The 1,028,038-nt window shown below is 37.4% G+C and overlaps 26 protein-coding genes and 9 long non-coding RNA genes across 44 annotated transcripts; 17 read left to right on the top strand and 18 right to left on the bottom strand.

The window, feature by feature from the left end:
- Positions 1–48,282: 48,282 nt before the first annotated feature.
- On the top strand, positions 48,283–49,120 carry LOC135075409 (uncharacterized). Its single transcript, XM_063969852.1, has 2 exons — positions 48,283–48,477; positions 48,572–49,120. The coding sequence occupies exons 1-2, from the start codon at positions 48,283–48,285 to the stop codon at positions 49,118–49,120; spliced, it is 744 nt and encodes a 247-aa protein (XP_063825922.1).
- A 148,131-nt stretch (positions 49,121–197,251) lies between these two features.
- On the top strand, positions 197,252–228,069 carry LOC135075703 (probable cytochrome P450 49a1). Its single transcript, XM_063970160.1, has 10 exons — positions 197,252–197,450; positions 201,991–202,172; positions 203,979–204,112; positions 212,673–212,767; positions 215,451–215,561; positions 220,844–220,996; positions 222,113–222,322; positions 225,065–225,212; positions 226,587–226,826; positions 227,247–228,069. The coding sequence occupies exons 1-10, from the start codon at positions 197,416–197,418 to the stop codon at positions 227,562–227,564; spliced, it is 1,626 nt and encodes a 541-aa protein (XP_063826230.1). The 5' UTR covers positions 197,252–197,415; the 3' UTR covers positions 227,565–228,069.
- Positions 228,070–244,658: 16,589 nt separating this feature from the next.
- On the bottom strand, positions 244,659–249,053 carry LOC135075707 (uncharacterized). Its single transcript, XR_010258096.1, has 3 exons — positions 248,839–249,053; positions 248,142–248,299; positions 244,659–247,569 (listed from the first exon to the last, which is right to left on the bottom strand). It is a non-coding gene; the product is annotated as an uncharacterized LOC135075707 (long non-coding RNA).
- A 198-nt stretch (positions 249,054–249,251) lies between these two features.
- On the bottom strand, positions 249,252–255,800 carry LOC135075407 (zinc finger protein 268-like). The gene is made up of 9 exons (XM_063969851.1): positions 255,633–255,800; positions 255,078–255,107; positions 254,086–254,172; positions 252,596–252,716; positions 251,394–251,458; positions 251,093–251,190; positions 250,378–250,498; positions 249,465–249,576; positions 249,252–249,373 (listed from the first exon to the last, which is right to left on the bottom strand). Exons 1-9 carry the CDS (start codon positions 255,798–255,800, stop codon positions 249,252–249,254), a joined length of 924 nt encoding a protein of 307 aa, XP_063825921.1.
- Positions 255,801–256,430: 630 nt separating this feature from the next.
- LOC135075523 (uncharacterized) lies at positions 256,431–257,388 on the top strand. Its single transcript, XR_010258043.1, has 3 exons — positions 256,431–256,534; positions 256,746–256,888; positions 257,226–257,388. It is a non-coding gene; the product is annotated as an uncharacterized LOC135075523 (long non-coding RNA).
- Positions 257,389–263,499: 6,111 nt separating this feature from the next.
- Positions 263,500–274,203, bottom strand: LOC135075519 (zinc finger protein 81-like). The gene is made up of 7 exons (XM_063969947.1): positions 273,595–274,203; positions 272,890–273,109; positions 272,060–272,361; positions 270,899–271,052; positions 270,158–270,315; positions 267,449–267,592; positions 263,500–263,691 (listed from the first exon to the last, which is right to left on the bottom strand). Exons 1-7 carry the CDS (start codon positions 273,718–273,720, stop codon positions 263,500–263,502), a joined length of 1,296 nt encoding a protein of 431 aa, XP_063826017.1. The 5' UTR covers positions 273,721–274,203.
- Positions 268,365–269,237, bottom strand: LOC135075518 (uncharacterized). Its single transcript, XR_010258042.1, has 3 exons — positions 268,939–269,237; positions 268,596–268,692; positions 268,365–268,499 (listed from the first exon to the last, which is right to left on the bottom strand). It is a non-coding gene; the product is annotated as an uncharacterized LOC135075518 (long non-coding RNA).
- Positions 274,204–275,284: 1,081 nt separating the features above from the next.
- On the top strand, positions 275,285–277,715 carry LOC135075517 (COP9 signalosome complex subunit 7b). Its single transcript, XM_063969946.1, has 4 exons — positions 275,285–275,619; positions 276,028–276,280; positions 276,511–276,731; positions 277,005–277,715. The coding sequence occupies exons 1-4, from the start codon at positions 275,425–275,427 to the stop codon at positions 277,155–277,157; spliced, it is 822 nt and encodes a 273-aa protein (XP_063826016.1). The 5' UTR covers positions 275,285–275,424; the 3' UTR covers positions 277,158–277,715.
- Positions 277,716–278,303: 588 nt separating this feature from the next.
- On the top strand, positions 278,304–466,241 carry LOC135075700 (protein yippee-like). Of its 2 annotated transcripts, none has more exons than XM_063970157.1 (6): positions 278,304–278,644; positions 451,997–452,112; positions 455,740–455,923; positions 457,912–457,955; positions 459,514–459,622; positions 461,779–466,241. In XM_063970157.1, exons 3-6 carry the CDS (start codon positions 455,753–455,755, stop codon positions 461,866–461,868), a joined length of 414 nt encoding a protein of 137 aa, XP_063826227.1. In that variant the 5' UTR covers positions 278,304–278,644; positions 451,997–452,112; positions 455,740–455,752; the 3' UTR covers positions 461,869–466,241. The 2 variants fall into 2 exon arrangements, with proteins under 2 accessions (XP_063826227.1, XP_063826226.1); XM_063970156.1 differs by lacking the exon at positions 278,304–278,644 and adding an exon at positions 370,065–370,361.
- On the bottom strand, positions 390,633–394,540 carry LOC135075516 (uncharacterized). The gene is made up of 3 exons (XM_063969945.1): positions 392,797–394,540; positions 392,307–392,492; positions 390,633–391,760 (listed from the first exon to the last, which is right to left on the bottom strand). Coding segments are annotated over exons 1-3 (543 nt in total). The 5' UTR covers positions 392,799–394,540; the 3' UTR covers positions 390,633–391,405.
- Positions 465,863–468,834, bottom strand: LOC135075706 (uncharacterized). Of its 2 annotated transcripts, none has more exons than XR_010258094.1 (3): positions 468,771–468,834; positions 467,520–467,589; positions 465,863–466,862 (listed from the first exon to the last, which is right to left on the bottom strand). It is a non-coding gene; the product is annotated as an uncharacterized LOC135075706 (long non-coding RNA). The 2 variants fall into 2 exon arrangements; XR_010258095.1 differs by lacking the exon at positions 468,771–468,834 and adding an exon at positions 468,082–468,106.
- Positions 468,835–469,207: 373 nt separating this feature from the next.
- Positions 469,208–478,391, bottom strand: LOC135075406 (zinc finger and SCAN domain-containing protein 22-like). Its single transcript, XM_063969850.1, has 3 exons — positions 478,171–478,391; positions 474,918–475,020; positions 469,208–469,353 (listed from the first exon to the last, which is right to left on the bottom strand). Exons 1-3 carry the CDS (start codon positions 478,240–478,242, stop codon positions 469,208–469,210), a joined length of 321 nt encoding a protein of 106 aa, XP_063825920.1. The 5' UTR covers positions 478,243–478,391.
- Positions 478,392–479,341: 950 nt separating this feature from the next.
- LOC135075695 (zinc finger and SCAN domain-containing protein 2-like) lies at positions 479,342–481,951 on the bottom strand. The gene is made up of 5 exons (XM_063970147.1): positions 481,862–481,951; positions 480,796–481,578; positions 480,526–480,639; positions 480,112–480,270; positions 479,342–479,513 (listed from the first exon to the last, which is right to left on the bottom strand). The coding sequence occupies exons 2-5, from the start codon at positions 481,524–481,526 to the stop codon at positions 479,357–479,359; spliced, it is 1,161 nt and encodes a 386-aa protein (XP_063826217.1). The 5' UTR covers positions 481,527–481,578; positions 481,862–481,951; the 3' UTR covers positions 479,342–479,356.
- A 1,419-nt stretch (positions 481,952–483,370) lies between these two features.
- LOC135075405 (uncharacterized) lies at positions 483,371–486,747 on the top strand. The gene is made up of 8 exons (XM_063969849.1): positions 483,371–483,702; positions 483,867–483,951; positions 484,322–484,392; positions 484,517–484,853; positions 485,008–485,185; positions 485,694–485,776; positions 485,872–486,036; positions 486,600–486,747. The coding sequence occupies exons 1-8, from the start codon at positions 483,597–483,599 to the stop codon at positions 486,745–486,747; spliced, it is 1,173 nt and encodes a 390-aa protein (XP_063825919.1). The 5' UTR covers positions 483,371–483,596.
- Positions 486,748–489,269: 2,522 nt separating this feature from the next.
- Positions 489,270–493,032, top strand: LOC135075515 (uncharacterized). The gene is made up of 3 exons (XM_063969944.1): positions 489,270–489,665; positions 491,335–491,431; positions 491,961–493,032. Exons 1-3 carry the CDS (start codon positions 489,574–489,576, stop codon positions 492,138–492,140), a joined length of 369 nt encoding a protein of 122 aa, XP_063826014.1. The 5' UTR covers positions 489,270–489,573; the 3' UTR covers positions 492,141–493,032.
- Positions 493,033–495,061: 2,029 nt separating this feature from the next.
- On the bottom strand, positions 495,062–496,876 carry LOC135075690 (26S proteasome non-ATPase regulatory subunit 11). Its single transcript, XM_063970141.1, has one exon. The coding sequence runs from the start codon at positions 496,723–496,725 to the stop codon at positions 495,463–495,465; it is 1,263 nt and encodes a 420-aa protein (XP_063826211.1). The 5' UTR covers positions 496,726–496,876; the 3' UTR covers positions 495,062–495,462.
- A 2,788-nt stretch (positions 496,877–499,664) lies between these two features.
- Positions 499,665–522,765, top strand: LOC135075404 (WAS/WASL-interacting protein family member 1-like). The gene is made up of 7 exons (XM_063969848.1): positions 499,665–500,451; positions 501,949–502,304; positions 512,707–512,860; positions 513,297–513,513; positions 516,584–516,690; positions 517,905–518,044; positions 519,904–522,765. Exons 1-7 carry the CDS (start codon positions 500,115–500,117, stop codon positions 520,090–520,092), a joined length of 1,500 nt encoding a protein of 499 aa, XP_063825918.1. The 5' UTR covers positions 499,665–500,114; the 3' UTR covers positions 520,093–522,765.
- A 6,358-nt stretch (positions 522,766–529,123) lies between these two features.
- Positions 529,124–538,422, bottom strand: LOC135075697 (BUB3-interacting and GLEBS motif-containing protein ZNF207). Of its 2 annotated transcripts, none has more exons than XM_063970148.1 (9): positions 538,169–538,422; positions 537,921–538,047; positions 537,574–537,700; positions 537,227–537,294; positions 537,018–537,145; positions 536,808–536,894; positions 536,327–536,600; positions 532,345–532,549; positions 529,124–529,494 (listed from the first exon to the last, which is right to left on the bottom strand). In XM_063970148.1, the coding sequence occupies exons 1-9, from the start codon at positions 538,207–538,209 to the stop codon at positions 529,415–529,417; spliced, it is 1,137 nt and encodes a 378-aa protein (XP_063826218.1). In that variant the 5' UTR covers positions 538,210–538,422; the 3' UTR covers positions 529,124–529,414. The 2 variants fall into 2 exon arrangements, with proteins under 2 accessions (XP_063826218.1, XP_063826219.1); XM_063970149.1 differs by having other exon boundaries at positions 532,345–532,534.
- Positions 538,423–556,174: 17,752 nt separating this feature from the next.
- Positions 556,175–632,477, top strand: LOC135075694 (putative inorganic phosphate cotransporter). Of its 2 annotated transcripts, none has more exons than XM_063970146.1 (11): positions 556,175–556,489; positions 622,164–622,339; positions 624,132–624,250; positions 625,212–625,341; positions 625,537–625,624; positions 626,017–626,243; positions 626,725–626,874; positions 628,667–628,799; positions 629,520–629,641; positions 630,207–630,326; positions 630,693–632,477. In XM_063970146.1, the coding sequence occupies exons 1-11, from the start codon at positions 556,414–556,416 to the stop codon at positions 630,906–630,908; spliced, it is 1,557 nt and encodes a 518-aa protein (XP_063826216.1). In that variant the 5' UTR covers positions 556,175–556,413; the 3' UTR covers positions 630,909–632,477. The 2 variants fall into 2 exon arrangements, with proteins under 2 accessions (XP_063826216.1, XP_063826215.1); XM_063970145.1 differs by lacking the exon at positions 556,175–556,489 and adding an exon at positions 612,430–612,683.
- A 222-nt stretch (positions 632,478–632,699) lies between these two features.
- Positions 632,700–638,293, bottom strand: LOC135075691 (DNA-directed RNA polymerase I subunit RPA1). The gene is made up of 3 exons (XM_063970142.1): positions 638,177–638,293; positions 633,911–638,065; positions 632,700–633,580 (listed from the first exon to the last, which is right to left on the bottom strand). The coding sequence occupies exons 2-3, from the start codon at positions 638,054–638,056 to the stop codon at positions 632,765–632,767; spliced, it is 4,962 nt and encodes a 1,653-aa protein (XP_063826212.1). The 5' UTR covers positions 638,057–638,065; positions 638,177–638,293; the 3' UTR covers positions 632,700–632,764.
- Positions 638,294–638,613: 320 nt separating this feature from the next.
- On the top strand, positions 638,614–643,875 carry LOC135075689 (SUZ domain-containing protein 1). The gene is made up of 3 exons (XM_063970140.1): positions 638,614–638,673; positions 638,767–639,053; positions 639,204–643,875. The coding sequence occupies exons 1-3, from the start codon at positions 638,614–638,616 to the stop codon at positions 639,448–639,450; spliced, it is 594 nt and encodes a 197-aa protein (XP_063826210.1). The 3' UTR covers positions 639,451–643,875.
- Positions 643,876–644,210: 335 nt separating this feature from the next.
- Positions 644,211–647,549, top strand: LOC135075688 (tetratricopeptide repeat protein 36). The gene is made up of 4 exons (XM_063970139.1): positions 644,211–644,476; positions 645,137–645,319; positions 645,964–646,139; positions 646,507–647,549. Exons 1-4 carry the CDS (start codon positions 644,368–644,370, stop codon positions 646,588–646,590), a joined length of 552 nt encoding a protein of 183 aa, XP_063826209.1. The 5' UTR covers positions 644,211–644,367; the 3' UTR covers positions 646,591–647,549.
- A 5,178-nt stretch (positions 647,550–652,727) lies between these two features.
- Positions 652,728–922,251, bottom strand: LOC135075702 (protein kinase C, brain isozyme). Its single transcript, XM_063970159.1, has 14 exons — positions 921,944–922,251; positions 676,965–676,996; positions 676,472–676,554; positions 667,338–667,449; positions 664,828–664,956; positions 663,865–664,061; positions 663,002–663,322; positions 659,343–659,516; positions 658,597–658,688; positions 658,230–658,369; positions 657,256–657,482; positions 656,730–656,894; positions 655,337–655,498; positions 652,728–654,607 (listed from the first exon to the last, which is right to left on the bottom strand). Exons 1-13 carry the CDS (start codon positions 922,126–922,128, stop codon positions 655,346–655,348), a joined length of 2,010 nt encoding a protein of 669 aa, XP_063826229.1. The 5' UTR covers positions 922,129–922,251; the 3' UTR covers positions 652,728–654,607; positions 655,337–655,345.
- On the bottom strand, positions 767,449–768,554 carry LOC135075514 (uncharacterized). The gene is made up of 2 exons (XR_010258041.1): positions 768,101–768,554; positions 767,449–767,966 (listed from the first exon to the last, which is right to left on the bottom strand). It is a non-coding gene; the product is annotated as an uncharacterized LOC135075514 (long non-coding RNA).
- Positions 783,683–785,944, bottom strand: LOC135075513 (uncharacterized). Of its 2 annotated transcripts, none has more exons than XR_010258039.1 (3): positions 785,623–785,944; positions 784,911–785,079; positions 783,683–783,920 (listed from the first exon to the last, which is right to left on the bottom strand). It is a non-coding gene; the product is annotated as an uncharacterized LOC135075513 (long non-coding RNA). The 2 variants fall into 2 exon arrangements; XR_010258040.1 differs by having other exon boundaries at positions 785,630–785,944.
- A 533-nt stretch (positions 922,252–922,784) lies between the features above and the next one.
- On the top strand, positions 922,785–948,174 carry LOC135075402 (uncharacterized). Its single transcript, XM_063969847.1, has 24 exons — positions 922,785–923,050; positions 923,813–924,015; positions 924,386–924,539; positions 925,171–925,331; positions 926,552–926,653; positions 927,598–927,718; positions 928,949–929,108; positions 929,959–930,061; positions 930,866–931,014; positions 931,647–931,749; positions 932,434–932,588; positions 933,129–933,241; positions 934,532–934,634; positions 936,635–936,725; positions 936,848–937,084; positions 937,479–937,547; positions 937,664–937,900; positions 938,354–938,422; positions 938,936–939,004; positions 941,067–941,216; positions 941,914–942,164; positions 943,699–943,828; positions 945,620–945,744; positions 947,771–948,174. The coding sequence occupies exons 1-24, from the start codon at positions 922,939–922,941 to the stop codon at positions 947,802–947,804; spliced, it is 3,201 nt and encodes a 1,066-aa protein (XP_063825917.1). The 5' UTR covers positions 922,785–922,938; the 3' UTR covers positions 947,805–948,174.
- A 5,734-nt stretch (positions 948,175–953,908) lies between these two features.
- On the bottom strand, positions 953,909–980,017 carry LOC135075698 (glycoprotein-N-acetylgalactosamine 3-beta-galactosyltransferase 1). Of its 4 annotated transcripts, none has more exons than XM_063970150.1 (8): positions 979,826–980,017; positions 964,689–964,819; positions 959,402–959,634; positions 958,799–958,937; positions 957,148–957,244; positions 956,530–956,656; positions 954,803–954,957; positions 953,909–954,170 (listed from the first exon to the last, which is right to left on the bottom strand). In XM_063970150.1, the coding sequence occupies exons 1-8, from the start codon at positions 979,829–979,831 to the stop codon at positions 954,000–954,002; spliced, it is 1,059 nt and encodes a 352-aa protein (XP_063826220.1). In that variant the 5' UTR covers positions 979,832–980,017; the 3' UTR covers positions 953,909–953,999. The 4 variants fall into 4 exon arrangements, with proteins under 4 accessions (XP_063826220.1, XP_063826223.1, XP_063826221.1 ...); XM_063970153.1 differs by lacking the exon at positions 979,826–980,017 and adding an exon at positions 979,656–979,675; XM_063970151.1 differs by lacking the exon at positions 979,826–980,017 and adding an exon at positions 979,582–979,670.
- LOC135075708 (uncharacterized) lies at positions 965,787–966,889 on the bottom strand. The gene is made up of 2 exons (XR_010258097.1): positions 966,257–966,889; positions 965,787–965,896 (listed from the first exon to the last, which is right to left on the bottom strand). It is a non-coding gene; the product is annotated as an uncharacterized LOC135075708 (long non-coding RNA).
- On the top strand, positions 971,737–975,653 carry LOC135075512 (uncharacterized). Of its 2 annotated transcripts, none has more exons than XR_010258037.1 (5): positions 971,737–971,974; positions 972,048–972,157; positions 972,241–972,396; positions 975,183–975,306; positions 975,394–975,653. It is a non-coding gene; the product is annotated as an uncharacterized LOC135075512 (long non-coding RNA). The 2 variants fall into 2 exon arrangements; XR_010258038.1 differs by having other exon boundaries at positions 972,037–972,157.
- A 1,177-nt stretch (positions 980,018–981,194) lies between the features above and the next one.
- On the top strand, positions 981,195–982,027 carry LOC135075511 (uncharacterized). The gene is made up of 2 exons (XR_010258036.1): positions 981,195–981,522; positions 981,809–982,027. It is a non-coding gene; the product is annotated as an uncharacterized LOC135075511 (long non-coding RNA).
- Positions 982,028–984,857: 2,830 nt separating this feature from the next.
- LOC135075693 (uncharacterized) lies at positions 984,858–991,136 on the top strand. The gene is made up of 7 exons (XM_063970144.1): positions 984,858–985,186; positions 985,947–986,154; positions 986,322–986,555; positions 986,717–986,931; positions 987,239–987,368; positions 987,864–987,995; positions 988,935–991,136. The coding sequence occupies exons 1-7, from the start codon at positions 985,058–985,060 to the stop codon at positions 989,510–989,512; spliced, it is 1,626 nt and encodes a 541-aa protein (XP_063826214.1). The 5' UTR covers positions 984,858–985,057; the 3' UTR covers positions 989,513–991,136.
- A 3,015-nt stretch (positions 991,137–994,151) lies between these two features.
- On the bottom strand, positions 994,152–997,617 carry LOC135075701 (high mobility group protein D-like). The gene is made up of 2 exons (XM_063970158.1): positions 997,534–997,617; positions 994,152–994,807 (listed from the first exon to the last, which is right to left on the bottom strand). Coding segments are annotated over exons 1-2 (252 nt in total). The 5' UTR covers positions 997,536–997,617; the 3' UTR covers positions 994,152–994,557.
- LOC135075705 (peroxisomal membrane protein PEX14) lies at positions 997,530–1,004,172 on the bottom strand. The gene is made up of 5 exons (XM_063970161.1): positions 1,003,981–1,004,172; positions 1,003,220–1,003,483; positions 1,001,225–1,001,439; positions 998,256–998,375; positions 997,530–997,620 (listed from the first exon to the last, which is right to left on the bottom strand). The coding sequence occupies exons 1-5, from the start codon at positions 1,004,029–1,004,031 to the stop codon at positions 997,530–997,532; spliced, it is 741 nt and encodes a 246-aa protein (XP_063826231.1). The 5' UTR covers positions 1,004,032–1,004,172.
- Positions 1,004,173–1,004,886: 714 nt separating this feature from the next.
- On the top strand, positions 1,004,887–1,017,875 carry LOC135075692 (calpain-7-like). The gene is made up of 9 exons (XM_063970143.1): positions 1,004,887–1,005,207; positions 1,008,189–1,008,331; positions 1,008,779–1,008,905; positions 1,010,125–1,010,450; positions 1,012,046–1,012,222; positions 1,012,468–1,012,614; positions 1,013,073–1,013,300; positions 1,016,574–1,016,818; positions 1,017,650–1,017,875. The coding sequence occupies exons 1-9, from the start codon at positions 1,004,997–1,004,999 to the stop codon at positions 1,017,858–1,017,860; spliced, it is 1,815 nt and encodes a 604-aa protein (XP_063826213.1). The 5' UTR covers positions 1,004,887–1,004,996; the 3' UTR covers positions 1,017,861–1,017,875.
- Positions 1,017,876–1,019,120: 1,245 nt separating this feature from the next.
- On the top strand, positions 1,019,121–1,023,102 carry LOC135075699 (calpain-7-like). Its single transcript, XM_063970155.1, has 5 exons — positions 1,019,121–1,019,231; positions 1,020,217–1,020,314; positions 1,020,874–1,020,981; positions 1,021,654–1,021,886; positions 1,022,744–1,023,102. Exons 1-5 carry the CDS (start codon positions 1,019,147–1,019,149, stop codon positions 1,022,886–1,022,888), a joined length of 669 nt encoding a protein of 222 aa, XP_063826225.1. The 5' UTR covers positions 1,019,121–1,019,146; the 3' UTR covers positions 1,022,889–1,023,102.
- The last annotated feature ends 4,936 nt before the right edge of the window (positions 1,023,103–1,028,038 follow it).

The raw sequence follows: 1,028,038 nt of genomic DNA, 5'->3' as shown, positions 1-1,028,038 counted from the left end.
CTGTGGTAGTTTCTGTCGTTGTAGCTTCAGTTGTCATAAAGTCGTCATTAGAATCCGTAATCTCTTCAGCGGCTGTCATTATTGTTGTAGTATCTGTAACAGCTTCTGTCGTTGTTTCTGATACCGTTGTGTCTTCAGGACTCTGAGGTGTTGATGGAGGTGGTGTAGGTGATGTAGGTTTTAAAGTTGTAATTCTCTGTGTTTTCGGCTGCGGAAGTGTTATGAGTACCGCTGACATTTTCGCTTTTGGGGAGCTCCCCAATATGACCTTCACTATGCTTAAAGGCATCCAATGACTTGGCATGTTGGACTCCACTGGATTTGCAATGAAAATCAATGGATCGTTGTCTTTTGCATTTAGAGTAAATGTTTTACTAATGAGTACCATTATGGTTAATCTTAAGCTATTACCTGAAAACACTGAAAAATTAAACAAGATTGAGCTAAATGGAATTTTAAATGACATAATCTACAATTTGAAGTGGATAATTTTTCATTAAAATATCACTCATATTTCAATGTTACCTACTTTTGTCAATTTGAAACCATAGTCCAATCTTATTTCTAGCTATAAAATATATCCAAAATTAACTCATACTTTTATGATTGAACCAAAACATTGAATGTCAAATTTTTTTACTCTCTGATAGAGATTTTTATTCCTTACAATCCTTTTATAATTTTATTCAGGTGTCACTGTCTTTCCTCAAATCTAATACACTTCGCAGGGGTGGTACACAAGCAAATAAATAAAACAAGTTTCGCAAGTTACGAGTAGGTAAGTGCCTTACCTACGTATTTCACAACTAAGATTAGCGCTATAAAATTTTATTCACGCATTTTGTACAGTTGAACTGTTGAAGTTATTATACCGCAAACTGAAACTCTATCCTACTCTATTGCAAGTCAAAAACCTATAATATACATACATATCTAGACTAAAAGCCAAATTGTTTGTTAATTTAGGTTGACTAATATTATATTGTAACGGATAAGTGCAAAAAAAATTCAAATCATTTATTTGCGTAGGTAACAGTGTGATGAGCGAGGAGAACAAGCAACACTAAATGTATACCTACTATCTACATAAATTGATAGCACGATCAACGATGTGATACATCGTAGTTGGAAATTAAGAGCCAGTTTTCAAATCGAACAAATGCAATCTATCAAAAATATACGACTTTAAAGATCTTTTGTAAAGAAATCATTTATCAAATACCTCTCGCTGATGCGCCTGTCACATTATATTAAAGAGAGATCCTAATGGCCAAGTTGAAAAGTTCTCCGCAGTTGGGGCCGAGGAGCCGAGGGCTGTATATTCAAAGTTGGTCGGGTAAACCCATTGTTCGATGAAAAGCGAGTTGCGCGAGATCATTTACTTTGACATTGGGACGTTAAGATTGTTGAAGCCTGCCTAAAGCCTACAGGCATAGTCGTATTTGTAGGTATTTGGTATTAATTTATTATCTAAACTAGCACCAGTCGTCCTATGTTTTGTAATTTCTATATAACTATACTTTAAAAAAAACTTTAGGTAGGTATGTACCAATTTTAGAAATCTATGTTAAACCAGGTGGTTTAACATAGATTTCTAAATGTTAAACCAGGTGGTTTAACATAGATTTCTAAAATTGGTTTTTAAATAGAGCGGTAGAGGTCTACCGCTCTAAAATCAAACATGTTATTATTTAAATTATTAGAACGCCTCTAAGCTAAATGGTTGTATTACCCATTTTTTTATTTAAGAAGTAATTAATTACACGAGTAATTATCATAAGCTAGTCCTTATGTTGATATTTCATCATGGCTAATACTTGCAGGATGTTCATCTTAAGCTGACAGCCAATTACGCAAGTAATATCATATTGTTATTTTATTTAGCTTAGGCAGTTAGCAGTGAGATAGCAAAACTACGCGTCTAGCTTTATCTTTTAGTAAATAAATATCGCCTGCGGAGTAGGGTAGACCGCACGAACGAAGGGTTTAAATATCTTGACAGATACGATAGGTCTTTAGAGCGAAATAAATCTTAAAAGGTTTTTGATTTATAGCTCCATAATTCGTGAGAGTTTTCGTTTCCAAACAATATGTCAGAGAAACCCGGTGCAAAAATGTGTAAATTTGGTGGCAGGTCTAAAGTGGCGCTTTGTTTGCCGTGGAGAGTGCTCGGCTGTCGTGTCGCCTGACCGGGCCACTGTTGGCAAACAATGGTCACTCACGGTTGTGTCGATTGGCCAGTAAATTAATAGAACATAGGCCGAAGTTTTACAAAAATATGACATTTGTAAGTAATAGTTAAACAGAAGAAGTTGAAGAACGCAAATAAACTGATTTGATTTGATTTGATCATTGGTTATATCATATCTGTCGCTCTACGCTTGGGTGCTTATAAAATCCAACTAATGAAAGTTACTTTTGTGATCTAGAAATGACCAGCTTGGTCCATACCATATATTTGTCACCTTCTGAACGCCTATCCTGAGTTAGAGAAAATCGGTAACTCTAGACGTCAAATGGCATAGGGCGCTATAAACAGATAGGTACGTTGCTTTGTGAGACAGCTAACGATGTTAAAGTACGTGCCCAAGTACCATCTAAATATTATATTCTGATAAAAGCCTATCTGGTGAAGGTCGCGGGATGAACCTTAAGGAAACCTTTGTCCAGCAGTGGACGTCGTTTGGTTGAAACGAACGACGAAAAAAAATACTATAGTGTCTGCGTAAAATAATTACCTTTCTCTAGCAAATATTTAGTTGGCTGAGCGTACCTGCTGTCTGTATGTCTCGCCAAAGCAAGCACCTCACTATATCTAAGTCAAGCGACGTCAGCGCGGGCCGAGTGCAGGCGGTTAATAAACACCCTGTATGCCACGAGATATTGCGTCGATCGTCATCATATTTTACTGTCCTTCAGCAATACATCAGTTAATAATATAGATCATGCCTTTCCAGTGGTTCAAGTACATAGTTGCACTAGTAGTATCACAGGTAATAATTTTATTTTCCTTAGAACTTGCAAAAAAAAATTGGAGTTCTACCAAATAGTTTGTAGTACAAGCAGTAGTCCCAGGGGTAACGCATGTTATAGAGGTTGTTTTTTTTGTTAAAACAACAACATCAACAATAAACAGTTACTATGATATGAGGGCTATCGTTTTAGCGCTCACCAGTTAGCGCCACTGTAGAGTAAGGTCCTGTCACTTGCTAGTAGCGAAGACAGTGGCGCCAACTTGTGAGCGCTAAAGTGGTAGGAGGACTATCGCATTTGCACTCATCAAGATGGCGCCACTGTAGAGTAAGGTCCTGTCAATCGCCAGGGGTGCCAACTGTTAAGTATAAAAACGATAGCCCTCATTAAGTTGTGGCATGAACTATAAACGATGTGATAGGACAGGGTATAAAGTAAAATTAATAAATGAGGTTGTTAACTCATTGAAAAAGCAATAGATTATAAGGAACTGGCAAAGAGGCTCACCGAGGTGACCGGTGATCAAAAGGCTGGCAGCTATTTTGGTCAGAGAATTAGCCTGGCCATTCAACGTGGCAATGCTGCCAGCCTTTTGGGCACCATTCCTGACTGCGGCGCTGGGGGTGAAGTATTTTTTATTTTGTAAATAGTTTTTATCATTAGTAATTTTTAAATTTTAGTTTTTAAGTCATTTTAAGTTAATGTAATGTATTATAAATCTGATGTCTTTTGCATACCAAATCCTAAATACTAAGAACTGGTGATGATTGAAATCCAGATATAATAATAAATGCTTGCTTTGTTTCTTCTATCTGTAACTTCCATGTTAATTACATATGAAAAGAAGTTTGTTTGTATACGTTTGTGAGAATTAATGTCATTATAGCGTCAACAAAATACACAAGTTTTCCATAAAGCTTATACGGGATATGCAAGTCTTTGATGTTGAGCTTAATCTAGCGTGAGGGCGAAGTTTAACCGCAGACTCATAAGCTCGGGAGCTTAGATTAAATATTTATCAAGTTTCTTTGGATAACTATGGAATATTAAAATGGTCAGTAACTTGGTAATAGTTTTATAACCAAGCATCTAGCCACCTAGGGACAAGATCTAAGCTTTAAGGAAATAATATAGCATTGTAAGCATTATTTTGGTGTTTTAGGAAGTTATGTCCATCAGACTGAATTACTACTTATATCGTAGAAAACGATCAAGAATGATTGGTTTCAGTACAGCTGTTGACAGTTACTTATGTACAGACGGCACGTAAGCTAAATACTGTAGCATCTATGTATGAGTAATAAGAGCGAATTCGCGACAAAAATGTACCTACTTTAAATATTCTGATGTCCTGTTAACTGCATCTTTATAATAAAAGTATGTACTGAATCTTTTGTGGTAAAACTGCTGAAACGGGGTATTATGAAGCATTCATTTTGCGGTGACAACGCAAAAAATAAATAACGCGTCCACCAAGACACTACACGTGACATGACACACTTTTCTTAACATGACAGGGTTTTCAATCTTTAGGGTTTCCTTTTCACCAGGTCAGCAAATGTGATCCTTTAAGACAGCTTTCACTTAAGGGCGTCATTTATGTAGTATGAAATTATCTGCAGTGCGTCTGTCGCGCGTTTGTCGCGTTGCTAAAGTCGCCTAAATGTGAGATTTATTGGCAACAAATACTGGTCGCGCCCCACGCATTCAGCGCCTCCCAGGATGGTGGGGGCACGAGCGGGGGCTACAATATATAAACGTTTGCGCGCCGCGCGGGGCCCTTCTCCTTTGCTCACGAATCCATACTGTCGCGGTTTCTACTTCCATTGCTCTGTATCTACTTAAATATTATTTTAATAGTAAACCTGTTATCTACCAGTCTACTTGAGTTGCTTATTCAAGAAACCTAGAAGTCCCTACACACATACACATTTGCTGAACTATTGAACAAATACCTACTTTATCATCCAAGCTGTATGCAGTAAAACAGTAGAAATATCCCAATTCAAGCTTTTTTGTGAAATAAATATTCTTCAAACAATTTTATCTCTAAAGATTTTCCTTTCAGCAGCATTTGATATTACACTCGATCCATCAAACGAAATACTACGAGGTCGATGCAAATGTCCATCATATTCCTTAAAAGCTACATTGACATGAGAAATGGAACCTCCTAATCTAGAAATAACGTCTCTGCCCAGCACTTATTGATGATACCTAATATCGAAAAAGTACGTTACTTTTTGCTCTCGTTTTTGCTTTTGGAAACTAGTGTAGTTTTCCTTTTTATTTTTCGTTAAAATATTGTTATGCGAAAACCGTTCAGTGGTCTACAATGGTACGAAAATTGACACCCGACAAACTTTGTCCGTTTTAACACACACGTTTTTGTTTTGACACAGAAATAGCGGATGATACCTGAAAACCTGTAGTTCTGAAATACAGGGTTGCCTTTCAGGGCTCCAGCAGTTCACCGAAGCCATGTAGTACCTATTTCAATTTACAAATTAAGTAGGTAATATACGTGTTTCTTTACTTTTTAATAGCTTAATCTTTATAAGGCTTGTTATAGCCTCATGATATCCAGTGTCTAGTCCAGAATCCAGTTCCATGTTATTAGGGACTCAGAGCCAGTATAAACTAAATAAGGTAAACATGCACTGACTTTGAGCTACGATTTATCTAGATTGTCCTACCCTGTCAAAGTACTCTCGATCCGACGACACACTTTCCATCTAACAGCAAAGTGATTCTACGCCGACGATGATTTATTATGCCACTTACAAAATAGCGAGTCATAGAGCGTACTATTGCGTAGTAAGTATGTTATTCTTTGGAGCATACGCGAGACGTAATTTTGTGTGTAAACAAACTTCATTCATAAAATATCAACCCTTTTTCCGCGCTCTTACCAGCCAGTGTTTACAGAGAAATGTTTTTTCTTTTGTCACGATGCTTTTGGGCGGGAAATGTAGGCATTTGGACAGACTGAAAAGGTTTTCGTCCCAAAAATATGAATGTTTAAAATATTTCAAAAGAGTTTCGTTAAACGTTTATTTTTAAAAACACATTTGTAACGCATATTTTGCTTTAAATGTGGCAATTTAGATCATAGTAATACATTGCTGTAATAATCTATTTTTTTTTAAGAAGAGTACAGTTTTAATGAAAGCTTGTAGAGAATATTACCCGAATGGAGTAGTGTGTTAGTGTAACAGTTAAGACGTATACTCATAAACGCGAGGTCGGACAAAAGACAAAACAAAAACTTATGAAATGTAATTAGAGTTTTAACTTTTTACTTATTATCGATTTATATAAGCACAAGTTTCATATTCCAAAGCCTTTAGGTTGAAAGAGCCTCCGTGGTTTGTGTTAGAACCCAAAATGAGCAAAATACCAAGCCCTATTGTGGAACCGGTGGAATACTGGGTCTGTGCCGGTATTCAAAGGGAAAATTTAGTGTTGCCGTCATAAAGGCCGAGTAATTTCACTGTTCCGTTCTATGCAGCCTAGTTCCGCTCTCAGGTATAGGTTTTAGTGCACGTTCATAAATGCGGAGCTTCGGTATATGTGGTGCAGGTCGTAAGCGGATATTATTAGTTGAAAATGAATCTAAGTTAAAGTCAAAAATGTATTTATTAGTCTGTATTTCTTCTATATAAGTTCAATCACGAAATGTTTGATCTGTTTAGGATCTTAACAAAGAAATATATTGACAGAATTTTTGCATTAAATATGGGATATGTTATGTAAAGCGGTCGCACTGGGCCCGCACTGCAGTGTAAATCGAAGTTTGGGCTGGAACAAGCGTTAACATATGCCGTAACTCTACCAGACTATTGGCATAATGCTTGAAATTTTAGGGCTTCAGGTGTAAGTGCATGCATGAATGAAAAACGCTTGCTAAAATCAGCTTTGGACTTTTACCGAGGTACTAGAATACCCGTTTGCATAACAATTTAAGCAATTATTTTTATGTTTACTTAAGCAGGCATATCCATGCTTTGGAAAGTGCGTTAAATGTTGGTCTTGGTTGATAATATAATACTTGGTGTGGCGTGTGTCGATAGGACCTTCGTGGTTTTATAACATATTGCATTGTTCGGATTTAAGGAATATCCCACAGTTGGTTCATAACGTTGCCATGCCTCATAGTTGGCCTGTGCTCTCCAGTTGGAGGTAATAATTGAATTATCTTTGTCTTTCCTTTTTTGAATGCGAATAGAAATGCTTCAAAAGTGTGCTCTCTGTTTGGAGATCCGCCCCACGCGAAGTGTGTACATGAACGCAGCCTTAGCCATAAATAATAGCACATTTGGAAATTCCTCTACACAGGATTGTGTGAATGAACATTTTTGTGTTTATAATAATATGTCAATTAAAATACTTAACAAGTTCGTAAGCAGCGTAGGCAAAGGTGAAGGCTGCACTTTATCGATGTGTTTTTTATTAATGACGAGAAATTGCAATCTTTACTTAGTTCTGTAAACTAAGGTATTTTTTTATGACGAGAACTATAAGTTAGTTTTGTAATATAACGATAACGTTAGTCGCATTGCGTAGTGTCGTAGTGTGTCGCATCACGTTTGTCTCTGAACATTCCGCGCTTACTAAGTATTTGCAAAGTTAGTCCATAGATTATTGGGTTCAATTCTCAAGAGGGTTGTATCTTCGTCTTCTTCCTCGATCCCTCACTGATGAGGATCGCGACCACATATTATTCTACCACCGACTGCGGTCATCTTCCTCTTTAAAAGGGGCGTGCAATTAGTTTTTGTGGTGTTTTTAATCCCTTTTCCGTCATAATTATCATCGTTTAAGTCAAATGATGTCCTTGGAAGTTCACTGCTTCCAAGGATTACCACAACCGGCCCAGCACTGCCCGCATCCAAGTAGGTACTTACCGTGACTTTCACCTGATCATCATACCCACATAGTGGGAGGCTTGCTCACACTACGTTTTCCGTCCCGTGGTCGCCAATTCCGTCACAATGCCATAAAATATCTTCTAATTTAACACTGCTTTACTCGTATTTATTTTCTACAGTCTACCTAGAATAAAGTTATATCTAACTACAGAAACAGGCTAAGATAAACACACAATAAATACCCAGAAGCAAGCAATAATTCAAAACATTAACGATTGGATGCAGTGTATTGCATTTCGCGCTGCAGCGCTGCATTCGAATTTATGAGCGGACTCGTGATTTGTGGACCGGAAATAGACCAGACACAAAGCCTTTGGTATTACATAGTTACAGGATTATAATAATGTACAGGAAAATGTTGTAGTCTGTAGGATAGTAGAGATCTCATTAAACGATTATTTATAAGTATGATTTTGAAAATAAGAAACAAGTTTTTGTGAGAGGACAATCAGGGGTTAAATATTGTAAGTTTTGCATTTAAGTGGCTCTACATTTTTTGTACCTATTATTCCACGTTATTGTATTTTTCACTAATAAATGCAACAATCGTAGTCTAACATAGTAGCGATGTCCATAATTGTATCTGTATCAACAGCAACCTCAAATATTGAGCTTGATTGACAGCTATAGCAGCATAAGACGTGACGTGACGGAAGACGTAATGTGGGCAGGCCTCCCACTAGGTGGACCGACGATCTGGTGAAGGTCGCGAGAAGTTCCTGAAAGCGGGCGGCGCGGGACCGGTCTTTGTGGAAATCCTTCGGGGGGGAATTTTTCCAGCAGTGTACGTCATTCGCCTGAAACGAACGAACAAATAGCAGCATAGCACAGGCATTTGTTTAATTAAAGACATGCAACTATAATGTTGTTGTCAAATCTGTTTTCAAGCTAGCACTGCATCGCGTGACAGAATCGTAGCTTTCGTGTGAGTTGCTGTCAGTTTTCACAAGCCGGTTGTTTAGGCTAATAAAAATTAAACGCCAACTGATGATAGAACAATACAAATAACTCGTTAAATACAAATTGTACGGTGGACAGCACATCAGTTTCTATACAAGTATTTGTAACAAAATAGCACCAGTTCTATAAAAGATACCGCAATGTTTAGGTTAATATGCTGTCGTCTGTAGTACCTACTAGAAATTATAGACCTACAGGACATAAAACTGTATTACCTACTGTACTAATTACATGTCCTTTTAATTGAGTACTCGTAGAGTAAACAATATTGTTTTAGATTTGATGACGGTAAAAAATCCTTTTCTTTTGTCTTTTCTCCAAAATTTTACTCGATGTTCTGGAAAATATTTTTGTCGCTGCAGAAAGCCCAGTCGTTTCCATGGAAATGGATGATTTCAGTATTGAAAGTAGATACCAATCTCCGACTTGACTACATACAGAATGTCGTGTGATAAAGCCTGCACTCCGTGTCCCGCCCAGGACTAGGGTCACCACATGACTGAATTTGATAGGATATGTTAAAAGATGCTATGTGCTGTCTGCTTTCATGTTTAAAAAGGTTATTTTTTGCAACTAACTCGATATTGTAAACTATTAGAATAAGTTCTAACAACCCGATTTGCGATTGCGATAGACGTGTGGTTGAGTGGATGTCGTAAAAGGTGACTAAGGACAAAATAATATGCCAATACCAGACCTTCCCTCGTCTGGCCAGCGTGGAAAATGTAGTCGAATAAATCCTCCATTTGCCTCTGGTAAATACGAACGAGGGTCGTGGTAGACTTATTATAATACTTACTTATAATGTTTATGACAGTCGCGATGTTTTAATTCGCCTATTGGATGGTGGTGGTGATAGTCTTAATTCACCTGGACCCTGAAATCCTGGAATATATTGACTGTTGCGGCTTAAAAAATCAAGAATACCTAATATGGATATGTTTTCCCAACGCCTGGTAACCCTACTCAGTCAGAACTCGAGTGGGCAGCTTTCTACGGTATGGAACCGTGATGTGTGCGGCACGAATTAAATTAGCCCGCCTGTACTGTGGTGTGACGTCACGCCGATGCGAAACCAGAGTTTATTAAAATTTATTGCAACCGCTGAATTAATTTGATGAAAAACGTGGAATAATTAATTTTTTGAATGTTATGGTATTTTTCGGTTATTATGGAACTTCGGCCATTTTTGTTTGATACTTACGCCCGTACATTACTATGAGGTCTCATAGTGCGCGTGGACACACAGGGTCACACACGAACCAATCACAGAGCTCTATTCAACGGTGTGAGTTCGATTTGCTGCTTCACTTAAGCTAGCATCGTTTGTGAATACGGGCATTAAGTAAGTAGTAAGTACATACTACTAAATTTTAGTTGATGCTGATATTTATTTTCGATCGTCGGTACACTATTACACTGGGTGTCTATTTACAAAAAAATAATAGCTGAATGAAAATGAAATATTACTGCGAAAATGTAATACAAGGGACATCTAGATGTCCCTTTGCTGTTTTGATTACTGTAAAGCCTAATTTTAGGCTACAAAAACATACCCTTTTTTTGCAGTTGGCTAATAATATAATTTTTGAAAGGGAATTTCGGAGTAAATCTGTCCCTCGGGCGAAGATAAGCCCTCTGGACGGAGGACGAATGCGTAATGGAGGGGAATTTATGACTCCCTAGGTACTAAATGCTTGTGACGTCCGAAAAGTTTTTAAACAAATTAATACTCATTACTTTCCCTTTCTTATAATAAGAAAATTCCAGGTTTTAAGCCCAGGTCCATAAGTTAGCACTTTAATAAGGACCATGACACCTTTAATGGATTTTATTTGTTTTATTTTGCAATACCTAGCCATTTTCATCAATTCTTTTTGTATAAACTAATCTTACTTTCATTCCTAGATGGTATTTAGTCAATAATGTACTTTTCTTTTATGTGTATTAAAGTAAGTCCGATTTGGAGTAAATAGATCCCCAATATTTACAAAGGCGATCGAGAAAGATTTGATAGTCATAGATACAAAGAGATTTCCCCGTTTATGGACAAAATGAAACGTAATATTGATTGTTGTTTAGGTAGGTACTAATGTTGGTGTGTTCCAAACAAAACTTACTCAGATATTTAATTGTAGATAAATACTACATATGTATATTTAAACTTACTTACTATATTTTAACTTTTTTTCAAAAGAACCTTTTTTGAACAAATAACAATTTTTCGAGCCTTCCTCTAACCAGTATATGTGGTGATCCCTAAACTGTCGCGCACAAATATTTATTAGAGAACCCTCGTCCGTTATAATGAATATGTCAATAATCCGCGGAAAACGGCCTTTTTCTCTTTAGGCAATGCAGATAGAGATTTATGAGTTGTATCTGCTATGTTTATTTAGTATTTTGTACTGTTTAGGCTATTTAATCATAAGATGATGATGTTAGTATTGTTATTCGACTAAAACTCTAGAAACGCACATAAAAAGTGATCCGTACAGGTTGAGTTTGGTTATGTTTTGTGGACTTCTCGAGGTAAAAGTAATCATAAACCAAATAATATACGGTTATACATCTATTTTGCAAATCAACGGCAAATCTCAGTATTATTTAGCGAATACCTACCGAACCTTTCAACCAGGCGGTTTAAAAAATATCCTAGACTTCATCTCACATCAGATGCGATTGCAGACAAATACCTGCTTTGTGCTACATAAAAATAACGAATTATTTTGTTTAGACATTGAATTATGTACGAGTAAAAATTGGAGTAAAATAACATTTTCTCTCTTGACAAGCGTTCAATACCAACATTCAATCATATTCAAACGCTTTTGACATTCAATAAAACTCGTTCCGAACACAGACCCTTTCCGATGCATGTGCATAATATTTTCAAAGTTGCATTTTCCGCAAGTGCGCCTGTCTAGGCGGGCGGAAATCTTAAGTTGCTCGTGAGGTTGCACAGTCAGCACTATTTTAGTTAGCGCATCTGAAGCTATGTGTTTGGCTATTTTAAACCTTATTGCATGTGCTTTTTGGTGTTTATTTGTTGACATTTTTTTTTAAATAATAGAGAGAGAGAGAGAGCAGAATTACAACAGGCTGTAATGCTATTATAAATTAATAACTAATCAAGATTTGGAAACACAATGGACTCGGCGCTGTGCGCCTGAAAATTGTTTTCTGCAATTAAAACTAAGAAAATGCAATGAACTGAAAGTAAGATTATAGTGACTGAAATTCTGACTAGACTTTTTAAATTCCTTCTACTAGGAATTTTTGAGATTTTATTTCACAAATCTTTTAGATGTGTTACTTTGTGCTTTTACTCAGGTATATTTTTGCTGTTTCTGAATATTGAGATTTAAGCTCCCTCAAGCCAAGACGACCTTTAATAGAGAGACTCTAAAGGTAATTTCAGATAGCCAAAGTGCGTACAAGCAAGGCGCAAACAATTTCGTAGAAATGTGAACTCACCTTTAAACCGGGTAACAAAGTTAAGGCAGCTCTTAGCACTGATACGATTACGTAACACTATCTACGCATCCAATTAATTAAGAGGCTCTTAATTATTTACACGCACCTCCTGAATAAAGCAGTCTTCAGAAGTATGGCTTTACTTTACTGATCATTTCTCAGCGTAGAGTCGTTTTTAATTTAAATTCATAAGCTTTCTTTTAATAGGTATACATATAAATGTACACGCTATTTTAGCCTTTCGATTTAAATATTTCAACTTTGAATACCGTTTTAGATTTACAAGTTGTAATTTTGAAAAGTTTGATCAGCTCTTATACAACTCTAATACGACTTAGGATCGCAAATGTTAACAATGTTCAATATCGTTTGTGTTTCGCTTCTGTCAAGTTCCTTTTGTTGTACAATCCCGATTTGTGGTTGCCAATTTTCATCTCGAAGCATACAATCAAAGGAAACTTGTTATCGTAAAGATTTCAATTTGATATTATAATTATTCCAAAGATGCAATGTTTGCTGGTGTATTTTATTTATGGAAAGGGTGTTTAACTGTAGGTAGGTATATGTAACCTGCTTCTGTATTTCCTGAACACTATAATCCGGGCGTTTTCAAGGCGAGAGTGAATAGGCACTTACAGGGCAGATATGTTCCATCCTAGAATGCATCTCACTTAACACCAGGTGCGATTGCGGTTAAATACCTGCCTTGTCTAGCATAAAAAAAAAACTTTAATTTGAATCGCAATCTCATAAGTTCTCTTAGTTTTTGTATCTAAATAAAATGTTGATGATTTTTTTATGGTCCTTTCGTAGAACTTGCTAGCAATTAAGTCCTAAGAATAGAAGAGTTGTGATCTACTATCAAAGATCTTCGTGGTAGGTCTTTATGGGTAGGCCTTTCATTTGATTTTTTTTTTCATAGCAGAGGCCTCTCTTAAAAAGGCTGAAGATTACTGCCATAAACTAAGCATGTTTTGGAATTTCTGATCAAGAAGATCAATATTTAATGTTCTTTAAAGGTCTACCTACGAGTACTACAAATGAATAACCTAGGTACACCAGAGATGAAATATTTATGTCATCCACCATAAAAATACTCCAATTTGTGGTCAATAATATTACTATTCAGAAAAAGCTGGATATTTCTTGAAAGTTCCGCCTACAAACGTCTAGACCAAAAGGAGTAGGAATTGAATTATTTAGCGATTGTTGGTTTAACTCGAATAAGGGCACCGGATTTATTTATGAACCATGACTTTTGTAAATGTGAGATATTGGACTATTTCAATGAATTCATAACTAAAGCCGCCTTGTTGTACAGTCGAGTTCATAAATAATTGTGGCAGTGCAAATGTTTCAAAATATTCGCGTTTTAACGATGATATATTTGAATACAAACTCAAACATAAATAAAATATAATCATATAAACTTGTTGCGGTACGCAGTTTTGACTGCGATATAATATTTTGTAATATTAGCACTGCCAATACTCGGCTGTACCTCATAATTTCATATAACTGGTGTAACGGACACAACGCCATGCAGTAGCAAATTTTTGTTCGTGGCAATGCAAATGGCGGAAAAAAGTGCTTGGAGCGCTTGTAAGCAAAATGCCGATCGCAAAGCGGCAAGCGCTATCACTGCTAAAAAATGAATGAATCACGTCACTATAATTATTGCAGTTAGCAGCGTTAGCAAACGTGTTCTCGCCGACAACTTTAATGTTTGTTTCTCAGCGCTAGCAAGCGCTTTTTTCCGACAAATATAAATCTTTTTATATTAGTAAATATAATACATTCCGCAATGTAAATGCCCTTCCAGACCTCCGCACTTCCGCTAGAGGTTTATTAAATCGTAATTAAATTCGCCGAGTGACTGACTGGCGATCAACTTTGTGTGGAAGTTGAGTCTTTCATCTTTTATTAAAGCTCATTTTGTAAGCTTATTTGTTGTTACTTGTTTAAACATGCAGTAATAACTTTCACGTTTACGTTATTTAGCAAATAAAACATATTTAGTTGTTACATACGTAGTTGTAGCGAGAGACGCATTTGGAAAAAAATCTAGGCAAAATTACCTACTCTAGATTAAAATCCAAAGTTATTCTCTGTAATTTTGGTTAATTTTATAAAATATCTATAAGTTAAGTAATTGAGCAAAAAAATCTTTCAGTACCTTACTAAGTAAGTATGGGTTTTCAAATATCTACGTAACTTAACACAAAGTTGTCCAAAGTTGTTTTAAACATTCGGTCAGACTTCCAAGCCCTTTCAAATTCAAGAGGTCTGACTAAGTACTACACAATCCGGTCAAGGGCTGCGGAGGCCTATTTGAAAGGCAAATAGGAAATTAAGAGTTTTTAGAGACGACCACTCCAATCTGTTAGGCTCTTTGATTTCTTTTAAACGTTCGTTGGAATGGAATAAAACGTTTCTCATCAATCGTTTGCACCATTTGTTTAGACGTTTTTGTTACGATTTAAATAATTTTCAGTTGATACTTTTGTAGTCATTAATTTTGTTAGGTATGAACAGAGGTGATTATAATCTATACCTACTAATATTTTTAAAAGGAAATGTTTAATTGATTGTTTTGAATAGGCCCAGAAATTACTGGACCGATTTGAAAAAATCTTTCACAATTAGAAATTGGATTCCTAAATTATTCTGATGAATACATGAGGAACGAAATTCACCGGGTCAGTTAAGGTATAGAAAAAGATATACTGAGTAAAGATTTAAATTTTAAAGAACCTAGTGGAAATGTTATACTCGTAGCTTACTATAGAAAAGTATACTGTATCGTTCGTTCGTTGCAGCCAAATGATGTCCACTGCTTTACAAAGGCCTCCCCCAAGGTTTTCCATAATGAACGGTCCTGCGCGCTGCCCGCATCCAGGCTCTTCCCGCGACCTTTACCAGATCGTCGGTCCACCTAGTAGGAGGCCTGCCCACGCTACGTCTTCCAGCCCGTGGTCGCCACTCGAGAACTTTCCTGCCCCAACGGCCATCGTCTCTACGAGCTATGTGCCCCGCCCACTGCCACTTGCGTGATCGAATCAGAAATGAGTAGATCCGCAGGAGAACCAAAGTAACCGACATAGCTCGCAGAATTGCTAAAATCAAGTATACTGTATTCTGCCTTTAAATTGTTACTTGCGAATTAGTAAATTAAATCTTACATGCGTTGTGCCAAAAAGGTAGAGGTTCCTAGAAGGTAGATAGAAGGGAGGTATTCCCATTCCTTTGAGGTGCCATTATGTTTACTAATAAAAGATTTTGAACTTTATGTTTACGAAGATGAATAAAAAGTACCAGGACAACATAACATAGGTCCGTTTCATTAGGTGTGCCTCAAAATGGGTAGGTACGCTTCAAGGAATACCTCGTGCAAAAGCCTATTTATTCTCCGAAGTAAACAATGGCCAAGTTGTTCTCCCAATAATTTTCGCTAGAAACAGTGCAGGGTCATTAGTTTCGGCTTTCTTTCCTCCAAGTTCAATTTGCTTAATCGAGCTACACCGGCCGATCTCTAACTGCCGGGTAATTTTATAGTTTCACTCCAGATGCAATTACGAAGATTGAAGTGAAATTGGATGGGGTTTTGTTGCTTTGGCACTAGTAAGGCTTTGCCATCATCCAGCAAGTCAAGCATCTGGCATCCTTGGTATATATTAAAAAAAAAAGATTGATGATGATAGATTGGACTTGGGAAGATAATGTTATCTTTGGCTGTTAAGTAAGGAGGATGAGTATAGACCTAGCTCATTAAAATTGTTGAAAACTGATAAAAGAAAAACCAAAAAAGCGGCTAAAGTTTATTAAGTACTTTAAGTTGGAGAAACACTTCGGCACAAAGTAAAGGCCCTTAGTAAAAATGATACCAGCGCAGGGCTGGGCGAGTTTCCGAGCAAATTAAATATAATTCAGTCCCCTTAATTTTCCGGTCCCAGACGACTTTTAACTCGTAATTATTCGTTACGGAAATTGAGTTACGAGTTCAACCCACTTTATCGGTTTTTGATGACTGTTAATGTACTTACTGCAGGCTGATGTTTGTCTACTTAAATTAATTGGGTAAGATTGCATTGATAAGTAGCGACGTTGAATATAAATTCGATTTATAGACTGCTCCTTGAGAGTAGCAGAAACCCAGAGTTAATGACTCTAAAGCATTCTGACGCCCTAATTCACACACATTACTATGAGGACGCACAGGGTGACACGAACCAATCACATAAGTAGCTCTATTCAACGCGATGACATAGTAAACCCCTTGGTGGACTCACACTGTGCCAAAAATATAAATGACCTAATAAGTTAAAACTTGTGGCCTAATTTATAAGTAGTTTTAGTAAAAGTTATTGCTAAACTGTCTCTAGCATTCTGCCACTTTAATATACGCTAAGTATCTTCGTTTGGATTTATTCCAAGTTATGTATTGTAGCTTCTAAAGTAGTAAAATGTTGTACGAAACCATTTCTATTTTCATTGCCAGATCCAGATCCAACACGCACTTAAAACCATTAGTTATTATCTATCTTTCGAAGTCCTTTCCTATTTAAAAACCTGCTTACTAAAGAACGATTTATAAGTAAATCATCGGAGCACTCGCGCAGACAAATTACATTACATTCAGCGGTATCCTATTCTGCAAAAACATACTGCTGTACTTATGAATCGGTCTCTCTCACACATGCTATTATTCCAGGGGAGTGAGTGAGTCAAAATAGACGACATTTCCGAAAGTTTTTCCTCCTATCACATAAAAAAAAAAAAAAAAAATTTAAATTGGATTTAGATGGAAGACCATTAGCTCCGGTTCTGAAGTAACGGATTTAGTACTAAATCACATGCATTTCGAGTTAAGTATTATTAGATTGGAAAATTTTGTGTAACTACAGAGTACGAGTACTTAGTTGGTAGTAAAACTCAGTAAAACTCATTTATTTCTGTAAGTAGGCTTTAAAAAAGCACCTTTACACGTCCCAGTATTAACCCTACCACTGCTTCAGGACAATAAATGGGTAAAGTATTTAGTTTTTTTATTCAATCCACTTGATTATTACAAATTGTCTTGGCAGGCAAAATAACCATTAAGTCATTTTGAGAAAAACTGCTTTTAAGTGCTTCTTTTTAGAAAATAATTCATACACATAATCTCCCTTTGTATTTGATGTGGATTAATTTATTTGATTCTCTGAAAGCTTTCAGATGTACGAGATAGACACAGAATTACTTTTTTACATAATATTCATATAGTAAACAGATGAAAACAATACAGGAACTGTAGTTCCTAAAATTGGGCAAGTTTCTACGTTTGGTTGTTAATTTAATTCGACTTTCGTAGAACAAGCATGTCGATAATGAGAAAATTTTCTTATCAGCATTCGAACCAAGCCTGAGCACGAATTTTCGATAATTGCTAGCGACATGACTAATGCAGATTATGCTTCAGAATATTGTTTTCTTGCCTAATTTAAGTGAGCACGGAAGTCAGGAAAGGTTGAGGAAGTGTACCTATGTAGAGTCGACGTCATTAATTTGTATTTAGTCGAGTTCGGAATAATTGAAATTGGCACAAAGTAGATGATGGAATATTAGACGTGCAGCTAGCGACTTTTACTACGAGTATAATGAAGATGATTAAAAAAGCATTTATCAAAATCAAACATGTTCAATCCTACTAATACTTATTATAAATGCGAAAGTTTGGATGTCTGGATGGATGTATGTTTGTTACTCTTTCACGCAGAAACTACTGAATGGATTTTGATAAAACTTGACAATATTATTTTTTATAACCCAGAATAACATAAAGTCTATAATTTATGACGATCTGTGACAGACTAAATTTCACGCGGGTGAAGCCGCGGGCAAAAGCTAGAATTACATAATCAAACTTTGTTTCGTTAAAATAGTCGCCACGAAGTATCAATGTCGTTCATGTTCATTATTTATTCTACTATAAAGAAAACAAATAAACCTATCCAGTAGAAGGGGTAATTTAGAAATTAGCGAGGAGATTCGATTCACTTAATTAACTTAGCTCCATTCTGAGCGCCATTAAAAATGCTTTAATAAGAGCTCTGGTACAGCCAATCAGGGCACGTTAGCGTTACGACGCTATAAAACCAATCCACAATTCCATTCCCGATGTCGTGTAACGTATGAGACACCCTTTAGTACGGTCACACAAAGGGCAGCGTATTTTTTGGGTAACATTTTCTTAATTTGTTTTTGCGTAGAGTTACTTATGTAGAAATAAAAACTATCTGGTCAATGTCGGAAGGAATCGTAGGTATGTTTGTCAATTTGTCTTACGCCCAGAACACACGGTGAAACGCAACTGCAACGAAACTGCAACTTCTAGTTACTTTTGAGTTGCATCTAAGTTTCTGTCATAGCGTTCGTTGAGACCACACTTGACGCGACCAGTTTGAAACAGGTCAAACTGGTCGCGTCATGTGTGGTCTCTCAACGGAATCTATGGTAGAAACTTAGATGCAACTCAAAAGTAACTAGAAGTTGCAGTTTCGTTGCAGTTGCGTTTCACCGTGTGTTCTGGGCCTAAGTATTTCGTGTAACGCTGCCTTTAGAACGGACGAATCTTAACAAATACGGTACTTTGTGGTGGAATCGAAAAGGGCAGTCTATTTTTAGGCCACATTTTTTCAATCGAATAGTAAAAAGCTTGAATAATCTTATATCTGTTCGAGTTGGTAGTCTGACTCTAGGTATATTATGACACGATTTATTTTTATCATTGTTTTACAAAAATGCTTCGTTCGTTTCAGCCAAATGACATCCACTGCTGGATAAAGGCCTCTGGATTGCTCTGCTGGATAATGGTAAATTAAAATGCATTAAGCGTTAATACGATACACTATAAAAGAAATATAAAATTTCAGTGTCTCTTATTGCATTTAATGACTCGTGTGCGATTCCCTTTAGTACGGCTACACAAAACAGATGCCGATACTTTGCCGAGGGAATTTAAGCCAAGAGCACCCCTTTCCTTAAATGTGTTTTATTGTACAATAAATTAAGAATTAAGCCGGGAGCTTGGTTACTAATTTATATCAATATTAATAAATGATCAATGTTTCTTTACGTTACTTAATTGAGAGCTAAAAGAGAGCCGTAATATTGGCCGTAATTAAAACATTGTTTGTAGTAGCTTCAGAGGCAGTACGGTTAATAATTTTAATTCAAACGCAGTGAAATGAGAAGCTACTCGTACTTAAAAACATTATTATGCCTATAAGTTTTGAGGAAATAACGTCCCATAGAGCGGAAATACAAGTAATTACGTTTGTACCTTTCTGAAAGCTACACATCTTTTTCGCGAAATCCTTTTCAACCCTTACTTAATCAAAAACCTAATGTGAAGGGTTCAATACCTAGTAATTAAATTGGACACAATAGCGATACAGAACGGGACCGCAGGATACCCGGGATTCAATCTGACGTTAATCCCGGGATGGTGGGCAATCATGAATGGGACCCGGAAGAGGAAAGATTTGTTCTATGGTGTAAAAGCTATTGGGCCGTTTATAATCCTTATTATAAGCTCCTATTTATATTTACAGATAGTTAATTAATATTGTTTCCATTTGCTAATGTATAGATGACTGCACATCAAATTTTAAACAGTGGTTATTATATATTATGAAGTTTTAATTAGAAATAGTTGCCTCAAAATGTAGGGCCTTCAGACACTGTACTTCATAAATCTATTATACGCGTTGTAGAGGTAAAGTTACCTATATCGACTATTGGCCTATTTAATCAGTCAGTAAGTACTAGTTGATAACTAGCAAAACTACTACTTAGTTGACTAGAATTTATAGCCTGGATAACTATATTATTCTTATGCCCGTTTTCACCGTCAGTCCCTAATTTTTAAGTGATCCTTGTGAAAACAAAATTCCTGTTATGTGTAATTCCTGTACCATATGGGTCACTTTTAAAAATTAGGGATTGATGGTGAAAGCGGGCATTAGTCATTTGTTATTGTTTGCTTCCTTCGTTACTGGTTTAGTCAAAAATCCCTCCTAATTATTCCCCCTTTTAAAATAATGTGTGTGGTAGAACGCTTTCAGAGCTTAGAGCCACTTCAAAAGGCTTTTTAAATAGCCTTTCAAATTAGACCCCCAATACATCACTGTAAACTAGGCATGAAAGCCAAATAGCCGTTAAATCTGTATCAGTGAAGTGAAACAACATTGGAGCAGAATTCATTTCATATTAGGCACCCGACCCGCGATAATGCGTCCATGGAACTGGATATTCTTTCGCTCTTGCTTTCGTATCTTTTTATTTAAGACCTAAAAGATGTGGGCTAAGAATAGAAAACATTACGGTGACCTTTTATTTGTAAGGTCTAAACTTCTAGGTATGAATGCTCACTAGGTTTTTCAAGTTATGATTTTTCAGGTTATGATTTTTCAGGTCTAGGGATTATCTTTTTCCTTTTACTGATTTGGCTTACTGCTACACATACGCCCGTATTCACAAACGATGCTTAATAAGTGAAGCAGCAAATTGAACGCACATCGTTGAATAGAACTCTGTGATTGGTTCGTGTGTGACCCTGTGCGTCCACGCGCACTGTGAGCTAGTACCTAATGTTTGTGAATACGGGCGTAAGTTACAAAATTTATTCTTACGAGTACGTTCTAAATCGCCTATGTTAGGATATAGAATTTTATCATGAGATGACATGTTGCTGGCAGGTTTTATTTTAAAAGTAAACAGCAATAGAATAAAGTTTGAAAATAATGACAGGTGTAGAAAAGCAAGAAAATGTGACATTGTATCATTGTATTATTGGATTTCGATAGACTCAGTTGAAAATGTTTTAATATTTAATATGTAATAGATTTTGATAATATTTTAATAATAAAGTGTGAAGTATTGAAGTGGCGTTATTATGATTGAAGAATAACCTCCCAGGAGTTGTGTAGAGAGGCACACTCCTCGAACAGGTTATGGGCCCAGCGTACGTACCCAGAGGGCTGTAAGAATTATCTCTTGAATAAGAAGAATGAAAGTTAAAGATCTATCCTGATTTTGTTTTTGAAAATTTTAAAACAACAATATGTCGGAAGAAAATTTTAAATTATCAACGTTATCAAAAGGAGAAGACTATACAAACTGGAAGAAGAAATTGATATTGTTATTGACAGCGAAAGATATAGATTGTGTTTTGGAAGATAATGCTGAGAGCAAAAAGGATTTTAATAGAAAGGATGCAAAAGCAAGATACATCATAATAAGCTCATTATGTGATAAATTTGTTGTATATGCATTGAATTGCAATACAACAAAAGAAATTTTACAAAAATTTGACACATTATTTCTAGGACATGAAGATACACAGATTTGCCAACTTTTAGAACAATTTTACAAATTCAAATTTTCAAATTCGGATTTGATGATTGACATAGCAGAAATTGAAAATCAAGCAATAAAATTAAGAAATTTGGGTTACAGCATAGACGAGAAACAAATCATGATTAAAATTTTATCAAGCTTACCAGAAAAATTTGCTTTTTTTAGAACTGCGTGGGAGTCAACCCAAACTTCGGAAAAAACATTAATAAATCTGCTATCAAGAATTAATCTAGAACTTACTATGCGAAAAGAAAATCAAAATCAAAATTTGGAAAAACCTGAAATGACGCCGTCTACGTCAGCAATAGAAACAAATGACAACGCATTTTTAGTCAAGAGTTGTTTTCAATGTGGCAAGAAAGGACACATTGCCAAGTATTGTCGGCAGAATATGAATGCAAATCGTGGATGGAAAAATAATAACCTGCAATGCTTCAGATGTCTGAAGTTCGGACACAAACATACGGAGTGCAGTCAACAAACGACCTGTATGTACTGCAAGCATAATTCTCATTACACGAAATTCTGTCTACAGCAACATCAGCATGTGAGTAATTTTATTCCTTTAAAAACAACTGTTGCGGCCGCAACGGCCGCCTCCTTGGCTGCGCGCACTGGCCAGCAAGAATATTTACTTTTTTTCGTTTTTCCTTCTGTCAATATTTTTCAACTCAAATGTCACTCGATTCTCTCGAATTTCTCGAATACATCAACGAGCCAATACAAGTTTTATTGTTTCAATATGTAGAATAATAACCTACAAGTTTTTTGGCCTACACGAGCCGGATACCAATACTTTCGAACTGGAGAAGAAGCGATACCCAGCGACCTCGATACACGTAATTTCTGAAGACTTCTCGTCGTGTCTTCAGAAACCCGGCCTTCGCAGCAACGAAACGCGACGGACGGGCCTCGTACACGTAACGTACCGACTATCATTCATTTTTCATTATCATAATCGTATTATTTTTCTCGTATTTTTAATAATTTCATCATGCCCGCGAAATTAAGCGAACTCGTGAGTAAGCGCGGCGTAATTAAAGCCAAACTCACACGATTCTATAACAAAGTAAAGGACGAATCTTGCATCGTCGAGTCAGATGTGAAAACAATTCAATTTCAATTCGATTCTCTAAAAGACCTTTATGAATCTTTCAATGAATTTCAATGTCAAATCGAATTCACAGACGTAGATCAGTTGGAGAAACATTTGGACGAGCGCGACGCCTTCGAGGGTACGTACGCAGAGGCACTGTCAATTGGTAAGCGTTTGTTTGCTGATAGCACGTTCGAGGAGGCGCAGTCTAATAACGGTCATAATGGTGTTCACATACAGGGTCTTAAGCTGCCAACAATATCGTTGCCGTGTTTTGACGGTAGCTACGATAAGTGGATAGAATACCGAGATACTTTTGCCTCGTTGGTGCATGACAACCACAATTTACCATTGATAACGAAGTACCATTATTTGCGAAACTCATTGCAAGGCAGCGCTGCCATTTTGCTGCAAAGTCTTGAGTTTTCGGCTCAAAACTATGCTGTAGCTTGGCAGCTCTTGAACGATCGATACCATAATAAAAGATTACTAATACATAATCACGTGAAGTCCCTTTTCTCAATTGATAATATTGCAAATGAATCGTATTGTAGTATCAGACAATTACTCGATTGTATGACGAAAAATCTCGCAGCGTTAAAATCGTTAGGCGAACCAGTTGATAGTTGGGATACAGTAATAATTTATCTAGTGTCATCGAAACTTGACTCTACCACATCGCGTCAGTGGGAAGAGCATCGGTCTAGTAACACAGTTCCTACTCTCGAACAATTTACCAATTTCTTGCGTGACAGAGCTGACTTACTCGAAACTATGTCCTCTAAACAATCGCAATCGTTCAACCCTACTCGTAATTTTCAGCCTAAGAAAGTGCTTTCGGTAACGACAACCAAAAATAATACAAGCGATCGTCCTTACTTCAAATGCCCTGTCTGTCAAGATGCGCACCCAATATATTTTTGCAAGAAATTTTTAGATTCATCTCTACATGAACGCGTCAAGTTTGTAGAGAAATTAAGTCTTTGCAAAAATTGCCTCAGACCAGGTCATACTGTTTCCACGTGTCGCTCACGAGGCTGTAAATATTGTAACGAAAAGCATAATTCGCATCTTCACGTGGATTCAGAAACTACGACCAATTCTCAGGCTGTAATGAAAATCGAAACCGCGACTCTTGACCAAGTGTTATTGTCAACAGCATCAGTGCGTATAATGCATAACAATAAAAGCGTACTCGTTAAGGCGCTCTTAGACTCAGGAAGTCAGTGCTCGCTTATCACGGAAAGCTTGTGCGAGAAGTTAGGTATTCAACCACGTCAAGTCTCAAACACAATACAAGGCATCAGTGGTAATGCGCAAGTTATTAATCGCCAATGTACAGTCACAGTTCAATCACAGGTAACAGACTTCAGTTCCACATTATCGTGTCTTGTCATTCCCCGTATCGTGGGTTCAATACCGAGTCAACCCATACGGGTCGATATGAACTTTCCTTCAGGTGTAGTTTTAGCAGATCCAAGCTTTACACAGCCGTCAGTGATAGACATACTCATAGGCGCGGATCTCTTCTGGACCTTAATTCAATCTAACCGAATCCCAGTCGCCCCCGGTTCTAATCTCCAATTAATTGAGACAAAATTAGGCTGGCTGGTATCCGGATCTATCTCGAATGTTAAAACGAACAACTTTACGTGCACTTTTCTGACTACCGCGCCATCATTTATTGAACTCAAGCATGTGACTCAATCATCTCGTGATAATATAGGCAGGTGTGCTGTTAATATTCGACTTTAGACTCGTACGACACGGCTCTAAATAATTTTAAACATCTCGAACGACGACTCGAATCGAATACACGAAACTGAATCGAATAATCGCGTATACATATTTACCGTTTCATATTTATAATCGTAAAAACACTCGTATCAAACTCACAGGGCTTTTGCCAGTAATCAAACTCGAGCAATCTTTACATTTATTAGTTCGACTAAGTCAAGCTGAATCGTTTCTCGTATACTCGATACTATGTTAAAGAATAACAAGCTTTCATCAAAAAGCTCACGTAAAATTATTACCGTTTCTCGATGACAGCTGGATTTCGGTAGAGTCGGCGGTAGACTCGAAAACTCTTATCTCGAATAGCGAAAACCATCTAATAATTATACAGTCCACTCACCCGTTCACAAAGCTTTTATTTCAACACGAATATCTCACGACCACAACATTTATTAGCTTCAATACGTACGTTTTAATTAACCAATCTGTGGCTGAAACTTAGCACGATCAATCGAATATATCAATCCACTTAGAAGCAGTCACCGATCATACCACGGAGTCATTCCTCATGGCCTTAAGACGTTTAATGTCGCACCGGGGTAAATCTACCATCTACTCGGATAATGGGCTTAACTTTGCAGGAGCATGTAACGAACTCCTTAAGCAAAAGCTCCAACATACCACTGCCAGTGTCTCTGACGCTATGGCATCTGAGGGCATCGCGTTCCATTACGCCAGCATACGCGCCCCACTTCGGTGGTCTGTACGAAGCCGTTGTCAAATCCGCGAAACATCACTTGAATTGAATTGTGTTCCGTTCACATCTGACATTCGAAGAGCTAAGTACTTTGCTATCGCAAATCGAAGCAATATTAAACTCGAGACCATTCATTCCCTCATAGGCCGATCATTCACAACGATTCCATATCACACGTATCATCAGGACAATTTGGACCGACTGACCCGTTACGCACGTATTGAGGCCCTCCGTCAACACTTCTGGAGGCGTTGGCACCACGAATACCTGCGACATCTACGACAACGCCACAAAAGGACGACGAACAAAACAACGTTGGACCTAAATAAACTCGTTCTTCTGAAAGAAGAAAATCTCCCGCCACTCAAATGGAAACTGGGTCGCATCACGAAACTCTACCCAGGACTCGATGGGATCAGTCGAGTGGCCGACGTCAGAACTGCCGAAGAAATCGTCCGACGAGCTGCTTGCAAGATATGTCCTCTACCAGACGAAGAGTAACATCACAAGAGGTATCATCTTTCCTGAATTCCATTTGAAGACTCGGCAACGTACCTAGCCTTCCCTTCAACGCGGGGGGCATGTTGCGGCCGCAACGGCCGCCTCCTTGGCTGCGCGCACTGGCCAGCAAGAATATTTACTTTTTTTCGTTTTTCCTTCTGTCAATATTTTTCAACTCAAATGTCACTCGATTCTCTCGAATTTCTCGAATACATCAACGAGCCAATACAAGTTTTATTGTTTCAATATGTAGAATAATAACCTACAACAACTGTGGACTTCATCCTGGATTCAGGAACCAGTAGTCATATTGTTACGTCTGAAAACTATCTGAATGACAAAGAAGACATAAATTATAGAATTATGAATGCTGATGGAAACATACATCCAGTTAACACCATGGGAAATATTTATACATACAATATTAAGTTTAAGAATGTTTTATGTGTACCCCAACTTAAAAAGAATTTATTATCTGTGTCTAAATTAGCTGATGATAATTATATTGTTAAATTTTACAGAAATCAATGCCAAATCATGGATCAGAACTCTGAGTGTAAGCAGACACATGTCAAAGTCAGTCGTGCATTCGAGGTCAGACAAAACATTCCTTATTAAAGGCTTCTGGCATCGTGCCTTAGGTCATGTACCTATGGGTCAATTTCCCAAACACATTTTTTGAGCGGCGTAGCTGAAAATCATATGTTTTTTATGACATAGAACTTTGATTTTTTTTTACACGAAAATATACAGAGGTTCCATTTTGAGGACAACATTATTAATGAGTATTTTCTTTTACAAATTCGACAAAAAATAATTGAACTAAGCGTTTCTAATTTTGGTGCAGTGTCCACATCCTTAATTTCTTACAATATGTATTTTTTTAGCTGAAGATCAAAACAGAACTTAGGGAAAAAGTATATTTTTGGATTATACAATCTATCTATTATCTAAGATTACCAAATTAAGCAAGTTTCCCAAATAACTGTGATTAAGTCACGTCCTTAAGTTTTGTCCGCGAAAAATTTATGATTTTGGTGTCAATAATGAAATAGCTCGTCAGTTTCTTTAAAGATCAAACAGGATTTAAACACTCCCATCATTCGTTAGGTTTAGTACCGCCCCCGCGAGCAGTGACGGCAGACGGGTGCAAGACCTCTGCGTCTTCCCGCCAAAAACGTAAATGTGTTGTTTTTTTTTAAACGGACAACAATTCTGCAATTTTGGTGTCTTTTTGTATAAGATTTCTAAGCTATTCTTTTTAGTTGAATTCCTCGTATAATGTAAAGGAACTGTTTTCATACCATGTGTTAAAATGTTATTGTTATATTTAAAACAGATTTCATATAATTTAGCTTTTTCAACGAGAATCTAATTTTGGTGAGTCAATTTTGGTGTTTTTGGTGGTGCACCAAAGCATTTTTAACCGACTTAACTCCGTCAATTGTGAACCGATTTTCAAAATTCTTTTTTTGTTCTATAGGGTACACTTATGTGGTGGTCCCATTATCACCAAGTCAGGATCTGATGATGGGATCCTAGGGAAATCGAGAGTAAACCTCAAATTTTGTAGGAATGCAATACGTTTTCTAAAGTTATTCAAGTAGTCATCATCTAATGTTGATGAGGTGATGATGGAAGGTAAAACTCCTTAACGCTTAGGAGTTGGAGGATAATTCTTTAAATATTTTAGGTAGGTATGTACATACAGTTGTATTATTTCAGGTATTTAAGATGAGCTGATGATGAAAGGTCAAACAACATAAGTTAGGAGTTAGATGATACTCAATACTCATTTGTTGATGCATACATTGACACATGATACATTGATACTTTTTAGTTGCCGATATTTAAAGTAGGGAGCCTGTATTTTGCTAGGAAGATTATTTACACTTGGATTGTGATTAAGACTATATATATATATATATATAGATATAGTCTTAATCACATTAAACATAGGTACTGTCCCTCTTCAGTGACAATAGCAAGGACTAATCAACTAAAAAGCATGAAAAAAAAAATTTTAACAAAAAAATTAAAACCGACGCCAACAATCACTTAATAGTAGAAAATAAGTACGTCGTTATTTATTTATTAGGACAATATACCATGATTAATATTTTTGGAGTCGGTGCTGGTAAATTTAAAACCATTTCTTGAGCTTGGCACTAAGATATGACCGACTGACAGCATATTTTCTAATTTTGGTGCTTTAATATAAATTTTGGTGTTCTCTTAATTTTGGTGTAAGGAAAATCTAAAAAACTACTGGACAAAATTTAATGTCTTAATCATTTTAGAAACAGTATAAGTTTCCAATAAATTTGATCTATAATTAAAGAATAAAAATACACAAATAACAATTTCCACCAAAATTAGGCAAAAATATGCACTTGTTGAAATTCACCCCTATAAACAAGACTAAAGACCTTGTTTTAGGTATAGATAGAAACTTAGTAGATGATGTAGACATCTGCGAAGTCTGCATACAATCTAAGCTGTGTAGAAAACCTTTTAAAACTGTTAGATATAGAGCTACTAAACCTTTAGAAATTATTCACAGTGATATTTGTGGTCCTATTGGAAAGGAAACATGGGATGGCTACAAATATTTTATTACATATTTAGATGATTACACACATTTTGTTAAAGTATTTCTTCTTAAAAACAAGAGCGAAGCTTTTTCTAAAATTTTAAACTTTATCAATTTGGCGGAAAATCATTTTAACACAACAGTTAAAACATTCAGATGTGATAATGGTGGAGAATACACCAGTAACCAATTTAAAACTTATTGTATTTCCAAAGGTATTAATATTGATTATACAATTCCGTATACCTACTCCTCAACTGAATGGTAAAGCTGAACGGTTAAATAGGTCCTTAATGGAACGAACAAGAGCTTTACTCTTTGATATGCAGCTACCACATGAACTATGGGGTGAAGCGGTTTTAACTTCTGCTTATTTATTAAACAGATGTTCAAACACAGTAAACATTAAAACACCGGCGGAGATGTGGTTTAATAGAATACCAAATTTAAAACACTTAAATATTTTCGGATCATTAACATACTTTAAAAATAATTTTCAGTTAAATAAACTTGACTCAAGAAGCAGTAAAGGGCTTTTAGTAGGTTATACTAATAACGGATATAAAATATGGGATCCTTTACATTTTAAAATCTATTATTCAAGAGATGTAACGTTTAATAATAGTAAGAGTGATGTTAGTGAGTTTTTAAAAACGTGTTATAGGGAAGTGAGACTAAGTGATTTAAATAATTTATTTAAAGAAATTAGTGTTGATATTAGTGATGAAGTTATTAATGGTGATATTAATGGTGATATTTGTGATGAAGTTATAAGCGGTGGTGTTGGTAATGAAGAAGTTAATGAAGATATTAGAAATGGTGTTGAAGATAATGGTGTTTATGAAGAAAGAGTTACTGATGTTTTTGAAGATAGAGTTGAAGATGTTGAAGTTGATGGTGGAAATACTGAGAATATTGAAGATTGTATTGAAGAAAATATAAATTTGAGAGGGGAGGTTAGAGAAGATTCAGCTGTTGAAGACAGTGATGGTTTAAGGATTTTACCAAATAGAGAGAGGAGATTACCTTCTAGGCTAATGGATTATGATTTAGAGAGTTCGTTTTTAACTTTTACGGAAGTTTTGAGTAGTGTTGATAAAGATTTATGGAAGAAAGCAATTGATGAAGAAAAATAATCTTTAGAGAATAATAAAACATGGGAAATTGTAGGAAGGCAGGAAGCAGGAAATAGAAAAATAATATCAAGTAAATGGATTTTTACAATAAAGCCTGGTGGAAGATATCAGGCTAGATTAGTGGCAAGAGGTTTTTTACAAAAGTATAACATTGACTATAAAGAAACATATAGTCCAGTGGTAAACACAACAAGTGTTAGATTGTTGTTGGCTATTGCAGCTCAACAAGGGTTTAAAATAAAGCAGTTCGACGTGAAAACAGCATTTTTATATGGGGAATTAAATGAAGATATTTTTATGGAGATACCTTTAGGATACAACATAAAGGACAAGGAAAATAAGGTGTGTAAATTAAAGAAAAGTTTGTACGGGTTGAAGCAAGCGCCACTTATGTGGAATAAGAGGTTGACGGAATTTTTGAAGAAATTGGGATTGATACAAATGAAATTAGATCCATGTGTGTTTCATAATAAAAATAAAAATATATACTTAGCAATTTACGTAGATGATGGTATTTTAATTGGTAAGGATGAGATATGTTTAAATAAAATAATAAATCAATTAGAAACGGAATTTGAAATGCGGAAATTTGATAAAACTGAAAAGTTTATAGGTTTTGATGTGTTAATTGAAGAAAATTTTATAAAAATTTTTCAGGAAAGTTATATAAATCAACTTTTAGATAAATTTAAATACAAAAGCTTAAAAGATAGTAGTCATCCAGATATTTTGATAGATACACATCAAGAGGGGAAAGGTGGTGATGATGATGTGCATCGTTATAGGCAATTAATCGGCTCGTTGTTGTATGTCTGTCGTTTCATGTTGGTTATTGTAGTAGACATCAGGAACATCCTAATTTGAATGATTTTGCAAATATAAAAAACATTTTTAGATATATTAAAAATACAGTTAGCAGTGGTATAAAATATGTTCGTGGTAGCGATCTAAGTTTAAAAGCATAATGTGATGCAGACTTTGCAGGTGATCCTGATACTAGGAAGAGCACGACTGGTTTTGTAGTGTTTTATGGTGGTGGTCCAATTCACTGGTGTTCTCGCAAACAGTCAGTAACTGCTTTGTCTAGTACTGAGGCTGAATATATATCTGCAGCCGAGTGTATAAAAGATCTGCTTTACATTCAGAGTTTGATTCATGAGTTGACAGGGGAGTTACCAAAAACACAATTGTTTGTTGATAATCAATCAGCAATAGTTTTGATTAAAAACGGAATCTTAAATAGGAGGAGCAAGCACAATGATGTGAAATACCATTTTATTAAGGAGAAATTAGATAAAAATTTATTAGAAATTTATTATTGTCCTACTAAAGACAATTTGGCTGATATTTTAACTAAACCACTGGATAGAACAAAGTTTTTGAGACTTAGACAATGTATAGTGAGTGATACATAGTGGACATTTGTGATGTGACGAATTATGTAGGTTTATTAGAATATAAGGTTTTTGGGAGTTAACTTGAAATTTTAATTTTAAGTTAGTTATGTAAGGTGTTTAGGTTAATTAATTCAAAAGTATATTTGTTGTATGGTTGTATTAGGTAAGTTAGTTAAGTTGGGTTTTAAGGAGTAGATAGGTAGTTGTTATGATTATATAAAGATAAAATTCAGAGGGGATGTTAGGATATAGAATTTTATCATGAGATGACATGTTGCTGGCAGGTTTTATTTTAAAAGTAAACAGCAATAGAATAAAGTTTGAAAATAATGACAGGTGTAGAAAAGCAAGAAAATGTGACATTGTATCATTGTATTATTGGATTTCGATAGACTCAGTTGAAAATGTTTTAATATTTAATATGTAATAGATTTTGATAATATTTTAATAATAAAGTGTGAAGTATTGAAGTGGCGTTATTATGATTGAAGAATAACCTCCCAGGAGTTGTGTAGAGAGGCACACTCCTCGAACAGCCTAAAATCTTTTGAGGCGAGATACGGATTGTATCGGTTCGTTCGTTCGTTCGTTTCAGCCGAAAGAAACTGTCCACGTTCGGTACAAAGCTATATTTTAATAATGAAGATGTATTAGACTTTGTGAAATAGTATTCTATAAATAATTCTGCATTGTCTACCTTAGTACAAAGATGTCAGACCAACCTGTAACTTAATATCTTTTATCCTAAAGTATTTTCTTTCACTAATTAGTCAGTTAAGTACTGTAATTTTACACCCTTTGAGAACCAAAGGCTCTAATTTGGTTACTAATAAACAGGCTTAAGTAACTTTGTCCGTCTTTTATCCCGAGTTGCCGTTGATAGAGACGAAAATCGCGTAATTTTGAAATCGTTTAGCATAGTAAGACCCAGCGTTATGAAATGATTGATGTTCAATTGAATTTAGGCATTAAAGCGTTTATTGAATGGTTCTGCACAATCATTTTGTATGAAAGCCCTTCGTAGCTTTGGAACGAGTAACGGTGGGTAGGCAGTTAGGCACAATCTGAAGATTTGTAAGGTAGACATAAAAGGACTTATTTATGTGGACAAGCGAAGATAATGTTAATTAGAAGCCTCTGTACTTTAGTATAGTATTAGTACGTAGTTACGTACATTTATAAAGGTAAACAACACACAGACAATATCTAATTCATATAATTTGTGTGCCTAATATAGACAAATATTAATTAAAAACGCACAGCTGAAGTCACTGAACGGATTCTGCTGAAAGGTACGTAGATGGTTACTAAGGCGTAGGGAATTAGGCATCCTCTAAGAAAAGCTTTTCTAAATGTCATCCCCTAGGGGATAAAACGGAGGTCCTAAGTTTAACACAGCCAAAAACTAGTAATAAGTAAGTACTTACCTATTTTTTTAAGGCTGATCTTTGGGTCTTGACTTAACAAGTGTCGAAAGATGGCACATTGTATTTGAGGATATACAATGGACTCTTAACCTTATTAACTCCGTTAAGTAGAGCGTTCGATCCAGGGGTGTTAGGTTCCATAATTATTATTATCCTGAAAGAGCAATGTTATTAAGTTTAGTATCATTTTCACTGTCTTCATCTAATAATCGTATTTAGTTTTTAAATAAGAAGCTGGTGATGAGAATACGATAAGCAAAATAATATTATAAAGTTTTATCCGAAAAATCTTGTTTAGATCTCTAGCATAATATGGAAATTCCCAGTTATGTTGTCGTAAACTTAAAAATATACTGGGGTATGGGTCGAGCCGAGCAAGTGTCGAGATGGGCTGGCTTAGAGATGTGCATCTTTCGATAGTCAGGATGTCGATAACTTACAGTTAAAACTATTTTCTTTAAATAAAACTTGTCAAAAAATGCATTTTTTTCTGGGTACCTACTGGAAATACGCGCTCTCGCTCTATTGAGCGCGTTTTCAACGCCAACCAAAACCAATAAGGTCTCCACAAAAACAAAGTCATCAAACTAAACAAAGTAAGACATCTAACATATTACAAAAAGTTTACATTCTGTTACACAAAATAAAATAAATTGAACTTACTGCGTTTAGCCAGTTGTCTTCTGAACTCTTCTTCTTCTTCGTACGATGAGGTTGTCGTGCGTGGTCTTGTGCTTATCCATTGAGCTTGAATTTTTGTTCTGACATAGCCCGACGGATTAGCAAGCTAAAGTGGCAATGGGCAGGGCACATAGTACGCAGAACTGACGGCCGATGGGGCAGCAAGGTTCTGGAGTGGAGGCCACATACCGGAAAACGCAGTGTGGGACGTCCACCCACAAGGTGGACCGACGATCTGATTTATTTATTACTCCAAATGTCGACAGAGAATAGTGTTACATCACTAGCCCACTTGCTTTTATAGGGCTCCCGGGAATTCCAGGCATTGCCAGGAACTCCATGAACGTATAAAATCAACGCCGAGTAAAGTCGGTTTTTTATTCGGGAATACGTGCATCCTCGTTCAAAAGGGACTTTACGTTTGGTTTTTTTATGTTGATAAAATGAGAGTTAGATAGTATTTCCTCTTTTTTATACGTATACTGAATATAAATTTAAATTAAAGCATTTGCCTTTTACTATGTCCATTCGCTTCAGCCAACTTTTTTCGTAGGCAAATGGTGGGCTAATGAATATAATTAAAATTGAATAAAAATTATGGAACTTTATAACTTCCTTTTTTAAAGTAATAATGCTGTATAACTTTAAAATGTACGAGAAAATGTTTGTTATTTTAATTACAGACAGCAATACTTTCTTATAATGGAGATGAGTTCAATTTTCGTAAGTATAAATTGTTATCAAGTGTGTATTGAACAAAATAGTGGCTCAAAGAAAAGGTGAAAGCGGAAGTGGATTAAGTAAATGCCATTATTATTAATTTGACAACAAAAAACAAAAAATCTGGTTTATAATTATTAACCTTACCTAACCTAACCTTACCTTATCAAAATTATCTAGCGTTAGTTTGATAACTTGAAAAAATCAAAATGCCAACCATATCTTGATAAGAAATATTTTAACCAAAATTTTTAGAACTAGCTATTTAAACCAATATTTTGAAACAGCTGGGTACCTATATTTTTAAACATACATAATCTAGGGAGACGCTCACATAGGGATGTGCGCGTCTCACGTAAATGACAATCATAAAACAAAGCAAAAACATTTTATCATGTCAAAGTTCTTACATCTTGTGGCATCAGTAAAAACGTTCATGCCATATGAATACTTATCCGCAGAGGAGCAAAGTAATTGCCATCGTTCTCATCGGTGCTTACGGAATATTTTCTCCATGTACTCTCTGTAGCCTTAGTACTCCATATTTTAACTACAATAAAAAAGGGATAGTAAATTATGTCAACTGGGAAGGACAGACAACGTCAAACTTTTCCCATTTTCTTCTGATTAATTTCGTTAAGGTCCAAAGACACTTCGTGATCTCCTGGGACTAACTCAACCTTTGCTGTTATATTGGCGGTCAAACGTGATCAATTTTACTCCAGTTATGTAACAGGGCTAATGTTTTAACACATCAGTGGCCTAATTCACGTATTTTGAAACAGTCAAAATGTCGTTGACGTTTAGAAGTCGTCCTATTGAAAAACAGTCCTAAATGCGTATGACACGTGTCATTTTAATAGAACGACAATTCATTACTGTTTTTATTATAAAGTGAGTCTGAATAAGATTCCTGTTTTTGATACATGGATTTCACCATTGTTTGTAGTAACAACTCCAGTTACAATTCTAGACATCGATGGTTGGATGGGAAAAGGCTTAAAGTACTTAGGGGCACATAAAGCAAAGCACTGTACAAATGCCGTCGAAATAGATTCTATTTTGCCACAATAAGTATACAGTAAGGTCTACCACACAAACTTCCATTGTGCTATAAAGGCGACACAGTAATAAGTGCGGGAGTTTGGGACATATTGTTTTGATGAGAGTTGCGTGCGTACGCGCGATTACGGTACTTACGTTTCACATGAGAGGAGAAGCGGGAGTTATTTTTACGCTGATTACAAATGGTCTAAGACAGTCTAAGTATTTCACATATTTTAGAAAAAAAGTAGATACTATATCACTACAAACATCAAAATGTTTTATGGTGAATAGTTTTAAGTAAAATTAAGTTTATGTAGACATAACCGAAGTTATTTGTCAGAAAAAGACAAATCAGAGTGCTATTACTCCGTTAACTTAACCTCTACTGGTCCTGGAAGGTCCTGGCTCCATAGGAGCAGTGAGAACGAGAGCTGGGAACATCCCGTATAATATCCCTGATATCCCTGGACATTTTACACTACGCTTCTAGTCCCAAACTAAGCAAAGCTTGTACTATGGGTACTAGACAAGAGACAACGGATATAAACATACTTAAATACTTTTTTTTTGTAAATACATACATATTATACATAGTAACACCCAGACCCGTCACAGAAATTAAAATTCATAATTTCAATTTCTGCCCGGCCGGGAATCGAACCCGGGATCTCTCGGAATAGTAGTCCGTTCCGAACCACTGCACTACACCAAACGGACGACAAACCCCGTAATCAATAAATAAATATCAACTACAAACTGCAAGTCTTTAGTGCATAAACACAACGATATTTTATAAATCAAGAAAACCGAGATTAAAACAACAACTATTTTCTTTCTAAAACTGCTGAAACGATACAGATCCATTAGTTGCCGTATTTGAGAGGCGCTTCGGCCTATTGTAGGGAGGCCTTGACCCTGTCCACTCCAGAGAACCACAGACTATAGTACTAAATAGATGTGGCACTGCAGTTTGTTATGTGGCAAAGGAAAAATCGCTAAAGACTGATTCTTCGATATGGGCAATTTCTTTCGGAGGACTATATTTTAAAGGCTTTTTTTTTTCTTGGCTTTCGCGGTTTGCGTTTAGTCACAACGGTTTTTAAAGGCTTACATTTTCGTAGCCAGTCGTTCCTTAAACTTCAACACAGCGAAACTGCATTTTCGTAACTTTACAGGACAGAAGAAAAACGATATATTTTCATAAAATGTCATAAAAGAAGTCGAATTCTTGTTTATAATATAATAAACATTTGGCTACGAATACACGAGAGGAACTACGACGGGACTACAACGGGCTACAATGGGACTACAACGGGCTACGACGGGACTACAACGGGCTACGACAATCGCTACGAAGTTGCTACGACGTAGCATAGATAAAAGTATGAAGATGTAGACTCGTAGCATATTGTGTAACATTGGTACAAAATACCTAATATTTTATGAACTGGGATATCACCAAGCATGAATGTTTATGGCATAATGGAAATACAATTTTTAGTTTATGTATGTGTATTGCAGTCAATCGATACGATAAAATAATACGTAACATTAATAAACGTTGATTTTACTACACGATCTAACTATTAATTAATTATTGTTCTACTTCCTTATGACCCTGTTTTACTTACTAATAAGGTTCAGAGAAGCTTAAATGTTAAAACAAAAGGAAAATAGGTTCCAGTTAAAAAAGTAAAACCAATGGGCGTAGTTTTAGATTTTAATAAAACTCTTCTGATTTTCAATCGCATAGATTAGGTACATTAAATAATTTGAGTTACAAAATAGTTTTAATTATTCTCTAATTGTATTATTATAAACCTTAAATATTTATATTATCTACTGTAGATTTACCTAATAGATTTTGTAGCACAAAAAGGGAAATAATTAGTTGACTAACTTAAATTATGTTATTTTTAATTTGTAACATTTTTTGTTAGATGATAATTTACATTTAGTTTTTGAGTTCGGAAAAAGACATAATCAGAGGGTTTAAAAATGTTTCAAATTAATATTACCATAGTGACAACTTTATTTACATTGTCTAGTAAAAATAATATAGGTAAGACAACATCGGACTGTCAATTTCTTTCTCGAATTATTGTGGTGAATCTAGTGTAAACACACTTGATCGTGATTGAAATGTCTTTATTTTATACCATACAACTCAATTGATATCTTATTTAATTCATTAATTAACTGGTTGAAAATAACAAAATTAAAATATTTATTAGTATGTACGCCCTTTTCAGGGCACTTTTATACACGTCTCAAATATAGCTTGCCCTACCACCACTTCGGGACAACATATGGGTTGGTGCTAAGAAGAAGTGGCCGAGGAAACTTATGCCCGTTTTCACCATCAATCCCTATTTTTTAAGTGACCCCTATGAAAACAAAATTCCTGTGTGTTACCATAGGGGTCACTTAAAAATTAGGGATTGATGGTGAAAACGGGCATTAACCTTTATCAGCATCTTTTTCCATTAAAGAATAATGCAGGATGTTAATATTTATTTTGGAAGATAGAAGATCTGGCAAGTACATCTGCTTAAAAGGTCTCAAAGGCATTTCCCATTTCCGGACGGAATAGAGATTAGAATATCAAATGTATTTTGGAAGTTGAATCGACTTCTTACAATGAAAACGATAATCCTGAAAAAAGTGCCTTATTCCTACTGAAAAAAGCAGTTCATTCAACGACGCGTTTTGTTCTCAACAAGTAGTGTAATTGACTGATAATAAAATTGTTAAAAACATCTTTCTGGACTCTAGGCACCTAGGTATTTCATATTTACAACATTCTATTACAAAGTATGTGTATTAAGCAATAAGTTGTAGCCAGTTCATTTACATTTTTTTTTTCTAATTTGATTTTGGGGATTCTTTAAGACACGACTTAACAAGACAATAACTTAAAATTAAATTAACACGACAAAGAATAACTTAATTAAATTAACATAACAAGGGACAACTCAATTCTATCTCATTAAGTAAGTTTCACCCAATATCTGACTGAAAAGACGTTTCTTAGTATCTCCATTAGAATACGTAATTATTTGTACGTGCTTAATTCGATGAGACTAAATAATTTTTCAGACCAATGGTGGAATAGAATTTGAAAAACATAAAATACTTATCAAGGTACCATTTTGCATAAGTGACGATTGATTTCTCAAGCTATTGTTGTGTAGCTTAGGGCACTGCACATTAGCCATAACATAAGAATGTTTTTAGTGTTATTAAAATTATTTTGCACAGTATTTCACCACTAAGAATCTGAGTTTACCTACGAAGTCTTAGAATAAAATACAGGACGAATTCGACAGGGCCAAAGTAAATGTTAAGTAGGATCAAGGAATATTTCCAGCTTAAAACCTTTGTAATCTACAATAAACATTTTGGTAAAATTTTAGTTAGGTACATACTTGTTCTGTATTTATTATTTCGATTTCATATTTCAGTGAATCTATTTCGATGTGTTGGTCAAAAAAGGATTAGTGAAATGCAGTTGTATTTTCAATTCTCAAACCACAGAAAATTTAACTAGCTTTGCAGCTGCAAATCGCGTACAGATTTATTTCCCTGTTTCATATGACGTAAGGTCCAAATTATTACTGTAAATACTCGGAATTTCAGATTTAGTAAACGCTTGCTTTTGATATGGTAGTAATGTGGCAGTTTTGTCGAACAATTCACTAAAATAAATTCTGACCTTTTTTCTTTGATTGTGTAATCAAAAAGGAGTAACTCATTGACTTTCAGCGTAGTTTAGACAAGTGTTAAAAAGCTAGTTATCCACAATATTTTACCCAAAGAAAAAAAAAAGTTTTGAGCTTCATACAACATAAGGCATGTTGTCTACAGAACCTTTGTTTACCATAAGATATTAGTTACTAACAGTAGAATGTTCCTTAGATTAGCACCACACGACTAATAGCGTCCGACGCTCTATAGAAAACTAATTTGATATATAATTTTGTACATTCAAGAGCAATGAGACTTTGACCTTATCACCATTTTTTTTTACTTTTTATGACGCAAATATTAGCCCAACTCTCTTTACTTACTTTTATAACGCAAATCGTACATTTGGCCCATACAGATTACAAATAGTCCTCGTCGAGTTAATCTTCGATTATAGTAAAATATTTTTGGCCATATTATGAGTAACATGTTACATAAGATACAAATTTATGACGTATGAATTAAACTTGTCTGTTAAAGTTAACAAAGGAGAGTTGTGACATCGTCGATTTTTTGAAACTTATTTATTGCTAGCGAGCTAGTAACAGTGTGCGTTTTTCAATTCAAGTCTTGAGTATCAATTCTCATTGCTCGTGACTGTAGTTACATTATACAGATATGACAAAGATAGAGAGAGAAGACGCTAAGTTTTTCTACAGGAAATTGAAAGGTAGATAGAGTTTATCCTAGTTCTATACAATTTAGTTATACATAAATACATGCATTAAGAAAAATACATAATATCGATGGTGAGACTTAATCGAATAGTTTGCTGTACACTTATTTAATGAACTAAATATAAAAACTAAAATATTATTCCTATTAATTACGAGAGAGAGCTCTTAAATATCTTTAAGAAATAACTTAAACCATTTAGACATGAAGCAATTAAATATTAATTTGATAAAACAATTAACTAACTTAGTGGTTTCTAGTTCTAACACCAAACTTTAAAAGTAAAATTGCATTTTGCTTCAGTAACAGTTTAACTAAGTTATAGACGGTGAGCTTTTTTGTGATTTTGTGTGGTTTTAAATTCATCCTCATGAATTTAAATTATTTATCGAGAAAGTCTTCTGTATGTAGTAGGTACATAATTTTTTTTTTTAAATTATGGCGCAAGTATGAATTTGGAAACTGACGACAGACGACCAACGTAAGTAAGTGTGGTTCAGACAGCGATAATTGCGCGGTTGCTGGTCAGTTCTCGGACATTTTACATCAAAACTTAGCCGCACGGTTACCGCCTCAGTGCATCGCCTATGAGAACCACCCAGAAAGTTGCAATCATCGCACTTGCAATACCTTGATCGCAAAAACATTTCTAGTTGCATCACTTTTGGATGCAGTAACATTGTTGCCGTCATATTCCAAACCCACACTTTACCCGAAGGTTTTTAGCCATAATTTCATGAGTTCCACGGATTTTCCAAACTTTTAGATAGTTCAAGCATCCCAAACTAAACATTAGTGATAGTGAGTCTCCTCGGACTTCTCGGTCTATTCAAGTTGCTGCCCGACCCTCTGACATGGACCTGGACTGCCCCTGGCATATCCACCTGTGAATGTAGACTGGCAGCTCTGGAAGTCCGGGGCGAGGGTACGCAGACGCGAAGGTCTACTGCGCTGTGCAGGCTGGCGGCGCGAGAAGACCGGGGGGTCACGGAGTGGGACACGTCTAGGGGGCCCTCAAACCGTAACCGCACAGTTATCGCCTCAGTGAGAATTACCCAGTAAGCGCAGTTATCGCAAACTTTGCATTGCAAATTAACAAATTACTCTTAAATAAAGTAGCATGGTCGTTGCCACCATATTCCAACTCACACATAAAGAAGACTTTTAGCCGTAATTTCATGAATACCACGGATTTTACAGATTTTCTAAGACAGTTCAAGTAGCTCAAACTAAACATTAGTGATAGTGAGTCTCCTCGGACTTCTCGGTCTATTCAAGTTGCTCCCCGACCCTCTGACATGGACCTGGACTGCCCCTGGCATATCCACCTGTGAATGTAAACTGGCAGCTCTGGAAGTCCGGGGTGAAGGTACGCAGACGCGAAGGTCTACTGCGCTATGCAGGCTGGCGGCGCGAGAAGACCGGGGGGTCACGGGGTGGGACACATCTAGGGGGGTCCTTCAAACCGTAACTGCACAGCTACCGCCTCAGTGAGAACTACCCAGAAACCGGCAGTTATGGTACGTGCCTAGCCTTAATCTCAAAGACATTGCTAGTTGCATCAATTAACAAATCACTCTAGATGCAGTAGCATGGTCGTTGCCGCCATATTTCAACTCACACATAAAGAAGACTTTTAGCCATAATTTCATGAATATCACGGATTTTACTCAAAGATAGTTCAAGTAGCCCAAACTAAACATTAGTGATAGTAAGTCTCCTCGGACTTCTCGGTCTATTCAAGTTGCTGCCCGACCCTCTGACATGGACCTGGACCGCCCCGGGCATATCCACCTGTGAATGTAGACTGGCAGCTCTGGAAGTCCGGGGCGAGGGTACACAGACGCGAAGGTCTACTGCGCTGTGCAGGCTGGCGGCGCGAGAAGACCGGGGGGTCACGGAGTGGGTCACGTCTAGGGGGGGCACTAGGGCTGGTAAGTCGGCGGCGGAGCGCGAGCGCCGTGGGGGGCTTTCTGGGATGAGCGCCATGCTGCCTACGAAGACGGAGTTCTGGAAAAGACGACATGGTTTGTAACGAGAACCTACATTACTTTTTAGATTTATGGCGCAGTATTTTAATAAAATATTTTTTGGTTATCATTTCTTATAGCTTCTTAATTACAAGCTTTCTTTCATTGAATGCTGTATTTACCTGTAAAGGCATATCTTTCAGATTTCAGCTCTCAATTCATATAACAGTGAATGTAAAATGATATGTTGTTAGTAAATCTTTAAAATAATGTAAAACTGAAGTTTTTTTTACATTTTAGAAAAAGATGAGTATCAATGAGGAGCTGGAAAATGCTAGTTTGAACGGTAGGAATACTGTTCTCAAGATATAATCACCCCAGTCATGAATATAAGAAATATTACACAGAATAGCCCAAAATTTACCTGTCTAGGTCGATGAGCGGAGAGGTACCCACACGGCTGGTAGGAGGGAAAGGCCACGCCGCAGTCGTATGACACGCAGCCTCGCGCTAGTGACGGTCGGTGCTGCATAACAGAGCACAGATTAATATGATCAAAAAGATAAAAGTGTCGAAAATATTAAGGTGCCCACATGAAATAAGCAGTAATTTTTAATGAAAAAACGTACATTAAATTTTTACTTTTCTGTAACAGGAGTAGATTTAAAGACACACCACTAGGTTAAAAGACAATTTGTAATGTTACACTGTAATATAGATAGTGGACACACAGCACAGTGTCCATGTCTCACAGTGAGACATGTACCTAAAGATAGTGGAGTAAATTAAGCTTTCTTAAACATGAGACAGGTACTTTTAAACTTAGTTTGATGATATCAACGAATGGTACTGCTTTTTTAACTTACATGGGGAGGGACCACGACCGAGCTTTCTGCAAGCGCGCAACTTTGTCGATGCTGCTGCTGGAACTTCGGCTGGTACGGCTCTAGCATCCTGGGAAGTTCATTATTTCATTATCTAAATTCCTAACATTCTAATTTTTACTTTTTTCTACCTCTAGTACCTAATGCAACTCACTGGTTTACAGCAAAAGCGCACTTAAAATGTAAAGTTTATTACTTTATTTCTATACATAACCAAGCAACTAAATATCTGATTACTGTTTTTCCAGTATTGAAAGATCTACATACTTGTTAATTATTTATGCAATTTTTGAAGCTAGTCTCTTCATAGTGAAAGTTTTCAGGTTGTATGAATAATATTATTCAAGGAAAATTTTTCATTAGAATATGTTTTCGTAATTTTTCACACACAATTTAGATGAAAGGCGTATAATGTTCTCAAAATACCCGGTTTAACAGGAGACTGATTCTAATTGGTTACAGCGTGGCGTCCTAATGAAACCAGTAGGGGCTTGAATAATTAGCGGTCTGCAATCCTGGGTACCCACGGCACTGAGGGAATACAATTAAGTGGCGAGGATGATTTAGGTAAATACTATTATCATAGTATTTGTATGCATGATATGGGTACCTACTGAACGAAAGTTTGTACAGGGATTGGGGTCCAGAACTTAATCGATAATTATCTCAATATCTATTACGGTCGATTTGACAGTTTTAGTAGAGTCGACAAGCATAGGCATCAGACTATAAGATTTTGTGTAAAGTAGCTTAAAACAACTATGTTAAATACTTATGTGGTTAAATGATAAAATGTAAAGCCTTTCTGAATATTCCAACTTCAAATTCCTTTTAATCAACACTGTTTCTTCAAGATAATAATATTTGTATTGCTAAGTATTAGATGGGTAGCTTTCATCAGAAGATGCTGAGCAAGAAGCACATAATATTATGTTTCTATGAATACATAATCTTTATCTCATAATAATCAAAATAATAAATCAACGTTGACGGTCTTCAAACAAAAACCAATTGTATTTTTTTTAAACAGTAGTGCTAGTGATGTACAGTGCTGAATTTCAAGATTAATTCAACTGTTTTTGCACCTAAGTATCATTCGTCTTATCACCTAAAAGATCATTTACGTAAGTGGATGGTGCCCCTAAGTAACCTAAAGGGTGCATGAAGAAAATCAAGGGACTACGTACAGCTTATAGACGCACCTGATCTTGCCCCAGCGGTTGAAGAACAGGGCTATGGCCGCCACCCACAGTAGGAGGACGAAGGCCACTATGAGGGCTTCCTCTGCCCTCACCACCACGCCGCTGCCATCTGATGGAAAAAAGATAAATAAAATTAAAAATCTATACAACTTACTGTGCGTCCGGAGTGATAGCAAAAAGTCGCTCTCAGAAGCAGCTGGATGTGACAAGATGAAGATAAGGTAATCTTATATCTAAAGAAAAGCGTGCCTTTAATATTTCCCACTCTACGTAGCTTCAATAATATTAGAAAAGTATTGGGAATCAGGTAAGTAAGTTACCTACTATAATAAATCGTCGTTCCTAAATAAAGTTATCGTTTTCTGCTTCATTGAATGATGATGCTTTAACTCTTTCTGAAATTAGGCGTCTTTTTCTTAATAAACAATTTTTTATCTTTTTTTATATTTTCTGTACGTCTTTGAGTCTTTGATTGTAAAAAACAAAGTGTCAATATTATACTAATTTCATTTTAAAGGTCCATTCATATAGTATTTTGTAGAAAATCAAAAAGTTACAACGTCTGTTGCAACCTTTGGCATGCAGATTAAGCGACAAAGTTCGCAGTCGTATCGCAATCAAGACAGAACTACAGCTCTTTGAAACTTGACTGTTGTATGTGTTTCCAGAAAACTCATTTGAAGTTTTAACTGATACATACATTGGAACATGAATGTTTTTTTGTTTTGTTTTAGAAAGTATCATTTCATTTGTCTTTAATAATATATGCTTTGAGATAGATGCTCCCTTTTGTAAGCATAATTTTTAGTCACACCGAAACCTTTGAACGAATTTTAGTACATATAAAGATATAATAGGATCTGGGGTAAAAAGAAAAGGCTAGTGCTCTACTTTTTGTTGTAAAACAACATTTATCTTGCCAGGGATATGAAAATACATATTATTATTTACACTTTTGTGAGCTTTTTCTGGAAACTGTTCTTTAGATCTTACGTTTACGAACATTTTTATATTACACTAACACGACCACTTTCCTAGATTATATGAGAACTTGGCGCCATCCGATGGAACGGTAAGTTGTTAATTTTACCCTACAGTTATAGTTAAGCAGTAGAGAAATGGAAATAATAATTATCACGAAACCAAATACGAAAATAGAGGGTATCCTATTCAAGATTTTTTGTAGAAACCATCTGATAGATGTTAGAAAACAGTAATATAAAGTTACGACGACATCGTAAAGGTAGCAGGGAAACGCTGGACGCAGGCCGCTACCAATCGATCAACATGGAAAGCATTGGGGGACGCCTATGTGCAGCAGTGGACGTCCTATGGCTGAAATGATGAATATAAAGTTAACTTACAAGTTTCTTAGCTACAGCTCTCCAGCTGAAATGTCATGGACACATCGAGGCCAGACGAGTGTAACGATGTCGAATATGATCGATACCAAACGACGCCTATTCATATCGATTTTAACAATACGATATTGAAACTATTCAATTGGATACTCGGTATGTCACTGCTTTAATAATGAACACGATATTATGTAATGTAATAGGAGGTTATTTAGGAACGCCCTTGAGAGATATAGATACCTTCGTATCTTCAATTTGATATTGGTAATTTTAATATGTCTTGAACATGATTTATTGACTTTATAAATAAGAAGGAATATGCTTACTTTTCTTACCTTAGTTGAAATACTCACATGATATTTGGCGACAATTTATTGTGAACCAGTAAACATTAGATTGATGAAGCATCTATTGAGTAACCTTAGGGACCTAAATTGGTTTAAATATAGAAATAACCTACATTTTACACACGAAAGAACAAAATTGTGATAGTTGCCAACGTTTTAAATTCAGTTTGCTAGGTTTCTTACCAAGCATGTAACTTGGCAAGGCACCCTGTATAATTAACTCGGTTCCAAAGCAAACATTGCCAACGAATTACTGTTTTTGTGTCAAACTCTATTCAGAACAAGACTCTATTCAAAACAAGGCAAATATATTTGAAACTGCTCTGCGTTGTATTTTGCTGGCATCTCTAATATAGCGTAACTAAATCTATGACAACTAGAACTAAACATACAAAAAGAAGACACGTTGCCGCGGGCGGTGAGGGTGCCGGGTGCAGTCCCAGCACCACTTCGGCGGGTGGGCCTTATGACACACTAAAACCCTAGAGCAAGGTACTCACTTGCCATGTAGCATGTAACGTAGCATGTAACGTAGCCAACCTTCCAGCAGCTCGCAGCCGGCTCGTGCCTTTGTACTTACTTGATACAGTATCTGATACGTTACATGCCGTGTACGGTTAGATGAGTACCCTGCTTAGTAGCCAAAGCCTATCCTTATCCTATCCTTTCTATAAAAACAAACGAAACCTACTCTTATACACACCGATGTCAGCTAGCGACACATTCCCGCGGGCGGTAGAGGGTGGCGGGTGCAGTCGCAGCATCACTTCGATCGGCGGGCCTTATGAAATACCTATCCCTTATGATATCCTAGCAAGGAAAGCCGCAGGCCAAAGCTAGTGGAGCAATAAAAAACACAAACGAAGTGAAGCTATAAATACACAAACGAAACCCACTCTTATACACACCGATGTCAGCTAGCGACACGTTGCCGCGGGCGGTAGAAGGTGGCACTTCGGCAGGCGGGCCTTATGCTATAGCAGACCAAAATCCTAACAGGGAAAGCCGCAAGCAAAAGCTAGTGTTTCTATAAAAAACAAACGAAACCCACTCTTATACACACCGATGTCAGCTAGCGACACGTTCCCGCGGGCGGTTGAGGGTGGCGGGTGCAGTCTCAGCACCACTTCGGCGGGCGGGCCGCCGGTCGCGCCACTCCATTCTGGGGACAAAGGGTTCGGTTCGAGAGTTAAGGGTTAAGTAAACGTGGGAATTTGAAATTAAGAGGTTGAGAAAGTTTAACGGCTTTCGGATGTTAACTTGTCCATAATGCGGTGAACTTAACAACAGTATTGTTTACAATTTCAATTTTCAATACTTAAGTAGTTTTGAGATTTTTATCATAGTCACATTATCTCGTTAAATGATTTATGTTACGATATTTATGTAAGGAACTAAATAAAAATGTCATACTTTTACTGAATACATAATTTCAATACTTGAAATTAAAAAATGGATGGGTTGATTCTGACCACTCAAAGGCAATGCAAATGAAAAAATATAAAGTTTCGCTTGAAAATTCTGAAGCATTTAAAAGTCAAGAAAGAAGATTTCATTAAAACTTCTGGGTTAGATTTATTTTACGGAAATGAAGGAAACTGTTGAAAACAATTTTACTGGGAGATAATATTACTTTGATATTAAAAACTGACGGTATTATTATCTGACCACCATGACCTCGAATACACAAATTCTTTCAAATACTAATATTATAGTGAGAAGATCGAGCAGTTTATTAAACTGGAATGTATATGTATAATTACTCTTGTCATTTTAATTTAAAATTTTAAGGTACCTTATTATAGTAATGTAAAAGACTTTACATCGAAATAACCAAATTCTCATTTTACGGATCGTAGCATGCAGTAAAAGTTTTATTTAAATTGAATAAGTTTTGTTAAAGGCCAACCCTTTCCTAATGCGCAGTGAAACATAAGCGAAACCTTACGTTGTAATAATGCAAAATGCCAAAAGCATTATTCAGTTTAATAAGTATACCTACTTTTATTTTACTTATTTGAGATGAGATGATGGTTTAATATAAAACTACCCACCAAAAATTTCACTTCAAAGTTTTTACGTTCAAAGCTTAACGTTCAGCTGAAATTTAAGTGACTGGCGAGTTTGGAGTTCGTTGATTAATAATGTAGTTAATGAGTGATTACCGAATGATGGTCGGGACGGTTTAAGAGAAAAGAGGTCATCCGTTAATAAATATGCGTTAAAACACCTAGTTTTTTGTGTTAGTTCATGCAAATATAATGTTTTAGGGCACTTCTTCGAAATTGCATTCTTCGGCTGATTCATATGGACAAATTTCAAATTCAATTTTAGGTCTGTAACATAGACTCATATGAAAATAGGTACACCCAATAACATATATTTGGATAAGGGACTCGTTTTTGTAAAGTAGTTTTCAAGATATCGACGTTTAAATATTTTGTGCCCATATGAATCAGAATTTGTTACATATTAATCAAAAATAGAAATAAAATTTAAAATCTTTATGTACTGTGGCGACTACGTCCCACTTACGCCTCATACCAATTAATTAAAATATACTTAATTGTAATACTTCTTGTACAAACTTAAGATGTAAATGCTTTGTTAGTTATAGCGTGTTAATTTTAGAGCATGGTAATTTTAGTTTCTCACACACCTGCAATTTTAGGATTTTATTGTCGGAGTGTTTAACTCAAATCTTTTTAGTGTTTCGCCGATGTAACATGTGGTCCATTGTTGATCTATGCAATTATTGCAGGTGTCTGTGTATCAAGCAACACCAACCTTTGTAATGTCTTTCTATTGTTCGTTGTTTACTTTGTATTATGTTTGTGCCAACCTTTGCCATGTGTTTCATGCTAATTGTTTTGTTTGTACCTTCGTGTTATTTTCACTTTGTTTTACGATTGTTACCTGAAAAGGCCGCCGACCGTCGAGAGAAAAACCAATGTTTAGTTTAGTCAGTCAGTACGCAACCTCGGTACCGGTTGGACGCCTTGAAGGCCCATCCTCGCGCTTACACAATATAGTTACCGTCTTACCAGTCTATATGAACTTTTATTTATAAAAACCTACGAACCCTGCTACCCGAGTATAGAGCGCCGACAGTGGTGACCCCGACGTGATCTTACGTGTTTTATTGTGCGCTTAGGGTTTTATCAGGGTTCAGGTTCGCGCCACGCAGTGATAATTTCGCGCAGTGACAATTCATAGACTTACTGACATTCTTCGTGATTGTGTGAGTGTAAACAGCGTAACGTTAAAATGGCTCATGAAAATACCAATGTCAACGGGCCCGCCAAGAATTTCCCATGGCTGCAGATGGCACAGTTCAACACATCGGACCCCGAATCTTGGATGGATTGCGCGGAGAGCTTCTTGAGTATGTCAAAGGTGACAGACCCAACGGAAAAGTGCTTGTATATAATAAGCAAGATGGACTCTCACGCCCTCAGAGAGGTAAGAGACCTCATAACCGGCCTCTCAGTCGTCACAGCGGGACAATAATGAAGAGCTAAAGAAGAGGATAATTAAAAGGTTCGGCGAATCCCAGACAGTGAAAACTCAGAGGCTTCTGGAAGGAGAGGAGATCGGTGACCGAACGCCGTCACAGTTCCTGCGGCATCTCAAATCGTTAGCGGGCAGCGCTATGCCTGAAGACGTGTTGCGAGTTATTTGGACGAAGGGCCTACCTACCGACATGCAAGCAGCTGTCGTGGCCAAGAGAGATACGCCACTCGACGCACTTGCCGACATTGCAGACCTCGTAGCAGAAAACGTTAGGCTACGGTGCACGAGGCCATCGCCCCCGGTAGCAGCGATCTCCACACACGACACTGATGAGCGTTTACGCCGGCTGGAAGAAAACATGTCGCTCCTCATAAAGAACTTGCAACAGGCACAAGTAAGCGAGGTAGATGCGAGAAGTAGCAGGCCACGCGGTCGTGCGAACTCACGCTCGCGAACACCATCACGGTCTAGAACTAGACCAGCGGACTGGCTGTGTTGGTACCATCATCGCTACGGTGCACAAGCGAGGAAGTGCATTGAACCATGCCCCTACAACAAACCACAGCAGGGAAACGCCAGCGGGAGTCATTAACGGCGGGTGACGCAATTTCCCACACACCTACACGCCGCATCTTCGTTACCGACAAGGCCAATAATGTAACGTTCCTCATTGATACAGGGGCCGACCTTTGCGTGTACCCTAAAGCACTAGTCCCTACGGCTTGCAAAGCTTCTGCCTATGGATTAGTCGCCGCCAATGGAACTTCAATAACCACGTATGGTACTATCGCACTGACCTTGAACCTCGGGCTTAGAAGAGACTTCCCATGGATTTTCGTGGTAGCGGATGTACAGAAACCCATTATAGGTGTAGATTTCCTCGCTCACTACAACCTGATGGTAGATGCAAAAAATAAGAGGTTGGTAGACGCGATCACTCATCTTACGGTCAATGGACATGTGGCTGAGTGTGAGCAACTCACTGTGAAAACTTTAAGTGGAATATCACCTTACCTCGATCTACTGTCCAAGTATGTTGCGATAACACGACCAGACGGAGCCATGCAGGAGGTAAAGCACGGAACGAAACACCACATACTGGTGACGCCAGGACCTCCCGTAGCACTCAAACCGCGAAGGCTCGCTCCCGATCGTCTTAGAGCTGCCAAGAAAGAGTTTGATTCGATGGTAAAACTTGGCATCGCTCGTCCATCGAAAAGCCCGTGGGCAGCGCCCTTAGTTATGGTAACCAAGACGACCACATCCTCCACGCCAGAATCCAGTTCATCACCGATTCCCGGAAGTGAAAAGGAGACTGAAGAAAAACATCGTCCATGCGGTGACTACCGAGCTTTGAATGCAAGAACAGTGCCCGATCAGTATCCAGTGCGTCACATTCAAGACTTCGCACAGTGTTTAAGTGGTAGTAAAGTGTTCTCAAAATTAGATCTAGTGCGTGCATTCAATCAAATCCCTATCGCTGAAGAAGACATTCCAAAGACTGCCATCACAACGCCGTTCGGTTTATTCGAGTTCAAGTTCATGACGTTCGGCTTGCGCAACGCAGCTCAAACGTTTCAGCGGTTTATGGACGAAGTGTTAAGTGAATTAGACTTTTGTTACTGCTACATAGACGATATTTTAATTGCATCCAGTGATGAAAATGAACATTTAAAACACTTAGAGACAGTATTTAATAGGTTAAGAAAATATGGTGTAGTGATTAATCCTAAGAAATGTGTATTTGGCCAATCAGAGATCGAATTCCTAGGTTATTTAGTGTCCGCCGACGGTACTCGTCCGCTCCCTGAAAAGGTTGAAGCAATACGGACGTACCCACTTCCGGCCACAGCAAAGCAGCTACGACGGTTCCTAGGTATGCTAAACTTTTATAGAAGGTGCATACCTAAAGCAGCCGCTAGCCAATCTAGTCTTAACGAGCTGCTGCATGGTAACATAAAAGGTAAAACTCCAATTGCGTGGACGGATCAGGCGAGGAAAGATTTCGATGTTTGTAAGGAGAGTCTAGCCCAGGCAGCTTTGTTAGCCCATCCTCGGGACGAAGCCGAGTTAGCCCTCTTTTGTGACGCATCGAACAATAGCATTGGAGCAGCTCTGCAACAAAAAGTAGGTAACGATTGGCACCCTATCGCATTCTTTTCTAAAAAGCTTACTACGGCCGAACAAAAGTACTCAGCGTACGACCGCGAACTTTTCGCTATCTATGCTGCAGTCAAACATTTTAGGCATTATGTTGAAGCACGACAGTTTGTAATTTTTACTGACCATAAGCCGATAACCTATGCATTTAGTAAAAAAGAGCAACAATGTTCACCCAGGCAGTTTAGATACCTGGATTTAATCGGTCAATTCTCAACAGACATACGTCATGTGAATGGCGAAGACAACGTGCCAGCCGACGCACTTTCGCGTATAGAGAGCGTTCGTAAAGGCCTTGATTGGGAATCTCTTGCGAAGTCACAGGAAAATGACACTCATCTTAAGTCGTTGTTAGATTCAAATAACTCGTCATTGCAATTACGACTTCTTAGTCTGCCAGATAGCGACACACCAGTCTATTGCGATGTATCAACTCAACGCGCCAGACCCTACCTTACAGAGCCTTTCAGAAAGGTAGCGTTTAACATACTTCATCAGAATTCACACCCCGGGGCACGTGCAACGACGAAACTCGTTTCACAACGATTCGTGTGGCCCTCAATGAATTCTGACTGCAAAAAATGGACGAGAGCGTGCTTGGGCTGCCAGCGTTCTAAAGTGTCACGACACGTTATCACTCTTCCTGGCACTTTCGCACCACCATCTTCTCGGTTTAACCACGTTCATTTGGACATTATCGTTATGCCTTACTCTGAGGGATATCGATACTGCCTCACGTGCGTCGACCGCTTTTCAAGATGGCCTGAGGCGATACCGATACCCAACCAAGAGGCAGAAACAGTAGCACGCGCGTTCTATTCGAATTGGATTGCACGTTTCGGCATTCCAAGCAGAATCACAACGGACCAAGGCAGGCAGTTTGAGTCGCACCTATTTAGAGATCTGAACGCTCTACTAGGTTCGAACCACCTACGCACCACTGCTTATCATCCGTCCTCAAATGGCATGGTAGAACGCTTTCATCGGCAACTTAAGAGCGCAATTAAATGTCATGCCGACGAGAGTTGGACGCGGGTATTACCAACAGTATTGTTAGGCATTAGGGCATCCTGGAAGGAGGATTTACAAGCTACATCTGCTGAACTTCTATACGGACAGAGCTTGCGCCTCCCAGGTGAGTTTTTATGTAAGAGTGTTACGCCCAACCCAGTGCCTAGCGATTACGTCAACCATATACGACAGCAGTTTAATAAGTTACAGCCAATCGACGGCACGCGCCATGGCATTAAGAGTACTTTCTGTTTCAAAGATTTGCTGTCGTCCAGTCATGTATTTGTAAGGAATGACGCTGTTAAAGCTCCTCTGCAACAACCCTACGAAGGGCCATATAAGGTAATAAGCAGGACAAACAAAACGTTCGTACTCGATATACGTGGACGCGAAGTCACGGTATCGATCGAAAGACTGAAACCTGCCTATATTCTGAGAGATGCAGAACATCATCCAAACAACCATCCGGACAGCAGTATACCATTGGAGGTAACTTTAGAGAGTGGCCGAGGTCAATCTACCGGTTCCAATGTTAATTCAGGTTCTCCATCTGCAGCTTTACCGCCTATCTCTATCGAACCGGACTTCCCTCGCCGTTCTGGTAGACGCGTTCGTTTTCCAGACTACTACCAAGCAGGCTTGTGATAATCAAACGTAATTATAACTTCTTTTTTGTAATTTTGTTATTTCGTTATTTATATCACTTATAGTTTACTTATCGCGATTGTTGTTTTTGTTCTCTTTTGTTCTCGTGATCTAAATCACTGGTAGGGGGGTACTGTGGCGACTACGTCCCACTTACGCCTCATACCAATTAATTAAAATATACTTAATTGTAATACTTCTTGTACAAACTTAAGATGTAAATGCTTTGTTAGTTATAGCGTGTTAATTTTAGAGCATGGTAATTTTAGTTTCTCACACACCTGCAATTTTAGGATTTTATTGTCGGAGTGTTTAACTCAAATCTTTTTAGTGTTTCGCCGATGTAACATGTGGTCCATTGTTGATCTATGCAATTATTGCAGGTGTCTGTGTATCAAGCAACACCAACCTTTGTAATGTCTTTCTATTGTTCGTTGTTTACTTTGTATTATGTTTGTGCCAACCTTTGCCATGTGTTTCATGCTAATTGTTTTGTTTGTACCTTCGTGTTATTTTCACTTTGTTTTACGATTGTTACCTGAAAAGGCCGCCGACCGTCGAGAGAAAAACCAATGTTTAGTTTAGTCAGTCAGTACGCAACCTCGGTACCGGTCGGACGCCTTGAAGGCCCATCCTCGCGCTTACACAATATAGTTACCGTCTTACCAGTCTATATGAACTTTTATTTATAAAAACCTACGAACCCTGCTACCCGAGTATAGAGCGCCGACAGTACAAATTAAGAAAATAATCATATTAGCTATAACAAAAAAAAAAAGATTTTTTGTATGAAAACAATATCAGTTATCAAAATATTACGAGAAAAAAAAATGCAACGAATTCCACAATAAATCGTGAAAAACATTTTTCTGAAACTTTAGTATACCCATAATATTTTGTCATCATCATAATCATTTTAACCATAAGATCCACTACTGAACATAAGCCTACCCCAATGATTTCAATAATGACCAGTTGGTAGCGGACTGCATCCAGCGCCTTCCTGTGAGTGAACGTTCTACACTGAGCTTTCTGGCACGTGGCTTCCACTCCAGAAACTTGATATCCATTGGATGGTCATCTAGGCCATCAGTTTCAGTTCTGCATACTATGTGTCCTGCCCATTATCACCTCAGTCAGCTTGCTAAAACATCGGACTATGCCACCATGCGACTTTAGACCGTTTATGGATCTCCTCATTTCAGATTCGATTGCATAAAAAAACCAAGCATACTCCACTCCATAGTATGGTATGCAATTTTGTGGTTCGTAAGCCTATAATGGCCGTTGGGGCAGGAAAGTTCTTGAGTGGCGACCACGGGCTGGAAGACGCAGCGTGGGCAGGCCTCCTACTAGGTGGACCGACGATCTGGTAAAGGTCGCGGGAAGAGCCTGGATGCGGGCAGCGCAGGACCGTTCATTGTGGAAAACCTTGGGGGAGGCCTTTGTCCAGCAGTGGACGTCATTTGGCTGAAACGAAGCCTATAGTGAGAGGCCGCTTTTCAGAACAATATGTCATCACTGATAACACACACTGGATGTAGACTTTCATCTTATGGCACTAAGGTATTTTAGATGACTCTACCCAGCTGTATCACTTATCCAAGCTATCGATCGACGTCCACCCACAAGATGAAGAAGGTGAGATGAGCTTATAGAAGTTGTGGCAATGGCAATCAGTTAATCTCGAAATCATTGGAGGCCTATGCTCAGCAGTATTATTATGTGCTATGGACGCCATAAGTGTAGCTGAAATAATAATAAAAATGAATAATCGTTGGGCAATTTCATACAGATGGAAAGCATTGGGGGAGGCCTATGTTCATCAGTGGACGTCCTATGGCTGAAATGATGATGATGATGATGAATTTCATACAGAGCCATTTAGCCATAAAATAAGCAACAAATATGCTTGTGTTATGGTTCCTAGCTTAACGGATATACTACTTATTTACTCTTTAAACATACATTATTCATAGTATAAAAAGGATGATGATTTTTTATATTCATAACAAAACCGCAATCACATCTGGTCGTAAGTGAGATGCAGTCTGGGATATCATTCTCAGCTAATAAACACCTTTTTGGTGCTTGATAGATCAAAAACTAATTTATTTTATGATTCATATAGGGCCATGACCATATGAATCACGCACAGATGAATCAGTTTTTTACCTGAAATCGAGCAAAACTCGTCATACATACAAACTACAGTGTTGTCATTTTTCTACATGAATCTATAACCCAAAAGCATCACATGGAAGACAGATTAGATTTTTAATGCAATAATATAATTTTATAAAGTAGGCATTGTAATCAGCATGCCTCCTGAACCAAGCACAGATGAATCAAGTATTTGCCTTCGTCACACCGGGTTCTAAGCCAACCAGCTCCACGTCTGCCTTCTAGCTCATCCGTTGCAAGATGGGCTTGCCTCCACGCCAGAAACCAGACTCTCATGATTAAAACCTGACCAGTTATGATCAAGAACAGCTCACGCCATATGAATCAGTATTTTATGCCGGACACTGCTTATTTATTTTTTTGCGAACAAACTAACTTAATTAAAATTATGACACATTTTTTTTGTAGAAGGACAACTCATTAGCTTTCGAAATAATTTTAATTTATATTGATATATCAAAAGGAAAATGCTACATCAACCATTTTGTTCCGGAAAATGGCTAACGGACACACCATATGAATCAGAGAATCACACTTCAAATATTTTTAATTTGTATAAAGACAGCAATTATGTCAAAAATGTAATTTGCGCCAGATAGGGCTATAGCTAAGCTATACGAAAAAAAATATTGCATGCCATTTTGCTAGTTGGTTACTGAACTATACCCAAAGACATCGAAAATTTTGCCTCCGAAGAAATACCCTTTATTGGGGATCGAACCCACGACCTTTAGCATAGTGTGGTTCGAACCACCAGGATAAATACTTTGGTTTTCATCTGGCCTGTAGGTATCTCTAATAAGACAAGTTCATCAGCTTGATGTGCCAACGTCTGTACTATTAAGGTACAGTTACACATGCTTAAAACCAGCATACACGAACACCTCAAAATGAGCATGCTCATTATTATGAATGTTTTCACATTCAATAGTGGCATGCCTCCATGCTAGAAATGAGTATGTGTAACTGTACCTTTAAGCTAAGTTGCACCACTTTATTTTAACCGTGATTATAGCCATAACCGGTGTTTTTGTATGGAGTTTGACATACTTTTGACGTGTGTTAAAGTTAAAGTAAGATGGTACAGCCCAGCCTTAAAGGCTAATTTACACGTGTTAAGTAGATAAGTAGGTAGGTAATTAAATTATTTACTTAATTTTAAGTGATTAATTGCGTGTATACACGATTTAGTAGCAAGTGGCAAGTTAAAATTTAGTTGTCAACTAAATTTTTTACACGCAATTAATCAAATTAATTCTGTAAAGTTGGTGGGCGGGGCTTGTCACTTGACACGTTTTAACAAGCAGTTTCAGTGACATTGGCAAACGTGGAAACACAATAGCCATAGAGGAGAAGAAGAAGAAGTAGTAAACAAGAGCTTGACGTTTGGACATAGATTATAAATTAAGTTAAAATTTAGTTACGATGCAATTTGATCACTTGAAATTTTGTTAAATACTTAACTACTTAATACGTGTAAATCAGCCTTTAGTGTTTTATTAATCTATGCGTTAAGTGACTAGTGCTAATAACACTCGCTTTACCGCTCTCACCGGCGGAGATCCTCGACGGCGCGGGCTGCGGCCGTCCCGTGGAGCCCCGGTCCGTGGGATCGGGCGCTTCGGTGCCGGCTGACGCTGCGGGAGAATAACATAACTTAAAAAAAAAAACCAACTTCAAATGCGTGAACACAAATAATACCCATTTAACAAAAAAATAATCGTTCTAATTGGTTTATAATCGGCGGAGATATTGCGTATAAAAAAGTTCATCCCCAATTTTCCACCCTTGGGGGTTGTTTTTTTATTATTAAATTTAAATAATATATACGCCGAAAAAAATTTGTTCAAATCGGTTCATAATTGGCGGAGTTATCGCGTAACAAACATAGAAAAAAAAAATACGGGTCGAATTGAGAACCTCCTCCTTTTTTTTAAGTCGGTTGAAAATAGAAATCAGTGTGTATAATGTAACATTATTATCATTTTCATCATCAGGTTATTTAGTCTCCAGTCTCCACTGGAGTAAGTACGAATTATGTCTAAGGCAATGAGAGGATGTGGCCTACAGACAGAGGCAAATTGAAGTGGCTCTAGTAAATTAGAGGTGGACTTTTTGTAATATCCACAGGAGGAGTGGCAGTGGTTCTATTCTACTATAGTGTAGTATGGTGAATTAATTTGGATCCTGATACAAAAACACTTAAAAATAAATAATAATGGTTAAAGTACGCAGAGAGCTATTAGACTCTATGGATTTACACACCACGTTTTCACATTTTATTTGTTGTTTTCCTGTTACAGAGAGAATAATATTAGAATACATAGAAAAGCTACTATTCCTCGTTAAATCGTATTATAATGCTAACATTAAGTTAGTGGATAAAAGACAATTTAATCACTAGAGTTCTGAAAGTGAGACTTGCATTTAATATGTGGCCAATGTGAAAGATTATCCTTTTAATAAACACTCTGCCTTTAAACTAAAAGTCGCCCGGTATAACACCACGCGTAGAGCACGTAACTCACGTGATATATGGCTGGCCTAATGTTTCATTTCACGTCGTTGTAAAACTGCACAGCGGATTTGCATATCGGGGAAAGAGCTATAAACTTGCCCCAGGTTGTTACCCGCGGTCTATTTAGTTATTGCATAAGACCGTCTTCTTTCGCGGTGTGGGAAAAGCTGGTTTCTACGCACACAGTGGCGCGTTTCTCACAGCAAAATCAGTGAGATAAAAAAAATATGACGTGAATGTTGACGGTCGTTTTGTCTTGTATTCGTTGCCATTTATGATTTCATGAAACCGAAATACTGACGGTAAGTACGAGTAAGTGTGCGATAATCCAGATGAGTTCGACTGAAAATAATTTACGGGGAAAAAAGTGGCCTGTCTATTCACGCATTGGCTAGTACAGTCGACAAAGCAGAATAGGTATATTTTTTGTTGTAAAATATCTTCTACTAAGACTTTTTTAGATGCCACAGTGTAGCTTGAAGTACTTTCTTTTGCTTTTGTCCGTACTGTTTTACTTTTTTGTAGCTACCAAGGGCCACACGCAATACTTCACAGAAACATGAGAAATAAGTATGAATGCAGTCAAAGTCACAAGCAACTTTCGTCACAGAAACGTAAACGTCATATTTTATTATTATTCCACTTTGAACCAGCAGTTGAGTGAAGTACTGGTTAGTAGAATGGTTGCATAAAACTCTTATCTATCTAATGGCGTAAATTATAAGCAGTTTTTAATGCGCACTTACGAATTATTTACGTGAATCCCCGTGAGGGCATTAGAAAAAAGCTCGACAAAAGAATGCTTCATAGTCGTGGAACCCTAAAACAAATAATTTCCGGTACATTTCCTTCATGTTCGCATTACAGGCACAGGTGGGAATAATGCTGGTCCAGCGAAGATTCCAACCGGCACATTGCCAGGAAGATCCATTTAGCGAACGCAAAAAGGTGGTCTATTACTGGGGTTGCAAGAGCGAAAACACGAATTATATGTTTCGTTTTTGTGATGTAAATGTAGAAAGGAAAACAAAGAAATTCCCCTACTTTTTCTTTTATTGTGGGTAGGTATATTGTTCATAAAAGATTGAACTTTTAAACAGGGTTAAAAGAGGATTATAAACAAGTTGTTATTAATGTTATTCGTGAACAGTTAACAGCGGAAGGACTTATTTTAGTGGTGTAATAAACTGAAGTACCGGCTGACCCTTGTTAAAAGATATAAACCTATTTTTAACGTGGACGTAATGCGTCATGTATCAAGTGGGGATGTATTGTCAAAATGTACACGCGCCCTTCTAATATTGGCACTCTGACATGATACTAACGACCGTATTGACAAACATTACTATGAGGTCTCACAGTGCACGTGGACGCACAGGATGACATACGAACCCATCACAGAACTCTATTCAACGCTGTGCGTCCGATTTGCTGGTTCACTTAAGCAAGCATCATTTGTCAATACGGGCGTAACTGTCTTTATTCGTGACTGTAAAGTAAAATACGTTAAGTATTTGTGAGACAGTTCAGCTCTGTTTCAATACATTCTGGCCGAACCTTATTTACGTGCGTTCCAAGCCTATTAAAATGAGCTCTACGTACAGTATTTATTACCGAATCGCTGAAGTACAGTCAGCTTTATTGCCAAAGAACGTTTAGGCATGAAGTTTTTTTACCAGTTTTATAGTATGACGTGTCATAATATATGGGTAGGTAAGTTCGTATTATTATAATAATAAACATTTCAACCCCGGAATTACTCGTTGAAGCATGCATGCACAAGTTTTAAAATTTGCGCAGTACGGCTATCGTATTTAATTTTATTGCAATTTACATTTTCAGCATGCAAATTGGATAATTATAGACTTAGTGCAGTCTAGGTAATCTAGACTTTCACTTCCGCGCAATTTAAAGGTTTAATAATTTAACTTAGTCCATTGGCTTTTTAATTTAACAAAGGCTTACTGCAGTGGTAATTTATTGCAAAATTGCAGATACTGCAGTTAAAAGCAAACCTAAAGCATTACAATACCTATACGTTTTTTTTTATAAATAAATACTCAGGTGAATATTTATTGCCAATAAAGTATGTAGGATTATGTACTAGCTTTTGTCCGCGGTTTCGCCCGCGTGTAATCTCGTCACAGAAAAACTCTACCGCACGCGTCCCCGTTTCAAAACCGGGACAAAAACTACTCTATAAAATGCATTCTCGGGAGTCAAACTATCTCTAGGTGTACCCATCAAAATCTATTCGGTTTGGTTTAGGGATGAAAACGTAACAGACAGACAGTTTCGCATTTATAATATTTTAAATATAAATAAAGTAAAAAGGATTTTATAAATAGTGTTGTATTACTCGTATTTCTGAATAATATAGGTATATGCCTAGTGTTTTTTTGACGTGTCCCTTAATAAGTAACCAGCGTAGTTGATACGTAAACCGATTATTATTTCATGTGGCCTTATTAGACCGGGTTCCGTACAAGGTTGCCGACCGTTACAGTGTTATTGTTCTTCTGAAATCATTTCCTTGTTGGCCCGATTAATTTAGTGTTGACATAAATATGCTATTAATTGGTTTTACTTTTGGAGGCGTTAAAATGAGATTGGTGTTCATTGGGTATTAACTAGATATTATATTCAAAATCAGACATAATAGGGTCGTTTAATTTTCATCCTAATATTAAAATATCTATTAACTCTTTAGCATAACGCAGAAGAAGAATAAAGTTAGTCCTTCAGAGGTTGTTGTGGTCTCAAAATTTTATTTAAAAATCGATTCAGTAACAATCATCAACATCATCATCATTTTCAGCCATAGGACGTCTACTGCTAAACATAGGCCTCCCCCAATGATTTCCACAATGGCCGGTTGGTGGCGGCCTGCATCCTGCGTACGTATACGACGTATCAGTACGTAACAGCAAAGTCATATTTTATCAGATTATTACTAGAGTTCATTTAGGTATGAAACCTATAACGATAGCAGATTTTGCAACTTTTATTAGGATAGCAAATTCATAGAACAAGATTGAGGCTAATGAAAAAATAACTCAAAAAGTATGCTCTACAAAGTAAACAGCAATTAACTTTTTTGCCCAAAAGATTGAGTTTTCTCGGAATTCCGAGGAGGCGGAATTCGACTAATAATCTAAGCATTTCAATAGATGTAAAGGCCATGCTTTCAGGATTCTTTTGTGCGGATATCTCTCGAGCGGTATTACGCACTTTTATGTTAGCTCTTAAGGCAGTTAGGCTTACAAACGCCTTGGAAATGCGGGTAATGTCATCTATAAATTCCGGGTTTAGGTTTATATTACCAGTGTTAGATAACTGGAGTTTAAATCAAAAGATAAGTAAACAGTATTATGCATAACGATATAGGAAGCTAATGTGAAAATTCTGATGTGAAAGTTATCAATAAATTAGTAACAGGAACTCCAACAGCAACCAATCAAAAAATTCTTCAAACTTTTTATGCCAAAAAAAGAAAACACAAAAAAGCTTTAAAACTACGAGCTGCGGCATGACGACTAAGAGGCAAAGCACATGATGCGTTGCGGCGACGGTGCCACGCCGGACCGATGTCGCTGCGTCGTCTTACATCTAGTAGTAGAAATATCTGTGGTAGGCACACGAGCGATACGAAATGTTTGTGGTGCGGCACCGCAACGCATCGTGAGCTTTGGCTCTAATAAAAACATACTGAAAATAAATTCATGCCTCCGGTACTTATTGCCAGTGCTTTACACGCGACCGTTTGCCCTTTTTATGGTTTGAACACCTGATTTCGTAGTCAGGATCGCTATAAACTCCGTGATGCTTTATTCTGAACCGTTTACGGCTCTTCCTCGTAAAAAATATTGTCAGCCATGAAAAAGCAAGTAGGAACGAATGAATTTTCTTCCCGTTTTATGTTTTTTATAAGTTCCTTTATGGATTTACAGCTGTTATAGTAAAAGCTGTAGTTTAGAATAAGATTTTTCCTTATAATAATCGAGTGCTTTCGTTATCCAAAAGCTTGTAGATTAGATCAGGCGTCTCGCAAGCTAAAAATTCAAATAAATACATAGCATTACGACAAACTTTTTTGAATTACAACTTCTAGATAATGTCGCTGACTGATGTAGTTATAGGTTTTTGTAAAAATTATAATATTGCCACAACGCAAAGAGAACATGATATAAGATTTTGTATAGAGCACATTTATACGAAAGCTTCAATTGCCATTACACTACCATATTCGTACAACAATTAGAGCTATTTTACAACTAGCATTTTATTAACACCTAATACCTAATACCTTCTATCGTATCATTTACTCGTTCAAATATTTAAATTGGTTAAAAAGCGATTAGATCTATACTCGTAGTACCGCGAATGGTACATAATGACAAAAGTATAGCCACCTAATGGCATGTTGTATACAGCAAATGACTTGGTAACTGTAGGACTATTGATTGACCCTGGATGACCCTTTGGCTTTAATCAATCAAACGTTGTACGTACCTATGTGTCTCTTAATAATAGGTTTGGTAGGATGCTTTGGTAACAGAATGAGGTAGGTTTAATGGGTTCATTTATATTTAAAAATTAAAAATCATCAGTTTTGGTAGTGTAGAATAGGACTACCTACTTACTCTCACGCTTACAGTGGATATTGCAAGGTGACAGGGACAAACCCGTAGACTCTTCGGCATAGAGACTAATGCTCGTTTTCACCATCAATCCCTAATTTTTAAGTGACCCCTATGAACACAAAATTCATATTTATGCGTATTGGGGTCACATAAAAAAGAGGAATTGATGGTGAAAACGGGCATAATTCCTCTATTTGCCTCTGGTAGATTGGAGGGAGTCTTAAGAGAAATGACCTAATACACGTAGATTGCCGCATTTTCAATCATAATAGTTGGAATAAATGGAATGATAATCTATATACAAAGCTCATAAAATACCTATTAAGGTCAGTAACCATAATGTTACATGATTTATCTACGAGACTTAACTCGAGGCACGCTCGAGGGCAGAAGTTAGTCAACAATAATTTTGATAGTTCAAGATGTTCGACAATCGACACCGACAGTCAAAGATTCATATTTCATAAGCTTTGAAATTGAAGTTTGTTCAACGATTAATTTCGATTGATTACATAATTGTGTTAATTACTAGACCAAGTGGGCTGGAGGAAAGAAATTAAAAGTTAAAATGCCAATAGTCGGGGTTGAACTCGATTGATTCTACCGAATTAGGTTTAATGGTAGATTAACTTTGATCCACAATGTAGTCTATAATTAGCTGTCGTAAATACGTGGGTAGAATTAATACTTACCTACTTGTGCTTTTTGTATTGATGCAATGATATTGATATTAAGAACGTTTCTAAAGTTGGTTCAATTCTGTTATTATTTGCATACTTAGGTGTTCCTTTATGTTGCAGTAATTTATGTAGGTAAATGTGTCATCATCATCATTATTTTCAGCTACAAGACGTCCACTGCTGAACATAGGCCTCCCCCAATGATTTCCACATCGCCCGGTTGGTAGCGGCCTGCATTCAGCGCGTTCCTGCTACAAATGTAAGGTAAATGTGTATTTTAGGAGAATAATTATCAGTTAATGGGGCAACAACCTAACGTTTATGATGTTAAAATAATTGCGGTCATTATATTAATTCTGATGGGCATCAAAAACGATCCCTATCAGACTTCAGAAGCACGATTTTACAAGTTCAAAGCACTTTTGCAAGTAGGTATAATAAGTAGGGGTCGTAATACAATTTTTCGGTCACATGTGTGGTTTCCAAATTGAAAATAAAAGTTTTCTTGAATCTGGCTTGAAGTTTCGCACTTTTTTCAAGTGAAATTCATTTCATTGCTTAAAAACGTGGTCGGAAGAATAGGTAAATGATAAAGTCAACTTAGAGATATGAAATAATTCCTACAAATTCAAAAACTAAAGCCAATTACAAATATGAACGTTTAAGTACTTACTGGATTCGTACAGTATTGTTTTATATTTTGAAGTTCAATCTGCATCTTATGATTTAGAACTTATAAGTCGTCTAAAGGCTCTTAAAATCCGCATATCGCTTAGTAAGCGCTTATAATGACTTTAGAGGTCGTGTAAATGCTAATTTTGACAAGCAAATTATCCACATTCCCCAAGAGATTCCAGACAATAATGAGCGAACCTACAAGGGGCCTTAATTTAATTTTATAATGGTGTGCGTAAGAATTAAAATGTGAAAAGGTGGACTGAAGGACCCTTGATAAGAACTTTTTAGACTTTAATGGCAATTTTCTGGCTTGTCAAAGATAAACAAGTATTTTGAAAGTCATCGCTCATGGACGACATAGATACTCGTATATCGATAAAAGTATGACAGTTGGCATACAAACTACTCTACTCATCAAACTTAATACTTTTTTAACATTCTACCTAATGTTTATAATGATAACCTACTTCAAAGCTTAACCAAATAAGGCACAAAATAACAATAATAACAATTAGATACCCACTCGATCCTATATTGTGGTGCCATTGCGGTTTGTCGTGTTGCTGGTGTCCAGTTCCCGGACTCGGACGGAGCAGCGCGTCCTGCCGGGATGACACCCGCGTGGCAAATACGGATCGAGCAGCGTATTAATGCATTCAGAACTCTCATTGCAAAGCTAATTTGTTTTAGACGGGGCAATAATCGCCCCCGAGTCATGCGTTTTGTGGCACAAGCCTTTGCTGGGACTGGCGTTCTACCACAGGACTACATGGCATGTGTCACAGAACGCATTGACTACCTAAAGCAAAAAGTCTATGCATGGGCAAACCGTATTCGTCGCTATAAAGAACGCGTGAACAGATACTGGCAAAATCGCGTCTTCCAAAGTGACCAGAGGAGGGTGTACCGGAGATGGGAGGGATCTGATCAACGTGTGAGCGACGGGCAGCTGCCAGATGTCAATACCATGATTGATTTCTGGCGTGGCATTTGGTCGATGCCCGTTGAACATACGGAGGGTGATTGGATGCGTGTAATTGAGCGTGAATGTGAGTCCATCGAATCTATGGGGTCTATTGTTATAGACCCCGAAGACGTTAGTAGTGCAATCAGTACGGCCCAGAACTGGAAGAGCCCTGGACCGGACGGATTGCACAACTTTTGGATTAAATGGATTCGATGCTCACATGACCGCTTAGCAACACAATTTCAAGAAGCCCTCGAGCTCGGGTCCCTTCCAGCCTTCATGACTACCGGTGTCACCACCTTGCTCTACAAATCTGGTAATACCATGGACCCAAAAAATTACAGACCAATCACATGCTTGCCTACCATCTACAAGCTCCTTACATCTATTCTGACCACAAAAATTAACACACATATTGTCGCGAACAATATTTTGGCCCCTGCTCAGAATGGATGTAAGGTTGGGTCTCGTGGTACTAAAGAGCTCCTCCTCATAGACATGACCATTAGCCAACAAGTTCGGCGGAGCAGGAAAGCTCTCTCTGCTGCCTGGATTGACTATAAGAAGGCCTATGATTGATGAAGGATAGAAGGATTGAAGGCATATGATATGGTGCCTCATTCATGGCTGGAGAGGATTTTAGAGTTGTATAAGATTGATGCAACTCTGAGATCCTTTTTACGCTCATGCATGGGGCAGTGGACTACAGTCCTTCGGCAGCCAGGTGGTGGAGAGGGGTCTCCTGATCCATTGAACTTCATAAGGATTGAGCGAGGCATTTTCCAGGGTGACAGTTTGAGTCCCTTATGGTTCTGCCTAGCACTGAATCCTCTTAGCACTCTGTTAAAGGATTCAGGGCTTGGTTATCGGCTTCGAAGAGGGGGTGAGGTCATTAGTCACCTGCTCTACATGGATGATCTCAAGTTGTTCGCACCAAAACGACAAGACCTGGTGAAGTTGCTAAAAACCACACAGGTATTTAGCAATGCCATCAGGATGGAGTTCGGTGTAGACAAGTGTGCGGTCTTACATGTAGAGCGGGGAAAAGTTGTGAATTCTCCGAATTTACAACTTTCTGAGACAATGACACTCAAATCTCTCTCCGAAACTGAGACCTATAAGTATCTTGGTATGTCAGAATCGTTAGGTATATCGGTAGAAGACATCAAAAAATCGGTGAAAGAACGCTTTTGTAGCCGACTGACAAACGTTCTTAATAGCCTTTTGTCTGGCGGCAACAAAGCAAGAGCTTTCAACGGTTGGGTGATGCCTCTACTAATATACTCCTTCGGCATACTAAGATGGACTCAGACCGAGCTTGACGCCCTGGATAGGAAGGTACGTCAGCAGCTTACACAACATCGCATGTTACATCCGCGCTCATCTGTAATGAGACTTTACATTCCACGGAAGTGGGGAGGTCGAGGCTTTCTAAATGCCAAGAACCTCCACAACCGTGAAGTGTGCAGTCTCAGGGATTATTTCCTTACAAATGAGTGCGGAATGCATCGCGATGTTGTGGCAGTTGACAAAGGCCTCACGCCGCTCTCCTTGGCGAACGAGAACTGGCGCAAGCCAAAGGTACTGAGCGTCGCGGATCGGAAGGACGTATGGAAGAGCAAGGAGCTGCACGGGAGGTTCTATCGGGCCCTAACAGGTCCCGATGTGGACCTCCTCGCCTCGGTGAACTGGCTACGCTTCGGTGACCTTTTCGGGGAAACCGAGGGTTTTGCTTGTGCAATTGCTGACGAGGTAATGATGACGAACAACTACCGAAAATATATCTTGAAGGACGGTACGGTCGACATCTGTCGAGCATGCCACCGTCCCGGAGAGTCACTCAGGCATATAATTTCTGGTTGTTCGCATCTTGCTAACGGTGAGTATTTGCACAGGCATAACCTAGTAGCCAGAATCATCCACCAGCAACTTGCTCTTCAGTACGGCCTTCTTGAATCTGAGTCGCCATATTACCAGTACCAGCCGGTGCCAGTTCTTGAAAATGGTCATGCATTGCTCTATTGGGATCGGTCTATCATCACAGACAGGACTATTGTCTGTAATAAACCTGATATTGTGGTGGTTGATCGATCCCAACGTCGGGCAGTGCTCGTTGACATCACCATCCCGCATGACGAAAACCTCGTGAAGGCCGAGAAGGAAAAACAAAGCAAATACCTTGACTTGGCCCACGAGGTGACCGCCATGTGGGATGTTGACTCGACGATCATTGTCCCGATAGTTGCCTCGGCGAACGGGCTAATAGCGAAGAGCTTCGACCAACATCTAAAGAAGCTCTCGCTAGATGGTTGGCTCAAGGGTCAGATTCAAAAGGCGGTGATCCTCAGCACGGCACGCATTGTCCGGAGGTTCCTCAGCCTGTGACCCTGACCACCGGTAGCTTGGGCCCTGCTCCGCTACCAGCGGATTAACTATTTTTAAGTTTTTTTTTATAATGTATTTTTAGTTTTTTTATAATTTACATTGTAAAAAAAATATTAAAAATAAGAAGGAAAATGAATAAAGAGATAACAATTAAATCTTATGGTTGGAAATACGGTCCATATCAACATCATTTTTGGCCTATCGTCGGGTAAAATAAGATTGACTGCGTCTTTGTATAAAAAATATCTCATCCAAACCTGAAAAGTTAAGATAAAAGCATTTTGTTTGTGAAAATTCTACTGTAAGTTAAATGTAAGAAAGAAATAAGAAAAACTATAACATCTGTAGAAAAGGTTTTTCTACTTATTCAAAGACCAAAGCTAAGTAAAAGATGCCAACCACAATTTAAGAGCATTACCTAAAAGCTGATTTGTAGAATGTTCGCCGTCTACTGTCAGTCGTGCGTGGAAAATTTTCATCTTGGCCCTGGAGAAATTGTGTCAAGAGATATAATAAAGACTTTTTGACTTATTTCTTTTACACTACGACATCATCTGTGTGCCTACCATGAGTTTACGTTAGGTGTGCTCGCTAGCGACTGCGTAAAAAAATGACATTTAAATGTATGACATATTGTCCAGCGCCCCTAGCGGCTACTTTCAAGAAATAAAATCTTCATAGAATTTTTGACGTATTCGCTAGCGAGCTCACCTAACGTAAACTCATGGTAGGCACACTGATTAGATAAAGTTATGAGTGAGTCCAACTTTTTTTAATGTTTGTTCTTTTAATATAAAGTAAGGTATAGTTTACGTGAATTCACTATTCATTTCAATGTAAGTTTTTTTGCAATCTTAATGAATAAATGGAAACTAAGCTACTTATAACTGTCAAGAAACCAAGACTGACTCTCAAAGCTTGTGGGCACAGTTGATTAATGTTTTTTTTATTATTTGTTAGGTCCTTTTGTTTCTTTTTAATAATTAATAACTACTTAACATGACATCTTATTTAGGTAACTAAGTGTTGAGAAAAATGTGAAGTTCATTAATATGTATCATAAAACTTGATTAATTACCCAAAAGAAGTTTTGGTAATTAAATGTACGAGTACCTACTCAAATAATAATTTAAATATTACCAAAGAGCATACTAACTGCTAAATGAAAGCCCGGGTATTTTCCTATATGAATGCGAATATTGAAATAATAATTTTAGCATCCAAGTGACCAAAACGGTAAAATTAATTACCTTTATTTGTACGCTAATTAATTCAGTTTCAGTAGCCCCATTACTTTTATTTATTTATTATTTTACTATGATTGTGGTTCTGAATCTAAAATAGTTTTTATATCTGAACAATGCTCAGTCATAAGGCTGCTCTTTGTTCTAACCAAAGTATTTATGTTAAAGAACAAAAGCAGAGAACATTAAATTGTTTTGTGTTATTTCTTTTGTTTCCTCTTGTATAACGTCAAGATTTTCTAAGCAATTTGTAAGCACCTGAATAAGTGAATCAGAAAAGCTTGAGGGTTATTTGCTACAGAAATGTACGTCTATATTCTAAGATGCTGTCAACTTACACACATTTATTAAATGTGAAATTTTACTTAATAGGGATACCTACCCAGATTAGATTTTAATAGAATTTGGCAAAAAGATATTCTGTAGCAAAAAAAGTCTGAGGTGGGCGAAATAAGGTATTTCATATTTGTTTTTTCGGTAAAAAAGGGTTATTTGATATTTTATGTGGTAAAAGACTGTAACGGACGTAATCTACTAGGTCCAAAATCCTTCTTCTTCTTCTTTCCTCGGTCCCTCACTGATGAGGATCGCGACCATAGGTGAGGAAGACGGTGGGCGGAAGTTTGCATCGTGCAGTCCACACAGCTTATGACCGCTGTCCAAAATCCTTAATAGGCTTTAAAAATATTTCTCAACAAAAAGCATAAGCGGTAATTGTTTTCCGCCCAAAAGTAATTATACCGTTGAAAAACAACTGGCGCAATGAAATTTAATTTGTTTGTCAATTCGAATTGGTTTAATAGTCAGTTCGGCGAATTCGAATGCTCATCGGCTGGCCGAATTAAAAACTCGGCCGTCCGTCACGGTCCCTCGGGATGTGTGGGCGTTACCATTTGTTTGTAGTGAGTTTATCGCCTTTTTTTACCCGACCGAGGGTTATGTTTTCGACAGATAACTTTTCGAGAATCTAAGGGAATGTTTCACCATCAATGAGTAAAGTGTGCAAGCTACTCGAGAAAGTCACGAGTAGCAACGAAACGACACTGACAAGACTAATCAGATTTTTTCTCGGAGATCGTTAAAAAAGGCCCTAAAATTAAATATTTTACGATCGACCTATAATTAAAATAAGCACTGTAGATCCCATTTACATTTATCCGCGCTCACTGCACAATATACTCGTAAAACTTTTTCGATTGGTTTTTATTAAAATACACCAAATTTTAACTGTATGAAGTTTCAGCGAATGTTACTGACACTGTTACTAGTTTTACTGAACTTTAGTTGTATTAGATATACAATAAGTTATGGAGCTATGCATCTATAATATTATCTGACTGATCAAATAGTTCATTGAAGAGTCAATTAATCTTGTATTTTTATTGTGACCATCTAAAGGCCTCACTTTTATCTTTTTTAACACAATTAAGCATTTTGGCGTCGGGACGACATTATTTGGTATAAAAGGGAAAATTGGAGCGAAGTCAGTCACAATGTATCAGTCGCTTCACCATCTTTGTTGCCAAATAATGAAGGTTAGGAAGATGGACGTTTTTGTAGCTGTTATCAAGAAAATAGCTTTTTGCTTTAGATTGATGTTTCACTGGTTCTTGAAAAGGTCGGAAGGAAAAAAGGGAGACTAAAGATAAAAGCGTTAGTAATTTAAAGTTAACACGTTTTTATGAAATACCTTGTGGTTGAAATGGTAAAAAGGGAGACTAAAGATTAAAAATAAAAGAAACACATTTTTTATCAAATTGCCGGAATTATAAGCCTAAAGCAATTACGCAAGGTGAGCTATTAAAATAATGAAAGAAAAATGTGGACTGTTTAGAAAATGAAATAGAATGTATGCCTACAATAATTTTATGTTTCTAAGAAACAATAAGATAATGAACATTCTGAGCTCAAGTCCTAATTCCTCGAGTCGTATTGTCTGTTATCAAGTGACCTATTTCAAGAAACAGGATTCTGAAATTATGTAGGTAATACTTGGGTACCTATACATATGTATAGAGGATATACGTATTGAGTTTGGGAGAAACTGTATCCTGCTCTAGATATTTGTCAGGTACTCTTTCACGCAAAAACTACTGAACAAAAGCTGAAGCCGTGAGCAAAAGCTGTCATTTGTTCTTACAGTGACAGCACGGGTGACAGTGACACAGTTTAAAATTACTGAATGAAGTAAAACAGCGGGTTATCTATGTTCGCTTGTTCGCTCACCTATCGAACATTGCTCGCGTTCGCCGCTCGTTGGCCGTAAAGAACGACGCGCGACGTGTAAGTGAGAAAATAGTGCAGGTGCACAGAGTACATGAGTATATTGAGTATACAACTGATATCAACAAACGCACCTCAACAATATAAAAATACTTAAAAGTAGGCAAGTAAAGTACTTATTAGTAAAACAATTACGAGTAAATACTATTTCGTTTCCATTCTCTCAATCAATCATCGGGAAAACCGTAGTAATATTGTCTTTACGTTAATTCACGTTACTCTACGTTGCGTCGGGCTAATTAATTTTCAGCAAAGTGTTTTAAATTAACTCTCCATTTACTCGCTTTTGTTGAATTACGAAGAAACATTGCATCATGTTAAAACGTATGAATGACGAACGATCATAATAATAAATTGCGAACTTGTCTAATGTATTTATTGTTGCGTGTTTAGTTTCCCTTGAAAATTTGTGATTGAAAAGTATTTACTGGGCTTTCAGACTTGTATCTACTCGAGAAGTAGATGATTTGCCCTCCAAGAGATATGACTCTATCGATGCAGAATTATTAGATGAATTTTACAGTGGGTCACAGCTCCAGGCTATTTCCATGTTTTCTCCCGCTCTTATCAATATTATTTGCGATAGAATGAGACGACATGCCCACTCCCAGATATGGGCAGCTGGAACTGCGGCCCATAGTACATAGCGGCGATTACAATACAATAATGAAACCGACCGCCGCAACACCAAGAGTTAAGGCCAAAAATCTACACATTACGTCCTCTAGTAACTCGCAAACACTTTAGTCAGGAGTTCACTCACATGCAAAAAGCATTTTTCAATTACCAAAATTGTCTGCTTTAGCCAACCTTAGAAATTAATCTCTTAGTGTAAATAAAAGTCAAAACAAACCATTGTTATAACGCCATTTTTATAATAGAGGTGTAGTGTTCCAAATTACTTCCTTAATTACTCTTTTTGTACGTAATAGACAATTAGGCGCAAGGACGATGCAAGTCCCGGGGGAGGAGGATAATCAATTGCGTTTGTCCATGGCAAAACGGAAAGCCACTCTGAGGGCGCGATGAAGCGATGCGACATTGACCCCCTAAAGTGGGAAAAAACTGCGAGCCACCGTCAGGAGTGGAGACGCCTGGTGCGGAAAAAAGTTAACGATTTCGAAGAGCAGCGGAAATCTGATCTTGATTCGAAGCGCGATGATCTTAAAGCCAGACCAGCAGCGGCTATCTCTTACAACTACATCAGCGGTGTCCTAACGTGTCGACATTGTTCGCGCACGTTTACCATCAAGATTGGCTACTGTAGCCATATGAGGGCACATGATAGGGCAGCTCAGCGTAGCCCTCTTATTGCGGACTAAGGGAATTTTGTCGTAGTTACCGTAGCCGAAAGCGGCTTGGGAGTATATACTATAAAATAATAATTGTAATGTGACATGCAATAAACGATTTGAATTTGAAAGTAGTATGTATAACGCTGGCTTCTTATATCAAAAGAAACACATTTACACGTCCAAACATAACTTAAACTTAACTTTAAACTCTATCACTGCTTCGGAACAACATTTTTCAATACATAATGCAACTCGCTCGCCAATACCACATTCTTCTCAACACCTATAATACTTCAATAACAGTTTCAGCCATTATGCATCATTTACCTTCCAAAACACTAAACAAAACCAACCATTGTGCGGTAAATAAAAGCAGAAAAGATTCCAACAATAAAGTATGGCAATATTTCTGGAGCTGGAGAGGAAGTGAAAATATAAATCTTTAAGCTCGAGGTGTCTCAAGCGCATGCATGCCATTTGATTTAAGTAGTTGCTAGAGTTTCGAAAACTGTTTAAATTGCGGGGATATTTACATATTCAGGGATGAGGATTTACAACTACAAGAGTGCCATTGAAACGTACAAAAAATAAATTTCAGCTACGTTTCCACAAGATAATGTTTATTATGGTATAGCTTTTGTCCGCGGCTTCACTCACGTGAAATTTAGTTTGTCACAGATCGTCATAAATTATAGCATATATGTTATTCTGGGTTATAAACAATAATACTGTAAAGTTTCATCAAAATCCGTTTAGTAGTTTTTGCGTGAAAGAGTAACAAACATCCAGACATTCAAAGTTTCGCATTTATAATATTAAGTAGGATAGGATAGTAGGATGACATCTACAGTGTTTATGGGAAAACGCATTCGACCGTTAAAAGAAACGCGCTATTTCCTTTAGAAAAGTTTTTGCAAAGAAGCCTTTTTTTACAAACAAAAAAAACTACAAAATGTATCAAAAATAATAAAAACATGCCAATAATGTAATTCCTACTAAACAGACGTTACCCGTCATTAACAACTTTTAAGATCGGACTAAACTTGGGCACTTGGATGTCCTTAAACGAAATTACGTAACAAAACTGAACTTTATATTTAGTCCCTTAATGAAGAATTGCCTAATACTACGTCAACAAAACAGCCAAAGAAAATCCTCGCATTTTTCCTTTCAGCCTCTATCCGGACCTAATGGCATTATTTAATAAGCTCTACACAGACGAGAGCACATCAGGCTGTACACTTTTGTCGCAAAATGACTCTTATTACAATTACATAAGAATTCACTGTGTTAACGTTGATGTAAGTTTGTACATTTATGTACTCTCCATTATTTCGGGTGACTGCGCATTATGAAAGTTCAGTCATTAGTATTACGAGTAACAACGAATATAGCCTTTAAGTAAAACCTAAGCTTTGCTTATTTCGAGATTTTATCACTTTTCTTACTTTGACTTGGCGGTTACTTATTAATGTTAATAATTTTGCATTTTGTTGGTTTAGACTAGTATCAAGTATAGTCTGTAAGACATGTGACATTATAAAATTGGACTTTACAGCCAACGGACCATTTTGACTTTTTTGACTTAAACTTATAGGCATTTTTTTTTAATTTGTATGTTACAAGTTCAAGCCTTGGAGCGAAATTCCGTTAAGCATTCTATACATAATGAAATTATTTATTGATTAAAATATTAAAAAATACTAAAAACAAACACTAATATTACCCTAATACAATGTATTTACCATTACTTTTTCGTCTAAGCTATCCACTTTCAGAGTGCAAAGCTTAGTGTAAAAATTAAGGATTCATTTCATTTAGCTGCATAATGAACGAACAAAATAAGAACTGCTACGAGCTACGGTCCGCTACGACGCGTCGGTGTGCCGTAGCTGCTACGAAATTGCATTCGAGATTTTTGTAGCAATGAGATTAGTGAGAGCACTGTTGAGGTTTCAACTTACAGAAGCATAGAAAATATTTTGTAATTTATTTTTTATGCAAAAAGCAGTGCTACGAGTATGTTCGATGTTTTTATAGCTTGCACTTGACTTTAATGTTACTGTAATCTAGAAAATCTGTTTAGGAGAATCATTTAGTTTTGAAATGAAATTTACTTTGCCATAGCTTAGTTAAATCCTTGCCAGGAAAGTAAATATACGATTGCAAATCATAATTTGAACAAAGGATTTGTCTCGAATTCAGAAATTCAATTAAAACGCATAATGAAATACAGGGTGGCTTACCACTGCCGTTTGTGTTTATCTTCCGATATTGAGGAGTTCAATTCTCAATTTATATTATGTAAATTCTACACTGATCCCATCACAGTATAGAAGAGCAATAAACTTATAATTAGTCTACAGTATCAATGAAAATCAAGTTCTTGGTTTTTAGTTCTTGTCTCATCAACGTAGTCTGTAACAGATCAATTGAGTTCGATAATAAAATTATAATTAAAATAGTCAACACAAAAAAGAATAATATTAGGCATTTTCGAATTTTAGTTAACGCTCTGCAAAATTGTTTATTTTCTCTGCTAAGACAGATCAGTCTTAGAGCGGTATAATACTTCTAAAATAGATTTTTAGTAAGTTACAGAGTCGTTAGTAAGTAACCTGATAATAATACATGTTTGTTTTAGGAGTCACAAAAACAGCCCAGCGGCCAGGGAATCATACTAGCGATTGAAGAGTATCCGCAAGTATTCAGACTTATACTTTTGCTTCAGTTTATACTGTGGCTCCAGGATTCTCTGACACGGATTGATGGATTCATCCATCTGAATCGGTCCGATCGCGGTCGACGAATGGTTTAAAGGTTCACTTTACCGAAAAAATAAAGGCAGATAGCAGAGTCATGGACGAATGGGTTTTCTACTTTTTTTGCTATCAGCCCATTTGTTCACAGACAGGTTAATGTTTATGCTACGTCATACCGATATCTACTGAGACGTGTAAAAGCGCTTTGTGAAAGCCTATTTGCAAAAAATAAATGACTTTAGGTTTTGTTAAGACAATCGAACGAAAATGTCGACTTTTTGACAATTCTCGCTTTTGAACAAATACAATAGCTGAACTGTGAAAGGGTCGGACTCGCCGACTCGTGATCCGAGGAACGCGGGTTCGAACCAGTGATATGCGAGGATTCATAGCGAGGGATGTGTTTGTGAATAACCAATAGAATCGCTTCATTTACTGAGGCGAGGTAAACGCGATGCGCATGAAGCGATTCTATTGCACAAGCATAGTTTAGCTTACCACGAGGGATTAACAGGATCAGGTATTAGATTAGTAATTTATATTTACAAATTGCTAATAGATATTATTTAAAAAAAAACGAAGTGGGGCCACGTGGAAAAGTATAAAACAGCAACAAAGAATTACGGTTCTTTTTATAAAGCATCGACAAAGGCTTGTTTGTTTATTCAATAAAGTACTTCCTTATCTTACCTACCTGTATACACAACTATCGCCTCAAAGCGGGCGGCGTCAAAGGCAGATTAATTAACATAATAATTACTTGGCAAATCGCGGTAATCTAACAACACAAACAAACCGACATTGTTTACAAAGATATTTACTATTAATATTCAGTTATACTAACAATAACAATTAGTATTAGGTTATTATGAAGTAAACTTGGAACAACGGGCATTGACATTGATCGCGAATATAGATTGGTCTTTCGGTAACATTTTAGGAAATTGTGTTATTGCGGCCTTTAAACTAAGTTACTAAAAGGAATTACTAGGCTTAGTTTTCATAATTAATTAGCATAAAATAACCTTTAATGTTCAAACCTCCTACTTTAGATTACGCTTGTTATTAAGCAAATGCACAAATTTTGTAATTTAGTCTTTTAAATTAATTTTAAAATGCAATATTTATTATTATCATCAAGTCATTTGGTCTCCACTACAGGGTCGTTCTCCTCTATAATTTGCCAGAGGAAAATATACAATACGCACCGTGGGACGTCCACATACAAGGTGGACCGACGACCTGATAAAGGTAGCAGGAAGGCGCTGGATGCAGGCCGCTACCAACCGTGCGATGTGGAAGTCATTGCGGAAGGCCTATGTTCAGCAGTGGACTGAAATGATGCGATGATGATGAAATAGAGAAGAGGCCAGAATATGACTGTGCCTTTTCTCCACACGCTGGCCAGACACGGATTGAGAATCTTTTAAAAATTAAATTTCATCGTACAAAAGGTGCGTAGCATTTTATGAAACTTTTGCACGAGTGGAACTTATGGAGAAATAAATGGCAAATGCATTATAGAAAATTAGTAAGTAGTATGCATTAAAGAAGTGGTAGGTATTTTAATATTTCTTGAACTCATTCCAGTTGAACTTGATCAAGCAACAGGCGGGGCTGACTGGAAAAGTTCGCGAAAGAAACTTTTCTAATAGTGGAATATTCATGGAGGCGTAAAGTATTCCATTTCATATTATTTGCTTAGTAAGAATAACTTTAGTACAAATTTAGTCTGTTGTTCTGAATAAAAAACCCTATTAATAAAAAAATAAAAAAACTTTAGTAAGTAAATAATAATAGAACCAATATTTCAACTGTGGGGGTTGTAGATAGCACAGAATAAATACTTATACTCGTAGGTACCTACTTGATAATATGAGCAGCTATTTATGGTTAAAATACCCATCGTCGATGAACGATTTGCCGACTGAACTATATATTTACCGATTAACGATTGCTCAATCGGTTGCAAGTTCGAATTATTCAACTAAATTTCAAATACCCGTGGCTATTAGAACCGCTTTTTTCTAACGATTCACAGCTAAACGAGTAACAATGTTACTCGTTGGGACAAACATTTCCATCCAGTCACACAGTACCTTTAATATCAGTGGGCTGAGTGTGAATTTACATCAAACGCGCTTTTTTTAAACGCGCTCACTAGTGAGATATGATGTAAACTCACACTAGGCACTCTGGGGGTTTAGTGTGAGTTTACATCAAACGTCTTCACTAGTGACTGCGTAAATCAATGACATTAAATGTATGACGGATAATACAGCGACCCTAGCGGATACTTTCAAGAACTAAAGTCATCATAGATTTTTAGACGCGCTCGCTAGTGACGTTTCATGTAACTCACACGAGATTCGCTTCGCAACTAAAATGTTTAATACACTTACCAAGTTCTCTTCTTATTCTTAATTTTCTGCCTCTGGCCTGTGCGCCGCGTCGAGCTCGGTGCGCCTCTTTCCTTCTGATCCAGTGGCCTTCGGCTGCTGGGAAAGAAAATAACTTTATTATTATACAATACTACTGATTTGGTTTACCAACTAATTTAATAGAGGTTCGATGATCTCCGCACTATACTCACAAATTGTGATGATATTTCAGCTCAATGAACCTAAAACTTGAGTGTTTCGTGAGATATAATTAATACTCAATAATAGAGTAAATATTTACACAATAATTTAAATTCATGGAACAAAACCTGGAAATTGCACGCGCGAAAATTCGAGGGAGCGAGAGGAAAAAACAAAAGAATGTCGATATTCGTCGATGTAAAAAGAACACAGTTTTTCTTAGTGGCCAGTGTCGCACGGCCAAGGAGGCAGCCGTGTGCAGCCGCACTAGATTATTTTTTTATTCGTAGGTAGGTATAATTTGTTTTTCCTATGATTTTATTAGATAGCATTGGTTTTTTTTTGTTTGGTTTTTTCCTCTAGGAGGAAAAGGCCAAGGCATTCGCCTTACATAACTTAGGTACTATCTAATAATTTAAAAAAAAAGCTGAAAAATGTGCCAAAGATACACATTCATGAATTATTGTTGTTATAAATTGATGCGAATGCAAAATGCTCCATCCTTTGTATCCTATTTCTGCGTTTGAAATGAATATTCAATTTAGTCTATCGCTCAAACTGCAAAATGAATTTCATTTGCTAGTCATCATTAAGGTCGCTTTGAGCTTTCAAAATAAACGTTCGATTGAATGAAATAGCTTGCTATTGAATAACTACCTAAAGGAAGCTATCGATATTCTATCATAATAAACAAATTAATCATGCTTCTTCTATTAACTTCTATCATTATTTATGCAATTATGCCTTTGTTTATGTCTTCTCTATTTATTTTAAACAGTCGACTTTTTAGGTGTCTGATTTTTGGAATATTTTAAACAAAGAAGTTGCGAGATCCGATTGAAAACGCAGCGGTGATTTTTAGAATACATTATGAATTGAAATTGCGAGACAATAAAGAATAATTACCGCTTTGTCTCTAAAATCGGGTAGCATATTTGCTCAGAACTTCCTAAAGTGGCATCTATAATATTCTAAATTTAGCTTAGGTAAATATGTTTAATTAGAGAGTTACCTCGCAGTGACGCCCACATTGCAACACGATTTTGGTACCTGGTCTTAGCGCTGCCAATTTATTTGAGAGCATACATGTACCTAATCCAAACCGAAAAGCAAGTCCATTCATCATTTTTGTTTTAATCTTTACGGTTTTAGTTACGTGAGGATAATGGGTTTACTGCCCGACTCTCTCTAACTGAGGTAAAATGAGGATTTTTATGACATAGGAGCTTCTTCTTCCTCAATGTAACGTTTAATTGTTGCGAAGTACCTATACATAGTATCTAGACTTCAATGACTTTGTCAATTCGTTTGTTTCAGCCAAATTACATCTACTGCTGGACGAAGGCCTCCCCCAAGGCTTTTCATAACGACCGGTCCTGCACTGCCCGAATCCAGGTTCTTCCCGCGACCTTCACAAGATCGTCGGTCCGCCTAATAGAAGGCCTACTAGGGTTTCTGCTCAAGCTTTCTCGAACTCGAGAAAACTCGAGAAATTTGGCTTCATTCGAGACGAGAAAAAAAATACCGGAGCTCGAGAATTCTCGAGTTTCGATTTTGAAGCTTTAATATTCTTGAAAGCCTATTTTCTTAGACAAAAGTAAGATTTTAATTATTTAATAGGTAAATGTTGCGTTTAGACTGGCCTAGTCTTTCCTTTTTTTAACTAATTTGATTTGCAAGTAATGATCTTAACCGAAACTAATAATGATCACCTACGAGTATGCTATATTTTATTATGTTTGTATAACTGACTGATTTAAAGACTGAAAATTTTTTGTTAACTATCTGTTAGTTTAGGTACTCGTAAATACGTTTATTCAAGTCGTTATCATTAAGTTTAAAAATTTATTTAAATGTTTTTTTTTGTTTGTAAATGCAGGTTTATTATCGTAATTTTTCCATTAATTTGGACTTGTGTTCTTTGGAAAACAAGTGATTCAATTGGAGCTCCAGATATTTATGATTATTAATCCTTAAAGTACACGCGACTTTATGACTTTTGTTCGAAATATATATAATATAATATAATATAAATGCGAAAGTTTGTGTGGATGTCTGGATGTTTGTTACTCTATCACGCAAAAACTACTGAACGGATTTTGTTGAAACTTTACAGTATCATTGATTATAACCCAGACACATTATAACATTAATAAAAACCCGTGTTTTTATTAAATTTCAACCGATTTCAACAGTTTTAATTAAAAGACTCGAGACCCGAGAAAACTCGAGACTTTGGCCTCGAGAATTCCCGAAACTCGAGAAAAAAAATAAGTCGAGAAATCAGAAACCCTAAGGCCTACCCACGCTACGTCTTCTGGCCTGTGGAAGTTGGCCCGTTGTCAATTATATAGGAAAAAAAAGTTCGCTTTCTAATCAAACGTTGGTAAAAAAATATATCTACAAATTACCGGTTCGTTTCTGGATCAGGCAAAATGAAGTGGCTGTATTCTTTCGGCTGTGGCATCCATGAAACAGCACGCTAGCAGAATCACAAGTAAGTTTCAACTATCCGTAAAGTTAAAGTTTGCCGCTAGTTCTCGAGTTAACTTGACTTGTAGTCAGAGAGTAGCTAGCTGGTGGTTTACTCTGAATATTACGTGAATTAGGCATCACCAAAATTATCCACAGTATTAAATAACAGCTATTAACAGAAGTATATTTAAATGGTATATTATTCATAACTGAGAGACTATTATAAAAAAAATGCTTTTGCAACTACAAAGCAAAGAGAGATAAAAACTTTATAATAATTATGAAATATTTTATAAAAAATATATTTTTGTAATACCTACTACTGGGGAAAGCCATAACGATGGCTCCTACGTATAAAGGCGAAACTGCCGCTTACGCCTTTTTCCAATTATTTAAGCAATGATTTCATTTTGCTCTAACACAGAATAATAATAAGTACTACGTACAGAAGTTTTACTTCACTAAAGTATTTAAAAAAATGTATGCTCAATGTCATTAACAATATGGTGTAATTTAGCCTGTCTCAAGAGTCAAGCACCATTTTGTTGACAAACGTCAGTGATCGGCACTGCGCCGAAGCTATAGGGCTGACTTCGGTAAAATGATGTGACGTGAGGTGCCAAACTGCGGAAAATGGCGGAGGAAATACATGATTTAGCATGAATTATCATGAATAATATTAACTACTTATTTACCTCTCAGTGTCTTGAGGCAACTTAAAAAAGTACATTCTGTGTTTTTATTATTATTTAGGCAGTTAAATACTGCACAGTATTTAGTACACCATTTTCTTTATTTTCTTCCATCATACACAAGAATACGCGTGCGTGAGTCAATGTTCGTATGTGAGGCCTTGTCGAATAGTATCCTGTAGGTGGGCCATCGAGCGTGTTTTGTTTTCGATGTAAACTCGCGGAGATGAACAGGCCTGGCTCTAATCTATAACGTCAGTAAGAAAAAAAAATTTTTTTTCCATTAGATACAAAATACAATTTTAGGCAAATAGGCGTATGTGCAAAACTACGCCACGTATAAAGCCCAATCATACAATTCGTCAATCTATACGAGTAGTTGCTTACATAAATATATATTTTTTGTAATCCAAATCTTAAATAAAGCCATGAAAATATTTAGCAAATTGTTTTATTTATAAATTATGACACATTATACAGTGTGAGTCACGTTAAAGTTACATATGAAAATATATGAAACTAGACCTATTTTTATCGATAAAAAAGAGGTCAAAAAATTTTTGAGATTTTTTTTTAATTTTTTATAGAATTTTTTTTCTTCCAATTACTTATTGTAAAGAAAACGTAATAACTTTTAAACTAAGCGGTATATCCTGATAAAATAAAAACAGTAATAATGCTAAATAACAGGCAATACTAAAAAAATACATGAATTACATAGAAAATGCCAACAAATAATAAAAAAATGATACTTTTTGAAAAAAATCTGCTTAAAAATTCGTATTTTTTTGGTTATTTGATAAATTTCTCCAAAAAATGCCCCTATAACAGGTGGTTTTTATTACTTTTTATTATTCTCTATCGTATTACTTTTGTAAAACCAAAAATCGCATGGCTCTATCCCTATCACAACGTTTGCAATGATCGTTTGAACTAAGCCTCTCCGGGCGCGCCATTCAACGCTTCGTTAACAACGAAACTGAAAGTGACTCTAGATTTGTAATTTTGATAAAGACAAGTTAGATTTTAAATAAAAACAAAAGATTTCGAAGTAAAATAAGCATTTGAGTTAAAATTAAAATTGTCTCTACCTGTAGCGGAGAAAAATGTGGTGGCAGGCCTTTGTTCAAACGATCATAGCAAATGTTGTGATAGGGATAGAGACAAGCGATTTTTAGTTTTACAAAAGTAGTACGATAGAGAATAATAAAAAGTAATAAAAACCATCTGTTAAAGGGGCATTTTTTGGAGAAATTTATCAAATAACCAAAAAAATACGAATTTTTAAGCAGATTTTTTTCAAAAAGTATCATTTTTTATTATTTGTTGGCATTTTTTGTGTATTTTATGTATTTTTTTAGTATCGCCTGTTATTTCGCATTATTACTGTTTTTATTTTATCAGGATATACCGCTTAGTTTAAAAGTTATTACGTTTTCTTTACAATAAGTAATTGGAAGAAAAAAAAATCTATAAAAAAATTAAAAAAATCTAAAAAAAAATTTGACCTCTTTTTTGTCGATAAAAATAGGTCTAGTTTCATTTATTTTCATATGTACACTTTAACGTGACTCACACTGTATAGTTATTTAATTTTTAGCGTTAAGAGTCGCATCTCAAACTAATTTGAAAATTATAAATACCTTGAAAAAATCGAACTGCCTAAGGCATCGTGGGTTCAATTCCCGCCTTAGGCAGTTCGATTTTTTCAAGTTATTTATAATTTTTAAAAATATGACACATTATGTTAAAAGACCTAACTAAATCTCGAGCATAGTATATGGGCGTATTTGCGTTAAAACGTAATAACGATACATTAAACAACTTTTTCTAACTGATTTATTATTGATATAGCACACGATAACAATTAAAATAATTACATGCATAAATAAAGAGAGTAATCGCTTAAAATATTATATTTATGTTGTCATTTAAGTCTCTTTACGTTGAACAATATACATGAAATTATAGAAATGTGACGACGTAAAAGGGCAATGCGTAAAATCTCAAAATATATAAGAAAAATATAAAAATTGATAACAGCAGTAGCAAAAGCATTACATGTTAAGGCTAAATGTGAAATTTCATTAAATTCGTTTTAGTAGGTCAGAAGATATGACCCAAAAATATGGTTCTGGCCACTAAAATGGCTCTCCTGTAAAATTTACTTTTTTCACTTACGCCAGTATACGTAGGAGCCATCGATAATAGGATCAGGCTTTGATAAATACTTGATAAAAATATCTGGGCTAATTTTATTAAGAGCTTTTGCGTAGTAATTCCAAGGAATTACTTTTAAAACTTTTCACAAAATGTCTAAAACCACCCCTCTATCTTCAGTTGCTAACAATAGCTTTAACTTTATCTAAAAGACATCTAAAATACAGTTGACAGCACAGTCTAATAAATTAATATTGATGCAAAATGACACCTAATACAAACTACAACATGTCACCACATTATATTAGGTACATTTACCTTGATGTGCTGTCAGCCGAATCTACCTATTCTTTTCATTCCAATAAAAGAAAATAGACTTTTCTTTTACACTGTCACCAATTTTCTTGAAAAAATAAAGATTTTCTTTTAAAGTGTCACATTGATTAATGAGAAATAAACATTAAAGACATGTCGCCTATCATTACCATAAAGTGAAAAATGGAGGAATCTACTCAAGTGAATTGAGAATTTAAAATTAGGGTCCAAAACACTTTATCTTCGTCTAGTACCTAATTTAAAGTGACAAATAAAACAAATTCGATAGAAGTTGAGGACATACTTTATGTAAAATGCACTGCGATAGTTAGTATAATTTTCATAAAATAATAATATGTAAAGTTGTCACAACTCACGATAGACCATACATAATAGAAGTAGAACTGTTAATATATTTGAAACCAGCTGTAAGTAATAATAATAATAATAAATCTTTGGACAATTTCACACAGCGCCAGCTAGCCCCAAAGTAAGCAACTTAATGCTTGTGTTATGGGTGCTAGCTTAACGGATATACTACTTATATACTTTTTTTTTAAATACATACATATTATACATAGTAACACCCAGACCCGTCACAGAAATTAAAATTCATCATTTCAATTTCTGCCCGGCCGGGAATCGAACCCGGGACCTCTCGGCATAGTAGTCCGCTCTGAACCTCTGAGCTGTAAGTAATACCTTACTTATTTCATTATTTGTTTACCAAAAGATCTAAGAATCTGCCCATTCAATCTAAATTTTAATAGGTAAGTAACTAATACGATTTAGCGTTTTTAGTTGTGGTAACTTCAAAAAAGAAAAATTCTTGACTTATGTTTGGTACCTGAGGTTAAGTGAGAAAAATACACAGACAGACAGAAGGTACTAATCACTTTCGCATTTATAATAATACTAGCTGTGCCCGCGACTTCGTCCGCGTGGAATAATGACTTTGGGTAGGCACTTTTAACAATTTAGTCTAATTATTTTACAAATAGCTTTTGCCCGCGACTTCGTCCGTGGAGAAGTCGAAAACGTTCTCATACGATTATTTTTAAATGTTTTAACGTTATTATCTAAATGTTTGAATACTTTTAAAATATAAAAATCAGGTTAAATAAACATGAAAATATTTTTTTCTTATATTTTATGAATATGCAGCTCGGCCTTTAATCCGGTGAAAGTTACTCGGTGGTATTATTTTTTTACAACGAAATCGAAAACTACACCTACCCCAGTATTATTGGTAAACTTTTTTTTATATTTTCCTACGGGTGCTAGAATCACCAAGCTTCCAGCATGCCACTGGCCGTGGGAGAAGGAGCTTTTCCTCAAGACTACTCCCACTACCTCAAGGGCCTCCGCCAAAACTCTCGCGCGAAAATGAGTTTATGTATACAGCGCAAGCAGGTGCCCGCGGCATGACTTTCATGCATTACTATGCATTGTTGGGCGAGCGCACGCAGCGGGCACCCACTCCGAGGTTAAGTGGAGGCCCCTAGAGTATGGTAGTCGTTAACATGACGTCATGATTGTAAAAAAATGCACTAATAATAATACTTACCGAAACAAAAAATATCTAAGCAACTTAATTTCATTGTAAACTACCTAAATACAAAAATCCTACCGAAACATGTGTCTGCCGAACAAGACTTCAACAACTTGCACACTTTAATATACTGCGCAGCATATACAGCTGCTATATGTAATGGCACTATAAAACACAATAGCAATAACCACTCTAATCATCGAATCAATAAACCGCATTGGCAACAGAGACTCGAAAACAAAATCAGTAAATTAAGAAGCGACATAGGACGCCTAACACAATACATGCTTGGTAACAGAAGTGTACGGGTCATTAGCGCAGTCGAAGATATTAAAGCCAAATACAAACAACATGCCCAGTACGATAACGTAAATGCCGACCTAACACAATTTATGGACACCCTTAAACAGAAGTTAAGTACCACGGCTAGCAGACTGAAAAGATACCTCACTTGCACTAAAAGAAAAAACCAGAATAAGTTATTCAGAAGCAACGAAAAATCATTCTATAGAAACTTAGGACAACCACAAACCGTAAATCCTACTACTGAAACACCTACTACTCAATCGCTACATCATTTTTGGGCACAAATATGGGAAAACCCTGTCTCTCATAATACCGAAGCAGAATGGATCCAGAAAATCGATAACACACAAATAACCGACATGACATTTGAACACATATCAGTTGACACATTTATCAAAGTTATTAGTAGAACACATAACTGGAAAGCTCCCGGAACCGACAAAATTCACAATTTCTGGTACAAAAAACTAACATACATATACCCATATATACATAATCATATAAATAACTTCATACAATATCCCGATACAATACCTGAATATTTAACACAAGGTATTACCTACATGCTTCCTAAAGATAAAGACACCAAAAACCCTGCTAAATATAGACCTATCACTTGCCTTCAAACCATTTACAAGATAATTACAGCATGCTTGAGTGAAACTATATACAACCATCTGGAAGAAAATGATATTTTATCCGAAGAACAAAAAGGTTCGCGTAAGTACAGTCAAGGGTGCAAAGAACAGCTCATCATAGACGCAATAGCCATGAAACAAGCACACACTAATAGGAAAAATATACACACTATGTACGTAGACTATCAAAAAGCCTTTGATTCGGTTCCTCACAGCTGGCTTTTATCAATTTTAGAAAAATATAAAATACACCCGCTTCTAGTTAAATTCTTAGAAACAGTTATGGATAAATGGCAGACAGTCTTAAACATTAGAAATTCGGATATAGCGACCGAGCCAATAAAAATCCAAAGAGGCATATTCCAAGGAGATGCCTTAAGTCCTCTTTGGTTTTGTTTAGCGCTTAACCCTCTCTCACAGTTATTAAACGATGCTCATTGCGGATTCAAACTTAAAAGCAACAATTCATATTTCAATTTATCGCATCTCCTTTACATGGACGATATCAAATTATACGCGTCTAATAAAAACGATCTGTACAAACTTGCTGATTTAACAGAAAGATTCTCACATGACATTAAAATGAATTTCGGGGTCGATAAGTGCAAAATATTTTCAGTACATCGAAGGAAAGTAGAAAACAATAGCTATATGTTACAAAATCAAGAAATCATAGAGTCACTCGGAGAACATAATACTTATAAATACTTAGGATTTCAACAGGCAAAACAAATTAATCAAAAACAGACTAAAATAGACCTAACTCAAAAATTTCAACGTAGGGTAGATCTCATCCTTAGAACAGAGCTTAACTCAAAAAATATGATAAAGGCTATAAACACTTATGCAATCCCGGTACTAACGTATTCTTTTGGCATAGTAAACTGGTCCCAAACAGATTTAAAGAAATTACAACGAAGCATTAATACAAAACTAACTAAAAACAGGAAACACCACCCAAAATCGTGCGTTCAGAGACTTATGCCCGTTTTCACCATCAATCCCTAATTTTAAAGCGACTTTTATGAAATATAAGGTAATACCTAACAGGAATTTCGTTTTCACCAACACATAAGGAACAACTTAGGCCTTATGGGATCACTTTAAAACAGGGGCCCGATTTTCGGCCGCCTAAGTGTTAGGTGACAGTTATATTGTCAATCACGCCTATTCGGCAAAATGGAAACTGAATTTAATGATTTTTTTGAAGCTTTTTATGCAATTGAGACAGTGGAAACACTCTTTCACTCAAGTTTATTCAGGCGGCCACATAATAATATTATAGAGTGAGACAGGATTACATACGGTATAGATAGTAGGTATTGGTCACTCATAACTTCTCATAACCAAGCTATATTTCTGGCTTCGTTTGTAGTCCCTAGAGCCCTAACAATACCTTATAATTAGATATAATAAAGATTTGATAGGAAGGAGGGCTGCACTAAGGCCTCAGTGGGGGTAAATGAAACACAACGCGGACGGTTGATATCTGGTTTATTACTGTTATGCTATTGCTATATACAAGATTTACACAATTCAATGTGTCCAGTCCAATGTGCCGTCGGTGTAGAGTGCCTACGGTGCACGTTGAGGGTTCATGGGCCAGTCGGCTAGCACGTAGGTCGCGGTCGATGCTGACGTGCTCGTACAGTATCCTTGTGGGCAAGTAAACCAATTTATCTTTTTCCTTGAGGGAAAAATTTTGCTTCATTTCTTTTTTCCATTGTCGTTTTTATCGTTAAATCGCACAAAACTACACACAGAACTCAACAAAATATCTATCAAAATCAATATGTACACATTGTACATTTTTATTTTCATTTAATGTGGTGCAGCAGTCATCTTGACATTTACTTTTTTTAAGGCAAAGGAATTACATTATGCACCCAAACCACAGATTACATAATAGCCCAAATATCTTTTTTGTCTTTAATAATAACTCAAAAATACAAAAAGACATCAGTTTTGGTCAACTATTTCTTAGTTTTACTTTTATTTCATTTGTTTCTGTGAAATATGTAAGACATTCCCAATAAAATATTTTATCGGAAATTACCGGTTTTTCAAACGTCACTAGGCGCACGAAGAAACGCCACCTGACAAAAGAGTCCCTACTTAGGTTTACTATAGCATGGTGAAAACGAACTTAGGTTAGTGGGCAGTTTAGGCGATCGTTTAACCAAAGTGATGTTTAGTTAGCAAACGCTTAAGGGATTGATGGTGAAAACGGGCATTAGTCTACCAAGAAAAGATGGAGGAAGAGGGATAATTGATATCCAAAATCTACACAACAGACAAATCACGACACTCAGAAACTTTTTTCACACCAAATCACAACACTCACCATTGCATCAGTTTTCCGTTAGCATCGACAATAATTTTACACCCCTAAATTTGCATGATACAAATCTACAAAAGAACGAGCACATTGTAGATAATGAACAGAAATTTAGAGCTTGGGCAGAAAAGTCACTACATGGCAGGCATAAAGCAGATCTGGATCAGGAGCATATCGACAAAGATGCCTCAAACAAATGGCTTCAAATAGGAGACTTGTTCCCTGAGACAGAAGCATTTATGCTTGCCATACAGGATCAAGTAATAGCGACACGTAATTACAGGAAATTTATTATAAAAGAGCCTAACCTTCCCACTGACTCATGCCGCCTATGCAATAGTTCAAGCGAGACCATACAACACATCACCAGTGCATGTAAGACCTTAGCAAACACCGATTATAAACACCGTCACGACCAAGTCGCTGCAATCATACACCAGGATCTAGCACACCAATACAATTTTATCAATCAAAAGACACCTTATTACAAATACAAACCGCCACCAGTACTAGATAATAGAAAGCACAAAATTTACTGGGACCGCACAATTTTAACCGATAGGACAACTCATTACAACAGGCCCGATATTACCATCCACGATAAAGAACAGGATATAGTATACCTTATAGATATTGCAGTACCGAATACCCATAACATAGTCCAGTCATTATAGTAAGTTCACCTCGGAATTCGAGATACCCAGCTGTAAGTCTGTAAATACGTGTATATTGACACCCTAAAAGTTGTCTCAAAACCTACATATGGTAGGGTGTAAGCAACTATTAAATTTCAAGGTCAACGGTCACAAAAATCGGTTTTTTGCGCTTTTTTTAGAAATATCTCATTTCCTGTGGGTTTTTTGCTATTTGTATTTATTATCAATATTGTAGAATACTAAATTCTCTACAAATTTTGTTTAAAAACTTTTTTTATACGGTGAACCGTTTTCGAGATAGAGGGCGGAGAGCGCGCGGTCACTGCATCACTTCAGGTCTACTTAAGCGGTTTAGATTTTTCATACAAAAGGATTTTCCCGCTAATTCCTGTGGGAATTTCGGGAATTCCTTGTTGTAACTAAGCTTTGAGTTTACTAAGGTACCTACATGCCAAATTTCAAGCGTCTAACTTCCGTTAAGCGTTTAGATTTTTCATACAAAAGGATTTTCCCGCTAATTCCTGTTCCCATGGGAATTCCTAAGTATACTATAACCTGCCCAGGTGTATGAAGAATAATTGTACCAAGTTTCGTTAAAATCCGTCGAGTAGTTTTTGTTTCTATAAGGATCATACAGACGGACAGAATTCTATACATGAAATATATTTTCAAAATAACTATCAGGGGGTGATTAGTGATCGATACTGATGCCAAAAATGCAATCAGTAAAATTTTTGTCTGTCTGTCTGTCCGTCTGTATGTTCCTTATAGAAACAAAAACTACTCGACGGATTTTAACGAAACTTGGTACAATTATTCTTCATACACCTGGGCAGGTTATAGTTTACTTAGGAATTCCCACGAGAACAGGAATTAGCGGGAAAATCCTTTTGTATGAAAAATCTAAACGCTTAACGGAAGTTAGACGCTTGAAATTTGGCATGTAGGTACCTTAGTAAACTTAAAGCTTATTTACAACAAGTAATTACCGAAATTCCCACGGGAATTAGCGGGAAAATCCTTTTGTATGAAAAACCTAAACCGCTTAAGTTGACCTGAAGTGATGCAGTGACCGCGCGCTCTCCGCCCTCTATCTCGAAAACGGTTCACCGTATAAAAAAATTTTTTAAACAAAATTTGTAGAGAATTTAGTATTCTACAATATTGATAATAAATACAAATAGCAAAAAACCCATAGGAAATGAGATATTTCCAAAAAAAGCGCAAAAAACCGATTTTTGTGACCTTTGACCTTAAAATTTAATAGTTGCTTACACCCTACCATATGTAGGTTTTGAGACAACTTTTAGGGTGTCAATATACAAGTATTTACAGACTTACAGCTGGGTATCTCTAATTCCGAGATTCTTACCTAATTTAAGCTTAAATGACTGGACTATTAATGAAAAGCTCACAAAATATACAGATCTAGCCATACAACTAAAAATACAGTGGAAAGTAAAATCAGTCTGTTACTGTAAAAGCTCGAACTACGGTTAATGCTATCCACTTGGTCTCGACCCGTGGATAACATTAAAACCAGCATAAAATGCTGAGAATTTAAAACAACTCATAATAATAATAATAATAATTTACATTGTAAAAAAAATTATTAAAAATAAGAAGGAAATTGAATAAAGAGATAATAATAATAAAGTTATTTATTCGCTCCAAAAATTACAGTAAGTCTTAACCTATTTAGAGATTACAATTCAAGTGAACTATATTAGGTTAGAATGAGTAATTAATATCAACTTTGAAGCAAATCACCACGAAAATAACTTTCTACCCCTTTTTAACATAGTTAGGGGGTGCATTTCACTAAAATACGAAACACGTCTTCCATTAATTCTGTTATAGAATGCTTATGCAAAATTTTAAGTAGATTGGACGAAGGAATCTCGTTATTTCATACAAACTTTGCCCCTCCTTTTTACCTCCTTAGGGGTAGAATTTTGGAAAATCCTTTCTTATCAGATGCTTACGTCATACAAAGAACACACCGTCCAAGTTTCAGGTCTTTACGATCAGAGCGGTTTAGGCTGTGCATTGATCCATCAGTAGCGCGCGTAGTACTTGATCATTATTTTGCTGCGATGTGATTTTAAAACTGCGATATCTCCTAAGATATTTATTGAAATCGAATGGTGTAAAGGGCAAGAATGTTTAAAATTAAATACTTGTGGTGAATAATTTATTTATTTGGATAAGGATTAATATCATGTTTATAAAAACACCTTCGCAAATAATGCATTATTTTAAAACAGATTTTTTTTGCATAAAAATGGTTACTATGAGCCAACCTTAAAAGATAGACATATGCTACCGCGGACTTTTTTAAAGAACTTTTAAAGGGGAACAATCCTGTCATACATGATTTTTGCGAAACTTTAACCGTTTACGCAGCGTCAGCTCTCAAAAGGAAAAAAATCACTGATTTGAAATATTCTTGATTGGTGCTCCGCTCCTATTGGTCTTAGCGTGATGATAAATAGCCTAAAGCCTTCAGGAACTAACGGGCTATCCAACACAAAAAGAATTTTTCAAATCGGTCCAGTAGTTCCTGAGATTAGCGCGTTCAACCAAACAAACAAACAAACAAACAAACAAACTCTTCAGCTTTATAATATTATAAGTATATAAGTATAGATTATCATACCTATTAGTATGCATGTAGGTGATGTTAATCAATCCCACTTCACTCAGCTCTGAGCTCCAAGCTCATTTATTATACGAATGTCTTTAGTTTTACTGGCGCATATAAAACTTAAGTGCTGTTCCTAATGAAATACTGAATGGCTTTGGTACTGAAATTCATATAATTTTAATGTATAATTCCATAAGTTTCTCCCGTTTGTATAGTTAATTTAAATACTTAAGCGTTTACGTCTGACGTTTTTATTTTGTTTAAATTGAGAATATTTTATTAGATTTAATGTGACACTTTAGTGTGTGTAATCCGTATCTACGAGTATAATATGCTGATATCTTACATAAGCTTTTATAAGTGTGATTTGCAACAAAAAAATATTGTCTGATACGCTTTAATTTCGTTATAAGTTACCTACACTACATTTTGGAGATTTTAACGAGTGTTCTTTGTGTGAATCTGTATTAAGATATTTTTTTAAAATATTTGGAACGGTTAAATATCTATGAACAACGAACTTCTGTTTTAAAATAATTTAAAATGAATCTCGCTGAACTTCCCCTTTACAGTTGATAAGACATGTATTTATTTTACTTTTTCATTCCTAAAATAACTCGATCAATTCAGTCATATTATTTAAAATACCCTCAACATTAAAGTTACTATAATTTTACATTGATTTTCTTCAATGTCATCGTTCGGATTCAATTTTTACTTAGACTATAAAATATTTGTCAACCGAAAGAAAACCTTATTATTCCATAATATAAGGTTGATTAAAATATGCAATGAAATCAAAACATTTTTAGTGTGATGGAAGTAATGAAGCAGACCGATCGTAAATGGTGAATGCGGGTTCGATTTCCATTACGAGAGCCATTAGGCGCTTTTATGTTATGAAATGGCCGGACTAGGTTACCTAGGATAGGCAAATTTAGTCATCGACTACGAAGATACCTAGTAGAATTACAGCTAAAAGTATTAATATTTTTGCAATTGATTGGAATTTTAAGGAGGAGGAAAGATTTTCAGCTGTTTATAGTAGAAACGCTGGCATTTTATCTAGCCTTGGTAGGTACGCAAAAACAATCCAAACACTTAAAAAAATGGCATAAAACAGCAGAAGACCGAAGTAGATGGCGACATCTCCTATACTCGTAAAGACTCGTGGCATATCACGTTAAATATTTCCCTCGCACTCACACTGGATAAAGTACTTAGGTAATCCTTACTTACTTACGAACTTTTTCTTTTTATGTGATCTTCAGTTAATGGACATGGCGCACAATTTTTGTTGAAGATGCCAAAAAAAACTACAAAAAATTAGAATGAATACTGTATTTTTACTTTTTTGATATCTTTAAAAATGACTGAAATATTCAAGCTCAAAGTGCGCTCTTCCGCTAGGAGCGATTTTCCGCGCGGATTTTGAAAATGTGACGTAGTAACATGAAAAGCTGCATGCAAGATATTATCTGTGTACAATGGTTAGAATGGTTAGTAGGGGAGCCGAAGCGGGGATTTCGGGACTTACTAAAGAGTGGCAGACTACATACAAGGAAATACTTTGTACCTGGTTGATTACCTCTAAGTATGAATTTTTGATATAAAACGGCATTAGTTCTTATGCCTCTCACCCAAAAAATACCTCAATTAAGCCCAAATTTGAGACCGCAGCCAAACTTTGAGTGACGATGGAAACTAGCCTAGATGGAGGACACATGAAATTGAACTTCTGCTTCTTCATTGATAAAGACTTATCATTTACCATACCTTATCATTTTGTATTCCATTTTCAAGTCACTTTTTGTATTTTGTATTCTATTTTTTCGCTTACTGTAAAACAAAACGTGGGATTTTTTTAAATCTCAGGTCTTTTGAACGCACATCTGAACGATGTCTGGTTTTAATTTCTTCAGTTACTCCGTGACCATGGCGCTTGCAACAGTGCCGAAATATTGGAAACTCAAAACTAAGGTACATGGTAGCAATCCCGTCAGTAATAATAATAGGAAAATGTCTTGAAAAATAAGTAAATCGTATATTACTTTATGTAACTAATTTTAATATGTATCATACTTATAACTAATCACTTCATTCAGAACTAGAAAACGATTCCAAGGATTCCACTTTTCTTCAATAGATGATCAAGATAAAGAGGTATTTATTATAAATTGCTCTTCCACCATTTCAATTACTCTATCTTACATCTTACTTGATGAAATCTTTTTCAATTTTATTTACATGGTCATAACATTTTCACCATTCCTCTGCACCAATTTGTGAGGTACACCTGAAACCCCCGATAAAATAGCTATTATAAGAATAATATTTAAAAAAACCCTTCTGACGCAGTTAGGTAGGTAATAAACTAAATGTATCAAATTTCACTCCAACTTACTGTCAACTCAATGACGCGCTTTAAAATCAAAGATTGACTTTGAATTATGCCTTATTTTACAATACACATTGAAAACAATATGACTTGCTTGAGCTTTTTCGACTTTTTCACAAAAATAACAAATAGGCATGAAGAGATTACAAAATTTCTGCAGCGACTGACAGTTCACTTGATTTACTTTGACAGGTGACAATAAATCCATAGACATTTGCCATATGAAAGACACACTTTTCCAATATTTTTGTTTGCCATGAGATTCTGGTACACCTATACCTATCATTTAATGAAAAGATAAACTAATTTTTTTCAGCACAACGAAAATCAGCTTTGGCGCGTAGAAATGCAACGTGACAACTGCAGTTCGGACTTCTTTATGCGTCCACTACACATACAATAAAATTCGAACTATCGCACATTTTTTCTTTTTAATTCTAATTCAGTAAAAAATGTTTTTGAAACCTTCATTCAAAATTCAAAAGTTATTATCATATGACAGAACTTATGACCAGACTATGTACATTGAATAAAATATTTTTCTTTTTATCATCAAGCTTAGCAGTCTAATAAGTTACTATGACACTCGAGTTAATCCACATTCAGCACCATAGCCTCCCCTTCTACAAGGCCCTCTACAAATGTCAAAACGTCACTTAACCCTTTTAGCACCAGTTCTTTTGTTTTTGAGAAGATGTACCCAAATGTTTATATCAATTTAATTATAGTCCAGTCGTTTGGTACAAAGTAACGTGGTTACCGGAAAGTGTTACGGGAGTTTTGAAAATTGGTGATTAAAATAGATTTCGCTATGCTCTCTGTTAGTCTGTTAGTTAAGTGTGATTGCCGCGCTCGTTGCTAAATTGGAAAAATGCTGCCTTAGAGAAGATTTTTGATAGTTACATTCTTTCCTATTTCGTCGTTACAGCCAAATGACATTCACTGCTGGAAAAAGGCGAGAAGCCTTTGGGTTTTCCATAGGTTTTTCATAATGAACAGTCCTGCGCTGCCCGCATTCAGGTTCTTCCCGCGACCTTTACCAGATCGTCGGTCCACCTAGTAGGAGGCCTGCCCACGCTACGTCTTCCAGCCCGTGGTCGCCACTCAAGAAATTTTCTGCCCCAATGGCCATCGTCTCTACGAACTATGTGTCCCGCCCACTGCAACTTGATTTTAGCAATTCTGCGTGCTATGTCGATCACTTTGGTTCTCCTGCGAATCTCCTCATTTCTGATTCGATCACGCAGGGAAACCCCGAGCATAGCCCGCTCCATCAGTGGCGGCGTAGCATGGCTTGGTACCCGGGGCGAACATATCGAAATCTATTTATTCACCAATTTTCAAAAATTCCGTAAAATTAACAAATAACTGGACTACTTATTTACTCGTTATTGAGCACAGAGACACAAACTTGGTTATTTTTCCAGAAAATTTATATTTAAGTGCATAAATGTAAAAATGGCTTCATATTGCACAAAATTGGCAATAGGTGGCATAATAATGGTTACTTTTTTAGCGCCTAGTTTGAAATGTGATTGAACGATGACAACTAACAACAGTTGTCAGTTAGGTAAAATTTTATTTTAGTTGGAAAAAGACAAAAAGTGGTAAATGGGTTAACGTGCGGGGGCTGCAAAATCATGTTGTGACGTCACGCGCGAATATTGGAAATTTTTGAAAATTTTAAAAAGTCCGTAAACTTCTCGAGGCTCTATCTTCGGTAATACTGGATGGATTGAGGTGAAATAAAAACTAGTGTAATGTGTGTGATCTAAACTTTAAATTAAGTCATAATTTAATTTAATATTACAACTTATGCGTGTTGTCCATTAAGTAATTCAGATTTGGGTCTAACTTGGTGCGAAATCTGTAGTTTCGGAGTGTTTGGTTAGTGTTTACGAGATTGATTGATTGTTAATTATATGTGGGAGACTGACATGGCTTTTCCAAGAGATACAAAAAAGAGACGCTCAATCGAGTCTTACGAGACAGTGTGTGGGACGATTCGTAAGAGTACCATCTATTGCTCCCTAAATTAAGTTTGTCGTTAGTTTATTGAGTTGAACCAGAGTAACACCTACTATCCTACTAAGTTTATATGCGAGTTATATTATAAAGTAATTTTATGTGATTGAGTACTGTAAATGAGTGATTCTTTATCTTTTTCAGGATAACACTTCTGGAATTTCATTATGTTTATTAACAGTTCGAATAACCTGATTGAACTGGACAATTATAGAAGTTGACCCGACAATATTACAATACGTTTTATCAATTTAAATGTTTATTCTACTCTGGAAATACCTATCTCAAAACTTTAGCTCTTTTTAGTTCTTTGTACTTGACCAACTCGTAGAAAACTTTAAAACAACCGCATCAAAGACTGTTTCAAACGTAAACATTCCTTACGAAGCCGCACAAAAGATATCTGAACTCTTTACACTCGAGTTAACTTGAAATAATGTCGTTTAACCTTAAAAATGTGAAGAGAAAAGGTCGCCTTCATAGATTATGTGGGCGCTTCAAAGATGTGTACCAAGAACAAGCAGCAAGTTTATATTTAACCTTGTAAACAAAACAATATTGTCAGTAAGAGAATGTAATTCTCTCCAACCCGTCAGCCCGCGCAGGGAGTTTAGGCCAAATCCTTCATTTGTCTCTGGTAAATTAGAGACGGTCGTTCTCCTGCAGTGAAGATTAATTGGCCGATGATGATTATGAGAGGTATTCTCACACTGCAATGAGACGTGTTTGGGGAATATGCGGGGCGTTAGCGGGGCGTTCGCTATACGTTATCGGGGCGTACGCAGGAATAGCATCGTATGTACTTTATTTATATGAGCCATGAGCAATAAATAGCACAAACAATTATTTGTTTCAGTACTTTCCTACCGTCTATCTTGAAATAAAACTGATGCCCTCTACCGTTATTTGGCAGAGAATATAATAGCTTCAAAAAAGTTAATACAAAATTATTTTTATTCCCTCATAATATTTTTATGGCAAAATTATTTATTACAGCGTCTCCATTCCTTGCGATTCTCATTTTATTATTGAGTATAAGTGTTGCTTTTGCGAAAAGATGAAATAAATGAAATACAGTAGAATCTCGATTATCCGGACTTCGATTATCCGGATATCCGATTATCCGGACTCATTCTTCACGATTTCTAATTACCGATTTGAGGTCTGGACCCTTAAAAAACAGAAGGCGCCGCCACCGTAACACGGTACGGACGTCGTTTAGTTAATTGTTAAAAGAAATGGATTCATACAATGGTCTAAAATTTAGATTTTAAAAGATGTATTGAAATCCCTTTCTATTGTAAAAAGGTAATTATTGTATGATTTTACTTTGAATTCGATTATCCGGATTTTCGATTATCCGGAACACCCCTGGTTTTAATTGATCCGGATAATCGGGATTCTACTGTATTTCCCTTTAACGTTGGATTGTCTGTCCAGCCTTTGATATTTATTTCGGCAAAATGCCATATATAAATGCCACACATTTATCACTTCTTATTTTAGCGATCTTGTATTTTTCTTGTGCGCATTCAAAGACGAAGAAGAAGTAGCTTTTTATTGATATAAAATACTTGAACCTATTTACGTGTACAAAGCTAGATTCGTACAAACTCCTCCATGGTCTGCCTATTACCTACTTAGAGAGATTTCAGTCCAGAAAACCTGAAATTAATTGACATAGTGCTAGATGCGGGCGGCGCAGGAAAACATTGGGGGAGGCCTTTGTACAGCTGTGGACGTCTTTGGGCTGAAACGAACGAACGAACGAATTGTCGAAAAAGGCGAAAGATTTATTACCTGTTCCGCATTGGACGTCTTGTGGCTAAAATAATGATGATGATGTCAAAAAAATCTATTCATTTAATTGTTTAACGAAGTCGCCAGCTAAGCTAGTGTTGTACAGTAATTCACAATTAAAATTAATCCCTCCATTTGGGTTACGTAGAGCTATTACGATCAAACCGCAAAACAAACTATTTGTAGTCATCAGTATGAATTTGTGCGGGGAGAGAATAGGGATGGCTGTTTGGGAACTATATACGAGTGAAAGCGAGATTTAATTAATAATGATTATAATAAATGCACATATCGATACCTCTGGGCTCAAAGGTCGTAAAGGACAAAGTACGACTTTTCAGGAGAAGCAAAAAACGTTTTTTTATTTTTTTATTCGACGATAACTTTTTTGTTTTTTGAGCTATTAAATTATGACTTATGAAGAAAGTGCTTAGAATTCACAGCATTTTCCGAAGAGGTATTGAAAAACTGGACTAGAGCTGTATTTACTGAGATAGATTTCCTTTACGCCCTCAAAATTACAATAAAAAGACCTTTACGCCCCTCAAATATTCGTCCTAGGCAAGTTACTCAGGACGTAAGTCTATTTTTATTTCACAAAACTACAAAACTAAGGTAATAAATGACAATTTACATAGTTTTGTAGGTTTTCATGGGTCGTAACGGGACACCCAGGTAAGGTATTATGAAAGGGTAAATTGATGATTTAGCTTAAATATTTAATATTTTATGGTATTTCATATGTAATATACCATTTCTTCACATATTTTTAATGAATTATGGTCTTTTAAATAAAATAAAATAATTTTACGTAGCTTCATAATTTAATGCACACAATTTATGAAACTATTTAAGTAGAAGTTTTGATATTTTCGAACTAGAAGAAACTATTTTCGATATAAAAGCTAATTTAGAAAATAAATATTATGATGCTTTTAAATAAAACTTCATAAATGTCTACTTTATAGGAAAAACCGAAACCAATTTAATTTTATTTATTTATTTAATCATTATTATTGTTTCGAAAAACTACAAATAGCGGATTTAATTCCATAGGGCAGTCTGTCCACCAGTTGACCTTATGATAATGCAGATAGAATAGAATTTTTAAGGACAAACGAAAACCAAACTATATTAATTAATTATTATATTATCTAATAAGAATTTAGAATAATTACTATTCTAAATTCTAAATAAATTAAACATTATTAATTCATAGTAACTTAAAATTATGTCATTGTACCTACTTGGTATAAAATTAGAAAAGTTAGGTAAGTAAGATTACAAGTAGGAAGATTTTCATTCCAGTAAAGTACATCCACTTACTTTACTCCTACATAATACCGTTTTTAAAAGCCAATTATTTTTAATATAAAAACATAACTTCGAATAAAACTGCATTCACGCTTTTTAGTAGATTAAGTCTCAACATATATTTTCCCATGTTGTGTGAATATTTTTCCTACTAGTTATTCTTTATTAGCTGATCCAAATAACTTTAGAAACTATACTAATTTATTATAATTGTAACAGTCAAAACTCAAAAGTGGTTTTGACAAAGGGCGTTAGTCAAAATTACTAGGAAATCAATTAAAATCATTGTAAAGTGTAGTATTTGTGTGATTTGTGCATACAAAATAATGACACCTAAGGTACTACAGTAAAGTGACTTTTTTTTTTTTCATAATATTTTTAACAAATCTAGCTTTTTCATTTTTTCAATTTTTATAATGACTATCCTAACTTAATTAGGTAATACGTTATTTTATAGCATTTTTTTATTTTCTTAAATCATCTTTTAATAATTATCTTATACCTGACAAATACCTAGTTTCTTCAAATATGAGAAATAATAAAAAGCAACATTACTTTACCCGATGTGGGTAGATGTCATCATTTTATATGTACAAATCACATAAATGTTACACTCTAAATAGTTTAATTTTATATTTTTGATGATTTTTTAGGTTCTTTCATTTGTTCCAAACGCACATACTTAAATACTATAAGAAACGTCTATAAAATTTACCTTCACAGTTATTTTAATATCCTCACTGTGTAGATTTTTAAAATATTTGTTTAGATAATCTAAGGGCGTAAAGGACAAATTATTTAGACTTGGGTATGAAAATGTAAGGTTGTATAGGACAATAGATATACTAAATGTACATTATACGCCCAAAAATTTGTGTTTACTTGTTCTTTACTACCATGGTAACTGTACTAAAAAATCAAATGGTATTTACATCCCAATTTTCACGATGAATTCTGTTTAGCTTATCAAATATGATGGGTCGTAAAGGCACTTTTTTTGGGAATTTCGACAAACTAAATATACAGATCGATAGAGAATTAAATTCTGAGTAAAACTGTATAAATAACTCATTTTCGGTATTTTGTCCTTTACGACCTTTGAGCCCAGAGGTATCGTATGGGTATTGTTTATGAGTTGTTGTTTAGCCATTATATTATGACTTTTTAAGTCTCAGCGTTATGTGTTTTAAATACTAAATTCATACGATATCGTCATTTTACACCATTTCAACGGGAATGTAACTGAGCTATGAAAGTGAATTATATTTTCAGTAACATACATTATTATTCACGTTACTATAAAGGCAACCCTGCCTGTGCCGTAGATATTTATTACAGCCGTTCCATAGCTACCATTCGCACAGTAATTATTATTTATTTTTATTTATTTATTTATTTATTTCCAAGCTTAAGCCTATTTTTACAGAAATCCAATACAATAGACAAGCGAAATATGACAGGAACGTAACAATAGTAATATAAGTAAATTAAATGAAAATATACAAATAAACCTAAGAGTAACATATATTAAAAAGCGTCATCTTTGTGAATTCACCCAGAGTACAATGAAACAAGTCAATCCGTTCAGCTAGTTCATTGAGGGTGTGCAGTGTGAGCGTCAGCGCCGCCCTGCTCTGCAGCTGCGTGCGCCCGCGCGGCACCGCCAGCAGCGGCGGCTGGCGGCGCCGCTCCACGTACCTGTCGGGCACGCAGAACCCTATCTTTCCCAATATTACCTCGTTAAGCACTTTACCTCTCATTACTTTGAATATATACAACGCCAGAGCAAAGTTCCTACGCACCCGCAACTCATTGTATCCTACCATACCCAATACAAATAAATTAGGGTACATCAATGGATAGAAGGGGTACACCCCATATTTCCTCATATACAGATACCTAGTAAAGGATGATGGGCACAAATGTATGGAAAGTGGTACCCGCTCCAATAGCCATAACCAATATATATTTTAAAAGGCCTTTAGATGTAGGAAAATGTCTGCTATGGGGCCAGTTCTAATTCACGTTTTGAAAGCAGTAATTCCACTAAGTATTATAATGAAAGTATAACACAATCATCCATGTATACGAGTATGTATTATGACTACATTCTATTAATATAACTAAAAGAAGCATTGAAAAGGAAAGGATTATACCTACGATGAACTACCCAAGCTATTAGCCCTTTATTCGCTTTCATCATCATCATCATCATGATCATTTTAGCCATAGGACGTCCAGTTGAACATAGGCCTCCCCCAATGATTTCCACAATGGCCGGTTGGTGGCGGCCTGCATCCAGCGCCTTCCCGCTACCATTATGAGGTCGTCGGTCCATCTTGTGGGTGGACTTATTGGGTCTTGTGGGTTTATTCGCTTTAGCAACCCATAATAAAACCCTTAAGAAGTAATAAAACTTTAACCCCTTTATTAATAACAGTTACACTCTAGTTGAACTCTGGCTTAAATTGTCATTTGGTATGGAAATGTCATTTTAATCCAAGGCTCTTCCTAGGTGTAACTTTTTATTAATAAGGGGGTAGTACTTCTTTAAATAAAGATATTTATTTCACAATTATCCCCATCAATAATTATAGAGTTAAGGAAGGATGCTGGAGTAGTAAACCCTTCCTGCCTCGCATAACCTAAGTACCATACGATGGACACGTATGATACTTCTTCTTCTTCTTCCTCGGTCCCTCACTGATGAGGATCGCGACCATAGATAGTGTTCCTCCACAGACTGCGGTCATAAGCTGTGTGGACCGCACGATGCAAACTCCCGCCCACCGTCTTCCTCACCGCGTCCGACCATCTCGTCGGTGCCCTGCCTCGAGCGCGTCCCCCTTCATACTGTATGATACTTAGGTTACACAAAAAGTATCTTTATCTTCGAACGCAACCAGATCTGAGGCTGGTGGCCATAGTAAATGTTGTTCGTCTTGGTAAGACCTTTCAAATGAGACTACAAACATAACTATTGGAGCCGGGTACCATTCTGCAAAAAAGTATGTATATCTTCGTACACAACCAGATCTGAGGCTGGTGGTCATAGTAAAAGTTGTTCATCTTGGTAAGACCTTTCAAACGATACTAGACACATATCTATTGGAGCCGGGTACCATTTTGCCCATTGTCCTTTATTCTGTATGCGCTCCAACATAAGGTTGTAATGTATTTGGTGTGGAGCCCACACTACAGAATTAAATTCAAGATGGCTTCTCACAAGGGCATTGTATAGGGCTACAATGGCTGAGATGCTGGTGAAATCGTGAACTCTACGGAGTATGAGTCCCAAGTTTCTGTATGCTTTCTTACATACATTAGTTATATGGTCTTGAAATCTTAGATCATCTGTAAACCAGACCCCCAAGTCTCTCACTCCAGTAACTCTCTTCATAGGCACCTGGTTTACATTGTAGTTGAAGTGTATAGGACTACGAGTTCTTGCAAAGGATATCATGATACACTTTGAAACATTAAATTGCAGCTTGTTGTTTTCACTCCATGCCACAACCTCGTCAATATCCCTTTGCAACCGCTCGCGGTCCTTTTCATCTTTGATTGGCAAAAACAATTTAAGATCATCTGCAAAGAGTAGGCACTTTGAATATCTCACAACCTCCGGCAGATCATTTATCATTATGATAAACTGAAGCGGCCCAAGGTTGCTGCCCTGACTCACTCCTGATCTAACGAAATATGGTTCAGACCGGCAACCAGCGTATTCAACGTACTGTTTTCGATCTCTCATGTAACTTGCTAAAAACCATAACAGCTGAGGCGTGCAACCGATAGCAGCCAACTTCCGAAGAAGGATATCATTGTCCACAACATCGAATGCCTTGCGAAAGTCGAAGTATGCTGCGTCTACTTGTCCCTTTTCACTGTCTACAGCAGGTATTATTTCCGATACATAGTTCAGGAGATTACTTGTTGTACTACGACCCGGTCGGAAGCCGTGCTGTACGTCAGTTAACTGTGCACTTACTTGATCCAACATACTTTTTTGAATTGCCGACTCAAACACCTTAGCAGGCGTCGATAACACTGCTACCGGTCGGTAACCATCAACTGAAGTACCACATGAACCGCCCTTAGGGACTGGAACCACGCGTGTAGTTTTCCAAATGTCTGGAAACACCCCGTCGCTTAAGCACCTATTGTAAATATATAGCAATGGCTCAGCCAACATACCACGACAATCCCTAAAAATATAAACTGGAATCCCATCAGGACCAGCAGACCTTTTGGGCTTCAGCTTTGCAAGTGAGCGCTCAACCTCTGCCAACTGTAATTGCCCTATGTGTATTCTGGCTGATCCATTAGCATCGCCAGCGCTTGTTATTGCTTCTTCGACATTAAGTTAATATGTCCAACATACGTTTAATGATATGATGGATGATTCTGTCGGATTATTACTGGAATTCACAGTAGCTCGCGTTAAAATTCGATTTATCAAATAGATTATCCCAGACTCATTGTTATACGTTGATGTGATGATGAAGAGTGACTTTCTGTATTTATAGTAGTTCGTTCGTTTCAGCCAAATGACGTCCACTGTTGGACAAAGACCTCCTCCAAGGTTTTCCACAATGCACGGTCCTGCGTTGCCCTCATCCAGGCTCTTCCCGCGACCTTTACCAGATCGTCGGTCCACCTAGTAGTAGTAGTATTTATAGTAGTAGGTTCTAACATTTGATTCAAGATCACTATCGCTTTGTCACGTCATAGACATGAGAAAGATAATCAGATAATGATGATAGATTCATTTCAGAAAGTTGACGGGTATCGAGTTGTCGTAGGATTGAGTTGATATGGTCGAGTTGTCGTGATACCCGAGCATAATATAAAGGCAGACAAACTAATAGTAACTTAGCCTAAACGCATTCAAATTTTCTCGTGGGTAGTAACGACAAAAAAATATAAATAGTGTACAATAATCCTTTAACATTTTCCCCTCAACAATGAAGCTACTTAAAACAAAGTGGTCTCAAAAGTTAAACAATATTAATCCCTGAAAGAAGCTTCCCCTGTAGCCATTTCAAAATGCTGTACTCATTATATCCCCCCATCTGTTTTCTGTAGCGGGATTAAAAGCTAAATAAACCGCGTTTACCCACGCCAGTAAGGTTGCGGACACACTATCAGTGTGCTTACCATGAGTTTAAGTTAGGTTTGCTCGCTAGCGACTGCATAAAAAATGACATAAAATGTATCACATATTGTGCAGCGCCCCTATCGGCTACTTTCAAGAAATACAATCTTCATAGATTTTTTGACGTACTCCGCTAGCGAGCACACCTAAAACGTAAACTCACCAAATAGAATGGTAGGAAAAACTGTAAAAAAAAGCATTTACAAATGCCCTAAAATTACAGATCTTCTGTTTCATTACAAACATTAGTTACATCTTTTAATATTTTAGTCTAAAGACTATGGACTCTACAGATTTGAATTGCTCTTTTTTCTGAGACGGTAAAGTGAATATTTAGGAAAAAAACTGATGATACGGTCTAGTTGGTCTCAAGTTTTGCCCTTAGCAACACATTTTAGTCATTTCTTTTTGATTACTTATATTCCCCAAATTGTAAGTGGACTTGTACTGAACTTTCCATATCATATCGATACAGACCCGAATTTCCCGAATTTCGGGTCAATGAAATAAAATCATAAAAAGTTTTATTAAACAAGTTTTAGGTCTTCCATTCAAAAGTTACCAAAGTATTATATGAGAAACGAGAAAGTACCTAAGTACCTATCTTTGAAATATTATGAAGAGGGCTTCAGTCATTTATTATTCGGCTCCATTTCTACAAATATAATTATTTTTATAATAATAATAATAATAAGCCCCGCAGGGCAGCTTTGTGGCGAGCTGTTGGTGAGTAGCGACACCACGGGGCCAGTTGTTAATCCGAGTGCTCCCGAGAGTCGGTCAAGACCCTCGTCTTCGGCTTGCCGAAGTGGAAACCGAGAGGGTCTGCAGGACTTTCACCTCTGGCTTGCCTTAACCGGCTGGCCAGAGTGGAGTCGCTAGAGCTATATGCTCCAGGGGTGGAAGTGTTAAAGGGCATAACGCCGCGAGTAACTTCGGAGAAAGCGCAGCACACCTCTCTACACCCCTGAGCTGGCAGACGCCAATGTTGCCCCTCAGTCCGGTCTATACGACCCATGACGCCAGGGGGGGCCCATTTAGTCGCTGGCTAGTCACCGCCTGCCATTTTTTCAGTCCGAGACTATGAACCAGGCAGGTGACCCGTAGTCTCCATCCATAGCCCAGTAACCAGTCCATCCATCCTTCATCCATAACCCTAGTCCATTCTCCAATAACTGCAATAGCTCCTGTGCACAGGCTGGGGATGGTCTCTGGCTACATCCCATGATATAGTCAGAGACTAGATCCAGCATGTGCACCACTTTCACTTTTGTCGATTATTTTGCGCTTAAAACGGCCTCTACGTGTTGGATCTGTATCCCCACGCAAGCCTTATAAAGGACCGGGCCACTTCTGACCCGTGAGCTCCAAAGCGTACAAACATAATAATAATAATAATAAGCCTTTTTATTCTGAACTTGGTTACATAATAGTTACAAAATATGATAATAAGATCTGTGTTATAAAATATCACGAAGCTCAGTTTGCCTCTTGGCATAGGCCTCCTCCAACGATTTCCATTGGGACCTGTCACGTGCTACCCTTCTCCAATAGTGTCCAACTGTGAGTTTTAGGTCGTCTTCCCATCTTGTTTGTTGCCGACCTCTACTTCTCTTTCCATCCCTGGGATACCAGTCAGTGACGCTTTTACACCATTTTTCTTCTGGGTCCCGGATCATGTGACCTGCCCATCTCCATTTTTGTTGGTCTATTCGGGTAATTATGTCGACAACTTTGGTTTTTTCTCTTATTGTGCTACTTCTCACTCTGTCCTGCTTCTTTATTCCTATTAGGCTTTTCTCCATGGCTCTCTGGCATCGTTCCAACTTTTCTCTGTGGTGTTTGGTGAGGGCCCAGGTTTCGCAGCCATATGTGATGACAGGAAGTATGCATGTGTTGAAGACTTTCCTTTTTATTTGCATGCTTAGCTCTTTGGATTTCAGGACTTCCTTCAGAGACCAAAATTTCTTCCATCCGTTTGCTATTCTTCGTTCAATTTCCTTAGTGGTTTGATCTTTGTGCGATATTAACTGTCCTAAGTAGATGTAGTCTGGCACATATGCAAGCGGTTGGTTGTCGATTTTTATTTCTACTGGGTCGGAATTTGTTAGTAGATTTGTTTTAGACATGTTCATGTATAGGCCCACTTTCGTACTTTCAGCGTGCAGTGATTCAATCATTTTGTTTAGGTCCGTCGGGTTTTCTTCAAATAGGACTATGTCGTCTGCAAATCTTAGGTGGTTCAGTTTTACACCTTGAATGTTGAGACCGTATTCTTTCCAGTCTAGTTTGCGGAAGATACTTTCCAAGGCAGCCGAAAACAATTTTGGTGATAGAGGGTCTCCCTGTCTTACTCCTTTCTCGATTTTGAATTTATTTCCCAAGGTTTCTAGTTGGATTCTTGCTTCGCAGTTCGAGTAGATGTTCTTTATAATGTTAATGTAATTTATGGGGATTCCCTGCTGTTCTAGGCTATCCCATAGAGCTGTGTGTTTTATGCTGTCAAAAGCCTTGGTGTAGTCGATGAATGCCATGTACAGTTTCTTATTGTATTCATTGTATTTTTCTACTATTTGTTTCACTGTGTGTATATGGTCCATGGTTGAGTATTTTTGTCTAAAGCCAGCTTGCTCCCGTGGTTGATTTTCGTCTAGTTTCTTGCTTATCCTTCCCAGGATAACTTTCGAAAATACTTTGTAGATATTTGACATTAAACTTATAGGCCTGTAGTTTCCTATGTCTTCCTTTTGTCCTTTTTTAAATATAAGAATAATGTTCGATGTTTTCCACTGTATAGGAATTAGACCCGAGGTTAATATTTCATTGAATATTGATGTGAGTATTGGTAGTAGTTCTTCGAGAGTGCCTTTAAGAAGTTCGTTTGTCACTTTGTCTGGGCCTGGAGCTTTTTCCATCTTCTGACTGTATATTGCTTTTTCTATTTCTCTGGGAAGTATTTTTGGTTCGGATGTCACTATTTCTTGCTCTTCAATGACATCTGTTTTAGTATCAGCTCTTGGTTTTTTATCTGGGTTTGAATATAGATCCTGATAAAATTTTGTAGCTATTTCGTTTATCATTTTTCTGTTTGAAGAAGTAGTATCCTTTTTATTTAGTTTTGGTATCCATTCTTTATTTGATTCTCTCAGTTCTTTAAGCGCTTTTTTCACTCCTCCTGTTTTTAGTATATGTTCTTCTAATGTTTGCAGTCTTTTGTTTTTCCTGTCTTTCCTAATGTTTTCTCTTATTTCCTTACTTAATTTTGTGATATTATTGATGTTTTCCTTTTTTAGATGTTTTGAAAGTAGTGTTTTTCTTTTTGCTATGAGTTCCAGCGTTTTATCACTTAGTTTGTATTTATTTTTCTTGTCGTTCTCAGTTTTCACCCCAGTTAGTAGATTTTCTAGCTTTCCATATTTTGTATGAGTATCAATGTTGCTCGCGGTTAGTTCATCAGCTGAATCGATTAGGGATTTGGTTATTTTCTTTAAGGTTTCTTTATTGTGGTCCTTTGCATTGTGTGGTGTAAAATATTTCCTAGATTTTTTTGGTGGTTCTATTTTTAGATTGCTTCTTACCATGCGATGATTTGTATTGAAGTTAAATTTGGTTAGCACCGTTGTATCCGTAAAGGCTTTTGGATAATTTGTTGTTATGTAGTCAATTTCGTTTTTAGTGCTACCATCGGGGGAGATCCACGTCCACTTGTTTTTTTTGTTTTTCATATACAGACTGTTCAAGAGCGTTAGATTGTGTTGTAGTAGGAATTCGACTAGCAATTCACCATGTGAACTTCTTCTACCTTGCCCAAAATTTCCCAGGACATATTCTTCTTTGCATTGTTTTGCTCCGACTTGAGCATTGAAATCGCCCATCAGAATAATATGGTTGTTTGTACACCTTTCCATCGCCTGTGTTAGTTCTTTGTAGAAAAGTTTGATTTCTGTTTTAGTTGCTTGTTCTGTTGGGGCATAGATTTGTACAATTGACCATAGTTTTTGGTGTCCCGGTATGTCGATGTTAAGAATGGCTATTCTATCGGAGATTCCAATCAGTTCTTGTATGTGCTGTTTCATTGACTGTTTGATTATGAATCCTACTCCTCTATGGCCGGCTGTTTCACCTTTGTGGAATAGTATATAGTCAGTGCGTTCCTCGATCCCTTCCCCTAGTCTTCGCATCTCACTAATACCCAGGATGTCCCATTTTATTTCTTCAAGGGCTTTTTCTAGTTCTTGTAGGCTTTCTTCAGTTCGAAGGGTTCTCGTATTTAAGGTTGCGATGTTGAGAGTTTTGTTTCTTCTTTTCGAAAGAGGGTGGTGGTCTGTAACTCCCGCGGGGACCAGCCGGACTGGGAGATTTTCTGTTGTTTGGTTTTGGTTATTAAGTCTAGTTGAAGTATGTATTATTTTTTTCCGATTTTCCGGGGCAATTATTAGTTTTTTGGAGAATTTAGTTGTGGGTCGGAACTTGCTCGGCTAACATAGTTCAGTATGTTAGGTCTGTTACTAGTTTTGGGTAGGGGTTCTAAAGGGTTGCTTGATGTTTGATTTGTATTTGCTTTCTTTTGTGCTGACAGCTTGGGAGAATCCGAAGTTCCTCTCTTTCTCTTTTCTCTATTACTGTCCTTTGGGTTTATCACTATCAATTTGTCGTATTTAATGTAAGCAATGTTTCCCTTCTTTTTCTCCTCTTCTAATTTTGGTTGCAGCTGCTTTCTTTTTTCCAGAATTTCCTTGGAAAAATCTTCTTTCACAACAATACCCGGTGGAAGGTTTTTCTTGTTTTTTGTTATCAGATGTTTTTTCCATTGAGTCGTAATGGAGGCTACTACTGGACGATTTTTATTTTCGGTTTGCTTACCGATTCGATATACATTGCTAATTTCCTGACTGTCCAAGTGTACTCCCATATCTGTTATGAGGTCCTTAATGTAGTCCACTAATTCCCCTTCGGATTTTCCTTTTTCTTCTATACCAAAGAATACCAGGTTATTTTTGCGTTTTTCTCTATCTGCTGCTTTGAGTTTTTGTTCGAGTTCTGATACTTTATTTTTAAGGATATTGTTTTCCTCAATAATTGATTTCATCTTTTCATCTAGCGCTTCCATCACATTTTTAGTTACCGAGTGAGTTATTATTTCGGCTTGTTTCGCTAGTTTCTCGTCAAGTTTTTGAAAAAATATTTCCGAGTTTTTATCCATTTTCTACCAAATAGTTCCTTGATTTGTAATGTGGCAACACTAGTGTCCGGGGATGTTTCTGAACGAACTTTAGATGACGTAAGGTTTTAGGTTGGCACCATTGATTGTCTATTTACGACGGTTGACAGCTCGATTTATTTGACTTGTGGGTTGTAATGCCGAGTAATTTATTTGTGATTCTTCTGATAAGGTTTTCCACTGCACTGTGAATACACTTCGGATGTGATAGTCAGAGTTTATTATGAATGTTTTTTAGTTCATTAGCACTGGTTCGACACTAATTTTCACTGTTTTCGATAAAATTTGACGGAGGCAACTGACGTGCGTGTTCACTGAGAAACCACCGGAACCGGAAAAAAAAAAAAAAAAAAAAAAAAATATTACGTCGTCCTTACATATAGATGACCCACGCTGAACTGTCCCACCAAACTCAATGACAGGGGGGCGCTACCATCGTTCAACTATATGGTTTCCAACATGGCAAAAATCTGAACCAGCGATCCGGTATTGACGGTGGCGCCCCACTGTCAATGTCATCGACAGGACAGTCCAGTATTTTGGAACTATAATTCTAACTACGACTTATAACATCAACTACCTACTTAGCTTTTATACATAAAATACTACAATAAATGTTCATGAATCCGAGCATAAGTGCTTATGCTCATCACACTAACATACGTCCCCTTTGGGATCTGAACTCGCAACCACGATTGACGTTGTAGTTTAGCAAATAAATGTCTGCAACATTGCAGCGTAGAGACCTGCCAGAAAGTTGTGTAGAATAGTAGAAAACTTATTTTCTTTTTACTGTAAGGAAGCTCTTGGCCTGAATCTAACTTGATGGAAAGATGCCAATGCCAAAGGTGAAAACTTCACCCGAAATTTTCAGTCGCAGAGAAACTGGCCATCTTACCTCCAACTATGTACCTATATAAGTTTTGTATAGTCACTAAGTCAAGTCGCATGTGGAGAAATTTGTACATAAATGTATATTTTAACAACTGAAACACATTTTTGTTATTGAGTTATTGAGATAGACCTAGCAAAGAGAAGACTAACGCCCGTATTCACAAACATTACTGTGCGGTTTCACAGTGCGCGTAGACGCATAGGGTCACACACGAACCAATCACAGAGCTCTATTCAACGCTGTGCATTCGATTTGCTGCTTCACTTAAGCAAGCACCGTTTGTGAATACGGGCGTTAGTACAAGCCACAATACGAAAGAATCTCTTCCCAATCCCACAGGATCTCCAGGACAAAATAAAAAATAAAATATATAAACAATTTATTGTATTCCTGACAAAAAAACAAAACAAAAAAGTAACAACTATAAAGGTCAGTTGTGTGGAGCCACCCTTAGGGAATATTTGTCGACGAATATGGGAGATCTCATTCCCATAATGGAGGTCAATGGATGCAACTATCGGCAAACAGTGCCAATGAAGGCATACTCGCTTTACGATGATTGTCTATTTTCAATATTGCACTTCTATTTTGCAATATTCCAGAGCGAAATACTCGAAGTTTATACTAACACTTTTATAAGGATACGAGTATACAAGTGTTACTCTTCTAGATAACATTCAGGGTTTAAAAGTAACTAAAACAACGTAAGTAAGTACGATGGACCATCACATTTTATCAGGTATGTTTTTTGAAATTAACTCTGTTATTTTATACCTATATCTACTTTATCAAATAAGTTATTTGCTATGTTTTGTGTGCTGAAAGATAGGATTTAATATTAATGACAGATAAACTTTTCTCTGCATTTTAATGTGCTTTTTTCATGCTTTTAAAGCTCAACAAAAGATCCCGCTGCGTCGTCCACGTAGTTTATTGTGGTCTAACAAATTGCCGACATTTTTCCTGCAGAAGCTCGGTCTTTATTAGGTAGTACTGACGTATCTCCACTTAGATGTGGGGAATGCAATAAAGACTTTAGTGGAATGTATGTCAAATTCTAATGAACATGATGTGTGAAGATAAATGTTTTGTGGAGCAGAAATGGGATAGAAAAAAGCGATTGCGTGTTCGGATTCCAGTGGAGCCACATTTTGGGAAGAGTTGAGACTTGAGCTGGATCATTTAGACCAGTAGTTCCCAAACTTATTTAGTCTACTGCCCACTTTGAGAATAAATTATTTTTTAAGCGCCCCCCATTTTTGTAGTCAAGAGTCGAGCTCAGTCGGTGTCTAAGAGTCCTCCTAGTAGATGACGCCTCCCAAGCCTCTACACAACGTCCCGATTTTTTTTCTGGGTCTCTTACCGCCCCCCTTTAAGCCTGCAGCGCCCACAAGGGGGCGTTATCGCCCACTTTGGGAAAGACTGATTTAGACACAGACGATCTATCTGCATAAACTTTGTTGCAGTAATTAATTAAATAAGACGACACTTTAAGCTACTATTATTTATCGGCAGACAGTGGTGACTGAGTTTGTTGCGGCGCTTCTTCTCAGCGCTTGCCAAATGTTGGTTTCGAAGCGCTGGTAGGGTATGATTATGAGACATGTAGAGGCTCCTTAAGAGCAAAATATTTGAGATTTGTAAGTACTATTTAATTAGTCTACAAATAAAGAAATTTACTTTGACTTTGACTTTAAACACTGTAGCATGTTATTCAGTCGCAATCTATGCTGCTTTGATGAAGGCTAATATGTTATTGACTGTAATATTCATTTATTTAGAAGACTGTGACGTTAGCATGTTTGTATGAAAACTATCACGAGGCATCGAATTTCGTGCCGCTATATGTATAGACTTAGTACATACACCTATACATACACGTCCATTATGTATAGTACCTAGTCATTATGTATCATTTTAGTACTCTGAATTGTTATCTAATCGCCATAGCACTAGCTCTTCATAGTTTAGTGCTATAAATGCCTTAATAGCTTGAACAATCTGTCATTACCCCACCAAGATAGCCCATTCAAATATCTATACAGTCGACAGCACATCAGACTACAATTTCATTGCAAAATGGCACTTATAAGAACCACTCTAGGTGCCATAGTAACTAGCAATTGACATGCTTTGCGTACCAGTGGGGTTACTCCGAAAAACGCTATCCGAAGCTTCGAATTAGTGTCCGACTGAAAATAGATTTTCAGCCGAAAACAAAAACGAAGCATCGGCTTCAGTCTCATTTTCGGCCGAAAACGAAAACGAAAACGAAAATGACCTTGAATTGTCAAATTTCAAACCGTTTTCGATCAAATATAAATGTTATTCGTCGCCGTCTTACTCACGCATTTATTATATTCGACTTGACCGAAGCTTCGGCTGGTTTATGGCCGAAAACGAAAATATGGCCGAATGTACTTTGTTTGGCCGAAAGTGAAAACGAATATACGGTCGGTCACTACGTCGAATGTTTCCATCCCTCTCACGCAAAGCGACATGCTAGCATGAGCGACAGTGAAAGATAGACCCGAAACTACGTAAACAGCGTTTCGTAGTAGCGTAGCCCTACTGACACGTACCATTTGGCCAGTGGCAATTGCAGATACGGGTGTAATCTGTGATATGTGGCTGAAGTCATATGCCATGGAGATAGACGTGATGTATGCGGGTCGAGTCGAGTTGCCTAATATTGACTGGTCGGAATATCAATTAGAATTGCTAATCGGCAATTGAACTTTACATTGTAAAGTTTCATGACTAAAGCAAAAACTTGTTTGTAGTTTAGGTAAGCAGCTGCATTTGGCATTCTAATTCACTTTTTACTTCACCATTCACTCTTTTCAATCGGTCATTTGAAAAAGTGAATATTCCTAAAAGTCCATAACTATAAAAATGTAGTCTTTATATTTTTATGGTTCATACGTTTTAAATATAAAAGCAAGAAAATAAGTAGATTTTTAGGCTGGGTTTCACCATCTTAGTTTTACTTAGACAAACCTCAAAAATCTGTCAAACTCCACACAAAAACCACCGGTTATTACGGTCAAAGTTATTAAACTCAGCCTTAGTTACGAAATAGATCCAACCACTTAAAAATAAATGAGAATCTACATTCAAGTTCCTTTTCTAAAACAAAAAAGAATCACCATAATCAGCGAGAATGAATAAAACAAATGACAAAAGCAAAGTTTAATGCACCCTTCCAATAAATCAAACTTATAACACCGTTACATTTTACCTAAGCATCGAAATGTTGGCATAATTTTAAAAGAAAGCGTGACTGCCATTCTTCGAGATGCCTAACAGTTCGACGTGCACGACAGCCGAATGCCGTGCATCGCTCATTTTATTTCTACTATGCTCACTGCTCAGTCAATGTTTGAAATCGATTTAGTATAAAAAGAAAACATTTAGGCAACATGACTAATAGCTGTAACAAGCTGCAATAGAGCTAGGGAAGGAAGGTAAACGAACTGCTGAAGCAGTTCATTTTAGCCAAATGACGTCTACTGCTGGACAAAGGCTTCCCCCAAGGTTTTCCACAATGGACGGTCCTGCGCTGCCCGCATCCAGGCTCTTCCCGCGACCTTTACCAGATCGTCGGTCCACCTAGTAGGAGGCCTGCCAACGCTACGTGCCCGTGGTCGCCACTCGAGAACTTTTCTGCTCCAACGGGATTTGTGTATGTAATGGAAAGGAGGAAAACAATTATAACCTAAGCATTATTTCAAAATATATCAACCGATCATAACTTTACAGAAGGATGCGGGGTAATTTAACTTTTTTTAATTTTCAATCACCGCTACACATAAAGAAAGAGAGAAAAAAATGTTTTTGGTTTATATTTTATTCGGTTAATAAATAACGAAGGTTACGTTGTCTATCCAGGTGCTTCCCGCAACCTTCAACAGATCGCCCATCCGCCTAGTGGGAGGTCCGCCTAGCTAGTGCCTGCCCAGGTTGATTCGTTCTATGTATACTGTCCGAGGTGCAGGCAAAAGCTAAATGATAGCAAGACCTAGAATCCAGTGAACTTAAGCTTCGAAGTAGGTTAGGTACGACAAATCGATTCGATCGTAAACGATATTATTTACGACATAAGACGGCACGCTACGCTCTACGCAAGCTATTGATATTTCGACACGCACATGAATGAGGTCTATTTTGGTAAGGCAGCAGCACATCAAGCTTCACATTGTGGCTTTTTGTGTCATTGTAATAGGTTCGATTTTGCATCAAAATTGTAGTACAGCCCGATGATACAACACAAAATAAGTAGAGACAATAAACTCAGTGTGGAACATAAGTATTCGAGATTTTTTTTTTATACAGGATTATGGAAATAGTTTTCTGAACTTACGGAAGTTGATTGAAACCTCTTCAACATAGACCTAACATACAATATAAGCGATCGAAAAATAAACCTCTATAGGAAAGCATAAAAACAGACTTTCATCATAGAGCTAAGTAGGCTTGGTCGTGGCTTGGTGCTGTAGGATTTTTTTAACCAAAAGTATACGTAAGTTGAAACTTGGCAAGCTGTTCATGAAATAAAAACAGCAAGCCTATGTCAGAATACCTAATCCACCCGCGTTACACAGATCCAGACGTTTTTGTGCCTGGAATGTGACGCATGTATCGCACTCCATTACCGCTGGCGGAAGAAGGGCGAACGTGCATTACTCCATGGCGGAAAACGCCTAAATGCGCATTACTTTCAGGCGGAAAATCGCCAATGGAAATGCGGCGAGACGCCTGAAACGTACCGCCGCATTTTTGTGTACGAAAAATAAGCCTCCGCATTGGAGTAATGGTTTTAGAGACTTCTTCATAAGCAGCAAAGTGTTTTTTAAGATTTGAAACTTTCGCGTTCCATTAGTACATAAAAAAACGTCAAGCTGTGATAAAAAATATGAGTTATGGGTGAATATCAACAAACTCGTTTTTTGCCTAATTCCGGTGGCGAATTTTAATTTCCACTTTCCAAAACTTTTTTGTGGCAGAAATAATAGTAAATAACTTGTATTATTCAATGATATGGTAGAGATCAAAATATTATTAATACTTCTCGAGATATGTCAATTTGAAATTATCAAGAGCCACCGAAATTGTATTTGAGCCACCGGAATTAAGAACCAATCCACCGAAATTTATGAAATATTTATGTACCGAATGTTACGGATGATTGTCTCAAATTACTTATTTATTTGTAATCAATTAAGTATTATTATCCAGTAAAGATGTTTATAATTAAAAACAATATTTAGGCCTGTGTTGTGACCCTAAAAAAGCATCAAATCTTCCCACGTGAGTCGTAATAGCCGACTAAGGAATCAAAATACTGGAGGGTGGGCTGCAGCATCTTTCCGGGTATTATACTACCATACTGGAACTACCAACCAGCCTGCTAAGCATGGTGATAACGGCAAAATCCCTCCATAGAGAACAAATCCAAAACTTTCTGGCTCTAGCCGCCAACAGCCCCGTTATTCTAGAGTCATCACAAAGACATCATACATGACCCTCAAACCCAGAAACCAACTCTAGTCCCGGAAGGGCGACCAACTGCCCCTGGTGTTAGGTTTATCTTCCATAACTAAACATATTGGTCCAGGCTAGCCAAGTTTTCATGATGGTATCATGCCTATCCTATACTCAGAATTACGCAACTAATTATTCGCTAAAGACCATGCGAACTGGAGATTAAGTATGAAGATATTTCTAGATCTATACCAGCTACTGAACTAACACATTACATATTTGTGACAGGGTAATTTAACGGAAAACTATGCAAACCTAGCGACAATGAGCTAGATGAAAGTAGTACAATTAAGAAACGGAGGACTAAATCCAGCCAGCCTCATAGAGAGAGAAGGCCTAGCAAAAGATGCCAGAACTGTAAAAGCGTACTGAGCTGCACCCTAATAGTACTGCAAAAATCAAAATGTAGTAATCATTTTTAGACGAACAGGCAATTTAATCACATTTGCATTCTCCGATCACCACACAGCTTATGACCGCAGTCTATGAAGGAACACTATCTGCGGTTGCGATCCTCATCAGTGAGGGACCGAGGAAGAAGAAGAAGTCATCACCGAAATAGAAGAATGCCGAATAAAAGATGCTCAAAAGCTGTCGACTGATGAAGCCTAAGCCACGACCAGTGCCAATCCAGCTCCAAAGCCCCACGAATTTTCATCTCGAGTGGCAGAATAGATTGCAACCTACGAGACTAGGGAAATTTTAGCTGTTTCAGGACTATTCTCATCTGTTTTTAAGATTCTGCTTAGCATCGATGTATAAATAGCTATCCAAGTCCTCACGCTGATACAAAGTGTATTATAGAGACGATTTTTTGTAATAAATCGAAAGTATGTATTTGCGAGGACCAAATTGAATATACCAACATGAATAACGAGGATAGCAGAACCATTTTGGTAAATGCCTAAGCTGCTAGGAGAGATTAAGAAGCACTACTAGTAATTAGACTGAAGATCGAGATTATTCCGACACTTTAGCGAAGATATCCTAGACTGAGATTATTATTACTAGATTATTACTAGCTTGAGTGAGATTAGAATGCCCTATTAAAAACAACAAGGTATGTACCAGAAGATAATGAAATCACAACTGAGCTTATGAAATCAGATGGAATGCTAGTACTAAAGTTCTCTTAAATACCACCATGTTTATTGGTCGATAAACCAAAAAATAAGACATGGTGGTGGTGCTAGAGACTGGAATGGAATGGACGTTGGCGATGGTCCAGAGTCAGGCGAGGCAGCTTTTTCCTGAAACATGACACTCTCGCTATCCAACATCCAGTCTCCCAGACAACCTCATTTTCGAAAAGACGTTCGTAATACTACGTACATATTTAATGCTGCGTCAAATTATGCAGAAGACTGAGGACTATAATCAGTCATTATTATTGGCCTTTTTGTACCTTCTTCGATTCGGTCAAGACCTGGGCTGTGCTACAGTCTCTTTAATGGCGTCAAATTGACTGTCGATACATGCAACTTCTGAAGTATTTGTATGAAAACTTCATCATATCAGCCCTCCCCCAAGATCAGAACTCGAAACTTTTCTGATTGCTGCGAGGGTTCAGAGTTGGAGACACCATAATCTCTTAAAGTCTTCACGACCTCCCACTTAGAGGTTTTCAAGCTTCTGAGCTAGACCGAGCTCAGTATCAAGATACGGCGAGTACATCACACAACTTTGATTCACTGACGATATTGTAGTTATGACTGAGACCTTAGTAGACCTAGGTACAATGCTCCAGAGCTAATAAGACCAATTCCGGCAATAGATTCGCCACCGGAGCCACCGAAATTGCGCCACCGGAATTGAAAAACTGTTACAAAATTCAAATTATAAAGAAAACTATAATTCTGATCAATAATTTCTGTATGCAGATACAACAAAACACCAAACTTTAATCATGTTAAAGAATCGTTTAGCATCTAAGTAAGTAGCTTTCACTCATACACTTGCCAGCGAAATTGAAAAATTTTGTATTCCTGTGCCGCTGATACAAATATTTACGGGTCTGCTGGAAAAACAATACCACAAGTCGCAAGTCTTTATAGCCCGATCAGGAGGACACAGTTGAGTGATGCAGGGAAGAAGAACTCTACGTCTCTCAAAGCTTCTTTGGAGAAGTAAGAGAGTGTCGAAATTGAGCCACTGTAATTGCTTTTTTTCGTGGGACAGTTTTGAAAGGCTATTTAAAACACTTAAAATATGAAATATCACATTTCTTTCATATCATTTGGAAGTCTTATTTAATGTATTTTATGGCTATACTATTTTTAAATTACTAGAACCCCCGAGAAAGAAGGAATAACACAATTTATGAGTAGAAATAGAGTTAGGACGCGCCACCGCTATTAGATTTTGGGTCTTTGAAAATTTTTTTAGTACATAAAATAACTACCTATTGTCCTGAAGACTTTGCTATCGTGTAAAACGCTGTATAAACTATATACAGAAAAAAAATCATCGCTCTAGTTACATTTCTCCCATCGATTCTCAGCTCCGCCGCGTAAAAAACGTGTTTGGGATATTCACCCTTATGAGTTCTAAAGTAACTCATATAAAAATGACACATTGAGACCCGTGTTTCTCTCCTCTATATGCATAGTTTTTTTATTTGTTACAGGCAAAGACCTAAAAGATTGTCATTTACCAAGAAAAGGTCTTACAAGTAGGTATTACATCATATGTTGGTACTAAAACCAACATATTTGACGAGCTGCCTACTATCTCATAAAGTACGTACATAACAAGTGGGTTTATTCATGCATAGTATGTAGCAGTTATCCCTGTCATTTGTTTGGACTCTGTTGTGTATTTTCACATTTTATACGAGTACTCATGATGGGTCATTATTTCTAAAGCTTTCCCTAGACTGTATACTGTAAGTAGAGTATGTGAGAAGAATAATAAATATGATGGAATTCTTTGCCTGCTGCTGTCTTTCCCGAAGACTATAATCCGGGCCTTTTCAAGGAGAGAGTGAATAAGCACTTACAAGGCAGCTCGTATGTGCCATATTTTCCTAGATAGCATCTCACTTAACATCAGGTGCGATTGCGGTCAAATACCTGTCTTGTTCTGCATTAAAAAAAAAACCGTTTCTTACACTGATACTTGAGACAGAAGAACAACAGACAAAGATGGAATTCCAGATGAACAGAAAACATTTTCTTAACGTTGTGAAATCGTTTATTATTTTTCATTATTAAATTCTTCGTAACATTATCAACATGAAGCACTCGGGTGCTATTCACAAACCATTTTAGTCTGAGATGCTTGTCTCACTCAATTATAACACAAAAGATCGTTTTCTACACTTTGTTAGGAGATTAAATATTTCAAGGGCGTTTTGGTTGAGTTATTTAGATTTAAATGAAGATTCTATTTCTATTGTATGAGAATTGTAACTGTGTCAGGCTTCGTTAACCACCATAGCACAAATTACTTAATTAACCATTGGCTTCATTTGATTAAGGGCTGATTTTTTAATCGTCAGATATCTTTTATCGGAAGAATAAACTTGTCATTTTGACATATTTCCCATATTAAAACTGTCAATGTGCAAAACTTATTCTTCAGTTAAAAGTTATCCGACGATTGAAAAATAAAATCAGCCCTAATTTAACTAAGTTACTACAAGTAATGTTCCACATTGCTATTATAATGATTGTCGTAGTTTTTAGACGAAAATCTATTTAAATCTTCTCTTCTAGCACCCTTATATTGAACTAAGTGGGATATTGCAAATTAAGGCCTATGTCCTAACCAAACTATCAAGATATTCCTCCAGCGCTAGGTGTTAATACACATAATAATACAGTGTAGCATCTGAAAGCTCTCAAAGGAGCCATGTTTAATCTGGTATCCCCACAGATACCTCGTGAATTTCACATAGTATGTTAATTAAATTAGTACCCTCAGGTCAGTCGCTTCTAGCTTAATATGCAGAAAACTCTTGGTAGAGTAGCTTAGTTTTCGTAAATAAGTGCTTTAAATTATTAATTGGCCTTCTCCACTGAAATATTAGTAAAAGACAAATTATATTGGAGCATTAATGTTAACATCATTGTAGGTATCAGGTAAAATGCAGGCCGAGGCTTTCTCATCGTGGATAGAAAAATATAATTACGAGTAAAAACAGCCAAAGAATGTCTTAAAAAGGTAAAAGTATGAAAATGTTTAAATGCGAGGAGCATGTCAAACCCAAACCCGTGACACCTTGTTCCAATGAGGGCTATCGTTTTAGCGCTCACCAGTTAGCGCCACTGTAGAGTAAGGTCCTGTAACTTGCTAGTAGCGAAGACAGTGGCACCAACTGGTGAGCGCGAAAGTGGTAGGAGGACTATCGGATTTGCACTCATCAAGATGGCGCCACTGTACAGTAAGGTCCTGTCAATCGCCAGGGGTGCCAACTGTTAAGTATAAAACGATAGCCCTCATTGGAACAAAGTCGTGTTGCGAACTTTTTGGCTACTTTGGATGTCACGAATTATTTGACGTTGACTGTACCTATAGTTACGACCGCTTAAAAATATATTTTTTGAATATAGCGTGAAAACGGACAAAGGTAAAACTTCCCTTTGGTAGGATATAGTCAAAGGTCATGAAAAAAACTATGAATTTTCAGCCGAAAATCCAGCTAACACCGATCGACATCCGTTTTGGTATTCCGACTGTAAAGTCATGCGTCTATTTTACTTTCGGCTCGTTCGTTCGAATTCTCTTTGTGATCGCTGAATCCAATAGATGGATGTCAGAGTGCAGCTGTGGCGCGATATTCGCACAATATGCAAATTTTTGGTTTTACAAAAATATATTTTAAATCTATTTCTTTGGTTGTTATTTTCACAACGGTGCCGAATTGACTACAGATACATCGAAGCGCTGAAGGGCTTATACGAAAACGCCACAAAGTGTCGATCCGTCTCCAGGATCAGAACTCGAAACCTAAGTACCCAGTTGCAGCGAGGGATAAGACTTTAGGGGATTTAAAAAAATGTTACAGCTAAGCTTACCCTAGTAAATAAAATCACTGTTTTAATTTACTTATGTTAAACATTTATAACTACCGAATGTAGCTAATTTAAGGTTTCATACAAACTTAATTCACTCACTCGGTCCTTCAAGCAATATTCACCCTCGCTTCTCCGAAACCGTTTTTGTCTAACATTTTTGTGTAACCTTTTCTCTAAAAAAGTCTCCGACCAAGAATGCTACTTGAGGCATCTGAGGGTTTATTGTTACAAGTATTGTAGGGTTTCTAGTGACTAATAAAGATGACAATGGATCCGATGTTTTTGACATTTAAAACTTTATAAAAAAGATCTTACTCGAAACTTAGACCGCGTGTTTCTTTTTTGCACAGAACCCTAAGAGTAGGCGCACACCGTTGATTTTTAGTTGGCCGATAGTTGTGCCCGATTTTAATTTGTATGAAGAATCGGCCAAATTGAATCGGCGTAGTGTGCGCACTCCCATACATGTCCATACTGATCAACTGCCCGACTAAACTATCGGCCGACGAAAAATCAACGGTGTGCGCCTACTCTAAGTTGGAGTTGCCACACTGGTGGATTGCAACCGGCTTCAAAGCGGCGCTTGCAAACCACCAGTGTAGCAAGGCTCTTATTGTTTAAAAAAATTAAGTAGCTAAGTAAATCAGCTGACGTGTTATATAACAATTTAAAGACATGTTTTTCGATTTTTTTATTGATGTATGCAACTAACAAAAGCGAGACCGAGTTCATTAAGCATTACCTGAATTCATCGGATATAGATAGGCTACCCATATTTCTACACTAGAATGAGCAAAAAAGATAAGTCTAATCTTTTCAAAGGTCGAAGGTGACTACCGTAAGAAGACTATCGTAATTGGCGGATATCTTTTTTACTCCCTTGACCGAATTGACACCGAGTGATTGATGAACGTAAATTAGGTCGTTATATAACGTGACGTAGGAAGAAGATTATTATAACTTTTATAGGCAGGTTAGGTACCTCAAAAAGGTTGTGTCAAGTAGAAACTATGAAAAATCAAGAAGCATAAATGATTCGGGTAGCCTAATGCAGTAGGTATACACCCCAAACTTGTCGACCGACAGAGTTGTCGACAAGATTCTTCATTTGAAATAAAGACACCGACACCAAGCCACCAGTCTGTCGGCGGGCTTGGAGCGTAGATTCTTTCAGTGATCTTAGAGTTTTACTTGACACTTTATTGGGACACCTATGTCAATGTTCCTTGATATATATCCGATATTATTTTTAATGTAATATGCATATCATAATTCTGTGTGTTCCCAATCCCTCTAAATATTTGTATTGTTCTTTAAATAAAAGTCACCTGGCTGGAGATTCGAAAAAATTGATCCCTGGTTAAATAAATACCTGTTAGGTACTCAAGCCTACACGTTTTGCGAGTAAGGTCCATCAAAACAAGCACCTCCCATAATATTTCTATTGCCCCAAATTCCTGAAGCAGGGATTGATCGGAGAACAAATATGAAAGCAATTCATACGGTAACGAGGGCATAACGACTTATTTCAAGAACGTATTGAAAAGTTAGTACACTCGCGTGAAAGCTTTCGATGAAGTTATTTGCAGATTAGGATTGCCATATTATGTAAGAAAATTTAGGCTATTATTAAACTTTCTATGTATAAATTGATTTTCGAAGTTTATTTTAATAAAACAAACCCTCCATGTTTATTAACCGTTATTCTTTTTAGTTTGTTGTTTTGTTTTATAGGATTTATTGTAATGTATTCCTAAATGATTTCAAAAAGGCTTGATTACTACTTATTTAGGCATAAGAAGGTATTAATTTATAGGCCTACAAACACTAAGTCATGTGCCATTTTTTATTCAGAACAATAAAGTCTCCAAAATACGTACAAAATGTCACAACCACAAGATCATGTTACAGTATCAGCACTGAAACTGTGCAAAGTAGGTAGGTATCACGTTTCAAGTTCGTTTGACTTTGTGTATAAAGTTGGCAAAATCTTCAAGACAGTATTCATTTCAGAAGTCAACTTGTCTTTCAGAAGTTATTATGAATGAATTAAGGTACATTAAGATGAACACTGCCATCTTGTGTCATTGTAATACGCGCTATTTATGTAATATACAGGGTGTTCCAAAAAGTAGTGTTATAAGTCGAAACCCAGAAAAAATAAGCTCTAGGGACTTTTGATAGTTTTCGAGTTATAATTTTTTTACCACATAGGATTTTTAACTTTTTTGGTTTACATTCGTGTTATGGACGTAAATACTTCTGAATCAGTTAGCCCTAGTATTTATCTAATAGTAATAAAAAAAATCAGGCATGTACCTTATCTATTCGCGCCACAGTGACCAAAAAAGTGTCTAAGCACAGTTTAAAACAATCATAACTCGAAAACTATCAAAAATCGCGGAACATACATGGGGATGATTCGGATAGCCCTAGTGATGCTCTACCTCTGGGCTTCGGCTTGATACTACTTTTTGGGACACCCTATATATGTATTCTGTTGTTAAAATTAACGAAACGAAACTTTTTAAGAATGAAACGTACCTTATCATAAACGTGCCAGCTTCCTTAGGCAGTTCTAAACTTGTACATTCACGATACAATGTAGATCGGGAGCGAAGTTCGAAGTTCAACGTTCGTACGGCGAAGTTGGCGAAGTTAAATTATACGTAGCCCGCAACGTCATAACGAACTGGGTAATGAAGAAAAAGGTGGAAGCGTAAGGACGGTAGACTCGGTGACATTTTGTTTCAATGTTTATGGAAATGGGTGGTTTGCCTTTTTTATAGTGTCTAAGGTCGACTTTGACTCGATTTTTGGTGGTGCAAAAAAGGATTTCGCATGAACAGCTGTAAGGATACGCTAGCAAATATTGGGTATTTTGTAAGAAGATAAGCGTTTTTTAAATATTTTTTTACTGAGTTTCTTGCGCTGCTTATTCTCAGCACTGGCCCATTTATTGTCCCGAAGCAGTGGTAGCGTTATTACCTACATGGACGGTAAAAGTGCTTTTAAAAGCAAAAATAAATGAGTTTTATGAGTTTTTTGATAATTATTGGTAGCGCAGCGTAATAATTGTAGGTCGTATAAGAACGTGTGCGTGGGTGAAGTAAGGAAAAGAGCCATAGAGAAAGAAAACGCTAAAATAGAAACTAATTTTGCATCCTAATCCATCTCAGTGAATTCATAATCATTTAATTTTATAGGTTTAACCCAGTTTGGTTTAAGGTAGAAACTGTAAACTTGAAAGATTTAGTCAATAATGTTATAGGTAGAGTAGGCGTTTATTCCTTAGCGTTGCATAAACAAGCCAATATCACGAACTTACAAGGACTCTCCGACTCTGAAATCTTCATTGTGTTGTCGTGAATTGTCTGACATTCTAATTGTCTGTCACAATCACGAACTGTGCAAATAAATAATCGCGTAACTTTAACAGACGACTTCATCATCATCATCATCATCATCATTTTAGCCACAGGACGTCCACTGCTGAACATAGGCCTCCCCCAATGACTTCATCAGGTCGACGGTCCACCTTGTGGGTTGACGTCCCACACTGCGTTTTCCAGTACGTGGCCTCCACTTCAGAACCTTCCTGCCCCATCGGCCGTCAGTTCTGCGTACTATGTGCCCTGCCCATTGCCACTTCAGCTTGCAAATCCGTCGGGCTACTTAGACGACTTAAAATTGACGACTATTTGATGCTAGCGGGATTTGATTCCACAACTGAAGCTTTTCTAGTCCAGCATGCCGCCCACTAGACTGCCTTCTCTTATCGTAACGTACCTAGATCGAGTAATTTTGGTAATCATAAAACAGTTAACCATACTGTCTATAGCATTGTAAACCTTACGGCTTTAGACTTGTGAACATTTGTGTATGTTGGCGAAGACTGTACCCACTGTAACAATGAAATTCAATTAACTGATAGCCGCTTACAACGCTCGTACTCGCGAACTGAGCTAGAACGTAGCCAAAGGAATAGAGCAACTACTCGTAACACGTTTTAATCGACTTTGAAAAAGGAAGAGATTCTATGTTTCACTGTAGTTTTTATTTTAAAAGTAGTTGGTTTAAACTGTATTAGACTGGATCCAAACATTGGCCCTAACATTTGTCGTCAATAGTCGTCCAACGTGTGGAACTGTGGATCTAGAAAATCCTAACGCTGATGCCAATACTATTTTGTAAATCCACACGTTAGATAGGGACCAATGTTATGGCCAGCGTGTGGAAACAGCCAAAGCATTTCCATTTTCTTGTACACAACGCTGTCAAATTATTTGTACCTACTATTTCAACACGTTAATGTACATACCAAAGTTAAATATCTTTTCTTCAATCTACTTTAAACGTTATGTCAAAGACATTAGTTTAAAATTCATTGGGAGAATAGTCCATTACGTGCGTTGATCGGCTAGTGACCGTACCTAACCTTCCTGTTTAGTGCCTACTTAAGTATCGGACGATGACCATTTAAATTTACTTCAGGCATTACGTTAAGCTGTTGTTTCCAGCCGGTTAATACCTTCCCTAAGTAATCGTTAGCGTTACTACCACGTTTATTGTCTAAGCTTAGTAAAGTGCGTCATAAAGCCTATAAACGATACCCAACCTCAAGCATATGAATTTTACTTCTCTAGATAGTTGCGTTTTGACAGTTTGAGGTAAGACGGCCAGTTCCTCTATGGTTGAAGATTCCGAGAGAAAGAAGCTCGCTTCCACTTTAGACCTGATCATTACCTGCATCTCGGATCAACGGAGAACCCTTGTGGGTGAGAAATGGAGTCGTTTCATATGTGTAACCATTCATAATGATATTTCAGTTGTGTGTGTTAAATATCAATAACAATTGTGCTGTCTAATCTTTTTGTGCTACAAGCTAGGCTCGAGATTGCTTGAAAAGAGCAATATCACAAAAAAATCAATAGTAAGTTAATTTCGGAACAATGTTTTTGCTGTCAAGACAAATCTAGTGAGATTTTGTAAAACAAGTAGCATTATTTTCTTTGAAGCTTTTGTTGAAGAGTTAAATGAATTAAGATCATTAAGTTATCCCAACACTGAAACCACTGAAAACAACGTTAAATTAAATACAAACTTATATATAATTCAGGTAAACTACTTGTTAGTTTAATAAATTCCTACATATTTAAGGCTGAGTTGCACCATCTAAAAACCATAACTATAATGATATCCGGTATTTTTTGTATGGAGTTTAACAAATTCTGACGTTTGTTAAAATGCCAGCCAACCCAGCCTAAGTTTAACAGTGTTGCTCTTTTGGGGCTTTAAAATGTTAAATACAAGACAAACTAATGAAATAAGCCAGTGCTGAAAAGAAGCGCCGAAACAAACTCGGTCACCGCTGTCTGCGATTGCATAGATTTACGTAACTTATGGACGGAAATCGATATCGAATGTCACATTGTTTACTGGCACAGACTATAACCATACACTCACAAATCACCCACGCTATTTATAGCTTTTGATTCTTTGCGATTATTTATACACTGTATTTCAAGTCGTGAATTAAAATTGTCAGCACATTGGACCTGTACTTTTTTGTATTAAAATAGTTCTTAGTAAATGGGTATATGATGTTATGGTAGGGTCTTGGCTTATGAATTGATATTAAATTGAAAGCGTATCCAAAGAATAAAACATAATAAGTTTTGAAAAAGTGTACGAAGAGACACTACTTATTTGGCGTTGTAGCTAAAACAAAACCAATACCTACATACCGTTTTTGTAGACTTAACATCTAATTTACAAGTATGAACAACTTATTAGAGTCAGTTGCGATTGCCGCGAGTCCCTCGCGAGATAGGTTGTTGTCGAAAACCGTTGAGTAACCGTAAAGAAAAGTTGTGTATCTGAAAATACACACCTTTGAGCCCGATCATGGACAATTTTCATCTGTTTAGTTTCCTATTCAGTTACTCCAAAGATTTCTCAAGATTTTTCAGTTGCAAACAAACAACTTGCAAAGTGTTTGGTACACTTCCGTACAAAAAATACCAAAAGTTTCTCATCCACAAACTCGCTAATATTCGTTGGCAGCATTCTTCATAGGATGAACGCGTATCTACCCAACGGAAGGCAGTCCATGCGGTACAGCCATTCAAAGCGGAAAAAACTAATTTTACGCTCACACAACTTTTCTTTTTCCATCCCCGACGGGGTAAGGTTGTCTCTCGCCTTTTGTTTGTACGTCAATCATATTTGCTTTGGCTCGTATTTCTGCGCTACAATACGTTATTGAGTCTGTGATGCAGTTTTCTGTTCACTCTGTTCAATTAAACATTGATTGATCGCAATACAGTTCTTGAACTTATTTTAAGTTGAGGCATGGTTGACTTTGTCTTACATTTAATTTTAGTGGTCCTTTGAGCCGGATTTTTTTTAGTAGGAATAGTAAAAAAATACTTTGCGTTGTATACAATTTTTACTAGCATAAAAATAGGCATACTACTTAGTTGGAGTAGGCTATAATTGATTACTCATGTAAAATCTTGGTACCGATACTGGGAAAAACAACACTAGCAACATTGCTATTCAACGTTCTTTTTAAAACTGATAAAGGTAAGTACTATTACGTTTCGTTATAACTCCGTGTGGATTTGATAATTTAATAAATATGTAGTACCTAATCATTAAATAGACATTAAAACGTATTTTTGTCAGCCCTATCCTCACACACTACCCATTGTTCGCTCAGTCACAATAGCGTAGGATTGGTATTCCATAACAAAATCATGTAAAAGATGTTCTCTGTCAGCATTACGTAAGTTTAGTTCGGTAAAATCAATCGATTTCGGGATTTAAGCCATTATTATATCTAGTTTAATATTGTGTTTAAGTAGTAATAACTATTAACTTAAAATTCGTTTAGAATCAGTGGGAGATATTGAGTTCTATTCCTAGATGAAATACAAACAGAAAATCTCAGAAGTATTATTACGTGCTAATGAAGGGCACAATCATTCTTCGATCCTATTGACATTGAGTCGAATGAGACGCCGACGAAGCGTTATACTATGTGGCACTATAATTTTTATAAAAGGTAAGCAATTTGTGATTTTCCAAATAGTTCGAAAGTTCATACACAATAAGGACATGTTACTTAGGAAATTGGGAACATATAGGACGAAGTACACTTATCAACCCAGAAACAGTAGGTTCTTCGCATGAAAGTCCGTACTGCAACGCACTTATCCGCACCGTAACGCAAACGCCTCGCTTCGCGGCGAAAGGTAACGCGGTGTTGATCCCTTTCCAGGTTGATAAGTGTACCTTAATTATTACAATACGCAGTTTGAGATTTAACAAATTAGGAACATAATGATTCAATAAGTCCGATATTACTACACAAACTATCAACGTTCTATCCAACCGACAACCGCAAGTGCCGTGCGCGCAAATGTCTTTCGCGCTCATGGCTTTTCGCGTTAACGTCTATTCGCGCTAGTGTCTATTCGCGCAAGTGGCTTTTCGCGCTAGTGTCTTCGCGCTAATGTATTTCGCGCTAGTGTCTTTCGCGCAAATGTGCCAGAACCATAAATTACTGGTCAAAATAGGCTTAATAACAGTATTGTTAGTATAGCTGCCATTGTGTTTACGTTAGACAATAGGTAAGAGTAGGTATGTACAGATGACAGCACATCAGACTGCCCATTTTTGTTGCAAATTCACTTCTATTACAACTGAGTAAGACAGTGTTTACCTTGACGTGCCGTCGTCTGTACACCAAACGACCATTTTGGTTTGCGAACATGCAAATAGCGCATTTGTCCATTGTTTGTATATGCATATAAAATGGCTGGTGTTTGTCATGCAGCCGATATTTTTGTTTTTGCGTTTTCAAACTATAGCTCTGACTGCAGTTTTTTCGTGTAATAATCAAGCAAAAGCTTTTGGGAAATAACTTCCTTACGTAAAAAAAGATGGTCAGAGTAGGTATGCCGTAGTGCACACCATATTCCAATTTATATTATCAACATCACCTATTAATAATCACTATCTATAACATAGTGTGACTCGGAGTCTCTCAGCAGACTTTTCTGTCAGCGTCGTGGTCTCCATCCCATACACGAAGACCGGCAGTACACACTGGTTGAACACCTTGGTCTTTAGGTGTTGAGCGACAACGAGCAATGGAAAGACAGATGCTTGGCGTCTCCCTACAAGATCACAAAACGAACGAGTGGATCAGAGAAAAGACGAGGATCAGCGACGTGGTGGAAGAGATAGAGAGCCGTAAATGGAGATGGGCAGGACACATTGCACGGATGAACCAGGATCGCTGGGCCAGAAAGACCCTGGAGTGGAGACCCCGCAACAACACTCGCGGCAGGGGAAGACCGCCTAAACGATGGACAGACGATATCCGGCAGCAGGCTGGAGTGAACTGGATGCGTGTGGCCAGGGACAGAAAACGGTGGAAGGTTGAAGAGGAGGCCTATGTTCGAAGGCGAACCCAAAGGCTGACATAGATAACATAGTGAGTCCACGATTTAAAACAAACTTAAAATTTCAATTCAGTTGATCAAATATGTTTAATAAAAGTTTGAAAAGCTGTTTATCCCATGAGTCTTCTTTTAACTAGTAAATTGTGACCCTTTGTAGGTCGAATAAAGGGTCAATGTAAACTTTGGGCATCACTAACATAAAATATTACATTTCCACTCATTAAAACAGAAATGTTATCATTAAAACTAAGTTAACATTACTTTCATTATAACACTCAACTTTAGGTTAGGGATCAAGTATTAATTTTCATTTTAAAACCATCTATACTAATATTATAAATGCGTAACTCTGTCTGTCTGTCTTGCTTTCACGCCTAAACCATAGATTTACAAATTTTGATGAAATTTGGCATAGAGATAGTTTGAGTCCCGGGAAAGGACATACGATAGTTTTTATCCCGGTTTTTGAAACAGGGACGCGCGCGATAAAGTTTTTATGTGACAGAAAAAATCCCGGGCGGAAAGCTAGTTAAAATATAAAGAAAGAAACATTTATTACGATGAACCATATACCTATAAAGAAGTGGAGAAAACCGTCGGATAAATCAACCAAGGCTTGCATTCAATGCAGGTTTTACTGCAGTTTAATTGAAATTTAAAACTGATGGAGCAGGAAATAGGTACAAAGCGAACATTTTCCTTTTCTCTCGAATACAAAATTACATACTTTTGGCGGAATATCGTAGTTCAATGGTTAATTGCTGAATAAGGAATATAGTAGGTAGGTAGACGTGGAAGTAGTTTATAAAGTTAAGGAATATAAAACAAGCAAACAAGCCTGCGTCTTCTCGTGGGTAAATTTTTGGTCGGATCTACCAACTATAAAAAAAAACTCTCATTCCCTAACCTATCCTTAAGCGCTTACGAAAAAAAATGGACATATAGGTACAGTTCCAATTCTAATATTATACTGATCAACTCAGCTTATTAAACTTTTCCTTCGTTTGGAAACACACGGGAAGGTTTTATGAGAACAACTGCTCTAGTTTTAAAGGTTATTTAAATATAACGTTCTAAATATGTCACCCTCGCGACCTCGGCGTAGGTTGCTCGACGAAAGCTCGGGCACTGAGCTCCATGTACATTTCTACAGATAAAATTATATTGTTATTTGCGCACGAAATATTTGACTAAGGCCTCTTACAAAGACCTCTACGACTTTATTCCAAGTCAAAGACCTTCTTGAAGGGCAGTAAATATGTGGATAACTTATGGATTCTTCTGTTGGGTGATATTTGTTTACATCTATCTGTTTACATCTATCATGAACTCGTTTCAACCTCGTCTCACCTGCTGGACAAAGGTTTTCCGTAAAGACGCTCCTGCTGTGCCCGCATCCAGGGGCTTCCGTGCGACCTTAACCAGGACTGTCACCCCAAGTTCGGTAAAGTTTCGATGCGTTTCGGTCCGTGGTCATATGGACCTTTAGTCTTTAGTTTATTAGTCTGAATTCACTTTAGAGACAACTTATGTAGTTTGAAAGGTCAAACAAAAATGTCATTATAGTTAAAATCTACATTGCTATGAAATCTAGCTAACCAAAACGCAGCGTTCTCGTTCGTTTTTCGCTTCCGTATAACCACCCCCATAGCCCCATTGCGTTACCCATAATGTACATGTTAGTGGTCGTGTTCCAACCAAATCAATCGGTTATTGTATCGATCGGCTGAATAAAACATACGCTGCCCACCTGCGACAGTGTATGACATGCTCAATTTTTGTAATCGGTTAAATGCTTGCTGTAAGGTAACGGTAGGGTCAATTGGTCATTCGTGGAATGGCTATTTTCATTCTATTATTTTTTAATTCCAATTCAAATACTAGTTATAACACTGATAATAACATACATCTGGCATTTACATTCTACGGCTGAGTTGCACCACCTAACTTTGACCGTAACTATAACGATAACCGATTTATTTTTATTTTTGACGTTTGTCAAAGTTAAAGTAAGATTGTGCAACCCAGCCTTACTTACGTTGTATTGTCAATTATCTAAATATTAATTACCACTAGCTAGTTAATAAGACGGAATATGAGTCGGGTCGATAGGTACTATTATTATTTTCAAACACTAACCTGATTATGAACTCTATAAGGTAAGTTAGAAGGCTACAATTTCTTGATGGATATGTACTGATTATATTGATAAGGTGCCTACGCAAAGTATACAGTAGGTACTAGAAGAAAATGGCATATTTAACTTTGCAGAATAATTAAATGCGTCTTTTAATAATTATGCATTAATTCCAAGGCACGAAGCGAATCATACGATCTGCCTATTAACATTAACAATCAACCAAATAATTATAAACTACGTGGCTTATCTGAAACTATAGTAAACCAATATTATCCATTTCGTGTGTATAATTACTTTTTGATGTATAACTAATGTTGGATTGCTATCCCAATATCACGCTAAGGCTTGACCAAAGTACAATGGAATAATACTCAGAAATATCAGTTTCTAATCTTTACAAAAAAAATATTTAAAGATTTTAATACTAACAGTTTTATTACAATAATAAATATTAATAGCTATGTCTACTGTTTAGTGCTCAAAAATGCTCAGGGACTCCTCAATTTGGTTTTCTAAAAAGGTCAACTACCATTACCCAGGAACTACGCCCCAAAATAACATCACATATTTGTCTCACTTTTGCTTGAAAACAAAATTCATCTCTACAATTTTAATCACGTACATCATGAAACTACTGTCTCTGTAGTCAACTAGTTTGGAAGCATAGCCGATAACAGTAAACTTATTTATATTTAGATTGCTTAATAAATCGGCCTTTCAAATGTTAATGAACTGCGTTTGACATTGAAAACCTGCGTTCTCATCATCAGATTAAGAAAAAAGAAAAGAAAAGCTTTCTATAAGTAAACCCTGTATTTACTAGCCCTTCAAGAACCAGCGAATCGAGACACAGTAGAAATCAATTGTTACCGCGGTCTTATCCGACCACTTAGGGTACCACGAGTTAAGAGTTTTTATATTCACGAAAACGAACACGCCAAGTTCGCTTGTTGTAAGAACGATATTAAACATTCCAAGAAAACTTTATAATTTTCTATAATATAAAAATGAATCGTAAAATATGTTGGTAAGCGCATAACTCAACAACGCCTGAACCAATTTTACCAATTCTTTTATTTAATGTTGAAGTCCAAGGATGGTTTTTACAGCGAGAAAAATTCGAATAATTTCCGGGAAAACACTAAAACAGCCCTTTTTTCACGCAGCCGAAGCCGCGGGCGGAAAGCTAGTCCATCATAAAAATCTAAAAGATACAATCTGATGATAAACTATTTTAAGCGCTCTTTTTCGCCCTCATGTTTAAAATATGCTTTGAAAGTAGTATAATATTTACCTACCGATGAAAGAACTTGGCTTGGAGTAAAAGTTAAATAATTATACCGGTTAAACACACATTGTTAGGGCCCTGTCAAATGCAGCTGCGTTTCCCACTGCAGGCAAGTAGTATAATTAATTACAATCAGAATAATTAAAGGCAATTATTGATTAGGTACGAGTATATACTTTATTCATGCATATTTTAGTAGATAACTTCTACTGCAAGTGAAAAATGATTGATTAGAATAGGTGGTTAATATTTTGATGCGAGGTAATGAAATTGAGAGAAAATATAGATTATATTTTTAACTAGCTGTGCCCGCGACTTCGTACGCGTGAAAACCCGTTTTCGCAACATTTTTCATTATTGCTCTGCTCCTATTGATCGTAGCGTGATGTTGTATAGCGCCTTCCTCGATAAAGTTCCGGAGATTAGCGCGTTCAAGTAAGTAAACAAACAAACAAACAAACTCTTCAGCTTTATAATATTAGTATATATTAAGATGTCACAAGTTTTTACTTTTTTGTGTGTAATGTAGAAACATCTTATAAGGTCGCTTTTCGCACAAACCCAAACCTTATTTTCACGATTGACTAAATTCAGTACCTATGTTAAGAGATAGAGTTCCATCCAAGTTCCTTCAAGTTCTAGCAAGTTCCAAGAAAAACCACAATCAAAAACCACCCTAATAACGTGAACCGGCTTCTATCGTAGAAAAATGTCGCATGGCAATCAATCTACGAAAACAACTCTGAGGCCACAGACATCAATAAAGTGAAAGGTCGCGGGTTCAGATCCCACCTGAGGCATCATAAACATCAAACTTATACTATCATCACTTGTGACGGGAGTATAAAATTCCAATCGTAGTAAAGTTTTAATATCTGTTAAATCACGCTGTGGGTATAGAATAGAATGGATAGAATAAAAAAGAGCAATATTTTTGCATTTGTGCGTTGCATTCATTCGTCAGTCTTCCGTACTGTTTTTTAAATATAACCTTTCTTTGGTGTTAGGCGGGGGAAAATAATGGCTATCGCGGTTAAAGATCAAAATTAATCATTTTAGAGAAATCACATTGTGATAATTATTCTAGAACCTACTCACATTAGGTTGTCGTCAAGCGCACTTAGTTGTCGGCAGAATAATCAACCCTTAATCAAGGTTAGAGCTTTCGGTCATAACATTATTATGCGTAAGTAACTTAATCAATTATTATGAATTCATCAATAGTAGAAATACTTGATAGAAATCAATCATGTGGTACCTAAGTTTCATGCACTTTTAAGAGCATTAGTTTAAAAGCTCATTATCTATAAGAATTAGAAAAAGTAGAATGAAATATTATATTAGTTAGGTCTAGGAACTATTGAAAACAGATTTTTTCATTGATGAAATGAAGTTGCTTTAAAAACTGTCAAACCCTTCATTTGGCAACGACATAAAAAATGGAAATACATGAGTTTGATGAATGTAAGGCATCAAGGGTATGCTAAGAACTTTTAAAAAAATATGAAAAAAAATCCTGCATTTCCCAGAGTTGGGAAAATTCGTGTCCGTCACAGCGGAAACTGCCAAAGACGCCATAAATAACGAGTAGATTTGAATGTTCGCCGTGGCGGACATTGGCAAATAGGGGATAAATAAAAAAACTTCGTTATAAACTAATTTTATTAAGAATTTTTATAGTATTGAGAATAAAACACCTTAGAAATTGGTGTTTTGGCAAGAAAAATTAAGTAAGTAATTAAGCGTAACATTAAAAACGAACATATAAAACAATCATTTGGTATGGAAATCTAAAAACAGTTTCTTGCATTTTTGCCCATCACAAAGCAAAGGCGCGTTTGAAACTTTATGTAGAACACCACTGTCTTTTTTTAACAATACCTGCAACGTTATAAGAGAAGCTAAAGCTAATATTTATATTAGCGAGAGATCATATCATTATCATTTCGATCGACGGTGCAGGTGAAGAATAGTTTGAGTTAGTAGAAGCACATTTATCAAGCATTTCAAAATCGGTATCAGATTTCTCACTTGCGTCTGAGGAAGCGTGTTCTAGGGACTAAAGCCAATATTCTTGAAGCACGCGCATGCCTCAGACAAATGAAAAACAAAAAAAAACATAAGAAAACACCCATAACCGCAAAACAAACTAAATTTGACTATGTCCGCCACAGCGGACAAAGTTGTTTTATTAATATCAGTGAGTAATTGACAATGTCCGCTGTGCCGGACAAAGAGATCAAGCGAGTAAAAAAACACCAAAACATGTATAAAATGTTATGAATTTCAGCTAAACATTATCATACACGTATTATTGTTAAACAAATTGCAAAAACAATGAGCTTTTAACAGCAAAACACTGAAAAAAAAATAATTTACCTTATCGAAAACAGATGACTGTCTCTTCGCTGACATTTTGTTCGCGACTGACAGATACAGTGTTGCGAACGTCAAAGTTCACTTTCCACAAACTTTTTCAGAGGTTATAAAAAAATAATATTGTAGAATAAAATAAAAATAACATTTACAATACCCCCTACTTGGTTTCTAAAGTTAGTGTCCGCCCTACCGGACAAATTCAAATTAAGGGTTAATGGGTACCTACACACATCCAAGTTGTAGAGTCACAGGCTCATCTAAGAACATGCCAAGAGCTAAATTATACAATGTAAGTACACTATTATATGGTTTTACAATATACATATAGGTATTGAACGAAATTAAGAACGGCAATAACGTCGAAGATAATAAAAATCCGAGCTAAATCACGGAGTATCCATTATATTACGTAGGGCGTGTCAAGTGCAGCTGCCCGCTGCAACATCGATTTGCAAACGAACGATTTGTTTCATAGCCCCGATACAGATATTGATGACTTTTATATTAATATCTCGATACGGAGGTTAACGATTTAATTTTAATTGAATCAAAACTGTAATTGCCTGGTTCCGCCAGTGGTTTTTGTATTTATTTTGCTCTCTGTTTTTATTCTATTTTGTATCGTTACATCGAAAACATAATCTAAATAAACATTCCAAATGGTCAGCAGTGGACGTTCTATGGCTGAAATGATGATGATGATGAAATGGTCTAAAATACCTAACTATGGACTTACACGCATAAATACTTTTTCATGTAAAAAAATGAATGAAACATTTATAATTTTCAAAGTTTTTAAGAGAAACCTATCCCGTGTTTTGTTGGTTTCATACAATATTGCAGATGATTGAAAAATTACCATCTATCTGAATAGTATTTGGAGTAGGTAGGTAGATAAATGAAATAAAATTATTTCGTTTTCAGTAAGTTGGCTTCAAAAGAGTACTTTCACACATGCCAATATAATTTTAACGTTAACCGTACCACAGCCACTGCTTCCAAAGAAACAAAAAATATAGAAAAGTCCCATCAGCCCGAAACACGTACGTGCTAAATTGTCATGATAATAAACGTGGCAGATTATAATTATGATATCACGGCTTGAGACCACTTAGTTTATTCCAGGCAAAAAGCTTCATTTATCTGTTATTTCAAAATTATAGAATTAATCCAAGTAAACGGCTTACATCTAATCATCTAATGGTTCAATAAATTAATATTCTTAGAACTTGACTAAATAATTTTTATAATAGCAAATACGTAATAAATGTAACATACGATATCAAACAAACATTAAAAATTTATCATATTGACGATGAGTTTATAAATAAACATATTACACTGTAAAACATTTACCATTCAAAGTGGATAGGCACTTAACTTCCATCAACGTGGGTTTTAACAAACCACGTAGGTACCTATATCTACCTAAATTGTTTGAGTTACTAATTAACTACAGGTTCAATCAAGATAAGTATTACTGCCTACCATCGTCGTTCACTAAACTATTCGTTTTAGTGCTTATTTTAGTACCTAAACAAGAGACCTAATTAAATTCATACTCTTCTAATCACCTGAAGAATAAAAAATTACAAGAAATGTTCAAAACTATTAAATAATGATTAAAAAACACTTACTGTTGTCGTCTGTAGAATATTTGGCTTCATACTTCAGTATATTTAGTAAATCTACACTCATTTTAGTTCATATACTAACATTTCAATGTTAAATTATTCGATAACAATTATGTCCACTTTTTTTAAGTAACTTATTCAACCTTTAATTCAACACACAGGTTATTTTTTTTACTAATATTTATTAAGTTTTATTTTTTCGTTCACATAAAATAGTTTTCGTGTTGGATATCGTAGCGCGCTTCGTAGCGGCGTGACGCGACGTGCGTCTACGTCGGCCTACGACGTAGCACTGGTGTAGTCGCGTAGCTAAGTGACGTCCATTATTTGAAGATGCGGTTTTGTTTAATGTATTATTTCAAATTCAATTACTTAGCCATGGTTGTGTCGTATGGACTTAAAAGTGTAAAAGAAGACTCTTTTTTTAACTGAAGTGCATTCTAAAATTCCTGGTTGGCTTAACTTTTTCATTAGTTTGAATTTCGAACGCTTTATTTTCGTTTTCTCTGTGCATTCAAAAAAGGTTTTCACACAGTTGCACCGCTTTTGTGCCTCGTGTCGTAAACTCTTTTTAATTATTTTGTGGAGAGCCAGTAACTATTTATTACTCGTTCAACCTTGGCCCTTACGAGTAGAGTTCAGTTTCACAGTTTAATTTTTATGTATTTTGGTCAATAAATCTTGTTGTGTAGAATACAATTTCGATTTATTTCGTACAATAAAATTTACAAAAAATACAGTAAAAGGATATAATAAGTTGTCTTGGAAATAACAATAAAATTAATTTTAATAGAAACCCACCTCACACATGTGAGCTTTTCAAAAGTTTTTTTTAGCGAATAGAGTCGCTTCTCAAACTAAATTTTAAATAAACAACTTGGAAAAATCAAATATTTAAAATTTTCCTACAAATTGAGTGATTTTAAGTTTAATTAAAAAACTTATTATCAAGTTCAAATAACGAGTGTCAAATATTTGACGACTTGAAATGGAGGAGAAAAATGGTACTGTCGTGGAACCTCTAAAATAATATTAAACTTTCGTAGTAAGTAATAACTTGGCAAGAGAATACTTCAGGTTAATTTTCTATAACTTTTACTTTAAAGACGAGCTAAAACCAAAATATTCTTAAAAATATTGCTTTTGGAAAAATTACACTAATATTATTATCTAATAATAGTTAATCCCTTTGCTTGTACTTGTGTCTGTCTTGTTGTCTCCACGATTCCCATTTGTGTTTGTTGTACAAACAACACATCAAACTAAACGCTGTGGTATCTTATATCATTGCAATTAGAGCTATTTTACAACAAAAATAATGGTCTACATCAGAATAAGTTGGATCCATTTGAAATTCCACAGAGGTCGCTCAGTTCACTACAAGAAAGCTTCAAGACGCAGAAACCTCAATCGACGGATATTTATCGCTGTAGAAATGTGCTTTCTTGTTGTAAATTGGCAGAATTTCTCCTTTTTAAACCGAACAAATTGCTATCATAAAGTTAGACCGTAGCTACAGAATAAGAAAAGCATAATGAGATTGTTGGTTCTGTGGGAGTAAAGATTATTATAAATTAATATTATTTTTCGATACTGAGGTGGAATTGTGTAAAGCAATCGTAATCATTTGACAGTTCATAACGTACGATAAAGTCAGTTAAAAAAACAAAGCGTTTGACAGAATAATCGTACGTTATGAACAGTCAAATGATAACGATTGCTTTATTACACAATTCCACCTCTGATTCTATTCATCATCATTATCATTTTAGCCGCAAGACGTCCACTGCTGAACATAGGCCTCCCCCGATTACTTCCACGTCGCCCGGTTGGTGGCGGCCTGCATACAACGCCTTCCTGCTACCTTTATGAGGTCGTCGGTCCGCCTTGTGGTTGGATGTCCCACGCTGCTGATATGATTGTAAATAAATGATTTATTTATCAGTAAATATGTAAAGACGTATTTTTATGCAGTGTTAGTAAAGATTATTTTTACAAATTACCGGTTTCAGTTTTTAAAAATCCTACAGCATAAATCTGTCAAACTCAGTCTTTAATCTCTATGAAATTAAAATATAGAGAGATTAAACCATTCAAGGGTTAATAATTATAGTCAAAAGATAAGGCAATTTTAATTTTGATCATCCCCAGCGTATTATTACCATCGTCTTTATTCATAGAGCTTCGTTATCATTCCGAGGACATCGCAACGTAAATTAGCTTTCATACAGTTATCTATCTCAAAGGGTTTAGTGCAAGTGACATCGATTCGATTTGTCGATAGGGCTTCCATTCAAAGAATCGATATGTCACTTTGTTTTACACGCATTAGGCAGTTGTATGTTTTCGTTGTAGTGGTTTGATTTAAATGCGGCTTAAGTAAATTGATATTGTTGTGTTTTTATCGTTTTTCGATACTGATGGACATTTTTAATACCGATAGTGAAGTTTTCTATTTTTTTAAAGTTACATTTTCTACAAAATACCCGTGTGTCTTGTATGCTTTATTTAGGATTGAATTGATATCGCAAGCCAGCGTTGCCAGTTTTTTTTTTCGCCAAGTCGGGACTTTGGTACTTTTTGAGTGAAAATAGCGGGATTTTTCCGTCAGAAGCGGGACATAGTAAAAAAACGTATATAATCAAAGGTTTTCAAATATTTATCTTTTTATTTGACTTAAAATTACGTTTTTTTTTATCCACAACGAGGAAGCTCTTGGCCTGTATCTCACCTGATGGTAAGTGATGATCAGGCCGAAGGTGGAAGCGAGCTTCACCCGGAATCCTCAACCACAGAGGAACTGGCTATCTTACCTCTAACTGCCGGAACACAACAATGCTGTTAAATTTTTTTTTTTTTTATTTTTTTTTTTTTTTTTTTATCAATAGAACGTGGGTGTTTCAGTTCTATTGATTTTTCATGGATTCCGTGGAGTTAAGTGTGCCCGTAAGCAGGTTTCAAGACGCCACCGGGTCCAAAGCGGGTTGTTCATACGACAACCCACTCGACATTCGATGTGCGCTCAAACTCGAAGTATTTCAATGTTTTTAATAATTTATCACTTCACTGCACTTTAGAACACAAAATAACACCTAATTTGTACACTAAAGTCCATTAAATAATAAATTGAAACCATTAAAACAGATCGACCATGCTTCCAGTTCAACTACCCTCCACGGAATCTGTTAAATTGTTGTTATGGCATGTTTACGTGACAATAGATATCAAAAGTAGCCATAGAAAATGTATTTTAACAAAAAAATAATATTTTAAATCAGATTTACTCTATCTTTAAATTCGTCTTTAGAATAAAAAACGAAAAAAAAATCGAAATTAAAAAAGTATTATTCTTTAGAATAATATGGCGTTTCAAACAATGGTCTGATGAAGTGAGTGTCTCTCTCCGAAAAGCGGGACCGAGCCTGTCCCGCGCGGGACATTTAAATTTGATTTAAAAATCGGGACGTCTGGCAACTCTGTCGCAAGCGGTCCTTAATTAAAAAGGATTTAAACTAAAATAAATTAACAACTTAAACTACATTGCAGTTAGCAAATAATACCTAAAGGAAAATAATACAAGAACTGGTTGACACTAGAAACTCGGGTGAACTTGGCAAGGACCTAAGTATTATCGAGTATTTCTGAGAAGGTTTCCCATCACTAGTTAAATCTATTGTAAATTAGGTTGGTGAACTGATACCTTTGAACTGCTTTCCGAGCACTGCACTTATGTATCTGACGGGTCTTGGATTGTCTTAGTAGGTCTACTTACGGGCTAGTCAGGCCAGATTAGACTTGACAAATATTTAAAGACTTTTAGGCCAGCATTTGGACATCCTATAACCTACTAACTAATGAATACAATAGACTGGATGTGATTGTTTCACAATTATTCAGAACTTTGTGTAGGTACGCATATTTAACCACGGATTGAAGGTCTTGGTTTTTGGACGTGGGGTGTAGTATGTCTCCTAACGAACGCGAGCAAAGAGCTAACATGGATAATGTGCAAATTATACTTCCTTCATAATCTAAAATAAACTGAAATCTAAATATATAAAAGGAGAAACTGACTAACTGACATATCAACGCACAGCCTAAACGGCTAAACGTAGGCGCTTGAAATTTGGAAGGGTCGTAGCTTAGGTACCGTAGAGGTGCACTAAGAAAGGTATTCCCGAAATTCCCACGGGAACGGGAATTAGCGGGAAAATCCTTTTGTATGAAAAATCTAAACCGCTTAAGTTAGACGCTTGAAATTTGGCATGCAGGTACCTTAGTAAATTTAAAGCTTAGTTACAACATGATATTGCAAAATTCCCACGGGAACGGGATTTAAAGGGAAAAAACATTTGTATGATAAAATCTAAACCGCGTAAGATAGATGAAGGGGTTAAAACGGGATCCACGCGTACGAAGTCGCGGGCGGCCGCTAGTAATAACTATTTATGAGGTTCAACAATCACAGTTTAAGGAAAAATTTGATCTTCATCACAATAAGTATTCTATGATGCTGTTTCATTAAGAAAACCTAGTATTCACTTATTGCTTAGCTTAAAAAAATATTTGTAACTAAATCATCTAATGCAATTTAAACCGAATAGCAATCTTCCAGTGAAAAATAACATTCTAAGTCATAATAGTGAGGAAGTAAATGTAGGCTTTTATCCAATGTTTCAGCGGAAGAAAAATGACATCAGGAAATTAGAAGCGCTGAGCAGAATACAAATAGTGCTGCTTACTTCATACTGGGGTGCTCTACAAAAAAGTAAAAAGTAAGTAAAAGTAAAAGTATTTTATTTGCCAGCAAAAAATTTACAGTCTGTTTATCTAGCGGCTGCTGAAAAGCTGAATAATGTTTTGTGAATAATGAATGTGTTAGATTTATATATAACGAGACAATCTTAATGACAAGGGTACTATTTTGCCACTGACCCTTTTGCACCTGTCTCCAAAGTCCTTAGGTTTGGAATTGGTTGCCGGTTGGAGGGCGCCCACACCTATTTTTGTTTGTTCGTTCGTTCGTGTCAGACGAATTACGTCCACTACTGGACAAAGGCCTCCCCCAAGGATTTCCACAAAGACCAGTCCTGCGCCGCCCGCATCCAGGCACCTCCCGCGACCTTCACCAGATCGTCGGTCCACCCACTGTCGTTTCGATCTGCCCACATTATGTCTTCCGGCTCGTGGTCGCCACTCGAGAACTTTCCTGCCCCAGCGGCCATCAGCTCTGCGAGCTTGTGCCCACCTATTTTAGTACTTGCTGCGTATTAAAGTAAATAGTTTTTCCTACACCCGCCTTTTTATTTGGATCCCTCCCACACACGCTTGTCAGTTATGTAACCATAACCCGCAAAAACGACCAATTTAGTATTTTCTTTTATAAAAACTGCTGAGTAAAAAGTTTTCAAAGCTTTTTTATGCACAATAAAACCCCTAAACAGGGGCCTAGCCTAGGCATAGTTAAAAGTTTTGTTTATTGAAAAAGGCCCCTCGCCCACGGCAACTTTTTGTAGCGATTCTATCGCTCGTTCGCATCTATACAGTCGCAATGCGGTCGCTAGCTGTGTGCCCTCGCCCACATAAACGCGATGCAAACGCGATTCAGTAACCCATCCTCCCTCCGTTCTCTCCCCGATGTCGTCCGACACGGTCGCGCGTTTGCATCGATACAGTCACGCTGCTGTAGCGCGTAGCGCGTTGGCATCGCTTCTGTAGCACGTAATACGTTGCAAATGCGACTAACTAACGCGCGTTAGTAGCGATGCTGTCGCTCAAAAAAAGTCGCCGTGGGCGAGGGCCCTAAGGCCCGCCATACACGGACAGCTAGAGCAGTTAGGTAGTGATCAATATACGAAGACCGCTCTTGCAGTTAAAGTCACGATGAAAGTGTCACAGTGCTGTCACAGTGTTCAGTGTATATGTGTACTAGAATACTGTAGTTTGATATGCAGTCTTCACAATTTGAAGCTGTCTGTGTATGGCGGGCCTAAAACTGCCAATACAAACAGCAATGGAGTGTCAGATATTTCTCTAATGCTTCTATGTTAAAGTCTGACGAGTCCAAGTGACGAAATAGTAAGTGATACTTTCTTTTGAGTTTTACCAACAGAATACAATATGTGTGTCCAGTCTCCTGTGTCAAGTTGATGAATAATGCAATTTTAAAAGGTAAGTAGTTTTTATCCTTAAAATACCATATAATTTTTATTAATATTAAATAAAAGTCGTAGTCAGTAGCTTTGTTGACGAGGAAACATTATTATAAAACGAGAAACTTCTCTAATGTTCGAGGCTTCAAACTAAGCGGCTTTACCATAGATTGTTGATGCGGAGTGGCGCTGCCGCCACGTCGAGAAAATGGAGGAGATTAAGTAGTTGAAATTGAAATAAATTATAAATAAAATAAATATACCTAATAAACCTAAGTAGTTGTTAGAAGATACTTTACGAGTCAAAACTTTATAATCAAATAAAATTTATAATAATTCATTTTCTTGTATGTGTGGTAATCTAGTTAGTTGTCCTAATAAATACAATACATAAAAACACAACTCTATCTCTTTGGAGGCCATGGACATAAAAAATCTGCATTCTACTGAAACCAATATGAAAGGAAATGTTATTTTGCAATTAGATGAATTTACAGTTTAGCAAGCAACTGACGACCTTCCCTAGACAATTTTCCTCAAGGTACAATTGTACAAATTTAAATTACTAACTTAGATACTAACGCCTCCATGCCTTCCATACTCGAATCGAGCTTGAAAAAGCTTAGACATAAAGACCCCGTAGGATCAGTGTGGTTTTGTAAAACAACGCCCATCTCAGGAATGGTATTACACATGAAAGTAATTACATGAAAAATATAAATAAAATTTTAACTATTACATTATTAGTAAAAAACCTTGTTCAAATGTCTCCTAAAACTTTCGAGACGGATAGCCATTTGCAAAAAATCTGCCATAACAACGTATTTTTAAAGATTTTTAAATGTCTTAAATTTCCTTCCATGGATAAAGGTCACCGCCAAAGGATATACATTATACATAAATCTCTGACCCTGTGTTCCCTAACTGACACCAGCCAAATTCATCAAAGCTGAAAAAAATTTGCTCGTTCCATCAAAGATCCTTTTACAATCTCTCGGACGGGACTTATTCAAGAAAAGGCCCATTCAATTTATTAAAAAACAAAGGGAAAAATAAAGAGTCAAGAGCATTTTTTACTGTGGAAAACGCAGGCGTCGGCAAAACCAATTATTGTGGAGCCGATTAACTTGATGCCAGCATTTAGTAGCTGGCTGCTTCAGTTCTTGGATTTCTCTTTTCATGCCTTTTTATCTGAGATTTGCGACAAAATCATCTTTTTAGTCTGGATTTCGCGTCAATACTTAATTCAGTTAATTTTATGGAGGAGTTTCTTGATCATTGATATGTTTACGGGCAGCAAGTAAAACAACCGATACGAACTCAAGCTGGTTTATTACTAAATCAACGGTCGCGACACCTTTACATTTATATCCGTTGGATAGTTTTTATTGGTATACCCACTTTGGTATACCCACATATACATCATCCCTCCAACATTAATTAGAGACCCTGGTGACAAATAAAATAACAATTAGTACTGTATCTAATTTACACAATATTAATCTAAAAGTACTTCTTATAATCTACAATTTTTCGTGGTCTTCTCGACCGCTGTTCGAGAGGCCTATCAACTTCTATATTTTCATCACTGTTTGGAGCATTATGCGTCTGCGGTACGGAGTTACTACTATTTGAACTAGCAGAAGGGATAGGCCGCTCTAACTCATTACAATCAGCATCATTGACCGTATCAATATCTTGTGCTTCGACAAATTCATCATCATCCTCACATTCACCACCTTCCCCCACGACGGTAGCAAACGTTTGTGCGGGCGCAGCAGGCGCGACCGGGGCGCCGCCGGGCGCGGAGGCGGCGGCCGGGCCGCCCGGGCTCGCGACCGCGGGAGGCTCGTCCGCCGCCGGCCCCGACGACGTCATCTCGTCGTGAGTTGAAGGCGATGACTGTTGGTCAAAATGATAATCATTTTGTTCCTCATAGTTATTGTCCGGTTCTACAATATTATTTCCCTTAAATTTCATTATTTGGTCAAGATGACGTTTATGTGTGACATTATATTGCTTAAACTTAATCTCAAACATTCTGTTACCCAACACTTTAGTAATAGTTCCTGGGGACCATTTTGATTTACGTGCAACATACCACTTTGCCCAGACGGTGTCACCAATATTAAAACATCTATTATTTGGCAAATCATTGTTTTGTAACTCTGATCTTTCATAATTATTTTCAGAAAAAATTAGGTCTAATCTTGATTTTAAGTCCCTGCCCATCATAAGCTTTGCAGGCGTGAAACCGGTTGAGCAATGCACAGTATTGCGATAATCAAAAAGAAACCCCCATAATTTTTCTTGTACCGCTAATTGAGTTAAATTATTATTATCTAAAATGCATTTTAACATTTTTTTGCAAGTTTTTACGGAATTTTCCGCTTGGCCATTGCTACAAGGGTGATAGATAGGAGATGTCAAATATTTTATGCCATTATTACTACAAAACGCCTGAAATTCAGTTGAACATATTTTGGGATCGTTATCTGATACTATTAAATGTGGTATTCCGTAACGGGAAAACAAATATTTCAAATTACGAATTAGCGCGCTGGAAGACGTGCCACAATTATTCATGTGGATACATTCTAGCCATTTACTAAATGCGTCTATTACGATTAGGTATACGTTTCGCCCTACGGACATGTAATCGATGTGTACCCGGCGCCAGGGCCCGGCGGCGCGCGGCCAGGCCGCGGGCGGCGCGCGCGGCGGGTCGCAGCGCACGGCGGCGCAGCGCGCGCACGCGCCCACCCACTGCTCGATGTCGCCGTCGATGCCGGGCCACCACATTCTACTTCGCGCTGTGCTTTTAGTTTTAACGACTCCGAAATGAGCCGAATGCAGTTCCTCTAACATACGTTTTCGAAATACTGTAGGTATTACAACTCTGTGCCCTCGAAAAAGACAGCCATCGATCTCTTCTAAATCTGATTTACATTGAAAATATGGCAATATATTTTTACATGTAATTTTCCTAGGCCAACCGTGCCTCATGTACCTAAATACCGTTTGAACAATTTTGTCGTTATGTATGGCTTCCCTAATATCTACAAAAGAAACCGGTTTTACGTTTGCATCTAAAAATTTCAAATAACAATAACCGTTCACGCCTTCCTCTTCCTGTTCAACATTATTTGGAATAGGTAACGGTGCGCGAGAGAAATAATCAGCAATTAAATTGTTTTCGCTAGATATATATTTCACTGTATAGTTATAAGCAGAAAGTATGAGTGCGTAACGCTGCAACCGAGAAGCAGACGTAACAGATATTCCGTTTTTATTACCAAAAATTGAAAGCAACGGTCTGTGGTCCGTTTTTAATATGAATGGATCCTGCCTACCATACAAATACTGGTGAAAATGTTTCACACCAAATATTATGGCCGTAGCTTCTTTTTGGATTTGGCTATAGTTTTTTTCGCTAGCCCCCAACGACCTAGACGCGAATGCGATGGGCCTCTCCGTGCCGTCCGGCAGCTGGTGCGCCAGCACGGCGCCGAGCCCGGCCGGGCCCGCGTCCACGGCCAGCGTGAGCGGCGAGCGCGGCTCGAAGTGCGCCAGCACGCGCGCGGAGCCCAGCTCTCGCTTCACGCGCTCGAACGCCGCCGCCTGGCGCGGCCCCCACTCCCACGCCACGCCGCTACGGAGTAACTCATGCAACGGTTCTAACACTGATGACGCATTCGGAATAAAGTTGCGATAATAGTTTACCACGCCGAGAAATCGTTTTATGCCTAAAACATTAGTGGGCGCTGGAGATTTTATTATGGCTTCGACTTTACTCGGGCATGTTTTAAGGCCGCTTTTATCTATAACGTAACCCAAGTATTTGACACTGTCTTGAAAAAACGCGCACTTTTCTTTTTGCAGTCTTAACCCGGCTTCATGCAGTCGTGCTAATACTTCTTTTAGACGTGACATGTGGGTTTTCCTATCTGGCCCGGTACAACAGACATCGTCTAACCAACACGAAACTCCATCTATGCCGGACAGCAAGGTTTCCATTGCGCGCTGAAAAATAGCTGGTGCATTAGCGAGACCGTACACTAACCGAGTATATTTAAAAAGGCCTTTCGGTGTATTAATAGTTGTTAGCTCTTGAGACGAATCGCTTAATAAAAATTGATTGTAAGCATTACTTAAATCGATTTTTGAGTAATGTTGTCCACCCCCAATTTTGGCAAAAACTTCTTCAATACGTGGTAAGGGGTATTTATCAATTTTTAAATCTTTATTTAAAGTACAAGAATAATCACCAGCTATTTTCACCTTGCCGTTTTCCTTTAGGACCGGTACTATTGGTGTGGCATATTCTGAAAAACGAACAGGCACTAATACACCTAATTTGACAAGCCTAGTTAGTTCCTCATCTACTTTGTCTTTTAGGGCGAAAGGTATAGAACGCGGTTTGAAAAATTCTGGAACAGAATTTTCCTTTACATGTAATTCTACCTTGAATTTATTAAAACACCCTAATTCATCTTTCCAAAGACCTGGAAACTGGTTTAATAATTGCTGTACGTCGTTCTCAGCGCCGCCGTCATTTTTATATGTATAATGATTACAAGTAGTGAAACCTATATTGAACAACGCCATGAAATCACGGCCCAATAGCGGTGGTCCGCCATTTTTCACAATATAAAATTTTAGATCACTGATTTTATTTTTAAACGACACTTGAGCTATAAAGTATCCAAGGGGCGTGATTTTGTGGCTGTTGTACAAACACATTGTTAGGTCACTTTTATGCAATTTAACCTGCGGAAAATATTTCAAATATAATTTTTCAGAGATAACACTAGTACCAGATCCTGAATCAAGTTCCATGCATAATTTTAAATTATTTACGAGTACATCAAGTTTTATAGGTTCATAATTTACATACCTAAGGTTAAAGACTTCACATTCCTTACAATCGCTTTCTATGTTATTTAACCTTAACTTCTCACTCTTTTCAGCACGGCAAACCTTCCTTAAATGCCCTTTTTGGCCACAATTATTACACCGATAACCTTTAAAACGGCACTTTGATGACACATGATTTTTTAAACCACACACTGAGCAATACACATGATCAGATTTTTCATGAGACGTCTCCTGCTGAGTCGCCTTGGTTGATCTGTGATTTTCACTGACTCGATACACCGGTTCCTGCTTCACGACGCCGTGGAGGCCACCGCTGGCGGCCCGCGCCGCCCGCGCACACGCTGCCTGCTGAGCAATCTCCAGAGCCTTGGCAAACGTCAGCGTGCTGGAGTCCTGTTCAAACAGCCTGTCTCGTTCGGGGCCCGCATTCAAACCGAGTACGAATCTATCTCTCAGTACCACGTCCAACTCTGTACCGAATTCACAATGCACAGCAAGTCCCCTGAGTCGCGCGCCCCATTCTTCAGCGCTTTCCATCTCTGACCTGGTGGCTTCGTAAAACTTCGCTCTGTCCGCAAATGTTGATCTCTTTGGAGTAAAATGATCGTTTAGTTTCTTGACCAAGTCCTTAAACGATGTCTCTTCCAACTTTTGCGGGTGAAATAAGTTTTTTGTCAATCGGTACGATTCATCGGACAAATGAGTGAGTAAAACCGCTCTCTGTTTCGTTTCGTTGATATCGTTCAATTCTATAAATTGAACCAATCGGCTGTAGAAAATCTGCCAATCTTGACTTTTATAATCAAACACAGAAATATTTCCGATGTACGCCATTTTAGAAACGCGTCGTGGGTAGATCGTCGCCAGTGATATGTTTACGGGCAGCAAGTAAAACAACCGATACGAACTCAAGCTGGTTTATTACTAAATCAACGGTCGCGACACCTTTACATTTATATCCGTTGGATAGTTTTTATTGGTATACCCACTTTGGTATACCCACATATACATCATCATCCTTTTTTTTTAAAGCTTTTTATATATTTCGTGTTTACCTGTCTCTCGTTAATAAATGAATAAATCGAGTTTATCTTAAATTTTCCATAGTCCATTCATAGTTCCATTTTAACTTACTATCTATGTCATTCGCGTAACAAGCGGCAGTTATTACAATATTAGTATCTCAAAAAGCTCAGCTCTTGTTGTATTTATAGAACAAAAAGTCTAGAAAAAAAAATTATTCAAGACTTCATTATGAATTAAAAAAAATATTTCAACAGTTGTGAAAGAATTTATGTGAGAAAGTGGTACTTATACTTGCTCATGCACTGATTCACATTTAAACCAACTTATGGATTCCGCTCTCTAAAATATAGTATCTAAATCTAGATTTTAGGATATTTGAATTCATCGCGAATATCTATTCTTGAAGCGCAGTGCAGTCTCGAGGCAAGCTCGAACAGATTTACATTATGCAGCCGACGGCCGAAACATGGCGCTAGGCTGTGCTTACTAATAGCCTTCTTGAAAGGTATAAACTGTTATATCTCGGGTAAATTTTAGGGTAAGCCCCATCTGCATTGTACGACCAATTGCTATGCTTCTCTCATAAACGACTGCATGTAGTTAAATTAATTTTAAAATCATTGGATCTAGATTAAAGTAATCGCATGGCCAGAGTAACAGTTCCTGTTGTAATAAGATAGAGTAACAACTTGATTCCAACAAGATAGGTGACAGTGTCTGTAATGCACTTGTTTAAAACATTGCAAATGTTTGTCTAAAATCTTTCTAGAACTATAAACATAATGGGACATAATGTAGATGAGGGCTTAAGAGCAACACATCAACTTTTTTATCATATGTTTTACTGCGATTGTTTAAATAATAAAACTAAACGATCAGCATATACAAGACTTGTTAACATAAGCAAATAAAAATTTATTAGTTTTCTTTTTCGTAAAAAACAGCATACAGTTGCGTAGACTAACATTGTTAGCCACTCTTTGAACGCCCTACTAATTATCTCCTAACAAACACATCAAAGTCTGGAAGTAGTTAACTGTTTCGTAAACCGATACAAAAGACACACAAAACAAACTTGCCTATTAATTTTACAAGTCGATTGATCATTCGTCGAAACCCAATAGCTATTTATAAAGCAATCATGACCCCACCCGGCCTCGATGGCGACTTCTTGGGAAACTTCGAAATCAGAGTGCAAACTTATTTTCCTAGACAAACACATTGACAACTGGGCATCGATCTTCTGTTTGGAATACAGAATGAAGTTCGTAAGTACGAAGTTTAAATGGTTTCTACTTCGACAATTAGAATTTATATTGAATTTTTTCAATAAACTCAATTCACTATGATACTGTGTATGAAAAGCTCTCATTTATCATCATCTCATCTTCTCAAAAATTAAATTCAAAGATCACTTGGGCAGTTGAATTTGAAAAACAGAAACTACGTGTAGATTTTGCCAAGCGTAGATACTATCGGCCACACTATCTAACTAACTATCCATTTCCGTTTTTGATCTCGCTCTCATCAAATAGTGATTCTTTGCGATAGAACGAGATGACATGACCGGCAATGGGTACCTGGTTAATACTGTTGCCGATAGTACCTTCCTATTTCCATACAAACTATACAGTGTCTTGACAACTCCTAAAAAGATTTACTGGTGGTATTCGGTTCCCTTTCTCCATGACACAGAAATCCAAATCGAAATAGAGAAAATCTCGGGGTTACACTTCTCAAGCGCAGCGAAACATTCTAATCTTGTATTTGACGACTAGCCAGTTTCCATTAGGAAAAGTACGAATCTGTAAGTTATCTCTTATTCGAGATAATCTATAATGCATATACCTAGTAAGTAAATATTCACACTTTAAGTGTTTACGGTTTCTGCAGAAACAATTAATTCTTTGGATATTTTACATGGCGCCTTAAAATATTAGGTACTCAAACTTGTTAAAATACCCATTGCTATACAAACGCTTTCCCCGTGGCCTTGTGGTCTAAACTGAATAAATATTTTTGATTTTGATTTTGATTTTTGATTTTGGCATTCCAGTTATCAAGTCGAGGGAGATAATTAGTAGTGTATCTAAACAAATATCAGTAGAAACGAACTCTATACACAAGGTAAATTATGCTTAAAACCTTAATCAATAAAGATTAAAAAGAGATAACACCTACATCAGGGTTGCGTGAGATCTCATCCAATTCACCGGCTAATCACGAGATGTACGGAACTATAAACCTTGCAATCTTTTTTTTTTTAAATCTTTTTGTTTGATAAAGGACTTTTATCTTACAATCTTACAAGTAGTGTGAGGTTTAAGTATTATGGAATTTATACCACCAAGGTAGGGTTTTACGAAAATCCATCTCTGAGAGGTGAAGGTGGGATTTAAAGGTTTACTTAATAGGATATCTCTCAATTTGCATCCGTACCTTGCTCTATAAAAGTATTTAAACGAATGAACAATTGCAAGGCATATTCTCTAAAAACTTTGTTTTAGATATGAAGACGCAAATTTTGTCGTTATTTGCAAGAATTATTATATTGACATGTTTCTTTTATTGATACGACATCAATGGGACAGTTCTTTGTATTTTGACAGCTTCATTATTAATTGGTTTTTACATTACTATTATTAGTTGCACCGGCGAACCTCGTATCGCCTATGTTTATCAAAAATAATGAAGCATTCCAATGATGGAATATTTTTTCAAATTAGTCTAGTGGTTTCGGAGCCTATACAAACAAAGGATCAAATCTTTCCTCTTTAATATTAGTGTAGATAATCTGAAGTAGTTACTAGGCTAGGCATAAATGAGTCTTTAATCCAAGAATAATATGTTGCTGAGGCAGCTTTTAATAAAGTATTAACACCCACAAAGGATTTGCACTGTTATTTAGGATGTCCTCAATATGTCTGGATTCGAATCAACTGGAAATTAAAGCCTAAACCGTAGACAATAAGGCTTAAAGTCGAAGGCGAGGAGGTATTTTCTATAATTCTCAAGAGCAAGCAATGAATTCCGTACAAATTAGAGGCAGGTGTTCAGAACCTGCGGTCATCCCAAATATTCAATTCGCGTTCCTACAAGGGACCTGCGTGGAATAGAATTTTATATTAAATTTTAGCTGAAATAGGAAAGGTCGGCCTTTGTCAAGGTATTTTCTGCTTATGTAAATCCAGACATTGCTATAGATCAATATTTAACTACAGAATTACAATATTTATGTCGGCTTTATCATCGTATTATTATGGGTAAAATAATTGTGTGATTTATGAATTGATCAAGATAACTTTCTGAGCTCTATTACTTCCTTGAAATCATTTCAATTTAATTTGGAGTCGCATAAAGTTGTTTCTAAAATTTGGATTCTGACTCTGACACATTTTTTGAGACAATATTTTCATAACATTCAGTAAAATCTAAAAATAGTTTCATCATCCCGGTCACGGAGCGGTGGTAGAGCAAACTTTGTTTCATCATCATCATCAACAGCCCTTTTCAGTCCACTGCTGGATTATGAGCGTACTCCACTATAGTGGATGGTTTTGCCATAATTCCCACGCTTGGCAGGCGGGTTGGAGATCGTAGTTTATAAGATTGATGTTTTTCAGAGAGCGCTGCTGCCCGTTCTCTGTTTGATGTGTAGTCCCTAAGCAAAACTTTGTTTATGACGATTATATGCCCTGAAAAGGGTCATTACACAAATAAAGAATTTGAATCGTAAAGCCCTGCTCCAAAGTGTGAGTACATGAACAGTTTTTGGTAACCAGAGCCCCAAAGAGCTCCCAACTAACCACGCGGTCTGACCCTCGTAACCTAAGGACTTAATTAAATACGCCCTTAATATGAATGTGGACACACATCTTAGTTATGGCATCTTAATGTGTAACCCTGCTAGGGTTTGTCGTCTTTCTGATCTTCTCAGGACATTTCCAGGTATTTCGATCTGTCCGCTGCAAAAGATGTAATAAATTACGAGTAACATCAAGACAGAGATTGGGTTGTTTCGGTGAACTGAAGATTATTTTTTCTTTGCTGGGGGCATGAAATTTAATAACATCATTAGACGGCCTTATTTTTTTTGCAAGATTACCAAAGTCAATCGACACGGGCTATGCGTTACCCAGTTCTTATATTCCAGATGAGATTTGAATTAAAAAAAAATATATTACAAATTGTCGAAAAAGTTGCAGTATGTCAAATTTTTACTCTAGCACTGATTTGCTTAAAAAAAGTCCACGCGCTATTAACTTTTGTGTCCCGATTTTTATACCAGAATTTTTGAATCGTGGTAACCCTACCCTAGTCCCGGGTCAGCCGGGGACTCTAATTCAAACACAAATGGAATTTTGTCAGCATTAACAACCATCCTGTGTAAACTCACGCAGTTTAACATACTCTAATCAGGGTTGTGATTTCATACAGGAATAACATTAGGCGTGGGCGAATAGCTAAATCAAGGTGGCGAGAAAATGAAAGAGCAGAGGGCAACAGTTTAATCTTGGAGGTAATTTAATTCAATACCTAATGTAGAGCAGTCTGCCTCCGATTATTATTCCAAAATATTGGAATTTGGCATGGCGCAGGACCGTTCATTGTGGAAAACCTTGGGGGAGGCCTTTCTCCAGCAAAGGACGTCATTTGGCTGAAACGACGACGACGACATTGGCATTTTTGGTTACCGTTAGGTATAGACGCATTTTTAGATCTTAGATTATGGTTGAATTTTATACTCTATTTGAACTCCAATTTTATAGTGATTTACGATTTTGCATAACGTTGCTTTGGGGAAAAAATATTTTTATCACATTCAATAATGAAGCACGTGTACTCGTAGTTTCTGATTTGTGTAAATTTTTATAACGACTGATAATTTTCTTTCAAATTCATACCGATAGCTACAACCCAATAACTTTAATGGTGGCCAGTAACGTCACATGGTTTTTAAACTTGATAGCGCCTATCTTCCTACATAAGCTTGGGATGGCCCATAAAACTCATACACTGTCACACATAGTGCCCATAAAATTTCGCTGATCCATTCCCGACCTACAAAGTTTACGACCCCTGAATTTAAAATCCCACGCGTTTTTCCATTGGTATTATTACTATTAGGGAGGAAGTATATTTGTGGGATCATTTTAGAGAGGGATTTTTGTAATTATTATGAAAGTACATTGTTAGTCCTGATTCCAGATTTAGAAAGTGATGTTTTTCATCCCTCCTAAAGCTCTTTGAGATAATTATAGTGTTTTGTCGAGTACATTCCTACATTTATAAACGTGCACCTTTTACCTTTGTTGATTCGAGGAAACGTGTTCTAATCTGACACTGTCATGCGTTCAAACTTACGTATTGAAAAAATAATGTTTCGTTACTGCTTACCTACACAAAAAAGTGACTTGCGAACTGAATGTTAACCTATAACCAAACCAGGATTAGCTCACTGCAAAATAGTTTGTTTAATTTACACAACATTTTGTTCCTTATAACCATCGTAGACCTAGTTAGTGGTAACCTCTAGTTCGCAAGTTACTTTTTTTGTGTAAGCAGTAACTAAATCATTTTTTTTCAGTGCGAGTTCATAATTTGCTACAATTAAAATATGCCAAAAATAGTGAGGTAGAGCGAGGCCTTTACTTACCAAATATTTATGCTTGTCATTATCTAAAAAAAAATCACTCAACTTGTTTCAAAAGCTAATTTCAACCCGTTTTAACCGCAGTGTAGGTAGCCTGCATTTCAACTCCCTACATTTGCATTTTATTTGGAAACAAACATTCAAAGCTTGCACCCCATTTTTCAAAGCGAATATTTCCCACCGAGTTTAGAGGAATGCCGGTTTAGTTTAGTTCATTTAGGCATTCTAACTGCCCAATTCGCCTGCGGTTTCAGACCAAATAGCCATCACAAAGTGCGCAGCGGAGTTGGCGAACGAATTGGATAGTTGGTAAACGGTGAAATCCAGCAGCGCGTTTGCAAAGAACTAGTTAAAATAGTTGGAAGGATAGAAAAAGCTTCGAAAATAATGTTAGAGACTACATTTTTGTTGCGGTATTGCTTCTGGTACTCCTGTTAAGACATGTGTAGTATCTTGACGTGTCAAAGTCGTCATAGTAGATGGATTATCTCATAGTTAACGGAACTAAGCAACTTTCAAAACCATTGGATCGTTGGGACGCTCTACTATTGTTTTAGAAAAAAAATGGTTACAGTGCAGTGGTGGATTCCTCTAGTCGAAGATTTTGAGTTCATTGTTAAATGAAAAGTAGCTTTTCCTTATACGTAAACATGATTATCCTACATAAAAGAGATATTTATTTATTTATTTATTTATTTATTAGGGACATCAACAGCTTACAGATTTCAATGTAACATTAGACACTTAACACTATGGAAAGCCAATAACAGATATCCACGCAGTAACTTTGTTTAAATTTTGTCTGTGTACAAACAAACATTTGTGAAGAGAAGCTGAGATAAGTTACATAATTTTATTAGTCTTATTACAAACATTTTACAATTAAACTTGTAAAATATTTGCAAAAAACAGAGCTCATAACCTATTAAATTATACTATAATTACATTCCACATTGTTATTTACCATTTACTCGAACGCCAAATGGAGGGAAGCACAGCAAAGAGCGAGGTTAAACGCTGTCATCAACCTTATCACACAGACAAGGTTGAGCAACGGTTTCTGCGACATGAAATTGATGGTGTTACATAGTCATCGTTACATAGTATAAAACAAAGTCGCTTTCCGCTGTCTATCCCTATGTATGCTTATATCTTCAAAACTACGCAACGGATCTTGATGCGGTTTTTTTTATTAGTTATTAGATTAAGATATTCAAGAGGAAGGTTTTTATGTAAGTAAGTATAACATATTGCACTTGTGCGAAACACGGGCGGATCGTTAGTTAATTATTAAGACATTAATAAACAGAGGAAAGAATACCTTTTTACGGTGTTTCGTTACTGATAATTTGAATTTTTATTTGTTTTTTGAAGTGTTCCTTACTTCCAATGAAAGGGTCTGCTGCACAAAATATTTTATTGTAAAGATTGAGAATCCTGTTCACTATAGAGTGCTTTGCGTACGTAGTAGAAAAGATAGATGTATGAAAGAGACTGGTGTGTCTTGTGCGTCGGATTGGGGTACAGAACGACACCTCCCCCAACAATGGCGGGCAGTCCAGACGTCCGCAGACTACATCGTACAGTAGACCCATATCTAATATCTGTCGACGCTCTTCCAAGGTAAACATGCCGTAGGTCCGACAAAGATCTCTATAGGCCACCTTATGATCCGCTTTTTTACATTTGTAATTTAGGTGTTTTATGAACTTTCTTTGTATGCGTTCAATGTTGTTGATATGCACCTTAAAATATGGAGACCAGACAGGACTGGCGTACTCTAAGATACTGCGGACAAAAGCAGAATAAACGACCTTTAGAGGATCGGCACTTTTAAAGGGTTGGCATGTACGAAGCACGAAGCCGAGACCGCGATAGGCCTTATTGACTATCGTGTTGATATGATGATTCATGGACATTTTGCTGTCAAAAAATATTCCTAAATCTCTAACCGTGTCATTTCGCTCGATCACAACCCCATTAAAATTATATGGGAATAGTATAGGTTTCTTTTTTCGTGTGAAACTTATGCTAACGCATTTGCCGATGCTTACCGCTATTATTCTGAAGGCTTCATTTATGATAAAATACCATCATACTGTATTTGTATTCAGAAAGCACGTTACACGTGTCGATTCAATGAGCCGTGTCTAAACGGCTTATAAATTCCGACGCCAAAAAATTACAAATTTCGACTTTCACGTATTAAACGTTCCTGTTTTATCACGTAACCTTTAATTCAGTTGTTCGTCCGTGAATTGGGAGTGTCACGTCATCCCTCCAGAGCCACAAACAATCACCGGTTATCGCCGATCGGGGACTGAATTGTAACTTTTTCAATTCCAGCAACAGTCGACAGCGCGAACCTAAACAATTTATGACCTTTATCTGTATACAAATAAAGAAGCATAAAAATCTAAACTTGTGTTCTCAATTGTACAAGCCATATTTTTCTATTGAAATGTCGACTCTATTTTTAGCTACATAAGAGCAATGAAAGTTAGGGCTAGTTATAAGGAACTATCCAATTTAAAAAGAAAGTTTGTGTTTGCTCTGATCATGCTGAAAAAGTCCGTAGTTTTGAGTTCTTTATTTAATTTTCAACCCGTTTTATTATAATGACTTCGGGCTCTAATTATTGATTGTTAAATTTTATTCCTTAGATAGCTGTTTCAATAACAATAATAATATCTCTACAAACTTCAATATGTATCATATTTTTAATAGTTTTTTTTTAACAAAAAATATTATTAACAACTGGATGCAATTTTTCTCGCAATTTTTTCAATTATTATTTCTAATTTCCAAGAACTACTTAGCTTCTACTACCATCAATTTTTTTATTACTTAGTATCGCTATTAACATCTGCAAAAGATAATATTTTTCATCCAAATAAAAATCATAAATACACTTAGAGGTTACTCGCGTTCCATGTTTAGTGTTTGTACTAAATGAAATGCAAGCGTTCTATTTCCAGTAGTTAACGGAGAGTGGTAGGTTTTTTATCCCGATCTCTTACATTAGCCCAGTATCAATCCACTTTGCACTGTATTCAAGCTATCAACGGGTACCTAACGGCTGTATTGATTGGAATGTTAGTTTAATAATGCAGTTGTACGTAAATGAAACTTTTTTTCCTTTAATTTCTACAGAATTCAAAAGTTTCTATGAAGTCAAGGCGATTTTGTTTTTGACATATTTGCACGTTGTAGCGAACTACAACGGCAATCTGCTGTTTAAAATTTATTTAAAAAAGTCATTGCGATCCGAATGGGGGTGAACCTTTCTGTTTCTCAAACACTAAAACTTTTTATATGGGACCTATATCTCAATCTACAAAAAACCCTTCCCTATTCTATTTGATTAATCCGAGGCAAAGGTTAGTTAGCAGTTAATGTGTCTAACATTGCAGGTACTATCGGCACACTATCGGCCACAGTGTCAGTGTCTCAGATCATAGATGATCTGAGGTCAGTGTCAACTACCCTTTTCCGCTCATGACATCATGTTTCTATCGCTAAGAATCACCATTTGATGAGAGCGACAGCAAAAACAGAAATGGGTAGTTAACACTGGGCCGATAGTACGTAATTATTTTCTGACTTATATTTACGTTGGTAAAATATTCCTTTTCATAAAAAAAAACTTATTTTGAAGTTATTAAAAGTAAGTTTAGATTATTATGTAAATCAATAATAGCCCAGTCTTTTCCAATTATGGCGTTCGGTGACCTGAAATAATTATTCAAAAAGTCTGAAAGCTAGATCACGATAGCAAAGATAATGGAATCATTTAACAAAGTAACCATTGTTTTATTCAGTTTTATTCTTGTGGTTTGTAGCAACTAAGGTCAAAAGCCTGATGTGACATTGGTCGCCCAGTAATGAGTTTTATTGATTCCGATAAAACACACACTAACCCATAAGGTGAGTATAGACTTGTAACAGAACATTTACCTACTTGTGACAGAACAACGAGCTGCTCTATGAAATGTTCTAGTGTTCACGCTTTCACGAACCAAACTTCAAACATTTTACCTGTATTGTACCATTCGTAAGAACGTTATGTTACATAGAAATGCTTTAGTATATACTTACCTTTAGAGTTTTTGTAAAGTGTGTACCGATATTTACAACTCGCTATACCAAAAAAAGTGATTTTAATTCAATTTAACCAAAAAAGTTATTTTAATTCGAATGCGATGCGAAGAATCAATCTACTATTTTGCTTTCCCGCTCAACTTTTCCATACAAGCTACGGCGACCCAAACCATTTGGTTAAAAAAAACTCTACGTTTCGCGCAATATAAAATAAGATGAGTGTAGACTAGAGTATTTACTTGTAACAGAACAACGAACCACTTTATGATAAGGTCTAGTGTATACGCGCCAAAAGTTTGAAACTTGACCTGTACTATTCTACCATTCGTCCGTTACTTAATGTTCTAGAAAATGCTCTAATTCAGCCCACCATTTTTAAGAAGCTCGATGATATTTTGAGACACAAAGTTTATGTCACCCACGTAAATATCTATTTACCATACCGAGAAACGGTTGTTCACGGCCTACGATAATCACAGCCTATGACCGAATGATTTACTATTCTACTACCTAATAACATACAAGGAAGGGTATAATTGCATTTTGTTCGTTGACAAAGCCAGGGTTCAGAATAAATGGAAATCGATTGACATGTGTAACTGAGTAGTTATGTGTGATAAATTATACTTCTTTGGATACTAGCTTTCCGCCCGCGGCTTCGCCCGCATCAAATTTTATCTGTCACAAAAAAAACTTACCACGCGCATCCCTATTTAAAAAAAACATGATAAAAAGTACCCTATGTCCTTTCCCGGGACTCTATTTCTCTCTATGCCTTTCATCAAAATCGGTTCAGTGGTTAGCGATGTGAGGGAATGCAAAGGCTTTTTCAGATAAATTTTTGTTACTATGCTACTGTAAAATTTCATAAAACTCAGTATTTATTTTCATCGGTGAAAAAGTAATAAGACAATACATATAATGTTCAGAAAAAGAGGCAGCGGACTTGTAACGTTTTATATCATGTTAGTTTATTTAACTTACTTCCATTCCACTATTTTGTCTGTCATATACAGAAACCGTTTGAGATTACGTTACCTCATTTCAAACGTGATGCTTTCAGTTTTCATCCCCTTGAGTGATCTAACTCTGTTTTAGGTTATAGAAAATGTATATCACGTTGTATTACATATTTTTCAAAGAAGTAAAATTGTAGGCTCTGCTTGCTGAATGCCAAAATTGTCAGAGATGTCTGCAGCGCCTATAAAAGTAAGGACGTGATCGGAAGCAGTAATAAAGTTTTAATAATATACACCTACCTACCACATAACATCAGTGACATCGGGTATATTATAAGAGTTCACACTAACATTTAACTGCCTTAGTTGGTGTTAAGATATATTATTTAATCATAATCATTTATTGCTTCATAAGTGTACAACTGTACATAGGCCTAAATACTTACATCAACGTTTTTGTTAATACTTTTACTTTACTTTTAAAAATACTGCTTAACAAGAATTTTCCGTTAAGTTTTCCAGGATGGAAATTGCCAGACAAATTAATTGCCCGTTAATTCCTTGTCAACTGCTGTCATTGCTTGTCATTGAAGAGATTTACTTCAACCAATCAGCTGCTGACGTTATTTTAACCGACTTAAAAAAAGAGAAGCTTCTCTTCGCTTGGTATTTTTTTATTACGAGAACTATTCTCCCTGGTTTCTCTCCAATGGCAAAAGTTAACATTTTACCTGTGTAAAGCCATAAATAAAGGCCACCTGACATCTATCTTGCAGCGGAGGTAATTTTATAGTTGCAACTTTGGGAAAAGTGTGCAATTTATTGCTGCAGCAGATAGGTTAATTAAGGCTTGCAGAAATTAGTTAGCTTGGTGCTTACAGCAGCTTTAGCCAAATGCTCTTTTAGAAAGAAAAAAAAAGTTTCGTTCGTTCGTGGTTTCTAACAAAGGTCACCCCCATGGATTTTCACAACGACCGATCCCGCGTTGCCCATGAAAAATAAGTTTATTTAGTTCAAAATAGCGAATTTATCGATTCATGACTAATTAGAGTAATAAACTTTTGAAAATTGTTAGCGCTAACCTACGATCAACATTCGACAAATACCAATTTGCACGGTTCTTAATTCAACTCGTCAACGGATTTTGACTTACTTGGTGGTATCAGGTAACATATTATCCAATTAAGTTAATGTTTTTGGACAGCTAATGCATAAAGCTTAGTAAATGATTAACTAATCTTTTGTTTTTCCTACCAAAAAGCTATGCTTTATTCTGTGCTAATACCTCGGAAGGTATTATATCCGACGCTTTCACACATCAAAGGCAATTTATTCAGTAAACAAACGAAACGCGAGATTTAGCCACCGTTAGTTATTATAACAGAATGGACGCTAAGAGTCCTCAGACGAGAGGACGGCTTGATGAATTATTAAAACACAGAATGTTTGTGTTCCTCAGTGGAAACTAAAGCTTGTGGGCGGAAAAATAAACCAAGTTTCTACGTGAAACAAAGTATCATCTTGAATATTGCATCGTAGGGGAGACCGAGGAGAGTTATAACTTATAACAGAGGAGAGTCGTGACATTGTAGATTTTTGGAAACCTATTAACAATGAGTGAGCTCGCAACAACGCGCTTCGTTAGCTCCAGACTTGAACTAAGAAACGCTTACTGTTACGAGCTCGCTAGTAGTTAACCCTTAACCAGGCTCTGTGGTCATAGAGCCCACATCAATTTGAACTTTATGCTGTGAAAATACGGTTGAAAACCAATCACTTTTCTTTTGAGCCTGGATAAGTTCAAAAATCGACAATGTCACAACTCACTACAACGACTCTCCTCTGTTACAACTCACCTTGATCTCCCTTAATGGAATGGCAGCAGCTGGGAGAGAATGGAATATTTTTATGGGAAATCGGGATAGTTCCCATCTTGCGTTCTCATCACTGTATCTTTACTACCGTGATCTACAGCTTGGTTGCCAATAAATATCTACCAGTGAAGGGTAAATGCGTCCCGGGGGTAAGTTAAGCTGACTTGGAATTCGATATGGGTGCGCTGTTGTAACTTAATTGCTATTATTGCGATGTTAACCGATTTGTACGCACTGGAATGTCTTAGAAATACACATCGTAAAATGTGTATTTCTCTAACTTAATCTGAAGAAAAAAGAATTGAGAAGAGAAGAAGAAAGAAGAAGTGGAAGTGAAAAAGAAAGAAGAAGTGGAGCAGAGTAATTGTGATTTATGCGGTAATATTTATTCATGCATTATACTTCATTGCGCTTACAAAGATACCACGAGGGCCTTTTATTCAATTAATTTTGAATTTTAATTCATTGTACAATAAAATATCAGCTCTCCGAATCATCATCATCATGTCAGCCACAGGACGTCCACTGCTAAAAGGCCTCCCCCAATGACTTTTAGCTTTCCGAATATAATATTTTAATATTGCAGCATTGAATGTGCCATCTCAAACGAACCACGTTTAAAACAAAGCCATGCAACATCGATACTTTAAAGGCAAAGTAAAGCAAAGTACGAGCGTCCATTTACATAATACCACGTTTTGCAAGATTAAACCCCTGTTCGTTGAATACGGCGAAAACAGAATTAGCCTCGTTCGCGACAGAAGCCGTGGAATCAATATCCATCTTTAAATCATAAGCCGTTTGCCCTCAAGAAGGCATTAAGGTTTAACACATGGTGACTGCGGTAGCGATAGAGTTAATATTCATATTTGTATTCGAAAAAAACCCTAAGCAGCTACTCATTATCGATTTCTAGAACTTCTATTAGGTAAGTAATCGCGAATTTTCCTGACTAGTGACCCGCCCTGGCTTCGCACGGATGCTAAATATACATATAAACCTTCTTCTTGAATCACTCTATCTATTAAAAAAAACCGCATCAAAATCCATTGCGTAGTTTTAAATATCGAAGCATCTAAGGATAGACAGCGGAAAGCGACTATGTTTTATACTATGTAGTGAAGATGCCCGGATCATCCATGAACCGACGAGTTCAAAAATGTACCTGATGACTGAATGAAAATAGTGTGACCGTGTTTTGTGCATTACCTCCAGCAGTGTAGACTAGGTAGGTACTTCGGTTGAAATAATTAAGCACTTAAAACCACATAACTAGCATCCCTTAGCCTTAGTGCCTCTGATACACTATCATGAGTCAAAGTGCGTACTATCACATAGGTATCGCCGCAGGCCTCTTTTAGTAGACATTCATTGAAGTCAGTCTCTTTATCAAATCCTCAATCATTATTTGTAATTTAATGAGTGTGCTCATCGCGACTTAGCTCGTACATCAATGTACACGCACTTACCTTAATAACAGCTGACTGACATAGTATGAGTACGATGGACTCTAATATAAATGGATCGTTTGACTTGTTCCTTTTAATATCTTTCAATTAATATTCTGTAGTTCAGAATTAGGTATTCATCTATACTTATAATAAATCTGTAGAGAGGTCAATTCTGTACATGAAATATATTTTCAAAATAACTATCAGGGGGTCATTAGTGATCGATACTGATGCCAAAAATGCAATCAGTAAAATTTTTGTCTGTCTGTCTGTCTGTCTGTCTGTCTGTCTGTCTGTCTGTCTGTCTGTCTGTCTGTCTGTCTGTCTGTATGTTCCTTATAGAAACAAAAACTACTCGACGGATTTTAACGAAACTTGGTACAATTATTCTTCATACTCCTGGGCAGGTTATAGGATACTTAGGAATTCCCACGGGAACGGGCATTAGCGGGAAAATCCTTTTGTATGAAAAATCTAAACCGCTTAAGTTAGACGCTTGAAATTTGGCATGTAGGTACCTTAGTAAACTTAGAGTTTAGTTACTAAAAGGAATTCCCGAAATTCTCACGGAAACGGGAATAAGAGGGAAAATCCTTTTGTATGAAAAATCTAAACCGCTTAAGTTAGACGCTTGAAATTTAGCATGCAGGTACCTTAGTAAACTTAAAGCTTAGTTATAACAGGATATTGCAAAATTCCTACGGGAACGGGAGTTAGCGGGAAAAAACATTTGTATGAAAAAATCTAAGCCACGTAAGATAGACGCTTGAAATTTGGCATGCAGGTACCTTAGTAAATATAAAGCTTAGTTACAACAGGATATTGCAAAATTCTCACGGGAACGGGAGTTAGCGGGAAAAAACATTTCTATGAAAAAATCTAAACCGCGTAAGATAGATGAAGGGGGTAAAACGGGATCCACGCGTACGAAGTCGCGGGCGGCCGCTAGTTTGGATTAAGTACTATGTCTAATTGCCTAATACAGATAATAATGTTAGTGCTTTTTCTATTTCTTAACAAAAAGGACTGGAGATCTGAGGAACGTTGGCTCCACGCCACCGCTGGACTATTGTGGTGAACCCATTCGTAATACTAGCATACCCATTTAGTAGCACGAGGGGTTGACGGGACTTTAAAAAAAGACCTCATGACGCCTTTTTGAAATTTCAGTAGATATTCCTCCATTTTGTTCCAATCACGTTCCTATAACTTGTTTTGCTGAAAGTTAAGCTTTGAAATTTTATACAGGTCACATTTTAGGTTCCATTGGCGACCGGAATATTAAATTTCTAGGTATACAGTCTAAATGGTGGGTCGTCCTAAACAAATGTTTGTAGAAACCAAGTCGAGCGCTCAATGGCGAGTGAGATCATATTATAAGGTCGACCTGCCATTGTTATTTTAAAATTGTTATATTGTAGAAGTTCAGGTAAAGAAATAGTACCTATTTCCATTCTAGAGGTACCTAATTACGTGGTCTACAGTCGGCCTGTAGACGATGTAGCTTTCGTGGCAGATTGAATTTGGCGATGGTTTCGCTACGTGTTTTCAGATAATGAAGTGATTATTTTTATTAATAATGTAATCCAGATTGAAGAGCATCATTAATTATGAAGTTCAAGGGACAAGACATCTCAACTGAAACTACATAAATGTTTTCAACTCCACGCTAAAGTTTCACAAATCCCTCTTTTAGCAGTCTAGCGACCATGTTTTGGTATGAAAAGGGTAAAGCTTTGCTTTAGAATCAAAGGCTACTTCCACTCAAAATAGCCAAAATGCTAATTGTGGGAACCCAACAGCTGCATATTTGCGACGAAGTGACGTCCCTTTCCTAATGTAAAAGCTCATTACATTATAAACTATTTTGGTAATAATCATTGCACTAACCTACTTACTAACTAATGAAATAATTTGAAACTTTAAAATGGACTTCCTCAGGTGATAATTTAAATCACAACCCATTGCTTGCTGTATGAATTCAATCAAATACTTACTCGTAACAACAAAATACGAGTACACGCGCGGTGTAGTTAGCAAGATAGCCATTAGATCCTTTTATTTTTGGGCACACCGTGTTGTGGAGTTCAATTGCATTGCTAAATCGAATCATCTTCGAGACATGATTTTAAATTCTAATAATAAAGCTAAGGCTACGTGGAACATAATAAATAAACAAACATGTAAAAATAAATCGAAGGATAACACCTTCTCACTGAAAGTCGGGAATGAAGTTATAAATTCAGATACAGATGTTGCAACCACATTTGAGACATTCTTCTCAAACATTGCGTCCGAAACAACTAAAGCATTGAATTCATCGCCAATTCTTGCAGAGTCTCTCTTAAAATCTAATGTCATCGAGTGCCAGTCTCTACTCCAGTTCAGGCATATAGATTGTAATACAGTAATTAAAACCTTCAGAGAATTGAATATGAAAAAAACCGAGGACCTTTGGGGAATCTCTGTCAGTATTATTGGGACAATTATTGACACCATAGCTCCTCACCTTGCATTCATTTTTAACACATGCATTGATCAAGGTTGCTTTCCTAGTTTAATGAAATTAAGTAAAATAATCCCATTGTTTAAGGCTGGTGATAAATGTGACCCCTCTAATTTTCGGCCGATTTCTATTTTACCAGTACTTAGCAAAATTTTTGAGAAAATTATATTTCATCAACTTCTTTCTCATTTTATTTTCAACAAATTACTTCACAATAAACAATTTGGTTTTACCAAAGGTAGAAGTACTACTGACGCTGGAGTAGCACTACTGAAACACGTCTTTGATGCTTGGGAGAGTAAAAAAGACGCTGTTGGTATTTTTTGTGACCTTTCAAAAGCGTTTGATTGTGTAGACCACCAAACCTTACTAAAAAAATTGCGACATTATGGTGTTTCGGATGAGGCACTTGATCTGTTGAACTCGTATCTCACAGGCAGAAAGCAAAAAGTTTGTATTAATGGAACTGAGTCTTCTGGAGCACCTCTTACCATGGGTGTGCCGCAGGGATCGATATTGGGACCTTTGCTATTTCTTATTTATATTAATGACCTTCCCTACTTTGTAAAAGATCTATGTGATATTGTGTTATTTGCTGATGACACATCTCTCATTTTCAAAGTTGATAGAGGTAAAGTAAACCTTGATGATATAAATGACACACTCTCACAGGTTTTGCATTGGTTTACTGTTAACAACTTATTGTTAAATGCAAACAAAACTAAGTGCATTAAATTTACCTTACCTAATGTGAGGCAGGTTCCCACACAATTGATGGTGAAGAATGAACCATTAAATAGCATAAGTTCCACAACATTCTTGGGAATCACTTTAGACTATAAACTTCAGTGGGGTCCTCATATTGAAACCTTGTCAGCAAGGCTCAGTTCAGCTGCTTTTGCAGTGAGAAAGATAAGACAATTAACTGACATTGAAACGGCAAGGCTAGTTTATTTTAGCTATTTTCATAGTATAATGTCATACGGCATATTGTTGTGGGGCTCAGCTGCGGACATTGAAACTGTGTTCGTTCTGCAGAAGAGAGCAGTGCGGGCCATTTATAACCTTGGACCCCGATTTTCCTTGAGAGAATTCTTTAAGGAGATTAATATACTGACAGTAGCTTCACAGTTCATTTATGAAAACCTTTTATATGTTCGCAAAAATATAGAGCAATTTACTAGAAAGAGTGATTTACACAAGTTCAATACAAGAAACAAAAATAAACTTGCCGTTCCAAATTTCAGACTGCACAAGATTGGTAATTCATTTATGGGGAAATGTATTAAACTTTTCAATAAATTACCACAAACTGTTGTAGAATTGCCCATTCATAAATTTAAAGCACACATCAAAAGCACCTTAATGAAAAAGGGCTACTATAAAGTTGATGATTATATAAAGGATAAAAATGTTTGGAATGTTTAACTACCTAGCTCGCATTAATACTTATGACTATAATTTGTATATTTTAAAGACTGTAAAACCTTGAAAAGGAGGCTGACAATAGTGACTGAGTTTCTTGCGCTGCTTCTTCTCAGCACTGGCCCATTTATTGTCCCGAAGCAGTGGTAGGGTTAATATTGGGACGTGTAAAAGCGCTTTTTTAAAGCCTATTTGCAAAAATAAATGAATTTTATGAATTTTATGAATTCATTGACGAACCTTCTCTAACTTCTGCTGTTTCGTCTATGATCACATCAAGCTTACCACTGGCATCTTACACAGTTGTAATAGAAGCCATTTTGCAATAAAAATGTATAGTCTGATGTGCCGTCAACCGTAATGAGACATGCAACTAAGTGCAGGCCTGGAACGAATGCGGCCGTTGCCAGCAGTCTCTGTGCAATCTCTGCTGCTAAATTGCATGTCATGTGACTTTAAACCCTGGACTTTTATCCGGGTTGTTTTGTTGTTATAGCTATTGCTTGCTTCTGAAATATATTGTGTTAACGACGGACAACGCAGCGTGGGACGTCCACCTACAAGGTGGGCCGACGACCTCGTAAAGGTAGCAGGGAAGCGCTGGACGCAGGCCGCTAAAAATCGATCAACTTGGAAAGCATTGGGGGAGGCCTATGTTCAGCAGTGGACGTCCTATGGCTGAAATGATTATGATTATGAACGACGGACAACTACGGAACCCTACACTGCGCGTGGCACGACACGCACTTGGTACATTTTTTCAGATATTTTTTGACATTTATAGTGCCTGGTTATCACCAAAGTATGATTAAATTTTGAAAACTCTACAAAATTGTAGAATATAATATCTAGTTACTTACAGTACTCAATATGACTATTCATATTCTTTACTGTTTAAATTATTCAAATGCAAGATACTTGCCATATTAACTTGTTTACATGGTATGATTTTAGTAACCCTATAAGGTGCACTATTTTACTGAAGTCTTGATATATTTTTCTGAAATTATTGAAAGCTTTGCCACGAACAGCTTCATTTTATTTTGAATTGTCGGTGTGTCGCTTCAAGTACCCAGTTGGTGGGATTTAAACACGCTCAATTTGGGATTACGGACTACGAAAAGCTTCGGTTCCGTATTTTGAAATCCTAATATACGCTCTAGTAACAACATGCTGCAATTTTCTCTTCACTGAAGTCTATTATGAAAGAACTCTTAAAACTAACTAACCTAAAATAAGTATCTACCCATTAAAGTTTTTGATTTTCAAACTTCTATAAATTTGAACTAATTAATCATAGTAGGTAATAAGTTATAGAGAATGCATGCATGAGTTTGAATCGAGTATTGAGCGGGTTTTACTTAATGTGCATTTAATCCAGAGTTACGAGTAGATTAATCCTGGATAAAAACCAAATAAGAGTACTTATTAAAACGTATAATTGTTTATCTCACTAAACAGCTGAAAAACAATCTTACTCATCCCCTGCATTTAAATAACCCATTTCACCCCCTTCACCCCTAAAATGGCGTGTCTCATAAAAGTCGGAATCCAACCCGTCACACGCTGCGTCCTCGCAGCCGTCATAGCGGGAGGTCTTTTTGTCCCTAATTCAACCCTTGTCATATCGGGACATCAACGCAATTTTGCCTAGGGACATGTGGACCGAAACTATTTTCGCCCGGTGACCTTGAATTTCGGAAAAAATCTTGCTTACTTATCAAAGCTACGAAATAGGATGGTAAAACTTAAATATTTATTGTAAGTAGAATAAGTTTTTCAGAATTTAAAATAAAGAAAATAACCGGTTTAACCGTAGACGATATTCAAAGATTTTGTGTAAAAATAAAGGTAACTCATACATAAACGTAACGCATGAAATGAACCATGAAAACCATCTTAAATTTTACATGACGTCATCAGTTCAAAATCAATCTAATTTTTCCGATGTAAAATTAAAAATGTATTCAGGAAAATCATGTTTTGTGATAACCTATCGTATACGCTACGTTATATACATGTGACAGTTCACTAATCACAAATCAACGTTGATTAATGGTCTGCTGATACAGTTTTCAAAGACCGTAATATTACAGAAGTTTTATAGCTAAGAGATCCAGTCCAGTCATACGTCGACCATCACTCATCGTTAAACTAATCAAAGTACATAATAATATTTTATGTCAATCATAATCAAAACACCTAACTCACCTAATAAAATACTTAACTAAGTATCGTTGCGAGTAGGTATTTGTCTCTACACAATCATCTTACTATCTAATCTATATTAAAAGCGAAAAGTCACTGACTCACTCATCACGAAATCTCATGAACTACAAGTGCTAAGAGTTTCAAATTTTGCGTGGGGGTTCCTTTTAGAACGTAGATGCTCACTAAGAACGGATTTTACGAAACTCCACCCCTAAGGGGGTAAAACGGGATCCACACGTACGAAGTCACGGACAGCCGCTAGTTACTACTGGTACTTAAAATCGAAAAGATTAAAGAACAATTTCCAACTGATAGTTTCATTAACAAGACTGCAACTCAAGCCTTCATTGTTTTAAAGACCGTGTAATTTAATTAGCTTTCAAAGTTTTAATAAAACATGCCAGGAACACTGTTCCTTTACGTAATTATCAAGTTTGTTACAACTTACAAGGGAAATCTCGTAACTTGTAAAATTTGAGCTGAGGCTCAAGAAATGGGAGCTGTCAAGGCAAAACGGATTGTGTTAGAATGTTTTGTAAGAGGGATCGATCACAGCTCGCATGTTATTATTAAATTTAATAATTTTGGAAGAATACTTTTTATCAGTTAAACTTCCAGCAGAGCATTCACTCGTTTTAGCTAAATTATGTTTTTCAACAACGACCGATCCTACCCTCCAGGTGCTTTTTGGGATCTTCACTAGATCGTCGGTCCACCAAGTGCTATGCTAGCATCCATATAGGAAAGCGTAATTAAATAAGAAGGCGGCAGCAGTAACAGAAACACAGAATATGTATCAGTCAAAAATGCGGCAAACCAAAAGATAGTTAAAGAAAGTCCTAATTTACTACTTCCACATGTTAAATTTAACACATTGAATTCACATGTCCCCACGATTAACTTAATTCCCGAATCACTTTGACACTTGCGACATTCTCGTAAACTGACGAAAACGAGTCGTGAGCGAGGTCCCTAAGCAGACGTAAGACCGGCCTGAATTAGGTACTTAATGCCCCTTAAGTTGGCAAAGTTGCTATAAGTAGTTAACGCTTTAGTTAGAGTGTAGTTTGTACTTAGGAAGATCTAAGGGCTCGTAAGTAGGCTGTCTTGGGAGTAGTCGTTTTGTAAAATTCAAAGATCAAAAAGAAAACGGCCATATTTTGTTTTCCCATTTGTAGCTTCTTTTTACTCTCAAAATATCTTTATTTGTCTAAAGTAATTAGTACTTACATATTGTCAATTGCTCTTAAAGGAGCCTTTACTTACATGTCTCATTATTTTTTTACCCTTGCAGTGCTTCGAGAAAAACATTTGGCATGTGCTGAAAAGAAGCGCCGCAACAAACTTGGTCACCACTGTCTACGTCTAATAATTTAAACGGTGATAAGAATATAGTGCGACTTTTTATTAAAGCCTACTGGACATAATAAACTTAAACGGAAAAGGGCCTCCATTCCAGCAATATCGTGATAGGTCACACTCGGTCCGGCAGGGGTCGCTTTATTACAAGAGATCGCAGTCGAGGATAATGTGTGAAGCTGTTAATATGCTATAAACCGACCTGTCCAAACCACTCCGCTAGGTCATGGAGTTTACGAGTGCCGCAATAATCTAAACTTACAAATGCCTGAAAGCTTAAAGCACACGATACGTTGCGGCGCCGCACCGCAAAAATTTCAGGTACAAGTCCAAGATGGACTGCAGACCGCAAAGTTCAACCGCAAACTGCAAACCACCACGGTTTCTATGATTATTTTAAGCATAACAAGGCAGGTATTTGACCGCAATCACACCTGGTGTTAAGTTAGATGCAGTCTAGGATGGTACATATTTTATCTGCCCTGTAAGTGCCTAATATTCACTCTCGCCTTAAAAAGGCCCATATTATAGTGTTCGGGAAAGACAGACACAAAATTACCTATATTAAATGCGGGTGACCGCAGCTTCTAGCTGCAGTGTCGCCTGCGGTTGCGGTCTGCAGCCCATCTTGGACTTATACCTTTCGCCGTATCGCCCGGGGCGGCACCGCACCGCTCGTGTACCCACCACAGATATTTCGATGTGAGACCGCAGCGACACCGCTAAGGCGACGCACCGCCGCCGCAACGCATCGTGTGCTTTGGCTCTACAAGTCTTTGTTTTATTGATAATGGTCTTTATGGAGGGCGGAAACAAAAGCGGTACGAATTGTTTAATAATTTCACCAAAACACGCCTTTTAATGGGACCGTTTGTACGTGACTTGATAAAGTTTAAAACTCTTGAATTATGCGTAAATAGCGCTTAGGGAAACGGGAACCGCAGGTATTGTTTATAAGAACTGTAGGGTAATTCAAGTGCAATCTGTCATTTCAATCTATTCTATTTGTCATTTAGCTTGTTTAATCTGTGCTCAATAAAGTGCACAATATTTAAGCAGGATATGGTTGCACGCGGATTTTTAGAGTATTATATGATATGGTTATTATATGAACTGGGATTGGTCAATGACTTTTGAAATTAAAATCCGATGGCCTGAAAAAATCGGTTTTCCAACAAACGTCAGTTACGCGCAAGGAGGTTTAGCTATTTATCCATCGAAGTTAATAAGGGAGAAGACATAAGACTAATTTTATTATTTGCCTGCCGCGACCCGGTTTTTACAAACAATGACGATGACGACCGATGAACCAGTAACGAGGAGCACACTTAGCAATGCTTCCAGGTTGCGCCTCGGTATCAATTAAGTAACATTTTTCGTTAAGTTTACTTTATGGTCAACTAAAGGACTTTTGCCGTCTCCTTGGACAAACTCGAAGTATGATAACTACAGTCATTGTCAAAATTTTGCACTGCCATTGCCGCTGGATACCATATATCGCTACTATATTCATAGATAATAGACTTTCAGTTAATCGTCAAAATTGACATTGTTTTTTAAATAACAACAAATGGTATGAATTTTTAAATGTGATATTTTTATAAAGGTAAGTCCCCAAAACAACATTTGATAGCCTATTTTCTTTCGTTGGCATCTAAGTTCCTGTTTTCTACATATATGTTACTACTACCTATTGGATAAGTAACTAAGAACTTTGTCGTTTATTCCATGTGAACAAAATCCCTAAAAGCCCATTTGTAATAATATTCTTACTAAACACTGCTGAAAAAGGACTAAACTTCTGAGCTATGAACGTATAATCCAGTAGCATTAAGTAGGTAGGTACGTATAGCGACGTTGGAACTTGATATAGAAGTTAGCTGTTTTATATTTTTTTTCACAGCAGAAATCTTTATCTTTGATCTTAATATCTGATCGTACGTATTGTCTTTTAAAATATTACATTTGCCTAAATAAAAATAACTGACCTGCTGCTTATGTAAATTATAATTATTTATAACCCTACTTACAATGCATAACAATCATAATTAGGTATTATAACCCTACTTAACAATGCATAACAATCATAAGATAGTTTGGCGTATAAGTAGGTAGGTAGGTACTATCTAGGCCGAAGGTGGAAGCGATCGACCCGGAAATATTCTCAACCATCTCAACTATCATAATATGTATTTAGAACAGTCCCTCCTTACCAATGATATTATAGATAATACCATTGCTTTGCTCCTTACCATCAATGCAATCGAGCAGACAAAGGACATTGATAAAAATCGCCCTAAGATTTTCAAAGACTTAGTATGTACCATAATTTTATGTATATTTTATTTATTTACTTGCAAGTGTCCAAACCTATCGGACAAGTTGCAGTTCGAAAAAATATTTTAAAAGTATTTAAACGAAATCAAAGCCACCGACATATTGATTTGACAGAGCAGAGACAGAGATGCGCTTTTTTAATTCGATTTAAGTAAATAATGGTATGATCGATTAGACTAGAGTCTAATCATTAGACCTTTAGACGGGCGCAGATCCGCCGCGCCCGCAGCGCTTCAGTGGATTATTGCATTTTATGTATATTTAATCACATTAATTTACCTACATTTACATATTTATAGCAACACAATGTTTAAAAATAAAATTTTTCAAAAACGATCAATTTAATCGATTATGTCTATTCTAAATGGACATCCCTATTTGTTAGTCAAATTGTCATTCACTCGCATCACCTTTTCTCTCTCACTCACTCTTGCTGTGTTGCTGTCTCTGTGGTTGCTGTCTTGCTTGATCCTTCTTTGTGATTCGTTTGTGTTTTAGCTTTTATTTTCGGAACTTTATTAACTACAAACTTTTATTTTATTATTATTAGGGAATTAGTTTACTAAAGTACCTACCTACGTGCGAAATTTAAAGCGTCTAACTTAAGCGGTTTAGATTTTTCATACAAAAGGATTTTCCCGCTAATTCCTGTTCCCGTGGGAATTCCTAAGTACTTATACTATAACCTGCCCAGGAGTATGAAGAATAATTGTACCAAGTTTCGTTAAAATCCGTCGAGTAGTTTTTGTTTCTATAAGGAACATACAGACAGACAGACAGACAAAAATTTTACTGATTGCATTTTTGGCATCAGTATCACCCCCTGATAGTTATTTTGAAAATATATTTCATGTACAGAGTTGACCTCTCTACAGATTTATTATAAGTACCTAGTTATAGAAAATGGAAATGTACTACTGTTATGCTAATAACCTCAAAATCTGAAGCATTTTTCCTATTGTAACGAATCTCCCGCTTATCCGTGCTTTAAGTATCTACACTAATATTATAAAGAGGAAAACTTTGTTTGTTTGGTTGTAATGAATAGACTCAAAAACTATTGGACCGTTTTTATTAAATTCTTTCACCATTCGAAAGCTACATTATCCACGAGTAACAGGCTAAATTTTATTTTGGAAAATAATAGGGTTCCGTAAAATATGTAGGTACCTAATGTAGGCCACGCGCGCGAAGCCGCGAGCGAAAAGCTAGTGGAGTATAAGGTGACAATCGTTAAGTAATTTCACATATAAAAATCATTATTTCATTGCTTGGGGGTCTTGGGGCGAACGATGTATGGACGCAGAACAATATCCTTTATTTTCAAATTTAAGCAAAAAGCATTCTGTGGTTATAAAATACCTATGCTTATTTGCACCTAGTTTATCAATCACCATGTTATTTCCATGCTTTCTATCCAGTCGACTGCTCTAACGACAAGGGTGGGCAGTCGTTGAGATGACAGCGCGAAAATCGTCGGCATCCACTAATTATGACCCTTATGTACCACTATATTGACAAAGTTCTCCGTCTTCGTACGCGATATTGGAAATTTGGCATCTACCATCGGCTCGAATGACATTAGGCGTAGTCTGGCTTTGATATTCAATTTTCAACTGTATTACATTGACAATCAGTTCAAAATTGATTACTAGAAAATTATTTGACAGACGATTTCTACTCTCGACAAATGCATTTGAATTAGCCCACTGATTACTCATGAATTCCCTTAAAAAGTAATAATAATTATGTATATTACAGTTACAGTACAGTATATTGCAGTATCTAATAGACACTAAAATAAGTTATGTTTATATCATTCTTACAAGGAATCAATATTCATTTTAATAATGTATAAGCTACTAGTAGGAACAAATCCTGTCGAGTAATAAACATAGTACACGTGTACCAAACTATGACCTAGTTTCCCGTTGTGTGAACATTTCAGAACATTTTATATTAATATACCCCTTACAAATAAATGTTTCCGAACATACGCAATGCTAACGACACATACATCAGAAAGGCGGGGTTGTAAAAACCACAGCCTCTATCCGAGTGTGTCGCAGTCGGCGATGCAGGCAATTAATCAAGCGAGCGTGAAACTGGATAAAATACGGGCCATGAAATAAGCGGGAGAAGAAACATATTTTTATTAAAAAAATAAAATCTTAATCCTTACATTTTACGTGAAACTCACGAAATCGTAAATAAAACATTTGCACAGTTATTTAGGCTCGTTTGTGAGTCGTATGCCCTAACCGTTCAACACGAGATGAATTTTGACTCCCCGAATCTAAAGGACATCCCGATCGCGTCAGCCAATGGCAATAAGTTACTGAACTTGTCGTAAGACTCTCCAAGATCTTCTTAATGGACGTCGATCAGTCAAGTTCATGTTAAATTAGGTACGTTTGGTCTGAAATCCAAAAATTTACTTTTAAAATGCGTAACATCATGTCTATTAAATACTGTTGCATGTTACTTCTATCGCATGTTTCACGGGGAGTGCTCCGAAGAATTATCCGGACTTATTCCTGCCGCCACTTTTTGCCACCGATCTACCCGACAGCACTTCCACCCCCATCACTTAGATGGTTGGCAGTCCACAACAGTACGTTTCTCTAGAAACTTTCTGCTCTGGACTGTCGTCTGCGATGTTTCCGGACGGATACGACCTACTAGCTTTCAAGAGGAGAGTGTATCTTCACCTTAAAAGCCGGCAACGCACCTGTAACGCCCCTGGGTCTGCGGGTGTCTATAGGCGACGGTAATCACTTACCATCAGGTGATCCGTCTGCTCGTTTGCCTCCTGTCACATAAAAAAAAACTGTTTTACTTTACTCAAAGATTCAAGTCAGTATTTATTACAAATTCGATAACTCATCAACAGTTGGAAACGCTTATTTCATATCCTCGTCTTAAGCAGAGATATCCCTGAAAGTGCCCACGTTGCATCTGACATGACCGAAAAAAGTATCAAAGTGGCTGAGAAAACTCTTTCGGGTGATTTATAGCCTATTATGGATCTTAACGTGGCGAGGTTGGGACGAAAGTAGCAAATTACTTTTAGGCCTGTTCTCGGTAACTAGGGGAGACCGAGGAGAGTTGTAACCATGAAGTTAATATTCCTAGCGGAATAGAGCAACAAAGAATTGAGCGAGCGAGATGTCACTAGCAGCAACACTGTGTGATAAAAAAGTGTGTGTGATGCCGTCGCTGTCACGTCAAACAGAACCGTTTTTGGCAACTATTTAACAGTTCGTCAACACTTATTGGTACGCAAAAAATTTGAACTCTGACATTTTTTACAATTTTACGTGAGTGAAATCGTGGATGTTTATGAGAAATAGTGCTTCAGGAACGTGGTGACTGGTTCAGTGATTGATTTTGGTACAAAACAGTGAAATAATCCTGGCCACTGACACACAAATGACATCCAGTGTCATCCAAAATTGGTTTCGTTTGACAGCTCTTGGTTGATGCTCTATTCCGAAGGATTATTAACTTTATGGTTGTAACAAAGCCGATTTCTCTGCACCTATGACAGCGATTAGCGAGCTAACAAATCTACGCAAACAGTTGAGTGTCAAAAGAGAAACGAATGTGCGAAGTTGCTAACTCGATAAACTATCATAGGTTCAGAGAAAATGACTTTTCTTACTCACCTCTGTTACAACTCTCCTCGGTCTCCCCTACAAACGGGTAATATATCCCGTCGCTAAATCTCGGGAGCGACTTTTAAGTATTCGATTGGAAGGTATTAGTCTTAGGACTAAAAGGTTTCTAAAATTCCTGAGATTGAGCTATTAAATATGAAAACGATTCCATCAATTCCAACGAAATGATCCCCTTTTTCTTTTGTTGTTTGCGTCATTTATAACTTGGAAGTAAAATTATAGTTAGCAATTTTTATAAGTCGAATACTTACTACAAAATAAGCAAACAGTCTTATGAATATTTTCACAAACATGTCAGGTACGTAATATTGTACGTATTTCGCAATAACCATCAATTCCATTTATTCGCTGAAATGAATATGGCATCGAGAGGCAGTAAATTCATTCGACTAAACTTGCAATAGGTATGCCTTTATAGCGCCTTAGTAACCGACTATAGACTTTTTGTTAGCCGATTACGCTGTAAAAAATGTTTCGTTACTGCTTACACAAAAAAGTGACTTGCGAACTGGAGAATTTTTTGATTTATTGACTGGATGATCATTTTTTACAGTGCAGTTGGTTAATCATGGCAGTATGGATATGGTATGAAAGTGCACATATTGGTATCGGCCGATTGTTCATACAAATTGGAATCGGGCCCAACTATCTGCCGACTAAAAGTCTGCAGTCTACGGTGAGTTTTAATCGCCACTCGCCACGAACCACGAATTCCTTTATAACGCCTTAGTCGCTATAGTCGTCGCCACGATTATTATAAATTGCTGCATTTCTCGCTACTTCCTTCTGGTACTTGAGATAAATCATTTGCTTGGGGCGTTAATATTTCAGCAGTTTTCAGCTCCGCAAGCGTTGACAGCACTTTGCGGGCACTCGCTTTGAAAAGTTTGGCGCTATGTTGAGTAGGAGATACATTATCCTGAAAAAATGTGATAGAATAATATGTTTTTCTTTTTAAGAAGGAGACAGGAAAGTGGTGAAATATTATGACACAAAAAGTGGGAGTATTTTTTTTTTTTTTCTTAACTTACAATCACTGAAATATTTTTCATACCTTAGAAACCTGCGATAACCAGTAACAGAAACCAAATTAACAGATTTTCATAAAAAAAATAGTATAGCCATGAATATTTTGTTGTGTAATCACCGATTGACATTTGATTATTTAACAGTAGGAACTTTTACTTTAAAATATGTTCCTAAAGAATTTTTAAGCTCTGATATAAATTCTATGATATAAAAAATTCATATCTAAATATCTAGACGAATCTGCTTAACTGAATAGAGTTTTACTCGTACAAGACATCAAATAAATTCTAGTAGACCCTAAATATTACAAGAACACTGGCTGCCTACTAAGCGATCTCATAAAAAGTCCACAGAAGGATCGCTGGAAATACTTATCGCCAACGCTAAGGTGCATACGTAATTGAGCGGAGCCATAGACTAATAACGGTAAAATATTACAGTTTATGCCTACAACGTGTGTCTTTAATTCGGTAAATTGGGGTACCTACTTGAAAACTACAGTCAAATTCTCATGAAGAATTCATCCTTGCGATATTAAATACAGGTACAAAATCAAAAATGTACGCTGCTGTAGAGCCCAAAAATTATAAACCCAAGTGTATAGGATTTTCTCAGCATGGAAAAATTAAGGCATTTTTGAGCTCTTTTACTGTAATTTTCAAGGTGCTTTTGAAATGTCAGGTCATTGACGCAAGAAGAACTAGTGAACTTACGTGGGAATGAGTTTTCGAATTTTTTGAGAAAGTATTAGAGTAGGCGCACACCGTTGATTTTTAGTTGGCCGATAGTTGTGCCCGATTTTAAATTGTATGAAGATTTGGCCAAATAGAATCGGCGTAGTGTGCGCACTCCCATACATGCCCATACTGATCAACTGCCCGTTAAACTATCGGCCGACGAAAAATCAACGGTGTGCGCCTACTCTTACTTTTGAACACCATGTTGAAACTATCATTAAAAAAATTATTCATACACTTGAACTAAGATTAAGCCAATCTTTTTCTAAAAGGTTAGGCACAATATCAATCTCCGATACACCTTCTGTGCTTCCCAAGTATTTCCACAAAGGTGAGATAATTGCCCGCCCAAGGTAGTCCCGGGGCTAGGGCGTGCGTACTAATGAGATAACACTTTGCGGCGACACTTAGTTACGAGGCTCTCTCTTTATTTAGTTTCTTATCCGCTAATGATGGTAATTTCTTAGGCACTTAGTTTCGGTCGTGCGTTTAATCCGAAATTTGTGGATGCATCTGAAGGTTAACGGCCTCTAGAATTTGTTTCGAATAAGATACGAATAGGTATACATACAGCATAACTTTCAAACCTTAATTTCGAACTCCTCCTATGTTCTTCTGATTAATTTCGTTGCGGGTCCAATGACAGTTTAACTTTCCCCCGGGACAAACTTGACCTTCATTGTTAGGTTTTGGCGGTCAAGCTGTAGATCCTGGCTACACAGGAGTTGCAGTGGTGGGAACGAGAGGTGGGAATAGTCCCGATACAGCATAACTTTGCTAGTTATTAGTCCAAAATTTTATTTAAATCAAATAGAGAAACGGTCTCAATACGAGTCGACATAAACAATATTGAAGAGTTACGCCCGTATTCACAAACGATGTTTGTTTAGTGAAGCAGTAAATCGAACGCATGACATTGAATAGAGTTCTGTGATTGGTTCATGTGTGACCCTGTGCGTCCACGCGCACTGTGAGACCTAAAAGTAGGTAATGTTTGTGAATACGTAAGTTCATCATTGTAAACAACTAAAGACCACCTTTTTCTTCTCTATCGAAAGACTACCACTACTGGAGATAGGATTTTTTTTAGTCACATTTCTTTCTTCACAAGTGGATCTATTTTGGTAAGTGATAAAAAATGTTCCTCTAATGAATTTCAGAGACGAAAGCATTAATAAATGACTGTATTAAGAGGGTACGTGCCGGCCAGAGACAAGGATTGCGAAGGTCGCGGGAGGAACCCGAGGCCGCTAATCTTTTCCTCAGGTGGACTTTGCATGAGACGACATCGTGACAACAATTGAAACAATCGCAACTTAAATTCTTACGAGTACGCTGTAAAAAAGACAACATGAAGCTAAACACTATGACACGTTATGTAGTGATATTAAGTATGATTTTTACTTTAAAAAATATTGCATGGACGTGTAACTTACAATTAACTTTAGATAAAAATCATGTAAATGCATTTCTGTATTTGGGAAATGCTCTTTCAACTAAAATTACCTTAAAAACTTAAGAACATCGTACCTTATTGCAATAGGAAGAAACCACATTCTACCCACATTAAACAATTTAACTGATAGAGATACAAACGATATGATAGAGAAAAAGAAGAGAACATAAAATATATGGTCCTTCGAGCCGGATACTCTATTCTTTCAATTGATGTTGTGTATCAATTGAAAGAATTGTTACAGTGTGAGTGATTGGTAATAAGTTCATCACAGCTAGTATCGAATAATATTAATACCTACTTACATTATTTAAATCGCTAGGTATAAACGACCAAGTCGGCTAATTCCTAATTAATGTCGCCAAAACACGCAGTTTTTCCCATCGCTTCAAAGTTTACCCGATAAAAGGGAAGATAAAACGTGCCATCTGCGATTGCCGGGGAATTTTTATTTTTACGAGATGAATTACTTTCTTGAGGGGTGCCGTATCTTTTATACGTTGCATTACAGTTTATGCCTCAAGGCGTTGGACGGTTATACCACTGTTATACTAAGTTATAATGCGCAAATAAAATGTCCATTACTACTGTTTAATTAGACAAATAACAACGTCATCTTTTAGACTGCCTCTTGCAGCTAGTTTGTATTTATTATAGTATCTAGAGAAAGCTCTTGGGCTAGCGCTTTATTGTTCTATTTTATTCTGGTCCTTGCGTGTTCTTATTGACGTGCCTCTTGCCTGTAGTGGCTTATTGTTTTATCTTTATTTCACTAGAGAGAGCAAAAAGCATTTTTATTAGTCTTACAGCCACATTTCTGTGAATTTTATAAGATTGTATTATTTATTTTGAATGAAATAAAAACGTATATTTTTTGTATAAACCCACATTACAATGATAGAGACAATAATGAACAAAATGACGAACTTATTTCTGGTGAATAATATAAAACTCAAGTTTTGTGGTATGTTTAATTAAAATAGGACACTTAACTATTCTACTTAAAGGTTATAGTTTAAAGTTCAAAGTTCTAGGCTCTGCCGCTGAAAAAACTAAAGATGATAAATTACCCTTTACATAGTGTAATCATTTGCGTCACTGTTCCACAAATAACTTTAAACGTAAACTCGAGTATCACAATCCTATAATTAACTGCCCAGTTACCGTTACGGTTGTTAATAACAACAATCGATCCCGCAGTTTACTGCCGATTGTTAACGAGAGGTGCTTTCCCGGGAAAGGTAAAGGTGTATTCACATTAATACAGGGCCGAGAGGCTATGTAAGAGAAAACACTACATGCATATGTTCAAACTGATCTAACTGATGCTATGAATAGCCACAACCACGCAGAATGATTCGATCAATCGAGACTGTTTTGCGGACGTCGAGACCACAAGAGACACACAATCACAGTATACACAAACGCACTTTAATACATTACAATTAATTATTATTATTATGTACACACACAAAGTTTTGTTTTTTAAATATTATCCTTTTATTTATAAATATCTTATCACATCATTTCTACTTCGTCTATATCGTATATTTTCTACTACGTCTGTATTTACACTTAAAATTTATACGCGCACTATTATTATTATTTATGTATGTATATTTTATGCAGTATAGGTTAGTGTCCGTGACTCTCACTCGGCATGGGGCACACTGAAAACCAGCGTCGTGGCCTCCCTCACCGGGGGCAACGGCATATGCTGAGTGGGGTCCCATTGCGATGGGCATCGCTGTGCGACAGGGTGGCACTGCTTAGTTTACTTGCTCTTTCATTGTATGTTTTATGTCACCTCTGTCTTATTTGCTTTTTTTTACCTCTTTTGTCTTTTGTGATGTCCATGGCAATAAATGTTTCTTTCTTTCTTTCATATTAAAAAGTACCATTAATGGCACAAACCACATGACAGGAACAATAAGAGAGCTTTTTAAATACCTAAATTTTAGCTTTGTAATAAATGTAACAGATAAATAATATAAAATGCTACATTACTTCTGGCAACGCGTAAGAATTCAATAAGATTTTATATCGTTCGTTCGTTTCAGCCGAATGACGTCCACTGCTGGACAAAGACAAAGGCCAAAGATTTCCACAAAGACCACGAGCCGGAAGACGTAGTGTGGGCAGGCTTCCCACTAGAGGGGCCGACGATCTGGTGAAGGTCACGGGAGGTGCCTGGATGCGGGCGGCGCAAGACCGGTTTTTGTGGAAGATTTTATGTCATCATCATCATCTCAGCCGTAGGACGTCCACTGCTGAACATAGGCCTCCCCCAATGCTTTCCATGTTAGCCGGTTGGTAGCGGCCTGCGTCCAGCGCTTTCCCGCTACCTTTACGATGTCGTCGGTCCACCTTGTGGGTGGACGTTCCACGCTGCGTTTTTGCCCCTTGTTCTCAGTTCTGCGTACTATGTGCCCTGCCCACTGCCACTTCAGCTTGCTAATCCTTTTTTATATAAAATCAAAGAATCATGACGACTGCAATGCGTACGCAAGCGGTAAGCTTAGTGTGTGGTCACCTTAACACCTGTGAGACAATCGTAAATCTGGCAATATTATTGAGTTAATGACAGTCCGAATAACGGTTTTATTATGTAACATGTGCTGCGAATGGCTTCCCAACTGCCTATTGAAACCTTCTTCGGTCCCTGCCCGTTGTTCAATAGAATTTAGATATTTCAATTTTGGAAGCATTTTAGTAATAAGTAGAGGTTACCTAGATTCGTCAAAATTACCGTTATTTATAGTTAAAGTAACGGCATTCCGGGATTGGTTCGAAAATAAAGCATCTTTCTAGAATTTATTTATTTAGAAAAGTTATTTTATTAAGTCGGCTTTTAAAATTTGTTGTTTGCTTTTGTTAATAAGCAAAATCCTCAGTACATAGGTTCTACGAAATGACCGTTTCGTACGGAAAATTTTCAAGGACAATCCATATTTTTGTGGTTGACCGGTGACTCTACGTTATTGATATCTGGATTGAAAAATCTTTCACTTTAATATTTCGAATATATCTTTCACTTCGATATTTCGAAATATTTATGTAAACGGATTCGCGTTTTACAACATCGATCCAGAGCGCGTTTCAATGGCAACATTCCCTTAGGAGCCAACCCTAGCTTTGTCTGACTGCATAATGTATAAGGGCTGTGCAACGGCGAATCCATCTCCTTGTCACATTTGGCAGAAAATTGTTTGTACAATTCCAACCCGCTCCTTTAAAATTGGTAGAAAAATTGTGTTTACGTATCAGTTTATTCTAGCCTTTGTGCTCATTTGAGACTTTAATGTTTTTTTTTTTATTTCTAATTCTATTTTGTAAAGAACTTTTCGTAATATTTTTCAAATCGCTCTCTGAAAGCGACTCATACGCTAATATTGTCTTATAGTCACAGTAGAATTGACCCATTACTACTAAAGTCAACAGTTATTATGTAGTTATAGCAATGGCACATTAACATTGTTTGTTTAAGTAGCTGTAATTAATTGTGTGATATTTTGGAACAAAAATGTTTAATATTTGGATGTGCTTGATGTTGGCTGTAATACTACAAGAAATGTTATGCAAACCTTCTTATATCTGTCTTTATTTCTCTCGCTTAGTTTAGATTTAGCATTACAAAAACTGTCACTGCTCGGGCCAATATGTAGTCACGATAAAGAAAAAGCTATTGATCGCAAACCACTGTGGTTTACACGTCTCAGTGAATCTGCCACCATGTCAAAATTAATTCCGGTGTAAACCCGTTAGGCGAATAAAATAATACTCTTTTTCGTTTTACACCGCGTGTGTGCACTGCTGATTGGCACGTGGAATTAAAATGCGCGCGAATTTTGCAAAACTCAATTTATTTTTTGTGGTACGCTACATTGTGGGAAGAAGGATTAGCTAAAGTAAATGTACGCTATATCGTGCCAACAAGGATTAGGTGAAAAAATTACCAGTTTGCTTAAATCATATCAATGCATTTATTATGACAACAACTAAAGATCCAAAATGAGTTTTAGACACTAAGGCTGAGTTGCACCATCTTATTTTAACTTTGACAAACGTCAAAAATCTGTCAAACTCCATACAAAAAGAACCGGTTATTGTTATTTTTACGGTTAAAATAAGGTGGTGCAACTGAGCCTTAATTAATATTAATGAAATAGACTTAGGTAAACATAATTAAATAGATTTCGTTCTATGTTCGTTCAGTTAGTAGAACGAACGAACATAGGGCCCAAATCTAATAAACCCTAAAACGATTTTTCTTTTTGTTTTCAAAATAATCTTTTGAAGTAAGTGCCTAGTAAAAATCAATTTGGTAGTTTCCTAAAATATTGCTAATTTCATAGTAAGTATTTACTGTGAACTTTATTTTGTAGAGACTTAAGGTTTTTAATTATAACATTTACAAAGAGCCTCGCCTCAAATCCTCGCAATAACAACAAATTGGAGGGTTCCCTACATAAATCCTGTAGAGATGATTTGTATAGCACTGTAATCATGAAAGCCTTGTCGTGTCACGTTCCCGATAGAGCGATCCCGTTGAGAAAGGGAAAGTTTGAAGGCTTTTATTTGAATTGTTCCTTTTTGTGAGATTTCACACGGGTCTGAGTTTTTATATTTAGGTGCGCCTTTTAATGGCAATGTCGTGCCGCCTGTGTACCTAAATAAATACTAAGTAGGTAGTCTTTAATTTTAGCAATAATCTTTTACTCTCAAACCGCCGGCCTTCCGGGCCGCCACCAACCGGCCATTGTGGAAATCATTGGGGGAGGCCTATGTTGAGGTAGACGTCCTATGGCTGAAATGATGATGATGATGTCTACAACATGACACTACACGTGGTGATTATCGATAGAATGTGTTATGGCGAACGAAGGTGCGTGTGTTTCTTTTTTTAATTAACTAATAATTTCCGACACGGATTAGCAAGTTGAAGTGACAATGGGAGGGCACATAGTACGCAGAACTGACGGCCGATGGGGCAGCAAGGTTCTGGAGTGGAGGCCGCGTACCGGAAAACGCAGCGTGGGACGTCCACCTACAAGGTGGAACGACGACATCATAAAGGTAGCAGGAAGGCGCTGAACGCAGGCCGCTACCAACCGAGCAACACAAAAAGCATTGGGGGAGGCCTATGTTCAGCAGTGGACGTCCTATGCCTATGGCTGAGATGATGATGATGAATTTTCGACACACGTCTTTAAAAAACTAAGATGACTGTTAAACTGGTGCAAGAATGTTGTCATTCAATAGGCAAATAATAAAGAAACTGAATAGAAACCTTCAGATCCAGATTTTTTATTTATTTTTAATGTCTCTAGCTAGATCTACGATTACAATAAGTAAATGTAGTCTAAATCAAGCTTTTCAAATCCCACAACAGAAAATCTTGTTTGAGTTCTTTTAACAAAATTGCTTGTAGTGTGAGTTCTTTTAACAGAATTGCTTTTGTAGTTGAAAAACAAGCACGTATCATTAAAACGTGCCCCGTGAGGGACGCACTAGCATTCGCCTGGAACTCTGTATTTCATTTCATTTACGTGATTGCTCTGCTTTTTCTATTGTACAGAAGGCACATTATGCTAAACGCTGTGACATCTTATGGAGTCGTAATATGAGTTATTTTCCAATAAAAATGTATTGTCTATTATGCTGTACAAATGACACATCAAGCTTTACGATGTGAAGTCTTATGGAGTTGTAATAGAAGCTATTTTGTTACAAAAAATTAGTTTGATGAGCTTTTGACTGACGTAAGAGCATGGTAGAGCCATTTACCCTAGAGATATTTTTTGTTCGTGTATAACCTAGATTAGTTAATCGTCGTTTGTTATAGATACGCGCTTACCTACTCGTGCTAACTTAACTAACCTAACCTTTTGATTCGTTTTTTTTTTGTTTTGAGAATTAGGTAACTTATCTTTATTAGAATATCTCTATGGTAATTTGTTTAAACTCTAATATCTAACTGTATTGAAATTTACTGTGATTGAAGGGCCTGTATTTGTCTCTAGCAAACTTGAGAGAGTCATGCTCCTAATGACCTCATTAAAATGATTCATCAACTTAACAAGGTTTATGTAACGAAAAAAAAAACACCCATATAACAAAGCACGATCATTATTTTAAATATTACAAAAACCCACAAAATCTCTCGGGCAAAAATTGTAAAGCTTAAGAAGTCTTGCAAACATCGCTCGCGGTTTACTTAAAGGAGCACAATCTGTTACAGCCCTTTAATCCCGAAGGAACATGTCTCATCCACTCGCTTTGGCCTTCAACTTGTTACTTATTCAAGTCTTTTGTTAATGAGAACTCCTTATTGTGTGGCGCAAAATGTAAGCTGGAACGATGATAGCCAAATCCTCAAAAAATCAACCCCAAGGGTTGACTGCGACCCTGAAGGATCCCAGAGTTTTTGGAAGCGGTAAAAGTGGATGGTTCATGAAATGGAAAACGCAACGTGGGAAATCGACCCACAAGGTGGACAGACGACCCCATAAAGATAGCAGGAAGGCCTCTTTCAATCGGTCAATCTGGAAATCATTGGCTATGTTCAGCAGTGGACGTCCTGTGGCTGAAATAATGTACGATCATGAAATGGGGCTAACTTGGATTTTTGCAATCCACTATCCAACGTAAAAGGCCTCAAAACCGAATGAAATCGTTTGTTAGTCGTATACCTCGAAATCAAAAAATCCTTGTAGCTTTTCACCTATTCGCATTTCACCGTGATAGCGTTTTTTGTTGTAGCGTGTAATATCGGTAGTATATTTTGTTACTAGCATATATTTTTAACAGATTTTTACAACAGTAGCAAATTTTGATGTAGCATGTATTATCAATAACCTATTTATTAAGCCGACACAGGCAGGAAAGTAAATCTACTATGAATTTTTTAGACAATTGTAATTAGCGATCAAAAATTATACTACAAGAATAAAAATCTATTCAGAAATTTTGATATCGCGGCGAAATGCGAATAGGTGAAAAGCTACAAGGATTTTTTGATTTCGAGGTATACGACTAACAAACGAATGAAATAAGTGTGAGCTACAGAGTTAAAGCAGCGATTCGTGCCGTGACAAGTGACCGAAATGAGTGATCGCTACTGTTACTTGAGGACTCTGTCTCGCTCGTAAATAATATGTTTATTATTATTTGCCTAAAGTTACCTACCAATATTAATTTAAATAAAAGTAAATAACCAGATGTAGTGAGTAGAGCTTTGAACTTTGAAATTTCATCACAACAGCTGAACCGAGACCATAATTTTCAATTAGTTTATTCAGTGAAAAAAGTAATCATAAACAAAAACAAGAAGTTATTGACCTTACTCTCATAACTCGGTGATTTATGCAGACGTGACTTCTTACATGTTCTTGCACTCAGTTTTAATTTCAATATTCCAAGTTTTAACTTAATAATAAGACTCGATCTTCCAAGTTTAAATTAATGTTTAAAAACCTTCAATTGATTTTTTTTTACTGCCAGGACTAGGCTAGTTTTTTTTTGTTTTTAAAATTATCATCGCCCACGAATACTCGTAGCACAACGTAATCATACGGATTCCAGACAATTTTTGATGTTTCGTACAAATTATCTTTCGTATTAAAAAAAAGACGGAAACTATTGAAAATATTGCAAAAAATCTCCGATTTTATGGGGAAATTAAAAAGGAACTCATAAAATGAATAATATCAACATAAAGTACTCTATGTAATACGAAATCGTGAGACGTACGGAAACCTCTGCACGCTTCGTATCCGCACTTGACAAGTTTTTTATTTACTAAGTAGATTGAAACTATATTCTCTATTTTTTTTTTATCCACAACGAGGAAGCTCTTGGCCCGTGTCTCACCTGGTGGTAAGTGACGAAGAAGCGAGCCATTTAGCTGGTAGATAATGCCATATGACATTAAATTCGCCTTTCGTACCGCTTCTTTTTTATGTGTGCAATAAAGTTTTTAAATAAATAAAAACCAATGTCACAAAGAAGGGATTTCTTTCACTCTACGTGAGTACCGGCACATTGGCCCGTGCAGACGTGACCTCTCGCATGTGTTACTTTTTCGGGTTTACGGCCGACAAGTGGCCAGTGCTAAACATTGGTTTATCGTTGAGGTTGAGCCAATAAATATTACGGAACTTTTTTCTTCTATATACAGTGTGAGTCACGTTAAAGTGTACATATGAAAATAGATGAAACTAGATCTATTTTTATCCACAAAAAAGAGGTGAAAAAATTTTTGAGATTTTTTTTAAATTTTTTATAGAATTTTTTTTCTTCCAATTACTTATTGTAAAGAAAACGTAATAACTTTTAAACTAAGCTGTATATCCTGATAAAATAAAAACAGTAATAATGCTAAATAACAGGCGATACTAAAAAAATACATAAAATACACAAAAAAGGCCAACAAATAATAAAAAATGATACTTTTTAAAAAAAAACCTGCTTAAAAATTCGTGTTTTTTTGGTTATTTGATAAATTTCTCCAAAAAATGCCCCTATAACCGGTGGTTTTTATTACTTTGTATTATTCTCTATCGTATTACCTTCGTAAAACCAAAAATTGCATGTCTCTATCCCTATCACAACGTTTGCAATGATTGTTTGAACTAAGCCTCTCCGGGCGCGCCATTCAACGCTTCGTTAACAACGAAACTGAAAATGGCTCTAGATTTGTTATTTTGATAAAGACAAGTTAGATTTCAAATAAAAACAAAAGATACGAAGTAAAATAAGAATTTTAGTTAAAATTAAAATTGTCTCTACCTGTAGCGGAGAATAATGTTGTGGCAGGCCTTTGTTCAAACGATCATAGCAAATGTTGTGATAGGGATAGAGACATGCGATTTTTGGTTTTACAAAGATAATACGATAGAGAATAATACAAAGTAATAAAAACCACCTGTTATAGGGGCATTTTTTTGAGAAATTTATCAAATAACCAAAAAAATACGAATTTTTAAGCAGATTTTTTTCAAAAAGTCTCATTTTTTATTATTTGTTGGCATTTTCTGGGTATTTTATGTATTTTTTCAGTATCGCCTGTTATTTAGCATTATTACTGTTTTTATTTTATCAGGATAAACCTCTTAGTTTAAAAGTTATTACGTTTACTTTACAAATACGAAAGCCGACCGCTCCCTCGGAGTCAAACCAGCAGTCTTTAGAGGAAAGGATTATGGATCTTCTTGCTTCGTGGAAAAAAGATCAGGACGCCTCCTTTGCCAAATTAACGTCAGATATCGCAGTTGTTAAACAACAGAACAAGGATATAAAAAAAACAAATCATGATATTGAAAAATCTCTCGAATTCCTAAATCAGAGCTTTGAAAATATGAAGATAACTATACAAAAAATGGAGAAGGAACGGACGGAAATTCAAAATCATGTTATTGAGTTAGAAAAAAAGATAGAAGATCTGCAGCGCTTTTCACGATCATCCACCCTGGAAATAAGAAACATGCCCTCAAAGAATAGCGAAACCACTGAGGAGCTGATCAACACCGTCAACAGAACTTTTGAGGCAATCCAATTGTCTGTGAGCCAAGATGAACTTCGGGACGTCTACCGTCTGCCTGGCAAGAACGATCAGAACAGAACCATTGTGGTGGAATTTAGAACTGTCTTTCTAAAAAATAAAGTTTTGGAAGCCACCCGAAAGTTTAATAAAGGACGCAGCCCAGCTGATAAACTGAACACGGAGCAGATTGGCCTGGATGGAAGGAGGACCCCCATCTTCATTGCAGAACACCTACCTGGCAGCATGAGGCAGTTATTTTTTGAGGCACGACAGTTCGCTAAAACGTATAACTTCAAGTACTGTTGGACTCAGAATGGTAGGATTTTTCTGCGTGAGGAGGACGGTGTTAAATCGATCGTTGTTGGTTCCATGGCGTTTCTTAAGCAATTGCGAGAGCCTAAATAGTTTAAATAAGGTAAATAATGTGTCTTCACCCTCAGTCAACAACATATCTGATATTGCTAGAATTGACGTGTTGACCAAATATCTTTCGGTAACTACCAATTTTGTGCCACTATTATGTATTACTTTGATATATCAAAAACTACTTTTTGTTAGAGTTTGCTACCTGTTGGCATTGAAATCTGCTGTCATTCATCACTATTTTTACAAGCTTTTTATTACTTATTCCTTTTGTTTCTTTGTCTCTGGAATCTATAAGCGGGGAACTGTGGGCATGAATTTTCTGGGTTTTGGTTGTATGAGTTGTTGCCTTTCATTCCTTTTCAAACCCCGTGCACATTTTATAATGCTATTTCAAAATTGTAATGGAGAAAGAATTAAATGATATTTCTAAAGAACTCGACTCACTGGGTCTGAAACATTCCCTTATATGTCACCCGGAACAGATCTCAACAGCACTCCAAGCCTGTACATCATCGCTTAACTTTTTACATTTAAATATACGTAGTATCAATCGTAATTTTGATGAGCTTAAGGTCTTCCTATACAACTCTGTACTATATCCGGAAATTATTATCCTCTCTGAATGTTGGCTCAGTAAAACGCCTACTCTACCTCAACTGGAGGGCTATAAATCTTATGGTACTGTCAAGAACTACAATCAAAATGATGGTGTAGTTATTTTTGTTAAAACGACACTTGAACACCATGTAGAGGAACCGGCATTTTTGGATGGTAGTTGTTTAGTATGTAATCTAAAAAAATACAAACTCACCCTAATTGGCCTTTATCGCTCTCCCTCTTATCGTGATCAACACAACTTCATTAGTAGCCTGGGTGATATCTTAACCACTTACTCTGCTAGCCAGAACATCGCAATACTAGGCGATATCAATATTGATATTGCAAGAGTTGAGTCTAATCTGCAATCAAATGATTATTTGAATCTTACTGCTTCATTCGGGTTAATTCCTACGAGCCTCATACCTACCCGGGGTAGTAGCTGCCTTGACCATGTTTTATTAAAATCAGCTCATAAAAGTACTACGCTAACGATAGATACTAATATTACAGACCACTTTCCTGTGCTTTTGAATTTGGGTACACATATAAAGACAACCAAAGGTAAAGTCATGAGATCTCAGCTTAATTTACCTGATGCAATCAATTCCGTGGCCTGCTGTGATTTTTCTCACATATTCAATATTAACGATGCTAATGGTGCTGCTGAGAAGTTTGTTGAACTTTTGGGTGACATAATAGAACAAAACACAACAAAAGTCTACACTAAGTCAAAACAGAGAATCTTCAAACCTTGGATAACGAAAGGTCTGCTTAAATGTATTAGGAATCGTGACAATATGTGTCGTAAAGTAAAGGCAAACCCGGAAAATCTCATTCTCAAAATAACATATATTAGATACCGCAATTTTTGTAATAAACTTCTGAAAAAACTAAAACGAGAATATGAAACTTCAAGGCTTGAAAGTGCAAAGAATAATCCCAAAGCCACTTGGAAGGTCATCAAAGACATAATTAACATTGCACCCAGAGATGGCCCTCCACTGGAACTACTGAAGCTAGCATCCAACCCCTCTGAGTCTGTCAATGTAGTCAATAATCATTTCTCCAGCATTGGAAGGAAATTGGCTGAGAGTATTGCAGCGGGCTCAAACTCATCTCAGTGTTCTGATCCACCCCCCTCAGATTCATTTGTCCTCTTTCCAACAGATGAAGCCGAAATAGAAAGAATTATAAAGAATCTTCGCAAGGACTCGGCTACTGGCTGGGACGGGATTTCAGCTAAGCTCTTACAATCTTGTTCGGCCACTTTGGTACCTATCATAACTTATATTTGCAACCTTTCTATAACTAATGGAAAATTTCCCGATGTTTTAAAAAGAGCTATTGTACGGCCTGTGTTCAAGGGTGGAGACAGAGCCAGTGTCAACAATTATAGGCCAATTTCCATTTTGCCGGCTCTATCTAAGGTGTTAGAAAAGGTCCTCAATAGTCGATTGCTCAAGTATTTAGAACAGAAACACATACTTGCTGATAATCAGTTTGGTTTCAGATCCGGCAGGAACACTGAGCAGGCTGTTGCATCCCTTATCGATAACGTCATCAATCGCATGGAAAATAATAAGAAATGTCTCGGCATTTTTATTGATCTAACAAAAGCGTTTGACACTGTGTCTGTTCCACTCTTGCTAAATAGGATGGAGAAAGTTGGCATCCGTGGGATAACTTTGGATATTTTTAAAGATTACCTTACCAATAGAAAACAAATTGTTAAAATAGATACCTTTTTGAGTGACAGTGCTCTTATTAACTATGGCGTTCCTCAAGGATCCATCTTAGGACCTACACTATTTTTAATTTATATTGATACTCTTTGTAAACTTCAACTTGCCAACTGCGCTATCTTTACATATGCTGATGATACCGCTCTGCTCATCCATGGGGATAGTTGGACTGAGGTTTATTCAACAGCTGAACAAGCACTCGGGGTTGTTATAAATTGGCTTTCAAATAATCTCCTGACATTAAACACTAAGAAAACTACTTACCTAACCTTTTCTAAAACATTAGCTTCGCAGCCTTCTAATCGTTTTCAGCTTAAAGCACACTCATGTACCAGTGGTCTCGGTTGTTCTCTGACTCAAATTAATAAACAATGCAACTGTCCAGTAATAGCCAGATCCTGCAAAATAAAATACCTTGGCATCCATGTTGACAGTCTCCTTACGTGGAAATCTCATTTAGAACAATTAACATCCCGCTGTCGTAAATTAATATATATTTTTAAAAAACTCCGATATGCAGCAGATTTCAAACTAATAAAAACTACATATTATGCACTCTGCCAATCCATCATCACGTATTGTGTGTCTGTATGGGGTGGCGCCACTAAGACTAGCTTGCTCCATCTAGAAAGAGCCCAAAGAGCGGTACTAAAGGTTATGACTTTTCGACCTTTTAGATTCCCTACATCTTTACTTTACGATGAATGTCAAGTGCTTTCTATTCGTCAACTTTATATACTCCAGATTATTCTTAGAAGGCATTCGACTCTGGATTTTAGTCCCAGTACAACAGGAAAGCGTCTGTCATATAAAGTTTGTGAAGTGTCTGGCTCTAAGAGCTCGCTAGCAAGTCGGCACTATCAATACCTTAGTGGTCGTCTTTATAATATTGCCAACAAGTACTGTAACATATACCATTTATGTAAATTTGAATGCAAACGCAAGGTGGTCGCGTGGCTTCTGACGAAGAACTATGATGAGACCGAACTTCTTCTCAATTATGGCTGAGGCTGAGTTGCATCACCTAAATTTGACCGTATTTGTGAAGTTATATAACCGGTGATTTTTGTATGAAGTTTGACACATTTTTGACGTTTGTCAAGGTTAGGGTAGGGTGGTGCAACCCAGCCTAAGTCTACTAATGTTAAAACATTTGTCTTTAGCTTGTAATATTATTGCTTCACCTTCATTTTAGAGAGAGCCTTGGTACCCATAACACAAGTTAAATCTTAGCTTGGGTGCCAGGATTCATTCACTCAACATACTGTTTGTGTACCTATCTGGATTGTCGTAATCTACATTAATGACTGTGTTGTATGTTTTAGTGTAACACTTTATGTCAATAAAGAATTTTTATTATTATTATAAGTAATTGGAAGAAAAAAAATTCTATAAAAAAATAAAAAAAAATCTCAAAAATTTTTAGACCTCTTTTTTGTCGATAAAAATAGGTCTAGTTTCATCTATTTTCATATGTACACTTTAACGTGACTCACACTGTATAAAAGAAAGTCGTGTTAGTTACTCCACTTATAACTCAAGAACGGCTGAACCGATTTAGCTGAAAATTGTCAGGGAGGTAGTTTAGAGCCAGGAGAAGGACATAGGATACTTTTTATCCCGTTCGAAATTAAAAAAAAAAGTCTGCTTATTTATTGCCATTAAGGCGGAACAAAGTTCGCCGGGTCAGCTAGTTTTGTAATAAAAAAGAATACGTTCTAGATACCTATACAGTGTGAGTCACGTTAAAGTGTACATATGAAAATAGATGAAACTAGACCTATTTTTATCGACAAAAAAGAGGTGAAAAAATTTTTGAGATTTTTTTTTAATTTTTTATAGAATTTTTTTTCTTCCAATTACTTATTGTAAAGAAAACGTAATAACTTTTAAACTAAGCTGTATATCCTGATAAAATAAAAACAGTAATAATGCTAAATAACAGACGATACTAAATAAATACATAAAATACTCAGAAAATGCCAGCAAATAATAAAAAATGATACTTATTGAAAAAAATCTGCTTAAAAATTCGTGTTTTTTTGGTTATTTGATAAATTTCTCCAAAAAATGCCCCTATAACAGGTGGTTTTTATGACTTTTTATTATTTTCTATCGTATTACCTTTGTAAAACCAAAAATCGCATGTCTCTATCCCTATCACAACATTTGCTATGATCGTTCGAACTAAGCCTCTCCGGGCGCGCCATTCAACGCTTCGTTAACAACGAAACTGAAAGTGGCTCTACATTTGTAAATTTGATAAAGACAAGTCAGATTTCAAATAAAAACAAAAGATTTCGAAGTAAAATAAGCATTTTAGTTAAAATTAAAATTGTCCCTACCTGTAGCGGAGAATAATGTGGTTTTTGTGGCCTTTGTTCAAACTATCATAGCAAATGTTGTGATAGGGATAGAGACATGCGATTTTTGGTTTTACAAAGGCAATACGGTAGAAAATAATACAAAACAATAAAAAACACCTGTTATACGGGCATTTTTTGGAGAAATTTATCAAATAAGCAAAAAAACACGAATTTTTAAGCAGATTTTTTTCAAAAAGTATCATTTTTTATTATTTGTTGGCATTTTCTGAGTATTTTATGTATTTATTTAGTATCGTCTGTTATTTAGCATTATTACTGTTTTTATTTTATCAGGATATACCACTTAGTTTAAAAGTTATTACGATTTCTTTAAAATAAGTAATTGGAAGAAAAAAATTCTATAATAAATTTTAAAAAAATCTCAAAAAAATTTTGACCTATTTTTTGTCGATAAAAATAGGTCTAGTTTCACCTATTTTCATATGTACACTTTAACGTGACTCACACTGTATGTATTTATTAACGTTCCACATTCAAATTAAATTATTTTTTCTAATCTATTAGGTTGACTGATATTACAAATAAAAAATAATGTAATTAAACCTTTGTCGTAATTTCAGATACTGTTACTTTCGGGGTTTACGGCCGACTATGAGTGACCAGTGCTAAACCTTGGTTTATTGAGCCAAATGTACGGAACTTTTTCCTTTCTTTATTTCTTAGAAAAAAAGGAAACAGTTCATTATCATTTACCGTTCCTTATATTTTAAATTTCATTTTGCCCAAACTTTTGACAGTTGTTTACTAATTTATAAAAAAAAACATCATAATGACCTGCATTTATTTTGCAGGAGGACCTCGAGGACGAGGCAAATGAAGGATTTGATCTACACAAAAATAACTCATGTATTTATATTATGCTATAATTGCACGACATATTAATAAACCTTTGTCCAACAAGACAAGTGATGTGAAAATAACAGATTAGATACAACAGGTATCTAATCACATCAATTATCGAGACAATAGAAAACTGCTGTTACCGACTTTAATTATTGTAGTCACTGTTATGGCACGTCGTATATTATGTAACACTTAATATCCATATAGTCCAGTCAATGAATGCTTTAACGACGGTGTAGAGAGAAATCCATGGAACACAATTTCTGACCTCGGGACTTTATTTAGACTAGTTAGGAGGTGAACATAGCAAAAGTCCCCGCCCTTAGCCCTTAAGCCGGCGGGGAGAGGGGGGTTTATTGGTACCACTTTTAGGTTTTTCGCTTAATCCTCGGAAACTATGCGTCCTAGTGATATGACTACTATGAACCAAAAAAAGCTTATTCAATTTGCTACAGGTGAGACAGTCAAATTTTTCTATATCTTTTATAGTTTTCACGGCATCTGCTCTAGAAGGTCTGTAATATTCGAAATTTTATTTTTGTCTGACATGTTCCCATCAGGAGAAAATCGACTAAATCAACATTAAGCCAACATTTTAGACATGCGGGAGCATGTTAAGCCTAGTTCCAGGGAGGGGACTGCACCGTGCGTATATTAAGACGACCCAATCGGAGCCACTTTTGACTCCTCATCACTCAAAAAGTACTGAGCATTAACACTTCAAATTTGGCTCATGTGTTGAGACTTGCAAGATAAACATCGGCTTCAAATTTAATAAATATACCTCAAACGATTATTTAGGTATTGACGTTCAAAAATCGACATTTAGGGCACTAAAATCTATCTATCACCTGTGAAATATTAAAATTTACTGATTTTTTATTTGTTCCTTTGTATTTACACAACTACCTATCTGGATGCCAAATTTGAACCTTCAAGGTCATCTGGAAGTGGTTAGAATTTGGTCATAAAGGTCAGCCATGTAGATTTTTGGACGTCAATACCTAAAAAACCGTTTGAGGTATGTTTATGAAATTTGAAGTTGATATTTATCTTGCAAGTCTCAACAGATAAGCCAAATTTGAAGTGTTAATGCACAGTACTTTTTGAGTGATGAGGAGTCAAACGTGGCTCCAAGTGGTTCGTCTAAATATACGCACGGTGCAGTCCCCTCCCTGGAACTAGGCTTAACATGCTCCCGCATTTCTAGAATATTAGCTCAATGTTGATTTAGTCGCTTTTCTAATGATGGGAGCATGTAAGACAAAAATAAAATTTCCAATATTACAGACCTTCTAGAGCAGATGCCGCGAAAACTATACAAGATATAGAAAAACTTGACTATCTCACCTGTAGAAAATTGAATAAACTTTTTTTGGTTCATAGTAGTCATGTCACTAGGACGCATAGTTTCCGAGGATTAAGCGAAAAACCGAAAAGTGGTACCTTTAAACTCCCCTCTCTCCGGCGGCTCAAGGGCTAAGGGCGGGGACTTTTGCTATGTTCACCTCCTAACTAGTCTAAATAAAGTCCCCAAGTCAAAAATTGTGTTCCACGGATTTCCATCTATAATGCTTTATTGACTGGACTAATATTTATGAATGTCAATTAATATCCATCTTTTATGAATGTCAAAGATCGAACAGAGCTAGTTACACTCTACTTAACAAAAATGAGGCCCACCTGGCTAATAAGTGTCATAGGCCGAATTTTCTATAAAAACCCATTTTAAAACCATATACCATAATTAAGTAGGTAATAGAAATATGCATCTTTATGGTATTGCACTAAGAAATTTTCCTATGGTATTCTTCAGATACGAACCCGATCCCATTATGCAAGAGCAATCAACCAATTCCCGCTCGTCCTTGGGGACGAGTCATAGGATAGGACGGTGTAAACAAAGATTGGGTGCAAAGTTCAAACCGTAGTGATGGGAACAAACACGCGAAGTGTTTACATATCGATAGAAAAATAATATATTTTTTTAGAATATCAAAAAAGGGTTTATGAACGTTTAAATTGTAAGATATGATAAATAATAATACTAATTTTATGTAGTAATATTATGTAATTGAAAGTAAGTATAGATCATATCGACACATCATAATATTTCCTATTATAACACAGTCCTAATTATGTCTGTACCTGTCTGTCTTTGTGTGATGTCCATCGTAATAAATGTTTAAATTTTCTTCTTTTCTGTCTAATTATAAATAACTTTACTATCGCAGCATCGGTAATCGGTAAGTACAGTTCGGCACGTCACGTGTATTGACTCAAGCGTGTTTAATACAATTGTATCACGAATTCATAAATCATTACATACACCGAGAAATCTTTAACGTTACATTGATTAAATTCTTCTGCGTAATTAGTCTCAGTATACGGCGAAGTTCAGTAATTAACTTGATATTTAATTAGAAACAGTGATGTAGATCTAGATACCCACCCATGCATAATATGTACCTATCTATAATCATAACACCTGGAAGTTTAAATATAGATTTAATTGAAGTTTTATTTTGATAAACATTTTTTTTATTTATTTTTTTTATGCATAACAAGGCAGTTATTTGACCACAATCGCACCTGATGTTAAGTGGGGTGCAGTCTAGGATGGTACATATCTGCCCTGTAAGTGCCTATTCACTCTCGCCTTGAAAAGGCCCGGATTATAGTCTTCGGGAAAGACAGCAGCAGGCAGCGTATTCCAGTCCCTAGCTGTTCGTATTATAAAAGAGTCATCGAAACGCTTAGTGTTTATCGTTTAATGATGTAAAAAAAACTACGTAAAAATTACGAAGTTCAGTAGAAAGACGGTGCTAAAAAACGAAAATTTCAGAGAAATTAATAACATAACCGTCTTATGATAGTCATGCATGCCTGGCTTTAATATAGATGCGTGTTCAACCGAAACTAATTTTATTTTAACTTTGCTTTGTGACTAGTTTATCGGTTCTATCTCGTAATAAGTGTATCATTGGGAAGTAATAATTTCTTTATTCAAAAATTTAAGACATCATTTAGGTTTATGTATTTATGATTAATATTGTTGAACTAAATGAGATTGATAATATTGAAAAACAAAACGTAATTTAATTTAGTATATTATTCACACGATTGTAATTTTATATTCAACTTCAACAAGTAATTAAACATAATAATACAAGGTATAATAAATATTACTTAATCCATGGCTTATCGATATTTCATTTGATAGCTCCGCGTATTTAGCACATCCCTAGCGGCAGAATGTCGATAGTATACAAGCCGGTTACATTAAATGAATGCATTATCGACTCGTGCGAGCTTAAGACCAGTCGGACCGCGAAACATTAAAAATAAATTAAATTCGAAAAAAGAATCGTTTATTAAAAACTATAAATTATGTTCTCCTTTGTGTGATTGTGATTATTTTGTTATCTGTGTCTGTGATTTTTAAAAAGTTGGTTCCCGCTAAAAATATGGCGAAGTCTTCGCTCTTGATACGGCAAACTTTGTAAGTATTTTTATTTTATTAAAAATCTGTATTATTTAGTTTATTGATTTAAAATTTATTTTTATCACTACATAATATATTACAAAAAAGTCGCTTTGTTGTCTGTTTGTCCCTAATGTATGCTTAGATCTTTAAAACTACGCAACGGATTTTGATGTGGTTTTTAATAGATAGAGTGATTCAAGAGGAAGGTTTAAGTTGATAAATATTTTTTTGTATAGCCTGACCAGGAACATAAAAACCCTCGCCATGTTGCGGAAAACTAATGGTACTAATTTCTTTTAATGGCAACAGTAACTGAAAACTTCATTGACATGTCACCTTGCATGTCAGTCTATTGCTGTCAAAGTGTAAACAAACTTTATTTTAAATGTGCGCAATTGATTTTGTGAATTAAATTGCTAAAATCTTTTTATAGTCGTGAAAGAAAAGTGGTTCACAATGTGTTAAAGTATTTGTCGAAGAGAAATACTAAGGGTTCGGACAATATTTTCATTGAATAATGTTTTCGACAAAGGTTGTCAAATTGACTGACATGTTTATCGTTTAGTACAGTCCACTACGAAAATTAGCTGTGGTTTGTTTCAACTACCTATTTTAAAGTTTTTTGTCACTTTCTAAGTGTTGAATTTTATGGAATTGGGAAAGAAGTACCGAGTTTGAAGCGTTCATGAGCAGACATTGCAGTTGAATTCAAGTTCTGAATTTGATTATAGATGAATAATAAAATAAATCCTACTAACTCGATTGATGGTTTCATTTAATTTATTTAAACCAGGTTACCTATAATAATATTTTTTCGTTAATTTATGAAAATATCACAGTTAGCCCATAATCCTGAATCCTGATACATAAAGTTAGCCTATTAATTTAACACAGGTACGACTGTACTCAGTGTTGCACTATCAAATGCAATTGACGCGCCTCTATGCCAGGGTTTTTATGTTCCTGGTCAGGCTATAATTTTATTTGAAAGAGATTGTATTTATCAGATAAATAATTTTTTGTTGCGAAAAAGTTCACATTAGTAGATATTACTTATTTAATTTTACGCAACGATAATTAACAATTAATTTAGTAATCATCAATCATTATTTTATTTGTCACTGCAATCAGAGCGTAATTTATTTAAATAAGTACATACTTTTAATTTACATAATTACCAGCACAATAGGTAATTTAGTGCCTAACTAGGTAATTAGTAGAAATTAATAAGTGGTACATAAGTAACGGAGCTCAAAAAAAACATTCGAAGATCGGCATAGATAGTTTTTAGAGACGTCGTTTTTTTTCTGTCGATTGAAGTTTTTAAAGCAAAATTCCAGCCAGGAAGTCTGTATTAAAAGTAATTATTACGTTAGGTGGGTCAAAATCATTTAAGTGTCATTCACCTTACAACTGAAATAAAAATAAAAGTAAGGTTGTTAAACTAAGTTGCGATCTTTCCTTATGTGCATACATTTTTAATACCGTTAAATGCCGAAGGACCGGCCTTTACGAGTATTTTGGGATTACTTAAGGTCATGAATGGAAAACTGCTTTTATATGCCATAAAAATTCTTATTTATAGAAATACGAATACTAGAATTCTCTTTTTACATCATATTGCTTATATCTAAGGCTATTTAAATGCTGATAACATGACATTACTTAACGTACCCTCTGAAGCTCTACACTTAGTACCGAAGTACTTAGCAGGATAAATTAAATAGAATAGACTATTCTACTCATCTAGACTACAAGATTGATAAAATTTGATACGATTCGCCGTATTATTATTATTTTTATCTATTTAGCTACAGTAGCTACAAACTTTTATCTTCGCAAACAAAATTATACAAAAGATCGTCTAAGTTACAAAAACACGCTAAACATAACACCGGTGTGCCGCTATGTTTATTGTTTACCACCACAGTTTAGCAGACTAACTTGCCACTGCCAGTTTCTGCCTGCCAAAAAAATTAACATGCTTTTTTTGTCTCGACGCATAGATAAACAACTCACGCTCTACCTACATTGCTTCTTTCGTATTACTACGTACCTCTACAACTCAAACGGCCTCAAAAATTTGTCGGCCGTTTGGTGTAGTGGTTCAGAACGGACTACTATGCCGAGAGGTCCCGGGTTCGATTCCCGGCCGGGCAGAAATTGAAATGATGAATTTTAATTTCTGTGACGGGTCTGGGTGTGACTATGTATAATATTTATGTATTTAAAAAAAAAAAGTATATAAGTAGTATATCCGTTAAGCTAGCACCCATAACACAAGCATTAAGTTGCTTACTTTGGGGCTAGCTGGCGTTGTGTGAAATTGTCCAAAGATTTATTTATTTATTTATTTATTTAAACTAAACTTGCATTGTATAACGCTCAATGTATTAATCCCGCTTGAATACCAGTTATTGTTTTAACCTTGAACTTAGCACGTACAATAGCACCTCAGACGTAACACGTTGAAGCTGAGACCTTATTACCTGTTCAATAAAGCCACTTTTGCTGTGATACTTGATGTTCATGGTTGTACCTGGACCCCGCGTGTCAGGTTCGCATACATTATCCCGACCACATTCTTACTGCGCATATTGGCTCGTCATATAAACAGATTATGTAACTTTTACAAGGTAATCAGTACTTTAAGCGTAGGGCGTAGAGTTTAAAAATCAAGGAAGTTGTAAAACTGCAGCGCAAAACCGGACACCGAAATAAAATCAAAAACATTTTTGCTAACGAGTCAACCGTTACGTGCTGGTTTAAGATTATTACGAGAGCAGACTTTAAATACTTACTTCCTAAATATTATTTGTTTACGAGAACTTTTCCGGACTTTTCTGCAATATTTACTATTTGATTTGAGAACTAATCGTCTCCGTTTAGACCTAAACAAGGAAAGTAAAACGGAGCCCGTTTTATTAGGTATAAAATACCAATTTCAATTAAAACGGATAATTAGAACACGCACTTCGGATGGAAGTCGTATAAACTTATTCCTTGAGAATCCCCTGGTAATTACTTTCCCAGGGTTGAATGCGACTTGACTTTATTACAGAGTGAAAAAAACAAAATGGCGCTGAAAAAAGAAATGTGAGGTTCGAAGACATTAAGTAATAACTAGCTGTTGCCCACGGGTTGATTTCAGTATGTCACAGAATATCTTTATCCCATATTCTATAGCTTAGGTATGTTCATCAGGGATAATGTAAGGAAAATTTAAATGCTGAAAGCTTTTTCAAATCGTTCGTTTCAGCCGAAAGACGTCCACTGCTGGACAAAGGCCTCCCCCAAGGATTTTCAAATCGGTCCAATAGTTTTGCAGGCGATTCAATATAACCAAACGATAAAATTTTTTTTTTTTATTTAGGCTGGGTTGCACCATATTACTTTAACTTTAACAAACGTCAAAACTCCAAATAAAAACACCGGTTAACATTCTAGTTAGGTACGGTTAAAGTTAGGTGGTCAACTCAACTTTATATTAGTGTTGATAAGAACATTTTCTTATAGCGAATGCCTATAATAAGGTTCTCGTCTCTCAATTTATCGGCAGTAAGCAATTTCATAGGATTATCGCAGTGAAGCTGACCTAGTCGCGATTGAAGTTAGGTCTAGCCTAGATCCAATAAGGGCGAAGTCTTCATTTGATTTCTCTATCTCAGCTTAAAGTAAGTTTACCTATTTTTTTAAAATTGTTCATCTACGAGGCAGTGCAGGCTAAGTTAATTTATCACGCTTATTTGTTTCGCGAAAAAGGATGGATGCCTCTAGACAATGTTACTATTCGTTAATATAGATGTTGATTCGATAAATGAGGATGTAGCAAAACGATCACGATCTTGCATCAAAATCACATGTTAAATTATTATCATCATAAAATATCTGAGTAAGTTCATAAAGTTCGTTAAGTCGAAAAATCGTAGACTACTCTATTTTATAATCGAATTCTATAACAATTTACCTGTCCTAATAGGCAGCTTACCCGTCCCCGTCCATAAATACCTATTTATGTTCGTGTAACATCCTACTAATATTATAAATGCGAAAGTTTGTGTGGATGTCTGGATGTCTTTGGTGTTTGTTACTCTTTCACGCAAAAACTACTAAACGGATTTTGTTGAAACTTTACAGTATTATCCCAACTAATATTATAAATGCGAAAGTAACTCTGTCTGTCTGTCTGTCTGTCTGTCTGTTACGCTTTCCCGCTTAAACCTCGCAACCGATTTTGATGAAATTTGGCATAGAGATAGTTTCAGTCCCGGGAAAGAACATAGGATAGTTTTTATCCCGGTTTTTGAAACAGGGACGCGCGCGATAAAGTTTTTCTGTGACAGACAAAATTCCACGCGGGCGAAGCCGCGGGCGGAAAGCTAGTTGTTTATAATCCAGATTAACATATAGGCTATAATTTATGACGATTTGTGACAAACTAAATTCCACGCGGGTGAAGCCGCGGGCAAAAGCTAGTCTGAATATACTTATAGTTGAAATAAGATACCACATACATTGAGCTGCCCTATAAACCGTTTGTTATCCTCTCTACCAGGCTCTCACGTCCACGCCGGACCGTGACCACGTCTTCATCAGGAAGATCCTCCACATCGCCCCAGCGATGGAAACCAGCTGCGGCACCAGCTTTCTCCGTAGACCTCAAGCCCTTCGGAGATATCCCCGGCCCTATAGCCTTGCCTATGCTGAGGCATTCGGCCCACGTGTTGCCGAGGATTGGTGAGTATTGATACAAGACATACGCCCGTATTCACAAACGATGCTTGATCAAGTGAAGCAGCAAATCGATCGCACAGGGTTGAATAGAGCTCTGTGATTGGTTCGTGTGTGACCCTGTGCGTCTACCAGCACTGTGAGACCTCATAGTAATGTTTGTGAATACGGCCGTAAATCTTTCATCATCATCATCATTTCAGCCATAGGACGTCCACTGCTGAACTTAGGCCTCGCCCAATGATTTCCACAAAGGCCGGTTGCTAGCGGCCTGCATCCAGCGCCTTCCTGCTACCTTTATAAGGTCTTCATCTAAACCTTTATGTTGTCACTAATTGTATCATTTGAAACGACAATAGCCGAACGGTGAAGGTGTCGGACGGACTGACATGAGATCCGAGGAACGTTGATTCGAACCCTGGACTGGTTGTGGTGAAGCTAAGCATATTTAGCTTAGTTTAAGGGGTTAGTAAACTTGACCTTCATTGGTTGGGTTATTATGGCGGTCAAGCTGTAGATCCTGGCTACACAGGAGTTGCAGCGGTGGGAACGAGAGGTGGATTCCCACCTCGACACCGAGTCCCGTACGAGGGGTTAGTAAGAAAAAATACATTCTAAATTCATGAACAAAAACCTTAAATAAATAGATATCGCTCTTGGCCTGGATACAGCGTACTAAATACGAGTAGATATAATTTCACAAAGCCAGTATACTTAAAATGATTTTCTTCCAGGGCGTCAAACATCCTTAGATAATAAATCATTGTCATAAGCATAAACACGTTGAATGTAGTAACGAATATGTTATCTAATAAAGTGATTAATGAGTGGAGAGACGAATACGCTACGATATCATAATTGTATTATAGCAACGGAAGTAATTTTTCACTTGATCATCACTTAAGAAAGTAATCTTTCTCAACTAACTAAAACTTGCAGAAATATTTTCAGACTTCCAAATCCATTAGTTAAGTGAAATACTCGTCTAATAGAAAAATAAATCCTTCATACTTTCCATCAAATGAGACTTTCAAACTATAACTCGACTCGTTTGAACCAACCCTCGATCATAACATAAAATAAGAACAAAAGTACTGTCGGCCCATAAATCTAGAAACTAGAAAGACCACTTTCAGTCTGCGTTCAATCCCACGCGTTAGGGTACAGTTAACTTTTACTGCGTTACATGGTGGCATCGATCGCAAACTCAATATTTTCGCGTACATACACTGCTTAATTCAAATGTATCAAGAATTACATACAAAGTGAAAATAGCCTTACAGTGATACTATAATAACATACCGTGATAGGCACGTTGTATACTTTGATAATGACGATGACCTTAATAATAGTAGCTTATTGTTTTTGTAGAAAAAATCCGATAAGTTAAGTTAAAATGTGGTATACGTTAATGCAGAAAAGCAATTAATAGAGCAGAATAATAAAAAAAAATAAGTAGCACAATCTTGAGAATTCTGCAGATTCCAGAATTTTTATACACATTCAGCAGTCAAAATATCAGTGCAATCAACAATTTATTGTTATTATTGCTTATTTACTTACCTCTGCCTGCAGCTCTGCCTGTGTTAAACTCAATCGTGCTCCGAAATCTTCATCGCGCACGAGTCAACTGAAATAGGAAATATCTTTATTGAATTTCAACGCCAGAAAATATTTAAGATCCTTCAATGGGCTCTACATAACTATTTAGTTATCTGTTCAGTTTTAGTAGATTTGGTTCAAATGCCTAAAATAAAAATTACTTAGTAGTTCACATTTTATTTTTCCAAATTAAAAGCGCTTATTTTCCAGGTGCTTTCCACCACACCGTGGGTCTCGGCCTGCTGGAAGGGCTACGTGACAAGTACGGAGACCTGGTGCGCCTAGCCAAAGCGTCCAGGACACGTCCAGTGCTGTACGTCTTCGACCCTGAGATGATGAGAGAGGTGAGTGTCTTTTAGTAAATAACTTGATGCCTTTATAGTCCAGGGCTAAGAGACATCGACTTGAAGGTTCTGGATTGAATGCCCTTGTAGACACATAGGGTACATTACATTCTATATTTATTTCCAGTTTATGTAGGACTAGCGGCCTCCCGCGGCTTCACCCGCGTGGAATTTTGTCTGTCAAAGAAAAACTTTATCGCGCGTCCCTGTTTCAATAACCAGGATAAAAACTATCCTATGTCCTTTCCCGGGACTCAAACTATCTCTATGCCAAATTTCATCAAAATCGGTTCCGTGGTTTAGGCGTGAAAGCGAGACAGACAGACAGACTGAGTTACTTTCGCATTTATAATATTAAGTATAGATAGAATAGATGAGGGGCTTAAATAAACCTGTTTTTTCGAAGTAATAAAATTTCGCACTTCCAAAAGCCCTTTAAGCCGTTGCATAGGTTTGATAGAGCCGTAAGAGGTTGTTGTAACCTCAGTTAGTTTTTTTTAACCACAACGAGGAAGCTCTTGGCCTGTATATCACCTGATGGTAAGTGATGATCAGGCCGAATGTGGAAGCGAGCTTCACCCGGAATCTTCAATCACGGAGGAACTGGCTATCTTGCCTCTAACTGCCAACCACTAGCCACTACACTCTTCATAGAAGAAGTAATAGGGATTCAATATTTTATCAGCCATAACGTTTGTGGTTTGGGATGTCACCTTAACTCGGAGAACTGCATGTTTTTTGCCACGTTCTTTTAAAAAATAATTAATAACAGGTTGTGCAGGCACACGAATGGGACGTGTGATAATGACGTGGATTACAAATAAATATGTATAGCGAACATTAATGATGACTATGTCATGGTATTTTTTTCGATAAATTGAGTCAAAATAAATATTGTACATCTTGTTGCAAAATTATTTTTATTACAACAATATTAAGTCACACCATTATGATCTTCGTACATCCTATGTAATGCAGCATCTTTAATTATGGTAGGTATTATTATATGCAAAAGGAAAATGTAAAAATAACCGTAACTCGTAATACTTCTTGTGGCAAATTGCTGTAGACTATAAATAACATTATCTGATCGACTTCGTTTATAGGGTGATGCATTAACATTAAATAAAACTTGCATATTCCAAAATTTCCAAACCATCTATACTGTCAATATCTCGTCGAGTATCTTAAACGTATTCCATTCAAAGTATTATTGGCGATCAAAGGCAATTAATTACTGCCGGTCCAATAGAGTCAAACCAGCTAGGTACCTACTCAATGTCGTTTTTATAATGATCCCCACCTCTTTTGTCCATAACTGAAACTTTTATATAGCAACCACCAAAAGAAACATAATCAAATTATTATGACACAATTAGTGCCTTTTTGACATCAAAAGATTCACACGTAATTTCATTAACAGAACAATTTCAATTAGAAAGTGAGCTCTTATTATGAATCCGCGACATACCGGCCACACTACGTTACTGACAGCATCAGATCAGACTATACATTTTTGTTTCAAATTCGCTTCTATTACTAAGAACATAAGAACCCCCCATGTTTAGCTGGACATGCTGTCGTCACAACTTTCAAATCCACTCAAACACTTTCAGTGTTTACACATGAAAGTAGATCTCAAGATCTCAATTCAACTGCCGGGTGTTATGATTGTCGCTAGATTTGTGCAATGGTCAAAGGATACTCAACATCAGAAATGTATGTTTTTTTCTGAGGAAGGCGCAAATTTAATTCTACTCGTAGTAAAACGGTTACTTAAGAAAATCGCTGTGTGTTTTTTAAAGACTAACTTGAACTAAACACTGTGCATTTTACTTGTAGTGCATTTTACTAACTGTAGTTCATGATAGTGCGATGTTAGTAACAAATTACTGAACAAAAATACGAAGAGACAGTAATAATTTTTATACATAGACAACAGAACCCCAATACGAACTTCAAAGCTGTTGAATTAAACCGATAACTGATTGATAATTCAATTTAGTTGATCACCGAGCAAGCTCTAGTCGCTTCTACTTAATCCATTGCTACACACTGATAACGATATTGATTTATTCCATCTTTGACACAAATAAATTAACATAATCTTCCGACTGTACAAATTTTAGAAAATCGGAGACTGAACAGTGAACACGTTAAATATTACGTAACCGATGAACCAGTTCGTGCAACCTACATTTTAATATTGCTATAAAATATCACATGGCATAAGTAGAATTAGGGTATTATAATTTTAAGAGTCAAAGTCAAAATTTCTTTATATGTTTAAATTAGATAGACTATTTTTAAATAGTACCCTCAAATCGCTAAATGTTTTGCTCTTAAGGAGCCTCTACATGTCTTATACATAATCTTTTTACCCTACCAGCGCTTCGTGACCAACATTTGGCAAGTGATGAGAAGAAGCGCCGCAATAAACTCAATCACCACTGTCTGCCGGTTGATATAAATAAATGCATCTGCAAATAAATAAATAAATGCATCTCAAATATTTTTTACTAAAACTTGCTAAATCGATTGCCTCAGGTGAGAATGGGACCCACGGCTTTTCGTTTGGGGGCGATTGTGCTCTAATTGCTAAGTTCGCTGGTTTCAGCCAAATGACATCCACTGCTGGACAAAGGCCTCCCCAAATCTGCTAAGTTACCATTGGGTAAAACACTCCATTTTTTTCAATCTACTTACTTTTGCAAGAAACTTCGTGGATTCAATTCCATGTAAGGCAGAATGAATGTGCATATTACCGTTAAATAAAAGCACGCACACCGTTTAAATCTAATTCAGTCCAGTCTATATTTAGATATTAGTCTTTCAACAGGCGATTGCGCAGTGCAAGAATCTACTGGCTTAGTTATTATGAGAAAAACTGGACAGACGTTACCGGTACAGTCAGTAGCACACTGCTTTATTTTCTGATTTTAATAGAAAAATGGATTGATAGAGCGCAAAGTACATTTCTTCTGTAAATAAATATTTTGGTTCCATATGTCACTAACTGCAGATTTTGCTGATTGATTGCAGCTTGTTACTTTTCTGGATACTACAGACAATATACCTGCCCTTAATTTTCGATTTCACATAAAATACAACCACTATTTTACGTAGTGATGGCGTAGCGATTCTAAATCACCCCTACTATATACCTAACCACACCTAATCAGGGGCTATTTATAAATTATGATCAAAGAGGATGTTTATTTTAACAAATGTGACAGACAGTGTGTTATCTTTTGTTTTTGTCAAATGTACCGTTACAATAATGTAAAAACATTATTCCTTCTCACATTTCACATGTAAATTATGTAATAAAATTTCGATAACATATTGCACTCAACTGTACACCGGCGCAGTTTCGCTATAAGTAGTGGCCCACGGCTGGCGAAACCAGTATTTTTGCTTTTTACGACTCATTCAGAGTCATTCAGCTTCCAGATACCATTTTGCGCCGTTTAGGGTTCCTTGGCAAAATATTTGTATAAAAACTTGTTTGATAACATGTTTGGAAAAAGATATTGTTTGCGGAACGTCGCACAATCTAACGTGACATTAATTAACAGTTACCTATTAGTTATGCGACGTTCGTAATTGTTTCAAAATAAATTGGGTTATTTTTAAACATCATCAATTCACAACTATAGTATAATTACGAAAAATAATATTTAAACATATATGTAGACTAGGTAGCTGCATTTTTCCGCTGATTGGTTTAACGAACAAGACGATTAAAACAAAGTTAATTAAAATTAAAAATATGTAATCTGAATATCAAAATTATTCCGATATCGACCGGTCGATCGCGATCGCGAATATTAGTCCAGTCGACCGTGACAAGGCAAAAAATACTACATGATTGTGTACTAAACTATGCTGTTTCATTTAAGATTTCAAGAAGTATGTAAGTGATAGATCGCCCAGGGTTTCGTTAGATCTTATGTCTAATCAAGTTGACCACCCTTGCACTATACCTACTTTAGTAGAGGTGAAATACCTCATTATCAATGTATCGACTCTTGAACTAATTTAACTCGTTGTGTACAGCGTCATCGTATTAAAATTTGTATTATTATCAAAGTCGAAAGTGATTGTTTGCTATTCATATTCGGCGAAACCACTCTCACTGTCAGTCGCTATTTTTAAATATGGTTCTTATCTCTGACGCACATAATAGGTCAAAAAGCACGGCAATATTTTGATATGGAGCTGTAAAGACGCGTAATTAGTAGCACTTTATTTATTTATTTATTGGTAGTTCAGATTATTGCACTCGTTTCCTTGAAAGGACAGACATTGTTTTATTGTAAAAATTGGATCAGACTTTCATATTACGCCACAAGACGGCAATACTTAGGTACCTGGTAAGTACTATAGAACTTCTCGTGCTCTATGAACTGACGAAAAAACATAACTGGCTGAATGAAAGAGCAGAAGATCGTCCAGTTTATCAATTCTTGGAGAAAGCTTACGCCCAACAGTGGACTACCACTGGCTGGTATCATGTACCTGAAAGACAATATTTGATTGATGAAAATCAATGTTCTAAAACTTATAACCTCAGGTAAGATGCAGAGCAAGAGCTTCCTTGTTGAGGATAAAAAAAACATAGCTACTTGTTTTCACCCCTCAATATAAAACTAATAACTATCACTGATATTGTTATTAAATTACAGATTATTGCACTCTTATCATGCGCTGCTGACTAGTTGATGACTCTCATGAATCACGGAGCTTTCTTCTTATTGATAAGCATTTGTAAACATATCAGCCACGACACAATACTGATTGGTAGTAACTGCCTACCAATTTAAATAATAGACACTAATTTAAATAACTAGCACACATCTTTATTATTATTGGACTGAAATCTAACTAAGCCTAATCAATATTCAAAGAACAATAACAAAATCGGGATCGTTTCGTGTCGAGGAGTCAAGCAATTCTCGTCTCTACATGCAAACTCGTAGACATTCCTAAAACCTCAAGGCTCTTGCAATTTATTCTTTATCTACACACGCGGAAGCTAAGATGATGCTAAAATCATTTCAATGCCTACGTTTTGTTAGACGACTAGCTAGTAATATGACGTCACGTCGCTTAATATTCGATGACGTGAACTTCAGAAGCCTTTGTTACTTGAATGCATATTTTAAGGCCAATGGAATAAGCCGTGAGTACATAATGTAACTTATTCATAAACGTCGCGTTAAAACCTGTGTCTTTCTATTTTAGTTCAAATGGAAGAACTTCAAAAATAAAGAAATGAATTAAAGATCATTTAAAAAATAAAAAATCATTTTAAAATGTTAGCCAATGAAAACAAAGACCAAATAAAGATTGTTTAGTAGTGGTGAGGTAGAGTTTAACATTTTGTTATTAACACTTTTTGTTCATTGTTCTAACAATTCAAGGTGTTCGTAGATAGGAAATTAGTAGGTAGGCATAAAAGTAACGAATTTAAATAGTAAAAAATTAGTAAAAATGTTCGCATGAATCTTCCTGAGATCCCAAGCATAGCAATCATAGCAATGTCAAATTCTTTCAATCAATTCAATTTAACGACAACCTATTTCGGACAAATAAACTAGCGAACATTGACCTTAAAAAATTTAGTATCCGTACACGAATTCTCTGTCTAAATCGCTCACTTCCTAAAGTTAAAAAGGATGTGCGATCGTATTAACCTTTTTAGAAACAATGTTTGCGCAGAGCACAAAACCATTTCAGATTTTTATAAAATTCTGTTATTTATTTCATGAATCTAGGAAAAAGCTTGTATTATAAGCACTATGTTGACCTTACATGAGGTTAGAGGTCTACGACCAGCCTTGAACTGATAGTACTGAAGCTATGTATACCTCTATACATAATGTAATCAAGTAAACAAGCATGCTCATAATAAACATAGACTACTACTATTTGGGACAAAGTTCACTGACAACAAATTGTTATTATAAATGACATATTAATAAATCATTTAATAGTCTATCACAACGTCCTCTTTTACACTGGAATGCAAATGTGTAACGATTACCGAACAAATTCTTGCTCTAGAAATATTAAAAAATGTTTTCTTTTAGTGTTTTTAATATCTGAATCCGATACTCTCTGAAATTCACTAGCGTTGTTTCAGTATATGTAACCACATTAAATATAGCTGTGTTTCTTTTGATAATGTCAGTATTCGTTAATTAAACGTTAATATACTATTTACGTACTTAGAACATACTTTGACAATTGTAGAGGCACAAAAATACCAGAAATGTTTTGTTTTATAAAAACTTATTGCCAAATTATTTACAAACACTTGATCAATAAACCCAGCCTTGACATTTAATCTTAAAATTGAGCTTATCAGTGCTTTATCGATACCACACGAAATAACTACATTAATATTGCACTCAGTTTATCAAGTTATTGTTACTGTTACACAACGGTGTGACGGGTGACGTACCACGAGCGTTCCACGTGACAATGTTATCATAATGTTTACAATGGTTTCGCTTTCTGTATAATTATTATGCTATTATTATGTTGAATGAATAGAAATAAATCTTATTGACAATTGATTATACCTACCTACAGTTCGATAGATTTCGGTTATTGTTACTGTGGCCGCGTCACAAAGGACTTTTATTAGAGAAAAGATTTACGATCAAAGTAACTTACTTGGAATAGACTGGCTGAATTTGAATCAGACAAAACTTAGGTTGAGTTGCACCACCTAACTTTGACCGTAGCTACAAGTGGCTACAACGATAACCAGTGTTTTTTGTGTGGAGTTTGACAGATTTTTGACATTTGTGAAAGTTAAAGTAAGCCTAAAACTGTCAATTTGCCAGACTAATAAGTTTAATTCAGTTAAAAGTTATCCGATGTTGAAAAATCAGCCCTAAGAAAAATAATTCGAGGAGAGGCTAGTTATTGATATAAAAAGTTATTCTAAATTACGGTAAACAATTGAAATAGAAAATTTATTTCCTAAACAATTACACGACCCGCGGTATGACTAAAGGCTAAGCACGAGGTAACCACGTGTTTATCAATTAACAACAGTCACCGATTACCTAATGGTTATTTGATTACCTAGGCACTATAAATATAATTATGTATTTGGGTACTTGTTTTCGCTTCTAATGTTGATAAACAACCCAAATATGAAGCTTATGCTCCATGACTCATACCATGTTTTGATTCGAAAGAATTATAGCACAAAAAACTGTAAAAATCATTAATATTCAATTGAATTAGTTACAAACGAATTTTACGTTTCTTATTTTTTGTCAATAGCACCATTGTTTATATAGGACTAAGTACGCAGAATACATTTGAATATGCAAAATTCATGTTATGTATAACTATGTTGCAAAATATATACTGTTCAACATGAAATACCTCTTCTTATGTAAGTTAGTACGTTTTTGGATTGGCATTACATAAATCATTAACAGTAAATAAATAGGTAAACATTTTGGAAAGTAAAAGTTATAATTATAGGAATAAGGTAGTGTTGTCAACATCTTAGCCACTTTGGGTGTCACGAATTATTTGACACTGACTATACCAAAAAAAATATTTTCAGTTTTTTCAGTGCAATGTTTATAATGTTTTATCTTTATTATTTCTCATTCAATGGCTTATCGTCACAAAACTCGCGTGTAAATGCACAAAGCATTCGTAAAGCTCAAAATATCAGAGGATGATACTATAATCTACGCCAAATTGGTAGGCTCAGCGAGGATTTGTCAGTCAATCAACAATATCTTTATTATACATGAAAAGTCGGTGTGTTGGATGTGACGCACGATATTTATAACTACATTTACTTATCTACATATTCAACGGTTATTACTTACATAAGTTATGGCATTGTTTATTTTGCCGATAATTGCTTACCTATGTATCTGTTGTATCGACATAATTGACTCTTTAGACCTATACTTAGTTAAGTGCCGTAATGTTTAATATTCTGAAGTGAACTTACATATTGATCGAACCCTTAGCTTAATGGTTTGTATTAGACTCCAACGCTAGTTTCAAAACCTATTAGAGCAACCAAATTATATAGAAAATCTGTATCTGACAGTCGTTTTCCGCTGTCTGTCGCTATGTATGCTTAGATATGGATTGTGATGCGGTTTTTTAATAGAGTAATTCAAGAGAAAGGTTTATATGTATACTTAGCACCCATGCGAAGAGCTGGGCAGATCCCTAGTACCTACTATTATATTTTTATCTTAGGACCTGAAAGCGCCGGGAAGCTCTATAAGTTATTACCCCACTATTTGGCATGTACATAATAAACTAGGCAGCTGTTGACCCTTGAAAAAGAGTCTGACAATAGTAACTCAGATTCTTGCGCTGCATCTTTTCAGCACTGGTCCATTTATTATCCCAAAGCACAGGTATGGTTGGAGTAATACTGGGACGCGCTTTTAAAAGCTTACCTACTTGCAAAATATAATTAAGAGTTTACGATTATTATTATCATCGTTAAATTGTTAATTTAGCTGTAACTAAATGTTTAATATTAATTTATTCTCAGGTATACGAGAGTGGAGTGACAGAGCCGCCTCGTTGGACGCGCTCGCCTCTCGGCCACCATCGGAAGATCAGCGGCTCCCACTGCCCAGTCCACGGGTAAGTGTTGAAACGTTTTCATCATCATCAAAATCATTTTCAGCCATAGGACGTCCACTGCTGAACATAGGCCTCCCCCAATGATTTCCACAATGGCCGGTTGTAGGCGGCCTGCATCCAGCGCCTTCCCGCTACCTTTATGAAGTCGTCAGTCCACCTTGTGGGTAGACGTCCTACGCTGCGCTTCCCGGTACGAGGCCTCCACTCCAGAACCTTACTGCCCCATAGGCCGGCAGTTTTGCGTACTATGTGCCCTGCCCATTGCCACTTTAGTTTGCTAATCCATTGGAAACGTTTTGCTACATAGTAAATCCCGTTTCTTACCTCCATAATGATGAGGAGGTTTCAGGCAGATAACCTGACGTTTGTGTTGTTTATTAGTAATGGCTTGCTTCATCCATTCCCAATAGATAGTTATATAACTTAACCCTTAACCAGATTCAAAAAAAGTCATTGGTTTTCAACCGTATCTTCACAGCATAAAGTTCAAATTGATGTGGGCTCTATTTAACCAAGACCTGGTTAACTAATAAGTAAAGGTTGCTATCTGAAACATAGACATAGTATGTTATGAAAAGTTGCACTTTATAGGACAGTTCAGTACATACTAAGTACATAGGCTATTCAAAGAAAAGTTTAAATGCCCAATTCTTCATTAGAGGTCGTATCCTAGTTAATAACATTACTTATATCTAGGAGTCTTAATATTAGTTACTGTATTGAATAAAAACATTCACCAGTAATAAAGCACTTCGTCAAAACACAAATAATTATCTAAATCAAAACCCGTCAATATTCCTAAAACATTTTCATTACGAAATACTCGACAAACAAAAACCTTTCGTTTGCCTTCAAATAATCAAACTAATGGATCTTGATGGATCACAAAATACACAAATAATACTTTCCTGTAATAATGGCCGTAAAAATTCAAGGTATTACCTGTACCTAATAAATAGGAGGCTGACAAAGTGACTAAAGCCCGTTTTCACCAACGACCTATATGAAATCAAAATGCCTGTTAAGTGTCATCACTTAAAAATTAGGGATTGATAGTGAAAACGGGCATGAGTTTCTTTCGCCACTTCTCCCGAAGTGGTGGCAGGGCAATCTTTATTGGGACGTGTATTAGTGCCCTGAAAAAGGGCCTATATACTAAGTCTATGGGTCAGTGCCTGAGATATGAGAGCTTCGCGGGAGGGTTGATTTTGTGACGGTCAAACGTCAGCGAGACTTCAGATCTGCTTCAGTGGGTCTAGACAAAGTGCAAATTATAATCGCAAACCAGTCGAAAAGTGGTCGAAAAGTCCCTTTTTTGTATGGAGTTTTGACGGATTCGATTTTCGATTCGATCAAAAAGTGCGTTTTGTCTAAGGGGGCAGATTTGTATGTTCTGTCACATCATGATTTATGTCAATGTCACCCCTCCCGTGCCACTCCCATACCCCAGACACTGACTCGTTAAAGCGCTATACCTGTAAAGAATTTGAATTTCAATCCTAAATTTTTCAAAGTGATGAAGTTCTAATATGTCAATTTGTATGTCTTTGAGAATTAGGTCCAGGATAAAAATAGACATCCTTTTGGGTTTGGTTTGTTTTATGCTTAGAGTAAGGCTCAGAGCAATATTTACGTCTAGTAAATTAAATAACTCGCGTAGGGAGCGGTCAAATAAGGGTTCTCGTAATCTAAAAGCGATCCTTTATAAACTCCCCAAATTATAATTATAGTATCACGTAAATATATTTTTTATTAAAAACAATTAAAACATTATGGATTCCGGGTAGAGCTCGCTTACACCTTCACCATCACTTTCCATCAGGCCAAGTGCTTACCTCTGTGGCGGTAAAAATAGGTAGGCAATATGAAACTTAGGACCCGTTGAAAAACCTCTAATTATTTTTGACACTTTATTTTTTTGGGAAGTCAGTCAGTTCAGTCGCCATTGTTGCCAATATGTATTGCGTCTAATCTTTAGATCAACTCAATACTGCTATGCTAATATGTGTTTTATTTAAAAAATTGAGCTTAGTTTAGTATCAGGTGTAAACTGACCCTTAATCTTTTCAGTGAGCAGTTCAAAGACAGTATTTAACAGTATTTGACAGATAATTGTTTTGCATGTAACAAAGAATTGAATCAAGGGCGTGCTCCATTCTTGTTGTATTTGAATGAACATGAATTGTAATGTTTCTTGCACGAGGTAAACAAAAGGCGATACATAATAGATAAGTAGAGTTAAATATTAATTTCATAATATCTCAGTTAAAACGAATTATGTATTACATTATCATTCTAACAACTTTGACAATAGTTTTCATTTAAGTACAGTCAGCGTCAAATAGATCGTGACACTCAAAGTGGCCAAAAGTTGGCAACACAACCTTATTCCAACTGTAACAGAATGTGATGCTAACTGTATCTACATAGTTTTAAGTACGTCCTACTAATATTATAAATGCGAAAGTTTGGACGTCTGGATGTTTGTTACTCTGTCACGATTTTAGATGACCGGTTTTAGATGAAATTTTACAGTATTATTGTTTACAACCCAGAATAACATATAGGCTATAATTTAGGACGATATGTGACAAACTAAATTTCACGCGGGTGAAGCCGCGGGCAAAAGCTGGTAGGTAATAGTTTTGTTATAGACTGAACTATAATCCCTTCTTCCTAACAGAGACGAGAGCAACGCCATCTGGGCAGCGATCCGAGCACTGCTGCAAGACAACACACTGCTCCAGTGCTACGACAAAGCTTTTGACGACATCGCTGCTGACGCTACACGAAGGTATTACACGCTACATTTACATAAATATTTATCAGACAAAACATATGTTTTGAGTGTCTAGGACTTTTGAAAGAATACTATAGCACTTTGTAAATACAAATTACTTTACTAATAATTCCGTTAACCCCTCGTGGTATTTATTTATAATATTTAGTTAAAGCCTTAAATGTTCTCTAAAACAACCATAGAAATCGGAATAGAAATAAAAAGATCTTGTTTCTTTTGTATGAAATAAGCTGAACATGGCATTTCGTGTATGTAATAATAGCAGTGGGACACAGTGTTGTTCATGTTCCACCACCCTTTAGCCCTACCGTACCCTAGTACGGTAGGGCTAAATGGGTTAACCAGTCCAGTGACGTCACGATATGCCAAATATTTTGACAGGGTGACTTTGAAATCGTTGGCATCCTTTTAATATAAGACTCTACTTTTATTCGGATTTGTCTCATATTTGGGGAAAGAACTTGTATCATGAGTAGGTAGCCTTATTTTAAAAGGATGCCAACGATTTCAGTCACCCTGTATAAGGCTACGTGCTACAGGCTACATGGATTTTAAAAAGGCACTGGCTAATTTGATAATGCCAAGGCTGAAAAAATGAAAAAAAAAAAACAAATGCCTATTCCTTTACATCTTTAGCGTGGCGCTATCGTGCTAATGGAAAAACACCAAAAGGGGTTCTATTAAGTCACTCGTACACGAGTGGATTCCATTACCTCCTCTGTATACCCTCTACGCAGTTAGTAGTTCTTATTGAATCTTCTCGCGTTACCCTCATTGAGAGCAAACACGTGTTTGGTACAGTCAACAGTACAGATTTTTATTGCAAAGTCGCACCTATCACAAATGAATAAGATGCATGTTTAGCTGTCGTCTGTACACTCAGCCACGAGTGTCCACAACAACGTTAATGTATTTTCATTCCCTACAATATCACATTGTTAGAGAGGAAACTTCTCGCTCTATTGTACAGGCAACGACACATCAAAGTCAAACATTGCGGAATTATGTAGGTATGTAAGTAAAGTAGTTTTAATTGGTGCTATTTTGCAACAAAAATACTTCACTCTACAGTCAAATGTACTTGAACATAATAAAAATATTGTTGGACTCTCTATCCTTCAGAGTGATTAACAATTAATGATAATGTAATAACATGTAGTAAAAGAATTTATCTTTTATCAAGTTTTCACAACCAATTTTGATAAACTTAAAGTAAATATTGGATCTTGGAAAAGACGTAGGCTAAATTACCTTCAATAGGGGTTAAATAGGGGAAGAATTATTTATGGGCAACCAATATATTCCCAAGTTGGGAAGACGAAAATTCATATTTATGCTTTTCTTTACAAAAAATGAAGTGAAATGTGAACGTAATTTTATTTTATGGCATGATTTTCTTTGATAGACGAAAACTAAGTAACACTGGTTGAAACTAGTTTAAAAATAAACGAAAACATAAGATTCCTTAGCCGTTTTTACTTTACTATTGTTGACGTTTACCTTACTTTATTCCTAATCGTTGTGTGAGAAACTTTATACTCTGGCCACAAACTAAAATCAACATCGATGCAGACCTCTAGCAATGACAGGAAATAGACAAAACTTTACATAAATGCTACTTAGCATAGGTAAATAGTTTCTGTCCATGCTATACTTAAGTGCGGATATACAGATACTTATATATTTAATAGTAAAGTCTGACTATCCACCATTCAAGCGGGCTATGAAAACATTAATATACACAACCACACCACACTGAGCATACTAATTTGAGAATGCAATAATGTTTTATGAAGCTATGACTCCTGCTGCATCTCCATTAGCATATAAATGTGTTCTCAAGTCACTAACTAGAGGTATTAAAAGCAAATTACTTTTAACAATAGGTACCTACTCAAACTATACAGGGTGTTGATTTCAATCCTCGCCATATTTATTTAGGTGATCTATTATGACTTATATAAACGCATTATCCACCAAAAAAAAAATTACAAACTAAAGTAGAATTTTTAGCCAATATTTTCCGTGCGACATCAACTGTACTGTGGCTCGTAATACTGCAATACGTTTCAACTGCGGCACCCATCGAGCTACGCGGATCGCTCGCTTATCATGTCTGATAGTCTACTGAAGGAAGCCACGTAAAATAGGTAGTGTAAATAGGTATTTTTGTTTGACTAACTAAAGTTAAAGTTCGTTTTAAATTAGTTTGCTGTTTCCTATGTGTGTGTGTATTGGAGCGTACCTACGCGCTTTCCGCCACTATCTACCGCAATCGCGGGAGTATTTTGTACACAAAATTACCAGATTATTTACTCCCTACATTAAAAAAAACACATTCCTTTAAGTTTAGAACTAGGTACCTACTCACCGATGCGACTTCAGATGCGTTTCCACGTGCCCTCCCGTAACAGTAAACCATGTTTACGTACTCACGAGCACTGTACGTATGGTTTGGCATCTTCCTAACACTCACTCACTATTATTACACTCACTATCACACTTTCACACACTAAATACTCAAAACCGCACAAGAAAACAATCAAAAATCGCAAATTTGCAATTAGAAAAGTGCATTCGATGAAATACGTCCATCGAATGTCGTCGTGAATCGGTAGTTGTCGTTATTCTTCATTTTCAACTACTTTACGTAATTTTTAACAACAGAAAAGTTTAATTTCGTCAGTTTAGTACAGGAAGTCTATCAACGAATGAGAATGTAAAAGCGGCGGGAAAAATACTTTGTTTAATCTTTGTGAACTAAAGATTCGTCCTATCATTAATGCTCTTAAAGCAAGCTTTCAAAACACTCAAATGCAAATGATTTGTAGATCTTTAATTACTAATCGTTATTAATAAAACGATAAGAATATCAATAAATTTTGGTAGTTATTTCGTGTAATGAAATTACATTCATTTAAAATAATCCCGAACATGATGATGAATTATTTTATGTAAGTTATGAAGAATGGAAGTCTAACCTGAACCTAACTAACATTCGTTCAGGGTATTTAAATTAAACGCCGATAGAAATGAAATTACGTTATTACGGTAGTAGGAAGTAATAAGTACTAGAAAACAGTTATCAAGCAGAGAGGAAGAGAAAAGTTGAAGTTACAAGGCAAGAAATAAGAAAATAGCGATTGAGTACTAGGTATTCTAAATACGAGCTAGATTTCGCGGAGCGTGCGCGCGGCCTCTCTGCGTGGATAGCAAAATCGGACTGATGTGATGAACAGAGAAAATCGATGATCCACGATTGAGCGCCGGCCGCCCGATGACGCCCGAAACACGAAGATGGGGAAGTACCTATTCCGTGCGAGCCCGATGTCCGTGCCGCGCGCAAGGCGGTGGTATTATTGTATTCAATTACAAGTCACCGCTCCAAATGAAAGATATGAAATTTTCTTTTAAGATATGAAATTTTGTTTAGGTACTGAAATCAATCGAGTTTAAAAACAAAATCTTGTCTTATCTCCTATCGAAAGTGAAGGAACAAGAGTTTGCCAGTGTGTTATTTCTAGGTGTTCAGTTTGCGGTATTAAGTAAGTTAAGTTTTATTTTAATAATTACTATCGTAAAGACGTAAAAGTTATTAAGGTAGAGAGCTGGAAATGTAAGGAATAACGAACCTGTATGAAAGAGCATTATTGTCATCTGTTTACAGTACTTTTGAATGATAAGTAGGTACAAGCTTATCACACACATAAAAGCATGGTTTAATTAAAAAATAATAATAATGTAGGTTCTGTAAAAAAAAATATTTTGCGGAAGGAAGCAAATTCATGTAAAAGGTTTTTTTATTAATTAAAGAGTACTTAATTAATTAGTTTTTAGAACAACAAATAAACTCGTAACATGATAAGGTGTAAGTAACTAATTTACTCATTACATTTTTAGGGTAGATTTGGATTAAGCTCTGTCCAGTAGTCGTCTTTGAACTCACAGCTGATTGTGGCTGATAGTTGACTGACTCATGGGCGAGCGCGGGTAGTGGGGCGTGGGACGGGGGGCGCAGCGCTTGCCCGGGTCACCGGGTGAGCGCCGCGCGCCGTTTGCGTTGGGGGACTATTCTGCACTGTAGTGGTCGATTATGGAAATCGTAGATATTTAAAAAATAATAATAAAAAATTTGGAAGTCAGTTTTTTTGCTGATTCGTGATCAGAATAAGCTACTTAATCTACTCCCTAAATATGGCGGGTATTGAAATCAACACCCTGTAGAACATACTCGTATTTTATTGATTAACGGCCTACGCTCTAATTAAGTAATTTTTTAAACTGAAGGACCAATACGATACTTAAATTCTACCAACCAGGACTTCATATTATGAATAGAGTTTTAAAATAATTTCTTATTACGTCCTTCTGAGGAACATACCTACAGACAAGAAGAGCGATGTCTTATTTAGCTTTATTGATGATTTGACCTTTGCAATTGAAGTAATACTTATAAACAATACACATTTTAATATCAGTGATTATTTCAGTAATGATGGGACGAAAAATTTTCTGCTGCGGGGAATAAGCTATCAACTTCGGATAAAACATAAAAATCAAACTCCACTTCTTTGTAAACCTTAAATCTTTTCCTCATTGCCAGAGGAGGAACCGTCGGTAAAATTAATCCCCTATAATCTTGGAAAAATATTTCACAATTTATTTCTTAAGAGCGAACTTAATTTATATGCAAAGTTGAGATCTGATCAAGCGCGCTCATACATCACGTTATTCCCATAATAGCTATTTTGGGGAAATTACATTTTCTTCTTAACCGCATTTGGGTATTAAGCATTCATGTATTCAGACCTTGGCCTAGATTTTTTCTAGCTCTTCTTCGATATTTTTAAAGAATTCTAGGCTCTATTATGTAAACCAACCCCTAAATTGGGCTCATACTTTTTAAGCATCTGTATACTTACTTATTTTTACGTATCTATAAAGGTGTTTCTGTTTAAATGCCATAGCACAAGCTCTATTTAGATTGGTGTTAGGTATGAAAACAATAGAACGGAAAAGAAGTTAGAAAATAAGAGCAGGTATCATGAAGAAGGATACAACGGCTTATAAGTTCGCCATTAGCAGCTTTCTGACGGATATTATATCGCTTTACAGTGTGTAAGATAATTTAAGCCCGGTCTGTGAGCACGTAGAATTTTGTCCAATGACCCCAAGCTACCAATCCTTATCGCTCACAGCCCAGACAAAATTCCACGTGCTCACAGACCAGACTATAGGATTGTTGATGTTATGTTAAAATCGAAATTTTTCTCCAGGCTAGGAGACCTACGGCACGCTGAGAATGCCTTAAACGAGGAATTGGAGACAGAAGTATACCGCTGGGCGCTTGAAACCATTGGTGTGATGATGTTCGGGATCCGCCTTGGCTGCCTGGACGGAGTAGCGCATATCCCTACGGCTGATAACAAGTAAGTCAGCTGATAACAGTAACATAGCCCTTAACAATACTGTCAGTGGGCACATAGCTCTTAGAATTTATCGCCATTTGGGGCAGAAAAGTTCTCGAGTTGGGACCACAAACCGGAAGGCTTCTCACTTGGTGGACTGACGATGTAGTAAAAGGGGGCAGAGAGCCTGGACGCAGGAGGCGCAAGACCGGTCGTTGTGAAAATCTTTGGGGGAGGCCTTTAGTGTGCCCTGCAGTAGACATTATTTGGCCGAATCTGAAGATATAGCTGAGAATCCACTAAACAAGGTTAGAAACAGACGTATACCTCTGGGTGCTAGCGACCCTTGCCTTGGCGTGATGATGCTAGGAATCCGCTTCGGCTATCCACTCATTTGCATCTTTTAAAATAAAACAAGTTAATATGCATAATGCAAACTCTAAGATAATAATAGAACCTTATTCGGTGCTCCTTTAATTTGCATACAAATATAAGTTGTCAAAATTAAAAAGAATTTTCTGGGATTAATTTATCTATCTTTAAATTAAATCTTTAAAATTTAATTAAGTTACTACTCTACTTCAAGTAAATTAAACATAATTTTATAAGAGTAAACGGTGCTTTGCCCTGATGAAAATTAAATCCCATCCAAGTTTATTGCCTTTTCTGAATAAAAATATTTATTCCAAGTATTTTTAATTTTGATTCTCTTGATTCTTAGGTATTCTCTACTTTCAAACTTTAATAATCGCTTTATTGAAGTTACCATCTACTCAATCTCGTTTTTGCTTTAGTATCTAAATGGATTTAAGCTTCAATTCTTGGGTGCTCCATGCCAAACATTAACCACCTACATTTTTTTTTTAAATCTTGCAAATCTGCTGCTAGTATGAAGCTATGGAAGAGTGGAGTCTTCTGGCACAGATTTATAACAAACCCAAAAGAAGGGTTCAAAATTTTTTTACGAAATGTGTCTTACAGCGAAATAAAGATATTTTAATTTTACATCTAATCATAGCATATTGGTACTGGATATTTTTAGATACACAGCTAACATATTAAATTTTTCATCTTAATCATAATTTGGCCTTAACGCCTGTGCAAATTATTCAATTAATGTTTATCTTTTACCCCCAGAACTCCTGAAAAGACCTCCCTAGACGACGACACTCCAGACCGATGCTCTCTATCCAAGCGTAGCCTAGAAGAACTAAGTCCAGCAGAGAGCCTGGTGCGGTACGCGAGAGAAATAGCTGGTGGAAACTACCTAGTCAGGAGCGAGGCCACTTTGAAGAAGGACTCGCAAGTCTTCAACAACGCCTTGAAAGCCCTTGATAGACATTACAGGTAGGTCAAAATCCTAGAACAGCTAAGTCCTGCAGAGAGCTTGGTTCAGTACGCGAGAGAGATAGCCGGTGGAAACTATCTGGTCAGGAGCGAGGCCACTTTGAAGAAGGACTTGCTAGTCTTCAACAACGCCTTGAAAGCCCTTGACAGACATTACAGGTAAGTCAAAATCCTAGAACAGCTAAGTCCTGCAGAGAGCTTGCTTCAGTACGCGAGAGAGATAGCCGGTGGAAACTATCTGGTCAGGAGCGAGGCCACTTTGAAGAAGGACTCGCTAGTCTTCAACAACGCCTTGAAAGCCCTTGACAGACATTACAGGTAGGGCAAAATCCTAGAACAGCTAAGTCCAGCAGAGAGCCTGGTGCGGTACGCTCGAGAGATAGCCGGTGGAAACTATCTGGTCAGGAGTGAGGCCACTTTGAAGAAGGACTCGCTAGTCTTCAACAATGCCTTGAAAGCCCTTGATAGACATTACAGGTAGGTCAAAATCCTAGAACAGCTAAGTCCAGCAGAGAGCCTGGTCCGGTACGCTCGAGAGATAGCCGGTGGAAACTATCTGGTCAGGAGCGGAGCCACTTTGAAGAAGAACTCGTTAGTCTTCAACAATGCCTTGAAAGCCCTTGACAGACATTACAGGTAGGTCAAAATCCTAGAACAGCTAAGTCCAGCAGAGAGCCTGGTGCGGTACGCTCGAGAGATAGCCGGTGGAAACTATCTGGTCAGGAGTGAGGCCACTTTGAAGAAGGACTCGCTAGTCTTCAACAACGCCTTGAAAGCCCTTGATAGACATTACAGGTGGGTCAAAATCCTAGAACAGCTAAGTCCTGCAGAGAGCTTGGTTCAGTACGCGAGTGAGATAGCCGGTGGAAACTATCTGGTCAGGAGTGAGGCCACTTTGAAGAAGGACTCGCTAGTTTTCAACAACGTCTTGAAAGCCCTTGACAGACATTACAGGTGAGTTATAATCATCGTCACCATATTCAGGTCATTTAGTCTCCACTGTAAAGACACGATCCTTAAATGCCAGAGGAAAGTGGAGGATTTGGCCTATACTCACCACGCTAGTCAGACGGGTTGGAGAAGCCAAATTTTCTCTTCTCAAATATTTGTAATATTTGTAATTTGGTAATAAAAATCGTAGTTTTTAACTCACCTTGATTTGATGGTCGCCTGGCCTGATGGATTGCTTACTATCCAGTAGACAAATGACAATGCTGGCCACGGTTTCGGTCGTACCCTGGGAGCAAATAATAGTATAACTAACGAGCATCATCATTTAAAGTCACATACCTACGTTTATTACATTTAAACACTTAAAATCTTATAAGTCCAAAATCAGTAAAAAACTCTTTTACGAAGTACGAGTTATTATCAGTAACCTACCAATTTATTTATGTAGGTACTTTTATTATATTGTAAAAATTGATCAAACCGTTTTAGTTCCGCGAGTCCGCGTGTAACAACAAAAACTAGTTTAATATCATAATGTAATTAAAATAATAACTATATTTAGATAGTTAATTTTAACAAACTATAGTTTCTTTGTTAAAATAATTGCCAAGCAAATCAAGAACCGCTGTGAGCCAGTTAAGTCTGGATTTTGATTCTGTAAGCAACCACAAGGCGGATTTGCTGAGGCCAGTTGAACTAAGTTGCCGACAACGTTTGCAATATAAATCACTTTGAAACCACCAAGAAACACTTTGGTTACATTTTAGATGATAGGTACTTTGGTAAGGGTTGGTGATGTTGGTTGAATATTTAATTGTTTACCTTAACGCATAGATTTACTACATAAAAGCAAAATATTAAGATCAAGAATTCGGATTTGGTAATTTAATCAAAGCTCATAATAGGGATGTTTCCTGGATCAAAAATCAAAAAATACTCTACACGTATTTTTCACTTTTTCAAACTAATGAAAATTTAAAGAGATAAAGCGCGCCAAAGTTCATAAGAAGAGGCCCGTGACGTCAATGCTTGCATAAAAGTGCCGCACGTTGTGACGTCGTGCGGAACTTCAACGCACCATAACTATGTAATTATTAATAAATAATCTAATAAGATTGACAAATAAAAATATATGTGTCCAATATTTTTTGATATTAAACATGACGGACTAAAAAAATTTTTTTAGGAAACTAGCCTATTGACTACCTTAACAGTTGCACTAAAAAGCTCTTAGGTGTCATTTAGCATCAGCTTATCAGAACAGCACAGACCTTCTGATAAGCTGTTCATTGTATCATCCTAAGCAATTTTAATCAGTCATTAATGATTTGTTTCTGATACATGAAGAACATTAACTAATTGACGTAGATTAATCCTGAACCAATCGACCGAATCAAACATGATTAACATTTTTCATTAGGTCGGTATATTTACAAAGATCGTAATTACAAGCGGGACCGGGATAACCTCGCTGAATGCTTTTAGCATTAAATTCACCATATTTGTTAAAGTTTTTTAAATAAAATAAAAAATAATAAAAAAGTGACCGATTACATAATTAATTTACGCCGGTATTCACAAACATTACTATGAGGACGCACATGGTGACACACGAACTAATCACAGAGCTCTTTTCAACGCTGTGCGTTCGATTTGCTGCTTCACTTAAGCTAGCATCGTTTGTGACTACGGGCGTATGTATCCACAGCAAGAGTACGACCCTCTTTACCAGAAGCAAATAGGGGATTTGGCCTGGTCAGCTTTCATCATAAACTTCCTCATTTCTTACAGTCTCACCGAATTCTTCTTACAACAAGCCACTGCTGAGCTGAAGTCCGGGACTCTAAGACCTGAACAAGCGTTCCTGGACAAACTGAGGCCACTTGAGGGAAGAATACTACCGTTAGCCTCTGACTTCCTGCTAGCTGGGGTGGAACCGGTAAGTAACTGCTAAACTATTAAAACCCAACAATACCCGTGTAAAAGCATACATACAACATATACATCCATTCAAATGAAATACCCTTGACTTTTCACGCCACACAAAACAGAGAGATATAATAATACTACACTTCTCTCTTTTAAATATCTTCAATTTATGATTAACTCATGACATTCTACTCATCCCTTAATATCGAAGTCTTATAGACTTACAATTTCAAATTCCATATTAATTATGTACCTTGCCGAGCAGAGCAACCTTTGTATCGATTTCAATTTGGTTAGGACATTTCAAGCTTGAATCAACTTGATTTACGATAAGAATAATAAATGCATACTTCGGCGAGCACGGTAAGCCAGTCCTATCGAACCCTGTCAGGATATCCCTTAAAAGATCCCGGCTCATAAAGTTTTGACAACAAGATTAGGTATCTACTTGTACATTCCAATTAATTATAAGTAGTTTCCTATAATTTGACATAACTGCTTGGGATAAACAAAAAAAAATCGAGCGGGTTAAATCGATCTTATCGATTCGATTATTATTCGATTCTAAATCGATTTATCTTTTTAACCCATATTAAACCCAGAACTATTGAAATCTCAGATTTTTATGTAATTTGGCATACTGAGTTTCTTGCACTGCTTCTTCTCAGCACTGACCCATTTATTATCCTGAAGCAGAGGTAGGGTTAATACTGGGACGTGTAAAAGTGCTTTTGAAAAGTCTACTTGCATAAATAAATTAGTTTTATGACTTTTACTTATTTACAGTTTCTTTTAAAGGCATCGCAAGAAAACTTGGACCATTTGGTCGTTTTCGTGCCTCTGGGCATACCTATACGGGCAATCTCGAATCCACAACTCAGCCAAACTACCAACTTCAATTGGGTATGTAATAGAAATGTAGTCTTTCACACAACCTAATTGAAGTTGGTGGAAAATTTTATCCCTAGAGAACAGTTTGACGTTTTTCCTCTGACCCTTCCAAATTGGGAGCAAAGTGTATCCAACCTGAAGAGTACCCAACCATTTTGTTGGTGACAATTCCTTTCCTTCTCTTATTAAATGTCAGATAGCTTCTCAAAAATTTTGACAGCTCCTTTTTTTTTTTTTTTTTTATCTTTATTGTTTATAGGGGGTTTTGTCAAAGTGCCTATGTCACCCCCGTAATCACCTTTTTAGAATCTATTACAATAATTATGGTTATGTGCCTAATTCAACTATTTCTTCCACATAGTGAAGTTAACAATTTGCATAATTTTCGGGCTTCCTCGCTTAAAGGTACAGCTAGGATAGGTACTGTAGAAACCTCATTAATTGCTCCTAATTAATGGTAAGTACCCAGTGTAAAATATATTTTTGTTTCCAGCTGGTCCACTCAGCCCTCAGCATGCTATACCAGCTGTCCCTCCACGCGGCACAACAACAAAGAGCCCACGACCAGGTCGCCTGGGCCAAGGAATCTACTGACGCAGGGTTGGAGGCACCAGAATTACCGTATATAGCGGCCTGTGCGAAGGAAGCGTTGAGGATCCATCCAGCTACTGGAGGAGTGGTCAGGAGAAGCAGAGAGGAGCTGGCTGTAGGAGGATTTGAAGTACCAGCTGGGGTGAGTCTGTTGAAATTTGTTTGAATTTCAGAGGAGATTCAGTGGTTTTAGGGTCGCACAGGGTGAAGGAGACATTGAGAACCAATTAGGATACCAGAGATTCAGATGTTGCATAAAAAGCTGGTTCTTGGAGTACTTATTGGAAGTTCCTGCTAGGATGATAGTTGCTTGGAGAGTGGCTGGTTTTTTATTAAAACATTGAAGACTTATTTCTAAAACTTCTATTGAATAAATCTACGGTTTGGTTTACGTTAATGTGTAAATAGTAATGTACCTTTCAAGTACAGGTACCTACCTTGAGCTTCACGTAAAAACATAAGTATAGATATAAAAGTAGCTTATTAGTATAGATTAGAACACAGGCAGAATTGCTATATATTAAAGATAGAAAAAGAATTTAACAAATCCTCTCTTTCACAGGTGGACATAGTCCTAGCACACGGCGTGACCAGTAAATCCGAGAAGCAATGGGGCCGCTCCAAAGCCTTCATCCCAGAAAGATGGTGCAACGAGGGTTGGGAGCCTTTAAAGGCTTCCAGGGCTCATCCCCTAGCCTCTATGCCTTTTGGGGACGCCTGTCCTGCAACAGGGGTAGTAGGGAAGATGCTGACATCCCTTGCCACGAGGGTGCTAGACAAATACAGACTGGAATGGCATGGGCCTATGCCCAATATTACTACCACAGGAGTCAATAAGCTACAACCACCGTATTACTTCGTCCTACAGAATGCTGCTTGAATTGAATTTTGGGTGATTCTGAAAAAATGTATTTATATTTTTTGGACTTAAGTATGGCTTTATACGAGTACTTACAGTAGTACTAGTTCGAACATGAAAACTTAGGCTGGGTTGCACCATCTTACTTTAACTTTGACAAACGTCAAACGACGTCTGTCAAAATCCATACAAAAAATCACATCGGTTATCGTTATAGTTACGGTCAAAGTTAGGTGGTGCAACTGAGCCTTAGTGTAAGATATATTTTGGCTAATGAAATTGTAATCTGTGGTAATTATTTTAGGGAGACTATTAAAAGAAACTAATTTTAAAAAACATCTAAATAAATAATCTTCTATGTATCCGCCTAGAATTATTTGTTGTAGAATTAAGATTATAATTAATCGAATTAAATATTATTGATAGAAATTATTTTAAATTAATATCATGTTCCTTATTAAAAATAAATGCTAATTTTATTGTACTGTTTTTTGCACATTACAATAATTAAATAATTGTGATTAAATTAATTGGTTTATTATTGTTACTATCCTTATTCACCCAACCATGATAAATAAATTAAACTACACTGACAGAATTCGTTTCTTTGAATGATAAAAAATCATCATCATCATCATCATCATTTCAGCCATAGGACGTCCACTGCTGAACATAGGCCTCCCCCAATGCTTTCCATGTTGATCGATTGGCAGCGGTCTGCGTCCAGCGCTTCCCTGCTACCTTTACGATAAAAAATATTACAAGTAAAAGTAAAAGCATAAGGAATAATTTTGATGTTGTTTTGATTTATTTAAAAAAAATTGTACAAACATCGACATGCTAGATTCCAATATCAACAAATATCTAGGAAATGCCAAAGAAACACGTATATTGCATTATTTACAGCCATTAATCAGAAGCCGCCACCTCGCCGTGATCAATCTCATTTAGTGACAGACGGTGTACATTGTTCGCTTGCACGCCGGGATCGGGTACTAAGCAAGCTTTTTGTTACTTAACATCACTAAAGTAGAAATAAACATTATCGGCTAGAAAAAATATCTTTATAGAGTACACCAGTACTTTTTTTTTGCCTCTACATTATTAACTGAGTAGCATGCCTTACGAATTATTAAAATTGTTAATAAATAAACTGATCTGTAGGTAGGTAGAGACGACATCCCATCAAGTGTAGACGTTCGTCCTTTCTAAAGTTATAGTAGACCTATCAGAAAATTAAATAAAGTTTTGACTATAAATATACATTATTTATATTGTGTAATCATAATACAATCAACATCAAATAAATCGCACCTTCCGCGACGCGAACTTTAAAGATTTTCTTCTGACACAATCATAGTGCCCCAACAATATTGGTGTTATTTGAAAGCCCAATAAATATCCTTAAAGAAAAACACATTTAATTCCTTAATAAATGATTGACGTATACCATAAATGTGACTTGAAAAGAGACCTCACTTTGGGCTCACCTCTGGGATCAATTAGACCAATTTTTATGGTTATAAAACCAAATAATGATCTCACGTGGCCTCTTTAACAGATGGATAGCGATTAATCCCAACTTAACAATTTTGTAGCCATAAATTTGGCTTAAACGTAACTACCTATTTTTTTGAAGAAGTGACTGGATCTTTCTAAAGACACATTTTTGGGGTAAAAAACTAAAACAAAATGAAGTAAGTGAAAAACGAAATGAAGTTTAGAACTAGGCTATTAAATGGTGCCAATATTGGTGGGAAGTGGGGATGCATACGTTTGAAAGTGCTTGTCGCGGTAGGTGCGATTTATTTGACGTCGAGTGTATTTATATCGTGTAGGTAACTATAATAGTTACGCATGTAAGTCATCATACTGTATCTCTCTCTTCATACTTCGCACTTACTGAAAACGCAAATCAATATATTTCTATCGTGTACTGAATCATAATAGTTACGTATGTAAGTCATCATTCTGTATCTCTCTGACGCCTCATACTTCGCACTGAAAACGCAAATTAATCAAGATTAACCCCAAAACAAAATTCCTTTTTGAAAGTCCCTTCTTCAGCGTAAAATACGCCGGAATAGGTCGAGACGTCGTGATTATGTTTTCCATTAAAATAATTGGGATGGAGGGAAATTTAAAAATTCCAAGCTTTTGGGTGTTTCATTTTATGTGAATTGTTTTATAAACGACGGCTTGCTTCTTTCTTAGTCAATCAAGTTGTGAAAAATAGATGATGAAGAGCATATTATTTTATAAAAGTTGAGCTGTCTCTATTTTTCGTTCCGAAAATTCTAAACACTACACCTAAGTTTATTTAAAATCTACCTATGCTTCTTTCTTAATTCTTACTATGCAAATGCTATTGATGACAAAAAAACAATAGATGACAATTCCTAGATTATTGCACTACTTTCGGTTTGTGAATTTAGTCGGCAGTTTCTGTACCTAATGGCTAATTTGTCAGTCAAAACTGTCTTAAAACCCGGTAGCTTAACATGGAATCAGTTAAGGGAGGGCCTAGATCGCACGGAATAGACGACGAAAAAGCTTCCTAATTTAACTTAGCGAATACGCTATTACAATTAATTCTTGAAATAGGTATAATACCTATCTAATTCAAACAAAACTAGCAAAAGTAATAACTGTGTAACAACTTAGGTATAACATCATACAATAAGTATAAGGTGACATATTTTGTTACTTGTTTTGAATTTTTGTAGAAGTATTTAACGCACATTTAACGCAACTACGGTTTTTTATATTCACACAGGACTTTTCCCTTAAAACGTCATCAGCATAACTCTACAACTTGGAGACATCTTTATGAGATTAATTTAATTATGTAAACTTAAATCTCTGATATAAATAAACCCTGAAAATACTTCTTGATAGCAACAAACCATCCATACCTTAAAAACATCTTTCAATAGTTTCACAAAGCCTTTACTTATTGGTTTTATTTTTCAAAATCAAAGTGACGCCCCAAGCTACAAGTCGTTGTTAATTTAACTTAATTGAATTCTATTGACTTGGGGAAACGTTTCGCGACTTATGAAGCAAATAAAAAACTGGACTGTCTTCTTTCGCAAACATTTAAATTGGGTATTATATTGAAAAGCCCTCTTCAAGAATCTCATTTGCCTGTAGGGTGACTTTGCACTAGAGAAGTCTCGGGCTTATTTAAAACACATTTAAAATGTAAGGTAACCTATTAAGCTAGTTTTCTCTGGGATAATGTCCCAGCCAAGACGAGGGCGAACTATTTTCTTCGAAGCCCTTAAGTTGCAACATTTTCCCTGTCTTACTGCTTACAGCATACCTTTGCGTTTGATTGAACTTTTAATGTAGAAACATAATATCCTACTAATATTATAAATGCGAAAGTTTGTATGGATGTCTGGATGTTAACATGTTTGTTACTCTTTCATGCAAAAAGTACCTACTGAACGGATTTTGATAAAACTTTACAGTATTTTTGTTTATAACCCAGAATAACGTAGGTTACAACTTATGACGATCTGTGACAAAATTGAATTCACGCGGGTGAAGCCGCGGGCAAAAGCTAGTGCAAAATATACCTTTTCTTTTGTAAAACTTTGTAGGGTTATCAATCAAATCTGAAAATGTTTTTCAGGTCTAATTTGAATGAACTGTCTGACCCAAAGCAAAAACCAAGCCGGTGCTGTGCAAAAATAACTAATTTATGAATATATTTCAAACAGAAACTGTACGATATATCCCGACTTTTTCTAATGCAATGGTGTCTCTACAGCAGCATTAAGCAAGTTAGCCAGTATTTACAAACCACTCGCGGCAGACATCAATTTCTCAACGTCACGATGTGTGTGTGCGGTTTGTATGAATATACATTACTTTTGGAACATTTTGATTTGGCTGTGTTTAATTTAATTTAGCCTCAGCCTGTGCTCGAATAAATTGTATGTATTTAAGAAGAGTCGTGTAAAGCTCGAGGAAAAGGAGCTGTTTGTTTTGATTTAATTTAATTTAGTACAGAGGCAATTTTCCAAAGCATTACACGTGTATGCCAACGTTAAACGCGTTTTACCGGTCCGATGGACGGATGACCTCATTATGCTTGAGGGGACGCAGGTTGATGTAGATCGTAAATTCGTAATTACTGAAAAGCAATGATGTAGACCTACGTTAATGATGGTATTAACTGTATGTAGTGATATGATACTATACTTTTCCTAAATTAAGTTAAGTTAAATTGTTTTTAATTACTTAAATGTTATTCTGAGCTTTGTTACGCCTTGTTTGAATAGTGTAATTGGTACTACCGTTCTATTCATGAATAAATAAAATAAAAATAAATAAAAATGATAACTATGATGTTTAACGTAGGTACTTTTTATTCATGGTCATTAGGTAAGTTACTTGTTCCTAGGGAGAGGTAGACTTGGTATTCTTAGTTTGGATCCGTCAGTCTATTCTATCGAGTAGATTAAACTTATGAATTTAATTATATTAAACAACTTCTTGACCTTTGAAAATACGTAATTGGTTTCAAGAGACTTTTTTTCACTTTTCAGTGTTGTAAGTACAAAATATTAGTTTACATAAATATGATAAATATCTATCTAAGTAAACAAACAACGTTTTATAATAACCTAACATTTTCACGCTCAAACATAATTTTATTTTTAAACGTTTTAGCCCCTCCGCTATCCAAAGACCGTTAAAAGCTTAACGTTCTTTAGTACAAATTGTCGTAATGAAATTCAACGAAACGAAATAAATGGAAACAACACAGGTGTGCATAGGGTTACCATGTAACCGGATAAATCTGCTTTTGAGCCGATTTCAGTGACTTAAACCGGATTTTGCTTGGATTTAATTCGTGATCAGTTTTTCAAGGAGCATGGGTAAAATCCTAATGTTAAATACTTTACAATAAATGTTACCTATATTATAATTTTCCTGCCAAGCAAATACTTAAAAACTATCGCGTGCGAAAAAAACTCTAGGTAAGTAGAAGTAAATTATTATTATGTGGGTGAATTTCAACAAGTGCATATTTTTGCCTAATTTTGGTGGAAATTGTTATTTGTGTATTTTTATTCTTTAATTATAGATCAAATTTATTGGAAACTTATACTGTTTCTAAAATGATTAAGACATTAAATTTTGTCCAGTAGTTTTTTAGATTTTCCTTACACCAAAATTAAGAGAACACCAAAATTTATATTAAAGCACCAAAATTAGAAAATATGCTGTCAGTCGGTCATATCTTAGTGCCAAGCTCAAGAAATGGTTTTAAATTTACCAGCACCGACTCCAAAAATATTAATCATGGTATATTGTCCTAATAAATAAATAACGACGTACTTATTTTCTACTTTTAAGTGATTGTTGGCGTCGGTTTTAATTTTTTTGTTAAAATTATTTTTTTTCATGCTTTTTAGTTGATTAGTCCTTGTTATTGTCACTGAAGAGGGACAGTACCTATGTTTAATGTGATTTAGACTATAATTTTCCATTTTGTAATGGAAAATTATAGTCTTAATCACAATCCAAGTGTAAATAATCTTCCTAGCAAAATACAGGCTCCCTACTTTAAATATCGGCAACTAAAAAGTATCAATGTATCATGTGTCAATGTATGTATCAACAAATGAGTATTGAGTAGTATCATCTAACTCCTAACTTATGTTGTTTGACCTTTCATCATCAGCTCATCTTAAATACCTGAAATAATACAACTGTATGTACATACCTACCTAAAATATTTAAAGAATTATCCTCCAACTCCTAAGCGTTAAGGAGTTTTACCTTCCATCATCACCTCATCAACATTAGATGATGACTACTTGAATAACTTTAGAAAACGTATTGCATTCCTACAAAATTTGAGGTTTACTCTCGATTTCCCTAGGATCCCATCATCAGATCCTGACTTGGTGACAATGGGACCACCACATAAGTGTACCCTATAGAACAGAAAAAGAATTTTGAAAATCGGTTCACAATTGACGGAGTTAAGTCGGTTAAAAATGCTTTGGTGCACCACCAAAAACACCAAAATTGACTCACCAAAATTAGATTCTCGTTGAAAAAGCTAAATTATATGAAATCTGTTTTAAATATAACAATAACATTTTAACACATGGTATGAAAACAGTTCCTTTACATTATACGAGGAATTCAACTAAAAAGAATAGCTTAGAAATCTTATACAAAAAGACACCAAAATTGCGGAATTGTTGTCCGTTTAAAAAAAAACAACACATTTACGTTTATGGCGGGAAGACGCAGAGGTCTTGCACCCGTCTGCCGTCACTGCTCGCGGGGGCGGTACTAAACCTAACGAATGATGGGAGTGTTTAAATCCTGTTTGATCTTTAAAGAAACTGACGAGCTATTTCATTATTGACACCAAAATCATAAATTTTTCGCGGACAAAACTTAAGGACGTGACTTAATCACAGTTATTTGGGAAACTTGCTTAATTTGGTAATCTTAGATAATAGATAGATTGTATAATCCAAAAATATACTTTTTCCCTAAGTTCTGTTTTGATCTTCAGCTAAAAAAATACATATTGTAAGAAATTAAGGATGTGGACACTGCACCAAAATTAGAAACGCTTAGTTCAATTATTTTTTGTCGAATTTGTAAAAGAAAATACTCATTAATAATGTTGTCCTCAAAATGGAACCTCTGTATATTTTCGTTTAAAAAAAAATCAAAGTTCTATGTCATAAAAAACATATGATTTTCAGCTACGCCGCTCAAAAAATGTGTTTGGGAAATTGACCCATGTAACGTTATATAATTTTAATTAGCTTTTTAGTAGGTACGTACACACTTGCGACTGAAATTCCAACTGAAATCGTGGTTACCCTCGACGTGAGGAATTTGTATTTGGCTGAAGCATGCTGAAGGGTGCCACGAAAAGAAGTCCTTTTAACTTTTTTGCGCAGTCAGTTACCTATTGCGGTACAATATTTAATATTAACATGACTTACTTTGTTACCTATTTGTGCTAAATTCCTACAGAGCTTTCGTCACCAATTTATTAAAAAAAATATTGACAAAAGCTTCTTTACGTAAAATAAGATTACTTTAGATAAGTTAATTAGGTAGGTACTTCAGATCACGGAAAAAATTTCTTTCGTGTCCTATAATAACAATTAGTATAGTAAAATTGTTATTATAATTGTTTATAATAATTATAATAAAATTGTTATTATAATTGTTTATAATAATTGTTGTTTTGTTATAATAGTTGTTTATAACAACAATTATAATAAAACTTGGCTGTCAGGAAGTGTGTGTATATTCGCCAAGACAGCCAAAAACGGGCTTTAAATCTCTTGGAAAAGAATGGCTCACTTTGTTCCATAGCCAGACTGATGGGCCACGTTACTCAAAGTCTGCAGTACAATAAGTATTGCTAACCTAGTTCTTTTGTGTAAGCCCCGATTTAGATCATTACCGCAACTTTTTCACGCGAAGTAATAGTCATTAGCTTATTCTGCTAAAAGCCTATGAATGCGCCCATAAGTTGGGTGGAAAGATAGGCGCTTAGCGATGTCTCAACAGTAACTAACTACTACGGTAGGATCACATCTTGTTTCATCCATAAACCTAGACCTAGAGGTTAAAATGGTTTCACTTCTTAAATAAGGTATCTCGGACACTTAAAAATAGTCTGGCAATAGACCATGTGAGAAAATAAAGAAAAACTTTATTGTCATAAATACTGAGACGAACTTTGTAAAAATAATCATAAGTACGATACGAGCTACATACCGTATCAAAAAGGCGCCCTAAAGGGTTAGTTAGGTCCATACTTTTTTAAGCACAAGCCTGATTTTCAAGAAGGTTTCTACTTATGACTACAAGGTTACTTTCATAGTTATGGTGGCCCGGTAGCATAGAATAATAAATGAGTATGGTAGTAGCGAGAAAAAGAATAAGGTGTTTCATTTCTTTGTATTAGAATGACGTGTACAGAGAGCCTACCGTACTATTTTCAATTGCGGTGTGTCCTGAAGAAAGGATTCGTCACAATGGTGGCTAATGCCTCCCATCAAGATAGTTTTATCCCGATACTGTCGCTGGAGTCGTTAGGACCCACCGACAAGTGGGACATTCCCTTTGGAGTTAGTATTTTTAGGATTCCACAGGCAAATTCTTTTGAGGGTACAACATTTGTATTAACGGAATCCCAATAATACTTTCTCGGAAAATTACTGCTCCTGTCTTTCCCCAACAATACCTATAATCCGGCGAGAGTGAATAGGCACTTACAGGGCAGATTGTAGACTGCATCTCACTTAACACCAGGTGCCATTGCGATTATAATACCCGCCTTGTTACGCATAAAAAAATGTATTTAATTGATTATATTGAGTGATGAAAATGTAAATCAAATTAATTAATACCCTAATACATCTTAGGAAACACGAGTACCTTCAATGACGACCGCTGTACAACAAAATAGAGGGCTTTTGTTACAAGATTCACCTTGAGCTTTTCTGTCTAAAAAATCAAGTAACTATAACTTAATTCCTTCTTTTAATAAGGTTAGTAACTATTGAGCAAACTTCCGAAACTCAGAATCAAGTAACACGATTAACAAGCATCCCTAACTTTAATTTACTGATATAAACTTGCAATTGTTCCGTAGAATGTTTTATAAAAAATCTAACAAGTTTTATTGATGAAAATCATAGTTAGAAACTTGGGAACCCCAAACTATCTGAAAGCAAAATTATGCTCGCTACGGCAGCTGGCTAAAACTTAATTAATTACCAATCTATAATTCAGGCAGGCTTTTAACTTAGCAAAGTCTTAATTACTTGACCTATAAAAGACTATAATTTTATGTAGGCAGTAAGTATAATGTATTGTTCTTCAACTTTATGAGATCCAATCAGAAATATCTAACGTAACCCGACGGATTAGCAACTGATGGCCGATGGGGCAGCAAGGTTCTGGAGTGGAGGCCACCCAGGTACCGGAAAACGCAGCGTGTGACGTCTATCCACAAGATGGACCGAGACTTCATAAAGGTAACAGGAAGGCGCTGGATGCAGGCCGCTAGCAAACGGGCGATGTGGAAATCATTGGGTGAAGAGGCCTATGCAGCAGCATGCATATGATGATGTTCTTCAACTGTCAGCAAGGTTTAAGTTATAAAGTCTTATATCGCTACTTCTAAAATTGAGGACTCCTACAATAGATTATAGCAGCGGTTCCCGAAAGGTGGTCCGCGGAACCCTGGTGTTGGGGACGACTCGCCGAGAAGGAGGAAATCGGCGAAATAGTGGCGCGAACGAATGCGTACACCGTTGCGCGTAAACTGTAAATGTGTATGTTTTGTATGTTAATTATTGAATATTTAAGGTTTTAACATGTATTTGATGGTCTCTGTAATAATATTAAATAGCTTGATATATAATTTATGGAAATAATAACCGTTTATGTAAGTTACATAAGTAAAGATGGTAAATGATGAATAATTCTTTATAGAAGATGTAATTTATTAAGGACTAAGTTAAATCGTAATATATAAGGAAAGACGAAACCTATGTACTACTTTTTACATGAAAATAATAAAGAGGACACATATTAATTAAGGAAAACAGATAATTAAGAATAAGAAGATAGGGAATCGCTTAGGAGTGAGCGAGATAGGCATGTGAGCGCTCACGGACGCGTCTGTCTGAGAGGGAGGGTTTGAAAGAGAGATAGCCTACATTCGGGCATGGCGATTGGTGTAGATTATGGGCGATTGCCGCGACTAAACCCTCGCTCTCAGACAAGACATAAGAAGCGCGCCTCGAGCCCAAAAAGTCAGTTCAGTTCCTGAGTTAGTTCGTGAGTTAGTTCGTCAGTTCGTGAATCCAGTCAGTCCAGTGCAGAGAAATCGGAATAAGTGCGAGTCGAGCTAAGCTCCTCCTAAACGCGACGCGGTTGCCCTATTCGAACGGGCAAAGTGTAGTGTAGTTCTAGACTTAAGGACAGGACCTACATAGTGTTAAGTGAAGATTTGTGAATTTGTGAAGTGATTAAAGAAGCTATACAGTCCATTGCGTTTTTATTTATCAAGAACTATCGATGAACGGTTGGCGGTTCGAGCTCCGCCGATCAGACCCAGTGCACGCACCGACACACCGAGCGGCTACTTCAGATCCCAACAGTGGGCGGTCGTGCACTCCTGGGGTTCCGTGGAAAGGCCGCAAGGGTTCCGTCCGACTTGTTTACGCACAAGGGAGGGGCAGGGCGTGCGGGCGGAGTAGTACGGGGGTTCCGCTAGGAAAAGTATAATCAATTAGGGTTCCTTGGCAAAAAAAAATTGGGAGACCCTGGATTATAGAGCTCTTAAAAATGGTCACCTCTCCATTCACTGAACGCTCTAATACTATCTACTTGACCGTCACGTCCGCAACTAAACTTATTTGGCTCATCAGCCCAGTAAATACGATTTTCTACGTCCTTGCCTGAATTTTTAACGTCTCGAATTCCTAAGTTAATTAAAACAGGCTGAATGAAGACAAAGCCTTTGAAGGGTTCCGAATTAAATGTAAAAGAATTAGAGCTTTGATCCCAATTGTTGGCGTCGTGTTTGACTCTTGGACGGGGAAGTGGGAAATTGAAAACGGTTTGAAACGGACGTTTTTCTTTAACAACCAACTACTAGAATTAAATTTTGAGTTTTAAAGCTTTAAAATTGGATCAGTTATTTAGGAATAATATTATATTTTTATAGATTTGTCAAAAAACGAGTACCTACCTATTAATATTCCTCAGATAAATAGGTAGTGTTTCCACGGCTAGGCGGCACTATTGAAAGGTAAGTGTAGACAGTCAACAGCACTGATCCTTTAGATTTTTTGTTGAAAAATAGCACTAATTACAACTGGATTAGATACCCCAGTGTAGGTATCTAGACCTGCTGTCGTCTGTAGTACCTATGTGGTATGGCACTACCTACTACTTACTAAAGTCCCTTGTCTCTCGACAATCACGTAATTTTAGAGATTCTGTCTTCGAAACAAAGTTACGACTGTACCTACCTTTAAATTGTCGCGAATTGCTACCATTTCTCTGAACAACGGCGAAAATGTAAGTAATGAGTGTTTTGTGAGACGCCCCTAAACAGGCCCAATAGCTTTGGAAGTAATTGGCTTCTCGCTCATCGTTGTTACGAGAGAATCTACACCTGCTATTCTGCGTTGGAGCACCAGGGTCTTTTTTTTTCAAATATTTGAAAGTGACTTATAAACATGCAAGAAATATTTGAAAAAATAACTGCAGTATGACCAGACTATGAGGCTTAAGTAGGTACTTATGTAACAGTCTAGCTAGTGTAAAGCCTTCGATCGTTTCAGCCGAAAGACGTCCACTGCTGGACAAAGACCTCCCCCAAGGATTTCCACAAAGAGGCGTAAAGCCTTAACTTAGGTTTATTAAAGACACATAACATGGCGATGGTCCAAAGATCTCCAAAACATTGTTGGCAATGGCTGAATGAAAAAAGGAACATCGTAATTTTTTTGCCCAACTTCTAACCGCAGATTGCGCCTGCCTAGCTAATGATAATGAACAACCTCATTGTACTAAAGAACGGATTTGAGCCATTTTCAAATTGACACGATCAAGAATCGAACCTGGGGGTCCCCTGTGAATCGCACCGTGTTACTGTTACTTCACCACCTGGCTACAAACGCAACACCTGTCTTTCTATATTTCAAACGAAGAGCCGCTTTTAAGGAAAAAGCCATAACAATAATATCCCGCGTCTTAAACAAAACGGTTCCCATCCTTTTTCCCATTTAAATAATATCATAATTTGTACGCAACGGTCTTTTAACACCCCGGAATTGCTCGTTAAGTAATACAGGTTAATGAGGGTCTCGCATTATGTGCCCCTACATTGTTAACGGCTGCAGTGAAATTTTCATCATCATGTTACTTAGCTACGTAGCCATGTTTACGATATTAAGCTCTTGTAAGGAAAACTGTTGGAAAGTGTAATCCTAAACAAATTATGGTGTGGGAGGAAAAGTAGAAGAAAAGTTTGGTTTTGTAAAGCCTACGATTAGAAACGATTGAAGACGCTAAGTGGAGATTATAAGAGGGATGAAACATTAACAACTTTATGTGATACTTATTTGTATCAAAATGATATTATCATTACTGGGAGCTTGTTAGTCTTTAAAACAATACAACATGAAATAAAATAAGTAATTGCATACCAGCTATAATTTAAGAAAAGTGTGATTCTATAGACATTTTTAAAGGTCAAAAATAAAGTCTCTGGCTGCTTTTTCATAATGATTACCCGGGGTTGCCTTTTGAGAATAAAATAACCTTAAGTTACCTACTTACTCCTGAAAATGTACGATTATACAAAATAGACTAATCCGAAAGAAAGATTCATAATGAGTAAGTATATAGAATAGAGGTAAACCTGAGGCACTGTAAATGTAATCCGGTTCAGCAGTTCCCTAGGGCGCCATCGAAGATATCGTTGGATCGTTCGCGAGAACTTCCAATAGAACAACACTGCAAGTTACTTGGTTAAGTACATATTCTTGTCTATACAATATACCCAAGTTGAGGCAAACAATATGCAGATGATGTTATTTACTGATAATATATTTTGCACATGTCTACGAAATTTACAAGTAGTACGTATCGCCTATTACCTATTTATTTATACTTATGCTTATATAACTGTAAAGTGGCGGACTTAATGCCAGGTGGCATTCTCTGCCACTCAACCACAGTATTATGTATTATGTGGTATCGCTTCCTAGTGATAAGAAAATTGTGCCGTTTCAATTTTATATTTCTATCTCTCTCCATACATGAAGAGGATCCGCCGACTGGCAGGTAGGTAAGACAGAAACGAAGTTAGGTACCTATTCTTTAGGATAAATCCACTGGGAAAGACCCTTGTGTTTCTGCCCCATTAAATTTGGCGTTAGGGACAGAAACTTTACATTACACCCAGTATAAAATTAAAAAGTCTGCCATAAACCTTTTGACTTTACCAAACCAAGTTGCCAAGTGCGCGTAAGTTTTACAAGTTTTTATCTTCATAAGCGTGACCTTTCAGGCGTCATGCATAAAATATCCTGAAGAAACTTCGTTTAAAATTGATTTGGCCTCCATGACGAAGCACCATCTCGAAGTTACAGTCGTAACCCAGAATTGGCTGGTTATAAAAAGGGCCGAGGTCTCGCGATTTCATCTCATAAACGGGTGGTTTTTGTAGCCCAATCCTCAGGGGTCATTTCAGGGCGGCTGTAAATAAGAACGATACAAGAAGGCCCTGATAAAACGACGCACAGCTTTTGGGGCCGAGATTGAATGCTTGTTTGAATTATTTTAGGGTGAGATGAATTTGTGGATGTAGTGGAAATTCAGTGAACTTCGACTTTAGGCTTCATCGTAATTTTTATTAGTTATTTTTGAAGAGGACGATCCTCCGAGAAGGTTGCCTATTACTCTCCAACTACACTCGGCATCAAATAAATCGCACCTCCCGCGACAAGCACTTATCAAACGTATGCATCCCCACTTCCCACCAACATTGGTACCATTTGAAAGCCTAGTTCTAAACTTTATTTCATTAAAGGAAAGGTTTTTACCCCAAAAATGTGTCTGTACAAGGATCTAGAGTCACTTCTTAAAAAAATAGGTAGTTACGCTATAGCCATTTTTATGACTAAAAACTGTTAAGTTGGGATTAATCGCTATCCATCTGTTAAAGAGGACACGTGAGATCTTTATTTGGTTTTATAACCATAAAAATTGGTCTAATTGATCCCAGAGGTGAGCCCAAAGTGAGGTCTATTTTCAAGTCACATTTATGGTATATGTTAATCATTTATTTAGAAATGAAATGTATTTTTCTTTAACGATATTTATTGGGCTTTCAAATAACACCAATATTGTTGGGGTACCATAATTGTGTCAGAAGAAAATCTTTAAAGTTCGCGTCGCGGAAGGTGCGGTTTATTTGATGTTGAGTGTAGATTCCTACGTGATGATACGTGAAGTGGGCACAACTTACTTATTATATAAGTATCAAAACATTTTTTACATAAATGCGTCGGGCCTTACGTTTCAGAACATGGGGAAACATTGCAGCAAGGATAGTTACATTTCAGTTCGTTTATTGGTTACTAGCTTTCCGCCCGCGGCTTCGCGCGCGTGGACTACATTAACTACAATTACATTTATTTTACGGAACCCTATTTTCCAAAATAAAATTTAGCCTATGTTACTCGTGGATAATGTAGCTTTCGAATGGTGGAAGAATTTTTAAAAACGGTCCAGTAGTTTTTGAGCCTATTCATTACAACCAAACAAACAAACAAACAAAGTTTTCCTCTTTATAATATTAGTGTAGATAAGTTGGAATCATTTTGTCTTCAAAAAGTTCTATTCTACCGGGTCTACTTACCTCCCTACTTACTGCGACTTGTAAAATATAGAAAACATACAGTTACAAATATTCTGGAATTTGTTCGAAGATTGCCGGCGATAAGGGCATTATAGGCCGACCTAACTGGGTTTACGAGATTGCGTTATCACAACAACAATGATCGAATCAGGCATGTAGGCCACTTCATTTCTGACACTTTCCTTTAGGCTCGTTTTATCTTTCTGGAAGCAATCGCCCGGCTTGTTCGGGTTCTGTCCGCTGTCCCCGAGGGAATCGTTTCGCGGTCACCCTCTTTGGGTTTCCCGAATGTTTTCGTCGCGATTTCTTATCAACACGCGCGGTGCGCATCCGAAGTCGTCGATCGATGGTATTTTCTATTTTGTTATTGAAATGGTTATAATAATAAAACTTACACAGCATAAAAATCGCGCTTTTTTGTGCACTCGTGGGCCGGATTATAAAGCAAGAATCACATAATTTACTCACCTAAATCCCGTTGCTCTTGCTCCCAAGTACTCGTACCATAATGATCTTTCGTTTTTTCATTGTTCGTTTCCCCGATTCTGAAATTAAGCAAATTGTGCTTTTATATTATGCTTACCACTCGGCAAAACGTCATCTGACAGGCTTTATCCCTTTGAAGGAACCAATAAAGTCTTATCTACCTAAAACAGGTGTAAAAATTCACCAGCAAGTCAAAATAAGAAACAGTATGTACTCACGGCTTTTCCCCTTATTTGCTTATACAGTGCTACGTGGGCCGTGTGAAATATTCCACGTAGCAAATTGTCGCCCCACGGGCCGCCTCCGATACCTTATTCATAGTTTGTTCTCACACGCCGAAAACCGGGCCCCTTTGAATTGGTTTACGAGGTGGCACACTGAACTTTTATTACATCAACGTGGAGCAATTTATGAACATAAATTTAAAAGCCATCTTTAATTTATGTGTGGGTAGCTGAATAAAAAATCTCTGAGACAGTAGTGACAGAATTAAATGTAACTTGTCAGTGTTGCCTACTCTAATAATATAATTATTGTTACTAGCTACAATAAAAAAAAGTATTATAAATTTTAATTTTATTTTAATATGAACACGTTAAAAGAGCGCCTCTGTACATACAAGAACATTTCAGTCAGAAAATTGCGCGTAAGGTTTCGTAACTTAGATATTTCTGGAACTTGAATCAAAAAACATTTTTAATAGGTATCGAGTTAATAATACACACAAGTGATTATAGCATGTATATTTTCATTTAATATAAAAAATTATAGATATCAACTATAATATTTACACATAAGTAAATGGCAAACAAGATCCAACATTGAAATAAGTAATAATAATGTATAAAAGTGCTATTTCCTCTGGTCTCGGTCGTCATAAGTCACATTTTATAATAATACTCTATAGCGAAGTAAATTATAATTAGAATTCTATTCACCTGGCGTACACAAGATACCCTTTCACAGGAGCTACAACGTTACAAAGTTTTTATCTAATTCCCTTTAAATTCCTTAAGTCAAGAAAATGTTTTGGGAAAAAGATAAACATAACACTATAGTTAAAGCAAGTTGAAACTGACGATAGTTGGAGAAGAATCAACCGCCTCAAGCTGTGGAGATAATAAGCTCTTTTTAACGGTTCCACAGCGTTTTACATAACCGGTTTAACTGTTTTTATTTTACAAGCACTTTAGTTTAAACATAAGTACTTGAAAGAATCTCTAAAATATATTAGCTGATGAGGCTATAAATTTTTGTGGGCGCTTTTAGCAGTGCTTTTGTTATGTTCGTAATCTACTACAAGAATCGTCAGTTTAAAATGCTTACACAACAGCCATAGCTAAGCAGATTTACTGTGTCTCAACTAACAATCTATAACTTAATTTTGGCCTCAAAGATGTTTTCTATTTCCCTTGCCAAGGATGCTATTTGACAACTTCAGTTAACTGAGATACTTTCATATTATAGAGACTGTAAACATGCGATTTTTAAAGCCCGCACTGCGATCACAAGTTTATTATCATTACACGGCGATAAAAAATAAAATGACAGGATGAAATGAACACAGCTGTAATGTCAAGCCAAAATGTCACCGAGGATCATTGAACTTGTAGAAATAAACTTCAGTGCAGATAATTTGAGGATGTTTTATGTTTCTGTAATATTGTTTCATAAATGTAACACTCTCTTTCCATGTCCTGCAATAGCTTTGGAAGGTACTATTTATACAGCGGAATACGGTATGTACCGTAGACTTATATTCCTTACTAGCTTTTGCCCGCGGCTTCACCCGCGTGAAATTTCGTTTGTCACAGATCGTCATAAATTATAGCCTATATGTTATTCTGGGTTATAAGCAATAATAGGTACTGTAAAGTTTCATCAAAATCCGTTCAGTAGTTTTTGCGTGAAAGAGTAACAAACATCCAGACATCCAAACTTTCGCATTTATAATATTAGTAGGATTCTCTCTGGCTAAGAAGACCGGCGCCTGCGCTGTATTGTCACAAGTGTAAGAACACTAAGAACTTCCCTTAGGCCTGGTTCAGACAATGATAATCGCGCGGTTGCTGGACAGTTCTTGTACATTTGCATCAAACCGTAACCGCAGTTACCGCCTCAGTGCCTCGCCAATGAGAATCATCCAGAAACCGGGCGGCTATCCCGCGTGACTGAACCAAGCATTATAGTTGGAACTCCCTGACACACTCACTCACTGCAAGGCGGTCAGGCGAGGAGCGATAGAGTGTAACTTCCACCCTATATGAGAGGTTTTCACAAGTACAGTTTAATAATTTTATAAAACCTTTTCTTTTTCTGATTCATCAAAGTGTTTTATGTATTTACTTAAATAAACCATTTTTAACAGTTAATGCAGCACAACAGATATAGAATATTAGTTGAGACAATTGTTTCACGACATTTATAACTTCAAATAAAAATGTTACCATATAGGATTCTCTTAGATAGAAATATACACTCTCTATCACAGACTAGAAACACAATATTTCAGAAGACATGGAAGCTTTGCCACTTCGAACTACGTGAACGGAACTGGTGACCTGACTCGACTACATACATACATAAATAAATATTAAACAACACAAATTAATTCTTTAAGCATTAATCATAATGTATTCTTATGAATAAATCAACTTAAATTAAAAAAATACGAAATTAAAAGATACAATTATGCAGGATGAAATTGATTGTCTGACTTTAATACAAACTAATATGCTACAGATTGTTTTAAAACTACCTGAATTAAGGAGTTCTTCAAAGACAATTAATAGTCATCTAGAGAAAACAAAAATAATCAAGTCTTGTGTTTTAATACTTTATAACGTACCCAGTTTATCTGAAGGCTTAAAATAATCCCACCCCTTTTGGAAAATCAACTTACAAATATCCGAAAATGAGGTTGGGTCAGACACATGCAATTTCACCCTAAAAGCAAGCTACCATCAGTTCTTACTTTCGTTCCAAGTGAGGTCAGCTGTACCGTACAAAGTGCCAAGTTATAAAATCTTTGTAATCATTGTCACTCTCAGATCTATGATGTTTCAACTAAATCTTGAATTCCGATTGCACATTATACGTCCGTAACCTGCCATCTATTACTTAAGACGCAAATAACATCTTTATGTACTTAACCGACTTATAAAAAAAGAGGCCGTTACAATATAACATAAGTAAATTAAATGCGGTACCTACAGAGAGATTGTACAGTTGTTTATACTTACAAAACCGCGCGTCGATGCCGATACAAAACGTATTGATATGTACAAGAGATTACACTAAGCTAGTAACTACATTACCCTTACGCTCTACTCTATAATACATTACAAATATGGTAGGTACTCCTGTCTTTTTACACAATCGCAATGACACTCTAAATTTTAGAGCATACCCTTATAATACAACGAGCGCTTCACATATTATTGCCACCGAGAAATTAAGTAGTTTACACTATGAATCACGCGATTATCCATTAAAAAGACAACTTAATTAAGGCTGTCAATGAGACGTATATTTAAATAAAGCTTTCCGATCTGTTGGTATTCTTACGATTTTATTATTCCTCAAGGAATATTATTTACTAGCCAATATTTGTCCAATATTCAATATTTGGGACCAATTGTGCCGTACCTCAATCTTACAGGCTCCCGCAAATAAAGTTACTTTCTTCGACATACATAACATGACAGTAAACGTTTCACTGCAACCTCATTCCAAACCAGACAAAACAACACAAAATATAATATTATTTATTTATGAGGTTTTTATTTCTTGACATTATGGAAAGACGGTGTATAGTCTGGTCTGTGAGCACGTAGAATTTCGTCCAATGACCCCAAACTACCTATCGTAGTTCGTATCGTAATTATGTTGCTGTCGCGCTCGCACACTCACTGCGGGCGCCTGTCGCACAGTCGCGACAGCAATATAATTGCACGCGAGCGATAAGGATAGGTAGCTTGGGGTCATTGGACAAAATTATACGTGCTCACGGACCGGGCTTTAGTGAAAATTAATTACAACAAAATTATAATTGAAAACATGACATTATACTCCATTTTATTGAGTCAATGTAAATGCACTCATCGCTGCCCATACAAAAGCTTACCTACCAACATGAGGCTCAAACAAATTGAGGTAACAATCATTGGACGTCTACTATTTACAATTAACAATAGTCATTCAAGCAGAGAATATGTGATCGTCTACCTAGCAACAATAAAATAAAGGCTAAGATACATTTCACTACTCGTTCTAACCACATATAACAGGAAACTTAGGTATATCATCGATAACTATTCTCTACTCAAATGGAAGATTCAATTAGTGTAGTATTTTAAAAAACTATTATTTTATGTAACTGGATCACAATGAGTTTTTAATATATCATGCAAGTAGGTTTTTACTTGCTCAATACATTAAATGCAAAATGTGCATGTTCTAATTTTCAAGTGTGTGAGAGATGGTATTATTAAAAAAAACAGTTAGTTCTAACATCGCCTGGTGTTTACAACCTTTCTTCGGAAGACTTACTTTGGATTTTCAATATCTTTATTACAAACATATTTTTAGAACATTTCCCACCCACATCGCTCGCAAGTTGAAATGGAAAATTTGACGTGTGCTTTTAATAAAACAATGATGAGGTCAGATTTGCTAAGACATATCTAGATGGAATACTACATACAGATTTTGACATCAACATCTGCTCAATTACCATAAGTTTAAACTTGTCAGTCACTGGTACTGCAAAAAAAGACTACAACACTGCTATTTTAACATATTTGACAACTGTGACATTTGGACGTTACCTGTCAGTTATATTCACAGTGTGTTCCACGTCCAGGTGTCCGTTCACATTCACTTTCACTTTCACAGTGCACTCACTGTCCAAGGTCACTGTATCCCTGTCAGTCGGACGAGTCGGCTCGGCCGCGGGCCATGGATCAGTCCAGCTGTTGGACTTGAACCACGGACGTTGGTGGAGGGATGGATATCTCGTACTTGATGAGGCCCGTTCCTCTACCCGTTGATAGGACCAGCCCACCGACTTCTTTCACATCGCCGCTGTAGGGAATAATGGAAATGATAGTTGATTAGAAAAATTAAGTAAAGCAACCGAAAGTGCAAAATCGCTAAACTAAGTTGCATTGGGCAGGGCCACAGAGCTGGTAGAATGGATAGCCGTTAGCAGACACGTACTAAAGTGGCGAGCACGCGGATGACGTATAATGAAGATTGGGCACTAGGAATCCTTGGGGAAACCTTTGTTCAGCAGAACAGTTGATGGAAGCTAATTGAATTTCTGAGCTAGAAAAAAAGTGTCATATTTGGTTAGGGTTGACTATACAGGGACTATTCCAATATGAACCTTATATCTATTACAGTCACAGACGATACTCAAGCCTGGTTTCCATCAAAGCGGAGATGAGAGATGTGCAGCGAAGCTGGCAGGTTATTTCCACGAAAGCAGAGCAGAGACGAGACAAAATGTGAGCTGTGGAAACCGGGCACACAAGAGAAGCGCGCGATTTCTATTGATGTTTGACAAACATTCCTCGCAACGCACACAGGAAAATCCACGTCTTATGCCATTGTAATAAGGACCTTATGTCGCTACAATCTAGGGCTATACTCACGCGGCGTGTATCGCGCGCTTGGCGTGCAAGTGCGGCGCGGACTTGGCGTCACGAATGATGTGCAGCTGTGAACCGGCTACCAAGCGTCGTGCGCCGACGCCACTTAGTGACCCCACCACTATCTGGTTACCGATCACTTGGCCTGACCGGTTCGTTACCTGAAGAAGATGATTTGAACATTATTCTTTATTCATTTGAGGCGAAAATACCTTTCTGGACTGCGATTTTTGAGTGAGTGATAATGTACCTAACGATACGGTTCAAATTGCAACGTAGGCTGCTGCTTCGGTATTCCTAAGCATGCCGTAGCTTGTCAAAATATTAACATCGCAAATTCAACCGTAGCGTTAAAACTTTAATGTTCACCCAAAAATCTCATGCCATTCTGTTCCGATAGTGTGCGCAGTACCTAACAGTGTATGCGGACTGCCGAATGGAGTCATACATCATACTGGAGAAACTAGCAACTAATGTTAACGCTAAATTTTTTATGTCTACAAATTATCTAAATTTCAAACTTTTGAAAACACCTGACATACCCATTATTAATCTTATAAATAAAAACACGTATACTCTCGCAGTTTCTACTACCTGTACTGTTTAACTGTTCTACATGACAGATAACGCAATAGATTATGCGATGTTACAGAGTTACGAGACTATTTATAGACATATACATTTTGAAGTGTTCCCTCACCACTTGTATATGCGCTGGTTGATTGTGGTCCTGTTCTATGTCCAAGTTCGTCTGGTGCTGCTGATGCTGCTGCTGTTGTTGTTGCTGCACTTGTTGTTGGACTTGTTGCTGCACTTGTTGCGCGGCCTGTTGTGCTGCCTGTTGTTGAGCTTGTTGTTGCTGCTGCTGCTGCTGTTGTTGTTGCTGCTGCTGTTGTTGCTGCTGCTGCTGCTGCTGTTGTTGTTGCGTCGCTTGTTGTTGTGCCTGAGACTGGGTAAGAGATAATAACGTTTTTATTGATTTAGAATATAATCAATCATGTTTTTAACTATTCTCTCTATTTGAAAGATACGTAACGTATAGATCGTTTCATCCACGAAGACGCGCCTCACCATTCTTCCGCTAATGTTTGAGTGTTATCGGTACACGCTAAATTATCCATAAGTGCACACGCACACTACAATAATGACGCTGGGATTGTTCGGATCGAACTCCCCGTACCCCGCGCTTCCCTCGACCAAAAATTGGTGGGGCGGGTCTTCGTCGATGAAACCATCTATAATTGCAACAAATATGAAGGAATATTAAATCTGGGGGAGTTTCTAGGTTGACTGGCTCGCTACAGGAAGGGAATTTTTGGGACTTACTTGGCCAATGCTTACTAGCAAAGTCCTGGGTTTTGAGATTACTCGACCGGGGCTTACATCCAATAACTTCAGTAGGTCTTGCTGCACTCACAACACAATTCCCAGCATACTTCTTTAACATAGCGGATTTTTACTCTGTTATTGCGGTTTTTCACTCGCACACGTGCCATTGAACTCGACTGGTATAGGTAGTTCTCGCGTCGGCTCTCTCGTGGCGTGACAGAGTTTTAGGTTGGTCAAAGGGTTAGGAATAGGGAAAAGGGATGCGTAGCCAGTATTAACAAAATATTTTAAAAAAAAATGCAGAATTAGTGTGGCCGTTCTGAAATTTTGCGCTGAAAAAATAAAAGGTCAATAATATCTATTTAAAAGTTTACAGCGCTTTGCTATCTTGGCCTTAAAGGTTCGGCCAAATCGTGTGCAGCATGCATGCGCGATGGCGATGGCGATTAGATGTTGTGAATGAATTTGTAGCGATAAGTCCTGTCATTGGTCGCGGCGATCTATGCACGCGCTATCGCTGACGCGAAGTGCACGCATTGGTTTGGCCCACAGATCACAGAAACTAAAGGGAGATGTGAAAAGGGGGCGGGGCTGGTGTCGCAATAATATGCCCAAAAACGGAACACATTGCTCGCGACAGCAATGATGGCAGCAGCGACGTCATAACGTAAACAGTGTACATTACTTGCGTAGTACTAAAGATTATTCGACTGTTGAGTACTGATACCGCAGTGAATAATGAGTATGAGCCCATATATTACGATTACTTTGTGTGTGAATTTCTAATGCGACACTGTTTCGAACTCGGCGCATTAGTTGGGTTCTCTCTAGATCTCTATGGTATGGTCGAAGTTTAACTGTAGGGGGTGATAAAGAGAATGATGATGATGGTGATGGTGATGAGACTTACCGCGCGGGGGGGTAAGTCCATGTGCTGTCGCTGATGCAGCATGAGGTGGTTCTTCTGGAAGAACGCCTTCCCGCAGTGCCCGCAAACGTGCGTCCGCAGCGTGCAGCTGCCTTCCGGGTGTCTACGGGAAGAACAAACATATTTTTTCTACTTTTCTACCTACTTTAACCATTACTACACGTCACTTATCACGCGGCGTGGGACGTCCACCCACAAAGTGAACCGACATCATAAAGCTAGCAGGAAGGCGCTGGACGCAGGCCGCTACCAACCGGGCAACATGGAAAGCATTGGGGGAGGCCTATGTTTAGCAGTGGACGTCCTATGGCTGAGATGATGATGATGATGACACGTCACTTAGCGAACTACTTCCATGGAAATGACAAAGCTTGGAATCTTATTAAAGCAACAAAAACACTGAGGCAGTAAGCGGCCCGGTAGCGGGCCTGAGAGACACAGATTGAGGAAAACTCGAAAAAATCAAGGACCGAGAGCGTTTCGGATTCGTAACTGCCTCAGTGTATTTTGTACTTTCGGAACGAGATGATTCGGCAGAAGAACAATGGATTAGTCTAAAAACATCAAGAAGCCCTGCCATTTCTATCAGAGAATCGAAAGGTAATAACTTTAAAAGTAGACCATAGTGGAGACATGGGAAAATATTAAGTTTTTTTTTTAATTATGACGTGTTAAAAAGGTCTAGGAAATAACTTACCTTCTCTGATGCGCTAATAAGCCGTGTTTAGCCGCGAAACCTTTACCGCAGTCGACGCAGAAGTGAATCTTTGGCCGGGGTGCGGCTACGTGGTGATTCTGGAAAAACAATCAAAATCAATGACCACTCATGACATAAGGTTCAGCCAAACCAACGCGATCACAGCGATGGCGATCAATGCATTTAAGTCTGATCACCATCGCTGCACGTCGGCTGATCGCATGTGATCGCGTTGGTTTGGCTGAACCTTAAGACACTACTTATCAAAGCCCATACGAGAGAAGATAGTTGTAGAACTTACCGTAGCTATTACTTGCGTATGTACAACATTACTGGGATTGGAAGATATTATTTGAATAGGTTGAGCTGAAACAATAAAATCACATCATTTTTATGACTATTCCATGATAGTAGGCTAAATAAAAACTAAATTACTAGTAAAACGGTGGGACTATAAAAACAAACAATCAATATACATAGTTTCAAGCTATTTCATGATGATATGATAGGTAGCGACATTAAGGTCAACAAAAATAGCCCAAAGAATACCCCGCAAGATTCAGAAACATTTATACTTATTATTAAGTTATCTGTGGAGTAGTATCACAGACAACTTAATATTACTATTGGCAACTATTGAAAATGTCAACTATTGAAAATCATAAAGGTAGCAGCAGGAAGGCTCTATATGCAGGCCGCCACCAATCGAGCATTGTGGAAATCATCAGGGGAGGCCTATTTATTAATTTATTTATTTTAAGGACAATCAACAAAGCATACACCTTATCTAAACCCCGGTCCGTGAGCACTTAGAATTTTGTCCAATGACCCCTAGCTACCCATCCTTATCGCTCGCGCGTAATTATATTGCTGTCGCGACTGTGCGACTGGCACCCGCAGTGAGTGTGGGAGCGCGATAGCAACATAATTACGCGCGAGCGATAAGGATAGGTAGCTTGGGGTAATTGGACAAAATTCTACGTGCTCACGGACCAGACTTTAGTATAATGACCTTGATAAATTAAACAAGTCATGCAATACAGCTTTAAATTTACGAGGTGAATATGATATCGAATCGATGCTCCAGAAGATGAACGTGACAGGCGGCTAAACTGTCATTGGATTCTATTAAATGTTGAAAAATAGCCTAAGTTAGTCCTAAACTGTTTTGCACGGAAAGCCAATGAGGGCTATCGTTTTAGCGCTCACCAGTTAGCGCCACTGTAGAGTAAGGTCCTGTCACTTGCTAGTAGCGAAGACAGTGGCACCAACTTGTGAGCGCTAAAGTGGTAGGAGGACTATCGCATTTGCACTCATCAAGATGGCGCCACTGTAGAGTAAGGTCCTGTCAATCGCCAGGGGTGCCAACTGTTAAGTATAAAAACGATAGCCCTCATTATATCTAGACGGTCTAGGCAGTTTGTATGGAGTGTTAAAATTAACTTGTTCAGCAGTGGACGTCCTATGGCTGAAATGATGATGATGATTGAAATAAGAACTTACTCTGCGTAGCCTGCTGCGCCGCGGCGACCAGGCCGGGCTGAAGCGCGGCCGTCAGCGCGCACAGATCTGTCACGCACGTGCGGTCGCCCGCGTGCAAGCGAACGTGAAGCGATAGCGCCTCCTGGGTGGAACGATCGTGATTACAATGGTACCTATAGTCTGGTCTGCGAGCACGTAGAATTTTGTCCAATGACCCCAAGCTACCCCTCCTTATCGCTCGCGCGTAATTAAGTTGCTGTCGCGCTCGCACACTCACTGCGGGCGCCCGTCGCACAGTCGCGACAGCAATATAATTATGCGCGAGCGATAAGGATGGGTAGCTTGGGGTCATTGGACAAAATTCTACGTGCTCACAGACCGGGCTTTAATAGTAAACGTGAAGCGATATCGCCTCCTGGATGGAACGATCATGATTACAACAGTGCTCATGTCTAAATAAATAGTCATTCATTTACAGCATGCACTGACAGCGCATCTTGGACACAACGACCGTAATTACAATAATGCTCATGGTAAAAAGGTATTACAACGGTGCTGACGTCAAAATGATCATAATACGCGCAACCATAACGCCTCCTAATGGATACGAGCGTGACTACAAGGATTGGGTAAAAATACTTATTAATCCTTCAAGCTCCGCGAATCTAGACACAATAGATAATCAATTGTTATGACATTAATTAATGCCGTCTGGGACTCAATCGGTTAATGCGCGACGCCCGCGCCACCTGGATGGAACGACCGTGTGGCTACAATGCAACGGTTCCTGCGTCAAAATGATCATACATTCCACTGATTACTATGTTTTATGTTTAATAGACGCAATTTTGCAACAAAAAATTGTAGTCTAATGTGCTGTGGACATTAGTGTGTGTGAAAGTGCAAGAAATCTATATTATGTTCAAGATATAAGTGCTACATTCTAGGCAAGATCGCTTCATCGTAGATCGCATCTACACCCTACAAGTAAGATGATAATGAGCAAATAAATTCCGCTTAATATCAAACTATAGTGTATACTTACGTAACTAAAATTAACTAAATATAGTCTATAAGCCACCACCAATGCATTAAAAAACTAACAAACATAATGTTTGTATTTACTTGAATTGCTAAAATACTCTAATCAATTGTTTCAGAAGCCCCAGATTTTGGCATAAAATGACCGTTTTATAGATGAACTACACTGAAATGTCCCACCGACGACATTGACAGAAGGGCGCCACCATCTTCGTTCAATCACATGGTTTCCACCGTGGCCAAAGTCGGAACTAGCGATCCGCTATTGACGGTGGCCCTGTCAGTGTCAAATAAAGGACAGTTCAGTGTAGTTCTACTCTAAAAGCCCCATAAACCCAAGTGTTCAGAGTCATAGTTTTCAATCTGTCAGTAAAATAACATTTGAACTGACACTCTTCACAGTTCATCTGTCAGTTTACTGGCGCGAATCAAAAACTGCCACTTCGGTAAAAATATTCAAACTCACAAACCTTAGTGTTAAAACATGACCCACACTCGGGACACGCGTAGCCGGGCGTAGTTTTCTCAGATACGATTTGCCCGTCCGCACCTATCACCTGAAAGCACTAATTATGTTCAATCACAAAGTTTTAAGTTTCATCAAATGTAATCTAAAATCTGAATCACTCGTGAAAACTCATAATTATTTTTATACCAAGCCTACTTTTTACTATTTTATTTTGCCTTGCTTTTTATGATTAACTTATAAACACACGCTTTTGCAGCGTGGTTTACGGCGTTAGACTACTCCTATTTCAAAATTCGCTTAATGGAATGGCGTACGTACCCCATTATGCGAGCGAATAGGACTTAAATAGGAGCAAGAAAGCTATATCTGTTCTACTAGCTAGGACAACACGACATAATCGTGTCGTATCGTAGTCTCAACGGCACGACATAATAAGATTCATCGTGTCATTGAAACATATCTGCTCTGCCCCGCAGTGTGTGCGATTGCGTGTGCAACTACATCACTCATACATACACAATGTGTCATGTAGGATACATACAAGCTTTAGATGCAGTAAGGGAGAAACGGCTCATCTTGTGAATGAGGGTTTTCGCGAATGAAAGATCCGCTAGATGGCGGGACGTGGATGTGGGGTCTGACTGCTGCGTGATTGGTGGATTTTGACATATGTCAATGTCATGTCAAAAATAACCAATCATGCAGCATTTGGACCTCGCGTCTACGTATTGCCATCTGGCGGATTTTTCATTCGCGAAAACCCTCATTCACAAGATGAGCCGTTTCTCCCTTACTGCATCTAAAGCTTGTATGTATCCTACATGACACATTGTGTATGTAGATAATGTCTGGTTGAGAACATGCCTCCTTTACTACAAACAACAATGGAATTTATTTATAGTGTTAATTTTACTTCATGGAGACTAGATTGTGAGTACTTCAGAGTACACATTTCTCAAATGATAAAAATATCAAACTGTTAAATGTTCTTACCTGCACTATTTGTGGTTTGAACTCCTCCTGCTAAGTGGACAAGTCATGCATTAATATTTTGTGTAAATAGCAAAAATACATAGGTGTGAAAAGTATCAATTGTAATACAGTACAGTATACATAAGAAAATAAAGGAGACCAAAGCCCGAATGACAGTGGTTTTAGTATTTGTTGTTATAGCAGCAACAGAAATACATCTGTGAAAAATTGAACTGTCTAGCTATAAGTTCATGAGATACAGCCTTGTGATAGACAAACAGAGAGTGAAGTCTTAGTAATATGATATCGTTTTTACCCTTTCGAGTACGGAACCCTAATAATAAGTACAAAATATGTATAAAAGCCACAGTTTAGAAGCTAGTGTTTTTCATTTTCCATGCAAATTACAAACATTCGTTTTATTAGTTGTCTAATTGCATTGGTTAGTAACTATTAAGGTAAAATTAGTTGTTAGTCAGGAAAGAGATGTTACATTGAACTCTGCGGTACTTGATATTTGAGAATTATGACATAGAGATTATTAAACTTAACATACTATGCTAGATAGTTTCTTACTTGGACAATTTGCGGTTTGAATTCGTCTTGTTTGATGACCGTCGTCTGCATTTGTTGTTGCTGCTGCTGTTGTTGCTGCTGTTGCTGCTGCTGTTGTTGTTGCTGCTGCTGTTGTTGTTGTTGCTGCTGCTGCTGTAAAACATTATTATTTTCTGATAAAAATATCATCCTATGATACCTGCTTACTTTATAAAGCTATGTTTTACAAATCTATATTAATAATTTCGTCAAGGGGTACGGTAGACTGGATCGAAACCTTATATGAATAACAAAGCATAAAAAAATATCGATTTTGAGTCGACAACATATATCCGCAAAATTCGGATAATGGAGAATTTCGTTAAATTCCGATGGCACTGACAAACAAACCGCTGTCGCCATCTTTAGTAGTTCACCATCCACTCACTATGCGATCAGCGCCAAAACCTTATTTAAACCATAAACTATTTGCTGGGTTGTCATCGATCCATAAATAAATGGAGATCAGTGCGTTTCGCGATATTATGATATACTCTTTGTTATGTGTTTTTTCTTTAAACCTGGTATAGTTCCAAAATACTGGACTGTCCTGTCGATGACATTGACAGTGGGGCGCCACCGTCAATACCGGATCGCTGGTTCAGATTTTTGCCATGTTGGAAACCATATAGTTGAGCGATGGTAGCGCCCCCCTGTCATTGAGTTTGGTGGGACAGTTCAGCGTGGGTCAGCTATATTGGCCGATTCAACCACAGAAAAAGAATATTAGCCATAAGTTGAAGTTCAAATGTCAGTGTCATTTAGTTTCGCACAGTGATAAATTCCAGTGACATTCAATTTTTGTAATGGCAAAATATTTTTAAGAAACTGCAAACAAATGCAAATGTGCAGTCGATGTGTGGAATGCGACAACATTATACTCGGTAAGCGGCTTAATTATTTTTTTTATATAACCCGACAAATAATAATAAATGACCACATGCATAGCCTGTGTTGAGTTGTTATCAACATATACAGAAACAGACACGATTTTTGCACCGTTTTTTCTGGTAACGGAATAGACTCCTTCATGCGCAAGTTCCACTTGAGCTCGGCTGGTTCTTATTATAAATAATTGTGTAATATATTTTGCAGATAATTTCAATTATTGAGAGTGTTGTGGCTTAGAAACAATTAGGCAGTTAAGAATAAACAAGGCTCGGGCACTATCAAACCTTCTTCCTAAAAAGCAAAAAGCTGCTTCTGCTGCATCACAAGATTTATTTGATGACTTTCAGGTAAGTTAATAGTGTAGGTCACTGAGTAAAGTAAAATAAATACAGAGGTGGGAGCATATACCTACACCTACATACATTCACAATACTTATTATTATTTGAATATTTGTCTAAAAATAAAATATATTTCTCTTATTAAACTCAGTTAGCTCAGATGGTAAGAGCGCGACAACGGAGAAGTCGAGGATGTAGGTTCAATTCCTGCATGTGGTGTATTTTTTCATCACATCTTATTAAATTTGTTTAATAAGAGTAACACAATATAGCATTAAAAATTTAAATTAAATCTTTAAATTAAAGCTTTAAATTAGCTATTCATAAATATATTTCTCTTTTGAGGTTGATAACGAAGAGTTGACGGTAATCGAGGATTCATTGATGATTGATGATGCTTCTTCAGACAACAAGAAAAAACAGCTACTGTCAGTCAGCTTCTTCGGACAACAAGGAAAAACAGCTGCTGTCAGTCAGCAGTGATTTTATTTCTTTAGAAGAAGAAGAAGAAGAAGAAGAAGAAAACATATCAAATGGCGGGCAGACCCCCGAAAAAACGTAAATAATCAAGCAGGTTTAGTAGGTACAGAATATCAGCCCCCCAGGACTAACTATTTATATTTAGCACTTACAAATAACACCATTCAAGTATCAGTACATTCAGTTGGTTCTATGATTTATGAATGTGTTCAATGTCAAGCACTTCAATTTTAGGTGAAAAAATTTTAGCCCATTATTTTACGCTGAAAAACTTTTTCATGAATATTGTGTCTTGGCCTATGTTAGGATTGAATCTCAAAGATTATTGTTTCTTCGAATGAATCAAAAACAGCTCAGAGCTGACAATTATAACAATATAATGGATAGCCTGTACAATAATGATAGAGAAATGGGTCAAGGCATTGGTAAAATGATAATATTGCCAGCAACTTATGTGGGAAGTCCTCGGCATATGATGCAAAATTATCAGGATTCCATGGCAATTGTATGCAAGTACTTATGGTAAACCAGACTTATTTATAACATTAACGTGCAATCCGAATTGGCAAGAAATCTTAGAAAATTTACAAGGCACTAAAAAAGAACATAGACCCTATTTAATTGCCAGAATTTTTAAACTTAAATTGGAGGAACTTTTAGATGACACTAGCTGACCCGGCGAACTTTGTTCCGCCTTAATGGCAATTAATAAGCAGACTTTTTTTTAATTTCGAACGGGACAAAAAGTATCCTATGTCCTTCTCCTGGCTCTAAACTACCTCCCTGACAATTTTCAGCTAAATCGGTTCAGCCATTCTTGAGTTATAAGTGGAGTAACTAACACGACTTTCTTTTATATATATAGATTACAAGAAAACATATTTTTGGAATACCGAGTGCGTGGTTTTACACTATTGAATTTCAGAAACGTGGGCTTCCACATGCGCATATGCTTATTATTCTAAGAAATGAAGATAAACCAAGGTCATCAGTAGATTATGATAAATTTGTGTGTGCAGAAATACCTGACCCAGATAAAGACCAGGAACTTTTTCAGACGATTGTTTTGTTAATTTGTATTAGTTTATTTTGAATGTTGATTTAAAATAAAAATAATTTGTGTAAAAACTTATGCAGTTTTTATTTACCATATTTATTAAACACAACTAACAAGCTATATGAATGTATATTTAATATTCTTTGAGAACCGATGACTACAGAAACATCTATCTACATTTTGCACCTAGAATTGTGTATTATGAGTCAAATTTCACCCGAGCGAAGCCGGGTTTTCATCTAGTACATAAATATTTTTGAGTCTGACAAACAATTTGCAGTCCATTTCAAATTTTTGAAGGCGGCAGGTCGTGCCGCCACATAAAAGCAACCGAGACGGGAGAATTCGATCGTTACTTGACGTAGGTCTGTTTCATTCGCGAACTGATACTTAGTTAATTAAAAATTCTCCCCTTTAACTGGGTGCATTCACGTGTAATGTAACACTATAGATTTGATTTGAGCATTACATTAACTTAACTGAAGAAAAAAGTAGATTTTGTATTTGTTTTTTATCTATATCCTTTGTCCATTATAGAGAAGTGCGTCGACGTCCGCCAACGCCAGTACGTTGCTACCTATAAAATGGGACGCGAACAACGAGTGCTTGAAAGTTTTATTCCTTCCCCACTTATCTGTATCTATGACGTTACATTACACGCGAATGCTCCCGCGAGGGAGTACCTTATACATTGCTCAAGTAAACGGTGGCAGTCTCCCGTCTCGGTCTTATCTCGATTCGACAAAACACTACCATAAAGTCAGTCATAATGAACATTAATGATGTTACCAGTGATGACATACGGCTCCGAAAAGTTGCCTCTGAATATAGGCCTCATAAAGAAACTCAAAGTTGCACAGCGTGCTATGGAAAGGGCTATGTTCGGTGTTTCTTTACAAAATCGAATCAGAAATGAGGAGATCCGTAAACGAACTAAAATCACTGACATAGCATAGATTAGCAAAGCTGAAGTGGCAATGGACAGGGCACATAGTACGCAGAACTGACCGATGGGGCAGCAAGGTTCTGGAGTGGAGGCCACGTACCGGAAAACGCAGTGTGGAATGTCCACCCACAAGGTGGACCGGCGACCTGATAAAGATAGCAGGAAGGCGCTGGATGCAGGTCGCTACCAACCGTGCGATGTGGAAGTCATTGGGGGGAGGCCTATGTTCAGCAGTTCAGCAAATGATTTATTTATTTATTTATTTTAGGAATTACAAACAAATGTGTTACAGAAATTAACTTATCTACTAGACTTATGTATTATTTATGTGGTAACACATCCCACTACGTAATCCACATATTGATATATGAAACTATGTAATTACAATTAAGGTAGGTAACTTATAAACGCGGTGTAGCTCAACACCAAGAAATAATTAATATTATGTTCAGACTTTTAATTATTAATTTTGTTGTTTCTTTTTTTTTTCATTTAATTTATCTTAATTTTAATTTGGTAATGATGATGATGATAATGAACATACTTGTTGCTGCTGCTGCTGCGTCTGTATGGTGGCCATGCAGTGGCGCGTCATCTTGCAGTGCTGCTGCAACTCCGACTTGCACTTGAACGCTTCTCCGCATTCGAAGCACGCCACCAGGTCTTCGCCCGTGTGGATCCTAAAATGGAATACAAAATAATGATTGTATATTTAAATTTTTTATTTTATTGTTAGAAAACAAACAGCATTTTATAACACACATAGAATGAGAGCTATCGTTTTAGCGCTCACCAGTTGGCGCCACTGTAGAATAAGGACCTGTCACTTGCTAGTAGCGAAGACAGTGGCACCAACTGGTGAGCGCTAAAGTGGTAGGAGGACTATCGCGTTTGCACTCATCAAGATGGCGCCACTAGATAGATAGATAGATAGAGTCATTTATTGTCAAAACTGTGCATACATTGTTGTTACATGGATGTTAAATAACACAGGAACCGACAGTTTGCCCATTTCGGACGTACAATATAGGTAGGTAAAGAGAATAATATAATGTAGAGTAAGGTCCTGTCAATCGTCAGGGGTGCCAACTGTTAAGTATAAAAACGATAGCCCTCATTACAAAAATATTAGCATTTTCGCTTCGAAACACAAAACGTAAATAATTGAGTGTCAGAGAACGTTGTGCATTGTTATACAAGTTGCCTCTCTTCTTGACACAAAGAAAGCAAGCCTGCAGCGCTATATGGGCCCAAGCTAAAACTGTACGGATGCAAGAAGCGCGTGTTCGCTATGGATGCATGCTTCTCGCCGCCCGGTGGAAACTCGTCTGATGGTGCGTCCACACTGGGCGAATGTTTGCCATATGTTTGTCTCGAAGCGCTGGTAGGGCCCAAAAGATAAGGAGACATGTAAAGTGCCCCATAAAGGGCTACCTTTCTTTTTTTATTTTTTTGACGTTCATAAGTGCCACTTGTGGTCTAAACTGAACAAATGATTTTGATTTTGATTTTTGATTTTGAACGGGCTCGCGCGGCAAACTCGACATCCTGCTCACTCAAGAGCAGGGTGAGCAGGATGACCAGCGAGCCCGTTCGCCCAGTGTGGACGCACCATGGCACGTCTGTGCCACACTGCGCATACTATTTTTCGATGCAGACAGTGCTGAGAGCTGGGACTCAGGCGCACACAGGGCAGGCGTGCGGCCGTGGTTGACGAGCTGGAGCTGTGTGTCGCACTGTGCGCCGCACTGTGCGTAGTGTCGCCTCACGCTCGTTGTGGGGACTCACTTGAGGTGCGCCACGAGCGTCCGCTTCTGCAGGAACTCCTTGGCGCACACAGGGCAGGCGTGCGGCACCTTGCCGTGCACGCGGCCGTGGTTGACGAGCTGGAGCTGTGTGTCGCACTGTGCGCCGCACTGTGCGTAGTGTCGCCTCACGCTCGTTGTCGGGACTCACTTGAGGTGCGCCACGAGCGTCCGCTTCTGCAGGAACTCCTTGGCGCACACAGGGCAGGCGTGCGGCACCTTGCCGTGCACGCGGCCGTGGTTGACGAGCTGGAGCTGTGTGTCGCACTGTGCGCCGCACTGTGCGTAGTGTCGCCTCACGCTCGTTGTCGGGACTCACTTGAGGTGCGCCACGAGCGTCCGCTTCTGCAGGAACTCCTTGGCGCACACAGGGCAGGCGTGCGGCACCTTGCCGTGCACGCGGCCGTGGTTGACGAGCTGGAGCTGTGTGTCGCACTGTGCGCCGCACTGTGCGTAGTGTCGCCTCACGCTCGTCGTCGGGACTCACTTGAGGTGCGCCACGAGCGTCCGCTTCTGCAGGAACTCCTTGGCGCACACAGGGCAGGCGTGCGGCACCTTGCCGTGCACGCGGCCGTGGTTGACGAGCTGGAGCTGTGTGTCGCACTGTGCGCCGCACTGTGCGTAGTGTCGCCTCACGCTCGTTGTCGGGACTCACTTGAGGTGCGCCACGAGCGTCCGCTTCTGCAGGAACTCCTTGGCGCACACAGGGCAGGCGTGCGGCACCTTGCCGTGCACGCGGCCGTGGTTGACGAGCTGGAGCTGTGTGTCGCACTGTGCGCCGCACTGTGCGTAGTGTCGCCTCACGCTCGTTGTCGGGACTCACTTGAGGTGCGCCACGAGCGTCCGCTTCTGCAGGAACTCCTTGGCGCACACAGGGCAGGCGTGCGGCACCTTGCCGTGCACGCGGCCGTGGTTGACGAGCTGGAGCTGTGTGTCGCACTGTGCGCCGCACTGTGCGTAGTGTCGCCTCACGCTCGTTGTGGGGACTCACTTGAGGTGCGCCACGAGCGTCCGCTTCTGCAGGAACTCCTTGGCGCACACAGGGCAGGCGTGCGGCACCTTGCCGTGCACGCGGCCGTGGTTGACGAGCTGGAGCTGTGTGTCGCACTGTGCGCCGCACTGTGCGTAGTGTCGCCTCACGCTCGTTGTGGGGACTCACTTGAGGTGCGCCACGAGCGTCCGCTTCTGCAGGAACTCCTTGGCGCACACAGGGCAGGCGTGCGGCACCTTGCCGTGCACGCGGCCGTGGTTGACGAGCTGGAGCTGTGTGTCGCACTGTGCGCCGCACTGTGCGTAGTGTCGCCTCACGCTCGTTGTCGGGACTCACTTGAGGTGCGCCACGAGCGTCCGCTTCTGCAGGAACTCCTTGGCGCACACAGGGCAGGCGTGCGGCACCTTGCCGTGCACGCGGCCGTGGTTGACGAGCTGGAGCTGTGTGTCGCACTGTGCGCCGCACTGTGCGTAGTGTCGCCTCACGCTCGTTGTCGGGACTCACTTGAGGTGCGCCACGAGCGTCCGCTTCTGCAGGAACTCCTTGGCGCACACAGGGCAGGCGTGCGGCACCTTGCCGTGCACGCGGCCGTGGTTGACGAGCTGGAGCTGTGTGTCGCACTGTGCGCCGCACTGTGCGTAGTGTCGCCTCACGCTCGTTGTGGGGACTCACTTGAGGTGCGCCACGAGCGTCCGCTTCTGCAGGAACTCCTTGGCGCACACAGGGCAGGCGTGCGGCACCTTGCCGTGCACGCGGCCGTGGTTGACGAGCTGGAGCTGTGTGTCGCACTGTGCGCCGCACTGTGCGTAGTGTCGCCTCACGCTCGTTGTCGGGACTCACTTGAGGTGCGCCACGAGCGTCCGCTTCTGCAGGAACTCCTTGGCGCACACAGGGCAGGCGTGCGGCACCTTGCCGTGCACGCGGCCGTGGTTGACGAGCTGGAGCTGTGTGTCGCACTGTGCGCCGCACTGTGCGTAGTGTCGCCTCACGCTCGTTGTCGGGACTCACTTGAGGTGCGCCACGAGCGTCCGCTTCTGCAGGAACTCCTTGGCGCACACAGGGCAGGCGTGCGGCACCTTGCCGTGCACGCGGCCGTGGTTGACGAGCTGGAGCTGTGTGTCGCACTGTGCGCCGCACTGTGCGTAGTGTCGCCTCACGCTCGTTGTCGGGACTCACTTGAGGTGCGCCACGAGCGTCCGCTTCTGCAGGAACTCCTTGGCGCACACAGGGCAGGCGTGCGGCACCTTGCCGTGCACGCGGCCGTGGTTGACGAGCTGGAGCTGTGTGTCGCACTGTGCGCCGCACTGTGCGTAGTGTCGCCTCACGCTCGTTGTCGGGACTCACTTGAGGTGCGCCACGAGCGTCCGCTTCTGCAGGAACTCCTTGGCGCACACAGGGCAGGCGTGCGGCACCTTGCCGTGCACGCGGCCGTGGTTGACGAGCTGGAACTTGCGCGCGAAGGCAGCGCCGCACTCCGCGCACACGAAGGGCGATAGCGACCCGTGGAAGCGGCTGTGCATCACTAGGTGCTCCTGGGGAGAATAACAAGAGGTTATTATCAATACAAGGCATTGTCTGGAGAAACAAATTATCTTGGGACAAATGAAAGGCAGACGCGCTCGGGGCAGGGCACCGTCGAGATGGTCGGACGCGGTGAGGAAGACGGTGGGCACAGCATCGTGCGGTCCACACAGCTTATGACCGCAGTCTGTGGAGGAACACTATCTGTGGTCGCGATCCTCATCAGTGAGGGACCGAGGAAGAAAAGATTATCAATACGGGTTGAAAATTTCGTTGAAATTACGCTAAAAGCTGGCCGCAGTTGATACAGGATAATCAAGGAACAAGACAGCGTGTATTAGGGAAATATACACGCCTCCAGCAAGGCACAACTTTTAGGTTGATAATGCTAATACAATCGGTCAGATCTTGTGCACTCGTGCACGTTTATAAATGTGTACCTGCGCAGTGCACTGCACAGTCCGGCATAGCATACCTCCTGTGCGAAGCTCGTGCCCGTACTTTCCGCATACGAGCGGCCGATCACAGAGTACTTGTGCATTTATTTATACACCTGTACCAGAGTAAACACAAATGAGTAGGTCATCTTCATAGAAACGCACCGAGCGCGGTTTGTATGTGAGCGCGCCAAGATACGTATGCGGCGCGCACGCACACACTGATAAAATTCTGCGCAACCACGACCGGCTCCCCGCAAAATTTTGTCAGTGTGTGCGTGCGCGCCGCATACGTGTTGGCGCGCTCACATACAAACCGCGCCCGAGCGTTTCTATTAAGATGACCTACTCATTTGTATTTACTCTGCCTGTACCCTTTTGCGCAAATCCCTCGCCGCATTCGCTACACGAGCGGCCGCTCGTACCTGTAGTACTTGTACCTGTGCTCTATACGCCTGTGCAGCGTACCTTCTGCGCGAAGCTCTCGCCGCAGTCGCTACACACGAGCGATCACTCGCGGCTTGTACCTGTGCTCTATACACCTGTGCAGCGTAGCGTCTTTCCATTCTATACATAGCCAGAACGCAAGGGTGTGAAACTAATCGAGTATAGTTTGGATGTGACTTTTTTTACTAAGCTCCTCCAAACTATACACGACCAGTACGCATACGCTGCGTACTGCTCGCGTATACTTTGTAGTGACTTAGGTCAATTATCTTACTCCGAAATATACATTGTCAGTACGCATACGGACTAATCATGTATGTATTGTAATAAGTTCGCGATTACAATGTATACGCGAGTACTTAGTTGCACTTGCATGCTCGTCATTTTGACTTATTTACCTCTCTTTCTATTACATATTAATTCATAATTGCGTGTCTACTTTAAACATTGAATCAATTTCGACACGTGCCATTGTTTTGATAAAGAGCTTTTTGGTGTTTCATATTCTGCCATAGAAAAGATATTTGTTTTGGGGCTGAATAACTCTTAAATTAAGAATTATGTATGTCAAAATGATTTTTGTTCTTGAGATAAAAGCTTATAAATAAAAATAAATATCCCTGGACATTTTACACGGCGCTTCTAGTCCCAAACTAAGCAAAGCTTGTACTATGGGTACTAGATAACGGATATAAACACACTTAAATACTTTTTTGTAAATACATACTTATTATACATAGAAGACACCCAGTCCAATACAAACAAATATCAAAATATGTTCATGCACACAAATTAATGTTTGTACTGTGCGGGAATCGAACCCGCTACCTCCGGAACAGTTATCCGTTTCGAACCACTACACCGAACGGTCGACAATTTTAGTTAATAATGCACGTTTAACTTTCTTCATTCACTCTCACTAATTTATAATTGTTATTTAATTTGAAATCTATCTAATCAATTTAATTTCAGAAACCACTTAAATTAGTGTTATAAATCTAGATTTATTATAATAATATGTAGATTCAGTAAAATAATAATATTTTATGTAATAATTAATGAATTTAAAAATGGCATCACCGTACGTGATCTACATAGGTAGTTCTTATTTCTAATCTCGAGGACAAAGCACGAGCATAATATCTAATAAATGTAATAATTTTAAATATAATTCCATATTTTATTAAATCAAATAAACTAAACACACTCTAGTCAACTGTAAGTGGTGTAGTATAGTTTGGAGCGAAGACGGAATCCATCCACGATACAAACTATACACGATCAGTACGCAAAATTCGTGTATAGTTTGTAGTGACCGACTTACAAAGAGACACTCCAAAATATACACGAGCAGTTTCCTATGGGTGCGTTCTGGCCATGTATAGAACGGAAAGACGCTGCAGCGTACCTTCTGCGCGAAGCTCTCGCCGCAGTCGCCACACACGAGCGATCGCTCGCGGCTTGTACCTGTGCTCTATACACCTGTGCAGCGTACCTTCTGCGCGAAGCTCTCGCCGCAGTCGCCACACACGAGCGATCGCTCGCGGCTTGTACCTGTGCTCTATACACCTGTGCAGCGTACCTTCTGCGAGAAGCTCTCGCCGCAGTCGCCACACACGAGCGATCGCTCGCGGCTTGTACCTGTGCTCTATACGCCCGTGCAGCGTACCTTCTGCGCGAAGCTCTCGCCGCAGTCGCTACACACGAGCGATCACTCGCGGCTTGTACCTGTGCTCTATACACCTGTGCAGCGTACCTTCTGCGCGAAGCTCTCGCCGCAGTCGCCACACACGAGCGATCGCTCGCGGCTTGTACCTGTGCTCTATACACCTGTGCAGCGTACCTTCTGCGCGAAGCTCTCGCCGCAGTCGCCACACACGAGCGATCGCTCGCGGCTTGTACCTGTGCTCTATACACCTGTGCAGCGTACCTTCTGCGAGAAGCTCTCGCCGCAGTCGCCACACACGAGCGATCGCTCGCGGCTTGTACCTGTGCTCTATACGCCCGTGCAGCGTACCTTCTGCGCGAAGCTCTCGCCGCAGTCGCTACACACGAGCGATCACTCGCGGCTTGTACCTGTGCTCTATACACCTGTGCAGCGTACCTTCTGCGCGAAGCTCTCGCCGCAGTCGCCACACACGAGCGATCGCTCGCGGCTTGTACCTGTGCTCTATACACCTGTGCAGCGTACCTTCTGCGCGAAGCTCTCGCCGCAGTCGCCACACACGAGCGATCGCTCGCGGCTTGTACCTGTGCTCTATACACCTGTGCAGCGTACCTTCTGCGAGAAGCTCTCGCCGCAGTCGCCACACACGAGCGATCGCTCGCGGCTTGTACCTGTGCTCTATACGCCCGTGCAGCGTACCTTCTGCGCGAAGCTCTCGCCGCAGTCGCTACACACGAGCGATCACTCGCGGCTTGTACCTGTGCTCTATACACCTGTGCAGCGTACCTTCTGCGCGAAGCTCTCGCCGCAGTCGCCACACACGAGCGATCGCTCGCGGCTTGTACCTGTGCTCTATACACCTGTGCAGCGTACCTTCTGCGCGAAGCTCTCGCCGAAGTCGCCACACACGAGCGATCGCTCGCGGCTTGTACCTGTGCTCTATACACCTGTGCAGCGTACCTTCTGCGCGAAGCTCTCGCCGCAGTCGCCACACACGAGCGATCGCTCGCGGCTTGTACCTGTGCTCTATACACCTGTGCAGCGTACCTTCTGCGCGAAGCTCTCGCCGCAGTCGCTGCAGACGTAGGGCCGCTCGCCGGCGTGGTACTTGCTGTGCGTCACGAGGTGTCGCTTCAGAGGGAACCCGCGTCCACACTTGCCACTCACGAGCGATCGCTCGCGGCTTGTACCTGTGCTCTATACACCTGTGCAGCGTACCTTCTGCGCGAAGCTCTCGCCGCAGTCGCTGCAGACGTAGGGCCGCTCGCCGGCGTGGTACTTGCTGTGCGTCACGAGGTGCCGCTTCAGAGGGAACCCGCGTCCACACTCGCCGCACACAAACGGCCGGTCACGGCTGTGTACCTGTGCATCGAACATTACGTCAAGTTATTATGGAAAAAAATATTTTTACAGTAATAAATTTTCTCAAAAATTGGTAAAGTTGTAGTTTTTATTTTTAGAAAAATCTTACATACACAGTAGATTTACACCCGTATTCACAAACATTACTTTGAGGCCTCATAGTGCGCGTGGATGCACAGGGTCCCAAAAACCTATTCATAGACGATACTTCAGTGGTGACAAGCACTATGCGTCCCTTAGAATGAACGCAAAGCTAAGGTAGCCAGGGAGCTGTATTACGCAACGCATAGTGTCTATTTACGTCAAAATTTTTAGGTTATTCTCGTTTTTGAGGTTTGTTTGCTTTATTTATGGTTGTATTCGATTAATATTATCTTACAATGGATTACAGTAGTGAAGAAGAATTGGATAATTATATCAATGAGCAAAGTAGAATAAGTACCAGAAAAGTGATACGGGATTCCCAAAATCCGTTTGATTAAGTATTACAATTCAGACGAATTTAGTTTAGGTTTTCCAATGATGGGGTACTTTTCATACTTTTACCACTGATAAAAGAAGACCTTTAGGAAGGAAGGAGGAAATTAACTGCGAGGAGGCCTTCCAGTGCCACCTACATAATGTATCAATTGCTAGTGGCAAATAAAACATAAATTTTTTAATGAAGTTTTATTTTCATCAATCTTCAATGTCTAATTTAATTTTATGTAGGTATTTGTACGTAAATCATAAATCTTTTTTTCATGTTCTAACAAATTATTTTCTCTTTCTTTCAATATTTTTTCTCTTTGTAGCCCCAACTCGTGCAAAGCCTGGTCTTGTTGTATATTATTCAATGTGGTGCGTTTGATTCTTGTTTCTGTCTTAATCTTCATTCTTGCTACTACTAATCTTAATTTCTTGATACCTGAAAAGCAAATTATGAATTTAATTCCTTTGAGTATATTCTGCTTAGTTATTCCTCATAAATCTACGTTCTATATATTTTAAAAACATTACTTACTAGTGGGTGTTGAGAACGTTTGATTGATTCCTGAGAAAGTTCTTTCATTCTTTGGGTCTTTAAATTATTCCAGCAGCTTTTCAGTTGATGTGTGAGCCTTTGTGAAAGATAAAATATGGTTCAGAATTGTACGCCACTGTTAGAGTTTCCCAGGCCTGCTTCGTCAACTCGATATTTTAGAGAGGATAATAATATGCTTGTCTTCAATAATAGGCCTTTCTCTTATTAAGCTACAATCAGCAGCTCTCTTTCGGAAGAAGAAAACGGCAGCTTTTTTTATCTGAAAAATAATGATTGAAACATGATTTTCACTATTATTATTAATCGAAGTATTCATACTAACCTGATAGTTGTAGTTTTATCCATATTTATTTAATTCACAAATCCACAAAATAACGACACATAAAAACCGTTGCACCGTTTGAATGACAGGAATGTCATGTCAGTTAGCGAAGTGAAGTGCGTAACATAAGCGAACCAATCACAGAACTCTATTCTACACTCTGATTTTGCATAGTCAAGGGTCGTTTAAGTATTGTTTATGAATTGAAAGGCTTGTCATATGGAACGCATTGAGAAATGTCTCATTTCGCATAGCGTTGCTGCTTTGCATAGGTAAGTATCGTTTGTGAATACGGGTGTTAGTGATTTAAAATGTGAATGGACATTGATAATCAGTGTTTACTTACATCTTGCCGCAGGGGGCGCACTCAAAGTACCGTACCATACCGCCACTTACCACGCCGTCGGGGCCCACTAGTCTAGTGATATTTATGTGCCAATATCGCCACACCTTATTGTTGGAGGCCCAGCAAGTCAGCAACAGTCAGGTCATGCGTGGGAGAGGAGTAGAAGTCGACTAAACAGGTTCCCACTCCTGTTTGTCCCTGTGCAGTATACCCTCTAAGCCAGCGGTTCCTAAACTTATTTTGTCTACTGCCCACTTTGAGAATAAATTCTTTTTTAGCGCCCCCATTTTTGTAGTCAAGAGTCGAGTGCTCAGTCGGTGTCTAAGAGTCCTCCTAGTAGATGATATTATAAATCGCCTCCCAAGCCTCTACACAATGACCCGATTTTTTTCCGGGGTCTCTTACCGCCCCCCTTTAAGCCTGCAGCGCCCACAAGGGGGCGTTATGGCCCACTTTGGGAAAGACTGCTCTAAGCGAAGCTCTCGCCACAGTGACGTCACTTACCCTGGAGTGCGTGACGAGGTGGTGCTTCAGCGTGAAGGCCATCTTGCACTCGTGGCAGCGGTAGGGCCGGTCCGCGGAGTGAAGCAGCTGATGCGTGTTGAGGCAGTGCTTGCGAGCAACACCTTGCCGCAATGCGCGCACACATGTGGCAGGCCGCGACTATGTACCTGTGTACCTGTGCAGCTTCCCTTAGCTGTCGCTGCAGAGATCCAAAAGCAAAAAAAAAACTTTAACTCACCCGGGAGTGTGTGACGAGGTGGTGCTTCAGCGTGAAGGCCATCTTGCACTCGTGGCAGCGGTAGGGCCGGTCCGCGGAGTGTGTTGAGGCCGTGCTTGCGAGCAACGCCTTGCTACAATGTTGTCACTCACCCTGGAGTGCGTGACGAGGTGGTGCTTCAGCGTGAAGGCCATCTTGCACTCGTGGCAGCGGTAGGGCCGGTCCGCGGAGTGCAGCAGTAGATGCGTGTTGAGGCAGTGCTTGCGAGCGAACGCCTTGCCGCAGTGAGCGCAGACGTGCGGCCTTTCGCCTGCGAGTGGAAATTGAAACTTGAAATAGATTTTGTAGCCACTAGTACAGCTCTAGTATGTCACTGATTTTTGTTTCGTTGTGTGCACAACAGATTAATTTTGGGCCTTCAGACAAAATAAAATTCTCACAGGCATTTAGTTAAGTGCATAATACAGGGTGTCCTGAAAACAATGGATAACCCTGTAACCCGATGGTTACGATATGGGCCTCGCCATGGTCTCCCTAACATCAAATTTTGACCCTAGAAAAAATATCACCATTTTCAACATTTATAACTTTTTGAGCATTTTTAGAAAATTGCCTCCTGTGATTACTTTTTCTAATGCCATTTCTACAAATGAGGATATTTATCAATCTAGTTTTTTTTCCTTATCACAAGGGATAGTTGGGCTATCAAAAGAAAAGATTAAAGTTCAACTAACTACTTTAAAAGTTTGACAAATTAAAGAAATTGCAGAAAAGAAGGAAAAAATAATTCATTGTCTTGCACTTTTGATCAGCCAGATCATCAGACCAGCTCAGATACACTGCGCGTGGCAGGACACGCACTTGGCCATTTTTTTGTTTCTACGTTCACCCACCTGTATGAACCCTCGCGTGCGTAGTCAGATGGTGCTTCAGCAGAAAGGACTTGCCGCACTCGTCGCACGAGTAGGGCCGCTCCTTGACCGCCGCTGGGGCCACGGTTGTCATTACCGTGTTGGTATTCATCAGCTCCGTCTGCGAGTATACCGTCTGGTGTGCGGTTAATATGGGATCTTTGTGTGTTTGAGAAATTGGGTACAGTCTGTGCAAATAGACAAAAGTTGCTGATGACGACACGACAACGTCGTCAATAGGTACTGAGTCAATAGGGTATTTGCCACCACCAATCAATGAGGGCTATCGTTTTAACGCTCACCAGTTAGCGCCACTGTAGAGAAAGGTCCTGTCACTTGCTAGTAGCGAAGACAGTGGCACCAACTGGTAAGCGCGAAAGTGGTAGGAGGACTATCGCATTTGCACTCATCAAGATGGCGCCACTGTAGAGTAAGGTCCTGTCAATCGCCAGGGGTGCCAACTGTTAAGTATAAAAACGATAGCCCTCATTGACATACTTTTTAAAACTGTCAAAACGAGACTCTTCCATAGATTTTGTATGGCAATACTAGCCAGTGATGTCATTTGTCAACTCAATGAAACTACTTTTTCAATTACAATGCAACCAAAAATCTTAATTTACAGGTAATTTAAAATTGATCAAGTTTTTAAGACCAGAATGAAGTGCCTTTTTAAAAAAGTTGTGCTTTACAATTATTGGGGAGTGGTTGCAAATACCCAATTGTGTTGTTGAATTTGTTCTCTGGAGAAAATCTACAGGCACAGGCCTTAGTTAAAAACCATGGGAAATAGAGTAGAGACTGATCAGTCTGTTTGAGATTACCAAGACAGATCTCTGTGATCTAAGTTTATTTTAGTACATACCTACATGGAATGTAGGAATGTAGGAATTTGGAATAGATTCATGTGGAAACATCATAAAATAATATTTTTTGTATTAGTTACCAGTTATTTAGAGGAAATTGATCAACATAAACTAATTATCCACGAAATATTGCAGTTGAGTCATGCTATATGCAATAAATAATGCAATACACTGCTATTTTTAATGCATATTCTAGCACCATTTAAAATATTCACTCTTATATTTTTTTATAAGTAAAAAATGAAAAAATATGAATTCTCCAGAGAAATTTACTTACTTTTGGAGAGTTATTTGCTGTTCCCGGTTCCTGTTTAGTGTGCAATATATGGTGATGCACCGGTGTTGTCTGAATGGTTTCCGTCTGCGTCTGTTGTGTGCCCTCATTGATTGTTTTGATCCCACCGTTCAACAACGTATGGTTTAATTGAGACGCATCGATTACTGGAGTGGCTATACCCTGAGCCTGCAGAGCTCGCTTCATCAAAATCTCGTTGCACTCTTCCGCTGTCAACTGGATGGGCCCGATCGGTGTCATAAACGGCTTCGAGGTCAAGTTGGCAGCTGTAACCAAGATATTGTCTTGAATAAACCTTTTTTATCTGCCAAAACTGTTGCTGATTGTATCTTAAAAGTTACAGAGACAATTTTGTGTAAGATATCATAATACCATGCTTTTGCCCGTTTGGTCTTGTGTATATTTTTGTGACACTGTACAAAATAACAAGAATATTGCTGTCATTTCACAAATTGTCTAGGAATAGGAAATTGGATAACTGGTTCATGGTGAATCACTTATTGAACTTACTTTCTGCAACAAATCATTAAATTTCACACTAGTAGCTTCATTCTGTGACTAGACCTTGAAGAATTTGGTATGTTTATTGACTCAATGACTAAACTAAGCTGAGCTAAAACTTGTTTTTTATCCTAAAATTAATTAAAGGACTGTTGAACAGACATTACTAAATTTAAATGTTGCAAGTAATCACTTCTTTTAGCTAAATTAAAAAAAAATCTACCAAGTAGCATTACTGACTTAATAACATTCAAGGTATATCCAAACTACTTCAGCCAATATCCATGTAATTATTTAATATTTCAACTCACTATGTATGGTAGCTGTCTGGTTTTGTTGCGATACCCTGTTGATGGTATGCGTTGGACTCTCATTCAGCACAAACATGGCTCTTCGACCGGCCGGTGCGTTCGCCGTGACAACTCTCGTGACCTGTGCTGCTGTGTTGGACACTGCTACGACTGTGCCAACCTTTTCTTGGACCTGCGGTGACTTGTGCGACATGACAGTCAACGTTGTCTCGGGTGATACCTGAAAAGTTAACAGTAAATATTATTTTCATCAATAGAATAACTTTGTTTGCTCTAAAAAGGAATTCAAAATTAAGTTTAGCACTTTAGCCTGTTATTAAACTAAAGTTTCAAACTTTAAATCAAGGTTTTCTACTCCAGGCACTTAGAATTTTCTTTTAGAAGGCTTCATAGAGAAGCTTTAATAGAATTGGTTATAGTTATAATGTCAGGGAGAGCAAACAGAATTAAAACTTAGCTAAAAAAGTTTTGTTTTATCAACTTCTCATATTCCACTGATATCACCATGGATTCAAGTCATGTCCATGTAACTTTTTATCAAAAAAGTATTGGACTGATGAATGTGTGTAATAAATATTTGTAAACAAAAATGTATGACTTTCAAAACTTGTACTTCTCAAAGGTGAGTGATAGAAATGCTCTTTACAACAGCTATTACCAATTAACTTGGGTTAATTACATCAAATTAGTCAATTTAAAGCTTACCGTGTTCCCGAGAGTGTAGCTCATGCTACTCGGAGTCTCCACCTCGCCCTTGGTAAGGTCCGCAGAACTCGTAAAGCCCCACGAATACCCGAAGCCCGAGACATTGCTCGGCGTAGGCATACACATTTTCAACACCAAAATACTAACACAACATAAAAAAAACAAACCCACTAACACAAATTCACTATTTGATGGTAAACAGTCCTCATGACAGTTTTAACATGTATGTACGCTTTCACACAACTACTAACGCACAACGGCACAACGCACCCGTCAATCAAATCGCCGACTACACCACATTGTAGTGCAAGTTGATACCTCTCGGCAATAAAGTGCATCCATTGAACTTAATTTACACATAAAAAAGCCATTAGAATTGGCTTAATCAGCTCAATCTAAAAGGCGGCGTAAGACAACGACGCTGTAAGCAACACTGACACGCACGTAATCTTGGTCAGTATTTGGAAAACAGGGTCTTTTAATCGCTATATTTGGACTCATATTAACAATTAAATTCATAAAATCTTAGAAAAACATTTAAAAACTAGTTACATTTACTATTTTAGTGAAAACAATAATTTCCTCGCACACACAAAAAACCGAACGCCATTTTTGTTGTTTATGGTTAACAAACTTTTTTTTAATCATTCGACCAAAAAAAATATTTTTATACCGCTATTTTACACGAGCGTATTGTTAACGTTATTTCAATTTTAAGTTATCTCTTTACAGTATCAAGATCGTTTATTCAAATGGCAATGCCAGGTTTTGTATGGAAAGTGGCGTCTTTTTTTTTCGCGCGGCCATCGATCAAACTTTGTTTTTTGATTACAAAATAGTGTAATAAACCAAACTTACTATGGCATGTATACCTCTAAACTCAGTCTGAACTGAGTTACGAGCATTAGAAGTTTGATGATTTTCATACTAGATTTGCTTTTCGTGCGCAAGTTTTGTAAGAAATTGCAACAAAATATTGCGCTATTTTTTTATTGCGCTGATTCTGCTCCATACTGATGTCTGGAGCCTTTAATGGATGGTATTGTTTGTTTACACATACAACCTTACTAGTTTGTTGCAATTTCTTACAAAACTTTGCTCGCAAAAAGCAAATCTAGTAAGAAAATTATCAAACTTCTAATGCTCGTAACTCAGTTCAGACTGAGTTTAGAGGTATACATGTCATAGTAAATTTGACTTATAGTTTTCCCCATTTGCCATGAGAACTCACTCGATTCTGGTGGAGTGATTAATTATTTTATGACGGATTTACACTGCGCGGAAATTATCCAAGTCAAGTAAAAAAAACAGTGAAGTGGGGATAAAATTCATTCATTTTTCATCCCCACTCCACTGTTTTTTTTTAATAATTTTATTAGGAAAACCAACACCAATACAATACAAATAATGAGACCTAAAATTATGTATCTGCATAGCCATTTATAGGTAATCGCAAATGGAATTTTGACTTGACTTGGCTAATTTCCGCGCAGTGTAAAAGCGCCTTTGCATATGAAAACCAAAGTGATTGCAGAATCACAACTCCAACGATAATTTTTATTACCGGTAACGTTATTTAATTATTGTCTATGTTTTTTTTTGCGTTTCGTTAATGCATCAGTTTTCACCCACACTAGAACATTGCCAAAAAACAACAAAACGCACATGACTACTGTCAACTCCTCATCAGCTGTCAAAAACCGGATTGTGGTCGCTATCGTTGTGTAAAAATTGCAAATTTTTATTTAATTATCTGCGTACTTTAATGATAATCTCTCAAGAGATTTTATATTCTTCATATAAATAAGGATATTTACTCAATTCACAATAATGAATCCAATGTCAATGGATAGAGAAGAGCCATCATCTTTGTTGTCATTTTCTTCAACACAGTCCCTCGAACAGTTTGTGCTTTTAGCCAAAGGTGCTAAAGGATTTGGATGTGCAGAGCTTATAAAACAAGTTCTGGAGGCTCCTGGAGTGCATGTATTTGGGGAGCTTCTAGAAATGCCGAACATCAAAGAGGTTAGAATGCTGATTGTATTGTGCTTATCATCCCTGTAAAACACTTTATTTTCAGATTTACAGTGCACACATAATCTGTTGTCATTATTTTTTTCATATTGCTATAATTCCTGAGGCTTACAAGTCTATTCTAAAGGCCTCTTGTGCTGGGACTTCTCATACAATTTAAAATCCAATAAAATGTTACTCTACTCAAACCATCCAACCAATTTCATGTCCTAGAACTTCAAGACACATTACTCATCATATCTGACAGCTGTGCTAACTAGCAGTGGAAATAATTTAAAGCAAATGTTACTTGTTTCATTTGGTTTACATGTTTTATTAATGCTGCTGTTTTTTTCCTCAATAAATAAAAAAATAACACAAAATCTTCAATATTCATATGAAATCTGTTTACTATTACAGCTGGAAGATGGACCTTATGCAGCTCATCTTAGAACACTCAACCTCTTTGCCTACGGCACATACAAAGATTATTTGGAGAATAAATCGGAATTCTTGGAGCTGACCCCAGCACAATGCAAGAAGTTGCAGCATTTAACCATTGCCACGCTGGCCACGCAAGAAAAATGCATCCCCTATAGTGTGTTACTGAAAGAACTAGACATTAAAAATGTTAGGGACTTGGAAGATCTCATCATAGAAGCTATTTATGCAGGTAATTATAAATTACTTTTATTACCTACCTACTATAGTTTTCAGTAAATGTAATTGCTATTTTGAAAGTTTTTGAGTCCTATTGTTGCATGATTGAGTAGGCAGGCAAGCTGTCTTTTCCATAGATGGCAACTGTCTACATCTTTCAGATAAGATTTGTGTACTAAAAGCGTATTTACTTTATGATTTGAAACTTATATTACTCACCCTATTTACATAATTCAATTTCAGACATAATTCACGGCAAACTGGATCAAGAATGCAAACGAGTGGAAGTAGACGTAGCTCTAGGTCGTGATGCCAGGCTTGAAGATGCAGCGTCCATCGCAGATGTGCTCGCAGACTGGTGCAACGCTTGTGAAGCCGTGCTTAGCTCCGTTGACCGTCACATACAGCGTGCTAACCACAACAAGCAGAGAGCTATAAGGCACCAGCAGGGTATTGAGCAAGAAGTAAGTGTAATCAAATAGAAATAAATACTTAGTTAGACTGGGCTTTTTCCACAGTGAACTCCTTTGTGGCCTATTGTGCATTTATTATAAGAAACACTTGTGCTTATTGTTAGATTTGAATTAGTAATTAAATCACTGATTTCTAAGTACGATTTAAATTGCTAATAATAATCTGCTATCTGTGTAAATATGATTTGTCAAATTGAGTGGGTCATTCAATAAAAAGCTCCTTTTTTTTCTTGTCCTTTAACAGTTTTTGCTCTCTATTTTCAGATTGTTTACATAAAGAAGACATTAAAAACTCAATTGGAGAACGAAGACTCTGCTGCGGGTGGGGGTAGCGAGACACACTCAGCGCCAAAGAAGAACTCCGGCAAAGGAAAGACTCCTCGCACCACCGCCAAGTTCTGGCAAAAGAACACATAACCTTATTAATCTGATAAAAAATATACGAACAACTTTATGTGTGAGATTGCTCAAGGAATAGAGAATTTTTGAGGATATTGTGATGGGATAGTTAGTAATGTGATTGCAATAAAACAGACCAGCCAACCAAATATTGAAAGACGTTAATTTTGTAAAACTAAGCAACCTTCTGTAACATATTCTTAAAACATATTGGCTCTATTAATGGTCCCTGATAAGCAGAGGCAGTTTTAGCTGTAGATCAAGAATTGTTGCAAACACAAAAACTGTATTACTGTCCCAAACTTATTAATTACATCTCATGCATAGAATTGCACGTAAAGCAATGTGATAATGGTAAAAAAATCTTTAGGTGTACTGTGTTTATGTTAATAATAGTGTTGATTGATATTTTAAATTCGCCAAAACCATCTAAAAATCTTCAAAACATGTATCGTTCACAGCGTAAAAGCGTTTTGTTTGAGAATGTATTGATATTCAGCTGTCCATTATGAGGTACATCAACAATATGAAATGATTTTGTATATTTGAAGCGAAAATTAAATAACTTGTAAGTAAACGTTTTTTTCTTTTCCCAAATATCCAAATTGTGAAAACCTTTATTAATCTAAGGTGAAAACCTATTTCAATGAATTTATTTGTATTTTTCATGTATTAAAAATTTCTTTTTCGTTCTTACACATGCACGAGACTTGTTTACTATTGCTCTCGGTGAGATACGCGATAAATCGTTGTTTTTTATTCTGTTTCTACTATACGACCCGTTACGATAACTCGCGTTTCTTCCGAAAGTTTAACTATTCACGAATTGAACTGCGCCTGATAATTTAACATAGCAATATCCTCACATTTGCTAATGAAAGTTATCAGGCGCTTAGAATTTTTGGTGCTACGAGTATTGTATCTATTATTATTTTGTAATATCTTTATTTTATTGCTTAAAGCTCATGAAAACCTGAAAATAATATAACTTCCAAATAGAAAATCCATGGTAAGAAAAATGGGTTTTTATGCCAGCAACCCAGTAATGTCAGATGCGGGAGTGGGACGCGATGAGAGTTTTACTAGGCGCATGACCGAGAGCGCGAAACGCACGAACTGAGACGAGCGGCCCCGATTGCCTGTGTTTTGATGTTGACGCAGAAGCGCATCGGAATAAAGTGCGCAGGCAGTGCAACGATTATCACGTTCGCAGGCCTCTAAAGTGATGTAAATAACACATAAACTGTAAAACATCGTAAATAAATACGTCGGCACGTAACAAATATCATCTGCCGTAGTTGTAAAGGACTCGGAGCCGCAGTGTGATCGTTCACAACACCATAGCAACGGTTCAGTGAGAAACGACGACACAAGTGACGGTCGCGTCCTGATACAATGAATCCGTGATAAAACATCAAAATAAATAAACTTTGGAGTTGATAGAGACATTTTGTTTCCCGGAGTGCCACAACTCGAGGGCCTTCGTGTATTGGATGAACAGAAAGGCAAGTAGTAGTTAGATGCCCTTTGTTAGGTCGTATTATTCACCTTTCACGTCAGACCGTTCGAGCGAATTCATGGTCAGCACTGTTTACCTCATCATCACACAATCATGAGCATCGATTTATGCTGCGAGAACCGATTATTTTATTCTTACTGTTTATTTTCCATCATTATTGAGTAGGAAACTTGTTAAACGATAGCAATAAATGCCAATTTTAGATGTAGGTAAGTATGGTTGACGTATTAAATGTCCTTCAAGGTTATCAGAGTTATAATCAATAAGATGCGTGCATAACAATCATAATAGTGATTGTTGTTGTATGGGTTGGGTGGTTCTTTGTTGTGCAGTCAGCTGTTCGGGGCAGGCGGGGGGAGGAAGAGGGAGGGGGGACCAGACGACTGGTCGCGCGCGCGCCATGTATTGTCTCACCCACAAAAGCACGCCATGGGACTGCCGTCTGCGACTCTGCAAGGGGTTTCAGACCAAAATAATGAATTGGTCGTGTGCCCGACCCCTCTGAGCGCAACAAAAATGCGTTTTTGTCGGACTCGAATAATGGAATTGCCAGACACGCGCTCGTTTTTTTATTTCACTTCGGTACAAGTATTGTTAGTAGGATGTTGAAAGTGGTTGAAAGCATACCTATTAACTGAACAAGACTATTTAGAGGGTAGTAGGTACCTACGGAGGTACCTACTACCTGTGGCGCTACGTCTACATAGTCCTACGTCCTTCTTGATCTGATCTTATGGTAAAAAACTAATAAATCCATTGAATTCTTAAAAAGAGAATAAGGTCGGTAATTATACAGCAGTAGATACCTACTTAAAGGGGTAACTGTTACCTGTTACTTTATTTAACTGTAACATTCAGTACAGGGCAATGACAAAAATAAGGAAAACGACACAATTTTGGACGTAGGTAATATTTTAAATTGTTTAGGTAAACTTCAATTAAGTAAGCAGTCTTACATCGTGAACAAATCTTCAACAACATGTCCAAGAAAACATTTCAACAAGAAGAAGTTAAGCAACTGAACTGACCAACATAAAGAAGTTGTAAAAAAAACAACTATGTATACAGAAGACGTAATATGATAGACTTCTGTCTATTACCAAATTAGAAAAAATAAGTTAGTGGCGGCCGAATACTGAAACGCCATTTAAATATTTGACGGCTTCTCAAATAGTTAAGCAGCTCCTAAACTTACATTTCGCATACTCAAAACAATATCTGAGCAGTTCTCAATTTTTAAGCACCTCTCAAATTAAGTTGCACTCAAACGCCACTTAAATGAATTTTCGCATACTGAAACGCCATTCAACGCTAAGCATTACTCAAACAACTGTCAAATCGTCTTAAGCAGCTGTTAAATTTGAGAGTGCTTGCGCGGTATCTTAAATCCTATTCTTATACCTAAATCGACCTAAATAGTGGTAAATAATGTGTGTCATCGTTATCATTTCTTTCGAGGCTCGAGGAAATACCTAGATCTAATCGCAGGAACGCAATAATGCTGAACGCTATTGAAAAATATTATAATGACATGCAATTCCGAGCGAGGTTCCGCATCTCTAAAGAAACGGTGTTGTGTCTGGATTCATAATTTGGAAGCTCTTTGAAACCCCTCACCAAACGCCATACAACCAGTGGACCAAATACTTATTATATTATAACCCTACTGTTCTACGCAACGGGAAGTTATGAACGTGTACTAGGTGATATCTTCCACATCGAACAGCCAACTGTGCATCGTATAGTGCACAAAGTAACAACCAAAATAGCTGCTATGAAATCGCTTTACATAAACATGCTTATTTCTGAGGAATAATATGGGGACATCGCATAGTAGCATTTCCAAGAGTTGTTGATTTGTCAATTTGATGCTCTGTCTGTCAACAATGATAAATGTCAATTGTGGTTACGTTTCGGTCCACGATCGCCACTTAATAGATTTCAACAATAAAAAGTATCACCCTTAAAATTATTTTTTAATTAAATAAAAATGCAAGCATTAATTTTTTTATATGATAAAACGAGATTTATGTATAATAGAAACTAAAAATAAACTGTTGTATGTTAAGTTGATTGAGTAATATTTCCATAAAAGACAATACATAACCAAACGATGCTGCGTGTAATGGATAAAAAACGTAAAGTTATCATTTGTGTAAATGAAAACATACTTTTTTTGGTAAATGTTGCCATTATGTAAACATTTGAGAGCTGCTTAGCTGATCACGGCTTCAAATCCGTTGAGTGGCGTTTGAGAATACCATTTAAAATTGAAGGATACTTAAATTTAGGAGCCCGTCAGCTGAGTGACAGATTTGAGTAGTGTTTCAGTATTCGGCCGTGGGTTTGTCAAATCGATACTAAAAGGAAAGACGTCGCGACGTCCTATTTCGATTGAATTACTTTCCATTACATCATCCTTTTCAACTACTATTTCGTTATTACCGTTTCTTCCCATTACTATAGTTTCTACATAGTTTATTTTGATGCTCAATAGTCTTATAGAAAGACCAGCATCATCAACAGCCATTCCCGCCATGTTTTTATGGAACCAATACAGTATAGTAAATTTTAATGCCTAATCTTTTTTGTTAAATTAAGCCGTAAAGTTTATAGTTACATAAATAAAACACTTTCCTAATTCCCTTTTCATGCAAACAGCAGCAGAATTCACTGCCAATTTTATTATTTTTTCCCGAAAACGAATTACTGGCTAAATTATAGAGCTTAGAAGTCAAGGCTACAGTGAACAAGCATTTTCCTAGCACGCATTTAACTCTTTTAGTCACACACAGTTCTTTCAGTTCCTGTTGATAAGAAATTGCTTTGTACCATAATTGGGTTAATTTGATTAGGTAATCATAGTATTTTGGCCAATTCGATCAAATTTTGAAGCTCTACCTATCAAAAGAATCGTTAAGTAACTTTTAGCAAATACGTTTCAAAAATCTTTTATATCTTTTAAACAGGGCGTTTGCATATACGCATTCGGTAACACTACAATGGGATCTCTTCTGCGACTAATCAAAACTTCAACAATACTCATAAAGCCGCTTCTGCGGACAATAATTCATATAAGCACATATCCGGCTTCGAACGCATTCTAGTCCTTCGTGACGTAGGAGCACGGAAGCCCTTACAGGCTGCTTCCCAGTGCAATCCCGGATTAACACTCATTGGGTAACCCAGTTACTGTAAGAGTGGGTGATTCTAGCAAGTGGTGTTAGGACGCGTGTAGAGTTAGACTGCATAGCTTTTCGCTCGATTGAAGATTTTGTATCCACTTTTCCAATCTGGACAATCTGAAAGTCACATGTGCGTAACTCCTTTCGTTTATTCGCTCGTTTCAGCCAAATGACGTTCACTGCTGGACAAAGGCTAAGCGGAACCAAGGATTTCCACAATGACCGGTCCTGCACATCCAGAGTGATCGCATGCAAAATCCAAATCAATCAATCCGGAAAAACTAATCGCTAATTTCACACCCATCAAGCACAATAAGTAAGTGCCTAGCTACTATAGTATCCACTAACATCATCATCATCAACAGCCCTTTACAGTCCACTGCTGGACTATGAGCCTCCTCCACTATAGTGGAGGGTTTTGCCATAATCTCCACGCTTGGCAGGCGGGTTGGAGATCGCAGTTTAAAAGATTGATGTTTTTCAGAGAGCGCTGCTGCCCATTCTCTGTTTGATGTGTAGTCCCTAAGTCGCCTCTTACGACACCCGCGGGAAGAGTAGGGGTTGGTGACAAATGTATTCTACTCTGCCGTCACCACACGGCTAATCCAAAACATAATAATAAATAATAATAATAAGGAACAATTTCTTTACCTTCTTCAAGGTCCGCTCACCACTACCTTCAAGATAACAAGCTTACAGCGAAAGGGTGTGTAATGTATGATATAACTACATATCATATAATACTTAGAGGATATAACATCAAATTATATAAAATCATTTAATATAATAATTATTTACTATAATAAACGAATAATATAATTTTAAAACGAATAATTTTAAGACAAATAACTATTAACTGATATAAAATGGTTTGATATAATGAATATTTTCTATAAAACTCACAATGTATAAAATTTAAAACAAATAACATTCAAATCATATAAAAATAAAGTGTCGAACAATCAAATGAGATAAAATTCTTTTCCTATAAAACTTAAATCATATAACAATAATAATTTTATATAAAGTTCAATTGTTATAATAAGCATTGCATGCAGCAAGCAAGCAAGCAAACAAGCAAGCTAGCAAACGAGCAAGCAAGCAAGCGAGCAAGCAAGCTAGCATGCAGGCAAGCAAGCAGGCAAGCAAGCTAGCAAGCAAGCAAGCTAGCAAGCAGGCAAGCAAGCAAGCAGGCAAGCAAACAAGCAAGCAAGCAGGCAGGCAAGCAAGCAGGCAAGCAGGCAAGCAAGCAAGCAGGCATGCATGCAGCATGCAAATTTGACTAAAAACTTGAGACTTCTGTCACGGCTCCGGCACTGCGGGGCTCTGGCGGTCCCTCGCGTGCTAATCGTCGCAGATGGCTTTCGCTCGACATCGCGTCTTCGGCTTGCTGGCCGGCTTCGCCGGCCAGCCTCAGCCGCGGCGCCTCGCTTCCAGCCACCTGCTCCTCAGCCCGCGGGCCGCCTCGCCCCTCCGTGCCTACGCGCTTCTAAATTACACTCTAGGGGTAGGGCAGACAAGACTACGTGGAGTCGGTTTTACGGCGATTCGTTTTTGTTACTAAAGTCATTTATAAGTCAAGCTAAAGAAGAACATACTAAAAGTTATATCTATCAGAAATTATGTCAATTAAAGAGTATACCAAATAGTCGTTATAACAAATAATATTTATTTTATGTAATGGTTATATGAAATATTATTTATATTAAACAAAATTACATCAAATGAGTCTTAGATTAAGTAAGGTTTATATCAAATGTCTTTATGCGTTTTGATTGGTATCTGAAATGACATTATTAGAAATGATTTATTATATGAAGTAAACATTATATGTTAAAAAAATATATCAAGTGTTATTATAACATACGTTTATTATACAATATGAACGTTATTGAAATGAATTTATATCATATAAACTTATATAAACTGTCACGCACCCTACAGCGAAATCCTAGACAATTTGTGTGGGCTCGTATGCGATTTGAAAGTCTAATGTTTCGAAAATAAGCCTCCTATTTGTATGCCCTAGACTAGAATACACTATAACTTACATGACTGGGCTCTTCGTTATGTCGTCACGTCATGAAGCCGTTACTAGTTCCACTGCACTTCCCAGTCCTGGCCCTAATCTCAGATTAACATTCATTGGGTAACCCAGTTAGAGCGGGCGTTTCACAGTCGTTGGTATTAGGTTACAGGAGTTCAAATATACACGGTATGTGTATGTTTGGAACTTACAAACTTCGGTTACAGCTTGTATAGTGTGATGGGAACCTTTTTATTTTTACGGAGAGCTAAAATTCTGCGTGGGTGGACAAAATCAAACTGATGATTTGATGACATAGACATTTTGATGGGCACGTTGATATTGATCGTCATGTTGTTTCAAGAAGAGAATCGTTGAACTTGCTTTTGAGTATGTAATTATACAACTGTAGCCTCCGTAAAGATGTCTTCCATAGGATTTAAAAGCTAGTGTAGCTCTCAGAGAATCTACGTCATCGCAAAAACCGACTTTATCTGTCAGGGATTTAGAATTCGTATCGTACCTACAATGTGGCTTTTAGGTCTAAAGCATCTGAAAGGATAAAGATAGCCATGATATTGCGAACAATATTTTGGAGGGGACATAAACGTTTAGAGGCTTCTCAGGCTCTCAGCATTTTATTTTTGGACATTTTATTTCGTAACATTTTCGCACTGAAAGTCGATCGTTACTTTTTTAGTAATTTACTGTTTCTTTTGCTGGTGATACATTACTTGCTTAAAACAATGCTAGACTGATATTTTGATTCAATTTATTTCTTTTCAAGTCTCCCTTTGACTGTCAGCTTAATGCATCTTCTCGAGTACCTACTTAAGTAAGTATCTTTGAAAGGATTTTCTCTGCAATTTATTCAACCAAATTAAGTTCCAATTTAAATTTTCGTCTAAAATATACTGAATTCTTCCTTTGAACTCGTTGCCAAAAAGAGTAACGTCGTTTGTCGCATTTTCACACTTCACGAGTCGAGTGCAATCAGAAATACTTGGTTCAAAGGAAAAACTGGCGTGCTGCTGAAAATATAGAATGCAAATTCATATAAATGAACTTTGGTAAAACATAACGGGTGAGCTTTAAAATTTACACAACTACTTGCTTTGTTAAGCAATTTTTGTAAGCTTTATAGTCAAATGAATTACAATTAGTGTAGGTAGGTATCAGGCACATATCGAAGATAATAAAATTCTTGCTTATTCTGAATCTAACTTTATTCTAACAGCATTCGATTCCTTTTTGTGCAGCAATCTAGAACGCACAGTTACTACAACGTTCATAGCGCAAATGACTATTATTATTTCGTCACTTTATTCGAAGATATACCTAGTTCTAAATATTATATGTATTTTAGAATACATACTGACATATGTATTCTAAAATACATATAATATTTAGAACTATATCTTCGAATAAAGTGACTCATATAATACTGATCGAACTTCACTTGGAAGTTCGTTTGATCATGTATTATTAGTCATTTAATACAATGAATGCCATGTAGAGATCGTTAGCCTAGTGGGCTGTGTATGAATAAGCGCTGCATTCTAAACAATATATCATCTTGGTAATGACCAGCCTGTATAGATGGTGTTCTTAGAAGGCGTGTAAAGTTGACAGCGCATCAACCTAAAGACTTGCATCTTATGTAGTCGTAATAAATGCGATTTTGCAATAAAAATATGATGTGCTGTAAATTCAACAAAGCCGAGCAAGTTAACTGGCGCGTCAGCTGATATTTTAACTTTTGCAATATGTCGCGGCAACAGCCATCGTTTAGTCAGTCTTAAGTTTCATACTCATGCAGTCACTCTGACAAAATGCACTCACACTTTATTTTCCTTCTACTTAAATACATAAAATGCAATTTTTATGCGTCTGTCTTCATTTTTTTTTTTTTTTAAAAAGATTATTAGTAATTTGTTATTACACAAATTACTAATAGTCCCGTTAGCCCCTCGTACTAAGCTAAATATGCTTGTGTCACGAGTGAGCTCACCACAACAGTCGAGCGGCGGCGGGGACCGAACCCGCGTTCCCCGGATCACGAGTCATTAGTCATTCATTATGCATGTGAATTATATGAAAGCTCTAAAATCTACTTGATCCCAAAGGTTGACTGAAAGAGAATGTCAAAATATGGCAAGATTGCATTAAGTTTTCGTTTTGTGGTAGGAAGTACCTATTTATTTAACGCATTAAACGCTACCAACGAGATTTAAGCCGTAGGTAGTTAAATTTTATCAAAATCATCTCCTCAAAAAGTAAAGGCGTGACTCACTTACGAATTTAGACCCCTCAATATGCGACATTTTTTTAAAGTAGGTTTAAGTATTTATTTATTTTCATCACTCATTACATTTTTTATTTGTAAAAAGGCTGTGACCGTAATCCTGATCAGAAGTTCGAAAATTTTCAATCGAGTCACGTAAGTGAAGTCCACTTTTGCGACTTTGATAGTTTTCTCGAGGAGAAAAAAGTTCTCATAAGTAAGTATAACGTGTTGAATTAACAATTTAATACTTCGACATGGTTTTGATTCTGTGGTTTCCATTTCCTTTTATTCTTCCTCATGAAGTTCAAAATCGCCTCATCCCTCACAATGATAAACCACACAAACGAACGTCCATACAAAAGAGCCATAGATCTTAAAGTTGCATCTGACTATAGATTTTTGTTGCAAAAGCGCACCTAAGTACAACTGCACAAGAAACCACATGTTAAACTTGATGTGCCCTCATCTGTACTGTACCTACGGGGAGGGTCGATGCACCTCTGCAATCGTACTAACAATGCTGTGGATGTAAGCTGAGTGGCTGTGCGTGCTTTCTCCTCACATGCCAGGGCCGGCTCTATAAACAATGTAGGTGCTTATCGTAGCAAGTATTTATTCTGTGGTAGGTAATAGATACTTTAGAAAGTCTTAATTCTTTCAAACGAACGTACACTGTATACCAAACTAAATGCAGCTTCAATAAAAGCTCAAAACATTCAAATGCTTGGAAGCTTTTCAAAATTTTTCGTTTCACTTATTTTCTTTTTCTAAATCTCTACGAGAGTTTGAAATATGTTACATAGTCATACTACCAACCTCGAAACATAATACCTAGTCCCAACTAGTTTTAATTGTTGTGGTGTATGATTAAATTGTAGTTTTCCCTACCTAGATGCGGCTCTGTATCACGATAGAGTCGCTCCAGCTCCAGCAAAGCGAAAAACCGCAAACCGTTTGCACATTCCTTGTAAACGTTTAGCTCTGGGGTTTTAATTTCAATTGTGTAACTTAACGCCGTGAAATTATGAACGTGTTATTATACAGAAACAATCGCCTGGAATTTCGTTCGTCATGAAACTAGCCCGGGCTGTTGGTTTCGCATTTTCAAAGTCAAATCTGAAATCTATACTTTTTTGTACTTGCTATTTGACGTTTTAGAACGTCTACATTTAATCCTGATAAAGTTTCAGATAGTACAGTCACGTAGAACACTATCTAACTATGTATTACTAGAAGTAGATTACAGATTACCGGTGGTTTTTTATGTCAGACCTAGACATAGAAATAGATAGAGATCCAACGGTTCTGAAATAACTTGGTTTTACGCAAAAGTCCCTAAATCGCAAAATGTGTTGGTAAGCGCATAACTCAATAACACCTGGACCAATTTTACCAATTCTTTTTTTATTTTTAATGTTCGTTGAAGTCCAAGAATGGTTTTTACGGCGAGAAAAAATCCAATAATTTCCGGGAAACCCCCGGGCGAAGCCGCGGGTGGAAAGCTAGTAGGCCATAAAAAGGACTTCAAATTTCAACCTTTTTAAAGTTTATTTTCTGTAAACTCGCGTACACAAATTAGGGAAACCATAGTGGGTTCTATTTTTAACCCACCATTGCCCAATTCAATTTTGTGTTTATTTTGCTCGACAATTAGACGGCGACCTATTTCACAAGCTTGTGCCCAACAGTTATCAAGCCCGGTGACCTTAAACCGCGGTTTTGAATAACATTTGCGCAATTGTTAACTACCCGCAATCTATGTTAAAATGTGACGAAATAGCCTGGTTCTTGTGATAATTTAAGTTTTAATTGAATAAATTTATTATTTTTCATCGCTTATATCATGATAGCGTAATAAGTAACTAATTATTCCGATTTCTACTTCATAATCACACAAGACAAAAGTTTAAATGTATTGGAAATGTATGTTCTCATTTCTAGAGACGTGACCAAAGAACTTCAAAATTTATATTTAAAAGTTTTCCTTTCCATTTTCTCTGGAAGTTCCGAAGTCGCTATTTCGTCACAATCTTCCCCGGCGCATCCGTGACGTCACCGCGCCCTAGTTTCGGCAGATGCGTCCGAATTTGGGTTAACTGCTTGCAATCGAGACGAAAACATCGTTCGTTAACTAACGCAGTGCCGAATTTATCAATCGACTCGTTGCGGTTCTGAATCAATATGCGGCTAATAATAAATTACTCTAGAACTGACTGAAAACAGGATCAGATATACCTAAGGACCTGAAAACAAAGTGTTCTTTCACCATATTAAAATCAGTGGTTTTAAAAGTACCTACTTAGACACAAAACAACTGGCCGTAGAAGAGTTAGGCCCAGAACAGACGGTGAAACGCAACTGCAACGAAACTGCAACTGCTAGTTACTTTTGAGTTGCATCTAAGTTTCTGCCATTCAAACTGGTCGCGTCATGTGTGGTCTCTCAACGGACGCTATGGCAGAAACCTAGATGCAACTCGAAAGTAACTAGGTAGCAGTTGCAGTTGCGTTTCACCGTCTGTTCTGGGCCTTACAGTACCTTGGACGAATAAATCGGCCAAGTACAGTACCCATAATTGTTTCCAACCATTTATCGCATCTAATAAGATTTAAACTTTCGTCTTCAATTTCAACTAAAATAGAGAAACACGAGAAAGAAACATCGAGCCGTGAATATGGGTAATGGGATGTTAACTGATATAAAAATGTCACGTCCCGTATTTCTCTATTATCTCGTCTGTTTTTCCGCAGTAATTTTCACGGCAAGAGTTCTTTCAGAATTGCCGCTATTTCTAAAATTTAAATTCGTCCAACCAGTCCAGGCTTGACACTTGAGAAATTCACCTCTGTACAGGACAAAGGAGTATCACTTGCCGCATGCTCTCTACATCTCCCGTAGCTTTAGTGACGTTGTTGCACAATATTCAACAAGTTTTCCGCGAAAACTTGAAAATCACTCTGCGCGCTCTAGTTTCGTCTAAAGTGCATATCGCTATAAAATACTTAAGACATAAAACACTAAGACTTAAGACAGAAATAAATCTGTAAATTAAAATATCGAATCCTACTATCCTCCCAATAAATTACATGAATAGAATAAAATATAAAACAAAACGCAACTGTAAATTAATTGACTTCTCTAAATGTAAACTTCCCATTTGGGATCTCCCGAGTTCAATTAAAGTACATAAATGGCGAATTCTTCAGCTTAAAGTAAATAAATTCACGTACTTAAGAGTGCTTAAAGTGCTAAATGTTAGCGTTTAGATATAATGAGCATACCTACATAGAACCAAAGTAAAACGTTTCCCCACTGAGGCTCTCCAAGCCACAATGCACCCTCGATTGACTTTCTCCTCGCATTTGTGACGTCACCGCGCCCCAGTTTCGTCAGATGCACCTATTTGGGTTAGTTGCAACGGGGTTGCTTGGTAACGGCACCCCGTCTGTTTATCAGCCGGGTAATGTGGCTATTAATACTATAATTGCTGTTGGTTTTCCTAATAAAATAAAAATAAAATAAAATACTACGACTACGAGTATGATAGTTACATACTCGTACCTATAAAACTATACCACGACTATGAGTAAGATTATACATAAGTAGTTATATACCTAGATTTGAAATGGGAGCACAATAATAAAACAATAAGATCATAAAGACAGGAGAAATAAGAGTTATGTACAGAAAAATCATTAAAATGCATGCACAAGATGCACAATAAAATCCACGCTGACGAAACTGCGGGCAGAACCTACTTGTACAAAGATTATGAGGTGTTTAAATGTTATGTTTCTTTCAGTAGAACATACAAATTTATTGGCAAAAAGGCGCGATAAACATGGCATAGTTGAAAATAAATGTAGGCTGAAATAAGCAACAAAAATGATAAACTGAATACCTAAGAACTTAAATTTTCTGTTACGAAAACGCGAGTATAAACAGGCACGTGAAGTGCCAGTCATAACTCACTGGTATTAACGAAAAATGAAGATATAGCCTCCTATAAGTTGGACATTGGACTATTATTTATGCCTCATTTGTAAAAAAAATATCACGCTAGAAAAGAAAAGAGCCAACGCAGTAGGTTTTTATTTTTAGTTTGCGAACAGCACCCAGTTTTGTCACTTAGTGAATTAGCAATTCATATCGTCATCCTAGCTGGATACTTGCAAGAAACTTCACAAGAAATTAAAGTTTTCAGTAGCTAAGTAAAGCTGGTACGACATTACGTGCCGGCGACAACAAACTCACGAAAATTTCTCACGCGGTAGTTAGAACATGTGACTTCTATCATACTTATTCTGTGCTTCTATGTATAATTTTATTTGTAGTTAAGATCGTAATAAGTTTAGGCAGGCAACTCGTTTGCTTTGTTCGAATGTGTAGTGCCGCGAAAGGCATTCAGTGTGAACACGCCGTACTGCCATTAACGCCCAAAAACATGCGGGAGGGCGAAACGATTCGAAAGTACCTTGGTACTATTACTTATTCTGTGCTAAAGCTTAATTCATCCTGCATGTCAGATCGCCCTACTTTGTTTCAAGATTAGTGTTGTGAGTTAGTTCTTTTTACTTTCAATTTCAAATAAGTAGGTATAGCTAGTGTCAACTTCGCTACATCCTTTAATTGCTCTACAAACGATAAATGTATGCGATTTCTAAAATAAAAAGCACATTATCTAAACTTGTAAGAAGTCCACTGGACTCCAATAAAATCAACGTACCGGGGTCTGACGGACTGTTAAACCAATATTTCCACAGCGTAAAGCGTAATGAATACTATTTTAACAGCGTCTTTTCTAAACTAAACTTAATCCCCCGTCTATTAAAGTCATGTTGAGTAAACAACAAACAACCAACTGTACTACAATATTGGATCTAGACCTCGTTATCTCCATTATTTGGATAGATAACAATACGAAACAATTCAGTCAGGTTAACGCACTGTGGACTTAATTAAGCAACAATTAAACTGTTTTAGTAATCATAACAGTAATTACGAGCTATATTAAAATTGTTTTTATAGAATCCCCAGGCTAGATGCGAAATGTTGTTGCCCTCTAAATATATATTCTTACGCAAGTAAACAGCATGGCGTTCAATGTGAGAAAAACTTATAACTACAATGAGTTTTTGGTCATCCTTTTTTAATCCAAGTCTTTTTAAAACGTTACAAGTTTTTCCCAAGTAACTTTAGTGTTAAAGAGTTGAATTCGATACTTAATTTGATCGTTGTTGGCGTTTGTCCAAGTCCAAGTATAAACTTTGCCTTGAAGACGTGCTTTGTAGACAGGAAAATTGGTGATAAAATTATTATAGCAATACGCACAATACTCGTCTCGTACCTATATGACCCGTATTTACGACATGTATTGCAATAAAAAATATTGCAGTTTTAGTATAAAGTAATGTGCATTGTTTTATTTTTTCTTGTTGTGTTTTCTACTTAGATTCTGTCTTAGTCCTCAGTATACCTACATTATACACTTTCAGGAGATGATTTTAATAAAAATGTCAGTCGTATTTTTGAAAAAGAAAAACTTAGTAGGTAAATCATAAAAGAAGTCTATACTAAAAATAGATTACCCTATAATTAATCAGATTTGGTCATCAGGTCATTAAGTTTCTATTGTAGGAGCACGACCCTCTCTAATTAACCAAAGGCAAATGACGGTTTTGGTTTACACTCCCCACACTGCCCAGACGGGTTAATAGGTCTACCTAAACATAAAAATTCAACCTTTTGCACACCTTTAGCAATCTACTCGTACGTTTTGCGTTGATTCAGCATACCAACGGGACTATTCCCACCTCTCGTTCCCACCGCTGCAACTCCTGTGTAGCCAGGACCTACAGCTTGACCGCCAATAAAAACCCACCCAGTGAAAGTCAAGGTCAGCTAGACATCCAAACTAAGCCCCGCGGACGAGGAAGACTCCGAATTACACGGATGTCCGTAATCAATAACGACCTTAAAGAAGCCCAACTTAACAGTAAGACAACCCAGGACCGAGCTGCCTGGAGACGCATGACGCGGAGGGCCGACCCCAAAGCAAATGGGAATGGGCCAGGCAAAGAAGTGAATGTCAAGTTTGTCCCGGGGCTGGCTGGTGATTCAGAATACCAGCTCGAAGTATTATAAAAACAAAACTGTTGTTGCATAACGAACACGTTTGCAGACTGTAATCCTATAAACTAGTTGACAGCAGCTAACAAGATAAACTGCTGGGAACTACTTGAACATTAAAAACACAACTTGTGGTGTTTACCACTTTACTCATTAATAATGTGGCTCTTCATGATAAACAGTCAAGTTGAAAACTTTTTGTTGTTTAGAGTCAGTCAGGTTAGTGCCTAATTTGTTAGCGTCAGTTGCACCACATTAACTTTAACAGTACTTTTTTTATGCATAACAAGGCAGTTATTTGACCACAATCGCACCTGATGTTAAGTGGGATGCAGTCTAAGAATATAATATAACTAATGTAATTTGATTTTGTATAGATTTTTGACATTAGAAATCATTATCTACGTCAGCTGTGCCCTTAAAGAATTAAACCAAGCTGTGTCAGATTGTCGTCCTAATGCTGTTTATCCCCAGACTCCATGACTATTATAAGACTCTACAATGCTATCAACCTGTCCTTAGATCCTGAAAATCTTTACATTTTAGCCTATTGTTTTTCTGTGAAGTAAAAACTAGTTCTCTTTCATAGAGATTAAAAATCATTAATTATCTGTCAGCTGTGGAATTGCGGATTATCGTCATATGTAATGGTGTTTTTTCTCCAGACTCCATGACAAATAGGACTGTCCAGTGTCCAATGCTGTCAACCTGTCCTTAAAATCCTGAATCTTGAAAATCTTCCTTACATTTTCTCGCCCGTATTCACAAACGATGCTTGCTTAAGGCGATTAGTGTCCTCAATCCGCGCCAAATGGGCATTTTGTAAAGCCTACTCCTCTTTTACTGCTGGACAGAAATAGTTGAAAAAAATATATGTTATACAACAGTTCAAGGACTACATTTCTGACGTTTGAATTTTCGCTACGTCTCTTTGTTTTGGATTAAAAAAATAAATACGGGACATCGATTTTTTACTTAAATTCCCTACTCCTCCAAAACGGCTATGTTAATTTAAAAGATTTTTGCACGAATAGATTGGGAATTCTTTAATCTTTAAATGACACGTTGCGTTTTTCAATCGAACATTACTTTCATTCATAAATTTTACTTTTGATAAATTCCGAACGTTTTGCTGTTGAGGGGGCCTTCGCGGGGTGCGGGCGGCAGTCGGCCGCTGGCCTTCAGACGGGTAGGTTGTGTCACTCGCTACAAACTGACATTAGCGATCAAAATGAATTTTTTCTTTGGCTAAGTTGCACCACCTGACGTGACCTAACTTTGACCGTAGCTTTGGCGATAACCGGTGTTTTTTGTATGGAGTTAGACAGACTTTTGACGCTTGTCAAAGTTGAAGTAAGATGGTGCAACCCAGCTTTTGTTCGACAATAGATTTTATGTCAGAATTGTTCATAGAGTACGTGCAGTCAGATGATACAATTGAATTATGACGCGCTCAGACGCTATTTTCTACCTGAATAGAATCTATTAGTGTAAAAAAACTATAATTGACTCCAAAACAACTGCACTAGATAAATAAATAAATAATAAATAAATAAATAAATTATTTAATACGTTATTTATTTACTAGGCCTTTGCAATTAGTATCCAAATTAGGAGCTAGTCAGAATCTGTAACTCTTAATCGATTTACGTGAAGAAAACAATTTATATTTTTCATACTTTATTACGTAATAAGGTATAAACCTGTGTAATTAAAATAAATAAATAAATAAATAAATACTTATTAGAATTAGATTTTAAATATGTTTCTTCGCGAAAATACCACAATTAAAAATAACACCTGTAACGCCCCTGGGTCTGCGGGTGTCTATGGGTGACGGTAATCATTTACCAACAGGTGATCCGTTTGCTCGTTTGCCTCCTGTCACATTAAAAAAAATTAAGATAAAGTGGTATTGAATTGTTCTATAGAGCTTATTAAAAATTTGGATACTGATTACAAAATTAGCCATTTTCGGAGTCGGTGTCGGTGTCCTACCTTTTGGTGATTCGTTTTGGAGTTGGTTTTAATTTTTAGTGAAATTAATCTACTTCATGCCTTTAGTAGACTATAGGTACCCAGTAGACCTTGTTGTTGCCACTGAAGGTGCATAGGTACTCAGTACATTGATACCATATTTTTCATGTTAAGTGCAAATAAACTTCCCTAAATTACCAAACCATGAAACGTACCTATATTATTAAAAAGTTTCGCAGATAAAAACTGAAATCCTCTTATAAGGTGACGAATTTTAGGAGCATGTCATGAAACCAAAATTATTAGCATACAAGAGCTTGTTTTAAAAAAAATCTTTTTATTTATGATGGGGAATTTACTGCGGCGTAGTAGCAGAGATTTTCCGTTTGTAGATCGTAATAATTTCGAAGAATAGGGATGTTTCATGGATAAAGCAAGAAAGTAGCAAGAGTTTGAATAAGACCGTCGGTGAACTCACCAAAAAAAAAACTCTAAATGTATTTTTCACTTTTTTAAACTTATGAAAATTTAAAGATATGAAGCGCACCAAAGTTCAGAAGATAAGGCACGTGACGTCAAGGCATGCTTAAAAATGTGGCGATTTGTGTCGTCACGCGGAATTTCATCGCATCATTATCTTCGTAATTACTTGTTTAATTGAAAAATAAAAATATCCTGTGTCCAATATTTTTTGATAATGTAAAATCCTACTAGGTGGACCGACGATCTGGTAAAGGTCGCGGGAAGAGCCTGGATGCGGGCAGCGCAGGACCGTTCATTGTGGAAAACCTTGGGGGAGGCCTTTGTCCAGCAGTGGACGTCATTTGGCTGAAACGAACGAACGAACGAAAATTGACGGACCAAAAGTCTTTTTTAAAGAAACTAGCCTATTCCTATGGCCACATTCCAGCTCCATCATCAGACCCTGCAGTTTCCCTTAGAGAATTGAAGACTCATGATTTTCAAAGTAGCGTACCTACTTACATAACATTAGGTACTTGCTTATACAGGGTCAGGGGTTTGTCATCTAGCCTAGTTGTCGTCAGGAAGTTGGTCTAACTAATTCAGCTTGCAACTAATTCAGCTTGCAAGATTCCACCAGAACAAACATTTATGTACCTAATTACCTACATTACATCATAAATTGCAAGCTAAATAAAAGCTTGTAATAAAGTCGGGTTTGTTCAAATTTCGAGAACGACTGAACCGACAAAAGCATTAGAAAATTTACGAAAAATAAAATAAAATTTTATCCCGTACAAAATGTTCATGGATTTTGTTATTTTTATTAAATACCTTTACGCCTGAGTTAAATGACACCGACATCAAGGTTCATCAATTTAAGTTAAAATAATAGGCAGTAATGTATGAAGAAAGAGCTTCTATTCTGTATCTACCTATGCCCGTGTATTTTTGATCGGTGTCAAATCGGAGTTTTTGGTGCGGGGTACGCGGGTGTTGCTCGCGGCGTGAAGGTCAAACGCCCAAGGTCATTGAGGACTCTAATCGCCTTAAGTGAAGCAGCAAATCGAACGCAAAGCGTTGAATAGAGCTCTGTGATTGGTTCGTGTGTCACCCTACGCGTCCACGCGCACTGTGAGACCTCATAGTAATGTTTGTGAATACGGGCGTCTATGTATTACGTATGAGAGAGTCAAGTCATGCTTTCCTGTAATTTATTGATTTCAGCTGTCATTTTTAGACCTCAGAAACCTTTATTGGTAGGGGGTAAACGCTTAATGATACCTAATTACTCGGACTTATCTTGATAAAGGGTTGCGTAGGTATCGATACTTTGCCTATCGATTGTTGACTTTGACAACTAGTAATAATATCAGTAGCCTATCTTGATATTCTGCTACCGATATTAATACTTATGTACTTAAATACTTTTATGTACCCTTCTAGTGTTTATGCAATCGATACCACACTCGCTATCGATACACTCTGACATTGTAACCTCAGTGAGGAACCAAAACCCAAATCCCATCTTAAAGTCTATTCTGTTTCAAATTTCCAATACATACCTACAAGTTTCGTTAGTATTAAAATTTATTGATTTTATGATTTGTTATGAAATTTTAAAGATATGTACTGGAATCGATATTCCAGACAACATTAAGACAACACTAACTCGATCGAAGCAGTCGTATCTAGGCCTAATAGCGGTGGTTATATTTTATTCAGGCCCACCGGCAAGCGGCCATCAAATGAAGCGCTTTGATAAATTATGTAAAACTAACCCCTAACTCGATCAGCGATGTCAGACGTCAGTCGAGCCGACCACTTAGATGTACAAGAACAATGTGCGCAGTCATGCTTTGATTTCTTTTATTGATCGTTCCTATGTCTACAAGTAGCCATATACGAAACACAGAGGCGGTAGAGCTTACGAAAATAACACACATATAAACCAAAAGGCATCAGCTCTTTGAAGATAATTTTAAATAGAAAATACACTACAGTGCATATAAAATTAATTTACTTATTGTTTGTGATCATTATTTGTTATTTATGATTAAAAATAAGGGCGTTGACACAAGTGCGTTTAATCCTAAAACCGGTTGCACAACTTGTTGATATTTTTAGCAAAAGGTGCTACGAAGGCAAAGCTCAGTTGAAAGTTTGTGACGTCAGTAAGTCCGGATGACAAAGTTAATCCACAACGGGCCACAAGCCAGGTGGTGAAAAAACAACCCTCGCAGATCCACGCGAAGCGGCATTTGCGCTGATAAACCCTTACAGGGCAGGTAGAACAGCCGTGTCATATTTTGTCAACAACGTGTTGCGTAATATAAGATTTTAAACTTTCGCGTTCCATTTCAATTAAAATAGTAAGACACGGGTCTTAACGCGACGTTTATTAATGAGTTACATTATGTACTCACGGCTTGACGTTTCGGCTGCGATGCTTCAGCCGTGACCTGAGACAAAACTGAGACGTGACACGCCGCGAACCGCCAGTCTACTTGAGGTGGCTGCAGCATCGCAGCCGAAACGTCAAGCCGTGAGTACATATAAATGTAACTCTTAATAAACGTCGCGTTAAGACCCGTGTCTAACTATTTTAACGTGTTGCGTAATATAGCCGGTAGAGGCTGGTTGAAAAACGCGGGAAATTGTACTTGGACCTTGTCCTATTGAATGGTGATGTCTTCAATAGAACGTAGGTTATATCTCGCAATCTCGACAATTTTAATAAGGTAGTTATTATGATTTTATACTGGGCACAAAACTGTCAATCCTGTCAGTCTATTTATTACTTTGAATATTAATTAAGTTAGGTTTCGTCCTATCAGTTTTGACGTCTAGGACACAATATGCATTGATTGTGGCTGCTCTCGTTTGGCTATGTCTTGTTTTTAGCCAGACCTAAAATCTGCATCCGAATGGCCGCTTTCCATACAAAACATAGTTGCACTGTGGACTAGTCGCGCGTGTGTCGCTGGCCTGATAACCCAACTTTTTAGGGCAGGTCGACACTAGAATGTTTTTTGTTCAGAATTATTTTCCTCTTTACTGAAAATTAAAATAAAATCTTCTCAAATATAACACGCAGATCGTTCACGAAATGATATGGCATTATGGTGTCTTATTCTTCAATTTAATATTCAACATTCCAATTTCCAATTTATTTATTTAGGCTCCCCTCTATCTGGCAGAATCTCGTTACGCAGAAACTCATTTGGCATAACTCACGTGGCATAATCTTCTTTAACCGAAGCCGCGGCAGCGGCCGCCGAGCGCTAAGTCTAGAATCGCATACTAGAATAGTTGATTTCCAATAAAAACTACCCAAAAAACGCAACTTAACCTCAAAATTTCATTTTCAGTTTTTTCAGAAACTAAGTTTCTGATCTCCCCCATTCACAGGGGGAGTTCCCCTACCCCCCTCTCTCCCTCCACCTCATCCCTACAACCCTTAATAATGCGATAGGGGAATAAACATTTTACCTTTAATAGTATGCCAAAAGACTATTCTGACTAAAAACTTTCTGCGATGTGATGGTTCTGCTTTTTAATTATTCGGGATACTAAAATTATGCCTAAAGATGATTCTGCCTTACAAAATTATTAGTTTTGAATGTATACCAAATGAGTGTATGCCTAACGAATTTCTGCGTAAAGAAGATTATGCCATCCGTTGTTATGCATAGTAAAATTATGATTAAAAAAGTTCTGCGAAAAAAGGTAGAACCATTTATTTATAATCTGCTTGAAGGCTCACAGAAAGTCCAAATCGCCAACAAGTTATCCAATATTTTAAAAGATTTTGGATATTCATTAGACTCAATTTCAGATGGGACTCGAATTCAAAACCCTTTTTTTTGCCGGGTATAATCGCCTGCTACTTACCCTTTCGAATTATTTACATTCCATCAAAGACCTCTAGATAAAACTCATCTAATTCAAAAATAAACACTTAATAGAAATGTTAAATTACTCAGCGATGACAAAAGACAAACAACGACTCATCGGCATAGTTTTGTATCAAAAAACACTATTTTGATACGATTCTGAATCTTTACATTGGAATTCATACCAAAGCGTGAATGGACGGAAGCGAAGAAGTCATCTCAATGATGATGCCATGCCAACAATGTACAAAGACTTTTGGCATGAGCTCAGTTTCATTACGGCTTGACAAGATCTTCATAAGCATGTCAAATTAACTAGCTAGGTATCACTTGATTTTAAAAGGTAATACACAAAAATGCCCACGTAGAGGCTATATTATTCAGAACTATACAGCCTATGAGCTACTGTCATGTATGACAAGATTGTAATGTTTCATCAAAATCCGTATAAGAGTTTTCGCGTAATAAAGTCCATCCATTCTCACAAATTTCAACTTTTACTTAATATTAGGTAGAGTGCTTTGCTTTGCTCTATCACTAAATCTAAGATAGTTAAATAAAAATAGATTAAAAGTTATTGTACCTACGTATCTTAAAAGGCGTTCCATTAGTTTTTTGTTCTGCTCATAGTAACAGAGTCCAATAATGTTGTCTAATTTCCCCCGAGAACGGCTCGCTTACGATGGAAAGTCACTTTTAGCTGCAGCTGGAACTGCTGTGACTACGAGTAGCTTTAAATAATAACCTGTTGCATAAGCAAAAGTTTTTTTCGCTTTCGTTGGGAAAATTACTTTGACTCTATAATTATAGTGAGAACAAACCAACATCGAAGATAAGCATTTTCCGTTAATCCAAATGTACCGTAGATACTTACATTAATTGTATTGTTATTGTTTGTTCTCTGTAGCTGTGCCTTATATAAATAAATAAATACTGAAAGTGCTAGATATAAAATAAAATCTTTTATCTGTGCATGTAATCAATTTCAAAATCGTGATCGCTTCGTTACGTCTCCAAGTTTTATTAAGAACGGTAGTAATGGCGTCACTTACTCCCGTATTCACAAACATTACTATTAGGTCTCACAGTGCGCGTGGACGCACAGGGTGCCATACGAACCAATCACATAACTCTATTCAACGCTGTGCGTTCGATTCGAAGCAAGCATCGTTTGTGAATACCGGCGTTAATTATTAATATTAAGTATGGGACTTATATGATTAATATTTCTCATTTTAGAGCTTTTATCTCTTAGGTACCTGGAAGTCTGAAAGAAGTATGTGTACCTACTTACATACCTAGTACGTTACGAGTAATATTCACAAATATTTTTAACTCTACGTTGCATTACTGCTTGCATAATCACGTCAAAATATTTTTGTGTTACCTACCGCTAACAATATGCAAGGGCAGGTCGCAGACAAAACAACTTATAAAAAACAAACATTACAAAACAAAACCATTGTATCATTAAGTACCTTCCGAGGTAATGATTGTGTAACATTGTCGCCCAAGTAAGTAAGAATATAATAATGTCTTGAGTAAGTTACATTTCAGCTTTTTAGCGAAAAACTTCGTAGAAATAAAGTAGGTAGTTCAAGTTACATTCTCATTAATGCAGAAAACTTTGTCTACGAAGATGGATGTATTTTGTTTTCCCTCAAGTAAAGGCTTTTGCGCACACTTTTTCAGTCAATTTAATTGTAAAATAAATCCATGTTAACAGAACCACTGGCAAGTTAGTTTAAATAGTAATTGATCAAGTATGACAAACTCGCCAATGCAGTTAGATATCCCAATTGAGTCAATTCGCCACTGAGGGGCACTGTAAACGCTCCTCTTAGCAAATCTGGTCTTCGCTCGACACGTTCAGATGCATTATATCTAGAGTACACCAGTTAAAATCAGCCTAGTAGAGATCTCAATGTATTGCGACAATGTTTCGGTTCGACTCGGTATACTAAAGCTAAGTTGCACCATCTTCTCTCTTACTTTAACTTTGACAAACGTAAAAAATCTGTGAAACTCCATACAAAAAGCACCGGTTATTGTCATTGTTACGGTTAAAATAAGGTGGTGCAACTCAGCCTAAGTTAGGATAATTTTAATTCATGAAATCGAATTAAACTGATATTGTTAAGGCTATCATAAGATGAATTTTACACAGAATAACTGCAATTTAACTTTGTGATCTATCCGTTTCATCTATTGTTTATTTTTTACTCGTAAAAAGAGTTCCACATACGACATAAGCACAAAGCATAATACATTCCGTCGTATCTATTGTATTAATCGTAGCCTACGTCTACAAAAAGTACTACGAAAAAGTTTTGAATTAGCTACGCGAGTTTACTACGAGTTCTCGTAGCATTGCTTACTTTCTGTGCGTTTTGTTTGATGAATATTCGTTCGTTCGTTCGTTTCAGCCGAATAACGTCCACTGCTGGACAAAGGCCTCCTCCAAAGTTTTCCACAATGAATGGTCCTGCGCTGCCCGCATCCAGGCTCTTCCCGCGACCTTCACCAGATCGTCGATCCACCTAGTAGGAGGCCTGCCCACGCTACGTCTTCCAGCCCGATGAATTGATTAATATTGTCAGTTATTAATTATTTTGAAAATATAATTAATAATAAGTACTGGAGAATTCTTCTTCTGGAGTTTCCCTGCGTGATCGAATCAGAAATGAGGAGATCCGTAGGAGAACCAGAGTGACTGACATAGCCCGCAGAATCGCTAAAATCAAGTGGCAGTGGGCGGGACACATAGCTCGAAGAGCTGATGGCCGCTGGGGCAGGAAAGTTCTTGAGTGGCGACCACGAGCTGGAAGACGTAGTGTGGGCAGGCCTCCCACTAGGTGGACCGACGATCTGGTGAAGGTCGCGGGAAGTACCTGGATGCAAGCGGCGCAGGACCGGTCTTTGTGGAAATCCTTGGGGGAGGCCTTTGTCCAGCAGTGGACGTCTTTCGGCTGAAACGAACGAACTGGAGAATTCTTGGCTTTTATAATGAATACTTAATAATTAAAAGATAAAAGCCGTAAGTTCTAAACAGAACGTCAGTTAAACATTATGCCACAGTGTTGCAAGAGGAAGCGCAGTTAGATTAGATACCCACCGCGCCGTAACTAGGGGAACCTAGTGGGGCAATGTCCTGCATTAAATACTTGTCATCAATTTCCTACTTACGATTATTACTAATAGAAACGTAATTTGAATTATGCCTTTTATGAAAATGGCTACATTATAATGTCCTCTCTCTCACATAAAATGTATTAACTGTATTAGATCATCACAAATTAATCGTTAATGAATTTATTATGTTGTTAACTTATCTTGTTAACTTAACTTCGGACTCCTTCTATGTTCTTCTGATTAATTTCGCTGGTTGGGTTTTTATTGGCGGTCAAGCGGTCAAGCTGTAAATCCTGGCTACACAGGAGTTGCAGCGGTGGGAATAGTCCCGTGCCCTGAAATTTTACCTCTAGCTCCGGCCCTGTGCTCGGCCCACTTTCCTATCGGGCTAGCCGACGCGAACGCGTGTTTACCTCACGATTCTGCCAAATAAATAAAGCCAGATACGAGGTGGATTGGCGGTAGTTACCCAATGAAAGTGGTGAAATAAAACTTGTTGCGAGTAGAGTTAATAAGATGTTGTCTCTACATTTTAAAAACTATAAGCTGTGCAGTTTTAAAATGAATAGTTTTTGAACCCTCTTACGAAACGAGTTATGTGGAAAACGATAGTTTGATATACTTACCTACGTTTTGGGCATCTGCCTACTGACCGACCCGTAGGTTTCGGCGCTGTGACACTTAAATGGTTTTTATGTCACCAGCTAAATCCATAATATTATGGCATTATGTATTTGTTTGGAACATTTTTATTGCAACGTTACTTAATTATCTTCATTTTACATGTTCTCGTATTTTCCATTACATGTGCACTATCCTTCTAATGCAAAATGTATTTCTTCAAATCGATAAGAGTTATTAACAAGAATACCTATTATTAAAATCGCTGTAAATATGGATCAATTTCTTGACGATGACAACTGAAAACGCCCATAACAAACTGTCAAAAAAGTCTTGTAAACTTTATGTTGATGACATAATTATAAGTTCACCGGAGGCTTCAAATGCAAGTACCCATGTTTTCTCAGGCATATTTTCCCGCGGCTCAGTATAATGAACGCAAACAAATTTTGCGAAAATAAAACTGGCGACATTTTTCCAAGAGATAAATGTTTAATTCAATACAGGGTCCGGGTCCGGGGTCGGTTGACGAAGGTCTCATTTTGTGTTACCTAAAATATCATGGCACCTCCGAAAATGCAGGTAACATTTTAAAAGGCTTTTGCACTGTTTTGTTTACTTTTGCAAGTTTTGGTTTATTTTCATTTTGTTGTCTCTTGTGTAAGCCAGCGCTTGTTGCCGTCCATGGTATGGTAATCCGTGCTTTTGTTTTTGATATATGAAGCACTTATTCATTCCTTTTATACAACTTTTTTATCATACTCTACGATTGTGTTAACAGGGAATTTGAGAATTAAAAATATTTGTAGAATTATTTGTATCAGCTACAATTTATTCCATCAAATCATATCCTTCCAACCGGATCGATGGCTTGACTTGCTCTCCGAAGCGCGGAATCACATTTCTTTTGGGACAATCAGGTTGATTCAAACCGGTCCTAAACAAACTTGGAACAAATACACAAAGTAATTATACTTTCTAGGAATCGGACCAGTGACCTGTGATCGAAGTTCTGTTATTAAATAGGTACGTATGTACCTACTTGATCACTGAAGCAACTTGCCATTGGCACCCACATATTTTATTATGTCGACGCAAAGTCAAAGTTTTAATTTCCTGTAAGTTTTCAGTGGATCCCCTTGAGCTGATAAAATTAAAACAGTATTTCTCATATGAATGCGAAACCCAACACCATGGATTACGGCATAGCAACTAATCCGGGTGGGTTACAGACAGAAGCCTTTCTATTGAAGAACTATGAGTTTCAACGAAATCCCCGGCTTAAGCGACAAGCACAACAACTTCGTAAATTAATGTTTCGTATCAAATTTTAGGAAGGCGGAAAGGCAATTTCACGAGCTGTAATGGTTAATTCTTTTTTCCTTATTTTTTTCTGGTTTCATTTTCCGGAACTTGCCGAGGGATTTTTTTTCAATTGAAAGTCGACATATTGTTTTTGCCGCGGGGGTTGGGTCGTTAGCGGTAATGCGTCGAATGTGAATATAATTGCGTCTTATAAAAAGTATTATTTGGGGGTTATATCTTACACGAGGTATGTTACTCAACCTACTCGTATCTCCTCATGAAATACTACTAGTTAATTGTCGTTTCGCAGAAAGGATCGTTGTGGAAATCCTTGGTACAGGTTTTTGTCCAGCTTATATTAGGTACCACTAATGACCTCAAAGACCTCACCATTTTATCTAAGTCTGTCAAAATAACAGCATTGTTAACAGCACTGTCGTGATCCAACATAGATAGATAGCCAGTTCCTCTGTGGTTGAGGATTCCGGGTAAAGCTCACTTTCATCTTCGGTCTGATCATCATTTTCCATCAAGTAAGATGCAGGCCAAGAGCTTCCTCGTTGTGGATAAAAAAGACACTTATTGAACTATGTCTTTACTAGATCCTTCCTAGTTAACTCTAGCCTAAAAACGACAATGCCGCGGGAAATTACTTTCCAATAATTAACATAATATTATGCACATGACACGACTATTGTAATGTAACGAAATTACGGGTCGGTTAACGGGTCCAATGACAGTTTAACTTTTCCCCTGTACAAACTTGACCTTCACTGGTTGGATTTTTATTGGCGGTCAAGCTGTAGATCCTGGCTACACAGGAGTTGCAGCGGTGGGAACGAGAGGTGATAGTCCCGTATTGTAAATGTAATATTTGCAACATGCGCAGTTGTGTCATTGTCATAGTTTTCACTGTTTTTCTATTGCGCACCGTCTCACCGCTCGATACTGTTTACTATAGCGAGTTTATCGTGCGATAGTGATATTATGATAACACAACACGTGTAAATGTTTACATAAAAACTCTATTGTTTCCTGACGTAATTGTACTTAAACAAATGTCAGACACTACGTTTCTACGAGTGGAACAATTAATTCAAGCCCGTATGATTATGTTACACTAACACTCATAGGAATCATCAAATTATACTGGATGGAACTGACCTGTAAATGATATCAAAAACTGGTTACTGATCCTGAATGTGCTTTATACGAGCTCTTTCAAACGATATCAATAATAGGTTACAGAATAAATTGGATCTATCCAAAAACTGGATCTATGATAGAGCTCATGAAGCACTTTCAGGATCAATAACTAGTTTTTCGATATCTTGTATAGTTTAGAGATAATCGAGTGAGATCACTTATAGTTTCCACCCTCTATACATATAACCACAAAATAAGAGTATAACTTTCCAATACGTAATCGTATTTTTTTTCTTAAATATCAATCTCAAAACTAATTTCAGTAGAAACTTTTTTAATATTCAAAGCACCTTGTTTACACTTTTATTGCCACTCAATTACAATGTATTGTCTGAGACTTTATTTGAACTTTATTCGAATGTAATCAAATTCGATCGTAATAGAATTTAATAAAACTCAATTGAGCCATTGAGCTATACACCTGTAATGTTAAGTAGTTGACAATCTTAGTAAATAATACCTAGGTTATAATGAAGTCTGAAGTGCTGTAACACAATTCAGTTTTTATGTCGACATTCGAACGGCGAGAGGTCGTAAAATGTCATCGTTTTGGCCCTAATGTTCGATCACAAACTTTACGAAAGCAATATCGATATGATTGAAAGATCGAAAACCGTCCTTTATTTGCTCCAAATATGATTGCATAGACGAGTAAATAAGTTATTTGACTATGTACTAACTTTCAAGCAAAAGCTGCAATTTGACAAATTTGATATTATCATTTTTTTTTAAGTTTCATATAAAATATTTTTTATAAAATCCGATTTGTATGAAAATTAAAATAATTAAAATTAAGATATCAATTTTCTGACTTCACCATACCATTTATATGACCATGTTAACATGGGCTAGTGTCGGCTCATATACCCATTTACCTAACACCCTGTATACATAAGATTGATTTGCCATCATAAAACCACAGATTATCCTATAGCTAGGACGATTACCTTATCTGTACGATGCTTATCAATGGTCTGTTTTATGCCATTTTTACGTCCTACTAGATACAAAACATTGCTATCTTTGTAGGTTAGTTCTGGCTTGTATAATAACAAACCTTATCTTAGTAATAAAGCATGGCGCAGTATAATTAACTCCGCATTTATTTAACTGTGTAGCTAATTAAATTAAATGATTACTTCGTGTATTTACATTAGCAAATTTCTGCGAACAAATTCTTTGTTAAATCAATATTTAGTAATTAATAATTACGAAAACAAATATGAAATTTTTAAACAATTTACTCACTGGTATCAAGCATTATTCCAGGGGCAATGGTTATGAGAAGTAATTGTGATAAAAGAGCATATTATTTGTCCACTGAGCCCATTTTATCTACTTATTTTCATTCTTACTTTCTCGTCTTCTCGAAACATATCTTTGCACAATAAAAAGTTGTCTTTCCTCTATGTCATACATATTACCTATGTAAAATATGATTGTTAAACAAATAAAAACAGACATCAGTCGGCCTGTGGCCTTAAAGAAAACGTCGATCGTGGTGCATTACGCGGGTTTCTCGTTACACAGTTCTTTAGAGTAATACTATTTTTAGGCTACAAGTCTATAACAACACATTAAATTACATAACAATGCTTACACTATAATAAAACGGCCGAAAGTTTTACTCATAAAGAAGTTCACGCGTGCCAGACCAAACAGAAGGATTTCGTAATTGCGCTGAAAATGCGCGAGCAAACAAACACAATTTAATTCCAAAGGTAACCTGGTGCAAGAATAGCTCTTAGGCTGATTTGCACCATCTTACTTTAACTTTAACAAACGTCAAAAAACTGTCAAATTCCATACAAAAAACACCGGCTATTGTTATAGTTGCGGTCAAAGTAAGTTGGTGCAACTCAGCCTTAATAGACAGTATGATATTGCATTGGGTTTTACCTTCTTACCATCAATGCAGCAGTCTTCCCAAGTGTCAGTACTCTTTTTCTAGTATTCGGTTATACATAATTTTTTTTCCAGTTAGGGGGCGTCCATAAATTACGTGAGACTTTTAGGGGGGGGAGGGGGTCAACAAAAACCTCACTAAATCTCACGTGGGGGAGAGGGGGGGTCTCAGGAAATATCACGTAATTTTTTCCGCAAGAAATAGAGAAATAGAGTTTGCCAGAAAACTGGGTTTAAATCTTAAGTAAAAAAATTGGCCAAGTGCGTGTCATGCCAGGCGCAGTGTAAGGTTCCGTAGTTGTCCGTCGTTAACAAAATATATTTCAGAAGCAAGCAATTACTTCATCTAAAGTCACTTTTAATATTTTCTTCTAAGGATTTTTTATTAGATATGAAATTTTATAATACATAAGTTAAATGACTATTACTCTTAAACTAACTGACCTACCCTAACCGTTATAGTTTTCTTGAAAGTTCATAAAAAGCAGTATTATTATGAATTTTTCCAGATTTTTCAAGCCAACAGTCTAGTTTTTAGGGGGGGTTTGCAAACGGATCCCTAAATCGAAAAATAGTCTTTGAAACTCTGTTAAATTACTCCAAAACTATTAAATTTCGGATTTTTTTAAATATCACGTGAGATTAGGGGGCGGGGGAGGGGGTCAGGCAAAATCTCACCAAATCTCACCAAGGGGGGCGGGGGGGTTGAAAAATAGCCAAAATTGTCTCACGTAATTTATGGACGCCCCCTTAGAAATGACAGACAGTCGTTTATGCACAGATAAACGACTGTCTGTCATTTCTATCTGGAAAAAAGACTTCTATTTCAATTCTACAACAAGATTTCAATTCTATTAAAATCGAAAAGACAGTCTATCCCAAAAAAAAATCGAAAACAACTAATTATTGTTTATTTACACGTCATTTAAAGCTAATTAATGTGCCCTAATCAATGTATCCTAATAAATTAAAAGCAGGAAAAGTAAACAAGGTTATTCTAGATGATTATCTCTGTCGCGGTGAAAAATAATAGTGAAAAATAACAGGTAAAATTTTCGCTTCCGTCGTCCGCGATGATAAATCGCTCAACTTTGTGTGGCACTTGGGGGTGTTTACACAGAGCTGTAAGTGAATTGTTTTTGAAAATTCAGCAAAACTAAAGAGAGTTGTAGAGTTATTTCGATGATTAAGTGTCAGATTTCTACCAAAATAGGAGCTATTGACATAAAAGTAAGAAGTTTAAAGTTATTCTTTGTTAGTAACCGGATTTAACCGGACTGTTGTCCAATTTAGAAAAAAGCATGAATCGAAAAATTCTCCCTCTACCACAGGCAAGTGAATATTTTAAAATCCACTCAATATAAATAAGTGTAAACGACAAAATTACATTATCAAAACTTCAGTCCTATCATTTAAGATCTTAAACAAGCTAAAAGTATTTTGAAACTTTTGATCATAGACACGAACACAATAATTTAATTTTAAACTGTGTCTGTCAAAAACAAAGTCGTACTCAAGAATGTACCTTGCTGGCATTCGTAGCTTGTTCCTGTGGCATCGCTCTCTGCTATTTATAGCATCTGACGCAAATTGCATGTCGGAAGTAACTCCACTTCGCTATGCGAGAATCGATTGAGACGTACGATTGTAGTTGCGTGTCGTTTTAGTCATTTTAGCTTCGTTCGTGTGGAATGAAAAAGGAAAAGTCGCTACGTTCCTTTAGTAGCATAATGGGGATTTCTCAAAAAGTGGACTTCTCAAAATGGGAATATCTCATTGCGGAGTTCGCAAAATGCGGATTTCTCAAAATGGGGAGTTACCTAAATGGGCACGTGTATAGTCTTTTTCACGTAAGATGATCCGTATGACACTTCAAGGTTATCCATATTACGCATACTACATATGCAGAATATTTTTGAAAAAATATTTGTATTTTATTAGCAATATGATAAAAAAAGAAAACTACCTTGTCTTGAAATATATAGTAAAATCTGAGTCTATTGATTATATTTTAATTAAATATGATGTAAAAATATTTTTTATTTAATGTAGGGTGCATCGTTGAACAGTGAACCGGCCTTTTTTCTAAATGCTCTAATTAGCTGGAAAATGAAGCTAGAAATGTCATTATGGTCTTATCAGTCAGGTAATTTAATAAGGTTTCTAATTTTTAGGCTTAAAATTAGCCTCAGCAATAAAAAGGTAACTAAAATTAGGTTTTAAAAAAAAATGAAATTTGGCTCACTGTGTACTACGGGTAGTTTTCACTGAACCACCCATATTTCAACAGTGAACCATAAAGTTAATTACGAGTAAAAATTATGATTTTGGAAAATAAACAACATAATTTTTAGATAATCAGCTTTTATTTTTACAACACAAAAATCAAATGGAAATAAAAATGATTATTTCAACAAACAGTCTTCATAAAAAATCACAGAATCCAAAAATAACAACGAAACTCACAAAAAACCCAAATGAAAAGAAAAATGCTTCTTTTAACAAAAATAACTAAACATTGTCTAATAAAGCCTTCAAGTAATCAATAATCAACCTTTTTGGTGGTAAACAAACAGTCTTCATTTAAAAAATCACAGAAAACAAAAATAACACAAGCCACAATTGAAAAGAAAAATCCTTCTTTAAACAAAAATAACTGAAAATTGCCTCTGAAAGGCTTTAGGTAATTAATCAACCGTTTGGTGGTTAAATAAAAAAACAGTCAACCGGTTCACTGTGTACTTTGAAAACCTGGTTCACTGTTCAAAACATACACTATTCAACTTATGAGTTCACAAACAATAAGAAGTACGCGGAATGGTCATCACGGAATGTGCTCATTATACAGATAAAACTACAATAATTTTGATACCAAATAGATTTCGTACTTAATATAAATAGCAAAATATACAAAAATCGTAAAGCATAACTAAAAAAACTATCTTTTGTCGTCGAGAAACAAAGAATTCGCAGCCACACTTCACACCTTAGCCACAGTCACCGGCGCACTACGGGAGAGGGTAAGGGCATCCACGAGACACGAAGTGACTCGTTCGGTGGAACTGGCAACGTCATACTTTTTGAAATATGGCGGTGGTTCAGCGTATCTGGTTGGTTCACTGTTCGACTACCCACCCTACGCAATGTGTGAAACGGAATACATTTAGTGCTGGGGTATTTCTTGTATAATAAAATCGATTATTTCCGCGGTTCATTAATCGATTGCAGTGAATTCTTAGTTATTAAAAACATCACAAAAATCAACTATATTTTTCGATTATTGACTTTAATAAACGCATTAAAAATAAATTAATGGTTTTAATTTAAAGAAACAGAACCAGTACTTTTTAGGAATCGTTTTTTTGAACACGAACCATGAAATTTGAATATTATCAATAAAAAATTGTAACAATAATATTTGTTATTAAAAAAAACATGTTTTTTTTTGTTAAATAACACCTATACAAAATATTTCTCTAAAAGTAGGTTTTACTAACTCTCCGAAAAAAATCGATTGATAAATCGCTATGGTTTAGTTATGTGACATCTCTAAATCTTTCAAACTCGAAACGTCATACGGATCATCTTAGGTGAAAAAGACTATAGGTACACTTTGCCAACTCTCGGTATTGGGACATTTTGTGAAGTTATTTGGCTATGCCTTCCTTTATGTTAGTAGTTTTGTTGTTTTTGTATCCGAATTATTTTAATGCAATCTGATATTCCAGACAGCTCATGTGAAAACCTTATTCAGCTATTATTTGTTTGTAAATTGTCGATTTACCTACCATAAGCTTCAACGATTGGCGGCAAAGTAGTCGTAGTAGTCCCATTTGATACACGTGCAATAATTCTGTGCATTATAATTATTTATAGTTTATCTAGACGAGCGTCCAAATATGCGATCACTATTAATTACAAAAGGGAGGAGCCTCAGACAGAATATTAAAAAAATATGCCAAACACAGTATAAGTAGCACTCCACAAAGTTTCCAAAGTTGTGTACAAAGTCTGCGGCTGACCCTTCCCATGATTTATGGGAGTTTGACGAGGTTCTTTGTCTTGCATGAGTTGGTCAATTGATCATTAATTTTGATGACTAACGCAGCAGTTTGATCGTTAAAGGACTTTGTCATTGCTTTAACTTTCTGCATCCTCATAAAAATAAGAAGGGGAATAAGTGTTGCTACTCTGAGATGTTTTCTTTCCCAGAGGTCTGACCCTTTCTACTTCAATAGAGTTACAAGTAACATTTTGTTTGTTACTTTTCAGTGCCAGCACCACTAAAAATATTTTTCTTTTTCTGTCAACTCATACTTCCATACTCATCACGAAAGACGTTTGAAAAGAATCGTTCTGTTTTAAAATGTTCGACAAGATACTTGATTTTCTCGCTGCAATTTCTCAATTTTCAAGCGGCAATCAAGAGTCAAGAGGGAACGGTCAATCACGATCCGCCTGTGAGCGTCACTGCTCCAAACCGAAACAATCCGGAGTGCCCAGCGATCCTGTAACAACATCGACCTCGTCACTCTTGCCACAATGGAAATAGGATAAGGGAGTTTGAAGAAGAAGCCCTCTTTTAACAGGTTATGTGAGACTCCTTGAAGAGTAGACAATTAGCATCTTCAGCCATGTTTACCAATTGAAACTTCGTGTATTCCCTCTGGCATCAGCTGACAGAGGATCTCAATCATATGCACTGCTCCACTCGTACCAATTGGCGTTGAGCTGAAGTCCAGGGTTGATGGAGTAACCTCCTGGGATTTATGAGTAGATGAACAATTGTGTTATAACTCTAGCTGCAGTTGCTGGCACCCGATATGGTCTCTGCGGCAAATGCGACCAAATTATTTCGTCTTTGTTAATTAGAAAAGTTATAGGTAATTGAGATTTGTGGAACACACACAAGACTTTACAAAGAATTTGGTCCTCTGCAGTTCTGGTCTGAATGCAGAATAATTATTTGTGGAGCTTTAAAACAGAATGCAAAGTTTTTCCGCAAATCTAGTCTGCGTGATTCCATGCACTTACATTACACTTTTAGAAAGGTCTCGTCATCCTTCCTTCTTGTTTCTTTTGAATATGAAAAAGTACTGAGTACGTCTCTATTGTGTATTACAAGATACGCTCATGCCTTTAATCAGAAAGATTTATCGTTCATTGTCTATTACCAAGATTGCAGCTCCATTGACCAATCACAGCTCTCCGACGTGTGTAATATCCCAGAGGAACAGCTTTATTATGCACTGCTGACATGCTTCTTTGTAAACTAGGACACCATGCAGGGTTGCCAAGTTGTTTCAAATGTTTATGATCAGTGTTGCCGTTTTAGTAGATAGTTTAGTTGTATGGTTGCTTTGGTATTAAGAATTTCCCATTAATTCTACTTTTCGTTTAGGGATTTAAACATGTTTTGGTGATTATGGAATTTAATATGTTAAGAGTTTGTCTTCATAATTATCATATTATATATTCCATGGTTTACATTACATTTTTGTTACACCTAATTTTCTTCAAGAAGTTGTTCTAATTTTGCGTTAAACTTACTTTCGTTCGTTCGTTCGTTTCAGCTAAATGACGTCCACTGTTGGACAAAGGCCTCCCCCAAGGTTTTCCACAATGAACGATCCTGCGCTGAAACTTACTTTACAGCATTTAATTACAGAAAATGTAGGTATGTGAAAATGCTCTAAGCTTTTCAAAGCTGTCGACGGACGTTTTGAGGCTGGCAACCCTAAAATAGGACGCGGTTATTTGTACCAGTTCCCATTTCGGGTGCCAGTTGCAGGATTTGTAATACTGCTCGTCTGTTTCGAAACGGCGCACATTTGGGATTCAAATATTATTATATTACACAGCAGTAACCTGATTTATATCGTCCCGAGGCGGATTATTGGTTTCTGCTATCCCTTTTGAAAGATTCAGATTTATCTTTTCCCTTTTGATTTTACATTTAAAATCCATTTCTAATCGACATAAAAATTATAGATTTACACATAATTATTTATGATTCCAAAGCAAACATTTTTCAGTATACGTACCTTAACAGTATTGATTTCAGGTATTGGTACAACTTTTTAAGTTGACCTTAGATTACTGTAACCTTATGGGTCATCTAAACTATTGGTTTAACATGGATTCGTAGTCTGTTTGGGCGTATTTATTTCAATAACTACGAAATTTAAAACAAAGAGTAGAGATATATCATCAATAAAAAGTACTAGGACTCCATAAAAAGCGAAGGGGTTCGAATTGACCAGAAGCCGACCAATCTGGCGTTGGCAGGAGAGCGTCAGACGCGCGGGCGACCTAGGCCGAGAGGTCAGCGCGGGTCATGCTCCATATAACTAGGTCACAGGTTATTGCTTCGCAGCACCAATGGGAACCAAAATAAACCTGATTTATGCGATCTGTGCACACTGCACAGTTTGCGAGATGACGAATTATTGTGTAAAGTTTTATTTTGACGTCACTATTCCGCAGTCGTGCGACATTCCTGGCGATGTAATTTGGAAGAGGTTTTCCTGAAAATAAATCTAGTAAATACAAACTTACTTGGTGTAGAGCAACTGCAAGTTTTCAACGCTGTCGGTTACTAACTTGGCGTTGCTGGCACTGGAAAGGCAAAAGTAGACGGCAACCAAACAAAGGGATGTGTGAATGTGATGTAACTAAATCTTGGTAAAGCCCAATGTAAATCAACATCGAAAATACATTTTGAATTTAGATAACCTATGGCTGCCATATTTATAAGTACACAGTATACTTTGATTTATATCATGGCTATCAGAAAACCTGTTTAGTTTGTTAAAAAGCCCTAGTTTTCTTGCGCCAGGACCTTTTACCTACCTACAGTTCTGCTAATAATTGTTGTAACAGCCAAAGTATACATTGTTTTGACACGTAGACACCGAAACCCAGGCCAGCATAAATCAATAGTTGTGTTTCGGTTTCGTAAGATGCTGGTGAAGCTGAGTCTGATAGTGGAATAGCTATCAAAAAGCTCTGAACAGTTTAATTAATTACAGGCCCAGTTTATTATACCAGGATTTTTGGTTCCTAGCAAAGTCTTAGATAGTTGATACTTATATTGTAACAGCCCAAGTAGATATAAAAAGATATTGTTTTGACGCGTAGCCACCAGGCGAGCATAGATCAATAGTGTTTCGGTTTCGTAAGATGCAGGTGAATCCGAGGGCAAGGGGTCGCGCGGGTCGTGCCAACCGCCGAATATAGGTCGCTCCTGCGTCTCGCTCGGGGCGTCTGTTTTGTTGCACTCTTTCATCGTTTATAAAAGCTGGGACTCTAAAGTATCGCTTTCGTTATATCAGAGGACGTAGAAAGTAGAATTGCTCTAGTTTACGACTGTTAAAAGCAAGTAAAGCAGCTACAGTCACAAATATTAGTCATGCTGCATACACAAACCGATCATTTAAAGCTCTTCGTAATGTAAATTTTGTTAGGTGAGACATAATTTCCAGTTTAGTATGAATATAACCCTCTGGCATAGTTTCTGCATGCGGTTAAGCCTTTGTGTCTTCCAGTCTGTTACAGAAAGTCGCGAGCGAGCTTTCATTAAAAATTATGACATTTCAACCACTTTTGCGACAAAAAGTAGCATCTGTTCTTTTCCTATGTCCTATGGCACTGGATCTCATCGTACCTATTCAAAAATAGCTCACCAAATAGGTGTGACAGACAGCATTATAGACTTTCAGGTACCCTTTTAATAAAATGAAATACCTAGCCAGCATACTCGAACTGTTTTACCTACGCAAACGATAATATTGATTTGCAGCTGTTTTGAAAGTTACCCGAAGCCAAACCGCGTCTACATGGGTCTACGTATATTATACATAGTATATTATACTAGGGGCACAGAATAAGTAATAGTACAGGTACAGAAGGATTACTCCGCAAGACGATTTAAATAAATGCGAGTCTTCCTACGACGCGATACAGTGGAATTCAGCTCGCACAGCACTACGTACCTACAATTTTATTCACCTACAAGTTTTGTCTCTTTCTATCGCGTGCCTCTGAACTCTTCTTACGCTGTTAGGGTTGCTGTCTAGTGAAAAAATAATTAATCTACTTATTTGTAATGAGGTACGTATGTAGGTAAGTACGCATTCATTATGGAAAACCTTAGGAGAGGCCTTTGTCCAGCAGTGGACGTCATTTGGCTGAAACGAACGAACGCATTCTGAGCAGTAGTCATGGTAGGTTAGGTTCCTATACTATCCTAAAAATACCTACATGGCCAACATACCTTTCAGTATCTTTGGGAAGCGAAAAAAGGTAAATCCGGCAGATTTCTTTTCGAATTTAAACACCCGAACGCCGCACAATATTTCTTTCTCTTTATGTCCATTTTTAAATAATATTCTCTATATTATCTTCGATCATAGAATTAGGTACTACAACGTACGCCAGCGTCCTGACGGGCGCGCGCGTGACACTCGACTGATATAATACCCGCCGGCGGGGCGCTTCGCTGTAGGTAATTATCGGATGTACCGCGCAGAGTGAGCCAGGCCTGCTAGGGGCGTCTACTTAGTGCGTCTGTCTTCATGCTGCTAAGGGCAGGAGGTCACGGGTCGCAGCCAGTCAGATATAGGTCGGCTTGCCTCTCGCTCTCGTCTGATGAAAGCGTATCTCCTTGCACACTTCGGCTATTTTTATACCCATCTTGATCGTTGCCCTTTAATGATATTTTTAGCAGCGATTGAACGTCAATAGATTGTAAATAAGATGTCAGAGAACTATTAAAACACAGTCTTTTGTGATTGTGATCTCAAGACTGATTCAATTAGTAATGATAGGTTTAAGCTACGCAGTGTAATGCTTTACATACTTAAACTGCACTGTGCGTGTATGTTAGTCAGCTTTGCCTGCTTCACAAGTTTAAACTATTTAAGCAACCATAATAGAAAAATGATACATATTATTTTACACCTAGGTCATAATGTAACCATCGCTATCATGACAATCATCCAAATTATAACATTATCGCCAATCAATTCCATCGTATTTTCCACCATTGTACCGCCTACAACGAGTTACTAGGCTAGGCTATTGTGAGGAAAAACACCGTGAGAAAACGTTCACTGCTGAGTATTGATTGATTCATGACGCACTATAGAAGAACTGCAAACCAATTGAACCAATTGCGGTCAAATGACATAACAAGAGGAGCATCTGATTCTAGGTTTTTGTTACCAAGGCAACCTAGAGGCGCGCAGGCTTGTTTATTTTATTTTTTATCTTGTGTGTATATTGACATCCCATTGCGCGAAAAACTAGACAGCATGATGGTTACGACCATAGCCTATTCATCAAATTAAAAAAGGTTGCCCGTATCACAAAAGCTTTGCTTGCAGGTTACCTTAAGGGCTACCTTTTTTTTTACTATATTTTGACGTTCATACCAACCAGTGTAGTCTAAATTGAATAAAATATTTTTGATTTTGATTTTTGCAGATCGTCTGGAGATTTGCGCGGGAAATGATAAGAGGGAAAGATTTTCAATGAGGGCTATCGTTTTTATACTTAACAGTTGGCACCCCTGGCGAATGACAGGACCTTGCTCTACAGTGGCGCCATCTTGATGAGTGCAAATACGATAGTATTCCTACCACTTTCGCGCTCACCAGTTGGCGCCACTGTCTTCGCTACTAGCAAGTGACAGGACCTTACTCTACAGTGGCGCCAACTGGTGAGCGCTAAAACGATAGCCCTCATTGCAAATCAATATTACAAGGAAATTATTGTGGCAGTGTGATAGACAAGTAATTGCGTAACAAAGAAAGGGTATCTGATTGTGATCGATATTCCTGCCTAAAATTCCCTGGAGTATGAAATGAAGTGTCGCCCACACTCGCTTTTCCTTAATTTGATTCACTTGTTTAGCTTTACTGTAGAAAATTCCCAAACTCTTGAAAATGACAAAAGCGAATAATAAAAACTGTCAGTCAGAATAATGAAAAAGGTTTCTTAAAAATGTAATGCCTCTAATAGTCCAGTCAATAAAGCATTATAGATGGAAAACAGTAGAACACAATTTCTGACTTCAGGACTTTATTTAGACTAGTTAGGAGGTGAACATAGCAAAAGTCCCCGCCCGTAGCCCTTGTGCCGGCGGGGAGAGGGGGGTTTAAAGGTGCCACTTTTCGGTTTTTCGCTTAATCCTCGAAAACTATGCGTCCTAGTGACATGACTATTATGAACCAAAAAAAGCATATTCAATTTGCTACAGGTGAGATGGTCAAGTTTTTCTATAAATTGTATAGTTTTCGCGGCATCTGCTCTAGAAGGTCTGTAATATTGGAAATTTTATTTTTGTCTTACATGTTGCCATAAGGAGAAAATCGACTAAATCAACATTGAGCAATCATTCTAGACATGCGGGAGCATGTTAAGCCTAGTACCAGGGAGGGGACTGCACCGTGCGTATATTTAGACGAATCACTTTGAGCCACTTTTGACTCCTCATCACTCAAAAACTACTGTGCATTAACACTTCAAATTTGGCTCATGTGTTGAGACTTGCAAGATAAACATCAGCTTCAAATTTCATAAATATGCCTCAAACGGTTCTTTAGGTATTGACGTCCAAAAATCTACATGTCTGACCTATAGACCAAATTCTTACGACTTCCAGATGACCTCGAAGGTTCAAATTTGGCATCCAGAAAGGTAGTTATGTAAATACAAAGAAACAAATGAAAAACCAATAAATTTTAACATTTCACTGGTGATACATAGATTTTAGTGTTCTAAATGTCGATTTTTGAACGTCAATACCTAAATAACCGTTTGAGGTATATTTATGAAATTTTAAGCTGATGTTTATCTTGCAAGTCTCAACACATGAGCCAAATTTGAAGTGTTAATGCACAGTAGTTTTTGAGTGATGAGGAGTCAAAAGTGGCTCAAAGTGATTCGTCTAAATATACGCACGGTGCAGTCCCCTCCCTGGAGCTAAGCTTAACATGCTCCCGTATGTCTATAGTGTTTGCTCAATGTTGATTTAGTCGATTTTCTCCTGATAGGAACATGTAAGACAAACATAAAATTTCCAATTTTACAGACCTACTAGAGCAGATGCCGCAAAAACTATACAAGATATAGAAAAACTTGACGGTCTCGCCTGTAGCAAATTGAATAAGCTTTTTTTGGTTCATAGTAGTCATGTCATTAGGACGCATAGTTTCCGAGGATTAAGTGAAAAACCGAAAAGTGGTACCTTTAAACCCCCCTCTCCCCGCCGGCTCAAGGGCTAAGGGCGGGGACTTTTGCTATGTTCACCACCTAACTAGGCTAAATAAAGTCCCGAGGTCAGAAATTGTGTTCCACGGATTTCTCTCTACACCGTCGTTAAAGCATTCATTGACTGGACTATAAGAGTTGAACCCACGATTCAATTATAATTTGATACTTATCATTGTGGAGCACGAATATAATCATCGATGTACAGTCTCACAGCACTTCAAGTTAAACACTACATCTTATGGACTTGTAATACGAGCTATTTTTCAATAAAAAATAATAGTCTTATGGGCTGTTAGTAGGTACACTGTTATTAGTTGTGATGAACAGAAAAATCTTCAAGTCATGCTGGTTAATAAAGCCAATTGAAATATCGAACAAAGAAAGCCCGTATGTGGCACAAGGCTCTAAGGACAAAAATAGATTTCTTTGGAGACAAAGAAAACTAATTTCTGCTTCGATATAAGGTGGATTATATGATATTGTATGATACCGAAGTATAACAGTAAATAATATTATTTTGAGACTAATTTTAATTCGCCTTTGTACCTAATTACGGCGAATCGAGCATCGAGCTATTGAATTTCCAAAAAATTAGACAAAAATCAATTGTCTACTTACAATTATTATTTTCTGCAGTTATTGTGATTCTTACGCCCGTATTTACAAACGATGCTTGCTTAAGTGAAGCAGCAAATCGAACGCACAGCGTTGAATGAGCTCTATGAATGGTTCATGTGTCACCCTGTGCGTCCACGAGCACTCATGTGATAATTTTGTGAATACGGGCGTCATACACTCATAGGATCATTATTAGAGTGTTCTAATATATCTTAGTCATTTAACTTTAGACCTAACTTTTTAATAGATAGCCGTGTAATTTAATTAATTCAAAAGCGAAACAGCTGTCGAAGTTGGAAAAAAACTTTCGCAATTAATTAAAACTGTTAAAAGTCTCTCCAGAATACAACAGCACGGTTAACTAATTTTATGAAGCTGAATTACTCGCTTGCTTAACTTTTTTATCATAGCGACCCGTTCGTGTTAGTAGGTACTAATATTTTATGAATTTGTTATACTTATTTACCTTAAAAAAATCCCTCAATAAGTGCCCCGACTGCATAGTATGTGGGTATTATGTTCAAGGAGGAATTTTGAAGGAGACTGTAGTACGCTACATAGTTTCACATATCAAATTTCCAATAGCAATTCAATAAGCATGTAGGGTGAACTAAGGTTTCAACGTCAATTTTCCCAACAGAGTTTTCTATGTATTTTCCCTGTTAAAGTTTGTTTTCATTGGTAAACACTTTGTTTTTTTTTGTTATCTCTATTCTAAGGGTTGTTTTATCCGTGACTTACAATTGTGTCATTAATTCTTACTTTATTAAAAAAAAATTCTATGCTATATTTTTCGATATTGTGAAGTACAAAGTACAAAAATACTTTTACATGGGAAGTTTTTAAAGAATAACATGTTTTGCCTTTGATTTAACAACTCTATTTCAAAGCAATATCGATTATTAATTCCATATGAGTGCTTCAATATTCCCGAGGGACTTCCCGGGATTTATGACGGTTCCCTCAAAATATGCGGGTCTTACCAATCATATTTCGCAGATGCAAAATGGGATTCAATAGACGAACGTGCTATAAATTTCATTGGAATACATTTGATCGATGTAACTTTTCATGGTAAAAATAGGAGTAGTAACTTACTTATTCATTTTATTGCATGTCGATGGATAAGTATTCTTGGGTTAAATAAATTGTGAGAGGTATTTAAGGAAAAAGCTTCAGAAGGAGCTGACAAAGATTTGCAAATTGAAATCTTTGGGTAAAAAGGTAAAAGGTACGAAAAATGGCAAAATTACAAAAATGAATGAAGTCTTAAGGCCGGGTAGCAGAGAAAATGGCGAAAATGAGGTTTTCATTTTTCATTTTTGAGGTACTAAAAAGTAAAATTAAAGGCTAAGATTTTTATTGGGCATAGTTGAGGATATTTTCGAGGGCTATTAACGGATGGAAACACGATTTGATGAAGTTGACTCGATAGAATAAATTCCCAAAGTTACCTCTATTCGTTTTCTATTTATGGTTTTATTTTTAAAATAAGCGATTTGAGATTCTAAATCTTTTACTAAACTAAAGTTCAGAAATAACTTGAGGGCTTTTAACGGATGAAATTTTTATATTGCGTCTTATTTAGTTACTATGTTAAAAAATGTGGAAAAAATCGTCCATGACGGCTTGGACAATCTCAATCAGTCGCGCGGTGGCGCTTACGGAGGACGGACGCGTGTCAGTTTTTTGGCCGTGACAGTTCGCGATTTGTCAATATTTTTGACAATGATGACTTTGATGAGTCACAGTATAATAATATCAGTGTTACTGGAGAAAGCTTAAATTTTTGGTAATTAAAAATTATCAATTTTGTCTACCTATTGAAATTTAAATCGTTCGCATCCTTTTAAACGAAGACTCTACTCATGATACATAGTACATTCCTCAAATATGAGACAAAACCAATGAGTTTAATTACATTTTAATAGTACCTACATACAATCGTCTTACACTCTTTAGAAGAGCACACTGACACAAATAAATAATAAAAAATACTGTCTAAGGTCTGTAGCTAAAGGTCTAAGCTGTAAGATAGAAGAATCTTCTAGCCAAAAAGATGGCAGATGCAGCAGATGTCAACGGATTAAAAACTGGAGTTCATATGACTCCTTGTAGACTTGAGTCTCTAGAGCGTCCCTTCCTCCACCATGCGTAAGAATTTTCACAAAAATACTGTCTAAGGTCTGTAGCTAAAGGTCTAACCTGCAAGATAGAAGAATCTTCTACCCAAAAAGATGGCAGATGCAGCAGATGTCAACGGATTTAAAAATGGAGTTCATGTCACTCCTTGTAGACTTGAGTGTCTAGAGCGTCCCTCCCTCCACCATGCGTAAGAATTTGCACAAAAATACTGTCTAAGGTCTGTAGCTAAAGGTCTACGCTGCAAGATGGAAGAATCTTCTAACCAAAAAGATGGCAGATGCAGCAGATGTCAACGGATTTAAAACTGGAGTTCATGTGACTCCTTGTAGACTTGAGTGTCTAGAGCGTCCCTTCCTCCACCATGTGTAAGAATTTTCACAAAAATACTGTCTAAGGTCTGTAGCTAAAGGTCTAAGCCGTAAGACAGAAGAATCTTATAGCCAAAAACATGGCAGATGCAGCATATATCAACGGATTTAAGACTGGACTGGCACCACCTTGCAATGTCATCCTCTCATTGTTATCTGTAATGTAAATTATTATTAAAATGTATTTTAAAAATAAAATGTTCGTTTTATTATTTCAATAATCTGACCTCTCAACTCAATTACACTACACAAACACCTTTGTTCGCAACTGTACTGACGAAACCTCGATATTATACCGTTCATTTAAGATGGCAAGCTTTTTGCTGCGGTAATGCACTCAAGGTAACCGTGTGTGATGCTTATTACTCATAGTGATTTTCGATACAGAGCCCCGTACATACGTTATACATAAATTATGGAAAGAAAACACCCAGACCAATACAAACAAATATGTATGCAATTTTAGTATGATATTTTTCTTTATTAATAAACAAAAAGACTGAACAAAATTGATGCGTGTACTGATTAATGTAATTAACCACATGCAAAGCTTTGTGAATTGCAACAACTATAATTTATTATCCAAGCTCTAAATAATCGCTACTACGAGTAACTGATCATAAAATGTTTTTCCAATCGCTCAAGCTCCCGAGGATCTACCGATAGGTCGGGTGACGTAATCTTGAAATTCTTCTAGCCGGCGCGGAACTTCCGGAAGGTAGGGTGACGCCACGCCTCTTTGAACCGTGTTTACTTTGACAGTTATATATTCTATATTTATTCGATTCCAAAATATATTCCCAAAAATTTTGAAAGTTGTTTTAATTTGTATCACTTGGATATGATTTGTATTAGAAAGTGCTGTGAGTGTGACGCTTGAACGGAAGGAAGTCAACCTAACCAACTGCGTATTTCTAAACTGCGTATTTCTATACTGTGTAGCCGCGAAAGCTCTTTGGCGCGCTGTCTTCGGCGAAGTATTGCGCGCGCAGATTTTGACAGCGCGAAACTACGAATAGCAGAAATACCAAGCCTTAAGTAGGTACGTTTCATAAATTAACCTTTTCAGGGGACTTACATAAGTGCCTAGATATTTTAATTAAGTATAGTATCAGTACTTAATATTAAAATTCTCGATTTTCATCAGAAATTACTTAAAAAGAAGCACATTTTGTCTTATTAATTTAATAAAAGAGAAAATATGTAAAAAGATCTTCATGCAGCCAAACTAAATGCGCTTGCATACAAAGAACCACTTTTACAAGAATAACTCTAAGTCTAGCTCACTGCTATGAGTAGGTACCTACTTTGTACCGTACCGTATTACAGAAATAATTGTAGACAGTACAGTCAAGCACACAACAGTTTATATTTTATTTTAAAACAACGAGATCTAAAAGTTTAAATAAGAAATGAGAGCTGCCACCAACAGACAACGCTTTGTAAGTTTAAAATATACTTATTAGTTGTGTCATTTGAAACCAGAATAAGTTAGTGAGCTTAGATAGTTTATTATACCCGAATGTTATTATACAGTCACCAAAACCGTACTTTTCAAACGTTCTGAAACATATTTTTATAGAAGACTGTAGTTTGTGCAATTTGCAAAAGCAGCGGTTTAGTTTCATCTCGTAGGGCTGCGGTCTGTCCAAACGAAGAGCGTTCGTTGACCCCAAGCATAATGAGCTTAATCAAGTCTTTATAACGATTTGACCCTAATGATGCATCGAAAGGTAATTGATTCCCGCTTCATTGAAAATCGCCTAATTTATGCCGCGCGCTTTACGCCAAAAATACGCAAATCAGGAAGATGTACCAGCGTAATTACCCGTGAAATGAGATTTATCATGTTTATTCATTAACATACACGACAACGGTCCAAATATGTTAAGAAAATATCTTAATACAGATACAGTATGATCTTTTAGAGTTAGCACAAAGATTATAAATCAAAATCAAGTTGTAGGTACTTGTACGTAGGTACTTTGTAATTTCTATACAACAAGTTAGTTGACAGACGGTCTGATTATAGGAGGGTTCCCCAAGATAAGGTACCCACCCACCTAGTCTTCGTATTCGTACATCCCACACACTTATACATTCAATTGACTTTACAACATAAAACAGTTTTTTCTGTTTGTTTTTGTAAAAGACAAATATTTATTTCCATATGATTGGGCTCTTTACTTCGTTATATTGAATCGAACGATGTAAACCTAAAACAATCCGACTAAACTAATTGGAACCAAATTGATTCAAAACAGACGAAATAACATTTTGTAGTTGTAAAGGGAAAATGCTGTTGATTTTCTGTCATTTGGTTTTATTAACTTTCCATAATAAATAGGTTATTGCTTTGGGAATTACATTCTGTCCGTCATCTTATACTTCGGTCTAATAAAAAAACAAAAACTTCGTGGTCACGGACTGACTATCCTACCTGCAATTAGTATGATCTCTACTTGAGTGCCGTTGGAAAACTTGGAAACTATTCGATAACTAGCCTTTGAAATATCAATTCTTTCTTCGTAACACATTATTAACGTAAATTATTATAAGTATTATTTTCTCTAATGCACAAGAATAGCACCCCTAATCTTCATAGCTCGTTAAGGATTTGAAAACATTCTAACGGACGACTGACACTTTAGGGTTAAAACGACCATGTGCCCAGTTTTAACCGTCTCGTTTTAGTTGTTTTAGGTAGTCAGGTAACGGTCCAATAGTGCCTTTATTGCTCTAATTTTGTGCTCGTGAAATACAAAGAGTATGAATGTCTCTCACGCCAAAAATGTTATCGGCATTTCGATGAATAAAACCGGTAACATGCCCGTTTTATTAGCATTTAAGTTTGGTATTTACGACGTATTTGAACAACACATGCCCTTTTTTACTTCGTGTAAGTATTTTTACTGCAATCCGCGGCTTTTCTATAACGCTTTTGGTTGCGATGCTTACATATTTTGGTGTGTGAGAGAGAGAGCGCAATCAAATGATCATCAGCCTATTTCAGTATTCTGAGCTTTCCCTCATTGTTTGCAATTGTGTTAGTGGTTTACCACTGAGCTCAATCCTCGGACCACTACTTGTCTCTTTGCATAATATCGTTGGTCCATCTTGTTATTGATGAAGGAGAGCCTAGCTAGACTACGCTTACTAACACCCGTATTCACAAACATTACTATGAGGTCTCACAGTGCGCGTGGATGCACAGGGTCCCAAAAACCTATTAATAGACAATACACAGTACACAGTTGAGTGGCGGAATGACACACACGAACCAATCCTGTGATTGGTTCGTTTAGAGCTCTGTAGCTCTATTCAGGCTGTGCGCTTCGCATAGCGTTGCTGCTTCACTTAAGCAAGCATCGTTTGTGAATACGGGTGTAAGTTAATTCTGTTTTCAGAATGAGCGAATTGCACCAATTATATCGCATCATTCGTAGAGTACATAGGCATTAATTGCACCAGATTCCTAAATTTATTATGAGCAGGGAATTCATTGTGCGATGCGGTCGAATGCCCTCATTCGAAATACCTGGAATGCAGGAATGGAAGCGTTTTCGAGTCAATATAACATGAACTGTTTTAATGATATGTAAATTAATTAACACGGAGTTTTCAATTATGTATTTTCCGATTTATCAATTTCTGCAAATCACGAAATAGATCTTTAGTAGTACTCGTATAATCTTTTTATGAACCCAATGATGTGTCAAGTTATAAGTCGTTCATTTTGAAAACCTGAAAAAACACTTAGCTTTTAAGGTAATTTTATCGAAGGTAGTTAATATTTTAATGTAAAAATATTATTATAGCAATAATTGGAAATTCCCTGTTTGTATATTTCAAAGAAGTAGAATAATCCTCGTAATAAGAAATTTTCAGCAATTGTTATACATTTGCTTTCAGAGGTATTTAATAGTTTTTGTGAATATTCTCGGAAAGCGATTATTATGAAAGCGTCTAGACTTGGTACAGTCAAAGGCTAAAGTCGATGATCAAAATCAGAAATTCAATACTGATGGACGATAGTAGTAGCATCTAGCGTTGAAGTGATTTTAAAGTATTTCCTAAGATTAGGCACTGAAGTGAAGCCACACAGTTCGAACGCGAACTTCGTACTAATTAGTATTTAATGTTTGATTTTGATCATCGCCTTTTGCTGGTGACTGTGCGTTGAATAGCATCAGCGTTTCTAAGAAAATCTCGTGATACTTCTTATTCATATAACTTAATTATGTGGCTCAGTTTAACTTGTACGTCATCAGATCTCGAGGAAAAACTTTAGGGAAAGTTACTTAACTTTCCCTAAAGTTTTTCCTACTAGATGATAGGTTAGAAGTACTTACTTCTAATCTTAAATATCAATAATTATACTTCTTACGCCCGTATTCACAAACATTACTATGAGGTCTCAAAGTGCGCGTGGACGCACAGGGTGACACACGAACCAATCACAGAGCTCTATTCAACGCTGTGCGTTCGATTTGCTGCTTCACTTAAGCAAGCATCGTTTGTGAATACGGGCGTTAGACTCTTTGCTTCCATCGTAAAAAGAATTTAGCATTTCATAGCTAAGATAATAAATAGCTTGCACGTGTATGCTGTCGAATTTTAAATGTTAGGGCTGATTAAAATTTTTGCGACATTTCAGTCGTTTCTAACTTCAACTCATTTGAAAACTTTTTATGATCATTATAAGTCTTGAAGTATGTAACATACACTACTCACTTTGTTCTCATAATTCGTTATTCTGTAACTAAAAGGAAGGTAATATGATAACAAAAATCAGGAAAAACAAAAAGTAAGAATGTTGGTGGGCTGATTCCTGTGTCTCAGGCCACTCAGGTTCTTGCTACACCGGCTCCCACCTATGCTCAGAGAGACGGAGATGGTGGATTTTTAGTGGGTAGGCCCCTCCCTTCTGGAGGGGAGAGCCCCACATAACCCGCCGCCTGACCACAGTCACAACCACAGTGGCGGGTATGCAACTCAATGCATTTTTGCTACCGAAAAAAATAGGCCTCTCAGGTTACCAACCCTCCACCCATATAATGGATGAAAGTAATCTATCGCTTCATTCCATTAAAAGAAAATGCAATCCAATAGTAATTTCGCTCAACACAATTGCTATCGCTATCCCCCACTAACTCTTAGATTCTATCCCAAAATCCCCCCATTAGTACCTATTTATTTATTTCTCTAGAAACTTTCGCGATGCCAGTGCACAAAGGGTGCATTAGGTTAAGTATAGACTATAGTCTGATTTTTAATTTGACGGAATTTGACAGCTGTCATTTTTTGACAATTCAGATATAATAAACCTTTTTTGTTTTGAATTTTTGGAATAAAGGTAATAAAAAATATGAAACAGAATTACATTTAGTACAACTTACAAGTATGAATTTTATTATTGTTTGTTTTGTGCATTAAATGTACACTAATAATAATAATAATTAATTATAATATACTAATAATTAATTTTAGACATTAAATAGAAAAAAAACGTGTTTTTAACACAGTAAAACAACATAAACGAAAATATCTATTGATCATCAATCATCATTCTCGTCATCACCATCAACTTGGATTATAAAATTGGCAACTTGTTAAATTGGCTATTTTATGAACCGAAGATTCTACTAACAAAAGGGTTTTCAGAAAAAAGGTTCGTAACTTATCGATTATTGGCCAGGGAGTCCAGTAATAAAAAATAATGTCCCTAGTTTTTAAATTGAAACCTTTAATAATTCAAGAAAGGTTTATTTTTAATTTGTGAAAATGCTTTCCATTTTTAGTGGGAATGTTTTAATGTTGTTAAAACATCTGTCACTTCTAAAATGTCAAAATTCCGTGGAATTAAAAAGTATGTAATAATACCTACTAGCTTGTAAATATAACAACGAAACGCCGCGATACACATTTAAACAAAGAGTGAACGCAAGGCACAGATGCCATCCACGAAGACGCGCCCCACAAGTTGTCGGAGGTAAGCGCGGGGTCGGGGTGCGGGGAGTTTGATCCGAGCGTCAGTCGCGCGCCGTCAGCGGTTCGATGTGCACGAATTTGTTAGCCTACGTTGCAAAAATCCAGACTCGTCACGAAAGTTGCTCCACTTAGTATTATTTTTAAAATGCCGAGAAAAACGCAGCGTGTGGTACTTAATAACCAGGTATGTAAATTAAGATTGTCTAGATATTAGTAGTAATGAAATGGTTTGAAAGATTGCAAGTTCTAAAATGTTAGATATTTTTATGTTTTTTTTTTTCATTTTAGGCAAGAGAAATTATATCAAAAGTGTATGATTTCATGAAAAATGAAGCAAAAAATAATTATGCAGAAAAACTAACCGATGCACGATGGAGAACCGCACAGGCAGCTGGAGTATCTGAAAGTACAGTGACTAGAATTCTACGCGAAAAAAGAAAGAAAAATACAAAACCTGCTACGGAATCGGATTCATCTATGGAGATGGATGCAATAGATGCTGTAGTCCCAATTACGGAGATAACAGTTAAATCAGAGCCGACTACAGAGACAAAAGTTAAAACAGAGCCGATTACGGAGACAAAAGTTAAAACAGAGCCGACTACGGAGATATCAGTTAAAATAGAGCCGACTACGGAATGGGATGTTTTCCTTGAAAATGAAGCGAGTACGTCAAAGAGCAGAGATCCAATCAAAACAGAGACCACGACACCATGAACACAACTAAGTAATATTCTTACTTAGTGACGTAATGAAAAACTAATACCAAATGCACATTTTGAATCAAGCTTTTGTTCGAATAAATAAAGATGTCTGGTTCAATACCTGTCAGCATGTGGAAAAAATAGAAGACGACTACATGAGACACTGACTTTAATTTCCGTTTTACTATAAAAATTGACATCAGACATTTCTGAAACGAATGATTGACGATTTGAAAATATAATGTTATTTTATTTCTTAATAAAGTTCTCTGAAACTTTTTCACGTATTTCATTTATGCCTCCAATCAATGATATTATATAAAAACTGGAACGTAAGTAAAACACCGAGGTTGGAGACTGACTGGTTTATTGTCAATAATAGTAATACGAATCTACCTCCATACATTTGTAATATGACAACCCTACATATTTCCCCCTTTTAATAAGGTCTTGCTTACTTATAACTAATGTAAACGAAGCTTAAGCTTAAACAGTTAAAATATACAAAATACACAACTACTAATTATTAGCAGGCAAATACTTATAACTACTGATTGTTGGTAAATACATAATGCATATAACTAGTTTAACTAGGTAGTCCCAACTTCCTAAGCAGTAGGGATAACTATACAGTATAGCCAAATTTTAAACCTTCTTAGCTCTTAGGTATGCTCGCATAGTCCGAGCCGAAGCGCCCGGTGGTGGAGGAGTCGGGGAACGCGCGCACGCTTGCAACCCAGGGAGGGGTTCAGGAGTTTGGGGCGCGCATGTTCGATCAAATTTATCTTTCTCCAACTCTTCCCCCACTGCGTCTTCAAATGTGAGGTCGTCATTTTGTGTGTCCGAGTCTTCTGTTTCGGTATTTACATTAGGATTAGATAGTGAAAATCTTTTTGGATCCGAACTCAGAGGTATGATTTGGTCTTGATGTCTACGCCATTGAACATCTTGCCCTACGTTCACTTTATAAGATAACGGACCTGTTTTATGTGTTATGTTGCCTTCTACCCATTTAGGTGTTTTATCAGAATAACCTCGTACAAGGACGGCATCACCTACGGCTAAATCTCTGTCCAAGCCGCCCTTGTTCCTTATCTGTCTTTGTTGCGCCGCCTCCACGACGGCCGCCGGGTCCGGCCGCAGCGCGTCTAGGCGCCCGCGCAGTCGGCGTCCCAGCAGCGCCACGGCCGGGGCGACGTTCGTTGTGGCTTGTTCTACGTTACGATATTGAAATAAGAATTTAGATAATGCTTTCGGTACGTTTTCTCCCTCATGGATGGCTCTCTTAATGACCTTTTTAATAATTTTGACAGCGTTTTCTGCGGCCCCGTTACCCTGAGGTCTGTACGGTGCCGACGTTAAATGTTTAATACAGTTTTTTACACAGTAATTTTTAAAATCTACTGACAAGAAAGGCGGACCATTATCGGTCACTAATTGAATTGGAAGCCCGAATCTAGCAAACACAGATCTAAGTACCTCGATTGTGGATTTAGCGTCCGTTCTGCTCATAGATATTGCTTCAATCCACTTTGAATGTGAATCAATCATGATAATGTATTTTTTTCCCCCACAATCCGCGAAATCAACATGGACTCTTTGCCAAGGCCTCAGTGGAAACTCCCATGGATGCAAAGAGGCGTGCGGGGGGGCATCTCGTACCACCTGACACGCATGGCAAGATTGACTCATCTTTTCAATATCCCCATCTAATTTCGGCCAATACACGTAATTACGTGCCAAATTTTTCATTTTTATTACGCCTAAATGACCCTCATGAATTTCCCCTAAAACCCTGGCTCGCAAAGATGTGGGCACAATAAGTCGGTATTTAAAAAGCAAACATCCCAGTTCTAAAAATATTTCGTCTTTGCGTGCGAAATAGGCTTTTTCCTCTTCACAGCTGGTACCCGCTGGCCACCCAAACAAAACATAACCTTTTATCTTACATAACAACTTATCTTTACCAGTTTCCCTCGCTATTTCCTTAAAACTCACAGGCATTGTATCATCAACTAATTCTAGATAATTTACCGGAGTGATAGTGTGACTACGACTCGACTCGTGCCTCAGCGGTAAACGCGACAGCGCATCGGCGGGACCGTTATCAGTTGACCTAACAAACTGTACTGAAAAATCATACGCGGATAAACGGGCCGCCCACCTCTGTAAGCGACTGGCTGCGGTTTGCGGGATCCCACCCTTTTTGCCAAAAATAAAACTAAGTGGTTGGTGGTCTGTCCGCAAAACAAATCGCCTCCCGTATAGATACTGGTGATGTTTAGTAATACCAAAAAAAATTGCCAGAGCCTCCTTATCTAACTGACTATAATTGCGCTCGGCCGCGTTGAGCGTCCTGGACACGCAGCTGACGGGCCGCTCGCTGCCGTCGGCGTACACGTGCGCCAGCACGGCGCCGAGCCCGTACGCGCTGCTGTCCACCGACAGCACGAGCGGCCGGCCTTCTTCATAATGCGCGAGTAATTTATCGTTCAAAAGTGACTCTTTTGCAGCAACGAAAGCTTTTTTGCACTCGCCATCCCATTTCCACTCTGCCCCTTTTTTAAGCAGTTGATGTAAGGGATGTAAAATAATGCTCAAGTTGGGTATAAATTTGCCGTAATAATTTAGCATGCCTAAAAAACTTTTTAATTGAGTTACGTCACATGGTTCTGGAACCTTATTAATTGCCTCGAGTTTTTTTGGATCGGGACGCAAGCCGGTTTTATCTATAATAAAGCCTAAGTATTTTACACTTGGTTGTTGAAAAACACATTTTTCCAATTTAACAGTAAAACCCATATTACGTAACCGCTCTAATACTGCACGTAAATTATTTAAGTGACTAACCCTATTGGGTCCCGTCACGCATACATCGTCTAAGAATACGACCGTGTTAGGTATGCCCCTCAGGGTTTCTTCCATAATTTTTTGGAACTTTTCAGGTATACAAGAAAGCCCAAATGGAGTGCGGCGATATACAAACGTACCAATGTGTGTTGTAATGGCAGTAAAAGGTTGAGAATCTTCAGTTAAGAGCAGTTGTTGGTAACTATGTTTTAAATCAATTTTTGTGTACTCCTCCCCTCCACTAAGAGTCGCAAACATCTCCTCTATACGAGGGAGGGGATACGGATCACGTTTAAGCTTAGGATTTATCGTAATTTTATAATCGCCACATATACGTATATCGCCGCATTCCTTGATCACGGGCACAATGGGTGTCCCGTAGTCAGACGAGTCGACCCTGTAGATCGTGCCCTCCGCCTCCAGCCGCTCGAGCTCGCGCTCGACGCGCGCGCGCAGCGTCAGCGGCACTGGTCGTGCGCGCACGTACACCGGGGTGTCGTCAGTCACTTCTAAATTAATTGTTTTTTTACATGTACCTAACTTATCTGTAAACACTTCTGGGAACTCTTTTACCAGTCTGTTCACTAATGCATCACTCGAGACATTATCAGCAATTTTATGCAAATCGATTGTTATATTTTTAATACCGAGAATGCGTACCCACTCCCTGCCTAGTAAAGGTCGTCCTCCTCTTTTAATGACATACAGACGACAGTCTGACACGGAAATATTACCAAGACATAAGTTGACTTTAATAAACCCAAGTGATTCCATTTTTGAACCGACATAACTACGTATGTTTAAATTATCTGGTATAATTATTTTATTTCTAAAATAACGTTCATAAAAGTCTTGATTTATCGTCGAGATTCTACTTCCTGTATCTACTTCAAATTCGATGCTGCGACTGTCTACCTCTACCGAAATCATATATGGTTTGTCACCTGCACCATCCACTTGAATGTTAAAGAAATCCTCGCCTTCGCAGTCGTCATCACTCACGTAATTTTGACGCACATTACCGCGACCCGTATTACGCTTGCACATCACTTTTAAATGCCCACGCACACCGCACTCATCACAATTGTAGTTCGCAAACCGGCACTTGTCCGCCCGATGCGGCTTGCCGCACCGCCAGCAGCGGGGGGCTGCGCCGCCGCCGCCGCTGCCGCCACCTTGCTGTCCGCGCCTCACGTTCGCCTGGTGCAGGCCTTCGCCCGCCGAAACGTCGCTGGGGCCCGCGACCGCCACCGCCGACGCTGCTTGCGCCGCAGCCGTATTTGCATGTCGTTCTGCCGCCTCCAGTGACAGAGCCAGCTCCACCGCTTTTTTGTAGTTGACTTGTCTCTCAGCGAAAATCCTTGATCGCATTGCTTCACTCGCCAGGCCAGACACAAATTGATCGCGTAGATTTTCTTCCAGGTTCATTCCAAAATTACACGTCGTTGCGAGATGTTTTAAGTTTTGTAAATAATCGGAAAGAGGTTCGCCGACCATTTGTCTACGCAGTCTAAAAACATGTCGCTCGGCGATCTCAGAGCGTTTTGGTTCTAAATGATCTGACACAAGTTTCACAAGTTCATCAAAGGTCTTTTCTTCCGGCACATTTGGTGAACACAAATCACACATTAACGAGTACGTGCGCTTACCGACTACCGTGATTAGGCACGATACCCACAAATCCGATTTGATTTCGTTCAACAATATAAATTGTTTAACTCGGCGTATATAAGCCGGCCACTGCTGAGATTCCAATTCAAACGGTTCTAATTTACCGATCGGCATTTTTAGTAAACCAACTATACTTTAATTCGTATGAAGTACGCGTGAAATCGACCCGTCGCCAATGGAACGTAAGTAAAACACCGAGGTTGGAGACTGACTGGTTTATTGTCAATAATAGTAATACGAATCTACCTCCATACATTTGTAATATGACAACCCTACAAAAACAAAAGCAGATATGTTATAAGCGCTCGCGCTGTGAATACTCAAATACGTCCCAATTGGGACGTCTTGTGTTTAGTCTTCGAGTGGCCTGCGTCGCACGGTGGGCTGATATTAGAGCTTCATAGACTTAGCGTCGCTCAAAAATCAAGTGCCTAATTTTGAAAAAAATAATATGCCAATGTGTTCCTTTACCAAAAAGGAATATTTTATGTTATGTAACGTTTCTTGATAAAGTTATTATTTAATAAGTTATTGACAATTTCCTTTTTTTTTGTATGGAGCTCAACATTTATTTTTATTTTATTCGTTATTCTTAAGCTTTCTTAAGAAATTGACTTTTGTATTATGTAATGCATCATATAAGCTATGTTATCACCAAGTGTCGCATTTCGGAAATCTTCGGAACATTGTCATTTTGGACTTTAAAATAAAAAAAATAAAAAAATTAAATAACCGCCAAATTTTGTAAAAATAACTACGCCAATGTGTTCCTTTGCCAAAAAGAAATATTTTATGTTATGTAACTTTTCTTGATAAAGTTATTATTTAATAAGTTATGGACAATAATTACTTTTTTTTTGTATGGAGCTCAACATTTATTTTTATTTTATTCATTATTCTTAAGCTTTCTTAAAAAATTGCTTTTTTTATTATGTAATGCATCATATAAGCTATATTATCACCAAGGGACGAATCCCGGAAACCCTCGGAACATTGTCATTTTCGACTTTAAAATAAAAAAAACGAAAAAGAAAACTGCTATGTTATGTACTTTCTTCCGTACTACCCTAACGAGGTGAAGAACTAAGCGCGTTTTTTATAATGGTGTTCCCAGGAGGCCTAATCCACATGATTACTAAGGTTACTAAAATATAATACCTATTTGTTTTATGGAAATTAAGCCAGTTTGAAGTTAAGTTTATTGGTTAGACTCAAGAGCCACTTTCTGAATCTACAAAAGTAAAGCTTTCTATCTCAGTATCAGCCTAGACATCAAATTGATCATTTATAGTGGACTTTTTGGTGGTGTTGAAAACCTTTCTTGATGGCAATTACGTCTAAATTATTCATTTATTTTGATATGACTTTACAAATATCACATCGCTGGTTGTGTAGAGCTGCCATTTATCAACATTGAGTTATAATGTAATATTACTTCAATGTTTATCAACGATATTATTTTTCTATCTATCAAGTGAGAATCAGTTATTACGAGATTGTTTTGCTTCCAGAATTACGATCTATTAAATTTTCAAATTCCGCGTCCATTAAGTTTTTTTCATTGATAACATTAGGTCGACAATAACTAAATGCAGCTTATTTTGAATAAAAAAAATGGGTCTCCTTCATAAATTTGAAAAAGAAATGAGTCGATAGTAAAAAGTGGAGCTAGAAACCTTATTTTCCCTTATCCATTTTATCTGGAGACATCAAACCGAACGTTCATTTGGGCACTTACAAGTTGCCCTAAAACGCTAGAATCATCATTTTCGCAATTTTTGTTTCGCAGACAAACTATACTATAGATGACCCACGCTGAACTGTCCCACCAAACTCAATGACAGGGGAGCGCTACCATCGTTCAACTATATGGTTTCCAACATGGCAAAAATCGGAATCAGCGATCCGGTATTGACGGTGGCGCCCCACTGTCAATGTCATGCATAGGACAGTTCAGTATTTTGGAACTATACGTACAGTCGCGGAATGAAAAGGTTCGTCACCTTAGTGTCGGTTTTCGCCTGCACTAGGTACTGTAAGAGTCAAACCTGCCAACATAACAGTGCAAGAAACAGTGCTGCTAACATTTAAATAAATATAACGTTTGCTAACGAATAAGGTTTTGCTTGTTTATTTTTCTATCCCATCAGTGCAATGCAATGATGACATTGACCAATTGACAATAGTTTTTTTTAATTTAATAGAAATAATAATGGCAGGTTGAACCAACAAGAAGGTTTTAGTTTATCAATCATAATAATCTTCTTGACAAGATAAATCGTCAAACAACTTTGATCTGAATTAATAATTTTGAACTTTACTGACGAACAGTTAAAGATTATTTTCTCTAACTCGAGATTATTCTGTAACATAGTTTCAAAAGGTAATATGTGCTCGCGATTCGTTGAAGGAATCTATTTGAAAACTGACGAACCTTTTCATTCCGTGACTGTACATGGAGCTCTACATACGTATATGCCTGCAAGCATACAAAATTATTGCTCACGGAAAAGATATTTACTTCCAATCAGAAAGTACTACACCACCTCGTTAGGGTAGAACGGAAGAAAGTACATAACATTGCAGTTATTTTTTTCGTTTTTTTATTATTTTAAAGTCTAAAATGACAATGTTCCGAGGGTTTCCGGGAATCATCCCTTGGTGATAATATAGCTTATATGATGCATTACATAATAAAAAAAGCAATTTCTTAAGAAAGCTTAAGAATATTGAATAAAATAAAAATAAATGTTGAGCTCCATACAAAAAAAAAGTAATTATTGTCCATAACTTATTAAATAATAACTTTATCAAGAAAAGTTACATAACATAAAATATTTCTTTTTGGCAAAGGAACACATTGGCGTAGTTATTTTTACAAAATTTGGCGGTTATTTAATTTTTTTATTTTTTTTATTTTAAAGTCCAAAATGACAATGTTCCGAAGATTTCCGAAATGCGACACTTGGTGATAACATAGCTTATATGATGCATTACATAATACAAAAGTCAATTTCTTAAGAAAGCTTAAGAATAACGAATAAAATAAAAATAAATGTTGAGCTCCATACAAAAAAAAAGGAAATTGTCAATAACTTATTAAATAATAACTTTATCAAGAAACGTTACATAACATAAAATATTCCTTTTTGGTAAAGGAACACATTGGCATATTAATTTTTTCAAAATTAGGCACTTGATTTTTGAGCGACGCTAAGTCTATGAAGCTCTAATATCAGCCCACCGTGCGTCGTGCGCAATCGCGTGCGTACCACACCGTAAGTTCCTGTTCTTACCAAAATAAATAAAAAATGCCATCGTGTGTGTTTCGAAAGTGTACCAATTATGACTCTAAAGTAAACAAAATACAAGGGATCTCTTACCACATGTGATTATGCAAAATTATTTAGTATTTATGTTTTCAATTATTTATGCAAACAATCAAGACGCCATGCGCCATGTTCAAGTTAAGAAAGAGAAAGCGATCTTGTTTTGACGTTAGAGCGATAAGGATGCGTGCGCTACGGACATAGATTAGTTAGTGCAGAATCGTTAAAACTATAGCTATCTCTTTCATTTGCGTGCTATTTCGTATCTTTTGTTTCACTTATCAGTTACATTTGTCAATGTGTGCGATTTGGAATAGCTCGGCACGGATTCAAATCGTAATTTCTATGAACGTAACATATCTATAGTTCTTTAATATCATTGCCTCCAATTATTAAAAATGCTAATTTAATCGTATAGCAATAACCGCGTCTAAAATATAAAAAAAAAAATGAAGTAGAGTGTCTTTCACTTTGAACTCGACGCTCTTTCCTGATTGTAGTTGTGTCAGTCTCGCTGCCGAATAGAAGGGGTCTCTAACGCACCCTAGTGCCCTAATATAACGTGCGGTGCGTCTCTTATCGACAACCGCTTGCTCGATAAATGTGCGCCGGCTCATGATAAATTATTACCACCTGACTGCGCGCTCGAATAAAATAAGTATTTATTAAATTACCCTCATAGAAAGCAAATTCGTTAATACCCAATAATTGTATTTATTTTAGTTTAAACGTATTTATTAAATGTTTATTTATTTCTTTTACCGTTATTTTTATAATAGTATTAATTACTTATATGTAGTATCAATATCGACACTACTACTACACTGTTGCAACACGTTACACATAGAAATGTTCTAGTTCCGTAAACTTTTTGTGTTCAAGGTACATCTGGGATTACCTTTATTAGTCTTACCCTTACTTACTAAAAATAAGTTTATAAGATAAAGTTAAATGTTTAATAAAAAGTTTTTAGTATGGAAATGTCACTTTAAACCGTGTAAGGTGTAACTTTTTATTAATAAGGGGATTTTTGTATACGTTTCAGCGTTCCGTTATTTATTGTTGAAAGTCATAATGATTTAAACAAACCATTCCTCAAATGACTATTTGAGGAAGGGTTTATGTATTTAAATCGTTACATCGTAAACAGACTTGTTTACGTACAATTTTATGAGCGCTTTTCTTTAGCCTTTTTTTGCACTTCATAACGTCCTCATTGGCCGGAGTTTACGGCGATATGATCTAGGTCGGAATAAGATATAACGGAGAGGTTAGTGCTCATCTTTTACGATCATCCACCGTTTGAACGCGTAATTTATTTTCACTTTAGGAAAAAATTCCGAGCTCAGGTGATCAAATCATTTTCGTTTATTTTGTAGAGAAATATCCTGCAGATTGTTTGGTGTAGCGGATTTGATGTATAAAATTAAATGCACTTATTTACCTTTAGCAAATGTAATATTATGTTTCAGGTGTTCAGGAAGATGTAAAAATTGGCGTGAAAAACAACACAAAAACTAAAAATACTCATATTTATTGTGTTTGCATCAAACAATACTTAGCTAATATTATTAACTTGCAAAAAAATAATACTTAAGTATCATATATCCACCTGAATCCTTATTAGGTGATACGTCATCTGAATGTGACCTTACGTAGGTAGAACGTCTCATTTTCCCGCGTCACGGTGACAAATAATAAACGCGTCCGTCTGGCATCCCTGTTGGCTCCTTTATTGTCTAGAAGCGTATCTACAACTGTCAGGGTCGCGTCACGCGTGCTGAAAGATATAAAGTTGATATTGATATAATTACGTAATTGTAAAAACTGATAGTAGGTACCATCCATGCGAATCCTTATCATTTTATATCTAAATGCAACCTAACGTCTCATTTTCTCACGTCATCGCGTCACAGTGACAAATAATAAACACTGCGTCTGGCATCCCTGTTGGCTCCTTTAATGTCTGGAAGCGTATTTACAACAGTCGCGGTCACGTGCTGAACGATTTATTAAGTTTTATTTTAGTTGATATTGATATAATTATAATAAAAATAAAATAATAAGTTTAAAAACTAATGGTACCATCCATGCGCATTGCGCATCCTTATTATTTTACATCTAAATGCGACCTAAAGTCTCATTTTCCCACGTCATCGCGTCACGGTGACAAATAATAAACACTGCGCCTGGCATCCCTGTTGGCTCCTTTATTGTCTGGAAGCGTATTTACAACAGTCGCGGTCGTGTGTTGAAAGATTTATTATAGTGGATATTGATATTTACGTAATTATTATAAAAACTAATGCGAATCCTTATTATTTTACAACATCTAAATGCGACCTAACGTTTCATTTTCCCACGTCATCGCGTCACGGTGACAAATAATAAACACTGCGTCTGGCATCCCTGTTGGCTCCTTTATTGTCTGGAAGCGTATTTACAACAGTCGCGGTCGGGTGCTGAACGATTTATTAAGTTTTATTTTAGTTGATATTGACATAATTATATTAAAAATAAAATAATAAGTTTAAAAACTAGTGGTACCATCCATGCGCATCCTTATTATTTTACATCTAAATGCGACCTTAAGTCTCATTTTCCCACGTCATCGCGTCACAGTGACAAATAATAAACACTGCGTCTGCCATCCCTGTTGGCTCCTTTATTGTCTGGAAGCGTATTGACAACAGTGGCGGTCGCGTGCTGAACGATTTATAGTCGCTGAATTTCAATGCATTCGGTCAACGACCTCACGAGTATACAATTTCGCTGGATCAATGTTGTATATTGACTTTTGGTCGATGTTGACGGATATTGAATGTTGATGGTACCAATATATATGCTATGAGATGTGTGCGATTTCGAAGAAATGAGTTCTAGAGGAAATATACAATAGTCACTTGCAGTTTCATATCTGTATGTTTTTAAAATAAACTCCTATGTTGTTATTATTGCTAGTACAAAATAGTCCGTTCGTGATATATTTAATTTCGCGAATAGTAAATATGAACCAAAATGCCGTAGCGAAGCGATCACGAAAGAACCTGTCACAAATGTACTTTGTTTAGAGATCCTTTATTGGTTCAACCAATCACATTAATACTTGAGTTTTTTTGCAATTATTATAGTGCGGATACAGAATACGAGCCCATAGTCTAGTAAACCCTTTCTAATTTAAAGCTTAATAGAAAATAAGAAGATGCGGATGAAGAAATAAAAGCAGAGACTTTTCTCGGTCGTTAAACTTAACGATAAGTACGACATCTTAACAGCTTCAGTATTTATAAGGTTTATTATGTATTACTATGGATACATTTCCACTGGGAAAGTAAATAGTTTTCAGCTCCCAGCGGTGCTTTGTGAATTTTTAATGTAAGCAGCTGTTTGTGTACATATCTGTGGGTGAGAGACTGAGATTTGATGAATTATGCAGAGAGATCAAATATTCAAGTGAGGAGTCTAACTCGATCTTACGTAATGTTTGGAGTCGAGACGTTGATTAAGTGGTGTCTAGACCTTTCATAATTATTGTTAAAGTCGAATAAAAACGTACCTAACTTGCGACGGAAGGCGATATCTCGTAATGGAGTGACCCTTTTATTGGCTGCCATGCTTTTTAAACTACTGTTAAATTTTTGCAAGTTTAGATTTTGTTGAAGTTATACTTCAACTACTTCAACTAATTTTAAAATATGAAGATAACTAAGTATGTGGTCATGTTTTTGCCTCTAAAAACTGAATAAAAAAAAAAATAAAAAAAATACACAAGAAATGGCAAGTATAGTCTACCCAGATCATTTAGAATTTTGAGCTCCTTGATTTTTATACATTCTGAACATCAAATTGTGTCAAAATGTCAAAAGCTCACTGAGAACTTGTGTTTTGTTATGTAAAAATTACTCAGATAAAGTTTCGGGGGCCACAAATCAAGGTGATTATACGTGGCGGACAGGAAAAATGATTTTGTATCGATTTATAAATTTACTACTGAACCCATCGCGTGAACTTACAGACGCTTGCCAACTTCAGATTGTGCATGTAAAATGCACAAGACAATAGCTGCCCGAGCTCCTAAGGTCAGGGACAGATTGGACAGACTGGATTGGACCATTCACTGGCGACGATGATGACACGTTAAATAAACTTGAATTTTAATACAAATGGACAAAACACAAGTTCCTGTGTTGCCTTTATGTCAATAAGGATGTAATAAAAGCTAACAGTGTTTCAAATCGAGGTGTTCCTCGAAGCACACCTATGTTATGTTGCCCTGGTAGGTACTTTTTATGCATCTTAGTAGACATAAACGGGCGCGCTTCAAGGAATACCATCTTCAAATCGCCTAGTTTTTTACGATTTAAGGTAGCCCCGAGCTACTCGCTACGGCGTCTTATGAAAGGCAGTATTAAACTTAGCAGTGGATTTCTACTAGATTCTGATAATGATGATGACAATAATAAAGGTTTTACTAAGAGTAAAATCTTAGTTGGTTAGAAGATCTGCGATATTGTTATATTCGTTGAGAACATACCTAAACATTAAAGCAATAGAAACAAAATCAAAGGTTATTCCAGATTGTATACCTACATTTTTGACTCAGTAACCGATCTCATTATCCAATTTAGAGTTAATACTTTTTCTGGCCTTGCAGAAACAATCTAAGCCCGACGTTCTATTGCTTCGTTTACTTTTAACGTGGCACGCGATTCACGAAAACGGGTGTATTACGTATATGTATAAATGTTGTGAATTAAAATGGGTCTGTAGGTAACCAAGTAAATGGAGTTCTAAAGAGACTGCGTTTGGTCAAGAATTTAAAAACTAAACTCCGAGTCTCCGATCACTCTATATTAACTGAGCTTTATCATTCTTGAGATCAGTCTCTAATTTTTAGAGATCAAGCAAAAAAATACTCGAATACTGTAGCAATTTCTTGCTTAAGTATGCAACAGGCCATTGCTCACTCTCTCCATATTTTGTATCATTTCATTCATTATCATAAAAACAATTGAAATAACACTTGTTTAATTGTAAACAAACGAATTAATTCCAGACTGCACTAGGTAGTTTGAAAAGTGAAACTCCGTAGCGCATCCGGACTACGAGCGCTCAGCTCAATTTGATTGTTCAGTTGTTTTTCTTCGCCATCGCTTTACATAAAAGCGAGTTCCATAAACTAAGAAGACACGGAAGGTGTTGTTTACTGAGCACAATCTATTTAATTAGTCCTAAAGTTAATATCCCCTGGGATGTAACTTGCTTCGTAAATAAGCGATCGCGTGCGGGCCTTTGTAATGGATGTACGACAGCATTTCAAGCTTTGCACTGCGGTGTCTTATTCAATTGTGATACGGGCGACTTTGCAACAAACGTGTATAGTCAGAGCACTCAGAGCTGTTGCCTGTACAGTCATTTGGACTAAAGCGGAATATGCTTACATAATATCGTAGATGTGTTGTTGATGGCTCCGGTTATTGACCTACCGGTTTTTCAGGGACACATTCCCTTGTCCACAATCAAAGGTGTGCTAAAGAGGAAGAGTTAAATATCGTGAGGTAAAAAATCGCACCATTATTTACAAAACTTTCTTCGAAATTAATTGTTCTCTCTGTAGTGTTATATTTATTATCCGAATCGCTGTCTGATTCGATCCGTCCAATAAGTAAAATTAATAAGTGGTTAGCTAGTATGATTTTACTTTGATGACATGTTATTTTAATTAAACTTTCTGTTTTCAGGTACTGCATTTGTGGAGCAAGCCATTCAAACTAAAGCCAAGGACTGTCGTATGGTATATACTATTGCTTTTATATCCTTCCTCGAAAATAGTACTATAATAATCCGCTTCATTGATTGACAGATAGTAATACGAAGCAGTAAGTTTAATATGAATCATGAATCATTTATAACTCAAGTAAAAATAAGTTTCAACACCAATTCTCTATCGGGTAAAATGTGTCATTAAGTTCCATTAATTTCCAGACGACTTATCTTTATCGGCCATAAAAAGTAGAAACTAGGAAGGTACTTAAATTTCTTTAACGTCTAGACTGGCCAACCCCACCCCCCGGAATAAGTCTGGTACAACTGCATCATCGAAGTATTGCCACCCCTTCATAGTTTATTACCACTAAAACGTTAGTTCCGCCCCCGTCTGCGAGTCTACCATCGTATAGCACAGCTCCTTTGTTGTCTGTGGTGGCCAGACTGAATTTGTCTATGACAGTTTTAACGAGCTCTCGTCAAGTAAATGCATTTAATTCCTTTTTAGTTATTATAAGAGCGCTTGCATTACTCGTTGTTGTCTCTGTAACGGGGAATGTTATTTTTGTTTTTTCTACACTCGACAGCAAATAAATCGCACCACTCGCGACGCGAACCGTAAAGATTTTCTTTTGACACAATAATGGTGCCCCAACAATATTGGTGTTATTTGAAATCCCAATAAATATTCTTAAAGAAAAACACATTTAATTTCTTAATAAATGATTAACATATACCATAAATGTGACTTGAAAAAAGACCTCACTTTGGGCTCACCTCTGGGATCAATTAGACCAAATTGTATGGTTATAACACCAAATAATGATCACACGTGTCCTCTTTAACAGATGGATAGCGATTAATCCCAACTTAACAGTTTTATAGCCATAAAAGTTGGCTCAAGCGTAACTATCTATTTTTTGAAGAAGTGAATCTGGATCCTTCTAAAGAAACATTTTTGGGGTAAAAACCTTTCCTATAATGAAATGAAGTTCAGAACTAGGCTTTTGAATGGTATCAATATTGGTGTGAAGTGGGGATGCATACGTTTGAAAGTGCTTGTCGCGGGTGGTGCGATTTATTTGCTGTCGAGTGTAGATGTTTGAGGCATTAGGTAGTGTGAATCTTTTGACCAACGGCCTCAATTTCCTTTTTGTAGAGCAGACGCTCTCCATTAGGATTCACTTAGACACCATGGCAGTATAATCAGTCGATGACAGGAACAATATTTATGCAACTTGGAATAAAGGCCATAATATTTATGTTGAGCTGTTTACGTGTTGGTACCGGCAACTGATTGCCACCCTGTTACATGCCCCAGTGAAATAGATCCCTCACAAAGAGTTTCTTTGAAGACTTATTGTATAAGATGCTTTTTGATTTCTCTTTTATTTAATTTAGATGTGTACACGACACAGGTTTCTGGGTCTCTTTATAAGATCATGCATTTACCGACCTTTAACAGGTCTGTAACACCAAAAGAGTTGGCCAATACGTCCCAAGATCACACGCTCTCGCCAACTTTCGCCAACAGCCTGTATATAAAATCGCTTCCCATCTTTTTATCAATGCAGCTGCAGAGTTGAACGACCGCAGTACCCTCGGGCTGGCGGTGCATCTAATAAACAGATAATTAGCGTGGGCGTGGGTGCCAACGCGTAGGTAGTGGAACTTCCAACACCTCTCGATATGTATTAATTTTGGGTTACATTACATCCACAGTAACCAAATCAGATTTTTATTGGCGGTCGAGCTGTATATTCTGGCTAAGCAAGAGTTGCAGTGGTGAGAACGAGAGGTGGGAATAGTCCCGAAAATTTTAAATCAGACATTTTAATTTCAAAACCACGTTTCAAAACTTCAGTGGAAGTAACAATTAAGTGAGTTCCAGTAGAAATGGGACATTTTTGATCTGGCTCATTAACTCAAAAATTATTGAAATCAATTACTTCTTAGCACCAGTCGATATGTTGGCCCGAAGTGGTAGTCCATAAAAATAATATATGAAAAACTTACAGTTACCTACATAAACAGCGTTTTGACAGTTCACAAAAACTGACTTTGTCGTTTTTGATGTTCTTCATAACAATGGTAACCTAGGATTGAAATTTAAATTCTACTCAGTTAAATGAAAATCAAATTGGAATTTTTACTTGCCTTTGTGGGTTTCTAATAATATTCATAATTCTAAAACACCCTTTGACGTCGTTCATGTTGTTTTACATCGTTTTCGTGTGACCCATTTCAGTTTTGTTTTAAATAATGGATCACCATTGCGTTTTATTATTCATGAATTGACGAAAGTCCATTATGTTGAAAGGTATAATGTGTTCCAATTCCATTCAATAAAGGCTAATACACACTTGCTAGGTACCTACCTATCTTTAGAGTCGTCGACGAGCAACTTAGCTACTTTTCGGCGCTAGTAGCTGAAGCGGTCAAAAACTCTACGATTGATTTTATGCAATAATTTCTCATTCATTTTTCTTGGAATAATGAAGTGAACTACTTACCGCATTGGTACCTTGAGATTATATCTTAACAAATGTAGTCGCAAGATAGCGAGATAGCAAGGACGTATAAAAATTGAAAATATCGTTGTACCCTGTTTTGTTACGGCCCTAAAAGTGATTTTTTTTGTATCTATCTATATCGTGTTTCATTTATATCGTGAGCCTTTCAACGGGTGCTACTTACACCAAAAATGATCACCATTGGTCTGAGTGATTGATGCGTGTGTTTTTTGACAGCCGACTGAGTAATGCGATAAGCCCTGATGCATCAATCTATCAAGAAAATTTACAGTGAAATCCTGAGGTGGAATTGTGTAAAGCAATCGTAATTATTTGACAGTTCATAACGTATGATTAAGTCAGTTAAACAAAGCGTTTGACAGAATAATCATACGTTATGAACTGTCAAATGATAACTATTGCTTTACACAATTCCACCTCTGCTGGTATAGATATACCAGCACCATCAGTAGTAGGTACGCCATTCATTATATCACATTACGTCAAACAATGTCACACGAAATGACAATGCTATCTGTAAAAAACTAGCCAAGTCTCGATGGAGCTGCTTGTTTATCTCTAAAAAGTAATGAAATCTAGACAAAGTCGTGCCAAGTCTATGGTTCCTTACTGCGATTTCTTTATTATTATAGTTAATGTTGTGTGACTTGGCCGTTGAAGGGTACAAAACCAGGTGCTCCATGATACCATTGCACCAATCTGTCGCCAGAACCGCTACCCATTGACGATGGAAAATTGCCACTTGGAAAACGTTGATTCAACAATAACCATTCAATTGTAGGTTTAATAAAGCTGCGTATTTCAATAATACTTAATGTATGATTATCTTAATAAAGATTGTTCAACGGCCAAGTCACACAACATTAACTATAATAATAAAGAAATCGCAGTAAGGAACCATAGACTTGGCACGACTTTGTCTAGATTTCATTACTTTTTAGAGATAAACAAGCAGCTCCATCGAGACTTGGCTAGTTTTTTACAGAATGTTTTTAGTGGGATTTCACTTCTTTTTGTAGAAAGTGGCAAAATTATTTAACGTCGTCGTTTAATCGATATTTTTTTACGATATTAAACACAAATAAACTCAACGACCTTTAAAATGGACAACGAATCAGAATTGTTTTAATAACATAACCTTAGCGAACCTTACAATATAATAAACGAAATCAACGAAATGCAAATTTACACAACATCAACTTAATCGACGGGGGGCTCTAGAAAGGAAAAAATCTGGACACCGCTTGGACGCCGCTAGCGCCATCTAACGGTGAGCGATACAGGCGAACACCACGGTGCCGGAGTAGTATTGATTATGAATGTGGTGTTACTCCAGATCTTCGATTTTCCTAGTTTTTATAGTTTTCCCTTTATGTGGCCATTAAACCCTAACTCTGTACCAAATTTCAGCTCTCTGAGTTGATGGGAAGTACTAGTTCTATTTTGATGATCATCAGTGAGTGAGTGAGTGAGTGTCGTAAATGCGAAACTTTGCTTTTGCATAACTTCGGAACTAAATGACCTACAGACTTGAAATTTTGGATTTTAAGTATGTGATTATAGCTTACTAGATGACGAAAATTTCTGCGTTCTGGTCTTATCCAGAGGTTCTCAAATAGGGGCCTGAAAATGCGGCGAAATGGTTCCAGTAAAGGATGGTACGGCAGTGTTTGCTTCGCGCTCGACTTGGCGGGGGCACTGCCGTGCCCCCAGAAACTTCATTGTTCTCAAACAATTTTTGTGTAAAGGTACCGAGATCTGCTTTCGGGCTTTGTCATTGTAACCACACTTGTTTCGCTGCCAATTTTACAACAATATTGTCATTATTTTTGTTCCTTATAAACCGCTATGTAGCCTTGGCTTCCTTTGCGAGGCTAACCTCTATCCAAACAAAGTGAAAAAATAACCCGAAAAAAATCACCGTTATCTTAATCACAATTAAAAAGGCATGAAAATGACGTAAGACATTAGCGTTGTAATTAATACTGCGCTCGTCCTTTAGTCTGCAAATTATGGTTTTATTTTCAGCTTAAAAAAAGTTTGTCGGAAATTAAGAAGTAATTATCACCTTTATTAAGACAAATGCCGTTTGGTGGTTTGTTCTGTGCCCTCTAACTGCCATCGCTCTAAATTTACAGTCTCGGCTTGTTTCTTAATGTAATAACCTTAAATCGCCATAAATCATTTCAAATGTTGGCCATTATCCGAGCACAAGCGTATAATTGTATAGTATAGTAACCTACATTTTATTTTTTCGCGCGTAAACAGAGAATTACGAATGGCGGTCGAGGCGCCATTACTATAAATCCGTGTCTATGAAGTCCTGTCTGTACTATAATTATTATCGTTTAGTCGGCCGTTTGGTTTAGTGGTTCGAAACGGACTACTATTCCGGAGGTAGCGGGTTCGATTCCCGCACAGTACAAACATTTGTGTGCATGAACATATTTGTTTGTATTGGACTGGGTGTTTTCTATGTATAATAAATAAGTATGTACTTACAAAAAAAAAGTATTTAAGTATGTTTATAGTTTATATCCGTTGTCTAGTACCCATAGTACAAGCCTTGCTTATTAGTTTGGGACTAGAAGCGCAGTGTAAAATGTCCAAGGATATTTATTTATTTATTTTTTATTATTGTGTCCTTCTGCATTCTATTACGCTGTTAGATTTGTCCAGAGCTGTAGGTAGGTACGTAGCTGCAAGAATTTCTTTATTTTCTAAGAAATATGCAATGTATTTTGTTGTTACTTTACACATGACACGTCCATTAACATTACTGAAGGACTTTAATGTGTATCTGTATATTTTCGTTTGCTTACTCATGGATATTGATAATACTTGACTTATTTCAGCAGACGAAGGACAGATAATACAATCAGTTATGAATGGAATTGAATAAAGGCGCAACTCAAAGTGACCTAGACGCCAGACATTTTCTCCCCGTGGCACCCCCTCCGACTGTCTATAAACGTTTGAATTAACATTACTGCCCCCCTAAGTAACATTCATGAGAGATTCGCCGTGCTACGTCCAAAATAAGAAGGAGCGAAGCGATTTCGAAATTAAAACTGTTACCAATGTCACTTTGTGGATCTTTTTCTTCATCGATGCCTTACTGATGAAGATCGCGACTACAGAATATAGTGTTCCTCCATAGACTGCGGTCATAAGCTTTGTGGATGGAGTAGTTAGATTAATACAGACAGATGCAATTTTATGGTCATCAATGATGATGATTCTCAGCCATGGGACGTCCGACTGCTGAACATAGGCCTCCCCCAATGCTTTCCATGTTACCCGGTTGGTAGCAGCCTGCGTCTATCTCTCAGTCCAACTCCTACCTTTACGATGTCGTCGGTTTCATGGAACTTTTTGAAAAAAAAATTGCATTGAAATTCATCTTTTCTGGGCGCTTGAAAGCCTGAAAAAGCTGCCCTAAGATAAAAATAAAAAAATCTTAGGTAGAGTCGACAGCAATTAGATTATATTTTTTTGTTAAAAAGTATCACTTATTCCTAGAACGTTATGGTGGCACAGTGTAGCTTAACTTGCCGGTCGTCTTATACATGCATTACCCATTGTTTATTTCACTTTATATGTATAATATAAACAGATACTCGTGTCTGGGGCACAAGCCTCAAGGGCGCAAGGTCCTCGCCTCCAGTACTTATTTATTTCTCGTGAATCATTTGATTAGATACAACATGATACAAATATGCAAACACACTGGAGACGTTCAAGGTCTCCTTTGTTTTGTTTCACGTTGTTATTTATCCGTCACTTTGCAAATACTGATTGATGGTGAACGACGCGTGTACATTTGTTATTATCATCGATTGTTGGTTTAACTCGATAATCCTGGGTTGTGTTATCGATGTTTTTTCTGACGTCATAAGTCGTTAAAATACGCATTTGATATTGCTTTATTTTTAATTATTTTGTTCAAACGCTTAGACTTTTACAGAATACAAACAATAAGTATTTTTTTAGTGTTTTCTATAATAAGTTTCTAGAGTCATGGGCCTATTTCTTGGTCAAAAATTTTCATCACTTCTTATCAAGAAAAGAGAAAGAATCCAGCTTCCAAATACTCTCTTAAATAATTATATTCTTTGCGTATACTTAACTGGTCTTTGCGTGATTAAATTGTACTTAAAAGCAAGCTCAAGTCATTTGTTTATTTTATTTCAGCTGAATTCCAATGGGTTGTTTGTCTCTCTCAGATGAAGAGTAATTGCGTCCATGATGTTTCGTAGACCTCATCTAATTTTAGTGTAAGCTGCATAATACATCTTCGTTAAGCCAATTTACTTCTTTTATGGGGCTGTAAATACCGTACTACTTTGCATTTTATTGCCTCGCCTTAATGCTCAAAATTTGTTTAATTTGGGTACCCATTTTGCGATACGAGCTAGATTTACAACTGGAAGGTGTGAAAATTTTAATAAAAGAAACTTAGTAAATAAAAAAATTGGAAGACGTGATACTATTTACATGTTTAACTATTGGTTAGAAAAGATATAAAATAGTTTCAAGTTTAATTCCCAGAAATAGGTTTAAAATGAGTACCAGAAGCCAGAAGAGTTGAAGATCAGTACTGAAGATTCTGATATGTAGATTAGCTCTACTGGACATTGTCCTAAATGCGAGGTCTTGATAGACTGGAAGGACACTGATTAGAAAACAAAATTAGTACCTACCTATTGTTTATAATGAATTAAATAGGTCGTAATTGAACGAAAGTAAAATATGTCATGATAAGATTTAACAGATTAAAATAAAACCCAAAACGTCATTGATAAATTCACCTCATTCACGATTCTTTGAACAAATGTATACTTCTTATGTATTCATCAGTAATCGCAGTATCTAATCAGAATTTTTTTAATTTTGATTAACTACATTTGATTTAATTTTTCAAAAGGCGTACAAACTGCACTTAGTAAGATTTAATGAATGCTAATGACAACGCCACTCTTGTAGCGGAGTTTTAGGCTGACTGTATAGGTTTGATGTCAACACGACAAGAAGAAGTAGTACTGCTTCATCCTTTGAAATCTTTGGTACGGATGACAGCACATCAAGCAGCGTAGGACGTCCACCCACAAGGTGGACATCATAAAGGTAGCAGAAAAGCGCTGGACGCAGGCCGCTACCAACCGGGTAACATGGAAAGCATTGGGGGAGGCCTATGTTCAGCAGTGGACGTCCTATGGCTGAGATGATGATGATGATGATGATGATGATGATGACAGCACATCAAGGCAAACACTGTGGCATCTTTTTTTGTTGTAATAAATGCTATTTTGCAACAGTAATGTGTAGTTTTATGTGCTATCATTTGTAAAAACCAAAGCTTATACAGTCTGGGCACAGGTCTGGGTTTGTTGAACTGATTATGGTGCAGGTACACCATAGAAACGTAAAGTGTAAACATGCACTTCGGTTAGTTGCGCCGTGCGTTACTCATAATTCGGTACATCGTCTCGGTCAAATTCTCGCATATAGTAGGGTAACGGCACCAGTGGTCAGCCTCATAACAGCTTTTTGAAGTTTTGACAATTGCCATTTCTACAACAATCGTCAAATAAAAAAACGTTCAACATGTATGGATTTATTGTTTATTGTAGTTTCGAATCAACGTTTATCAAAAACAATAATTCTTTTAGTAAAATATATAATTAATTTTAAACAAAAAATGGCCCAGTGTCCCAGTGAACAGCCTCTAAAAACCAATAAACAGCCTTGTTGAACCCAGTGTTCAGCCTATAGTAAGTATAACTAATAATGAGATCAAAATAAACAATGTTATATCAAAATCAACGATATTAATCACATTTTTATAGCAACGATTCACTTAGCACACAAAAATGTATATCGCACATTATACAGGGTGGCCCAGAAGAAAATTCACTTTTGAAAATTCAAGGAAACGAAAACTGTAAATTTTCGTAGAACTTTAACTATTGCAATTTAAAGGAAATTTTGTGCAATTTTTTTTTAAATATACTTTCTTTTATAAATTTTATTGTACATGTGATTCCCTTGACGTTTACAACATTCGGTCAACATACATAAAAATTTTGGAAAACTTTCGTTAGAGATGCCTCGAAATGGATTCAGGATGAATGAATACTGCAGAGTTTTTGGATTATGAGAGTACACTCTGCTCATAAGGTAACCCCACAAAGAGAAGTCTACTGGAATGAGATTAGCGCTTCTTAGAGGCAGTGAGATTTCACCCCTGCATAATTGGTTTGTTACATTGAAAGGATGATTAATTTTTGAGAGCGCTATACTGGTAGGCTGAAAAGCTTTTTGAGATCAAAGCTGCAAGATTCGCAAGGCTATGACCGAAGCACTTAGTTTCATCAAGATGGGACTACGTGTCACACTTCAAATGAGAGCATTTAGATGGTAAGAGACATGTTCCCACAAAAAAAAAAATTCAGGCAGGGTTGACATCTCCTGGCCACCAGGAAGCCCTGATCTCACTCCAGAAAATTCTTTTTTGGGTGTTACATAAAGAATAGAGTATACTTTTATAATCCAACAACCATGCAACAACTAAAGCTGAGCATTCGGCAAAAAATTGAAAATAGGTTTCGAGGTAATTCTAACGAACGCATTTCAAGATTTTGATGTATGTTGATCAAATGTTGTAAGCGTCAAGGAAATCTCCTGGGCGATGTAATTTAATAAAGGTAAATTTAAAAATAAATTGCATTAAATTTCCTTTGAATTGCAATAGTTAAAGTTCTATAAAAACGTACAGTTTTCGTTTCCTTGAATTTTCAAAAGTTAACTTTCTTCTGGGCCACCCTGTACAAATATTATTTTAAACATACTATTACAATCTCTTTGTATCTTCTTATTTTCTAGGAACTTCTTATTACTTATCATAAAAACAGCAATATTTCTTTTAAAAAAAATCAACGATATTAGTATAATAATATAATTATGTTCGCATTTATACTTAAAATATTATTTCAATAACATCGTGGCTGAATACTGGATCATTGAGACCCAGTGGTCAGCCGCTTGAAAAAATATTTTGAAATGCGGCTGACCACTGGGTTTTCTAACAATTAGGAAATACTTGTCTCACTAAATATGTAAATATAAATTTAACGGTTTTAATGGGTCGTTTTGCTTTGACTGTTAAAAAAAAATAGAATAGCCCAGTAATCAGCCCCGGGGGCTGTCCATTGGATCTTTCATAAAAAAGCAGTATCCAATGGTCAGCCCCTCAAATTTTTAAGTAAAAAAACAATATTTTTTATCAAATTTCATAAAATTAAATGCACTAAGTAATGTATAAAGTTATTATCTATAAAACACAATCACATTTCATACTAAAATATGTTATTTCTCACATTTCAAAAGAGCACCACGTGAAACAAAAAATATGGCGGACATGACACTTCTGCTCTTGTCGGCGGACAGCACCTGTATGAACGTGTTTACTTCTCTCCCCTGACCCCCTACCGCTCCTATCGCGTGATGCATGAATCAATAAGGAAACAGAGCTTCTATTTAAGTGCACGTGATTTGGTTATTTTGAATACAGCGATATTTATGGCCAATAAACAACGCAATAGGCTGATCACTGGTTCCTGGCTGACCACTGGTGCCGTTACCCTATACCTGCGCCGTTAAATTTTATCCAAGCCATCGCCAACGGTTCATTTGCAGTTTTGTAGTTTGCGACCAGCTCTAACATGTCCAACATTCGATCAAGTGTCACATTACACCTATACAAACAGACTATTCAATGTATTGGTTATTTCGATACCCAATATTTGTGTCAGGGCGAGGATTTACACATATCATACTTGCAAGCACTTTATAGAAGTAAACGGACCAAGGTTAGTTCGTAAATACTGCTTTTAGGTAGAATGTGTAGTTGTAGTGATGTGGGATAATGAATTGTCGACTCGACAGTGTTCTGAGATGTATTATGTTTGGTTTGTTTATCTTGCTACAGCTTTGCGTAACATAGAAATTGACAGAAAACTTCCAGGTTGACTATCTTATAAGCTCAAACTTTAACCAAAAACTTAAGAAGAACTATTTCAAAGTAGCTGATATTTAAACTACCTGTTGATCTTCGGTCTGATTTTTCAATCATCAGTTAACTTTTAACTGAAGAATAAACTTGTCATTTTGACATATTTCCCATATTGAAACTGTCAAAAATATTAAAACTACACTAGACTCTACATAGTGACACTATCGATATCGAAGTTTCGCATGATCAGAAGTTATTCTGCAACACTAACTCGTAACGTTGGGTACCTTAAGCATTTAATACCTGCCTACGTGGCACACAACGGAATGGGACTGGCAAGATACGTGGGTAGAGCAAGATAGATGGTAATGAGAAAACACAACTTCACCGGTACAGTTAATGGTGCTGATGTAAACAAAAAAGTAACGTCTGTGTGTAGAATAGGACACCTAACAGAATATAACGGTGCGGTCATCTATTCATAGACTAAGATCTACATCTTAGGCTGGGTTGCACCAACTTTAACAAACTAAAAATCTGTCAAACTCCATACAAAAAGCACCGGTTGTAGTCATAGTTACCGTTAAAGTTAGGTGGTGCAACTCAGCCTTAGAATGCTATAGATGTTTGATAGAATCTGAGATGGCTATCGAGTAAAATATTCTGCTTCGAACAATTTAATGCAATTACGATCGATGCTGTCAGCAAGTCGTAGAAATCGAAACCCATAAAAAGCCTAATGATTTAATCTAGAACCAGAGCGGTATGGGATCAGTACAAGCTCGCCGTGGGAAAAATCTAACATCATTTATAATGGATACGCCATTTTCCCACGCGCGACGTCTAAACCGTTTTTAATAATTTCTCACAGTTTTAATTGTAATTTTTGTCATTTTCAAATCATTACGTGCAAAAAGCCTCAATTGACATAGGTTCAACATTGCGGTTCGTTCATTATTTGTTGAAAAATGCGCAAAAAGTGTGTAAAACTTTAGTGGGCCACAAAAACTGTGTCACATGAAAGTAATGACCTGCGTTGGCGGAAACTGTGATGACTTGATGAAGGTAATGATTACTTACCGACGCGATCACCGTTAGCACCCGTATTAGTGAATCATCGAAAATGATCGTGCTCTGGTGACACGATTAGTTAATTGCGTATAGTTTCCATTGTGGATGCCATGGGGGTTAGGGTAATGGAATGAAAATGATACACACTTAAACTGCACGATTTTGAATGACGACAATGTCTTGGAAAATAATCTTGACAATTAATTTAGTGAACATGATGCATAGGCGAGGCATAAACCTGACGCAAGTATTTACATAATAAACATTATGGTAAGATCAAAATTTTGAAACAGAAAGGAAGGAAGATAAAGTGAGCTTTAAATAAGTGACCCAGATGCTATTTAAGCCTTTATTGTCGACGAAGAAGATTCTGTGGTTGCTATCAAACGAACTATGAAGGCTTGGTGGTTAACGGTCAAACCACGTCCTTGTTTGTTGAGTCATCAATCCTTTTTATTGCCTAATGTCTTCTTTGAACAGTCACGCTTTGTTGGCTTTGTCTAAATTATATATTTATTTTAACCTCGAACAAACGTAATAAGCACTTTGTTATTTGATAACCAGCTTCCTGCGTCCACCTGTTAAGTAATGTACTTAAGTGGACATATGTAAATTGTTATGGTCATTTAGAAAAATACAATAGCAAAGACTCATATAATTATCGTTATGAGTATGACGATGGCCAGTGTGGAGAGGTAGATAGGCCAAATAATTGCTTAGTTTGGGACTAGAGGAGCAGTGTAAAATGTCCAAGTATATTTATTATTATAAATACTCAAAATCTTTTAGAGATATTTCATTCTAGCTAGCGCTATAACTTTTCTGCCTTAAAATATCTGAATCGTAAAATTGCAATTACCAACATGATACTTTTTATCAGCTAGCGAGTCGTGCAGCATCATAATCGGCTAGTACAATAAGAAGTAAACAAGATGCATTTGGCCGACACAAAGCGGAGTCAAACACTGATGATGATGAGACAAACAAGTCCGTAAACATTGCGCCAAACGTCTGTGTCTTAAGCGCTATAGAAAAAAAGGTTGTATCTAAGATTAAGATGTATTTAAAGCAGAAGAATTATTACTTCTCTGAACCATCGAATGGCAATCTTCAACATGATTCTTAGATGATCTCCAACATCCCTTTTTATCACATATCGAATCGTGTGGCATCATAATCAGTGCATTAACGAGTAGTCCCGCGTATGACACGCTGCTGCATCGGAGACAAAGCGGAGTCAACGTTGATGATGATGATGAAACAAGTCCGACAACATTGCTCAATGTCTGTGTATTTAGCGCTTAGAAAAAAGGATAGTCGTATCTCAGATTAAGATGTTCAAGCTTAAAAGTTATAACGAATCATTGTTTTGCAATCTACAGCCCCTTTTTATCACATATCGAGTCGTGTAGCATCATAATCGGTGCATTAACGAGTAGTGCCGCGTATGACACGCTGCGTCGGAACAAAGCGGAGTCAACGCCCGTGGCCGATGACCGCGGCAGGTAGCTGGACCTCGTGACTTATTTTATGATAGACACAGTTTTCTGCCCTGGGTAAAGTCATTTTACTTTGGATAATAAGGATAAAATGTAGAAAAAAAAATTGCAAGGTAATGGTATGCACTTCATGCTTTATAAATAGAGTCTGTCACTTCTGAACATTGTAAGCTTGTCCTTTTTTCCTGGTGCCCATTTATCGAGAATTTTGAGTCACGTCTCATAGCGCGCTGAAGATTGTTTCACTTCTGAGATAGTCATTCATAGGTTTCTTAGTACTTTAGTACATAGGAATGCATAAAGAATAAAATTTCATTATATGCCACATTGTCGATGATAAGAAGTTATTGGCTTGATTGTATCAATAACTTTAATATCTCAAAGTGGGAATCAGAATTAATTATTGGTGGGAGCTCAGACAGGAAATGATTCAACAATTTTAGGAATTCCTCCAGGGGTCATGAGGATAAAATCTTACAAATTCCCAGACTAAACGATCAATGATCTTTTAATGATCACTTTGCAACGAAAAAAGATAAAAATGTTGACATAACACGACCAAAAAGGACGATGTCCAATGTCCACGTCCCTGTCTGGCCGATGACCGCCTCTACCGGAAACGAAGTAACCCTCTTCGCATCCTTCATTAGGAAAGAACCTACGGCGGGTTCAATATTCGCTATCGAATTCAAGTTTTTCGCATATTCGCCGTCTGCGTTTCGTATCGCCCAGACAGGTAATTTGATTATTTCCCGTTCTTGCTTGCAACTTTTATGCAGACACATAGTTCTGCCAAGTCTGCACCGCCACACAGTCGCATCACTGAATTTCAGACGCTGCTGCATTTACGTCTGGGTGCGTCTATGTGTGGGTGGTCCAGACGCAATAATGACGGTGCAGTTATGCATTTTTGACGCACACATGCACCGGAGTCTGAACAAGTCTGAAGCTTTCGTGTTGCCGTAGTCTCGCGTCGACTTGTCGCGACTCCTCAGCCACCAGTCGTGGTCGTGCTACTGCTGCAGAAGGGACCGCGCCCGCGCCACGCGTGCTTTCGCTTTCGTATTTTGAAATCCTTCGAGTTTTGTTTTCGTTTCGTCGTCAATTCGTCATTATTTTGCACAGTGTTTTGTTTTGGATAGCGAAGGATTTGGAAGCGAGCGGCTTGATTTTCCAGTGCCATAAATAGGTATGTTTTGTTAAAAGTTTTGTAAAATATAGAGTAAGATAAAATCCGAGTTGTTGTCACTTGCATAATTGTTAGTGACCTTAAACTCTTATCATAAGTACCTAATCTTATGATAAAAGAGTTAAAATTCATTAATTTTACCAAATAAATAGGATGTAAAAGTACCTAGTCAAAGTCTTGAAAAGATTCTACTACCTACCTACCTACTTTATCTGTTTCCGCGATTTATTGTGCTAAGGTGCAGTGTACACAATAGCACGGACTCAAATAATACCTCAACGTTTACACTCATTGTTATTTATGCACAAAGTAATTCCGTAGAGGCAGCTGTTGAGCAAAGTCAGTTATTGACTTCGCAACAAGTCCCTCAAGTTTGCTTTGTAGATGCCGGCGGAATGTTGTATATGTATATGTTACGGTCAAAGTGATAAATGTGAAAATTATGAATAATCGCCGGTTATTATGAATAATTACCTCATGATTTGGTAAATGTGATTAATATGAGATCATTTGTGTGTGTAAAAAACTAATGTAGGCGGCTTAGGCCGCTTTCACTTCAAATCAAAACTATGTGTTATAGGCATTATGGCAAAGTAATGTTACGCAAGAAACATTCCAAACTCATTTTGCCAAATTATATTAATTTATGATATCAAAACGTTCAAAATGTGAGGCTGTACATGAGCGCTGTACACGAGCCGGTGTTCTCTTTTATGATATTTGTTAGTATAAAGCATATGAAATAATCACTGATAAATGTAATTAATTTATCACTTTTACCTCGCCTGTCGGTAATTATTCATAATAACCGGCGATTATTCATAATTTTCAATTTATCACTTTAACCGTAACATATAGATGTGAAATGATGTAAAATATGCTTTACGCCATAAAATTTAACGCCCTTTTGTATTCGTGACCACGACTATTTGGTGTTTTAAATGCAAAGGAAAATTTACACTTAGAATTGGCAATCAGTAAGAATAATATTGACCAATAACAATAACTGATTAAACGCATTAGGTAGGCACAGTAGAAGCGCTGTTAGCACTAGACATGTTTCAGATTTAATTAATTCAACTTAATATTTTCCTTAAAATATTTAATTGTTCTGCCAATAACAAAAAAGCAGAGAACTTAAATCAGTCCAATTTTTTCATTTCATTTCTCCAAATGGCAAGAACATTAGGTGCTTTTTTTTTCCAAATAAAAGCACTTGAACGTCACTTTGTTTCAAGGACATACATCAATTGAGATTTCACTTAAATATCATTAGCACAAATTGTCAAATTCATGCAAATCTATTCAGGTAGAAACGATAGTTTGCGAACTTGAGCAGTCGACGGTAACCTTAATTTAAAATCACTTTGAATCATTTCACTTTCAAGGTATCTCGGCAACTTGAGCGCAAATTGACTGGAAATAATGCCCTAAATTCTATTTCTGAATTTTATCTGATATAATTAAATTGCTAGCAATTTATCTTCCTAAATGTTTCTACGAATGCTGGATCTGTTTTGATGAGGAACATAATAAATGGGAATAAAGAGCTTTATGATTTGTTTTCTATCAATCACAACATGAAATTGTCTTGATTTAATTGTTTCATGGGTCTATGTGTGTGTGAAATATAATCATAATACAAATTATATCCATAGTTTTCGGGCAACCTAATTTGCGATTTAAAAATAGTTACTGTTGTTGTTTTCGATGAGAAAATATTTTTCACTCGATAAGCAGGTTGTCAAAGGGTCTCTAATTTGCCCCAAGCCTTTACTATTATTTTCACTAATGACCAACCTACGCAAAAGCTAGGGGGCAATGTGTACAGACGACAAATCAAACTAAACACTGTGGTATCTACATCATTGCAATAGGGTTTATAATGGAATAAAAATCCATAGTCTGATATGCCGTAGACTACGTGTCACAATCATTCGAAAAGCACCAGCTGTCAGTGACAGCGGCACGTGCCATCTGAACTGAAGGCGACGTGCTATCTAAGGGCCGTCAGTCGCCATCAACAGACACTAATGATCCCATATCTCCGGTCCTACAAGGGACTCGCGTGACAGTACGTAGGTGGTTATTGATTTTTCTAATCTGTACACGTGTAACGTGCTACAGACACGGGGTTGACACCAATCGAAAACTTTTTTTTTGTAGAGTTTGGGATGCAACGCATTAATTCTTGTAAACACTTCAAGCTAAACTAAATAGTAGTTATAGGTGTGTTTATGAGCATTAATTTTTTCATTGATTTTAGTTTAGGTTTTTTTCCCGGACTGTCCCGTTGGAAACATTAGACCTTAGATAGAATGTGGAATTAAGGGTTTATGGAAAACATTTTGAGCTAAAATAGTATTTCAAAATAGTTGAGATATTTTTATAGCGGGAGGCGCAATAAGATAAACTTACTTGCAACGAACACAAAGCTGTGGGTAGAGTCTAATCGTATAGCAATCTTGAGAATGTGTCTATTTACACTAGTATTTCTCAGCTCCGAATCTAAACAATCATCTCCATAGTAAATATTTAGTTTTATTATCTGAAACAATTGAGTTACGCAATAGACACTACCATTGTTTAACAATAACCTCTATAATGTCATCTATAATTAAGTAATCATTCTTGACTGTGTGTACCATCTTTCTTCTTAATATTTTATAAACTACCTACTTTTTATGATTAAAGCTACTTTTAAATATTCATAAACTTAAAGTAATAAAGTAGGCCCCTACTAGGTGGACAGACGATCAGATGAGGGTCGCGGGAGGTGCCTGGACGCGGGCAGCGCAAGGACCGGTCGTTGTGGAAGTCCTTGTGGTAGGCCTTTGTCCAGTAGCGGACGTCATTTGGCTGAAACTTTCAGGCTGAAACGAACGAACGAATGGAAGTAATATACTATTCCCACCTCTCGTTCCCACCGCTGCAACTCCTATGTAGCGAGGATCTACAGCTTGACCGCTAATAAACACCCAACCAGTAAAGGTCAAGTTTGTCCCGGACTCCCAGGGGATGGAAGTAATATAGTATAATTAATTATGTATTTCTTTTTACAAATACAAGAGATCAAATCGAATCCAGAGAATACTATAACCTCCACAACATTGACTGGCAAAGGTGAGTCAAGTGGAAATACATAATATAGCAAAGAGCCCTTTAATAACCTTTATTTATAATTCAAGCACCATCAAAACGATGACATCATGACGGGCTATTAGCTATCAGGTACTTTATGACATTTAACTGTAGGTCTAATGTAAAGTGGTGAACTTATTTCTTAGAATATGTTAGCAAGGAATTTATTTGTAGAACTCCTTTGATACAAATATTTTACTACATATAGAAAAGGGGCCAGGGAATTCCTGGCTAAAGACTTAACCATACAGATCCAGAAATCTAAATAAAATATTAAATGCGAAATGACTACATTTATTAATTTTTCGTCATAATACTTAAACCATTAGATAATCCTACCTACATAATTTTGGACTTGAAATTCATATAATAATATGAAAATACAAGTCATAATTTTTCATGTTTGTGGTTGACCAAATCCAGATAAAGCGAAAAATTACTCTCAGGAGTTTCAGGGTATAGTTTGAAAAAACTTAAGATGTGTTTGAATATCTTTTTTATTCTAGTCTGACAAAGATATGAGACTGTAAACAATACGTTCCTTGGATCAAATTCTGCGAAGTTATAATCTAATATCGTAGAAATTGAGTCTATATTTTTGTATATAGGTTTCTGTCTAAGCCTTACACGTGTCTGTGAGACATGCTCGAGGTGAAATGTATTGTGTAAACTTACGTCTGGCGTGAGTGTCCCTTATCTTTGGAGGGACTCATTTAGGATGTAATCAGGCTTGTGATAAACTTTGATTACAACGAGAAGGCGGGACGGCAATTAACACATTTAGCGTTACTTATTGCTTATGTTAGCTTCAGCAACTCCAGAAAATTATGGGTAAATAGGTACTCTACGATTAGAAAACAATGTATAGAAATTGATATGAGTATTAATTCGTGTCGTATACGTATTTTTGCATGAAATGAAAATTGGATTTGTAATGCCTTAAAATTTAGATGTCATATTATTTTATTATTATTATTACTTAAAGTAGGAGGCTAGGATCGGTGAATTTTTTTTATAACTGACATTACTTATCCTTTCGAAACGGCTGCCTTATTTCCTATTAATGTTATCATAATAACATTACAGCAGAGCTAAATCCTTTGCTGTATGAAGCATTCAATTTATATCAAATACTGAAGACCTTGATCTGTCACAATCGTTTGCATGAACTTCTCCAAGATTGTTTGGCAATTGACCAGTGATTGCAGGATATCTTCGGCTGAAAGCATTAAGGCGCCATTATCTGAAGTCGGTATGTTAATAGTTATTGAACTAGCAATGTTTATGATGCTATATCTTCCTCATCATGATTGATTGACGTCAAATTTCTAATGATCACCAGTTCGTTGGTAACTTAAGTCATTTATTTACAATTAAACCTTTTAGTGTTGATATAAGTCAGTAATAAATGAATACAGTTTTCTAACTTTCACATCAATTACTTACCTAGTTTTTCCATATAAAATAATATACGTAGGTACATAAGTCAATGTGAACACCTAAACTTCATGATATCATCTATCACGCTCATGACCCATAACTTCAGTATTAATTTTGTTACTTAGAGGTTAAGTTTATACCTTTAAGTTTTGTCTTATCAATACTTATCACATTGGCATTTGCACCCAGCGGAATTCGAATTTGACAATCGCAGGTTACAAATCAAACGCAATCCACTAAGTAATTCAAGTCTGGGGCTGAGTTATCTATGACCTGTGTGATTGTCATATTTTGTTGTAATTTCACGTTAATTGACATTAATGATAAAGGTGCATTATTATAATAATATTAATTAATTTAATTGCCGACTGTTATTTACCGGCTTCAGTGAACTTTTACAATAAACAAATATCTACTGGAATAACCCCAGCTGATAACAGAGCAGATGTTTTAAAACTATGATATTTCATTCCTTAAAAGAGCATTGCAACCTGCTCTATGCTAATTAATAACTTATAATAAACAAGTGGTTTCACGAGTCGAACACAAACGTATTACATAACACTCGATAATAATAAAGGTCAACATTCTAGTTCTCATCACGCAATATTTATATTTAGTTCTCAAAGGAATAAAGCACTAATTGGAGTTATGTCATTAGTGTTCGTGAATAATAGGCACGTAATAATAACTATATTACAATTAAAGGTTTTTGTTAAATATTTTAAATGTAATATTATGTAATTACTATTTTCTTTGTCATTTGTTTCACATAAATCAACATTCTCGTTATTTTGAATTTACACTTTCCTAACCCCAAGCTGTCTCTTTACTTTGATGTAAAGTGTCATTTTTATACACCGACAAAACAATTTGATTAAAATGTAGTGGGAACTATATTCCCCTTGCCATCATTAATGGTTTTATAATAAATAAACTGACAAACTTGAATTTTTTTATGATGGAATAATAATTCCTTAACCAGACAAACCAGCTCGTATGAAATTTATAAACAGTGTTCCATTCCATCGTTCCCGTTTGGCGTGGAACAATAAAAACAGAATGCAAATACAAACAGAACCGGGTCAAGTGTTGGCAATAAACGCTCCAGTGGATGACCGATATGCATGTGCCAGGCCAAGAAGCTTATACTGTCTGTATTATTTGGACTCAGACACAAATCTCATCAGAAATGAGGAGATCCGTAAACGAACTAAAGTCGCTGACATAGCCCGACGGATTAGCAAGCTGAAGTGGCAATGGGCAGGGCACATAGTACGCAGAACTGACGGCCGATGGGGCAGCAAGGTTCTGGAGTGGAGGCCACGTACCGGAAAACTCAGCGTGGGACGTCCACCCACAAAATGGACCGACGACCTGTTAAAGGTAGCAGGAATAATATTTTTGTGTTGGATAGTCCATTTATCGAAGAAGGCTATAAGCAACATGACATCACGCTACGACCGATAGGAGCGAAACGTCAATAAAAATTGTTCGATAGACTGACTTATACACATAATAAAAATATAGAAACAGAATCGAGACAGAATGTCCTAAAATTAGGAGATATCGGGCTTAAGATAGGACGAAAGTATTATCTAATCTGTGGATTGTCCAAATCCAATATTTATTTAGGTAGGTATGTATTTGTTTGTATTATATGATGTTGTATATGCCAGACGGTTTATTATAGTCGCAAGGTCATAGTGACCCCAGTTGTCTCTCACGATAGAAAATTCGTGAAATCTTTTCTCAAAAAATGTTGGGGGATATTTTCTTATTATTGAAAACTAACCAAAACTCTACATTCCAAAATGTCTGTGGTCGTAACACCTCAGCTATAATCGACTATAGAAGAAGTGCCATACAAAAATCCTTCTTCTGCTTCTTCTAGGGTTCAACAAGGAATTTAAAACTAACGAAAAAGGCTATTAACATAATCGCTGGAGGTTCTAAACAGGAAGGGACCATATTGCTCGCCGTCACGAGAATAAAGCCACAATATAAAACTAAATCCTTTACTTCTATGAAAAAAGAATACTGCAAAAGTAAAAATAAAGAGTACTTCCTTACCTAAGTAGATTTATTATCGTGGTTAAACTTATTCGACCCTTTCAAACTGCCAGGGCTTTTCTAAGAACACAATTATCCTGCACACAGATGTTCAATAGATTCCTCTTTGTTAACACTTTGTCTGCATTGAAAGGTTTTATTGAACAAATTCTTTTTGAAATGCACATTTTGTGTAATTTAAATGGCACCGCTTTTTGCATCGCAAGCTTCCGTAGAAAAGAAGATTTACTTTTTTCAGTAGCTTCTATCTATAATAAATAAAAAATTGTAATTGATTTTCTGCCAATTTCTAGATGATGTTGAACAAATTGACAGTAGGTCGAAATATTATTTAGCTCATCATGTGGTTTATACTTTATTGCCACATTTTCTTGTCATTAAAATAATAAATATAAATCAAATCATAATGTGTCATTCTTATAACTTTGCTTACCAATTGTGTCTCTGTGTTAAAAATTGTTGTCTGTCCACATTTTTTTTTTCATTTTCTTCTTTTTTTCGTTTTCGCTTTAGATTAAGCTTACTATTCCTATGTGTTTAAAGGTTTCGTACTTGTGCCAAAAGATAAACAGTGTCTTACTTTCATCTTTTCTTCAATGAAAAATCTTATTTTTGCTTGCTGCTTAGTACTAAGTACACCGATAACGTAGTTTACGTGGCACTTTCGCGTAAGCCCTAAAGGTCGACACTTTCATGGCTACATTCACCCTGTTTGATAACATTGTTTGAACAACCGACAGCACATCTTTTGCAATCTTTTGTAGTCGTAATAGGGGCTATTTTGCAAAAAAAAAACTTCTGATGCCTGTACAAGTACACTCAACGTTTAACTTCAATTTTGAACCTAATTGCGTTGTTTTAAGTTTTATGGTTGGCTGTATATTGTACAACATACGGCCGCGGTTCGATCGCGTGCCAAGGACCCGATGCGGTGGCGGATAAAGCCGCGGGTCAAGGCACTGCTGATTACAGATGGCGCTCTTCCGACTTTAAAGGAATTCTATCTTTCCAAGTGAAGTTTTAATTTTCCTTCCTAAGTCCATTCTTAACAGTGAATTTGAATTTTCCTTAGTAATTAAAATTTTTAACAATCAATAACTATTGTAGGAATCTATTATTATGCTCCACAGCCAAACAAACCACACTTATAGAAAAAATAGAATAAAAATAGAAAAACTTGATTGACACAAATTCAAATAATTTATCCAGTAGGTACATAGGCCCTTTCTAGGGCACTTATACAATAATACATACATATAAACAACAACAATTACTGAGCCACTGCACCAATAGGCTCCCGCTCAGCATTTATCTTGACATGCACGTAAAGAAGCTGGTCTTCCACGGACGCCCTTGCTGTTGGCATCACTTAGGTAATCCCATAGCATAGAACATTGTCCACCACTCTGCTATTTTGTGTAAAGTTGTGTACCCTACCTTGTCCACCACTCTCCAACCTTGTGTAACTTGTGTACCTACCTGTTTAAAAAAGGACAATGACACTTCAAGCTACTGTGGCATCTTATGCAGCTATAACAAGTAGAAACGATGTTTGCAACAAAAAAAATCCGTATAGTCCGTGCAGCATATAGCACTGTACTATTTCACCGACATTTATCGTTCACAGTACGGGCACTGAACTCCATCGATTCCGTATAAAATTCTATTATGCAATATCTTTGTAATATTTTTGCATTCTACCTCCTCTAGTGCCGTGAAATTCCTTTTATTATGAACTGGGGGAAATGGAAAAGTGTCATTTTGTTCAGATAAGACTTTAAAAACTGTTGCTATACAAACTTAGTATAAATTGGATACATTAGGCGTAATATGAAACCACAATTGCCTTTGCAATCAAGACAATGACACATTAATGACCATTTTGATAAAAAGCAATAAAATCAGATAAAAATGGCTTTGTTAAGTGATCGTGGTTTAATGGATACAGGACCCAGATTTTCAAAGGCAATATCTATTTATTCTATATATTTGGAGTCCCCTAATGGATAAGAACCGGGCCGAGAAATAAAATATTCCCATATTTTTTGAGAAATGTAAAAACATATTTTTCGGTCTTCCGTCAGTCTGTATTAGGCGTCTCTTTACAGTTAATTTCCTCTATCAGCAGCTTCACAGAGTTTGGACCTTTTTCGCGAACTTTCTTGTCGTTGTGGTTTACCATAGTTTAAAGAAGACAGCCAGGATCAAAAGTTTTCAGCGCTATTGTGCCACTAACACTAAACGTTTTACACTGACGTTACGTTACAGATGTTTTACAATGAAATGAAGTATAGATCTGGGCTTTCAAATGATACCAATATGGGTGGAAAGTGGGGATGCACGCTTGAAAGTGTTTGTCGCGGGAGGTGCGATTTTTTTGACACCGATTGTATATTACAGTTATTACTATACACAGTTTTCTAACTAGAAGAATCCCACAATAGTAACATAAGATTCGAAATCCCAGCTACTTTAATCCCAAAACAGCTTTAGCTTTTTCTCCAGACTACCCGAGGCCACTTTTATCAGTAGAAATACATCACACCATTGTATAAGTAACAATATTTAACAAAAAATTCGTGTTTGTTCGATCTTTTTCGACTGTGTCCCGTTGATTTCATTCAGACATTTCTGGGATGGCAGTCAGTCCTATGTCAAATTACATTTGGCTTCCCGTGAACACTTTTATGTCTTCCATCTTGTTTGGCTGCCCTATTTCTATTTACCATGGCGATTGGTGATACGGATTCATGGTTATATAAAAAATATTTGTTACTCTTTCCTGGTATTGCTGTTACATAAAAGAAAGAAAGTTAAAATGTAGAGCTAAGAGTTTAGGTATTCTCTTCAAGACGAGAGTGAATAGGCACTTACAGGGCAGGTATTTACTCCATCCTAAACTGCAATTATCCTTAACATTAGGTGTGATTGTAGTCAAATACTTAGGTACTTTGATCTGCATAAAAAAATCACTTATGTATACCTTTTCACTTGCGGGTAATATGATAAAAGAATAGTTAAATGTTAACAATGATAGAACAAAATGCAAACGATTTGCCGACAGTTCTGTTTATGCTAATTCGTCTAAACTCATTTGGGACTTACTTATTTTATAGACAAAACCATCGTCGTTCTTTGTCTTTTTAATTTACTGTAAGTGCGGTCTTCACTTCTGAGAAATCCTTTTGCTAAATTGTTTTAGTCAACTCAAATGAAAATGAGGCTAATAGGATTTGTGACGTAGCTCAACTTTGTATTATTTGATTTGATTTGAAAACTTTTCAAGTGGCGGTGTTATTTTGAGTGTAAGTTTAAATTCTGAGTAACTGACATTACATAAAACTTTGTTTTAACTCATTTGTGACTAAAGTTCGTATCATTAAATAGGTACCACATACTAACCTTGGGGGAGGCCTTTGTCCAGCAGTGGACGTCATTTGGCTGAAACGAACGAACGAACGAACTACAAGTACGACTCTACATTCAGGAATTGGTTCAATTCTGTAATTGTTTTAATTTCAATATGTAGACTGTACAGTTTGAATTTTATTTTAGACGTGATTATTGTCGAATCATAGCGTATCGTTTCAAAATACAGACCTTTAGTCTATGTAGTATACGTCTAATGGTCTAAAATCAATCTCACTTGATAGTGTGATTCATCATCATCATTTCAGCCACAGGACGTCCACTGCTGAACATAGGCCTCCCCCAATGACTTCCACATCGCACGGTTGGTAGCGGCCTGCATCTAGCTCCTTCCTGCTACCTTTATCAGGTCGTCGGTCCACCTTGTGGGTGGACGTCCCACGCTGCGTTTTCCGGTACGCGGTCTCCATTCCAGAACCTTGCTGCCCCATCGGTCGTCAGTTCTGTGTACTATGTGCCTTGCCCATTGCCACTTCAGCTTGCTAATCCGTCGGGCTATGTCAGCTTTAGTTCGTTTACGAATAGTGTGATTTTGGGTCTATAAAGAAGCACGATTCAAAACACGTCTCCAGGTCTGGCAAAGGCAGACTGAATTGCATTTACTAGCTGTTCACAACAGAAAAGGTTCAGCAAATTACGATGATACACATCACATAGTTTTTAAAATACTGTAGAATTATGTATAATTACAGTGGCACTGTTATCGTAAAGCTAATAAAACAAGGCCGTAACAACAGCTCCATGGTTCATTGCTAAGGTCACTTTATTGACCACCACGGCAATTACCTAAAAATCAATATTTTAGCGTTTATATGTTCATTACATAAATGCATAACTTCCATGTTGGAAAACTCTGTTACTTATGTAATATTCAGCTGAAAAACTATGCATTTTTCCTCGGGTTAAATAAAACCGATCGTCTTCAAAACTTTCACAAGGCAAGTAAATACCTTACCAAGCAATTTCACCGGTATTATGTATTGGCTCAGAATATACAAGTACCTGTGGCAGACATGTTATACATATTTATATTCCACTGCTTCGTATATTTTTCCAAGTTTATGAAGTTGTACCTTCGCTCTACTTACGCCATATTGCACGCTCCCGGTGACAGTCATTGCATTCCCAGACCTTACAGCTTATACAGCTATTGTCTTCAAATGTAGTGTTGTGAGAGGGTTTGTTAAAGATAAATAAAAAACAAAGCAGTATTTCATCGTTATTTTGAATGGGATCAACATAATAGTTGACCCTTCACCGTTCAGCTATCGTGTTTGCGACTTCAAAATTAGTTCCATAAAGTAATTTAACAAAATTATACATATAAGTCGGGAATCGAAAACTTTCAAAAATCTAATTGACAGACATTTTCTACTAGAATTTAACGCGAGACAAGAGTTACTTTCACACAATTATTAGTTAACTATCGCACTTAGGACAATGGTATCGCTATTACCTACAAGCTATTTACGATTGGAACTATCGATTCGAAACTCGTACACTTCTCGGATGTCGAACGGAATCGATTCGCGCCAGGTACAGGGCGACGGCCTTTCAAAGGCCGCTCGTTCGAACAAATAGTGTAGCCTGTGCTTAAGTCTAATTTACACAGTCCATGGTATGTCTAATGATGGATGTTTAAAATCAATTAGCTTATACGAGTCTTATAATATTGCGAAATATCGTCCTTTGTAGCGTTTTTTGGGAGAGGCTTACGTCCAGCAGTTGAGGGACATTGGCTGAAATGATAATGATGATGATCTACCATAGTCATTTAATTAAAAAGGTTTTGTCTTATTACGTACGTTTTAAAGCTCGCTGAAAAAGGAGGGCAGTTATTCATTATTTTAATTGGTCTGTCTACATCGAGTGGTTGAATTAACGCCATCTTAAAAAAATGTTGTTAAGAATCTAAAAATATTTCTAAACTTTCGTTAGTTTAATAATTGTGTATCCTTTTAGCGATAATCAATTACACGTTTAAAATCGTTACTAGGTACTTACCTACCATTTAACCGGCGTAAATTTTCAGCAGCGACGTGACTGCCAATTTTTCATGATGTGTATGATTGTCATACACATGACGCTACAGATATCGTATGACATTCAAATAACAACATTATTCATTTATTATAAAAATACCGCGTAGTAATTTTTTACCGTCAATCAAGGTGACTTACCTTGTCCTGAAAAAGTTATTATTGAATTTCTACTTTCGTAATGCTCATTAGAGAAAACATCAACTTTGAAACCGACATAAATAATAGAACAATATTTTTATCAACGCAATGTAAATAAACAGTGCGATAACTAAATTAAGTCTGTACTTTAGATATAGTAGGTACAGGAAAAGTGTAGATAATATTAACAACTTCATAGCTAGTTATAGCAGTCAACAAGTACTTTAGACTAAAATGTTTGTTCCAAAGTCGCACTTATTGCAACTGTATAAAAGCCACGTGGTTTAGCTTGATATGCTGTCATAATACAACGAACAAAGAACGTATTTTCCTACATCCTTTCTTTGTCTGACAAGTTCGTTTATTTTTACTGTCATTACCCGACTGCGCCAGAAGGAGGGTTATGTTTTATTAGTTGTCATCAAAAGTAGGTTATACAGGTGCTTATTCAAATAATTTTTAATGTAGAATTTTCTCGTACCTAAATATGATTTTATGAAGAACAAAAAATGTTCTACATATACATACTATAGGTGCTATAATTTCAATTAAAATATTTTTATGACATCTAAATGCTATATTTCGTTATAACGAAGTATGTGGAAGTTGGAAGTAATTTTTTATACAGCCTTTTTAATTACTATTCATAATTTTGCCGTTTTTAATTTGTTCCGAATGGAAAATATTTTATTTCCGTAGTTTTGCAAATAAAAAGTGTATTCATAGAGAATTTAATTCTAAAATTAAAGACTGCATAAATTTTACGACAGTATTTTCAAATGGTAGGTACTACTTTTGCAGCAATGGGTAAATGCAGTTGCATAACCCACAATCTTATTAATAGACAATGCTATGACGATCTTGCTTAATACTAAACAATCTATACTTAGCACTATTTTACGTATGCGTTAAGACACAACGAATGAAAGTTGTGCAGTGCAATTCTGCGTCAATTGTTAATTTTAGTCTACTAGAATTTTTGTAGCAATGTGTTGTTTCTCTGTTTTAAAAAATGTATTGACTATAAATTCATTTCGTCATCATCATCTTCCAGCTACGTTTAATATACGTCCACTGTTGAATACCTATAGGTCTCCCTCTCCCCAATGATTTCCAGATTGGCCAGTTAAAAGCGGTCTGCGTCCAATTCCTTCCAATCTTTAAGAAGGTCCTCTGTTCACCTCTGTGGATGTACGTGAAATTCATTTAGCATTGCTTTAGGTTTTCAAAACAAATCTTTGTATTGAAACAATTTGTTTATATCACAAAATCTATTTCAATTAATCCCACTTGTTGAAGTGATGTTTGTTTAAAGAAATGCGTATGTCTATTGCCCGTGGCATCGTAACCTTAGCTCATGTGACCTTAGGTAGACCAATCCAGGTCATTAGCCTCCTCTCTCCATGCAATGTTGTGCAATTTAATGTGGACTTATCTCAACGGGTTCTCGCGATAAAACGTCGTCAGCTGTCTGCGTCCCGCCTCTGTTCAAATATTTTGGTCGTGCGAACTGCGCGTGTCAATGACACGTGGACTTTCTTCGCCGCCCTTCGATAAACACATTAGTTTTCCCGTCTGTTTGTTTGCACACCACTCATAAATAGGTAGGCCATTGATCCGACTGACTTATTTTAAGAATATGCTCAAAATTACGCGATTAGTGTTGTAATTTTAAAGTTCTACGACCCAATTTCGTATTTTTCGTAAGACTATTTTTCACTCACGAATTAATGTTTTTTTCTCATTGAAGGTGAAAGCTTCATTCATTTATCATTAGTGACTAACGAAAATAACATGTTTTCGTCAAATTTCCACCTCTCTAAGTGGGTTTTCATGACCGATACGTTAGGTATCATTGTTGATGAATTGCAGACGCTGAACTGCGTAGCATTTGTCTATTGTTATTTTACTGCGATTATAGCGAAATCTACAAATATACCTACTCAATGTTTACGTGTTCATTCACTCGCGCGGGTGTGTGTGCGTGGCCGCTGCGCGAACGGCCCGCGCTCTTTGTTTGTTGACAAGCGGCTCGGCACAGCATTCAACAAGCGATTCTGCTCGCGAGCGGACGTCGCGCCGCGTCCTAACGCGTCAACTCGACCAAACTCGACTCGTGTTATCGCGTACTTCGGCTAAATTTAGTGCAGTTACTTTAAAACATTTTTCCCTCATCTGCGCAACATTTTGGAGTACAGTGCTGCACGTGGCGAGGCCCAACGTTCGTGCGAACATCGAGTTTTTTCGACTGCTAAAATTACTCGATCGCCTCCGTGCCAGAAGGTATGTTTTTTACAGTTTTCTTCAAAAACAAACACAGTGACATTGAATACGTCAACCTTTATGGGTGTGTCGCAGTTACTTTTCAGTGCTTTTATGATTTTACACAAGTACACAATAACACAGTCTGTTATGATGAATTGATGCGATAAATGCATTCGATAATTTTTTACAGTCGTGAGCACGACTGACTCCGTAAGATTGTGCGCTATACTCGGACGATTTATATTGTAAATATTGAAGTTTGTGGCAAAAGTTAAAGTGGGGCAAGTGGAGAGTTCAGCGCGGCATGGTCATTAGGCAGTGTCGCGATTTCACCGCTAATGAGATGCTCGCTGCATAAGTGCGGACAATGTCGCATTTCCAGCCTTGTTGCGGATAGATACAGTTATAATTTGGCTGGTTGCCGTAGGAGGCGCGTAGCGGTACCTCTGGTCGTAGCCTGTGCCGACTTGTGTTTCAAGTAACGGGACGGGTAATGCATGGTGTCGGCCCCACGGTAAAGCACATCCATCTAAGCGAGTCCTCATAACAATGTTCATTACTGTGTCTAGCTTCTAAATTAAATTTTAATTGGAGTCAGACATGTAAAATTTAAGGCACCGAATGTTTGGTACGTTCATCGTTTCTATTTAAATGAGAAATAACCGACTCTAACAAAAAATCCGTGCGTAGACCCATGATTACAGTTATGTCAACACAACACAACAAAGCCACAGTAGATATATGAGCTAAAGCAGTACGGAAACTTAGCCCTTTCGGCGAGTTAAATACCTACACTTCAACTGAGTGTTAGGGTTGGCACTCTTAATCTTTACAAAATTAATAAGGTTCTGACTTACTTATTTATTAAAACGTTTATTTAGGTTTTTTAATTATCAAATACCTAATGGAATAAATTAATTGACTGAGTAGTTAACAAAAAAATAAAACGTTAATTAGGTTCTATAATGATCGAATACATAATCGAATAAATTGATTAAGTGCTATTAGAGGCCGGTAGAAGATATTCTATTCTCATAAATAAAATACCGGATACTTACTTTCACATAGCTATTGCCTCATTTTAAATACAGTTCATCACTTAGTACAAAAGCGCGCGGAGCAAATTACTTTATCAAATAGAACACATAAATTGTTAAAAAGCGTAATTACGTAATTTAAAAAGAACTATTACAAAATCAGATGTAAGCACTTTATTTAAAAAGTAATATTTAATCATTTTTACAATTCAGAATTATTATTACGAAGTTTAAAAAATGAAAGTTCTGGTTTTGAAGATGCCGAGTTCAAGCAGCCATATACTACTACGCAATACACTCGTGGCAGTCGTGGCATGTTTTTTAAAAATACAGCGGACAGTGCATGCAATAAAATTATTATTAAAAACACAACGCGCGCGACACTCGCGACGGATGGACTGCGAGGTTCGCTTAGAGCCCGTGTAAAGCGTGCGTCTGTGTGCGTGAGTCTGATTTCGAGCGTTTGTATGAAGCTTCCGTACTGTTTGATTTATCTACTGTGACAAAGCTGTTTAAACTCGCGCATAAATCTCTTGAATAAACTCATTTGAAGCGCTTAAACGACCTCAACGTCACTCAATTATGAATGTTTCTTTATTTTCCAGTTATATTTAAATTACTATTTACAACTGTTTGAATTGTAGACAGGTTTCTACTGCGCATTTCTCTTTGACCTATTTTATTTACACTTATGATTTATCGCCGTAATATCCGTCTATCAAAAGAGGTTATTGATAATGAAAGTTGAGTTCGATAACATCTGTTTTGAACTCTTCAAAGTGGTCGCCAATTTAGATACTCCATTTGTGTTATTTGCGTGGGTTCTTCTTACCTGAACCCAATGTTTTTTGTCAGTAACTTTATAAAAGATATTACCTGCGTGAATGGAGTCAGCATTACTCGGGGCCCTTACTTTTTCTATTACCAAGTCACAATTTAACAGTTTGCAAGGCGGTGAACATTTGCCCTTTTCAGCGTGGCCGATTGCAGTTCGTAGTTCCTAAAACGTCTATTGTTCGCCGTCCGTTGGCCCTTTCTTCGCTTCAAATGGATAAAAACAACCCACATTGGAAGCTATACATATCTACACACCTATGTAGCTATGTACGTGATCTAGTTATTCAGTTGTTGACCTTTTTCCACAACTTTTTCTAACTGCGTCATTGTTTTTGAGAAGTCGGTAACCGAGTATTTCTATCACGTAGGCAGTCCATACAAAATACGAGACATGAGGTGACATTCATGATTTTTTTCTTTTATCCTACACTAATCTTGTGATATTAGCTTTGTCTGACGGATAATGAAGAGTGACTTGACTTGAGGTAGAAATATTAAAGACTTGCGTATTAAGAATACATCGAAGCTAATAGAAAAATAAACAAGAATAAAAAAGAAATAGGAAAAGACAATGGAAAAGTAAAACGTATCAGTGCTTCAAGATACGACAACAAAACGAGGAGTAATGCAAAAACCGGTTCCGAGCGTGTCCTTTTCGAGAAGGCTCGGCGTATCTTTGTTCGCGCAAGGCACCAAAACATTGGGGACAGCGAAAGTTCCGATTTGTTTGGTAGTAATCCAACTTACTGAACCACTGACCAGACTGAGAAACAAGCCATTATTATTGTGTAAGTCAAATAAAAGTCAAAACAAAGAAGCAAAAGACTGACTGTCTAATTAGCAATTGCCCGATTTGATTTTACCAGTATTTTATAGGATACTATAAGAATTTTATGCATATTTTTCTTATTGAAGCATATATTTGAGCAGTCTGTTTACTAAGCCAGCGCACAATTGCTATGTGCTGAACATCCTGTAATGTAATGTCTCATGATGATAGCAGTTTCTAAGAAATAAATGGTTTCGTTTTAATCTGGTTTTAAAAATAAAGATAATTTACCACAACCTACATCGTGTGTGGTCGTACCATAACAAATGTGACATACATTTTACAAGCGTGAAATCTTCATATTTTATGTAAAAGTTCAAACCCCTTTAACGTAAACAAACACCTAAAGACTAACGATGCTCCCTTGAAGATACATTTCAAGATTTATATTTTGGTTGGCCCACTTTTTTATTAACTGCTTATTAAAATTAAACTGTATATTGACCTCGTTGTCTTTGTCACTATAATTTCGTTTGTGAATACTATAACAATCCAAAAAATTGGCTCGTTCCCATTCCGCAAGAAATATTTGCGTTAATACCAAAAAACATTCCATCACATTTCAAAGCTCACATTGTCTGTAACGGTTAGCTAAGTTGGTTCTTTTTATAATTGGTACCGTTTCATTGTTCTCGCCAGAACAAACCACTTATAAAAACCCAATTATAATCTCTTGCCGAGTTCAACGAACAAGTGCGCTGTATTAAATTTTATCTCCGATCATTAATGGCTTATCGTTTTTAACGAGTACACAAAACTCTGTATCTAAATTAACTCAAATAAGCGCTACTATGTTGCACCATGTTGTAATTTGTACACTTTTAACAGCATCTCCTTTATTTGAGCATTCAAATTGTTATTAGTTTAAGCACGAATTCTGTTACAGCCAAACACTATACCGTAAGCAATTGCTATTTACATTGTAAATACAGCACCGTCTATAGTAATTCGGAGGTATTCGCTCGTCTCTGGTAATGTTGGAACAGTTCCAAAGAAATTTACGGAAAATATTTGCGTTGACGGAGTCTCAGATCGGAACCCTTTGTCAGTACTACGTGATCACATTCTATTACTGCGCAATATCCAAAATAAATCTACGCCCCGCTAATTATAGAATAATTGATTATATTTTAGACAATATAAGACGGGGGGACATAAGTAACCATTTATAGATGTGAATCAGAACACTGAAATATACATGGGTGTAACAAAATTGATATAAGTAACCTAACTAAAGTTGGGTATGAATGAATAGTTGTTCACAAAGTCAAAAAGGTCAGCACAATAACAGGATTCATATAAATTACCTATTTGTGCGATATTAATACAGCTCTTCCAGAAGGAATAACGAATTTTTATATTTGTGGATAAAACGATGAAGCCTCACTAGAATTTTGTCGTGATTCAGATTTTCACGAATCATGATTCACCTCACGTAACAAAGAGAATACTGCTAGTAGTGTTTTACTAAATTAAACGCCAACATCAAATGTTTCATTAGTGAACAAAATGGTACAGGGATAAGTCATACTACTTACTTACAAAGCATCCAAAGACGATATAATAAGCATATAATTTCGGTATAAACATGGCAAAAGTCTAATTTTAGTTTAAAAATTCTATAAACGGTTTCACTTAATAAAAGTTGCTTACTTTAATAAGTGGACCGACGATCTCGTAAAGGTCGCGGGAAGAGCCTGGATGCATTTGGCTGAAACGAACGAACGAACGAACTTTAATAAGTAAATTCACTCGACTAACATTGTGTTCATGTCCATATTCCAGTATTAAGAGTCTAGACGGGGTCCATCCGACGAGTAGCATAAAGCGTTAACACCACTGCAGCGAGCGTCTAGACGTGCGTAGCTGCTGCTTTATTCCTCTCTTTTCTCGTCTGAGACTACACTGAGGGAGGGTTTGTTCCAAAGGACTTGTATTTGTCATTTCGGATCGTCTGCAGTCGAGCAGTTTCGATTTTGCGCTGCCGGCGCCGGTATGTCAGCTCCAAGTTCGAGCAATAAAACGAAACGATTTCACTCGATGGCGCTTTTCAATGCTGAGACATTGTGTAACCCGCTTGGATTGTGAGTAGCTGTTTCAATGTTTACTTTCCATTTGGTGTAGTAGGTAACTACTTTATTTGTAAGAACTTTGCTCAAAGGGCGTTTTCGTATGAATGTAAAGGATATGACGCGTTTAGAGCTAGATATTGTCATTCACACCCGAAAAAGTTTTGGTGTCAATTTAAACTTTGTGTCGGTGTCTATGTTGGCTTTGTTGCCTTCGTTCAACATGCAGCACACTTGAGTTTTTGTAAGTGGCCTAACTGGCGTGTAAGAAATTGGTAGTTTTTTATCAATGCCTTTGTAAATAAATAATATATTATTACGGCCCGGAGAACCATTATTAAAAAGGGCTTTGTGACCAATCAACAAAAATAGAGTCTGTCTGTCTATTTCAGTATTCCATTTGTCTTTCTGTCTGTATTTCAAGGCTTTATAAAAAGAACACTTTTTACTCAAAGCACATGATGGCTACAACGTAATTCATTACAGAGATAAAGTTTCATGAACTTTGGGAATCGGCTTTGGTAGTGTGTTCGTACCGGGTTTTACGAGAAGTTGCTTTACGAGCGAATCTCGGTCTGAGAAAATGCAATCCTGCTGCAGCATTCAATTGGATCTTTTATACAGGGTATACAAAATCCAGGGGATATTTGAGATGTGTCTGGGGCGAGGTAGCTTTATTGAAGCTAGAAGAAGTAGTTACAAGAAAACGTTCTTAAAATTCATCCTTTATTTCTGTACATAGATGTCATGGGTTTTAATCTTCTGCTTTAAAATTGGCCATACTCAACTACTTATAGTTTACTCAAGTGAATTATTCAATGTGTCTGTCTATTAATATTGATTCATCTCTCTTAAAGAATTGGATAATAATCCAACGCTTCTAACATCACTTACATTACATTACAGTACACTCGACCTTGGCATTACCGCCCAATTCAAAAATAACATCATCCATTTACAAACATCTAACAAGAACGTCTTCCATATAGACATTATCGAGCTTTTAACGCGAAATCTAATTTACTAAAAGGCCTTTTTCTAAAAATAAATTGACAAAATAATTTAATCTACTTTTAAATAATCCGGTTCGGGCAGACACGCCGAGGGCACGACCGTGACAGTGAATTACGGAACAAAAACGTTTGTAAAAAAACTACTGCGTATTTGTTTCGTTTTATTTGTAGCGCGTGCCATATCATTTAGAACTCTTTACATTTCAATTGACAAACGTTTTATTTAAAGATTTGTACTCATCACATAATTGTGTCGGACTTTCACGAGCATCTTTGCTTATTCACTGAAGAAATATTCGTACATTTTTGGAAACTTGATGGAAGCTGGAAGGATGGCCGGCGCTACAGTAACCCAATTGGCCTTAACGCAAATTCTGTTTATTTTAAGAGTCATGTACAAAGCATAAATTAATCCTGTGACTCATCCGTATTAGTGCTCAGGGCGATCATTGGCTTTGGATTTTGGGGCCAGTGCCCGTGTTATGCGGAGGTAGCTATAACCCAAGGGACGAAGTTATTGCAACGGCTTACTCCGACTTTTGTGATGATGAAACACATTTCCCGGAATTTTGTGGCCTACAACGGTTTAGTGCCGAGTTAAGTCATTTACATGGTGTATACTGCCGTAATCTAGCCGATCCGACGCCTGCATAAAAAGATAAGAAAGGAATAGCTAGCTAGGGGTCATACAGTTTTGATCGAGGTCATTATAGTGCCGTTGATAAAAAAAAACTGCGCAGTTTGTGCCTGCTTAAACTCTTGTGTTTCCTTCTTAGATATCGGATATTTTTAGACAAATTCACACTCGTACCGAGCACGATATCAGCGTGCACGTCACGTAAACATTTCTAGAACACATCGCTTCAAAACAAACTTATCTAAATCTGTCCTGATTAAGATTCGCGAGTCATTGATAGGCTAAATTCATTGACCCGTCAATCGATCTGTGACCGACCATGGCTAATTTCGATACATTCACCCCCAAAGCAACTGATTATATCAGGGCATCGACCTGCTGTTTTCCTGACTTATTCACCGTATTGTTAATTATCCTATTTTCTTCGGTAGCAGTTTCATCAACCTTATAGGTGTACCAGAATCTCATGGCAAACAAAAATATTGGAAAAGTGTGTTTTTCATATCGTCCCTTAGCTAACAACACCGCCTAAGTCGATTTTTGGCGGTTTTGACATTTTAATACCATTGGATAGATCTGCTCATCGCGCGTCTAACCATTGGTCACATGTTATAGATTTCAGCCAATAAGAAACCGTAATTTGAATTTTAGTGACACCGCGCAAGTCGGTTTGCCTCGCAACACCGCTCAAGTCGTTAGTCTGCCATACATTTCTCGTAAAGTTCCTTCGCGCTCCGTAATTTTTATATTTTTAAGTGAGTTTTATCGCGAAAAGGTCTATGAAAGAAGTTTTAATAGAAGATTAAGAGGTAAGCTATATAATAATGTATTTTTTAATGATTTACGCGTATTAATATATAAGGAAATGATACTAGAAAATATCTTCATTTACTTAGGCGGTGTTTACAATATTTTTTTCAAACTTAGGCGGTGTTTACAGTTTGTATTTTAATTCTTTTAGAAAGCTATACAAGTGAAATACACTATTGATGGAGAAGGAATTGATTCTTGAAGTATTCCGAGTTCATGTGATGAATTTTTATGGGCACAATTACAAGAAGCAGGACATAAACGGCGTAAACAACTGCCCAGGTTTCAATCGAATCGAAGGCTGTTTCATAATCCACAAACGCCAGGCAAAGTGGCTGATTATACTCCTCGGTCTACTAAAGCCTGCTAGCCAGCCTGGTAACCAGCTTGATCAGGAGGCTGGAAGGCGTCGAGTCGGCGAGTTAGACGATTCATAGATACTCGAAAACAGCTTGTAGACATGGTTCAGAAGTTAAATGGGTCTATAATTCTTCAACAACGTTTTATCGCCGTTTTTTGAAGAAGAGTATCTTCACACTTCTGTGCCGTGCCGTAGGAGTTTTTTCCCCGAGGATGACGGAATAGAACAGCTTCTAAAGAGCCTTTAGCATCGACATTTCACCTGCTTTCAAAAGCTGAGCCGTAATTCTATTATCACCCGGGCCTTGTTGTTTAAAGCTATTCCAGAGCTATTCCAAGCTCGTGTAGACTGGCGTTCGGGACATCTTAGGTATTGTGTCGGGTCAATCTAGCTCTTGGGTCTTCGGTTAGATTTGTAACAGGTGTGAACACAGTCGTGTATAATTGTCCGTAGAACTCTCAACCTCTTTCAATATCTCAGGCCCCGACGCTCTTCTCGGTCTTCAGCTTGGTCAGTTGGCTTTGGCCAACAGACAGACGAATCTCTTACGAACACCTTAAAGCCCTTGTTATACTCAATCGTCTGTATTATATGCGTAGGTCGCGAGTCAAAAGACTTAGAGATCTATCTGTTAAGACGCCGATACTGAGTAGCATCTTCAGATGACTACAGATCCATGTTTCGTCTCTCTTCTATAAGGTTATTGGTGAGATCAGAGATCTTTTTTGTTTCTCTTAAACGACGGGTTTTAAAAACCTTAGACCCAGTCATTTGGACAATTCCCAAGAACCTGCTATTGTACTCTTCCACATTTTTGCAATGTCCTGGCATTGGAAACGATTTTGCAACTCGAGTTGAGCTTTCGGGGTTGGATGGACGCTGGGCGGAGTGTAGACTTTATCAGTCGACATCTATCGAGATTCGGACTTATATTTAATGTGCCTCTTACCATTTGGTGATTGCTTTCTGTTTTGACCAAATTGACCTCACAGACAACATGCTTCTACGTCGACAAGATGAAGTTGATTTCATATTTCATAGCGTCATTGGGATGCAGCGAAATCTACTTTCGCTGTTTTGGCTTTCTGAAGAAGGAGTTCATCATCCCTCTCCATAAAGCCAGCCAGCAGTTAGCCACGTGCGTTCCTCTCTCCATACCCAAATTGCCCCACTTCCAGCTCATTGTCGTTTCGTTTGCCCAGCTTCGCGTTGAAGGCCCCCCCCCTCACAATATTTGATCTACACACTGTGATTCTTAAGATTTAGGTTAGATAAGATAGGTCATAGGTTATAATGATTGTTTAATTATTTTTTTAAATAATTCTTAGTAGTGTATTATTGGGCATTCTGTCCCCCAGTCGTCCGCTTCGCTTCCGACCGTTCGCTGCGCTCACTCTGGTTTGACAGAATGCCCAATAATACACTACGAACGGAGTGTTGAAAGTAGTTTTATCTTCCAAAATTCCTATAAAAATTATAAACTCAACAAAGTTTTTATCATTCCATTAAAACCTATCAATCAGAACGGTTGAGTTTAAACCAAAAACTGTAATGAGATTTCTGAAACAAAAAGAATCTCTTAAATTACAATGTATTTGTCCAGTATCCTCGAAAGAGTTTAAACGTCATGGTAATTTATTACCAAATACTATTCGCAGCATTGTTTGTGGCCCATCAAATTGTGGAAAGACCAATTTTGTAATTAGTCTGTTGCTACACCGTGATGGACCACGTTTTCGCAACTTATATGTTTATTCAAAGTCCTTGTATCAACCTAAGTACCAGTTTTTGGAAAAAGTATTGGAAAAAGTTGCAGACATATCTTACTTCAAATATAGTGATAATAAAGACATTTTAAGTCCACATGATGCTTTGTCTGAATCCATTTTCGTATTTGATGATGTTGCATGTGAAAATCAAAACAATATACGTGATTATTTTGCTATGGGACGACATAAAAACATTGACTGTTTTTATATTAATCAAACCTACTCAAGAATACCTAAGCAATTAGTAAGAGATAATGCTAACCTTATCATATTATTTAAACAAGACAACATTAATCTAAGGCATATTTACGATGAGCATGTAGGGTCTGACATGACCTGGACTCAGTTCCGTGAAATGTGTTCAACTGTGTGGGGTAAGCCATACAGTTATGTGGTCATAAATAAGGATTGTGAACGAAACAAAGGTTGTTATAGAATGAAGTTTGATACATTCATTAAAGTAGATTAAACTATTTATTTCTTATATAAGTAACTGTTACTTACGTTCCAACAAACTAGTTTGAATTGAGAAGTCAAACAGAGTGGAACTCGTAACAATGGAGCGGAACCTTAAGGAACAAATTTTAAAGTCAGCGTCAGCTGTGAAAAGAAAAGTAGAAATGTTAAAAGATTCAAAAATGAAAAATGATATGACACTGGAAACAATATTTAAACCTATTGTGAACCCTCTTAAACTATTAAGTAGTAGACCTGATGGCAAACGCTACAACGAAGAAGAAACAGAACCAATTTAGTCAGTTAAAAGAACTAAACATATCGAAAGCCAGTCATCCAATAATTCAGATGAAGACTTTGATTACTACAAAACGGATGTTGACAACGAGGAAAATTTAAATGATTATGAAGATATTTTAGAAAATGATGATTGTAAAACACCTAACAAAACCCTCACCACATCACCCACTCATGAACACGATGTCCATGACAACTCATTTAAATCTATTCAGTCATCACCAAGTATTGCTAATGATTCTTTATCATGGTCTGTGTCATCTGAAGTAATGCAAAATATTCCTTTTGGTGTTAGAAATGTTAATGGAAAATTGATGCTCGGTAATACACGTGTTTATGACGATGGACGCATTTTGAAAATTGGAAGCCGTAGCCTAAAAAAAACTCCAGGCTTGAAAGAATTATTATACCAAAAGGCACCAAATTTAAAAATAATTACAAACGAGGATTTACAAAATTATAAATTAGTACTTATAGATACCAATGCACACAAACGTAACTTCGATCCATTTAAACCAATAAACAGTAATAAAGGATTTAAATATATGAACGTGATTAAACCTTTATTTAAGTTCTCTAGAAGTCACGCAAGTAGTGTAGAAAGTCTCCCGCGAGGTGAAGGCATCGATATATTGAAAGAAGTTAAGAAGGATACTGATTTAGTTTATTGGGATGATCCGAATGAATTAGTAGAAAGGCTAAAATTACTACTCGGGTCATGGGCAGCTGGTAACACTGGAGTTAATAATGAAATTTATGCAATAATAGAAGAACTGCATGAAGCTGGTATTATAAAAGACATAAAATATATAAAGCTACCATCTGGAGGATTCAACAGTACCATTAAACTACAGAAGCCGAGCAGACGGCAATGAATATAGATAAATTTGGTCATCACGTTCATAAGCGTTTACGACTATCTGAATTTTCTAATAACATTCCTACCAACACATTAGTAAAGTCAGATGCAGGCGACTTTGATTTAAAATCATCGAGATTAAAAGGACTACCAACTCCTGAAAAGGATGACGAGGCTGTAAATAAAGAGTATGTCGATAAATATGTTCAAGATCTAAAAAATGAAATGAAATCAATTCAAACCAACATTAAAAAATATTTAAATAATTTAGAAAAATTAACTAGTGTCAATTTCAGTAAATTGTATTACACAAAAAAAGAAATCGATCTTATGTTACCTTCAAAACTTGATAAGAATGAGTAAACAAGACATAGTTAACGAGCTCCACAAGCCAGCAAGAAGAAATTTCTGTCGCCGTCATACTAACATTAAAGGAATAGATGATTTATGGCAAGCGGATCTTATGGATTTTCAAAAATATTCATCGTATAATAAAGGATATAAATATGTACTAGTAGTAATTGATACTTTATCAAAATTTGTATGGGTAAGACCGTTGAAAGCAAAATCTAAACAATATGTTACAAATGCAATGCAAAGTATATTATCTGAATCAACACGGAAGCCAAACAATTTACAAACAGATCTGGGTACAGAGTTTTATAATAATTCTTTTGAAAAGTTAATGAAAAATTACAACATAAACCATTATTCCACATATTCTGTTAAAAAAGCCTCTATAGTAGAACGAGTTATAAGAACTATAAAATCACATCTTTACAAAACATTCAGTCTGTGCGGACGATATCAATGGTTTCAATGTAATTTAGATTCCGTGGTGCATCGCTATAACAACACTTTGCACCGCATTACAAAGTTCAAACCGATTGATGTTAATCATGCGAATCAGGCTTTAGTTAAATCTAATATCATTAAAACCCGAAAGCCAAAGACAGTACGTCAAGGATCCACTTTTAAAGTTAACGATTTTGTTCGTATAATTAAATACAAAGGAGATTTCTATAAAGGTTATACCCCTAATTGGTCTACGGAAATATTTCAAATCGTAAAAATTAATGATACCTATCCTCAAACGTATCAAATAAAAGACAAATACAACCAAAATATTCTAGGCTCTTTTTATGGATACGAGTTACAAAAAACTAAATTTCCAGACATCTACCTTATTGAAAAAGTTATAAAGAAAAAAGAAAACAAACTTTTTGTAAAATGGTTAGGACTAAGTGATAAAGAGAACAGTTGGGTAGACAAACGTGAATTAGTGATTTAGATAAGTATATAAATAACACAGGATCTCTCTTTGGGACACTAGATGATTATCGATGAAGGAAGGCAGTGGTGTAATCAATAGCTTGGTAGATCATTTGCCGTTCGAGTTACATATACCTGGGTATCAATTTTGTGGTCCCGGTACGAAACTTCAAAAACGGATTCTAAAAGGCGATCGAGGGGTTAACAAATTAGATAACGCTTGCATGCACCACGATATTTCTTACAATAATAAAGATCCTGGAGCTCGACGCAAAGCCGACTTGGAACTTTTGAATATGGCTCAAAGGAGATTGAAATCGAAAGATGCTGGAAAAGGAGAAAAAATTGCATCATGGATAGTAAAAAATGCTATGAAGGCAAAAATCAGAACAGGCAGTGGCATGAAATCATTTAAGAAAGGTGTGAAAAAAATACAGTCCCTATTGAAAAAAATGAAATCCAAGGATCAAAACTCTGTTATAAAATATGCTTATGCAGTTGCAAAGAAACTGTTTAGTAAAAAGAAAGGAATACGTTTGCCACGTATCATTCCTCTTCCAAAGTGTGGAGGACTTTTACCACTTATTCCCATATTTGCGGGATTGTCAGCTTTAGGTTCACTAGCTGGAGGAGCAGCAGGTATAGCAAAAGCTGTGAATGATTCTAAAGCTGCACAGAAGAGTCTTCAGGAATCTGAAAGACATAACAGAATGATGGAAGCGGTGGCTCTTGGAAAAGGATTATATATTAAACCTCATAAAAAAGGAGCAGGGTTATATCTTAACCCATCAAAAAACTGATTAAGCGGCTACCTAGACGTGCGCTCACTAACCTCGATATTTTGGAACATGCTAATGACATTCCTTACTTTCGCGGTGTTTACATGAGAGATACGTTACCTTTGAAACCTAGAAAAATAGAATGTGGAATATTAAATTTGGATAGCAACATAAATCCAGGTACGCATTGGGTAGCCTTTGTAAAGCAAAACAATTACGTAGAATATTATGATAGTTTTGGTAATTTAAAACCACCGTTAGAATTAATGAAATATATGTATGCCTTGCCTATAAACTACAATTATGTAAGACATCAAGCTTACGGCACTACTAATTGTGGTCATTTGTGTCTAAAATTTTTAAGAAATTATTGGAAAAAGCATTTAAATAGCAAACGAAATAAATAAATGTGTTAGTATAAAAATGTCTTTCACTGTATCTTTAACTGGAAGTGGAGCCTCTTTAACAACAAATTATTCACCAAGTTTGGAACTTCGAGGAGAATATGAATGCGGTCTTTTGTATTTCTCAACTTTTAACTCTATTCCTAATATCGATAAACGAAACAATAAGTTTCATTATGGTGAAAATGAAATCATCGAAATTCCTGAAGGATCTTATGAGCTTCAGGATATTTGTGATTATTTAAAAGACAATATGAAGAACACTGTATTAAAACTAACTTGCAATAACAATACATTGAAGACAAACCTTTTTTGCTCCAAAGATGTTCATTTTAATAAAAGTGAATCAATTGGTAAAATACTAGGTTTTGGAATGGAGACAATACAAGCTAATATAAGTACTGATTCACAGTACCCTGTTAGCATTCTATCAACAACCATTGTGAGAATCGAATGCGACGTAGTTAGTGGTTCCTTTGTAAACGGGAAAGCCAGTCACATTATTTATGAATTTGTGCCTAATGTTCCACCTGGTTATCGAATAATTGAGATACCTAAAAACTTAATTTATTTTCCTGTTAATCAAAATTCTATAAGTGCTATCAATATACGGTTGTTGGACGCTGACAATAAAGAGATAAATTTACGAGGTGAAGAAGTCCAGCTGTATTTACATTTCAGAAAAAAATGATAAATTTCAATAAAAACCCCCCTCAGTCGTATACCCAAGCCATTCCTCGAAGATCATCTCGCAAAAGCACACCGTTTCAACTAAAAAAGAAGCTTACCAAGACCAATAAAGAATTTCTAAGGCTAATCGGGTTGATAAAATGAATATTCTAAATATATCTCAACAAACATCATACGACAACAGCATTGAAAGTTTCGAATATCATTCATACAAACCGTACGTGACAAGTTTCAACAAGAATGATGAAATAAGAATTCCTATTAATCAACAAGATCTATACGTATTGCCTTCACTTAGTAGTTTGTATATCGAGGGGAAAGTGAATGTTTATAACACCACAACTAAAGCAAAAATATCTGAGGTACATTTCATTAATAATCCGGCATTGTTCCTATTTCAAGATATTCGGTATGAATTGAATGGAGTAGAAATAGATAAAATAAAAAATGCAGGTATAACTACAACAATAAAATCTTATCTATCGCTAAATGAAAATGAATCAAAATATGCACGAGTTTGGGGTTGGTCAACTATGGGAACCAATAATACTGGAGGTGGGGCGTTTTCCTTATCCATTCCGCTAAACAAGATATTAGGATTCGCAGAAGACTATGAAAAAATAATCATGAACTGTAAACACGAGTTAGTGTTACTTAGAAGCAATACGAATCTTAATTCTATCAAATTAAATACAGGAGAAGTTGTAGATGACATTATAATTAGTAAAATTATTTGGAGAGTGCCACATATCAAAGTGTCAGATCGAGAAAGAATAAATTTATTAAAGCATTTAGAGAAAGATCGTGCTATTCCTCTAGCATTTCGTAATTGGGATCTGTATGAATACCCATTACTTCCTCAAACACGTAAGCATACTTGGTCTATCAAAACTGCATCCCAAACAGAGAAACCGCGATTTGTTGTAATAGCCTTACAAACCAACCGCAAACACAACAGTCAATTGTCAATGGCAGAGTTTGATCATTGTCATGTACGTGATGTAAGAGTCTTTTTAAATTCGTCGTATTATCCCTATGAAGGGTTGAACATCAGTTTCTCAGATGACAAGTTCACTTTATTATACGAACAATATACAAGATTTCAGCAGTCGTATCACGGACGTCGTTCAGAGCCGTTGCTGAGTTTAAAAGAATTTAGAGACGTTGCCCCTTTATTCGTTATTGACTGTTCACGACAACACGAAACACTGAAAGGATCTATTGATGTGAGAGTCGAAATTGAGACAGACCAAGAAATTCCAGATAAGACAGCTGCATACTGCCTGATTTTAAACGATTGTTTATACGAATATAAGCCTTTGAGTAACATTGTAAAGAAACTATCATGAATAATTATAATACAGTAATCGTTGATTTGCAAGGGTTTAAGGACAGCAATAATAAATTCTTGGTTAAAGAAATGGCAGTAGCTAATGTAGAGTATACCTATGTGTTTTTAATAAAGCCCCCGTATCCTTTTTCTGCACTGAGTGATGAAGAAAAGAAATGTGTTCGTTGGATCGAAAGAAATAGAGGCTATTTATGGAGTGAGGGCTACATAGACTACAGAGAATTTCATAGAATGATGACTGGTTTTTTGAAAAATAAAAAAATTATAGTCAAAGGGGAAGAAAAAGTAAAATGGATGCAAGAGTTGTGTAATAATAATAATAGTGTTATTGATATAACTCGTAAGGGTACTCCTAATTTGAATAGTCTTAATGAACTATATTGTAAAGATAAAATTTTATTTAATTGTTTTTATCATGACAAGTATTGTGCGTTACGAAATGTTTTAAGTTTAAAGAAATGGTGTGTAGATAACAATGTGTTTAATTAATAAATATTCACTTTACTGTAATAAATAATTGAAATATTGAAATTAAACTTTGTGTTTATTTTTATACCTAAATATGTATTCCTAGGGAACTGAGTAAAAACATCGTTTTTGCATAATAATTTATTTCATTACATTTACAACTATATTAAAAAACATAATCAATTAAAAGTTAGAACCAGTTAACTTTTTTGATATCTTCTTAATTACACATTCTGTCATATCCATTATTTCGTCCACTGCGTCATGGACTACGTATTGGGCACTAAGTAACACGCACTCGCTGTCAGCATCTGACGTAGATGATGATGAGTTCGAATTTGCTCGGTCACGCTCGCAGACCAGGTCCACCACCTTTATCTGGATCATTTTGAAGCCTTTCTGTTCGTTACACACCACAAAAGATTTTGGAGTTATCCGCTTATTATTTTTTGGAGAAACTCGTTTTTTACGTTTTTGATCAATTTGCGTCGATTCCACCCCAAATAAATCTTTGTATTGCTGAGTGAACTGTTGTAACGGGTCTTGAGCGTATTGAGGAAAATCATCATATACGTCAGTCATTTTCTGTAAAGAATAAAGAGAATAAATTGTAATAAAGTTGCTTTAACTAATAATTAGGTAAATAGTTAACCACACAATAAAACACTTAAAAATACTAAAATACTACATACCTGATTGATAATTAATTATTTCCCACTCACAAGGTAGGTCTTTCGTTGCGGTCTCGCAGTTTGGAACTGATGTGTGACATCAGTTGCAGCGCGCTAAAATATACATCATCACAATTTTCGTACACAATGTATTGAGTTTTTGCACGACTTTGAATGTCCACTTCATCGTTTGCCACTTCCACTGCTTCCATAATTTCAATTTTAATTACGTGCTTGGGGACTCTACTATCGATTGAAAGAACGTAGCTGGCTTGTGGTGAGGTAAGATGACTGTGACTACGTTGAGCCATTTTAACTTTTAACCCAAACAAGTTTGAACGCAACAAAGTCGAATTGATAACTAAATAAAATCTATTGGTTGCTTATATCAAATAGGTAACATGAGACGCACCGGCTATGCCACGTGCTATTAATTAACTTCATGTCCAAACCTGTAAAAGTTTCCTCAGCGTTGCAAAATAAATGTAGTAAATTGATTCCTAACGTGTGATCGATGTCATATTACGATCTCACCGTTTCTATGCGATGATTAATATCACACTTTAAAACATGTCTAAACATGATCTTATTGAGTTAATGTGAACCAATGTCTTTACGTATAAGAAATAAAACCCAAGTAAATAATTTGTCATCATTTATTTATAGGTAGGTACCTTATTAATTAATTACATTTATTTGAAACTTAATATTATCTTAATTAGCTTAGGTTATCTATTATAATAAAGAAAATCGTACAACTAAGGAAAGTATTATAATTTAATTTTAATTACCTAATTCTTGGTTCAATGTTATGCTTAGTTAAATGTTTAGAATGGATGTATGCCCCCAAGCTCTTGTTGACACCTTGTCAGCCGAAACAAAACGTTTATCATCATTACTGGATAGCGCTACTTTGTTGAGACTGCGAGTAAAAATGTTGTGTTTGATTGACTTAAATAAAATATTTGTTTTCCGCACTATATTGCCGTGATACAAAGTTTTTTTATAGTCTGATATTTGTATATCGCGAACAACACTCTTCTTTACTCCCTTTGCTTTTTTAATTGTAGTATTAATGGTCTTTACACAATACAACTTTGAACGTAATCCAACAAACTCTGTTATAATGTTTCCTCCCATTTCGTCTTTGAAAAGTCCAGGAATCTTTTTATTTAGAAGCGGTAAGCCATATACATTTTCTTTGAAAAAATTGCTTGTGTCGAAATAATGTAAGAAGGTTTCTTTTAAATCTTTGTAAAAGTTTTCGGTTTCAATTTGGTAAACGAAACTATCCGTATCCGTGTAACACATTTGTAATTTGTTTTTATACGATGGTTCAAAAACTGAATAATGAAAGTCATACATGTGGCTTTTAGATAACTCTAACACCGTAAACCCTATGTATATTGGCTTATCCAAAATCACCCGTTCAGGTTTTGTTTGTATTGCGACTAAATTTTCAGTGAAAATTGAAACACTGTGAAAACTAGAGCTTGCAATTAATTTATTGGCAGTTATTTTCTTTTTTGTTACATTATTGTGGTCACTCCATTCGTTAACTAAATGTACATTAACTCTTTTTTCGCTGTTTTCTAAGGTTTTACCAAAAATGCTGTTATTGAGCAACTTAAAAAAGTCTTGTTCAAATGTAGATTGAGCCTGTTGTCTTAAACTCGTATTTAGATCGATATATTGTTTTAAGTAAGGACTTTGTTGAAACGTTATGACTCGATGTATTTTTTTTAATATCAGCCCATGTTTCAAACATGTTTTCAAGTGAACATAGTGGATGACGTAGAAGTACTTGTCGTAAAGATTAGGCACGAGCTTAAAAGTCTTACCCCCCGGTGGAATGCATTTCTCAGGACAAAATGGTAAATCATTGTGCCTGTCATGTAACTCTTTCGGATAGCTTAAGTCAACCTCAAGAATGAAACCATACTCTGCATCAGCAGGAACATTAACAATATCGAGACATTCAATTTCTGTCTGGTTTAAAAATCTAAAATTCGACAGCGGTAGAGATTGACACATACTGAATCCGTATAAGTTATTGCAATCTATGTAAACTACAAAGGTATCTGGTTTTAAGGGATCGTATTCGTTCATGTATTTGTTATTGGCGTTGGCATGCCTGTGCGAACACATGCATACTCCTCCTCTGATGCCTGATTGAATCATACGCACTATGGCAAGGTCATCTATGAGCTCCAACTCGACTCCAGTTTTGTAAAGCATTGCATCGAATGATAAACTAGGAGCGGTTACATAGAAAGCAGGATCTAATTGATAGTGAAATTTGCAAGTTTTTCTAAACTTTTCAAAAATATCAGTTAACAAGAGAACGTCTGTTTTCAAATACAATTTAGTGTATTGACCCAGATTTTTGATGTTAAATTGTGACCAAACTGATTGAGCATGTTCATAATCTTCATCAGTAATATGCTCATTTGTAAGGGAGCTGTAAAACTCTTTTTTTTCTGGTAAACATCGCTCTTTAAACCGATCCCAGTTATCCATGTATTCGTAGGGATATATACCTTTGCGAGTAAGTAAATTAAATTGGGTAGGTATTGGAAAATGCGTGCGTAAATGATCAAACTCTTCTTTTTTAATAGTTTTTGCTAATTTATCTAAGCTAGTGCCAAGAAATTTAAATGAATCTACGAAGCGCAATTGCATAAATTCTTGATCAGAAATCGGAACAAATTTCGTAAATGACACATAATTTTCTTTAGTTTTAGGTATAATCTTAATATTTCCAGGCATTTCACCTAATTGTTTTATGAACAAATGACAGTCATAACCTGCCAAGTTGTGGAAAAATACAGGAATAAACTTAGGTATTTTGTATTGTAAATTACAATATCTGTGGGCTGCACCACGATATAATCCTGTTATGTGACAGTGATCGCGCACTTTGTCTGAAAATAAAAAGTTATCACATATATGACAGCGAGTGGCTTGCAAAAATTCGGATGCATCTTTTTCGGTAAAAATCATAGGCAAATTTTTAGATAAGATTGCATGAATTTCACGAACATCACGGTAAAGAGATTCTATAAATTTTGAAACACAGTCAGAACCGAGATATGATACATACCGATTATAGCTAGTGTTTACAGTACAGACTATATTGTACGCAAACGCTGAGGGTATATGGTGCTGCAGCGTTTTTGTATTTTGCGTATCAGATTTGTCTTTGTGCACTTCTAAAATTGTCTCAAAATCTGCATAAATGACGAATGGAACATTTTGTTTACGGTCATAATTATTAAATTTTATGACGGTCCCCTTTTCAGGTAATACAGTGACGATCCCGCTACATAAATGATTTTCTAGTTCATCAAAAGTAGTAAAAAACACTAAGCATGTATCACAGAAATAAATTTTACCATGATGAGCTGTTATTTGATTTCTGACAAGCCGCGACAAGTCCTTGATAAGACAATAATGTGACGTCGCGTCATTTTCTAACATTAGCAAATGAATAGTTTTTTTGTTTTTGGTATTTTCAGATTTATATACGGGGCCAATAATGGTTTTAGAATTTTTTAGACCATAAATGATAAAACTTAACTTAGGATTGTTTTTCTCAAAAATCCTAATATCTGAGAATGTGACGGGATAAGATATCCCATTGATATTTAGAACATCTTTAAAATTGGGTTAAGACGAGACTCGTTCAGGATGATTTCGAGCAGGGTAAAGAGCTGCTGTTACGCTCCATAAAAAGCAACACTGGTCTTTATTTTGAATATTTATACATGCTTTCTTATTTTGAATAAATTTAGGTAATTTTAAATAAGATGACCCACCTAATGGTTGGTACTTATTGACATTTATTTCTAAATGTGAATTACTTAAAAAAGCCCAACCACTATCGCTTTCCTCAAACTCTTCCATTTTCTTTTTCAATATACTCACTAGTTTAGAAAATAAACTATCAAAATCATAGTTGTGGTAAAGTATAAAATTCTTTGTAACAAAAGATTTCATTTCCTGCATATTATTTTTGAATAACAGGAAAATGCTAAATAATTCAAAATTCACTTTGATGCAAGTATGTACTCTTAAAGCATCATCTAAAAGTGATTTTATTTTGTTATGAATAGAATTAAAGAAAATATCTATAGAAGTTTGGTCAAGTTCACTTGCAACTAATCGGTAAGAAATGATTCGAGAGCGAAATGCAGAACCTACGATTTCCACACCATCACTGTGTGGTTGGGTGGAGTTCTTTTGTTTGTGCAAGCGACTCCGCAAGTGTCCTACCCAAGAGGTTGAACCTATGGACACGTTACAAATAGTACAGAAAGGCATTTTAGAACCAAGAATTAGTTAATAAACAATAAAGTCTCTATACCTACCTACTAGAAATAATGTTGAATAATTCGAATGTAAAAAATAATATTAAAACTGTGTAATAAGTATGTTTATTTACAAGTAAAAATTATTTAATGTTTATTTTATTACTGTAATAAGTCGGTTCGCACTCTTCAAAAATTACGTAAGCGCTACTTATAAACCTTTGTAGAGCCTCCCACTCCTGGGATTGTTCACCGCATTGGAGTTTTACCGCTGCAAGCGCTTTCTTGTAACGCTCCTCGGGTGGAACGTTCTTAACATCGTCGGTGTTGTAGACTTTCAAATCTATGTAGAACTCGCCGCTGGTGACTGCAGTCCGACGACACTGGCCCGAAGACACCCGCGATGTAAAGCTCGATGCGATGCTACGAGTTGTCTCCTTCGCACTTGCCCGCTCGTCCTTATTAATGATTGAAAACAAACTCTTCGTTTTCTTTGGTCTGTGAACAATAGACATTTATTTAAGTAATGATTATTTTATTCAATAGAATATATTTTTTGTTAGTTTTATTTATTTAAAGGTTTTATTGCACACACACAAACACATAAGAATGCTCTGTACAAAAAAGTTGTCAAAAGATCAGCTGTTGTACTTTAAACAATTAGGTACTATTTTACTTTAATTCGCTTAGATTTTTATGTAAGTACTCGTAAAAACTCATTGTAAATTAAAAATTTACCTTTTAGGGAATATTAAAATTAAGTGCTTGTAGAATAATTATGAGGGAGTTTGGTAATATTATTACTAAAATCTTACTATTACTAATATTATTAATGCAAAGTTTGTGTGGATGTCTGGCTGTGAGGATGTTTGTTACTCTTTCATGCAAAACCACTGAACAGATTTTGATGAAACTTTACAGTATTATTGTTTATAACCCAGAATAACATATAGGCTATAATTTATGGCGATCTGTGATATACTAAATTTTACGCGGGTGAAGCCGCAGCCAAAAGCTAGTTAGATTATAAAGGTGGAAATTTACCTAGTTAGGGCTTCAACGTTCGCAACGGAATGGGCGGCAGGCTTTCGCTTCCTCGGCTTAGGCGCAGGCGTAGAAGCGGTTGAGGTCGACGCGCTGGTTTTGGACTTGCTCTTGCTCGAGCGCGGTGGTGGCACCACCTCTAATGGGGCCACGTCTTCAATGCTGGATGCGTACTCAGAATCCGACCTATAAAATATTAATCATCATTAGTCTATCTTCCTAATAATCATGACCACTGTCTAATTACGGTAATGACACATTTAAGTACACTACCAAATACAAAGATACATACTATGCTAGCTAGATATATTGATGGTTGCGGGATTCGAACCCGCGACCAATTAGCTTAACAAAACACATCGCGGTTCTCTACACAAATACTAAAGTAAAGAAAACATGTAAAGAAATACTCAGTAAAGAAAACATTACTTGAAAATTATTTGTCAGAACAAACTAAGTATAAAATAAATGTATAACAGTACTTACTCACATTTTGCACAATCGGGAGCTTGTTTCTTGCTATTCACAAAGAATCTCACAAAGTAATTAATTTTTTGCGGTGAAATTCTGTATTTATGTGATCAATAATAAATTGTCAGCAAAAATTAAGCTAATTAGTTAAAACTAAAGTAACAATAAAATGATATACAAATTTGGACCGTATTTTTATGTTCGATAAGCACAGAAAAAAAAATCACTAGCAAGTAGGTATTACCTTTTGAATTAAAATATTACCCATACTTTGATGTTACGTTTAAAGGAAATATGATTGTGTTACACTATGTTGCAGTAAAAGTGAAATCAGAATCTAAAGTATGTAGGTTAATTTCTTAAATGGCTAGTCAAATACTAATTATGTAGTATTCCAAGTACCGAATTTCCATCATTCTATTTGTAAAGAGTTAAATTGTAATAAGCTACATTGATTTGAGTCTGCTTCCAACAGAAAACTAATAAACCAACTAATTTTACTCACGATTTTATTCGATTTTATTTTTCCTCACAATGTTTACATCTTTTTTACAATGCATTGTCATTTAGAAAAAAATTGACTTACTTTATAAAGGTAGATTTAACGGTAGAAGCATTATGTATCAGTCACCATTGAGTCACATAGAAAGATAAAAATAATTATTAGTTTCAACTTGCAATGCAACACGAAGTAAACAATAAAAATCTAAAGTTACATGTCGTGCACACACATTCAAAGCATTTAATGCTGAATCTGCAAGTAAGCTGTGTGAGACCAGGAGCTGAGATGTTTAAATCGATGTTTTATTGAACATTTGAATAAAATGTATTTTATTTTCAGATTGGTTAAATATTGATATACATTTTCATTAAATATGAAATAAATGATTTAAAAGATTATTTTATTTTTGCAATATTAGAAAGAGTAAGTACTTATAGTAGTATAGTAGTAAATGTACAATAAATAAATGTCTAATAGTCATAAATGTACAATAATGCAAAATGTCAAAAATTCGAAACAAAACTTTAAAACCATTTTAAAATGAACAGGTTTACAGATAAATATATAAAACTCTTACTCTTGGACTATAAATTGCAGCTCGTACATTCCCACGATCCACGCGATGCAACGTACAGTGTGACATTAGATTTCATCGAGTGCAAGTTCGTCATGTACGTAATAATTAAAAAGTATAAGTGCACATTTTAAAAACTCTGTGAAACCAGTGCAGTATTTCCTAAAATGTAAGTGTAATTATATATTTCATATACTTTTAAGTTTATAGGATAACTTTCGGATCATGATTTTCGTTTAACTTGCGAGAGAGATTACCATTTTTTTGATACCTCTTTAAGATCATCACTCGCTTGCTGTTCCCAAGCTATCTGGGGTCAGTGCAGTATTTTTTCTTTTCTATACGTGGTTAAATTATGAATAAATAAACCATTTTTTCATTGATTTATAAAGAAAACTTTCTTCGCTTTGATTATAGTGTTACTCAAAATATTTAATATATATCACAAATAAAAATCTTTAAATACTAAAATCAATAGATAATTGTTTGCTAATATTTATTACAGATTTTATTGACGATTAAAAAAAGTTCTCTTTATTTCAGGTGTACCTACTGCTCAGCAAGACAATTAAATATCTACAATAATAAGCAGAAAACGTCGTTATAGATCTTGGTTAAAACAGGTAACCTTTTTATTTATTAATAACGTTGCAATATTGTTAGAAGTTTCGGTTCTGTATTTAAACTGTTCACAATTTATTTAAAGCATTATTTATTTTTTCAGATCCCCGGTGACATGATTTAATTAATAAACTAATTAAATCGTGGATAAGAAACTTCGACGAGAAGAAGAATTGATTTATATCATCAATAATCGTAGTAAAAAAGGTCTTAATTTATTTCAATTTATAATAAATTATGGTTGTGGTTGTTTTATTTGAATAAAAAATCTCAAGGTATGGTGTTACATAAAGGTGATGGTATGGTTGTGCTAAAAACGGTAAAGGTAAAAGGGTAAGTAATGGTAAACGGTAATAAAAGGTAATAGTAATCAGGTACCTAAGAAAGAACATTCAGAGATAGAATCTTGACATAGCTCTTCAGCTGTGTATGTTAGGTAGGAGGACATTCAGTGAGAGAATCTTACCATGGGTCTTGAGCTGAATGTGTTAGGCAGAACAAACGGTAAGAGAATCTTACCATGGGTCTCTGAAGATACTTACCTCGGGTCTTCAACCGTTTGTGTTAGGAAGGACATTCAGTAAGATAATCTTACCATGGGTATTAAGCTGAATGTGTTAGGCGATACATTCAACAAAGGAATCTTACCATGGGTCCTGAGTTGTCTGTGTCATATTAGGCAGAACGTTCGGTGAGAGAATCTTACCACGGGTCTCTCTGAAGATACTTACCTCGGGTCTTCAACCGTTTGTGTTAGGAAGGACATTCAGTAAGATAATCTTACCATGGGTATTAAGCTGAATGTGTTAGGCGATACATTCAACAAAGGAATCTTACCATGGGTCCTGAGTTGTCTGTGTCATATTAGGCAGAACGTTCGGTGAGAGAATCTTACCACGGGTCTCTCTGAAGATACTTACCTCGGGTCTTCAACCGTTTGTGTTAGGAAGGACATTCAGTAAGATAATCTTACCATGGGTATTAAGCTGAATGTGTTAGGCGATACATTCAGCAAAGGAATCTTACCATGGGTCCTGAGTTGTCTGTATCATATTAGGCAGAACGTTCGGTGAGAGAATCTTACCACGGGTCTCTCTGAAGTTACTTACCACGGGGCTTCAACCGAATGTTTTGATCAAGATACTTATTTAAATGTATTCAACACTCCGTTCGTAGTGTATTATTGGGCATTCTGTCAAACCAGAGTGAGCGCAGCGAACGGTCGGAAGCGAAGCGGACGACTGGGGGACAGAATGCCCAATAATACACTACTATTCTTAATAAAATATTTCTTTGTAAATCATCTATTAATACCTTATTCCTTTACATTTCGGTAAACAACACCGCCTAACTCTACAAAAATATCAGTCAATACCGCTCAAGTCATAAAATATAGGTTAAAAAAAAGTAAATCGTCAAATTAAGTATAAATAATTATTTCTCAACCGCTAAATAAAGTATTTAATAAGTGACAATAGGAAAAATCCACCGATTTTTTAAAATAAACAGTTTTTTTCGTCTCCTGAAAAGTTGGTAAAAATGACTTAAGCGGTGTTGTTAGCTAAGGGACGATATGGCAATTGTCTATGGTTTAATTGTCACCTGTCAAAGAAAATTATGAAATCTGTCAGCCGCTGCAAAATTTTTGTAATCTCTTCTTGACTATTTGTTATTTTTGTGAAAAAGTCGAAAAAGTTCAAGCAAGGCATATTGTTTTCAATGTGAATTGTAAAATAAGGCATAATTCAAAGTCGATCTTTGATTCTAAAGCGCGTCGTCGAGTTGACAGTAAGTTGGACTGAAATGTTTTGATACATTTAGTTTATTACCCAACTGTGTCAGAAGGAGGGTTGTGTTTTTTATATTATTCTTACTTAATAGCTGCTTTATCGGGGTTTTCAGGTATATCTCACAAATTGGTGCAGATGTTATGACCATGTAAAGAAAATTGAAAAAGATTTCATAAAGCAAGATTGAATAATGGAGAAGTTTCCAATTTTTTTCTTTGAAATAAACTTGAAATAAATATAAGTAGAACTAATAATAATTGTGAAATAATCATGAAAATATCTCTACAAATAAATAAGTTACAGGGCCCTAAAGTTGCGCATAACTATTCACGCCATTTTGATCGGTGTATTCACACAGTCATTCGGAGTACAAACAGTAAATCACCCCTGATCCAGCCAGTTCATTTTTTTTAAATCTAGCAGATTTTAATTTTTCAGCTAGGGTCACTCAAGATTATTTCTTAATAAAATGTAACCTTTTTTTTAAATAACCCAGACGTGGCCATATACAAAAAGAACGGCACCGCCTATGTTTCAGTTCCACGCGAAAATATGTAGGTAATTTAAATAATTAATTTCTCAGACATTTCTTTTCTCACAGACGATTTATTTAATTTCCAAGACATTTTCCTATGTTAAAAACCTGATGTATAACAACATTCTTCCACCACACATACCTACCTAAAATGTATATTCGTACTTCATGTTCATTAATATTAGTCATAAAAGTAAAAAATTAAACAGTATCAAGATCGTTTATTCCAATTTCCCCAGTATTGCTCTCAACAAAGTTTATTTTCCCTATTTGCCATGAGATTCTGGTACACCTATAACAGTAATGTGGGTAATCTAAATATCAATACACTTGAAATACTTGTAGAGTTCATTAATATCACGTGTACCATAACACATGTTCAAATTCATAACGTTTATGTAATAGAAATATTTCCCCTAAAACGTAAGAAATTTTGGTTTATCGAGAAGAATGTGTTATGAGTCGCTTATTTCTGAAACTTCCTCTGATTTCCAGGTAAGTTACGAATTCTTCCGATTTCTCGAAAGAATGTTTCGGAGAGTTGCGAAACTGTTATGTTACCAGAGCACTTACTTGTGTTACTTCGTAACACGCTTTAGATGAAAAGTTTTCATAATTTAAGGAAATTCAAATACCTCCTTTTTTACCTTAGACTGCTTACAGTTTTTCATATATTTTTTTTATCCACAACTTGGAAAGTGATAAAAAAGCGAGATTCACTCGAAATCTTCAACCACAGAGTGACTATAATAATCTTAACTATGTAATTTTAAATTCAAACAAAATCTTTAGTCTTAGAATTGGGGAAAACTTTAAAGTTACATATCGTTACTTTTTAAAGGCGTAAAATCTTTTCTACTACGGTAAAAAGTTGTGAGATCCATGTAATACCAAGTCCAGGCCAGGAAATCTTTAACGTTTTACATAAATTATTGACTTGGCCATCGCACTAAATAATTTAATTTACACGTGTTTTCATGCGATGGCCAAGTCAATATATTTATGTAAAACGTTAAAGATTTCCTGGCCTGGACTTGGTATTACATGGATCTCACAACTTTTTACCGTAGAACAACTGAGTTGCGAGACTTGGTTTTTTTGACAAGTATTGTTTTTGATGGGATCTCATTTCTTTTTGTATTTTGTAGACAGCAGTTATGTATCTAGAAAACTGGACCGAAATTGAAAAATTTTACTCGACTTGGCGGTTGCACTACCGTGCCCCCAAATATCATTTCTTTTTGTATTTTGTAGACAGCAGTTATGTATCTGTTATAGTCAAACCTCGAAGTTCCGGCACTCCTAGGTTTGACTAGTCAATCCTCAGGTCTGACTAGAAGTCTTAGTCAAAGCCCAAACATTTCGGCCTTTGACTAAATAATGTTAGTCAAACCTAGGAGTAACTAATTTGGTCAGGCAAAGGTCGAAACTCAATTTAATGAAATCGGGGTTTGACTAGTCAAACCTCAATTAAGACTTTAAACTAAACTATACTTAATTCTGATCTCGAACTTATTGCATAGGCGTTACGACGGTCGGTTTTCACGCGCACGCGCAGCTATCTCTTTAGGTGAAGGTACAAGTAACTAAACTTATACAGTACTGAGGTTGGTTGTCAGTGTTTCTAGATCGATCTTGATTAATTACTAATTTTTAGGGTTCTGTTACCTTAAAGGATAAAGAGTTTAGACTCTATTATTATGACTTCGCTAAATGTTGTCTGTCACCAGGCTCGTATCTCATGAATCATTCACTTAAAAAATAAATAATTCAATAAAATACTTAAATATTTAAGGGGGGCTCTCATACAGCAAACGTGACTTGTTGCAGTTTTTTACTTGATATTAATTAAAACGTAAACAGGTGAACCCTTGAAATATTCACATAATTTTAGTTGCATTTTAAAAATAAATCATAAAATTAAAATAAAATAAATATTTAAGGGGGCTCCCATACAACAAAAGAGTCGCACGGAACCCTTCGTGAGCGAGTCCGACTCACACATGGCTGGTTTTCTATTTGCCGTCTACTTTTGACCGAATCTGTCAGTCGTTTCTAGGATTGACTAGGCAAAGCCCGAAACAGATTATTTTAGTTTCGACGTTTGACTGAACCGTTTAGGCACTTCTAGGTTTGACTTAGTCAAAGGCCGAAATAAGAATTTACTTCGGGGTTTGCCTGAAGGCCTTGGTCAAACCTAGGATAGACCAGTCATTCCGCGAAGAGACTGCATATCGACCTTTGACTATGACATATCTAGAAAACTGGACCGAAATTGAAAAATTTTACTCGACTTGGCGGTTGCACTACCGTGCCCCCAAATATTTTAGTTTTTCCTTGATTCATACACCAAACACTACTTATATTCCAAATTTGAAGCTTCTAGGTCTGCTAGAAGTGCCTTAGAGTTTTGATGATCGGTGAGTCAGTGAGTCAGTCAGTGAGTGACAAAATTAAGTAACTTTGACCCGTTATAATTCTTAAACTACTGGTTCAAATTGAATGAAATTTTAAATATACCGGGTCTTTACAATGCCTGCATAGCTAATGAAAATTCAGCCTTCTAGTTTTATCCACAACGAAGTTACAGGCGGTCGAAAATGGCCTGAATTGCTTCGAGAAAAGGATGGTACGGCCGTGCCGCTTTTTTGCTCGACTTGGTGGGGGCACTGCCGTGCCCCCAGATGTCATAATCGTATGATAATATCGCGATGCGTTTGAATCTAACGCATCCAGCGTACGCGCAGCCTTGGCCGCCGCATTCAAGTGTTTCGCTCTGTTTATTACAAAGATTAATATTATTTAAAGATTTGTTATTGTAATGTTTTGTTGACCCTGAACTCTATTAACTTGTGATACAGATGTGCGTGCTATTTGCGTATTAAAAATAAATGCTAGTATGATTTTATTTACGATTATTAATAATGTGAGATGATTGAAGAAAATATAGTAGAGCATAGGGTCACACAAAGTATGCTTACTTAGAAATGGACTTATTAATATGAGAATATGAAATGCGTTCGCTGAGTGACTAAAAAAAATCTTAGTAAAAAAGATTCAACACAGAATACACAGATACTGGTTGTACAAGTAGTTAGATAAGTCGTCTCTTACTCTTAATTAGAGTTAAATAAACCGTAGACCATTGAAAGGACATATCGAACTATTAGTTTTCTTGTTATTTTTATACGAACCTCAGAAAACCTTTGTTTTAAATTTCATTTCGCGCACGTTATAAAATCATCAAGTCTATCTATTCATATTATTATGTAGTTAATAAAATTGAATCGCAAAAAACCACACAAAATCTATCAAAGACTTATCTAGATTTTAATGAGCTCCAAATTGAAATCCAACCATACTGTAGAATCTAAAGGTGTACTTAAAAATTAATTAATTATCTACTGTATAAAATGTACACTGGTGTTCCGAGTTTTTTTATGTTGTTGTACTTTTTGTGGAATCATAATGAGAGGGGTTCAACAACTTGTAGATCGTATCTGCACCTTGAGGCTGATTGTGTTTCTTGCGTAATGATTTAGGCCCAGAACAGACGGTGAAACGCAACTGCAACGAAACTGCAACTGCTAGTTACTTTTGAGTTGCATCTAAGTTTCTGCCATAACGTCCGTTGAGAGACCACACATGATGCGACCAGTTTGAAACTTTCAGTTTCAGTTTCATTCATCAAAATCATCAGAAAGTTGCAGTTTCGTTGCAGTTGCGTTTCACCGTCTGTTCTGGGCCTTAATGAATTCCAATTTACATCACAATCGCCATTTCTAAAGCGGCTAATTACGCTTCACACTTCATTATAACTAGTGTGCTTTGTCTACATCATAATCTGTTCACGTCATGTTTTTGATAGAGCACTCCTATTTTAGTTGAAGAGTTGTTGTTATGTTGATTTGAAAGAAAGAAATTAAATTTGGGTATGGAATTTTAAATAAACCTACCTAATCCTACGGTCTGTTTTCATAGATTTCCACGATACAAATAAAACTAAGTCTTTCAATGTTTTTGATTTAAATTTTATCTACGTAAGTAAGAATATTTCGTAATAAACTAATACCTACTAGTCTCCAGTAGGAGAGAAATTATATGTTTATTTTTTAAATATTAGTTTAAAATTTATTTAGTTATTGATGACAATTAACAATTATACAATTTAGATTACAAGATGTTATTTGAACTTCAGTGGCTTCTTTTTATCAGAAGACATTACAGAAGGTATACAATCACAGTAATTAACTCCATAGGAAGCCATCGAACGGAACAATCGCAACAGCTAATAGCGTCTGCTTACAACAGAATCACTTAAACCACTCGATACAAAAAGTTATTCCACCCATTCGAATTGCAAATTCGCAGCAGCTGATCAATTAAACCATGCGATTGCGATGCGAGTGATTGAAGTGTTCGATCGAGTCGAGTGCAGACGAATAAGAGCCAAAGCACACGATGAAATATCTGCGGCGGGTAGGTAAGGTAAGGTACAGGGTGGCCCAGAAGAAAATTCACTTTTGAAAATTCAAGGAAATGAAAACTGTACATTATTGTCGAACTTTAACTATTGCAATTGAAAGGAAATTTTGTACATTTTTTTTTAAATTTAATTTCTTTTATAAATTTTATTGTACATGTGATTCCCTTGACGTTTACAACATTCAGTCAACATACATAAAAAATTTGGAAAACTTTCGTTAGAGTTACCTCGAAATGGATTCAGGATGAATGAATGCTGCAGAGTTTTTGGATTATGAGAGTACACTCTGCTCATAAGGTAACCCCACAAAGAGAAGTCTGCTGGAATGAGATTAGCGCTTCTTAGAGGCAGTGAGATTTCACCCCTGCTTAATTGGTTTGTTGCATTGAAAGGATGATTAATTTTTGAGAGCGCTATACTGGTAGGCTGAAAAGCTTTTTGATATCAAAGCTGCAAGATTCGCAAGGCTATGACCGGAGCACTTGGTTTCATCAAGATGGGGCTACGTGTCACACTTCAAATGAGAGCATTTAGATGATAAGAGACATGTTCCCACAAAAAATTTTTTTCAGGCAGGGGTGACATCTCCTGGCCAGGAAGCCCAGATCTCACTCCAGAAAATTCTTGTTTGTGGTGTTACATTAAGAATAGAGTATACTTTTATAATCCAACAACCATGCAGCAACTAAAGCTGAGCATTCGACAAAAAATTAAAAATAGGTTTCGAGGTAATTCTAACGAACGCATTTCAACATTTTGATGTATGTTGATCGAATGTTGTAAGCGCCAAGGAAATCTCCTGGGCCATGTAATTTAATAAAGGTAAATTTAAAAACCACCACCCTGTACATTAACGGTGCGAGACCTCGCCGCGTAATAATAACGGGACTATTCCCACCGCTGCAACTCCTGTGTAGCCAGAATACTACAGCTTGACCGCCAATAAAAACACAACCAGTGAAGGTCAAGTTTGTCCCGGGGGAAAGTTAAAATGTCTTTAGATCCGCAATGAAATTAATCAGAAAAACATAGGAGGAGTTCGAAGTTAGGTTCGACTTCCCTCCATTGCAAAGCGGATGGCAGGTGACAAACAAAGGTTTAGTAACCTTTAAGAAAAGATATGAACCACGGACAATTAACAACATTTATGGGGACCTTCTTATGAGCTATTAGCTACCGCGTGATAATTTATGGCGAAATGTTTGCGGTGCGGCGCCGCAACGCATCGTGTGCTATGGCTCTTAGTAAGCTATATCCGTCGCGAGTTCGTTAACACGCCCGTTTGCAATGGTACAGCACATCAGACTATAAGTTTGTTGCAAAATAGCACGTACTTATTATTAACCGCGTAAGAAGTCACAGGGTTTATTTATTTATTTTATTTTTTATTTTTCTTTATTCAGAAACCCACAGCTTTAGGTTGATCAGTTGATGTGCCGTAGACCCGTGGTCCGCACAGGACCCTACGGTGGTATGGCTATGATTACATAGTATTTAAAATAACTAAAAATAAATGCGTAATTCTTCAAATTCAAATTATTTTTTTTACAAGTAGGTTTTTAAAAAGCTCTAACGCGTCCCATATTTCTTTAACCCTACCACTGCTTTTTGCTTTGCTTTAATCTCCCATTATTTTTAACTTTTTTCTGCAGGCTTTTCTATATCATAAAGACAGAACAATATCAAAATACGTCTTAAAATCAACATAAAAGCTTTTAATTAGCAAACTCATACAACCTCCTGAACCATTTCAAGCGAAAAAGAGATTTTCAGCGCTCACTTTTTCATGTCGCGTGCAAAAAACCCATCACCAACTAACTTGCTTGATTCAACAACAGCCTAGTTTTTGTCGCTCTAATTATTTCAATTAATTTATAATTTAAATTAAGTGCATTATTGTGTTCATTGGAACGTTCAAAAAATTGCCGAGTGCATTGAACTTGTCGAGCACAGACAAGTCACGATAGTTATGATAATGGAATTTATTGGTTTTCTAAAATGAGAACTGTTTGATAAAAAGCTAAGTCCGTAATCGTCTTAGCGTAAGCCGATGATTTATAGGAAAAATAAATAATTATCTTTATTGTTAGTAATGATATTTAATTTTTATTTGTGTGACAAGTGCCTATGTTTATATTTGAAAGTGTAACGTTTAAGTTTATTCTCTACTAGCTTTCCGCCCGCGGCTTCGCCCGCGTGGAATTTTGTCTGTCACAGAAAAACTTTATCGCGCGCGTCCCTGTTTCAAAAACCGGGATAAAAACTATCCTATGTTCTTTCCCGGGACTCAAACTATCTCTATGCCAAATTTCATCAAAATCGGTTGCGAGGTTTAAGCGGGAAAGCGTAACAGACAGACAGACAGACAGACAGACAGAGTTACTTTCGCATTTATAATATTAGTTGGGATTATAAAGTCTAATAATGTTTTATTACTTTTTCAGGTAAATGTCCAAAGCGAGCGTCTATAATTTTGTAAGTAAATTAAAATATAAACCCGTTTTCAATTGTTTTAAAATACTGGAATAGGTACCATGCTATTCTAAGGTTTACGTAGTCATTTCAAGCTGAAGATAAATCAATAACTTTCGAAACTGTATTGTTAAAACTGTATAACCGGCAGAAAATAAATAAAATAGTATAATAACAGTACACACAAATTGATCAGAAATTAATGTGAATGAAGAACTGACAATTTGTGCGAATATATTTTTTTTACATTTTCTATTTTATTTTATTTATTACTTGTTCAAAGTTTTCTACTTAATTTCGATTATAAATCCTTTTCAAGAAGGGTTATACCAATCTTTGTACAATCGTACGATAGCGAGGGAAAATGAAAGCTATTTTACAGGCAATAGCGTCATTTATTGAGATTTAAGCTAGTTAATAGTTGAACCTGGTGGACATGCATTTCCAGGAGGTATATAAATGCAGGAAAAAAACAAATGTTAACGCGCGCTAAAGGAGCACAACGCCATCTATTATCCCAAATAGAAAATAGGTTTCACTTACGACTTTGTTCTTGGTGAGCTTGCTTTTATACTCACTTCACCCAGTTAGCTGATGGCTCCATGGCGTTTGCCCCACGTGCTTTGCACCCGGAAGAGTCACAGACCTAGAAACATTAGACTGGTCCAACCAGTTTCCGCGCCGTCTGCGGCTAATATACAGTCGACCGCACATCAAACTGTACATTTTTATTGTAAACTAGCCTCTATTACCACTACATAAGAGCTACAGATTGTAGCCTACAGTGTTTAACTTGATGTATAGTCTGTAGTTTGCTAGAACACACCTGTAGAGAAGAGACGATATGATTAATTACGAACGTTAGAAAACTAATAAGTTTGACTTTCGTAAATGTCAAACATTTAGTTTTGTTTTGTTATTTAAATATTTATAAAAGATCATCGATCAAAATAATTAATAAAAGCAATATAGATTTATTTCTGTCTGCATTATTAATACATTAAATATGTTTTACCAGTCTGCCAAAAAAGTGTGTGTCAGCCAAAAATGTGTTAACGTCAAATGACAATTAAACTAATTGACTTTTTGTTACTGAACGTTAATTAATTAAATTAACATTTAACAGTAGATTGTATAAACGCTTCATTTTACTAACTGATAAATAATATAATAATTAACTTCACAGAGAGATAAAGGAAATCGAAAGGAGGATAGTTAACAATACTAAATAACAGAAACAAGTCACACACAAGTAATTATCACAGTACTACATATCAATTAATAGTTAATAACATACCATACCTACTACATAAGGCCGTGATTCCACATGCCAAAGATATGCTAAGCTACGTAGCGAAGGATACAAATCTATACCAGAGGAGATATCTTTTCCATAAAAGGTATCTAATAATCGTGCCATAGCTTGGTTTATATTTATTGTCATGGAAACAGCATTAACGTAGATATTACTATATGTCGTTTCTGAATATTTTGCGCTGTTTTTGTTAGCACTGGCTTACATTTATTGTTTCAAAGCAGTATTTAAGTATGTTTATATCCGTTGTCTAGTAGCCATAGTACCAAGCTTTGCTTATTTATTTATTATTACATTATTTAGCCATTACATCTTTCATTTAAATAATGTCTTAAATCCTCTTGAGGTTTGTCTAGACACTATTGTTCTCTATACAAATAAAAATAAACGTTTAGTTTGGGACTAGAATGCTAGAAGCGTAGTGTAAAAATGTCCAAGGATATTTATTAATTTTATGAATGTATTTTCCTCGCCGGTTAGTTACCACGCACTTCTTTGGTGGAACTACATCCTTATTGTGTTGCTGTGATTATGCTAATGCTCGCATGCTAATGTGCCTACATGCTTGCAATTAATGCGTACTTGCTGCCACACTGTGAATATGATTTTCTTTATTACAGTCACTTGTTTTTAAAACACTGACAGTCATTTGTTCTTTTGTTATGTTTTTCCTGTCTATTTTGTAAAACTGCTATTAATCCCAACCTATAATCACATTCGTAAAATACTGATTTGTTAATTAATATGCAGTTAGCTTTAAACGCTGAGTATAATAAGTAATTAAATGCGTAATTACCTGAAGCATAAATTATAGGTACGTAAATTATATTTCTAATTTCCATTCATTAAATATTCGAATCACTCTCTCTGTGTAAGCTATTTAAATAAAATAATTTATATTATTTGGTTTCAAAAACAATTGAAAGTGTAAATCTTCTATTAACTCTTCAAGTCATTGAAATAAAATAATTATGTATTCAAAAACAATTGAAAAACAGTTTGGTGTTTAGTCTCGCGTTTGTGATGTAAACAATCGTGTTCGAATCGGGCGCATGTCAGCTGTCACTTCACGCGACGTTTCAGGTTCACGGCCGTTTCATTATTACACCCACACAGCTGTTTGGGCCATCTGTCCGGGCACGCAGATGAAACACACCTCTATGACAGTGACAATGGCTGTCAATATTCCGTGCGGGGTTGTCATCGATAGTCATCGATGACTGCTGTTAGGGTGCGCCTGCACTTTGGCGCGTGCGAGCTACTTGTGCGCAGTTACAATATTGTTGTCTTTTGTCAAAAACTACGTTTTCCTTCTCTTTTATTTATTAAATTTTAATGTTAGTACTAGTAGGCTAGTTTGCACCATCTTACTTTAACTTGACCAAACGTCAAAAATCTGTCAAACTCCATACAAAAAAGTCCGGTTATAGTCACGGTTAAAATTAGGTAGTGCAACTCAACCTAACTCCTTTTGAGATATTATATGAACAATGCTATCGAAAAGTGTGCTATTACTTTTATGCTCTGTCGAACCTCATAGATAAAAAACTACACATTTTAAATAGGGGCTTACCTACTCGTTGCTGGCCGAATTAAAATACCATATTATAAAAAAAACCACCATACCTACATAGGTGTGTCGTCATTCTCGAGGATTCCATCTAATGTTGTCTTCTAAATATGAATTAAGTAATAAAATAAAATACGTGCGTGCTACAAGAATAGGCCGGTATCATTCGCGTCCTTTAGACTATCGTAACATCCGATCATTGTTCGGGGCGCGCGTCCAATGTCGACGCACCTTTAAGACGCCCATGTCCGGTGTAAGATTGATCTCAATTCGTGCTTCCTCCGATCTATTTCTAATTGTTTTGTTTGTCAGCACTGTCAGTCTCATTTCGCTGATATACAGCCACTGCGTAAATTCACCGGCTATCGGCGACCTTCCAAACCAAGGCTATGTGATTGGAGTTATATAAGGAAACTGATAATTTATAATTAAAATGTTAAGTCTTGTTTATTTTTAAATTAATTTATATTATGAACTTGTTCTGGTACCAAGCTTATTAAAAGATAAGTCTACGGTAAAATATTATTGGTTTTATTCTTTACGCTATTTTTGCAAAACTAACTAGTAAGAACTTTAGATTTAATAGAAGACCTAATTGTTTAGTTTCAATATACTTATTAACGTTTCGTATGTGTCAATGAGGATCAGTACTGTTGTAGAAAATGCAATAAAACTAGTATCTACGTTAATCTTTAAGACATAAGAAAGATATATCTTTTTGAATTATCCAAATCGGACCACTACTTACGAAGATATTAAGTAATAAACATAGGCCGTTTTTGCCGCTAAAAGTCAACGTACGCAGGGCCGCGTGACGTCATTATATCCGAATCGAGCGCAGCCGGCGTACTATTGGGATGGAAAATATTTTTTTCCAGCTAAACTATCAGTTTTAGAAAAAAACTTTTAATAACATTTATTCTTCAAAATAAAGTAACCCATCGACCAGTAATTTTTAAAAATAAAAATTGTGAAAAATAAGTATCGCTATGTCCAAAGACCACATTTTCATAGGATTCGATGGAATGCGGAGACGCGGTTGGGGTGAGTGTAACTTTATGATTGTTTGTATTGAACATAATAATACATAATATGAGTGCTAATAACCAGTTTCTGGCCTAGGGGGGGGGCTAGGGGGGGGCTAAGTAATACCCCCCTGGGGGAGGGGCAAGCCTTACCCAGCTTCTGGCCTTGGTGTGAGGGGGGAGAGGCAAGTCATACCCGGTTTCTGGCCTTGGGGGGGGGGGGGGTTAAGTCATACCCAGCTTCTGGCCGAGGGGGTCATACCTAGAGCTTATGGACTGGGGGGAGGGGCTAGCCTTACCCAGCTTTTGGCCTGAGGGGAGGGGGGGATCAAGTCATAACCAGTTTCTGGTTCTGGCCTGGGTGGGGGGGTAAGTCATACCCAGCTTATGCTTATGGGCTGGGGGGAGGGGCTAGCCTTACCCAGCTTCTGGCCTGGGGGAGGGGGGGGGGGGAGTCAAGTCAAAGTCATACCCAGTTTCTGGCCTGGAAGGGGGGGTAAATCATACCCAACTTCTGGCCGAGTAAATCGCCAAATATACCACCCTGAGACCCCAATCGCGTCTCCGCGTTCCATTGAATCGTATGAGCATATGGATTTTTTGCGATATTTTTCACAATTTCTATTTTTAAAAATTACCTATCGATAGCTTACTTTATTCTGATGAATAAATGTCATTACAAATTTTTCTCTAAAACTGATAGTTTGGCTAGAAAAAAATATTTTCTATCCACGCAGTACGCCAGCAGCGTTCGGATCGGATATAGTGACGTCATCGTTCCCGCGCCGGGCGGTCAGTGAACTTTTTTAGTAATTTGGCCATAACTTCGTCAATTTTTGTCGTAGAACAAAAATTTTTGGACTGTATATTAAGGATTTCTTAGCCCTATAAATCTGCATTCACAGCTAAAAATCGAAATGATCCTCATTATGTAACGTCGTTCGTTAATCACTCTAAAGTCCAATACCGCCAACAATCGAGCACTGAACCAGTTAATTATTTTTAACAATATCCAATTATCACATTTCTGTTACGTAATTAGATTTCGGACTAATTCGGACTAAAACATTTGCTAAGACAGTAATCCTCAAGTAGACTTAAGGAATCCGATTAAAATTGAATGAGGTAAAAATATATTTTTAAACGTTAAAGCAATATTAATTGAATTGAGATTAAAGTCGCAAGACAAAGAACATTGCTTTGATAATTGCCTCACAAAATGTGTAAATATGTGTTTTCAAGCTGAAAAACTAATAAATCATCATCGCACTATTAAAACTAATTGAATCTTAATACCTAATGACATGGAATACATTATAGCTCGGGGTTTATTTAGTACCTTATCCCGTTACGGGGATGGTATTATAGAATAAGCAGCTCAAGGAATTCAATAATTATCTTCAGTAGCTTTTTACAAGAGATACAAACACACATTGATATTAATGTGACATATCGAATGTTAAAAGCACACAGCCGTATTCACAAACGATGAAGTGAAGCAGAAAGTCGAACGCACAGCCATTGTACCTACTATTACTTATTCTGTGGCACAGCGTTGAATAGCTGTCTGTGATTGGTTCATGTCTCACGCTCACTGCGAGACCTCTTAGTAATGTTTGTGAATACGGGCGACAGTCACCTAGCTATAAAGAACAATGTTGTAAGTAGGTATTTATTTACCTAAAGTCGGATTCTTTAGAAATTTCCCTATATGTAAACAAATATGGCCAACTGACATTAAAACATTTGTAATCTGTGCCCTAGTGAGGCGACAAAACCTCTCGTTAATCGCGGATTGAAATTATTGTAGTACTTACGTACCTATAGAAAGAATTTATAATGCTTTATAAAGCAGTGCATTAAACAATTAGTAGTACATTCAATGAAGAAAAAATACATTGTTGATTAAGACCCTATTTAAATCTATTTAAATGCAATCAGTAATAAAAATGATTGAATAATTGAAATAAAATCGATTAAATTTACCGATTATTGTCTATGACTTACAGGTTACAACACTGATGTGTCAGAGACAACATGGAGATAACACATAATTTTAAACTTCAAGTCAATTTGACAAGTCTCACAAATTTTCAACGTCCACATATTTTGCTAAAATAATTTGTTTGAAGATTGATTCCAAACTTGTCTAATCGTAAGAATAAAGTTGGTTTCATGGGCTTGTGAAATAATGTGTATGATATTATGAACACGTAAGTGATTATGGTGTTATTGTGTGCACAAGTGTTTGTACATTTGAGGAAATTTCTAAAGAATTTAGGTATAGCCCTAATCTTAAGTAACGTCCCAAACAAATCAAGTAGACAGTTATTACGAAAAGTGAAAGGGACACATTTTGTTATACACCTACTAATGAACGAACACATTACGACGAAAACTGGTTCCGAAGCCGCTCTTAGCAACAGACGTAATATTTGACATTTGACGCTCTTTATAGCTAAATAAACTTAACTATACGGAATGCCATTATGGGCTTTACTTTGTAGTTATAAGCTTGGTTATAGCTTGTAAAAAGGTTACATTACACATAAATGACGTTTACGGTCAACACGTAAAAGGTCCGATTATCTTTTTGGTCAGTTAGAAATCCGGTAAATAAATTCAAACTAGAAAATGTCTTACTGTTATTATAAACGAATTTATAAGTTGCAAGAAAGGATTTTTTCCTGGCGGCTTGGTGACTGGAATTGAACCGCCACCGGTGCAGACTGAGAAGATGGTGAATTGTCTGCACGTGAAAAGAGGTTGTCCGGCTTGCAGAAATTTATATAAGTTACCGTTCCTTGTGTGAAATTAGAAAATGTAAATAAAACAGCTCCCTCTCAATTGACACAATTTATTTTTATCACGTATGCTCGTATATAGTTAACAATTACGATATTATAATAACTACTGTAATAGTGCCAATCTCAGGGGATTCAGGGTCGTTAATTAGGTTCGGTTTGGTGAATATTATCGCCACTACAAATTTCTTAAAACTCAGCCTAAATATTAAAAGACTCTAATAGTTAAGATAACTGCACGATGTCAGGTCGGAAAGACTCCTACTTGAAGGATGGAAAAGTGGGTACCTACCTTGGAAGCCATGCGGTTATAAGCCGTTACCCTGAACGTTCCTCTCTTCTTCCGGGGTCCAACGGGTCTCGCACACTTTTAGGCTCCAAGCAGCGTCCTCCACGGCCTCAAGCGCGCAGTGCCAGATGAAGCTCTTGCATCTCTTCGACAGGTAAGCGTTCAAACTCTTGCAGAGACAGAGGTTTGATGACAAGGAGGAAATGCGAAGAGATCAGCAGTTTAGAAAGGACAAATATTTCATACGAAATGAAGAGAAATTAAAATATATGAAATATCAAAATGTAAAATATGAAATATATGAAATTTGAAAATCGTTTAAACTACAAAATATTGTAAAATATGAAATCCCGCATCTGAAACGAAAAATACTAGTGTCAGCATCACATGCGGAACGTGGCATTAGGTTATGAAAAAAAACCAGCAATGGGAAATAAATACTTACGAAGACCGTTCGCTAATCTGAGCTTCACTCACAGTCTTCAGCATCCCAGCCCTCGTCCAACATAACGTTTAGGAAACCTCTGAAAGAAACGATCACATGAAATCCCACGTACTGGAATACGAAAAATATCAATCACGAAAAATAAATAAATTCTCCGACGGGAACTTACCTCATGTGTGATTATTTTTTATTTATATTAATAAATTATCATGGATGCATTCTGCATCACACGATTTGAAACATAAGGAATATACATTCCTGAAAATAATCAAATTGCGGTTGCGCACGATCGACAAATTCCTAAGTGATTTGACAGCTCCACTGACAGCCGCTAGTCATAGACAACGCGATACGTTTCGTTTCGCCGCTTGAAAAAGTAAATACTGTACTAATAAGACCATGATGAAAACAATTTCCAGAACACTGAAAATATTCTATTTGAAAAATAGAATAATCAATATAAAAACACTGGGAAATGTTTCATCAAAATATATTTCAATTAACTGAGCAAAAAGCGCCATCTATTGCAAATTAATTCTAAATCACGCCAATAGATGTCGCTAGTGGTATCCAAAATCAGAATATTGAGAAGAAATATTAATTTGTGAAAAAACAGCAAACGGCAACGTTACAATACCCTCCCCCCTAGACATTCGCACGGAGAAAGAATCTGAGCTGCCCTCAGCGAACTACAAACTGAAAAAGAAAAAAAAATGTGTCTAAACGCAGAAAGACCTCAAAAAGTCCAATTAAGAAAAAAAACTAACTTACTAACTATAACTAAACTTTCACAAAAGCAATACCAAACCAAAATGATCCATCTACCAGGACTGATGTTCTACCAACCAAAAAAAATCTCTCCTGTCCGAGCATCCAAAATTCCCCATAAAGTCCCAACTGTGAACCAGTGGTACTCGATTTCCCCAGTAAAGTAGAACTTGACATGCAATTCTACTCGTTCTTTTTCCAAAACGTTGTTAGGCTATTTCGGCCATAACTAACATTATTTGCTAAAATAAAATAAAAATGCCTGGGTTATAAAACCGCAGAATAAAACGTCGCTGATCACAATATAATTGGACGTCATCGCAACAAAACACAACCACAGGGAATAGTGCTCAAAACACATGATGTCATCCCTGGAAACAAAAATCTGGACTATAAAGTCACAGAGAAAAAAAAACACGAGGCAAGTATACAGCAGATACTTGTCCACTCGAAAAAAGAAAAATAAATCGCATACCCTAAATGGGGCGATCACAAAAAAAACTAACCTAAAGGTTTCCCTAAAAGGGAAAAGTAGCCTTGGCGTCATTGTTGGTAGAATACCAAACAACACTTGTGAAACAAGTCCTACGGCTGAGAACCCTGGCAAGAAAACTATTCGGCGAACTGAGGGTGAAAACAAAAGACAAGGATTAAACCTTGATGTCCTTGATATGCCAAGTACCGAGAGGCTTGCCATTGTGAGCAATTAATTCGTAAACAAGCGGAGATAGTACCTTCTTGACAATGCACTTCTCGTACTTTGGGGCAAGCTTGGTAGCCTTGAACTTCTCAGCGTCACTCTGAATGTACGTTTTGCGCCACACCTCCTGACCCTCTGAAAGTTTGACGTTACGTCTTCTGAGGTTGTAGTACTTGGTGTTCGTAGCGTGGGCCTTCAGCAAATGCGAACGTACCTTCTCGAACACTTCCTTCAAGACGCCAAACTCCCCTGCATAGTCTTCTCTTGGCATAGCAACTTCATACTCGCAGTCGTCCGTTTGCTTATAAAAGGAGCCATTTATTATAGGTTCTCTGCCATGAACCAAAAAGAACGGTGTAAATCCGGTAGATTCGTTCACAGCACTGTTAAGTGCGAAGTGAATCTTAAACAAATTGAGATCCCAGGTTCTATGATCTTCTTTCACGTACGAAGATACGGCAGTCATTACTGTTTTGTTATACCTTTCGACCAAGTTTATCTGTGGCGTGTATCTAGGACCGTAATGTACACGAGGGACGTTATATTTCTCCAACAGGCTACGAAATTCCGATCCCGTAAATTGAACCCCATTGTCGGTAATTACGGTTTCAGGAATTCCATGAGCCAGGAGAACATAGTTCTCGAACGCCTTTGCCACAGCTGCGCTAGTCGCGCGTCTCAAGGGAAATAGCATTGTATATTTTGAAAAACAGCAAGTGACCACTAACAGATGAATGTAACCTGATCGGGATCTAGGCAAAGGTCCGACTAAGTCTATCGACAAAGCTTGAAACGGTCTGAAACATTGCTTAGGCTGACCCATGAGTCCAGGTGTCAAGGTAGTCTTGTGTTTGTACGCGGAACAAGTTGTGCATTTTTTTACGAAGTCCATGACGTCGCGGTACATCCCCGGCCAATAATACCTCAGGCTCAATCTTCGGTGTGTTTTGAATACACCAAAGTGTGCTGAAGTCGGAGGTTCGTGGTTTTCGGCGATGACTGCTTTCCTCTTGGACTTGGACACAACTTCTTTCCAGTCAAACTCCTGTGTCAGGGTATATTTACCTTTACTAAGCCTGTACAGTTTCCCATTTTCAATGCGATAGTTGGGGTAGTTCTTTGGATAAGCCGTGCAACCATGTATCACTTTATTATACCACTCGTCATCAACGTCTACTGAAACTGAGGTATCTATAGCATCTACATTCAATAAACGCGAGAGAGCGTCTGGGACAACATTATCCTTCCCCCTACGATGCTCGATAGTAAAATTGTATTGGGACAGACGACATCCCCAACGAGCTAAACGACCTGTCGGGTTCTCTAAGTTCATGAACCATTTAAGGGAAGCATGATCCGTAATAACCTTAAATGGTCTGGTGCCTAGGTACGGTTCAAATTTCTCTACCGCAAAAACTACCGCTAGTGCTTCCCTTTCGGTTGCACTGTAGTTACGTTCATTCTTATTAAGTGATCTACTAATATATGCAATAGGATGGTCATTCCCGTCTACTGTCTGGGTTAGCATACCACCTATGCCGTAACTTGACGCATCGCAATGAACAGAAAAGGGCTTCTCAAAATCTGGGCATGCTAAAACTGGAGCAGAGACCAAACAATTTTTTAAAGATTCAAAAGCCTCTTGTGCAGCTGGGTTCCACAAAAATTTAGTCTTAGTACTGGTGAGGGCATTCAAAGGCGCAGCAACGGATGAACCGACGGTACCAAGAACAAGTGCCAATAAACATTTTAACCTCTTTCGAAGTTTTTGGTACCGGGAAATCAAGAATTGCACGCACTTTGTCTGGGTCTGTCCTCAAACCATACTCATCAACGATGTACCCTAAATATTTCAGCGACTGTCTAAAAAATTTACTTTTTTCGAAGTTGATCGTCAAATTTGCACTTTGGATACGTTGGTGCAGTCGCTGTAGTAATAATAAGTGCGTATTGAAGTCCTCTGCAACTATTATGACGTCATCAACGTAACAAAAGATCATTCCTTTAGTTATGTCACTACAAAAAGGCGTTCCGAACAACATGTCCATCAATCTTTGCTGACGAGCAGGTGCTCCGCAAAGACCAAATGGCATTACCTTAAATTTGAACAAGCCTCTCCCTGGAACAGTGAAACTAGTTTTCTCTTGTGACTGTTCGTCTAATTTAATTTGCCAGAAACTAGATTTAAAATCCACAGAACTGATGTACTTAGCATTTCTAAGGCTGTCTAAAATTTGAGGTATGTACGGGATAGCGTAAGCATCACCTTTAGTGACTGCATTAAGTTTACGGCAGTCTAAACAAAATCGCCATGAACCGTCAGATTTAGGAACCATAAGTACGGGATTATTCCACGGACTTTCACTAGGTGTAATAACATCTAGCTCCAGCATCTTATCTACCTCCTTATGTAACTCCTTAGATTTCTCAGGTGACATGGGATATGGCCTACACTTAATCGGTGAAGCTTCGCCTGTGTTTATTGTGTGCTCAATAAGATCCGTCCTACCTAAGCCCTTGCTTTCAAAAGAAACACTATGGAACTGTTTGATCATCCTGTCTGCCAATTCACGTTGTTCCAAGTTTAAGTTTTCAAAAGACTGAATAAAATTGATAGGCTTGTCAATGTTCGATGAAGTTTTAAGAAAATTTTTAGGTGCCTCTACGTAACAAATATTTTGAAAAATCTCTGGCATTAATTTAAAATTTTTCCAAAAGTCTACTCCTAAAATGACATCAGAGACAATTGAAGGAATGACATAAAATGTAATTACCTTTGTGACGTCCTTAAATGTAATAGGTAATGTGATGGTTCCTATAGTGCTACAGAAAGACCCATCAGCAACAGTAACCGTTGATGCACACGACTCATCCAAAGAGTAACCCAGATCAATGAAACGTTGGTGTGCTCCGTTACCAATAATTGAAATTGCAGCTCCAGAATCCAATAGTCCGCAAACAGTCATGTCTAAAATGTTCACGTTCAAATATGGCCGAACATCATTTATATTAGGTTTAAACAAAACCGAAGTAACGTTGTTGTTTTTGAAATAAGAATCAACAATGTCTAACCATTGTTTATTTTCTGAAGGTTCGACCTCTTCTGAAATAACATTACTTCGGTTACCTGCTAGTTTTTTGAATTGGTAGCACTTTTACACTTAGCACAATTTTTAGTAGTGTACCCTACTTCACCACACTTAAAACATAACAACCGTTTATCCGTACAGTATTTTGTACTATGTGTATTTGCCTTACACTTCAAACACAAGAGTTTTTTGTTGGAAGTAGGTTTACTGTCAGAAAAGGGTGGTTGTGTGACAGCAGTAACAGGCTTTGGTGATTTACCCTTATAAGTGTACTCCGGATTCATACACGGCTGTTTAGGTGGTTCATTGAAGGTACTAGTTTGCTGACGTCTTACTTCAATTTTACGACATTTATCCTTGAGGCCAGCAACAGTGTCGAAGTCGTGTAAAGCTAACAATTCAGCATAGATAGGCCTAATATTATGTAACTAGGGAATGCAGAATCGGTTCTGGTTTGAGGAACCGGGTTTTTCGGGTCTGGTGGTCATAAGAACCGGGAGCCCCGGTTTTTTCGGTTCTTTCGGTTCCAAAAAAACAATATTTTGATTATGTTTTTTTTATTGAAATAACACTTCTTTGAATAGACTAGGAATAATCAACAAACATGTTTTACAATATTTTTCTATTTTTACTAAATTCTACTCCCAAAAATAAAAAAAAAGTAAAATAATTAGTTTTCAATTGAGGTACCACAATCAGTCTTTTTCATCCAACTTATCGATATATTTGACTATTTATTGACTGTCAGATGCAAAGCAAATAAAGGAGAAGGAGTGTTGCCAACTCTCACACAAAAATATCATCATCTTCATCATTTAATTTTAAACCATAGGATAGGACGTCCACTGCTGAACATAAACCTCCCCCAATGCTTTCCATGTTGATCGATTGGTAGCGGCCTGCGTCCAGCGCTTCCCTGCTACCTTTATGATATCGTCGGTCCACCTTGTGGGTGGACGTTCCACGCTGCGTTTTCCGGCACGCGGCCTCCATTCCAGGACCTTCCTGCCCCATCGGCCGTCAGTTCTGCGTCCGCGTCGGGCTATGTCCGCTGAATCCGCTGACATAGAAATGAGGAGATCCGTAAACGAACTAAAGTAGCGACTTTAGTTTGTTCTGATTCGATCTCGTAAAGAAACACCGAGCATAGCCATCTCCATAGCACGCTGTGCAACTTTGAGCTTCTGTATAAGGCCTATAGTGAGAGGCCACGTTTCCGATCACTGGTAACACACATTGGTTGTAGACTTTCGTCCTCAGGCACTGAGGTGTTTTGGATGAAAAGATGTTGCGTAGTTTCCCGAAGGCTGCCTAGCCGAGTTGGATTCGACGATTGACTCCCTTTTCGAAATTGGACCTACCTAGCTGGATCGTCAACAATCTCGAGGATTGAGCTCCCAACCGAAACTGGGTAGGGCGCAACATGGACATTGGACATAAGCTTTGTTTTGTCCATATTCATCCTCAGGCCTACCTGTTAGGAAACTCGATTAAGGTCTTTGAGCATTGTGCCAAGATCTTACAACGATTCTGCCATGACCACAATCAGTATCGTGGGCAAACCGAAGGTGAGTGATGTACTCGCCATTAATGTTTATGCCGAATCCTTTCCATTCAAGGAGTTTGAAAGCGTCTTCCAATGCAGTGGTGAACAGTTTAGGAGATATAACATCTCCCTGCCTAACGCCTCACTGCAGAGGAATCGTCCTCGTGCTCTGCTCCTGTACTCGGACCGACATGGTGGCGTTTTTGTACAAGCACTTCAGCACCTCGATATACCGATAGTCATTACGGCACCGCTGAAGAGACTGTAAGCACTGCCCAAGACCCGAACGAATCGAAGACCTTCTCATAGTCTACGAACGCCAAGCATAGTGGCAAGTTATACTCGTCAATCTTCTGTATAACCTGTCGCAGCGTAAGCGCAAACAAAAATATGCCAGTGATTAAAAAAAAATTGTAAGAAAAATGCTTAAAATATTTACATACGAGTATCTCATAAAAAAACAAAATACAAAACCAATAAGTAGGTAATCTTTATTAGTAGCTAATCTGATATCTTTAGGTTCTCTATACGTTCGCAATGTTCTTGTTACGACTCATGCCTAATACTTATAACAGATTTTTAGATAACTATGCAAAACCCGAAAGTACCGAAAGAACCGGGTTTTGAATTTTTAAAACCCGGTTCATAAGCTGTCGAAAAAACCCGGGTTTTCCCGGTTCTTTCGGTTCCGGGAAAACCCGGGTACAAACCCTATATGTAACAAGATCTCAATCTTATCCTGTTCAGAAAATGGCCGTTTCAAACGCGAAAACATTCCATTCATGATAGCAAAATAAATGTGGGTAGGTTCATCCTGACCTTGTGTACGAGAACGAATTTCTCCTATTAACCTATAGTCATAATCTGCAGGTGCAAACTCCTCAACCAATAATTCACTTAGTTCCTTCCACGACGAGACCTGATCTTTGACACCTCTATACCATAAAAGTGTTTGATCATGGAAAAAACAAAACGCCGACTTAAATAAAACACTATCAGAAACACCAAAAGCTGTCGCGCGTTCATTAACTAATTCCAAAAAGGAATGCACACTGGAATCAACTGAAAACTTTATGTTCCAATTTAAAATATTTACCTTCGATGACTGGTCCACAACAACAGTTTCCCTACAATCGTCTGACTGTAAATTGGAACTAGATTCCCCATCTGACTTGTTTGTGACGAAGCCTTCTAAAACTGAAAGGCACATGTTCAACTTCTGTTTTAAACTAGCATGAATAGCTGCGTCAACAGATTCCTTACACGCTGCTAGCCTATCCAGTCGGTGAAGCAAGTGGCAATACAAAGCCTTCGAACGAGTCAGCTGATACCGCTCCTTAGTCTTCTTGAAATTATCTAAATGTGATTGTAATTCCTTTAACTTGCCAGAAATATTGGGCAATTCCACACTAGGTTTAAGTTCCTCATCAATAATTTCCTCAGGACTAAACTCAGAACACAATGACTTAAGTTGTTTTTTCATTTTGGGAACTGTATCTTCCGGAGACTCAGATCGAACAGTTATCTCATAAATAAGTTCGTCGCGTAATAATGAATGGTAGTAAACCGTTTTGGTATCCATTGTAAAAAGCTATGTGTAAAATAAACTAAGTGGCAAAAATAATATTTAAAAATTTTTGAATGAAAATGAATTTAAATTGTCAAATTTGTTGAGAATGGCACCTTACAAGATTGGATAAAACCTCTCACTTATGTTCTAAAACACACAATAACAACAATAATGTTATTGTTTAAAAAAAATACAAGTAATAAACAAGTATGTAAATAATTACCAAAAAAAACAATGTACTAGGTAACTTCAAATTAATGTTATATGTCCGCAGTGACACAAAGGAAATTGTTACCTTAGTACAAAATAACAGGTAAATAGGTACTTTGTTATCCTATTACATAAACTAATTTTAAATTTCAACAAAAGTGTTTGTCCTTGAAAAATTAATTAAAATTAAAGTAAGTAACGGGTTATATGTTTACATAAAGAAACACAAAAGCAGTGTAGGTATACTAAATTGATAACCTAACAATAAAAATGTTACTTACTTGTCCCAACTATAAAACAAGTTTCAACTCAACAAAATAACCAAACATTATGTAGTTCCTCATAAATAAGAGTAAGTACGCTCTGTTATAAATAGGTTATAAGTTTATGTTGTTAACAAAATGTGGGCCACAAAAATAAAATACAGGACAAACACAACACACAACATGAGAAATTCCCTAATTACAATAATAAAATAACTAAATAAAAGTGTATGGGAGGATAGTCAGCAAACAATGTCGCTTCTTTTATTAACCATCCACCCATAAACCTTTTACAAAAAGGGTGGCAATAATAAACACCAAAGAGGGGCGCCACTGCAAGAAAGGATTTTTTCCTGGCGGCTTGGTGACTGGAATTGAACCGCCACCGGTGCAGACTGAGAAGATGGTGAATTGTCTGCACGTGAAAAGAGGTTGTCCGGCTTGCAGAAATTTATATAAGTTACCGTTCCTTGTGTGAAATTAGAAAATGTAAATAAAACAGCTCCCTCTCAATTGACACAATTTATTTTTATCACGTATGCTCGTATATAGTTAACAATTACGATATTATAATAACTACTGTAATAGTGCCAATCTCAGGGGATTCAGGGTCGTTAATTAGGTTCGGTTTGGTGAATATTATCGCCACTACAAATTTCTTAAAACTTAGCCTAAATATTAAAAGACTCTAATAGTTAAGATAACTGCACGATGTCAGGTCGGAAAGACTCCTACTTGAAGGATGGAAAAGTGGGTACCTTGGAAGCCATGCGGTTATAAGCCGTTACCCTGAACGTTCCTCTCTTCTTCCGGGGTCCAACGGGTCTCGCACACTTTTAGGCTCCAAGCAGCGTCCTCCACGGCCTCAAGCGCGCAGTGCCAGATGAAGCTCTTGCATCTCTTCGACAGGTAAGCGTTCAAACTCTTGCAGAGACAGAGGTTTGATGACAAGGAGGAAATGCGAAGAGATCAGCAGTTTAGAAAGGACAAATATTTCATACGAAATGAAGAGAAATTAAAATATATGAAATATCAAAATGTAAAATATGAAATATATGAAATTTGAAAATCGTTTAAACTACAAAATATTGTAAAATATGAAATCCCGCATCTGAAACGAAAAATACTAGTGTCAGCATCACATGCGGAACGTGGCATTAGGTTATGAAAAAAAACCAGCAATGGGAAATAAATACTTACGAAGACCGTTCGCTAATCTGAGCTTCACTCACAGTCTTCAGCATCCCAGCCCTCGTCCAACATAACGTTTAGGAAACCTCTGAAAGAAACGATCACATGAAATCCCACGTACTGGAATACGAAAAATATCAATCACGAAAAATAAATAAATTCTCCGACGGGAACTTACCTCATGTGTGATTATTTTTTATTTATATTAATAAATTATCATGGATGCATTCTGCATCACACGATTTGAAACATAAGGAATATACATTCCTGAAAATAATCAAATTGCGGTTGCGCACGATCGACAAATTCCTAAGTGATTTGACAGCTCCACTGACAGCCGCTAGTCATAGACAACGCGATACGTTTCGTTTCGCCGCTTGAAAAAGTAAATACTGTACTAATAAAACCATGATGAAAACAATTTCCAGAACACTGAAAATATTCTATTTGAAAAATAGAATAATCAATATAAAAACACTGGGAAATGTTTCATCAAAATATATTTCAATTAACTGAGCAAAAAGCGCCATCTATTGCAAATTAATTCTAAATCACGCCAATAGATGTCGCTAGTGGTATCCAAAATCAGAATATTGAGAAGAAATATTAATTTGTGAAAAAACAGCAAACGGCAACGTTACAAAGTTAAATCGGAATAAACACGGAAATCGGAAAAGTGATATCTAGCTGACCGTAACGATTTTAGAATTTGTTAGTGTAAAGCTCGGTCTACACTCTTCAATAAAAGTAAAAGAAAAGACTTTAAATTTTCATTGCGTGTAGTCCGAGCGTTATAGTAGAAATTGCTACGAAAGTTGTAACAGTCGCAGTCGTAGCAGTCTTTCCGGCACAACTACGGATGTCGTAGTATTGTGTTGTACCGTCGTAGTCGCGTCGTAGTTCGTAGTCACTACGCACTACACACGACTAATTCGTAGTCGATTTTAAAAACGACTACACCAATATTATTACCGTAGCAAACTACAGAACACAACTACGAAACAACATTTCACTGAATTTCACTGTCTTTCTGGAAATTCGTGATTCAACTTTATTTTTACCGTGACCTTTGAAAACTGACTGGCTTTTCTACATACCTACATATAATATGAGCTCGTGTACTGGCCGAAACCGTACGCCGTATATTTGACGAGCTATCAGTATTGACCGCTTCTAAAACACAGATAATGACTTTTATCGTGTACAAGGGGAAAGCAATATTGATTTTAGGTATATCTACGAGTATAACATTAAAAATAAAAAGTACATTAAAAATATGTACTTCAAATACACATTTTACTAAAGAGTCGATACTTAAATCTAACGTGATCGCCAATAGACTAGACTAGCAACCTCGCAAACAAATATGGGCGACTATCATTGACTGAATTGCCAATGACCCTAGTGATGTCAACAAACCCAACTTTGATTGTACATTGAAATGATTTGAGATCACTGAGACCGTTCAGTGTCTGCCTCAATCGATTTTAAAAAAGCTTATATGCAAAATTGCTGAAATTGTTGGACAGACGATACCTATTTTGCTCGTTTTTTGCGCTAGACTAGACTAAATAAACGTTGTTAGCAATCGTGAGAGCACATGTTATTAAGTTTGAAGAGTAAAGAGGGTTTCAAAAGGGTTTTTATGATTTTCAATTACTTTTAACAGAGCATGAAAAGTTTCCCTTTAAAGATTATATTTTAAAAGCTTGGATTATGATGATAAGTTACTCTACAAACACGATCAAAGCGAATTAATTATGCTTTTTAATCTGCACGCGCGTTTAGAACAAATGTATAAGCCACCTTAATATGCGTTTTCATGAGTTTCAGGTCTAAGAGAGATAAAGTTCCATTATAAAACGTTACTTAGGTTTGTAGGCGTCAAATACAAGTCAAGTTAAGTCAGTCAAGTTCGTGACACCCAAAGTAGCCAAAAAGTTCGCAATACGCCTTTGTTACAATTGGAATCGTTTTTGATTTTTCCTTAGGCAAGCTTCATAGGACTTTCAGAATGAAAGAAAGAGCATTAATTGGTACCTAACTTTGGTTTGAAATAATCTTTTCAAAATGGCTTAATCTTAATTAGTAATTTAGTACAGTCAGCATCAAATAGTTAATCTACTAGTCTTTGTTGGATTGTGATGACAACTTTTTGGCCATTGGGTGCCACGAACTATTGACGCTGACTGTAGGTACCTACTAAACTTTCTTACTTCGCAAATGTATTCTAACGAAAGCGTTTTAACATGTAACTAATATTCTGCTCAGCCGATCCTTGTTCACGCTCGATTGGCGCTAAACAGACCGAAAATCGACTTTAATCAGCCGCCGGTTGGCGCAGTCAGTCTGCGAGCCCCGTCAGTTCACTAATCAGAATGTTCACTGAGGATAATGTGCTAGAAAATGAGAAATCGACTACTTATTATAGTGGTATCTTTTTAGTTTTTATAATAAGTGGTTTTTTAGGCCAGCCTCAAACTGTTGTCTACTACAATACCTCTAAACAGCATTTATTTTTTTGGTTTTCAGGAGATAGAAAAAAATACGTAAATATTACTTGCGCATATAGCAGCTATTTCCACAAAGTTTTATTGCTATCTAAAAAGAAATATTAGGAGAAAAATTTCGAATGGAAAAATTCCACGCGAAATTAAGTTTTAAGCCTATTATTGTATTAAGAAAATCTTTTTTTTTATGTTAGTTAGGAGGTATTGTCACTTCACCGTCGATAAATGTCTCGAGAAGTAATGCTCCTGCTCATCACATTACAATCTATGCTTAGAGGGAGTCGAACCCGCGACCGAAACTGGCTACTTTGTCTACTCTGACTAGTGTCTTATCACCTGACGGCCATCATTGGGTAATTTCCTGTGTCATAATAATTGTCGCTCAGAATTAGCGTGATTTATTTAAAGTTAATAACTTCTAATATTATTTCTATTAGTAAGTACCTACTTACTCGCATTTTCAGTAGGTACCTTTTCCAGTTCACGATTAAATCCAATTTAAAATAACATTCTTCAGGTGGATTGCGATGTAAGCTTACTTTCACTACCACGTTGTTAACTTCTTTCTAATATTCGATATTTATAATCCAAGCATATCACCCAGTTAGTACAAAATACCAACACCCATAGTTTCTACGTGGTCTTGCGTGACCATACCAGCTGTTAATTAGAATTAGAAACTTAAACGCACCTTTGAACCAAGTGGCAAGCTTAATGGGACACATTACACTTGCCACCTGCGTCATTATTTCAATGACTACCGTCATTAGAGAAGACAGGCTTTTACATCTTTCTCGGCCTACGCTGTATTGTATTAGCAACCTTATGTTACACAAAAATAATAAAGCAAGGAACGTTTAAGGACACTCATAATAGGACTTAAATGAAAAAACAATATTATTTTTAAGTATTTTTCATTGTTAATTTGCCCTTAAATATCTAGAGGGTATTCCAAAACAATAGCTTGCTTTATCAGAATTTGATTCCAAGTAAAAATATTTGTGGAAATAATCTCACAAGTCTTCGGACTTGACCTGCCTTTATGTTTTCGTATGACTTTCAAAGAAGTCAAACTAAAAGAATGTTTTTGGCAGGAAAGTCACGGCCTTTCTGGCCTAGGCATGGATTACCCCATGATAAATGATCCTACCATAACCTAAGTTTTTAGAAACTTGCTCAATGCTTAATGCAAAAGATGATCCGTACTAGCGGTCATTGACTCCTTTTCATGACTCCCAACTTTTGACTACTTATGATTTAAAAGGCACCAACACACGCTATAACAATTGCAAAATGGCCTTGAACTTCATCTGACCTACACCGAAGCTTGAGTCATGCTTAGGGCATGGAATACCGGAATAAGTTTTATACCGGTATTGATACCGGTATTGAAATTTCAATTACCGGTATACCGAAATTTCGGTATTTTTTCGGTATTTCTTGAGATACTGCTATTTACTGTTTAAATGTTTCCAAGAACGATTAGTAAGTCTCGTTTGCGAAAAGTTATTAATAGGCCAGTAGAATAAGACGTGAAAATTAATCATATCGGAAATAATTCCTAAAGGTTTTGTTTTAATAGCTTCATTTGTTGCTCATTAAGACTATCCTAAGTTTTCGACTTCGACGGAGGTGTGGTGGGGCCCCCCGAAAGGGGCATTTTTCCGGTTTTATGGTTATACCGTATAAATAAAGGACTTGCAGTATACAAAATTGATCTTCATGGCAGGTGAAGGGCATTTAATCCTGCATTGAATAAGACGAAATTCATATATTTTAGACAAACCGTTTTCGTGCTTATCTTCGACAAAGTAAAAAATATGCGTATAATTAATGACCCTCTCTAAGTTCAATGGCTCGTCACCCGCTGGCTCCCAAGCCTTGAAAAGGGCCACCTTAACCAGCGTATTCCTGTCAAGCCTCGCGAGTTGGATTCGCCTATCCTTATTCATCCCAGCCGTTCCTTTACTACGGTTGCTGCGCCTCTTCCTTGCTCTCTCTTGAACGACTTTCGTGTTATCTACTGTGGCTGCCCCTCTTCCTTGCACCCTCCTGTACGACTGCGTTGCCTATTCTTATGCCTGGTCCAAGGTTCGACTCCAATAATCAACAACAACAGTTTCATATTAAAACGCTGAAGAGTTTGTTTGTTTGAATGCACTAATCTCAGGCACTACTAGTTTGATTTAAATAATTATTTTTGTGTAGGATAGCTCGTAAATTGAGGAAGGCTATAGGATATTATACGATCACGCTACGTCTAATAGGGGCGAAGCAGTAAAGATAAATGTTGCAAGCACGGGAAATAGTATTCAAACTATTTTCACGCGTACAAAGTTGATTTCGTGGCGTCGAACCTTGGACCAGGTATACGGCTAGGCAACGCAGTCGTGCAGTAGGGTGCAAGGAAGAGGAGCAGCCATAGTAGATAACACAGAGTCGTTCAAGAGAGTGCTGGGAAGAGTTTCAGCAACCGTAGTTAAGGATCGGCTGGGAACAAGGATAGGCAAATCCAACTCGTGTGGCTTGACAGGGATACGCTGGTTAAGACGGCCCTTTTCAAGATTTGGGAGCCGTGTGGTGACGAGCCATTGGACGTAGAGAGGGTCATTAATTAATACGTATATTTTCGTGCTTATTAAGATGCTCGTGCTCGCTTCAATGATATCAGCAGAACTGACTTGACTCAATCGATTATTGGAATCGATATGATGATTCGAATCATTATCATCTGAATCAATATTAAAAATAAGTATAAAAATAAAAAGAGATGGTGTAAAACCTATCAATGACTTTCCATTAGTTGAAAAACTGCCGATATTGCAAAACTAGATCACTTTTTTCGAAAAACCGAAATACCGGTATTTTCCCCTTAAATACCGGTATCAAAATACCGAAAATTTTGACCGGTATACCGGCATTTCGGTATACCGGTATACCGGTATCCATGCCCTACATGCTTATTAGCTTCAAATTTTTTGCCAAGATTGATTTGGCCGAGAAAAAATCTTTTGTGTCCGATTCAGACAGCGTAAAATAGAGTAAAAACTACCGTGACTCGTGTAATACATAAAACTTCATAATTGCGTAGTGGATTTTCCACGGTTCACAAGTGTAGCAAATCTTTAAACACCGTAATCTTTGTCTACACAGTGCAGTATACTACTTTAAGTCTGTCTGTCACCGCGGAAGTCACCTCTATACGTCTTCCATGCTCGTGTGTGCACCGTTGCGCTCGTTGCATTAGAAATTAACTTCTAAACCAACTGCATTAGATTGATTATTCATTGAAAGCGCGTCATCACAGCCGGTTTTGCTTTGGTCAGATTATGTAAATGGCGTACACAGCTGTGAGGCAGCGTGCTCTACTATGAAAGTATACCGTTTGGCAAACCATTATGGCACGTAATACGTTTTAATTTAGCCTATAATCCCGTAAAAACGGTTAATGCGCAGCCGCTGTTATCTGGTTGCATAAGAGCAAGGGCTTTTGTGTCTTTATCAGTTGTTGTCGTGACTTGTTTATATGACGCAATTGCTGTACGCTCGATCGTTCATCGATTTGTTTATTTCGCTTTCGCTTAGATGCTTAGTAGGTAGAAAGAATTCAACGTCACTTATTTGTTAAGGTAATCTCTGAAAAATGCACAGGTAGGTAGATAGAAAAGTTTTCCACTTTTACCTTTTTGAATTCCGTTGATAATGAGTTCGTAGTCAGTCGACCGCGAGCGCAGGAGAAGCCTGTGTGAAATTATTAATGACTGGTCTTGACTCGACTCTACATGATGGTTCAGTACTGTTGTCTACGTCTGTGTCATGCTATCAATCATCAAAGGTAGGAATGTCAAGTTATTATCTTCTGTCAAATCTTCTCACTCAAGTTCTAGATAATCCACTATTATCATAATGACTCTACTTTCACCACTATATCTTTATAAAAACATTTTTAAGTGTATCTTATCTATTAATCATTAATGTAGTGATAATACCAGCTATTAATTAAACCAAATTGAAATAACATGAGACTCAAACGAAATACTGACTTGACCCACCGCGGCAACGTAGGTACCGAAGCACGCCTTACGGAAAATATATTTTCTTGAGTTAAATTTCCCAATTTTCCGTGAACCCAAAATACCTGACATCAACTCGCACGCATGATATGGCTGGAAAAAGAATTAATGTGCCAGTTCAGTGGATAGCATTTTGAGTAATGCTTTGTGTTTGGACTTAGATACAATGTGAAACTTCTTTTAAACTTTTTCTTTTTACAATTAATTATCACTATAACTTTGGAATTGCCAACAAAACACTTTTATATGGGTAAAAAGGTTGCACGAGTCATTTTTTTACTGTTTTTGGCCAAATCTCGTTAGTGATAATTTATAATGTGAAACTTCGTCGTAAATACCACATCTATCTGACGCTATTTAGAAGTGAATCTAGATTATGTATTCTGTGATTATACATGCTTTATAAGCAGATTCACCAGGAACTGCATACGAGTTAATATTGGACGCCTATAATTAGCACACATGGACTGAATCAACCTTGCTCTTAATTTAGACTCGTCTATAAGTCCAGATCGAAAATCTGAATGACCGGAAAATTTCCAATTTATATAATCTTCCAGTTAAAGACTCAATCATTGATTTATTTGTTTTTAGGTTATTCGTCAACTCTTGATTGATTGATATATTTCTCAACACTCTCTTGTTTCCCATTTAAACTAAAACTTTAATGATAATTTTCCGTAACATTATCGACATTTTTCCACATTTATTTATTTATATTCTGCATTAAACATTAGTATCATACAAAAACATTTTTGTTATTGCATGCTCTTATTATAATCGGTGTACGCTATAGCACAGAATTATACTACATAATCATGACAACTAAATTCAGCTTTTATTATAGTTGTTCTTATTTTCATTCGAACAATATGCCCGTGAACTTGTAAGTCGCAAAGTTTCGTGATGTTTGTTAATACTTTATAAACTTTTGTAATGTAATAGTTACAGTAACCCCACTACATAACAATGTCGACAGCCTATTCATTAAATACTCAAAAGCATTACAATGTATTACATACCTATCTATTTTGGACCATTATTCAAAGTGCATCCAAGGCTTTTCGATGCATTTTCGCGCAGCAAAATTGTCAACATTTTTCAGCGCTATGCATAAATTCATCCTTTTCGTTTCTTTTCAACGAGTCCGAAGGATCTGACAGCCGATATTACACAGATCAAATTATTCCGTGCATTCTCAATCGTTGTGCAACAGGTTCCTGGTTTCAGTCGCGATTCGCGACCAGAAACCAGCGTCTATCGGTACCAGTATTTTTAAAGAATATCTAATAGGAAACCCCTTTAATCTCTCGTAGTAAGCTTGTTACGAATGGTTGGATTCACCACAATAGTCCAGCGTCACTTCGGGTTCGAACCCGCGTTCCTCGGATGTTGAATCAGCCAGTCCGAACCCTTCACAGTTCGGCTATCGTGGATTCACATTGGATCAATGATGCTTGACATAAACACCAATCAACTCCGTGATACCGGAACCATAACAGGTGTAAATAAAAGCCTGTAATCATACAGTTCGTGCGTAGAATAGTTTCCAAATACCCAGTGGAAAGCGAGCCTACTGTGTCACGGTGTCAGTGCCGGATCGATGCCCGACTCGCGCAATAGGCCAGATAAGCCATGACTTTGTCACGCAATTGGTTATTACTGTTGTGTGGTTGACAAATCGAAACTAAATTACAGGCGAAAGCCATCAAAGTCAAGTCATTGTGAAACATATTCCATGAAAGAACCTAGTTCATTGGAAATCCCCTACTGTAAGCCCGAGTAAGCCGTTGCCGACTATGCCGTTAAATGCATAACATAAAAGTATTGAAATTGAGCAAACTATCTTGAAACCAACTAAAACAAAATAGGCGTCAGTATTCGCCCTGTCGAATTATGTCGTTTATCAACATTGCTATGAAGAGGTGCGAAATTAAATCCTCTTTTGTTTTGGGCCAAAATTGCCCCTTAGAACACGCAAATACGGTACTTCTAAGAGAATCTATGCCATTTCCCTAACAATATAAATGCAAAGTGCACTACCATGTAGGTAATTCTCTCCAAACAAAAAATAAACAACGGATAAGATATGAGAGATACCTTTAATCAGCTTACAGTTCTTTCTCTGCATTATTACTAGGAAATATAATACGGCAGTCTGTCGTTATCAAATTGATAACACAGTATGTTAATAATGAAAGCAATTTTGCTGACCATCTGTCAAAGAGCCTAATGCCTATCATCAAAGTTCATATGATGACCAATGAAAAGCATACACCATTGAAATAGTAATATTCTAGTGTAGGTTGTTGATGAAGTATTGTTTGATGACTCCTAGGAACTCATTCAGGGACGATGACCTTACGAAAATCGCTGGCAATAATTGTAACAGTTGTATAGAAACAAGATAACCCTCTTTAGCCCTCTTTTGGAAGGAATACGTCCAGCAGCAGTCTACAAAAGACACACTTTTTAACGAAAACCTTGAACAACTAATAGATTAATTCGCAAGACAATACCTAGGTACGAGTATGAATTTGGAATAGTGAGAAATACAAAAAAAACATATCTAATTCTGTACTATTTTACTAATATAGTGAGTTTACTCGGACCCTAGAAATCATTTATCATAGTTAGCTGTTAGGGTTGTCCCACAGATTACACTACAACAAAACACAACTAGTTTATGCCCCTTTTGGGCATAATACTCCCAATGGACCTACCAAAACAGAATTTGTCCGACCAAAGCGGGGTTCACTAGTTAAAAAGATAGCAAAATTATGGCCAGGTTTATGGGTACTTTCCTAAGTGATACGACGTTTTACGATAGCGAAAATGAAACACGGGGCTAATGATGATGGAGCCAGTTTTGTAACGGGAATTATATCTGAGGTAAGAAGTATAAACTAGAACCTTTTTTTGCTTCAATAGGTAAGCATCTCAATGCGAAAGTTTGTGAGGATGTATTTGTAAATAATTTCTTTCACCCAATAACTACTGAACATATTTTGATGAAACCTTACAGTATTATTGTTTATAGATGTGTGCCAAACTGTATTTCACGCGAGCGAAGCCGCAGGCTGAAACTGAGTCGGGCGTGAAATCGAATTCAATTTCAGTCAAGTTTCAGATCAAACACAAACTTAACAAAAAAGTTGATTAAATATTAAATTGCGTCAACCCTAATAACATAAATGTAGGGCAGCGGTTCACACACAGATTACAAATATTGCCTTTACAGATAAAAGGGAAACCGCTATCGCCATAATTGTCGTGAACTGGTTTCGGCTATCGCTATTGGTGTCGATTCACGATACGACCAAATAGCGGACACCATAATCGCTGTCGCTGCGCAGTTCCTATTTGTGTTAGGTCACTTATTACTATTAGCACAGATAATATAATACTAGTCTATTAGTCACTAAAGCCTCTGGCACACAGCTGATAGTCGTGATAGTCGAGTAAGGGCTCTATTAATTAGACGTTTTGAGCAAAACACCAGTCGTGCGTTTCTAAAACCGCACACTAACTCTTGATTAATATTGTTCCAACGCATTGTCATTCATAATTTTCCGTGTGCGGTCCAGCAGTCTTGCAAACGGACGACTAACGTTCTACTAAACGTTTAATTTGAAAGAGCCCTCAATTGATTAAACAAAGAATATACTTTTTTTATCCACAACGAGGAATCTCTTGGCCTGTATCTCACCTAATGGTAAGTGACGATCAGGCCGAAGGTGGAAGCGAGCTTTACCCGGAATCCTCAACCACGGAGGATACCTACCGTTATTAATTAAATGACTTCGATTGGTGGCTTATACAGAAGTTGCGCCAGAGAATTGGTCCTAAACAATCAGTAATAGGATAACGTTGACGGCTTAAAATAAAATAACCAAGCTTATGAAGCCATTACGAACTAGGTATGTAATTTAGGTATCTGCAATTCAAAAATCGACCTTAAAGTTCCAATGACATTACTAAACCAGTTTCGATAGATATTAACTGATGATACATATTTATGTGGTTGACAATTCAAGTTTTTGTACTTAATGTTAATAGCACAGTGAATTAAAATGTAATTAGAGCTAAGAATACATTGATTGATGACGTTTAACAACACATCAACTTGTCGTTATTACACCTACGACATTTAGCAGCATTTAATTCCAATACTTAATAAATGTTAAGCCCACACTCTTCCCACTAAAAGGTAGGTGTACCCATCATTATCTCTATTAGTTAATTGTAAGACTTGAGTTGATTAAAACAATTCCATTTAGAACCGCAACCATTAATCACACACAACACCTAGATGCAAATATTCATAGAATAGAATAGAAAACTTTTTATTTGCAAGAAAGGTATACCAGCAGGCAAGACATAGATTCAAACAGAGAGAAATATACAAGTTCATCGTTTTACAATGTACATTAATGTGTTTTCATATTACAACTCGGTCAAAAAAACATTGTACTTATAAGCTGCATGCAATACACTTTGCCTAAGACTCTAAGTTCTTATTAAACCAAATATCTTGACGAGTGTCGAGTTGACAGCAGAAGGTTATTATATAAGATTATAATATTTAAGGATAAAAAACTTAAAATCTATTTAGAGTAAGCGTTATAATCTTCTATACTGCAAAGAGTATCCTTGAAGCAGTAATAGAGCAATATTAGATTGCCTTCGCTCCAAGCAGGGGCAAGACCCTTAGACAAAAAACTTAAAGCACCTGCGCGCTGCGCTTTTTTGGACTTGATAATAAAAACGAGGCTAGATTACACTTTAAAGAGTTTTTGCTTGACTCCGTCAGTGGAAATAATTCGCTAGTCACTATAGTATTGAAAATAAGCAAGATATTTTGTGCTATAGCCCCGCACTACTGATTAATTTGCCGATATTATACTCGCGAAATAACCGGAAGTAGTTTCCTCTCATTCTCTATAACATTCATAAACTAAGGCTCAGTTGCACCACCTAACTTTAACTGTAACTGTAACGATTAGCGGTGTTTTTGTATGGAGTTTGACAGATTTTTGACGTTTGTCAAAGTCAAATTAAGATGGTGCAACCCAGCCTTTGTATTAGTAATTCATTCACGATATTTTCTTCCTTCTGTTACTTCTGTAACATCAAATTGACCATATTTGACAATATACATAATTAATTATCAAACTAACTGCAATCAACGACGTGCTATTAATATCGCTGTCACTCTTCGTCCCTTGAGTATTTGACAGTAACTGTTGATTAGGTTTAATTAATTTAAGCGTTCTCATTAACATAGCAAAGTGACATAGTGATGATACGCTTGCTTTGATTAAAAACAGAAATTAAATTGATCGCTTTCGTTGAATCGTGAAATTTTCCTTTTGTTCGTCATATTTTAAGGCTTGAAGTGTAAAGATACGTGAAGTGATACGATTTATACAGGGTGTCCCATAAAGAGCATTCCAAACTTAAGGAGATGATAGACTAGATAGAGTTGTTAGTGTGCTAGAGCTTATAACCGTTATGACCCAAGCTGCCCAAGCACCACCTTAAATCATACAACGAACAAATAAACAATCAGCAAACATTCCCAACAAGTGACACTGGCATAATATCTACCTAAGTAAGATTTAAATACGACTGATTTTGCAACTGAAACGTATAGCCTTATATGCTGACTATACCTAACTGTTGTCTCGTTGCAACAGCAACGACAAGTTTCCCAACTGTGATTATAATGCACAATAATGCATTGTGCTGTACAGCATCGGATCTTGCTACGTGAATGGTAGAACAATACGCAGCATTGACCTGGTATCCCTTACGACATCGCATTGGCACTACACTACGGACTTAGTGCGAGTTTACACCAAGTCTTCGGTAGCGACGCGACTGCCTAAAAATGACATTAAATGTATAACGGATTGTACAGCGTCTCTAGCGGATACTTCCAAGAACTGAAACCTTCATAGATTTTTGACGCACTCGTTAGCGACGACGTTCAATGAAACACGCACTACGACCATTATAGGTCTTTAAATTGGTGGAATCTAAACGGTTAGATTGATAATGTAGACATAATACTCTTAAATCTGTGATGGTCCCCACGTTGTTGATTTTTCCTTAGGCAAGCTTCATAGGACTTTCAGAATGAAAGAAAGAGCATTAATTGGTACCTAACTTTGGTTTGAAATAATATTTTCTAAATGGCGTAACTCGAGTAAGGATTCGCAGGCGAATCCGCAAGCACAAAGTAGTAATTTAGTACAGTCAGCGTCGAATAGTTCGTGACACCAAAGTAGGTAGCCAAAAAGTTCGCCACACGTCTTTGTTAGATTGTGTTGTCAACTTTTTGGCCACTTTGGGTGTCACGAACTTGACGCTGACTGTACCTGTACCTACTTAATTTATATTTGTTGGTGCATGGATCCTTAATTTATGCAAAATTTAATTGTAACCGTGCAACACTTCAGAAGTCTGAACTTCGCTGAGGTTAACGTAATTAAATCGCGCCTGTAAAAGAAGCTTGTTTGCATATTAAAGTTACTTTGCCCTATAACGCGAGGACGTCACGTACTTGCTTCAAACTTTTGATGAACTAACAGTTTCAATGTTGTTCTTGACTGTACTGAATTATACTGATTCTTATATTGATTCTTTGTTAGTTTCTTAAGAGCATTTAGAAATTAGTTAAAGTTACATAAAGTTTAAATTTTTGAGTGCTCATTGAGTGGAAACAAGATTGCTCCACTATTGTATGTTCATTCTACATTGATTAATTATTGTTTGTATTGTTTCTTTGGTTTCTATTTTGAACCACGCGTGTTCTTATGGCTATCATACAATCTGACACCATTTTAGCAAGTGCATTGACATCCATTGTTTCTGCAACCAAACATTGCTTCAAAGGAACCACTCGCAATACCAAGGGGTCTACTATGCAGACGACTTAGAACCATAACTGTACGAACGAAATATAATATTATGCCATTTTCACACATTATTAAGGCAATAAGTAATGGACAACACGCATAAGTTGTAATATTAAGTTAAATTATGACTTAATTTAAAGTTTAGATCACACACATTACACTAGTTTTTATTTCACCTCAATCCATCCAGTATTACCGAAGATAGAGCCACGAGAAGTTTACGGACTTTTTAATATTTTCAAAAATTTCCAATATTCGCGCGTGACGTCACAACATGATTTTGCAGCCCCCGCACGTTAACCCATTTACCACTTTTTGTCTTTTTCCAACTAAAATAAAATTTTACCTAACTGACAACTGTAAGTTGTTAGTTGTCATCGTTCAATCACATTTCAAACTAGGCGCTATAAAAGTAACCATTATTATGCCACCTATTGCCAATTTTGTGCACTATGAAGCCATTTTTACATTTATGCACTTAAATATAAATTTTCTGAAAAAATAACCAAGTTTGTGTCTCTGTGCTCAATAACGAGTAAATAGTCCAGTTATTTGTTAATTTTACTTGGAAAGTTTTCCGGAATTTTTGAAAATTGGTGAATAAATAGATTTCGCTATGTTCTTTCCGAATTTTGTGACCTCGTTTATAGCCGCGCGCGCGCCCGCCTTATTGAAAAAAATCCGCCTTAAAAAAGGTTTTTGACAACTACTTTTTTCATTTTATAATTTTTGGGACATAGACAAGCTAAGAAGCTTTGATAAATGTGATTTTCATGTAATGTAAGTTAAATAGATTTAGAGTTGTGAAACAGTCAAATTAATGTACCTTCTAAATTGCGAGTTCTTTTTTCTTTGATCATGGCAGGACACGCTGCCGGGTGTCCTAAATATGCTGAAGTATAAAAAAAATTCGCGTTGCTGAAGTATACATTTTTTTTTGTCTTGTTTGTTTCTACATTAAATTACTTAATTGTATCCTACTATTATTATAAATGCGAAAGTTTGGATGTCTGGAAGTTTAAAATAAAGTAAAGTAATGTTTATTTCTCACCAACATAACAGATAATATTATGATATCAAACAATCAGGAAAAACAAAAAGTAAGAATGTTGGTGGGTTGATACCTGAACTAGGAAGATTCCTGTGTCTGAGGTTTGTTACTCTTGCACGCAAAAAGTACTCAACGGATTTTGTTGAAACTGTACAATATTATTGTTTGTAACCCAGATTAACATATAGGCTATAATTTATGCCGATCTGTAACACTAAATTTCACGCGGGTGAAGCCGCAGGCAAAAGCTAGTCGTGAAATAAATAGGAAAGTTTAAGGTTCTGAAACGTGGTCGCTTACTATGGGCCTCATAAGAAGGCTCAAGGTCACCTAAAGGGTAATGGAGCGGGCTATGCTCAGGGTTTCCCTGCGTGATCGAATCAGAAATGAGGAGATCCGCAGGAGAACCAAAGTGACCGACATAGCACGCAGAATTGCTAAAATCAAGTGGCAGCCCAAGTAACATTTTACTCCATTTAAGAGTTCAATAGTCGTTCACATGTACTCCACAAGCTGTGTATGTCAGCTGTATACGAGCTGTATAGCTTGCTATAATGCTTTTATAGAACCAGTTTGGGCACAAATTAGACAGCTTTAAGTTCACTATGGCTGTACATTAGCAGTATAATAGCATTATAATAGCAGTTTAAGTAGTAACATCGTACTTAAGGCTGACTTACGGCACTATATGGGACGCAGTGTGAACCATACAACGTACGTGAGTACAATAAAGAGTAACAAGTGGCTAAATGCACAGCTTTCAAAGTTATAAAGTCCGACAAAAGTACTCCAATGCTACCTAAAGTTCACGTGTGTCTTAAATTATTTCCACATTTTAATATTAGTTTGGTATTTGTACGTGAGTGCCAAGAGGGAAACAACTCGGGCGGATAATCATTTATGCAAATAATAACACGGGTTTTAAATACTTAATAATGTTAATGCCATTGGGAATGCAACTTTATCGTGAAATGTATACATATTTACAGCTAAAATATTTACGCGCCTCTGTAAAAACGCAATATTAATTTTAAAATATTTAAAACTGGCTGAGAGGAAATCTACAATTTTCAGTTTTTGATATTGGATTGGCATTATAATTATATTACGGTAATTAATTATAACATGAAACCAAAACTCAATCGCTCTATCTGCGAATTTTGTGATAAATCTGCATTAATTTTGGAGATTTATTTGGTAAATATTTTAGGTTATGTAGAACAAAATGGTGGAAATGAAATACGGCTATGTGAACTGTTATAACTCCAATTTAATGCGGTGAGCGTATATTAGGTTCACATGTGTTCTGTTAGAATGCTGTTATCTATATGAAGTTCCACATTTGTACCACTACAGCGCTAATGTCTATAAATTTATTCTAATGTGAACTTATGTACAGCTTTAAGATGTACCTAGTTCAGGTCAATTGTGTATCTTTAATTCTTTCAAATACTGAAATTTTAGAGATCCGCAATAAAAATTATTAATGTCCGTTAAATCGCCTAGCCCAGGTACTAATAGTCAAGTATGAATACCTAAAGCATCAGACGGTAGTGTTCCCGGTTTAAATTCGTTTATTATGCTTGACAATTTATTCAAAGCGGAATGAGGAATACGATTTTCAATAGCCCATGTTCTTATTTTTTTTTGCGAAAGGTTAAATAATTGTCCAAATCAAAATGGTATTCACTATCACAAGAACTGCAATCATCACACTCTGATATCTGGTATATTTTGAAGGGAAATTTCAGGTTCAGGCATAATATTTTCCTCTGCATCATGTACAGAACCACCATGAACAACTAAAAACAGGCTTGGGGAAATGTGTAATAGAATATCACATTCACATTCGTGTTCAGCTTAAAGCAAATAAGAGTAGTACTTGTGGACAAATAAACTGCTATTGATGTTAATGGACAACACATATAGTCCTTTTAACAGCCTACAGTGTACATGCGAACCATTGAAACACTTTTGTACAGATAGTAAAAAAAGGTTATTTTAATTATCACAAACAAGTCCTACCACAGCTACTAGCTGTATAACAGTCTAAAACAAGTAAACATAACAGCCTTTGGCTTTATAAATGACCACGTGTGTTCTATTAAAATGCTAGCTCTATAACATCGTACAAGTAGGCCGTTAAACAGCGGTTGCCGTATCTCTACCCTCCTATAATGCTCTTAGTCAGATGGCTGACTAAAGGATAGTTGTTAGAGTATTATAACACCAACAATCGTATAAAAGTATAACTCTACACTAGTCTACACTCCTATAAGTCCCTTAGACAGGTATAGGTGTAATTAATTGCAATAATACAGCTTATACATCACGAGTGAACTGTACTAATGCTTTAAGTACACATTGGAACTAAATGTGAACTCTTGAATGGAGTAAAATGTTACTTGGGAGTGGGCGGGACACATAGCTCGTAGAGACGATGGCCATTGGGGCAGAAAATTTCTTGAGTGGCGACCACGGGCTGGAAGACGTAGCGTGGGCAGGCCTCCTACTAGGTGGACCGACGATCTGGTAAAGGTCGCGGGAAGAACCTGAATGCGGGCAGCGCAGGACTGTTCATTATGAAAAACCTATGGAAAACCCAAAGGCCTCTTGCCTTTGTCCAGCAGTGAACGTCATATGGAACGACGAAATAGGAAAGAATGTAACTATCAAAAATCTTCTCTAAGGCAGCATTTTTCACCAGGAACGAGCGCGGCAATCACACTTAACTAACAGACTAACAGAGAGCATAGCGAAATCTATTTAATTAATCACCAATTTTCAAAACTCACGGAACACTTTCCAGGTAACCACGTTAATTTGTACCAAACGACTGGACTATTATTAAATTGATATAAAAATTTGTGTACATCTTCTCAAAAACAAAAGGACTGGTGCTAAAAGGGTTAAGTGACGTTTTGACATTTGTAGAGGGCCTTGTAGAAGGGGAGGCTATGGTGCTGAATGTGGATTAACTCGAGTGTCATAGTAACTTATTAGACTGCTAAGCTTGATGATAAAAAGAAAAATATTTTATTCAATGTACATAGTCTGGTCATAAGTTCTGTCATATGATAATAACTTTTGAATTTTGAATGAAGGTTTCAAAAACATTTTTTACTGAATTAGAATTAAAAAGAAAAAATGTGCGATAGTTCGAATTTTATTTTATGTGTAGTGGACGCATAAAGAAGTCCGAACTGTAGTTGTCACGTTGCATTGCTTCGCGTCAAAGCAGATTTTCGTTGTGCTGAAAAAATTTAGTTTATCTTTTCATTAAATGATAGGTATAGGTGTACCAGAATCTCATGGCAAACAAAAATATTAGAAAAGTGTGTCTTTCATATGGCAAATGTCTATGGCTTTATTGTCACCTGTCAACGTAAATCAAGTGAACTGTCAGTCGCTGCAGAAATTTTGTAATCTCTTCATGCCTATTTGTTATTTTTGTGAAAAAGTCGAAAAAGCTCATGCAAGTCATATTGTTTTCAATGTGTATTGTAAAATAAGGCATAATTCAAAGTCAATCTTTGATTTTAAAGCGCGTTGAGTTGACAGTAAGTTGGAGTGAAATTGGATACATTTAGTTTATTACCTAACTGCGTCAGAAGGAGGGTTTTTTTTTATATTATTCTTATAATAGCTGCTTTATCGGGGGTTTCAGGTGTACCTCACAAATTGGTGCAGAGGAATGGTGAAAATGTTATGACCATGTAAATAAAATTGAAAAAGATTTCATCAAGTAAGATGTAAGACAGAATAATTGAAATGGTGGAAGAGCAATTTATAATAAATAACTCTTTATCTTGATCATCTATTGAAGAAAAGTGGAATCCTTGGAATCGTTTTCTAGTTCTGAATGAAGTGATTAGTTATTAGTATGATACATAATAAAATTAGTTACATAAAGTAATATACGATTTACTTATTTTTCAAGACATTTTCCTATTATATTACTGACGGGATTGCTACCATGTACCTTAGTTTTGAGTTTCCAATATTTCGGCACTGTTGCAAGCGCCATGGTCACGGAGTAACTGAAGAAATTAAAACCAGACATCGTTCAGATGTGCGTTCAAATCCCACGATTTAAAAAAATCCCACGTTTTGTTTAAACAGTAAGCGAAAAAAAAGTGACTTGAAAATGGAATACAAAATGATAAGGTATGGTAAATGATAAGTCTTTATCAATGAAGAAGCAGAAGTTCAATTTCATGTGTCCTCCATCTAGGCTGGTTTCCATCGTCACTCAAGGTTTGGCTGCGGTCTCAAATTTGGGCTTAATTGAGGTATTTTTTGGGTGAGAGGCATAAGAATTAATGCCGTTTTATATCAAAAATTCATACTTAGAGGTAATCAACCAGGTACAAAGTATTTCCTTGTATGTTAGTCTGCCACTCTTTAGTAAGTCCCGAAATCCCCGCTTCGGCTCCCCTACTAACCATTCTAACCATTGTACACAGATAATATCTTACATGCAGCTTTTCATGTTACTACGTCACATTTTCTAAATCCGCGCGGAAAATCGCTCCTAGCGGAAGAGCGCACTTTGAGCTTGAATATTTCAGTCATTTTTAAAGATATCAAAAAAGTAAAAATACAGTATTCATTCTAATTTTTTGTAGTTTTTTTTGGCATCTTCAACAAAAATTGTGTGCCATGTCCATTGCAACCGAGTTTTCGCATAATTCTAAATTTCTGAATGCTTTTATTTCTTTACCTGTTTTTCAAGTGATTTTTCACCACTTACTAGCACCAGCCGATGTGTTACCCCGAAGTGGTAGTAGGACATCATAATTTATCTTCTCATAACAGATTTCTGAATACCGTAATCCAGACCCCCTAAACCTATGTGAGAGAACAAAGCCGAAGTTATCGTAATCGATTTCAGAGTAAAGCCCAACCCATTAAAAGCTCCCCCGAAGGTTCGCGGTGCACAGTTAAGCCAATTTAGCCGTGTTTGTAAGCTTCAGCCGGATTCGAATCCGCAATGTTACGAAAAGTGATCGCGATAGGGAGTATGTTGGAAGTGGGTGTATTATTGCGGCACATGCTGCATTGATTCTAAAAATAGAATATAGCATAATAATGTCCTTTTCTTCTTGTTGCTCAACTGGCATCCGCAGAATACCAGTGGTCGTGACGTGCTCTCTGCCGTCACGGCTTATACTGAGCAGATGCCATTTTGGTGCATGTACTTTACTTTTTGGTTTTGTTTTATCTATTTGTTATTTTATTTTGTACTAGCATCGAATAAATACTTTTCTTTCTTTCTTTCTTTTTTTCTATGCGTTAAGACAAGTCAATATCTTGCTCTAGAGTTCTAGACCGTATAACATCATAATCTACGCGACGATCTTACAATAATTTAAAACCAAAGTTATAGGCAGGCACCTACTAAAAGGTGTACTTGTCTAATTTGGATTCTTAACAAAAATCAAAATAAAGGTCAAAATCATATAATCGATCCCATCGAATCTGATAGCAATCTCGATAGCTTTACGTAATGTTTTCGTCGTCGCGGGCGCACGTGTGCGTTTCACAACAAACTGGATTCAAGTGGACACCAATAATGGGTGGAAGTGGCCTGAATAAATCCGTCCTTTATTACTGACAAACAATGTGGCTTAATGAACCCTATTATACACATGTTTTTAAGCATACAATAGGCTTTATCTTTCAAAACAGTGTAATGAAGAACAAACATAAAGATTCGTGGAAGATTCGCACAAAATTAAATATTTGGAGATTCTAGATAGGAAGAGGAAAACATTCTTATTTTAAATTACTCATAAGTAAACAATAAACATCATCAAAAATGATACCATAATACAAAGGAATAATGAAATAACTAGGTAGAACCATTTCACATTATCAGATCGTCCCTTACATTGCACAAGTATTTCACCAAATATTCGATGGGTTAGATACCTAAGTATTGACGTTAGAACACTAAAAATATACTGAAATCTAAACGCTACAAGATTAACAACACAGTAAACTTACAAATCACGATGCGTATACATATATCAAGCTCGGAGCTTAAAAACCGATGTTAATTACTAAAACAGTGTCATGCCGGCAAGAGGTTTGTAGGTCAATTCAGTGTACTGGGGCAACTGCTTAATATAATCCGTGTACACTGTACATATTCATGCATTCGAATATAATGATTGTTTACAATGAAACTTCGTACAATGAAGGGTTTTGGAAAAATAGTGTGCAAACTACCATCCTGCCCGGTTTCGCCAGTCTAATAAAAGCGCGTCAGAAATAGAACTCTGCAGTATACTGCAACATCTACTGAATGACTTTTCCATTTTTTTTATAAAAGTGAACTAGTCTTGAAAGTTGTAAAGGTCTGTTACATGTTCTGTTATTTTCATTTGGTGAGGATCAGACGATCGTGGTCGATAATTTCAGTCGAAAATCTAACTATAGTAGCTACTGTAGCTACTACATGATTGTCTTAATTCAATGGTGACAAGCTCTACAAGTTTCCCATACAAGTTTCCCAAAATAATCTCCTAAGCACCAGTCACGTTTACCAGTTACGAATCTTAAAACCATAGGACCAAATCTTACAGACATAAATCACGATTGGTTCGCCAATTTCCAAATATCTGCTTATCGATTACATACATACATATGTAATTATATTTCTAGGACTAGTCCCCCAGGAGCGATATAATTCAGTGCTCAATTCCAATCTACTAATGTCCAATTCTCCAGAGGGTTTACGTGAAGTAATAGGTATATGTGCTCCCAGAGGAATCTGCGAAATAAATACAAGTATAAGAACTGGCGACAGCACATCAGACACATTTTTATTGAAAAATAGCATCTATTGCAAACGACATAAGATACCGCAGAACTGAAACAAAATACAGAGGAGGGCATTTTATTACGGAATAGAGACACTTTCTTTTAATTAATTGGTTTGGGTCACTGAAATTGGATCAGGTTTGGTATACCATTTATATTTAAGAAGCACTTACAATGTAGGTAGGTACTTACATACAAAACACGCATTAAAGTAATTTGGAAAATACTATAGCTATTTCAATTGCCAAATGTTACAAAAATAACACCATCTAGTTCCTCAATTAATACGGGACCACCATCAAGACTCTTTACTAGGATTTAAAAAAGTATCTAAACTATCTCTTTAAAGAGGTAAATGTCAGAATCAGTACTAACATGGATGTCTTCTAAAAGATCCCCCAAACCCAGAGACTCATCACCACTCCATATAAATCCACAACCAGGGGAACTACTTCGTTTCCAAGGCCGTCATATATCGGAGACCTATTGCCTCGATTGCTTCACGCATCGGATACAAAATCGTGACCGATTCGAATCGAACGCGTGTTCGGACTGCGTACAGAATTAATAAACGGGTTATTTGCCACACATGTATTGCACAGTAAACAAAAACTCCTTCGGTTAAACGTTACTTAATAGTTAACGTCCGTGTCAATGACCGCGTTGGTTCCGATGTTTCAGTTGTCTTGAATCACGAACAGTTAAAGTTGTCGATATTGCATGACAAGGTTGAGTTTTCTTATATCTATTCAGTCTCAATGAGAGTAGCTATTTGTAATCTATAGTGCCACAGCATAAATGTAGAGCTATTATGTACTGGCATTCGGGGTGCTTCTTCTATTATTTTTATTTCAATGGTCCTTGGACAATTTGCACATTGCCATTTAGTCCATAACTAAGCAATATTTTCAGAATTGATACCGGAAAAAATCCTTTTGTCATTCATTCTTAAATTACTTACAAACGGATGCACAGAAATATTTTCATTGTGCGAGGATTGAACTTACAACAGGGAATAGTACCTATTCCAGAACTACAAGGTCAGACCAAAATGCCCAGTTAAATAAAACCTTACTGCAACTCCTTGTCGCCTCCCATAAGCAGGTTCCTTTTCAATTTTCCATTTTTAAAGAGATTGCAGCGGAATTTGTGACAGTAACTTTACCCGGGGTCATCCTAATTCAGGTCAACTAGATTAGTTCCGGGTAGCCTAGTTTGTGATACTCACCCCATATTGCACGTCATCATACCTCAACTATTGACATAGCCTCGGAAATTAATATTACCAAATACCAATAGATAGTTGTGTTTGTAGAGAGTTGATAAATAAAAGGTACCACAATAATAATGTATTGAGGTCACTGCAATCTTATTTTGAACTAGAAGCACATGAGTAAAGAAACCAAATAGTCATAAATAATGGTAGAAGATAGTATTTATAGTTGATAAGTCCACTAAATTGTGCCGTTAATACAACAATGTTTTTCTTATCGATTCTTTTGTGGTACGCCATAAACGCCTGAGTATCTTTTACATCTATCTATTCCATATTTCATTAGTTAGCAGTCACAGGTCTCATTAGACCAGATCATAGACTTGGTGTGGTCTTCTCAGAATACCTCTTTTTATTCAATTCATAAGATAAGTAAGTATGTATATCATATTACTGCATCTGCATGCGACTCAAACTTACCTATGTAGGTGTAATCTTTTATCTTTCCTGGCGTCAGCACGCTTCTGTTTACTCTTAAATTATTTCAGGCATCATACAATCCCACACAAAGCATTTAGCCGTGGATTCCTCAAAAGCTATTAAACTTTGAACTGGGTTAGTATCGTTATTTATCATACTCTGAGATCTGAAAGTGTTTTAAGAGTTTATTATTTAGAATTTCTCTTGTTTATGTCTGCAAGTCTTTGTAGTGAGGTCTGAATGTATCTGGAAAACCATAGATTGGAACAGATTCAGGGCACCTAAATGATTTATAATGCTTTTGTATAAATTATTTCATTGGAGCGGATGCAATACGACTTTGAAAATGATAATGACGACGTCTGCACTCACTTATGATGCGATACCTATGCCCGTTTTCACCATCAATCCCTAATTTTTAAGTGACGTCTATGGTAACAGTTAACATGAATTTTCTTTTCAAAGGGGTCACTTATAAATTAGGGATTGATGGTGAAAACAGGCACTAGTCCTCCTAAAAAAATCAACTCTAAAATGTTCAAGTATTTTTAAGATCGTCTTTGACATCTGTGAATATACCCACACATTTAGAAGCTTAAATTACTGTTAATGGGGTCATGTGGGCTGAATACTGGCCATCTATAAGGAACCAGATTGCCGACATGGAAAATAAGTAGAGAAAGCCAACGAAAAAGGAGCATTTATCTATAGCGATAGTATACTAGGAAAATACAATCTCGGAATACTCATTTTAATTCTAGTGAACTTATTCCTTTACCAAAGCCGCACAATCTTACCAATAACCAAACAGATCTCGTCTCCAAGTTAAATATAGCAGCGCCAATGGGGTGTTTTCAATGCATACAAATTGTGCGTAAACACAGTCCCATACAAATTCAAAACGCATCACTAGTGATTGACAGTCTGTCTGTGTATCATCAAGATCAGCGTTTGACAGTGAGTAAAGCTAACAAGATAACGATTTATTGTCTTCTATTATTATAGCCTTGGCCTTAGAATAAGTTTATAGCGCTAAGGCCCGCCATACACGGACAGCTAGAGCAGTTAGTCAGTGATCAACATACACGGACCGCTCTTGCAGTCAAGAGTCAACAGCTTGAAGCTGCCAGTGATAACTGCTCGAGCAGTAGGTATTAACTGCTCAACAAATCACAAGCGCGCGCGCCGTGCAATAAGGAAAGTGGGCGGAGGTAACTGCGCGAAAGCTTTCGACAGCTCGAGCATTTAGTGTATGGCTGGCGACTGCTTGACCGCACGATGAAAATTCACCGTGCTGTCGACCGCCCGAATCAGTTGCAACTGCTCGAGCGGTTCGTGTATGTGCGTACATAGAACTCCGCAGTTCACTGTGCAGTCGCAGCTTGAAGCTGTATACGTGTATTGCTGGCCTAAGAAAATGCTGTAGAGCTCGATGACTTGTTAAGAGGATGGTCTGAGCTACTTAGATATGGAAATGTATGGAGAATCCTGTACAACGGAAAAAAATGTGTGACCATCGTTTAGATTTACGTAAATTCCCATGGCAGAAATGTAGAGATTGTATTGAGCCTGGCATAAATAAATCTGTCTTAGAAAACCTTTATATGCTTAATTTACTCTTCTAAAGATTATTATTTATCTGTAATAAATAGTCTGTGTAGCTAAAATAACAGCAAGTTAAAATTTCGGGAAAATGCAGTTTATCTATAGGTACTAATATTATAAATGCGAAAGTAACTGTCTGTCTGTCTGTCTTGCTTTCACGCCTAAACCACTGAACCGATTTTGATTAAATTTGGCATAGAGATAGTTTGAGTCTTGGGAAAGGACATAGGATAGTTTTTATACCGGTTTTTGAAACAGAGACGCGCACGATAGTTTTTCTGTGACAGACAAAATTCCACGCGGGCGAAGCCGCGGGCGGAAAGCTAGTTTCAATATAAACTATGGGTAAATTTGCTATATTGTCCCCAGGACTTTATAAATCGACCCCATCGGGTGTGGCTAAGTAATAACTACGTCTCACTGTGTGCAATTTCCATAATGAATTGTTATTTTCCAACACAGAAATAGCAGCAGCGTTTTTCATTATCACGTAAGCAGGCACTGTATTTCTAATTTACAGTAGTGTACGGGTAAATATGCAATTAAATACCTGTTAGTGTTAGCTACATTTTTCGTCCTAATTTTAACAAGTATGTTAACTTTAATAAATAAATCGATATCTGCTGCGTGATATGAATAAATATTTGTGCCAAGAAAGTAAGTAGGTATACTTAACTATATCAATTTAATTACTTAATGATATAAATAAAATTCTACTTCAAATTGAGTTCAACGTCTGTAACCAAGGAAGTGTGATCGAATTATTTATTCAAATCATACTCGTTAATACATATTTAAATTCTGGCAATCATATTTGTACCGTTGAATTAAAATTTGATAAAAAAAAATGAATTTCAGAGTTTTAGGCACCGAACATTGATTGTTCTCTAAACAAATAAAATGAGTACAATATAAAACAATGAGTTCGATGACCTATTAATTTGTGGATGCTTTTCAACACCACATAACCAAGGTCGGCAAACTCTTAAGTCCTACTGAAATATCCTGTCCAGCAAGCGGCGTGGCCACGAGCAGCGAACGGCCGGCCTTGCCGCTCGGCTGCACTGAAGTTCATAGACTCTTAGGCCCGCCATACAGGGTGGAATATATTTGTTGCATCGATCGTTATTGTTAAGTATAAGGATGAAATCTCTCTAAGAAACTTGATAAATCAAATGAAAGGAAAACCATGAATTTTTTGATTAAAATTTTCTATCTACAGTATTAAGAATACTTTTCCTCCAGGTGGCATTACAAAATTCCACTCTGTATATGGACAGCTTGAAGCAGCTAGTATCGACAGCTTTAAGCTGCTACTGCAGTTTTTAAGTTTACAGCCTTTGCCACACTTTACGGAAACACCTTCGTGGATCATCAGCCAAGAAGTTATGCTTATTATGCACTATGCGGATGATCAGTCGCTCGATTATAAGAAAAAACTGCTTTCGCGGATCTTCCGCGGATTTCCGTCAAGTGTGTCAAAGGCCTTAAAGTGCCTTTTACCGGTCTGTGCTCTGCACGATATCACTCGGTTACACATTGATAATTTGTGCTGCTAATCGTTTCTTAAAAGGTCTGTAATGTCTGCATTGCTTTTTGATACTCCTGCACTCCAGGTTTTCTGAAGTCACTTCCTTGACAATCAAAAAGTAGGTATTTTGGAGCACGAACCATTTAAAAATGCATGAATGATTTTAGAATGACAACGCATCATGACTCTCGCAATTGTATGTAATGTTAGTTCTCATAATATAGGTAGATATTATACTTGTACATTGAAAGTCACACCCACATCACAAATAACGACCGAGACGCATTGATGATGACTAAAGTCTCTTGGCGATTTTCCAGTTTATCTGTAAGGAACTACGCAAACACTACACCTTCGATTTACGTATCATTTACAAACTGAAACCCATTTTAAGCTTAATATTTTTATAATAAATAAACAAGTCGCTTGTAAATATGTACGGACAGTCACCAATGTATAGTCTTAGAAGCCATTTAAAAGGCCGCAGGACAAAGTACCGTCACGCCATCTCTGTCCAACCGTCGAAGACAGGGATTGATGGATCGGTACCCTACATTCCAGCGCACTTTCCTCCCAATAATCCAATAAAAACACGCTGTCGTGATCCACACAGCATAGGCCCGTCATATCCTCTCAGTTTACTCTGACAAGAGTCTTAAAAGAGTGCGTGTTAACTTATTTATCAGACCGCGCATCCTGATTAACAAATTCCGCTGCTGTCAAAAAAACAATTGATGATCTGGCTAGTTGCTATACAAGTTTCCGTGTCGGTGTCAAATCAAATCAAATCAAATCAAATCAGTTTATTTGCGTGAAAAGTGGTCTACAAGTTCTTACAATATTAAAATGTCCGCACAGTCCACCAGAAGCTGGCATGCAAATATTGTTAACATTATATTTATAACATTAAAAATTAATAAATTACATTTTGGTTTTTAATTAATAACTTTTAGTGTCAATTGAATTTAATTAATAATACATAATTTAATTAGTAAATAAGTCGGTATTCATGTCAATTTTAAAGGTTAGGTACAAAATTTATTACACAGGACAAACCACTGTTTATAACAATAAAATTATCACATCGGTCAATCATAAACTAATACGAGAATATAATTAGGTATGTCATAAAACAGTCAAAATATTTGGGATTCAACTAAAACACACGAAATCTACTGTCGAAGGATTGAAAGTATTCTTCCACAGAGTAGAACCCAGCTTGTACCAACAATGTTTTTAGTTTATTTTTAAATGGTTGCAAAGGAAGAGACTTTGTTGTTCCATCTAACCTGTTATAAATTTTTATGGCCATACAGTAAGCATTTTTACTGTACAGACTGGTAGTTTTCGCAGGGAAATTTAATCTATGTGGATATCTAGTATTAAAGTTACATTCACTACTTTTAGTCTTGAACAGAGTAAAATTTGTCTTGACAAACACACAAATCTCGTAAATGTATATACACGGGATAGTTAACAAGTTCGATTCCTTGAAAATGGGTCTACATGACGTTAGACTGTCCACGTTGTAGATTGCCCTGATACATTGTTTTTGGGATTTGAAAACTTGATTTATATGACTCGAATTGCCCCAAAGTATAACAGCATACCTTAGCAGCGAGCATACATAGGGGAGATGGGCCCAAAGCGGGTAACTTAAGGTTTGTGTCAATAAAAAAGACGTTACTGCAGTTGCAAAGTTATATATTTTTAATAATTCGTACAAGTATGTATTAAACTTTGTAATAAAAACTAAAAATCACTTCTCTATTAACAAATCACTTCAAAAATTTAAGAACTAATCAGTCGGTCATTTTACCCGGTTTGCCCGCAGGGGGTGCCCAAAGCGGGTATGGCCCCTGGGGCAAAACGGGTCAAGACTGGGCAAGGCAAGTTACTGTCGTTGGCTTTGGCTTTCTTAATGTTAGTTGGGGATATCTCTTTTCAAAGGCTTTACACCAATCTTCTCCAGCAGTTTGACTTTTGAAAGGGTGCGGAATTCTATTGCTCTCTGCATATTGATATACGTGAGATAAAAATCCGATTTTATCAGACCAAAAAAAAATGATTATCCATATATCCATGTGAAACAAGACTTCTATCAATTCAGATTCTTGTTCAGCCAAAACAACAAAAATTACCTATGAAACTACCATTTTTGTATCCATATATAATTAGAATAAGAATAAGAAGCGGTTACCCGTTTTACCCATACCCGCTTTGCCCAAAGGATACTTTTTTACGTTTTGTAAAATAATCTCAAAATCTTTATTAGAAATGTTGCTGAAACAATAAGAATTCTACGCTGTTTTAATGCAGAATAATACACAAGTAACAGATTCAACACAACTTTAAACAGAATGAAGTAATTCATATTCACATATCTTGATATTTTTTTGTGAAACAGGCAAATAAAAACATTCGCGTCTCGGAGCTCCGTCGCGCGTCGCCGATGTTTCGGCCAAACTGATTCGTGTCGAAACAAGTTCGGGCGTTGCCACGAAACGCACACATGTGCACAATCGGCTTGTATACGTGAATAACGAAGGCTACCCGCTTTGGGCGGTATACCCGCTTTGGGCTCACCTCCCCTAGCCATGATACGCCTGAATGGCTACTTTTTTGTCGCTGATTCGAGCTAATCGCCAGAGTGCATACGCAAAGGAATTAATTTTACCACATATCATGTCGATATGTATTTTCCATGAGAAGCGATCATCTATATGAATACCCAGGAAGATAGTTTGGCTGGACTCTTTAATTTCTTGATTTTCAAAAAGTATGTTTAATGATAATTTATTTCCATTTTTATTTATAAATTGAATGTATGTCGTCTTATTTAAATTTACGTGTAAGTTATTATTTTTAAGCCAATCTATTACCTTACGTATAGTGTTATTAATATCTTGGTTATAAGTTCTAGTGTCATTGCACGGTATTACCACAGATACGTCGTCAGCAAAAAGAGTGCATTTAAAGTCTATTGCATCTGGGAGATCGTTTATGTACAGCAGAAACAGCAGAGGTCCCAATATACTGCCTTGCGGTACTCCAAATTTATTTATCCTAGTATGTGATCTATATGAATGTATTACATTTTTTGGGTCAAAATTTGAAATTTCGACAGACTGCTTTCTACCATTTAAGTAACTTTGGAGCCATTTGTTTGCTATACCTCTTATCCCATAAGAATTACATTTTTTTATAAGAATATCGTGTGACACAAAATCAAAGGCCTTGCTCATATCAAAGAACACGGTGGTTACAGGTATACGCTTATCCATAAGGGACATCACATTATTTACCAATGAAAAAGCAGCTAACGATGTTGATTTGCCTTTTTGGAATCCATATTGTTCTGTCTTAATGATTTTATGCTTATCCAAGAATTTAGTATATTTTCGAAATGACAGGCAAAATAGATATCGGGCGGTAGTTTGCCATATTTTTCCTATCTCCCTTTTTATGAAGAGGCTTAATAATGGCAATTTTAAGCTGATCAGGAAAAGTTCCTGTAGAAAACGATAAATTAATTAAGTGGGCTAATACTGGTGCAATTTCAACTTTACAAAGTTTTAGAATTTTAGTAAGTATGCCATCATAACCAATTGATTTAGTGTCTTTGAGTGAACTTATTATTTTAATAACTTCATTTTCATCTACTGGAATTAAGAACATGCTAGAATTCGTCAAGTTCATTTGATTGATGTCAAAAGTGTCATTATTTGTGTCAGAAATTTCATTAGTCAGGTTTATATAGTAGTCATTAAATTCGTTTGATATGTCAGTGGGATTCAATATGCTATCATTATTTATTACTATTTGGTCAATATTTCTGTTTATTATACTATCACTGGTCTTGTTTTTAATTACGTCCCAAGTAGCCTTACACACATTTTTAGATTTATACAAGTAACTTTTATTTGCCAATTTTTGGGCTTGAAAAGTACAGCGTTTTAAGCACCTAGAGTACTGCTTATATTTATTTTTTGTAGCAATATTCGAATTTTTATAATATGAAAATCGGAGTTTCCTTTTAGTTTTAAATTGAAGTTTTTAATCCTGTTGTGAACCAATGTGTCGGCTTAGTGGATGATTTCATTTTAATACTTTTAAGAGGAAAGCATAAGTCGTAGTAGAGATTAAAATCCTCCGAGAATAGTTGATAAGCCGTCGTCATATCTACTTCTTTATATACGTTACTCCAAGTTATGCTACTTAAAACCTCCAAGAGTTTTGTTATATTTTCGATATCGTAGTCTCTTGTGTCGTGCTGTAATTGCATTAGTTGCAAAAACAATTGATGAACGCTACACCGTTTCTTGTTACAATTTCTACCAACCTACACTTCGCTCAAACATGACAGCGGATATCAATAATAAATGTATATTCATTTTTCTACTATCAGCATTTCTAGTTCTGTAACTTCGATAGACTCGTCAGTGATTTGCCAGTTAATTGGGCACTAAATGAATTGGTTGCGATGTGAGAAATTTAATCGTGTGCCACGAATTATCAGTGCGTTTCCTAGAAGCACGATAAAACAATTACGCCTTAGAATACCTGCGATGCGTGAATGCGATGCGTTTACAATTATTCATGTGAGTGATCCATTGGCATCCGATCTGAGAAATATAGCATATCTAAGTGGTGGGCGTGGTGGCTAAATAAAACACCAAACATTTTTTGAACATTGGCCTTTTATCCTACACTTCCCACCACTAACTTACCCCTAGGTTGCTCTTGGTATTAGTCAACGAAATCTTGTAAAAACATTATTACCAGCTGATCAGGTAATATCGCCAAAGAACTTGTTATCAAGCCATTATTTTTTGTTGTCGAACTCAGAAACCGATGATTATTTCATTTCATTGGATCAGAAAAAAATAAAGTTTAAATCTGTCATGAAATTAAAAAATTCAACTCATTAGAAATCGGAAGAATGGGTAATGGGTAGAAATTAGAAATCGGAAGAATGGGTAGAATTTTACTTTCCAGATTTCACTGCAGACTTATCTACAGAAACTAAATAAAAGTTTGTAAGAAAATTTTGAGAAGAACCTTTTTCCCGCGTCATGGAAATGATCAGCAACATGCCATTTGAAAAAAGAAAGAAAAATCTGCTGGTGTTCACCACTTCTTCTACTACTTTATGACTAGCATCCTCTTTACGATTATAAACTCAACCAACAAACCTCTTTAGTGACTGGCCAGTAACATTTCTTTTTCTTTGTCCACAGAGGGTGGCGGGTATCGAGAGAGCGCGCGCGGCGCGGGGCGAGGGCGCGCGCGGCAGGTGACCGGCGGTCTGCGCGGCCGATGTGGGCAGCGGGTGGGTGCTGCTCCCGACAGGCAGGTAAGGAACCAACATCATTCAAAGCCAAATTCATCCTTTATTAAAGCCCGGTCGCCGGGCACGTAGAATTTCGTCCAATGACCCCAAGTTACCCATCCTTCGCGCTCGCACACTCACTGCGGCCGCCCGTCGCACAGTCGCGACAGCGATATAATTACACGCGAGCGTAGCTTGGGGTCATTGGACGAAATTCTACGTGCTCGGCGACTGGACTATGGTAACTTAAGCTATGCAGACAAGAATAGACCACTCCTTCTCTTCCCGTAATGGTGACTAAGGGGCATTTTTGAGAACACCGTTTAGAACCAAATTGTTTATTAATAATAAGCTGTGCCGTGTACCTAGTTCGGGCAATAGACACACTTCCCGTGGAAAACACAAATCAACGCATATTCTTCATATATTTAGCTATTTTTGACCTACGAATACATGTCCAAAATATACTCTTACACCTCCACCACTAGCAAACATTGGCTGGTGCTGGGAATACATATTCCAAGAGAACTGTAGACTCAATCGTCAGCTGTCTTCAATTGGTTTCATTTTTTAATTATTACTCAACATTGTTATTACTAGTGTTATTACATACAGTGCCTGATGCTTATGAAAATTTAAGTTAGCTGGAACTGCCTCTGAAAAAAGAGGGCTTTAATTAATACATTTCAACAACTAGATTGTAGGTAATTAGAGAATTTATTGTGAATTGGGTGTTCTCAGCTCGTACACTGTACTCTATTTGTGCCATTTTTGTTCCACAACAAAGGAAGTTACGAAACGAACTCCTAAGAAAGAAGTGCAAAATACATTTTGTATTTTCAAGACGTTTTCTTGTGTGGAAAACATTTCGTCTAAATTTCTTCATGCACACATAGGCACACTTTGTAAACGATTTCAACACGTTGCATAATATTTACATTACACTGTTTGTCTTCATGCCATGTAGTAAATGTTATTTAAAATTTTGTAGCTACTTAAACCTCTTGAGAAGCCCTGGGTTCGATCCCCAGTGTTATTTTTGTTTCTGTTATTGATAATACATTGTTATTGTTACAGATGCGATAGGTAGGTTCGATTGAGCCAAATTTAAGCCAACCATTGTTGTAAAATCGCTTGTGCGCATGAGTGCCGTTAGTGTGACGTCCCACGTTCGCTATTACTCGACTGCGATAGGGATTTAATTAAAAATAAACTGTAATAGCACAGCTTGAAGTTCGGTTTTTAATGTAGCATATTGCATTTTTTGCAATTCTCATTGTTCAAAATGTACCTGTAAACTGTGAATATTTCGTGTTGTCTTTTGATCAAATTCATTGCACAAAAGCACATAATCCCTCAATATAATCTACATTCTAATATGGCATCTAATTTGCCAGCCGACTAAATCAAAGGCAGAAGCTTTTACATAAGTACCCAACTTTTCTAAAAGTTCTGTGAAAACTGAAATGACCGGTGTTTGAAAGTGATAAAGTTCTACAATAAAAGTTATAACTTGTTACTTTTACTTTTTGCCCTACACCAAATAAAGCTCCTTGGCCCATTCACAACAGGGCAATGTAACCGACAAGTGACATTGTTAACTAATAACAATTTTGTTAAATAGCACCTTAATACCTACCTAATAATTTTGTCGGTTGCTCGGCCATTATAATTTAAGCCGGTTACATTAAATAGGGCCAGATATGCACGTTACCTTGGTCAAAACTTGAACGGAAGGGTGTGTTGTATGGTAGTTCTAGTTAGCTAGCTGTGTTTCATCATGACTGTTACAATTTATAAATACGGCCTTGAAGCCATTTGCCGCACTTATGTGAATCAATATTCTATTGATAATGTTATTAATACCGCGATCGTAAATTACGGCTGATGTTTGGCTGACAGCAGTCGAATAAATTACGGCCTTAACTATTAATCTTTCAAAGAACGCCAGATATTAACAAGTTTTAATTAAATTTTAATTGCAAAAGACTAGAATCAAGGCTTAATGACGAGATTTGCATAATTTTCTCAAATGATTAGAAAATAACGAAAGAAATTAATATAATTGATCAACTACTTATTCATTAGTGTTAATGTGAATGGAAGGCAACTTTCTAACTGGTGACTGGAAATAAATACGATAGCTAAATGGTATCAAAATGATGCTTGACCGCTAGATTGCGCCCCACGATAAAATCTTACCATTGAATTATATCGATTCTGGACGATAAATGTATGAGCTTATCGTCTAAAATCTATAAAATGCCTCGATAATTTACCGTGGCGCGCATCCTAGCCTAGCTGTTGTGTTCTGGAATCGCAAGTCCCAATCGCAGTCCAATAGTGCACTTAGGGCGCTCCCAAACGTTAGCTTCTGGATACATGACAGCACTATTAATTTCAGAATGGGTGGTATCATGTACCCTACATCGCTGACGTGGGTTGTGTTGTGCCACGGTGAGCGAGAGAGCAGAAGCTTCATGCAAGTATCTTGGAACGCACGCAAGCAGCTGTCGGGCTAAAATGCGCGCCATGATAAAATCTTATCGATGATTTTAGCGACAAACGTATGGGCTTATCGTGTAAAATCGAAAAAGTTTATGGCGCGCATCCTAGACCTACAGCTGACAGAGGTCTTCAGTACCGAGTATATTCTCTTCTCGTTGTGTATGTGCGTTGTGAGATACTTGGATGGATCGCATTTATTGACAGACACGTGTTGTATTATGATGCATCAGAGGTTGATCAGATCAGAACTGACACAGAAACTAAAATAATATTATTGTGTTTATCTTTTTTATAATGTCTATAGACATTTTTTTATGATTTATGAGGCAGAAACGATTGACATCATCAACGAAATGGCTTGTCAAATTCAACAATTTGTCAATATGATTTGTAAATGCTCAAGTTCTGATGCATCACTTTACAGCACCTGTTGACCACACGAGCTTTGACTTCTCCGCACCCTCGCTCACCCCGGTAATTTTACCATGAGTTTACATTAAACGTACTCGCTAGCGAGTTTAAGGACGTAGCACACTTATCAACCCGGAGAGGGATCGTAACCGTATCAACTCGAGACGGTCAGTATTCTTTGTATGAAACTCCATACTGCAACGCACACTTATCCGCACCGTAAAGGTACAATTCCAAGACGGGCCGCAGACGCTGCAAAACTCTTTTGCAGTTTGCGGTTGCAGTTTGCGGTCCACGGCCCGTCTGTCAATTGTACCTTTACGTAAACGCCTCGCTTCGCGGTTGACACCGCGCGAAAGGCGATGACAGCTTGCGAAGAACGATACGGTGTCGATTCCTTTCCGAGTCAATAAGTCTGCTATGTCCTTTAGGCTGGTTTTAGTATCGCGCTGACGCACGCTGAACGTCGGCGTTGACAGCCAAAATGTATGAAGTGTCGGCGCCGAGCGGTCAGCGTCACTCAAGAACTTTTCCTTCAATTACATACATTCGCACACTTGGTGCAATAACGTCAGAAATACGAAAAAACATTTATTGCACTTGTGATGTTATTGCACTAAGTGTGCGATATTGTTCTGTCAGCGCCGACGATCAGCAAGCGGTCAGCGTGATTGTAAAACCCGCCTTAATGTACGTCAAACTCATGGTAAGCACACGGTTGTGCTGTGACAGCTAGCAGGCACTCATGCGTGACGGAGTGACTAACCGTGGCGCGGTGGCAGGCGACGCGGGCGGCGGGCCGGCCGCGCGGGCGCCGGTCAAGACCTTCCAGGCATACCTGCCGCCGGCCCACCGCACCTACAGCTGCATCCACTGCCGCGCGCATCTGGCCAGCCATGACGAGCTTATATCTAAGGTGAGTGAGTATGCTTGGAGTTTCCCTGCGTAATCGAATCAGAAATGAGGAGAACCAAAGTGACCAACATAGCTCGCAGAATTGCTAAAATCAAGTGGCAGTGGGCGGGGCACATAGCTCGTAGAGACGATGACCGTTGGGGCAGAAAAGTTCTCGAGTGGCGACCACGGGCTGGAAGACGTAGCGTGGGCAGGCCTCCTACTAGGTGGTAAAAGTCGCGGGAAGAGCCTGGATGCGGACAGCGCAGGACCGTGCATTGTGTAAAACCTTGGAGGAGGCCTTTGTCCAGCAGTGGACGTCATTTGGCTGAAACGAACTAACGAACGAACGAGTTCTTCTCTTCGAGGAGATCTAATCCCACCTCTCATCAGGGCCCGATCTAGGGCGGGACAGCCAGGGCATTTACGTACATTTTTTCATTTAGCCATAGGACGTTCACTGCTGAACATAGGCCTCCCCCAATGCCTTCCATGTTGATCGATTGGTAGCGGCCTGCGTCCAGCGCTTCCCTGCTACCTTTATGATGTCGTCGGTCCTTGTGGGTGGACGGCCTTGCATTTACCCAAGGCGACAAAATCTAGGGCGCCACGCCGGGCGGCTGCGCGTAGGTTAGGACTCACGACTATTCCCACCTCTCCCTCCCATCACTGCAACTCCTGTATAGCTAGAATCTTAAGCTTGGTAACACAAACTTGACCTTCACTGGTTGGGTTTTTATTGGCGGTCAAGCTGTAGATCCTGGCTACACAGGAGTTGCAGCGGTGGGAACGAGAGGTGGGAATAGTCCTGTAAGATATTGACCTCTACTGTGTGCTTACCATGAGTTTACGTTAGGTGTGCTCGCTAGCGACTGCGTAAAAAAATGACATTTAAATGTATGACATATTGTGCAGCGCCCCTAGCGGCTACTTTCAAGAAATAAAATCTTCATATATTTTTTGACGTATTCGCTAGCGAGCTCACCTAGACGTAAACTCATGGTAAGGCACACTGAACTGTAGTTCCGGTACTCCGGTGCACCGGAATTGGGGTTCCCGAATACCAATACCAAAACACCCCAAATCTATGAACTAAAATTACAACTTTCAAATCAACTTTTAATCGAATCCAATAAGTTCATACATATTGTATTTGTGGCAAATGTCGTCTCTAGGTTTAACCCATTTAAAACGTTAACCAAGTTTATGCAAATATGTTTTGGAAGAAAAGTGAATTGTATTTTTACATTATGTAAACCCAGATCTATCTAGCTGGCTCTGCTGCTTTAAAATCGCATCAAATTGTAGTGTTTTAAATTTCAAAGTGTCTGCATAATTTTCTTTTTCTACTAAGACTAGACAACCGTACCAATAAACCTGCTTTGCAAATATAAATTCAAATCAGCTTTTGCAATGTTTAAAAAGTATACACGGTAGTAACATGAAATCATACTTATTTTTATTTTTCATAGGGATTTTGGGGGTGACTAATGATCCTAAACTAATTAAGCTTGTAATGAGTATAACCGCGTGTATTTTCACAATAGCTCAATAGAAGTGAGCTTAATTCCTCGGTAACTACCTACCTATTTACAATAAAATAATTATGTAGAGCCTAAAAATCGAGGCAATATTGTCACGATTTAATAAAATTGCTCACTTGTATCAGATTGATAAAGGTTCGGCCAAACCACAACGCGATCAGCCAGCGTGCAGCGATGGCGGCCGGCTGATCGCATGTGATCGCGTTGGTTTGGCCGAACCTTAAAAGTTTCCTTCCTAGTACCTATTAGGTAATTCGCCAAAATGTTAATGAATAAGTTTGCATGCGTTGACAATGCATTTAAAGTAAGTAGATTTAGCCCGGTATAAAGACTTTTAATACGACTTCACCTTTTATTATAATTTAAACGCCGTAGCTTTTACAAGTGCGTGTGCCCATAATGCAATGATTTTGTTTTGAAACCCTTATTATGCCATAGTTTTAATATATTTTTTGTTGTTTTCCAGTCGTTCCAAGGCAGCCAGGGGCGCGCATATCTCTTCAATTCAGTGTAAGTATATTTTTTGTAGCTAGTAGTTTAATACATAATATTTTGTATACAGTTTTAAGACAATAATAATAGAGTGTAACTTGCTTCCACCTTTGTCAATCTTCATCAATTTCCAGCAGATAAAGTGCAGGTCAAGAAGAATAGCATTGCTGATCAGTGCCCTTGCTTGTTTTTTGTTGTTTTTTTTTACACTCGTGCTTCAACCACACCAACGCGTGCAGATCGCCATCGCCGGCGTGATCACGGTGCGATCATAGGGAAATGACAGGTCGCGTGAACTGTCATGGGTCGCGCGACCTGTCATTAGCCTTTGATCGCGCCGGCGATGGCGATCTGCACACGTTGGTGTGGTTGAAGCTTTAGAGCTAAATTTTATAAATCAAGTTTACCATATCTGGATTCCCTAAAATACTGTCCTATTCCCTAGCTAAGTACTAAAAACCGGTTCACAGCAGTATTATTAAGGGGCAGATTAGAGCAATTACGGGCCCCTTCTAGTTAAGAGCGCGTAAAACGTTTAGCCTGCCCCGAAAGCCAATCTTGGCTGACCTTTGCCTGCTACACCACTCGCCAAGGCCCTTTCAAGCCTTTTCATCAAATAACTTCAAAGAAAAACCAACCACTTTACTTAAGAGCGTAGGTACCTATTATGCCATGTACCTACGTAGGTGTAGTATCTACAACACCTGCCCAGTTGCGGTAGATTGGCTTGAATGATCGTAATAAATGAAGGGCCATCGTATTTTCAAGTCATTAACTAAATTCATTTACAAATAAAACAAAGCTTCGAAATTGAAGCTCCTCCATCCAATAGGTACACAGGCCAGTAGGACTAGGATGCGCGGCTCGATAAGATTTTATCGCGACATTTTATCCATTTTACGCGATATGCCCATACGTGTGTCGTTTAAAATCATCTGTAAGTTTTTATCACCTAGCTCGGCTAGTGGCCTAGGCTGTGCGCCACAATAAAATCTTATCGGCATTTTATCGATTTTAGACGAAACATTTTGTCCCCCATCTATGTCCATTCTGACGCACACCATCTATGATCTGTAGGCCTAGGATGCGCGGCGCAATAAGCGGTTATCACGCCATTTTATCGATTTTACCCATACATTTTGACGTCGATAAAAGTTATCACGGCGCGCATCTTAGGCCTACTGAGCACAGATGTGGATCTGAGGATAGGACGCATCATCATCATCATCATAATTTCAGCCATAGGACGTCCACTGCTGAACATAGGCCTCCCCCAATGCTTTCCATGTTGATCGATTGGTAGCGGCCTGCGTCCAGCGCTTCCCTGCTACCTTTACGATGTCGTCGGTCCACCTTGTAGGTGGACGTCCCACGCTGCGTTTTCCGGTACGCGGCCTCCATTCCAGAACCTTTCTGCCCCATCGGCCGTCAGTTCTGCGTACTATGTGCCCTGCCCATTATAGCCCATGATAGGACGCATACGATCGTTTATTGTGAACCCATGTAATAAATTACTTCTCTACTAGGAGTGCGACAGTACTTTTGTTTTAATGAACCATTCTCTTTGTAATTCCAGTGTGAACGTGGGCTGTGGGCCGGCGGAGGAGCGCGTGCTGCTGACGGGCCTGCACGCGGTGGCGGACATCTACTGCGAGTGCTGCAAGACCATGCTCGGCTGGAAATATGTAAGCAAACCATTATTATGTACTACATTTAAGGCCTATTCAAACCTGAGCGATATTCGCTGCCGCTGTGGGTAGAGGTACATACCGCGCGGGTTTCGCTCAGGTATTTAGTATTAAGTATCGCGGCTAGAGTGACCTGAGCGATATTCGCTGCCGCTGTGGGTAGAGGTACATACCACGCGGGTTTCGCTCAGGTATTTAGTATCAAGTACCGCGGCAATACCGCTTAGGTCTGAACAGTATTATTACAGCATACCCACTGAGTTTTCTCTGCCGCAGACGGTAGCGAATACCGCTTAGGCCTTTATAGGAATAATAGTCACTAATGCTTCAACCACACCAACGCGTGCAGATCGCGATCACGGCGCGATCATAGGGAAATGACAGGTCGCGTGCTGTCATGGGTCGCGCGACCTGTCATTGGCCTTGATCGCGATGGCAATCTGCACGAGTTGGTGTGGTTGAAGCTTAATTTGTATTGAACTTTCTATTAGAGCCACATCAGCCACAGCAAATATGCTACTTTTAGCATCGGCGATCGCCGATTTAGCCGCTTTCTATAGTCTGGTCCGTGAGCACGTAGAATTTTGTCCAATGACCCCTAGCTACCCATCCTTATCGCTCGCGCGTAATTATATTGCTGTCGCGACTGTGCGACTGGCACCCGCAGTGAGTGTGCGAGCGTGTGGACAAAATTCTACGTGCTCACGGACCAGACTATAGAAGCTAAATGCAGCGACCATACATTTCACACCGCACACTTAGGCTGAGTTGCACCATCTAACTTTGACCGTAACTTTAACGATGACCTGTGTTTTTTTATGGAGTTTGACAGATTTTTGACGTTTGCCAAAGTTAAAGTGAGATGGTGCAACTTAGCCTTAAAAACGCCCAACGCAACGCGGCGACTGAGTAGGTATCTTTTCGGAAGCTTGACGCTGCGAGAGCAGTCGCTAAAACACGCGATTCCGATACTGCGTGCAAACGCATGAAGTTCCGAAATCGCGGTGCTGCATCAATACAGTTGGAAAATCGGCGATCGCTGATGCTAAAATTGCATGTCTGCTGAGGCCTTATATCTCGGTAACCAAAAAATAAATAAATAAAGATCTGCAAGAGGTGCAATAAAGATTTTCAATAAATAACCCCCTCGTGCTAAGCTAAATATACTATTATGTTTGTATTACATTACACCACAATAATCAAGTGGCGACGCGATTCAAACAACCGACCCGCGGCAAGGAACAAATCCGCAGGCGGAAAGCTTCCACCGCGGTTCGAACCCGCTAACCATAGCTGACATAGTAACAGAATCATTCAAAGATTCTAATTCCTCAGTCATTAAACCCCACCCCAAGATCACTGGCCTTTTAATCGTTTGGATCTAATCGGAGTTTCATTTGTGACTCTTTATAAATATTTGCCTTTTATCTCTCAAGTCTAATAACTTCGTTATCCTTTTGCGACGAAATTTTCATTGGACTGTTTCTTTTTGAATTTCGCTGGTATTCAGAACAACTGGATAGTGAATAATTTGCGCTTATCAATTATAAAGTTAATGAAACCTGTTGTTATGTAACTGGCAGTATATGCAATTAATATGTCTTTATATTTATAAATAAACTGCTAATTGCTCTGCGGACTGATGGCTCTCTATCACCGCGATACGGTATTGATTGCTTGACCACAACGACCCAGGCGGTTAAATAATAAATAAACGTAATGGTGGCCAGTGTGAGCGCCACTCACTTATAAGTCTACCTTTTAGAGATAGCTCAAACTGAGGGCCATTCCTCCAAAGAAACTCAATATACACGTAGTAATAATTGAGTGAGAAAATCGCAACGAGAGAATCGTGACGAGGGCGTGCATTATCCATCAACACTAGAAAAGAGATTAACCTTTTTATAAAATGTGTTATGAATACACGATAACTCCTTGTAAATTGGTAATATGTACAAACCGGTGAAACGACAATATCAAAATTGTATTTCGTGTGGGCGGCACACGACTTCGTGAAGTGAATACTTAATATGACAAGATGAATGAAAATAGAGTCTATCATTATTTTAGACTAGATACTCAGTAAACCTACCTAATCATTAGACATCTTAGCTAACAATACACAAACTTTACACTTTATATTTTCTTTCCAGGAGCACGCGTTCGAGTCCAGCCAGAAATACAAGGAGGGGAAATTCATAATAGAACTGGCTCACATGGTGAAAGAGAACGGGTGGGACTAGGCCCGGGAGCCGCCACCGGGGCCCGCCGGGGCCCGGGCCCCGGTGGCCGCGGCGCCCGGCCGGCCCGAACATGGCACGAGCCTAGTGGACTAAAGTGCTGTTGTGTGATAGACTGGTCGTGGGAAACCTACGCGTGACGCCTGACAATTCGTAACCCGTAACCCGCGGGGTCAGGTCGGACGGACTGATATGCACCATGAGTGTTCCTTCTCGGCTTAATAAAGGGGCTATGCGACACTAGGATGGGCTCCCGTCGACGAGCGGAGCCCTCGTGATGATGTGGCAGGCGAGTTGAACCGTGAAGCTCGCCTATGAGGTCCTGATTCCGGCGCTTTGCGTCCCTCGGCCGACGTCGCCCGATGTCACCCGAGACATGCAAACGTGCAACGATCACGTCACGATAGCGTGTAATGGTGAGCCTCAGCACGAAGACGACTATTTTTATCACACTAATATTATTATTGAAACGCTGAAACTCACCATTTCACGACGACGCGTCTGAAAAGCCGCTACAACTGTAAAGGTATCTGTTGGAGAGCATTGATCAAGATTGTTCGATATGTAATAGTTAAATTTCTTAGTGATTGTGTGCCCCAGCTTTGCATGTAGCTCGGAGGTTTACGAAGCTTATTAAGACGCGTGTAGAATTTGTGGTGTAGCGTATCTTGATCAACAAGATCTTTGACATTTACCTGTGGGTTTGAACGAGACGCTTACCTTCGATCATTGGCGCTATGGAGACGCATTCTAACGGGTACGCGATGATCAAGTCACGTGACCTGTCGATAGAAGTGTCTATAGTCTGGTCCGTGAGCACGTAGAATTTTGTCCAATGACCCCAAGCTACCCATCTTTATCGCTCGCGCGTAATTATGTTGCTATCGCGCTCGCACACTCACTGCGGGTGCCAGTCGCACAGTCGCGACAGCAATATAATTACGCGCGAGCGATAAGGAAGGGTAGCTAGGGGTCATTGGACAAAATTCTACGTGCTCACGGACCGGGCTTTAGTGCACGTTAGCGTTTCTGCAGAGCCACGAAGCGTCTGGTTGAAGCCAGCGTGCCGCCTTAAGTCTCCGCAGTAGTGGGCTTCGCTTCGCACGCCACGCGCCAGTCAACGTATTGTTATCGTTATACATAAGTTGTCGATCTCAACCGCCCGTCGAGGGCTCTGGGTTTAGAATTTATACTAATTATAATTTGTAACGTTTGATTTCCGCCGATTCGGCGCATCGCGACGGTCGTTAGTACATCGTAAGTTGTCTTAGTTTTACATTATGTACTGTATTAAGAGAACACTAATACTTTCTCTTGTCCCCTTTAACCTGTGATAAGTATGTTAGTATAGAATTTTGGATTTCTTGAACGATTTTTTCAAGAAGTTGCTCAGAGGTATCAGATGTATGTTCCTAATGATTTCAGCTGTACAATTTGCTTTTTTTATTTTATGAGGAAACTAGTCGAAAAGTGGATGTGTACTGGAAGGGATCATTTCCATTTTGTTTTGCGCCTGATTTAGTGATTTTTTTATTTTTATTTAATAGTTAATTTCGACTGTTCCTCCTTTGATTTTGAGACGTTCATATTGACAAAATTGATTAAAAAAAAAGGTTTTTAGTTTATATTTCTTAAACACGACTAGGTAATAGAAAATCTGAGGACTTTTTAGATGATGGAGAGAGAGAGATGTGGACAGTTTTATTATTCATTTATTGTTTCCATTGAAATGTATTAATTGTGCGCCATTTACCCGTATACTTTAACTGCATGGTTCATTTATAGTCTTATCTTCGTAATAAATTGCATGGGCTTTGAGTGTATTGACTGCTGTGGTCGTACCGAGTCACCGACTTGTATCGATGCAGAAATATCGAGTCGAGATGCGACTGCCCAGGAAAAGACGTCCGACATCACCACTATTATATCGTTAATTAAAATCGAAGTACTTCTATTAATTCTACGCAAGAACTTCAGCCGTCGCATACCATAATATATCAAGAGCGTTGATAACTGCCATTAGTATATACCTACGTTTGTAATATACATTAACTTATAATAATACAAATTCAACGTAAGTGACGCTCGTTTGATGTTTAAAATGTTTATTTTTACAATAACTAATAAATTAGAATGCTACATTAGACTCGGATTTGTTTAGAGATAAGTCGTTCGTCTATTGTAATTTTCTTTAGTCTAATCTGGTCACGGTGATCGGTTTAACTAAATAGTTTGACGTTTTGGAAATCCAAGAAATCCTTGCAAATGGGGCCATTCTCGTTGATTGCGAAGTACAGTCGAGTGCAGTAGATATGGACCCACAGGAATCCTTTTACGGAGATAAATAAGGATATGAAGTGGATATCTATTTGTATACCCGACTGTACACTTAACTGTCAAACAATTTAGTTTATCGTCACCAAAACCGGCCATAAAAGACGTATTTGTGACGATACGAACGAAGTGTGACCATTAAAGTAATATAACACCAAATATATTGTAATAGCTAAAGTGATTTGTCTTATGAACGAGTTTTAAATAATTAAACAAGAGTGATTTTTGCGTCTATTTCATTATGTCGAATGAAATTTATGCAAGAATAGCTCTTCGCAATACAAATACCGAATGTTCAAATATCATGCGACGTGTTCGAAACAGATACGTCGTGAGAGTATCATTAATCTGTGTGAGATGATAAGGTTAATCGATAAACGCATCGCAAGTTCACTTGTTTGTTATATGTAATCGTATTAACTGTTATCATAGGGTTAACTTAAGGATTCTGATGCACAATGTTCAGGGAAAATCAGTGACGGTGAAAACACAACCCCATTTTTAATTATAATAGATGTTTTTTTACATGCGAATAATTGAATATTGTTGAATGTAAACGTATAGGCGTGAGGCCTTTTTCTGTCTTCGCTTTAAACCACTGTAAATGATTTACATAACAGAACTTGTAAGAGAGATAAAGACACCAGAGTCCAAATTGGGTATCCTTGGCAAAACGTTATTTTAGATTCAGGGTTAAAGAACCTAAGGCATCCCTAAAGGGAACTAGGCTCTCCAATTATTCATATTTATTAAATTCTTCTGATTATTTCGTGCTGGTTCAATGACAGTTAAATCTAGTTGCGGGAGTAGACAAAATCAATAGAAAGGCGTACTTGCAAGTTGCATTGGTGCGAACAAGAAGTGAGAAATTAGTCCCAATTTTCTTTTATCTGAAAAACATCACATACAACCCTAAAAAATAAGAACCCTGGGAGCTGTTATGTACATTATCTACTTCGTGGTATATACACAGGGGTTTACAACAGTTTTCTACATCCATTCGTTTAAATTACGGTGCACGCTTCACTCGCGAGCACAGAATAAGGCCGACATTTTCATCGTGAACATTATGCAACATTATAATCGAAACTTATTGAGATTGTCACAGTAGTTTAGATTTAACACTCTTAGACCTATTTCTCCTTGATCTTCAAAGCCGACACTAAAAGCCCCTTTATTCATAGAAACCTGCAAGTTTTTTGAAACACTGTTTTGTCCCTTTTCACTGCAGCTAAATTGTCATTTGGCAGAAAGTGACAAAGCATTCATTAATTTTTATGAACAAGGGGGTAATTCGATAGTTTGAGAAAAAGAGATGGAGCTAGATTTCTGAGGCATAATTAAAAGTATTTTTCTACTTGATCGTATAGGGATGCTATTAGATATTTTTGGACCATTGTTAAGATTAAAAACTATGATCAGTATTCGTGGAGTGAGGGTAAAGAATATTTAATGTTAGATTCCGTGGATGTCGTTTGAAGTGGTTGGCGAGATTAGAGAAACGCTTTCTATAGCTCTTCGACTTGCACCCACACACTACTACCTAAGTATACCACCTCTTGACGTTTCTGAGGGATTGTTCTGTCTACAGACTTCTAACGTACATTCCAAGCAAATATTGTCTACAAAAACCAACTCGAGTCAGAAATGTTTGAATTTGTTAAAAAAAGTCTACACACGACAGTGTTACCCAAAATATTTATGGACTACCTTGATGTATTAAAATAATGGACAATCTTTTAGAAATGTCGAGAACAAAGGTCTTGGAGTGTTAACTAATGACCAAGATAAAGGACATCGTATTTATAAAAGGTGCATTTCACAATGTACGTGTACATTTCGCATATTTTAAAAATAAGATATCCCGGTAGGTGTTTACCAAGAAACCGCTTAATATTTTTGTATTTTCCTAGTATGTAACGAAGCATTATAAATTCGTGGTGTCTTCTAACGATTGTGTATGCATTATGCTATAGATGAATATATCGTAAACATTTGGTTGAAATAATAAGTGCGTAATAAAACACTTTTTCGTATTAAAACCGTTGTAATTTATTTACAATATAAATATCCCTTACAAATATTTATGTATTCACAGAACACAGTATTTCATTTATCTATGTACATTTTAAATTCAATTTTTAAAAAATCAGCAATTATAATTTAATTCATTTGCAATCGAGCTTAATTTTTTTAATTCAGTCTAAGTTTGGGGGAAGACCCAAACCTGCTTGCCTCAGACTGTAGTTAAAATCGTTTGTAAGCTTTAAAACTAGACCTGAATATAAAATTTTCAATAATTTTGAATCGATTCATGAGAGTAGATTAATAATTCAGTGTCGTTCCAAAACCTATAGTGATACAAATAAAAATCAATCATATAGACATCATCAAATCAGACATCAACAATTCATACAAACAATCTTTGGAAGTTGAGTGACGGACTTGAAAATAACTCACATGGCTCTCAGCAAGACGTGGCTTCTACCCTTTAAACGTCGCTGGCGGTTAAAGGGTTAAACCCTTAACCCTTATAAGAGCTCCTCCGGCTATAAGCCATGTATGTCTGAAGACAAGTTGATGAGCGGAGTGTCAGACTCCAAAATTTCCTTTGCCTGCTGTAACTCCCATTCCGACATGGTTGGAAGTGCTTTGAAGAACATCTGGAACGAAATACATTATAATATTAGTAACAACAAACACTTTTTTGAATGCCCGTTAAAAATATAGCTGTATTATACATTTGCTTTTGCCCGCGGCTTCACCCGCGTGAAATTTAGTTTGTCACAGATCGTCATAAATTATAGCCTATTGATATTCTGGGTTATAAACAATAATACTGTAATGTATCATCAAAATCCGTCCAGTAGTTTTTACGTGAAAGAGTAACAGGTTAACACCCAAGTGACCCAAACATGCACACAAACTTTCGCATTTATAATACTAGTAGGATATGTGTATTATCGCGAGAGTTAAGGAGATTAATTCCCGATTTCACCATCAATTCCTACATTTTAAGTGACCCCTTTGACAACAAAATCCCTATTATTTGTTACCATAGATAGGGGTCACTTAAAAATTAGGGATTGATGGTGAAAACGGGCATTACACAAGCAAAGATTTTCGCCGCGCTGACGTCTTGCGTAGTCTGACTGACAAAATAATGTTTTTTGTCTCACTTGCGCATAATATCTAGCAAGAGCGAGGTAGCTAGTAATGTGACAATGTGTTGTGTGGTCTTTATTCAAATATTATAATGAAAGTAAATAAAAGCTTGTAAAATATGACGAAAATATTATAAATAAATACGACGAACTCACCTTGCGTGTCATCAACGTTAATCCGTGTTTCTTCTTCATGTGATCTCGAAGTAACGACATGCGTGGATATCTGTAAAAAAAATACATTTCAATTTTCACAATCGCTTTTACATAAATTAAAGACGCGAGCGCACGGGTGACTTTTGTCACCGTGGCCATTATGTTTTTTATTTTACTTATTTATTACATATTAACCGTTACATCTCTGATTAAATACCTAGTGTGATTCCATAGATAAGAATAATTTCTATCTGTCTCTGTTTTTCTCTTTAAAAAAGGGTAAAAGAGAAAGATAAGTGTCACGGTGACAAAAAGTCACAGAAAGACGCGTGGAATTTTGTCTGTCACAGAAAGACTATCGCGCGCGTCCCTGTTTCAAAGACCGGGATAAAAACTATCCTATGTCCTTTCCCGGGACTCAAACTATTTCTATGCCAAATTTCATCAAAATCGGTTCAGTGGTTTAGGCGTTAAAGCAAGACAGACAGACAGAGTTACTTTCGCATTTATAATATTAGTATAGAAGTATTGATAGCTCTTATCACAAGCGCATAAGACGTACCTCTTGGGGCAGACCTGGCAGGCGCGACACAGTTGGTTACGTCAGCACTCCAGAAGTCCAGACTAAGTATTGTCGTTGGATAATCATTCTTATTACGAGCACATAAGACACCTTTTTTGGATGCAGTGGTTAACACATTAGACCAAGCGTTGTTGTTGGACAACCGCTGTTATCACGCGCCCATAAGACCTACCTCTTGGGGCAGACCTGGCAGGCGCAAATATACGCGACCCACGTGGTAAGTATGAGCAGATATGACACCTGAATACTCAATATTTTATTGCATCCATTATGTACTTAAAATTAGAACATTATGGGCCCTGTAGGGCACGGCAATTAGGAGAGAGGAAGACCACCCTAGATCAAACGAAAAATGTATCAGAAGTTAGAGTTTTTTACGAATGTTGATTCTTCCTCTTTTGGGTGCAGTGCAAGCTAAACGTTGTTGTTGCACAATCGCCCTTATAACAAAGACACAAGACACTCTCCCTCTCGACAGCTGTCAGCACTCCAGCTTGTAGTTGAATAACCGCTCTTATCACATGCCCATAAGACCTATCTCTTGGGGCAGACCTGGCAGGCGCAGGGCAGCGGCAGACGCGACACAGTTGGTTACGTCAGCACTCCAGAAGTCCAGACCAAGTATTGTCGTTGGATAACCGCTCTTATCTCAAGCGCATAAGACGTACCTCTTGGGGCAGACCTGGCAGGCGCAGGGCAGCGGCAGACGCAGGTGCACGCGGCACACGTGGTAAGTATGAGCAGATATGAGTAGACAAGCTAAGCGTTGTTATTGCACAATCACTCTTATAACAAAGACATAAGACACTCGCCCTCTCGACAGCTGTCAGCATTCAGATTGTAGACCAAGCATTGTCGTTGGATAATCGCTCTTATCTCAAGCCCATAAGACGTACCTCTTGGGGCAGACCTGGCAGGCGCAGGGCAGCGGCAGACGCAGGTGCACGCGGCACACGTGGTAAGTATGAGCAGATATGAGTAGACAAGCTAAGCGTTGTTATTGCACAATCACTCTTATAACAAAGACATAAGACACTCGCCCTCTCGACAGCTGTCAGCATTCAGATTGTAGACCAAGCATTGTCGTTGGATAATCGCTCTTATCTCAAGCCCATAAGACGTACCTCTTGGGGCAGACCTGGCAGGCGCAGGGCAGCGGCAGACGCAGGTGCACGCGGCGCACGTGGTGGTTCAGCGCGTTCTTGGTGGCGTAGCGCTGCGGACACAGCGAGCAGCCGTACTTCGGTATCGCTGTATCAAAACATTAATAATATTAATAAATATCCTTGCACATTTTACACTGCGCTTCTAGTCCCAAACTAAGAAAAGCTTGTACCTACTATGGGTACTAGACAACAGATATAAACATATTTAAATACTTTTTTTTTTAATACATACTTATTATACATAGAAAACACCCAGTCCAATACAAACAAATATGTTCATGCACACAAATGTTTGTACTGGACTGTACCGGAATAGTAGTCCGTTTCGAACCACTACACCAAACGGCCGACAAACGACTGAAAGTATTTACATAAATCCGCTATACAGGGTGTTAGGTAAATGGGTATATCAGCCGACACTAGCCCATGTTAACATGGGCATATAAATGGTATGGTGAAGTCAGAAATTTGATATCATCATTTTATTTTTTTTAATTTTCATACAAAATAAATTTTATAAAATCCGATTTGTATGAAAGATAAAATAATTAAAATGAAGATATCAATTTTCTGACTTCACCATACCATTTATATGACCATGTTAACATGGGCTAGTGTCGGCTCATATACCCATTTACCTAACACCCTGTAGAAGGGGTGGCCAACCGGTCGATCGCGAGCGCGACTATTAGTCCAGTCGATCGTGGCCAGGGCCGTCTTTAACCTACTAGGGGCCCTGGGCATTTAAAGATTTTAAGGATTAAGGGGGGCCATTCTCATCTGGAAAAAGGTCTTATTAGCAGATGGGGCCCCCTTCAGTCACGGAGCCCTGGGCACGTGCCCAAAGTGCCCAGTGGGAAAGAGGGGCCTGATCGTGGCAAGGCAAAAAATACTACATGATTGTGTACTAAACTATGCTGTTTCATTTAAGATTTCAAGAAGTATGTAAGTGGTAGATGCCCAGGGTATCGTTAGTAAACAGTAGATCTTATGTCTAATCAAGTTGGCCACCCCTGATTTATAGGTTTAGCACTTAACTCAGTCCGTGTCTTAGGTATGGGGCGACACGGGAGTGGTGACATTTACATATACTCAACATCAAATAAACCGCACCTTCCGCGACGCGAACTTTAAACATTTTCTTCTGACACAATCATGGTACCCTAACAATATTGGTGTTATTTGAAAGCCCTATAAATATCCTTAAAGAAAACACATTTAATTTCTTAATAAATGATTAACAAATACCATAAATGTGACTTGAAAAAAGACCTCACTTTGGGCTCACCTCTGGGATCAACTAGACCAATTTTTATGGTTATAAAACCAAATTATGATCTCACGTGTCCTCTTTAACAGATGGATAGCGATTAATTCCAACTTAACAGTTTTATAGCCATAAAAGTTGGCTCAAGCGTAACTACCCATTTTTTGAAGAAGTGGCTCTGGATCCTTCTGAAGACACATTTTTGGGGTAAAAACCTTTCCTTTAATAAAATGAAGTTTAGAACTAGGCTTTAAAATGGTGCCAATATTGGTGAGAAGTGGGGATGCATACGTTTGAAAATGCTCGTCGCGGGAGGTGCGATTTATTTGATGTCGAGTGTATTATTATGACGTAACAACATACAAATCTAAAGTCGACGTTTGACGACTCAAATACACTCCCATACTGCTCCCATACCTCGGGCACTGATTGAGCTGAAGCGCTAGACGTATACATTTTTTTTTCGTTATTTAATTCTTAAAAAGGCTGTACAAAACTTGCGCGGGTCACAGAATGGAAAGAAGCTCTACCGTAGAGCAGCGATGTGCGGCAGTTCGATACAGACACAAGTTTTACGTTGTAAACGTACAGCCTCACGCTGTATGCCGCGTCAAAATGGTTTACTGTAGAAATGTACTGTTTTGGTTTCTTTCAAACGTTGAAGTGGGCGTATGGCCGTCGATAGAAAGGACATTGTCAGAAACCGCCTAAAAAACCGCCCAAAAACATTAACCCATCATAATTATTTTCTATTTTTTTTAATACATTAAGCACCCTTTCGTTCTAATGGACACTTAAGCATTGAAAAATTAAATAAATAAGTCTTTTAACGTTTATTCTATAATACTATTACAACTTCCGGACGTTTTGGTGCGTGGCATGGTCTAAAACCTATCAAGTTCCATAATTTTTGCCGATAAAATCTGTACGAGGCATTACCGTACTTTATTGCTGGGAGTCCATGTATAGTGATGTTCCTGCGGCCATCATAGACAATAAAATATCGATTTTGAAAATAAAATAAATCGATTAAACTGCTTTGAAGACTAGATTTGCGTTAAAAGCTAAAAAGATATTGACACTATTACAAGAAGCTATCTAAAGTGTCCAACTGGTCGAAGGTCGTAAATAAAATAAAAATAATTAGGACCATAAACTGATATTCATGGTATCATAACTGTAAAAGTGTCAGAATCCGATGTTGAATCCAATGCCAGTTGAAGTGTGAGAAACATATATCAACCTAGTATAGTTGCCAGTCTCTCATAATCTATGCCAATGAGGGTTTTCGCGATTGAAAAATCCGCCAGATGGCAATACGTAGACGTGAGGTCCAAATGCTGCATGATTGGTTATTTTTGACATGACATTGACAGATATCCACCAATCATGCAGCATTTGGACCTCGCGTCTACGTATTGCCATCTCGCGGATTTTTCAATCGCGAAAACCCTCATTCATAGCACATTAATAATAGACCAAATGAACTTTTATAGATTGTGAAAGAGAAGATAAAGATTTTATTATTTTATTAAAATCTTGCCACGAAGTAGTTTTTCAGTAGAAACCAGGATTGGATAATCGCTATACAGGCAAGTATCAGAACATTTTATAAATATTTTTAATCGATTATATCCTTGTGAATCGTTTTAATAAATTGTCATTTTACTTTTTCAATTAAAACTTTTTCAATCCCTAGTCTTGTCAAACTGTCATAATGTCAACAAATTATAAATGTCACGTCAGTTGACTCAATTTCAGTCTTCTGTGCGTTTATTGTATTTTTATTTCAATGAAATAGTGCTAAAGGGTTAGTACTAAAAGTGAAAGCCTTTTTTCAGAAAGAAAACCAATGTGGTGCCCTTATTATTCATACTGTTTGAAAGTTACAAGTCAGTGATACAGAGTTGCCGACATTATAACTCCGTAGTGATACCATACCAAAGAAGTTTTCCTAAACACACACACTTGTGTTATTTTTATATGTGATCAAATAAAAAGGATTAATTCTACTGCTCAAATGGAATAACTTATCCCAAGAGACCGAATATAAAAAAAAACCTCTCCATAGAAATTATCACCATCACGAGGATGTGAATTTTTTTGAGAATTTGATATTGGTCCTGTAAGAAAAGTAGTTGTATTTCAGTAGTAGAATCAACCCTTCTTGTTTCATCAGCAAGAGTAACTATAAAAACGCCCTGTAGGTAGGTATTATTAAGCTGAAGAGTTTGTTTAGTGTCAAAGACTGTCACACAGTGTAACTTAAATTGGCATACCTATTATGATAATGAACATAAAAACTTAAATAAATATTTATGTTAATATTTTTTCTATTTATTTATTTTCCCAAAGCTTCACAGTGACAGCTGAAACAGCAATACTGTTGTAAAACTAAACTTGGAACAAACTGTTACAAATATTTTACAAATTAAAATAAAACCGCATGTTGCTTTACTTTCTCGTATAGGTAATAAATGTAATTAATGGCTAGATTATTAATGTTACTTTGTTACCCTCAATAGTGAGGAGATCTTATAAAATGGTAACCCTGATTTTCATTGTCATTCAAGTGCTCTTTCTTCGCATAGGCTTCTGTGATTTGGCCAAGGGCCACACACATTGCGATAACATTATGCGACATTGATTTGACAGCAGCGGAGTGAAGTCTTGCGACTATGCAAAATGATACCCTGTAATCGTAGCGCATATAGACATAGACGGGGCGGGGCACATAGCTCGTAGAGCTGATGGCCGCTGGGGCAGGAAAGTTCTTGAGTGGCGACCACGAGCCGAAAGACGTAGCGTGGGCAGGCCTCCCACTAGGTGGACCGACGATCTGGTGAAGGTCGCGGGAAGTGCCTGTATGCGAGCGGTGCAGGATCGGTCTTCGTGGAAATCCTTGGGGGAGGCCTTTGTCCAGCAGTGGACGTCTTTTCGGCTGAAACGAACGAACGAACGATACGTATTACCACTATTTACCAGACATTACTATTTATTGCATACTCGCCGGATTACACGTAGGAGCACGCCCGTTACAGCTTCGGCCTTGCATTATTATAAGATCTTGTTCCGCCCTTTTTCGAACTTCCTCCGTGAGAATATCCCCGCCGAATTCTATGATGAACCTATCAAAAGTCATATTCTGCAATGTCAACCCACCACAAGGTGGACCGACGACCTGATAAAGGTAGCGGGAAGGCGCTGGATGCAGGCCGCTACCAACCGTGCGATGTGGAAGTCATTGGGGGAGGCCTATGTTCAGTAGTGGACGTCCTGTGGCTGAAATGATGATGATGATGATGAAATGAATGAAAATGACAAATCTTCGAACGTGTATAATACCGTGCCAAAGTAATCATATAATTTTGGCACCTTAATAACTGTTGCCGTTTTTGTTGTAAAGATCATGCAGCGCTACTTGCGGATATTATTGGAAAGAAAACTATGTGGGCTCTAGATCTGAAGCCGCTTTAACGAACACGAAGTGCTCATACAATGCGGCGTATTTTCTTCCAGTCTTTAGTCAGGACTTTAGTCGAATTAAAACCCCGGTTGAACGTGATATAGCCGCACTAGAATACGATGCTTTTTTGCATAATCGCAAGACTTCGTTCCGGTGTCGACCGAATGTTATCATGATGTATGTGGCCCAGGGGTTACTGTAGCCGCTAAGGTTTAAAACTTCTTGCTTAAAATATTGTAGTCTTTGGCATAGACTACGACGGTAGTCATGGAGATAGGAGTTTGTTATCTCGTGTCAGATGTAAATGGTGAAAAGAAAACTCATGATTCGTGTTATTTTTATGCAATATGTAGGTATTTTATAAAAGTGGAACCCCGAGTGATCTCCAAAACCTATTCTATTATTATATACGATTCGGCTTCGATATCTATAATACAATTTCATGTGTCAGATGACAAGGGTGGAAACAACCTACGATTCATGTTGTTTATTTACGTGCAATATGTGGGCATATTATAAAAGTGGAATGCCGAGTTGTATTTCTAAAACTTGTTCTATTATTTTATACTATTTGGCTGCGACTCGGCGTGACGACAATACAAAACATTTTTCGCGAATCGGTGTTCATACATTCACACAATACATTAGACGCCATGTTGTCATAAACGACATATTATAAAATCGCTGTGATTTAATATTCTTAATCATTAATTTTATGGCAAGTGTCCATCAGGAATCATTGTTCTTACACACAGAATCGTATTATTTCGCTTTCGGGTAGTAATATGTCAAAATTGTTGGTTCTTAGGCGAACAATGTATGGAGAACGAACATTGTCCTTTCAATTGAAGGTCGTTTAATAGGAGACCGTAGCCTAATATGATAAATAATAAATCGATATGGCAATGTAAGTTACCTTTATGAGTGTCCAAGTGCGCGATGAGCGCCGCCTTGACCTTGAAGGCGCGCTGGCAGTGGTCGCAGATGTACTCCTCGTCCGAATGCTTCTTCAGGTGTCTCTGCACAACACATCCTTCATTCACACCAGGAACTACATAAGACTAAGGGGCGTCCATTAATTACGTGAGACAATTTTGGCTATTTTTTAACCCCCCCGCCCCCCTTGGTGAGATTTCATGAGATTTTGCCAGACCCCCTCCCCCACCTAATCTCACGTGAGATTGTCCAAAATGCCTATTTGCAATGTAAATGAGATAAACCATGCTTCGAAAATATTAGATTTAAAAAAAACCAGACCTGCGTAAAAAAAATAACTGAAATGATAAAACAAAACAATTTAGGCCCAGTTTTTTACTTTTAGTACAATTTTTAACTATTAGTTTACTTACATTATGTTGTTATTATTTAAGTGCGGATCTAAAAACTGGGCCTGTGTTCACAAATGCTGATGGAGGATTTACTCTGTTTGTTGTGGAAAAAAATTACGTGATATTTCTAGACACACCCCCCCCCCCCCCTCTCCCCCACGTGAGATTAAGTGAGGTTTTTCTGGACCCCCTCCCTCCCCTAAAAGTCTCACGTAATTAATGGACGCCCCCTAACCTCCTATATCCTTTAAGCCTAAGCGCAGACCACCGACTTCTAGTTGGCCGATAGTTGGGCCCGATTCTAATTTGTATGAAGAATCGGCAGAGACCAAGTCGGTGTAATGTGCGCACTTTCATACATCTCCATACTGATCAACAGCCCGGCCAACTATCGTCCAACTAAAAATCGGTGGTCTGCCTGCGCCTAGGGTAATAGGGATGTTTCCTGGGTAAAAAAGCAAGAGTTTTAATTAGTCCATCAGTTAGCTTATCAAAAACTAATCGACACGTATTTTTTACTTTTTAAAACTAATGAAAATGTAAAGAGATAAAGCGTGCCAAAGTTCTAAAGAAAAGGCCCCTGACGTCAGTGAGTGCGTAAAATTGCAGCACTTTGTGACGTCGCGCAGAACTTCAACGCACTATAACTTTGTAATTGTTTGATTGACGATTAAAAATATACGTGTCCAATAATATTTTTTTTTAAATTTAAGGATTAAAAAAAATTTTTTTGGGAACTAGCCTATTCATCATGGGTTCCATAAGTGGCAATCATTGTGAGGTCCGGTTTTTTTTCATAAAGATCGATAACGGTCGCAGTGATACTACGACTTTATTGAACTACACTCGCGAGCAAAAGTATGGAATCACTTACATGAAGTTGTTTCCATGCGATCTTGTGTACTAACGAATTTGTTAGGAACAAAAAAAGTAGCACCATTTTAAAGATTAAACTTTTATCTTTAAATTGATACTAAATTCGTTTAAATCACACCAGTATTTAAAAAGATATCCCGGCTGATGTGAAGAAGTAACGAAAAAGACATGTATGAACTGTTTGATACGTCGCGAGTTGCGGCCTATTTACCCTCTATAAAAGCACGCGTTTTCGGATTTTTGCTTTCACACGTTGATTCATACACATCTCCGCTTCTTTTGACTCTTTACCTGGGATTCTACACCTTCAGAAGCAGCACAAATCGTTGCACTATTGCAAGAAGGGCTCAGCCAGCGGGCTGTCGCACGTCAGCGCCACATCAGCCAGTCCTGGGTTTCGAAAGTTTTAAGACGCTTTCGGGAGACTGGTGGCTTTATCCCGAGACCAAGTTCTGAACAGCGCCTGCGCACATCGCAGAGGGAAGACCGTTTTTTCATGGCAACCTCTCTATGAAATCGTCATTTGACTGGAATCGACGTCCAGTAAGAGCTCAGAAATGTTCGTAGGATAGCTGTTAGCGAGTAGACAGTTTGTCTAAGACATAAGCAATAGAATTTAACTCCAAAAAGGCCTGCCACAGGCTCGAAACTGACGGCAGGTCACCGATAAGCACGATTTCAATTTGCTCGTACACATCTCGATGTTAAGTCGAGCAAGCCACCCCCATAAGCCACTGTTTCAGCGAACCAGCACTGCACAAATCGCTCCTCAGGCCGCCTATAAACCCGACCTCTTCGACTGCTGCCCTGCAAACACAGTTTGCATTCATCGGAGAACAGAACTCGCCTCCATTACTCGCCTTCCCATCGAGATGTGTACGAGCAAATTGAAAGGGTGCTTATCGGTGACCTGCCGTCAGTTTCGAGCCTGAGGCAGGCCTTTTTGAAGTCAAATTCTATTGCTTAAATCTTAGACGAACTGTCCACTCGCTAATAGCTATCTTACGAACATTTCTGAGCTCTTGATGGACATCGATTCCAGTCAAATGACGATTTCATAGAGAGGTTGCCATGAAAAAACGGTCTTCCCTCTGCGATGTGCACCGGCGCTGTTCAGAACTTGGTCTCGGGATAAAGCCACTAGTCTCCCGAAAGCGTCTTGAAACTTTCGAAACCCAGGACTGGCTTATGTGGCGCTGACGTGCGACAGCCCGCTGGCTGAGCCTTTCTTGCAATAGTGCAACGATTTGTGCTGCTTCTGAAGGTGTAGAATCCCAGGTAAAGTGTCAAAAGAAGCGGAGATGTGTATGAATCATCGTGTGAAAGCAAAAATCTAAAAAAGCGTGCTTTTATAGGGGTTAAATAGGCCGCAACTCGCGACGTATCAAACAGTTCATACATGTCTTTTTCGTTACTTCTTCACATCAGCCGGGATATATTTTTAAATACTGGTGTGATTTAAATGAATTTGGTATCAATTTAAAGATAAAAGTTTAATCTTTAAAATGGTGCCACTTTTTTTGTTACTAACAAATTCGTTAGTACACAAGTTCGCGTGGAAACAACTTCATGTAAGTGATTCCATAGTTTTGCTCGCGAGTGTAGAATAGCCGCTCAACACAAATAAAAAAATTGGTCCGGTTTACACCAAAGCGGAGAGAAGAGCAAAAAATCTCGCGGCACATTTTCTATAGTATCATATCATATAATGCCAAAATCGTAAATTTAGTAATATATCATATAATGCCAAAATCGCGAAATCTTATGCGTAGTACGTATACATCGATGATATTTTTTATGTAAATAATTCAAAACAAATCTCTTTTTTTCTCTTAACTCCAGGGATATATTTCAGTGCGCTTCGGTTTCCACATTAGTATAGGCCTGAGGAACAAAATGCACTATGGGTTGATTCTGGGCAACACTTGTTCCAGACCCTGGCACTATGCTTTCAATCAAACTCACTGTAAGCGCGGCGGCCGAGGTGTAGGCGCTGGGACATTGGTCGCAGCAGTAGGGACGCACGCCAATATGCATGTTCTCATGGGCGACCAAATTGTTCTCAATCTTGAACCTTATGTTTTGGACACTAAAGTTCAATATATGGTGGCATCAAACTCACTCGCAGCAGTAGGCCTGCACGCCGCGATGCATGTTCTATGCGCGGCCAGTTTATTTTTGATTTTGAGCCTTATGTCTTGTACACTAAAAGACAATGCCGGAAATTGGCGTCTTTTTTTTTCGCGCGGCCAATCGACCAAACTTTGTTTTTTGATTACAAAATAGTGTAATAAACCAAACTTACTATGGCATGTATGCCTCTAACTCAGTCTGAACTGAGTTACGAGCAAATCTAGTACCATGTAAAATCATTAAACTTCTAATGCTCGTAACTCAGTTCAGACTGTCATAGTAACATACATGTCATAGTAAGTTCGGTTTATCACACTATTTTGTAATAAAAAAATAAGGTTTGGTCGATGGCCGCGCGAAAAAAAAAGACGCCACCTTCCATACATAATCTGGCATTGCCATTTCAATCAAACTCACTGTAAGCGCGGCGGCCGAGGTGTAGGCGCTGGGACATTGGTCGCAGCAGTAGGGCCGCACGCCGCGATGCATGTTCTCATGGGCGACCAAATTGTTCTCAATCTTGAACCTTATGTTTTGGACACTAAAGTTCAATATATGGTGGCATCAAACTCACTCGCAGCAGTAGGCCTGCACGCCGCGATGCATGTTCTATGCGCGGCCAGTTTATTTTGAGCCTATGGGAGTCGCATCGTGTCAGCCGCCGTACTGCGAGATAGGCCGCAAAGAGGCTTATATTTATAACCTCCGGCCGAGAGGTCCGAGAGGCTGTCTCGCAGTACGGCGGCTGACACGATGCGACTCCCACATCACTCTACAGTCGCTATGAAAAGAGGGCGACCTGAAACTGGACATATATATAACGCCCGAGAGGACCGATATTGCTGTCTCGCTTCCTCTATGGGAGCGCGCGGGAACGCGCTGAAAGTTTCGTGGTTTTCATGTTGTGTGCGACAGCCAATGCTTCTGTCTCCTTTCTGTGGTACTATAAATATAGCGGCCTATCTCGCAGTTCGGCGGCTGACACGATGCGACTCCCACAAGCCTTATGTCTTGTACACTAAATTTCAATCAAACTCACTGTAAGCGCGGCGGCCGAGGTGTAGGCGCTGGGACATTGGTCGCAGCAGTAGGGCCGCACGCCGCGATGCATGTTTTCATGGGCGACCAAATTGTTCTTGCTGGTAAACGTCGCTGAGCACCTCGTGCAGGGAAAACTGGAGGATAAAAAATAGAGTTGTTAAAACGGCACTTATACTATAGTCCGGGTGCAGAGCACGTAGAATTTTGTCCAATGACCCCAAGCTGTCACGACTGTGCAACAGACGGGCGGCCTCAGTGAGTGTTCGAGCGCGACAGCAACATAATTACGCGCGAGCGATAAGGATGGGTAGCTTCGGGTCATTGGACGAAATTGCATATTGCACTGAAATACATTAGTATACAGGATGTTAGGTAAATGGGTATATGAGCCGACACTAGCCCATGTTAACATAGGCATATAAATGCTATGGTGAAGTCAGAAATTTGATATCATGATTTTATTTTTTAAAATTTTCATACACAATAAATTTTATAAAATCCGATTTGTATGATAATTAAAATGAAGATAGGTATCAATTTTCTGACTTCACCATACCATTTATATGACCATGTTAACATGGCCTAGTGTCGGCTGATATACCCATTTACCTAACACCCTGTAGATTTGTCTATTCTTTAAGACATAGGCTAAACTAAAGCGATATAGTTATAGAACCAACTGAATTCGTGAATTGTATAAAACTGTACTACACAAAATTAAATAATACTCACCGCTTGAAGCCTTTGTTCTTGTAAACAGGTACGGTTCTGAGGTCGGGTATAAACGGCCGGCTGCGGCCTTTGCGGCCCAGGAACAAAGCTCGCGCCTTCAGAACTATCATGGCGTCGCGCGCCTGGCATATCTTCTCGTGTTTGTAGAGGTTTGTTTTGCTGCAACAGACCAGTCACATCTAATGGTTGTAATCATGCATCATGTAATGGTTTACGAAATTACATCACAATCACAGAAAAAATCTGCTCATAGTCTTCGGTCTGATTGCATGATAGAGTAAATTATATTAAAAAAAAAGAAATTACTTAACGGACGAATGGTAGTTCGAGTAAAGCGAATCGAAACACAATAGAAACAAGTCTCACGCTTAAGGTTACAATTTTTATAACTTTCCTTATTTTTTCTGAACATACCTTCTAAAGTCCACACCACAAGCATAACAAACAAGATATCTAGGGCCATGTTTTTCTTGGTAGTGCCGTTCTGCGGCAGGAATGCAGTTAGTCATCTTACCACATTTGAAACACCTGAAAGTAATACATTTGATGAATATATAAAAATATAGTATGAATTATTTAAAAGAACTGCTTTAATTGAACTTACAACATCTGATTCAAACTTCTAATTCACATATTTGTTTATTTTGTTCATTTAAAAGAAATCATTTAAAGAGTATTACTTACTCATACATAAAATCAGAAAGGATGTAAAAACCCTTCGGTGGCTTGGGTGCTTTGTTACTCCTCATAACTTCCACCAGAGATTTGATGAGAGCTTTTTGATTCCTTTCTAACTCTGGATATTGCTGTCTCAAGTCTTCCACAAAGGACCTCTGTCGAGATGGACTCAACATTTTAACCCGTTTTTTTTTCTTCGACTGTCCTCCCACACTTTCTAAATCAGAATTAAAATCTGAATTGTAGTTATCATTATCACTTTCTACTTGGTAGTCTGGATCATCACAATTATTTTCATCGAGAGCCTCGTAGCCATAGTTATTCAGATAGTTGTCAAAGTCTTCAATATTATGATCAACGTCTTCAGCATTATGATCAAATTCTTCAGCACTATGATCAAAGTCTTCAGCATTATGATCAAAATCTTCAGCAATACTATCAAAGTCTTTAGCATTATGATCAACTTCATCATCTGTGTCGTAACGCTCTATTTTGATGTTGTGTATTGCTTGCTCGAAAGTTACATCGCCGTCTGATTCGTCTATGAAGACGTCTGTTCGTAAATTTATAGGCCGGCCATACCGTTGAGCTGCTTCTATCACTTGCATCACGTCATCTGCGTCGAATGGCTCCTCTTTGACTTGAATGGGAGCACACACTTTACCAGAATTCCACTCGATATCATCATCATCTTCATCGCCGATCACAACTACTAACATGTCATCATCTTCCTCCATGATAAGGCGTTGCGCTTCGACTATCTCGTCTTAGTCCAAGGATTAATACCCTCTGTAATGTTTTATTTATCACATTAGCAATTACACGATAAACAAGGATTGTTTATTTTCATTTTTGAGACCGCCAATTTTTATCAATTTTGACAATTACGAAAATCTATCGCAATGAAAGCAAAGGCAAATCATTCAGACCGCCATTGATTTTATTGTACCAACCACGCTTAGCAACTTCAATCAACAGCAACAGACAGATCCAAAAGGTCTACATTACTTTCAGCCTAAACAAGCAATTCACACAATAATCACAATTATTTATGTATTAAATTATAAATTACCTTTCTGTGCTCACTCAGGAAGAGAAGAATAATTTATTTTTTCTTTTCTTCCTTCCTTTGCGTTCCTTTGCCTGCCTGCTGAGTTTTTTTTTCTACCCATAGACTAAAGAGAGAAGGAGAGACAGATTAGTCGATTAATTAATTTCAGTAATTATTATATTATAATTTCGACTAGAGACCAAACAATTATATTGATTTTCAGTGAAGTAAAAAGCTCCCCTAGACAAGTAGCAAAACGGGACAGTTGCATGTTCAAAATCCGTTCACGAAACGAGTACGTAACGTATAAAAAAACATCACAACGGAAAAATGACTCAAGTTGAACATATAAATACAAACATAATTATTTCAATATTAAGCTGGGTCTCCTTGAGATGTTTTTGTTGATTTTTACGCGTTGCCGCCGCGCGGCCGCGTTGCGTTGAGCAACTTCAAGTGTATCAAATATAATTTTTCAAAGGCTGAAGATCCAAAATCACAATCCTAAAAGGTGAAAACTGACATCACTATTGACCAAAGAGCAAAAATATATTGACATTGACATGACAAAAATGACGATTGACAACAGGGTGTGGAAACTTCCATACAACGGTCATCGAAGTGAAACTTGCTTCCAAACAGCGACATCGGTGAATAAATTCAAATACTTTTTAACTACCCTAAAACGCTCTAGATGTCGCTGCTCCTGTTTCCTTCATATTTTCATTTTTTTCTTAATTAAAATATATTTGAGAATATTGTTAATTACAATGTGAAAACTTTTTTTAAATGAAATTAATTTGTTTTAATTTAAAACTGAACATTGACATTTTTGTTATAATTTACATAATAGAGTAGTAGAAATTACTATTTAACATATGGCAACTTTGTTTTTCCTCCAAAATGGCCGGTGTTGTTTTTGTTATGTTAAATGCATTCTTGTTTTCTTAGCCATCATTTAAGTTTTCTGTGGCCCTATTAAAGTTTTGAAGAGTCGTCGAGTCAAATTCAAGTTCATTCCTTCGTACCTGCTGCTGTTCTGGTTCATCGGAGTTTTGTTCGTTCCTTCGTGAATCGCGAAGAAACTTTCTGTTATGTTCACAAGTGATCTGAGTTTTCTCAATGTGCAAATGCTTTTTTAGTGTTGTTGAAAACTTTGCGAAAAGACGCTTTTGGTGTATAATATTATGTGTGTTCATAAATAAAGTAAAATTATTAAATTCAAAAGTTTTTGTTTACTTATTTGCATTTCCATGTGCAATGTAGATTTTTTCCAAATCCATTGTTTTGAAAATAATACAATACGTACACCATAAAGATAAATATTTTCAAAATAATGGATTTGAAAAAATTCTACATTGTACATCATAAAAACAATAATTCTTTGAAGGTTATGAGGGCCTATGTGTGCGTGAACTGTGTGTATGTGTGCGTGGACTTAATGTATGTATGTGTGCGTGAACTGTGTGTATGTGTGCGTGGACTTAATGTATGTATGTGTGCGTGTACTATGTATGTATATGAGCGTTACGTACGTAGGTTAAGTACAGGGAATTTAACACCAGGCTGTCAATTAGTAGGTTCAAAAATTTGACAGAGAGGGCTCTCTATTTCCTATGTATTACTTTTCTCTATGATTGACAAACTGTGACAAACAAAACAAAGAAGGATTGAAAAAGGAAAAAACGAGCGGGAACGTGTTTATTTTCCTGAAATCAAAATAAATACATCGAATTCCTGTAGTAAAGCAGTAATTATGAATAGTTTTAGTGCTTCTGCACCTAATACATTAAGTCTCTCGTCTAGTTCAAAATTATTAGCACTAGAAAAGACATTACATCAAAGTATCGTCAACTTTCAAGGTTTCTGAAGATCTTTAATTATTTATTTATACGCCAAAGATAGTGATACAAAATTTAAAATCGTACCTTTACATTTCTTCATTCTTAAACCTCATTTTCATGAGACAATAATTTATTACAAATCACTGATTTACTGGCACTAAACTTATCTTTGTATATTTCAGAAGTTGCTAAAGAAATTGAAGCATTGCACTTAGTATCTGAGGATTACAAAAACCAGTTTTTAACACAAAAGGAAAAATGTGAAAGGTTTGTTGATTAGTTTTTTGTAAAATGCATGTAGAACACCCAGTTATTGACTCATTCTAGGACTTACATACCTATCAAACTAATAGTTATCCACTGTTCATTATAAAATAATTGTAAATAAATTAAATCTTAAGGAAAAGCCACTTAGTTATCAGAAGATTCATGTGTAATCTGAATTTTAATGGGTATCCATAGACTGTTTTTTTTTAAGTTTAATTTTAATATCTTTCAATCATTCTTTTCTACATAATGCTTTGTGAATTTGTACTTTTTACCCCATGTAAGTGGTGCTATTTCTGTGCATGATATAATTTTAACATACAAGGAGGTAGACATAATAAACCTTGTTATATTATTATTTCATTTTCAGCAAACATTGCAGTGCTTCAGAGGCACTGTCAAAGGTTATAGAATGTAAGGATAACATAATACAATCAGTTGGTAAGTAATAACTTTGTTCTACAAATAGCTACACTTTTACAACAGCCATTAAGGATGTAGAAAATTTATCTTACATTTCATCAAGTGATAGTCATTTTTAACCATAATACTCACAATATTTCAGCATCGGCAGTAACAAGACTTAATGAAACAAAAAACTTCAATGTGATCAAAGATATCTATAAAATACTATGCGGAGATTCCCCTATTACAGTTCTTAAAGTAGAACCACAGATTGTAAAGGACGAAAGAAATGATACATTTAATTTTATAACTCCAAAAAAGGAACTTGACTCCACTACAGATATTACTGATGTAACTATGAAAGATGAATCTGTATCAGAAATTGAAGGCACACCTACCGGACGAACCAGTCCTATAATCCAGTCTAGGAAGATGAAAAATGGGTGTGTATCGTCATCATCTGACCATAGAGACAAAAAGAAATGTCCTGATAGTTGGTAAGTCTTAGCAGTTTCAATCATTTTTATGCATTATCTCTGTGTTTTGTATACTTTCTAATTTAGTACACAATTAATTTACATAAATTTTGACTTCAAAAACTTTCATGCCACAAATGCCAATGTATTTTAGATCTTATTACATCCCAATTAGGTCTACACCAGATTCAAAGGCGATGAAGCTAACATTTCCTCCCAACTCCAAACGCGGCAAGTGGAGGCAAGGCCGCCTGAGTGTCGTCACGGTGAAATCAAACAGTGTGGTGGATCTCACCAGTTCACCGGAGTTGATGGCTATGAACAAGAGCTCACAACCAGAAACTATTGTCCAGGTATCATCACTGAATAGTATAGTATTTTAAATGAATAATACTGAACATTTGCTTACTTTTGAAATTAATTAGAATGATCTATGAACTTAGTAATCTTCTATAATATAAAAATGAATCGCAAAATGTGTTGGTAAGCGCATAACTCAACAAAGCCTGGTAAAATTGGTTACCAATTCTTTTTTAAATATTCGTTGAAGTCCAAGGATGGTTTTTACGGCGAGAAAAGTTCGAATAATTTCCGGGAAAACCCTAAAAACAATCTCGAAAGTTCATCCCTAACGGGAGTATAACGGGGTCCACGCGTACAAAGTCGCGGGCGGCCGCTAGTAATAAATAATAACTAAAGCATTAAAGATGTGAATGTTCAAAAATTTAGGATAATATACTAAGTTAAGGTTTAAATAAAACAAAGAAAGAAACTGCGTTTGACGCTTTACGCTTATGATCACCACGTTAAGTAAAATTGTTGTTATCCATACATAATATTTTATTTTATTTTTCATTTTAGGCGTTAGTAAAGAAAGAATCGACAGACAACGACGACACTATTCTACCTTCGCCAACCAGCGGACCAAATAATTATCCATCTTTGTAAGTAAACAGAAAAAATGTTTATTCAAACTTTTTGCACCTTTTTGGCTGGAGTTTTTTCGCAAAATTATTAACATAATATTTGAATTTTACAGGTTGAAAAACCCCATCAAAAGTGAGAGCTTCAAAAGGCCACTGTGTTTGAAAAATAAGTCTGAAGACAAAATAAATAAATGTAACGTAGAAAATAGTCCAAAAAAGAAATCAACTAAAAGACAGGAAGAACCTGATGAATCCATCAATTTATTGAAACCTGCCAGGTAAAAAATACATGTTTACTGACATAAACAAAATGAGCATAACTTTCACACAATTACAAAATCACAGTACTAACACAAATTAAATTAGTGCAGCTATTAACTTGGAAGATTGTTTCAATACCATCTGTATCTACGCTACTTTTACAAATAAAATACATCAGTAAAGGTATAGTCTGGTCCATGAGTACGTAGAATTTTGTCCAATGACCCCTAGCTACCCATCCTTATCGCTCGCGCGTAATTATGTTGCTATCGCGCTCGCACACTCACTGCGGGTAGGTGCCAGTCGCACAGTCGCGACAGCAATATAATTACGCGCGAGCGATAAGGATGGGTAGCTAGGGGTCATTGGACAAAATTCTACGTGCTCACGGACCGGGCTTTAGCATCATACATAGGGAGAAGCCACACGGTGCCTAACGGCGCCGCACCGCAAACATTTTGCCACATCACTGTACACATGGCGGTATATGTTACAATTTTATTACGAAGTTATCATGTTTTTTCTTGCACATGTGAGATGCCCGTGACACTCAGCAATTAACATTAATTGCTCTTGACAGATTTATGAAAATGTTAGACGAGAATTCGCCAATAAAAGTGCAAATGGACGATGAAACGCACTGCGAAATCCCATCCAGTTTGTCGATACTTGAACACCACGTGTTGGCTTCGAAGGACGCTGGTGAAGCTCTGAAAGCGGTCAGGTAATAGAAAAAAACAATTATTACTTATTATTAGTGACCCGCCCCTGCTTCGCACAGGTAAAATGAATTATACATACTTAGCTTAAAAACCTTCCTCTTGAATCACTCTGTTTAATAAAAAAAACGCATTAAAAATCGTAGTTTTAAAGGTACTTATACGCATACATAGAGACAGACAGCGGAAAAACTTTGTTTTATACTATGTAATGACAGAGTAAATACAAATTAAATGAGTAGGTCATCTTCATAGAAACGCCCGAGCGCGGTTTGTATGTGAGCGCGCCAATACGTATGCGGCGCGCACGCACAAACTGACAAAATTTAGCGTTGATTAGCAGTGAGTTGCCCCGAATTTTGTATTTACTCTGGTAATGATGATGAGGCTTGGTTTCCACACTTTCCACCAAGGCGGATTCTCTTATTTGCATGTCTCCACTCCGCTCCGCTTCGGTGGAAATGGATCGAGCAGGAAAGAGTCGGGCGCACTTGTTTTTCTATAGAATTTGACAGCGGCGGTGGCGCGGTGCGGAGAAGAGCGGAGATGTTCGGAGCGGTGCGGTGTTTCATACGCCCGTATTCACAAACATTACTATGACGTCTCACAGCGCGCGTGGACGCACAGGGTGACACACGAACCAATCACAGAGCTCTATTTAACGTTGTGCGTTCGATTTGCTGCTTCATTTAAGCAAGCATCGTTTGTAAATACGGGCGTTAGATAGCTGACAACTACGCATCTCGTCTCCGCACCGCTCCGCTCCGCTTTGGTTGCTTAGCCCAGCGGTTCCCGAATGGTGGTCCGCGGAACCCTGGGGTTCCGTGGAAAGGCCGCAAGGGTTCCGTAAAAAATATTATCCCACGTTTCGTGACCGACATTGTTCGCTCGCACCGACTTTACGCACAAGGGAGGGGCAGGGCGTGCGGGTGGATTAGTACGGGGGTTCCGCTAGGAAAAGTATAATCAATTAGGGTTCCTTGGCAAAAAAAAATTGGGAAACCCTGGCTTCGCCTGCTAGCTTCGCCGCACATCTCCTTTCGTCTCCGCCCTGGTGGAAACTAGGCCTAAGACTAAAGTAAATAAGCCGTGTGGTTCCGACAGAGTAGAACAGCCATAAGTTATTTAACTCTCTCTTTTTAATTGCACGGGTAAGTCATCGCATGTCCAAGTTTCATTTTACGCTTACGTTTGCTTACATCCCTGGGCTCAAGTTACTAACTTGCACTGCAATTCATTCAACCATTCTACCAAACACTACTCACTACCTATACTACTCAAGTAAGGATTACAAACATTTTGTAACTTCATCATGATAACAAAGTTCAAATTTTTTTTGTTCTTTAACCCTTAATTAGTCGCATGGGGTCAAAGCATTTTCGGATTCAAAAATGAAGCACTTGGCGCGGCCCGATTTCCTCCGCGCCCCCGGTAGCTTCATAAAACACGTCTTAGTTTGTATTTTGATAGCGACTAATTCACGGGAGTGGAAGGATGCGTCGCTGCGCTCTTGAGTGGTGACCCCATGCGAGTAATTACGTAACTTTTTTGGAAGAGGTAAGTTTTTTGTTTTATGTATTTATTTTGTGTATTATGAATAATATTTGTGTTATTGTATATTCAGTGAATAAATGTTTGTTATAAATGTGTTTTTACAGCTCTAAACAATAAAAATATTGATAAATTCAGTTTTACTACTACTTTGTCTTTTTTTTTCAGAGTTAGTAGAGATAGGAAAAAATAGCAAATTGTGCAATGGTTGGAAGATGTTTCTGATGAAGAAGAAGTAGTGGAGGGTAGAGTTCTGAGCCAGAGTTAGATGAAATAACAAAAAGTGATCATGATAGCGCTAATGAGATCGAACAATCCTCCGCACAATCAAGTGAATCGAAAATGCAAGAAATGTACAAGATTTGTGTGCAATGATCACTCTGAAATATACTGTCAACAGTGTAACAAGAATGATTCGGAGAGTTCCTAAAAAAATACTAGTATTACCTTTGATCTCAGTATACCTAAGTACAAATTGTTAATTATTGACAATTATTTTAATTTAGCTTGTTTTTGTATAATTAGTAAGAAATTCATGTTATTACCCATAGATATTAAAGAATAAATAAAGCATTTTTATAATAATATAGTTTCATTTACTTATAAATTTCAGTATGTATTAAAAACTACTCACACAATTTGGGGTCATCTGTGACCCCATGCGAGCAGTTATGTAAGATTCTTTATGCGAGTAATTAAGGGTTAAATCTTTATAAATAGTACTTATACATATTTATAACGCAAGGAAACCAAAATAACCAACATAGCCCGCAGAATTGTCAAACTTAGTAGGGCAGACAAATTCTCGAGTAGTGACCACGGACCGGAAGACTTAGTGTGGGCAGACTTCCCACTAGGTGGACTGACGATCTGGGAAAGGTCGCGGGAAGTACCTTAAAATGCGATCAGCGCAGGACCGTTCGTTGTGAAAATACTTGGGGGAGGCCTTTGTCCAGCAGTGATCGTCATTTGGCTAAATGAGGGCTATCGTTTTTATACTTAACAGTTGGTACCCCTGGCGATTGACAGGACCTTACTCTACAGTGGCGCCATCTTGATGAGTGCAAATGCGATAGTCCTCCTACCACTTTAGCGCTCACCAGCTGGCGCCACTGTCTTCGCTACTAGTAAGTGACAGGACCTTACTCTACAGTGGCGCCAACTGGTGAGCGCTAAAACGATAGCCCTCATTGAAAGAATAGTTCTTATAACGTGAATTAACAATTTTAAACTTTTTACAGCCCGTCGAAGAGTCCTCTTGGCGAAAACCAGAACATACTGAACATGCAAAGGCTTAACGAAACGGATGCGAGCATGTCACTGCTTCGCCCGGAACCTAAGGCGGCTAAGGTGTCTCCTGAAGACAAGGCTAAAAGGTATTTATTGCTACTATTTTTTTTTTCATGACATAAGTGGTTTTGTGAGCAATCAAGGGAAATGTGATGACAAGTAAGAAGTCTAGTAGTAAAATTATGATAAGGTCTGAATTCCTGTGGCAAAGGACAATGGGCAAAATGGTACCCGGCTCCAATAGATATGTGTCTAGTATCGTTTGAAAGGTCTTACCAAGATGAACAACTTTTACTATGACCACCAGCCTCAGATCTGGTTGTGTACGAAGATATAGTTACATACTTTTTTGCAGAATGGTACCCGGCTCCAATAGTTATGTTTGTAGTGTCATTTGAAAGGTCTTACCAAGACGAACAACATTTACTATGGCCACCAGCCTCAGATCTGGTTGCGTTCGAAGATAAAGATACTTTTTGTGTAACCTAAGTATCATACAGTACCTATGAAGCGGGACGCGCTCGGGGCAGGGCACCGCGACGATATGGTCGGACGCGGTGAGGAAGACGGTGGGCGGGAGTTTGCATCGTGCGGTCCACACAGCTTATGACCGCAGCCTGTGGAGGAACACTATCTGTGGTCACGATCCTGGGACCGAGGAAGAAGAAGAAGAAGTATCATACGTGTCCATCGTATGGTACTTAGGTTATGCGAGGCAGGAAGGGTTTACTGCTCCAGCATCCTTCCTTAACTCTATAATTAAATTATTGATGGGGATAATTGTGAAATAAATATTTTTATTTAAAGAAGTACTACCCCCTTATTAATAAAAAGTTACACCTAGGAAGAACCTTGGATTGACACCAAATGACAATTTAAGCCAGAGTTCAACTAGGGTGTAACTTTTATTAATAAAGGGGTTAAAGTTTTATTACTTCTTAAGGGTTTTATTATGGGTTGCTAAAGCGAATTAACCCACAAGACCCAATAAGTCCACCCACAAGATGGACCGACGACCTCATAAAGGTAGCGGGAAGGCGCTGGATGCAGGCCGCCACCAACCGGCCATTGTGGAAATCATTGGGGGAGGCCTATGTTCAACTGGACGTCCTATGGCTAAAATGATCAAGATGATGATGATGAAAGCGAATAAAGGGCTAATAGCTTGGGTAGTTCATCGTAGATATAATCCTTTCCTTTTCGATGCTTCTTTTAGTTATATTAATAGATTGTAGTCATAATACATACTCGTATACATGGATGATTGTGTTATACTTTCATTATAATACTTAGTGGAATTACTGCTTTCAAAACGTGAATTAGAACTGGCCCCATAGCAGACATTTTCCTACATCTAAAGGCCTTTAAAAAAATATATTGGTTATGGCTATTGGAGCGGGTACCACTTTCCATACATTTTTGCCCATCATCCTTTGATTAATAGTATACAGGGTGTTGATTTCAATACTCGCCATATTTAGGGAGTTGATTAAGTAGCTCGTACAGTTGATTTCGCACGGAAAATATTCACAAAAAATTCCACTTTCGTTTGTAATTTTTTTTGATGGATAGTGCGTTTATGTAAGTCATAATAGATCACCTAAATAAATTATTATTATTATTTATTTATTATTATTATAAATACCTAATACCTACGTTTTTTGTAGTAACACTGTTGCATTATCAGTGCGATACTGTTTTTAAGCCTCAATGACCGACTTCTGGACAATCTAACGTATTGCGTTTATTTCACAGAAAACTTCCCGTGGAGCCCGTATACAAAGAGCCAACTGTGAGGAAGAAAGCTGAAAAACGCGTCCTGCCCGGGTGGAGCTGTGATGAATGTAAAACGGTATGTATTGTGGCACAATGGACATTCATATAGTACAAGTAATATTACTAGAAGTCGGCATATAGCTGAAGAATTTCGTTGCGGGTCCAATGACAGTTTAAATTTTCCCGCGGCCCCGGGACAAACTTGACCTTCACTGGTTGGGTTTTTGTTGGCGGTCAATCTGTAGATCCTGGCTACACAGGAGTTGCAGCGGTGGGAACGAGAGGTGGGAATAGTCCCGAATATAGCTGAGGAGATAAATGTATTTTTGATTTGCTATTTTACAAAATTACAAAATAACTTCTATCTCAAAACTATTCATTTTAAGCATAGATAAGCCAATAATAAATTGTTCATAATAGTCTCTGATAGCATATTCGGAACTTATCTGTTAGATATCTGTAAAAAATGTATTTTATCTAACAGATAAGTCAAGTAACTTTTATTTGTTAGATTGCGTTATATTCAAATCAGCAGCCTATCTAAAGTTTAAACTATCAGGAACCGCCAATACCTCACCTTCCTCACTTGTTTAATCTCTCCGCAGTTCTTTGACGAGCTATACCAAAACGACCACGAGATGCTCGCCAAGAAGATGGAAGAGTGCTCCAAGCACCGCGGAAGGAACAACCCCGCGCGCCCCAAGACTCCTGAAGGTTTCTGGAACCCGCGTTGGTCTGTGCCCAGCGATACTGAAGAGTTTAATAGGAGGAACAACGCTGCGTAACCAACCCTAAAAAATCAATCAATCCCTATAAAAATCAGTCAATACCCTCGATAAATCAGTCAATCCCCTAGAAGAATCAGTCGATCCCCTATAAAAATCAGTCGATCCCCTCGATAAATCAGTCAATCCCCTATTAAAATCAGTCGATCCCCTAGAAAAATCAGTCAATCTCATAGAAAAACTCAACGAAATCGGTTCTCAATAGCACCGCGACCGGAATGACCCCGCGCGCCCCAAGACTCCTGAAGGTTTCTGGAACCCGCGTTGGTCTGTGCCCAGCGATACTGAGGAGTTCAACCGGAGGAACAACGCTGCGTGACCAACCCTAGAAAAATCAGTAAACCCCGCGATAAATCAGTCAATCCCCTATAAAAATCAGTCGATCCCCTATAAAAATCGGTCAATCCCCTACAAAAATCAGTCAATCTCATAGAAAAACTCAACGAAATCTGTGCTCAATAGCACCGCGACCGGAATGACCCCGCGCGCCCCAAGACTGGAAGGTTTCTGGAACCCGCGTCGGTTTGTGCCCAGCGATACTGAGGAGTTCAACCGGAGGAACAACGCTGCGTGACCAACCCTAGAAAAATCAGTAAACCCCTCGATAAATCAGTCAATCCCCTATAAAAATCAGTCGATTCCATAGAAAAATCAGTCAATCATAGAAGAACTCCTCAACGAAATCTGTTCTCAATAGCACCGCGGAAGGAACAACCCCGCGCGCCCCAAGACTCCTGAAGGTTTCTGGAACCCGCGTTGGTCTGTGCCCAGCGATACTGAGGAGTTTAATAGGAGGAACAACGCTGCGTGACCAACCCTAGAAAAATCAGTAAACCCCTCGATAAATCAGTCGATCCCCTATAAAAAACAGTCAATCCCCTAGAAAAATCAGTCGAACCCCTATAAAAATCGGTCAATCCCCTACAAAAATCAGTCAATCTCATAGAAAAACTCAACGAAATCTGTTCTCAATAGCACCGCGGAAGGAACAACCCCGCGCGCCCCAAGACTCCGGAAGGATTCTGGAACCCGCGTTGGTCTGTGCCCAGCGATACTGAGGAGTTTAACCGGAGGAACAACGCTGCGTGACCAAGTCTAGAAAAATCAGTAAACCCCTCGATAAATCAGTCAATACCCTATAAAAATCAGTCGATTCCATAGAAAAATCAGTCAATCATAGAAGAACTCCTCAACGAAATCTGTTCTCAATAGCACCGCGGAAGGAACAACCCCGCGCGCCCCAAGACTCCGGAAGGTTTCTGGAACCCGCGTTGGTCTGTGCCCAGCGATACTGAGGAGTTTAATAGGAGGAACAACGCTGCGTGACCAACCCTAGAAAAATCAGTAAACTCCTTGATAAATCAGTCGATCCCCTATAAAAATCAGTCGATTCCCTAGAAAAATCAGTCGATCCCCTATAAAAATCAGTCGATCTCGATAAATCAGTCAATCCCCTATAAAAATCAGTCGACCCCCTAGAAAAATCAGTCAATCTCATAGAAAAACTCTTTAACGAAATTTGTTCTCAATAGCACCGCGGACGGAACATCCTCGCGCGCCCAAAGACTCAAGCTTCTAAAACCCGCGCTAGTCTGTGCCCAGCCATACTGAGGAGTTCAACCGGAGGAACAACGCTGCGTGACCAATCCTAAGACAATCCTGATCTACATGGATAAACAAACATATTAATCAACCCTCTAAAAATCACTAATCAAACCTGTGTAGACATTTAATCCATCTTCTAGTAAAACTTTCCCAAACAAACTTGTTCTCAATAAGGAATAAGGTTTTATTTTAACAAAGGTATCTAAAAGCTGCACTGCTCCATGTCATTCGAGGAGTTTACGCAGGAAACTGCTGCGTGACCAACCCTAGAAAAATCTGTTAATCCTCTATTGATCTATTCGTAAATAAACCTAAAGAAAAATGATTAAAATGCAATACGCGCCTTATTTGCTCAGAAGCAAAAAAGGACTGGATACTGAAGAAAGAGTTGAAATGGAAGAAATATACTGCAATTATATTTTTAAACATTGGCACAAGTCTTATTCATAAGTTCTTTATTGCCCATCTAAATAACGCTGGGCATTGACTTGTATCTCAATGCTCATCGCGCATTCGTCGATGACGTCACCTAACGGAACTAAACATTTTATCTAAGGTAAACTTCTGTGATAAAACCATTTTATGGAATATTGGGTGCCTTAATATTGTAATTAGTGTTATTTAATGTTAAATAATATGAAAATAAGCAAATATAATTTGGATTTTACTAATTAATCGTTTTTTTTAATCCTACCTTCCTTGATCATCATCATAAGTTATCACCTAATGAGTGATTATATCACTGATTACCTTTTTTTTTTAAGAAATAACACCTTAATTAAAAGCTACCTACCTATTGTTTTGATTATCTACCTTCAGTTTGAGTCCAGAGCAGGTCATGCAAGTACCAAATGTCAATGTAACGTATTATGCTTACATACTCAATGCCTTGGCTTTGCCCTTTGGTAGTTAATTCATTGCAAGTCACTTCTGTAAATGGAAAATGAGGTCGTTTGCTATCCAACTAGGCATATATCCCAATCTGTTCATGTTATTGCAATTGAAGCTAGTTAGTGGAAAATCTAAGGCATGTTTACTGCTTGTGAGAGTATTGTTTATTTATATGTAATCGGGTATACACACAAGTGACTTCAGATGTTGAGGTGATGACCCTAATAAAGCAGTATAAGCAAGCATGGGCCAAATAGGTCGACAGAAAATACTTTAGGTACATACTCTTACTGAACATACTAAGTAGGTATACATAAAGAACCCATGTGAATCACGCGCCGCGCGCGGTGTTTGCCAACAGTTAAAACAGCATGACTTGGTTAGATTGAATGAGTGTGTGGGCGCAAGGTGAATCAATAACAACATTTTTGGAGAACACCTTTTATTTTTCTCAATAAAACAGAATATTATAATTTTTCACTAGCTTATGTTAAAAAAAGGAAATGTAAAATAATAGTGAAGAATTAGTATTACATCAAAATGTTGCAATCTTTGCAGAGTGGCTATGCGCGGTGACTACATCACCTGGATAATGTTAGTCTGTAACATTGTCACAGCAATTCCCCAATTTCTAAAATAGTTTTACAATTTTTTTGTCATAATATTTAGCATGTCACTATTCAGCTTACAACATTGTGGTTGGTACAAATAATGAAATTTTGCATTCATTCAAAAAATAGTTTCATTTACAATTATTTGAACTGAAAATTTACGGTTACTTTGATATACATATTTTTAATGCTACAACAAATTTACATGAGAGGGTCTATGACAGTTTCTTAGCTTTCTGGTACAGTGTATCGACAACCTTGCTCATGTGATGGATGGTTTCGAGGACAGTCTCATAAGTCTTCTCCAGGGGGGATTCATCAAACACTATTAGGACGCCTTCTCCTTGATCCAAGATTCCGTTTAGTTTCTTGTCCAGTATCATTTGGGACAGCTTCTTTTCTACTTGTACTACTGGCAGACGGATGCAACGTGCGACATGGTCTACTTGCACTCGCATATAAGGCTCTACGATGCGACATAAATTCTGTTCCAACATCGTATCATATAAGGCACCCAAGTGGGCACGCACAACCGCATCTTCTTCTAGCTCCCTCTTGTAAGTCTTGAGAGCAGCCTGGAAGTCTGCCAGTGATCTCTTGTGGGAAGCAGTAGCAACGGCCCGCATTGCTTCCAGCTCCTTCCCTGCATATTTGAGGGCCGCCTTGCTCCCACAGACCGTGCCCACTTCCTCAGCCTGATTCAACATGATTTTGGACAGCAACATGTACTTCAGGGCAGTCAGTGCTTTGGGACTGTCTGCACCATCATAACCTTCAAAAGCTTCATAGAAGTATGAGTAAGCAGTTTTGAAGTCGCGCTCATCGGCCGCGTGCAGTATGCCCGACTGCAGATCGAGCGCGGCTTGCATCTTGGGAGGACAGTAGATAGCATTGGCAGTGGTCCTGGCCGATGTTAACGATGCACGAGCCTTGGGTAAATTGCTAAGTGCATGATAGGTTTTGCTCTCTAAAAGAAGCACTTCAACTAATAAGTTCTTATCATCTAACTTCTTGAGCTCCTTGAGTAAAGCTGTGGCCAAATCCAGGGCCTCTGTATACATACCAGTGTCGAAATACAAAGCGATCAGTCTTGCTTCCAGCGACTGTCGCAGGAAGGTACGACGCTCCTCCTTCGCCCATTCTATACACTCTTTACACAGTTGGACTTCTATTCCGATGCCTGCTTCCAAATCCAGGAAGAAATCAACCAGTGAACGTACCAATTTCGCTGCTTTCGCTTTACTTATAAGGCTGAGGAATGGCCTGGTTGCTTTGATGAGTTCTGCTAGTTCCTTGGCTTTCCCTTCTTTCTTGTACTTCTCGCCTAGGTTCAGGATACCTTGTTCCTTTGCCCTTATGTTTTCTTCGTCATCTTCGGGCACCTCGCCAGTGCTAACCATTTTGTCGGTCATGCGGACGTCTTCGTCTCTGTTCGTCGACGAGACGCGTGATCTCTCGAATAACATAGCGCCGGCCATGATGTGTATATTTATATGCTTACACTAAAAAAAGTAGAGGTAAACAGTAAATCCACACTATAACAGCTACACTTTTCCTTTGTAATTTTGTATAATCGCAAAGTCATCGACGTCCTCTTTCAGAAACAAATCGTAGACGCGGACAATGTTGCCATCTAAGAATTAAATATACTGCTATTTAGTATTAGTAGAATATTTTAAAATTTGTAGTAAAACTACCACTGATAGTTTACAAAAAAATATCAATGTTTTTTTACAAACTTATTTTAGTCACTAATTTTAAAATCTTTTTACGAAATTTAATTTTTATACGAAAATGGTAAGTTATTTTTATTCTTTTAGCATGAACTATTTAAGGAGGTTTACAAAAGATAAAAATAGGTAAACAAAACTATTTCCTAATAGCATAAAAGGAGTAAAACGTAATAATTTGATTGAAGTTTCTTGCCAATTACCTATCTGTCAGTTGTTGCAGTAACATTTTATAATTTTTCTATACCCAATTTGCCTAAAAAAGATAAGAAAATTCATCAAAATGGAAAAAGAACAAGATGCAGCATACATATTTGAATTGAGTAAATCCATTAAGCATTTTTATGAAACTCCCGTTATATTTGTAACGAGGAAAGATTATTCCGACAATGTTTTTAATGCAATGTGTTCAATGCGAACAGCACTACAAAATAATTCTAAGAGTGAAATGATTGATATAATTGCTGATTTTCATTTACATTGGCTACATGCGGTCAATGATTTAGAAAATTTCAAAAAACGTATCCATGATTTAACTAGAGAAGAAATGTATCAGGCTATAAGTTATTCCATTGATGCTATTTCGTATCGGCTAAAGTATTACCAGAGATACATGGAGAAGAATCGATCGTCGCTATCTAATGCTGATCAAGCCAATTTAATTTCTGATATGGAAATAGTTGAAGATATGCATAAAGATGTGACTCACGCTTTATTAGATAAATTGCGATGTTTTAGAAATCTTGGGAGTGACGACGATTTTAAATTAAAAGTGAAAGAGAACGTTGAAGAACTACTTCAATGGCTAGATAAAATCAACGATGAACTAGCTATTAACTTAAGTAAATATATGCATGTTCATGTTCCTCATCTTAGATCAGATTTAACGAAAACTCTACAACAGATTGTTGATGAGTTACAAAAATCTCGTACTCCATCAGCGCAACTTTTGTTGGATGAATTGAAGAAAAAAGGCAAGGAATTAAGCTCAATGATACGTGGCACAGCGGCTCATGGATTAGAAATCAGCAAAGTTGTAGAAAAAATTAGTGTTTTGGAAGATCGCATAGAACGTTTAGAACATGAACCAATGTCTGCAGCTGTTATGGCTTTGCAGCATAAAAAAGATTATTTAGAAAGAAGACTAGCATCGCTTGAGAATCTTAGAACGACTATAAAAAGTATTCATCAGTTGAGTGCAGTACCCTTAGATGATGTTTCTACAGATGATGTCTGTGTTTGTGAAGATTTCTACCAGTTCCGTATTTTTAACCACTTGTTACCAACTGAAGAGCGAGAACGTTTGGTAACTGAATTGTGCTACCTGTGGGACTTAGCAGTTTTTGGGGAGCGAAGTCACAAGTCTATTATTTCAATTCTAAGTGCCGCTGATATGAAAGAAGAATTCACTGATGAACTTGGAACCTACTATTTTGATGAGCATGGCAGGAAAATATACAAATTTCCTGAAGACGAAACTCTCTATCAACCAAATGAAATGAACGAACTCGTACCACTTTCTGACGACGCTGAACACATTTATTACTTTGACGAATGTGGGCGTTACTTTATAGATGTCAAAACTAGGCAACGTGTATACAAGGCGCATGCTACTGCCAGTGAGTATATGATGGATTCTACTGGTATATTATTAAAATCAAAAGAAGAACGTGATGGAACAACGTATTATTATGATAATTACGGACGTTATTACATAAATGAAGAAGGAAAACATATTTATCGAGAAACTGATGCAGTTAGTGAATATGAAAATGATGGACTGGGGAATCTTGTTAGAATTCGTAGTCATTTGGACATATTTCAGCCATGTCCTGATGATGCTCATGTAACTGAAGATTTTAGGTATTTGAAAAAAGTCGTTGGTCCTGCATTGCGCGAATGCATTGCTGACGTAATTTTACTACAACCTGCAGATCCTATAAAGTACCTTTCAACGAGACTTATAAAATATAGAGAGAACTTAGAATTAAAAGATAAAAGAGCTACTGAGAAGGAAGAACTAAACATTGAAAGAGAAATCAGATTTGCTGAAGAGAGAGCAGCTGCTGAAAGAGCTGCCATGGAGGCCGCGTTGCTAGCTCAAGGTGGTAGTGAAGCCAGTTACGACTCTAATTTGATGAAGTACACTTCTATGCATCATGATGATGTAATGTCTGTAGGAGGTGCCAGTTCGAAATAATTTTAGATTTTTTTTTGCCAAGTAAATAAGAGAGTATATTATTTGAGTCTCAGATTATTGAATTTTTACTTGGAAGGTATTTTTTAAGCAAGTTGCAAGATTTAATTTTGTTTTTATTTTCTAAGCAGAGGTTAGTGAGACTGACCAAATGCATGAATTATGAGGAAGTGCTATCATGATAATTTTGTTTAATTAAGGTGAACGTTGTGTCCGTCCATGGTTTAATTTTTATGTTAATTAATGTTAGATTTCATAATAAATATAACCATTTGAAATCATTTTTGTTCTCATTCAAATATTTGAAACTTGAAACTTACAAATGATTCGATTTCTTTCAATGTTGAGAAAAAACACCATCCCTCTTATTAGTCGACAGTTGAATGTTCTCGAACCTCTCAAATTTGCGAAAAACTACTATTAGTTGTGAGATTTTTTGATATGGCAATATATTTTTTATCTGTTATTTTTGACAGCTGATGGTCAGCCATATTTGTAAAATTTTGACGAATTTCGTCGAGTGAACTCGTTCGAGTAATTTTGTTGTGGAATTCTTTCCGAAGCTTTGCATTTATCAAAGCTATAATTTTCTTCTACCGAAATCTATTCTAGTTACATGTTACTATATTATTTTAAACTTAGGCTGACTTGGGAATGAGGTGTCTTCGATGAAAACAATTTCTAGTGCCTACGTATTTCCTACAATGATTAATCTTTTAGGGCAAGGTTCCTCGTTATTTTATGTAAATTAGTATGGATGGGAGTGACGTATCGAACAGTGTGTGTTGTCATCACGTGCTAGTGTGATCGCGGAGGCTTGCTGTGAGGGGTCGTGTGTCGTGATCGCTGTTCGCATAGAGAAGTCATTGGCATCGCTGCCTTCAATATCAGTTGTTTGTGACTGATGGGCATTTAGTGCAAGCGTGTGAGGTTTGTCGCAATGGCACCGAAGCCCCCGCCGCCGCCTGGTCCGCCTCCTCCGCCCGGGCCGCCTCCGCCGCCTATATTCGGGGGTTCGTCCAAAGGAGGCTCCTCTGACGACAGAAGTGCCTTGTTGAGTTCCATTAGACAGGGTGCGAGGTTGAAAAAGACTGTTACAGTGGACAAAAGTGGACCATACATACCTGGGAAGGTTTCAAATGTGGAAACTAAAAGTAGTGGCCCGGTTGGAAATGGAGTTCGGAGTGGAGCCATGCAAAATGGTGGTGGGGCTCTCCCACTCGGAGGCCTGTTTGCTGGGGGCATGCCAAAACTGAGGTCTACTGGGAAACTGGGTGGTAAGCTGTGCTCTCTGCTTTCTATTCTTTTCACTATTATCAGTAAATGTTATAGATCAAAATAATGTAGCAAAAATTAATCTCCCTTTTAAGTTAAAAGTTACATGAGAAATTCCTTGTAATACTCATCATTAGTTCATCAATAATGGTGGGAATGTATGCAAAGATTACTGTTGATCTGAGAAAGTTGAAGAATTTTATGATGTTTTTTTGGAGACAAATATTTACAAGTGTACACAGTATTCAAGTTCTTGTAATTTCTAGTTATAAAATAAATTTTATAACTTGTTTTGAGTATGGTTATTCATTAATGTAATCTAAGAATGTTGTTTATGTTATCATCATTATATTGTACTGTGTGATATGATAATGATGATAACATTTGCCTACTTGATTACAAGTTGTCCATTACAACTAGATTTACCTCTGGAAATTTTGTTTATTTATGATCATGATGAATCCCCTGCATTGAAAGAATAACCTGGGCAATACCTAATTTAAGCCATTCAATCATTGTATTTCAATTAAATTAATGATTTTCCAAATTAAAAAGTGCCCCTAATTAGTATGAAGGTTTTACAACAATACCTACTTATTGGTATAGTTTATTTAAATTTATAGTCTTTTTCACGTAAGATGATCCGTATGACACTTGAAGGTTATCCATATTACGCATACTACATATGCAGAATATTTTTGAAAAAATATTTGTATTTTATTAGCAATATAATAAAAATAAATTAACTACTTGTCTTGAAATATATAGTAAAATCTGAGTCTATTGATTATACTTTAATTAAATACGATGTAAAAATATTTTTTATTTAATGTACGCAATGTGTGAAACGGAATAGATTTAGTGCTGGGGTATTTCTTGTATGATAAAATCGATTATTTCGGCGGTTCATTAATCGATTGCAGTGAATACTCAGTTATTAAAAACATCACAAAAATCAACTATATTTTTCGATTATTGACTTTAATAAACGCATTGAAAATAAATTAATAGTTTTTAATTTAAAGAAACAGAACCAGTACTTTTTAGGAATCGTTTTTTTGAACACGAACCATGAAATTTGAATATTATCAATAAAAAAATGTTACAATAATATTTGTAATTAAAAAAAACATGTTTTTTGTTAAATAACACCTACACAAAATATTTCTCTGAAAGTAGGTTTTACTAACTCTTCGAAAAAAATCGATAGATAAATCGCTATGGTTTAGTTATGTGACATCTCTAAATCTTTCAAACTCGAAACGTCATACGGATCATCTTAGGTGAAAAAGACTATAGGAACACAAGAATCACTATTTTATGTCAAGTATACAGTTTTTATTTTTAGATAATTTAATTAAAACTAGACCCCAACTGATTACAATAAATTCAAAAAGATTAGGTACATATTTCTCAACAATAACAACAAAGGCCACTGGCCCACTACTTTATCATAAAACCTGTACCTGAGTCAAACATCCCATCATGTCACATTTTAGGATCAACACAAAATGGTCAAGCGAAGATGGATGCGCCGCGGTTTCCACCGCCGCAGCAGCCAACGAAGTCATCCCCAGAGAGGAGTAGGCCGGCGATGCCCGCGCCGCCTGGAAGCGTCGGGGCGCTAACCGCGGCGCTTTCCGAAGCCCTAGCTGGACGGGAGCGAGGAGAATCCGCTAGGGATCACCACAGAGAGTCGCCTAGAGAGTCGCCCAGAGAGCCAGTTAGAGAGATCCATAGAGAGCCGCCGAGGGAGCCCCCGCCGGCACGGCCCGTCGTCAGGCGGCAGCCCAGCGATATCAGAGTGAGGGGACCACCTCCTCAACCCCCTGTGCAGAAACCCGCGATGCCATTGGTGAGTGTAATTTTTTTGCTTTTGCATGATATATTATTATGCGCCCTCAGTGCAGTGGCGAAAAAACGCAAGTTCATCGCCATAAACCAAAGAAGAAGAAGAAGAGTTAAAGAAGATTATCAAGAAGATTATCACGTAGGTAGACAATACATAGTACCTATAGCAGGCAACTTTTCGAGTGATTTATGTATTTACCTACATCAATAAATACCGTTTGGTAGGTGGTGCCTAATTGCCTGTGCAACGTCGACCGATAAAGATCGAAGCGATTTCTTATTAGGCAATTAATGTTATCAAGAATATCAAGCCTCGATAAAACAATTACGTCTCTATCACGCTAGGAATGTTTATTATTATTCTCACTCTGACACCTGACACAAAAAATATGAATTGACCATCAGCTGTATTTACAATGGCACTATATCCGCCACTGTTGGGATCGGATTGCTAGCCCTTAGTGCGTTGGGATAAGAGTGTTGGATGTGCAAATGAATTCAACCGAGCGTGGCGCCGATCCATCTACTGCGTACACAATAGAGATGAAACGGATATCCGGTAACTATCCGGTTGGCCGGATATCCGGCCATATATTACTATCCGGCCGGATACCGGATAGTAACTCACTATCCGGCCGGATACCGGATATTAAAAAACTACGACAATTTCCTATTAATAAAATTAAATACATTAATCTTTGAAGTAAACATCAATAAAATGGCTTATAAATAATGACGGCTTTTATTTAAAGTCCAAAAAGTTACAAAAAGCCATATTAAGGCCTTTAAAAAAACTAATTTCGTTTTCTGGGCTATTCACTCTAATGACGAATACATAAATAGTAAATATGTATCTGTTAAGTCGAAATACATAAAATAAAATAGGCGATCTTTTGTTCACTGATGGTCTGATGCACAGATCTGTGGTCTGATGTCATGATGCAAGTGAACTCAACACGTGAACACTCACGATGGCAACCGAAATCGCCCAAATTGATCTGCCCCCTAGACAAGTGGCAAAATCTGACATTTTATTCGGACTGATTCGATTTTAGGAAAGTGTGACTAGTCTAGTCTACTAATTAGCACAGAATAATAATAGGTACTACGTACAGAAGGTTTACTTCGCGAAGGTATTTAAAAAATGTATGCTCAATGTCAATAACAATATGGTGTAATTTAGCCTGTCACAAGAGTCAAGCACCATTTTGTTGACAAACGTCAGTGATCGGCACTGCGCCGAAGTCATAGGGCTGACTTCGGTAAAATGATGTGACGTGAGGTGCCAAACTGCGGAAAATGGCGGAGGAAATACATGATTTAGCATGAATTATCATGAATAATATTAACTACTTATTTACCTCTCAGTGTCTTGAGGCAACTTAAAAAAGTACATTCTGAGTTTTTATTATTATTTAAGCAGTTAAATACTGCACAGTATTTAGTACACCATTTTCTTTATTTTCCTTTCATCATACACAAGAATACGCGTGCGTGAGTCAATGTTCGCTCGTATGTGAGGCCTTGTTGAATAGTATCCTGTAGGTAGGCCATCGTGCGTGTTTTGTTTTCGATGTAAACTCGCGGAGATGAACAGGCCTGCTATTAGACCCACTGATCGCGTTCGAAGCACTTGTGCGGCGCTAAACTCGTCACGACATGCAACGAGACAATGGGCCAACTATCCGGCCGCCGGATATCCGGCTATCCGGCCTAGCAGCTGGCCGGATATCCGGTATCCGGTGTCCGGCCAAACAACTATCCGTTTCATCTCTAGTACACAAGAACAGGTGGACCGAAGTCGATGTATCTGTGCTATATGACAATCTTCTATCAACTGACCCTGGTCATTAATTAACTAACTTAATTAGGCCAACGGCAACAAGAGCAAATCAATTACGTTTATTCTGTTCTTTAATTGATATCACAGTGTGTGACAGACGGACCGTGATTTTACTATCTGAGAACTCACTGCCTGTGGATTTTTGCTTCCTTTAGGATCATACCTATGCTAGGAGGAATATTTGAAGGGATTTTTCGAAGCTATTGCTAAAGGAGTGAAGTAAAAGTAAAAAGTTTTTGGAGACAATATTGGTACGAACAAAGACGCGGGCGTTCGCTAGTAATCAATATAACCGGCATAGTGTGTACTCTCCAGTAATAATTTTCTTGTTTTTGTACCATTATAGCTGTGTTAACATTACGCTGTACTTGATTGCAAATTCCCGTTGCTATCATCAAATTACTTGGTTCAGTAACTGTGCTATGCATTACGATTGCGTACCTCGGACCTCGGTCACATTCTGATAGTCTAACTAAGCATTTATAAATAACCATTGACACAATACTTCCGTAAAAATAAAAGATGACTCCCACGAACAGTGGTAAAAGGTAAAAATATCCTTAGAGGGGATAAACGTCCACGTGCGCCTTCGCGGTATCTCCGTGGGTGGATATGGGCCGTTTTGGTATCTTTTTATTTAGATTAACCTTGCCCGATGTGTTGACTGAGAATAACTTAAACAAACTCCCATCGGTGCAGTGGATATCGCTTATTTCAACAGATGCACTCGTTCGTAGTTGGTAAGCTGGGCAACGTGTTGCGAAAGCTGGTGGGTGGATGAGACCCGAATTTTATTGCCGTGTTATTCGGAAAAATACTGTAGGCTGATGTTGCGTCGGAATGGCAACATCGTTTTGTAAATGTACATTACCGAGTAATCACGCCTTTCAATTGGAAATCTCACATTCTTATGCAGTGCTATATTTTTGGCGAATTAAAAGGATGACTCATTTTTACGCTCTAAATATCAGACCCTGGTCAGAGAAATCAAATATAAAGGTAATATTGATTCTGGTCCTGTTGTTCCGATTACAAAGTGTGCTACAATCGGGAAATGCCTGATATCAGCCACTTATTAATTTATCTATTGTGTTAAAATGTTTTATCATTAGCTTTATCTACGACTTCAAATGTAGAACTAAATTACACCTTCAAATCTAAAAAAAATGAGTTTCTTTGTTCAAGAATACTCGTACACCTACGTATTTTCAGTTATATGTGGTTTCTTACTAAGTTATAACTATCACATACTTATAATGAACTGCATAGATTGGAACGAATTGGTGATCAGCCGCAGCAAATATATGTACATATTTAAAAGTTCCTATTCTTAATTTTCTTTTTATCAAATCATTTCATGTACTTGTCGATATCTGCTATCCATTGCCATGTCAAGTGTTTATCTGATAGTATTATCCGCTGGTCTGTAGCGAGAATCACTATCAGTTAATAATTGTTTTGGGTGTATTTTTTGCGATCTATTTTGTTGCATTTTCGTTATTGTAACAATGGACGACGAGGAAATACAGTTTAGAAGATATTATTTTAGGGTGAGTTGCGTTTCACTGTTATTTTACATTTAAACTCAGTTCTTCTCATGTGACCATAATAATAATATAAATTATTGATCTACATTATCACTTGCAAGTTAAGTGTTCTCCCGCACCACCAAAAGATGGCGTTGTCTGTACACGAAATCGCGAATAAGAAATCGTTACGCCCGTATCATGAGATCTTTCACCGAAATTATATAAACTTATGGGAATCAATAGGGTGCAAATGGTGCAGTATAGCATTGTTTGGTTTGAAGCAAAACTGAAGATTTTCTGTTAGGTATATTTAGTGTTATCTCTTATCTAACGAACTAAATGAGTCATTGCGCTATCTCACACTTTTCACACTAAACATTGTCTGTAATATATCCAATGATACATCTATTCAACAGTCTTGTAGAATACAATACAACATTTTGCAAAGATTGGTTTGACTATTATTATCATTTCTGACTTGTTATGCGTGCAGATATCAATGCATTCAGCTGATGTTGCCATATATCGTATTATTTTATTGCGGATACAACGAATTTGCATTGTGCGACTGACAATGTATTATATTTACCTACGGTTGGGTTTACCGCCGCGTAACCCACAGGATATCACGGGAATTGACGCACGCACGACGTATTGTCCTCGAGGCATTATTAATCTTCTATGAATAATAGTTTCTATTCTTTACTTATTCTCATTAATTATTATACGTGATTCATTTATCAAGGAGGAAACCATAAATTATTAGCCGTTTACTAAGTAAGAACTAACCTGGAAAGTTGGGTACCTATTAAAATATTTTTGCACTGAAAGGAGGTATTTAGACTTACAAAAGGTCTATTATACAGGGTGTTAGGTAAATGGGTATATGAGCCGACACTAGCCCTTGTTAACATGGTCCCTTGTTAATATAATTAAAATGAAGATATCAATTTTCTGACTTCTCCATATCATTTATATGACCATGTTAACATGGGCTAGTGTCGGCTCATATACCCATTTACCTAACACCCTGTATAAAACCTTTGGAAATGTGAAAGTATAGATTTGTATAATCTCTATCTAGCTTGACAGCTAAATAAAACAATCAAGCAAAAAACTATACTATTAACCGACTAAACGTAAGTTAATCCAGTCTCAGTAAATATCGTAGGCCAACCTTGTGCAGCCTAGAGCTACATATTGGCTGTAATAGCAGATGGTACAAAACTCTTTGGCAGCCGGTTGGTTTTGGCACGCGCCGCGTCATTAGCACTTTGATTACTTTACAGGACGTGCTCGTTTGACCCCATTTTACTGTGTAGCAGTCAGATATCATCAACCAGACAGATATCAGCAATTCAGCATAGAATTGGGCAAAAACATTGTTTTTATCTAAATATACCTGCCAATGGGCTACTACGTTATGTGAGTAAAGTTACAGTTACCATTTGGGCTATATTAAATGTGTATAGTAAGTTAAATAACAGTTAACATCTATCGAGGCTGGGGGTAATGTTTGTAACCAAAAAAGAAGACTTTTTTTAGTTTGTTTAAGTTTGAAACAGAAATGAAAGTACACACTTACCTACTATAGCATACTTTTTATCAGTGATAACTTCGAACAGCTAAATGCATTTATTTAGTTTTTATTTACAAATAATGTTTGCCTTTCGTTAAAGGACATTTCCTTTATATCTTAAGTTATTACTTTTAACTGCTAAACATACTATTAAATGAACCACTGACAAAGTAACGACAACATGAGAATTAAGGGGCGTAGATGATTAAGAAAATTTTGTTTTTCTTTCGAATGATATTCTAGCATTTCGAATTTACGATGAATGAGCCACTATGTAGGAGTAAAAATCCCCTTACAAAGTAACGGAATGTTTACTTTCAAAAATGAAAGTGTTATTGAAGTTACATTGTAACGAAAAGTTCACCCAAGATTCCGGAAATAAAATTAAAGATATATTGAAAGCAGACTTCGAATCCAAAAATTGTATCGCTAATTTTTTTAAACGGTGTCTGTACTTCTGTAGACATTAATTTTCGATATTGATTCGATAATGTCTGTCTGTATTAGACTATTATCGATCGATTTAGAAAGAAAGACAAATATTTATTTGGTTCAAAACTTAACCAAAATGGTTATTTAGGTCCTATTTTCCTTTAGGGACGTACAAAAGTCAAATCTACCTAAAAACACCTGCTATACCTATTGGCTATCGTGGATTACATACAGGAAGCTAAATACATACAAAGTTGGTTGGTTTATTTGATTCACCAACAGCTGGTTGTTATCACTGTTACTGCTAGCTCTATTTATAGATTTTCACCTGGCACACCGATTCGGAGTGTAATTATTCAAAATTTAGTTTTATTCACGTTCTAATCGGTCGATATATATCGCGCGTGTCTATCGAATAGATAATGATAAAAAAGCAAAAAAATGCGTATAAATCCTCAGGTGATAAAACACAATCATGTTGTTTTCAGGGGATCAAAACAATACTATTTATTCATTGATCATTGAGTGACGTACTTTTATACTTCTTTGGTACCCACTAGTCAGTAGATAGAGGATATGAAAGAAAAGCACTGATTTTCAAAATAGGTATGTATTTTGAAAATCAGTGCTACTGGGTTGCTGAGGACATACTCCTGCGTTCACTTTGCCTTAAGAAAAACACTCTTGGATGTCCTTTAGACACATGGCATTGCTCTTATGACCTTCATATTAAGAGTCATTGCAGATATCTATCTTTTGGTCAAACGTATAAAGGTCATAGCAGACTTATCAACTCGGAAAGGGATCAACACCGTATCGCCTTTCGCGAGCTGTTATCGCCTTTAGCGCGCCGTCAACCGCGAGGTGAGGTGTTTACTTTACGTTTCAGATAAGTGTGCACTTGTGCAGTATGGAGTTTCATACAAATAATACTGACCGCCTCGAGTTGATACGGTTACGATCCCTTCCCGGGTTGATAAGTGTGCTACGTCCTTAATGCCCAATGATCTGATAGTACGCGGCTTGCATAGTACGCTATAATGTTAGTCACCATGTCTACGTTCTTCGTGATTACATCAAGTCGTTCGCGGTTTCTATTGTAAATTGAAGTTCGAACTTGGCGGGCAATAGATTAGTCATGGCGTCTTGCTTTGAATGTCAATGATTTAGTGAATCATCTTGGAGACACTTGTTTTACTTGACATCAGGGTTGCCACGAAAAGCTTCGAATAAACTTGGGAATCTTACAACTCTGAGAGAATTTCTTTTCACATTATTTTTGAATACTGTACCTAATTTAAGTTTTTGAAAACTGTTAACCTAAATTAATTTTTTATACACAACGAGGAAGCTGCATCTCAGTCATCTCACATGATGGAAAGTAATTAGATCAGGCCGAACAAGGTCAAGCCTAATCTTGGTTTGTCATAAAATTACAATTTGATAGGATAGATAGGGATGTACCTTCGGTCCTGTGGCGTCTGTTATAGACAGACAAAGACATACATTATTATTAACGTTTTAGACATTACTTAAGGTCTTAGAAGTTGTCAACCCTATTGATCAATCAGAAGATTGAATTGCCGCATGGATTATGGGACAATAGAGCAGTTAGTGTTTAATTGCTTCTAGCATTGAGTAATGGTTATCGAATAACCATGATGTGGTTGTGAAATCACTATAACAGTTAAATATTCATAAGCAGTGGCAGCACCTCAAGGTAAAGGGAAAACGAAGGCTGCAGTTGTGATTGTATGTAAAATGCGTTCATGAAGATTTAGGACAGGCTAGACTGCTGGGCATAGGATGAGTAAACATTTTGTTTTAACGCATTAAATACACGATAGATCAACGGGACTATTCCCACCTCTCGTTCGCAACTCCTGTGTAGCCAGGATCTACAGCTTGACCGCCACAAAAACCCAACCAATTAAGGTCAAGTTTGTCCCGGGGGAAAGTTAAACTGTCATTGGACCCGCAACGAAATTAATCAGAAGAACATAGGAGGAGTTCGAAAATACACGATAGGTCAGACTGCTAGGCATTGTATGAGGACTTTTAGGGCGTTAGATACAGCTCCGGTTTGCATCGATCCTTCTATTTAAAACATGAACAAGTCTGCGAATATCTGAGCGCTGTTCGATCGTGGATTTCTAGATTGGCTGCCCATATTAGGCTTTAAGCCAGTTGAATTTAATGAATGAATGAAATGAATAGGCCTGAGTGTAGGTAAATGTCTAGAGGCCCCAGATTTTTTTTAGATGAAAAGGGCCCCCCTTAATTTTTGATGACTTTTTATTTTGTAAATAGAAGAGCACACAATAAGTTTTGATACAGGGCTCATCCAACCCTACGCGTTATTGTTTTAAGTTTAAAGTTAGTTAGTAAACGTTTAAAGTTACGTGCTTTTATCACTTTCGTGTAGGCAGATGTCTCGAGAGAGTACCAGAGGCCTTGATATTATAATTTCGTTCCAACGATTATGGCGGATTAAAAGCTTATAAAACAGCGAGACATGATGTCATTAACGAACTATAAATCTGGTTTGCCTTGTCGCTTTGTTCCTAGGTTTGATAAACTGACAAGTAATGTTTTGAATTTTTTGTATTATCGGACGATAGCGTTATAATTATTTTTAATTGGTAATTTATCTTGATTAGGTTACTTCTTACTAGCTTTACCATCTTGCTAGTCAAATTCTTTAAAGTGAACTAACACTGGGCAAGAAAAGGAAAACCTTTAATATGTAGTTATTAATACATAATGTTTTAATTAGTTTGCAAGTGGGGATTTAAGGATACTAATTAGTTTTCCTCTAAGTATGATACCTAAGATCAGTCTTTGAAAGTTGTCATTACAATTAAATTAAACAAATAAATGTTTTTCTATACTATTCTATTTTTTTTAAATTGAAAGAACAGGCTATAAATGTAAAATCACATCTATTTACTTATGTTTATAATTTGGTTTGGTTGACTCTGAAATAACTGGGTTAGGAGGGCTACTCACCTTCCGCTTGTGGATGCAGTAAGAGTAAGGGTCATTTGACTGACTCATAAGATGATGATTATAATATAATGCAGTAGGCTCACTTTTTTAATAGAGCTGACTTATTTTTGTGGCATTACCTTATAGTATAGACTGTAGTAGGGGCCTTAAATTATGATTAATAATTAGAGTTAAGTGAGTGTATTAATTAAGTTTATGGTAAACTAGAAACAGTGACAAGAAAGTTCCAAGTTTCGAGCATAGCTTTCGATGAATTATGTAGCCGATGCATACTTAATTAGTCTTATAGCATCGATTTCACCATATACAGAGAAAATATTAGCTGTATAACTTACTTAAATAATTTTACATTTTACCCCATAAAGTATTGTAGAAGGTAGCTTCTTTTTGTGGTTTATTGTCTTTTGTCAATCACTTAGCGTTTGCTGGAAATTGAAAATTTCGACTTGTTGTGATTTAATTACTTTTTGCCATAATTTTACATTTGTTAAATAAATATCACGAACATACTGAACTTACCTGTATTGACGATGTATGACTATGAGTCAATATTGTCACTGGCCTTACGCAAATGTATTAGAATAAGTGAATCATCGGAAACCACACTTTGTTTCCTTGTAATAAGGGACAATTACGCACTTAATTGTTTATATCGGCACTCCCTTCCTGATGACCGCTTGACTCATGCGGTATCGCTGCCTTTAATATTCATTGATTGTTTATTTGTTTACGTTTTTTCTTTTATATTAAAAGTGAAATGTTACCGAGTAGTTTAATTTAACAAGAAAATACAACAAAGGACATGGGCGTACCCAGGTTTGAGGGCAGCTCCCCGCCTATTTGACCTAAAACAGGGGTGGCCAACCGGTCGATGTAGATCAAGTCTATTAGTCCAGTCGATCGTGGTTAGGCCAGAAGCTGAGTACGCCCATGACAAAACATGTGCCTAAGCAGATTTTTTTCTAAACCATCTCAAAGTTAAAGCTAGTCTCTCATGTTTAATTCATTTATGTGTGTTCTATTGATAGAATGAGAAACAAGAACTATATAAAATAATGCAACTAATAGAATATGATAAGCAGCCAATTACTTTAATTAATGTCCATTGTAATGACAAAATATCCAAATATAATAAGTTATTATTTGTCCTTATTCAATGCGGTTTATATGCAAATATGTACATAATTATTTGCAATGTCTATCATACTTCTTATGTATAAATTGTTTATTTTGAGCTCCTTTGAATTTCCTTATTTGCTTACAAGTTATTTGTTTCCTTCTTGTATAAATATTATCTTAACCCGATTAATGAAATAATATTAATTAACTAAGAATTTGTATGATTTTCTTCGTTACGTTTGTTTTTGCAATTTACATGTTATTAAAAGCTTAAATAAAGGAATGGTTGAAAGAAAAACAAGATAACTTTTACTTCCTTGATAATAGGAGTCAAAGTCAGAAAAACAAACAGCGAGCAAAAGCCGGGGGAAATTAAAGTGTAGGTTTTGATTTGGTTTGATGTTTTAACTTTCACACAAAGCTGCTCAACCTTTTGAAGAGTCGGGCCAAACGGTGGATTCAGTCGTTAACGACGGGCCACTTACATTTCCTATTTCAGTTAATCTCAGGACAAGCGCAATAAAGCAGGATACTTACCTAGCCGTGTAGCATGTAATGTATCAGATACTGTATCAAGTGAGTACATAGGCACGAGCCCGCTGCGAGCTGCTCGCGCGTGGTTCGAAGGGAGATCGTAGCGGCCCGCCGAGTGGCGGTATCACTGCGAGCACAAAGGCGGCTCGCAGTAGGATTCAGGAGCTCGCAGCCAGATGACCGTGGACGAGCCATACTCACTTGAAGGTTGGTTACGTTACATGCTACATGGCAGGTGAGTACCCTGCCTTGAAACTACAATTATTAAGATCAAACCATACTTGCGCGGGCCACTTAAAATTTTTTCGCGGGCCTGAGGTTGAGCACTGCTGTTTTAACATGTCCCCGTTTCTTGTTACAGAGCTCATCAGACTCTGTTCTGACGACGGGTTCAATCTCCGACCGGATCAATAACTTGCAGCAGCAGACAGCGGAACAAGCGCTGCCGACACATGTCGCGACTACCCTACAGCGGAACAAAAGCGCGCTGCATCCCGCGGGACAGGGCTCGCTGGGTAACTATCGTTGGTCTATTCCACTTTGATCACATGGCTTTGATCACCCAGGTGATCAAAGTGGACTCCAAGCAACAATTTGGTGTCCTTTGATCACTCATGGATAAGATGACCTGGGTGATCAAAGTGGACTTCAGTTAAATTATTATTTTAGTTTCTTTTGATCACGTATAAATAAATAATCCTCTGAATAGTTACATGTTCAATTTGTTTGTTGCGGTTTTTTGAAAATAATAATCAGTTACTAAACAGATTATGGAAGTATTGGAAGTACAACACTAAAAATATTTGTGGCAATCTATGGGGCCTTTGTGATTGTGTAGCAATGTCTTTTAGTGGAAACGATCACATTCATAAACAATATGACCCCTTTCCTTCGGGACGCAAACCACAAGCGCTCTTCTCAGCTATACTAAGACCAAACATGTCCTTACAGGCGGCAGCATGACCTCGCTATCATCAGCGCCGCCCACGCCCGCCCCAGCCGCCTCATTATCCACATCGGACCTATCGGAGCGCCCTCGGGTGTCCCACGGCAAGCCGCACGTGGCGCCCAAGCCGCCCGCCCCAGACGCGCGCCCTTCGCCGCCGCCCAAGAAACTTATTATCAACGGCAAGGGCGCGGCCAGGACGCAAAGTATGAGAATGCCTAGGTGAGTTTAGATGTCACTGGATGAGTTGTTACTTGGTGAAGAGACCTATTAGAGTGCCCTCGGGTGAGCCACGGCACGCCGCACGTGGCACCCCCAGTGCCCATCAGCCCAAAACTCCGCTAAAAGAGTGACTGGAAGTCACTGGATGAGTTGTTACTTGGTGAAGAGACCTATTAGAGTGCCCTCGGGTGTCCCACGGCAAGCCGCACGTGGCGCCCAAGCCGCCCGCCCCAGACGCGCGCCCTTCGCCGCCGCCCAAGAAACTTATCATCAATGGGAAGGGCGCGGCTAGGACGCAAAGTATGAGAATGCCTAGGTGAGTTTAGATGTCACTGGATGAGTTGTTTCTTGATAAAGAGACTTATTAGAGCGCCCTTGAGTGAACCACGACAAGTGGCCCGCCCATCACTGTTCCCCAAGAAACTTATCATCAACGGCAAGGGTGCGGCGCAAAGGCAGAGCATGAGAGTGCCTAGGTGAGTTTAGATGTCACTGGATCAGTTGTTACTTGGTGAAGAGACCTATTAGAGTGCCCTCGGGTGAGCCACGGCAAGCCGCACGTGGCGCCCAAGCCGCCCGCCCCAGAAACTTATCATCAATGGGAAGGGCGCGGCTAGGACGCAAAGTATGAGAGTGCCTAGGTGAGTTTAGATGTCACTGGATCAGTAGTTACTTGGTGAAGAGACCTATTAGAGCGCCCTCGAGTGAACCACGACAAGTCGCCCGCCCCTCACTGTTCCCCAAGAAACTTATCATCAACGGCAAGGGCGCGGCGCAAAGGCAGAGCATGAGAATGCCTAGGTGAGTTTAGATGTCACTGAATGAGTTGTTACTCGATAAAGAGACCTATTAGAGTGCTCTCGAGTGAACCACGACAAGTCGCCCGCCCCTCACTGTTCCCCAAGAAACTTATCATCAACGGCAAGAGCGCGGCGCAAAGGCAGAGCATGAGAGTGCCTAGGTGAGTTTATATGTCACTGGATGAGTTGTTACTTGGTGAAGAGACCTATTAGAGTGCCCTCGGGTGAGCCACGGCAAGCCGCACGTGGCGCCCAAGCCGCCCGCCCCAGACGCGCGCCCTTCGCCGCCGCCCAAGAAACTGATCATCAATGGGAAGGGCGCGGCTAGGACGCAAAGTATGAGAATGCCTAGGTGAGTTTAGATGTCACTGGATCAGTAGTTACTTGGTGAAGAGACTTATTAGAGCGTCCTTGAGTGAACCACGGCAAGCTGCCCGCCTTTCACTGTTCCCCAAGAAACTGATCATCAACGGGAAGGGTGCGGCGCAAAGGCAGAGCATAAGAATGCGTAGGTGAGTTTAGTTTAGATGTCACTGGATCAGTTGTTACTTGATAAAGGGACCTATTAGAGTGCCCTCGGGTGTCCCACGGCAAGCCGCACGTGGCGCCCAAGCCGCCCGCCCAAGAAGCTCATCATCATTTAGATGTCATTGAATAAGTTGTTACTTGATAAAGGGACTTATTAGAGTGCCCTCGAGTGAACCACGACAAGTCGCCCGCCCCTCACTGTTCCCCAAGAAACTTATCATCAACGGCAAGGGCGCGGCGCAAAGGCAGAGCATGAGAGTGCCTAGGTGAGTTTAGATGTCACTGGATCAGTAGTTACTTGGTGAAGAGACCTATTAGAGTGCCCTCGGGTGAGCCACGGCAAGCCGCACGTGGCGCCCAAGCCGCCCGCCCCAGACGCGCGCCCAAGAAACTTATCATCAATGAGAAGGGCGCGGCTAGGACGCAAAGTATGAGAATGCCTAGGTGAGTTTAGATGTCACTGGATCAGTAGTTACTTGGTGAAGAGACCTATTAGAGCGCCCTCGAGTGACACACCGGACCTACGGCACCCTGCGTGACAGATGCGCAGCGGACTTCCTATGCTTCAGTTAAGACCGATTGCCAAAAAGCGGTAATATTAACTGTCACAGCTACACTATACATGTGCACTCCCACGAATGCAAAGCTCAGGTCTCATGAACTGTACAATATTCTCCTAAGGGGGCGTCCATAAATTACGTGAGACAATTTTGGCTATTTTTCAACCCCCACGCCCCCCTTGGTGAGATTTGGTGAGATTTTGCCTGACCCCCTCCCCCACCCCCTAATCTCACGTGATATTAAAAAAATCCAAAAATTTTCTTAATTTCGTCATTTATTCTGCATTTTAGTATTCACACATGCAGACGGAAGCATTGTTAGTTTTATTTGTTTAGAATGTATAGAATAAAATGTCATTATCATCATAGAAAATATAATTTAGTAGTACATAGTCCTGACAAGGAACCCTTATAGTTTCGATATGTCTGTCTGTCCGAGAGCTGTAATTTTGTGGAGGTATGTATATTAATCACGCCGACAAAACGGTAGAATAAAATTTTGAAAATACATTTTTTTAGGGTACATGTAAAGTGGGGATGAATTTTTTTCATCTTCTACACTATCGTGTAGGATATCGTTGGATGACTTGGGGGTTTCAAAGACTATTTTTCGATTTAGGGATCCGTTTGCAAACTATTAAAGTTTAAAGTGCCAATTTTTGTTCGAGCAGGGCGTCCCCCCTCTAAAAACTAGACTGTTGGCTTGAAAAATCTGGAAAAATTCATAATAATACTGCTTTTTATGAACTTTCAAGAAAACTAACGGTTAGGGTAGGTAAGTTAGTTTAAGAGTAATAGTCATTTAACTCATGTATTATAAAATTTCATATCTAATAAAAATTCCTTAGAAGAAAATATTAAAAGCGACTTTAGATAAAGTAATTGCTTGCTTCTGAAATATATTTTGTTAACGACGGACAACTACGGAACCCTACACTGCGCGTGTCACGACACGCACTTACCCAATTTTTTTAACTAAAGATTTAAACCCAGTTTTCTGGCAAACTCTATTTCTCTATTTCTTGCGGAAAAAATTATGTGATATTTCCTGAGACCCCCCCTCTCCCCCACGTGAGATTTAGTGAGGTTTTTGTTGACCCCCTCCCCCCCCTAAAAGTCTCACGTAATTTATGGACGCCCCCTAAACGCCTACCACGTCATAATTTCATATGCTGTTTACAGGTCGCCGCCGGTGTCTCCTCCCTCGCCACAGAGCGGCGGGCGTCCAAATCTGCCGCCCATGCCGTCTAATCCGCCCATTGGCACCAAGAACCCCGCCTCGCATTTTGGTAAGTGGCATTACAAACATAAATGACATAATGGCTGCAACTAAACCTTATTCAACTTTCTCTCGACGATAGCGGAAACATACCGCGTGTTTAGTGGGTTAGACTCCCAGGTAAATAGGCGTCGACACACGATCAGCGTGGTATTTTGACATCGTAAAGGTAGCAGGGAAGCGCTGGACGCAGGCCGCTACCAATCGAACAACATGGAAAGCATTGGGGGAGGCCTATGTTCAGCAGTTGACGTCCTGTGGCTGAAATGATGATGATGATGATGACACGATCAGCGAGTGTAGTTAGGCCATTTTCCCGGGCTCATGATTGGTTTAATTTCAATATTTTCGACTAAATACAAGACGGATGATGCCTGGATACGGGCAACGTAGGACCGGTCGTTCTGTAAATCCTTGAGGGGGGTTTGTCCAGCAGTGAACATTTTAAGACTGACATTTTGTGAACGTCAGAATGGCGGGTGTATGGTCACAGAATTGAATAATATAAATATAAATTTTTAATACCTGAGATGTACCTTGGTGTACCTTTAGTTATTAATTTTGTACCTCCCTAAAACGGGAACAATTACAATTACAAAATGAGCCGCCAACCTGATATCAGGTTGGCGGGTGTATGCTGAAGACAGAAGAAACAGGTAAGTTATGGTTTTCTTATATTTATCATTATTTAGTACCTCAGATGTACCTCACAAATATATTATTATAAACCAAATGCGACGAATAATTACCGAGAAAATCGATACGAAAAATTTGATGTCCACCATTTTTTGATGGCCACCATTTCTTATAACAAGTAGAAAGTTGATACTGACACAGATAATACATACCGTAGTATTTTTTAAGTCTGTTTTTTATGTCACGCACACTTTTGCATTTGCCAATGCCATTAATTTGCTAAAATCAAAAAGTTAGTATTGATAGTAGCGCCCTCCTGTAAATGTCACGGCTCATTTTTCAATCGTAATTGCTCCCATCTTAGGGAAGTACAAAATAAATAACTAAAGGTACACCTCAGGTATTAATTAATCGTATTTATTTTGTTAATTTCTATGATCATACACCCGCCATTCTGACGTTCACGACATTTTGGTACCACTTGACATTTTGCAAATTGGACATTCTGAGATCACTAGACGGTATTTATGACAGATTGTATCTACTTTTGAGCGTTGTTTCATAATACGGACTCGCGTATCTTTACAGGCACGCTGCGAGCACCGCGCGGGCTGCGGCCGCCGGGCGTGTGCCCGCCGCCGCCGCCCACCGCCGCGCCGCCGCCGCCGCCCGCGCGACACGCCTCGCTCGCCGCCCCGCCGCCGCCGCCGCCGCACCACAGGCAGAACGTGAGTACATCCACAGAATAATAATAAGTACTACCAGGCCTGTTCATCTCCGCGAGTTTACATCGAAAACAAAACACGCACGATGGCCCACCTACAGGATACTATTCGACAAGGCCTCACATACGAGCGAACATTGACTCACGCACGCGTATTCTTGTGTATGATGGAAAAAAATAAAGAAAATGGTGTACTAAATACTGTGCAGTATTTAACTGCCTAAATAATAATAAAAACACAGAATGTACTTTTTTAAGTTGCCTGAAGACACTGAGAGGTAAATAAGTAGTTAATATTATTCATGATAATTCATGCTAAATCATGTATTTCCTCCGCCATTTTCCGCAGTTTGGCACCTCACGTCACATCATTTTATAATCCATTCATTTTATAATCCAATCATTTACAATCCGTCATACATTTAATGATTTTTTTTATGCAATCATTAGTGAACTAACTGAACAGACTAGCTAGGCTAACGAGTGACTGATGTTTTTTAGCCGTTTTTTCACAGCACTGGTCTATGTTATTGTTTCAAACTACAACTAGGTATGTCAATTATACTATAGTCTGGTCGCCGAGCACGTAGAATTTTGTCCAATGACCCCTAGCTACCCATCCTTATCGCTCGCGCGTAATTATATTGCTGTCGCGACTGTGCGACGGGCGCCCGCAGTGATTGTGCGACCGCGACAGCAACATAATTACGCGCGAGCGATAACGATAGGTAGCTTGGGGTCATTGGACAAAATTCTACGTGCTCACGGACCAGGCTTTAGCCTAGAGTAAGGGCTATATTTCACCGGGACACCATGGCGGCGCAACCAGTCGCCGCTACCAACAATATGTATACAGCTCTATAGAGAGTTACTCACCTGGTGTCCGTTTGGTTGCGCAACCAATTTGGCGGCGCAACCAACTCGGACGCGTGCGCAGAATGTTACTGGTTGCGCCGCCACGCTGGTCGCGCCACCACTAATTTCTATAGCGCTGTATGGTGTCTCACTCACTCGGCCGCCAGTGACGCGATTTAAAAAAGAAATGTTGGGAGGAAGTTGTAGATTTATTTGAAGACCTGTCTCATTTTGATACTGTCTCAGTGTCGTGTGGCTCTAGTGTACGGTGTCTAGTTTAGTAGCTTACGGACACCACTGTGGCGCAACTGGTTGCGCCGCCATGGTGTCCCGGTGAAATATAGCCCTAGAGTGACTGAGCGAAAAAATTTCCATCGAGTCACACTGGTACTTTTCACAGTTTTCACACACATTATGTACCTTTAATATCAGGATTTAAGAGCTTTCATTATAAAGAAACAAATAACAATGTATAAAATACATTAAAAATCAAATAATTCAATAATCTAAAGCTTACAGTAAGAAAATACAGGATAGCAAGTAAGGGACTGGATGGGTTTTTTAAATTTTTTTTTATTCGTTTGAGTGTGTCTCGTTGGGAACAAGCGATTTTTTGAGCTGCTTCTTTAGCACTGGCCCATGTTATTGTTCCAAGCACTGCTGCAATTATACCCTAACGCATAATTGTAAAAAATAAATGACTTATCATAATACCACAGTGTTCTAAAATATTTTAGGCTGGCCTGAGCTACTGAATTCCAGCATCGCATCTCTTGCAACATAAGCTATAAAGATATAAGCTTTTGCCCGTGGCTGGGTCCCCAAGGTTATCATAATACGCTTATTCCGTTGCGACTAAAATATTTTAGATTCCATTCGATTGAAGTGTATACCAGATACATGTCATTGTTAATTATAAATTTTAAGATCGACGTACGAAGAGACAGCGAAAAAGCTAAAAAACTTCTTAAACTACATACATTCACTTAACCATTTCATCTGCCGCAGAGCATAAACGGCGGCGTGTCCATTGAAGCGGCGCCGGCGCCTCCTGTTCGCGGCTCCTCCATGCGCGGTGACCTCGAAGCGCGCTTCGCGGAGCTATTTCAACCGCCCGCGCGCTTCCCGCCGCCCGGCGCCTTCCTACGAGTCGCCAAAGGATACAGCAGCGCCACCGTCGCCGGTAAGTACGCGTGAACAAATGGGCCCGATTGAAGTTAGTAAAGGGGACTTGGTGAAGGCTACCATATTGGTAACTGGGGGTAGTAAGCTATTTGTTGAAAGGAATAAAGTTAAACTGAAGGAAATTAAGCTACCATACTCGTAAATGAGAATAGACGTGTACTGTAGAAATAAAAAATTGAGGGTAGCTGCGCTACTGACTACCATATTACTGAGGATAGTCGGCTAGTAACTAGTTGGAGGTATAACTGATAGACTACCCCCAGTGGACTACGAGTGAAGTCTTAGGATCTATGATTTACGATCAATCATTTTGCAATATCGTGGATAATAAACTATCCCATTATGGTAGCCCGAGCCTGTGAAAGTCTGTATTTAGTGCCTTATAAAGATGTGATTGTTTGGTTCACTCGAAGCTGCTGCAGAAAGCATGCATATGTTTTGTCCTGCTTTATTTGTATTTAATAAAGGCAAAAGATAGCTTGCTACTCGTCTATTCCGATTAAATTTATACTATTGGTGATTATAAAAATATTTAAGAAAAAGTGCAGTCGAGGAATATCATAATGTGTACCTTGTCAGTACATTTTCCGATTCGGGCATCTGATTATGTGGAAGGCTGCAGAATTAATAGTACAATCCTGATAATTATAATAATTCGACACATTGTCGAGTTGCTATAAGTTAACGAGACTCCACTTTATTCGTTGAACAATTTGATATTGGTGATTAGTAATACATTGAAGTATGTTTTTTGCGATGTGCTTTACTTAGCAAAGTATTTTGACTGATATACGATTTTGATTTACTGGCTAGTAACTAGATATAGCAACATACAGCGTGTAAGGGGCAGATTGGCAAGAACTTAAAATCACATTTCTGGGGTCAAACCTAGTAGAATACCTTCTTGGAAATATCACTATTGGGAGGGATGATAATATTTTTATTATTTGTAAGATCAAGCTTATAAATAAAATCAACTTTTCGAGAAACCTCTAAAATAGCCACATGTAAGTTACTTTGGTATTATTACGGAAAAATTGATTGTTTTCACGACATAATAAAGCTAAAACATGTGGCATCTAACGCAGTTGTGATAAGAGCTATTTTGTAACAACAAAAAATTTGTGCTGTTTTTCATTATAGCAGAAATATACAAAGATATCCAGTTTGTGTCAGTAATTTGTGTTCATGGTTAAAGTTTCTGCCACTCTGTACCTTATACCGGTAACTTGAACTTCAGGAGCAAAACGCACACAGACGTGCTCTGTATAGTCATATATAAAATTAGTATTAGTATATTTTAAGATAGGTACAAGTCATAAGTTGATATTGACATAATAATTTTAGTTTACTCTGTAGAATAAGAGTCATATTAAATATATAAATACCAAAATCTAAATAGAAGTATTTCTATAATAAATTGTTATAAATGTTATTTTTGTTACTGTATTCTGGTGCATGAATGCATGTGCAATGACTGTAGGTATTTAGATCCAAAGTGACCTTACTATTTCTATACTTTGATACAATTTACGAGTATTCTCAAGTAATTTAATTTCCACTTCCTAACTTACACTTATATGTTTGAATGTGTATGTATAATTTTATACTTAGTACATTTTGTAATGTTTGAAGTACAGAAATTATTAGGCGTAACTTTCGTATTCTAGATTGCATTTAAAATTTGTCATTCCAGGAACTTGAATCAAATTAATATTTGGTCAAAACGAGTTATACCTACTTACGGAAATAGAATCAGTGTGTTGGTTTTGGAGGGGGTTTACATACGTTTTGGCTTCTGCATTGATGGGACACGTTTTTAAATCATTCACCTGGAAATTCATCGTCCAAAGTGCAAGTATTTACATTGCATGATGGAAGAGCACTGATTAGTTCATACAAATTTTCATCATTCATACAATATTGGCCAAGCATTTATCTATCACCAAGTCTCATTTTGTTTTTGCCAATAATTCATAATCGGGAACAAATTGGCATTTAAATCAGCCATTTCAAACCAAATTATCACACATTTTATATTTATTATGCAAATTATAGTATATGCATAGATTTTGAACATTTAATGTCTATTTTAATAATGTTGGTATTATTTTGGCATATTTATACATCAGATATAGTGTTATGTTGAGTCATTATTTAATTATATGTATTAGTAGTTTAGTTGTTCTTTCAAAGGCATAGGCGATTATTACTCGTATCTATTTTTGATACTTTTTCTTTTATACTGCTTTGTGTATTATTATTACAAATATAAGATTTATATTTTTCTTTATTTACTTCGACACAATCGATACGCGTAGTAGTTGCCTAGTATTGCACGAGTAGGAATGTTATAGATGTTTAAAAAGGTTATGTAGATGGAAATTGTTGTTGTGATCTTTATAAATATTAGTGAGGTGCCATTTACTGCAAACTTATGTACTTTATCGTATCTGTGACGGCTTATATAATTCACTTTGTTTCATTCTATGTTTTAGTAACATGATTTCACTGAAATACTTAACTACATAAATTAAAAAAGACAAAATATATAATTTTTCAAAGTAGTTGAGTAGTTCAGTGAAATGATCTACGCTTTTAAAAGCAACCGGTATTGTGATAGTGATGTCTACGATGCTTAATATTTATATTATTTTTTAATAATAAAAGATTAATTATAAAGTTTGTCGTAATTTCATTGTTAAACCTAACAACGTGTCGTGATGTCGCTTATTGTGTTTCAGTTTGTTCGCTGATTACAGCTATGATGTGCAAAATTACATATGCGTTAGTTTAATCCATGTTCATAGTGGCGTATATTTTAAAAGAAAGTTGTTATAACAGTAGGAAAATAGTCCAGTCAATAAAGCATTATAGATGGAAAACTGTAGAACACAATTACTGACTTCAGGACTTTATTTAGACTAGTTAGGAGGTGAACATAGCAAAAGTCCCCGCCCATAGCCCTTGAGCCGGCGGGGAGAGGGGGGTTTAAAGGTGCCACTTTTCGGTTTTTCGCTTAATCCTCGGAAACTATGCGTCCTAGTGACATGACTACTTTGAACCAAAAAAAGCATATTCAATTTGCTACAGATGAGATAGACAAGTTTTTCTATAAATTGTATAGTTTTCGCGGCATCTGCTCTAGAAGGTCTGTAATATTGGAAATTTTATTTTTGTCTTACATGTTCCCATCAGGAGAAAATCGACTTAATCAACATTGAGCAATCATTCTAGACATGCGGGAGCATGTTAAGCCTAGTTTCAGCGAGGGGACTACACCGTGCGTATATTTAGACGAATCACTTTGAGTCACTTTTGAATCCTCATCACTCAAAAACTACTGTGCATTAACACTTCAAATTTGGCTCATGTGTTGAGACTTACAAGATATACATCAGTTTCAAATTTCATAAATATGCCTCAAACGGTTCTTTAGATATTGACGTCCAAAAATCTACATGTCTGACCTAGAGACCAAATTCTAACCACTTCCAGATGACCTCGAAGGTTCGAATTTGGCATCCAGAAAGGTAGTTATGTAAATACAAAGGAACAAATAAAAAACCAGTAAATTTTAACATTTCACATGTGATAGATAGATAGTAGTGCTCTAAATATCGATTTTTGAATGTCTATACCTAAATAACCGTTTGAGGTATATTTATGAAATTTGAAGCTGATGTACATCTTGCAAGTCTCAATACATGAGCCAAATTTGAAGTGTTAATGCACAGTAGTTTTTGAATGATGAGGAGTCAAAAGTGGCTCTAATTGGTTCGTCTAAATATACGCACGGTGCAGTCCCCTCCATGGAACTAGGCTTAACATACTCCCGCATGTCTATAGTGTTTGCTCAATGTTGATTTAGTCGATTTTCTCCTGAAAGGAACATGTAAGACAACAATAAAATTTCCAATTTTACAGACCTTCTAGAGCAGATGCCGCAAAAACTATACAAGATATAGAAAAACTTGACGGTCTCACCTGTAGCAAATTAAATAAGCTTTTTTTGATTCATAGTAGTCATGTCACTAGGACGCATAGTTTCCGAGGATTAAGCGAAAAACCGAAAAGTGGTACCTTTAAACCCCCCTCTCCCCGCCGGCTCAAGGGCTAAGGGCGGGGACTTTTGCTATGTTCACCACCTAACTAGGCTAAATAAAGTCCCGAGGTCAGAAATTGTGTTCCACGGATTTCTCTCTACACCGTCGTTAAGGCATTTATTGACTGGACTAAAAGTAATTTAGTAGATTCGTATTTTTATTAATCAGGATATTATAGTTATTATCAGTACACTGCCTACGCATGTAATACAAATTGGGTAAGTTTATTTCACTATATTTTATGCATGATTATTTACATGTTTTCATTAGCCATGTTTCATCACGTTTGTTTCGAAGCATGTTCATCCACCGTAGTAATGTCATGCATGCGTTGCACGGTTGTGGCGTCATGTGCATGGAACACTGAACGTCTTAATTTATTAGGGCAACACATTTTCAGTTTTAAGTAGTAGAATTCGTTTATGAATGCGCACAAATCGCGAGTTCTTCAATTTATGTGTATTTGTGAATTGAGGTTCGTAAGCTTTAAAATATTCCCCCTGGGAATGTTATGTATGTTACTTATTTTCTGTCATTACCATGTTTAATATAAAATGTTGCGGAGTCAGAGGGCTTGATTTGTGTTATTTGCCTTGCAGTTTTCTTGACAGTGTTGTGTTGGTAACAGAAGTGTTAATTATCAGCTAAAGCTGTAATGCCCTCATTCTGAATGGCCATTTTTACCTATATGTGAAATCTATAGTTCAGTTCAATAAAGTCATTGTTATCCCATGATGATGATGAGGTGAAAGATGTTGTATGTTGTGTAAACGTAACGTTACTAAAAAAGTAACATCTGTAAATACACTAATCATTGTATTGATCAATAGATTGTGAAAAATTCGCTACTTGTTCAACTTATTTGATATTTTAATGTTTTTCGTGGTCAGTATGCATCGCATCACATCTAGCTAAAGTAGTGTGCATGCTTTCATACAAAATAATAATCAATAGTAATGGTCGGTATGACTTTCCACATTTTAATAAGTTTGTCTATCACAGTGGTTCTCTTAACCTTTAAGTCATGTGGGACCATTTTACCAAATTTCTGTCTTGTCAGGGACCACCTCATAATCGGTCAAAACCAGTTTGACTGCAAAAATCAGTTAAAAGTGGTTTTGACCAAGGTGTGCGAGTGCACATCGTGGACCACTTGGAATGCCTTCAGGGACCACCAGTGGTCCGCGGACCACCGGTTAAGAATCACTGGTCTATCATCAAAAGTAACATGTCGCAAACCAAATTACTGCCTCGACAAATCTAACTACGAACAAATAGCGAAATTTTCACCAAGCAAAACACGACAATACAAATACAAACCTAACCGTGCTTGTGTTGACAGCGAGCAAGGCGCAGGCGCCGCCGCCGCCGCTGAAGGTGCCCCTGGAGGGTTGGTCGGGCACCTCGAGCGCGTGCTAGCGAGCGCGGGGGGCGCCCGCCGCCCCCGCCCCCTCGGCCCGCGTAGCCCCGCCCCCTCCACACGTGGCCCCGCCCCCTTCACACGTGGCCCCGCCCCCTCCACACGTCGCCCATACAGCACACCTCGCCCCGCAAACACACCCCGCCCACGCCCTACTCTCCGTAGCCCACGCGCTCCTCGGCCCGGCCAGCGCAATCGCCAATCCGACCGCCGAAAAAACCAACCTCGACGTGCTCCCGATTGACGAGCTCACGATGCCCGCCGATGACGTCAGCGATCTCCGCGACGTCGTCGACGCGATCAACCGACTCTGCGACACGATGAAGACTTCACATTACGACGAGGTCAGTGACGACTTTGAGAGCGCGACCTCTGACGAGCTACTCGTTGAGGCTTCGAATATGTCAGTTTCGAATCATGCCCCCGAACCGCGATCCGTGGAAACGGATGCGTTCGTTTCGAACTACTTTTCGGAACTGCAGCAGGAGGAAACGTCGGATGTGTTCGTTTCCAGTTACTTTTTGGAACCGCAACCCGCGGACACGTCGGATGTACTAGTTTCCAATTATGCCTCCGAGCAGATAGAAGTTATGGACGTCGCCTCTATAGTGAGCCCCGAGGAGGTCTCGATACGGACGGTAGATCCCTCCGAGCGCTGGAGCGACTCACTCCTGTCTCTGCCTCTAGAAACTATCGCGTCTGATATTGAGCCGGCCGCCCAGTGTGAACCTATCAGTGAAATGTACTATACGGCATCCTCAGAGGTGTCGCTGCTGTCCGACGAGGCCCCTGAAAAGGTTATTCCGGACCAGGAATCTTTTGACGGGAAGGAGGAATCTAAAGATGGGAAGGAATGCGTGATCGCCGGTCACGTGGCAGCTATGAGGGAACGATTCGAAAGTATGACGCGAACGAATACGCCATGTCCGGACCTCATGAGGTCTTCTTCGCCTTCTCTCGACGTCTTCAGAAACATCACGCCGTCGCCGGATCGGTTAGGATAATATTAATAGTTGGGTACTACTTGGTCGTTCAGACTACACGGTCCAGGTCAACTTGCTACCATGCGGCCGCTCACATTACAAAAGAGCGTAAACATTGCTTTGGCCTAGCGGATAAAATGTTGCATTCTGGCCTGGTCTGAAAGTCTGGCGATTCTGGTCAGCCTTTGTTAGGCGACCAGTTAGTGATCAATTTTTATAACCTCTAAAGTATTCAGTATTCGTATCGTGTATTTATCGGTTGCTAGTCCTCGTGTGACACCATTATAGAAACTAACGTGCCAAGAGTTTCACACTTAGCGAAACGGTTGTGATTATTTTTGTAGCTTCGTCGTATTGCAATTTTGAGTGCATCCACATCGGCAACCTCGTAAGTGGAAAGCTTGTCCTATCACCTCTTCGGGTGAATATATCGACTAGTAGTGCCAAGTCAGTGAGTTTGCAGACGAGTAACTGAAAATCTAGATGACTTGGCCAGTCAAATGGTTCAGGTTGTGGGGTCTCATTAGGTTCGCGCTTTATGGATCTTTGACTTCAAATGCCTCTAAAAGCTATTATCTGACGTTAATAATAATCGCCAATGAGTTATATTCTGATACCTAATTAAAAATATTATTGTGCGATTCATTCGCCAATGTGGACGCACCCTAACAAGTACATATCGTGAAAGATTGTTTAGTTTAGTTGTATGTAACGAGTAGTCTTTTTCGAGATCGTGATTGAAAGTAAACGAAACAATTATGAGAACTTTATTCTACGTCGTATAATGTGATCTTGGAAGCTCAAATTTTGTAGTTTTCTTACTAAAAAATAATTGACATAAAAATAACTGATTTGTAACAAGTATACCTTTATATTCAGACCAAGTAGCGGGTAATGTGTTATAGCTTAGCTTTAGTCATGAAATTAATTATTTCCAGCGCCAATCAGGTAAGTTATCGGCAAAGTAATTGCAAATGATTTATAAAGTGCATTCATGTTACGTTTTTAAAGTTGCCATAAATAATTTTAAGTGTAATGTTAAAATTTGTTGTATGTAATTACTTTTAATAGCAAAGATTTGTTTACTTTGAAATTTAATGTTGTGATTTTTTAACAAAATATTTAATTGGGTTATACGATTTATTCTGCGGTGATACTAGATAAATACAGTTTTTATTTATAAGAATGTTGTAATGTAATCAGTGTATGTACTTATGTGTAAGGGTTTGGTATTGTATCTTCTAACAGTCTAGTGGATAATTATTGGCATGTATTATAAACGTGTTATGTGTACAGACGAGACCTTTTATTATTGTAATTCAATATACGGCTTTATTTAACAACAAGTTTATTTCAAAACTACATCGATCTCCTATAAATATGGTAAAGCCTGACCAGGAACATAAAAACCCTCGCCATGTTGCGGAAAACTAATGGTACTAATTTCTTTTAATGGCAACAGCCCCCCTAGACAAAACGCACTTTTTGATCGAATCGAAAATCGAATCCGTCAAAACTCCATACAAAAAAGGGGCTTTTCGACCACTTTTCGACTGGTTTGCGATTATAATTTGCACTTTGTCTAGACCCACAGTAACTGAAAACTTCATTGACATGTCACCTTGCATGTCAGTCTATTGCTGTCAAAGTGTAAACAAACTTTATTTTAAATGTGCGCAATTGATTTTGTGAATTAAATTGCTAAAATCTTTTTATAGTCGTGAAAGAAGTGGTTTGCATTGTGTCAAAGTATTTGTCGAAGAGAAATACTAAGGGTTCGGACAATATTTTCATTGAATAATGTTTCCGACAAAGGTTGTCAAATTGACTGACATGTTTATCGTATAGTACAGTCCACTATGAAAATTAGCTGTGGTTTGTTTCAACTACCTATTTTAAAGATTTTTGTCACTTTCTAAGTGTTGAATTTTATGGAATTGGGAAAGAAGTACCGAGTTTGAAGCGTTCATGAGCAGACATTGCAGTTGAATATTCAAGTTCTGAATTTGATTATTGATGAATAATAAAATAAATCGTACTAGCTCGATTGATGGTTTCATTTAATTTATTTAAACCAGGTTACCTATAATAATATTTTTTCGTTAATTTATGAAAATAACAAATTAGCCCGTAATTCTGAATCCTGATGCATAAAGTTAGTCTATTAATTTAACACAGGTACGACTGTACTCAGTGTTGCACTATCAAATGCAATTGACGCGCCTCTATGCCAGGGTTTTTATGTTCCTGGTCAGGCTATATAATCTAACATGGCAAGCGGACAGACTGTAAGCTCCACTTCGTATTGTCAAGGATATGAGAGGCTACGAGAACTATTTCGTAGTTTGTGTATTGGTTAATGGTAGCGTGACATGAAAAATAAACAAGAAAACGAATAAATTCTCGCATCCCCAATGATATAATGCAATGATAACTTGTTAGGATGTCTGTCAGTGACTTCGGTAAGGTGAGAAAATAGTTTCTGAACACGTTATCATCACAAAGTCGTCAAGGAGAGAAATCAAAAGCTAACATTTATTTAGAGCATTTAATCAGTAAAGTAGTCAAAATTCTACAAGAGTAGGCAAACGTCACAACTTCACGTGGAAACGCTTAAGGAAAAATTCAAGGCAAAACATTAACTTTTCTATTATCCTTACGCACTTAACACCAGAAAAAATTTAATAACTGAGTCTACTGAAATTACGTCCGACAGTCTATGCGAGAGCTCGGTGATAGATGTCGGTGCGGACAGGGGGCCGCCAATCCAACAACGCTTGTTGTGACCCGAGTCGCCTGCCACGCAGGGAACTGCCGGCCCCGCCTTACCTGTAGCGCGGCACCATGGGCAGCCCCACGCCCGGGAAGCCCATCATCGGCATCACGCCGCCCGGCAGCAGCATCCCTGCACACAGAGCGAGGTTACGGCGGCCCGCGCGCGCGGCGCGACAGGGGACCACCGGTCCAACACACGGCCGAGCCGTTGTGACTGCTGAACAATCGCCTGTCGCAGCCCGCCCCGCGACACGCGTCCAGTGCCGACTTATTAAGGTGCAGTAAGCGAAGGAACACAGGTAGGTAGGATAAATAATTCACATGAAAAATCACACTTTCAAAATACTCGGCGACGTGATCGCATCCGTAGTCATGCATGTTCAGTGTGATCCGAGATGGTTGCTCGTAGAATCCAATTCAGCCAACGACTATTAACTCTTCGTTACATGCACATTGTAAAGCGACAAAACTACTGTACGTAAATATAATATTAGTGTACCCACCCGTAAACCGACAAAAAGTCACATTTTATATGACACTACGAGAAAATCGAGACAGTAATAAGATAAGAGCTACTACAATAAGCAAATCCATTAAGGAATGTGAATAAAATTACCGCTCATTTCTTTCCGATCCTCCGATTGTGCGGATGGCACATCAAAATCACAGTTTAGCTCTTGACAGTGTTTTGCCTACGGACAGTCGATCAGGGCGGTGGCCCGGGTGTTAGTGGGTGTTAGGGCGTGAGTACGGACAAGCTGTTAAGTGTTACTGAGGCGCCTGGCGCGCCACTGCACTCACTGAGCTGCCGACGACTAGCGAACTAAGTGGAGAGCCGGCCACGCTCTTAAAACATAATTCATCATCCTTTATAGACAATCATATAAAAAAACTAAAGCTTATTCTTACTTTTTCGTACGGGTTTAGTGTCGTGGAAAATAGACAAACGTTTGGATCGAATTATTTATTGGAAACAAGAACACTCCATTTTCCACGCCGATATGCAACATGTCTATTCTAAGTATTACAAACACGAGTCAGTGTAAATATCAGTACTGAGAAAAAAATTAAAAATTAGAACTTAAGATCCTTAGTGTCTACTAAAACTAAAAATGCACCCATTATAATGTTATTCTTAAACCGATAAATGCAAAAAAAAAATTAAGTCTATTACTGGAAATGTTATTTTTGTCTTTGATATAAAAATATAGATGCATAGGTACTATAAAAATGACTTTCAGTGTGTCTTAGCAGTCTCGTAATTCTGCGTTCAAACATGTAACATTTTAGTAAACTATTTAGTCTTTGGCGCCGTCATACAAAATTTTCTAATCGATAAGTCTCTTGGACTTGGACCATACTGACATCAAAAATATAATACAATATTACACTTAGATACAGACAGTGTAAAAGTAATTAATGTGCAAGAGCTAAAGATAACAACATTTTTGACATAGTATACCTAATGTGTATATGCCTGACTTAAAGTATCGAAAATTACACAATAAGAGTTGTTGCTAGGCCTGACATTATTGGGGGTCACTAGATTTCATCAAAAACATTCTCAAACCTATATTTATCGCAGTATAATCAATTAAATTTTGCTGATGTGAAATTTGACAATGCACTGGTAAAGTATACAGAAATAAATGGTATAAATGTTTCACAGCGTCACCTCAAAGTTCACAATAGCTTATTTTTATGTATGTATTGTTGTGTATGTGTGTTTTTGCAGTGGGTATTTGTAAATAACTTAAAAATGTTAATCATAACATGAGAGATGTGCAATTGTTTTTCATTTCTTGCACTTGTATTATGTTTATTTTGATGCAGCATATGAATGTTATATCGAAAACGTAATTGTTGAATAAAAATATTTCGCCATGCCATGTCTTTGATTATTACATTAGATGAAACAAAACTTGATTCTAATTAGTAGATGACAATGAAATAAAATATGATTTTTATCATTTATGAAAGAGATTGAAGGGATCGCCAATTAATTTCTTGGCAACAAACACTATCACATGACATTTACACCAAGAAACAAATTTACATCATTCGAAAGACTACAGTGACAACCCTGGAAGTCCTGTGTATTAAACACATTTCAATAGTTCATCTTGTACTTCATTATAACTACATTCTATTACAAAATATTGGTTATATGGCAGTATAATTTCATGGTATAAAATTATGCGTTGATTTGTATATAAATACTGTTTTCCATTTGCTGAATACTAGGAATACGTGACTGTCACTTTAATCTGTGTTTAAAATTAGTATGAAATAAAGATTGAAATTATAACCATTGATAGAGTCAAGTTGAGCCATGGGGCATACAAGATGATAAGGTAAAGTCTTCCCAAAATAAATGTTTAATGAAATTGAAGTACATAACTACAAACTGGAATGAATGTATATTACAAAGGTATGATAATGACAGAAGCCGAAGGAATGATTTCGTTATTAACATTATGGGGTGCATTTGCATGATCAGACTTAAAACAAAATAAGAAAAAGGGAAATGTACGGTCGGTTTTAAAACCCACGTCGCGCAGTCTGTAGACTGTCATTACACACGAACCCCCATAGTAATAAAAAGTTACACCCTATTTGAACTGTTTTAAAGTAACATTTCCTTTAAACGTCACTTTAAAACAGGGTTCAATGGTGTAACTTTTTATTAGTAAAGCATCAACCACACCAACGCGTGCAGATTGCTATCGCCGGCGCGCAATAGATAGGCCAGTGACAGGTCGCGTGACCCATGACAGTTTACGCGACCTGTCATTGGCCTATGATCGCGATCTGCACACGTTGTTGTGGTTAAAGCTAAGAGGAAAAAGTAAAAAAGGAAACAAAAACGAAACGCATCAGAAAGTAACCGCCACGTATCTTTCTCAACCATTCACAAATACCCACCGCTAGCGGTAGTGCGCGTGTGTGTGTGTGTGCGCGTGCGTGTAGTAGTACTGACCGGGCTGCAGCGGGCGCATGAGGTTGAACTGCGGCATGACGGGCAGCACGCCCATGACGGGCGGCATCGACACCGGCACGCCGACGCGAAGCTGCGGCTGCGGCAGGACGCCAACGACTTGTGGGAGCAGCGGCCGCCGCATCGCTTGCGTGCGCGCCGCCGCCACCGCCGCGTTCATATGCGCCGCCACCTGACGCGAGAACAACTGCACACCTCACACCGCGCTCGCGATTCACCAGAGGCCTTAGAGCAGGCGCACACCGTTGATTTTTAGTTGGCCGATAGTTGTGCCCGATTTTTAATTGTATGAAGAATCGGCCAAATCGAATCGGCGTAGTGTGCGCACTCCCATACATGCCCATACTGATCAACTGCCCGACTAAACTATCGGCCGACGAAAAATCAACGGTGTGCGCCTACTCTTAGTGTGAGTTTACATCAAACGTCTTCACTATTGACTGCGTAAAAAAGATCCCTAGCGGATACTTTCAAGAACTAAAATCTTGATAGATTTTTTGACGCGCTCACTAGTAATGTTTGATGTAAACACACACTAAGCCCACAGAACTGACACGAATCAGCCGAGACGTAGTTTAAAAATGTGACAGTTACAAAGGTTCTTTTTCTCACTGGGCACTCAAGCCACGAGCCTAGATGTACGTAACGTACGTAATCGCTGAAGTTATTTTTTAAATACGCGACTGTATGTAGTTGTGATTGTTCCATGAATCGGTTTCTAATTTCTATACGTCTAAATTCTAAATTAAAGCTGTCACGTTTGTAACTGTCTTGGCTCTCCTTTGAATCGTTGCAGTACTTATGATATTGTGCGTCGCTGTTGATTATCCCGTTATAAACGAGTAATAGATTGATCCGAAAACACGGATGGCGGAAACCAGAAAAGCACTGCATCGAGTCGAAAGAAGATCTAACCTGACTTGAGGCAGTTCTGATTTGGTATCGAAACACTAAAAAAATATCATTGCAAAATCTTGTGCAATCTTGTGTGTACTAGTTAGGGGTCATCCATAAAGTACGTCACACGTAAAGTGGGGGGGAGGGGGTCGACAAAGTGTGACAAGGGGTGGGAGGGGTCTTAAGTTTTGTGACATCACATTTCATTGTTTCAAATATTTGATATAATGTTAATTTCATAAAAAAAAATACTTAATTTAAATGGAAATAAAACTAATTTCGGAACTGCTGTTTTAATTTAATAATTTTTCGATGTAAAATTGCAAAACATGTGACGTCACACTAGGGAGGGGGGGGGGGGGGGGTCTCAGAAATGTGACCACCTGTGACAAGGACGGGGGGGGGGGCTCAAAAAATCATGAAATTCGTGTGACGTACTTTATGGATGGCCCCTTACAGAACTACAACTTATACTTTTTCTTAGTAAATATTAATGTAATCTTTTCTAAAATTAATGGAAGACGATCACCAATCTGTGTGATTAGGTTAGTTCTAAAAATATTTCAATTGAAAATTCATCAATGCAATCGGAAGCGGTAGATATATGACGCAAATAACCAACGATCTGCGTCAGAATAGTTCAAACTATAGTCTATCCAATATAGCTTGATTAGAATGACGGCTGTCAAACGAATGTGACTAGTGATGGGTATGTTTCGTACGGTTCACATAGATGTATCGATAAGTTTTCGAAAAAATGATATGAAAAAATGCACCCAATTTTTCTTCATATATCTTTATTCATAAAAATGACAATTATGATTTAAATTTAAAGACAGTAAAATTTAAAATTCATGTCAAGGGTGTACAACCTAAGTCGTAGTCATTATCATCAGTGTTCTTCAGTGGTTTTTTCCTCTCGCTAGAGGGCGGTGGGCATCTCTTCTAGAGCAACGGTGCTATGAATACCCAAAAAATTACCGGTGATTGATTTCCGATGTTTGATTATTTAAGAATGAAATGTTTTTTGGTTTTTAATAGTGAACATTTAGAAAAACGCATAACTTGACTTAAATATGTTATAAAATGATTTAGAAATTTTTTTTTTAAATATGTTAAAAAAATAGTTTTAATTTAATATGACATTTGTCGATATGTCCCAACACTAACATTTTTGTAACTCGAGATAACCTTGTAGAGACGTCGTTAATACTCTAGCTTGATTTTTATAATTTCGAATTACTACTTATTGGTGTAATTTAACGCTGCATTTACACGAAATTATCATTTTTATTGGAAGCACTGTCGTCGAAAATATTGTTTGTAGGTCAGACGTGAATTATTTCTTGTCCGCCAATATTTTGCTCTCATTGATCGCTACTACAAAGTTATGTCGTTACTTTTGATGACAGCTGTCATTCTAATCAAGCTATATTGGATAGACTATAGCAAGCACTCAACATTTTTCATTGGCATAGAAAGTTCGCAAGTACAAAAATACGTCTGTGCAAACAATAAAAATACCTATTTCAAAGATTTCTATTCTAGCTGGGAGTTTACTATTTGCCAGTCTTAAATAAAGAAACCATATCTTTTTGTTTATAATCAAATTAAAATTGATTGATTTAGCAGAAACACGCCCGTATGCTGCTTGCTAAGTGAAGCAGCAAATCGAACGCACAGCGTTGAATAGAGCTCTGTGATTGGTATATGTGTCACTCTGTTGTGCGGCCACTCGCACTGTGAATGTGTGAATTCGGGCGATAGTATGTTTAGATAATTTTAACGAATAGTCAACGTGTGATCTATGGCAAATAGATAACAGATATACATGTCACCGTAAAATTGTGAATTCGGTCAGATTATAATCTGACGTAGTTAAATTACAATCTAACCTAACCTAACCCACTGTTAGTTTACAATCTAACGCAATATATTATAAACTGACAGAGTTCACAATTTCACGTTGACATACATACTGAAATGCAGATAGATTTATTGGTCATTCGAAACCCAAAATTGCATAGTAAAATTTGAAATAATTTAAGTTTCTACTGGAATCCTGTATGGAGTGATAAGGCTTAGAGCACTTTATTATTGAGATAAGGAAGTATTGTTGTTGTATGATGTATTTGTCAGGCTGATAGATAAAAAAGATAATGCCATGCATCATAAGGGCGTGATAAGCCATCTTGTCGATCGGATCGATGTCTTTAGATCTGCAGCATGACATCAAGGTTCTTTAGACGAGTAAAGCAACAATTTTAAGGCTAGATGTGATTTTTGATCGAAAATTTCATTAAAAATGAACTCAATTATTTTAACCACTATGGTCTAATAAGGTAGTTATGGGTTCAAAATCCCTAGAGGCATGGCTAATGTTTATGTTAGTGTGATTAGCATGAGCAATTATGCTAATCACGTGTCATTATTTGCGACATAGCGTCATCATGGTCATTTATTTTAGTATGTTCTGTTATCTAGTACAGGGTTTCCCAATTTTTTTTTGCCAAGGAACCCTAATTGATTATACTTTTCCTAGCGGAACCCCCGTACTACTCCGCCCGCACGCCCTGCCCCTCCCTTGTGCGTAAACAAGTCGGTGCGAGCGAACAACGTGGGATAATATTTTTTACGGAACCCTTGCGGCCTTTCCACGGAACCCCAGGGTTCCGCGGACCACCTTTCGGGAACCGCTGATCTAGTAGACACGAGTACAAGTTGTCTAGTTTGGGGCTACGTAAATGGTACAATCACAAAATATATTTTACTGCCGAATTAGTTGATGAAATAGAGGCTCATCATCGTCGGATATCTTTGCCATTTAATAAGGAAGTGTAAGCATTGCTTCCCACTCGGAGGACTGACGATCTTGTGAAGGTCGCGGGGTAAATGCTAGGAAGCGAGCCATAACATAACCAACCAAATAGTGGAAATCCATGTGGGTGGTCATTGTCCAGCATTGCACGACAGGTTGTAACAAACATGATGTCACCAACAAACAGGACCAAACATGCCATCAAGAAACAGGTTGAAACATGTCTGCAACGGACGTGATAGTACATACCTCAGCCTGGCTAGTGCTAGGCGTGATGAGCGCCGGCTGCGGTTGGGGCATAGGCGCGGGCGCGTCGGGCTTCGGCCGCGGCCGGTACTTGCCGTGCCTCGCGCGTATCTCCTCTAAAGACACATCCTCCGGTGGATGGATTATCTTAGACCCCGCCCCGGTCGCTGTGACGAGGGGGCAAGAGTTTGCAGCGGGCGGTTTCACCTCACCGTTCTCTTTTGGGTCCGAACTACTTGATGTTGAGGTAGTAGGTGGTGCGCTTATTGTAGCATTACTGTTGAAGGAAATAGTGTTGTGGTAAATGAGACGAGTAATAAATTCACATTACAATGGGACAACTTGAGTGCAATAGTTCATTTACATGTGACCGTTTCTCAAATTCAATTACATTCTCAAGGACACCTGACCCGCAGTAGACTATGAGCCATTATGGAGAAGTCCATTTACAGACTAAATGGTTACAAAGACATCAGATTCTTACCTATATGCAGGGAAAGTAGGTTTATTAGGTTGTGATGTAGGTATACTGGCTGCTGGGAACAGTGGTCGCATACCTGGCATCATCATTCTGAAAATTAAAAATTATATTGATTAAGACTAATCTAATAAAACAAGTAAAATACAATACATACCTACATGCATTAAATGTTTTGAATTGAATACCTAAAAAATTTAATTTAATCTTAATTACCTTGGTGCCTGCATAAATGGAGGCATCATGGGGTTCATTTGCATGTGCCCTGGATACATCCCCGGAGGGACTGGGCCCATGGGTGTTGGCAATATACCCTGTGATACTCCTGAAGGTCCAGGTCCCAACTGTCAAATAATGAATTAGTTCGTAACAGTTCCTACAGAAAGACAATGTGCATAATATTGACTTTAGACACAATAATTTACCAATGCAGGTGTTGCCTTTTTCTTGGCTGCGGGTTCATCGTCGTCACTATCCGAGCCTTTGCCGCCACCTAAACAAATATCGGAGTGTAAATTACAGAAAATAATACAAATCGATTACACGTTGAAGTACGATCGCTATCACACTAAAAGGTAAACATTATCGATACATATACTACAGGGTTGAATAGAAAAATGTGCTTAAATTTTCAAATATAAATAACATCAACACAGTAACTAAACATCCATTTACACCTAAAACTAACCATTCAAAAAAATAAAAATATGGTTTTGTACATACAGTTTGTTCCAAAAATCAATAGTCGAACCACAGAAATAAGTTTGTATACCTGATTTTTGCTTCTCATGTTCTCTTATATCTTCAGGTGGAATACCTTCCATACCATAGATTTCTATTTCTATATTTGACCTATTTGGTAATGAATTTGGTACTTTGTCTATTGCTTCTTTATGTACCTGAAATCAGATGGAAAAAATTAGTAAACCGCCCGAGATGAACTCATTTAACTAATTATTAATAAGCTGAAGTTATTTACATAGAAACTGTTAGGTATGATGTGGTGTTAACAGAATAAGTCGCGCCAAAATTATGTACTACGCAAGTTAAAAGGGGAGACGGCACTGGTGATGGTGGGCGGGTGGGCGCTTGCCAAGTTTGTCTCGAGGGCTGACGTACCTGCATGCAGTGTATTGACAATCCGGGGCCAGTGTACAACTTCTTGTGGCATATGTGACATTTAAAATGTTTCGCTTTCTGGTGTTGAATTAAAATCTTTTCATCGTCAAATTCCCTGTTACAATACCTGAGAGACACGCTAAGGAAATCATATACAATTTACATACGCAAATACAATTTCAACGATTGACCTAAATATGAAGGTCACGCTAAATTTGTAATCAAGTTAGTTTATTGGAAAAGGATACCAGCACCAAGGTTTCGATGCCTTCTTCTTCTTACGGCCCATTTTATGTCGATCTAAACACTAAATAAACTAACACGAATTTATCACAAAGCACTTAAAACCTATTTTACGTCAATAAAAATTAGTTTATCACAGATTTACAATTAAAATTACAACGAATTATTTGCCGTTAGCGATACAAATCGAAGAAAGCAACCCAAAATGGCGCCGACGACAATCAAGAAACGAATCGACCACGCCACAAATCTGCCATTTTGCAATGCAGCGCAGCATTTTTGTTGTTTATGGTATTACCAGAGATAAAAAAGGCTAACCGGTTTTTTCTTAAAACCGTATTTATTAAATAAACGATTCAGAACCATGAAGCTAAAGTTCAGAACCAGCCGCCTGATATTGTATTCACCTCTTGTTTTTTATTTTTACCGATTCCTGTGATAATAGAGTGAACTATTGTCATAAAAAGGTGTAAGAGATAGAGCCTTAAACCCTCTACTAATAAAAAGTTACACAGTTGTTGAACACTGTTTTAAAATGACATTTCCATACTAAACGTCACTTTAAAACACTGTTCAACGAGCGTGTAAGTTTTATTAGTAAGGGAGGGGTAAGGTTCTATAAACTTACCTTGCTCATGGTTATGGTCAGAAATACATTAGAGGGGTGGCAATGTTCTTTATGCCGTCTCCACAAAAAATACCCAAGGTATTTTAAAAACCGGTTATTTGTTATTTGATAAGTTGAGGTGGCCTCTCTAATTTTCGGCCAAATAGATTAGTTCCAGTGCCCAGACGTAATTAAAAAGAAAACTAATTATGGCGCGCGTAAATGGCGGGATAATTTAACGCTTTTTTGCGTGTTTGTTGTTGTTTTTTTGGGAATCAATCTTTATAAAACTTGCTTATTCAAGAAATCTAGATAGAAAATCTTTATTTGACACGAAAATAAATATTTATAAAGAAAAAAATTGTTTCTGAATGGGTCATTTTGTTTTTGATCTGTAACTAAAGTAGGTTCTGGAAAACAAGCGATAGTTCATTTATCATCCACAATATAGTCCAGTCATTTGGTACAAAATAAAGGGGTTACCTGGAAAGTTTTTCGGGTGTAATGAAAATTGGTATTTAAAATAATATAGATTTTGTTATGCTCTTTCCGATTTTTAACTTTGCGACCTCGTATATTTGCCGCACGCGTCGCCTTATTGGAAAAATGCTGCTTACTAGCAGTTTTTTAAAGATATTTCCTTTTGGATGATTTTTTTGATAAAATAGACATAAGGAAACTAAAACTACAGAAAATTTCCTATTTTTGATGTCTACAAAACCTTTTTGTGAAATCAATATATTTTATGCGTTTTGACAGAGAACTCATTTCCCCAAAATATTTCTCGATTAGCCGTTTGGCTGATCGAACCCAGGACCTCTGTGTCTAAAGGCTTACAAGCAGACCACAGAGGTGGTATATTATGTTTGTATGGATATTAATAACTAAAATTGGTCATAATATATCTCAAAACGTATGAAACTTTTCTATGGACAACGCTTGTTCGATGCGTCTTAGGCCCAGCTACTTCCAATGTCAGTGTAACCAGTGTAACTAATTTTGGAACACCCAGTATAATCACCAGGTGGCGCTACTATGTAATTTCTGTATAGTGGCGCTCGCTTACTTTAATAGTGATATTTTAATAGTCCATGCAGTTATCGACACATGTTGCGGACCATTTCCCCAAAATTAATTAAAATTTCGGAAAATTTGAATGCTGACTCTTTCCTTACACAAATGCTGAGTCTGTATTGCTATCCAGCGAGGAAATGCAGCCAGCATCCTCGCCACTTTGCCTCGCGGATACACTTTTATATTTGAGTAATAAATAACTTTTTTTTTGTTTATTTAGAGTTAAGTTTGCGTTAGTTGTAAAAATATCTGACATTGGATATTATGTACGACCCTTGCTTAACGTAAGACATCGACTAGAAGCTAGAAGTCGAATTTCAAGGACTATAAGTAATTTGAAAGAAATTAAAGATCAGCACAAACAAGCCGCAAAGGAAGCGAATAACAACGGCTTTACCTCATAAAACAACGCACTGGTGGTAGACACTAAACGAGAATTAGCTGAGTATTTGAGTTGGAATTACGAGATCATACTACTTATCAGATATTGTTTGACAAGCCTGTGAGCGCTGCGTGAGCCGGCCACGAGCCCCCGCATGACACCCATGAGACGGGGGCGTGAAGCCGCGTTCTGCCTTCTCATTGGCGCAGATGGGTGCAGAGTACACTACGTCATCATCTTCAAGGGGATTAATGTTGTCGCTTGAAGCTCGTCTGTATCTAGAAGTAGGACGGCTGCACATGAGATTGGGGCTTGACTGTTTCTAAGGATGACCAGAGTAAATCAATTCTTGCTTGAAAAATATATTAAATACTTTTCGAATCCTGTGATTCAAAATTACATTATTATTGCCGCATAGGGACGTCATACATAATACTGGTCAAAAGGCTTCCCCGGAAAGGTAAAAAATGATAGGATTTCCCGTTTTAATTGGACTTACTTACCTACCAACAATTCCTCAAGTAAGTAAATACAAAAAATCGTATTAGATACAGAAATACTTAATCAATATTCTATCATAAAGACTTTTTCATTCTACATTATTTAACAAAGACTTAAACTCTGATTTTTAATTCGACAGAATTTTGACATTTCAGAAGTGTTGTCAACATTCAAACATTCCCATTATGAATGGAGAGCATTTTCATAAATTAAAAAATAATCCTTTCGTGAATTTAAGGTTTCCCTTGAAAAACTAAGGTTTAAAAATGTACTGATCATTTCAAAATGGTTATTTGAATTTTTATTATCATATTTTTGAAGTTACAAAAAAAATTGGGAGATTATTTTTCTATTACTGGACTCCCTGGCCAATAATCCATGGGTTACAAACCTTTTTTATGAAAATCCTTTTGTTAATAAAATCTTAGCTTCATAAAATAACCAATGTAACAAGATGTCAATTTTATCCCACCAAAAACATTCTGTAAAAAACTAGCCAAGTCTCGATGGAGCTGCTTGTTTATCTCTAAAAAGTAATGAAATCTAGACAAAGTCGTGCCAAGTCTATGGTTCCTTACTGCGATTTCTTTATTATTATAGTTAATGTTGTGTGACTTGGCCGTTGAAGGGTGACAAAACCAGGTGCTCCATGACACCATTGCACCAATCTGTCGCCAGAACCGCTACCCATTGATGATGGAAAATTGCCACTTGGAAAACGTTGATTCAACAATAACCAGTCAATTGTAGGCTTTATAAAGCTGCGTATTTCAATAATACTTATGTATGATTATCTTAATAAAGATTGTTCAACGGCCAAGTCACACAACATTAACTATAATAATAAAGAAATCGCAGTAAGGAACCATAGACTTGGCACGACTTTGTCTAGATTTCATTACTTTTTAGAGATAAACAAGCAGCTCCATCGAGACTTGGCTAGTTTTTTACAGAATGTTTTTGGTGGGATTTCACTTATTTTTGTAGAAAGTGGCAAAATTGTTTAACGTCGTCGTTTTATCGATTTTTTTTACGTTATTAAACACAAATAAACTCAACGACCTTTAAAATGGACAACGAATCAGAATTGTTTTAATAACATGACCTTAGCGATCCTTACAATATAATAAACGAAATCAACGAAATGCAAATTACACAACATTCAACTTAATCGACGGGGGGCTCTGGAAAGGAAAAAAATCTGGACACCACTTGCTAGTGCTAGCGCCATCTAGCGGTAAGCGATACAGGCGAACACCACGGTGCCGGAGTAGTATTTATTATGAATGTGGGGTTACTCCAGATCTTCGATTTTCCTAGTTTTTATAGTTTTCCCTTTATGTGGCCATTAAACCCTAACTCTGTACCAAATTTCAGCTCTCTGAGTTTATGGGAAGTACTAGTTCTATTTTGATGATCATCAGTGAGTGAGTAAGTGAGTGTCGTAAATGCGAAACTTTGCTTTCGCTTAACTTCGGAACTAAATGACCTACAGACTTGAAATTTTGGATTTTAAGTATGTGATTATAGCTTACTAGATGACGAAAATTTCTGCGTTCTGGTCTTATCCAGAGGTTCTCAAATAGGGGCCTGAAAATGCGGCGAAATGGTTCCAGTAAAGATGGTACGGCAGTGTTTGCTTCGCGCTCGACTTGGCGGGGGCACTGCCGTGCCCCCAGATAATGCAAGTTGATTATGTTAGGATATAGAATTTTATCATGAGATGACATGTTGCTGGCAGGTTTTATTTTAAAAGTAAACAGCAATAGAATAAAGTTTGAAAATAATGACAGGTGTAGAAAAGCGAGAAAATGTGACATTGTATCATTGTATTATTGAATTTCGATAGATTCAGTTGTAAATGTTTTAATATTTAATATGTAATAGATTTTGATAATATTTTAATAATAAAGTGTGTGTGAGTATTGAAGTGGCGTTATTATGATTGAATAACCTCCCAGGAGTTGTGTGGAGAGGCACACTCCTCGAACAGGTTATGGGCCCAGCGTACGTACCCAGAGGGCTGTTTGTTTGTGTTCTGTTGAGAATTATCTCTTGAATAAGAAGAATGAAAGTGAAAGATCTATCCTGATTTTGTTTTTGGAAAATTTTAAAACAACAATATGTCGGAAGAAAATTTTAAATTATCAACGTTATCAAAAGGAGAAGACTATACAAACTGGAAGAAGAAATTGATATTGTTATTGACAGCGAAAGATATAGATTGTGTTTTGGAAGATAATGCTGAGAGCAAAAAGGATTTTAATAGAAAAGATGCAAAAGCAAGATACATTATAATAAGCTCATTATGTGATAAATTTGTTGTATATGCATTGAATTGCAATACAACAAAAGAAATTTTACAAAAATTTGACACATTATTTCTAGGACATAAAGATACACAGATTTGTCAACTTTTGGAACAATTTTACAAATTCAAATTTTCAAATTCAGATTTGATGATTGACATAGCAGAAATTGAAAATCAAGCAATAAAATTAAGAAATTTGGGTTACAGCATAGACGAAAAACAAATCATGATTAAAATTTTATCAAGCTTACCAGAAGAATTTGCCTTTTTTAGAACTGCGTGGGAGTCAACCCAAACTTCGGAAAAATCACTAATAAATCTACTATCAAGAATAAATCTAGAACTTACTATGCGAAAAGAAAATCAAAATCAAAATTTGGAAAAACCTGAAATGACGCCGTCTACGTCAGCAATAGAAACAAATGACAACGCATTTTTAGTCAAGAGTTGTTTTCAATGTGGCAAGAAAGGACACATTGCCAAGTATTGTCGGCAGAATATGAATGCAAATCGTGGATGGAAAAATAATAACCTGCAATGCTTCAGATGTCTGAAATTCGGACACAAACATACGGAGTGCAGTCAACAAACGAACTGTATGTATTGCAAGCATAATTCTCATTACACGAAATTCTGTCTACAGCAACATCAGCATGTGAGTAATTTTATTCCTTTAAAAACAACTGTGGAGTTCATCCTGGATTCAGGAACTAGTAGTCATATTGTTACGTCTGAAAACTATCTGAATGACAAAGAAGACATAAATTATAGAATTATGACTGCTGATGGAAACATACATCCAGTTAACACCATGGGAAATATTTATACAGACAATATTAATTTTAAGAATGTTTTATGTGTACCCCAACTTAAAAAGAATTTATTATCTGTGTCTAAATTAACTGATGATAATTATATTGTTAAATTTTACAGAAATAAATGCCAAATCATGGATCAGAACTCTGAGTGTAAGCAGACAGGAGTTCGCAGAGAGGATGGCCTTTATTATGTGAAACTGCCAATGGACATGTCAAAGTCAGTCGTGCATTCGAGGTCAGACAAAACATTCCTTATTAAAGGCTTCTGGCATCGTGCATTAGGTCATGTACCTATAAACAAGACTAAAGACCTTGTTTTAGGTATAGATAGAAACTTAGTAGATGACGTAGACATCTGCGAAGTCTGCATACAATCTAAGCTTTGTAGAAAACCTTTTAAAACTGTTAGATATAGAGCTACTAAACCTTTAGAAATTATTCACAGTGATATTTGTGGTCCTATTGGAAAGGAAACATGGGATGGCTACAAATATTTTATTACATTTTTAGATGATTATACACATTTTGTTAAAGTATTTCTTCTTAAAAACAAGAACGAAGCTTTTTCTAAAATTTTAAACTTTATCAATTTGGCGGAAAATCATTTTAACACAACAGTTAAAACATTCAGATGTGATAATGGTGGAGAATACACCAGTAACCAATTTAAAACTTATTGTATTTCCAAAGGTATTAATATTGATTATACAATTCCGTATACTCCTCAACTGAATGGTAAAGCTGAACGGTTAAATAGGTCCTTAATGGAACGAACAAGAGCTTTACTCTTTGATATGCAGCTACCACATGAATTATGGGGTGAAGCGGTTTTAACTTCTGCTTATTTATTAAACAGATGTTCAAACACAGTAAACATTAAAACACCGGCGGAGATGTGGTTTAATAGAATACCAAATTTAAAACACTTAAATATTTTCGGATCATTAACATACTTTAAAAATAATTTTCAGTTAAATAAACTTGACTCAAGAAGCAGTAAAGGGCTTTTAGTAGGTTATACTAATAACGGATATAAAATATGGGATCCTTTACATTTTAAAATCTATTATTCAAGAGATGTAACGTTTAATAATAGTAAGAGTGATGTTAGTGAGTTTTTAAAAACGTGTTATAGGGAAGTGAGACAAAGTGATTTAAATAATTTATTTAAAGAAATTAGTGTTGATATTAGTGATGAAGTTATTAATGGTGATATTAATGGTGATATTTGTGATGAAGTTATAAGCGGTGGTGTTGGTAATGAAGAAGTTAATGAAGATATTAGAAATGGTGTTGAAGATAATGGTGTTTGTGAAGAAAGAGTTACTGATGTTTTTGAAGATAGAGTTGAAGATGTTGAAGTTGATGGTGGAAATACTGAGAATATTGAAGATTGTATTGAAGAAAATATAAATTTGAGAGGGGAGGTTAGAGAAGATTCAGCTGTTGAAGACAGTGATGGTTTAAGGATTTTACCAAATAGAGAGAGGAGATTACCTTCTAGGCTAATGGATTATGATTTAGAGAGTTCGTTTTTAACTTTTACGGAAGTTTTGAGTAGTGTTGATAAAGATTTATGGAAGAAAGCAATTGATGAAGAAAAAGAATCTTTAGAGAAGAATAAAACATGGGAAATTGTAGGAAGGCAGGAAGCAGGAAATAGAAAAATAATATCAAGTAAATGGATTTTTACAATAAAGCCTGGTGGAAGATATAAGGCTAGATTAGTGGCAAGAGGTTTTTTACAAAAGTATAACATTGATTATAAAGAAACATATAGTCCAGTGGTAAACACAACAAGTGTTAGATTGTTGTTGGCTATTGCAGCTCAACAAGGGTTTAAAATAAAGCAGTTCGACGTGAAAACAGCATTTTTATATGGGGAATTAAATGAAGATATTTTTATGGAGATACCTTTAGGATACAACATAAAGGACAAAGAAAATAAGGTGTGTAAATTAAAGAAAAGTTTGTACGGGTTGAAGCAAGCGCCACTTATGTGGAATAAGAGGTTGACGGAATTTTTGAAGAAATTGGGATTGATACAAATGAAATTAGATCCATGTGTGTTTCATAATAAAAATAAAAATATATACTTAGCAATTTACGTAGATGATGGTATTTTAATTGGCAAGGATGAGATATGTTTAAATAAAATAATAAATCAATTAGAAACGGAATTTGAAATGCGGAAATTTGATAAAACTGAAAAGTTTATAGGTTTTGATGTGTTAATTGAAGAAAATTTTATAAAAATTTTTCAGGAAAGTTATATAAATCAACTTTTAGATAAATTTAAATACAAAAGCTTAAAAGATAGTAGTCATCCAGATATTTTGGTAGATACACATCAAGAGGGGAAAGGTGGTGATGATGATGTGCATCGTTATAGGCAATTAATCGGCTCGTTGTTGTATTTAGTGAACAAAACAAGATTAGATCTGTCGTTTCATGTTGGTTATTGTAGTAGACATCAGGAACATCCTAATTTGAATGATTTTGCAAATATTAAAAACATTTTTAGATATATTAAAAATACAGTTAGCAGTGGTATAAAATATGTTCGTGGTAGCGATCTAAGTTTAAAAGCATATTGTGATGCAGACTTTGCAGGTGATCCTGATACTAGGAAAAGCACGACTGGTTTTGTAGTGTTTTATGGTGGTGGTCCAATTCACTGGTGTTCTCGCAAACAGTCAGTAACTGCTTTGTCTAGTACTGAGGCTGAATATATATCTGCAGCCGAGTGTATAAAAGATCTGCTTTACATTCAGAGTTTGATTCATGAGTTGACAGGGGAGTTACCAAAAACACAATTGTTTGTTGATAATCAATCAGCAATAGTTTTGATTAAAAACGGAATCTTAAATAGGAGGAGCAAGCACATTGATGTGAAATACTATTTTATTAAGGAGAAATTAGATAAAAATTTATTAGAAATTTATTATTGTCCTACTAAAGACAATTTGGCTGATATTTTAACTAAACCACTGGATAGAACAAAGTTTTTGAGACTTAGACAATGTATAGTGAGTGATACATAGTGGACATTTGTGAAGTGACGAATTATGTAGGTTTATTAGAATATAAGGTTTTTGGGAGTTAACTTGAAATTTTAATTTTAAGTTAGTTATGTAAGGTGTTTAGGTTAATTAATTCAAAAGTATATTTGTTGTATGGTTGTATTGGGTAAGTTAGTTAAGTTGGGTTTTAAGGAGTAGATAGGTAGTTGTTATGATTATATAAAGATAAAATTCAGAGGGGATGTTAGGATATAGAATTTTATCATGAGATGACATGTTGCTGGCAGGTTTTATTTTAAAAGTAAACAGCAATAGAATAAAGTTTGAAAATAATGACAGGTGTAGAAAAGCGAGAAAATGTGACATTGTATCATTGTATTATTGAATTTCGATAGATTCAGTTGTAAATGTTTTAATATTTAATATGTAATAGATTTTGATAATATTTTAATAATAAAGTGTGTGTGAGTATTGAAGTGGCGTTATTATGATTGAATAACCTCCCAGGAGTTGTGTGGAGAGGCACACTCCTCGAACAGATTATGACGACGATAATGATTATTGATGATCATACATATTTTCGTTTATGATAATATGTTGTTTTACTGTGTTAAAACACGTTTTTTTCTATTTAATCTCTAAAATGTACATAATAATTAGTGTACATTGAATTGACAAAACAAACAATAGTACATTCTTGTAAGTTGTACTTGATGGAATTTCATTTCATATTATTTATTATTAATTCAAAGCAAAAAAGGCTTATTACATCTGAATTGTCAAAAAATGACAGCTGTCAGAATTCCGTCGAATTAAAAATCGGACTATAGGCAGGCGAGGCGATATCTCATAGCAAGTTTTTCTGAAAGTCATGTCGTTTAAAAACAGCGATGAAAAATTATCAAAGTATTGTAAATAACATGAGATCTGTTATGCTAAGTTTACACGTTGACTTTCGTGGGCAAATAGGCCAGTAGAATTAGATTTAAAATCGGAAATAATTCCTACAAAAGATTTTATTGCTTTAGTGGCTTCATTGGTTGCCCATTAAGACTCTCCTAGGTTTTCGACTTCGACGGAGTTGTGCTTAAGTGGTGAGGCCCCCCGAAAGGGGCGCTTTTTAGGTTTTCCGGTTATACCGCGTAAAGGACTTACCCTATCTAAAAGTGGTCTTCCTGACGGTTGAAGGGCATTTAATCCTGCATCAAATAAGACCAAATTCATATGTTTTGAACAAACCGTTCTCGTGCAAATGTTCGGCAAAGTAGAAAATATGTGTATAATTAATGACCCTCTCCACGTCCAATAGCTCATCACCTGTAGGCTCCCAAGCCTTGTAAAGGGGCGCCTTGACCAGCGTATCCCTGTCAAGGCTCACGAGTTGGATTCGCTTATCCTTGTTCGTCCCAGCCATTCCTTAACTGCGGTTGCTGAACCTCTTCCTGGCACTCTCCTGAACGACTCTGTGTTACCTAATGTGGCTGCCCCTCTTCCTTGTACCCTTCTGTACGATTGTATTGCTTAGCCGTATGTGCCTAAAATGTGAGTGGTTTCGTCAATGCAATTTGGAAGGCAGTAACTTGATTGAGACAGTAGCATACTGTGACCTGTGAGAGTAGAGAGACAAAAGGCTGAGTTTCACCACCTAACTTTAACGGTGACTTTAGCGTTAACCGGTGTTTTTTGTATGGCGTTTGACAGATTTTTAACGTTTGTTAAAGTTAGATGGTGCAACCCAGCCTTAGTTTGGGCTACCAAGTGTAGATAGACGTTGGTTAATAGAAGTTTTTAGTGAACTTTACAAACTGTCAAAGCTTATGATTAATTACCTACAGCCTACAATATAACAGAATTATGACATCACTACGAAGCGTGGACTGTAGATTCGAGAATGATCATTTATGTAGTTAGTAAAACCACAAGGTAAAACTAAGTGTATCTTATTAGTTTAGTAGGTATTTTTCTTTAAGAAAATCATTTTGGTTCCGTAAAGTCATTGATTTTTTCCGGGGATTGATTGAAACAGAGCTTAAAGTTCAGGTTATTGATGTATTTTATTAGTGAGGCTTCGAAATGTTGATGGTATACCGTATACCTATAAAGTATACTACATATTTTTTATACCTATTGTGTGTAGGCACTTTAATCGTTCGTAGATCTTATTTTAGTTTGATAACCGATTATATTATCAAGTTTCAACCACTTAGCTTAGCTTATAGGTTTTCCCTGAAACACTTGAAAGTAAGTGCAAGTCTTTAGTTAGATTAACGAATGACTGTATTGATTATTATAAATGTTTAAAATACTCCATTTCGGCAGTAGGGTAATTGTCCATTTTGGGAATTAGATTGATCCTAGAAACCAAAATGACACCGAAACTGATCACCACCACAGATTAGAGAGTATGTCTAAAGATCACCACACCAGCGCTTGACTGGCATCGGAAAAAAACCCTAGACAAAACGCACTTTTTGATCGAATCGAAAATCGAATCCGTCAAAACTCCATACAAAAAAGGGGCTTTTCGACCACTTTTCGACTGGTTTGCGATTATAATTTGCACTTTGTCTAGACCCACTGTAAACGCAAAGTAAAAAACTTTAGAGCATTAAAATTAGTCAAAGGTAAAAAACTTTGACTCAAATTAGATGTAAAAAAGGTTTAATGTTTGTTTGGGAGGTTCAAAGCCGTCACAAAACACGCTAAAAGTAAAAAGTCATCACTACGTCAAATGATTACGAGCGCAATGTGGAATAAAATTAAATTAATAAACAGTTTACCGACAATCTCTTGCGATTTTGAGCAACCAGCTTCATGCACGAGAGTGGAGAGAAGCTTAGCTATCGACAAGGCACTTCGGTAGAGACTGTGGAAAGCGATACAGACTCAAATAACAAATGTAAGTATAATGCATTTTACGATTATTATAATAACTGCACCAATTTATAGAATGTATGTACCTATAATATATTTACACACACAGTCTCACGTCCCGATGGTCGTGATAAGTCCCACGCTAAAGCTAGGTGTGTTATGTCGATGCATCGTGACCATACGTCCCGCTGTCCCCCGCAAGAGCAAAAACGTCCCGCTTTAGCTTTAAGAATGCATCTATCGTTTTTAAAAACCGTTGGTTCGAATTATTCCAGCACATTCGTACCAACACTCTTGATGTAACAAACTTTTCCATACTTAATCGAGTACGTTATGTGTCTGCCAGGAAGTAACGCACCAGTCGAAAGAGTTTTTTCTCAAATGAACAAAATGTGGACGAGTGATAAAACCCAGCTAAGTGTAGCAGTAATGAAAGCTATGTTGATTACGAAAATAAATAAATAAATCATGCAGGGAGTTCCATAGTTATCTACAAATAAGATACGATATTCTAAAACAAATTTGTTCCGCCGACAAATACAAAAATACGACTTAGAAGTCACCCCACTACTTAACTGTTTTGTGTTAAGTGCTTTGATTTGTGCTATTCAATCTTCTATAAACTTGTAAAACTCCCAATACTTTGTTTTCTACACTAATATTATAAAGAGGAAAACTTTGTTTGTTTGGTTGTAATGAATAGGCTCAAAAACTACTGGACCGTTTTTAAAAATTCTTTCACCATTCGAAAGCTACATTATCCACGAGTAACATTAGGCTAAATTTTATTTTGGAAAAAAATAGGGTTCCGTAAAATATGTAGATAATGTAGTCCACGCGCGCGAAGCCGCGGGCGGAAAGCTAGTATTTTATAATTCCGCAGGTTTTTTTTTAGAACTATTTCTCAGTTGTCCCGCTCTGGCACAGAAAATTAATGGTCACGTTATAACACACTTAAATGAATCTATGCTTGAATATATTCAGGCGTGAAACTGTCTGAAATCAATATTTAGAGCAATCACTGGCTTGCACCTTGTTATGGTTCAGGAGCCAGGAATCCTAGGAGTCTCCACTCCTGAGGATTGTGGGGTATAAGGAGCCTTTCTTTCACCTGCATAATCTGGTACTGCTGAAAATCGATCAATGCTGCTGTATATTAATGTATGAGATTTTGCATAATGGCTCAATGTAGTCTCAACCTAAGCGTTATCTACTTTCAGTCGTCTGACAATGTTTTTGACGAATGCTATGAAGTTTCTAGTAGGTTCAGATTTGTTACGTAGGTATTCCTGAAAGTTATAGGGTTGAATCCTGAAGTTCGCACCTATTCATATTTTATGTGCATATGTCAAGAATCGTACAAGATGAGATATAGGTTCGTTAAGGCATTTTAATAACATGTGGTAATAATAAAATAAGTACATAAGTACCTACGTCATGAGAGTTACATTACAATGCTTCATGAATATCACGGTAATTAGGTCAGGATAGGCATTGAACATTTTATCATACTTTGTAATGACGTAGATCTGAGTACCAATACAAACAATAGCATTATAAATTGCATAATTACGCTTACAGAAAAGATGGTAAAATTATATGCAATAGAAAGCAATCTGTACACAGTAATAATCGCGGAATGACTTGGATTATGGTATCTTTATAGCTCCCTACAGCCTTTCAACGACTTAATCTGCCTTCAGCCGATGATCGTTCGCGGGATTTACAGCCACATTAAACTATAAAATTGTAATTATTTTTCTACGAAGCTCAGTAATTAAGTACAAGAAAGAAAGCTACTTATGTAAAACTAATTTGAAAGGGACTTCAAACCTCGATAAACCTGCCTTAGATATGATCTGTATTTTTATTGATTCGAATGTTTATAGTTCGTACTTAGCTCATTTAATGTACATATGATAGTATACTTGTAACAATAATTAATATGAAATAAATTGAATAAGTTTGCTTGATAAGGTGAGTAAGTGCTGTCATTATTTTCGTGTTGATAAGAGATAATGCTCTCAAGATAATCCTAGAGTAGAGTTATAGATAACTACATGTCTTAAAAATGGAGAAGTTATAACGTCTGTACATCATGTACATGCAAAGTCATGAAAACGTCACTCAAATATTATGAGTAACTAAACCAAGATAAATTAAGCCTACGATTGGTCTAAACTTTGAACGCATGTTATTACTGGGTCGTGAAAAAGTGCTTTTTAAAAGCCTACTTACTTGCAATTATAAGATGAGTTTTTTGAGTTTCTTACTGCTTTTGTTGACAACTTATAGGAATTTTGTTATCGTTATAGGTACCTAAATTAAATTTGAAGCCTCTATGTTAAAACTAAATTTTTTTTCGATCAAGAATCTAATTTCCGGGGTACATAACATTTACCGATTTGGATATTTATTATAATACTATGCTAAGTGGAAGCTTAGTGAAGCAAAATGTATCATCATGATGATGCAGCATCATGGTGATAATACGTGATTGGCTGACACCAAAAAGCACAAAAAGTCCGTGAGCCCGCACATTCCTCAATTGTCTACGTCATGTTTTGACGTCATCAAGTTCAGAAAAGTTTTAACGAGGATTATCGCATCTGAAATTTGCCGGAAGTTTCAGAAAATCCTTCACATCCGGTCATCATCATCATCATCAAATTTCAGCCATAGGACGTCCACTGCTGAACATAGGCCTCCCCCAATGCTTTCCATGTTGATCGATTGGTAGATGACTGAAAGCTAGTCAATAAAATAAGACAAACGATGTATGTATCTTATTTTATTGACAGATTAGAAATTATTTCATTGTTGCTAAGTTGAGACGTGTCGCGCAATGCGGAACTTTTCAATCAGATGAAAGAATGCACACCTTCCTCCTCGGTTACTGGTCGTTATAGTAGAGACAGGGAAGTCCCTAGATTGATACAATGAAATAAATAAAATAAATAAATATAAATAAAAGTCTATCATCACCTCTATTTTATGTGGGTAGACATTCTACATTGTATAGTTTGTAGTAACTATGAAATTAGAATTACCGACATAAATTCCTGAAAGCAGACGAGTACCTAAGTAGTACTTATTCTTCAGTAATCATTACAAAATCTATCATCATAATTTCAGCCATAGGACGTCCACTGCTGAACATAGGCCTCCAACAATGATTTCCATAATGACCGGTTGGTAGCGGCCTGCATCCAGCGCCTTCCTGCTTGCTACTGTTATTGGACCGACGACAAAATCTATAATTTGTCAAAATTAAAATTAGCATCTAGTTAGTCACTATTTATTTATATTCATGAATAGAACGGTAGTACTAATTACACTATTCGAACAAGTAACAAGATTCGGAATAACATTTATAAGTATGGCATCTTTTATGTATGTAGTTTGTAGAAGTCGCTTTGTAACTATGTATGTATATGGTCTGATGTGCATGTCTGTACAATGGGGATTTTCTATAGTTGTTCATTCGTTCCTCCACGTTTGTATCCGTAAACATTTCAAAGCGAGTGAAAAGGACGTCGTCCGCAGACAACAAAGCGAACCTGTCAAGTGGGTGCGTGTCCCAAATTTGGTCGTCCGTCATACGACGCGCCATAATGTAGTGAGGTACAGTGGGCTTCCTACCTAATGGCCTTCCGAAACCCTAACTTTTCTAAATCTGCACTTTACGAAAACCTAAGTTTTTAAAAATCTAATATTCCTGTAGCAACTTTAGGAAAAAATCAAAATGGTATTTTTGTTGAAATTGACTTTTAAGTAATACGGAATTTGAAAAATGCCTGGTCACTGGCCCAAAATCCACTGGCATAAAAGAAAGTCAATCAGGAATTGGGATACTAAGTATAGAAGTATAGTATAGGGCCTAATAAAACGGATAGATACGTTCCAAAAAATCAGCTGGTGGAAGCTTTAATTTAAACGGGCAGTAACTAGTATTTTTTTAAAGAATGACACTTTTTATTAATTAAATTAATATGAATGTATTGTGAGAGAGCCTACTGACACACCTTCAATGTGACCACACGTGAACCCAACGGGTTTGGCATACTTAATGAGACACGGCTGCAATGTAATTACCATTTTTGATGCACTATTTTACTCAGTAAAGTAATTTTGAAGAAAACACCCTATCTAAAGACGGAGATAATAAATTCCGTGCCTTATCCTATTTTTTTTAAAGTTACCAAAGTTGAACATGAATTTTCGGATTTCCGTATGAATCACATTTTAAGTAGGTACGTGAAAATGTTCCTACATACTTTTTAACATTGTAATGAGCGCCTCCTACCTAATTAACGTATCGTTAAATTAGTCATCAACTGTTTAAATTACTTATTTAGGTAGTTTATATAAGAGAGGTTCATCAAGGGTTTATGCTGGTAGCTGAAATGTTTTTCTTTTAGATATTATTGTTTTCAGTGGCATAATGACAATATGTTACTGGTGTATTTTGTAAAACAGTGGAGTTCATGGCCAAATGTTCAAAGATGGAAGGACGTTTAGTACTTTTTTTTATTATTTTTTTTGATAACTACTTAGTCCGTTTTCGTATAGGACTCTGTCACTGTAGCTTATGCCACCCTCGCTATGAGTGAAAGATATGGATTAAGACGGATTTGGTTTTCTTGATCTACAATTTATTGTAAGAATATCAGGATTTTAGAGTCAACTGTAAGAGTTGATAAGAGCAGCCAGAACCAGAACGTGTTCGTAAAGTTAATAAGCTCTTGGTAAACGGAGAAAAGTAATAAAATAAATAGGTAGTTATAGCATTGGTACAACTTCAGGCTACACGTACATTTAGGTATCTATAAAAAATTATTAGGTTGGAAAACCCATTTTCGCCCACTGTTGTATAATGTCCCTGAAAGTGAAAACCTTGATCGACATAGAACGTAACGTAAACGTTTACGATCAATTTCAGATAGGTAAGTAGGTGTTGCCTACGCATACAGCATGCGTATTCTTTTGAATAAAATAAAAAATATTTTATCGTATTGATTAGATATTGAAGTCTGAAGTCGAATGCTACTTAAGTGTCCATTGTTATCTATCTCGAGATAAATCCCATAAATCATCATAGGCGAACTGCACACCTTGATGTCGTAAAAGTACCTACTTAATGGAATGAAAAAATATTTTCTTTACTTTTGTAAACTTTACAATAAAAATTTTAAAAAATGTTCTTGTGAAAATGTTCTCATGAAAAGAAATATTTGAAAAATTCATGCAGGGAAAGTCGCGAGCAATTAAGCAAGTTATTAAATGAAAAGTATTGAGTTGATACATTTTAATTTCCTTACACTTGCATTGCATCTGAAACATTAACCGAAAAAAAAAGTTAAAGTAAATTTTCACTTTCCTCGTAAACATTGAGTAAAAAATCTATAAACTACCTATTAAGTAATCTTGCTTATTACCGTATTTTTCAAATACAAAATATCTTTATTGTGAAATATGTTTCAGTTTAACAAAGTAGTTTCGAAAATGAAAGAAAGCGAATTTCATTCATCTTTCTTATAATTTTGTTTACTTTCTTTTATTATGACCTTTTAATTGTAATTTACTAGCTTATAAAATCAAATTACATTACACTGAAAAATGAAGTAAGGCGCATGCGTTAATGTTTAGGAGTTAGTTAGGAAGCCATACGACTTATACAGAGTAATTTATACCAAAGGAAGGCAATTTTCCCTTATCGAAGAATGGAGAGAATAATTATGACAAAAACAATAGTTTCTTTGCCAAAAAAATTTATGTTTTAAATCAGTTTGATTCCCTTGAACTTCAACAACAAAACGAATTGAGATATTTAAAAAAAACTTTGTAAAACTGCCTTTGATATATTCATATTTTTAATGTTGTTTATTGAAAATTCTGCATTATTTCCTCTTTTACGTATAGCTGATCACAATGTCAATTAACTAAATGTGTACACGTTAGTGACATGTGCCATGTGTTTCATATTTCCAAATTAAGTATCTATGTAGGGTACCTAGCTACCATTATAAATAAATTACTTTCAATCTTTAAAGTCATTAAGTAATTAACGCTGAACGTTGGAGCGATTTCACTTGCTCTCAATCAGTACTTAGATTCGGTAACAAGTAATATGCCATTGTCAATTTTACTTATCACAATCTGTGAAAACATGCTAACTATTCGGGCCGTTACCACGGGAACTAGTGATTATGCCCGCGTAAATGTGTTTTATAGAAATAATGGTCGTGTTGAATAAAATTGAGAGCGTAACGAATTTCATTTTCATATGCAGTGCGTTACGTCTTGCGCAGTCGAGTGCAAGAATGCGCTAAGAACGATAATGTCGCCTGCAGGTGATAAACCGTAGTAGGGCCCGCTCCGTACATACGGCAGCGGCGACCGCGCGCGGCTAGCGCAGTTAAAAACAAGCCTGGCGCATTGTACCGTGACAGTCGGCAGAACCTTCGCGGGAGGAACACATGCCCTACCTGTCGCCGCGAGCATGACGTTTTGACGCGCACCCGCGGTCTAATGTTCCTTCCGATCAAAAACATAGGCCAGAAATAAAAAAAACAAACCAAGTGTTCGCATTTCGGGAAAAAGTGGTTCGCGCGCTTTTGACATTTCTTTTTTTTAAAACAACAAACTGTTGCAGTGAAAATGGGTCTCAAGCCCGACGATGACAAACGGCCAAGCAAACTGGCCATCATGGATGAGGATGTGTCGGACATACCACGTGAGTATTTTTGTTTTCTCCGCTAAGAATAATGAGTATTTATAAACAATTGCCTAGTGTAATTAAACACGATCATTGATACGCTATAGGATGAGAATAGTTTTATTTAATCACTCTCTTTATGATTGTTTAATAAACCTCATTCATTATTTTAAACCAGAGTTTAAGGGTAGTTCTAAATTCATTTGACAAAGTAAACATTTTGAATATTTTCCATACCAACAATAGCTGTAAAGTAAAAGTGATAAATGGTAAATGTAAAGTGAAAAGTAATAAATAGCTAAATACTCATACAGTAGAGTTAAAATGGACAGTTATAACACCGCATTAATCCTCATTAGTTACTACAAGCACAGAACTCGTTAAAATAACCACATTCTCTTTACGACCTAGGCATTTATGCTCACTTTCTTTTTCTTTTCGCATAATTTTACCGTGTGTTAGGGTAGGTAGTGTTCAAATTGTTTATGGAAGAAAACTTCAGTTGTTTACTTTTCTTCTTTCAGTATTTTTTATTACTGTCTGACTGCATCGCAGTCTCGTAGGTATTTAATTAAAAGGTTATTAACCTTTATAATAGTATTTTAAATGCACGATAATATTCACGTCCATTTCAAAACCACATTTAGGTTAGTTTTTTTATGATACAAACAATATTAGTTTTACTTTTAAAGGTTTTAGTATTATTAAAAAAAGTTGAAAAGAAATAATTCTTTGATTTTTAGATTCGGTAGCGTAGTAACAACCACCAATTCATTTAAGGATTTTTCTCATTGAAGTAATTAATAAAATTAGCAGCGAGCTAAATTAACGTGATAAAGGAAAATCTTTATTTTCTATTGTGTACAGTCAGCGTCAAGTAGTTTGTGACACCCAAAGTATCCAATAAGTTCGCAACTCGTCTTTGTTATAATTGGAATAAGGTTGTGTTATCAACTTTTTGACCACTTTGGGGGTGATTTGACACTGACTGTACGCGAATGTTGACATCCATATTTAATTTTATGCACTTGTTTACATGATGACTCTGTATGGCTAATATACCTAATCGACATCAGACACAATTACTTACATGAGTAGCAAGAAAGCTGTAGCTTAGTAAATAGATACCTATAAATACCTATTTTGTTCATTTGATAAAATTACAACGTGAATTTTAAAATAACGCATCATAAGCTGAGTTGCATCACTTTAACTTTAACCGTAACTTTAGCCGGTGTTTTTGTATGGAATTTGACACGAGTTCTGACGTTTGTTACTAAGATGGTGCAAACCAGCCTTAGTTACATAAGGTAATCGAATTTAAGTCTAGATCTTTCGTTTTTTTCTATTGCGTGTATTATGATATAATGATGACTTGTCAAAAAACCCATGAGCTGAAAACTAGGCAGCATGGTCCTTGACCTTAGCGTAGCTAGTGGCTAGCAAGCCTTTATTCAGATATTTTTTTCAGAGATAGACCCCTTGCAATATTTTTATAAATACTTCTTACACTCAGATAAACTGTGTTTAGGTATTAGGGGCAAATCAAGTTAAAGCATAGTGCTATATTCGTGTAGGGTTACCTTATTACCTACTAAAATGTCGAAAATCTAAAAAAGTCCCAAAAACCAGTTTTGCACAGTTTTTTGTTTAGTGTCAAGAAAGATCACAATGGCCAACGATATACTTAATGAATGTGTTTTGCATTTTAATGGCCTCTTTATTAAATTTAAATGCATAATTTAAAAAGTGTGTTGTTTCCAAATTGAGATATGAATTTTTAATAGGTATTAATGATTTTTTGTAAAAAAATGTAGACAAAATGTGAGTAAAATAAATATGATACATAATTATGTTTTATAAATAAAAAAAAATCCTCCGAAAAACCAAGCAACCTTTTGTAGTAGGAAATGTAATTATGTAATTCTATATCTAAGCAACAATCGACATTAAATACGTTATAGTTAATATGATGTTATTGCTTTTTTTACATACAACTTGTTTAAATACAACTTGTCAACTTTTATAATTGGAAAAGCTACGATAAGTTATGAATAAATTATACTTTATATTCAACTAAAAACATGTCAATATCTTGCTTATTAAGTAGAACCTAGATAATGAACATGCATTAAAAGAATGAACTTCAGTTTTATGTTAATAAGGATTGAAAATAAAAATATTGCGTTTAGATACCTACATAAGGTATTGTTGATTACACAAAGATTTGAAGTATCTCTCTGCAATTAAGGCTCATGGAAATATAATTTTATTCAAACATAATGAATAAAGTCATTCTGAGTCTAAGGAAATGTTTGCGCAGGCGCGAGGCGATTAAAAAAACAACCTTACAGGTTACAGCTCCGCACTATCAGTCAATGTTATTCTAGATAAATTGCGAACGAGTACTGTAATATTAAGTTCTGGTACATACTTCTTACTTAAATTACTGCCTTTTTGTATGAACAATTTTCAGGAGTGACCATAGGATTTTTGGAATAGATTTTTTTCAGGAGTAAGCAAAAATATACATATTATATTAAATCCATACTACGAGAGTTTAAACCTGATTATCTTTTAATTATATCAGCATCATAAGGTCTTAATGAGGATTTATTTTACTGACATCGGTATTTGGATTAGAAGATGAGCTGACAGTGTCAGCACTTTTACACTAAAAGCACTGTCGCTTAATACACGAGCACTTTTAACATTATGTTCTTGACAATTTCGTTATGAAGATTAAATATTAAAGCCACATAATTTCATCCTCATTCCTAAAATTTTGTATATGTAGGTATGTAAAACTAGTCTTCTTTTTTCTAGAAATTATAGACCGTTCGGTAATGATGCATTACCTAGTTATTTTTGAACTAAATAGCAGTTGGAAAACCTTGTATTTTTTGCCAATATTTATTAGTTATTATTTGTGTTGGGGGCTGCCCCTTGTATTTCACAATCAATCAGTGATTAGTAATTACCTCATACTCATATCAAGCAGCAATCCTTTTTATAATTTAGTAGATGTTATCGTTCCATACAATATGTATCACTTGTTGCATTATTTCGTTAATCAGTATTAAGAAATACACTACAGCTTATTTATGTGGCAATAGTATTTCAATACTGTCGGCGGAATTTCAATTAATTTCACACAATTGTCATTTGAGACGAATAATATTATTATATCCTTACCGTGCGACTTCGAAGAATGGTAAACAACCATTTGTTTTTTCAATAAATCTCCGAACTATTCAAAATAAACATATTATTATCTCGGTCGTAAGTGGTCGGTACGAAAATATTTATAAATCAAAGTATTTTTTTGCAAAGATGCTTACGAGTATTTTAATTCATCAATTGCATTTAGAACAAATTCATGAAGTCATTGCACCATGCCTTATTTTTTACTGCAACCTTATCCTTTCAAGAGATAAGTTGTTGAAACAAAGGTTCTTTGTCCAGGTGCCATTGCTCCATGTGTGGAGATACGTTTTTCTTACTTTTATGCGATGTTTTAAACGCGGTTGTTTTATCAGAGTAAACATGTTGCTGTATTACAATTAAAAGTCGAATTAACGATGAGATTCTTGCAAATACAAAAATGATGTCATTGTTTCATATTTTTGAAAACTTTTAAATACTTATGTGTTTGCATGCGATAAGTTACAATAGGAAGAAAAAGAATGGTGAGGCTTCAAGTTCAGCTTCCACTTCAAGTGGATGGAACCTTTTTTTTTCCGGGGAAAAAATGCATTGTATCGCATACCTACCCTGCGGGGACAGAGTAGGTTATGACAAACCCACATTGTAGGGCTCACCAAGTCAGAAGGACAAAGGCATACCCACTAAAAAGACCCCGGTGCTCCGTTATTCGCCTAAAGTGGGCAGGAACTGTGGGATTCTGGACAAAGCCTTCACTACCACACAGTCCCTTCCGGCAAGTGGATTGGATTGGAACCTACGTCAACGCGGTGCGGTTACGGCGCCCAAGCAAAGTAAACATTGCTCATTTGCGCAATGAAAACAAATAAATCCTTTTATTATCGATAAAATGTGTTTATTATTAGTTACATAAAAGTTGACCCTACGCCAAGGTCAAGCAGAATGTTTTGCTGCGCGTGCGCTCTACTTACGAAACTCCATTACCTGCGAGTATTCGATGTATCGTTTGACAATCGACTCGATAACGCGTTGCGAAAGATCTCTTGTGTGTGATATTTGATTATTTTCAAGTGAAAAATGCATGTCAAGGATCGCTTGGGCTGGATCTGAGTTAGTAGAAAGCTGAATATCTTCGTGCCACGCACGTACGCTATTATTCGATGTAGGTCTAAGTTCAAAGAGTTCATGTACGAATAAATTAGGTTCTCAAATTATACATTGGACAGATTTATTGTTCAGGGTATAATTATGGTAACGGTGTAACAAATCTGTACAAATCTTAGGTACTTTTATGGACAATGAAGTTTGTAAATGCATACCTGTTAGTCTCCATCTTGTCTTATTTCTACCCATGCATCTTACTTTCATTTCTTCTAAAGGCTTATTGTAATGTAAGTTTCAATGGTGAAGTGAGGTTTAGGTATAACTTAAGTAATGTTGTTTTACAACTTGAAGACTGACACTCCTGTGCAACTAATGAGTACCTAAATGATTTTTAGGTTTCTAAGGTTATGCGTAAACAAGGTGTTTCCCCGCGGAAATGTTCAATTTGGAACTTCTACTTGATGATACATAAGCTGGGTGTTTGTTAAGGAAAATAGGGGATCGAACAATTAAACTAATAAGCAAATTATGACCTAATTACAAATCAGTCGCTTGAAACAAACGAAGTAACTAAACATTCATCTAATGAGTAATCAGCCTTTTCCTCTTTCACTCTTGTACACAAACGTCTCTAAATCACGAACACTAATTAATTTGTAGGTAAGTACCTACTATTTTTGTGTTTCAGCAAATTTCGGTTAGTTTTGATTCTTACTTTCATACCAATCCAAACAATAGAAAAGGGTTAAAAGCCAAAGTTAAAATACACTAAAATAACTAACTATAATATAAAAACTGTCGTAATGTAAATAGTTGTCGTAGTGTAAATGTGCGAAAGAATAACACGAGCTAATTCCACCAGCCCCCTTCCATCACCTGACGCAGGTTAGCGTACCATTCCTATATTGTTGACGTTCCACCAGCTCGCACTAAGCGTTTCGATGACCCTTTGCAAACAGCTAGGGACTAGAATTCGTTGCCTGCTGCTGTCTATCAAGAAGACTATAATCCGGGCCTTTTCAAGGCGAGAGTGAATAGACACCTACAGGGCAGATATGTACCTACCATCATAGACTGCATCCCACTTAACACCAGGTGCGATTGTGGTCAAATACCTGTCTTGTTATGCATAAAAAAAAGTTTTATATACAGTCACATTGTTACGGGAAGTGCCAGCCTCTGAGACTTAAGATGCATTATAAACCGTGGAATTGGATGTGTTTTCTTCCAAGATAGCATCAGCCCAAGCAAGGTCTAAGCAGGATTGCGCTGAAGTTGAAATCCTTCGTACTTAAGCGTCGTTGTGCAAATTGTATTTTTTTCCTTAAGTGCATGGGTGCACGAACGAATGATGCTAAATGGAATATTTTTCCGAATAATTCAAAAAGTACTTTGAAAAACATAGTCTGTCTGGTCTTACGAATTTTTGCTCGCAATAACCTAGAATTAAATATTTTCATATTACTCTAACTACCATAACTAAGAGTTACTTATGTGAAGTTACTCTGTTATCTCGCTTAGTTACAAAGTACGAGTAATTCGTACCTGATTGATCATCTACGGTCTGATTTGTAATTAACTAATTGCGTTCTCAATGTCATTGCTTTGTGATGGCCACTAAGCCCGATAATTCGCGACCGTAAGCACGTACGAGTGCGGATGCTGGTACAAAACTCGCTAAGGACAAAAAAACAGTTCAACCTGAAAAATCTGACCTGTACCTACTATTTTTTTACACAATGTAATTCATTCTAGCTCTGTTCTCTTCTTCCTTTCAACATGTCTTTACAGGGCTTTCTTTTCCCATCAACTATTGTACATTATGTTCATAATAACTTGATCCATAATAAATTGAAACTATCTCTCTAATTTTGGTAAGTCCTCGAGTTCCAAACGAAGAAGACGATGCAGTAGCTTTAATCAAGACTTGTTTTTTCTTTAAATAAACATAATTATGAATAAAAGATCTAAACCGCGACTCATGAAGAGGATCACGAAGAGAATGCAAATGTTAGTTACATGGAATTATTCACAGCTGTAACGAAACAAAGCCCTTGACACCGGCAAATTGCATCAGAAACGCATGCGCACCTCAGCCGATACTTAAAAATGCAGGTTTAATTGCCATGAAATCGAGATACAATGTCTACTAAGATGTTGTCTTGGACTCGTTGATAAGAGCAACATAATAAAGCAATGTCGCATTAAAATAAAAGGTGCTAACTGCTAGTTTCATGCATTTTCCAGTCGAAAAAAAAAGGCTGGATGCATCGTCATTCTGTAAGTAGGCCTACTCGCATAACAGTGATCTAAGAATTGGAGTATGGACCAATATAAGTTACGACTGGTTTGATTTACAGATAATGTGACCGTAGTTTGGACTGAATATTGCAGATTTGGATCTAAGAAATACCTAACACAGAAAATCGAGGTATTATAATCAGAACAGTCAGTCGTTCGTGTAGCAAGCACTGTACTTTCTAAACTCTGATGTCCATCAATAAGTTTTGGCAAATTTTCACTGCTGATTCCAAGTATACAGAAAAGCTAATAATTTTACAAATGGTCCTACCTACTTAAATGAAATGCGTAAAGTATCTAACTGAAAAAACAATCATAGCAAGAATGCGATGTGGTTACTTGCTTTACTGTCTGTCAGCAGTCGGAGGTCTATAATTAATCACTTATTGCAGAAAACGACAGTGAATCGTTATCCTTGTGTAATGAATCCAATAAAACAGTATTTACAGCTAACCTTGGCCTTCACTCATTTAATAAAAGGTTGGCAGTGTCCGTCTGTTTCTTCAATTTTGTACACAGGACAGTTTTATGGAAAATTTTATAATCATGACAACACTGTTATGTGGGTCAACTCAAAAGTGGACCACTTGATTTGTCTGTGACCTACAAAATGTCAAATTATTGTATTGTTTTCCGATAGTTTACTTACACAGGTAATGCTATTTGTTTGGAGGTGGCCGTGTTGTTCCTAGTTACCGGTTGTAAGCACAGATGTATTATGTGGGTAATAGGATTTGAAAAATAAAAAATAGGTACATAGATTTAACCAATGTATCCCAGGAAATAGATCCCATTAAATGTTCACAATTCACATAAACTGATGCGTTTATGTAAAAACATCGAAAACCGTAGATATTTTGACCCAAAACATATTGAAATTAATCAGTTGACGGTCGCATATGGATTAGGAATTTAAGATTGATTAAACAACCCGGCATTAAATTACTTAATCATTTCGCATTGAATTATTTAGGTATACCAACTGCTTAATCATGAAGTAACCGTATTTGGCGATTGCTGCGATTGTTTCACCACAATATCTTTATCTCGGTGTTGCTTTTCGTTAATCCCATAAAAGCGTATGATGCAACCGCAAAGGTGTCAAGTATAATCGCAAGTGATTGGACTTTGGTTCCATTGCTTTTATTCGCATGCAAAAATATGGGCCGATTATGATCCATAACGGCTATGTCGTAAGAACCATAACAATTAAATCCGTCTAGTCTGCGAAGATGGAAGTAGTTGATATGTGCTCTAATAAAAGATCCGTTTTGAAAGGAAGTAGAACGAGATGAATTGGTTTAATAAAAAGTTTATCTAGTGCATATGATTCGAATTACATTTGTTAACTTAGCGTCATATCATTACCCAATAGCGTAGGTATAAAAGTGTCATTACCTTATAGAGCTTCTGCAATACTAATCTTTGGAATGAAATCTAAATCCGCGAGTGAACTTTTAAAATACCTAGTGCGCGAAAGGCAGAACAATGCGCTTTACTTTTGTTCTATAATTGGCATGTGGAAGTGATCTAAGTATGTAGCTAATGTAGCTATTTTACAATCCCCAAAGGCTATACTCACACATAAGTCGTAATAAAGACTCACACACTTAAGTAAGTAGACGGTAGTATTAAGGATTTTTTAAATGCCAGATTAAATCCGAGACAGCGGAAGGCTAGCCACTTATAAGGCTTTAGATTGCATGATAGTGGAATAAGAGTAGATGTTTGACATGTCTTGTACAGTAGACATTGTTGCTATCTTTAATACTTACGTTTCAGAAAGACATCCATCAATTTACCCCAGCAATTTAAGAACATGATTATTGTGGCATGAATTTACTCAGGTAAGTATTCATGAAAATAAAGTGGGAGCATTTTATACCATGTTTAATAAAATTTTATTATGAAGAAAAACATATAGACACTTTTGCTGCAGTTTTACAATAAATACCTACATATATTTTTGACACATAATAAACTGAAGGGAAGTGTCGAATAAAATGTTTAATTAGCAATATAAATTCAGTCAACGCTCAAGGAAACTGTATGGCGAGATGAAAACACAGCACAGGCATTGTTCTTTGCTAAGATTCAAGGCTCAGTGGAAAGTTTGTTATAGATTATGAAATTAACGCGTTAAATATAGGTACACGTTTCTCGATTTGACACATTTCGTTCGCGGAATTGATAACAAAAATGCTAGTCCGAAATAATTACACTTCCTATTACGAGTATAATGTTGTAATATTTAGCAAAAAAAGTGATAATGATCCCCTACTCGATATAACTCTATAGGTAACTCTGTAGGTATTGAGGAGTTATTCAATTGAGTAAGTAAGTAATTATATCAATGGTTAATTTGACTTTAATAACAATAATACCGTCCAATAATTACTACTTATTTAGTGAGGATATTTACATTTTTTGTTAGGTGTTATAAAAACCCAATCTAGATAGATCCTAACTCTAGATTTAAATTAAACCTAGAATTAAATTACAGTAAATACGGTTTTGTTCTCTCTTAGAACAAAGCCATATAATGTAAATAAGTGGTTAGGTAAAATAAAATAAACCTGTAACAATAGTCGAGAAAACAATACACAAATGAAGAGCAGCGTGACGTTCGCTACGATGCATGCTAAAGAGCAATAAACACTGGCATTAATACTGCCATTGACTGACCACCTGGCAAACTGCCGTAAACTAACTTAATTAACTAAGATCCTGATTAACCGACTTAATTACACCTATTTGTTATCTGCTACTTTGAACGAAAAGTCGGTTCTGTGGATTTTATACTCTTTGCGAACTCTCGCTTTCCGATTGCACTCTTTGTAGAATGAAGATTGAGAAAATTTTCTAATGATCTGAGGTCTATTGTGAGCTACTTTTTTTACAAAGGACGAACGTACACTTTTTAAAGTGTACAAAATAAATAGGTACGTTTTTTCTGCTGTAGGTTTTTGATCTCACAGATCACAGATGCAAATATCAGAAGAAGGACCCTATCTGCCGGCTTGGTAGGCAATAATGTCCGAGTGTCTTCTGTGCCAAATACTCGGTTCGGTTAGTTCAATATAAATAAAATTTTTAATATGTAAATTCCAGTCTTAAAATACCTATTTCATTTCATCATGAAAGCAACAATATGCTTAACAAGAGAACCTGGAGACAGCCGCCGATGCATGTTCGAATGTACCACGACAATCACTCACTATATGTCATCAAAACATCGCCTCCCTTGACAAGAAAACGGGTCGTTTAGAAGTGCTATTGTCTAGTGAGCTAAAATGTGATGTGTTAGCTGTTACAGAGCATTGGTTATCTGACAGCAAGTTGAAATGTGTTAGCATAAATAACTATACCTTGGCATCTAGGTTTTGTAGAAAAATAATATCTCACGGTGGGTCGTGTATTTACACAAAAGCAAATGTAAATTGCAACGAAAATGTCGAACTGACGGCGTTGTCGGTCGAACAGTATTGCGAAATATCCGCCATTGATGTTGTAGATTATAGATTAACAATAGTTTGTGTATATCGTACTAACCTAATAAGCTCAACGGACTTTCTATGTCATTTAGATCGCCTGCTCGACAAAATTTGTGACATGGATATTGATTGCGTAATCGTAGGAGATTTTAACATCAATTGTATTGGTGACTTAGGCCCCGTACAGAAGGATTTGATGGACTTGCTCTCGATGCATAATTTTAGAAATGAAGTTGAATTCCCCACTCGTGTATCACCCACGTCCTCGACGTGTCTTGATCACGTATACACAAATTTGACCGAGCCAATATTAACCTCACCGGTGATGACAAACCTAAGTGACCACTTCGCGGTGCGCGCGGAGGTCCAGGTGTGTGCGCCCGCGCGCCCGGGACTGCACTCCCGTGTCTCCCGATCCTACTCACGGGAACGTGTTGCCTTGTTCGTGGCGACCCTCGAGAGTGTAGACTGGTCAGATATAATAACGCGTAGAGGTATCAATGCCGACGCCTTAGCGAGTGCAGTGATTAATGTAATTGTTAATAAGATCTCGATTTGCTTTCCGCTTACAAGTAAACCGGTACGGATTTCGGAAACCTGGATTGACGACAATATTATAGAATGTAAGAACTTTCTTTTTGACTTAATTAGATTAGCAAATAGACTTCCACCAAATGACGTAATGAATAACATAATTGACATTATTAATAAAAAATATATTCAATTAATTGACTCCAACAAATACAATTATTATAGAAATATTATTTTGAATAGTACGAATGCCTCTAAGGCTATGTGGAGGGTAGTGAACTGCGAGAGAGGAAAAACCAGTGCTCCTGCCGCTGATTTTACGGATGTTGTAAAAAATCCGGACGGCCAAGTTTACCAATCCAAGGCAGCCGTAGTTAATGCCATGAATTGTAGGTTCGCGAGTGCCGCAGCGGCCTGCGGTGCGCCTTCCGTCGACACCACTAGGGTCCAAGCGTTACTAAGCGCTGCGTTACCAATCGCAGACCGCTCCATGAGACTAAAACCATTCACTGCGGAAGAGGTCTGGAAAATCATCGTGTCTCGTATACCACCTAAACCAACAAACGATATTTACGATATATCAATGAACGTGTTGCGTAAAGGCGCGAATCAGATCTCAGCTGTGCTATCCGTCATGTTTAATAAATGTCTCGAAGAGGGTGTCTACCCGACTAGCTTTAAGACGAGTAAAATATCACCTCTCTTTAAGGGGAAAGGTAGGCGTGACAATATGGATCAATACCGACCGGTATCAGTGATACCGGCGATCGCTAAAATATTCGAAAACGGACTCAGCACTCGCCTAACAGAGTACCTATGCTCCACAGACACGCTGTCCGACAAACAGTACGCGTACCGCGCCGGCCGCTCGACGACATCGCTCGCGAGAGAGGTAGTGCGCCGAGTAGTAGATGCCCGCGAACGGAAGCAGCATGTGGCAGTGCTTTGCTGCGACCTGTCAAAGGCATTTGACGTTGCTGATCATAAAGCACTATCAATAAAATTGCTGTATTATGGAATCCGTAGTAACGCCCATCGACTGTTAACAGATCTACTATGCCGTCGATCCCAGGTAGTAGTAGGAAATAGAGGCAGATCTAAATCTGAACCCGTAACAACGACAATGGGGGTAGCGCAGGGTTCCTCAGTATCTAACATCCTGTTTTCATTGCTTTTGAATGATCTCCCACAGTACATCAAGACTGGAGACATTTTGATGTACGCTGACGACATTGCTGCGATCGTGCGTGCGCCTGGTATTGATGAACTTGAGTCGAAATTGAACACAACAATATCAGAACTCGGCGTCTGGTTCAGGACTAACGGACTAGTTCTTAACCTGACAAAGACACATTTTATACATTTCTCACTATCCGGGAAATCCGATAGGCCAGTTAGTGTGACATTAGAGGGAACTCGACTTGAACAAGTGCAATCCACTACCTTTTTGGGCTTCGAATTAGATCGGGGCCTGACATGGACCTCGCACATGGATAAGTTGTGTGGCAAGCTGGGGAGCGCGTGCTTCGCATTGACCAGACTATCTCGGGTAGTAGCAGAAGATACGATGCGAACATGTTACTTCGCAACCGTGCACTCGCTGCTGCAGTATGGTGCTGAGCTCTGGGGTCTCGGTGCCGACCGAGAACGGGTATTTAGGATGCAGAAACGCGCTGTGAGGGCCATTGTACAGGTATCGCAGCGAACAACTGTTAGGCCTCACTTCAGAAACCTAGGTATACTCACCCTGCCGTCCATAGTAATTTACCAGGTAGCTGTATACACGCGCGAGAACCTGGACTCATTTGTGAGACATAGGGATCGTCACAACTATAACACTCGCTTCGCCGAAGCACTAACTAGTATCGACTGCAGGTAGACTACGAAAGTCTGACTCTTTGACGCACGTATTGGGGCCTAAAGTATACAACCGATTGCCTAAAATAGTGAAAGAAGCGGTATCACTCCATTCTTTCAAATTTCAATTAAAAAAGTGGTTGATCGAGCAGGCGTTCTATAAAATTGACGAACTGTTTGGAATTTAATTATTATTGACACTATTTATTTTGACATTTAATTGACATTAATTCTATTTGTATTATTAATTTATTTGGACATGATGTGTATTTCTTTCTTATTAATACTGCAATTGTTTATGATTAATAAGAAAATATATTGAAAATTTGACATGTAATGAACATTATGAATAAATTTCTTATTCTTATTCTTATTCTTATTCCTGAGTCAAAGAAATGTTAAAGAACAGAGGAGTCATCATCATTCGTATTCTGCCTACCGAGAAAGCCTCAAACGGCTATCGCATACAAATTAACCCTTAGAGAAAAATATTTTCAGTTGGTTTTGAGCCTTATGTTGTCTCAGTAAAGTTCAAAATATGGTGGCATCAATTCTGCCACCACCAGGTAAAGGATTTTCAAGACCACGGCCAAGGTCGCAGGGCTGGCACTTTCCTCAAGTGACTCAAGCGGTGCGTGCGTCTCTCTCTCAGGGTTGTTTCCGCGTTTGACAAATCCGATATCACCATAAAGGATTTCCTTTGGACTGTATTGTTGGTATAAAAAGACGGTTAATGTGTTAAATTATTGAGGAAAGATATGAATGTTTGTTTCCTTATTTTCTGAAAACAGAGACTGAAAATAAAACAAAACATGTCAAAGTATTATAATCGTCAAAGATTGTGAGGAGAGGAAGGGATGCTTGTAACTTTTAAAGCATAAAGTATTGAACGAATGAAGTAATGGTGAAAATTAACATCCTACCTAAGAATAACAACATTAAATGTAATTTCTAATCGGCAATGTGAGTACTTTGTATCTATCTATCAGCTTACTTGCCTAAGTAGTTAAAGGTACTAAATGAATAAATTAATTAATAGACCAAAATAAAACATTTCTATTCTATGTAGTTTTTAAAATTATACTAAAGAAAAGACGGGAGTTCGCTAGGTATGAATATAATTAATGGATCTAGTGTTAAAATTTTGCTGGGGTGAATGACTCACCAAAAAACCGATTGCGTGTCTAAGCCCTAATACTAATACAGTCAGCACGGATTGGATTATTTAAATTGTTTTACTTGTACATGCGTTTAGTAATTAGCCGTATTTAAATATACAGTGCAAAAGAAATCACTTTAATTGAGCTGTAAAAGTATTATTTATGCAGATGTAGGCACTTTCATATTTATTATTGAAGGTCACAATATAGAGAAAGAAAAATCGTGTAGTCGTAAAAATCTTGAAAAAAAAAATGTATGTATTCGTTTCTTTTTTTTGTTTACTAATTAAATGATGTAAAATCTCTTGCAAATCGTACTACAATGTTTTTATTTTGTTGAAACTTTACAGTGCAGAGCAAACTAATATTTTTTCTCGGAAGTGATATTTTTTTATTTCTAACTTTTTTTTAAGTTTGTTTACGTTATGCCAGACTGATTAATCATGGCTTTGTTTATTTACTGTATTTAATCTACAGTAATAAGTACCAAAAAAAATTGGAAATCAAGGAAGATTCCAGATTTTTCAAAACTCGTCTAAATAAACTTTAACAAATATTTTTTTCCTAACAAAGACCGGTTTTTAAAAAACAGTGGCAATTTCCACGATTTAAATTGTTTGTACCTATGTTATAACTTCCTACAGTTTACGACTTATTTTTATACTATAGTTAACAACAAACTATTTGTGATGACGTCAATGACGGCCTATTATTGTATAAAACCATACCGATAAATTATTCCATTACATAAGTAAAATTTGATATGTTTATGATAATAAGGTCAGAAATAATATACTACGTTTATATTTATAACAGTAACTTAGTATGGTCTACTGAAACATAAATATTCCGTGCTTAATATACTTAATGTAAAAATAGCCGTTACTTTGTATTGATAGTATCGTATTTCATGTAAAGTATGGACAATTACGACTCTTAGCACATTTCATCATAAAATCACATGTTCATAAAATAATAGGGGTCTTCTCTTTATTTTACTACGTAGTTACGTACCTACTCCACATAAATTAAATAATTTGCAAAGCATGCCACAACTTAAAAAAAAACAAATTTTAAACCCCAAAATCTAAGCTTCAGGTATTACATCAAAATTGTACTTACTTAATTTTTTAACAAAAAAAAGGCCGCGATTTTGAGTCGTTCGATAATATAAAAAGCTAATACATAATTCAGAAAGCATTAAGAGTAAAGAAATTCGTAAACAAACTGGTTTCGCGACGGGACATGCGCGCGCGGTGATTGCCGATGTACATATGACAGCACATCAGACTACCCATTTTTGTTGCAAATTCGCATCTATTACGACTGCATAAGACCCCACAGTGTTTACTTGACGTGCCGTTGTCTGTACCTAATTGCACGCAGCGTCTTTTTCGACGCACCTGTGCGTCTGCGTCGAATTCTGTAATTACTAAACAATTAGGTGTTTAAAAATTGATTAAGCTTGTGGTTTTGGCAGAGTAGAAAAGGACCACCCTCACTTTTCCCGTAGATATTCTGTCCCAAGAAGCGTCTTATAGCGATCATCGCAGCTCCCTGGCCAGCTTGGGGAGTGTAGGCCGAATCCTTCAATTGCCTCTGGGAAATTGTAGAGGGTCGAGTTTTTAGACTGGACATAATAACCTGAAAAATTGCTTGAACTATTTTTTAGTTTTTAACTTTTTAATACGGGCCTCAAAACTCTTTTGCGAAGTAAGTAAGTACGCAGAAAGAAGCAAGTTCAGAACAACACAACATTATTTCAACTAACGCGAAATTACTTTGACGTAAGACCATTGAGCTATAAACATAGGTACATATACATCAATGCGTAATACCGTAACGTTAGGCTTCGAAAAGACAAAAGTCGATTACAAGGTTTCGAAGAAGTAGCGGACAAAACAATGTCGCAGGAATCCGCAGGATAAAGCAGTGCGCTCACTACCGTTCCTTTCAGCCAAATGACGTCCACCGCTGGACAAAGGCCTCCCCAAAGATTTTCACAACAACCTGTCCTGTGCTGCCCGCATCTAAGTGGTTCTTGCAACCTTCATCAGATCGTCGGTACATCTAGTGGGAACCTGCCCAATGCCCATTATTACGTGTGTGGTCACCAGCCATTCGAATATTTTTCTGCCACAACCACAACAGCCATCAGTTCTTAGAGTTAGATGTGTCCAGCTAACTATAAATAATTCGATATTTAGTCAACTGTATTTAACAGTTTTCACAGTAAATTGTGAGTCCAAATCAAATCTACGATGTTATCCACATTAGAAGTTATGGGGCACATCAGACTTTACATTCTTGTTGTAAAACAGAACCTATTGCAACTGCAACTACGTGCTAGCACAAAATATAACAGAAGGTAAACTCATGTATGTACCTCGCTTTGCATACCTCTCTCGCTCGCACGCTCGGCCGTCGCGCTAGGGTTGTCTTGTCATGTGTTGCGTTTATTTCGTTATGATAGAAAAATGTTACTCTTAATACTATGCAAGAAAGACAATAACAGATATCTACGTATACTTATTTATATTTAGTACGTTATTATAGTAATAGTTTGCAAACAAATACACGAGAAGGAAGTAGTATTTAGTTGAGTGGTTGACACTATTATCCAACTAATATTACCTATAAATGCGAAAGTTTGGATGTCTGGATGTTTGTTGCTCTTTCACGCAAACACTACTGAACGGATTTTGATGTAACTTTACAGTATTATTGTTTATAACCCAGAACAACATATAGGCTATAATTTATGACGATCTGTGACAAACTGAATATCACGCGGGTGAAGCCGCGGGCAATAGCTAGTTATCCAATAATTCATAAAACCTCTCTAAAACAATTCGATATTCCTAATAATTGAGTTGGCTTTCAATTTCAATTGAAATTCAAATAAATAACTTACTTACCTCCCCGAATCAACTGGTAATTTAAAAAATGAAAATTCGGTATTTAATGATGAGTTTAAGCAACCAAATACCGAACAATTATAATACGACTTTTTCTGTTCACTCATTTTCGTCAATTTCGCAAAACAAAATAATATCACAGGCGGTTGACCGGCGCGTGACTCAAGCGAACCACAGCGAACGTGTGGCGAACGTCTGTCGCGCTCGCGCCACGTCGCGCTCGCATTCGTCCAAGACAGTCTTGCTAGAGCGGTGTCTATGTGTGCGTGGCTCGAGCGCGTTTAGTATGGAGTTTGTCTTCTGTTATATTTTGTGGTGCTAGTGTTAACGTTGATGGGCCGTCGACCGTACTGGAACATAAGAAGTCAACAAGGCCAGTAAACACTCTTTGCAATTGTTTGTTTCACATGAGCAAGCTTGAATCACCACACGTGCCTGTTAGTTGGTAGAAAGAACAAATAAAATGTCTGATAGGTTTATGCCATCTGATAAATCCTTTCACTATCTGTTAAGATTAGACAGATGTCATATCTTCGAGAAGATTTATTTCGTATTCAAAAAAACCTGTATTGTTCCAAGCAATGTATCATCTTTTGTGTACCTTATAAACACTTCTCTTTTATTTAACTGCTTGAAATTTATAGCAATCGTATGTCACACGTTGAAATCCACAAGTAAAAAACTTTATTGAGGGAAGCTAATTAATGCAATAAAAACGAACAATATAAATGTGTGTTTTATGGTACTACATGTTAACAATCATAAATAAATTATCATTTATTTGTATTACGTTCATTTTTAATATTTATAAATAAATCGATTCATCGATTATGAATCGATTTATTAGGTAGGCATTACGAGTTTGATGTCACGTCCCGCGTCCGCCATCTTGATCGGGCCTATTTGCGCTGCGATCGCCGAGGCGTCAACATCTCTGCTGCTCCACGAATATTGAATACAGAAATAAACGGTGTTTGTAAGTACGTTTGGGTGTTTTACTTCTGAACTGTTAAAAGTTCAGAAGTGGGATACCGCGACGAACGCTTTGCCTGTGCTAAGGCCAAGAATTGCAACAAACTCGGTAAGTGACTGCACATTTAAAACATTTTATTGAATATCGGTGAATATTGTTATACTGTGTGTTATTTATGGCAAACCAATATAATTTGTACGAAGTATGAGTGTTGTCGTAATTGTTATGAAGTGAATGCCAGCTGAATCATACCTATATTGCGTAAAATGGTAGGAACGATAACAAATAATTATATTAAGACAAAGTACTTGTCGATTATCGTATTTGCAGTGAAAATTATCATAAATTATCAGGTATCTAATACGAATCAAAGTGCATGTATACGACGTTATGAATAATGCAATAATTATAAACATTTTATTTCCGTGATTGGAATATTTCGTCGCTATTCTATGAAGGTGCTATCTCTAACAATTATTTTACTAAGAGATTATTTATACATTAGTAATACTACTACACGTATACCTGAGGCTATATTTACTTTCCGGTTGTGTGGATAAATCAAGTGAAATTTTATAACGTTTAAAATGGTCGGGTACGTACACCGGTACCTACCCCAAATATGATGCAATGCTGGCTGTAAATAAGTGTAAATAAAAATAGCTTTCATTTATTTATTCGGCGCTTAGGCTGAGTGCAACACTTTTGTAATAGATACTGAAGTGTAGTGAAGTGACTTGTTGTATCATAATTGTTTGATACATAATATTTTATTGTGAGTATTGTGATAAAATTAATCGCTACGTCATTTCGATATATTTGGGACGTAATATATCTAGTCAGTGAATATTAATTGATTTACATTTAAAAATAATATTTTTATTTTACAATAATGATTCCGGAATGATTCGTTACTAGTGGGATTGAAGTGATCACCCATTTAAACATAATTATGTAATATTACAGCAAACCTTTATTCCTAAATTCCTTTATCCGCTCCCACTTACTAGTAGCTATGGGGTCTAGTCGGGGGCGTAGTAGTAAAAAGAAAACCTCGCGATCTACATCGCAAGGACCACCGTTATCACCGGTACTGCAACGACAAGACACGACTGGACGTTCAAGGGTTCGCAGCCGGTCACGAATACGTCGCGTTAGGTCGCGAACTCCTCCACGAACACCTTCACGTAGTCGTAGTTCTACTAAAAATCAACCTACTCGGAAATTGTCAACCCCTAAGTGTAAATCGCGATCCAATCAACGGCGAGATAGTTCATTATCTAGGAGAGGTAGTAATGAAAGTCGATCACGTACGCCGCGACATAGTCGCAGCGATAGTAGACATAGACCTTCTAGGCCGACTCATCGTCGAGACCACAGCAACGTACGACGACGAAGTCGTTCAGATTCGGACGAACCCGACATCAAAAGACGTCATCGATCACGAAGTCGTCTCTCACCTGATAATATAATTACCCCACATTGTGAATCAGATACATCTAAAGTAGGAACCCATACTAACGCAGAGGTTAGGGAGTCAGGGAATCACAATCATGATAAAAATACGAGCGAATCAGCGGCGGGAACGTTGAATGAGACTTCTTTGTTAGAAAAACTGGTCACGGTTCTAACGGAGCGCAATAACACTTCCAACCAAGGCATAGGGGTGCAAGCGGCTCAAAATATAATACCTGACTTTGATCCACAAGGTAAAAATCAGACTATGAAGGAATGGTTAGCTAAAATAGATGAATCAGCGCATGTGTATGGCTGGTCAGAACGTCAAACGATATTTTATGCACTACCCAAATTACGGGGTTTAGCTAAGCGTTGGTATGACGGACTCACCAGCGTCAAATACACATGGGCTGAGTGGCGTGATAAGCTGATTTCTGCATTCCCGTGCGAACAAAATTATGCTGACATTCTTGCAGAAATGTTAGCTAGGAAGACTCGTCGCAATGAAACTTTAGAGGAGTATTATTATGATAAGATTATGCTTATAAATAGGTGTGAGTTAAATGGGAAAAAGGCAGTGGATTGCCTTACACAAGGTATCTACGATGCTAATATTAGGATGAATGTTAAAGGTGCAAATCTCCAAAATCCCGAAATTGTTCTTCAATACTTTAGGAATATAACCAGCAGGGCTACTCAGGTCCCTCGTTTGCCCAATCAAAATCAACAATATAACGAAAATACAAGTAGGAGGAACAACGACTCTTCCTTTAAGAAGCCAGCCGCGACAATTCAAACGACATGCTACAATTGTGGCGAAGTAGGTCATGTTGTGACTCGTTGTCCTAAAGACGTTCTTAAGTGCAATAAATGTCGACGTTTTGGCCACGAAGAGAAAAATTGTACTAGACAGTTTGAGACTAGAACTACAAGGGATCAAGTACCTAAAGGGTCAACTACATCGAATACGAAAAACGTTTTGAATATCGTGACGGCAGAGAGAGGTAGTGAGAAATATTATAAACCAATTACTGTAAATGGTAGATCTATGACAGCATTCGTAGATTTAGGTAGCCAGTGCACTTTACTTCGGGAAGATTTTGGTTCCGATTTGAAATTAACGATAGATAAAACCAATTTACCTACGCTGAAGGGGTTTGCTAGCGGGACTCTTGTTCCAAGTGGGCGTATTAATGTCAGGGTTACATTAGACGGACTAGACGAACAAATAGATGCGTACTTGGTGGACTCTTCTGTTCTCCCAGCTGATGTATTAGTGGGTCAGTCATTGACCGAACTTCCTCAAGTAAGGGCGCTTAAAACAAATGACAAATTGGTATTTTACAAGGAGGTAGACACAAAATATGACAAACACGCAATCACAAATGTAGAAGATGTCACGATACATGGTTCAGTGACTGTAGAAGTTTTGATGGAGTCCGATAATACCGGATTAGTATATATAGACACTGAGCCTTGTATGCGAGAGGGTAAAGAGTATATGATATTGCCGGGACTATATTCGATTAACAGTGGTAAAGGAACGGTGGTGATTATTTCGTTAAATTCAGAACCATTCGTGTTGCGTAAAGGAACTCTACTGGCCCGTGGTATAATGTTATCTAATATTATGCCAATTTCTCAACATCCAAACAACAAAATACTGACTGTCAACTCAATAGAAGTCAATGATGGTATAAATCCTTCCGACATCGATCCTATGCAAATAAAAATGGATAATAGCTTGTCATCAGATGTAAAAGACCAACTCTGTGGTCTACTAAATCAATATCGCGATTGTTTTGCATTTAATCTGGACGAACTAGGCAAGACAAATTGTACGGAAATGCATATCGAGTTAAAAGATAATGTACCTGTCACTTATAGGCCCTACAGACTCTCACTATCAGAACGCGATAAAGTCAATGGTATTGTCAACAATCTATTAGCTAACGGAATTATTCAGGAGTCAACTTCAGAGTACGCGAGTCCAATAATTTTGGTGGCAAAGAAAAACGGGGATTCGAGGTTGTGCGTGGATTATCGGGCACTGAATAGAAAGACTGTCAAAGAAAAATTCCCGATGCCTCTCATCGACGACCAGATTGACAGTCTTTCTGGTCAGGTGTTCTTTACCTCGCTTGATCTCACCTCCGGCTACCATCAGGTGCCTATGGCAAAGGAATCAAAACACCTGACTGCATTTGTGACTCCGGATGGCCACTATGAATATAATCGCATGCCTTTCGGACTCACAAATGCACCAGCGGTATTCCAAAGACTTATACTCAAACTCCTAAAATTGCGTCGCATTCCGGGCGTCCTTGCTTACATGGATGATATCATCATATCATCAAAAACTGTAAGTGAAGGGATGTCCAAGTTGCAGCAAGTACTTGACCTTCTGAGAGAAGCTAATTTGACACTGAACCTTGCCAAGTGCAACTTCTTTCAACGGACCATACAATATTTGGGTTTCGAGATCTCTTCAGAAGGAGTAAGACCAGGACATGACAAAACAAGGGCTGTTACTGATTTCAAAACGCCGAAGAACGTCCATGAAGTACGTCAATTCATTGGATTGACAAGCTTCTTCAGGCGCTTTGTTCAAGGATTTGCAACGATCGCAAGACCACTTACGATCCTTACAAAAGCAACTACAGCTTGGGTATGGGGTGACGATCAGATTCAGGCGTTTTCAAAATTAAAAGAAATTCTGACCACACGTCCGGTTCTAGCCATTTATAATCCAAACTTTGACACAGAACTGCATACCGATGCCAGTGCAAATGGTCTTGGCGGTATACTGTTACAACGCCCAAATAAAGATTCACCACTTCGCCCTGTAGCTTATTTCAGTAGACAGACGACAGCAGAGGAACAACGTTTTCATTCGTATGAGTTGGAGACTCTTGCTGTCGTCGCGTCGCTCAACCGATTTCGAGTTTACCTCCTGGGTATAGACTTCAAAATCTTCACGGATTGTAATGCACTCCGTACCACTTTAACAAAGAGAGACCTGATTCCGAGAATAGCGCGTTGGTGGCTCCTTGTTCAGGAATTTACTTTTACGGTCGAGTATAAGCCGGGTTCTCAAATGGCACATGCAGATGCCCTGAGTCGCAACTCACTTCCAGAGCAAGCTGACCAACCACTTTCAGTTCTGCAGATAGGTGAAGTTAATTGGTTACAATCGGTACAAATGAGCGACCCCAGGTTATGCCATATAAAAGCTGTGCTCGATACAAAATGTCAAGAAGCGAAAGATATCCGAGATAATTACGAACTAAAAGAAGGTAAAATTTATAGAAAAGTAGATGGTGAGTTACGTTGGGCTGTACCGAGAGATGCTAGATGGAAGATCATGCAACAATGTCACGATGAATCTGGGCATTTTGCATATGAGAAGACATTGGAAAAGGTAAGACGAGATTACTGGTTTCCCAGACTCGCTCAGTTTACAAAAAAATACGTTCGTGCTTGTATTGCTTGCGCTCATGCCAAAATACCAGGAGGCAAAAAACAGGGTCTTTTGAACCCCATCCCAAAACCTCACTTGCCGTTCCAATGTCTTCACATCGATCACTTGGGACCATTCGTCAAGAGTAAGCGTGGCAATCTTTATGTATTCGGGATTATAGATAGCTTTACGAAGTTTATTATATTGCGCGCTGTAAGGAATACAAAAAGTAAAACGTCAATAAACGTACTCAGAGAAGTATTTGCTCTTTTTGGCATACCAGCTCACCTTATCTCAGATAGAGGGACAAGTTTCACTTCAAATGAGTTCAAAGCATATATTGAATCAATTGGAGTGAAACATACATTAAACGCAGTGGCAACACCGAGAGCCAATGGCCAAATTGAACGATATAATCGTTCTATTTTGGCATCTCTTACAGCTCTTTGTCATGATGAAGACGATCGCAACTGGGACGTTAAACTTGCAAAGGTTCAGTGGAGCCTTAACAATACTGTAAATCAAGGCACGGGAAAATGTCCATCGGAAGTTATATTCGGGAGGCCTACGGTTAATACAGCAGAAGCTCAATTACACGAGATAAATTGTTCCGAGGAGTTATCTGCAGAAGTATTGGATAGTGTACGCGAAAAGGTAAGATTAACTATTAGAGATAGACAACAAAAAATGAAAACACGATTTGATAAAAATAGGACAAAGGCGAAAACATATAAGGAGGGTGATCTAGTAATGGCTCAAAAGAATACCAGAACTCCGGGCGAAAGCCATAAATTAGTTCCGCCATTTAGTGGCCCATATAGAGTTACCGCGGTGTTAGGTCATGACCGTTATGAAATAAGTAGCGTGGAAGGTTACTCGAAAAAGAAGTATCGTAATGTTTTTTCTGTGGACAAATTAAAACCTTGGATGAGATTTAGGGAATCTGAATCGGAGAGCGAGTACGGTGATAGCGAGTGATTCTTATCATGTAAATATGTGGATGGAAATGAAATTATTTATTTGAGTGTTCAAAAGTACATTTATTTCATTATCATTATGAAATCTTATACATTATTATTATATTACAATTAATTAGTCAAATTTTATTATTTACAAATGTTGATTGCGAAGATACCTACACATATATTTTACAAAGTTATAACTTAAGTTGGATATAATGATGTCATAATATAATTTATAGAAGAGTTGCTAAATTAGGGGAACATGTCCTCACTACTCCAATTCCTTCCCTATCCTATCCCATACCTTAATGAACTGAAGCGAGATGGGCCGCTGAACTGCACGTGTGACGAGGCGGTTTCGAGATGAGGCCGTAGCTCCTTGCGTGGGCAAGCGGTAGCAGCTCTGTTGGATTGAGGCCGAAGCCCCCTGTGTGGGCAAGCGGTAGCAGCTCTGGTTGGCTCAGGCCGAAGCTCCTTGTGTGGGCAAGCGGTAGCAGCTATGGTGGGCTCAGGCCGAAGCTCCTTGTGTGGGCAAGCGGTAGCAGCTATGGTGAGCTCAGGCCGAAGCTCCTTGTGTGGGCAAGCGGTAGCAGCTATGGTGGGCTCAGGCCGAAGCTCCTTGTGTGGGCAAGCGGTAGCAGCTATGGTGGGCTCAGGCCGAAGCTCCTTGTGTGGGCAAGCGGTAGCAGCTATGGTGGGCTCAGGCCGAAGCTCCTTGTGTGGGCAAGCGGTAGCAGCTCTGGTGGGCTCAGACCGAAGCTCCTTGTGTGGGCAAGCGGTAGTAGCTCTGAATGACTCAGGCCGTAGCTCCTTGTGTGGGCAAGCGGTGGCAACTCCGGTCGGCCGATGCTGTGGCTCCTTGTGTGGGCAGACGGTGGCAGCTCTGGTCAGCTGAGGCGGTGACAGCTCTGGTCGGCTGAGGCGGTGGCTCCTTGTGTGGGCAGGCGGTGGCAGCTCTGGTCGGCTGAAGCGGTGGCTCCTTGTGTGGGCAGGCGGTGGCAGCTCTGGTCGGCTGAGGCGGTGGCAGCCCTGGTCGGCTGAGGCGGTGGCTCCTTATGTGGGCAGGCGGTGGCAGCTATAGTCGGCTGAGACGGTGGCAGCTTCGGTTGACTGAGGCTGCGGCTCCTTGTGAGGGCAAGGCGTGGCAGCTCGGGGGAATGACGCCGCAGCTTCTCATGTGTGCAAGCGGTAGCAGCTTCGGCGGCTGTAGGCGGCAGCCCCTTGTGCGAGTAAAAGGTGCGGAGAGAAAACGTCCTGGTGTTCGCTAGTTCGCCACTCAGTTCGGGGTATTAATGTGATAAGTGTACCTAATGAGTCAAAGTGCGTTTTGTGTGAAGTGTATTGAAAGTGATTCTTGATTAATGACATTAGTTACCCATAATTTTAAGTATTATGTTAAGCTGTTTATAGATCTCCTTTAATTTAATTATTTTTATGGATTGTTTACAGTATATAGGAACTTTCTAGAATTCTGGAATGGGGTCATTCTATTATGCAGGATGGCCGAGAACATAAATTAAGAATGTATACCTACTTACATTTTTTTTTCTCACGGTCTAAATACCTATGTATTTAAATCTTATTGCGATCAAATGTAACTTGATTATGATAACATTAATTTAAAGGAGAACAAAGCTATACGATTTGAATTGTAATAATGTGTAAATAATTGCGTACCTATAATTGTTAAAATTCGTTTTACTTAATATAAATCAAAGCAAAATTGATCATGTTAGAATAATTATTAATACAGAGAGGTTGACGTCTGGGACAGCCGTCTGTTCAGGATGGCCGACTGTTAACAATCATAAATAAATTATCATTTATTTGTATTACGTTCATTTTTAATATTTATAAATAAATCGATTCATCGATTATGAATCGATTTATTAGGTAGGCATTACGAGTTTGATGTCACGTCCCGCGTCCGCCATCTTGATCGGGCCTATTTGCGCTGCGATCGCCGAGGCGTCAACATCTCTGCTGCTCCACGAATATTGAATACAGAAATAAACGGTGTTTGTAAGTACGTTTGGGTGTTTTACTTCTGAACTGTTAAAATACACTTTATAGTTTAATAAAGATATAGGATCAAGAAACTGTACAGTTTCAGCGGTAATTGCCAGCCGATAGGAATGACGTGCGTGACCGACACGCGAGTTAAAGAAAAAGTGGGTTACTTACTACAGTTTACAGTATATCTACGTAGGTATACCTATATTTACTGAAATGTACATAAATTATGTGTCAATACAAAACCCGCACCGGAACCTTTCCTCTTGAATCACTCTATTTACTATGCAAACCGCGTTAAAATCAGTGTAGCATTAAATTCGTCGTCTATCCTGACTGACTATCAACACCTAAACTTACTAATTTACTTAACTTATCGCCTGGCATTCCTGGCAATTACCCCTGGAACAAAAAATAATTTTTTTTTAAATCGAAATGGTACAAATTATGTGCAAAACCATTACAGCTAATTTATATCTAAAAAGAAACTAGGTACTTATGTTCAGTAGCTTATGTCAAAAGGCATTACAATTTATTTTATGGGAAATGGAAAGCAGTATTTTTCATCACAATGGCTTCGTCATCAACTTGCATTGTTTAAAATAAATCCGCGTTTAATGTATTACTTAAGTCACTTGACACACTAGCCGATTTGTAACAGGTGTATTTCATGGAAAGTGACACATTTTTCTATTGGTGCAAGTGCAACCTTAGCTAAACTACTGCGATAAAACAAACGTGCGCGAACGCACGTTTAGTGCTGCGCAGTGTCATTTCAGTCGTTAATTCTTATCGTTACTGTTCTACCATGGTGTCAGACTTTATGACCTGTTAGCTATACTGATGTACAAATGACAGCACGTCAGACTTATACATTTTTGTTCCAAAATCGCTCTTATTACGACTGTATAAGATGCCACAGTGTTAAGCTTGATGTGCCCTTATCTGTATTATCAACAGACTTGCAACTAGTTCAAAAGACTTGCAATAAGGAAATTTCAAAAAATGAAAGGAATGGAATTTTTGGAATGAACGTGAAGTTTACACAAAAGACTTCAACGCGCGTCAAATTAAAAAGAAAATTTTGACTATTTTCTGCTCATTGCAATTGTAAAGCTTGAAAAATGATCACTGAAAGCAATAAAATTGTTATCAATTATTATTAGGAATGTATGAAATGTCAAGCATTTAAACACAACAAGAGGTGAAGTAGGGATTGATAAATTGAATAGGGAACCTATCACTTCTCTTCTTAGGCATACTGACAAAGTGACATTGGTACTGTGCAATTTCTGATTGGTTTACATATTAATATTTTGTAGCATTGTGGCTAAAAAAGTAACTTATTATCATTATATGACTACACATATTGTACTGGTACTTGGTACTGTCGCGTGTCACATTATCACCTGTCAGGATGTCGTGTGCCGTCAATTAACACCAATATGGTAAAGGAACAAGGTTAATAACATAACCCTTTTTTGGGGTTCGTTTATCATCATCAGCAAAGATTATTGAAATTACTGTTTAATGTTTATTTTTGCAATTTGGTTTAGGACAAGCATGATCACGATTCAGTTGATTATTTTCTTTGTGAAACCTAAGGTTGTTTGTTATCAGCAACACGTGATTTGTCTTCCGCGTCTGATCAGTCCTTCAAGACTTGAAACTTACCTACTTACTTCTATCAATACCTACATACTTGAAATCTGTAGAGATACTGTATCAAAGATAATCAGAGTCCCCTGTTCATTCTACTATTTGACTGGCAGTAGACTACGGATAATCATCATCATCATCAGCCCCCCCTCCTATAGTAGAATTCATGACAAATTGAATTTCGCGATCTCTGATGGAGCCAAGCAATGATGATTATAGATTTGAATGAAAATTTTTGGAATGCGTCATGGATCCAGAATTAAGTATTAGTACGTAGGCACATAAAGGCGAAACGATTTTAGAATTATAACAGTAATTACTCAATTTAGGAGGGCTAATATTTAATAATAATAATAATAAATAAATTTATTCAATTAAACATTGGATCTAACAAGGGGTAAACCCTGACACCGAAACTAGTAAAATATACTGTATTTTCAGTGTCAGTGATTCCTCGACATTTGTGGGCTAACATAGAAATATTTAAGTTTTACATGCTAGGACTATAACATGGAAATTTCAGCTGGTAACATAAAATAACATTAAGGTGATATGAATAGGAGCGATTTGAGATACTTCGTCGACTACTTAAGTTAAAATAATCGATTTTGTCTTATCGATCGTAAAAAACTTAACGTAATGAGTACTGAGGTACTCGCTTTATTTTACGTAACAAAGCGTGGTTGCAGACAGTGCATTGTATTGTTTATTGGAGCACTCGATGAGGCTTACCAAGGTAATCCTTTTAGCAAAGATAGGCTTGTCAGCCGATACACACGACGTTTCACAATGCACACGAAGGCATTTAGTCATTGAGTAGGTATGCTTGCTTAAACTGATAAACATTGAGGATAAAAACTCACGTTTCTAAGTAAATACAGGACTGTAAGAAAGAATTAGTAGGTACCTATATCAAAATATCAATTTACTGAAACTTACACCAGTATTCACAAACGATGCTTGCTTAAGTGAAGCAGCAAATCGAACGCACAGCATTGAATAGAGCTCTGTGATTGGTTCGTGTGTCACCCTGTGCGTCCACGCGCACTGTTAGACCTCATTAGTCATTAGTCTTCCTAACTATTTACTGTTATAACAACGATGCGATATTTCGAGTTTAAATTAATTGCCAAGTCATAGTACTGTATTTAACATAGAATCTAAAATATTTATTTTCTTTTTCTGTTTCTGTTTACTCAATTTTTAAAAACGATACCTATGTATAAACTATTTGTGAAAACTATTTTGGCAAATGTGAAGTTTAATTGGTAACTCTATATGTATTATAGAATGCTGTTTGTTTTCCTAACAATAAAATAAAATAAAATAAAAAATAAAAAATTAGTAATGTTTATGAATACGGGCAATAATGTCCGAATATTGTCCATACAAACCTAAAGAGAATTTAAGACACTATTTAAATCAAATATGTAATTGCTCAATAATAAATAAATAAATAAATATATATTTTTCAGAAAATCATTATCTTTCAGTCTCCAGTTCAACGTTGAATTCTGCTCAAAGCCTATATGATTCATAACGTACTCACTCGTACATACATTCCGACATTACGGATTAAAGACAAGTTTACAAAACGTTTTTACTAAAGTTGACATTGAGGCTTGTTGATAGTTACCTAAACTATTTTGGGAACATTTTTTGAGTTGCAATTACTTAAGTACTTACTAGCTTACTGCGCGTTTAAAACGACCAGTTTATCCATAGAATAATTCCCCCCAGATCTACAGAGGTGTATACCTATATAACTATGGTGTTTAGCGGTGTTTTTATGTTGGTTTTCTAAGATGAAGTATTTTCATACTTCGGTAGGCATGACTTGAAAATTGATAATTTTAGACCTAGTATGACAGTCACAACTGACAACATAAATAGTAGATACCCATTCATAAATCAAGCTTAAAGTCCTAAAGGACTTTCCAAATCAAGCTCCAATTTAAATTAATTTGAGAACGTTGAGAATTTCTATCAACAGTAATATTTGTTGTCAGTTCGAAAAGTCCATCACTAAAAGTGTTTCCAACAAAAAAGTTGAATGAATTGATCATTGATGATTCTGTTTCGGAGTCAATGTTTAATCTTGGGCAGTAGCCGGTGAAGGTTCGGCCATTTCTTCAATTGTTTTTTGTCGCGTGCGCACCGTGACGGACAAGGTTACAGATTTGTTATGCCGGCGATATGTTCAAGTGTTTTGGATTTCCGACACTGTTTAATTTGGAATGGCGACATTAGCTTGAATTATTGGACAAATTGAATTCCTTTGTGTTCATTTTTAAAGACATCACTTGTTATCAGCCTGCAAGAGGTTTACACAGGTATTTCTTACAGTTTCTGCACTTATCAGAGTGAATTCTTCCAAGAAACTTTATTAGATCATTTGAATTCGTCATTGTGCTAGATCTGAGTTAAATTCTTAGGAGATGTAGGTCACTCGGAGGACTCATTGCTAGTTGGGTTGTTCTATTCTTACATGACCTGACAATGGACCAAACGGTTTCGTAATAGTTGGACTAAAGGATGCAATTATCCCTTCCTTTCAAATGTAGGTTCTCGCAACAAAGCTGATCTTATATACGAGTTATTTAATGTAAAGGATCATGTCACAAGAACGACTCTATCAGGGTTCTGCATAGCTTCTTAGGTAAAATACCCAGATTTTATAGATTTCAGCTTCTGGATAAGACGCAATCTTCGTTTTCTAAAATACTTGTCATTTGATTAGATAAATATTGAGATAAAGTGTTATGTAGTCTTAGCCATAGAATAAGTGCTACTACTTCGTATCTTAGCCTAATCTCCTTTAGACATTTTAATACGTTTCAAGAAGACTTTGAGCGTCAATCTTTTTGTTGCAATGTTGAAGAAATGTAACCTTATAAGATTTGTATGTCCTTTTTTGAATCTAACAGGAACATTGCAATAAACTTGACAAGTAAATCATGCAGTTGACTTGAATTTATCGCAGCCAAAACTAACAATAGCAATGACCTAACCCAGCTCCACCGTCTTAAATGATAATGCTATGTTAATGTTTTTTTCCACTCATCAAACAATTTAATCTTACAACAATTCACACAGCCAAATCTCCGCTTGTTATAGTAATAATTCGGCAGAATGGGCCGGCAAATCGCGTAATCGCCGGGAAGTGCCCACTTCAGACTGTTACGGGCATACCACGCAATTGGTGACATGTCTGACACCCATTTGCGCTGAAATCGCGTAGGATTTGGTACTTGCTAGACTGGGTGACAGTTTGACAGGAGTAGGTGTATGAGGTGCTAGAATCTAGATGTTGGATCTGGTTTGTACTAGTGCCAGATTTTTGGTGGTATAATAATCCAGTTTGGATCAATATGAGTCGTAATTTCTTAAGGTAAGAAACAGTTGTGAAATATTGGAACACTTCACTTTACCTAAAGATACTATACCCCTATCCCTTCTACAGATGTTTTTGTCTTAAGAACTTGGTGCTTTTGGGCCCTTTTCAGGGCATTACACGCCCATCTCAATGTTGATGATTGTTCTTCTAGTCATTGTGTGAAAAATCTTTTGTCGGAAATCGGAATTATTTACGTGGGTGATCTTACTCTTCATATTTTGACTCTTTTATTTAGAGTCCTTATATTGGCTTTAGATTTCGCGAAAGATTGCAATTAACATAATACGAGTTAGGTACAACTTGCAATTCCTAGTACGTAGGTATAAGTATCACAATAGAAATAAATTTATTGACTCTTCAGTATAATGCATTCGCAATTGATAAAATATTGATTTAGCATGCGATAAATTATACATTGTTAACTAACCGTAGTCACGTCACGCGTAATAATGGTTTACTGGTCAGTGTATCCCATATTACGCTCCCAAGTAACATTTTACTCCATTTAAGAGTTCACATTTAGTTCCAATGTGTACTTAAAGCATTAGTACAGTTCACTCGTGATGTATAAGCTGTATTATTGCAATTAATTACACCTATACCTGTCTAAGGGACTTATAGGAGTGTAGACTAGTGTAGAGTTATACTTTTATACGATTGTTGGTGTTATAATACTCTAACAACTATCCTTTAGTCAGCCGTCTGACTAAGAGCATTATAGGAGGGTAGAGATACGGCAACCGCTGTTTAACGGCCTACTTGTACGATGTTATAGAACTAGCATTTTAATAGAACACACGTGGTCATTTATAAAGCCAAAGGCTGTTATGTTTACTTGTTTTAGACTGTTATACAGCTAGTAGCTGTAGTAGGACTTGTTTGTGTTAATAAAATAACCTTTTTTTACTATCTGTACAAAAGTGTTTCAATGGTTCGCATGTGCACTGTAGGCTGTTAAAAGGACTATATGTGTTGTCCATTAACATCAATAGCAGTTTATTTGTCCACAAGTACTACTCTTATTTGCTTTAAGCTGAAAATGAATGTGAATGTGATATTCTATTACACTTTTCCCCAAGCCTGTTTGTAGTTGTATTTATGGTGGTTCTGTACATGATGCAGAGGAAAATATTATGCCTGAACCTGAAAGTTCCCTTCAAAATATACAGATATCAGAGTGTGATGATTGCAGTTCTAGTGATAGTGAATACAATTTTGATTTAGACAATTATTTAACCTTTAGCAAAAAAATAAGAACATGGGCTATTGAAAATCGTATTCCTCATTCCGCTTTGAATAAATTGTCAGGCATAATAAACGAATTTAAACCGGGAACACTACCGTCTGATGCTTTAGATATTCATACTTGACTATTAGTACCTGGGCTAGGCGATTTAACGGACATTAATAATTTTTATTGCGGATCTCTAAAATTTCAGTATTTGAAAGAATTAAAGATACACAATTGACCTGAACTAGGTACATCTTAAAGCTGTACATAAGTTCACATTAGAATAAATTTATAGACATTAGCGCTGTAGTGGTACAAATGTGGAACTTAATATAGATAACAGCATTCTAAAAGAACACATGTGAACCTAATATACGCTCACCGCATTAAATTGGAGTTATAACAGTTCATATAGCCGTATTTCATTTCCACCATTTTGTTCTACATAACCTAAAATATTTACCAAATAAATCTCCAAAATTAATGCAGAATTATCACAAAATTCGCAGATAGAGCGATTGAGTTTTGGTTTCATGTTATAATTAATTACCGTAGTATAATTATAATGCCAATACAATATCAAAAACTGAAAATTGTAGATTTCCTCTCAGCCAGTTTTAAATATTTTAAAATGAATATCGCGTTTTTACAGAGGCGCGTAAATATTTTAGCTGTAAATATGTATACATTTCACGATAAAGTTGCATTCCCAATGGCATTAACATTATTAAGTATTTAAAACCCGTGTTATTATTTGCATAAATGATTATATTATCCGCCCGAGTTGTTTCCTCTTGGCACTCACGTACAAATACCAAACTAATATTAAAATGTGGAAATAATTTAGGACACACGTGAACTTTATGTAGCATTGGAGTACTTTTGTCGGACTTTATAACTTTGAAAGCTGTGCATTTAGCCACTTGTTACTCTTTATTGTCCTCACGTACGTTGTATGGTTCACACTGCGTCCCATATAGTGCCGTAAGTCAGCCTTAAGTACGATATTACTACTTAAACTGCTATTATAATGCTATTATACTGCTAATGTACAGCCATAGTGAACTTAAAGCTGTCTAATTTGTGCCCAAACTGGTTCTATAAAAGCATTATAGCAAGCTATACAGCTCGTATACAGCTGACATACACAGCTTGTGGAGTACATGTGAACGACTATTGAACTCTTAAATGGAGTAAAATGTTACTTGGGCTATGTTTGTAAAGTTTTTGTCACGGAAAAGATGACAATGCCACATTCTTACGGCCATAGATTTACCGGTAGTTGTAATAGAACAATGTCGCATTGTCGGCCGTTTGGTGTAGTGGTTCGAAACGGACTACTATTCCGGAGGTAGCGGGTTCGATTCTCGCACAGTACAAACATTTGTGTGCATGAACATATTTGTTTGTATTGGACTGGGTGTTTTCTATGTATAATAAGTATGTATTTACAAAAAAAAAAGTATTTAAGTATGTTTATATCCGTTGTCTAGTACCCATAGTACAAGCTTTGCTTAGTTTGGGACTAGAAGCGCAGTGTAAAATGTCTAAGGATATTTATAATAAAAAAAAAAATGTCTTACGTTCACGGCATGTTAGGAATTACTACCGTTTACTAGTAGGTATTGTAAGGCACGAGTGTTACAGGGTTATCTTGAAATCGCACGTGTTTGGCGCTTGCCTACTTGTAACAAGATGTTCGCGGCGTTTGTATGCACTTTCTGCACCTGTGTAACTACTAACATTTATGATACGGCGATACAGAAAAATCATATGGTTTATTATATCCCTATGGGACTCTTTTTGTATTGCGGGAAAAGTTGTACATACATAGGTATAACATAGGTACTTATTTTTTATTTATCGATACATGAATGATGTAACATTAACATTAATTACATTTCATAATCGCTAAGTTATGTGTAATCCCATTGTTTTTGTTTAAGTAACGATTCTATGAATAAGTAACTAATATCGATATGTTTCTTACAGGTAAGTCACGCCGGTTATTGTTGATTATTCTCGCTGTAAGTCACCGATTAGAGAGAATGACTTCATTAAGGTATGATGGATGAGGATACGTACTATAACGGATTTTTTTAAATAAAAAAGGCAAATATAGGGTGTTAGGTAAATGGGTGTTAGGTAAATGGGTATATGAGCCGACACTAGCCCATGTTAACATGGTCATATAAATGGTATGGTGAAGTCAGAAATTTGATATCATCATTTTATTTTTTTAAATGTTCATACAAATAAATTTTATAAAATCCGATTTGTATGAGTAGTGATGTAGCCCTTTCTATTAGTTGTATGATGTTCAGCGGCATACAATTAATAGAAAGGGACGGAGAAATAAATGCATTGTAACATTGTACCCCGTGTAACATTGTGCCCCACCTAGGGTTGCCAGGTCCAAAATCACAAAAGCCGGACTTTGTGCTTCATTTGGCCGAACATTTTGCCCTAAAAGTGCAATTAGTGTCAGCTCATGAGTGAGTACTATCATCATCGGTTAATGCTAACCAATATCCTGATGCGTGCGCTTCATATGATTCTGTGGCTCGACTTTCGCCTGGCGCGGCAACCAAATAAAAAGCCTAACAAAAGCCGGACAGGCCGGACAAGTCCCTAAAAAGCCAAACATGTCCGGCTAAAGCCCTACTTCGACCATCATCAGATCGTCGGTCCATGTACTTATATTGGAACTTTCTAAGGATTATCTAATAGTAATTGTAATATTGCATTTAAAGTGTTAGATAATGATGTGATCTGACAAATTTTTTACTAGTACTCTGAAGCGATTTATTTTAAATATTCCTGCAAATATTAAAATTTACCACATATTCAAGGACTTGACTTAATGAAGCGTTAAAATGGTATTTCCATCGAGCGGAAAGTAAATAGGTTGCACCATAGTTTGTACTTCATCTACATAATTATTTGAATAAACAGTAGTATTCTAGCTATCCTCAATAGTTTTTTTAGCATGCTATATTTACTTCAAATTATGTTTAGTTCTTATGAGTTAAGCGGCGGTCAAAATGCGAAAACCGAGTTTAATCCTTCAGTACCTAAAAAAAAAGTAAGTACGTACTTACTTTTTCCAAATCTGTCATGAATAATGAATATATTAAATAGTAAAAATTTTTAAACAAAAATATATATTTTTTAAATGAATAAATTTTATGGTAAGTACGTGCGTTGGCACGAAATTATTTGATGATCATCATTTTAATGGTTTATAAATGTTATTAACTAATTCTAATGTGATTTACTGAACAATTTTGCACTACCAAAAAGGGTTAAAGTAATAAAGTCTCACGAATGCCTACTTGCCTACGTATAATTTCCTGTGTGCAATGAACAACCACAATTACAATTATTTTTGGTTTATTCACGCACTTCACCTGTTGGCAAATCGTACGTGTTTAATTTATAACTTGTGCTGGTTTTGCAACTGAAATGAGTTGTATGACATAATAAGGGTTGGTCAATCAAATGAGTTTCTATCTAAAATAGTGTCTTTTGCTGATAAATTAAGGAAGGGATTCTTCATTTGTAGAAAAAAGAAAGAAAGATAGAACATTTACTAAATGGAGAATGACATAATATACCTAGAATAATATGTTGTGTCACGTTGTGTGTGACAGTATGTTGATGATGACGAAAGATATTTTGAACTCGTTGGAAAATAAAGAAGTAATTTCTGCGGTAAAAGCAATGGAATTAATTTGTGGTCAGCTTCATTACGCAGGTGCAGGTGGTAAAATGCATGAGTGATACCTTTTAACTCTCATGCAAATCCTTAGGTAAATCAATGCAATACCTTAGGGAAAACACCCAGGCAGAGGAAGGAAAAGTGGCGATATCTGAAACTTCTGTATTTCTGTAGTTTACCAATAGTTTACCTAAAGAGCTAATTAATACTCGTAGGTGTCGCAGTTATTTTAATCTTTATCTCCTACATAATGAGACGTCAGATAGCTCGTGGCAAAGTCTTAGTCATTTCTTAAACGGTTCGATTTTATTAAAAGTGATTTAGTTAAATTGCGAACTTACTTTTTACGCCTTACTTTATTGCCAAGTAGGCATTTATCCACGTTATTTATTCTCGTATAGGACCTCTATATCTATATATATAAAAGAAAGTCGTGTTAGTTACACCACTTATAACTCAAGAACGGCTGAACCGATTTAGCTGAAAATTGTCAGGGAGGTAGTTTAGAGCCAGGAGAAGGACATAGGATACTTTTTATCCCGTTCGAAATAAAAAAAAAAGTCTGCTTATTTATTGCCATTAAGGCGGAACAAAGTTCGCCGGGTCAGCTAGTTCATAATATAAAACAACATCATTTATTTCATTCAAAGCGCGTAGATCAAATTCAATTCCAAAATTAAATGAAAATCACAGACTTACGAGAACTTCATATTACACATGGTGGTTACAATACTTACAATGATGTAACCACCATCCCATCACAAGGAGCAGTAAACTCACAGCTCAATAAAATTAACTGAAAAAAGTTTATTAAATATTAGAAAACCTTTAAAAAAGCACTGCTTTCCCCCTTTCAACATAGCTATAGTATTGAAAAATATTCAGTACTTGGCTCAAACTGTGCTGCATCACGGTATGGCGCGTGGCGTTTACACGTTCGAGAAAAGTAAATTACATCGGTCTGTGTACGTTAATGAACTTCACATTAATTTTATCACTCACAGTCGGCCCACACGTGTAGCCGGGGTGCACACATCATTATTTGCCGACGCTAAGTCATTGTAAATATTACAGAATATTTGGCGAAGATTACACTACGCATTTGTTCCTTGTTTTCGTATTTGTTCGCCCAATACGCTATGGCAGGGTTTCTCAAACTTTTGGCTCCACGAACCCCTGTCCTTATAAAGTTTCCAGAGGACCCTTAACTAGCTATAAAGATAACTAGCGACACGCCCCGGCTTCGCACGGGTGCTAAGTATACATATAAACCGAACTCTTGAATCACTATCCATTAAAAAAAAACAGCATCAAAATCTGTTGCGTAGTTTTAAAGATCTAAGCATACATAGAAACAGACAGCGGAAAGTGACTTCGTTTTATACTATGTACTGATTTTTCAACCTTAATAATTCTGTAACCATTAAGTTAGTCTTATCGCGAAACCCCTGGCGTCCAATGGCGAACCCCTAGGGCAGGGGTGGCCAACTTGATTAGACATAAGATCTACTGTTTACTAACGAAACTCTGGGTGATCTATCACTTACATACTTCTTGAAATCTTAAATGAAACAGTATAGTTTAGTACACAATCATGTAGTATTTTTTTCATTGCCACGATCAACTGGACTAATATTCGCGATCGACCGGTCAATCGCGATCGACCGGTTGGCCATCCCTGCGCTAGGGGTTCCAGTACCCCACTTTGAGAAACCCTGCGCTATGATCTTTCCTGGGTTCTGCTTTCGCTGCAAATATTGGAGAAAGAAGACATTTTCACTCTTGCTGTGAATCATATTTTTACACAGTAGGTATGTGTTTAGTTCTTTGCATAAGTCATTTTGAATTCACTTGATGCATGTGTGTCACTAAAGAAAGTTTAAGAATGGTAAATGATACTGAATACATATTTAAAAGGCTCGTTGCAATGATATGCAGTAATACAGGGTGTTTTATTGTGTGCCGTTTTAACTAAAGTGGAATGAGGTGATGTTTTTTCGCAATGTCAATGTTGTTCGCATAGTAAAAGTTGGTACTAGTAAAGCGTATTTCATTATAGGCTGTAAAATTAAATTTTTGTCTACTCTACATAAATAAAAAAACTACATCATTAACAAAACGAAAGGCAGTTAGTTATTTTAGGTTGAAAGTTCGACTTAAAAATGTTTTGTCAACCGAAACAGCTCACAAAAAGACAAGGACATGCATGATTCACTTTTAACTGAAAAAGATAAAGTTATCAATAAAGGCTGAATTAAATAGAAAACACAGCAATTGTTTTCTATGCGGTAGGTAAAAAGCAATCAAGAATTACCACAAAATTACATGTTTCGTTGATTGATTTTGAACCTTTTTTCAAATAAATAAAGTTTAAGTTGTAGGTTATGTGATTACGTCAGTAATTGACTCATTAAACGAAAGCAATAGCAACAACGTGCGGTAACAATAAAACCCGGGCTATTAAAGTTTACATCGTTTATCGCTGTTTCAGGATGTTTTGAAACAGAAACAAAACCAAAGACAATTAATGATTCCTTAAGGCTGGGTTGTACCAACTTACTTTAACTATGACAATTTATGACAAAAGTTAAAATAAATATAACAAAAGATGAGTGCCATGACTGTGGTAGTACTAAATGTATGGAAGCTGGAAACGTTGAATTTTCGGATAGACCCAGTTTATTCTGTAACCTATATTGGTACCGTTGGATAGAGCTCGTGAAGCACTTTTCGGATCTGTAACCAGTTTTATGATATTTTGTACATATAGTTTAGAAATAATGGAGTGAAATCACTTATCTTTACCATCCTGTATATCGATTACTAAGACATATTACTAAGGGGTTGACCTTTACTGCACTCATAATTACCTTTTAAAAAAAATAAAACCGACTTCAAATGCGTGAACACAAAAAAAAAACTAAAAATATTGCTTATAAAAAAGTTCATCCCCAATTTTCCACCCTTAGGGGTGAAATATTTTCTTCAAATTCGCATGAAACCACCCTTTTGATAATACCTATTCAACAAAAAAATAATCGTTCAAATTGATTTATAATCGGCGGAGATATTGCGTATAAAAAAGTTCATCCCCAATTTCCACCCTTGGGGGTTGTTTTTTCTATTATTAAATTTAAATGGGACCACCCTTGAGGTATTACCTATACGCCGAAAAAAGATTTGTTCAAATCGGTTCATAATTGGCGGAGTTATCGCGTAACAAACATAGAAAAAAAAAAAAAAAAACATACGGGTCGAATTGAGAACCTCCTCCTTTTTTGAAGTCGGTTGAAAATTACAGCCAAAATGCAAATTTTGTTAGTGGTGGAAAAAAGGGTGCATAATATTTACAAGCTCCCTTCTTTGCCATGCCAACAAGCCGATAATGGAAAATTACCCACGTTTTAGGTTTTCCAATCTTTTGAAATTACACACGTGATAAACTTGTCGAGATTTCCCGATAACGCCTCTTCAGATGCTGTTGTTTATCTGTCGACGTCTAACACGATTGTCACATTATTGATATCCTATAGATGACCCACGCTTATCTGTCCCACCAAACTCAATTTGTTTGTTCATTGTCATTGAGTGTCATTCAACTATATGGTTTCCAACATGGCAAAAATCGGAACCAGCGATCCTGTCCGTCAATAGACGGTGGCGCCCCGCTGTCAATGTCATGGATAGGACAGTTCAGTATTTTGGAACTATACACTGAACCGTCCCTTCCGTGACATTGACAGGGGGGCGCCACCAGAGGGTCTAGACAAAGTGCAAATTATAATCGCAAACCAGTCGAAAAGTGGTCGAAAAGCCCCTTTTTGTATGGAGATTTGACGGATTCGATTTTCGATTCGATCAAAAAGTGCGTTTTGTCTAGGGGGGCAGATCGCTGGTCCTGATTTGTCATTTGCAGGAGGGTGCTGCCATCAATGCCGGGTTACTATTTCCGAACTTTGCCATTTGACGTTTCAAAATCGTTCAACTTTAGCTACAATGCCAATGTTGCATAAAGTGGAATTTTTAGTGTGTGATGTTTACCATTATATTGAAGAGCTGCCATTATGTTTCCATAATATAACACTTTAAAGTTGATTTTACATTAAGTTGTCTATTTGTTTCACACTCGAGACGTCTTATCACTAATGGGAGAGTTATCGGTTAGGCTTGCCGTTCTGTTTGCACTACCCACATTTCCTATTTGCCTAGATGATCGACGTATGTGCGAGGTATTCTTATCATAATTATCTACTTGCAATAATTACTTAGTTGTACCATATGGTGTTGTTCAAGAACACTATAAGCATAATTACGTACCTTACAAACTCTTTGGTTGCTTGACATTATTTTCAGTCCCCTCAAACAAACATAACAAAACTCGTTCTATAAATCTTTCTCTAGGTGTATTTATAGGTAACATTTTTGTTTTTCGTCCCTTTCGCCTGAAATTCTCTTTTAGATGCTTTTGATTTTTGAGTGCACTATATTCATTGTTTCATTCTGTTTCTGTCAAGTTAAGGAAAATGTACCTAATTGAAAATTTTGGCAGGATGCATGTGCATTTAATTCCTAGAAGGAAAACGAATGTCTACGTGCATTCGCTAGTTGTCCTTAAGAGCCATTTTACATTTTCGTGCGAATTTCTAAGATTTTGGAAGCATGAATTACTATCTTAAGCAACACCCAGAGATTATTTAATAACTGCGAAAGATAGATCAATCCTTAGTGTTGACCATTAATGAAACGGATTTACTAAAACTCTTTTGCTTAATTCTGAGTGCCCCATCTCCCACAACCATTTTACGGAAAAATTGCCGCAGACTCTATTTCAAAGTCCTGTATCTATTATTTATGCTCATATAACAAGCTTAAAAATATATAGTAATCATCGGACATATATTCTTATAGTACATTAATGAAATAGATTCTTGAATTTCATTACCATTATTGAGTAAAATCTAAAAATAATTTGGCAAATTTGAAGATTAACGTCACATTTTGATCGTGGTTTTTGGTTTCAAAACACAGCAATAACTGCAATAAAAGTATCCCAAAATAAAGAATATTCATTGTAGAATTGATTTCTACAGTTATTGTTTAAATATTAGTAACCACTTTGTCAAAATATTGATGTGAATATCAGTATAAATTACAATGCGTAAGCCGACATCGATTAGTATGGCGCGAGCGCCCGTCAAGGCAGGACCTGTGTCACTTTTCCCGCCATGACGTTTACGTGCGTTCGTGTCGTGAAGCGGTGATTTATACGGCGACCAAATACATTTGATACTATGCCGAGAGGTCCCTGTTTCGAGTCAGACGTTTTGGTGTAGTGGTTCGAAACTGACTAATATGCCGAGAGGTCTCGGGTTCGATTCCCGGCCGAGCAGAAATTGAAATGATGAATTTTAATTTCTTTGACGGATTTGGGTATAAATAACTATGTATATTATTTATGTAAGTGGTATATCTGTTACAGGAAATGTATTAAATCCGTCATTGTATACAATTCCTAGGAATTGTGTATATGTCCTAAAATCACCCGGAAATGTGTGATGTAAATTATATTAGACACATTTCCTAGGAAAATTACACATTTCCTAAACAGCAATCGGAAATGTAATTAAGATTTCAGTGAATATGCGTGGACATGCGGTGCGAGGGGAGGATATTGTATCATCCGATTACGCGGGGTCTCTATCGAAAATCGCCAAATTTTTTGTACGCACACTTTTAAGCCTAAAATTTTTTTACACAAAATTATTTTTATTACGCCGCGGCAGCTGTATATGTGTAAGGTCGCAAGTCTAACCTAACCTAACCGAGACTTTGTTATCCAGCTACAGGAGTACTAAAACCTTCCTGCCAATAATAGTTTAATAAAAGAGATGATAAAATTAGGGATTTCCAATACTTCAGCGTAATATGCGTGATGCCGAAAGAAAGGTAAGTATGCCAATAAATTTTAGGCATATATTTTTTTCGCCCAAAGTATAATAGTGCGAAAACAACTGTCAGGCTAAACAAAAATAATTGTGAGTTAAAAGTACCTATCGGCCAATGTGATTTGGCTTAATAAAATTTTAGGCGTACCGAGGGGCACCCGATCACGCGACCGCGCTTGTCCCGCTTAGTTTTATACATTTCCTAATACAATATTGGAATTATATAAAATTCCTAGGAAAGGTATACATTTCCTAGGATATGTGCGTATTAAAAAATCTCTGAAGCAATATTTTATACATTTCCTAAATAGCTTCGGAATTGTATACATTTCCTAGGAATAGTATACAATTCCTAGAATTCATATATTTCCTGTAACATATCCGTTAAGTTAGCAGCACCCTTAACACGTAACTTCGTTAAGTTAGAATCCTAAATTTTTTCTATGTAGGCTATAAAATAAATTAGATAACAAATTAATATTTTTTTTTGTTTCCAGTACGATTTTAGTACTATTTTTTCAAAAATTCTATGATTTAACTAAAGTATTTATATTTTATGCATAATTTATTAACTTCTAAAATATATGTCCTATTGATAGATGACGTGCTTCGTATTTTATTAAAGTTATTACCTGACTAGGTTAAAAAGGTGTAGAATGTTATTTTGGAGATAACTTGCTTCCATAGAAATATTTTATAGAGAGATGCTAAGTAATGCTAAGTTTGAAACTCAGTGTCGCATTAGAAATTCACACACACAAAGAAATCAAAATATGTGCCCATTATCCACTGCGGTATTAGTATTTAACGTTCGAATAATCTTTAGTACTATGTAAGCTTAGACTTGTCATGCTCACTAAAATGTCTCTGGGGTAGTGGCGTGTGAGGCGGGTCGTTACATTCCCTATAATATGGTCGAGTGAAGCGATGGCTGGTTCACACGTCATGTCTGTGAACAGGCGCTGCCTACGGGGACTGGTCAAGGAAAGATATACCTGACATAAAATATATATGTATCAAAACGCAACAATTAACCTACAAATTAGCACTGCACTAAAGAAATATATTCAAAACTGCCACGCGGTCTCGTACTAGATGGGCGTCTTAAAGGCTACCTTCTATCAACGGGAGCGGGTGGTAAGTAACTTGCTTCTGAATGTATTGTAACTTCCTACTTTTTTATATTTTTAAACCGGCAGACAGTGGTGACTGAGTTTGTTGCGGCGCTTCTTCTCAGCACTTGCCAAATGTTTGTCTCGAAGCGCTGGTAGGGCAAAAAAAGAATGAGACATGTATAGGCTCCTTAAGAGCATTTGACGATTTGCAAGTACTAATTTAATTAGTCTAAACAAATAAAGAAAATTTTGATTTTGATTTTGATTGCAATTTAAACTGTTTACATTATGACGTCGCTGCTGTCATCATTGCTTTCACAAGCAATATGTTCTGTTCTTGGGCTTATTGTTGCGGCTCCGCCCCCACATTGTCATTGTCACATCTCCCTATAGTTTCTGTGATCTTATCTGTGCTTGCTTCGAAGTTGATATCAATTAAATATTCCTTAGTGCTTTTGATTTAAATTATTTTTTTATTTTGACATGTGTTTTTATTTTGAAAAATCAAGGTTATAATAAAATAACAAGTAAAAACGTAACATTGCATTGTAACTCGCAATGTCTCAATATTGATGAGAAGATTCCATTGGAAAGTCTGTATTCATTCCTAGGATTCCCCTAACACTATCAAATTCAAGAGAATTCAAGAGAGTGCAGTTTCCCATCTCATGCTTAGGGGCCACGGTTTAAAATAGCGTGGTTGCATAGAGCCTGCAACGGGCAACCACGTGCGCTGCTCATACTAATTTTCGATACAAAAGCAAGTGCTGGCGCCTTCACGAGTTTTAGCGGAGTGCCATATGGTAGCGGGAGTAGACTTAAGGGAAATCTATGCTTCTCCGACGGCCAGTTGTATGTAGCATGCTCCAGAGCATGCTAGATGACAAAATTTCAATTATTTGTCCGTCAGACAGATAGATTTTCTTTCATAATTAAATAATAACAGTGCTACATCGAGTTGAAATGGCACGTTACGTCACGCTTGAGTATTTTTTTTTAATATCTGTCTGAGGGACTAAATAGAATTTCGATTTCATTACCCAGTCATCGTCCCTATTCTGGTCAACGCTAGGGATGGATAAGCGTCGCTGTCGCTGGCGACAGGGTCTTCTAGTTCAGGGTTCATGGCGTAGGTCTCAGGAAAAATGAAATCCACTCGTAGAAATTAATAAACTCAGTGTATTCACGAAAATAATTACACACAGCACTAGAGTCGTATCGGAACTGAGTGAACCAACGGTTTTGCGATAGGAACGTCCGACCCGAGTGATAGGTGAACACAGACTGCCTAGTACTGCTGTACTGTACTGTAAAGTTTCATCAAAATCTGAGTAGTTTTTGCGTGAAAGAGTAACAAACATCCAGACATCCACACAAACTTTCGTATTTATAATATTAGTAAGACTAGTAAGAAGTAAGATAGTAAGATAAATTATTTTAGTTATTTGTTTAATAATAATGATAACTTTTATTTATTTCTTAGCTCTGTCTGATAATGGATCTGGAGGAGTTGCAATGGCCACCTCCATTCCAACTCCGTAACAAAACAATAGAACCCTATGGAGTTTGGGCTTGTATGATTTGCCTTGACGAATACTTCATCCTTAAATAATATCCAGGTTCCGATGATGGAGCTGTAAGGGGGCAAATTTTTTTTCACTATGTGACTGTCTTTGTTTTGTACTTAATATTATATTTTACATAATATACCTATTCGTGTTTCATTATTAATCGAAATTTAAAAATCTTTGAAAGACTAAATAAACTCTATTAAAATTTCAAATTAATTTACCAAGTTTTAATAGGTACCGTATTCTACCTTAAAATTAATAACTTATATCAAGTCTTAATACGGTCACAACTCAAGATTTTTTTGTCCATTTCGGCGTTCTTTTTACTCTTTTGACGGTACGTTGACAGTTTGTACCTAAATTCGCGCGGAATATTTTTGTGAAATGGCTCTTAAGCGTGTCTAGTATATTAAGCACTTAAGGTTGCCCTCACATATTCAATCGCGATCCATTCAGCATTTTGTGGTCACTTGTTAGACCGCCTGATTTACATGAAACTGAAGATTGTGTTCCAATTCCTATATCTTTACGAAGCTGGTATGCTCAAGAGTTATTTATATATTTATTTTATTTATTTATTTAGGAAAACCAGGGTTTTGCAGTGTGTAATAATGACATACGATAGGCAACGAGTAAACCACTTATAGGTTCCCACAGGTAAAAACAATTTAAAAAATTTAGTGAGCCTTTGCACCAGGGTTACTACATACTACGTACTACACTACTATAATATACTACGTATACCTAAATAAAAAGTATTGGAAAACATAACCAAACAGAAAAACAATTTAGCTGTCCTTAAAAAAACGGTCGCCTAGCTTTCTCCTCGCCACAGCAATGCTAGTACAAAAGATGTCGATGTTAGTCTCCTTGACAAATTCGTTCAAGTTCCTACTCGCCCGCCAGAGAAAACTATTTTGCCTGTAGTTAGAGTCTACCTTGGGGATGTACATATAGTGGATCATTATTGCGCAGAATTCTTTTTGGAGCATTAAATTGAATGTTAGCTAGGAGTTCAGAGCAGTCAATCTCAGCTGTGATAACTTTTATAAGATATGTGATATCAGATATATCACGCCTAATGGTAAGAGGAAGGATGTGGTGCCTTTTACAGATGTTAGAGTAGTCCGACGAACTATTCTGTGATCTGGTACGGTAACAAATAAACCTTATAAACTTTTTCTGGACATTGTAGGTATAGTTAGACTTATCAGACTCCAGTATGAACATAAAGCTTATATGACCTAACTATCATGTTAATTTCATGTTAACTAATTGTTTTATACACACAAATTACACTGATGCAATTATCAATATGAAACCGCATCGAAATTGGTTCAACCAAACGAGAGATAATCGCGGACAAAACAATTCAAACTCTAAAAAGGCAGGTGCTATTGACAACAATGTCAGTATACCTTTTGCGATAGCTTCAAGTGTATCTTTAAATGGTATTACGTAGTTCACGATCTCCTTAACTGATCGTCTATACAGGGTGTTAGGTAAATGGGTAACACCCTGAATAGACGGTGGTATTTTAATTTTATAAACTTTCATACAAAATAAAATTTATAAAATCAGATTTTTAAAAAATTTTATTTAGAATGATGATATAAAGTTTCTGACTTCACCATACCATTTATATGCATATATTAACATGGGCTAGTGTCGGCTCATATACCCATTTACCTAACACCCTGTTTATGCCTTCTAACTCCTAATCGAGTGAGCGCGCGCGCCGCGTCGCCGAGCGGTCTAGGATGCATGCTACATATGCTAATGCCCGTTAATACATTTATGTATCATCGAATTATGTAGTCCATGTGCCTAATACATTGTAGAGACAGTGCTCTACAATTTGAAACGTATATCGATGGAACTTCCGACTGTTTCAATAATTTAAGAAAATTACACACGACACATACGACAGGCATACTTTATAGTCTACGATTTTAAGCAGTGATAATTAATTCTGGTTATTGAAGTACTTTAGTTAATATTCTTCTGTTACCTTTCTATTTAGAAGTGAGACTGAACTGAACTTTCTGACTTAATAATGGTCGACTCTATGAAGTAGTTGGTAACCAAACCATTAACTATTGTCTACATATGTAGAAAACATGCTATTTCCCAACCCAATCAGCTGTCCGTTTCGCATCGGGATCGTCTCGCTAACTCGCTAATGATCCGATTCAAGGTTTTTCTGCTAACAGCGTAAGTTAACATACAGTAAGTTCATTCACACTGCAAATGATCGTGATATTATACAGGGCTTTTAAGTACTATTTATATTGTGAAAAAGGTTGGACTTTGCAGGTCCTTATACCTCTTAAAAAAGTCAAACTTGTTGCTTGCAACGAAACAATTTTTGACGTAGGTAAATGAATAAATCTTGCGCAAACACATCCGCGAGTATTCAAATCAACTCTTGGTTTTATCGTTTGTCATTCTTGTTTACTATTCAAACACACATCGCTGGATTAAGATCCGTATTGTTATGGGCGATAATTAATAGACTCTATCTATACTCATCCACCATTACTCATGGCTCATTTAGTTTCTAAGCTTCCTACTAACCTAACTAGCATTCATCATCATCATCGTCATTTCAGCCATAGGACGTCCACTGCTGAACACAGGCCTCCCCTAATGATTTCCACAAAGGCCGGTTGGGAGCGGCCTGCATCTTGCATTGCTTCGGTTTTAATCGATTTTTCTCTTGCACATGGTGTGACTATGTCTACATGAGCTAGTCCATCTACTCCATCCCTTTTGACTGTGGTTCCCAGATCCAACTAATAGCGTGCGGGCATTGCATGATACGTTTTAGTCTGAAGCCTAAATTATATTCCCAATGGTGTTCAGCACGAAAAGCTAAAAATAAACAGTGATTTGAAAGAAACATTGCGGCTCGTTAATAGCACTTTAGCCATGGTGGTAATTATTGAATTGTTCGTCTACTTTTGTTTCGGCCTTCATTTTAGTTCTAGACAAGACTGTTTAGACAATTCTGCTATATTAACGTAAAATGGTTTTTATTTCTTAAAAATTTCGACTCACAGTTATTTTCATAACAGTTGCATAATCCACTCATGGATGGAACAAGTTTTCTATTTTTGCATGTTATGGTATCATCTTACACCTTTTCTGGGAGCAATTTTTCACAGTAGGACGACCAACTAGGTGTAGTGACGACATGGGAAAAATCGTTGGCAGAAGCTGGATGTGACAAGCCGAAGACAGGGTAAAATGGTGCATATTGGGGCAGACTGATCAAGGTTGATCATGACTTTTGTGTTACTTTTAATACGTGTCTTATACATATTTTTGTCTGGCAAAGCCTTGGTTTTTGGGCACCATGAATCCACCAGCTTTACGAGTGAAACTTATAAGCTGGGTTGCACCATCTTACTTTAACTTTAACAAGCGTCAAAAGTCATTCAAACCCTATATAAAAAACATCGGTTATCATTATAGTCACGGTTAAAAAAGGTGGTGCAACTCAGCCTCAGAAAGGGTTAATTTGTTTGCTTTAGTACCCAAACTGTATAAGACCTAACGGCCCAGATGACTACCATCGACCGTTGTCAATCGGACAATGTCAAGGCGGGGTGACAATCGATCGTCATGCGCGATCACTATGCGCGTTACGGTACCGCTGTGCTAGAATGTGATGGGCGAGCCCACCCATTGTGATGTGTGGCAACAAAGGATGACTAAGGGAATATAAGTTTTTTATCGATAAAACTGTTCGCAGTCCTCGTAACCCGAATTGTCGTGATGTCTTATTCTTCTGCGACTGTATTTAATGGTAGATAAGACTTATATTTATGTTATACTAGCGGCCGCCCGCGACTTCGTGCGCGTGGATCTCGTTTTACCCCCCCTTCATCTATCTTACGCGGTTCAGATTTTTTCATACAAATGTTTTTTCCCGCTAACTCCCATTCCCGTGAGAATTTTGCAATATCCTGTTGTAACTAAGCTTTAAGTTTACTAAGGTACCTGCATGCCAAATTTCAAGAGTCTATCTTACGCGGTTTAGATTTTTTCATACAAATGTTTTTTCCTGCTAACTCCCGTTTCCATGGGAATTTTGCAATATCCTGTTTGCAACTAAGCTTTAAGTTTACTAAGGTACCTGCATGTCAAATTTCAAGAGTCTATCTTACGCGGTTAAGATTTTTCGTACAAAAGGATTTTCCCGCTAATTCCCGTTCCCGTGGGAATTTCTAAGTATCCTATAACCTGCCCGGGAGTATGAAGAATAATTGTACCAAGTTTCGTTAAAATCCGTCAAGTGGTTTTTGTTTCTATAAGGAACATACAGACAGACAGACAGACAGACAGACAGACAAAAATTTTACTGATTGCATTTTTGGCATCAGTATCGATCACTAATCACCCCCTGATAGTTATTTTGAAAATATATTTCATGTACAGAATTGACCTCTACAGATTTATTATAAGTATAGATATTGACAAAGATCTACCAACAACACAACTTTACATAAATAAACAAGTAATGCATGCAATGATGACAAGACCAAATTAAGATGTGTCTTTATAGGTATAGATGACCCACGCTGAACTGTCCCGCCAAACTCAATGACAGGGGGGCGCTACCATCGTTCAACTATATGGTTTTGACGGTGACCAGCGATCCGGTATAGTTCCAAAATAGTGGACTGTCCTGTCGATGACATTGACAGTGGGGCGCCACCGTCAATACCGGATCGCTGGTTCAGATTTTTGCCATGTTGGAAACCATATAGTTGAACGATGGTAGCGCCCCCCTGTCATTGAGTTTGGCGGGACAGTTCAGCGTGGGTCATCTATATTGACGGTGGCGCCCCACTGTCAATGTCATCGACAGGACAGTCCAGAATTTTGGAACTATAAATACAGCTTACATGCATACAAAATAAAACATGAAGTTACTGTATATTTAGTGTAATTGCTTTGCCCAGATTTTTATTTACCCAGTTATTAAACATAGGATAGGTATTGTTGAGACTTTGTGGTAGCTCTACATATTTTTGTATTTTTGAATTATATTTAGGCTGAGTTGCACCACCTAACTTTGACCGTAACTTTAACGATAACCGGTGTTTTTTGTATGGAATTTGACAGATGTTTGACGTTTGTCAAAGTAAAAGTTGAGAGAGGAGATGATGCAACCCAGCCTATGTGTCTAAACTAAACTAAAATTAAGCACACAGTAGTAGAGTTCAGTCCTATTGTTCAATTTTGAGTATATTAGGTTGCATGTTAAAAATAAAAATAAAATACTAATAAAACAGTTTCTTCCTCTACTAAAAGGTAGCGCTGACAGTTCATTCAATCGCAATAAAGAGTTATTAAATTTAAAAAGAAATATAAATTCAAATTATATTTCTGTTATTACGAATAAATGATAAAAATTGCATCTCAACTTGCTTACAACAGGGAATAAATATTGGACGCTGAGTGCGACTGCGAATGTTACATAAATTGTAATTTGCATACTAATGCTAACACTCTATTATAATGGTCTTTATGTTCTGCACCGGAAGAACGAACTCGTTATGCTATTTAACTTAACAACAGATTAAGAGTTAATAAGATGAGATGTCAGGTATTTGAATTTGATAAGCCTAATCATGTTCTTTGATGTAGAGGTGTAGCATTTTATTACTTATTGTTGCGGAGAATTTCGCTTATCTACATGTTTTTCTTCTTGTCGTGTGTAGACAACAAACGTAAACTGCGTCAGCCCAAAATTCCGCTACAAGAGTGGCGTTTTCAGTAGCACTTAGGTATGTTAAACACAGTTAACTGATATAAGAAAGGCTTTCAGCGGATCCGATTTTATGGTCACCTGCATATTTTTTATTCATGCAGGCAGATAAACCTAGAGCAGGAGCATATACTTATGTAATTAGACAGTGCCTATCAGAGAAATTGGAGATGTGTCTATTTCTTCAATCATGTAGGTTGTATCAGCCAGTCTTAACTCTGGTAGCATACTTCATGAGGCCTGACTAAGGCCTTTATGAGTCAATTGGACCGACTGCTTACCGAGTCCTCCAATCATCACAATTCTGGTTGTACAATGAGATAATTCAAGGCAGCAAATGCTAATCAAACTGGGAACAATTTACACAAAGTGATCTTTCAATTCTCAACTTGGGACACCATGAATTCAGGTAGTCATGTAATACCAAAATATTTTTTTAGTTACGCAAGTTATGAGTTATGTATCCATTTCTACCGGTGATTGATGGATGTCCAGTGCGCAACGCGCGTTGCCGCAATGTGTTGTTTGGCTACTTGACACGTGATTAAATAACAACCTCCTCCAGCTGGTCCCGATTCTGTTGCTATAGTTCACTAGATTCTAAGACTATTTTTCATATTTTTGTTTAGTAGAGACTCTAGGCACCAAAATGTTGCCGCTATCTGTCTGAAATTGAGCCTCCACCGGGTGTTACTCGTATAAATTTTTCAGCTTTCGTAGGTATCGCGTAACACTAAACCAGATTATTGATATGAATGAATCTTATGAACAAAAATCCAGTCCATTCAGACTTTTAAAACTTAGATCAAAAAATAAACTTTATTCTTTAACATAAGAGATGGTCTGTTATTATACTGTAGTTCCACAGCGCTGGCCTGGGATTTTTCCACAGCGGCTTTCACATGCACTGACTAGCCCAGGCAGCTCAGTTACAAAGCCCGTATGCACCAGAATCGGGCCCTAGTGACTTGTTGACGACGGATGTGACTGCTTTGCTTCACTTGTCGGCCTACCAATAACGCATTGTTGATGTAGCAGGTCCTTATGCAGCATGACATAAGGACTACATTCTCGAAACTGTGGTAGAAGAATGTATTCACTGTGTAGGCACTGTTACAGATAATTTAATTTAAGCACCATGATTTGGTGAGTCATATTCGCGTGCGAACGAACGATTCGCTGCGAATAACATTTTTGTCTGGTTCCATTTAATCTAACAATTCTTACTTTTTTGGTCGGAATATTATTTTGTAACGTCAAACGCGTGTTTTCCATTAAGTGACAATCATTTAGATATAATATCAAAGTAATCAAATTCAAATTGCTCTACCTACCCTTGAAGAGAAGTCGAAGTAATTAACCTAACTTTATGATATAACACATATTTTATCGCGATAGATAAAAATATAGACAATAATATGATCTTAAAATTAAATAAGGTTTTAAGTAAGCATAGCATATTTCATTATTTCATCAAAACAAAATTTTCCCGCAATGAAATTTCGTAGTCGTGCTACGAGGTGCTACGAGAAAACTGAGATTTACCTAAATAATGTAAAAAACTACCAAGTTATAATTTTTTTAACAAATTACACCCTTTTTTAATTCAACTATCTAATATAAATAGAAGATTTATCAAAAGCAAAATTTTTTTTCAGATGAAAATTGTGCAATTTTTCAGACGACTACTAATGCCATCTTTTGAAATTTCCATGAAATAGTGAAGACCAATGAGAACAATGAGTCATTCATAATAACGTTTTCTTGAGCCATTATAGATGGCGTTCTTTTAACGAACTAGTACCTTTAATCATACTAGATGGCGCTACCTGTCTCAAACTTCGCTGACAACGAATTCCAATGTGCGAGATAGAACCTTGGCTCTTTGTAAACAAACGTAATTTTACGAAGTTTAAAAAAACTGAGGTCATGATACCTGTGATAGCTATAAAAGATAATTTATTGAATAAATTGGAATACTGATGCAATAATTATGTGTAGTAAGGATTCTAGGCAATTATTTATTGGTAGCCTGTCTCTAAGGGCGCGCGCTCACGGGTGACTTTTGTTACCGTGACTGTTTCGTCACTCATACCAAATCCATGGAGATGTGCAAACATCTATGACTTGGACCTAGGACTTGGTAGAATGACGAAACAGTTACCTCGACAAAATAAATAAAGTCACTTAATTTTGCGCGCGCGCCTTAAGATCGTAGAAGCTGATTAACGTGTGATGAATAATGAAGAGTAATATTTTTTTTGGCGTTGATAGGTCAATGACCCCTTTTTTGCTTGGTATTCGAAGACTAAGCCAATGTATAAATCATTTAGACTTATTGCTTTAATGAGGTTTGGTACTTTTCCTAATTCTAAAATTAGAAGTCAATTTTGATATGGCACCAACTCACCAAAGATTTTAGTAAAATAACGCAAATCTATTTATGCCAGCCTTTGGGTTCGCCTTCGAACATAGGCCTCCTCTTCAACCCTCCACCGTTTTCTGTCCCTGGCCACACGCATCCAGTTCACTCCAGCCTGCTGCCGGATATCGTATGTCCATCGTTTAGGCGGTCTTCCCCTTCCGCGGGTGTTGTTGCGGGGTCTCCACTCCAGGGTCTTTCTGGCCCAGCGAACCTGGTTCATCCGTGCAATGTGTCCTGCCCATTTCCATTTACGGCTCTCTATCTCTTCCACCACGTCGCTGATCCTCGTCTTTTCTCTGATCCACTCGTTCGTTTTGTGATCTTGTAGGGAGAGACATGAATGAAAATAAATATTGATTTAATTTTATTAATTAGACCAAACACAGACTTTAATATACTTTTTGAATTGAGTTTTGAGCATTGTTTCATTAAGCTTCGATGTAAAAATATTTGAATTCAAATGCATCGTAACATTCGTAACTTGAAACTTTATCGGGACAAACATGCGGTTTTAACGATCTAAAAATGCAATGCATTAAAATAGACTTAGTTATTTGGTCAAACAATGGACATAATATCCTTCTATCTCATATTTAAGATTGTATCGACTAGCACAATTTGTTTTAAATCATTGTTAGAATGAACTGCAATTTAAAACAAATATAGGCACTTCGTCTAAAAATAGACTTGCTTAATACCTACTTAGTCCAAAATAGACCTAGTGACGTTCAGCTACGTAAGATCGAACACATAATTTATTAGTAATTTAAGTTTATGTCCAAACTTCTAGATAAATTAACAAGGGTTTTTTTTTTATTTTGTGCCGTATCTGGGAATCTAGCCCAGAAACTGCTGATTTGACACTCTACATTTCTATCCACTAGACCAAAGTGGCGTTAAAGATAACAATAACATCGGCTAGTTTTATGATTACAGAAAAAGTCAACAATGTGTCTAATCTTTTTCCAATTAAGTTCACTTTACTCCAACTATAGGCTCTTGTTTGCGCCGCACGCGTTGCATTTTGTAGCGTATCCTATGATGATACAGTCGCATTTTGTTAAAGCGTTAAGGCCGGGTAGCAGAGAAAATGGCAAAAATGAGGTTTTCATTTTTCATTTTTGAGGTACTAAACAGTAAAATTAAAGGCTAAGATTTTTATTGGGCATAGTTGAGGATATTTTCTAGGGCTATTAACGGATGGAAACACGATTTGATGAAGTTGACTCGATAGAATATATTCCCAAAGTTACTTCTATTCGTTTTCTATTTATGGTTTTATTTTTAAAATAAGCGATTTGAGATTCTAAATCTTTTACTAAACTGAAGTTCAGAAATAACTTGAGGGCTTTTAACGGATGAAATTTTTATATTGTGTCTTATTTAGTTACTATGTTAGAAAATGTGGAAAAAATCGTCCATGACGGCTTGGACAATCTCAATCAGTCGCGCGGTGGCGCTTACGGAGGACGGACGCGTGTCAGTTTTTTGGCCGTGACAGTTCGCGATTTGTCAATATTTTTGACAATGATGACTTTGATGAGTCACAGTATAATAATATCAGTGTTACTGGAGAAAGCTTAAATTTTTGATAAGAATTATCAATTTTGTCTACCTATTGAAATTTAAATCGTTCGCATCCTTTTAAACGAATACTCTACTCATGATACATAGTACATTCCTCAAATATGAGACAAAACCAATGAGTTCAAATTACATTTTAATAGTACCTACATACAATCGTCTTACACTCTTTAGAAGAGCACACTGACACAAATAAATAATAAAAAATACTGTCTAAGGTCTGTAGCTAAAGGTCTAAGCTGCAAGATAAAAGAATCTTCTAGCCAATAACTTTAAAAGTATAATTTGAACGAATTTTGCTATTAGTGGACAAATTTCTGCTCACGATGGACTAATTATCTGCTATACTCTCGACTCTCTAAAGCACAACATTTATAAAAAAATTCCTGCGGTAATGCACTCCACGTAACAGTGTGTGATGCTCATTGCTCATAGTGATTTTCGATACAGAGCCCCGTACATACGTTATACATAAATTATGGAAAGAAAACACCCAGACCAATACAAACAAATATGTATGCAATTTTAGTATGATATTTTTATTTATTAATAAACAAAAAGACTGAACAAAATTGATGCGTGTACTGATTAATGTAATTAACCACATGCAAAGCTTTGTGAATTGCAACAACTATAATTTATTATCCAAGCTCTAAATAATCGCTACTACGAGTAACTGATCATAAAATGTTTTTCCAATCGCTCAAGCTCCCGAGGATCTACCGATAGGTCGGGTGACGTAATCTTGAAATTCTTTTAGCCGGCGCGGAACTTCCGGAAGGTCGGGTGACGCCACGCCTCTTTGAACCGTGTTTACTTTGGCAGTTATCCCAACTAATATTATAAATGCGAAAGTAACTCTGTCTGTCTGTCTGTCTGTCTGTCTGTTACGCTTTCCCGCTTAAACCTCGCAACCGATTTTGATGAAATTTGGCATAGAGATAGTTTGAGTCCCGGGAAAGAACATAGGATAGTTTTTATCCCGGTTTTTGAAACAGGGACGCGCGCGATAAAGTTTTTCTGTGACAGACAAAATTCCACGCGGGCGAAGCCGCGGGCGGAAAGCTAGTATTCTATATTTATTCGATTCTAAAATTTTATATTCCCAAAAATTTTGAAAGTTGTTTTAATTTGTATCACTTGGATATGATTTGTATTATAAAGTGCTGTGAGTGTGACGCTTGAACGGAAGGAAGTCAACCTAACCTAACCAACTGCGTATTTCTAAACTGCGTATTTCTATACTGTGTAGCCGCGAGAGCTCTTTGGCGCGCTGTCTTCGGCGAAGAATTGCGCGCGCAGATTTTGACAGCGCGAAATACCTACTTTAGCAGAAATACCAAGCCTTAATCGTAGCGGTACAATTTTCCGCTAGATACGTGCCCTAGTGTCGATAAGTAAAGAAATCAAAACGAAAATCCACAAAACGATGTGTACTTTGGTGGATTATAAATCAAAGGGATGAAAGAATTTGATACAAATATACCTAGTTAAATATGTTAGTCTGTTTACCCTAGTTGAGATAATAATTAACAATTTAGGGCTTTCCAGTTAGACGTACTCGGTAGTAGGTACTGGCACTAGCTATTGATAAGTTATGATCGTAGCATGCATAAAATACCAACAAATAAGTAGGTAATGTTATTTTAATCAGCTTCAACCGGTAACAATAGTCAACAACAACATGTCTCTACGCTCTACAGCAGTCATGAATCTATATAAATATAAAAGAAAGTCGTGTTAGTTACACCACTTATAACTCAAGAACGGCTGAACCGATTTAGCTGAAAATTGTCAGGGAGGTAGTTTAGAGCCAGGAGAAGGACATAGGATACTTTTTATCCCGTTCGAAATAAAAAAAAGTCTGCTTATTTATTGCCATTAAGGCGGAACAAAGTTCGCCGGGTCAGCTAGTGTTTAATAGATTTATGATAATCAGATTCGGTAGGTACTGATATTCCTATACATTTTCGCGTTCAACTATCGACAGTGTTTATCAAACGGCCGCCTCACTATCCACCGGCTTTCAGCGTTCAGCAAAAAGCCGCTCACGTCATCGCATGCCCCGAGCGCGTGCGCCGCCCCCCCCCTGCCCCCGCGCACCTATATGCCGCGCGCCGCCGCGGGCCCGCCAGTCGGCTACCACGCGGCCTCCTCGATCCTCCTTCCAACCCTCACCATGTCCCCCCAAACAATCCCCCACGTTGGATCCACCAACGTTACGTAGTAACGCTTAGTTTACGTTTTTTAGGCTAATTTACTAGTAGATTCTTCGCGTTTTTCCTCTCTTTTAATTTAACTCTCACTATGGTGTCTCAAAACCGCAGCGCGCACGTTTTGATCTGGGAACAGCCCGGCCTGGAAGACCAGCGGCCCCGGCGTTACGACGGTGAGTCCATTCCCGTGACGTCACCACCACCCCATGACGTCACCGCTCCCTTATCGTAACAAGCGTCCAGTTTTCGTAATTATCGTAAGTGGATTATCGTGCATCGCGGCGGGAGGCTCAAATTGCCGATAAAATGGCGCGTGGGTGGTCCATTGATGATAAGATAGGCTTTTACTAGGTTGTAGGGTTTCGTATACGCAATTATTTTATAGGAAAAGCGTAAGGATTATAGCTAGGTAAGAGCAGTTAAAAAAAGTCTAGCTTCTTTATCTTTGCAAAATTATGTTTGAACAGATGGTATTAAATAATTATGAAAATTTATTTTCTCTCAAAATAGGTAATTTAGAGGTCTACGTGTATATCAATCTAATTATTCCCGATACCGCCAAAACAGCTAGGTGGGTATTTACGTCAGGGAAAATGATACGAAAACCGCCTTCTATGTATAAAGCTGGATTTAGTTAACGTTGGTACAATTAATCCCACAAAAACATACATAAAAACAATAGAATTCAGGTTTCTGTATAAGTACGTCTGTACGTTTCTATACTCATATTTGATCTGAATCTAATGGGCAAGTAGGTATAATGCAGTTACTATTATAGATTTTATTTTAATTATTTTCATGCCATGAAATCCAAGAGAGCATAACCAAAGTACATTTCCTGAACACCCACGTGAAAACACGAAAAAATGCGCGTGCGCTTCTCTTTTTCAATAAACGCGCTCCACGGTCAAACTTAACGAGTTTCTTTTAGTACAGCGACAGGAAATAATGCTAAACACCATAGTATCCTATATGGTTGTAATAAGAGCGGTTTTGCGACAAAAAATTTATATTCTGACGTGCTGTCGACTCTACATTAATGTACAGTTAGCGTCAAATAGTTCGTTACACCTAAAGTCGCCAAAAAGTTAATAATACAACCTTATTCCAATAAAACAAAGACGTGTTGCGAACTTTTTGGCTACTTTGGGTGTCACGAACTACACTCGACATCAAATAAATCGCACCTCCCGTGACAAGCACTTTCAAACGTATGGTAATAGGTTTTTACCCCAAAAATGTGTCTTTAAAAGGATCCAGTCACTTAATTAAAAAGTAGTAGTTACGCTTGAGCCAACTTTTATGGTTATAATACTGTTAAGTTGGGATTCATCGCTATACATCTGTTAAAGAGGACACGTGAGATCATTATGTTGTTTTATAACTATAGAAATTGGTCTAATTGATCCCAGAGGTGAGCCCAAAGTGAGGTCTTTTTTTAAAGTCACATTTATGGTATATGTTAATCATTTATTGAGAAATTAAGTGTATTTTTCTTTAAGGATATTTATTGGGCTTTAAAATAACACCAATATTGTTGGGGCACCATGATTGTGTCAGAAGAAAATCTTTAAAGTTCGCGTCGCCGAAGGTGCGATTTATTTCATGTTGAGTGTATTTGACGTGTGTACTAGACTGGTTACACTTGTTGCGTAAGTTCAACCCATCATCGGCTACAACGCCGGCCAAAAATTCCAGACACTTTTCTGGGAAAGCTTTTGCAGTGTGAAATCGAAGCTAATTAGCTATTTTTCAGAGACAGATTCTATCTGTGTAGTGGTGAAAACTTTCACAAAAACTAGTTATTATGAATTTTCATGAAACTTTACAGTCTTCAGTCTGGACGTAGTATATTTTACAAATCTGTTGTAGCGCTATTTATTAAATATTTTGTCTGCCTAGTTTCTTTTTGATGAATAAAAATGTTTAAATAATGATAGACGAGATGTAGAGAACTGTTTTTGAATATTTTCTTCGTTTTATCATTGAAAAAAAAGGGCATGAAACAATGCATAAAAGTCGATGAAACTCAACCAAGTTTGATTGAATTTAAACATTTGCCAATGAAAATGACATACACTATACACATTTTACGTAGACAAATTCTGTCTAATACACAATTACACACCATGTCTTGAATGGTTATCAAATATAACAATTTTAGTTTGTATGTAGTTCCAATTTTCTGCCAATTTACACGGCTCGTAAAACTATACGCGTATGATGTCACTATAGTCAATATGAGATCTATCTGTAGAGACCGATAGAGTTCATTTGCATTATAGCATTTTACTAAAAAGGATATTACAATATTATGCATTATGGGATGGGTGACAGACAGATGCTTTTTGCAATAAAATTACGCGAACAACAAACCTTCTAGTTCCATTATGTAATAGACGAATAACGACAGCATTGTTAGTGCACGTACAAGAGGTATCAATTACAATAGTGCAAAGTCCAAATCATTAGGCACACTTAACGCTTCTTCGTTCACACTACATACAAAAAATTCATATTAAGATTTTCAGTAGTATTTTTTCTCAAAATACAATATAGAGTTCGACATACATACTAGGTAACTAGCTTTTTCATCTGCGCAATTTATACATAGCGTACGTATGACAACATTTAGAATGCGTCCTGTGCTTTCTACGTAACGTAAGGGACCTGCAAAGATCCATTTACCCTAAAAAAACTCACGTTTTATAATACCTTTTACTGTTTGTAACAGGTTATGTAACGAAAATTAAATTAAAAGTCAAAACATTACGGTACCAAGCTTTTTCTGCAACAACTGTTTTCGTAGATTTGACTCATAAGGTAAAGGTAATTTTCCAAGTAGGTCCTAAGTGCAATTAGGTTTACAGTACGTTATTACCACTTATCTAGTTAGCAAGACGAGCGCACTAACTCGAGTGGGTAGAGTGAGTAATGTAATTGGAGTATTGTGGACGTGTCATAAAATGCATCATGAGGATGCACAATTGCCTACTACATGTAATAACTAACCATAAAATTATTATGTGGTTAATGCGGCATACTAAGTAATAGCCCTATTGAATATCGGAAAGTTGTCGGTTATTTTAACCCGCCTGATTCTTTTGGTATTTTAGTTATGTTTCTGAAAATGATTCCAGATATTTTCATTTTGATGTCGCGATAAGTATTTTCAACGTGCAGTGTCATATTTGAAAGCTTGTTACAAAAACGTTATTTTTTGAAATGACCACTATCCTACATAGTTACATTACCTACATAGAGTTCGTAAATCATCTCGAAATTACATGAATACCGTACATGTTTTAAAAATATAGAATCCAGAAAAAAGAACTCAATTTTCTACTTATTAGGATTTGCTAGTCCTAAATTATTGCTTTGGAGTTTTTCGAATCGGTAGTCAGATGCCTAAACCATTTCGGGATTCGGTAGAACGCCGGCTCTATAATATAATCGTTCGTTAAATTATTAGTGATAAACCTATACGCTTCGGTAATCAATATACGCTTTTTGATTTTCAGAAATATAGCCAGACATGATTGTTAATTCCACATTAGCCCAAGGTCGGTGTACAATAGCGCATTGTGTCCCTTCATACCGCCTGCACACTAGCCTGGTTTTAATGCGCCCGCGCCGATCCGCGCGGTTTTCAGTTTGACTCGCGATTCGTGCAATAGTTTGCAGACTTTTTATTTCACCGTGTCACTGGAACTTCACAATGAAATCATGTAGGTGTGTTATGTACTTATCAGAAATTAAATAATCAACCCATTTCTAAGTTATTTGAAGGTAGTTTATTGATTCAACATGACATCAATTGACGAAATATCAACCTCTCTACCAAATGTTTTATTTTATAAAATTAAATCTGGTTAGCGAGTCGATATAGAACAATATTGCCATGAACAACTTGCTTACTAATTGATCTTATTGATTGATTGAAATATTTTTCCTTTAATGTACTTAGGTATTTTTATGTTACTTGTTTGCCATGGCGTGATTGGAAATGCATCAGCATATTTGTTTGTCAACCACACCAAACAGCGATTCATGAAAAAATCCAACTTTGATCACCACAGCAGGCATCATGATGAGACATAACTTTGCTTTGTAGTTAGTATTAAATTAACCGGCCAAATACCTAAATGACGCACACATACGTCACTAACATCAAACGAACATATCACGAGAATTTGGGATTTAAACCAACAAACATCCTGTATTAATTTATTCATTTTTTATCATAGCAACACATAGGCCGTCTTTGTGATTTAATAGTGTCTCATATTTTATGCCAAAACTGAGACGTGAATAAACGATCTACGAGTACCTTGTAATAGGCAAAAATGCTATTAAATTATTTATGTCGGTTTAAGTTTCCGCGGAGTGGCTATAAAGTTTCCATCGCAATAGCAATGAACAAGTACAGAATACAGCACATCAAGACTACCCATTTTTGTTGCAAATTCTATCCTATTACAACTGAATAAGACTGTGTGTTTACCTTGACGTGCCGTCGTCTCTACATAGCTGCGTCATATTTAAATCGTTTTGACTCCTACACACTCACGGTCTTCGCTCAAACGGCTAATCTATCTAGACACGGAGCAGACGTATGATGGATAGGGTTGGTACTTTTCCTATTTGAATATTAAACTAACTAATTAATACATTATTAAAATAGGTAGACCTAGACGTAGAGTCAATTGTTTCGTGCCAGTAAAAGTCGGTGTACCTTGTACGTGGACGACCCACGCTGCGTTTTCCGGTACACGGCCTCTACTCCAGAACCTTGCTGTTCCATCGGCCATCAGTTCTGAGTACTATGTGCCCTGCCCATTACACTTCCGTCGAAAAGAAAGCTTTATCTGATAGATTCGTGGCAGCCCTATAACTCTTAGGTTAGAGTCAATATAAAAATTGACACGATAATCACGCGACACCCACGTGTCGTGTAAGTCTACCTCGTACATGTCTATCAGTCTCATCTTCGCGTGTACTCACGTCTCGCTAAGGTCGAACGCTATGTTGGTCTGAAACACGCATGATCTTTTTGCTTAGTGACATAATCTGCTGACCGATGACGAATCGTATGGTATTTTCCGGTAGAGGGTCTAATAATGCAAAGCCTCCGCCAAGATCCGTAGCAAGCTTTTCATATTTAAAAATTCGTTGGACAAGTGGAATTTATGAAAAAGCACTTCGCTTCGCGCGTCTCTTTATCAATGGAAACGTACCTTTATCTGGCAAAGGCGTGTAAATTATAGAAATGCACTAATTTTAAAACAAAAAGCACGATGACTAATAGGATGATGAGTAACAGAGGGATAAAGGGAAAATAGGAAAATTTCTAAGACGCGTGACGAAACGTGATTTCGTCTACGAGTAAGCAGTGTCGTAGTCACGATGACCCTCAAGGCAACGAGCGCCCTTATTGCGTAAAGTAACGTCAATGTTACTCATCAGGGACTATCTTTAATAAAGAAAAACCGGCGCTCTACGTCAAAAGTTCGGAAGTGCTGAAAATAGATTGTGACGTCCGCACGTTTATGTTTCATAATCATTATCTTATAAAGTAACTGTATGAGGACTGTTCAATTCATGGCATTATAAGGATAATGAGCATGTTATTTTATGAATCGGGTTAGTTTGGATGATCTATACTTATTGCGTAAACCACGTTAGGCCAATACCCATTTAGTTAGTTTAGTTAGGCCAATTAGGTACTCGTAAAAGCTTTTTACTGTGAAAGTTTTATCTAAGCACACACAAAAGTATGATAAACTTTTATTTTTTATTTCATTAACTTCATAAAGAAAATAAATATCATAGACAGAAACTTCCTGAAGTCACGAGACGACAGCGTGAAGCCCTGCAGTGACGAGCGAAGCATTTCAAATGCACGAACTCGGACGCCTTTATTAGAATAACAAATCGAGATTGCTTCCACGTCCAGATAAAAATAATTGTCCTAATAAAACAACAAAATTGTCTTGATATCTTTTGCGCACTTTGTACCGTCTATGTTCTTGAAGGTTTCTAATTTGTAATGGTGGAAGAATTTTTCAAATCGTCCAGTAGCTTCCAGTCCTACAAACAATCAAATATTTCTTCTTTATAATATTAGTGAGACTAACCGTTGAATACAATCTCCCTTTTTAGATAATCTCTGTACAAACATTTAATGATCAATAACGTTTAAAAATAAGTGAAGATTTTTGATGTTTATATTATGTTTTTCAAGGAAACCAAACTTTAACAAGGGCAACACATTAATCAATCACATTGTTTTCTATTGGACTATTAAACTAATTAGTAAACTTAGTTTTTTTTTTCAGTTTGAAGGTGGAACTACCTAATATTTTAGAAAGTTATGTCACCAAGATACAAAATATGCTCTAAGCAATGCTCTAAGCATTTAATGTATTCAACATTGTAAAATTGAAAATTTCAGGCATTAAGTATGTCTAGGTTATTTATCTCTATAATTGAAACGGCCTTCCTGTTTACAGGACTGAAAATGTATGCGAATAAGTTAAAAATGAACTCAATTTGGTTTTTGTACCGCCTATCGACAATGCTTGTGAAAATTTAATGCCATTTCTTGTCCAGATCCAAAAACCACTCTAAAACATAAAAACCACTCTGAAACATGAATCACGAGAAACCACAGAAAGGATAATGTTTCGCGAACAATAGTTTTGGAACTTTCCAAAAAGTATTTTAAGCGGCCGATGACCTCAGGTGTTCATAGACCGTGTCAGACTCGTCTGGCCATTTGTGACAGCTATTTTTAAAAATAAAATTTTTTTGGCAACAATTCTTATGAACAGCGGTTTTTTTCAGTAGACTCCCCGAGGATTCTCAATAAAAATCTATTTGATAAGTTTGAGCTAACCAAACCGGTTCCATGCCAGAATTTGGACAAACCGAATGAAAAAGAAGCAAAACAATTTAAAAGCTAAACAACCTCTATGCTCTTAAAAAAAGAAATTATAAAAATAATAAATAATGAATTTTCTTTTCGCGCCAAAACTTTTCAGTCTTAAACCATTTAATATAAAAAAACAATAATTTATTTAAACAAGAGGAAATATCCTTTATACCGTTTCATCTCATTGAGTCAGGGTAGTCGAACTATTTATATTCACGGAAAACTGTTTAATGAAATTATTTATGTAGCATTAATATTAATTGCTGCACAGTAAATTGAGTAATGTTGCCACACGTGTATAATTTACTAAATTCTAGTAATGCTCGTCAAAATTGTTTATTTACCGTCCTGGCGATTGGCGCAATTGACATATTGGCTGAGCGTAGCTTTGGCAATGCCAAGACGCCCATGTCTGTTCAGTATCTACAATCTGAATGATGAGATGATGGCTGTAGTACATTAGAATTCTAATTACATAATTACACCCCTTGATTAATATTGATGGTGCATTTAAAAGTCTTGATTGACCGCAAGGAGTCTGATTTAGTATTTTAAGATGTGAACTTTAAAAAATATAAAACGTTCTTCAATTTTTCTCCACAACGGAAAGGCTCTTGGCCTGCATCTCGCCTGATGGAAAGTGATGATCATTCTAAAGGTGGAAGCGAATTTCTCCCGGAATCAAAATTCAAAAAATCCTCGTTTATTTGTGCTAAGTTGCTAACCCACAACTTCCACTTTCCTTTGACGCCAAATCCAATTTTAGATTTTTACGTACTGCCGTAAAACAGAGTGATGTGTACTTGTAAGCTTTTATCCGTTTTTATGAGCTTTCAGATAACACCAATGAGACCGCCATTGAACAGGCCGGCTACGCGGCGGGTGCGTGACAGTTTATATAAGTTTATATGATATAAATTCATTTCAATAACGTTCATATTGTATAATAAACGTATGTTATAATAACACTTGATATAATTTTTTAACATATAATGTTTACTTCATATAATAAATCATTTCTAATAATATCATTTCAGATACCAATCACAACGCATAAAGACATTTGATATAAATCTTACTTAATCTAAGACTCATTTGATGTAATTTTGTTTAATATAAATATTATTTCACATAACCATTACTTGTAATAAATATTATTTGTTATACTCTTTAATTGATATAATTTCTGATAGATATAACTTTAAGTATGTTCTTCTTTAGCTTGACTTATAAATGACTTTAGTGACAAAAACGAATCGCTGTAAAACCGACTCCACGTAGTCTTGTCTGCCCTACCCCTAGAGTGTAATTTAGAAGCGCGTAGGCACGGAGGGGCGAGGCGGCCCGCGGGCTGAGGAGCAGGTGGCTGGAAGCGAGGCGCCGCGGCTGAGGCTGGCCGGCAAAGCCGGCCAGCAAGCCGAAGACGCGGTGTCGAGCGAAAGCCATCTGCGACGATTAGCACGCGAGGGACCGCCAGAGCCCCGCAGTGCCGGAGCCGTGACAGAAGTCTCAAGTTTTTAGTCAAATTTGCATGCTGCATACCTGCATGCCTGCTTGCTTGCCTGCTTGCTTGCTTGCCTGCTTGCTTGCTTGCTTGCTTGCCTGCTTGCTTGCTTGCTTGCTTGCTTGCCTGCTTGCTTGCCTGCTTGCTAGCTTGCTTGCCTGCTTGCTTGCCTGCATGCTAGCTTGCTTGCTAGCTTGCTTGCTTGCTCGCTTGCTTGCTTGCTGTATGCACAATGCTTATTATAACAAATGAACTTTATATAAAATTATTATTGTTATATGATTTAAGTTTTATAGGAAAATAATTTTATCTCATTTGATTGTTAGACATTTTATTTGTATATGATTTGAATGTTATTTGTTTTAAATAGTATACATTGTAAGTTTTATAGAAAGTATTCATTATATCAAACCATTTTATATCAGTTAATAGTTATTTGTCTTAAAATTATTCGTTTTAAAATTATATTATTCGTTTATTATAGTAAATAATTATTATATTAAACGATTTTATATAATTTGATGTTATATCCTCTAAGTATTATATGATATGTAGTTATATCATACATTACACACCCCTACGCGGCTGTGTTAAAACGATGCTTTATTTATCTTTATTTACATAGGAACTGATTGCACGAATTACCCATAATGAGTCACAAACGAAAGCAATTATTGACTTAGTACTTACAAAGTTATCTCTTTTTATCTATCTGACAAACATTTGTAAATACAGTCTTGCTGAGATCATCGTTAATTGGTGGCGGGGAAAACTAAAAACAATGACCAGTAAGTAACTAAGGAAAATATAACAAGAGTTTTTAAGCCTCTATGTATATTGAGCTCCTATATCCAGCATTTGGGTTAGATTAGCCAAATAAATAGTATCTGCCTAGATGTAAATTAACTACCAGTTCCAGAAAAGTAAATCAGTCGTTTATTTTGCAAAATAGCACTCGACGAGTTATGGGCAAGACGTGTATTATAATTATCATCATTTGGCATCCACTGCAGGAAAACTACCCTCACCAGAGGCAAATGGAGGATTTGGCCCACTCCCACGCATGGAGGCCTAAGTTCGCATATTAGTAGTTTTGTACCTTAGTTGCCTTTTACGATATTTATGGGAAGAGAAGACGTGGCCCTTTTCCACCTCTGCCGGAACCACCTGATAATTTTATTTCTTTACTTAATGTCTCTCTCGTTTGTCTCACAGGTGGGCTGGGCAGGCGGCACTTCGTGACGTTCATGCTGTTCCTTGGCATGGCCAATGCCTACATCATGCGCACAAATATGTCCGTGGCCATCGTGGCTATGGTCAACCACACGGCGCTGCCCGTGGCGCATGAGGCCATAGACACAGAGTGCGGGGACGTCGGGAATAAAACCAGTGTGAGTAAAGAAATTGTCAGTCAAGATTATACTATTTAAGATTAAGCCTAGGCGCAGACCACCGACTATTATTCTAATTTGTATGAAGAATCGGCCGATACCAAATCGGTGTAATGTGCGCACTATCATACATATGTTAAATATCCGTTGTCTAGTAGATATCCATAGTACAAGCTTTGCTTAGTTTGGTACTAGAAGCGTAGTGTAAAATGTCCAGGGATATTTATTATTTATTTATTTATGCCCATACTGATTAAACTATCGGCCAAGTCCGTGATCTCCGATTTTTAGGTGGCCAATATTTGGGCCCGATTTTAATTTGTATGAAGAATCGGCCAAATCAAATCGGTGTATTAATGTGCGCACTTCCATATATGCCCATACTGATCAACTGCCCGACTAAACTATCGGCCAACTCAAAGTGATCTGCGCCTAGGCTAATTGTTTGTTTCATTAATTAACTTGTGTCAGTCGTCTATAAAACGTAATGTAGAGTCCGAGTTGAAGTTCGGCCAAAGTCTAAGATTTACTCATAAAGTTTAATATACCTAATATTAACTTTATGGTTTTACCACAGAATGTTTTACCACAGATAATATAAGTTTTACTACTAGACAAAGTAAGTACTAATGCGCTACATTCATTAATGGTTTACTTATACTTATAGTGGAATAGGTAACAGGGACCCAATGAGGGCTATGAAGGTAGAAGGCCTGTTTTCAGAAGTGACACTCACTCAAGTATGATCATGAAAGATTTAAGCCTGAAACTGCATAGCTGAAATTCAGTTAATCACAATCTCGAATCTTTGCTAATTTCAGCGTCGCATCGATTACTTGAAAGTGAGTAATTCAAATTACCCTAGATAGTGAAATTAACAGTCAACAGCATCACCATTGTTTCAAGTCAACGTGCTTCATAGAACGTCTCTGCCAAGGCCGCGCTCAGTCCAAGGTCACGGCTTGTCTAACAAGAGCGTTGTCTGGGGACTATGGGTGTGAGTCATAATATTTATCTTACCTGTCAAAACACTACGTTAGATTTGGGTATTGACAGGTATATCATTTCCAAGAGGCCCTAGAATCTAGAGCCTGTTGGAAATCTTTGGCTTTTGGACTGGGGGCATAATAATAATCGACTTCGGAAAATTGCTATGTTCTAGAGTAGATGCTTTTAATGAAGTTAATGCGAGGATCCAACGGGAAATGTTAAAATTAGCGCAGTGCACTTAGTAAGACGGAAATAGTAGTGTTATAGTTTTCAAAATATATTTTAAAAATCGGTCCAGCAAAAATAAACATGAGAGTTGTTATTGACTGTCTGGAGTAATATTATGCAATGGCAAATATAGAATAGACGCATTCACGTTTTTCATATTAGAAAGTATTAAAAATAAAATTCAAATCTGCTGCTTGCGAAATTATTCTAAAATAGCACAGCTGCATTCGGTGATCTAAAAGAGGAAATTTTTACATCAAATTACATGTTTATTATGATCTTAATTTGTTTTTCCAACGCGAGCTTAAAATATTTCAGAGTTGGCACATGATTTACTGTTCATAATAATCTTAATATAATGAAAAATAATTTACTATAAGTACCTACCTAGTACTTACCACCTATTTCTTCAGTAGTAGTAGCACAGATTATAAGACAGCAACAAAAAAGGTATTGAATATTATAGCAACTTCCTAATCAGGTGAGCCATGCCATGCCATGCCAGCAAACGGATAATACTCGTACATAGTATGCATGTTAGTTCAAAAAGGTAACATTTGTTCTTCTTTTGCAGGATGCAGCTTCACAAGATGGATCCTACGTGTGGACGTCCACGTTACAAGGCTACATCCTGTCCTCATTCTTCTATGGATACGTGATAACGCAAATTCCCTTTGGGATATTGTCCAAGAGGTAGGCAGGAGAGCTAAAATCTTATTTTAATGTGTCCTTTTTTTAGCTTTGATAACTTATTTTTTTAGACTTTTTGTTTTTGATTGTCTATGGTCACCATCTATCTAGGCTATGGTTCTAATTTTTCAAAGTTTTTGTAGTTTTTTCAAGAACCGCATAATTTCAAAAGATTGCGCATATTCATGGAAAAGCATATCTAATCACTACCACCTACAATACCCCAAGAGTTTTCCACACCATGTAACTATTGTTGACCATTGTTGTTGTTCTTGGTAATTATTATCAATCATGGTGTAGTCGCCGGAAGTCATAAACATTGCCGAGTATCAACACAGACATAATTGTAAACAGTGATATGCCAAGGCCATGACTGATAAACTTTGTAAACTGGGCTGAACAATACATCATCGAAGGTCCTTTGGATAAGGGGTTACCATCACATCACGTCACCAGACTGACGAATAAATAAATCGTCGCTTTAGGCTTCTGAAAGATAGATGTAGAAGTAGATCTCTTTTATCATTCGATGTTTTGTCCCTTTATGAGATTACTAGCTTTCCGCCCGCGTGGAATTTTGTCTGTCACAGAAAAACTATATCGCGCGCGTCCCTGTTTTAAAAACCGGTATAAAAACTATCCTATGTCCTTTCCCGGGACTTAAACTATCTCTATGCCAAATTTCATCAAAATCGCTTCAGCGTGAAAGCGTGACAGACAGACAGAGTAACTTTCGCATTTATAATATTAGTAGGTATAGATGAGCTTAGGGAACACTAGTTTAAAACCGCGCCAACGCTGCACTATTGTAGTGAACCCATTCGTAACACAAGCACGTAACGCAGCTGAGTTACGCTGCGTTATGCTAAGCTTAGCATGATGAGGGGTTTACGGGACTATTAGTAATTTACAAATTACTAATATAATCCTCTTTGAATAAAACAATATACAACTTTTATCACAGGTATGGAGCCAGGCTGTTCCTTGGAATCGGAATGTTAGTCAATTCGGTCTTCGGTCTCCTGGTACCAGTAGCGGCTGAGGCTGGCTTCGGGTGGCTAATATTAGTGCGATTCATCCAGGGTCTAGGAGAGGTGAGAACATTTTATAAGCTCTACATCATCAGGTCAAATAAGTAGTTACTTACCCCCCTTTAATTGACCAATGACATAATTAATGTAGGATTTGTCCTACAATTAAGTAGGTTTATGATTTTATCACTTTATAGTTATAATAATATAAGGATAAGGGAGCTAGAATGTGAGTTTTAATCGTTAAATGTTTTCCAGGGACCAATCGTACCCTGCTCTCACGCTATGTTGGCCAAATGGATTCCGCCCAACGAGAGGAGTAGAATGGGTGCAGCTGTCTATGCCGGTAAGTCCACTAGTTGATAAGTAGGTATCTTTGGGTCATTAAACAGTTGATATAATAAAATATGTAAAGGTTTTAATTTTTAGCAGTATGAACGATCACGTTCTTAAGCTTGAATTATCTAGTATCCATTTTATGCCAGATGATTTTAATTTACTATGCCACTGACATAATCTTATTTGTCTTTTTCACTCTCTGATTAATTGTTTTCAATTGACCATCTTCAAAGATCTATCAATCCAAATGTTTTATCAACGTCAACCAATACAGCTACGAGTATATATCGTTTAACTCCCGACCCCGCGCTTCCCTCGACCAAAAATTGTTGGGGCGCGTCTTCGTGGATGAAACGATCTATATCTTTACCATCTTCTAATTCTAAACTAAACTTGCAGGTGCCCAATTCGGTACGGTGATTTCGATGCCTCTATCGGGGCTGCTCTCTGCCTACGGTTTCTCTGGAGGTTGGCCCTCTATCTTCTACGTGTTCGGCCTCATCGGCACCGTGTGGTGCCTCGCGTTCCTTTTCCTCGTATCCGAGGATCCGGAGCAGTGCAAGAGCATCAAGGAGGCCGAGAGGAAGTACATCGTCAGCTCACTATGGGGCGCTGCTGGTTCTAGCGTGAGTAAAATTATTGATTTAATCGTTTTGATTTCTATATCACCACCGGCAAGACCTAATGTCCCTTAAGGCTGATTATACCATCGTCGGATAACTTTTAACTGAAGAATAAGTTTGGCACATTGGCAGTTTCAGTATGGGAAATAATTATGTCAAAATCACAAGTTTATTCTTCAGTTAAAAGATTCGACGACGGCAAAATCAGCCCTTAGTCGTCTTTTACGACATTTCGAGAAGATCGGTGTTGGTTTTATTATTACTACCTACTCTTCTGGATGACACGTCTGATAAAAAGAAGGAAATGTATTGCCAGTGTATGAATCTTATTATCTTATTTCGCATAAATGGAAAAAATATTATTACAAGAACACATTTTCAAATGATGATGAATCTTATTGCCAGTGCAAGATGCAAGTTCGCAAAAATGAAAAGAATATTATTACAAGAACACATTTTCTAAGGATGTCCTTTTGCTTTACAGTCGCCACCCATTCCATGGAGCAAGATTCTCCGCTCGATGCCTTTCTGGGCTATCATGTTGGCGCATATGGGCCAGAACTACGGTTACGAGACCCTCATGACGGAACTGCCCACCTTCATGCGTCAGGTGTTACACTTCTCCATCAAAGATGTGAGTATTCCATCAGCTTGGTTTAGACATAGTGAATTAATTTATTTAGTGTTAGAAAAGAGGTTCTAGTATCAGACTAGAAGCAGAATAGAGTCGGAATCAGTCTCCTGAAGGAAAGAGAGATCAGAAGAGAGATACACAACAGAACTTTGTAGAAAGCGTTCACAGCTTGGTGCTACTCAAGAAAAAATATGATTCATAATCCCAGTTTATCCAAGTTTTTCAAGTCGGGCCGTCGTCGAAAGACGTCATCATCAAGATCCATTTCACGTAACGTCATTCAAAAATCGAAACCACCAACGACCAAATTCAAAGTCCCTATGTCCCACACATCTACTCTCAGTTGACGTTCATCACATTTCGGTCGCGTGCGATCTATATTTAGCCACATACGTTCTAGATACATCGTCATATTAGAAATCATAAATCATTTGTCGCCTCGCGTGAGCTGTCCCGAGGTCGCGGGGTCGGCGGCGGTCAATTGGATTCATCATTTAAATCAATCCGCACGAGATTCGTGTACAGTTGACAGCATAATGAGGCTATTTGAAAAATCGCACATATTACAGCGTACATAAAATGCCAGTGTTTTGTCTTGATATGCCGCCGTTTGTACATTTCGGCACGTGCGATTGTTGCTTTCAGGCTGGTCTCGTTAAACTATTTTTAGCGCAGTCATTATGTACGGACGATAAATATCACGTAAAGTTGGATACGGTTGCATTTTATGTAGTTAGTGTTAAGAGCGTTTTTGCAATAACAATGTACGATCTGATGTGCTGGCGAGTGAACCTGCCCATTAATATAAACAAATTAAGAGTTTAGGCCACGTTGAGTAACTTATAACAGCTCAAAGCTAATGCCTCGTTACGAAACCATATACCGCTACAAAAGATATTTATTGCTTTACTTGGAAAATTGGAAGGCACGTTAAGTTGTGTCGATTAGATCCTTCAGCTAATAAAATATGACACACGCGGTTGCAGTTCACACGATAATAAGAAAATCCCAACATCGTCAATTTGATGTATCTACCTACTACCTAATACTTAACGACCATCCGTATTCACAAAAGATGCTTGCTTATGTGAAGCAGCAACTTTATGCGAAGTCGAAAGCACAACGTTGAATAGAGCTCTGGGATTGGTTTGTGTGTCACTCCACCACTCAAGTATTGTCTATGAATAGATTTTTGGGACCTTGTGCGTCCACGTGCACTGTGAGACCTCATTAAAAAGAAAGAAAGAAAGGGTAATGTTTGAGAATACGGGCGTTAGGAACGGTGTGTTATAGTTAATAGTTATAGGTAAAATACACCATCAACAGCCCTTTACAGTTCACTGCTGGACTATGAGCCTCCTCCACTATAGTGGAGTGTTTTGCTATGATCCTTACGTTTGGCATGCGGGTTGGAGATCGCAGTTTAAAAGATTGATGTTTTTCAGAGAGCGCTCCTGCCCGTTGTCTGTTTACAGTAAAATATTTACGGTAAAATACAGGTTCAATCGAATAAATCTATACTATCTATCTATACTAATATTATAAATGCGAAAGTAGGTAACTCTGTCTGTCCGTCTGTCTGTCACGCTTTCACGCCTAAACCACTGAAGCGATTTTGATGAAATTTGGCATAGAGATAGTTGGAGTCCCGGGAAAGGACATAGGAGTTTTTATCCCGGTTTTTGAAACAGGGACGCGCGCGATAAGGTTTTTCTGTGACAGGCAAAATTCCACGCGGGCGAAGCCGCGGACGGAAAGCTAGTTGGTATATAATTCGCGTGTCCTCTTCCAGAACGGTTTCGTGTCAGCGCTGCCCTACCTGTGCATGTGGCTGTTCTCGATGTTCATCTCAGTGGTGGCCGACTGGATGCTGTCCAGCGGCCGGCTCAACCACACGCAAGTCAGGAAGGTCATCAACAGCATCGGTGAGTTTCATTTGTTTAATGATCACTTCAGTAGCCTTATTCACGTAACAAAACTTCAACGACAACAAATCGCTGAGTTGCGATCCTATCGAGTAATCGTTCTATCGAAATGACCGTTGTGAATACGAATTTAGAACTGTTTTTCAATAGGACAACTTGTCTTCTAAGCGTCAACGAGATTTTGACTGTGTCAAAATACGTAAATTACTTAGGCCACAGGTCTTGTTCTATTGGAGTTTCAATAGTTCAGATGGTTTCACGTCTTGTTCTAGAGTTACATGATGTTCTCTATGGTAGGTCTACCTACTCTTCTTGGATGTTCTTTATGGTACCCTTCTTCGTAGAAGCCGATTAGACGCTGGCCACTTGTTTTAATTTTACTCATGTTGCCTTCATCGCTGTAGTTGCAGTCCCAGTTCAAGAAATGCATAAGTGAAGTCCTGGGCGATGGTCGGACTGGACTCGATTTCTGAGATTCCACGCACTTTTTAGACTCATAATACACATAATGCTCAATGAACGACAAATTAATAGTTAAAACTGTGATTGGGTCAAATAACTTCAACTCATCACAGTTGTAAATCTTTGCTCAGCGTCTTTTTTTCGTTTAAGACAAGACGGATGAACGAATAATTTTGGGACTTTAGGGTAGGTACGGCCTGCTGGAATGAAGTCTTCTAGATAACATTGGCATTATCTAACAAATAATATTGTTTCCAGGTGAATACGGCCCCGCGATCGGGCTGTTCATCGCGGCGAACACGGGCTGCAACCCCGCGGCTACCGTGGCCATCCTCGCCATCGGCGTCGGGCTCAACGGTGGTATCTACTCCGGTTTCAAGGTAATTTGCACTTTCATTTAATCGATATAGGTGCTATTTTGCAATAGACTGTAAGTGTAGTACTACCAGTACGGCTAGCACGAAAAACTTTCGAGTTTGAATCGTTTGTGTATTCGAATCCCCATCAAAAGATTTATTAGTACGAAAACTACAACAACGCCCTTGTGAACGTGTCGTAAAGTGAACTTAGTATGAGAAATGGTTGCACGAAACTTATTTTGAGAATCAAAATTGTCACGTTAACGTTTAATTCGAAGGTTGAGTATCGAATTTTGTTGAATACGCAAACGATTCGAAAAGTTGTTCATGCTAGAGGTACTGGTCTGGCAATGTAGGTATTTGCCAGGCAGTTGTTCCAAGAAGTTGTTTTTTTCTGGATAAGATTTCTTCAATGTTCGCCACAATTCGTTACCTGGGACATTATTTTATTCGTGAACACCTTTGCTTAACATGAGTGCAGATAATTTTTAGTAACATTATTTAGTTAGAGCATCTAAGTAAATCATTTTTCTCAATTACGCACAAGCTTTTAAAACTTCAGACTAATTAAAAATGCATTCACCAGGTGAACCACTTGGACATCTCGCCGCGTTTCGCCGGGATCCTGATGGCGTTCACCAACTGCCTGGCCAACCTTACGGGGCTGTTAGCGCCTATCGTCGCCGGGTACATCATCGAGGGACGGGTAAGAACCATAGACAAATTCAAATTTGAATTTAGAGCTGCCAGCTTTTTGTTTTCGAACTCGCGTTCTTTGGATCTCTATTCGGCCAGTGCGACACCATGACGCTTTGTTGGTCGCTAGAAACGTATGTTACAGATTCTTAAGATATAAGTATGTACTGTAATAAAATTGAAAACTAAACTGTAAAGATATGTTTGTTCTAGTATAACGAGAGAATTTTTGAAAAAAGAGTAGATAGTAGAAACTTAACTAAAATTCTGCGAAGTTATTGTTTTTTTCCTTTTACTGAAAATGTCAATGCTCTTGGTCGCATCAACTTTTGAAGTAGGTTTTATTATATTATTTATTCCTTACTTTCTTTCACAGCCAACGCAAGCCCAATGGAGGATAGTGTTTTACATCGCCGCCGGTGTCTACATATTCTGCGCGACGTTCTACAACCTGTTCGCCTCGGGCCAGAGACAAGAATGGGACAACCCGGCCGACGACGAAGCGAACGCGAAGAAGGCCGCCGACAAGAAAGCGATCAGGAACGAGAAGAAATCCGCCAAGAATCAAAACCAAGCGGAGACCGCCCAATAGCAGGCCTTAAAAAGTTGCAAACGCACCACACAGATACAAAATGTGTAATCGATTAGATAAATCGTGATAATAATTGTGTCTATGGTAATGTTGGACCCCATATTAGTTCGATCGTAGGTAAGACTGCAATTTTAATTCTTTGATTCCTTTTAGAGCTATCTTTTAGCAAAATTAGTATTTTTCTTAAATTGTAAAACAATAAACGTAACTTTCATTAAGTATTCTTCTGTAATTTACTGTGTAATTGTTTCTGGAAATCCTATTTATGATCGATATTGTATCCCCAATATAGGAGGGGTGATGTACGGGTGTAATTTAGGCTAGTGATCGCAATTGACAGTCTTTTGCCTATTCACTAAAATATGAGAAACGCACATCAAGAGGGCTGTGATAAAATCCCGTGTTTGTATCAGAAACACGCAACTTTTGTGGGGTCAACTTTTTGACGACTTGTTACCTAAATTAATTTATTAATTAGTTGTTTAATTACCATACAAGTATTGTTTTAATTAGTTTTAATGCTTGAGAGCGTGAGACGCGTAAAAGTTTTATGTATTTATAAAATCGGGTCCAAATGTAAAACTAATATTACCGTCCTACCACACCAGTGAGACCTTAAAAATTTTGTACATCGCACCTAAGTTTCAGTTTTTAAACAGTGCCATTTTCAGCATTTTATAAAATAGTCGACCGATTGCAGTAACTCGAATATAGTTCAAATATTTTTAAATTCAATAAAAATATCAAATTAAAGCTTAAGGCTTTTTTCAAACCAGCCAGCATAAATCGGTAATATGAATGATACGAAAATAATCAACAGGTTTTTTTTCGAAGTGAAATAGAAAATGATTAAATAATAGCAGTCCTCGATATTATAATAAAAGAAATCACTAAACGATATCATAGACTAAGGGAGTATTGTAATAAGAGGTATTCATAAAAACAAATGAAATGTAAAACGAGACTCGATGCTCAGTGTGTGCCTAAGTATGCGTCATGCATTTTCGTTAGATACAAGATTTTAAGTACCTAGGTACGCAAATGCTAAAATTGATCGATGTGATAGTTTTAATTTTAATCAATGCCCGTTAGTCTATGCCAGAGTTAGTGCCAAACATGTGTTGTGAAATGTTTCAAAACCATTAATTATTCGCTTGAAGCGGATGTTGTTGCATTAGGATAATGTCGTTTTAAGTATGTTTTAGATTACCGCATTATTTATGAAGTTAGTTTTAATATGTGACGTCACCAGACGCCGCACGCCCCAGAGCTAATGTGATCATTCTGTCTAAGCTATGATACGCCATAGACAAACTATACGTCCTATAATTTGTCTATGGTTTATTTAATGAGTAGTATTGAGCTTATTTTATTTAAGATTGTTGATAATTTTTGCAATTTGTAAACTGTATTATCAGTGACAACGTATTATGTGCCTTGAGTAGGAGTACAACCCAAATGTGCGTCGGACGCATAGACAGCAAAGATGTAAATATTTCCTACTTATCAAATGGCGATTTGTATCCTCGTGAAATATTAGAGAAATACAAAAATGTGTTTTTAAATATATTCTGTGGTTTGATTTCACACTATAGTATATCCCCATTTATTTAATAAACGCAAACTTAATTCACCTAGAGAGTGCCACATTTGTTATAGATATTGATTGAAGTCTTACATATACGCAAACTTCTGTTCACGGCTAGCGATCACAATAATGAATCTATATTGAATGTGACACTGCCTACAGACAGAGCAAGGCAGATTTTAGTAAAAGAAGTAGGTACTATATAAACAAAATAGTTTACTTACAATATCAATGTCTTTACACAAATTAACAAATCACATTAATTGGCTTATTCTACGATTTTACTGCTTAATTGCAGACTAAAAGCACCAGTTCCACTACGACAGGGCTGCCCTAGCATAAGGCAACTTGACGCCGATCGCAAGTTGTCCGTCTTCGCATTAATCACGGCATCTTTCAAGAAAATCAGCGACGATTCGAACGACATCTGCTGTAGAGGCGACGTCGAAGACTCCATCCCTTTCCGACTCATTGGTTCAAATACCCCATTAAAGGTCATGTAGTCGGCTACTAAAGACAAATGTCTAGGATCCACGATGATACCATAAACATTGAAAACGTTCTGAATCTCCTTTATGATTACTTTATTCGCTGCTTCTATACCGTAAGTATTGGCTATAGCGTGAATATCGTTGCTGTACAACTTGTTCATATCCAGCAGATTGTTGTACTTGAACATTTGTAAAATGTTGATGCCTTCTGTCTTTATGTATAGGACGTCCTTTTCTTGGTTGACGATGGCTCTTTTTATGTTCTTGACTTCGTAAATCACGGATTTGGAAGCCGCATCACGCAGTGCCTGAGATAGATCGACTCGTAAGAAGTCGATGGGGAAGTCGACCGTTAGTTCGCACCACTGGTGGTTTTTGGTGTCGAAAGAGTAATTCGTCGCGTTGTCAACGCTCTTGATGGTCTTATTAACTTCTTCAGAGATTTCTTTAGGTACTTCTTGCACTTCCTGAACGTCGTCCGATTCTTTATCAGGGTTTTCGTCGATTTCTAACTCGTCGTCAGACTTTTCCTCTTCTTCCGATTCAGGGTCTTCATATTCTTGCTCTTCAGCTCGTTTCTTTCTTATTTTGGCCTGGAATAATAAACATAGTATGCATGAACATCTGTTTATACGATTAAACGCGAGTGTCGCGACACATAAGTGATATTGTTCAGTTTATTCGTCTTGGAATTTTTACAAAACGTCACAAATATTAGTTATGTACTGTTTATAGCAGCAATAGAAGGCCGTCACTAGACTTATTTTATATAATTTACTTATGCATAATTACAGCACTGTAGTGCTGTGTTTGTAATTATAATTACAAATATAATTCATGATAACAAAGGCTGGCAATAAAGGATGATAGTATCATTTAGCTTTTAAGATTTTGTAACAAACTACATTACGTATCATACTTACATCTGTATTGTCGTCGTCTTCATTAGGTCCTTCTTCGTCTGAGCTGTCGGCGCCGCCATTGGCCATTTCTGTTTCGGGTGCTGGAGCGTCATCAATGTCATCATCTTTATCGGCATTTTTCCTTGTTCTCTTTTCCTTCTCCGCAGACCACAAAACACCCGTCGAAGCCTTCACTTGCTTACGTATGGTCGCAAACATCTCATCAAAGAACTTCTTCTGCATATGCTTTATTATCTGAGGTGGTTTCACGGCATACTGAGGCTTGTACTGAGCATGCGGCAAAAAGCTAAAGCGCATTGTCGTTTTCAAGAACCTATCAGGGTCCGTGACTATCTCACATTGCACGTCGATTTTCTCAAGTACATCAGCTACTGTGACTCTGTTCAGTTTCTGTCTCAAACGTTCAGCTTTCTTTTTAATGCCTGGAATGTCGGCTCTCAAAGGTATGTCCATGTTAGGAGTCTTAAGTTTTGCTGAAGCTGTCATAAGGATTTCTCTGAGACGCGGAATACCGAGGGTGACGTTCATGTCACCACGACCGGCGAAGTGGAAAGTGTTCAGTGTCATCTGAGTCGAAGGCTCTCCAATGGATTGGGCGGCTAACAGACCGACTGGTTCACCAGGAGCGGCCATTGATGCAAGGTATTTAGCCTTCATTACTTCCAAGAATTTTTCCTTGTCAGTGTTGCTGTCATATACACTTTCGTGACGATTTTTCAAGTAGTTCTGTATAATCCCATCCAGATTTTCATTTAACACGCCAAATTTATATTCAGGGGAATATTTACTGGGTAAAGGATCGGGGCAGGACTTTTTCTCATATTGACGCCTTTCGTCTTCATCCAAATTACGCCACATTTTTTCCAACTCCCAATAGTACGGATCTCTCGTTTTGTCTGATGGCTTCTTTTTAAGCTTGATGTCGTTCTTAACGGATTCACAAAATATAGCGAAACCACTTTGTCTAACTTTTTCGAATGGACTCCCATTTTTCTTCTTCCACTTTTTCAATGCTTTAGTAGCTTTAGCAATTGATTTTTCATCAATGTCTTCCTTCAGTTTTTTGATCGCAGATTTGCTGGCTACTGCACCAGAATTAGAGTCTAAGAAACCAAGCTGGTCTTTTCTGAAATATTGACATTTTAGCACATCCAAACCATCCTCTCCATAAGCGAATTGCACGACGCTGCCGTCGGAATCTCTAACCGTGTGATCGTAAGCGACGTTCAGACTTTCCAAGTGTTTGATCAAACATCTCTGTAAGTAACCAGAACGACTCGTCTTGACAGCAGTATCGATAAGACCTTCACGTCCAGCCATACAATGGAAAAAGAACTCCTGAGGTTGTATTCCAGTCATGAAACGTCCGTCTATGAACCCTCCAGCTCTCGGCGAGGTGTCGTAAGGAGGAAAACTGGGAAGAGATCGACCAGAAATCATAAGAGGAGGCCTTTTGCCTTCTAACTCAATTTGCCCTAGCAGACACGAGATCTGCATGGTGTTTACAGTTGATCCTTTCGCACCAGATTGCACCATAAGTTGTAAGTTATTGTATGGGAACTTTTCTAGTAGACCCTCAGTCAAGCAAACCTTATTTATGTTGTTTGTGTAAGAATCCAGCATACTCTTATATTGCCTGTCCAAGTTTGCTCTGAATTTAGGGTCTTTTGCGTGCATTTCACCAATTGTTCTTATAAGTGTCTCTTCGTCAACATCAGCTGGCAGTTCAGTAGCTTTGATAGCGGCGACTCTTCCCGCCTGTCGGACCAGACATACATAATCATCACGTTTTCTATCCGATTCCTCCACTACTAGAATATCTTTAACACCAAGGGTGAATCCAATCCATTGGAGGTAAAACGTGAAAACTTTCGAAAATGCGCTCAGTAACGCACTCGAACTGTCTCCTCCATATAATTCGTACATACAATGCACTAAGCCATAGGGTGTAGCACCATAATGAGTTTTGTCCAATACTCCACTCAAGAGCTCACCGTTTCTTATGATGACTTCAGCCTCACTCATCATATTATCATTTGTGAAAGGAGTCCCTCCTGCTTTCCATTTCCTTGGTGGTTCCTTTTGCCATGCCTTGGCACCAATTTTAGCTTTTCCTGTCAAAGTCAGGTATGGTTTGCCTTTTGGGATACTGTTGATGATGATTGTTGATAAAATTTGCTTTCCTGACCAGAGCATCACTGGTTTCAAGATAGTTGGTGGCAAAAGCTTGATAACACCTCTGTGACTTGATAAAGCTTGTAACACCAACTGATGATAGTCAGATTTTGTGAAAAATGAACCCCTTAGAGACATCTTTACACCAGATATCACATGATCTTGGATTAAACCACTCAATGGTGTTCCATCTTTGGGTACAAGATATTGTTTACGTACTGACAAAATATTGTATGCTTCACTCCTTGCAATCTCATTTTGTGGAAAATGTGCATTCATTTCATCACCGTCAAAATCGGCGTTATATGATTTACAATTGGCATAGTGCAAGCGCAAAGTTTTCTCTCCTTTAAGTATTCTTGCTCTGTGAGCCATCATACTGGGTTTGTGCAAAGAAGGCTGTCGATTCAAGATCATAATGTCACCATTTATTAAATGCCTATGAACAATTTTCAAGCCTGTAGTTTTGTATTCATCAGGGGTCAGCAACCTTTTGGCAATACTTTTTCTTTTCTGCACAGAATCTGATGGGATTCTTACAATTCTTCCATTTTCAAATTCAAGTTTTTCAGCACCTGGATGAACATTGGGGCCATTTATAATCATTTTTCTCAGCTCATCAACATTCCATTCAGTTACTGGTACTGGATAAGTCAACTTTGTAGCAAAAGCATCTGGGACACCAATTTCATCGATATCTACATTAGGGTCTGGAGTAATAACAGAGCGAGCAGCAAAATTTACCCTTTTACCCATCATGTGCATTCTGATCACACCAGTTTTCTTTTCAAGGATTTGTTTAATGCCCTGGCTGTTGAGTCCCACACCATCACAGCTCAGAAGATTGTTCACATCTTTTTGTAAGTTTTGCCAAACTTGGTGAAGTTTCTCAGCTGCTGATTTACCTGCAACACTCTCATAAGCATCTCTTGGTTTTTTATCTAAGTTATTTATTGCTGATTGCTGGTCTTCTGATGCTAGCACTTGAAGTATAACTCTAGCTGTGACTGTGTTTTGGAGAATGCTCTTGTACACATTGGTTTGTGGGTGTTCTATAAGTTCGCCTTGAAGGAAATTGCAGGGTCGGACACATGGTGGGAGCACAGGGATGACCTCCATGAAGAATAAGTCAGTGACAGGCTTAACTTTTGCATTTCTCAACATGGGTATACAATTCACTAAAATTTCTTCATTGTTCTCTGCAATTTTAGCACAATAGCGCTTTATCGCATCTGGCATTAAGATTTTTATACCTTTGAAACTGCCGTCTGCATCAGTGGCATTGTGGCTGTGCATCAACCTTCCTTCAGATGTAGTTATTTTTATTAGCCTGTCTCTGCAGAATGCACACTTTTTGACAATGTTTATTGTTTTGAAAAAGCTATTCAAAACTTTATTTCGCAGTTTATCTGTGTTTTTGTTGTGGAACACAACATTGATAGGATCTTTCTTTTTCAGTAACTTTTTATACTTTTTAATAAGATTGTGTGCTTGGTCCGGGTTACCGTCATTGCTACAATCTTTTATCTCCAACAAGTCCATTGCAGCAGTGACATAGCCAGCATCAATAAGTTTTAGCTGCAGTATAAGGAGCTCCTTCATCTTGTCATCCATTTGAACTTTGAAGCATTTCAAACAACTGATACGAAAGAGACTATAAATGTTTTTGAGGAACAATGGATTGATTACTACAAGTGGCAGTTCTATGTGGCCAAAATGACCAGGACAATGTAGCATGGGTTTGTCACAGGTCGAGCAATAATCAAACCTGTCTCTAGCTGGTCCAAGAACGGAGTCGTACAGTCCTCCAGAGATAGGGTTGCCCATAGCATCAAAGGATACAGGATTGGTTATTTTCACCATACTAAGTTTCCTAATATCTTCATCGTCGTACATTAAGAACTGGACCGCGTCAGGATCCACTGACGACAGCGCCGACAGGGGCGACGAAAATGAAGACCTCGAAGCCATGATTGTATTCTGTAAAAAAATAATAACACCAATAAAACACCACATGAAAGCATAACCTAAAATATCCTATTGATATTCACAACTCTGTTATTCCATAAATAGAATTCTACAAATACAAACCTTGATATTTTTATATGTAGGGCTATGATATTTACATATTAGTTGGGGTTATACTTTGGTTTTTAGTTAAAATTTGCCGAAAGCCAAATACGACGACCACAACAAATCACTCGTGGTGAAATGTCATTTTTTGAATGTCATTTTAATGTCAAAAATGTGAAAAAAAAATTGTTTCCGGTAACGTCTCTGGGCTGGATCTATTTGAACACAGCACATGACGTAAGGTTGCCGGACGTAGAATTTTTGAAATAAATTTATTTTCTGGAGTTTTTACAGGTTTCGTCGTAACGTAGTACCCGCCACCAACGTGAATGTTGATTTATGCACATAAATGAATTTACGAAAAACCGGTATTTCGATTAATCTATTTGTCTATGGAAAACTATTTATTATTTAAATATGGTAACATTAATACGTGAGTAAAAAAATATATCAAAATGGCGGCCCAAGATGAAGTTGACGTATGTGAAAGTTGGGAGGATATGGACGAAATTGGTGTAAGTTTCCTTTAATTAACGTCGTGTTTGGCGTCTTCTTAATAGAGTGTTCACTCCCAACGTGTTATTCATTGAGGTGTTTTTATGTTTTAGTTGGATCAGAAGATCAAGCTGATGTCCCCGGAGTGCGTGCCTGAGAAAAATCTTAAGGGTTGCAAGGTTACAGTTGAGGATAACGCGTGTATAGGACCCCAGTGCGTAATGCCGGAGCCAGCCATTCGTATATTGAAGCGACCCTCGTCCTCTGGCAGCGGTCAAATGAATGGCGAGAGTCGAGCGCGCCCTGTCAAAACTCTGGAACAAAGACAGAAAGAGTACCAGGAGGCTCGGCTAAGGATACTGGGCGAAGCTCGAAGCCCCGAGGACGTTATTGACGACAAGTAAGACAGTTATTTAATTTACTATCACCTCAAATCTTTTACATAACCAACAACAAGTAGTTAAAATGACAGTTATGTCCATGGACATTTTATTTTATTTTCTGCAGTTTTGTTTTCGTGTAGGTATTAAAAATACTTTTATTATTTCAGCCTAAGTCGGTTACAAGACAAGCTTCAGGCAAATAATCTCAATGACAATCAAAATAGCAGTAATACTAGTGGTAAAAGTAAAAACTGTCAAAATGACAATCCCAAAGGTAAGGAACGTAAGGTCCTAGCACGGTTACCACCAGGCGCCACCCCAGCCGGGGTCTTCCCATCCCCACCTCCGCGAGGAGTACTTGTCATACGTACACCGAGAGGCCCAGACGGCACAAAAGGCTTTGTGCGAAGGTAGCATTACCAAAATATGTTTTACCATACTAATATTACTCACAATTTCAATAAGTTCCATCCAAACAACTTTCCTATGCTGGAAATGTTTGAAATTATATTAAATTATTGTTGTTCATGACTATAATGTATGTATTATGTACCAAATATGTCATATAATTTGTCATTTGTAATAATATAAAAGGCCTACTTTGAAAACAAGAACTCGTATGGCAAAAAAATTGAAATTAGACAATTTTAATTCAATTCTAAAAAAAATGAGGGTTAGGTTAATTATTTGCCTTATGAACCAACAGTGCATGGCAATTATGAGATAAACAGTAATTAGAAATTTACTTATCTTAATTAATTTTCATCAATATAATACTGTTTACCAGACAAGCACTGTTTTACCCCTAAAACACCACACACTGGGCTAATTAACTCTTTAATAATACTATATTACTAAATGACAAGTTACATGGTAAAAACATGGAAATTAGGAGTGCTCATTTCAGGGAACAACCCCATCTATTGTGATACCGTTTGATTACTACATCATTATAGAAGATATTAATCAATGAGTCTTATGAACTGAACACTCAACAAAATTGTATGTACATCAACTAAGTATTATTATGCATAATTTTATTTATTTATGCAGCTGACATAATTTTCTTAGTAATTACCTTTGATGGTTGAAATGACAAATGTGTTGTTGAAACATTGAAAAAATTACTATGAGATAAAATTCATACTATGAATGAATGTGTGCATACAATTATCAATTTCAAATTTTAAACAAAAGGTTTTTATATCCAGTTTTTCTATATTGTATAGTATATTTTTTAGGGTAAGATACTTGCTATTTGTATATTTTTAGCTATATTATTTTATTAAGTTTTTGATGCTGTAACTGCGTCTGTGTGAACAAAGCTCAAGTTGATACCGCGGACAGCATTAAACGTGAGTTCTACACAAATGTGGTATTGGTATCTTGAGTGACTGAGATGTATGTATGGTGATACCGGACAGTTATTTTGACGACAATTATAAATGTTGTCCTATGGTTTTAGGCCATATTTCCTAGTCCTAGTTTATTTTACACTTAAGGCCTGCAACAGTAAGTTAATAAAAGTTAGTTACATGTTAATCTTTGCTGTGGATCATCCACTTTTAATTTTATTCTGTTGTCTTATTCAATGAAGTCCTAATTTCACTGTGATCAGTTTTCGATCAATTGTGATCACTGCTATGTACAATTTAGTGTCAGTATATCAATTAATACTAAATATTGCATTTTAAATCCAATTAATTAATAGTGATTTGATTTACTGTTGTAGCACCCAAATTTTGGGTGCCAAAGCCTAAACATATCAAATAAACATACTTTGTGTCAAAATAACAGTTGGGCTGTGTAAACCAATAAGTAATTAAGTAAGTAAGTTTACATATTGTAACTCTGAGGATTGTGATATAGAATAATCATCTTATTACAAGCCTTATCCGATCTAAAATGTTATAATAGTAAAAATAGTGTTATAATAGTGTTTGAGAATTCTTTGGATACCTGTTATCAGAAGCTAGTGGTTCTGAGGTGACTATATTGTATGTTTAGTAGATTTTATATGAAAATCTTGACCTTTTTATAGGGAAAATAATTTGTTATCTGGAAACTTATGTCACAAATACTTTGTAACCATTTGCCTGTTGCTTAGGGCATGAGAATATATGCATAGAAGTGAAACTCATTAGTTGTCATTTGCTTAATAATTTATACCTACACTAGAATTTTTTTTGTCTTTGGAATAATGGTAGCAGACTAACGACACAATCATGATTGGGTACGCGTATGTGTGCCCTTTTATACGAGCCCTAACTGACCGTTTTTAAAGCGAAGGGCTCGGTAATTTATCGTTCGGTTCGGAGCGCGTTTTCCTTCTATACTTCTTAGTTATCCTCACGAGTAGAGTTAAATTCTTAAAAAACTAATAATTTCCAAGATTGACTTGCAATCACGATGTACCGAGAAACAGGGCTTTAATTCATAATAAGTGGTTATGAGGCATCGAATTAAAAGGGAATAAGTACATTTTGCGATAATTCAAGCTTACAAAATGTTACAGGTCATCTGACCACGCGTTAAAAGTTAAAAAGTACATTCTAGTTTTTTAGATAAATGAGATAGATTTGTAATAGTTTAAAGTTAAAGGCAGGGCTTAAATTAATTGGGAGACAAATAAATTAAGCAAGTAAAATATAAAATTGGACATAGGCGCTACTGGTAATTAGGTATCTATAATGGGATTTGATTTGTGACGAGAAAATATATATTTTTGCATTATGACAGAATGACCCCACGGTTTGATAGTAAGTCTAAATATAAGGTATTTATTTGGTAACAAACAGAGAAAACAAACTAAGATGGTCATTGATAGATAGGTACTAAATTAGGAAATGTTTTTTACTATACTGTGTTGTAAATAAATCGGTTCATACTTTAAGAACAAATTTTAGTGCCAATTAACGTATTTATTGCTTTTGCTAGTTGCCTTTATGTTTGCCTTTTCTTCAAATTGTGAATGGGGGAGCAAAAAATTGTAACAAAGGAGACCAAATGCCTATTGTGGTGTTGAATATGGGTAGGCAATATTACCGTTTGTTACTTTAAAGATGTGACCAAGGAATGTAAAATTCAAAATGTGTTGTCAGTGCCTTTTTTCTGTGATGCGGATCTCGGCACGCGTGCGGATTTAATATACATGCGGGTTGCCGGCATTTCATTATTTCATACATGCTATTATGCGGTCGGGATTGGCTGCGGGCACTCAATACGAAATCTTTGTCCTGCGTGCAACCTGCAGCGTGACTTTACACGCACAAGGACCAGATCCGCATGCGTGCCGAAATCCGCATCACAGGAAAAAGCACTTATGCCCGTTTTCACCATTAATCCATGGACAACATGACAGGAATTTAGTTTTCATAGGGGCCACTTAAGAATTAGGGATTGATGGTGAAAACGGGCACTAGCCCCATATATTACGATGTTGGCACAACAAATTGCGTGTTGCGCAATTATTACCTTTGTGTATTTAATAAAAAGTTCAATTTTGTTTGACCTATAAACACCAATAATATGTACCAAAACGCAAAGTACCCGCAATTTGAGACATTAATCCCAAAACTAACAAGATTAATTATAATGATCAAATTCTGTGTTTTAAAGCGGTTATTGATGAAATATTCACATTATTGGTTTTAATGTGGGACATGTTTAGTTATTACGCTCAAGTTTGGTTTCATAAGATTTAGATATTCAAGTAAATGTTTACCATCAGACTTTGCCTTCTTTACCGTTAGAAGTAGGTTTGTTTTTCTTAATTATTTATTTTAATTGAAAATGCTTCTTACGGTTTTATGTTTTGCCTACCTTATAATAGTTGTAACTTGTAATGCACTAGCAAGTCGGATTTTTAATTCCAGATAAAAAAATATCCACCTTAGTAACTAATATTTCAGTTCCTATTTTAAGTTTTTGTTAACGATTTTTGTCACCGAAAATCAAGAGTGCATTTATTTGTCACGTACATAATAGGTATAGACGCTAAGTAGGTTCTCTAAATAGTTACTAACTTAGGTGTCTTCTTCTAACACTAACTTTGTGAATACAGAAAAAAGAAAAACTAAGATGAGTTCTAGCTTAAAACTCATCGCCACTATTACGTGTATAACTCAATTCGAAGTTTGAAATAATCATGTAATTGGAATTAAAAATCCAACTGAAAGTGCTATCACTTTTGAGATTTGTTATTATTAGGTAACTACTAGTGTTACTGTGTGTGCTTTGGTTTAGTTCTGTATAATCATGTTTTCTTATGGAACCACTCTTCTGTCTACATCGCATCTGTCAGTAGGTACACAGTTGATAGACTGCAGTACCAGTACTGAGGAGACTCAAGTACCTGGAATTTTTGGCAAATCTTATGGCGCAGTCACACTATGCGCGAACTGAACATGCGCGAACACGTCAGCTTACACTCATTCGATTAATTTTGGGTATAGTGTAACTGCGCCATAAAAATATAATCCTTAGAACACTGTTAACTGACACATGATATGCCCCACGCAACTTTACTGTATTTAGAGAGTGTTAGGCTCAGTTTATCGTATTTTTGTAACAATAAAAAACCTAATTGCATATAAATGACACATTTATTTGGATAAGATATGCGAAGTAGTTTCAATGAAAAATACTTACTGAGTGGAAAAAAGAAAGCATGCAAGTACTCTCTCAAGACTTAAAAATCTTCCTTTTAATACTTTTATGTCTGATGTTCCCACTACACTGGCCGATTCATGTAATTCTCTACGTTACTTTTTAAGGAATAGGTATTTTTAGTTTTTAAATTTATATTTTAACCGAAAACTATTAAAATTGTTAAAAATATTTTGCGTTTTAATTTTACAGCTGACACAAACCTTGCCTCAAACATACGCTCTCAAGTAAGGAAGATCTTTCATATGTAATTCTACTCTACTGTAGAGGGCTAGATAGAATGTAACACGAATCGAACCTGCATTCACTGACCGTTGTTCCACTGTGAACCACCAAGACTAGATGAAAATTACTCTTATTAATATTATTGCATTACGAATCGTAACTTCAGATTAAAATCTACAAGATTGTCGCTCTGATAACGTGTCATTAATTGAGCTAGTTATTAGTAAACAAACCAGCCGGAGACCGGTTGCCTCAATTTGCATGTTTGATCAAACATTGGTTCGATAGTCAATGATGAGCGGAAAGCCTTGAGACAAACATTGGTCCATGGAATGTAACGCATAATCTTAAAGGAAACGGGTTTTTAGATTCCTGTTTTAGTTCAAAGTGATACTTTGTGTTGAACGCAAGTGTAGCGGACTAATTTTTAAAATAACCATGGATAATTTGAGTGAAAGGGACAGAGCAGTTTTGAGAAGTATTTTTGATCCAACGGCTACCATAGGGGATGTCGTTGATGATGGCGATAATTTTGAAGAAGAAGTTGGTAAGTGTTTGTTATTTTCGCGGTGATACTACTTATTAGCAAGATATTATTTTTTAGAGTGCAGCTAGGCAGAAAAGTATTTTTTGAATCTACATAAATACCTACAAGTCAACAGTGAATTTATTCGTGTGTGAAATAAGTACGTAAGAAATACCTTATTATAATTTTCTTGTAAGTAGCAATTAAATTACCTACTTTGCAAACTAAAATATTAATTGCGTATAATTTGATCTATCGACTAGGCACTAGCTGAGGCCAAGGTAATTACCCTCCCTCTAGTAGAGTTCGTAGTGTCGTTATTATAATTATTACCTCCTTAAGTAACTTAGTAAGTTTATGAGTATTTTCAGTTACAGCTGTGTCACAAGCAACGAGACCCATTGTTCTCGGATTCAAATGTACGGCTTCTCAGCTTCGGCTACGGTATAGATCGTTTCATCCACGAAGACGCGCCCCACCATTCTTCCGCTAATGTTTGAGTACCTATTATCTGCTATCGGTGCACGCTAAATTATCCATGAGTGCACACGCACACTACAATAATGACGCTCAGATTGCTCGGATCAAGCTCCCCGCGCTTCCCTCGACCAAAAATTGGTGGAGCGCGTCTTCAAGGATGATCACAAGGATCTGTAGCGCGAAAGTTTTTAATCTGTTCAGAGCCAGCCACAGACGAGGTCAAGCAGTCTACAGCGCTGTGCACACAGGGCGTGCAACTAGCAGAGGCAGGGAAGCTGGATGAAGCGCTCCAGCTGCTGAATAAAGCGGTGGAGGCCGCGCCAGCCAGGGCCGCCGCGTATAACGACCGCGCGCAGCTGTTGCGGCTTATGCAGAAGGATGATGGTGAGTCGTCATCAAGTTTACTTTTGTATCTTTGTACAATAATAATAATAAATACTCTTTATTGCACACCAAAGAACAGAACAGAAAGAAAGTAAGTATAAGTTATATTCACGCCAGTATTCACAAACGATGCTTACTTTAGTGAAGCAGCAAATCGAACGCACAGCGTTAAATAGAGCTCTGTGATCGGTTCGTGTGTCACCCTGTGCGTCCATGCGCACTATGAAACCTCATCATAGTAATATTTGTGAAACAAACCTAAAATGCTGGCATTAGTATTTCCCCTATCTTATCTTAGAGCGCTTCTTTCAGTTTCACTATATACGAGTATTGAAGGTTTTACCTACCTAAAATTCGTTAATTGTTTGCAATGAACAAGCAAAGTCCTATTTTATTGAATTCAATATTGCTTGCCTAGCATTTATTTACTCGCAAGACTGGGTAAAATAGAGTAACTTCCCTGGAAACAGAGCAACCTCGTAACTCTGCAAATCTACCCTACACTGGCCACTACTTAATTGCGATTTACATAATTTATATCATCTCTAAAATAGAATAAAGGTCACTTACCTACTTCCATTTTCCCGATAGCTGTGCACTGCAGACTGAGAACTTGCTAACATTTTTCGCTTTTCGTCTTCCAGAAGCGATGGCAGACCTCGACCGCGCGCTTCAACTAACCGAAGGCAGCAAGAGCCGTGCGCGCGCGCTCACGCTTTGTCAGCGCGGCGTGCTTCTACGCAAGCGCGGGCTAGACGACGCAGCGCGCGCAGATTTCGCCGCCGCGGCTGAGTTGGGCAGCGGGTTCGCGAAGAAACAGGTCAGAACGAGACCGTGTTATGGGATGCATCAGGAAAGAATTTAAAACAATTAGGTTTCGAACTAATTTATCTAAAAAAGGTAGCCATAAAATAGGGTGTTACGCGCGCGACGGTCAAATCACAACTGATTTTTGTTGGGTGGGGTAGTCGACACATAAGTCAATTGACGTACTTTTAATTAACTGTCAAAACGCGACTATGTCCAAGCCAATTAAACAACTTATTAACCGTTTCAGACCAAGTAAAATAGTTATTAAATTTTTATTATTATTTAAATTAAGTACTTGGTAAATTATGTTGCTGTCTATGTTTGCAAACTCTATCTTTTTTATTAAAGAAATAAAATATGTGTTTAAATCATTACAGGTAGTGGAACTGAATCCATACGCAGCCCTTTGCAACCAGATGCTGAGTCAAGTGATGAGAGGTGAAAAGGAAATCAAGTTATAAAGTTATTTTTACCACAAATAGTGAGTCTCTTTAAAAGTACCTAATTTTAAGTGGCCATTTGATTTTGATCATGATTTGTCATACAAGACCTATTGATTTGATTGTTTTAGGGCTAATAATGGTCTGTGACTACCCTTAGTCCCCTTATGCCCCTGCATAAGAGTTGCTAATATGTACAGTCGCGGAATGAAAAGGTTCGTCAGTTTTCAAATTGATTCCTTCAACGAATCGCGAGCACATATTACCTTTTGAAACTATGTTACAGAATAATCTCGAGTTAGAGAAAATAATCTTTAACTGTTCGTCAGTAAAGTTCAAAATTATTCAGATCAAAGTTGTTTGACGATTTATCTTGTCAAGAAGATTATTATGATTGATAAACTTAAACCTTCTTGTTGGTTCAACCTGCCATTATTATTTCTATTAAATTAAAAAAAACTACATTTTATAACATTGCAGATGGGATAGAAAAATAAACGAGCAAAACCTTATTCGTTAGCAAACGTCATATTTATTTAAATGTTAGCAGCACTGTTTCTTGCACGGTTATGTTGGCAAGTTTGACTCTTACAGTATCTAGTGCAAGCGAAAACCGACACTAAGATGACGAACCTTTTCATTCCGCGACTGTACCTACTATTATTACAGTATCATCTACTTACCGTGTATAAGGAGATAGGTACCTACTTCCAACGATTAAAATAGATTTAAAAGGAATGTTTGAAAGTATCGAAATAAAACACACAAAATCTAATGGATTAGAAATTTATATTGTTGAGTACAATCGACATTTACATCCGAAAACCCTCAACCAGAGACAATCTCCGGTGCTCCCGCTAAATCTCCCGCCCAAATTGGAAAGTCTCATACATTTCAAAATGACGAATGTAATGCTACAAATCGAAATACTGTACTACACTATAATAATAGAATATGTAATAAAATGTCATAAAAGATCATGTGCAGAAATTTTTATTATAATAAAGAGCTTTGGTAATCAAATTTCCACACACAACCGGTTAAAATTTAAAAGTTATAACCCTAGGAGCGACAGTAAGTTAATGTGATTGAAAGTGCACTTTTGATTATTAAAATAATCTACCCTGGAGAGCTCCTGGACTTGAATTTTGAATGTTCTTCCTTTGGCACAAATGTCGCAGAAAATGCAACGGTTTCGGAATTTACTTGTAAAAGTAGAAGGTAAAAATTTAAAAATATAACTGTTGTAAAATCAGTCATTATAAGAATATTCAGATACTAACTTCCCAAAACGCTCTGGTTCTTGTAATATTTTCTACATTGAGATTACAGTTGGTAGAGATTCATCAAAGATTCTAAATTTTTTAAACTAATTATTCTAAAATATTGTTGGCATTTTGCACTATATTTAGATCTAGAAGCTCTTCAAGGTAGTCCGTGAATGGATGATATATCACAGAGGCAGTTGCAACGTGCCTTAGAATACAATAAATGTGGATACATTCGTAAACTTACAGAAATATAACTATGTATCGATCAAGCTATATCCATTAAATGGGAACTTTTCTGTATCTTCCTTTAGTATATTTTTAAAAGTTACTTAATGTCCTTTATATAGGCATGTCCTAAAGTACTATGGGAAGGACATGAATTTAACGAATGTTGGCCATTACAAATCACGCAATCTCGCAGCATTTGGGTGAATAATAATGGACCAACAAATCGTAATTAATTTGCTACGCCTATTTTTGCATTTCTTTGAGATTTAATTAGAAATAGGATATTGTCACTTGTCTCCTTATCCATAAATAACAATATCCCTCGACGGCATTAAATGACCTAGCCTCAAGTATTGTTTCAGCAGCGTTCTTATAACCCTTACGACCTCAAAGAGACAGAAAAGTTCCCACTGTGGTCGCTTGAATATCAAAACTTAATTGGTGTTGTGTCTTACAGTTTTAAATATCAGCAAACAAAATGCATAAATATATCATTAGGTACTATCGGAGTGATTACTTAATTATATTAAAGGAAAAATGCGTAACCATACTGTTGGTCGGATAAATATATTTTGCATGTTACTATAGTATTGTTATGGCGGTTTATGGCGTAACCGTATATCGGTTTTAATTAATACTTTCGTTTTGGTGGTATTTTATGTAGCAGTTACTGCTTATCAGATTCAGTTCCTGAGGTTAAGGCGCATTATAAGGGATGCACGTCACGTTATGTGACAGTTTTAATTAGTTTATTTGTTTCTTGGGAAGTCTTGGACCTCCAATCGGTCTTTGGGTCTCACTGTGCAGTCACCTCAGAATTCGTTTCTGACAAACAATAAGAAGTTGGTTTTAGTATACACCAGTAATATGCAAAAAGATACATAATATAACGCTGGTGTCTACACAAAATGATTGGTAACCATATCATAATATTCAATAGAATACGTCTAATTATATGGAAAAATATTTACAAATATATTTTGGCACAGGTGAAGGTGCAATCGGCGACAACAAGTCACTGTAAAACTGTCAAATATTTATTAGTAAAATATTTAATAAAAAGTATACTAAGTCCTGTATTAACTACGGGCTTAATCTAACAAAAGTGAATTAGGCCTATACTTGTATGAGACGTATGTAGAACAGAAAACAAGCTAGCTTTGTTGTTGAGAAATAAAGCTGGGTGTAGACTGGGCGCTAAAATGACAGTACTTTAGAGTTGTGGCTCGCAAGTCCGCGGTCTGTCGCCAAAGCGGCCAATGTAGCCTCCGCTTTATAGATCGTACACAATGCTGTAGCAAGCTACAGGTGAGTTTAATGGCAAGAATGAACATCACCCCTTCCTTTTTGGTCGGTAATATTTATGAAAATGATTCCCGTTCGTGTTTTGCTGTAATACATAACTACACTGAGCAAGCCACGAACGTGACATTTTAAACTCATATCGTAACCGACCAGAATAACTTTACGTTCTCGTCTCAGTTTGCAGGCTAATAAAGCAGTAAAACATTTTTGTTTGTCTGATTTTTAGCCTCACGCAATCTCTACATAACATTAATACTGCCAAGTATATACAGACATTATTTTCTATTTTAAATACCAAGATCTAAGCTGTAAACGGTAGATAACAGCTAGGTTAAATATTACTAACCTTTTAATAACATTAAATACTTTGACAATAAACCTACGTTAATAATTTAAATACAATATTATATTAAGTAGTAACATTTTGACTACCAAATGTTAATATACACCTGGCAGTATTATGACAATCGTTTACTTTCTATTATGCACATAGTAGAGACAGTATTTCATTGCAGCGTTCAAAATTTCCGACTGATAAAATTCGTAGAATCAGGTTGAAGTGGCCACACAATATCGTGATGTAAGAATAACCCCAGTAAATGTTGTAAAACGGTGTCAGTCAGCCACTTCATAGCGCATTTGACAAAAACAAATCTCAAATTGAACGCTGCTAACAAAATATCGCCTCTACCCCACGTGACGTCACTCCGCCATTATAGAAGCCTTTCAGAAGGACACATGACTTAGGAAGAGCAACCTAACGCTAATTAATCTATGCTAAATAATATCAAGATACATTACGAACTAATTCTCACTGAACACATACCATACCTAATAATATCAAGCAGTTAGTAGTTTCCTGGTTGATAAGTTGATTAAACGACCGATCTTAACATATTCGAATGCAAAGTTAAGACTAAAAATAAAATTATTATTAATTCACCTCTCATTGACGAAACGGTATCAATCTGATCGTTAGTTCTCATAAGCTTATCCAATAATAATAACATCCCATAAACCATGTCTCCAATGAAAACGCTATGACAGGTAAATTAAGTCTTAACTTTACGGTGACGGTACAGTATTCGGTCACTTCAGCTCACTATGTAAGTTATAGTAGGCGTTAAACTTAAAACATAAATAATATGATTTCAAATTGATCGTAACAGTATTTAAACGTTTTAACGCATTTTTGTATCATGATTTTAGTAAAAGTGAGCCGAGTTACTTATTATAAATCACTAAAATAACTTAAAAAGCACTAAAGCTGATGATTAAAAAGCGCTATATTTATTTACCTCGCAATACTTCTTTAATACTTATTGACAATAATGACCAGTGTTAAAGGAGTTATGTCTATGACTATTTACAAGTGAGATCTTAGCAATAGTGAATATATGGTTAGATACATAGCTACAAGTTTCATAAACTTTTTATTAATTTATTATATGTCTAAACTGACCAAGTCATAGTAAATTAAGGATGTAAAAGGCGTAAGCTAGCAGACTCTAAAAAAACAAGTTATAATATAAACATTTAAACTATCAACGCTCACTAAAGAAATACTGACAACTCTTTTGAGTCAAATATCATAAATAAACACATCTCAAGATAATTACATATAAAATAAAAATACTTTGGAATAAATGCTTGTTTGTTTAAATATCTGCGTGAGCAGGGCTGCATCCCTCATTTTCACTCAGAGCAGCAGTGGTAGATAACATGTAGCCGAAATCACGAAAATATAGATAAGGAACAGCCCTGTTGATTAAAATGTTCATGATAGTGACTCATTAGAGTTGAGTAACGTGCAATTACCTTGATGTTAAGCTTCTCTTAAACAGTGACAACACAAGAATTCTGCATTAGTCATTTTATTTATTTTTATTTCATGTCAGAAATGTTAATGTCCTTTACAAAGGACAAGTCGAGCAGTACAACAAAATAATATTTACTTTTGTCCTATTTGTCAAAATAGCATTCGCATTGTTATTTTGCTATTTTTCTTGTGTTGTTACACCTTTAATACATTATTATCCATAAATATTATGTTAGGCGAATCGTCAAGCGAGAATCTTAGCTGGGTAGAGATCCACGTACAGAATACTGCAGGAGAATCAATATTTTGCTGTCAATTTTTTTTAGAACCAAGGAAATGTTAAAAAAATTTATAAAGCCCCATATCACTATGATTTAAGTGAGTCTCCAGAAGAGATATTTTAGGAATGATTCAAGTCTGATTGGTCTTAGTATTGGAATTCCATCTTGAATTTCAATAACGTTTTGGGCGTATTTTCTATTTATTTCAACATTATTTTTTAAGTAGGTAAACACAGTTTCTCTGCACAGTATTCCGTACGTGAGCATGACTCGGGTTGGTGCATTAAGCGTACGTGGATCTGAACTTTTTTATATCACAAAGGACTTTTTATACTTATAATGATATTGGAAAAATCCTTTCTTTTCTTTTTTTTATTCGTTTTACATTCCCAATCTTCTGGGGCAATGAGCTGTACCTGTTTTATACCCTTTACATTTTAAAGGAGACCAATAGAAATGAATTTTCCTGATTTCTTGGCATATTTTTACATTACATAATTTGTAAAATTATAGAACTTTTTATCAACGTACAACTGTTATTATAGTATTCACAGGTTGCTGTTTACAATTTAAATGTATTTTAACAAGCTCCAACAATCACATAGGATAGAGGATTGAAATCAACACCCTGTATACTGTAATTCTATTTTTATGCGGAACAATTAATACTTTATTAGACCGATATCAAGTGAAATACAGCCCAGGTGGTTCTTAACTGCCCTGTAAATGCCTATCTATCAAAACGTCTCTTGTGATATAAATATGCATTTCTCGTCGCGGGGAGTGCGGGTGGGGGTGCTACATTGTCTCCCTCTCCAGCTGATTTATAATAACGTACATTCAACAGCTCATCAACCTACCGCAAAGTGAAGAATTGTCCAATGGATTATGAACTTTATATCTTGGTTCATACGGTTCAATTTTCAATCATCAATTGAGAAATTGACAGTTTCTTTGTAGTTGAGTAGGGTGATGAGCTGTCAACTGTATATCGCTAGCTCATTTTCAGTAAAATTTTGAATGTTACTTTTAGAAGGCGTCATAGAGCCGTTTATTTGATACAGCTGATTTGATACAGTAACACCTTTATACGATTTTGTAATAAGTGCTACTTCGCAAGAAACTATCTGTCAAATGCGTTGGCGGTCGTTTAACTCTTTTGAGTTAACTTAATAAGTTAGTAAATTTAAATCATAGATACCTCTAAACTTGAGTGTAAACGTTTGCCTTTTTCTTGATTTTACTTATAAATCATGGTTATTTTAGGATACAGAACCTTTTTCAGAGTATTTTACTCTCTATCTTTATTTACTTGTTTAATGAAAATGAGCCAGCTTATTAAAATATTCTTAAATTATTAATTAATACTTAAGCCTAATAAAGAATAGAAATTAGTGCTAATATTTGATCTAGATAGGTATAACGTTAACCGCTGAATACGAAACACTCGACGAACGGAGATCTAGCTAAAAACAACTTATCCTAGCGTAAAATATTCAATAATTTAATTTAATATTACGAAGAGCAACTATTTCATACCCAAAATGCATATACCTACATTAAAAATTAAAACACCTAAATGTCATTTATTACAATTCACTTTAGAATCGAATGCTTTTTCATTTAAAATTCACATTTTAATCTAGTAAGAGTGTAACGACGTTTAAATGTATTTTTTATTAGCGATATTAATAATATTAAGTTAGTAAGGCTATTTTAGTAGACAAACGACAGCGTTTAGCTGTTTAAAACAATTTGTCATCTTATTAGAAAGTGTGGAAAAAGAAAAGAAAATCATAATAAATTAGATAGATACTTTCACTCTTTTTAATATGATAAAATGACAGCAGGCAACCAAACATAACATTTTCTGTTGTTTTTATTGCTTTGGGCAGTGATAATTCTAGTTCAACGAATACATTTAGGTATAGATTAAAAGTATAGGTATTTAAAAATTAAAATATTTTTATAACACATCGTCTAATAAGACCACAACGCGAATCAAAATGAAATTACACACACTCACACATACTAACATCACACACCCTTACACACGAATAGTGAAATAAACGCACATATCCACATGATTAGATCATACATCACAAAATGCAATCACGATATAGCAAAACTATTTCAAAACGTAACAAAATAATAACAATGGACCATAGACAATTAAAACTTAATATGCAGACCGATTGACGAACTGTAAATAATATCTTTGGCCATTGAGGAAAAGGCCAATGTCAACAAATAAACTAATTGATTGCTAACTACAAAATAACGAATGTCGAGATTCTAACAATAATATAAATGAGCTTCAAATAAATTAAGAAAATAAAATAGAAGGTTTTAAGCTCCTTGGAAAACTGGCATCCAAAACGTATCAGTCAGCGCCATCCACACGACACGACATTGATTATTCTATTTACATTAACACTGATATGTGATAGGAGATGAGAAATAACAAAATGAGATGTACACAGCCTCGCAATTCCTGTTAAGTAAACCCCACAGAAATCACGAAGTATTTCGACAAAAGTCGCGAGCCGTATGAGCGATATCGTATTCACTAAGTTAACCGAGTGGCCCCATGATTATGATATATCCTTGACACTAAAATCGAGATAAATCGAGATTCTAAAACAAAAACAAACGAGAAGCTGTCAATAATTAACACACAAATTAGAGAGCTACTAACTTAAAATTACGTGTCAATATTTAATAGTATTGCTTTGCGAAATTCGTTGAGACATTACATTGCAATATTATTGTACACAAACAAATTATTGCGAAAATACATAACCATAATGGAACTAAACTTATTTTAGTCATGTCGTATTGGATGGATATGAAAAGTAAATGTTGAAGAAGAATCTTAGAATTAAAAAGTAAACGGGAATGAGCTTTTTTTTTGTTGTTTTTGTTATCATATGCTCATCGATCCCCATTCATGAGAACACTGGAAATACAGTTCCGAATGAAACGTAGCTTACAGTCGAGAATGAACGAGATAGCGAACGACTGGCGTCGTGAGAGTGACAGAGACAGTCGACAGATGGAGAGATACCCTCGCCTCGGAGCGATGGCAGCGAGTGCTAAGTCAGCTTCTGTAGTGTTGGAAGAGCGGCTCAACCCTGCAAGAAGAAAAGTGGTTTGTATCATTAAATCCTCAAATGTGCTACATTAGAAAAAAATGCTATCTGATGTAGGTACACGTCTGTCATATGATAAATATAGTGAACAGCTGGGCAAGGATGCGTGCCGTAATAAAATCTATGGTTATCGCGTAAAATCTATAAAACGTGACGTGATGTTATCGCGGCGCGCATCTTAGGCCTACAGAAGATGTTTCCGCCCTAAACACATACAACACTTGTAGGTGATTTTCTTTTTTAATTTTTCTGTGCCTAAATAAAAAGTCTAGTTGACGAAATAAATAGTAAAAAGTTTCTCGCACATTACAGAAGTTGTTACATTGTATGTGTAAACAAACAATACCATCCATTATAGGCTCCAGCCATCAGTGTGGAGCAGAATCAGCGCAATAAAAAAATAGCGCAATATTTTGTTGCAATTTCTTACAAAACTTGCGCGCAAAAAGCAAATCTAGTATGTAAATCATCAAACTTCTAACGCTCGTAACTCAGTTCAGACTGAGTTTAGAGGTATACATGTCATAGTAAGTTTGGTTTAGTATACTATTTTGTAATCAAAAAACAAAGTTTGGTCGATGGCCGCGCGAAAAAAAAAGACGCCACCTTCCATACAAAATCTGGCATTGCCATTTGAGACTCCTAGCACTTGTAGTTTCTGAGATTTCGTGATGAGTAAGTTCTTTCCCTTTTATAGATATAAATTCTCACCTCGTCGGTTCAGACGTGCTGCACATACTCGGGGTTGAGGAAGGAGAAGCCCATGAACTCGGTCTGGTCGAGGTTCATCATAAACAGCTTGTCCGTCGGCGTCAGCTCCGTCTTCTCTTGGGTGAACTGCTTGTCGAAGTTCGACACGTCCTTGCGGTGTTTCTGGGTAAATGCAAATAGGAACACGTTATAAACTGTGTATATTCAATTAAGTGAACGGTAGTTTATACAAAAACTATCATTAGTAAACAGGGCCGGATCGACCATGTGGCTTCTTGGGCTTCAGCCCAAGGCCCCGTGGATTCAAGGGGCTCCCAGCTAAGTCAAATCAAAATCAAAAATACGACGATAATGCGAAAGAGGTGCCTGGGCACCTAAGTTGTATTAGCCTAGGGCTCCCTAAACTCGGTCCAGCCCTGTTACTAAATGCTCTGACCTCTTTTCTTTCGCCGAAGCCCAAAATCTACTACGGGTTCTTGGTCAGGAACACTTTGCGAGCGTCTTTCGCTTCATGCAACCAATTTTGAACGCTAAGGACTTACGCTCAAGGATGATAATGACTTACGATCTTAGGCTTGAAAGGCGGCTGCACGTCCCTGGCCTCGATGCGCGACCAGTCGATGCGCTTGAAGAAGGGATGCAAGGGCACATCCTTCTCCTGTTTGCACGCGTTTTTGGGCGCTAATGTCTTACGATCAAGGATGATAGTAACTTACGATCTTATATTTGAATGCTCCTATTATAAGATTTAGGATGACAATGACTTACGATCTTAGGCTTGAAAGGCGGCTGCACGTCTTTCGCTTCGATGCGCTTGAAGAAGGGATGCAAGCGCACGTCCTCCTCCTCTTTGCACGCGTCTTTCTCTTCAAGCGACTTTGGGTGCTAATGCCTTTTGAATAAGGATGACAATGACTTACGATCTTAGGCTTGAAAGGCGGCTGCACGTCCCTGGCCTCGATGCGCGACCAGTCGATGCGCTTGAAGAAGGGATGCAAGCGCACGTTCTTGGTTAGGAACGCTTTGCACGTATCTCTTCATGCGACTTTGAACGCTAATGTCTTACGATCAAGGGTGATAATGACTTACGATCTTAGGCTTGAAAGGCGGCTGCACGTCTTTCGCTTCGATGCACGACCAGTCGATGCGCTTGAAGAAGGGATGTAAGCGCACGTCCTTAGTTAGGAACTTTAAACACTAATGCCTTACGCTCAAGAGTGATAGTGACTTGCGATCATAAGCTTGAAAGGGGGCTGCACTTCCCTGACCTCGATGCGCGACCAGTCGATCCACATCCTCCTTGCTTACGATCTTGGATGATCATGACTTACGATCTTGGTTGATCATGAGACGATCGGGAGGCTTGTGTCTCCCGATCTACGACGATACTTACGATCTTGGGCTTGAAAGGCGGCTGCACGTCTCTGGCCTCGATACGCGACCAGTCGATGCGCTTGAAGAAGGGATGCAAGCGCACGTCCTCCTCGCCGCGCGCGCCGCATCCCAAACGCTTCTGCGGATTCTTGGTCAGGAACGCTTTGCACGCGTCTTTCGCTTCCTGTGGGTACAAATAATTTGGTTATAGCCTGTGAGATCTGTAAAAGAAGTACCTATTCAAATCGGACTGGAAATAGAAAAGCTACAAGTGTTTAATACCTTTGGAATTGCTGAGCGTGACTCACATTACTCGGGCACCTAGCCCCATATAGCTAAATAAAATGGCTACGTGTTGTTCAACGTGACAAATGACGTCACAAGATTTCAAATAAATGGTAAAAAAATATAAAGCAATTTGTAGTGTAGTGGTCTGATGATGAGGGGTAAAGGAATGGGAGAAAAAAATCTCTCCATTTTTAGTTAAATACTATTTGCTTTCCCATTTTTCTTTTTTCAAGCCAAGACAACTAAAATCACTCTACCTTGCTCAAAGTCTTCGGATACGACACGCTGTTATCAGTGATAGCAGCGAACAGTTCCTCCTCATCTTCGCCGTCAAACGGCGGCTGTCCCACAAGCATTTCATACAGCAGCACCCCGTATGCCCACCAGTCGACCGACTTGCCGTACGGCTGGTATAAGATGATCTCTGGCGCGATGTAGTCTGGCGTCCCGCAGAAGGTCTTGGTGGTTTTGTCGCCGTTGATGCCTGGAAAACAAAAGACAATATTTTAATATTTAAATAAAAAATAAATAGTCAATTTAAAAAATGCAATAAAATGTTTCTTAATAATCCTACTAATAATATTATAAATGCGAAAGTTTGTGTGGATGTTTGTTACTCTTTCACGCAAAAACTACTGAACGGATTTTGATGAAACTTTACAGTATTATTGTTTATAACCCAGATTAACATATAGGCTATAATTATGACGATCTGTGACAATCTAAATTTCACGCGAGTGAAGCTGCGGGCAAAAACTAGTATTTACATAAGGTAAAGCAACTGGATGACCAAAACATTGAGACACTGTACACACAGTGCTGTTCAGTGTTACAGTGCTGTTCCGCGTTTCGTGACAGAATTCTGGCAAATAAGAAGAAGCGGCCCAAAAAATTAAAGTTACATTGCCTGCTAGATAAAAAAACCCTGGTAGCACACACTCTTGTTATCAACAGTATTTATTTTTTAATTGGTAACATTGACCTGTATAAAGTTAGAACAGTATTCTAAAAGCGCTGACAGATCTATCTGTCTCTGCCACTCATGCTGCATCTCACATTGCAGAAGAGAGATGGAGTCATTTGAACTTCAAATAACGTGTGCAGGGTACTTGTATTTACCACCGGTATTTATCATGTGACAAGCAAATAAATAAATGAAGTAGCCCCGCAGTTCCTTTAAGCGCTGCTGCGCTACACAGTTCCAGCCATCGCTTCGCTGAGCCATCCTTACCTTCTTTGCACATCCCGAAGTCAGCGATCTTGATGTGGCCGTCTTGGTCGAGCAACACGTTGTCCAGTTTCAGGTCGCGGTACACGATCCCGCGCGAGTGTAGGAAGAACAGTCCGATGGCTATTTCAGCTGCATAAAATCTGTAATAAAAATATTAAACTTAATGCTCTTAACCTACTACCAATTCGCAAATAAAAAACATTTGATTTGATTTAAAAGAATCGGATTTATGAAAAAAAAAAAAAAAAAGATCTTCGTCGCTTAACTCTTGCCAGAGAAAAAGATACACGCGCGTTTAATTTGGATAGTTGTTTCAGCTAAAGGTATTTTTCATTGAGTTCGGTTTCAATAGTAAGGATTTACTTACACGGCAACGGGCTCCTTGAATTTCCCGCACTGCTGAATTTGGAACATAAGATCTCCGCCATTCACGTATTCCATCACAAAGTATAGACGATCCTGGAAAAAATTACCCTTAGATAGACAGAATTAACATTAGAGCAGTAAACGTTTTAGAATACATAAAGCAGAGGGAATATTGTTCCCACCATTTTTCTTAGCCCTATTCCTTTATCTTAAAGCTGAGCTTACTATGCCCGTTTCTCACCATAGTCTGGAAGCACGAGCGCAACTGCACCAAGAAGGGAGAATACTGTTCCCACCATATTTTTAACCTTATCATTATCGCTTTAAGGTTCAAAAATAATGTAAAATCTGTTGCCAAGCATATAGAAAGAAGAAAGAAAAATTATTTATTTGACAACTAAAAAAGTAGTTACAAAAACAATGAAGAGAAAAGAGGAAAAAAAATGTTACCAAAGAGGTCACCCACTCAGTAACATCTTGGCAGTTGACATTTTACTGCCACAAGTGCCAAGACACTGGTTTTCAGTGGGTACCTTGTATGCAGGGGCAAAAAAAATGTAATAAAATAAATCCAAATTAATTAAAATTCACATTAAAATAAAAATTACAATAAAATTTAAAAAAAAATACAATTACTAATTTCAAATAAACATGTCAAAAATATGTAAAAATAAAAATTCACAATAAGAATAAAATTAACGAAAAAACTATACAATTAATTTCAAATAAACATGTCTCATATCTTACCATAGTCTGGAAGCAGGAATGCAACTGCACCAAGAAGGGAGGCTTGGTGCTCAGAGCCAAGACCCGCTTCTCCACCATCGTGCACTCCACGTCGTCGTCCTGGATGATGATGTCCTTCTTCAGGATCTTGATGGCGTAGAGCTCGTCGGTGCCGCGGCGCTCGGCCAGCATTACCTGAGGGAATAGTTGTTATTGGCCTTAAAAATAATCATCATCATTTCAGCCACAGGATATCCACTGCTGAAGATGATTTACAGATCGGCTGATTGGAAGCGGCCTATAATAATAATAATGACATTTATTTCAAACAATTTTACAGTTCATAGTGGTTAGTAGGATATACAGTGTGTCCGGGCATGTAGTGATCAAACTTTAAGGGCGTAATCTATGGACAATTTTATCGGTGAAAATACTTTAAATTTGGGGCTTGACCCATTTCTCGCATATTTACAAGGATTTAAGTTTTTAATTTTAAGTTTTCACCTCTTCCTTCAAAAACAAGTGATAGCGTGGGTAGTTTAACATTAATAAGCAAAAATTTTATATCATGCGATAGCCAATAAAATTATCTATTAGTAGAAGTAGAAAACAGACACAAGTTTCTTACATTTTAAGGGAGTAAGAATGGATTTAATTAGAAATAAACATGATTTTTTTCACATCTTTTTCAGTTTTTTCCCAACACAAGAAAAACCAGGTCGTTAAGGTATGTTTTATTTGCATTGTATTATTAGTATTTGAGCTATTCTACAAAACGAATGTAAATTTATTAGTCTACGTCTATTAGTTTCGACGTAATTGTTGAACAGAGATACCCATTCCCAGCGGTTTCCATAGTAATCGGAATAGGTTGTGTGATTCTTTCAGGCAGTGCATTTTCGCATGTCGCGTGCGCTATGGAAACCGCTGGGAAGGGGTATCTTTGTTCAACAATTACGTCGAAACTAATAGACGTAGACTAATAAATTTACATTCGTTTTGTAGAATAGCTCAAATACTAATAATACAATGCAAATAAAACATACCTTAACGACCTGGTTTTTCTTGAGTTGGGAAATAACTGAAAAAGATGTGAAAAAAATCATGTTTATTTCTAATTAAATCCATTCTTACACCTTTAAAATGTATGAAACTTGTATCTGTTTTCTACTTCTACTAATAGATAATTTTATTGGCTATCGCATGATATAAAATTTTTGCTTATTAATGTTAAACTACCCACGCTATCACTTGTTTTTGAACGAAGAGGTGAAAACTTAAATTTAAAAACTTAAATCCTTGTAAATATGCGAGAAATGGGTCAAGCCCCAAATTTAAAGTATTTTCACCGATAAAATTGTCCATAGATTACGCCCTTAAAGTTTGATCACTACATGCCCGGACACACTGTATATAAGGTGTTATTTTTTGTACTGATCATACTTTACCAACGCATCTAATAAAATCATACAAATACAACCCAAGTGTTTTTAAAAAAAAAATCAGGCTAGTTTTTGTTTTTACTTTTCCTAACAAAAAAAAGATATTATTTTTACAACCATCCTGTCTTCACTCACTGCCTCTCTCTCTTTCTTTACTCATTTCATTCATACGAGTACGAACAATGGCGGCGCGCATTCATTCAACGTTCACACACATAAAGGTTAGATTACACTAAACCTACGTTACCAAAAATTATCACTCGTGAGTATGTACGATGTTACGTCATGTTAATAGGTACTACGCGCTGGGAGAAACAAAATCTAGCTACATAAGTAGGTAAATAAGTGTATTTTCATTAGTGTAATAGCGGGGGACTTTTCCAACGAACCGAGGCGAATCATCCGCGTTAAACTAGAAATTTAAAAAAGGATAGAAATTGGAAATTGCCTACGCAATTTATTTAGAGACGTAATAAAAAAATGATAGGTACATACCTATTACTACTTCGCTTCGCTTCAGTGGAAATGCACCCTAATATTGAATATGAATATGTGTTGTAAATAAAACTCACTGATCAATTTTCCTGGTTTTAATTCCTAAATTATGATTTGCCATCACACTTTAGATTCATTGATTTTACTTATTCACACATTTACCTATTTTGAATGTTGTTATTTAAAGTTCCTAGGTTATTATTACACTAATCACAATACATTTTGAACGTCAAGCCTTTGTTGAATGTTCACGTAAACACTGTCTTGCACTGTCTAATCTAGCCACGATCGAATTGAGGTAATGCTTTCGGGCTGCACACTTGCTTGCTGTTCACTAGACACCACGTCGGATGTTGTATTCACAATTCGCGCACTAACTTTTTTACGGAAAAAGTCCCTTTCGCGTAAACAAGCACTCATCTGTCCAAATCACACTGTAGGTATGTACCTAGGTAGACTTCCGCAATAACCATCGATAGAACTAGGTCGCGGTCGTGGCCCTCTGGCAACAACTCCTTGATAAGGCATTCCGTATTTCTACGAAAAAGCCGCCGTCTGCGGCGCTCGCATCTGGGTACCGCCAGCACTGTGCCGGTGATTGAAATTGAAATCCAGAACTTCGTCCTCGAAGCGCACGGAATCTCGTCAAGTCAGGATACGGCTGCGCTCCCTGAAGCGCTGCGCGGCTCCAAACAAGCAAGGTATGAAGGTTTTCGACTCGTCAATGTTTCTCGTCGGCCAGTTAGTGTGCCCGAAACATAATTTCACCTGCGTTTTGTTATTGATCAAGCGCGGCATTGTAATAAACCACACATACACTGCAATACGTTTGGGCGCATTGGACGGACTGGGACGATTATTTATGTTGTTGCGCTCCCGCATGCCGATCGGCGGCTCGGCGCGGGCTGTGGGCGCGGAGCGACTGGCAGCGATATCAATATGGCCGACTCACGCGGCGCGGCACGTGGCAGTGGTCGTTGCCCTCGGCCGGCTACTACGATAGTGCGTACAAACGAATACTCACCGCGCTCAAAGGATGATTTATTTTTTATTTTTTTCGAAACACTCTTTGTCGTTTTACTCGAAAACTAGCCTGAATTTTTTTTTAAAAACACTTGGGTTGTATTTGTATGATTTTATTAGATGCGTTGGTAAAGTATGATCAGTACAAAAAATAACACCTTATATAGCCAGCGTCTTACGAGTACGGCTTATAAATGCATTCCAGCGTCCAATGACTACTGGAAAAATATATATGAATAAATAAATCTGTGTATATGTGGGTACAGGTCATCCCTCACTCTCGACATCATATCGCGAAATATTTGTTGAATGCATTGAAGTAATATTACTACGTAGTACATTATAACTCAATGGTTTCTTATTTACTTTATTATGAAAGAGAAAGCAGGGTGCTAGGTTGAACGTCAGAAGTTGGTATTTCGAGCGATTTCTTCTGATCTTTATTTTATAGACGTAGAATGTAGATAAACTTCCATGTACGTCTACACTATAATATTATAAAGAGGAGAACTTTGTTTGTTTGTTTGGTTGTAATGAATAGGCTCAAAAACTACTGGACCGTTTTTAAAAATTCTTTTACCATTTGAAAGCTACATTATCCACGAGTAACATAGGCTAAATTTTACTTTGGAAAAAAATAGGGTTCCGTAAAATATGTAGATAATGTAGTCCACGCGCGCGAAGCCGCAGGCGGAAAGCTAGTCTCAGATAAAATCTTACCTTCCCAAAAGACCCCTTCCCGAGCACCATGATGAAGTTGAAGTCCGATGCCCTGATGACGTCCGCAGCCGCCATGTTGTGCGGCACCTCCCTATCAGGCGGGGGCGGAGCCCTACGAGCTCCAACACTCGTAGCCCTCATCTGGTTCTTCAGCTGGGCGAGGTCAGCGCCCTCCTCAGGCACCGGCACGTTGTAGAACTCTCCCTCCTCCTGCGTGAGGAGCTTGAACCAGCCCTCAGCTGGGGCCTTCATCAGTTCGGATATGCCAAAGGAGAGGGACCCCATGAAATCGTTTCGGGAGGTTCGGTCCCAGTCCCACACCTGAAAGTTGTGAATAAAAATATGGATCCAAGAAAAAGAAACTTGATGTTAACAATGACTATGCTAAAGGAGTTTAGTTATCATAGTGTCCGTACTTTATGCTAGGCCAGAGATTTTGCTTAGTGAAAATAAAGGTATGGCATCTTTTAGAGGATGGTAGGTAGGTACTTAATAAATTTATGCCGACAAAATAACTTAAAACTTACTACTACTTACGACGTATTCATGCAAGTAAAATTATCGGAAACGCAAAAAGTGACATTGTGATTGTATAGAAAGTATCACGCATAGCACATCAGCTAATTCATAAGTCATGAAAAATCTTCCTTATTTTAACCAAATATCGTATTAAAATTGATGTACGTGTCTAAAATGCTTTTGTTCAGTTGTCGACAGCACACCAGGCATTATTCTTGCAAAACCACAATTATTACAACTACTCGTACATAAGACGCCAGTGTTGGGATGATACCATAAGATGCCTACGCATGTCTTTCACATAACATACCACAGTTGACGCATAGAGTTCGTGAGATCCTCACCTCGATGAGCAGCCTCCGGTCCTTGTCCTCCGCCTTCAGTTCGAAGGTCAGCGTCTCGTTCCACACGGGGTTGAGCGTGCTGCGGATGGTCTTGGTTTTTTTCTTCACGTTGTCCGAGTCGGGGATCAGCTTCATCTTCACGTAGGGGTCCGAGAGGCCGTTCGGGTCCATAGGGATCAGGTTGCGGCCTTGCTTCACTGGAAACAATATATTCTCGTTAGTCAAGCGTAAAAGCACTATAATAGCTCAGAAATGTTAAAGTTGTAGATTGATATTGATCGAAACCTAATAGGTAGACCTACTCATATCTATCCTGTTAAAAAACATAGCCACCCATACTTTCAAAGTAGACCTGGAAGAAAATTCTGTCCAATTGCTCAATAAGAACGTTACGCGTTATCAAAAAGGTCGACAGGCAGTGCATCGGTAACACTTCTGTTGTTGCCTTGATACCTGAGGTGACCTTCATCACCATTTCAGCCACAGGACATCCAGTGCTGAACATAGGCCTCCCCCAATGATTTCCACATCGCCCGGTTGGTAGCGGCCTAGCGGCTAGGTTGGTAGTTGGTAGCGGTGATTGCTGGTTATTCTCAAGATCCCCTTTATTACTTCCATCTTTAATTTGTCATCTAAATGCAGGGTCTCTTAGGTATCCCCATATTGGGTAAAAATACATAAAAGAACAGACCCTCGACGCTGAGCTTGTTCCCGTGGCAGGACACGGCGAGCAGGATGCGCCCGCGCCGCTCGGTGTGGTCGCAGCCGCACAGGTTGGGCACAGACTCCTCGCAGCGCTAGTAACGTAGTAAGGTAGAAGGAACGGAACATACCCTCGACGCTGAGCTTGTTCCCGTGGCAGGACACGGCGAGCAGGATGCGGCCGCGCCGCTAGCCGCACAGGTTGGGCACAGACTCCTCGCAGCGCTAGTAACGTAGTAAGGTAGAAGGAACGGAACATACCCTCGACGCTGAGCTTGTTCCCGTGGCAGGACACGGCGAGCAGGATGCGCCCGCGCCGCTCGGTGTGGTCGCAGCCGCACAGGTTGGGCACAGACTCCTCGCAGCGCTTGTGGACGTTCATGTCGCATGCTGAATATAGGTAGAACATCATATTACTAAAAGTTCGCTTCATGACTAGGTACGTACGTCGCACACTGTTATGAGGGTCGTCAATAAACGAATACTGAAGTATTCTTCCTTCTCTTCTATTTATGAAGACTTAAAACTAATTCCTAATGGGTTAAAACTCATTAAGTAATGAAAACAAAACTCACAAAAAATAAAATTTTGCTCAGTCTTGGAAAAAATACCATTTTGCATAATGACAGTCTTCTTAACAATGTGCGGTCATTAACTAAGTAGGTACTTATGTGATTAGTAGCGTTAAAGGAGTGAAATCAGGGCTAGTGCAGTCGATTTTGAAATGTCTCACAGTTTAGGGTTTGAATGGAAACGTAATGCAAAACTAAAATCTAATCTCGATTTAATTTCAGTGATAGAACACTTGAATTTGAGCTTCATTTTGTACGCACATTAAATTAAGTACGGTATAAAATAAATCTCGGAACTTCTGTGTCTGAAGTACACGATTTTATTATTTTCATAGCCAATGGGATGGAAAATTGCTTTTTATAAGTAACAATGTTGTAAAGAAGCCGCTGTACTTGTTAAAAGCACTACAAACTGCAACTTCTAAAAGTTTATCCTGGGAAACAAAAACAAGTTACCACAATAAACAAACAAAGTGAACAACAAAAGCAACAACACAGTCTTCTATTAAAATGCATACAGTTTTAATTATTTATTTACAAGAAAAACAAAGTTATATTAGAAAAGCAGTCATGCAAATCCACCACAAGTAACTTGAGAAGAGAACTCTACAGGAATTTATTGAAACAATACAATAAAGAAATGAGAAAACTAGTTGGGCACTTCGAAATGATGTTACTTGATAAATGGAAATAAGCTGCGGTCTTGAAAAAGACGGAGTTGAATCGTTTCGAATAAAGGCAATTTAGAACGGAGAAATGAATCTGAATTCTGAAGTTAAAACGCAAAGCCTTCGAGTAATTTTCTATTTGTATTTTTATTGTTTTATGCAGCACCGCAAGCTGTCTGAAGATGTAATTGTTTCTGATTAAGTATGAAGTCCTTTAAGGGTATCGTAGTTTATTTAAATTAATGTTACATTGTTCCATAGTAAAGCTTGCCTTATTTCAAATGCAAACTAATATTTCTAGCGAGAAGTAATAAGTATCACATAATACTTGCAGGGTATATAGTATTATAGATAAATTACATGAAATGTAATAAAATAACAGTCAATTAAATGTAGCTTTCAATGTCCCCGTAGAAATATTTTCAGTGTTGTGACCATACTCGTATACTAAGCATAGGTACATTAGCAATCAATTATTAAGTGGCTCTTTTGCTCTCTTAGAGTCTAACCCACTCAATATCGATACAGTGTTAACGAGATCCTTTGTTGGCCAACGTTGTGCTCCACTAACTAGAGAGAAAGGCTAGAGTAACTACAAAGTTAAAAGTTATGAGGAACACATGCATACTACATTAAACACACATCAGAATTTACAAGCAGCAAGAAGTTTAGGAGCAAAAGTGTAGGTGGTTAGAAGTATCAAGACAAGATGCTCTTTGTAATCTCTTCGTCGATTATGATTGTAATATTGTATATTCTCTTGAGACAGAATACTTGAAAAGATAAATAATTTTAAAGATATTTTGCAATCTCTAAAGGAAGTACATTACTGTTACTTACTTAATCTTTAGAAAAAGCATCTTATGTAAAACAGATCAAGCAATACATCGAAAAGTAAAATTGACTTGTATTCTCTTAAGATTTTTAAAACAAAAAAGGATCAGTCAGACTTTTGAAGTGACGTGCGAGACGAGGGACCCTCTAAAGGGGACAAATAGGGACCATCAAGTGCGATCGTTCGTCTATTTCTTTCAATTGCAAAGATACACCATACTCTCTCGTGTCTAATCCACGTGTGAACCACAATAGTGTTGTCAAGCATGTTCGGTTCTTCTAAGGGATTGCCCCAGGAACTATCTTCCTCGGCCCACAAAACCATCCATCTAATGTGTACCTCCGCATTTAAATCCTTGATGCGCCAGACCGTGGAGCAACGTGCCACAATGGTCACAAAACGTAGGCGCTAGGAATGTCCACGTGTTCCATTTGTGCGGGGCGTAGGCGGCCTTATCAACAACAAATAAGTATTAACAACACTTAATGGTACGCCACAGTTGCGGTTGCAATGTGGTTACGAAAGGGGAGGAAAAAGAAGTTAGTAAAATGCCGCATTCTACAAGTCAAAAGAAAAAAACATTAGCATAAAACCACCACCAAAGTCTGTAGAGCTAAAAAGAGCACACGGAAAGCGTTAGAAGTCCAAGCGAAGCGTTCAGAGCTGAGCGGAGCGGAGCGAGCGTCGTCGGTGTACCTTGACATTTCAGGCCCTGGTGGATGAGCCCGTACAGCAGAGAGCCACAGTGGTCGCAGAATGCCGGCGACGCGTACGTATGCGCGCGGAAGTTGTGCCGCGTTCTTGTATCCTGTGTTTTTTACATTCGATTTGGTTATTTTGGATTTTATAATAAGAGTTTTTAACATTGGGGAGGTGATACGCTGGAACTGAGGGGAAGTGATCTATGAAATACATATTAGTTAAATAAAACAACCAGACCTGTAAGAAAACTAGAAACAGACTATTTTACTATAATAAAAACCACATAAAATGTACAATTACATAATTAGACTGTTGAGATTATCAAAATAATTCATAGCAACAACCTTTAGCTCTTAGTCTTCCCAAGATTTATTGAGAGCGAGCATTATCTTCATAAAAAATAAGTATTTCCTACCCACCCCCGAATTTTGTAACGAATTAATTATTCGCAAACATTTGTTCATAATCCAAAACACTTAGGTAAGTCTCACGAAGAAGGATCAAGCTGTAGTTTGTTTGTGACCAATATTTAATTTGCAAGAGGGTTTGCAGGTTGTTAAATTTTACCTCCACAGTTCACTCACATAGAGTTCCTATCGCGGAGACAGTGTTGTTTTACTTCGAAAATTACAACGTTAGATGGGTCTGACTCAAAGTTCAGTTTAAAACTTTCATTCAAACAGAGATAATCTAAGTAGACTACAGAGCCGCCATTTACAATAATGAATACGAAGAGCAGGTAAATAATCTAATAGTTTAAGTATAATAAAATCTTTATTTGTACTTGTATTTCTGCACTGTTATTAGTCATGAAAATTCATGCAACGCATGGGATAATACCCCCATAATAGCACTATGTAATGCGAAGCTCAAGACCGAGCGCGATGGAGGACTGTTGTGGACGCCCTCTGCCCCATCTAGGGGACATAAGACCTTAAGTCAAGTAAGTCTATGCAGCATTAGCACTATTAAGCACTATGTTGACCTGATATCACCTGAGTAAAAAGTGGTCAGAATGAAAATTGTCTTTAAGTAACTATTGATTGATCATATTTTGAAGTTTTCACTTCAGTATCTCCTTGAATATCGCTCGTTCGCTCAAAAATACAATTTACGAACGCCATCGTCGTTCGGTGACGAACTAAAATAAAAGCTCTACTTTTAAAAGGAAAAGCTTTTATGTCTCTTCAGTTTGACGAGGAAACAGATGGAAAGCCCAACCTATTTTGAGATGACTATGTAAGTACGGGCAAAGGTCATCCTTTTGTCCGCATACCACCCACTCATTACGTTGTAATGTTCTGGTAAGACAAGAATTACAGGAAAATTTCGACGAACTGCTCCAACGCAGTAGGATGTATGTAATTAAATGAAAAACTAATGATGTTTTATTATTTATTTACATCAAATATACAAGAACAACTTACATACACTACCATAATATTAAAAATACAATATACCATTAAGAAAATTGCAAATAAAAAACATCGTTAAGTACAGTCTTCGATTACTTCCTCTGGTAGTTTTCTTACATACAGGTACCATTTTAGGCCAGTGGCAGTAGCAATATCTAGATAGAAAAAAGAAGATTATAAAAATTGCCCAAGAGCGAGTTACACGTGTGCATTATGGTTACAAATACATACATTTTCATCGCATCACATAAGATGTCCATCTACGCACGTAGAGTTAATGCGAGTACTCATTTTTACTTAATAAGTCAACCCATTAATATACTGATACTGTACTGTTCCCACCTCTCGTTCCCACCGCTGCAACTCCTGTGTAGCCAGGATCTACAGCTTGACCGCCAATAAAAACCCAACCAGTGAAGGAACCAAACCGCCAAAAAAAACTGTCACTGGACCCGCAACGAAATTAATCAGAAGAACATAAGAGGAGTTCGAAGTTAAGGTTTAATAGAAACCTTAGAACCATACAGATAGCTGGGTTTTAATAGTTTACCACAGGACTAAAACACAACCATGACTAAATCAGTTCTGACTCTAAATGACGGAATCGTACGAACTTAAGTTAATTAAAATTAAATTCTAATTAACAAGAACACAGGTTCAACAGTTCTCCATTCGTTTTCACAGATTGTACGTATTACCGTGTGGGAGTAGCTTTTTCAAATGTTTGACCTTTCTTACAGGAGTGTAGGCGGGGTTTAGAAATTTACACCCGCGCAGTGACTTGCCTCAACTGGGGTTAGTGCCTAATCTATTATGATAATACGGAAATTTAATATACAAGTCTCAGAATTTTAATAAATAAATCATAAATATGACATAGCCTACAGATTACAGGCTAAGTGTAGGCGGGATTTAGAAATTTACACACGCGCAGTGACTTGCCTCAACTAATAGGTAATACGGAAAATTTTACATAGGACACTCAGAATTTTAATAAATTTATCATGTTTTCTTCGCTAAATATGACATTGTCTACAAAATTTTATTACCTTAACTAATTTAACATGCATATGTTATTAAGAAAACCCTTAATTATTACATTAACATGCTACATTATTTGAGTGGTGTTAAGATGATCATGAGTTTGTATTAATAATATGTTTCGATATTGAGATGTATATTTTAGGTACAAATAACATTTGAGTAAATATATTTACTTATTTTATAAAATACTCACATCTGTAATAATAAAAAACAAATCTACTGGAACTGCAGTACATAAAATCACAAATTCACACTCATTTTAACGCCGCTCTATCAAACAGTTAACGTCTAAAAAATTTTATACGATTAGGACATAATTAATTCTTGAATGAAATAAAAACGTCCGTTATGGTTTAAAAAAAAGTGATTGAGTTAATTTTCTTGTAAGTTATGTTACTAAAAGAAGAATCTTTAAAGGTAGAAAGTGTTTAATATTAGCAGATTTGTTGGAGTTAGAAAGAAATGAGAGTTAATTGCTGTTTACCTCGTATAGACATGGGAGCAATGCAAAAGTAGGTCAGTCATTGTAAAAGTATCCTGTTGGAGTAAATTTTTAACCATTGGTCTATTTCCTCAATGAACGAACATACCATTTTATTACAAAAATATTCGCAAAAAATTAAGAATTACTAGTACGACTATCCTTACATATTAATAACTGAAGTTACGAACTAATATTTACCTAAAATCCGATAGAGCATTTGATTGCGGTAAATAGCTTTTCTAGACCGCTCATTTCTTCCAATTTTTAGACCCATCTGGTTGGTAAGTAATATTTTCAGAACATCACATGAAGTCATCATCGGGATACCCTGAAACATAAAATAAGGCACGAAAATCTCATCTTTGTACAACTTAAAAGCTATTTATCAAAGCAAATGATGATGTTAGCTATAAAGAACAAACTTACTCACGCAAATGTACAAATTATGGTAATCTACAAACAAAAACTTCAGTACAATTGCATAAATTAAGTATAAGGTCTAGTTTCTACCAAAGCGGAGAGGAGAGAAAACAAATTTCCTCTTCTCTCCGCTTTGGTGGAAATCAGGCCCGAGTTCCTAGATCTACCTATAAGTCTATCAACGTTACTGACATAAAAATATGAAGAATATAAAGAAAAGAAATTAGCACGATTTTGTTGTAATAAATAAGCAAAACAAATGGTAATTTTGCAAATTCTAACTAATATTATAAACCTGAAGAGTTGTTTGGTCCGATTTAAAAATATATTTTTGTGTTGGATAGCCCGTTTATCGAGGAAGGCAAATGCTATATACCAATACGCTACGACCAATAGGAGCAGAGCATCAATTAAAAATGTTGCGAAAACGGGAAAAATTCTTCAAACTGTCTTCACGCGTACTAAATCTAACTACGCTATTGTGTTGCTTATTCTACAATGTTTTTTAATTCCTGACCATTTAGCACAAAACACACAATTTGATTGTTTTGATTAAATTAAAGCAATCGACGAGCAGTTTCGTTAACAACTTGCTACAAATGGCTGACGGTGCCGTCTGTTAGTCGCTGGATATTTTAATTGAAATTGGTTCTGTGCCATGATACGGCTTTGTGAATTTCAAATAGGCACTACAGTTTGGGTTGAATAGTAAGCGTTTATTCTGAATTTTGGATAGAGTCTATTTCATGACGAAACTCAATAAATGCTTTTAGTTGACATTTTATGTCTGCTACATATCAATATGTTTTTTAAGTATGAAGTATGAGGGACTCAAACTATCTCTATGCCAAATTTCATCAAAATCGGTTCAGCGGTTTAGGCTTGAAAGCGACACAGACAGAGTTACTTTCGCATTTATACTCGTAATATTAGTAAGGATTTACTTTCAATGCTTATCTTTCAGATTTCTAAGTCTTAAGATCCATAAGTGGCGTGTGAAAGTGCTCTTTGAGAGCCTACTTGCAAAAAATAAACTAATTTTGTTTTTGATATAATTAAGAACAACAATTTATAACACCCCGTAAATTGAATTGCAGACTTTGAAGAGAATGTGTCTATTAAACAACATTAATTTTGTTTCAGTTTATTCACCCTCAAATTCGATATAATAGCCTGAACATGAATGGTTACTTCACTCGGCCACCATCAAAGGAAAGTTATTCCCATAAGTGACATTAATATTGCAAATAACGTTTCTAACGTAGAGTTTGAACATCCGTCTGAAATGTAATAAAGTTAATGGATCTAACTGTAAACAGAAAACTTTTACATAATAGGAATTTACACAGAGGGTTCAGTGTCATGTCAACTAATAACCGTTTGTGACAGATAGAGCTAAGTAAATGAGTGGTGCAGCAAGCAACGATGGGGCAGCGAGGTTCTGGAGTGGAGGCTGCGTATCGGAAAACACAGCGTGTGACGTCATCCTACAAGGTGGACCGACATCATAAAGGTAGCAGGAAGGCGCTGGACGCAGGCCGCTACCAACCGGGCAACATGGAAAGCATTAGGGGAAGCCTATGTTCAGCAGTGGACGTCCTATCCTATGGCTGAGATGATGATGATGAGTGGTACTGGATGATCAAATACCCATCACTGGTTTATGACCAGTCCGCGCTGCAACGTTATGCTTAGCACTTGAAGATGCCTACTGTTAGATAATATAGCCTAAACTCATTGCTTTTCAGTTTATTTTTTATTTTTAACACAACGCCATGTAAATCAGGAAACAAATGAAGTGCGCCATGTTGCTCTTAAACTATCGTTCTGGCGTAACTTTTACGTTTTTGTTTTTTTTTATTATGGCTAGTTGGTGTCAATGAAATGACATAATCAATTAGGTTCAATGTACAGTCAGCGTCAAATAGTTCGTGACACCCAAAATGACCAAAAAGATAATACAACCTTATTCCAATTGAAACAAAGGCAAACTATTTGACGCTCTGACTGTATAATTTATGATGATTGATGAATTAATCTAAATCCGCTTCTTTCCTTCGAGTTTTTTCACTTTACTGAAACCTCATGCAGACTTCTTAAGACGAATTTGTTTGTCAATGTCTACACACGATTTATCAGACATTGCGCATTTAGGAAAATATTTTGCGTGTCAATCAGGACGACTATCTATCCGGCAGTAGGTACGTCGCCTCCCGCTTCACGTGCACTCATCATCATTATCATTTCAGCCACAGGACGTACAGTACAGTACTACGCAGATCCAATTACGTAGAACTGACGGCCGATGGGGCAGCGAAGTTCTGTGGAGGCCACCGACCGACCTTATAAAGGTAGCAGGAAGGCGCTGGATGCAGGCCGCTACCAACCGGGCGATGTGGAAATCATTTAGAGAGGCCTATGTTCACGTGCACTACGCCTTTTAAATGTTCTTGTTCTCCAGTAGAACAGCTTTTTTTGCTTTCTTTGAGCTCCTCTCTTCAAGTCTACTGTTACTACTCGTATTCTCATAGATTAAATAGTAACATCGATGGTCACAAAGTAATTGGTTGCATCGCGTGCTGCACAAGCTCATCAAGTGGACAGTTTTCCATCGTGTGTAATTAACTTTTAGGTATAAAATAGCAATCTTTTTACCAATATTATACAACGTGCTGCTTTTGATTTCAGGGAAAAATGTCTATAATTCAACATAGTCAAAATGTCTTAAGAACATGTGCTGCTAAACGCATATTTTAGAAGATATCATCAATCAATCAAAATCAAATAGTTTTTTCCAAAATTGTCACCCAGTTATCTAGTCTTTTTGTACAGTCGCAGAATGAAAAGGTTCGTCACCTTAGTGTCGGTTTTCGCTTGCACTAGGTACTGTAAGAGGCAAACCTGCCAACATAACAGTACAAGAAACAGTGCTGCTAACATTTAAATAAATATGACGTTTGCTAACGAATAAGGTTTTGCTTGTTTATTTTTCTATCCCATCAGTGCAATGCAATGATGACATTGACCAATTGACAATAGTTTTTTTTATTTAAAGAAATAATAATGGCAGGTTGAACCAACAAGAAGGTTTTAGTTTATCAATCATAATAATCTTCTTGACAAGATAAATCGTCAAACAACTTTGATCAATAATTTTGAACTTTACTGACGAACAGTTAAAGATTATTTTCTCTAACTCGAGATTATTCTGTAACATAGTTTCAAATGGTAATATGTGTTCGCGATTCGTTGAAGGAATCAATTTGAAAACTGACGAACCTTTTCATTCCGTGATTGTACATAATTTTCATTGATATGTTATAAAAATCATACAATAAGTAAAAATAATGCGATGTTGATATTTTTACATAAAGGTGTTTGTTTTAAATATGGCGAATTATTTTATATGAAAACATTTGTCGAAAAAAAAAATTGTTGACCTGAAAAAAATTCCATTCGATTCTTTGAAGTGGTCTTATAATAGAGTTCCAGGAAATCAAAACGAGCACGTTGTATAGATTCTAATAAATTGATTTTAATATTTTGAGACTAATGGCGTCTTTGATACTGTGTAAGTACGTTTCTCAGTACATAGTGTGTTGCTGATGTATGAATGACTAAATAATGTTGATTTCCCGGAAATTCTTGTTTGATGCTCTATTCTCCAGAAACGTAGCAACGACAAAACTAAGTAATGTAATCAATTTTCATTTCATTATGGTCAATTGCCATGACTAAGTATTTCACCATAAACATTATTTTTTTTTTATCAACAACGAGGAAACTCTTGGCCAGTATCTCACCTGATGGTAAGTGACGATCAGGCCGAAGGTGGTAGCGAGCTTCACCCGGAATCCTAAACCACGGAGGAACTGGCTATCTTACCTCTAACTGCCGATATGATAATATGACTGCTAATATGTTAGAATGATCCGAATTTTCCAAATGCCAAGGGTCATAAAATACTTTTATTTCGTTTTGTTTTACAATAAACAATTTTAAATAATAGGTACGAGTAGGAAAGGAAATTAGAACTATGGGAAAAAGGACAGACAGTGAAAGCTAGCAACTTACCTACTATCGTACTTACCTACCATGTGCGATGTTAAATCACTTGGACTTATCACTCTTCCACAATCGACTTCCAATCATAAAACACTTTTTAAAAGACAGAAATATGGTAATAACATTTATTACGTATACATTTTAAAGCTAGATTTTGAGATTATAAAGTCGCAGTTTCATAAACAATTTACCTATGGCGCTAATTTATGATACACTCCAATACTCAATACCTGAGCCAATCCAAAATTGGCTCATTTATTTATAAGAACAGACAATGATTTGAAAACATTCAAATGTTTGGACTGTCTCATGAAACGACGCTATGTAAAATTTTCATTATGCAACAATAAGATAATAAATATATAAAGTATTTTAAGTATAATAATACTGGTATTAAAACATGCTTAAAGATATACATTTTTCGTCTTTGTATCAAATAAGGCTCTTTCGGTCGTCGTTTTCGTTATCAAACATCAACTGTAATAAAAAAACAATAATTTCAATGATTTCTGGTGTCATTTATTCCTGCTGCGATGTTTAGAAGGGAAATATGGTACCTACTTATTAAGTAAATTACGCGAACATAATAGTAAATTGGTCAAAATTCAGTCGAACTTGTTTACGACTGGCGATCGTTGAACAAGTAAAAAGTTCATAAAACAAAATATGTCACAATATTAATGTTTAACGAGCCAATATTATTAATTAAATGATATTGGTTGTCCATTCTTCAATAAAATAAATAAATCAACATCGTCCACTTGTTCAAATACAACTTTATGTGCCAAATATAAAACTATCGGGAACATCGCTCCTTGTACCGCGAAATGTTTACAGTGAACAACATATCAGACTTTATATTTTTGTTGCAAAATAGCCCGTGTTACAAGGAACTAAGATGTCACAGTGTCAAGCTCGATGTGCTGTCGTCTGTACAATAACCAATTAAGCCAATGTTAACAGTTAGCAGTGAACCGTGTTTGTTTAATTGGGAAAATAAATACGAATAATATTTACATACACGTCAATATGTCCGCCTGATTGAACCGGTAGCGAATAAGCGAATATTGAATATTGGAAAATGGAGTATTTTTATCAGGTTGGTTATTCGGCCGTGTGTTGCGCGTCCTTCGATATTTTTGGACATAGCGACAAAAGTAAATATGTTACCTTATTTTACGGAGGTTAATTATTTATTAATCCAAACGGATCACTTAATTTAATTAGGGTGGATTTGACCAAACAAAAGTAAATATAAATCTCAGAATAAATCGTCAGTTATTCGACATTTTGACATATTTCCCATACTGTAACTGTCAATGTGCCAGTTATACCAGGAGTTATTCTCGGATAAAAGTTTGGTCGAATCGGGCCTTAGAAGTCATTTTAAAAATGAAATGATTATTACCAAGTGTAGGTTGACCATAAACATTATGTTAAGAAACAAAATTAACAAAACCTTAGGCCGAGTCCTTCACTTTAACTTTAACCGTACTACAGCTTTAGCCGGTGTTATTATATGGAGTTTAACGACTTTTGACGTATCATACAGTTAAAGTGAGATGGTGTAACCTAGGCTTAGTAGTCTTCAGTGGCCGGTTATTCCGCACGGAGTAATTAACCACCGGTTAACCTTAACCTATGATTAGCGATATTCCAAACTATCCTAGTATATAATTATTTTAACAAATGATACTTACGTCGGAGTCCGCTCCCTTGTCGGCGCCGGGGCAGGTGAAGGTGACGTACTCGTGGCATCGCTTGTGCACCACGAAGCTGCATACTGAAAACAAAAAGCTTTGTCAATGAAAAACTAATTCATGACTATGAAATTAGGGGGTTCCCCTCGATTTCTCTAGGATTTCATCATCATATCCTGACTTGGTGACAATAGGACCACCTCAAACTTGTATCCTATCGAACCAAAAAGAGTTTTGGAAATCGGAGTAATCGGTAAATATACACAGAAAAGAACCTCCTCTCATTTTGAAATCGGTTAAAAATGGAATTCGGAAAGTCTATCTAGATCAACTTCGAACGACTCTAACTTTACTTTATTTTTGTTTCAATGAATTCAGACATTGGATTAAAATTAGAATTAATATCATTTCAATTAAGATCACGGAGCGACCTTAGTTAAATATGCTCTATATTTAAGTGATAGCTAGTAAAAAAAGTTAGGTCTTTTCTTACCTTGGCACTGAAAGCCTTGTTTTCCAAAGCCCCTGAAACAAAAAAGTAAACATTAGCATGAAAAATAATACATTATGCACGGATTGAGGATATGTAGGTACACTGCTGTCGAAACTTCGAGTGCGATGAAAAAAAATCACTAACACCCGTGTTACTATGAGGTCACACAGTGCTCGTGGTCGCACTGGGTGACACACGAACCAATCACAGAGCTCTATTCAACGCTGTGCGTTGGATTAGCTGCTTCACTTATGCAAGCATCGTTTGTGAATACGGGCGTATGTATACAACTCTACATACATACCTACATCATTATTTGAAGAGAAGATAGGTAGTTCATTATGACTAAAAAGTTTCTATTACGGCACTATTCCCACCTCTCGTTCCCACCACTGCAACTCCTGTGTAGCCAGGATCTACAGCTTGACCGCTATAAAAACCCAAACAACGAAGGTCAAGTTTGTCTCGGCGAAAAGTTAAACTGTCATTGGACCCGCAACGGAATTAATCAGAAGAACATAGGAGGAGTCGAAAAGTTTATATTATGGATATTTCTTGATATAACATATTTACTAATTTAAAAAAATGCATCTCTTGGCATTGAATAAAGAGGATCAAGTGTTACGTCTATCCGGAGACCGGATGGCTCCAATAAACTGATCCGTTCATTAGACCTGACGTCACTGCCGTAGCACGCGCATTGTAGGAATAGATTGCGCATGACATGAGCTCATTGACGGGTATCATAATGCAAGTTGGTAAAATTTGATGATGACAAGAAGGTGACCTTATAAGTGACAGCTGGGAGAGGTCCCTAGCAAAATTAGTTCAGTATTTAAGTAAACAAGTTCAAGTATTTTCCGCATTTTCCACACAACAAGCAACCGTATCAGGCTACGATATAAATTAAATAATATCTTTAGACTAGCGGCCGCCCGCGACTTCGTACGCGTGGATCCCGTTTTACCCCCTTAGGGGTGGAGTTTCGTAAAATCCTTTCTTAGTGGATGCCTACGTTATTCATAACATCTACCTGCATGTCAAATTTCAGCCCGATCCGTCCAGTGGTTTGAGCTGTGCGTTGATAGATCAGTGTCAGTCAGTCAGTCACCTTTGAGTTATGTTTATTTAGATATTTTACACAGCACCACCCATTTCAAATGCAAAGTGATGATTAAGTTATGATGTCAACGTGTTTATAATATAACGCACGAGATTTTCAACTAACAGTTTTCTACCAAAAAAAGAAACCTAACGTCAGATTATAATCTGACGGAATTCACAATTTTACGGTAACGCCCAGGTCAATATTTTGATCCATATCAATATTTATCTGGCGTCCGTTAGTTCCCATTTTCCCAATTACTGAACCAAAATGTCAGTCCATAACTGTTTCAATTATCAAGCAATTTCTAAAGCGCTCCATATCCGAAGCCAAACACTATAATCTGTCCCCAATAGCGGCCACAGATTACCAGCGCAATTCAATCGGCCGACAGTTGCCCTAAAAAGAGATAAAGGGTTATTCTCGTCGCAGTAACGAACTACGCGGCCAATCGGTGGACACGGAAGTGAGATATGGTTACTGGAATCGGCACTATTTCTGAAGCTGATGTCCAGACTGTTGATGTGACAGACTAAAGTATTTGGTGCCAGTGGCAATACTAGGGTAGTTCAAAAATTAATAAGAATGGGTTCTAGCCATCACAAAAATCTGAAAAAAATTGGGTCGATAGCTTAATTTTTCACTAGAAACTGGTAAAAAATTAATTTAAGTTCACCATTGCGTTTTAGAATTACATTCACCTGAACTCCCCTCATATAACCATCAACCCATTGCTGGACGCCTTCCCTAAGCAAAACCAAAGAGTATCAGAGCAGAGAGTACAATACTAAGAGAGATTATAACGTAGTAATCTCCCATTCTTAAATCCAGGCATGTGCAGGAAGGGTCAGATTTAACCTGTTTTTACGGATTTTTTTCAGATTTTTCTCTCAGATATCTCTAGCCAAAACTTGTGACACCAAACCATGTGGTTTATCAGACAGATGACCACCAATTTATCACTTTGAAATAGGCTTTATCAGTGAGTGGTGAAGCTGGTCCTAAGTTTTCCAATGGTTATCTTCCAGTAGCTCTATATCCCTATGGAATGGAGTTGAATCGGAAACGGCTCGGGATTGGTTCGTCGCGACGCATTAGTTCAATTAGCGCACTGAGCGATCGCCGATTGCGACCGGAAATCGATAGTTTTGTCTGGACAATGCTTGCAGGATATCATTTTATCTGCACTAATATAATAAAGACCTCTTTATAATCTCTGAAACTATTTATTTGTTTTTAGACATTCTTTTAACATTAGGTAGACAAAGGCTATGTTGACAAACCAATTTCTACATTTCGTCTCAAAATGTTGATGCCTAGCAGCAATACTGAATAGAATTTTCTTGAAATAGCCGATGACAAGGCAAATGACATTCGACGGAGCATGGGTTTATTAAGACCAGGTGGAACGTGTCAAACTGGGTCAGGGTTCTATTTCCGGGATGATACGAGTAGGTAGCTGATTGAAATGGTATCTACGTCGACTAATTGATAAGGCTGCGACCGTGATCAACTGATCACTTCGAGATAAGATTTAATAGTATTCCAGAATAACTTGATTTGGATAGTTCTGGATTAACTACGGTTAATCGGAAGAATAAATAATATGTTATTTTGTTTCGTATTTGTTATTTTATGTTTAGAAGTAAAATGGGACTTCCCATAGTACCTACCAAGTAATAATAATCTAGTTATTCCCATTATTGCTGGTCTTTAGCCTAGCCTAAAGCTAGATTACCTACACAATATTCCGACGGAGAAATTAATAATTAAATGTTTTATTATCCCAACCGATTCCCAATTCTCGAAGTCGATTATTTTAAGTGATATATTAAAATTGTCGTGTTCGTAAAGAAGAAGAGATCTTTTCTTCACAAACACGTGTCCGCTTCACTATTATTGAGAATACAAGCAGCCATAATCATCAATAATCACTACGCAAAATGGTCGAATCAATCTTGTATTTTCTGTAATACTCATTTTCATTTGAACTTTTCCAATTACACTTAGATGAGGCTGATTTGAATAAATCTAAATACTAAAGTATGTAAGCCGATGAAATGTTTTTAGTGAATTTTGCAAATCCCCCAGATTCTGATTTGACTTTCATTAAGTTGCAAAGCCTAATCGAGTAAATAGAATTCGACTTTTACAATTCAATTGTTCGGATAAGCGTTGCTTTTGCTTTCGACAATTCGTAATTGCGTTTAAACTGATTTAATAAACATTTTCTAACTCACTTACCGCAATTATCCAAAATGTTTGATCACAAATTTAAATGAGTAAACTTGAAATGAATCTAGAAATCCAGTTTCAAGAGCGCTGCGTATTTCGCTGTGACTTAAATTGGTCACTAATTAATTTAGGTATAGTTTGAATGAATTTGGAGTAAGGGTCATCGTTGCCTTTTACAAACGATACGATAAAGATTATTAAAAACGTCTTACTACATACTAATCATAAAAAATAATCACGATGAGCATGTGAGTTTGCTATCTGTTTTAAACATTTTCAGGATACCTGTTTTTATAAAGTAAGGAAGTTCCCAATAATTCGAATGAACGTTTGTTTCCCTCGCGCGTACACTTCATGATATCTAACAATCTAGAAGATATTCAATAAATCCATGTTAATCTACTTACTCCAAATAAAGTTGAATATATCGGCCCTCTACTTTTCTCATTATAGCAGAACGAGAGGAATTATTAAAACGACACATCATATTACATACCTACAATAGATATGTAGTTTCCAGTTTATTGCTAAGTAGGTAGTTATCTGGTAACTTACTTTCAAATTGCCTACTCTTTTTCCTTCATATCCATTGCAATTCTCATCCGAGCCAGCCCCGTTCATACAATACGTGACGCCATACGATCTTAATGGGAACGGGGTATTAGGTTACTGGATGAAGTCAGGTGCTCATATGCAGGTCTTAGGTTAATGAAATAAGGTTTATAAGATTTTAAACTTTCGCGTTCCATTTCAGGTTTAATTTTAAATAATTTGTGCTTTATAGAGCTACGTCTTAGGATATAACAGGAATCCTAGGTTATTATGGAAAAATATTGAATATTGAATACATCACGCTACTCAAACCTGACAATTTTAACTATTTTTGACTGACAAAAAACATATTGGCGTTTAGTAATACTACTCGTATAATCTATCCATCTTCACAAATTTTCACATTCATAATATTAGTAGACTGGTAATGAAAATAATATAGAAAGTCTATAAACTTTTTAAGCTTTTACACAGGTATCTCTTAACAAGATTTCAGTATAACAGTTCTACGTACTCCAGTGAAGTTACGGTAACTAACAAGTTCGAAGTTGCTCGTTAACTTTTAGTTTTTCGAATCTAAGAACATGACTCCACTTTAAAGTTATATTAGTCTCGTATAAGTTTTCGTATCTGAACTTATTTAAGAAAATAATTACGTTAAAACGTTTGAATTTTTGAGAGAAATATTTTATAGCTATACGAGTCCATTAGAATTAAGCGTAATTATAAAGTTTTAGTACTAAGTAAAAACTATATTTTAACCTAGACTAATAGTGTAATATGTATAAGCTTTAATTTGTTTACCTTAGAAAAAAAGCGCACGTTGCTTGGAAACTGCGAGAAGGCACCTATTCCTAAAGAGCAGCTGGTGATATTTCGAAATAGTACTTTCTGTTGAATATTTCAGGATTAATATACAAATACGAGTAGAAATTGCATGATAATAATGTACCTACATTCGCCTGGACTCCTGGAGCTAGCTAATAATCAAGTGACACTGAAAATTACTTACAAGTTAATGTTAGTTGCCAAAGATGGAACTTATAAGTAACCGGGCTTTATTAGCTGAACCTAACTTCCAATATGTATAAATAATCCCAACATTCCATAATACGACTTATCGAAGTAACGGGATGTAGATAATTAAAATTGAGCAAGTTTCGACTTACGAGCGCTTTCCGGAGGTTACGGGATTATAGGGGAGGGACGCAGGCCCTGCGTGCAGGGTCATCAGAAAACTGGGTAAAATAAAGAAACACGGGTCTCAACTCTCGCGACATTTTTATCACTAAGCCTAAGCGCAGACCATCGATTTTTCGTCGGCCGATAGTAGCACATTACACCGATTTCATTTGGCCGATTCTTCATACAAATTAAAATCGGTGGTCTGCGCCTAGTCTAACAGTGTAATATTAATGACAATAATAATTATGATGGTAGTTGAAAATATTCAAGCCCGCCCGAACGGACGACGCCGCGAGCCGCCAGTCTGCTAGTCTGACCATTGCACGGCTGCACCATAGCAGCCGAAACCAGAACCGTGTTTCTCTATTCTAGTTGAAATGGAACGAGATATTTTAAAATCTTATATTAAACATTAAATACGGACTGGTGGTGGTTAAAAATGTGTGGTTTTTAAGAAGTTTTGTAGAGCCTGGAGGGCTGGTTTGAAAGGAGAGAGGTAAGGAAACCTTTTGTCGGTTTACTGTAAGTTAAAACAACACAATTCCCGAAAAACCAAGTTTCTGATATCAAAATATTTTTATAGGGTAAGGAAGTATTTAAGGGATGAAATCTTCCCGTTCCGTATATAGGGCCCGACAAAGTTCATAAAAAACTAATTTACAGTGAATTCTGTTTCGCAATAAAAATGCTTACCTTGAAATATTTTTTATGCATAATAAGCCAGGTATTTGACAGGAATTGCACCTGGTGTTAAGTGAGACGCAGTGTAGGATGGTACATATCTGCCTTGTAAGTGCCTATTTACTATCACCTTGAAAAGGCCCGGATAACCGGATTATAATGTTCGGTAAAGACATTTTGAAATGGCACTTTTATGGTATTATGGCAATTGTCATATTACTCGTAAGTAGTCACACTATTGTGTGGCCCATCTATGCAGACCGAACCACGTCACTACATAAAGTCTTATATCCACTATAGGGCAGGTGACCCGGTTTTGGCCATTTTAAGAATTTTTTAGACTTTGAGGCTATATCATTTTACAGTTTTTGTTATCACAGACTTATTTCTTGTAAAAAGTGATTAAATATATTTAGATCTAGCCTAAGGATACATTTTTTTTCATAATGATTCAATGGAAAAATAATCCTGTAGAAAAGAAAAAGAAATGGGAATTTGTGCCATTTTTGGCCAGCTTTACCCCATTTCTGGCCACAGTCATGTGCCAGTTCTGGCCATCAAAATTCATCAAAAAAAAACAAAAACTACCCGACGGATTTTAACGAAACTTGGTACAATTATTTTTCATACTCCTGGGCAGGTTATAGTATAGTTAGGAATTCCCACGGGAACGGGAATTAGCGGGAAAATCCTTTTGTATGAAAAATCTAAACTGCTTAAGTTAGACGTTTCAAATTTGGTATGTAGGTACCTTAGTAAACTTAAAGCTTAGTTACAACAAGGAATTCCCGAAATTCCCACGGGAACGGGAATTCGCGGGAAAATCCTTTTGTATGAAAAATCTAAACTGCTTAAGTTAGACGCTTGAAATTTGGTATGTAGGTACCTTAGTAAACTTAAAGCTTAGTTACAAGGAATTCCCGAAATTCCCACGGGAACGGGAATTCGCGGGAAAATCCTTTTGTATGAAAAATCTAAACCGCTTAAGTTAGACGCTTGAAATGCATGCAGGTACCTTAGTAAACTTAAAGCTTAGTTACAACAGGATATTGCAAAATTCCCACGGGAACGGGAGTTAGCGGGAAGAAACATTTGTTCGAAAAAATCTAAACCGCGTAAGATAGATGAAGGGGGTAAAACGGGATCCACGCGTACGAAGTCGTGGGCGGCCGCTAGTATTAAATATAATATCTCAGCTCGAATTGAAATTACAATTAATTAAGGAGATCAACATTAACCTATAGTATAAGTTTATGCGGTTAGTACTGGTTATTCTTTTCACAACACCGATTTTTTTAGTATTTGGTTTCGATGGAGGCATTATAATCGTAACTCTGAAAATGAATCGATTACTTATATCAAAATAGCTAAGTAATTAAATTGAAAAATCACGATAATAACTAAATGGCCAAAAGTGGGGTTCTTCGTGCACCACTTTTGGCCAGGCATGTGGCCAAAGATGGGAAAATTCATTTATTCTGGCTCCATTAGTGGCCACCTCTCATAAACCCACTTAATAAACAAATAGCGATAAAATATCATTAGTACCACTTAGACAGTGTATTCTTTATTAAGGATTAACATAAACATTTAAAAAAATAAGAAGGATTTAGAAAATAATGATTGTTTACTCACCCGCTCGCCTTAGCCTTTTTGCTAAGACTTAAAACAATTAACGCTTCTCAAAAAGTAATGACTTGTTGGATTGAAGTGAAGCTTGACACATCAAAGCTGTTAACGCTATCAGTGTTGCTAATATTAGATATTTTTATTCCCGTAAACCATAGAGTAATATATTAGTCTTTGCCTTAGTTATAACGATTTGAAGTTCTAAATGGCCACAAAGGGGTCGGTGGCCACAACCGGGTCACTTGCCCTACAATCCAATAAAATAGTTGTTCATGAACTGTATCGCGTTGGTAACCCTATTTGAAGCGGAAATCTTAAATCACCAATCCCGAAGGAAGCCCGGCTTTATCAGAAGTTAGCGTGAATCGCGGATAATTAATTTCGTCTTTCAAAGACTGATTGGAATTTTTTTGGGCTCGATATTAATTTGGTCACGCCTATAAATATCGTATCAATGTAAAATTTGATGATAGTCTACAAGACTATCATTAACCGTGTTGAAGCTTGTTGTTAGCGAGATGAGATAATATCAGTATGTTTTTTATTCTCCAAAATTCCGTTCTTATTGTGAAGTGTGGTAAATAAGGAAGAAAGTTTTACATGATGATGGTAAGTAGTCGCTACTATTTTGAAATTTAATGATATGAAGGAAAGTAATGAATTTTTCCTCAACAAACGATTTAAGGCTTATCCAGTTGGAAAAACAAACTAAAAGTAGCCAAGTTACGTAAGTTTACGTACCTATACACATTTATAATGGCATAATAAATAGAATAAGGTATTAGCACAGAAGACTTAGGCTGAGTTGCACCACCTAACTTTGACCATGACTATAATGATAGACGGTGTTTTGTATGGAGTTTGACAGATTTTTGACGTTTGTTAAAGTTAAAGTAAGATGGTGCAACCCCCCTTAAAAGTTACATTTCCAGAGCAATTTTTCAGACAATTCACCCGACAGCGAATGTTCCCATCAAAGGAGTGATACATCTGTAAGCTGGAGTCCGGCTGACGGAAACGTAACACTTACAAATGACTTGTTTGCGGGTTCTGTGCCGGGATGAGACACGTTATCTGACCGGAGACGTCTCATCCTTTTAGGGGAAGTTAGTGGATCACTTTAGTTTGTATCCGGGATAGGGGGTGTTCATTATTATAAAAGCTTTTAAGCCTGTGTGTGTAATCAAATTTTCGAAATTGATTAAGCTCGACTATTATGGTGAGCCCACTCATAACGCATGGGGTCAACGGGACTAATAATCATTTGTGCTATACAAATTACTAATATTCTTTAAAAAAACTGAGACTGTATGTGTTCTGGAACATTATAACATTAAGTAGTTATTTATAAGTTTCGATTTATTTATTTAATGAAGTCTCATATGCTACTGCTGTATCTAAACTAGAAACATTTAGGCTGAGTAGCACCATCTTACTTTAACTTTGACAAACGTCAAAAATCTGTCAAATTACATTCAAAAATCAACTCAGCCTTAATAAGTACAGCAGGCGCGCGAGTTCATGTCCATCCTGAGGAATGCGGTAGTGCTGTTAGCTAACTAATTATGCTAATGTCGATATCGATAATTATTACCAATTAAGTAGGTCAACCTTATCTACTTATTCCATATTTTTGCAACTTATAAGTAAGTATAAGTATAAGTAAATAAGTAAGTAAGTAAGGCCCCGATGGACATGAACTCGCGCGCCTACTGTAAGTAGCCAAGTTATGACGAAATTTTTCTTTAAACTATCATGGAGCCGGGACGAAACTGATACATCTTAAATAAATGGGAAGAAACATTAACATTAAGTACTTCCCATGTGATAGTAGAAAAAACTGATGTTTGAGTAAGTTACGATTTTATGCCAAGACAGCTTGTGTTCCCTTCTAAGAAAGGAGTGATAAATCTATATGAGCTCAAGTCCACTGGCTGATGGACAACTTACGCTCACAAATGACCTATTTGTAGAGTCTGTTCTGGGAAGGGACAAGTTATTTATTCTACACGTTTTATCCCTTCGCAGGGAAGATTAAGTAGATCGCATAGGCATTGTATTTTTTTATCCACAACGAGGAAGCTCTTGGCCTGTATCTCACCTGATGGTAAGTGATGATCGGGCCGAAGGTGGAAGCGAGCTTCACCCGGAATCCTCAACCACGGAAAAACTGACTAACTTAACCTCTAACTGCCAGAACACAACAATGCTGTTAATGTTGTTATTGCGACAGACTTAGGTAAGATGGTGGTAGCTAGCCAGGCGGACTTAGAACAAACCCTATTTATATGTCATTATGTCATATTGTGAGGTCGAATAACTACCTCTTTAATAGTCATTAAGTACAAGTCACCTACTTTAAATGTGTCAAAAACTTCAACGAAACCAACGCGTGCAGATCGCCATCGCCGACGCGATCATAGGCAAATGACAGGACGCGCGACCAATGACAAGGACGCATATCGCATAAGCATATACTTTTGACACTAAACGGTTACCCATCCATTAACAGCCTCGATGTAAGTTGCTTAACTTTGATTACCGCCACCAAAGCGAGAGTCACAAGCACCTCAGATCATTTTACCCTGCATTTACCTCCTTGTACATTATTCAGTTGCTGAACTAGGTACTGAAGTTGTGTATTCAGTTAGGTAAACTAATTTGTACATTGGCTGGTAGTTACTGAGCTGATTTGAAGATTGGAGTCGAGATTTAACTTGAGTTGGGAATGGTAAATGGGTAAACAGCAAATGTACATTTAATAAGGCCCTTGTGGGCAAAACATAACTTTGCAGAAATGTTTTTGGTTGTTTGGGAAGGCAAATAATACGGGTAGCTCCATGGTTACTGGAGAATTTTGTAGCACACGATAGCACTTTATAAATATCTTTATGATATTAATTTGTTTTGATATTGCTGTTATAGGCTGGATCTACCTACATCTACCTAGATGTAGGTAGATTTTTTTTTAATCTCCGGCTGAAATTGCCGGCGTTCGGTTTTTGAAGGCAAACAATTTCTTGTAATTAAACAACAATGTATTTTTTTTTATAGCAAGTGCTGGAAGTTTCTCGCTAATGTCTACGAGCAAACTTGTAGTCTCCATACTTTATAGACGTTTATTTATGTACAAGGTTCTAAATTTACAAATGAAGTTACTATTTTTTTTACAGTAGTTTTTTTTGTACATTTTTTTTTACTTTTTATATATTCTTTTTATTTTTTTTTGTTTTTTTTTGTTTCAACATTTACATAAATTTAAATATCATATACTTAAATACTTTATGTATACTTACACAAAATTTTACTTACTACGTACTATTATATTCTTTTAAATTATTTACAATATATTTACAAAATTGGATGAATGATTGGATGGATGTAGGTAGGCAGATAGAAACGAATTGTTACCTAAATATGTACAGTGTAGAGCAAAAACACCAGAGGTGGAATTGTGTAAAGCAATCGTTATTATTTGACAGTTCATAACGTACGATTATTCTGTCAAACGCTTTGTTTAACTGACTTTATCGTACGTTATGAACTGTTAAATAATAACGATTGCTTTACACAATTCCACCTCTGAAGTGACTACACATTTTATAGCAAATAAGCATTTATACAAGATTCCACAACTGTGATCCCAGTTTAGAAGAAGTAGGTATAGCCTGACCAGGAACATAAAAACCCTGGCATAGAGGCGCGTCAATTGCATTTGATAGTGCAACACTGAGTACAGTCGTCGTACCTACCTGTGTTAAATTAATAGGCTAACTTTATGTATCAGGATTCAGGATTACGGGATAATTTGATATTTTCATAAATTAACGAAAAAATATCATTATAGGTAACCTGATTTAAATAAATTAAATGAAACCATCAATCGAGCTAGTAGAATTTATTTTATTATTCATCAATAATCAAATTCAGAACTTGAATATTCAACTGCAATGTCTGCTCATGAACGCTTCAAACTCGGTACTTCTTTCCCAATCCCATAAAATTCAACACTTAGAAAGTGACAATTTTTTTTAAAATAGGTAGTTGAAACAAACCACAGCTAATTTTCATACTGGACTGTACTATACGATAAACATGTCAGTCAATTTGACAACCTTTGTCGGAAACATTATTCAATGAAAATATTGTCCGAACCCTTAGTATTTCTCTTCGACAAATACTTTAACACATTGTGAACCACTTTTCTTTCACGACTATAAAAATATTTTAGCAATTTAATTCATAAAACCAATTGCGCACATTTAAAATAAAGTTTGTTTACACTTTGACAGCAATAGACTGACATGCAAGGTGACATGTCAATGAAGTTTTGAGTTACTGTTGCCATTAAAAGAAATTAGTACCATTAGTTTTCCGCAACATGGCGAGGGTTTTTATGTTCCTGGTCAGGCTATAATTATGGATGTACCCTTTACTAATTAATTGTGCTGTTAAGTAGGTACAAAGTTACTGTTAAGCTGTACGTCTACTTAGTTCGTTGAAATTGTCATGATGTTTGTAGATGATTGAAAATTTAATCGACTACTACTACTCACACGTGCTTACAAAATCCTCGTAATTTCCATACTTAGTTCGTCGAGAGAACACAAAGCTTCAGACGTGTGCATGGTATAATCACTCCTTCGAGGCTCAATCAGCGCCCGGGCCAGTGGCTCGTGAAATTGGTGCGCGACCCTCATTGACGCCCCGTTATGTTGGCAGCATTGCGAGGTTTTAGCGGGAGACGCCATTTTGGAAATTTCTAACCTAACATTTTAAATTGGTGCGCGACCTTCATTGACGCTCCGTTATGTTGGCAGCATTGCGAGATTTTAGCGGGTGAGACGACATTTTGGCACAATTCTAACCTAACATTCAAACGTTTTGTTTAAATTAATTAAATAATTTAAGCAACTGTATGTAGAATTAATTAAGTTTCAGTACTTCGTTTTGTTTTCAAATAAGTACGAGTTTAAGTACAAGTAAGCATAATAAACTCAAGACCTCAGTTATATGAAGGAAAAACTTTTTTCTACAAACTTAGATTTTCTTCTTCGTTTTTGAATAAGACTTGGGTGTTGCTTCTTCTTTATGTTAGGTACCGAATAAATCAGACGTTTCAGTACAAAGTTATTTATTCGTCATCATCATCATCATCAAAAGCCCTTTACAGCCCACTGCTGGACTAAGAGCCTCCTCCACTTTAGTGGAGGGTTTTGCCATAATCTCCACGCTTGGTCGACGGATTGGAGAACGCAGTTTAAAAAATTAATGTTAAAGTTATTTATTACTTTAAGATAAATCTACTATACTCGTACGTATACATTTTTTCACCCAGTTAAAACTAAGCAGGTTCAGTTCTTAATAAGATTTTAATGAAAATCGTGTAATTTGATTTCAACGAATGTTTAAATGCCTACTTGAGCGCTATACCTATCGAGTACCATCATTACCAATGAATCACAAATCCTTCACATAAATCCAAAAATTCTACATTCACTCAAACAGTTTCGTAAAATAAATGTGAACAAGAACAACTTCACTCTGCCCTGTCGTGTGTAAAAAGGGTTTCTTTCCTTCTCTCTGGCTTAACAACGGGAAACATACGTAAACCCAATTCGCCGGCGTCCGACGCGTCCCTAATAAGCCGATCTCGGGCTTTAAGCGGCTAATTAAACGCTAAGAGCTGTAATGGAACTTCACAGCTTGGGTCGCGGATTTGCGCTGACCACCCGCTAATGGAAGCCCATAGATAAGACAACGTGGGAAATAGCAGTAGGGCCACGCATTAAAACATCTGAGAGCAGGTTACTTAAATGCAGAAGAAAAATGAGAACTTAATTATTACCGGTAATTGTACTCGTATATTAACTCCGGACTTTCCATAATCAGTGGGAACATCGCGTGGGGTGGCGAGAGTAAAAACATGAAATATGTCAAGAAGATGCCAACAAAGTTTATAGCTCGCGCAACGAGAGTTGAGGCCATCAACACAAGCAAATAATTTTGTATCTTATCTGTACATGCTGTCATGCGTAGTCGAACTGGCATGTGCTTTTTGCCTCGCTTGCAGACGTTTGAAAAAAGTAGCTAGTGTATTCTATATTTGAACTTGAATGTATAATGTGTTGTCTGCGTTCTGTATTCAAATGAATAGGTATCTCTAGCTAACGTACGCGTGCTGTGAACGGGATGGCACTTCTGTTTGTTCTATTTTTCGAGTGTGGCCACGTCATGTAGAGTGATTACTCTATGGGGAAAACTCTATAATCTGAGATGTGTACGTAAGCTGACGGAAGTATTTAAGGGTTGTTGCTCAAGTGCTGCAGCTTAACCTAATATTGTTGTTGATGCCCGTAATTACTATATGATGTAAGGTACTTATATTATGGAGTGAATAGTAATACCTTATTAGATTATCCTTATTTGTAAGTAGGTAATATAAATATATTGTTTTTGACAGAGTAATGTACCTATTGTTCAATCGGAATAGCTTTAAATACTTACTGGATGATTGCAGTTTCCGACCTCTTATCTCTTTAACCTTTACTTGATTATAAAAATAAAAAAACTTGAAAAATAGAACTGCCTAAGGCGAGAATCGAACCCACGACCTTTCGCTTGCCGAGCGACTGCTCTTCCATCTGAGCTTTTTCTAGTTGTTTATTTATAACTAGCGGCCGCCCGCGACTTCGTACGCGTGGATCCCGTTTTACCCCCGTAGGGGTGGCGTTTAGTGAAATCCTTTCTTAGCGGATGCCTACGTCATAACATCTACCTGCATGCCAAATTTCAGCCCGATTCGTCCAGTGGTTTAGGCTGTGCGTTGACAGATTACTGTCAGTCAGTCAGTCAGTCAGTCACTTTTATTTAGATTTAGTTTGAGAAGCGACTCTAATCGCTAAGAAATTTTAATAACCTTTATTTAAAACGTTCTGAATATTCTGCAGATATTCGGAAAAAAGTTGAATGCTTATAGAGTTATGAGTTAAGCTAAGAGAGGTTATAATTCTTATAAACCAATGATGCCTTTCTATTAAATAATGATGATGGTCTTCTGATGGACTCAAGGTTTGTAATCATTAAGTGACCAACGGAGATAAAATAATGAGCCAAACTAGGTATTTGAATGTTATAAAACAGCGGAATTCATAGCAGTTTTCATTTAAATTTCCTATTGTAAAGACTAGTCGTTTCCACTACGCCCCAATATCCATTACATCGCACGTTTACTACCGTATAGTGTTCTCTGGTTAATTAATTAGAATTCTAAAGCCCCGATGTTTGGTTACGTAATGTATTAAATTAGTTTCGCGTCAACATGGCCACTGCATGTGAAAACTAATTAACTACGGTGATTAAACCACACAGTATTAACATTCTGAACTCAGTTTCTATAGAAGTTGGATGGCTATTATTTTTTACTAGCTGTGACTTCGTACGTACGTACATTTTTCTTTTTTGCTCCGCCTCTATTGATATTATAAATATAACCTAAAGCCTTCCTCGATAAACGGGCTGTACAACACAAAAATATTTTTTGAAATCGGACCAGTAGTTCCTGAGATTAGCGCGTTCGCGGTATCGGCCGATTCTTTATACAAATTAGAACGATTTTACAAATTAGAACGATACAAAATAGATCGTCTTGCCCAACAATCGGCCGACTAAAAGTCTGAGACTAATGTCCACTACGCTTCTGTGTTATATGATATATCATTGTTATTATGGACGTCAATACGAATATTGATTAACGTGAACATAAAAGAAAAGTCACCGTTTATATTCTTTTGATATGCCGAGCACTATTTCGCTGAACAATATCTCTCACATTTTCATAACGAGTATAGTTCCCAAATATCAAAGAAATACTATTGTTGTATTTCTATACATACATGCGACCAATCACTACCAAACCCACGTCAACATGGATCATTGTGATCGTGATTAATAATATTAATTTCATAAATAACAGTTTATTGTCTATAATCAGATCAAAGTTCGCCTACGCCTGGACGAGACGTCATCCCTACTAATATTATAAATGCGAAAGTAACTCTGTCTGTGTCGCTTTCACGCCAAAACCACAGAACCGATTTGATGAAATTTAGCATAGAGATAGTTTGAGTCCCGGGAAAGGACATATGATGGTTTTGATCCCGGTCTTTGAAACAGGGACGCCATACGATAAAGTTTTTCGGTGACATACAAATTTTGCGGGCGAAGCCGCGGGCGGAAAGCTAGTTTAGAATAGAGAAACAGAAGTTTAACAGTTTAGAAATCAGTGTATCGCCATCGCGCACGCGGGCTGCACGCGTTGGTTTGGTCGAACCTTTAATATTATGCTCCCACACTTTTGGCACAAATTACTAAATAGTTACTACTTTTGGCCCTTTGGTAGCGTCAGAGAAAATCATGAAAGTAAACCTACTGTCTATTTTGTACTCCCACTGAACTCAATATTAAAGATAACTAATGTAGCGTCCCGTACCTGGGGAAATTAGTTATAATTTAGTTTCTAGTGGGCGGCAGTAGCGTAATCTAATTATTGCTAATAACACGCGCCCACGCCCTCTGACTCGGATTATAGACGAAAATACTAATTTATATTTATTAATATTCAACAGTCGTAGGTAGATTTAGGCCTCAGCCTCGAGTTTAGCGGGCAGCGGGGCGGGAGCGGCGGCGGCGCGGGAGCAGCAGGATCTTATGCGTAAAATCAAATAGACCAGTTCTCGAAAACAACGGCGCGGCAGCGGGGCGGCAGCGGGCAACGAGCGGGCAGCGGCGCTTGAGCGGGCAGCGCACTCCCTCTTTTGCCCACAATAAAGCGAGCGTTAGGAATAAATTTGAATCCAAATAAAATTGTCGCCGTTGTTCAAACATTTCGTTTGCGAATAAAAACAAATATCTCGACAACACAACCCCGAACACAACATTTCGCCGCTAAAGCGCCGCGCGAGCTGCCCGCTTGTTTCGAGAACGGGTCTGCGTTGCCCGCCCCGCTCCCGCGCCGCCGCCGCTCCCGCCCCGCTGCCGCTAAACTCGAGGCTGAGGCCTTAGGGTAGGTGACCGACTCGCCCTTCTGGAAAAGAGAGCCTCACATAACTCTTTGGCCCTTAGAGCTGATGAGTATGCAGTTTCGCGCATTTTTCAGTCAATATTATCAAAATAGGGTAATTGACCAATAATTCCACTCTGGTGTCAACTTGACACCACCAGTCTATCGATCTACTATACAATTTATAATACATCCCCGCACTAAATTCAATCGAATAGTATTTAAAAACGTTGTCCCACAATTTTACCTTAAACGAATGTTCGAATTTGCGTCCGATGTCAACAATCATTACCTGTAACAAAAAACAAATTCTTTAATAATTTGTGAAAATACATAGAATTCAGTGCGGAATCTAGTAAATATTTTTAAACCTGGCAACGGTCCAGAGCCCTATTTAGCACATAGATTTGAGTTGCAATAAAATATCGATTCTAATCAAATTATAGCAAAGGTTATAATTAGTTGTCACGAGTAACATTAGCAAATAATTTTAACTTTTGAAAATATGTGCTAATGTGAGAGTCATAAAGTTACACACTGTAGTTGAATCCTGTTTATAGAGAAATGATGTCATATTTTATTGAGGGTAAAAAAAGGACTTTCTAATATGTGTGCATGATGTTGGCATTGAAAAAATTCTATGTTTTTTAAAAGCAGTCGATAATTTATAATAGTCGTTCCTTTCAATTTTGCCAACGCGTTAGAAAATACCTTTATCTAGAGCTGACAAATAATCTGATAAGGCCTAAGAAAATGCCGGAAGGAATTCGTCAGAAATAAATATAAAGTAAGTATTGTAGCGCAATCTTTTTTCAGATCTTAGGAATATTATTAACTCTATTTTAGTAACAAAAGCTTCCTCTTAGCATTTGTTAAGAGTCTTCAAACTAGAATAGGTTCTGAAGGAGGCAATCAAATAAAAGATATTAAAGCTTACTCTCGGTAGACAATTTAAAGCAATTTTATAGTAGGTACATTGTAGTAGACATTGTGCACCTAATAAGCAGTAATATCGTGACAAAAATATTATTTAGGATTGACTTTGAGAAATACAAGATCTTCTCTTTTTAACTATTCCTTGAAAGCCCTTAAAATATATTCAGCCAAATAGAAACCTGAATAAAAGGGGATTCATATTTTTTTTTAATTTACAGGCAATCAAAAAGTTCTAAAAGTAAAGCTCTTGTTACGCGATTAAATCCATAACGAATTTAGAGTTCCAACTGCCAAGTTTTGAACGCCGACATGTTTAGACCGATATCTCATTGTTAAGAGCTCGTTAAGACGCCGTTTGACTTTCGTGATTGATGTGCGTGATAAATAAACCGAGTGTCTTTGCTGATGGATAACGTAGGTGTGGCTTTTTTGAATGGGAGGTGTGTATTCTGTTAAATTTAGATTTTCCCAGTAAAAGATTACGTACGGTTGCTGCGTAGCCAGTTCGTCTTTCTTTGAACTTGGCTGGACACGCTGCCGCATGTCTAGATCTTTTATGCACGTTGACGGTGGGCCCAGTTGCCTAAAAATTTCAAAAGTCAATCCGGCAACTGGGACTATGGGCTAAGTAGGGGCGAAGGAAGACTTGAGAGTCACTTGATGATAGGTCATCAATACCCATCGATATTCTTCTTCCTCGGCCCCTCACTAATGAGGATCGCGACCACACAGTGTTTCTCCACAGTCCGCACGATGCATACTTTCACCCACCAGAAACACCCACCGTCTTTCTCACCGCGTTTGCCTTCCATTTGTCCTAAGATTTTTTCTCCAGACAATGCCTTGAAAACCGCTATGTGTCCGTTAATTTATTAAACTCTTCATTACTTAAGTAAATAGAAGATTGCTACAGTATCTTATGGAGCTAAATTAAAGCAAACATTGTGGCACAAAACATAACCCATCCTACGGCTATACATCTTCAGTATTTCTCCCATACGATAAATTACAGCGTATTTTTCTCCCCAATATCTCTGGTGTGTAACACGATCCCTAGTTAATGATTTTAACATTAATACTGTATCATATCCCGACATCTGCTAACTCTGGGCATGTTTATTGCTGCGTTTTCCTGGTCCCATAGTTATCAGAATAACAAGCTGACGTATTTGGGTCGATGGTATAGGTAAATTGTATATATGTTTGGTTATCAATCAAATATTGCCTAATTAATATTTAATTTTAGTAGCAAATATGGTAATCAGCCCAAATTAAAATTTTATATTAGTAGCAAAATTGATTTCAAAAAGTTGTTAGTCAATTGGCTATTTGCACAAAGATACCTACTGTGTGCCCAATTGGCTATTTGCACAAAGATACCTACTGTGTGCCCAATTGGCTACCTAGGAAACGGTGTTTTATTGAAAAGAAACAGTGTTTGAAATTTGTAATAATGCAAGCAGTATAATTGTGCTATCTATGCGTTAATCTACACTCGCGAGCAAAAATATGGAATCACCCTATTTGTTTCGAGCGATCACAAAAACTAAATGACTAATAGAAGACAAATAAAAATGGTACCATTTTAAAGGTAATATTATAAATTTTAAATTGATACCAAATATACATACACAGTCATTCAGTTCTTAAGATCGCGCGGTACAAAACACAAGGGGGTGATTCCATACTTTTGCTCGTAAGTATAGTTAAAAAAGACGAAAGAGTTATCTTATCTTTTATTATTTTTTGCTGTAGTAAAATCAACTTCATCATATCAATGACGATAAAAAATCTTGCGTCTGACAATATTTATTTTGCATTTAACTTATTTACTATTGTCTGAAGTGATTTCTACCATTTTAATTTGTATGTAACATCGTGAATCAGCTAAAACAATAGTGCATCGCACAAACCTCGCCAAGCACAAACACAAAAACTAAAATATACATAGAACAACGTCAATGACCACTATAATAACAAACTGTTTCTCCACGAAGCATAAATATTGTCTATGTACAGTCCAGCGTCAAATACTGATACTGATACCCAAAGTATAAGTTCGGAACACGTCTTTGTTACAATTGGAATAGGGCTGTGTTTCCACCAGAGATGTGCGAGGATGCGTAACGAGGAATGTGTTTGTAAAGAAATAATAGAATCGCTTCATTTACCTCGCCTCGGTACGCATCCTCGCACATCTTTCACACATAAGATACATATAAAAATACCCTTATGTCCAAAGGGACTACAAGGTTCGAGATAATATTGATGACAAGGATGCGTGGTCAGTTCAGTCTGCACATATTTGATGTAGTTGAATTTGGTTATTCTTACCGTTAGATAAATTCCTGTCAATGGTGACTGAGTTTGTTCCGGCGTTTCTTCTCAGCACTTGCCATATGTTTGTCTCGAAACGCTGGTAGGGCCCCAAAGATAAGGAGACATTTAAAGTGCCCCATAAGGGCTACCTTTTCTTTTTTTATTATTTTCTATATTTTGAAGGTTGTGTTGTCAACTTTTTGGTCACTTTGGGTGTTGGTAACGAACTATTTGACGCTGACTGTACAACGGACAAAGCATAAAATTGTACTTTTATTGCAAAATCGTATCACTTATAATAACATAAGATCTCAAGAGTTGAACTAGATGTGCCTCTACATAATGCTAAAAGGAAATATGTGAACGTTTTTGTATTCGTAAAGTTGGATGGGGCCTTTGTTTGACTTAGCGAATGAATAAGCAAAAAGCCTGAACTTCGACGGTATGTTAGCAGCTTCATTTATTATGTATTTGCCTTGGAATTTAGTTAGAAAGATCACCATCTAGAATTCTAGATAGTTTTAACAACGTTGAGATTAATGGGAAAATTTCTATCGGCTATTAGATTCTTATAGAAAAACTTTAATGTCTTGAAGATAAAAATTATACCAACCAAATTGAGAACCTCCTCCTTTTGTTGAAGTCGGTTAAAAAGGACTCTTTTTGATCTATAATGCATGATAGTTTTATCTTTCCTCCGTTCTAAGCTCTAACACAAGTTTCTCTGGTTAGGTTTTTATTGGAGGTCAATTATAGATCAGGATCTATAGTTGACCTCCAACCAGCTACACAGGAGTTGCAGTGGAGGGAACGAGAGGTGGAAATAGGAAGGCACCAATAGTACATTTACATAAACAACACAAAAGTTTTGTAGAAATCCTTAGGGGAGGCCTTTGTCTAGCAGTGGACGGCATCTGACTAAAACGACGATGTAGGCTAACGTAGTTGTTATAGGTACCAATTAATAAAAGTGTAAGAATACCTTAAATTAATTGTAACATCATAACATCGTTCGGATCAAACGATGCAAAACAAAATACGTTATATTTACTATTCGTATGACATTTCCACGATATATTCGACCTTCAGCCAATTCGTGTAAATTGAAAGTAATTAATGCTGTTTCATTGCAAAAAACGTGCACTTCAGTTGACGAGAGCGCCGGGCTTACTCTTAATTAATTAAGTACTCAACTCACAAAACTATGTCTTTTTCGACTATGCCTATTTCATTCATTCATGACTGCATCCTGATATGAGTAAGAGAGACAGATAGCTTGAGTTCAAAGTTCAAAACGTTAGTAACGAACTCAGTAGTAGCGGTTCAATTGGTGTCAAAAATGGTGTCCATGCAAACGAGACTGTTAAGGCTATTTACGACTATTAATTTATAATGTCGTTGACATTTTACAACACGGTAAATGTTTTTTGTGTCACGAAGCGGCGCTCTTTGTTTGAAGCTAACTGAAAATACGAAAAACTTAAGCCTATTATAATATCCCAAAATACAGAATCTGTAGGATGGCGCAAGGAATTCCTATTTATAGAGTTTCTAATTCCAAATTTCAATGGAAATGGCGAAGTTATGAAGTACGCATTGATAGAAATCGGAATACTAATCCAGAATTAATTTAAAATATTGAGCTGTTTTCCGATGATATGGTAAGTAGGTAGGTATGTTAAAAACGATGGAGTGGACTGTATGTAGAGATAGGCCTGCTGGTGGTGATAATATGCTAGAAACAAGGAAACACTCCAAAACAAGGGCCAAAACAGTATATTGCTCAAGACCTTTTACTAGGACACGAGAGAGTAGAAAAAGCAACTTCAAAATCTAAAACAATATTAAAAAAAAGTAAAAAAACCATAAACAATATCAAAAAAGGATTGCTGGCCAAACTGCCAGCAACAAGGTACATAAGACAATACATAGTAAAATGACGGAATAAAACATTATCCGAATGGTCGAATTTCATCAAATTGGTTCTGTGATTTACCTACGCGTGAAAAGTAACAGACACACTGAGTCACTATCAAATTAAAGGTAAAAACTTTTATATCACAAACCAAATCCCAACGACAAATCTGTACCCCCAGTGAAAAGGGATCTAACTCGACTTAGATCAAAATTGACTTTATAACATAATGTGAATCTCTGAAAAATTAGCTATTTTTGTATCTAATCGGTATGTTTCTACGACGCACAGTGGTCAATTTTAAGAATTTAGGGGTACTTAATTATATTATATAGAATATCATGCTTAAACGTTAAATACTTTTATTTTATATATAATTTAGGTATGTGAAAGTCATCCCTCAATGATTACGACTTCTGGTTCTTGTAACAAATTTAGAACTTGTGCTGACAAGGTGTTTTATTATTCACAGTTATAGATCTCATATTAGACATGATGGAATCTAAATATAGAAGCAGTATTTTAATGAGATCTTCATTGTTTAGTTTTCTGGTCATTTTTCTGGTGTCTTTATGGCGACTTTCTTGCGCGTCTTCTCCGAGCATGCCGATTGGTAGTATGAAATTGTCTATGATGTCTTTGCCGTGTACTAAAACTTTATAAACGGTTGGTGTCATAGAATATCAATTATAAAGATCAACATAGCAGTTTCTTTAGCATATTCTCCGAATTTGACACTATTTATTTTGTAACCAGAGATAAGGGTTTTTAAGATGATTAACCTCTCAATTAGATCTCTATCAATTCCGGTAATATTTGACTACGTACTTACCCGGATTAGCAAAGAAGCATCTAGCAGTATTGCCATCATTGCTGTTCCCGAACCCAGGCTTAGGAACATCAACTAGCAAACCAAGTTGCTCCTTGAATTGAGTTTGAATGTGTACCTACTTTTCTTTCTGCTACAATTTTCTTGTTTATTTCGCCACGAGCTTGTTTATTTCTTATTGTATTTTTTACGAAATTTGTAACAGACACTCATAAAATCCTATGTAGGCATGTGAAGGTGATATTTCGAATTTTTTTACTGTTTTGAGCTGATTTCAGCCACAATCTTGAAGTAATTGTACAAAAATTATGAATTGCATATTGAAAATGTTTTTGGTTTGTTATGTTCAATTCCGATACTCCAATAGAGTCGAAAATAAATTTTAACAATAAATCTTTGCTATTCTTGGACATCGGCTTCATCGGAGGATTTTTTGATAATAATTCAAATAATTCCATGTTTTTGATAGCACTTCCATTGCCTAAAAAATTGAAAAAATCCAATGAAACTGCAAATTTCTGCAAATAAAACTGATATTTTTAAATAGGTAACACTTCAGCCTATGACCAAATAACAAAAGTTTTTATTTCTAATTAGTTCCTAAAAACGTATGTTCCTTTTTGTCTGCTAAATATGTATAAAAACGGTAGTCAAATTCCCTATTTATTTATGATATGAAAATCTGCCCGATTTTAAATTGTTAATATGAAAATAGAATGTACTGACCTTCACTAATTATCACCATTTTTTACTAAACTCACTATTGGATAGGTATTTAGCAAATAACAAAAGAAAACTCGCACAAATCCGTCTATCTTAAAATGGAAATACTACAACACACAGATTATTAACTTTAAATTAATGAATCTTAGGAACCGATAAGAGTACACTGATGATATTTCTTTATAATGTAAACAACTAACCTTAAAATAGAAATAACGTTTATTTTTCGGATTACCTTCACATTGATAAAGTTGAATTTTCTACCGCTAAAGTTTGAAAATTGACCACAGTGCGACGTATAGAAAAGAAAATAATTTTGTGCCAAATGATACAAGTAAGGCTTTGTGAACCAATTTTGAGTTTTCTTTCGTGTATATTGATACATGTCTACTTTTAACAAAGTGTACCGGAGGCTTCTTTCAATTTTTTATTGTGTCAAGAGGTACGACTCGTGTTACTACTTTTTACACGATTGAAGTTGTTCAGATTGAATTTGTGATTAACAATATAAGATGACTCATATTAATATACACAAAAAAAACTATGTATTGTTGGTTGGTGAAAAAGAATGTAACTTAATTTATATCACAAAAAGTAAAAGACAAATGATTATTTATTTTGTGTATAATGATTCAATTAGACTAATACCATTAACCACAAAAGTTTCGTACATGTGTAAAATGTTATCAGTTACTTAGATCAAAAACATTTGAAAATCGCAACTAATGATTTGGTTAATTATTTGGTGTAAAATGATATAACTTAGCCCAATTGTCAGATTAAAGGAAAACATAATGCGTAGTTTATAAATCAAAGAACTTTAGTTAATAGTTTTAATAAATAATGGTTAACATCTACTAGTAAAACATATAATTGAATTCATAGTGCCTAACGTTGTCAATAAAAGTACTTAATAAGTGCATTATAGAATTTACAAGAGCTCCAACTACCAGAACTCTTTATAAACAAAACTCATCCATCACCTTAGACAATAAATTGAACTGGGCGAGTCATGTCGAGAACAAAATAAAAATGGCCTGTATAGCATTCCATCAGTGCAAGAGACTCATTGGTAGTAGATGAGGTCTCAACCCAAAGATAACACTGGCTCTACACGTCGGTTATATGGCCCTCTTACACAAAATATTATAGATCACTTGTGTGGTGGCACAGAACACAACTATCAACAGCAAGATCAAAACTCCAAAGCCTGCAACGCCTAGTAAGCATAGCGGCCACTAGTTGTAACTATGAGAACCACTCCATCGACATCACTTGAGTACCTTCTGAATCGCAGATCTTTAGACCTCATCATTCAGGAGGAAGCGCAAGCAGCCGCTCTAAGACTTAAAGGTAAGAACGGCATATAGAAGCAAAACAAGGAGACAGGACATTCCACGATCCTGCACAAAACCCTAATAAAAGAAATACCTCTCACCGATGCACCTATCGGCAGAATTCCTTGTGTTCACTCTTCGACTGAAGATATTATATCCAGCTTACAGCGGAAACGCAAGATTGCTCTGGAATCAATGAAGTTAGGATATTACACTGACGGCTCCAAAACCCAAAAAGGTACGGGAGCTGGTGTCTTCTCGAATTACCTAAATATACTAAGAATATCAACAACACTTGATAAACACAATACAATTTTCCAAGCAGATTGCAATCAGAGCAGCACAGGCGGTTGCAACCATAGACATCCGAGGTCTGAATATAAAAATAATCTCAGATAGTGCAAGCAATACAAAGCAACTTAATATACTACATTATAATACTTATATTGGAATGCCATGACGCGCTCCTAAGTCATTGCAGATGCAAATGGCGTTACCCTGCACTCCTGAAGTGGATCAAAGGACACAGTAACTCCTTGGGCAACGACGCAGCAGATGAACTGGCCAGAAGGGGATCGTACACGACGGTATTTGGTCCGGAACAATTATAATGCCGATACCATAAGCACAGATCAAGACCTGGCTGCGCTCCAAAATAGAAAAATAACACCACACAGAATGGAAAGATTGTGAAAGATGTAGGCAAACAAAAGATGCAGTTGTGGATATTATATCGAAAAAGTTAAAGACTCATAAGACTTAACAGGGACAACATCCGCAAGGTCCTAAGTGTAATAACAGGTATGTTAAACAAACACCTACACAGTATAGCTGTACAGACAGCCTGATGTGCAGAAGATGCATGGAGGCAGAAGAAAAACCACAGCACGTGCACAAGGAGTGCAGAAGCGTAGCAGATCAACAGGCTCAAATTCTCCAATCACCAGGGTCGCTGCAGAAGGCCTGTAGAGACCTGGATAGGCTGCTGCTACCTGGGGGGATCTGGAGCGGTTGGAATAGGAAGATCACATAGCGCACAATGGTCTAATCAAAAGGTTAAGTGCAATATTCGATTGCCCTGCAAAACTAACTACGTAAGTCCTTATGAATGGATACTATGTATAAAGTAAATAATTATGTAAATGGCATGTGTTGCTGGACTTTATCTGCTTAGCTCGCAAGTATAACATGTCTTGTTAATCATGTCTCTATTGATTTAAGAAGATTCCCGTCTTAGGCAGTTCGATTTTTTCAAGTTATTTATGATTTAAGAAGAGGCTGACAAGGGTGGCTAAATATCTTGCGCTGCTTCTTCTCAGCACTAACCTATTTATGTCCCAAAATAAAAGTAGGGTTCAAGTGATACTAGGACGTGTTAAAGGGCTTTTTAAAAGCCTCTTTGTTGAAAACAAATGCATTTTATGACTTTACTTTTATATTATCCTTCTGTAGCCAAAAAGCAATCAATATAGCTTGACATCATCATCTCTGGTCCAGAGTTTGATTCCCAATAAGGTAATTGTAGAAAACAAACTTTTCTCTGTCTCCTGTCTAATTAGTTGATGTGAAACCATTGTTGTTTCTGGTCTTTATTACCCAATTGCTTCAACTAATACTTACTTTAAAATAGGAGATAATGTATGTGATTTAGGCCGATATCATTCATGGTATATGGTGTAATAATTAATAAAATAGTAGTTTCAGATCAGAATAAACATTTAAGGAGTAAATAATTAGAATCCACTCTAAAATTCTAGCCTTATTCCTTTACAATCGCCACTTATATCACTTTACACATAATTATTAGGATACTTAGATCGCTATTATGTTAGTTAGATCAGTTTACACATTTTTTTTCTCATCACAAAATTGGTGTATATTGATATAAGTAGAAATTTTTGGAAGATTTACCCTAAATAACCTGAAATAATGATTCCTCATAGTGTAATTACTAATGTTTGTTTTACAACTTTTTCTAAAATTAAAGAAACAAAAAAATATCAACAGAAATGGCGTAAAATGTATCACTTTACACTTGTTAGCGGGTGGTCAATTCAGTGTGGTGTAAAATGATTTATGTCCCATTACATCACTTTACACGAATGTAAAGTTGCCGTGCATGGCGATATAACTGGGTTTTTATTTAATTACGAAAAAACTACATGCTATATTTCCCAAACTGGCACACTGCCTAATTATATCTAACATTACCTTTCACCTAAAAAATATTTCACCAAGTTTTCTCTAATAGCGACGAAGCAGGATTTTTTTTAACTTCAAATGCGATTTCCCAAAAATCACCATTTTCGACTTAACTCCGTTTTCACTGGGGGTACAGAAATGTTTGATGAAATGTTTTTTCAGTGAAAAGTTCAACAGAAACAAGTACCAAACAAGCTCCCCTGAAAACGTGAAACGGGTTTTATGTTGCAAAGCTTTTCTCTAAAATAGTGTACCAACCAAATATAAGCTCCTATAGCTACAGCAGTTTTTAACAATGTGTAGCTCTATGAAAAATCATACTTTGAAAAAGATATTGGAAAATCTAATCTAAATTCAATTTGTTTTATAAATAACTTGAAAAAATCGAACTACCTAAGGCAAGAATCGAACAAGCTTTCGCTTGACAAGCAAATACTTACTGCTAATTTAGTTTGAGAAGTGACTCTAATCGCAAAGAAATATTAATATCAATTTGTTTTATTCCAGAACGAGCTAACGAGGTACACTTCACACTTTCAGTAATATTTAAATTTTGAGCCTTAAATCATTCAGTTATAAAGTTTTAGATCCATTATTGAAGTCCGTCATTTGACTACTTTCTCTTTTGACGGTAGTTAATATAAGTAGCTCTTCTATGCGACTATATTTAATTTATTGCTTAACGACCGTTTCTCTATAAATTCAAACTATACTCTTTATTGTACAATTGATAGCATACAAATTGTTTTTATAAAGTTGCACATAGCAAATAGTAATAAAGTTTAACTATGTCACAAGAGATTTTCGTATAAAGTCCTCAAAATGAACGATAATGCTTGCCTCGTGGAAGCGCGTAGTTCATGCATTCCCTTTAGCACCCACGCGGCGCAGTCTGGCAAAAGGTCAGCATTGCATTACTCCATAAGTAGAAGTAGGTATGTTTTATATCAGAAATAGGTATGTTTTATAAGTAAGGTTATGAACAACGCGCGTAGTTTTTTCAGTCATCACGAATTTTGTTCACAATTTCATTGGTTTTAATTGTTAATTGTTGGAGCGGAGGAAGCTTCATAAGTTGCACGGTTCGTAATTATGTAATTTAAAGAATAACATACGCTTTTATAAATATATTTATCTTGCCTTTCTGATATATTAAACCCAACTGACCGAAGTTCAATTCGAAGAGGCTCAAATCAATTTGAAATGGCAAAAAACACAGCAATTCACGATCTCGAAATAGCTACCACAACAGAAATAGCTTCGCAATAAATCGTAGCTAGCTAAAAGTCATTCACTTTTCATGAAAGACATATCGTTTACCACTCAGGTGTCTTCAGAAGTCACGAAAATCGCATAAAATTATATCGTCAGTTGCAGGTTCACTTGGCGTAACTGACAAAATACGGTTTTTGAGTTAAATATACAGTTTTTCTTAGTTTTTTCTGCTCTTTCGAATGGTATACGTAAAAAAATTCTAGCTTTAAAAAAATTACAATTACACGGACATTTTCAGGTGTGAACTTTTCAGATTTCCTTCACAATTTTGGTGTAACTGACATTGTAATAATTTTACCAGGTTGAATTGGTGTATCTGTAATAATGTAAAAATTTTGCTACAAAACTTTGCAATTACACTGATTTGCTAAGGTTTATAATATGAAATAAAATAGGGATTTAGAAAGTTTTAAGGCATATTACATTATTATTATACCAGCAGTATTAGTTAAAGAAGTTAAAGTTAGCTCAACACCAAAAAAATTGTAATTGAACAAACTATCCAGCCAACTAGGCGTCAATGCGCGTTGCTAACATTAACCTGTTGTTACTCTGTTACTTTTACTGTTGTAGTACTCATGACCTTAATTCAACATTGCTATAAAGAGGTGGGAAATTAAATCCATTTTTGTTTTCAGTTTAAGTTGCCCCGTAGAGCTAAATACGGTATTGGCAAGTCAAAGCTTAAAAAAATATTCAAATTACTTAGTTTCACAGTAATACTTTAGTTATTTCAATATTTCTGTCTTAAAAAAAATTAATACACATATTTCGTTGATTTTCGTGGCTTTTTTAACATTTTTTAATGAATAAAATAAAAGTTACTTCTAATAAAATTTAAAAAAAAATAAAGAAAACGACAAAATGTTATTTTTTTCATGAATTCTCTTATTTTTTAATACTTTTACATAAATTATACAGCAACCAAGTAAACAAAACCCAGCAAAATCAGCAAATACATCTAATTATTTTAACTTTGGGCAGTACTTACACCAATTTGACCTATGTTTTTTCCAAAAGTTTGGTGTAAAATTAGTGTAACTGTCAAATGTACAAAAATACATTGGTGTAACTGCAATTTATTTCCTTAACTAAGACATATTAGTTTATTCTTTTTATTTAATCTAAAACCGCGTAGAATTCTAAGCATTTCTGTAAAAACAGATCCAAAAAAGGTTAAATAGGAAAAAAGTTATGTCCGATTTAAGACGAAAAAAAACTTTAAACGGCTCTACTGAAAAACTGTATTTTGTCAGTTACCCCAAGTGAACCTGCAACTGACGATATGTATAAGCTGGATGTTTGCCAGATAAATCTCCACAAAACAAGAAAGTACAGAATCTTTACTTTTTTTCTCACTCGCGTATCGCACCCTTAATAATGAATGGGCACAATTCCAAAATTCAGTTTTTTGGGAAAAGCCAAAAAACCAATCGGCGGATCGCGGTTTTTTACATAATTGGCTCTAAAATCTTTATTTTATCAGCTACAACTTTCAAATTAAGCATACTTCATCACTGGTATCTGTTATATAATTTGAGATAAGATATTTTTGAAAATATTGATTATGAGTATTTAAAAAAATTGTTTAAAAAAATATTTCAAAGTTAGGCCTTTATTTTACTATTTCTGTTGTTGTGATTTTGGGTATTACTTGTACTTGTGCCCATCTAATCCTTAGGCTGAATTGTTTTATATGGCATATTCCCTAATATTGCTCTCTAATATTTAAAAATAAGTGTATTATTCGATTTTTATATTAATTTACGCCCAATAACATTGGGGACATTTATTGTGCGGTATAGTAGCTTATAGCCAATTCAGTATAAGAGTAGGGTGCTAAATACTAGAAAATTATTAGATATGTCGAATTAGATTAAAATAAAGACTATTAGCTATTTCTCTGAGAAAAACGACATGCAAATACTAATTTTATGCATTCAAAATATTTTTACTTAGATAGATAGGGACTATTACCCTATAAAAAATATGCTTTTCATCAAATCAAGAAAAAACCTACAAAAACTTTTTCTGTAAGGTTTTCTGTTATGGATTTGTTCAGGATAATCACTTATTAAAGTCCAAAAGCCAGTACCTTGGTATCTTTTTTCCACTATCCTGCTATCCTGGTGGAAGGAACCGTTCTCCTTGTCCCTTACTATAATCACCCACATTATGTGGGAATCAGTTCAAATGGCTATTGTAAAAAATACAATTTAATACTCAAATTGTCGTGTATAATTTTTGAAGGATTTTAGCAACCAATTTTGAACACAAGAATATCCATTCTGGTGTTCTAACATTCCCCAAAAAATATTTTACTACTAAAGCACCTTAGCCATGCTTCAGATTCAATTTGTGTTATATGGTTTACAAATACAGTCTTTTATAAGAGCACGGATTTGCAGTCCATCGAAGATAGCTGCTTTTAATTTTTCGGTACTCATCATCATTTTGCTTTTGATCATTTTAGTGATTAGAAAGCTCAATACATATCTTTGGCCCTCCAAATAGAAGCCCTTTACGTCCTGCTTGACTTCAGTATTGCAAAGAGTCTAGGTACACAAGGTTTACGACGATATTGGACACCCAATATTTATTATTTTGTACAATTTTTATCCCAAAGTATGCTTGGTTTGTTATCACAAACTCCGTGATCTTTTTTCTTTGCTTTTGTGTACAGTCTCGGAATGAAAAGGTTCGTCAGTTTTCAAATTGATTCCTTCAACGAATCGCGAGCACATATTACCTTTTGAAACTATGTTACAGAATAATCTCGAGTTAGAGAAAATAATCTTTAACTGTTCGTCAGTAAAGTTCAAAATTATTCAGATCAAAGTTGTTTGACGATTTATTTTGTCAAGAAGATTATTATGATTGATAAACTAAAACCTTCTTGTTGGTTCAACCTGCCATTATTATTTCTTATAAAATAAAAAAACTATTGTCAATTGGTCAATGTCATCATTGCATTGCACTGATGGGATAGAAAAATAAACAAGCAAAACCTTATTCGTTAGCAAACGTCATATTTATTTAAATGTTAGCAGCACTGTTTCTTGCACTGTTATGTTGGCAGGTTTGACTCTTACAATACCTAGTGCAAGCGAAAACCGACACTAAGGTGACGAACCTTTTCATTCCGCGACTGTACAATATTTGCCACATATTAATAAAAACTGTTAGTGGTGTTAACACAAGATTTCATTACGAACTCATATTTTTTAAGATAAAAAGCACTTTAGAACTTAAATTTAGACAAACTGATAATTTCAAAGTCTAATAGCTGATCAGTAAAATTGTAGTAACATAATACGTGAAAAGATAATCCCAACTAATATTATAAATGCGAAAGTAACTCTGTCTGTCTGTCTGTCTGTCTGTCTGTCTGTCTGTCTGTCTGTCTGTCTGTTACGCTTTCCCGCTTAAACCTCGCAACCGATTTTGATGAAATTTGGCATAGAGATAGTTTGAGTCCCGGGAAAGAACATAGGATAGTTTTTATCCCGGTTTTTGAAACAGGGACGCGCGCGATAAAGTTTTTCTGTGACAGACAAAATTCCACGCGGGCGAAGCCGCGGGCGGAAAGCTAGTTTTAAAATAAATTCGATGTATCCTCAGTCCTCAGAATCTGAGTGATTAACTAGCATCAATTTATGTGACCGTAATAAATTAATGAATAATATAATTAAAAATTATAACACTATCATATTAAAGTAATTCACCTTTTGGCTGACTAGTGTGTTTATTCATAAAATAAACAAAGAAAAAAGCCAACCCGAGCCCCGAGCGAACGTTAATAGCCTTAACACGTAGGTATGTCTCTTATTTTATTAATCATTAGTTTATTTGTCGGGAAGTATTTCATAACCACCGCTTTATTTCTTAGCATCGCGATAAAACATTCTATAAGCTCCTAATCAACCAATAGGTATGAAAATTAATACCAAGAAGCAAATTACTTTTATAGGAGAGTTGTAAATTTAACTACAAACACCCATCCATGGTCCGCCTAACTAAAGTTAAAGTTATATTTTATAATTTTCTATGATAACGAGACTTTATCAATGTAATAAAAATGAAAATGTAACATATTATTAGAAATATATGGAATTAATTAGTCTTAGCTCACTAACACTTACTTAAAAGTTTGTCACACAAAGGCACAACTCCAAATTGGACCACAGTCGCGGGGGCCGGATTCGACAAATATCGGCATGTCCCTGATTCAGCCCTTCTAGCGGGAAGATAGACGAAAGTATGGAAGGGGCACAAAATGTAGAACTCTTTTATCTGATCATATTTTTCGATTTCTGTGAAAGCCATCTTGTAGAACTGACGAAAATGTGCCTCTCTAGTACAAAAAGTAAAAAACCAAAAATTTTGAGTTGTGCCCCTATATTATTAAGGGTGCGGTATTTACTAAAATATTCTTTCCTTTATGCTATTGGAAAAAAATATATTAAAACATTATATAAACAAGCACTAGTAAAATTATTCTTCGGCTAAAAATGTGATTGTATAATTCTTCATAAATATAGACATATAGACAAACATTATGACAAGAAAACAAAAGAGTTCAAGAGTTCATGGCACTTAGCTTGGAAAATACGTATTGAAAAGTGTCATATATTTTTTAATGTTGGTGTATGCTACTTTGCGTATAATCAAGAAAACAATATAAAACAATTAAACGTGTGATCTGAAAATTAGGAGTCCAAGATAGCAGCTGTCGCTAAATTATGAACCAAGTCTTAATATCGACTTGATTTATATGATATTTAGTTCAATTCAATTTCAAAATATCTTTATTTCGTAAAATAATGTTACATTAAAACAGTTCTAGTGTACATTTTTAATCCTAGGCTGTTATAAAAATTAACATTTAACTGTTTTTAAGCTAATTCGCTTGTTAAAAACTTATGAAATATTAATTTAGCGACATTGCTTTGAGAGATTTTAGTACATGACAATAAAAATTATGTATCAAATTAGATACATTCTTTGAAGCTGCGACAACTGTCCTTCAGGAGTTAATAAACGAGTCTACTCCAATTAATTACATTACAGCTATCCCGTTGGCAGCGACGCGTCGAGACATACAGCGAATAAACAATATTGCAATACGTTCATAATGATAATTTATGTTGTCGCTGCAATACAATGCTTTGGTTATGTGTGGGTGCCAAGAATTTCGTTTTCTAAGTTTCACGACAAAAAAATTGCTTTCGTTTTGTTTACTATAAGAACTATTGTATAATCAGTGATAAACTTTTTTAGGCCAATGTCACGACAGCGAACCGGCCATGTAAAAATATTATGTAAAATTAGGACGTTTGGAGTTAGAAGCTTGGCTCTACATGCTATCTGATTACTTTTTCACAGGACAAGCCATACGTTTTTGTAAATGTTTTTAGTGGGATCCTAGTTAGCAATAAAAATCCACAAGGTAAGATAATCTTACTAGTCTTACTAATATTATAAATGCGAAAGTTTATATGAATGTCTGGATGTTTGTTACTTTTTCACGCAAAAACTACTGAGCGGATTTTGATGAAATTTTACAGTATTATTGTTTATAACCCAGAATCACATAAACTTAGGCTATAATTTATGACGATCTGTGACAAACTAAATATCACGCGGGTTCAGCGGCGGGCAAAAGCTAGTTCGATAATATTTATAATCTAATTTTAAAGAAACATACTATTACACGTTGTTGTGACAGATACTTCCCGAGTCTCTCAGTTCGATACACTAACAAAAATAAACCACTTAAACTAACGGAAAAGTTAATCTACTTATATTCAATAACCACGTTACATTTGAGTCAGTGGATTGTCGGTTATTTGTTCTTTCTTTATACTATTTATAGTGCCCGCGACTTCGTAGGCGTGAAAATTGTTTGATTTTTATTACAAGCTTTATATTGACTTCACTTGTTAGTATGTGTGGGACAAATCTTGCAACTGAATTTAAGACCAGTTCTCCTCAACCGATTGAGCTGAAATTTGGTATACTTATGTAAGTACGATGACAATGCAATATTATGGTACCATTGAGCTGGTCTGATGAGGGAGCCGGGAGGTGGCCATAGGAACTCCTAAACAAAACGGCGGAAACTCATCGAGTTTGGGTTCGTTGAATTTGTCTTTTCGAGCATTTTAGTGTTAGATAATGTCCAGGGTCCTGAGATTAAGATATAACTAAAAAGTGTGAAATAAAATTATAATAAAAATAAACCTTTTTAAAAACAAGCTTTTATTCTGAATCTCGAAAGCTTGTAGCGCAAACAGAGAAAAAGAGGAATAAATTCCATGCGCGATACAAACTTTCGAAATTCAGAATAAAAGCTTGTTTTTAAAAAGGTTTATTTTTATTATAATTTTATTTCCCGTTCTCATAACATTCTTCATTGACGATCTGCTATAGGCTTCCTCGATAAGTGGGCTATTCAACAGAAAAATATTTTTTCAAATCTGACCACTAGTTCCTGAGATAAAGCACGTTCATCCAAACAAACAAACTCTTCAGTGTTATAATATTTGTATTAAGGCCCATTATTATAATAATAATAATAAATAATAATAATAAATCATTTATTTGCCAGAATACGGTTACAAATGGTTATAAAAAGAGAAGTTTCCAACATATTCTATCGTACATACGATGTGCAAATATTACAAAAAATACGGTTATGTTTTTAATATTAAAAAGTAGTATCATTATTAATTGAATGTCATGCAAATGTCAGAAAATGATTATGAATTATTGAAATAGCACAAACATATTATTACATTAGATTCATACAGATATTGTTTTCCAAATTCACTGAAAAACCTTTGCCAGCCGATATGCGACTTTATTGCGTATCCTTTAGAATCTGTGTATTCTTGGGATAAAGTAGAAGTGGGAGTTCTTAACAGAGTTGTATTAGCCGAAAGTATTTTTAGATTACAATCTTGTTCCAAATATAGATGAATGAGTTGCTTTTTACTCATAAAAGATATTAAAAATATTAAATACTATTGATCAGGCTCATTCAATGTGTTAAAATTGTTAGGTTGATTTTATCCAAATTTCTAATTGAATACTGAATGATACTAAACTGAAATTTGTTATCCATGAAACGATTTCAAAATGGCACTTTTCTTTATATTATTTGCAAGCTTATTATTATTCAATATAGGTAAACCTTCGTACTAATGTAGCAAATTTGCTACATTCCATGCAATCTGTTTTAGACTGTGAATTACGTTCCATTCTATCTATCAGTTATCACAACATTATCGAGTATTACCTACCTGCTCCTATATTTAGTTAGGCCACTAAATTCAACCCTTTACGCACATGGTGACCCAAATTGGCCCGCGTCAGGGCAGCCTGGTCTCACCAACGAGGTGTTAATAAACTGGGAGGGACCTACGGTAAAAGATTAAAATGTCATTGGTGATATTAAACTACTTAATATCGCGCCTAATTTTGTGGAAGTTGTTAAGGGTTAAAATATTTTGACGTTAACCAATTACCTAATATTACTAAGGCTAGTTTTCATAGTTATAGATTTCTGCAACGTACTTACTAACTAGTTACTAGTAATGGAGGGAAAAGACATTATGGATACGGAATCCAATCGAAAGATCCTTATTGACTGACTCACTCATCACAAAATCTTAGAAACTACAAGTGCTAGGTGTCTCAAATTTTGCATGGGGGTTCTTTTTATATTACAAGTTGAAGTTGTTTGATATTGATGCATTTTCAAGTCGCATTCAATGTTTCAAACAGCTGGAGAGCTGTCATCTGTCAACCTCACGGGCCACTCAACCTTGTCGCTCATGTTACACGTCAGATTTTGATTGCACCTCAATTTAGCACGGTGAATACACAAATGGATTTGCACAATACGCTTCACATTGATCAAGGTGTAGATTATACCTAGCTGGTTTAGGTTTGTAGTAGTGAGAATTGGAAATCTATTTATTTATTTAGTTAGGGCAACCAACAAGACAGACACAAGTACAAACAGGCTATTTGCTTTGATTTGCCAATTATGAAATGAAGTTTAAATGAATTGGGATTTTGGAAGCCTTTTTTTTTAAACTGGGATTTTTTAAACAACTATTTTGAGCATCAGCTAAGGTTTTAAATGTTTTTTACGCCAAAAGACCTGGGTAAAGAAATAAAAAAACACCCCGACGTGTCGCTACGACAATAATCCCAGAGGCACACTTTTCTTCACCCGCATTTTTATGGTTTTTTTGTTACCCCCATACGATGTGCTGTAAACCCTTAAACCTACGAGTATATTTATCCCTTTTTACATTCGTATGTTTTATTGTGTCGTACAAATTTTATTATTGAAAAATAAATATGTGTACGAGTACTTACTTATATCATGAATGAAGATATCGTGCTTTTGGAGGCTTTGTCCAGGCTGATTTTCAAATCGTCAGATCTTTTAACTGAAGAATTACAGAATAACTTGCCATTTTGACATATTTCCCATACTGAAACCCGTGCTGAAACTATCAATTTCCTAAGCTTGTTCTTCAATTAAAACTTATGTGACGATTGAAAAATTAGCCCTTAAACAGATATTGAACTGTCTCAGTATTCTCAAGATTATTTTACTTTACAATCAATTAGAGACACTGGTCGTTTTCAATACTAATCTGAATCTCATTCATTTGATTGCAAGATAGTAAATTTTTCTTGGCACGGACTAAACGTGTTAGGCATTGTCACACGGGTTATCAGGTTTTACCTGATAACCCGTGTGACAATGCCTGTGATTAACCGGAGGCGATTATAAATGTCATCAGCTGTCATCTTATAATACAAATAGGCATACAAATGCTTTATTCTATTGCATCACAATACGTATTTCACAATCGGGAGAGATTTACCGACACATTTTGTGCCAAGAACGCGGGAATTGGAACGCGTTGGATCCGACTTACCGGTCGATAAATTTATGCTGTGTGAAATTATGGCAAATGTAATTATAATTTAGGTTTAGTCTAGTTTATTAGACAGAATGTGATGATATTTTGTATTATTAACCAGGCAGCCACCAGGCACGTATTTATTATCCTGACAAATATAAGCCCTAGATTATCCAATAGTTATCGGAGCGAGGTGCCAATAAATATCAGTATTTAACAGCTAACTTAAAACTTCAGTACCATGTACAATCTACCAGTTTATCAAAATATAGTAATCACAAAATAATCATCTATTACACAGTCTACACACCAAACCAGTCGACATTAGTCGTAGACTATTGACATGTTGTTAAAAGTCATAGAAAGTACAAGTCGTCAACATGTTTCTTTTGACATAAAGCCGCCGCGCCGGGTTGTCGTGAGATTTTTAAATAAATGACATAAAATCTTGAGATCCACCTTTGTCCGCTCCGTATATTCTTCCGAATTAACTCGTTCTGCACGTTTCAAAGTAAAAACTCTACTATCAGTCGCATTTCCAATAATTATACCCTCTCAAGTTCATTCACTCGAACGTTGTCCGTCTCCGATCCTTCAATTCCCAGTCCTCATTCCTTTTGTTTCAAACGCTCGTTCACTCGCTATCGTCACGAAAAAAGATTAAAAAGGTTGCAACACACTGAACGAAGACACAGAAATATCACTGACTGTATAATGTGAAAGAATATAGTAATTAAGAACGATTGAAAACGTTAGAAGTAAGTACCTACCTTTGTCCAGCAGTTAACGTTATTTGGCTGAAACGAACGAAAGAAGTAACAAAGATTTAGCGACAATTGCCAGACATAACTGTTTATATTGAACAGTTTTTGACAGTTGCAGTATGAGTCTTGTGACTTTGCAATTCAACCATGCTGCTTACTTATTAATCGATGCCGCTAAAGATGAATATTGCACAAAACAATCAGCATTTTCAGCCTTAAGATACCAAAGAACCGACTGGGAATGGGCATTCTATTCCCGCCTCTATTACGTCGAAAGCTCTAGAGAGCGATTCCCGACATCTCGGCCATCGTCGAGCATTCGTTTTGTACTACGAGTTTAATTGACGACTTGTTGCATGTTCAACCGTGAACCTATGTAACATTCGATAGCGAACTTATTGGAACTTTGAGAAGTACTAATGTATTTTGTGCTCAATTAAGTTTTAAGGATTGCTGTTAGCTCAGAAAAGACGCTATTGGTCACTTAACCCTTTAAGCCCCGCGAATCGAGAAAAAATATAGATAAATCAATATAATTGCTACGCGGTCATTTGCGACCGCTTAGAGAATGATGGGTTAAAGGCGGCGAATGTTTGCAAATAAACAGTGATTGGTCACTTATTGTCTGGAACAATTTCATAATTTCATCTTCTATATACAGTCCGTTCTTTTATTAAAATTCACTGAACTTTCTAAAAAATAGTCAGACGAAATAATATCTTAATTGTTACCGCAGTCTCATGCAACTACTTAGGGTTCCACAAATAACGCTCATATTAATTTTTATCGAAGATCCTCTATGCTCCAAGTAAGAAAATGCTAAATTACGAGTCCCATGCTCACTCCTAAAACATATATTCTCAAGTTACGACATTTTTCTCCACTGAAAGCGGACCGATGTCGTACTAGAGTGGACTCGTTACGCGTAAGTGGACAAAACAATAAAATGCCCCTACTTCACTAAACAACGGTGGAACACGTGATCTAAATTCTAAGTTGGACTCAATACATTACGTTTTCACGTTAATGTTTTATAGTGCTGTCGATTTTATGTATTTCTGTCACTTACGTATTACAAACATTAGAGGTCTCACAGTGCGCATGGACGCACAGGGTGGTCACAGAGCTCTATTCAACTCTGTGCATTCGATTTTCTGCTTCACATAAGTAAGCATCGTTTGTCTTATGAATAATGCGCGGTAAGCAAGCTTCTGTTGCTCACAGAATTAAATAAATTTCCTTTTTAGAAGATACAGTGGAGCGGAGTATGAATTAAAAAGAGAATATCCAAGAATCAACGCTTTTCTTTTCATTTCCTTGTAATAAAATTTGAAGACATTAATATTTATTACTCTGTCTATTTATCATTCGTCTGTACTACTCATGGAGTTCGAAATACGAGATAGATTTATTTCAAAATAATTCCCGGAATTAATTTTAAAAATAACGAAAAAGAAATTCGAAATTCAAAAAATTCGTTTCCAATATCCCGGATTTGCAGCGACAGCAGACAATGGTCTGCGTTCAATAGTTCGGAGTCGACAAGTTTAATCAGGTCGTGGGTCCCTAGAGCAGCCGTTTATCTAAAACTGCGCTTGTCTCCGCTCCAATCCGTCCGCATCGATCGAGAAACACTATGATCTGTAAACAGGCTGTGCTGGACTGAAATACAATTTTTTTCCTTTTGAGGTACGGAATCCTAAAAAAAGTTATTAAATATATTCTTTTTATTCTCTGATTTATTAATGTATAGTGGAAACGAATGAGCCTAAACCGCTGAAATATAGTATACATTTATTTTGTAATGTAACGTTTTAGATATTAAAATAAGGGTTAAAAAAAATGTGAATTAGAATACAAAATTCTCTCCATCCAGAGAAAGTTTATATAAAAACTTATGTTATTACTTTAATACAGTAAGCCTACTGCTGCTAAGTAAGACTTATTCACAAACTAAAGCTGGTACGTTAATAATAAGAGTAAATAACTAAATTAATTATTAACAAAACAATACACCGAACTAAATTAACAAAACGTTCGTCTCAAGTTACCTCTGGCTAATTATTAATTAATTACAAAGAGAATAAAATTAGTCCTCGTCATGAGCGTGTAGCGGAATGAAATAGAATTGCTAATGCAAAGATAATTTAGCTTTGGGTGTATGTTTTGAAACAGAATTTTTCTTTTGCTTTTTACGGTGTTAAATTAGGAGCATTTTAATACAAAAAATAGTTACGGTAGGTTAAATAACGCGATATCACACAACATAACTAGGTTTGAGTAGGTAGGTGAGCCTGAGGTTGAGAGCGGCACGGGAGTTTATGTTATGTCAAATGTCAGCGAGACTTCAGATAATAATATGCTCTGTCACGTCATATATGTTAAATAATAATATGTCAAATTCACCCGTCCTGTGCCGCTCACATACTAACCTTATACCTCCGTATACTTAGTTAGTGGTGAGGCACATAACGTGCAAGTCAAAAACCGCCAAAATTTAAAAATAGAATGTAGCGAAAAAGAAAATCATTGGCCGCAAACGTAACAGCTGAAAAAAGAAACAAAAGTACACTTATTCAAACCACCCCGCTTCTCTAGATTCAAAAGTGGAACGCGCGGAGAGGGGTGTTGCGTGCCAGTTCCACGGCACAATCGTACTCGAGATGAAAACCATCGATAAAGCGTAGCGAGTCGGAACCTTTTATTCGATTCAAACGAGAGATCTCCAACTTTACGAATTTGAAAATGGAATGACGGTGAGGACCGTCGCAAAGTGTCGCTTCGACTGAGTTACGGCTCGAAATGGACACTTGAAAAGTTTAAATTCGTTAATTTTAGAATAAAAAGACTACGAGTTTTTCACGACTCGTCATTAAAAAAGTATTCAACGAGTTTGAGCATATTATTAGGTATCAAAAGCATTTGTTTTAGATTCGAATCAATTCTTCAGTGAGCTGATTCTTACATTCACTCATTCGTTTCAGCCAAATGACGTCCACTGCTGGACAAGGCCTCCCCCAAGGATTTCCACAGCGACCGGTCCTGCGCCGCCCGCATCCAGGCACCTCCCGCGACCTCCTCTTTTATGATTAAACAAACTTTCAATAAAAGTAAAGTGTTCAACCATTTTGTTTCAATACCTGATCAAAGCGCGGTTTACACAGCTCGAGTTTCCTCAGTGAGCTCTAGCGGAAAATTGATTAAAAATTGCACAGCAAGTATAAACAATCCCTAAGGGAATTTCCGGCACGCCACCGAGCACCGCCCGTTTCGATATTTTAAAAATAAAGCGAACAAATGACGGCGCTGAAATAGATTCTTTGCGAGTGCCATAGAGTAAGGAAAAAGAAATAGAATCTTAATTCCATATTCAAATTCAAAAGAACACCCTTTCAGAATCACTTTACTCGTAGTTAGATTGCTAGTTATGGACAGATAATAATATGAGTTATACAATAAAAAATATGCTCGACTGTACATCGTTTTGGATTAAAATATTCTTTTCGACCTATTGAGGATAAAATTATATTTCTACAACATACAATAATTAGTTCCCCTTAATTGAATATTACTTAATGGAAGTAGAATATACAATTAGAATCCGCTTACTAAGAAATAACATTTATCTTTAATAGGCTCCAAAATCAAAGAATTTAATTTATAATATTATTATTGAAACATTTTGTGTTTCGTAATATAAATATTCTAGAGCTCATTACGTTCTCTGTCGTTGTTTTTTGTATAATTAATTAAACAAAGGAATTTTATGTATCAAAAGAACGTTAATTTGGTCTAATATAAGTGGGTAAACATGACGCCTACGCAAAAATAAAAATTCTTGGACTTATTTTCATAAAAGCTGACATGTGGGTCTTTTAACAATACAAACACAAAAATTACTATGAAGTCTCACAGTGCGCGTGGACACAGGGTGACACACGAATCAATCATAGAGCTTCAACGCTGTGCGTTTGATTTGCTTGTTTCACTTAAGCAAGCATCGTTTATTAATACGGACGTAACATTCCAACAATTGTGTAGAAAACTCTTTTTGAAACAAACGACGACTCTATTTCAAATATTGTTACGTCAAATAGAACACGTTCGTTTTGAAATTGGAAATCAAATAAACGGTCCGCGCGCGCCGGTCGTTTGACGCGGGTCAACGCGACGCTATTCCTTTTCAACCGACTTCAAAAAAGGAGGAGGTTCTCAATTCGACCCGTATGTTTTTTTTTTTTTTTTCTATGTTTGTTACGCAATAACTCCGCCAATTATGAACCGATTTGAACAAATCTTTTTTCGGCGTATAGGTAATACCTCAAGGGTGGTCCCATTTAAATTTAATATTAGAAAAAACAACCCCCAAGGGTGGAAAATTGGGGATGAACTTTTTTATACGCAATATCTCCGCCGATTATAAATCAATTTGAACGATTATTTTTTTGTTGAATAGGTATTATCAAAAGGGTGGTTTCATGCGAATTTGAAGAAAATATTTCACCCCCAAGGGTGGAAAATTGGGGATGAACTTTTTTATACACAATATTTTTAATTTTTAGTTTTTTTTTGTGTTCACGCATTTGAAGTCGGTTTTATTTTTTTAAAAAGTTAATTATTGTGTCAAATTAATGACGTAGCCATATTGGAAATGTGTGCTTTATCATTTTAGTTTTATTGCTAGGTCTCATAAAAGGAATATGATGTGACAACTAGACGTAAAAGGTATATTGAGTACTGACTAAATATTTTTTCGCTCCGTTGAGTACCTACTCGTGCTGTGAGTAAAATTCCTAGCATAAAAACTAATGGGTAAAATGATACTGTTTGACATGCCTAACGAATATTAATACTAGCACCACGTAAAGTAAAACGTACCTACTTTATTACAACGTATGGATGACTTATGATGGCGCGTGACTAAAAAGCATCCAACATTATTTAAACATCCGCGCCTATCGCTCAAAAAGATGTATGTTGATCATTAATTTTAGGAAAGGTATATTAATATAATCCATAATTTATGTACTACGGGCTTGCAAGATTACTTACATCTACCTTTTAGTTGCAAGCGTGTTAAACACAAGTTTAAAAAGATTTAACCATTAATATACGTTACTTATCTTAGTGATGTGATGTAACAGTAACGTCTAGACGCATCTTTCATGAACGCATTGTGAATTTTCGCCGTCTTCTTCAATCTACTTGATCTCTCGCGTATTACATGTTAATGTGTTTTAAACCTTTTTTCTTTTGCATGCATAAATTATGCTTCACATCTGTCTCCTTTTCAACACTGTACAACCTAGCCTTAGAAACTTTAAAGGCCAATGTGTAACCCACTTAATTTTAAGCTGCGTGTGTCAAACAAGGCTGTATGTTTCTTTAATAAAGATAAATAAATAAACATTTTGTAGTCAGGGACTATAATAAATAATTTTAGTAGTTAGAATCCAATTCAAAGAGCAATTAACTCTACCTTGTCTCTGTATACTAGCAGACGAGCGATTAATTTCTTTCCCCAATAAATATACGAAGAAGCCTTCAAATTCGTAATCTATGTGCCAGCAGCAGGCACTTACAAAGTGTTAAACTTCGACAGTTTAATCAAAGTCAACGTCGTCGTAAAAAGCGGCACTCAGCCTCGCAAAGAAAAGTTTGTGTGTAAATACCTATTGACTAAGTTTCGCGAACAGGGTGAAACCGTAATGGAGCTGTAGGCAGAAGGTACGAGACTAATACGGTACTATGTAGCCAGGATCTACAGCTTCATCATCATCATCATCATCATCTCAGCCATAGGACGTCCACTGCTGAACATAGGCCTCCCCCAATGCTTTCCATGTTACCCGGTTGGTAGCGGCCTGCGTCCAGCGCTTTCCTGCTACCTTTATGATGTCGTCTTGACCGCCAATAAAAGGTCAAGTTTGTCCTGGGGGAAAGTTAAACTGTCATACGAGACTAATACCATCTCTTGTTCCCAACATAGCGGCTAGCCAGGATCTTCTAAGAGCGCTTTCACATTTAGGCGACTTTAGCAGCGCGACAAACGCGCGACTGACGCGCTGCCGATAATTTCATACTATGTGACAGCGGATGCATGCCTTCACATTATAAAAACGCCGCTGCCGCGCTGCTGTCGCACGCCCTAATGTAAAAGCGCTCGAATACCTTGACTAGACCTCCTAAAAAACTCAATTCGACAAGTAATACGAGTATGCCATTGGACCCTTAACGAAACAGAAGGTGTTCAAAGGTAAGGAAGAACCAATTTCCCTCTAATGACAATAGATTGTCAATTGTCATTGACTTCAGTTGCTCAAAAAGTCACTGACTAATATTTAGGTTACTGGTGCTAATTTGCTTTTTCTTAGGCCGAGTTGCACCACCTAACTTTGACCGTAACTTTGACGATAACCGGTGTTTTTGTATGGAGTTTGACAGATTTTTGACGTTTGTCAAAGTTAAAGTAAGATGGTGCAACCTAGCTTTCTACATTCATCTCATTTATGACGTAGACGAAGACTCGGAGAGCTAAGGCGAGAAGCGTTGGAAATTGTTTTTTTCTACTGATTGTATTTCTTTAGTGGACGTAATTAGAGCTAATTAAGCGTTTAGGTATACAACTTATTTAATTGAAGAAACGACTAGCAATTCGCCAGATTGGTGTGATTTTTTATTCTGGATTTCTCTCGATAGTAAATAGAAGTAATACAGTATAGTTAAGTTTCATCACAGTTCGTTGAGCCTGTTCAAGTGATGTTAACAAACTCTATGTTTTGATTTGCCTTATGGACACATATTGATTGATTGAAGTAGTAAGGGTGAGGTAAGAAAAAAATATACTCGTACATTCCTCTAAGTATACATATACCAGCCGATAAGATTATTATAGATAGAGCCTACATAGCTACTAATAAAGAATTTGAATCAAATCAAATCAAAACAAAAAAAAATTATTCAATTTTGACCACTAGTGGCACTTATGAATTGAAGGCAAGTCAGTCAATTCAAGCTTGCTACCTGTAGACCGTAATTTATAATTTGTACACTTCGCGTAAGTTTATAATCAAGAACCAACCGAATATAAAAAAGAAAACATCATTATAATTCAAGCGCCGAACGCCGAGCACTTTAGAGTGCGTTATTAAAAACGCTTCTTCTCGACAAAGTCCCTAAACCGGCAATCAGTCCCGGTTCAACTAAATTAGGCGGCCGTCCGCTCGAAACAAAAGTTCAAGCGGACGGGACGACGCAGTTCACTTGTTTGTTCACACATTTTTAGGGTTCCGTAAAAGTCCTAAAGGGACTATGCTGTCCATCTGTCACACTCCGTCAACGGACTCGTTAACATGATTATTAAAGCGGAATAGGTAAACCGTTAAAATTTTCTTCAAATTGTGTATTGCCGTTGTAACAGCAAATGAAATCTTTTAAAATGAATTCTTTGTTAGATTTCATAATAACGGCAATAATAATATGAGATATCATGACACTACAATGATATGGAATTCACTAGTCCTGTTCTTACAAATTGCAACTGGTATCCTTATTTCATAGACAACTACGAGCAAAAGCAGACGTGAACAACATTTTTCGTAGTCGAGTAAAATCATCAATCAACTTGCTACGAGTGTTGCGGCTACGAGGCTTATCCGACTACGGCGTGTCCAATTCACGTAGCTTTGGCTACGGAGTTCGATAGCTTTTGTTTTGCTCCGCTCCGAACGTTCGTAGCTACGAGATTTTAGTTTGCGACAGCTTGGAACTTTGGTCGTTACACAAAGTTGTTTGACGTTTGATTAGAGAATTTCTTTCAGCTTCATTAGATAGTTGTAATATCAAATCAAATAATTTATTCAGTACTTAGGCCCTTAAGTACAAATTAAGTACAAAAAAATACAAGAGTACATCGAGCATAAACAGTGTGGTATCTTAGGTATTTGTACTAGGTACTATTTTGCGACAGAACTATAAATTATTGTGTCCACTGTACATTTGCGATCAGATTTGATTTTCTGATTGAGCTGCGTTTGCGGGATGCCAGCGCATCGGTATGCGAGTCACGCCCGGTTCTAGCTCTAGGATGGCTAGGATTTGTACCTATATCAAGGAATACAATGCACGTCTGTACGTGTCTGCTTTGAGGTTGAGTAATATGCCTACTTATTCCTTTCTACGCTGATGGAAGGTGATCTAGACGGAAAATTGAGTTTATAGTTTTTACATAATATACAAGTAGGCACATGCGAGTATACTGACTTACGTTATTATCAATAGCACCTTTACTTTAGCAGGTACAAATTGCTACAAATTGACTAAATTCTTTAATTGATTTGGAGCCTTGTATTACTAGTGAAATAAAATTTAAGATTCATTGGAGAATTTGGTCGTTCATGTGGCTTTGACTATACTTCGGAATTATTGGCGAAAAATATAATAAAACTTGAATATGTAACGATCGTGTGTCGCAAAGTGGCAATTGGCAGGGCACATAGTACGCAGAACTGACGGCCGATGGGGCAGCAAGGTTCTGGAGTGGAGGCCGCGTACCGGAAAACGCAGCGTGGGACGTCCACCCACAAGGTGGACCGACGACATCGTGAAGGTAGCGGGAAAGCGCTGGAAGCAGACCACTACCAACAGGGTAACATGGAAAATTGGAAAGCATTGGGGGAGGCCTATGTTCAGCAGTGGACATCCTATGGCTGAGATGATGATTATGATGATGTAACAATCGAAAATCAGAAACTTTTTTTAAATTAACAAACATTTCATTTTAAATTCCAAGCAAACTACGACATCGGATGATCGTGTAGGTCTACTTGTGCTGTCATCGAATTAACCCCCATTCGCTGGGCACATAAATCCTGCAACACACTGTCACAATCACAGCCTTGTTTGTGGAGGGTTGAGGGGTCGAATTAGGCAAAATATCCGACCAGCCTCCGCCATCCACTCGCCCCGCCCAAAGATAAAACAAAACGCGAATAAATCACAACTCATTCTGATACATAACGTAGCTGTACACAGCAGCATTAAAAAGTAGTATCGTTTTTGCACTTGAATGAATTGACTGAGGTGGTAATTGATATAATGAGGGCTATCGTTTTAGCGCTCACCAGTTGGCGGCACTGTAGAGTAAGGTCCTGTCACTTGCTAGTCGCGAAGACAGTGGCGCCAACTTGTGAGCGCTATAGTGGTAGGAGCTAGGACTATCGTATTTGCACTCATCAAGATGGCGCCACTGTAGAGTAAGGTCCTGTCAATCGCCAGGGGTGCCAACTGTTAAGTATAAAAACGATAGCCCTCATTAGATGCTAACAGCTTGCTGGGCTACTGCTCTAACCACTGGGTTTACTGACTCATTGAAATATTGGTTGATTTTTTATACTGTGAGCTAGGAAAAATCATTACTTCCGCTGCTGTCAATCGATATTTTTTCTAAAACCAGCCTGGTGTGTAAACTTTACTCACATTAAAATTAAAGTTCGAGTGTGAAAAAATATTATTTGTTACATTTTGTTATTGGGACCTTAAAAAAATTGGCTACTCGAAGTTAGCTAATATTTTTTTAGACGTAGCAGAATCCAGTATGTTTCGACCTTTATCAGAGGTCTAAATAAAAATACTGCAAGTGGACCAGACTCGCTACCCTGCTGTACCCGTCCCAGCAATTTCGTGCGAGCAATATATCAACAGAAGGCGGCGATAAGTGCCTAAATTATTGTCGTCATCTGCGACGAATGCCACAGTCGTAATGGTTCTGTCTTCACGGCGAGAAATATTTTAGTGCTTATGCCGTGTACCCAACGACTGAAGAATATTCTAAGTGCTTACCAAAGGCAAAGATTGTCGTAACGATAGTGAATATCGAAGATATTTATATATCGAAGATAGATATAGATAGATATCGAAGTTGCAGACGATCTTAAGTACAGTCGCAGAATGAAAAGGTTCGTCACCTTAGTGTCGGTTTTCGCTTGCACTAGGTACTGTAAGAGTCAAACCTGCCAACATAACAGTGCTGCTAACATTTAAATAAATATGACGTTTGCTAACGAATAAGGTTTTGCTTGTTTATTTTTCTATCCCATTAGTGCAATGCAATGATGACATTGACCAATTGACAATAGTTTTTTTTCTATTAAAGAAATAATAATGGCAGGTTGAACCAACAAGAAGGTTTTAGTTTATCAATCATAATAATCTTCTTGACAAGATAAATCGTCAAACAACTTTGATCTGAATAATTTTGAACTTTACTGACGAACAGTTAAAGATTATTTTCTCTAACTCGAGATTATTCTGTAACATAGTTTCAAAAGGTAATATCGCACCCTTAGAATGAAAGTGACTTAACTCAAAATTCCTGTTACTCTCGATTTCACCATAAACTGACCTTCTAAAGCATGCTCTATATCCCTGTATAGATAAAGTGACCTATCTCTTAGTAAAGGCAGAGCAACGCATACTTCGGTCTCTTTCACTAGTCCCGCTTTTCATGTATGCATATTGTGTGAAAGAGGCAGAACTAGTTTTACGTCGGCGGTGCTTGCGAGTGTACGTGTAAAACATTGGCGGATCTCGAATTGTATCTGTTCATTACAAAAATACTGTAAAGGTAAGTTCATGATTTTTTTGTCATAAAGTGACCTTTTAATAAATAGGTCTGTATTTAAACTAAATATGTTAGAGTATTCAGTGTTCATTTATGGATTCGGTCTGTTTAGTTAAAAATATAAATGAAGGATACACGACACTTTTACGAATAGGACTATTTATGACTGAACTAACCTAATTTAGTTTTGATATTTTTGATATTGCGCCTGTGTAGAAGAAAAAATAAAAAGGACCGATTAACATATTTTTGGAATATGTCGCTTTAATATAAAATTTGTTTAAGATATGTATAAATTTATGTACTTAAGAGTTTAATAAGTTGTGTTGTTTCAGACTTTACTTCACAAGTTTACTAGTAAACTAAGAGCTAGTGAACGCCAGACCTACGTCATTTTATAAAAGCTGAAAGTTTATCAGCGTATGCTCCCAATATAGGTTATAATGTTGGTGAATTATGAAGTTTGGGTCATCGTGGCTTTGGGAGCTTTAGAGCTACCCTAAAAAACTGTCTGGCAAGGAGTTGGAACTGTCAAAACTGTGTGAGTGTTGGGGAAAATATTTCTAATTATTGCCAAAATATTAAACAAAAATAATCAGATTTTATAGTATATCCTATATTGGGATACGCTGACAAACTTTCAGCTTTTATAAAATGAAGTAGGTCTGGCGTTCACTAGCTCTTACTCTATAGTCAAAATAACATCAAGACGAGTTAGTTCAAGATATGTTTAGTTTGATGGTAATAACACCTCCAAACATGCAAACTGATAATGAAAACAAAGACAGGGAGCTTTTTTTCCCTCGGGGATGACGGAGTCAAATAGCTTCTGAAGAGCCTTTAGTGCCGGCGCTCCACCTGCTTTCAGAAGCTCAGCCGTGATTCCATCATCACCCTGTACCTTGTTGTTTTTCAGGTGTTTGAGAGCCATTCTAATCTCGCACAGACTGACGTCCGAGATATCTTATAGTGTCGGGTCAATCTAGCTCTTGGGTCTTCGGCTAGATTTGTGATCAGGTGTGCGTACACTCGTGATAATTTTCCGTAGAACCTCAACCTCTTCCAATATCTCAGGCCCCGACGAGATGACTCTGCCATCCTCGGTCTTCAGCTTGGTCAGTTGGCTTTGGCCAACAGACAGATCTCTTGCTATAGAGCCCGTGTTACGCTCAGTCGCCTCTTTAATTGGGTCTGTATCAAATTGGCGTAGGTCGCGTTTCTTCTCTCTTCCATAAAGTTGGTGAGGTCAGAGATCTTTTTGGTTCCTTTTGAACGACGGGTTTTAGTGAACTTAGACCCAGTCGTTTGGACAATTCCTACGAACCTGTCATTGCATTCGTCCACATTTCCGTAGTCTCCTAGGCATTTGAAAAGATTTTGCAATTCGAGATAAAAGCTTTCGGGGTTTTGGAGCTGGATGAGCGCTAGGCAGAGCGAAGACTTCATCACCTTCATTGGATTCGCGGAAGATATCGTAGTCATGCTCGATGGCTTCTCGATGTACCTATGAAGAGCTTCTCAACAAATGGTTCTTAAAATGAACATGGACAAGACAAAAATCATGTCAAATATCCGTGTTGTAACCCACACCTCTGAAAGTTAGAGACTATACTCGAAGTTGTTGACAATTAAGTGTACCTGGGACAATCCAGTTAGGTAGGTCCAATTTCGAGAAAGAGGTCAACCATCGAATTCATCTCGGCTGTGCTGCGTTCGGGAAGCTTCGCAATATTCTCGCGTCCGAAATGCCGCAGTGTCTCAAAACAAAAGTCTTTGACCAGTGTGTGTTGCCAGTGACAACTTAAGGATCTGAGACGTGGTCGATGGAGCGTGCTATTCTCGGAGTCTCCCTGCGCGATCGAATCAGAAATGAGAAGATCCGCAGTAGAACCAAAGTGACATAGCACGCAGAATCGCTAAAATCATGTGGCAGTGAGCGGGGTACATAGCTCACAGAGTTGATGGGCCGCTGGGGCAAAAAAGTTCTCGAGTGGCGACCACGAGTTGGAAGACGTAGTGGCAGGCCCTCCACTAGGTGGATCGACGATCGGTGAAGGTCGCGGGAGGTGCCTATGCGGGCGGCGCAGGACCGGTCGTTTTGGAAATCTTTGGAGTAGGCCTGTGTCCAGCAATAAGTAAACGTCATTCGGCTGAAACGAACGACTAAGAAGCAAACTATACCCTTGGGCTATACTTCGGTTAGTTTTTTTCATACAAAAAGGCTACCTTATAGCACCCAATATCTGAATGTGTAATTCGAATTATCCGAATTATCCAACACTGTCTTATTGCTCACCTACCTACACTAAGAAATATTTCACCCAAAAAGTAGTTGGTAGTGTACATCGTATTGTAGTTAGTACCTAGATAATTATTTTTTTAGGTTTGGTTAGGTACCTGACAGGTTAGAGCACTTGCCCCACCCTGCCCCACCGTGGCTACGCCCATGTTCACTACCTTTTATTCACATAACATTAAGTATAGTAATGACTTATGTCAACAGATTCATTTGCAATATGCGTCATAAACAGACTTAATTAATAAAAAATCTCATCAGTTTCAAAAGTATTTTGTAATAAAGTGACCTAATATAGAAGTACTTTATATTTTATGTCAAAATATATACTAAATAAAGTATAATTACAAAAAATACTCTGCCAATGTTAACTCAAAAGGTTAATCAATAAATCTACTTAAAATCAATCAAATGCGACGTAACACGAAAGAGATATGGTAAAATGTATTCAAGACTACACTTTTTTGAAGACTTTCTTGTTCATTTACCACAAATTGCATTTTTTGGATTCGGTCACTTTCATTCTAAGGGTGCGATATGTGCTCGCGATTCGTTGAAGGAATCAATTTGAAAACTGACGAACCTTTTCATTCCGTGACTGTACAAATTATTACTGCTCTAATACTGGTTACAATATAAGCTGCCTTTAACTAGCACACTTACAAAGATTTGAAACATTTTGTGCTTTAAGATTGATGTGTAGCATCATAGCTACCTTAAGGATGAACCTAAGTACATAATAATGTACTAGCGGCCGTGGATCTCATTTTATACCCTTAGAGGTTGAATTTTGCAAAATCCCGTCTTAGTGCAGAGGACCTACGTTCTTAAAGGAACTCCCATGCAAAATTGCTCCTAGCACATTTAATTTCTGAGATTTCGTGATAAGTGAGTGAGTAAGTCAGTTAACTTTCGCCTTTAATACACGTACGTATAGATTTTAATCTAAGTAAGATTTTTCTGAAAGTGACCAAGTGTTCTTAGCATATTATAATATGATGATTGATGATCACCATCATTACAGCCAAAGAACGTCCACTGCCCAAGATTTACAAAATGACCGGTCCAGCGCTGCCCGCATCCAGGTGCTTCCCGCGACCCAAATCGTCGGTCCACGTTGCGTTTTATAATACTTTTTATACTTAAATATCTAATTACCTTAATGCCGTATGTCGTCAGGTAAAGTGGAACTTTAGTGGGCAAATAATGGCGCCCCGAGGGAGCCCGCGAGCAGTTACCGTTTGAGTTATAATGGCGATCCTCAACTTGGGTGACCGGCTGCTGAATAGTGAGGGAGAATTTTGGTGAATTTCATACAAGTCACTTGCAGCTGCAAAGATTTATTCCTGGCTATGTTATGGTTAGATTTGACTATACAGGGTGGAAACGATAAGTGATCTCACTCGATTATTTCTAAACTACACAAGATATCGAAAAACTAGTTACTGATCCTGAAAGTGCTTCACGAGCTCTATCAAATGGCACCAATAATAGGTTACATAATAAACTGCATCTATCCGAAAATTCCAATGTTTCCAGCTATTATACATTAGGTATTGTTAGCTGACGTCTCCTTTTCATTATTCATTCTTCTTCTCCTCTATGGCTATTGTGTTTCGTGTCATGAACTTGTGACGTGACGTTCAAATAAAACCTAGTCCGAGCTGTCAAGTGTGACAACTCGACCCCTGCGATAACAAGATTAAATTAATTTTAACCTACTTTAAACGAAGCTCGACCCTACAAAAACTTGACCCGGACAACTCGACCCCTACGACAAGTCCAAAATATTCAACTATGATACTTATTGTAAACCATTTAGCTCCATCAATCAATGCCTGAACAGAATCTAGAATAAATGCTCAGAGTAGTCGCAGGGGTTGACGTGTCGCAGTGTTCGACTTGTCACAGGGGTCGAGTTGTAATAGAGATCGACTTGTCGCAAGGATCGAGGTGTCCAGGTCGAGTTTTCTTAACGCTCAAGCAGTCGTGATACCGTTTGAAGTAAGTCAAAAGTGTTGAGTGTTGAAAAAAATCAAGTTGTCGCAGGGTTTGAGTTGTCGCAGGGGTCGAGTTGTCACAGGAGTCGAATTGTCCCGGGGTCAAGCTGTCGTGATACCCATTGAAGTCGGTCAAAAGTGATTTTGTATGTATTTTTTCAGGGTTGCTTATGGATTCTTATTTTAGATATAACTTTTTTCTGAGACATGCATGTCACACTTGAGCTGTCATATTATAATAAAATTATAGTATTATCATGTACTATCATATTATAAGGTAGGTATTAAAGTGCTACAGTTCTGGGGACGTTTTGTCCCATTGTTCTTTTAGGAAACCATTCATAGTCATCATTACCATATACAAAGTGTCATCACCATAAGCCTAAATGATATGGTAATGATGTTAATGGTAATGACGAAAACGATTTTAAAATTATATAAAAATAATTGTCACCACTATTGGGACACCTCAATATCGCCATTTTTTTATTGTAATCACATGCTACAAAGTGCTAATTATTAGAAAAATATCGATATATAAAACTTACCAAATCGCACAAAATGGGAATGACGCGAGCCGATGACAAACTGCGAGTGTCTCTCGTTTTCGGAGTTTAAAAAGTCTCGGAGCTGCGTAAATTTTACGTGCATTCTGTTCTGTTACGAGCAACGAATTGAAGAGTGGGACGCGCGGACACAAGCGGGGATAAGTCGCGTCGCGGCCACATTAAAGAACCTTTGATGCTGCCGCGATGGCTATGACGATTTCTCGTGACAATATTTCAATTCATGATTCCATTTTATTGGCTAATACGATTTCAATATAATTTTGTTATTTTGTCACGGTAAATATGTACATTTTAAATTTATAATCAAAATCTGGTCTGTGTATAGGTAAAGTAAAAAAAATTAAAAGACAACGGCAAAGGTCAGTATTTTTACTGTGATGGTAATGACGTTTAGTGCGTGTTTTCTTGATTATCGAAATAACTTGAAGTATTTAATCAATATGGATCATGGCGCCTTATGTGGAAACTTGTATGAATCGTTATTCAGAAGTTTAATTTACCAGAACTACAACAGTTTTTTTTTTATCGATCGGAACATAAGTTTTTTACTGTTTCGCGGATTTACCCACTACTTTTGTAACAAAAATGTACCTATATTCTGGTGTACTGCTGTCTGTACGTAATTATGCTATAACTACCTACTATTTATAAATAAATAAATAAATAAATCTTTAGTGTTGAGGCCAATCACTAAAGTCTCAGTGCCGAAACTTCGCGCAGAAAAAGGAACATCACTATTGTCTATTCACTACTCTATTATTGTCTATGAAAAGACTTCAATTTACGAAACCCAACGTTCTTCTGTACAAATTTTATAAATCCAATTAAATGGATGAAAATCAAGAAAGTTAGTTTCAATACTACATATTACACAAACAAATGGTGACCCCGACGTGATTGCAACGAGAAAGTCAACGAAACCAATTCAACAAGTCAAACCGTTGAACATTGGAAAAATCCAGCTCATCCTTCAGGAAACCGCCAGTATCCAGCTGCAGCAACTATTCCGAGGGAAGTGCGATTCCTATCCTTGCTACCCATTCCTTCCAGCTTCTATTTGTGTGAATACAGTTGTTAAAATCCAATTCAATTCAACAGGTAGGTACAAACTACCTACACAACTATTCACGCAAAAATAAGTCTAAATTCCACTTATTTACATCTTTTCACGAATTATCTTCATTTATATGGTGTTTCGCAATACTTTTTCACAAATTAAATCGTAAAATACTAGTCCAATTAGCTATATTTCATACAAATAGTTCAGTTTCAAATTACAAATTCAATTCACGAGTGTTAACTGTCAGTTCATATTTTATACATAACATCATAAATCTTGTTATTACTCCATACTTATACGTACTGCCGAACATTCCAGGTGTATTCCTGCATTCTGAATACGGAAATAAAACCTCTGCCGAGTGTGGCGGGTCCGGTCTTCCAACAATCAACACAGTGCCGTGTGTGTGCGCCTGTGCAGCGATCGGCCGCCTGCGAAACCGGTTTGTTATCTCACAGCATCGAACCGTAACGTATCTTTATTATTTCTTATCGTAAACGTAAACATAATTGCCGTGTGATTCGTTGTTGCGTTAGCAAAATGGCAGATTTAAAAGATCTTATTAAACAGCGAGGTAGCATTAGATCTCGATTGACATTATTTGAGAAGTATTTATTGCCTTTGTTGGACTGTAAAGAAACTAGTGCCGTTATTGTAAATGAACTCCGTTTGCGATGCAATAAAATGCGTGATTTATCATGCAATTTCGAGGAAATACAATCCCAAATAGAAATGTTGGATGAAGATACCACTGCTCAAATGAATGAACGGGAAATAACTGAAAATAAGTTCTTTTATTTAATAGCAAAATCACAATCATTATTAGATTACTTTGAAACACAACATAAACAGGAGTCTTCATCCAACACAACTTCAAATCACATCAATATTAAACTGCCACCTTTAAAAATTCCTCCATTCAATGGAAATGCAAATGATTGGTTGGCCTTTCGAGACACTTATTTATCACTTATCCATCAAAATGATAGCATTGATAATGTCAATAAATTCCATTACCTTAAATCTTACTTGGAGGGTCCGGCTAGTTCTGTCATTAATTCTGTTACAGTTTCTTCAGATAATTATGAAATAGCATGGAACCTACTTTGTGAGCGATATGATAATAAGCGTCTCTTAATCAATAATAAAAATAATAATAATAATAATAAAAACGTTTATTTGAACCAAAAGTTACATTATGCATGTATTACTATGCAAAAGTTACAAAAAAGTGGCATGATAATCGGGGGTCCCATGACTACTAAACTAGGTTACAACCTGTATCTTAGTAGCCAGTGATTCCTCAACTAAGATTTAAATACAATGACTTGGTCCGATTGGTTAGTCTTTTAAAACAAAACCAAAACTTTTAAAACAAGAAAAAGAAGACTTAAATTTAGTTTAAAACAGTGTTACATAACAATTAGAGTACAAACGAATGAACGTGTTATTGTGTGAGAGTGAGTGTGTGAGAGTGAGTGAGTGAGTGAGAGTGAGTGAGTGAAATTATCAGTGTGTAAGTGAGTGAGGTGTGCAAGTCTGTGCTGAGTGGTAAGGTGGCAACTGCATAACCTGATCCTATGTAAGAAGCGATTCGGTTTCATTATAGTCTAACGAAAGAAGAAATAATTTAACTGCTCTCCTGAATTCATATCTGGTAAGTGGGTAAATACTTAAACGTTTATTCACTTTGTTATAAATTTTAGAACTTAAGGCCTTGAACTGACGTAGAGCCCAGGCAGTTCGACCAATAACCCGAGGACAGATCGGTGCTGCCCGTCTCTTCGTTGAGCTTTGGTGTTCAAATGGTAAGGATGAGTGCCGTCTCAGGAGCATACCAAGAATCCCCAATTGCCTGACTGTGAGCACATTACAATCGGAGTATAATTTATCTGTGGGATAAATTCTTTTTTGCCTAATCATAACTTTGAGAATAGCTCGCTGTGCCAATAATCAATGAACATGTTAAGTGTTTATTTTCAATTGAATCATTAACCAAAGAGTCTCACAGCGGAATTAGAAATCTTATAGACAGTTTATCAAAGAATTTGAACGCATTAAATAATTTAGGTGAACCAACAGACAAATGGGACACACTTATCATCTATATGGCCTCGGCGAAGTTGGACAGCGCTACTGCCCGTCGGTGGGAAGAGTGTAGAAGCAGCAATGATTCTCCTTCACTGGATGAGTTCTTATCATTCCTTCGTCAGAGAGCTAACTTACTAGAGACTGTAAATGCAAGTAAAATTGTCAACAATAAGCATGAGAAACGTCATAGCTTCCAATCATTTCACAGTTCATCGGTCAATGCATCACCTGCTAAGCAGTGCCTCATCTGTAAGCAAGATTGTCATAGGTTGTATGAGTGTTCTGTGTTCAAATCAATGCCCGTTAGTGAGCGAATTTCTAAACTTACCTCATTAAAACTGTGCAACAATTGCCTTCGTGAAGGTCATCAAACCCATCAATGCAGGTTGGGTGGCTGTCGTATTTGTCATAAAAAACACAATACACTGATACATAGACAAAATTCGTTGCAATATTCACAAACTAAACAAATTAATAGTGATGACAATAAAGTAAATAACTTACCTCAAACTACTAGCAACTCACCTAGTCCTGTCACTGGCTCCACTCCATCTGGTTCTGCTTCCTCCGTGACTATGTCTGCTACCTCCTCTGGTCAAGCACTCCTCTCTACGGCATTAGTCAAGGTGAGAAACAACAACAAAGTGTACACACTTAGAGCCTTGTTGGATTGTGGGAGCCAATCTTCATTCATTAGTGACAGGGCTCAAAGGAAAATTGGCCATCAAAAACGTCATGATTGTTTTCACAGTGTTTCAGGTATAGGAAATGCAGTACTAAATGTTACAGAACATTGCAATTTACATCTTCATTCCTGTCACAACTCATTCAACATAATTGCCAAGTGCTTTGTTTTACCTCACATTACAGACAAGTTGCCCCAGGCCACAGTTCGTATACAAGATTTAGGCATTCCACATCATATTCAGCTTGCCGACCCAATGTTTTATCATTCCTCAGACATTGATCTTCTACTGGGCGCTGACATATTTTGGGACCTTCTAGGACCCGGCAGGGTAACTTTGGGACCACAAAGGCCCATTTTACAAGAAACAATGTTAGGATGGGTAGTGGCTGGCCCCACAGCAACAAATTATTATGAAACAAAAAATAATAAATTACATTGTCATTTTTCAAAGGACATTAGTCAACAACTTACAAAATTTTGGGAACTTGAGGAGGTACCTCCTAGCATTGAATACAACAAAAATGATTATTGTGAAAATTTATTCACCACCACCACACGTCGCGAACCTGACGGTCGATTTTGTGTTCAAATTCCTCTCAAGGAATCTTCAGATTGTTTAGGTGAATCATACCACATTGCAGAGAAACGATTGTTTCATTTAGAGCGTAAACTCAAAAATAATCCATCACTTAAAACCAAATATCAAGAGTTCATCCACGAATATGAAAACATGGGTCACATGACTGAGATTCCTCGGCCAGCATTCGGCTGTTACCTTCCACATCACGGGGTAATTCGAGAGGCTAGCGAAACCACAAAGTTGCGTGTTGTATTCGACGCATCCTCAAAAACTGCATCTGGCGTGTCGTTCAACGACATACAACATGTCGGACCGGTTGTTCAGGACGACTTGTTTTCAATTCTATTGCGGTACAGACAGCACAGGTTTGTAGTGTCGGCAGACGTGGAAAAAATGTACCGTCAAATACTAGTAGACCCTGAACAACGGCATTTGCAACTCATTTTGTGGCGAGACGATCCGTCGAGTACTATCAAAATATTCCAGTTAAACACTGTTACGTATGGAACGGCATCAGCACCGTTTCTTAGTACTCGATGTTTACTACAACTGTCCGAGGAGTGTCAGGACCTTGGTGTGGCTCAGTTGATCAGGGAGGACTTCTACGTGGATGATTTCCTTTCGGGAACCGACTCAGAAGACGAATTGCTGAAAATAGTTCACTCAGTTACTTCTATTCTTGACTCAGCATGTCTTCCATTGCGTAAATGGCGAACAAACGCACCTAGCGTCTTTCAAACTGAGTCGAACACATCCCAGCCTAAAACCTTTGACATGTCTTCTTCTCAGGCCAGTGTTTTGGGTCTCAAATGGAATCCTTCTGATGACATTCTTCAGTTCTCTGTTGACATGGAACTAAATCAGCCAGTCACTAAACGAACCATCTTATCTAAGTCAGCTAAACTTTTTGACCCTTTGGGCCTACTCAGTCCATGCACAATAATTCCCAAAATCATTCTCCAGAAGCTGTGGCAGTCAAAACTGGATTGGGACGATCCTGTAGATAATTCATTGCTCAAGGAATGGAACACCTTCGCAGAAAATTTGAAGTCTTTAACAGAACTTGCAATTCCCAGATGCACAATCATCTGCAATCCAATCAAAATTGAGCTGCATGCTTTCTCAGATGCTTCACAACTAGCCTATGCATCTTCAATTTATCTGAGATCAATCGATGCATCTGGTCACGTCTTGGTAAGGCTGTTATGCGCTAAAACTAAGGTGGCTCCGCTCAAGGCAGCAACCATTCCTCGGCTTGAGCTGTGTGGCGCTCTTCTGTCAGCACGCCTCAGTGCTAAGGTGCTGAAGGCACTTCGATGTGAGCTTGCGTCTATTTTCTACTGGACAGACTCAACGGTGGTGTTAGGTTGGCTATCTTCTCATTCATCTGACTTGAAACCCTTCGTTTCGAATCGTGTTAGCGAAATCCAGGAGCTGACGACTTCTGGCACTTGGAGACATGTCCCTGGAGAGAAAAATCCAGCGGATTTAGCATCACGGGGAGTGAACCCCAGATCACTTCAATCCGCTAACTTGTGGTGGGAAGGACCTTCTTTTCTAACTGAAGACTCGTGCTATTGGCCGCAAAACATAGGATCTCACGCTGTTCTGGATCTACCTGAAAGAAAATCTAATAATATTAAACCTAAAACTACAAAGCAAATTACTACACTAAAATCAACTACTGCAAATGCTCAAAGGGTGATAGAATTTGATAGATATTCAAACTTTACAAAATTACACAGATCTATTGCTTATGTACTTAGATACTTACACAATTTGAAAAATAAAAATTCAAAACTAACGGGTCCTTTGACCACAAATGAATTAAATACAGCTCTAAAGGTTTTGGTAAAACAACATCAAATAGAATGCTTCTCCACTGAATTAAATACTCTTAATAGTAAACAAAACTTACCTTGTAAATCCCGCATCTTGTCTCTCAGTCCATTTATAAATGAAGAAGGCATACTTTGTGTTGGAGGCCGACTACAAAATTCCAATGAGCCCTATGAGAGAAAACATCCAATTTTACTGGACTCTAAACACAATTTTTCTAAATTATTATTTGCTCATCATCACATTAAACTTCTTCATTGTGGGCCTCAACTTCTACTAAGTAGTATACGAAATACTTATTGGCCTTTAAGAGGCAGAATACTAGCAAGAGGTATTGTAAATAATTGTAAACTTTGTCGATTAATGAAAGCTAAATCTTATAATCCCATAATGGGAAACTTACCTTCAAGTAGAATAACTCCCAATCATCCATTTCACATCAGCGGCGTCGACTTCGCCGGGCCATTCTACATTACTGATCGCAAGGGTCGCGGTTGTAAAATAACAAAGTGTTACTTGTGCCTATTTGTCTGTTTCAGTACAAAGGCTTTGCACCTCGAAGTAGCCAGCGACCTGACTACCGATGTTTTCATTATGTGTCTTAGGCGATTTATTTCCCGACGAGGGAAACCATTGCAATTATATTGCGATAACGGCACTAATTTCGTCGGCGCTAACAACGAAATCACACGTTTTCTCAAATCAAGTAACGATGACATAACTGGTTTCGCATCGGATGAGGGAATTGAGTTTAAATTCTCACCAGCTTATTCTCCCCACTTTGGTGGGCTCTGGGAGGCAGGCGTTAAATCTGCGAAATACCATATAACGCGAATATTAGGCGATAAACATCTTACGTTTGAGGAATTAGCAACTTTGTTCACCCAAATTGAAGCAATCCTTAACTCCAGACCCCTATCTCCTCTTTCATCAGATCCTACCGATTTAAATCCCTTGACTCCTTCGCATTTCCTGATCGGCAAACCACTGACATCGCTGCCGTCAGAGAACCTGCTGGATGTTAACCCTGGCCAACTGGATCGATATAAACTTCTGGAAAAAATGCGGCAACACTTCTGGGATCGCTGGAGAAACGAATACCTGAACGAGTTGCAACAAAAAACCAAATGGCAAACGCATCAACAAGGACTACAAGTAGGCGACCTGGTGGCCATCAAGGAACCTAATCTGCCTCCATTGAAGTGGCGCATGGCACGCGTCAGCAACCTATACCCTGGCTCCGACGGAACAACAAGAGTCGCAGACGTCACTACCTCCAAGGGCATCGTCCGCAGAGCTGTTCGCAACCTCTGCCCTTTGCACGCATCATAACCTCAACCAGCAGCAGTACTTCGAAACCCTGGAGATTTCGAAGGGGGGGAAGATGTTGAGGCCAATCACTAAAGTCTCAGTGCCGAAACTTCGCGCAGAAAAAGGAACATCACTATTGTCTATTCACTACTCTATTATTGTCTATGAAAAGACTTCAATTTACGAAACCCAACGTTCTTCTGTACAAATTTTATAAATCCAATTAAATGGATGAAAATCAAGAAAGTTAGTTTCAATACTACATATTACACAAACAAATCACAATTTCACACATCGCCAGCTAGCTATTTAGTAGCTAAGACGATATTAAATCAAATAGTTTACGACCAACATTTATGTAAATATTTTTTAAATTAATAACGTCATTTATAAGGCACTTGCCAATAACATTTAACGACTCGTACAAATTGTTACTGAAGTCTTTATTGCTGGTATTTAATAAAATTACACGTCATTTATTCACACGTAACGGACGCAACTGACAAAGGTTAATGGATCTTCAATAACCACATTAAGTGGTCCGCGGAATTTTATTCAAAACCATTTTTCACGATATTGTTAAGTGACAGCTTGAAAAATGGCGGATCGTTCCCGGTTTTGTCGTAGGGTAAGTGAATTATGGCTCGTCACAATATTATTTTTGCACCTTCGATCAACTACAGTAAGGGCATGAACACATCCCGTTTTGTGCAGGATCCCGTTTAGATAAGTGTTTAAAAACCCGTATTCACAAACGATGCTTACTTAAGTGAAGCAGCAAATCGAACGCACAGCGTTGAATAGAGCTTTGTGATTGGAGCGTGTGTGACCCTGTGCGTCCACGCGCACTGTAAGACCTCATAGCAATGTTTGTGAATATGGGCGGTAATGTTAACATTCACGCGAAACCGTTTGCAATTTGTTTGTCCCGTTTGCAGTGTCCCCCAAAAATCCGATCCGTTTGAAATTGGATTTTAAATCGCAAACACACACTTGTACATTCACACGAGTTCAGTTTTTTGCAGGACCCTGCATCACTGGATGCCGAAAAACCAGATTGTCGCGGGAAAGGGCCTTAACATTTTGAAAGCTTACATAGTCTAAGTCTGGGTTGCACCATCTTACTTTAACTTTAACAAACGTCAAAAATCTGTCAAACTCCATACAAAATTCACCGGTTATCGTTATAGTTACGGTCAAAGGTGGTGCAACTTAGCCTTAGTTAAATCATGGATTTTCAGTTACCTACACAAAATAAGTTGAAGAATTAATAACACCAGTTCAAATAAAGACCGACATGGCTTTCAGTTGGTAAAAATATTAATTTAGGTAAGTGGAGGTCGTCGACATAAATAAAGTATGTCTCCCGAACAAAAAGTCCCATTGAAATGGCGTACACGTCCCGGGAAGAGCTCGGCACTCATTAGGGAGACAATTTGGGGAGTTTTTCTTTGTGGTCTATGACGAAATGGGACTATAGCTATACATCTTTTTGCTGAGTAACGGGACTATTTCTAACTCTCGTTCTGTGGGAATGACTCGCCAACGCATCTTGTGGTCATAAGAAAAATGTACATGAAAATGTAATGTGTTGATAGACGTCAACGAAACTATGTTTTATTTGGCGAAAAGCTTTAGTAGGTACATAAGAAATGCAGTAGTAAGAAAGGGGGTTGTCACAAAGTCAACAATTTCTTAATTCGTATAGACTATTAAATAGTACTTTTAAATCGTCAAATATTTAAAAAAAACAAAAAACTTAGTTTTGCCCTTAAGGAGACTTTACATGTCTCACTCTTTTTGCCAAGAGATCAACATTTGGCAAGTGCTGAGAAGAAGCGCGCGCCGCAACCAACTCAGTCACAGTTGAAAATAGTAAGTTTCGCAATGTTGGAAACCTTATCTCAAAGCTATTTGAAATATTCGAAACTTCCACTCAATGGGAAAACCGGTAATAATTATTAATTACCGATTTGCGGAACGACATTTGTAAACACTGCACTGAAAGCACGTAAGGTCAATATGTCGCTTTGACGAACGGCTGTGTAATGTGTGAACCAACATTTGGTGCCTACGTGCGGAATTAATGTGACAGCAATGCTTTATGGGCAATTGCCGATAATTTGCCTTTAACTTTAGAAAATCGATGCTAAATGTCTGTGTTAAACATTTTTTATTCAAAAGGTCTCGCATGAAAAACGTTCAATTATATTATCGCCGTTTCAAACGTTTGTAGTGAGCAAATTGCAAGTTTGATAAGAATTTTAAATGATCCATTCCCGATAAAAAACTGTATTGATAACGCATCCGATTATTATAAACCCTCATTTAATCTATGATTAATATTGCTAAAATATCAATATATAATTTAAATTTAGTATGAATTACAAACATAATAATATATTATACATCCTACTAGTTCCTACTAATCCTATCCTACTTAATATTATAAATGCGAAAGTTTGGATATCAGGATGTCTGGATGTTTGTTACTCTTTCACGCAAAAACTAATGAACGGATTTTGTTGAAACTTTACAGTATTATTGTTTGTAACCCAGATTAATATATAGGCTATAATTTATGCCAATCTGTGACATTAAATTTCACGCGGGTGAAGCCGCGGGCAAAAGCTAGTATTCAATAATAATAATCTACACATCTGTCAAATGTCTCCATTGGGCGAAACAGGTAAACGCTGAAATTACAATTTTAATTCTATGTCCCTGTTTAACTCGATACTATTATCGATTATTAAATCCCCGCACATCCCTACTCGCTGCATTCATTTATCACCGCGGCAGGCCTTCCAACCGTTTTGCATAATTACCTCCCGGCAGCGACCCATTTATGTCCACTGCTGGGAGTTACGGCGTGATCGAGTTATCGTCGAGCAGGTAAATAAAAGGCTAGTTAACATTTACAGCGTTAATTAAGAGAAGTTTTATAGTCCTTTTTAAAGGGACATTGTCATCAGTTATTCGATTAGATATGCTGTTAGATTTTATTACAAACATACTATTTGTTGAGTATTATTACGCTGGGTGTTGCTAGATTCACAATTCACCCACAGACGCCGGCATGTAAAGTTAAATACAGTAACACCTAATGTAGTACAAATAGAGGCTACATTATTTTGCAAATAAAAAAGTATACCTACTCGGGTGTGCTTTCGACTGTACCATAAATAAAACCAAGGAAGATTTACAAGTTCCATTTCGTGTGCAAATTGAGACGGGCACACGATTTACTTTTGTATCGTATTGTTATGAATTTCACTTACAGACTTAGAAAGAGTCGTATCAAAAACTATTTTACAGTGAGAATGCTTAGAAATATAATATTTACTTGTAAAGATGCTATTATTATATGCCTCATTGAAGGCACTAAAGGGCTTCGTATTGTATTATATTGTGTAAAAATACCTATACTTTAAGCACATTGAATGAAAGTAGAGTTTTATTGTCGACTTGATTTGATTGTAGACTTAAAACCAACACTAAAATGATTGAATCAATCTCAGTCACAGTTCTTTTTCATTTTTCAATTTCAATTGAATTGAAAGATTAGTCTGAATAAATATTGAAATTCAACCGATCAAAAGACACAGTCTTGAACTGAGTTCATCAAAATGCACTGTAAATAACTATGTATTTCATGCTCAAGTAGGTACCTATTGCTACTCTGTAATGCAAAGAAATAAAATATTACACCAGACCATAGTGCTATAATGCTGCACTCAACAATAAAATGAACTGGGACGTGCCTTCTTAAGTTCAACAGAGTATTAGTCTTCTGAAACAAGAACAACAGCTGTAACTGTGCCTTGAATTTTAAGCAGCTTTAAAAAAAGTTTACGCTCAATTCATCACGTTCTTCCTTCAACTTTCCTGGTATTAGTTAATCCGTTTGGCATTAAACGAAGCAGGAGTAATACGAAGTAATTCACCAAAACCTAGGTTAGGACTTGCCCGGTCCCTCGATTTGTTAGGGGCTAGTACAAACGACCCTATTTTTCACTAACCTCCACTACTTTTACATATAATTTCTCACCGAACCTCTCTTAATCATCCTTTGTCCCGATTTGTTAAACAACATTTCGTCAGTAAACTTATATTCTAACAGAGCGTAAGTCAATTATGACGGTTTTAACATTTTGATGCCATTGGACAAAGAAAGACCGCGTGCTTTTTTCTGACCAGTCTCCTGTAAAATGCACATTTTAGACTTACGCACTGTTAAAACTCACTGACTGATTTTCGATTTTAACATTTCATCTCGAAACCAAGATCTGTCTGTAGTGTAGATCAGGCATCACCACTAATGGGATTTGACAGTGCTCTCCCATGCTCCAATTTTTGAACTGACTCAGCAAAATGAAAGTGGAACTGGCACTTCCTTATTTATTCTGGATGAAATCCCATTTCGGCAATCCTATTGGCTTGATATCTGTCATACAACTGTCAATAAAAATTTGATCTATCTACGAAAAAATATTTGGTTTAATGAATAAAGATAGATACATGAAACGAATACGACTAAATGGAAAATGAATTAAATAATATAGAATATGGAAATAATAAAAAACATTTCATAATGATAATGGAAGCTCTGGCAATAATAAAAGAGAATAGAGGTGTCAGTGACAAAGAAGGGGCTTTGCCTGAATAATTTAATACCTTACAGAGTCCATTAACGCTGCACTTGCTCCAACAGGTTCTAGTACATAAGCCGACTTGAGAATACAATTTTAACCACCAGTAACACTTAATTAACATATCTTTTAATGTTACTATTATCGATGATTTAAGAATCAAGTCACTACCTCAAAATAATGAAAATCTAAAAATGTTTCTATTAAAATATAAATAAGACTGACTGAGAAATTAGATTCATGAAAAATGATTGTTATTTCAAATAGCTAAACTTCGGTTTCTGAATTTCTTCTTGGAAATAATTTTGTAGTATAATAAAGAAAAACTATTCATAAGCTCAATTCTTATCTGTTTCTAGTTTTGCTACAGATTACACCACATTCTTACTTAGCAAATATTTTGAGTAGGTTAACTACCAGTTAATAACCATCAAACAAAAAACTTTAAATATGGCAATACCCTGTCACTTGTAAAGGAGCGTACAAAAAGAGTAATAAACTCTTGGCTCTACAATTTAGTTTCCCTACAAAAAGCAGCTTGCACTCAATTTATCAGCGCTGCACCTCGCTGCAGGCGCTTTGCATAATTGCACTCGCAGTGCAAAGAATAACACAATTTTCTGCTACCAGAAATATAAACCGCATTTTTATAACTTTCTGTTGTTTTAGCGTAGCAGAGGGGATTCGTTTTTGCTCTCGTTCCCACCAATATGACTCGTATAGCCAGGATCTAAATCTACGGCATGGCCGATAGTTAAACGATACTGAGACCTTACATGAACTTCTTGTGCGAACTTGATAAACATGACGTTTCACTTTCCCGCCAAAAAGTACTTTGTTTTAAAGATTTCATTTTTTTTTTTTTTTTTTTTTCAATTAAAAAAGTCATGTACTCTCGGTGTTTCCAGGTTTCAACTTATCTAACTAAGGGTGGATTCGACCAAACAAGAGTAAATATTAATCTCATACGTCAGTTTTGACATAAGTATTTCCCATACTGAAACTTTCAATGTGCCAGTTATACCAGGAGTTATTCTCGTGTAGGAGGCCTAGGTTTGGTGTGTGGTGTTTAGCCTTCCTACTTTTCAGTGTTGAGGAGAGGTAGTTGAAGTAAAACTCAATTGCTGGTTCAGAAGGGAATAATTTATTGGCGAAACAATGCCATATTTATTTACAAAACTTATGTACAACTAGACTACCTAAGCAACCATACATTTTGACCAATCGCCGTTTGATGTTATATTCTTGTCGTCTCGCTCCCACGATGTCTCTCTGTCATCGGGTTCGCGCAGTGTTCCGAGTGCGGCGCGAGTCTTCTGTCTCGCTCTCACGCTACCTCCTTGTCGCGCGGCGCGCGCGCGGAGTGCGAGGGGAGGTGTCGACTGGAGTGCCCGCTGCCCAGCCTCGATCTTTTCGACGGCGGGCAGCGGCGCAGGACGCACGCGTGTACCGGAGCGCGACGCGGCGCGTGCCCACGCGGCTCGCCGCTCCACACGTGGGCGTTGGTGATGCTGCTTGGTGACAGTGGTGCGAGCGGTGCTGGTGCTGCGATGAGGGACGGTGCGACGTGCAGTGGTCACAACGAAACAGCTCTTCTCAGAGCTATGCAACGGCTCTTGTCAGGGCCACATTCCTGTTTCTATTATGATGACCAATGTGGTGTTTCTGTGCTGAAAGTTGCTTGTGGCTTCGGCTGCAAACATTCTTTGTTTCTATTCGAAGACGATTTTATTGTGGTCGCTGGCGGCTACAGTACTCCCCCTCAAGCGAAGCGTACCGGCAGCTTGATGACTCGCCCTGCTCGCGTCGTGCGGGGGGCAGGGTCGCGCTCGGGCTGGCGGGCGGCGGGGGCGGCGCGAGCGTCGCGCTCGCTCCGCGCGGGCTGGCGCGCGGCTGGCTGGCGCGCGTCGGGCGCATCGTTGTCGTCGGCGGGAGCCGGTTGCTGAGCGGGAGCGGCGAGTGCGGTGTCTTCAGTGTTCATAGTGTAGGCCGGTTTCAATCGATCGATCGAAATCGTGGCTTCTCTTGCAGGTAACTGTAGTGTGAAATATTTGTCGTTTCTTCGAAGCACGGTGTAGGGTCCGTCGTAGGGTGGCTGTAGCGGTTTTTTCACGGCGTCGACTCGTACAAAAACTTGTTTGCACGATTTCAGGTCTGGGTGCACGAAGATTGAACGAGTGCTTCCATGCGAACTCGTTGGCGTCGGTCGTAGTTTGTTGATAGTGGCTCGTAGCTTCTCGACATAGGTGTAACCCATGGAGTCGTTCGCGATTGATGGGACGAAGAAATCGCCTGGTAGCCGTAAGTTGTGCCCAAGCGTGAGTTCAGCTGCACTCACACTGTCGTCGGTCCTGACGGCTGCACGGAGTCCAAGGAGGATTGTTGGTAGTTCTTCGACCCAGTTGGTGGTTGATAGGCGAGCTCGAAGTGCGGTCTTCATGCATCGATGCCAACGTTCGACGATGCCGTTGCTCTGGGGATGGTAGGGTGTGGTGCGAATCTTGGTGATGCCAAACAGCTTGGTGAGCTCTCCGAACAGGTGACATTCGAATTGTCGGCCTTGGTCGGTAGTTATTCGTGTCGGGCATCCAAATCTTGCAATCCATTGTTCATAAATAATCTTAGCAATTATTTCAGCGGTGATCTCTTGTATTGCGTGTGCTTCTGGCCATCGTGTAGCACGGTCGATCATTGTTAACACGTAGCGTTGACCTTGGGGTGAAGTCTTCAGCGGGCCAACGATGTCAACATGAAGGTGCTCGAAGCGTGGCGATGCGGGGAATGACGTAAGTGGGCTGTTAGTGTGTTTTTGAATCTTCGCGCGCTGACAACCGATGCATGTTTGAACCCATTTCTTTATGTCAGTGTTCATTGATGGCCAAAAGTACCTCTTCTGTATGAGTTTTCTCGTGGTTCTTACGCCGGGATGACTGAGTCCATGAATCGCATTGAACGCGATTATTCTAAACTCTTCAGTTAGGTATGGGCGTGCTGTTTGTGTTGATGTTTCGCAGTATATTTGCTTTGTAGTCGTATCCGGTAGCGATATTTGCTTCAAGGCAATGTTCGACTGTCGTAGCAGCGCTTGTATAGCGCTATCTCTCTCTTGCGCGTGAGCGAGCGCGTCGTAGTCGATCGTAGTCGGACAGCTGATGGCTTCTAGGCGAGATAAGGCGTCTGCTATGACGTTGTCTTGACCACTGATGTGTCTTATGTCACTAGTAAATTCACTAATGAATAAGAGTTGTCTTGTTCGGCGTGGTATTTCGTTGTCGGTCGATATCTTCTGCATTGAGTAGGTGAGCGGTTTGTGATCGGTGAAGATGATTGTTTCTCGGCCTTCTATGATTTTTCTGAAGTGTTTGACTGCCATGTATATTGCTTGAAGTTCTCGGTCGAATGTAGAATACTTTTGTTGCGCAGGTGTGAATTTCTTCGAGTAGTAACCGAGAGCTTGCCACTTGTTGTCTACGAGTTGTTGTAGTACGGCGCCGGCACATGTGTTTGACGCGTCACACATTAGTGCGAGCGGGACGGAGTGATGCGGGTGAGCGAGGTAGGTGGCGTCTTCAATACATTTCTTGCAGTTTTCGAAGGCTTGCGTTGATTGCTCGGTCCATTGTATTTCAGTTTTGTCGTGTTTTTTAGTTTTGTGTAGGAATGCGTGTAGTGGTGCTTGAACTATTGCGGCGTTAGGGATGTTATCTCGGTAGTAATTTATCATACCGAGAAAACGTCGGAGCTCTTCGATAGTTTTCGGTTGAGGGTACTCGGTGATAATCTTGACCTTTTCTTTCGGTGGTTTGATACCGTCTTTGGTGACTGTGTAACCGAGAAAAGTTACTTCGGGCTGGCCAAACACACACTTGGCCGGGTTTATTGTGATGCCGTATTCTTCCAGGCGTTGTAGGACGATGCGCAGGTGTTGGCGGTGCGTTGGCTCGTCGGTTGAAGCCAGGAGGAGGTCGTCAACGAACGGATACACGAAATCGAGGTCTCGTAGTACTTCGTGTATGAAGCGTTGGAAGGTTTGGCCTGCGTTCTTGAGACCCGGACACATTCGAGGGAACTCAAATAACCCAAATGGCGTGATGATGGCGGTTTTCTCTATGTCTTGCTCTTGAACTGGCAATTGCTGGTAGGCTCGGTTGAGGTCCAGTGTCGAAAATACTTGCTTGCCGTGTAGTTGATACGTAAAGTCCTTTATTCTCGGTATCGGGTAGCGGTCGGGTTTAGTGATGTTGTTGAGCCGTCGATAGTCGCCACAGACTCGTAGATCTCCGTTTTTCTTTGGTACTATGTGAAGAGGGCTTGACCACGGGCTCTTGCTTGGTCTGCAGAGGCCTTGTTGCATCATGTTTTCAAACTCCTTTTTGACTTGATTGTAGCGGTGCGGCGGGATCGGTCGGGGGCGGCAGTGGAGTGGCGGGCCAGTTGTTTCGATGAAATGTTCGACGTTGTGCTTCGCGTTGAGTTTCATTGATGTTAACCGAGTAGTACCCGGGTATTCAGCGAGTATGTCGTGGTATGACTGTCGTACATCGATGCTGCGAATTGTTGGCGTGTTGTTGAATGATCTTGCAGTGTTGGTTTGTAGCTTCGTGGTATTGTCGATGAGTCGTTGATTCTTTAAATCAACTAACAAGTTGTGATGTTTGAGGAAGTCGGCCCCTATTATAGGCTTGCTTACTGCGGCTACGATGAACTTCCACTTGTATGGTCTTCGAAGGTTGAGGTCGAGTTCTAGTGTCTTCTCTCCGTAGGTAGGGATGATGGTGTTATTTGCAGCGTAGAGATTGAATGGCAATGGTTTACCACACGATCCCTTCTTCTTTGGTATGACTGAGATGTTAGCGCCGGTGTCGATCAGGAATGATAATCTTGAGTTTTTGTCGGTGACGAATAGGCGGTAAGACTTGTTTGCTACGTTGGATTCCGCCTCAGCCAACGTTTGTTTTAGTTTTCCGTTTTCTCGTTGACAAAACTGCACGGCGATGTGCATTTTCTTGCATTTTTGCCGAACTTGCGGTGGTAATAGCAGTACGGTGAAGGCGTGCTATCTCGCTCACGCGGGTACGGGCTGTGCGAGCGAGAGGGCGATGTCTGCTTTCCTTGTCTGCCGCGGGAGTGATGGTATTGTTGGTAGCGCGATCGTGGGTTGTTGTAATTATCTCTGCTGTAGTTGTAGGCTCTTAATTCTGCAACTTCGATTTGTAATTTTCTTACTTCCTCGACGAGAAAATGCATGTCGACATGTTGGTCTTGCTGGCGTAGCGGCGGTGCGTGGGCGGCAGCGGAGACTGCAGAGACTTGATGAGATTGCTCGATCATCTTGTCGGCGAGTTTTGATAGTTCGTCCAGCGCTGTGTCCTTGCTGATGGTGTCGCTGACAACGAGTACGGAGCGGACGTGAGGTGGCAGCAAGTTCATCCACATCAGCCTCAGCGTGTTGTCCGGAACCTTGTTGCGGGCGAGTGTCCGCATGCGGCGTAGTAGTTGGCTGGGTCGCTGGTCGCCGAGTTCCATGTCGGACAGGAGTTTCTGCAGTTGGCGGCCGTCGGACTCTTCGTACACGGACACCAGTCGCTCCTTCAGTACTGTGTACTGGTTTTCTGCGGGCGGGTCGTACAGCAGGTCGCAGACTTGCTCGATGTCTTCCTTCTCGAGTTGCGCGATGACCATTTGTGCTCGCTGGGCTTCGCTCCTCTTCAGGTCGTTGGTTGCTGCTTCGAAAGCGATGAACCAGAGCCGAGGTCTGTCGCGCCAAAACGGTGGGACACGCATGGACAATGCAATGCCCGATACTTCTTGCGCCGTTGTTGCTTGTTGCTCTTCCATGTTCAGTTTTCAGACGGGGTCACCACTGTAGGAGGCCTAGGTTTGGTGTGTGGTGTTTAGCCTTCCTACTTTTCAGTGTTGAGGAGAGGTAGTTGAAGTAAAACTCAATTGCTGGTTCAGAAGGGAATAATTTATTGGCGAAACAATGCCATATTTATTTACAAAACTTATGTACAACTAGACTACCTAAGCAACCATACATTTTGACCAATCGCCGTTTGATGTTATATTCTTGTCGTCTCGCTCCCACGATGTCTCTCTGTCATCGGGTTCGCGCAGTGTTCCGAGTGCGGCGCGAGTCTTCTGTCTCGCTCTCACGCTACCTCCTTGTCGCGCGGCGCGCGCGCGGAGTGCGAGGGGAGGTGTCGACTGGAGTGCCCGCTGCCCAGCCTCGATCTTTTCGACGGCGGGCAGCGGCGCAGGACGCACGCGTGTACCGGAGCGCGACGCGGCGCGTGCCCACGCGGCTCGCCGCTCCACACGTGGGCGTTGGTGATGCTGCTTGGTGACAGTGGTGCGAGCGGTGCTGGTGCTGCGATGAGGGACGGTGCGACGTGCAGTGGTCACAACGAAACAGCTCTTCTCAGAGCTATGCAACGGCTCTTGTCAGGGCCACATTCCTGTTTCTATTATGATGACCAATGTGGTGTTTCTGTGCTGAAAGTTGCTTGTGGCTTCGGCTGCAAACATTCTTTGTTTCTATTCGAAGACGATTTTATTGTGGTCGCTGGCGGCTACACTCGGATAAAAGTTTGGTCGAAAAGGGCCTAAACGGAATAAAGAAAAATAAAAATAAAATAACAAATATTACTACAAAGTAAGATTTAACTGTACACACATTTCTAGCCCTAAAATTAAAATTCAGTGTTACAGTGTTTATAACAAAACTCCTCGACATGGCATAGCCGATTTTTATGAAATTTTGCGTGGTTTTGGTCTGATTTTAGAATAGGACGCAAAACTATTTTTCATACTCGTAGGTGCAAAACGTTTGTAGGTCAGTTAGTAAACTGTAAAATAAAAAGCAAATTTAGTGACGTCAGAGGCACTCTTGCTACAAAATCTATGTGTAATAACTACCCTATACATCACTGCGCCTCGCGGCCTACATTAGTTCTGGCGTTTGCATAATCGCACCGGCGCGGCAACAGCTGTTGCGAGTCCGAGAGAATTACGAGTTTCACTGAAACGTCCTTTAATAAAGTAAAAGTTATCTACATAACGTGACGTGACGGTCGGTGACGCACTGTAACCGGCCTAACAAAATTATAAATGTATTATAATATTTGTCGTAAAGCGCTGGTAGAGCAAAAAAAGAATAAGACATGTAAAGGCTCCAAGAGCATTTTACGATTTGTAAGAACTAATTCAATTTCTTCTTCTTCCTCGGTCCCTTACTGATGAGGATCGCGACCACAGATAGTGCTCCTCCGCAAACTGCGGTCATAATTCAATTAGTCTATGCAAATAAAGATATTTTTTTTTCACGTTCTATCATTAAATCAAATGTCATTTGTTTATTTTTAAATTGCCTACATAAACCGACGTCGTTAGGTTATTGTTTGTGGTAGGAAAACATAAACATTCCAGTTTCAACACGGACTTTTCTAGACTTCTAGAGTATAGTTGAAGTTGATGATTTGGTGTTTAATTTATTAATAAAACATGAAGGTGGGTCCAGTTCCCGGAAGACAATATATGTATGTATTTAAAAAATCAAATCTGCGACTTGGCCCGTGGACCAAGCTAAAAGTCGCTGGAAGACTCAATGTCTTATCGTTAATACAGACTAAATTTAAATTTGCTCTCCTAATTAAATGGGAAATCATCCAAACCGTTTCACACGTATTTCTTTTACCCTATTTCGGTATCAAACTCAAGACTTCAGGGTCAAAAGTACATTCAAACAACTAGACTACGAATGCGTCTTGTGACCGTGTCGCGTTGAGTTCGTGACCCAAATTCTTCTGTCTTTGAAATGCAAAGGAAACGCAGGACTGCCCTGACCTTTGTCAAGCAGCGAATTAAAGCGCCAAAACAATGTTGGTAGACAATTTGACATTCGATGTCGATTCGATAAATCGGATTTGTGTCAAACTTTAGAATAGAGTGAAGCGATGTTATTTAGGTAATTGATTTATCTATTATTTGTTTAACTTCCAGAAATGCGTGGAGATGTCATTTAATTAATTAATTATTTAGATACCATTTAGAAATGTGTGTAAACGGATACAAATGTGATCATAAATACGGTCCTTACTGTAGCGACTGTACGACACAGTGGGAAAAAACATTTTTATGTGTAAGTAGTTCAAAAAGTTATTACATTAAAATAATTTTCCCCAAAAGTTTAACCCTCTTGTAAATTAGACTCAAAAGACAGCGTAAAGTGAACTCAATATTCTATACAGAAATCTGCTACGATCGAAATTAGGTCAACAGCTTTGATTGTTCCCAGGCTTAACCTGCTGTCAAAGGTAGCCCGCCAATCTTACGTAACTAACGGCTTCAAATTTTTAGTTACGGAATCGTCGGGTCACTTCGACCCCAGCGGGCCTGGCGACCCACATCGAGGGTTAACACGCCGCAGAGTGCAAGAGCGGGTCGATGTGCGCGCGCCGCAACAGGTGAATGGGAGAGGGATTTACACGGCGCGATTGAGGGTTGGGAACGATACGATCGCGATATTGCTTTGCAATCATCGTTTAATAGATGCCTAATGCTTAATATGACATCCTTCATTGCCAATTCTAGAGAGAAAGGACCTTATAGCAGCTCGGATTTAATGAGGGGTATTTACAATTTAAGCATCATTAATCATAGTTGTGATTGTGAATCATAAATTAGGCTCATTTCGGTACAGGCATAGCTTGACAAATGAAATGGCATTATACAGCTAAATGGGTAAAATCTATTTTTGAGAATACCTCGAGTTCTTATAATGTGTGAAATAACGATTATCGTTTACAGATTGTAATCAAATAAAACGTAACATAAATAAATAACTGTAGTTATGAAAATAATTTGTTCAGCTTTATCAATATGCTTCTTTACTAAGTAAAAGGTCTTTGACACAGACTCAATACATTTTTGCGTAAATTTTAGGAAATCGGATTGGCTAATAAATATCAATTTAATTCAATTTTCCCGTACAGTGTAAAACCGCCTTTTTCAGTTTGGCCTGCTCCGCAGATACATAATTGAATGGACCAAATTATTTATCGGCGATTGTACTGTTGGCTTTGACAACTTAATCGCTCGGAATTATGAGCTGAGCGAGCGGAACGGTATGGGCAGAGGAAGTATATGAGCTTAGTAAACTTAGAAATTCGATTTTAGTACAGTTTTGGTAGACTTAGGCTGGGTTGCACCATCTTACTTTAACTTTGACAAACGTCAAAAATATGTCAAACTCCATACAAAACGCACCGGTTATCGTTATTTACGGTCAAAGTTAGGTGGTGCAACTCGGCTAAGGCGGCCAACTTTATAATAAGTCAATGCGGGACACCCACCCCTATTCACAATAAGACTTAGGATTTGTTGGAATTGTTAATGGTGTAATTAAATTAGAAACAAACAACACTACTACCGAATTAACATTTAGTAACAGCCGTACACACACACACGCTTGATCATATACTGCGGCAGCAACGGCGCGCCGCGTCTCGTCATTTGTATTTTGATGTGGAACACTTTTATGCGAGCAAAACGATGGGAAACGAGGAATGCGGGACATACGGGACGCCTTGGACGATTTGCGGGACTATTTTATTAAATATTGCAATGCGGAATTGCAACTGTCATTACGGGACGGTCCCGCAGAATGCGGGACGGTTGGCCGCCTTAAACTCGGCCTTACTTACTTTAAACGGAACGCGGGACATCACGCTTAAATAAATCGTATTTTAAAAAAATGCAACAAAATGTAACCTTCATTAGTTATAAGTACCTTATTGAAATAGTATACTTATTTAGGTACCATAGATAGCAAGGAGCGCGTCCTGCGATTAAATTATAATCCCATCAAAAACCTCTTGGTCCTTCCTTCCTTAAACTTTTATTTTACAAAAAAAGGTTTGTATTTTTTATCTTTACCAAAGTTGAACGATATTGGTTCAGCAACTTAGATGTGGAAATGGAATAAACTAACAAACATACATTTATTTTCACCCATAATATCAGACGTTTAAGATGCTATAAAAGTGTTTTAACTGCTAATTTTATAACACAACAGGCGGTCGCAGAGCGATCTCATATTTTTTGCTCATAAAGGTGAGCGCTGGCACCTTTGGTGCTTTAGCAAAGTAAATCCTAGCCCGTCGGGCTAAAGTTCAAACTTAGATGAGACTGTTTGCCCTGGGGAGGCCAAGTGATAGCCGTTAACACGTGCTCCGTAGGGATTGAATTAGAGTAATGATCAAAGGCTCCGCTTAAGAAAACAACATACGTAAGCAAATATATACCTTAGTCCCTTTTGAGAGAGGGGAAACTCGCATTTTATTTGAAAACCCTGGGTGAAAGTTTTTGCGAAGATGACGAAAGTTATTTTAGACTTTATAACTTATTAATAGAATAGGTTATTGAATGAGTGTCAGATATGATAATACAACATTGAACGTATATGTCACCGGAAAATAACAAGATCCGCAAGTTTATTAGTTTCCTAGAAAATGTATAATCCTACTAATATTATAAATGCGAAAGTTTGAATGTCTGGATGTTTGTTACTCTTTCACGCAAAAACTACTGAACGGACTTTGATGAAACTTTTCAGTATTATTGTTTATAGCCTAGAATAAAATATAGGCTATAATCCTACGAAAGTTTAATTTCCTAGGAATTGACAAATACTTATGCAGGAACTTTTTCACCCATTCAAGGTTTTTGTAACAAAAAGTGGCCTATAGATTTAGCTGCTTTTGGTGTGAAAACGTTAAGTAGTTAGTTATCTTTTCAAATCCCTTTACAATCTTTTCGTTTCTCAAGTATATAATATCATTAATGATCAATTTACTTTAAAAGATTTCTATCAACATAATTATTATCATCCCAACTTATTTATTCTCCATTTTCTTCCGACCACTCAATAAAGCAAGCTTTATGAAAAACTCGGAGGTATTAGCAAGAGCCGACATGGACGAGGCTGCCTCATTACAAGGCTCTTTATTTTTAAATTTCCCTCAAATAGCTTCAGGCAGATCTCCGAAACTTGTACTATTATTATACAGGGTGACTTTGCAATCAGCATCCTTTTTTTTTAATAAACTCTATAGAACAATTTAAGAATACAACTTAATCTTAATTAAGTATTTCTAATCGTGTTATTTTTCACAAAAAACATAGTGAAAATCTCATGTGTACACAGTGCCCATATCTTAAGTTTTAATGGTTTTGGACACCATGATGTCTATTAAGCTTTGCAGTTAACTGTGTACGTATTTTCTATGAACAAAGCAAATAATCCACGCGAGGTAATTTGGAAACCGCGCGCAGCGGATACCTACAAATAATTAAATAAGAAAAAAAGATTTTGTTTTCTTTACGTAAATCGATTAACTTACTGATTCTGAGTAGCTCCTAAAAATTTGGACACTGATTGAATAATCACCCTGTATAAGTATTCTGTGGTAAAAGTAAGTTTCTGAAGATATTGTTACATTACATACCTAGTTTAGAATGTCTTCAGGCAGAGAAACGTATAATTGAAAGTTAGATTTAACTCAAGATTTTATTTAGAACTATAAAAAATACACGAATTTCAACCGTAAATCATAGTAGTACCACAGAATAATAATAAGTACTACGTACAGAAGTTTTACTTCGCGAAGGTATTTAAAAAAATATATGCTCAATGTCATTAACAATATGGTGTAATTTAACCTGTCTCAAAAGTCAAGCACCATTTTGTTGACAAACGTCAGTGATCGGCACTGCGCCGAAGCTATAGGGCTGACTTCGGTAAAATGATGTGACGTGAGATGCCAAACTGCGGAAAATGGCGGAGGAAATACATGATTTAGTATGAATTATCATGAATAATATTAACTACTTATTTACCTCTCAGTGTCTTGAGGCAACTTAAAAAAGTACATTATGTGTTTTTATTATTATTTAGGCAGTTAAATACTGCACAGTATTTAGTACACCATTTTCTTTATTTTCTTCCATCATACACAAGAATACGCGTGCGTGAGTCATTGTTCGCTCGTATGTGAGGCCTTGTCGAATAGTATCCTGTAGGTGGGCCATCGTGCGTGTTTTGTTTTCGAAGTAAACTCGCAGAGATGAACAGGCCTGGTAGTACAACATATTCAGAGTTTGTCGGAGAAAAATGACATGTAAAAGTCAGATTTGACTCAAGTTTTCTAGCTATTAAAACCAGGCCTGTTCATCTCCGCGAGTTTACATTGAAAACAAAACACGCACGATGGCCCACCTACAGGATACTATTCGACAAGGCCTCACATACGAGCGAACATTGACTCACGCACGCGTATTCTTGTGTATTATGGAAGAAAATAAAGAAAATGGTGTAGTTAATACTGTGCAGTATTTAAAACTGCCTAAATAATAATAAAAACACAGAGTGTACTTTTTTAAGTTGTCTCAAGACACTGAGAGGTAAATAAGTAGTTAATATTATTCATGATAATTCATGCTAAATCATGTATTTCCTCCGGCATTTTCCGCAGTTTGGCACCTCATGTCACATCATTTTACCGAAGTCAGCCCTATAGCTTCGGCGCAGTGCCGATCACTGACGATTGTCAACAAAATGGTGCTTAACTCTTGAGACAGGCTAAATTACACCATATTGTTAATGACATTGAGCATACATGTAGGGCTGGGGTTCTCAAGAGAAACTTCAGCTTTCAGTTTCGTGAAAATACACCGTTTATTTCCAATAACTTTAGCGGAGCACACCTGCACGTCATGGCAGTTGGGACGAGAGAGAGCGAGCCTCGCACCTTTCATTCAATCCTATCATTCGGTTTATTTTAACGTTTCACTATTTGAACGTTTCAACGAAATTAAAAAATAACAGTTAAAGTTTGTTTTCTTTTACATTCCTACAACTCGGCCATCCTGCAACTCAATCTGACCTCAGATTGACTACGAATTAGAAAGTGACTCTACATTTCAAAATAACTCTACATTTAGACATGACTCTACATTTCAACACGACTCTACATTTCAAATTGACTCTACAATCTACATGACTCTACATTTTACATTGACTCTACAATCTACATGACTCTATATTATACATTGCAAAAGGAAAAACTGCATATTTCAAGTTAAAATAAAATAATTACTCAAACTACATCCGCTTAGACAACTTTAACAAACAAAATCTCTTTTCATTCATCGTCTTGCTAGCTCTCTACAACAAGGTTAAAGTATGGTTACTTATTCTAGACTTAAGTAAATTTCAGTATTACACAGGTAGTAATCTAGTTCTAACTCAAGTAATTATTATCAAGTAAGCTTAAACGTTTTATCAATTCATGTTACTATTGTTAGCTTCAAGTTTAGGTACATTTTTTATTCAATGATTTAACTAAATATACACAAAAGTATACAATATTAAATTTTTTGAAGTCTTTAAAGGATATGTTACATTCGACTTTTGAAGTCTTTAAAAGTTAAGTTTCATTCAACTTTTTGAAGTTTATAAAAGGTAAGTTTATGAAATTGATATGACACAGAAAATTACATCTTAGGATTGTGTAAACACAATAAAATTAAAGTTATGTTATAGAAGAAATATTAGTACAACAAATAGCATACAGGTTGACATCGTGGAAGTGGCACTCATTGTTAAGAATTTTGAAAAATGCAATTTACTACACCAGGAGGGGTGTCTAAAATAATTATTTCAAAGTGAATAAACTAAAAACAAAATAGTCAGACACAGGTAAAGCGAAGTCAAGGCCACCTCTTCATGTAGTCCACACCAGTTGTAGTTTTTTATGGGCCCTTCCTTACCTCTGTCTATTTTTTCCACCTCGTAGCGGTCTTTTCCAAGTAGTTTTACCACTTTATAAGGTCCAAAAAATTTCTGTCTTAGCTTCAAAGCATTTCCAAACTGTGTTCTTTGTATTGCCACTATATCACCTTCGCTATATTTCTGCCCTTCTTTTCTCTTTTTATTGAATGTCTTTCTGTTTTCTTCTTGAATTTTCAGAATCTGTACCTTTGCCTCTTTTCGTAAACTGTCTCTTTTCTCTATAAACTCCTTCCGATGCTCTTCTTCTAGATATTCTAATATTTTCAGATCTTCTTTTAATCTCAACTGAGTTCCAGTAAGTAGTTCGAATGGTGAAGTGTTGATAGATCGCTGGTAAGTACTATTAATTACTCTCTGTAATTGGCTGACATATTTGTACCAGTGTGTGGGTTCTTCTATACACATTTTAGCTAAAGTTGAAATTATAATCTGGTTCATTCTTTCGACTTGACCGTTGCCACGTGGAATTCCTGTCGTGATGGTAATATGTGAGATCTCTTCTTCCTGACAATACTGTTGAAATTCACTTCCAGTGAAGGCTGTACCGCGGTCTGTCACAATACGTCTTGGGTTACCATAATCCTTCTGATGTAACCTCAATTTCTCCACTGTCTCTTTTGCTGTAACTGTCTTCACAGGATAGATCCACACAAATTTAGTATACGCATCAATTACAGTTAAAATGTAGTTGTACAGCTTCTTCGTCGCATCCAATGGTCCCAAATGATCACAATGTAGTGTATCAAAAGGTAGGTCTCCTTTGTCAATTACATTTAAAAATCCTTCCTTTCTTCCAGATTTTCTAGTAGCCAATAAGCATGGTACGCATGTCGTGATAATCTTTTCCATCTTTTCATCTAACTTATCAATGTGATAATCTCGTTCCAAGATATCTTTCATTTTCTTCTTTCCAAAATGACCTATTCCATGAGCTCTTTTTATCATTTCCATGTTCATGATTTCAGGTAATACTAATTTCTTTTCAATTCCTTTATAAACAATATCATTCTCCAAATAATAATCTTCATAGTCTTTCTCCCTGAGTATTTGTTTTATTGCTTTCAAACGATCATCTTCTTCTTGTGCTTTCTTTATCTTTGCTTGCAATTCTAGAGTAACAAAACAAATATTCCTGCTGAGTGAGTCAACATGTTTCATCTTCTCTCCTGCTCTGTGCTCTATTTTATAGTCGAAATCCTGTAGATACAATATCCATCTTGCCACCTTCGCAGAAACATCCTTCTTGTTCAAAGTCTTCTGAAAAGCTTCGCAGTCTGTAACGATCTTGAATGGTATGCCCATGAGGTATCTTCTAAACTTTTTCACACTTTCCACCACCGCTAACGCTTCTAGTTCATAGCTGCTACACTTTTGTTGAGCTTCTGTTGTTTTTCTACTCATGTAATGAACCGGATGCATTCCTCCATCATTGGGGTCTCTTTGTAGCAATATGGCCGCATAACCATATTTAGATGCGTCTGTATGCACTTCAGTTTCGAGATGCATGTCGAAGATTCTCAGCACAGGTTCACAGCATAACTTCGCTTTAAGCTTTTCAAATGCTTGCTTTTGTTCTTCACCAAAGTAGAAATTACCCGTCTTCAGTAAGTCACTCAAGGGTCTTGCGATAAATGCATAATCCTGAATGTATTTCCTAAAGTGTGATGTAAGTCCAATAAAACTGTGTACTTCTTTCAAATTATTCGGCACAGGAAACTTTGAAACAGCCTTCGTCTTCTCTGGAGATGGTTTTACGGTTCCATTTTCGATAACATGTCCGAGGTACTCGACGGATTTCTGCAGTATCTGCGTCTTTTTCCAATTAATCTCGAGTCCGTAGTCAGCTGCAACTTTCAGTACTTCTCTGAGTCGCTCGATTCCCTGTTTTTCATTCTCTGCTAAAACAATTACATCGTCGATGAATATAAGAATTATGCCTCGTCTTACCAGATCAGAAAAAATTATGTTGATGTACCTAGTGAAATATTTTGGACAAATTGAAAGCCCAAATGGTGCACGTAGAAATTCGTATTGTCCTTCTGGGTTGCTCGTCACAAAAGCTGTATATTTCACTGATTCTTCTTCTATTGGCAGGTGGAAAAATCCGTTCTTTAAATCCAACGTACTGAACACTCTCGCTTTACTCAGCTTGTCGATATGATCGTCAATCACTGGCAATGGATGTTCGTCTTTGACCATCTTTTGGTTTATCTTCCGGTAATCTACGCAGACTCTTATTTTCCCGTCTTTCTTCTTCACTATCACAAGAGGACTAGCATACTCCGAATAGCTTGGTTGAATAATACCTTTTGTTAGCCATTCATCAATCTGCTCTTTCACCAATGCTTCTTCGGCCAAAGCCAATCTTCGTGGTCGTTGTGAAACTGGGATGTCATCTTTCAAAACTATCTTCAACTTGATTGGTGCTTCTTAAACTTTCAGTGGTTTGTAACTGTCGATAATCTCTTGGATAACTGGGATTTCACTCTGTTCTTCGCAGCTAGAAAACATACACATCTGATATGAACTGTCATAAAACTGTGGCCTAACCTCAACTTCGCCTCTGTCAACAATGACTATTGTGTTTACTAAAAATGGTTGACCTAAAATAACCTGATATGGAATTACCTCTGTGGGAATCACGTGAAAAGAAACATGATACTTGTGACCATCGATAACTAAACTAGCTGTAAACTTACCAAATGAGTGCACCTTACACGATCCCAATCCTATGAGAGACATTTTCTCTCCTTCGAAATCTGAAACATGACATTTTATGTTATTAAACAGTTTGACACTGATTAAATTTAAATCACTGCCCGTATCCACTAAACACTTTACCTCGTGACCGCATAATTTCGCATTTTTAATTGATTTATTGTGGAAAACATCGCAATTGTTTATGTTCATGACACTACGCCGATCTTGACACTGAATGAGTGAAGAACCGCTTGAGTAATCTGACGTTGACGTTGACATTGACGTTTCTCGGGTCATCATTCGGTCAGCGTCGTTCGTTGACATTGACGTTTCTCGATTCGTCATTCGGTCATCGGAAATACGACTTGCTTCATTCGCTGCGTCAGCGCCACCTAGCGTCGTCCGATCGAAGCCGTGAACGAACATCGATTTTCGTTCGGTCTTTGTTCCGCTTGTCGATGGATGACTCACCTCCGCGCTCGACGACCGTTTGCACTCTGCTCCAATATGGCCGTATGAATTGCAACGAAAGCATTTGACGCCTCTCGTGCAATTACTCGACAAATGTCCACACTCGCCGCACTTGTAGCATCGTGGCTGCACTTTTGATGTTACAGGATATATCACTTTCGCAGGTTTCGGTCTTGAATCGCGTCTTGTAGCATCTTGCTTTTTTGTCTTTTGCTTGAACGCCTCGTAAAGTGTAATTTTCTCTTCAAGTACTGGATACGTCGTCACGCCATAAAATAGTAGTTTGTTCGACTCGAAATCGGATATTCCATCTATGATGTACTGGATAGCCACGTAGTCAGGGAACTTCGCCCTTCTGCCAAGCTCTTTCATGATTAGCATGTATTGATAGTACGTCTCATCTGCACGTTTTTTTCGCGCGCTCATCATCTCGTGCATCTGTTTGACGTTGATCGCTTCAGGGAATTCTTTCTGCAGCGCAGTCTTTAGTTCGTCGTAAGTCTTAAATACCTTTTCAGTTCTCAGCCAGAGTTGTGCCGTTCCGGCGAGCGACCTCCTTGCGATGATGAGTTTCTGTTGGCCTGTCCAACCGAAAATTTCTGCGTTGTCATCAATATCTTGCACCCATTTCGTTGATGAGTACGTTAATTCATCGCCGGTGAATTTAGGTATACCGTCCATTATGTAGTGACCGGTAATGGTTTTTGCGTCGTCGTTTTTAGAATAATCTTCGTTTCTTTCTTCAGCCATCGTCGTCGTTATAATATCGTCTTCTTCAAAAGCGTCGTAAAATAAGCCGTCGTCGTCGTTGGTGCTCTGCCGCCTTACGTTGCCAATTTCTGCACGTTGCCGCTCGTGATTGCCGGTAATGGCGCCGTCCACGCCACGCTCCACGATTATTTCCGTCGTACAATCTCAAGAGATCCAGCCCTGATGAAAGTCGTTATCCCGGACGAGGAGTTGTAGGGCTGGGGTTCTCAAGAGAAACTTCAGCTTTCAGTTTCGTGAAAATACACCGTTTATTTCCAATAACTTTAGCGGAGCACACCTGCACGTCATGGCAGTTGGGACGAGAGAGAGCGAGCCTCGCACCTTTCATTCAATCCTATCATTCGGTTTATTTTAACGTTTCACTATTTGAACGTTTCAACGAAATTAAAAAATAAAAGTTAAAGTTTGTTTTCTTTTACATTCCTACATACATTTTTTTAAATACCTTCGCGAAGTAAAACTTCTGTACGTAGTACTTATTATTATTCTGTGTTAAAACTATGAATAAAATACCTTAAATCAAAGTAGTAGTACATTATTTAGAGATCGGTCGAAAAACATGTTGATTAAAAGTTAGATTTGACTCAAGTTTCCTGCCTATTAATGTAAAAAGAACACGAATATAAACCTGAAAATAAAGTAGTAATATACACTCGCGAGCAAAAGTATGGAATCACTTACATGAAGTTGTTTCCACGCGAACTTGTGTACTAACGAATTTGTTAGTAACAAAAAAAGTGGCACCATTTTAAAGATTAAACTTTTATCTTTAAATTGATACCAAATTCATTTAAATCACACCAGTATTTAAAAAGATATCCCGGCTGATGTGAAGAAGTAACGAAAAAGACATGTATGAACTGTTTGATACGTCGCGAGTTGCGGCCTATTTACCCCCTATAAAAGCACGCGTTTTCGGATTTTTGCTTTCACACGTTGATTCATACACATCTCCGCTTCTTTTGACACTTTACCTGGGATTCTACACCTTCAGAAGCAGCACAAATCGTTGCACTATTGCAAGAAGGGCTCAGCCAGCGGGCTGTCGCACGTCAGCGCCACATAAGCCAGTCCTGGGTTTCGAAAGTTTTAAGACGCTTTCGGGAGACTGGTGACTTTATCCCGAGACCAAGTTCTGAACAGCGCCGGCGCACATCGCAGAGGGAAGACCGTTTTTTCATGTCAACCTCTCTATGAAATCGTCATTTGACTGGAATCGACGTCCAGTAAGAGCTCAGAAATGTCCGTAAGATAGCTGTTAGCGAGTAGACAGTTTGTCTAAGACATAAGCAATAGAATTTAACTCCAAAAAGGCCTGCCACAGGCTCGAAACTGACGGCAGGTCACCGATAAGCACGCTTTCAATTTGCTCGTACACATCTCGATGTTAAGTCGAGCAAGCCACCCCCATAAGCCACTGTTTCAGCGAACCAGCACTGCAAAAATCGCCCCTCAGGCCGCCTATAAACCCGACCTCTTCGACTGCTGCCCTGCAAACACAGTTTGCATTCATCGGAGAACAGAACTCGCCTCCATTACTCGCCTTCCCATCGAGATGTGTACGAGCAAATTGAAAGGGTGCTTATCGGTGACCTGCCGTCAGTTTCGAGCCTGTGGCAGGCCTTTTTGGAGTCAAATTCTATTGCTTATATCTTAGACGAACTGTCCACTCGCTAACAGCTATCTTACGAACATTTCTGAGCTCTTGATGGACATCGATTCCAGTCAAATGACGATTTCATAGAGAGGTTGACATGAAAAAACGGTCTTCCATCTGCGATGTGCACCGGCGCTGTTCAGAACTTGGTCTCGGGATAAAGCCACTAGTCTCCCGAAAGCGTCTTGAAACTTTCGAAACCCAGGACTGGCTTATGTGGCGCTGACGTGCGACAGCCCGCTGGCTGAGCCTATCTTGCAATAGTGCAACGATTTGTGCTGCTTCTGAAGGTGTAGAATCCCAGGTAAAGTGTCAAAAGAAGCGGAGATGTGTATGAATCAACGTGTGAAAGCAAAAATCTAAAAACGCGTGCTTTTATAGGGGCTAAATAGGCCGCAACTCGCGACGTATCAAACAGTTCATACATGTCTTTTTCGTTACTTCTTCACATCAGCCGGGATATCTTTTTAAATACTGGTGTGATTTAAATGAATTTGGTATCAATTTAAAGATAAAAGTTTAATCTTTAAAATGGTGCTACTTTTTTTGTTACTAACAAATTCGTTAGTACACAAGTTCGCGTGGAAACAACTTCATGTAAGTGATTCCATAGTTGTGCTCGCGAGTGTATTTAGAGATAGGCAGATAAAATTATAAATTAAAAGTTCAAGTTTTCTAGGTTTTCTACCTATTAAAATATGAAAAAGACACGAATAATAAATATAAAGCCATAAATCAAAGTCACAGTCGACAGCATATTTTATCAAACTACCTTTTTGTAGCAAAACCACTCTTATTACAACTATATAAGCTAGTGTTTAACTTGTTGTGCCATTACCTGTATTTATTATAAGAATGAGTATTAAAAACGTGGGTACCTAAACGTAGCTTTGCTCATTGAGAGGGATTACTATGACGAATTACTTCAAGAGCGAGTTTTATGTTTGCAGTTCACGTAACTTTAACGCCGAGTGTGTTATAAATGCCGAATCGTAGGGTTGACCGAGTCAAAGAATAAAGCAAATACAGATAAACCATTATAAAGCAAGGTTGAACTGTATTATGAAATTCACAACAAGCAACCTTTGAATTTCATTTAATTTTTTTACGTTTCACGTCTACTCCATCTACTTTCAACTTATTTATATTACTTATGCTGCATTTCAATATTCAATCCTAATCTAAATTGGACGGATTTGGATTGTTAACTGTCAAATTTTAATAATGTTTTTGGCCAAAATATCTGCGGTTTTTGATGTTTTGACACTTTTATATTGTTTATAAAACTATTTAAACAATATTAAAGTGTAAATGCATCGAACATTTTGGAAATATAATCTAGAACTGAATTCAATTTGACAGTTGTAATCCGGATTTGGACAAGGAAACGGGCGTTAGTCTACAAAATTGTGAAAAAACCTTTGAATTGCTTCATGACGTTTAGAGTTCATTCTTACACTACTTATCAATAAAAGTGTGATCTTTATTTTCTTCACCCTGATCTACCATTTGACTTATTTGTAACTATCAAAATTATTTTCATTTACAAAATTACGACCTTTATTTCTAAAATCTTACTAGTAAAGTAAAAAATACCTCTTACATAGATGCCATTATGGAAAAAAAAAATTAGACTAATATGCAGTTGACTGTACGAATTGTGCGATTGTGGTCAAATACCTGCCTTGTTTTGCATAAAAAAATCTGTGATATCCATCGAGTTGACAACCCTACAAGAGCGAAATACAATGTTAAGGAGATAAACCCGTAAAACCCCGTGATGAGAGTTCTTACTTCTGTTTAAATGTAAGTACTCCATATTACGATACTTTGAGATTATACACTCAACAATATTGCGCATATTTCAAGTTTTAATACAAAGAGAACAGATTACGCTATTAAAAAGATTAGCTTGGGTTTTCAGGTTTTGGTTTACTAAGTTGGTCACTGAAGTAGTTGCGTCGACTACTTTGGAGCACTGGCCGCATTTTGCAAATAAAATTGCTACATTTTTTGGAAGTAAACAGTCATAAATTATCTATAGAATCAAGCAGTGTTTATTTTATAGCTACCCTATATATCAGACCTGTGGGTCTAGACAAAGTGCACATATTAATGGCAAACCAGTCGAAAAATAGTCGCAAGGCCTTCTTTTGTATGGAGTTATGACGGATTCGGTTTTCGATTCGATCAAAAAATGTAACTTGTCTAGCGGGACTGCTGATTCTATCATTTCTTACAGTATTCGTTGGTTTCAGCCAAATGACGTCCACTGCTGGACAAAGACCTCTCCCGTGGATTTCCACAATTAATTAATTGCATTGTCATAACGAGCCAAGTTGCCTATTAAATCTCATTCTTGAATTTAATTAAATAACTTTTTAACTCAAATATTTCATATTTACATGGCGCTGATAACACCGCTTCATCGTATTGCGAAAATTATGGAAGGAATTATAAAAGGTTAGTTTTATTTACTACTTTAACAACAACCGTTAGATACTAAATACCCTTATTAAAGTTGAGCCATGGTCTCAAGTGTGTCATTTTCATATGTATAATATAATTTGATAGATTTAAAAAAGTTAAGTCACTTAGTTTAGTGATCTCTTAAACAATTTGCATTAAGTAAACCCACACAATGACATATTGAATAATACCGAATGGTTCAGTCGAGGCCTGAGGCTCTTATTTGGCTCTATCTAAGCCAGTCATACTGCAGTAAGTCTGGCTTAGTAAACTATTAAACTTAGGTTAAAAAGACGGGTAAGATTAATGGTTTTATTCCCCAGCTGCGCTTCTGCACTATTATTTATTCTATGGCTACAGTTTGCCTTTTGAAGAAGCTTAAGTACACTTTAGCGGCTTAGGAAAACTTTGGGCTTCATTGTAAGCTGTCAGTAAGCTTTTAAATTTTAAACATAATTCAACCAATGAATTGCACGGAGTAAACTGACTTTTTGCTCTATCTTACCGACCAACATACTCGTATGCACTAAGCTCGTTTCAAGCCTGTCTGTTTCAAACCCACTTTGTTTCAAGCATCACAAAGGATTTCTTTATATCACTTTGAGTGCTACAGAGGTTAAATTAGATAAATACAGCAGCTCTTCTGTCAGTCCCCCTGCTTTGTGGTATAGCGCCGCGGGCGACGCGGCTTGAGCCCGTATCTCGGATTCCACTTGGCTGGATAAGCCGTATTTGGGAAAAAAAAACAAAACACTTCAAAACAAACGTGTTTGAAAAAAGAACTTCAAACACTTTACATTCTTTGAGCGTTTGATAGCACCTGCCAGTGATAATGATGTAAAAAAGTTTTAATTCGCTAGTTCGTTATTATTTTACAAAACCTCACCTCTTTATTATGGAAGCCTTTGTGATTTTTTCCCGTAATTGCTACTAGGTGTTACTTTCAGGTTTATCAATTTATTTGGGCATTCAAAAACAGCTCATGTTAAAGAGAAACGTTACAAACATTAACTTGTAGAAATTAAAGAATAGTAGGTAGTATTGTTATGTTTGCAATGTCCATGAATTAATAAGTAAGTACCTATCACATTTTTTAATGCTTTAAACAGCATGTAATCTTGATAAACATTGAAAATATCCCATTTGTCTGAAAACCGACCAGTAGGGGAGAAGTACCAAATACTGGATACTTTTTGAAAACTTGAAAATAAACTCATATAATTTCAAAAATATATTCATTAATTGCACTTAAAATTATTGCGTATCATTATACTATAAATTAGTTAACCTAATTAAGTCCTAATTATTTTATTTATTTTAATAAATAAATATTTATATAAAATGGCACAAATCAATCATGTAATTTTGTGTACCCTAATACTGGATATATTGAGGTAACTACCTATTTTTACGAAAACCGTTATGAATTTTTGAACCTATTCCAATTATCGAGAAAACGCATTAAATATGCTCTAATAATTTATGCCTGGCTAGTATGTACTACCACTATAAATAAAAACATCACTTATCATAGTTTTATTGCCCTCTGAAGTCAATATAAAAAATGAAATGATAACGAAAAACGCACTTTAAATTTTGATTGCCAAGTGAAGAGAAATATGGCGATGCCGTCAAAGAAACTATCCCTAACATTGCATTGACCAACTGGTTTTAAATATTTCATGAAGATAGCGTTGTTACTTTTTCAGTAATTGAAGTATCCAGTATTGCGCACGCATCCAATATTCGGTTCCGCTCCCCTATTGTATTCCAATAAGTTATTCCGTTTCACCCAAATGTAAATTAGTTTCATGTTATTAATTTTTATTTACGGAAACAATAACCTGGGTTCGTACATACCCGTAAAGTATGCCCACGCAAAACCCGAAAAGTTCTAAAAGGTTACAGTACCTAGCCTGGCATTTGTAGGACCAATTAAAATGTTAACAATACCTACCGGGCTTAATAAATTCGCCTGGCGCCTGCCAACATTTTGATTCATTTATTTTTTACGAACACTCCTTTGTGGTTCGCTTTTGATCTTTTTATATTAATATAGTAGCTTAGTAAATAGATTAGGAGCACGACAGGTTTTTTTGTAAAGTGAATCAGATAATAACAATTCTTTTACACGTTAAATAATCGTAATTTTTGTCAGAAGCTTCGTGACTGTAATCTTATGTCTCATCAAATTACATCTTGTGAATTAAACGTGTAAAAAATGGTAAAAGATATAAAACGTTTATTTTCTTATTACTCGACTGCGTAAAAAAATCACGGCTTTGTAAGTATTGAAAAGAAATATCAAAGCCAAGATTCATGAACAAAGTTATGGCTTAAAAACAATAGTCATATTTTGAGAACGTTTATACTTTTATACTAACCAATTAAGCAAAGATACCACTTAATTTATTCATTGACACTTGAAATGAAACCATCCATTATTTCATTATTTCTTCAAACTAGTTATCTGTCATTACTGCATTTGATTGCAACGATTATATTATCAGCAATCACTGTCTTTCCCACGATACTTTACTTTAATAGCGTTATATCGGAAAATGTACCAATCAACAGGAGGGTATTCCACTCTGTTTGGCAAAGTACTATAATATGTTCGTTTCATCGTTAAAAGCCACCAAAAAAAATATTTCGGCGAAATAAACCCGCTTTCATGCCATAAAAATACTTCAAAATTTTGAATATATTTATTCCCGCGAAAACAGGCTTCTGCGCTGTCCGCCATGTTTATGACGTCATTTCGGCATGTAAACAAAACTTGACGTAGGTACATATTTTGTTTAGTTGTTGTAATTATGTTTAGTTTATAGTTTTCATCTACAAATATTTTCCATGTCATAATTTTGGTTAAGACAATGTTTGCTAATGTTAGTATTTTTTTAACAACAGTGTGGGAGCACCTGTATACCTATGTTATGTATATTGTAAACTATTATTTTATCTGTTAATGAACACCACTGATAGCAACTGATAATTTGTAAATTAATGAGTACTTGTCGTAATTTTAACTAACATTTAGGTATTTTAAGAGTAAAATAAAAGACTTGCTTATTATTTAAAGTACTTTTTTTTATTATATTTGTACAGTTTCATATAAAATGGGAAAAATATTTCTTTTCCAAAATAAATAACACTGTGGAGCAGATCTGACACATATATTTGATCATATGCAATCTCTATAATATTCACTTTATTGTCATTTTCATGCTTTAAATATTGACAAGAAGTAATTTTTCTTTTTTTAGATTTAATTAAAATATCTTCAACTACACTGTCACCTATATTAGTTTCAGCACTTTTTAGCTTCTTTTTTGTCATTTCTTTCGTTGTCATAATTTTTATTGAAGATCCGACCTTTGATAGTGTCGATTTTTTCCAATAACATTGGACTGAAGTGCATGATGGCTCTTCACTTCTACGATGACACCACATTAAAAACGCTACTGCGTGTTTACATCCACCGGCAGACGCAGGACAATCATGGCATGTCACCTGTAGCACATCATCTTCTTGCTCATCTACAATGAGAGTTGCAGAATATGGTTTAGAACAAACTTTATGTTCCGGACATATTGTACACTTTATAGTACATAAAGCTTGGGTCCTTTGTAGTTGCACGTATCCGATAGCATCGTCGCCATACGATTCTCTTGCAGATCTGTGGATAACCAAGTCTTAATTAACATTGGAAAACAAAACATAACCTATAACTTTCCGATATTTTTCTACAAATAAGGTATACCTATATAGCTGTTATTTCATTAAAAACAACATAATAAAGGTAATACTTACAAAGATGTTTTTATATTCCGGAATTCGGCAGAACAGAAATCTGGATTACATGCAAAGAACTTTGCAACCATCATCGTGTCGATTTTTGGTAAGTTCGTACTATCTGCTTTTACGAAACCGGCTTCCATTTCGTGTTTTTAGTAGTATTTAACTTATTTCGTATGATTTAAATAAATATCAACTGAATAATTTTGACGAATAGAATGCGAATAGAAAATAAAAAGTTGTTGACAGATGACAGCGAATGATTATTGCCAATATGACGTCACAGCATGGCGGCTCGTGTTTTTAGTCACGTGATATACAGATTAAAAATATCAATTTTTAATTTTAACATAATAAATAAATCATGTATATTTACGACATAAAATCAGTATAAATATGTTTATTTCTACATAAAGTTCATTGTGTATTGATTTTCATATTTTTTTATTTACCACCCAGAGTACCCTATTATACATGTTTTTGGAAAAATAGTATCTAATACAAGATGTGACAAGGGGGCGCACGGTGGATCGAGCCCATACAAGGTGTTGGACATGGTGCTTTAAATGCAACTACCTACTTAAAACAAGATTGATTTGCATATAAATTGAAAGATGAGACTTCATTCTATCAAATATCACTAATATCAAGTCATGATCTACTATCATAGTTATGTGGTGCGACCGTAAAGTGAACAAAGTCAAAATCATGGATTTTCTGACTTCTGTTTGTATTGTCAATTTATCCAATTTCGTTCACTGGTTTTATGTTATTACTTATTAATGTATTATCTTATACCTTTATCTTAATCTGTGTGTTAAAATGAGTGCCTAAAAAACTTCTAGCTTGGCTATTTTGACGTATTTTTAAAAGGTATTTTTTTTAATGAAAACTGCGTGTTTTAGTTGACATCTTGGGCGATCTTTAACAAACCATGAATGAGAGATGATAGATGACAACGTGGGCGATATTATTACTCAGTTTTTAGACCCTTATTCATCCCTATTTTCGAGAAAATCACAAAAAACTAAATAAAAGCGCCTCATTTTTCCGCATAGCAAAATTAACTTAGGTAAAATTCGTTACACTAAAATAATGTCAGGTAAACCAAAGATGTTTATTTTGGTTTATGAGTTGTTTATCGTGTGCAATTCAGTAAAAATACTCATTAAAATGAAAAACCTCAAGTCAAATAGAGATTTGTATGCATTATTAAAAACCACGATGAAAGATCGCGCTAGTTCTTTAGCTAGGATACTAGAGCTGTTTTCGCATACACTCTCTTCAGATAAACAGAGGTAAGTACTAACGTAGTTAATACTTTATGAACATAAAGAAATACTATAAAACAGATATAGTAAAAAAATCATATTGTCATCATCTCAAAAGATTGTCGTTGAATTTAGTACATACCATACATACATTTTGTATGTATTTTTTTCTTCATTTATGATTGTGTTAGGTAGGTACTGAGTTACACATTTTATTTATCAGATAACTATAAAAAAAAAACAATAATTTCATTGACATTGTTTGTCGCAAGAAGAAGTAGTGTCATTATAATGAGCACCAGTTTTTAGCTACAAACGTAGATTGGCTTAGGCAATCTGTTGATTGGAGTCAGTTTTGTAGTCCGCTAAGTCCCTATAAAATTGCATTAGTATGTATCTAACAGCTAACAGAATATAAAATCAAGCTCGACAAAATCGAACAAAGTGATTGTGTGCAATGAAAAATCAGGCGTTTGCAAAAACATTTCTTTCATAAGTTTAACACTTAATGAGAATAAATTTAGAGTATTGTTAGATTATGTATCTAACAGTTAACAGAATATGAAAACAAGCTCGACAAAATCGAACAAAGTGATTGTGTGCAATGAAAAATCAGGCGTTTACAAAAATATTTCTTTAATAATTTTAACACTTAATGAGAATAAATTTAGAGTATTGTTAGACTATGTTACTCTTTAAATATGGAAACAGACCAAAATGAGTGAGTATTTGCTTTTAATTGAACAATAAATACAAGTTTTTCATCACTATATTTTAAGATTTTTTTTCACTTATATTAATTGCCATCTAATAAGTAAAATCTATCACATTAGAAAGATAAACTTGTCAACCTTACACTGTAAAAATTTGAAGTTACTACGTTGACGCAATCTCATTTTATTTTAAAAACACTGAGTAAGGAAGCGATGTCCAACGCTTTGTATGGGCTCGATCCAGTGTGGGGCGAGGCCGGTGTCGCAGCAATATGCCCAAAAACAGAACATATTGCTCGCGACACCAATGATGACAGCAGCGACGTCATAATGTAAACAGTTTACATTGTTTGCGTAGTACTAAAGATTATTCAAACGTTTGAGTACTGATTCCGCAGTGGATAATGAACACATATTTTGATTACCTACATTGTGTGTGTGAATTTCTAATGCGACACTGAGTTTCGAACTCAGCGCATTAGTTGGCATCTCTCTATATCTCTATGAACACAACTACCACGTGGTTTACCTTGATTTGCTGTCGTCAGTAGTGTAGGAGAAAAAATACCAACTTTTTTATTGAAACTCTTACGTATTGCCAGGTTATTTTGAACTCTAAGGGGTAGGGCCCATTAGGGGACATATCAATCAGCCCACTGGCTTGGTAAACTATAAAAATAGAACGAGATGAGGATTATTATTAACCCTGTCGTTTATTTTAGAAAAGAAAAACTTTTCTATACTTTTCTTGCAGAATAAAACCAAGCTGTCTAAAAAAAATAAAGCGATTTTAGGGGCTTATTTCAGAATCTAGTACAGAATACAGGAAAATATAAGACGAAAGACTAGAATCTGTGTAGGTTAGTCACTGTTATCAATATAATAAATAAATATTTCTCTCTTGCACTATGCGCCCTGTCTCTCACACTAATTGCTTTATAAGGAAGCTTAAAGTTGCACAGCGTGCTATGGAGAGGGCTATGCTCGGTGTTTCTTTACGAGATCTAATTGAATCTAACTGAAATGAGGAGATCCGTAAACGAACTAAAGTCGCTGACATAGACGGTTTCATCAATATATCTCTGTACGTTTGAAAATCTATACTATCTATACTAATATATTTATAAATGTGAAAGTAACTCTGTCTGTCTTGTTTTCACGCCTAAACCACTGAACCGATTTTGATGAAATTTGGCATAGAGATAGTTTGAGTCCAGGGAAAGGACACAGAATAGTTTTTATCCCAGTTTTTGAAACAGGGACGCGAGCGATAAAGTTTTTCTGTGACAGACAAAATTCCACGCGGGCGGAGCCGCGTGCGGAAAGCTAGTACGTCATAAAACAGACCGCTAACATTGATCGTGGGAAGGTATGTTGGGCACAGAAATCTAAATTCTACCATGCCATATTTCGCCATGTTTAGCCGTGTTTACAAGTATGGCGCTAATATGGCCGCGATACGATCTTAGCGTGTGGCTTATTACAAATTTTATTGCGGCCGATTGGACTAATATAGGTAATTCAATTTATAAAAGCAACACGGGTTCTGACATTACTTTATTAGTACAACATTAGTTAGTTAATAACGACGTCTCAGAAAGATTGACAAGTGAGTAGGTTGGTATGTGCTTGTATAAATGACTCAAAATACGCTAAGTGCTATTAGAGTTCTGTGGAAAACCAACTAGGAACTTCATAGATTCGCAAAAACCTGTCTGTTCATAAAGTCTGTTTTATCTTCTATGAGTTATCTAGAAAGTCGTAATTCAGCATGATTATACATTTAATTAAGCTACTTAAAACATAATTGTGAAATATCAACAAATCACCGCGGAGTATAATCGGGCTTCCAGCTCGAGATTAGTTCCGTTAGAGCCTTAATCCAGATTAATGTAGGCACGTGGGAGAGATTGCGAAAATAAATCTGAAGTTCATAGTAGCTATTATATCCGGAGTCAGTTAAAATAAAATACTTACTTAAGCATGGAACTGAGATTCTCTACTTTTAGGGCCCTCGCCCACGGCGACGCCACTGCTGCTGTAGCGCGTTAGTAGCGCGTTGGAGGATTCCGTCAACTGGGACCGCAATTAACTGGGACCGCGGTCCCAGTCGCAGGATGCGTAAAAATTAAATAATTTTCTTCCGGCGCTGGGACCACTCATGGATTTTAGTACTGTACCGATTTTGGATTGAATAATATTTTCTTTAAAGTTATTTATGAGTGGTCCCAGTTGCCGGAAGAAAATTATTATTTTTTTATTGATCCGGCGACTGGGACCGCGTTCCTAGTTAATTGCGGTCCCAGTCGCCGGAAGCCTCGCGCGTTGGTATCACTCCTGTAGTGCGTTGCAAACGCGACAGATGCGACAGACAGACTTTAGTCATGTAACGGACGAAGACATTTGTCGCGGTCTCTTGACTCTCGCGGCGCAAACCGCCCCTATAAGCAGCTCTTACAGAGCCAAATGCTGTAAAGAAGTTATTTAGTGGATCTAGATTATGTAGAGGTCTAAAAATACGAGTGATTTACGAGCCTCTAATATATTAGTGTTTACACAACAAAGGCATGTAGCGTGTGGAAAAGTAGTTAAAACATTTCTAGCAAACTATTTGTCACATTATAATTTTCTTTAGATTATTTTGTAGCTCGGTTTACTTCCGTTCTAATATTAATCAAAAGGTTAGTGAGAGGTTATGGTTTAAGTTAAAGATCTAAAGGTTTAATAAACTCTTAAAATGACAACCCTATCAGATTCACGAGAGAAGAGATTATACTCAAGTTCAGGTCGTTCCTTATCTTGAACCAGTAAGGAGAAATCTTGGAACCTAAAGCAGTATAATATTATGGATATTTTAGTGTCGATGCCGTAACATTTTTACAGCTTATTGTAGAGTTTACCAACATTTTTATTGGGTTCATGAATTTGTAATATAGATCCGAGGATTTACGCCCCGATGGCTATTTGACCGTTTGAGGTCTTAAAATTGAACAAGAACTTTGCGCAATTTTGTTGGTTGGGTACTGAGATATTTTTGTAGGTTTTGTAAAGATTCATTGGGAAAAAGATAAATATAATAACAAAGGGCCGGGTCGGTGGAGTTTGAAGAAGGGTGTTCAGCTGTGAACTCACGTACGTTCGGCTGTTGTGTAGCCCTTAAGTTACATGCCTTATATAGATATCTTGTATCAAATAATTGAGTGTTGTGGCTCATCAACTCGTCAATATACGAGTAAATATAAATTAGGTAATCTAAATACATATAAGTCAAAGGTGATTGACTGACTGACTGACTGACATAGTGATCTATCAACGCACAGCTCAAACCACTGGACGAATCGTGCTGAAATTTGGCATGCAGGTAGATGCTAAGACGTAGGTATCCGCTAAGAAAAGATTTTACGAAACTCCACCCCTAAGGAGGTAAAACGGGATCCACGCGTACGAAGTCGCGGGCGGCCGCTAGTAAGTAGGTACATAAGACGAGTCTTTAGCTAGATGTACTGTCTTCAGTAAGGAGACTAAAAAACGAATAGGTACACACAGTTATGTCAATTCATATGTAGGAAAACCATCCATTACAATAACCATACAAAAATGAACACGACGTTGTTTTTTTGTAAGTCCATGTATTGAATATTTTAACCCTGTTCCTGAAATCGAGACGGTAGCCTGATATCCCCGTTCATTAAGGGTTAAATTCGTTACTTCATACAACTTTCTTACATTTAATCACCCTAAAGGATGAAATTGAATACGTGGGCTGAACTTTAAGGGTTGAAGAGTTTGACCCACTTTTGCTGTAATAAAATAAATTTCAAGCCAAATTGAATGCAGTTGATGGAATACTCACACAAACTTTTTTAATAAAAGTCTTTTTGTGAGTGTGAAAATAAAAGCAGCTGGCCGGTTTTAGTACCAATAAAAATAAATTAATTTTGACAGACAGAAAAACAATTGAAAATAATGGCGGGAAGTCATTTATGTTTTTCTTATATATTTTTTTAATAAAATCTTATGTAATTGCTTTCAGTCAAAATCAGCCAGATACAAACGATATTTTAATTACAACTTTTACTACTCTTTACAGTTTAGGTCTCTAACAATAACTCTAATAACTATTCTCCTTTGTTTGTAGCTTATTCTTAAGTAGGTAATACAAAAAATAATAAGTCCTGTTATAATAATTCGATACGATACGATACGATAGTGCCGACCCAGCCAGGACGAGGCCTGTCCCGGTCAAACCGGTATACCAGGGGGCACGATTTTAAGGAAAGACACGCTCTGGGATGGGAGAGGACGGCCGACTAGCCGCTGCGTCTTTTAAACCGCGACCGGTCGACCACAACCAAGTAGATATGCATCCTGAGCCTGGTCTAGGAAAATAGGTAAAGACGGGTTATCGTTGATAGGACTGAGCGTTGGTGCGATGAGTTGGGCGGTCCGGCCTTTGGTGTGACTGCTTGCTTATTCTTAATTTGTACAGCTGCTTGTCTAGCTTCATTGTTCCGTCGATGGCTGCGGTTCTGGGTTTGGGTCTTCTTCGCTGTCTGTTTCTTCAAGATCGAATATTTCTTGAGCTGCTTTTCTTATTTCTTTTTTATCTAGTGCTAATTGAATCCACTCGTTTCGCGTTCTTCGGTAGTATTTTAAGTCTTGCTTTAGTGTGTCCTTCCAGGTGTATATGGGTCTGCCAATCTTCAATCTTCCTGCTTTATATCGCATAGCGCTGTGAAGCACATGTGGTTCGGATCGTCGTAGAATGTGGCCGTAATAGCAAATCCTTAGGAACTTAATTCTCTTGGTTATTGTCTTGCCTTGCAGAAGTTGGCGCACTTTTCTGTTTTTAGGTGGATTTTTACTATAGCCCAACATTTCTTTCAGAATGACACGTTCATATTTCCTTAACATTGAGCGGTTTGCTTTGGTGATGGATGCGGCCTTTATACCATATGTCATTGTTGGTTCGATGATCATTTTGTATAGCAACCTGGTTGTTTCCCACTGCATTTTGGTTTTTTTAATGAAGGGAATAAGTGCTTTGGAGTTTCTTACCCCTTGCTTGCAGCGGGCCCTTATTGTGTCTTTCCTACTGTGTCCTGATGTTATCCAGATTCCCAGATATTTCATCTCTTTCACGGGTTGTATACTTGTTCCCTCCGCTATTCTAATAAACTGCGTGAGGTTTGGTGGGTTGATTGGGTCCCGGATGAGGATTTTTGTTTTTGTGTCGTTGATTTTGAGTCCCACTGTTAGTAGAAGATCTTTGAGACTCGTAAAAATTGTTTTCAGATGACTTAGTTTCGTCCCTAATATAATTAGGTCGTCGGCGAACGATAGGCAAATGGGAAGCTTAATATGCGAATCTTGATTTAGCCGGAGTATTTCTATTTCTTCTTGAAGGGTTTGAAGGACGTCATCTATTACTATAGTGAATAAACGGGGTGACAGTGGGCAGCCTTGCTTTACTCCTTTTCCTTTGGTGACGAACCTGGTTTGCTGCCCGTACCATTTGATGCATGTGGATTCATTCATGCAGGCTTTAATGATCCTATTGGTCAGGGTCTTATTGGTTCTGGACACCAGGATATCTTTAAGGGCATTTAGGTCTACATTGTCGAAGGCTTTTTCTATGTCAATTGCCATGACGTAAGTTTTTGTGCCCTCTCTCCATTTTTCATCAAGAATTCTTCGAAGCGTAAAGGTGTGGTCGTCTGTGGATCTATGCTCAAGAAATGCAGCTTGGTAGTTACCAAGGCTTTCCATCTCCTTATCTAAGCGATTAAGGAGGAAGTTCGCGTATATTCTGTATCCGGTATTACATACCGAGATACGTCTGTAGTCACCGATGCACTGTGGATTCTGTTTTTTCGGTATTGGGACTTGTACGGTCCGAGTCCAAGCTTCCGGGACTATGTTATATTTCCAGGCGTTATATAGGTGTTCGGTTAGGGCTTCAAGCAGTTGAATAGGTATTGCTTTGAATAGTTCAGTTACTACTTGGTCCGTTCCTGGCGCAGTGCCATTTCGCATTTTTATAATGATTTCTCTGACTTCGTCGTTCGTTGGCCCATCAGAAAGGTCATTGAGGTTTTCGTTTTCGTAAGTTTTTATGGGGGCTCCTTCTGATTTCGTTAATTCGTTTTCCCAATGGCATATAGGTATATATCTGTTCTTTTTTTTAAACTTCTCTGTCGTTTTAAACCTCTTGTAATATCTGTACGTTATTTTCATACGTTGTGATGGGTGTTGTTTATTAAGGTCCTTGAAGAAATTTTCAAATTCGCGTTCCTCGTTTTTCCGCATAATAACTTCAATGTTTTTGCGACATGTTTTTAGATTTGCCTGTGTTGATGGGTTTGGGGACAGTTTGTAACGAAATTTGGCTTTTAGCAGCTTGGCTAAAGCTATTCTGTGTTCCCTCGATATATTTAATTTATTTTTGAGTATGTTATTTGCGGCTGTCTTCATGATATCCATTATGATATCCCAGGGTAATAGGCGACAGTTGTTACTATATTGGGTTTGCGTTTTCATAATGTTAATGATTTCATTTTGGTATTTGTCACAGGTATGTTCTTGCTGTAGAAGTTCGTAGTTCAAGTGCCTGTAGTTAAAAGATCGGTTGCTGGTCTTGATTGGCTCAGATTGAGTAGTAGCATTCTTATCAGATTCCAATTTTCCCTTACCTTTCGACTCTAACTGTCCGGCGATAGCCTTAGGGTTGTGTGTTGTATGCATAAGTTCGCCCACTATCAATTTGTGATCTGAAATTTTCTTATTGGGATGTGTTGTGCCTATAATCGATTTGAATTTTTTCTTATTGGCTTTCGTTATTATATGGTCAATTTGTGAGATTTTATTTCCGGATTTCCATGTTTTCTTGCAGCTTTGTCTACCGAATGAAGTTTCTATGCAGAGTCTCTCTCTTCTGACGATATCTATGATGATATTTCCTGTGTCATTAGACTCTTTGTGAAACAGGTTATTTCCTACTTGGCCAGTTTGTAGAAGGTCGCGTACGTCAAGTGAACCTATATGTGCGTTGAAGTCTCCTAAAATTATAAGGGTGGCCTCCTTTGGCTTTCGTTTAATTGTTTGTAGGAGACTGGAAACAGTTCCCGTCGCAGCTGATGTTCTGTTCGGAATGTGAGTTGTTACAACAAATAACTTTTTCTCGTTACTAGTTATGGTGGCGGCCATGATGTTGGGGAGGTTTATACTGTCTGTTATTTTAAGCTGAGTATTTCTCCTTATTGCAATTGCCAAGCCGCGGTTTTTGTTTGACCCTGATAATATCCAATGGTAATTTTTTGACTTGTAATTGCCGTTACGCATGTTGGTCTCTTGTAGACAAGCGATATGAACGTTATGCTTGTATAGAAAATTATCTATGTCGTGTCGTTTTTTGGGGTTCGCTGCGCCTCTGACATTCCAGGTACCAAATCTTAGGTTTTTCGGTTCGATAATCGTCTCATTAGTTGTTGGGTTAGTATATGCGTTGATAAGGCGATAGCCTGTGTCGTCTGGGCATTCTTCGATGCTCGCGGGTGTGTAGATCGAGCTGCTTGATTGGTTATCAGATTTTTGGCTATTTTCAGTCTGAGTAAGGTCTGTGGCTGGTGATGAGACTGATAATTCTGGATTTAAGTCAATGAGACTGTCATAATGGCTGCCGTCGTATATAAGATTGATATTTCCTACTGAATCCTCCGGGATTTTTGGCTTGAAAACTATTTTGGAGTTGGTAAGAGCTTGATGGATATTGATGTTCACTAGGTAGAGATTAGCTGCTGCTATTATTATGTCAGTACCGGCCCATTCTCCGACGTTGTATTGCTTGGCTATATAATCGCGATATTGTAAGTCTGTAGGAATAGTATCCGTCGCATAGAAATTGCTGGCAATCGCTAACCTCATTGTTTCATCTGCTTGGTTTTCTTCGACATAGCGTGCGAGATCCTGCCTGACTGCCTTGTGATCAAGTGTGAGATACATAAGCTCATTGATTTGGTGAGCTATTGCCCGGTACAGGCAATTTCCGTCGCCCGGTATTTTGAAAATAGAAGCCTCCATTCTTTTAACTTTGGTTCTTTGAGCTGTGGAAAAGGGCTTATAACTAAAGAGTTAGTATCTTAAGACTAAAGTGAATCAACTAACTTTGTATTGTGAAAGTAACTATTCAGTGTCTTTTGTGTTTTTTTTTTTTTTTTCCTTGGCAAAAGTTTTATGTGAGGACGCCTCTTTTTTGTAATGATACTTTTGAATGGATTACAGCTGTGTGCAGATGTTGCTGACCCTTGGGTTTCTTTTGTTTATATTACGCAAGGTTTCGCTTTTGTTTCTGTGGGATAATTTGTGTGAGTTTCGTGAGAAATTTGTTTTAAATGTGTATCTTCTGTTGTTAGTGCAATATTAGAATTAGTTATTGCTTTTTGGAAACTTTTTATGGTGACAAGATGTTTGTTTGGTTGACCTTTCCTGGATATGCCTTTGGAAAGTTGGTGCAATGGGTTTTTTTTGGGGTCTCTTTTTTTCTTTTTTGGTTGAATGTATTTGAAGACTTTACATCTGTAGGGATACAGTGATTTTTTCCCCCTGACTATTTATTGTTTTATGGCACAAAGGTCCGTTTCCTTGATATTAAATTGGTATGTAAAATGAGAAGTAAATAAGGGCTACTAGTTGTTATCTTTAGTTAGCAAAGTAAATACTGAATCTACCTAGGTACTATTTATAAGAGATGCGCCTCAGATTTAGCTAGGATTTAAACACTGCTTTTGTTTTTTGCGACTGGGATTTATATTGACAATAAGTTGTGCGCTCGTATGCGCGTTAGTTTTGGTATAAACAATGTAAACCTAAATATTGTATTTTTTTTTTAAAATTTTTGAGTAAACACAGTAGATATTGGTTATGTCAATATAGAAAAATAAGGAAAGATCTCACCAGGCTTCGCCGATTTAGCTGATTTTGTACTCCTTTGACTTAGGTGTTGCTCTGGTACCTGGAGGCTTTTCCCACTCACTGTGTTGGCGGATTTTTTTTCCCGTATACCATGTATTAATTTATTTAATTTAGTTTAATTTTTTTTTTTTTTGGAAGAAGATTGAATATACAGTAAACATATGTAATTATATTATGATAAGTACATATGCTGCAGTTTTTTTTAAAACTAAATTTAACACTGGATGCTAGTTCTGATAAAAGTATATCAGATTATTTGCGATTTTAGTTTTAAATTTGGGTTATCACTCTTGTAACACTGTTACCTATTATATTATTGAATTTTGATTTGTTTTCGTGGGATTCTCACTATTGTAACACTGTATTGAATTTGTTTTATATTATATTATTTAATTTTTACATATTATTTAATTTTGGTTAGTTTTCGCTTGATTATCACGATTGCAGCACTGTACGAATTATCTTAATTAATTTGATTTGTAGTTATGTTATTTTTGATCACTTTGTTTGTTGGTTTACGTTGCACGGCTTAAAATGCACTCTGAGTTTACGACCGTTTGTATTATACGCGATAATGGCTTTGCAAGTTGCAAGGGTCTTTTCGGGTCGGACCGTCTGGAGCGCACGTGTTGTGCACGTCCACTCTCGAACGCTGCCCAAAAAGGACCCTCGTCCTGTTATAATAATTCAATACAATAAGTAATAACATTATACAGAAAAAATACAAAACCTTTCAAATTCAAATTCATTTATTTGCACAGGAACATGGTTGTTACTTCGATAGTGAGTGTAGTGGAAGTTAATTAAATGAAAGAGTGGACTGTATACAATTAATTGTCTATTCGGTATAAATTAACAATGATATTGAGACCGTTTAGTGCAAAGTCGTTGAAGAGAGTGCGTCAGGATCGTCTTCTTAGATGTTCGCTCACGAACCGAACATTGCTCGTTCGTTCGCCGAACGCTCGCCGCTCCCTCCGGTCACGCCGCCCGCGGGCAATGTCCGTGAGTAGACATGCTCCCCGGGTTGAAGTGGAAACTTCAAGAAATTGGTAGAGGGCATACGTATATTGTTGAAGCCACGGCGGATAGTCCCCTTCTTTGTCTTCAGTTCGGCGACCCTCACCACGCCATCGGAGCCCGGGTAGGTCTGCACGACGCGACCCAGCAGCCAACAGAGAGGTGGGAGCGCCTTATCCTTCACCAGAACCAGGCTCCCCACAGTGATGTTCCCTTTGGATGTGGACCATTTTGTTTTCTGCTGTAGCAAAGATATATTCTGTGTTAAATCTCTTCCAGAAATGTTGTCTTATGAACTCCACTCTTTGGAATCGCTCCAATCTGGTGATGTTGCCGTTGTCAGTCACCTGTGGATGTGGAACGGATGTGAGTGACCTTCCAATTAAGAAATGTGAAGGAGTTAGGGCAGAGAAATCAAGAGGTTCAGGTGAAAGAGGAGTGAGAGGTCGGGAATTTAGAATGGCCTCTATTTGAGTTAGGCACGTAACCATCTCTTCGAACGTGAAGTGAGTTAACGTTAGAAGTCGCTTCAAATGATGCTTGGTTGAGCGAACTGCGGCCTCAGCAACGCCATTAAAATGAGGGGAATAAGCAGGTACAAAATTAAAATCGATTCCTTCCAGTGCAATGTCATATTCAATATTTGAAGTTTGCAAAAAGTGACGCAATTGATTGCAAGAACCGACAAAGGTAGTGCCGTTATCGGACAATATACTACGAGGCTTGCCACGGCGCGCGATAAAACGATTTAAAGCAGCCATGTATGCTTCCTTGGTGAGGTCCGAGACAAGCTCCAGGTGAACGGCTTTAACAGCTAGGCAGACAAAAATGCAAATATACGTTTTTATAAGTCTACATCCTCTACCCTTTCGATCAGCAATAAGTATCGGACCGGCATAGTCGACACTGGAATTTAAAAATGGATATTCAAGGTTACTACGTGAATTAGGAAGCTGTCCCATAATGGGTTGTATATTCTGTGCTTTATGTCTAAAACACACTGTACATTTTTGCACTGTGGCTCTTGACAGGTTCCTACCTCCTAACGGCCAATATTTCTGACGTATGTTTGCTAATAGTAATTGAGGGCCAGAGTGTAGTAATTTTTTGTGAGTTGTTTGAAACAAAATTTTTGTCAAGTGATGCTTGCTACATAAAAGCATCGGATGCTTTGTGTTGTAATCATAAGGCGAATTATCCAATCTACCGCCGACGCGAATGATGTCGTCGGAATCTAAAAAGGAGATAAGGATATTAATCGATTTTTAGAAGGCAACGTATTCCCGGATTTCAGAATCAGGTATTCATTCTGAAACATTTCATGTTGAGCTGTACGTATAATGCATTTCAAAGATGATTCAATTTCCTGATTCGTCAGACAACCTTGTAATTTATTATTTTTATTGTTTAAGTTGCACATATATCGTTTTAGGTAGGCTAAGATTCTTTGTAAATAATTAAAATTAGAATATTTGTGTATTAATTTTTGTATTATAGTGTGATTAATCAAGTCAGGAATTTGATTATTTGATTCGTTTACAAGATTACAAATCAACTCTGGCAGATCCTGTTTCTCGATACACTTGGACAACTTCGGCCAATAGCATTCATCTTGTGATAAGAATGCAGGTCCCGACCACCATAATTTGGAATCGCTGATATTATCAGCCTTCACCCCTCGAAAAACAAGGTCCGCGGGATTGTCCTTTGTTGGCACATAGTTCCATTTTGACCCTAAAGTGGTGTCTTGTATTTCATTGACACGATGTCTTACAAAAGGTTTCAGATCAGTAGGCGAACTGGATAGCCAACCCAGCACAATCGTCGAATCGTACCAAAATATGCAGCGGCTAATCATTGAAGTAAGGGATTCCCTTACCTTAGTACACAGTCTTGCGCCTAAAAGTGCTCCACATAGTTCGAGTCTTGGCATTGTTGTGGGTTTTATGGGGGCTATACGATTTTTAGAAGTCAATAAACGTATCGTGACTGCATTCGAGCTATTTATAGATCGTATGTATAAACAAGCGCCATATGCCATTTCACTGCTGTCTGTAAACACGTGTATCTCGTGACCTATGAAATTATCACATGAAAACCATCGCGGAATGCGCAGAGAATTCAAACATTTCAATGTATCTACAAATGAACACCATTGATATGCTATATCCTGAGGTACGGTATCGTCCCAATCGCACTTATTTAACCATAGTTTCTGTATGACTATTTTTGCTTCGACAACACAGGGTCCAATTAAACCCAGCGGATCAAAAATCTGACTTATTACCGATAGAATATGCCCTTTTGTTACGTCCGTAGGAGTTTCAATGTTTATGGAAAATGATAGAACATCTTGCCTACAAATCCATAACAAATCTAAAGTTTTCGATGAATAATCATCTGACAAATCCAAGTCAAGGTTGCAATTGTCCTCAATATCTACGACCTCCTTCAAAATATCAGGACTATTAGATTGCCATTTTCTTAAGTTTAGCTTTGCCGAAGCCAATATTGCCTTTATTTCCTGACAAAGTTCAACTGTCCCACGAATAGTGTCCGACCCAGTCAATAAATCATCGACGTAAAAATCATGCTGTATACTACGTTTGACTTGTTCATTATTCGTGACGTCAGCGAGGCTCACAAGACACTTGGTCGCGAGATAAGGTGCCGACGCCGTCCCGTAGGTGACCGTATTTAACGTGTAAGTTTTAAGCGGCTCGGAGGGATTCCTTCTAAATAAGATACGTTGTAGGGAGCGTTGCTTAGGATCTAGTAAAATTGCTCGATACATCTTCTCAACATCTCCAGAAATTATATATTTGTGTTGCCTGAACCTAATTAAAATTGAAAATAAATCATTCTGTACAGTTGGACCGACGTATTGGATGTCGTTGAGTGATACGCCTGACGTAGACTTAGCAGACGCATCAAAAACTACTCGCAGCTTCGTTGTTTTGCTAGATTCTCGTAATACGCCATGGTGGGGCAAGAAATAACTAATTTTATCCCGATCACCGTTTGATAAGTTTGTGTCCTCCGTCATGTGACCCAAAAATTCGTACTCATCCATGAAATCCATGTACATACGTTTAAATGTAGCATCGCGCTCGAAACGTTTCTCTAAAGTTAAAAACCTACGTTTAGCCATAGCGTATGAGTCACCGAGAACGCCGGGATCCGCACTGAGCGGCATGGTAACAATAAACTGACCGTCCGGACTACGTTTGGTATTTAACGTGAAACTTTCTTCGCACGCGCGTTCATCCAAAGAAAGACAATGTTTAGGAGAAATTGAATCTAGCTCCCAAAATTTTGATAATTCTATGCTGTCTGTTTTTGAAAAATTACAAAAATGTGAATAATTAACGTTTAAATTATTATTAGTAGGTACGGAACCAGAAATTAACCATCCTAATTTCGTTTCGCATAATTTTGGCAAGTTTTTTCCTAAATTTATGTGATTGCTCTGAATTACATCCCAAAATATTTCAGCTCCTAGCAGAATATCTATATCTGTTGGAATGTTAAATGATGGGTCCGCTAAAATTAGTCCTGTAGGAATTGGTATGCAATTTATATTTATGTAGGATGCTGGCAACTTTTTAGTTATTTCAGGCAAAATGTGGCAATTAATTTTAACTGAGTACTCATTATGCATTGATTCGATGGTGAGGTTACAAGACTGTGTACTAGTACTAGTTATATTGTTAATACCTGTAACCTTGGAACTGTTGCCAACTCGGGACAATCCGAGCTTGGTACACACGGCGTCAGTAACAAAGTGAGCTGTACTACCGTTGTCGAGCAGGACTCTGGCGCTGTACCTTTGACCTTTGTCGCTCACCACTCTCACCACAGCTGTGGAAAGCAAGATATGACTTTTAGAATTAGGTAGTATATCTGCAGAAAACGAAACATTGTTACTAGTAGTAGGCATTGGATGACGTTCTACTTTATTGTTGGATTGGTCTAAATGAAGTAAAGTGTTGTGCTTATCCTTGCAATATTTGCAGCATGAAAACCTACAGCGCCTTTCTACGTGGCCTTCCCGTAAACAGTTCATGCATACCCCGAGATATTTTGCCTTTTGTAATCTATTTTCTACAGTAAGACTTCTAAAAGAATCACATGAGTAAAGAAAATGATTATGTGAACATAATGGACAAATAATTTTATTTTTATTTTGCATATTATTATTATTACTTATATTGTGTTGATTAGATGTTATAATAAGGCTTTTTGATTTGTTTGTTTCTGAGATTTGTGTTGTATTTGATTTTTTATTGTCTTCTATTGTTTCAAGTAAGTTGGCTTTATTGTTAATAAATGTGCAAAACTGAACTAGTGTTGGTGAATGAGGCAGAGTGTTGCGATACTCCTCCCAATTTCTAAACGTGATAGAATCTAGTTTTAGAGCCATTAAATAAATAATGAGCGTGTCCCAATATTGAGTGGGTTCACGCAGCGCTTTTAACGCCCTTATATTTTTATTTATAACGTCAATTAGTTGGCGCAAAGCAATACTAGACTCATTGCTAATGGGCTGAGCGTTAAATAATGCCTGAATATGGTTGTTTATCAAAAGGCGACTATTGTTGTATCGATCGCATAATAGTTCCCATGCCATTATATAATTATCGCTATTAAAATCAATATTTTTAATAATTTCGGCGGCTGCTCCCCCTAGGGACGCACGCAAGTAATGGAACTTGCTTATGTTATCGATACTATTGTTGTTATGGATTAAGGAGAGAAAGGTGTCTCTAAATTCCAGCCAACACTGATAACTTCCATCAAAATGAGGTAGGTCTATTTTAGGTAAACGTATAAAATTGCTTTTCGCCCCACCTGATACCTCGGAGCCTGATACGGAACCTGCAGAAAGCTTGTTCTGAAGTTGCTGACTGGCCTCCAGGAGCTTTCGCGCCTGTGCAACCAGCGGATAAAAGGTGTCTTCGAATTTGAAGCGCTCGGCATAGGCCTCCTCTGGATTGTCTGATAGCAGCTCAATGTCGGTCTGTAAATCATTAAATTCATCATGTAAGCTTTCAAATTTATTAAATCGACTTTCAAGTTCGAGAACCTGTAGGTCCGAGAGTTGTTTGCAGCTTTTTATAACTGTCATGTAATTGCTGAAACTAGTAAGCTTAGCCTTTACGGAGCCGCGCTGTTTAATTAATTTTTCAGCCATTGTGGGTAGGAAAAATAATTAAGGGCCTTTGAAAAAATCTAATTGGTGCGGACGTAAATAAAGATCGTGCGTAAATTAATATTATTCGTATGAATAGGCGCTCAGCTGATGCAGTCTAACGGTAGCGATGTATCTATAAGTATAGTAATATCTACGAAACTGGCCCGTGCCCGTGCGCTTATAATTATTGACAACAACTAGTGGCGGCAGTACGGGCACCGCTAGCGGAAAGGAATGACGTGCGAATTAATTAGCTTGCGCCAACTCAAATAAAAAGCAAGAAAAGTGTTGTGAATTGGACTTATGCAAGAATTAAGTAACGGAATTTAGGAAAAGATGTAAATGAGGGATAAATTGGAAAGAACTCACAAAACACCCGTATCCTTATCCAGAAATTCCACAGGTGACTCTGATCTTCAACTCCTCGGATAGCGATGGTGACACGGCGCAATAGATCGGCGGACGTGTCGCGGGGTCAAAGTTCGATACCGCAGTCGTTTCTTCAGCGGGATTCAGTTTTCCGGTAGATGGACCAATATGTTACTTCGATAGTGAGTGTAGTGGAAGTTAATTAAATGAAAGAGTGGACTGTATACAATTAATTGTCTATTCGGTATAAATTAACAATGATATTGAGACCGTTTAGTGCAAAGTCGTTGAAGAGAGTGCGTCAGGATCGTCTTCTTAGATGTTCGCTCACGAACCGAACATTGCTCGTTCGTTCGCCGAACGCTCGCCGCTCCCTCCGGTCACGCCGCCCGCGGGCAATGTCCGTGAGTAGACAATGGTACTTTTTAATCAAGCTTGCGTAAAGGCTTAAAGTAAAGGTACCTATTTCAAAAATTTTATAAACTAAAATATTTTGTGAAGAGTGAATTACTGTTTTTGCGACATATTTGCTCCTGAAGAGTAATCCAAGCACGCTCCATCAAATCCATCAATCAAACTGTTTACCCTATACGACCTAGCTTAGATAAATCTCACAAAAAACTTTTTGTATCAAAGGTTTTTGTTGCGAAAAATATGGAGAATTGGGCTAAATACAGTGATCCTGTGACATTTGACTATACATGACGGATGATAGCAAACATAATCTCATACTTCGCTGGTCAGGGCTTAGAAAATGGACACATAAAAAATACATATTTTTTACCACATCATGGTAAAGTCAGCGTCAAATAGTTCGTGACACCCAAAGTAGCCAAAAAGTTCACAACGTCTTTGTTACAATGAGGGCTATCGTTTTTATGCTTAACAGTTGGCACCCCTGGCGATTGACAGGACCTTACTCTACAGTGGCGCCATCTTGATGAGTGCAAATGCGATAGTCCTCCTACCACTTTAGCGCTCACCAGCCGGCGCCACTGTCTTCGCTACTAGCAAGTGACAGGACCTTATTCTACAGTGGCGCCATCTTGATGAGTGCAAATGCGATAGTCCTCCTACCACTTTAGCGCTCACCAGCTGGCGCCACTGTCTTCGCTACTAGCAAGTGACAGGACCTTACTCTACAGTGGCGCCAACTGGTGAGCGCTAAAACGATAGCCCTCATTGGAATAAGGTTGTGTCGTCTACTTTTTGACCACTTTGGGTGAAACTATTTGACGCCGACTGTATTATGAATTTATTCATCATCATCATCATTTCAGCCATAGGACGTCCACTGCTGAACATAGGCCTCCCCCAATGACTTCCACATCGCACGGTTGGTAGCGGCCTGCACCCAGCGCCTTCCTGCTACCTTTATCAGGTCGTCGGTCCACCTTGTGGGTGGACGTCCCACGCTGCGTTTGAATTTATTAACGTCTGACAACAAATATTATAAAATGTCTACATCAATAACTTTGAAATCCCAATATCGTAAATGTTTTGGTCCATAGAGTTTAAAGTTCCATGGCAAGACGTATTTTAGTGGGAGAAGCTTTCATCCATTGCTCTAGTTTTCTTCCAAAACTTACTATTAAACTAGACGTTCAAAATATTGCACTTTTAGTGTTATTTTCAATTTAAACAATCTCAAATATTAACAATCAAATAGCGATATAACAAATTGTAGGACAGTGCCAAAAATGATTAAAATGTAAGCTTAAATTGTAAGCTATGAAGAGTGTTACTTAGTCGTTTCTCGACAGCTAAGATGATTTATTTATGCGCTTAGTGGAGTAAACAGGAGCCGAAATAGCCGGCAAAAAGTAAGCTAAATCACTAGCTATCCCTCGGGAGGATAGCCCGATTTACTTCTTCCTACAATTAGCACCTCACGGAACGCCCTCTCCCTCCCAGTGGTGCTAAACTCACTTTTTCGGAAACAAATTACGATCCAAATGATCTATTTGTGATGCTAGGGCTGTCGCTAAAAGTTTTTCGTAACTTCATTGAAGAAAAATCATAATTGAAATAGTGTGTTTATCGTATTGTGTGTAGTTATTAATATTGCCAATCTAGTCCTACACCTCATGTTTATCTGCCTGCTATGTCTGCTATGGTTTATTAATAAGAAGATGTAGATATATAAAATAGAGGAGAGCCGACTCCAAATAATGGGAAATTAGGACAAAGAAGAAGAAACGCTGTTAAAAAAATCACAACTTAACTATTGAATTTAATGGTCAAAATAAATGGTCATATAAAATTGTAGGGTCATGATAAGAATTTTTTGACAACCCTAGCTAGACGAAAGTCTAATTGGATGCGATGTCGGACGTAGCAGGAAACTTCGCGACTTATTAGACAAGAACTGGAGGCTACCTTACTTTATAACATTATTTTTTATTATTATTTCATAACAACTCTGTAGAATCATCGGTCGATGCACCATATAATACAGGGTGACTGGAACTGAACCCGCCATAGCTAATAGGCGTATAGAGGAGGTCATTTGCTAATTATTGAACCTTACTTTCTATGGCTAAAGTTTTATAGTTTAGGAGATATGTCAATTTTTATACTTTTTTCAGATTTTTCCGAAATTTGACCTAAAAACTGCTTCAATTTTTTTTCTCGCGTGATTTCAACAGTTTTTTTTCAACATGTCTTTATTCAAATAAAATAAATTTCTGATCCAGATAATGATTGAATACCTAGTTACGAGCCGCCAAAGTCTAACAAAAGTACAAACCACGATAAAAAATTCTACTTCGAATTCGATTGAAACAAAAGTTAATGATGATAATGGATTGCCAATAATCTTAAAAATATCTCCAGCTTCTCTTCTTTCCAATGATATATCACACGTTGTAATTAGATATTGAAATTTATCAAAAATTCAAAGTTTATGGAAGAAAATGGAGTAATAATACAAAAATTATCCATACAAAGTTGATTTTGAATTTTTTAAATTTTTTTTCTTTATAATGTGATTATTATTTTTAAATTCATTTTTCAAAAAAACACGAAAATAGTTATGAAAAGGAGTAAAGCAGAAAATATGAGTTGTTTGAAGAAACTTTGTATGGATAATTTTCGTAAATTACTCCATTTTCTTCCATAAACTTTGAATTTTTAATAAATTTCAATATCTAATTACTACGTGTGATATATCATTGGAAAGAAGAGAAGGTAGAGATATTTTTAGGATCATTGGCAATCCATTATCACCATTAGTTTTTTCTTAAATCGAAATGGAATTTGAATTTTTTATCGTAGTTTGTACTTTTGTTGAACTTTGGCGGCTCGTAACTAGTTATTGAATCATTATCTAGATCTGAAATTTATTTTATTTGACTAAAGGTTTATTCGATATTAGTATCAAATAAAAAAATCGGTTAAAATCATGCGAGAAAAAAAATTTAAGCAGTTTTTAGGTTAAATTTCGGGAAAATCTGAAACAAGTATAAAAATTGTCATATCTCCTAAACTATTAGACTTTAGTCATAGAAAGTAAGGTTCAATAATTAGCAAATGACCTCCTCTATACGCGTATTAGCTATGGCGGGTTCAGTTCCAGTCACCCTGTATAATGTATGATACATTAGTGCCTATATCTTGTTTGCGTATGCCAACACCTCAGGGTGAATGGGGGGGTCTATCCCACTACGCATGTAGCAATAAAATGAGAAATTACTTTTAGTGTTCACTCATAAATAAGCTAAATTACCACGACATCCAACAAGTAAATGCGCTCATTAGAAACAATAACCATGTCTATTTACTTAAGTGTGCGCACTAAGCGACACGCGACAACGACTTACTTGACAATTTTATTTAAATCTAAATATACATATAACTCAAAGGTGACTGACTGACTGACATAATGATCTATCAACGCACAGCCCAAACCACTGGACGGATCGGGCTGAAATTTGGCATGCAGGTAGATGTTATGACGTAGGCATCCGCTAAGAAAGGATGCATATGCACAAACCCCTAAGGGGGTAAAACGGGATCCACGCGTACGAAGTCGCGAGCGGCCGCTAGTTATATGAAATTGTCAGCCGCAGCCTGTCGTCGCGTCTAAGTCGCTGAGTGGTCGCTCTCGCGTCTCGTCCAATGTGCGCCTACACTAAGGGCTATATTTCACCGGGACACCATGGCGGCGCAACCAGTCGCCGGCTACCAACAAAATGTATACAGCTCTATAGAGAGTTACTCACCTGTAGGCCTAAGATGCGCGCCGCGATAAGCGGTTATCACGCCATTTTATCGATTTTGCCCATACATTTTGACGTCGATAAAAGTTATCACGGCGCGCATCTTAGGCCTACAGGTGTCCGTTTGATTGCGCAAAGCTGCATACATTTTGTTGGTAGCGGCGACTGGTTGCGCCGCCATGGTGTCCCGGTGAAATATAGCCCTTAAGGACAGAGGACTCTACACATCAAGCCCGCTGACAGCCCGGCTTGGTGTCGGCGGCTTTATAACAAAAGAATCGTGTCGACGTTTTGTACTTTTTATGAATTTTGACATGATTTATTTTAAAGACATGTTAGCCCCTCGTACTAAGCTAAATATGCTTTTATCACGAGCACATGAGTAAAGAATCACGAGTGAGCTCACCAGTACTATCGTCGAGCAGCGGCGGGGACCGAACCCGCGTTCCCCGGATCACGAGTCGGCCAGTCCGACCCCTTCACCGTTTGGCTATCGTGGCTTCATTTCAAAAGTCAAAAGTCGACGACTTATGACGACGAGTTTGTTGGACTTTGGTATGTAGACTAGACTGCATAAACCAACTAAACTTACTCAGATAGGAAATCTGTATTTTCTAAGCGAAGCGAAGCCTCAGACCTGCCAAAAGTTGTGCTTTGGAAGTTCCGTCGGGCACCAACTCCAACTAAATGGAAGGGAAGTTGGCTCTTGTAAGTGGGGAGACGTCACGCACACGCCGCAGCGAAGTTAGTTTTATGCAAGGTTGGTGGGATTAGAAGGAGCTTGGGTCAATGTTTGACCATATGATGAGAGCAAGCTGTCTCTATTGTGATATGGTGATAGTAATTGAGTGAAAATTTAAACATCCTACACGCGAAGGTTGCATATTGATTGGAACTTAGATGGAATGTGCAGATTAAGTGATTCAACAAGCGTGTAACTTTTTGTAAGTAAGAGGGTTTGAGTTCATTCTTCAGTCACAAAAACTGATCCTTATAAAACCCCTTAACATTCCTTAATTTTAACAAGCAGAAGATCAGACAGATTTAATCACAAGCAATAAAAAGTGTGTTTCCGATACCTACTACTTAATAGATTGGCTCTTTCGATCTCTAGTGGTGTGAAAGAGATGGACACATCGAATCGTTTCCTGACTCAAGATTTGGCATCCCTTAGTTAATTAAAATCGTCTGTTTTGCGGTAATTTATTATCGGGCCATTTGCCGAAGCTGGCAAAAGGTAAACGGCTACAGAGATAAGGTGAGGTTGCGAACTGAGTTTGCCCTAACCTTTTTCTGTGGTATATTTTAAGCCTTAGCTACTTGATTTAAGGTCCAAAGAAATTATTGCCTCTGCTGTGCCTTAAATGGTTAATTTGAATTAAGAGTTAAGATAATTTTTATAAAAACTTCGAGTAAATAACCAAAAACACTTCAACGCGTAGCATCTTCTAAAAATCTATTAGAAAATGTAATTTATACAAATTAATTTACACTATTTAAAGCATATTTTGACGCAAGGCGTGTATTTATCTATCGCTACTTCTTACCCTATGTACTACCTATATCACTTAATAGTCTAGCAGCTTCCCAATCGCTTACCTGCAAAAAAAGAAACAAAATTAATATCGGCATCATTTAAAACCAATCAACAAAATACGGACAGGTCGAAACAATATTCACTAATGTATAAATAAGAGTCGTAATAAATTAGTTTTTGAATGAAATCGGTGAAAAGCTAATTCAGTATACTAATGCTCGTTTTCACCATCAATCCCTAATTTTTAAGTGACCCCTATGGTGACACATAACAGGCATTTTGTTGTCATAGGGGTCACTTAAAAATTGTATGTGAGTAGTAGAGCAACAAGGGACAAACTCGAATTCCTCGAAATTTAAAGTATCTTCAGTTGCCTTACAGGGATTATTACAGAACTCCCCAGGAATATTCCATAGTTATCTAAGGATGGCATCGTTATTAAAATACTGAATACTGAAAAGGTTGCGACTTTGAACAGCCACTTTGTCCGGAAGTGCCCCTTGTAGGCGTCTTTGGTACAAATTTTGACGTTATTTAGGTCACAATGGTAGAGTCTATTGGAACCACCTTTTTTGTAAAAAAATAAAAGACAACAACTATGAAGTTTCCAAACGAGATCTGTAGAATAAAAAATCGTGAACCTATTAATACTAATAAATGTTGATTTAATTAAGTGTTTAGTGCTTAAATGCGTTTTTTATGGCAATCAGTTTACGCGGACCTCGAAATGATGAGAAACTGTGTCAAAGCTCTATCAAGATATCACTTCTTGCTTACAAGAGTCGAGTAAATTAATATAGCTTTCATAGAATGAATCAATTTATATCTATTTCTACCCAACTGGGCGCAGTTGGGTAGAAATAGATATAAATCCTCCTGGCGAGGAGCGATATATTTCATCATCGATGTGACAAAAAACAAAAGTTGTTTACATGTAAACAACGCTAAGCCATAAAATTATCACTTCACGGGATTTATTGCAACAAAATCTATTTTAACGGTAAATAAAATATTTACCCTCCCGACGTTTCGGCTCGGTTGCACGAGTCATGGTCGCGTGAAGTGATAATTTTATAGTAAAAAAAAAATGCAACATAATAGTTTAAAACGCTAAGCCATCCATCCATCCGCACTCCAGTTCATCAAAAAATAGCTGAGCGGCCAAAAATAATGGAACTCTTAATAACAAAGGTGGAGACAATCAAAGGCACTCCACAAGTTATTATTGCCCACAAGCCCACTTTTCCGACAATAGCGCACTTTGCCCGACACTCGGCTGTCGGGAAAAGTGCGTGGGGCAGTGTCAGAGCATAAATAAGGCAGTAGACCCACTTTTCACCAGTGCAGTCAAAATCTTGTGAGATCACCCTATCTAATGTAAGCCGGAAAATTATAAATATTTAACTACGGTAGCCCTTCGAACCTCGCGAATACACAATAGATGATCAATTTGTTACGCGGACTTACTTATGCGACGGCGTGGTGTTTGATGGGCATAACATAGTTCCAGAACATGAACTTTCACACACTTTATTGTACTTATTTATTGTATTGTATTGAATGAGCGTTTTCTATACCTAACCTGATATGTATTTACAAAGAAAAGTATTTATGTGTTTTTTGCGTGCATTGAGTGATGGGCCTGTTACAATAGCTTTGATGACCACGGGCTTGAGTCTTACCTAATGACAAAACATTTCCCACTTGTAAGGGCTACGAGGGCATTCTGAATTCTTCTTCTATTGTAAAACATATCATCATACCCACTTCACTTGGCAAAACTCTTAATGAACGATTTTGAACCTTACAACAATGAGTTTAGAGTCACAAATCCTTTGTGAATTTACTGAAGATTTCTTATTTTCCGAAAGACTTGGAGTGAACTCGTGTAATTCTAACGCTCCGTTATGTTATTTTATTCGAATATGAAGCTGTAGAATATAATGGAAAGCTGTTTTTATTGCAGCGAACTCCGTCGTGCGCATAAAGACAGACTTGACGAAGGTTTTCTCTTTATTATTTCGAATTTTGTTTGGTTTTCTTAATCTTAACATAATTCTAGCAATGGTGAAAAGAGATAAAGCAACACACAGTTGGGTTTTAATGGATGACATTGTTTTTTCTCTTGCAGAATTTGTGGCTGGTCAATTTCCCAAGCATCGGACTATAAAAATCATAAAAAAGTCATTTATGTCTGCAAATTCACATTTAACCCATTTAGCCCTACCGTACCCTATGTGGTACGGTATCTTTTTGAAAATATTTCGAAGTACCAAACTGTTGTTAATTTGTGAAAATGATTGTGACAGTAAGCTTAAGGTTATTATTTTACATAAAAATACTTAAAAATATGTTTTAACAAGTGGTTTCGGAAATATTTATGAAATTCCTCGACAGTAAACAAAAAATATATTTACAATGTATTTAAGAAGGTATAATTTCTTATTATTCATGGTAAATTATGTTATATATCAATTTTATTTCAAAAATAGAGTCATGATATCTACATCACTACAAAAAAAATATTATTGAGATTATTGTTATACGGTTTATTCCAGTCTAAAATAGGTGTACCGTATAAGGTACAGTAGGTCTATGCATGAGCAAATCATACGAAAAAATATAATTTAATTTTTATAATTTTTATTTGTTTTAGGCTATTGATGCTTCACTATATTGCCACAACTCATTAAAAATTTGATAATTTCAGCAAACATAAAGCAATCTTGGTATTTTTTTACTGCTGTCTTGTCAGATGACCGCTAATGATGAACAGACTGATGAAGATTTAGGCGATAAAAATAGTGTCAATGTAAATAATAACCCTCAGAGTTTTCTTCGATGGATTTGTTACATTTCCATCGTCGTATTGCTAAATGCGATTATGGATAGCACCAAACGTAACAAATCAGAAGAAGCCAGGTCTTTTTCAGCTATCCTCACTAACTTCGGAGAAGGTAGGAAAAAAGAACCAAATGTGGATAGTATCACATAAAACGTCTTACAAGATATGCCAAGTGTGATACTAGTAATTATGTGATTTTATTTTTATTTTATATCATACAAAAATAAATAAAAATCTTCTTTGAACAACGACTATGTTTTGCTTGCTTATAGACCTACTGTACCCTATATGGTACGGGCTCCCCACGGCCCTTTATTTATGGATTATTTTTTTCATGATTTTTAGGCTTCCCTTTGTAAGTTTTTGCTGAAAAATCAATTTTTATTTACAAAAATAATTATCGGTCTAAATGGGTTAAAAAGCGCTTTCACACATTTTAATGCATTAAAATATATTAGACGTTCAACCATTAAAAAGCGCTTTCACACATTTTAATGCATTAAAAATTATTACACGCTCAACCATAGGTAACTCGTCAGTAATTTAATTTTACGACCTCACTTAGGCCATACTTATGACGAATGCAGCATATTTTCATACATCCATATGTACACCCACGTATAGGCAGCTGCACATCAAGCCTACCACTCACTGACATCATAAGCAAAGCGATTGCATAATTGCGATTGATTGATTGCAATGGAGGGAAATCGAACCTTAATATCGAACTCCTATGTTCTTCTGATTAATTTCGTTGCGGGTCCAATAACAGTTTAACTTTCCCCCGGGACAAACTTGACCTTCATTGGTTGGGTTTTTATGGCGGTCAAGCTGTAGATCCTGGCTACACAGGAGTTGCAGCGGTGGGAACGAAAGGTGGGAATAGTCCCGTTGACATCATAAGCATTTGTAATAACAGATATTTTTCAACAAAAATGATGAATGATAATACACTGATGTTTTCCCGACTGTACAGCGTGACACCGCCACGTGTCACGGTTCGCGCATCCCAAAACTCGTTCCTCGGAGCGCGAAATTAATATCAACGTTTGCTTTTATAGCATTATTACATCTTTTAACAATTTCCATAAGCCCACTCCGATTCCCTTTGTACGCGCTCTCTGGAACACTCCATCATTCGGTTATGAATAAATGAATGTGTTTACTTAAACAATTTGGTTTTTATTTCTTTGCTGTTTCTCCGCGAAGTATTTTTATTGTTATGAGTTCTTTTCTTTCCTTTCGGGAACGAATTTGGCACTCATCGTTCATGTGTGACAACAGGGACTAACACCACTGGTGTCTAAGCAAGATTAGATTATATTACGAGTATATGAAGAATAAGATATAGGTAATAATTGATCGAAAACAAAGGTTAACCACATATATTTGGCACATTAATGGCAAACTATAAAAAATATAGAAAAAGATAATAGAAGATGATGAATACTAACATTCTCTTAGTGTGTTTCTGGCAAATAACTAGATTAAATGGATAAAAAAACATCATAAACTCCAAATACTAGTACCTGTAAGACTATACTTTATATGTAGCTAAATCGACATCTTAAGCCGATTAGTTTATAAGTGTTTAAATTCAACGTAGCTATTGTGTTGTTTCTTTTTTATGATTTAAATTAAATGTCATTATGTTGCATGTTTTATAAAGACGTATTATTAAGTCTATAAAAAACGCTAGCTTTTAAGTTATCATGTACTAACTAAACATGTATGTATGTTAATTATACAAATAAAGAAATTCCAAAATCAAAATCAATCACTAACTGCCATTTTTTCCACGAAAGTCTTCGGCCCAACATACTTATGTACTTACAGCTAGATTCCGTTCCTACATTTATTTCCATAGCGGAGAAAATGACTTTTCCTCAATGACGAAAGCTGGATGTTTCACTAAATTCTCTTGATGAGGCACACCGGTAAATTGTCCGATTCAAATATGCGTGCATTTCTACCCGCGGGACGTACATGAAATCTCTCATCACTTCCCGTGGTTAGGGTTGTCAACATGATATTTACTTATAAATAATTTGATAATGTTTTTCGAGAGAACAAGGTTCATATTATTTTTGCATGGTTAATTTTATCACTTGGTTGATCGGGGCTTGAAATAAAAACAAATAGGTTCTGTTAATTAAACGTATCTGTTGCCCCCAAATCTTATTAAAACTCAGTAAAAAAACTCAGTAAAACTCATTTATTTCTGTAAGTAGGCTTTAAAAAAGCACTCTAGAAAAGCACATTCCCGTGTAGATTAAAATATCACAGCTCTATCGTCTCTAAGTTTAAGAGTGACTAACCTAACCGAAGAGAACATTTTGGTACGTACCTAATAAATTAACCCATTTTAATAAATTACGTCAATGCGTGTAAAAGCGCTTCTTAAAGGCCTCTGCAGAAAATATATGACTTTTATCGAATGGTTAAATAAAAAGCAATCGTTTTCAAAGAGACTGCGACAAGAGCTATAATCTGTAAGACATAATATTAGACTTCTAACCTACCAGTGGGGGTTAATCATGCTGCCAGAATGTGCCAGCCCTACACGGCACGTCCTCGCATTCCCTCGGTCCTGAGCATTCACATGTAAATCCGCCCCGCCTCCATTAGCCCCGCGCTCAGAACGTGTCTCAATACCATGCTCACTCCATTCCATACGTCCTTTGAGTCGATGAATGACTACAATTTGGATGGAACTTCAATTTGTGTAACTAGCAGCCGAATGTTGTCTTGTTTACACTTGAGACACTTCTAGTTTCTTAAGACATGCTTGCTTTGCGAGAAACTTAAGGCAGGGTTGCAATATATTAATATTAACTATGACATGACGATAACCGGTGCTTTTTGTATGGAGTTTGACAGATTTTTGGCGTTTGTCAAAGTTAAAGTAAGATGGTGCAACTCATCCTAAGACTTTAGGTAGTGTTTGTTGTTCCCTAAAATATTGTCCGAAATAGTAAATGAACAGAGAAGTTTAGAAGCAAATGCTTCTGCAAAATGCAATATTTAGGTAGACTAAAACACTACGAACTTCATCAAGTATTTCAAGTAAGCATCGGTGAATTGCTTAAGAATACATGATAGGTTTATGTGTCTTCTGAACTGATATAAAATGCTGTAAATATTATTTGACAGCTGCGTTCTTTCATATGAGAGTACTCATAAAAAATATTGAAAGCGACACACCAGTTCTAATTTATTAGGATGCAACCGTCATTATCTTTTGAATGTGCTGTCTTTCCTGCAATTTCAGAAACTTATGTCCTTAGTTAAAGTAAGTTAAACTGCACCTTTCAACAAGTTATTCAACGTCTCCCTAAAATTAAGCGCTACAATAAGGAGTTTCCATATTGAAAGGAATATGAGGTAATAAATTCCCGACGCCATGGAAACTCGCCTGACTACGAAACCATTCAACTCTGCTCGGTCGGAAAATAAGCTTTCATGGAAAAACTATGGTGTACCACTTGAGATATAAAATGCTTGCAACAACGACTTTTATAAGTTTTCAGAATTTTCTCAAGCAGTTTCGTTTAATAAAATCCTGTATAATAATTTTTTGATACAAACTGTCAAAAGAGAACAATATTATAATGGACATTCCAACTGTTTTATTCTAGTAAAAGTTATTTTTCTCGTAATCAAGCATCTGAAACGATCATTGTTAATTTGACACAAGTAAGCTTCTTCTTTTTAGTTAGTGAATGCTGTAAATAAATCATCTTTATCTATAAGGATTAGTTTTTCATAAAAAAATGCAATAATCAAAACCTTCTTTGCTCTCATTCTTATTACTTGTATTACAAATGCATACCGTCTTGAGAGCTTAAATATCACGTTTTTGTGCTAGTAATATGGGTGTTATAGGTTCAGTTTGATTACCTTTAGAGCGCTTTCACATTTAGGCGATTTAGCAGCGACAAAAGCGCGACAGACGCGCTGCCGAAAAATTCATATTAAGTGACAGCTGATGCCTCCCTTCACATTACAAAAACGCCGCTGCCGCGCTGCTGTCGCGCTACGCTACTAACGCCCTAATGTGAAAACGCTCTTAATGTATTTGAGTGGATTTCGGTGTTTGACGCTCAATTATTCTAACGCTGGTAAGTATAGTTCGGCTGGGATTTGGAATCTTCGAGACGTAAAAACAATTGAGGGAATTTATCTCATTCGACAGTTTTTCAGGACTGAAGACATTCAAATCGATGTTTTGAAAAGTGCTCGTTAGGGTTTCTGATTTCTCGACCTATTTTTTTTCTCGAGTTTCGGGAATTCTCGAGGCGAAAGTCTCGAGTTTTCTCGGGTCTCGAGTCTTTTAATTAAAACTGTTGAAATCGGTTGAAATTTAATAAAAACACAGGTTTTTTAATCTAATATACCTACTTTAATGCACAACAATTAATATTAGAATTTAGTACCACTTATTTTGGTAAGAAAACAAACAAAAAATGAAATCTTCTTTCATAATTAATATTAACTAATAATCATAACTTAGTTATTAACTAAAGGACAGAAGTCATAAAGTCGCGTGTACTTTAAGGATAAATAACAATAAAAAATCTGAAGCTACAATTGAATCACTTGTTTTAAGTCCAAATAGCAAAATTACGATAAATAGTTTTTTTTTATAAACAAAAAAACACTTTTTAATATTTTTTAAATTTCTTTAGGATAACGACTTGAATAAACTACGAAGAGGCACGAGTACCTAACCTTACAGACAGTTAACAAATTTTTCGGTCTTTAAATCAGTCAGAGTTAAACATACATAATAAATAGGTATAGCATACTCGTAGGTAAACATTATTACTTAGTTTCGATTGAGATCATTAATATTGCAAATCAAATCAGTTAAAAAAGGAAGACTAGGCCAGTCTAAAAGCAACGTTAATCTATTAAATAATTAAAAACTTACTTTTGTCTAAGAAAACAGGCTTTCAAGAGTATTAAAGCTTCAAAATCGAAACTCGAGAATTCTCGAGCTCCGGTAATTTTTTTCTCGTCTCGAATGAAGCCAAATTTCTCGAGTTTTCTCGAGTTCGAGAAGGCTCGAGCAGAAACCCTAGTGCTCGTATACCTATTAAACCGATTTCGTAAAATAGAAGTGTTGTCAACAGAAATAGATGCCAGAAGACTAAAAAGGTATTAAAATATAATGCCAAAACAGTAAAATTCATCAACCATTAAGAGCAACCAATCAATGGCATGTCTAATAAAGACTATATGTCTAATAAAGACTATATAAAAAAAAACATACAACCGAATTGAGAACCTCCTTCTTTTTTACCCGACTGCGCGACGCATAGGAGATGTGTTTATTAAGTTGGTTAAAAAGTAGAGTGTCGTTTAAAATGTGTTATATGCGACATTCGTGAAATAATAGAAAGCTCTACGTGAATTTTACACGTAAATTACTTATCAATGTCAATTACCAAATTAATTAGATCAACGCTCGCATCCTTCTAGTTCTTAAACGTAATAATGGATTCTCAAAGTTCACGTTAATTTCTTACAAAACTTAGATTAAAGTAGCACACATCCCATTTAAAATGTATCAGCGTAATTACAACCCTGTTTAAACATTTATCGGCGCCTTTTATATCGCCGGCCTTTGTGCTCGCCGAACAAACACGAACGAGCGAAAACGACGGTTAAAATGTTAATGTAATTAATACTTCAACATTGCCCTACGTAAACACAATCTACTCTGGCGAAGAGGTAAATGATTGTAAGTTTTAAGAGCTACAGGTTCCACCAATTAGTTTCTAAAAAACTTGCAGAATAAAAAAAAGAGTAATTCTATCGACTTCTCATGGTTTTTCAGAGATGTGTCAGTATTTGACAAGTGTATTTTAATTAGAACTTGATTTTCGATTACCTTCAGCGCAAATAGAACAAGAAATCGCTGTAAGGTTGGCTGTTAAAATTGCATCTTGAGTCACAAAGATATACTTTTTTATGCATAACAAGGCAGGTATTTGACCACAATCGCAACTGATGTTAAGTGGGATGCAGTCTAGGATGGTACATATTCGTTTTATTATAAATTACTGAGAATTACTATATGAACGTTAATAAAGCCGTATAAATTGTTTCTACAAATGCCAATATTTGTGTGATGAAACGGGTATCCAGAGTTTAACGAGAGCCAGCCTGAGAGCAAAAGTTAGTCTCCCTATAAAAATAGGTACTCTTTATAAAATACCTATACAATGAAAGAGCAATCAGTCACACAGTAGTATTCTTAGTACACCAAGGTCAACATAATGCGCTGTCAGCGGAACCGCCAACACCAAAGTTCACCGAATGTTTTTGCGTGACACGCTTTGTCACCGTGTCACTCTTTGTCACGCTGTCACTCGTTTTGATTCATGGTCACGCCAAAGCTCGATGACGTCACAGTGAGCAGAATGTTTTTCAGATAATGCGTGTTCCATTAAGGGTCAAGCGGGGCTTACGAGTACAGTCATGTTGATGACGTAAGCTGGCGCTTTTGTTTTTTGTGAGTGACCCGTAGTGTGTGCAGTATTGTGGTAATGTACAGATGTATTAGAGAATAGTTTTTATTGTCATCATACTTATGCATTCTGACGAATGATAAACCGTATACGAGTAGGTATAGGTGCGTCATTATTGGTATATTCTGCTAATCATCCCTATTTTCAGCTGTACAATTTTTTCACTCCACACAAAATGTGTTTATTTATGCGACAAATATGGAATCAAGGAGTCAATCATACAAGTAGAGCTTGACCGAAAATCAAAGATACTGCAAATAAATATTATTATGTTATCCACGTTAGGTAGTAGTGAAAAATTCGCATGAAATGATTTCTTCATCTCTTAGTTCACTTTCTGATTCAAATTCTTAGGCTGGGTTGCACCAACTTACTTTAACATTGACAAAGGTCAAAAATCTGTCAAACTCCATACAAAAAACACCGGTCATTGTCATAATTACGGTTAAAATAAGTTGGTGCAACTCAGCCTTAAGCTAGTTCCCACTAAATAAAAGTATTAACTACTGGTATTGTCAATTAGCAAGGGAAGTTTTAGCTCCCAAAGAAGACATCTGTGTATTTCAACATTGATGGCCCATCTCGAAATTACTCGAGACTTCGAAGACGACGCCGCCATAAAAACCTTCGCGTAATACCATTAGTCCCTTTGAAAAAACCTCCCTGGAGACTGTCTCGCTATATTATTTCAGCTAAATTAATTGGCACCGACTGTACAAGGGAATAGGGGTGTAGACTATTTTTTTTATTTAGACATTTTACGGTCAAAACTTGTAACGGTCGAAACCACTTTTGATCGATGCCCTTAATTGACTGATTTTTTCAGTCAACATATTATATTATATATTTTCAACCGACTTCAAAAAAGGAGGAGGTTCTCAATTTGACCCGTATGTTTTTTTTTTTTCTATGTTTGTTACGCGATAACTCCGGCAATAATGAACCGATTTGAACAAATCTTTTTTCAGCGTATAGATAATACCTTAAGGGTGGTCCCATTTAAATTTAATAATAAAAAAAACAACCCCCATGGGTGGAAAATTGGGGATGAACTTTTTTATACGCAATATCTCCGCCGATTATAAACCAATTTGAACGATTATTTTTTTGTTGAATAGGTATTATCAAAAGGGTGGTTTCATGCGAATTTGAAGAAAATATTTCACCTCCAAGTGCAGGCAAACTTTACATCTTTCATAATCTTGGCACCGACTCCAGAAGTATCAATCATGGTATACCTACATAAATATTAATAATTCGTCCTAATAAATAAGTAGGTAATTAGTAATTATTTTTCTGCTATTTAGTGTAGGTTTTTTGGAGTCGGTTTTATTTTTTTTTATAATTAAAAATTCACTCATATAAAACTTAATACGCCTAAAACGCTAACTTCTGTTATACCGTCACTATGACGTCACGATAATCTAACAACGACATTGTTCTGCAAATTAAAATGTCAAAATGTTTACAGTCACGTGATAACGAAAATGAAATGATTGATTTTATATCGAATTCAAAGGATAAATGTTCAGTGTTTAGTGAAAAAAGATTAAATAAATAAACAAAAATAATAAGCAAAAGCTTGTGATTGTGGGTAATTGTATATTAAACTACCACAAGATAAACAATTACGTAGGTATTTATTTTCGTTAAGTCTCTCTCTACACCAGGGTTTCCCAAACTATGGGTCGCGACCCAGTGGTGGAACCCTGAGTGGGCCCTGCGTGGGCCCTGCCTGAAGAACGACACACCACCCTACCGATCCAACCGCTGGGCAGCGGGCGAAATTTCCTATAGGTGGGTCCCGAGTTTGGGAACTTCTATTAGATAAGTCGTAGCCCAGACAACTTTGGGAACCACTGCTCTACACCCTTATTAGCATTAGTGCTTTGGCAATTTGTACACAACTCGAGTTTGAATTGAACAAAGCTTAGTGCTTGTTGAGAGAGCTTTTATTGTGTGCTGATTTGATTAAAGTAGGCCGTAATTTGTTTGGTGACTTTGTAAGTACATTAAAGTAATGCAAATAAATCTACACTTCTATACTACCTACTCGTAATATTAATGCGAAAGCAACTCTGTCTGTTTTGCATTTACGCCTAAACCACTGAACCGATTTTGATGAAATTTGGCATAAAGAAAGTTTGAGTCCCGGGAAAGGATATAGGATAGCTTTTATCCCGGTTATTGAAACAGAGACGCGCGCGATAAAGTTTTTCTGTGACAGACGAAATTCGACGCGGGCGAAGCCGCGGGCGGAAAGCTAGTACATTTTTGAAGTTATTAAAAAAACCAGTTTGAGATGCGACTCTTAACGCTAAAAAAATCGACCGCCTGTGGTAAGACCACCTGCTTCAGACGCAGAGGTCCCGGGTTGGATTCCAAGTGGGGGCAGATTTTTCTGTTCAGTTTGGTTGGTGGTAGGGCTTGTTCTACGTCCGTTACCTAAGTCTGTCACCATAACAACAATGTCAGCATTGTTGTGTCCGGCAGTTAAGAGGTAAGATAGCCGGTTCCTCCGTGGTTGAGGGTGAAGCTCGCTTCCACCTTCGGCCTAATCATCACTTACCATCAGGTGAAATACATTCCCAGAGCTTCCTCGTTGTTGATAAAAAAATAATAATAACTAAAGATAATGTTACTAGAAACCGTTGTTATAAGTTCCCTAAATGCCGGTTTATCTTCTCAAAAGTAGGCTCAGAAAGCTAAATGGAATTAATAAATTATAAAACAACATAAACGGTGATTTATTGGGCAATCAGAGTGCCTCAGCAGCGTAGTTAGCGGCTAAGCTACGACGCTACGGCGCTACGAAATATCGTAGCAACATGCCGTAGCAAGTGCCTCTTACGCCTACGCTCGGATACCTTACGAGTTATTACGTCTCAAGGGAAACGCCAATATCTAAGTTAATTGTAGTTTTGAAACATAAATGAGAAAATTTTCGCAATATGGATATGAAATAGAGACTATCATGACTAATTCAGATAAACCTTGTAACCTATTCATTGACGATGATGTACAAAATTGGTTATAGTGCTAATAATCTTATGACATAATTCTGAATCTTGTTACATTTTACACATATTAAAGAAATCTTATTTCTCAAGATATATAACTTATACAGTATATCTTATCTTATCTTAAGAAATCTAGACATTCTTATTTCTTTGAGAAATCCAGATAATATTATTCTTCGGAAAAGTACGTATTAGAATGATCGGCATTGCCGATTAGTCTAATCGGCAATTTGAAAACCGATTAATCGGCTAGTCGGTTAGTCGGCAAAGGCCATAGTCGGCCCATCACTATTAATATTATATTCATAAATAAATAAATAAAAGAATTATAATTTTATAATGTTTGCTATTTCAAATAAAATAAAAGCGTATACATTGTATAAATATGGTGTTGGTTTTATCAATAAATAAATAAGTAAGAATATCTAGATAGAATCTATTTTACATTTATAAATTTTTCTTTTCGTAGTTAAAAGTTGTGGAAAAACACACACAACTTACGTACAGTTTTAACAAAGTTACTTACTTGATGTATTTCCATGCTTCTTACGAAACAGATGGTTCCATCTAACTAATAAAACAACTAACGTTCTCCTCAGTTAAACGCACACCTAAATAACAGCTCCAAAACAAGAACAAGTCATTGTGTGCTGTCACTATGCTAAATTTTAATAGTGACCGTAATTTAACAAACATAATTTATTCCACAGTCCCTGTTGCGGCAGTTAAACTATTTCGGGTATTGTCTCAACCGATGATACTCAAGTGGTTTATATCGACCCCTAGGGGTCGATCGCGACCTGCTATTTGGGTCCATGGGTTGAAAATGTCTAAATTGTACTGATGATAGTGACATTTTGTTGCAAAATAGATCGCCGCTACACAATATAACGGTGTTTATATTAGGCTGGGTTGCACCATCTTAGTTTGAATTTAACAAACGTCAAAGATCTGTCAAACACCACACAAAAAGCACCGGTTATCGTAATAGTTCGGTCAAAGTTAGGTGGTGCAACTCAGCCTTAACGTGCTGACGTCTTTCTGTGTAATAAAAAAATTAAGTCCTCTTTATACAGGGTGGAAACGGCAAGTGATTTCACTTGATCATTTCTAAACTATACAAGATTTTAAAAAACTGGTTTCTGATCCTGAAAGTTATTATTGTAGCAATAATAGGTTTACAGAATAAACTGAATCTATTCGAAAATTCAATGTTTCCAGATTTCCAGCTTCCATTTGGTACAGCCACAATACCATAGCAAGCATCTCATCAACTTAAAACAAAATGATAAATTCCTAAACGGGATTTATTGAAATTGATAAATTGAATTAAATTTTAATTCCTACCTTCTCTAATTAAACTACAAGTATACCAAATTGTAATTCTAATTCCTTTTGCTTCATCTCAGTACTAAATCAGAATGATTGAAAGTGCGCCATTTAGGTACAATTCCAGTGCCCCTGGGATGATTATACGACTCAATAATTCAGCCTCTAGAACTCGTTAAGACTGCCCATGTTTTAGTTTATTAATGCCTGACGTAGCAATAGTAATACTCAGGGATGGAACGATGACGTTCGTTTCAGAATATTTGGAGCTTGGTTTAGGTGTCTGATTTACGGAACTATTGGCCAAATATCGAATTCCGGTTAATTTTATTAAAGTTCGTCGAAATTTGCGAGCACATCTTGCTAAATCATTTTACAAATCTTTTAGAAAATTTGGGTAATGGTCATAATCATGAATTGTTCATTTTTACTTAAGTAGAAATTGATTGACAATATTAAAGTTTCACGACGATTATTATCTGTTCAAAAGAAAAGAGTAAAAAATACTCAACGACTTGCTAATAACATTACATTGTAGGTACATGTAATTACTTTGTATGTAATGTTGTTGGTATACCGTAATAAATAAAATAAATAAAAATACATACCTACTCACTAGCGTCACGAACCGTTACACAACATATACCAAATATTCCACTAAAGTTAATATTCGGTGGAATTCACATTCTATCACCTGTCTATTCCGTATAGCATCAAAAAGTTTGCAAATGTAAAAGAAACCGCAGTTTTCTTCCAACACAAACCCTAAAATCATCTTTATAACAATTGACCTACGTTGATTTTGACGTTTTTTAAAAGAGATGTTAGTAGGTACTTTTATTTCGAACCCAATTACAATATTTCTAAATCCATTCCCAAATTCAGTAACATACATGTTTCTCCGATCTTAACCTTCATCCGATGGCACTCGTCCGCTTTGATACCCACCCGGATACATTGGGACTAATTAGAATTATATCCAGGCGGTTCACCGGCCTTTGATCATGAATTAGTACCCACTGAGTTTCTCTCTGGCCAAACATACGTTGGACGACCTGTGCCGGAATCGGGGCAAGGTCTCGTGGGTACTTTAGTTAGACTGTTGAAGACATGATTAAATTAGCTGAATTTTACACCCGTATTCACAAACGATGCTTGCTTATGTGAAGCAGCAAATCGAACGCACAGCGTTGAATAGAGCTCTGTCATTGATTCGTGTGTCACCCTGTGCGTCTACGCGCACTGTGAGACCTCATAGTAATGTTTGTGAATACAGGCGTTAGGTACCTACTTCTATTTTTGTTCTACATTTATTTTTGTAAGTAGGCTTTTAAAAAGCACTTTCACACGTCCCAGTATTAACCCTATCAGTACCACTGCTTCGGGACAATAAATGGGCCAGTGCTGAGAAGAAGCAGCGCAAGAAACTCAGTCACTATTGTCAGCCTCCTTTTGCATGATCTAGTTCAATCGTATACGCCACTTCTACTCAGCACCCAGCCCATATATTATCCCGAAGCGGTTGTAGGCAAGCTATTCGGGACGTGTATAAGCGCCCAGGAAAAGGTCTAAGTACTGAATAAAAAAAATTGACTTTGACCTTTAGTAATATTCACACGAACATCCCGTTTGTAACCCGCAAAAAACCGATCCGTTCGAATTTGGATTTTGGAATTTCTAACACACTTGTGTGTTCACACGACAGTCCAGTTTTGGAGATCCTGCATTACTGTATCCCGCAAAACTGCATTGTCGTGGGAAATACCCCTATGGGCAATATGCGAATACGCTTTCAAATTTTCTGAAGAGAACTTTATTGATCGTACCTATTTGTAACTGAGAATTTTCCTGGCACATTTCCAATTTCATAGGCTCAAAATCCAGGAGGGAAATATCCAATATCAGACAAGTACTTTTATGTACAGTCGTGCGAAATAAAATAAATTACCACGATTCTTTCTGTTTTCGAGTGTGGTCTCTCAGGTAATACTTTTCAACTACAGGAATACTAAAAACATTGTAGAACAGTAATAACCATAGAATAGAATAGAATAATTTATTTGTTTAAAAAGTGTTCACATACGATAAATAAAGTGCAGGAAGCCTGTATTTGGCATTGTATTTGTGATCTGCAGCTCTCTTTTAGCAAGCATTTTACTTCTTTTATTTAATTTTGTTATTTTTCAAACATTTGGACAAAACGTATGACATTATATAATATGTCCGTAGCGTGGGCAGGCCTCCTACTAGGTGGACCAACGACCTGCTAAAGATCGCGGGAAGAACCTGGATGCGGGCAGCGCAGCACCGTTCATTATGAAAAGCCTTGGGGGAGGCCTTTGTCCAGCAGTGGACGTCATTTGGCTGAAACGAATAAAATGTAATATGTATAAATAAATTAAATAACGTAATGAATAAAGTTCTCTACTCTACATTGCGTTTTGTTTAGTTCAATTTGTCACAGAAACAGCACAAATTATCAGAAGAACCATGAATATTACCACAATTTAATCAAAACCTTCATGTTACGCACATCTCTGGTATGTAATGTTGTTTTAATGAATTTTCATGTCAGTTTGGTGAGGTCCTCCAAGCCTGAGGATTTTGGGGCTCAGTGATACGTTTAACTGTTCTAAGACCTATGTGTTAAAGTTGAAATTCGCTTACACTTGATAGCTTTTAACTGTATGCGTGGAAATTACTTACGCGTAACTTATGTAAAGCGTAGAAATTACGTTACAATGGCTCGAGTGTTTGCGAAGTACGGACCAATTTGCTGTTTACAAGAAATTAAGATTAACTGTAATTCTAAATTTCTTCTTAAGTCTTTGAATTAAGGTATATTATTCTGTTCTCTGGATTTACTTGAGAACTTTAGCACTTTAAGTATGTTAATAAATATATGAAAGGTTACGTTTTCTGACATCAAAAAATGGTGTACCCTTGATGTTATACTCGTGCCAGGGTATGGCGGGACCTACAAATAATCTAGGTTATATTTAAATTGACCAGACTAGGATTCTGGCCTAGAATTCTAATCGTCAGACAAATAACATCGTTCTTACGTAACGGTCTTCAAAATATACGAACACGAACACTTAACTTTCTCACCATGATTGCTCCATTACATCAAAGAATCAAAAAATATTTTTCTCCCTGGTCCATAAATCACACCTTTTACCTTAACCCATCGGCTCAAATAGACACATTTCACGTAAGCGATGACTGGATGAATCGCGATGCGGAATCGAGTCGCGATCGAATCGAGAGGTCGTTCATTCGATTGATTTATCGCTCGCAGATGGTGTTGGATCGACGAATTCACTTATGTGTACTCTCAATGGATGTGACATACACAATCGATCATTTTTATCCAAACAATTTTTATTTAAACAATAGACCTAATTTTATAGCATGTTACAGAAGGCAGCATATCAAGCTTAACTGGACATCTTATCTATTAATAATAAAAGCTATTTTAAAACAAAAATGTATAATCTAATGTGCCGTCATTAAACCTATAGGTACAACCTATTCAATCTATCCAATTATAATCTGACGATTATTAAAGGGTTTCATTCGTTTCAGTCCTATATCAAGAACAATTGAATTGTTTTAAAGCAATTAAACGTTGACTAATAACGAAACAATATTGTCCCGAAATTGAAATTCAGAACCCCGACAAGACAAAAATTAATTAATTAATACACTTGCCTCAATGAGCGAAAAGATTAATACTGAGGGTAATTAATAAAGGAGGATTTTATCAAATACGTTATTAATTGTCTTGGTAAAAGGTTTGTTCTTCAGTTTAAGGACCATTTCAGCGTTTTTTAATTAAATCGCTCTTCAAAGTTAACTTTATCTTAAGCCTTCTTCAGTTTAGGGGCTAACATTAATGATAGTTCTCAAACTAATTTCGTCTACCACCGACTTTGAAAATCAATTAATTTTGAGCGAGCCCAATTTTTCACCATATCCTCAATATGAATTTAATAATCGACGTTCTATCAGTAGTACGTAAGTAATTTCAGTGAATTGTAAAATGTTGAATAGATGAAATTACAATTCAATTGCTTTTAAAGTGCAAAAGAAATGTATTCGATCAATCTGTGGGGTACATTATTTGGATAGTTGTAAACCTCTATTCAAGGCTCTAAACATTTTGCCACTTCCCTGCCTATATATATTGGAAATTTCGATTTTTGTTAAAAGATACATTCATCTCTTCGATAAAAACAAAGACTTTGATAGGTACAGAGGCAGGAAAACTGAAAATTTGAGAATTCCTCCACAAAGATTGACCCTCTACTCAAGGAATGTGTATTGTATGGCAATAAAAATATTTAATAAATTACCCGAAGATATTAAAACATTGACATTTACTAAATTTAGAAATAATTTATTAGAATTCTTAAAACAAAAGATGTATTACACAGTCAATGAATTCCTGACAGAAAAATCTTTTTGACATTTTGTACTTGACATCTAAAAATTTCTTAAAATATGACATTGTGTATCATTGACATTGTATGAATCTAATGTAATAATATGTTTGTGCTATTTCAATAATTCATAATCATTTTCTGACATTTGCATGACATTCAATTAATAATGATACTACTTTTTAATATTAAAAACATAACCGTATTTTTTGTAATATTTGCACATCGTATGTACGATAGAATATGTTGGAAACTTCTCTTTTTAAAACCATTTGTAACCGTATTCTGGCAAATAAATGATTTATTATTATTATTATTATTCACTCATTTTTTTTTGGGTACCAAGTACCTCTAGGCTCTCAGCGCCCACAACGCGTAACAGGGCATTATTGCCCACTTTGTGAACGACTATCGCCCGTATTCACAAACATTACTATGAGGTCTCACAGTGCGCGTGGACGCACAGGATGACACACGAATCAATCACAGAGCTCTATTCAACGCTGTCCGTTCGATTTGCTGCTTCACTTAAGCAAGCATCGTTTGTGAATACGGGCGTATGATAGTTAGAAAGACATTGCTATCATTAGTGGCAGTCAATATGTCGTATTTGAAACATAATTCCCAACTCGTGTAGGGTCTATAATACCGGACTGGGCCCACACGAGTTGCGAAGTTAAATGTAAATAATTAATTCCAGTAAGTACGCGTTGGTTAACTTGGAATCAATTTTCGGATGCGGTCTCGAAATAGGTCAACTGCGGCACAATAATAATATGACCCTTGTCTTGTTTTGAGAATTTATGTATTGGACACATTTATATGTATAATATTAATAGGTCTACCCATTAAATTGCCGTTTCGTATGAAAAACTTTCCGAAAAGTCATGCATTTATTTTTGTCTATTGTAGGAGTTTCTATTTGGAATAATATTTTAATATTTTCATTCTGTTTGCAATATTTACTTGAAAGTCAACACTTAGGTCTTTTGTGAAGTCAAAAACAGAGTTTTCAATAATCAATGAAGTTGTGATCGATCGGCAGACCGCTGCCATTCCATCTGGGTGATTGAGGAGTTGGTGACTTCATCTTTGACACTGGGATCATGGATAAAATAATAAAACTTTATTTAAAGTGAGATATTTTTGTCTACCGTCATTTTTGTGCCTTGGTAAGATAGCTGTATTTTTCGCGGACTAACGACACGAGGTGAACCTATAAATAAATAAATAAATCTTTGGACAATTTCACACAGCGCCAGCTAGCCCCAAAGTAAGCAACTTAATGCTTGTGTTATGGGTGCTAGCTTAACGGATATACTACTTATATACTTTTTTTTTTAAATACATAAATATTATACATAGTCACACCCAGACCCGTCACAGAAATTAAAATTCATCATTTCAATTTCACCTATGTAACTATAGTGACTGAGTTTCTTGCGCTGCTTCTTCTCAGCACTGGCCCATTTATTGTCCTGAAGCAGTGGTAGGGTTAATACTGGCGTGTAAAAGTGCTTTTTAAAATCCTACTTGCATAAATAAATGAGCTTTATGAGTTTTTTATGAGTTTTACTACTCTACTAATTTCCTAAATCGAGACAGTAGAGTCTATAGTTAGCCGTAGAGTTCACAATCTAAAGTACCTACTGTTTTCAATATCGTATGCATCAACTCCCCTAATACTCAATATTTTATTGCATCCTTTATGTACTTAATAAAATTACAACATTATGGGCCCTGTAGGGGACCACCCTAGATCAGCCGAACAATTTGTTAGAAGTTAGAGCCTATTTATCATTTAGATACTCACTTAAAGCACTCACTCACTAATCAAATCAATTTGAAAATATTCCAAATAGGGTTAACATAAATTAAAGTTTCAATAACTCCGTTTATAGATGGATTAACATTGAATACACAAATGTGCTCTGCAAATTTTATTGATATTCGAATTTAAGCATTGCGGTCACGATCTCCGAAAGTTCCCACTTTAATCAACGTGAAATATTCACCGCATACCATTACGTGGATTTGTTACATCGCATATACTTTACGCAGAAAGAAATAGAGTTCAAAATGGCATATAAATTACACCATATTTGTGGACGAAAAACACATTTGCCCGAACATTTTTCTCTTGTACGCTGTTTTCCTGACATTTTCGTAATTCGAGTCTTTATTACGATTACAAACAACCGGCTCGTAATAAAACACTGAATACTCGAGTTGAGACGGGGTCGAGAACTAGTAAATCTTGTGTAAATCTCTCAATTCGTCGTTGGATCTATCAGGGACAAGACAAAAGGTCCCTGGACCATTGTGTAACTTGCAAAAGGCGAATATAGTTTCAAACGGATTAGTTTTAAAATGAAGCACAAATGGTACTTGAAACTGTTTTAGAGGGTTTCAAGTTTCGAAAGCTTTTACTCGGATTATCTTACTATGTGATACGTCTTTAGAAGTAGATTTTCTATAATAAAGCTTTGGAGTGGATTAAGAATCATAATAGTCCAATGATATTACTTATTCTTAACTTCGACTAAGTGACAGTTCTTCAAATTATAACAAAGTGCTAGACCAAATAAATAAAAAATTTGGATTGAAATACTAGTATACGATTCGTCTGTGGTAAAAATATGATTGTTATCAATCTTCATTCAAATTTTCAGCTATAATATTTGGGTCTAATATACATTCAAGGATCAAGACCATTTCATCCACTTGTAAACCCTTTCAATCTGGCTCAAGATCTCTTCGGCGGTGTATAGTTTGAGGACAATATTGAGACAGATGACCCCGACCGAATTGGGTTCGCGGGTAACTCTTAGATTGGGAAGATGTATAGTAAAATTTGATATGTGGTTATTAATTTACATTTTCAAAGTCCACAGAATTCATTAACTGCCCTCTATTATACTTCGTATCTCTCCCGAAGATGATTACGTTTTACATGCAGCAGTACCTGGGATGATGCCGTCCTTATCACACTTTTAGAGAATATTTATTTAAAAATATAAGTTTTAAATATAATAAAGTACGTGTTTTGACTCCTCAGCACCGTAGTACATTCCGCGGTCCGCCATATTTCTTGTCATTACTTGTGTTGGTGTTCGTCCGACTCACACGTAATTTTTCAATAAAAATAACTTAGCGTGAAAATGGGTAAAAGGAAACGATCAAGTAATGGTGATAATAGTGATATGGTGAAAAGTTTGTTAAGAAACCTCGTATGTACATAGACAACGACAAATCATAGTTTTATCTGATGATGATGAACCAGAAAAAACATCGTTGTCTCCATCGTGCAGTCACTGCAGATTTGCAGACATACATACATACATATTTAAAACATTCTGGTAAGTTGTGAATCGTGTATTTTGAAATTGTTATGAAATAATGTGAATAATTTCTATTTTTTGTATTAAAAATGAATATTTTCAACTACCCTCCGTGGTAATACTTTGTGTCCCGACTTAATCGTGTGTGGATACTAAACTACACGTACAAAAATCGTGTTATACAAAATACATAAACATCCCGACGTAAATCGTGTGTGGATGATTTATTGCTTATCCCGACGTATATCGTGTGTGGATACTAAACTACACGTACAAAAATCGTGTTATACAAAATACATAAACATCCCAACGTAAATCGTGTGTGGATGATTTATTGCTTATCCCGGCGTATATCGTGTGTGGATACTAAACTACACGTACAAAAATCGTGTTATACAAAATACATAAACATCCCGGCGTATATCGTGTGTGGATACTAAACTACACGTACAAAAATCGTGTTATACAAAATACATAAACATCCCGACGTATATCGTGTGTGGATGCTTTATTGCCTTTGAGCGTATTAATTATCCCGGCGTATACCGTGCGTGGATAAGAAATTTTTAAACGGATTGCATTTTGCTTTGATTATTTTCCTAACGTATTATCTTATAACGTGAGTAGACGTATCAACACGTCGTAAAATAGTATAACATAATTATAAATTTATAATAATAATTATACATGGGGGTATTTATAATTTGTTACCCTATCAAATACAAAAATCTTTATTGTGAAGTACCTATTACTAAAATAGCATACAATAATTACCTACATGAGACGAAAATACCGGGTATTTTTCAAGACAAAGCCTTTCAAAGACTTTCACAAGGATCTAGCAACAGGTCGGAAAATATTGATTAATGGATTACCTACCTACAAATAAAAAAGACTTGATGAAACATTATTTACTTGCTAAAACTTGCGCATAATAATTACTTCAACAAAGGCAGCAATACAACTGAACATCTGATTCTGCTTCTGTTTGCTGTACGCATCCTTATTGCAACTGATTTCACCGAGCCTTCAATATAATTTGATGACCTAGCTATGTCACAAATGGAATAATATTCCGTAAGGAATTATGAAAACCTTGAGCGATGCTGGCGGTTACTTTGTGACACTCATTAGAGAATCACTGTCAAGAAGATACGCTATCACAAATTCCATTAGAGATATCATAAAAGAACTCAAAACGAATCTCTTGTTTGGTTCAGATTTATCAGACCACTCGAAAACATCTATGACTAATATAATTCAGTAATACCAGTCCAGCACGTCTACAACTCATCAGACTTTAAACGCAAGGGGGGCATTGTGAGCGGCAGCCGCTCAGCAGCGAGTGAACCCCGGCCAGCCCAGCAGCCGCCGGCTCCGCCGCCGCCGCCTGCGCCGCGGGGCCGTCTCCGGTTAACCCGAGACCCAACTATCATCAACCGAATCGGAGACGATAATTTTATTCAGCAGATAGGCACCAAGGTGCTAGTAGCTGGTAGACTTAAATACTACTAAAATAAATGGCTTACCTAACATAACAAAATTGAATGATAATACTATTTTGTCCTGGATCAGGGTTATAAAATTCCATTTTATACTTAACCATGCCAAGTTGGAGTACCCCAATGTAGGTCACATACTACACCTGAGGGGAGTAGTAGGTATATTCGACAACTGTACAAAAGCCAAAATGTAGACATAGATTTATTCTAGATTTAAAGGAATTAAATAAATCCATTAATATGAACTATTTTAAAAATGCAATACTGCCACTGACTTTACATTATTAATTAGATAACAATATATTTTATTATGTGAAAACCTTAGATTTGAAAGACTCCTATCTTTTATTACCAATTGCTGAAAATGGATGAATTTGGCTTCGTTTGTCATGGAACTCCAAGCACTTTAATATTCAGTTATTTGAATTTCTTCGTGATAGATCGTTATTGTCTTACATCCGCACGGTGCCTTTTGTCTTTACAAAATTATTAAAACCAGTTTTACACCTTTTGCAATCACTCGGCCATCTATCTGTACCAATACCTGTACCAATTTTTATGTATTGGAACGGTCAGAATGATGGAATAATATTCAAACATCGGGAGATTTATAAGAGCAACTAGGGTAGGAGGACAAAATATTTTTTATCCAATCAAAATAATAATGTTACCTACATTTCTAAAATTTACATTTAATACGATAGAAATTAATTAAACTTAACAAAAGTGCAAGACACTAGTAATGCTAAAAACTACGAAAAATATAATTCGAGTAATTTGCTTCATTCTTGGGGTTATTGACCTCAGCATGCCCCGCCGTTAAAATTACGGCTGGATGTACACGAAGTTACCGGGAAAAACATCTTGGCACTCAATTACTCAAATAACTACAATAAACATTATAATGCATCTGCCAAGTATTTAAAACATAATTTAGCATAGTGGAGACTGGAGAGATTACATTGACACAGCACATCATGTACCCTGCAATCAAATGATTTGTTTCGATGCCTCAACCACTGGTCAACCTCAACCGCAATCGCGCATCGTGTAACAGCCATCGGAAATTGGTCCCAGTTACAGTTACTTTTACATTTAAATACCCTGGAATTGCTCGCTGCACCCTATGATCTTGAAACATTTGCATCTCACCTACTTATTAAGAATAGACAATAGGTACAACGGTTATTGCCTAATAAAGAAAAGGGGTAGTATCTGTATACAGCACACAAATTTAAATAATATTGCTCGAGAGTTATGGAATTGGTGTGGTTGGGTGTGAAAACGTGGTCACAGATTTCGAATCTCGTCAATCAAATATAGACACGTACTATGAATTTAGCAGACTACGCATTTACAGAAATTACATTACCTTTTGGTATTCCAGAATTCGTCTTATTTGCAAGTACATTTACTATTCAAAATCACCAATGTTCTACGAATGCATCTTGGGAGTTAGACCCTATTTCCGAAGTTATTGATACTTTCACATTTAATGTAACTCTCTAAAGTTTTATACAAAACAAAAAAGAATGGCGCTAAGGACATAGTAGTAGTACCATTCTGACCTACTACCGTGGTACCTATTGTGGTCAAAGCTCCTCGTTTCAAAAGTCATACGTTTCGAACCTAACAAAAATCTGTTGTGTTCGCCCTTCAGAGTTGATCATCCTCTCCATGCGGATTTAACCCTGATGGTCGGCAACTTATCAGGCAATCGCTGTTGAGGCGAGGCGCACCTACTAATTCTCTGGATATGTTAATGACATCTTTCTCACATAGTACATACTAATATTATACAATATACTTCAGGTCTAAAATCATGATTGTAATTCCAATTCAGCTCATTTATTGGAATACTCAACGGACAAATTCAATTATTCTGGTGTTAGTTACAGTACAGTACTCTCAATGGTTACCGTTTGACTTTATCTATACTGTTATATCAGGATATTACTACTAATGACTGTATCAAACGTTTTCTCAAAAGCGTGTTTCGCCTCAGACCGCCTAAATATGACACTACTTGGTATTAAATTATCATTTCCCTGAAAAAAATTACAGTTAAGTGTATACCTCTCCTAGTTCTGGTTTCTGCACAGATAAATAAATACTCCGAGTTTATCTAATAATATTACTAATAATATTTTATTGTATCCAGACTAAATATAAATTAATATAAATTAATATAAATTAAAGTAGGTAGATGAAATTGATGAAAACATTAAAACCGGACTCGATTAATTTTATCAACCATTTATTATTGTACCTATATATTACCGTACATTATGGACAACCTTGTACTATGCCCAGCGTCAACACTTAAATTTTACATTGACAGGACTATATTGGTATACGCACAGATGATAATCTTTTTGTCAGTTACCAAAAACCACTTAAAAAGTGGTAACTCAGTGGAACTTCAAATTTGATTATATCGATTTTTATAGCGCTCATAATACCCGCCATACGGGCTACGTCTGCGTCCACCGGGCTGGCGTTAATTTAATAATAATAATTTAAAATTTGTAAGTCCTACGTAAGGCTTGCAAGCTGGTGGACCGAATCTTGTCAAGTAGGCATTTCTTAAATATTAGACTAGAAACTTACTTAATTTAACTTTTTGTGTGATTGTGATTTTGTTAACTGTTCGTTTCAAAACCATCATTAATTATTACGAAAGTAAACAATGTTTTGTTTATTTACTAAAATACCTTGAACAAGTTAATAGTTTCTACGGTTGTAATTTTTTCGATGCTCTAAACATCTGCATGTAAAACGTAATCATCTTCGGGAGAGATACGAAGTATAATTAAGAATCAAACGAACTTACTTGTGATGTTTGATATCTAATTATACGAGTGTCTTGACCGAAGATGATTACAGTCCCACCTCACCCGAGAATAATTACCCTTAACCGATCGAAAAAATTTGCTCTAAAATAATGACAAGAAATATGGCGGACCGCGGAATGTACTACGGTGCTGAGGAGTCAAAACACGTACTTTATTATATTTAAAACTTATATTTTTAAATAAATATTCTCTAAAAGTGTGATAAGGACGGCATCATCCCAGGTACTGCTGCATGTAAAACGTAATCATCTTCGGTCAAGACACTCGTATAATTAGATATCAAACATCACAAGTAAGTTCGTTTGATTCTTAATTATCTGCAAGAATGGTTGTATTTCATTTAAATAATTCGTCAAACGTCCTATTGATTGTAAGTATTGTGTATAAATTTATTAGGCTAGTTTTTTTCCAGGAGAACCCTATTATGTGAAAGGAAAAGGTTCTTGTATGCATAAATAAATGTAATCAATGCAATTTTGTAACCAGTACGAGAATAACAGAGAAACACGGGATAACAAGGAGAAAAGAATACATTACAAATGAGGAAACATTACTTTAGTTCTTAGAACAAATTAGAATAAATGAATATGTTATTCCATCATAATATTATATGAAAGCTACCTACATTGTTATTCTAGAGAAGGTAAGGGAAGTGATATTTACTTAGATAGTTTTTGCATATCATATTTGATTCAAACGGCACTTAAAATATTTAGAATATAAGATTAAAAAATGTAAAATGACAACGATGCTAAGGCTGAGTTGCACCACCTCATTTTAATTATGATTATATCCATAACTGGTATTTCTTTATGGAGTTTGACAGACTTTTGACATTTGTTAAAGTTAAAGTAAGATGGAGCAACGCAGCCTTGAGTAATAAATCAACTACGACCCACTTTTATCATAAGCACTTATTCTTTGCACGTAGAACGGCCTAAGTGATATCACATCCGTAACATATTGCCACTGTAGCTGTCAGCCGGGCCTGCAGCTCGGCTCCGACCCTCGTCATAGTTTCATTCCCTTTTCCCCTACTCCCCTACTTTTGAGCAGGATAACTTTATTTCGGTTGCAGTCAAAACAACTTTAAGTGGGGTCGTCGGCAAAAAACACGTATGCAACTGCGTTAGCTACTTGTACTTCGCTTAGCCGAGCCTACAAAGAAATACATTACACTTTTATCAATGGTTTTCCTTTATTTACCTTCGCCGAACAGTTTTGTATGGTTTCAAATATTAAGTGGGTCATCATGGCGCACTAACATTTAAGCTCTTGTTAGTTTTAGCATACTGGTAGAGATTTGACCGTAAGAGAACCTTCCAAATAGCGTTATCCTTTAATAATACGTATTGATTGGTCTACATGTAAAAGACGAAGCAAGCAAGTTAATCATTTTCCAACGTAGAAAGTCATAAAAGATGTCAACACAAATGAAACACGCAGCCAACAGCCTTTGTTTATGCTTTGAATGTCAATTCGTGATTAACATCGAAGAAACCTAAATCGCCACTTCGCCACTGTTTAACAGATCCAACAAACCCCCCGTTTATTTGCGTATCGTCAATACCGTTAAAGTAGGGATGCAACAAAACATAATTCTGCCGATACGATACCGATAATTGTAGTAAATACTTAATCAGCGATACCGTTATTGATAGCTTAGTCGTCGTCGTCGTTTCAGCCAAATGACGTCCACTGCTGGACAAAGGCCTCCCCCAAGTAATAGATAATAAATCAAAATTCCTTGTTAAATGCATATTTTTTTAATATTTAATAGAGAATCGACTTTGTGTAGTGTGAAAACTAGAAATAAAAATAAATACCTAAATTAATAAAAAGCCAAATCAAAATTTGGGTCGCCCACGCCCGTAGTTCGTTTCGCGCTCTTTTCAAACTGTTTGATATAGGTTGTATTTTAATTGGCATACATATATCGGCCCATATCGATTATATCAGCCGATATATCGGTATCGGAATCGTTACATCACTACCGTTAAAGGAAAGCGTACACAGAGCGCCTAATCCGAACAAATCCCATCTCTGTTATCGAATATGAGCTCGCGTTAACCGCTTTTACGCGGGAAACTTTCGCGATATTGTTTTTGTTGGTGTTCATGATAACACAAGTAAAACGATACAGGGAAGATAAACATGAGCGCTTTTGTTACAATAAGGAGGAAATTTTCCAACGGTACTACATTATACTGCTTTAAGTATGTATGTCCTTTCATATTTTATTCATCAGACTCTGGACGGTAGATTTTCTTTCCCTTACTGTTTAGCCAACGTACATCGTGATTTTGTAATGTATTACAACTTGTAAGAACTTGATTTAAAGAGCACAAGACAATAATCCAAAGTTTTGTAAAAACAAAATTTTAGCACTAAAACCATGATATCAATCAATACAGTGAAAATCTTTAGTTGGCGAACAACCGTGACGTCATAGTTTCTTCTTTAAAATTGTAAGCATTTTAAAACATATCAAGTTATATTGTTTTCCACGTGGTTGTGGTGCACGTAGTACGACTACGTGCACTGCTCGAAACAGCATGTGACACGTTTTCTCCATTATATTGTAGAGTCAAATGACTCTACGATATAATGGAGAAAACGTTCGGAGTTCGCCGCACGAGTAGCGCGGACTATTTTTCATTTTGAATTTGAACACTTGTTTTAGAAAAGTTTAATGTGATACTACTGATATACTTACTGACTTTAAAATAAAGTAAAATGATGGCTATGGAATTAGGGGACTTATATCTTATTTCCATTACCTAAACCTGCTTGTATTTTCATTGACTTGTTTAAAATAATTATACCTCTACAGCACGGCGATGAGATAGTTAAATAAATATTAATACTTAGCCAATAAACATTATAAACACCCTATTTCTGAATTAAGACTTTTATCAAGCTAATAATTTCAACTCAGAAACCAGGGGAAAAGACTTAAACTCAATAATCGAAATGCTTCCTCCACATGTCTTGTAATTCCTCCACAAAGACTCGCAGAAATCGGTTTCAAAGAATTTCAATTGGAGTTGCGAAGTTTCACCACGTTAGATCTTTGGCATTCCCCTGCCTTGTAGTTAGACCGTTTTACGATGCCCTTTTAGATGTAGAAATGGGACGACATGAGGGGTAATTTCTGGGAATATTCCGAAATTAAAGTCTTTGGCTCTCAAACAACAGATCCTATGTAAAATAAATTTTATATTCAGCCAACAATGCCGCAATTCGCTATTACCTACAGAACACAACGAAATGAAAACAATAAAAACTAACACACCCCTTTAAAATTTACATACAGATTAGTTTCGCAGCTCACAAATTTCATTGCCCACTAAATGCTGTAGAACAACCTACCGACATTAACGCCAAGTCGCTTATTTTGCGTTTATAAAATACCCCAACAGCTGGATTCAACATCTTAACGACAAATCAGCTGGACCCTTTGCCCTTTAATATAAGGTCTACATTCGTGTGTGAGAGCGGAAAAGTGAAGTTTAGCGGAATAGCCCAAATAGCGCTCTGGATTAAATCTCAACAGGTTTGTCCTCCCTGATTGGACTCTACAGCCTTCAAGTTAAGGTTTATTGTCGTGTGAGGGTTCAGGCCACACGTTCACACGTTGCTCAGTCCCCTGGATAAGTTACACCTCATAAAGTTGAAATGTTTGCGCCCAAATGCCCATTGTTGGAGTTTTTCTCGTAAAACATCATCGTCTTCGAATGTTTACTTAGTACAACTACGGGAATTGGCAAATGTTGGCAGTTACTCATACGAATCATTTTGTTACACTTAATATTTGTTTCGAAAGACTTTAATTTATCTTCTACGGCAATAGACATAAACGAACCATTGGAAATTTTGCAAGTGATATGATAAAATCATTTGAAACAAAGCCTGAAATATCTTATTCTTCTCGACATTTCACTTTTCAATCAAAGATTTTAGAACCCTCCCTTTAGTAATTTTGACAATATCAATCCCTGATCGGACTTTGTATCCGAATTTGGTACTCATTAATAAAAACACTAAGTTATTCTTTAAAAAAACAAAGCAAAAAGGCCAAGGATATCAATTTCACAGGTCTCAATTAAAATTTTTTCATTCACCGAGGGTAAAACTTTTCAAGTACCCAAGTTTGGGCCTTGTTACAACAAAATTACTTCAACCAACTTGGAGGTCGTCTTCATTATAAGCACTACAAATACCTCAAACCACTTACAAACGAGTTTTCGTTCTGGTACAGTCAGCATTAAATAGTGATTGACAAGTTTCCCAAGTACCAACCCAGTCCTTTAAGTCTCAACTGCTGGAACTAAACGATAGAAAATCTAGTATCTGAGACTCAAGAGCAGCTCGAATTCGAATTATTCGAGGGTACCTGAACTTAACACACTGGCTGTAGTGCATTAATAGTAGTAGACTAGTAGTACTATGACTGTAGAGTCAGCGTCTTAAGGCTGAGTTGCACCACCTAACTTTGACCGTAACTTTGACGATAACCGGTGTTTTTTGTATGGTGTTTGACAGATTTTTGACGTTTGTCAAAGTTAAATTAAGATGATGCAACCCAGCCTAAGTCTACCCTGATGATAAACGGACATCGATAAAAGAGTTTAAGCGCCCCCGTTGACCACAGTATGATAGTTAGTCGGCGGATAGTCGGCGTCCAATTTGGATGAGGAATCGGCTGATACCAAATCGGTGTAATGTGCGCACTTCTATAAGATTTGATCAACAGCCTGCGGAAAGTCTGCGGGGTAACTAGCTATCAACCTGGTTCTGTTGGTTACATTGTAATCAAGATTATGCACGGTTCCAATTAAATCAAAAAATGCATTATTAGATGAAAGAATGTATCAAAGTAACTTAATTACTATTTAGTAATTTGTGCTATTAATATAATCCGCCTAAATTGTGCCGTTTAGAATTTGTATTCCTTTTGTCTGTTTTGTTCACAAAATCATAGTTCGAAGCTAACTGTACCAGTGGATGACGAATCGACAACGATGTATAACTGCGAGCTACCTGGTTTCTGCTCCGGGCGCTTACATGTTAATCTCCAGGCTTAACACAGCTCACTCAGAACAAATAATTCAGGCAAAATAACTCATAATAATTTAAGGTTCTACCGGAGAGAAGACAAAACAGTTCTTAATAAGTACGACAACTTTTTTCAAGTAAAAAATATTGTGCATTTGTTTTTTATAAAAATACCATCTTTCCGCCTGCGGCTTCGCCCGCGTGTAATTTTGTCTGTGACAGAAAAACTTTATCGCGCAGGGCAACTTTAACAGGGAAGCCCTGTTTCAAAAACCGCTAAGAAAGGATTTTACGAAACTCCACCCCTAAGAGGGTAAAACGGGATCCACACGTACGAAGTCGCGGGCGGCCGCTAGTTAAGTATAGATTTGATAATGTTTATGATAATTTGAAGCCCTACAATAAATTAATAAAGGAACTTTCCATTTGGTTGACGAACGAACGAAGCAACTCTCCTCTCCCTGATATGCTTTTTTTTTGTTGGGATCTGTTTTTATATTGTTTATGAAATAAAGATTATGTGAATAAGCTTTCTTTAACAGGCTGTATCATGTCAGTCCCTCAATGCGCGTGTCATCATTACTCGATTTTCCACGAAAATACTTCACATGCCGACATTTTTCCCGCTCGGAAAACCAGTTTGTTTTGGCGCTTATTACAAATGATGCTGACGAATGACGGTTTACACGCACTCTTCAGTTTACGTCATCATTTTTCCGCTTTTCAATTGTTTTACCTACTCATTTTTGTGTATACTAGCTGTTATGTTGTTTGTGCAGTTACAACGTTTTAGTGATGTGGTCGATTTTAAATTGTGATTGGAATCGTCGAAATTAATAATAATTATTAATAGTAAAATTATTGTATTCAAAATTATTAAAATTATTATTTAAACTAAGTATAGTAGATACGACAAATACCTACCCAAAACCAATTACATATTTTTATACATAAATGCGAAAGTAGCTGTACCTATCTATACATTGTACTCTAGTTAGTAGGTGTACGGTTAGTATGTAAATACCTACTACGGCAAAAGTGCTATTAAAATACAATTAAATCTTGTTTTTAATCATCTTATTATTAAGGCTGAATTGCACCACCTAACTTTGACGATAACCGGTGTTTTTTGTATGGATTTTGACAGATTTGTCAAAGTTCAAGTAAGATGGTGCAACCCAGCCTAAGACAACAAAATTATATTAACGTGAAGTATATCCGTACGCGTCTCTTTCACCTCTTTGTAGATATCTTATTCTACAGCCAGCTCCGTCAACCGCCTTAACACAATGTATTTAGGTACGTAGTACGGAATTAATTAACACTGTAATACCCAATTAGGGGCCACGACGCAAACAAGTGCTGTAAAGGATTACAGGGAAATTACCAATAATCTTCTGTGTACTCGCTTTCAAGTGATTCTCTATGCAAATTATATTATTGGATAAATACAGCATTTTCGATAATGAGGGCTCGTCTCTACGGCTATCCAGTTTCGCGGGATTCAGAAATGCTGCCGCAAAACTAGAATCTCGTACATATACACAATATGTCTGTGTGCTTGAAATTCGAACTCCAAATTCGAACGGATCTGTTTTTGCGGGACAGTGCAAACGGTGACGACGATGTTCGCGTGAACTTTAATATTACAACACTTAGAGTAGGCGCACATCGTTGATTTTTAGTTGGCCGATAGTTGTGCCCGATTTTAAATTGTATGAAGAATCGGCCAAATCGAATCGGCGTAGTGTGCGCACTCCCATACTGATCAACTGCCCGACTAAACTATCGGCCGACGAAAAATCAACGGTGTGCGCCTACTCTTAGGCTGTTACACCACTTAACTTTGACCGTAACTATAACGATAACCGGCGTTTGACAGATTTTTTTCAAAGTTTGTCAAAGTTATTAAAATAAGATGGTGCAACCCAGCCTTACCACTACTTACTACTAACCCGGATCCTGCTTAAACAGTTCATAGCACAGGCATCTCACTTCATTTTGGTTTACGTATACTGTAGCATTATCTTAGATACATTGTGCACATAATACAAACATCAAGGGATAGCTGTTTTCGAGCTGCACAAAAGTTACTATGGTGACAAATTCCAAATCCGTCCATTTGGATTTATGCTTTAACATTCATATCAGTTTTCTTACGAAATGTATTGAAGGGGAAAAATTTTTCGTTATTTCGGACTTTTTTGTCCTTTGAGTCTTTTGATCCCTATTTATATAGAAAGGAAGAAATAAAAGAAAAAATATTTATTTGATGCAAGTACAGGGTATAATCACTAACGCCCGTATTCACAAACATTACTATGAGGTCTCCCAGTGTGCGTGGACGCACAGGGTCACTCGCGAATCAATTACAGAACTCTATTCAACGCTGTGCGTTCGATTTACTGAGTCACTTAAGCAAGCATCGTTTGTGAATTACGGGCGTGAATGTTTCTGCTCAATCCTCAGTCATTCCTAAGCTATGACGGCAGAAAAGAACAAAAATTTTACAAGGACTTCGTGAAAATGAAAATACTTTTTATTAAATAAACACTTTTCAATTACAAAATATTATGTGCCGCTCGTATAACCTAATTATTGCAATTCGAAAGTTATTACTTCACCAATATTCCACGTTCTGCAAATATAAACACATCTCGTAATGCGCTCTCGTAATTTATGTACACGACCACAATTTGATGGGCACAGCGAATAGTGTGTTTTATTATTTAGCGCGACGCACTGAGTAGGGCTGCGCCTGACCTAGTTAGCAGCATTACAATTGCTCTATTATGCTGTTTCTGAGGAACAGCGTGCTTACCATGAGTTTACGTTAGGTGTGCTCGCTAGCGAGTACGTAAAAAAAAACCTAGAGGCGCTGCACAATATATCAAATATTTAAGCTGGGTTGCACTATCTTACTTTGACTGTAACAAACGTCAAACTAAAATCCCCGGTTATCGTTATAGATTCGGTCAGTTTCCTGGTGCAACTCAGCATATTTTTACGTAGTCGCTATCGAGCACAGCTGACGTAAACTCATAGTAAGCACACAGTTCTATACTGAATGCTATCTTAGGACTAAAGCAGACACGATACTTTTAGCATTGGCGATCAGTGATGTCTCCTATGCCTATGTAAGATGCAGCAATCGAACACAGCATATAAAATGACTGTGATCCGCTTTTTGGACCAAAAATAGAGTCGACGAAGTTTGACATGTCAATTTTGTATCGATGCAGTAGCACCTAGAATGTTTCCTAAGATTGCCCTATCGATTTCTGTTAGTTTTAATGTGGTGGAGAATAAAGAACAATTTATCTATCCATGCATATAGAAGTATACCACTAGCTGCAACTTGAAAAAAGTATGTAGGTAATATAAAATGCACTGCATCATCATTATCGTTCGCGTTTGTAGTTTTACATTACGTTACATTTTGATTTTACACATTTTGCAAAGATTTGACTTGGTTTTGCTAGCTGCTTGTTTTTAAACATTTTCATGAGAGCTAACAAAATGAGAAGCTTTCATGGTATTCGTCTGACCTACATGTCTGACCTAGCCAAAAGCAATATCTAAGGCTGAGTTGCACCACCTAACTTTGACCATAACTATAACGAAAACCGGTGTTTTTGTATGAAGTTTGACAGATTTTAGACGTTTGTCAAAGTTAAAATAAGATGGTGCAACCCAGCCTAAATCTGTTAACGTGCCATCTAAAACAGTCACACATCTGAAAGATCTGTTATCAAAAACAAAAAAGGCTCTATATTTCACACAGCACAGAAAGACACTATTATTTACAACATTATTACACAAAACACGGCGTGAAGGGTTGGCAAGTGACCCAGTTTGCGATCCATTAACAATTCCATGATGTCTCTATTACGTTGCGAGATCGTGCATATTGTATAACCCGGCCGGCCGGCTGGTATTCGAAGATTCCTTTTAAGGCGCGTATTTAGAGCACTTGGAACTTATTCTTCTATATTTTTTTGATACCAAGCAAATGCAAATTAAATAATAATTTTAAATTATAGAAGAATCATCAATGATGATAATGAAGACTAGATTAATCATTCAACATTAAATCTGCAATCTAAGTTTAATTATATGTATGTGTAAATTGAATCTTAATCAGTTTTATTTCACATTTAATAAAACAAAAGTGTAAAAGTGCTGTTCTAAAAGCCTACTTGCAAAAATAAAATCAGTTTAATGAGTTCTAAAAGGAAATTGAAGAGTATTGAAAAAGATAACGCTATTAGTGTTTAAGAAAAATAACCAAAATTGTTTAAAGCAAACGGGACACAGTATTCAAACCGAATTCTCAATTTTTCACACCGTGTTTCAGGTTTGGAAAAATCAGGAATTTTGATTTTAATTGAAAATAAATGACAAATGAAAATCTACGTAGTCAACCCTATTACTCGTATGTGCGTAAAGATTCAGCATCGAGACCGCAAACGCGCGACGCCACGTGAAATAATAATGTCCCTGATAATGTCTCTTAGCTCGCGCTGCTGTTTTTATAGAGCAGCTCTGTCAAAATATTTGAAATCCGAACAGCGAGCGTCCACAGATAAGAATTAACACGAGCTGTCAAAACGTTTGCTTTGGCCGCGTTGCACTAGCGGATCTTGGCATTGGATCTCAAACCAGGAAAAATGCTGAGACAGTCATAAGGTTTTTCAAGGTAGGCACAATTTAACCAGATTTAAATTGAACCATAAGTAAAGGCAAAAAAGTTTTTAATTGATCCATAAGTATAGCCCTTAATTACCTTTTCAATGTTTAAACTGTCAAATTAATCCTTCATTACTCAACCGGTTTAAGTGGGCCCAAATATTCAAAAGTCTTAAGTATTGAGTTTCAGTGTTCAAGACATCGTCAAGAAAAACTTCACTACCACTATTTCATAATTTGTATAGTCCAGAATGCCGCAAAATTAATCTTGGCGATCATCTCACATCACCATAATTTATACGAGACCATAAAAACAAGCTGAAATGAAAATATTACCCCACTAATTTCCATTTGAGTATCTCGCAGCTACGTACCTGCAATAAAAGAAAATCCACATTAATAAACCAGTTTACAGCCAAACCACCGCTTTAAGCGGCTATATTTAACAGTAATCAAATAAAAATCATCTTTTTATTTTTTTAATAAACGCTGTGGCGTTTTTATTGGCCCGTGACGTCTAAATGTCAAACAACACTGGCCGTAAACAATTCTGTAATAGAGAATTTGTTTCTTATTTGGCGGGCGGTTGTCCCTTTCACACTTGTGGTGTGAGAATGAGATGGAGCGTTGCAGTAAATTTTACGAGGCGAATGTTACGATCGCATCGGGAAAGTCATTACGAGTTGACGAATGATATACGGTTTGTCGAGCGAGTCTTTGGTGCTATGAGTTATTTTATTAGGCCTTCTATAATCAACTGCAGTGCGAAACTGAATATTCTTTGGCGCCGGTTTCAAGAGCAGTATTTGATTAATTTAATATAGAAGATTGTAGAGGACTACTAATAAAATATGGAAGTGACTTTCTTTAAGTGGCTTATTCGGAATGGATTGCAATTCCAGAAGCAGTAAAAATTTTATTTTTTATCTCTATCATGAGTTTTCAAAGTTACACTTTCAAAGTTTATTTGCAACCAATGATGGACCATTAACTATTGCAAAAAAAAATATAGAATCGAAAAAAAAAGAACATTTTACCATTAAAAATAATAATTCTTGATCACAGTTTGATTCTTATTAACACATCTGCAACGACTATAATTCCACGCTAAAATATGCTCGCGCTAACCGCAGACATATTTATTTGTTCAATTTTTCAAATCCACGTCTCTCGATTTATAGCAGCCCGAAGATACCTGAAGGTGTATTTCAGGAGCATTAGAATTCAATTTCGCATTTGCATTTTCTACTCATCGTATGGGAATTTGTATGCGATTGGTGTTATTTCGCACGCGAATTGGAATTCTATTGCTTCAAAAATACGTCACCCGGGCTAAACGCGTGCCAGAGTAGGCCAACGATCTGGTGAATATGCAACATGTTTTCTAGTTTTAGCTTCATATTTTAGTTATTTTGTTTTTGTTACCTGTATCAAGAGAGCCATTTTTATTTTGTTTCTGAGTTTTTTAATTTCGTAACGTTCTCGTTAATCAAATTGAAAAACTTATTCTATCATTTTTTCAATTTGATTAACGAAAAACTAACTTCTTCTTCTTGTTTATGTGTGTGTGGTTGTTCAATTCATAATACATAACATGAAATTTGAAGAATGTTGATTGGTTAAGTAGGTACTAGGATAGCATTACGGAAACACAAGTAATACAATAATTTTTACCAAGTAAATATTTCCATACTAAATGTCAATAAACAGAGTTCAACGCCCGTTTAACTTTTTGTAATAAGTTCCATAATGTCCACCAACATTACAGCAATCGAAGTTAACTTTGTATTGTATTTACAAAAAAAAAGTATTTAAGTATGTTTGTATTCGTTGTCTAGTGTCCATAGTACAAGCTTTGCTTAATTTGGGACTAGAAGCGTAGTGTAAAATGTCCAAGGATATTTATTTATTTAACTGACAAATTAGAAATTACTCGATTCATTCTAGTTTTAACCGGTTCAGATGTAAACAAAACACCGTCGACAGTTGAAATCCCTTAAGCCCTCTGACGAGATACGTCGGCCGGAGGAGCGGGCAGGTGGTAATTTATAGAAGCTGGATTATAGGGCGAAGGGACGGACGATGATAATGGAGATATCGATACCTTTCAATGTTGGCTACATTCACCCGAGTTGCTGTAGGTAGATGATCGCTTGTCATTGTTATTACAGTTAGTAATAAAGCCTAGTCCATGAGCAAGTAGAATTTTGTCCAATGACCCCAAGCTACCTATCCTTATCGCTCGCGCGTAATTATATTGCTGTCGTGACTGTGCGACGGGTGCCTGCAGTGAGTGTATATGTTACAGGAAATGTATGAAATCCGTCATTGTATACAATTCCTAGGATTTGTGTATAAGTCCTAAAATCACCCGGAAATGTGTGATGTAAATTATATTAGACACATTTCCTAGGAAATTTACACATTTCCTAAACAGCAATCGGAAATGTAATTAAGATTTCTTTTTTTTCTCCGATACTTAAATGGCGCTACCGCGCCGCGGCCGCTGTGTATGTGTAAGGTCGCAAGTCTAACCTAACCTAACCGAGACTTTGTTATCCACCTACAGGAGTACTAAAACCTTCATGTCAATAATAGTTTAACAAAAGAGATGTTAAAATTAGGGTTTTCCAATACTTCAGCGTAATATGCGTGATGCCGAAAGAAAGGTATGCCAATAGGCAAATTTTTTTTCAGCCAAAGTATAGTAGTGCGGAAACAACTTTCAGGGTAAACAATAATAGTTGTGAGTTAAAAGTACCTATCGGTCAATGTGGTTTGTCTAAATGAAATTTTAGGCGTACTGAGGGGCACCCGATCACACGACCGCGCTTGTGCCGCTTAGTTTTATACATTTCCTAATACAATATTGGAATTCTATAAAATTCCTAGGAAAAGTATACATGTCCTAGGATATGTGCGTATTAAAAAATCTCTGAAGCAATATTTCATACATTTCCTAAATAGCTTTGGAATTGTATACATTTCCTAGGAATAGTATACAATTCCTAGAATTCATACATTTCCTGTAACATATACATGAAATTCAATGTAAACTGCTAGCGCGCCCCTTTTCCGCTTGATTACGTTGTGGATAGGATCGTTACGGATTGAACTCTCATGTCTTTAACATTTAAAGACCATCACTTTCCATCAGGTGAGATGCAGGCCAAGAGCTTCTCTGATGTGATAAAAAATAAAAATTCTTAAATAATCTTTCATGTCGAATGCTGTAGAAGGTAAACTCGTACCGATCATAATTCATTTTATAGAAGAGTAAACTGAAAAATGTTTCAAAACCAGCAGTATGTACCTAAGTGTCTACGACTATATTCAGTACCTCTAGCACGAAAAACTTTCGACTTCGAATCGTATGCGTATTCGAATCGCCTTCAAAAGCTTTAGTATGGAAACATAAACAGCGCCCCTGTAAGCGAGACGTAAAGTGAACTAATTTTGACAATCGAGATCGTCACGTTATCGTTGAATTATGCAAATGATTCGAAGACGAAAGTTTTTCGTACTAGAGGTACCTACGTCCTATTCAATGCTTAGTTAAATTAGATAGTTTTTTACATGCTATTTTTACTGTACTGCTTACGCTCACTTACGCTGCTGTACCTATCGCAATAATTTATCTACAGCCTACACATCCCTAGCGCGGGGTAAGTTATTTGAGTCCTTTCAAAGGCCCGTCGTCCAACGGTATCCGGGGCCATCGGGCTAATGTTTAATCATCAATTAACACCGTTTTAAGAGAGTGATAATAATGTATAAGCGGAACTATATTGGCCGATAAACAATGACAGGATTTCTACCTTATTGAGCAAGTTAAATTCATGAAGGTAATGCATTGCTTTTGGTATTGTGATTTGAGAATATTCTAACTTAAATTAGAATTCTTTCATTCAGTTCGGTGGTCACAAATTATTACACTTTTTTAACCGTAACATCAACTATGCAGGGGCGTGGCAATTTTCTTTTCAAAAATTATATTAGTATTTTGTATTACTCAATTACCAATTTTACCGTTGATCATTCTTAATAAGTTCAAATGCTTGTGCTACGAGTTCTACGTATTCTACGAGTACGTATCTACGTATTCTATATTACGAGTATTCTACGAGTGGGTTCATTACAATATTCCTACACCTATATTCTTATCTCCTATCTTTTTTTATGCAACAGGGCAGGTATTTGGCCACAATCGCACCTGGTATTTTGTTACAATCTACATAGTTTGGTTTAGTGTAAATAAGTCTAAAGAAATATCCAAATGATACTTTTTAAGCTTTGCACGAACACGACTTCCTATTTATATTCATAGCAGGACCCTTTTAGCTGAACGTCAATTCAATTATGTCAACGTAACTCTTTCCGAAGTATTCATCTTTAGTACAAAAAATAACGCCTACAATTTAAAAACAAAACTGTACATAGTTGATGGACTTATAAAAAGAAGAGTGTCTGAGCTGTTATTACATAAGTTTTTTGTTCTATCTTATTCTATTCCAGAATCGTAAGTTTTTGTAAAAAAAGTAAATGCATAATGTTTTAAGCAAATAAATAAATTATCTTATCTTATCTAGCTACTTTTTTCTCATAGATAGGTAGGTACGATATACTCGTACCAATGTGTGCCTTCCCTTTTCTCTACATAAGTAACACTAAAAATGGTTTTGCAATTTAAGCTTGATAATGAAACTAATAATTATCGCTTAACTACGTGTACATATTATAAATTAATCTAAAAACCCACTCGTCAACATTTCATCGGCGCCTAATTCGATATCTTAACTCCACATAAACGTTACTTTAAAATAAATTATAAAATAAATGTGATAAAATATGCATAATAAAATTAATATTTAGTGGCGTAAAGTGAAAATATCAGCTAAAAATTAAATATTTAGTAGCGTAAAGTGAAAAAATCGGCTAAAAGAAATAATGTTCGGATACAATCGCTGGCGACACGCCAAGATGCTCGTAGCAGTATTAAGGTTGCTCGTAACGGAGATGACAACTCTTTTATTTCTGCACAAAAGATAAAGCGTACAGCAATTAATTGTTGCTGTTCTTTTAAAATTTTGCAGTTAGAATTCTGGATGTTTTGATCAATAATAATTTTGCCAGTCTCTATATATACAATACTAGCTTTCCGCCCGCGGCTTCGCCCGCGTGGAATTTTGTCTGTCACAGAAAAACTTTATCGCGCGCGTCCCTGTTTCAAAAACCGGGATAAAAACTATCCTATGTCCTTTCCCGGGACACTCAAACTATCTCTATGCCAAATTTCATCAAAATCGCTTCAGTGGTTTATGTGTGAAAGCAAGACAGACAGACAGACAGTTACTTTCGCATTTATAATATTAGTATAGATTTTTCAGGATAGGTACCTACCTACTCTGTTTCTTTTCTGAAAATGTTCATAAAGTTTGTAATCACTAAAATGTTATTCATTAAATTTATTTTACTCACACCACACACAGGTTACCTGTCGTTCTACGAAAGTCACTTGTGGCATTTTTACTAAAGAGCGCATTCACATTTAGGCGACTTCAGCAGCGCGGCAGCGCGACAAACGCGCGACAGACGCGCTGCCGATAATTTCATACTACATGACAGCGGATCCCTGCCTTTACATTATAAAAACTGCATATACTGGCCCGAGAAAATCTCCAACGTCGAGCTATTGGAACGCTGCCACGAAATTCCGATCGACCAGCAGATCAAGCGCCGCAAGTGGAACTGGATTGGCCACACTCTCCGAAGGGACCCCGATCACATCCCTAAGCAGGCTCTGGATTGGAATCCCCAAGGAAAACGCAAACGTGGTCGACCCAGGCAAACTTGGCGGTGCACTGTAGCGGACGAGGCGAAGAAGATCGGCAAGACCAGGAGCGAGATCAAGCGAGAAGCTCAAGACCGAACGAGATGGAGGACTGTTGTGGACGCCCTCTGCCCCATCTAGGGGACATAGGACCATAAGTCAAGTAAGTCAAGCTGCCGCGCTGCTGTCGCGCTTCTAATGCCCTAATGTGAAAGCGCTCTAAGTATGTACCTCTACAAACTGAAACTTTCCAAATGAAACAACGTACACTCCAAACCAATACTAAACCACAAAATCTACCATTGAAAACGCGTAACCAACCCGTAAACTTTAGTATCATGACGGAATTACCGCCCTGGCCCGAAGTCCGAACGGGTATTTCCCCGGGCATGTATTTTAAAACAGGTTGCTAAGCCGCCTCCATTTAGAATTTATAAAGCTCTGTGGAGCTGTAGGGTAGGTAGATGTCACGCGACCGGTCATGACCACATTAGGCGGAATTAGCCGTTGCCCTGGCCATGAAATCAAATTTTATGAGCATGCACCGTCAGCTTTTAAAGGAAAAGGTTCGGGCTCTTTCCGCTGCGCCATTTTCCCAGCCGTTTCAAATATCTCTCTTAACTGCTGACTTAAATATCTTTACAAACGTCAAGAATCTGTCAACTCCATACAAAAAGCACCGGTTATTGTCATTGTTACGGTTAAAATATGGTGGTGCAACTCAGCCTAAGTCTTCCATAAGTTTAGTTTCGCTGTAAAATTAAAACTTTTTGCCGCAATGCTAAAAAGCAGTCTTTCATTAGTTACTATTTAATACGAGTATCATCAAAATAACGTCTCTACATGTAGATTTTTTTACATTTAGTCATAATAGGTATCTGTGGAAAATAGAACTGAAGCTCTATGATTTCTATCGTAATCTATAGAGAAAGTAGTGTAATTCCTTGACAAGATATTAATAAACCGTAATAAACTATTGCCCATGGACAAGTGTCCTAGAACAAGTATTGGCCAGCAGGTCATTAATCTCTTTAGAGACAATGGTGTATTTAATAAACAAAATACATAATTTAAACTTACGCCCGTATTCACAAACATTACTATGAGGTCTCACAGTGGGCGTAGACGCACAGGATGGCACACACGAACCAGTCACAGAGCTCTATTAAACGCTGTGCGTTCGATTTGCTGATTCAGTTAAGCAAGCATCGTTTGTGAATACGAGTGTTATGGCCGTTTTCACCATCAATCCCTAATTTTTAAGTGACCCCTATGGTAACACATAACAGGAATTTTGTTTTCATAGGGATCACATAAAAAATAGGGATTGATGGTGAAAACGGGCATTAGACACTTATTTAAATGAACTCAACCATGTATTCAATTAGTTCTAAAACATATGACATTATAAGTAGCTAAAACTAATTAATGTGATTGCAAAATCATCCTTAACAACGCGTTCAGGGATACAGCACTCACGTAATTGGCGCGCATTTAGCGGTAGGTACATGTATTAGAGGCTATGTAGTCCTCAATTATGTAGATTTGGATGTACGGCCGCCGCACACTATCCCCTGGTGTCCAGTTATCAGGCGGTGGTGCAAGGGAGAGCGGAAAGCTTGATGAAGTGGGAAAAAGAGAGCGGGTTGCCATGTCCAAAATCACAAAAGCCGGTCTCTGTGCTTCATTTGACGGGACATTTTACCCTAAAAGCCGGACATGTTCATGCGTGTGCTTCATATTATTCTGTGGCTCGAGTTTCACCTGGCGCAGCAACCTAATAAAAAGCCTAACAAAATCCGGACAGGCCGGACAACATAATATTTGGCCGGACAAGACCGTAAAAAGCCATGCAAACATGTCCGGCTAAAGCTGGACACCTGGCAACCCTATATGTGGATGGTGATCGCTGGAAATATTGTAAGTAATAAATAACTTAATGAACACAACACAGCAAAAAAATTTAACATAACGTGAGAGCATGACCTATATCTAAAATCTTGGATTTTTTAAACACGCACAATGTATGACATGAGCAAGTTCTGCAATGTTTAATTAAAGCTGGATATAAGACACTACATTTTACTCTATAGTAAGAAGTTTAAGAACGTATAGGGATCAAGTGAACACCTAATGTTACATCGTGAGGTTAAAAAAAATAAGAAAGATAAAAACTTCACAGTGTTACCTTTAACCTACTTTCAATTGTGTATACTCATCTACACGAAATAAAATAGTCAACCTAAAAATATTCGATTCAGTTATTTAATAAACTCCATACTTCGTCAATTCTATCGGCCTGAAAAAAAGGCATAGCGATTTTCCCGTTGAAGCTTTTACTTTGGGCCGCCCACGAATGTGATGTTCGCTCAACAATACCCAATTACCATAATGCATATTTTATTAGTGGAGCGAACGCGATCGCTCCATCGCAACCGGCGAGCATTATTCGGCTCGCTGGGTTTTCGAATCGTTTAGCAATCTCTCTTTAATTTCTCTATTGAAAGCCTCCAGACACAATTGTAAATGACTTCGATGTTACTGTCATTCCTTGCTTAGGTAATGACATTCTAAAACGCCCGTATTCACAAACGATGCTTGCTTAAGTGAAGCAGCAAATCGAACGCACAGCGTTTAATAGAGCTCTGTGATTGATTCGTGCGTGTGTGACCCTTTGCGTCCACGCGCACTGTAAGACCTAATAGTAATTTTCCACCAAGACGGAGCGACGCGAAGCGGAGCAGAGAGGTTTTTTGAATAATGAGATTTCATTATTATTTGCACATCTCTACTCCGCTCCGCTTCGGTAGAAATGGATCGAGCGGAGAAGTGTCGGGCGCACTTGTTTTTCTATAGAATTTGACAGCGGCACGGTGCAGACAAGAGTAGAGAAGAGCGGAGCGGTGCGGAGATTTTTAGCAATTAGTCTGACAGCTGACAGCTACGCTCAGTTCCACACATCTCTCATCTCCGCACAGCTCCGCTCTTCTCCGCTCCGCTTTGGTGAAAGTAGCCTACCAGCTTCGCCGCACATCTCCTCTCGTCTTCGCACTGCTCCACCTTGGTGGAAACCGGGACTAATTTTCCCCACTACCAAAAAGTTTTGTCGCACTATAACCATCATTCCTCCATTCTAACTACCAGTGTCAGTAGTAATGGAATACCGGGTCTAATTCTCCCCACTCACAACAAGTCTTGTAGGTAGCACTATAACCGTCAGTTCTCCATTCTAACCACCACACTGTCAGTTATGTTTAATTTAACGTAATGTCATCATTAATGATAGCATCTGGTCCACTACTATTCTGTTTTCTGAAAGCTGACATAAGCTTAAAAGCGCACGTCATCGTATTTTGGCTTTAGGCTTTATCTATATGTAATGGATTGCCATCTTCAGCCTAATAGCTTACGTTAAAAAAGCTCTCGTCAGCACTTCAAGTCTTAAGCTTTTACCTATAGAGTAATACCCATTACCATCTTCAGCCTAATACACAGATAGAAGCTTAAGTAGGTATGTAATTTTCTAAAATCATTTCTGTTTGTGCAACTCCATTAAAGTTACAACTTAATCTTTTGTGTTTTCCAATAAAGAAAAATTATAAATAGCAATAAGTAGGTATTATGTTTCAATTAAAAGTTTTCTCATTAAACGAAGGCATCAAATAACTAGATTCACTTGATTGTTGAGGTAATGATACTATGCATGATGAAGCTGCTACACTTAATTGAGCCGTATTGTAAAGGTAGGATGAATTGCTATCCCAGCTTCCACTAAATGAATAGCAACTGTCTAATAGTTACGCCAGACTAGACGGAGTTTTAATCGGATTATATCGAATCTGTCCAGCAAAGCCAAGCGTGGCAGTTCTTGGCTGATGTGGCTTAAAGTGATCCCTTACGTCCAGCGCTCTATTGAACAAACTGCAGATTCAATCCTAGTTTAAGCCTGGTCACATGCTATCAAGGCTGTCAGATATGGTTCACAAAAACCTACACTTGAGATAAAAGGCCAGTAGCCCCGAGTGTAAATAATTTCAAAGAGACAAATTACATGAACGTGGAAGGTTGCATTCCGCTTACGTAACTGATTTTGATGCAAAATGAAAGTATTCATTACAAACTTTATTGTGTTGCCTCTAGGCAAATCCAGTCGTGATCCTTTCAATTTCTTAATTAGACAACAATACATGATCACTACTGTTGCCATTGCAGATAAATTCCGCAACAGCAAAAAAAAAAATTTCAACTCGAACAAAAAGGTTGGTTCAAGTATACAATTATGTACTTACCCAAAAAGTGTTTCCATATTTCCAAATTAAAGAATACTTCCTGGAATTTTTCTCTAAGTGAAAACACGAGCAAAGGTCGTGTGATGCCGTTAATACCACTTAGCGATAAACAGGCCCAAATATTTAACCGAGAAAAGGAAAAATTAGTCACTCAAAAATATAAACAGGCCCCTGAAGAAATTAGCATAGGACCGGGCATGCATAATGAAGGCCTGTGGGAGTAGGGATGCCATCATTGGAACGTAAAGTAAAGATGTGGTTTCGAAGGTCGTGGTCTCGAATTCCACCTGAGGATTAGTTCAAGTGAAAATTACACTTCAGTTGGGAACCTCGGGTAGATGAAATTGCTCGTAATTCTTAGGTTTTTGTATTTTGGAAGCGTTCGATTTTCAAATTATTTTAATCAGTTAGCCAGTGACTTTCCATCATCATTCGGTAATTTGACCCTTGAACCCAAGATTTAATGTGTTACATCATAAAAAGTACGGTTAACCGTCTCTTCTTTCAAAAAACTCTACCCTAAATTCAACATAACTGAGGCAGTCCATTTTTTCTTTTTGTATTTTTAATTATGTAGCTATATTTGAGCTCTAAAAGTGTTTGATGACCCCCAATTTGTTGTCAACAGAAATAGTAACGTTGACAATTTTTTATTTACGTTACAAAGCGAGTCAACTTTTCAAACCCAATAACATGATTCGAGGCAGCTTTTTCTTAAGTCCCCGGACAAAAGGAAAGTCTTTATGCCCTCTCCAAAACAGGGACAAATTGATTCCCGATAGTTCCCGACCATTGGGCCGCTACGATCGGATATCGGGACACATCTAACGCGTCAATGGCCGCATGTTTTGTTAGGTCCATGATTCGATTTCTGTCGCTTTCTATGTTTGACGAATTGAATCTTATGATAGATTTGACAGATTTTTCATTTTATCTTGTACTTTGACAAATTGAAAGACAATGCTTTATGTTATGACCGGCTGGTAGAGTCGTATGAAGTCCCGATCGTTCGAATGATGAATCTAAATTATTGCTTTTTCTATCCTCTATATAAGATTTAAAATTTTTGATTTGAGATACTTGAGAGACTTTAACCGATGAACAGATTGGTGTCGAACGAGTGCAGACATATTGTCAATGACGTACCCGGCTTCAAAACGGATCATGCAATCCTTGTTCTATCAATGCGACAGCCATCCTCTAATTAAGGTATGATTCAATCATTCTCTCCTGATAGAATTCCTATAGCGTTTCCGAATAGTTTTAATTAAATTCCTGCAGCATACTGATAGAGACAGCCCTACGAACCCCAACTCGCCCGTGCCCGGCCAATTAGGGCGGTATTTCAAGACGGGCATTTTAGACCGGCTTATTAATCTATGGCGGAACGGTTCGGGCGCGTGTCAATTTAAAATTCCATGTCAGAAATGTTGTTTTTATTTAATGGAAAAACGAAGGTCCTTTTATCGTCGGTTACGGTATTTGAGCAAATATCGGCTCGGTTTGATTAAGGAGCAAAAAATAAATCACAAAATGGTTTGGAGATTTTTGATCCAGTAGTGGATAGGGAATATGCAAGGTTTTTTTATTTCGCACATTTAAGTAGCCTTGGCATTATCAATTCAAAAATTTCAAAAGATACCTAAGATATAGACGTTAGAGATCTCATGACGTCATTGGTCATGTTAGAATGACACGCAGAGTCCCATACAAGTTACTATGGGCGGGTGACGCTTGACGTCACGCTTAGCTTAGTCCATACAAAGTTTAAAAACTTGTAACTTTTTGTTTTCAGTCCGATTTCAATACTAGTTTTTCAGAAATTTTATGATTTACCTATAATATGAGGTAAAGTGTATATTTATAAATAATTTATTAACTTTTAAAACCGATGCATATTTCCTATTATGTTTCTAAATAAATGAAGAAAAACGCGTCGCGAATACTAGATTACATAAAAATATAAGTAAAAGAACGATACGAACACGTACGTTTGTACGAATACGAAAGTAACAAAGAATATAAAAATATTTCACCAAAATCTTGCTGTAAATAACGAAAATCTGACTTTGTTTAGGAAAGAAAACACTCAAGTCACGACTCTCCAACAAAAAATATTACACTTTAACCCTAGTTTGGGCCCAAAAAACGGCGTACACCATGCACTCTAGTTAAGCCGAGATAAAAGGGAATGTGTGTCGTGAGCTCAACACTATCGCGTTACTAAAAACTAGCAAGAGTTTTTGGTTTTATCAAAATCTTAATTTTAAATGCGGCAGCCAAGCCTTGGTAACTTTATTGCAATATGAAGAATTAAATAGAAATAACGGGTCTTAATGCGGCATTTATTAATTTAAGACCCGTGTCTTTCTATTTAAGTCGAAATGGAACGCGAAAGTTGTAAAATCTTATAATATGAAGAATGTTATAAAGAAATACAAAACATAAATTCGTTAGCTTTAATTAACTTAAATGTGTAAATTTAAGTTAATTAAAGCTAACGAATTTGTTTTGTATTTCCAACCAACAATCAGGGAGATTTAAGCCTACCTAAAAACTAACTACACATCTTCAATACATAATAAATATCTAAGTAATCAATTCCGGAAAATATTCATTTTCTATTTCCATCAAACCTTAAAAAACCCGTATTTCTTGCCGACCTACAAAAACCCATCGACGGCACATTAAAGAGGATTCCTTTTCAATTCCTAAAATCTGCGGGATCCGGGAAGACAAATGACCGATGGAGTGACGGAATACGAACCAGCCTTAGTCGCTCCTTCCCATGCCACTTTCTCCCTTATTTCTATTGAAATAGGAGCAAACGTGGTCGAAAATGGTTTGATCTGTTGTAAATCAACATGGGACCTTTGTACCCTGGGTAGATGAGGGCGGGTTGATTAAACGTCTTTCACGTAAGTCAATTTCGGAAGCGCTCGCCGACATTTAGGCCGAGGAGATCATGATATTTTATCGCACGTCAAGTTCTGTTAGGTTCGATACAGCTAGTTCGGGATTTGCGAGGGTCAGCCTAGACAATATTGGATCAAAAGATAAGTGTGGGAGTATAATGAAATAACATGAGTCTGCAGTCTACTGTTAATAAAAACAAATAATAATAATCGTATCAGTCATTCCAAAATTAAAGTTCTAGTAGATATTACTCGTAAATAAAGTTATTCTAGCTGGATGTTTATCAAAAGTTTATCTTTAGCTTTGTTCATGCATGTCACAGAGGACGGTATTCAAATTACGCGAAGAGGACCATTATAAAGGTCATACGATACAGTTAATTAGATAGTGGAATAAAGTACTCGTATATTATTCAGTCAAAAGGTTATGCAAATAATTTAAAAGAATTCAAGTTATCGTATATTGACTTTCAAAGAAATTGGGAAAGAAAGGTCTCCCTAAAGGTCGAGCGAGACGGATAACTTTTATCGCGATTTAAATTTCGATAAAACGAAAATAAATCTCATAGGTTTTCAACTTTAAGCATTGGTGATAAAGATAAAAGTGCTTTTACTCAATCAGTTTGATATTTAGATCACGACGAAAACAATACCTAGAAGATGTCTATGATCCGATTCAATTTGAAGGTAAAATATTAATATTCATTGTTCCAGAAAGATATAATGAATCAGCATCATTATTTAACGTCTTGGTAACAAGTTTATCGATAACACAGCGACTATCGCCAAGTCTCGAGACATCTTTGAGGCTTTCGACAAGATCTGTCACGACTAACTTCTACGCAAACTTTCGAGCTTCAGAATATCTAGTGAGTTTTGTACTGGCCACGAGATTTTCCGAGTGAACAATTGATAAGCCAGGTACTTGACGGCAGCTCCTCAGATTTAGTGCATATTAATTCTGGAGTTTCTCAAGGATCTGTTTTGGCACCAATATTATTCTGCCACTCATTAAAGTCAATACTAATAACTGATTTGTAAGATATGTTAGGAATTTTTCTATTGTTAAATGTCTATATTCACGTATTGTATACTTTCCTTTCTAACCTTAAACGGAACCTAAGTAATTTAATCAGCAACTAACATCATTCGATTAGAAGTGTGGAATGTCAATGTCAAATTACTTAAAGAATTTACCCAATGTCAAATGAGAATCCATACAACCGTTGCACAACACAAACGATGGTTGCTGAAGTACTTAATATGTTACTTATGTAGCTGGGAACATAATCGACCGGTTTTCGTGCTGTCTGTTCAAAAGGATGTCAAATCCAAATTTAAATAATATACAGTTTTTTGTGTCTCCTGAAAAACTTATGGTATAACATACATCTTTTTGAACTGACAGCGACGAATTATTTAAAGATGGATCTTTTAATTCAAAATTGAATGACTGACTACTATGGCACAAAATAAATTGTTTTAGATATACTCGTACGAATAAATGGATATGTAATTAACTAAAACGATCCTCAAAAGCCTATTAATAGAGGCCAATGACTGTTGTTTGAAAGATTATTCAGTAACCAATCGATTAGCCTATTTATTATTCAGTGTGAGACCCTCCTCCAAATATTTCCAAGAATAGAGCTACAGAGTTTCATTATAGGATTTCCAATAACATATTTATATTTCCCAGAATTCTGGTTCACTTCCGCGAGGGTAGTACGCATTTCCATAACGACACGAACAACGGCAAAGACGTAAGCCCCAGAGCTGGACAAGATTCGGAGTAGTTAGAAATAACTAACTCTAAAACTCCCTGGTTTTACCATATACCTGTTCAATTGCTGTCCAGCGATGGACCTAACTCGGAAAGCAGAAGAACAGATGCAGAATTAAGGTGTATAGGTTTTGTAGCCTTTCGACCTACACAAAAAATATTGTGACGATAAAAATGATGATCGAACAATAATGACCCATTTTATATCATTTTCGTTTCAGTTTAATGGAAACAAGCCCAGATACACTTCCAAACTGTTTTCGAAGTTACTTGAACTCGAAGTTATTTAATGTTTTATACATTAAATTACGATCGCGAATTACTATTGTAATTTATTTATGAATCATTAAAATATTTCTCCGCTGCTTCCTTAGTGCTACTTAGTTGTTACAAGGTGACAATAAGCCCCCGGCTCTCGTTTGTGTTTATAAATTGAGTATTAAAAGGTTGAAATGGCCTCAAAAGTGCCAATTAACATTTAAGGTGCCTTTTCATTGGAAAATACAAATTTGCCAATATGTCGGAAATTAAAATGGTGTGCATCACCTGACCCTCGAGTTGTGTGAGAAATTGTCATAAGTCAATGCATAAAATAATGTGAAGGATGAATAAGGATCATTCTGGAGGCATTAGATTTTCTCTTCATATTTCATTTTCTTTTTGTGACTTCAATTCACTGGTAGAGTAAAATGGATCAAGAAGAGAATATGTATATGTAATAATATGTATACCTCATTAATTCCATAGAATGGCAAGAGGCTTTACGTAATGGATTAGTAACTCTTCCCTCGCTCGATCAAGCTCCAACTTCTACTATAACCCGTTTTAAATGCTAGTTACCTCAGTTTAATAACTTTGGAACAAAACAAAGCATAAGGCGGTGTTTGAATGTGGGCCGTTTTGAACTTATTAAGCTCTCCATTATTCAGAATGGTTCGAAGCACAATGCTGTTAAAATTAATATGTACTTTGGATTTAGAGGCCTTTGTTAGAGGGAATTGAGGCCGCAAGACAATAAATAAATAAATAAATCTTTGGACAATTTCACACAGCGCCAGCTAGCCCCAAAGTAAGCAACTTAATGCTTGTGTTATGGGTGCTAGCTTAACGGATATACTACTTATATACTTTTTTTTTTTTAAATACATAAATATTATATATAGTCACACCCAGACCCGTCACAGAAATTAAAATTCATCATTTTCAATTTCTGCCCGGCCGGGAATCGAACCCGGGACCTCTCGGCATAGTAGTCCGTTCTGAACCACTACACCAAACGGCCGACTTACACAATAGTGGTACTTTATATTTGATTAATTAAATTAATAGTATTAAGATTGGGTATTATTAGTCACAGTAGGTACAGCGTCGATTATGCCCGCTTGTTGAAGAACGCTTGCGCATGTTATGATAGTGTCAAACAATTGTTGGACACGAGGTAACAAGGATGTAGTTCCTTACTTCGCAGCGGTGACAATTGGCTGTCTGGCGTGTGCATCTGTTGTGTACGATTCTCCCAATCCTGATCCTTAACAACGATCTTTGGTCCTTCAATATCTTTAGGTCCTAAGTTACGTTTCTCATTCAGCTAAATATTGCTTCACATTTTCTTGTTCCTTTTGGAGCCCACACAACACAATAATTAACAAAAGACCTCCTCTCTATCCCCCTTATTATTAAAAGTTACACACTAGTTAGACTCTGGTTTAAAATGTCATTTAGTATGGAAATGTATTTTTTTTTATCCACAACGAAGAAGCTCTTGGCCTGTATCTCACCTAATGGTAAGTGATGATCAGGCCGAAGGTGGAAGCGAGCTTCACCAGGAATCCTCAACCACGGAGGTACTGGCTATCAATACTCAATACTCAAATCTCTATCTTACCTCTAACTGCCGGAACACAACAATGCTGTTAACATTTTAATCCAGTGTTCGTCCCGGGTGTAACCTTTATTAATAAGGGGGTAAATGTATGTGAATTTGCTATAGCCGATTCAGTTCCAGTCACTCCGTATTTAAGCTAATAAAAAGGAGAAGTCGTCTAAATCTTATAGTTCCGAATCTAGTTTCCTCGTTCCAGATTGATTGAGTTAGTTAGTTGCTTAACTTGATATCTTCCCCTTCAAGGAAAAGGACAGGAGACAAAAAACTTATTGATGACTTTTCGAGCCAACTCTATGTTTGTCAATTAAGGTGGTTTTGCAAAATTCCCAATTACATTTGAAGTGTCAATAGTGTTACTAACCAAAAAAAAAACTCGAAGAATGGAATAAATAAATTATCACCGGGCAATCTTCAAATTTCACTGTCCACCGTGTCTCGTTAAACACTCGACATTGGCGAAACCAGTGTGCTTCAAATACGCACCATTGAAGCCATTAAACAGAATAATAACAATAATAGAAAACATAAATAATAAAGGTGTTTTTGGCCTGAGACTAAATTTATTCTTGAAATAATTTTGGTATCTTCAAATTATAATTATTTCATCGTTATTAAATTTGCAATTACTCGTAATCTTATATTATACTTCGAAACATTGTTCTTAATACGTCTCTGCAAAATTAGTGATTACGTCATATTGTTTCTAGCGTAATCTGAAAATCTGGGATTAACATACAAAACAACACATCAAACATTGCCTCGGCATTTCGCACACTACAATGGCTGGATTCCATTTAAACCATTCCAGTGTTTAGATCCAAGCAGTGCCTGGAATCCCAGCGGGAACCAACTTTCGGCCATTGTTGCCAAACTCTGAGCACTCTCGGGGGAAGCACATTGATTTTACATTTACGTACGCGCCTCAGTGGTTTGTGTAAAATATTACAACAAAGTTTTGAAAATATTTTATGGGAATTGTGTCGCCATAACGAAAATGTTAACAGCATTTTTGTTTCAGCAGTTAGAGGTTATATTGGCTAGTACCTCTTTGGTTGAGGATGCCGGGTGAAGCTCGCGCCTGAACATTACTTTTCATCAGGTGTAAATGAATGCCAAAAGCTTCCTCGTTGTGGATAAACAATATTGGATAAATATTTCAACTTTTAAACATAGCACGATAATTCAGAGATATGTCGCTAGCAGGAACAAGATTTTTTCCAGGTAAAGAATATTATAATTAATATAATGACGTCCACTGCTGGACAAAGGCCTACTCCAAGGATTTCCGGTAGCTTTCCCTTAAATCCCCCAATAGTAAAATACCAGGAAAAGATCCAGGGATATTTTTAACCTGGAGGATGTCCCCAGAAATGATTATACAAGGTGTCTCAAAAGAAATTTAACATTTGATATGTGATCAAACGAACTTCACAAGCGAAGTTCGATCAATATTATATGAGTCGCTTCATTCGAAGATATAACATAACCAGGTAGTCCTTTTAGCCTACAAGGTAGAATCGCACGCTTTTAGAGATTTTTGATATCGAGAATCGATATTTGAATTCAATCGATTTCCTAACGACGCTTGGTCACGGCACTATTCGGCGCGAGACGCCATTCTTTTAGAGATTGCCCAAATAGCAAAACTTTTATAGCCGGGTTTGGGCTGGGGGGGTTGTTATATCTTCGAATGAAGCGACTCATATAATATTGATCGAACTTCGCTTGTGAAGTTCGTTTGATCACATATTATATTTCTTCGCTTCATTCTTCAGATATAACATAACCAGGTAGATGTTTAGAGCCAAGTTTTGCTATTAAAACACATATTATTCAGTCTTATTAAATTTACTTTATGAGATTAAATAACAAAAATATGACTTCACATAAACAAAAATACATTTTAATACTTGTCATGTAATAACGATAATTAATAATAATCAAAGTTAGGCGGAATCATCGTGATGCAAGATTGATTGAGCAAAGTTATTTGTGTCAATTAACTGTCGATGATAGAATTTAGCAAATACCTTAGACGTATTGGTCCATCCTGCGGCCTTTCTTATAGTGTCAATGGATACTCCCGCGGCTGCGGCGGCAGACGTGGAGGCGTGGCGCGTGCTGTGCGCGCTAAACGCCGCCACGTCTACGCCACTCTCAGACAATGTCTGCTTAATCCATCTGCTTATTGACTGTGCTGTCGCACTCCTGTAGGGGCGCTTCACAGTTATTAAGAGATTGGGTATATTGGCAGGCCGATCTGCATGAGTGATCTGAAGATAGTCCTCGAGAGTTTTTGCGGGACATATGCGAGCATTTTCTAGAAAATAAGGCAGGAATAGTGTCGGCTGTTGCCGACCCGCCGCGGATGTTTTTAAAATGTCTCTGATTGCTATGTTCACTCCGTTTGAGTTAATTGATATATTTTCGAGCTTAATTAAGGAAAGAGTTTGAACACGTTGGGCAGTACATATGGCTAATAGCATAACCAACTTTTTTGTAAGTTTTTCCCTACTGAGTTCTCTATTTGGATACCAATTAGACAAATGGTTCAAAACAATTTGTGGGTCCCATGTACTGCTGTATTTTGGAAAGCTGGGTTTTAGCCTAAAAACTCCCTTTAAAAGCCGTTTAACACAGTCATCGGACCCGACGTTATTCCCTAACAACAAGGATAACGCAGATCTGTGACTATTGAGAGATCCGTAAGCGGCTCCTTTTTTGTACTGTTCAGTTAGGAAACATAAAACCCTAGGGATGGAGCAACTAAAGAAATCGGATTCATTATTATGACAAAACTCCCACCACATCTTGAATGATACGTTGTACTGTTGTATCGTGTTGTTAGATAAAGATGCTAACATGAGGTCCAAAGCTGTTTCGGGAACGCCGCGGCGCAAGAATGCTTGCCTGAGACTATTGCGGCACCCAGGGTAAGTGGATTCCTGTAACAAGATTGTACACAATGGTCATTGGGGTATAACCAAATGATGTCTGAAATAATCATTCTTATTAACTGTGGGTACCAGGCCTGGGATGGCCAAGAAGGGAACACCAGGATGCCTGTAGCATTATCTGCTTTGATTTTTTGAAGACATTTTAGAATAAGTGGGAAAGGAGGGAATGCGTAAAAGAAATTTCCTCTCCAGTTTATAGTGAAGGCATCTATGGTGAGAGCTTCGGGATCTCTTTTCCACGATACATAATTTTGACATTTAGCGTTAGCCCGGGAAGCGAATAGGTCGATTTCGGGTTGTCCAAAGGCCTTTGTTATTCGTTTGAATGCTGTGTTAGACAGTTCACATTCAGTGTCTGGGTTGAACTTTCGAGACTCTTTATCCGCCTCATAATTATCTTTTGTATTAATATATGAGGCGAATAACCAGATGTTTCTTACTTCAGACCATTGCCATATTTGCCTGGACAGATCGTTCAAATGTGGGAATTGGATTCCGCCCATGCGGTTAACGTAACTGATAGCAGTTGTGTTATCAACTCGCAGTAGAATTGAACAATTAGAAAGATCACTTGCAAAATACTTTAGAGCTAGGAAAACCGCTAATAACTCTAAGAAATTTATATGCTGGTCAAGTTCGCAACTTTTCCAAGCTCCATGGGCTCTCGTGTTATTACACACTGCTCCCCAGCCAGTTCTTGAAGCATCGGTATAAATTTCATAGTCAAAATTAGCTGTTTTCAAGGAATTGCTACTTTTATGTATATTTTGTGTCCACCAGTTCAAATCGTCCAAAATAACTGAAGGGGGCTTGAACCGAGCTTCATAGCTTAAGCATCTTTGTAAGGCTAGGAATTTTTGTCGTTCTAGAATTTTAGTGTACAGCCAACCATATTTAACTGCAGGACATGCTGACACTAAAACCCCGATAAGTTGGGCGAATTCTCTTATTGTACACTTTTGTACATTAGAGAATTTTCTGGTCAAGTCCGTGATTTTCTGACGTTTCTCAGGTGGTAAAGAGATGGTTTCATTTACCGAGTCGTATATGAACCCGAGGAACTTGCAGGTTTGCCTAGGTACAAGAGAGCTTTTAGTATAATTTATTACGAAGCCGAGACATTGTAAGAGATTTACTGTAGCGTTAACATTTTGAAGGCATTCAGTAAAGCTATCTCCTATACAGAGGATATCATCCAAGTAGAAAACATTTTTGAAGCCTAGATAGCGTAAGTGTGTTATTACCTCTTTCATTATCTTTGTGAAGGCTCTAGGGGCAACTGAAAGACCGTATGGCATAGCGGTGAATTCATACGTAAAAACGTCGCCGGGATTTTCTTCAAACTGAAATCTTAGGAATTTTCGATCTGATTCGCGTATCGGAATAAGAAAGTACGCTTCTTTCAAATCGATGGTAGCCATAAAACCATTAGCTGGTAACAATCTAGCCGCCGTTCGGTGATCCTCCATTTTAAAATGTAAGCTAGGTATGAATTTATTAAGATTTTTCAAGTTTAGTATAAAGCGTTTTTCTCCATTTGGTTTCGGTGCTAAAAATGTCTTGGATATAAATTGATCATCACAGGGCATACAAGGTCTGATTGCGCCTAACTTTAATAATTTTTGAATAGCAACTACCATGTCTGCTTTTTCAGTCATTGACAAGGAAGACGTTGGTACATGAGTTTGGTACACAACAGAATCGAATGGTATTGGGAAACCTAAAGCTATCCACTCTAATATAACAGGGTTGGTTGTTATTTTAAGCCAACAATTGTAGAAATGGGATATTCTACCAGCATGAGTTACCTTATCTACTGGCGAGTCGCAGGTGTCCGAGGTTTGTTCGGGCCCGACGCGTTCGATGCTGGCTGAGGTGCCCGACGGTTCGCAGGGGCATTCGTTCTCAGACCCCCCCGACGTCCTCCCCTGTTCTGTTGGAACTGTTGATAGCGCGGGGGGCCCGTAGGAGAGAGCAGTTTTCTGGTATCAAATACTCTTTCATCAGCTTGTCTTTAGCCTCCTTCTCGCCAAAAATGGGTGTACTCCCTGTTTCATCTCCGAGTGCTAGTAAAAGCTCGGGGTCCAGCTCAGGGTCCGGTTCTAAAGAATCAGCAGCAGCCTCTGTGGGCGCGGGCTCGCTTACGCTTGCGTCAGCGTTCTCCTTGGGTAACGGGTCGGAGCTCGTTGAAGGAAGTATTTCCACTTGCGGTGACGTCGTAGGCGACGCTCCGTCTGGAACATACGGGACGTACTTAGTACGATGAAAATTTTACTCTCGTGTTAACTCCCGGTTAACCGCCGAATAACAACGTACTCATTATCGGTGTATGTAAATTTTAAATAAACCAATAACACTACCTAGTTACAATTATATAATATTGTATAGGTAGGTAGATATAAATACAGCCATCGTGATGACGCTCGGTCAACCGCCAGGCGAGTGCATTCAAATTAATATCGTTAAACAATTACAATGTAAGCCGCCTTCGTGTTAACTCACGGCTAACCGCCAGGCTTTTAAATACTTGCACTTTCAAACTAGAAATAATTTATATCTATAAAGAAAAAATTCGTTTTACTTACTGTCATCTGTCCCCAAATCCGTGTCAGAATCGGAATAAATAATAACTCGTCGACGTCGTTCAGATGCTTGTTTTTTATGTTCAAGCTTTTTAATTTTATTTTTATAACGTTTTATTAGGTCGTCGTCACTTTTTCGTTTCGGCATAATTGCTAGCAGAAATTATTATTTCCACCGCAGCGCGTTCGTCTTCTACCTCGCACGAAAAAAGAATGGCGTCTCGCGCCGAATAGTGCCGTGACCAAGCGTCGTTAGGAAATCGATTGAATTCAAATATCGATTCTCGATATCAAAAATCTCTAAAAGCGTGCGATTCTACCTTGTAGGCTAAAAGGACTACCTGGTTATGTTATATCTGAAGAATGAAGCGAAGAAATATAATTAGCTTACTGCGTGAACGCAACAAATCCGAGGTGTGCGGGGGTTATGTCAATCAGTAGCCTGGCTCTTGGGAGTTTAGGTGCTATGGAGTATTACTCGGGAGCAGACCGCGCGTTGTCTTTGCGAGAATTTTACAAAAATGGTTATTCTGCGACTGTAGCGCGTAGATTTCGCCACTTAAATGATGCTCCAAGCATTCTTCTTATTAGGAAATGAGCCAAAAAGTTTTAAGAGACCCGTACAATGGTAAAAATCCGGGCGACTATGGCCATCAAAAACGGTAGAAAACGTGGAGAGTGTTAATCAGTCCGCTCGTGACGACCCGATCCATTCAATTCGGAAGCGCACTAGTGCTTTAAATGTGCATAGATCATCATTAGGTACGCCGCATTTTTCACAAAGACCTAAAGCTACACTCCTACAAAATTCAATTGATGCAAGAGTTAAAGCCCCAAGAAGCCAATCAGAGGCTGTTCATGTGAAATTTTCTTTGGAAAATTGATCTCCAGGAGAGATGACATCAATTGGCCTCCACACAGTCCTAATTTAACCACTACTTTTTCCTATGAAATTAACTTAAATCTAAAGTTTAAGCCACTATACTAACTTCCCTGGCGTATTTGAAAGAAAATATCCGTCATGAAATGGCAGCCATCATTGAGTTTACCTGCCTGAGCCGTCATAAGTGATTTTACTGTTCGATTAAATGAGTGCTACGAACGCGAGGGTCTACATTTGGACAATATTATTTTTAAGAAATAAATTCCCAAAATGTGTACTTTTTAATAGTTACTCAACATTTTTTCGATACACGGCTTACTTTTTCTTTAATCGATCCATTAAATATAAACTTTCTTTTGAGACACCTTGTACTTAAAATGTAACTCGATAATGGTACTTAGCTTTTAAAAAAATATTTAGATGATCACATTCTTTCATTGTTATTGTGCATTATTCTTAAGAAAATGTTTGAGGTAAAATCATTTTACTTTACATTTTATTGAGCAAATACCCTAAGATAAACATGAAATGCTACAACAAAGAAAACACGATCTCAAAGTTTAATACGAGTAAATGTAATAACGTCGTCTATTGTTGTATTAATCGTATTTTGTATTCTAAAGCTTCATTGAACATTCTAATCTTCTAACAGACTAAAGTAAAAATAAATACTGAATAAAACCTACAGTGCTCTTCGGCTTAAGCGTATTATAAACTATTTTTATTTGTTCGTAAAGATAGATATTTTAGTAGGGCTTTTTATGTTCAATGATGTAGGTAATGATAGCGCAAATTGAAGACTCTTTTTCTTGAAAAATAGAGTACATCATAGTCATAGGACAACAAATGGGGTTGTGCCCCTCCCAGGAAAATATCGCTCCCACTCTAGGATCCATCCTTATGTAATTTTATAGAAATAGTCACGTAGGTATGACGTTCACCTAGTCCGAAGATTATTGATTTCAAATCGAATAAAAATCTAATGTGGCAAATAGAAAAAAAATGATAGATATTATTCATAGACAATTTAAGTGAGTATCTTATTTGTGTTTATTATCCAATCTACTGAGCTTAAGACTTTCATGTTTCCAAGTGAGTACGAGGTCTAACTGTACGGCTGGCACGAAAAACTTTCGAGTTCAAATCGTTTGCGTACTCGAATCGCCATCAAAAGATTTAGTAAGAAAACTACAACAGCGCCCCACTATAGATCGAAATTGCGATTTATGGACATAGCGATTTTTTTCACAATTTCTATTTGAAAAAATTACCTATCGATAGGTTACGTTATTCTGATGAATAAATGCTGCACAAGTTTTTCTCTAAAACCAATAGTTTGGCTGGAAAAAAATATTTTCCATTTTCGTTGTATGGAATGAAACATAAAGTGGTCGATTTCGACTAAGCCTTGACAGATCTTGCTTTGAAACTACTTGAGCCTTGTTGTATGGCTTGTTGACTATAATCCTACCTACGCAATCAGCGCGCGCCCAAACTTGCCCGTTCATAAGTTATGAGGTTCTGAAATTTTTTTAAAAAGTAAGTAAAAGTGACTTTTTTTTGGAATATCTTTAAAGATTTAACGAAAATATAAAGATTCTATACGTTAATAATGTGAATTAACCTTAAATTACTGCTAAAACACATTTTAATAAAATTCAAAGGAATAAAATCAGCGATATTTTTTTCACAATTCCTGTTTGAAAAAAATACCTATCGATAGGGTATGTTATTCTGATGAATAAATATTATGAAACGTTTTTCTCTAAAACCAATAGTTTGGCTGGAAAAAAATATTTTCCATTTTCGTTGTATGGAATGAAACATAAAGTGGTCGATTTCGACTAAGCCTTGACAGATTTTGCTTTGAATCTACTTGAGCCTTAATCTATGGCTTGTTGACTATAATCCTACACTAACAGCGCGCGCACAAAGTTGCCCGTTCAGAAGTTATGAGGTTCCGAAAAATTAAAATTAAAGTAAGTAAAATTGACTTTTCTTTAGATAAGACGACAAGAGAAAGGTTAATTACATTACTAAAGTATAGAATTTTCATGTTTTAGTTGAATCGTTAAAGATGTGTCCCAAAAAAGATACTTTTACTTACTTTAATTTTCATTTTTCGGAACCTCATAACTTCTGAACGGGCAACTTTGTGCGCGCGAACGTGTCGTAAAGTGAACTTAGTATGAGATGTGGTTGCACTAAACTTATTTTGAGAATCAAAATTGTCACGTTATCGTTTAAATCGAAGATTGAAAATCGAATTTTATCGAATACGCAAACGATTCGAAGACGAAAGTTGTTCATGCTAGAGGTACTGAAAACAGTACGACTAGGTACTTCAAAATGTTACCCTACCAACATAGTTGACACGCCTCTGATGTCTACACACCGCTACAACTTCCAAGTGCCTCTAGGGCAGATCGAAAGCCGAGCCGACTTAACAGTCAACAGGTGTGTTTACTATGAATTTGAGTAGGAAAGCCAAGAACATAAGTTTTAAGTGAAGAACCGATAGTGGTAAACGGTCCTCCTAGTGGGCTTAGAGGCCACTATAAAATGTTTCTGGCCCAACGGCCATCAGATCTACTTCAAGCTAGCATGGGCATGACACAGCTTTTTTAACCGACTTCAAAAAAGGAGGAGGTTATATGTTCGACTGTATGTATTTTTTTTTTTCTATGTATGTTCACCGATTACTCCGTCAATTGTGGACCGATTTTCAAAATTCTTTTTTTGTTCGATAGGGTACACTTCTGAGGTGGTCCCATTGTCACCAAGTTAGGATCTGATGATGGGATCCTAGGGAAATCGAGGGCAACCCTCAAATTTTATAGGCACGTATATCGTTTTTCAAACTTTTTCTTAAGTTATTCAAGTATTTGCTCCTGGAAATCATCATCTCATATTGATGAGCTGATGATAGAAGGTAAAACTCCGTAATGCTTAGGAGTTGGAAGATAATTCTTTTAATTTTATAGATAAGTATAGTTTCTAAAGTTATTCAAGTGTTTACATCAGATATTCATCATCTCATCATGATGAACTGGTCATGGTAGGTACAACTCCTTAATGCTTAGCAGTTGGAGGATAATTCTTTAAATATTATAGTTACAAATAGACCAACAGTTGTATTCTTTCATGTTTTTAAGGTGGGCTGACGGTTTAAGGTCTTTTTAGGTTTCCTATATGGTAACCTGTATTTTGTAGGGAATATTATTTTACACTAGACATGAAGAATATGGTCTCAATGTACTGCCTACCTTCAGTGGTAACATCAAGGTAATAATTAGTTATAGTTAACTAAAAAGCAAGAAATAAGTAAAATTTTATAAAAAAAAATAGAACCGACTCCAAAAAACCTACACTAAAAAGTAGAAAAATAATTACTAATTACCTACTTATTTATTAGGACGAATTAATATTTATGTAGGTATACCATGATTGATACTTTTGGAGTCGGTGCAGGCAAACTTTACATGTTTCATAATCTTGGCACCGACTCCAGAAGTATCAATCATGGTATACCTACATAAATATTAATTCGTCCTAATAAATAAGTAGGTAATTAGTAATTATTTTTCTACTTTTTAGTGTAGGTTTTTTGTCAAGCTAATCTTTTCAGGTAATTTCTTCTGGCTTGTATAAAATAGCCACTTTTCTATTTTTAATTTACAGAATAAATCAAAGCTAAAGATCTTTTAAATACAACAGGCAGTATAAATCGTGCCCTCAAGACTGAAATAAGGAGCTGAGCCGCCAATTTATTTTATGAACGAATTTAAACGACCTTAGCAAACAAAGATCATACTCATTCATCCTGGCTCAATGGGGGGATGTTAATTAAGGCTTATAAGCCGGAGTAATGATGCTAGCGAATATTTCCACAAAAACATGGCGATGCAACATGACGTGTAAGCGAATAATTTAGCAAATACACAGAAATATTACATTTCTACGAGTATAATAACGAATTAATGCTTGTAACATTATAGATATTGTTGTAGTAGTCAATTTATTAAACACGGGGCTCGTACCTTATTACTTACTTACCCTTACTTACTAATAAAACTTACACGCTAAGTTGAAGTGTTTTTAACCGACTTCAACAAAAGGAGGAGGTTCTCAATTCGGTTTTTTTCGTCTCATTGTTCAACAAGCGCGTAATATTGTACAACATTTTAATAAGGGGTTTAATGACAAACCAAACCTCGTTTTGGCAAACCATTCGATGGGAAAAAGATAATGGGATAATTATCTACAGGGTGTTAGGTAAATGGGTATATGAGCCGACACTAGCCCATGTTAACATGGTCATATAAATGGTATGGTGAAGTCAGAAAATTGATATCTTCATTTTAATTATTTTAATTTCCATACAAATCGGATTTTATAAAATTTATTTTGTATAAAATTTAAAAAAATTAAAATGACGATATAAAATTTCTGACTTCACCATACCGTTTATATGACCATGTTAACATGCGCTAGTGTCGGCTCATATACCCATTTACCTAACAACCTGTATACTTTTATACTAATATAATATTATAATTGCGAAAGTAACTCTGTCTGTCTGTTTGTCTTGCTTTCACGCCTAAACCACCGAACCGATTTTGATGAAATTTGGCATAGAGATAGTTTGCGTCCCGAGAAAGGACATAGGATAGTTTTTATTCCGGTTTTTGAAGCAGGGACGCGCGCGATAAAGTTTTTCTGTGACAGATAAAATACCACGCGGGCGAAGCCGCGGTGGAAAGCTAGTGTTTCCATAAACAAGAGTGTAAAAAGAGCTTCCCGAAAGCTGAAAACGAAATCAATTTTATTTTTCAAATTAGATGCTTAGCGACGTAATACATACTAATTCGATGTCGCAAAGTGAATTTCCTCGTATCGGCGCTAACTCCCGTGGCTTATGCTCGCGTCGCCCGATATCAATCACTCGATATGGCGCCGTGTGACGGCCTGTGACTCACGGGGAACACCGTTACAATAATACAAGTGACTTTTTAGTTCTGTTTGTAAAATAATAAAGATGTTATTTTCATCTGTAGTGTTTTCGAAAATAAGGATGGTCCTGTAGGAATTTGTATACCTACCCAATTTAGTAGTGTAATTCTGTCAACTCAAATACTGCACTGCAGACTTGGTAGCATAATGTAGCATGTTTATTTTATTTTTTGCACTTTTATTGAGTAGCGCCCTATATTATTAATGAGACCAACAATGACTTTTCATCTCCTACAGTGGGTCTAGTCAAAATGCCATCCCAAACCAATAGGAAGTTTTCACTAATGTCAGTCGCCGCGTCACCAGTAATTCGATTCGATCGGAAAATGGCAGCCAAAATGCACATTGAACCACCAACGACGCGGCGATATAAAAGTTCATTCAAAATCGAATAAAAGTTAAAAAATGTCTATGACTTTGCGATTGTTTTTACTTTTTTTAGCTTTTTTTTTTTTAAATTAGTTTCTTCCTTCTTTCTGCTCTCTATTTACGTCTATGCTTGGCTGTCAAATTAGCTGTCAAAACGACATCGCGATACGGATTTGTCAAAACAGCCTTAGGATGGGTTGCACCATCTTAGTTTAACTTTGACAAACGTCTAAAATCTGTCAAACTCCATACAAAAAACACCGGTTAACGTCATAATTACGGTCAAAGTTAGGTGGTGCAACTCACCCTATTGGTTTTCGATATAATCGAAGCTTATCACCGGGGTTTTAGTAATCGCAATGAAAATGGCGGGTGTTGCGATTCGATTCGATTTTGATTGAGTCTTAAATGCATGTTGGCTAAGCCTTTGTATGGGAAATTTCAATCCGGTCTTTCGATTATCGATAGGTAGGGCTTTGCGATTCGATTTTTTGCCGTTTGACTAAGCCTTTTTTGTTATCGACCTCTTTTGCGATTTGTTTATTTGTTTGCGACTGGTTTGCGATGGGTTTGCGATTTTAAAGTGCGTTTTGACTAGACCCACAGTTCTGCCCTGCTACTGTCAAGTTAACGCAAAGCAACCGGTACTGTCATCATACCATTGACCTGATTGCGCTGAAATTCTGCACGCAGATAGATCGTAGATCAGCTAAGAAGAATTCCAAAATTCACCCCCTAATCACCCCCTAAGCCTTAGGGCCTAAGGGGATAAAACAGTTAACCAGACTCCAAAAGTTAACGCAAGCGAAGCCGCTGTCAAAATCTAGTAAAGTATACAACATGAATGCCATTATTGGCTGTTACGAGACAAATAATGTCAAGTCCTATCCACAAGTGATCCGGTTGCCCCGATCAGTCACCTCTGCCGCATGCAGCCCGGATTAGAGCCGGGGCCGAGGCCGAGGGGCTTCCGAAGCCCCGGTGATCCGTTTACACCGGCCTCGTTGCGTTGCTAACACGGTGACAGATGTAACTGTCACGTGACATAAGTTATATGATGTGACGTCATAACGCGAGCGCCTTCAGCTGTGTAACATTTGAAGACACGATTAACGCTGTGTGCCGTCACGGTACAGTTAAGATGCCACGTGATGCACACTTGTATTCAATTGTTTTAATCAGAAATTAATTAATGCCTATAAATCAATATTATTAATTTGAATGAGGATATCGCAGCTGATGGAACTTCTAAGCAGCCTTAGAAGTATGTCCCATAAAGTAAAACTGGCAACAAACAGCCTATAAAAACAAAATGAACAATCGAAAACTGCCTTAAAAATAAGGAGGCCGTTCTGCTGCCCAGTTTCCAATAATGATGACGATATAAATTAAACTTCTACTCCTATAAGTATCCCCAAAGCCTCTTTGGATCGCTCAAAACTTCAGATTGGAATTACGCATGTAAAATTCCATCCAACCATCGCTTCTGGAGCATGTAGACGCAACATTCGGAATGGAGCCGGAGTGAATATGTAATGTACTGGAATACTTTATCCTGTATCGGGAATCTATTGAATAGGGCGGAATTGGATTGGAACGCGGCTGGGATGCGAACGATGTTCGGGGACCGACGAACGAGGTGTGTGTAAAGACATTCATTATATGAAGGAAACTATGAATGCTCGATTCTGGAGTAAATCAGGTAGATTCAATAACGTAGCCATCACATGGATACAATATCTATTAGAAGGATTACAACGATAACAAAATGACTGATGAAAAGACAAGACTGACGTCCGTTTTCACAAACGATGCTTGCTTTAGTGAAGCAGCAAATCGAACGCACAGCGATGAATAGAGCTCTGTGATTGGTTCGTGGGTCACCCTGTGCGTCCATGCGTACTGTGAGACCTCATAGTAATGTTTGTGAATATGGGCGTAATCAAATGAAATAATGAGATTCGTACTTAATTAAAAACCCATCCATGAAAACTTTTGGGTAAGTGTTTAATGAACTCTGGACAAAATGAAATTAGGGTTTTTAGTAATTTCCACGTCATGTGACAATGTGTAATAAACTTTATGCCACTCAAATAAACATGACAGTCACAACTTAAATAAAGAGGCCATAATGTTTAATTTCATGTGCTATTTGTCTGTACCTTTTAGTTAAAGCGATAACAACAGCATTGCACCTTCTTACTTTAACTTTATCAAGCGTGAAGTCTGTCAAACTTCATACAAAAACACCGGTAACTACTGAGTTAGGTTAGGACTACCTAGTATCCTAAGACTGCCTAGTATCCGTAAATATAAGTTGCCTTCGCAAATAGCATTATGATTAAATTATACTCGTATTATTTAGTAAATTATCTAAGTAAGTACAAACGACCGAAACACGGTATCGGCACATCACTACGCGTGGAATGGTGCCGTCTGCCGGCACGGCTGGTATGTATTCCTTCAAATTAGATGGTGTCCCTGAGCTATGTGACGAGCTCCCTAAAAATATTCAATTCAATGGGAACAAATGGGGCCTCGTACGGCGCAGAAACGAGAAATAACGGTTTTCCGATGCTTCCTTTTGTAAACATGGCATCGACTGAAACATCTCAACACGGCTGATTTGCTTGAGTATTTTGTTGCGAATAAAATTAAGTAGCAATCTGTCACATGGGTTTGCCTCAGAAATGAAATATTTGAGTTTTGTTGTAGAGAAAAATGCTTACAAATAAAAAATTCTTCTTCATTGTTAGTTACTTTTGTTACCTACTTCAATATGGTAAACTTTTTTATTTTATCGTATGGACCTACGTCAAACCCTTCAGACTAAGCTAAAGCTTCACGTGCTTCGTTTGAAAAATCAGGTAAATTCAACCTTACCACAAATTACTAAGTATAAAATTACAAGAGCAAGACTTTAGTCATCAGCACTTACATTAATACCGCATATGAACTTCAGTGAAGAGATGAAGTTTGCCTGAGCACTCTGTTGAACTACTTTCAAAATTCAAACTTGAACCGTACACCGGATTTTGACCCAAATTGTCTATTAGGTTACATAACCCATTTTGATAAATTCCCACGAATTTTCGAAGCGTAATGTGACCTCGTTTTTTTATGGACATACTAGCTGTGCCCCGCAATGTTACCCGCTAAAACGTAGCCTGTGTTAATCCAGGGTGTCAGCTAACTCCATACCAAATTTTATTGAAATCGCTCCAGCCGTTTAGACTTGAAGAAGTAACAAACATACACACTCACTCACAAACTTTCGCCTTTACAATACGAGTATTAGTGTGATGTGATGAATGGATCACCTGTATTTGGAATGATGACAGTATTGAACAGCGTTTCCCGTACTTACAAGACGCCAGCACATTTTTGTTGCAATAAATAAATAAATATCCTTGGACATTTTACACTGCGCCGCTAGCCCCAAACTAAGCAAAGCTTGTACTATGGGTACTAGACAACGGATATAAACATACTTAAATACTTTTTTTTTTAAATACATATCGCAATTTTTTTTTTCTTATTTATTTATTTATTCAGAAACTCAACAGCTGTTTTACAATATTTATGTTAGTTTGATGAGCATTAAATCTAAGCCAATTAAAGAGTTTCCTAGCTGATTTAAGATACCGTATTGTGATTAGCTTGAAGTGCCTGTGTAATGTGTAAGGAAAATTCAAAGGTTCTATTTAAACCAAAATTTCAAATCAAGACCATACCACAGAATAAGTAATAGCACCAAAACCATACTCGTACTATTAATTGCATAGGTAGTATAGGTACCTACTAAGATTACATTTAAAAGAAATTGTCATCAATTTATCTTAAACAGTCATGGTGAATTCCAGTTTAATCTAATGGCATTTTGATCTCGTATCACGTAATATAGTAAAGGAAGAAAGCCTAAATTCGTTTAGTTTTCAGCTCATCTTCAACGTTAGGTCTGGTGCCCTTTTTGCGAATATCTCTACGTTTGCGCGTGAGACGAATGGCTTAGGCCGCGCCAAATTATTTACGCCAACGTACCTATAAATAATTCAAAAAGTCGTTCACTTTCACACCGTATTTAGATTAAGAAATTCCTTATTCTGCTATAAATATCTTTCGCGTTTTCAGAGAGTCAATTCAGAAGAACACTCAACTTATTATGGAAAAAATATGTTTGCTTTAAATATTTCAAAGTGAATTGAAAGTCTAGTCAAGTGGCACACAACTCCAACCAATTATATTCGTATTTCTTTTTTGAGGAGTGTGTATGCTATATTAATCCAGGAGCCGACGGAGTTCAAACCACCGACCTCTCGAATTAATTGGTAGACAATAAGAAGGTAACTAAGCCGCTACTGCATTCATCGTTTTAATGGAGTTACTTAAAAAGTTATTATTTAAGTGATTATACCACTTAAATACGCGCATGTTATCCTGAAATTCTTGTGGGAGAGGCCTTTGTCCAGCAGTGGACTTCGTTTGGCTGAAACGAACGAACGAAATCGTATGAACTACCCGTTCGCGCTAAGTTTGCCGGACCGTGGAATGCGCGTCCCCTCCCCCAACCGCGATTAAACGCAATTAATGTGTCTTATTTTACGCAAATACACAATTTTGTATTAAAAATAATACATAAAAAATATTTTTAATATATTGTTAAAGTTATAGACGCTTTCCTTCGAGTGACGTCATATCGCCAGCGGCAAACTTAAAGCGAACGGATAGTATTTTGTTTTGCCAATTCTCGTTTGGATTGATGTGTCCAATGCGAGTTAGAGGTGGGCGCCGATATACAATTGGCCGGCGGCGGCGCGCCGACTTTTTGACCTCGGCGGCGGCGGCGTCGGCGGCGTGACCTTGTTTGACCTTTGTTCATTGGGTATTTTTTTTTAATCTGCTTTTTTAGTATCTGTCGTCAAGACTAATCAGGTGATTTGCAGTTGGTTGGGGTTTGAGCCACTAGAGCAGTGGTTTATCCTAGTAAATTAGCTCTCTTGATCATAGATACTTTGATATTTGGATAGTGGGTTTGGCGGAGATCAGGTTCTCGTGTAAGTATTTCCTAAAGGCGAGCGTACCAATGTGCCGATAAAAGTACCCTTAACATGTATTTTTGAGCTGTTTGGAGGCACATAGTTAATGTTAGATTAGCTGACTGTTGGTGGAATATTATATTCAGTTCTGTTTTATTTATATTTATGGTCTTTCTATGTTATCCTACGGTCCAGGATGTTAATGTAGGTTGATTGCAGCAATGGGTCGAGGTCTAGATTTATTTATTTATTTATATTTTATTTAATGAGCAACATAATAAGCTTACAATATAATGTCAGATTAATTGAGCGATAAGAGAATTCGTTAGGCGACTTGCCAGTCTTATGGATCATTTCCAAAGTTAAGAGACTTGCGAGGTTCTCACTCAGTGTGGTCATTGTCAATACCATGGACTTCATGGTGATCAGATCAAATGCAAGTGCTTTACGAGGGTTCATTTTTGCTATTTCTTTAGTTTAGCCATCTCTCTTAGCGTTAGTTCTTTCGTTTCAGCCGAAAGACGTCCTGCGCCGCTCGCATCCAGGCACTTCCTGCGACCTTCCCCAAATCGTCGGTCCACCTAGTGGGAGGCCTGCCCACGCTAAGTCTTTCGGCTCGTGGTTGCCACTCAAGAACTTTACTACCCCAGCGGCCATCAGCTCTACGAGATATGTGTCCCGCCCACTGCCACTTGATTTTAGCGATTCTGTGGGCTACGTCAGTCACTTTGTCCTCCTGCGTCTTTCGTCCTCAATTAGCGTAGTAGGAATCAATCTTCTACTTTGAACTTGAGGAGGGTAAGCGGAAACATGGCGGTCCACTCCTCAGATTGTCAAGTACAAAGATGTCCAGAAGAAGCATACGAAAAGATGCAAAATGGGCCCTCTCAAATCACAATGGGAAAGTTTGGCAGCACAGCACCTAGAATGGCGGGAGATTGTGTTGTATAGAGGCGAGTCCGCGAATTCAAGGAGCAGCGCACAACTGAACTCGACGCAAAACGCGATGATGTAAAACTCTCAATATGCGAGGAGTTTGCCGCGAATATCGGCTAGGTAAGTCATCTTCGGGCGCACCAGCGCCGCTAAGACAGCTAAGTCGAAGTGGTCACCATGACCGATATCGGTCAGATGAATCAAAGGCAGGCATCATAGCTGCAAGTCTCGGATCAAGTTCAATGCTTGATCTTATTTTTTTGAAAAATCCACAATTCATGTGGATTTTTTGGATTATCCGTGTCAATGGGTTTAAATAAACCGGCTTGTCATGTAGCAAATAGCAAAGGTCTGAGATTTTTCTTGTCAGTTCGCACTCATGTATAATCGGACATAATAAGCGGAGAACACTTTGAGGGAGGTACTTTGTTGCCTTCCAGAGGTTGTGGTTCCCTTTGCATTCCGAGACATATTTGCCAAACTCTGTGTGTGTGATTCGCTTAAAGTGTAGTCCAATAGTGTGGGTTGTCTGCCAGACGAAGGCGGGGATTTTTTTTCTTGACAGCAAGAGGGACCGACGCCTCTCGCGTTCAATTATTTACTAGACCAAGCAGCAACTTGAATAATGTACTTGATTAACTGTTAATATAGTTAGTATAGCTTTCCGCCCGCGGCTTCGCCCGCGTGGAATTTTGTCTGTCACAGAAAAAGTTTATCGCGCGCGTCCCTGTTTCAAAAACCGGGATAAAAACTATCCTATGTTCTTTCCCGGGACTCAAACTATCTCTATGCCAAATTTCATCAAAATCGGTTGCGAGGTTTAAGCGGGAAAGCGTAACAGACAGATAGACAGACAGACAGACAGACAGACAGACAGAGTTACTTTCGCATTTATAATATTAGTTGGGATTGAGTTATTCAATCAATTTATTAGTATATCAACGGCATTAAGTTGCGAAAAAATTATGCCAACCACATAATTTACATTAACTCAGACAGTCAGGGCGCGCTGATGGCCTTAAACTCCAACTTAATCACCTCAAAGTTGGTAGAAAACTGCATGAGTCGACTGAAAACCCTAGGAGAACGTAACAGAGTAACGCTGAAATGGGTTCCAGGTCACGCGGGAATCGTGGCAATGAAAATGCCGACGAACTAAGCGACGAGCGGAGGGAACACAATATGGTCCAGAACCCTTTTGTGGCATTCCCAAAAGTCTCGCTTGAATGACCCTGGAGAACATCTATTTAAACAAATCCTTTAAGGCATGGTCAGACACGCCAGGATTAACTCATTCCCAAGCTCTCATAAAAGCCTATGACCGAAAATGCTCTAAGCAGATCATAGGACTGAGTAGGATCAAAATGCGCATCTTAGTTCGAGCCCTCACTGGACACTGCAGCTTAAACAAGCACTTGTCCACTATGGGACTGTCCGAATCAAGAACGCGCAGGATGTGCCAAGAGGCAGATGAAACGCCACCACACATTCTCACGGCTGTGGACCTTTGATGCGCAAGCGGAGCTTACATCTGGGCAAACACATCCTAAGCCCACAAGATGTAAAACATATCGCCCCCCAAAAGATACTGCAATTCCTAATGGATGCAGGACTCGGAGACGAACTGTAAGGAAAATAGCGGCGATCATAATAGATCGGTACCGGTCGTAGTGATACTAGGACTTTATTCAACTAGAATAGCCGCTCAACTCAATCAAAAAAATAGTTCTTCTGCGTTCGAAACACAAATTAGTACAGTATAGGAGAGGAATAAATTGCAAATAGTACAGTATCAGTATCGGCGCGCCGACAGCTGGTCGTCGGCGGCGGCGGCGTGAAAAAATTCGCGGCGGCGGCGGCGCGCCGGCGTGGCGCCCACCTCTAATGCGAGTATAATAAATCCAATATTCAATCATAACAGAACGAGGTATACATCCAAACCCAGGTCCCATACAGTGCAAGCGTACGTTTATATCGGTCTATATCGGACCTTTGAACCGGCCCGGTGGTCCGGAACGGGGCCATTAGAGCCGGCGAAAAATATCGCGTGCCCCTCGCTGTGATATCACCGGTATTGCGGTATAACGTGACTTTTATGCAAATAATGTGACAGATTAAGGAGCTAGTAATAGTGATTCTTAAGGTCTCACAATAAAAGTTAATTTTTTTGCGTGAAAAAACAGAATCAATTTGATTTGAAAAACTAGCAAGTTATTTAGACTGTTTCTGTTATTTCTGATAAATCATCTAATGACATAGGCATAGTATCGTTAGTTTCAGCCAAATGACGTCCACTACTGGACAAAGGCCTCCCCAAGGCTTTCCATAACGGGACTATTTCCACCTCTCTTTCCCACCACTGCAACTCCTGTGTAGCCAGGATCTACAGCTTGACCGCCAATAAAAATCCAACCAATGAAGGTCAAGGCTTTCCATAATGAACGGTCCTGCGCTGCCCGCATCCAGTATAAGTACATGCATTTTGTTTTCAGAACACATGACATAAATAAAGCTTGCCCTAACACCAATTTGAAAAAATCGTCTAGTAATGAGATGAGAAGTGGCGCAAAATCACCTTTTCAAAAGAGTCACCTTTGTGATATTTCACTAAAAAGTAGGAAATTGACGCTATCTACCTTCAAATGACGGGAAAACATTACAAATACTAATATAATAATACTAACTAATATATTAACTAAAATTAATTTAAATTAAACTCAAATTAGGCCCAGTTTTTTGAATAATAGTTAAAATAACAAATTGTTAAATTTTGTTACTAATGGTTAAATATTAACAAAATGTTAACTAATAGTTAAAAAATGTACTAAAAGTCAAGCTAACCATTGTTCGAAAAACATTTTTTTCTGATATTTAACCACTTGTCATTTGACATCTGTCAAATTTGACTATTGGTTATTTTAACTACGAATCAAAAACCAGTTTTTTGAATAATAGTTAAAATAACAAATTGTTAAATTTTGTTACTAATGGTTAAATATTAACAAAATGTTAACTAATAGTTAAAAAATGTACTAAAAGTCAAGCTAACCATTGTTCGAAAAACATTTTTTTCTGATATTTAACCACTTGTCATTTGACATCTGTCAAATTTGACTATTGGTTATTTTAACTACGAATCAAAAAACCGGGCCTTTTAGTTTCGCAAATTCTTTCAATGATTTTCAATAAGTAAGCCGGAAAGTGATTTTCCTAAAACAGTTTTTAGATCCGATTTGCAAAGTTTCTCCCACCTTTAAACTGTTGCGGAATTCTCGGTAACTTCGACAAAGTTCGACTTGTGCTCAACGCAAAAGATGTAAGTATCGATTTGAGGAATACGGTCGCACATTATCGCGAATTTGGAGTTCGCGAAACAAAGTTGTTCGCAAATATTTTTTCTTGTTGACCCAAATCAAACGCATTGTCTCGCGAACTTTTTGTCTACACTAGACAGTTCGGCGAACTGTTGGTATTTGAAATTGTTTTTGCGATATTAAATAGAGAAGGTTATTTAGATGATATAGGGACATCATGTCAAAGCAGAAGAATTTTTAATAGTAAACGATATTGACCTAATGTCCAACCAAGGGTATATTTTATTTATTTACTGACAACCCAATGTTTTTTATTAATGGACTGTATTTTTATTTTCCAGGGCATCATCTATGAATGTTTTTCAAAAGCTTGAATCGTTAAAAACGTCTGAAAACCACTTTTCTTAATAAATTTATTTGTATAGGTATTTGTTTGTTTTTTAGCTAAAACCGGTCGTTAAGGAAATCCTTGGGAGGAGCCATGTTATCCAGCAGTGGATGTCATTTGTCTGAAATGAACGAATGAAAGCTGAAACGAATACATAATAAGTTAAAGCATGTACATAACGTTGGTATGTCATTTTATTTATATCTGCATCAGCCTGTGGGAGTTATTAACAATGTTGCTGCGTCGAAACGCCGGCAATCAGCCGCTGTTTACGCAGGCGGGCGTGATTTGGCGCGTTGTTTCCAAACAGCTCTCACGTGAACGCCGCATTTGTCAGCCCCAATGGGCTGTGGGATTAACACGGGTTTTGAGACGCTATGTTGAAACATTTGGAACCGAGATTTGTGTCTTACTAAGATTGACATAAAGAATTCATTAATTTCAAAGATTAAATTGTACGCACGTACGAGTTTGAGACACAATCTTACTAATCTTAATAAAATTCGAAAGTTTGTATGGATGTCTGGATGTCAACATGTTTGTTACTCTTTCACGCAATAACTACTGAACGGATTTTGATGAAACTTTACAGTATCATTGTTTATAACCCAAAATAACATATAGGCTATAATTTATGACGATCTGTGACAAACTAAATTTCACGCGTTTGAAGCCGCGGGCAAAAGCTAGTGTTTAAATAAAACTGAATTCTCTGACTGATACAAAATAAAAGAACCATCATCTACGAGTATCAGAAACACGACGATCTCCAATGAAATAGAGTTAAATGAAGGATTTGGCTGTCCAGGCGAGTTGAGGAGAAGAAGACGTCAAGCTCTAACTCTAGATTCCTCTAAAGTTTTCACCTCTATACGAGTTTATTTTACTGTATTACACCTACAATTACACGTTATTTTTAATGTAAAAAATCTAAATAATTACGTAGAATCACAGAAAATCAAAGCGTTAATCTAATAAAACCTAAACTCGATACCATAAGCCTGCCGCTCGATCGGCAGTGTGCCCGACCGATTGTTTTCGGCTCGTGACATATTTGCGTACTTCAGTCGCGATAGCTCGTTTGTTCAGGATCTGTCAAACAAATGGACCGATAAACTTGGGTGGGGTAAACCGAGAACTTTTACCGGTAATCGATGTCGATATATTCAGTTTTATGAATCCCTTTCATGAGTCTGCACGGTGGTATGGGTGAGAGAAACGGGTAGAGTGAATGTGTTGAAATCACTTTCGGGATTGACCCCTGGATGTAGTACGAAATTGTGAAATATGTTGCACATCGCTCATACGCACCTGTAAGCTGATATGTGTGAGAGAGAAGGGTGAAGGGCGTATTAAAATAATTTTCGAGATTGATGTAGTTTTGTTAAGCTGTGGTTCGAGATCGTGATAGTAAATATAAGAGTAGGCGCACACCGTTGATTTTTCGTCGGCCGATAGTTTAGTCGGGCAGTTGATCAGTATGGGCATGTATGGGAGTGCGCACACTACGCCGATTCGATTTGGCCGATTCTTCATACAATTTAAAATCGGGCACAACTATCGGTCAACTAAAAATCAACGGTGTGCGCCTACTCTAACACAAGATAATGTAACAAGATTTTAAACTAACTTTGCTGAAATTAATGAAAGTCAAACTGATGGAAATAGTATCAATCAGTAAGAGTTTATTATTCGACAGCCAGTCATGATATCAATACAATCAAGTGTACATCATAGACATCGTATGAAACGCGTGTGTTTTGTATTTATTTGCCACACAAAACTAGGTTCCAGAACCTAATAAGTTTGAAAATTTTATTGTAATGTACCCAGGTACATTACAATAAAATTTTCAAACTTATTACCTACATGTGTTTACGAGTACCTAATTTCGTTATTATTAGATAGGCACAGAAGCTTAGATCTTTGGAGTGTTTTATCCAAAGCTGTAAATCGACAACCGCTTCACTGGTTCAGAAAAATCGGTAATAAATGCGAAAAATTTAGGCCCTCGGTTAAACGGATTGATTTGCGAGGATTTCAATTAGTGATTTCAAATGTTTTCAGCATTCATTCATTCAAATGCGAAAAACACTTTTACAATCATACATATTATTATTGTAGAGTCTGTATTTTGTAATTTTTTTGTAAGTGTGTCATTTGGCTGAAGCGAACGAACGAATGTATTTTGTAAATACTGCTTCACTATGCCACTATAGTTCCAAAATACTGAACTGTCCTATGCATGACATTGACAGTGGGGCGCCACCGTCAATACCGGATCGCTGGCTTCGATTTTTGCCATGTTGGAAACCATATAGTTGAACGATAGTAGCGCCCCCTTGTCATTGAGTTTGGTGGGACAGTTCAGCGTGGGTCATTTATAACACCTACCGACCTGCCGATATGAGACGTCAACTTTTGACATGTTGTCGAAATACAAGTCGACGACTTTTGATATAAAGCCGCCGACAATCACCAAACCGCTAGACTTTCGGCAGGCTTAGGCTGAGTTTCTTCCACCCCCTTATTTTAACCGTAACAATAACAATAACCGGTGCTTTTTGTATGGAGTTTGACAGATTTTTGACGTTTGTCAAAGTTAAAATAAGATGGTGCAACCCAGCCTTAGTGTGTAGTCTTTTATATAGCCATTTTTAAAAATAAAAAATACTTTAATGTGATATCGACTCTACAAAACACATCTAAACTCCCGATCCGATTTCCGAACTCCATACAATAGCGTACATGGTACAGATTCCATACAGCTATGTGCGAGCCCAATCAAACGGTGCGGCGCCTTATTGCGAACAATAAACTTGAACACGGCCCGCGTCGCTCGTAAACTACCCGACAGATACACCAATTGGAATATTTGTTTACCCTCACTTTTGGGGTTCCTCGATCGACAGCCGTGATACTTAACCTGACCCAGATCTTAAGGACAGAGAGTGCTCAGTAGTAAAGATAGGTGATTTGTAACGTACTAGCATTTGTCTGTGGCTCTGCTGGAGTGGGTTTCGATCGGTCACAAAAAGTATTGGGCGGCCAGTGATCAAAAACTATCCTACACTGCCGAACGAAGCCCGAAGCGCGAAAATCGTATACTATCTCTATTTTCATAATAATCGATTGATACTTAATATTAGACACAAACACAAGTAGGTATTAGTCAGAAATTATTTTTTTGAAAAACTTTCCGTTTAAGTTATTTACTTATTAGGTACCAATTTTTCTCAGAACAAGCTGATATGTTGTCCCCAAGAGGTGGTAGAGAAGGCTACATGTGCCCTGAAAAGGACTAACATTACTAATAAATAGTTTTAATTCATTGAAAATGTTATTTTTAACGGAACCTTCACTTCTAGAGTGCAAATCGGGCATAAACTTTTATATATTACAGAAACACGTCTTTTGAATTTAATATAATTTCAGTCGTTCATTATGTCTCACCTCATTAAATTCGAAGTTAAGGTTTAAAATGTGATTCTTCTTTTCATTAAAAAAAATATTTTTACTAATCAAACTCAAGTAAAGTGAGATACCTATTAAAGTTTAAAGCATTCTAGAAGATTTAAATTGCTAGTTATAATGTTGGTAATGGTATAATTTCTAATCTTATTCGGATTCCTTTTAAAATATTTTTCATCATTATAACATCGGAAGGTAACTTGATATTAACGATCGTTCAAAAAGACATTTGAATACAGATTTATAATTTCCATAAGAAAACTTAATTTTAGAATCGTTTAAATTAAGGCTAAATTAAGGAACCATCTTATTTTAACCGTGACTATAACAATAACCGGTGTATTTTGTATTAATTTGTATAGAATTTGACAGATTTTTGACGTTTGTCAAAGTTAAAGTAAGATGGTGCAACCCAGCCTAAGTCTGTAGACGGGAGATTGAATTTATTGAAGACAGATTAGGTACAGTACACATTATGAAAATACTTGATAAATTGATATTTATTTGCTAAAATTATTTACTAAATTGCTTTGAAGATGATTGAAATGACATAAAATTCTTGGGAATGTTTCAATTTTTCATAGTGATTGATGTACCAATTTTATTTCTTTAATGTATTTCGCAGAAGTGTCATTGGCACTGTCTGTCTGAAACATTTTGAATATTATTCACAACTTAATTTAATTTGCTCATAGTTTATTCATCTATTCGTGGAAATATGTAAAAGAAACATAATTTAATAGAAATTGTTTTATTTTCTATGAAGAACAGGGCAGGGATTTGACCGCTATCACACCTGATGTTAAGTGAGATGCAGTCTATGGTGGTACATATACCTACAATTAGAGATAGTTTGAATCCCGGGAAAGGACATAGGATAGTTTTTGTCCCGGTTTTTTAAACAGGGACGCGCGCGATAAAGGTTTTCTGTGACAGACAAAACACCACGCGGGCGAAGCCGCGGGCGGAAAGCTAGTCGTCTATAAACATAAAACTACATAAAGATAAAAAAACACAATTAAAAATATTTTACAGATTATTTCAGTTCTCATCTCATCGTATTCCTCATTATTATATTAAATCGTAAATACCACAATATCCGAGCAACCATCGCGTAAAAATGAACGTAATTTAACCAGAATCCGCTCGTTATAAGTTACAAGCAAGACTTTCCCGTAATATTATATTATTAAATCGTTCCTTCGATTCCGTGTTCACCTCCAATATGCATATTTCGCATTGCGTCATTTGTATTTTGCATGCCATTATGTTTTTAATGAGTACCGAAACGAATATCTGCAAAAGTTTCCGCTTTTCTTGGAAAATATCGCTGGCTTGTTATGTTAGCAAATATGTAATTTATTTCTTTTGTTATTTAATAGCAAATGTTCGACATGCTGTAGTTTCTACTTATTTGTAAATGCTACAATTTGAAGCCAGTTAATTTTAGGTAGGTAAGTATTTCAATTAGTGTTAATGCTAAGAGTTCTTTGTTTTATAATATTCAAGTACTAGCTCCATAGATTCCTAAGAATAGTTAAATTTATGAATATAAATATTAATTTGACTTTTAAGTATGCGACAATTTAAATCGCCGGACCAGTTAAGCGTGATGAATGCTAGACATTCAAACATTACTGGCGTAAAGTCGAGGATCTAGTACTCTGTGTTTAAGCGAAATAAAAAATAACAAATGGTGTAGTGGTTCGAAACGGACTACTATTCCGGAGGTAGCGGGTTCGATTCCCGCACAGTACAAACATTTGTGTGCATCAGCATATTTGTTTGTATTGGACTGGGTGTTTTCTATGTATAATAAGTATGTATTTAAAAAAAAAAAGTATTTAAGTATGTTTATATCCGTTGTCTAGTACCCATAGTACAAGCTTTGCTTAGTTTGGGACTAGAAGCGCAGTGTAAAATGTCCAAGGATATTTATTTATTTATTTATTTACTAGATAAGAAACAGTACATAGTACTAGTACACAGCGATAGCAGCAGAGACCTCAGCGCCGCTTCCGACCAAGCGGAAATTAGACGGAACTAATCTCGTCACCGCAGCGGTGGCGTCGCGGGCTCCGTGGCTCTAAGGCATACTCCCAGACAGCTTCATAGAGTCTCCGCAAGATTATATCTTGACAAACCTTGTTAAAAATATGATCAAAATACATATAGAGCTCGTACATCAGTGATCTCAACATTATTTAATTTTGCAATTGCATATAGATCATCACTTAAAACACTTCAATTCCCACACTACTTCGTTCCAGCTCTCAAACAAAAAATGTTGTCATTTATTAATTATGACTTCAGGCAAAGACATAATGCGGTCTACAACAAAACGGCAACCATGAACTTTGACGTTCAACCTGAGCGTTCAACAGAGTCAGTAACACGTGAAAATATTATGTTTGTTTTTTACAATATTGAGAAACAAAAGAATAACAATAACTCTCAATGTATTTATTTTAACGCTCATACTTTTCTTTAATACTTCTTTTATTTTATAGTGGTTTTAAACAAAAGTAACTCAATTTCGTACTATTCAAGCTCTATAAATATACGGAATTCGACATTACTCACGTACCGGTACGCAAACCATAATTAAATCAAAGAAATTCAATAGGGGCTGATTCTGTGCTCACAGACTAACGATTTGTTAGGATTAGCGACGGATGAAAGGCTCACTCAATGGCGCCTAATGAACAAGAAATTCCTTTTTGCTTCGGAATTCTACAACAATGTAATCACTTACTAAATAAACCGACTACAAGGTCTAAATTCAGCTGATTACACCATAGTGAAAACGTTAGTTTTGAATATCAAACGTGTACTTCGGTCGCAAAAGTATCACTACACAAGCACATAAACAGATTGGCTGATAGAATCATATAGGTATGTATTTCTTTTTTGCAGTTCTGATACGTATAAGTTTGTTAAAATCAAAATCGTTGATTTGCAAGTAGGCTCCTAAAAGGCACTTTTACACGTCCCAATCCTACCACTGCAGTAATATGGGCCAGTGCTGAGTAGAAGCAGCGCAAGAAACTCCTTCACTATTATCAGCCTGTAAAAGCAAATTAGAAAACACACAAAATGACGTCATACTATGTGAATCCCAAGAAGTACTTAATTTCGATCTAAGTTTGTTATTCCTATCAAAATGTTACAGATTATTTCGTCTTATCTTTGATTTATATTATACTCTTTTTATTGTGATACTAAAACGTTTGACCACCTTTTATATCCACTACAGGACTACAAAATCGAAATCCCACGCTCCCATAAATCCATAGGCAACCTATTAAAACATACAAACTTAATAAAAATACATTGTCATTTACACGAAACGATATTCAATTATCCAGGTTAATCCAGTTTACAGCAATTCAATTAACGACCTGCCTCGCGCTTTGTAGAAGGCGCCAAAATGCGAGCAAATCCGACTATCGATGCCGCATCTAAATTAGTTTATTTATACGAGAGCATGGAATAACGGCGTAAATAAAAAGGTGAAAAGTGTTGCCAGTTAATAAAAATTGGTAAAACGAGATATTTTTTTCTTACAACACTTGACTTGGTAGAGTTCTTGGCGGAAAAGTGAAGCTTCATTGCAGTTTTGTTTGTGTACTTAATAATGGTGAACAACGTGCATGATTGTAGATAAATGAAACAAAACAGTGCAATATAGTTCAAGTTCTTTCAAGAAGTCCGCGTGAGAGCTCCGAAAAATTTTGAATACTGTATAATTATGCATGTGGGTATAGTTATTGTATATAAGCGGGGGAATATCTGTCATTCATCAAATATTAATCATATACTCGTAGTCGTACATGATTGTTTGCATTGGTTTAAACCGAAGAACATGTAATTTAGATATTTGTCATTGAATAAGTAAATGCAAACAGCACGAAGGCATAATGAGACAGAACTTAAGTTAATTACAGCTTACTTACCCAATAAAGTGACTTAAGAACCGAACTAGTCGAAAAATAATAAACTCACCATTGAGATATCGATGAAAAGTAACGATTTAATTTCTACTCGAGCGCGAATCGCGCCTAAATGGATATTGAGCTCGTAAAAAATAAAGGTGATAGGATAAAACTGGATTCACCAACGGAATATAAGAAGCTGGAAGACATCGGAAATAAACTAAACCGCCATTTTGATGAAAAATATTAAGGTACTTTTTGCTAAAGTCTGAATATTTTGCTTTTATTATAAGATGTAAGATAGACAAATATAACGTGTTTGTAACGTCAGAAGTATTTATTTTGAGTTCTTTTTTAAGAATTAACCATTACGTAACTTCTCAGTAAGCAAAGTAACAATTAAGGCTGAGTTGCACCATCTAACTTTAACTTTGACAAACGTGAAAAATCTGTCAAACTCCAAAGAAAAACACCGGATAACGTTATAGTTACGGTCAAAGTTAGGTAGTGCAACTCAGCTTAAATGAATTAAATTGTAACTGGTGTCATTTCATTGGACCAGTAAGCTTCACTGAAATTCCTAAAACCGATTTTATACGGAAATAACGATCGACTCACAAATAATTTAATTTAAAACCTTTCTAATACGGAAAAAGCGAAGAGAATTCACAAAGGAATCTCAATTGAAATTGTTATGACATTTCTAAAAAGCGCGCAGATATTTTTCCTGAAAGGTACGGTACTTTTTATGCAGTTTTTTGTTTTTTTATTATTAGTCCACATAAAGGACAAGCGAAGTTCTTTTTATCTTTATTCATTTGAATTAGCTCCCTTATCGCCTTTGTTGCATTTTAATGGACACTGGGAGTCGGAAGAGACACCTTTTCTTTTCATTTCACGAATAAATAAAAGACCCGAGCCCATTTCACGTCGGAACCATTTCCATAAATTTAGCAAGAAGCTGTAATTTACCCTAAAATCGTTTTAAGATGATATTTATTTAATCACGTGGCCTATTTTTTGAGGGAAATTAGAACGCGAAATGGATACTGTTATTCTTTAGATTCTGAAAAGCAAGAAGTCGTATAAAAATTGCGAAGAAAATATGAAAATTTATGTGATTCACCGTTAAAGTTTATTTAGGTTGAGTTGCACCATCTACATTATAAACGTAAAAAATCTATCAAACTCCATACAAAAAGCACCGGTTATTGTCATTGTTATGGTTGAAATAACGTTGTGCAACTCATCTTAGTTAAGCCCTTCTCAAATATGAGAAACGTTATACAGTAGAATCCCGATTATCCGGACTTCGATTATCCGGACATCCGATTATCCGGACTCATTCTTTACGGCACTAATTACCGATTTAGGGCCTGGACCCATCAATACAACATAGCGTCACCTGTGATACAGCTAGGCGCCGCCACTGTTTAAAGTTCAGACGTCGTCTTGATTCATTGTGAAAAGAAATGGATTCACCCAATGGTCTAAAATGATGTATGCAGAACCCTTTCTACAGTAAAAAGTTAATTATTGTTTGATTTTACTTTGAAATCGATTATCCGGATTTTCGATTATCCGGAATACCCCTGGTTTTAATTGATCCGGATAATCGGGATTCTATAATTAGATTGGTAAGTGCTAATTTCCGTTCCTGTTCAATGTGGTAAGTCTATTTGAATTGCATTAAATGCCACAATATTTATCCCGGTGTAACCGACAATTAACGATTTTGTTACTTACTAATAGTAGGACCACTCCACTACATCTCCTCCCAAAATAGTACGTACCTGTAAGAAAAGAAAACATTTAAGTAAACTTTTAAAATGTTACAGAAAATTACACTTAATAGAACACATTCCCAAAATAACTTATCAAGTTTATGTTTTATGGATCTAAAGCCTGCGCATTAAGGTATTTATTCCTACGTCACATTAGATAACCTGTCATTCCTTCATCCCACTCTGTGTTTCACGGATTAGTACACGTATTTTCGTTCTTATAGCATTTATTTTGAGACCATTATCCTGCGTCGACACATTAGTACCGGTCTCTAAATAAAAAATACCTATGTCAAAGATTACACATTTCTGAAAAAAGTCGACAGATAGGCACATTAGGTAAAACGTTTTCATAAAAATGTAAAGAATTTACAGTAAAATATGTGTACTCTTTGGTATAATAGGGCAGCTCAACAGTTTGAAATGCAACTTTAAAAATGGTCAGTGATACTGTAGTACAGTGGTTCCCAAACTTATTTAGTCTACTGCCCATTTTGAGAATAAATTATCTTTTAGCGCCCCCCATTTTTGTAGTCAAGCAAGAGTCGAGCTCAGTCGATGTCTAAGAGTCCTCCTAGTAGATGACGCCTCCCAAGCCTCTACACAACGTCCCGATTTTTTTTCTGGGTCTCTTACCGCCCCCCTTTAAGCCTGCAGCGCCCACAAGGGGGCGTTATCGCCCACTTTGGGAAAGACTGCTGTAGTACATAGTAATATGTAATGTAGGTAGGTAAGTAAATAAGTCATTGTTTTATTAAGTTACATTTTCCCCAATTATTTATTTCTTAAGACAAAATAAATATTAATGATTTGACCTTTACACAACAGGATCTCCATTAAATAACAAAATAATGGCTATATTTTCTTAATAATCCGCAAAAGCAATCGATTTTGCCACATCCGTCCATCTTCCGGGAGGCTCGCTGCCAAATATTACCTCTATCATAACAATAACGTTAGCGACAGGTGACAGACAAACATTAAGGTAATGTTGCCCCATAAAACATACTTTATTGTAATAAAAATAACTTCTAACTTTCTTCTTTCTTTCCCTTTTTGTGTCGACAACTTTTCCGAACTAAAGTAGGTCTATTCAAGCCTTAGGCTGAGTTGCACCACCTAACTTGGACCGTAACTATAACGTTAACCGGTGTTTTTTGTATGGAGTTTGACAGATTTTCGACGTTTGTCAAAGTTAAAGTAAGATGGTGCAACCCAGCCTTAGTAGGAGACTTGTGCTCATTTGTTTTACAAACAATACTAAAGTAGGTTAATTAAGTTTGCTTTTGTCAGCATTCAGTAAACCACTCAATTTAAAGTTCCTTTTAGATGTATTTTCGCTAATTGTTTGGGAATGTATACCGACAATATTATTAATGTTTCGTATAAGATTAAACTTTGCCCTTGACATTCAGCAACACATAATTTTAGAGCTAAAAAATTCTAATATTTAAAAAAAGTTGGTGTACCTACTACTTCAATATTTATGACATACTCATACGTAAATTCACGCTTTTATACCTGTACTAACTTTTGCCCGCGGCTTCACCCGCGTGAAATTTAGTTTGTCACATATAGTCATAAATTGTAGCCTATATGTTATTCTGGGTTATAAACAATAATACCGTAAAATCAAAATCCGTTCAGTACTTTCTGCGTGAAAGAGTAACAGACATCCATACAAACTTTCGCATTTATAATATAAGTAGGATGACAGCGCCGAACGAATATGATTATGTATATCTAGCACTGACGACACCAAAAAAATACATAATTTACCTTACAAACTCGACAGTTTTCTCCCACGGGAGACCTCATTTTTCATCATGGCTACACCGATTAAACATTAATGCATAACCAAGGCATTGATTAAAAATAAAATATCACCCAGCCAGGAGCGAGCGCGAAGTTTACAAATGAGTTTTGTTCCGATGCGTGAAACGGGACGTAATTCGTTTAAAATTAGCCGGGTTCAATTAGGAGCTCCCAGTCCCAGGTCCACATGTGTTCGTATAACGGAACGTTTTATAATTTGCTGAGTTTTTGAATCGCTCGAATTGAATAGGGACGGAATGGGTCAGCGAAACTGTTCAAGTATATTTGCGATGCAAATAAACGAGTAAACCTCCAGTAAATATGATGGGTTTGACAAAATTGGGTTTGTTTTGAACTATTAATTTAAAAATAAACAATGTGCGTCTAAAAAGGTGTTCTAAAAATGTAACACATTTTAATGCTAAGGCGCTGGATGCAGGCCGCTACCAACCGCGCGTTATGGAAATCATTGGGGGAGGCCTATGTTCAGCAGTGGACGTCCTGTGGCTGAAATGATGATGATGAAGATGACATAAAAGCCATCGATAGATAGAAATACATATACAGAAAGCTTACATGCTCTATATTTACTTAATTAAATAAACAGACCTCAATACATACATAATTTTAATAATCTTATACATACTCCAATAATAATTATGCTAATTTACGATAAAGGTCGTAGAATTAAAGTAATAAGTGCCACTTGTGGTCTAAACTGAATAAATATTTTTGATTTTGATTTTGATTTTGAATTAGGTGTAAATGGGTATAACCGGTCAGTATTCATACCAATACACTATGTTACATAATTACATCAGTCGTTTAGCTAATCCTGAGTAAGGTTGCAATCAATCACCTCTTCAGAACCTCCTGGAGGAGCGAACCGGACTGAGCGGGCTAATTCCGGTAATTACCGGATAAAACCAGTCGGAGCCGGTAATAGCCGATAGAAAGCGGATTTCACCACAACGTAAATTAGCACAGTTGCTACGCTGAGTTGACATAAATAATGGAGTATACAACAAACTGATCCTTGAACAAGATAAAGTGAAAGCTTGCTAGAAGTTGCGAGTAAACTTTGCGTATAAATTACAACAACAAGTTTGTAATTTGATAGATCAACTTTGTACCGTACATGTTGTATTACTCTCATAGGCATTATAAACAATATGTAATCCTCATTTTCTTTTATCGTTCAATTTTAGCGACTGAAAAGCTAAATAATATTTATTTCAGTTACAAGAAGGTTCATCATGGTATCAGATTATACACAGACCATAAGCTACAGACCAGTTTAGACCAAATCACAACATGGCTGAAAGATTGGCGTATTAAAGCCAATGAAACAAAATCTGTACAAGTCACATTCACGACCCGGCGACTTACCTGTCCACCGGTGACATTAAATAGTGTGCAGATCCCACAATCTGACGAAGCGAAGTACCTTGGAATGTACTTAGACAGACGCTTGACATGGAGAAAGCACATCTATACCAAGCGCCTTGCTATGGGGCAACAGGTGCGCAAGATGTACTGGTTACTAAACCGAAATAGTCAGCTCTCAATGGAGAGCAAACTTCTGCTTTATAAGTGCATCATAAAGCCAATATGGACATATGGAATACAACTGTAGGGCACAGCCGCAAACTCAAACCTCGAAATACTGCAAAGATTCCAATCAAAAATGTTGAGAATGATAGTGGACGCTCCATGGTATGTCACTAATGAAAGACTACACCACGACCTTGAGATCAAAACAGTGAAGGAAGAAATAAAAGCAAGAGCCAAGGCATATAAAGATAGACTGCAGCTACACCCAAACATATTGGCACACCACCTTATGGATGACTTAACTCCGAGTGTCCGGAGACTTAAAAAAAGAATACCGCAAGACTTGCTCTAATGATGAGGACATGTCACAGGATATGCATCCCAATTTCCACTGATAAATAATGGACAGAAATATTGCTGAATGTCCTCCAGAAGACAGATTGCAATAGAATAAGGGGAAAAAAAAAATGGTATCAGATTATACAACGCGCCAAAAACACGATCTTCTATGAGTCTAATTCCCGTTTTCTACATCAATCCCTATTTTTAAGTGACCCCTAAGGTAACACATAACAGGCATTTTGTTTTCATAGGGGTCACTTAAAAATTAGGGATTGATGGTGAAAACAATGCCTTTATGCGGGCGCTGCGAACCGGTCTTTGAATCCTTGGGGAAGGCCTTTGTCCAGCAGTGGACTTCATTTGGCTGAAACGAACTAACTAAACAAAAACCAAAACCAACTAAGATTTGAATGCAAGATCGAATGATGTTGAATAGACCGGTAGTTTTTGACCTCTTTTAAAATAGTTACGCAGTTGGTGATTCGGAGTAATACTGTTCCCTTATCATTTATGTTAAGGGAGAACTGGGAGAACTCTGTTTGTAAGGACGTGGAATTATAGTTGTTTATTGCCAAGTGCCCAAGCAGCCGATGACACGTGAATAGCTGTGATTAACCCGGTGTACAATCCGCAATTCATCAGGTTCTATTCCGGGTTCGATTGGGCTCAATGTACTATTAGTTATTCTGTGTCAATGGTATTGGAATGCTACATTTAGAAGGAAGAATAAGTATTTACTTATCTTCTTTTTTTTCTTAATATTTTTTTTAAACATTGCTAACGTGTATTACATCAGATTCTCAAGAAAATTGGCGCCTTCATTCTTTGAACATTTTTAAGCAGGAGAAGGCTTATCAAAATCGAGAAAAGACAAAGTACTTATTAATCAGGGTTCGAAAATATCCGATATTTATTATAAATATCAAAATATCGGATATTTATGATATATATCCGATATATATCAACTTTGATATATATCAATTTTGTATGAAAGCCATAGTATTATTTTATTGTATTATTCATTAATACTATTGCATATGTGTTACATGAACATGTTTTTAATGTTTTTAAAACTTAAAATCATACAAATAAAGCAAAAACATAAAATATCTTTGAAATACGGCAAAATCAACTAAAAAAATAGAAATCTTATGTCAAAAAGTACAAATACAGTAACAAATTTTAAAAGTTGATATATATCATCAAAACCGGCTTGATATACACTCAACATCAAATAAACCGCACCTTCCGCGACGCGAACTTTAAAGATTTTCTTCTGACACAATCATAGTACCCCAACAATATTGGTGTTATTTGAAAGCCCAATAAATATCCTTAAAGAAAAATACATTTCATTTCTAAATAAATGAATAACATATACCATAAATGTGACTTGAAAATAGACCTCACTTTGGGCTCACCTGTGGGATCAATTAGACCAATTTTTATGGTTATAAAACCAAATAAAGATCTCACGTGTCCTCTTTAACAGATGGATAGCGATTAATCCCAACTTAACAGTTTTATAGTCATAAAAAATGGCTATAGCGTAACTACCTATTTTTTGAAGAAGTGACTCTGGATCCTTGTAAAGACACATTTTTGGGGTAAAAACCTTTCCTTTAATGAAATGAAGATTAGAACTAGGCTTTCAAATGGTACCAACGTTGGTGGGAAGTGGGGATGCATACGTTTGATAAGTGCTTGTCGCGGGAGGTGCGATTTATTTGATGCCGAGTGTATATCGGATATATATCCGATATATATCTTGATATATATCCCTTGATATATATCCTCGAACCCTGTTATTAATAAGGCTGAGTTGCACCACTTTATTTTAACCGTAACAATAACCGGTGCTTTTTATGGAGTTTGACAGATTTTTGACGTTTGTCAAAGTTAAAGTAAGACGGTGTAGTAACTCAGCCTTAAAATCTATTACTTATAATAAATCTGTAGAGAGGTCAATTCTGTACATGAAATATATTTTCAAAATAACTATCAGGGGGTGATTAGTGATCGATACTGATGCCAAAAATGCAATCAGCAAAATTTTTGTCTGTCTGTCTGTATGTTCCTTATAGAAACAAAAACTACTTGATGGATTTTAACGAAACTTGGTACAATTATTCTTCATACTCCTGGGCAGGTTATAGTATACTTAGGAATTCCCACGGGAACGGGAATTAGCGGGAAAATTCTTTTGTATGAAAAATCTAAACCGCGTAAGATAGATGAAGGGAGTAAAACGGGATCCAAAGTCGCGGGCGGCCGCTAGTAATAAATAATATTGACTCTGATTAGGTATTTTAATGCTTTACTATGTATTTTACCAACTTTAAAATGCACATAAATGCATAAACAGTAAATAAACAGACTACAAACTCTATCATGTTTGTTAGTTTTGTATAGAGTTAATAAAGTAGCGAGAATCTAATTTGCTAAGCTAACATCGTTCCAGAATATTAAAGGTTTCTGTTTATTAAATTTTAAAGTTCGTAACTTTGAAGATTGGAGAAAATTCAATGCAATATTGAGTGGCTGGTTCAAAAAAAACAAACATCAAAATGCGAATAACTGTTAGCGTTGTGATTGCAATAGGACTCCCAAAGGCAGAGTAAATATGTCTAAGTAAGTACGAGTATTTTATGAAACGAAAATAAAGTTTATTTAGTCTCCAAGCACGTATTGGGACGTGTATAAGTGCCCTGAAAAGAGCTTAAAACCTTTAAAAGAATGTGTATCACCAATAAGACTGAGGTTGCAATCAAGGGTAAGCCTTTAAATTAAAATATTTTCGAGCATTCCCACCACTACCGTAATGCCCCCGGGCTTCGAGTGTCTATGGCCGACGGTAATCATTTACCATAAGCACGTTTGCCTCCTGTCCCATAAAAAACTAGGTTTAATTGGGCTTCAATTAAAAGATTCGTTATCGTATTCATTTACCGTATTGTTTTAATTACATTTACATTTTTTACCGCTGATTAGCTACGGATGATCGTCTCCTTATCGCGAATTAAATTAGTTTATTTCATTATATTTTCATTCAAATAACGTTTTACATAAAGTTGATTTTCCACAACTTCATCCTATTAGAACTCTTATAAAATCGACTGTCACTTCGCCCGTAACTTTGGCGCGGGATAGTTTTCTTTTTATTGGCCACTGGCGTATAAAATTGACTTGGAACTTTTGTAGGGGAAACGAAAAGTTGAAGGTACGAAAAGGAGACTTCCTCTCTTTATTTTCTTAATTAGTTCTTGCGACGTTAATTGATAAAAGTATACGTATCCAGGGGACATAGGACCATAAGTCAAGTAAGTCATACGTATCCATTAAAGTATAAGTTTATTTTGTTACAAAATAATTAGGTAACAACTCACTAATCTACGTATTGAATTATGTGGAAATATTTTGAGCTTTCTTGATTGTTTATAATATGTTTTTAGGGTTCCGTACCTCAAAAGGAAAAAACGGAACCCTTATAGGATCACTTTGTTGTCCGTCTGTCCGTCCGTCTGTCAAGACCCTTTTTCTCAGGAACGCGTGGAGGTATGAAGCTGAAATTTATATCAATTACTCAGGTCTACTGTCCCTTGAAGCTGTGAAAAAATCAAACTTCTAAGCCAACGCAATCAAAAGATACAGCCGTTTATGCCGCAAATTTTCGACACTTGCAAGGGAATCAAAACCTACAGGGTGCTTCCCGTGAACTCAGAATCTTGAAATTTGGTACGAAGCAACGTCTTATAGCATAGATAAAGGAAAAATTACGAAAACCATAAATTTTTAGTTACATCACATAATATATATTTTTTTTAATAATTTTAAACTTACTACCCATTTCCTCATAAACGCGTAGAGGTATTAAATTGAAATTCATACCAAATACTCAGGTCTATAATACCTTTAAGCTGTAACAAAATCAAACTTCTATGTCAACGCAATCAAAAGAAACAGCAATTTAAGCTGCATATTTTGAAACTCGCAAGTACTCGCAAGGGAATCAAAACCTAAAGGGTACTTCCAGTCGACCTAGAATCTTGAAATTTGGCATGAAGCAACGTTTTATAGCACACATAAAGGAAAAATTCCGAAAACCTTAAATTTTTAGTTACATTACAAAATATATATTTTTTAATAAATATAAACTTATGAATTTAATTTTGCAATAAAAATACCATAGTTATGACTCGATTGTCGTAATGAACGAACTTTGTAAACCTTGCAGGTTTGTACGGAACCCTCGGTGCGCGAGTCCGACTCGCACTTGGCCGGTTTTTTAAATAGGTTCTTTCTTCTTTCATTTGAGTTTTTTAATTGCAATTTCATAATAGTTTGCATACCTACGAGTACAAACTTTATTGCACAATAATTAATTTGGAAACAACGCGAAAATCAGAGTTTTTCAATTCATTACCAGAGAACTTTGAGCATCGGGAAATGAAGGAAGTTGGTGCACGCCGCAGCTGCTTTAGACGTTTTGCATTTATACAACTTTATTTCGGCTTTTTATCAGAATAAAGCATCTGATAAATCATGAATCAAATAAGTTTACAAATGTGAATCAGACTAATATTACAAAGGCGAAAGTTTGTGAGTGTGTAACTGTTTGTTACTTCTTCACGTCTAAACGGCTGGAGAGATTTTAATAAAATTTGGTATGGAGTTAACTGACACCCTGCAGGATTAACACATAGGCTAGGTGGCGGGTAACACCGCGGGGTACAGCTAGTAACTAATATAAAACTTTATACACTCTGCAAACCTTCTGAAGTCACATAAATTGCTAATTTTCATTAGTACATTGAGATAGTTACAAAAATTTAACGCATTTCAAAACCAGATACCTACTACAGTTTGCGTAGAAGTTGGCAACACTGGCAAGCTATTTAATTAAGTAGGTTAAGTAAAACTACGGTCTTAATGGGGTTAGGCCGAAACTTCAGAAATTAAGTCTAACTCGTCTTGGTTACACAAATATTTAATGAAGATTGAAAAAGCTTTTACTTTTTTTTTAAATATTACAACATGGTTACCTACTTGGTTTAAATTTTGTTGTCGTTGGACACTAATAGGATCGGAAAATTATATTGGAAAAAAATCTATCAAAAAATAAGAGTCTTTCAAACCAAGCTTAGGTACATTAATGTATTCTAAAATGCAAATAAAAGCTAAACGCTTGTAAAATTGTCCATAATTTCATGAATATTTATGTGACCAAGGAAAAATATACGATATCAGCACTGTATCTTCTGCCGTGGCTTTGCCTGCGTGAATTTTTGTCACGCGTGTCTGAAATACATTTTTAGTAAAGACAGAAAAAAATCTTATCTAACATAAGAAATGGTGGGTTCCCCAAGCCCATTTAAGATGTATTGCTAGCATAGCAAAAACCGGACTGCTGTGTGTGGTCCCCTGCATGTATGCACCAAGCTTTCCCCCGGGACAAACATGACCTTCACTGGTTGGGTTTTTATTGGCGATCAAGCTGTAGATCCTGGCTACACAGGAGTTGCAGCGGTGGGAACGACAGGTGGGAATAGTCCAATCAATAGGCAAAGATGGCGAGACATAGTAAGGCGAGCAACATCCACCCATAACAATCCACACTCCTGACGACCACGACCACTCTGTTAAGAACGACTGAGAAGAAGAAGAGCGAAGACCGAAGATTAATAAGGTCAGGTCTAGGATCAGATTTCCGTCATGACTTATTTGAGCTGATTAAAAAACTTATAAAACTCATTTTATTTTTGCAATTAGGCATTTAAAAAGCACTTCCCAGTATTAACCCTACCACTGCTACGGGACAATAAATGGACCGTATAAAAACACGCAAATGATAGACAGCGTTCCTTTCCCATTTTATGATAGTAGAAATGTTGATATTATTTAAATCTGTTTGGGCGAAAAAATAATTGTCCGCGGTTCCAGATGTCACAAAGGGCTGTCTGATAAAAGTATCGGTTTTCCATCAAGTTCATTGTGTTTCGGTTTAAAGCAAAAATTCAGTTGAGTTTCCGCAAAGAAGAATGGAAGCAAAAAAGTTCTGTGACGTCCTACTACCTCCTCCTATTACTGTTTCAGTTCGAGAATTAGTATTTTTTTATTTATTTACTAAGAATTCAAGCAGCTCTACAAAATGGTTGACATTTCAGACAGGAATTTTAAAACACAGTATGGCCCAAAATGGTAAAATGGATAACCCTATAACCAATTTTAAATTGATATTTAGATATTTCTCCGAAATCTTTTTTCTTTCGAAGTATTTTATTGGATCTCCTATTTTCATTAGTACACATTTAGTACGCATTTTTCGCCTGGGTTTTCGGTCTAAAATGATATCCAATAAGACCAAAAATCAGGAATAATATGTCTGATGATCATCAATTACCATCAAGTGAGATGCAATATCAATGGGTTTTCGGTAGTGGATAAAATAAATCTATTGATTATAGAGACGTGAAATCAAAACTTTGCATAATTTTCGTAAATGCATAAATGTCGGCCGTTTGGTGTAGTGGTTCGGAAACGGACTACTATGCCGAGAGGTCCCGGGTTCGATTCCCGGCCGGGCAGAAATTGAAATTATGAATTTTAATTTCTGTGACGGGTCTGAGTATTACTATGTATAATATGTATGTATTTACAAAAAAAAAAAGTATTTAAGTATGTTTATATCCGTTGTCTAGTACCCATAGTACAAGCTTTGCTTAGTTTGGGACTAGAAGCGTAGTGTATAATGTCCAAGGATATTTATTTATTTATTTATTTTCTATAATATCAAGTAGTAAAACCGGATCCCCGATGCGGGCCAGATAAGGCTTTGACCCGACCCATATTACTGTCGGAACTCGGAAGTATATCCTCTATAGACCCATCCATCCAGAATATTAGTGCTATGGCTACTGTTACTTTTTGATTGAAAGCCTTTGGATGTGAATCTGTTTCCTGATTGTTTGCCTACGTAGTTGGTATAATAGTTTTTACAAAACAATGAGATACCATCAGATTTAGTGAAAGAAGTGATCAGGTCTTTTTTTTTTCAATTAACCCCTCGAATCATACAGGGTGGAATATGATATGGTGGAAAATTTTCAGAGTTCTCTTTCTTTTCAAAAATAAAGAAATGTTTTCTTTGAGTAAATTTTCTATCTACAGTGAGTACTTTCCCTTCGAGTGGCATTACAAAATCCACCCCATATAAATAAAAATATGCTTGTGTTACCACCAAAGGCGGGATGAATAAGGGGGGTTTTCATTGCACTCGACTGTGCGGTCCAATCCCGTTGCAAAACAAAAACGTTCTCAATTTAAAATCACAGGTTGTGATCCGATAAGCCCTCGACCGCATTGGGTCGTTTTGCTCACAATGGCGGATGTCTTTCTGCGAATAGCGGCAAATATTGCACATAAATTTAGAAATATGTTTCTTCTATATTATTTATTTTTAGTAGTATACTTAAATTCCTCATAAAGGTAGTAAAAAGGCGCTGGATGCAGGCCGCTACCAACAAATCAATATGGAAATCATCGGGGGAGGCCATAATTTAAAACATAATTTGAAATGTGTAATTTAGTTTACGTGGGTAATTGTGGGTAAGAGTTGCTGCTATGTTGATTAACAATTAGTGTGAAGAACAAAGCCAACAAAATAAAGAAGAGTTGAAGCAGCCAGGCTCGTAATTGAATTGCTTAGGATAGAGATAGCCCTTTTAAAATATATTAAATAATACCGACGACGATATTAATATTCAATTTTTGCTGTCAACAATGTGTTCCAAGAAAATAAGATTGTACATAAGGGTTCGAATTTATTCACGAACGAACAAGAACGATTGGATGGATGTAAACTCTGAAAACATTACGCAAATTGGTGGTGCGAATAAATAAAACGCTTTCACATTATGCCGTCCGAAATACCTACAAACTCGTATAAAGTATCCGTTAACACGTTCATCAATTACCGCGACAAGTGACGATCGAAAAATAAAAACAACTCAGCCAGAATTTAAAAAATAGTTTTTTTTCTGTGGCGTGTATTTTTGCGCGTTCGAATGTAAATTTTAAATTAATACACCGTTCCGTTTCACGCGCCGCGGGCACTGCGGCGATAGCGTTCCAATTTAGGTAGATATAAAAGGGCGCAATATTGAAATGAAATATTTTTTCAAACAGAGTTTTCCCGTCCGTTGCCCTTCCTTTGCGGGTTGTTTTATTTTCCCTTTGATTAAAGCAGGTTGTTAGGTTTTTGTTACGTAACGCAAATTGTGGCAAATCAACAGGTAAAGATATTGTTCGACGAGTTTGTTTTTTTAAATCTTTTTTACATTTTCACGGTTTATCTTAGATGAGTCTCTGATTTATTTATTTAAAGGAGGCCGTGTTTATCTTAAAATATAAAGCAAACCTACGATTTATTTTGAATTTTCATCTGAAAAGTCTCGTCAGAGAGCTTAAGTCTCGCCGTACAGCTTAAGGAAATTCATGAAATAAGTAGTTTTCTTCGTGAGAAATGGTTTTCATCTCGGGCTCTTGCGCGTTTTAAAAAGGCTTTTTAAAGGATTATTTTACTTCATACTATGAGCTGCTGATTTACGAAAAAAAAATTCCGAAAAACATATCGAAAAAAAAATGTTAACTTATCTATGACCCTCGGAAAATTACAGCTTCATCTCAAGCCCCCTATTATCTCTAGGGTGCTATTGGAATGCATAAAGGCTGGGAAAACCCGTTATCTCAGGTGAGAATTGCCGGACAAACGGCATAAATCTATGTAACGGCGCCACCCCCCGGTAGGGTGACCAGGCTATAGACTGCAGCCGGCCAAGTCCTTTGTCCCCACTATTGAATACTATTGAATACCTGCCTTGTTATGCATAAAAAAAAATTAAATGGAAAAGTGACATTTGATTAAAAGCAATCCGATCAAATCTACCTTAGGGGACATTCTGGCCACAGATTGACGTGACTGATTTTAACGTGCTTAAATTCCACTCGTGGCGATAAAAGTTGTTTCACTGTTTACTCAACTATACTACACAAAGAGGGTACTGTTTATTTTATAAAACTATCTTGTGCACCAAGCTAATTTTGATTCTACTACTCCGATAGCTCTGCGACCTAAAGCGTGTCTTGGCCTCGGGTAGAAGAATCTGCCTCGGTCTTCGCCAACCGCCTCTGCTTCAAACTTGCGAAGATTTATTTATTACTAGCTTTCCGCCCGCGGCTTCACCCGCGTGGAAATTCTCTGTCACAGAAAAACTTTATCGCGCGCGTCCCTGCTCCAAAAACAGGGATAAAAACTATCCTATGTCCTTTCTCGGGACTCAAACTATCTCTATGCCAAATTTCATCAAAATCGGTTCAGTGGTTTAGGCGTGAAAGCAAGACAGACAGAGTTACTTTCGCATTTATAATATTAGTATAGATTAAGTCACACGTTGCAACTCTAGATGACCAGTCCCGCTTCCGCACACAAAACTTGGCAGCCCTACTCCCCTTCCATGGACTACTTTACATAATAGAAGACGAATAGCGGGCGTACTTCCAATAAAACGCTCTCTCGTAAGAAAGGTGCGAATCTCACCCAAGAGGAACATACGGGAGATGTATTCCTCTGCAATGAGGACCTTTACGCGGTAGCATGTGTTGAAATAAACACCTCTACTATTATGTCTCTACAAGTGAAACGTTTGTGCTCTTTCAGTCACTTTTTGACTAAACGCTGAGAGAACTAAAACGACGGCCATTCTATCTAACATTACCTACATTTATTTTCAGCTCAGTAGTGCAAAGAATAAAAGTCATGTGTAGTCATGTCATTTATTTTTACTAAGCTTTAGGAAAGCGCTTTTACAAGTATAGATAGATACTTAGAGCAGATTTACTTACAGTTTAAGATTTTAAATTTTCAATTCGCGTTTCAATTATAATGAATGTCAGTCTGCTTATGACCACGGCATCACGGTTGTGGCTAGGCTACAGAGCCGATAGGTCAAGCTTACATATCTACGAGTACATGAAAATGTGGCTATGAAACTCGTTCTTCTCTAATTTAATTACATACAGTTCGTTCGTTTAGCTAAATGACGTCCATTCAATATGCAACGAACTGAACGAACGAATATGAATGATAACTACATGTTTGACCACAAACATGCAGTAATCTATACTTATAATAAATCTGTAGAGAGGTCAATTCTGTATATGAAATATATTTTCAAAATAACTATCAGGGGGTGATTAGTGATCGATACTGATGCCAAAAATGCAATCAGTAAAATTTTTGTCTGTCTGTCTGTATGTTCCTTATAGAAACAAAAACTACTTCACGGATTTTAACGAAACTTGGTACAATTATTCTTCATACTCCTGGGCAGGTTATAGTATACTTAGGAATTCCCACGGGAACGGGAATTAGCGGGAAAATCCTTTTGTATGAAAAATCTAAACCGCTTAAGTTAGACGCTTGAAATTTGGCATGCAGGTACCTTAGTAATCTTAAAGCTTAGTTACAGCAGGATATTGCAAAATTCCCACGGGAACGGGAGTTAGCGGGAAAAAACATTTGTATGGAAAAATCTAAACCGCGTAAGATAGATGAAGGGGGTAAAACGGGATCCACGCGTACGAAGTCGCGGGCGGCCGCTAGTCATTCATATAAAAACTGAAAGGGTCCATTTTAACAGACTACTGTTAGCACAGACTGATATTTTATTCAGAACCGCTGATTAAATAAAACCCATCAATAAGGAAGGGTATTATTAAGTAAAAGCAATTACTTGAACCCAAAAAGCCACAGCGCGACCTACGTGCGAGTTGGTACGTGACCCGCATGGCTACACGTACGAGTTCAATATAAACACGTGCGCCGTGCGGTACACGTATCCGTTTTACACGTACACGTATGCTAAAGCATACAACATTTAAGCATGCTTTTGCGAATTTATGCTGATTACCTTAGACTTTATCCCGCGGCTTCGTCGGTCTATCATAAGAGAGTCTTTTGCCCGTTTTCACCATCAATCCCTAATTTTTAAGTGACCCCTATGGTAACACATAACAGGAATTTTGTTTTCATAGGGGTCACTTAAAAAATATGGATTGATGGTGAAAACGGGCATTATCTCACGAACAAAAAACGATCGTAATCGTGTTTTAGGGTTCGGTAGTCCTGACAAGGAACCATTATTTTTTTCGACATAAGTCTTTATATTTTGAAACTATGTCCTTTACCAGGATCTATTTTAATTGCATATCTTAATTAGTTAAGCTGTTCATGAATACACGACGTAGTAAAAAGTAGTAAAGCAGATATTCGTATTCGATGTACATATTGTGATTTGTGGTACAGTCAGCGTCAAATAGTTCGTGACACCCAAAAGGTGACCAAGAAGTTGACAACACAACCTTATTCCAATAAGGGCTATCGTTTTAGCGCTCACCAGTTAGCGCCACTGTAGAGTAAGGTCCTGTCACTTGCTAGTAGCGAAGACAGTGGCACCAACTGGTGAGCGCGAAAGTGGTAGGAGGACTATCGTATTTGCACTCATCAAGATGGCGCCACTGTAGAGTATGGTCCTGTCAATCGCCAGGGGTGCCAACTGTTAAGTATAAAAACGATAGCCCTCATTGTAACAAAGACGTGTTGCGATCTTTTTGGCTACTTTGGGTGTCACGAACTATTTGACGCTGACTGTAAGACACAATGTTTCGTTTTATACCGAAAGTTATAAAAATCTATGATCTCATTAAAATTCTAAGAGAAAACATAATTTCCTTCGTTTATTATCCGACAAATAATATCAACTGGAAGAAAGATCGGAACGTGTAGTACTATCTAAGAATAACAATAGCCTTGGAAATCCCAACCAATCAATATATAGGCTTTCATTATTTAAATAGTAATAAAATATTCGGAATTAATGTCAAGGTTGTGAGACATTTTATTTATGAATATGATTGTTGGAACTTGTTATACACAAAATATTGATGTTAATTTTAATTGGTAATTGAATTTACAAACCAAATCAATTAATAATTAAAACAATTGATAGAAATAGCTTATGAAAATTTCGGTAACTTTCATTACAATGTAATCCTATGGAATAATAACCGTCATCATATTTACATGTTTTTGACGTCTGACGCCTACCTACCGAAGTCTTGAGCTTACATATAATACACGTGAGTATCATATCAAACTTACTTGACTTAATACATTTCCTCAAGATCTTTCTGTAAAAACCTATAATATTTTGCACCGCGAAGACAGACCCATTTCATAAACCGTAACATTTTATCGTCTCTCCAAACACATAAACTTTTATTCCGCGATTCACCGCGTATTTATTTTTTCGAGACCTCCATTAACGCCCGATATACAGTGTGTTTGTTATTTTATTTTGTGCAAATCCTGTATTATGCCGCACAAAGGATAAAAGACGTGGCCTATCAATGCGGGTACAAAAGGACTATTATATAAGCGCGGGCGTACCTACAGGGACGGGACGTATACATACAGATTATACAGGGCCAAACTATACATTACTTCAAAACAATCCACAGAAATAGCACGAAAACCCCAATTGATGGTAGAGTATCGTTGAGTTTAAGTGTCTCTATCTAGTCTAAATCAAGGTTTAAGAACAACAAAAGCGCCTTCGTACTGATCAGTTGACTTGGATATAATTTGGATAACTTGGTTTGGTCCCAGACCCCAGTACAACTTTAACATTGAGAAAAATTACTGTGTATACCTCGGTAATTAACTTTTATAATGATTAAATCATACGGTTTAATCATCATTAAACAAAAATTAAACCTGACCGAAAAATGTTCAGTAAGTTCAGTGCTTCGGAATCCAATCAAGCGATGTCAGTCGACGAGAATCAAAAGGAGAATAAACCATGCAAATTCTTTGCATAATTATTATGCAATCCTAGCTATTTTGGTTTCAAAAACTATTTCATCCCTTAATACATCTCTGAGCTAACGTGTGAATGTACGAGTAGTTGTCATTTGAACGCGCCACCTCATTACTTATTTATGAAATGCACGCCGGACTGCGGCTCTAATGGATGCAGTGTCAAAGGTGAGGCTGCTTTGCTAAGCTTAGATTAACTTACATATTTGTGAAGAGAAACTTAATTTTATTGCTTTGCACGGCTAATTTTGAAATACATTTTGTGAACGTGTATAATTTTAAGCGTGGTGGAAAGAGCAAATTAGTTTAAGACTCAGCTTGTTAATACATTCACAGAGATATTAGATTTCATGTTGAATGTAAATAAATGTATTCGGTGTTAGTCATTCTGTTTAATCTTTGCCTTATTTACAGAATAAATTCATTTTCAAATAACTACTATTTCAGTATAAAATAAAATTTAATTTAAAATTAAGTTATTAAAATTATCCTACTAATATTATAAATGCAAGAGTTTGGATGTCTAGATGTCTGGATGGATGTTTGTTACTCTTTCACGCAAAAACTACTGAACGGATTTTTATTGAAACTTTAGAGTATTATTCTTTATAACGCAGAATAACACATAGGCTATAATTTATGACGGTCTGTAACAAACTAAGTTCACGCGGGTGAAGCCGCGGGCAAAAGCTAGTACTTTCATAAAATAGGTGTGCTTTTTAAAACCCACTGTAGCAGCGTTACCTGCTACGAGCTACGCCGTAGTTTGCACTACGAAACGAACTACGCGCTACGAAACGCTACGGGCAGAGCGGTTTTTACTACGAACTTTGTTGCGGACCATTTTATTACTTTTTAGTAGCTTCGTATTTAGTTTCTGAGCTTTTATGAAAGTTCAGGTTTTTTGCATTTTTATAAATTCTAAAGTTAGATAATGTTTTATCTTTTGCACTCTAAAATCTTCTTAGGTTTTCCTGCATGTACGTAAAATGTGGATGAAATATAATTTTGCCTCTAATTTACATTAATTATAGGTAAGCTAATCAATGTGGCACCTTACACAGTTGTAGTATGTTTTTGATTGTACAACATTAAATAAAACTAGCAAAAAAGTTCTAACGTATTAAGCTTAGTTATCTTTTAATAATAATTTCATCAGATCTAAAAACAACGTCAAATAAAATAAAATAAATTTACAAAGTTGCCAATTTTAACGGTAATTTTCTTTAATGTATCTTTTATCTATGGATTACATTTCACCCTATCGTTCCATCGTCTGCCATTGTGCGGGGCTCATCAATCTTCCATTTGGAGACTAAGTATCCTCGTCATCATGACTGGAGTTCGTACTGTCCATACCATTTGTTTAGTTCGGTTTCTTTTTATCCTCGTCACGCTAACGTTCACTAATTGCATCCCCAGTATAGCCTAGACCTACAGTTTAGCCATAAATAAAACGACCAGTTGGGACTTGGGATCCCGCAAGGTATTAAATCTGAAGAAGAAGGAGTTTCAAGGTCACGCCTACAGCAGAATCTAACCGCCTACGATGGTTCGGTCATGTCACGAGACACCCCGAAGGCCATGTCGTAAAACCTTAGCACTGCCAGTGATAGGAAAGATAGAGGACGCCCACTAGCCACCTGGTGGACCACAGTGAGGACTTAGAGCTTGTTCAAATAACCCAGGACAGACTGTCATGGCGCCGCAGTACGAGGAGAGCTGACCCCAAATAATGGGAAATGGCTAGGACAAAGAAGAATATAGGAGTTTGAAATATAATATCGACTACACGCTCTGCTACTGAAATTGACTGTAACAATAACAAATATTCGAGCTAGAAATTAGCTCGGTTGCCGTCTGCGGTCTCACCACATTCAAGCCACAGCTATTATGGCAGACGTTACAGGAACAGCGCTTGGTTATCTACTACACACTCTACCTCTGAAATAGACGAAATTGACTGTAACAATAACAAATATTGGAGCTAGAAATTAGCTCTACCGTCTGCGGTCTCCCTGCCACATTCAGGCCACCACCTATTATGGCAGACGTTACAGGAACAACGCTTGGTTATCTACAACACACTCTGCCTCTAAAATTGACGAAATTGAATACTAGCAACACGCTCTGCCCCTGAAATAGACGAAATTGAATGTAACAATAACAAATATTGGAGCTAGAAATTAGCTCTGTTGCCGTCTGCGGTCGCCCTGCCACATTGCTTCTTCTCAGCACTGGCCCATTTATTGTCCCGAAGCAGTAGTAGGGTTAATACTGGGACGTGTAAATGTGCTTTTTAAAAGCCTATTTGCAAAAATAAATGAGTTTTTTATTCAGGTCACAGCTATTATGGCAGACGTACAGGAACAACGCCTGGTTATCTACATCACACTCTACCCGTGAAATCGACTAAATTTATGTGACAATAACAAATATTGGAGCTAGAAATTAGCTCTGCCGTCTGCGGTCTCCCCGCCACATTCAGGCCACAGCTATTATGGCAGACGTACAGGAACAACACCTGGTTATCTAGAACACACTCTGCCTCTAAAATTGACGAAATTGAATACTATCGTGTAACAAGAACAAATATTGGAGCTAGAAATTAGCACGAACTCCGTCTGCGGTCTCCCTGCCACATTCAGGCCACAGCCCATTATAACAGACGTACAGGAACAACGCCTGGTTACCTACATCACACTCTGCCCCTGAAATAGACGAAATTGAATGTAACAATAACAAATATTGGAGCTAGAAATTAGCTCTGCCGTCTGCGGTCTCCCCGCCACATTCAGGCCACAGCTATTATGGCAGACGTACAGGAACAACGCCTGGTTATCTACATCACACTCTGTCCCTGAAATAGACGAAACTGAATGTAATAATAACAAATATTCTAGCTAGTAATTAGCTCTGTTGCCGTCTGCGGTCGCTCCGCCACATTCAGGTCACAGTCCATTATAACAGACATACAGGAACAACGCTTGGTTATCGACTACACGCTCTGCCCCTGAAATAGACAAAATTGAAGACTATAGTGTAACAAGAACAAATATTGGAGCTAGAAATTAGCTCGAACACCGTCTGCGGTCTCCCCGCCACATTCACCACACCGAGGTGGAGGGTTAGCAACCTGAGATACAGGATCTTTCTTAATTCAGGTGTCAACCCGCCATATCGGCAAAATGTTCCTTTTATAATAGTCTATGTACCTTATTTGTAAGATTATGGTGAGAATAAAGATATATTTTATTTATTTATTTATTCAGGCCACAGACGTACAGGAACAACGCTCGGTTATCGACTACACGCTCTGCCCCTGAAATAGGACGAAATTGAATACTATCATGTAACAATATCAAATATTGGAGCTAGAAATTTGCTATGTTGCCGTCTGCGGTCGCCCCGTCACATTCAGACCACCACCTATTATGGCAGACGTTACAAGAACAACGCTTGGTTATCGACTACACGCTCTGCCCTTGAAATAGACGAAATTGAATGTAACAATAACAAATATTGGAGCTAGAAATTAGCTCTGCCGTCTGCGGTCTCCCCGCCACATTCAGGCCACAGCTATTATGGCAGACGTACAGGAACAACGCTTGGTTATCTAGAACACACTCTGCCCCTGAAATAGACGAAATTGAATATAAGAATAACAAATATTGGAGCTAGAAATTAGCTCTACCGTCTGCGGTCGCTCCGCCACATTCAGGCCACAGCCTATTATGGCAGACGTACAGGAACAACGCCTGGTTATCTACTACACGCTCTATCCCTGAAATGGACGAAATTGAATACTATCGTGTAACAATATCAAATATTGGAGCTAGAAATTAGCACGAACTCCGTCTGCGGTCTCCCTGCCACATTCAGGCCACAGCCTATAAAGGCAGACGTTACAAGAACAACACTTGGTTATCTACATCACACTCTACCCCTGAAATCGACGAAATTAACTGTAACAATAACAAATAGTCGAGCTAGAAATATAAGCTCGGTTGCCGTCTGCGGTCTCCCCGCCACATTCAGGCCACAGCCTATTATGGCAGACGTACAGGAACAACGCTTGGTTATCGTCTACACGCTCTGCCCCTGAAATAGACGAAATTGAATGTAACAATAACAAATATTGGAGCTAGAAATTAGCTCTGTTGCCGTCTGCGGTCGCCCTGCCACATTGCTTCTTCTCAGCACTGGCCCATTTATTGTCCCGAAGCAGTAGTAGGGTTAATACTGGGACGTGTAAATGTGCTTTTTAAAAGCCTATTTGCAAAAATAAATGAGTTTTTTATCAGGTCACAGCTATTATGGCAGACGTGCAGGAACAACGCCTGGTTATCTACATCACACTCTACCCGTGAAATCGACTAAATTGATGTGACAATAACAAATATTGGAGCTAGAAATTAGCTCTGCCGTCTGCGGTCTCCCCGCCACATTCAGGCCACAGCTATTATGGCAGACGTACAGGAACAACGCTTGGTTATCTAGCGCTGCACCGCGTTGTCGCCCGACAGGCTTTGTCTTGCGGCTGACGCGGCAACAAACGCTGCTAGTTTCGTTCCGAGTTGTCGTATTGAAATTATTATTGTCACGTGGCGGTGAAAGAGTTAGTAAAATTATGTATGTGTCGTCTAACGTCTTGTCTTGGGACTACGTATAGGCGTGTGTTTTATGTGGAAAAGTGTTTGAATGGTCATGAATGTGAAAAGTCAGTCTATGTTTTTAATTGCTCGTACCTAGTTGTTTTGTTTCGATGGCATTAATAAGTACATTTGCTACTAAATCCAATGATTGATTTGAATAGCTGACATTATATTTACCTTTTATGAATACCATTTTTCAAATTGAAAAATATGGTAAGCTCAAATTTTTCAAATTCAAATTCAAAATTTTTATTGCATGAAACATTATCCATGAATCTATGAGAAATAACGCGCGTTCATACAAAAAAAGCGTCTGAGCAGAGACAATTTTCAAAAATGACGCCCTGATTCGCCTAGCACTTGTCTATGCAAAAACAATTTCTGTTGATTAACATAATCTGCTCAAATCTTGGCTTTGTTTGCTGTAGCTGATGAAAGAGCTACTTACTCTCATTCCTCGAGAACACAACGAGTAAACACGTTGTCGCCTCAATCAAATACGAGCGGATTGAGGCTGAGTGGGATCAGTTCGCGACGCGTGCTACATACAAGCGAGCAATCATGTACGATTTACGATTAGAAAACACAACATAATGGCTAGACTAAGTCATTCGTGATCGTGACAGATTCAAATTCGCGACCGCTTTAAGGAATACCTACACACCAATCCCGCCGGCTGGGTTTATTTCAAAATATCATGTCGACGACTTAGGCTGGGTTGCACCATCTTACTTTAACTTTGACAAACGTCAAAAATCTGTCAAACTCCATACAAAAAGCACCGGTTATCGTAATAGTTACGGTCGAAGTTAGGTGGTGCAACTCAGCCTTATCATTCTATGATTTTTGACAAAAGTAGTCTGTTTGGTGTGTAGACTGCTATTTAAGTACAAAATAAAACAGAGCAGAATAGTTTACATGGTCATAACATTTGTAAATTTTATTGTTATTAAGTTTACTTTTACGTAGGTACGTGTACTTATCCTTGAAATCACGATCAAAAAATAATAATGAATAACTTGGCTATTGAATCACCCACTGGAAAATAGTTTTAAACCCTTATTGATGAAAAACATCTGCGATTTCATACGTAAAAAAGACCTATTACAGTGGTGGTCCCGCGCTCAGCTCACAATTGCATTGTTTCCCGGATGCAAACCAAGCGGAGCCAAAACTGACCTACTAACAGTCGATCAATATGCCGAATGATGCCGAACATCAACGGGTGCTTTGATTCGTGGACGTTGCAGACCTTTTTACATAAGGATAATATCAGATGATATGGCATTCCTGTAGATAAAACAGATTTATTAGAAGAAAAGGAAAAGCACACGATAACGTCTAATTCTATAGACATCACCAAAACGTAAGCAGCTTTTCTTACTTATGTCAGTAGGCGGTTTGCTACACTCTTATTTATAAGGTGTCTCACAAAGGTACCTGACGAAATGTTTATGTTATTTTTGCGCAGAATCATCTAACCAATCCATTAATGTAACCAAACCCTTAATATTCATATAACAATTTATTATCAAAAATTCATTGTTAACTAATTTTTTCGTGGTAGACTGTAAGTGTTCGTACGAAATATTCTATTCATTTAATAATTAATGGGTTCCAAAAATCATCGCTCCCATTTAACGACCCGAAGTCTTCTGTCCGGCACGATTCCCAACGATTCTTTTACTGAACTCCAAAAACTTGGATTCGGAACTTCCCATTGAAATTGTCCCAAACTTTGTCGAGAATTAATGGAGACAGCAAAGTTTTTGATTTACACTTGAAAAGAATTAACGACCCATGAAACAAGGCATCAGAGAATCCAGAACTTGCGACTAATTACAAAGACTATTCGTTTGTTTTGGATCACGCATCACGAAGTGTCTTCAAGTGACAATGGAATGAAAACTACTGAAGACATTAGGGCGCCAGTCAATTGAATAGTTGGACCCATTAACCATTAAAAACTTCCTTGAAAAAACACTAGCCCTGAAAACGGAACTAGTTAATTTGTTGTAAAACCGTGATTTTAGTAGCTTGAAACCACAAATGGTAATTAATGGTTGAAATTCATTTTCGATTTACTTAAGTAGTGACATCGTAGGCGCCATGCAAATATGGAAGAGCGCTATTTTAATTCGCTAGTGATATTAACTACCCCGTTACAACTACATACGTAAATTATAAATAACTTGAAAAAATCGAACTGCCTAAGGCGGTATTTATAATTTTCAAATTAGTTTGAGATGCGACTCTAAACGCTAAAAAATTTGGTAACTACATACGTACCTAAATATTCATAACGCTGCAATGCGTATCAACTAAATAGCTGTGACATTTAACATCGCTTTTGAGTCCTGAGGGATACGGGACTGATCCCACCTCTTGTTCCCACCACTGCAACTCCTGTGTAGCCAGGATCTAAAGCTTGACCGCCATAAAAACCCAACCAATGAAGGTCAAGTTTGTCCCGGGGGAAAGTTAAACTGTCATTGGGGTCCAATGAAATTAATCAGAAGAACATAGGAGGAGTTCGAAAGGTCCTGAGGGATACTGTTTCTGGGACATGCAGCATAAATCGTTTTATATCACGTTCCATGATGTATTCATGGAACATAGTTCAATTACTGAACTATGTTTATTACGAACTATTTCAAGGTAGTCGGCAATCAAGATACATATTACGACATTCTGTTAATTAAAAATGATGATTCGCAATACCTATTGTGTTTCGAGTAACATTTGACGCAAGCAAAAAAATTACGCGTCAGCTTATGGCTCTAACGCACTAACACAAGTGTAGCTTAATATCCGGTTAGTTAACGTATCAATTAATTATTCTATGGTAAAACTTTTCTAAAAAAACCTTCATTTTAGCCCTGAAAACTCAATTATTTAGTTTTCATTTACACTTTTAACTTTTCAAGCTGTTATGAAATCAATAAATTTGATAACAGTTGTTATGAAACTTGTAGTAGTCTATTGGGTTGGCCTGCGAGTAATAAATGTTGCTATCATCTGTACGAAAAACATAAGTATTTAAACTTCTTATAAAAATAAGCGATGGCAATTAGGTAGTTACCTAATTTGCTCTCATTTACTTTTCTTCTTATCTCAAGAAAACGAAAATTGTAGGATAGCTTTAATTAAACTTATAAACTTTTCTTTAAGAATCGCTCTACGCCTTGTGGTTATTTGTTCATAAAATAGATGTCGTCTTTTCCAATAGGTACTACTTTTAGTTAGGAAACCGCTCAAGGAACCTTCTTTTGTGAAATACGAAAAGTTGATTTGAGTAGAATTGTTCCGAGTTTCTCGTTGAGCCCGACCTGCCAAACTTCAACTCTTGACAAGTCTTGACAAGTTCGTCCTTACGAAATATTTATTGCTAGAATTATAATCCTTGGATATGAACGTATAGGTTATGAGACTGTCAATCAGACGCGTGTTTGTTGTTATGTTGGAGACACATTTCACCACAGTGTAATACTTGTTACAAAGTTGGTAGCGAGAACGAAAAATTATTTTAGGGCCGATTTTTCAATCGTTAGATAACTTTTAACTGAAGATTAAGTTTGGCACATAGACAGTTTTAGTATGGGAAATATGTCAAAATGACAAGGTTATTCTTCAGTTAAAAGTTATCCGACGATTGAAAAATCAGCCCTTAATCACATATCACATTAAGTTAAAAATGTGTGTCCAAGTTTAGACAATATAAGGGCTTGCTTGTTTCCACGGATCATTTCGTTTTTTGCAGGATGTAATACGTGTTTAAATTAACGTTCACACGAACATCCCGTTTGCAGTGTCCCGTAAAAAACGAATCCGTTCGAATTTGTAATTCGAATTTCACACGACAGTCTGACAGTACTGGATCCAGCAAAACTGGATTTCTGGTAAATCCAGTTCCTATTTTACTAGTTGTTCCTACGAACAAGCCCTAAAATAGAACAATCTGGTTAATCCATATATGGAAAAATTGTTCAAAAGATACTCAATTTTCATGTTATTTCCATGCCATCCTAATGCACATGAGAATAAAGGTTGGCAGCGCACTTGTGACTTCACTGATGTTGCGGGTGTACATGGGCGACGGCAATTGCTTACCATCAGGTGATCCGTCTGCTCGTTTGCCTCCTATCACATAAAAAAAAAAAAAAAAAAAAAAATAACTTGGACCCCACTGTGACCTAGAAACGATTAAAAAAGAGCCGACCCAAATCTGAAATAGAAAAAGGCTGAGAAGTTGTTTGTAGACTTAGACCCGGTTTCTGAGTAGAGAATGTTAGGCTTACCTAATCGTGCTCCTCTTTCAAGTATGAACTTTTCATACTAAATTAAATTCATCCTTGATTACATGAGCACGCTCAAGTTGGAAATCTCAATTAAGAAAACCACCTACGTTAATAAGTTAAGTAAGAGTAAGAAAAAAATAATCACAATACCTTTTAATTTAGTTGCGAATTATTGTTCTTTTTTGTGACAAAAACTGTTATCATGAAGCAATTAAGGTTCTATTCGCCTAAACTATTTATAGCAAAAACTTAGGAAACGTTTTTGCGGCTTGTTTACAAAGTAAGTAGATGCAGGGTTACGGTTTACGGTCGACGGCCGTCGCTCACGGCCGCGCCAGGGTCGTGAGAATATGCTCTTGTCGTTATGATTATGAATCTAGATGTCTAGATGATAGTAACTCATTTAAATTCTTTAATCTAGATATCACTGTAGAATCAATCATCAACCAGTTTGAAAAGGTCACCTATTTGATTTTACTGTTTCTTTTTTTCATGTTTGAGAATTCAATAACTTACCTACCCATATCAGTCCCTAAGGTCCATTCCACCTACCAAACTTTGTTTTTAAAATCTTTTCTTATTTCTAGCACACAATTTCTTAGATCCCTAGATACCAAACGTTTTAGTTACGGTCTTAAATTATTACAAATTGGTAAAAATAATAGAAGCATTTACTTATTAAATCGTCCACTCCAATGACTCAAATCTGAATCCCTTGTTTATTGTTTAAAAAGATACGCACTGTTCTCTTAGATAACAGAACAATACCTTAATCGCCATTCAATTAAGTTTAAACAAAGGTGTGATCTCATTTAATTGTACTGTGATGTCACCTTATAACAATCATAAGCGTGAATAAAAAAATCTAGGTATTTAACTTTCATTTCCTATTATTTACGACAAAAACGGTCCAAAGAGGAACAAAAACAATTAGTTCAAATTGGATCAGCAGTTTACGCCTATTAACTTTAGCATAGAAAGAGTTCATTCTAGCATTTAGTTGTCTTATCCCAAATCCTATTAAGCAAAACCGATCTTTAAATACTAACACTGATAGAAGAATCCAGATTAACTTTTGAAATGGAATTCCTCGAATGAACACGCTGTAATAGGCAAACACCAGGCAAAATTCAGACTGCGGCGCCGTCTGCCAGAGCCCCATTAGGGAAAGTTTGCTAAATTAGTTTCGCAATATGGACAGGACGAAAGTTGCACACTTTGCTGTACCTTTTAAACATTTGATAGAGCAGCCGGACGATTATGTAACTTCATCTTTTGTTGCATTCCATACTTATGGGATGCCATGCTTGGGGCCTAGGGACTAATAATTGAGCCTTGATTTGGTTAGGTTTTATTGGTGATCAATCCTGAAAAAACTTTAGAAAAAAAAGTACTGATACACACTTTTCTGTACCTTTTTTAAACATTTTTATAGAGCGGCCGGACTATTATGTTACTTCTTTTATTGCTTGCCATGTGGGATGCCTTTAAACTGTGATGTCCAACCAGCCTGCCAAGCGTGGAGATTATGGCAAAACCCTCCGCTAAAGTGGAGGAGGCTGGAGTGGAAGTGGAGCAGTGGACTGTAAAGGACAGTTGATCATGATAATATGTTGGGTTTTATTGGTGATCAATCCTGTAAATAAATTGGAAACAGTACTACTAATATAGGACTCGTTGCAGTGGCCGCTATTTTCAGCTTCATTGTCTAATCAGCGTTGCATTGTATTTTGTCAACAATTTGCTAAAAGCAATGACAATAATGATTTTACAGCGACCTATGTTTAAAGATGTACATGATTAGGTAAATTTTCAAACACGCACCGAGGATGGAACCTTGAAGTTTGTACTTGTATTAATTAAACCACATCAATCACAATATATTAACACACGTTAACGAGACCATCAGGCAGCCTTATCTCAGAGTCACGTCGGGTTTCAATTCTGTAACATTGTTACATACATCGTTATGTAAAACAAACAAAACCTTCCGCGAGTGATGAACAATAAAGGCAAAACCGTAATACTGTTGGTGTTGCTCCATTCTGTACGCTTTTGGGACTGAAATAAAAATGGGACATCATTTTGCGAAAATACAATCCATCGCCTGATATAAACCTTTTTCCTAAGCCAGAGTGATTACAAGTAAAAGAAAAAACGTTCATATAGTAGTAGTAACTAAATGAAAAATTAAACTTAAAAATAAAGTGAAAGGACAATCTTAATTAAGTATCAATTAAGTAGCCCTTTCTAGCCAACTGGTTTGGGCGAATCTACCCATTCACATTTTAAAATGTGGACATTTGGTCCGGAGACAAATATTGCGCGGGTGAGACTGAGATGTCCCATAACCTAAAGAATCTGCATTAATTAATCATGGTAGGATAGGTACCTCAAAGTGTCCCAAAAACCAAACAGAACGGGACACTCCAACGCAACTGGGACGGCATTATTTCATAACAGTTACGTCACGCGTACGATATAACCCGAACAGTTTACGACTGGAGCACAATCGAATTTTACGAGCACAGACACGTGGCCGGGATGTGGCCGACTGACGTCTCTATCGGTCGCAGTCTGATGGACTTGGACGCTGGGGTTTTATAGGGCTGCCATTCTATTGTGGAATAAAACTGAGGCTTCAAACTTCCAATTTTTCTGGACGACTATATGGATATTTTTACAGTTCAATGTTTGTCTCGGAGTGCCCAGTGAACCGAGATGCTGAGGGGTTCTACAGGGCTGCCGAAATCTTTCTGTAAACTATGGATATGAATGTTTTGACACTTCAATGTGGGCCTCCCACTCGTTGACCAACAATCTGGTAAAGGTCGCGGGAAGCACCTGGATGCAGGTCCCGGACCGGTGGTTGTGGAAAACCTTGGGAGACGCCGCTGAGCTTCAGACCCCCTTAAACGAATTTTGACAATTTTTTCCACTTATTACAAAAAGTTAGACTCTGGTAGAACTCTGGTTTAAATTGAATTTAGTATGGAATGTCATTTAAACCAGTGTTCGTCCCGGGCTTAACTTTTTTGTAATAAGGCCCTTAGATTTTGCTATTAAAGGGTTTGATGAGGACACAAAAATATTATTCCGATCACCCAACCTGGGTCTGGTTAACCAGAACAGATGGCACCCCTAGTTTATATTAACTTTGAATGCCCAATTTTGAACGGCTAGTCTCCGTAATCTACTTGTTTGTCGCACGGATCTGTGGTACGTAGTTTGGATTTTCTGATTGGACGGAACTGGTTGATCAAAATTTGGGAAGGTTCTGGAACAAATTGGGCAATCTAAACGAAGATACGAGTACCTAATAATATCCGATCCTTGGATTGATTTTCAGATAAGCAGCAGCATGAAGCTAAATGAATTTAATTAATGTTGGTTATCAATTGTAGGTACTCTAACTACGCTGCGAGTATTAACCGGTTCTCTCAGTGCTCGCCTACTCAACCATAAATCAGAATTTAAATTGCAATAAACGATATGGCCAAGCATATGTCAGGGTCCATTTATTATAATGACTCTGTTTTTCACATAGGTATTTCTTATTCCTGAAACGCGTGAACGTCTAATATTTATTTCTCTAACATTTCAGTAGAACAATCACAATTTTCATGTACTATCAGCAACAGTGTTAACTACCCATTGCCGGTCATAATGTCGTCTTGTTCTATCGCAAAGAATCACCATTTGATGAGAGCGAGAGCAAAAACGGAAATGGATAATTAACAGTGTGGCTGTGACGCTTAATATTTGAAGTTCACATTGTTAACTGTTACTTAATCTTACACCTAGTACCTAATAATTCAATAATAAATATTTAATAGTAACACCGATAGACGTCTTACTTACACCCAAACATTAACTTTAAATGATAAAAAGTAACGTCAAAAATTGGTAGGTAATTTTCGTTTTCTATTATGATAAAAGTCTGCCTGCACCACTTTGCTCTTAAAGGTCTATAGAACTCCTAGTTAAGTGTAACTAACTCGATTTGTTTCTCAATGCAGGCTAGATTACGGATCACTGCTCGCAGTGTTGACGACGTGTTACTAATCTGATTCACCACTAACAAGGTTTTAGTTTTCAGTTTACACTTGCCTGGACTATTGGATTTTATAGATTTATGAAGGTGTCGAATGCAACTATCAGTTTAGGGTGACGAAAGAAAATCAAGATCTTTAGTATTATTTTTGCTCTCCCAAAAAATTTTGCAGCACGACGTCTTGCACCTGTTTAAAGAATTTCATGTTTTCAAATTATTAAATATTACATTATTAAACACATAATTGCAACTATTGACTTAGCTCTTGGCCTCTTTCACCATCTTCGAGTAAAATTCTAATTAGTTACTTACTGATTATACTACACTTACGTACCTACACTATTTAGCAAATCAAAGTAAGCAGTATTTTAGCGATTGTTCAGAGATTGAAAGATTGGATAAATTGTAGTGATGGGCCGACTATGGTCTTTGCCGACTAACCGACTAGCCGACTAATCGGTTTTCAAATTGCCGACTAGTCGGCCGACTAATCGGCAATGCCGATCATTCTAATACCTACTTGTCCAAAGAATAATATCTAGATTTCTCAAAGAAATATGAATATCTAGATTATCTAAAGAGATAAATATAGGTAACTTCTTAAGAAATGAGATTTTTTAATATGATAAATAATAAAAAGCAACATTACAATCACCTAACAGTACCTGAGGTAGATGTCATAATTTTCGACGGCGGAGGGGTCAGAGGAGGTGACAATAATATGATCGCCTTCTGCTGGGTTAGGATGCGCGCCCTGATATTATACTTACTTGTCGACGTCAAAATGTATGGGCAAAATTGCGCTTATCGCGGCACGCATCCTAGGCCTACTGATTCCTCTCCACCCTCCACGGCGATGGTCAGCGAGCTGGGGACGTGGGGGTACCCCCGCCTGCAGAGCACGGACTACCACCACCGTCAGATAAGCAGGGCCCACCCAGCAGGGGCTATTATTTATGTGGGTATTCCTCATCCTTCCGATGAGAGGAGCCCCACATAATCTACCACTTCCCCGCAGGATAGGTATGCAATTCCATGTATATTTTCCCAAAAAAAGTCATAATTTTTATATGGACAAATTACATAAACTTTACACATTTGATAATTTATTTCATGGTAATTTTAACTAATCTTAACTTTGTATGAATTTAGACTGATTGCCAAAATTTTAAATCTGGTGAAAGCACTTTTTACTGATTTTTGCAGTAAAAAGTGGTTTAGACAAACGCCCTTGGTCTACCTCATAATCATCTTGGTGATTATGAGTTTTATTTCATTCACATATTTAATTTGTAATGCGCCGATTATAATCGGCATATTTTGCCGAATAGTCGTCACTAGTCGGCCGACTACAAATGATGCCGATTAGTCGGCTTTCCCGACTAGTCGGCGACTAGTCGGCCCATCTCTAATAAATTGCTACTTGTGGCTTTAAGTAACGAGTAGCCTACTTGACACTTAACTCGGAGATGGCTAGTCACTTTTTTAGTTCATTTAATACTCAAAAATCTCTATAGGTTAAAATTTATTATTACTTATTTAAGCTTTAAAAAGAAAACGCTGTCGTATTAAGACTGAGTTGCACCTAACTTTGAACGTAACTTTAACGATAACCGGTGTTTTTTGTATGGAAATTGACAGATTTTTGACGTTTATCAAACTTAAAGTAAGATGGTGCAACCCAGCCTTAGAGTTAAGGGTAATGATCTGTTTATAGATTCAAGGTCTTGTATCCAGTAGTGTTATATCCGCTGAAGATAAGATTACGAAGTTTTAACAAAACGACATCGAAACCGTTGTACTTTTACATAATGTGGGTACAACAACAACATATTTGTATTCAGAAATGCTGTTTATATTGTAGTATCCATGACTGTTAATGTGTGACAGCAAGTTTTACTGTTTCGATGCACATCAAGATAATTACGAGTACTGTACAGCATCTTATGTAATTTTGCTACATGAGGTACGTATGTGTAGCGGTAAAAGCCAAAATTGGTTCAGATGTTCCACAGATTATTTCCTACAAACTTACAAACGTAACTTCTTTAAAATTTGTAGATAGATAAGTACGTTTACACTGACAGCACATTTGTTGCCCCAGAAGAGACAATTTTTTTGTTAATGCTCTACCACTTTCAGTACTTCGAATACTGAACCAAATGGCGCTGAAAATGTGTTTGACAGTTGCAAAACATTATGGTACGATTCTATGGTTGCCCTTGGTGAAAGAAAGAAGTCTTGTTTTCATGCAGTAGGTACATTAATCTCGATCGAGCAGCTCATGTGTAACCATGGTCGTATCGTAACTAATTCATTTGTTACTAGGCCCTAACTACAACGGTTATGCGATTGCGGATTAGTTATGCATTTAGTTTTAGTTTTACGACATTATTTATGTCCGCGATCGGCTGCGAAAGAATCTTAATTGTCCGCATAAAACTTTATAACCGGCTGCACTCCAGTCTTGATATTATTACGCTATTTTTTGATGATCATTTTTAATGAGTAATCATTCTTGCGACTCTGGCTGAATTGCTCTCAGTCACAACTTTCAGGGTTTAACAGACCATAATGTAGTCGTCTAACATCGTCATGCCATTTTTCAGAATCCATAGGTATAGGTGTACCAGAATCTCATGGCAAATAGGGAAAATAAACTTTGTTGAGAGCAATACCGGGGAAATTGGAATAAACGATATTGATACTATTTAATTTTTTTACTTTTATGACTTTAATATTAATGAACATAAAGTACGAATATACATTTTAGGTAGGTATGAGTATGAAGAATGTTGTTATAAATAAATCGTATATTACTTAAAGTAACTAATTTTATTATGCACCATACTTTTAACTTATCACTTCATTCAGAACTAGAAAACGATTCTAAGAACTCCACTTGCATTTCTTGTTCTTCAATAGAATGATCAAGATAAAGAGGTGTTGTAAATAAATTGTTCTTCCAACATTTCAATGGAGAAGTTTCCTGATGTTAAAAAAAACTATATTTCTCTGAATGGGATTAAAATATATACCAAAACTAAAAAGACGGTGAAGTTTTTTTTTTTTTAAATCGATCTAGAAATGTCTGGGTAATTAATTATTTAAATTACCTACATACTTATTTTAGCGTGGAATTGAAACAGGCGGTGCCGTTCTTTTTGTATAAATGGCCAGGTCTGGGATATTTAAAAAAAAGGTTACAAAATTTTACTAATAAAGAATCTTGAGTGACTTAAAAAAATAGAAATAGATTTAAAAAAATATGGATCTGTCAACAGCACTGGATCAGGGGTGATTTACTGTTTGTACCCCGAATGACTGTTGTGCGTGAATACACCGATCAAAACGGCGTGAATAGTTATGCGCAACTTTAGGGCCCTGTAACTTATTTATTTGTAGAGATATTTTCATGATTCTTTCACAATTATTATTAGTTTTACTTATATTTATTTCAAGTTTATTTAAAAGAAAAAAATTGGAAACTTCTCCATTATTCAATCTTGCTTGATTAAATCTTTTTCAATTTTCTTTACATGGTCATAACATTTTGACCATTCCTCTGCACCAATTTGTGAGATATACCTGAAAACATCGATAAAGCAGCTATTATTTAAGAATAAAAAAACATAACCCTCCTTCTGACGCAGTTGGGTAATAAGCTAAATGTATCAAACATTTCAGTCCAACTCACTGTCAACTCGACGGCGCGTTTAGAATCAAAGATTGACTTTGAATTATGCCTTATTTTACAATTCACATTGAAAACAATATGACTTACTTGAGCTTTTTCGACTTTTTCACAAAAATAACAAATAGTCAAGAAGAGATTACAAAATTTTTGCAGCGACTGACAGATTTCATAATTTTCTTTGACAGGTGACAATTAAACCATAGACAATTGCCATATGAAAAACACACTTTTCCAATATTTTTGTTTGCCATGAGATTCTGGTACACCTATAACACTTTTTCAACCGACTTCAAAAAAGGACGAGGTTCTCAATTCGACCCGTATGTTTTTTTTTTCTATGTTTGTTACGCGATAACTCCGCCAATTATGAACCGATTTGAACAAATCTTTTTTCGGCGTATAGGTAATACCTCAAGGGTGGTCCCATTTAAATTTAATAATAGGAAAAACAACCCCTAAGGGTGGAAAATTGGGGATGAACTTTTTTATACGCAATATCTCCGCCGATTATAAATCAATTTGAACGATTATTTTTTTGTTGAATAGGTATTATCAAAAGGGTGGTTTCATGCGAATTTGAAGAAAATATTTCACCCCCAAGGGTGGAAAATTGGGGATGAACTTTTTTATACGCAATATTTTAAATTTTTAGTTTTTTTTTGTGTTCACGCATTTGAAGTCGGTTTTATTTTTTAAAAAAGTTAATTATTCCCCAAAACGATGTTTGCATTTACGAAATACCTCTGTCAGTTTCTAAATGTATGGTCTAATCGCAGTAGCATTTAAGCATAAGCAAGCATTTTCTTTACACACGTTGAATATCCCAATTTCCAGCACTGGAAGGTTCATTACACCAAATGTTTGGCAAGCAACACACGTACGATAGTTGGGGAGCTGGAGCCAACGTTGGAACTCTAGTGGGGCTGGCTCCAGTGTAATTAAAACTTCGTTGCTCAGAAAGACTCCAGTCAAGTTTGAAACTCGCTAATGGGCCATTTCGTTGGTACGTATTTAACAAATATGCATTGGAGTAAATAGCACGTAAAGAAACTTATTTGCGGAGCAATCATTGCAAGTATAAAAGTTTTAGAATTTGGATCTTACATGTTAGTTTTTGTCTTGAGATGAGAATGTAATGTCTGATACTACAGTTGCTTAATCGAGGAAAAAATTAGTTCTGAAACTTATACTGCTTGGTACAGAAATATTTAGATTGAACTGTATGAAAGTGTTTCTTTAATCAAAAATTGAATATAAAAAGGAGCTAGGATTGTTGACACTGAAGCCAAATTGACAACATCAGACGAGCAATCACTAAATTAAAATTATTAAATTCTGTGCTCTTTTTGTCTTGTTTAAAGGTTTCAGTTTTGTGAAGTACTTTGTCGACCTATTTCTGTATCGTCATATTAATAAAACATTCCAAAACGAATTACTTTTTGCGATAATAAACATTAGTTTAAATTTACCCTAAAGCTAATTCAAAATTCACCGCTGGCAACTCTATTCACAGGTACTTATCAAGTCTCAATGTTTGAGTTGGCACGGGCGTACCAACTATACTGCCAACGCGTTACTTATCTGTTTTGAATTAAACACAGTATTGAGTTTCGTGATGAAACTAATACATTGATATTCAGCTGTTGCGAATTCGTTTGGCGCGTTTTAATTGAATAGAGCGAACGGGCGAATGGATATTGCCGCATTTTCATTTTTATTTGTGAAACCATATTGGATGCTGCGTTATGGACATTTTTATATGTGACACAATATTAAAATTTTATGAACACGATAAGTATTTTGGAACAAAGTAATAAGAATTAATTGTTCCGAAAAGTAGAGGTAGTGTAACTCAGTGGGTATGAAATTATATTACGAGGACCTGTTTCACCAGATTTAATGCTATTAAAATCCCTGTAAATAACTACAACGTTTAGTTTCACGAGGCTTGGGTGGAACTGGAGATATCTGACAGATAAAGTGTTATGGTAGACCTACGGTCTGTGGAGATTTAATTAAATAATACTGGCCTTTACTTACACATTCCTAATTTGAGTTATTGTATCAAGGGTTTAACGTTAACGCAAAGATCCGAAACTAGTAACGGTAAACAAAAATAATAATTTTAAATTAGTAATTTAAACTTTTTCAATAAAACCTAAATAAATACATACTTATACTGTATAAAATACATAAGATACTGTAATAAATGCAGATCTTGTACGCTCACGTATCTCGACGAAACAAACGACGATCGGCCATTTTCAGCCCGACCGCAGCACGATCATGAACCTCGCCCATTATATTTTCGCTGAGATTTCACCTTCATTACAACCCAGCTCTACCTGACCTCGACCCCAACTAACTCCAAACCTAAACCCCCAAAATTTAAGACCGAAAATCGAGTAACGACCTACTTAATCGAGATTAACAAAGCACAAAACAGGGTTTGGATGAAACCCGTCGCACAACTGACTAATCAAGCGTCTTCCTTAATGACCAGCAGCTATTTACCCCGAAATACACTCTTAATACCAAGAAGGAAGATTAGATTTTGAATGCTCCGCGTTTTAGGGAAAATTCGCCAACAAAAGACTAAATCGTTTTATTTTCAATCCACCGAAATATTTACAGGGAAACAATATTCCATTATCCGTTATCTGGCATGTACTTAATTGTATTGTTTGGGTTTGGTTAATTCTGTAAAATAATTTAGTAAACCTGATAGGTTATTTTATTTATGCCTTTATTCAGATTCTGTAATTTATGATTGCTTTGCGGCCTGCCAAAAATACATACCAACACATAAGTACATAGGTAGATGTCAAGTACACGATACGTACTAAGTGTGTGAAGTGTGGTGTGACCCAACTAATATCATTTCTAATACAATTACGGTCAAGTCTGTCACCTGTTAATTGAGTTACGTACCACATACATTTAGATTAGGCTTTGTAGAAATACGCTACTTTATTATCTACTGCGGTGTGTAGGGCTTCTTCAGGTGCTATAGACTGTGAAAGCTCATTATCTTCAATATACCCTCAGGTTTAAGAGTTCCAATGTTAAGATAAACCATTGTAACTGCTGTAATAGATATTTTAATCGAGGCAAACTGGTTTGTACAAAATACTCTAGAAAAACTCTTTTAAGTTGTTTTTTTTATAACTCCAACTTAATCAGAAAGGGGGCGTCCATAAATTACGTGAGACAATTTTGGCCATTTTTCAACCCCCCCGCCCCCCTTGGTGAGATTTGGTGAGATTTTGCCTGACCCCCTCCCCCACCCCCCTAATCTCACGTGATATTTAATAAAATGCCTATTTTGCAATGTCTATGCTTCGAGTCTATTAGATTTATATGAAAAAATCAGTAACCCAGTGTCGTGCCACGCGCAGTGCAGGGTTCCGTAGCTTCCCGTCAATTTTTTCTAGGGTAGCTTCCCTGCATGTAAAGTGGGGATGAATTTTTTCAAGGAAAACTATAACGGTTAAGATACATTACTTAGTTTAAGAGTAATAGTCATTTGACTCATGTATTATACAATTTCTTAACCAGTAAAAATTCCTTAGAAGAAATATGAAAAGTGACTTTAGATGAAGTAATTGCTTGCTTCTGAAATATATTGTTTTTTATGATGATAATGACTATCATCATAAAAAAAAAATTTTTTTTTACTTCAATAACCCAGTTTTCTGGCAATTTTACTCTATTTCTTGCGGGAAAAATTACGTGATATTTTCCGAGACCCCCCCTCTCCCCCACGTGAGATTTAGTGAGGTTTTCGTTGACCCCCTCCCCCCCCCTAAAAGTCTCACGTAATTTATGGACGCCCCCAAAGCACTGGCTGTTTACTTTCTTATTCTTTTGCCACACATTTTCTTATCACAACGACGTTGGCGCAAAACTGAAGAATGGGGTCGACTACATACTATTACCTATTACCAACTTTCAACCTAGTCGCAGACCATCGACTTTTAGTTGGCCGATAGTTGGGTCGGGCTGTTAATCAGTATGGAGATGTAAGAAAGTGCGCTCATTGGATCGGTCGATTCTTCATACAAATTAAAACTGAGTCCAACTATCGGCCGACCAAAAGTCTGTAGTCTGTGATTTCCGTCCCGGACAACATTGCCAGCGAGTTTCATGGACTAATTTTATTCAGTTCACACGGTCAAGGCCCTAGCCCTGACTGGAGAGACTATCTGGAGCACACTCGAAGCGATGTGTTATGTGAAATGGACAAGACAAAAGCCTATAGACTAAAGACTTGAAAGTTTATTTTAGACATCACATTTTCCGCTGAAAAAACTCTAAAACAATTCTATAACAGTGTGTTTCGGATAAGACTCTCGATGTTTTACCTACGTGTTTTTAAAGATCGTCATAAAAACATACAAAGAGAGGTCGCACTTCTTACTCTCACTTCAAATAATTTTTTCGAGAAGAAATTACTTGGAAAACTTGTATTTGTTAGACCTTATTTCCTTAGTCCGAACCAAAACACAATGTAGGTACATAATATGCAAAGGCTTATTTATAAAGTCGACATTCTAAAGTAGCACATCTACCACGCTCAGCGCCGGCTGACCGTTCCACATCTAACTCCAAAGCTCCATACAATTCATTGTTTAAATGTGCTGCTTTCGTATATGCCATATTGCCATGCCTATGCAAGTAGCCTCTTTATAAGCCGGGACAAAACAAAGCACGTGTACACAATGCATTGCCAGCCAGCATTCAAACCCTAAATTATTCTGCTTTATTCGGCCAAGCCGTCCTATCCTATCTCGAACGACCACAGCAAATTCAAAGCTGCATTTTCCTGTGCAGAACTAGAAAATAGACATGCGCCGTGAAAAATGTAAAAAGCCGTCTAAATTCTGCTTTGCAAACATGAGTCAAAAGTAGAATAGTATAAGGATTATTCTGTAATATAATAGTCCAAAAATTGAATAAGATATAGAAGTGAAAGGACACTAAAAGGGTTGAAGCGACCTAATGATTCCAGAATAAAATACCTAAAGGGGCATATCACTATTAACAGTACCTACACTTTAAGTCAAATGCCTGAAACCAGAACCAGAGTTGTTGAATCATTTGTTACATCCCCCATGATAGAAGAATGCGAGAGACACATAAATGCAAAGAAACATGAACTTTTATTTCTAATGAATTGTCCAATTTTGTAACCTAATTCCTAACATGGCTTATTTTAGAAACTCCCGGAAGTGTTTCTAATGAAAAATATTCCAAGTTTAAGGTCACCTGACTCGCCCCACTTAAAAACCCATTAAGTAGGCGCCAGCAACCACCGCTACCTTCGAACAGCCAGCGAAATGTACAAGGAATATTATAAACAACCTTGATGACGAAGGTACTCATTAAATATGGATTTCGCAAATGCCTAATGGTCTCATAGGGACAATATTGCTGCAAACGGTAAATTCCTCGCTATAACGTAGTTCGGGCACGTACTAGGTCCTAGGTCAAGATGGCAACACCAGCACTAGAAGCTAGTTATGGTGAAGGAATGTTATCAAACAAACGATCAAGGTGTACACATGTAGGAGAATTTTTATACCGTTTATCGTTGTTTGGAAGACATACATTTAAGCCTCTATTTTCATAAATATAATTTTTCACAACGACAGTATCAGGTCAAAACCGCGCCCTTTTTAGAGTTTCGGAGATTTTTTCTCAGAAATCCGAACTCTTATAACATCAGAACACTTATTTATCTGTCTTTATGAGCTGGGAAGATTTCTCAGAAACTGTACACGTGGCTGATACTGTGATCGTTTGGAAAGGTATCGAAGAAGACCCGGTAGGATCCAAACGATAAAACAGTCATTACTCCAATGATTGCGTGATGTATGTGTATAAACGTATGAGAGTCATTTGAACGCGAAAGTAACTCACACTTGCCAGTTTCCTTTACTTTTTCCACCAATTTTGCATCTTATCTTTACAAATATAATATTCAGGACACATTCTCAAGTCCTCCCAAAACGCAATCTCGATGCCATGAATACTGAAGCACTTCCTTGGTGATTTTGCGTCCTATATCGCCTTCTTGAACGAATATTACATACTTGAATTGGGGTTTGGACGCTCTCAAGTGTCCATTCATATGGACCAATTCTGTAGATGGCCAGACGACCCTTTTTTATGAGGCGTCTAGCATAATGTTCACACTGCAAAACATACGGCAGGACTTTTTATTCATAACAGCATTTGGAGACTATGGTCTCTAAATTCAAAGCTTAAAAGTTCATTCTTCTTATCGTCAAATGACAGTAAAATTTTACTGCCAATAAAAGTAGAAGAGAACTCAATTGCAATCTTACTAACGCTTATTCACTGCCATGGATTATAAAAGACCACGGGCTTCTTAACATATTTGAAGAACTCAAAGCTATATTTCTAGCTCAAATAACTATTATGAATGAAATATATCAGGTTTGTGTTAAGTCAGATGTAACCCCCTATTTGTTATAAGTTTTAAGCAAGCAAGCCAAATTTTCCTCTTTTTACCCGACTGCGCGACTCAAAGGAGTGGTAATGTGTTTATTGTTTCTCCTGACCTTTGTCCCATTGCGATCGGGGTCGGCTTCTTGTACGTCTGGGATATAGTATCCTATTTTGTATAATGAGGTTATAATGGCGCTTCGTTTTCAATTCGATGATACATAAATTTAATTTAACACTTAATTTTATTCCCACTAAAGCCCAGACAATTTAGTGTTAACCAATGCATAATTGAACCACAGTCGAGGAATCTTTATAATCTTAGATTTACTTTAAAATCACCTGACGCTGCCGTTAAAATGCAAATCACTTTCGTTGTGCTCACAAATATCACAAAGGGTCTGTAAGTAACGTTTTATTAGGTGCTGTTACTTTTATGAACCATTTTATTCCTTAATGATTCGCTATTACGCAGATCCCTCTGGTTCTTAAATAGGCTTGTTCATTTATTATTTGGTCTTGAGTCTACGCTTTGTAAGTGGTATTTCCACAAAAGAGTGCACTGAGATTATGAAAAATAAGAGTAAACAAGCCTTAAAAGGCTCGAATATAATGCAAAAAAAAGTATACATACCTACCTACCTAAATGATTTGCAATAGTATCCCATTATTCATTTAACTCATAAACACAATTCATTGGGCTTCTCGTACAATAAGAACCTACCATCTGATGTGATGTTATTACGACGATATGGTTAATTTACATACTTTACAGATAAACTCAATTTACTCTTTAAAAATAAATGTTTATACATGTGACATAGTGGAGCTATGTTACTATCACATCAACCCCACATACGCCTACAACACATTCAATACCAAATACCCCATAACGTACACGTACAAATTCTTCTTAACCCTCGATATTTAAGACAAACCACAGCAGTACCTACATAAACAGAACGTAGGAACTTTTACTGCCGACTCGGAAGATCCTGATAAGAAGAGATTACAGACATAAAAGTAGTTCCTAACAGAATAACAAGCCGTAAATAAATCTTAAGTTGGCAGAATATGCGCACCACGTTGGGCGCCAATCTAAAAAAGTCAAAAATAAATTTTGTTTAAATCTTTAATCATCAAGACGGAGGCGGATCGTAACCCTAATCAAGGTAACATTTCACCGAAAAGTATTGCCCAAACTTTTCCAATACGCACTACTCAAGATCAAGAAAGTTAAAGTAATAGGTTAGCTCTTTTCAAGCAAGTTACAGAATCCTTTGACTTGTTACTTGTATTTGTTCCAGCTATTTAATCCAACTCGGCTGAACTTCGAGAGGGAAGATAACCGCAGAAGCGTGGGCGACAGTGACGTAACAGAATTTAATTCCCGACATTGTTACTGAATATACATTGTTTAATAAGCCGTGTTCCACTTTGTGTTCAGGTAATTTAAATCCTAGTTTTGTTGCTCATCCAAGTTTGCTTCTGAATACAGTTGCTGAAACATCGTTAAAGAAATAATCTTAGTTGTTAGTCATTTCAGATTGGTTTCTGAACAAAATATAATAAAAGTTTCATTCCACTGCAACCGTTGAAGCACCTACTTGGTTTGCTTAGAAAAATTTACAGTAAACTCAAAGCTGAGTAACATTTCATCCACGGTTTAAGTAGGTATATGGTTATTCTTATTATTATAAAAGCAATCTAAAAACTAGTTACCACAACATTGTGCTATAAAAACAAAGTGCATATTAATTAAGATAAAATGGTTACTTGTGTCGTCCGCTACAGTAACTATACTAAATACAAATGTAACGTCATGTATTTTATATTGGGCTGTTCTTCGAAATAATCTAATAACAAAGACATTAAAATGTTTACTTCTGAATTTACAGGTCGTTTCGGAATCGTATGAAAGAATGCGAAACTAACGGCCATTCCGGAAGACAGTTATTATAAAATATCCATGTGATTCAGAGGCAAAGACATAAAAGTTTATGCTGTCTTCATAAACGTTTCAACATGTTAAATAACCATTGAAAAACCCAGCTGAAAGTCGCATGTAGTAACACAAAAGGCTTTTATCTCTCTTTGTGAAGGGGATGTAAACTCCCTGATAACAGGATGGGAATTGAATAACGAGCTACTTTACGGGTGTGTTGCGAAGGCGTGATTATGTTTCTCATCAACTGATGTTCCATTAAAATGATTGATACTTAGTTAACTGGGCCAATTTAAATGCATGGTTGATGAAGTATTTCGTAGTTTAATTATACTGACATGGGTTTAAGTATGTTTATGTCTATCGAAATTATTACCCCGCTGAAAATGTGTTTACTATGGTTTGGTTGCACAAAAATGAAGCTTATAAAAATCATTAGTTCAATATTCGAAAGGCTTTTTATTTTGATCGACAAGGTCGCTAAGGTCTTATACCACGCGCGTCTACCTAGTTTCCGTACAAACAAATTTATTAAGTCAAATTAATTCGCAACGGGATCAATCTCTAAAAAAAAACTACTGGAAAAATATAATCTTACTTATTTTGTCACATTTATGTACCTTGTACATAAATGTGTGTAAAGTATGGAGCCTACAAGTTTGCTCGTATACATTGGCGAGAAGCTACCAGCACTCTCTAAAAAATACATTAATTTGTCTGCATACTTAAATTGTATTACCTTATAAAAACCAAACTCCGGTAATTACGGCTGGAGATTTAAAAAAAAGTTAATTAACTACAAAATTCTGAATAAACCTTTGAATTCTCAAAATCATCTATGATGATGCACACGAGTTATTAGAACTGATGGTATATTGCGTTCATTACAAAGGTCGTAATAACAAAGACCTGGAATCTCCGGGAATCCAAACAAGCCAGATGAGTTGGTGCCACCTGTGAAAACAATCGCCGCTCGCGAATACCTAAACGATATTGAGATGGGTGGTTACTGGTTAATGCGGATATTATACAGACAACGGCATAAAGCAGGGCATCTTATGACTAAGGCATCTTAGGTAGAAATTGTGATGATGACGCAGAATGCGCACTTCGTTATGTTTGCACTCGAGTCAAGCAATTTTCTCAGTTGGTGCTTTCCCAAAAGGGGTACTTCTGATAATGTGCGTTTCTCAAAATGCGCACTTTTCTAGAATATAGCTAAGAATTAATATTTAGATTAAATATAATAAGATGTTATTTCGTAACGCAACCGTTATTATCCAGAAGCCAGTGAGAACAAAAATAAATCTGATTTTACTGTCAACTGTTCATGTAATCTCCATTGTTGCCCTTCTAATAATCTAGCTTACACTTAATAACACTAAGTACTTCATTATACTTACTAAAAATACCTAAATAATTTAATTTATGTACTTGTTACGAGATTACATTTGCAATCGTCGATACGGGCCCGATTGTGCCATATCGTGCGGCCACTAGTTGACAGATCAAATACTGGTTTGTTAACAAACCAACAGCAAACAATTGGCGACCTAAGCCCTTAGCACTCACAGTTCAAAGTCCTATTTGAGTCTGAGTATTTGGTCAAATATTTAACTGCGACAATGATGGATCGGGTCGTGAAAGAAACATTATGGCAATCAACATTCAAACAAGGTGACGTGTTAACTAATGCGTTGTTTTAAATTATGCGAAGTTTTGGACTGAGGTGATACCTTTTTTATCTATGTTTTTTTTTGGAACTGAGTCAGGGTTCGGAAAAAACCGTTATCAGAGTAGGTACTCTGACTCAGTTCGGAAAAAAAATCATTACCATACCCAATCGTTGACCAGTGTCAACCACTTTAGTGTATGCCTGCTCCCAATTTGATGCGAGGCAAAATGAAATCACTTTGAATAGAAGAATTAAAATAGTCGGCCAGTAAAACTTTTTTGCATTATCCTTCAGGTTTTCACTTTAATCACATTTTTTAAAATGCAGCATTCCACTATAGTGATTTTCCAATTAAAATAATATAGTAAGATTTAAACTAGGAAAACTAATAGTAAGTTGATTGATAGCGGATCAATATTCCCGAGTTAAATTGACCCCTTTTTATCCAGATTAGATGCCAGTGACAAGCATACCTACCTAGATTCTATTTACGCTAGTCGAGCAAATAAAATCTGAAAAAAACAGCAATAAAGTTCCATTTGACGTCTTCGCTCTGTGATTTTGCCGACATCGCTGGCCGTACGTCACTGATGTCTTTGCCATCATTTATCTAGTGCGAAAATAAAGCGGTACCAACAATGATCACCGCGGTAAAAATATTTCCAGCTAAATGCTTTTGCCAAAGGTATGTCGTTAAACTTTTAACATAATTTTAGGTGAGAATAAAATTATTTACCTCCGGTGTTAACGTAAATATGGCGAATTTTTTTTATCGTCAAGCTAATTTAATTGAAATACAGAATTTTATATCATTATTACTTCAATAGGTTTTTGTATAACATACGCAGCTGATTCGTTACTTTTTTTTACTTTACTACTACGAGTACTACTACTACATTTATATTAAAAATCAGAGGTTATCGGTCGGATTCAAAAAGGAATCTATTACTTAGGTCCTACTCAACATAATAATATGTATTAAAATGTATTTATGTACCAAGAAGAACATATCGAACAATTAGCAAGATGACAGATATTGAAATATTTAAACGCTTTTACCTAAAAGCACCAGTAATCTAAGATAAATAGAATAAAAAATGATATTTAAACTTCATATTTAATGCTGAAACTACTATTTCAGGTTGACTAGATTAAGATGTAAGTACCTATACCTACTGAAACTGAACGGCATAATAAATTACGAATGACGACGATTGTGTCCAGATCTGCAAAGTCACTTCGAGATCATTTAGTAACCTGCCTGGGTGATACATAACTGACGTGACTAGGTATATAATATACCTACACATTACCTACACGACATATAGGTAGGCCTCAGACGAAATGGATCTCAATCAGTAGTTGCTTGTTAAGTGAAATGTTTTTTCAGCCAGCACTTTCCTGTTTTGATCTCATCTATGTGTATAAGGAAAATATCTTTATAGAAAAGAGAAGAATTGGGCTTTTGGGAGATGTACTATTTCTTTTTCAGGCGTTTGATTTCGGAAAAATATTGACGGAATATTTTCGATGGTAAAAGAATAGCTAATTACGATATACGATAATACAGATATGAAAAAATCTGCTTTGTTCATCATGGCAGGAAATAATTCAAAATACAGCAATAATAATAAAATGTGCTGGCTTTTTCTGCAATTTTCTTGTTTTTTTGCAAGTCTCCCGTTTACATGGATACATAGAGCCTATAAAATATATCCTTTCTATTCATTTTTTAACACATTTCATCAATCTACTATTACACTATGGTCCTACTCTAGTTTTGCTGATGCAGAAATACTTAGCACTTAAAAAAAGCGCGTAGGTAATCATCTATGAGCCTTACATGCGTGCATTGTTTTTTTTTTTATGCTTAGTATTATTCATCAAACGAGGTCAAGACACCAAGTTCTGCAAATCTGCCAACGCGGGGATTTACGCCTCTCTCAACTTTGATTCATCGAAATTCCGACAAAATATTTTTTGGAATGGTACGAGAAATCGCAAGACATTTTAATAAGAATCGCGTAGCAGTGCCAATATCCTTGTTTAATTATGAACATTGCATTGCAAAAACGGTTAACGGTAAGGGCTATCTTTTCTTTTTTTGTTTGTAGTCTAAACTGAATAAATATTTTAGATTTTGGTTGTAAAATCAGAATTGACTTTGAAAGAACGAGAAGTAATTGGCGTAACATTTTTTTTACACCCATAGATTGCAAAAAAATAGTGATATTTTAAACGATCGATGTAGAGTTCTGTATTTTTATAATTTTAATCTGCCGATAATGAATAATGCTCTTCTCTAGACAAATCGATATCAATTCAATAAGCACGCCGATTTTAAAAAGGCAAGGAAATATTAATTTTCTATTTAATCTAATTTATAAAAGCGAAAGTTTTGACTGATTTACTGACTGCCTCACTCGCTCACTCACTCATCACGAAATCTCAGAAACTACAAGTGCTAGGAGTCTCAAATTTTGCATGGGGGTTCCTTTTAGAACGTAGGTGCTCACTAAGAACGGATATTACGAAACTCCACGCGTAAGAAATCGCGGGCGGCCTCTAGTTTAAAGATAAAATTTACAAATTGTGAATTAAAACACAAATATAACTTATTTAATTATATATTTTTACTTAAATCATATAACACAAACTCTAATATGATATGTGTCTTATTTCGCGTTGTTTTTCGTTTTTCACTCATTCTCAGAAATTAGACAATTTTGATAAAATTCTGACATAGTAAACCAACTCCTGGGATTCTGGGATACACAGGAACAACTTCAGGGAATTCTGGAATGGGAAAGGTACAGGATAGAAAAATAGTAACAAATATGCCAGATAGAAGATTAAATTATGTTTTAAAAAATTAGTTTTGAGAATGTAGATTGTGTTTAAATTAAAAAAAATCTTGAAAAAAATTGCATAACATGTTTGTTTTTTATAAGTCATAGTAAAAATTAACAAATTTTAGTTCCCTTGCATGCAGTTTTAAAGGTATTTCTAGGATATAATAAAAAAAAATATAATGCCAAAATAAAAATAAAAGACAAAAACTTGTAACCAAAATTTTTGTTTTGGGTAGGTATTTTTGTATGAATCATATTAGGTAATTAGGTAATACAATTTATTTGAATAAATCACAAATATTTGTCTGTTTACAAAAGCAGTTAGGTGACAGGAAGGAAGGTGATCTCATATTACTATCAAATATTAAATAACTGCTCAGATTACAAATTTAGTTTCAAATTAACTGCTATCTTCTATGAAATTGTTAGTTAAAAAAATTGTCCATTCCTTTAAACTCCGGACAATATTTTTTCCCGGAAGAACTCTGTTTTATTTTTATTTGAGATACATAGTAATTCATATTTAATAATGTTTTATATATTATTGAAACGAAATACCTATGTTTAAGTTAGATTATGTAATACCTAAATGTACAGTTTCAGTACTTGTGATGCAGTTTTAGATTTATTTAACTTGTAGTAGCTTATCACCATTACACATAACAATGGAATTTTTGTGATTGTGGACTCCTGTTTAATGCCAACACTAACCGTCATGATAACAGTAATTAGCTCAAATCAGGCAGGTACCTTGCAGTTAATTTTGGGTATATAAAACTTATTGAAACACAGGAGAGCAGTACAAATTAACAACAGCAAAAAGTGCAGTAAAAATTGCTGTTATAAATTTTTGTATTGTATAATACAAAATAAAATAAAACCTGCAGGTTAATGAACATTTAGCTGTATTTTTTAAATTAACCTAATGTAATTTTGTAATTCCAATAAGATTCGTATTGGAATTTTCATACTTAGACAGGGAGTCTAGATATATCATATCGAGGCTACTCATTAAATACATCAGCAAATAAGGCTTGCTGGAAAGTCAAGTGCTATTGTTAGTGCATACAATGCAAACGTAATGGGCAGCTCCATCGATAAATGAACCCATATCGAACGCTGTTGTTCCGCAGATCTAAGCCATCTGTTATCATACACGCACTGTCGAAAGCCGATACTGATCACAAGGCGCCTCCGCATTGTAAACAAACGATGTATTTTTAATTTCCTAACAAATCGCGCCCAAAAAATTAACGATCATTAAAAACAACAATGTCCTTACCATATGAAATCCTTGCAGTGGGAACAGAACGTCGGCTGCTTGAAGAACCTCGGCATGAACTTGTGGTCCTTCACGAAGTAAACATTCTTCTTCTTGAGGGCACCCTTCCGGCCTCGCAAGCGGAGCGCCTGATCCACCTTCATTTCACCACCACCATCGTCACAGTTATTCTCCTCGTCCGCCATCGCGACTCGCGGAGCCCGAGACACCGGTATACTCGGAAATAAATAATATTCTCACAAAATCGCTAGACTTCGCGACCCGCACGGACGAAAACCACCGTCCTCAGTCGAACGTCATTGCGCTTTGTCAAGAAAGAAATTTTGCCAGGGACCAATGAAATGAAATAGATTTATCTGTCAATGTCATGTCAAATTACCCCAAAGTGTTGCCACTCAATGTATTTATTACCCATCGTGCTTTAGGCTTCAAAAGTTTAAATATTTTTGTGCTGTATGTCGTATAAAATGCTAAGTTGATAAAGAAGCATTTGCCTCTATTTTCAATACTTAATTCTTTATAAACTGTTTACTAGGCTACAAGTTAGCAACTATGTAGTATAACGAACAATTCAAGATACTTTTGGACAGTAAATAAAAGAGGTACAATTCATTAATTTAAAAAAAAACTTGATTAAATGCTTTATTCAATAATCTATCTCATTTTCTATTTATTACAAAACTTATTGAAACAAAAAGATAACGATTGCAAACGAATAACGTAAATAACGTCGTTATTATACACTCTTTGGCGAAATGGATCGCTCGCTCATTCATTCTCTGTGGGGTGGTTGGTTCGTCGTTCATTCTGGTTCTGTCGTTCATTCATTTATGACAGCTGAGTGCCGACTGACGGTGGCCGTTAAAAATTTAATTCAAGTTTTTGTACAGTTGTAATTATTTGTTTACTCGAATTATTGAGTTGAAATGTGAAAACTTGTTGAATCTCTATACAAAATAGTGTGTTTCTTTATTACTTTACGTATCAAAGTGAAAATGAGTTCGGAAAATTCAGATTCGGGATCGGGGCTAACGCTTTCGTTGGTGGCGCAGTTTGATGATATAAACCGTTTGAACGCTGTTCTCAACGACGGAGCCGCTGAAGAATGTAAGTTTTTATCTATTTTAGTGTAACTTTATACATAACTTTATGTTACAATGCTTGTGAGCCGTATGTAAAAGATGTTTGCCATTATTGCCATGACGCCGACTGTGTTGCATCTACCCCCCTGATAGCAATGATATAATTATGAAATTATGATTATACGAACCATGATGATGTCCCATGAGTTCTCTGATTATACTTCTATTTCTTTTCTACTTCTTTCTGAACCTTTCATAAAGTATAGTTTAATTTTCAAAGTTCTTATGTTTTTATATTAGCCTCAATTCAGTGTGATGTCATTAAAATTCTAATGAATATTGTAATTTTTAATTGTATTTGAAGCTTTATGTATGTACAAAAGTATCATGGTATTTTCTAAATGCACAAATCTGTAAAAGTTCTGGATAATATTGGTCATTTTGACCAATCATAAGAGTAACAAAATATGTATGTAATAACATCAGCACATCATAATACATTTTTGTTGCAAAATGGCCCCTATAACAAATACATAAGATGGCTCAAACAGACTAGCTTCGTATGTTGTCTCTCTGACCGTCATTCGTACTAATTCTTGTTCTGGCTGACAATAGTGACCGAGTTACTTGTGCTGCAGCACTGGCCCATTTGTTGTCCCGAAACAGTTTTTTAAAAGCCTATTTGCAAAAATAAATAAGTTTGACTTTCGTCACAACACTTGCCAGAGTGGTCATGGTTGTACTAATACCACAACCTTTTACTTACGCATCAAACACTTCCTTCCAGGTTTCCTAGCGTTTGTAAAGCAGATGGAATGGGTGCGGTCCCAGTGGGCATCCGCTGAGGCAGAGGCGGCCCGACTTCAAACGGAGTTGGACGAAGCCCATAAGACCCTCTCTAAGTGGGAGGCGAAGTTTGCTCACGTGAGGAAACTGCTGGACGGAGAAAAAAGGGAGAGAAATATTGTACTGAAGAAGTATAGTGAATTGGTAATGCTCAACTTTATGCCATGAACTTGCTAGTCTAGTTCAAAATTCAAATAAAACTAAACAAAAAATTACCTAGTTCATACTTTGTTAAAGGTGTACCATTTACCTTAATTTAGCCATTTTATTATTATTACAACAAAAGATTGGGTTAATAATTAAAAAAAAAATATTCAATTGCATGTGCATAACATGGGACAAGTAGAACTTGAATTACAGACAGATTAAGATTTTTGACATAGAAATTGCCAAAGACATTGGAATTTTATATTGCACAAGTGTTAAATAAATCTTCACAAAGAAACTTTTAAAATAAAATGTCTATTCTGTAGTTTTACATAATTATTTCTTTTTTTTATGAATGTATTTTCAGAGCAAACTATTGGAAATGGCACGTGACTTGCTGTTCAACGACAACAGAAACAAGCTGAACGATGAGACACTGCAGAAGCTTGCATTCCTCAACGGCACTGCTCAGCAAGACCATAACGCCAAGCTCAGTGGAGTTCCTGAGCTCAATTCCACTGGTAAACATCATTCATAGCAGATTTGATAATTTAAAACATGGTCAGATTAGGTAGACAAATAAAATTTTAATTACACACACTTATCAAGTAGGTACATACAACAAAATAAAATTTTATGACACATGCATTTATCAAGTAGATACATACCTACAACAAATTAAGCTAAAAACTGAATAGAAATGTGTGTGAGAAGGGCGCTGAACAATTTTCTGACACTGACTTTTTGCTGTTTCTTACAACAATTTCTGTCTTTTTCTTAATGCTGAGGTGAAAATCCTAAGTTAAATTAATCGATATTATAGACAACTTTACAAGGAGATGTAAAATACCACAAACATTTATACTTTGTTTTGAAGATCATAAAAAGCAAATTACCCAGGCAGTATTATAAATTACTAGCAGCCCGCCCGCGACATCGTACGCGTGGAATCCGTTTATGGGAAAAAGAAAAGGGCTGTTTGTAGGGTTTTCCCGGAATTTATTCGAATTTTTCTCGCCCTAAAACCATCCTTGGACTTCAACGAACATAAAAAAAAAAGAATTGGGAAAATTGGTCCAGGCATTGTTGAGTTAGATTACAAACCAGTGTACATAAAATTCAACCCTACATCAAGTGGTTTCTTTTCCACAGGCACTCTCCTATCCGAGATGTCATATTCCCGTTCCGAGGACGATCTCGACATATCTTTGGCCTCGACTCGCCGTTCGTGGGTGCAACGAGGCGGGTGGACTGCGAGGGACAACCCGCCTGCGACTAAGAAACGAAGGTCGTCTACCTCATCCGCTACCAAGGTCGGTCGGCATGATAAGGTACTGTGTGTGAAGGTTTTACGTAGATGTTTAGAAGTCCCAAAGGTGGTGTATAGATGTTTAAGTAGAAACCTACATTGTGTTGTGGGCGGAACGGCCCCTCTGCTACTAAGAAACGAAGGTCGTCTACCTCATCCGCTACCAAGGTCGGTCGGCATGATAAGGTACTGTGTGTGAAGGTTTTACGTAGAGTATTAGAAATTCTAAGGTGTGTAGATGTTTAAATGGAAACCAACACTATGTATTGGGGGTTGAAAGGCCCGTTTGCTACTAAGAAACGAAGGTCTTCTACGTCATCCGCTACCAAGATCGGTCGGCACGATGAGGTACTGTGTGTGAAAGTTTTACGTAGAATACATAATATTAGAAGTTTATTTATTTATTTATTTGGTTTACTAATAATTGTTACACCAATGCTTACAAAAAATTTGATAACAATAACTTAGAACTAAGTGCACAATAATAGTACGGTAAACACTGCATGCATGAAAAGTTGACACGGTACACTTTTCAAGTTCAAGCATAGGTGATCTCAACCAGTGTTGTCCAGGACCGGCCTCTGCTGGCTGCATCCAGATGCATTCTGGTAGTTTAAATATCTACAGTCTACCTAACTGTAGATATTGAGATCATCATGAGATAATTTGGGCCCCATTGCAGGATTGCACCCTCTTATTTTATTTACCAGAAGCAAATGGAGGAGGCACACTCATGTAAAACTCAACTTATACTAAGCAAACTTATTAAATACCATCCTTTGATTTTGACAGGCAGCATTGAGACCAATGTTTGCCGTGCTGGGTTTCTTTTCTTACACACATACAAGTCAAAAAATTTTCCTTATTTATTTCCCTATTTCTCGTTGCCCCGCCCGACCAGACTTTAGTCTTATTTCCTTTGTTTATAGTTAAAAAAAGTTCTTGAGTGGCGACCACGAGCTGGAAGACGTAGCGTGGGCAGGCCTCCTACTAGGTGGACCGACGATCTGGTGAAGGTCGCGGGAGGTACCTGGATGCAAGCGGCGCAGGACCGGTCTTTGTGGAAATCCTTGGGGGAGGCCTTTGTCCAGCAGTGGACGTCTTTCGGCTGAAACGACGACGATAGTTAAAAATAAAGCTGCAACTATTCAATTACCTCAAACAGTACAACCAGCCATACTTTCCCATCAATATTGTTTGTCTGAACTTGGTATTTCCCCACAGACGGTAGAACTGCAAGGTGGCAAAGTGCTGGCCACTGCCACCACCACGCTGACTTTAGAGCGAGCGCCCACCAACCACGACTTGAAACCGCCGACCAATTTCGTAAGTGTAACTTAGGGTAAAATCTGATATCTTCTCTGTAAAGTAACTTCTCAAAATAGACAGCAAATTAATGAGTGACAGTAAAAAAGAAACTTGTACCATTTTTAAACTAGCCTCTGCCACGGCTTTGCCTTTGAATTCGCGAGAATTTTACAAATTTTCCCCATACGATATTCCTCGAGCTTCCACGAATATATGAAAAAACAAGTTGCCGAATCGGTTCACCAGTTGTACTCAAGTTTTTGTTTTTTATAGACAACTAGCGGCCGCTCGCGACTTCATTGCCGATGCCGTTTTACCCCCTTAGGGATTGAATTTTGCAAAATCCCGTCTTAGTGAGCACGTATGTTCTAAAAGGCATAATAAAATGCAAAATTTGAGACTCCTAGCACTTGTAGTTTCTGAGATTTCGTCATGAGTGAGTCAGTCAATCAGTGACCTCTCGCTTTAAATAAAGCCCGGTCTGCGAGCACGTAGAATTTTGTCCAATGACCCCAAGCTAATTATATTGCTGTCACGACTGTGCGACGGGCGCCCGCAGTGAGTGTGCGAGCGCGATAACAACATAATGAGGGCTATCGTTTTAGCGCTCACCAGTTAGCGCCACTGTAGAATAAGGTCCTGTCACTTGCTAGTAGCGAAGACAGTGGCACCAACTGGTGAGCGCTAAAGTGGTAGGAGGACTATCGCATTTGCACTCATCAAGATGGCGCCACTGTAGAGTAAGGTCCTGTCAATCGCCAGGGGTGCCAACTGTTAAGTATAAAAACGATAGCCCTCATTACGCGCAAGCGATAAGGATGGGTAGCTTGGGGTCATGGGACAAAATTCTACGTTCTCGCAGACCAGACTATAGATAGATTTCTTGTATTGCTAAGCGCAAATCTTGAGAACAACAGGACCATTATCATTTTTTAAATAATTGACAATCGTTTGTTTTACAGCAACCTATATCGGAGAGTAGCGACGAGGCGCCGGCGCCGACGCCGACGCGCAAATCATCGGGCCGCGTGTCCGGGATTCACATCCCGCAATTGCATACGCCGTCAGCGCCACCGCGCACTGGTAAGTCTAAACTATCATTCACAAACGATACTTGCATAAGTGAAGCAGCAAATCGAATGCACAGCGTTGAATAGAACTGATTGGTTCGTGTGTCACCCTGTGCGTCCATGCGCACCGTGAGACCTCATAGTAATGTTTGTGAATACGGGCGTATTATAAATGCTTTATTTATTATATTATTTACTTGAGAAGAAAGCTGTTGCTTAAAAAATTTAAAATCCAATTATAGAAGGACATAATACTAAAATATGATTTAATCTTTACTCAAGTAGCCAATTTAAATTACTATTTATATTTATCAATTTAAACAATTAAAAACTAGCAAATTTCATGTGCCTTTGTGAAATATGTGCGGCTTTAGGGCTACAGTGTAGTGTTCTACAGGACTGCGCAAGGACTGCGAAGAGGGCTATTTAAGTTCTGTCTTAGAATAATTATGATGATACCGCGAAGTAAAATGGTAGAGCGCCATTTCTTGGTAAAACCAGGCCTGTTCATCTCCGCGAGTTTACATCGAAAACAAAACAAGCACGATGGCACCCTACAGGATTACTATTCGACAAGGCCTCAGATACGAGCCCTATAGCTTCGGCGCAGTATCGGTATCGATCACCGACGTAGTACTTATTATTATTCTGTGATACTACTACGTACAGAAGGTTTACTTCGCGAAGGTATTTAAAAAAAAATATGCTCAATGTCATTAACAATATGGTGTTATTTAGCTTGTCTCAAGAGTCAAGCACCATTTTGTTGACAAACGTCAGTGATCGGCACTGCGCCGAAGCTATAGGGCTGACTTCGGTAAAATGATGTGACGTGAGGTGCCAAACTGCGGAAAATGGCGGAGGAAATACATGATTTAGCATGAATTATCATGAATAATATTAACTTATTTAGCTCTCAGTGTCTTGAGGCAACTTAAAAAAGTACATTCTGTGTTTTTATTATTATTTAGGCAGTTAAATACTGCACAGTATTTAGTACACCATTTTCTTTATTTTCTTCCATCATACACAAGAATACGCGTTCGTGAGTCAATGTTCGCTCGTATGTGAGGCCTTGTCGAATAGTATCCTGTAGGTGGGCCATCGTGCGTGTTTTGTTTTCGATGTAAACTCGCGGAGATGAACAGGCCTGGTAATACCGCGAAGTAAAAATATGAGACAGCGCCATCTCTTGGTCAAATCCAGAACTAAGTTTTACACTTTCTTTGGTGTATGACAACAGATTCGGACAGCGTGTCGGACACACCGCGCGCGCCGCCGCAACGCACGCCGTCCGTAGTATCGGCGGCGTACGGCGGCTCGCCGCGCGCGCGCCCGCGGCAACACAACTTCGTCGCCAAGAACTTCTACAAGCGGGAGACCTGCGGCCCTTGCGGGAAGACGTGAGTGCTTGCGGCTTTTTAGGTCTTGCTTGTGCTATTTGGAGGAGAATAGTGATCAGACGGCGGACGCAATACATAAATCTATACAGTACTCAAACTTCATACTAACGCCTGAATTCGCACGCGCACATAGACACGTAATTTACATGGCTTCCAATGTAACTGTTCAAAGATTTTGAAACGTCAAGTGACAAAAATCAAAAACTAACAACCCAGCATTGATAGTAGCGCCCTCCCGCTAATGTCACAATTATGATTGTCCAACGTGGCAATAATCGGAACTAATAATCCAGTATTGATAGTAGCGCCCTCTTGACAATGTCATAGCTGACACAGTTTAATTTATGTCATCTATACTTACGAGCAAAAGTATGGAATCACGCCGTTGTGTTTAGTTCCGAGCCATCTTAAGAACTGAATGATTATTTATGTATTTATAGTATCAATTTAAAGTGTAAAACATTACCTTTAAAATGGTACCATTTTTAATTATCTTCTATTAGTCATTTAGTTCTTACGATCATCGCTCGGAACAAGTATGGTGATTCCATACTTTTGCTCGCGAGTGTATATTTTCAGTAAACAAAAAAAGTGTCATGCTGCGGAATTTTTCTTTGATTCTATCCTTTTGCAGGAAAAGGCAAAAGCATACGATATACAGCCAAGTCTTCAGTTGGATGTCGTTTTGTCGATGAAATGTGATGAATTTTGACAGCAATCATCCCTAAAGCACACCCAGCCGTACGTCCTAATTTAACAACCTTACGTTCTAATTAAAAAAGGTTGAGTAACGACACTGTATAGATGTATGTATTGTGGCGGGAACTTGACCCGGGCGCGCCGTCCGTAGTATCGGCGGCGTACGGCGGCTCGCCGCGCGCGCGCCCGCGGCAACACAACTTCGTCGCCAAGAACTTCTACAAGCGGGAGACCTGCGGCCCTTGCGGGAAGACGTGAGTGCTTGCGGCTTTTTAGGTCTTGCTTGTGCTATTTGGAGGAGAATAGTGATCAGACGGCGGACGCAATACATAAATCTATACAGTACTCAAACTTCATACTAACGCCTGAATTCGCACGCGCACATAGACACGTAATTTACATGGCTTCCAATGTAACTGTTCAAAGATTTTGAAACGTCAAGTGACAAAAATCAAAAACTAACAACCCAGCATTGATAGTAGCGCCCTCCCGCTAATGTCACAATTATGATTGTCCAACGTGGCAATAATCGGAACTAATAATCCAGTATTGATAGTAGCGCCCTCTTGACAATGTCATAGCTGACACAGTTTAATTTATGTCATCTATACTTACGAGCAAAAGTATGGAATCACGCCGTTGTGTTTAGTTCCGAGCCATCTTAAGAACTGAATGATTATTTATGTATTTATAGTATCAATTTAAAGTGTAAAACATTACCTTTAAAATGGTACCATTTTTAATTATCTTCTATTAGTCATTTAGTTCTTACGATCATCGCTCGGAACAAGTATGGTGATTCCATACTTTTGCTCGCGAGTGTATATTTTCAGTAAACAAAAAAAGTGTCATGCTGCGGAATTTTTCTTTGATTCTATCCTTTTGCAGGAAAAGGCAAAAGCATACGATATACAGCCAAGTCTTCAGTTGGATGTCGTTTTGTCGATGAAATGTGATGAATTTTGACAGCAATCATCCCTAAAGCACACCCAGCCGTACGTCCTAATTTAACAACCTTACGTTCTAATTAAAAAAGGTTGAGTAACGACACTGTATAGATGTATGTATTGTGGCGGGAACTTGACCCGGGCGCGCCGTCCGTAGTATCGGCGGCGTACGGCGGCTCGCCGCGCGCGCGCCCGCGGCAACACAACTTCGTCGCCAAGAACTTCTACAAGCGGGAGACCTGCGGCCCTTGCGGGAAGACGTGAGTGCTTGCGGCTTTTTGGGTCTTGGTTGTGTCATTTGGTGGAGACGGCGGACGCAATACATAAATCTATACAGTACTCAAACTTCATACTAGCGCCTGAATTCACACGTATAGATGACCTACACTGAACCGTGCCAGCTATGACATCCTCAGGAGGGCGCTACTATCTATACTGGATTATTAGTTCCGATTATTGCCCCGTTGTACAACCATTTAGGTCATTTACAGGAGGGCGCTACTGTCAATACTGGGTCACGCTGGGTTGTTAAAGTCTGGTCCGGGAGCACGTAGAATTTTGTCCAATGACCCCAAGCTACCCATCCTTATCGCTCGCGCGTAATTATATTGCTGTCGTGACTGGGACGGGCGCCCGCAGTGAGTGTGCGAGCAAAAACAAAACAAGTGTCGTGCTGCGGAATTTGTTTTTGCAGGAAAATGGCATAATATGCCTTGGGGGCAAGTCTTCAGTTGAATGTCGTTTTATCGATATAACGTGATGAATTTTGACAGCAATCAACCCTATAGCACACCCAGCCTAGCCGTACGTTCTAATTTAACAACGTTGAGTAACGACACTGTATAGATGTATGTATTGTGACGGGAACTTGACCCGGGCGCGCCGTCCGTAGTATCGGCGGCGTACGGCGGCTCGCCGCGCGCGCGCCCGCGGCAACACAACTTCGTCGCCAAGAACTTCTACAAGCGGGAGACCTGCGGCCCTTGCGGGAAGACGTGAGTGCTTGCGGCTTGTTGGGTCTTGGTTGTGTTATTTGGTGGAGACGGCGGACGCAATACATAAATCTATACAGTACTCAAACTTCATACTAGCGCCTGAATTCACACGTATAGTTGACCTACACTGAACCGTGCCAGCTATGACATCCTCAGGAGGGCGCTACTATCTATACTGGATTATTAGTTCCGATTATTGCCACGTTGGGCAACATCTAATTATGACATTTACAGGAGGGCGCTACTATCAAGACTGGGTCACGCTGAGTTGTTAGTTTTTGAATTTTGCCACTTGACGTTTCAAACTCGTAGGACTATATACTTGTCATTTACACGGTTTCCAAGGTATTTTCAGTAAACAAAACAAGTGTCATGCTGCGGAATTTGTTTTTGCAGGAAAATGTCGTTTTGTCCATGAAATTTTGACAGCAATCAACCCTATAGCACACCCAGCCTAGCCGTACGTTCTAATTAAACAACGTTGAGTAACGACACTGTATAGATGTATGTATTGTGATGGAACGCATCTGCATGACAAGGATCATGTTACGGGGTCATGATACGGGTGCGATTGGCATCATATAGCTGATTCGTAGTAACATCTTTCATCTTCGAATGGTAACCCGAATATCCTGGGGGACCATTCTGGGGTGCTATATATGGGATATCGCCCCGGGTGCCAAGCCATACTACGCCGCCACTGGATGGGAACTTGACCCGGGCGCGCCGTCCGTAGTATCGGCGGCGTACGGCGGCTCGCCGCGCGCGCGCCCGCGGCAACACAACTTCGTCGCCAAGAACTTCTACAAGCGGGAGACCTGCGGCCCTTGCGGGAAGACGTGAGTGCTTGCGGGTTTTTAGGTCTTGGTTGTGCTATTTGGAGGAGAATAGTGATCAGACGGCGGGTACAATACATAAATCTATACAGTACTCAAAATTCACACGTATAGATGACCTACACTGAACCGTGCCAGCTATGACATCCTCAGGAGGGCGCTACTGTCTATACTGGATTATTAGTTCCGATTATTGCCACGTTGGGCAACATCTAATTATGACATTTACAGGAGGGCGCTACTATCAAGACTGGGTCACGCTGAGTTGTTAGTTTTTGAATTTTGCCACTTGACGTTTCAAAATCGTACGACTATACTTGTCATTTACACGGTTTCCAAGGTATTTTCAGTAAACAAAACAAGTGTCATGCTTCGGAATTTGTTTTTGCAGGAAAATGTCGTTGAATGTCGTTTTGTCCATGAAATTTTGACAGTAATCAACCCTATAGTAGCACACCCAGCCTAGCCATACGTTCTAATTTAACAACGTTGAGTAACGACACTGTATAGATGTATGTATTGTGACGGGAACTTGACCCGTAGTATCGGCGGCGTACGGCGGCTCGCCGCGCGCGCGCCCGCGGCAACACAACTTCGTCGCCAAGAACTTCTACAAGCGGGAGACCTGCGGCCCTTGCGGGAAGACGTGAGTGCTTGTAGCTTGTTAGGTCTTGGTTGTGTTATTTGGAGGAGAATAGTGATCAGACGGCGGACGCAATACATAAATCTATACAGTACTCAAACTTCATACTAGCGCCTGAATTCACACGCGCACATAGACACGTAATTTACATAGCTTCCAACGTAACTGTTCAAAGATTTTGAAACGGCAAGTGACAAAAATCAAAAACTAACAACCCAGCATTGATAGTAGCGCCCTCCCGATAATGTCACAATTATGATTGTCCAACGTGGCAATAATCGGAACTAATAATCCAGCATTGATAGTAGCGCCCTCTTGACAATGTCATAAGTGAGACGGTTTAATATAGGTCATCTATATTTTCAGTAAACAAAACAAAGTGTCATGCTGCGGAATTTTTCTTTAATTCTATCCTTTTGTAGAAAAATCATAACCCTCCTTTTGCTTTGCCGTAGTCGGGTAAAAAAGGCAAAGGCATACGACATACAGCCAAGTCTTAAGTTGAATGTCGTTTTGTCGGTGAAATGTGATGAATTTTGACAGCAATCATCCCTAAAGCACACCCAGCTTAGCCGTACGTTCTAACTACAACGTTGAGTAACGACACTGTATAGATGTATGTATTGTGACGGGAACTTGACCCGGGCGCGCCGTCCGTAGTATCGGCGGCGTACGGCGGCTCGCCGCGCGCGCGCCCGCGGCAACACAACTTCGTCGCCAAGAACTTCTACAAGCGGGAGACCTGCGGCCCTTGCGGGAAGACGTGAGTGCTTGCGGGTTTTTAGGTCTTGGTTGTGCTATTTGGAGGAGAATAGTGATCAGACGGCGGGTACAATACATAAATCTATACAGTACTCAAAATTCACACGTATAGATGACCTACACTGAACCGTGCCAGCTATGACATCCTCAGGAGGGCGCTACTGTCTATACTGGATTATTAGTTCCGATTATTGCCACGTTGGGCAACATCTAATTATGACATTTACAGGAGGGCGCTACTATCAAGACTGGGTCACGCTGAGTTGTTAGTTTTTGAATTTTGCCACTTGACGTTTCAAAATCGTACGACTATACTTGTCATTTACACGGTTTCCAAGGTATTTTCAGTAAACAAAACAAGTGTCATGCTGCGGAATTTGTTTTTGCAGGAAAATGTCGTTGAATGTCGTTTTGTCCATGAAATTTTGACAGTAATCAACCCTATAGTAGCACACCCAGCCTAGCCATACGTTCTAATTTAACAACGTTGAGTAACGACACTGTATAGATGTATGTATTGTGACGGGAACTTGACCCGTAGTATCGGCGGCGTACGGCGGCTCGCCGCGCGCGCGCCCGCGGCAACACAACTTCGTCGCCAAGAACTTCTACAAGCGGGAGACCTGCGGCCCTTGCGGGAAGACGTGAGTGCTTGTAGCTTGTTAGGTCTTGGTTGTGTTATTTGGAGGAGAATAGTGATCAGACGGCGGACGCAATACATAAATCTATACAGTACTCAAACTTCATACTAGCGCCTGAATTCACACGCGCACATAGACACGTAATTTACATAGCTTCCAACGTAACTGTTCAAAGATTTTGAAACGGCAAGTGACAAAAATCAAAAACTAACAACCCAGCATTGATAGTAGCGCCCTCCCGATAATGTCACAATTATGATTGTCCAACGTGGCAATAATCGGAACTAATAATCCAGCATTGATAGTAGCGCCCTCTTGACAATGTCATAAGTGAGACGGTTTAATATAGGTCATCTATATTTTCAGTAAACAAAACAAAGTGTCATGCTGCGGAATTTTTCTTTAATTCTATCCTTTTGTAGAAAAATCATAACCCTCCTTTTGCTTTGCCGTAGTCGGGTAAAAAAGGCAAAGGCATACGACATACAGCCAAGTCTTAAGTTGAATGTCGTTTTGTCGGTGAAATGTGATGAATTTTGACAGCAATCATCCCTAAAGCACACCCAGCTTAGCCGTACGTTCTAACTACAACGTTGAGTAACGACACTGTATAGATGTATGTATTGTGACGGCAACTTGACCCGGGCGCGCCGTCCGTAGTATCGGCGGCGTACGGCGGCTCGCCGCGCGCGCGCCCGCGGCAACACAACTTCGTCGCCAAGAACTTCTACAAGCGGGAGACCTGCGGCCCTTGCGGGAAGACGTGAGTGCTTGCAGCTTTTTAGGTCTTGGTTGTGTTATTTGGTGGAGACGGCGGACGCAATACATAAATCTATACAGTACTCCAACTTCATACTAGTCAAAATTCACACGTATAGATGATCTACACTGAACCGTCTCAGCTATGACATCTTCAGGAGGGCGCTACTGTCTATAGTGGATTATTAGTTTCGATTATTGCCACGCTGGACAACCATATAATTATGACATTTACAGGAGGGCGCTTCTAACAATACTGGGTCACGCTGGGTTGTTAGTTTTTTTTTTCCACTTGACGTTTCAAAATCGTTGGACTATACACATAGATACTTGTCATTTACACGACTTCCAAGGTATTTTCAGTAAACAAATCAAGTGCCGTGCTGCGGAATTTGTTTTTGCAGGAAAATGTCGTTGAATGTCGTTACCTTTGCTTGCGGCTTGTTTCAATGCAGTGCGGGCACGCTGACGCCACTATTACACGCTTAAGGTCTTGATCGCACTTTCCCTCACGTGGAAAGTTAAGATCAAACGTCTTTTTTCAACTAAGTACAATGGTGAAGCTTAGCAATATGATCTGGCTGATTGTGGAAACAAGCTTCACCCCAGCACCTCAGAATACTCAACCACCGCTTTTCACACATCACTTAAACCATAATTTCGAAGATTTTTTTATTAAGCACTCAGTTTGTAGAAGTTTGTAATAGCCATTCTATTCCCTTCTAGAAGCATTTTCATTTTTAGGAATTTGTTGTAACATACATGACAGTCCCTTGCACATGTCTTCGAAAGTAGTTGTGACTTCGGTTGAGACAAGTTACACTCATGAAATTCACCAAGGTTGAAGACCTGCTATTTAAAATCAATTGTTAACCTTATGTAAAGAAAGATAATTAAGTTCAAACTCCTTTGTCCTGCAGCATAAAATTCGCCAAAGTGGGCGTGAAGTGCGAATCGTGTCGCGCTCAAGCTCATCCCGAGTGTCGCGCGCTGCTACCGCTGCCCTGCGTGCCGCCCGGGCCGCACGCGCGCCGCGCCAACGGACACCAGGTATAATGGCTCATATGGCCTTGGCCTAAGGTCCACGATAGCGCGCAGTACGAGACTAGCTGCCTGATGAGAGCTAACGTCACCATATACGCATGATTGACCCTTGCGGCCCCGGCATAAGGTCCACAATAGCGCGCAGTACGAGACTAGCTGCCTGATGTCTGGTTCTTATGGCTTCGGCATAAGGTCCACAGTGGCGCTCAAGCTCACCCCGAGTGTCGCGCGCTGCTGCCGCTGCCCTGCGTGCCGCCCGGCCCGCACGCGCGCTGCGCCAACGGACACCAGGTATAATAATAATGGCCTTTATGGCGTCGGCATAAAGTCCACAATGGTGCGCAGCTCACCACGAGTGCCGCGCTAACGGAAACCAGATACATTCTCTTCTGCCCTCGACATAAAGTCCATAGTGGCATGCAGTACCCGCCTGGACACTCACGCGCGTCGCGTCAATGGCTCTTAAGGCAACTGGATATGGCTCGAGGTGGAATGCAGTGCCTGTTAGGTACTCAAACGCGCGCCCTTGTGGACTCGGCATAAGGTCCACATTGGCGTGCCGCGCTCAAGCTCATCCCGAGTGTCGCGCGCTGCTGCCGCTGCCCTGCGTGCCGCCCGGCCCGCACGCGCGCCGCGCCAACGGACACCAGGTATAATAGCTCTTATGGCATTGGCATAAGGCTGGTTTTAGTGTCACGCGGACCCGCTCCGCACGGCCAATCTGTATGAACTTCTAAGGAGCGTTTTAGAGTAATGCGGTCCGGAGGAACCGCTCCGCTCCCTAGCAGTTCATACAGATCGGCTGTGCGGAGCGATCCGCACTGACAGTCCGCGTGAGACTAAAACCAGCCTAAGGTTCATAGTTATAGTGCGTGCCGACGCAGGCGCACCCCTAATGCCGCGGCGACTGACACCTGGTACTGGCCTTTGTGGCTTCGGCATAAGGTCTACAATAGCGCGTAGTACCAGACTAGCAGCCTGATGAGACCTAACGTCACCATATATGCATGATTGGCCCTTGCGGCTTCGGCATAAGGCTCATAGTGTCGCGCGCTGCTGCCGCTGCCCTGCGTGCCGCCCGGGCCGCACGCGCGCCGCGCCAACGGACACCAGGTATAATGACCTTTATGGCGTCGGCATAAAGTCCACAATGGTGCGCAGCTCACCACGAGTGCCGCGCTAACGGAAACCAGATACATTCTCTTCTGCCCTCGACATAAAGTCCATAGTGGCATGCAGTACCCGCCTGGACACTCACGCGCGTCGCGTCAATGGCTCTTAAGGCAACTGGATATGGCTCAAGGTGGAATGCAGTGCCTGTTAGGTACTCAAACGCGCGCCCTTGTGGACTCGGCATAAGGTCCACATTGGCGTGCCGCGCTCAAGCTCATCCCGAGTGCCGCGCGCTTCTGCCGCTGCCCTGCGTGCCGCCCGGGCCGCACGCGCGCCGCGCCAACGGACACCAGGTATAATGGCCCTTGTGGCGTGCTATGCTCGGAGTTTCCCTGCGTGATCGAATCAGAAATGAGGAGATCCATAGGAGAACCAGAGTGACTGACATAGCCCGCAGAATCGCTAAAATCAAATGGCAGTGGGCGGGGCACATAGCTCGAAGAGCTGATGGCCCCTGGGGCAGGAAAGTTCTTGAGGGGCGACCACGAGCTGGAAGACGTAGCGTGGGCAGGCCTCCCACTAGGTGGACCGACGATCTGGTGAAGGTCGCGGGAGGTAGGTACCTGGATGCAAGCGGCGCAGGACCGGTCTTTGTGGAAATCCTTGGGGGAGGCCTTTGTCCAGCAGTGGACGTCTTTCGGCTGAAACGCACGAACGAACGAACGTCCACAGCTCACCTCGAGTGCCGCATCAACGTCATCATATATGCATGATTGACCCTTGCGGTTTCGGCATAAGGTCCACAGTACCGCGCGCTGCTGCCGCTGCCTTGCGTGCCGCCCGGGCCGCACGCGCGCCGCGCCAACGGACACCAGGTATAATGGCTCTTATGGCATTGGCATAAGGCTGGTTTTAGTGTCACGCGGACCCGCTCCGCACGGCCAATCTGTATGAACTTTTTTTTTTCTTTTTTTTTTGCATAACAAGGCAGGTATTTGACCACAATCGCACCAGATGTTAAGTGGGATGCAGTCTAGGATGGTACATATCTGCCCTGTAAGTGCTTATTCACTCTCACTTCTAAGGAGCGTTTTAGAGTAATGCGGTCCGGAGGAACCGCTCCGCTCCCTAGCAGTTCATACAAATCGGCTGTGCGGAGCGATCCGCACTGACAGTCCGCGTGACACTAAAACCAGCCTAAGGTTCATAGTTATAGTGCGTGCCGACGCAGGCGCTTCCCGAGTGCCGCGCCAAATGACACCAGGTACTGGTCCTTGCGGCCTCGGCATAAGGACCACAGTGGCGTGCAGTACGAGACGTGCCGCCTGAGACCCAGCGTCACCATATACGCATGATTGACCCTTGCGGTTTCGGCATAAGGTCCACAGTACCGCGCGCTGCTGCCGCTGCCCTGTGTGCCGCCCGGGCCGCACGCGCGCCGCGCCAACGGACACCAGGTATGCGGGACTATTCCCACCTCTCGTTCCCACCACTACAACTCCTGTGTAGCCAGGATCTACAGATTGACCGCCATAAAAACCCAACCAATGAAGGTCAAGTTTGTGCCGGGGGAAAGTTAAACTGTCATTGAACCCGCAACGAAATTAATCAGAAGAACATAGGAGGAGTTCGAAATTAAGGTTCGACTTCCCTCCATTGGACACCAGGTATAATGGCCCTTGTGTCATCGGCATAAGGTCCACAGTAGCGTGCTGCCGCAGGCGCACCCTTGGTGCTGCCGCAACGGACACCAGTTACGACTGGCTTTGAGACTAGCTGCTTGATGAGACCTAACGTCACCATATACAGGGTGGAAACGATAAGTGATCTCATTCGATTATTTCTAAACTATACAAGATATCGAAAAACTGGTTACTAATCTTGAAAGTGCTTCACAAGCTCTATCCAACGGTACCAATATTAGGTTACAGAATTAACTGGATCTATGCGAAAATTTAATATTTTCAGCCTCCATACTAAATGTATGCCAGCCAAACAATAATAGAAGTATTTTTTTTTATTAAATAATAAACACTTAAAATGAACTCGTAAATTGCATTCTTATTTAAAATTATTATTGGAAAACATTGGTTTTAGGCTTTACTTGCTATAATATTAAAAAGACATGAGTGCCATGACTGTGGCTATACTAAATGTATGGAAGCTGGAAACATTAAATTATCGAATGGATCCAGTTTATTGTGTAACCTATTATTGGTACCGTTGGATAGAGCTCGTGAAGCACTTTCAGGATCAGTAACCAGTTTTTTAATATCTTGCACAGTTTTTAATATTATGTGGTTTTACTAAATGTATGGAAGCTGGAAACATTGAATTTTCGGATAGATCCAGTTTATTCTGTAACTTATTATTGGTACCGTTTGATAGAGCTTATGAAGCACTTTCAGAATCAGTAATCAGTTTTTCGATATCTAGTATAGTTTAGAAATAATCGAGTGAGATCACTTAACGTTTCCACCCTGTATGCATGATTGACCCTTGGGGCCCCGGCATAAGGTCTAAGTGGCGTGCCGCGTAGATAACAGTGGCATGCCGCCTCAGGCGCACTCCGAATGCCACGCCAATGAGGGCTATCGTTTTTATACTTAACAGTTGGCACCCCTGGCGATTGACAGGACCTTACTCTACAGTGGCGCCATCTTGATGAGTGCAAATGCGATAGTCCTCCTACCACTTTCGCGCTCACCAGTTGGTGCCACTGTCTTCGCTACTAGCAAGTGACAGGACCTTACTCTACAGTGGCGCTAACTGGTGAGCGCTAAAACGATAGCCCTCATTGAAACCAGGTACACACGACTGGCTCTTATGGCATCGACATAAGGCTCAAGGTGGAGTGCAGTACCTGCGATGTACTCACGCGTGTCGCGTCAATGGACACCAGATACGCACGACTAGCCCTTGTGGACCCGGCATAAGATCCAAGGTGGCTCGAAGATTGACTTGAACCCTTCAAATAAGTTATGTTACTGCCATAGGAACAACAGCAGTTTACGACGCGACGTTATGTGTTAGTACCCTAGGTAGTATCGAAATCATACTCATCATTTTCACTCATTCATAATAAAAAAAGGAAAACATAAGTTATACACAACCTTTTCTGCCACAAATACCAAGTCCAATACCAATTCAACACTTTTCACCATTGAATCCTTATCACACGCGCGTAATTATATTGCTGTCGCGCACGCACACTCACTGCGGCCGCCCGTCGCACAGTCGCGACAGCAATATCGAGCGATAAGGATGGGCAGCTTGGAGTCATTGGACGAAATTTTATCTGCTCGGCGACCGGACTTTATATACTCGTACTTATTGCGTGTCATTTGTAAGCATTAAATTGCTGTATTTATTGAAAAATAGGCTGCCAAAGGTGACTGAGTTTCTTCCGCCACTTCTTCTCAGCACCAGCCCATATGTTGTCCCGAAGTGGTGTGTATAAGTGCTCTAGAATAGGGCCTATGTACTGAATAAATAATTTGAATAAACTGCCGTTTCCAGGAGGGCAGCATAGCGGACTACGCGCCTAGCGCGCCGCCGATGGTGCCAGCGTTACTGGTGCACTGCATCAACGAGGTGGAGAAGCGAGGCTTGGGAGAACGAGGCATATACCGCATCAGCGCCGTCGATAAGGACGTTAAACGACTCAAGGTATGGAACATTTATTTATTTATTTATACTTCAATGCCAAAAATTAACATTAGGCGAACTTAATGCCATAATTTAATGCCTTAATAAACATTCATCGCCATGTTCCACGAACGAATTTTACACGAATCAGTTGGTGCCACTTTCGACTCCTCATAACTTAGAAAAACATTATATGACGTTGCTGGACGAAGGACTTCCTCAAGAATTTCCACAACGACCGGTTTTGCCTTGCCTGCATCCAGGTGTCTTGTAACTTTCATCTGATTTATTATTCCATCGAATGTTGCATGCCTATGCCTACTCTACGTTTTTCGGTCCGAGGTCGACACTCGAGAACTATTCTGCTCCAATGAGCTCCGCGCATTGCCACTCTTTCAATTTGGACACAACATTTCGCACTTATGATTATCGCAATAAAAAACTTCAGTGTAAGATCGTAATAAAAAAATAATAATAGTGTAGTTTCATAAATTCTAGAAACATGCAAGTCCTTTGTAAATTATAATTGTTGTGAGTGATTATTAGGTGAATATCACACTTAATGAAGAGAATTTTCATTAATGTGAGTGAACGTTATAGGTTACCTTCATGCTTAATGAAGAGGTGCTGAGCATAATTATCCTAATTATGTATTTTGTGCGGAAGACGGCATCTAATGCATTAATACCGCGTCTTAACAATGCATCTATGTTTCCAGGAACGTTTCCTCCGCGGCTGCGGTTCCCCCCAACTGGCCAACGAAGACATCCACGTGCTATGCGGCTGCATCAAAGACTTCCTACGGTCCCTACGCGAGCCACTTGTATCCAACGCATTGTGGAGCGACTTTATGGACGCAGCCAAACTAAGCGAGCCTAGCGACGCCACCGCTGCCGTGGTGCAAGCAGTCAGCCAGCTGCCTCAGCCAAACCGAGATACTCTGGCTTTCCTGGCGCTGCATTTGCAGAAGTAAGTCTCTTTACTAAATCTATCTACAGAAGTAAGTCTCTTAATTGCCTCTAGGATGAAATGCCTTATAGGAACACCCAGGTCTAAATATACGTCGCTTCAAACAAAATACGTTTACAGCTGGACAACATTTCTAGTGCTGCATCTACAGAAGTAAGTCACTTTAGGATACACATTATTATAGGAACACCTTAGTCTACACAGCTTTTCCAGCAAAAGAAAGTACCCTCCAGGATCAGTCTGATTACCTTCGCGTTCGTAAAACTCACTAGTCCAGCTCATGACAGCTTTCACGTGCTACGCGGCTGCATCAAAGACTTCCTACGGTCCCTACGCGAGCCGCTCGTATCTAACGCATTGTGGAGCGACTTTATGGACGCGGCCAAACTAAGCGAGCCTAGTGACGCTACCGCTGCCGTGGTGCAAGCGGTCAGCCAGCTGCCTCAGCCCAACAGAGATACTCTGGACTTCCTTGCGCTGCATCTGCAGAAGTAAGTCTCTTTACTAACTCTAGGATGCCTTATAAGAACCCCCTGCCTTATAGGAAACAAAATACGTTTACAGCTGGACAACATTTCTAGTGCTGCATCTACAGAAGTAAGTCACTTTAGGATACACATTCTTATAGAGACACATTGGTCTACAGCTGTACCAGAAAGTACCTTAATTAACTCTAGGATGCACTGCCTTATAGAAACACCCAGGTCTAATATACATCGCTTAAAAAAAACACGTTTACAGCTGGACAAATTTTCTGGTGCTGCATCTACAGAAGTAAGTTTCTTAACTGCCCCTAGGATTCACATTCTTATAGGGACACCTTGGTCTACAGTTTTACCAGCAAAAGAAGTTATTCAGCCTTCAGGATTGGTTTTGAATTCTCCCGTTGGATTAGGTTCATGGATATTCCGTAACCTTAAAAATGCACTTTATCTTGCTAATCGTCTTGATTTTACGCAGCCCTATTGCGCCTCGCTGTTCTTTATATGACCTGGGCCTATGACCTGGTAAACCTGGTTCTCTTTTGTAAAGTGAACATACCTTGGTTCTCTTCTGTATGAAGATGATGAGTTTCACTCTTTAATGCGCGAGGTTATCGCCATAATAAAATGTTATTGCTAATTTTAAACCTAGCGCGCTAAACCGATAAAAAACCTCGATAAAAGTTTATCATGGCCCACATCTTCGTTCGTTTCAGCCAAATGACGTCCACTGCTAGACAAAGGCCTCCTCCAAGGTTTTCCACAATGCACGGTCCTGCGCTGCCCGCAGCCAGGCTCTTCCCGCGACCTTTACCAGATCGTCGGTCCACCTAGTAGGAGGCCTGCCCACGCTACGTCTTCCAGCCCGTGGTCGCCACTCGAGAACTTTTCTGCCCCAACGGCCATCGTCTCTACGAGCTTTGTGCCCCGCTCACTGCCACTTGATTTTAGCAATTCTGCGAACTATGTCGGTCACTTTGGTTCTCTTGCGCACATCTTAGGCCTATAGAATTAGTAAAGGCATAAAACTAAGAGTTATTTTCTATCCACAGAGTGGCCGAGAGCCCCGAGTGTGAGATGGGCGTGGAGAACTTGGCCAAGATCTTCGGGCCCACCATCGTGGGATACGGGCTCATGACGCAACCAGCTGAGATGTATACCGCTACTGCGCAGATGTTCAATGTAAGACTTTGTTACTCATCATCATCAACAGCCCTTTACAGTCCACTGCTGGACTTTGAGCCTCCTCCACTATAGTGGAGGGGTTTGCCATAATCTCCACGTTTGACAGGCGGGTTGGAGATCGCAGTTTAAAAGATTGATGTTTTTCAGAGAGCACTGCTGCCCGTTCTCTGTTTGATGTGTAGTCCCTAAGTCGCCTCTTACGACACACCCGTGGGAAGAGTAAGGGTTGGTGACAAATGTATTCTACTCTGCCGTCACCACACGGCTTTGTTACTACCCGAATATTTCTTGTTACTTATACTTTTTGCTACTTGTACTTCCCTGTACTGTTGCGTATACCCCGGGACTATTCAACCTTACCGGATTAGGCCTGGATCAGACACAACGATAATCGCGCGATTGCTGGGTTTTAGTACATTTAAAAACCGTGCTGTTATGGCGCGTGTGCACAGGGACTAATGCCCGTTTTCACCATTAGTCCTTAAATTTAGTCGGCCGTTTGGTGTAGTGGTTCAGAACGGACTACTATGCTCTATGCCGAGAGGTCCCGGGTTCGATTCCCGGCCGGGCAGAAATTGAAATGATGAATTTTAATTTCTGTGACGGGTCTGGGTGTGACTATGTATAATATGTATGTATTTAAAAAAAAAAAAAAGTATATAAGTAGTATATCCGTTAAGCTAGCACCCATAACACAAGCATTAAGTTGCTTACTTTGGGGCTAGCTGGCGCTGTGTGAAATTGTCCAAAGATTTATTATTATTATTATTATAAATTTAAGGTGACCCCTATGGTAACACATAATAGGAATTTGGTATTCATAGGGGTCACTTAAAAATTAGGGATTGATGATGAAAATGGGCATAAGCTCCGTTATTTTAATTAAAGAATTTACAATGACTCATGGCACCTGTTAAAATCAGTTTCGGGACATTGTCTTGATTTATACTGAGTAGGCACTTTTTTGGTACGAAAGCCTTCCTTCCTACCTTCATTTCAGCCGAATGACGTCCACTCCACTGCTGGCCAAGGATTTTCACAAAGACCGATCCTGCTCCGCCCGCATCCAGCATCTAGGAACCTCCCGCAACCTTCACCAGATCATCGGTCCACCTAGTGGGAGGCCTGCCCACACTACGTCTTACGGCTCGTGGTCGCTACTCGAGAACTTTTCTGCCCCAAAGAAAGCATCTATTCTTGCCTATGTGAATTAGGGATGTTATAAATAAAAATAAAATAAATAAATATCCTTGGACATTTTACACTACGCTTCTGGTTCCAAACTAAGCAAAGCTTGTACTATGTTATGGATATGTAGTTTCGGTTATGGATACGGTTACGTATATAGGAATAATATTATACCGGTTTCGGATATTTTTTTATTTCGGATATCCGAAAGTTACTGTTACGGTTACGGATATCCATCCATAACATCCCTGATGTGAATAAGATTTTGTATTTGATTGTGTCAATAGGGATGATGACTGGGTAATGAAATCGAAATCCTATTTAGTCCGTCAGACAGATAATAAAAAAGTTTGGACATATTTTTTTTCATAATCGAATAATTACAGTATTATATTGAGTTGAAATGTCGCGTGACGTCACTTTTGAGTAAAAAATCTACTCAAGCGTGACGTAACGCGCCATTTCAACTCGATGTAGCACTGTTATTATTTAATTAAAAAATATGAGTCTAATATTTTCTAGTTATCTGTCTGACGGACAAAGAATTGAAATTTTGTCATCTAGCCTATTAAAGCCTTTTTTATCTGTCGGGTATACCAGGTGATGCAGCTGCTGCTTCGTCTGCCGGCGGAGTACTGGGCGCAGTGGGCGTGCGCGGAGCCCGCGTCGCCGCCCGCGCCGCTTGCCCGCCCTAAAGGGTTCTTCTTCTCGCCGGCCGACACCGGGTCAGTACACGATTATAATAATACTAGCGGCCGCCCGCGACTTCGTACGCGTGGATCCCGTTTTATCCCCTTAGGGGTGGAGTTTCGCAAAATCCTTTCTTAACGGATGTCTACGTCATAACATCTACCTGCATGCTAAATTTCAGCCCGATCTAGTGGTTTGGACTGTGCCTTGATAGATCACTATGTCAGTCAGTCAGTCACCTTTGAGTTATATGTATTTAGAGTAGGCGCACACCGTTGATATTTCGTCGGCCGATAGTTTAGTCGGGCAGTTGATCAGTATGGGCGATTCGATTTGGCCGATTCTTCATACAAATTAAAATCGGGCACAACTATCGGCCAACTAAAAATCAACGGTGTGCGCCTGCTCTTAGATAGATGAACCACACTCAACCATCCCAGCTATGATATTGTCAGAAGGGCGCTACTATCAATGCTGGATTATTATTAGTTCCCGTTATTGCCACGTTGGACAACCATATAATTGTGACATTAGCGGGAGGGCGCTACTATCAATGCTGGGTTGTTTTTTTTTTGCCTCTTGACGTTTCAAAATCTTTGGACTATCTGTCACACTGGATGCGTCAAATGAACGCAACCCGCACCTGTCGTGTGTTGTTTGCGTTCTTTGCTCAAGTTCTGCATCAAGATTGAAAATGACAATTAAATTGCTCCTTTTTCTAAATGGTAAGAGAGCTGTAGTTAAGCCCGTAAATCCTGAGTTCAAATGCCAAGTCATTTATCGCCATGCATGATCATTTTTGCCTATTAGGGCAACGCACTGCTGGACTTTTAAGTGTCGGCGCAAATGGGCCACCGACCAAAGCCACCGGTGGCCAGCGACGGCGACTTAACACACTTTTTTAGGGTTCCGTAGCCAAATGGCAAAAAACGGAACCCTTATAGATTCGTCATGTCTGTCTGTCCGTCCGTCCGTCCGTCCGTCCGTCTGTCCGTCCGTATGTCACAGCCATTTTTTTCCGAAACTATAAGAGCTATACTGTTGAAACTTGGTAAGTAGATGTATTCTGTGAACCGCATTAAGATTTTGATTCAAAAATAAAAAAATAATAATAAATATTGGGGGCTCCCTATACTTAGAACTGAAACTCAAAAATTTTTTTTTCGTCAAAGTATGTGTTTGACGAAAAAAAAATTTTGTGTGGGGTATCTATGGATAGGTCTTCAAAAATGATATCGAGGTTTCTAAAATACTATATATACTCAAGCCTGTATTCGGAACGACTTAGGCACCGAACAAAATGAACAATTACTAAGTCCTTTATATTGTTCGGTGCTTAAACTCTAGACTCTATTCAATCGATTTTTGTTTTTACTAGTGTATAATTACCCTAACATTGCAAAAAGAAATGCTGTGTATACCTGTAATTGAGGTCATATACGTATCATGTGTTAAACCATGTTAAAATGTATGAACTGTATTGTGTATGTGACTTTGTTGGTGTACCTAATAAATAAATAAATAAAATAAATAAATAAATACTTTTTTTCTAAACCGAATAGTTTGCGTGACAGACGCTTCCAAAGTGGAAAAAAGTTATAAAATAAGAAAATGAAAAATCTAAAAAAAACATGATGTACATTACTATAAAAACTACCAACGAAAATTGTTTTGAACGAGATCTAGTAAGTAGTTTTTTTTAATACCTCGTAAATCGTAAACCGCTTATTACCGCGTAATCTTTCATACAAATAAGTTACATTAAAAAAAAATTCATAAATCAATGGTACGGAACCCTTTGTGCGTGAGTCCGACACGCACTTGGCCGGTTTTTAGTATATTCTTTTTGGCCACTCGCTACAATAGCGTCCGCGACTCGTGACTCGTGTTAAGTCGCTATCGCTGGCCACCAGTGGCTGTGGTCGGTGGCCCATTTGCGTCGAGCCTAAGTCTTAATGTTAGTTACTCTTTTAAGAAAAAAGACTGTGACTGACTTATCCATTTTTCATAAACATTCTGAACCTACTCACTTCATATTAATTTTATTTTTTTATTTTACAGTATATCGAGGAAGAAGAGAAACTATTTCCAGTGACATCGAGTAAGTTAACATTAAATAGATATTATAACTAATTTACGTGTTACTAATGTTAGAATTAATTTTCTTTGGTTCAATCGGAACAGTTAAGTTAACCATTATATTTTTTGTAGGTAGGTATATAACTTTGTATATTACATTACAACTTACACTAGAAAAATACATTTGATTTCTACTATACATACAGGATATTGTCCATTTGGCACAAGTTTTGTTTTACAAAAGAAGGAATATCTTGTCCATGGCACATCCTGTTTATTATGTGTGTAAAGTTATTTAATTTATTAGTATATTGGATACAATAGGGCATAGTTAATACTCATTTAATTTTGCACTTTTTATTTTTCAAAATCACCGGAAACTTGCCCTGTAGCAATGTTGCACAACAGTTATTTAGCTAAATCAGTCACATTGTTCAACAATTTTTCTGACCTGTTGTGCATCAATAGCTGCGCGACATTTGTTTAAAGGTGAGTATAGACTAAAGCATTTTTATGTAATGTAACAATCTTACAAATACAGGTAAAATGTACTATGTTTGGTTCGTGAAATGGTGGGTGACACTGATAATAGAACATTTCATAGAGCGGCTCGTTGTTCTGTTACAAATACTCTAGCTAGTCTATACTCACCTTATGTGTGATTTTGACTTTTTTTTCATTAGCCAAGTTTAAAGATCTGTACTTAATTACTATAGTTATTTCGTTTTGTTTATTTAATTAAACATTATTTAGTAGATTAAGATTCTAGTATCTTTATTTTATTGTTATGTAACAAGTGTTTCACCAATCGGAGGATATTTGAGTAAATTGACTAACGAAATGAACTTGCGTGTTTTAATGCTTAAAACGTGATGCAAGAATTTATTTTTATCAATAGACACTTAATACCACCGAGATTAAGAAGGAAGGATAGTTGACACCATTAGCACATTATTTCATAACATTTCTGAAAACACAAATCTATACTTTTTATACATTAAATTGGAGTTTTGTCACTGAAAGCATGTCACTTGAAAAGTGGTGTCAATCACCTAATTATAATAACTACTATAACTAAAATTATCACCAAATAAAATTGCAGCTACATTTTACATTATTATTACAAGTAAGTAACACTTGTTTTTGCAGTCGAACGCTACTTTAAAAAAAATCGTTTAGATAGATAGATGATAGCTAGGAGGTCCGTTACATAGACGTCAAATCGCCGCCTACGACGATGAATTGAAAATAAAAACATTTAGGGTTGTCGCACACCTATTGACATTGACGTGCATGCCTTGTCTCTTTGCTGTCATGCATGAAGGAAAAAAACGCTGAGACTTTTTGAGGTTTCAGTCTTATAAAAAAACCGGTATAGCCGAAACGGTAATATGACGTCGAGTTAATATGTGTGAGATAACCCTTAAACAGTGCTCAGCACTTGAATTCGCTGGAAAGAGATGACATTCTGCAAGGATGTCCTCTCTTTCAACCATTCGCTTACTAAAATGCTAAGCACTATTTGTTAATATAAATTTTGTACTGTGAAATATTTTCTAGAGTATTTTGATTAGCTTTTCACTTTATTTCCATGTATACGTTCTGCGCAATATTCTTTGTTTGTTTGTATAATGTAGGAATATTGCGCGATATTTACTGTTTTCATATTATTAACATGACAATAAAAAGCAAAAAAGATTTGTGTGTTTGCTTGCTAGTTATTGTTATTTTGTATGTTATTGTATATTTTACATAGACACGATTTAGTACAGATATTCCATAGCTTACTTTATAGGTACAGTCAGCGTCAAATAGTTCGTGACACCCAAAAGTAGCCAATAAGTACGCAACACGTCTTTGTTACATTGGAATAAGGTTGTGTTGTCAATTTTTTGGCCTCTATGGGTGTCAAGAACTAAAGCCCGGTCTGTGAGCACGTAAAATGTTGTCCAATGAACTCTAGCTACCCATCCTTATCGCTCGCGCGTAATTATATTGCTGTCGCGACTGTGCGACTGGCACCCGCAGTGAGTGTGCGAGCACCATAGCAACATAATTACGCGCGAGCGATAAGGATGGGTAGCTAGGGGTCATTGGACAAAATTCTACGTGCTCACAGACCAGCCTATATTTGACGCTGACTATATGATTATGATAATGTATGTAATAATGTTATCATTACATCCGGTATTAGGGGGACCAATGTTAACAATTTGTAGGCTAGCTTTCTACTATAAAATTATAAATATTTCTAAAGTTTTTCGTACAAGAATTTCATTAAGTACCTTTGTGCACTTCGTGGCACTGTTTATAATATAAATATCCCTACATCACACACCTAGTCACGGACTAGTAGTTTAGTTTAATCACTAACCAGTGAGTTTATTTTTGTACTTTAGTAATTTGACTTTGTAAAATGAAATAAAATCATGTAACTGATTATCTTTGTGTATGTTATTATTTTAATATCGATAAAATTGCCCTTAGCCGTGTCCCGAGTAGGCGATCTTTGAATGGCTCTTTCTCCCAATATCTTTGATGGAATATCTACTGTGCGCGTCATTTACACTATTATAAAATTATATTAAAAAGGTTGAGTACACAAAAATAAAACATAATTTTCATCATGATCTTTTATTCGACTAAAACAAAATATAAATTGAGCAAATAAAATAAATAACAGATTTGAAAACATCACAGGTTTCGTGATATGATCTTATAAATTACACATTACAATATCTTTAATAAATACAAAAATTGTTATGGCTCATATTTGAACGGATTTTCATAAGGAATACGTACAAAAAGTCTATGAAACTGAAAGTTATTCTGCAGCCTAATTTAGATCTTCGCGTGATAAAATACTGCTCTCGACAATATCCATGAATTATTAATTATTACTATTACTACTTCCAAGTGCACTTATTGATATATTCTGTTTTGTAAAATAAATATTTTTTTCTAATAAATAAATAAATGCTTTCTTAGCATACTCGAGATTCATAAGTTACTAAAAGATCCATAAAAAAAAACTCGATCGGCTTATTCCACTATGTCCTATTGACAATCCCCGTCAACGGGGATTAGTGAACTTTTTGTTCACTATTCCCCGTTAACGCCAATTGGAACTTATAAAATCAAAATAAAATCCTATTATAACGGGGATTAATGAACTTTTTGTTCACTGTAAAGGTAGAATTTGGAGCGTTTCTATTATTGAGCCATGTATCTGCTATTGTTTACCTAAATTCACATTCAAAATAAAGTTCATTTCAGTTTATTTCATTTCGTTCACGGGGTTTGTCAACGGGGAATAGTGGAATAAGCCCAACGATCTACAAAGTAAATTTACAAAATATGCTTAATTTTAGATAAAAACTAATAGACTCCAGTTGGAATATTGCTTACTTATATCTAATTATTGTTGCATCACGAAAACCTTATTTTCTTTGACTAAATCTTCTATGGTAAATTATATTTTTTCACTGGGCTTCTTGATGATTTTGTTAAGGTTTTAATATTTAGAATCTTCTTTTATAAATATAATATTCTGATAAATATATTTATACATTTAATTTACACCTTAAAAATATGATTCTTTGGTAATGCGATGAAATAATTAATAATTATTATCTTAACGACTAGTTACGTGACATTATATCTAATGAAATGACTAAAAGCATATAAAAATCAAATCTTCAAACTTTTTACACACTTCTTCACATATTGCTGAATCCCGTGTTTTTTATTCATTCCTAATATTTAAGATTCTGTGACACAAAGTTAGATCACTGCATACTAGAAAATATACTCAACATCAAATAAACCGCACCTTCCGCGACGCGAACTTTAACGATTTTCTTCTGACACAATCATGGTACCCCAACAATATTGGTGTTATTTGAAAGCCCAATAAATATCCTTAAAGAAAAACACATTTAATTTCTTAATAAATGATTAACATATACCATAAATGTGACTTGAAAAAATACCTCACTTTGGGCCCACCTATGGGATCAATTAGACCAATTTTTATGGTTATAAAACCAAATAATGATTTCACGTGTCCTCTTTAACAGATGGATAGCAATTAAACCCAACTTAACAGTTTTATAGCCATAAAAGTTGGCTCTAGCGTAACTACCTATTTTTTGAAGAAGTGACTCTGGATCCTTCTAAAGACACATTTTTGGGGTAAAAACCTTTCCTTTAATGAAATGAAGGTTAGAACTAGGCTTTTAAATGGTACCAATATTGGTGGGAAGTGGGGATGCATACGTTTGAAAATGCTTGTTGCGGGAGGTGCGATTTATTTGACGTCGAGTGTATGTTGGCTATAAAGTGATAGAAATTAATTAAAAGCAATTGATAATTCAAAATAAATGCTCAAAATGACCCTGACATTATTAATGGTATATCTATCTATGTTTAACATTATTTATTATCCCTATTATGCTATGACACTAAACTACATTATGGCAAGAGAACCTACAATAATATACGCATCAACGACTAAACAAAGGAACTACGGTTAAAATCATAATAATTTGCAAAAAAAAATTGTTAAATTTGAACCAAAGTAATTTCACTGAGGCCTTTTTTCGACTAAAAACACCAAAATTATCACGAACAAAATTGATGATCGTAGCAGTAAGATCTTTTTATACTTATTATTTACAGACACATTTGCTATTGCCAGACTAAAGTAGGCTAATATCTCCCAAAATATACATATTGATATCAATCTGACAAATCACTTCTATTACTTATGTTACGTTATAATTATACAATATAAAACGCCTTGTAATATACAAAAAATAAAAGCCAGAAGTTTGAAGACGATGGCATTCGACAAAAGCATGCTAATGTAATATAGTTCCAAAATACTGGACTGTCCTGTCGATGACATTGACAGTGGGGCGCCACCGTCAATACCGGATCGCTGGTTCAGATTTTTGCCATGTTGGAAACCATATAGTTGAACGATGGTAGCGCCCCCCTGTCATTGAGTTTGGTGGGACAGTTCAGCGTGGGTCATCTATAGGCCAATGCAATATGCATCGTATTGTCATCGTGACAGTATGTCCCTCCATTGATAAAGTATTACGTTCTCTTTTTTTCTCTTTATAAAAGTGTAAAAGAGAAAGATACACTGTCACTGTAACAAAAAGTCACCCGTGCGCGCATAGCCTTAAAGCGCTTTCACATTTAGACGATTTAGCAGCGTGACAAACGCGCGACAGACGCGCTGCCGAAAATTTCATACTATGTGACAGCGGATACATGCCTTCACATTATAAAAACGCCGCTGCCGCGCTGCAGTCGCGGTACTAACGCCCTAATGTGATAGCGCTCTTAGACTCAAAAACTTGGATATTATTCTGTCACTTCGAGCCGACGAAGAATGCACCTTATGCCCATGTCATTTGGATCATAATTGCTTGCATACAGTTACTACAAGTTAGCGTGCTTTTGCTGTCTGCCGTCGTCTTCAAATTCTTACTTTAAGCCTCTAAAAGCACATTTTAAATGCTCAGTACGAAATAAGTAACATTGATTTATTTAACGACTTTAAATGACTGTTGAGAACATCAGTTAGGCCGTATTAATGTTTCGTAAAGCCAAGAATAGGTACTTGGACAGCAGTAAAAATTAATGTTTCGTAAAGCCAAGAATAGGTACTTGGACAACAGTAAAAATAAATAAATAGTTTGCCAAGGTTTCATAAGTTTTAAATTTCTCGTCTGGATTATAAAAACCGAAACGAGAGCTACGATGATGGGGCATTGTATTGACGTTATACAAAAAGCTACCTTCCTTATCTAGTTTATTTCAATGGCCTGTTCGGCAACCTTTTCTAAAGGATCAACGTGTGTACGGTTTATGTACGACTTGCAACCATAGTCGACCATGTTTCGACAATATGTTTATTTTTTTTACAATATAGGGCCACAATATGGTTAGCTTTTTAAATGATTAGACTGTTGCCGTCATGCTGATGATATGTTGCCAAGGCTCGAAACTGGTTTGAAAAATACCGTTATTATTATGTTCTTTTAACGGTTTTTGCATAAATTTCGTTTCGATCGAAACCAATATTCATTTCGTTCTTCAACCAAAAAAAAAACCGGTTTAAGCCGCGCACCTACGTCTCTTAAGGTTTTTCAATGCCTACTTATTTACATATTTGTTTCCTAGTACACTTATCGTTCTAGTGAACCTCTGTATCTTTGGTGTCGTTTCTTAGTATACGGGGTAAATCGCCGCCGCCGAAGCGAATGCCGTACGGCCTTAAGTGGTATACGAGGTAGTCTAATACATACATCTGTTGTGGACCTACGTAGTGGAAGGATATTGCGTGGTCCGAACAGCAGTCTAGGCCCTGTGAAAAGGAAAAAGACATTAAATAAATAAATATCCTTGGACATTTTACACTACGCTTCTAGTCCCAAACTTAGCAAAGCAAGCAAGTATTACAAACGATTGTTTATAATGGGCACCATTATTATAAACAGTTTATGAAGATTTTCGTTCGTTCGTTCGTTTCAGCCGAAAGACGTCCACTGCTGGACAAAGGCCTCCCCCAAGGATTTCTACAAAGACCGGTCCTGCGCCGCTCGCATGCAGGCACCTCCCGCGACCTTCACCAGATCGTCGGTCCACCTAGTGGGAGGCCTGCCCACGCTACGTCTTCCGGCTCGTGGTCGCCACTCAAGAACTTTCCTGCCCCAGCGGCCATCAGTTCTCCGAGCTATGTGCCCCGCCCACTGCCACTTGATTTTAGCGATTCTGCGGGCTATGTCAGTCACTTTGGTTCTCCTGCGGATCTCCTCATTTCCGATTCGATCACGCAGGGAAACTCCGAGCATAACACGAAACAACGTACTAAACGTGCTTAAAGCATTCCCCACCGGTCAACCTTTGGTTCATGCAGAAAGTTTAGTAAAGGCGACAGTCGATGGCATAACAATTATGTAATGTTATTTTAAAATCATGGATAAAATGAATACTCACCTCATCAGAAGGGTAGAAGATATACTGCCAGTACCAGAAGCGTTTGTCTTTGTTCGGGAACAGATGGTCCTGCGGCACGAACGGGAAAAACCGGCCGCGGTTCAACGAGTCCCGGGAGTCCATCGCTTTCACGCCCACCTTGTCTAGGCATTTGCCTGTAATTGCCATACAAAAACCTGTTGTATTTGTTTTTTTACATGCTGTATAGATTATTTATTTTATTGTACAGTCCCGACGTGTATTCTACACAGCGTACTGTATTCCGCTGTAATAAGGTTTAAATTTCAATGAAAATGAATCGAAATCGAACCCAGACTCGGGAGGTCAGGTGGTAAAAATACTTAAGTGATACATATTACACATATTTGGTACAACTTTAGTTATGACGTTGCAGGCTTAAATCAACCGGTCTGAAACAGTAAGGCGGTTATCACACTGCGCCGCGCTCCACCGCGGAGCGCGGGGCGACAGATTTAATCATTGTATGCAAGTACCTCAGTTTGTATAGAAAACACGCGCGGCACAACACACTGACAACGGGTCCGCGCGCGTGATTTTTTAATTAAAAAACACGCGCTTCGCGGCGGAGCGCGGCGCAGTGTGATAACCGCCTAACAATAAATTACTATTAGTAATTTATTTCTGTCGTCTTATTAACCCCTCGAGCTGTATTATGGGTTCATCACAATTAGAGATGAAACGGATATCCGGTAACTATCCGGTAGGCCGGATATCCGGCCTAAATTTACTATCCGGCCAGATACCGGATATTAAAAAACTACGACAATTTCCTATTAATAAAATGAAATACATTAATCTTTGAGGTAAATATCAATAAAACGGTTTATAATAATAACGGCTTTTATTTAAAGTCCAAAAAGTTACAAAAAAGCCATAATATTAAGGCCTTTCAAAAAACTAATTTCTTTTTCTGTGCTATTCACTCTAATGACGAATACATAAATAATAAATATCTGTTAATGTCGAAATATTGCCAAATAAAAAAGGCGATTTTTTTCACTGATGGTCTGATGACATGATGCATGCAGTTCAGTCAGATTACGCATCAAGTAAACTAATTTAATTTTCGCTATTCAATCACACACTCACGATAGCAACCGAAATCACCCGAATTGATCTGCCCCCTAGACAAGTGGCAAAATCTGACATTCTATTCGGACGGATTCGATTTTCGAAAAGTGTGACTAGTCTGGTCTACTAATAGACCCACAGATCGCGTTCGAAGCACCTGTGCGGCGCTAAACTCGTCACGACATGAAACGAGACAATGGGCCAACTATCCGGCTATCCGGCCTAGCAGCTGACCGGATATCCGGTATCCGGTATCCGGCCAAACAACTATCCGTTTCATCTCTAATCACAATAGTCTAGTGGCGGCGAATGGTTCGAACTACTGTCCTCGGCACGTCCGAATCTGTAGAGACGACGGACATTGATGCCATTGAGGCATTTTCCCGACTTATCCACTGGTAAAACAAGCATATAAAGTCAACTAACCTCCATTTTAGGTACGGAACAATTCCCACCTCTCGTTTCCACCGTTGCAACTCCTGTGTAGCCAGGATCTACATCTTGACCGTCATTAAAAGCCCAACCAGTGAGAGTCAAGTTTGTCCCGGGGGAAAGTTAAACTGTCATTGGACCCGCAACGAAATTAAACAGAAGGACATAGGGTAGGTTAGTGGGAATACAGGAAATGCGCTTACCAATCTCAACGTCTTCTGCGCCGCCGTCGCTCGCCTTGCAGAGGTGTGGCGAAGGCAGCGCCTTGTTCACGAACCGATTCAGCGCCTCCCGGCTAAGCACGTAACCAGCGCCGCCGCTCATGTAGCCCTGGAAATATATTATTCACTTTTACCCGCGGAAAAGTTCAAGACTGAGAGCCGGAAAACGTAATGTGGGCAGGCCTCACACTAGTTGGACCTACGATCTGGTGAAGGTCGCGGGTGGCGGGTCAATGTTTGCTGTGCCCGACAGGGTCCATACTGTACCTATAAGTAATCTTAGAACATCCATAAACGTGTGGAATGGCAATAAAGAATTTGTATCTGGATTCTGGATGCGTTAAGCGCAGGACAGGTCGTTTAGGAAATACTTGGAGTGGCTTTGCCTGCTTTACCACAATTTATCCTATGTTTTCTATGGAGGTCAAACTATGTTGATTTGATACTGACACTTAAAAAAATTGTGTGGCGGGGGACATTTATCAAATCGAGCACACATTATGTACTTTGATTAGTAGGTACAATATCTATACTTAAAATTAAATCGAGTCTTTAACCTCGTTTTCCAATATCCACTGGCCGTAGTAAAAAATATCATACCTGTGGGGTATACGGCTTGAATCGGCACCCGAAGTATATTGGCTCGTTGGTGTCATAATCAGCCAGCATGTATCTCAAGTTCTCCATTATAACATACCTGGAAGAATAAAAATATCTTGAGTTAAAAACACAATTAATAGTTGCTACCTAAGTTTAAGGCACACCGAAGACTACAGACATTCGGCCGATAGTTGGGTTGGGTCGGCTTAGAATTTTCATGAAGAATCGACCGATACCAAATCGGTGTAATGTGCGCACTTCCATACATGCCCATACTGATTAACTGCCCGACTAAACTATCGGCCGACAAAGTCTGCGTAGACTAAGAGGCTATTCTACTGTCTTATTAAACTCGCTATTTAACTATGTTTTTTGGTTGGAAACTTGGATCACGATTTAACACGTTATTCTTATTTAACAGCTAGAATCCTTGTCTTTTTATTTTATTTGTTTGAAAATTGCCTTCACGGTTTATCTATGAATTTTAATTTGTTTTCATTTCCAACAATACAAGCAGATTCACCGTGAAATTCCCCCTCACGACCGTTTATAAACTACATTATCTGCATTTCATATGTAAATACTATTTAGCAATCGATAACAAGGAATTCACAAAATGTCCTTCAGTATTGTTCAACATACATTAACCATAACAAAATTTTCTTCGAAGTTAGAATTACTGGAAATTCAAAATAAAACATTTATTACTTGTAAAATAAACAGCACGTGAACGCAGTCCGAATCATAATATGAACAACACTAGCTTTTGCCCGCGGCTTCACTTCACGACGTGAAATTTAGTTTGTCACAGATCGTCATAAATTATAGCCTATATGTTATTCTGGGTTATAAACAATAATACTGTAAAGTTTCATCAAAATCCGTTCAGTAGTTTTTGCGTGAAAGAGTAACAAACATCCAGACATCCAAACTTTCGCATTTAGGATTGTGTTGGTCTCTATACATTTTGTAAAGATGAGATCTAGCCGTGCGGGCACGAGCAAAGAACAGATGGCAAATCCTAAAATAGATAACTAATTCTGAATCTATCGAATGGTATCCATAATTTTAGCGGAAATGTTAACTACGACCTTGTCTGCTATTATTTACAGTAAAAATATTCCTGGCACACAGCAAAGATAAATTAAACAACCGGGAATTCAAAAATATCCCAGGAAGTAATTTAATTACTTCCTGAGGTCATTTACCACTAAACGCTATAAATATTGCGTACATCAGCACATGCCATTCGACAACCGAGCTGTTTCTACTATATCTCGTTCGTCTTCACCAGATCATCGATCTATTTAGGGGGATGCCTGCCCACACTACGTCTTCCGGCCCATGGTCGCCACTTGAGAACTTCTACCCCAAGCTATTAGCTCTACGAGCTATGTGTCCCGTCCAACCCAGGAAATTTTTCATGGGATTATTTGTAATGCTACCTCCAATAATAAACCTTTTAGAATACAGGTACCTACCAGCTGCCCTAGCCGTAATCAGGGCTGACATCATAATTTAGGGTTCTCTGGACTTCACTGTTTTAATAGAAGGAAGATACAACTCTTTGGAGCACACTATCCTTGGCGCTAAGCTTGGTTTAAAGAAACATTGATCGCTCTTATTGCTTCACCTCAAGGTTAAAACTTACGTGTCATCGTCAGCCTTGAGGAACCAGTCGGCGTCCCTCTTATGATGCTCGTAGACGTATCGGAAGGCTGCCTTCGTCTTCGCCCACAAGAAGTCCCGCCCTTCGTTAACCGGTAGCTTCACTGTTGGCAGCGAACTGTCTGGAAGGTAACACTTTAGTTAGTGAGCTGCACGATTATTCATAAGATTGGGCATCCAGCCCCCTAGGTAAGGTTAGTTATGTGACAGATTTAACTCGGAAATCGCTACGTTCCAGCTTCTTTCTGCTCTCTTTCCTGAACACTATAATCTGGGCCTTTTCAAGGCAAGAGTAAATATACACTTACAGGGCAGATATGTACCATCCTAGACTGCATGTCACTTAACACCAGGTGCGATTGCGGTCAAATACCTCCCTTGTCATGCATAAAAGAAAACGTAAATAAGAACGGGTACGAGAAGCGAACGCGATATCGAATAATAATGTCACAAATGTCATTTTGTCTAGGCCCTAGATTCAGACACGTAGCTTATCGATATAATGTTAGCCCCGCACCGCTCTACCACAGGAATCTACTCAATTATGGGCTACGCTTATAATTAAATTTATTTAAAACTATCTTACCTTCAACCGTACTCATAAACACCAGCTTATTGCATCGCTTCCCCCACGTGGCTTTGACATGCTGTGCTTTCTTCTGATGGTTATTCGGTTGTGTCATCACCCAGCACAGAACCCTGACTCTTTTGGCCAGCTCATCGGCCACCGTGCGGTCTTCATCTCTATGCGCTGGCTCATCGGTTCCATGGTCAACTACTGACGATATAGGATGCTTCTCTAGATCTCTAACTGACTCTCTGGAAATTACATAGGATTTTAATTTTGAATGCCTTTGCTTGTTAGATAAAAAAAAATTGAGGTAAGCTGTTTGTAGTTTTATTCCTGAGCTCATATTTTTTTAAATATGAACGTTACATACTTCTTTATTCGCATCAACTTTAGAGCAAATCAGTAAGGCTGAGTTGCACCATCTTACTTTGACCGTAGTAACTATAACGATAACCGGTGCTTTTTGTATGGAGTTTGACAGATTTTGGACGTTTGTCAACGTTAAAATAAGATGGTGCAACCCAGCTTAAGGTATCTAAAGCCGTCAGTGGCTCGAGAAAAAGCACAAGAAAACAACGAAATGTGCATTAAAATTAAAACAATTTGCACAAAAAAAAAACTTCGTTCACATTCAATATTCTACCATATTAATAGCCAAAATACAGGTTCAGATAAATTGGTTCTAGGTCAAACACTACTTCATAGCTCACAACTAGCATATCGATCAAGTTTAAATTGATGTCTAGTATACCAATTTAGGCTAGATCTAGGCTAAATTAAACAATTGGAATGCACTAGAACACATGAATACTGTCTGCAAGCATACAATTACAAGCCAGTCGAGTTAACTGCGCACCTGGCAGCCGTGACGTCACATCGACGCTCTGGAACAGACCGGGGCGAACGCGGGCGTTTAGGCGCGATTGGTCTAATTCGCAATTGGTCTAAACGTAAAAATTTAAAAATTCGCGATTGGTCCAATTCACGATTGGTCCATTTCGCTATTGTCCAATTCGTAATTGATCCAAAATAAAAGGATATCCAAAATGAAAAAAATAAAGAGCTTATTCAACGTTTACTACTATTGCAGAAAAAAGCGAATTGGTCCAATTACGAATTGGACCAATAGCGAATTGGACCAATCGCGAATTGGACCAATCACGAATTGGACTAATCGCGAATTTTTAAATTTTTACGTTTAGACCAATTGCGAATTGGATCAATCGCGCCTAAAAGAACGCTGGGAGGTATTCGGGAGAGTGGCATTCCAACGAGGTGAGCAGTTAGCTCGATCGGTTTGTAGTGAACTCCAACATTGTTTATCAGTTAGTGATAACCCGACAGTTACTAATTCGATAAGCTCTGGAAAGCTGTTATCATTTAAATTTTAGGTTTCCCCAGTCAGTGTTGTCATTGCATTCGTAGGTTGTTATGATAACATTATCATCTCATGTTCCAACAAAGCATAAAATACAAACCTTTTATTGTATTTATGTACATAAATTGTAAAAAAAATGTAGTCAGAGGAACCGTACACACCCGTACGTACCTAATGCCTACTTATAAAATAAAAAAACAATATTATTATGTAATTTGCAGGATACAAACAAAACTGTACACTAACACTGCTCCACAAGATAACTTGAATTACCTATTACACCAGAAATTATTTTCATGCAAAATAATAACATCTAAGCAATTTTTAAATGGGCACAAAAACATACGGTTCAATAAGTAAATACTTATTTAAATAATTCATCACATTTGTATTGTGATTAATCTATAAGGCGAAGTATAGAGAACCTCGAACCATTATATTATTATCATTGAATAAAATTGGAAAGCAAAATGTAGTTATTTAATAAAACATATTTGTAACAACAACAATAATTTAGTATTTCAATAAAGTTAAAATGAACTGTGGTACGGACGACAGTTGACAGCACATCTGTGGCATCTATGTAGTTGTGTTAAAGGCGATTTTGCAATAAAAATGCACTGTTGACGCACGTTTATAAAGTTTATGGGATCTTTTGTCGCATAGGTGAAAATTGTGAAATTGTACGTGAAATTAGCGTACGTAATCTAGTGGTGTTCTACTTGACAATGCTACACAGCAACACCAAAATAACGGTATTCAAGTGCGTCTAGAATTTAAATTTTTGATTGCTACGTTAGAAAAAGTCATAATTTGTTACAATACTCTTTTATGTAAAACTAGCTTTACATAAAAGAAGCGTGAAATTTAGTTTATCACAGATCGTCATAAATTATAGCCTATATGTTATTCTGGGTTATTAACAATAATACTGTAAAGTTTCATCAAAATCCGTTCAAATTGTATATTCGTATTTTGTTTGTTCGTAGGTAGTTTTTGCGTGAAAGAGTAACAAAGATCCAGACATCCCAACTTTCGCATTTATAATATTAGTGTAAAATTATACCTACCCTGCAAATGTCTACGAGTGTTTCTAAGTAAGCAGTGAGTGTTCTTCTGGCATTTTATATGAAGGTCGAATCTATAAAATTTCGTTTTAATTTCACAATACATTTACAAAGTAGTATTTTCAAACTCAATGAAAAAATGTTATATGGTAAATTATACTTACTTTAATTAAATTACGATTAGTTTTACAGCAGAAAAAGAAATTGCAATAAAGTGCAACTAATTTTTACATCTGATAACAGTTACCTACCTACCCTACCTAAATTAAAAATTTAAAATCTCATGTTCCACTCTATGCCTCTATTTTTTAGTGATTTCTAAAACTGAAACTAATCTGACTTGAGTTAAAATTAAAATGTAGTTTTGGACGTTACCGTTTTAATAAGTGTGTGGGAATATGATGCTCAACCACAATAAGGAAGCTAGATGTTAGTGCTTCCTTCCGAGCGGGTGTTATGCTCGGGGACCAAGGTCCTATTTACACCATCTTGGTTTGTCTATATGTACTTGACAGGGTAGAAAACTCCGTCACCGCGATGCAGGTTTGTACGCGCGGTGGTGTATGCCATAGTGTAGTTGTAACAGCGCCATCTGTTGGTAGACTAGTTTGTAGTGGCGAGTAGATGTCGCCACACCACTCCCCCCGGAAGAACTGGAGGTGGATGACGTCAGGATGAGCTCAGCAGTCTGTGCGTGATGAGCTTACAAGTGCCAGTGTGCTCAAGTCTGCGGTGAGTCGAGACGAGCCGGTTGCGGTGCTCTATCCACGGTGAGTCGGGATAGTGAGCGGAGGCGTCTTCGATGGTCGGGCGTGGAGCTGGGCCAGAGCTGTACCCGTGACCAGTGAAGTGACGGTTGCTTGCTGCCGAGGAACCAGGAAGGTCGGTTGCGATCTGCGATGGTCCCTGAAGGCTGGATGCTGGCTTGTTGAAGACTGGAGCTGATGACGGAGTGGCGGAGATGGTGAGGATGGCGGAGGCTGATGCCGAAGATGGTGACGATGAAGGGGTTGCGTCTCACATCACGTCGGGGTCACCAATGTGGGAATATGATGCTCAACCACAATAAGGAAGCTAGATGTTAGTGCTTCCTTCCGAGCGGGTGTTATGCTCGGGGACCAAGGTCCTATTTACACCATCTTGGTTTGTCTATATGTACTTGACAGGGTAGAAAACTCCGTCACCGCGATGCAGGTTTGTACGCGCGGTGGTGTATGCCATAGTGTAGTTGTAACAGCGCCATCTGTTGGTAGACTAGTTTGTAGTGGCGAGTAGATGTCGCCACAAGTGCAAAGGGTCGGAACTCGGAACAAGAGTCTTTTTTTTTCTCTTAGCTTGACCTGTGGTGTATTGGTAAAGAATGCCACCTGGCATTAAGTCCGCCATTGTACAGTAATTTAGTACAACATTAATAACAGATTAAATAAATAAATCATACATAAACGTACTTATATTAGTGTCTGGTCTCGTGGTTCGCGAAACTGACTTAAGCCAGCCGTGGTTGTAGGTTCGAATTCTTAAGGGGGCAAATATCTTATCATTATCCAGAGACATAGTCGTTTAAATATGCATCTGTATCTATTTGATATGTTTATGTAGTATTTTTCTGTCAAACTGAATCATTCCCTAGAACTGTATTTATAGGATTATATTGTATTACTGTATTTATAGGATTATATTGTATTACTGTGTTTATAGGATATGTCTATCCCTCTCAGTTATAAATGAGCTAACTGAAATGAACGATAAGGACTTGATGACACAGAAATCGCAATTGGCGCGAAGCACGAATGGCACCACTCGCAAATGTATTTATTTTCATTAAAATAATAAATTACACATGTAGTAATTATGGTTTCACGAAATTGCCACTTTAATTTAATGTGTGTAACTAATTTGTTGATAATCATTACGGCAATCAGCGCGACGAATGAAATTATAACCCTCGTGGATATACCAATTTTTGTATACTTGTACGTAATTATGTATTAATTAGTAGGCAAACATTTGATAGCATAAAATACCTTAAATCTATACTTCGCAATGAACTCAAAACCACTAAAAACTGTTTTTTGCAACTAATATTATAATGCACGTCTTAAACAACTGGAGTTAAAATCTTCTTGACCGGGCAATCATTACCTTATGTATCATCCTATTCTATATGCTTTGTAAACTATTACATACTTTTAAAATAATTTATTGCTTGTAACGCCGTAACAACTTAAAGTTGGTTGTTAGTTGTTTTTTAGTTGCGTTACTTTAAGAAAGTTTGCGTTAAGTTTTTTTGCACAATATGTTATTTACATACAAAAGATTTTCAGGTTTTTTTCCTAATTTTATTTTATAATACGCTACGAGAACTCTAAACTAAGATTCGTTTAGTTTTCGTCATTATTTAGTAATCTATTTTTTATTTTCAAACCACTCGAACACGATTTATTATCATAACAGAAACAGTCTCTCTCTCAGGTACCTATATATTATTTGACATACCTAATTAATCTCCATAAACAGACATCGATCTACTAGGTAATTTTATAGATAGGTGTTTTGTACATCTCCTGTCAATAAACTGTATACGCGCCAAAATACAATGTTCGGTATAAAACATTACTAGTTATTTCACAGAATTACAATACTGATTTAGTCATAAATACAAATTAGTCACAAGTATTTCCGTATAAATATTTGTGTAATTGCCTAAGATAAACTTTTTAAACAAAAGCTTAGCATAAACGATAATAAAATAAAAGTAAATGCGACACAAAATTAGCTTTTAAGATAAGATTAGCATACAACAATCTCATGCAACATTAAAAATGCACATGCACATGCAATTAGAACAATTAATTACCTGTACGTAGAAAAGACCACTTCTTTTGGATATCCAGTGGAAGTTAATAGTATGTATGCGAAACTAAATCCGGCTGAGATCCCAATCACCAAAGTTAGCACAAATCGGCGACCCATCACCCGCGGTTCGGCCTGCACAGTGGGGCACATAGCAGACAAGGTTGGACAAAAATAATTTTTAGTCATCTTTCACAGCGCGTTAAAAGTGTGTTCTCGTTATGGGTGAACGCGAGCTATGCCGCGAGTGTGCCGGTGTTACGAATACGTACGCAACCACAGACATTTGTGACTCGTCTGGTATGAATGAAAACGTATTCCAGTGATAACAAATAAAACGCTAATTATGTGTAATTATTGGGTTAATGGAATCATGATTGATAGTTCTTCGTTTTGGGTCTGTTTTATTTACTCAAATTTTTAGTTTTCAACGCGCCGATTGCAAAAGGAATATTAGTCGGACCATTTTAGGAATGTTCAGTGAATTGCAAGTCTCATTAAGATAAGAAAACTTTTCTTCTGCAAATACCGATACGATATGTATATTCTTTTACTTAATACTATTTTAAAGCAATATTATAAGGATCAAACGTGTACTTATTTCATACGAAACTCTGTACTTTAATCAAACAGACGTAGGTGTACCTACGTATGGACCTATTACGTAAATTGCTTTTATTGTCGACCCAATTCATGTGCCACAAAATATTTAAACAGCTTTAGGTCCCGCTGTATTGTATGAACAGACTATAGCACATCAAGCTGTACACTGTAACCTCTATTTAGTTGTAACAGATGCTATTTTACAACGAAAATTTTGTTGTGTTATCGACTGTATGAGACTTACAATCATCATCATTAGATAGAACTAGGAATAGGTCATCATTCAAAGTTATGGTTAGGTTTTAAAGTTAAATGTATTAGAGTATTTCTCAAAAAAAATGTACGTAACGAAATAGTAGTAACGAAATAGTAAGGCCATAAGGCTTGTTATACATTGGCGAAATATTGTGAATGCTCTTCATTTATTCAATTCGAAATATTTGTAAGTATGCACCCAAATACGGGGTAATATTAAGGGGTTAGAAATAAAATAAGGGAGTAATCATTCATACTATTTTAATAAAATTATTTTTGTTCCATCATGTTTATCCATTTTGAGTCGTTCTCTGTAAGCTTTTTGCCTTTCGGCATTGGTTTTTGGCGGCATTCCTAAAAAAACAAAAGAAGTAATCACATAAAAACGTAATCTAAATGATTTGATATTTTTTTGCTGGTGGCACTTCTGTAAAGCAGATAGTATCCAATCCTTTTGTTATTAACGCTCTATATTTTTTGAAATAAATTAAGTAGTGAATATTACTATGCTTAGTCAGGTAATAACAGTATACACTCAGCATTATGTTGTACTTTTTCGTAACGTAACGAAATTCGTAAAAAACGTAACGAAATATTAGACAAAATGAGATCAGAAACAAGTATTTTTTTGATAAAATTTGTTACAGCAAATATAAAAGCTTACTAAATGTTCGTACCACACGTATTACAAAAAATGGTTAAATGAAGACTTACCGTTCTATATAAAATCGCTGATTTTACTGCCTGTTACGAAAAAGTAATCCCACAAAACACACACGTTTTCACTAATTTTCGCGATAGATGTTATGGCGGAGACGTCAGGCCAACAGCCATTCAGAGTGCAGCTATTGTTGTCCGTGTAAAATAAATACGGAATTGTTCAGAAACCATGGGAAAGTAGAAATAAATCGTAACTAAAGAGTAAATAACGAAATAGTAAATGAGAGCGACTCATTTTGTTTTTTTGCTTTAAATTGCCAATTCATTATGACACCCCATAGAAAATCAATTTGATACAGAAACTGCGATTACTGTAGAACGATAATACAAAGAAATTTACAATAATTTAGTTACGTATCGCATTTTATGAAACAAAAACACATGAAAAAGCTAGGGTGGCAAACAGATTTTTGTATGAAAGGTAAAAAAGGACTATTTTTAAAATATCTAAATATTTGGTAATAAGTAGGATTATAGCTATAATTCTTCGTTATCTTAAAGATTAATATTCATCCTTCAAAATTGTGTGTGTGTTTTTTTTGTGTGATGATTTATAAATATAAAACTTTTGAACTGTTTCAAAGCACACTTTTTTTTTTCAAAATGTACATTTTTTTTGAGAAATACTCATTATTTTTTTTATTATGGGACAGTAATATTAATGTAGCAATATTCTAAAGTACCTACTTATAGAGTTGTTAAAGATTTATTTATAAGTTATAAATAGAAGTTAATTTGATAGTAGAAGTAGAACTGATGAAGTAATGAGTTTCATTATGCGGGCATATTATCATAAACTGAATATAAACTAAATATCTAATAGGTTAGTAGGTACATTATAAAATTATAATATTATTTACAAGAGGTAACTTAATGCGAATTAATTGCAACTTTTCATAAAGTTACAATAAATTCGCATACAGTTAAATAAATAAAAAGTTACGAGACGAGAACACACTATAACTCACTAAAGATGTATAACGCATCTTGAACATCACTTGTGTGCGGACAGTCTATCACTCATCTATGCAACAATATGACCAAATAGTGCGCACAGACAGAAGGAATGACTGGTGTTTACACATGAACACTAAGTTTGTTTGTTTACAAATATCGTGCTGTTTGTTTTTTACGTGCTGGGTGAAATTCCTAACACAGTGTTAGAAGTGTGTTCAGAAAGTTACTGTTTAGAAAAATGTTCTAGTTTGAGTTATTTTCGAACATAATTACATATTTTATTAGTTAGTTTATTTATTTGTAACAAGTTTGTAACATGGTTTCATAAGTTTTAGACATAGCTGGGCATTAACTCGTTAATCCGTTAATCGTTAATTAACGAAGTTAACATTTCTGTTAACGGATTAACTTTTAAGTTAACTTTAAAAAATGTTAACGGACTCGTTAACTTCCGTTAAATTATCTTAAGTCCGTTAATCGTTAATCCAGTACCTACTATTTACCAAAAAGATACAGCAGGCACGCTGAAAAACGATAGTAAAACGCGTTCTGACAAGTACGTTTGGGCTTCCACCCGATCACTAACGATAACGACACTTGTTAGTATGTGTGTGACAACTCTTGCAACTGAATTTAAGACCAGTTTTCTTCAACCGTTTGAGCTGAAATTTGGTATACTTATGTAAGTACGATGACAATGCAATGATAAGGTACCATTGAACTGGTCTGATGATGGAGTCTTGAGGTGGCCATAGGAACTCCTAAATGAAACGGCGGCATCGCATCGAATTTGGGTTCGTTGTAAGTATTTGTCTTTTCGAGCACTTTAGTACTAGATGATGTCCAGGGTCCTAATGATGGAGTCAGGAGGTAACCATAGGAATTGCTAAACGAAATGTGGTGGAAACTTATCGAGTTTGGGTTTGCTGGATTTGTCTTTTCGAGCACTTTAGTGCTAAATTGTATTGTAATTGAACCAAGGCTCTGAGATTGAAATACTACTAAAAAGTGTAAAATATAATTATAATAATTACAAAACTTTTTTAAAAACAAGCTTTTATTCTGAAATGCAGTTGTACTAAAACGAAAAAAATAATTGTACTTATGCAAGGTTCAAATAATTTCGAAAGCTTGTAGCGCAAACATAAAAGAGGAATAAATTCCATGCGCGATACAAGCTTTCGAAATTATTTATTAATTTAAACTTTAATGCCAAAATAAATTTGTACATAAGGCGAACTTAATGCACTAAAGCATTCTCGACCAGTTTACCTTTGGGTTGAGCAGAAAAAAAACAAATAATGCTACATACATTATACATACATAAATAATATATAAAATATACAATAAATAAATACATACATAAAATAGATGATTGGGTTAAACTGAAATTACAATTCATGAAGATGAGATCATTTGGAGGAAATGGTTATGGACTGATTTTTTAAAAGAAAACTTACTCGACGCTTGCCTGGTCTCTTCAGGCAGAGAGTTCCAGAGCCTTATAGCCTGGAGACGGAAGGAGTCGGAGAGAAAACCAGTTCGGTGAAGAGGGGTGGAAAGAACGGACTTGTTGGAGGAGCGGAGCTGACGTGAGTGCGTAGAGCTGAGAAGATTAAACTGAGACTTAAGATATGAAGGAGAGTTGGGATCATTTAGAATTGAAAAAAGGGTATTTGAACTTTGCATACAATTTTTTTTTTTCGTTTTATTATCTTGTGTTAACGGATTAACGATTAACGTTAACTTGCGTTAAATCTTGCGAAATGTAACGTTTTAACGTTTAACGAAGTTAATTTTTTTATTAACGGTTTAACGATTAACGAAGTTAACTATTTGATTAACGGTGCCCAGCTATGGTTTTAGACAGTAATAAAAGATAGAGTAAATTGTTTTAAAGTACGAATAAGTGTTAGGTACAGTAAGACTGTTAATAATTAGTTTAGTTATTTAAAACTTTATAATAGTAAGTAATAAAAAGAATTACATCTGCATAAGAATTAACTGAAAGTCAAGTCATTTTTATGAATAATACTGTTTATTTGACATAGTTTATATTGTGTGCATTATGACTATGAGGCAGACAAACATTAATTGTTAAGTTGTAAACAATAAGGTATTTATTGACGTTATAATAAAATAAACATATTTTTAAATAATGTGCAATGCCACTGTCACCTTGATGTGTTTTATAGAATATTATTGATTTATTGGCATTACACAGCTGGTATTTCAATTTTTTTTATTGCAAACTTAATTTATTACCTAGTTAAAAAGTAAAAGGCTGTCTACTTGATAAGAAGAAACTAGGTAGACACCGTTAAATTCCTTGAATATTGTAAAAAAATATTATACCTAAATGCTAAATGATCTTTATTCATAAAAATTACGATTAAGAAACTTTGTTTGAATTATTTGTAAAATGGATCTTGAAACAATAAAAAATAGTGTTCAATTTATTATCTGTGTATTTAAAAAAAAATATACATACAGTTTGCATGATTGTTTTTTTATTTTTTTATTATTTTGCTGAACAGAACTAACCACTAAGCACTAAACATAATACTGAACGCACAATAAAAAAAACCAATTAAATGACAAACAATAAAACTGAAAATTCAAAACCATTCGTTATTTTTATTATTATTTTCACATAATTTTTTGCAAGAAACTAAGATCGAATGCCCGTTTGAACAATTAAAACTGTTAAAAAATTACCATAAAATTGTATCACTGTGACCAATTAGTGTAGAAATTGGCTGGAAACTTCGATAACGTATACCGATAACCACGCCTACACGCCTACACATAGTATGATGGAAAATACAGGGTAGTTGGCTTTTCGTCAACTGGTAAACAGGTCCAATAAGGAATATATTATGTTATACTAGCTTTTCCCGCGTGAAATTTTGTTTGTCACAGATCGTCATAAATTATAGCCTATATGTTATTCTGGGTTTTAAACAATAACACTGCAAAGTTGCATCAAAATCCCTTCAGTAGTTTTTGCGTGAAAGAGTAACAAACATCCAGACATCCCAGACTTCCAAACATCCAAACTTTCGCATTTATAATATTAAGTAGGAAGTAGGATATGCAAAGATTTCACATTTCAGTAGCCTTGGCATTTTCAAATCATATGTATTTCTTTAACAAATATAAAAAAAATATGTGTGTTCTAATTAGAACACGTTTCATATAAGTAAGATAGTGTGTGTCATGTGAAAAACATAGTTTCTTCATTCAATATCTTTTTCGTCTCCTTTCCTGTTTTAAAACTTATTTTACAGCAATTCTAGGATTTGACTAATGCATTTATTTATGAACTTAGAGATGCATATTCCTTATTGGCCATTCTGGTCAAAATGTGGCCAAACGATTATCACTTTAAACGACACAATAATCTGTGATAGGCATAAATAGAATTAATCTGCAAAATTTGCCCTCTTTGACAATCTAAATAGTAGAAAAACAGGTTAACATAAGCTTCAGCAGGTGAAATTTTAACCAGACTTACAATAGTTTTGGAATCTTTGGTTAATATATGTCACCGGAAAATAACAAGACTCGTAAGTTGATCAATTTTCTAGGTAGTTGATCAACTCTCGGAAAATAATAAACGGCAGTTGAAATGTACTATTTAACGCATTGAATTTTAGCTAATTGGTCAACTTACGGTGCCTAGCCGTAATTTAATAATTAATATTGCTACAAATAAAATCATCCACAAATGGGCCAATCGTTGCCCAGAGTACTATTTGACGGTAGAATAGAATAGAATAGAATAGAATAGAAAAGGTTTATTGACACAGTAAAAAAGACACAATACAAAAAAAAAAACAACAAAAACACAAAATATGTAGGCTATCAAAAAACAAGTGGTGAGAAAAAACTGTGCCAATAGGCACCCGCTCAGCATTTATCGTGACATGCTCAAAAGGGCAAGTCACGAAGCTGGTCTTCCGCGGACGCCCTTGCTTATTGCGCAACCCTTGGAGAAGACACCGTCTAAAATAATGTAACCGTAAATTATAATTAGTGAAAGTTCGATGTCTCTCCAAGGGGCACGCAACGCAGGGTTGTGTGTATAATTCGGTTACAGTACGCATCAAGAATAAAAAAAAAATACAAATAACTTATCAAAACAACACAAGAGAAGAATAAAAATAAAAAAAACATAACAAGAAACAACAACAACAAAACCTCGAAAATCGAATTATCGATTAATCGCACAGATGATATCGTAAGTATCGTAATAAATTAAAATAAATCGGCTTGACAACTCCAGTGTGTACTAATTATTTATTTAAGGTAATTGGCTGATTATTCCAAAGAAAGACATTCCAAGTAAATAATGCAAAATACTGTTCATCGATAAAGATCGCATTACAGCAACTTTTTAATGCCACGGTTAAATACACGATTAAATACACGACAGCGGTGGCAAAATGAAAGTTCCCAAAGCGGTGTAAAAAAAAAAAAAAAAAAAAAAAACGTTAAAATAAAGAGAAAAAAACTGTCACGGAGAGAAAAAAGGTTACCCAGCAAATTAAATATTCAGAACAGCCATTAATTTTACAAATTTTCGCGAGAGACGCCATTTATGCCATGTGTTTGCCACGTAATAAAGCGAGAAAAGCTCTTTATTATTGAAATTGCGGCAGGCGACAGCAGGAAGAGAGAGAAAATGTCTCGCGTGGATCCACCCCGCTCGCTCGTACCTAGCCCGGCAAACACGCCGCACCGCACTTCCCGGTAAGCATTACCTATCTGATGGTTATTTGGTTCTACGTTCCATTCCAATTGCATAATGGAAGGATTGTTTTAGGGTGCGCCAAAAAGCCGGGGAAACCGCCAGTCGAAGCTCAACCGGACGCTAGAAATTATTTATGCTGGGACACGCCTGCCAACGCACGCGCACGTCGTGTACATCCCCCTGTAAGTGCATCTGCGCCACTCGTCTTTTGCAGTGAGATAAAGTGCTTCCTTACATGAGTTTTAAAGGTGTTTCTGACAAGCAGGGCACGCAATGGCGGGGGCAGGTCGTTCCAGCACCGCGACGCAGCGAATCTGAAGGAGCCTCGAAATGCCACAGTGCGATGTCTTGGAGTAGCAAAGATGTGGGTGCACTGCCTCCTTGGATATCCGCTGTGGACCCAATCCAGCTTTAGGAATAGGTATTTAGGTTTCTTTGTATTAATGACTCCAAACATCAAGGTGGCTAAATGAAGTCTTCTACGTGCCTCCATCTTCATCATATTTGCGGCGTTAAGATAAGGGGTGATATGAGAGCGAGGCGGAACCGAAAAACAGAACCGCACACATGCATTCTGTACTCTCTGGATAAGTCTGGATGTTCTTGACAGAAGGCACGGACCGTAAACAGAGTCGCAGTAATTAAATCTGCTGAGGACCAAGGACTCACAGAGTAGAATTCTGAGTTTCTCGCTCAGGTAGGGTCGCAACTTGTACAGGAGTTTGAGCCGATAGAGACTATTTCTTACACACTCCGCTACATAATTTTCAAATTTCAGATTACAATCCATAACAAGTCCCAGATTTCTGGCTGCGTCAACCCTTGCGATAGGTTCTCCGTCTATATTAATGTTTAGAGTTACATCTTTGAGTTTAGCAATGTTTTTGGGTGTCCCTATAACCAAGAACTGGGACTTTTTTGGGTTAATCTTTAAACAATTTGAGCTGCTCCAGTCAGAGATGCTGTTCAGGTCTTTGTTCACCTTAGCCACAGCAACGGCAAATTCAGCCGGTGCAAAAGAGAGGTACACCTGCAAGTCATCGGCATACAGATGGTGATGACAATTTGCGATAGTGTTAGTGATGTCGGCACTGTATAGGATGTACAGGATTGGTCCCAGAATGGACCCTTGAGGAACCCCGCGAGTAACCATTTGAGGTTGAGATCTCATCGAAGTGCCGTCCACCCTTCTCAACTCCACACACTGCAGTCGCTGGGTCAAATAACTGTGGAACCACTTAACTGAACCATTGTCGAGGCCATAATAGGTTAGTTTGGATAGCAGCAGAGAAATATTAATTGAGTCGAAAGCCCGAGAAAAGTCCAGTAGTGCGAGAATTGTTAGCATCCCCCGATCCTGAGCAACCAGCAAGTTATCGACCACATCCGCCAGTGCAGTTGTCGTGCCGTACCCTTTCCGAAAGCCAGACTGATAACGAGGGAGGATGTCATGTGCTTCAAGATAGTCAGTAAGTTGGTTACACACAACTCTTTCTAATATTTTTGAAAGGCACGGCAAGATGCTTATAGGTCGGAGTTCCTGAACTGTGATAGGCTGACTTGTCTTGGGTAGCGGTCTCACAACCGCAACCTTCCAATTCTTTGGAAATACGCCTTCCAATATCGATCGATTGACCATTGCAGTAATAGCCCCCAGCGAGTAGGGCAAGGTGAGCAAAATCATGTCCAGAGTAAGACCATCACTACCCTGTGCGTTTGATCTCAGACCCCTGATGGTCTTAAGGACTGAGTCCTCGTTAACTGTGTGTAGTGTGAAGGTGGCAGCGTTACTATGCCTATGATGCTCATAAAAGGTCAATTGTGATATTGTAACTCTGTTTTCACCTGGCACATTCAGGAAGTGTGTGTTGATCAGATCTGGGTCATTGAATGATGAAGGCAGGTCATCAAAGTTCTTTTTGTTTGGCAGTATAGTGCTTTTTAGGTTCCTCCAGAGCTGTTTTGAGTTGCTTAAATTATTGTTAATTTGCTTAGTAAAAAAACAGGTCTTCTCACATTCAATTGCATTCAAGACTAGGTACTTCATAGTTTTGTAACTGTTTTTGAGGTCTGAGGTTTTCTGCTGCTGGAACTTTTTGTGATAGTCATCTCTAACACGAATCATTTCCTTGATGGTATCAGTGATCCAAGGATGCGGGGGATGCTTGAATCTACGTGTTTTTATTGGAGCATGTAAGTCCATCAATCCCATGACACATTGTGTGAAGGCCTCCACGAGCTGGTCTACGTGGTCGAGACAGTTAAGTCTGAGACCACTCCAATCGACGGTGCTTAGGTCCCGTTCCAGTTGTTCCAGGACTATGTCCTTGAGAGGCCGGTATGTCACCCATCGGGGACTGATTTTCTCGGCTTTAATCCTGAACTCTGCCGACAGCATGGCGTGCCCTCCCAAATCCGGAGAATGCCTAACTGATACCCGGAGTGCTCGCAAATCTGTGCAAATCACATCAATTAGAGTCTCGCTATGGTCCGTGAAGTGAGTTGGCTCAGTCACTAATTGCTTGAGGTTTTGACTGTGTAAGCATTGCACAAGCTCCCTGCATCTCCCACTGCTCTCATCAAGCAGATCTATATTAAAGTCTCCAGTCAAAATTAGTCCATCCGCCCAAGTGAATGAGGCAATAGACTCAGATACCGCATTAAGAAACAACTCAGGATCCTGCCAAGGTGGCCTGTAAGCTGTGCCGACTACTATGACCTGATTGAGAATGCGTGTAGAAATCCACATCTGCTCTACCGATTCCGTAGTGCTGGGATGAGAACAAGATCTCACATTTATACCTCTCCGTATGTAGAAACCTACCCCACCCCCTCGGCCTCTCCTAATGTGGCATGGCCTCGGGGTATGTCTCAGTCGGTAATCAGTTAGCTTAGGAGCCCTGTCTCCCTCCCCAGCCCTCAGCCAGGTCTCGTTTACAGCCATTATATCCGGAGCCAAGTCATTCATTGCTACTATAAATTCCTCCTGTTTAGTACAGAGAGACCCCGCATTGAAAAAACCGACTAATAAATTCTTTAACCCCAGGCCTGTGATGTTTGTACATTATATAAACAACATTGAACTGCCTTAATGAGATGGTCTTTATGTGTAAATACACTACTCAAATAAATAAAAAAAAATAATTTGAAAAAGTTAATATTTAGAATAGAGATGTAGTCTTTAAAATTATGTTTCTCTTTTCTCAGCAATATCCTACACTGGAACAACCTGTGATAGTGTGAAATTGTATCACCGCTGGAAATTATCAGTACCGAACCAACAACAACGAGACAAAAAAGCAATAAATGAAGCATATAAAACAAATTTTGGGTAAGCCAGTTGTTAGCAAAAGATGATTTGATACTATTGGTTTTACAAAGAATGTGTGACTTAGTAAATATTTTTATTATTTTACAGTCAACCGCCAGTCATTGCGCCGGGGAGCCGAACACCCTCACAACGTCCTCCATAGAGCGCAGCTGGAACACCTGCGCGCCGTCGCCTCTACGAGCGAAAACGCGGCCCCTCCTGGTCCAAGTGTACTTCCACTGGAGACGACGGCACTCCTCCCGAACCCGGTGAAAGAGCTGGCGATTCAGCCGGGTCAGGCGCTCATTGATGAAAACTCTCGCTCCACCCTCGCCGGTGACACCGCGGCGCACACGCGCGGCCTGCAGCAGCTCGTCGCGCAGGCGGCGCGCGCGCCCGCCCGCCTCGGCCGGCGGCGCGCCCACGCGCTCCGCGAACACCACGTCCCGCTCGTCCAGCGCCACGCCCAGCCGGCCGGCGAGCACCGCGACGCTGTGCACGGCGCTCTCCCCCTTCTCCTCCGGGAGCTGGCCTATCTCGAGGTCGGCGAGCAGGGCCTCCTGGTCCCGCTCGTTGAGCTCGAGCCTGAGCTCGGCCACGGTGCGCTCCAGCTGCGCGCTCGCCCCCGGCCCGGGCGCCGCCCCGGCCTCCAGCCGCTGCTCGAGCGCGTCCATCCGCGCCGTCCCGGCCGTGGCGCCGCTCTGCACGGCGAGGTTGATGGCGTGCAGGCGCTGCTCGACGGCTCCGACCCTGTCCTCGCAGCGGGTCACCCGGCCCGTCAGCTTCCGCACCTCGTCGCACACGGCATCGGTCCGGGCGCACACAGCCCTCAGCTCCTCACGCACCTCCTCGCGGAGCTGCCTCATCTCCTCCCGCACCTCCTCTCGGAACTGCCTCAACTCGAGGACCAGCGCGTGGAAGTCCGGCAACTCCACGGTCAAGTTGTGCGCGGTGTCGTCCAGCGGCGGCCGCTCCAGCATGGACACGTCCAGATTGACGGGGCTCACTGCGGAAGCGCCCCTCCTCACGGTGACGGCGTCGACGGCGGCCCGGACCGGCGTGTTCGAGTTGTCACGCTTGGGCTGCGCGCTCACACAGGTGACGCACCGCCACCTGTCCCGGTGCTCGCCGATAAGTGTGCTGTGGTACCGCTGCTCTGTGACCCCGGCACATTCCAGATCATAGTGCAGCCCACACGCGCGGCACGTCAGCACCCTCCGCTTATCTTCGATCCTCTTCAAGCAACCCCCGCAAGTTTTGTTCTTAGGCGACATATTTAGCGAGTGAAATGAATAGTGTGAAAAAGTGACAATAAAGCTTGAGGTAGTGCACTGTGTTTGAACTGAGTTTTTGTTTATTATGAGTTCACCAAGAGCGTCACAAACAACACAGGATGAAGATCAGGGTCGAGAGACCTTTTTCAGTAAGTTTTCAGAACGAAATAATAATTTTAACACTATTTACGAATAATTTACTTAGGAGATGTTAAAAAAGCGTACTGTCACAACAACTTCCCAAAGTACCCTCCGTACGGTACACTATTATCCGTCACTTAATACACTTTTCTCTGATTGGTCGACAGCATTAATTATAAGCATTTAGCAAGTGTTTATTCATAGAGTTACAAACACTTAGATATGTTGTTTTAATATTTATATTTTAGAGATAGGGATATTAAAGTTCGGATATGCTATATAGTTAAATAAATGAAAAATGATTAAAAAATATATTGGAGCTCAGACGTCAGCCGTCCATGACCAGTCTCAACGTGGGCATCATGTATTCGCTGGTAAATTCAGCGTACAATCCGTATCGTTTTATCAGAATGGGATTTTCTTTTTAATATTAAAATTTTTCGTCACCAATATTCATTATATCATATTTTTTTTGCATTATAATATTGCCTATCACATGGTCGCTTACCTAAAGTTTTAGCAAGATTGTACCTATTCTTCTATCATTTGAATAACATTTTGGATTTTTTCACTTGTCCACTGAGTTTTTTTATTTTCTGTATTTAGCCCACTGTAGTACTTTTGTAACTCTGCAGCAAAGTGTTCTCAATCAACAAAATTAGTATTGCTCACTGATTGTTCGTTTATTTCTACCACTACAGACTCCATTTCACTCATCATAAATAAAATGACGCGTTGTAATGAGAATTATTATCAAACAAAACAACAATTGCTAATTTTACTACTGTAAATAAAGAAAAACAAGTACGGACTAGATAGATTTGTTTAAAAGTTTAAACCGGTAATGGCGGCGGCCGGGTGGCGGGGAGCGGTACCTATAAAAAAAGCACGTGAGTCTTTTAACCAATCAACGTACACCTTGCCTTTGTCGGATGATTTAACGGCAAGACGCCGTAAATTAATCAACTTACTAAAATACTTACGTTAAATAGTACATTTCAAATGCCGTTTATTATTTTCCGAGAGTTGATCATCTACCTAGAAAATTGATCAACTTACGAGTCTTGTTATTTTCCGGTGACATATATAAAAACAAACAAATAAGACAAAATTAAATTATTTTTTCACAACACAATACTCTAAATACTAACCCCCTCACTAATAAAACTTACACGCTTGTTGAACAGTGTTTTAAAGTTACGTTTAGTATGGAAATGTCATTTTAAAATAGTGTTCAACAACTGTGTAACTTTTTATTAGTGAGGGGGTTAGTATTTAGAGTATTGTGTTGTGAAAAAATAATTTAATTTTGTCTTATTTGTTTGTTTTTATATATGTCACCGGAAAATAACAAGACTCGTAAGTTGATCAATTTTCTAGGTAGATGATCAACTCTCGGAAAATAATAAACGGCATTTGAAATGTACTATTTAACGTAAGTATTTTAGTAAGTTGATTAATTTACGGCGTCTTGCCGTTAAATCATCCGACAAAGGCAAGGTGTACGTTGATTGGTTAAAAGACTCACGTGCTTTTTTTATAGGTACCGCTCCCCGCCACCCGGCCGCCGCCATTACCGGTTTAAACTTTTAAACAAATCTATCTAGTCCGTACTTGTTTTTCTTTATTTACAGTAGTAAAATTAGCAATTGTTGTTTTGTTTGATAATAATTCTCATTACAACGCGTCATTTTATTTATGATGAGTGAAATGGAGTCTGTAGTGGTAGAAATAAACGAACAATCAGTGAGCAATACTAATTTTGTTGATTGAGAACACTTTGCTGCAGAGTTACAAAAGTACTACAGTGGGCTAAATACAGAAAATAAAAAAACTCAGTGGACAAGTGAAAAAATCCAAAATGTTATTCAAATGATAGAAGAATAGGTACAATCTTGCTAAAACTTTAGGTAAGCGACCATGTGATAGGCAATATTATAATGCAAAAAAAATATGATGCGGCCGGGTGGCGGGGAGCGGTACCTATAAAAAAAGCACGTGAGTCTTTTAACCAATCAACGTACACCTTGCCTTTGTCGGATGATTTAACGGCAAGACGCCGTAAATTAATCAACTTACTAAAATACTTACGTTAAATAGTACATTTCAAATGCCGTTTATTATTTTCCGAGAGTTGATCATCTACCTAGAAAATTGATCAACTTACGAGTCTTGTTATTTTCCGGTGACATATATAAAAACAAACAAATAAGACAAAATTAAATTATTTTTTCACAACACAATACTCTAAATACTAACCCCCTCACTAATAAAACTTACACGCTTGTTGAACAGTGTTTTAAAGTTACGTTTAGTATGGAAATGTCATTTTAAAATAGTGTTCAACAACTGTGTAACTTTTTATTAGTAAGGGGGTATAATTTTAAGTATCTGTTACAGATTTCTTCTTTACATACCAAACTTGTTTTTCTATTTTTATTTCACTAAAGAGGTATATGGGAGGACAATAATTGTTAGCTTTTAGAATAGCTTAATGCTGTTTTGGTTTTGCTTAAATCTGTGAAATCCTTTCCTTTGGTCCTCTAAAATCCTTCATATTAGCAGTTTGTTTGCTTTTAAACATTCCTTGAATAGCTCGGCAAGTAAAAGGTCATAGGTTCAATTCCCACCTTAGGCAGTTCTTTCTTTTTTATCCGTACAGTAGTAGGTATTAACATTTTATCTTCACTATAAGGTCAAGTGTATTTTGATGTTATAGATCCCCTTTATTGTTATAATAATTAAATAAAAAACAAAAGATAAAATCAAACCCAATAAAAAGTAAATTATATTGAAACTAAATGTAAGCTGGTGATCAATATTTTGTCAAATATAAATAGGATAAAAACAGTGATTAAACAGTTAAGTAATAATAATTTACCTAATTATGCAAGGGAAAATTGCTGATATTCGCGTTAAAACCACTTCTATTACAAAATAAACACTTGGTCTCACCAACACAACATAATCAATTTATTTTCATTTTGATACAAAACGTACGCGCTTTATAGGATCAAATACAACGAGTGATCTATGAAAATATCATTGAAAGGATGTAGGCAACGAGATAACTAATATAAATGTTACAAAATACGATAACAACAGTAGGTGTCCACCAAACTTACCGTCATAATGTAGGATTTTTGTCCGCTTCTAGTAACGCTTGCACAAGTCCATCCCTAACTTTAATTTCTCCAGTTTTCAGTATTTATTTTTTATTTGTATTTTTACATTCTTCGAGGTTTTTACAACCACAAAAACATTTTCTCAATCGTTGAAATCGACCGCACAAATTACGAGTTCGCGATCGCGAACGAATGAAAATACGAAATGTCAAGAAAAGATTAAGAATGACATTTTGAAATGAACGAATGTGGCGATTTGTCACTTTCCGTCACTTTATTTCTTCTTCTTCTTTTTTGATGATGTTGGCAATACACGTCGAGGTCGACTTGATTTGTGCCATTTTCAAGTATTTATGTGATACGAGTTATAGCCTGACCAGGAACATAAAAACCCTGGCATAGAGGCGCGTCAATTGCATTTGATAGTGCAACACTGGGTACAGTCGTACCTGTATTAAATTAATAGGCTAACTTTATGTATCAGGATTCAGGATTATAGGCTAATTTAATATTTTCATAAATTAACAAAAAAATATTATATTATAGGTAAACTGGTTTAAATAAATTAATTGAAACCATCAATCGAGCAAGTAGGATTTTATTATTATTCATCAATAATCAAATTCTGAACTTGAATATTCAAATACAATGTCTGCTCATGAACGCTTCAAACTCGGTACTTCTTTCCCAATTCCATAAAATTCAATACTTACAAAGTGACAAAAAACTTTAAAATAGGTAGTTGAAACAAACCACAGCTAATTTTCATAGTTGACTGTACTATACGATAAACATGTCAGTCAATTTGACAACCTTTGTCGGAAACATTATTCAATGAAAATATTGTCCGAACCCTTAGTATTTCTCTTCGACAAATACTTTAACACATTGTGAACCACTTTTCTTTCACGACTATAAAAGATTTTAGCAATTTAATTCACAAAATCAATTGCGCACATTTAAAATAAAGTTTGTTTACACTTTGACAGCAATAGACTGACATGCAAGGTGACATGTCAATGAAGTTTTCAGTTACTGTTGCCATTAAAAGAAATTAGTACCATTAATTTTCCGCAACATGGCGAGGGTTTTTATGTTCCTGTAGGCCTAAGATGCGCGCATCGACAATGACATGATATGATAAGACAATTTTCGATCACGTAGATAATTTTATCATTTTCCCTAACATGGAACCATCGATAGAAAAGTCTATCGACCGCTATCGCGTGATAACCGAATTGTTGCCATATTAAGAAAAAATTGCGTTATTATGTTGGCCAACCTTGAAATATTTTAGCTCATTCGTTCAATCTCGTTCATTCGGCTAAAAACACATATCTTAAAGCAGTGAGAACGTCATTAAAAAAAAGTTATGTCACTTTTGTTGACATTACATGACTGCTTGATTGTATTTGTTTGTGTTTTTAAAATTGTATTTTTATGTTTCCAGTCTTATTTTTAATATTTCTAAAGTACGGAAAATATCAAACGAAGAGATAACCAAGTTAAAGAAAAACAATGAAGAATTCCTAATCATACCGATAGTATTAAAGAATGAAGTCTTCAAAATTAACAGAATAACCGAACTCCACTACCTACCCCATAATGCGAGGTTTACAGTAATTATTCAACTTACATGAAGCAGTCAGAAAGTTTATTGAGATTTGAGAAATAAAGTTACACTCATAAGTAGCAAAGTAAGTACCTAAAATCTAAAATATTAGCTATACTCCGCAGATCTTGATTTTCATAAGTAACAGCACCGGAGAAAAGGAAAAATATCTTTATTCCTACAAATAAGCTTTCACCTTCTTTCCTATATTTATTTCACATAGTTCTTTCACCGTGTAATAATACTGTGATCAATATTTTGTATGTAAACTTAAAATACAAATAGGATTAAGTAAATGTTTCTATTTATGAACTGTTTATGTAATTGTAATATTTATAATTGTGTTTAAATAATATTCTTTCTTTTTTCAGACAGTGGATGAAGAAGTGTGGGATTATGAGTGATTATTTCATTCTAAAGCAGACATAATCAAGTCTTGCTCACTATCATGAAAATTTACAATAACAATCAGCAAGAAAAACTTCAAGGGTACTGGCTAGGCTAACCAATTCATGGAATTCTGTTTGTATTTGAAATTATAAATAGCTATTGTAAAACAAAAGTTTTCCAAATAAAGATTTTGTAAATAATGGTTGAATTATTTTGAAATTACACTGCAATAATGAATTTATTGCCTGCGTCCAGCGCCTTTCTGCTACCATTATGATGTCGTCGGTCCACCTTGTGGGTGGACGTCCCACGCTGCGTATTCCGGTACCCGGCCTCCACCCCAGAACCTTGCTGCCCCATCGGGCAACATGGAAAGCATTGGGGGAGGCCTAAGTTCAGCAGTGGACGTCCTATGGCTGAGATGATGATGAATTTATTATAATGGAATAAATTGTACAAGATTATCATCCTGTCACATTAAAGCCCTTAAAAAAGACCACATGGAGGAATTAGATTGATAGTAATGTGGAATGTATGTATGGTATCACCATCAAGTTATAAAATTAGTAAAATTCATTTATTCTCATTGTTATTATAGCAAGTTTGATTACACATCCCACCCAATGCTAATTTCTGACAATGACCTTGCCACTGTTTGATGTAGACACAAGAAGCTCGGTCACCACATTCCGCCCCATTTTCAATAATTTTATAAGATTATGTACAGATGACAGTAGGTACTTAAATCAAGCTAAACACTGTGGGGTATCTCACGACATTTGCAACTTAATATGTATTGTCTGATGTACTGTTGACTGCCTACCTAAGTAGGTAAGTAATGGTTATTTTACAAGGTAGGTAATGTAATAATTAATATGTGGGTGGGACTGTGGGAGCACTAAGATTTTGCAGCTAGCGATTATAAACTGTCGCAAGATTCGCCTCACACTGATAAACTCTTGAACTAGAACTCAATCTCCACCTAGAAGTAAAAGTATCACAAAGGTGCTAGATTCCTTTCTTTGAATTTTACTAGCCTCAAATTAGTCGTAAAATGTCATTTACCATTATAAATGATAAATAAATAGAGTTAAAGTAGCTTGCAAAAAAGTTAATCTCCTATCGTCTTGCTATCGTGGGCAAGGATCGAGGACGATAAAAACACCACATCCTATCCTATCGTGATGTCAAAATATGATATATAGATGACCCACGCTGAACTGTCCCGCCAAACTCAATGACAGGGGGGCGCTACCATCGTTCAACTATATGGTTTCCAACATGGCAAAAATCTGAACCAGCGATCCGGTATTGACAGTGGCGCCCCACTGTCAATGTCATCGACAGGACAGTCCAGTATTTTGGAACTATAGTTAGCGCTTCATGTTAGGGCTTGCCAGGTTTATCACAAAAAAAAAAACAAATCTATCACTATCACATTTTGACAGATGACATGATAATTTTCGGGGTGCCATGTTAGCGCCGGTAGATAAAACGATATAGTGACGTCAAAATCGATATAACGCCGCGATAGCAGTTTATCACGGCGCGCATCTTAGCCCTGCTGGTCAGGCTATACAAAATGAGATCAATTTTAATTTTTTAATTTTTTTTTTATAATGATAATAATGATTAAGGATGATTGATGATACCCCTTCCCACCCTTTGAGTCTCAGTAAAATTGTGGTGCTTTACTGAAAGACCTCCTATGGACAACTTGAGAGAACCAGAAGAATCACGATGCACTGTTTTGCTTCACTCGCCCACACTCATGCACGTTCACGAACACTTAATGGTTAATAATCCACCATTATTACACATTAATAGTCGCCCAAACACGAATTTGAGGAAATAAAACAAAACCGCTAACATGACGCTTCAGATTCCCGCCAAGAAGTCCCACTTTATTTTTTATAATCGTTTCTATCGGGGCACTGAGCCCCGATTGCGCTAATTTTTAAACGTCTCCAATTCATGGGCGCTTCTACTCCAGTTGCGCTTCGTTTTTCATTCCAGCTGAGGTGCAAATTCGGTATCGCGGTAAAATTCACGCGCAAACAAAGACAAAACAACGAATTTAATCACTTTCCATTATAAGTCCGAAAACCTTTTTTTTTTTCACTAAAACACAGCAAATGTTCGTGAAGGCGTTTGAGAAAAAGTAGCTTTCTTTCAGCTTTTACACAAAGAAAAAGAAGCAGTTGCGTTTTGTTTTCGTTTGAACTAGCTGTCAAAGCGACACGAATTTGTAATTTTCGTTCCTCGTCTAGTCGCGTTGTAGTTGAAAATATTTAGCGCAATCGGGGCACTGGCTATCTGACCTCTAACTGCCGAACGCCCAGAATACAATATTATAATGCTGTTAACATTGTTGTTATTATCTTGACAAGACTTACAAGTAGGTACAATGGTAGTAGCTAGCCAGGCGGATTTAGAACAACAATAAAACCGAACAGAAAATCTACCTCCACTATAAATCGAACTCGGGACCTCAAATGCCTCAAGCTCTAGAGATTGTAGACCACAGAGGCGCGCATAGGCGTACAACCGCCTGTGTTGTTCATTGTTGATCCTTTCATGGAGTTCGGATGAAAGGATTTCGAAATTCAGACGCGCAACGAAAGATGAGGCGAATACGTAGGTAGGTCTCACAACGAAAAAGACAGAACATGAGAGACAGCTTTCACGTAAACCTTGGGTTAAAGATCCAACTAGGTTCAGTGATGCACCTTGTATGTATTACTTTGCTCTATGCTTGGACCCTTCTTGGACCCCATTTCCACCACAGATGACAATTTCCACCGTCGAGTGACTTATGCCACATTATGCGGCAACACTGATATAGTTCCAAAATACTGGACTGTCCTGTCGATGACATTGACAGTGGGGCGCCACCGTCAATACCGGATCGCTGGTTCAGATTTTTGCCATGTTGGAAACCATATAGTTGAACGATGGTAGCGCCCCCCTGTCATTGAGTTTGGCGGGACAGTTCAGCGTGGGTCATCTATATGCTGTCTGTCTAAAAAAAGTAACTGTCAGTCAGCCATATTTTAAATTTTGCTGTGAAGTGTTTTTCAGCGTAGTAGATCATTTTGTTAATTTTTCTGTTCACCTTTTATGTTTATAAATGCTAGTCATCGAAATAAACATGTATTTTTAGTGTGGAAATGCAGTAGGATGATAGTTAGCCCCTCCTACTCGTAATCAGTCGTAGGAAGTCTATCAACATGTCGCGATCGGGTTTTTGTTATGCTTTCATTTTGATAAGTTTGATTCAATATGTTTCCGCGCACCAGAAAGGATATGCAGAACTGTGTAAAGATAAGAAGACCCAGAGTTTAAGCTGCAGCACACAGGTATGTGAGTTGCCGAAGTAATGAAGCTTTATTTTGCTCGAGTGTTTTCACTTTTCTAGCTACGTCAAACTTATTGATTTTTGTAGCATTACGTGTTGTTTTTCAATTCTATTGGAACGAATTCCCTGAAAGACGATAAATATAATGCATTGATAACACACTTGGTATACCATAATAATATAGCTCTGAATCTAATGTTATTGATTTATTTTCCTTAAGTGTTATCATTGGAATTTAAGTTCAAAAACAACCTACATTATTATTGTTAATATAATAATAGTAATGAATAATACAATTAAATAAGGAATATGCATCGATTCCAAAAGTTAATAAATTGTGTATAAATAGAATTTTGACATTTTTGTTAAAGAAAAGCACAGATTGATTTGATAATGCCAAGGCTACTGATATGTGATATGTACTAATAAACAAACCATGCATATAAAGCCACGATAGCCGAACGGTGAAGGGGTCGGACTGGCCGACTCGTGATCCGGGGAACGCGGGTTCGGTCCCCGCCGCCGCTCGACTATTGTGGTGAGCTCACTCGTGACACAAGCATATTTAGCTTAGTACGAGGGGCTAACGGGAATATTAGTAATTTGTGTAATAACAAATTACTAATAATCTTTTTAAAAAAAAAAAAAAAAAAAAAAAAAAAAAAAAAAAAAAAAAATTCCCTATTGCCAAAAATTTGTAACTATTAGTGTCATAGTATTTATTATTATGTTCAAATACTTTTTATAATTTACGGCTACAGTTGGCAGACCAGCAACGGACTGAAAGAGATGTCTGTACGGTTGAGCATTTCTCCTCGGAGAGCCCGGAATGCAAGAACATGGATTTTGGGCCGATAAAACCCAATGGGAATATCGGTGGAGTCAGTCTCAAACCGTATATTTTGACACAATACACATCATTTAACTTCACAGTACTTAACATTACGTTTACCAACATTAAATGGAAAGGTAAGCTTGAAAATATTTTAACTTTTTTAGTAATCAATTTATTGTCTTATCTTTCGTATGTCGATAAACAGTTGAGCACCTTCATCATAATCACTACCTACTCGTGTTATTACAATGTAAAAATTGAAATTTGGGAGAATTATTTAAACACATTTTCTCATTTACAGAAATGAAGTTCCGTTTCCAACCGACGACTTTCCAAAACCGCCATTGCCGTAACATTGTATTATCGAACGATGTCACCATCGACGACCGCTCCATTCTCTACTATGATTGTTACTGGTCTCACACGGATGGAGACTATAATAACACAAGCCACATTCTTGATTTCGAGGCTACAAGTGACAAATCAGTCAGTAGGGGCCAATACTACTTCAATATTCCGAACATGCAGATGCTAAGTGAGTTTCGCTCATTTATCAAACTACTGTAAATTAATCCATGCACAAATAAATACATTGATTGAATTTCTCTGAAATTCCTCGAAAACAATAAATTTTATCTTAAATCAAGTTGTTATCTTATGATAAATAAATAACTTACCCACTCTGTCAATTTCTAGGTCCTTTTATAAGTGAGAATGAATGGAAACCGTTCCTGTACATAGAGATCTTGCCAAGCGATCTAAGGCTCCATATAATGCCACCGCCAGCTCAGCTTCAGATATTAGGGTACAAGATCGAAGTTAGAAAGGGCTGTATGAAGGGCACGCCTGTATCTGACTGCAGCGATGAGCTGGTCAAGCAAACAACGCTTACTTTGAAAAACAACACCCAGGTAAGCATTTACTAATTTTGTGTTGTTCTCACCATGTTTGTGTATATTTTTACTAACTTTAAACCAAATTTGTAAAAAATTTCACTACAAAAGTTTTTTTTAGGCTGAGTTGCATTATATTTAAACCGTAACTATAACCTACTTAATTAAACCTATAAGGTAATTTTTGTATGGTTTCACAGACTTTTAACGTTATACTAAGATGGTATAACCCATCCTAAGTTCATAAATAAACATAAACTTTTTACGTAAACAAACATTTTCACAGTAGTGTTAAAATAATATCAAAAACTCAATTTATTTACAGGAAGTTACATACAACTACTACTTTCTGGGTCAGACCGGCTATTATTACTTCGTAGTCACACCCCTGCATAGCCAATGTTCTTATTCAGAGAACAAATGTACGGTGGTGGCGAGTCCTAAGATTGCAATAAGTGAGTATTCATGATTTTGGGTTCACACGTAATATGCCTCAAAATTTTTTGTGTATTGTTTAAAGTAGACAGTTATGTGATGGATTTTTTTTGTATGATATCTGTATGTTTATTACATGGATTATTTTTCTTCAAAACCTGTGTTATTTTAAATTGTTTAGAAATATGTTTTCTCCAGGGGGCTCGGTCCTGGGTCGTCTCGCTGTTTACTTGGGCCTCTAAGGTCTTTATTTATTTACTATACTATAGTCTGGTCCGTGAGCACGTAGAATTTTGTCCAACGACCCCTAGCTACCCATCCTTATCGCTCGCGCGTAATTATGTTGCTATCGCGCTCGCACACTCACTGCGGGTGCCAGTCGCACAGTCGCGACTGCAATATAATTACGCGCGAGCGATAAGGATGGGTAGCTAGGAGTCATTGGACAAAATTCTACGTGCTCACGGACCAGGCTTTAGTATAAATGATTTATTAAATATTTTTCATCATTACAGCTCACGAGCAGAAGACCCTGAACATCTGCATAGCGAGCGTGACGGCGCTGGTGGTGGCGACCCTATTCGGGTACTACATAGCGCTGCGGTTCATCCGCCGCTTCTGGTGCAAGGACTACAAGATGGCGTTAGGTACGTTCACTTTTATCATAGTTCTTGCAGTGGTAAAGTCTGTTCACCGAGAGTTGATAAAAAAAATTGAATATCAGAGGTTCTGAACTCATTATAAATTGCGGCCCGCTAATTATTTTTGTCGATATAATGAAAAAGTTGGTAGATTTTTTGGCCTGGATTCTCGGCTCGGTTACAATTTAATTTTGGACTATCATTTATAACAATGTTCTAAAAATACCAATTATCTACCAAAATCTACTAAACGATTTCGCACTACTAAATCATCGTTCTCTTTGCCTCAAATCTACCAAAAAAGTTGAAATCTACTAAAAGTGGTCACGCTGTGGCCGCCGCCGCCCGCCGGCCGGGGCGCTTGACGACAGCTGCGTGGCTCGCACCATGGTACTCAGTGCGCGTTGTGACTTGTGACAAACGACGCCCGCCATACAGAATGCGATAATTAAGCGATAGTCGCTATTGCAAGACATTTCATAATATTTATCAACTCTCGGCGAACAGACTTTAGTGTGAGTTTACGTCAAACGCATTCGATGTCGACTGCATAAAAAAGTGACATTCAATGTATGACGGATTGTACAGCGCCTCTAGCGGAAACTTTCAAGAACTAAAATCTTCATATATTTTTTTAACGCGCTCGTTAGTATGATGTAAACTCACACTCAACCCTCTGTACTATAGTTTCCAAGTATGGGTATTTTGAGTATCACTTTTCAATTTTATTTGTGGGAACAAAAGTGAGTCGCACCTTTGGTAGAACAAGGGTGAGTTTAGGGGGCCCTGGGCTAATACTACTTAGGGGCTCACCTCTTTCGCATTATCGTCGTATTTTTTATTTTGACTTGACTTAGCTGGGGGCCCCTTAAATTCACGGGGCCAATGCCATATGGTAGACCGGCCCTGTATTTTACGTTACTGATCAGTAATCCTTGACCGCAGACAACGAAATCCCGGCTCCAACGAAAGTGCTCGTGATATACTCGCCGGCCAGCCGCCTTCACGCGGAATGCGTGGCAACGTTCGTGGCCTACCTCAAGTCGGAATACGGTTTCGACGTGATGTTCGACGGAGACATCGCTGCGACCAGCCACGGCGACCCCTATATCTGGGCCGAGGAAGCAATCCAGCTTAGCACCCACGTCCTATACATCGTCGGACCGGCCGAAGAGAAAAACCTGTACAACAACATCTACGAAAAACCCATCGGAGCGCACAAGGATGTCGACGTCCTACTCCTTTCCATGGTCAAAGCGTTCAAAACGTCCCGGTGCCCCAAAGACGTTTCCAACGTCTTCTTCGAATACTCAACCGGGACCGTACCCATCGAAACGAAACACGGAAAAGTATTCTTCCTGCTGAAAGACTGGCAGAAACTCATATCGCATCTGTCGAAGAATCTCCTCCCGAAGAAAACCATCATGCGGACGGAGAAAGGCAGGTGCTTCTTGGATGAACTCACCAAAGCGAAGAAAATGCTCGGAGGGAAATGTGATAATGTGGGAAAGAGCTTGGTTTAAATGCGAAGGCGTTGTTATAGGAGTTAGTTTAACCTGGAGTTACCCGGGGATGTGAAGGAACAAAACGCATGCAAAGTTTGAAGACTGTCGGTGACGTGGCAAGTTGTTTAGTCTTATTTGAAATGTAAGATATCATTTGATATAAGGAGCATATTTTGTTAAATATAAATTATCATATTCAATATAATCAGAAACATTTAATTACAGATATAGTCATAACTCATAAAATTGTTAGCAATTAATTTTTCAAGTAATAGTCAGCAAAATGTGCTCCACAAAAAAAGGAAATAAAAATGTTATTTATCAATGTAATATTTTTGTGGATATTTATAATTGTTGTCAATGTGACATTTCCCCAGTCTTCAAAACTGTACTGTGCTTTAGTAATGTAAATAGAATTTTGTACCTACAAATTTCTTTATGTATTTTATGTTTTTCTATTCACCTCTTTCTGTGAATGAGGATATCTTTAAATAACACACAACCATGAATAAAAATAACTAGATGTGATGTTATTGAACTCAGTATTCATGTATGAAAAAATGATAATAATGTCTCACATCTAATTATTATTGATGTAACGCACATTTAATTTTCTCTTGCACTTAACAATTTGCCAGCGCGAATCTAACGAGGCATAATTTATATCGACATTCCATATAAATGTTAAATTGAATGTGCCATAAGAATCTAAATGTGATCTTCTTACTAAATGTTGCAATCTTTCCGCACGCTGGCATGGTCTGGGGACGTAGACTGCCTTTTTCGTTATTACGTATTTTGTATTCTTAAATTTTTAGTTCCAGTTCTTTTTGTTATTTTAAGTTTAGAAGTATTCCTCGGTATCCTTGAAGTTTTTTTTGGTTGCATTTAAATAGTACACCAATTTAAAATGACTTCTAGACTTTAGCGGGGTTACTCAAAATATCCGAAGTTTCGAATGTTGCCATCCCTCTCACGCAAAGCGAGATGGCAGTGAATGACGGTGACGGCATGATGGAATATTATTGACGGATCAAATAAATGTGAATTCATCTTTATTTGCACTTGTAAAATGCAGCCGCGGCTTATGTCTTTTCAAAGAGATTATATATTTTTTTTATAATTATGTTTTTTATTCTGTTTAGCCTAGGCGCAGACCACCGGCTTTTAGTTGGCCGATAGTTTGGGTCAGGCCGTGTCGACTTTGTAGGCAACACCGTGGATTTTCTTTTCTATGGAGTCGCCATTCTTCTCGTCAGAGTAAATATTTTCTTTGGTTTGGGTCGGGCGTTTAATGAAAATTCTTCATACAAATTAAAATCGGGCCCAACTATCGGCGGCCGACTAAAAGTCGGTGGGCTTATTGTTAACCCAGATTCATGTACGTGCAATATTCATTGTTACACTTCGCCTATACCTTGGCTTGACCAACTTTATAAAAACCGTCAAAATCTTTAGGTGTCTCACAATTTTGAAAATGTAATGGAACAACCAATGAATTAGTATAGTCTCTAATATTTAACTTGTTGATCTCAACTGAAAACTGTTAAACGTGTGTTCTATCATTAATACAGGACTTTCAATTATTAAGCTCAATATATACCTTGTGATGTATTTTTATAGTAAAGTCGTACATATTACATTTCTGACTTTTATTTCAGACCTCCCTATGCCGGCCCACTTTGTTCTTATGGCGCAGGTACACTATGCGGGAAATTAATCGAACAGAAGCGCGAACACTAATATCGAAGTATGGGCGCGCATAATAGCAATATGAAAGCACGGTTAAAATAACATACTTGCTGAAAATCATTGAGGGATGCATAGCCCCACCGTAGTATTTAATCATCAGTCAGGCTAATGTCAGTTTACTGCTGGTTATAAATAATGCCGTTGCCACTTGTCTCTTCTTGTAGGTATGTCTTGCTTTTTACCAAGTACTTACAGATTAAAAAAATAACGAATATATTTTCATTGGTTTATTATCACGATAATATATCATTATAACTTTGGAATGTTGTACCCGATTAGAGTTGAAAATTACGGAATGTTGTTTCGTTTTGGTAAGAAAATAAGTTTTCAAGGTAACTTTCCGGAAACATTCCTGAAATGTACCAAATTACGGTAATTTAAGTAATTTTCCAAAACGATAATTTTACTTTGTATCATTCCATACAACGAAAAGGAAAATACTTTTTCCAGCCAATAATACATTCTATTAGTAATAGGAAAACATTTAATGACGTTTTATTCATCAGATGGACGAAACCTATCGATAGTTGTTTAAAAAAAATAGAAATTGTGAAAAAAAAAAACAATTTAAAACTTCCTAAATTGGAAACTTTCAGGTACCTATCTTTCAGAAAACTTTCCTTCAAAAAGGAAACTTTCCAGGTAATTTTCAACTCTATACGCGATCATACAACTCACATCTTTTATACTAAAATAGCAGGTAATTACAACCAATGTACCATCCAATTTTACATCAAGAAAAAATATGTTACAAGTGAAGAAAATTAAAATTATCATAAAATCTTACACCGAATGGCAAACAATTAGAAATAACAAAAGAAAAACCAAAACTACTTACTTTATAAACAATAAAGGAACAATGACATTAAACCATGATTACAAATAAATGATAAATGGACAAACGATGCTTTTTTACTTTAGGCAGGACTTTCCAAACCGTGCAAATAAAAACATTTTTTTTTTAAATTATTAGTAATAAATCGTCTTAACAAAGAAAAAAAGCATCGGATGCTTTCAAAAACGAAATTATTTACAATATTAATTGTTACTATTGCACTAAGACTATTTGGTATATTACGTCGCAACACGAAATGTATTTTAAAATGTTAATGAAGGGCTAACATACAGCCTCGTGCACATAATATACAGTGAATAATTATTAACATAATACGGAAGGCAAAAATGTAAGTCCACTTTGCGAAAAATCATATAACCAAACACGTCAAAAAGAATCATCATCATCAAATTATTTATTAATTTATGTATGTTTATAACGCAATAAACATAGATAAATTAATAAATGATTTTCGTTAGAAGAGTTTTCGTATCAAATAACATAGTTAATATAATAATTATTATAAAAATGCTTAGCAATTACTGATTATACGGTGAGATCTATACAACTACAGTGTAAATTATACATATAACGACATTCAAGAGATCGAGCAAATTTAGACGTTTTAAAGAGTGGTCGTTAAATGGAGTGACACGGTAAAGGGGATAAAAAACAAGGTAAACCAACAAAGTCAAGAAACGACGTTCCAAGGGGTTTGTCGTTATATTGAATAAAGTTATAAAAAAATTAGTAACGTTATAAAGCAGGGGTGGCCAACCGGTCGATTCGACTATTAGTCCAGTCGATCGTGGCAAGGCAATAAATACTACATGATTGTGTACTGTAAAACTATGCTGTTTCATTAAAATATTTAAGAAGTAAATGTAAGTGGTAGATAGCACAGGGTTTCGTTAGTACCTAAACAGTAGGTTCTATGTCTAATCAAGTTCGCCACCCCTGTTATAAAGAGTTTACACTGTATTTGTGTTACGTCACACGCATAATTTATCAATATGATGTTTCCTAAAATCACATCTCGCCTGGATTTCAAATAACTTGATACGTTTAAAATTCAGAGCCCGCCAAGCGAAAGGCGTGGGTTTTAATTTCTCACATGTGAGCTGTGGCAAAATTATTTTTTTAAATATAAATATGTAGTGTTTTTCATCAAAAAGTCGAAAAAAAAAAGTTCTTTCTATGGTTTACTGAGCCATTTGTAAATAAATAGTCAGCGTCAAATACACTCAGCGGCACGGAATTTGGCCCAAGCCTAAACAACCAGATATGAGGCCAAATAGGTGTTGTATACCTAAGTTTCGTGTGACATGTTAACAGAACATTTGTTTTTGTTATTTTAAGAGGCTAGATTCATAAAAAAATGCGTCTGTTTAACTTATTTGACTCTAGCAACGCATTTCGTTGTTGGAGCGTAAAAGTACGGGTAAGTTTAAATTCGATATTAAATGTTGTAAGGGTTTGGCGTTTTGTTTTTTGTTATTAAATTAATCTTAGAGTTATTCTCGGTTCCATAATTTGAGAATAATGCCCATTACTCCAGCTCAAGTTACTCAAATAGTGTTGCTTAGAAGTCAAGCGCGTATGCAGCGGGAGATGGCTGAAACTTTCAATTTATGGCGTACAAACTTGAGATACACGTTAAAAAAGCATGAACAGACCGCCTTTTACACAAGAAGACCAAGAAGTGGGGAATTAAGGTGTATGTCAGCGCGCGATGACCCGATTATCGTGCCTGGAATATCAAGAAATCGGGTTCTCACTACGTTTGAGATACGCCAGCGTTTACAAACTGCAAGCCCAGTGAATGTCAGTGAGCACACAATAAGAAGAAGGATGGAGGATCATAACCTGCATACTCGAAGACCAGCTCGAGGACCAGAACTTTTCCGATACCTTCGCGAAGTGCGACTTACGTTTTCTAGAGAACTCTTAAATTAACAAAAACAAATGTTCTGTTAACATGTCACGCGAAACTTAGGTATACAACACCTATTTAGCCTCATATCTGGGTGTTTAGGCTTGGGCCAAATTCCGTGCCGCTGAGTGTAGTTCGCGACACTCAAAGTAGACAAAAAATTCGCAACACGTCTTTGTTACAACTAATAATAAGGTTGTGTCACGTTGTGTTGTCCACTTTTTGGCCATTGGGTGTCACGACGAATTTCATGCTGACTGTACCATTTTCTGACTGCGATCAAAATTTCTTAAATGTCATGGCCGTGCCACTACAATATGACCATCGCCCGTATCCACAAACGATGCTTGCGTGAAGTGAAGCAGCAAATCGAACACACAGCGTTCAATCTGTGATTGGTTCGTGTGTCACCCTGTGCGTCCACGCGCACTGTGAGACCTCAAAGTAATGTTTGTGAATACGGGCGCATATCTCGCAGGGTGGTAGAAAATGTATTTCTTTCTCCTTATGCGCAGGAAGATCATATGTCATTTTGCGCCTCGATCACCACCCTCCATCAGTTTTATAATTATTATAATCCTCTAAATGTTTTTCGTACTGAGCCTTGGCCTGCGCCGCTTTTTCCTCCCAAACACTTTTGTCTTCCATTGCTCTCCAAATTTCTCCTCCTTTCCGAGCGATTTCGGTCACTTTTAAGCCAGGATTATCGGCTTTTATTTGTTGCCTTGCAGACTCTAACCAAAGCATATAAGCTGACATTGGGCGCTTTGGTTTTGTTAGGTTAATTTTTTCCCTGAAGACAAAAACATTGAAATAATATTGGTAAAGATACTCACACCAAAAGAATATTAATTAAAGTTAGAGTAGGAGTTTAATTATAATGTAATATTTTGATTTTTTGTTGAAACTTGCAAAGGTTACTGAAAAATTAAAATACACAATTTATACGATAATAATGTCAGAATATAAAACAGATAGGTATAAGTCATTTGTTTATACTAAGCGAGTGTAGTTGATCACAATACCATAAAAAATAGTCAAGTTATGTGTAATAATATTCAAAATGGAAGCCATTATATTATTATGCATACAAAAATAACTGTTAGGAGGGTAATCGATGTTGTAAGACTTGTAAGGTTATCCATTGTTTATGGGACACCCTGTATGAAGAAGGAGAGAAGTTACATTTACACATTGGTTTTAATTTGAAGTCAAAATACATGTAATTTTTCACATGCTATGTTTATAGTATAGTTATATTTTAATCGCAAATGGTATTCTGTTTTTTAGTTTACTCAACATCCCAAAAACAGAAATAACGTTTTTGCATTTTATATCTTTAGTAGTAACGTCAAAGAGAGAGATATCACTAAACAATATAAATAATTATAAAATGTTACATATAAAAATAAATAAATCTATACACATTTTATACGTTATAAATTATATACATAATTGCCTTTAGAACACATAATATTTTTTGAACTTTTAAAATAAATATTATAAAAAATTACATTCTTTTCACGTGCATTCGAGTCGGACTTAGATGATGAGATATTATGCAATGCATGCAAAAATAAGCAGTTTCTTTGACGTTAATTAAAATGATAATGTATAATTAGAGACATTCACATTAATGCAATTTCAGAAGAACGATTGTCCCTCAATTAAAATATAGATGAATTCATATGTCAATCAATTTTTGCTAAATAATTGTACATTTTATGATTGCCATGTGAACACATTCGTTCAGATAATAATACAAAAAAATGTTATAGGGCGTACGCGAAAACTCGCGCGAGCGTACGCAAGCGTGTTTTAGCGTAGGGCCCATAAGTGCGCTTTCAGATTTAGGCTAGGCGCAGACCACCGATTTTTAGTTAGCCGATAGTTGGGTCAGGCTGTTGATCAGTATGGAGATGTATGAAAGTGCGCACATTACACAGATTTGGTATCGGCCGATTCTTCATACAAATTAGAATCGGGCCCAACTATCGGCCAACTAAAAGTCGGTGGTTTGCGCCTAGGCTTAGGCGAATTTAGCAGATGCGCTGCCGATAATTTCGTATTATATGACAGCGAATGCCTTCACATTATACAAAAGCTGCTATCGCGCTTCTGACGGCCTAATGTGAAAACAGTTTATGGGTATATGACACCATCAACCAATTGACGTATTTATGAGCTGTTCAAATGCGAGGTTCCTATAGATTTTGTGGGGCAGATGACGTCACTATTTGTATTGACAAGTCTTTATTAATTTCAAAGCAACTAAAAATCTAAAACAGTTGATTTTATTCCAGAATAATGTTGTATTTAAGAAAAGTTGTGGAATTAAAGATCAATAGAACACACTTTATTGTACACCACACAACACAAGGAAGAAAGAGAAAAAATATACAAAAGATACGGCACAATTTAGGCGCTCTTATCGCCATAAAACGATGTATTCCAGACAACCTAGAATTATTTCTACCCAAATGGTGTCAAATACCCAAATGTTATATGGATGCAAAAACCTAGGGTAATTACTATTACTTATGTTAACACAAAGTATACTATTTGCACTACATCAACACTAAAACTGTCATGACACACCACTACACAAGTATTAGGCGATCGCGGTCGGTACCACGCGGTACTCTTCATGTACTGTGAAAAGAAAAATTATACGTTACTATAGTCTGGTCCGTGAGCACGTAGAATTTTGTCCAACGACCCCTAGCTACCCATCCTTATCGCTCGCGCGTAATTATGTTGCTATCGCGCTCGCACACTCACTGCGGGTGCCAGTCGCACAGTCGCGACAGCAATATAATTACGCGCGAGCGATAAGGATGGGTAGCTAGGGGTCATTGGACAAAATTCTACGTGCTCACAGACCGGGCTTTAGCTTCCTACGTTTCAGTAGCAAAAACTGTGCGTCAGATCGGTTGTGATTATTAGTAACTTAATTCTTAACTAAGAGTTGTCAAGTGTTTGTCTGTCCTTGGACTTTGCCATCTTATTACAAAAAGTTAAACTCGTATTGATCACTATAACGTAAACGAACTTAAGAGGCTGTCATAGCCCGACGGATTAGCAAGCTGAAGTGGCAATGGGCAGGGCATAGTACGCAGAACTGATTGCCGATGGGGCAGCAAGGTTCTGGAGTAGATCACTAATTCATTATCGTTCGTTCGTTTCAGCCAAACGACGTCCACTGCTGGACAAAGGCCTCCCCCAAGGATTTTCACAACGACCTTCACCAGATCGTCGGTCCACTTAGTGGGGGGTCTGCCCACTCTACGTCTTCTGACCCGTGGTCGCCATTCGAGAACTTTTCTACTCCATCGGCCATCAGTTCTGCGAGCTATGTGCCCCGCCCACTGCTACTTGATTTTAGCAATTCTGCGGGCTATGTCGTCATTTGGTTCTCCTGTGGATCCCTCTGATAATTCACTGTAGTTTAAATTTAAACGGAAATGTCATTTTCAACCAGTGTTCGTGGAGCTTTTAACTTTGTAACTGTAGACTCACATGATCTCCAAACTGCTGTCGCTGTTTTTGGTGGCCTGTTCACCCTCGCTGGAATTAGATCCTGACTCGGAGCGCTGGCTGCGGCTCCTGTGAGTAAGGATGAAACGATACGAGTAAAATACAAGTACATACTGGATATTTTTCTACGATACCAAGTAAAGTCCGGTCGCCGAGCACATACAATTTCGATCAATGACCCCAAGCTACCCGTCCTTATTTCTCGCGCGTAATTATATTGCTGTCGCAATCGCACACTCATTGCGGCCGCCCGTCACATAGTCGCGACAGCAATTAACGCGCGAGTGATAAGGATGGGTAGCTTGGGATCATTGGACGAAATTCTATCTGCTCGGCAAGATTATTTTCATAAACTCTTACTTTTTTTTTAAAGATTATTAGCAATTTGTATTGCACAAATTACTAATAGTCCCGTTAGCCTCTCGCGTTAAGCTAAATAAGCTTGTGTTACGAGCTCACCACAATAGTCGAGCGGCGGTGGGATTCGAACCCGCGTTCCTCGGATCTCGAGTCGGCCAGTCCGACCACTGCACCGTTGGGCTATCGTGGCTACTTATTAATAAAGAATACCAATACTTGTTGTTAGTTTTCCAAGAATAGACACGTACTCGTAAGTATCGATACTTTTAATTGATATACCAAGTAAGTATATCGATACTTGACGACGATACTGTATAAAAGTATCGATACATCAATGGTGTTACCTGTGAGGTTTCTTCTTCTCTTCGGGCGCGGCTTCTGTAGAGGTGGCCTCTTCGGACTGCCGCTGCCACGCCGGTATGGACGGCGGATCGGGACGCGTGTTCAGAGAGGGGAACTGGTTTCTAGTGGATGGAAATTTTTGATTGTTTTATTTTTTTTAGGGAAACTTACAGCTAAGTAAATTCGGCGTATACAAGTTGCTAATAGATATTCATGGACGAGAGGTGGGAGTTTTTATAAAAACTCGTCTTCTTGCACATACAAAGGTCTTAAAAATCCCCTTACTATAGATCTAGCTCGTAACTGAGCATATTGACATTGATATTATGCCGAGAGGTCCCTGTTTCGAGTCGGCCCGTTTGGTGTAGTGGTTCGAAACGGACTAATATGCCGAGTGGTCCCGGGTTCGATTACCGGTCGAGCAGAAATTTTAATTATGTATTATGAGGTAACGAGATTACAAATCTAAAGCACATCTGAAGTCTCGATGACGATTGACGCCTCAAAAACACGCTCCCGTGCCGTTCCAATACCTCAGGCAGTAATTAAAAATACACTCATGTTTTCTTTTCAACCGACTTCAAAAAAAGGAGGAGGTTCTCAATTCGACCCGTATGTTTTTTTTCTATGTTTGTTACGCGATAACTCCGCCAATTATGAAGCGATTTGAACAAATCTTTTTTAGGCGTATAGGTAATACCTCAAGGGTGGTCCCATTTAAATTTAATAATAAAAAAAACAACCCCCAAGGGTGGAAAATTGGGGATGAACTTTTTTATACGCAATATCTCCGCCGATTATGAACCAATTTGAACGATTATTTTTTTGTTGAATAGGTATTATTTGTGTTCACGCATTTGAAGTCGGTTTTATTTTTTTTAAAAAGTTATGAAAGTTTTGAAAATGATGAATTTTATCAACGAGACAAAAACGGTACAGTAGTACACAATTAATAAGGCTCACCGATGTACCTGCGCAGAAGACGAATTTAAGTAACGCGGGAAATGCTATTGACCAATCGGGATACTCCACGCACGGCGCGTCTTCTTCCTGTGCCGGTATTGGTCCGTCGCCGCGTCATGTTTGCGCGCGCTGTGACACATGTTAGTCAGCCGCCATACTCTAGAGTGCGTAGACGCGTTGCAGACAAAAGTACACTTAGTGGCAAAAAAAAGTGTTTTATTTTTGTGAGCCTCCAATCTCCATACATCTACACATTCACAATTCATTCATAGATTCAGCATTCACTCTTCTCACATTCGGAAATTCAAATATTTATTTATGCAAATATTAACATTTCTAAATTATGGATTAAATACATCCCACAAAAATAATCCTACTAATATTATAAAATTTGCGAAAGTTTGGATGTCTGGATGTTTGTTACTCTTTCACGCAAAAATTACTGAACGGATTTTGATGAAACTTTACAGTATTATTGTTTATAACATAATATAGGCTATAATTTATGACGATCTATGACAAACTAAATCTCACGCGGGTGAAACCGCGGGCAAAAGCTAGTAAATAAATAAATACATATTAGACGCGTACATTGCTCCGATCGATCCCAAAGTATGTAGCAAAAGCACTTGTGTTATGGAAATCGGGAACAACGACGGGTACCACAAGTGTATTTATAATTAGTTTTTTAAGAAGTCTATTTATTTATTTAAATACTCTATTTAACTTTTTTTGGCAAAAAGATAAATATTTTATTCCCCGTAATTCCGTTACAATTGGCCTGCAGTGTAATTATGAAATGGGCGGGGCTTGCGCAAGTGCGACGGGGAACATAATCGGAAAAATTTTGTCCTTGTCTGCGTGGCCGAAGATTCACGACGCGCCTTATTAAATGTGTACTACTGTACTAACGTTTTTGTGGATTCCCAGTTAACTATCAATTCTTAAATGGTTTAACCCTGAAGACCCTTTCATAATAATATTCAGCTTGCAACATGTAAAAGTAATTTACGTACAAATAAGTATTAGAATTGAATGACACAAGTTTGTTTTACAATATTTTTCGAAGTAGGAACGAATATAACTAGAAAATTGGGGGTCATTGTTTCATTACAATGGATTTTCTATACTTTTGTCGCAGTAAAAAACATTATGTCGTAACCGCAACACGAGATAATTATATCTTTTTAGGTTCCATAGCATTTGAAAGCATAAAAATAAGTATGGCCTTTTTTGGTACAAAGAACATGGTCGAACCATATTTAAAATAGTATAAAAATAGATATGACGAAAAGCCATTTGGTTTCGACAGAGAATCCTACTCCTACAAATATTATAAATGTGAAGTTTGGATGTCTGGATGTTTGTTACTCTTTCACGCAAAAACTATTGAACGGATTTTGATCAATAATAATGTAAAGTTTACATTATTATTGATATAACGTATAGGCTATAATTTATGACGATATGTGACAAACTAAATTTCACGCGGGTGAAGCCGCGGGCAAAAGCTAGTATTAGATAAGAGACGACTAAGCGGGAAATATGAGATGAGAAAATCAGGCTTCAGCAACGCCCGATGGGATGGCCAGCAAATAGGCCATTTCCCATTTTTCTAGTACCGTACAGTTGGGACTAGAGGTCGCAAACTAAGCAAAGCTTGTACTATGAATGAATACGGCGCAGTGTAAAATTATTTACTTTGTTGTCTACAACAATACACTAGTCGTCTCTAGTGTAGTCCAAATCCACCATTTGCCTCTGGTGAATAAAACAGGGTGTCTTGCAGTAGCGATTAAATGACCTAGGCCTGGGATGCGCGCCACGCTAAACTTTTATCATTTTATCGATATTGCACGATAAGCCGATACATTTATCGTTAAAATCATCGATAAGATTTTAGGTGGCGCGCATTCTAGCCCAGCTGTTGATAAAGACACTACAATACTTTCGTCTTTATCAACAGCTGGGCTAGAATGATATTTAGGTATAATATTTAGGTACGTACCTATGAAGCAATATTCCTTTAACCGAAGCGATGTCAGACTTGATGTTGTCAAGTTGTGAGCGCATGGCGCTCTGCTGCGCGGATGCTTGCATGTCGTTGCGCAGTGACGTCACGCTCGCGTTCAAGATGTCCAGACTCTTGCGCAACTCGTCTATGCACTCCGCTGTGGACTTACGCTTCGGCTCTTCGACGAAGAGTAGCTGGCGGATGCAGTTCTGGAATATTTTTAATTGTGTTTTTAAATCCTAAAAATCATCGGAGTACAGTCAGCGTCATAGTTCGTGACGCCCAAAGTAGCCAATAAGTTTGTGTTGTCAACTTTTCGGCCAGTTAGGGTGTCACGAACTATATGTGCTCACTGTACCAGGGTGTTGGTTGGGTTGAGGAGATATTACTTAAATTCTCACTTCTTCTATGGTGCTGAGATGTGATTGTGAACTTTCACAATAAGGCTAGTTTATCAGTTTTAAGTAGCCCAGTGCGCTATGGAAAGGGTAGGGTAGTAAGTATAATATTTGTGCTCATCACTAAATTGAAACAATTATAAATTGATTGAATATAATATTGAAACTAAAGTAAACACAGCAGGCATTGAACATGCTGTCGCGGAAGTCTAAGGATACGGCCGGATACTCGCGAAACCCCCACTAGGGCGATGACGGAACGCCGCGGCGGTTTTAGTGGGTATACCCCGTCCTTTTCAGGATGGAGCAGCGCCCTTTTTAAGGGCGCCGGGAGTCCACAAACCACCCTGTCCCCCGGCAGTGGTGAAGGTGCGCAAAGAATTTCCTCCGCGACTCAAAAAAAGGCATTGAACATGCAATTTTAGAAATCTGGTGTCACGAATCTTCGAGCATATTTACGAAAAATGTATTGAAAATTTCTAAAGACGAGTCGTCTTTGAGACATACTATCAGTGAAGTCTAGTATTTCGATAATTACACTGATACCTTATCTATAACCTGGGTTACCAAGTTAATGAGGTACATACTTATCTAAGTGGAGTATATTGGTCGTTCAATATAAGAATAAACTAGTTCAAGCCACAAAGTTTTAAATCATTAGTCAAAACCTCTATTTTACAAATAAAAAAATAATTTTATGTACAACTAAAATGACACTGTGTGACCTAGCAATTTGCTGTGACCTCTTTAACAAAGGCAACTCACAGAGGAATGGATGTCTGTTACTATAATATGATGCTTTATACAAAAACTACCTAATGAATTTTGATGAAACTTAATCTAAAAATCCTCAGAATGTTTGAGCCAGTAGTAATTTCTATAGAAATCTAAGTGGATCTGTAAATCTAGCCAGATGTCATAGCTACAGTCAACAGCACATCAGCCTATACATTTATATTGCATAATAGCCTGTATTTAAATGACATAAGACTCCAGCTTGTTTAGCTTAAAGCATTTCAGTATCAGTAGAAACTTATATTCAATAAAACAATAGAACAATTCCTAAAAAAGTTGAGAGCACTCTTGATTTCTTTTATCTAGGCATTTGTTATGTAAATAAAAACTTGTTTATGTTAGTAATGTATTTATAAACAAGTTTTATTGATAAATGCAATGGTGGCAAGGTACAATTGACTTTCTATTGATAGATAAAGAATATTATTCCTTTAAGTATTGTTTCAACATCATTGGAGACTTGGATTCTTCTAGAGCTTACAAGTGTGATTGTCAGAGATATTTAATTAACAATTTAATAAAAGCAAAAGGTCACTGATTTACTGACTGAATGACTCACTCACTCATCATGAAATCTCAGAAACTACAAGTTTTAATACATTTTTTGTAAAATTTTGCATGGGGGTTCCTTTTAGAACGTAGGTGCTCACTAAGAACGGATTTTACGAAACTTCACCTCTAAGAGGGTAAAACAGGATCCATGTGTACAAAGTCGCGGGCGGCTGCTAGTTTAATAATAAAATGCTATCCACTTCACACAGAATAGTTTTCTGTTATAAAATAATTAAAAACATACCTTATAAAACCAGTAGCATCCAAACGCTAGCCCACCATAGACAAGTATTGGTAACACATTATCTCTGAACCAGGATCTCCGTGGGTGATGGAAGAACATAAGTTCGGATGTTATTGACGGCATGTCTACAAGTTCGGCACACTTTTCTATGGCTTTCTGTATTTCAATGTCCGTTAGCCCTTTGTTACGGAGAAACCTCTCTTTGCTCTCCATCGTACAACGTTGAACACTCGGATTGGTGAGGAATTTAACTGCAGTTGTGACCTGGCAACAAAATTATTTGATAATTGAGAAATACACTGGCAAACTTATTGCATTAAATAAATAAATAAACTTTGCTAAGATCATTATGAAGTATTATGAACATTCATTAGTCTTATTTTAGAAAAAGAAGCATTGATGAATTTTCTTAACTTTTGCACTATTAACATTAATTATTGTGAACCCATGTGTCTCATCTGTGCTCAAATTATTCCAAGTAAACTTGTCTGACTGTAAAACTCGAATGCAAAGGCATTCTACTGGAATGCCTACCTTACAATTATCGGTTAAGCTTGTTTTAAAAGTAAACACAAAGAAAAAGAATCGTAAAGTATCAAGTGCGAAGGTCAAATACTAATAGGCTAGGAAGGTTTGTCGACTCTAGTCAATTATTCATGGAGTATTCTATACATTATTCAAATCGCATATTTAGTAAGAACGCTGATTAATACAGTTAATAAGGAATTATGTTGAAATAAGGCATAGAATTCGATAATTACCAGATTTTCACGAATTTCATTTCCAGCGGTCACTACAGCTTCCGAACTCATTTTGAGTGTCCACAATTTAAATTTAAACGTATATTTATTATGTACCGTATATTATTAAATATAATTTAGATCAGCAGACTGATTATTTCTAGAAATCGTGCGTGAAGAAAGAAAAAATGAGTCCAACAATATTTGATGCCGATTGACCACAGATATGGATGCGATTGACAGAACACTGGGGAGGGGAAGTGGGGATGGAAAATGACATTGACGTTTATTTATTGAACCACAGATATAATACCACTGACGACTAGACGACTACCGACACGCTAGGGATGTGAATTGGAAAAGTAAAAAAAACCATTTACTATTCGTTCTGAAATCTAATCTACAATAAATTATTTTCCTGTCAAAAATTTCAGAACGATTGTTAACTGTCAAAAGTGACCAACAGTGTTGCCAGAAGGTTACTTTTGTAACCTTTTAGGTTACTTTTGAACTGCTGTGGTTACTTTTAGGTTACACTAATGAAAAGGTTACTTTTAGGTGATTTTTCAGAAATTGTAGAATTAACTTTACAGGTTATTCAGTAAAAAATATTAATAGTGACAATTTAAAAATTATGTCAAAAAGTGCATTTAAACTTAATTTGATTTATTATTTGTTAAAAAAAATGAGTTTTAGCGAATGTTTTTCGATAATAAAACGCAAATCCATGAAACGTTTTTGGTCACTTTTCGAATTTAGATGATCAATTGTATTCATTTTCCATCCATGAACAACCTTACACAATCATCGCTCCGCACCCGCACCCCCCCCCCCCCCCGTATGAAGGTTACTTTTTATTCAAAAAGGTTACTTTTTTTTATATTTCTGGTAATTTCTGACTAGACCCGACTGGCAACACTGGTGACCAAATGAAATGTCATTTCTCCGATTTGCGAATCGCGATTTCACGATACTTTTTATTGAAAATTATTGTAAATGAATTTTTTGTGTGTACTCTGAGGCGATAATCAAATAAAATGAGTGATTTAATAAACGCCAGGGAGGCGGCGTCCCTGGCTATTCAGTTCGATCAGATGGGAGAAACGGACAAAGCTGTGGAATGTTATAGGACTGCTGCTCGTATTTTGGATAGAGCTAGGGACTCTGTGTCTCTAGAACGAAGATCTGAGATCCGGGAGAAAGTACAGGAGTACCTTAAAAGAGCCAATGCACTACAAGAGCAGAAGGGTAAGTAGATTTTTAGGAAAACTGGTCATTTCCATTTGGTTTTGAAATGATAATTTTTGTAAACAAAACTGGTTAGCTCATTGTGCTGCGGTCCCTATGACTCATTGAGCAAGTAGCGTGACGGTAGCGTTTTTATCGTAATATAATACAAGCGCTAATCATTAACTGTATCCGCATTTATACATTTCTTTTATAATGAGGATCATTTCGATTTTTAGCTGTGAATGCAGATTTATAGGGCTAAGAAATCCTTAATACACAGTCCAAAAATTTTTGTTCTACGACAAAAATTGACGAAGTTATGGCCAAATTACTAAAAAAGTTCACTGACCGCCCGGCGCGGGGACGATGACGTCATTATATCCGATCCGAACGCTGCCGGCGTACTGCGTGGATAGAAAATATTTTTTCTAGCCAAACTATCAGTTTTAGAGAAAAACTTGTAATGACATTTATTCATCAGAATAAAGTAAGCTATCGATAGGTAATTTTTAAAAATAGAAATTGTGAAAAATAACGCAAAAAATCCATACGCTCATACGATTCAATGGAACGCAGAGACGCGATTGGGGTCTCCGCGGTGGTATATTTGGCGATTTATTCAAATAAAGTGTTCATAAGTGTTGTTAGAGTCATATCTTCTTCCAAGTAAAATATAAAAATGTATAAGTATTAATTTATTTACTTCTAACAATAAGGTATAGCTGAGGCAGATTCACTTTCCCTAGGCTACAAGACATTGCTATGAAGATAATTTCGATGTACACGCAATACCTACCTGTTATTTAGTTTTTCTGAGTTAAACCTACGTACCTACCTATCTATTCGCCGTTCCCATGGGCGGGCCAGCTGCTGCAGGAAAGGACAGCTGCTCCCTCCTGGAAATCTATTTAATCTTAGCCTAGATGCTGGGTATGACTCCCCCGCCCCCCTCCTCTCCCCAGGTCATAAGCTGGGCATGACTTCCCCCTCGGCCAGAAGTTGGGTATGATTTACCCCCCCCCCTCCCCCCAGGCCCGAAACTGGGTATGACGACCCCTCCTCCTCCCCCCAGGCCTTATGGCCTGGCCATAAGCTGGATATGACTCCCCTTCGGCCAGAAGCTGGGTATGACACCCCCCCCCCCCCTCCCCCCAGGCCAGAAGCTGGGTAAGGCTAGCCCCTCCCCCCAGCCCATAAGCATAAGCTGGGTATGACTCCCCCTCGGCCAGAAGCTGGGTATTACATACCCCCCCCCCCCAGGCCAGAAACTGGGTATGACTTGACCCCCCCCCCAGGCCAGAAACTGGGTATTAGCATCATATTATGTATTATTATGTTCAATACAAACAATCATTAAGTTACACTCACCCCAACCGCGTCTCCGCATTGCATCGAATCCTATGAAAATGTGGTTTTTGGACATAGCGATACTTATTCTTCACAATTTTTATTTTTAAAAATTACTGGTCGATAGGTTACTTTATTTTGATGAATAAATGTTATAAAAAGTTTTTTTCTAAAACTGATAGTTTAGCTGGAAAAAAATATTTTCCATGCCAATAGTACGCCGGCTGCGCTCGATTCGGATATAATGACGTCACGCGGCCGTGCGTACGTTGACTTTTAGCGGCAAAAACGGCCTATGTTTATTACTTAATATCTTCGTAAGTAATGGTCCGATTTGGATAATTCAAAAAGATATATCTTTCTTATGTCTTAAAGATTAACGTAGATACTAGTTTTATTGAATTTTCTACAACAGTACTGATCCTCATTGGACAATGCAGTGCTTTATTACAGCTGAAGTTTTTATAAGTTAAGAAAAATAATGATCAAAACGTTACCTATTGCTCCAATTTAATAAAAGCAACGACAAAAAATAATAATTTTAGAACGAATAAATCTGTCCCCTGGTTTCTGAATTGAGATTTTTATCTTATAATAATCTTGATTAAATGGAAGATAGATCTCCTATCTAACTAAAGCCTGGTCCGTGAGCACGTAGAATCCCGTCCAATGACCCCAAGCTACCCATCCCTATCGCTCGCGCGTAATTATGTTGCTGTCGCGACTGTGCGACGGGCGCCCGCAGTGAGTGTGCGAGCGCGACAGCAACATAATTACGCGCGAGCGATAGGGATGGGTAGCTTGGGGTCATTGGACAGGATTCTACGTGCTCACGGACCAGGCTTTAGAAGATGAGCAAATAATATTGTTATAAGAATTCTTATCTATATAAATAAAAATGAATTGATGTTCGTTAGTCTGATTAAAACTCGAGAACGGCTGGGCCGATTGAGCTGATTTTGGTGTTAAAATGTTTGTCGTAGTCTAGGGTAGGTCTAAACGGTGAGCAAATAAGAAAAGATTTGCTTATTTATTGCCTTTAAGGCGGAACAGAGTTCGCCGGGTCAGCTAGTTATTACAATAAAAAGTGAGGTATAATAATCAGAACTAAGGTTTTTTAAAAGTTATAAATTATACATTTATCCTACTAGTCCTACTAATATTATAAATGCAAAAGTTTGGATGTCTGGATGTTTGTTACTCTTTCACGCAAAAACTTCTGAACAGATTTTGATGAAACTACAGTATTATTGTTTATAACCCAGATTAACATATAGGCTATAAGTTTATGAAGATCTGTGCCAAACTAAATTTCACGCGGGTGAAGCCGCAGGCAAAAGATAGTTGTATTATACATAGGGAACTTTGGTCCAGTGTTTTCGAGCTGTATTTGAAATGGCTAAAAACAGAGAAGCATGGAGATCATTGGAGGAGGCCTATGTCCAAGGACAAACTGGAGATGAGTGCAGCTAAATTGTAAAATGAAATGGTTAATTAATGTTGTAAAATACCTTGTAATCCAGTAATAAAGGCTTATATTATTATTATTGTATTATACATAGAGTTTAGAGTAACTAATTGGAGTCTATATTATAAAACATGTTACATACTTGTTTAATTAATGTGTTATTGTTATGTATGTCATCATTCAGATGTAGCACAGCAGGCGGAAGTGGAACGAAGTTTGCAGCAATGCTACTTCTTGATGCAGCAGGCTTTGGATGCCGATGAAGCTGATTTAAAGGACATAGCCTTGCAGCTCTACACTCAAGCTGTGGAGTTGGCTGTCACCATTGTGAGTGCACTTTCATATTATTAGTTTTTGTAACTGAGTGCTACAATGTAACCTTGTTGATGATCAATTTTAAAAAAAAATAAAAAAATAAGTAAGTGAATGTTAGTAAATAGAAAGAAACTACCTATTTTAGTTTCTACAGACTTATTTTGAACTTGAATGTTAAGGTCCTTTTTGACCCTTAAGACTTCTTTCCTTTGTGCTACATTTGAAAATGCCTTCATCACATCATATTTTGATACTTTTCCTTTCTTTATTTGCCTCTTAAAAATTATTTATTAATGCTACTGGAGCAACTTTTCTTTTATATTTTGGTGTACCTAATTTTTTCGTATCATCCTTATTATGGTAGATTTACCTATTTTTCTATCAGGAACTTACCTTGTTAATAAAAATAAATGCACTAAACTCATTTTTATCTTTGAATTGAACTCAAGTATGTTTTAGAAATCAAGTGATCCCGAGATAAAAGAAAAAGTAAAAGGATTGGCCTCGCAAGCGTTAGATAGAGCAGAGGACTTAAAAGGGATCAACAAGTTTTCTACATTGTCTATTGGTGGCCAGCCAAGACCCGGTAAGAATTCACTTATCTATAACTAGCTTTTGCCTGCGGCTTCGCCCGTGTGAAATTTAGTTTGTCCGACCTGAGCCCCGATTACGGTAACTTTTAACGTCTACAATCCAGACACGCTTCTCGATTCTGCGATACGATTGGTCGTTCAACAGCGTACGTCAGCTGTTTTGACCAATCGTATCGCAGAATCGAGAAGCGTGTCTGGATTGTAGACGTTAAAAGTTACCGTAATCGGGGCTCTGTACTTCTGTAGATTTTGCGTGAAAGAGCATGAAAGAGTTAAAGAGTAACATCCAGACATCTATACAAACTCGCATTTATAATATTAGTAGGTTATTAGTAGTTTAGATTAACTAATAAAGATAAAAATATTTTTATTTAAAGACATGTGTGACAATATTACATTACAGAAATATTATATTCTTGGTTTTAGTAGGTCTTGTTAGTATCAACATGTCTTACCGATATTCGGCGCGTAAAAATTGTAAGTGTATTATACATTTAGTCGACATACCAAAGTCAATAAATCAATAATAAAAAATAATGTCAAAAATCATTAAGAGAGTGTCATTTACTATAATAGCATTTGATACAATAAATCGAAAACATGTGAGTCAACTGTTTTATGATTGTTTCATTGAACAGAAATGGAGTCACATTTGATTGTCCTTATTGATATCTTTAGGTATTTTATAGAAGTAGTAACTTATGAATCTTGTGATATGATTAATTTTCTTGTGCAATAGGGACTATGCAAGTTTTATTTTTATTGTTTACATTTCTTTAGCATAGGCATAATTCAATGATTGTCATCCTCACATCTAACACAGCGTTTGAGGATGGAATAAAACAGTTTTTTATTTTAATAAACATCTTAAATCGAATCAGAAATGAGGAGATCCGTAGGAGAACTAGAGTGACTGACATAGCCCGCAGAATCGCTAAAATCAAGTGGCAGTGGGCGGGGCATATAGCTCGAAGAGCTGATGGCCGCTGGGGCAGGAAAGTTCTTGAGTGGCGACCACGAGCCGGAAGACGTAGCGTGGGCAGGCCTCCCACTAGGTGGACCGACGATCTGGTGAAGGTCGCGGGAGGTGCCTGGATGCGAGCGGCGCAGGACCGGTCTTTGTGGAAATCCTTGGGGGAGGCCTTTGTCCAGCAGTGGACGTCTTTCGGCTGAAACGAACGAAACATCTTAAATACTTATAAAACTTTGCAGTGGTTTCACCGAACAGACCTCCTCTACAAAGAGAGCAAAGTGTCCATTTACAAGTAAGCGGCGGAAAACACACATACACAGAAGAAGAAAAAGACGTACTCAGAACAACTTCAAATATCAACAACAACTGGTTCCTACCATTTATGGACGTGGATTTGTCGGAGAAGTTCCAATATGCAATACCGTTTGAAGAGAAAGCCAGCGAATTAAAGCTGTCTTCGAAGCAACAGAAGGAATTTGACTGTTGGATTCGGCCTCACGAGATTTGTAGTGATCCAAAGTTGATAATCAATGAGCATGTGGATTGTTTCAGTATTAAACAAACAGTAAGTCTAATGATATATGATATAACCTTGGGGGAGGCCTTTGTCCAGCAGTGGACGTCATTTGGCTGAAACGACGACGACGAAGTCTAATGATATAGTTAAAGTCTGGTCCGTGAGCACGTAGAATCCCGTCCAATGACCCCAAGCTGCCCATCCTTGTCGCTCGCACGTAATTATGTTGCTGTCGCACTCGCACACTCACTGCGGGCGCGCGTCGCACAGTTGCGTCAGCAATATAATTACGCGCGAGCGATAAGGATGGGCAGCTGGGGGTCATTGGACGGGATTCTACGTGCTCATGGACCAGGCTTTAGGTGTTTTATGCCTGGGCCGCACTCATCGCGATAACCCGAAGATTCGCGCTATCGCGATGTGTGTAGCCAAGTATTAGCGTATACTTCGGTGCTCTTTGCATAGATACAAGACTTCGTTCCGCTGTCGCCCGAATGTTATCGCTGTGAGTGCGGCCCAGGCATTATAAAGTATTTATTATTATATTATATTATTATTATTTCTTCAGCCAAATTATGCATGTTTGGTGCAGTGTACTGGCTTACTATACTAAAAAAAATTACATGAGTATATCTGTTACGGTTAAAGTGATAAATATGAAAATTATGAATAATCGCCGGTTATTATGAATAATTACCACATGCTTTGGTAAATGTGATTAATATGAGATCATTTATGTGTGTATAAAACGGCCCAAGGGCCACCCCCGCCGCACCTTAACCTATTTTTCACTTTAAATCAAAACAATATGTTATGTGCATTATGGCAAAGTAATGTTACGCAAGAAACAGTCCAAACTCATTATGCCAAATTATATTAACATATGATATCAAAACGTTCAAAATGTATGGCTGTACACAAGCACTATACATGAGCCATTGTTCTCTTTTATGATATTTCTTAGCACTAAAGTTACATTATTAAATAATCACTGATAAATTTAATTCATTTATTACTTTTACCTTGACTGTCGGTAATTATTCATAATAACCGGCGATTATTCATAATTTTCAATTTATCACATTTACCGTAATATATCCATCTCCTTTGTATGGGATCCATAGTACTACCCGATCGAGCTAACTGCACCTCGCTGGAATGCGACTCTCCACACCTCCCCGCGTTCGCCCTGCCCGTACCAGAGCGACGATGTGACGTCACGGCTGCCTGGTACGCAGTTAAATCGATCGGGTTGTATAAACTTTGCTTAGTTTGGGACTTTTTTTGGAGTCAAATGTCCATAAAAATAAAATAAAAATTGTCTTTCTTGAACCTAAATCAGGGGTCTCCAAACTTTGAAGCCTTGGGGCCATATTATTTTTTCGGTATGTTGCAGCAAGGGCCAATTATTTTTTCTGTCCACCTATGCAAAATAGGCTTATGCCCGTTTTCACCATCAATTCCTAATTTTTAAGTGACCCCTATGGTAACACATAACATGCATTTTGTTTTCATAGAGGTCACTTAAAAATTGGGGTATGATGGTGAAAACGGGTATTAGTCTACAGCTGTCGCGGGCCGGATTGATGGTAGTGGCGGGCCGTAGTTTGGAGACCACTGACCTAAATCAATGATGTTTTCAGATAGTATCAGATTGTTCGTTCGTCGCCTCCCTCGCCGTGAGTGCCTTATACGAAAGGAGGTTCAATAAGAAAATAATCACATCCATAATCTATCCAAAAAACAAGAACAAACAACCTGTGTACAACCCTTTTGGCAAGTACATGGTGAAGCTACACCTTAACGGAGTAAGAAGGAAGGTAAATATACTTCATATACTTACTTTCTATGTTTTAATGTACCATTTACAATAAAAAGTTATTTTAATCCATTGCCTGGTACCCATTAGTACAAGCTACTAAATGAAAAAATAACGGTATGTCTGTCTGTTACTTTTTCAAGTTTACTGAACCGTTTTAGAAAAATTTTTGTATAACAAAATTGGTCCAGCTATTCTCATGTTTTGCTCTGGGCAAGGAATTTATTTGAAATATTTTTATTATAGGTAATCATAGACGACAGACTTCCGTACAGCAAATATGGCCGACTTCTATGTTCGTATTCGAGCAATAAGAACGAATTTTGGGTCTCCATGTTGGAAAAGGCGTACATGAAAGTCATGGGTGGTTATGATTTCCCTGGCTCGAATAGTGTGAGTATTACATAACATTAACATTAGCCTTAGGTAATTAAAGTTCAAAAATATTTAATTTCGCAAATAATTTAAATGAATGATTTCACCTCCTAGAGTTTTAATCTAGAATGTGTTGAATTTTCGTGGGTTTAAGAAATAAATTATGATATTTGGTTGCATTGTCATTGAAAAAAGTAGTTTGAGTTGACAAAATAGTGACGTCATAGGCTAGTTCGTTCGTTCGTTCGTTTCAGCCAAATGACGTCCACTGCTGGACATAGGCTAGTATTGCCATACAAAATCTATTCTAATTCAAATTCAAATAGTTCATTCAGTACATACAGGGCACTTATGCACGTTCCAAATATAGCTTGCCCTACCACCACTTCGGGACAACACCTGTAGGAGAGTCTCATTTTGACAGTTTTAAAAAGTCTTTCAATTGATTAGTGGTGTACTTCAATTGTTTTTTCCAGAACATAGATCTCCACGCGTTAACTGGTTGGATACCGGAGCGATGCGCGATTCGCAAGGACGAGCCCGATTTCAACGCGGACGCATTATACGAGACTATCAGGTCTCGGATGGAAAGGGGCGACGTTTTGGTGACAGTCGCCACCGGTCCCCTGTCCGATCCGGACGCAGAGAGAACCGGACTGGTCGCTACACACGCTTACGCTGTGCTGGACGTGAAGATTGCTAATGTAAGTAAGATAATCTGGCTCCATCATCAGATCAGCTCGGCTTGATACTTGGAAGGTGTTGGTGACAGTCGCAACTGGTCCCCTGTCCGATCCGGACGCAGAGAGAACCGGACTGGTCGCTACACATGCATACGCTGTGCTGGACGTGAAGATCGCTAATGTAAGTAAGATAACCTGGCTCCATCATCAGATCAGCTTAATACTAGAGGGGGGAGGGAAGTTTTAGTGACAGTCGCCACTGGTCCCCTGTCCGATCCGGACGCAGAGAGAACCGGACTGGTCGCTACACACGCTTATGCTGTGCTGGATGTGAAGATTGCTAATGTAAGTAAGATAGCCTGGCTCCATCATCAGATCAGCTCGGCTTGATACTTGGAAGGTGTTGGTGACAGTCGCAACTGGTCCCCTGTCCGATCCGGACGCAGAGAGAACCGGACTGGTTGCTACACATGCTTACGCTGTGCTGGACGTTAAGATCGCTAATGTAAGTAAGATGACCTGGCTCCATCATCAGATCAGTCAGCTTAATACTAGAGGGGGGAGGGAGGTTTTGGTGACAGTCGCAACTGGTCCCCTGTCTGATTCGGACGCAGAGAGAACCGGACTGGTCGCTACACACACTTACGCTGTGTTGGGTGAAGATTGCTAATGTAAGTAAGATAACCTGGCTCCATCATCAGATCAACTTAATACCAGAGAGGTGTTGGTGGCAGTCACCACCGGTCCCCTGTCCGATCCGGACGCGGAGAGAACAGGACTGGTCGCTACACATGCTTACGCTGTGCTGGACGTGAAGATCGCTAATGTAAGTAAGATAGCATGGCTCCATCATCAGATCAGCTTAATAAAGAGGGGAAGTTTTGGTGACAGCCGCAACTGGTCCTCTGTCCGATCCGGACGCAGAGAGAACCGGACTGGTCGCTACACATGCTTACGCTGTGCTGGATGTGAAGATTGCTAATGTAAGTAAGATAACCTGGCTCCATCATCAGATCAGCTCGGCTTGATACTTGGAAGGTGTTGGTGACAGTCGCAACTGGTCCCCTGTCCGATCCGGACGCAGAGAGAACCGGACTAGTCACTACACATGCTTACGCTGTGCTGGACGTGAAGATTGCTAATGTAAGTAAGATAACCTGGCTCCATCATCAGAGCAGCTTAATAAAGAGGGGAAGTTTTGGTGACAGTCGCCACCGGTCCCCTGTCCGATCCGGACGCAGAGAGAACCGGACTGGTCGCTACGCACGCTTACGCTGTGCTGGACGTGAAGATTGCTAATGTAAGTAAGATAAGATTATCTACGGGCCGGACCGTGAGTTTAGGGGGCCCTGGGCTAATACTACTTAGGGGCCCACCTACTATACTCTTTCGCATTATCGTCTATTTTTGACTTTGACTTGACTTAGCTGAATCGCCCTTGAATCCATAGGGCCCTGGGCTGAAGCCCAAAAAGTCATATGGTAGATCCGGCCCTGAACCTGGCTCCATCATCAGATCAGCTCGGCTTGATACTTGGAAGGAGGTGTTAGTGATAATCGGACCTAGTCCGTTCCGTAGTATCGGACTGGGACATAGAAAGAATAATAATAATAATAATAATAAATCATTTATTTGCCAGAATACGGTTACAAATGGTTTTAAAAAGAGAAGTTTCCAACATATTCTATCGTACATACGATGTGCAAATATTACAAAAAAATACGGTTATGTTTTTAATATTAAAAAGTAGTATCATTATTAATTGAATGTCATGCAAATGTCAGAAAATAAGAACTGGGCTTGTCGGTAAACACACGTCTATAAATAAGATATCTTCCTGACTCCAACATCAGATCAGCTCGGCTTGATACTTGGAATGGGAGGTGTTGGTGACAGTCGCCACTGGTCCCTTCTTCTTCTTGTGTCGACAACAAACCTATGCAGTGTCAGCCAAAAATCCGCTACAAGAGTGGCGTTGTCAGTAGCATTCATTAATAGGCTAGATGACAAAATTTCAATTATTTGTCCGTCAGACAGATAATTAGAAAATATTGGACTCATATTTTTTATTTTCTTTCATAATTAAATAATAACAGTGCTACATCGAGTTGAAATGGCGCGATACGTCACGCTTGAGTAGAATTTTTACTCAAAAGTGACGTTACGCGACATTTCAAGTCAAATACTGTAATTATTCGATTATGAAAAAAATAAAAAAATATGAGCCTTATATTTTCTAATTATCTGTCTGACGGACTAAATAGAATTTCGATTTCATTACTCAGTCATCATCCCTATTCTTCCTGCGTGCAGTTGTTTGTTCCCTTGTTCAACCGAAAGAGGGTTGTTGTACGACATACAAGCACTTTGTTGTAAAACAAGTCAAAACATGACTGTTTATGAGTCACCTTTTCAATGAAACACCAGCACAGAAAGACAAACAAGATTATCAAAATCTTATCTTGTTAATATTGGGACCGATAATATGATAATGTTATCCAGAGTCTTCAGTTAATTGATTAATCAAATACTCACACGATTAAATATTGATTACACGATAAACGATTCCAATCGCGTATCGCGTTTCATCCCATTATTAAGTTTTTTGAACAATCAAATTTTCAACGATTTTGAACGTCACATTTTGAGTTACGACACTATTTTATAAATTGTATTTTTTTTTAAAGATTATTAAGTAATTTGTTACAAATTACTAATAGTGCCGTTAGCCCCTCGTACTAAGCTAAATATGCTTGTGTCACGAGTGAGCTCCCCACAATAGTCGAGCGGCGGGGACCGAACCCGCGTTCCCCGGATCACGAGTCGGCCAGTCCGACCCCTTCACCGTTCTTCTATCGTAGCTTCTACATTATAAGGCTTGATTTCCTCCTACGCTGACGTCGGTCGCGTACATCGGTCGAGCGTACGAATAAACACAATGTTCTATGAAGCACCGCACTGCAACGCCGTCGTCAGCGGCAGATGATTACATAGAACTAAAGCCTGGTCCGTAAGCACGTAGAATTTTGTCCAATGACCCCATGCTGCCCATCCTTGTCGCTCGCACGTAATTATGTTGCTGTCGCGCTCGCACACTCACTGCGGGCGCGCGTAGCACAGTCGCGACAGCAATATAATTACGCGCGAGCGATAAGGATGGGTAGCTTGGGGTCATTGGACGGGATTCTACGTGCTCACGGACCAGGCTTTAGTGTGTAATCGTGCGCGCCGCTGACGTCGGTCACCGATGTCAGCCTAAAAGGAAATCAAGCCTAAATGCGATTGTGTTATCAGGGCGTGAAACTCCTCAAGCTGAAGAACCCTTGGTCGCACTTACGTTGGCGCGGGAACTACTCCGAGTTGGACACTGTGCATTGGACGCCAAACCTTAGAGGTCTTCTCAACTACGACCCAGAAAGCGCGGCGCAGTACGACAACGGCGTATTCTGGATTGACTACACGAGTATTCTGGAGTTTTTCGATGTATTCTACTTGAATTGGAACCCGGAGCTGTTTAAATTCACCTATTGTATTCACCAGTGAGTATACGTTCTTACTTTATTTGCAAATTATGCAATCTATGTCTTTGGTATATTAAAATAACAAATGAAAATCTAAAAAAGTATTAAAATTTTAAAATACGAAATGCTCTGCATAAACCCATAATTAAAGTGTATTCGTGTTGCCCAAATCGTAACGACATTTTGCGATTTAGAAAGATAGTGGTTTATTTTTTAAACTTTTCATTGAATTTGTGTACTACACTAAGGCCCAGAACACACAGTGAAACACAATTGCAACGAAACTGCAACTTCTAGTTACTTTTGAGTTGCATCTAAGTTTCTGCCATAGATTCCGTTGACAGACCACACATGACGCGACCAGTTTAAAACTTTCAAACTGGTTGCGTTTCACCGTCTGTTCTGGGCCTAATCCCAACTAATATTATAAATGCGAAAGTAACTCTGTCTGTCTGTCTGTCTGTCTGTCTGTCTGTTACGCTTTCCCGCTTAAACCTCGCAACCGATTTTGATGAAATTTGGCATAGAGATAGTTTGAGTCCCGGGAAAGAACATAGGATAGTTTTTATCCCGGTTTTTGAAACAGGGACGCGCGCGATAAAGTTTTTCTGTGACAGACAAAATTCCACGCGGGCGAAGCCGCGGGCGGAAAGCTAGTACATAATATTGTAACCAATTCCATTAGTTTAAAACACATAGACGGTTACCGTTTCGAAAATATCATTCATCATTCATCATCATCATTATAGGATGTCCACTGCTGAACATAGGCCTCCCCCAATGCTTCCCATGTTGATCGACATGATCGAAAATATCATTATTTCAATTAAAATATGCATATTCTTTCAGGAAATGGGACGCCGGTAACGGTCCCGCCAAAGACGCGTACATTATTGGCGAAAACCCCCAGTTCTCATTGCACGTGCAAGGAAAAGGCGCCGTCTGGTTACTGCTTACGAGACACATCACGCAGATAGACGACTTCCGTGACAATAAGGAATATATCACGCTGCTCGTCTACAAGAACAACGGGAAAAGAGTGTACTACCCTTGTAAGTGACGTCATATTCCAGTTCTTTTAGTCTCTATCATAAAGTACATTGTTTAGTAGACATATCACGCAGATCGACGACTTCCGTGACAATAAGGAGTATATCACGCTGCTCGTCTACAAGAACAACGGGAAGAGAGTGTACTACCCTTGTAAGTGACGTCATATTCCAGTTCTTTTAGTCTCTATCATAAAGTACATTGTTTAGTAGACATATCACGCAGATCGACGACTTCCGTGACAATAAGGAGTATATCACGCTGCTCGTCTATAAGAACAACGGGAAGAGAGTGTACTACCCTTGTGAGTGACGTCATATTCCACTTATTTTAGTCTCTATCAGCAAGTGCGTTTTCTGGTTGCTGTTTAGAACATATATCACGCAGATCGACGACTTCCGTGACAATAAGGAGTATATCACGCTGCTCGTCTACAAGAACAACGGGAAGAGAGTTTACTACCCTTGTAAGTGACGTCATATTCCAGTTCTTTTAGTCTCTATCATAAAGTACATTGTTTAGTAGACATATCACGCAGATCGACGACTTCCGTGACAATAAGGAGTATATCACGCTGCTCGTCTACAAGAACAACGGGAAGAGAGTGTACTACCCTTGTAAGTGACGTCATATTCCAGTTCTTTTAGTCTCTATCATAAAGTACATTGTTTAGTAGACATATCACGCAGATCGACGACTTCCGTGACAATAAGGAGTATATCACGCTGCTCGTCTATAAGAACAACGGGAAGAGAGTGTACTACCCTTGTGAGTGACGTCATATTCCACTTATTTTAGTCTCTATCAGCAAGTGCGTTTTCTGGTTGCTGTTTAGAACATATATCACGCAGATCGACGACTTCCGTGACAATAAGGAGTATATCACGCTGCTCGTCTACAAGAACAACGGGAAGAGAGTGTACTACCCTTGTAAGTGACGTCATATTCCAGTTCTTTTAGTCTCTATCATAAAGTACATTGTTTAGTAGACATATCACGCAGATCGACGACTTCCGTGACAATAAGGAGTATATCACGCTGCTCGTCTACAAGAACAACGGGAAGAGAGTGTACTACCCTTGTAAGTGACGTCATATTCCAGTTCTTTTAGTCTCTATCATAAAGTACATTGTTTAGTAGACATATCACGCAGATCGACGACTTCCGTGACAATAAGGAGTATATCACGCTGCTCGTCTACAAGAACAACGGGAAGAGAGTGTACTACCCTTGTAAGTGACGTCACATTCCAGTTCTTTTAGTCTATCAGAAAGTGCATTGTTTAGTAGACATATCATGCAGATAGACGACTTCCGTGACAATAAGGAGTATATCACGCTGCTCGTCTACAAGAACAACGGGAAGAGAGTGTACTACCCTTGTGAGTGACGTCATATTACAGTTTTTGTGACAATTAATAGTATATCACGCTGTTCGTCTTCAAGAATAACGGGAAGAGAGTGTACTACCCCTGTAAATGTCAACATTTGGTCTACACTCCCCACGCCTTTTGCTTCTGGCAATTTTATATTAAGAAAAAAGCAGAAAATGAGCACGCTCAAGCTAAAAATCCCAATTTAGAAACGGGGAAAATCTTTTAATCCTTTAAATCTTGAGTTTACTATTCCAGAGTTTGCTCACGGCGAAAATAAATATCTTATCCAATCACGATTTACCCTATACATGTAGAGTGTGGTCTGCCTGCAGTAGAGATTAAAGAATTTGCCACACTATGCGGTATGCGGTCAGGTCAAAGTGAATTCAGCTCGCATCCATGTATAAAAACATGATCGATCAGGGCAATCTGTCAGTGGTTGTGACAAAACAATCTGTCAGCGGTGCGGTTTGCGTTCTTTGCTCTTGCGGTCAGATAGCATTGATGCAAAATGTATAGAGACAAGGTTGATCATACATGATGCGAAAACTTCAACGACATGCGAGTGATTTGATAGCTGGATTCTCGCGATTTGATAGGATCGCAATTCAGCAATTTGACATTTTTGACGTTTTCACTAGCATCCGATTAAACCAAACTTCAAAATATAGGTGAAGGCACGATCGAATACGCATAAAAACGAAATCGAAACAAAATCGGGAGATTGATACGTAAATACAAAAAGTGACACCTGTGATCAAATCGCTTACATGTCGTTGAAGTTTTGATACGTGAATTAGGCTACAGAACGCATCCAGTGTGAGAAAACCTTAAATTACCTGTAGGCCTAAGATGCGCGCCGTGATAACTTTTATCGACGTCAAAATGTATGGGCAAAATCGATAAAATGGCGTGATAACCGCTTATCGCGGCGCGCATCTTAGGCCTACTGATTATGCGTTTATAATGATGATAATTTATGTTATTTTAGGCGAGCCGCCTCCATACATCGACGGCATCCGTATCAACAGCCCTCACTATCTGTGCAAGGTGATAGTTGGAGAAGGCAGCAGTGATCGATACACGCTGGTCAGTATTTTGGGAATATCGAATGAGAAACATTCGGCAATATTGCGTGAATATGGCAATATTGCGTGAATATGACAATATTGCGTGAATATGGCAATATTGCGTGAATATAGCAATATTGCGTGAATATGGAAATATTCCCAATATTGCTATTTGAGAAAATTGTTGCCGTATTATTGCATGTTGTCGATTTATTAGGGTCTTAAATAAGTTGCATTTTTTAAACTTAACAAAGTGGCGTCTTATCTTATTGTACAATCAGCGTCAAATAGTTCAAAACAACCAAAGTAGCCAAAAAGCTCACAACACGTCTTCGTCACAATTAGAATAAGGTTGTGTTATCAACGTTTTGGTCACTTTGAGTGCCACGATTATTGTATTATTTTGAAATAAAAATAAATTGTCTATCTCGACTGTACAGTTAGAATATTAAAGAAAACCTCAAAAAATTTAAATTTCCAATTAAGGTTTTCTTTCACCCTTTTTATTTGTATTTAAATAATGAATAGCAAACCTCATACTATGTATTGTTAACTGAATTTTTTACCGTTTCATACAGGTGGTCTCACAGTACGAGAAAACCCGCACGATATTCTACACGTTGCGAGCGTACGCTACGTGTCCTTTCTCGCTCAATAAGATGGAGCCCTATCGCCATTTCAAGTCGGTGAGTTAACCATTAATATATTATAAACTAGCGACTCACTCTACTTATTGCTGAAAACCGCACTAAAATCTGTTGCGAAGTTTAAAAGATCTCAGCGGACAGACTGCAGCGACTTAAAAAACTCATAAAAATAATTTATTTTTGCAAATAGGCTTTTATAAAGCACTTTTAAGGGTGGATTCGACCAAACAAGAGCAAATATTAATTTCAGAATAAATTGTCAGTTTTGTCATATTTCCCATACTGAAACTGTCAATGTGCCAGTTATACCATGAGTTATTCTCGGATAAAAGTTTGGTCAAATCGGGCCTAATAAAGTAATTAAGCATTTATGGATACTTGTTGTAGCATGTATTATTGTTTTATTTATCTGCCGGGCTAGGATGCGTGCCATGATAAAATCGCATCGATGGTATTTGGGCTTATCGCGCAAAATCTAGGCCTACAGAATAACATATCGGCTATAAATATAAGGATATGGAGTTAAAACTGAATTTCATAGGCATAGCCGCAGGCAAAAACTGTTACATAAATGGTAATCCAAGGTCATATAAGCTAGTATAACAATGATATAATTTAAATGTGAAACCTTGTTATGTTATCTTTGTATTTGTTTTGAATTGTATTCTATGGTTGTGCCTTTAGATAAAAAAATAAATTGTATTACAACAGCTAAAAGGAGACTGGACGGCTCGCACAGCAGGCGGCTGCGAAAACAACAGACAAACTTACCCCAACAACCCTAAGTTTGTGGTCACAGTGCCCGATACCAGGGTCCCGTGTCACGTGGTCATTGAGTTGAGGGGACCCAAGCAGTACCAGATGGGAATGGACGTTAGGGTCGAATCGCTGGATGACCCTAACGTTACTGCGCCGTTCTTCAAGGAAACTTCTGGACCGTACAGGTGAGTTTGTTACCAAAAACTCCTTCTAGATTAGGGTCACGTGGTCATTGAGCTGAGGGGACCCAAGCAGTACCAGATGGGAATGGATGTTAGGGTCGAATCGCTGGATGACCCTAACGTTACCGCGCCGTTCTTCAAGGAAACTTCTGGACCGTACAGGTTAGTTTGTTACTAAGAACTCGTTCTAGCCAAGTTTGTGGTCACAGTCCTTGACACTACGGTCCCGTGTCGTTCTGTCAAATTACTTGACAGCCATAGTTACTGCAAAAAAATCTTTAAAGAACGTTTAAAGAATTTTCTAGACCCTACCATAGTGACATAGTTTATTTTTATAGCTTTTCTTAATGGGAATATTCCTGCCTCTCATTCTCACCGCTGCAACTTCTGTGTAGCCAGGATCTACAGCTTGACCGCCATAAAAACCCAACCAGTGAATGTCAAGTTTGTCCCGGGTGAGAGTTAATGTCATTGAACCCGCAACGAAATTAATCAGTACCTAGATCATATTATTTTATAGGCTTAAGTCCACACTTTGTAGAAGATAATCACGCTGAAGCTAAAAATCTCAATTCATAAACCGGGAGCTAGCATCCTTTTCTTGATCTTCTAAAGCCCGGTCTCCGAGCACGTAGAATTTTGTCCAATGACCCCAAGCTACCTTTATCGCTCGCGCGTAATTATGTTGCTGTCGCGCTCGCACACTCACTGCGGGCGCCCGTCGCACAGTCGCGACAGCAATATAATAACGCGTTAGTGATAAGGATGCGTAGCTTGGGGTCATTGGACGAAATTCTATGTGCTCGGCGACCAGACTAATACAGAACAATATAAAGACTTAGTTTACCTTTTTTTCGCAGATCGGGCTTCGTAGTCCTGGAATTGAACAATTTGCCTGCAGGCCGGTACATTGTCACACCATCCACTTTCTACGCGGGTCAAGAGGGCCCATTCTTTTTGCAATTCCGGTCCACTTGCGAGTTACAATGCGAGGCGCGCAACTAGCGACCTATGGGCAGGAGGAGGGAACATGCTTGTCATTTGAGACAAAATAACGGGTAACGTTACTGGGTAACGGATAACGTTGTAGAATAACGGTAAATGCAGGCTTAGGCAGCGCCTTCTCGAGGACACCATGAAGATTATTAATGAAGTTATTATTTTTGAATTTAATAGTTGACCAATATTGTTTGCTATAATTAAATCTTGTTTACACTAAGTTTTTGGCTTTTGTCGATCATACCTGTATATGGATAAATCAGTTTAGTTTTTTTATACCAATGTTTTTTTAATAATATTATGGTCTGACATGAAATGAGACACTAAAGATATGAATAATGAATGATCTCTTTCTGATTTTACCATAGATCTGTAATTATGAATTATTGTAATAATCACATATTATGTTAATAACTCAAAATTAGATTTTTGCTATTCTCTGTTGTTAGTTAAGGAAATTAATTATGTATAGCTTGTAAATCAGATTGGAGGGACCCATTTTATTAATTAAAAATTAAGTTTTTGTTTAATTTAAAGATATTATGACTCGTTGTATGTATAATAAATATAAATATATTGTTCTCATGAATTAACACGCTTCAGCATTTGTTTCCATTTGACTAATTTGAAAATTTTAGAATATGTTTTTTATTTTTTTATTTTCATCAATAAATCTTGTAATTTTATAGCACTGTTTGTTCACGACATAAGTTTAAAAAACATAATGCTTTAGCTATACATTATTTACACTATAATACTGGCATAAAACTAAAAAACTTGGTCACAAAAAAATAGTTGCCTTTTAAAAGAAAAACTATTCTATCATTCCATATTCAAACAGGGGTTTTCCTTGCTCTGATTGGTTCAGAAACAAAACACGTCTATGCATGCATGCAAATCTATCTAATTGCATAAATGCAGATTTATTCCGTTTCTTGTGTCGTGCACGACTGTACTAAAGTTGCGTCCTGTGTTACAGCGGATTTGTGAAGAAATGTCCGCGAAAAATTACGAAATTTAATGTGACAGTAAAGACGATATTGCTTTAACAAAATATTTTAATGTTTTCATACTAAACTCACTAAACCGTCTTCAACGAACATGTAACTCTTATTGGTAATCGGGAGTGTTCAGAAAAAGTACGTGTTTAATGAAAAATGGGTTGCACCATAGCCAATGGTAAACACTATGGCACCTTAGTACTTGTAATAGATCTATTTATTTTGCAAGCAAAATGTACAGTGCAGTGTAATGTATCGCTATACAAAATATTTAAACAAAATTACCGCCTTTACCATTTATTTGTAGTTGACTTTATTTTTTATAGTTTATTTTAATCAATTTTGTAATTGGTAAAAGTAACCGCTGTGAGTGAGGACCCACCCTTTTCTGCCCTGGGCTTTCAGTTGTATGTTTCGCAGGTTTTCTCTTCGCACTGCGCTGTGATAGTTAGTTGTAAGCTCACAGTTTGGATGTTGTTGAATCGAATTTTTATAGAAGGATAATATATTTTTGGTAAAGTATTTATGCGGTTTTATTTGTTTTATTTATTCAGGACATTAAAGGTTCAGTCAAACCAACGCGATCACACGCGACCAGCCGGCGTGCAGCGATGGCGACCAGACTTAAATGCATTGATCGCCAGCGCTGTACGCTGGCTAATCGCATGTGATCGCGTTGGTTTGGCCGAACCTTTAGAAACCCCGTAGACTACAGACTTTTACGCCGGTATTCACAAACGATGCTTGCTTAAGTGAACCTGCAAATCGAACGCACAGCGTTGAATAGAGCTCTGTGATTAGTTCGTATGTCACCCTGTGCGTTCACGCGCACTGTGTTAGTCTACCGACAGTTTGGTCGGCTTCCAATTTGTTAAGGAACCGGCTGACACCATATCGGTGTTAAGTGCGCACTTCCATACATTTTCATACTGATCAACAGCCCGAACAAACTATTGGCCAACTTTTTAGTGCTAAATTACGGATTTTATGATTGAAAGTACTAAATAGGTAGTTTTTGCTTTCACATGTAATAAATTGAATCAATATTCAATCATCATCATCATCATCATCATCATCATCATTTCAGCCATAGGACGTCCACTGCAGAACATAGGCCTCCCCCATTGATTTTCACAATGGCCGGTTGGTGGCGGCCTGCATCCAGCGCCTTCCCGCTACCTTTATGAGGTCGTCGGTCCAATATTCAATATTAAGTAGAAATTATTATGAGAATTCATACCGTGATCTCAATAAACTATGCAATGTCACATTCAATAAAGTATATGGTGGGCTCGGCTGGAACAAATGCCAGCAATTTGCTGTACACACATCCGAAGATCAAATACTCGTTAAGCATTCAGTGGATGAGAAATGTCGACTCTATGACATGGTGATAAGAAGCTAAGTTACTCGCGCGATCTTGGCCCTTTATTCTGTCATTATGTGGTGGAAGGTATAGGCGAAGAGCGATTTCTTTTTGTATGCTATAACATCGCTTATGTCTAGAGTTGGATGTACGTTATTTTTGTATCTCGTCTTGAATTTGAGTGGATATGGGCACATAACATTAATCAATTATGTATTCAATTAAATGAATCGACCGTTATAGATAGCCACGATTGCCGAACGGTGAAGGGGTCGGAGTGGCCGACTCGAGGAACGCGGGTTCGAATCCCACCGCCGCTCGACTATTGTGGTGAGCCCACTCGTAACACAAGCTTATTTAGCTTAACGCGAGAGGCTAACGGGACTATTAATTAGTAATTTGGGCAATACAAATTGCAAATAATCTTAAAAAAAAAGATAGTTTCGATTTCGTGGTCGCTTCGCTATTTAGAATCTACAGGTAAACAACAGTGTTGTTATTGCAAGCCTTTTCAATCACCGTTAGGTTCTTCATTTCATGAATTGTTAACAACTTATAAAACCCAAACTTTCGATAAAAGTTGTCCGGGTCTACTTTGAAAAACCGATGTCTATACGTCGACTCTATCTGCCTCTCTCATACACTCCAGTGGCCCATGATGAGTGACAATGACGGATAGATATGAAATAGAAATCGATTTGTGGATACAAGTAGGTAAGGTCAACTAAGTATCTGGCTCTCTCTCACACTCCAGTACCCCATGATGAGTGACAGTGACGGATAGATATGAATGGAAATCGATTTTATGTGGGGTAGGTAAGTAATCACTCATGACTTGTGCGCCACGTGAATGTTTTATAAGGGTGTGCTTCAAAATTTAATTTTGCTCGCTGTGTGCGATTGCGTTCGTTGTTTTTTAGAGCCTAATTCCGGAAATGTGTCAAGGCCATCTCACGCATGTCTTTCACAATAGGTAGGTAGGTACTTCTTATAGGTCCTATCCTGGTACTTTTGTTGCAGTTGGTACAGTGGCCACAATAGTCGAGCGGCGGTGGGATTCGACCCGCGTTCCTCGGATCTCGAGTCGGCCAGTCCGACTCCTTCACCGTTCGGCTACCGCAAAATAGGATGGGTCATATAAAATTAGTTTAATGGACAGTTGACTTAAGACACACATTCGTTGTTCTTACGATACGAAAGGGCAGGCTTCTAGAAAAACCAAAAGCTATTCCCGCTAAAAAGGTGATATCGCGAAACAGACAGACTATAAAGTTGCCAGAGAATTAAATTTTTAACGGCACTGTTCGTCTAAATTAGGTAAACATTAAAAAATCGCTAATCTAATTTTTTAGACTTTGACAAATCACGGCAAAAAAAGGGCGGGTTGTTTATAAAAACCTAATTGCGTGTAAAAGCTTCCCCAAAACAAATTTGTCTTCTCGTATTTTCGCTATGCAGATTTAATTAATTTTGATGGATATGCGCCGCCCTCGGCTGCCGAAAATGGTTTAGAACTTACCTATCGACCAGGCAAGATGCGTTATTATAGCACCTAGGTATACCTAGGTAGAGTTAAGAATGTCAAAGGATCGTTGGGATCTGTACGGCTAGCACGAAAAACTTTCGAGTTCGAATCGTTTGCGAATTCGAATTGCCATCAAAAGATTTAGTACGAAAACTACAACAGCGCCCTTGTGAACGTGTTGTAAAGTGAATTTAGTATGAGAAAAGGTTGCACGAAACTTATTTTGAGAATCAAAATTGTCACGTTATCGTTTAATTCGAAGATTGAGTATCGAATTTTGTCGAATACACAAACGATTCGAAGACGAAAGTTGTTCATGCTAGAGGTATTGGTGAAGGTCGCGGGAAGCACCTGGATGCGGGCAGCCCAGGACCGGTCGTTGTGGAAATCGAAGGTCCTGTACTAATAAATGTAATATGTCGGCCGTTTGGTGTAGTGATTCAGAACGGACTACTATGCCGAGAGGTCCCGGGTTCGATTCCCGGCCGAGCAGAAATTGAAATGATGAATTTTAATTTTTGTGACGGGTCTGGGTGTTTTCTATGTATAATATGTATGTATTAAAAAAAAGTATTTAAGTATGTTTATATCCGTTGTCTAGTACCCATAGTAGCACAGAATAATAATAAGATAGTAGGTACAAGCTTTGCTTAGTTTGGGGCTAGCGGCGCAGTGTAAAATGTCCAAGGATATTTATTATTATTATTATTTATATGCCAATTTTATTATCATGCATTTGGGTATCATATGTGCGGGGCATGACTTTGTTCTTGTGCTTGGGCAACGCTAGGGTCGGCCTTGGTAGGTACTGGGTATACCAAAGAAGGGTTCGTACTAGTATGTTGTCGCTCTTCTTCTTTCTTCTTCTGCGTATGCTGAATAAAACTGAAGGACTTAATAAGCTACTTCTGTGCTTTTCGTACGTCAGATGCCTCTCAGCTTTTTTCGCCGACTTTATTGTTGGTGTCGTTTAATTTCTCTAAACGTGACCCGTTTCGAGGCAAAGCAACATTCGGTATGTTTGAAAGTACGCGACCTATTTATTTTTTACTAGCTTTCCTCCCGCGGCTTCGCCCGCGTGGAATTTTGTCTGTCACAGAAAAACAATATCGCGCGCGTATTTGCCTACCCTGGACTACGACAAACATTTTAAAACCAAAATCAGCTCAATCGGCCTAGCCGTTCTCGAGTTTTAATCAGAGTAACGAACATCAATTCATTTTTATTTATATAGATAGATGTTGCAAGAGGAACAATTAAAGTT

The sequence above is a fragment of the Ostrinia nubilalis genome, chromosome 10 (genome assembly GCF_963855985.1).
Source record: "Ostrinia nubilalis chromosome 10, ilOstNubi1.1, whole genome shotgun sequence".
NCBI lineage: Eukaryota > Metazoa > Arthropoda > Insecta > Lepidoptera > Crambidae > Ostrinia > Ostrinia nubilalis.
The sequence above is the reverse complement of the archived record's forward strand: the minus strand, read 5'-3'. Positions and strand labels throughout refer to the sequence as shown.

Bases quoted from the DNA above. Each gene is read 5' to 3' on its own strand.
- LOC135075404 (XM_063969848.1), top strand. From the start codon at position 500,115: ATGGCACCGAAGCCCCCGCCGCCGCCTGGTCCGCCTCCTCCGCCCGGG. The intron at 500,452-501,948 runs GTAAGCTGTGCT...GTCACATTTTAG, and splicing joins GTCTACTGGGAAACTGGGTG to GATCAACACAAAATGGTCAA. The intron at 513,514-516,583 runs GTGAGTTTAGAT...TGCTGTTTACAG, and splicing joins CAAAGTATGAGAATGCCTAG to GTCGCCGCCGGTGTCTCCTC.
- LOC135075407 (XM_063969851.1), bottom strand. From the start codon at position 255,800: ATGATATTTTTATCAGAAAATAATAATGTTTTACAGCAGCAGCAGCAA. The intron at 251,191-251,393 runs GTAAGTTCTACA...TTGTTTTTCCAG, and splicing joins ATACGCAAGTAATAGCTACG to AATCACCACGTAGCCGCACC. The intron at 249,577-250,377 runs GTAAGTCTCATC...GCTATGTTAAAG, and splicing joins TGGACTTACCCCCCCGCGCG to AAGTATGCTGGGAATTGTGT.
- LOC135075693 (XM_063970144.1), top strand. From the start codon at position 985,058: ATGTCGCGATCGGGTTTTTGTTATGCTTTCATTTTGATAAGTTTGATT. The intron at 986,155-986,321 runs GTAAGCTTGAAA...TCTCATTTACAG, and splicing joins TACCAACATTAAATGGAAAG to AAATGAAGTTCCGTTTCCAA. The intron at 986,932-987,238 runs GTAAGCATTTAC...ATTTATTTACAG, and splicing joins CTTTGAAAAACAACACCCAG to GAAGTTACATACAACTACTA.
- LOC135075700 (XM_063970157.1), top strand. From the start codon at position 455,753: ATGCGTGACGGAGTGACTAACCGTGGCGCGGTGGCAGGCGACGCGGGC. The intron at 457,956-459,513 runs GTAAGTATATTT...TTGTAATTCCAG, and splicing joins GCATATCTCTTCAATTCAGT to TGTGAACGTGGGCTGTGGGC. The intron at 459,623-461,778 runs GTAAGCAAACCA...TTTTCTTTCCAG, and splicing joins CCATGCTCGGCTGGAAATAT to GAGCACGCGTTCGAGTCCAG.
- LOC135075692 (XM_063970143.1), top strand. From the start codon at position 1,004,997: ATGAGTGATTTAATAAACGCCAGGGAGGCGGCGTCCCTGGCTATTCAG. The intron at 1,010,451-1,012,045 runs GTAAGTCTAATG...TGATGTTTTCAG, and splicing joins GTTTCAGTATTAAACAAACA to ATAGTATCAGATTGTTCGTT. The intron at 1,012,615-1,013,072 runs GTGAGTATTACA...TGTTTTTTCCAG, and splicing joins ATTTCCCTGGCTCGAATAGT to AACATAGATCTCCACGCGTT.
- LOC135075402 (XM_063969847.1), top strand. From the start codon at position 922,939: ATGAGTTCGGAAAATTCAGATTCGGGATCGGGGCTAACGCTTTCGTTG. The intron at 939,005-941,066 runs GTATGCGGGACT...TGCCGTTTCCAG, and splicing joins GCCGCGCCAACGGACACCAG to GAGGGCAGCATAGCGGACTA. The intron at 942,165-943,698 runs GTAAGTCTCTTT...TTCTATCCACAG, and splicing joins CTGGCGCTGCATTTGCAGAA to AGTGGCCGAGAGCCCCGAGT.
- LOC135075517 (XM_063969946.1), top strand. From the start codon at position 275,425: ATGAATCCAATGTCAATGGATAGAGAAGAGCCATCATCTTTGTTGTCA. The intron at 275,620-276,027 runs GTTAGAATGCTG...TTACTATTACAG, and splicing joins AAATGCCGAACATCAAAGAG to CTGGAAGATGGACCTTATGC. The intron at 276,281-276,510 runs GTAATTATAAAT...ATTCAATTTCAG, and splicing joins CATAGAAGCTATTTATGCAG to ACATAATTCACGGCAAACTG.
- LOC135075694 (XM_063970145.1), top strand. From the start codon at position 612,602: ATGGTGTCTCAAAACCGCAGCGCGCACGTTTTGATCTGGGAACAGCCC. The intron at 612,684-622,163 runs GTGAGTCCATTC...TTTGTCTCACAG, and splicing joins GCGGCCCCGGCGTTACGACG to GTGGGCTGGGCAGGCGGCAC. The intron at 624,251-625,211 runs GTAGGCAGGAGA...CTTTTATCACAG, and splicing joins TTTGGGATATTGTCCAAGAG to GTATGGAGCCAGGCTGTTCC.
- LOC135075703 (XM_063970160.1), top strand. From the start codon at position 197,416: ATGGCGAAGTCTTCGCTCTTGATACGGCAAACTTT. The intron at 197,451-201,990 runs GTAAGTATTTTT...CCTCTCTACCAG, and splicing joins CTCTTGATACGGCAAACTTT to GCTCTCACGTCCACGCCGGA. The intron at 225,213-226,586 runs GTAAGTAACTGC...TTTTGTTTCCAG, and splicing joins TGCTAGCTGGGGTGGAACCG to CTGGTCCACTCAGCCCTCAG.
- LOC135075688 (XM_063970139.1), top strand. From the start codon at position 644,368: ATGGATAATTTGAGTGAAAGGGACAGAGCAGTTTTGAGAAGTATTTTT. The intron at 644,477-645,136 runs GTAAGTGTTTGT...TAATCTGTTCAG, and splicing joins TAATTTTGAAGAAGAAGTTG to AGCCAGCCACAGACGAGGTC. The intron at 645,320-645,963 runs GTGAGTCGTCAT...TTCGTCTTCCAG, and splicing joins GCTTATGCAGAAGGATGATG to AAGCGATGGCAGACCTCGAC.
- LOC135075698 (XM_063970150.1), bottom strand. The intron at 958,938-959,401 runs GTAAGATAGTTT...GTTACCTTCCAG, and splicing joins GTTTATGAGTACGGTTGAAG to ACAGTTCGCTGCCAACAGTG. The intron at 954,958-956,529 runs GTAAGCGCATTT...TGGCAATTACAG, and splicing joins CGCAGAAGACGTTGAGATTG to GCAAATGCCTAGACAAGGTG.
- LOC135075705 (XM_063970161.1), bottom strand. From the start codon at position 1,004,031: ATGAGTTCGGAAGCTGTAGTGACCGCTGGAAATGAAATTCGTGAAAAT. The intron at 1,003,484-1,003,980 runs GTAATTATCGAA...TTTTGTTGCCAG, and splicing joins ATGAAATTCGTGAAAATCTG to GTCACAACTGCAGTTAAATT. The intron at 997,621-998,255 runs GTAACACCATTG...CCTTACTCACAG, and splicing joins GAGAAGAAGAAACCTCACAG to GAGCCGCAGCCAGCGCTCCG.
- LOC135075697 (XM_063970148.1), bottom strand. From the start codon at position 538,209: ATGGGCCGTAAGAAGAAGAAGGCATCGAAACCTTGGTGCTG. The intron at 538,048-538,168 runs GTATCCTTTTCC...CGTGTCTCTCAG, and splicing joins GCATCGAAACCTTGGTGCTG to GTATTGTAACAGGGAATTTG. The intron at 537,701-537,920 runs GTACGTCAGCCC...ATCTGATTTCAG, and splicing joins TGTCAATACACTGCATGCAG to GTACATAAAGAAGCAATAGA.
- LOC135075406 (XM_063969850.1), bottom strand. From the start codon at position 478,242: ATGCATATTGGCGTGCGTCCCTACTGCTGCGACCAATGTCCCAGCGCC. The intron at 475,021-478,170 runs GTGAGTTTGATT...TGTGTTGTGCAG, and splicing joins CCTCGGCCGCCGCGCTTACA to AGACACCTGAAGAAGCATTC. The intron at 469,354-474,917 runs GTAACTTACATT...GTTTTGATACAG, and splicing joins GCACTTGGACACTCATAAAG to CGATACCGAAGTACGGCTGC.
- LOC135075702 (XM_063970159.1), bottom strand. From the start codon at position 922,128: ATGGCGGACGAGGAGAATAACTGTGACGATGGTGGTGGTGAAATGAAG. The intron at 658,370-658,596 runs GTAAGTAAATCC...TTTTTATTACAG, and splicing joins TTCAAGGAGCCCGTTGCCGT to ATTTTATGCAGCTGAAATAG. The intron at 655,499-656,729 runs GTAAGTATCGTC...GCATTTACCCAG, and splicing joins CGCCTTTCAAGCCCAAGATC to AAACACCGCAAGGACGTGTC.
- LOC135075409 (XM_063969852.1), top strand. From the start codon at position 48,283: ATGGCTCATGAAAATACCAATGTCAACGGGCCCGCCAAGAATTTCCCA. The intron at 48,478-48,571 runs GTAAGAGACCTC...GGCGAATCCCAG, and splicing joins ACTCTCACGCCCTCAGAGAG to ACAGTGAAAACTCAGAGGCT.
- LOC135075519 (XM_063969947.1), bottom strand. From the start codon at position 273,720: ATGTGTATGCCTACGCCGAGCAATGTCTCGGGCTTCGGGTATTCGTGG. The intron at 271,053-272,059 runs GTAAGTAAATTT...ACCGCACACCAG, and splicing joins CAGCAAATAACTCTCCAAAA to ACGGTATACTCGCAGACGGA. The intron at 270,316-270,898 runs GTGGGTGAACGT...TTCCACTCGCAG, and splicing joins GCACGCGAGGGTTCATACAG to GCGAAAGGCCGCACGTCTGC.
- LOC135075699 (XM_063970155.1), top strand. From the start codon at position 1,019,147: ATGCAGATAGACGACTTCCGTGACAATAAGGAGTATATCACGCTGCTC. The intron at 1,020,315-1,020,873 runs GTCAGTATTTTG...CGTTTCATACAG, and splicing joins GCAGTGATCGATACACGCTG to GTGGTCTCACAGTACGAGAA. The intron at 1,021,887-1,022,743 runs GTGAGTTTGTTA...TTTTTTTCGCAG, and splicing joins GAAACTTCTGGACCGTACAG to ATCGGGCTTCGTAGTCCTGG.
- LOC135075695 (XM_063970147.1), bottom strand. From the start codon at position 481,526: ATGGAGGAAGATGATGACATGTTAGTAGTTGTGATCGGCGATGAAGAT. The intron at 480,271-480,525 runs GTATGTTCAGAA...GGTCTGTTGCAG, and splicing joins TGTGGTGTGGACTTTAGAAG to CAAAACAAACCTCTACAAAC. The intron at 479,514-480,111 runs GTGAGTATTATT...TTTATCCTCCAG, and splicing joins AAGAACAAAGGCTTCAAGCG to TTTTCCCTGCACGAGGTGCT.
- LOC135075690 (XM_063970141.1), bottom strand. From the start codon at position 496,725: ATGGCCGGCGCTATGTTATTCGAGAGATCACGCGTCTCGTCGACGAAC.
- LOC135075516 (XM_063969945.1), bottom strand. The intron at 391,761-392,306 runs GTAAATTTCCAC...TATTGTTCACAG, and splicing joins AACGTTGAAGCCCTAACTAG to ACCAAAGAAAACGAAGAGTT.
- LOC135075405 (XM_063969849.1), top strand. From the start codon at position 483,597: ATGAATAGTTTTAGTGCTTCTGCACCTAATACATTAAGTCTCTCGTCT. The intron at 484,393-484,516 runs GTAAGTAATAAC...ACAATATTTCAG, and splicing joins TAACATAATACAATCAGTTG to CATCGGCAGTAACAAGACTT. The intron at 485,777-485,871 runs GTAAGTAAACAG...TGAATTTTACAG, and splicing joins CCAAATAATTATCCATCTTT to GTTGAAAAACCCCATCAAAA.
- LOC135075691 (XM_063970142.1), bottom strand. From the start codon at position 638,056: ATGGCTTCGAGGTCTTCATTTTCGTCGCCCCTGTCGGCGCTGTCGTCA. The intron at 633,581-633,910 runs GTAAGTATGATA...TTATTATTCCAG, and splicing joins AAGACGACGACAATACAGAT to GCCAAAATAAGAAAGAAACG.
- LOC135075515 (XM_063969944.1), top strand. From the start codon at position 489,574: ATGCAAAGGCTTAACGAAACGGATGCGAGCATGTCACTGCTTCGCCCG. The intron at 489,666-491,334 runs GTATTTATTGCT...TTTATTTCACAG, and splicing joins CCTGAAGACAAGGCTAAAAG to AAAACTTCCCGTGGAGCCCG. The intron at 491,432-491,960 runs GTATGTATTGTG...ATCTCTCCGCAG, and splicing joins GCTGTGATGAATGTAAAACG to TTCTTTGACGAGCTATACCA.
- LOC135075689 (XM_063970140.1), top strand. From the start codon at position 638,614: ATGGCGGCCCAAGATGAAGTTGACGTATGTGAAAGTTGGGAGGATATG. The intron at 638,674-638,766 runs GTAAGTTTCCTT...TTTATGTTTTAG, and splicing joins AGGATATGGACGAAATTGGT to TTGGATCAGAAGATCAAGCT. The intron at 639,054-639,203 runs GTAAGACAGTTA...TTATTATTTCAG, and splicing joins GAGGACGTTATTGACGACAA to CCTAAGTCGGTTACAAGACA.